At 45.2% G+C, this 1,153,433-nt stretch overlaps 2 protein-coding genes across 7 annotated transcripts; one reads left to right on the forward strand and one right to left on the reverse strand.

The window, feature by feature from the left end:
- Nucleotides 1–28,981: 28,981 nt before the first annotated feature.
- Nucleotides 28,982–946,746, reverse strand: FYCO1 (FYVE and coiled-coil domain autophagy adaptor 1). 6 transcript variants are annotated; one of them, XM_086964930.1, is made up of 18 exons: nucleotides 946,621–946,746; nucleotides 850,627–850,805; nucleotides 767,616–767,722; nucleotides 725,918–726,043; nucleotides 633,544–633,650; nucleotides 598,462–598,605; nucleotides 596,708–596,801; nucleotides 591,549–593,141; nucleotides 562,312–562,404; nucleotides 512,335–512,453; nucleotides 474,113–474,280; nucleotides 347,620–347,769; nucleotides 281,349–281,548; nucleotides 253,608–253,698; nucleotides 121,778–121,873; nucleotides 56,985–57,195; nucleotides 47,595–47,704; nucleotides 28,982–38,184 (listed from the first exon to the last, which is right to left on the reverse strand). In XM_086964930.1, exons 2-18 carry the CDS (start codon nucleotides 850,679–850,681, stop codon nucleotides 38,109–38,111), a joined length of 3,540 nt encoding a protein of 1,179 aa, XP_086821056.1. In that variant the 5' UTR covers nucleotides 850,682–850,805; nucleotides 946,621–946,746; the 3' UTR covers nucleotides 28,982–38,108. The 6 variants fall into 6 exon arrangements, with proteins under 6 accessions (XP_086821056.1, XP_086821055.1, XP_086821054.1 ...); XM_086964929.1 differs by having other exon boundaries at nucleotides 253,608–253,746; XM_086964928.1 differs by having other exon boundaries at nucleotides 253,608–253,752.
- On the forward strand, nucleotides 170,617–192,391 carry CXCR6 (C-X-C motif chemokine receptor 6). The gene is made up of 2 exons (XM_086964927.1): nucleotides 170,617–170,745; nucleotides 189,596–192,391. Exon 2 carries the CDS (start codon nucleotides 189,621–189,623, stop codon nucleotides 190,677–190,679), a length of 1,059 nt encoding a protein of 352 aa, XP_086821053.1. The 5' UTR covers nucleotides 170,617–170,745; nucleotides 189,596–189,620; the 3' UTR covers nucleotides 190,680–192,391.
- Nucleotides 946,747–1,153,433: the final 206,687 nt, after the last annotated feature.

Here is a 1,153,433-nt window from a genome sequence, read left to right on the forward strand (position 1 = left end):
TTGACTTCACTCTGCACATGGGCTACAGCCCGATTGTAACTGCAGTGATGCAATCTTCATGAGTCCACCCTCTGGCATGCATGTTAGCCAGCTTTACTCTGCACATGGTTGGTGACCCAATCGGTGCAACCATGGCTAACTTAATGGCTGCCCCCCTCTGACATACGAGGTTGCCGACTTGAATCTGCACATGGGCGATGACCCAAACGGTGTAACACCCAACTCCTCACACCTCACTATGGAGATCCATTTGCCAAGATCCCATACAGGACATCGCCCCCCCCCCTCAAGCGCTCTCTTCCCGACAGTGCACACTTGTCTTAGTAAGCAGGCAGGCACTCGTTCTCCAGGCTCCAGGGGCAGGTGGTCTTGGAATTCCATGGGTAATGTCCCCTCACACACCAGGGAGACTGAAAGACCTTAGCGTCCAGTCGTAGTCACAGGTAGAAATCTTAGAGCTTTTTCAACCGTATGTATTTTGCCAATGCTCACACAATAGGTGTGCATTCATAATTTATATTTCACTTTATTATAGGTCCTGCTCGGTGAGGTACACAAGGGGTGGTCCCTTTCTTGTCCTGAAGAAGAGGTTTAGGGGATACCTCGAAACATGACGACACAATAATAGCGATTGTAATTACATAACAGTTATTTTTCCCTTTTATTAACCCCTTTTTATCCTTACCAACTAGGAGCAGGAATGAAACATTAGCTCACTAGTTAGGTAAAAATTATCACTCACACCAGTCCCCCTACAATGCACTACACATATCCTCAAAAAGTAAGTGCTCCTACGTAACTCCACAAGTCGCAGCACGCCCCAAGCAGTAGATGTTTGGGATGGCCCAAATAATGAAGCATGTCACCTAGGGGCAACCCTGGGTGAGTGAGGGGACTCAAGAAAATAAATTTTTCTTTTCAACTAGCAGAGGCGGTTTTCACCCAATCGGTGAACCCCCCGTTTTTACTTGGCTAGGTTCTTTTGCTCCCTCATCTACAGATTCTTTTTGCTGTACAATAGTGAGGGGACCCCACACCAGATGTCCCTACAGAAATTCAAAGGAACTGAACCCTACCCCCTCTGCAGAATCACTCAGTAAGCAAACAAGAGACATGGCAGGAGAAGAACCCACTTCCTCCTGAGGTTCTCTGGCACAGTTCCCATTATAGTCTTCAGTGTTTTGTTAAACCGATCCACCAAGCAATTGATTTGTAGGTGGTATATGTAGTGTAGTGGCATGTCACACCAGTTTGTTCCCACATGTCTCTCATGTAAGAGGAGACAAAATTAATTCCCCGTTCAGAATCCAACCCTAGAAAAGATCTACATGAGAGATCTCACTATCACCCGTGCAGTCATGCTCCTCAGAGGTACAGCCTCTGGGTATCTGATGGCCTGACCCACCCCAACCAAGATATATTTGTTGTCGGACTGTGGGAGGGGCAAGTGGACCAACAACATATATTCGCACATGCTCAATTGGAACACCTACAACTGGTAGCGGCACTCCCTCCTGACTTGCCGCTCATCCAGTAAGCAGGACAGGTTCTACAAAACCGTAGACACCTCATTCAAAGCCTGCACCTTACAAGTGACCTGAAAGCTCACAAACCATTCCACAACCACAACCACAAACCGTGCCCTGACCGTCCATATAGACAGTAAAAAATGTTTTTCCCTTGGTAAAACCGGTCTTCCTTAAAACAACCCAAAATGGTTGTCTCTGCCAACCCAATTTAGGCACACTAGATCCCTTCACTAACTAATACAATTGTACAACAGTAATGTAATTCGTTATATATTTTTATAAAAATATTCGTACAAATACAGTTTTCTGTTAAAAACAAGTAATGACGGGCCAATGTTAAAATCACATGAACAAATTCATATAATACAATTTCTACTACACATGAATTCAAGAAAAAAAAGTATAATCAACTTTCATTTAGCATTTGTTAAACTGAGGAGATACAGAAAAAGGAGAGACATACAAAGACATAAAACTTGTCAATAAAGTTTGCACGTTTTTTGAGATTTGACATAAAACACAATCCTGGACATGTATAGCTTTTTTTGTCTACAGGGTAGGCTTTTTGATCCCTTGATCGTGCAGAGGGGAGTCGACGCGTTTCTATGGTGTTATTGATAAGATACCATCTTTATCAAGACTATATTAATGAGTCTCTCCTACTTATGGCACTGGTTGGCTGCCGGTGGTATAGACCTCCTTTTACATGCTACAGGTTTTCATGGTTTTTCTCACGTAAATGATCAAATTTTCATCCTGGTCTGTATTTGCATCTTATCTTCGTTCTTTATCCTTTTTTATTTGTGTTGGAAAGCCGTCCCTCTGATACCTTATTCCTCACTGTATTTCCTTCGATAATCAGTTGTATGCAAGAGAAAATCCACTACTCTATCTTCAGTTCGAGTTCAGCTTGGATATTCTGGATTTGCAGGTATTTTGTACGGGAAGTCCCTTCGGTGTAATTTTGTGACCTCTGTTTTTCTCGGGGGCGGGTCCCTCTTGTTATTCCTTATTGCTTGTTCCTACCGGTATGTAGCCATAGATGTTCCGCGCCCCACGTTATCCTCAGCTTGGCAGATTCCGACACCGATCGTCTCACGCACACACCCAAACCTCAGTTTAACAAATGCTAAATGAAAATTGATTGTACTGTTTTTTTAACTAAAAATTATTCTTGAATTCATGTGTAGTAGAAATTGTATTTTATGAATTTGTTCATGTGATTTTAACATTGGCCCGTCATTAATTGTTTTTAACAGAAAACTGTATTTGTACGAATATTTTTATAAAAATAAACTAGCAGCCTGCCCCGGCGTTGCCCGGGGGCAGAAGGGGGCTGGGGCTGCATTTTGAGCATTTGCTTAGTCCCGGCCGGGCCCCCCGCCCGCCCCGACATTGCGTATACCGCTGCCCGCCCGCCCCGGCATTGCGTTTACCGCTGCCCGCCCGCCCGCCTGCCTCCCGCGCGCCTCCCGCCCGCTTCCCGCCTCCCGCGCTGCGGACTTAGCCCCCACTCTCGGTCCCCCGCCCGCACCGACATTGCCCGGACCGGCTCCCGCCTCCCGCCTCGCCTTACCTGAGGCGCCGCGCCACTTGTCACTCCTCGCCACACGTCGCCGCTTGTCACCGCTCCTCCCCGCCTGTCGTCATCACGCAGGTGTAGGTCGCGGTTAGCGCTACGTCGCGGCCGGCGCTTGTTTTAGGGGACTACTTTGTTTTTAAACTTTCATTTTTTAATTTACGTTTTTTTTAATTTTATGCAGCCTATGTCCATCTACACACCCTGAGGATTACAACAATGTATTGGGTGTGTGGATTGGCGCTGTGGTTCCCGAGTTTACCTTGCCAAAAGGTGTCTGTTCTCTCTTTATAATAGTAGTATAGATAACGAATTACATTACTGTTGTACAATTGTATTAGTTAGTGAAGGGATCTAGTGAGCCTAAATTGGGTTGGCAGAGACAACCACTTTGGGATGTTTTAAGGAAGAACGGTTTTACCAAGGGAAAAACATTTTTTACTGTTTAAGTACCCTATTCCCCTGGTTGCAATGGGGGTCTCTCTCTATATTGAAACACGTCCATATAGACATGCACAAGATCTCTAGGAATCTTGGCCACAACCTGGCCTGAACTAGATGTAATGCAAAAAGAACAATTGATGGACAGAATGCAGAACAATGTCATACATTCACCCCAGTACATACATCCGGGCCTAAAGCCATCGTTTTTTGCTCATCATGCCATTCCAGTTTGGACCCAGCCATATGCAAATCAGTCTTGACCCTGCACCCAATAGAAACAGTCCAGCCCGAACAGCCAGGCCAGTTCCTCCCTGGACTGGAAACAAGCATCCTAGGACCGGTTTCGGGCTTTCAGCCCTCATCAGCCAAGATAGCTTGACTCCAGTGGCATGTCCCACTTGGGGTGACAAATGCAAAAAGAACAATTGATGGACAGAATGCAGAACAATGTCATACATTCACCCCAGTACATAGATCTGGGCCTAAATCCATCATTTTTTGCTCATCATGCCATTCCAGTTTGGACCCAGCCATATGCAAATCAGTCTTGACCCTGCGACCAATGAAAACAGTCTAGCCCGAATTGCCAGGCCAGGTCCTCCCTGGACTGGAAACAAGCATGCTAGGACTGGTTTCAGGCTTTCAGCCCTCATCAGCCAGGATAGCTTAACTCCAGTGGCATGGAGAGCACGGGATCCACGTCTGAGCATACCCGTCCCAGTCGGAATGACAAATGCAAAAAAAACAATTGATGGACAGAATGCAGAACAATGTCATACCTTCACCCCAGTATAGAGATCTGGGCCTAAATCCATTGCTTGTTGCTGCTCGAGGTTGCTCCGCAAGAACCGGAATGAATGGTTCACCCAACGGAGCAACGTGGCAGACAAAACGGACTTCAGTGGAATTCCGCCCACAGTAGACTGAGCAAAGTAATAGGCAACCGAAAGGGCATGGAAGTGTTGGTGCACGTAGCACCCTTACCGGTGCGCCTCTCGTCACAGGATCGTAGCTTATCTGCATCAGTAAACGGCACCAAGCCGTTGCCTGGAAGTACTTATCACCACAATGCCTCCTTGTCATAGACGTCGGATACCCCTGGAATCATGGGAATTGTAGTTCTTCCTGGATCGATGTACGCGCTCCGGGATGCTACTCGTCTCTACAGTGTTCCACAGGAGCCTTTGCTGTGAGATCTGACAGCATCTCTCTCTCTCTCAAGGGATATTCTTTCCCTCTCCAGCTCTTTTTTCTTTTCCTTTCGTTTCTCATCCCACTCTCTCTCTTTTTCTTAGTTTCTCTTCCCTCTTTCGCAACTTCTCTTCCAGGGCCCATTTCTCCTGTTTTTTTACTACCTCCTCTCCTCTTTTTCCTGGTGAGCTATTCTTAGCTTTTCCCTCTCAAACACCATAGCCTTCTACTCTTGCTCTGCCTTAGTCTTCTTGAGGGCCAATTTCAAGTTCAGAGTCTCTGCTAGACACAACCCACCCAAAGGATTTTCTCCTGGAATTGTTGATAGTGATACCCCAGAGATTTGAGGTGGTGTATACACCTGGGGCATTCTAGAAACTAAAGGTGGTGAATGTCTTGGGGAAACTCCAGCAAATGCATTGGGTACACACCCTGCATGTGTCTGGGATAAACCTGCCCCAATGGGATCTGAGAGCCTGAGTCCATAGCACTCTCCTCATGGGTTCCAAGCATGGTTCCCTCCCAAGAGCTAACTACGGCCTTTTTCCTTTCACCTAGTGTCTCAAACTGGTCCTTAATAAAATCACCAAGGACCTCAGTTCCTAATTCTGGGAACCCTCGACCCTCTGTCTGTACATAAATCCTTCATCTGATCTATGGACATGGTGCTGAGGTCAATTCCAACCCTGTGTGCAGATTTTGTGCTCAAAAACTGGACTTACTGTACCACTGGCATAAATTGGAAGGGGCCAATGCCACACCTGCAACATAGGCTCCTAAACAATAGGCACACCACCGTTTGCTGTCAATTGTTAGAACCCCTTTCAGAGGGTGTGAGGATGAGGACCCAGCTTTTACACCCTCTCTGGTCGCCATGCCATGTCCACTCCCATATGACACATCCACCGTCATACGGAGACCAGGAAAGCAGGGATTAACTCTCCTGGACACCTTTCATGTGCCGGGAAAGGACCGCCCTTTGGAGAACAATAGCCAATGGGAGAAATGGCGGACCAAAAGAGGGGCGAAGCAACCGCCTCATAAGGGGAACCCGGAAGATGCTGAGGAAGGCAAGGACAGACGGAGCCCTGCTGCAGGACGGACGCTGAGGACACTCATCGAAGAGAAGAGTCGAGCCATACCACGAGGAAGACCAGCCTAGAGTCGGAGCTGTCGCCGTGAGGAAAGAAGAGGACACTGACGAGGATCTGGAAAGCTGGTCCGAAGATTGGTGGATACCCCTGGAGGACGCGCTCAAGCAACCGCAACGGCACCACGATATGTGACTCAGGACTGGGGAAGGAGTGAAGGGAGGGGGAGGGTTCTGCTAGGGGCACACGGGGTATTCTTGGTTGTTGTTTGGTGCCAATGTATGTCGAACCACCCTAATGCAAGTTCCACCGGTTCATTATTTCTTTTAAGATCACCCGCGTCGGCCAGTGTTGCAGTATGTGTGTTTTACTCTTGGGGCACTGAGTGATTTTGTTTTTCATATGGTGTTCTTTTGATGCACTTGTTTTTGCACTTAATTCCTCTGCACTCCCGGGGATAATGAAGGATATCACTTTGTAGATCCTGGAATCACCTATCAGTCATACGTACCGCCTTCTTCATCTTCCTCTCTTGGTACCCCAGGGTCATCTCTTCGCTGAAACGCTGGAAGAAGAAAAGGAAAACAACAAGAAGGAGAGAAAAATCCAGACTGTGACATTCTGTTTTGTTTCGTTTATCTCACTTCACAATAAATCACGGCACAACTGAGCCGCACATTAAGCCTCAGAGATTCTTTTTCCACCCATCCCACTTACATTGGCCACAGGGCATGCAAGAGCTATACAGGGCCCAACCATGGGGGGTGAAGTCTTTTACTTCTGATGTCACAGGTCTGACATACCTTTGGCCCTGAGCAACCGTGCCAAGTTCCCCTTCAGCACTTGACTCTTAGCAGTAGCATGGGTTGAGCAATCCAAGGCTTCTCGGGGTGAGGTAGATGCAGGGGTGAACACAGGCTCAAAACTCAAAATACTTCAAAAGCAGCAATAAATGTTTGTTCAATACAATATTTGTTTTGATAGAACAAGCTTTGGCAAAGCCAATTTGTTTCACCTGTGCAAGGATACATGGTCTTTAGCAATGTTTTTTAGCCATGTTGTACAGCATGGCAGAAAGTTAAAAAAAAGTGCTATGACTTGATAAACACTTTACTTTCGGCCAAGTTGCACAGTATGGTTAAAAAAACATTGACAAAGCCAAAATCCTCTCACATATGCCAGCGTTATGTGGTTTATTTGTTACATGGCGGGATGGAGTGGCAGGCTAAGCAGGACAGGGTGAGAGTTTTAAATGGCATACCGACAATACATTTAGACCTCCATTCTAATTAGAGAGTCACAGTGTAGCTTAGGCTTCATTGATGTTTAAGTAATGCTCAGAGTCCCACTGTAAACATGCCTCACATACTGACCTTCAGCAGACTTGGCATCTTCTTTGACAGCCTCTCCAGAATAAATATTAGTGCGTGTGTTTGAGTGTTTGAGCGTGCCTATGTTTTTGTGTGTGGGTGTATGTATGTGACACGTGTATGAGTTTCTGTGAATATGGAGATATTTGTGTGATATGTAGTGAGTGAATGTGTGTGTGCCTGTGATCTATGTGCATGTGTGTTATTTGTGTGTAAATGTTATGTATATAAGTTCCACACAGTAATACAGGAATTGCAGTGTGCTGTGTAAGTGGTCCTTGAGCATATGCGTGATAAGAAGTGGGCCTGTCCTCTTTCGTTTGATTCTGGTATATTTATGTTGTGGTTATGCGTGTGCCTCTAGAATATATGTATGCATGTTGTGATATCCTTTATTGATCTATGTGGTATCTGTCCTTGTGTGCATATGTGACATTGTTGAGAATTGCTGTAATGTTCCTGTGTTACGTGACATCTGCTAAGTACATATGATATGTGATGATATTTATTTTTTGTCATGCCTGTGTGAGTGACTATTGAGCGTAAAATAGGTGCAATGTGTGATTACAAAGTGATTTAGGAGAGAGGATGTGGCTTTACGTCTAGAGCTGCCGACTTTGGAGGAGGGAAACCAGGTATGATTCTCAGCGTTTGCTCATCAACATCCTGTGATTCTGGGCAAACCACTTAATCTACCCATGTCTAAAAAACATAAAAAATGAATGTGACGTGTAATGTAAGGTTGTATGACACTGTCACGCCTTTATTCACCACACACGTTTTTATAACGGTGATTTAACAACACAAACCTCTACCACGCATTTACATTCACTCACATTTAAAACACCTTAAATACTTAATCTACTATCACACATACTTTAACAACGCTGTTACTGAAAAATCCTGTCACAGTTGAACACTGCCACCTACTGTTAAAAAATTATAGATAAATTCTTAGTACGTTATTAACAATATATATATATTACCTACTGGCGGTCGCCAGAAGGTAGTTATAGTTAGGACCTAGTTTATATAGGAAAAGCGTTTTTTTGTTTTCTCAATAACTTGGCGCCAGTTGAGGAATCTTCGCGAAATTTTCAAAACTTGTGATCAGCTCAGGTCAGCTCCTGTGTTAAAAGGTTCGGGGTGATTTGCCAAGCGGGGGCCGGGAAAAAAGGGGGGTCCCAAAATGTGTTTCCCCATGTTATTTTCCATTATAAACTTTAGACACTGCTACAGTCCGAACTGCTGAAAGGTATTACATCCAATTTAGCAAAAAGGTAGCCCTTGGTTCAGAAAGGTCCTTTTTGTTAAATGGTGTAAATCCGTTCAGTAGTTCCTGAGAAATTCAAAAAGTAAAAGTTGGAAAATCAATTTCCCATGGGAAACTTTAGCCAAGGCTAGAGCCCGAACTGCTGAACGGAATTACACCAAATTTGGCAAAAAGTCAGTGCTTGGTTCAGAAAGCGGTGAATATCCATTCAGTAGTTGCAGAGAAATTAAAAAAATAAAAGTTTTGATATCTAGGGACGCAGTGGCTTCGCTAACCCTCCCGACCATGAGCTTACCTGTGATTGGCTGCCAACACGCCAAACCAGGAAGTGTTGGCAGCCATCTTGTGACTCTGTAGAACTGAGTCACAAGAAAACAGCAAAACAAAGCCAAAAGTCAAGAAAAGGGGGCTGGGTAGAAACACCCTGACCCCCCTAGGGCTGTTCAGGGGGTCCCAAAAGGAGCCCACCAATGTATTTTTTATAAAAACGTCTGAATGCGCCTGGGTGCGCGAATCCGGACAAATTTTTTTTTTAATGAAGTGGAGGCACCCCCACTTCATTTAAATGAGCCGACAGGTGGGCCAGGTCCAGGGGGCAATCGTATAATTATACTGTCACCTCCTCGGGGTGTGTAAATTAGGTGCACAAGGCCCTCCTGCAGCCTCAGGGACCACCACCACCTCAGGGCTTTGGAAATAGAGGGAAGGGGGCAGCACTGCCCCCCTCACGGAGTGCTTGATGTTCCTGTGGGACTGCCACACCCCAGGGCCGGCTTCTTCAATGTCCCGGGGTGTCCTCCCCCGGGACATTGCTATTTGCTATGACAGGAGAATGGCTTCCACCCTGTGATAGCAAACCCTGGTTTGCTTCTTTGAAGTGTGAGGCGGAAAACCTCCTCTTGCTTCAATAAAGGAAAGGAGAATTGCTTTTGGGCAGGGGAAGCTGCATGTTAGCAGCTCCTGTTGCCCAAAAACAATGCTGGCTCCCGCAGGAGGTGCAGAGGCGGCAAGGCCATGGGGGCATTGGGGCTCCCCCACGGTCCCCAATGGAGAGGCCAGGCCCCGGGGGAAGGGGTCACCAGGGTCAGAAGTGGTCTGGGAGGGGGGCCACGCGGCCCCCTCCCCTTTAAAATAAAATAATAATATGTAGATGTGGGCATGCCTTATGGGATGGGGTCCCCGAGGCTTATGTAAACTAATTAAAGTGAATTTTTGTTTTCAAAACAATTTGGAGTGGCAACTCTATCTCGGCTTTCAGCGGCGCCCCCCTAGTGTGAACGGATGGGTGCGCAGCTCTCTAGTGTTAACACAAAGGGTGTGCGGCTCTCAGTGCGGCCCCCTAGTGTGAATACGAAGAGGGCGCGGTTCTCAGCACGGCACTCGAGTACTTCTCAGGTGTTTAAAACACAAGAGAGGCACATTCTCAAGGACACATGGCCGAGTTAATGGCTCTTCATCGCAGCCAAAATGGTGATAAATTTAATGCACCATTCACAAGCTGGTGCAAACAGCCCATATCACTAGTTTACCAGCAATAGCAGCCTGAACAAACATCGTCATAAATGACTCCGGCAAATATCGCTAATGAGATGCAGAGTAGGCGTTCCACTGCAAAAAGCAGCGAACACACCACTTCACAACATTCTCAACGACCAGCAAGTTCGGCGAAGAGAACACTAAATAGGCGATAAGGTGCGTTAGCACCAGGAAGTTTACACCTGCTATGACCTGGTGTAATGTCGGACTACAACCTGCAATATGAAAGGGAGCCCAGCCCACAGCCACACCTGAACGACAACAGATGCCATGGAGCCTACGATCATGCAGCTTCGACACCCAAGAGTGCCCCGCCTTCCCCCTCTTGTCTGCCATCCCCCCTGATCCCCCTCCTACAAACAAACGTGACAGCAACCTTCTGAAATCTGGAACGTAACAAATCAGTTGATGTCACACAATTATAACAATGAAGAACCATGTGAGGTTGGACAAATGAGAATCACAGTCATCTATTGATTTGCATATAGAAGATTTTATTTACACAAAACAAAATAAAAGTAGGTACAGCCATGGCGTGTCATCCTTCTGCAATCTGTGAAAAGCAAGATAAGATTGTGCATCATGCGCCCATCACAGGAGAGAACGAGAGAAGGAGTGAGAGAGAGAGGAAGAGAGAGAGAAAGTGTGAGAGAGAGGAAGAGAGATAGAAAGCGATAAAGAGTGAGAGAGAGAGTAAGAGAGAAAGAGTATGATAGAGAGAAAGGAAGAGATGGAGATGGAGGGTGAGTGCCGACACTGTGGACAAAACCATCACAGCTCACCTTTCCGCCACCGTGTGTCTCCAACCACGTGCCGGAACAAACTGCAGCCCTCAAGCTCACTCGTCTGAAACATAGTATAGAATCAGTAATGGCAGAGTACATACAACTGCACATGCCTTCATCGCTGTGCCGCCCCTGCGCACTCTATTTGCTGCACCCCATCCACTCCCGCTGCCCAGAGGTGTCTGCCAGCCCCTGCGCACCCAGGCTGCTGCACACCATCCACTCCCACTGCCACGAGGTGACTGTCCGCCCTGCGCACCCAGGCCTTAATGCTCACCTTTCCGCCACCGGTGTGTCTCCAACCACGTGCTGAGACATACTGCAGCCCTCAAGCACACTCATCTGAAACATAGTCTAGAATCAGCAATGGCAGAGTACATGCAACTGCACACACCTTCATTGCTGTCCCGCCCCTGCACACCCAGGCTGCTGCACCCCATCCACTCCCACTGTCCAGAGGTGTCTGCCCGCCCCTGCGGACTCAGGCTGCGGCACCCCATCCACTCCCACCGCCCAAAGGTGTCTGCCCGCCCCTGGGCACCCATGCTGCAGCACACAATCCACTCCCACTGCCCAGAGGTGACTGCCCACTGCTGCGCAAACAAGCCTCAATGCTCATCTTCCACCACCTGCATGTGTCTAAGAGGGGTCACCATATGCTGAAGTAACCCCCTCAGCTGTGGCTGGATTCTGCGGCACAGGACCCCAGCGCATCCTGCTGCACCACGCCGAGGAGTCATGTCTGTACTGCGAGCTGCCCTTGGCTTACATGCAGTCCAGCCGAGCTCACAGTTCAAATCAGGTCTTGATTGCCAGGATGGTGTATGGAGGCCACACATCATCGCAGGCTGCACACCCGCTCAGCTCCGGTAGCACTAACTCAGTGGAAATCAAGCCATCGCGGGCAGCCCGTTTCAGGGGGGGGGTCGACAATCTGTGAATCACAGCCTGCAAGACAAAAAGCAAGATAAGATTGTGCGTCATGCACCCATCAAAGGAGAGAGAGAGAGAGAGAGAGAGGGAGAAAGAGTGAGAGGAAGGAAGAAAGAAAGAGTGAGAGAGAGAGGAAGACAGGGAGAAAGAGTGAGAGAGGAAAAGAGAGCGAAAGAGTGAGAGAGGAAGATAGAGAGAAAGGGAGAAACAGTGAGGAAGAGAGAGAAGAGAGAAAGAGTGAGAGAAGAGAGAGAGAGAAAGAGTGTGAGAGAAAGGAAGAGATTGAGAGGGAGGGTGAGTGCCGACACTGCAGACAAAACCATCACAGTTCACCTTTCCGCCACTGTTGTGTCTCCAACCACGTGCTGGGACATACTGCCACCCTCAAGCTCACTCATCTGAAACATAGTATAGAATCAGTAATGGCAGAGTACATACAACTGCACCCGCCTTCATCACTGTCCCGCCCCTGCGCACCCAGGCTGCTGTAACCCATCCAATCCCGCTGCTCAGAGGCGTCTGCCCGCCCCTGCCCACCCAGGCTTCCGCTCCCCGTCCACTCCCACCACACAGAGGTGACTGCCTGCCCCTGCGCACCCAGGCCTCACTGCTCACTTTACGCCACCTGCGTGTAGAAGGGGGCCCACCACGTGCCGCAGCAAGCCCCAAGCCCAGGGCCAGCGGACAGGGCACCTTCCACATCATGCAGCCCCGCTCCCCAGGCACCCAGGTCTCATATTTGGTGCTGGGTCTTGATTTCACCATGGCAGAGGACCTACCAGTGCACCCAGCATCATCGAAGGCTGCACACCTTCTCAGCACTTGCGGTGCCACTAAATCTGTGACCAGCGAGGCCACGCCATGTGGCGGTATGACCCCGCTGTCCAATGGCTCAGGACTACACTGCGGTCCAGCAGGGCACACAAAACCTGAGCTGTCTGGACCACCGGGACGGGGCATCATCGCAGGCTGCACACCGGCTCAGCACCTAGGGTCCCCCTACCTCAGTAAACTGAAAGTCCCCGTCCTGTGGCGGTGTGCCTGTGTCGGCCACAGTGCATCTGGTGCCACCAAGTCTGTGCCCCAAAATTCTTGGACCCTCTATGATTGGGTAAAGTGGTGCGGACGCCATCATGTCACCTTCAGGCCGGCGGAATGTGATGTTGCAGGCCCCTGGGCCCCCATGCCCACCACACGGATACACCCCAAGAGAGGTCGGAAATGGCGTTGAGCACGTGTGCCAGGCCCTTTTTACTGGCAGGGTCACGTGTCATGTGATGCCTGTGTTTGATGGGTGTGGTGTGGGTGTAAACCAGCCGAGAGGGAGTGGCTGTGGCATACTGACAACTAGACCTGTGACCAGCAGATCACTACAAGGAAAACCTGGGCCATGTAGCATTGTCGTCCCTCCCTGTAAGCGTAAGTGGAGTGGGCTGGCCTGGTGTATGCCAGTCCTACGTGAGGCTGTGAACAATGACTCCGGTGCTCTGTGTGTAGTTCCGTCCTGGGCTGTCCTGGGCTGTATGAGGAATCAACTGATGCCATCTGTCATCCTGTGACCCAAGTCCCACAACATGATCAACATGGAAGATAGGGGGAACCACTGACCGTACATTAATCCATACTTCCACACATGAAAGATCGTGCTCATGACACATCTGTGTGGATATGAATGTTTATTGCACATTCAGTGGAGTATTGCAGCTGTAGCAATACAGGGCCATGGAAAACCCAAATTTCAGTTTTTGGCACATGGAGGGCAGCCAAATAGAGCCAAGCTCGTGCTCGGGGGTTAGGCTCCGCCAACATATGTACTTCTACAATCACGCCGCCAATACCCAAGCACTTATAAATTCACTATACACTCTCCTTGCAGTACTGTAATGATCCAGTCTCTACCCATGTACTTATATAATGACCCAGACAAAGTTACATAACCAAAGTCTTCCCCACTGCCAGAGGTAGCATGGTTGTGTGCGCTGTACACAGCACAATGTAATGTGGGAGGGCCCAGGGGCATCATGCATACATAATGAACACACGGGCACAGTTATATAGATAGTGGAACTGTATGCTGGCACACTCGACCCCTTTTTATTACCAGGGTCACATGTCCAGTGATGTCGCTGCTGGATGCGTGTGGGGTGAGTGTAAGCCAGCCCTCAGGGAATGGTTGGTGCTGGCGACAAGTACAACAGTAATCATCAAATTACAGACAAACATTCAATCATAAACGGTCCATGACTTGTGCTGCACTCAGGTAGGGACACCAGATGTGAAATACCACACAAAAGATTGTATCGTAAAGGGTCCATGACTTGTGGTGCACTGAGGTAGGGGCAGCAGATCTGAAATCATACACAAAAGATTCTATCATAAAGGGTCCATGAGTTGTGATGCACTGAGGTAGGGGCATTAGAAGCATTCAGCGTGTGTGAAGCCAGCAATGATGCGTGGTGCGGGCAGGCCGCATGAGGAGCAATGTGTCTTGCCTACTGGACTGTGCCATCTGCGATCGTGACTCGATCTGAATTGTGAGCCCTGCACAGACATCGAGAAATGCTTTTTGCAACTTCCTCTTGACAAAATCTGAGGACAAAGAGTACAGTTCACTCTGCAATTAATAAAGCAATACTGAATTTGAATTGTGAGCCCTGCTTACCGCAGTATAGGCGTATAGAACAAAATATGAAATATCAGTGGAATACATTGTCGAAATATGTAGGTTTCAGGGATGTTATAGTTAGTTACCTACTGGACTCTGAAATTAATGAATCAAGACTGAATTTGAATTGTGAGCCCTGCTGACCGCAGTGTAGGCCGGAGGCATCGGTCAGCAAAGGCCCACAGCCACATGACGTTGACTTGAGCTGCACAGATTGTGAGCATTTGGTCCTCTTAACCCTTTATAGTCTCTTACACAATTTGCATCGGTACTAATCTTGAATTGTGAGCCCTACTGACCGCAGTGTAGGCCGGAGGCAGCGGTCAGCAAGGGCCCACAGCCAAGTGGTGTTGACTTGATCTGCACAGACTTACTGACAGCTGAAGCACTCAGTGTGTGTGCAGCCAACGATGATGCGTGCTCCGGCCAGGCCGCACTGGTAGCAATGTCTTCTGTCTAATGGATTTTGCCTTAATAAGGGTACGTAGCGATGACTTGTGGTGCACTGAGTTAGTGGCACCTGAAGCACTGAGCTTGTGCGTAGCCTGCAATGTTGCCTGGTCCGGGCGGACCCGCACTGGGAGCAATGTCTTTTGTCTAATGAATTCTGCCTTAAGGGTACGTGACAATGACTTGTGGTGCACTGAGTTAGTGGCACCTGAAGCCCTGAGCGTGTGCGCAGCCTGCGATGATGCTTGGTCCGGGCAGGCCGCAATGGGAGCAATGGCTTTTGTTTAATGAATTCTGCCTTAGTAAGGCTATGTGGCGATGACTTGTGGTGCACTGAGTTAGTGGCACCTGAAGCGCTGAGCGTGTACGCAGCCTGCAAAGATGCCTGGTCCAGTAGGGCAGCAGTGGGAGCAATGTCTTTTGTCTAATAAATGTTGCCTTAATTAGGCTACATGGCGATGACTTGTGGTGCACTGAGTTAATGGTACGTGAAGCACTGAACGTGTGCGCAGGCTGCGATGATGCCTGGTCTAGGAGGGCCACACTGGGACCAATATCTGTTGCCTACTGGACTGAATCATCTGCAATTGTGACTAAATGTGAATTGTGAGCCCTGCTGTACGCAGTGTAGGCTGGAGGCAGCTGTCAGCAAGGGCCCACAGTCACCAGGCGTTGTATATCAAAGGCAGTAGTCGGTACAGACATAACTCTGCGGTGTGCCGCTGGGTTTGCAGGGGGCCTGTTTTGAGGAGGTCGGCGGTTACGGCGGCGGCCTCGTAGCAGGGTGAGGGCCGCTGCTCTGGCAGAAGCGTTGGCTTTCCCAGAAGTGAACCACACCCAGAGCCCCGGCCTTTTTATTCACACTTCTACGCTGGAGTGGCGTATGTTGGACCAGCCCACTCCGCTTCCGCTTTCAGGGGGGGGGCGACACAGCTAGATGACCGAGATCTTCGCCACTGCCTGAGGTAACATGTTTGCGTCCACTGTCCACAACACTACAAGTTTCAGCCGTATTTGTACACATGAAGAGGTCTGTGCTCTGCATAGTGAGGTCTGTGCAGCACATCACCGCTATATGTGGCATTGTGTGCATTGTTATTGATGGGTGACGCCTCCTTCACACATACTTGGTTCCCACCTCAACCAACATTCAGCTACTGTGTGGCTAAGGGGCCATGTCAGTTTGGGAAGGTCCGCGGTCCTGTGCTGCGCTGCCTCTATGGTAGTAGGGGGGTGGTCAGGCTACCAGTGCATTCTGCTGCACCGCGCCCAGGAGTCATCTCTGTGTGGCGTACACGCGGTCCAGCCGAGCTCAGAATTCAAATCAGGTCTTGCTTACCAGAATGGTGTATCAAGGCCTACGCATCCTCACAGGCTGCACACCTGCTCAGCTCTGGTGGCACGAACTCAATGAAACTCAAGTCATCACCAAGTGGCGGGAGGCCCATGTCGGGCAAAGTGCCTTGGCTGCCACCAACTCTGTGTACTAGCCCAACAGGTAGTCAGAGACTCAGGAGTAGTCTTATGACTCTGGAAATTGATAGTGAACCAATGCCAAAACGCTATCTGACTCAGGGGCTGTCTGGCCTGACAATCAGCCTTATTCGCAGCAGCTTGATCTGAGCGATTGAAGGTTCTGGGCGATGAAGCTGCAGTGGTTGCCTCCAGAAACTCTTTCACATTAGTGGCCCAGGAGGGCTGCAGGCCAGTTTCCTCAAGTTCCTCACATGCGGTCATGCAGCAGCTGAGGGTTTTTTGATGCACCTTTGATGCTGGAAAGCTTCTTGAGTTCCTTCCCACACCCTTTGCCTGGTCCCACAGGCCCCCTGCAGCATACAATCCTCCTCTAAACACCAGCTAAGGCCTGATCGGCACAGCAGCAATTTTCACAGCCGACCTTCCTGGCATACAGAGTCACCGATATGGTACTGTACACGGTCTAGGGCTTGATGGACACAGCAACTATCTTCTTGGAGTCCCGGACCTGGCATGATCATCATGGCTGCAATCTTCATGGCAGCCCCATCTGGCATACGTGGTCGCAGACTTGGTACCAGCTCATGGGCAATGAGCCAATCGGTGCAGCAAAGGTCACAGCTAGCTTTATGGTGGCCCTCCTCTGGCATACAGGGATCACTGACTTTTCCCTGCACACTGGACATAACCCGATTGGTTCAGCAGCCGTCTCTTCATACCTCACTATGGGTATCCAATCACCAGGATCCCCCACTGGACCTCACCCCCTCCAACTTTCTTCTTACCCTCACATGGCACACTGGTCTTGGCAAGCAGCCCGGCTCTGATATCCAGGTTCCAATTGCAAGTCGTCTTAGAGTCCCTAGGTGATGTCCCTTCACCCAGCTTGGAGACTAGCTGGCATTGGCATCTAGTCATGGTCACAGGCAGAAGTCTTGCAGAGCTTATCCTCCTCACAAACCCCAACTGGCTGCTTGACAGATAACAATTTTGGGGGGCTCAAGCTCTCCTTTTTGTAGTCCATTTCCAGACACCAAATATGATTTAGAGTCTGAATCTTTGAAGTTTATGTTGGGGTCTGCTCTTTTTTGAAGTGACCTCTCCTGTGCCCTGTCCTCCTTCAGAAAGCAGTCTGTCACAGCAGAAGCATCTCCGAATCTGATAGCACCACAACACAGACAATGGAAGTGATAAGAGATTCATACCTGGATGTCAGCCACAGTGATATGTGTATCATCATCATAAAATCTTTATTTCAGTACAGAAAATACCATAAAAGCACAGGTTTAAAATACATGGAACATCATATAGTAAAGAGTTATAATAAAAGCACACAATTAATTGTTACAATCACAATAAAATCACATTACAGTTTTCTTTTAAAATAGGGGCACATTATGCACTATTCTAGGGGACTAGGGGACTAGGGAAAGCCTCTGTGACAGAATACATTATTTATCCGATAGGGTGTGTTTAGCCCTAAATACTTGAGGATCTCCTTATGCGCCACATGGCTGCTAAAAAATGCGAAACTGCAAAAACGAAAGTCCTGAGGTGTCATTTGGCATAACTTTAAGTGCTTGCATGCACTGCCGGAAACCAAGATTTTTACAAAGTGGGACAAGCCAATATTTCCTTGGTTTGAGGTATGCAGGGCAACAGAAGAAGACATGTTGCTCTGTTTCACTGTCACATTGACATAAGGGCCACTTTTTCGGTTCAGACATGCTCCAGTTGCATGTGAAGGCCCGTATAGGTAATACACCGTGCCGCCATTGCACATAAAGTTTTCTTGCTATGACGGGGTAGATAACATCCAGGAAGCCTTCAAAATTGTATGTGTCTTTTACCATAAGAAAGGATACAGTTCTGGAGCTGTGCTTAGGATTGCGCATGGCCATGTCTAAACTCTCAGCACAATATCCTTTCGAGAGCATGGCAGCCGAAATCTGATTGCATCCCCTCTCAGTGTCAGTCCATAGGCTTGAGAGTCCCAGTCTAATAAGTTCCTTCTTAATGAAGGCAAGCCATGGTATTTTACGTGCACTGCTACTAATAAGTACTTCTTTATGCTCTTGCCTGTAATTAACCAGCTCTGGTGTGACCCAGAGGCGGCGCCAGTACCTTAGTGGACTTGGAGCTAGCTCCTCCTCGATTGGGGTAATCCCCGAATCAAGTCTCAGTGGGAGGAGCGGGGTACTGGGCGGAAGAGCTAATATATTCCTTAAGAACTTATTCTCAACCCTGGAAATTTTTGATTTGTTACAGTGACCCCACAGTTCACCACCATACATACTTGCACCACTAGCCTGTGATTTGTAAACCTCCAGTGGCGGACCCAAGGGCTTTATCGTTGAGGCATTAGATAGCCTCAAGATCCCACCCGCTAATTGTGCAAGCTTTAACTGGGATTTAGTTGCCGGGGGACCCCACGTCAAGCTCTCATTGATTGTGACCCCAAGGTAGACAAAGGTACTAACCCGTTCCAGTATTATTTTGCCCAGGGCGGGATTGGGTCTTGTGGTTCTGGGTGGGTTGAAGATCATGAATTTTGTTTTTAGTGAGTTAATCTCCATACCCTGTTTGTTACAAAATTCTACAAATCCATCCAGTATTCTCTGGATACCCATCGGGGATTTAGAAAGCAATAGGGTATCGTCGGCGAACATTATCGCCGGTACCCTATTCCCGGCTAACTTCGGCGCATCATTATTCAGCACCCCATTCAGATGCGTGATTATCCCGCTGACATAGAGGCAAAACAGGGTCGGTGCTAGCACACAGCCCTGCCTTACCCCCCTGCCAACGGGGAATCTGGATGTAAGAGTACCACTCTTCCCGCATCTGACTTGGGCAAAATTTGAATCATGTAACCTAATCAGGATTGAAAGAAGGTGATCGGGGATGCCCAGATCTAAAAGGACTTTCCACAATTTGCCTCTAGGTATAAGATCGAAGGCAGACCGCAGGTCTACGAACACCATATAGAGACTGCCACCCTCTATAAGCACCGTCTTCCAATGAAATAATACTAGGCAAAAGATTTGATCTATGGATGGAGGTGTTCTTCCTGAACCCTGCCTGATAAGGGCTAAGTATTTTAAATTCCTCCATCCAATCCTGCAGTTGATCTAAAACAAGTCTCACGAAAATCTTCTGCGGGACATCAATGAGACTTATGGGTCTGTAGTTGGATGGGAGAAGAGGCGAGCCCTTTTTAAAGATAGGTACTATCTCTGCTCCCAGGCAAGTACTAGGGAGCCCCATTCCTCTCAGGATTGCATTGAATACCAAGCAGAGATAGGGGCCCCAGACTTTAGGTTGGTGCTTGAAAAGGTCGCCTGGCAGTTTATCCAGGCCGAGAGCTTTATTAGATGCAAGTCTGTAAATGGCAGTGCATACTTCGGCCACCGTGACCATACACTCCTCAGAGCAGAGAATATTCAGACCATTGGTCAGTAAATCTGCAGACACATCTTCAGGGATAGCCTCATAGGAATACAGGGTCCAGAAAAGGTCTTCCCATACATCAGACGCGAGGTTCGGTTCTATTGCTTGTTTTGGTTGTCCTGAGACTACACTAATTATTGACCAGAATGTTTTAAAGTCTTTACAGTTTAGGGCAGAGGTTAAACTGGACCACTTTTCACGGTCCCATTCTTCCTTAGCGCACTTAATTATTTTCTTATAGTGAGCCCTCTTAGCTTTGTGTATCAAAAGTTTACCCTAGGACCACAGCCCTACCTTTATCATTCTGTTTATCAGCCCCATCTCCTTCAGAGATATAACTAGGTAAATTACCATTGACCTCTCTCTGAATCAAAGAGCCTATTTGAAGTATACTTGAGAGCCTGGCTTTCCCTTCCTACAGTGAGTCCCACCCAGCTTACAGGAATGCTGCAATACACAAATCTGTTTGGGGAGATTCCACTCTCTCCTCCTCATGTAACTCCAGTCAGGTCTGAGTACCTCAAAATGGAAACCAGAGTATTCTATATAATAATTCAATATATATTTATGCCCTTCACAGTCACATATGCACCCAGCACATGCATATAGCATACACACAAAGCACAGCAATACATCCTATATGTATTGTACAAATCAGAGGCACACATGCACTCAGCATATGCATGTAATGTACATAATCTGCACAGCACTGCATTATCCCTGTAATCTACCAATCAGAGGCACACATACACCCAGCACATGTGTACCACACATGCATTTCGCAACACTCCACACCAAACCTGATGTTACCCAAAGGTGAGTAAGCATACAGCAGTGGAACTTTAAATAAGTGAGCCTGAAGGCCTCACTCTGGTGACACAGGTAACAAGCATTGAAAATGCAATCGGTATCGCCTTTAAGTTAAAGGCATTTGTTTTGCCAATGGTATTGTCAATGTGGAGAAGTGTGGCTCACTGGTTAGAGCAGGCAGACCCTGAAGCAGAGGTCAGACCCGGGACCAGGGTTCGATTCCCGACGCGGCAGGGTGTTGAGCTCAAAAGTCCACGGACTCGGTAATTCTCGCTTCGGTGCCTGACCTAACCATGGGTTCACACACTGCAACTCTGGGCATTAAGCTTGCTTAATCTCCACAACGGCCCCCCTGCGGCGGGATGCCTGGCTTTCACCTTGGGGATGCCCTGTAGGGGCTATCTCACAGGGAAAAACCAGGATGGGTTCCCAAGGCAAGCGCGGAGATACCCCTTCGGGGGTCCATTCTGGCGCTATATAAGAAATATAATAATAATAATAATAATAATAATAATAATAATTGTATAGCACAGCAAATGGCTTTAACTTAATGAAAGGGGAGACCTATTTCATTTTGAATGCTTGTTTAAATGATGCGATGGGCTTAAACACACATGTGTTGTTATAAGCCATAACAGACTTGGGCAGTATAGCTCTGTGTTTGCCCATTCCTTAGTATCTAGGCGCTGCAAATGCATAGCCGATTTTGCCAATGGAGAGTTTTTGTGCGTCTGTGTGTAATGGGTGGGGGGGGGGTTAATCGGGGGGGTCCACAGAGTGTGCTTGTATTCTGCAACTTTCAGCTTAAGTCCTGTGACCAGAGTGCCTGTAGGTGGAGGCGGTACCACTCACATTATTGTGCCATAAGGGGAAGGGGTGAACAATTTCTTGCAAGCAGGTATATGGTGATCATGACAGACTGCCCAGTGAAGGTGAAGTGCGACGATAATCGTTTAACAAACGGACTACAGGGAGACGTAATCCTTAAGTGTGTGGGATATAAAGACATAACCCCAGAACATACACTAGTCTCCCCTCTTAAAGCGGCGATGTCGCTCCTTTTAGTATGGACAGTTTTCGAGAACTGGGTTTTTGTCAAATAAAAGTATGCCTTACGGGTGTGGTCGCTGGTTATCTTTGATGGGCAAATCTTAACGAACAGCTCTGCTTTGTAGCTGAAAAGCCCAGGACCGCATTTTTGATGACCTGCAGGGGGTGGCCACCTTGCTGCATACTTCAAGATTGCATAACTACATTATAATTATGAGTGCCTTATATAAAAACGACAGATTTTATAGGGGCAGCAGCTTTTGCTTTTGTAGTGCTATAACAAAGGGTTAACATCATCACCCACATCTGATGTATGTCGGGCAAGCTCAGTACATCCATGTGCAAACATCTCGCCAACAGCTTGAGCAGATATGGCTAATCATTCATCCAGTCCTGTAGAGTTTCTAAACATGGAAAACAGTTTCCTACTAACTCAACTGTGCTACTACCTCTCAGGCCCCGTGCCTCTGGCGCGTTTGGTGTAGAGTGATTAATGTAGTTTTGTATCAACTCCATGAGAGGATGTAGTCTCCCGGCCAGAGCTGCTGACTCTGGAGCTGGGAAACCAAGGTTCGAGCCTCAGGGTCCACTCCACATCCTGTGATTCTGGGCAAATCAAATCACATAAATGTATCCTTGTTTAACGTAACTTGCTGTCCGTGTAAAGCGCACCAGTACCTTCCGGTGGAGTTCACGCTATATAAATCTGCATAAAGAAAGAGAGGTAGCAGTGGTTTTGCCTGCCATCACTTACTGCTACGTACCCTTAGAGGAGGTAGGCTACAGATAAACAAAGAAGATACAATGACTCTCTCCCAAGGGCGATTTAAGAAGATGGCCCCTGCCCTCAAATGAAGAGATGCGTACTGCCAGTAACTCAATGCTGAACAAGAGGTATTACATTTTGTATTTCACTTGAAAGTCAAAATAACAAACACATTTCACATTGCAACATGTGGAGCCTCACCCCGGAACAAATGTTCAAGCTAGAGGGCCCCCCAACCCAGGCAGTAGCCAGGGAACGGTCCCAAACTGAACGTGGTATAACAAAGTGGATGTCACCAAAATTAATATTTGATACTAGAGACCCCAAAGCACTGCCTTGCACAAACAGGATAATCCTATGGCTCACTCCACTTTCGTAAAGAAGGCCACTCGGCACGCGGCCCTTATTCTCTGCCCCTTACAAACGCTGGCCCGACTTACAGCCTGATGGTCTCCACGAATTGCTCTGTAAAGTAAAATCTGGTTCCCCTCTGGATCCCTTACCTATTGCCGTACTTGGGTCTCTTGACCCCCCGCAATTGTCAGCAATTTGCTCCACATTGAATCTATCGCTTAACACTGCCACAGTCCCTGCCATTTGGAAACACGCTATGGTCACGCCACTTCTGAAAAAGCCATCTGCAGACCCCAAACTCCTTTCAAATTACCGCCCCATCTCACTGTTACCTGCCTTTTCTAAGGTTCTTGCCCGTCACATCCATCGCCACCTCACCCAGTTTGTGACCTCAAACAACTTACTTCACCCCTCGCTGTCAGGGTTCCGGTCAGGTTTCTCTACGGAAACAACTCTCCTGGGCGTCACGGAGAACCTTCGGTCCCTGCTTGACAGAGGGGAGACTGCCGCGCTGATACTACTTGATCTCAGCGCGGCGTTCGATACCATCTCACACAAAATCCTCCTGGAAGCCTTAGCCACCATGGGCGTGGAAGGATCAGCCCTGGGCTGGCTGGCCTCCTTTCTTGCTGATCGCACTTTTCAAATTTCTTCCCAAGCCGCCACCTCTAATATCTATCCCCAGTCTCACGGTGTCCCTCAAGGTTCCATTCTTAGTCCCCTACTTTTCAATCTGTATGTCACCCCTTTGGCCCATATAGCAGACAGCGTCGATCTTACCCTATTCACGTACACTGATGACTCGCAGATTGTTTTCTCACTCACTAAGTCTGACAAAGCTTCCACCTCCCCCCTTCTGGTTGGATTTGGAGAAATTGCCAAGTGGATGGACTATAACCTTCTCAAATTGAATGGGGGTAAGAAGGAGGTTCTTGTCCTGGGGGATAAACCTGACCTATGGACTTCAAGACATTGGTCTGTAGAACTTGGCCCTCTCCCAGTACCTGTGGAACAGGTTCGAAATCTGGGTGTTGTTATTGATAGGAACCTGACAATGCAATGCCAAGTCAGCAAGGTATCATCCACATGTTTCACCATCTTAAGCTGGTTGAGAAAGATCTTGTGGATGCTGCCAGAGGACACCCAGAGGTCGATGGTAAATGCCTTGGTCACCTCCCGGTTGGACTATGGCAACATACTCTACCTGGGGGCGGCCAAGGTAGCCACGCGACGCCTACAGTTGGTGCAAAACACTGAAGCTCGCCTTCTTAGTGGCTGCCGCAAAACCGACCACATATCTGGTTATCTTCGAGAGCTTCATTGGCTGAAGGTGGAAAGCCGAGTGAAGTTCAAGGCGCTTACCTGTATGCATAAGATCAGGCAGAAGGTGGCACCAAGTTATCTACAGACCTTGGTGAAAGTGCATTCCCCTACCCGTTACCTTCGTTCCTCTTCCCAAATTCTCTTCTCTGTGCCTAGGGTCAAACTCTCCAGGATGTGAGGCTGTTCTTTTGCCTATTTGGGGCCTAAGCTATGGAATTCTCTCCCTCTGATCATTCGGTCGGAGGACAGCCACACTCGCTTTCGCAAAGCCGTGAAGACATGGCTTTTCTACCAATAACTGCATCGGCCTCTTCCACCTTCTATTAGTCACACAATCTTAGCGCCGGGAAACCCTCTGGGGTAGCAGTCGCGCTATGCAAACTCAAATAATAAATAAATAAATCAATAAATGTAATAATACTAGGTGAACGATTTGATCTATGGTGGAGGTGTTCTTCCTGAACCTTGCCTGATAAGGGCTAAGTATTTTAAATTCCTCCATCCAATCCTGCAGTTGATCTAAAACAAGTCTCGCAAAAATCTTCTGCGGGACATCAATGAGACTTATGGATCTATAGTTGGATGGGAGCAGAGGCGAGTCCTTTTTAAAGATAGGTACTATCTCTGCTCCCAGCCAAGTACTAGGGAGCACCATTCCTCTCAGGATTGCATTGAATACCAAGCAGAGATACGGGCCCCAGACTTTAGGTTGGTGCTTGAAAAGATCGCCCGGCAGTTTATCCAGGCCGAGAGCTTTATTAGATGCAAGTCTGTCAATGGCAGTACATACTTCGGCCACCGTGACCATACACTCCTCAGGGCAGAGAATATTCAGACCATAGTTCAGTAAATCTGCAGACGCATATTCAGGGATAGCCTCATAGGAATACAGGGTCCGGAAATGTTCTTCCCACACTTCAGACGCGAGGTTCGGTTCTACTGCTTGTTTTAGTTGTCCTGAGCCTACACTAATTATTGACCAGAATATTTTAAAGTCTTTACAGTTTAGGGCAGAGGTTAAACTGGACCACTTTTCCTGGTCCCATTCTTTCTTAGCGCACTTAATTATTTTCTTATAGTGAGCCCTCTTAGCTTTGTGTATCAAAAGTTTATCCTAGGACCACAGCCCTACCTTTATCATTCTGTTTATCAGCCCCATCTCCTTCGGAGATATAACTAGGTAAATTACCATTGACCTCTCTCTGAATCAAAGAGCCTATTTGAAGTATACTTGAGAGCCTGGCTTTCCCTTCCTACAGTGAGTCCCACCCAGCTTACAGGAATGCTGCAATACACAAATCTGTTTGGGGAGATTCCACTCTCTCCTCCTCATGTAACTCCAGTCAGGTCTGAGTACCTCAAAATGGAAACCAGAGTATTCTATATAATAATTCAATATATATTTATGCCCTTCACAGTCACATATGCACCCAGCACATGCATATAGCATACACACAAAGCACAGCAATACATCCTACATGTATTGTACAAATCAGAGGCACACATGCACTCAGCATATGCATGTGATGTACATAATCTGCACAGCACTACATTATCCCTGTAATCTACCAATCAGAGGCACACATACACCCAGCACATGTGTACCACACATGCATTTCACAACACTCCACACCAAACCTGATGTAAGCCAAAGGTGAGTACGCATACAGCAGTGGAGCTTTAAATAAGTGAGCCTGAAGGCCTCACTCTGGTGACACCAGTAACAAGCATTGAAAATGCAATAGGTATTGGCTTCAAGTTAAAGCCATTTGGTTTGCCAATGGTATTGTATAGCACAGCAAATGGCTTCAACTTAATGAAAGCGAAGACCTATTTCATGTTGAATGCTTGTTTAAACGATGCCATGGGCTTAAACACACACGTATTGGTATAAGCCAAAACAGACTTGGGGTGTATAGCTCTGTGTTTGTCCATTCCTTAGTATCTAGGCGCTGCAAATGCATAGCCAATTTTGCCAATGGAGAGTTTTTGTGCGTCTGTGTGTAATGATTGGGGGGGGGGGGGTAATCGGGGGAGGGGTCCACAGAGTGTGCTTGTATTCTGCAACTTTCAGCTTAAGTCCTGTGACCAGAGTGCCTGTAGGTGGAGGCGGTACCGCTCACATTATTGTGCCACAAGGGGAAGGGGTGAACAATTTCTTGCAAACAGGTAACTGGTGATCATGACAGACTGCCCAGTGAAGGTGAAGTGCGACGATAATCGTTTAACAAATGGACTACAGGCAGACGTAATCCTTAAGTGTGTGGGATATAAAGACATAACCCCAGAACATACACTAGTCTCCCCTCTTAAAGCGGCGATGTCGCTCCTTTTAGTATGGACAGTTTGAGAACTGGCTTTTTGTCAAATAAAAGTATGCATTACGGGTGTGGTCGCTGGTTATCTTTGATGGGCAAATCTTAACGAACAGCTCTGCTTTGCAGCTGAAAAGCCCAGGACCGCATTTTTGATAACCTGCAGGGGGTGGCCACCTTTCTGCATACTTCAAGATTGCATAACTACATTATAATTATGAGTGCCTTATATAAAAACGACAGATTTTATAGGGGCAGCAGCTTTTGCTTTTGTAGTGCTATAACAAGTGTTAACATCATCACACACATCTGATGTATGTCGGGCAAGCTCAGTACATCCATGTGCAAACATCTCGCCAACAGCTTGAGCAGATATGGCTAATCATTCATCCAGTCCTCTAGAGTTTCTAACCATGGAAAACAGTTTCCTACTAACTCAACTGTGCTACTACCTCTCAGGCCCGTGCCTCTGGCGCGTTTGGTGTAGAGTGATTAATGTAGTTTCGTATCAACTCCATGAGAGGATGTAGTCTCCCAGCCAGAGCTGCCGACTCTGGAGCTGGGAAACCAAGGTTCGAGCCTCAGGGTCCACTCCACATCCTGTGATTCTGGGCAAATCACTTAATCACATAAATGTATCCTTGTTTAACGTAACTTGCTGTCCGTGTAAAGCGCACCAATACCTTCCGGTGGAGTTTACGCTATATAAATCTGCATAAAGAAAGAGAGGTAGCAGTGGTTTTGACTGCCATCACTTACTGCTACGTACCCTTAGAGGAGGTAGGCTACAGATAAACAAAGAAGATACAATGACTCTCTCCCAAGGGCGATTTAAGAAGGTGGCCCCTGCCCTCAAATGAAGAGATGCGTACTGCCAGTAACTCAATGCTGAACAAGAGGTATTACGTTTTGTATTTCACTTGAAAGTCAAAATAACAAACACATTTCACATTGCAACATGTGGAGCCTCACCCCGGAACAAATGTTCAAGCTAAAGGGCCCCCCAACCCAGGCAGTAGCCAGGGAACGTTCCCAAACTGAACGTGGTATTACAAAGTGGATGTCACCAAAATAAATATTTGATACTAGAGACCCCATAGCACTGCCTTGCACAAACTGGATAACCTGGACCCCTTAATCGGAGATATATAGAGAGCGGGGCACACTGATCCCCAACAACAGAGAACACTTTACAAGTACTCCTTCCGAAAACCACCACTGCCCGAACACGCCCTGAACCGGCACCCGAAGAAGGAGTAGGCAAGCTGAATCCCGAGGGAAGAAAGCACTTACCTCGGTATTCGAGTTATAATGCAGGCCAGAATCGAAGGACTTCATCCCCACAGTGTGACTGAGGGGGTGGGGCGGGGAGTTAGAGATCACAGCACTAGAACTGCTCCCGCGGTCCGGGGCAAAAAGAAGAAACGGGGGAGGGCAGCAAAAAACGGGAGGGACTCAGAAGCACAGGGTGAGCGGACTCCGAGGTGTTCTAAAGGCGTCGTGGGTTTGAGGTGGTCAGTGGTGCAAGGCACAGATCCGCCCTACTGGGCTCGCCTTTCGTCTCCTCTCTCTCTCTGTCCAACTTCCTGCTTGACAGATACTGAGAAGCAAGCATTGGTCTCTCAGCTTTATGAGGCCATGTGTTTCGAATTAGCGTTAGAGGTCGGGGGGCAATGCGCTCTTCCACGCAAATTAGAAACACATGGCCCCATAAAGATAAGAAAGTGCTTTGCGACAGCAGTAAAGTGGGCGACCCAGTCTGGATCGGAGGTGAAAGGGCGTCAACAAAAACCCTTCATTTCCATTAGCAGGCCACCGTTTAGCATAAACGGTGATGCCAGCCAGTGGAAATGAGGGGCGGGGCTTCAAGTCCCCTTCGAAAAATCAGCTCTCCTACAAATTCTCTCTAGCAGCGATTTGCGCTGCAACGCCAGACGAGACCTAAAAAGGTCCTGGTTACTCCTGCTGATCACTACACAGTGTGCCGCCACCACTGCACATTTGTGTTGTTTAACTCCTGGATAAGGCAGTAGCCTGTCACCACTAAGAGGGTAGTGCTTCAGGTGGCTCTCTTGGTCTAAATAGACTGCAATCAATGAGACAGAACTATGTCATTGCCAACACACATGATCCATGGTCACCCATGACAATAAAACTCAGCATTAGGGACCCAGACATTATTACAGTTTGGGCACTCCGGGCAGGGGTGCACGTTCATCACCATGCCAGGGACTTTTCCTGCCCAACATTCGCATTTTAGAACATTTTAAAATGTTCAATTTTACATTTGTTTTTCATTTTTATTTACTTTGTTAATCTGCTAATATTATTTAATTTTTTATCCAGTCTTGGACCCCTGAGAAGGTGTGGCCACGACGCCAGGGGAACAGCCTCCCTCTCCCTAAGGTAAGGTTCCTTTATTGCAGTGTTTTCTTAAACACTGCCAACTATACAAGCTAAAAGTAGGCCTTTTGGTTCCTGAGGAGCCCAAGTGTGTGGTTAGTGATGCAGAAGTAAAAAATAATACATTTATTATGCCTCGCTCTGTAAAGGCAATGTGGGTTCTGTGAACAAATGAGAAACAAACTAAATTCAAATTAAATCAGGTTTCTTTTATTTATATGTAGGTGAAAAATATAAAACACACAATGGGCCACCCAATTACAAAGCTGCAGTATAAAGGTAAATGTTTTGTAATCATATATAGCCTGCTGTAACGTTTTGGTATATCATACTATGAAATGTATGTCCCCTTTAATCTAAAGTTCTTTATCGAAGACAAACACAAAACTCTGGGGAAAATAAAATAGGAATTGTGCCACCACTGTTAGATGACCTTGGTTTCTGTGCTTACACTGCCACAGAAGTTCTCTGCACACAGGTTCTGTAAACCAATGCATTCTTTTCATTAAAGTGACTCAAGGATTGGCGGGTATGAAACTTATTTCACAATTTCAACATTTACCAGAATTTGTATTTCACATGATTAGGCTTCATTCGAAAGCCTACGATAATCTACAGGGCAGAGGCCTGAATTCGTAATGCAAGTACCTGCTAACAGATTGAACCGAAAATAAAAGGTATATAGACTAAATATGGTAGTGTATATGTTTGATTAATAGTGAGTTGGTGTGCAAAAAAACTAAGTCGCACGAGGATCTGCAAACTTTAGTTTATCTCATTTTATACAAGTACTGCATCACAACAGGAAGCATGGAAACCTCTGGATCAAAGCAGCAACGTGGTGAAGTGAAAAATAAATAGATTCTGGAAGATGACAGTAACTCAACAAGTTTTAAGAATACTGCCGTTCAGACCGTACACATACGGAGAGAAGAAAAGATGTCATGTTAGTTAATTTGCTTTATTTTCTCATTTTTAAGCGTGTACCCAATCCCTTGAGAAATTACATAACATTATTTACCCTACTAAAAATGTGGTTCCTAACCTGAGCAGGTCATCGCATCGCAAGAGTAGCCTTCCTACAAAACTCAAATTACAGCCTTTAATATTCTAGCTTTAAAAACATTTGTTTAGTGATTTTTGTTGTATTTACATTTGGTTGTAAGCATCATCAATTCATTCATTCTACCTACCATGCATACCCACTCACTATCTTTCCTCGTTATGGTTTGTAAACATCCCACATTTTCGCAAGGGCCGTAGCAAACTCAACATTACCTAGTTAAGAAAAGCATGAAGTACACATGCTCTTGAAGTTCAAACTCTGCAACTAACAAGAGATGGTTTTGCAGTGAAATATAACAATAAGCCTCAGAAAATGTTTTCTCTGGGGCCTGTGGGAGCACAACTCAAACAGATACAGAGTTGTGAGACTTTTGTCTTTAATTGCAGAGGTTCAAACTCCATACTGAGATGATGACAATGGCATATACTATAGGACATGAGTTTGGTAGTTCTCCATCTGGTTTCAGGTGGGTGTAGTACACTTGCTTGAGGATTCAAACAATACCTCTACTTTGAGTCTATGGAAGACTAGGGCTAAATTCCACAGTTGCCACTGAGAAGGAAAATGTAAAATGAATGGGAAAATACTTGGCAGAGGCATTTGCAATGTGGAAACATGAGGAAGAGTGGGGCTGAATTGTTTTCCTCCTTGCTATATGGTACCTCATTTGGCAACAAAATCGCACACAGCTCAACCTAGCCTTTTCGCTTCACTGCCACAACTCCACATTGTTGTTGTATATTGAGGGTGCACAGAGATACTACACAATTGTGCATAAGGCAGTAGCACACTACGATTTAAAAAAAGACTTCAATCATCTCTAAACCAAGAGACTTTGGTGTTAAGGTACAATTATGCTTTGTGCAGGGTTGTATACAGATTTGCATGGGTCTAGACTGATGATCCACAGTGCCAACACAAGGGCTCGACATAATAATTGCAACTCCACTCATAAGTCCTGTTTGTTTCTTTGAAGTAAACTCTGCACAGGGGGCTGCTTTGTATCTAGGTCAATTTCCTTTCGTTTGCTGTTTTTCTTTTCCTTACATATTTACTTTGTTTGTAATGTGCCCTGGAGAAGTTCTTAGGTAGTCTTTATTTGCTTATCAAGATGAGTCTAGACGTGCAGTTTGATGTTTTACAGGTGTATCAATCCATATCACATTCAGATCCCACAGCTTCGCTAGCTATGCTGTGCCTATTGGAGAATGCGTACCAGTCCCCTCTTACTTCCATTTTCCTAATCTGTGATAAGGGAGGCGGGGTCCTGCCATGCGGGGTACCTATCCATGCTCTCCATTCTCCAAAGTAAGCTTTGAATCCTGGTGGAAGGGGTACAGCTGACAGATAATTGCATGTTGAATCCTTTTTATAGTGTATACAGACAGTGGTTTGTATTTTTAGGCCCGATTTGACTGCCCTGACCTTAGATTTTATGTTATTAACAGAAAAAGAGTGTTTAGAAGGACTACTGAGAGGTTTGATTGGCCAAAGGTGTTGTGTTTCAACTGAAAAACCGCTTGGTTGTGTGGTTCAACTGAAAAAAAGAGCTTGGTTGTGTGATTCATCTATAAAAGAGTTCCTATTTTGCAAGTTTGACTCCTGGAAAAGCTTATTCTCAGTGGAGCAGCAGTGAGTTGGTTATGGTGCATATTCAGTGATCAAGGCTAGTAGGCCTTATCATTGTATTTAATGTTATGACAAAGGCAGTAGGGCTGCTTTATTTATCATGAAAATCATATTTTAAAGTCAATGGGCCGAACAGGGTGGATGGTTATCAAACTTTGCTTAAGGCTGTAGACTAGAAATCTTTTACTTGGAATCTGGCATATTACTCTGAAAGGCAAGTGGTTTGGTGCTGGATACACACTCTGATAAACACTGTAGGCGTAAGATTTACAATATGATAATATTTATTAGTCCCCCTAACAAGGGTTGTCTTTTGTGTTGCCAGCTCTAATTGTGTATATCATTGTAATTTTATCACTGAGTGCCCTATAGTTGTCTTGTAGGAAAGTTTATGCTCAAAAGTCAGTAATAAAGGCTATAGGCCTCATTGGTTCATTGGAAACATTATGGGCCATATGTATGAAACTTTGGTTTTGCGATTCTCAAATAGCGACTTTTGCGAATCGCTATTTGAGAATCGCAAAACGCTATGTATGTAGGATTTGCAAATAATTTTGCGAATCCTACATGTTCCTTAACTACGAATTGCAAATTGCGATTCGCAATTAAGGAATACCTCCCAATTCATTCCTATAAGCCTAGAGGCCCAAAGGAATGAATGGGAAGACATTCTCAATTAGCGATTCTCAATTAGAGAATCGCAAATTGCGAATGCAATTTTAAGGGTGCCAGGGTGTCAAAAGGACACCCTGTTGCACCCCTAAAATGAGCATGGGTGCACATGTGGCGCACATACATGCCCTAAGGGCATGTGTGTGCGCTACATGGCACTTTGAAAAATGCAAAAATGTGCATCTTTGAAAGAAATCGCAAATTAACACCAACCTGTAGTTGGTGGTAATTTGCAATTCCTTATGCAATATTTGCAGAACTTGGGTGCCTCATACATTCCATTTAAGGAATCGCAATTTCCGATTCCTTAAATGCATTCGCAAAATAAGGAATCACAAATTTTGCGATTCCTTATTTTACGAGGCATTCTTACTTTGATACAAACCATTAAGCCTAATTGCGATAGCAAACTCCGAAATTCTGTGAATTCTGCAATGGCAAATTTGAACGATACATATGGGCCTATGTCCTTTGACATAGGTCTGATTCGTTATGTTATGAAAAGTGATGACACAGGCAGTATGCCTGGATTATATATTGTAAGAATACATTTGTTAAAGCCAATAGACCTTCATGGGTGCTATTATGTTGTGTTACTGAGAAAGGAGCTTTGGTTCCACTCACATGTTGATTAGCTCAAGTACTGCATTTGATTGGCAAAAAGTTTGTGCCCGCCTCAAAAAGAGCCAATTCAATTACCAAAGCTAGGCCTCATCGTTTATTTAAAGTGGTGACAAAGGTAGTACAGCCCATCTTATTTATTTTGCAAATTATTTGTAAAGTCAAGGAGCTTTTATGGGTGAATGGTTCTCACAATTTGCTTAATGCTGTACACAGGTATTTTGTTACATGAAATCTCACAAATTACCATAGTAGGCAAGTATTTTGGTGTTGGCTACTCACTAAGCCAAACTCTGGGGGTAGAAGATTTGCCCTGGGATAATTCTTGTTAGCTCTACGAGGATTGCATTTTTTGCCAGCTCTATTTTTGTATATCTGGATAGAAATAAGTGGGGTTTGGTGCAGCAACACCAATTCCTTCATGTAAATCTCCAAAACGTTGTAATCCCCTTTACTTTCCCGTCCATGTAATTAATGGGAAGCAGAGTAACGGTAATTCTGGGGTGGGGAAATAACTGTGAATTTAATGATCTACTAAGAGCCTTGAAGTGACATAAGTGAATATACAAAACGATAGTTAAAAATAAGCTAGTATTTTTTAAATAATAATTGTTCTGTTCTCTTTGATGAATGCTCAGTAACATTTCTGATAATAATGTAAACATTAATCATGGTTATGCTGTACTGTTTGGAGATCTAAAATGACATGAGTGTATCTGAGACTAGTGCTTTCATGGCAAGAGGCTAATGGCCTTTTGGATAAAGCGTCAGTCTTGGGAACTGAAGACTGAATGATCAAGTACCTTTGTTACTTACAAGTCTTTTCATTCTAAATATGAAAGGTCTAAAAAACACTTTAAATTACAGATATATATTTTGATTGGGTGAGGTCCCCTTGACCACAGATTTCATGGGGTAGGCAGGAATGGCTTGATTCTTCCACAACTGACTCTTATCTTTATGTACTATTTTACATTTTCTCTGTGCCTTGTTGGAATTAGTGGGTAACACACTGGCAGAGCTCCTGATGATATCTTTGTGGGACCTTCAAAGTCATATCTGACTTCCATCCTTACTTGGTTGTTTGTGTACATGCTATTAACTTGGGTTGAAACTAAAGGCACTTCTACTTATAGTATTGTTAGGTTTCAAGCAGATGGTGGTAAGCACTTCACAAATTCGACAAAGTTAAATATGCAATTCATATTGGCTTATCTCTTATTATGAACTAGGGTTTTACAGACAAATTTGGTGGAAATTCTGAATACATATGTCAAACCTGAAGCTTACTAAGTTATAGAATGTTACGTTATGTTATGAGCATGTGTAAGACAAGCATCTGCCCAGGAGGATATCCTGGTGCCTCGAGAAGGACGGTGCGGCCTTGGCTGGGCATATTGGAAAAGACAGGTTTTCAGTTTCTTCAAGAATTCAACAACTGAGCTGGTGGATCCGTTCTGCAGGTGGAGGTTATTCCTGACTTTAGGGCCTGGTACAAGAATACATGCCAGTCAGCTCTGGCTCTTCGGATTTGAGGTAATATTATGAGCAGGAGCTTTCCCAAGCAGAGGTTTCTTGTTAGAGTGCGAATTGTGATGCGGCTGTTCACACAGACTGGTAATTGATTCTGCAGGGCTTTGCATGTGTGTGTGAGGAGTTTGAAGCATAAGCATTTGTGAATGTTGCTTAACTGGGAGCCATAGGAGGTCTTTGAGATGTGCTTTAATTACCCATGGCAGGTATTCTTTCTTTGACTTGGTCGTCCACATCTCTATTGCATTATGCTGCTTTTATCCAAATGTTCCAGGTTAATGAAAGGTGCCTTGGTCTCCTGTACTTATGCTGATAAAATTCACATTCAAGATTTGAGGCAAAATACTAGGTCACAGTCGTCCTGTGATCATTCTTTGATTTGGCTTTTTGATAAAGGAAAAGTTTTTTTAATGGATGTTAAAGTCTTTGGACAATCTTATGCATGCTCGCTGTTGCTTGGGGTTACCTGTTTTGGCTATCTCCAGACTAACTGTAAGCTTTAAGAGAGGAAATAGTTTTAAGAATTGTGAAATAGCCCTGTCTCACCAATAGTTTGCATAGTACTTAAAAAATGAAATCAATGAATAATGTACAGATATGTATTGTAACTTGTGGGCAGTTATTTTTGGGACATCGCTGGTTTGAAGGATTTAGGCCTGTCAACACAAGCATTATGAAAGCTAACATTTCATTCTTCAGTCTGTGGCCTTCTTTTACAAGTCTATAGCGAGAACGTATTTAATTTAGGTGGCTGGAAACTTCCTACTTGGGCAGCCAGCTTTCACATGAGAAGACTACTCCAGGGTTTATGCAAGTACACCTATTTTCCTTTTTTGAATAATGAGGTGGTGTAGTGTTTCTATGCTCTACTCAGTTTCTTGGTTCCTTTTCAGAAACTCATAACAGCAGCAGAATATACTCTGGATAGGCAAAAATTGATAATACTGTAGCGACCTTAAGCCGAAGGAGCAAATGGCACTAAGAGTGGTTCTGTCATATATGATCAATCAATCAATGTTACTATCATTGTGCTGGTGCTCTGTCACAACATCTTCACAATGTGCACTGTTTTAAACATTTGTTCAGTCACCATCTTGCAACCTAATGTTACTGGAGTAGTACTGCACTCTTCAACAGGAGTCTGGGTGGATGAGCTTGGATTTTGTTTTTCTTTGCTCTCCTTCACAGGCACATACTCCTACCAATTTGAAGATCAGGGATTTGAAAACCGCCTATGGTCCTTCCTTATTCATACTGGTTGGTATAAGGGTTTGTTAGACCTGTCATCCTTAGGGTGATCTTCACCCAACTTTTTGCCTGCGTACCTCCACTTTTTGCTGTATTTTTTGTTGGCCGTAGGCCTCTGAGACCTTTACCACTGCTGACCAGTGTTAAAGTGCATGTGCTTGTCACCCTAAATGTGGTGACATCAATGTATACTTGATTGGCATATTAGGTTTACTTATAAGTCCCTTGTTAAGTGGTATACCATATACTCCGGTCCTGTAATCTAAATGCTACTAGTGGGCCTGCAGCACTGGGTGTGCCACCCACACAAGTAGCCTTTCAAACCGTTCTCAGGCCTGGCACTGCAAAGCCCATATGTACAGTTTACTGCTACTTCGACTTGGCATTTAAAATCACTTTCCAAGCCTTAAAAAAACATTTTATGACACATATGTCACCCTAAAGGTAGGCCCTAGCTAGTCCTAAGGGTAGTGTGCTGTGCAATTAAAAGGTAGGACATGTACTTTTAAGTTTTACATGTCCTGGGAGTGACAAACAGCTAGATTTGTTTTTCAATATTGTGAGGCCTACTCCTCTCATAGGGCAGCATTAGGAAATCCTTAAAACACTTCCTGATTAGAAAGGTTGAGCTGCATTATGTTTCATATCTGGGGAATAGTAATGACAAATCCTCCTTAGTGGTAAAGTTGGATTTAACATTGCTGTTTTAGAAATGCCACTTTTAGAAAATGGACATTTGGTTGCTCTTGCTGCTCTGTGTGCCTTGCAGCTCGGCTCCACCTGGGGTGGGTTACAGCTACACTTTGTACAATCCCTCTACACAGCCACAAACACAGGAAGGGTGGGTGTGACAGAGAACCCATCAGCATTCATCTAGATTCGGATAGCTCTTCCTGTGCAGGAAGAGGGAGATGACACATTTGAATAGGCAGTGTCTGATGTCCCACACAAAAGGCTCTGTACCTCCCCCCCAACAACAGATAGCCTGGCAAACAGGGCTGGGATGAAAGGGGACCTTTGCAATTCAAAGGCTTTCTTTGAAGTCACCCCCATCTCAAAAGGCACATGTGGGTATAAGTATGGGGCTCTGAATGTACTACTGGATCTGTGAAGAACTCTGCCAGGGGTAAAGAATGATGTGCTACAAGGATTGTCACTCTGCATCACTGACTGTTCTGAAGGACCTGCTTCTCTGCTTTGCTGAGCTGCCGTGCTGCCTGCTGATCTCTGCCCAAATGAGGACAAGGACTGGACTCAACTCACTTGAACCCAGAGCGACTCCAAGTGCCAATTCGGCTGCTGCTATTGCTGGACTCTGCCATCTGTGAGTACTCTCTTGCCTAAGGTGCATGTTGTAGTCTGTGTCTAGCTAACCCTGACTAGGATTGTGGTCTCTACTTGGACAGGATGCATACCTCTGCCAACTAGAGACCCTTGTGAATGATTTTTGGGCTACTCCTGAGGGTAGCCATTTATAAGTGGAGCAGTGTTTAATGTATGCTCAAAATGTTAGAACTGTGACAAAAAGAAGATAACTAGTAATGCTCCGATTACTCACTGATAGTCTTCGTTACACTAAGTTCTACTTTTCCTTGACACAGTCCTAATTGCTTACCTACTATGTCGTCTATTATCTGATGGTTGTGGAGATCGATTGGCAGGGACAATGCTTCCCTACCGGTAGCACCAAATAAGTGGAAAAGGTCCCGAAAATGGAATTTTATATATATGAAGACTGCTGCAGAGACAACAAAACATCATTGTACTTACAAAATGCTTGCACTGTTACCAGTGTTTGATTTTCACAATCTGGATCGTGAGGAAAAGGATATGGAATTATTTCCTTCATGGCAAAGAGTTGTGTGTGGCAGACATGACACACTCAATTTTGAAGGCTGTGACAAGATAAAGTTGACTTTTATATAATGGTGTTTCCCAGTTAAAAAAATTGAGAAATTCCTGAATTCCTTCCAAGAACATTAGAGAATCAATGTTTTCTTTGTCCTGTGTGTGTTCAATAGTGGGGCTTAATGAATGGATATATGAATACAACAGCAGTTGAATACAAAGGTTTTGTGTTGACAATAGAGATCATTTGTCTAGACCCATGCTAATATGTGTCCTTGTTGGTAACGGTACCATTATCAGACTCTGGCAAAATATCGTTCTCACTGACCTCCTTCCTTAAGCCCAGTAAGGCATGCATATCTTCAAGAAGCTCTAATCAGCATTTTGTTGATTTTCCTATGCGTAGCATCACAAAAAGAGTAAAAGAAAAAGGGGAGCTACACCCACGGCCAACAGATTGCACTCCCCTTTGAGAGACAACATGGCTTGAAGCACCCTGTACACAGTACAGAACTGTCAGTGTTCCTGAATGTATTCTGAATATGGAAATATTGCTGAATAAATATTGCATAGTGGATAAATACAGTATTTGTATCCTTATTGCATGAATACCTAAGCAGGATGATAGTGTTTTCATAGAATAATTTCATAGACTAGAAAAAAACAGCTCAGCATCAAAGAAAATCCCAAGATCCAAACTATGGAAAATCACTTCCGTCATAGACCACAGGCCGCTCAACAGCCAAGTGATAGAACACCTTCTTAGAGATGAACCTGTGAGGGAGAACAAAGAACAATGATTGTTATTATATCTTTTTTATTCAAGTTGTTTACTTGATTATTTTCAAAAGTAGCACATGCATTCTACTGAAGTGGTTTGACTAGACCAGGGGACTCCAATCCTTCCTATAGTGAAAGCTACTTCTGATCATTGAAAACTGTTGCAAGCTACTGCCAATAAGGGTTTGGACGAATATACACAGAGGCCAAATAACTTACCCACTGCCCCTAGAGTGCAGGGAGCATACAACATTTAAAAAAAAAATTCAAAACCTTTATTGAGGAAATTCAGATCAGACACATTACACTGTGCTACATATCAGCTCAATTAACGCAGTATATTCCAAGTCAAGCATTAGAGATGTAAATCAACTTCACCCTGCCAAAAACAGGATCATTGTGGGACTGTAATCACAACACTGTTGTGCGGGGAGTCCCTCCCAGGGAGCATACAACATTAATGCTGCAGATGCTGCATTGCAAAAGATTTATATTTAGGTTCTCTATGGATCAGTTTTATCCCTTTGCTCCTAAGACAGTGAAAGGGAGAAAGAGAGAGAAATAAATAAAGAGCTAGGGAACATGGAAGAAAAGGGAGAGGAGCAGATAAGGGGAAGTGAGAAAGTCATAGAGAAAGGAAATACTGACAGAATGAGAGAAAAAATGCAGGAAAGAAAGAAAGGAAAATAAGAAAGAATGCAGTAGAGTAAGATGGGGAAAGAAAAACAGCAACAGACAGGAGTGAAAGAATGAGGAAAATATAAACAGAGAAAGGAGCAAAAGAAATAAGAATCAAGAAAGAGAGAAATTAAGAAAATGGGAGGAAGAAAAAAGAAACAGAGAAAGGAATTAAAAGAAGGAGAGGAAGAAAGAAAGAATGCCAAATGATGAAATAGATTAAATAGAAAAATTAAGAGTGTGACATAAAGAGAACAGAAAGAAACAAGAGAAAGAAAGGGATGGAAAGTATGGAAAGGAAAAATTATAGAAAAATGGCAACAGTAGAAGAAATAAGAAAATAACAAAGAAACAGAAAGGAGAGATATGAAAAAAACAGTAGTGCTGGAAGTAAAGACTGAGAAAGAATAATAATGGAGGGAACATGAAGACAGGCAAAGAAGATAAGACTGAATGTTAGGAAGGAAGACACAGAAAAAAGCAGAGAAAGAAAGCTATAGAACAAAAAAGGAAGAAGAGAATCAAAGGGGAAGAAGGAAAATAAACAGTGAAAGCAGAATGATGGGAGGAAAAAGGAAAGAACTGAGAGGAAGAAAGGTGAAGAAGAAATAATTTGATCAAAAAAAGCAGCAAAAAGTATAAAAAAACTAAATGAAAGAGGAGAGGAAAGCAAAAGGTAAGAAAGAAACAAAGGGTAGCATTGAGGAAAAGGAGACAAATAGAGGAAGGAATGAGAAAAAAGGAAAAAGGGAACTGACAAATGTAACAAAGACAAGAAAAAGAAAGAAACTGAAAAAGAATGCACAACAAACAAGGAGAGAAGAAAGAAATAAGTAGTATACAATTATAGGAAGAAAGAGAAAGAAAGAATAAACAAGCAAGAACGTTAATAAAAGAAACTGAGAAAGGAGAGAAAGACATAAAAGCAAGAAAAAGAGAAAGAAGGAGGGGCATGAATAAAAGGAGAATAAGAAGTAGAAGACTTTTTCTGAAAAGGGTAGGCGGCATCATCTTGCTTTGTCAGCTTTCAAAGCCTCACAGAAACTGACACAGTGCATCCCAGTCAGGTGGGCAGCTGTATATTCTCAAGACTGCTGAAAGGCAATTACCATGTGCAAGTGTGGGGCATGGCCCTTTTTACAGGGTGATTCTCAAACTTTTTGCCTATTTTTCTGACCTTCCGTTTGTTGGCTTTAGGATACATTACCACTGCTAAACAGTGCTAACGTGTATGTGCTCTCCCCCTAAAACATGGTATGATTGGTTTACATCAGTTTGGCATATTAAATGTACCGTAAGTCCCTTGTACAGTGGTATCCCATATACCCAGGGCCTGTAAATTAAATGATACTAGTGGGCCTGCAGCACTGCTTGTACCACCCACTGACGTAGCCTTTCAAACCTCTCAGGCCTGCCACTCCAGGTTCCGCGTGCTCAGGTAACTTTAAGTTGGCATTTAAAAGTAGTTGTCAAATCTCAAACTCCCCTTTTACTACATGAAGGTCACCCCTAAGGTAGGTCCCACATAGCCCTATTTCAGGGGGCTGAGTAAGTAAAAGGTAGGACATGTGCCTTTATGGTGTGGCAATTCTCTTATATATTTTCAAGTGGTAATTCCTGATCTGAAAGGAGTAGCGTTGGCATGTTTAGAATGGTAGTGATAAATCCTGCTCATTGGTTCAGCTGGATTTTACATTAATATTTTAGTAATGCAAATTTTAGAAAGTGGGCATTTCTCTGTGCTTATGACTCTTTGCAGCCTGAATTCAATATACGTCTGGGCCTGGGCGACAGCTACACTTTATGTGTACTTTCTAGACAGCCATCACACAGAAAGTGTTGGGTGTGTAAGGGTTACTTACATCTGCATACTGATGGTCTTCCTGGGCTGGGAGAGAGAGGGGCAATCACACTTTACATTTGTATAGGCTGTGTCCTGCCCTCACACAAAGGGCTGATTCACCTCCTACTAATGTCTGGAGCCAGGGCTGGGTTGAAATATGATTGTTGTACACTTGAAAGGGTTCCTTTGAGGTCACCCCTAAAACGAAGACATTTTGGAGTATAGTTAGAGGGGCTCTGATCCTATGATATTAGACACTGCGAGGGACTTGTAACAAGACCCTGCTGGCTCTACATACTGCACAGGAGGACTGCTGTGCTGTCAGGAGGAACCGCCATTTAGACTACTTGCTTTGTTGTTAACCTGCTGCCTGCCGGGTTGCTAGAGGGACTGCCACTCTGCAAAGTGACTCTTTGTGCTGGCCCGACTACTGCTCCCTGAGTGCTCCCCAGTGTTCTTCAGGGGCTGGTTGGCTGCTTCCCCCCACCCCTGTATGTTTGGAAGACTAGGGTCCTGAAGAATCCCATTTCAGCAACTTGTATCTGCTTTGGGACTTGCCTTGCGTCCCTCAAATTAGCAGTTGGGAGTGCTGTGGACTGCTCTTTACCTCGTAGGTCAAGCGTGTGCTGGGTGCCGTATTCCTGACCAGTCTACTGTGTGCTGCGCACGCTCCTACACCTCAACACGTGGTGAGTGCTACTTCTGTTTTTGTTAAAAAAAATGGGGCGGCAAGGGGTTTTGTTTGAGATTCTCGGTGTCAGCAAGTAAGGGACTCAGGTTAATTGGGTACCCACACTACTACCAGTTAGTGGCTGAATATGATTTCTCTAATACAGATCAATAATGTTACCACACTAACACAATGAAATGAAAAAATACAATAACCAGGTTTTTTTTAATCAAAAGATTGTTATTTTCTTTACGACAGAGAAATTCAATCAGTGATAAAAATAGGGTACAGAAAAATGCATTTGGGACATAGAAGGAGTGTCTTATATACTCCTATAATACATCACAAAGTAAGTCTTCAATGCTAACCAATAATAACACGATGATTTCAGATCAAAAAAGTAAATGAAAATCAATGGTGATTGATGAATAATGAGCAGAGTTAAACTTGGTAGTCGACGTTTCGGTCTTTAGGAAATTGTTTCATAAGACCATCATCAGGACATAGGCTTTGTGCATTATAATTGATGACCCTAAGAAAAAATTTAAGTTGTGAGACATACACTTCCCATGTGGGTCAATGATACCGGTTGAGATGAATCGAAAAACAAAAACACTCTGCCAGTTATAAGGTCAGGAGCTTCGAGGCAACAGCAATATGGCTGAGATACCCGCCACCCCCTCTCAACACAATCCCCAAAGGAGGGAAACCGGAAACAGTTCTTGAAGTTTTTGGAAGAGGGAGGGAGTGACCCTCCCGGCCGTATTTATTAAAACAAAAAATTAAAACATTAAACAGTTTCATATTAATGTACAATTTCATTACCACATTGCGATGTTTGGCTAACCTTAACAGATTCTCTAATACAGAGGTTCTCCTAGCCGAACTAACAACCTACAAAACATTTTCTTGAAATTTTGAAATTGTACATCCTAACGTTTAAGGGCCAACGGCAAGGTCGTAACCGGTGTCAAGATCCCTAACCAGAAATACCCCCCCCACTTGGGAGGGGCGACAGCACTGAGGCGTACCTCAAGTGCAACTACCAATTTCCCTTGACTTGACGGGGGCACCACTAAACTCGACGCCACTTAAAGGTCGTTCGAGGACTCGTGTGAGGTATCTAGAAGGTAGCGTAGACCTCCCCCCAAACCCCACACAACTCAGGTTTCAAATGTGAATAAGACTTCAGTGGCAGCTAGTGGAAGTCACGATTTGTGAAGTAGAAGATACGAAGCAACAACGTTGACGACGTCGGCAGCGACAGCGCATTTGTAAAACACAGCGTCGCTGCCGACGTCGTCAACGTTGTTGATTCTGTGGACTCATCTCAACCAGTATCACTAACCCACATGGGAAGTGTACGAAACGTCGACTACCAAGTCTAACTCTGCTCATTATTCATCAATCACCATTGATTTTTATTTACTTTTTTGATCTGAAATCATCGTGTTATTATTGGTTAGCATTGTAGACTTACTTTGTGATGCATTATAGGAGTATATAAGACACTCCTATGTCCCAAATGCATTTTTCTGTACCCTATTTTTATCACTGATTGAATTTCTCTGTCGTAAAGAAAATAACAATCTTTTGACTCAAAAAAAGTGGTTATTGTATTTTTTCATTTCATTGTGTTAGTGTGGTAACATTATTGATCTGTGTTAGAGACATCATATTCAGCCACTAACTTGCAGTAGTGTGGGTACCCAATTAACCTGAGTCCCTTACTTGCTTACACCGAGAATCTCAAACAAAACCCCTTGCCGTTCCATTTTTTTGAACGTACTATTTGCCAAGCCCGCAAGGGTATATTGGGTTGCTCACCCTCTCCATAAAGTTTTACTCCTGTTTTGGGCTGCCTGATTGGCACGTGGCTGATCCACCGTTTGCATCAAGGGAGTTTCCGTTTGTGACCGGGCGATTGCCTCAGAGACAACAGTCTCCCCTTTTGCCGTTGTTTACCCCCAGCGTGCGTAGAGCGATTCAGGTTTCCTGTGAAGAGTGGGCACGTTCATCTGGGCTGAGTGCTTTGCCCTGTAAAATCGGCACCGCTAAAGGAAAGCCAGGCACCTTTGTCCAAGTTCCCTAACAAAGCACATGGTGAGAGCTGGTTACTGACCAAGCTTAGAGTATGGACATTCGGACTTTTAGACCCACACTGCAGCACCGACTGCTGTGGGGGTGGAGACGCATTCGGGGGGCACGTCGCCAGGCAACAAGGGCTTCTTGCGTCAGCACCGTCTGTCTCTGGGGGAGGAGCCAATGCCAGCTGTGACTGCTCAAAGGAGGAGCTGCATCACAGGGGGAGGTTGCTACCTCTGTGTACCCAGGGTCTATGTTATTTGCTCAATATATACACACATTTTTAAATATTCTTGTGTGGAGTCTCTTTAGTGGTGTATTAATTGGTTTACTGGTTTGAATGGGTGGTGCAAACGCTTTAGACATTGCCTCTGATGATAAGCCTGCCTGCTCAACGCCAAGCTACCAGAGGGTGAGCATAAGTTATCTTTGGTGTGTTTTGCCTGGCTTAGGTGCATACCCTAGCCAACCAGAAACACATTTCTAACAGCAAGCTACTCGTGGCAGCCTGATAGCTACTGGTAGCTTGCGATCTACCTGTTAGAGACCACTGGACTAGACCAGAGGTGTACACAGAAAAGTTCAGGGGTGCCAGATAGATTCTATGTTTTCAAGATAACTGCATAAAAACGTTTACATAAAATAATGTACAAGTACATAATTTACTTAATCAGTGGTTACCTAAAATTCCAGGCTAGATTCAGCTGTCCTGGGCCTACATTGGACAGTGCTGGACTAGAATATACTAGACAATAAATGAAAGCAACTTATAGCACAAGTTACTTACCTTCGGTAACAATATATCTGTTAGAAACAGTGGTTAGTGTTAGATTCCTTACCTTAGAATATCCCCAGGCATCAGCAGTAGCCCTGAGCGTCGCTAGGCGTCGTCTGCGGCTCCGCGTCGGTCATCGGCGTCGTGATCGCCGGGATGATGTCATCGGAGTACTTACACGTTGCCCTCGCGCGCTGACGTCACTTCTGTACATAGCTTTCCGCGCCAGGAACGCAGAGCCATGATAGAAACCGACACTGGTGCCATGAAACTAGGGCGCTGAAAGGGATGTCCTTAATCCTAGATATCGGTTCGCAGAACGGTGAGGATGGGTGGGACGGTAAGGAAACTAACACGAACTACTGTTTCTTACAGATATATCATTACCGAGGGTAAGTAACTTGTGCATCTGAAAGAAACAGGTTAGTGTTAGATTCTTTACCAAGGAGTAGCAAACCTAGATGCACAAGACGACCCACCAAGAGATGGTCTGCTTGTGCACCACCCATCCCTTCTTTGTGCCCACGTAACCAACAAAGAACTGGTCGTCCACCCGGAACTGGTGTGTGCGGTCCAGATAGAATGAGAGCGCACGTTTTGGGTCCAGACGGTGGAGCCTCTCTTCACCCTTCGAGGGATGCGGAGGTGGATAGAAGGTGGGCAAGGTGATGGACTGCCCGATATGAAAGGCCGTGACCACCTTGGGCAGGAAAGAAGGACGAGTCCTTAGAACAACCTTGTCCAGATGGACAGAGAGGAAAGGAGGTTTAGAAGATAGAACCTGGAGCTCACTCACTTTCCTGGCAGAGGTGATGGCAACCAGGAATGCAGTCTTAAGAGACAGAAGATGAAGAGGACAGTTATGAAGTGGCTCAAAAGGAGCGCACATCAGATCTGTTAGAACAAGATTCAAGTCCCACTGAGGCATCACGAAGGGGACAGGAGGGAACATGTGCGTGATGCCTTTCAAGAATCTATTTACAACAGGGGACTTCAAAAGAGAAGGCTGATCAGGAAGCCTTAAGAAGAATGAAATGGCCGAGAGGTAGCCCTTGAGAGTGCCCAGAGCAGAGCCCTGCTGGGCAAGAGAAAGAAGGAAGAGGAGAAACTCTGAAAGGGGGCAGAGAGTGGATCCACAGCCTTTGCTGTGCACCATGCCACAAATGTGTTCCACCTGCAGGCGTATACCGTTTTTGTGGAGGGACGCCTGGCTGCCAGAATCACATCACAAAACTTCAGGAGGCAAGTCAAATGGCCTCAAATGCCGCCGCTCAATCTCCACGCATGTAGGTGGAGACTGGACAGGTTCGGGTGGAGGACCGCCCCCTGCTGCTGCGACAGAAGGTCCTCCTGAAGAGGCAGTCGAATCGGGGGATCGACTGACATACTGAGTAGCTCAGGATACCAGCATCTTCTTTCCCCGTCCGGAGCCATAAGGATGACTTGGGCCCGGTCTCGCCTGATCTTCTTCAGCACTCTGGGCAGAAGTGGTATAGGTGCAAAGGTGTACAACAGACCACAGCTCCACTCGCAACGAAAAGCGTCGCCGAGCGAGTGCCGCCTTGGAAATTCCAACACGCAAAACTGATGACATTGCGCGTTCTCTTTGGGGGCGAATAGATCTAACCAAGGCTCTCACCACCGGCGAAAGAGACCTTGTGCCACGTCCGAGTTCAGACGCCATTCGTGATCCATCATGCACTGGCGGCTGAGTTCGTCCGCCCTGGCGTTCAGAGAACCTGCCAGGTGTTGAACCACCAGGGTGACACCCTGGCGTTCCAGCCATTGCCAGAGGCGCAGAGCCTCCTGGCAAAGGGTCCACAACCCCACCCCGCCCTGTTTGTTGCAGTACCAAATGGAGGTGGTGTTGTCCGTGAACACCTGCACTACACTTCCCCTGACAGAGGGAGTGCAAGTCGGATCGCCCGCGGCTCCAGAAAGTTGATATGGAGAAGGGACTCCGCCAAAGACCAGAGGCCTCTAATCTCCCTCTCTCCCATGTGGGCCCCCCCATCCCAGGAGGGACGCATCCGTCACCACTACATGCTCCGGTTGGGGTAGGGAGAGAGATCAGCCGCTGACCCAATCGCGGTTCGTGAGCCACCACTGCACCACTGCAACTGACGACAGTGCCCTCCGTGATCAGGACGTGGTCGGACATGTTGCTCTAATGCTGTGCCCACTAAAACTTCAGGTCCCACTGCACTGCCCGCATCCGCCACCTGGCGTGATGGACCAGAAGGATGCAGGAAGCCATTATCCCCAGGAGCCGCAGCGTCAACCGGACCGAGACTCGGGATAAAGGCTGAAAAATCAGAATCAGAGCCTGAAGATCCAGAACCCGCTGTTCGGGGGGAAAAACCAGAAACTGTCCAGAACCGCTCCGATGAAAAGGAGCTTCTGAGAGGGGCACAGGTGTGACTTCGGCACGTTCATGGAGAACCCCAGCGAGTGCAGGAGGTTGGCCGTAGATGGAGGTGGGGGACGACTGTTTGGGGCGAGCCCGCCTTCAACAACCAATCGTCGAGATAGGGGAAGACTGAAACCCCTGATCTGCACAGAAAAGCTGCGACCACCGCCATCATTTTCGTGAATACACGAAGGGCGCTGGTAAGGCCGAAGTGCAGCACGATAAACTGAAAGTGCTTGTGGCCTAAAGTGAACCGCAGGTAGCGCCGGTGGGCCGGCAGGACGGGGATGTGGAAATATGCGTCCAGCAAGTCCAACGCTACCATCCAATCTCCTGGGTCCAGGTCAGATAGTACCTGAGCCAAAGTCAGCATCTTGAACTTCTCCTTCCGAAGGAAGCCGTTGACGCTCTGTAGGTCCAAAGTAGGGCGTAGGCCTCCTTGCCCTTCTTGGGTACCAGAAAGTAGGCCATAACTTCCTCCTGCAGAAGTTTCAAGTGATCCCCGACATGCGGTGGTACTACGGTGGCATGGCTGGAGGGGTCGCCTCGAAGGGGAGGGAGTAGCCCCTTCAGACGATTTGCAGCACCCACTGCGCCAGTGGAGGAGGTGATGGCCAACCCTGCCCCCCACTGGCGTCGAATGGGACTGAAATGCTGGACTAGGAATGGAAGAAAGGAGGAGGAGGAGAGGGAAGAAAGAAAGTGACAAATCGAGGAAATCAGTAAGAAAAAGAGAATGAAAAGGGGAAATAAAGAGGTAAGACTGAGGCGGAATCAAGACTTGGCAGCCTTGGTGTTCTGTAGTGGCACATTGGGCAGCATCAACAGCAGACATCTAGAAAATAATTGTCAAACTGCAAGTATATGCATTTACATTTTTTTTTTAAAACAAAATAAGTACTGAAAACGTCATCACTTTTCCCATCAGTCTGGCAGCACATACCTGGAGAAACTGTTGTCAAATATCAGAGTATAAATGCCACAGTTCCGAGCTTTTAGTTGCCCTCTTATGGTTTCTTTATGAGAGTTGCAGCGAGTCATGGGAATAAGAACCTGCAAATAAGAAAACAAATCTTTTCAAATAGATATGGGACAGTGTGTCTTGGTCTGTTGTGCCTTCACAACAATAAACACGTATAAAAGAGTGGTAGTATATATATATAGCATTGAAAGAAGGAGAGAGGAAGCGAAAACATGAATTTACATTTGCATAGATTGAAAGGAACAGCAGGAATGGCCTGGCAGGCCCATCTACAGTATCTATTAGTTTTCCTTCTGCAACACTGGAGGCATGACAGAGCTTTTATGGAGTTTAGGTGGAAAGAAACTGCAGATCCCACTTTGTTTTCATACTGCATAAGCAGGTGATAATCAAGGAAACATGTTTTCTGGAGAAAGATAAAACACAAATTTTGTGGCGCCTGGTGGTGTTTCTGCATTTGGTGGAACACAACTGAATAGGTCAGGAGTGCTCTCTACTTTCTAAAATAGAAAGCATAACCGTAAATACTGTGGGGCCTGGGGCAAAAAGAAAAGGAGTTACTTACCTGTAAATACTGTTCTCCAGTAATGGTATCTTTCATAGATTCACATGCTTGAATCATCCCCGTCGTCATAGTGGGAGTCCCATGGTATACATATAAAAGCAGTAGATAAAATTACCATAGGCTACCAGGCAATGAAAAGTCAGTGCAATACCCTATCCACCTTCTTGGGTAAAAAGGAACCAAATCCAACCAACAGCCAATCAGGTGATGGCACCTTCTAGAACAATCCCAACAGAGGCTAGGTTCCTCAGAATTTCCAGCACAAGTGTGCAAGTATAAACCTTAGAGAATAAAGTAAGCCTTTCGAGGGAGGGGGGGGCGCATGTGAATCTTTGAAAGATACCAATACTGGAGAACTGTAGTTACAGGTATGTAACTCATTTTCTTCTCCAGTATTGGATCTTTCATAGAGTCACATGCTTGAATCAGAATAGCTAGCAGTTTCCTAAACATGCATGTTTTATAACACTGTTATATCACCTTTGTACCTTAGCAGATGGTGGGCTATAGCATACATGCTAGTTTAGGAGAATTATGAATGAGATAGCATTTAACAACATATCTATCGTATAAGCATATACAAATATATATAAATGTACATATCAGATAACAAAGAAAAGCTCTAAAAATAGAGGCCTACATTATTGAAATAGATGGCGTAAGACTGCAGCTTCACTGTAAGATGCCATGTCCAGGCAATAGTGCTGAGAGAAGGTATAAGCATTCTTCCAGGTAGCGGCATGGCAAATCTTGTCCAGCGGGACATCAGCAAAAAGACCAGCAGAAGAAGATACTTCTCTTGTGGAATGCGCCTTGGTTTTGGTTGTAAGCTGTTTACCCACCTTTAAATGACATAGTTGAATAGTAGCAGCAATCCAAGGTGCAACAGTTCTTTTTTGTAACAGCGGATCCTAGCTTAACAGGTACATCAGGTACCAGAAGATGATCTGTCATGCGCAGATGCTTTGTTCTTTGCAAATAGAATTTAAGGCATCTTTTTACAGCTAAAGAGTGAAGAGACTTCTCTGCTGGAGATGACGGATGCGGAAACAAAGTGCACAGAATAACCTGTTCATTAAGGTGAAACTGGGATGGCACCTTTGGAATAAATGTAGGATTTGTTAGTAACTTATATAATCCTCAGTGAAACGTAAGTAAGGCTCTTTGATGGTGAAGGCCTGAATTTCAATTACTCTTCTGGCTGATGTGAGTGCGAGAAGCAACGCTACTTTCCATGTCAGACATTTGAGTTCTATCTTGTGGATCGGCTCAAAAGGTGCCTTCATTAACTGTGACAGAACTATATTACGACGCCATTCTGGTGTTGGAGGCCCTATAGGAGGAAAAGTTCACAAAAGGCCGTTCATGAACTGTTTCAGGATGCGAGCAGAACAAAGAGAAGAGGCGTCCGACGTCCGTCTATATCGAGAGATGGCAGCGAGGTGGACTCTTATTGAAGCATACGCCAGGCTTGATTTTGCCAGCGATAAGAGATAAGGTAGGATTTGTTCTGGGGAAGAGTGAAGATGGTGAGTGTCATTGCGATAGCAACAAAAACAAAAACATTTCCATTTTAGCCTATATGTTTTTTGTAGTAGACTCAGCTCTTGCCCTAGTCAAAATATCTTTACAATCCTGAGGGATAACTAAATCCTTGTACTCATTGTGCTCAGGTTCCAGGCATGTAGTTGCAAAGAAGCTGGATGAGGATCTGTTCCTTGTTCATTGTTTGCAGTGTGGCTGACGAAGAAAGGCGATAAGTATTGGATTGAGACAGCAGGAACAGCTCCGTGAACCAGTGTTGAAGAGGCCAACATGGAGCAATGAGAATGAGTTGGCATGGTTCCCTCTTTATTTTCATCAACATTCTGGAGAACAGAGGATATGGGGGAAAAGCGTACGCAAAGATTCTTGACCATCTTATCGAAAACGCATTCCACCATGACCCTGTCTGAGGTTCCCTGCTGGTGTAGGAAAAGAACCGGCATTTCTAGTTCCTGTGAGACGCAAAGAGGTCCAAGTTGGGTGTTTCCCATTTTTGAAAGATGCGGTTGAGAACCGTTTGGTTGAGTTCCCACTCATGATTTGATTGACTTAACCTGCTCAATGTGTCTGCTAGATTGTTTTTTATTCCTGGGAGATGTTCCACTTTGATGGTTATATGATGCAGAATTGTTGATTCCCATATCTTTTGAGCTTCCCAAGGTAGGATCGGGGATCTTGTCCCTCCCTGCTTGTTCAGATAATGCATGCAAGTGGTGTTGTCCATGCGTATGAGGACTGAGGATGCTTTTATCCTTGGGAGGAATTATTGAAGGGCTAGAGAAATTGCCGTGGTCCCAAAAAATTGATATTCATTTTGGAGAGAGAGAGAGGCTCCATTTGCTGCTTATTTGTAGGTCTTGCAGATGTGCTCCCCAGCCTTCCAAAGATGCATCTGTTGTCAGAACAAATTCTGGAAGAGGAGAAAGGAAGGACAGTCCCCGAGCGAGATTGCGAGGAGATTGCCACCGGAGACGTGCATCTTTCAAGATCAGAGTTATCCAACTATGTTGTCGAATGATCCTGATATTTAAAGCCATTAGGCATCCAACTGCTCTTGAAATGGTCTCATCCTCAGCTGAGCATGAGGTACCATGAGAATGGAGGAAGACATCATCCCGAGAAAGGATTTGAGGAGACGTACAGAAGCGCGCTTTCTTCTGTGAAGGTCGTGAGCCAGAGATAAGATGGCGTTCAGTTTTCCATTGACAAGAATACCTTGTCTTGCAGAGTGTCTATTAGTGCTCCTAGAAACGTTAATTTCTGAGAAGGAGCTAGAATGCATTTTCGAAGATTGACTGTCAGATCCAGAGAGCAGAATAGTTGTAGGCAGAAAGAGATGTCTTCTGAAGCCTGACAAGGCTTTCACCAGTCAATCGTCGAGGTATGGGAAGATCTGTAGACCTATTAGCTGAAGGAATGCTGACACTGGAGCAAGGCACTTGGTAAAAACCTGTGGAGCTGAGCGAAGGCCAAATGGAAGGACCATGAACCCTTGAACTGATAATGTGCGCCTGCCATAGAGCACCATAGAAAATGTCGATGTTTGGGGTGAATAGGGATATGGAAGTAGGCATCTTCCAGATCCAGGCTTGCTAAAAAATCCGAATGGTTAAGAAGTGGTAACATTTTCCGAAGCGTGACCATGCAAAAGGATTTCTTCAGCCGGTATTTGTTGAGTTTCCTGAGGTCTAAAATGGGATGCCATTCCCCCAACCTCTTCTTTTTTTATCAGGAAAAAGCAAGAGTAGAAACCTTTCCCTTTCTGAAAGCATGGAACACGCTCTATTGCTTCTTTTTGCAGGGTTATTAAAGCCTCCTTCTTTAATAACTGAAGATGGTGTTGTATTGATCTTTGAGGCGATGATGAGGTGGCGTTGTGGTGAACTCCAAGGTATGACGATACCTTATTATATCTAGAACCCATTTGTCTGATGTTATATCTTTCCATTGATTCAGAAAATGTGAGAGGGGTTTTCTTCCGCGAATACAGAGGAGTGGCAGGCGTCGAAGCGTCACCACTGTTTACGGCCCGTATTTCTGGGCTGAGCCTGTTGCTTTCGTCTAGGCTGTCTGGAGTAGGCAGCCTGTGGTGGTGCACGATGTTGCTGCTGGTAGGTCGGCCTATAAGAGGTGTATGTTTGAGGTTGGTACCTTTGATAACCTCCTCAAAAAGAATAATTTACTCTGCCCCTAGCTCCACGAAAGGGAGTTTTTCTAAATTGGAGAGCCCATTGGGCCTTATCCGTGTCCGTATTTGTTTTGATAGTTTGCAAAGCATCATCGATATGCTTGCCAAAGAGTGATTCACCATCAAATGGCATATCCAAGATCTTGCCTTGTACTTCAGGGCAGAACATAGTTACTTTCAGCCAACCCTGGCTTCTCAGAACAGCAGCTCCAGCTAGCTCACGGAAAGCTAAAGAAGCAATATCCATGGACGCATCAATAACTTCGGATGCTGACCTTTCTCCTTCAAGCAGGATTTTCCTCGCTTCCATTTTTTTGTCTTCAGTAAGGAGATCTAAAAATTGGGCAATATCCAACCACATCTGTTGATCGTACCTGGCTAAGATCGCGGGAGCGTTGGCAGTTCGAACAGTTGCTCCTGATGTGGTTGTAAACCTCTTTCCAATATTATCCAAGCTCCTCCCTTCCTTGTCAGGTGGAGCAGTGATGGGCGTTAGAGGATTCCTCGATCTCCGTTGTGCGGCCTGTGAGATAACAGAATCAGGCTTAGGATGACTTATTAGGCACGCTGGAGCATCGTCCGGAATCTTCTATTTCTTGTGAATTCTGGGTAAGACAGGGATAACTGTGGCTGGTGTCCTCATCACTTTAATCCTTCGTCCACATGTGGTTAACAACAGGGATAGACCTAACCGCCTTCCTGGACGTGTCTTTAAAATCAGAAAGAAAGCAGTCTGATTGCTTTACTTCTAGGGATAGTTGACAACTTGCTGCTGCCCTCTCAATTAAAGCATGAAAGTCGCCGATGTCTTCTGGCGGAGATTCTATCATTTGTGGAGATGGAGAAGCTGGTGTTGATATGACATAGTCATCCCACTCATTTTCTGTTTGACCCTCCTTTTGAGGCTGATTATCCTCAATCTCTCCCTCATCAGATGTATCTGGATGCTGTTGTGGCGCACTAGTATCTCCCATTGGGGATGGTGCGGTCACAGGCACAGAGGAACGAGGTGGTGTAATAATAGGTGGTGGAGGCTGTGGAGGAACAGGTGCTGAAGCAAAACGTGTACAGTAGTTTTGTAACAAATCCTGAAGGTCATGTACCATTACAACAGGAAAGTGGGCCATAGGTTCAGAAACTGTCTCTATATATTGCACCTTTGAATGAGGAGGGGGATAGTCTTGTTGATAGTATCCGCCATAATCCTCGTCATCATCTTCCTGATACTTTACATGTAATTGGGAGGGACTATCAGCAAGTCCAAACATATCCTCATCATTAGATTCTTCCAAGAATTTTGAAGGAGGTAAAGGAGAAATTATCATAGGATTTTGCAAAAGTGATTTCGTCAACAACTTCATCGACGGATACATTGGTGTAAGCTGCCAGGAAGATGGGTGCTTACGGCCAGGCGTGGAATATATTGTTGTCAACTTCGTCGATGGTAACAATGTCTTCGTTGTCGTCGAGGACATGATAGAACTAGATGCAGCCATCGTCGGATTTGTCAATGAGATTGTCATCAATGCGGTCATAGCGTAGTCGTCGACGGAGTCACCGTCGTTGACGAGGAGGCCGATGAAAACGTTGTAGTGGTCGTCAGTGTTGTCATCGACGGTGAGGTCGGCGGCGGCACAGCAATCGTCATCACCGGAAGCGACGTCGACAGGATCGTCGTCGAAGCCGTTGTCGACGATGGAGATTTCTTAGACAATGAGGAAGGAGAAACTTGTTTAGAATATGTTTTTTTTTATGACGATGGTGATACAGAAATTAACGCCGTTGATGGTACAACCTTCTTTGAGACAGATATCTTCATGGAACAAATAGAAGAATATTTGTCTTTATCTTTCTTATGGCTTTTTTCCTCAGCAGGAAATGGAAGCTTTCCTTTTTGTGAGGTACCTTCCTCCTCATGACGAGATTTCTTTGATACTTTCTTCTTACAAACCTCAGGAGATTCATGAGATCTCTCTCTCCTTTTATGTGTGTCTTTAGAATCCAAAGAGGTAGAGCTCTCTTCATACTCAGAGAGAACATCAGATTTTGACGTAAGTCAAATCAGTAATCTACCCTCCCTGTCCTTGAGGGTTTTAGTAAAGAAGGTTGTACATATTTTGCAATCTTTTACCTTGTGATGAGGGTAAAGGCAGTAGATGCAGATCTTATGTGGGTCCTCAGAATGCAGCCTCTTTTTCCCACATGATCCACACGACCTGAAGAGACCTTTCTTAGAAGATTCAGACATGTTTGAAGAGAATACTGCTAGAAAACTTCAAGAAAACAGAGAAAACTGAGCACAGTTCAAGGAGACTCCCTTTCACACGACGTGCGGTAAAAAATCTTAGGAACCTAGCCTCTCTTGGGATTGTTCTAGAGGGTGCAGTCGCCTGATTGGCTGTTGGTTGGATTTGGTTCTTTTTTTACAAAAGAAGGTGGATAGGCTATTGCACTGACATTTTATTGCACAGTAGCCTATGGTAATTTTATCAACTGCTTTTATATGTATACCGTGGGACTTCCACTACGTCGACGGGGATGATTCAATCATGTGAATCTATAAAAGATCCAGTACTGGAGAAGCCCACACTCCACTATCTTGCTACAGCCCTCTGAGCTCCATCTAAGATGGTGGTTACACTCACTTCCCAACCAGTGAAAAAGTCACTCCCGTTAAAAAATATATATAAACCTGAAGAGTGACTACATATCACAGCAGTTGCTATGTTCCATGGAAACTGGTTTAAATTGCAGTGTGACTTATAGAACCAGGATCTGTGGATATTTAGGCGTGCAGATGAAATTTATGACCGAGGATACTGTGGAAGTACCCATACATTCATGGTTAAGGGAGTTGATATAGGTGTTCCTGATTGTGTGAAGTCTAAGGTGACATAGAGTGCAGGACAGTGTGCAACTATGGGGGTGAAATGGATCACCTAAATTCCATATGGATCTGGGCTACTTGCCATATCCAATAATACATTTTAACTCAAACATACCCTTTCACTCACCCATACAGGTACTCACACACCTACTTACTCACTGATGCAGACACTCACACTCGCTCACCCATATAGCCACTCAAACACATAAAATAAATTGTCAGAAACAGAGGTGACCATTTTGCAACTGAAAAGATCCCAAACCTTATATTGGTGACATGATCCTGGAAAAGGCTCAAAAAGCTCCTTGGTGGAGATAGTTTCAGCCCCCCAATGCCAGCCATTAAGAGAAAGGCGGAACGTACCCCATAAAATAGACACAATGATGCTTAATCTTTTTCCAGTATGGGGCAAGGTTCTCAAGAAGAGCCTAAATAGATCATAGCAGGCCTGTGAGGAGAAACAGTTGACTCTAGCTGGCCACCCATAAAGATTCTTTAGATTGCAAAAGTAGCATAGTGGTTGGGCAATAATAATGACCCAACGATCCTAGGAGGCTGTGCACAGACGGCAGCTATCACAAGGTTTTCAATGGGGGCGGAGCACACAAAATGTCTGAGTCATTTGAGGACTTTAGTGTACCACTAAATGTCATACGTGTTTATATTTGTCTTAGTGACCCCTATCATCACGGGAAGCTGGGCTCAGGTGGCTCTATCGCAGGGCTTTTCAATTAGGGCAAACCGCTTTCTGAGGCACTGGAGTACACTTCTGCCATGTATGAAATGTGAAACCTGTTTACAATGAATGTCACTCACCACTAACAACAGATAACTGATCTTGAACAATTTTTAAACATCAAGATTATTGTACTGAGTTCTTCTCCACTGTGTATTTCTGGAGTAACCAGAATCAATTTGATATCCTAAACAATGGCAGCAGCAGGTACAAGTAAAAGTGGTGGGGCAGGGCAGAAGTCGACAGACAACCGAATAGGGAAAATAAAATAAATAAAGAAATCCTATTCCATCGTCTGTCGACCCCCATCCCACCCCGCCTCGCTGCAGTTACCTGTGCCGGCCGCGCCTGATCCCAAAATGACTCCACATCTGCATTGGAATTGACCTGGACAAAGTATGGTTAAGTATCAACTTTGAGCTCTTTCAAGGTTAGTTTATTTCGATAAAAATTAGGTTGCAAATGGTAAAACTGTCGACACCCAGAAGCAGGAGAGAAGATATTTAAGATACTGCCTGCAGAATAATAAAAAAAAAGTTGCACAGCTTAATTCCATCACGCCACCTGCTCACAAACTGATATGCAGTTTTGTACAGTTGCTTCCATAATGGCCACTACTACTCTCAGCTCAACACACAGCTGGAAAACGTGAGCTCACATATATTCCACTGCCACGAGAATCAACAAATAGATAAACATTGGTTGGTGGCAAATCACAACACCAGCCCCAACATGGAGAGCTATGTGCTGGTATGACACATGAATAAGTAAGCAGTCAGCAGAACAGGGAATGCATAGAGGGCAAGAAAGAGAGATCACACAAGTGGATATGAAACACTGAACCACAGCAAGTGAGAAGCAAAGCATTCTAAACATTGACAACATCTCCTGGGACTAGATGGCACATCTTATTATAGGTACAAATACACACACATAGGTTACGACAGAGGGCTGCAAAATCTGATGTTGAATTAGAATACCAGCCTATTACCTAACAGAAGGCCTTCCAATGAAGAAACGCAGTAAATAAATAGAGGTAGAGTTGTTGTTCTTTAGGGACAGGGAATACTGATTTTGTTTTTGGTATGATGTGGAATGAAATAAGGAGTAAATAATGTATTACATTAATACCAAGAGGATATTACTACAGCAGGGCTGTGTTATGCACCACAGTAACTGTATAGAACGTCTATGATAGTAGGAGCGAAGCCCATGTCACAGTATTTGCTATGAGACAGCCCTTTTATAAATATGAATTGAGCTGGAGCCACTAAAAGCATTCTATTAAGTCAAAATTATAGTACTACACCATTACAAAGCACATTATTCTTCCTGTATTCTTATTCAGCCATCACTGTCACAAGCTAAAGAAATATTGTACAAGGATGAAGTTCTTTTTGGAAGAAACATTTTAAATATTGAGCTCCCACCTTAAACTGATCCAGTGGAGACTCTTCTGACTCCTGGTACACCACACTAAATGATATGCTTTTTGTATCCGAAGAAAACACCCAGCTAATCGTTATTCCCAACTCCGTCACAGTGATGGGAATGATGCTATAAGTGCTGGACTTGATGAACAGCTCCCTGTGGTTCTCACCAAAGCTGGAAATCTCCTCTAAAGTGAGGGGTAGCTTTAGCCTGGGGAGGAAGACAATGTAAAATCATACAGCTGAAATAGTGAAAAAGCTGCCACACTGAATACATGAACAAAAGATATGAAGCTATTGTCGAGGTACAACACAAACTATGAAATGGCCCCTCTGCCATGGTCTTACTAATGATAAAAAATATTGTGGTGAGTTCTGTTTATTCTGTATTATCTGGCAGGACATTGTCTTGTCATAAAATATTCTTGTTTGAAAGGAAGGCAGCCTGCACTGAGGGGTTAAGAGACGTCTTCCAAAGGTTGATGGGGACTAAGTTCCCTAAATCTAAAAGAGACAAAACCATGACGTGCAGAAATATAATATGACACACAAAAGGGTTCAACACTATTCAACAATTGTAGCAACAAATATCAGTATCAAAGAAGCAGTGAGCACACAAGAAGATGTCCAGATCCCAGATGTTGATTTCTTAAAAGGATTTTTCTTTATTGAGTTCGATTCAAATTCAGAAGACCATAGGCAACGCGTTTCATCTCTCGAAGAGACTTCTTCAGAGCTTTATGGAATGACAGAAAATGTATTCGAAAGATGTTGTAAATTTCAATCAATTGTCAGAGAGTCCAAGTTTCCGAGACTTTTATGTAGTCAGCATATCAGCGATAGCTCATTAGCCCGCAGCATGTGTGCTAGTCAGTTTCAGGTATAAAGTCCTGGAAACTTGCACTCTCTGACAATTGGTTGATCCTATCTTGAGTAATCCAAAATAGAGAGTGAGGGGGAGAAAAAAGGGTGAAAAAGCACAACAATGTTATTGTGTTTCTGGCGCACGAGTTCCTTAGCGGCCAGAAGATCCCAAAGGTGGACCACTATGTCTGTCTGGTACCGAACGGGCCCCACCAGAAGTCACAGGTAAGTATGGCCAATAATACATACAAATTGCCCATTACTGAGTTGTAAAATACTAGAATTCGAATTACATCAAAACAACTCAGTAAAGGTAATAGGGCATTCTTTTGAACATCATGAAAAGGTCATAAAATGGGAGAGAGGACTGTTTTGGTGCGCCACAATAGCATAGAGTGCCATTGAATCGATCGAGTGTTGCACATCACATTATGCAAAGAGTGAAAACAAAGTAAAAACAGGGGAGTGTACCACCATCTCCATGTGCCCTGTAAACAATGTGGGTCATTCACACTGTTGATAAGGTTGAGTGCATCCTTAAGGAACAAGGAGTTTTCTGGACCAGTGGTTGTAGGTAGTGGTTGCAGAATTGGCTTAAGGGCTCCAGCAGGGTTTTTTGGTGGTTCAAAATTAGGGACTCTCAAAATGCAATGTACAACAGTGTCTCAGAACTGTTTGTGATTCGCAAGAGGGTCGCAATTGACCTGCCTCATCAATATTCATGAGGCAGGCCGTAATTTGCGACCCATTGCGAATGGCCTGTAATCACACGGATGGTGGCCTGCTGGGGTCAGCAGACCACCATGTCTGTGATTTCTTTTTAAATAAAGCATTTTTTTAACTGGAAGACAGCCCGTTTTCCTTAACACCTTGGCTGCTAATGGTTTCCCCTCCTGTGCTGATTCTAGCAGAACCCCATTGTTCATGACGAGCTCAGCTCGTCATAAGCACAGCTCCACTGTGCCTCATGACGAGCTCGTCATGAGCAGCGAAGGGGTTAAAGAAAAACAGGATGCATTTCAAAAATAAAAATGAAAAGCTCCCTTTTCGTTTTTAGGAGTAGGCAGAAGTCCATGGGACAAGTGCCTGCTCTTAGAAAATGCTGGTACCCACATTCACAAAGGGGAAGGATTCCTCCACAGAGTCAGTACAATATGAATGTTTTGCGACTGCATTCCGGTTGTTAAACATTCATTCATGCCCCTGCAATTCGCTAATAGGAAGGGATGCCCTTGAAACGCCCTTTACTAATACTGACTAGCAAATCCTACTTTAATAGGATTGGCATACGCCAAATGGCTCTTTAGCAGGTGCAAACAGTCCGATTTCCAGTTTTTCGACTGCTAAAAGCCATCATATATGTAGCCGTTAAAGAGCACAGCTATCTAGCACAGTCCTGTGAGACAAGGCCCCAAAGGCTAGCCCGCCAATGGGAGGTGTCCATGCACACGCTCACAGTGTGATTGGCAGGGAATGGCCTGCAACATAATCAATACCCAGATCGCTATTGCGTCATTGTGCTTTACTTTTTTGCAGGGCAAGCATTATCAACCATACCATGTTTTACTATGGGGATCTGCCATAACTAGGCATTTTAAGAGTGCGAAATGGCCCACAATCAGATGCATCATATGAATAGGAACATAGGAGTTAGGTATCTAAAACCACTTTGCTCTTGGACGCTGGGGTGTTGATGCTTGCAGGCTTCTGTGTGTGTTATAATGTGTATTCATTTGTGCATGTGTGTGTGTGTTTGACAAATTAGGAGATCTTTCACGCTGCACAGAATAGAGCAGTCTGTAGCCTCTCAATAGGAATACGTTATGTATGTTATGTTATTATGCTATGCAGATTTGTAGAGCGCACTGTCACCTAGGAGAGTATCCTGGTGCTGAGCACTTGCTTAACATACCTAGGGCCTAATGTGACACTCAAAAAACTAGGTCTTCAGCTTCCTGTTGAATTCTGAGAAGTGAGGAGGAGGTTTTTTTGTGTAGTGAAAGATCATTTCACATCTTAAGAGCGATGTATGAGAAGTCTCGGCCTCCAGATCTGGTTTTCTGTATGATTGGTATTTGTGGAGGTAGGAGTCTGGACACACGAAGGTGTCTGGGAAGGTTTATGAAAGCTGATATGATTGTTGAGGTATGTCTTGAAAGTGTGGATGAGGAGTTTGAATTGTGCTCGTTTGTGAATTGGAGATTATGGAGCAGGTGTGGTGAGATGCAAGTGCGGCATGGGAGGTAAACAGTGACTACGGCCATTCAGTTCTGAATGGTCTGCTGCCTTCCGTGAGATTTTTCTTGATCCCAGCATATAGGGTATTCCGGTAGTCCAGCTTGATTGTGACTGGAGCATACATGATGCTTACCCAGATGCCGATTGGGAGCCATTTAAAAATCTTCCTCAGCATCTTTGGATGGAAGCATGAGGCAGTAACGGCATTGACTTGGGCAATCAGGTTAGCTACTGTGCAGGCTTCATGCTTTGAGCCTGTCGTCGTTTGTTTAGCTCACTTCAAGAGTGATTTTCCTCCATTTAGTACACAAAGACTGTGCTGTTTTTTTACATTTGTGTACAAAAGAAATAACTCAAGTAAATAGTTTGTCGTGTTTGAGCACATTAAAACTAGACAAGGAAGTAGTGACAGATCTGTGGCTTCATTACACAAATGGGAGAAAGCTTGGAGACCACAACATAGGATTATGTTTTTATGATTATGCCGGAAAGATGTGGATTGAACTGTTCGGTTGTGTCCTTTTGGCTAGATGATTATTCATTTCAAACTCCTCTGTTTAAAGATAAGGTCAATAACTAAAACTTGTAACTCAGATGTAATCATTCATTGGTACATTACAATGACTCGACTATAGCACACAAAAAATAAATATGGATTGCACTTTACTGTGCTATAGCACATTCCTTTACACAGAGCAAGTCATCCTAAAATGCATTTAATTAAACATGTATACTGGACTGTGATCTTTATTTGTGAGGATTTCAAGTTATTTTTGCTACAATGTGTATTCACATTTTTACATTTTTATTGTACCCTTTTCAGATGTCACTCTAATTATAAGACAAAAAACAACCTTTGAACATGCAGAATATGACTTTTTGCCCAAATTCAGCAACAGTGTTAAAGCAACACACTCCTTCAACAACAATACTCCTCACTGACCTTGCCTTCACGTGTATGATCATATTTTTTATGTTATTTTTGTCATTGCTGTTATTGTTATTATTTTTGTAGAGCACATTATTACCCAAGGTTGTCCTAGTGCTTAAAAAGACAAACTTTGTACACCTGGGATTGCAATGGGGGGTTTGTTTCCACGCCCTTGGGGCACTTTGGTATTACAGAAGAAAAAGCAGATGCTTGTACATCCCCTTCTGTAATACCAACCTAGCTGGCGCACATAAAGCACCAGCGCTATCTTCACAGGGCCTCATGCAAATGAGGGACTCCCTTTGCCTCTTCGCCTGGCCGTGTTATAGACGTGGGCGCAGAGGCAAAGAAGCTGGCAGGAGGTGCATGGCAGTGACCACCTAAAACATGGTGCATTGTCTGTGAGCCCCCTGATTGCAGCCCTCTGGAGGGGAGAAAGGGGGTCCAATGAACCCCCCTAACTTCCCCTTGAAGGCAGATACAGTCACTCACTGCACCCGTCCGCAAGGGGATCTTTAATCGCCTTTTAAAGTCCAGACGGGTTGCTGCCTGCACTGTGAAACATGGAGCGGCTTCAAAGCAGCCACTCTGTTTTTAACCTGAATGCGCTACCCCCTGGGCAGCACGAGTTCGCAGCTGCCCTCAGGGCAGCACATTCCATGTAAGGTGCACTTTCCCTGTGTGTGCATGGAGCACTTGTTTTAAGGGGCGCCGGATAAATGCAAACAAGGTGATGCATGATGCATGAAATCAAGAAAGAAAAACTAATACATTTTGAATGAAAAATCAGATGAGAAAATGGGCTGTAGAGCTCTTTGAAATTTTAAAATATTGGTTTCCACTTATAGCTCAATCCAGGCCTATGCTGTGACCACAGAAAAGGCGAGTCCTCCCAGTTTTATCCATCGATGTTGAGGTACAATTATAAGACAGGCAGAGGCCGAACAAAGTAGTCTAGAAGGAATGTGTTTCTTAAACATATTAGAAATATAGGTGGTTCTGACTACTGGATAGATGGCCCTATGACACATGCAAAGGTTCTTAAACCAACATCTCTTCTGGACAGGAGTACAGTGGAACTGGCGTAGTTGAGACAAAACACTATCAAATTACCTCCTCCAAATATCAGTCTGGCAGCCGCATTCTGAATCAACTGCAGTATCTACATAAGATGGGGCTGGGTCCCAGTATTTAGTACATTACAATAAACTAACCTACTAAGAATCGGAGCTTGTACTAGCAGCTGCCTGAAACAATTGAGGAATAAATGGTAGATTCTTTTTTTAAGTCTTTTTGAATATTAATTTGTGATTAACGTGTTAATGTGGTGCTGAAATGAAAGTTTATTATCAAAAACAATGCCCAGACAGCATGCAGTAGTTGCTGGTTTGGGACAACCCCCTAACATCTGGGCCCACCACATAGGGGACCAATCTGAGGGATTACCAAATATCAACACCTCCGTTTTAGCTGAATTTAACCGCAGGGAATTTGTATATATCCAACAAGCCACATTTGCTAGGTATATTAAATTGATCTTAGAGTTGTTTAAGATTGCCCTCCATGCGGATTTTGATTTGAATGTCACCAGGATCACAATAAAATTGAAAGTTAGGAGAAGCAATCAAATCCACCAATGGAGCAACTTATATATTAATAAGAGGTGAACTGTGGGTCGGATGGTGGAGGACTCCACAGGGTATGTCTTTTAAAATCTGAGCAGATTGCAGCCACCTGAGCAGATTGTGTATTATTTTTCAAAAAGTATTCAAACAATGTTATCAAGTTATCTCGCAGGGCAGCAACATATATTAGAACATTGGAATGTTGGGAGCTCCATTGCAGACAATGGAGTGCTCCCTGCTTCTACGGGCCGGTAAAGGCCCGCAGAGCAACATTCCAATGTTCTACAAAGTCTTCTCGAAGCTCGAGGGGATTTATATCCCCTCGAGCTTCGAGAACCCTTTTTTTAATTTGTTAGAACATTCTGCCCTCTAGTGGCAGAATGTTCTAATAGCCTTATAGCCCTTCGTAGCAGGGCTATACCGGCAATTAAAGTCCCGCTGTCTCGTTAAAGTCCCTCGCCTTCGGCTCAGGCCTTTAACGATTCAGCGGGCCTTTAATAGCCGGTATAGCCTGCTACGGCGGGCTATAAGGCTATAGTATTCCCAGCAGGACAGCATGTGAAATAGTGCTGAAGGCTGCCAACAGATCAAGGTGGATGAGAGCTGCCAAGCTTCCTCCATCCAAGATCATGCGGATGTCATTGACAGCCGTCATAAGCATAGTTTCTGTGTTAAAGGTCCGACACCAGACTGATATTTGTTGACGGTCCCATTTTCCTCAAAGTATGATCTAGTTGCATATTCACACAGCTCTCTAAAGATTTTGTAGATGAAGGGAAATAGGTCAGTAGTTTGAATGGATATTCAAGGTCTCCTGTCTTTAAGAAAGGGGTGACTAATGCTGTTCTGCAGAAGGATGGCAGAAGGCCACTCTCTAGAGAGCTGTTACAGATTGTTATTAGTCGTGTACATTTGGAAGCTAGATCTTTAAACAATTTGATATGACAGGGATCAAGTGATGATCCTAAATTCATAGTCAAAATATTGGATCCTTGTCCGATATAGCTCTAATATCTGAGAGAACGTAAGATGTCAGGTTGCTTGGTCAGAACATTCTGCAGTTACATTTGCTAATGTCAAAATAGTTGAACATCTTATTCTGAAAAATCTCTGCCAACTCTGAGCAAAGCATTTGAGTGGGAGGGATCTTAGGTAAATAATAATTTTTTGCAAAGAATTTGTAAATCGAAAATAGTTCCTTAGTAGGCTTCTTTGATGATACAAAATAATTTTGATAATAGTCGCACCTGGTAGATAGTGCTTTATATGTTCAAAGTTCTTGTTTATATGCTACCTTTTTCTGTGTAGGCATACCAATGTCTCCATGTCCTCTCTAGCTTTTTGCATTTCTTTTTAGCAAGTGCTAATTTTTGAGAATACCAGGGGGCTTTATGATGAACAGCACAAATTGCGGGGGGTTAATAGGGCAGGAGGATAAATAGTTCTTAATGGCGAGAATCTTACAGACAATAACAACTCATGAGTAAATTGTAGGTGGTCAGAGACTGAAGTAAAATTAACAGCATACTGGGCCCTGGCACGAATGGGTCGACAGGCTGGTCTTTGGCACACCATGGGCTCACCCACTGGGCGGGCGGGAGTCAGTTGTCCTAATATAGCAAGGCAACAGACTGCATATGGCATCAACGAGAAACACTAGCGCACTGTAATGTTGTGGGCTCTAGGCCCAAATACCTGGTAAATAAGTGACACATACACTTATGTCTAGTACTCTTAACTGCCTTGAGCATGTGCACTTGGGTCTTTTTATTGGCAGGGTCACCTGACCTGTGATGCCTGTGTGGGATGGGTGTAGGAACCAGCTCTCATTGGAGAGGCTCGTAAAACAGTAGACTGTGTCCAGCAGGACACAACATTCCTCCCAAATATTATTAAAAAACAAAAACAAAAGTCCAACCTGTGGGAAGGATGAAAAACAACTAAAAGGAATTAAGTCTTACAGCTTCGAGAGGCAGTTGCAGGACAGCGGTGGACATGTGCAGATGAGAGCACCTGGTATCTCGGCACACATTTATCACTTATATAGGAACCTCTGGACACAAACACTGTGCAGATGAAGTCCGGACCCTTTGGCATCACGTTAGTTGGGTCACAGTCCACACATGTGATGTTGATCAGTCCACAGTGCTCTCACTGTGATTGAGTTGGTAATTAACAGTTCAAACTTGATGCATCAGGAGCATCGGTGGAGTCCATTGTGAATGCTTGACAATGGTGTTGCTTGATCCACTAAAGACTGACTTGGTGTGCTGTGACCTGTTGAAGTCTCTTTTACACGGCCTGGCGCCCTCCTGAAATTCAGCAGTGGGGCTTAGTCAATTCCATCTCTCACGCTTGGGGTAGGCCCCTTGGTTGAGTTGCCACGGGACTGCCTGTAGGCTGGACTGGGGCTGCATATGTGTCTGCATCTGGACAGCCACAAGACCACCTCTGAGCCACTGCCTAGTCATTCGTGCAACATCAGAAGTGGATGTATCCTGGTCAGAACATGCACTCGCTACCATGACCAGGATGCAAGCCAGTTGAGCAGGTGGTCGCTAGTTCTTCAGATTGCCACTGTTGCTTCCGTGTCATGTTGTATGGCAAGGCAATGGCGCAGGACTCTGGTATTGTTACTTGATGCTCCAGGGGTGGTGGTGATAAACAAAGCAACTGATGGAGTGTTTGCCATTAGATGACTTATATGACAGGTGGCGATGACTTGTATGGGGGAACGGTGACTAGATGGACTTTGCCGCCATGTAGCTTGTCATATACATAGTGCAGCGCTTCTTTGGCACGTGCGTTTGCAAGCAGTAACGTCACTGCACCCTGGTGGCTGGCTTGTGTTAGTGTGTGCACACTCAGATAGTGGTACGAGTCCTCATTTTTGTCCCCTTGTTAATTTCTCCTGCGCACCTGTGGACGTCCATTCTTCTGTGTGACAGGATTGTCACACTCCTTTCTCTCCACTCCTTTTCTTCTTCGTAATGTGGCAACATGCCACGCTCTCTTCTTCCTATTTGCTTGCAATGTGATCTGACTTTCAGCCACATGTCTTCTCTGCACATGCTGCAAAGTGGCGACAGGACAGGTACTGCATGTCTTTTCTGCACATGCTGCAAAGTGGCGACAGGCCATGTATTGCATGTCTTTTCTGCACATGCTGTGAAGTGGCGAAAGGCCAGGTGTTGTCTGCTCTTCTCACAGGGTCCCCCTGCAAGCTCCGCCATGTTTGATGGACTGTGCATCTTATCTTGTCATGGACCTCTCACCAGTCCGGTCCTGTATGTAGGACTGGGCGTCTTCTCAGGTGCCTCAGCCATTTCGTGGGCGGTAGTGAAGGTAGCTTTGATGGATCCGGTCTGCAGCCTCTTCCCAACCCTTCTTCCCCTCAACAAGGTATTCCGGGTGAAACACAGGATCGCTGTGTGAGGTGAGGGTCTCCTTTCTTTTGCAGTGGTGGCAGCTTGCCACTAGGTGATGTGTGACTCGCCTCTTGCCTGTAATGGGCTGATGCACAACACAGTCTTAAGGCAGGGTTGGGGGCATTCCATGAATAGTCTCTGGGCCACTACGGGGAGGTGCTAGTGCATTTAGGTTGTACACAATGTGCTTCCTGCATTTGGGCCACTCGGGCCCCTTCACTTGGATCTCCTTGGTGCTCTGCAGATTGCGGGTGATGTCCCTTCATCCTCCTCTTGGCTCGAGTTCATCGCGCTTGAACCTCAAGGCTGTGCCGTTGCGTCACTGTGTCCTGCCTAGGTTTGTGCGTGCTTGGCAGAGTTGGTCACTCCATGTGACATTCTCATGCAGTGCTGTTTGGCTAGCTGGTGCTGCTGTTTCATGCAGCCATGCATTGTCTCGATGCCCTCTTGGCATTGTCTCTGCTCAGGCAGTGGGGGGCTAGATGCTAGTCCTCATGGGTGCCATATGCTGGCATGCTGTGTTTGCCCTTTCTTGCAGTGGTGGCGTCTTGCCACCAGGGGGCATAAATACTTTTCTCCCCCTTTCAGGAGAAAGTCAGTGATTTTTCTCTTTGCTGCCAAGGCAGCTTTCTTGGTTTGGGCAGCTTTTGACTCAGGAGTTCCTTGTGGGGTTTAGCAGTCTCACCCCTGTAAACGTCAGGCAGCCACTAGGGGGTGTGCGGCGCTGTGGCAGCAGACAAAGCTTTCTCTGCCAGCCAAGAGTTTCTCTTTTCAGTCTAGGCAGCTTGTGGCAGTGGGGGTTCAGCACCAGGGGGTGTACAAAGCTCAAGTTTGCTTCTTTGAGGGCTTGCCTCACTAGGTGTCGTGCTAGTTTGCCAGTCACTTTCTCCAGTGTCCACAGTAGCCTCAGTGCCGTGGTGGGCTAAGATGCTGTGGTCCAGTCACTGTTGCTGCTGATACCTGGCAGCATTGGGTGTCCTCATAAGAGTCAGTCTACACGCTGCAGTGGTTGAGAACTGAATTCAGGCAGGGGTTGGCCTTCTTGCTAGAAGCGTAGAGCTTGTATCTATATATGCTTGTTTGTAAGCTGGGTTTCATTTTAGTGATTTTTTTGGGTTATGCAATGACGCCCTCCAGTGGAGCTCTGGCACTGCACCTTCTCAATCAAGCCTGTTGGAGCTCCTATCAGGGACTGTCTGCTCCGGTAGGCTTATTTTGAAAGGGGAGCATAAAGAGGATTCTATGTCAGGACCGGAGGCTCCGATTATGCTTCTCATTTTCTTTACTGAAAATTCTCAGCAGCCAATCAGATAAAGTAAAAATAAATAAACACTACAATACCCATAAACACTCCTGGGTATCACATGACAACCCTAGAGTAGACCCCTATATAAGGAGTACTAGAGAATACCACATCCTCTTTCTTTGCTGCTCTGCAGCCAGTTAGGTGCTTTTTACCTTTTATGTGCCTCTGATACTGATTAATGCCTGTTTGGTACTTTAATGTTTGCTATATTGCCTAGGTGCTTTGTTATTCCACCTTCAGGTTCGCGTCTGTTTCCGACGCTCCCTTTGCGGTGGCTGTATGCCTAATGAGCGCTCTGCTGCTCAGCGTTGCTTTTCCTTGCCTTTTCCCCGCTTTCTTGTTTATTGTGCCGTGTGATTGACGAGCGCTCTACTGCTCGGTTTTTCATTTTGCGCACTCAATACTTTGTTGCAATTGAGCACCCGTGTTCGCACCTTGCCTTCTTTTATTCCGTTTTCATCAGGGATACTTTGTGGCAGTGTTCGGCATCTGGAGCGCGTTTTGCCTTCTCAGGCCGGGCGCTGGGCGCCCGTGGCTTCTGTGTGGAGCGAGAGACTCGGGGGAGAGGTTGCGCATCACGGTACCGCGCAGTCCTCTTTCTGCCTTCACGGGCAGGTGTTACCGCGCATGCGCAGTGACCTTTTTACCCGTTTCAGAGTTTTCCTGTGTTTGAGTGAGCGCGGGAGCAGCGCAATAAATTGCTCGAGTCCCTCTTGCCTGTGCCAGCCCCCAGCGACGCCCATTTCTAGCAATTTGATGCATATGGGCTGTATATTTACTGCATAGGTATTGCCTAGAGTGGATTTTGCTGAGCAAGCCCTCCCTCCACGTTCTAATTGATTATACACACTTTGTACTTTTAATACTTGTGGTGTATAGGCGTGTCTGGGGTTTTTCCACTCCCCCTTATTGAATTTCCTGTCAGTATTTTTCGTTTTTTCAGTGTTATTTGCACTCTGACAGCATCTTAGCTCCTCAGTCTCTTCTAGTGGGCTTCTTTGTCACTGCCCAGTGACACCTTGGCTGATTATTTTTATGATGAGGAGTACTACAATGAAGGCCCCTCGGGGTCACTGGAACATGAGCTGGTTGAGGCTCTGGATGTGGGAGTTCAACCCTCCGTTAATAAGGCCATGTTCAGGGCTATTGAGCCTTTGAAGCGCCATTTGTGCAATTTACGCTTTGCAACAAGGCTGGCTTCCGGGGTCTGCGCCCCATTCTGCTTCTGGTACAAAGGGTTCCAGTAATCCCCATTCTCCTGATTTTGGAAGATTGGCCAAAACCCTGTCTGACCATACTTATGAGTCTTCAACCAAGAAGGTCCATTCTGAGTCACCCCAAGGTGATGATACTACTTCCACTTCTAATACCGATTCTGATTCGAATGCTCCTCCTCCGCCTGCTAAAAAGCAACATAAGGAACGTTATGTTGATGCTCCATCCCAACCTGCATTACTTACATTTGATCGCACGCAGATTGTTTACCCCAATTCCTCATCTTGGCTTTCCTCTCCTGAAGTTGCAGATTACGTGCAATCACATATTCGCCGGGCATTAGAGAAGGATGTGAGGGAGTGTTTGCGCTCGGAATGCCCGAGACACCAGAGGTGGATCCCTCCATGCTTACATATCTTAAAAAATACACTAAAGATCCTAAGAAAGGCCTTACTCGAGCTTGGAGGTCCCGTCGGGACAAATTACTTGATTTGACCGGTCCCCTTACTAAAATCTTGGACTTAGGCTTTTGAGCTAGGGGCCTGATGTAGGTGCCCTAATACCGGTCGAAAACGGCCGAATTCGGCCGTTTCCGACCGGTATGAAGGTTTTCTGATGTAGGGCATGCATTTACAGAATCGGTATTTTACCGATTCTGTATTTACCGATTCGGTAAAATTACCGAATCGGTAAATACAGACTCTGTAAAATACCGATTCTGTAAATGCAGATGTAGCTGGCACATGTCAGAGTGCCACAGGGCTTTAAGAATCGGTATTTTACCACCCAATCCAATTGGGTGGTAAAATACCGAATACAGGTGTGCATGCACATCTGTGCATGCACACCTGTGCAATGTGACACAAAGACATGCCCTTAGGGCATGTCTGTGTGCCACATGGCACACAAGTCCGGAATTGGGGTGCAAGAGGGTGTCAAAGTGACACCCCCTGCACCCTTTCAAAAATCGGTATTTACCGAATCGGTAAATACCGATTCGGTAATGACCATTGATTCCTATGGGCTGCAATGCCCATAGGAATCAATGGGCTTTACCGATTCGGTATTTACAGAATCGGTAAATACCGAATCTTAACGATTCGGTATTTACCGAATCTGAAATACCTACATTTCCCCCCTTCTAATTTACCACTTCTTAAATACCGAATCGGTATGATTCGGTATTTTAGAAGTAGTAATTTAGAATTACCTACATCGGGCCCTAAGTCCTTGGGCCACGTCATTGATCCTGAGGATTTGATTAGCTGGGCTCAACGGGCCATTTGTCAGTTAGGCAATGCTAACAGTGCCATGTCCTGTGAGCGCCGTCGCTCTATTCTGCTGAAACTTGACCGTAAGTTGGCAGAACTCTCTACATCTGAGTCCGGTCCCTTGGCACAAGGTATGCTTTTCGAACACCTCCCCGAGACGGCCCAGAGGGACGCCCGGAGTACCGACGGTCAGAGCGGTGCTCTGTTTACCTGCGCCGCAGCCAGGTGAGGTGGAGCTTTTCTCTCCTGCCAAATAGCTAGGAGAATGACTACACCTAGGATATCCAGGTGATATCTTTTTAAATATTTCAAATATTTGTTTATTCACCACTTACCTAGCAGTAGCGACTTTGGTCCTGACGAAAGCAGCAGATACCAACTTGGGTCCATTAGACTGCAGAAACATGTTGACCTATAACTATATATAGTAGTTATTTGTTGAAACTAATAGATCATCGCACTGGTTTTATTTATTTGGAAGTTGAGAGGTACTTATTAAACTTATTTTCCTCTTTTGTCTCCAATTTTAGACTCACTTGCATATCTTTTTTCACCTTCACTTATACTCACGCACTGCTTTACAGTTATCACTACATACCGACATACTTATAGCCCACCGAGGCACCCACATTTATATCAAACCTACAAGTGGTGGCAACGCATACCCTTCCTGGTGTGAAGGGTCCCACATGCTAATAAGGGTGGTATCGGTCGATAACTGATGGGTATTTTTCACATCTGGAAAGTATCCTGTTGACTTCCTGTCATTTTCTCAAATATTTCTTCTATCATCACTCTCCTTGTGTCAGATGCATAGTTAGTAGACAGATTGATTTTTGACCCACGGTTACTTTTTGTTTGCTGAAATTGTCCTTTTTTTGGGGGTTGTAGCTGTGCTAGGTCGGTAAACATCCCCTTGGACCCTTCTATCACTGTAATGTTCATGCTTTTCGGACAGCCTTTTTTAAAAGAACTGACTAAGTCTGTGGCTACCTTTCAGTGGGCTCAACAAAGCACAGGGTTCCCTCAAAAGGGCTTTTCGTACGTTTTTTGGGCGGGCCGGACAAAAGCGTGGGCGGTTGTTCGGCTGAGGTTTCAACAAGGCGCCCAACGTGGATAGAACGTCCATCGTGGAAAATATCAGGAGTCCAACTCCTCCGCTTCCTTCTATCCCACTCGTGGATCACGAAATAAATTCAAGAAAGGTTGATATGGAGGTAACCAAGGAGGTCAACATGATCCTGTGTGTCCGGGTGAGCCTGATTTCCTTTTCGGAAGTGCAATTGGGGGGCAGGGTCCAGTATTTTCTTCACAATTGACAAAAAATCTCGCAAGATGCATGGATCCTGGACACGGTGCAAGGTTACAAGATAGAGTTTTTCCATTCCCCATCTCAAACTCATCCCCTCCGTCCCATGGTTTTCTCCCTTCAGGATCATGCCTTCATTTCCAGCAAGATAGAGTCTTTACTTCAAAAAGGGGCCATAATGCAGACGGCTCGTCATCCTCAGAGGTTCATCAGCAACATCTTTCTAGTGCAGAAGAAGGGGGGTGGATCCAGGCTAGTTTTAAACCTCAAGGAGTTCAATGGATGGGTTGTATATCAACACTTCAAGATGGAGGGAATCCGTCTTCTTCACGATCTTCTTCAGGAAGGGGACTGGATGATCCGCCTGGATCTGAAAGATGCGTATCTGTCTGTGCCCATTTACAAACCTTATCGCCGCTCTCTTCAGTTCCAATGGCAGGACATATGGTACGAGTACAAAGTCCTCCCCTTCGGCCTCTCATAAGCACCTTGGTGCTTCACGAAAATTCTGAGGCCTGTGGTAGAATTTCTTCGAGCCCGGGGTGTTTGTCTCATTATCTATTTGGACGACATTCTCATCATGAGTCAATGTCCTCGTCTGGTGATGCAACATATTTCTTGGACCATAGATCTTTGACAGAGTCAGGGTTTCCTAGTCAACCCACAGAAGTCTGTGTTGATTTAGTCTCAATCTGTCGAGTTTCTGGGTTTTCTGGTCAACTCTCTCACTTGCCAACTCCTCCTGCTCATTCAGAAAATCAGATCTATCAAGAGAGAGTTGAGGTAGATTTTGCACAAGCAGATTGTGTCCTTGAAGTCTGTAGCCTGGATCGTCGGCTTGTTAGCGATCTTTCCGGGTCCCCTTCATTACCGGGCGGATGTTCTTTTTTCGTCTCCAACGGCTAAAGATCCATCATTTCCAGAAAGGTCTCAAATACTCAGATCACATTCCCCTCACAGAGGAAGCGAGGTGGGAGATGTTGTGGTGGCTGGAGTACATAGAGTCGTGGAACGGTCGAGCCCTATTCGGCACCACTCCGGAAGTGGTGATAGAATCCAATGCAAGTTGGTGGGGTTGGGAGCCCGTTGCGGCCAAGTCTCTACAGGCGGCCGTTCATCTCAGGAGGAACTGAATCTCCACATCAATTGCCTGGAACTTCTAGCAGGTTTGTTTGCGATTCACTGCCTCTCGCCCCATCGAACGAATTGTTGCATTCTTCTCCGCATGGACAATGTGTCAGCGGTTCGTTATGTGAACAAATTGGGCGGGACAAGATCCCGGCTTCTGGGGGAGATTGCCAAAGACTATTGGCACTTTTGCCTTCAGAACAAATTGTTTGTGGTGGCGGAATATATCCCGGGGTGAAACAACCAGATTGCAGACTGGCATTCCCGACATCTACAGGATTTCAGCGATTGGAGGCTTCACCCTCGAGTGTTCCGGTCGTTAAACCAGATATGGTGTCCTTGTCTGATCGACTTGTTTGCCTCTCGCCTCAACAAACAGGTTCCAGTATTTTTCAGCTGGCGACAGGATCCGGAGGCTCTGGCCACGGATGCCTTCCTTCACGTATGGACTCTGATTCTATGTTATACGTTTCTTCTGTTTGTGATGATCCCAAGGGTCCTAGCCTGGACCAAATGTTATCAGTCGGAATTGATTCAGATCACTCCTCTTTGGAGGGCTCAGGCGTGGTTCCCAGTACTTCTGGAAATGCTATGTGCAGTACCAATCCTCCTACTTCAGCGGTGGAATCTGTTATTGGATCCTCTCAAATCCCTGCATGCCTTGAAAACATCAGATCAACTCATACTGGTCGCTTGGCGAATTTCAGGAATAGATGGAAAATCCCACGCCTTTCGGGAGACGCTCCCAGATTTATCAGTGAGGCTTGGTCGCCCAACACACACAAGCGTTATGCTACAGCCTGGAAACGATGGTGTGATTGGTGCTCTCAACGGGAGGTAGATCCCGCTACAGCAGATGTCTCCTTGGTGGTGAATTTTCTTGCATCCATCGCTTCTTCGGGTCTTGCCTATCGCACTGTCAATAATTTTCGGTCCGACATCTCGGCTGGGCACGTAGCGATCGATGGCAAACCAGTGGGTGAGCATTCCTCAATCTGTAAACTGCTCAGAGGTATCCGGTTAGTTAAACTGCCTTGTTCTAAATATTCTGAGCTATGGGATGTCTCCACTGTTTTACGTTTCTTGGAATCCTGGCCTTCTAATACATTTCTGTCCTGTAAACAACTTTCTGCCAAGCTTGCTATGTTGCTTTGTCTAGTGTCCTGCAAGATGGTTTCAGATATCCGCACGCTAGATCTAGCAGGTCGTAGATTTTCTCCAGAAGGTGTTACTTTTATGGTCACCAGACGCACTAAATCTAACACCCCTTCTGTTACTTATCCAGTGCTTCCTGATAATCCTAAACTGTGTGTGGTACAATGTATCCAGGATTATGAGGTAAGTACTGCAGAATTTCGACAGGATATGGGAGGTCAATTGTTGATTGCTCTGCAGAAACCTTTTCGCCCAGTGACCACAGCTACCTTAGCAAGATGGGTCCGTTGGCTCATAGTCGAAGCAGAAATTGATGTTTCAATGTTTGGTGCTCTTTCTGCTTGTGGAGCTTTGGCTTCTAAAGCTTTATCTGTAAGAGTCAGTTTGTTGGACATTATGAATGCAGCTGACTGGTCTTCTTATTGTACGTTTAAATCATATTATTATAAACCTATTGTGAATATTGCATCTGTTGTGGTGACACAGCTTTAAACAAGCAAAATCGGAACCTCTGGTCCTGACATAGAATTCAAAATTTGAGAACATACGTGACAAGAATTTTCAATTCTATTAAGGACACGGAGGCGAGGATTAACCCACCCTTGATTCTGTAAGGTGATTTATACTTTGCATTGTATATATATGACATTGTGTATCTCTGTTATGTTACCCTTCCCTTTTACGATCAATTACTCTTAGCGAGAGTATGGTATTATGACTGTCTTTACATTTCAGGTTCAGATCTCAAATAGAGTTTGCTGGTTTTTCACCACTCAAGATGTCTTCATGGTCTCTGCATGATGGAAATGTTCAGTTTAAGCTGCCTTCCAGTCTTCTGTTTGCTGCCTGTTGAATTTGTGCTGAAGTCCGGGTTCTTTTTCAAGTTCATTCTCTGATGTCGGACTTTGTTTCTGGGACTTAATTGTTTATTTTCACAAAGAAAGAAGATGTGGTATTCTCTAGTACTCCTTATATAGGGGTCTACTCTATGGTTGTCATTTGATACCCAGGAGTGTTTATGGGTATTGTAGTGTTTATTTATTTTTACTTTATCTGTTCGGCTGCTGAGAATTTGCAGTAAAGAAAATGAGAAGCATAATCCTCGCCTCCGTGTCCTTAATAGAACTGAAAATTCTTGTCACGTATGTTCGCAAATTTTGAATTCTCTACTCACTGAGGCCTGAGGTGCGGATCGCTTGACAGGGATGTAATTTGCCAGACACACCAGAATATTTCGGAAAATGCCTGTACACATGCTTGTCTCTGACTGGCTGTGCCCTCGGCATGGCATTGCTTGTGATCCTTCCCCCTCTGTTGCAGGGGAGCAACGACGATACAGCAGCTTGGTATTCTTCCTCTCCTGTTAGTGATGGCAGATGGCCACCAGGGAGCGTGGTGCTCCTTGCGCTCGCTACGAAAAGCTATCAAAAAGGCAGGAGCCATACCTGCTGGCTCAGGTTTATTGTATGCTTTCGTTGTGTTTTTAGTGGGGTGACCAGGCGTCCCGGATTTGCCCGGACGATCCAGGTTTTCCACCAGATGTCCTGGCAGATTTTAGGAAATTTTGCTCCCGTCCCGGTTTTTAGAGAGTGGCGACTGAAAACTGTGGGAGGTGCTTTTTTATGTTTTACAAAGCAGGGATAGTTAGCAGTTGTTTCAAAAAAGCAATTTAATTAACAGGCAAGCTTCTGGGTTTAAAATTGCATTTTATGTATTTTCCAGGTGCCTGTTCTGTAATTCTCTGCTGACGAGCGCTGTCATTCTGTGCGCTCGCTTGAAATAAAACTGCAGTCCTTCTTCTATTTTTGTGAAATGTCCCGGTTTTTGGCATTAAAATTCTGGTTACCCTAGTTTTTAGGCCAAACTCTTCTGTGTTAGCCGGATGGAGGCATGAGATGGGAGCCTCCCGGGACAGACCTTCTTTTAATTACACATCATGATCTCTCGTGTGGGCACTGTGCAGAGAGGCTCTGGGGACATTTGATATGGGTGTTCTGCTGCTGCATGTGGTGTAATCAGAGCAGCAGGTAGTTTTCTCTTTTACCTTACAGTCCACCGGGCATGATGCAGCAAACCACCACCAGGCTGCGCTGCAGTCACCTGCTTAGCTAGCGCTCGGCTCTTTACGAAGTAATGCAGGCTGTCCTGGTACCTCTGAGAGGGAGCAGCAGCACTCACAGGATGGGCAGAGTAGCGTAGCTGAGGCCAGTTGCATGAACACATTGAGGATCCTCTCACCATCAGGTAGGGTGAACGGTGTCGGGCAACTGCTGGCAAATGCCACAAATCCTTTGATAATGCCGGTCGGCTTGCTTGCGGGTGGAGGCTCATATCCAGGGTCTATGGCCTAACTCAGAGGTGGCATACATGTCACTTTTTCTTGGGTGCTAGCCCTGGCAGGAGCTTCCGCATGTGAATCACTTGGTGCTACAGCAGCGTCCTAATGCTGCAGGTATGTCACCTCTAACGGGGCCACAGGAACAGGTGCAAGGGGGAGGAATTATCACTGCTCACTTTTCAGGGCTTCTGCCCACTGGGTCAATGTTCTCCCTCCTCGCTGGGACTGCTTGCCCGACGATCAAGGTTTTTCACCAGATGGCATGCAGGCAGGGTTGGATTGGGATAAAATCTCGGCCTGGGAACGCTAAAAGAAAGTGGCCCACATTTGTATATTGCCTTTTCACAAACACTGCTTCAGCAAAATTTTACCAAAAAAGGGGGGAGGGGTTAATACAAAATGCCTGGATTAGTTTACACTTGTGAAACACACCTGAAAACAAGTGAGGCCACTTTTGCTCAGGCCCCTGCCCCTCCTCAATATGCATAAATTATTGGGCCGGCCCAGCAAGAGAACGGGAGTGACACCTCTGCCGTTGATAAAGAAGAGGTAATGGACGCCCATCGGCCTCCAGAATGGCCACTCAGGGCTCTGGCAACACCTGACACAGCCAAATCGGCCCCCAGGTTGCTCAAAAAAGCAGTCCATAGCTGGAACTCGGATACCGCCCCCTCGGGCATTGCCTGAGTGCCCGCGTTACCAATCCGAGGCTGCATGCGGGGGTCAATCAATCTCCGTCCGATCCCCCTCTACAGCAGAGAGCTGAAGCAGCGGTGCTGGCCACCTCTATCTCCCTCAACCATGCAAGGGACTTTTTCGGTCTAAGCCGTTTCGCCTTTCCTCTCTCACTGGGATGAATGGAGATAGGCTGGACAGTTACAAGTGTTTCAAGCGATATGGAGACAAACAACCTTGTAGGCCCTGGCATTCTTTGCTGTACATGTCTGTCCTCGACGTCTTGACAGTGACACCACTGTCTGCTTAGGTAGCTGTCGCGCTGGCAGCAGGCGTGGGGGTGCCTTAGCCATAGGTCACCCGTCCCCCCATGAGGAACATCAAAACGGCTAACAGCAAACACATGGGGTGAGACCTGCTCATTGCCAATGTAAAGTCGTGGGCTCTAGGCCCACATACGTTGCAAATAAGTGACACAGACACTAATGTATAGTACTCTGAACTGCCACGAGAACGTGCACTCAGGCTCTTTTTATTGGCAGGGTCACCTGACCAGTGACGCCATTGTTGGATGGGTGTAGGCAGGGCCGGCGCTAGGCATGGGCAGTATGGATAGCCGCCCAGGGCCTCGCGCTCAGGTGAGAGGCAGGGGGCCCCCCTACTCCACCAGGGCCCCCTCCCCACACATTACAATACACATCAGAGATGGCTGGTGTCGACGACCGCGTGGTGGCATTCCTGGTGGTGCGGGGTGGGAGGGAGGGACAAACAGAGTGGGGAAGTCAAAGCGGCAGGGCCAGCAATTAGGGCTCAGAGTGTCAGGGGAGAGGCAACACCTCTCTTAAGTACCAGCCATTCCCTGTCTGCATTTTGTTGCTAGGTGACAAAAGGCCCCTTTGTTTCCAGGACCAGCCGGACATAGGTAAGGAGCAGTGGGTAAGGGGAGGAGGGAGCAGCCAGAAAAACTGGTGCTGGGGCAGTGTTTTAAGAAAGGCCTTGTTACTGCTTCAGGCCCAGGGGAGGGGGCCCCCTTTCCCTGGGTCTCGAAGCACTAGAGCAAGCTGCAAGGTCCAGGTGTGGGGCCCCCTTTCCCTGGGCCTCTAAGCACTATAGAAATCTGCAAGTTCAGGGTGTGGGGGCCCCCTTCCCAGCGCCTTGTAGCCACTACTCCCTCTTTCTTTTCCTTTCCTTTTGTTTGTTCTCCTGTGAAATGAATAAAAAAAGAAAAACTTTTTTGCTGGAAAGGTCATCTTTTTTGTGACATTTTTCACTTCCAAAGTGCAGCCTTGGAAAAGAGAGAAATAAATTCAAACTGTAAAAAATAACTAAAGCAAGACAGAGAGGGTCGAAAAGGGGCCAGATTGATTTTATTCACAACCAAATCACATTAGTGCCATTACACAGAGTTTACCAGTGAAGCGCTACTTTTGTTTTCTTGTCTTTCTCTAAACAGCATTGTTTTCCCCAGGTGGGGAAGGGCACCATTTCTGGATGTACTGCAATACCTCCTTGATGGGCGGACTGGAAAATAAAGTGCATACCGGTGCTCTGTATTCACAAATGTGGTCTTTTTAAACCATATTGCTTTTGTTTTGTAAGGATATATTCAATGGGCATTGAAGCAGGTCCGTTCCGGCCCTGTAGTCATGGCCTTAACTTTTCATGCAAAAGCACTCATTCATTTCTGAATAAGTGCTAAAGCGTTAAGGTAAACATGTTGTTCCTGCTTACATTTCACATGCTTTAATTAATCTTACATTCCTATGAGTGTTTGCTTTTTCCAGAATGTTGTCACTTTTTTTTTTAGGCAGCATATTGCTCTTGTCTAGTGCATAATTTGAAATGAGTCGCCTCTAGGTGTTAGTAGCGGGGCACAATTGGGTTGTAGTTGAAGGCAGTGCGAGTTTCTCTCAGTGGGGTAGTATGGTGTTCAGTGGAGAAAGGATGTGGCACTATGGTCTGAGCTGCCGAATTTGGAACTGGGGAGCCAGGTTCAGCCTTCATGACCAGTCCACCAGACCAATCTCCCTGAGGGAGCACATTTCCATGCTAGACCTTGGAAGGACTCGCACAACCTTAGAAGCCCTGGTATCTTAGCACCAGCAGGTGAACCCTAGCAGTGGCAAGTGTGGGTTAACCTTGAAGGCCTGTCTACCACAATCCCTATTGAAGCCCACCGCAAGTCTTTTGGGCAGGCCTACGAAGCAGCACACCCTAGAGCAACAGTGACTGTCATTGAAGTCACAGGACCCTTGAGCAGGGAGGCTCTAGGGTGGTGCAAACGGTGAGATCGCATTGAGCGCTGACTTTGGGTCATGTTTGCGAATATATTATGTTTCTAAAAGCACTTGCTGCCTCCTTCCTGGTCTCCAGGAATTTTTGGCAACAACAAAAATGTCATGAAACTCCGGTGATCAATATTATACATCTTTGTGAGACCTGCACCTAGCTTTTCCATCTAATGAGACAAATGTAATCCATTTAACAGTTTTAAAATATATGGACTTATTTCATTTGTATATTTATCTTTTTGTCCATGTTACTGATATCCACGTTAGGTCTCTTCAGGGATGCTAAATAAGATCAATAGTCCTGCGATGTCACTTTCTATGATGTCACTTCTTGTGATGTTACCAAGGGCGGCTCCTTCACTAGGGCGGAGGAGCGACGCCCCACTACTTTCTCGCAAAAGCAGAAACACAAAATGCTAAAACGACCATTTTATGTTTCTGCTTCTAGCACTGCGAGAAGTAGAAGTGTTTAGTTGGGGGCGGGCGGGTCTGTTTTAGGGCAGGAGAGGATTGCCTTCCCAACTGCTAAGGGCGCTGACTGTTCGGCCAAACCAATCATGCGCACTCTGGCCTTTCTCTATGTAGGCTGCAATGCAGCCTACATGGGGAAAATGGCCTCCCCATAGGCGCCTGGCTGGTCGGCGTCCTGATCAATCACAATGCTGCCATTGCAGCATTATGATTGGCTTAGGGGAGGGGAGGGAGGATGCCTGCTTCCTGTTCTCCACCCCCCCTTCCGAACTCCCGCGAGATCCTCCACCCGCGAGTCATGCCGGCTGCGACTGGAAGATATATGCAAATTAGAGGGGCCTCACATCTTCTCTTTCGCCCGGGGCCCCAGGAGTTCTAGGACCGGCCATGGGTGTAGGTGTATGAACCAGCCTTCGTGCGAGAGGCTGGTAAAACACTAGACTGTGTCCAGCAGGACACAGCAAGTGAGATGTATTTCCTTCAAATTCAGAAATTCATACAAGTCTAAAAATATAAAAGGTGCAAAGCGCCTTAGCACTGGGAAAATACTCAAATAAAATATGGGTTTTTAATTTTACCCCAATATTCTTTTAAATGTGCAGTGTGCCTGCAGAGCACGACTAATTTCAACACAATAAAAAAAATAAAGCTTTGTCGCTCTTTTCATTTTCCTTGACACCACTAGATGGCACTCACGCATTATTCAATCATGTGTAATAAAGTTTAGGCGTTTCCTTTCTGCATCTCCTCTGGTGACAACACACCAATTCACTGACTTGAAACTTTAGTTGTAAACTTTATTTATTTATGCCCAGTGCATTAAAATGTATTGCAACTGGTAGTTTCCTATAAAAACGTCTAATGTTCCTCTTACACTTGTTCAAGCTTTCTTTCAGTTGTCTTACTAGCTCTCCAACAGCCCACAACGACATTTGAACGAATACACCACAAAGTGATTTCGAACGCGAAACAAATAAGTATTGTAGTGCAAAGGGCGGGGTGTTGTGTCCTGCTGGACACATTCTAGTGTTTTACCTGACACTCCCAAACCACACACCCATCCAACACAGGCGTCACTGATCAGGTGACCCTGCCAATAAAAGCGCCCGAATGCACGTGCTCATGGTCAGTTCTAAATACAATATACCATGTGTCCGGCACACTTATTTCCAAAGTATGTGGGCCTAGAACCCACGACTACAGTGGGAAATATTTCTTAAGAGGAATGAACAAACAGCTGGACTCTATACAGGCCCAAAATGCTTGCAATTAAAATGGGTCCCAGCACAGTGATTGGATAGTGAAAAACAATAACAGGGTGGTAGGGTACTCACAATACTGGGCCAAGGCACCACTGCACCTGCTGCACCTTTAACAGCTTGAGCCCTGCATGTTTAGAGTTATTGCCCACATTAAAAATTACTAATTTCAATTTAGGACTAATTGAACACTGAGATATGGCTTAGATATTTTTATATGACTAATGGTAAATTAAGATGGCATCGCCACCTGGTGGCCTAAAATTAAAATGTTTATTTTGAAGCTAACACAGTTTGTTAGGTCTCGCTATTCGATGCGCACGCATCGAGCTTGCGAGCATATAGGGCTTCAAACAAACTTTAACTTACTGGGCGATTTGGTGCTGTGCCCGTGGCTTTTAGGTCAATGCGCAAGCGCATTGACCTAAAATGCGCGTGCACATCACCAAATCGCCGTCTGTTCCCTCAGCCGCACTCCAGGCCCCTGCTGCTTTCACACCCTCTCCGCCCCCTCCCCTGCCCGCCGTGTCGCATTTCTCCTCCCCCCTCCCCTTCTCTGCCTTCCCTCCGTCTTGTTTTTTTTTTACCCGCTTCGCCCCCTCCCCTGCCCGCCGTGTCGCATTTCTCCCCCCCCCCCCCCCTTCTCAGACTGTGATCTTGGCCCGATGCCGGCTACGGCTCATTTTTGGTCTGCTGGCAGCGTTCTCTGTTTCTAGTCCCAACAAGATCCTGGTTAATCTGAAGCTAATAACAGCTCTCTTTCTGAGTACTTCCACAGGTAGAGCTTAGAGGCGATTCTGGTTGCAGTGTGTGCTATGCGTGTGATTAGAACTTCCTTAGATAGCGCTTAGAGGCGGGTCAGTTTGTAGTGTGACTGCGATCTGTGTGATAAGTACTTCACTCGTAGAGCTTAGAGGCGATTCTGTATGCAATGCGTGTTATTAATACTTCCATAGGTAGTGCTTAGAGGCGAGTAGTGTGAATGCGATCTGTGCGATTAGTACTCTCACTGAAAGAGCTTAGAGGAGAGTCAGTTTGCAGTGAGTGTGCGATCTGTGTGATCATTACTTCGAGAGGTCGCGCTTAGAGGAGAGTCAGTTTGTAGTGCGACTGAGACCTGTGTGATTAGTAGTCTCACTGGAAGAGCTTAGAGGCGAGTCAGTTTTCAGTGTGTTCTATGCGTGTGATTAGTACTTCCTTAGATAGCGCTTAGAGGCGGGTCAGTTTGCAGTGTGTGCTACATGTGATCGAGTCAGTTTTCAGTGTGTTCTATGCGTCTAATTAGTACTTCCTTAGATAGCGCTTAGAGGCGAGTCAGTTTGCAGTGTGTTCTACATGTGATCGAGTCAGTCTTCAGTGTGTGAACTCTCGCAGGTGCACGATAACGTTTGAATGGTGGAAATGGCAGCTTAGCGTCCAAGGGTGTCAAATTTTCTTCACCACGACCATTTTGGTGGCTGTTTGTAACAACTATTAATAACAGCACTTTACTGTAAAGGTGTGCAGCTTTGTCCCTGACACACACATACTGTGAGAAGTAAAACGTGCTTCTGGGTATCAATTGCTGTGTCCTTCCTTTGCTGCTCTGCATCCAAATGCCATGACAGTGTCGCAGGGTGCAGGTAAAGTGGGATCAGAATGTGTTTAACAACCAGAGCGGCCCACAGTGGAATAGGAGAATCGGGTGTCTCAGCGTCGCCTCAACATCCTGCGATGCTGGACAAATCACGTACTCTCCCCGCGCCTACACAAATGAACCTGAGGCTGTGTAATGTAAATGGTGCTCATGTAAAGCACTCGAATACCTTCAAGCCGAGTTCACGCTACATTGACCCGAGGATAAACAAATATAATCTGATTTGTTTTACTTCCGCATGGAAGTCGGGACTATAGTTTGCTACCTGCCTGACTTCGTCCCTCTAATGACAGGCCGTAAGTGGTAGCCGGCTTCACCCGCTTACTTTATTTGATGCAAACGTGTTCTTGACAGCGCCACTGCTTCTTCTTCTTAAGGCAACAGCAGTGTGCAGACATCCTGCGCTACCTCAGTCTCGCGTGGAGGCACAAGAGATGGAAACGGGGCGGCGGCGGGTTTCTTGTTTCATCATATGATTTTTAGAGCAATCTGCAATCCCAACTAAAGCAAGTAGTCAATCTATTTTCATCGCCGCTCCGCCCCCTCCCCTGCCCGCCGTGTCGCATTTCTCCTCCCCCTTCCCCACAGCAATGCCCTCCGTCTTGTTGAGAAAGGAATTGTCTCGGGGACGACACCACATCTGGATTGTCTTCTATCAGTACATCTAATTTCATCTTTCTTTGAGTGCACCCAAGTTAGACGCCAGATGAGAGTCGGCGTGGCCATGTGTGTGCAAGTTTACCTAACTTTTGGCGACCTCCTTCTGTGTGATGTATTCTGATAACTTTCATGTTCGGGCAATCCCACTGCGGGCCCGTGTTTGTTTATTCACCTGCAGTGAGTGCCCCTCGTTCATTCTCCCACACATATTGAATGACGCTCATTACAGCAGCCTGCCGTTCCTTCCGGTTCCTTCCTCCCCGCACCCATCTGCAAGACATACAAATAGCGCCTCGTCACTCCAAGGCTCCCCTTGTGTTGCTATCTTTTGATCTCTGACCATAGTCTGCAATCCGATCCTTTCTGCCCCTTCCTTGTTTGGCTTCTCACCTTCCCACTTCTCTTTTGTCATTCGTGCTCCTCCTCTGCCCCATGTTGCTGCAGTCCTCTAGCAGGGACCTTACTGTAGCTTGTGCTGCCGCCATTCGCACCTCGGCCACGTCACAGAAAAGATGTTAAAGCTGCCACAACACTTCAGAGGGCGCGCCTTTTGTTCAGTGTTGCTCATTTCACCTCTGTTCTTCACCACTCGGTTCCGCTTGCACCCCCTTTCACCAGCTGCGGGGATGTGTGGCCTGAGACTCGCGAAATATTTGGCATCGGTTTAAGTTTTTGAAAACACAGCCAGTGCAAGGAATGTGTACGCCACAGGTATTACTTTTAATGTAAATTTTTTTTAGTTAGCCCGGAAAAAGTATTGTTGAGCCAACTTATGTACGGCTTTGGAAGACAAAAATAACACAATTAACTGTACATAGCGCTGTCTACCATTTTGTGTTTGGGATCTAGGCACTGATATGTACATTACTACCCAACTCAATGTTACCCTTTTTTTCGACTCGTAAGGATGAAAGACTGAATTTGGAGCCTGTTATTGTTTTAAATTTGTATAGCTAGCTAGACCCGAAGGTATCGGAGCGCTTTACACGTTATGTGATCACTTTTTTTACTCTTCAGTGGAATCATTAGTTCACTTAGCTCTTTCCCCAGCTTCCAAGCTGAGGAAGAAATCACTAGCTCTACAAACGTGCTGCAAAGAAGGATGCTAGTGTCTCCAGGCACTAATGAATGAATGGGCTTTGTGTTCTGTAGCATTCTCAGATGGCCCCAGCTCACCCCAGAGACAATTATAGATTACATGTGTTTCAATTTACATCAACTGTTTTAGTACAAAAACATATGTAAGCAAGAAGGGTGGGAGAGGTATAAGAAATGCAAGTCCAACTGTGTGGGTGTTGCCAACATTCCCAAAGAGCTAAACTTCTAGGAAGTGTCTTGTACAGGACTGAATTTCAGGATACCCGTACAATATTCTGACTAGGTGGATTCAAGATTTATTTGTACCTCTTGAACTGACCTCTCGGCAGATTAAAAACTCCCTGATCAATCTTTTCTTGTACTGATGATGACCTGCTAACTTACTAAAGTTTGAAACCCTGTTAACTGCTACCCGCAATATTAAGATTAGTCTTTTGTTTAAGCATGCAGTAGCGCCCTCTCTTCGATTTACACCTAACTGCCTGTCTGTGTGACCAATGCACACCTTAAATCGGTAGTCTATATCATGTCGAACATACGTTCGTTTCATTTAGATTTATGTAGGGTGACAATTTGAAGTTCTCCAATTAATAGATGGAACTCTTATGAAATCACATGCTCGGACAACATCCTAACATGTTTAATGTGGCCGGCAATATCAGTATTGTGTTACAAATAAGTAAAACATAAGGTATGCCTCTTTTTGAAGCAAGGCTTCCCAGTTTTTTATTTTTTTTTACCTCTCTCTCCCTCTCTCACTCCACTCCCTCTCCTCTCCCTCCTTCCCTCTCGTCCTCACTCTCACTCTCCCTCTCTCCCTTTCCCTCACTTCCCTCTCTCCTCTCTCACCCTCTTCCTTTCTCTCTCCTCTCTCCCTCTATTTACCTTCCCCCTGCTCTCGTTTTTCTCCCTCTCCCACTCTGCCTGCTCTCCTCTCCCCTCTCTCTCCCCTCCGTCCTTCGCTCTCGTCCTCCCCCTCTCTCCCTCTACCCTCTCTCCCTTTCCCTCACTTCCCTCTCCCTCTCTCCCTTTCCCTCTCTTCTCTCCCTCTCTTTACCCTCTCCCTCCTTTTTCTCCCTCTCCCCATCTCCCACTCAGCATCACCCCGCACCACCACAGCACCACTCAGCATCACCACATCATCACTCAGCGCTACCCCAGCACCACCACAGCATCACCCCGCGCAACCACAGCATCACTCAGCGCAACCACAGCATCACTCAGCGCAACCACAGCATCATTCAGCGCAACCACAGCATCACTCAGCGCAACCACAGCAGCACTCAGCGCAACCACAGCAGCACTCAGCGCAACCACAGCAGCACTCAGCGCAACTACAGCAGCACTCAGCGCAACCACAGCAGCACTCAGCGCAACCACAGCATCACTGGTTCAAATATGTTCTTTCAATGTTTCAAGCTGTTTTCAAGCTTGATTACAAATCACAAAAAGATGTTAATATTTCACTTCTGTTCTTGGATTTTCGTCACAATAAAAAACACTGAACATAATCTTCACAAAAGTTATTTACAAAAGTTTAAGCTATTGACATTACAAATTAAATAAATTATTTAAGTATTAATTATTTAAAAACATTAAAAGCCATTGTTATTTGTAATATCAATACATCTAAGTCACGTAAATACAAAACATGTTGAATTACAAATGCTATAGGTGTCACATTTGCGAAAGTTATAACTATTGGCATTGTAAATGACAAAGCTATTAATTTAGCTATTTTAAAAAACACATCAATAAAACAAAATGTCATTTATAAGACCAATAGCTCAAACTTTTTTTTAAGTGGAAGCCTACCACACAGTGCAGCTGTCCAATTTGCAAAGATATCTTGGGACATTCGGAAAGCTTCTCTGGAAAGGCATTCCGTCCATGGCTTACCATTGACTTTGTGTTTTCTACCTCACATTTGCTTGTTTTCTGTTTGCTAGTTTTATTTGTTTTAGGCTGTCCAACTTTAGTTATTCTCGCCTGCTTACCATGGCTCCTTGAACTTTTATAAACATGCCTTTAAATTGTGTTACCTATTTTTCAAAGACAAAGGTCAAATGTCAAGCTCTGTCTTTCGAAGGAGCTTGGTGGTTACTTTTCTTTTTCTGACTTCAAAGTGAGAGCATTTATGTGGCAATCCTATTTTTTCTAGCACATCACAAAATGTAAATGTGTTTAAACAAACTGTGCAAATATTTCAGAATTCATATGCACAAATGAAGCACTGTTGAAGCACTTTTTTTGTAATTCTGAAGTGTGGTGGAAACAAATATTTTAATACGATCAAGATCAAAACAAATCAGTACACTAGGGGATGCTATTTCCATACATTATCATTTGTGGGCTATCAGTTTTCACTGTAAAACTGTAAGTGCAAATGCAATGGACATTTCAATTGAAAATGTGTTGTTTGTAATGGAAGTGTGCTACCATATCATGCATACGCAACTTCAAATCATGACACTGTACTCCACTCCACTCTACAACACTCTATTCTGCTCTACGTCACTCCACTCTAAGACACCCCACTCTACTTAACCTCATTCTACAACACGCCACTCCACTCCACTCTAGGACACACTACAATACTCTGCTACATGCCACTTCACTCTAGGCCACTCTACGATATTCTACTGTACTAAACTCAATGCTATGCCACTCCACTCCTCTGTACTCTACACCACTCTATTCCAATCTAGGTCTCTCCGCAACACTCTGAATCACTCTATGCTACTCTACTCCATTCTACGACTCCACAGTGTAGTAAAGTGACAGAGTGTCATAACACTTCAATTTACAACACTTTACTCCACTCTATGTCACTTTACTACACTCCATGCTATGCCCTTCTACTCTACACCCATCCACTCTACAACACACCATGTCACTCCACTCTATGCAATTCAACAGTACTCTATGCTACTCCACTCTACTCTTCTCCCTGACACTCTATGACTTTATTCCACTTCCTGCTACAACACTCGACTCCAATCTATGCCACTCTACTCTACTCCACGACACTCTACGTCTCTCCACTCTATGCCACTCTACTCCACTCTACAACATCCCACTCTATGACAGCCCACTCCATGACACCCCATTCTACAGCACCCCACTCTACAACAACCCACTATGCAACATCTCACTCAACTCTACAATGTACTAGTAAGTTTATGCCACTCCTCTCTACAACTCTCAACTCTCCTCTACTCCACTAACTTGTACAACATGGCTGACACACATTGGCAAAGTCAATAGTTCTTATATAGGCAAGACTTATTGGCTTTGCCAATGCGTGTTATAACTTGTCTTTTATCCACCAGCAGTGAAGCCAGAAAGTCACATTTTATGATGTTATGTAATTTATTGAAAGGCTTATTTAAGTTTTGTTTCCCATTGCATTGGCTAGTGAAGCATGGAATGCTACAATGCTAAAACATTTTTTTTTAAAAGGACATGCATGTTTATAAATTACATATCCTTAAATGTCAGGGTATGTAAATACGATTACAGACAGGTACATGCACTTATGTATATGACATGTAATATTTTATTTAAGATACACCAATATATTTATATAATAAAAAACTATAATGTATATAACAGTGTATGAAAATATATGCATTATATATATATATATATATATCTATGTCTTGTCATGTAAATATTAATACATGTATGTACATGTGGTAATATACATATGGATTTATGATTTCTATAGACATACAACTATGTTTAATGTGTACATTTGTGTGTTGTGTGTCTTTCTCTCTCTATATATATATATGTATATATATATATATATATATATATATATATATATATATATATATATATATATATATATATATATATATATATATATATATATATATATATATATATATATATATGTATATATATATATATTCACTATTAAAAAAAACCAAATGTTACAGGGACGTTATATTTAGGAAAGAGAATTAAAAAAACCTTAGAAATTCACCTGAAAAAAACCCAACGGCTACAGGGTCATTAGTTAGGCTCAGATTTCACTCAAATAAAACCAGGGAAATTTGGCAGTTATAGCTACCTGAACTAACTATAACTAACACTCCCACAATGCACTGCTCATGTCCTCACATATTACATCACTCACTCTTGGCATGGTTGTAACATCACTGATGACATCTTGACTTGTACAGGGTTTTTTTAAATAATTTTTTTTATTAGGGGAGGGGGGCTGCATGCTCCCCCCCCCCCACCTTTTCTGGGCTGATTTAGGCCTCGGGACCCGATCCTTTTGGACCGTGCCTTTTTTAAATGGAGGAGGGGGGCCGCGGAGCCACCCAGGTCAATTTCGGCCCCAGGGACCACATTCCTCAGGGCCCAGGCTTATTATTTTTATATTTACAACTGGGGGAGTGGGGGCTCGCAGTCCCACTCCCAGGCCGATTTCAGCCCGGGGACCTCATGCCCCGGTGTCTGGACTTTTTTTTTTAACACTAGGTGACCCCATCCTCCCTCTCACTCTCCCACCGCCCCCTCAGACATGTACACGTATCGACCCCTCTCTGCACCTTGGGCCTCTGCCACTTTTCCTGCCACCCTCTAAGTGCATTGACAGGTACTACATCCCTCCTAGCGTCCCATGGAACGCAATAGACAAGCAGCAAGGAGCTCCTCTCGCTCTCAACGTCCGCCCCCTCTCCTTCTACCGACACCCACACCATTCCACTCCTGGGGCAATCCCCCCTTACTCTCAATGATAGCAGACCATGCTTCCCCCCTCACTGAGGACGCTGGACCGCTGACATGTAACAATTGCAGATGTATAAGGTATAGTGGCTATCAGCATTGTTTCCACTGTGTGACCTACCCACCTGCCCCACCCTCCCCATCCCCTCATCCCTCCATCTCCTTTCTTTTTTTTCTTTTCCCCCTCCCCCGCTGTAATGAGGATTATGTTCCAAACTGTGCATATTTAACATGGTGTTGTTCCCAATAAAGAATTGCAACATTAAAAATTAAAGGGATGGGGCTGAGTGCCCCCCCTTCCGGGGCAATTTGCCCCGGGGAGAGGCCCAGTCTTTTTATTTATTTATTTAGTTAAATTAGGGGAGGGGGTAGAGCGCCCCCGCTTCCATGGCTGATTTCAGCCCTGGGGATCCCTTCTACATGGGGACCCGGCCTCTATTGTGGAAGCTCTGGTCCCACCCAGGGCATTCACTCACAACTGTTGGGGACCATGGGGGAGCCTGAGCCTCATATGAGAAAAAAACCCTCCAATGTTTCCCTTTTCCTTCACTCTTTGAATCCTCTCAAACATTTCAGACTACAATGGACACCCTAACATACTTTCCAAACTCCTCTCTATCCACCTACTCACACCCAACTAACAGGCACAGATGTTCACCACTCCTAATAAAATCTCACATCTTTACTTTAACAATCAATTTCAATAAATCTATGTGTATTCAAAATACTAGAGTAAATGAATGAGATCTCTAGAACACTAACTTAGCACAACTAATCCTACAAGGAAAAGCAAGCACATTTTACGAATCTACCACTTATTTAGCTTTAAACTTGGGTTCCAAGGTAGAATGGTAGTCACCGCAAAGCACTTCAATGCTTTATCGGGTAGTAGGCACTCTATAAATAATTTTACATTTTACAATTACGTGGATACAGACCAATACCTAAAACAGGCAACAGGCAAGAGCCTTATGATTGAAACCCTCACCTAGTCTAGGGCATCTTTAGGTTTGTGCTCTGATGTTTTCTGGTTATTGACATTACCCTTAAGGAGACCGATGTGGCATTGGAAAGGGACTGTCTAACTGTAACTCTTCGGGTTTTGTTGTGGAGAAATGAGGTATACCAGCTTAGGACGGACCCTGAGAACCCCATCCTCCATTCAAGTAAATCTAATAAACTGTCATGTTTAAGCATATCGAACGCAGACAATAAGTTCAGTAGGATGAGAAGGCATAATTCATTTTGATCCAGCATTTTTAGCACATTGTCCACTATGTGCGTGCACGTTGTTTCAGTGTTATGGCCTTGATCGAAGCTGAATTGCAATTGTCCTATGTTTTTGCAAAGTTGGACCTGGACACATTTTTGAAGGAGTTTCACCAAAGTGGGAATGTTGGCGATTGGGTGGAAGTCGTTATGGTCCGGGTGACCTGCAGTTGGTTGATCTTTTCAATAACTGCAACCATAGAATAAACCCCTAGAGGGTGCTGCACTCCCAGCTGTAGAGCCAAAGCTTCAACACTGGGTGTGCTTTAAACATTGATAAAAAGGTTCAGGGGAGTCCTAGATTTTAGGACGCCGCAAACAGTCCCTCGTACAAAATGCTTCAGGAGGGAGCAGCTGCACTCCTGCAGCCCAGGGTCGGATTGGGATCACAATTCGGCCCGGGCACTGACGAAAAAAGTGGCCCACATTCAAGAGGCGTGGCCCATATTTAAGGGGCGTGGCCCACATTCAAGAGGCGTGCCCTTTCATGAAACACTATTTGCACAGACAAGGAATTAAAGTGGGAGGATACTGTTCTTTCACAGGACACAGGGCAAAGGTGCCAATGGCCTACATACTGAGCAACTAAAAAAAATAGCAAGACCCCTTTCTATCACAAAATTATTCTAGCCCTCCAGCACAGGAGCACCTGAAAAGCAGCAAAGCCCCTGCTATTACTAACCTACTTAGCCCTCCCCAGACCTTCAGCTCAGGAGCACATGAACAGAGGTAAGGTCCCTGCAATTAGTAAATTAATCAGCCCTCCAGGCCTCGGGAAAATGTCCTGGCAGGGGAGCACAAAACACAGCTTTATGGGTCATCCAAGGTAGCCAGGTAGCCAGGGGGGAGGCTGAGGTGAAGCTGGTGCATGGGAAGTGCCTTCCCAGTGTGTTCTGGCAGTTTGAGTGTTTACCATTTACTGTAGTATTACCCTTGTACCTGTGTATGGTACCCTTTTGTAACTTGCACACGTCACTTTTCTCTGGTATCACACTGTATGCTACCTCTCACTTTTGTTTGCTTTAGATACTTGCACAAGTGCCACCATTGCCTACGTAACGTGTGTTCTTGTGCTGGAGTGTCTGCCATTTATTGCAGTATTATACCTCTACTTGTACTTTGTACGCTTTTGTAACCTGCACACATATCACTTTTTCCTCCTGTAATGTACCAATTGCTACCTCATGTATTTTTGGTTGCTCACTATTGTCACTTTTGATTCATGTAACTTAACGTTTGCTTTTGTAATTTGTCCACTTGTAATTTTTCTCCTCATGTATTATTGCTGTTCCTTGTGTGAAGCGCTCTGACACCTTCGGGTAAAGTCCGCGCTATATAAAATCGCATAAATAAATAAATAAAATTAAAAAATTCCAAACATCACCTGGCCCCCACAGCAAGACCCATTCTTCCTCGTCCACTATGCCCTGAATGTGAAGGGCTGTGGGTGAGGTACTAAGACTAACACCGTTTCTGGGCTGCATGGGCCCCAGGGGGGCCGAGGTGAAAATGGCTCAAAGGCCTGAGAAACACCTGGCCCCCAGGGAGGCCGATTCTTGCAAACAATCACCCCTCCCCAGCCCAGCCTGATTGCTTGGCAGGGCAGGGGTGAAGGAGAGGCCACAGCTGACAATCGCTGTCCGGCCGCACAGCGAGGCTGCTTTAATTTTCTCTGTCTGTCTCCGTGCACTCTGTGGGCCGTTTTTTTTCTCCCCTTTCCTAATCCACTCTCTGTGGACTGGGACAGGGGAGAAAAAACGGCCCACAGAAGGCACTGAGGCACCGGCCCATCGGCCCATTCCCGAATGCCCGCCTTGCCAATCCGCCCCTGCTGCAGCCTCCCCGTGCTTGCTTTATTTTGTTGGTGGTTTTCACTTGGGGTGGGCCCCACCATCCAGGGGCTACCACAAGTGAAAAATTAGGCAAATACAAAAGTCCCGCAGGGTATCATGGGGGGCTGCAGCTAGGAGCAGTGAATATTTTAACAGCGGCTCACCTGCTGTGTTGGGAGAGCCGCAAAGCTTTCTTTTGTGGGTTTTTTTTCTTTTGGAAGGGTGTCCGTGCCAGTGGAGTCCAGGGAGGGGGCACCACGTACGCCGCCTTCCCTGATGGAATAAATTAAACCAATCCTGCAATAACCCTCGGGCACTGGTCCACCCTGGAGATAATTGGTGAACATGGCAGCAGAGGCCCACCCACTGCAAGGAAAGGTCAAAGGTCGCCAATCTTTAAAATGGCATAACTCAGCTTCATCCTTCCTCATGGTCTCTGGCCGCGGGGGTCCAGGGCTTTCCCAAACTAAAATGAATGTGTCCTTGTGAAATGTAACTGGTGCTCATGTAAAGTCCTCCTATACCTTCGGGTCCAGTTTGTGCTATCTAAAACCGCAACAACAAAAAAACATATCAGATTCCTCTTTATTCTGTTAATCCACTTTTTATTTGTTTTGCAGACCCTACCCCTCAGCGCTGTAGCAATGAGGGTACGGGCTCAATGTACGAATAGAAAATAGGCCCTTCTGCCACCAACTGGACAGTAAAAGACAGCTGTTAGTGGGCTGCAGCTGGCTCCTAACACTGCTAGGCTCCAGTGCAGCTGGACCTGATGCATTAATGAAAGCAACACCACTGGACAAGTCGCACTACACATTGCATTAATTAAGCTATTGAAAAGGGGGTCAGCCTCACTTGTCCTTGGGGAGGCCCACTGGTTTTAGGGTCAACTGGCAGAGTCCTTAGTTCTTTGTGGGCATCAGGGGGCTTATTCCCAGTTGCCCATTGCAGCCCCAGGGTCCCTCAGAGAAGCACAGAAAAACTCCAAGTAAGAGAAGGTCTCCCACTTGTGCAGGAGTTTTCAAAAGCGAGGAAGGATGCAGAAGCGAGGCACCCTTAGCCAATCCTAGGGTGCCACATCACCTCATCACCCCTATCCCAACACTCCTGCACAGCATGCTGGGACAGTTTTAAATGGCTTCACCCAAGAGTCACATCTCCTCTTTGGGTCTCAGCTCTGCCCCTCGCTGACATCACTGTCAGGGACTCTCTCAGTAGATTTTCAAAGGGGAGCCCCCTCCTATGTTGGCTTCAGAGGTCTGGACTCCCTCCTTTGTTCAGTGGACTTGGGCAGGTCCAACCCTGGTACAGCGTGAAAGCTGATTGATTGATGCAGATCCCTCTACCCCACCCCTTTCCTCCTAAGGAGCTGAGTGAAGCACTGTTATTTGCTCGCACTGTTATTTGCTCCCTTTGTCTGGGGAGGCCTCTGTTCCTGTTGCTGGAGAGATGTAATTAACCTAGCACAGCAGAGTGACAAAAGGCCTGGGTGCTGATCCTGAGCAGAGACAGAGAAATATGACAGTTGTGGAGACCCTTAAATTGTACAGATATCTTTTTGGAACTTGCAGAATTGATTTTCCCACACAGGGTACACCCCATTTCGATATGCCACTGGTCTCTAGGCCAAAGGAAAGCAAAACTGCACTCCAAGACAGTTTTCTCCCGATTTGTAAAATAAAGTGTCACTACAGAGAAAACAGTAAATTACACTGACTTCCCCTGAGAGTGCCAACTAACATTATAAGGCCTATCCCAGGTCAATAATATCTAATCCTGGAGAGTGCCCTCTGCACCGCACTACCTGTGCGCAGTTTCTGAGCTATATGCAATAGCAGTAGCCCACACAAGTGTATACATGTGTTCATACATAACCAGCCAAGTGTCTTTTACCGTTGCTGCATCGCAGTGGCCTTATCTTAAAAGGTGGACACTGGTGGTAAACATGTGCAGTCCATTCGCCATGTGATTACGATAGGTGATCATTCACACACAGTAAAAAGTCCAAAACCGTGTGATCCAAAAAGCAAAAAATACAGGCGTACTGAATGGGCAGAACCCAATTGCAGCAGTCAATAAGAGGATGAGGATCATATTTCTTAGAGGGACAGTATTTTGTACTTCTTCCGGAAGTCCATCAAGTCTGAGTCATCTATTTTTTGCTGAATACCTGCCACTTTCCCCAACAAGACGATAGTTGTCTTCCACTTGAAGGACAAATCCTTTCCTTTTTTTGTTCACAGTGACCTACTAGTCAAACTGACCCTTCTTTTGCAAGATCTGGTCTACTTTCCACTTCCATTCCTTGGAAATAGTGGATTACTTTCTTTACATTTTTCACAGCTCCATCTGTTTGCCAGCTCTCCTTCTCATCTAAATGTTCTCTTTTATATTTGCAGAAGTACTTTTGAGTAGCCAATCCTGCGATGCATAGCCACTAATTCCTTCACCTCAGTACTTCCCTTGGTCTCTCAAAGGGCTGTTCCAGAGTTTGGCTCATTGCTGCTTTTTTTCCTAATAATTCACATTTTTAACAGAGGTCCTGTCATTGGATTTGCTTGTAACATAAATAAGATTTTACTTCATGTGTTCACGATGATTACGTCTTCACTGTGGATCCAGTTGTGTGTTCTAATTCTACTTACTATTTTGAGGTAATTTCTTTAGACTGTTCCTTTCCCTGCTTTCTTACTCGCGTGTTAAGGACATTAATATTTGAGCAAAATCTACTCTCATGGGCCTTATATCTTGGGACGTGTAGGATGTCATCATTTGTATGCTGGCTCAAAACCAACTCTAATATTGTCCTTCATGGCAAGGAGGCTAATCATGTCCACCAGTGATTCCATCTGTCTCAATTGAGAGTTGACTGATTTTGGATCCCATTCAGTGGAGCCAATAGAACCCAGTGTCATCCTACTTCATTTACCAGATCAGAGAGTGTATCTTCATCTCCCTCACATTTTTTGATTTTCTCTGTTTCCAACATCTTTCACATGGGATTGCCTTGTGACTTTCATAGAAGATATCTCGATTCAGACTTGGTTTGGGTAGATTATGGTTTAGGAAGAGAGCAGGCCAGGTTGTTGTATATGTTGTAATGTATGACATGTCCAAAGATTTGAAGGAGGGAGTTGGATCACATACCACAGCGTGTTATGGAGATTAGATTCGTTGTTTCAAGGTGAGGCAGTGTGGGTCTTTCAGCTAAAGGGTTCTGTGTTGTATTTTTTCTACACTTGACCACTGCTTATGCATGCATGTCAAGTCTGCAAAATTCCAGGGGTCATTGGAAGTAACATTATATATATTTAGACCTCCTATGACATCATTGTGAGCCCTTGTACCACCCTTTACCTTTCAACTGTATCCTATTTACTGTTGAGGGGCAGGGATAGGTACAAGAAGTGGGAACTGGAGAAAGTAAACATTGCTCTTACAGCTTTTAAGACCAGGGCCATGGGTACCAAAGAGTGAATCAGAGCAAATAGCTGACCTCTCTGGACACAAAGGATCTTCATTTATTTCTAACTGTGGGAGTAACAACGACAGATGTTTTTTTGTTTTTTTCCAGGTCTGCTATTTTATGGCCCTATTTTTGTAAATGAATTAGGAGTGAAAGTGGTTGTGGGATCTTTTGCCAGACCAACAAAGTGTTTACTATCATTAGAGTAGATACATGCAGTTGATTTCTTTTTTTGGTAGTTACTGTTGGAAGCAAAATTTCAGGAAGCTGTAAATTGGAGGCTGCGAGATTCAAAACAAATGTCAACCGCACACATATTGAGAATCTTTTCCTGCTGCCATGCTCAGGGCAGAAGTTCAGGTTTACCGCCTGGAATGAGTCCCTACATACTGGTGCTTGGTTGAAATCAGAAAGAATAATAACTCTTTATTGGAAAAGGCCTCTCTTAAAAGTTAGGGTGAGGTGAAATCATACACTGCTGGAACATATAAATCAAATGGGTGTATTTGAAGCCATTAAAATACTCCAATAAATAATTCTGAAAACATGCTATTTGTCAAAGCTGTGAGGGCACATGCTTTTCATTTTTAGGTCTGGCGTTAGCCAAGACCTTCTGACTACACAAAAAGTATATGTATAATATATTACTTATAGGGGCTTTTAGCCAGAAATCTTCATCCACTGGTTTGTTATTGTATCAATCACATTTTTTTAATTCCAGCTTCCACAGCATACAGCATGGGCCCATGAGTCAGCCCATTCCAGGCACTGACTATATTTCCTGTGAGTGACAGCAGTCTGCCCTTTCACAAGCAACACAGCTACACACAAATTAGTTCCCCTAAGTGTCAGGGACTAGTATGGCAATGGGCACTTTTTGGAGACCACAAGAACTTGACGTTTGTAGTCAATTATTAATTTATATTTTTAGATTGATAAGGTCCCTGCAGCTCCCCACCAATAACCCGTTGTAAAAACATAACAAAACAAAACCAACCATGATAAAGCAAGCATTGACAAACCAAAAGGCAGGGGGCAAACAGCAGAACTAATAGTTTGTCAATAGGTGTTTCATAATGCATGAGAGAAGATCTTGGAAGAGTGGAACAAATAAAGCTCATGTTTGCACACTTTTTACTGCTGATGTCTCAGTAGGGGGAGTTAGTGCTCTTGCCAGATTCGCAGAAGATAAATATGCAAACGTTAAACTGCATAATGGTAACCAGAGGTAGGCAAGCCGAGCAAAGCTCAAGCCTGGGTCTGGCTGAATGTCTGACGTTTGGCTCTACACTTGTCCCTAGGAGACTGATTAGCGAAAACAGAGCCGAACGAAGCATCTCAGGCACTAGGTTTTTCTCTCCCTATGCACAACATCATGATAAAAGTGTTTTTCCTCTATATGTGTCTGCAGCTGAGTTGATTTGCCATTCCTGTGTGCCTCGATGAGGACCAGATGAGGCCTAACGGCCAGAGCTTCCGACTTTGGAGCTGGGGAACCAGGTCCGAGCCTCAGCATCGGATCAACATCCTATGATTCTGGGCACATCACTTAATCTCCCTGTGCCTACCAAAAATGAATGTGTCCTTGTGTAATGTAACTGGTGCTCATGTAAAGCCCTCCTATACCTTCGGGTCCAGTTTGTGCTATCTAAAACCGCAACAACAACAAAAATATCAGATTCCTCTTTATTCTGTTAATCCACTTTTTATTTTCATCACTGAGGTGCAGACCCTACCCCTCAGCGGTGTAGCAATGAGGGTACGGGCTCAATGTACGAAAATAAAATAGGCACTTCTGTCACCAACTGGACAGTAAAAGACAGCTGTTATTGGACTGCAGCTGGCTCCTAACACCGCTAGGCTCCAGTGCAGCTGCACCTGAGGCATTAATGAAAGCAACACCACTGGACAAGACGCACTACACACTACATTCATTAAGCTATTAAAAACTTCTTTAGGGAATACTCAACTGTAGAACCTATGGGGCTCTTACTGAGACTCACACTTTAGACCACACCATTTGCTGTCAAAAAATCATGAGCTAGTGCAATGTGACCCCCACATTAAGGAGGTTTCCACCCGCAGCACAAGCTCCCATAGAGAAATGGGAGTTTGTGTAAATCCCTGCAGTCTGTGGCATGCACCTCGTGGTGCCTGCCCCAGGGTGCAGGGATTAACAGGGGGGCACCATAGGGGCCCCCACAGTGCCCAACCAGAGGCCGCAGGGAGAAAGGGGCCCTGCTAGAGGCCCCCACACTCGCTTTCTGACAGGGTTCCCATGTCAGAAAGCCCAACATGGAAAGCCTGTCCGAAACTGACATCCTAATCCTGACGACAAAAACGCCGTTTGTAAGGGTTATTTTGTGGTTTCCGGCTGGCCGATGGTCTCCTCGATCCCGTTGGAAGCCAGCCAGAATGACCGCCCGGTTTGAATTCCAACCGCCTACATTGTAATAAGGCGGTCTGAAGTCAAACCAGGGATGTCGGTCGGAAAGCCTCCAACTGACCGACATCCTTATGAGGCCCTAAGTGATTTGCCCAGAATCACAAGATGTTGTGCGCCCCTGCTGAGACTCCAATCCACTTCCCCAACTTCAAGGTCGACAGCTCTAGCCGTTCGGTGTGGAGAGTTCAGGTACGAGAGGAGTGGCCCTCTGTTGATGCCACTTTAGCTTTCCCGCTCTACAGTTAATGCTCAGCTTGCAGTTGCCTGCTGTACTTGCAGATAGCAGCCTGACCTTAATCTGCACCAGCATGGCATATGATTGCAGGCCCCCACACTACTACCCACCACCGTGCAAAGCAGCTGAGGGAGGTAAGTGCCCACCTGCCAACTTGAGGAATGTCACACGCTCCATAGGCCAATAGGTCCCTAAGTACTTGTACAGATGTGTGCTACGCTGCTTTATGATCAGTGCAGTCATACAAATCACAAAGGAGCTCAGCTGACAAAAACCGGGAGTCCAGGGACGTAATTTGGTGAGTAAGACTGTGAGTGTGTGAGCTTCAGATTTTCCGACAAGCACACAGGCATATCATTTTAATCATGATAAGAAAAGCAGCACATGAGGGGGGCTTAGGGCCAGTGTAAAGGAAAATGCGTGTGGATTTTGAGGGGGTACTTAAAACACAGTATTTTGTAAAAAATAACCATGTTTTAAGATCTTCAAAACAAAGACGATAGTGTGTGTATGAATGTGTTTTTGGCTGGGAATTTAAATGCCCAGGTGAAATCCAACAGACACCTTACCATACCCGACTGAAAGCTCCTGTACCCAACTATTTATTAAATAATACATTTCTTAGTGGGGAGGAACACCCCAAACCCCCCTGAAGCTATGACCCTGCAGATGTCGGCACCGCTCTGAGGTCTTTGAAAAGGTTTAGCCCCAGTTCTACACACCTATATATGAGTACACCAGTGCCTACTCTAGGCCTTTTTCAGTGACTGTCACTCAAGCAGCTTCCCCTTTGACTTCCTGGGGCTTATTTTAAATAGTACCCTGGGGCACATAGACATATTCATACATAGTCTGCACCCCTGGAGCACTGCAGTAGTACAGAAGAAGGCACAGACGCGTGTGCTCCCTCTGAGCTGCCCCATGCTATAGAGGGAAACATTTTGCCTCTGCACATGCGCCCGCTTATGGACAGGGATGCAGAGGGAAAGAGGTCGTCAGGAGGAGCTAAGACTTTGTGCTACAAAAAGGTGGCACACACTCCGCACACCAGCTGAGGGCAACCCCTGCAATGGGCAAAAGAAGGTTGTATTGACCCCACCCTAGGCATTCCCCACCAGGCATGTACAGTCTCTCACAACACTTGCCTACAGGAATGTCTGTCTCCTCTTTGAAGTGCAGACAGGTACTGACTCATAAAGAAAGATGGAGTGACCGGTTCAATCAGCTGCTCTGTATTTTACTAGGCAGTGGCAGCGCACGTTTGCAGCTACCCTGGGGGCAGTGCATATCTTTAAAGGGTGCACAGTTTCTGTTTGCACCCAGAGCACTTGTTTAAAGGTGAGCCAAGTACGTAACACAGGCCCAGGACTCAAAATAGAGCTAGGGAGCAGACACAATTCTTAGCAGCTGCCTGTAAAATAAATACAGTCAGTGCAGAGGGATCTGCCTCTCGCCCACCCCTCACCTTCCCCCAGACCTCGATGCCACTGCATCACTGATAGCTTTGCAGCTATGCAGGGGAAGGTCACAATATTAAAATGAATATACTGTCCTAGCTTTTTTTACACTGAACTCTGGTATTGTTTCAAGAAAAACATTTTGGAATTTCATATACCTATTGAAATAACACAACACATTGTCAATTGGTGGTTAAATGAAGACAGTAGGACATACTCACCTAGTGGCAGCATTGCACAATGTGTAACCTGTGAACTTGGGTCCAATCCTGGCTCAACATTCCCATACAAAATTGTGTGATACGATTCAAATCACAGCATTTCACTGTGTCTCATTTTAAGCAAGGGAAATTTGAAACCACCTTAAAGAAAGTCAGTTCAGGATGGGTGCTATATACAAATCTCATGTTCCACACGGTAGAATGGAAAATAATGTTAGACCACAAACAAAAATATTGGCCATGTACACTGTTCACATGACAAACAGATCTCTCTTGGTTCACTCGTGAAACTCTTGTGAGTGCATTGCAGGGGGGAACAATTCATGTTTAACAACGTACTTTTGCCATTGCAGTTATATAACATAATGTAGTAAAGTGGAACACAATTGTGTTCAAGGAATAACCTACTTTTAATCTGAAAGAATCTTCATCATATTTTTAAATGTGGCTTCCAACATCCGAGCTTGGTTCTTCTTTTGACTCTTAGACCCAAGTCAAATCCCTGACTCGACTCTCCCTAGGAGTTCCTGGCTCGCCCACCTCTAGTAGTAGTACCATCTATGTGGTATATTCACAAAGTAAGATTCAATTTGCACTGACGTGCTGCTGCTAAGGCTCTGCTACCCTCTGCGGTTTTTTTAGGTACAGCACTAACATTTGACTTATATTTATCGTCTTTTGTATTACTCTGCAAGAAAGCCTCCAGGAAATACAATGCAACGAGGGCTATGCTGGTAGCGCTAGAAAGAGTCTATTAAACATGAAAAGTAATTATATGAATATTTGTTAAAACGTCCATAGGACAGTACAGTAAGCAGTCTGTGATGGAATATAATAGGCCATGCATTGCTTTTGCTCAGACAACACTTTTAACTTTTTTTCTTTCAGGTATCCAAAAATGGGTTCCCTTTGAAGAACGGGAGTCGTCTTTTTGGCCCTTCTTCCGGAGGAAACATATGTTTGGGAGGAGCTCTGAATATTTCCGATACGATGCGAAAAGTTGAAGTAATAGTGGTTTCTATTAGGGGCCGGGGCGGTGAGCGGTGTAGAAGAGCATTTGAGTGTTTGATCATCACTTCCGTGCCATAATCTATTGGGCAATACATGCCTTTTCTTCGCCTGAGAGGAGGGAGCTCATTTATTTTCGAACAAATGCTCTTAAAATACACTTGATGTTTCACATTCTGCTCAGGTTGCCTGGTGTCAGGAAGGAAAGGTTTTTACACTTGCCAATTTTCCGTGTACCTACGACATGTACCATCATTATATGGGAAGTTTCATCAAACACCTTAAGATGTCCACATAGCAGGCTGGACCGTTTTATTTGCCTTGTAACCTCACATTTCTTATCAGAATTTGCTTATTAGCTAATTTCCAGCCTCCCAGCTCCGCCGCTTCGTCAAGTACTGTTATTAAAATGAAGTGTTCATCAATGCATTTGCTGTTTTTGTCACAGTTTTTAGGGCACAGTGCAAAATGCCCACGTCATACTCAGCTCATCATCCCACAACCTTTGTCTGCTCCATAAAAGCGTCATAGTCTTAAGAAGCCAATCTAATGGCACAGGTGCTTGGCACAAATGTGAGTAACATAAGCCTACTGGGCCAAATTCACAAACTGCATTTTTTAGTATATGAAATAGTGCCTCAGAAGTACTACTCAAGTACTACAGTGCAATTCACAAACCTGCGGCCACAGACCTCTGCCACTCCTATCTTTTCTGTGCTGAGATCTCCACCGCGGTGGCGAAGATCTCTGCACATTTAAGTGTACTATTTTGTAGTAAATGTGCGAAGGATATTGGCAAAATAGTGAATAATTCGTCAAAAACGCATGAGGTTGGGTGAGATGTAAGGAGAGATTTGGCAAGGACATGCTATTATGTAACACATCAACAACAGAGTAAGACCATTCCTGTGTCACAGGATTGGGGTCTACTGGCTCACTCGGGTTCTGCTAATGTGTGCTTAACTCACGCTAGGCCTAAATAAGGATAAATGTAGTGCCGCACAGTGCGCCTGTGCCTACATGTGCAAACTGGGATGTAAGTGTACCTATGAGCGATGTCATACATGCAGGTTAGACAGGGAACCCAAAGCAGTCCATGCAAATGTTGTCAGACCAGCCTCTTTACGGTGCATAGCGAGTGCAGCAAGAAAGCCTGACCACTACAAAGGGGGGTTTGGCAGGTTCTCCACCCAAAAAAAATTTGGGAAATCAGGGTGCATTCTACAACACATTTATTATTATACTAGCAGCCCGTCCCGACGTTGTCTGGGTATGAATTGCTGCCGGCCAGTAGTATATTGTTTTGTAGGATTTCGTATTGATAGCATTTCTTATCTGTGACAGGCCTGTGAAACGCTCCGATTCACAGTGCACAGCTGATACACTTAAGAGTGTGCATTCAGTAGTGTGTGAACTCGAGTTTCCCTACTTTATTTTTCCTTGCAATATCATATAGCGCGAACTAGACAACATGGCATGAGCACAATTTACATTACAGAAGAACACATTCATTTGTGGTAGGCACGGGGAGACAAAGCGATTTGCCTGGAATCACAGGATGTTGAGCTGATGCCGAGATTCGAACGTAGCTCCCCAGCTCCTAAGTTCGCAATTCTAGAACTTGTGGCGGGAGGTGTGTCCAAAAGTGTATGTCGGTGCTGGCCATCAATGACAGAGACCTGTGCATTTTTCAAATGGGTGGTGAAAAAATAAGAGTATGTTCCTGGAGATGTGGGCCGCCGTGTCACCAATGTACTTACCGGGGGAGGGTAAACACCAATTATTCCGCAACTTTCTTTCCGCATACCATAACTCTGCATACTTTCTACGAAAGTACCATGACTCCGCAATGCCATTATAACGCATGGCATTACATTTTATATGCTTTTACCACGCATACATTTACAACGAAATTCGTTGTAAATGCATGAATAGTAAAAGCAGGTTTTTTTAATGTTTGGATAAGGTAAGTATGGGTATAGGGGAATATGTTTTGGGGTACAGAGGTATATGTTTTGGGGTGTTTGGGTATTTTAAGTGTTCAGATATAGTTTTGGGTTATGGGGTAAAGGGGTAGTTTTAGGGTTTAGGGATAGGTATGGGTTTTGGGGTACAGGGGTATTTTTAGGGTTCAGGGCTAGGTTTGGGTTTTGGGGTATAGGGGTATTTTTAGGGTTCAGGGTTAGGTTTGGGTTTTGGGGTACAGGGGTATTTTAAGGGTTCAGGGCTAGGTTTGGGTTTTGGGGTACAGGGGCATTTTTAGGGTTCAGGGCTAGGTTTGGGTTTTGGGGTACATGGGTATTTTAGGGTTCAGGGGTAGGTTTGGGTTTTGGGGTACAGGGTTACTTTTAGGGTTCCGGGCTAGGTTTGGGTTTTGGGGTACAGGGGTATTTTTAGGGTTCAGGGGTAGGTTTGGGGTTTGGGGTACAGGGGTATTTTAAGGGTTCAGGGCTAGGTTTGGGTTTTGGGGTGCAGGGGTATTTTAGGGTTCAGGGGTAGGTTTGGGTTTTAGGGTACAGTGGTATTTTTAGGGTTCAGGGCTAGGTTTGGGTTTTGGGGTACAGGAGTATATTTAGGGTTCAGGGGTAAGTTTAGGTTTTGAGGTACAGGGGTATTTATAGGGTTCAGGGCTAGGTGTGGGTTTTGGGGTACAGGGGTATTTTTAGGGTTTAGGGATAGGTTTGGGTTTTGGGGAACAGGGTATATTTATAGAGTTAAGATGGGTTAGTGTTTAAGGGTGTTGGGGTATTTTAAGGAGTAAGGGTGGGTTAGGATTATGTGGTACACAGGTATTTAAAGGGAGCAGGGTGGGATTAGCACACGATACGAGACATGGCATGAAGGGCGGAACGTACCACACGCCCCCAGCGTTTGTCATGCCCCCAGCACACGCCCACAGCACAACGCTGACACGCCCACGAGGGACTACTTTGCTGGCACGGTTCTTTTACCTTTTAAATGTATATGGTGGGCGTCTGCATAGCCTATGTCCTTCTGCTGTAACTGCCCTTTCCAACGCTGTATTGGGTGTTGTGATTGGTGCTGTGGTTCCTGAGATTACCCGAATCAAAGGTTTGGGCTCTCTCTTTATTATATTAGTATGGATATACAATTGTATTAGCTTTTAAAGCATAGTAAATGATGACCTTGCTGTGCACCATGATACGACAAACTTTGTTGGGGCTCTTCTATGATTCCCTCACTATCACCCTCTGAAAGTGCCTCTCATCTCTCCAGAGCCTCTCTCTCACATGCATATTATTTGTTTTATAACGCCTCTCATACCAATGTATGGTGTCAAAGCACTTTAGATCACACACACATACATACATAGACAACTAATCAATCATTTGTAAATCTGTGTGCAGAAAATGGTAGATAAGACAAAGAGTGCACAAACTCAGGATTCAGAACATAACACAGTGGTTAAGGTTGACATTAATAAAAAAGAATGTACTTCTACTCAAACAAACCTTTTTTTTTAACAAAACCAGGATAATGAAAGACTGGGGAAAAACATAACTTTACCAGTATCACACAGTGTGCATGCAGCTCTTTGATGGCACTTCATAGCTCGATGTGCCAGATTATGACTGTAACTAATAAACTGCACAGTAACAAGACATCTTTGTGACACAAGCAGTAACCCACTGAGATATGCACATAAAATACTGTTCTTTGATAAGTATGGTACACATTCTTTGCAGAAGGCATATTAGTCCTCTGCGCTACCTTAGATGAGTCAAAACTTCCACTAGACAAAACTCCCAACTCTCTCCAGCAGGTACATTCATCACCAAAGTTACCATGACACTTATATTGTTTGCTGAAAACTGCTGGATATACAAGGGAATATGCAGTGCTTTTAAAACTGCTACAAAACCATCCCACACTAACAAAACTGGCCCCCCACCCAAATGTGCGATGCCCGGTATGGCCGGTCTTGTCTTGCATACATGGAAGACATTGCGTGTCGGCTGATCATGCCGGTATGGATGTGTACCTGTGAGTGGTTCTGTACTTGGAAGATAGCCATGTCAGTGTGAGCGCTCTGCACTATATGTGGGCCCGTGAATTGGAACAATACATGGAATCCTGCACATGTGTGCTGCATGTGCACACAGGGATATATATGTGCATGTCATGGGCACAATACAAGGAAGCCTCTGGGATCCAGTTTGGGAGACCCAAGGTCTATTGGAGAAGCGTTTGGAGGTTGAAGAGCCTCCAAGACAGGTTCGCGGACAGCTGCAATCCTAAGAGCTAGGTGGGACACATACTGGAGGAAGGAAGAGCCAAGTTCTTCAGTATAATTCAAAAGGGGTCTTTGAGTCTGAAAGAGGTCGCTGGTTAAAGGGGACAGGACACATCTCAGGAAGGAGATTGGGCTCATAAAGGAATCATAAAGAGAAGGGCTGGGCATTGCTGTAACCTTTTGATAAACAAATATCATTAAGGGTGACATCCAGTTGTAATCCTCTACTCATGCCTGTGGTTTGGGGCTGTCAAGTTTATAGACTCTCCTGCTGTGACAGACTGCTTTCTCGAGGAAGAACAAGACAAAGGAGTGGACACTTCAAATGTGGGCAACCCCCAAACACAAAATTAAAGGACAAAAGAAATCCTCAGCACACGTCTATGATGTGGCACAATTATTAATGGCAAGATATCTGCACAGTATCAACACAGTATTTTGAATTCTTGTTATTCTTTCTTTATTCTTTAGTCTTTCTCCAGCCAACAAATGTTTCATCGCTTACACTGGGAAACCGTCCCACAACTTTCTCAAGGCTCTAAAATTATGGGTACAGACCTTTCTTTTGTGTTGATAATTCCAACCCACAATTGGAAAAACGTGTCCGTCCTCCGAGTTTAGACCAGTTCAATATTAAAAGTTCAAAAAATCACCATCCGATCCTAAACCACGAGCTCGTTATCGACGATACATCAGTCCTAACGTATTTCCAAGCACGTATCTTGAGTGCGAATACCTCATTGTGGGTTGGAATTATCTCCAGCAGTAGAATGGCGCAGAGTGGAGTAGCATAAAGCCAAATAGCGTAGAGTGGAGTGGCATAGAGTGGACTGGCTTAGAGCAGGGTGGTGTGCAGTGGAGTGCGGTCCTCCAATCAGATTACTCCAGCATCCACATAGTAGAATGGCGCAGAGTGGAGTGGCATAAAGTCAAATAGCTTAGAGTGGGCTGGCTTAGAGTGGACTGGCTTAGAGCAGGGTGGTGTGTAGTGGAATGCGGTAAAGTGTAATGACATAGACTGGAGTGGCGTAGAGTCAAGTGTTCTACTGTGGAATAACATAGAGTGGCGTGGCCTCTAGTGCAATGGCCTAGAGTGGAGTGGCATATAGTAGAGTGACATAGAGGGGAGTGGCGTAGTCAAAACAGCATACAGTGGAGTGGCATAAAGTGGAATGGCATAGAGTAGGTTAGAGTTGAGCGGCATAGAGGGAAATAGTGTGAAGTGGCTTAGAGTGGAGAGGTGTACAGTGGAGTGGTGTAAAGTAGGTAGTGCTGAGTGGCACAGAGTAGAATAGTGTACAGTGGAGTGTTGTACAGTCAAACAGCATACATTGGAATGGAGTACAGTGAACTGGCAAAGAGTGGAGTTGCGTGGAGCGCAATTCAGTGCAGTGGACTGAAGTAGAGTAGAATAGAGTGGAGTGGCATAGATTGAAGTGCCAAAGAAGAGAGTGGCATAGAGTGGAGTGGGGTAATGTGGCATGGAATACAGTAGAGAGGCATACAGTGGAGTGGCGTACAGTGAAATAGAGTAGAGTAGAGTGGCATAGAAAGGAGGTTTGTAGAGTGGAATATAGTAGAGTGCAGTTGCGTAGAGTGGAGTGGTGTAGCGTGAAATAGAGTACAGTGGAATGTTGTGCCATAGAGTGGAGTTGCATGTTGTGGAGTGAAGTGTTGTGGCGTGGAGTGTCACAGTGCATTGGCATGTTGTTGACTGGAGTGGCATGTCATCGAGTGGCAGGTCTTAAATTTGAGTGGCATGGAGTTTCATCTATAGGACCAGACAGCTGGACTGTCAAAGTGGAGTGGAGTGCGGTAGAGTGGAGTGACATGTTATAAACTGAAGTGGTGTGTCCTACAGTGAAGTGGAGCGATTTGCCAGGTCTCAGAGTATTGTTTAAAGAGACGTAGTGCTAAAATGGATGTAGATGAAATGTGTTAGAAATATAGATTCTATGTCAGGACTGGATGCAAGGATTATGCTTTCTCTCTTCACTTTAGTAAACAGCAGCCAATTTAACAAAACAAGCCTATATTTACCATGAACCCTAGGGAAATCTGTAGTCAAACAAGAAAAAAATGTCCAATCCGGAACAGTCCTGGATCCTCCAATCAGGTAACTCCAGCGTCCACAAAGTCTGCTGTCACTGGCCCTTCATTCTCTTTCTTTGCTGCTGCGCAGCCGAGATACGTGTTTTTTTCCTTTCTCTGTGAATATTCTGACTAGCTCTGCTTTGTGCGATGTTAATGGCATGTGTTGGTTAATGGTTCTCACTCACGTTTACGAGTGTTATAATGCAGCTTACTTATGCTGTGTAGGCTTGTTTGGTGACAATATTTCTTGCTAATACTCATTTTGTTTGTAGTTGGTGCTATACACGCTGAGACAGCGCGACGAGTTACCATTTGAGACTGTTTCGGTTTCCCCGCTGCCGTCCCTGCTCACAATGGTGTTTCAGTTCAGGACGAGTGCCGCGTCCTTAGTAACTGGGGTCGCGGGAATGTTCCCGCTCCTGCGCGGCTTGTCTGGTGCGCTTTCTGTCCTCCCGCAGTAAGGGGGTGTGAGAGGCTCTGAATTACGGCAAGCGCATTCAAATCCTAAAGGGTTTGTGCGACGCGTCATACTTGAAAGCAAGCACTAGCCTGAGGAGACGCCTCGCTCAGGTGTCTCTCAGGAGGCCAGGAACTCCCCTAAGGAGCTCTTTCAGGCAGTCTCGAGTTTGACGGCTCCCAAGCCCGACTCCTTGTCAGGAACTTTGGAGGGCTTAGCAAAGTTCTTTTTAAATAAGGTAGAGACGATCTTTAACTCCCTGCATGACCAAGTTAGGGCCAATTTGCCAGTGGTCAGCCCGGAGGTTATGACAGCATACTCACAAGAGAGCAAGTCCTTCAACTTTTCCTCGGTAGGTGTGGAAAGTGCGAGGGTGAACACTCAGGAGGGTAGGTTCTGGAGCTTCTCCCCGGTAAGCGAGGAGGAGGTAAGGAAACGGCTTTTGAGCACTACATCAGGCCCTCCTCGAGACCCCTGCCCGGCTGCTATAGCTAAGCTAGCGGTGGCCCTGATAGCCACCACACTAGCTAGATTGTTCAACATTATACTGGAAGCCGGCGAATTTCCATCCTGCTGGAAACAGGCCTCGATTCTACCCCTATTAAAGAAATCAAACCTGGATATCTCCGACCTAAACAACTATCGGCCCATCGCCAGGCTACCGTTACCGGACAAGTTAATAGAGGGAATCATGAATAGTCAGCTCAGCACATTCCTAGGGGCTGCACAAGCCCTGGACCCATCGCAACTTGGATTCAGGGCCTGCCACAGTACGGAATCTGCCTTAATTAAATCATCTGAGGATATCAGGAAAGTGCTGGATGCAGGAGGCAGAGCCGCCCTGATCCTGCTGGACCTGTCAGCGGCCTTTGATACAGTCTACCATACGATTCTGGTGGACCGTCTGATGGCCTGCGAGATTCGGGGGAAAGCTCATAAAATCCTGAAAGCCTTCCTCTCTAACAGAAGCCAGGTGGTGGCCTTGGGCAAGTTTGAGTCAAAACCTTTCATGTTACCCTGCGGGGTCCCTCAGGGCTCGTCCTTGAGCCCTACCCTGTTTAATGTTTATGTCTCCACCTTGGCGCCGGTCATTCGATCTCATGGATTTGAGTTAACATCTTACGCAGATGACACGCAGATTGTGGTGTCACTGCTACCTAGGAGAGAGGAAGTCACAGCCAGCAGGTTCAAAGATTGCATGGTAGCAGTCAGTAATTGGATGGCAAGGAACTGTTTAAAATTAAACTCAGCTAAAACTGAAGTGCTACTTTTTGGCGCCAGAGAGAACTTCTGGTCCCCAAAATGGTGGCCAGATGAGCTGGGCGTCCGATCCCTCTCAGTTTTGAAGGTTAAGAACCTTGGGGTCCTGATGGACGACAAACTGACCTTTAGGCCCCAAGTTAATGCATTATCATCAGCCATCCATTTTGCACTGAAGATAATACGCAAGATTTTGCCCTTCTTGCCCGATGAGCATAGGAAAACAGTGGTAACAGCCTTGGTGCTGTCCCGCCTTGATTATTGTAACAGCTTATTGCTCAATGCCCAACAGGGGCTGCTCAACAAACTTCAGGTGCTGCAAAACGCAGCGGCCCATCTCATCACGGGCACACCCAAGTTTGCCTCTGTTTCCCAAGAGCTGGTGAAGCTGCACTGGCTACCGGTGCGAAAAAAGGATTGCCTTTAAGGCCCTATGCACAGTATTCAAGGCTCTCAGGGGGCTGGGCCCTCCGTGCTTAGCCCAGTACTTTCAATGGTACAAGCCCAGTAGGCATCTCAGGTCAGCTGATCAGGGGCTGATTGTGATTCCACGAACCAGGAGAGCTCGATGGGGGGGCAAAAGCTTCTCTGTCGGGGCATCGAGGGCATGGAATGCTCTCCCATTGGACTTAAGACAGACCACAGAGTTAATGACATTTCGGAAACTATTGAAAACGTGGCGTTTTGTTCACTAATTTCGGGCTTAGTCAGGGGAGCGTTCATTCAGCGCCAGGACACTGTCTGGTAACAGTGCGCTTTATAAATGTTATAAATAAATAAATACGCAATCGAGCCTGTCAGTTTACTAGGCCGATCCGCCATTCCACACTCTGCTGGCAGGCACTTGCAGCAAGTCGGTATTATTGCTTCCACGCCCTCTGGGTCTGTATTGAGCGTTTGAACGCTTTTAAGGCACATTCCCAGGCCACCATATCCTCTGCTTAATTATTTTAATAGGGCACCAGACATCTGTGCCCAGGGTTAGCCCCCATTACAGTGAAAGCGGGTTTTCCCTCTCCCTTGAATGCAGGCTGACACCCAGCCCTAAGAAAAGACTGAGTTAACTCAGTCAGGTCTGCCGCCCAGACTTTACAAATAAGACTCATCATTGTTAATACTTTACTACTTTTTCCCCTCATAGTAACCTTGGTGAAATGGAATTGGACCATGAGGATGACTCCCAGGGAGGGGAAAACACCCTGGCTGACCTCCCTTGGGATGATGAGTTTTATGAAGCCGTGGATGCTTCAATTTATAAGGCAGTGGGTGAAGCTATGTCGCCCCTAGAAGAAAGGTTGATGAGAAAAATTGATCAAGCGCTGGCACGACGAGCTAACATCCCTATGGCTCCTGCCCCTCAAATTGCTTCTCCAATAACCACCATGATACCAGACCCTACCCCCCCTCCGTCTAAACGAAGACGCGACTCAGGGATGGCCCTATGTGCCTTTGATAGGCTTAAACAGGCTTTCTTGGCTACACAGCCAAGTTTGCCAGTATGGCTCGATCTGTCTTTTCCTCAGAACGATGCAGGGAACAAGGTCAGTGAGCCCGGTCCTTCCAGTCCCAGCCAATCTTCACAGCCTCATGACGCTTCAGACATGTTTGACCCAGACAAGATAATTCACCCCGCTCTTCTGACTAGATGGCAGCTGATAAGGTTGCCGATTACTTGGCAATGCGCATCAGAAAACCATTGGAAAAAGAGGCACGTAACTGCCTTTGGGCACAATGACTGCGACCTTCCCTGGAAGGTAAAGTCGCCCTTACCCCTGAGATTGATGCCAGCATGGTGACTTTTTAACAGGAGTTTATGATGGATCCCAAAAAAGGGATCAACAGATCCTGGCGTGCTTGTCAGGATAAACTCCTGGACATTTTAGGCCCTCTTATGAAGATCTTAGACATGGCAGAGGAATCCAAGACATAAGGTTCCCTTATTTCCCCGAATCCCTTTCCGGGTGGGCGCAGAGAGCTATTGTGTACTTGGGCAATGCTAATTGTGCCCTATCCACGGAGCGACCTCGCTCTTTAAAGTTAATCCTAACCTTGGGGATCTTGCAGATTCAGAAGCTGGAGCTGTGGCTCAGGGAGGCCTGTTTGGAGACCCTTTTGTTAAGGAATTAGGTACATTTGTAAATAATTTTACCTCCCTCCCTTCTTTCTAGTTAAAATAGGGGGGAGGCTGGGGAATTTTTTCCAGACATGGACTTTTGTCACAGGGGACCTGTGGGCTATGCAAACCATTTGAGGATTCCACATAGAATATATGGGAATTCCAATCCAACGGGTCAGACCCCGTCCCATCCAGTTTTCCCAACAGGACATTTCCTTGGTAAATGCAGAAGTCAAATCCCTCTTAGCCAAAGGGGCAGTAGTTCCATCTTCGCCACGTCCCAAAGGTTTTGTAAGCAACATTTTTTTGGTGGACAAAACAGATGGAGGCAAGCTTTCGTCATCAATCTAAGCGAGTTCAACAAGTGGCTAGTCTATCACCACTTCAAGATGGAGGGAATCCATCTTCTCAGAGATCTTTTGCGTCCTTCAGCCTGGATGGTTCGTCTGGATCTGAAGGACGTTTATCTGGTTATTCCGTTTTTTTTCTCCCCACCAGCGATTCCTCCAGTTCATTTGGCAAGGAAAGACGTACAAGTTTGCATCTCTCCAGTTCGGTCTTTCCTCGGTCCCCTGGTGTTTCATCAAGGTCCTCAAACCAGTGGCGGAGTGTTTACGAGCTTGGGGAATACGAATGATCTGCTCCTTATGGATGTGTGTTCTCTTTAACTCCAATGACATCTTCAGATGACGGTGAATCTTCTTCAGAGCCTGGGGTTTGTTGTCAACGAAACAAAGTCGATTCTCTCCCCTTCACAATCTCTGATGTTTCTGGACTTCAAAATAGACTCCACGGCCTCCACGCTCAGTCTCCCAACCAGGAAGGTCTCAAATATCTGTCACAAAGTGAAACAGACCCTCGCCAAGCGTCAAGTATCCCTCAGGGACCTCGCTCGAATAGTAAGGCTTCCTTCAGCCTCCATCGAGGCAATTTTCCCAGGACCCCTTCATTATTGTGCTTTACAATGACTCAAAGCACTCTATCTACGAATACGGTGTCCCTACTCCCACAAGGTGACCCTTTCCGAGGAAGCTCGGGAAGAGATCCAATGGTGGCTACAACACATGGAGGCCTGGAATGGCCGAGCGATTTTCGGTTCTGCTCCAGACTTAATAATAGAGTCGGACACCAGCACAGTAGGTTGGGGAGCCAGGTGTAGTGATTTTTCTACAAGAGGGTTGTGGTCTCCAGAAGAACAGAGATTACATAACAACTGTCTAGAACTCCGGCCAGGCTCATTCGCAGTTCGGTGCTGGACGAGAGATTCCATTCAGTCATCAGTTCTTCTAAAAATGGACAACATATCTGCGGTCCGCTATATCAACCATTTGAGGGAAACGAGGTCCAAAGCCCTCTCTGATCTGTCCGCCAGTTTCTGGCAATACTGTCTGGACCACCAGCTGTCTGTAACAGTGGAGTACCTTGATGGGCGGGGATATTTGGTGGTGGATTTTCAATCCTGCAATTTCAGAGATTCAAGTCTGTGGAAACTGGACCTGAACATTTTTCAGAGGTTGAACAACCTTTAGGGTCCCTTTTCAATAACCTGTTTGCCTGAAGGCTTGACCACCAGCTCCCTCGGTTTTGCAGCTGGAGACCGACAGGTCTATCAACACTTTTCATTCAGCTATCTCAGCTGGGCATCTGCCACTTAATAATAATCAGGGAGCACCCTCTCGTCTGCAAGCTTCTTCAAAGCATTAGGCTTTCCTTGCCTCCAGAACCTCAGTATTCAGTCTTATGGGATGTGCACCGGTTTTTGTCAAGGAAGGAACTGTCAGCTAAACTGGCGATGCTACTCTGCCTTATTTCTTGTAGATGCGGTTTGAATGTTAGAGCTCTGGATATCACTTTCAGGATGTTTACTCCATCTGGGGTGACCTTTCCGTTGCACAGGAGGACTGAGTGTGATACAAAAGTGATCTCTTACCCAGAGTTTCCGGACTCTCCTAAGTTGTGTGTGGTCTGCTGCTTGAAAGCTTATGAAGAGATGATGGAAGAATTGGGACCGCCAGGGGAACGCCAACTTCTTATTGCTTTCCGCAAACCATTCAGGGCAGTTTCCTCCCCTTCCACAGCCAGATAGGTTAGGTGGGTTATGCAGGAGGCAGGGATAAGTCTCAAGGACTTCGGAGCTCACTCATCTCGAGGAGCAACGGCCTCAAAGGCATTTGGCTTGGGCGCCCGTTTGGAAGATATCCTTAATGCAGCGGATTGGTCCTCGGACTCTACCTTTAAAAGGCAATACTTCAAGCCAGTGCTGGACATGGCTCACTTCGTGGTGAGCAAGCTTTGAACTAGCATAAGCCTCATCTTCAGTCTTGACACAGAATGAAAAATGTCCTAGCTAACGTAACAGAAAGTTTCAATTCCATTAAGGACTCGGAGGCGAGGATTATTCCGCCCTAGGGATTGCTTGAATATTTCCCACCCCGTATTGAAGTAAATAGATCAGTTTTGTCTCTTAAACTGTTTAAGGTTTTGATCCCTTGTCATTATAAAATGCCAATCTTAATGTTTTGATTACAGGCTTGAAGTTCTTCAGTTAATTCTAACTGTTCGACTGTTGTTTCATGGTCCTGTGTTAAGTCTGCTTCATTGTAATATAACTGGCTGAATCATATTTCTGTTGTGGAATGATGATATACCTTTGTCCTTGTAGGTTTGGATGCGAGCGAACAGGATGCATGAGGAGATTTTACCAGCTAAATTCGCGCAAAGAAAGATGATGAAGGGCCAGTGACAGCAGACTATGCGGACGCTGGAGAGACCTGATTGGAGAATCCAGGTCTGTTCCGGATTCAACATTTTTTGTTCGACTACTGATTTCCCTAGGATTCATGGGAAATGTAGTCTTGTTGTGTTAAATTGGCTGCTGTTTAATAAGGTGAAGAGAGAAGGCATAATCCTCGCCCCCAGTCCTGACATAGAATCTATATTTCTAACACATTTCCTCTACATCCATTTTAACACTACATCTCTTTAAGCAATACTCAGACCTGGCAAACCGCTCCACTTCAATTTAGGACACACCCCTTAACTTTATAACATGTCACTCCACTCTACCGCACCCCACTCAACTTTATGACAGTCCAGTCCAACTGTCCGGTCCTTTAGATGACACTCCATGACACTCAAATTTAAGACATGGCACTCCAGTCAACAACATGTCAATGCACTGTGACACTCCACGCCACTCCACTCCACAACATGCAACTTCACTCTATGGCACACCATTCCACTGTACACTATTCCACGCTACACCACTCCACTCTACGCAACTCCACTCTACTATATTCCGCTCTACAACACTCCTTTCTATGCCACTCCACTCTACTTCACTGTATGCCATGACACTTTACCCAACTCCACTCTATGTCACTCTATTCTCTGGCACCTCAATTTATGCCACTCCACTCTACTTCAGTCCACTGCACTGCATTGCGCTCCACGCAACTCCACTCTTTGCCAGTTCACTGTACTCCATTCCAATGTATGCTATTCAACTGTACAACACTCCACTGTACACTATTCTACTCTGTGCCACTCAGCACTACCCACTTTACATCATTCCATGCTACACCGCTCCACTCTAAGCCACTCCACACTATTTCCCTCTAAGCCGCTCAATTCTAACCTACTCTATGCCATTCCACTTCATGCCACTCCACTGTACGTTATTTTCACTGTACGCCACTCCACTCTATGTCACTCTACTGTATGCCACTCCACTCCAGGCCACTGCACTAGCGGCCACTCCACAGTATGTTATTCCACAGTAGAACACTTGACTCTATGCCACTCCAGTCTACGTCATTACACTTTACCGCATTCCACTACACACCACCCTGCTCTAAGCCAGTCCACTCTAAGCCAGCCCACTCTAAGCTATTTGACTTTATGCCACTCCACTCTGCGCCATTCTACTATGTGGATGCTGGAGTAATCTGATTGGAGGATCCAGAAATATTCCGGATTGGACATTTTTTGTTTGACTACAGATTTCCTTAGGGTTCATGGGAAATGTAGTCTTGTGTTCAATTGGCTGCTGTTTAATAAAGTGAAGAGGGAAGGCATAATTCTTGCCTCCGAGTCCTTAAAAGAATTGAAACTTTCCGTTACGATAGCTAGGAAATTTTTCATTATGTTGTGTAAAGTGTGCTTATTACTAGTAGATCTAAATTGTTTGTGTACTTTTAAAGTTATAAGGCATGATTCACAAAGGTAAACTTATACTTGTGTGAGTTTACGATTGTTTGTCATCCAAATAGGTATTTTATGAGTAGTATCTTTAAGACTGCAGAGTCAGAGAGGGGGGCCAAGCAGACTTCCTCCCTATAAAGTTCAGTTCAGGCCCAGGGGTTGGGGTCCCTGGGGCATTTTAAGGCTCTGGGAGGATAGCCCTGTGAACCCCTCTCCTTTTGTTATGGAATTCGGCCCTGAGGGATGGGGTCCCAGAGGCCTAATAAGGCTCAGAGAAGCGGGGCAAATTCCTCCCAAAAGAAATATTTTGTGCTGCTTCCCGGGCCTGGCCCACCCCAGTTGGGGGTGTTTAAGAGTAGCACTTTTTTCTTAAATTCTGCTAATTTGCTGTGGATTCAAGGCAAATAAAAAAACATTTTGGTCCTCAGGCCTGGGGGGTCAGGGCATCCATACAATGTGTTATGGAATGCTCCCTTTTTCTTTGAACCTGCTCGATGGATCACCCTACAACTTTCCAGTTAAGATGGAAGAAAACATTTTTTTGCAATGTTTCGTGTAGATTTGTCAAACTGCCCCAAAGTTAAGTTATTAAGAAAACTATTTTTTTTCCGTATGGAAACATAGTCCTAACTAGAAAGAACTACCGGATGGATGGATGGATGGATGGATGGATGGATGGATGGATGGATGGATGGATGGATGGATGGATGGATATATATATATATACACATACGGTTCACAGTCCTGCTCCGCTACTTTAGAAAATGGACAAGAAATCCAATCTGCACCAACGGGACCCACAGGTACAGACCACTCCACAGCGCAAAAGTGAATTATATATATATATATGGATTTGATCCTTTCTGCAGCGATCAGAGCACTCGCACATCATCCACTTCGCACACAGAAGGGAGCAGCACCACTAATGAGGTAATTCCTCAAGATAATAATTTATTAAGTAATTACATAGCACCAAGTTGAAATGGCCTACGCATTTCAGTCGTAGCCTTCGACAGGGAGATATATATATATAATTATATGAAGATATACATATATATTTATATGTATATCTTCATTTAAATGCAAAACGTGAATACATAAATTTGGACTGAGGACAGGAAAACAAGCCTAAAATAAATGGTAGCAAAGTCACCATACTTGACAATGATCATGTGATACTGCTCAATACTGCATTTCCAAAGGAATTTGGTGTTCACAATCTGGTGTAATAAACCCGTCACATGTACATATAAAAAATATGCAATGTGCCCACATAATAAAATGAAAAAAATGAATTGCATTTAAATGTTATCACTATTCTGGTGGAATAATATCCTATTCACTGCGGCGGGTATTATGCCGCAGTGCTAGACATTCCAATTGCGGGCGTGGTCGTGACGGCTGCCGGCCGTCATGAGCACACGCCCACCATGACTTATGACGGCCGGAAGCCGTCGTGAGCATGGAAGAGGATATACGTATATAAATGCAACATGGACAAAGCACAACAAGCATATATAAAAATCACCATATTGAATAGAGAAAAACTCCTGCAACAATGCTCAATAATTGTAAATTCCTTAAAAAACATGAAGCAAATAAGGAAAATGAGAAGACATCACGCCCAATGGGCTAATATTTCAAGACAGTATACACCAACTCCCAAACAACATGAACAAATCAAACATGCCCCAGTGGGCTGCACGGCCTAGAAGAAAATCCCAAAAGAAAAATCTTAACTTAGTCAATTGCAATATTGTAACTGAGATGTGTCTAAAATTCAACCTTATCGTTTTCGTCAGGTTGTCTGTCATTTTTTGTTCTTGCGGCTCCTCGTCCGTATTCCCACTGGGTCTTTTTTTCCTTGCTTTCCTGCCTCTTCTGATTTTACTCGACTTTTTCCATCTCCACCTCTTGGGCGGCCTCTCCCCTCTTTTACTTGAGCCCTCCTCTTGCTTAAGAGAGTAAGTTTTTTTAAACAATTCCCCTGGGTCTCAATTCTCCCCAAGTCACTGGTAGAAGGTTCACTGACATACGATACATAACTCTCCTCCCATGCATCTGATGTTGTTCCTGAGGTCCAAATAACATGTTTCTCCTTGGTCAAAATAGCAACTAGTTGTTTGTAAATATGCTCATATTTCTTAGAAAAGGTCAGAACGAGTCCAGATTCATTATCATGAAGGTCACGCAATGTTTCTCCATTTCTCAGCTTCATATTCATCCAATTTCTCTAACATGCCATCTTTCAATTCCTCTAATTCTCGCTGATCTGATTGTTTTTTAAGTTCCTCCAAGATTACATTGATCTCCCTCACTAATTTTTCTGTCTCTCCATGCATAATTAATTAGGACCTCCATCATGCGTTTTGAACAATCTGCACTATTGGCATGCCGTCCCTTCAACATAAGAGGATCTGGATCCTCATAGGAGGGGGGCAGTGAAAATTCTTAGACCCCTAGGGATCCTTTGCACCTCAATATATTGTTGCAATGATGTGGCCTCCAAACACTTGTCTAATTCTTTCCTGGATAACTTTTCAAATGTTTGTATTAAACCTCTGCTGTCGGTGGGGGAGACTGATGTTTGTCCCTTAGGCTGAACACATTCTAAAAAGAGAGTCTGCAGCCATTTTCTCTTGACGCCTCGTCCTTCACCCGTCTCAACTTGTGTCAAAATATATCAATATATACACTGATAGTACTACCATCGTCAGCAAATAGCAGGGCACCCACCTGCCTGCCACAATGACGTGTGGGTTACCCAGTCTGTACTTGCTTCTCAATGGCATCTGCTGACTCGCGGGGAGAGTTTTCCTGTCCAGACATCGCCAACACCCTGCCCCCGATTATAAAATACTTAGACTAGATAGAATTGGACGGAAGGGTGGGGGGCTAGCAATCCTATTTAAAGATCATATCACCTGCTCCCCTACCACAATAACCCAAGCGGGAGAGTATGAATTACTACCATTTATATATACCAGGAACCACATACTATTTGGAGGAGCCGTGATTTATAATCCCCCAGGCTATCATGCAGATTTCAGCACCAAATTGCTCATGGACCTACTGCCCGCATGTATAAAATACAAAAATTATCTGGTTATTGGAGACTTTAATGTGCATTATGAATTAACTGATGACGTAGCAGCAAGCCACCTTGAAAACAACATGCTCATTCTTCAACTAAAACAATGGATTAAGGGACCCACACGCATAGCAGGTCACACACTAGATCTTCTGTTCACTAACATAAAGAACATTATAGTTAAAGAGACTAAGGCAGTCATTTGGACTGATCACTCATTGATTATGTTTACTCTCTCCACACATGAGAAATTAGCAAGAACCACCAAACGCATGCACGCTTCATATAGAGCATGGAAATTGGTATCTCCTGACTCATTTCACCACCACTTTTCCCCTAATAATCTAGCAAGTCTGGAGAAAAAATCCCCCTCCCGAGGGGCACTGCTCCTGGAAACAGAAATTACTAAAACACTAGACCAATTTGCACCGAAAACCAAATCCAAACCCAAGAAAACAGTATCTGAAAAATGGTATACAGTAGAACTTAAGACGCTGAAAAAAGAGTGTAAAATATTGGAACACAATTGGCGGATGTCCAGATTAGACTCAGACAAATCAGAGTACAAAACACAACTCAAGGGCTACACACACGCAATAAAGAAGACAAAAAAGGCATATTTGACACAACGGATTATTGAGGATACAAACTCAGCAAAAGAACTCTATAAAATAGTAAGCGAACTTTGCAAGCCAACCTGCATGTCTCAAACCCTACCACCCTCAGTAGACAATTGTGAAAATATGTGTAGTTTCTTCACAGATAAAAAAGATATGATCTATTCATCATTTAAAAATATCCCCCTAGAAAATCCCATTAATTGGGACAATACTAACCCTCACCCAGACAGCCCTGAGCATTTAGACAGCTTCACCTCTCTTACAGAAAATGAAATTGCCATTGCAATGAGGGAAGTTAGATCTGGATCCCTTCTCGACTCATGTCCGCACTTTATTTTCTCACAACTCACACCTATTCGGTGCCCTTACATTACACAGCTACTTAACCAATCTCTGGAGACAGCAACTTTTCCAGAGGTATGGAAACAAGCTTTAGTAATTCCATTACTTAAGAAGGTAGGTTCCGATGTTAACAATCCAGCTAATTATAGGCCAATCTCGCAACTTCCCTACCTCTCCAAGGTCCTGGAGGAACTTGTCAATAGACAGCTAGTCAACTATCTAGAATCAAACGAGCTGCTGGATCCCACTCAAACAGGATTCAGGGCCACCAACAGCACGGAGGCAACCGTCCTGGCTGTACTAGACAATGTAAGATCACTGTTGGATCAGGGTAAGGCGGTAGCCCTAATCCTATTAGACCTGTCGGCAGCGTTCGACACAGTCTCCCACCACCTTCTACTGGAAATACTACATGAAAAAGGGATACATGCTAAAGCCCTGAAATGGTTGAGCTCATTTTTATGTAACAGAACTCAAACTGTAGAGCTGGGGACCTTTTCATCCACCCCAAAAAATCTTAAGTGTGGAGTTCCGCAGGGAGCGTCCCTAAGCCCCACACTTTTTAACGCCTATGTCTCATCCTTGGCAAAGATTAGCACGAAATGGGGCTTTGGAATGTGTTCCTATGCGGACAATACCCAACTGACATTAGCCATTGGAAACCAGCATGATGACATCAGAACCAAACTCAATAATTGTCTTACTGAGATGGCAAACTGGATGTCAGAGCATTGCCTTAAAGCTCAATGCGGAGAAATCAGAAATCCTGCTTCTAGGCGGAGCCAATCACATTTGGTATTCCACTAGGTGGCCCCACTCGTTGGACATGGGGCCAGCACAAAAACAGTGCGTCAAAAACCTGGGCATCATCATTGACAGCACCCTGTCAATGAAAGACCACGTGTGAACCCTGTGTGGTAAAAGTTTCGCCACCTTGAAGCTCCTAAAAAGGTTATTCCCATGGATCCCTCTCGACAGCAGGAGAACCATCAAAGGAGGCTCTGATGGTCAGCAGGTTGGATTACGGAAATGCACTTTTTGTCGGCATGCCAGACTATCTGTTTAAACGCTGGCAGGTATTACAGAATGCAGCAGCTAGACTGGTGTGCAAAGAGAAAAGATACAGTTCAGGAACAAAATGCTTTAAAAAGCTCCATTGTCTGCAATACGCCAAAGAGCATGTTTTAAACTCCTAGAACACGCCCATCGGGCACTCCCCCACACAGGCCCTAAGATTCTACAGAATAGAATTAAATTCTATACCCCACCTAGATGCCTACGGTCACGCTCTTTAGCACTAGCTGAGACTAAACGAATCAGGAGGAGTAGGACAGGTGGACGTTCCTTTTCGCACCTCGCAGCACTGCATTGGAATGAGCTGCCACTGGAGTTACGACTAACCAACAAATTTACGACGTTCAAGAAGAAACTTAAAACATATCTATTCCCCTAACCGCCGTCTGCCATGACCCCATCAATCACAACACGCTTCACCACTTCTCTGCTACTCCTAGCGCCGTGATATCCCCATGGGATGAATGTCGCGTTTTATAAATAAAAATAAATAAATAAATACTGTCGCTCTGACATGCACTCCCACTTGTATAGTGCAGTGCACTTCTTCCGTCCTTGTTGCCACAAATATTTTAGAATGGCAGACGGGTCTCAGGATGGAAAACGGCTCATCGCTCTGCCACCATTTTACCATCCCAAAGCTATCATATTGACCCTCACATTGGTGCTGTGCTGTAACCGGTGAAAGAAACCAGATATTAAATCCAAAAGGCAGAAGTGTTGGCGAAGATACAAACACAGCATTGCACTCATGATAGTGCAATCAGTGAGAAATTTTATTAGTAGAAACGGAGTGGGGCACCCTAAGCATTTTGGCAGAAAGCCTTGGTCACAGGTGTCAGCCATTGCCCATAAACATTCTTTTAAAGTGTACAACATGAATACATAAACATGGACCTAGACAAAAGGGCAAGAAAATGAGCTGAAAATAAATGGTAACAAAGACGGTATCCTTGACAATGCTCATGTGATCTGCTGAATATTGCATATCCAAAGGAATTTGGTGTTCACAATCTGGTGTAATCAACCCTATCACATGCACATGTAAAAAATATACAAAGCACCCACATAATGAAATGAAAAAAATGAATTCCTGTTCAAACAATGTCACTGTTGTTCTTGTGAAATATACTACATAAATAAATGCAATATGGACAAAGGACAATTAGCATCCCATTTGAACACAACAAAACGCATGCAACATTACTCATTAAAGCCTGAAGCAAATAACCAAAATAAGAAGAGATATGCAATATTGAGCAGTATCACATGAGCACTGTCAAGTATCACGTCTTTGTTACTATTTAGTTGTTGTAGAGTGAGTTTGTCGAATAAAGTTGCTTACCTGCATTTATCCTTTTTGTACATGCTGAATATTTTTATTGCTTTTGTTAATAAATTCAATACGTTTTGTACTTGTCAGTTTTTCTGTTCATACCACTAATCTGCTACTTTGTAGTACATTTAAATATGAGTAGTTGACATTTTGTATCTATTGCAATTTATGAGAGGAACATTTCTTAGCATTTTCATGTTTTGTGGTGTTGTAGAATTTCTTGGTTTGCATTATATGAATGCCCTAAATAAAAGTAGATTTAAGTAAATTTCAATTTACATTCCTCACTCTTTTTTTAATGGCCCACTTTCACTTTTGCAAAACGTTCTTTTGAAACTGCAGACAGTTTTGACAATGCACTACTCACATCAGTTCTCCCGTTTTCAGCAGACGCAGTTCGGTGTCCTGTGGAACCTGCAAATCATCTGGCTCATCTAGAGCCAAGGAGCTGCAAGAACTGTACCTAAAAGAAGCATAAATGTTGCATTAGCTGTGGCAGAAGCAGGCAGTAACAAATATGCATTCTCTAGAGGTATTACATAGTCATTAAGTCTTTATTTCGATTATAAAACCTTAAAAGACATACAATCAATTAAGAAATAGACAAGGTAAAAAGCTTATTTAAAACGGTTGAGTTGTGACAAAATTACATTATACTGGAACAGTCACAGTAGTATTTAAAAGAAGGAGAAATAACCCATCAGTTCGGCAGGCTCAAATATACTATTAAGACAATTAGTAAAAAGAAATAAGAAATAAAATATCCGCTCAATTTTAAGTTATAAAGGAGGCCCAAAACAGTAAAACAAAACATCATTACAGTCCAAAGGATAGAATATACCCAGGTCTTTCACACAATCAATAGGCCCCACCACAATACTCAGCAAGGTGGCGGACACAGGTTGCCACACAAGCCACAGAATAAGGGAAAAATGGATTTAAACAGATCAGATCAGTAAGCATTTGATTTTATTTGCCCTAATCACCCATGCCCAACTCAGAAATGTTGCCATGGCGATGACAATAGATTCCTGAGTGCACGTCTGAAGGATCCTTAGTGCCTCTATAGCCACTCTCGTGCCTGAGATAGTACAAATGCTTTTAAGCCATTTCATCCTTGGTGGCCTATAGGCCAGGGCAAACAAATAGGATATGGGCAATTGATTCGGACTGGGCTAAACACAGCGGGCACAGATCTGACATTTGTTTGAGCCATCTACTTGAGAAAACTCTGGTTGGGAGGGAGCCTACCCTAAACTGGTGGTAAAGCTTCCTATCCATCGATTTGAGATGATATCCCAATATTGGGGCCTATTAGGATGGCGGATGGACCTGCGTCCGTCCGCCACCCCAGAGGAGGAGGGACCGTCCGCAGGGGCAGCGGCGGTCCCTCCATGCTAATTAGGATGTGACCGCCACCTGGCGGTCACATCCTGTATTTTTAACATTGCGGCGGGTGCTGCTTGAAGCAGCACATGCCGCAATTTAAAAAAAAACATGTTTACCTTTGCATGCACGAAGCTGCAGGCACCGCGTGGTGCCTGCCGCTTCGTGCACACAAAGGATGGGGGGTACCACAGGTACTCCCCATGTGCACCTCCACCAACCCTTCACCCCTGGGTGTCCACAACAGGCCCCCGAAGACAACACCGTATGCCTTTCCATGGCGGAAATGCCGCTGTGGAAAGGCATATGACCGCAGCTATCCTAATATGGCTGGCAGTGTCTGATAGATACCGCCAGCCATGTTAGAGTTTTTCCGCCGCGGTCGGAAGGCGACCGCGGTGGAAAAGCGGCGGACGGAAAATAGATCCCCCAGACATCCTAATCTGGCGGGGGTCTTTTTCCAGTCCGCAGCGGATGATCCGCTTCCTCCGGGCCGGTGGTGGCTTCTGCCGGCCCGGAGGATGCGGATTATCCGCAATCCTAATGAGCCCCATTGTTCGAAACCAGCCTCAGCTTAATTGACAGGAAGTCCCTAGTGAGAGTTCGCCTTGTGATGGATGGAAAACGCTTAGACTTCACCATGTCCATATAAACAGCTTTAAGTTCTTTTTTTGTTGGCAGTGGAGTCGTTTCTGGGATCTCCCAGAGTGCACCCATCCCCATATCTATCAGGTTTTTTTTTATGTGCCGGAGCCACTTGAGCTTACCCCTCTAAAATCAAAAAGTGCTTTGGCGTACAATGGGAGCTCAGGGGTGGCCCACAGCCTTCTCCAAAAGGCTATAGGCCTAAATCGAGCCAGGTCCTCAATGCAGAAACAACCCAAATCCAAAAATAAGGGCACCAACGGGGTTGATTGTGGCAAACCAATTAATGCCCTCAAATATTTGTTTTGGGCAATAACCAGGGGAGTGATGTCCTCATGGCTCCACAGTTCATCGCCATATAGAATTGCACTAGTGACCTTTGAGTTGTATATTTTAAGGGCGTGGGCTGTGGGTTTTGTAAGGGAAAGCCTATGCTCATTTAGCAGTGCCCCAGCCAACTGTGCGTGTTTCAGGGCGAGCATGTCAATCTGAGGCTTCCAATTCAATTAGGATTCTGGGCACTTTACCACTGCTAACCAGTGCTAAAGTGCATATGCTCTGTACTCTAAACATGGTAACATTGACTTATCCACAATTGGCATATTTAAATTACTTGTAAGTCCCTATTAAAGAGCCCTATATATGCCCAGGGCCTGTAAATTAAATGCTACTGGTGGGCATGCAGCAATGATTGTTCCACCCACTTTAGTAGTCCATTAAACATGGCTCAGGCCTTCCACTGCAAAGCCTGTGTGTGCAGTTTTAAACTACTTCGACCAGGAAAGTTACCCTACTTGCCATGCCCAAACCTTCCTTTTTATTACATGTAAGTCATCCCTAAGCTCGGCTCTAGATAGCCCCATGGGCAAGGTGCAGTGTATTTAAAAAGTAGAGCATGTACTTTTAAGTTATACATATCCTGTTCGTGAAATACTCATAATTCGTTTTCGCTACTGCAGGCCTATCTCTCCCTTCAAATAACATTGGGATTGCCTTAAACACCTTTTAAGTGTAATTTCCAATTGAGAGCAGATAGAAATTTAGAGTTTGGTGTCTCCGGACTCACAACTTGAAATCACAATGTATGGTGAATTTGGATTTTAAATTGTAAGTCTGAAAATGCCACCTTTGGAAAGCTTGCATTTGTTTTTTACTTTAACTATTCTGTGCCTCTGCCTGTCTCTGAATACACACCTGGATTGGGTGTCAGCTGGGCTTTGTGCATTACCTCTAGACAGTCACACAAAGGGAGAAGAGGTGTGACGTGCATTCTGATGGACCATCAATAGGCTGATGGGCCTTCCTGTAGTAGTTGGGAGGGAGGAGTGGACACTTGCACCTGAATAGGGCTGTACCTGTTCCCACACAAAGAGCAGCATGCCCCTCTGTAGAGTGTCTGGAGCCATGGCAGGAAAGGCAGGGACCATGTGATATTCGAAGGCCTATTTAATGTCACTACCGCATGAAAGGAACATTTGGGTAGAAGTATTGGACCCCTGACACAACCAAATCAGAACTCGACTGGAACCAAGGACATAATGCTTGGAAGAAACGCTGCTGTGCTGTGGGAGGGACTGCCACTTCGCTACTTGCATTGCTGTGTTGGCCTGCTGCCTGCTGATTGCTGTGCTACAGGAGGGACTGCCACTTTGTAACTTGCTTTGATGCGTTGGCCTGCTGCCTGCTGCTTCTTGCCTGGGAGGGACAGGGACTAGACCTGCTCTCTACATCCTTGAATCCAAGGTTCTCCAAGAAGTTGTTGGCTTGCCTCCTGTTTTCTGATGTCTCAGGGACACTAAAAGCTTCTTGCAACTCTGCTAGTGCTGCTGGACTTTCGATCTGTGAGTCCTACCCTTGCATGAGGTGCTCCCTCCAGTCCTGGGCCTCAAAAGTGGGTTCTGCAGCAGTTTTTCTGCACAACTGGTGCATCGACCAGACTGTGTAAGAAAAACCAGCACATTGAAGATGACGTGGGTCTCGACTGCGAGACTTGATGATGACGCAGCGCCAATTCTTCGACACAGTCGGCACGGCTCAACGATGATGAAGAACTGGTTCCCCAGCGCTATCTGCGAGGCTTGTAACCGACGCAGTGACCCGACTGCGGGAACAATTCTGACGCATCGTGTGCTCGACTTAGACGCTTTGCTCCATACAATGTACATTTTCAGCAGACCCTGCATGGGTTCTGTAGCCGGCCTGCCCTCCATTGCAGTCAGTCTGAACTTTGGATTTGCACCTGTCCCTCACGATCTCAAGTAACCTTTTGACCGCTAGTTACTCCCAATCATGTTTTTGCATTTAATCTTTTAAAAGATTCATATCTCGGGTTATCCGTATTGGACTTTTGTTGTTTTGGTCTTGCTTTACTTATAAATATTCCCTATTTTCTAAACTGGTGTGGAGCTTTTTTGTGGTGCTTTCATTGTGGTACTGTAATTAAAGTATTCAAATACTAAACAAATTCCCTCTTAAGTTAAGCCTGACTGCTCTGTGCCAAGCTACCAGAGGGTGAGCACAGGTCAATTTAAGTTGTGTATCTGACTTATCCTGTCTAAAGTGGTGGTCCCTACTTAGACAGGGTGCATACCTCTGCCAACTAGAGACCCCATTTCTAACAAGGCCTTTCCCTGCACACATGGATCCTCTGGTTAAATGTGTTCATTCTCCCATTACTGGGGTTCTTTAATTCTGCATCACTTAGTTTGTGCATGAAGATCATGTGCTTTTGAACCGTGTCCTCTCTGAGGAACAACACATGTAGAACATTATATTGGTTCAGTGCATCAGTGTTAGGTTAATTTCATAATAATTGTCCTTTACGTATCCCCTGGTGCCTGGACTGTAACAGTGCCTTGTTTCTAGGCTGCAATTCAAAATCAGCGTCGAGAGAAGACCTCTTTTCTGTTTTGGCATCTCAGTTCAATCCCCTGCCAAGCAGCAGTGTAGCCTGCCTTTTGAGTTCCCAATTCTCTTCCTCTTACCCTTTGTTGTCCCCATTCCTTTCACTGTAGCAAGCCTGGGAAAATCACTGCACAGATTCTGTGCTCCGGCTATTGAGGAAAATCACTTTGTACCTCCTGTTAAGTGAAAGCTCCTTATATTCAGGTCTAGCCCGTGAAACAGTATTAGCAGTCTCCCCAGTCTATTGTTTTCCAAAGAATCATACATAATATAAGTACATGGAGTCGCTTTTGGACATCAGATTTAATTAATTGTTGAACTGTCATTTAAGTGACTGCACAAAGCTTGTGTACAATGTTCATATAAACGTAAAACAGTTCCATTCTCCGCAGGGACAAAGCTCTTTCAAAATTCCCCTTTTTAATTGTATTTTCAGCAATTTATTTTGGCTGCACTTTTGGTGCTCAGTCACATGGTGATTTACTTCCCATCTCCTTTTCAAAATTGCTGTTATACAAAGCTTAATTCACACTGTAACTGCCTGCAATTTGAATACTTGTCTGAGTGATGGTTTCATGTCGCCTTCATAAAGAGTAATGATAAAATGTATTGGTACAACTAAAAGGCATTTAAAGAAAAAATCAGTTATAAAACATCCACACAAGTGGAGAAGTGTGGCTCACTGGTTAGAGGAGGCAGTCCCTGATGCAGAGTTCAGACCCGGGACCAGGGTTCAATCCCCGACGCGGCAGGGCCTTGAGCTCAAAATGTCCATGGACTCGATAATTCTCGCTTCAGTGCCTACTCGAATTGTGGGTTCACACTCTGCAACTCTGGGCAATAGCTTGCTTAATCTCCACTACGGCCCCACCGCGATGGGATGCCTGGTCTTCACCTTGGGGATGCCCAGTAGGGGTAATCTCGCAGGGAAAGGCCAGGACGGGTTCCCAAAGCAAGCGCCTTGAGACCTTACGGTGAAAGGCGCTATATAAGAACGTATGATTTACGATTTACAAGTGAATGTTTCTTAAATGAAATGATTTTTTTTATAACAAACATGTGGTGGCCACATTAAGGTCTAGATATGTGAAGAATGTATTTGTAAGTACGAATGGCCATTCTTCGCTATTTTTTGCAAACTGACAAAATACTGAATCAAATCTGCGGCTCGAAATAGTGATTTGTTATTAGGGATTTCTTAATAGTGAATCGCTGTTGATAAGTATAAAGGTTTCACTAACAGTGACTAGTCATTTTGCACGTGCAAGTTACCACTCAGTGGAATCAGGTGGTAATCTGGTGCAATTTATATAAATAGTCCCAGAATGCACCAGCAGTTTGCACACACAAAGGCAGCTTTGCACATGATGGCTAGGAGGATACAGATACTGGCTGGACTGCAGAAGTGGAGGAGAAGATAGGAAGCAACGTTTAGGGTCAGGATTACACTTTTCCAGGGAACAGAGGAGGAGATTTTTTGATAAATATCAATTTAGCAGGTAGGTCATTTTAGACCTACTTACTGACCTGAAACCACAGCTAAGGAAAAATACTTTCAGAAGCAACTCCATACCTTCCCATGTGCAAGCACTATGCTCACTGCACCTCTCAGCCACTAGTAGCTAGTTACCAGCTGCGGTGGCAGGTGTTGTTTCACAATGAGCTTTATCCACATTTATTTTAGGGATCTCCTTGGTGCAATGTTATCAAACATTAATAATCATATTTTTCCCTACCACTCTACAGGATTTACAACTCATCAAATTACACTTGTATTGCATTGCACAATTTCCTCATGCCATAGGATGTATTAACGGAACTCACGTAGCTTTATGGCCACCATCTTCTCATGATACTTATTTATAAACAGTACAAATATTAATTCACTTAACATACAGGCTCTGTGTGATCTATATCATCACAGACATCATAGAAAGGTTTTCAGTCAGCACCCATGACTCATTCATGTTTAGGCACAGTGGGATTTACAGCTGTCTTCTTGGTAAGTGTAAGAAACTTTAATTAGACATAGGAACCAGACGTTTATCAGTTGAAAATGAATAATGATTTCTGTATTTAAGATGGCAGTGCATACGCTTTGCACCCTTGGATTTTAACACCATACCTATATTCAAAAACACGAAGGGGCCGATTAAGATTTTGCCGATCATGGAGCGGACTGCCATGCCACTGCTCCGCTCCGGGACCACCAAACCAGCGTGCGCACCGCCCGACGTATTATGACTTATTTAGTCACTGGTAGGTGGTTCTTTGGTGTTCCCGCGGCGGCGCCTATGAAACAGGCACCACAATGGGAATGTCAAAGGCAGTACCTGCACGCCATGGGCTGCTGCAGTCCATGCCGTGCAGGTAATGTGGTGCATGCACACAGGGTGGCACATCAAGTGCCCCCGCATGCACCTTATGGCACTGAGGCAACAGGGGGCCCTCTAGGACCCCTTTGATTCCTCTACGCCACTGTTTTCATGGGGGAGGAACCGCCATGAAAACCATGGCAGAGAGGAAACTCGTAATATGCTTGGTGGGACTGCAGTGGCCAAACAAGTATATTCTGGCCTCAAGACCGTCGCGCCACCGCGGTTGTAGAGGTGTAATGGCGGCTCGACCGTCCAACTTGTAATGGGCCGGTCGGACTGCCAGTGCGGCGGTGTGTACATTGCTCACTCCGCGCCCCTTTGAGTCTGGCGGTCTTGTAATCAGGCCCAATGTGAACAAATATATAAGAATGCTCCAAAAATGGCAGGATCAGTTATATAATGGACGTTTGGACTTTTACAAAGTAGAATTTGGTGTCTTTGCAAGAGTGGTGGTACACTACAATACAGCACTGAAACTGGATGTAAAATTATAGCAACCATTGGTATGTTACATAATATAGAAACAAGTAAAGGACTACCCACAGTAATGACAGACCCAGATTTTAAGGATGAAGAACCCAATCCAGCACCACGTCATCTGCAAGATGCATCAAAAGAAACAGAAGTCAGAGCACGGCATACAGATATTATGAATCATTATTTTTTTTTTTTCAGAACAAAGTTTTATTCAAGTACTGACATAATACAGAGTAAAGAAACATCTTCCCGCATCACCACGCAGGACCAATGAGCATAAGCATGAAAAGGGTATACACTCAGCACAAGCAATAATGTATTAATCACCCGGCCCCCCCAACCCCCAAACTCCTTACCCCCCTCCCAGCCCCACCCCGCCCCCCACACAGCGTCCGTTAATCGTAAGGCATAAAGCATGATAATGTCAAGTGCGTGCACTCCCTGTCACACAGGAAACAGCTGTTAAAGATCCTCTCCAGTGTCCTGGGCCATCGGTGGTTCCAGCCAAAGTCCCCTATAATCCGCCCACCTCTTCCATATCTTGAAATGTTTCCTGGGGCAACCCCTGGCCTCGAAGATCGGGCGCTCGAGTCCCATGCAAAAATCCAATCCCCGCCTCCAGACTTCCAATAGTGGGGCCCTGGGATCCTTCCAGGCCCTGGCTATATCCCGCTTAGCTACAGTTAGGCCTAGGACCAGTAGGTGACGCTTGTATATGTTGCCTCCCACCTGCTCCATAACATGAAGTAAGCCGAGTTGCGGTGTTCGGGGAAGGTCCCAGCCCAGAACCTCCGCCAAGCAGTCCCAGATTCCCATCCAGTATCTAGCCAGGTTCGCACACGACCACACAGTATGAACAAATGTCCCAGCCTCCCGGCCACACCTCAAGCACTCAGGGGAGGCAATCAAACCTGCTTTCCACAGCCGCTCTCTAGTAAAGTAGGCCCTATGCAAATATTTGAATTGAATAAAGCGGAGGCGCATCGCAATGGCCGCCCCCCTAGGGGCCTCCAGGGCCTCCCTCCAGTCCTCCTCTTCTAGAGCCCCAATATCTCTCTCCCATGCAGCTCGCAATCCATCCAGGGAGGAGGAGCAGTGTGTGACCAAGGTCTGGTAGATGTTGGAGATCTTCTTCTCCTCCAGTTCCCCCATAAACACCTTGGCCTCCAGGGGGCTGAACTCGGGCAGAGACTCCAGGCCTACCAGAGAGGGAGATAGTGCATGACGCAGCTGTAAATATTTAAAGAATTGGGTTTTGGGCATGGCATATTCCTCCCTCAACATCTGGAAAGACTTAAGGGTGGTGCCCCTCATGACGTGGCGGAGCGTGGAGATACCAATATCATCCCAGCCTTTGAATCCCTGCAGGGACGCCAGCGCCGGGAGACGTCCGTTCTGCCACAACGGGGTCTCCCTCGTCAACGTGTTCCACCACCCCATGCGGCGCAAGGCGGCGCGCCACACTCAGAAGACCACCTGAGTGACCATGGGGAGCCGTTTCCTGATAACCGCCGAGTAAAGAATGGTGTGGGTCGTGTCCGGGTCCATCAAATACCGTTCCAGGGCATAGGTCGGGTCACCCCGATCCCCATACCACCAGTCGTTAAGCACCAGCAGGTGTGCCGCCTGATAGTAAGATAAAATGTCTGAGGTGGCCAGGCCCCCGCAGTACGTAGAGAGTAAGCAAGTGCGGAGGGCTACTCTCGCCACTCCCCCGGCCCAAAGGAACTGACTTAGTGCGGCATTGACCTGACGAAACCACTGTGGCGCTATAGGGCATGGGTGGTTCTGCAGCTGGTATAGAAGGCGCGGCAGGGCCACCATCTTAAAAATCGCCGAGCGGCCATATATATTAAGTGGCATTCTGGACCAGGTTCTAATGTCAGAACGCACTCTGTCCCAAACGGGCACCACATTGCGCTCCCATGCCAAGGCCGGGACATCTGTAATAAAGACGCCCAGGTACTTGAGGCCACCCGCTGCTCTCTGTAACGTCGAGGCCCATGCCGCCCAGCTCCTCGCCGTCGCCCAGGACCCACAGCTTGGATTTCCGCACATTCAGATGCAATCCTGTAACCTCCCCGAAAAGTTTCATTATCTCCAGGACCCTGGGTCCGGACCTATTTAGGGCCGTGAGGAAGAACATCACATCGTCGGCGTAGAGCGCAATGCGGTCAGAGGGGCCCATCTCCCATTCCAGCCCCCAGAGCTGTGCATCCATCCGCACCCACGCCGCCAGAGGCTCCATGGCCAGAGCGAATAGATAGGGGGAGAGAGGGCATCCCTGCCTGGTACCTCGTCCGATGGGGAAGGGCGCAGACGCCACTCCCGCCACCCGCACCGACGCGGTCAGGTCTGTATAGAGCAGGCTCAAGTACGAGAGAAAAACCGGCCCGAGATTGAGGCGGGACAATAGTGCCCTAAGGTACACCCAACTGAGAGAGTCGAATGCCCGGTCGATATCGGCCAGAAGGAGCGCCGTCGAGATCCCAGCGGCCCGGGCCGTCTCCACCACCACTTGTGCCCGGCGAATGTTGTGTCGAGTTGCTCTATGGGGCATGAACCCCGCCTGATCAGGGTGTACCAGATCAGTTATATATGGGAGAAGGCGGTTAGCCAAGGCCTTGGCCAATATCTTCGCCTCAAAATTCAAAAGGGAAATTGGCCTATACGAGGAGTGTTGTTCAGGGGGCCTCCCGGGCTTGCAGAAAACAACAATTTCCGCGTGTCGCCAGTCCGCTGGTAGGCGACCACCCTCTCTGGCTGCCTCCAGTGCCGACCGATAGCGCCCTTCTAGCTGGAGGTGAAAGGTCTTCATAAATTCACACGGAAACCCGTTTGGTCCCGGGGTTTTGCCAGTATTCAATTCCCCAAGTGCCGTGCCTAGTTCCTCCAATGAGAGGGGAAGGTCCAGCTGATCCCTGGCCTCATCCGGAAGTGCGCGCGGTGGGATGTCCTCCAAAAAATGTTCCACTTCCTCCGCAGGGAGGACCTCCCGGGGGGCATAGAGATCCGCATAATACCGTGCAAAACTGGCAGCTATGTCTTCAGGGGCCACCAACTGGTCACCCTGGCCATCCCGAATGCCCGGTAGAGCCTGAGGCCGGAAGGTGTGTTGGCAGAGTCTATAGAGCATGGTGCTGGATTTGTCCCCCCACTGATATATTCTACTCTGGGTGGCCAGCCAAAGCTGGCGCGCTTCATTGTGTAATAGGGAGGAATATGACTGCTGAGCCTGCAGGAGCTGTCCCACGGCCTCGTCCGTGTCACCCACGACACAGTCCCTCTCCAGGTCCCGAACCCGCCCCGCCGCCTCATCCACCTCGCGCAGACGGGTCCTGCGGGACTCCGCGCACCAGGCAATGTCCACCCCCCCCTGACCACTGGCTTCATCGCCTCCCACTGGGTGACGGCGTCAACCTCCGGCCCGCCGTTCTCAGTCCAATAATTGGAGATGGACTCGCGCAAATGTGAACGATAGCTATCCTGCTGTAGGTGCCACGCGGACTGGCGCCATCGGAAGGGCTGTTGCCTCTTGTCCAATAGCAAATCCAGGGACACAGGGGAATGGTCCGAGATGCCACGGGGAAGTACGGCCGTGGAAGCGACCCTCGCCAGCCAGGGAGACGGTACAAACAGGTAGTCCAGCCTGGAAAAGGACTTGTGCACCGCCGACACATAAGAGTATTCTCGGCTCAAGGCGTGTTGGTAGCGCCACGTATCAATCCAACCCATGCCCTGCGCCAGGCCATGAAGCCTCGTCGGCGCCGTGGTCTGGGGCTCCCTACCGGGCCTGTATCTGTCCATCCGTCCATCCATCACATCATTCCAGTCCCCCCCCACAATCGCCAGCACATCCGGGACGCCTGTCCACACTTCGAACAGCTGCTCAATAAGGGCATCTTGCAACGGGGGCGGGGCATACACACTACCAAAGACCATCGGCTCGTCTCCCACCAGACATTTGACAAACACGTATCTACCATGAGCATCGACCCAGTGCGTCTAATGTACATAGGAAATCCTACGATGTATCAGGATCGCCACCCCCCGGGACCCCCTGGCAAACCCGGCATGGAATACCTGTTGATAGCCATATCTTTGTAAACTGAGGGTCTTGGTGCCCTGAAGGTGTGTCTCTTGGAGAAGGAGAACATCCGCCCCCACCCTCTTCCCCTGCTGCAGTTCCGCCCCTCTCTTTATTTTATCCAGCATCCCCCGGACATTCCAACTCACCACTCGTAACTTTGCCCTTGGTAGGCCTGACCGTAGGGGATCAACCATTGTCAATAGGAAGAAGATAAAAGGTCCTGTGCTTCTGAAGCCACACACGCACACATGAGAATTGCCTATGTAATGCAGACATTGTGCCACCCTCCCCCTCCCCCCCCACCGTCTCTCCCCCCAACTCCCGTCCCCAACCCCCCCCAACCATTCCAACTACCCCGCCAACCCCAACTCCTGTCCCAACCTGACCCCCAACCAAGCCCCCCAACTGCCTCCCCCCCCCCTATACCTCATGGAACATTGAAGTATCTGTCGCGATATGGGCGGCCCCGGGCCCAAAACCGAGCGCCCAGAGCCTACCATACCAATGGATCCCGAACACCCACTAACGCTAAAGCTCCCCCCCCCCCTTAACCACTCCTAACTACGTAGGAGGCTAGCAGCCCCTATATCGGAGCACCCCGAACCCGCCCCATAGTTCGAACCTGTAATGGGACAGTCAATAAACGTTACAGCAACACAGCATATAGTCAGCCGCTATGCAAGGGACCGGCGGACCAACCCCCACCGCTGGAGCGGTCGGTATCCGTAGGCGGGCTGGACCACCCATTGCACCTCAGCCACTTCCACCCAAGTTGTCCGGATCAGCTGGCTCAGCATTCTGACGCCCTGCGTTGGAGGCATTGCGGCGCCGGGACCTGGACTTCCTACTCCTTTGGCTCCGGGCGTGTTGGTCACTCTGGGCCTGCGATGAGTCACTCGAGTGACCTGGATCAAGGCCCGGTTGGGGATGTGGCCTGACCCTCACCGTCTCATCTGTCCATCTGAAAACGTCTTCTGGTGTGTCGAAGAAGTGAGTTCTGGACTGAAAGACCACTCGTAAGCGGGCCGGATAGAGTAGGGAGTACTGTATCTTCAGACCCCGAAGTTTAGCCTTGGCGGCCAGGAAGGAGTGTCTCTGTTGTTGCACCATTTTGGTGTAGTCGGGGAAGATCATGATTCTGTGGTTTTCGTACGTAAGGGAGTCATTGGTCCTTGCCTCCCGCAGAATAGTGTCTCTATCATGAAAATTTAGAATTCTGGCGATCACCGGCCGAGGTCGTTCACCTGCCGGCGGTTTCTGCGTCAGGGCCCGGTGTGCGCGTTCAATCACGAAGCATCGGGATAGGGCATCCGGAGGGAGCCAACTCTCCAGCCACCGAGCAAGGAAGCCTCCCATGTTCCCCTTCTCACAGTCCTCCGGAAAGCCCACAAAGCGAAGGTTGTTCCTGCGCGCCCGTCCTTCGGCATCCTCCACCCGGAGCGCTAGACCTTTCTGGACACTCTCCAGTGCCGCCATTTTCTTTTTTAGGGTCCCGACATCATCCTCCACTACAGAAATCCTGGACTCAGCCTCTGTTATGCGCGCCACTGCGTTGCGCAGGTCCTGCCTCAGGAGTGTCACATCAGCCCCAACAGCCCCAATCTTGGCATCCAGCATATCTCTCGATTGAGTGATGGCTGCCATCAGCGCCGCGTTGTCCGGCCCCGGCCCCTGGCCGCCCTGCGCTCCGGGGCCTCCCTGCGGCTCCGTGAATTTGTCGATGGGCCACCTCCCCCTCTGGTCATGGTCAAGGCTGGGTCCGGCGAGGGCGTCTTCAAAGCGCCGGCTGCTCCCCGCGGTAGGGCAACCCTCACTCCAACAGCTACCAAGGGCAGGGCACCGACCAGGTATCCTCACAGGCAATGGCCTCCTCTCACCCCTCGCCGCCCCACACTCCAAAGGATAAGGAGGGGGGGTCCCCAAGTTCGTCTCAACCGAACCTCGCAGGCCAAGGCCCAGCGCGTGCTAGCTCCGCCTGGGGCACTTCTCCCCAAATGTCTGCCTGCTGCGGTGCACCCCGCAAGTCCCAACAGCTGCCAGGGGGTTCCTCCAGCACGGCCGTCCGGGCAGGGTCCCCAATGACCCCCCTCGGGCACAGTGTCTCTCAGCAGCACCGCAGATCGATTTGAGGGGGGGGCAACACTCACAGTTCGTAGGACCCCACCGCGGGTCGGCGCCAAGTTCACACCGGGTCTCCCAGCACTCCCAGCGCTGCACGGTCCACTCCTGTCCAGTGCACTGGCCCTCCGACCACCGCTCCAGCGACCTCAGGGATGGGGAAGGCTGCCGACTGGGCCGGGCGCACGACCGGTCCCCCAGCTCCCGGTGCTCCTATACTCCTGCACCTCGGGCCCAGGGATCTGCGTAGGTGTCTCCGGGCAGGGGCCGCCAAACTCGAGGCCCCGGCTCCGCCAAGGCCAGACAGGCCGCAGGGTCTCCGAGGCGTCCCCGGGGCACTGGCCCGCCTCACTGACAAGACGAGGAAAGGCAGGGGAGCCCACAGCGGCCCGCTCGCAGCAGACAGCTCCGGATCGTGGGCCGAAAACGGCGCCGCAGACCCCAGGAAGAGTTCACTGGTCTGGGTGCGCCAAAATTGAGGCCCCGGCTCGTCCGAGCTGCACTAGGCCGCCCGCTGCTGCAGTCCGTCTCGCCACCCGGAAGGGTTACGGTGCGCCGGTCTCGGCACCGGATGGCTCCCAAAGTCGTCCGCCACCTTTGCTCCAGGTAAGATATGCTTTCTGGGTCCGGGGGCCAGGAAAAGTCGAAGGATAATCAGCGGGCCGGCAGGAGCTTTAGAAAGCCACGTCCGCCATGATCGCCCGTTAAGCCACCTTGAATCATTATTTTAATGTAAGTTTTGTTTTAAGATTTTATCGAAATAAATAGACCATCCAGCTGTTTTGATGAAAAAAAAAATGTGCCCTTAATTTCAGGTAGACACACATACATATGATTTAACTATGTCAGATAAGGATAATTTTAGCATTTAAAAAAATAAATGACTTTGCTTGTATTAAAAAAATGCTTGATAAGTCACATTGTAAGAATAGCTTTTCAAAAGCAATCTTAATGTTTTCGTTATCTCTACCAACACTGGCCCTTTCTGATGATGCTGACACAGCACTTCCAGGCTCATCCCCAACTCCTCATCGACTACGACTTCAAAACATGCTCAAAGATTCACTTACAGATACACTACTTAGAGTAGACAGCTCTTTACTTGAACTCCACTTGTTTTGACAATTTTCTACTATCTTGCTTGCAAGTTTTCTACTGCATCAGCTGCAAAATCCCACAGGCAACTTCCCCACTATAGTGGCCCATTTGTATTTCTAAATTCACAAGGCACCAAGATAAAGTTGCAGTAGCATGGGCAAGGTGATTGCTAGATCTGCTTAAACCAATGATGCAAAAAATCATGTTGATGCCTTTGTGACAAAATTTACTGTTGTAAATGAGCACATACATTTGTGACAGCTTCAGTCATAGTATCCATTTTGTCAACTAGGGACCTTGGCCCATCTTCAATTTTATTTTACAATTGGTCAAAGCCAGTTTAGTGCATGTTACTATGCCCACCAATGTATTGTTTATGGTTTTGATATTATTTTATGTTGTAGGTGCTGAATGTTCAACATGAAAGTCTCTAAACATTAAAATATGTGTGGCGTTTCAGCATTATGCCCAGAAGCAACAGTTCTTGAAGATCGTTGCCTCAAAATAGTTTAATGCTTTGGAGAAATCCTTCTGTACACGTGTCTGTTCATCTCTGCTGGTTCCTCAACATCCATGTGTGTAGGTTACTCCTTGGACTCATCAGCAGAGTGTGTGCGAGTTTTAAATCTGAGTTTTGATATTTGAGACAGTTCTGTAATGTTGATAGGTGGTGTTTAATTGCCTTTCTCCATATTAAATTCACTATCATATTGCCCCTTGCCTTCACTATCCTACCTTCTCTAGGATAGCACATCTGTTTAGCTATAGATAGAAAGTGAATGTGCTGATACATAGAATGAATGCATACTATGTGAAATTTTTTTGAAACTGAAACTTAATTTTTTAGGCCGTAGTAAGGTAATGTAGAACTACATCTACCATGATGCACAATTCAATTCAATTCAAATCTTTATTTGTGATTTGGATCTCAAAAGAGGTCCACATAAAATCAAAGCAATACAATACATAAAATACAATTCCATTACATCTAAATAAGGGTCATATACATACTGATCGGGCTCAACTCATAAAGCCCAAACATACAGATCTTATATACAAATTATTCCAAAATTAACATCCAATGAAGTTCTCCCATCGACATGGCAGAAACAATTCTGTGCAAATTACTGCATAGTGAGCAGTCAAAAGAGTTCCTCCCCCGAATGGTAACATCCTAAATACAAATAAGAATAAATTCATAGATCTTTGAAAGAATTGAAAAGTTTTATAGCGAAAGACAATTCCTGGAGCTCAGAAGTACTGAGTTTGTATGCAGATTACTCCATACAAAACATCGATAGGAAGTTCTCCCCCCAACATAGTAGCAAAAATAATGAGAAAACTACTCCATAATGAGTAGCCACATGAGTGCCCTTCCCGGACATCAGCAAACCTAGGTTCAAATTTAAAAGGGAACATAATTCCTTGAAAAAGTTTGTAACAAAATACGATTCAGCGAGCCCTGAAATAGTAAACTTATATTCAATTTACTCCATCATAAGCTTCCAATGAAGAGCTTCCTCAACATAGCAACAGTCATTATGTGCAAATTACTCCAGAGTGAGCAAATTATTGAGTTCCCTCCCCTAACACAGCCGTAATTCCAGTGCAAGATTAAAATTAATTAAAAAAATCCTTACAAAATGTAAACATTTCTGTACAAATGGCTTCATTCTTTAGGTAGTAAAGAAATTCTTGCGCAGCCTCTACAGAGTTGACATTGTTCTGTAAAAACATTGGTAGTAGATGGCTGGGATGACAAAGCAAGACAAATGAAAATAACATGGTTAAGGTCCTGAACCCCCAAATCACACATGTTACAAACTTTCCTGTTTTACCAGAAGAGGACCAATTTGCAGTTAAATCATTTAGCAGCAGCAAATGCATTCAAAATAAAGTCAGAAAATGGCGAGAACCATGGTCTAAATTCCAGGCCAGGAACCTCTGGGCTACCTTAGGGCGGCAAGACAAGGATATCACCTCCATCCTTTCCTTCGTCATACAAAACGTGAGATCTCGGTGGTAACTGACAACACTACCAGTACCTTTTAAAAGGTTTTTGAATTCTGAAGAAGAGAGGGAAATCACAAGCTCTTTCTGTAAATCAAAGTAACTGAGCATCAAAGTGAAATCTCAAGAGCATAAGTATATACCTATGTCTGAACCAAATATTTAATAATTCAAATAGCACCTCATGGAATCCTTTTCACGGTTATTCAGCTGATAAACCTGCCAAATAACACTGGCTAATCACTGCACATAGGAGCTAATCAGACCAAATGCTAACCTCATTGCTGGGGTCGAAACAGACAGAATTAAAATTATAAAAATGTGGATAAAATCTGTCATATTTTCTCAAGAAAGTCCCATTTATAGATTGTATAGCATATAGTAGTGTAGGTAGGGCTTTCACCATGAAAACGGAAAGCATCTGCATAAAATGCCTTTGCCCCATTGCCTTATGAAAGGCACATAACCCGTTTCCATGGGAGGAGGCTTTTGAGGAGCAATATTCTAAGTGGGCTTTATCCAGTGTATTCCCAGTTACGACTTTCCCTAAATAGGGACATGATTTTACGATCTCCGGTTAGTCTGAGCCTATACTCCAAACATAATTATTAATCTTCCATAACATTCTGCTTTTTAAAATCAATAGTTTTCTCTTTTAGGCACTTATCTTCAAAAAATGTAAAGCAGTATATTGTTGGAGAGACACCAACCTATTTTTCAAGCCCATGGGTGTTAAATCCAAAATTAAGATATCATCTGCATACATCAAACAATGAAAGGGGGGCCACCTATATTTGAAGTGTTTCCCTTATTAGCCGTAAAACTATTATGGAGGTTTGAGACATACAAAGAGAAAAGCAATAGGGCCATCGGACACCCTTGTTTCAGACCATTTTCTGTTGGAATTACAGAGGAAGATCCTTGGTCGCCCCCGAATAACAGTTGGCACCAAGTGAAAGAATGCAGGGCAATTATTAATGAGAGGAGGGTGTCAGGCATACCCAGCTTCTTTATTTTTTCCAAAGTGTTGGACAGTCTACCCTATCGAAAGCCGTTGAAAAATCTATGAATGCCAAATAGACATTAGCCCCTTTAATTAGGGTGTACTTTTCCACTATAAGTTTCAGCATACAGATGTTGTCTAATATGCAATAATTTTCCGGAAACATGCTCGTCTGATAGGGAGGATTTTCTCCTACACAACCCACTTGGTGAGGTGCACCAGAAGCCTCCTGGCAAATACTTTCATTACTGCATCTAACAGTGCTATTAGCGATAATTACCAGTGCCATAATGCAGTACAAATGTAATGACTAAATGGTGACTGGAGTTGTTGAATCATAGTTCACCCTTTTATTATGGGAATAGAAATTTACAAAAATACCTACATGTTTATTAGTAAGTGTGCCTTAAGATATTATGTGAAGTTTGTCACTTACCTTTAGCCATTTAGGATGCTGAGCATGTATGTATTTAGGTGAATCCAGTAGTACTCTTGAGCTCAAATGTAGATTCAATGAACTCCTCTAGAGGAGCCGGTGGTGGTTGAGTTGGGGGTCTTCCTTTAGTTGCATGTACTTCACTTATTCTATTTGCAACCTTTTCTTTAGCTCTTGACCACAGATCATAACATATCCCTACCAAATTTACTTTCTCTTGAAGCGGACCCATATATTTTTTATTTGAGAGTCAGGGATAGTAAATGATGTTTTACTAGATAAAATATCGTGGTGGGCTACACATTCTTCAGTGAGAACATCAAGTTCCTTTTCAATAAATTTTCAATATTGTTTGCAAATAAAGGCGTTCCCTTTGGATTGTGCAGTGCCTTTACAAGCTGAGTGCGCTCAAAGGCTCTTCAGAGCATGTTTCCAGCACTTCCTATATGTGAGATCATTCACTCCCTCAGTATGACATTCGCTAAATGCAACTTCAGTCGCAATTTGCTGAAATGCTAAATGTGATTCTGAAAATTTCAAATGTGAATGAACCAAATAAGTAAATGTTTCTCTAACACTATAATACACATAGACACATAGAATAGCGATTACAAATTTGCAATTCAGATCTAATTGCAAATTACAAATAGCTATCGAGAAGCTTAGTACATCTAGCCCTTAGTTTTTGCCATGTATTATTTTTCTGCATATGCTTGAATTTTTTATATATATATATCACATGAGGCCAAACTCCCCACATCTAGGCATGACTCTTCTAAGGGACAGATGAGCCTTGAATTAGGTGACCCAATCATAGAACTTGCTACACCTTCCAATCAGCCAATTGATCCACCGACCCGACAAAGTAGACACCTAGCGGCCTTATCATGGAATGTGGCGGGTTTGACTACAAAATTAGACAGCACTGATTGGTGTGATTTTGTGGATACTTATGGTATCTGTATATTTCAAGAAACATGGGCTATGACCACCCACCATAGAATGGGGTTTGTTACTTACGCTGAACTTGCCATAAAGGGTGCTAGAGGCAGGCCATCTGGTGGCCTGACCATATGGGTGGGTGTTGAAAAAGACTTAGGCGTCCCCTCAACAAAGAGCCCACATAGGTTGAGTATATTACCCAAGAATTAGCATGTCGTTCATTCCAGTGGGAAAGGTAAAGTTACAAAGTTCAAAAGTCACAATCTATAAAAGCAGCTTTGAACTAGTTAGACAATGTCTATATATCAACTCAAATCTATTGTTGCAGTGATCAGGTTTTCAGGGAATTATGTATACAGGGGAGTGTTATCTAAACACATTTTGGACATAGATATTCTCTCTTAACCACCAGGCATTAGTGTTTACCAAAAAATGAATTACGTAGCAAGCACAGTTGATAATGGTACAAAGAAATAGATAAAAGATATTTACCACACAAAAGATTTCATTAAAACTCTGTTATGCATTTATTTTATATTCACAATACAATATACAAAAATTTAAAAACCATCATTATACATTTCATAAAAAATTTTTAAAAAACAAGAATCACAAGTCGACGCGGCGTTTCGGTATCCTGTATTTGAACCTTCTTCAGGACTGATTCTAGACAAATTTAAAAGATTTAAAAAAACAGAGTTACATTTTTTGTAGTGGTCTGGGCATTTCATCAAGCAATACCCTGTCTATACACAATTCATGGTCACTGTGCTATGTTCTTCTTCAATAACAAAAAAGTTTTTATTAAAATCCTGTTCCCCTGTGGCCCTTATCCACATTTATCTGTTAATAAACATTCCTGTACTTTAACAAAACTAATAGTCTTTACCTTTCCCTTGGACCCGACGGTACAAATCTTATGAACCCAGGACATGAAAATAGTGCACGATCTCGCGTAATATATATGCCAAAAAACAACATCGAACAAGCATTTAATTCCCAAAGAACTGAGGGTCTTCTTAGCCGGCAACAAATGGAAGCAACTGCGGAACCATAGCGCGAACGGGGGCGTTGACGATGTACGCACGAGAGCGTCCTGCTGCCATGACAACCACGCAGCGTATGGTCGAAGTAATCTCCGCGTAGTTTTAGTTTAGAGAAACTGCGTATGAAAGAAATAATACTTAATAGGCGCCAGTATTTTAACAAACTGTGGTACAAGAAATAATACTTAATAGGCGCCAGTATTTTAACAAACTGTGGTACATAACAACAGGTATAAACGGGTTAGAATGAACGTACTTCAAATACAGCGCGAACAGGAGCTATGACGATGGACGCACGAGAGCGTCCTATTGCCATAACAACCACGTAGAAAGCTAAGGCAGATAAAAGCAGCTAACAACGGGTGAGAATAAACATACAATAATGCGTTCGGTTGCTATGACAACCGCTCGCTGTTTTGGCACATTTTTAACCAATTATGTAAGGAATAATAAGGTGACATCCACCAATAGGAAAGCGCATATATCTAAAACTAAAGGCGCGTTTGGTTCCTAGGGCAACTGTATATCCATTTGCCAACAGTGAACCAATGAGCATAGAGAAGAACGAAAGCCAATGCAAGGGCTTTTGTATAAAAATGCCGAGGAATGAGTAAACCCTTAGTACTCGAGACGTCCCATCAGTGGAAGGACGTGTGGACTGACTGCCAGAGACCAGGAGCAGGGAGGCCGAACCTGTGAAATAAGGTAATGGAAAACCAGGATCCTATAAAACAAAGGGGTATATTTAGACAGCTCTGATTTGAAACTATATAATTCCATATGACTTCCTTAAACTTAGAAAAGGGGCCACTTACACAACCATAGTGTAAAAAGACAACTCCTTCATTCTTTTAGCCAAATAACAATAGAGGATTCATTAAACCTATGGACTATTAAAAAGGAAAAGATCATAAAAATAGTCTAAATGGAGAGTGTACATAAATCTACAATATGTATCCCTTTTATTGTTGAATAACAGAAAGAAATTGGTGTGGATCCAAAAGGAATGTGGTAGTAACTCATCCTGAACATTGCGCCAACTATCCAATTGTTTAATGGTGAGTGACTCAGCAAAATCCATTAGGAAATATTAGAAAAAGATTTTCCCGAAATAGTTCAAAGCTAATTTTGGTTGCAAAATTCCACAGGGCCATTGAAGAAACCCATGTGTAGAAAAACGGTGGCTCCCCCTGGCAGTCTAAGACAAAGTTTTTAAAACCCAAAAATCAGGTACTGTACGAACACACCTTTGTGCTTGATCTTCAAATTAGCATAAGGTTATAACAAAAGTGGGATTCTAAATGTAACATCATTCTATTTTTCTTTATTCACCGCACGTAGTGGGATCAGAAATTGAAAATTTGATCCGGAGAATATCAATATCCAATTACTACATGGTACAGAATTCATTTAATCTGTGTCCAGTGGGCGCCTTGCCCTATCTAAATTTAAAGGTATGCTTAACCCATACAAATAATAGATTATAATATCATGTCCTGGGTTCATAAGATTTGTACCGTCGGGTCCAAGGGAAAGGTAAAGACTATTAGTTTTGTTAAAGTACAGGAATGTTTATTAACAGATAAATGTGGATAAGGGCCACAGGGGAACAGGATTTTAATAAAAACTTTTTTGTTATTGAAGAAGAACATAGCACAGTGACCATGAATTGTGTATAGACAGGGTATTGCTTGATGAAATGCCCAGACCACTACAAAAAATGTAACTCTGTTTTTTTAAATCTTTTAAATTTGTCTAGAATCAGTCCTGAATAAGGTTCAAATACAGGATACCGAAACGCCGCGTCGACTTGTGATTCTTGTTTTTTAATTTTTTTTTATGAAATGTATAATGATGGTTTTTAAATTTTTGTATATTGTATTGTGAATATAAAATAAATGCATAACAGAGTTTTAATGAAATCTTTTGTGTGGTAAATATCTTTTATCTATTTCTTTGTACCATTATCAACTGTGCTTGCTACGTAATTCATTTTTTGGTAAACACTAATGCCTGGTGGTTAAGAGAGAATATCTATGTCCAAAATGTGTTTAGATAACACTCCCCTGTATACATAATTCCCTGAAAACCTGATCACTGCAACAATAGATTTGAGTTGATATATAGACATTGTCTAACTAGTTCAAAGCTGCTTTTATAGATTGTGACTTTTGAACTTTGTAACTTTACCTTTCCCACTGGAATGAACGACATGCTAATTCTTGGGTAATATACTCAACCTATGTGGGCTCTTTGTTGAGGGGACGCCTAAGTCTTTTTCAATAGTTACTATTCCCCCCAGTCCCCTATCAGCTGTGGTGGGTGCCTCCTTTTTATCTGATAACCATATGGGTGGGTGTCCACCTTGGGTTCTCGGTTAAAAGGATCAATACTAATAGCCGCGATATATTATGTATTCTTTTAGCTCGCCCAAACACACCCAAATTGGCAATTATCAATATCTATATACGCCCTGTTCGTGGGGGAGGGACATCACAGACTCTAGAGTCCTTAACTAATTTATTGAACAGCCTCCCTAGTGAGACAAAGGTGTTAATAGGTGGAGATTTCAACTGCCACTACGAGCCACTTGGGGGGGTTATTCAGATATCGTCAGACGAGGATGACGCCTGCCAGATTCCATTTCCTAATGTCTATCAAACTAAATCCTGGTCACCTATGGTTATGCAGCTCACATCCTTGACGTATACATTTTCACTTAGAGCATGTAATGGTCGCTTTCCGGGGGATAGTCCAGGAAAGTGTACTTATAATGGAATGGGCCATTCGTCAATAATCGATTATTTTATGGCTACTTTGTCTTTATGGCCACTGATTTGTAACTTCCATGTACAAGATCGTTCAGAACGTGATCATAACCCTTTGGTGGTGGAGCTGGATCTGCCACATCCTGAGGCGGTGCAAAAAGAGGTTGACACCGTTTCTAGTAATATTAGGATTATACAGGGTGGTAAAAGAATCCGCTGGGCCTCCATTAAGACTTCACCAGAAAATCTGGCTTTGATGTATAAAAGTGTAATTCCTCAGTTTGAGCGATTGTCAGTACTGTACGAGAGTGTCCCAAATTTTGCGGAAGGCGCTAAAGTTTTAGAAATTCATAAAGAATTAATGATGGCCTTGGCGGGCAGTTTCTATAAACCCTTCAACCAGAGCCAACGGCAGCCACGGGACTCTAATCCCTGGTATAACCAGTCATGTAGGAGGGCGAAAACTATTTTAGTATCCGCTCTTAAAACAGGCAGTAGGACTTCCATTATGCCTGCAAGGAAGGCTTACAAGGTTCTCCTGTTCCATGCAAAATCGGAATGGGAAACTGAGAGATGGCATGCAATCAAACAGGCATTAATTGCGAAAGACGCTCGATCCTTTTGGAATCTGGTTCACACTGGGAAGGCAGAGGGCAAGTCTAAGATCAACCCTAACATCGCTGAGGAAGCCTGGTGTGCTTACTTCAGAGATCTTTATTCTAGTCCCGCTTCCCTAACTATCGACTTACCAAGATTTCCCCTGAGGTTGGATCCAAGCTGGCACCCTCCTCCATTTACTCTGTCGGAAGTGACACTAGCGGTACTAGCACTGAAACCCAATAAGGCCCCAGGGTTGGATAGGATTCCTGGCGATCTCTACAGAGATGAGCTGAAGATATGGGTCCCTTACTTGACTGTCCTATTTAATGCCATTTTGGACAGACAAGAACTCCCTAGCACTTGGCTGGGGGCCGAAATCATTCTGGTTTATAAAAAGGGCTCTCCGCTGGTACCATCAAATTATAGGCCAATTAGTCTCATTGATGTCACTCAAAAAATTTATGCCAGACTCCTTTTACAACGCCTGCAGGATTGGATTATAGAGAACAATATTCTCTCCCACCTGCAAGCAGGGTTCAGAGCCAAAACATCGACTATTGACCAACTACTACGGCTCCAGGTACTTTACTGGAAGCATGTGGTTTTGGATGGGGGCAGCCTGTACCTAACGTTTGTGGACCTCAAATCCGCCTTTGATATGGTGGATAGGAACCAACTGTGGAGCATACTAACCAACATGGGGATTCCTCCTTACCTGTGCTATCAATTTAAAAGACTCCATGAAGGAACCTTTGCGAAGGTACGCTTTGGTAAATCTGGTCAACTGACTAGAGCATTCCCAATCGAGAAGGGAGTCAGGCAAGGGTGTGTACTTGCCCCCACCCTATTTTCCCTCTTTTTAAATGGCCTTATAGATGATTTGACCAGCGCAAAAAATATCGATGCCACTAATTTAGCTGGCGGTAAATTCCCTGCACTAATGTTTGCGGACGACACCCTGCTGCTTTCAAAAACACCAATGGGGATGCAGCAGGTGCTAGACCAATTTACCGAATTCTGTAAGAAAAGGAATCTGGTGATTAACATAGATAAAACAAAGTACATGATGTTTAACGCCAGCACAATCAATTGCCCTCACCCGAAAATGGATGGACGACCCCTGGAAAGGGTAAATAACTTTGTCTACCTAGGTTTGACGCTGAACGACAAAATGGGATGGGACACCCAAATGCCAAAGGCTAATTTAGGGCTATCTCAGTCCGCGGGGGGAATCTTAAGAGTGCAGAAATCTTGCGTCCACAAACTAGTGAGTGCACCGCTAGAAATATATAAAGTTCAAGCCAGAGCTTCCACTCTCTACGGGGCGGAACTCTGGGGGCACCGACCAGCAATTGAGATCGGTGTTACTGAGAATAACTTTATTAGACAGTTGCTTTCTCTACCAAAAAGCACTCCGCTAATTCCCTTAAGGCTGGATTTAAACCTGAGGCCAATTGCAGAAACAATTGCCTCTCGCCCACTTCTCTATTGGCGAAGATTGTGGAGTGTCCCGGAGCTTGAGAGCTATAGAGAAGAACTGAAGACCGTGATGGTCTGTCAGGGTGTAGGCAGGATACAGTGGCTATCATTTATAAGGGGGCAGGCGACCAGGATTGGCATGGAGAACCTGTGGTCCAATCCGGAGGTTGCATGCCAAGCTACTCCGAGACAAACCCTGGCTGAGACCATAAAACACTGTAATCTACAGGAAGCTCTCCAATCAGTCAGGCCCTCCAGTCTCACCGATAGTTTCTTAGATTTTAAGAACGTTTACAGCTTTGAGAAGGAATTAGATATGATTGAACCGGTTCTAGCAAAGAAGCTGTATCTACAGTTTAGATACGGCACACTGCCTCTGCACTCATTTACAGACAAATGGAAAGAGGGTCCAGCTCGCCCCTGCCCAGGATGTGAAAACCCTAACGAGACTTTAATGCATGTAATTATGTTCTGTCCTGCCTACTGCAACAGTAGAAAGAAATGGATTATACAGCTATTTCTGAATCTGGGAGTTAGGAATTATTTAGAGTTTTTTAGAATTTTAAAATCCGATACTAATGCACTAATAGTTACAGCCATTGCCAAGTTCCTGTTTTCTATGTGGTTAACAAGACGGTGAATGTTTCGGAAGTAACAAAGCTTCCTGGCTTGTTGTTAGATAACTCCCCCAGGAAAAACTTTGGGTTCCTACTGTATTTTAACTTTTTAATCTGTTAATAAATAACTTATTGTCTTAAATATCTTAACGGGACTCCGCCACTATACGGAAACTTGTGGTCTATGTATATGAATTGGGATGTAACGTGTGTATTATTTTATTGCCTAAAATGTGTTTTTTTTCTTTGTTGTACTTTTATGGTTCATAAACAAACCGAAATAAAGTTTAGAATGAAATGAAATGAATATATATATATATATATATATATATATATATATATATATATATATATATATATATAGATGACCAACATCCAAAGAAACTGGTGAACAGATTATAAAAGAGGTAATTTCTCATCACAAGACTGGAAGGATATTAATGAGTTAAAAGACAATCACTCGCTCATCATAACCCTCCGATAAGGGAGGGAATTTTGTCCTAATGGACCAAGAAACATACGTAATAGAAGCACGAAGGCAACTAATTAACACTCAACACTACACCCGCCTAAAAATAAGCCCTCTAAACCAAATGGAAAAAGAATACCATCAGAAAATTCAATACTGGTTCAAATTCGGGCCTTTTGGACTGGGAGGAAAGACAGTACCTTCGTACAGAAAACACAAGATTAACCACTTTTTATCTTTTGCCAAAAATAAACAAGTGCAAAAATAATCCACCTGGAAGACCGATAGTGAGCTCAATTGGGTCGCTACTGGAAAACAGTTCTTAATTTCTTGATTTGTTCCTACAAGAGTATGTGACCAGCCTCCCATCTTACTTAAGGGACAGTACAGATTTCTTGAAGAAATTAGAGAACATTCCATGGAGTTGTGTCTTTGCACACTTCACTCGAACACGAAAAGGAAATACTGGCATTCAAGAATTTCATGAGGGACCGACCAGTGGAATGGCTGGAACACACACATGTTGATGGAAATGCAACAGCACTGCTTAACACATTAACATTTTCACGTATGATGGAATTTTTTACCATCAAGAACAAGGGACAGCGATGGGCACCTCCTTCTCACCAACCTATGCAAATCTTTTCATGGAGTGGTAGGAGAAGAAGGTGGCCTGGACAGAGGAGAGTAATCCACATATGGAAAACGTGGCATTGTGGACGAGGTTCATCGATGACTTGTTTTTTTTATGGGAGGGCAGTGAAAAGGAGTTGGAGCTATTCTTGAGGAAGTTGAACAACAATGATTGCAACCTGCAGTTCACAAGCACATGGAGTCGGTAACAATGTATCTTTTTGGATGTAGTATTGGAGGTCAAGGAAAATATACTGACCAGAAGAATACATAGGAAACCGACAGCCACAAACTACATCTTGCACGCAGATAGCGGTCACCAGAATGTGCTACAATAGAGTATTCCTTACAGCCAAAGGCTGAGAGCGAGGAGAATCTGCTCTACAGAAGATCTTTATAGGTAGGCTATACAACATGTTCAGGAAAAGAGGATATCCAACAATGGTGCTTGAAGATGCCAAACGTAGGGCAAAAGAAAAGACCAGAAAGCAAGCCCTCTATCCTGAAAGTACTCAGAAGAGAATAGTGAGGCTGTTAAGAGGCTATTTTTCAGAATACAACTTGGCCCAACACAATATCAAGGAAGTTCTAACACAACACTGGTGTGTCCTGAAAAATGATGAACACTTGACAGAGATTATCGAAAAGGGCCCACAAATCACTTCTAAGAAAGTACGATCCTTTGTAGACATTTTAACATCAAGTCACTACATAAATCAAATCGACAAGGAACAAGATCTTGGCTAACAAGAAATCAAGAAGGTTTCGTAAAGTACAACTCATGCAAAGCTGGCAAATATGGCATGAATAGCAGGAGTTACCGTACATCGGATGGTCGTATGGTGCCTATCAAAGAAAGAATAATGTGCAGCACAGAATTTATGATCTAAGCACTTCAATGTGGATGCAACAAACTCTACGTCGGCAGCACAAAACATAAATTTAAACTACAGATCCTGCAGCATATAAGAGCCATAAAAAATGGGGATAAGACCTACCCAGTTGCCTGTCACTTTGATGAAATACACAAACGATCACAGTCAACCTTCTCCTATTGGGGCATAAAACATGTTAACGGGGGCAATCGAGAGAAGGAATTACGTAAACAAGAGTCACAACTCATCCTGTTAATTGGAACTGAAACACCTTGGGGCAACAATAAGGATGCAGAACTGTTCATACATCTATGAGACTAGCAACATTGGAAGTGTACATAGAGTTAAACTAATTGTTCCCCTGGAACTCAGTGGACATTATGACCATTGAAAACATTATGCTCACTGAACGAAATTGATAATTCTAAGCAACATCTGGGGACAGACAATAGCATTAGAGAAAAAAATGTGACTTCTAAAGCACTTTTTATTATTTATTTCTTATTTGATAGCACCTTGTCATAGACACTGCCAATCAAAATAAGGATAAAAAACTGATGACAGAAGCAAAGTGCACTTTTGAAACAATTAGCACTTTACTAGGGATATCACTTATGCTAATTAGGTAAGACCAACTGCCTCACACATAGCTCTTCATCCAGTTAGGTGACCTTTTTTAACTGCTCTCTATTTTTTTGAAAATATTATATATATTTATAAATAAAATATAAAGCAGTGAAGCAAAACTTCTCCACCTTAGCGGAGAAGCTACCGCTGTCCACTGCTAGACATCAGAGGAGGAACAGGAATGTGTCATATATAGGACTGAGCTACAAGACCACTATACTTCGTCAGCTCCATATTTCCTAGCAGGGCACTTGGAGCATGGGTGGGGCTTTCAAAGCCTAGCATTCAAAATGACCACAGAGACTTAGATAATATTGCAAAATGCTCCAAATTGGAAAACATTTTAATTTTTCTGCGTAAAGTCCTGCACCCTGCAAACACACGTACATGTCTTTATAGAAGCAGTGCATCATTGAGAATGCTGGTGTTCACTAATCTGGGCTCTGACACAATCCTTCAAACAAAGAAAGTTTGCAGTAGCATGAAACAATTGCAAGTAAACCAGCAGCACGTTGCTGCTGCCGTGCCCTCATACTTTTTTTTTTAAAAGGAAGCTAATGACTGGGGAAAGGTAAAAATGATAAGCATGTGGGGCATTGGATGATAAAAACAGGAAATAGGTAGAAAGGGAGGGGTGGGATGTCACATTAAAAAAAGACACAGAAAGAGGGGGGAGGCATGTAGGGGGAAGGAAGAAGCTCATGCACTCTAATAGAGTACTGAAAGTTAACAAAAACAAACTTTAGCAAAGTCAATAAGCCTGGCTTTAATATTCACTTGTAAGCCACAACTATTGGTTTGTTTAAGATGTCACCGAGCTTTGAAGATCGATATGAACGTGGAATTTAATGATGTAATCATCATTGGCATGCACTGCGACTAGAAAACAAGTCACGTTAGCTCACAGATTAATTTAGATAACTTACTTAATTTACATTTTTAATGATCAGAGCTCTCATTCCCGGAGCATAGCGTGCATCGCCATCAACATGCCTACCACAACACCTGTGAGACACTCGACCTACTGAATTGCACAAGTGTGCTGCCACCAGGAGCAGCTCCTCCGTTATGGCAAAGGAGTGTTGACCGACTGCTGGAATCAGCAGACGCATGTAAAATGAAATGGTAATAAAGCAGTTAATAAAACTGCTTTATCATCATTTTATTTCACTCTGGAGCCAAGCCGAGTCTTGAGAAAGGGCAGCAGGAGGAGTGGTGGCCTCAGGGCACTGCCAGTGAGCATCTCGCTTTGTCCGGCTGTCTTAAGATGGCCAAACCGACATGCGCACTTGGATATCTCCAGGCTGCTGCTTGGAGATATCAACAGGGCTCAGAAGCACAGGCTCCCAGTCCCTGTTGGAGTGTAGAACCAGCTTGCTCTGCCCAATCCCTACGCTTCTCTCATGCTGGGTAATACCAGCATGGGAGTAGTGTCTGGAGTGGGTGACTGGGAGCCCGTGTGAACGTCAGAGCAGAAGAGGCGGCAGACGTCAGGCTGCAGGTACGTTTTGTTTTTCTTTATTTTACTCCCCTGTGCTGCTGCCACATCGCATATCACCGGCCCCTCTCCCCAACCCAATCAATTTAAACAAATGAGAGGAACACAACGCTGCACATATTTTGCTGCCAGACCAATGTGCCAAAGTTACCCAGTGCGGCAGGGGATGCTCAAAACGCCCCTCAAGCACCACCTGTTGGTGTTAATGTCTCAGAAGAAAAAAACTGGAATAGGCTTTCACACACAATAGGCAGAGCCACCAACCCTTTACCACCATTCAGTGAGCTTAGTGACACATCAACAGCAGAGTTCTACTGACGCATATGGGCAGCGCTTCTCAATAATTAAGGAAAATGACGACTGAAAAATTCCCTCCTGCCGTAATACACGGGGAAGGAAATATTCATTCTTTTCAAAAACCTACCAAACACAAGTGACTACAGCGATTATGGAGCAGTTGCCATCCCAAACATGTACTTTGACCTTCAAAGGAATCCAAAATCTTAAACATTTCCAACGTCACCAAGCTCACCAGTGAGGAGGGAAATTCACTTTTCGTCAGACTGTGTGAACTTGAAAGTACATGCACAGGTGATGACCCCCAAAATGAAGAGCGAGCACAACTAATCCAAAGCTGCAAGTTTGTAGCCCTCAAGCGTCACACCCTACGAAAAGCCGGTATAACACTGCATACAATTCTTTCAATTGCCCGGTAACTTGTCCAAATAACCAAGTGGAGCAGATGGAACTTGCTTTTGGCTACCAAGAAACCAAGCGAGACACCTTGACTCCAGACCTATCAAGGCCAACAAACTTTGATGTACAATCGCAGAAGGTTTGCAATTACTGCAGGTTCTGAGCACCTATCCCAAATGAATGCCCGACAAGGGGTAAACACTGCTCCAGCTGCCAGTGCCTCAACCACTTTGCAAAAATTAGCAGAGGTGGCCAACTGCATGACTGCATGACTGCCACATGAGCGAGGGGAACAGTACGATGCCAAGGAATACTCAGCATTTCGGATATCGACAATCCAGCGACATCCACATGCCTACTACCTACACCTTAGGTCTTCCAATGCGATGAGGAAGAAGATGAGATTTTGCTCATCTCATGTATATTAGGGAGTCAAGTAAAACCGAGATGATTGCAACCTACATGCCAAATAGGAATATGAAACTAATGATAATCTCGCTAAGAGACACTGGAGCATCAGTCAATATAATTAGCAAAGTTTCAATTCGAGAAAGAAGTGCCCCGGAAAACACTCCTAACCATGAAAGTCAAAATATTTGTATATGGCCGGACAACACCTCTTCCCCTAAAAGAAATGCTTGGTTACTCATGTCAACTCTGCCTGTGAAACCAAGTTAGCCGTTGCCACAGGAGAGATGGAAACTCTAGTAAGCTGTTACCACTGACATTCCAGACATTGGAGAAAGGCTTTCAGATCTTCCTCTTTCAGGTATCTGAATGCCATTCTCCAACACCTGGCATGTCAGTGGGTTGACAGATACAATTCCATTGCAAATGTTTTGAACACTATGGAGGAATTTCATCTCCTGTCATGAATAAAGGACTATTTAGTACTTGATTAGACACTGAACTTAATTTGGTTGATATGACATTTACACCATGGCCTCCCACATAGATCTAAGGGATGTATATACGTACATAATTGTATTTTTATGCTCATGAACACGGTTCTAGAGAATTGTAATATGAATTAATTCTATCCAAGAAGTATTGGTATCCAGGAATTGTTTGTGATCACAGCCTTTTTTTATGCCGTTGTTCCAATTTATCACATAATGGTATCTTTAGTCTGTCTTCATGGTTCATTACAGTATCGACCTCCTATAAGGGTCTTGGGGATAAATTATTTTTTCTAAATTCATTATTCAAACCCCATTTTCCACAAACTTCCTGCCCTCTCCACTTGTTCATTTTTCTTCCAAAAAATTGTACTCCTTATTTTATCATTTATTTTTCCTATGCATTCTCTAAGCCGAACCTTGCTTTGATCACTGGTCATCTTTGATGCTTCAGATTCTCGCTCATGGACACGCTAGCAGACACTTGACAGTGACGGTGTGTGCCAATCTCCCTGACTTCGGGCTTGTGTAATGAATCGCCCTGGAGACAGTCATTTTTCACTGCTCTGGACACTCTAGCCAGTTTTGAGGCTGACTGCCTTTCTGGCTCTCTCAGCATATTTCCACTCGTAAGCCAACTACTCGATCGGTATATGCTCTTTGAGCCCCTACAGATGTACGGTTTTCTACCTTGTTCTCACCGGACTACACTGACCCCCTGTGACATTTTTTCGGGTTCTTTCACCTACCGACGAAGTGTGGCTCATTAATTCTCACCATGGGTGCTCCTATTCATATACTTTGGTGTGACAAAAGGGTGGTGTCACTGTGAATTGTTCCAGCACCCAATGCATTTATTGCACTTTTTGACTGGGATAACCCATACCTGAGACTCCTTCTATCAATTAGTTTCTCTTCTGTGAAGTAATTGGTTTACTGCACACAACAGCCTTTAAGCCTTCAAGTTTCCTGATCCATACACGCTAGATAATAAGACTCTGCCGTTATTCTTGTTCCCTACCAGGTGTTCCTCATACTAATTGTCCTGAAAAGAACTAAACATTACAACAGGGTTAAAAATGTTGCCAACACCCTTTGTACACAATTTACATTTGATTCAATATGTAAAAGGTTGTGTGCCCTGACACCTAGTGTGTTTCATGATATTTATGCCGTAGTGTGACCTGGCACAACACCACCACAACCCTCTACCATTGATAAAAGAGCACCAGCCTGCCTTCTAACTTGGCAATATTGGTAAGTATGATATCTCTTGTGCTTCTCCAGGAAGTTGGTGAATCAACTTTCCACATAGACAATTCTTTTTCTACAGCTTCTTTCATTTGTTTATTTGAATAAGCAGAAACAGACCTATAGTGCTTTACATTTCTTGCATTTAATTAAACATTAAATGGAGTAGGTATGGGTGAGAAGATACTACATGTTTTGTTCGGAAAGTCCTGCAGGGTATGCCCTGCTTCTCAGCAGTTAAAGTTGTGGAAAGCAGTGAACAGTGGAGTCACTACATAAATCAAATCGACAAGGAACAAGATCTTGGCTAACAAGAAATCAAGAAGGTTTCATAAAGTACAACTCATGCAAAGCTGGCAAATATGGCATGAATGGCAGGAGTTACCGTACATCGGATGGTCGTACGGTGCCTATCAAAGAAAGAATAATGTACACCACAGAATTTATGATCTAAGCACTTCAATGTGGATGCAACAAACTCTACTTCGGCAGCACAAAACATAAATTGAAACTACAGATCCTTCAGCATATAAGAGCAATAGAAAATGGGGATAAGACCTACCCAGTGGCCTGTCACTTTGATGAAATACACAAACGATCACGGTCAACCTTCTCCTATTGGGGCATAAAACATTAAGGCCCACCCAAGAGGGGGCGATCGAGAGAAGGAATTACGTAAACAAGAGTCACAACTCATCTTGTTAATTGGAACTGAAACACCTTGGGGCAACAATAAGGATGCAGAACTGTTCATACATCTATGAGACTAGCAACATTGGAAGTGTACATAGAGTTGAACTAATTGTTCCCCTGGAACTCAGTGGACATTATGACCATTGAAAACATTATGCTCACTGAACGAAATTGATAATTCTAAGCAACATCTGGGGACAGACAATAGCATTAGAGAAAAAAATGTGACTTCTAAAGCACTTTTTATTATTTATTTCTTATTTGATAGCACCTTGTCATAGATACTGCCAATCAAAATAAGGATAAAAAACTGATGACAGAAGAAACGTGCACTTTTGAAACAATTAGCACTTTACTAGGGATATCACTTATGCTAATTAGGTAAGACCAACTGCCTCACACATAGCCCTTCATCCAGTTAGGTGACCTTTTTTTACTGCTCTTTATTTTTTAGAAAATATTATATATATTTATAAATAAAATATAAAGCAGTGAAGCAACACTTCTCCACCTTAGCGGAGAAGCCACCGCTGTCCACTTCTAGACATGAGAGGAAGAACAGGAATGTGTCATATATAGGACTGAGCAACAAGACCACTATACTTCGTCAGCTCCATATTTCCTAGCAGGGCACTTGGAGCATGGGTGGGGCTTTCAAAGCCTAGCATTCAAAATGACCACAGAGACTTAGATAATCTTGCAAGATGCTCCAAATTGGAAAACATTTTAGTTTTGCTGCGTAAAGACCTGCACCATGCAAACAGATGTACATGTCTTTATAGAAACAGTTGGTCATTGAGAATGCTGGTATTCACTAATCTGGGCTCTGACACAATCCTTTAAACAAAGAAAGTTTGCAGTAGCATGAAACAATTGCAAGTAAACCAGTAGCACTTTGCTGCTGCCGTGCCCTCATACATTTTTTTAAAAAGGAAGCTAATGAGTGGGGAAAGATAAAAATGAAAAGCATTTGGGGCATTGGATGATAAAAACATGAAATAGGTAGAAAGGGAGGGGTGGGATGTCACATTAAAAAAAGAGACAGAAAGAGGGGGGAGGTATGTAGGAGGAAGGAAGAAGCTCATGCACTCTAATAGCGTACTGAAAGTTAACAAAAACAAACTTTAGCAAAGTCAATAAGCCTGGCTTGAATATTCAGTTGTAAGCCAGAACTATTGGCTTGTTTAAGATGTCACTGAGCTTTGAAGATCGATATGAATGTGGAATTTAATGATGTAATCATCATTGTCATGCACTGCGACTAGAAAACAAGTCACGTTAGCTCACAGATTAATTTAGATAACTTACTTAATTTACATTTTTAATGATCAGAGCTCTCATTCCCGGAGCATAGCGTGCATCGCCATCAACATGAGACACTCGACTTACTGAATTGCACATGTGTGCTGCCGCCAGGATCAGCTCCTCCGTTATGGCAAAGGAGTGTTGCCCAACTGCTGGAACCAGCAGACGCATGTAAAATAAAATGGTAATAAAGAAGTTAATAAAACTACTTTATCATCATTTTATTTCACTCTGGAGCCAAGCCGAGTCTTGAGGGCAGGGCAGCAGGAGGAGTGGTGGCCTCAGGGCACTGCCAGTGAGCATGTCGCTTTGTCCGGCTGTCTTAAGATGGCCAAACCGACATGCGCACTTGGATATCTCCAGGGTTCTGTTTGGAGATATCAGCAGGGCTCAGGAGCACAGGCTCCCAGTCCCTGTTGGAGTGTGGAACCAGCTCGCTCTGCCCACTCCCTACGCTTCTCTCATGCTGGGTAATACCAGCATGGGAGTAGTGTCTGGAGTGGGTGACTGGGTGCCTGTGTGAACGTCAGAGCAGAAGAGGCGGCAGACGTCAGGCACGTTTTGTTTTTCTTTATTTTACTCCCCTGTGCTGCCCCACCAATTACCCCTGCAGCAGCTGCCACATTGCACATCACCGGCCCCTCTCCCCAACCTAATCAAGTTAAACAAATGAGAGGAACACAACGCTCAACATATTTTGCTGCCAGAACAATGTGCCACAGTCACCCAGTGAGGCAGGGGATGCTCAAAACGCCCCACAAGCACCACCTGTTGGTGTTAATGTCTCAGAAGACAAAAACTGGAGTAGGCTTTCACACACAATAGGTGCCACCAACCCTTTACCACCATTCAGTGAGCTTAGCGACACATCAACAGCAGCGTTCTACTGGCGCATATGGGTAGCGCTTCTCAATATTTAAGGAAAATGACGACTGAAAAATTCCCTCCTGCCACAATACACGGGGAAGGAAATATTCATTCTTTTCAAAAATCTACCAAACACATGTGACTACAGCGATTATGGAGCAGTTGCCATCCCAAACATGTTCTTTGACCTGAAAAGGAATCCACGATCTTAAACATTTCAAACCTCACCAAGCTCGCCAGTGAGGAGGGAAATTCACTTTTCGTCAGACTGTGTGAACTTGCAAGTACATGCACAGGTGATGACCTCTAAAATGAAGACCGAGCACAACTAATCCAAAGCTGCAAGTTGGTAACCCTCAAGCGTCACACCCTACGAAAAGCCGGTATAACACTGCATACAATTCTTTCAATTGCCCGGTAACTTGTCCAAATAACCAAGTGGAGCAGATGGAACTTGCTTTTGGCTAGCGAGAAACCAAGTGAGAAACCTATGACTCCAAACCTATCAAGGCCGACAAACTTTGATGTGCAATTGCGGAAGGTTTGCAATTACTGCAGGTTCTCAGCACCTATCCCAAATTAATGCCCGACAAGGGGTAAACACTGCTCCAGCTGCCAGTGCCTCAACCACTGTGCAAAAATCAGCAGAGGTGGCCAACTGCATGACTGCACCATGAGAGAGGGGAACAGTACGATGCCAAGGAATACTCAGCATTTCGGATATCGATAATCCAGCGACATCCACATGCCTACTACCTACACCTTAGGTCTTCCAATGCGATGAGGAAGAAGATGAGATTTTGCTCACCTCCTGTATATTAGGGAGTAAAGTAAAACCGAGATGATTTCAACCTACATGCCAAATAGGAATATGAAAATAATGATAATCTCGCTAAGAGACACTGGAGCATCAGTCAATATAATTAGCAAAGTTTCAATTCGAGAAACTAGTGCCCCGGAAAACACTCCTAACCATGAAAGTCAAAATCTTTGCATATGGCCGGACCACACCCCTCCCCTAAAAGAAATGCTCTGTTACTCATGTCAACTCTGCCTGTGATGATATCTCTTGTGCTTCTCCAGGAAGTTGGTGAATCAACTTTCTACATAGACAATTTTTTTTCTACAGCTTCTTTCATTTGTTGATTTGAATAAGCAGAAACAGACCTATAGTGCTTTACATTTCTTGCATTTAATTAAACATTAAATGGAGTAGGTATGGGTGAGAAGATACTACATGTTTTGTTCGGAAAGTCCTGCAGGGTATGCCCTGCTTCTCAGCAGTTAAAGTTGTGGAAAGCAGTGAACAGTGGAGTTTTAATGACTTGACAAGACCCTAAAAGCTATTTTCACTGTAGCAGGGTTAGCTGTTTCATAGGAAAACATTAGGAACAGGATTACATTTAATAGTGAGATTTCCGCCTAGGAACCAGCTACAAATTTCATCCCTGGACCTTCTACAATATGCTACAAACCCAGTCCACTGGTAAAGTCAGATTTGCCATAAATATCTTGCAACAGGTACTTTTAAAAAGTCACCTTTTATGTGCTGAAAACCTCTAGAAGCCCATTTGCATAAGCTTTCAATTTTCACCCAGGAGCGGAATTGCCCTTTAATGAGGTGTAAACTTCCTTCCACAGCGGAGACAAAGACCCAGGGTGCAGGGAGGTGGTGTTCTTCTTAGCCAGGATGACCATCTTTTCAGTGCCCAGGAACTTAACTAACTTAACCCCTCCCATACTCATGACGGAGCCGCTCCGTCATGAGCATCGGCTGAGCTGTGCTCATGACGGAGCCGCGCCTGCGCGGTGCGTTCTATTGAGCGGGCGGGGCCATGACGGAACCGCTCCGTCACGAGCACAGCTCAACCGCGGCTCGTGACGGAGCGCCTCCGTCACGAGCATGCGAGCGCTGCTCGGCCCCCCACCCATCTAGCGCTGCGGCAGAATTGCCGCCGCAGCGAAGGGGTTAAAAGAGGACTACCCTTTCACAGGCAGATAACGCGAACACCTGGACCTGCCCCCTCTTGTCTCCCTCTAGTCACCCAGGTACAATCACCAGTGGAAGCTGCCTCAGAGCTAGTTTGAGTGACCACAGGGGAGGGGTTGCTAGTTTCCTTACCTCTAGGGTATGAGCTCTTTTGTTTGCAAAAGGGCACACAGGAACTGCTGCAAAGGTGGGTAGGATTACCCGTAAGGTAGTTTTCCCTATTGGTTCAGGAGTGCCAGGAGTCATCCCAACCATAGGCTAGCACCAGGCATGAATGTGAAATCACTGGACACCCTCTTCAGAACACAACTTGACCTGCGGAAGACAGAAGAAGAACTGCACCTGCTTTTGAGACTTGTAAGCAGACCAGAAAGGCAGAACCTCCTCATACGTGTACACAAAAAAAGATGTGAACTCCAAGGGTCAGTTGGCTGACCTACTATTAAGTTACAGGTACACAACAAGCTGCAAAAAGACCTTTACCTGAACAGCCCAGCTGACCAGTTCCAACTTAATCTGCCGACAACCCTGCTGTTGGCTTCTGCTGGATTGAATCTTGACACCCAAGTGCTACTCCTGAGGTGCTAGGACACTTGGTGGTGTCAAAATGTACACCTCCTAACATCCTGCAAATAACCTGAGACTTAGAAGTGTTTTGGCTCCAAAGACCTCTGGAGGACCAGGAAAACCTGCCAGGTCAGTTCAATGTAGGTATGTTGCCACTGGGCCAAAAATTTAGGCTGCTCCTGCTCTGAACTTTTCTGCACCAGCAAATCTGTTTCAGCGGGAATTTGCAGAAAGGCCATCAGGCCTTGTGGAGCCCTGTTCAGCTTTAGCTTTCAGCCTTGCCCTACTGGAGGAATCTGACTTCCAAAACGTTAAAAAGTCCCAAGGTAGAAATCCTCACGGGGAAGGCACCAAAAGTATCTGGCTGGCGATGGACCTTCAGTGGTGTAAATTTTGAATTTCTCCCACTTGGAGACTTCCCTCCAAACGTTAATGGATTCCCCAGGACCTTGTCCAATGGCTGTTTGGCCTTGTGGTGCCCATCAGGGCCAGAGCTAATTGCCTTACTGTGCTTAGTATTGTTGACTCCCATTTCAGAGACTATGTCCACCGACACCGATAACCACCAACATCTACAGGAGCGGTCTGACCGCCAGTTTCTGATCCTGCAGTCAGAGGCTTTGGGCAGAGGGACTGGCCACTGCCATTCCGATGGGATCAAGGAGCCCGTCGGAGCAGCGAATGGACAGTAATCCCTAGAATAGGGACGGTGCCTGTTCGGGCACTGCCATAGGGATTACAATGCCTGTTTCCCTCTGCCTTTTCATGGTGGTCCAACCATGAAATGGTAGACCGAAAGGGACTTTCCCCCGTCCCCCCTGGGCCTCCGTGTAGTGTAGTTCCTATATTCCGAATAGGCTCTGCGTATTGGAATAATATGTCCTATAGATTTGACGTAGGACTTAGGTCGAGTATATTAAAGTTAATTGTGAGTGCCAGCTAGCTCAAAGGTCACTAGAAACTTTCTAGAATAAACAAGAAGGGATTAGTTTCTGACAACCACATAAACATGACAACTTTGTTTCCCCAAGATAAAACGTATCTTCAGAGTAGTGGAAACAATAGATAGATATTTTACCCCAGTCAATTGTGCATGCTTCATTTCACCAGAGGTGCAGAGAAATAGAGAGACTGGAGTTTTCAATAAAGAGTATTTATTAAACGGTCTTCTTTCTCATGCAGAAGAAATGAACTGCTACAATCGTAATACTGGCTGTAAAGTATAATGCGTACAGCAAGAAGAGTATTATGAAATAATGCTGTAAAAGCATGGTATGGTTTCTAGGCCATAAAATACATACATAAATAAAGACTAAAAGTACTCAACTGGTGCTTCTAAAATACTCCTACCCCGATGTACCTAACCTAAGTCTAGTACGAGGGAAGAAGTAAGTGTGGTGTAGCATAAGTTTGGTATTCTTTTTGCCAATAATCTATCCAAGATTTCTCTTAGAGTCCAATCAGCTCTGTACCTTGGTTTAGAATGAAGGAGGTCTGGTAGCTCTCTGTCTCAGGACTCGATTTCCCAACACCCCGCAAGGGGAGCCTGGAAACACTGGAGCTGGATTTCTCTGCAAGAAAAAAGAGTGCGTCTGCTGGAGGGTCGGCTTCATTTGGCAGTTGCTGTAGCGAGATGCGTAGTTGGACATAATAACGTCATCAAAGAGTCTCAGTTCTTCGAAAACTCCATGAGTTCTTGGACACATCAATATTCAAGCAAGGGGAAGTCCCTAACTGCTGAAGCTGAGTTTTCCAAGAAATCCTTGTGGCTTTTCGGAACTAGTGGAAGTTGCCATGCCATATTTGGACTGCATGGGCTATGTCTAAATATGGTTATGATTTCAATGCCTATATAAGGACAGCGTGATTTATACCTATATAAGGGCATGAATCTGGAAATTACACTAGAGTCCTAAAATGCTATACAACACCATCTCCACTTTATAATGTTCGACATTACTAAATTCTAAGCATTCTAAACATATCTAAAGCATGTTACTTATGCAACAACACTTCGGACAGTGGACCACTCAAAGAAAGGACAAGGCACCAATCCTAAGATCACCAAATAGATTAGTTTTCAAGTTCCAGCATGCTCTTTCCAAATGCTCCCTGTCCTAAGAGCATCACCCAAACCTGGGGTAAGCAGTCAATCTTTTGTCCAATATGGAAAAGCACCGCTCTACAAGTTGGTCTCATCCAGTTTTAAGAGACTATACAACTTTCCTAGTGTTCTCTTATATAAACGCTGAGTCGTGAAATAAGGTTGTAATGCTCATTTAATAATCCATTTTAGGAAAAACACCAGCCAACGCGTTTCGTTCTGAAACCAGAACTTCTTCAGGGCGAAATAGTTGTTCCGAGGCGAGTTAGCTTCCAATCTCGAGAAGTAGCGGAATGGGGGAAAGAAGGCTTTTTATCCTTAAGCTTCTTTTCTATTCTTTGTATTGTAACTTCCCCAAAAGCGAACTCCAAATTGCAAAAATTATAAGTATCCCACTCTAGTGTTCTTCCTTGTGTAAATAATTGGGAAGACCGGAAATTCTTAAATTTCCAGAAGATTTTATGTATATTTGATGAGGCTTTATCTTATGAGGGAAAGATCCGTTTTATATGTCATAGGGAAAATACGTCTTATTTGATCCAGAGATAATAAGTATCTTTGCGGTAGTTACCTCGTACGTTGATCACGATGCATCAACAACTCGGCGTCCTGCCGTTTCAAAACGCCGCCATCTCCGCTGATGGCGGCGTATTGGACAAAAAATATCTAAAGCATGTGTTTACAATCCCACCCAAAATACACAAAATGTATTTTAAAAATGGTTGTACACGTAAATGAGTATTTGTGCTGTACGTATTTGTAAAGGCAATAGTTTCATTCAAAGTATAAAGTATGACATTGGAAAAGCTATCCGAATGAATCACGAAATGACATTCATGAAATGGCTCTTAGTTACAGAAGAAAAAGTCGAGACCATCCCATAGCAGAATATATAAACTGTTTTGGTTTGTGGATAAGGTCAATATTGTTTCTAGGAAGTATTCAAAGAATTCTTGTTCTCTAAGAATAGTTCTACTTTAAGCAGATTACTTTGTGCCAAAGTTCAGTTTTGGAAAAAAGTCAAATCAAATCGTAGAAAAATAGAGTTCCAAAGTTAGAAGTTTTGTTTTGAAAAGCGAAGGTCGAATTCAGAGTTCATAGAACGCTGTGTGCTAAGTTATTCTCGTTGTCAGGAGAAAACATTACATCTTCTAAGCTAGCAAAGAAATCGTCTATCACAGTAGGTGAAAGTTCAACCACTTCATTAAGTAGATCAATCGTACACAGATGAGAAGCATCGCCGTCAGCGTCAGTCGCATTAGCAATGTTCGCAGTAGATGGTACCTGTGTGCCTGTTGGTCCATGTATCTCACCGTCAGCTGGAATTGCTGGTGAGACCTCAATGAATGCAGTCATCAGGATTGGTAGCCGCTGGGGACAACACACGCCATGAGCCGTTACCGAACCAAGCAAAGCGTCAACATCCGTTGGCAGTGCTGATGGAAGTGTCAGACAAATATCCAACACGCATTCCTCTCCACAAAGCAGGCATCGTAGAACAGGTAAGATGCAATCTTACCAGATTGGTCTGAACAAAAGGAACCATGTGATATTTAGATCTCCCAAACGAGCCAAGCCAAGAATCTGTGTTATGCGCTCACGATACTGCATTGCCAGAAGAGTGTTCTCCATTGTAATCTGGGTATCGCTGGTGACTGGACTTGCCATAATGGAGCAGAAGGAACAAAAATAGTATCCCTGCTACGAGTCCCAAGACGAGAGGCAGGCCACCGAACACTGAGTGCACAAAGTTTGGAAACATGCCTAGGACTGCTTCAAAGGGTGCTAACAGTCCCGAAAAAAATTGTCTTAAATACATGTACAATACCACTGATATCAGACATGTTTAAGATATGACCTAACATTTCTGCGAAATGTATGGGGCAGTTTGTTAACAATAGGGCATGTATCTCTGCAGAGGACCTTGCAACTTGTAGATCATATGTCTCTCTGGACGAAGTCAGTGGCACAGTTTTTTGTAAAAGAATGGCTTTCATTCTGCTTAAAGTACCAATTCGTATAGAAGAGATGTTCAGTGAAGGCCATAGCTGCGACTCCCCGTCTGTCTTACTTTTAGGAAACAATACTTGCATACAACAAGTGACCCTGGCTGACACACTAACGAGATAGGCTCTTCCTGGCAAAATTCCACAACAGCTGCGATCATTCAACATTATGTAGTTCCCATTGGAAAGCTGCCTAGAAATTGGATTATCACTGCTGCCGGGGAACCCTGCAGGTGGCAAGATAGGTTGGTCGAAGAACCCTCGCAGGCTTCGTGTAAATTAATACCCAGACATAAAAGTGTACCAATTAGTGCGCTTTTGCAATTTTTACCACTAAGAAATACTTCCTTTCCCCCACTCCAACATTTGTGTGTGTATGGTAAATCCCAGGTCGACTTTATGTATTCTTTACCCAACCTTTCATACAGGCCTGCTGCTATGTGTTTTAGGCAATACTGAAACTGGAAAATCGTCACTAGTATCGTGATGGTGCCATGTATTATCAATTCCATGACTGGCTTCTCAGAAACAGTTAATGGTAATCTTTCCAGTTTTTCTATGCTCAGCACCATATAGTCTGCTGCCCTCTGTGCCAAAGAGATTTGTTTATCTGTAAGGTTAAATCCAGTAAACAATGACGTGGTGTTGATTAGACGCCAAGGCACATTGCCTGAACGACGGTTTTGTAACGTCCAGCCTAGCAGCATTATAGAACGCAATTGAGACTGTCCATGTTGTAACATGAGCAAGTCTTGTTCCATTATGTCTATGGCAGAGGGTACAATGTCCAAAGAATAAATTCTGGATGACAGAGTTGTTAGCCCATTGTCAACTACAGAGAGAGCTTTCTCTAAATTAATACGATCAATTTCTCGTATTCGTTCTGCAGTTTCCATTTGCGTGACTTTCCATGCTTCATTATAAGCAGCGTAAATACCGGCGTATATGAAACGTTTATGACGTTATTTACGAGGTCTTAGTAAGAAGTCGCTTAAATCAACGCCATATTTAAGTAAAGTTAAGTGTTGTTTTATATCTGGGAGTGTGGATTTTCGTAGCCACTCAAGGTCACAGTTTTCCTACACTGTAAGTTGTTATTATCCCTGGGTGTTGTCTCTGGACATATCGTGGATCTGGCCTAGTTACTGTAAACCCGTGTGTCTTGTTCCATTATGTCTATGGCAGAGGATACAATGCTGTTCAAAGAATAAATTCTGGATACCGGCGTATATGAAACGTTTATGACGTGGTTTACGAGGTCCTAGTAAGAAGTCTCTTAAATCAACGCCATCTTTAAGTAAAGTTAAGTGTTGTTTTATATCTGGGAGTGTGGATTTTTGTAGCCACTCAAGGCACAGTTTACCTTCACCTCAAGCCTGACCGAGAACGAGACCTCTGAGGTGAACGATGCGGTCATTGCGGTGCCGAGCACAGGGCTGCAAGTAACTTTAGGAAACGCTCTCTCAAAGCTTTCAGAGCCATGGCCCGGCAGCCAGAGCATGACTTCAAGTCATGGTTGCTCTCCAGGCACTAAAGACAAACCAGGTGTGGATATGTTACCAATATGGCACGGTGACAGGCGCTGCACGACTGAATTCAGAAGTCTTCTTGGACATCCTACACACCGAAAAGGTTTGATAAAATAAAAAATAAAAAAGCCTGTCAAAAAGTGACAGAAGGTAGCTGTCTTCATGGATCTGCGCTAACTGGCACGGAAAAAAAAGAACTGATGTCAGTGTGGCGCCTATATAGGTGACGTAGACGTCACAATGGTTGAGACGACACCGACCTTGTCACACGGAGCTGACTGATGCAAAGGGTAATGCTAAAAAAAAAAATCTTACAGATCCAGTCTGACACCTGGGAAATTCAAAGATAAGGATTCTGCAGCTAGATGTCTCTATCAGATAGATCCCTTTCTTTTGCCCAGACAGTTAGCTCATAACTGCAAGTCCCAACTCCACTACACTGCATTCTCTCCTCCAGCCATCCGGACTAGATGACATTCACTCTGAAATAATAACTAAGTATACAGGGAACGCTAATAAAATAATTGAAAAAACCTGATATGATGACAGAACCTGAGTGTTACTGGCTGAGTCAATAGCATTTTATTTTCCAGTGCAGAAATTGCTATAGGCTTTTACCTCCTGGTATTTGATAATTGTGTTATTTCTCCTGGCAAAGTATTTTAACAGACACCGAGCTAATGGAACACTTGTAGGCTGTGTTAATGTGGGTATAAGGAATCTGCACATAGAAAAATCATTGGAAAAGCCATTAAGTCTGGGTCTAATGGCCCAATGCATGAAGAGTAAAAAAGGAAAAGCAGAGAAGCGGAGAGGCAGACTGTATTGAAAGCTCCCTTGTCTTCGATACAGTGCTGTTTGTGTTTCCATTTACAATATGGGTTGCATGGCAAGGCAGCCATCCTTATAGTCCTTCCTCATTTTCTATACCATAGAAAGATAGGGAGAAATGTAATAAAAGATCCTTTGTCACCTGCCCGTTTTCAATTTAGCCCGCTTTCATTTCTAGTGGGAAGAAAGGTCTGGGCAGCTCTAGTGAGAAGTTGCAGGAAAGGAAAACTTAACAAAATATAAAGGGAGGAAGAGAGGGAGGGAGGAATGAGAGGGTGGCAGGCTTTGTGGGACTGATGATGAGCAGTCCAGGAAAGAGGGAAGGAGAAATATGACTGGGTGGCAGGCAGGTTTGGGGCTGACGAGGAGCTCCTGGTAAAAGAAGGTCAGGGAGGATCGTGAGAGAATGGCAGACAGAGGTAAGTGATGAGGAGTGCACGGGGAAAGAGAGACCCAGGATGGTGGTAGGCAGAACGGAATTCTCGAGGAGTGCGTAAGCGAAGTTGTGAGGGATGGAATAGAGTGAAACATATGAAAGGCAATCAGCAGTAGCAGACAGAGAGAGCTTCAGATTTAAAGTTCTTCCTCTTGCAAATCAAAGCAGTCGGGTGTGGGCTGAAATACACAGCCATACAGCCAATTGTATTAGGTGAGATATGAATTCTGCACTGGGTTAAGCCAAGATCCTATAGACAAAGTGTCAAGCCAATGGCTGAAAGAGGCTGGTCGAAGCAAGTTATTGGTTGGAACTCAAAGCCCACTTCAGTAGTAGTAAGTACACTATTACTATATAAATACAACTACAGTACTATAAAATATACATTTTGGAAGCAACAAATCAGTTTGAGAACTGCGTTGTCACACCCTAGACCCGAAAATGCCTTATGCATATCAGTCCCAAGACAACCGCTAAATCTTATAAAAGCATGACAAATGCTAAATGTAATTTTCTGCTGCCTATTGTTAAATGTAATTTTATTATACATCATCATAGTAGGAAGCTGGCTCTGGATATACTATACCAAAGTAGGGTATAGTGTGCACAGAGTCTGGGGATCCCCAGAGGATTTACAGAGGCTAAAGTAGATAATACTAATGCTCTCTTTTGTGGTAGCATGGGCAAGACGTTTCCCTTTAAGAGGCTGTGTTAAACATTTGTTGTGCACACTCAGACAAGAAATGATAACACACACTCAATTACTAAATCTGAGACCAATTGTTTGTAAAAATATTACTTTTTGTATGTTTGTTACTTACAACAAAGATACTTAGTTGCAATCCATTTTGTAAAATCACCATTTTTAAATATGAAAAGTGGACACTGCATTTCTCAAACAGTTCAATGTTAACCTATGGAGGAAAAACAATATTGTAATTTCACAGGTAAGTACACAATGGTGCTGGTTGTAGATGAGTAACATTGGAGTTGGAGGTCAATCGCAGCGGGTTAGGACCAGAACTAGGGGGCCACGAAGCAGCATCATGCACACACCCTTAGCGGCACTGAGGCGGCTGGGTGCAGAGTGCCAACACAGCGTCGGGCACCCAATGAAATGCAATGTGAACTGAAGATTTCAAACAAAGGCTGCAGGCTCAGACCAGGAGGCTTGACGAAGGCAACCGGTGGCTCTGGAGGTAAGTTGGGATACTGAAGAACTCAGGGACACCATCGGTCAAGCTCCCAAAGGCCTGGGGGCTGCGGTGCAGGGGTTTCTTTGGATGTCAGTGAAGTCTTACTGGAGCCGGTAGCAGTTTGGGAACCCTTCATGTTGAGGCTGCAGGAGTCATCATGGAGTCCAGGAGGAGTCACTCAGGGGAGGACACATGCTCAGGACCACTGAGGAACCTTCTTAGGACCGGTGGGCCACTTCGACTTGGGCCAGAGGCGTCTGGTGCAGTGGTGGGTCCGGAGGTCTGGTTGTGCAGTTCAGCAGGGCACTGGAGCTCTTCTTGTTTTTTTCTTTGTTGACAGGGCTGCTGTCCTCTGTAGTTCTTGGTCTTTTGGGAAGGCAAGCAGTTCTCCCAGGTTTGTGGAGGTCGCTGGGCCTGCAAGTAGAGTCAATTTTTGGTGCAGGTTTCTTTGAGGACTGCAGACCGGCTGGTAGGGCTGGGGCAAAGTCAGTTGTTGTCTGGAGTCTTCACTGTTGGTACAGCTCTTTGGTCCTACTTCTTAATGTCGCCAGGATTCTGATGATCAATATTCAGGGGTCACCCTGAATACTCAATTTAGGAAAGTTACAGGTACTAATAGGTAGTAGCTATAAAGATTTGCTTCAGACGTCAGGTACATTCTTAAATGTTTTATTATGACACACATATACCAGCTCCCTGACACTACAAGTCTCTGGACATAACTGAAGTTGTATCCCTTGAAAGACCCCTAACCTTCCATCCTAGAACACCTCCCTCATGCCATTCCTATCCTACATCATAATGCATGTGCATGCATGCACATCACATCATTACAGTAGCCAATGGGCCACTGACCTTTAGGGTGACTACACTCTTTTTATGTCCACTCCCTCTGGGGGGTCGGGGGACATACCCCTAATCCTTTTAGCCAACATCCTCACAACCAATATTGAGGATTTTCAAAAGGGGGGGTCCCTTCAGCTCCGTACACCTCAGGGGTGGTTCTGGCTAAGAGGGTACACACCTCTCCTGTTTACTAATTTTCCACCAACCTTGCCGCCAAAAGTGGAGCTTGGTCAGGGGGGTGGGCATCTCCACTAGCTGGAGAGGCCCTGGCCCGCATAATGAAGGGAAGGAAGCCTTTGAGGCTCACCACCCTTGAATGCTGTTCCTGCTTGGGGGGAGGTGTGAAGCATCTCCACCCGAGGCAGGCTTTGTTTTTGACACCCGAGAGAACAAGGCTCACAACTCACGGTAACAGAAACATGTCTGGAAGTGGGAGGCTGGAGCAGGCCAGTTAGCTGCACACTAGCGGTTGGGTAGGTTTTCAGGGGGCAACTCTGAGGTTCCCTCTGAGTGCATTTATCAATGAATCCACACTGGCATCAGTGTGAGCTTCTTAATCTGAGAAGTTTGGTACCAAACATCTTGGGATATGGTGAAGCCATCATGGTGCTGTGGAACTTGTATTGACAAGCTACCAGCCCAGGTACTCGGCATGGCTTCACTATGCACTTATAATGCCTAAGAATAGACTTAGAGTCTGACTACGAGTTGGGCAGAGAGGTGTGGAGGCAGTCGGGGACCCCCTCAGCAGTGGTCTGTTGCCGTATTACAAGCACAGTGGTCAGACCGTTTTGGGACCGCCAAAACTACCAGGGAACCGCAGTCCCTGGTGGTGGTGCGGCGCTCTGGGCAAGCAATATGTTTGGTAGTGCCCCTGTGTCACCACCATGCATATTCTGAGTTTGCCCACTGCCAGCCTTTTCATGTCAGTGTGCCTGTCAGGAAAAGGCTGGCAGTGGGGAAACAAATGGTGCCACTGTCACTGGGTGCATGCAGGTGGGCACATGGTGTGCTCCCCAGTGTGCATGTATGCCCAGTTCCCGCACAGCATGGAATAAACATTTCATGCCATGCAGGAACTTGCTTTGGCATTCCCATTACCGAGCCTCTTTAAAAGGCATCGCCAAAGGTCCACCCGCCAGACCAGGAGAACACTCCTCACCTGGTGGTGGTGGCAGCAGTCGACTTTGGCAGTATGGGAGCGGGGCAGTGGCTTGCCTCCTCGCACTGCCAAAGTCGTAATCAGCTCCTTATACACAATAGGGTTATATCTGGTCATGCAGTTTTGCCCTCACCAGAGGTATAATGCACTCTGCCTTAGGGCTTTGAGGCCTGCTGTAAGGGTGACCTACCTATACCTCTGGCAGTGCTGGTAGGCTTGGCACACAAGGATGTGTGCCAGGTCCACTCTTCACGTTCAATAGCACCACAACACGCAGGCTGCAATGGCAGTGTGAATGTGTTTGGTGAGGGTTCTCTTAGGGTGGCACAATACATGCTGCAGCCCTTTGAGACCCTCTCTGGACACAATGCCCTTGGTACCACTGGTACCTTCGACAAGGGGCTTATAGGTGGGCCAGTGTTGTTCCACTTGTGGAAACAAAGGCATAGTTTTGGGTTAGAACACAGGCGCTGGGAACCTGATTAGCATTCAGTCAAAGTTGCATTCAGAGTCAGGCAAAAAGTGACAGGTACACATGCCAAAAGGAGCACTTTCCTACAATCATCATATGCATGTCATAGATGACTGGCAAAAAAAAACAAGTCTTGTCAGGGGCACGATATGTTTGTAATATCGCTTCCTGTTGTTGCACCGTGCCTAAGCTCATTAGTTCCCCTCTTACTTTTTTTTAGTCTTCCGCCCTAAAACGGAGTGCAAGCCACTAAAGCAGGCACTCATCTTACACCACAAGAGAAGACAGTTCCTGCCTCTGTCAGGTTCCCCTTCTTGATGGAGAGGCAGCCCGCGTCCAGCATCAGTGTAGAGTTGAGGTTCCGCTGAACGAAGCTTTACTTGGAGGTATGGATTTTAGGTGTATGTCTTTTAAAATAAGTTATCAAATCTGCAATGTTGGAGAGGTGACTGTCGATGAGTTGGTTTTAATAATTCCACATTTATCTGTCAGTGGGTGCTCAAAAGCGCTTTTTAAGACACCTTTACTTCCCGCAGGTGCCCATGGCTACAGGGACACGGGAGATGGAGTTTTTGTCCCCAAGCTTTCCTAGCAAGAAGACATCTGACATGAAGTTGCACTTGTTTAAAGTTATTTTAAATGCCAAAACTGCCACGAGGGCATGCGTAGCAGGTAGATTTGTAAATATAGTGATGCAGGCTTGAACAGTGTTGAAACGTAAAAATTCCCTCTTCTACTCAGTGAAAAAAAGAACATTGCTTTACCGACCAGTACGCAGTATACATCCGAGTTTGTGTCCCCGAGTGAGCCTTTCCTTGGAAGTCGAAGTTCAAATTATGTCAAAATGTTTTGGTTCTGTTGGTTCAGCATACCCAAGAGGTGTGTCGTCATTCTAAAGCCTGACGTGTTAACTGGTCACAAAACCGATGTAAAAAAAAAAGAAACGATTTATAGAATAGATAAAAGTGAACAATCAGACAATAAACATGTATTCTTCACGTGAAGGATATTTTACCTTGTAGTATATATTGTTTATAGAGACTGTGAGTGCATGCGATCCCCACCAGAACAGACACTGTTTGTTGGGTGTTAGGCCACTGACCCATATTGGTCATCGCCTACGCTATTGGTAAATTCGGTACAGTGACCGTCCAGGTGTGGTGTGGTGCTTTACGTATGGAAAACACATGTTTGATTTCATTCCAGGATGTAGCAGCTATTTGTTTTGAATCATAGCACAGTAAAAGAAAAAACGAAGGACTGCCGTACGTTTCACTGCGTTCATGAATCTAATGAAGGCAAAAAATCATAATAACCCATAATACTGAGCGCTCTTACTTAGCCCTGTTAGATTTCCCACAGCGCCTTTAATGCCCTTTACAAATTTCTGACAATTTCAGCCCAACTATGCTTCATTATTAGCCATCTTAAGCAGTTCATTGTGTCAGTGCACTATATAACCGTCCATATTTTATGTTATTTTTTTTATCTTCTATCCCTATCCCTGTGTGGCTCATTGATCGGCATTTCTTTCAATAGGGTACATTAGGTTGAGTCGTGCACACCTGGTTGGGCCGTACCCCAGAGAAAGAATACCTGTCGAGGCATATCTTCTTGGCCTCCCTAGGGTCTCACTTGGAAAGTTAGTTCCGATGCGGTATTCAATGCAGACTTCAAGGATGGAATAAAGAAGGTGATTGTGAAATATTTCACAACACAGTGTGCACAGACCTAAGGATTTGCAAATGAGAAACCTTCAAGGGTGCTTTTCGAGGGGAGAGTATGCATGGGTTTGTGTTCGGAAATCATTAGTTAACATCAGCACTTAATTTTTGAAAGAGTAAGTGTGGGACACAAAGTTCTTCTCAGAACTCAACAGTTGGGGCTAGGAAGATGGGGGGTTGAAACCCAGGACCGCGTATTCTTGATTCCACCACCTTCTTCTTTAATCCACCACAAGGCACTGCTTGCCACGTTATCTCTTTCAGTGTCCTACTTTTTTCCCTTTTCAAGGATTTTCATCATTCCCTTTCTTCTTCTTTTCTCCTTTGTGTTTTTCTCTCTCTTGCTCTCGGTCAAAGTCGGGAGAAATAAGTGCTCATTTCCAAAAATGACTGCTTGTGGGCCTCACCTTCAACTACCGGCTAAAATTAAGCACTGGTTAAAATACTATGCATGGCTGAATGAAAGTAACTTAAAATGAAGAGGTCGACAAATCAGCGTAAAGTGTGCTCACTCCTGTGTTATCATTGTAGGGTTACGTTGTAGCAATTGCAATTGTTAAAATGTGCACAACCAATAATATTGTGCAAAGTAGGTGCAATCACCTTCTGTACAAGCCATGTCCCATTTATTTACCTATATGTGTAATGTGGGAGAAATACCACGCTCAGCCTAATACCACTGTTATTTACAGCGTATCTGTACTCTGTTTAAATAAACGCAACAGTGCCTTATATTCTACTCATCTATTGATTGTCAGCCAATACCAGCAAGGGTGAAATGCGGTCATGACATCTATAACTAGTAACCTTTATGGAGTCACATTTTCTATCTTGTGCAATAGCTATAAAAGGTAGAGTGTCTCACAAATCTACAAGTTATTACGCCAGCCTAGTTTGTCAAAATGATTGACTGAATCAATAGTGCCCATCCAGTGGAAGCAATCAGGAGGTTTAATCAATTTTCTTAAATTTTATTTGTTTGCAGTAGAACTCGTGGGTGGCATCCCAAGAGGTTACATTGTTTTTAAAATGATTTGAAATTTACTTCTATATTCTTCTGACTCTTTTGCTTTCCTTTTGAGTTGTATTTTTACATTTAGCCCTGCTAATGAGTGAGACAAGGCTACGCTTTCAACGTTTTTCATTTGGCACCGTGGTGCCCATCTCAGAAGGCCTTTGAATAAGTTCTACCACTCCAATATGAAACACATTTTCTGGCCTCTGTTCCCCCTCAGCCTGACAGTAGTCTTTTTTGTAAACTGTCAGCTTAGCATGCAATGGTTTGGTAACGATCACTTCGGAGCAGACCTACACCATAATGAAGTCCCCAACCAGCTCTTTTAGAAGGCTTGGGAAACAGACATCTACAAAAACAGCTCAGTCATTTTCCATATATAATTAATTGCCTACCTGATGAGTAGAGACAATTCACAAATGGTTGGGAGGCCTTGTATGTTTATAACAGTTTCACATTGAGATTTGTATTTAGAATTCTGCTTAATTTTGTTATGCACAAATGTTATATCACGGTAAAAAGAAGAAAAAAAACTAGAAAAGGGGGTCGGGTGAAGGTTAGTTAAACACTTTAGCCCATTTCAAATAGAAGACAATATACATGCAGTCCTCTTTAAATATATTAGTAGATTTTCTTCTATGTAAATTCTGGATTACCACTAACATCCGAATTTTTGATTTCATTTGCTGGTCAGGTAAATATGAGCATCACACCAGATGCCATCATGGCCTATATCACTAGAGGCTTTGGCTTGCGCTGATTTTTACTCCATCAGAATACAGTGGATTTACACACCTGGCCCCTGGGACATCTGAAAGTTTCTTTCCATGTGATGGCGAACACAATTTTTCAAATTAGAGTGAGCTTTTCTTCAATTCTTTTCTCAACCTTAAGAAACCTGTAAAGTTTACACCGGCACATCATACAGCAATGCAATCGTTTTGACACCATTTTGTGATTAGCATTCTCTAGATTGCCCACAGATCTAGATATCTCTATTACCCTAAATCTATCTTTTCAAGTAACTATGCAGGTATTTTATTCTGCAATACAAGTCTTGACTTACTAGTTGGGCCTTCTGTTCTGATAATTAATATGTGAAGCTTGCCCTGGCCAATTTCTTCCAATTCTCTCTTCGCAATCTGGATCATTTGATGCTTTAGTTTTACTAAGTTCCCCACAAGGTGTTTGATCATGCTTTCTATTGTGTTGTTTTCTCAAATGCTACCCTGAGCAGTGGGGTGCATAAAAGTATGACAGAATAGTGTAGTCAGCCTGGGTATTTATGAAATAATGTGCACAGATTGATCCCGCTTGTCCATCTGTCTTCAGTGTTTCTTCGGAGACCGTTCTGTCAAACCTAAGTCAGTCCATAAATATCCCTTGATTTTCTCACAGATCCAACTTGACCTGGTTCCCTTCTTTCATTTGCTACCCATCACACTTCCAATTTCCTGCTAAGGACTTTCTCTGTAAATTTTCAAAAAGCCCCTTGATGTATCCCTAATACATACCAAGAATTACATCAGGAGTCATTACATCACAGACACTACATTACATGTAAGTTTTGGCAGATTTTCACTGCAGGTAAGCACACATATGTATTAAAATGTTTTATCTATACATACAAATTCACTGAAAAAACAAAGGTTAATGTGACGAATTAGTTACGTGAAAACTTCAGTGACAATGTAACGTTTTAAACTCAAAAGACATTGAAATTCACCATTGATAGTTATCTCAAGAAACTTTAACTTGTGCCCTCGCCATGCACAGCTAATCACTCCATATATTACCACTCAAGACATGTTCTGTATAATCATCGATAACATCACTGAAACATATGAAAAGACAGAATTGATGAAAACCTGTGCATGGCGGGGTGCAAGTTATAGTTACCTTAGGGCACCTAAAGGTGCGGCGAGAGATGGCTATAATGGTTTGATCTCACCCAGTGGAGCAGTTTTTCTCTGCTGTCTGTGTTCTATGCCTGCAAGAACACAAATAGAAGAGTTGACATTCTTCCTGCCTGCACTCTTGTAGGCAAAGAAATGCAGTGTCTCATGGGATGTGGCACCTGGGCACTGCTGCTATTGAACCCCAGTGGATGGGTTCCCCGGGACACTGCTCCCATCGGGTTCCTGTGGATAGGGTACCTGGTGCCATTGGATGGCACAGTGAGGGGACCCAATACCCCTTCCCCACAAAAACATTCAGCCACAGGGTTTTGAGTTCCCTGGGGCCCTTGCGGGGCTTGGGAGGAGTGGGTTGCATGCCCCCTCCTGAAGAAACTAAAAATTATCATCCTCAGGGCCCCTAAGTGGCTCACATGCCCCCACCCCAAATAAATAAAACAAACTTTGAACGCAGAGTATCCTCTCATTTCACATTTTATATTTTGGTGTACTGAACCTTTGACAAAGTCAGTAGGCGTGCCATACTTAAAATGACACCCTTTGTATTGTTACATCATGTAGTCAGCTGGGCGTGCCAGCATGGAGTTAGGCGCCCGAGGGCACCCGCTGCCAACCTCACGCTGCGCACAGCCTTGGCTGTACGCTGAAGGTTGGGTAGGGTGACCCAGGGGGTATTTTAAAAATTTTCACCCAATTCCATCATTGAGAACAGCTTTGGATCATGCGTAGGACGGGGTTGGATACAGGGCCAGGTATGCAAGCACACATAGCCTTTGTCGGTGCATGCTGTGGGTTAGTCAGAGGGCCTGGCCTTTGGCCCTGCCCTGCACTAACCCTCTACGAGTGGCCAATGTCTTGTTGCTGGGCAACTCCCCACTATCATGCAATCTCCATGGACCCCCACCACACATTTTTTTTATTTCCTTTTTCTTTTTGTGGTACTGCAGTAATCTTACACACGCGGCATCCCATGGTACCACGGTATAGTGGTGGTTTCACTTTTTAATGCTTGCATGGTCCTGTGATACCCCATGGTAGTCCCACAGACCTACAGGAGAGGGTGGCGCTGGGTCCCATCATGGGAGGCTTTGAGGGTCCGTGGGATCAGCAGCACAATTTGTTTTCTTTTGTGGTCCCCAACCCCACAAGGTTCAGGGTTTGCCTACCTTGTCGACTTATTCTTTTTTGAAATCTCAGGACTTGGAAACCGAGCCCTGAACCCTTAAATGGTGGATGCAACATTTCTGCTGATGTTGTGGTCAGCCAATCAAATTGCTGGGTACCGAGGGATGGGTACCAGCCCAGTCGTACAGATGAGGAAAAAAGCCCTCTTGGCTAATCAGATTGGTCTATTTATTGAATACGTGGTCCCACTGGAGTAGGCATTACACCCACAGGATCAATTAGCCAGATACCACTATATTTTGAAGTTTAACTTCTCAAAATAGGCTGAACAGATTTATACAAAATCACAAAGGCACACTTTCTGAGTAAAGAACAAATTCTGGTGTAATTGTGTTCAGCTGTTATTTTTGTATCACTTCTTAAAAAGCCTCTGGGAATTTGCATGGGGAAAGCACATTTTGGACCCATTTTTTCAAAACGTCCGCAATGACACATCGCCCCAAAACTTTGCAGGAAGAAGCTGAGGTAGATGAACTTTTTTTTCTTTAAGGTTTCCTGAACATTCTTCGAATGGTGCCAAAGTTATTAGCAAATTAAAAACGCTCTTTCTATGGAAACTCTAACCTTATTACAACTACACAGTAGTTGACTTGACAGGAGCTGCTTATATTTATTCCACAATGGATTGGATGGTATTTTATTAATCCAAAGATGTAATACTGTGCCTTAAATAGTAAAATGCTTTGTCATTTTTTGTTTTTTAGCTAGGCATGAATGGCATTGACCTTATCCTATGCTTAAAATTTCTGCTAGAAAAACAGAATTTTGAGGTGAGCAGTTATGCAGCACTCTAAGCCTGAGGTTTATATGGGCTCAAGACCATCCTAATAGAATAAGCGGCTAAAAACCAACAAAGGCAAGTGTATTTATTCCTACCTTTGAATGAAGTTGAGCTGAATATTGCTGGGCTAGCTTGTTCCATCAACATGCACCCCACCATAAGGGTTGTGCATCCAAGGATTGCAGCAACAGATCCCTTTTTTCAAAACCTGACGTCTGCTGAGTAGTGAAAATATTCTACATGGGCCAGCGTTAAGACACTTATGGCCAACATATCCCAAGAACTGTAAACTTTAATCTAATGGATTTTAGTTGTGAGATACTTTTCATGTAGTATTGCAATTATAGTAATGGCATTGATAGTAAATGACATACCTCTCTAACGTATTAGTGTATCAAATGTGTTCATGAATTTAAAATTAATTTTATAACATTCGACAATATGTATATTGTGCTTTACGAGGCATTTGGTTTTACTTTCCTTTACTTGTCTTACTTTACTTTTGTCGCTCTAAATGAGGAGGGTATGCCAAGACATGGGTCTCATGCTCACTGTGCCACTGGATTCAAGCTAGCCTGGTTGATGAGGGGTGATGCCCAGAAACCAGTCCCAGGATGCTTGTTTCCGGTCCTTGGAGACTCTGTAATGGCAGTTCGAACTGGACTGTTCCCACGAGTAGCAGGGTCAAGACTGATTTGCATATGGCCGGGTCCAGATTGGGGTGGAGCGGTGAGCAAATAAAACAATGGATTAAACCCAGATCTGTGACTGTGGGTGAATGTTAGAATTGCTCAGCATTCCGCTCATCATCTGTTCCTTTTGATAATGTTGCCGTAAGTGGGAAGAGTATGCCCAGACGTGGGTCCAGTGCTCACTGTGCCACTGGATTCAAGCTAGCCTGGCTAATGAGGGGTGATGCCCCGAAACTGGTCTCAGGATGCTTGTTTCTGGTCCAGGGAGACCATGGAATGGCATTTCAGGCTGTACTGTTTTCATGAAAAGCAGGATCAAGACTGATTTGCATATTGCTGGGTCTAAACTGGGATGGCCTGGTGAGCAAAAAACGATGGATCAAATCCAGATCTGTGACTGGGGGTGAATGTTTGCATTGCTCAGCATTCGGTCCATCACCTGTTCTTTTTACTCACTGGTTCTGGAGCATATAACTCACTATTGAGCTATACATCTAGTATATTCTGGATATCACAGACTGAGGCAATGTAGGATGTCTCTGCTATGGAATATTGGATCTTACTACTTTATTAACCAGTGGTTAGGAAAGCAGACAACTGTTAATTCCTTATACACTCCAAAAAATTCCCATTACATGTTAGGGCAGAGGAGAAGCATAAAGTGATGCAGCTGATGCTCAAAATCTTGTGTAATGGGGACAACGACTGATATCAAAGCTTCTCATGCAGCCCTCAAACACAAACATTTTGGTTGGTCACAAGGGCCTATAAAATACTTTTAACTGATACCATAGTAGATGTATATAAGGTTTCTCTAACTAGCAGCTTGTGAGCTACTCTCCAGCTATCTGAAAGTACCTCTCTTGTCTGTAACCTAGCCTACTAAATTGGAAGCTTATGCTTGGATGCATTAATATATATGTATATACTTGAAAAGCCTGTATTCAAGATCACAATGTGTGTATTTTCAGAATTCATAAGCTGCTGTTTGGAGAAAAAGGGATGAATTTCCAAAATATATTTTAAGATCATATTTGAGAGATAAATCATGCCCCGTTGGGGAGACTTAATACTCATATTGTTACCTTGGTACCAGTGGTATTGCAACTATGGCTGTAATCTATTACCCATATAGAGGCATTCAACACTGATCTAGCCTTTTTAACATTACTGCTGGCAACCATGCCTGATAAACTGAGGTAATCGCTGGTGGTAAACCTACATGGGGTGGCCAGAAATGTAATCCTGCTTATTGTGGTCACTATGACACCACTAATAACATTAGTTGCTCGGGATGATTTTCAGTGGGCATAAGTAGCTCTTAGTAAAGGAAAGGTTGGAAAGTCCTCATGCATACGACCCCCGCCTAAGCTGTGGGTCCTCTACAAAGTTTTCAGCTGCTGGTGTAGGCTTACAATCTTGGGGTTTGGAAGGCTGACATCAGTAAAGATATTTTCTTTGCCCAGATCTCTGCATGTTACACAGAATATGCTGCTCCAATCCCCGAAACTAATGACTGACCACATCCAAAAACAGCTCCTCATTTGTTTGGAGAAATCGTATTCCCAGAGTCACATTTTACAAAAGTACACCAGAGGGTGTTTTTGGGCTTCCTAAAATATGATCATACATTCAGGTGGCACAGATCCGCCTGGCTCTAGATTTGACACAACTCAGAGAACAAAGGTTGGCTTCATGTAGAACAACACTTCAGACAGATTTTGGCACAGAAGCTTCTCTGACTCCCACAGTGGGCAAGGCTGGGAAGACAATGCATGCTGACAATCACACAGATCCTACAAGATGTCTGTCAACAAATCAAACGTAAGGCTGGATCCACTACGCTTTAAAGTTTGGAACAGCAGCACCAGAACGGAACTTTAAGCTTCACATGAGTTTTGCACTGGACCAGATCTAGAAAGGTAAGAGAAGGATCAAACCATGAGAAAACTACTTTAGAAACTATTTTTGAGAATAAGTTACTACGAAAGGGGATAACGTGGCGACCGGGGTAGTCAGGCCCAAAGGGCAGTCAGGCAGTGCCCGATGTGCTGGTCTGACAGCTCAGTGTGCGGGCTGGTTCTTTCACATTTTGTCGGACAGTTTTTATTGTGGATTTCCCTGATATTAAAATAAACATTTGCCTGCAGCATGTGCAAATTCATGCAGCGTTCCATACCGTGCAAAACATTTAGATAGGGTGTCTTTAGAGTGTTCAAAACTGTCCCAATTTGCAAACATGAAACACTTTTTTAGTTATATAATTCACTAATGGGGGCCACTTTTATTTTAGGGCCCGGGCTATCTTTTGTCCCAGTCCCACCGTGCTTGGCTACAATGGACAACTGTAGATCAAGGCCCCAAAGACAAACATAATCATATGCACCAATGAGAGAAAGATCTGGGCAAGAGATAGGATACACTACCTAGGAAAGAATATGACAGAGGGCCACGAAGAAAACATAAACAAATTACTAACCAGTTTATACTTGTCCCTAAGACAGCTTCACACAATGTTTAGCAGCTCAGACGTGTTGGAAAAACTGCGGTGAAAGGGGCACCTTCCTACTCATGAGGAGGTCATGTACATTTATCCATTCATATTGGAAATACATAATTTACAAATTAGTGCGTACACAGCCGTTGGCAATACCCTTGAGTGAGTTAGTGGAACACAGTGACTATCCCTTATCTGCACCACCGGGCAAACTTACTACACATCTACTATTGACTGCCAGATTGACACTAGCTCAGTTCTGGAAACATCCTACCATTCCCCCACTCCATGTGTGGTGGTAAAAACATGGGATATCTGTGTGCTTGAAAAATTTACTGCAATGGTTCAAGATAGGACTGACAAGGAGGCGTTGTCTAGAGCATGGTCGGGTAAGACGTGTCAGTGCGTAGCGCCCAGCTGGAGCGGAAATCCTGCAAAAAATCCTGCCAGATTACCACCAAGCAGTAGAAGGCCCCAATGAACAAAATCTCTAGGAGGGGCACAAACAAACAAAAAATAGCTTCAAGGGCACGAACACAGTGAGAGTGAGGCGCACAGCCACATGCAACATTCCAAAGCCCAAAATGGCGTATGTGGGGCCCTGATGGCTGGCTGGGAGTGAAGTGCCGTCGTGCGATGGGAGGAATCACTGGGCTCTCTCCAGTCTCGTTCCCCGCCTCTTGCTGCCGCGTGGGCGGAGCCCCGGACTCTGTGGTAGCCAGCGGCCGACCGCTACAGCCTTTTTGAGATGTTCCCGGAGTGGGGTCAGGGTGGCGTCGGGGGGGTGGATGATGTGAAGAGCCCCTGGGGCGCTGCAAAGGGCAGAGGCGAGAGACGGTGCAGAGGCCAGCCGGCTGCCTCTCGCTTGCTCCTGGTCTACGGCAGGAGATGAACAACAGAGAACACCGGCTGGAGAAGAGAAGAGAAAGACCCGAAAGAGGAGGGGAGGAGGGCCCAGAGCCAATGGTGAGAGGGGCCAGCCCTTACCAGGGATAGAGAAATGCTGGGGGTGAGTGTGCCACCAAATACGAGGAGGAGACCCCAGCACCGAAACACGCTGGGTGGCCCGGAGTGAGTAAGAGTGGGTGGCCGGAGAAGTCTGGGAACCCCTGGCTGTACCTCCCCGAGGGCCCTGACTTGAAGATCCGCCCGGGGCTGCAGAAGACAGGGGCCCACGCTCCATCTGTGAGTGTGCTGCAGCTGCACGAGTGAGAGGGATCGCGCAGCGATAGAAGTGATGGGAGAGGGTGCCCACCAGAGGCGGTGCTGGCCCCTGAAATACATGAATATTGGGAGCAGAAATCGTCCTACGCCCTGTCGTCACGATAAAAGATGGGAGCCCAAAACAGTGACAGCGTGCAAAAGGTCCAACAACAGGACGGGAAAGCTGGACCAAGTCCCATAAGCTCACAAGACCTTTCTGTCCCCGAACATCACAGGAGCTGACAAACCCAGACTTCTCCTGCGGAAGCACACACAAGCACCAAGCTCTGGGAACCAGGGCAAACGCAGCACGGAGGAGGACTTACAGTGAGACAGGAAAGCTGGAGTAAACCCTATTAGCTCATTAGGCCTTCCTGTCCATGGGAATCACGGGCGCTGCCGAACCCAGAGTTGCTAGCAAGAGCGCACCTGAACACCTACGAATTCGGCTCCCACCCCCAGCCCAAGATGACCAAAGACAAGGACCCGAAACTCCCAAGGCAGGGAAGATGGACAAATACATCAAGGTGGCAACCTTGAAGGACCCTGCACAGCCTCTGCCTGATACTCCATGCCATACAATCCTCTAGTGAAGCACTTGAGAACAGAATCGGGGAACTACATTTAGAAGTTACATTACTCAGACAAGATCTCGGAAATGTCTCTAAGCGAGTGAAAGGGAAAGAGGATCAAGTCTCGAAAGTGGAAGATAAGATCTTTAGAAGGAAGTAATGGAACTTTACAGTTCAAGCAGCGAATTACAGTGGCGCATTCAAGATGCTGAAAACAGGGCACACAGAAACAATCTCAGATATGTGGGGTTCCCAGAAGGTGTCGAGGGGACGGACCTGCCTGCGTTCTTAACCAACTGGCTAAAAACTATAATCTCACCTGACCTTTTTTAGGTGGAGCCTGGGCAGCGCATGCGCTGCTTTGCGAGGCACGCTGTATTCGAGTATGGACTTGAAGCCCTGCCCACTCTCCACCCATTTTTGTCATTGGCTGGTGTCCTTGTTCTTCGTAAATGCTGGCTTCTGATTCATTAATAGGCTTGTTAGTCCATCCTTAGTACTGCCTTGTCTTCATTTGTAACCTCCCATGAGGACTTTTCCTTTTACTTCTGTTGTTACACTGTAGGTCTTATTTAGTCTGTAAGCACTATTTTCTTTAATGAGTTTCTCCTACTGTGGTCACGGCATGCTTTCCTGGAACATTCAGCGTGCCATGTGTGTTTTCATATTCCAAGCAGCCTGGGACAATGGTGGACACTTCTATGAAATGAAATAGGTTTCACATTTACAAGAGTTTGAGCTATTGGCATTGTGAATGCCTTTTATCTATGTGTTAATTATCAAACAGATAAATAAAAAACATTATCATTGACAATACAAATAGCTTAAACTCTCTTAAATGCGAGACCTATTGGATTGCAAATGCTTCGTCCTAGAACGGACGCATAGGGCACTGAGCACGAAACTGCCACCTAGAGCACCACCAAGTCCAATTATAGTGAAAATCCTTAATTCTTTAGATCGTGATATGATCCTACACGAAACACGACATCTAGGGGAAGTAAATGTAAATGTACATGTATTTATATAGCGCAAATCACCCACATCGCAGGCATCTATGCGCTTGCTTAGGGAACCCGTCCTGGTATTCCCCTGTGAGATAACCCCAGCAGGGTCTCCACAAGGTGAAAGCCAGGCATCCCGCCGCGAGGGGCCGTTGTGGAGATTAAGCAAGCTATTGCCCAGAGTCGCAGAGTGTGAACCCTTGAGTCGAGTAGGCACCGGGACGAGAATTATCGAGTCCGTGGAATTATTGAGCCCAACCCCCGTCGAGGCGGGGAATTGAACCCTGGTCCAGGGCCGATCTCAGCTTCCGGGTCTGCCGCCTCTAACCCCTGACCCACATTTCTCCACAGACATGAAAACACCAACATCATGATCTTCCCAGACTACAGCTGAGATGTACAACGCCAAAGGAGGACTTTCGACTAAGTAATAGCAAAACTACGATCTCTGCAGGTACAATACATGCTTCTGTTCCCAGCAAAACTGAAAGTTATATATAAAGGAAAGGCACTTTTCTTTCAAACACCTGAAGTCGCATGCGCATGGATTGCGGAGAGACATACTCTGCACCTCCCTGGGACACAGATTTGAGATGTCAGACGGCCTCGATCGATGGAAGTTAGACCTGCAGATAAGGCAAAGATGATCAAGCGGATCAAGTTCAGATCGAGACGGAAAGTCCAAGGGACACCATCACACTTAGGGGGTCCAGCAATAGAATTAAGGACACAACAAAAGAGATCCGCACAGTAACTGCAGAGGATGAGGTGACAGATGGGTCTAGCCAGCGGGATTCGCATGCAGACTCAGAGGAACAGAGGGAATCCTCGGAGATGAGTGCATACACCCCTTGCTCACAGAAATAGTAGCCATGTAGGAGGGAGCGGAGGCAAGACAACCCCCAATGTCGAGAGATGAGAGACAAAGCAGAACCTAACTGACTGACAAATTAATCCCGGTTTGTTCCACTGGCCGAGAACTGGCAAACATCAAAGAACTGTACAGTAGAATGAAGCTCCCCCCTCCACCCCCCCCCCCCCCACCCCAAGTGGCAGTACTGAACGTTGCAGCGGTCTACCACAGACTTATTTTGACATTTTATTGGCCCAATGTAGAGGGAGTTCATAGGATTTTATTTGCATCTAAAAGGGAGGTGGCAGACCTCTCTGTCTTTTCCCACACACAGTTGTTGCATTCCTATATTTCCAGTTTAGTGAGAAGGGCTAGGGGGTGGGGAGGGTGGTCGAGAGGAGGGTTTGGACTGTTATAACGGAAGTTCAAGTTGATCACATCAGGACAGAGGAAAACACACCTGACATCGGGAAGGTGCATACACATACCCGGGATTACGTAAGGAAGAACACCCTTTCACTCCTAATGCACTCATGTCCACCCCATAGAAGACCGGACCTGTTCGGTACTAATGTGGAACGTAAACGGGCTGGGAGACAGGTTAAAGCAAGGCCTATTGGCCCAATACATTAATCGGCAACAATCAGATATAGTACTACTCCAGGAAACGCACTTGCGGGGCACCCAAGCAACTTTCTTGGATGGGGTTTCTACACGGTACTGGCACATGTCGGCTACACAACCGGATCCAGAGGAGTTGCAATCCTGATTAAGAAATCACCCGTCTTTGAAATAACCCGTAAATGGATTGACCCGAGTGGTAGATTCGTATCTGTGAAAGGCACATGGGGCAGATGAAATACCACAATCAAATGCTGATATGCACCTCCCAGGCTGCAATCCCCTGTACTACTTAAAGTGGCAGACATACTCCTAGAGACCCCCACATCCTTCCGTGTGCACAGTAAAAGCCAGGTTGGGAATCCGCAACAGCACCACAGGTCCCACACCACTGGCCCGTTTCGCTCACACACTAGGGCTCACTGACACATGGAGGTCCCAGCACCCACACACAAGACAATATTCAGGTATGCAACGTTTACAACGGAATTTTTACAACGCACTACCATTAGAACGCAGGCATTACCACGCATACCATTACAACGCATTGCGCTGGGGGGCGGTCTAGGATAGGGAATAAGTATAATTTTATATCCAACACCTTCCCTAGTGTCCACGGGGACTGGAGTTGGAATATAAAATTATACTTACCACTATCCAGCACCTCTAAGCGCTATGCGTTGTAATGGTATTCGTTGTAAATACCGCGTTGTAAAGGTATGCATGGTAACAGTATGCGTTGTCACGTCATACATCCCAATATTCATTCTTCTCATAGGCCCACAACATCTACTCAAAACTGGACTTCGTCTTTGTGCCCTCAGGCGAGCTGGGAGCAGTAAGTCAGGCAGAATGCCTTGCCAAGGGGACTGTCTGACCACTCACCCATATGGGTGCAAATAGGGGTTAAAACCGGAGACACACAACCAGCATGGAAACTAAACGCCTGGGACCTACAAAATAGCTGGATTATATGTAGCCTCTGGACAGACACAAAATTTTTCTTTTGGGAGAATGCAGGAACTGTAGAATCTAGGGTCACATTGTTAGAGTGATACAAAACTGCATTGAGAGACTGGGCTCAAAACCAGATATCATGGGCAAAGAAAAAATAGAGGGAGAAAACAGAGCAGATAGAAAATTAGCTACTCGCCTTAGAGAGGCAGGTAGCCCATACCCGCTTTTCTCCAGACAATTAGAAGTTCTCAGATTAGAATATTGTGAGCTGCCCAAGAAGAGGTGAGGCAGCAGAGGCTGGTGACACTGTATCATATCTATGAAGATGGGGCTAAGGCTGGGAAATTGCTCACCTGGCTTAGCAAAAAGGAAGCAAATGCCAGATGGGTAGGCTCCATCATGGATGACTGGGGCGAGACTCTCTCCACAGATGAGCAAATACCCTCAGTATTTGCAGAACACTATGAAAACGTCTATGGTAGGAAAACGTTTAGTAATACAAATCACATCAACGAATACCTTGCAGGTATAATGGTCCCTAGGATAGCTCTAGACAAAGACTTAACACTGACGGAAGTGGGAGAGGCTGTGGCCCGACTGAGACCGGGGGTAAAACCCCGGGTCCAAACGGACTGTCCGCAGAACTCTTTAAAAAATGTAAAGATCTATGGGCCCACACCTCCTGGGACTATATCAAGATGCATATGAGGAGGATCCTCTCCCAGCCGACCTCCAGACAGCCACTATCGTAACCATTTGCAAGCAGGGCAAACCGAAGGACAAATGCGACTCATACCACCCCATCTCACTGCTGAACACAGAGGTAAAAATCCTTGTGACAATCCTGGCCACACGACTCTTGCGAGTCATAACGACCCTTGTTCATTGTGACCAATCTGGGTTTATGCCCAGCAGGCCAACTGGATGGAACCTCCGCAGAGCACACAACTAGATGATGGCTATAAAAAACCGTAATGACCAGCCTTTGATGCGATACACTGGCCCTTTTTAGACGCCAGTCTCATTAAGTTCAGGTTCAACCCGAATTTGAGGAAGGGGGTGTTCTTACTGTATACTGCACCTAAAGCAGCAGTGCAAGTCAACGGCAGGATCTTTCATACATTCCTGATATCCCGTGGGACCAGGCAGGGATGTCCCCTGTCCCCACTATTATTTGCACTCCTAATTGAACCCTTTGCCTGTGCAATCAGACAACATCCGGGGTAAGGGGCTTCAGGGCTGAACCCGACGACCAAACAGAAGAAAAAATATCACTATGTGCGGACGATATTCTTTTGTTTGCTACAAACATAGACACAATGATCCCCATAACGTTCCAAATACTAGAGAAATATGGACCGGTATCTGGTTATAAGAATAAACTGGCATAAATCAATACTATACAGCTCAAATCACATAACTGAATGGCCGTCAATGCCCAGAGACCTTCATGTTGCTGCAGAAGGTTTCCGATATCTTGGGATCTTTCTAACATCCTTCGTAGCGGTCTGCCGCACACAAAACATCCTGAGGGTATTATCACATTTTAAACTGGAAGCAAATAGATGAAGAGAATTACCTCTAAGTATAATGGAGTGGGTAGTCATGTAAGATGATTTCCTTGCCTCCATTTTTGTATGTATTACAGAGCACTTATCACCCCTTCCCGAGAATGATATTCAGGGAAATAGATTCTGAACTTCGAGCACTGTTGTGGTTGAAGAAACAACCACAAATTGCTCTAAAGACACTACAACGAAAATCATAAAATGGGTGCCCGACATCGAAGTATATTATTGGGCGACCCACCTTACCCCCTTCAACGACTGGCTACATGCAGCAGGGCGCAATCCCACTTACTGACTCAAAAGTGAGACAGGGACACCACATACATTTCTACATTATCTGTATGGGGGATAAGGACACAAAGGTTGCTTCCTGCAACATGGGTCACCACAGAGGTATGGGAAAGGACCACTAAGACACTAGGCTAGGCCAACAGGCTAACTAGGGCTACACTATTGTGGAAAGGGAATTGGCTCCAAGACGTTGGTGAGCTACAGGGATTCGAAACATGGGACTTGCTGGGGATCTCCACTGTGGGTGATGTTGTAGCAAAATTAGAACTCAAATCCTTTCCTACCCTCCAAACTGAATTCAAACTTCACAATTCTTCAATTTTTTAAACATACTCAACTACACCAAGCATGGAGAACTGTAATAGTACGGGAGACTGAACTATCGGAATACGCACCACTAGAAGGGAGAATATTACAGGAAGAATTTACGAACAAAGCTGTGTCACTTACCTACAAAACGATAATTAACAACATGCCAGATACCCTGGGAAAGTTGAAGGAAACATGGGCAAGAGACCTGGGGGAAATTGAAGAGATAGACTGGGAAGTAGCCCTGATGCAGCCTAGAGAGGTTGCAATAAAAGCCAGACTATGCCTTATCCAGTTTAAAGTACAACATGGGTTGGGTGAGTCTGCACAGTGCCTGTGTTGTCTAACCGCTGCTGGAAATTTCCTACACACAATATGGGAGTGTCCCGCATGCAGAAGTACTGGGATGTGACAATCAAAGAACTGAATGCAATACTGTGTGCTTCCCTTCCAGCTGACCTAAAATTCATTTTGGTGGGAATCCCATGCGATATTGATATCCCTAGACCCAAACTACTTTCCAGCTCATTGGGACTGGTAGTGGCAATGGAGATATAGCACAGTGCTGGGGCACACAAGAGACTCTGACACTACACAAATGGAAACAGGGCATGGACCTATACATGGCAGCAGAAAGGGTGATATACCAGAGTCGAGTGTGCCCCAAGAAATTCACTAAAACCTGGAGTAGCTGGATGAATTACTATGGTCAGGTGCAGAGTTACGACGACACTCAAATTACCACAGTGGGGTCACAAGTCTAAAAGAGCCCAGACCAACTAAAGACATTAAGGGGACCAACAAGAAGAGATTTACACACAAGGAGACTATACACAAGGTTGTGAGGCTAGTATGTGCCTAGATCAAGTGTGGTCACTAGAGAGATGAAAACAGTATGAACTCGCCTGATTAGGATGTGATCTGTTGTTATTGTTTTCTCAAATAAACGGAAACAATAAAAATATATATATTTTTTAAAATATAGGACTTACAAATTAAAATCCACATGGCTACTCTTCCGGAACTCTATGAAGAGGGATAGGGGGGCAGGTGCCAATCCTGCCCTGATTCCTGAACTGCTGAGAAAAGCTGAGCTCAAATGAATGGACTCTGAGTCAGAAGACTCCTCAGGCACAGACTCCCCTGCATAGTCAAAGACAGGGCCGGACAGGCCGTAGCGGGCACCGGGCAATCCCCCAGTGCGCTGCATGGGTGGGGGCCGGTTTTGGGCCCCTGGGGGCCGATTTTGTTACAGGGCCGTTTTTGCAGCATAGCTGCTAAATCGGCCCTGTAACAAAATCGGCCAAAAACCGGCCCCGACAAAAGATATGAGTAACAGAATAAATTGTGTGAATTGTTACCCCAACTTGCGACGGTGTCTCCATCTATGTTACTTTGGCTGTTTTAAAACCAACCATATATATACAATCATGTTGTGCGTTTTGCATCATCTGATCATTGCTTGTACTGTACAAATGTTTGCAGATCAGGATTTACAATTATGTTACTTTTATAGTTGTAAAATAACTGGTTGGGCTTTATAGTAAATGAGATATTTGTGTTGTGTTGTCCCTTGGATCAACCTTCAGACCATCTCCATTCAACTAGGTTGTGACTGTTCAATACAGAAGGCTTAGGGATCATTGTTTCTAAGTTCTTATCATATTGCCTAGTGAGGAACTTGTCAAAATCTCATCCTTGATATCACTAGGCTATTCCTGAGACTGCAGGGCTTGTGGGAAGACCCTGACATATAGTACATATTGTTTAATCATTATTGGTGACATTTCTATAACACAGATCTTCACGCAAGCAAAATTACATACAATTATATAATGAATGAGGTTCACAATCATTAAAAACATGGACAAGCCTTTACTGAACTGAGAGTCAACAGAAGCCTTTTCAGGCGTATACATCGTTAGGCAAATATGTGTGTGTATTTAATCTCTAGCACATTTCAATTATGTATTCACTGTTTGTAGCAGCTGTAGAATTCGGATTTATATGTAATAACATTTTCTTATTTTTGTTTTGTGAATGACCAGAAGCAGCACTTAAGTTAAAGCAATCATGGACTACGAATACTATGGCGAGTTTGAGGCCAGACCTCCCAACACCACGAGGGAACCTCACATTCCTGATCCTGTTATCCATGCCCTTCTTACCAGCTTTCTGCCATGCATGTACACGATCATCTGCGTTTTTGGACTGGTGGGTAACTCAATGGTTCTGGTCGTTTTCATCTTCTACGAAAAACTCAATTCCCTCACCGATGTGTTTCTGATTAACCTCGCCACAGCTGACATCCTGTTCCTACTCACTCTCCCATTCTTGGCTTATTCTGCCTCAAGCACATGGATTTTCGGCCTCATTATGTGTAAATTCATCTTTGGCATGTACAATATTAATCTGTATACATCTATGTTGACCCTCACATGCATTACAGTTGACAGGTTCTTCGCCGTTGCGCAAGCCACCAAGGCCCGCCGATTGCAAGAAAAGATCCGTCTTTGTGGAATAGTCACCTGCTTTGCAGTTTGGACAATCGCCATCCTATTTTCAATTCCACAGTTTATATTCCATAAATTATTTGAACATGAAGGCAGGCTTTTATGCATCCCAGACTATAAGCCTCATCACGTTGGACAGGTGGTGCATGGATTTCAAATGACGGCTGGATTCTTTCTACCTCTTTGCATCATGATTATCTGCTACTCCATAATCATCAACACCATAATCCATGCCCGTGGGATTGACAAGCAGAAGTCCCTGAAGATCATAATTGTCATAGTCGCTGTGTTCATTGCCACTCAATTGCCCTATCACATTATCATGCTAATTTCTATAATCGAGAGTGAGTTTAACCTGGACCATCATTTCAAAAGAGCTTTGATCATCTCGGAAACCCTGGCCTATGTTCATGCCTGCCTCAACCCCATCCTATATTTTTTCATTGGAGCAAAATTCAGGAAAACGTTGAGGAAAATTGTGAAAGAGGCTTGGTGTGTTAAACATCAACGAGAAGTTAGCAGTCAATTTAAATCCTCTGATGACCCCTCAAAAACATGTTCTGCTTCAAATAATATAGAGGCCACAAGTATGATCCGCATGTCTCAAGTGCACAGTTAACCCTTTGAATAAGGGCTGGGAGGTAATTCTGATAGGGGAGTTGCATTAGAAAAGTAGCAGAACTCCCAGGAGTGCTTGTTAGTTCTTTTCATCATTTTGAAGGAATGCTAAAGTGGAGCAAGGGGCCCTGTTGTGAGCCAATTTTCCAGTGCAGCACAGTTTGTGCTAAATAGTGTTACTGACAGGTAGTGTACTAAGCCACTTATTTTTTGGTGGTGTCATAATAAAGACACAGCAATAATGTGAGCTAGTAGGTAGTAGGGGCCAAGGATGCCAAGGGGCGCTTGTGCTGGGCCATGAACTTTACAGTGGTCCATGGCTGCCCAATGGCACTCACTGGGTGACAATGGAGGTCTTTGGAGTTCCATGGGTGGGCTTCATGGCTACCAAAGATTTACAGATGCTGTGGATAATTGTCTGACAACTGAAATAGTTAAGGCATGCATTAGAATCTTAGCCAAGAGTGGTAACCATTTATTGCAGTACTAGAAAGCCAACTGGTAGCCAACTGGTAAATGTGTACAACACGTAGTTGGCCAATAGCACTAATTAAGTGTCGACTAAAAACCTGGCAATAATTGCATTTCCCTCGTTCTTACAAAAGGCATTGGGCTACAGTTGCAGAGTTTGGGGTATTTATCAGATGTTTACCCAGTATTATGAATATTTTATTGAACACTTGTGGCTTTAACAACAGCATCTAGTGATTATCAACTTTGAATATGATAACTAGCCAATATTGTCAAGCGTTATGTTTTTGATTACAACCTAGGCTTAGAGACTCAAGATAGTAAGAGTGCACTGGATACTCGGAGAGTGGTGTTACCATCAAATATTTAGAGGGACACTAGTAATAAAGAATGAAGCATTAAATGTATGGGCACACATGGAGACTTGACCATAGGCATCAGGTATATAGCTGTGGACTAAAATGTTGGCTAGTCGGGTGAAAATTATAAGAGTGAAAGGCATATTTGACCACTGGGGTGAAGGCAATAGATATGCACAAGAGACACGGCTAAACACAGCATGTCTTTAAGTATGAACTATACGATTTGTAAAAGCATCAATGGTTTAGGTGAGGCTGTGCCCAGGACAATTGCACAATATCAGGAAATATGCAATTGTGTGGTGGAGAACTGGCCAAAAAAATCAACTGTGTAGGTGTGCAACGAGGACTTGTACAGGCTGAGTTGTAAGGTCTTATCAACAATTATAATTTGCATCATGTTTCGGCTTCTTTGTTCACTTGCCCCTATGCACCATTAGTTATCCATCTCCCTTTATCAAAGCTTGTATTTAAGAGCTTCTACCAGCCACTTGTCCTTAAGCAGTCTCTTGATGAATGTGTTCCTGAGACTGAGGGAGGTCCTTGAACTGTAGCAAGCTGAAGCATCAGATACTAATAATGCTGTATAGTTTTCGCCTTTGTGACATGTTCAGTTAAGTTCAGATACCTGCTTCGACACTTGTAAATTGTATGATTCTGGGCAAATCACAATCTTACCCGATCTAAAATTATATAAATGTTGTATATGTAATGAAACTTGAGTATTCACGGTTGACTCTTATTTGTTACGGACTACCGAGGGGATAGGATACCCATTGGTGTACACTTGATTAAGCTCATATGCATATATGTTACTGGTTGTTTTATCCCACTGCATAGAACGATAATAAAGTTTGTTTGCAAAAAAGTTTTAATAAATAAACCCGCTTGATGTCGTCCTCCTACTCCCCGTTTTAATGTACATTGCTTTTGTACTACACTATTAGGCAGGCACTATGTAAATATATTTTCATACATACATAATGAGGGTGATTCTTCACAATACGAAACACCTTTTAGTGCTAAAGTTTTTCAACCCAAGCACAAGATGTGTTTTGTGTTTGTTTGTATCCAGTTCAGCTAGCGCCAAAACACCCTAAAGTAAACGTGTGCTGTACAAATCGCAATAACATAACATATTGAAACCTCATTTACAATATTTTAATGGACGATGCCTAGACCACAGCGGAAACTATTTTAGAGTCACAAGATGGAGGTGGCAATGGTACTCTGCATTTAAAAACTTTAATTTAGTAATTTAAAACAATTGCACAACAATGACAGTTTTCTTTTCATATTATTTGATAAGAAAGCTGTTGTCCGACAAAGGCACCACACTCTCACAATGAGGTCCTAATATGTTTCGGTCTCAATTTCTTCTTCTTATTGACAAGTTTTAAGGAGTGGTACACTAGAGCAACACAATCTGAAAAGACAATTGTTTAGATACGATTCTGGGTATCAGATCGGTGCTCACCTGGACGCTAAAGCGAGGCTGCAATCTCATAATAACACAGCCCTGACTTGAATTTGTTCTCAAGCAGGTGATAGTGATAAAGCGCGGGCTCACCTGCTCGTTTTACCATACTCACCTGGGCCCATAAAACATACACACTTTGAACAGGGAAACCTATGCTCAATCAGGATTTAATTAACCTTTTAGGACCTATACTCATTGGCTTACCAATCCTAGTTACCAGTACCTAGAGTCCGAAGGGATTAAGGGAGTTAGAATAATAGGTAGCGAATAAACATTGGCATTCATAAAATAACTACAGACTCGGGAAAGGTTTAAACACTTTATCTATGTAAATTCTTAAATGTCAGAGTCCATACCATAGAGCAGCCATCGTTATTTCTAGAGTGCAGAAGCAAGGTTTTTCCACCAAAGCAGAGAGTATATCATGTCACGTGAGTGTGACAGACGCTTGCGCAGTAAAGATCCCACATTGCGGCGGCCATATTAGGTCACTCGAGTTACTGTTAGTAAAAGCACTTAGAAAGGTTTCCCCTAGATACTAGAAATGTCGTATGGTGCATTATTAGTAATACGAAACATGTTTATTAATGCATTATGTGTTATTTCGAGAGGATTGAATCCGAGCAAGTCCCTTTACGTGCGAAACCTTGCTCCATCAATCCCCTCTTTGAGGATATTTTATATCATCACAAATTACAGAAACAGATGCAAACTTTCAACATTTACTCAGCTCTATTTATTCAAACACTCTTTTAGGCTTTTACCTATTATTTATGTGAACGTTTTTCATTTTCTTGTATAAATCCCCATTTAATTCTTCAAGCTCAATTTCATTGAAGTTTCATTTCTTTCCTTTCTTATTTACTGTATATGTCTTTTTATGCTTGCGACATTTGCAACAAATTATTATCCCTAAAATCAGTAGGGCTACTCCCACCATTGGCATCCGTATTTTTTCCTACTAAACTCTTTCCTACATTAGAAAACCAACTACCTATAGACCACTAATTAGTCTCTTCCATGCACTGTCAACCTCCAGTGGTTTCAATTCTTCTCTCAAATGTATAATGTTTCTTGCATATTTTCCAATTTCAACACTTTTGTCTGGAATGTAAGTGCAACAATGTTGCATCTTCAACATTTTACTGACTCCACCCTCTTTTGCCAATAATATATCAAGAGCAAGTCGATTTGTAAAACCATTGATCTTACTGCAACTAGTTCTGTATTGATCATTAAAAATCCACTAGCAGTGTCAGTCGATAAGTGATTCACCACTGTTGATAATTTGCAAATCCTTTGAGTGTTCAGAACCACTCCCACTGAAGGTATTATTGCACTACATATATCACCTACAATTTCAGCAAACGTTGCTCTTTTACTACATATTAGTCCATTAGTTTCTTCATTGCTTCCAGTGATTTTCTCTACATGGTATACTTTTGGGAATACTATTCCAAAATAGCAACTCCCATACCAATGATCAGGCAATTTAAAATGGGCCTTATTTCCGCAAATAAAATAAACTCCAGGGAACACTGGTTCAGTTCCATCCTTGAAACCCCAACCCCCAATTACTTTGAAGTTAAGTTCACACTCACTGGAACCAATGAATATATTGTTCTAATAATCTGTTTTCTCCCTATGGAAAAGAGTTTCCCTTTCCTTTCGAAATCCAGCAACATAGCAGCTTGAGTCTTGCCATTAGAGGTAAACTCTTTATTTTCAGCCCATTTAGGAATCTTTCGTTTCTGATCAGAGGCTTTTCTATGGAAATCCTGTCTCCTTTTCTTGACTAAATCTAGAAAAATCTTCTTTCTCGTGTAATGTACATGTTAGATTGTCTTTGTGAGCTTTAGCTATATCTATTGATCCTACTGTTAGAAAATAATCACCCATGAAGTGTGTAGAATCTCTAGTACTAGAAATACGATGTAAATTTCTACGTAAAGGAACTTCAGAAAAGATTACATAAAAATTAGAATAATAATACTGCAATTTCCAGTTCTATAAAACAGACTAGCTAAAATGCTACATGTAATACCATAGGTCAGGGGTAAGTGATGGTATGTGCCCCCTTCAGCTACTGATGTGGGCAACTTCATGCACACATAACAATCTCGGGTTTCCATAGCTTCTACATAATGTACTAACACATTAGCAAATGCATTCAAATTAGTTCTATTTCTAGCTCCACTGAAATGTAAATCTTCCTCATCTGGTGCTTCTAAATTTCTTCCAGGTTGTTTAAGTCTAACTGCTTTCTCATGTATATGTGTATCTAATTTCTTTGGTGGATCTACTGGTTCAGGTATATTAGTGTTATTCTGCATATCTTTTCTCATTAAGTAAGGTATAGCTAATGTCAGTCCAAACCATACTATAAATACTATCAATATACTACATCTGCATATTCTACAACATGTCTTTAGACAATTTCTTTTCGGTTTTCAATAAACATTATAATCAGCCATTTCTGACTAAGGAGACTTTCTCCCCTCTTTGTAACTTTTCCACAGACTTTAACCTGTGATTCTTTTCTCAAGTTGGTCTCACTTCTTCGTCAGTCTGATCAACAATCAGTTCGTCATCACTGAGTTCTAGATTTTCGAAATCTTCAAGTATGATGTAGGTCTACTCAGGTCCTTTGAACTTGTTATTCAGTCTTTTTCAAACGTGGACTTCTCCTTCTTGGTTGCTCTGTGGACGGCCCAGTTTGGCTTGATATTTAATTTACTTGCTCTGGTTCTTCATTTATTGTTTTAAGGTGAAATTTCAGTCTTTTGACAAAACTTGCCCACTTATCTCCTTTTCTGAGTCTCTTAGCTGGCACTGGGTTTTGACTTTCTTCAGATGCTCTCATTTTCATTCAGTTGTGGCACATCTAGTTCAATGTCGTCCTCTGTATCCCTTCATGCCTGACTTGGTCCAGGTTTTATTTTTGTTTCTTCTGCCTGGATACTAATCTGGCCTTGTTCAGGAGTTTGCTGTATTTGACTTTGAGTTTGACTTTGTTCGCCTTCTTCTTCCTGAACACATTTTTCTACACCTATCTGGTCCTGCTCAGGTCTTTGGATTTCTTGATAGTCTTCTGCCTGAGCTTTCGCCCTAATACCTATCTGTCCCTCCTCAGACTCAGGAGTTCTGGCTGGAGTTTCAAATATCTGAGTACATCGATCTTTCCTTATCTGGTCCTCCTCTGAATTACTATTGGCTTGGATTTCTGTAATCTGAGTGCATTCTTCTATTCCTGACTCATCCTCACTATCACTCTGTCTATCTAGGTAGGTTTGACTTCTGGTTCTCACAAATTCTGCAGGTATGTCGACTTCTGTAATCCATTCATCCTGACTGGTGCTCTGTTGTTCATCATCAACTACTTCAGGATCAACTTCTTGAGACCCCTCACCTGCACAACCTTCAGCTCCTACTTCATCAGGTTTTGTCACCCTCTTGGTGCGACTAGCATGGATCCAATTCGGAATTCCGCTGCATTTCACAGCTGCGGGGTAATCAATATCACTTGATGTGGCTCTCCCAACCTTGGTGCTAGGCAAGATTCTCGAGTATGTTCTTTTAACACTACCCAGTCTCCTGGATTCAGGTCATGTGCTGGAGTTGATTGTCTGGCGACAGGGTCTTCCCCAACCTGGTGAGAGATAGAACGCACTTGGTCAGCCAGTTCTTTGCAGTACTCGAGTACTAAATCATCAGATATATATATCGGCTTGTGTCCTGGTACCCATGCTTGCCTCATTGCTCGTCCCATGAGTTTCTCATAGGGACTCAAGCCTGTTTGTCTGTCTGGGATGCTTCTGAGTCCCATCAGAACAAGAGGTAAAGCACCAGGCCACTCCAATCGGGTAGATTCATACATCTTTCCCAATTGTGACTTGATTGTGTCATTCAGTTGTTCTACCACTCCAGAAGCCTCTGGGCGGTATGCACAGTGTAGCCTTTGCTCAATCTGAAATGCTTCACAGATTAGACGAATTAGTTCATTATTAACCCATTAACCGCCATGGCAATTCAGCCGCGGTGCGGGCGTTCTCTTGCGCGGGCGGGGCTGCGTCGGCCGTTGGACGTACGCAGCACTAGGAAGGTAGTGCTCGCGAAAGCCAACGGCCGACGGCAGCAGGAAAGGGGTTAAAATGAGACCTTCGGTCTGATTCAATTGTTACTGGAAAACCAAACCTAGGTATGAGTTTCCTAAGTAGAAGCTTGGCTACAGTGAGGCTATCATTCCTGCAGGTAGGGTAGGCTTCCACCCATTTTGAAAACAGGCAGACAATGACAAGGACGTACTTCAGTCCTCGGCAAGGGGGTAACTGGATTAAATCAATTTGGAGTCGTATGAAGGGACCTTCTGACTTTCCAGTCTTTCCTGGCAACGCTACAGTTCTCTTACCAGGATTCATTCGTTGGCAGGTTATGCACCTCTGGCAAAGACTCTCTACCATATTCCTGAACCTCGCATTGAACTAACTCTGTCTTAACAGTCTAATCATTGCATCCCTACCTATGTGTGAATCTCCATGGTACATCCTAGCCATAGGAGCAAGCATACAATCTGGTAACACTGGCCTCCCATCAAGGTAAACAATAACACCATCCTCAACCCTTCTCAGACATCCTATTTTCTCCCACTCTTCCTTTTCCTTTATTTCTGCCTCATTTTGCAAATCTCTCACTTCTTCCTATGTTTTGACTCTTTCAAGCAACATAAATTGGCAGCTGTTTCCACATGCTTCGATTTTCTTATTTATTGCCATCTTATGTTTGGCACAATCCTGGGTTAATTGGTCAGCATATCGGTTACCTGCTGTCACTTTGTAATTTCCCGATTTGTGAGCGGCACACTTGACCACAGCCACTTCTTTTGGCGATTGAATTGCTTCCAGCAAGTCTTTTACATAATGTCCATTCCTAATAGGAGTACCAGAAGAAGTCAGAAACTCCCTTTGCATCCAGAGTTGGCCAAAGTCATGCACAAACCCGTAACCATACTGACTGTCAGGGTATATGGTTACTCTCCAATTTTTCCCAAATTTGCAGGCTCTTGTCAATGCAACTAATTCGGCTATTTGTACCGACTTGACTCCAGGTAGATAGGATGCTTCAACTGGACCCCACAACGTACACACAGCATAAGCAGCACTCAATCCTCCTTCCTCGTGTCTCATGCATGAGCCATCTTCAAATAGCTCATATTCTGATCTTAACAATGGCTCTTCTCTTATGTCTGATCGGGACTTAGTACTGTATTCTGTGAGTTCGATGCAATCATGCTCAACTTCCTCTTTCACGTCTTCAAAATGTGAATCAGGCAACAGTGTAGCTGGATTTAGGACAGTGCATCTGGCAATGGTCACATTCCCTGCACCTAGAAGGATTCGCTCATACTTAGTCAGCCAACTAGGAGTTAAATATTGAGTATGTGTTCTTGTTAATAAAATCACCACTGCATGTGGGACATACACAGTTACAGGGTGTCCCATAATGATGGATTCACTTTGCTCAAGACTCATGCAGGTTGCAGCCACTGCTTTTAGACATCCTGGCAATGCAGATGCCACTGGATCCAGTGTAGCTGAAAAATGTGCCACAGGACGTCTCATTAAACCGTGTGTTTGGGTCAGAACTGAAAGTGCACAATTGTCACGTGCATCACAGAACAGTGCAAATTCCTTTGAATTATCAGGCATCCCTAAAGCTGGAGCTGAGCACAGACAGTCTCGCAGCTTCAAGAAGGCAGTCATGCTTTTGTCATCCCACTCTACGGGGTCTTTCTCTCTCTTCGTTGTCATCTGTATCAGGGGTTTACCTAGGACTGCAAATCCCACAATCCACTGCCTGCAGTAACCTACGACTCCAAGAAACATTCTGATTTCTTTCTTTGTTTGAGGTAGATTCATGTTTCTGATTATTTTGATCCTCTCGGAAGTAACCCTTCTGACATCTCTCTCCACCTGGTGCCCCAGATACTTTACTGGTACAGAATTGTAACTTTTCAGGTGACACTGTATGCCCTCCTTCAGGCAGTTGATTCAGCAATTCAATGGTATCAACAACACAGTCATTTCGAGTTTTAGACGCCACAACAGGCTGTCTACATACTGCACCAGGACTGTCCGGGCAGAACCAGAGATTCACAACATTTTTTCAATATCTGCTTGAAAATAGATGGACTCTCTGTGTACCCATGAGGGACACGATTCCAAACATAAACATGGTCGTCGAATTGGAACGGGAAAATACATTTCCTATCTGGATGTAATGGTATGGAGAAAATGCATGGCACAAATCAATTACAGTGAACCATCCGGCTCCCCACGGTATCTGATACAGAATCACTGCACAATTTGGCACAACTGGACAACATGGGATGACAATTTAATTAACTTTGCGGAGGTCTTGCAAGACCCTATATTTCCCGCTCGGTTTCTTTATGCCAATTATAGGTGAATTACATAGACTGCTCATTATTTCTTGTAAAATGCCTTGCTCAACTAAACGCTTTATTTCTGCTGCAGCACCTGCTTTTATTTCTGGGCTCATTTTGTATTGTCGAATGTTTGTTTAAACTGCACCTTCTTTCACTGTCACTTTTATCAGGTCAACATTTGACATTAATCCTACATCTTTTCCAGTGAAATCCCACACCTCAGGATTCACTATCATTTTTTTTATTTTCAGTTTCTTGTTTGGCTAACATTAATTTATAAACTCCATCTTCGTCTAGGGTTTGAATTTCAACACCACCTGGGGTACAAAAGATTGTGCAATTCAGTTTACACAGTAAGCCCCTACCTAATTGGTTCACTGGACTGGAGTTCCACACTACAACTTTGTGCATTTCTTTAAAATTACCTATTCTGATTTCCATAGGTTCTGTAACAGGGGTACTAATTTGTTTATTAGAAACGTCCACTACTTGGAACGCTTCCCCAGAGAGGGGTAGGTTTGGAACGTCTGCTGTTCTCACAGAAAAACGGGTAGCGCCAGTATCCAACAAAAAGGTAACATCATTGCCCTCAACTTTTCCATCAATGTATGGACTTGACTGATCTACCGGCAAGGATGCGCCAAGTACGCACTCCTCGTCCTCCCCTCTCAGGCACCGTCAGTATAACTATCTTCCTCAAAAAATGCGTCACTCAAAAGAAATTGCGATGTCACTGCGTCTCTCCTTCCAATTCCCTCCCAATGTGGTATCCACACTGTATTTAGCTTGGCTCCCAGAATCTGGCATAGGTGCAAGTGGTAACTGGTTCTGTATTACCTATTGCTGTTGCTTCCTTGACACCCCATTCTGCGTCTGTGGATTCAAATTGTCAGTTTGGACATTATTACTCAGTACAGCCTTACACTAGTTCCTCCAATGCCCCATTTGTCCGCACCCATTACAAGGAAACTTTTTCTTTGTCTCCTCTCTGTTCATTCTTCCTTTCGGTTTACCTCCATTTCCATCTCCTTCATTCTGATTATTTTTCAATTGATTCAACTGGAGTTCCTGCTGCTCTGCTAACTTTACTTGTGCCCACATTACCTTTTCTTCTACATTCTTTCGTCTATTGTCAATTTCATCGCCACAATATTTTGCATACTTAAGCATTTCATCAACAGGCTTGATATTTAATCATTTGCAAGATTTCTGGCCTCAAACCTGACACAAACCGATAAATAAAATGTGTCATGTCTTTCGTATCAATGCTTTCCAAACTACTGTACTGCTTGAATACCTGTAAAAGGCGCTCATAATATGCAAGTACTGATTAATCCTTAAAGACCTGGCTTTTTCCCTACTCTTGCTGTTTAATCTCTATGTTGCACTCTTAGGCTCCTGTCTCCGGTCTCTGGTTGCGCTGGGACGCCTCGTCGCTGAGGCAGCCATGCGCATTACAAATCCGAAATAAATAAATACATTTTGGGTAGTTCTATCTATTCTTGTCCAAACGATTTCTTTTGTGGGTACTTTCCCTTTCAGGAAGGTTATGACTTGATGGCACTTCTTTGTTACATCATCTGAAGGTGCTCCTGTCTTTGTATCTCTGGGGTATTCGTAACTGGGCCATTCAATAGTAATTTTACATTCTGTCCATAAATCTGCGGGTACTACAATATCAAACAACCCATCTAAATCTTTAAACAATACTTTTGAGACCTTTACAAATCTTTCGATTTGCCTGTTCCACTCTACAGGTTTTTCTCTGAGTTTCGGGAATTCATTTGTAAATGATAAAGTATCCTGTCCGGACCATGGGACATGTACATACCCTCCTCCTCGCACTTCTCTCATTGGACACAACCTTTATACTTTTTTTCTGGTTCTTTTAATAAATATTCAGATGCAGTATTTTTTGCTTGGGCTTCCTCTTTTTTCTTTGTCCATCTAGCTTTCCACTTGTCTAAATCACCCCACTTTTGCAACAATGACAATGATTCCTTTATTTGCACTTTCCGTCCTGATACATTCATGTTTTCTAAATCTTTGTCAGAAAATTCAGCTCCGTAAGGTTTCTGTAACACTTTAGATTTTCTAATATCAATTCCCTTCTCCAAAGCCAAATTCATTAATTTTTCATGAACATTTTTTGTATTTCGAGTAATACTTCGACATACAAACAACAATTCATCCTCACTGAATGTATTTAATCTATCTAACCCCACATTTCCAGCAAGCAATTCTTCCAATTCAACTCTTATTTTTAAAATATTCAATGTTTTCGGCTGTGATTTTGGCTTTTCTATTTCTCAAGACCACCTCTCTATTTCTTCTGGGGACACTACAGTAGCACTTCTTGTACCTGAGGATGTTTCCATTCTTACTTCTCTATGGCTTCCAGGAGTGTTTTTCCTGTTTGAACTACTTCTGGGTTCTCTTTTAGGTAAATCCATTAGGGATACTACTGACTCGCACTCACTTGTTTGGTCATCAACAATCAAGGTATCCTTTCTAGGTTGTACTACAGGTGCGGTAAGTACAGGAGTTTTAGAACAAATTTGTTTATCTCCATATAACAACATGACCTATAGTTACCGGTATAGTCAAGGCTTCAGGACTCGTATTCAACTGGGAAATTTTCTGAATTAATTCATTTCTCTTTTTATTTATTGCCTCTCCCTTTCCTTTAAGACTTTTTCTAGTGAGGGCTCATGTACCACTTGTGGAACCAAATGTGGTGTTAAGAACGGGGCACACAGGTTAACTCTACTTGCTTCCTCATGGTAAGGTGGCAGATTTTTCATTAACAAATCCTCCAAATAATCGTCATCAGAGTCACCACCAATCAATAAATTCTTCCTTTTCTCTGTGCACTTGCTTCCTGATGGTTCTTCCAAAGTTAGTACGGGATAAAATCCTTCCACTAATATAGACTGTCTCCATTTCTACATTTGCTAATCTCTTGTCACTTTAGGAAATCTAGGATAAAATTTACTCCAATTTCTGTCACTTCTAGGTCTATCTCGCTCAAAAGCCTCAGTTTCCCATCCTTCTAATGCTTCGTACTGGGCCAATCTAGATCTGGGATCTAATTCATTCATGCGTGTTCTCAAATTACACAAAATTCTTCCATTAAAGGTACCATTTTCTGGAAATGCCAAAACACCATCATCTTTAGTGTAATCCATCCAGTTCTCTAACCACACACAAGTGTGATAACCCATTTCTACCATCATGTATGATGCGGGCATATTTGGTGGTAGAATAATAATCCCTTCTCTTGTTTGAACCGTTTTATCTTTCTTGAAGAAATTCTTCATTTTATTCAAAAGCGGCATTTTTCTCTTCTCTTCGTACATGATATAAGGTATTCCCCTTATGTTTTGCTCTTGCGCAAAACCTAAATACCTCCTATCGGGTCTGTTTCCTATAATTGCTGGATCTATATGCCACATATGATTTGCACCGATAAAATTAATATGCAGCTACACTCAATTGTTTACTAAATGCTTCACCAATACCAGCGCGTTTCTTATTCTCAAGAACCAATCAGAGTTTAGTTTTCAAATACATTTCGACAAAAATTGCGCAGCTTTTCTCGGGAGACAAGTTCTCATGCTCCTGCATTCACCCCTCCTTTACAATTATTACCGGAGCTACACACCCGCTGTCTAAACCAATACCAGCGCTGCTTTTGGTAACGTCAGCGCAGCACCGCAACTGACTCCCTCCTTTGCAAGGTAATACTAAAACTTATTTCTTCTCACTTTTAAATGCACTATTCATTAACTAACAATGTAAAAACATTTGCCACTGTGCCTAAGTGACTAAATTCAAAGGAAAGATAATTTCTCTCACTGCGAGTAAATCCGTTCCACTTACTCGTCATACACTGTGCAAGTAAATCTCTTCCACTTACTCTTCACACAAGCATCAGAGAACCTGTTACTTCCTCAGGCTTACCCTTTCTAGGTGATATAAGGCCAAAGTTTCACCAGCGAACTCTTCTGCTATCATTTATTCATACATTTATACAGGAAATCCCTAACCAGTGCTTCAAGTTCTACCTAACTTTATACGCACTTAATTCCTTTGGCAAATGACTTTACTGCAGTGTGTCTTCCATTTACCACCCTCTATTCTGCCCCCGGGGATTTCAAACAAACATAGAATAATACAAACAGGTTTTGGTTAACACAAAAAATCCGTACAAATCAAATAATCAATACGCGACTAACTACCTATCTTAACTAAACCCTAACCACTACTCTGCTACCAAAAGAATACTGATAAAGCACGGGCTCACCTGCTTGTTTTACCATACTCACCTGGGCCCATAAAACATACACACTTTGAACAGGTAAACCTATGCTTAATCAGGTTTTAATTAACCTTTTAGGACCTATACCATTGACTTACCAATCCTAGTTACCGGTACCTAGAGTCCAAAGGGATCAAGGGAGTTAGAATAAAAGGTAGTAAATAAACATTTGCATTCATAAAATAACCACAGACTCGGGAAAGGTTTAAACACTTTATCTATGTAAATTCTTGAATGTCAGAGTCCATACCAATTCAATTAAAGCTTGCTCAATTAGGAAGAAAATATTCAAAGCAAGATAATGTGAAAATATTACGAGACTTTCTTTAAGCATTGAAACATAGGAAGGGTAAGAAAAGGGAAACAGTAAAATACCATACCCACACAATTTCATATTTACCTAGAATGGTGTGAAAACCAACCCTGGCCTCGGGCTGGGATAAAGGACAGGACTCCCGATAGTTCAGGTGCCAACAGGACAGGACAGATGCAAACCAGAATCAGGACAAGTACGGACCAAACTGGATCAGGACAGGACCACCGCAGGTCAGGACCGGCACCCACAGCTAAAGTGCAACGCCAGCGTCACACCCCTCTCTGCAGCTAACAGTCGGACCCCGATTGGGTTATCAAACTCCTTCCCAGAACCCCGATTGGGTTATCGAATCTTCTGGGAGAGTGCTCCACCAGCACTTCTGCTCTCGATTGCCTATTGAGTACGTTGGGTCAGTGACAGGTCAGCTATTCGGACAAGTCGGACAATCTAACTAGCTAAGCCTACCTTAGATATACCATTTTCCAGGGCAGTGTACCACCACCCAATGTTGCAAGTTTGTGTATTCCCTCAATTTGAATGGTCAAAAGGGAGTTATGAGGTCATTTCATTCAAATATTCAAATTAATGTTCCCTCGCATAGTTTTATTTTTCCAAGCACTTTTATTCCACCCAACAATGGATGTTTCAATAACAAATACAATGTATACAAAGATTTGTAAGTTGTCTTCCTTTTTGAGGGTAAAAGTTCATTTTCCCAGGCGCATCGCAGGCAAGACTGTCACTGGCACGGATTCAATGCCATGGCTGGTGGACTCGAAGGAATTTGGCACATGCACATTGAGAGTCTCATGATAGTGTTCTGCAATGACACATCAGGCCCAAATACGAGCTAGTAGCAAAGTCACAGAGAAACAATTTTAGAACAAAGAATAAATGAATGCACTGTATACCACTTATCTCTACTCTATTCCCTTTACTTTATTTTAACTATAGCGTTCATGATTAGGCAGAACGAACAGGGTTTAGTACGAGCAGAGGTGCAAGCATCAGCATGTGAAACATAGAGCAGCCATCTTTATTTCTAGTGCGCAGAAGCAAAGTTTTCCCACCAAAGAAGAGAGCACGTCATGTCACGTGAGTGTGACAGATGCATGCGCAGTAAAGATCCCACATTGCAGCGGCCATATTAGGTCACTCGAGTTACTGTAAGTAAAAGCACATAGGAAAGCTTCCCCTAGATACTAGAAATGTCGTATGGTTCATTATTAGTAATACGAAACATGTTTATTAATGCATTATGTGTTATTTTAAGAGGATTGAATCAGAGAAAGTCCCTTTACGTACGAAACCTTGCTCCATCAATGGGTGGCACAATGTATTGTCCCTTTCTGGTTCCTTGTCAGTGCATCCCACTGTTGAGATTAGGGCTTCCAGTACCTTGCCAAAAGGCCTTCAAATAAGGAACCACACACCAGGCTGGTGCAATCTTCATACCCTCTTGACCAAGGGGGCCATACACTCATGTAATGCTAAAAAAGTACTAACTGCGGGTTCTAGATGCCTTCATTGGACGGGCTGGACCAAGGTTCCTGCAGATAGGACAAGATTTCCCAGTCAAGCAGCCCTAAAGACGGTTACTGCTTGTCCTGGAGATCTTCCTGTCACATAAAGAGCTCACAGCAAAGCATTTGGTCAAAAAGAGTGTGCATCCTTAAAGATTTGTAGTTACCCAGTTAGCACACTTCTACACAAATCCAACTTTCTCTTTGGTGCAAGTTTCTAGCTGTAACAGACACCTGTAAAAAATCACCCTCTGCCAAGAAGACAGCAGAGCTGTACAGGGTAAAGGCAAGCATTCAGTCAAGGAGTGCCATAAGAGATAGCTGGTTACTGGTTTGCTACTTCATTGTGTTCTTTAATGTGGCATATCTTGAACTCTTTCCTAAACAGGGTTGGAGCTGTCCTGGTGTATACAGGGATGTTGTTTCATATCCCGGTTGAATAGATGGGGAAGGCCTGCTGCCTCGTGTTTCTTTTTCATACTTCTTTGCCTCCAGTCTGATGGTGTCCTGTCTGTTGGTGTGCCAAGAGCTACCAGGGATGGGGAGCTTGTTTGCAAGATAAACAGGGTCTTGTCATGATAGCTTTGTCAATTAAATTGATAGCACTAACCCTGGCAAGGAGAATTGCACTTCTATCTGAATAAATGCATCACTTTGTATTGATGGCCTAATTTTTACTATTCCTGGCCAGGATTTTCTTGGGACCTGTCAAAGGAGCTTGAGAAACGTTATCCTGGTAATTAACCTTCCCCTTGCCAGGGTAGAGAAAATACATCCACCTCTTCAGTGTGATCCTTACAGTTGATTCAGGGCTGTTCTCTGGACTTTCAAGAAAATCTAGCATAAATGAAGCACAAGTTTTTTAAATAAACACTTTGGATATCCAACCAGAGGTCACTTGCATTAAATAAGAATGTTTTTCTTAAGCACAGCTCCCTAGTAACGGTATAAGATGGCATTACACAACTCCCTCTATTTTATACTCTTATTCCTACGAACACACATGATTCAGAAAGGTAAATATACACATGTATATTTAGTTACATGTATTACTACACCTCTGCACTGTTTAGCTATTTGCAATTTCCAAGTGGAGATTTACACCTATGTACGGACATGCTTGTGGAGTGTCCTGCGATTGTATTGATGACTTCAAAGAATAACTACAATTAACTCTACAACCGTATTTTATGTCCTGCTTAGTTGGGGGGATGTCGATAAAGATGGAGATCACTGTCTGGGAAAGTGTGGGGAAAGGTTAAAAGTTATTAACTTGATATTTTAAGTTAGTTTAAAAGGCGAACTAACTTGAAATATATAATATTTTAAATCTATATTATTCACCTGGAAATATTAGTGATAATTTTTCATAAAACACAATAATGCCTCAAATTTGAAGTGTATTAAATAAAAACATGATTTGTATATATTAATGAAATATATAATAATTTAAAGAAATAATTAAAACAAATATATTGCTTACCCTTACTAATCTTTTTATTTTTGTATAACATTTAGAAAACCGGATAATAATTAAATATTTAATTAATTTAAAAACGTTCAATTATTTTTCAAAGAACGTTTAAATCCCTCCTTTCCATATATGACCACGTACATTCCCAGAGTGGAGACCACTGCCTAGAAGATGGTAATCACTGTTTGGGAAGGTATAGGGAAATGTAACAATCAATATAATTGTTTTTTTTTAAATAAAAGAAAAACCTTTTAATGTATGGTATAAAAGTACATTCACGTAAAACATATATTATTAGCCTGGAAATAATAGAATAACATTTTAAAACACATAACACCTCGAATTAAAAGATTATTAAATAATAACAATTTAGATATATTAAATAAATGTATGATTTTTAAACAATAATCAAAAAAATATTAGTTAACCTCACTAACCTTTTTATTTAATATTTTTTAAAGAAAGTTTACACCACTTAATAAATTTCCCTAAATGCCTTCCATTTATTACTAAGCATTGCCTATTATTCCTGCCACTTCCCCTTGCCCCTCCCACACTTACAACAACAAAATATACCTATGGGTGCAGAGATCATAAGTGATCTCTGAAAGAAAAGGCAGGAGAAGCAACAGTTGTCGGCTATATGTTTGTGAATTGTGTTTTGTAATACAAGAGTAGTACTACTGGAATATTACTTTATGCTCTATAAAAGGCAGTTTGAGAATCTGGCCCCACCTTACAGCAAATATACCATCCTACATTTCAAATCTCCACTGATAAAAAACAATACACTTATGTGTGGACCCCTTAGCTTAGATGAAAGTGCACAAACACCACAAATACTTCTTATTGTAATTGTATTTCCTTCATAGTTTTCAAAGCAGATGTCCAGTAAATTGTGGCTAGCATTTTTATATTAAATATTTTGATTAAACTTTCATGAAGAAACGAAAAATAAAAAGGTAGTACTTTGCAATTGCATGGCCGGTGAAGGGCCGTACACCATTAGATCACTCAAGGAGGCATATTTGAAAATTATGTCATCAAGGGCACTGAGTAGTTAAGAACAATACATTTACGAGGGGGTGGCCAAGATGGCAGCGAGTTCGGACACTGGGTGAATTGCTCCGCAACAGGCCCGCCAAACAATACTGCAAAATACTTGCACTAACCTGTCATACGTAGCGCCAAAAGCTGCAAGACACCTCCAAGCCACGGAGTCTGTTTGAGAGTCACCCGGGCTTCCACGCTTGCAGACGGGATCATGGGATTGCGCTTGTCCCCAGTGGTAAACTATTGCCGAGGGAGGAGCCCAGCATCGAACATTCCACACTTCCAGTGAGTGGGCCATGCCGTCCACTTGATTCTGATCTGCACTGCAGTGATGGGGGTCAGGCTACGCTAGGCCCGGAGATGCTCTGGACCCACAGGCGCCTTCGACTACAGAAATCCGGGGGCTGGATGTGTGGCGGCCTCGCAGCACTCCGGCACGCGATTGATAGCGGGGGCTGCTAGGATCCCCACATGCTACAGCCAAAGTCTCCTGCAGGCTCATCGTAGGGCACAAGAAGGAACGGAGGACCTACACAGTGCAGCGGTATGCATGGGAGGGCTCGAAGTGCCGTGATCGCATAGCTGAGGGAACAGAAGGCAGTGAGGCACACAAATAGGACACCTGCATGGGGGTGCTTCCTGAGACCACCCTTTCTCCCACAACAACAAATTTCCATAAACCAGGCCCCTTTATGGAGAGCGCCTAGTAATCCGGTGCAGGAGTCCTCAGGACTAGCTCACTGCACATTCGCTGCCTGCCCTGGGGAAACAAAGTGATGGGTGAATCCCGGAACCAGGTCTTAATTAAAGGACTCGAGGGTGGGGTCGGGGGAAGACACAAACTGGATCCCTGCAGGAAGGCTTCACCTGGGCTGCTCACCTGCTGTGTTCACCAATCTTACAACCACTGAGCGTGGCCATCCCCATCACTTTTCTTCAATTCACCACACTAAAAGAAGTGGAGGACTTATCGCCGACACCACGTGACCCCTCCTGCTAGCAGAACGTCTGGGGGAGCCAAGACAGCGCTGTCCGATCAAGGACTGTTCTTGGTGCATCTGGTACTCACTCACTACATCCCTCCACACGTACTACCACTGTGGATTGTGCCCTATGGAAATAGATGCGTAATCCTAGTCCTTTGTGATTCTGTTAAGCGGGACACACGTACATTGCTAAGGATACCACCCTCATATAGAGTTACACTTATATTACCAGTGGTAAAATATAGGACAGAGTGCCCCGTGATCCACTGGATACCGAAACACCTGTACTCTAAGATTTTTTCTGATGTCTCAAAGGAATCATACCCTTTACAATGAGAGCCGGATGATCGTAGCCAGCCCGCGTACACCCCAATAATTGAACGATAGTTTTGGTTCTCACGAGGGGGCAATTATTATCACTACTATTATTCATCCACACAGCGTCACGGCTCAAAGAAGTGAAATGGGAAAGCCTAGAGCAGACAAGGCGCAGTCTCAGCTGCCCAACTCAACATCTCAGGAAACAGGCACAGAAAACACTGTGCAATCAGTGGCCCTGAATCTTCGGATCACACAGATCACTTGTGTCGAATCAACAAACTAATGGCAGTGGTATTGGACATTAAATCTACATTAGGCCCCAAAATTGACTTGCTCTGCATCAAAATGGGGTCCTTAAGGAAGGATCACAAAAATTGAAGGGCGGAGTTGAAGAATCGGACTCGGCACTGGATACTCTGAGACCCACTGTGTCTACGGCAACGGACCAGATCAAAGCTCTCCAAAAAGAGGTGGAATACCTGAAAAAACTGGCGGAGAACCGGGAAGGCATATCCCGTAGGAATAACATATGCATAGTGGGTCTATCGGAATGAATAGAAGGCCTAAACATGATGCTATACCTTAGGACCTGGTTCTCCATGGACATCCTGAATGGCAAGTTCTCAAAATTCTTCTCAGTCGAACAGGCACACCGAGTGCCAGGTGCCCCCCCTCGCCCGGGCAACTCCCCCAGGACCATGGTTGCCAGACTGTTTAACTACTGAGACAGGGATCACATCCTTCAAGTAACCAGGGCCCGTGGCCCATGGCAAATTGAAAATGCTGCGGTAAACATTTACTCTGATTACACGCTGTCAGTACACCGTAACAGATCCTACTATTTGGGTGTTAAAAAATGTCTCCGGGATCATGAGATACAATAATCATTGCAATATCCTGACAAGCTGAGCATTTGACTTAAGGACAGTACCTTCTTTTGCTCTACTCTCGAGGAGTCCTGGATAGATCAGAACAGATTCTCACATGCCCCACCTACAGCCTCGGTAGACCCCCGACAAGCATAGAAAACTGCAGGCATATGCAGAAATCTAGTAAAGGGGTGGGTGCAACGACCGAAAAAAGCTCAAGCAGCAAGAGAAAGGGAGCAAGCCATCCAACAGGCTGAACACTTTGGTAATCTTACATCCCCTTCAATATCCGAATCTGACACAAACCCAGTACTCCAATTAACAGACTCACAACACGCAGAACTACTGGTCCACTAGTCACCCTACAAACTGCAGGAGCGTGGGTGACTTCCCTTTGCAACAATCAAGGGGCCCATGTAGAATGCTGCTTGCGCATCACTAACACAGGGGCCTAGCGTATCACACTTTGGGCAACAACTGCAAGAATGAAGAATGGTTAAAGCATGCATGAACTGACATGGTGGCCATCGTGTGGCTGAATACGTAGAACTGCTGTGTCCTCACGCAAAATAAGTGGCTGAAATAGCACCCATATACATTTGTCTCTCTTTTATCTCTCTGCTCAATTACTGCTTAATTTTTACATATAATAGTGTTGATCATACTTCCTTCCACTCTCTTTGTTTAGTTGCATTTCAGTGCAGATGGCCTATTGCCTGTTGGCAAGCCAACTAGGGGTGGGAAGTGGGGTTTTACAAACGTTCATTACAGTCTGTCCGTTGCGCTATGCCAAACATGATAAGCAACATGTGTACTATTGTCGTAACAAGAATCAGGGGGTAGGCACTGGGGAGGCAACCTGTACGATAAGGGAAGTAATGTGGATGCAATCATATTTCCTCACTTTTAATCTCCAACAAAGTAGATGGCATGGAATAATTACTTTTATTTAACTTGGAATGTAGGGGATTAGCTGGATATATTAAACGTCATAAGGTTTATCAATATTTACGCAGTCTTAAGATCTAGATGGTATTGATACAGGAAACACATCTTACTACACAAACTCAAGCATCACTCCGGAAGCAATGGAGGGTCACAGTGTCAGGAACCATGTACTCAGGTTACATACCCTGACATGGGTAGCGCAGGGAACCCCGCTACAGATACTACATACCCGGGTGGACCCTCAGAAGTCGTTCCAATTCTGGAGGGACTTCTGAATGGCTCCCCAATGACTTTAGTCTCCTTATACACTCCAAACTCAAGGCAATCCTCGTGCTTACAAACCAGTACACCATCGACCCAATTGCGCCAACATACTGGGGTGGGGGATTACAATTGCATATATGATCTCGTCTTAAACCGTGCACGCCCGTCACTCCGGGGAGCGCAATGCATTAGCCTGGCACAACACATAAAAGATTGGGCTGGCAACATGCAATTAAGTGAAGCCTGGCACAGAAGACATCCCTCAAAACACATTTATTCACACTATTCTATGATTCACGATTTGCACACAAGGATAGATGCCATATACTGCTCTGAGGCCGCCATATTTCGGGTGTCACATGCGGAGTACTTGGCCCGCACAATATCGGAGCATAGTCCACTGCAACTGCGGCTCTAGTGGGGTGCAAACAGAGCCAGTATCCTGACCTGGTGCCTCCCCTTGGCGGCACTCAAAGATGTAACACTCAGCACATTCTTAACACAATTCATAAACTCATACTTTCAGATGAACGCTGACTCTGCGTCAAGTGCAGGCATACAGTGGGACACATTTGAATCTGGTAATAAAAGCAGTTAACGGATCACGCATGACGCTCACGGAAGAATTCCAAAAACATGAAATGGAGGTACAGCGCTGTGAACGACTTGCTCCCACGGACCAACACATTATCCCCTCTTTGGCTAAAGCTTGCCTACCGTACAAGGAGACACTGGACAATCTTTGTGCTTTAGATTATACTTGGCGCAGCATCATACTGAAGGGGACAAAGCGGACAAAATGCTGGCATGGTTTCAAAAGCTAATGCCTCATAATCTCCCATAATGGCAATACACACTTCCGATTGCAGCTTGGTAAACACACAGGTGAAAATTAACAAATCTTTATATAGCTATTATACTTTTCTCTATAAAGCCCCTGATTCTGGGGCCCCCTTGCTCCTTCAACAGATTTTGTCCCACATCACTCACCCGCAGATAACACAAACCCAACATGCACTGCTTGAGGCACCTATATTGTTATTGTTAATTTGGATTTGTAACGCGCCCAATCACCTGCAGGTCTCTAAGCGCTTGGAAATCGATGTTATTAGAATAACCTGGCTCAACACCTCAGAGAGACACAGCTATCAGTTTACATTGCGCTCCGGGCTTTACCAAACAGCAGTGTTTTCAATGATTTCCTGAACCGCAAAAGATTCACTTCCCTGCGTAGCCCCTCAGGCAGCTTATTCCATAACTGGGGGGCCAAAACGGAGAAGGCTCTCCCTCCCTTGGTTACTAGTTTGTAGCAGGGGCAGACCAGTAACTGGAAATCAGATGATCTAAGTGTTCTCTTTGGGTTGTATACTTCCAGGCGGTCTTTAATGTAGGCAGGAGCATGGCCGTAAATCGCCTTGTGAGCTATACATAGACTCTTAAATTCAACCCTCTCCTTAACAGGGAGCCAATGAAGATTTTGTAGTAGAGGGGAGGCCTTCGTTCTTCTGAGTAATCCAAAGATCAATCGTGCGGCGTCGTTCATCACGACCTGGACTCTGTTAGTCAGCATTTTTGGGAGGCCAAGATAAAGGGTATTCCCGTAGTCAATCCGTGAGATGACGGTTGCTGCTACAATTGAGCGCATCATAGATTGAGAGAGAAAGGGGGCTAACTTTCTCAGTTGTCTGATGATATTCGTGCAGCTTCCGACAATGGAAGATATTTGGCTGCACATTGACAACTCACAGTCTAGTTTAATCCCCAAGCTCTTTACGTTCACACTTGGCTTTGGGGCTAGTCCATGCTCTGCAGGCCAGTACAGATCACTCCACGGTGAGGTGGTAGATGGAATTACCAATACCTCGGTCTTATCCGGGTTGATCTTTAACAGGTTTTCCGTCATCCATCTTACGGTATACCTCAAGATGTTTTGGGTTTGGATTTGTGCTGCCCCTGTATTATCGACACTCAGCACAAGCTGAGTGTCGTCAGCATAATTAAAGACTCTGCAGCCCATATCGGCCAAGGATGCAATCAGAGGTTGTAGGTAGAGATTGAACAGAAGTGGGGACAGTGCAGAGCCCTGTGGTACCCCGCACTCTAAGGGCCCCACCTCTGAAATCGAGTACCCCAGTTGTACCCTCTGTGTCCTTCCCAAACGGAAGGATTGCAGCCATTTAAAGGCCAGGCCTCTGATCCCAAAGGCCTCCAGTCTACCCAGGAGCAGGTCATGGCTGACAGTATCGAACGCCGCTGACAGATCTAATAAAATCAGGGGGCTCGGTTTCTTGCTGTCAGCCATGCCTCTTAATTCATCTAGCACCGAGAGCATCACTAACTCAGTGCTATGGTGCACTCGAAACCCCGCCTGTCGCTCATGTAGTAAACCATGGGATTCCAGGTACAGGGACAAGGACTTCAGCACGTGTTGTTCTAAGATCTTTGCGAGGAAAGGCAACTGGGAAATCGGCCTGCAGTTCTTCAGGACGGCCAGGTCTGCAACCGGTTTCTTTAACAGGGGCCTAACTCGAGTCTCCTTGAGATCATCCGGTAGATGCCCTGTTTCTAGGGACCTATTGAGGAGAGAGATGATCCGATCTTCCAATAGAGGATGTGCCACACGGAAGACACTCGGGGGACACGGGTCCGCTGGGGAACCAGATTTGGTTTTACCCATCAGCTGCTCTAGGCTCAACTCATCCAGCTCAGGGAACTGTACTATAGAGCAGTGAACAGAATTATGGGCATCAGAGTGTATAGTAGCACTATTCACCACACTACTCTTTATTTCCAGGATGATGGTCTTTACTTTTTCTAAGAAATACCCCTGGAAGGTGTTACAATTTATGGGAGACTCAAAATTCTCCTGTTTTTTACTCAGCTCCGACAGTATTTTGAAAGTCTCCTTCTGGGTATTCCCAGCCTTCTTTAGGCGAGACTCATAGTACTCCGCCTTAGCTTGTGAAATAAGTTTTTTATACAGATAGAGAGAGCCTTTATAGTGGTTCCTCGCTGTGTCCTGCTTAGTTTTCCTTCAAGTTCTCTCCCGAGCTCGGAGTTTTCTTTTTTGTTCCCTTAATAGTGGGGTAAACCGGGGAGCCTCTTTACCAGGACCTTTTATTAACTGAGTTCTTTCCGGCGCTATCTGATCGACAGCTTCGCCCAGGCTCCGGGTTAGGTCCGAATATTCTAGATCCAGGCTTTTATCTGTATTCGACAGACAAGCCACTTTCGGGAACACCAAGGTCAGGGTTTTTAAGTCAACCTCAGTCCATTTACGGGTCCTTCTAGTACCCCGGGGTAGGTGCTTTAAGTGGTCATTAATATTTACCTCACAGGTCACCAAATAATGGTCAGTCCAAACACAGGGGATCACATCCCTAAGGATGACATTTGGGTCTGTGGTCCATACTAAATCAAGGGTATGACCCTTGATGTGTGTGGGTACTGCCACGAGTTGACTAAAACTCAAGGCGGACATAGTAGTGTCCAATTGGCGTGTGGGCAGGTCCTTGTGGGGGCTATCCCAATGCAAGTTAAAATCTCCCATTATCAAGATTTTCTTATATCTTGTGCAAAGATCTGACATAATGGGAGCAAATAGGTCATTAAAAAGTGGGGTTGAGTTGGGCGGACGGTAGATCGACAGAACCACCCAGCAGGAGTTATTCAGGGTAATCTTTACTCCTACCAGATCAGCTAGATCCACTGTTTCTGATAGTAGTCTTTCTACGGATAATTTTTTTTTAAAATAGAATCGCTACTCCACCCCCCCGTGCAGCCCCTGCGCGGTTCTGCCATATTGCATCATAGCCATTTGGAAGAGCAGCAATAATGTCCGGCATGGAGTTTTCGCCCATACAGGTTTCTGTGAGGGTCAGGACATCAAGGTCCCTATCCTGAAGAAGTGTATAAATCTCCACATGATGGCTGTGAAGTTACCTGGTATTCAAACTAGCTATCTTTAATACAGGGTATTGGGCTCTAAGAGTTCTATTGTAAGCTTGCTGTATGGCATACTTTTTAGCCTGGCAATGACTCCATGATCAGTTAGCAGCTCACCGTTATCTAAGTAACGAAGCTCCTCCGACGTATAGATATACCGATGGTCAGGAGTCCGAGCCCCCGAGCCCGTCCGTGTGCGGACGGGCGCAGACGGGCTGGACTCTGGCGTGACTCCGGCGATGATCTGGCGAGCCCGCAGCGCGTGACCGCTGCGCGTGAGCATGGTCGGCTTAAGTACCGGTCTAGCGTCCTTGTGATGACTAGACCGTGCAGAGCCTCACCCCCCACCCAAGATGTCCGCCGCTATGGCAGTAAATCGAGTGAAGTGAAGCTGCTAGCTTCTCGAGTGGCAAGAGGAGCCACCCCAACGCGGTGTTTGTTGGTTTTTAATGTGCAAGTAAGTGGCATTAAAATCAGGGTAAAAAGTCCAACTCAACACACAACATAAATACAAAACGGGAATCGTAAAATACAGGCTGTGAAGGCTCCTAGTGAGCGCACTGCGCTCTGTGCTGTCTCAACGCTTCTGAATTGCCAAATTCATATTTCCAAGTAGACAAGATCTCAGAATCTATAAAACTGCTAGCTAAGGGCAGGGCCCCTGGGGCGGACAGATGGCCATTGGATTTCTACTCAACTTACACCGAACAGCTTACTACCCGGTTATCTGCAGTCTACGGGGAGGCATTTGATCGGGTAGAGCTCCTGCCATCCCTAAGTGAGCCGATATTGGTGGTGCTGCCAAAAGCAGGCAGAGACTCACTACAAATGGATCCTTACTGCCCCTTATCTCTGCTGAACTCAGACTACAAAAGTTTGGGCAAGATATTAGCTAATAGATTAACAGACACAGCACCAATACTGGTTCATGAAGACCAGAACAGGTTCATCCCAGGGAGAAATACCGGTCTGAACTTGTGCAGGCTGGAGTGAGCCTGGGCAGAGGCAGAAATGCCATGGATAGCCTCACAAGGCATAGAAAAGGCATTCGATACTTTAGGATGGCAATACCTATTAGCCGCGCTGGGAAGATTCGGCATAGGCCCAAACTTCCTAAGATGGTTGAGGATTGTATATACAAAGCCGCAGGCCAGAGTCAAGACTGGCCGTATCATTTCTCAGTCTTTTGTGATAGAACGTAGAACGAGACAGGGATGCTCTTTATCGCTCATTATTTCTGCATTACCTTGGCATGTCAGCTAGGCCACTGTGTCTTAAACTGGTACATACAAGCATATATACAATGACACATAGTCTCTCTATATGCAGACGATGCATTAATTTACCTTCACGGCCAGACTACAGTTCTGCAAGAGCTAATGGAATTACTGGACGAGCATGCCCGGGTCTCTGGTCTACGGGTCAATTGGACCAAATCAGTAGTATTAAACCCTTGTCAATAGATCAGAGATGCACTTTACCCCACACTCAGCTGACATGGGCCTTTGATACGTTTAAATATTTGGGAGTTCAAATTTATCATTCTCAGGCAGATCTGTAATTTGGGAAGGGCGATCACCAGTGCCCCTGCCGCCCTCCCTTTTTGGACAAGTCTGCCTTTGTCCACAATGGGTCGTGTTGCCATCTCCAAGATGCTCTCACTTCCTCAACTCTTATATTTCTTCTCTACCCTTCCCTATCGGCTATGCTGCAGGTTTTATAAGGCAATTGCTACTTACCAGTATGCATCTGTTCTTGGCATGTAGGGCTGCTGACATTCATATCTTAGTATAGATCGCCGCCTAGTGTTGGGTCCGGATGTTTGCACTTTGTTGTCTTGGAAGAGTCTTCGAAGTATCACGAGATAGGTGACTCCTCCCCTGGACTATAGAGGAGGGTGGGTATATGAATGTCAGCAGCCCTACATGCCAAGAACAGATCCATTCTGGTAAGTAGCATTTGCCGTTCGAGGCATATGGGCTGCTGAATTCATATCTTAGCATAGACTGTATAGCAGTTCCTCCTCTAGCGGTGGTTGCCTGTATCAGCTGCAGTGGTTTGAAAAAGAGTTTTAAGGACAGCCTGGCCTACAGCAGATTGTTGCTTAGCTTGTACGTCAACACAGTAGTGTTTAGTGAAAGTGTGTATGGTAGACCATGTAGCTGCCCTACATATGTCTTGTAAGGGAATATTTCCTAGAAAAGTCATGAATGCGCCCATTTTACACATTGAGTGGGCTTTTGGGGGAACTGTTAAAGTGCGCTTTGCCTTTTGATAGCAGATTTGAATGCCTATAACTATCCATCTGGCTATTCCTGCCTTGGAAATGGGATCACCCTTATGTTGTGGTGAAAAAGCGACAAATTGCTGCTTTATCTTTCTGAATGATTTTGTTCTGTAAACGTAATATAACAGAGCTCTTTTAACGTCTAGTGTGTGAAGAGCTCTTTCAGCCACGGATTGCGGGTTTTGAAAGAAAACTGGAAATTCTATAAACTGATTGATGTGGAAAGTGGATATAACTTTGGGCATTAACTTAGGGTTTGTACGAAGCACTACTTTATGGTGGTGTATTTGCATGAAAGGTTCCTGAATGGTTAGTGCCTGTAGCTCACTCACTCGCCTGAGGGAGGTAATAGCAATTAAAAATGCCACCTTCCATGTTAAGAACTGTAGTTCACATGAATGAAGTGGTTCGAAGGGGGGTCCCATGAGTCTGGTAAGTACTATGTTTAAGTTCCAGACTGGGGAAGGTGGATGCTTTGGAGGTATAATTCTTTTAAGTCCCTCCATAAAAGCTTTGATAGGTGGGATTCTGAATAGGGACACATGTTGTCTGTTTTGAAGATATGCTGCTATAGCAGCAAGGTGTAGCCTTATGGACGAGTATGCTAGGTTACATCTCTGAAGATGTAGCAGGTAACAGATTAAATTTTGGATGGAGGCATCTAATGGATTGATTTGGTTATTATTACAATAAATTACAAATCAGACAAAAGACTCAGGCCACCTAGTTACCACCCAAGGCTCTTTGGATCATTTTTCCCCTATTGAGAAAACTGATCTGAGTAAACTGCTGCACACCATAAAATCCGGTGCTCCCGGTGATCCCTGCCCCGCTGGAATTGTTAAGTTAATTCCAGAAATCATTGGAGAAGTTCTGACACCCCTACTAAACTCAGTTTTACAGACTGGAATCTTTCCTAGGGATTGGAAAAAAGCCTCTGTGCCCCCTATGCTGAAGAAGCAATTTCTGGACCCCAAGGACTTGAACAACTACCGCCCGATTTCCAGACTACCGTTGCCTGCCAAAGTACTAGAGAAAGAAATGAACATCCAACTTAGCAATTTCATCTTGGCTAATAATTCCTTAGACCCTTCGCAGTTTGTGTTTAGAGCCTTTCACAGTACAGAGCTGGCTTTAATAAAATCAACGGAGGAGATCAGAGAGGCCGTGGATAGGGGAGGAAGTTCCATCTTAATCCTCCTGGTCCTATCCGCAGCCTTTGATACAGTCCACCATGGGGTCCTGCTGAATCGGCTCTCGGACATTGGAGTTAAGGGCTTAGCAAGGAAACTGCTACACTCCTTTCTGGCAGATAGGTCCCAGACCGTGGATCTCGATGGGAATGTCTCTGACCCCTTTTTGCTGCCTTATGGGATAGCGAGAAGCGCAGTCTTTGGTGAGGAACCACTGAGAGTTCTAGGAGCGTCGTGTACCATGGCTGTCTTGCCCATGTGGGAGCAACCAGGATCATTTTGAGTGACTGTTGCCTTAGTTTGCATGCCACTAATGGAATCATTGGGGTTGGTGGAAAAGCGTACACAAATCTGCCTGACCAGTTCATCCATATCGCATTGCTTTGTTTATTTATTTATTTATTTAGTATACTTATAAAGCGCAAACCTGTCACCCAGAGGGCATCCTGGCGCTTTGAACTTAAACAGCAGCACTATCACTTACACAGCGTTTTTTGGAAACAGGTGCGTTTTTAGGGCTTTACGAAATGGCAGGTAGTTGCTGTGGCTTCTCAGAGAGAGAGGCAGGGAGTTCCACAGCTTGGCAGCAGCCACACTGAATGAACGGCCGCCCATCCTGACTTTCTGAAACCACGGAACTACCAATAGCTGCGCAGAAGAAGAACGTAGAGGACGCGAGGCAGAGTACCATGAGAACATGTTCTGCAAAGGGATCGGACCCTGATGGTACACAGCTCTGAACACTAAACACGCGGCTTTGTACAGCACCCTCAGATGTACCGGGAGCCAGTGTAACTCTCTCAAAGCCAAGCTAGAAGAACTAGACCTAGGCCAAGAGAGGGCCAACTTGGCGGCCATGTTCTGCACGCATTGTAACTTCCCCACCAGATTTTTCGGGGCCTCCAGAAGTAGCGCGTTGCAATAATCTAAACGGCTCAGAATAGTGCAGCGAACCACTTCCGGCCTGGCATGGGCGGGGAGGAGGGGCAGAACTTTACGCAGCATGCGTAACAGCATCATGCACGTGGACGTGGTTTTATTAACGTGCAGATCGAGCTGTAAATTAGGGCCGAAGATCACCCCCAAGTTGCGGGCAGATGGTGCAGCCGAGACTGGCTCGGGGAAGGAAGCTGGCCAAAAGTTCTCTGGCAATGTCCGTGGGATCCGGTCAGTGGAACAGTAAAGAACCTCAGTCTTCGCACTGTTAAATTGCAGGGAGTTGGCCCGTAACCAGTCCGCTGTGGCTGCCATGCAGCGGTGGAATGTCTCCGGCGAGACCGCCGTGTCACCCTCCAAGGAAAAGACCAGCTGGGTATCATCGGCATAATTAAATGCCGAGACACCAAAAGATTTAATAAGCTGGACCAGGGGGCGGAGGTACAGGTTGAAAAGTATAGGGCTGATGGCCGAGCCCTGTGGCACCCCCTGCCCTACTTTCCTTGGTTCGGAGCAGAATGGAGGAAGCGATACCAGCTGTTGCCGACTGTCAAGGTAAGATCTCAGCCAGTCTCTTGCCTTCTCTGTGACCCCACACTCTTCAAGTCTCTTGATGAGGGTTCGATGGCACACCGTATCGAACGCGGCCGACATGTCGAGCAGCACTAAAAAGGCTGCCCGACCACTGTCGACACGCGAACGAAGATTGTTCAATACGATTACCAGCGCCGTCTCCGTCCCGTGCCCGGGGCGGAAACCAAACTGTGCCTCATCGAACCACCCGATGTTCTCCAAGAAGCCTGAGAGCGCGCGGGTCACCCATTTTTCCATGATTTTAATAGGAACGGGGAGCAAGGAGATAGGCCGATAGTTGGACAGACAAGACGGGTCCAGCGTTGGCTTCTTAAGCAGAGGAGATACTACTGCTAACTTCCAGCACTCAGGGACGGATGCCAACTCCAGAGACTGAAGGCAGATGGAATGCAATGGTTGAAAAAGTTCCGCCTGAAACGCCTTCCAAAATTTGGGAGGCAACGGATCCCGCGGAGAGCCAGAGGATACCGTGTTAGCCAGACTGCAGAATTCCTCGAAAGAAGGACGAGGAAAGGATTTTAGTTGGGGTCGACTGGAAGGAGAGACCGGAGCTCCCAAACTAAAAGCAGGAGTGCTCAGCTGGGGTCGACTGGGTGAGTTGCCCGGAGCTCCCAGACCAGAGTCGAAGACATCTGTCTGGGGTCGACTGGACAAGTCACCCGGAGCTCCCAGGACCGGAGTTGCAGTTGGAAGGCACGGTCCGATTGACTGGGGTCGACTGGATAACCCATTCGGAGCTTCCGGGTCAGGACAAAAGTCAACCTGCCGGGGTCGACTGAACGGGCTAACCGGAGCTCCCAGATCGACAGTACTGTGCACGGGATGTTTTAGGCCCTCTAAGATCTTGGCAATTTTTTCTTCAAAAGCCCCCGCCAGGGAGTCGCACAGGGCCTGCGATGCAGGGACCGTGTTGGCGGCACATATAGGGTGAGACATGTCCCTGACGATTTTAAACAGAGCTTGCGATTTATTAGGCGCCTGATTCAAGGTGGATTCCAGAAAGGTCGCCTTAGCAAGTTTAATCTGCGCTTTATATTCCTGCAGTATAAGCCTGAACGAGGCCTTTGCTGAAGGTAGATATTGCTTCCTCCAGGCCCTCTCCGCACGCCTACAGCTCAGCTTCAGCTGTCGAAGCTCATCCGTATACCAGGGGGAAGGCCGATTCACTCTCCCACGGGACTTACGAAGTGGGGCTACCTTGTCCAGCGTGTTGGTAATCGATTGGCAGAGAGTAGAGTAGCTTTCCTCCACAGAATCACGCAGACAGAAATTGTCTGGTAGTAGGGAAGGCAGCGGAGAGCGGTTGAGTAGTCGAGACCAAGGTCTGCCCAGTTTTGCCACTCCTACCCCCGAGGTCTCAGAGGAGTAGTCACCTATATAAAGGGAGAAGGCCACAAGTGCATGGTCCGTCCAGCATTGGCACAGGATGTTGGTGACCGCAGCCGATTGAGCGTCAGCAAAAATCAGGTCAAGAATATGGCCTCCCCTATGGGTCGCGGAGCAGACCAGTTGTTGCAGCTGGATGTCACCAAGGGCCTGACAGAGTGTCGTGAACGCCTCGTCCAAAGGACCCCCCTGCCATAGGTTGAAATCACCCAGGACCAACAACTTAGAGTGGGTGTTGGAAAGGTCATAGACTAGGTCAAGAAAGTCTGATAGAGAGGGAGCCGAGCCCGGTGGCCGATAGCAAAGCAGGCCTGAGAGCAGTGTTCCCTCCAGACCTCTAATGGAAAACCCCATCAACTCGAATCCCAACACCTCCCTGATTTTGAGCTGGAAAATACCAAGCTTATCTCTATAGATGATACCAATTCCACCACCTCTGTTCTTCAGCCGAGGGGTGTGAATAATTTTAAAGCCTGGGGGACATGCAAGTCCCAACTCAACTAGGCAGTCCTCCCGAGTCCATGTTTCAGTAAGAAACAACACGTCCAGCCCTGATGAATCGATCAGAAATGCAATCTCTGTATGGTGTTTACACAGTGACCGCACATTCAGCTACCCACAGGACAGGGACAGAGATGGAGGGGAGCCAGAGGTCTTCTTAGGCACCGGCATACGAGTCGGTCTAAGGTCGAGTAAAACAGCCCGGGAATATACCAGGCGAGGAGTGTATGAGGGGCCAGAGGCAGCGGCCCTAAGCGCGCCAGTTGCGCGAACGGACGCAAACGGGCTTACCTCTGGCGCACCTCCGGCGCGTCTACGGCGCGTCCGCTGCGCGCACTCGCTGCGCGCTTGTTCCGCCATACCTCTATATAGTATTACGCCGCGCGGGCTTCCGGCTGCTAGAGCCTCCACACCCGAGCAAAATGGCGCCTAAGAGTGTCCCAAGCTTCTACACTCACCCAAGATGGCGGACGGAGCACCACGATCACAATCCTAAAATCCCGCAAAATGCGAGTGAGGACACAATTATAGTGCAAGTGAGCCTACAGATGTCCCTGGTAGCTGCAGTAACAAGCGCCAAGCAATTAGATGACAAAAAGCGGCAGCGCGATAGTAAGCAGCGCGAGCAGCGCAATTAAGAATAAAAATGCCCAAGTAGATCTAGGCACCAGTAAAAAGCTGTCCAGCAAGAGCGCGGTCAGTTAAGGTCTGAAGGGGGAACTTTCTGTGAAGCTTAAATAAGCTCTCCAATGCGCGGGCTTCCGGCTGCTAGAGCCTCCACACCCGAGCAAAATGGTGCCTAAGAGTGTCCCAAGCTTCTACACTCACCCAAGATGGCGGACGGAGCACCACGATCACAATCCTAAAATCCCGCAAAATGCGAGTGAGGACAGAATTATAGTGCAAGTGAGCCTACAGATGTCCCTGGTAGCTGCAGTAACAAGCGTCAAGCAATTAGATGACAAAAAGCGGCAGCGCGATAGTAAGCAGCGCGAGCAGCGCAATTAAGAATAAAAATGCCCAAGTAGATCTAGGCACCAGTAAAAAGCTGTCCAGCAAGAGCGCGGTCAGTTAAGGTCTGAAGGGGGAACTTTCTGTGAAGCTTAAATAAGCTCTCCAATGCGCGGGCTTCCGGCTGCTAGAGCCTCCACACCCGAGCAAAATGGCGCCTAAGAGTGTCCCAAGCTTCTACACTCACCCAAGATGGCGGACGGAGCACCACGATCACAATCCTAAAATCCCGCAAAATGCAAGTGAGGACACAATTATAGTGCAAGTGAGCCTACAGATGTCCCTGGTAGCTGCAGTAACAAGCGCCAAGCAATTAGATGACAAAAAGCGGCAGCGCGATAGTAAGCAGCGTGAGCAGCACAATTAAGAATAAAAATGCCCAAGTAGATCTAGGCACCAGTAAAAAGCTGTCCAGCAAGAGCGCGGTCAGTTAAGGTCTGAAGGGTGAACTTTCTGTGAAGCTTAAATAAGCTCTCCAATGCGCGGGCTTCCGGCTGCTAGAGCCTCCACACCCGAGCAAAATGGCGCCTAAGAGTGTCCCAAGCTTCTACACTCACCCAAGATGGCGGACGGAGCACCACGATCACAATCCTAAAATCCCGCAAAATGCGAGTGAGGACACAATTATAGTGCAAGTGAGCCTACAGATGTCCCTGGTAGCTGCAGTAACAAGCGCTAAGCAATTAGATGACAAAAAGCGGCAGCGCGATAGTAAGCAGCGCGAGCAGCGCAATTAAGAATAAAAATGCCCAAGTAGATCTAGGCACCAGTAAAAAGCTGTCCAGCAAGAGCGCGGTCAGTTAAGGTCTGAAGGGGGAACTTTCTGTGAAGCTTAAATAAGCTCTCCAATGCGCGGGCTTCCGGCTGCTAGAGCCTCCACACCCGAGCAAAATGGCGCCTAAGAGTGTCCCAAGCTTCTACACTCACCCAAGATGGCGGACGGAGCACCACGATCACAATCCTAAAATCCCGCAAAATGCGAGTGAGGACACAATTATAGTGCAAGTGAGCCTACAGATGTCCCTGGTAGCTGCAGTAACAAGCGCCAAGCAATTAGATGACAAAAAGCGGCAGCGCGATAGTAAGCAGCGCGAGCAGCGCAATTAAGAATAAAAATGCCCAAGTAGATCTAGGCACCAGTAAAAAGCTGTCCAGCAAGAGCGAGGTCAGTTAAGGTCTGAAGGGGGAACTTTCTGTGAAGCTTAAATAAGCTCTCCAATGCGCGGGCTTCCGGCTGCTAGAGCCTCCACACCCGAGCAAAATGGCGCCTAAGAGTGTCCCAAGCTTCTACACTCACCCAAGATTGTGGACGGAGCACCACGATCACAATCCTAAAATCCCACAAAATGCGAGTGAGGACACAATTATAGTGCAAGTGAGCCTACAGATGTCCCTGGTAGCTGCAGTAACAAGCGCCAAGCAATTAGATGACAAAAAGCGGCAACGCGATAGTAAGCAGCGCGAGCAGCGCAATTAAGAATAAAAATGCCCAAGTAGATCTAGGCACCAGTAAAAAGCTGTCCAGCAAGAGCGCGGTCAGTTAAGGTCTGAAGGGGGAACTTTCTGTGAAGCTTAAATAAGCTCTCCAATGCGCTGGCTTCCGGCTGCTAGAGCCTTCACACCCGAGCAAAATGGCGCCTAAGAGTGTCCCAAGCTTCTACACTCACCCAAGATGGCGGACGGAGCACCACGATCACAATCCTAAAATCCCGCAAAATGCGAGTGAGGACACAATTATAGTGCAAGTGAGCCTACAGATGTCCCTGGTAGACAACGGGTGTGGGAACCTGGCGGCGAAGGACGGGCACTTTGAGTTTTCATTTGTGGCAATACAGATCTATGTCTGGATGTCCCCACTTTTGGAAGAGTGGTTGGAGAACTTGAGGATGAATCTCCCATTCGTGTACTTCCTGACTGTGTCGGCTTAGTAGGTCTGCTATCTGGTTGTGTAGTGTAGTTCCTATTTTCCCTATAGGCCCTGCGCATTGGAATAACATAAACAGCAGTGTAGACGTAGGACTGCGGTCTTCTAGGTCTCTACTGACTATGTTAGACTTAATTGGGTTTGTACCAGCTAGCTCAGAGGTCACTGGAAACTTTCTTGACTGAATAGGAAGTGATCAGCTTCCCTGGCTCAGACAAGAAGGGACTCAGTTTTCCAACAAATGCATTAACATGACAACTTTGCTCCTCAGAATAAGAGTCAATCTCTAGAGTCGTGTGAAACAATTGACACCTATTTCACTCAGTCAGTTGTGCAGAATTACTTACACCAGTTATGCAGAGAATAGAGAGACGGGCGTTTTCAATAAAAGGTATTATTTATTGAACAGTCTTCCTTCTCATACAAGAGAAATGAATTGCCACAATTGCAAGACGTGTTATTATAAAAAGTGCGTACAGTAAAAGGAGTATTGCGAAATAATACTGTAAAAGCATTGATATGGTTTCTTAGCCATAAGATGGTTAAAATGAATAAAATATATACATTCATATATACATTTGGCTAACGTCCTCAACTAGTGCTTCTAACTACGCCTACCCCAGTGTACCTGACCTAAGCTCTGCGACAAACTCAGCATCCTTTTCCACCACAAAATCAAGAGCATCTACGACAACTTCGACGAAGACAACCAACACACTGAAGCCTCACCAACCACCCCGACACCCGGAAACCAGCGATTGATGACTGCACAGCCCTCACCACCGAAGAGACACTGAAGACAATGAAGTCAATCCACTCAGGGGCCCAAACAGACCCCTGCCCCTACCACATCTTCAACAGAGCCGCCAACACCATCGCACCCATGCTCTGCCACACCATCAACCGCTCCCTGGCGACCGCCTCGTTCCCCGACGACTGGAAACACGCCAAGGTCAACCCCCTCCTGAAGAAACCCTCAGTGGACCCCACCGACCTCAAAAACTACAGACCCATCTCCCTGCTCCCGTTCCCAGCGAAAGTCATCGAGAAAGCCATCAACAGCCAACTCGCCACATTCATTGAAGAACACAACATCCTCGACTCCTCCCAATCCGGCTTCAGAAAAAAACACAGTACGGAAACCGCCCTCCTCGCCGCAACAGACGACATCCGCACCTTATTGGACAAAGGAGAAACAGTAGCCCTGATCCTCCTCGACCTATCAGCGGCATTCGACACAGTCTCCCACCGCACCCTAATACGTAGACTCTACGATGCAGGAATCCAGGACAAGGCCATCGACTGGATCTGCTCCTTCCTCTCCGGCAGGACGCAGCGGGTCAGACTCCCCCCTTTCCTCTCGGACCCCACACCTACCACCTGCGGAGTCCCCCAGGGCTCCTCCTTCAGCCCGATGCTATTCAATGTCTACATGGCTCCACTTGCCCCCATCGTCAGAACCTACGGACTCAACATCGTGTCATACGCAGACGACACCCAGCTCATTCTCTCCCTATCCAACGACCCCAACACCGCCAGACGCAACTTTCGAGAAGGCATGGAAGCCGTCGCCAAATGGATGACAAATAGCTGCCGACAACTAAACACCAACAAAACAGAAGTACTCATCATGGGCCCAAACCCCGACGCCTGGAGCGACACCTGGTGGCCCACTGCCCTCGGAAACCCGCCAACCCACACAGACCACGCACGCAACCTGGGAATCATCCTGGACTCTGAGCTCAAAATGGACCGCCAGATCACTCTGTCTCATCTTCCTGCTTCCAGACCCTCCGCCTCCTTCGTAAGACCTTCAAATGGATCCCCCTCGAACACCGAAAGACAGTCACTCACGCCCTGGTCACCAGCAGACTCGACTACGGCAACGCACTCTACGCCGGAATAAACAAAAACCTCATCCGCAAGCTACAGAACTTCCAGAACACCGCCGCAAGACTGGTCCTCAACTTGCCAAAACACTGCCACATCTCCCAGCACCTGCGCACACTCCACTGGCTCCCCGTAGAGGCGAGAATCACCTTTAAGATGCTCACCCACGCACACAAGGCCCTCCACGGCACTGGACCAGCATACCTGAACAGCCGACTCAAATTCCACGCACCCCAAAGGACCCTACGATCAGCCCAGCTTTCCTACGCCGTGGTCCCTCGCACCAGAAAGACCAGATCGGGAGGCCGCTCCTTCTCCTTCCTCGCGGCCAAAGCATGGAACGCCCTTCCGCTCCACCTCAGACAGACAACATCGCTCCCCATCTTCGCAAGAAACCTCAAAACCTGGCTCTTCGACAGACCCCCTCCTTGATGGAATAGAACCTGCACCCCCCTCCCCCCACCCCAAGCGCCTTGAGACCCTCACGGGTGAGTAGTCGTGCTTTAACAAACTCCTGATTGATTGATTGATTGAAGCCTAATACTTGGGAGGGAGTAAGTAAGTAGCAGTTTAAGTTAAGTTGGTTTTGCCAAGGGTTTGCTTCAAGAATTCTCTTTAAGGGTTTAGTCAGCACCGTACCTCTGGTATAGAATGTTGGAGGTCTGGTATCTCCTCTCAGGACTCGATATTCCAGTCACCTGCAAGGGTAGGCTGGAAACGCCGGAGCTGGATTTTCTCGGCAGGAGAAAAGACAGCGTCTTTCTAAGCGCGTCAAGGAGGAGGGGCAGCGTCCATGGGCTTCTCGCATCTGTTGCGCTCTCTGCAAGGGGACAGCTGTTCTGCTCCAGTATTCACCACCACCGTGTTTGCTTAAGGCAACGTCTGTATTATTTATACCTGAAAGGTGCAGAGTTTGACGTAAGTTTTTGGACATAAGACGTCAATAAAGATGTCACTAAGAACTGGTCGTTCTTACAGTGCTCGCAAGAGTACTATTACTAATCAAAACAAAGCAAGCGGGACTTTCCCAGGTTGCTGGGGGTTTGAGCTGTCGAAAAGAACTCGGTGTGTTATCTAGGAACCTAAGGAAGTGGCTTCTGCTGTGTCATGTACTGTAATGAGCTGCAGAGAAGAGTTACTGAAATATGGCTCTGATCGTTTATGCCATTATAGGGATATCTATTAATTATAGCCGTATAGGGGCATGAGGTCACAATATTGATCGGGGTCCTAGATAGAACACAACACCCACTCCACGAATTTATGTCCATCAAATTACTAAAAACTAGAGCAATAAGATGCGCGTGTATTCCTACCCACACCAAAATACGTATTGCATTTGAAATGGCGTATATGAAATACATGAGAATATAGGTACTGTACGTTTTCAAGCATAGTAATCATTCAAAAATTATTGCATATGTAATCAGTTTGAACGATTTTTGCGAAACAATTACACATGAAATGTCTCTTAATACAGAAAAGAAGGGGGAGACTATTTCATCACATATAAATACAGTTGCTGTAAAATGTGCTAGAGGCCGAGGTAACGTTTTTTTTCTCTAGATCTACTAAAAATAGAAGCTCTGTTCTTTATGAATAGTTCTACTTTAAGCAAAGTACGTGTGCCAGAAAAAAGGTAAATATTTTGGAAATTTTGGAAAAAATAATTTCATGGTGAGCGGGGAAAAATAGTTAAAAATGCTTTTCAGTAGCTTTTGTTTATCAAAGCTGAAGGCCGAATTCAGAGTTCATGGGAACGCTGTGTGCCGGATTGTTTTCCAAAATTCATTGTTTCTGTTCAGGTGAGAACATCATATCAGACAGGCTCTCGAAGAATAGGTCTACATATTCAGGTGACAGTTCGACCAGGTTCGATAGTGCAGTAACCTGGCAGTTGTGAGAATGATTGCTATCATCGATGTCTGGATCAGCAATGCTCACAAAAGGTCGTACCTGGGTGATGCTGCTTTTGCTTCACTGCCGCCACCTAGTCGTAGCGCAGGAGTCTCAACGAATGCCGTCATCAGAATTGGTAACCGCTGGGGACAACACGATGCGTGAGCCGTTACAGGACTTAGCAAAGTATCGATATCCATTGGTACTGCTGATGGTAGTGCAAGACAGGTGTCTAACATGCATTCTTCTCCGCATAGCATACATCGAAGCACAGGTAAGATGCAGGTCTGCCATATAGGTCTGAATGAAAGAAACCAGGTCATGTTCAGATCTCTCAGCCGGGCCAATCCAAGGACCTTAGTTATGCGGTCCCGGTAGCGTATTGCTAGGATCGTTTCTTCCATCCTTGCCGGAGTCATGTCTGTGTTTTGGCTTGCCATATAAGAGCAGAAGGGTCAAAAATAAAATGCCTGCTATGAGTCCCAAAAGTAGTGGTAGGCCGCCAAAGACTGAATGGACAAAATTGGGAATAATGCCCAGAACTGCTTTGAATGGTGTTAACAGTCCCGAAAAAATTGTCTTAAATCCGTTTGAGATACCAATGGCATCCAACATATTTAGGATTTGGCTGAGCATTTCTGTGAAATGCACGGGGCAATTTGTTGATAAAAGTTCATACATCTCCGATGTTGTCCTTGCAACTTGGAGATCATACGTTTCTTTTGATGACGTGATGGGCACTGTTGTCTGCAAAAGCACAGACTTCATTCTGCTTAAAGTATCAATTCGTATAGAAGAGATATTCAACGGAGGCCAAATCGGAGTCTTGGAATCTCCAGGGCCGTTTGGAAACAATGCTTGCATACAGCAAGTGACCATGGAAGTCACGCTTACGAGATATGCTTTCCCTGGCACCAAGCCACAATAGCTGTGATCCGTTATTAGAATGTAACTCCCGTTAGAAAGTTGCCTAAAGAAGGGCTCTATCTGCGTTGCAGGTGTTACGTGCTGGTGGCATGAAAGGTTGTTTAAAGTCCCTTCACAGGCCCCATGTAAATGAATACCCTGGCACAAAAGTATACAGCTTAGTGAATGTTTGCAATTTTCACCACTAAGAAATACATTTTTGTCGTTGTCACTGCAGCATGTGTGTGTATATGGTAATTTCCATGATGACTTAATGTACCCTTTACCCAACCTTTCATACTGGCCTGTCGGTATATACTCAAGGCAATTTTTAAATCGGAAAGTTGTTATCGGAATTGTGATAATCCCGTGTATTATCCATTCAATGACAGGTCTTTCTGACATTGTCAATGGTAATCTCTCAAGTTTTTCGATGCTCAGGATTGTATAGTCTGCTCCTTTCTGTGCCAAGCTGATTTGTTTATCAGTGAGGTTAAAGATAGAAAACAATGACGTTGTGTTGAATAAACGCCATGGCACATAGCCTGAACGAAGATTTTGCAACGTCCAGCCTAGCTGTACAATAGAACGTAATTGGGACTGGCCATGTTGTAACATTAGCAAGCCTTTCTCTATTATATCGATGGCAGATGATACAATACTGTTTAGTGAATATATTCTGGAGGACAGAGCCATTAACCCATTGTCCACAACAGAAAGTGATTTTTCCAAATTAATAAGATCAATTTCTTGTATTTTTTCTGCTGTTTCAATTTGCATTACTTTCCATGCCTCGTTGTATGCCGCATATACACTTGCCGCTATGAAACGTTTTTGACGCTGTTTGCGTGGTCCCATAATGAAATCGCGCAAATCAGCACAGTCTTTAAATAAAGATAAGTGTTGCTTAATTTCTGCCAGTGTGGATGTTTCTAGCCATTCAAGGCACAGTTTCCCTACACTGTATGTTGTTACTATCCCTGGATGTTGTCTCTGGGAGTATCTAGGCTCTGGTCTGGTCATTTTTAACCCCTGTGTTTTGTTCAGGAATCTATCTTGACAGTTATTAGTGTCTTCTGACCAGATTAACCACTTTTTTCCAATGAGGATGTGTTCTGTTTTGATGTAAAATTTGGTATACGTCTATTTCAATATCTGTGGTAGCATTATCAGGTATTGGCTTTGGAATAGACGGTTTGTTTAGGTCCTTAATCTTAGCTAGGCCAAGACAGGTTGTTTGGTGAATTGTGTCATTTAAGAACATTATTTGTTCTGGGATCATGCAGGCTCGAAATAATGCTGATTGTTTTTGTTTCAATGTTGTTTTTCCAGAAATCAAAACCAAATGTAATCGTTTTTTCAAAAAATGCTTCTGAATATATCAATTTAGTATTTGTCAGCATGGTTTTCGTCCCTGTTTTATCTAACAGTTTATAATAAAATGTTTCTGCATTACTTATGTTTAACCCTGAGAAGTATTGGAATTTCTCATAAAACGTTTTTGAACTGCTTTTAGGTGGAGTAGCACAATGTTCCCATTGGTTATATTTAAAAACATTTCTAGGTTGAGCAGATTTATGTAAATAGTGGTCTGTGTACTGCGAAAAACAGTACATCTGTTCATAATTAGATGAACCTTGTAAATAATCATGTTCTGTACATTTTGCTGACAACACTAAATCCGACATCATATTATTTATACTTTCAAAATCTCAATCATCAGAGAATGTACTTGGTTTTACAAAGTCACTTAATGAAACCTTGAACTGGTGAGGATATTTCAAGATCTCGACCGGGTCATATATTTCATAGTCAGTCTTGTCCCACACTACCCCGCCGGGTATTGGAATGGCTGTGACATTTACTGATGATAGTTCTCTTTTCTTGACGTGAGATGATTTGTGAGGTTTCAGAACTAAGTTGATGTTCTGACTTGCTGTGTCCATTGAACTGTATTTTCCCTCAATTAATTTTCCCAAACAAAGTACCATGATGAGCCAAAGCAGGAGGAAAAATACACCTAGCCCAAACCAAAACTCTAACCATGGAGAAATAAGATACATTTCCTTGAGTTGATGAGAGTTCTGTTGCCTTTTCTTTAAAAGTCTTTGTTTCTGGCGTCACTTCAGGGTCTCTTTGATCTTCAGAAAAGTTATCGAAATTGATGAAGTAGCCAGAGGCAGTTCTGTCGATTGGTGGAATTGTTTTCTCCATTTGCCTTTCATTAGCACATTCTGATGCCACATCATTGTAGACTGGTGTTTCATGACGAACTGTTTCAATTTGAGTTCCAAGAGGCACGAGTTCCATGGCATTGTTGCATAGTCCTTCATTGTGCACTGCAGGTTTATCAAATGTGATTAGTATTTCAGTTTGAACCTCTTGGATTGTTGCAAATTTGGGTATTCTGTTATTTCTTGGGAGTCCACTTGGCCTACTGTTGATTATAGGCCACATGCTTGTGGTTTCACCAGGTCGATGGATACAACTCAGTTCTCCTTTTTACCAGCAAGAGGCGGTAGTACTACTGATCTTGTTCCGTTGATTGCTAAGACAGGTACTGCTTTTCTGTAAGAAGGCCCAAAATCCTTCTTCACCGCTATTTTTTCTCTGACCAGATCCCCAATCTTTGGAATCCAGACAGTTCTTGCTGGGACAGGTGGTGTGTCTTCAGTGGTAGATGGCTGTTGCATTAACTTTATGTTGCTTAAGGATTGTCTTGTTTCATTCAAGTCCTGTAAAACAGCCAAACGATCTTTGATGTCAAAGTCTTTATTTTTATCTTTTACCACTGAAGCCTGACTATCAAGATCCTGAATATACATTCTAGTTCCGAACAATAGTTCGTACGGGCTGAAACCTTTTAGAGAATTTCTTGGCAAGTTATTAAGACTACGTTGGACACTTGTTAAATGTTTGACCCACCCATCACCCGAACCTAATACCTTCGCTGTTATAGATTGCTTTATGTCTCGGTTTTTTCTTTCCACTACACTGTTTCCCTCAGGATGAAATGGACAAGAGAATCGCAATCCAATGCCCATGCTGGTCATGGCCTCCTTATATGCTCGAGAGCTAAAAGCAGGACCCTGGTCAGAACGAAGCATGGCAATTGCGTATGTGCCGATAAAGACTCGCAGATCTTTTATAAAATTTTTGGCGTCAGCCGAGCGCTGGGGCCACATTTTTAAAGTGAATGTTAGTCTTTAACAATTAATAGGACGCTGGATTGCATATAGACAGCATTACCCTGTCCATAAAGGGTATCTGGGCTACAGGCTGGACCGGTTCACAACTGCGATCTCTGCTGCAGTCTTGGCAGTTTTTTGCAAATATTTGATGTTGCACGCTCATCCCCGGCCACCAGTACTCTGATTGTAATTCAGTCAGAGATTCTTTGATTTTTTTGTGCCTTGGACCTAATCCCATGTGTGCGTCTGCTATTAAAAAGATTCTCCGATTCCTGTTTGGAATTACCCTATCTCCCACTCCAGGGATTCGAGCAAAAGGAACGGAGTTTGCATCAATTACGTATGTATAATTGAGTGGATAGTTCACGGGTAGTGCTGCACAGTTGCCTTTTGAAGACGTTTTTACTGCCAGCATGGTTTCCCCGTCTATGTATTTTTCTGAACGCTTTTTTGTGGCTTCGGAAGCCGGTTTAGTTGCTTCCATTATGGCTGTATTAGCCAATGAATTCCCTGCAACGTGAACGCCATCACATTGATGACTCAGAGTGTGTATCACGTGAGTCTTTTGTAGTTCTTTCTGTAAAAGAACTACTTGTTTCCAAAGCATTTTATGCTTGATTGTGGCCCCTGTGGCATCTTTGTAATCATTTTGAAGCCAGTTCTGCAAATCATTATTGTAAAAATTGACGCAAAAATGCGAATCGCACACGATTAGTGTCGGGAATTCACGTTCAGCATTTTCAAGCGCCATCTTTAAGGATCTGATTTCAGCTCGCTGAGCCGAGCATTTTCTCAGTGATTCAGTTTTTGTTATTTTCGGTCTGAATTTACCGCAGAGCCAGCGACCTTTAACAATCGTGCAGGCTGCATCGTAGGATTTATTTTCTACATTGTAATGCTGTACAAATCTGTCTGTATAGATTATGCAGGAGTACTGTTCTAGAGGGAGAATTTCGATTGGCAGAGGATATTCTTTTTCATAATTTAAATCATTCAGTTTTTTCATGTGTGGGGCGAAATAGTATTTCACGTCTTCTGCAGCAAGAGAATTTTCCCACTGTATCCATCTCGGATCCAGTGATACTGTAGGCAGTTTTACTGGGCTGAATAATGCCTCGAAGGAGGATTCTGCTGTAAGAATAGTGATCCTTTTGCCTTGTGCTAGTTCTCATTCCTTTGCTATAGCAGTTTGCACTGCCTTCACAGTATTTTCTGTGAGACTGAATGTTTTTTCTGCTTGTGTGTACAAATGAGATTTGTAAGCTATTGGTACCGTTTCTCCCTCATTAGAGGCCAGGTACGTGAATCCGCATCTTCCTGTGACGACTCTGATTACAAGGTTGCGTGTATTGTCACGTGTTTCTAATTTTGTTTTTGCTAACATGTCTGTTTGCAGTGATCTCAAAATTTCCGTGTGTTTTTGAGTCCAGTTGATTGGTTTAAAATCAGGTTTAATTAATTCGTAGAGAGGTTTCATCCTCTCTGCGTAGTTTAGAATGTAAGTTCTTCCGAAATTCAGGAAGCCTAGAATCGATTGTAAGTTCTTCAGCGTTTTTGGTGCTTGGAGTACAGCGCACTTCTCTAAGAAGTTGTCCGCTAGGCTTTTTCCTTCACCTGATAATTCGTATCCTAAAAATAAGACTGTTAGATGGGCAATTCTCTACTTTTTAAAGTTGAATTTGTAACCCTCTGCTGCGAACCCAAGTATTATGGTGTTCACCCTTTTCAAGTGAGTATCCAAGTCGTCGTCTGTGAGATAGATGTCATAGACATAAGATAATACCTCATCCTCATATATTTGTAGTAACTCTGTTACTCTGGCTGAAAATAATCCTGGGCTATTCTTGAACCCCTGTGGGAGCCTACAGAAATTTTTCCTTGACCCCATTATTGAGAAAGTGGTCAAGTACCTGCTTTCTGGTGCAATATTTTGACAAAAGAATCCATTAGATACGTCTAATGTTGTTTTGTATTTTTTCCGAACTATGTTATTCATCAGTGCCGCACTGTGCGAGTTCTGTACCGCAAAGGTTTTGCAACATGAGTTAAGGTGTCTGTAGTCCAGGACTAGACGATACGAATCGTCTGGTTTGGAGACAGGAAACAAAGGATTGTTCATTTGAGAGGTGCATGTTTCAATCACCCCCTGGTATTCAAGTTGATTTAAAATCTCCCTGACCTGTTTTTAAGCTTCTTGCTAAATTGGGTACTGCCTTTGTGCAGTAGGTTGACATTTTACCTGTATTTTGTGAGGAGTAGAGTCCTCATCCCATCCTACATGATTCTTATATAATGCTGGTGTCTGGCCTACTGCCCATTTCCTTGCATATATATATTTAGTGTGAATTGGAATGTGATTTGAGAAGGCCGGCATAATCATTTCTTCGCCATGAGGGCACTCCCTGACAAACTCCGGGGACCAATCTTTCTCAGCTAACAGGATGTCATAGCCTTTTGAGAGGTTATCCCAAAATAGACCCTTTATTTTTCTAGTCTTATCTCCCTCTATACGCAGTGTTATTTCGTATATCTTATGAGGTTCGCTAACTCTGGTGTCTGCAGTTTCTACTTGAATGTATTCATTCGTGTCCACTGTCTCCAGATGACTCATCAGGATCTTGCGAGCTATACTGATTTCTGCTGCACTGTCTAGCATTGTCTGTGCCCACTCTCCGTTTTTCAGCTGTGTCCTCAGTATTCTCGGCATGTTCGATTACTCTAATACTGGCTACCTTCTTTCTTGGAAATTGTAATTTTTTACTTTGAGCAGGTTCCTTGTCTTTGGACTTGGTGTGCTCTCCTGGGTCTGACCATCCTCTTCTTTCCGATTTCTGCGAAAAAGATTGAGAGGGACGTGTATCAATACTTTGATATCTATCAGGCTTTTTCAAGTTATCCCTATTTCTAAGGTTGTATCTTTTTGCAGAGTGCTCCCTCTGGGGTGATTGGTGTTCTCGAGTCGGAGTTCTTTCCCTCCGCCGAGGAGACCTTCCTCTGGACTGGAAACCTTTTTCCTTGGGAGTGGATTGTTTATTTCCATCCCAGCTCTTTTTAGGAGTGTTCAGATTATTTTTAATGATTCATTTTTCAGGATTTTCGAGTAGTTGGGGTTTTACAGGTTTCCCACCCAAACTCTCTCTACCTAATTCTTCATAGCATTTTTCTATAATTCTGGCAAGCTCAATTGGTTGATCTGTTATATCTGTTTCTTTCAATTTCTGGCGGATCACCACAGATGCTGCTTCTCCTTTTATGTTGGCTAGTAATATAGCCGAGACCTGCTTGAAGTCTTTCAGTAATTTCATACCAAGAGTTAAAGCAGGTTCTGGACCGTATTCATTCTGAATATGTTTTAGCACATCTGGTATTACCGCCATGGACGGAACACCATGTGTTTTTGTGTAAATGGAAGCAAAGACTGTACCCCAAGTGTCACAGTCCTCCACGTGTGGTGCGACCCCCATTGGAAGGCAGATAGTCAGAATTCTGTGTTTCTCAATAGGGGTAGTATTTGGGAATACTGCCTCTATTTGAGTAATTTTCTGTGCTAACCAGAAAGGGATTTGTTCCCGTTTTATGGGTGTTTTACCAAGACATGATTGTATGTTCTGTGGTGTAATTTTGTTTGTGTTCCCCTGATGAGGGGTCAGCTGTGGAACATTAACAGCTGCTGGGACTGTTGCAGTCAGGATTACATATTGGACTAACTGTCTATGTATTTTAATTAATGTTTTTAGCTGTGCTAACAGCTCTTCGCGAGACATTTTTTCAATGTCCGGATGTGGTGTGTACCTGGCTAGAACCGGCCACGATACTCCTGGTCTACCTAGTGGACCGAGCCTGGTGATGTGATCATTGTGTTTTAGGGCGCCTTTAAACCAGAGCAGGTGCTCTTGGTAATTTAATGGAATTTCAATCTGCTCGAAAGGAGCGTACTCATCCACTGGTTCCTCTATTTTGTAATAGTGGAATTCGTGTGTTGTAGCGTTTGCCGCTGGAAAGTTTATCCATGAATAGAATACCTCTGTCTGCCGATATTCGTGTGCCTCTATCACGAAAATGACTGTACCACCTCGTGAGATCAGTCCGTTTTCTATAAGTTTTAACGTTATAGTTTTTGCCGGGATGATAATCGCATCCGGTGGATAAATCCCTGTTTCATCGGATTCCTGCTGAGTCGCATTTACTGCGGCTTCAGCTGTCCCGTTGTTCCCGCCTTCTCCTGGCATTTTACTGTCAGAAAGGTCTTTTGTTGCGGATCAGGTTTCAAGGAGACAAAGATTAGGTGCACAATATTTTGGAACACTGTATCCTTCAACGTTGAATAAACCAGAAGCTCTACATAGGAATCTCTTCCTACAAAGTTCAGGCGGATTTTAACCTTTCACCCACTCCAGACGTCTATTTGAGTATTTACGGGAGAAAGGGTCTGTGTGAAAAAGCACGACTGAGTTACTCTAACGTCTTGCGTTAGTTTTATCGCCTTACCAAACGTTGGGCGCCATGTAGTGTAGTTCCTATTTTCCCTATAGGCCCTGCACATTGGAATAACATAAACAGCAGTGTAGACGTAGGACTGCGGTCTCCTAGGTCTCTACTGACTATGTTAGACTTTGTACCAGCTAGCTAGAGGTCCCTGGAAACTTTCTTGACTGAATAGGAAGTGATCAGCTTCCCTGGCTCAGACAAGAAGGGATTCAGTTTTTCAACAAATGCATTAACATGACACCTTTGCTCCTCAGAATAAGAGTCAATCTCTAGAGTTGTGTGAAACAATAGACAGCTATTTCACTCAGTCAGTTGTGCATAATTACTTTCACCAGTTCTGCAGAGAATAGAGAGACGGGCATTTTCAATAAAAGGTATTATTTATTGAACAATCTTCCTTCTCATACAAGAGAAATGAATTGCCACAATTGCAAGACTTGTTATTATAAAAAGTGCGTACAGTAAAAGGAGTATTGCGAAATAATACTGTAAAAGCATTGATATGGTTTCTTAGCCATAAGATGGGTAAAATGAATAAAATATATACATTCATATATACATTTGGCTAACGCCCTCAACTGGTGCTTCTAACTACGCCTACCCCAGTGTACCTGACCTAAGCCTAATACTTGGGAGGGAGTAAGTAAGTAGCAGTTTAAGTTAAGTTGGTTTTGCCAAGGGTTTGCTTCAAGAATTCTCTCTAAGGGTTTAGTCAGCACCGTACCTCTGGAATAGAATGTTGGAGGTCTGGTATCTCCTATCAGGACTCGATATTCCAGTCACCCGCAAGGGTAGGCTGGAAACGCCGAAGCTGGATTTTCTCGGCAGGAGAAAAGACAGCGTCTTTCTCAGCGCGTCAAGGAGGAGGGGCAGCGTCCGTGGGCTTCTCGCATCTGCTGGGCTCTCTGCAAGGGGACAGCTGTTCTGCTCCAGTATTCACCACCACCGTGTTTGCTTAAGGCAACGTCGGTATTATTTATACCTGAAAGGTGCAGAGTTTGACGTACGTTTTTGGACATAAGACGTCAATAAAGATGTCACTAAGAACTGGTCGTTCTTACAGTGCTCGCAAGAGTTCTATTACTAATCAAAACAAAGCAAGCGGGGCTTTCCCAGGTTGCTGGGCGTTTGAGCTGTCAAAAGAACTCGGTGTGTTATCTAGGAATCTAAGTAAGTGGCTTCTGCTGTGTCATGTACTGTAATGAGCTGCAGAGACGAGTTACTGAAATATGGCTCTGATCGTTTATGCCATTATAGGGATATCTATTAATTATAGCCGTATAGGGGCATGAGGTCACAATATTGATCGGGGTCCTAGATAGAACACAACAGTTGTCTATTCCTGGGAGGTGTTTTGCCAGGTGATAAATGTTTTGTGGAATTGCCCACTTCCATATGCTCTGTGCTAGGTGAGATAGTTGCAGAGAGTGTGGCCCCCCTGTTTCTGGATGTAGTACATGGCTGTCATGTTGTCCGTCCGGATTAACACAGCCTTGTTGCGCAAATATTTCTGAAAGGCTATCATTGCTAGGGATACTGCTAGTAACTCTGGCAGCCTGATTCATCAAGCCGAAATCGGCTCGCAAAGGGCCAGATTCAGAGAATCTGGCCCTTTGCGAGCGCTATTTTTGCATTTGGGATTCATCATCCCAAATGCAAAAATTGGTAATAGCGATTTCGCTATTTTGCGAAGAATTACATTTAAGGAATCTCTATTTCAGATTCCTTAAATGCAATTCATCATCCATTTAAAATTTGCGAATTCGCGATTTCGGCCCGCTATTTACAGCGAGGTCAAACCTCGTGGTAAATAGCGAAAACTCAGAAAAATGCTTTTAAAAGCATTTTTCTGAGTTGCATGTTGCACACACACATGTCCTTTGGACATGTGTGTGCGCAACACCTGTTTAAATTAGCATTTAAGGGGTGCTACAGGGTGTCCTCTGGACACCCCTGGCACCCTTTAAATCGCTATCTTATTTGCGATTAGCAAATTGCTAATCGCAAATAAAGAATACTCCCCATTCATTCCTATGGGCCTTTTGGCCCATAGGAATGAATGGGGAGTTATTCCTTATTTGCGATTAGCAATTTGCTAATCGCAAATAAGGAATCTGTAGGAATCGCAAAAAATGTTGCTATTCCTACATGAATCCCGTTTTGCGAGTCTGGAATAGCGATTCCTTATGATTCGCTATTTCAGACTCCCAATGATGAATCAGGCTGATTGTGGTTTATATTTAGTGTCTTTTGTTTGGCTGTCCAGAGACCTTGGACTATATATTGAAGGAGATGGGCTCCCCAATCTGTCAGTGATGCGTCCGCTGTTAAAACTACCTGTGAAACCGGCTCTTGGAACAGTCGCCCCTTGGAAAGGTTTTGTGGGTTCCACCACTGCAGAGAGCGGTAAGTGCGACTGTCTACCAACACTAGGTCTTTTAATTGTCCTTGAGCTTGGTTCCACTGGCGTGCTAGGCATTCCTGTAAGGGGCGCATATGAAGCAGAGTATCAGGGATGATGAATATGCAGGAAGCCATCATGCCTATAAGCTGCATGAACACTCGAGCTGGCAGGGAGTGTTGTGGCTGAAATTTTTGAATGAGAGATTGTATGTTGGCTATCCTGGGTGGATTTGGATATGCCTTTGCTACAGAGGTGTCTTTTGTTGCTCCCAGATATTGCTGTATGTGGGAGGGTTGCAGATGGGATTTTGCGTAATTTATGGAAAATCCTAAACTGTGCAGTAGCTGGATTGTCTGTGAGGTATGGCTGGCACACTGTGCATATGAGTCTGTTTTTATGAGCCAATCGTCGAGGTAGGGGAACACATGGATGTGTTGCCTCCTGAGGTGTGCTGCTACTACTGCTAGGCATTTTGTAAAACTCTTGGTGCTGTAGTTACCCCAAAGGGGAGAACTTTGAATTGATAGTGCTGACCCTCTACTGTGAACCTGAGGTATCTCCTGTGAGCCGGATGTATGGGGATGTGAAAGTATGCATCCTCGAGGTCTAACGTGGCGAGGAAGTCGCCTTGTTGGAGTAGTGGGCGTACCTGTTGTAGAGTGATCATATGGAAATTATCTGAGAGTATGTATTGGTTCAAAGGTCTGAGGTCTAATATTGGTCTGAGGGAGCCGCTTTTTTGGGAATGAGGAAGTATAGAGAGTATACCCCTGTCCCTTGATGTTGTAATGGGACTGGCTCTATGGCACCCTTTTCCAGCATGGATAGCACCTCCTGTTGTAACAGCGTGATGTGTTCTTTGGAAATTGGACGGTGCTAGGGCGGTATGTTGGGTGGAGTAGAAGTGAGTTCCAGGCAGTAACCATACTGGATAATTTGTCTCACCCACCTGTCTGTAGTGATAGCGTTCCAGACTGGTAGGAATTGTGTTATTCTGCCTCCGAATGGTGTTAAGTGGTCTGGAGGGAGTGTGGAAAAGTCACTGTTTGGTGGCGGTGGAGGCTCGGGTGTTATTATTACCACGTCCTCTGCCCTTGTTATTCCCTCTAAAACCTCCTCTATTGGAGCATTTATTAAAGGTGCCTTGTGTAGTGCTCTTGAATGATGAAGAAGTTTGGGATGTGTTGCCTCTGCCTGAGCCTCGAAAGGAGGAGCGACAAAAGGAGCTCCTAGACTGTTGAAATTGAAGTGCAACCATGGACTTAGCGGTGTCAGTACTTTTTTCATCTTTTCTAAGATGGTATCAACCGCAGGGCCAAATAAGAAATCCTGGTTAATGGGTTGATTGAATATGATAGATTGCACTTCATTTTTGAAACCAGAAATGCGGAGCCAGGCATGCCGGCATAGTTATAGACTAGTTTTTACAGACCTAGCGGCTGTTTCAGCTACATCAAGGGCGCATTTTATGGTGCATTAGTGATGAATTTCCCTTCCTGTATTAGGTCGTTTGCTTTTGCCTTAAAAGGTTCTGGTAGGTGTTGCAATAATCCCTCCAGTTGGTCATAGTGTGCTCTGTCAAAGCATGCTAGGAGAGCTTGGGTATTGGCAATCCTCCAGGTACTTGCTGACTGAGAGGCCACTCTTTTCCCTGAGGCTTCTAAAAATGTTGACTCCTTGTCAGGAGCATCGCCTGTTATTTGCGAATTTGCTCTTTTCCTAGCATTAGATACAACTAGGGAGTCTAGTGGTAGCTGAGACCTGATATAAGAGGAGTCTGTAGGGGCCGGTTTATATTTTTTCTCAATTCTTGGATTGAGGACACGCTGGGTCTTTAAAGATATCTGGTGCGTGCTTTAGTACTCCTTTTAGCATAGGGAGTACACGTACACTCTTGTCTGATGTTGGGATGGTGTTAAATTGAAAATCCTCTTCTATAGGGTCAGTGTGCATGTGTACGCCATGATACTGAGCTGCTCTGTCCATAAGCTGGTTAAAAGCGACAGTGTTGTCAGTAGGAGATGGCTTTGTGGGGTATGGAGAGGGATCAGGAATGGGTTGTGTATAATATGTGTCATCAGGATCATTATGGTCATTCCATGTGTCATCCTGGTTCCCTTGATCGTCAGGTTGTATAAAATCAATCTGAGGATCTTCACCCATGTCTTCTTCCTCATCATATTCCATAGGTGTAGGAGAATATGGAGAATATGGAACATAAGGCATGTTAGGAGTGAAAGGAGGAGGTGTGAAAGGTCTTGAAGGGGATGTGGCAAAGTCTTTTTTCTTAGGAGGAACAGGAGAAGGGGCTTCAGTGTCCAGTCTTCTCTTGTTTTTATTGTAGAGGGCTATATGTCCTGTATCAGGGTGTACATACAGTCTCTGTTGTTCTGGGGACACTGGATCTGGATGAAAAAGTTCTTCCTCCACTGTCCGTGGCTTCGGCGCCGAGGTTTTTGGATCGGTCGCCTGCTTGTCCTTATTTTTTGTTTTCGGGTGAGTTTCGGACTCGAGGACCCTTGTGTGTGGAGCTTTTTTCGGCTCGACGGATTTGTTTGGGTCGAGTGTCTTTTTCGGCTGGACGTCTTTTGTATGATGGGCAACCTTCTTTGGCTCGATGGCCTTTCTCAGCTCGACGTCTTTTTTCGGTCCAGCGCCCTTCTTTGGTTTGACGACCTTTTTCGGCTCGACGGTCTTCTTCGGCTCGACGACCTTCTTCAGCTCTACGGCAGACTTCGGATCGACGACCTTCTTTGGGTTGACGCCCTTTTTCGGATCAACGACCTTCTTGGGATCGACGGTCTTCTTGGGCTCTGCGACCATCTTGAGGTCGACGCCTGCTTTGGGTTGAGCGGTTTTGCTCGATGCCGAGGCCACTTTGGGAAGTGTTTTGCTCGGTCCCGCGGTGCCGGAAGGCTTGGGTGTGGTCTTTGGAGCCGAGCCGGAAGGCGGGGCATCTGAAGCGGTGTTTCAGTCGTGGCTAAGGTTTTTAGGCGATGCTTTGACCGGAGCCTTGTCTGGAGGTGGAGGCGGGGTAGGGGCTTGGTACTCACGGTTTGCCCCGGTGTGAGCTGGTCATCGGAGTCCGACTAGTCCTCTACGGTGACTATCTCCAGGTCGTCAGAGCCCTCCGCCTCTGGGAGTTCATGTTCGTCGTCGAATATGTTTTCTGGGTCTGGTGCCTGCCGCTGCATCGCTTGTCGAGCTGTTCTTCGGTTCCGGATAGTTTTCTTCGACCAGAACAGAGCACAAGCTCGACAGTGTTCTTCGTTGTGCTCCGGAGATAGGCACCTGTTTCATACCTTATGCTGGTCACTGTGTGGAAATTTAGATGCACACTGTGGGCATCTTTTAAACAGGGTCCTTTCCATCGGCAGGAGGCCCACGTACGGTCAAAAAGTCCCAACGGCCCGCGTCGACCACCAGAGAGAAAATGGAAGTGTTGTTGAGTCGAGGGATACCGAGCGTAAACAATACTGTCGAATTTAGCAGGTTTGGGCTATAGAAAGTTGGAAAACTTCGGTACTGAAGTTGGAGCTGTCGAAGTGCATCCGTACCAAATGGCGGAAAAAAACAATCTGAAGATGTAGAAGATGCTCATGAGCACTGTACTCCAGGGGAAGAGTCACCTATCTCGTGATACTTCGAAGACTCTTCCAAGACAACAAGGTGCAAACATCCGGACCCAACACTAGGCAGCGATCTATGCTAAGACAAGAATTCAGCAGCCCACATGTCTAGAACAGACTTAGAATCACCCCTCATCTCTCTAATTGGGGGGGGGGGGTTGACCTATAGTGGCACTGCAGCTGCACAACTGCAGTGGCCTATGAGGTGGCTTGCGAAAAACATTCTAACCGAGTTAGATCCCTGGGTATTAACACTGCGACAGCCAGTCATGATAGATTGGCTATGAGGCTCTAAAACATTACTGCAGAAAACACAGGGCAACCTCCAAATGACGGTGGCAAGACGCAGCTGGTTGAAATATGTTCTGCGCAGTGGTCAGCCCGCATCATATGCCCCCAATTTGCCTCTTCAAGTGCTCCCAGGGCCTTATATCTGCCACAGGGGTCCGGAGCTTAAAGCGTGGAGGGCAGTGGGACTAGATACATGAGGAGACCTAGTTGTAGACTCTAAATTATGTGACTTCAAGAGCCTGATAGATGATTATGGGGTACCCCCGGGGACATTGCTGCTTCAGGCAACATTGTCACAGTAATTTCTTCAGATATGGGGTAACACGTGCACAGAGCCCACCATATCTCAGGTCCTACAAACTCTACTAACACACGGACGGTGTAAAAAGATGATCACAGTGATCTTTCCTGCTTGGTATAACAAAGCATAATGCCAAACGCAAGAACCTCAATACATTTCTGGATCTAGCACTGGGGTTGGCCAAACGCAAAATAGCCATGGCCTGAAAATCACCGGCGGGCCCCAACTCACACACATGGGTTTTAGAACTTCATGGGGCACTTGTTGCAGAACATGAGACCCAACAGTCCAATGCACCACAGATGCCTCCACCGACCAACCCTGTGCAAAGGCGAGACTAACTAACTACCACAGAATCAAAATGTAATACAATAGACCTAACTGCAAAGTAAATCATTACCCTGCACATTCAGCATGGCATGTCATAACAATGAAGAACAAAATGTGAGCCCCTGTTGATTGCATATGTGAACCTTGGGATGTGGTTGATTAAACCACAAACACAATCACACGAAGTGCAGAGCTCCCTTCACCTGCACCTGTAAGCATATACCCAGATACTCATATCCGATTACACATAGCATGACACAAAACTTCAGACATACGGCAGGCGAGTACGGAAAAATCTGGAAAGATATCAGTACTGTTGTGAATGTTACAAAAATTTAGGCTTACAGTATAAAATGTTACTATTATTTTAAGATTATTGTCTCTGTAACGGCTGGCACCCCACCGAAGCTGCTCCTGCATCTGATTGTGTGATACTGTGCATACTATTATTGATAGAATGTATCTGTATAATCTGCTGAAAATCAATTAAGACTATTAAAAAATAAAAAAGGAAAAATGCATTTACAAACTTGTTAGGCTCAGGCTCAATTATCCTCAATCCTCCCCAAGTGTTACACCCCCATCCCTCAAAATGGTCACCGCGGAGAACAGATTTTCCCCATTTTCGTGGGCAGCCTCTAACAGTGTAGGTTGATTTTTCCACCAACATATAGCTGTCCATGTCACGCTTCCAATTAGCCACCCCCAGTGCATTCCGCGCACCCAACTTCCAGACCTAAAAATAGCCAGAACTTATTGCATCTGGGCAGGATGTCATACCCAAATGAGTAGTATGCAGTTTTTGGTCTTGTCAGGAATTGCCAAGCCCAGGACCCCTCCACATTAGATCCAACCAATAGGGTCAAATTTTTGTAAAGGACCACAGAAGGTGTTGGAATGTGCCCTATTCCCCACATCCCCGGAGGCAGAGGCTTGGGGGCTTCTGCCCATGGCATGTGGGTTTGGGCAGAAATAATAGGATCAATGTAGCTGGATTAGGCGGAATCCCATTTTTATAACAGCATCCCTAAATGCCCCCTGTGGCTTCCTCCCTTTCACCATCTGCAAAGTCCCCCACCATGGTTTCCCATTTGGCCCTCAGGATATTTAGAATAAATGGGGAGTTGTTAATTAGTTTCTTGTAGATAAGTGAAATGGCCCCTTTAGGTGGTGATTCTGTCAGGATGCGGTGCTCTACGGGAGAAGAACCTTCAACAGGGTGTTTTCAAGAATATGTGCCAATAGGTAGGTGTTAGCTCATATTGTGCTTTCATTTTGGTCAGGTTGAGCATGGAACTCCCCTTCCATATGTCTCCCAGCTTGGATATACCAATGAGGTTGCACGTTGTAAATCCTCGTAATTTACCCACTTCCTTTAGGATGTCACTAGACCATAGGGGGGGTCATTTCTGTTAGTTTTTCCTTCCACCCCAAAAAGACAGTTGCTGCCCCCCAGGTTCGCACCACTGTTAGAGTTTGTGGTAGGAGTGGGTTTGAGGTGGCAGATCTGTAAATTCCCCCTTGGTATTCCTCATATCCCCATGTCAGCCTCTCCAGCCTGAATGCAAGGTCATACCATGCGGCGAACGCCCAATCTTTAACTATTGCTATCTGAGTAGCCCAGTAGTATTTTCTAATGTCAGGCAGGTCAATCACCCATCATACACTCCACACATGAGTTTTTTATGGACTATGAGGGGTCGGCCTGTATCCCAGAGGAGAAAGCCGAGTAGGGTCTCTGTCTTTTTGAAGAAGTTCTCAGGGCACACGGAATGGAGTGTTCTGCTAGCGCAGATATCATTCTGAGTAACTTTATCATTTTGAACATTGCCGCCCTGCCCAGCAGGGAGAGTGGCAACGTCCTCCAATGCTGCACATCTTCTGCAAAATGATCTAATATAGGGGCCAGGTGTTTTTTGTAAAAGAGGTGCAAGTCTGTTGTAATGTAGATCCCCAGATATTTAAAGCCCACTTTGGGCATGGGCATAAGGGTGTCTCTGCCCAGGGTAGGTGTGGGGCCCGTAATCTTATGCATGAGAGTCATGTCCCAGTTAATAGTGTACCCCGAGTGTTGCCCGAAGATTCTGAGGATCTGTATCATTCTGGATATCATCAGGGAGGGATCGGGGACAAAGAATAAGATATTTTCTGCGTATAGAGAAATACGCTCATCACAGATCTCCCCCCTGTGTATAGCTCATACTAGGGAGTCTTGTCTGACCCAGGCCACCAAGGGCAAACCAGGCAGCCCTGTGTCATCCCCCTGCGCAAGATAAATGTATGGGACAATGTACCAATCACCTTAATCTCAGCCATGGGGTCATATAAAGAAAACGTATCCAGCCTAGGAACTTAGGTCCAAATCCAAGCCTCTCTAACACATCAAACCTATAGTTCCACTCTAGGTTGTTGAAGGCCTTTGAGCCATGCATGGACAACACCATTGTGGATACTGTCTCAACCCTCGACTCAGCCAGCACCCAAAGAGTCATCAGAGGTTAAGTTTCGTTCCCATGTGTGAAATGAGGCCCAATTGGTCCGGAAGTTATCACTTGACAGGGTCAATTGGCTAGCAATTTTGCTAGAATTTTTATCTTCACGTTGAGGAGGAATATTGGCCATTAAGAGACGTACTGGTCCAGGGTTTTTTCCTGCCTTGTGTATTACACTACCGTGGCTTGCTTTAGGTCCTCTGGGAGTTGACCCATGGATTTGGCTTCCAACTCATCTTTAGTAAGTGGGGTTCTAGTTGATTGGCTAGGCGCTTGTAAAGCTCGAAGGTAAGACAATTAGGTCCAAACGCTTTTCCAGAGGTGAGGGAGCTTAGTGGTAGGCCAATTTCACTTGTATTTATGATGGTTTCGAGGAGCTGTCTATATTACTCCATGAGTTGAGGGTGTGTTGTATCATCTGATGGTGTCCAGTGTGTCTTGAATGAATAGAGGTTTTCATAGTAATCTGCAAACTCTTCAGCAATTCCTTCTAGGTCCGACCCCTTTAGAGGTGAGTTTTAGTACCCAACTACGAGCTCAATCTCATTTTTCCAACCAAGCCAGCAGCTTGCAGGCTTTGTTGCCCACATCATAGATACACCTCTGAGCCAGTCTGTGGCATGCCTCTGCATTGTCTTCAGCCAATGTACTCCTTCTACTTGAGTCTAAGGGTGTGTGTCTTTATCTCAGAATCTCTGTTTCAAGGGTCTGAGTTTCTCTTTCTTTGCTTTTCTCTCCCCAGCAAACCTGGAATACACCTGGCACTGGATCAGGGCTCGACACATCTAAAAAATGGTACTAGTCCTGCTGGTCTAGTAAGTTGGAAAATCCCCTCGACCCAACTGCAACCTACTTGACCTCTGTCTCTGAAAACTGAGCAAAAGTGACAAGTTAACAAGATTTAAAGGCATCTTTATTGCTCAGTCCCTTTGTGAGCAATAAAAATTCCTTTAAATCTTGTTATCTTGTCACTTTTGCTCCGTTTTCAAAGACAGAGTACAAAAGTTAGTTTGTCTTCCTACTCGCCAGAATGGGCGAGTAGGACCTAAAAAAGCTCGTCCTCACCCATTCTCCCTCGCAAATGCGAGTGTTCGAGTGGATTTTTCGAGCCCTGTTGATTGCTGTTTTGTATGCCTCCCAGAGTGTTAAGTGTGAGCTAACTGATCCCTCACTGGTCTCAAAATAAGACATAGCTGCCTGTTCGGGTTTTTTATCTGTGAGGTGCCAGGCACTAAGGGCCAGGCACTAATGGCCTCAGGTCCCTTAGGTCTGTTTGAATGTCCCAATATTTCCAGCCTGACTGGGGAGTGGTCTGATATTCCCTGAGGTAACTGGCAGATGTCAGCTGGGACTGTTGGTGGCTTGAGTGAATATTTACTGTAATATGGAGAAGCTGTAGTTTGCGCCAGGTAGGAAGGTGTACTGGTGTTCCTCCAGATGATGGAGATGGCACATATCTGCTAGTCCCAGCGCTGTAACAAAGGAGGCTAGAGAAGGGTCCCAATGGGTGGACTGAGCCTGAAAGTGTTTGTTTATGTCCACTGACAGGACTCCATTGAAATCTCTGCCCATGAGCAAGATGACATCAGGCAATTGGAGTAAGAGGTCACCCACCCCGGAAGCGTGAGCTGCTAGTGTCTAGGTGGGATGTATATTGAGCATAGATTAATGGGCAGCCCCTCCTATGTTTCTGACAGGGCCACATATTTCCCTTGGGGATCGGCCTACATTTTGTATTATCACTAGCATTGATCCCAAAATAGACACTGAGTTGTTTGCAGGAGCCCTGCATTCACACTGCTTAACAGAAGATGCATTGGAGCTGTTTAGTAATGCCAAATAGTATTGTCTTTGAGCCACTCAGTTGTCCAGGCTGACTCCCACAAGCATCTGAGGATTACGTGGAAGCATGCTGGGCTACAGAGAAGGAATAGGTAGGCTTAAGGATACAATTGGAGATGAGGGCAAAAATAGTGCCCTACTGCGAGACATGAGGGCCTGATTGGGTAGTGTAGCTGTTATGAAGGAGAAATGGGGAAAGCATGGTGGATTGAAGGGAAGAAATATTTATAGCAAGAAAAGGCAGTATCCAAGGGCCAGCCTTGCAGGGGTACCTCATCTAATTTCTTCTTGTCTCAGAGACCCACAAATTCAACAGTAGCAAAGTGATGCTAAAGATCCTGAGACCAATGCTGTGCCCACTGTTGAGGGAGATTCTCACCTGCTGACAGTGGTGGTGTTGGGATTCATTATAACCAAACAAGACAAGTTTCAGGATCACCAGGATCAAAACTGTACGCTATGTGATATGCTCCAAAGGGAAAGCTAACTGGCTCCTCAACTCCGCTCCATTGTTATGCTGTCTACAATCTAGCACATAACCTCTGACTGTCTTGCAGGGCAATTATTCATAATCATAATTGGTGCTATAGAACAATGAGTTAGTGAATTTCTCAGCTAACTTCATTAGGCATACCACACAGAAAGTTCAAAACCTTGGGAAGACCTCACCCTTTCACCAATATGACATGTTTTCCTTTTAAGTGCCAAATTGGTCATATGCATTCTTCTAGACTTGGTTCTCTGGGCACCATTACTCATTACTAGATAGTGTGGTGTAATACTGTTGTGTTGAAGTCTTAGGGCACATTATAAGCCTCGATTCTGTGTCCCTGCATAATCCGGATGGTGGGGTAATGTCAGTTGCTTCCTCTTTGGAATTATAGGGTCTAGGGACCAGTGTCTTTCACCCAAAGGTTTTACCTACTGAAACCAGCTAAAGTCTCCACACAAAATAATATTTGCAAAATGGGGAATAACATGGCAATTAGGATCGAAGGATCAACTCACCAGGTAATTCCTAATTTCATAGGGCAGCCTCAGGGTCTGACATGAAATAAATGGTAACTCTGCTCCCACGCCAATTTACAAATGCCCCGGATAGCAGCTACTACAACAGGGCAGTCATAATGAGTCTTGTAGTCTTTTCCTCACAGTGTTTATGTGAGGAAATTCCCTTATATAAGCCTACTCAGAAATGGAATTCAGTTTCCTCAAGTGTTCGTAATTACTCTATTTGGCAATTCATGACCAGCCTTGGCAATCTTTATCAAAAAAGCAGCCATGTGGCACTCAAGGAGAGCTGATGGAAACATATGGGCCTTAATCTGTAGACAAGAAATGTGTAGGAGTATTGTTGAGTGATAGGGACACTGGTACAGACAGTAAAGTGTATTTGCCTTGCAATTCATTTTCCCACTTATAATAGTAAGTAAATTATTTTTTTAAATCCCAATAAATAGAAAATCATTAGATTAAATGCAGGGAACATGAACAATATATACATACTACACAGCAAAGTACATCAAATGCATACTACTTGCAGTAGAAGAGTAGAGTGAGAAACTGTCTCCTTTTGTGACAGATGCTGGAGGAGGGAGATCATATTTTACAAGGAGGCCTGATCATGGTGGATCAAATGGGTTTTATGCACCACAGGGCCACAAAACACACCCTCAGACTTTTGTTCAGACGCTTGACTCGTGGCGGCATGGTGGGAGAAACTGTTGTGATTCTTTCTTTAGATGCAGAAAATGCATTCAAATAGCTCAAATGGGTTTATCTAAGAATCTTGGTGTAGAAGATGGCTTTGGCCTGGAATGTGGGGCCTGGGTAAATCTACTATACACCAGTTCGGTGGCCAGGGTGACAGTAAATGGCATGACCTCAGCAGAATTTGGTCTACATAGGGGAATCAGACAGAGCTGCCCACTGTCACCAATGCTGTTCTCCTTGGCAGTCAAGCCGCTGAGATGCTGGGTGCACAGCAATGTCCGGCTCAGGGGTCTCAAATGGGACTCGAATATGAGGACACGATTTCCCTATATGCATATGATCTTTCAATATACTTAGTAGACCCGGAGAACTCAATCCAATGTTTGCTAGAGATCCTGAACACCCATGGGGAATTTTTGGGCATCCGTATAAATCAATTGCATATTTGTTCACAACATGGTGTCCCCTGACCGACGGGGAAATCTCCTGGCGATAGTCCCCACAGGGCTTTCAATATCTGGAGATCCACAAAACATAGAATGAGGAGGACTTCTACTGTGCCAATCTAAGAAGAGCATTGGAGTAGTATAAAAAAGCTGTCAGACACTGATAACACCTCCCACTTTACCTGCCTGGTAGGACAGCCTTGTATAAAATGATCGCACTGTTAAAATTTACTGCAGCATACATCCTTTGTGGTGTCAGATAGGTTTATCCAGGCTGTGGACGGCCAACCCACCAATTTCTCTGGGATGGCACTCACCCCAAACGCTTGCCACAGTCGCCTACAATTATGCGATTGTACTCCAGCACCTACAGATATTTTATTGGGCAACACAGCTCGTGATAGTGAATGATTGAGCCTTCAAACCTCTGAAAGACCTACTATTTATGGCAGATAGAAGGGTCATGGGGCACAAGGAGTACACAGGAAAGTTCAACGGAGGAGCTGGGGGCCTCCGCTGGCTACTCCAATGGCAATGGTAACAAAGGTATGGAAGAATGCAACTGGGAAGTTAGGGGAGGCAAGGTGACACTGGAGACGCCATTGTGGGTTCCCGAGATCCTGGCAGATATAAGACTCCTTGAAGGGGACAGGCAATGGGACCTGAAAGGGATATCCAAATTGAAAACATCTGGGAGGAGGGGAAGCTGATCCCCTTTGCTAAGCTCCAGAGAGAATATGATCTCGAAGACAGTCAAAGACTCAGGTACTTGCAGGTCCACCACGCTCTGGCCAAGTATAAAGACAGGCTCCAGGAGGTGGCAGAGAAAACTTTGCTGGAGCTGAGGGTACTGAAGGATCCTCAACGCAGGCATGCACTATCTCAGATCCATAAGACTCTTACTGCACAATACCATGCCAAGCTCACAAGACTAAGGATGCGATGGGAGGAGGATCTTGGGGAAACAGATGATGCAGCATGAGAGGAGTGACCATCAGAATAGTGTTCCGCCTGGTGCATTTAAAGATAGTACATGGGGCCTGTTACAGAAAAAAAATGAAATTTAAAAAAGGGAAGAGCAGGCAATGATTTATGTTAAAGAGGGAGTGGGAGGAAAGACACATTCATCACACTCTTTATAACTATCCATCGCTATAACTCTTGTGGGAGAGAGTTGAGGAGAAGATGAGTGTGGTGACAGAAGGAGAACTACACCTAACTCCAGCATTAGTGCTCCTGAGAATGTGGGGAGATCAAGCCATACCTGAATACGCATTGCTGTGGGGAACATCACCTTTGCAGTGGCAAAAAGGGACATAGTGTGGTTATGGGGACCAAGGATAGTGCATTGGAAAAGGAAAATGGACTGCTGCATGCAAGCTAAAGAGACGATTTACGAGGCAAGGAAATGCCCAAGAAAATTAAGAAAACTCTGGGGCAAGATGGGTTGAGGAGATGAAGATCTGATCTGGGAGGCAGCTTGTGAAAGAGAGTCCCTGCGTCTCAAGGCCTATACGCCACAGTCCGCTGGGCAAGTGGGGGGTGTAGGGGTGAAAAAAAACAAAATAATTGTAAATCTGTGGTCTGGTGTCGATTTAATAAAATGGTAAACAAAGATATCTTCCAAGGAGGCTGGAGGAAGATGGTGATCCTGCATTAAGAATATTTTGACTTCTAACTCACAGACGCACCTGGTCGTCAATCATCAGCCTATTTTAACTTCCTATCACAAAGCAATCTGAATTTTGGATTTTGTGATACTATCAGTTTGTCTAGCATATATACCAACACACATTACTCTTCCAGATCCTTTACCACATTCACCTTGGGGTGAATATTTATCTTGGCACAGTACCGTATGTGGGAAGTTTTGTTCTAGCACTACTTATTGTGGACACTAGCTGCGACTGGTAATTCTCTTACTATATATGTTAGCTTATGAAGGCATGTATTACATTTGCAAAAATAGAGAAATATTCACTTCCGTAACCTCATATTCTGTGAATTGTCTCAGGGGAAATGTTTTGCAATTTAACTCCTGTAATGTAACAACAGGGTTTACAGATCATATAATGCCACTTCTACACCTAGTATTATTTTGGTTACTTAACTTGACAATAATTGCGTGCACCTAAATTAAGTTTTAGAAAACAACAGTTATACAAGGGGAAAATGTTAGGAAATCTGTTCCAAACGATTGCAACAATTAACAAAGGACAGCAAAATTACTAGATTCTATTTTATGATTGAGTATTTCTGTGCAGTACTGTTATTCACAAAAATTATACAATACACCCACAAATCACCAGCTGGTATTTCAAATTAGACCCCGCCTCAATTAGAACAGCGCTTTTTCTTTTCCATATGTTTGTGAAGTTGAAATATATTTAATATGGCAAATGTCAGATCTAGATGGGGCTAATGGAATTCATTACCTATACATCGAAAATACACATGTAACAAAGTAAAGTAGTTTGAATTTAATCTTGTTAGAACTTACATTTCTGCTGCGCTGTGGTCCAGTGAGTTCCCTTCTGATTGATTTTCAGTCAGAGACGAGTCAACCTCTTGGACCTGAGTGAGTTCTTCATCTGTTATGATATCAAACACTACGTCATCTAGTGGTTTTGCATCTTCATCTGTAACTAACATAAAATCATATGTGATAAGGTGGGTGCCAGTCTTACATGTAGCATGTGACTATATATGGAATAGTGGTGAAGGGCGAACATACATCCTAGGAATTTACAGCTGCCGTGTACATGCCGAGTACCAACCTGATTAGCCTAAGGTTTTAGAATTCCTGGTGTGGGTACATGAAAAGTGTGATTTCTTTACTATGAAATATGATTAACACCTCTCACTGTGAAAAAAAGTTTCTTAACTTAGATAACGTTGGTTCAAATAGATACTGGTACCAATTCATACTCTGACAGCACAAATAAGTGTTATTAATGGCCAGTTGTATGTGATTTCATTAAAAAAAGATTTAATTGAATACCATTACAGAGAAACCATTTGCCCTAAACTGTTAATGGAAATTTGCAGGATGGATGGAATTTACCATTCCATAAAAAGCAATTCATAGAATATCTTTTTCTTTAAAATCGGCTTGTACATGCTTATTTTTTTATGGTGTGAATTCAATGGTTCAAAGTCTACTTACATTTTTGTCAGAGCACTTATTTCAGTGCTTTATTTCAGGGGACATTACATCACATCTATATCTTTTACATTGTCAGACAATTGTTTTTGACACCTTTGATTCGCAAACCTCTTGCCACCCCTGAACACCAGCAATCCCTGACCCCATCACAGCCTTTTAACACCTGCATCCTTGCCCCTAAAAAACGCTCACCATTCCAAACCTACACTCATCCCTGACCTCTAAACCCCACCCTTTCCTGACCTTAAAAGCCTGTTATATACCCCTAAAGTCCACTCGCCCCTGAAACCTAAAAATTCTTCAGCACTCCTAACTACACTCATACTTCAGCAATAAACACAACCCATTCCTGAACCCTAAACATCCCCATTTACCCCTAAATTCCACCCATTCCTTAACCCTAAAAACTCCTATGTCTAAACGTCACCTATAACTGAACCTTACCCTTCCATTAACCCTAAACACAACCAATCCCTGAGCACTAAAAAAACCCTCCCCACCTCTAAACATCACACATCGCTGACCCTCTAAAACACCTCACTACTCCCATCTCAGACCCGTAAAATCCTTCATCATCCCTAAACTTCACACATTCCCGATCCCTAAATCTAAATCTAAACTTGGAACCCTTAAAACCCTGCACCATCCTAACTTTCACTGATTACTGAACCCTATAAACCCTTTACCACCCCTAAACTCTACCCCTCACTCACCATTAAAAACCCTTCACAGCCCTAAACTCTGCCCATCCGTGAACACTTACAACCTCTCAACACTCCTACCCTCCATCCACCCTGAACCCTAAAAAAACCCTCACCACTGCTAAATTTCCTATTGTCTGTGAACCCTAAAAACTCCTCATCACCCCTAAACTCCACCCATTAATCATCACTAAAAAACCACCACAGCTAAACTCCAGCCATCCCTAAACCCTAAAACCCCTGTCTACACCACAAATTGGCCATACTAGGACCCTAAAAACCCTCATCATTCCTAAACACCACCAATCCCGGACCCAAAACCCCCTCACTACCCCAAAACTCCTCCCTAATTTTAATGTAAATTTGGATTTTTCCTTAAAATGATCTTTCCTTTAATATGGTTCCTTTAATTTTAATTTTTTTTTGTATTTGCTTAAAATTGATTTTCTATGATGTGATTTCCTCCACTGTGTTTTTTTTAATCAGTTTTCAGTTTTCCATTAATTCAGGTACATCATAAATGGCCAAGTGTGTTAAAGGTACTGTACAGCACCAGCTGGATGTGATGGCACACTATAGGGTACAGGCAACGTGACCACATCAGTGCCTCAGGGGAACTGAGGGCAGTCCTAGATGACTGAGAAGGAGGAACGTGGCTGATTAACAATCTGGGGTGTAAACACAATACCTCATTTAACACTTAATAGAGGAACCCTGAGAACAAGGGCGCCCCAATAACTCAATATGAACTTGTATCGTTTAGCTGTGCCACATCACAATGGTTCCAGAGAGATTCCCTAAACAAAGGATTACATCTCAGTAGGAAAATGTTACCTGCATACCAAATGATGTATAGAAGCTGTCAATCTTTCAATTTTTAGACAGTGTATTTAATTTCACCAATATATTAAGAGTGCAAGAAGTAGTGCTCCTGTAGCACATTTTACATGCTTTTTGAATTGGCTCAAAACCTCTAAACTAGAAATATTCAGAGAATATCCATTGACAATTAGTAAAAACAAAAAGAACTGTGTGTTCCTTGCACTTTTCCAAATAGACAGCTGGAAGTTATGCGGCCAATTCATAAAAGCATGTAAGAGTATGTAAAAGTGTACTGGTAACCCAGGAGTTCACTTTTACATCCGTACTCAGAAATCCTTTTATGAACTGCCCCCGGGGTGTCTACTGAATTGCAAGTGATTGGGACAATGATAGTAAAGAAAGCCACACCCGACAATCAAACTGTCACACCTTGGCTGTTTCCTTGGTGGTCAAAAAGCACCAGCTGACATTTCAATACATGCTTTCGTAAATGGGCCAAGATGCAGAGAAATTTAAGGGAAGGCCCGAAGACCTCATCATGAGAGAAATCGGATGGTACTGCTCCAAATGAACGCTTAAGGAACAGACCAAATAATTACAAGAAATATTCCGGATCCAGAAGCCACTAACTGGATTCATATGAGAAAAACTGGAACTACGCAGCACAACTATTACTGTCCATCACAACCTAAACAATGGTTTCTCTTGTTTTGATCAAAATTAAATGAAGACTTTTCAAATTTTAGAACTGACTACTTCTAAACATCAATCGTTGTGAAGACAGTATTTTCTTCCTACTGTATTATAAAGCCTAAAAAGCCATTATAGTGCAACACTGCACCCAAATGTAGCCTTGAGATGTACAGAAATATATATTTTTTAAAATACTGTACATTAATCAAAAACATCTTTCGCTTTGGAAGCGGAGGTATACAAGAAACATTGCTTACAATTTGCTAAACCACAGATATTCCGAATAAAAGCTCCACTCTAACTCTGGACTCTAGAAAATAATCTTTTACCAAGAAAATCAAGTGGCTGCCATGCAAATCACCTTTGTAAGAAGGTCCTAAAATGCTGAAGATATAACTGTGACCCCCCCATGGAAAGAGTAATAACACATTTAGATGAAGACTTCTTGGCAGTTACTAAACAATTCTTTTCCTAGGTGATGAAATTGGCTGCTTGTCTACGGCCATCCTTTGGAGAGTCCATGTTGAAGTTTATAACTGCCTAGCTACACAGGTTTCATGTGTCCTGTTTCTGTAATGACTGTCCTCTATTAGGATATAGATAGTTTGTTTATTTATTTTAATGTTTTATAATGCACCCAAATAATCAAAATGATGGCACACAACACCAAGGGCATCAGGATAACTGGATGCTTCAATTCAATGCTGATTGTCAATGTTGAATTCGCTTGAACGGGTGTGTAAAGAGCCATAAGGCACTCATTAACAAAGCTCTTCAAGAATTGAGAAATTTCTAATAATATTAGTGACCGCTAAAAATTGACAAGCCTGCATAATTACCACACATTCGAGAAACCTGTAACACTAGCTAAGAAAGGGAAAAAATTCTACTCTTGAAGTAGATAACAAAAAGGTACGTAAACCGTTCAACTCACATCACTGATCAACCCGTAACCATAACCATCATTAAGTATATGGTAGCTGGATCACTGCTGACTAGCACTGACCATGACATCCAAATTCTCCTAACTAAGGTCAGGCTTTACAAATCTTCAGCACTCAGTAGTCAAGCATACAGCTTTAGGCTGTTTAGATCCAGATGCAATACCCTGTCCACAATTCAGTGAAACCTGTAATGGGGGCAAAGACTAGTTTCATTTATCGGTTTTAGCAATCAAATTATAGAATATCATTTTTATTGAAAAGGACATCGACATGCTTAAATGCAACTCATTTTGAATATGTTTCTCTTGGGCACTGTCTATAAGGATTGCAACGATTATTTTCCCTTCCTTTCCAATGTCCTATCACTGAGCATTTCCCTTTTTTTCCAAACTGCTGATCCAGGGGGTTAACTCTGAACCACACTTCTGTCTTTCCACAACTTTTACTGTTATATATTCCATCTTCCTTACTCCTCCTCCATACTTTGGGGGGCCCAGGGCATACATTCTTGATTTATAAGTTTGGAACACCCCCCCCCCCCCTTTGCTGCTCCTTTTTTTCCATATTTGTGTGTAGAGCATATTTCAAAAACTTCAGTGCTCCTATTAAACCTTTTCATAACCAGTCGTCTTTTACTTTTGTCCTCTAACCTTGTTTGTTTCTGCTTTCATTTGAACATGTTGTTCCCTAACCTGGATTCGGTATAGGATAGACAAACCTTTTTTCTTTTTAAAACATGTTTTTGCTTTTTATGTTTATTTGTGGAGTTGTTTTTCCACTAAATTGGATTTTTGATTCCTTCATTTCTAAGAAATGGGTTTCAATATTCGTTTTTCTATGAATTTACATACAATAAATTATGTAATATCTGGGATATGTTTGAGTAGCAAGCGGCAAAGGGTGATATTTGAAGAAATCCACTCATCACAAAGTGACGCTTGAATATATCCTGAATAAGAGTGTGTAGGAAGGTAGATACCCGACTATGGTTACCCCCGACTTTTTGCCTGGTGTTTTGCTGGTTTTCCGACTTAGTTGACCTGGGGCCCTGCCAATCAGGACCCCAGGCCTACTGCTCTCTCTCTAAAATGGATTCCATGTACCTTAGGTACATTTCCAATTGGTACTGGGCCACCTTGTCAGACCCTGTAACTCAGGGCATCGGTGTACCCAGGGCCTACCAGGGGCTGAAGCATGTATTATGCCACCCCTGGCTGGCCATCTAAATCTGACACAACTGGCTGCACGACAGCTGGGGCAACGTGGCGTACTCGCCCCTTGCTGTAGGTATAGTATCCCTATATCTAAACTCAAAATGGACACCCAAGTTCCTATCAGTCACTCCTATGGCAGGCCTTAACAATCCTGAAGGCAGAGTGCGTGGAATCGTGTGAACTGGGCTCTGGCACGAGCCGATCCCGGTTGCAGCTTGCGGAACCAAGACCCAATGGCTGTTCCATGATAACGCGTATCATATCGGTAACTTCGGTATAGCGTTATCAAGACATGTCGAATAAGGTGTCATACGAATCGGGATGCTGCCCCCTCACCAATTCTGGCGACGAGGTTAGCATTCCGCCCTTCTAGAGGGACACGACATGTACGTAACTGTGAACCCCGGTTAAAGTTAACTAAAGCCTCAGCTCCACAAAATGGATGCTGCCACCACAGACACGAGTCTGACCTCCTACTGCTGGGAGTCCTTCCAGCGAGGAGAGCTTGGACAAAGGGTTTCCTGTCAAGGGCGGTGCTCGCACCGTCCCAGACAGGGTTTGTGTATTCTGGGTAGGTAGGGCTTTACAAGAAGGTGACTGCGGAGTGGCACCCCGGTGCTCACTACGCATCTGCCGGCTAGAACCAGTTCCAGGGGCGCGCGGCCCCTGGCCTGGGGAAAGTCCGGCAGGGGAGAGGGGTGTAACTACCCCCCTTCCTGGTCCCACCCCTAGGGCAGGACCTAGTCATGTACCCACCCCTTTCTTTAGGATAAAGGCCGGAGCGGGGACCCTTCCAAATTAGATCATTTTTGAATCAAGAATACTTTCTACGAAAGGACTTCGAGACTCTTCTCAAGATTTCTCCCTTGTGGCTAAGGAGTAGTCACCCTGCATCAGCGGGCACCATCTAAGAACTCTGCGGTTTGCTGCAAGTCCTTCCTCAAGGATCCGACGACCCAGCTCGACGAGAACTGGCTTCCCTGGCACCTCTGACCTCTACCCACGTCGTCAGCTCAGCTGAGATCTGTGGGTGCGACGAGACCTCGAGGGACCGGCCATCATCAAGACCTGCACGCTTTCTTAATCAGCACGACCACCGAAGCAATTCTCTGGTGAGTGCTCTGGGGTCCGAGAAGCCCCGACCCTGAGCAGCTCCAGCACCGAAGTGCAGTCTCCCAGCATCTCCACGATCTGCGTGGGGCCCTTCTGCTCGCTGCTCAGCACGTTGTCTGGTCACTAGCCGCTGGCTTGTGTCCTTCTTTGACGACATCCGACAACCAACACTGCTGGTCTGGTTGCTCCAGACTGGCCTTTGCTTCCTTCTTTGAGACAAGCACCCCGGACCCTCCTGGTCCACTCAAGACGCCATTTTAGGCCCACCACGTGGCCCGGAAATCTGCCAAGGCGTGTTGCCCCAATCCTGGGCCCAGCGACGCCGACAGCATCAACCTTCGTGGGACAGCTCGCACCTCCATCCTGGTCGCCGACAACGCCTCCTGGTCCGTGAGACTGCAGAGCCTAGCGTCGCCCACTCACCTAGTCGAGGTGATGGCCATCCGGTGCCTTCCTGGTACCCTCTGACTACTGGCTAGTAGTACGAACTTGGTCCCCTCTGCTTTCAGGTATCAACAATCACTGATCCAGGCTTGGATCTCTACGAACTATTCATCACTGGTCGCCGGCCAGCAACTCCTTTTCTTCTGGCTCCTGGCTCGTCAGCGAAGACCCCGACGCCTGTAAGACTTGTGCAGCCGCAGCCCTCGTGGCTAGGTAACTTCGGCATTTCGGTGCCTGCATAGCCTCCTTACTCTAGGGTCCCGAGTCCCTCGCTTCCGACTTGCCTTATCGGGTCCCCCCGAGACCATTAGAACTTTCCGTGCCCTCGGGCATTTGTTTTAATTGTGCACTTGAAGTATTTTCTTAAGAGTTTTGTTCTGTGCTTAGTACCCTGTCCTCATAAAGAGTCCAGGGCTGTTGTGATTCTAATAAATACACTGTTTATTTTCATAACACTTGTGTGGTGTCCTTTCACTTGGGGTTCAAGGGGTATGTGATGGTATAACAGCTGGCTTAACACGCCCTCTAGAGTTTAGCCCGAAGACTGCTCGTATCCACGCTACTAGGATAGCTGGTCTAAGGTTGACTTACAACCAATCACCATAAGGGTCGTTTGGACCGATGCATAGTGGTCGCTAGAATAGCGGACGCTGCATATCGGGCCAACTTCTCCCATTGGTGAGCAGCGGTTGGGATTTGAGCTTGCTGTTGTTTTACCATGCGTATCCTAAGAACATCTTGTGAAAGATCACATAAGTACTCCAGGTACATATAACTTAGCTTAGAATAATCTGAGTTCTACTGAACCAGCTGTTGTAGCTCCTCAAGGCTTAGCACACCTTGGCTACAACTCTTAGCAAGGGATCAGTAGGTAAACCCATAGTGTAGGTAGGTGCATCACTTACACCACACTAGAAGCAGCATGTCAGACAAAGGAGGAAACTCTGAGTCTCCCCTTGTGTCAGTCGACCTTCCACAGGTCACCTCCAGATATGCTGCACTTAGCTTCCAAGAGATGCGACAGCTCTGTACATCTCGGAAGTTAAAACAGGGTGCAAACCCTACAACTCCCTTTCTGATTGGTCTCTTGGAGACTTATGATGCCAGGAGGGCGGGTAACACCGACCCTTCTCATCCAGAAGAGAGTATGCCCCCCCTCGAGGGAACCCGGGGTGACCCTGACCTTATCCATCTCTCCGCAGAGGGCGAAGAGGAGGACGAGGAGCCAGAGACATCTGGGGACGAGGCAGACAAAGGTCCAGTCATAGTTAGTCAGCTAACTCAGGACAACTTAAGCCGGCACGAGATTGGTACTAGGAGACCCCTGGGGCCTCTCTCGGGCCAGCTTAACATTGGGAACGGACGAGTTAGGTCTCTGTCGAGAGGCTCTAACAGATCCGTTCAAACCAATGGCTCTCGAGGCTCTGCTCGGAGAGGGATGACATCCCCTCAGAGAAGAGTGTACGAAGCGAAGGAGCGGGAAGTCAATCTGCGGATCGAAAGGGAAGAACTTGCCCTAGCCAAAGAGAGACTCGCCTTTGCTCGAGAGCAAGAGTTGAGTGGGACAATTCCCACTGGTGGCAGCATTCCCCCACGGGAACCCAGGAGTTTAGACACTAAGCACCTGAATAAGATAGTGCCCCCCTTTAAGCAAGGGGACGACATCCACAAATGGATTACTGCTTTGGAGCGGGCCTGCACTGTACAGTGCGTCCCCCAGAGTCAGTGGGCAGCTATCTTGTGGCTCTCCTTTGAAGGTAAAGGTAGAGATAAGCTCCTCACTACTAGAGTTGAGGATGCTAACAATTACCAGGTCCTGAAGAACACACTGATTGATGGGTTCGGCTTAACCACTGAGCAGTACAGGTTGCTGTTCAGGGATACCCAGAAAACTCAGTCTCGGGACTGGTCTGACTTTGTCGATTGTGCCACTAAGGCTTTTGAAGGCTGGCTACTGGGACGTAAGGTTACTGATTTTAAAGGATTGTACAATCTAATTATGAGAGAGCAAATCTTAAGTAATTGTCAGAACCAGTTATTACACCAGCACCTGGTAGACTCTGATCTGACCTCTCCACAAGAATTGGGTAAGAGGGCGGACAAATGGGTCAGAACCAGGGTCAGGCCGAAGAACCAGGGTGGTGACCAAAAGAAGGAATCGACCAAGCCTCAAGAGAAGGGTGGGAATAAATCTTCTGATCAAACCACAGGGCCCCAAAATTCCTCTCAAAAGGGGGGGTCCCCAACTTCTCCCAAAACCCAAAAGAAACCTTATTGTCACACCTGCAAACAGGTGGGCCATTACAAAACTGACAGCAGTTGTCCCAAGGCCAACAACAATAAGGAGAACATACCCCCAAATAAAGCTTCCCAGCCTCCTGTTACTACTAGTAGTAATCCCCCAGGTGGTGGGAGTGCCCCCAAGAATCTGGGTGCATTTTCTTTGGGAGTGCCTGGGGACTCTGGCCTAACCAGGTCCCCTGACTTAGATACTCTTGTCTGTGAGACTGGCATGGGGTTTGCCAACTTCACAGCCTGTCCCAACACTTTGGGCAGGTACAGACAAGAGCCCCTCATCAATGGTTCAAAAGTTGAGGCCTACCGAGACACAGGGGCTAGCATCACCATGGTGGCTGAGAGCCTAGTCCCCTCAAGGCAACTTATGCCTGGTGCCACATACCAGGTAGTGAACATTGATGGAGTGCAGAGAGATCATCCCATAGCAGTGGTAAATCTCAGCTGGGGAGGTGTCACTGGTCACAAGAGAGTGGCAGTGTCACCAAACTTGCCTGTAGATTGCCTACTGGGGAATGATTTAGAGACCTCAGCCTGGGCTGAGGTAGAGCAAGAAACCCATTTTAAAATGGTAAACCTCCATGGTAAGGTTAGTGGGGCAGTGATAGCCACAGCCCCAGTCCCAGAAGTCCTCCCCGAACAGGTCAGGAGGGCTGTGCCAGTCACAGCCCTATCACAGAAAGATGCCTTTCCTGAACAGGTTGGCAAGGCTGTGATGGTCACAGCCCAAACCCAAACTGAGTCCCTTCCTGAAAAGGTTGGTGGAGTTGTGATGGCCACAGCTGAAACTCAGACCGATAATAGTGTTGTGAAACCTGAAACAATGGATCACTCCACTCAAACAGAGAGCGTTGAGGAGGAAGAAAAGTCTTCCACCTCCCAGACACTAGGTGAGAGCCAGCCTCCTCAGGGAACTGACTCTACCCCTGGTGAAGGAACTGCCCCAGAGGTAGTCAGGCCTAGCCTGGCAGAGCCCCTGATGACAGTGGAACCTTCCCAGGTGGGATCCAGTCTGGAGCAGGTAACCTGCCCCTCTCTACCCTGCCTCAGTCAGCCCAGGGCTGTAGAGGTCAGGGAGGCCAGTGGTGGACCCCAAAGGGCCCCCTGTCCAAAAGAATTTCCCAATCAGCAGATTAGGATCCCTGAAGCTAGTAGCCATAGCCAAGTGAAAATAAAACACACTCCTGAGGGATCCCCCTTAAACTTAGTTAGGGAACTCCCACAGCTGGACACTGTTGGGCACAGCCAAACCTGGGGCCTAAAAAACCCAAACCTGACCTGTCCCTCCAGTAAGCCAAACAGAGGGACTCAGCCTCCAGCTTTAGGTAGCCAGAGGTTGACCCTGAGAGCTCATAGCAACTCAGTACTGGAAAGAAAGGCACATATGGTGGATAGTGATTGGAGGAAGTTGCCCAACAGTAGTGGAGTCTCACTTCAGTACTCCATTCCCACACCAGCCTTTTACTTTGCCAAAGCACACCACAGGTAGTGATTCCCTATGGTGGAGACCCTCAGATACCCTTAGGGTGAGGGGTTGCTTAGTGGACCATGATACAGGGGGTAACCATGCCAGCGCATGTACCACCTCATATGGCCACTCAGGCAAAATAGGCTTACCTGGTCAAGGATAGCCTTATCTCCTTTCGTTTGGGGGGGGGGGTTGTGTAGGAAGGTAGATACCTGACTATGGTTACCCCCGACTTTTTGCCTGGTGTTTTGCTGGTTTTCCGACTTAGTTGACCTGGGGCCCTGCCAATCAGGACCCCAGGCCTACTGCTCTCTCTCTAAAATGGATTCCATGTACCTTAGGTACATTTCCAATTGGTACTGGGCCACCTTGTCAGACCCTGTAACTCAGGGCATCGGTGTACCCAGGGCCTACCAGGGGCTGAAGCATGTATTATGCCACCCCTGGCTGGCCATCTAAATCTGACACAACTGGCTGCACGACAGCTGGGGCAACGTGGCGTACTCGCCCGTTGCTGTAGGTATAGTATCCCTATATCTAAACTCAAAATGGACACCCGAGTTCCTATCAGTCACTCCTATGGCAGGCCTTAACAATCCTGAAGGCAGAGTGTGTGGAATCGTGTGAACTGGGCTCTGGCACGAGCCGAGCCCGGTTGCAGCTTGCGGAACCAAGACCCAATGGCTGTTCCATGATAACGCGTATCATATCGGTAACTTCGGTATAGCGTTATCAAGACATGTCGAGTAAGGTGTCATACGAATCGGGATGCTGCCCCCTCACCAATTCTGGCGACGAGGTTAGCATTCCGCCCTTCTAGAGGGACACGACATGTACGTAACTGTGAACCCCGGTTAAAGTTAACTAAAGCCTCAGCTCCACAAAATGGATGCTGCCACCACAGACACGAGTCTGACCTCCTACTGCTGGAAGTCCTTCCAGCGAGGAGAGCTTGGACAAAGGGTTTCCTGTCAAGGGCGGTGCTCGCACCGTCCCAGACAGGGTTTGTGTATTCTGGGTAGGTAGGGCTTTACAAGAAGGTGACTGCGGAGTGGCACCCCGGTGCTCACTACGCATCTGCCGGCTAGAACCAGTTCCAGGGGCGCGCGGCCCCTGGCCTGGGGAAAGTCCGGCAGGGGAGAGGGGTGTAACTACCCCCCTTCCTGGTCCCACCCCTAGGGCAGGACCTAGTCATGTACCCACCCCTTTCTTTAGGATAAAGGCCGGAGCGGGGACCCTTCCAAATTAGATCATCTTTGAATCAAGAATACTTTCTATGAAAGGACTTTGAGACTCTTCTCAAGATTTCTCCCTTGTGGCTAAGGAGTAGTCACCCTGCATCAGCGGGCACCATCTAAGAACTCTGCGGTTTGCTGCAAGTCCTTCCTCAAGGATCCGACGACCCAGCTCGACGAGAACCGGCTTCCCTGGCACCTCTGACCTCTACCCACGTCGTCAGCTCAGCTGAGATCTGTGGGTGCGACGAGACCTCGAGGGACCGGCCATCATCAAGACCTGCACGCTTTCTTAATCAGCACGACCACCGAAGCAATTCTCTGGTGAGTGCTCTGGGGTCCGAGAAGCCCCGACCCTGAGCAGCTCCAGCACCAAAGTGCAGTCTCCCAGCATCTCCACGATCTGCGAGAGGCCCTTCTGCTCGCTGCTCAGCACGTTGTCTGGTCAATAGCCACTGGCTTGTGTCCTTCTTTGACGACATCCGACAACCAACACTGCTGGTCTGGTTGCTCCAGACTGGCCTTTGCTTCCTTCTTTGAGACAAGCACCCCGGACCCTCCTGGTCCACTCAAGACGCCATTTTAGGCCCACCACGTGGCCCGGAAATCTGCCAAGGCGTGTTGCCCCAATCCTGGGCCCAGCGACGCCGACAGCATCAACCTTTGTGGGACAGCTCGCACCTCCATCCTGGTCGCCGACAACGCCTCCTGGTCCGTGAGACTGCAGAGCCTAGCGTCGCCCACTCACCTAGTCGAGGTGACGGCCATCCGGTGCCTTCCTGGTACCCTCTGACTACTGGCTAGTAGTACGAACTTGGTCCCCTCTGCTTTCAGGTATCAACAATCACTGATCCAGGCTTGGATCTCTACGAACTATTCATCACTGGTCGCCGGCCAGCAACTCCTTTTCTTCCGGCTCCTGGCTCGTCAGCGAAGACCCCAACGCCTGTAAGACTTGTGCAGCCGCAGCCCTCGTGGCTAGGTAACTTCGGCATTTCGGTGCCTGCATAGCCTCCTTACTCTAGGGTCCCGAGTCCCTCGCTTCCGACTTGCCTTATCGGGTCCGCCCGAGACCATTAGAACTTTCCGTGCCCTCGGGCATTTGTTTTAATTGTGCACTTGAAGTATTTTCTTAAGAGTTTTGTTCTGTGCTTAGTACCCTGTCCTCATAAAGAGTCCAGGGCTGTTGTGATTCTAATAAATACACTGTTTATTTTCATAACACTTGTGTGGTGTCCTTTCACTTGGGGTTCAAGGGGTATGTGATGGTATAACAGCTGGCTTAACACGCCCTCTAGAGTTTAGCCCGAAGACTGCTCGTATCCACGCTACTAGGATAGCTGGTCTAAGGTTGACTTACAACCAATCACCATAAGGGTCGTTTGGACCGATGCATAGTGGTCGCTAGATTAGCGGACGCTGCATATCGGGCCCACTTCTCACAGAGTGCACTTGTATTAGATAATGTGTAAACTGCTAAATGTATTTGCCTTGATATTGCTCTCTCTCTGAAAGTGGGCTGACTACATGTGCATTGCAGAATCACCAAAAAGCCACATCTGCAGGGCTTGACCGGCTCACTCTAAATTTGTTTACCTAATACAGAGCTGTGTTTTTGTTCAATAATATTTCCGCATTCTTGCCCTGTGTTTGATGTAACCACAAATCCGGGGACACCTGTTCAATGGACTCAAACAGTTGGCCGCCAAGAGAACATTCAGGAGCAGGCTCCAAGGTGATGCTTGCACCAAACATGCCTGACCCACTTAACACATCTGGGAGTGAGGTGGGCGAACCAACACCACCCCCAATTAGTTAGCAGATTGCAAAAGGGAGAGGAGATGGGGCTCCGGGGCCGAATGGAATTCCACCGGTATTATTCAAATACAAAGTGGCTGACTGGGCAACCCTTCTGCAACCTCTATTCTCGGAAGTCACTAGGCAGAACAGAATACCTGAATCATGGAAAGGCTCGACGATCGTGCCGATTTATGAGTGGCGAAAAGGCTCTGCCAAGTAACTATCGCCTGGTGGCACTGATCGACAATGAGGCAAAGTACTTTGCGGGCACCATCTTAGAGGATCTCACAGCCTGGACGGACAGCAACAAGATAATACCGCTAAATCCGACCAGTTTCGGTAAAATGTCAGGCACAAAAACAAGCATCCTTTCACTCTCTCCACTTATTGATGTGACCAAGACTGTCAAAATTTGATAACGCTGAGAGGGGGAAACTCTTGGGGAAGCTGGCATGCTGGGGAACCCCTCAGGACATTTTAAACACCTTGTCACTCCTTCACACCGACACCTGGATCCAGGTGAAGCTGGGAGGGGGGACCCACCTTTCTAGAAAAGTCCCCATAATCAAAGGCCTGAAGCAGGGCTGCATGCTTGCACCTACCCTGTTCAACCTCTTTATTGCCGACCTTCTTCAAGCTCTCAAAATCAGTAATTCACATCCACCCAGGCTATGAGGCAAAACATTGACCACTCTTCTGTACGCTGATGATGTGGTACTGCTCAGCCACACAAATGTTGGTCTTCAACACCTGCTAGACGAAATGCAGAAATATGCCTTGGAGAAAAACCTAAAAATCAATTTAAAGAAAATAAGGACCATGACGGTGAATAACAAAAGAAGACGGCAGGAGAGGTGGCATCTGGGATGTATACAAATTTAACCCACAAGTGACCACAAATACCTAGGTGTAATCATTGACAAAGAAGGGTCCTTCGCCCGCCAGAAAGAAGAAATAAGAAGGAGAGGCATGGTCATAGCAATAACACTGAAAAACCTTACATCAAAATTGATGGGGTCTTCGCTAATTCAATCAATCAATCAATCACAACATTTGTATAGCGAATATTCTCACCCATGAGGGTCTCAAGGCGCTGGGGGGTTGGGGTTGCTGCTACTGCTCGAACAACCAGGTCTTGAGCAGCCACCTGAAGGTTAGAAGGTCTTCGGTCTGCCATAGGAGGATGGGGAGTATGTTCCAGGACTTGGAGGCGAGGTGGGAGAATGATCTGCCACCAGTGGTTGTTCCCCTGATGCGGGGGACGGTGGCGAGGCTGAGGTCGGTGGAGCGGAGCTGGCGGTTAGGGGTGTAGAAGGTGAGCCGTTTGTTGAGGTATGCCGGACCAGTGTTGTGGAGGGCTTTGTGTGCATGGGTGAGGAGCTTGAAGGTGATTCTCTTGTTGACAGGGAGCCAGTGCAGGTCTCTCAGGTGGGGTGTGCTTTGGCTGCAGCGTTGCAGTCATTTCAGTAGTTTGGCCGGGGCTCCCGCTTAGAGGGCGTTTCCGTAGTTCAGTCTGCTGCTGACGAAGGCCTGGCTGACTGTTCTTTTAGTGTCGGTGGGGATTAACTTGTAGATCTTTCGGAGCATGCTGAGGGTGTTGAAGCAGGAGGATGAGATGGCGTTGACTTGCTTGGTCATGGAGAGTGTGGAGTCGAGGATGAATCCCAGGTTGCGTGCATGGTCGGTGGGTGTTGGAGCAGCTCCCAGGGCGGTCGGCCACCAGGAGTCGTCCCAGGCGGAAGGTGAGGAGCCGAGGATGAGGACCTCCGTTTTGTCCGAGTTCAGCTTCAGGCGGCTGTTCTTCATATAATCGGCGACAGCTTTCATACCTTCGTGGAGGTTGGTTTTGGCGGTGACAGGATCCTTGGTGAGTTAGAGGATCAGTTGTGTGTCGTCGGCGTAGGAGATGATGTTGAGGTTGTGCAGTTTGGTGATGTGGGCGAGTGGGGCCATGTATATGTTGAACAGTGTCGGGCTGAGGGAGGATCCTTGGGGTACGCCGCACATGATCTTGGTGGCTTCGGATCTGGATGGAGGGAGGCGGACGCTCTGTGTTCTGCTGGAGAGGAAGGAGGTGGTCCAGTCCAGGGCTTTGCCTCCGATTCCTGCGTTGTGGAGGCAGGTGCATAGGGTGTGGTGGCAGACAGTGTCGAAGGCGGCTGACAGGTCCAGGAGGATGAGGGCGCGGTCTTGCTGTTGTCCAGTAGGGCCCTGATGTCATGTTGTTCTTCTCGAGGTAGTGGTTAGCTGTTTGTTGACTGTTTTCTCGATGACCTTCGCCGGGAACGGGAGCAGGAAGATGGGCCGGAAGTTCTTAAGGTCCTTGGGGTCTTCTTTGGGCTTCTTGAGCAGGGCGTTGATCTTGGCATGCTTTCAACTCTCCGGGAAGGGTGCGGTTTCAAAGAAGATGTTGATGGGTTTGCTGAGGTGGGGTGCGCTGGTGGTGATGGCTTTGTTGAAGATGTGGTGGGGGCACGGGTCTGATGCGGAGCCGGAGTGGATGGTGCTCATGGTTTTGATGGTGTCGTCGCCGTTGATTTTGTTCCAGCTGACGAGGGGGTATCGCGGGCTGTGGAGGACGCCTGGTTATTCAAGCTGTCATTGATGTCTGCGATCTTGCGGTGTAAGAAGGAGGCCAGGAAGTTGCACAGGACTAGCAAAGGTGGGATGGCGTTGGTGCAGGTGTTGGGGTTGGAGAGTTCCCTCACAATCAATCAATCAATCGGGGCATTTATATAGCGCACTACTCACCCAGAGGGTCTCAAGGCGTTAGGGGAGGGGGGTCCGCTACTGCTCGAATAGCCAGGTCTTGAGTTGTTTCCTGAAGGCGAGGTGGTCCTGGGTCTGGCGGAGGTGGGTCGGGAGGGAGTTCCATGTCTTGGAGGCGAGGTAGTAGAAGGACCGTCCCCCTGTGGTGGCTCTTCGGATGCGGGGGACGGTGGCGAGGGCGTGGCCGGTCGATCGAAGCTGGCGTTTGGGAGCGTAGAAGTTGAGGCGGCTGTTGAGGTATCCTGGGCCTTGGTTGTGTAGGGCTTTGTGTGCGTGGGTGATGAGATGGAAGGTGATTCTCTTGTTGACCGGGAGCCAGTGCAGGTCTCTCAGGTGTCCGGAGATGTGGCTGCGATGGGGGATGTCCAGGATGAGTCGTGCTGAGGCGTTCTGGATCCGTTGGAGTCTCTTCTGGAGTTTGGCGGTGGTTCCGGCGTAGAGGGAGTTGCCGTAGCCCAGACGGCTGGTGACGAGGGCCTGGGTGACCGTCTTCCTGGTCTCGGTGGGGATCCACCGGAAGATATTACGTAGCATGCGCAGGATGTTGAAGCACGACGAGGAGACGGCGTTGACTTGTCTGGTCATGGAGAGGGAGGAGTCCAGGATGAAGCCCAGGTTGCGTGCGTGGTCTGTTGTTTGGGGTGCGCTGCCTAGGGCTTCATCCTGGACTCCTCCCTCTCAATGACCAGACAGGTCAACGCCGTCTCCTCGCACAATGTCTAAGAGCTCTTAGCTGTTGTTTACGTTGTTATCGAGGCGGTCCTTGAAGGAGTTTTTTTTGGCTGATCTGATGAGGTGATGATGCTGGCGTATGACGTTGTTGTGGGCTGTTTGGTTCTCTGGTGTTTGTTTGTGGCGCCATTTCCTTTCCAGATTTCAGCAGTTTTGTTTAGAGGTCTGGAGATTGGGGTGAGGATGTTGGTGCAGTCTTCAATCCAGCATCTGAGGCTGCTGGCGGCGGCGGCGGGGTTGGTGGGGTCTGTGGCCGGGTTCCGGGCAAGGGCTGTGTGTAGCGGGTCTTCGGTGATTTTTCTCCAGCAGCGGTGGGGGATAAGTTGGGTGCAGTGGTGAGTGGTAGGCTTCTTGAAAGAGAAGTGGACGCAGCGGTGATCAGTCTAGTGGAGTTCGGTAGTGTGGCTGAAGGAGACGTGGGGGCTTGCGGAAAAAATGGGATCAAGCGTGTGTCCGGCAGAGTGGTTGGGGGTTGTGACGAGCTGTTTGAGTCCGAGGTTGGCGAGGTTGTTGAGCAGAGTGGTGGAGTTGGTGTCGTTGTTTTCCTTAACTATGCAAAATAAATAAACTTGAACTTGAGGTAAGAATTTAATTTATGCCTAATGTAGCATTTTGAACAAGTTAATATGTGTATACATTTTCTTGTCTGACTACAGATTCAGGTATGTTCCAAACGCTCAAGGGAGATTTAGCATGGCTGAGTCTGAAGAGGTGTGAGGACAGTAGAAAAGGAACACTACACTCTAATTGGATGGCTGATGCCTTGAAGACAGCAGCCATCGAATGATGTGAGTAGAGTCTGTAGAGTCTGCCATTTCCCCTCATTGGATGAGTGCTACTATATATTTAGTAGCAGTCATCCAATGTGGAAAGATTAAGGCAGCCGTCTAAAGTCTTCCTACCCTGGAAGTGTAGACAGAGTGTCCGATTCACAAACAGTCTCTGCACTCATGGCAGAGACTCCACAGTCCTGGAGGGAGCTCCGCAATGAGAGATGCAGTGCAGAGATCCCGCCACGAGTGCAGAGCCTTTTAGTGAATTGGGCCTTCAGTGTTTTCACTGTACCTACATGTTTTCCCTAAAATACAAGCATACCTTTCATGTGGAAAGAAGGTTGCTGTTTTATGAAAACTTCATCCAGACATGCCACATGGGTGGCATGCATCCAACAGCGAACTAAGAAGATGGCTGGATAAAGTTAAGCTCCTTTGGTGTTGTAATGCTAGCCCAGGTACTCACCAATTACCATGCCACAGAGAGAGAGTAATTTTACATGACTTTATGCCACCGGGTGTAAATCAGAACTCAACATTCTAAGCTTGCCTTCGACTCCTTTCTCCAACTCTGACGTCACAAGCCTACGGTGTACAGTGGAAACCAAAAGAGTTCCAGCGTTCTTTTATTTACAAGACACTACATCTTCTGCTTTGTTAAATTACAAGTTGATACTTTTACAAAATAGATAAATAAGTAAAAACATGCATAAATACACAAAACAAATACATGAATAAATACACAGATAATCATAGCTATACAGGTAATTAAAATTCTTCAATTAAGTGTTGTGGCGCCTGAAAGTCTAGATTGGGTCACAGAAAACCGGGAACTAGAGTCAGTGATCTGCGTAGGTGAGGTGGAATTATCAGTAGAAACAGAGCCTACAACAGCCTGTCGAGACCCAGCCTCTAGATCGATATCGATGTTAGGTGAGTGATGGGCCACATGTTGAAAATGGGAGGAATCTCTCATAAGAGACGTCCCAGATGCTGTGGAGTCCCCGTGTGTCCTTTGGTGTTAGCGATAGTAAATGGTTCAGTCTCAACAGAAGCATCAGACTTTCTTTTTCTTTGTTGTCTGAGGAACATTCCGTCTCCTCTTGTAAAGATGACATCTTTTACATGGCGTCGTCTGTCAGCAAATATTTTCATCTTCAGTTTGCTACCAAAACATGAATGTCTTCCTCAGTCTTGGATCTGAGGTTGGTCCATCGGGGCAGCTTGTTCGTCATGGCTCTTTAAAACATGAGAGCTGCAGTGCATTCTCCTGTCGGTTAGTGAGTGGTTGAACACTAAGCTCGAAGAGTAGTGTTCAAAACAACTTTGAGGTCAAGCTTCTCCAATGCAGCACACTGAACAGCTTTCTTCACAGTACTCATGATTAGTTGTACCAGACCACTGACATGGGGTCAAAGAGGAGTGCTTTTTCCATGCTTTATATTGAGGTGATTTAGAAAGTCTTGGAATTCTGGATTATTAAAAGGTGGGCCATTGTCAGATTTTAAGATTGCAGGTACACCTCATGTCACAAAGAGGCCTTTTCATGTGTAGTTAATGAAATATCTTCTACCAATGGAAAATGGGAGTATTCATCAACAATAACTAGAACATCCATTCTCAAGAGGACCAAAGAAATCAATAGCAGTTTTCTCCCAAGCATGGTGTGGCAATTCTGACATGTTCAAAGGGTGCTTGAGATGAAAGAAAGTTGCATATGTGACAAGTCTTCAACTCTTTTTGACCCTTTTGTTGAGATACGGAAACCAGACTCGATCACAGAGAGCTCTCTTAGTGGCAACTATTCTTCGATGTCCCTATTGGGCGATGTCAATCACTTCTTGTCAAGACTCTTGGGAATAACAAGTTGTGGACCTATCAGAATGAGGCCTTTCGTAACCTAGTTGCATCTGCCTTTAGCGTTTTTACTACACATAGATTATGGCATTAATTTTTGTAATGGCACAGTACCTTTAATTTGCGGCCATTTCATTCAGTTCCTGGCCACTGACATGTAGACTTTCAGTGTTCTTTATCTTTTAGCATTTTATATAGGCAGAAATTTTGCTTAGACTCCACAGGTGTCCGTGTTGATTCTGCTCTTCGGCTGCAGCACACTTGGCATGGACAAGTAGTTTGCTGAACTACGGCCAACTCCCTAGAAGTGTGCTTTCAGTGAATGGGCTTCATATCCCCTATCTCATCACCAGTTAAATCGTCCTGCCAGCCCAGGTACTCACAAATAACCGCGCCACAAACGGAGAGTAATTTTACATACATCTCGATTTCGCTGCGTGTAAGTCAGAACTCAACACTCTAAGCTTGCCTTCAACTCATCTCTGCAACGCTTACGTCACAGGCCTCCGGTGTACAGTGAGACTACAAGAATTCCAGCGTTCTTTCATTTACAGGACACTACAGGTGTGACAGTAACAATTACTGTGAAGGTGAAATTTCCTGGGATTAGTCTGCAAAAACAGTGAGAGAGGATGCAAGAGATGGCGAAAAACAAGTGAGAAGGAACAAAAAGAGGCAAACAGGTCAAAGAAAGTATGAACAAGAGTGATAAGTAAAAAGAGGCAAAAAGGCTAGAACTGGAAAATGATGCAAGAGTGACAGTGTAAAAGTGAATGTAAAACAGGCAAAAAACTGAGAGAAAAATCTAAAGTGACAGCGCAAGAGTGAATGGAGAAAAGGGCAAAAATACAAAGAGCTGAGAAAGAAAGCAAGAGTAACAGTGCAAGAGTGGTACAAGAAAAAAGGCAAAAAGTTCAGAAGGTGGGAAGCAGAAAGGACAAAGTGAGAGAGAAAGAGCCAGAGCTGAAAAAGAGGCAACAGGCAGAGGAGCAAGGCACGAGCACAAGGCTGGAAGCTTTGTGCAGTGCCACATTGTAGCAGGTGTGAAATGGCCAGGCCTGGCTGGAGGACCAGGCAGAGGAAAGGCAGGCAAGGCCAGGCAGCACCTTCTTAATCATCATTAACATATTGAGTTATGTTGTGTACCCTGTCCATGTATTCCCTTGTATTTACTAATGTATTTTAATAACAAGCATATAGAGATATTCATAGTAATAATAAAAGAACTTGTTGCGCAAGTTACTTACCTTCGGTAACGATATATCTGTAAGAATCAGTAGTTAGTATTAGATTCCTTACCTTAGAATATCTCCAGGCGTCAGACTGGGTCTGGAAACTTTTGCGTAGCAGTACCCTTGCGCGTCCGTAGGCGTCGTCTGCGGCTTCGCATCAGTCGTCGGAGTCGTCGGAGTCGTTGGCGCCGGGATGAGGTCGCCGGAGTACTTAGACGCCGCCCTCGCGGGCTGACATCAGTTCTTATACATAGCTTTTCCGTGCCAGAAACGCAGAGCCATGATAAAAACCAACACTGGTGCCATGAAAATAGGGCCCTGAAAGGGGATGACCTTAACCCTAGATGTCGGTTCACAGAACGGGGTGGATGGGTGGTCGGTAAGAATCTAATAGTAACTACTGTTTCTTACAGATATATCGTTACCGAAGGTAAGTAACTTGTGCATCTGAAAGAAACAGGTTAGCATTAGATTCCTTACCTTAGAATAGATACCCCAGCAATACCAACCCCGGTGGTGGGTCTGCGAACCGATGATCAAACCAGAAAGTCCTGGAGAACGGAACGGCCAAAAAAGCCATCTCTCCGGACTTGGCTGTCCAGGCAGTAGTGTCTTGCAAATGTGTGCAGCGAGGCCCATATAGCTGCCTGACAGATGTCCTGCAAGGGGACTCCCCGGCCCAGGGCAGTAGTAGCCGCCATGTCCCAAATGGAATGGGCCCTCAGCCCAACAGGAGGCTCCTTTTTAGCCAAAGAGTAGCATACCTTGATGCACAACATGACCCACAGAGAGATGGTCCGCTTGTGCACCGCCCGACCTTTCTTAGCGCCCACGTAACCAACAAAGAGTTGGTCATCCACCCGGAACTGGCGTGTGCGATCCAAATAGAATGAGAGTGAACGTTTTGGGTCCAGACGGTAGAGCCTCTCTTCCTCTTTCGAGGGATGCAGAGGCGGAAAGAAGGTGGGCAAGGTGATGGACTGCCCGATGTGGAAGGCTGTGACTACTTTGGGCAGGAAAGAGGGTCGCGTCCGCAACACAACTTTGTCCGGATGGACAGAAAGGAAGGGAGGTTTAGAGGAAAGAGCCTGGAGCTCACTCACTCTCCTGGCAGAGGTGATGGCAACCAGGAATGCAATCTTCAGAGTAAGGAGACAAAGAGGACAGTTATGAAGTGGCTCGAAAAGAGCGCACATCAGATAGGTCAGAACAAGGTTCAAGTCCCATTTAGGCATCATGAAAGAAACAGGAGGAAACATATGTGTGATGCCCTTCAAAAACCTATTTACAACTGAACAAAGAGGGCTGATCAGGGAGCCTTAAGAGGGCGGAAATAGCAGAGAGGTAGCCCTTGATAGTGCCCAGAGCAGAGCCCTGCTGGGCAAGAGAGAGAAGAAAGAGGAGAACTTCTGAAAGAGGGGCAGAAAGGGGATCCACCGCCTTTGCTGTGCACCATGCCACAAATGTGTTGCACCTGCAGACGTATACTGATTTTGTGGAGGGACGCCTGGCTGCCAGAATGACATTACAGACTTCAGGAGGCAAGTCAAATGGCCGCAACAGCCACAGCTCAATCTCCACGCATGTAAGTAGAGACTGGACAAGTTCGGGTGGAGGACCGTCCCCTGCTGCTGCGACAGAAGGTCCTCCTGAAGAGGCAGACAAATCGGTGGATCGACAGACATGCTGAGTAGCTCGGTATACCAGTATCTTCATGCCCAGTCCGGAGCCACAAGGATAACTTGGGCCCGGTCGTGTCTGATCTTATTCAGCACTCTGGGCAGGAGTGGTATAGGCGGAAAGGCATACAACAGACCGCAGCTACACTCGCGACGAAAAGCGTCTCCGAGCGAGTGCCGCCTTGGAAATTCCAACGCGCAGAACTGATGATATTGCTCGTTCTCTTCTGTGGCGAATAGATCTAACCAAGGCTCTCCCCACTGCTGAAAGAGGCCTTGCGTCACTTCCGAGTTCAGACGCCATTCGTGATCCATCAAGCACTGACGGCTGAGTTTGTCCTCCCTGGCGTTCAGGGAACCTGGCAGGTGTTGAACCATCAAGGTCACGCCCTGATGTTCCAATCACTGCCAGAGGGGCAGAGCGTCCTGGCATAGGGTCCACGACCCCACCCCACCCTGTTTGTTGCAGTACCACATGGCGGTGGTATTTTCCTTGAACACCTGCACTACACTCCCCCGGACAGAGGGGAGTAATGCCTTCAGTGCAAGCCTGATCGCCCGCAGCTCCAGAAGGTTGATGTGGAGCTGGGACTCCGCCGGAGAGCAGAGGCCTCTGATCTCCTCCTCTCCCATGTGGCCCCCCAGCCCTGGAGGGATGCGTCCGTCACAACTACATGCTCCGGTTGGGGTAGGGAGAGGGATTTGACGCTGACCCAATCGCGGTCCGTGAGCCACCACTGCAACTGTCTTGCAGTGCCCTCCGAGATCAAGACATGGTCGGACAAGTTGCCCTGATGCTGGGCCCACTGAAACTTCAGGTCCCACTGCAGAGCCCTCATCCGCCACCTGGCATGATGCACCAGAAGGATGCAGGAGGCCATCAGCCCCAGAAGCCGCAGCGTCAACCTGACCGAGACTCTGGATAACTGGATAACGGCTGAAAGATCGGAATCAGAGCCTGAATATCCCGAACCCGCTGGTTGGGAGGATAAACCTGAAACTGCACTGAGTCTAGAACCGCTCCGATGAAGAGGAGCTTCTGAGAGGGACACAGGTGTGACTTTGGCACATTGATGGAGAACCCCAGCAGGTGCAGAAGGTTGGCTTTAGTCTGGAGGTGGCTGACGATCGTCTGGGGCAAGTCGTTGAGGTAGGGGAAGACTGAAACCCCTAACCCCGGCCGCAACGGGGAGCACAAGGCCCAAGAGGCCTTGGCAGCCTGCGTCAGCACCACACTATAGGCAGAACCAGTGTCTGGGGAGGTGTCCAGACCACCCATCTCCTGAACCTCAGGGTCAAAGGATGTGGCCGGGTCGTAGAAGTAAAAATCTCCTAGCGGATGTCGAATACGGCGCTGAGTGGCAACGGACCCGAATCAAGGGTAGGACCGGGGTCAACGTCGTCCTGGGACGGCGCCGGAGGCGACACCCTGGTGGCCGGTGTCGGCGAGGTCATAAGGTCGACCGGCGACGATCCGGATCCGGAACCGGATCCAACGGGACCTTGCGGCGTCAGGACTGAAGTCGCTGACAGCGCCGGGGCGAAAGCACCCGACGGCGCCGGGGCCGAAGCACCCGGCCCGCGTGGGGACCCAGTCGGGGCCGCTTGGCCCGAAGGCGCCACGGAACCCGACGGAGGTGTGAGCGACCTCATGGCCATGACGAAAGCCTCGATCTCCTAAGGCGTCGCGTTCTGCCCAGGGACCGGCGGGTATGGAGCAGGCCGCGATGCCTGCGGCTCCAGCGGAGCCGCGTGTGCAGTGTCGCCCGAACCCACGGCTGCGTTGCGCGAGCGTCGGGGGGAGTCAGAACAGCGATGTCGCCTCTTCGACTTCTTGTGCCTCGTACCTGAGGACGTCGAGCCTGAAGACTGATGATGACTCCCGGAACTGTGGTGACTCCGGCCCCACGACCGGTCCCTCGACCTCCTTCCGGACCGGGACCTCGAGCGGCGCGGGGCTGACTGCCGGAGCTCGAGTCGCCTACGGGACCGCTCCCGTCTAGCTTTGGACGTCAGGGCCCGGCAGTCGGAGCAGGACTTGTCGTCGTGGTCGGGGCCCAGACAGTGAAGGCACCGGCGATGGAGGTCGGTAACCGACATCAGTCGGCTACAATCGACGCAGGGTTTGAACCCGGGCATCCCTACCGGCACCGTCGATGTCGAGCGACTTCGAAAGATGAACAAAAAGGATCGAAAAAGTTAGTCAAAAATTGACAATGGGTACTACTTTTTCCGGATCGGCGCTTGCTGGCGTGGAAAAAAGAAGAACTGACGTCAGCACGCGGGAGCGACGTCTAAGTAAACCGGCGATGTCATCCCGGTGCCAACGACGCCGACGAAGGACGCGGAGGTGCAGACGACGCCTACCGACGCGCAAGGGTACTGCTACGCAAAAGTTTCCGGATCCAGTCTGACGCCTGGGGATATTCTAAGGTAAGGAATCTAATACTAACCTGTTTCTTTCAGATACTGGCGATATGTGGAGAATATAAGTAATTTGGGAATGTTAAGAAGTGTTGTGGAGGGTTTGTTTGTTATTTTTGTATATCATTCACAATGTCTAACATTGGAGTGTAGGAAAAATATGCAAAATAGATACAACCAAACCAAGTAAAAATTATAAGTACTTAGGGATGACACTCTGCTGATATCTGCCACACTTGCATGATTCATAAGTGCTACATTATATATCCCAGAACCACACGTAAATTCTATTATGAGCCATGTAGCTTAGTTGTATTTTGAGGTTTGATTCGACAGTAGACAAATTGATGTGTACAATTAGCAGTAACATATACATTTGTCTGCTTCATTATGATGGTAGTTAAAGTGTGTGCCAAATAATAAATATAATCATTCAGTACTGATGGGACTTCCATTTTGTCTACTCTGGGAGACAACAAGCAGGCTACCCTAATCCTGTAAATTCTTTCTGGGGCATATGCATCAGTTCACTGAAAATGTCTTATCAGCTTTGAAAAAAGTCAGGCATCAACAGTACAGAATTCAGCAATGAAGAAGGCAACACTTTCAGAACAGCTTACCAGAATGCAGCCCTCCAACTCTATTGTTAGAAATACTCAAGGACAGGGTCATTTCTCTCCCCCTTTCAATGGGTTCATGCACCACGAGGCCCAAGTCAATGAGCTACACCATCAAGCCTTTTAAACACCGATTCCCCAGGGATTGTTGGGCTGCGACACCGCGATTCTCCAGTGCCGCTAAGCTACAGTCGCCGACTAGGATGATGCCGGCTCAAGCAATGATCAACATCGGGAAAGACGATCGCCAGCGGAAACCTAATAAGATGGCTGAAGGCTCGGTTGAGCTGTGAATAGCAGCTGAGAGGAGATTGGCTTGGGACTCACCCCTCCAGTGTAGTCCACGGCCATCGCATACCTTCCGGACTGGGCATCGGTTGGTCTGCTTCCTGCTGCGACTGCCTCTCTTCTATGCTTCCTGTCGCAGCTGCTTTGGAACCTGAGATGCATCCCACAATCCAGACAGCGAGAAATTTTCCGAACTGCTGCCGCCCTGGTATCCCAGAGTGATTCCCTGGTGTGGCAGGAGAGAGCGACGAGTTCCCGTATTCCACCCTCGTTCCCCCGTGACTGCCCATCCATTGACCAACACCTGGAGTCTGCTTCCCCCCCTGATTTCTTCAGGGGTATACATAATTCTGCAAGCCTCCATTCAATGGTGGAATTCTAAGGGACCGGGACCGGAGTCCTCCATCTCGCGGTGGTGATCATGCACAGGATTTCACCGCATGCAGCCTCCTGGCGGTCTCTACCATCGGGAACCCCGCCGACATCTTATCGGTGGATGGATCAGTTCTTAACAGCCATTTTATGCCCTTATAAAGGCCCTGTCCGCAGCCAGACCGCTCGAGTCAGGTGAGTTCAGCCAGCCCCTGGTGCTGCGATGCAGTGACGCCGACAGGACTAACGATCTGCATACAAGACTTTATTGGGAACTCTGATATTAACCTCTTTTTAAGGTACACAGGACTTTTTGAACTAATTCTTATTCCTGCTACAGTCTCATTGCCACATCCCCCACCACCCTTTTTGTTCTCCGTTTCCTGCATTTGTATTACTGCTGCATTCCCATTTTTTTTCCTCTTACATATCATCCATCTCTGGATAACTGTTTGTTGTTGTCATGTATTCCACCCTTCCCTATTTATTTTTGATCCTCTCATTGTAACTAAAGTAACGTGCACGTCCACATCCATGTAAAGCGCTCTGATACCTATGAGTTTAGCCAGCTCTATATAAAACGATACAAATAAATAAATAAATAAACAGAAGGGGACAACACACAGATTGTCCAACATCTCCCAAATTCTTAAACACAATTATTTTTGAATGATGAAGAGTGGGCGAAAGATGAAGTGCTGCTTTTTGAGGGAGATCAAATGACCCTTTAATATCTATTTGGTCAAATGTTCTGAGGAACCTCCAATGCAAAAACCAAGGAACCTGAAAATGATTTAGGATCTAGATTCTCTGACCCGCCTGCTCCAAAAAAACAAAAACGGTTGCAAAGTGTATTAGATACCTGTTACACTTATCAAGGATGTTTCTACCACTATTCCATTTAAACCATGCAATACGTCCATTCATTTATTACATAACCTGGAATATCTGCTGATTCCCGCTACAGATACTAATGTTACAAGAACACCATGGCATACAGTGATATATTTGGGATTTAGTAAACCATCTCTCTGTTTTGGATAATGCAACTGACCAATGTGTACTTGTGAGCCTAACACAAATTCATAATGACTGTGTTCACTCAAACCTAATTCGATGAAATGTCATGGGCATCAAACTTGCTAGCTTTGCCAACCACAGAACCATAACAAGAAATCAATACAGAAAATGGGCATGGTGTTCGAGTGGCTCATCTTCATAAATATTCAGACCTTTAATGGAAACCAAACTTTGCCTTATACCCACTACTACCTCCTTCCTGCGATTACTCATTTGTAACCCTCCTAGAGATAGACTGCAGTGATGTTGCAAGCACTACAGGGCGGTGCATCCATATTTTGTATGGAACTCTAGAATTGCAGGCCAAAGATCCGAGCCAAAGATATATGACCTCTCTGTGATTTTCAATTAATACCTAAATTGAGGCATACCGAAACAAGATAAGAGCCAATATAAAATATTACACAAACACTGGACATTTTAACAATGAACCCATGTATACAATTTACAGAAGTAACAATTTATATGCAACAGAATTAAAAAAACTGACACACAAGAATAACAAATATTTGTTTTAACTAACCGGAAACTCCATGTATTCTGTGTGTTGCAGCATTGTTTAGGTCAGGAGAGCTTTCCTGGCTATTAGAACATTCTGAGTCATCACTAACCACCACACTGGGTGCACTGTAGCAAGCATTACAGCATCGTTCCCTCTTCCCGCTGTGTTTTGTCATCTTGTAATTATTGCAGCAATAGTAGCAGAAAATGCCTCCACACAGCCTGAAATCGAATGAAAGAAAAAGAGACAACAATTTTACTCAGTCCATCCACTCATACCACAGAAGTGAACAGTTGCAGAAGTTTGTGAGTTTTTTAAAATCATTTTTGTCTGGAGGAGGTGCATAAGAATAAGTTACTTACCTGTAATCCTAGTTCTCTTCCAGGGGTATCCTCATCAAAGTCATAAGCATTGAATATTCCCACCCATGTGCGGGACCCCGGAAACAATATAAAAATATATATGTAAAAACACATATATCTCGCTCCACATATATGTATGTACATATATTATTTTTCTCACCACAATGCAGCTCCATAACTGAGGGTAAAAACAATGTAAACACATATACATGCACTGCAATTATTTAGGAAGCAAAAGAAAGCAAACACATTAGGTCAAATAATCTTTGAACTTTGTGTTTTAATGAGTAAACCGCTCATAAATCCTGAAAATTTCTTATAAATAGACATTGTTAGCCCTCAGGCTGCATTGTAAACACAATAGCAGAGAAAATGAAACCATTTTCAACAAAAACTGGCACCGTGCCTTTAAGGCAGCCATGACCCCAGGCTTCCCATCATGCCTCAGGGGTGACAGTTAGGTCAGTTGTTCTTTGCATAACCCTGAAGACAGGGCTCAACCACAAGATTGAAAACAGTACCAAATCTCATTTACCTGGGGAGGCGGGTGGGTTGCTTATGACTTTGATGAGGATACCCCTGGAAGAGAACTAGGATTACAGGTAAGTAACTTATCCTTCTCTTCCAGGGGATCCTCATCAATAGTCATAAGCACTGAATAGAATAGCAAGCCCATCAACCACCTGCAGGTAAATGAGAAGTACATGACCCAACCAAATTATAACAGCCGAATCCTCAGCTGTTAAACAGATTTCTCAGGGAGGCCTGGCCCACCTGGGTATCTGCTCTCGTGTCAGAATCTAGACAGTAATGTCTGGTAAATGTATGGACGGACCTCCAGGTCGCCGCTTTACAAATCTCAGACATGGGCACATCATGCAGGTAAGCTGCCGTGGCTGCTCTACCTCTAGTGGAATGCGCCTTAGGAGTACCCCCTAAAGGCTTCTGCGCCAATTGGTAAGCAAGCTTGATACACGAAACGATCCACCTGGAGATAGAACGCTTCGAGGCAGCATGACCAGTTCTGATCGATTCGTAGTTAACAAACAATTGATCAGATTGTCGAATAGACTTGGACCTGTCCAGATAGAACTTTAAAACCCTTTTCAGGTCCAAAGAGTGTAACGACCTCTCAGCTGGTGTAGAGGGATTAGGAAAGAAAGTGGGTAAAGAGATAGCCTGATTGACATGAAAATCTGATACCACTTTCGGCAGGAAAGAAGGATGCGTTCTAAGCACCACTCTGTTCAAATGAAAAACTGTATACGGTTCTTTAGTACAGAGAGCCTGAATTTCGCTCACCCTACGGGCTGACGTAATCGCTACCAAAAAAGCCGCTTTCCAGGAAATATGCTGTAAAGTAGCTTTATGAATGGGCTCAAAAGGAGGGCCCATCAATTTTGATAGGACTAGGTTCAGCTCCCAGGGCGGAGCAGGAGGCCGTACAGGAGGGTACACCTTTTTCAGACCTTGCAGGAAATCTTTTACTGCTGGAAGCTGAAAAAAAGAAGTTTGTGAAGGTGATCGCCTGTAAGCTGTAATAGCGGCTAAATGCACCTTAATGGAGTTAAACTTCAAACCTGCTTTAGTCAGGTACAACAGGTATGGGAGAACTGCTTCTTCCTGACTCTTTACCGGATTGTGACCATTCTGCATGCACCACATATGGAATCTCTTCCACTTGCATGCATAAGAATGTCTTGTGGAAGGACGTCGTGCTTCTTTCAGAATGGACATGCAGTCCTGTGGCAGTCCTAGATGGCCGTATTGAATGACCTCAGGTGCCATGCTGCCAAGTTCAGTGACGGAAGGTTGGGATGGCGAATCCTTCCGTTCATCTTCGATAACAGGTCCTGCCTGCATGGAAGCCTCTTGTGAGGAGACACTGATAGGTGAAGTAGGTCCGTGTACCACCATTGCCTCGGCCAGTCGGGGGCAATCAGGATCATTGTTGTGCATGAGTGGTTCAGCTTGCTCACCACCTTCGGGATCAGCGGAAGGGGTGGAAAGGCGTACACAAACTGCCCTGACCAGTCAATTAAAAGAGCATTCCCTCTTGTTCCTGGTCGATAGAACCTGGAGGCGAAGCTTGGGCATTTGCTGTTTTCGTCGTCCGCGAAGAGATCTATGGAAGGACGACCCCATGACTGGAAAATGTTGTGTAGCACTTCGTCGTTGAGAACCCAGTCTTCTTTGTCTTCGAAATGCCGACTTAGTGCGTCCGCCCTCACGTTCTGCTCTCCTGGGAGATGGACTGCCTGAACAGACAACTTGCGAGCCAGAAGCCAATGCCAGATGCGCTGAGCTTCCAGAGACAGTGTCCTTGAGCGAGTTCCTCCCTGCTTGTTCAAATAGTACATCGTGGTGGTATTGTCCGTCTGTACTAGAACCATTTCCTCCTGAAGCGAGGGAAGGAACGCTTTGAGAGCCAAGTGAACCGCTCTCAATTCCAGCAAGTTGATGTGATATGTGCTTTCTTTGGAAGACCACAGACCCTGCACTTGTAGAGGACCCATGTGCGCCCCCCATCCTTGTAACGATGCGTCTGTGATGATCGTTTGTGTGGGAGGAGGTTGATGGAACAGAATCCCCACCTGCATGTTCTGTCTCTTCGTCCACCACTGGAGGGAAGATTGAGCTACCTCCGACAAAGTGATCTGATCGTCCCATCGATCTGTGTATTGGTCCCATTTGTCCTCCAGATCCTGCTGAAGAGGACGCATCCGAAGTCTGGCGTTCGGTACCAGGAAAATGCAGGAAGCCATCGAACCCAAGAGTGAGGCTATCTTCCGCACCTTCTGAGACCTGTGGTGAAGAATTGTCTGGCATTTGAGGGCTATCGAAAACTGTCTCTCCTCCGAAGGAAACACTTTTCCTAGCTCGGAGTCTAGCAGAGCTCCTAGGAAGTGGATCTTCTGAGTAGGTTGAGAAACAGACTTGCTGTAATTGACATGCAGTCCGAGACGCTGACACAGTTCTATGCATGTCTGGAATTGATTCCTTACGTTGTCTGGAGTTGGACCTTTCAACAGCTAATCGTCTAAGTATGGGTATACGAAGACTCCCCTGCGGCGTAGAGCTGCCGCCACCACTGCGACACACTTCGTGAACACCCTGGGAGCCGACTTCAACCCAAACGGAAGGACTTTGAACTGGTAGTGGGAGGTCCCCACTCGGAACCGAAGGAATCTCCTGTGATCGGGCCGTATTGGTATATGAAAGTACGCATCTTGAAGGTCCATCGAACACATCCAATCCCCCTTCCTGAGATGTGGATATATTTGGTGAAGCGCCAACATGCGAAACTTTTCTTTTCGTACATGCAGATTGAGTGTTCTCAAGTCCAGAATGGGCCTGTATTCTTCCTTTTGGCCCTTTTTTCTGACCAGAAAGTACCTCGAGTACACTCCTTTCCCCCTTTGGGACACCGGCACTCTCTCGATGGCTTCTTTTTTCGAGGAGTGTAGCTACTTCCTTCTTTAACCTTTGTAGCTGGTGGCTTGATGTTGACATCGGGGAAACTGGTGGAGGTAGACGATGGAAACGAAGACAGCACCCATTCTGCAGCGTAGACAACACCCATTGATCTTTTGTGATGGCCTGCCACTCTGTCCTGTGATGCGCAATGCTTCCCCCCACTGGAGTGGGTAACGGCGCTGGGGGAAGTGAATACTCATTGCTTCTGCTGAGATTTATTGAAGTTGTTGCCTTGGCGCTGATTTCCATTTCCTTTGGAATTGCCCTTGCCCTTGTATTGAGACTTTTGTTGGCTCTGCTGGTTCTGGCCTTTCTGCCAGTGAGGGGTTTGAACCCTCTGCTTTGAAGAACCCTTGTTGTTCGAACGGAATTTCTTCCTGAATTCCTTTTTCTTCTCAAGCCCCACGGCTTTGAGGGTGTCCAACTCAATCTTCATGTGTTGCATCTCCTCATCCGCACTTGCTCCAAAAAGAGATGTGCCTGAAAAAGGAAGGTTAAGGATTCTGGCTTGAGCCTCTGGTTTCAATGCTGTGAGGCGTAACCAAGAGGTTCTCCTTGCTGTGATTCCATGTACATAGCCATGCGCAGCCAGCGTTGCCCCATCTGCCGCCGCTCCTATAATCTGATTGGAGACTTGACCGCCCTCCATCAGAACCTCCTCAAAATCCTTTCTATCTTCCTGAGGAAGTTTAGCAGAAAATCTCTGGAGTGAGTCCCACAGAGCTCTGTCATACCTGCCGAGCAGTGCTTCCGCATTGGAGACTTTGAGGAAAGAGGCTGAGGTGTTACAAACTCTTCTCCCCCATGAGTCTTGCACCTTGCTATCCTTATCCGGAGGTACCATGGACGAGGAAGCTACCGCATTGGATTTTCTAGCCGCCGCAATGATTACTGAATCTGGCGGGGGATCAGCCTTGAGGAACAGAGGATCCTCCTCCGGAGGGCGATACTTTTTGAGAATCCTCGCTGGAACGGACTTCACCGTTGCCGGAGTGAGGCAGACTTCGTTCACAGGTTCCATTATACCCGCAACCATCGGCAACAACGGTTTGGGTGCTGTTCTGTGTTGCAGGGTTTCAAATATGACAGTTGTCTTGATTTGTGGAGCTGTCATCGGTACTCCCAGCTTCAGGGCTCCCCTGCCCAAGATATCCTGGAACGAGAAAATATCTTCAATTGGAGATACCCACGAGCGTGGGCTGCTTGTAAGGGTCGGAGAGTAAGCTCTGTGAGATCGGGTTCTCAAAGAACTTGAAGAGCTACGTGACCTCCTGGACCTAGATCTTCTGCTTGAACGTGTTTTAGAACGAGAACGCTCTCTGTGACGAGAATGTCTCTTACTTGAATGCTTAGAACGAGACCGTTCTCTGCGGGGAAGAGGTTGGTCTCGATATCTTTTAAGGTGATCTGCCGTCTCCTTGTCCTATGCCCAGTGGTGAAGAGGTCTATTCCATCTTGGGGAAAGATGAATAGAAGGAGATTTGTGGATGGGATCCTTCGCTGGTGAACGTGACCGTGGAGGTCGATCCGTTCGATCCTGTTGCGATCTTGCAGGAGATTTGGACCTCTCCCTGTTCGATGCGCAGCTTTGTCCATCCGAGTATCTGCCACTGCGAGATGATGAGGAAGATGAGGAAAGACTCACTAGAGATCCAGAGGAAGACCTCGACCGAGATCTCTCTTCTGCAATCCTCAGTCTCTTGGCAGGGGGATCTTGCACTGGAGATTGTTCCACCTCCGCAGCCGATGCTGAACCTGGAGAACCCAACTGTGGTCCTAGGACTTGCGCCTGGTCCAATGAGCCACTTTCCTTGTCCTGAACCACCTGCGTCAAAGGTGACGTCTCCTTTGATCTTGCAGGAGAAATGTTCTCTGGCTGCGAAGAGCTCCGTTCCCTGGATCTTTGCTGATCCATCGACGGTGGTCGTATCGACGTCGAGCGCCGAGCAGACGCTCTCTCGACGTCGACCGTGCTTTCTCTAACGTCGACCTCGGGTGGCGATGACTGTCCTTCGACGTTGAAGGCTGTCTGCTCGACGTCGATGGAGGCTGTTTCGACGCCGATCGCCGTTGTTTCATCGGCGACTGGGCGTGCCTCGAGTCCGAATGACGCTTCGACGTCGAACGCTCTTGACCAGGCGTCGACGTTGGCTGCATCGACGTCGACCGATGATGTGTCGACAGAGGCTCCCTCGACGCCGAACGACCATGACTAGTCGTTGACGGAGGATGACTCGACGTCGAACGCCGATGGCCCGGCGTCGACGGAGAATACCTCGACGTCATAGCATGACGATGCTGCTTCGACGTCATATGACTCGCCGTCGAGCTCTTCCGCTTCGACGGTGATCTGTCCCTCGACGCTGACTGTAGCGGAGGTTCCTTGGATGTAGACGCTGAAGACATCTTCTTCGTCGCCGCCGACTGCTTCTCCAACGCCGATCCCGACGTCGAATGTGAACCAGTCGGGGCTTCTCTCGACGTCGACCGCGCCTTCCGACTTTTCTGCTTCTTGGGAGATCTTCCTCTCTCAGAAAGCCCATAAACTCAAATCCTCTCACGTTCCTTAAGAGTCCTGGAAGTTAAAACCTGGCAGTGTTCACAGGTTTTAGAGGAATGAGAATCTGGTAAGCACAGGATACAGACTGAATGAGTGTCTGTCTTGGCCATCTTCCTTCCACACGAAGGACATTTGTCAAAGAGAGATGGCATCTTTGACAGGAAAAACACCTAAAAAAGGTTTAAGCAACACCCTATGTCTAAAAGACGTCGAGTGAAAGCAAAAATTGTAGATTAGTTGTAATATTTTTTGACAGAAAGTCAAAAAAGAAAGGAGCTGTTTCACCAGGGTCCTGACTGAAGGAGCCGGAAAGAACAACTGACCTAACTGTCACCCCTGAGGCATGATGGGAAGCCTGGGATCATGGCTGCCTTAAAGGCACGGTGCAAGTTTTTGTTGAAAATGGTTTCATTTTCTATGCTATTGTTTTCACAATGCAGCCTGAGGGCTAACAATGTCTATTTATAAGCAATTTTCAGGATTTATGAGTGGTTTACTCATTAAAACACAAAGTTCAAAGATTATTTGACTTAATGTGTTTGCTTTCTTTTGCTTCCTAAATAATTGCAGTGCATGTATATGTGTTTACATTGTTTTTACCCTCAGTTATGGAGCTGCATTGTGGTGAGAAAAATAATATATGTACATACATATATGTGGAGCGAGATATATGTGTTTTTTACATATATATTTTTATATTGTTTCCGGGGTCCTGCACATGGGCGGGAATATTTAGTGCTTATGACTATTGATGAGGATCCCCTGGAAGAGAATACATACAGCCAAGCCAAACAAAAAACAGATTCGTTAGTGATAGTTTTCAGTAATTACGTTACTTAACTTCAGAGCATCAAACCACAAAACACAGAAAAGATAGAGCTAAAGACCTAACATACTGTATTCAAGCCGTCCTTCAGATTCTGCTAAACACACAAAAAGCTACTGGGGTAACATGCGATAACCACTTTGACAACGTGTTTTCGAAATAATTAGCCTGATTTTTTTTTAGCGACCCAATCTGCAGGAGGTTCCATATTTTTAACTTATTACTGGCCCTCTTTTCTTAAAAAAGAGCTTATTTCGGTATGGTAGAAAGCGAGGTATTCTGCCATAATTTAATGAAAGAGTGGGGAATCTGGGTTTAGCCACTCCCTTTCTATGCAGTTTCTGGAAATAATAATTTCCACAAACAATTGGAGACTTATGGCTGAGATTGACACTGTCTGGTTATCCAGACCAAGCAAACTAACCTAGTTGTTAGATGTATACGCATGCCGGTAAATGAGGATAGAAATTCTCGGATCTTTGTCCAAAACAACACGATCAGAGTACACATGTATGCCATGTGTACTGCACTTTTGTTGTTCTTGACAGTATTACTAAAACCTTGGACAATCAAAGCTGGGTCGCCCTACCCACCTATGTGCTTTCTTTGGAGTGTAATACAGATTGAAGTTTGTTTTGAATTGCTGTGTTGTTTTTAGCCTGGCAGATAGCAAAAAATAATGGGCCCGATGTACGACCTGCCAAATAGCGTCTCGCAAATTGCGCCGCATTTGCGACTCGCAATTTACGAGGTGCTAAGTGGCATGTACAACAGTGTGTTTAACACTGTTTGAAATTCCCAATGGGGTTACAAATTGCGAGGCTCATGAACATTAATGAGCCTCTGGAAATTTGCGAGCCCATTGGGAATGACAGGCCCTCCCAGGGATGGTGGCCTGCTGGGTTCAGCAGACCACCATGTCTGGAACTGCTGTTAAATAAAGCATTTTTTTTTAATGCGGCCCGTTTTCCTTAATGGAAAACAGGCTGCATTTCAAAAAAATAAATAAACGTTTTTGTTAAATTTTTTAAGGGCAGGCAGTGGTCCCTGGGACCACTGCCTGCCCGTATAAAATAATATTACATGGATTTGCAAAGGGGAAGGGGTCCATTTGCGAATGCATTACCACCTACTTGAAGTAGGTGGTAATTTGCGAGTGTTTTGCGACCACAAGTGCAGTCACAAAACATTGGTACATAGCTTTGCAGTCGCTATTAGGAAGGGAACACCCCTTCCTAATGCCGAGTCGCAAAACAGTATTTTGCATGTCGCAATTTATTTGCGACTCGCAAAATACTGTTTGTACATGGGCCCATGCTTTTTAACATGTGCAAACCAGTCTAAGACCTATTTGCGCACGCTAAAAAGCGTTGTACACCTGGCCCTAAGTCCGATAATTAGCGACTTATGAAAACAGAGATTCCTCCACCAATGTTCAACTTACCTGCCCACTTTAAAGTCAGAGCCGCAACATCATCGTCCTCAAGTTCAAAGAATTGAGAATAAAGTATCCCGAGGTATATCTCTTCTTAGATAACATTGAGAGCCTCATGGGACTTTTCACCCCCCAAATGATTATCTGAAAAACCTGCCTAAGCTGTAGATATTTTCTGAGATTCTGTCTCTCAAAACTTATCTGGGAGGAACTGAAATGAGCGTACATAACCCTCTTCAACTATATTCCCAATTTTATTGATGCCGGCTTGTTTCCATCTCTAACAGCTCATATCATGAAATACAGACTGAAACTGGGGGGCATCCCATAAAGGGGTATAATAGTTATATTTTGTCATTTTCATCATCACAGCTACTTTATGCCATATTCTAAAAGCCGTATTTACCATCTTAAATGTAACTTTTTTGAAGTAGCTCTGTTCTGTAACCTTTACAAAAAACCGGAGGCACATTTTTCTAAACCATACACATAAATCGGTGCAGCATTGGTATTATTTTGCTAAATATTGGGTCCTAATAGGAAATAATAAATGTGCTGCATCACTGCAGGCATATAATAATACCTAACGTTGGAGGGAACGAATCCGCTTCTATACACTGAAAGACTCATGAATTTGAGCACCCTTTTGGGTCGTTTAAATCCCCACATGAAACTATTACAAATCAAATATAGTTTCTGAAATCACTTGGAACAGACTTCTAAAGGTATGGTCCTCAACAGGTATAGCACTTGCGGCACATAGACATTTTTATAATATTACAGTGGCCAATAATCATAAGTTTAAGATTATCCATGTCCTTAGATTCCTGACCCATAAGCTGCAGCCTGGATCTGGAGTTATTGTATAACACTTGAATGGATCTGATAAACCTTGGACCAAATCCCATCCTAACTATGAGTATTCACAGTTATCTCCATGATATTCTGTCAAAAGCCTTTTCTGGGTTGAGCAGGACCATTACGAGAGGAGATGTGTGAGATTCTGCAACACTGAATATAGCAATAAAACAGCTAATATGATTTAACTGTGCCCCTCCCAGGGACGGATTCATGTTGCCATGGTGACACTAGTCCCGCAATCACCCTGTTCAAATGAGTAGCTATGATTTTAGAATAAATCTTGGCATCACTGTTAACCAGAGAGATGGGCCTATATAAGCCTGTGTTTGTCACATCTACATCTGAAATCTACGAGCTTCCCTTTCTACTTAGAGACTGTGTGCCTGAGCCTTGACCACTATGATGTGCTGCATAACGGTAATGTCCTCAGCATCACCGCCAACAATATGGCATGCTGTATCTGTAAGCTGTTTCTCTAATCTGGCTAGTTCCATTTCTATAGTCTGAAGAAAGTGCCCTTAGGTTTTCTCTCTCTTAATTGAATAGCTCATTGTCTCCCTCCTAGTACCGGCCTTAAATGTATCCCATACTATTCCAATCGGGGCACTATCCCAAATTCAGTGTAAAAGGTCTAGAATCCACTGTGCCGTATGTTCTATATATCCAGGGTCTAAAAGCACAACCTGCTGAATTATTGTAATGGCTGCCTTTTTGCTGGCTCTTTGGAGAAGGAGAATGATGGAGAGTGACTCCAGCCTATCACCCCCATAGCATAGGGATTAGGACTATAGACAGGGACCCTGTCTTACATATATTAGGGCATTTTCGTACCATTTTCCTTAAAGTAAGGCTTATGAATTTAAGTTAGGGGATAGATATATAAGTATTAGTTATGATTTGCTCATTTGCTAACATGCTGGGCTATTTTCCATGGAGCTATGCATATTGTGGGCTCCGTAGGCCTTAAACGAGACAGACTCCATTTTGCTTTCTGCCCGGTAGCTCGAGAAGGCTTTCTAGGTGAAGTGTAATGTTTTAGTTTCAAGCTGTTGTTCGCTTGGAGAGAACCGGTTCAGGCTGACCCTTATCGAAGGAATGTATTTTTCTCCACTCCGAAGACACAACTTCAGGCCGGCCGGCTGGGAAAGTGTCCTTGGTACGGGGAGGTACAAGAATTTGGTGGGCGGCAGGTTACTGGCCGTGAATTTCCATGAAGGAACGGGCTTTGATATTAGCGAAGGTGTTAGTCAGTTTTTTCAGTTAGTCCGTAGGCGGCATCTAGCCGTTAGCATCTCTGCCATTACTCATTTTCATGGTGGACAAGTCGCCATCTTTGAAGTCGGGGAAAGATTTAAGACCGAAACTCTCTGAGAAAGACCGAACGAGAAGTAGCGCGGAGCGCACTGATACAGAGAGAGAGAGAGACGGTAGCTAATAATCAGCAAGGTTCCGGTATCCTGAGGGGAAGCAGACGAGGTTGAGCCTAGCGGTGCAGACGTGTACTTGTGACGGCTGAGGGTGACTGCAAGGCGAGCCAGGATACAGAGACGAGAAGGGAACCTAGATGACTGCCGAGTCCAGACTTCCCACTAATAAGGTGACCTCTGTCTAACTCTAATAGAATGTGCACTCTAATCTTTACCTTTTCTTTGCAGAATTTATGTTGCATAGTAATGTGATTTGTGTCTATTATTAATAAATACCCTAATTCATATAGAATTATTGTGTATCTGGTGTTCATGTTCAATCTAGGTAAACTGCATTCCTAGTTGAAAGCTGTTTAGGTGAACGGATGAGAAATCCCGATCAGGTAAATGGTGATCGAATAAAGAGGGAGTGAGTGGACCTTTGATGCCAAGAGCTGGGAGTACACTATATAATTTGGAACTATATTCAAAGTTATTATTGTAGTTTTATCCCAAGCAGATAACTGAGATATTATCCCGATAACTGTTCTAGGAATGTGGTCGTCGTTGATATGCGGCGTTAATGAGAGCACTGGGGGGGATTACCAGTGTGTATACCCACTGGATTGTGGCTTGAGTAAATGAGAGCACTAGGTGGTCGAACTAGTGTGTAGTTTCGCAGGATTGCGAACGCTTGTGGAAAAGGGAGCATTGGGTTCTGCAGGCCCGTGTGTAGACGCACCGGATTGTGTGTCATATCTGCCCTAGGGTAGAACGGTCTGGGTCAGGGTGGCCGCGAGACCAACTGATGTGAATAAGATATTGTAGAAAATCCATACATGTATATTGTCATTCCCCATTCTTAGGTGCGATCTGTATATATCTGTATAGTTATCCATTGTGGATACGATCTGAGGAGGGAAGGTGAGTACGTTTTGGCTGGGTCATAGGGGCCCCTGGGGGCTGATCCCATCTACTCAGAAAAATCCGGCCATTACATCTGGCGTCACGAACTGTTTACGAAGCCTGTGTGCATTGTGTGGATTTTATCTTGTTGGTTTGCGCTCGGCTTAGAAGTATTGAATTTTGTTTATAATTTGTGTATATAAATTTTTAGTGTTAATATGTTTGCGAAAAAATCATCGTCGGTGTTTAAACTGCCGATTCAGATTCCCGGCTGGGAGTCTACGCCTTATGAGGCTTTGGCCCGTGAGTGGGCTGATTCTACTGGTTTGAGTGAAAATTGGTCTTCATGCTTGGAGCAGGCGGAGCCTGCCGATGTGGTATCGTGCTTGCAGAAAGCGCCAGTAGTGAAGGGTGATGAGCTTCCTATTTTAGGACGCAGAGGGTGGATTGTTCTTAATGCATACAGAATATTGCATGAGAGGTTTGTTCAGCTACAGAAACAGTTTAAAGATACGGAAGGACAGTGTGTTGAGTTGCAAAATGCGCATACTCTGTTGCGTTGTCAAAATAAATTGCTTGCCGACAAACTTGAAACATATCAGACCATTGCCGAAAGAGCTGCGGTCCGTATTGCACGATATAAATATAAACATCGTCGTGGGCGTGTGTCTTCCCGCAAAGTGCGTATGGTTGTAGCGAAAGCTGGAATGGATTGGAACCCCGATGAGTGGGACGGTAATATCTGGGATTCTCATACTTCTGACTCCTCGGCAGAGGAGGGTGATAAGCGCGAGTCTTCTCGCTCCGGACGTGATTGTAAATCTGCTTCATGTATCGATCTAAGTCCTGATTGTGACCGTGCTCGTTCTTCCCGTGTGGATGACGTAGCCTGCCCTGATTGTGCTGTTAAATCTAAGATGCGGGCTTCCTCGGAAGCTCTTCCTGCAGTTTCTGCTCACCCGATTTTTCGACGAAAATTACAACAGGCCCCTGGTAATCCGGGTGGTATTGCTCTTGATTGTATTGAAGACTTTACTCAGCAGGAAATTAGTGACATTCTGCAACGATTTCGACAACGGCCTGGTGAGGCCTTGCTTACCTGGATGGTGCGTCTTTATGAGCTTGGCGCTGCCGGTATTATGCTCGATGCTGTTGATTGCTTACGATTTTGCTCTTTGAGTTCTGATTCTACGATTCAGGATCATTTTCGGAATTATAATGGTGCTGGTCAAATTTCTTTGCTCCAGCTTGCGTCTGACGGCTGTAATCATAAATATCCAACTGAATCTGATTGGCCTACTGATGAGAAACCGTGGTACACTCTGCGCGATGCGTCGCAACGTTTAAAAGAGGAAGTCATGAAAACGGCTATCTTCCTTAGTACTGCTGACAAATTATTGGATGGTCTTTTAACATCTTCTGTGCGTAATCGCATTATCCGTTCTTCTCCTGTTGCTTACAAGCAGGTCATGATGACATTATTGATTAACCAAACTGGCAATCCTTTGTCTGTTGTGCTTGAGTCTGTTCGTCAGCTTGGTGAGCTGGGTGAATGGTTTAAACCTGAAAGACAATCTCGATCTGAGGGTCGCACTGGTGGGGACTATAAGTTCTCTAGACGTGACATGTTTCTTGCTCTCGTTGCTGATGGTGTCAAAAGGGAAGACATTGATGGCGAGCCTAATAATATCTTGTGGGATATGTTTCGTAAGCGTGGTTTGGATCGGAAGGAGGGTGCCCGTCGTGTGCGAAAGAATGAGTATGACCGTGGTTCGGATGACAGTGGTGATGAGAGGCGACGTGTGAATTTTGATCGCCGTGATGATCGGCGTTATGAACGTGATGGATCCCCTCGTCGTAATGAAGGGAGGGGGAGAGTGGATGATCGCGAGAGGGGAAGAGATGATCGTGTTTCTAGCAGACGACGAGATGCAAGGAGTTATTCCCCTGACGTAAGAAAGAGGGAGGATCGTAACAGACTCTCTGACCGTAACTCACAACTTTATGAACCTGACACTAATCCGTTTCGTACTGGAGACGGATATGAACAAGACATTCTGATACCAAAGAAAACTGAGAACATTTACCCTGATTTGTCTTGGTTGACAGAACGCAGGAAAAATGACTAGGAAATAGGTCAAGCTCCGGTACGCAAGTGGGCCCACAGAGATTACAGACCCTATGTAGATATTGAGATTTTTTGGAAACATCGTAATATCCAAAGGGCCCGAGCGTTAGTTGATACTGGGGCGGAGGCCACTTTAATTCATGGTAAGTCGAGAAAATTTCATGGACAATCTTTTACGATTACTGGTCTGGGTGGTAAAGAGACACCCGCGGTTCAAACTGCACTCGAAATTAAAATTGGTAGAATTCCTCGTAGAGAATACTCTGTGTTGGTTGTGCCACTTTTGGAATACATTATTGGAATTGACATTTTGAAAGGTATGACTTTGCATTTGGATGATGGGTACTATCAATTTGGTACACGACAGTACATTTCGACCAGACCCGTACGGGTTGGCCGTTTACGCATGCCACCTATTACAATACCTTTAGCAACGAAAGTGATTTCTCAAAAGCAATATCGCATTCCAGGTGGTCATGAAGAAATTACCGCTACGATTCAGGATTTGGTTGACGCGGGAGTCATTACTCCGGTCACATCTGCTTGGAATAATCCCGTTTGGCCCGTGCGCAAAAGTGATAATTCTTGGCGCATGACTGTTGATTATCGAGAATTGAATAAAAATACACCTAAATTGACTGTTGCAGTGCCTGACATTGTCACACTGATTCAGAGAATTCAAAAGCATCCAGGTACGTGGTATGCTTCCATTGATATTGCTAATGCGTTCTTTTCAATTCCGATTGCCCCCGAATGTCAGGAACAATTCAGTTTCACATGGAATGGACGTCAAATGACGTTCCGGAGTCTTCCTCAAGGCTATGTACATAGTCCTACGATCTGTCACCGGCTGGTGGCGGAACATTTGTCTGAAGTGCCCACGAATCCACAAGTTCAGGTTTGTCATTATATTGACGACATTTTCATTCAAGGTGAAACGCAAGATCAGGTACAGTCCCATTTAGATCAAATCATTGACTGTTTGCGAGCGAAAGGCTGGGAAATAAATCCTGACAAATTACAAACTCCATCCCAAGCTGTGAAATTTTTAGGAATTAATTGGCATGAGGGTCACAGAGAGGTGATTCCACAGGTTAAACGAAAAATACTTGATTTTGCTGTTCCCAGAAACAGGAAAGAAGCTCAATGCTTTATTGGTCTGTTTGGATTTTGGCGTCAGCATATTCCCCATTTGAGTCAAATCTTGGCTCCACTGTATCGAGTCACTCGTAAAAAGAATGCGTTTGAATGGGGTGAACCTCAACAGACTGCTTTTAATTTGGCTAAAGAAGCTATTCAGTATGCTTTGGATTTGTGGCCCGTGAGTGAAGGTGATGTGGATTTGAATGTGTCCGTGGAAGGCCTGTATGCCAATTGGAGTTTGTGGCAAAAGCAGGGCAGACAAAAAGTGCCATTAGGTTTTTGGACCAAAAAGTTACCTGAGGCTGGTGAGCGTTACTCACCTTTTGAAAAACAGCTGCTTGCTTGTTATTGGGCTCTGGTGGATACCGAGCAATTGACCCTAGGCCATGCTGTGATTTTAAGGCCTGAAATTCCTATTATGCAGTGGGTTTTGAGTTCACCAAAGTCCCATCGAATTGGACATGCTCAGGAGGCTAGTGTGATTAAATGGAAATGGTACATTCAGGACAGGGCACGTGTGGGTCCGAAAGGTGTGGCGGTTTTACATGAGCGAGTGGCGCAGGCGTCCTCCAATGAGGCTGAAAGTGGGTGTTCGGTTCCCGTAGTGCAGGAGTCTCCCGTGAAGTGGGGTAAATCATTTGATGATCTGTCCGCGGAGGATAGAAAACATGTGTGGTTTACGGATGGTTCTGCGAAATTCATTGGTGACAAAAGACATTGGAAAGCTGTCTCTTATAATCCGATTACACAGAAATTGTTAAGCACAACTGGAGACGGTAAGAGTAGTCAATATGCTGAACTCTATGCAGTTTACCAAGTTTTGAAACAGGAACTACCTGGTACATGTCATATTTTCACTGATTCCTGGTCCACTGCAAATGGACTAGCGGTGTGGTTGCCAACATGGCATTCTCATAATTGGGAATTGCATTCAAAAGAGTTATGGGGTAAAGAGCTGTGGCAAGAAATTTGGGAATTGCTCCCGCAGAGTACTGTAACAATCTTTCACGTGGATGCTCATACTCCAATTGACTCCCTTGACAAATTTTTTCATAATATTGCAGATGAACAGTCTAAAATTTCTAAGGCAGTGGTTGACATGCAAGATTCTGATTTGACGGGATTGGCGAAGTGGGCCCATCAGAAAGCAGGACATTTTAGAGAGAAAGCCACTAGCAGGTGGGCTGCCGATAGAGGAATTTATATTCCCTTTTCTTTAATAAAAGATGTCATTCTACATTGTCCCATTTGCCAGCATTCTAGGAAAAAAGAGGTGCCTCAGATTGTTCGAGGTCACTTACATCGAGGTAAATTGCCCGCCCAAATTTGGCAGATTGATTACATTGGTCCGCTCCCTATGAGCAGAAATTGTCAATATATTTGGACAGTGGTTGATACTTATAGTGGCCTTTTGGTCGCTTTCCCTTGCAAGAATGCTACCCAAGTGAATACAATTAAAACCCTGGAGCTCATTATTCTGTACTATGGTGTCCCATTCCAGATTCAATCAGATAATGCATCCCACTTTCGTGGAAGATTGGTGCAGGAATTCTGTACGGAAAATAATATTGATTGGGTGTTTCATATTCCATATTACCCACAAGCTTCAGGATTGATTGAGAGAATGAATGGCTTGTTGAAAGAACAGTTGCGCAAGTTGACTGATGACCGGTATAGCCAGTGGAGAGATGTCCTACTTCAAGCTTTGTTAATTTTAAACAATCGTCCTTTGTTACATGCTGAATCTCCTTTGATGCGTTTGTTTCCTCCACATGTTGATGCGAAACCGAATTCTATATCAAATACTGTAATGTATTGGGAAATTACCCCCGGTGCTTTGGCTCCATGTAGAGCAACCCCTGGTTCTGCAGGCCTCGACCTGCATGCTTTAAATGATGCTAAATTCCCAGGAAAGGATCGAATCATTGTTGAAACTGGCATTGGTGTCTGTATACCTGCCGGTAGCTTTGGATTAATTGCCCCTAGATCTGGCCTGGCCCTGAAAGGTGTACAAGTGCTCGGAGGAGTAATTGACAGTGATTATCAGGGAGAGATTAAGGTTCTCCTGCTTAATAGCAGTGAGACGGATTTGTTCATCAAAAAGTCTGACCGTGTTGCTCAGTTACTGATTATGCCTGTCTTCAGTGGTGAGATCAAAAAAGGCTCTGCCCCAACGTTGCTAACTGTGCGAGGACAAAAAGGCTTCGGATCGTCTGATCTTCCTGGAGCTAAGATATGGGTGCAATCGCCTAAAAATCCTCCTGAACAGGCTGATATTATTGCGACCGGTCATGACAACACCGTTTTGGTGATGAAGCCAGGGAAAGATGACTGGGAAGCTGTCCCAGTTGATAAATGTTATTTACGAGAATGATTAAGGCCTGTGTTTGTATTCTTTCAGATCATTCTTTGGATTGCTGCTGCAGGATGTGTCGGCGCTGGACTCCTTTTGGCTTACTACGCCGGGAGAGGAGAGGATCCACCGACGCCGGTTGATGGGATAATAAGAGCCCCGCGGTCCGCGTGGGTACAGTCATCGAACCTTTGGATTACACTCGCAAGGCGGGTGACGAACTCTCCGCATTTCTGCCTTACCCCCATGAAGTCTGTCACTGATATTTTAGCGACCTGTTTGGTTGCTGTCCCTGCATCCACCAAAACTCTTCGCCATATTTTTAATATATCTAATGCCCGACCTAATGTTATTCTGGGTGACTTCGCGGCACATGAATTTTGTCCCTCATGTACTACTCTTCCAGACCTCGATGTCCCTATTCATTCCCGAATCACTACTTTTAATATTACCCCTGGAGACCTTTGCTTCATCATGACTTGTGACCCTAAAGCTATTACTGAGTGCTTGAGGCTGAAGCTCCAAGCCGCTACTTCCTTTTCAGCTCATCAACGTTTGTTATGTTCAAAGAGACTTCCGAATTCATGTTTTTCAGTTAAAAATAATATGACATGTAAACGATTATTAGTAGCCACTAGCCATTATCGTTCGATGCTATTGCCAGCTGGATGGCTCTTTTCCTGTGGGAATTCGTCTTGGCCCTATATTCCTGCGAATATTTCTGGTGGCCCATGTGCCATCACTAGATTGAGTTTGCTAATGTTTTCCTCACATCCTACTTCACATTCCCGTATTGTACGTGATTCAATGTCATTGCATGAAGATTGTGATTCCTCTGTTCATCTTTATTCCAGATCAGAATATCTTGGTTTAGCTTTTTCTATTATTGGAGTGCCTGCATTGGCCGTTTATAATGCCAAAACAATCGGCAAAATGGCCTGCTGGATGGTTAAGTCCATTAACCAAACATCTACTGTTTTATCTGACCTCTTATTAGACGCCCAAGGTGAACGTAGAGCTATTTTGCAGAACAGGGCCGCCATTGATTATCTCTTGTTAAAACATGGACATGAATGTTCTGATTTTGAAGGTCTATGCTGTTTTAATTTGTCTGACCATTCTAAAGCTATCCAATCCCATATTGACAAACTCCACGACTTGACTGCAGAAATTAGACAACATATAGATCAGGGTTTCTTTGACTGGCTTTTTAACTGGCTCCCTGACATGCACTCCTTACGACAGATTTTAGGGGGGGTTATTGTCGCTATTTGTGTCCTGATAGCTATTTGTTGCTTTATTCAATGCATCCCTTCCCTGCTCCAATTTTTTAGACTTAGTAAGGGTCGTAGATCAGTTAGTTTTGTTTCATATTATTCTTCTACTGATGTTAGCTCCATTTAGTTTGTGGTTAATAGACTGGAGTCAAGGGGTGTAATGTAATGGCTGCCTTTTTGCTGGCTCTTTGGAGAAGGAGAATGATGGAGAGTGACTCCAGCCTATCACCCCCATAGCATAGGGATTAGGACTATAGACAGGGACCCTGTCTTACATATATTAGGGCATTTTCGTACCATTTTCCTTAAAGTAAGGCTTATGAATTTAAGTTAGGGGATAGATATATAAGTATTAGTTATGATTTGCTCATTTGCTAACATGCTGGGCTATTTTCCATGGAGCTATGCATATTGTGGGCTCCGTAGGCCTTAAACGAGACAGACTCCATTTTGCTTTCTGCCCGGTAGCTCGAGAAGGCTTTCTAGGTGAAGTGTAATGTTTTAGTTTCAAGCTGTTGTTCGCTTGGAGAGAACCGGTTCAGGCTGACCCTTATCGAAGGAATGTATTTTTCTCCACTCCGAAGACACAACTTCAGGCCGGCCGGCTGGGAAAGTGTCCTTGGTACGGGGAGGTACAAGAATTTGGTGGGCGGCAGGTTACTGGCCGTGAATTTCCATGAAGGAACGGGCTTTGATATTAGCGAAGGTGTTAGTCAGTTTTTTCAGTTAGTCCGTAGGCGGCATCTAGCCGTTAGCATCTCTGCCATTACTCATTTTCATGGTGGACAAGTCGCCATCTTTGAAGTCGGAGAAAGATTTAAGACCGAAACTCTCTGAGAAAGACCGAACGAGAAGTAGCGCGGAGCGCACTGATACAGAGAGAGAGAGAGACGGTAGCTAATAATCAGCAAGGTTCCGGTATCCTGAGGGGAAGCAGACGAGGTTGAGCCTAGCGGTGCAGACGTGTACTTGTGACGGCTGAGGGTGACTGCAAGGCGAGCCAGGATACAGAGACGAGAAGGGAACCTAGATGACTGCCGAGTCCAGACTTCCCACTAATAAGGTGACCTCTGTCTAACTCTAATAGAATGTGCACTCTAATCTTTACCTTTTCTTTGCAGAATTTATGTTGCATAGTAATGTGATTTGTGTCTATTATTAATAAATACCCTAATTCATATAGAATTATTGTGTATCTGGTGTTCATGTTCAATCTAGGTAAACTGCATTCCTAGTTGAAAGCTGTTTAGGTGAACGGATGAGAAATCCCGATCAGGTAAATGGTGATCGAATAAAGAGGGAGTGAGTGGACCTTTGATGCCAAGAGCAGGGAGTACACTATATAATTTGGAACTATATTCAAAGTTATTATTGTAGTTTTATCCCAAGCAGATAACTGAGATATTATCCCGATAACTGTTCATAGGAATGTGGTCGTCGTTGATATGCGGCGTTAATGAGAGCACTGGGGGGGATTACCAGTGTGTATACCCACTGGATTGTGGCTTGAGTAAATGAGAGCACTAGGTGGTCGAACTAGTGTGTAGTTTCGCAGGATTGCGAACGCTTGTGGAAAAGGGAGCATTGGGTTCTGCAGGCCCGTGTGTAGACACACCGGATTGTGTGTCATATCTGCCCTAGGGTAGAACGGTCTGGGTCAGGGTGGCCGCGAGACCAACTGATGTGAATAAGATATTGTAGAAAATCCATACATGTATATTGTCATTCCCCATTCTTAGGTGCGATCTGTATATATCTGTATAGTTATCCATTGTGGATACGATCTGAGGAGGGAAGGTGAGTACGTTTTGGCTGGGTCATAGGGGCCCCTGGGGGCTGATCCCATCTACTCAGAAAAATCCGGCCATTACAATTATCCAGCGTAATTTAGAGTTCCGCATACATTGAATCATAACATCCAACAACAAGGGGTTATGACCAGATGATACACTAGGATATTTGACCTTTTGTGCAGCTCTTAGGAAATTCTGGAATAATAGAACATAATCCAGCCTTGTATGATTTTTGTGTACATATGAATACAAAATATAACAGGGATCAGGGATTTTAAGTTAAGCAAAGTCATCAACGTGGTTGAGTATTTTCTGCAAGTCTAAAATTGCCTTAAAGGTTTTAGGTTTCTGACCATCTTTGAGTAGCACCCTCTCTAGCGTGTATGTTGTCCCCCTAGTCAGATTGAATCCCTCCTTTGGATTATTTACAATTTCGCATGCAGACAACATGCATATCGTGGTGTCAGTTTCAACAGATGTCGATGACACTGTCAAACGCTTCAATAACTATGACCAGAGTAGTTCGATGAATGAGAGAAACTGCCTTAAATTAAATTCAGAGAAAACTGAGGTCGTTCGGTTTGGGAAAGAGACTTTCTTTTGGAACATGTCCTGGCGGCCCAAAGATCTGAGCCCATTCCTCCTGCCGGTCCACAAAGCCAGGAACCTAGGAGTAATCTTTGATTCTCTCAGACCAGATAAATAGGCTCACAGCTTCCTGTTTTTTTCTATTATGATCTCTGCGAAAGATTCTCCCATTCATTCCGTTCGAGCTGCAGAAATCGGTAATAATTGCCCTAGTGCGTTCCAGGTTAGATTACTGCAATGGCCTATATATTGGTATCCATCAACGATCTCTGAGTAAACTGCAAATTTTATAAAACACAGCAACTCGTCTCTAAATGAGAACTCCAAAGTTCAAATCTGTCTCATATGCACTGTCGGAGTTAGCTTCCCATTAGGAAGCGAGAAACCTTCGAGGAACTATGCACTGCTCACAAATCCCTTCATGACACAGGCCCTGAGCACCTTAAGAAGAAATTTAAATGGGGCACACCTAGGACAGCCCTTCGACCAGTCACCTCAAAAACAGCGGAAACATCTTTAATAAACAAAGCGTCTTGGAGTGGTAGACGCTTTATTTCCTCTACTTGCAAATATTTTTACAAAATGCCTCTACATCTCAAAGCCAAGTCCAATTTGATCTGTTTTAGAAAAGTAGTCAAAATCTTGCCTTTTCCATTTATGTTGCCCAATTAGTTTTCACACACTGTTAAATCTAGCAGACACCGGCACCAAGACACCTCTGGGCAATCAAGTGTTCTATAAACATTATCATTGTCATCATAGGGAGCATTAGAGTTTAGAGTCATATTGCAGTTTAGATCCGCGCAGAATATAACAGGGGTCGGCCACTGCACCTCTTCCACTGTCAGGTATGCAATCGTCGCAGTGTCATTTAAAACAAGACTGTCTACCAAACAAATCGTTAAATTCAGTTTTGCAAAATAAACCTCAGTGATAGACCACAACGTAGTTTATCCAAGGACATGCATTTAACATTATTGATGTTTCTTTTAGCTAATATGCCCCCCTCCCAGAAGTATTCCATTGTCAGAGCCTGCCTAACAAGTCATTACTCTAGGAATAATCGATGTGTAATGTGTGATAACCAGAATTCTGATAGTAAAAGGAGTGAAATGAAAGGACGGGATTGATCTATAGGACATTTGCGATCTTGTGTAATAAAACTGTGATATTATTCATAAATGCCAATAAAAACTTTCGGGGAAAAAAAACTTTAGGAATACAATACAATAAGTGTTTCTTTTTATGCTGAATGTGGGCTTCCTAGAAACAGATCACGTCATTCAGACCCCTTACATTCATAGTTACTACTCGTAACCTGTCAGCATTACCCACCTTAGTAGATTAAGACGTAAAACACTGTCTGCTATATAACCATTGCTGTTGACAGTTTTGAATAATTATTATTAGTTTCATTAAATAGACCTTAGTGTAATAGTGACAGGCATATAATATAGATCATAAATGATGTGCATTGCATATATATAAAGGAGATGTACACAGAACATTATAATAAATAGATAAGATATACTGTAAATTTCATTCATATCTTAGGTCCACTACAAATACTACAATTAAACTATAACATCAATCACCCCACCCACAGTTATGATCAAGAAAATCAGTCATTAATAAAGTGCCAAAATATTCCATGACCATTGCTGTTGATGCTCCCCTTCTGTGACAGATGTGGTCAAAAACATAAGGGATGATTTGGCCTTTCACTTCAATAGCTCCTCTTTAGGCTGTTCCCTTCCAGACTTTAAACCCTCCATCTTTGTACCACCCATCCCTTCTGCAGATCCTCCTATCCCCTCAACCACATGACCCCCTAACCTTTAACCCGTTCCACCCTATCCCCTCCCAGCCCTACCCACCCCTGTCTGTGCCACTATTCACCCCAGGTAGCAGATTCTACGCAGTCGAGCCATCCTTGGATGCAGCTACGATTGTCATCCTCCCCTCCTCATCCAGAAGGTGGTATCAATATGTTCCCGTAAACCCCCAGTCCTCAAAGTCCCCTCGCACCAAATGTTTTTTCCCCACTCCCAGATTCCCCCCTAGTGCTATCAAATGGAAGTTCTTCATCATGCAAAAAGAAAAACAAAAAAAGAAACTGCAAGAGTGCTAAAATATCCAGTTCATATCTCATGTGAACTACACCTAAAACTTTACTGCAACATTTCAAAAAATTATCTTGCCTTAATTTCTGAATTGAACAAATTAGCTCTCTCATCATTAACTACTTTCAGTCTTGTAGGGTTCTATAAGAATGCTTGACAACATTTCTCCTGAAAGGTACTGACCATCTGTCAAAGCCTCCACCTGCTTTAAACTGTGACATGTCTGAACTGGGGTGGCAGAGTGGGCTAAAGAACGGTGATGGATTAAACCCAGATCTGTTGACTGGGTGTGAGTGTTTGATTGGTTCAGATGCTCCGTCCATCACCACCTCCTTTTGTACCGCTTTGTTCGCCATAAATTGGCAGGTTATGCTCAGACGTGAGTCCCTTGCTCACTTTGCCACTGGATTAAAGCAAGCCTGGCTGAAGACGGCTGGAATGCCAGAAACCGGTCCTAGGAAGCTTGTTTCCGGTCCAGGGAAGGCATGGCTTGGCAGTTCGGGCTGGACTGTTCCCATGAGGCACAGGGTCAGACTGATTTGCATATAGCCATGTCTGAACTGGGGTGGCAGAGTGGGCTAAAGAACGGTGATGGATTAAACCCAGATCTTTTGACTGGGTGTGAGTGTTTGATTGGTTCAGATGCTCCGTCCATCACCACCCCCTTTTGTACCACATACAGCCTTTGGGCACAGAGGGCTAGGAGGACTAGCCAGATAGTCTATTGTTCCCAGCATATTATTCTTCCCAGCACTGGCGCCTCTGTCATAGACAACTGAGTTGTGCCCAAAATTTGCAAATGATCCCCCTTCCCCCTCATACCCGTTGATCTTGATCCGATGAATCAATTAGAAATCAAGGCTGCCTTGGTCCACCCAGCCATCTCCTTGACTGCCGCAAGACCGTCTGCTTTCCATCTGTGGAATCTGCAGTGTAAACTGCGGCAGAATCTCCAGGTCAGGGTCGAACAGCTGCAAGAGGAGCGCTACTTTGGCTGGTGGAATAGCTTTGGCTGTTTGGGCAGCATCCTGGCGTCCTGACTCTATACCCCGAGAGGGAGAGGGTGGAGGAGACAAGGGAACAGACACTAGAATACTGCTATAGCAGAGTTCCTCACTCATCTGATGTTGTTAACACAGAGTAAGAGGGGCATCCAGAAACATAAGGGGGGAAATATGAAGGGAGACAAGTATAGCCTGACTGCAGCCTGATGGAATGGAGAGAAAGTGCTATAATAGCTATAGCTACGAAAGGAGGTTGAAGTCATCCCTGGTTCTCCATGGGTTCGCCTTAACTGCTTTTCCTCATTCAGCCGAACCAGTAAGATGAAGTAGCTGAGTAGAAGTCCCTCCATCCATTGCTCCAGTGACACTGTGAGCTAAGGGAGGAGGTAGGCTCCTATGTACCATGCTGCACAGGCTTTGCTTTCCCTTTGCCCTGCCCAAGCCATTTCTTTTGGCAGATGTATATTAGGCCAAATAATGTTGAGAGTAGTAGGCAATACCAGGTTTTATAAGTTTTATATTTGGGGAGAGGATGTGGCCTTACAGCTAGAGCAGTTGATCTCGAAGCTGGGGCACTGGGTTTGAGTCTCGGCAGGGTCAATACCCTGTGATTCTGGGCAAATAACTTAATCTCCCCATGCTCAACAAAAATTAATGTGTCCGTCTGTAATGCTACTTTGGCTGGTGGAATAGCTTTGGCTGTTTTTCCTCATTCAGCCGAACCAGTAAGATGAAGTAGCTGAGTAGAAGTCCCTCCATCCATTGCTCCAGTGACACTGTGAGCTAAGGGAGGAGGTAGGCTCCTATGTACCATGCTGCACAGGCTTTGCTTTCCCTTTGCCCTGCCCAAGCCATTTCTTTTAGCAGATGTATATTAGGCCAAATAATGTTGAGAGTAGTAGGCAATACCAGGTTTTATAAGTTTTATATTTGGGGAGAGGATGTGGCCTTACAGCTAGAGCAGTTGATCTCGAAGCTGGGGCACTGGGTTTGAGTCTCGGCAGGGTCAATACCCTGTGATTCTGGGCAAATAACTTAATCTCCCCATGCTCAACAAAAATTAATGTGTCCGTCTGTAATGCAACGGGTGCTCATGTAAAGCGCTCGGATATCTTAAAAAAATAGGCCTCTTCTGCTTCATTGTCTTCAACGGCTATCTCAACATTCAAATGTTGTAATAAACAATGAACATTAATATCAGCCAAACTGCATACTGACATAAGGCTATTACAATTAAACACATTTTCTATGATGTGTAGAAGGGAGTTTTTCTGGCTTAGGCTAACTAGGCCACAGTTAGGCCTTGACACCATCTTGTTCAAAAATTCGACCCAAATCATGATGTTCATTCTGTGCTTATGTTTTCGTCTGACAATACGTGTAGCAAGATATAGTTTATTTATGGTACTGTTTTCGAAGGGTTCGCTAAAGGAAGTCCAATTGCAACATAGTTCCAGTCCTTACGCCAGCACACTGTACTGCCTTCATTCACACTGGGTTTCTGTTGTTTATGTAATTAATTTCTTCAAGCATCTCCGCATGGCATGAGGCCAGAAGTGGGGAAACAATATTCAGGTAGTGGGTTAGTACTTGTGGGATAGGGTAATATGACGTTTTATATTGCAAAATTGTGATTTGTTGGTGCAGTGATCATGCCATGCTGACTTTACAATTTCTGCACTTTCTTATGCAAGGAAACTGTATGTAGACCCCTGTATTTGGGGGTGAGCCATGAACTCTTTGGAGACTTTTCTTATGCCAATGGATGCTGCCCGAATTCTTATTGATTTTGCTGCACACTTAAGACTTAGAATTTTTCTGATGCTGCATCTGCATTTCATTATTCCTTGCATTATGCCTTTAACATTTTGTAATAAACCTTTGTGTGCCCGTTCCCGTTCCCGCGCCCTCCTGCTGTCCGTATGCCAGTTCCCACCCCCCTCCCGCTGTCCGTGTCTCCGGCCCCGGCCCCACTTGTAAATGCTTGTTCTTTCAGTGCGCGCATGGGGCATGTTTACCCAGAGAGCAGCCGAGGATTACATGAACACGCTGCAAACAAACGTCTGAAGTTTGAGACTTTCCGACCTCCGCCCTTGCAAAAGCAGTCTTGAGTGAGTGTGCCCCGTCCCACTCGTCAGAGCGGATGCACCTTTTAGTGAAATGTTTGTGTCCAGTTCACAGTAAAGCTCACTGTGGGCGAAACGTGCCTACGTTTTATTTATAGGACCGCTTTGATGTTAAATAGATGTCAGCTGAAGAGAAATGTTAACCTTTTCAAGTACACAGCTACGGCTTGAAGGCCCGGACTCGGTCTGACTCCGTACGATGTCGAGCTTGCCCTGTGTATGTGGGTGTCAGGTCCGCTCGGGTGGCCGCTGTCCAGTCCCCCTGGGGTACATCTCGCGTTTGTAAAAGTCTGTCTCCGGCTACTATAGCGCTTCCTGCAGATCTTCTATTGGAGGGGAGGGGGGCAGCGGGCAGGCCTGTAGATAACAGGCGTTCTCTAAACACCCATTAACATAAACGTGCATTTGGCCCACGGAATCTCGAGGCGCTACAGATAGACTTGAGACGGCCAGTCTGTCAACACGTGTGTTTGTTCCTAAAGGGGTGGGGGTGTTGTGTCGCCCTTTAGCCCACGAGTGTTCACACCCGACCAGAGCACGGTTCACGGGCACTACAGTGTGGTCGAATTTAATGTTGCTTTTTTGAGCACCCTCCCCACCCCGGGAACACGGACACGTGTTTCGTGGGTGCTCTGCCATTTTGAATCACAGTCTGGGGGCTCAGACACACGAGTGGTATGTATGTTATCTCCAGGCCCTCTACCTTGAGCGCCAAGAGTTGAACCCGGGCCTCAGTTCCCTCTTCAGGCCGTATCTACGAAAGCCCCCACCTAACAATAGGAAAGAGGAGCCTGGTAAACAGAGTGCTCCAAAACCAGTTGCATCTGGTTTCCCCAGCCCTGTGATTTTAGACAAAAGAAAATATCCTATAAATGAAGGGGCTGTGACCCCATGAAAGTGTTGTGCTTGTGTTTACTTGGAGGGGACCCTCTGCTAGGAGGAACCGCCGCGGAGCCCAGCTGCTGTCTCCCGGGGTCCCTGCGTGCTGGCCTACCTGGCTGCACTGTGCTGTGGGATCCCCAGCACCAAAGACTCTTCACTTCTGCCTGCGCACTTCTGGAAAAGAAGGGCTGCCTGCTCCCTGTTTGTGTCAGGAGGGAGGCAGGCTGAGCACTGTATTTTATTTACAGAGAGAAGAGGAGCACGTGGGCTCTGCAGCGCGAGTCTGCAACGTGGCTGGAGGTGGGAATTCCCCTGTGTTTCCAAGGGGAGCAGGAGCCCACCCCGCATTGTGGGGATTCCGTCTGCATTACCGAAGGAGCGGGAGCCCACCCCGCATTTGTGTGTTGTGGGGCGGTCGCATTCCCTGCCTGCATTGTTTATTTGCAAGTGAGACCCCCACCCCGCATTTTTCAGGAGCCGCCGACATAGCGTTGTGTTTGTTAAGGAGAGTGAGTCCACGGGGGCACTTGTCAGTGCACCTTCTGACCACTGTGGAGGGCGCTCTGCTTTCCTACTTGCCTGCGTCAATGGAGACTTCACTCCACTACCCAATTCCTGAAGGGGGGGTGCTCCGGAGAACAGCCGGTACTTCCAGTGTGGCAGCATTCGTGTCCCTCTACGCAGGGAAACTCTTGCTTCTTGTTGTGCCTCGAGGGCTGCATCACAGAGAGGAAGCAGGAGAAAGCCGGCAGATATCAGGTGTGATGAGCTTGACTGGGGGCGGGGCCGTTTGACTGGAAGGAGACGGAGCCTTGAAGCAGCGGCAGCGCCTGGGCTGCGTGAGGCTGCTGGAGATCCGGAGAGGTATCAGGGGTGAAGGGAGTTGCACAAGTGGCCTGGGCAGCCCACCCCACTTTGTGTCAATTCTGCCTACTGAAGCCCCTCGGGCAGCCAAGGAAGTCCAGAGCCTTGCGGCCTCCACATCAAAGTCTCGGGTCCCAGGAGGGGGGCCGGATGAAGTAAATAGAGAGAACACACACGGCCCTTGATGAGACCGGAGGAGGAACAGTCCTGCCCAGAGCTGAGGAGCGGATTTGCCAGTGCAAGTGGGAGGAAGCCTGCAAAGCCCGGTGAGTGGGGCTGCGTAGTGCATCTGGGGGGTGTGATCGAGACACATTGTTGGTGCCTACCCCCTGTGAGCGCTCTCCGAAGGACAAAGGGTGCCAGTGCTTGTTGGTTGCCTCCAACTGTCCCGCATGACAGTGGGCAGCTGCAACCTTTTTGGGGCATTCATTTTGCGAAGTCCAGGAGTGGGACTTGGGGGCATTCCTTTGCGAGGCACAGTGGTAACTGACCCAATTCCAGCTGCACCGCGAAAGTTAGCGGGCAGCTGCATCACGGGGGCACTTTCGTTTGATGATGAGGGGGTGAGAAGAACCCCCTACCCAGTGCCATTGCGCACCTTGGCTTTGCCGCTTGGGATAATTGAGTAGCCCTACCTACGCCCTGACATTTCTGGACATAGGGCATTTGAGACCCATTGGAAGGCCAGTTTACCTGGGGGTCAGTTGAATTGGCACAGTGTATTTTGTGTGATTACTACTCTGATGTGTTTCTGATAATACAAAGGCTATTTTTGATATAACCATGTGGGGAGTTCCTTTTGTGGTGTGCCTACAGTGTTGCTGCTGTAGTGGCGTAGCTGGGGGGGGGGGGGCGGTCCGCCCCAGGCCGCACAATTTTGGGGGCGGCCGCGCGGCACTGAAGGCGCGTTGCAGCCGCGTTGGCCTTTATAATTTATTTGGGGACACTGTGTCCCCAAATACCCACCAGTGCCATGCGCGCGGCTCTGGCAGTTTGAAAGTGCGCGCTGCGTGCACCTGACCTGCTGTTGTTTATGCTCAGTTCGACTGTTGGTCCGTCCCAGCCTCCAGGGCCGTCAATCAATCTTGTAGCACGCGAGCGCTACCAATGACGGCCCTGGGCGACATGAAAAGATTTATTTTGGCCAGGCCAGCCCTGCCTTCGCGATGAGAACGACGTAGCAGTGACGCATCATGCACTTCACCGCTACGTGTTCTTGCGCTCTTTCTGGCCTGGGGCACTCAGTGGCAGTGCTGCTCTCTGGGCGATTTGCTGGCTCTGGAGACTGGTCTGACTGCTGATTAAGTGAACAAAGGTTCGAACCAACCACCCCTGCCTGCCATAGAGACCCTGGACTGGAGCGAGTCACGAGTGAAGTAAGAGGAGAGTTTTCAGAGGGGATATTTAGTGAATGGCAGAGTGGCAGCATAGCTGACAACAGGGCTTTAAGTGGGATGAAAAAATGGGGGGTCTCTCAAAGGTGGGTGGCCGTTTTAATTAAAGGCGTGGATTAAAAACACGCTAAAAATCTGTGTTAGTATAGTGCGCCGCCCAACTTGTATTTTGCTGTTTCTGTCATTGCATCCAGATATGTGATACAACAAGTAACATCATACCTACAACCAGGCTCGGTTCTAGAGGGTGGGCCAGGCCCACCCAATGATTGCCCTGGGGCGCGTGAAAATCTTTCATTCACGCCGTGAGGGGAACAGCTGTTTTACCCTCTGCACTTCATCCTACCTTGGTTCTCCCATTGCCGTGAGGGGAACGGCAGACTGATCTCCACCTGCACCACTCTGCCACTGGCTCCAGCCGTGAGGGGAACAGCAAGCTGATAACTACATCCCCCAGCAGGCATTGTGTGGCGCGAGCAGAGAGGGTCATCACAGGGTGCCAGAGGACCTCATTTGCAGCGCAGCCCTTCCTCAGAGCCTGGAAGAGGCTGGGCTGAGCCACCTCCCTAACGCTCGTCAAATGGGTAAGCGCTAACATTTGGGAAATCAGGAACTAGAGGGTTTAAAGGCTAAAATCCCCAGAAAGTCTCCATCAATAATATCATATCTGAACAAAGAGATTGCCAATGCTGAAAAGGAGCTGGGCTTGGGCACAAGTCAAATCTGTGGAGAAGCGTCAGTGGCAGTTAAACACCCATCACATATCCCTGTACCACTGGAACTGGTGGTATTGATTAGTGCCCCAAATACAAGGAGTGAAGCCCAGTTCCATGAGACTGTATTGCCAGAGGTTGCTACTTCGGAAACACCCATTTTTGATAATGAAAGACCTACATTGGGCGTAAAGAGGGACTTTGAGAAGAGAATAGGCATTAACAGAAAAGCCAGTAAACGGCAAAAAGGCGCAAAAAAAGGTTCCTCTAAACGTCGCCTAAGCTGGTTGAAAATATTCAATTGAGTTTACGGAATCTGATAGAGGAGATTTTCAGAGAGCAGTTTGAGTCCATATTAACTGGTATTGCCAAAGATGTTATTGATACTCTTAACACATGTGTTGTGGACCTTAGAAAAAGAAATGTGAGAGGTTGGACTCCTTTTTAAGGGACATTAATTATACCCCCACAAGTTACTTCAAAAGCAGGATTGTTATCTAATCCTCCTGTAGAGAGTAGGTCTAATCAACAAGGGAAACATCTAGGCAATCAGTGGTGAAGTCTTGCCAAAGTATTCCAAGCCTAGACAATTTGCAATCCACTGGCCCGTCGCTGACAGTTAATCAGAATCACGTCCCTCAAACCAATAAAATAAGTCATAATGGCGGTAGAATTAACCTTCCACCAGAAGCCACCCCCTTGGTTGCAGGTCTTGTTGGGGTTCCCCCTCTTAGGGTCCCTGATAGTGATTTAACGGCGGCCTTGATACGTAAGACGAAACATTGGTGTGACCATTATTGTATCTGCCAATCTGAGATTTCTGCACACATCATAATGGCTAGAAGGGTGGCTTGGGTTGGAAATGGACCCAAACAGGTACCTGGTGACTGCATCATAGTTAATTTCAATAAACGAGATGTTGTCAACAGGCTGTTTTGGGATGCTTCTACCGTATATGGGGGTGACATTAGGGTGTTACCATTGGGTTTCTTCTATCCCCCGGCAAGTACTCCAAGAATCGGGGATGAAGTAAGGGTGGTAGACTCAACCGGTTGTCTTCAGCCCCTAACATGCCCCCTCGCAGAAGAAGTTTTACGTTAGGTTCTGAGAATATAATCAGGGAGTTAGGAACATCTTTAAATTTGGTACCCCGGTTGCCTTGGCCTGGTGAGGGAGACCTACCGCTTTCAAACAGATTCTTGCCTCTAGCTCAATTGGACGGGAATGATTGACTGAATGGGAAATAGGGTTGTATTGCTGCACCATGCCCCAAGGGTTCTGCCACGATTGATACAGGAGGTGAAATTCCCCCGAACTGTAGTATAATTAGTTGGAATATTGCGGGCCTTAGGTCAAAAAGAGATGACCTGATCTGGCTGGATTTTATCAAATCTTATGACATAATAGCGCTGCAGGAAGCTTGGGATATGGGGGGTAATTTTTGGTTTGATGGGTTTAGGTCATTTTTCAAACCTGCTCGTCCTGCCTTGGCAGGTAGAGCAATAGGTGGTTTAGTGCTCTTCCTTTCCCTTAAATTAAATGGCTCTTTAAAAAGGGTAGAGGTTGATTATTCAAACTACTTGGTAGCAGAAGTAACATCTCCTAATCACTCAAAGCTATTATTGGTAATCTTTTATTACTCTGGGGAATCTGATTTCAGGAACCAACACTTGTGTTTTCTTAAATTGTTTCTAGAAGAATATAGGTTAAAACAATCCAATTCTTATTATATATTATTAATGGGCGATTTTAATGTACACTTGTGTGAATTAAATTGTTTTATTGATAATCATTTAGGACATAGTCACTCGGTGACTCTTCACTTTGAACATTCATCTCGTGGGGAGACCCTAGAGGACATTTTGGCCGAAGCTGATCTTTTTTAACCTGGTTTCTTTAGCCAATCAGAGCGGTGTCTCACGTTCAAATCTAAGAGTTAAGAAACTATCATTGATTATATATTTTTCACCCCCAGGTGGTTAGACACAGTAGTTTTTTTTATTATGCTAGGTTGTCGCTCTACAGCGACCATAACCTTGTCATTTAGTATTGGAGATTGGTGTTGGCATTTTGGGTTCGGGGGGGGGAACCAGGGAGCTAACTGCATGGAAACGTGCAATCAGGGGAGGAGGCTCAAGTGGTCTAAAGTAACGTCTGACTCCTTTTTTTTACTGATTTTTGTTTGAAGGCTGAAGGGAATCATGCAATGTGCGCTGCCTCCACTAACCCAAAGGACCTGGTCCATAAAGCCTTTGAGGGTATATGTAGTCAGATTGCAGTGGACCTGACTATTAACACCAAATTAAAAGGGAACCGTGGAATAAGGTGGTTTGATGATAAGTGCTCACAAGCTCACAGTTTACTAATTTGAGCTCTGAAAAGCGTACCCCGAGATAGGGCCCTGGGAGCGAGCCTCCGGAAGCATTATAAGTTAGCAGTGCATTTGCGAAAAACCGAGATTAAGTGAGAGGCCTGAATGCCCTTTTATCTGTAGAGATCTTAAAAGACAGTTCTAGATTCTGGGCTATTGTTAATGCCTCTTTTTCTCCACCCTGGAGTATGATGTGCAGGAGATTAACATTACAGAGGTACAGTGGTTAGCCCACTTTGGGGCAATCTATGGTCCCACTCTAATACCGTCCTCCACTGCTAGTCCACCTCCCCGACTGGTAATAGCCACATTTGCGTTTAGTGAGGTGGATATCCAGAGAGCAATAAAGGAGACTTCTAGTAATAAAGCCCCTGGACCTGACGGAGTCTCTGCAGATCTATACAAATGTGAACCTAAATTTTGGGCAAAATTATTGGGTAATGTTTTTAATGCTTCTGGTATGCATGGGTTCCCCGCATCCTGGAGCCAATCTATTATCATCCCATTTTTTAAAAAAGGTCAGAGAGGGGACCCGCGGTGCTATAGACCTATATTGCTAATTGATTCAGAGGTAAAAATATTGGTCAAAGTGGTCTTAGCAAAATTTACAGACTAGGCTATTGATAATAAGATTCTATCCGATTTGCAGTATGGTTTAAGGTAAGGCAGAAGCATCATGGACCAGTGCCTCAACTTGCACTTACTAATTAGTAAGTATACTGTTGATAAAGAAGGCTCTCTGTGAATGGCGTTCATGGATTTGTCCTCAGCATTCGACCTTGTTAACAGGTCTAAGCTGTGGAATATCCTGTTGGAAATGGGTATTGAGCCGTGTTTAGTTTATTTTTTGGCTGACCTTCATCTGGACCTTTTCGCATCATTTAGGATTTCCCAAGACGGTAAATGCACCAGGTCTTTTACATCAGAACGGGGCATTCGCCAAGGGTGTATATTGGCGCCCTTAGTCTTTACACTTTATATTAACGCCCTGGACAAATCCTAAATGGAGGCGAGACCGGATATCCCGTGTGTAGGAGAGTGGCTAATACCAGTCCTCCTATACGCGGACTATGCTGTCCTTCTAGCTCATACCGCTTTAGGTCTTCCGAAAGTTTTGGAGCCTATATGCAGTCCTTGGATTTGGTTGTGAACACTGGAAAGTCGCATACTATGTTAACCGGTAAAAATATTAGGAAAGTGAAATCGTTTTATTGTAATGGGGTGGAAGTGCCCAGGGTCACCTCTTTTACATACTTAGGGGTATTATTCGATGATAAAGGCTCATGGGTCCCCCAAGATAAAGCTAAAAGAATGGCTGTCACCAGATCTATTACAGCTTTATAAGGGTTCGCCCAGCGCTTGGGGGCCAGGCCTGTAGAGGCCATCTTCAAGATATACAGATCAAAATGTCCGGCCATTGCGGCATATGGTTCCTCCATTTTAAACAACAGTCGGGGTGCAGATAGCTGAAAATAGATTCCTCCTCAGTCTTCTGTCTGTACCTCAATCAACACCTACCTTTGCCATCCATCAGGAATTTGGACAGGGCTATGTCTCGGACATCATGAGTTTAGCTCTTCTGTGTAGGCTTAAAACCGGACTTAATCCAGAATTGACCTTGAACCATCTGATCGTGCAAGATATTATCAAACTGGACAAAGCCAATAATATCAAGTGGTTGTCATATGTCAAGTATATGTTTTTTAAAAGAGGGCGGCCAGAATTATTTGAGAACCCCAAAACGATCTGTAAGGAAGATGTGAAGTGGGTCAAAATGAATTTTTTGAATACATTAATGATGGAACGGGAAGAATTGGAGCTACGGAAACCTTCAGTTAGGGCTAACTTTTTGACTAAAACCACCTTATTAACTGAACCCTATCTGATAATTGTGACTAAGCCCTTCCATCGCTGGCTCCTGACTAGGTTCTGCTAAATAGAAAGCAAGAACTACCCTGCCAGAGTTGATTGAATGGTCCCAGCACGGGATCCAAAGGATAAGGGGGAGGTGACACAATTCTTCGTATCAGAGCCAGCGGTACATCACACAAATTCAATACGTCTTTTTATGAAAATAGAAATAATTTATTACTTAAATTGTAGTTCATATGTGGAATCCATATAGAGACTTTAGAACATATATACAGACATAAAAGAAACATTAGGCTTAATATGTGTCATAATTAAAGTTCAAGCAGAAAAAATGTGTTTATTCACGTCCCACACGCTCCCATAGTCATTCGCTAAACATACATTCACTTCTCAATCTCACTCACTATAGAAATAGTACAGTCACACACATGCAATCATAAGGGTACATTCGGGCCTGCATATGACAGATTCAATAGCTGCTAGGACTAAAGAGACAACATGGAGGCAAAAAAATGGGGATGGAGTGATTTAACGTGGACTAGACTTGAGGCCATCCATGTAGGTCACGCAAACGCGCTTTTCAATGCAAAGCCGATTTGAGCTGCATCTTCATCAGGGCAAGGAAGACCAGGGGGGGATATACACACTGTGAATGAGAAAAGAGTTTGTTATATTCGGGTCATATAGAAAGATGCATATTTAATACATACATTAAAAATTGATAATAATCTATTTAACAAAAGAGACATAATTTCATGATACACATGCTAACATATATAGGGAAGTTTCAAAGGGATTCATATAATGGGCTGGCTTAAAGTGTGTGTCACGGCTCTGAAAACGTGGTCACTCAGAACGTAAGAATTCTTACTGCTCCTTCTCGATGGGAGGAACACTCAGGGCAATGGGGATAGGCCCAAAACTGCAATGACAGACCATGCAGGCAGCCAGTGTACTACCAAACATACATTCAATTAGACATCTGAGTATCTACAATTTGAGAGCAAAGGGCAATTTTACACACTTTAAGCCAGCCCATTATATGAACCCCTTTGAAACTTCCCTATATATGTTAGCATGTGTATCATGAAATTATATCTCTTTTGTTAAAATGCTTTTTATCAATTTTTAATGTATGTATTAAATATGCATCTTTCTATATGACCCGAATATAACAAACTCTTTTCTCATTCACAGTGTGTATGTCCCCCCCCTGGTCTTCCTTGCCCTGATGAAGATGCAGCCCAAACCGGCTTTGCATAGAAACGCGCGTTAGCGTGACCTACATGGATGGCCTCAAGTCTAGTCCACGTTAAATCACTCCATCCCCATTTGTTTGCATCCATGTTGTCTCTTTAGCCTCCATGTTGTCTCTTTAGCCCTAGCAGCTATTGAATCTGTCATATGCAGGCCCGAATGTACCCTTATGATTGAATGTGTGTGACTGTATTATTTCTATAGTGAGTGAGATTGAGAAGTGAATGTATGTTTAGCGAATGACTGTGGGAGCGTGTGGGACATGAATAAACACATTTTTTCTGCTTGAACTTTAATTATGACACATATTAAGCCTAATGTTTCTTTTATGTCTGTATACATGTTCTAAAGTCTCTATATGGATTCCACAAATAAACTACAATTTAAGTAATACATTATTTCTATTTTCATAAAAAGACGTATTGAATTTGTGTGATGTACCGCTGGCTCTGATACGAAGAATTGTGTCACCTCCCCCCTTATCCTTTGGATCCCGTGCCGGGACCATTCAATCAACTCTGGCAGGATAGTTCTTGCTTTCTGTTTGCCGTTCTTTTCCCCTGTTTTTCCTGCCAGCATCCTAAAAAAAGAACCCCCCTGGGGAACCCCCTTCTATTCTGTTGTCCTGACTGGGTTCTGTCTTAACTTGATCCACTTCTCGTCGGGTGATTTCCCGGGGTGGTGCAAACCAGAGGGAGCGGATCCTTGTCATTGTGATAATTTCTCCATACAGAACACTTTACATTTTATGATGTTGTGTGAATATTACAACGATATCCAGAGGAAGTTTTTAATTCCTTTATTGATTGGCAAGGGTTTTTTACAAGTTAGACCGGCAGTACTTTATCTTGAAATGCTGACCCCTGGAATATTTTCAATGTTGCTTGTTTTCTTGTTGCTGCTGTCCGAATCAAGAACAAAAGATGTCCTAGTCTAAACAGTGTAGACATTTTAATGTTACTGTTCTATGAATTTGTTTATATAATCTTGATATACTTTGCTCTTTTTTAAATAGACATAAAATCATTCTATTATACAGATTGCTCTAATGTTTTTTAAGGGATGTGTATTTTGTATTTTTTCTTTTGTACTTTTATGATTTTAAATAATTGAATAAAGTGGATTGAATAATTGTTTGCCCTGGCACACCCTAGACCATTGTGAACTGGAAAATGAGCGTTTTTCATCCTAATGTCTCACAGTGGCTTGAAGCCACATTGTGCCCTGCCGCGTTGTTTTATTTAAATATTAATCATTGACATGCTCTAGTTTCAGGCTTGGGACAGGTGTGAAATCAGCAGGGATAGTAGCTGCTATGATGTGCAAATGAACCGCACAGACATCCTGGACACTTTCACTCACTCACTCTAAAGAGGCTGCAGGCTTCCATCACAAGGTACCTAGGAGTTGGAAAAAGTGATATGACAGAAACGCTTTGCAAAGGATTTACTTTTCCCCAAAAAGTTAGTAAAAATGTGTTTATAATTAGCATATAGATTTACTCAGGTTTTTTCTTCCTACTCTGAAGCCATTACTAACTTGCAGTATTACATAAAAAATAAATTAATGGAAAAAGTAAAACAAAAATATGTTTTATCTTTCCATTGGCTGAATGAAAAAACATTCTACTCATCATTTATTCACACCACAATAATTTGTATGTCGATTGTTACAAGTGATAGAATGATTCCTTGAGCAGGGACCTATGGGCAGGGCCACTGGAGTTGTGGATTGTGCAAGCGTGGCATTTTTCGCATGGCAATGAATTTGCCACATAATCTATGTCTAGTGTTAGCAAGCGTAAACATATCAAAATAATGAACTAATACTATCACATAATGTGCTGCATTATGCTGTATAGTTTGCTTTTTCTTGTTGCACAATTTAGTCAACACTGCTGCATAATTTGACCCATGCTTCAGCCTGAATTTTCCACATCTACATTTTACAGTTCGGACAAGCAAAGCCTTCCCCTTTCCCAAAGCTCGAAGGGCAACAGAGAAAGCAAAGTCAGTAGCTCTTTGGCTAGTTATTGTCCTAAAGATGTCAAAAGAGGACAGATGCCAAAACCTAAAATATCAAATCTCTGAAATACTTACTGGAACCCATTCGTCTTCATGGCCCACCCATGCTTCTTTATGGCGTACCCAAAGAAAAAATCCTAGAGCCGGGCCTGCCTACAACAAGTCAGGAATATTGGCTTTGTCAATGGTTATTAGTTGCACAAGATAAAAAAGCTGCAACTATGGCTTGTTACATATAATATTGAAAAAGCTTCCACTTAAAGCTCTGGTGACAATACCACAATGTTGCTGCTCTTGTGTTTTAAAAAGAGAAGGGAAATCCAGAGAGAAAATGACTCTCTAAAGGATTTCCCTTCCCCCACAACGCTCATCTGGTATGACGTCATGCCGTAACTTCTCCACTAGTGAGAAGTGAGCAGTGTTAGCAGAAAACATAGATGTGCTTGCTGTCTCGAAATGGGTCTCTATCAGGCTGTTTTGCGCCCTGGCACTTTTTTCCGGACTGCAGTGACAGCAAAATGTTGTAACTGCAGTCCGGGAAAAAATGGACCGCCTGTGCCAGTGCTCAAAACAGAGCCCGATAGGGACCAGTTTTGAGGCCCCCTTTAAAAAACTGCCGGTGCTCAGACCCCTTGAGACCCGGCCCACTTAAAGCCCTGGCTGCCAAGGTTTCAGATGTGTGACATTTTCTCATAACTTCAGACTCTTCAGGGTAATTATGATTGACATTTCAACGACTATGAGCATAGCTGCCAAGGTTTCAAATTGCTATGTGTGACATTTTCATAATTAAATTGTAATTATGAGTGACATTTCAACAACTATGAGTGACACTCTTTTGCGAGCAACACTCAAGCAATGAAGACAAGGGAAACATATATATATCAGTAATAACACCCATTTTAGTAATGAGAAACTCTAAGGAGACTAAAACTGGTGCAAATGTCTACGGCGGGGGACTCATAATTACAATAAAATTATGAAAATATCACACCTAGCAATCTGAAATCTTGGCAGCTATGCACTTTGAGACTGCTCTTTACCAACTGATGTTGGACTACTCAAAACAACAATGTACAGTAGAACGCTTCTTACTGTGTATCATCTGTGACTTGTCCATGCACATCAAGGGTTGAATCTCTTTGGCAGTACCCCCATATACGTCATGTAGATTGCACAATTTTCTTCTCTAATGTACAATTCAGATGAAGCTTACCCAAATTATTTTAACTTATGTTGGTAATGTATTTTAATGGGCACATCTAACGAGGTCACAGTAGTGTAGCACAATAGAGCCCATCCGATAATCTCCATGATTATCTCATGTACATCCAGGGTTCGATTTCCTGGCTTTACATCCCTTCATTGCCAGTTTGATTGTTATTTTCTTCTTTATTTTAATCATAATGTGTGGTATTAATTTGAAATATATTTAAATAGACACACCTAACAACATCTCATGTAAGTTTAGCATAATGCAGCCTACCTGATTTGCTCAAGACTCACTTATGTACATCTACTTCCTTTAATCTAGATGTATTTCACTTGTATTTTAGCAGCTGAGAATCACACTTAACGTGCTTCATGTCGTCTTTATCTTGTATCTATTTATTTGCCCTGCACATTTCTTTATTTTGAAACATTGACCATTCTTGGCCCACATCACTGTGGTAGAACATGCTTCACCACCTATCAACCATTAATCTCCAGGGCTTGATTCTCAGGTAGCATCTTTCAACATTCCATTGCCTTGTTTGCTTTCTTTTATTGTAATTAATTTTCGAATCACATTTGTGATGGTTTACCCTTAACGCTGCGCCGAATCTCTGTATTTCCACCATATGACTTTACATTACACAGTGTTTTGTGTAAATTCGTTAATGCATCTCACATGAGTGTTGCAAACAATCATGTCACTGGCCTCCTCCAAGCGACAAACTATCTTATCCTATGCTGCGTGCAGTCTATTTTATACTATGTGTAATACAATATTTAAATGAATTGCATACATACTCTGCTTTCTGTCACACGCTGTGCCCTCATAGCACCATAAATATAAGTCACTATTCTGTGCGCCAACAAGGATGCAAATCAGTGACCCTCCGGCTACCGACTTAGACATTTGAAGTGATCAAATCAACCAACTGAGTTTTCTGGCAGCACAAAACATTTCCCGTTGAGCTAAGGCTAGGGAGCCTTTTAGCCATTTCAAGGTGCTTATTTTCATTTCTTCACAGTCTGCTGCTGAACTTCCATCTATCGTACCCTAACCTAACCCTCTTTCACTTCTATACAGTTTCTCCTCAGAACAATTCATTGTATTTCTTTGACCTGCACCTCTTACCTACTGTTCCATTTTCCTTTTCATATAATCCAAACCTCTTTTGACTATGTTTTTATCTTACATTCGCCACTCTTTCCCTCACATCTATCTTTTTGAGTTTTCTTTCACCTTAAAATCTTCCCCTTTGCACCAGATTCCCATTCCGGTGTGTCCTATACCTCACTCTCATTCTCTCAGAGAATTTCACTCAGTTACAGCTCAGATGCTCGCCTAGCTATCTTCTACCGTCACCTTCATGCTTCAGAGTGCTCTACTCCATTCAACATTAAGTGCAACTCTTAATCTTTTCTTGCCTATATCTCAAATGCATCTTTACGAGTCTAATTTTCTCATTTCTATTTCTTCCAATTTCCTCACGCTATGCAACTTCTATCCTCTTTCTCTCACTTTCTTTCACTTCCATCTCCTTTGGTTTTACCTCTAGAGTGCAACTAGAACTTGTATTCTATCACATTCCTGTTTTCCTCTCGCTTCTACCTTTTATTTTCTCACATTTGTTGTTTTCTAGACACCCTCTCGTCCCTTGTACCCCTTCACTCCTCTAATTGCTTTCTCTTTGTTCTCTTCTCATCTTCAGTTGTCTCTCATATCATATTATAGGACAATGTGTTTCTTGTGCGAGTAAGAATACGCACAATACCAGGCAGAGCTGTTCTGGACCCGCAGATTTAGGTAGTGCGAGTATCACTGTGGAAGACCTATTTATTAATCTCCTGACATCTTCGTGATTTGTTGCCTTTCTATAGCAGGCTCTCATGGCCTCTTGTGTGCTTGTTTGGTAATTTATTGCCCGCCAGTCAGCTATTATGATCACACAGATTTGTTTTTATTAGGTAGATCATGAGTGCATTTAAGCCCATTATGAGATTTAACAAATTAGATTTTGCTTTGGGGCTGTGCTAAAAAAGTGGAGCAATCCCAATGCAAAATCTGGGCCTCAACTAATTTTACATTTTTTTAAAAACCCTGCCACAAAGAAATTGGCAACAAGGAGAAGCATGTTAGTAGATCTTTTAATCGTAATTGGTTACAAAGTCTGCATTTTCCAATATTTTTATAGGGTTAAGGCATCTGCTGCAGAGGTGCCCAGTAACTATTGGAATAATAATTGGTGAGATAACTCTGGAGGTTAAAGTATTTCTTGGAGAAATTTCAGATCTGACTCAAAGTAGTATAGAAGGTTAATATGCCTGCAGAGCACATCATGCAATATGCAGATGACTGATATTTTTTAATGTAGCTAGGTAAGGTTACTGCTTTGAACACAGATCCTTTTGTTACTTGTAGTTCATAAATAGTTAGCCTTTTAATATAGCACAGTGAGCTATGTAGGATGTGTGACTGCTACAACTTTTAACCCTCACTGACTCATGCAACACATCTTGTACACTGATTTACAAGCTTGCATTATTTATTTTCAATCTGTATGTTATGTAAATCGCTCTGACACCCTGCCTTGGGATGTGTAGCATTATAAAAGAAAGTAAAATTGTGCTATTTAAATTGTCTTTAAATACTGGGACCGACCAACACATCTGAGATACTTACAGTTCATGCACTTAAATAAAGGGGCCTAATAAAGTCAAAAGCATGCCTCTCTTAAGTACCTGTGAAGAGATAACCAGCCCCTCAAGGATCCTCGCTGAGCCCCACCCTCTTCAACGTCTACATGAGCCCCCTCGCGGCCATCGCACGCCAACACAACCTCAACATAATCTCATACGCCGACGACACCCAGCTGATCCTCTCCCTGACCAACGACCCCGCCGCCGCCAGAGCCAACCTTCACGAAGGGATGAAAGAGGTAGCCGAGTGGATGACGACCAGCCGCCTGAAACTGAACTCAGACAAGACGAAGGTCCTCATCCTGGGCTCCTCGCCCTCCGCCTGGGACGACTCCTGGTGGCCTCCCGCCCTGGGCACCGCACCCAAACCGACAGACCACGCACGCAACCTGGGCTTCATCCTGGACTCCTCCCTCTCCATGACCAGCAAAGTCAACACCGTCTCCTCGGCGTGCTTCAACATCCTACGCATGTTACGGAAGATCTTCTGGTGGATCCCCATCGAGACCAGGAAGACCGTCACCCAGGCCCTCGTCACCAGTCGACTGGACAACGGCAACGCCCTCTACGCCGGTACCACCGCCAAGCTCCAGAAGAGACTCCAGCGGATCCAGAACGCCTCAGCCAGACTCATCCTCGACATCCCACGAACAAGCCATATCTCCGGATATCTGAGAGACCTGCATTGGCTCCCCGTCAACAAAAGAATCACCTTCCGCCTCCTCACCCACGCACACAAAGCCCTACACGACCAAGGCCCGAGCTACCTCAACAACCGAATCAACTTCTACGCTCCCAAACGCCACCTCCGATCAGCCAACCACGCCCTCACCGCCGTCCCCCGCATCCGAAGAGCGACAACAGGAGGAAGGTCCTTCTCCTACCTGGCCGCCAAGACCTGGAACTCCCTCCCGACCGACCTGCGCCTGACCCAAGACCACCTCTCCTTCAGGAAGAAGTTGAAGACCTGGCTGTTCGAGCAGTAACGGCACCCCCTCCCCCCAGCGCCTTGAGACCCTACGGGTAAGTAGTGCGCTCTATAAATGTCTTTGATTGATTGACTGTGTGTTTTTGTTTCTCTCCGTTGTATTTGCATTTAAGTGTGAGGTTCCAGGCCACTCGATCAAAAGGAGGCCTAATGGCCCCTTAACTTACGCTTTATCTTTGGTCCATCTGGAGATAAATATGAAGAAAAAAAAACCTTGTTGCCTGAACGTTGCTGCTGGGAATGAAGAGCAGTCAATGTGCAGGTGATGCTGAACATGTCTAGGAGTCTGAAAATGACACCTGGACAAGTTCAGCATATTTCTGTGGGGCCAACTTCTTGACAGGGTGGACGGCGTTCACCCTGTGAAAATAATGGGTGGACGCTGTGCACCTCGGAATTGTGCCCTTGTTGGTGTCTTTCAGTGGCTGCATGGTTGTTTCAGTCCGAGTCCTGGCGATTCACAAATAGAAACTTACCTAGACTTTTACTGGCACATCTACTAATGTAACAGACAGGCTAAAACTATGAGTAGGAACCAAATGGCTATCTATACATCATCCTGAGCAGTAGTTAATGTAAAATGAATTTGCACAACCTTTTGGACTTTGGAGTGTATTTTTATCCAAGGCGAGGGAGGGGTTAGTCGACCGGTGGCTCTGACAATTTCTTTTGGTCATAGAAGTCAAGGTGTATGAAAGAATGACAAGCAGGGATGATGTGACGCCCCCTTCGTATGGTAATCAATGTACAGGATGTGTCAGATAACAAGACAGTGAGGGTTACAAGGTGTAGGAGTCGCATGCCCTTCTTAGCTCACCGTATTTTATTGCAATTTAAACAGAGAAGACAACAAGTTAACATTTTAAAATGGATGTATTTATAAGTTATTCTTTTTATTATGAATATCTTTCTTTTTCGTATTCTTTTAAGCTTAGTTAAGATGGAGCGAATAATAAAAGAAAGTGGTGCAGCCGTTAGAAAAAAGAAAAAGGCTAGAGTGGAAGAATTAAAAGAGTATGAAGGTGCACTACTGAAATACCTCAGTCGCGAAACAGAAACTACTTGTACTACCACTGTTAATTAAGCAATTTCCGATTCTGAATTCAAACCATCATCAAAGTCAAGTGATCCTTCAACCTCAACAAGTGATAAGGGGTGTAATGGACTAAGATTTCCAGCTGTTGATTTAAAAGAAGTTGTTTTTGGCCAAGTAAGATTAAAGATAACACACGTATCTTACTGGTAGGACAAGGGGCGTCTGTGGTTCAACATCTAGATTCTGATTTTGGTGAAGTGATTCGTGAGGGTGCTTTAATCAGAGAACAAAACAGAAAACTTACACACAAGTGGTTTTTCTAACACTGCAAAATAATGAAAAAATGTTGAGGTCGTGGTTGGTGTACTCTCCTTCCAAGAAAGCTCTTTACTGCTTTTGTTGCAGACTATTTGCAGACAGAAGTCATTCAAATTTTGATTCTGCAGATGGATTCAATGCGTGGTGGAAACTCAATCCTAAAATTTTCGATCATGAATCTAGTGTGGCCCATGTTCAGTGCTTCACACAATGGAAGGATTTGGAAATGAGAATGCGATGTGGAGCAACAATTGATATAAAGGCACAAGAACAAGTTGAAAACGAAGTAAAGAAGTGGAGGGAGATACTTTCAAGATTGTGGGAGATCATTAGATTTCTAGCTAAACAAAATTTGGCTTTACGGGGTCACCGAGAAGGAATTCATTGCAAGACTGGAGATGAACCTGAATCAACAGGAAATAGAGGAAATTTTCTAGAATTAGTTCATGTGTTGGCGAAATACGATCCAGTGCTACGTGAGCATACTGTAAGAAATAAGCTGGGAAAATAATATGCAAAATCCTATATGTCGCCTACTATTCAGAATGAGTTTATAGAAATCTTGGGAGAAAAAGTAACAAGCAAAGTTACTGAGCAAGTAAAAGAAGCAAAGTATTTTCTATGATATTCAAAAGCACCCCTGATATTTCTCGTAAGGATCAGACAAGCCAAGTTTTACGCTACGTAATGATCAATGGAAATAAAGTGATGGTTGTGGAATCATTTGTCGGTTTCATTGAAAAAAAAGGTAAAGCCGCAGAGAATATTTCAACTTAGAAAGCAACGGAATTGATATTCAAAATTGTAGAGGACACGCATATGATAATGCTGCTGTGATGGCTGGTCAACATACTGGCGGTCAAAGACGCATCAGGGAAATTAATGGAAAAGCAGAATTTGTCGCATGTAAAAATCACTCGTTGAATTTGGCTGGTTTACATGGAGCTTCTGTTGCTGTGAATTCTGTTACCTTTTTTGGAACTGTGGAGCGTTTGTTCGCGTTTTTTTCTTCCTCGACACATCGCTGGGATATTCTGACTTCAGTCACTGGTCAAAGTGTCAAGCATGTAATAGAAACTCGGTGGCGTGCACGGGGAGATGCTGTGAGTGTTGTAAAAAAGAATTACTCAAAAATCTTAAGTGCTGTAGAACGTTTAACTGGTGAAGAAGAAAATAGAGTTACCAGGTCAGATGCTGGTGTGCTGTTTGTCGCTTTACAAACTTTTTCCTTCCTGTGCTTTCTTGGCCTGTGGGAATCCGTCCTTGTACAAATTAATAACACTCAACTCTACCTCCAGACCAAAGGATTAAATATACAACAATGTGACATAAAACTCAATGCTTTAAAAGCATTTCTAACTGAAAATAGGTGTGAATTAGTTAACAATTCAGTAGCTTACGCCAAAGAAATTTGTGATGATCTTGGGATAGTCATGGATCGTCGGTGTAGAAAGAAGAAACTAATGGCAGGTGAAGAATCACGAGATGCTGAATTGTCATACGAAACTGAGTTGAGGAGAGAAATGTTTTCTTCACTGGATAGAGTGATCCAAGAAATCACCACAAGATTTCAACAACTTCATGTTCTTACTGAAAAATATGCTTTCCTTACTCCATTGAATCTTTTGAATGATAAATACGAATGTCAAGTAAATCATTATCATGATGACATTAATGAGGAAGAGTTCCTCATTGAGAGAAAAAGACTTCAGAGTTTTATTTCTGTTGCTGATAAGCAACACGAAACAGAGACATGGAAGGACAGTCGTCTTGAACTTTTGCAGTTTATTCTAAAATACAGTCTTGAGAACTCCGTTCCAAATATTGTAATACTACTGCAAATTTTCCTCACAATTGCTGTAAGTGTTGCTGGTTGTGAGAGGAGTTTTTCTAAATTGAAATTGATTAAGAATTACCTCAGATCTACGATGAGTGCCTTAAGTTTAAGAAATCTAGAACAGCAACTGAGTGATGAAGTAGACTTCGACGATGTCATCGATGATTTTGCTAATAGAAAAGCAATAAAAATAAAATTTTTGAACGTTGGATTTAAGTTTTACTTGAAACATAAACATAGTGTTTTCATTTACTTTCCTATACATCCTTTTGAATTGTTGTTGTATTTTTGGTGTGTATTAAGAGTAACCCTGGGCAAAGCACTAAGCTACGCTCGCGTAGTTGCGCTACTTTGCACTACGGGAATTGCACGTAGCCCAGTGCAAACACGCGTAGCGTAGGGTGACGTAGTGCAGATGTCATTTTTTGCTTGCTCGCGGTCCTCAACGTCAAGTTGGGGACCACGAGCAAGCAAAATGACTTCCCGGCGAGACTTTTTCCTCGTTCGCGATCAGCAACTTGGTGTTGCTGATCGCGAGCGTGGAAAATAAACCTCCCGGAGAGATTCTCAATGCGGGGAGGTCAGGTTTCTCATTGCGAGTGGTCGCGTATGTTCGCGACCGCTCGCGATGAGAAACTACCAGTCCGCATTGAGAAAGCTGACGCTTGAGTAACAAATCTACTCGAGCGGCAGTAATAGACAACTCGCACTGTGCAAGATGCAGTTTTCAATGATTGCACAGTGCGGACAAGTATCCGGCACTGTGCAATCATCGCGTACAGCGTAGCTCGCGTAGTGCGAAGTGCACTTCGCGTAGCTACACGTAGCGCTACTTCGCGAATTACGCCTAGGCTTAATTAAGAGGGGCTGCAAACTAAAACAATATTTTTTATATTATTACAAGACCTAACAATAAAGTCATATTAACCTTAGTGTTATTTTCAGTGAATTTACTATAATTAATTCATGTCTGTCTGCCTCCCTCCCTGACCCTTCTTGTGCATGGGGCCCTCCCCCCAAGTTTGGGGTACAGATTTTGAGGTGGGCATGCAGGACCCCAGGCCTCTCATCTGGGAAGAGGCCAGATCGGTCTTTGACACTGAATGACAGGTTATTGAGAAAGATCTGATTGACTGTCCTAATCCTCTGCAGTTTAAACGGTCGATGGCCCCTCCACTCCCCTCCCTTCACACACCAGTGGCTGAAGGTGACCCTCACCGGCAGTGTGCAAGACTTGCTGTTCTGTACTTGACACATTACTATCATTTTACTGTTCTTGTATACTTTTAATACTGTTGGTTACCATGAAAGTAATGTGAAAAAAAATCACAGAAAAATGTAATGTTTCTTCTTTCTTCTGAAAAAATGCAAGGAGTGCTGCAGCGCCGGAACAGTTTGTCCCGCACCTTGGATAGAGTTGAACATGTTTCCATGGCCCCTACAGCTGTGTTTAAGGACTGTGATGATAATGTGTTGCTCCTCCCTGGTTTTTAGCTTTGGGCCCCCGGGCAGGCTATGCACCATGTGTGTGCTGAGGCTGCTATGAAGGATAGATGCACTATTACAAGCTGGTTTTGGGTCCCAGGAGCATATTCCCACGGAGGTGGTTGCTGCTGCTTAGATGCTTAGAAGTAATGACAGGGCGCGACCCCTGGTTGTTGCCTTTGGGCCACCAGAGTGGGCTTTGATTCTGGTCTGTGTTGGCAAGGTGGAGCTGACTGACCCCTTCGTGCTGCGTTTAGTTCTAAGGGCACACAGTGAGGCATTTCCTGTGAATAATTAATTTGCTGTTTTTGAAAGATAAAGAATCACAGGCTTCAACACTGTTACGCTGGTTTTGGGTCCCTAGAGCACATCACGTTTGTGCAGGTTTCCACTGCTTTGATGGGGGGACCATGATGTATGGTCATTTATTGTCAGCTGTAGATGATGGATCCCTGAACAGTGTTATGTATGTGCATGTTTGCATTGTGCTTAGGGGATTACCAGGTAATTGTTCATGCAGCTCTCTGATGGATGTCACATGCGGTTTTTCTGAGTCCCCAGCTAGATCATGCAGTCTGTGTGTGCCCCTAAACTGGCAATCATAAACGTTTACTCCCGCCCTGTTGGCCCAACGGCGGAGTCCACCACGCTAGAAGATCTTGCGTCCTTTCTGGGTCAGTTGCCGACCGACTACAAGGTGGTAATGGGTGGAGATTTCAACTGCCATTTCGAGCCCTTAGAGGGCTTGAGAGAAGGGGCCCTTACGGCAGAAGATGACTTCTGGGGTATGCCAGTGTGTCAATCGCCCCACCCCAGATCTTGGTCCCCACTTGCGGTCCAAATTACGTCCCTGACCCTTAATTTTGCGTTAAGAGCTTGCAATGGACGTACACCCTCAGACACTCCCTCAAAATGTACATTTAATAGAAAAAATCATGAGTCACGACTAGACTACATCTTTGTAGATACCAGTCTCTGGTCTAAGGTAGAGGATTTTAAAATAATCCCCCGTACAGATAGTGACCATAATGCTCTCCTACTTTCCCTGGCCCATCTCCCAGCATACCCCGGACCAGAATATTGGGAAAATCTACGATCTCGTGCTGCCAAAATTTGAGGCTCTGGGTGAGCTAGTTAGCCAATCCAGTTCCCAGGATTTTGTTAAAACTCTAGCTATTATCCATGAAGACCTAGTGGGAGCTCTAGGTGAGGTTCTCTACCCTGAGGCCCCTAAGCCCAAGCAAAAGACCAGAACCTCCTCCTGGTACAACTCCGAATGCAGAAAGGCCAAATCTGACCTTATCACCGCAGTCAAAGAAGGTGTCGCTCGGACCAGGGTGGCCGACCTGAGGCGCCAGTATAAGGCCATAATGGCCCGTGCGAGGTCAGATTGGGACTGGGATAGATGGCAAGATCTTTCAGCAGCCCTAAGAACCAAGGACTCAAGAAGATTCTGGTCACTAGTTAATACTGGCTCAGGAGAACCCAAAGCTGCAGTTGAGCCCAATATTGCAGCATCCATATGGGAAGATCACTTCAGTAAACTTTATGCAGATACCCTAGAGAATACTAATGGCGTTGTTGCAGCACTCCTATCCCTTCCTGGAGACACCTTGGAGTTCACCCTAGGGGAAGTGGTTAGTGCAATAGAGGGTCTTGCGATGGGAAAGGCCCCGGGCCTCGATAAACTACCAGGTGACCTTTTCAGGTCCCAACCAGAGATCTGGGCGCCCTATTTACATATCCTTTTCAATTCAATAGCACATGGAATGGCGATCCCCTGTACTTGGTTGGGGGCAGAGATAGTCCCAATCTTCAAGAAGGGCTGTTCTCTGCTCCCATCCAACTACAGGCCGATTAGCCTCATAGATGTCCCCCAAAAGCTTTATTCTCGACTTCTATTGGACCAACTCCTGGACTGGATGGAGGAAAATGAAATCCTAAGCCCCCTCCAGGCTGGCTTCAGGAAGAATACGTCCACCATGGACCAAATCTTCCGCCTCGTCCTCCTTTTTTGGAAATCGGTGAGCATTGAGGGAGGGAGATTGTACATGGTGTTCGTAGACCTGAAGTCAGCATTTGACTTGGTACCACGGAAAAAACTCTGGGAGGTCCTCAAGGAGATGGGAGTTCCCACCAACCTATTACAGGCCATAATAAGACTCCATCAGGGTAATTCTGCCCAGGTACGATGTGGGACGGGTGGAGTCCTGTCAAAAAGGTTTCCTGTTTCCAGGGAGGTTAGGCAGGGATGCGTCCTGGCCCCTACTCTCTTCTGTCTTTACGTTAATAGTGTCATTACACACTTAGTTAACGTTAGGGACAATGACGCCCCGGTTTTGGCTGGCAGGAGGGTGCCGGCAATTATGTTTGCTGACGACACCCTCCTGCTCTCCAAATCCCCTATGGGAATTCAGCGAATCCTAGATGGATTTGGTCTTTTCTGTAGGCAGTATGGCCTCGAGATCAACACAGGGAAGACCAAATTCATGATTTTCAACCCCTCACCCACAACCAGACCCAACCCATCCCTGAATTCCACGGTATTGGAGAGGGTTAAAACATTTCAGTACCTGGGTGTAACCCTACACGAGAACCTATCCTGGGGACCACAGATCTCAAGTTCGCGAATAAGACTTTCTCAACTGTCTGGGGCTATTTTAAGGGTTAAGAGCACCTCAACCTACAAACCCATAGCTCCTGCAGTTGAGATGTATAAAACACAAGCGAAGTCAGCTGCACTTTATGGCAGTGAGCTATAGGGACATCAAGCTGCAAATGAGTTGATGTGTGTCGAAAACAACTTTCTGAGGCGTCTTCTGGCCCTCCCAACTGCAACTCCTCTGTTTCCCTTACGCCTAGATTTGGGTCTACCGCCCATTAGGGAGGACCTTGAATCCAAACCATTAAGATTCTGGCATAGACTTTGGTCAACAAATGAGCTCAGACACTACAGGCAAGATCTTGTGCATGTTATGAACTTAAATCACAGTGACAAGATCCCTTGGCTATCCTTTGTCAAGCAAGAACTGTTCCGGCTCGGCTTCAACGAGCTGTGGGAGGCCCCGGAATCAGGCTGTAATAGGGTCCCCCGGAAAAGACTTGTGGAAGCTTACAAGGAACAAAGTCTTGCCTCCCAGGTGCTTGCACCCCGCACTGGCACTTTTACTCATCGTTTTATTGAATCCAAAAATTCTTATAAGTTTGAAACCTTTATGGATTTTATTTACCCGACGACGGCAAGGAAGCTATTTATACAGTGGCAGTTTGGCACCCTACCCATTAAATCCTTTACTAGCAAATGGACCAATGGAGGGGACAAAATATGCCCTGGCTGTAATTCATGCGATGAGGAGGAAATCCATGTTCTGTTTTTCTGCCCTTCCTACAAGTTACCTAGGAAATATTGGCTTGTGCCTCTATGTAGGAATATGGGCATAAGGAACTGTGTAGCATCGTTCAGAATATTGAAAACTGATTCCTCCCCTCACATCGTTTTCGCAGTTGCAAAATACCTTTTGGCCATGTGGCGCATTAGGTCCAAGTTGCTCAAGGCAAAACCACCATAGGATTGTATGCCTACCCCACTGTGCCAATGCAACCTTTACCCTTCACCGACACTGTCTCCTATTACATTTTGTCTTACCCACACTCCCGATGATATGTAATGATGTTGCTTGTTCCCTGTATGCACTTTAAATGCCCGGATTTTAAATGCTATGAAATGTTGCTACTTGTTCCTTGTATGCACTTTATTGCCCGAAATTTAAATGTATGTATCTTTTTATGTATCTTTTATGGCCTAAACGGCCGAAATAAATAATTTTGGGATTTTTGGATTGGATTGGATTGGTTTTCTTTTGTTCTGCCAGTCACTGGTGGAGCCTTGGACCGTGTCAAGTATGTGCATGTAACTTGCATGATCGAGGTAACTATTAGAGGCGATACTATGTGTCTCTCGGACCTCTTTCAAGTGCTCGCCGTCCTTTTTCCCCAGATGGCATTGCTTCTCTTGTCATGCCTGCATCTACGGACAGGCTTGGTGAACTCTTATAGGTCATTCAGGATGTGAAAGCCATGTTGGATCCGAAGCTTATAGCCTTGACAATTGACATGGGCCTCCTGAGGGCTTACCAGGCCAAACAGAGTGGCATCAAACAAATCCACATTGGCAGGAATGCGCCCATCGATGGCAAACATTCAGGCACAAACAAAAATTCTTCATAACTGAAGTGATGTTGCTGCACAACACAGCGGATGGCATGGAGGGACGCTCAAGCATTAATAATATCCACATAATGGGGCTTCTGGAGGGAGCAGAGGGCCCAAATATGGACATTTTGCTTGAGGATTGGTTACTCAACACTGTGCTGGGAGGGAAACAGTCTACACTCTTCTCAAATGAACAAGCCCACAAGGCTCTGGAAGGCACCTCTCCCAGGGGCCCTACCCAGACCAGGGGTGGCATGTTTTTCTTTGTTCCCTTCAGTATGGAATGTTCACAGCAAGTTGGCTGTGTAATGGGGGCAGTGGAGACATATCTGGACATGGGGTGGCCCTGTCATTGGGAAGGTAGGGCAGTGTTTACACCTAGCATGACAACACGCCAGAATGACTTTTATTTCACATACAGCATCCTGACTTGGAAAATACATAAGATGGCCATGCTGAGATGCTGCAGCCACTTGAAACATAGACAAATCCACATAGCCCACCGACAGGAACCCCACATGAAGGTCACAGAATTTAATAAGCTCCACCGCCACTGCAGAGGCCAAATAATTGGAACCTCCTATTCAGCATTTGAATGAGGGCTTCTGCTTGGGTGGCACTGGTTATGCCTCTCGTGATCATACATAAATTGATAGACCCAAGTGGGTGCCATGTTGTGGTGTAGGGGAGCTGGATGTTACACCAATCACGCTAATGGTGCTTTATGCTCCTAACACTGGTCAATTACAATTCCTAGACACCCTAGCTCACACAATGGTACAGTATTTAAATGCCTCAAGTATGTGTGGCAGGGACTTTAACTCATACATAGAAAACGCCATGGATAGATCGACCACACAGTTGCAGGGCACTTCGGCAATCCAAACTGTGTGTACCTTTGCAGACCAGTTAAGCCACTGCCCCATGCACGACATATGGCGATCTATGTACCCCCTTTCGAGGGACTATTCATATTTCTACCAGGTTCATATACTTGATACTAGAATTGACCTCCTTCGCTGTAGCCCCGGTAAGGTCCCATTTGTCATGGACACTGAATATCTAGATTGCATGCTATCTGACCACAGCCCTCTTAAGGTGACGATAAACTGGGGCAGGCAGCAAACCCACAAGGAGGCTACACATACAGGCCCTGCATGATGACCCATTCCATGATACCGTGACCACACATGTCACCCAGGACAACAACGGAACAGCAACTGACAATGGTGAGGAGTGGGACGCCTTTAAGGTGCTCACGCGGGCCTATGCACAAGACTTGAGTATGGCATGAAACTTACTTTGCAGCACGCAATCATAGACAAAGAAGACTCCAAGTGCAAGGAAAATATGCAGGTGGAAGAGAAAAGGGGATATTCAGAAGAACTTCACACTCTTAGAGCCGATCACAGAGGTCTAGTAGAGAGGATTGGGAAGCTAAACTGTGCAAGGTACATAGACAAGCAGCATACAGAGGGAGACAGAGTGTGGTGAATACTGGATTGACTGCTACAATCAGGGGTGGGCACACTACTATTGAATGCCATCCAAGCCCAGACTGGAAATATTCTCAATGTGCAAATGAACATTAATACAGTCTTCTTCTACTATTACAGCTCCCTGTATCAGGAGAGAGAAAGACAAACGGAACTAATATTACAGGACTACCTCGACAGCCTAATGACCCCATGATTGGGCCTCCAGCAGCACCACTCTCTCGTCAAAATGCTATCGATCAACGAGGACTGCCTCGAGATTGACCAGATGGCCCATAATAAAAACTCAGAGACAGATGGGTTTCCTGTGGAATTTCACTCAACCTATAAGGCAACCCCAGCCTCGTCGTTACTCCGTATGCTTCAATTTGCTAAGGACAAGGGTGCATTACCATATTCTCTGAGAGAGGAGATAATTGTGGTAATTCCTAAATTGGATCGTTACCCATTGGAGGTGTGCTCCCATCACCCGTTCCCGCTCCTCAATATGAATTGTAAGATTTTTGGTGAGATAATCATCCATCGCTGCTGGCATTGCTTCCTATATTGGTATACCTGACCAAATTGCTTTGTCCCTGGAAAGAGCACATTTCTCAATCTGAGGTGTCTTTTCTGCCTTTGGAAGAGCACCCTCCTGTGACATCCCCATATGTGGCACTCTCCTTAGACATTGAAAAAGCCTTTGATACACTGGGCTTGGCTTATCTTTGGGGTATTACTTAGAATGCAAGAGTGTGCACGGGCAGTGAAATTTCTGCAATCTTTCTGGTGAGCAGGGGCACCAGACAGGACTGCTAGCTCTCACCAATCACATTTGCAATCACATTTGCCCTGGCAATGGAACTACTGGCGGGACTGTTTCAACAATGGGGCACGCAGTGGAGAAAATCTATCGGTGGAACAAGGGAGGCAACTTAGCTTTATGCAGATACTGCCCTATTCTATCACAGAAAAGTTCATAGAGACCAGCCCGAGTGATGAAAGTGCTGGAAGAGTTCAGAGCAGTCTCTGGCTTAAAACGGAACTGTACGAAATCCTGCCTCTTTCCTCTTCATAAACTCCTAGAACTAGTACAAGAGGGGCATCAGCACCTGGGGCTATCATGGTAATATGATTCTTTCCAGTATCTGGGGTTCAAAGTTTATCATTCCGACAACGACCTGGTCCAGGGTAACCTGGGGCAGTGACTTTTGCATGCATAGCTCCAAGCCTTTCTGGATGCCTTTAACACTCTCCCCCAATGGAGATAGCAAAAAAGCTAATACTGCCCCATTGCTCTACCACTTCCCTGCGCTTCCGAGCCCCTCCCTGAGGCGTTTTCAAGGAGCTCAACACCATTCTGGCTGACTTGATATGGGGTAAGGGGATAAAGACAGTTGCTCTCCACAAACTGTATGTTTCTTTGGAGAGAGGGGGGCCGGGGCTCCGCATTAGGAAATGCACTGTTCGCCAGCAAAGCAACAGTGGTGCATGCATTGGCTGTCAAACGTTCCCCCACTGAGAGGTAATCAGTTACGTGAGTCACAGGAGGGTCACAGTGATACTAAACTGGCTTATGTACCTTAAAGAGCTGTTCCAAATGCAGGGTGACTTGTCAAGGCGGCCAAACGTTATTGCCACTTGTATGTGAACCTCAAGGTCCTGTCCCATGCCATATATGCCTTCCTTAACACTGTGGGTACTCCAGGCAATTCGCAGCGTGTTGTCTGTCACAATACTAGACCATGGACGGAGGTGGATATTTTTTTAAGATAGATGACTTGTATGAATATAAAGCTCTGCTGACTGTACAAGATCTCAAAAAGCACTACAAGCATAATGAGGACCCACGATTCCCTGATGTTTGCGATAGGGGCCCTATGGGGCCAAGATCGCATAGAGCCCACCATATGTAAACGTTGCAATTGTTACTAGAGCATGGTTCAGGTAGGCAAGCAATTACACTACTCTACAAGGAATTCCTGGTATCCCGTAGAATGATCCTTCACATCTTGAGAGATAAATGGGCCCTATTGCTCGGGCAGGAGCTTGCGGATAGTCAATGGTAGCGCACTCTGGAGCATGTCACTATGAACCAACAACTAAAATATATACAGTTCAACTACTGACATCAAACATATTTCACCCTCAAGTGGTTCCACCACATATTCCTAGAAATAGCCCAGAAGTGCCCAGGGTGTAAATACCTGGCGGCAGACTTTTACCATATGCTGTACGCCTGCTCGGAGACTGAACATTATTGGATGACAGCAATGATGACAGTGACAGACATAATGAACCGACCCCTACAGGTAGACCCTTATGCTGCTTACTGGGGTTGACTTCTCATACATGTATCAACAAATACATCACAGTCTTTTGGACTTGGCGTCCATTCTAATAAAGTGCCATATAGCGATAGTGTGGGAGTCTGTGGGGGCTCCTGAACTGTCCCTGTGGCTTAGGGATCTTCTTAAATGGGCAACCACTGAGAGAGCGACTTGGAACTCACTCCTGCTTTGGCAAGAAGTGGGGCCACAATGGGATGCTTGGGACGTATACCTGGAAAACTGATGGCAAAGACAGATGAATGACCACCTAGATGTATGGCACATACTGGTTGGCGGCTCCCCTTATGCAGCCAGTAGGAGTAGAGGGATGAGCCACCAAGTTGACGATAGGTTTAGGCTAGGCAACAATGTGCAAACTCACCTCTCCCATGCGTTGTTTACAATTAAACTTCCTCAGAAAGCACAGAGGGATGGCTGGGTCCTCCCTCTCCTCCCACTCGATACCGAGGCGACATGGGTATGGCATCCCCACCCCCGTTGGTGGATTGCACATAATAGGCACAGATGGTTATGACTTACATGGGCGCAGGACAATTGTTGTTTAGTTACTCAGAATAGCAGTAGTAGTTCTTATCAGTAGGAGGCACGAGTTGCTCTACTCAGCTACCGGCGGAGCAAACAGACCCTGGACACTGAAACGATCGATTATGCGCATTAGGGAGCCTGGGTTAAATCAGACACCTAGGGAGGAGTTAGAGACAGAAACTTGTACCCTATAGTTGTTCTTGTTCCTCCATGAAAAACATTACACTACTTAATGTATAGGTTTATATATTGTAAAATACAATAAAGAACTAGTGGGTAAAAAAATATATCACTCCCCTGCTTAACTCATGCATTACCTCTTCATCTTCTCCTCTTCGTCCCTGTCCTTACTGTATAATGTATTTCCTACCTCCAACAAAGGATTAGCATGATTTCGGATCACTATCTAACCAAGACAAGTCATTTTTTCTATCTCTAATAACTGTGGACCACAGCTGCGTTCACTTTATCTACAACAAGATCACAACTCACAACCATCCTCAACCTTCTCTGCGAAGAAACTAGAACAAAATCACCATCGACCAGATCTCCTCATCGCTCCTTCGAAACCCCCCTGTCCACTCCTCTAACCCCGACCAAGCAGCCATTAACCTCACCCAATGGCTTTCAAACAGCGCTGACATCCTAGCACCGTTGAAAAAACGTCAAATCAAACTAGGCAGCAAAAACGCCTCCTGGTTCAACGACGATCTTAAGAAATCGAAGAAACTCTGTCGTCCCCTCGAGAAGGCCTGGAAAAAAGACCCAAACACCAGCACCAGGGACGCCTTCAAAAAAGCCACCCGCATACACCACCAACTAATCCGATCTGCCAAAAAAGCCGCATTCAAAGACCGACTAGATAACAACGCCCACAACAGCAAGGAATTATTCAACATCGTCAAAGAATTTACCAACCCCTCAGCCAACTCCAACGACATCACCCCCTCTCAAGCCCTCTGCGACTCCCTAGCTTCGTTCTTCCACAACAAAATCGCAGACATCCACAACAGCTTCGACAACCAACCCGGAGACCAACCCACCCAACCTTCTGCCGTACCTTCACCCCCCTTGAATATCCTTAACGACTGGAACCCAATCTCCACTGAGGACACCATCCGCCTGATGAACTCCATCCACTCAGGATCCCCCACAGACCCATGCCCTCACCACATCTTCAACATAGCAGATTCCATCATAGCACCACACCTCCGAGACGTCATCAACTGCTCCCTCAACTCCGCCACCTTCCCGGAAAGCTGTAAACACGCCGAACTTAGCGCCCTTCTGAAGAAACCCACAGCTGACCCCACCGAACTCAAAAACTACCGCCCCATCTCGCTCCTTCCATTCCCAGCCAAAGTCATCGAGAAAGCTGTCAACAACCAGCTCGCCGCCTTCCTCGAAACCAACAAATCCCTCGACCCCTCACAGTCCGGCTTCCGAGCCAAACACAGCACGGAGACCGCCCTCATCGCAGCAACAGACGACATTCGAACTCTACTGGACAATGGAGACACAGTCGCCCTCATCCTCCTTGACCTCTCCGCAGCCTTCGACACAGTCTGCCATAGCACCCTTCTACAACGCCTCAGAAACATCGGAATCCAAGGAAAAGCACTGGAATGGATCACCTCGTTCCTCATCGGAAGAACCCAGAGAGTCCGCCTCCCACCATTCAAGTCAAAGGCCACAGAAGTTATCTGCGGCGTACCACAAGGATCCTCACTCAGCCCCACCCTCTTCAACGTATACATGAGCCCCCTCGCGGCCATCGCACGCCAACACAACCTCAACATCATCTCCTACGCTGACGACACTCAACTGATCCTCTCACTGACCAAAGACCCTAACACCGCCAAAACCAACCTACATGAAGGAATGAAAGAAGTAGCCGAGTGGATGAAGCATAGCCGTCTGAAACTGAACTCAGACAAAACAGAAGTCCTTATCTTAGGTACCTCCCCCTCCGCCTGGGATGACTCTTGGTGGCCAGAGGCCCTTGGAAAAGCACCCATCCCGACGGACCACGCACGGAACCTGGGCGTCATCCTGGACTCCTCACTCTCGATGACCAGACAGGTCAACGCCGTCTCATCATCTTGCTTCAACATTCTTCGCATGCTCAAAAAAACATTTCGCTGGTTCCCCACCGAAACCAGAAAAACGGTCACCCATGCACTGGTTACAAGCCGCCTGGACTACGGAAACACCCTATACGCCGGTACCACCGCAAAACTCCAGAAAAAACTCCAACGCATCCAGAACGCATCAGCCAGACTCATACTAGACATCCCGCGTAAAGACCACATCTCCAGTCACCTGAAAAACCTCCACTGGCTCCCCGTCAATAAGAGGCTTACTTTCCGCCTCCTAACCCACGCACACAAAGCACTTTACGAACTTGGACCCGATTGCCTCAACACACGACTTTCCTTCTACACCCCCCCCCCCGCCAGCTACGATCCTCCATCCAAGCCCTCGCCACCGTACCTCGCATCAACAAAACCACCATGGGAGGTAGATCCTTCTCCTACCTGGCAGGTAAAACCTGGAACTCACTCCCCACTCACCTTCGTCTCACTCAGAACCACCTAGCATTCAGAAAGCAACTTAAAACTTGGATATTCGACAAGTAATTCCCCACCCTCCTTCAAGCGCCTTGAGACCCTCTGGGTATGTATCGCGCTATATAAATCTTTTGACTTGACTTGACTTGACTGCTTAAAATGCTCTTCCTCTCCGGTATTATTTTTTTGTTTCTGTCTGCTAATTCAGGACAAGTAAGTCACACTCTTTGCTTTCAGTTAATATTCTTGCCATTTTGCGAAGCACATGGTGGTGAAGGCACTGGCTTTCGGTGCTCTCCCTGCTCATATACTGGGCTGGGATGGGTAGAAGATTTTGCGCTGACAGTGTGGTCTGCTGGATTCCTTGCAGGATATCCCGATCCTCTGCCAGTGTACTTTAGACATGCATTAGACATAGGGTATAACACTGAGGCTTTCTGGACTGCGAGATCTCATGAGAACCGCAATTATGTTGCCAGGAAAGTTATATAAACAGGAAAAGAATTCTACAATAGTGCATTCTAAGCCTGCTCGCAATATGGAGGGCTAGAAAACATATGAAATGCACCATTACATTGTGCAGCCACATCAATTGGGAGAGGATAACATTTTCCAGATCTTGAGGTCTGACCTTCAGACCTTAATTAAGGAAGGAGTGGATTAAGCCTTAATAGAACTGAGGATCAGAAGCAAAGAGAGGATATGGATGATAAAAACAGTGAACAAAGATGCAAATATATCCAGTTCTCACAGCTGCATCATGTGCTTAAACAAAACAGGGAAACCCAGGGAATTGAGGCTCAAGTCCAACAGGACAAAAGCGATTACTCCCAATTATAATGGGGTACCAGATCAGGACCCTTTCTGATGTCATTAAGGAGATCCTTTACAAAGAATGGAAGGATACACATAACACAATGATCACACATTTCCTGAGCACGAGACGTGTCATTGAGGGCTTTGATTGACCCTTTACCCAAACACCTAAGGTCCACACATTGTTGCCAACTATGGCATAAACTTCTTTGTTGGCCTTGGCAAAAGCAACACTCTGGGCTGCAGTGGAAATCAAAGCTACCCTAAAGAGGTCCTCTGCCGCTGCAAAATTTGGAATCAAAGCAAATACTTACACAGCATATGAGACTCACTTCTTGCTAAAAGATTTTCAACTTTATATGACTTCATCCAGGAAAACAAGGAACTTCAGTGGCTCTGGGGAACATAGAATTGTTATCACAGTTCCTCTCAAAGATTACCTTTGAAAGCCTGTGGGCAGGGACTACGTTTGCTCTGCAGGTGCAGGCATTGCAAGCAGGCTGCTTCCCTGGATAAAGGTATGGAAATCAGATTCATCCCAGAGATCAATGATCCAGAAACGTCCTTTTAATGGAACAAGTTGTTTAGTTTGGAGCTTGATGTGATGGTCCAAAAGGCAGAGGAGGAAAAGAAGATCTTATGTCTTTTAAGCTACACTTAACCAAGAAAAGATTTGCTGACAAAACCTTCAGAGTAGTTTGGCCAAGACAATCATACCTTTTGAGGTCAGTCCTAGCGTCAGGAGGCAGAGTTTGCCACAAAAACCCTAACAGACATTTATCAATCTCAAATTAAAAAGCAGAAATTAATCAAAGGGAATCAAGACTGTAAGAGATCAATGGGTCCAGAAATAGCTCAGGATGGTTATAGAATTCTGTTTTCACAGAATCCTTCCCAAGACCTTTTTGGTCCTACACCATTGTCAATAGACTTCTTTTTTTTTTTAACACTTAGTTGGTTTTTCGCATACGCATTGTCATTCATTGATATCACTTTACAATATCATTTCTGTTGACATATATAGTCATTTAACTTAAATCATTACCATCATATTTACCAATATAAATGTTATGTTCTACCCCAAACTGTTCCCCCTCCTGCCCTTTGTCCTAGTGTCTGATGTAATAAATTATCTATTCACTGTGTACCATTTCTTGAATCCTACCATGTAATTTATTCACTCAGTCATCTTTCACATTTCCTGCTCTGGGGCATTCTGTGAAACTCTCCCTTCCTCCTCAGTGGGTTCTTCTACTATTTTAACATCTGCGATCATTGCAGACCATGCTTGGGTATCCTCCTCAAGTTGTACATCCTTTCTAATGTGCCCCATTCTGACTATTCCCCCCTTGCCCATTCCCTCAAATCCTGTACCCATTTATGTATTGGTGGAGGTTTGGGGCTAATCCATGAAATTGCCTCTTTCCTTTTTGCGAGTACTAGTCCCAATAATTCACATTTTCTACTCAATTTTTCCCCTTTTGGGGCGGGCAGCAGGTTCAGGAGGACCACACGGACCAGTCAAGAGACTTCTTAAGGAAACAGGCAATGATTTCCAGGACACAAGCTATACTAGACAAAGGAGCAGTGATCCCCAGTCTATCCAGCCAGAAGGGAACAGGGGTTCTAGTCGGTAATTTTCTACGTTCAGTCTTGCAGCTGAAATCTCTCAACATGTATGCACATGTAGAGGCTTGCAGGATGACCTCAATCCCAACAATAATTCCATTAATATTCAGGGGGACTACATTTCAACCTGAGACTAGCAGGGCGCCAACTTTCATGACAAAATTCATCCAGACAGTTAATGCTTCCTGCACTTCTGTATGTTAATCAACATTTTCAATTTCAAGCCTTACTCTTCAGCCTACTGACATCACCAAGGGTATTTACAAAGGTATTGGACCCCATTATTGCTGAAGATATGATATCACAGAATGCTTGCGTGCTACCATATCTTGATGAACTTGTTCTTCTTTGCCCCTTCGCTCTCAAAGGAAATCAAGGGTGTTGAGATGGTGAAGAAGTAATTGAAGAGCCTGGGGTTTATGATCAACAATGAAAAACAAAATAGGTACTTACCTGTAGGAGTAGGTATGCAGTTTGAAGATTTTTCTGCATTAACATACTGTGCATTATTCCTCCAACTACTGGTTGGGTCCGACACTCCCTCCTTGTATAATAATCCATTTTTACTTTCCTCTTGTTTTTCTGTTTTTTGTTGTTGTTGGTCATCGACGGTCCACACCATTTGGTGCTTGTTCCAGCCTTCTCTGATGTCAGACGCCGTCCTATGAAGTCCCCACTCTTGGTCGGCATCTTCAGATTCTTTAACCAAAACAGCAAAAACTGATCTTTTGTGCCCTATTTGATACCCCACTAGGAAGAATGTTCTTTCCCCACAGCAGGATACTAACACTTCAGAGTATCCTCAGATATGGTTCAGTCAATCTGCAAGCTCATGGTTGAGGATGCAGGGCCTGATGGCAGCTCTAACTCTGATTGTGCTATGGGCACAATATTAACTGAAGCCTTTGGCTCAATCAAATATTGAAGCACTGGTCTCCCAGCTCTTGCCAGTACAGCCTCTTGATTCTGACAACATTAGGCATAGCTTAGGAAATCAATTGGTGGTTGGTGGAAGATAATCTATTGAAAGGGGTTCTTATCCAATTCAGCTTTGCTAACCACAATGCCAGTCCGTGGGGGCAGGGTGTAACTCTAATGGATCAGGAAAGGAAGGGTCTCTGGTCACAGGAAGAGGCAAGACATTCATCCAACTAGAAAAAATTAACAGCATTGTGGTGTGCATTCTGCACATTCGCCCCTCAGTAGAATGGAAATATGCTATTATCAGGGCAGATAGTCAGGTGGAAGATGCTATTTGAATCAACAGGGGGATATGAAAAGCAGGGATTACAACCAGATAGCTAACAGATCTTTTACTGGGTGAATTGTCATCTTCAATTAATTACAACCGTATATACATTCCTCCGCCCACTAAGCTCAGGTGGAGTAAGGTTTGGAATATATTTGTCAAGGACAAATAGATCGGTCGTTAGACTCACTAATCATCTTCCCACCAGAACTTATACATGCTGCATGCCTTCACAAAATGTCCCCATCAGCCTTGGATGTTTGCAACAGTGAGTAAATCGAGGGTATCACATTATGTCTGGCGCGGGGTACCTAGAGGCATGAGGGGTACCAGGCTGCCATATGTTATCTTTCGACATGTACAACGATATTGCAACAGGAATGTATGAAACTGTTGCAGCCACAGGCGTTTACAATGTATTACAGGAGTTTAAAAAATATATTTTAGATTTCTTGAGAGATGGATTCCAGCAATGTTTATCTCCAGCAACTTTATCTGCACAATGGGCAGATATTAGAGCCCTTACATTAGGGGGTAGGCTTCAAAGGTAGCCCCTTTGGTATTAAGGTCACTCAGTTTCAGACTCAGGAAACCAGTAGTTTCCGTTTCTTTGCTTTCCTGGGATTTGCCTCTTGTTCTCGATTGTTTGCTGCAAAAACCCTTTGAACCTCTAAAGCACACTTGTCATGGTTATCATCAAAACAGTGATTTTGGTAGCAATAACATCAGTGAAAAGGTGGCACTTTTTTAGCAGCCCGTCCTTATTTATGTTTCTTTACAGACAGGGTTGTATTGAACGCCTTTTCACGTGTCCTTCCAGTTCTGAAATAGGACAGACAATCACAAAATCCATCCCCTATGGATGTTAGTAAGGCCCTCTTAGTATATTTGGATTCGACCAAAAGCTTCAGGGCCTCTAACTCTCTGTTTGAATCCTATAGAATGGCAAATAAAGGAAAGAAAGTTACAAAACACAAGCTTAGTAAATGGATATGTCAGGCTATTGCTCAATCATTCAAATCTGCGGGAGATTCAGCTATTTTTGACATGCAGAGGCATTCCACCCAAGCTGTATCCAGCTCATGAGCAGAGTTTGGGGAGCTGCTCTGCAAGAAATATGTAGGGCTGCAACATGGTCAGCCATCAAACCTTTGTTAAGCATTATAGTTTGGATTTGTCACATTCCACTCAGTATATTTTTGGTCCTCCTGTTATCAACAACGGAGTAATTAGTGTGTTCAAATAAATATAATTTCAACATCCTTGTTAACGGTGAAAGATTTGTGCTTGGTAAATTCTTGTACAATAAGGATTGGGAAGAGGAGGAGTAGATGAGGGTGTAATATTCCAATTACTTACCAGTAATTTTCATTAACCCGATTCATACACCTCCTCATCCCAGTCCACATCCCTCCCTCTCTCCCTTCTTGCACTTCCAAACTGGGCTTGGAACAGACAGGCCGAGGGACAGGGAGGAAGAGCATTTTTAAGTAGTCAAATACTATAGAAAGAAAAAAACTGTCTATGTCTAATAGTGATCCGAATGCGTGCTAATCTGTTGGAGGTGGGAGATGCCTCATATGGTAAGGACTGGGATGAGGAGGAATTTGAGTTGGAGTAATGAAGATTACAAGTAAGTAATCAGAACACTCCTGCTATCAGGTATACGCACTCACTTTGAGAGCTTGTAGTTTAGATGTCTGTGCCTGCCAAGCTCTCTGCAGCTCTAAGTGAATGTTTACAGATCATCTAGTAGCATCTGTTTGTCTACCCATTTAACCTTACTCTCTTACCATCTAGGCTAATGGCCTGACTGCCAGCTAGTGTGGCGCTATTCTCCCGCATGTCAGTTTGAAAGCACCATTTTTAGGAGTCAAACGTTTGTGAAATTCCAGCAAGTCTACTCTTAAGAGCACATGAAAATTTCCCAAAAATGTGCAACATTTTTCTGTAAGTAAGTTGTATCACTCCTTGTACTGTGAATCTGGTACAAGAAACCATGTGGGTTTGCACATATATATATATATGAACTTTCTTAGATGTCTTTTTCATGACTATAGATGCACACAAAGGTCTGTGGGTTTGGAGATGATGCTGGTACTGCTCCTTAAATATCCGAAGATTGACTCAACATTTTTTGTCTTAAAAGAGGTAAGGGATAAGCACAAGAAAGCAATGGTGGCACAATCTTTGACAAATATACAACAGCATTGAAAAAGAAAGGAATTCTTTAAAATTGATACAATACTAAACCATTAAGGCCCGATTACGAGTACAGGGGTCCCAAGACTGCCGTACCCACGATGAGGTTCCGACAGCCCAATTACGAGGTCGGCGGTTGGACTGCCACAAGCCTGATGCAAGACCACCGCCACAGCCAGGTTCCTGGATCCCGATGAGGTGGGGAAAGTGGTGATCAATGGCAGCGATGCAGATTCTGGCATCACCGTTCAAAAGGTTGGTGGAAAGGCACGGAAGAGGCCCCAAACAGGGTGAATTTTCCATTGAGGGTTGTGCATTGGGGCAAGTCTTCTGCCCCCGTCTGCTTGCACTCATGCGTGCACTGTGTGCCATACACAGCATGGTGAATGGTACACAGTGCACCAACATGCAAGTGGTGTTGCCACTTTGCTGGCATATGCTTCAGGCTCTTTCTATGAGCCGTAGCATGCTGCCTCAGTGGCACTGCCAACACACCACCACCAGGCTGGTGGTGTTATCGTAATATGGTGGTTGGTAAGCCGCGGGCTTGGCCGAGTTCTGCCGACCGCCACAGCGGCTTTCCAGGGGTCGGACCGCCGATGTCGTAACAAGGCCCTTAGTCTGGTGAGATGACAATATTTCCAACAGTGCAGTGGTTAAACCCCTCTGCTAGGAACAGAGATAATGACTTTAGAAATACAAAGGAAGTGTATCAATATGTGTGTGATTGAAAATTAGACCTCAGCAAAGGCTATCAACATACCACAGGAATGAGAAAAAGAAGGGGATGATAATATACTTGGTGACGATTACAAGGTAGTCCAAATTGCCAATAGGCTGGTAACATTCTTACCAGTCATGGGGCCAAAAATAATTACTGGCTATGGGGCTCGTAACAGTTTATCATCCCCATTGCAAATTACAATGTCCATAGTAAATCTGCAGAATTGAACAATTCATCATCATCATATATAACTTTATTTCGATCACAAGGATCTTAAAAAGTACATAGCACAGCACAAATGTAAGACAATATTAGAAGGGGTGCCATAAAATACAGTTTGGGAAAATACAAAATTCATAAAATACATTTGGAACGTTTAATCCATAGTTCATACCAGTATTTGGTCAAGCCAAAAACTATTACCCTACGTGTATCGGTAGATAAAATTCTCAATATCTCAAGATAATGGCCGGGCCAATTTGTTTACACAATGGGATAATCCACTTGGCCCTCTAGATTTTATAGTGGGGACACAAAAATAACAGTATTTCACAGAAGGGCTACAGCTGCTGAAAGCAGACAAAATCTTTGGGTGAAACTACATGTTGGTTCTTAATTTCTCAGACGAAACACAAGGGTCTACTTGTAATAACCATTAACTCTCCTGTCCGGTGTTACTAATACTCATGGGATCGATGACCGTGGAAGCAAACGTAATGTGACAGGCGCTAGGAAGATTGTAATATGTCAACCTCTATTTACCTACATTCCTTGAGACATACAAACTGTTTTAATGTCACAATTTTGAATGTATAGATTTCTGAGGGACTTTTATTTTTCAAACATTTCTGTAAGGGCATCCACAGTGAATAAACTATTGTGATATAATTTGATAAATGTGTTTTCTGTCAGAGCATCAATTGCAATATTTAGATCAGAGCACTATGGAAGTGTACAATGCATCTGCTCATATAGGAAACACTACTCAGAACAGAACTGGCCATTTTGGTAGTTTGATATTGTCCCAACGGGCAAAAGTCTTGGAAGCTGCTGTGAAAGCAGGATGGGCTGCTATTAGCAATCCATGCCACCATTCAAGTCACATCCTTCCGAAGCTTGGGAGTTGGTATAAACATTCTCCCAGGTCTGATTTAGTCTCTAGCCCGGCCCTGATGCTACTTAACACTTATGGGCAAGTGAACAGTGCTTCTTCAGACTAACCTGCAGTGATGTCGACGCACCATCCAACTGAAGCTCTTACCACAGTCCAGACACTGGGTAACCTCTGTGTCCCCAAGCCAGCGTTCCTCTGCACGGATCTTTTGCTCGTACTCAAGAGCATCTGATTTCTGCCACAACACATCTTTATCCCTGCAGAACAGAGCAACAGTTAATAGAATATCCTTATTTCTTCATTGTTTCCTTACTATCATCAACAACTTAAATACATTCTCTCTCTCCATTGCTAATATGGTCCATAAAATGTAATAAAATGTAAAAAATGATTTAGCCTACCTCCCGTACTATTCACAGGGGTTCTTCAGAAGACTGTGAAAACGCTTTCAAAACCTTTTGGAACCACGACTCAATTTTTAGAATGAAAAACTGTTTCAATCCATCTAGCTTTACTGGGCATGAGGCAGGTCATTTCTTGATGTAACTAAAGCATTGTGTGTTAGCACAGTACCATTTAAAGTTAGCACATTTTCAAATGAACTGGCCACTAAATTTGCACAAACATACAGTTTTACTTGACAGCTATATTCACAAATGCTAATGCGTGGAAATATGGATTCAGTGAATATTTATAATTTGTGCATCACCAAGTAAAGTATCTAGATTTATTTTGATCCTTTTAAAATCTTTGTTTCCATCACACTTAAAAATTACAAAACAATGAGCTTCATTTTTGCTTCCCTAAATGCAGAATTTGTACAATTCCTTTGCAGATATTTACATTTTGTTGTGTGTTACAAATAAAATGACATGCCTGTAGCCCAGCAAGATTGTCACATAATTCAAGGTACATTTCTTTCTCTGAATTCAAAGAGAGTGGAATTTTTTAAACATCAATACCCATTTTAAAAAATGAGCACAAATGTGTCAGAAGACCTAGCTTTGACATTAACCTTTCACATCAATCTTTGAACCACATCAAATGTGACAAGGTCGTTTATTACTTGTACTTTCCCACCCAACATAAATTGACTTCCAACCCACCAGTAGGTCGCGACCTATCATTTGGGAAACACTGCTGTACAACTATGTAGGTTTATCTATGCTATTAAGTAGCTTGATTTGTAGATTGCACAAATCTAAGTGAACAATCTCATGCTTTCTTTTTCAAAGATGGCACAAGACAATATTAACAGATAGACAGATTGGGCAGATAGCTTATAACTATAGAAGCAATTCACAAACAAAGTATCATATCTAGGTAGCGTTTTGATCTGCTGGTCAGATAAAAAAAAAAGCCAGCTCTCTCTGGGAGCAGGGGGTTCCTCGAGTATAAGGATAATGCACCCAATCAAATTCTGACTGCTCTCACATAAACACACCCCTTGTAGAATGACAGCATCCCAATCATACAATCCCAAAAAAAAACATTTTAAAAAGTCGGCCAATTTAAGATAAAAAAATAAAAATAAAATAAAATTCGGCCAAATTGGGTAATTTACATAACAACTTTGAAAGAAATTGGCTAAAAAGTAGCAGGTCATGTTTCACACAAATCTTCGAAGGGACATTATATAACTTACGGCCCGCTTAGTGTACCCAAGAATCCACAATAGTGTAGAGGATTTCTCGCCAAATAACAATAAGAAATTCTGGGCTGAAATAAATAACATAGCAAACGGCTCCTTCCGTCATCATAATGCAAACATCTTAGAGGCAGATTGAAAAACCCATTCAAGCCAAAATAACAAGCATGTAAATATGGAAACTTTCCAGCAAACAAAGCTCGCCCTGACAAATGACCACGTTAACATAGATTACAAGGGTATTAACCTCTTGGCTGCTAGGCGTTTTCCCGCTGTGTGCTGGGAATTACCATTTTGCTGTTTGCATGACGAGCTCAGCTCGTCATCAGCACACGACTCCCGTGGGTGATGACGAGCTGAGCTCGTCATCAGCGTCGAAAGGGTTAAACACATAGACAGGGACAAACACCAGCTCACCTTGCATCATACGGAACCCGACTAAGCCTTGCCTCAACTGGAAACCGACTACGCAAAAACCGCGTCTGAAGGCAACTGAATTCAAACTAACCAGGTTGAGATTGTCCTAAAAAACTTATATCTAGTGGAGCACCGGGTCCAAATGGCTTGCCAAATGAGATCTTTAAACAAGAGACAGAGTAGAGCAAAGCAGCTCCTACAAATACCTGGGAGTAGTGGTTGATTCAAGATTCACCCTCAAAGAATATCTAATCAAAAGAAGATCGCAGGCAAATAAATTACGCTTCGGATTAAATACTCTAAAACAGAAACTAAAGTGTCCATCAAATTCCCACTTACTAAAAGCAGCCGCAGTTCCTTCCATCTCTCCATTACGGCTCCAAATTACTTAAGGGCCAAGACGCAAAGCAACTGAATGTCCTACAATCAAGTCTCTTTAAATCAGCCTTTCGGATTACGCAATTTACATCTCAAGCACAAGTGCGCTTGGAATTTGGGTTATCTAACCAAGTCCCAATAAGGCAAGCAGCGATAATAAAACTGTGCTGGAAACTAAGAGCAGCTTAAGAAGAGTCTTTGCTCGGGCATTGCTGGATGGAACTGAAGAACCAGCCAAAAGGCAAAAAAGATTGGCCGACAGCACTGAATCACGCGCTAACAACGGTAAATCTGCATGAAGCCTGGGAAACAAACTACAGCTTTTCCTCCTCCAAAAAAATAGTTAACAAGGCAGCAAAACAAATTCCATAGCTACACGTTCTGTTTGTCTATTATGCTTTCTTATAGAAAATTACTGCAAATGTGATTGGTAAATTGATAATGGTGATTGTCTCTGGATGACAGAGCATTGCATAATATGTGCTTACTATGCAACCAATAAAATCTGTTTCCCCCCCAAAAAAAACAAGGCAGCAAAACAAAAAGCCAGGTTAATGGAAAAAGCTGACCTAACAAAGAAAAAACACGGCTGGATGGTTTTAACCTCATACGAGATTGGTACCCCACAGAGGTATCTTGTTCAACACATAACTGCATCTGTTCAGCACTTTCTACTTTTAACTCGGCTGGGAGCCTTTTGCTCAAAAGATCTAGTTCCAGCATGGAAACAAACATTGCCGACCACGCAGTGCAGACTTTGCGCACAGGCGGAAGAGACACTCATACACTTTTTGTGCATTTGCCCAGCTGTGAGGTAATTTGAGACAGCGGTTTTTACTCCATTCTTTCCGTTTACTTCAAGTCAGATCATGCCGACCAGCCGTAATGGCCTTATTAAACAGCCAGACTCTGCAGTTTTCATGCAGAGCAGCTAAATTCCTGCAAGTTAGCATACTAATACACAAAACAATCACATAATGCCAATTTTAGTGTGTATTACCATATGGCCAGCACATTACCAGTAAAATGTGCACAATTCTTAATTCTGGTGGTCGCCATAAAAGGCTCAGCATAGAAGTATAGATTGTTATTTAGAACTAACAAGCTCACAGTGCAATTTTCTCAATGTAAAAATTACATTAGTATTAAGCTGACTTTAGACCATCTTTCCATCTTCACAGAAAAATGCACATTTGCAATTTTTTTTTCATTTTATTGAAAGTTTTTCAAAAGGGAAAAACAACACAACATACAGTCGTCTTACATATACAGCACTTAAAGCATTATCTCATGGTCCAAATGTCCAATATAGGAGTTCACCATAACATATGATCATGGTACATAATCAGTTGTATCATCTTAGCATCTCAACAGGGGATTCTCCCTCAGGTTTCAGTCCCCTCTTACCGTCCCCCCACCATTCCCTAAGTAATACAATTACCCAATAGGATGCAGCAGGTAATCCTTTCAGTAGTTTAACACTCTGTCCCTCCATACACCGAGACCTGGACACCGGCCAAATGTCAGTGGCATCAAACCCATAGGTCATAACGCCCGCACATCGATCATACAATACAAAGTCTGCATTATCCCACATGAGTGGAGCTCGCATCTTCATTGCCCGAGTCAGTAGACTCCCTATTTGCTAGATAACATGTGAGAGGCGCTCAGATATCATTCGGCCTGGAGGTTATTGGCAACAGTTCCGCATATGTGGCCAGTCGCTCCTGACAGGTAATTAAATCAGTAAGCCATGTCTTGAATTTAGGCGCCCGGCCCCATCTGCAGGCTACCTGCCGTTTTGCCAAGAGAAGTGCCATCGCCACAAATCGCCTGTGTTCCGCCTTCACCGGAGTAACACACCCCAACAATGCCATTAAGGGGTCTGGCTGTAATGTCTCATCTATCATGCACTGTACCGCTTCAAACACCTCACTCCAGTAACCCCGGATGCTCAGACAATCCCATGCCACGTGCAGACAATCCGCCCCAGGGGCACAACATTTGCAATTTTGTACTTGAACACAAAATTAAATTGTGGAGGTCTATTATCTGGCATCAATTAGTATATAGCTTATACTTCTGGACTTTAGATGTTTTATGTCTTTCTCTTTTTCTGATATTGAATATGTAAAGAGCAATGTCTTGTTAAACTGATGATTTTAAGGTAAAATTGTAATGGTTTTAATTAGCTGTACACATTATTATCATAGATTTAGGAGGTGACAAGAAGGTTTGTTGGAGACTGCTCAGTTTAGGAATGCAATAGTGAAGTGGGGTAACTGGTGTCTGTACAGCAAAACTCAAGTCTTCAGGAGAAAACAATGGTTTCAACGTATTCTCTTGTTGGAGTAAAGCTCTGGCACTTTTTACAGAGTGTTTGTTAGAAAGTTGATTAATGTTTGGACTGGGTGACTATCTACCTCAAGACAAAATCACATCCCTTTTCTGGGTGAGCACTCAAAGTCACTAAATTAGCCTTACGTCAACCCCCTTGTAGCTATGGCACAGAGCAGATAGGCTTAACTTAGGTTCATGTGTAAAGTATTAATGCAGTACCAAGCAGTAATAAAGTAGAAATGCAACATAATAAAAACCCCAAACCAATTAGAAAAATAAACAAACTAACACCAAAACAACACATATCCAATAAAATAGTAAATGTGGCAATGAAGGTCAATGCTGCGGTAGACTGGGACCTAGGAAAAATTTACAGCTGAACACGATGGAGCGCGAGACAGACACACCAACCAGGTTTGCCTTGTCAAATATTTTCCTGTCTGACTTTCACCCTTGTAGTCCCAATTCACCACAGAAGTACATTTCTAAAGCCCTCCGGGCTATTGGCACCTAGAGGCTCAAAGAGTGTCAAGCAGCGGTCAAACTGAAAGGTCAATCCAGGTCCAGCTACCACTGGTCAGTTGGACAGTTGCAGGAAAAGGCCTCTTGTAGCTTGTTGAGTCCATGTAGCTTTCACAGGCGGTCAGGCAGCCCTATGACCCTTGGAGTCCACGTCTTTATTCTGAGCACAAGAGCGTTACGTCTTTTCATGGCTCTTCTCAGTTTGCAAACAGCAGATTAGGTCCTTTTCTGATCTTCCACAGGTCTAGAAGTGTTCTGAGGAGAGTACTGTGGGTTTATGCCAACCACCAGCCTGCGGGTGGGGTTGAATACTAGGCCTTCCCTAATCAATAGGGTAAAATGTTCCTTGGGGTAAGCCCACCCACTTTTTCAACACTTCCTGTATGCTATACAGAAAAAAAACACATTGCCACACTCTGACTAAATTCAGGGTGACAAAAACCATTCTGCCCCTGTGTAGAGCCTGTGCGCTCAACTCAGAAGAGTTGTCAGGGAAAGGAGCAACCCCATCTCCTCTGTGGTCACTCTAAACGAAGTTTGTGGGAAGCTACTCTACCAGTGGTGCTAGTTTGACTAGGTGAACAAAGAAAGGCCCTGCCAGGTGTCAACTAACATTTGCCTGACGGGTAGGGCTCTTTGAAGTTAATCAAGTTAATCAAGTTCCTAGGCACAGCCCAAATGCTCATCCTGCCTAAGGAACAGAATGACCTCCCCACACTCTCTGGGAGTAGTTTTCACACCTCATCAGGAGGGCTATTCAGCTGCAAGGTGACAACTGGAGCTCATCCAAATAGCCTCCAGAGGATCCAGGCAGGAAAATTGTAACTTCATAAAAAGTACCTTTTCAGTAATCGTTATTAAAAATTCATTTTAACCATTTTATTGGATTTTGAGCAACTATTAAAAATAGTCTTAGACTACTACCTCCAGTTGTGTGCTAACTGCAATTTCAATTATTACATGAAATAATGTAACACTGTGGTTTCCTATAGGTTTCATATGGAGCGCGCGGGAGAAGCCCAGAACAAGGGCGGTAGGGAGACGGTGGCAGTGTCTCCCAGACCCGCTGCTGTGCTAGAGAGCGTCCTTACTTTCATGAGAAGTGGTAATTATAGGGGGCTGCGAGAAGCGAGAAAACAAACGGACTGATTTTAGAGTCTGTTACATTTTTATTTGTATAATTGTGTTTTTATCTGGACAGACTCACGCGTTCGTTTCAAAACAGCTCCTCTCCCTCTAAATCTCCTGGGCTCGATTTCCCGCTTGCACGCCTCGGTCCGACCCGGCAATAGTGCCGTTGTGCGGAGGGCGGACAGGCAAGAGCCAGGCAGACTGCACTTCCGGTAGCCCCGGAGTTGAGGTTAGCGCTCTAGTGGCTACCTCACTCCGGGCTATTTAGGCCGCCCTGACCCTCGAGCCAACGCGGTAGGGAGACGGTGGCAGTGTCTCCCAGACCCGCTGCTGTGCTAGAGAGCGTCCTTACTTTCATGAGAAGTGGTAATTATAGGGGGCTGCGAGAAGCGAGAAAACAAACGGACTGATTTTAGAGTCTGTTACATTTTTATTTGTATAATTGTGTTTTTATCTGGACAGACTCACGCGTTCATTTCAAAACAGCTCCTCTCCCTCTAAATCTCCTGGGCTCGATTTCCCGCTTGCACGCCTCGGTCCGACCCGGCAATAGTGCCGTTGTGCGGAGGGCGGACAGGCAAGAGCCAGGCAGACTGCACTTCCGGTAGCCCCGGAGTTGAGGTTAGCGCTCTAGTGGCTACCTCACTCCGGGCTATTTAGGCCGCCCTGACCCTCGAGCCAACGCGGTAGGGAGACGGTGGCAGTGTCTCCCAGACCAGCTGCTGTGCTAGAGAGCGTCCTTACTTTCATGAGAAGTGGTAATTATAGGGGGCTGCGAGAAGCGAGAAAACAAACGGACTGATTTTAGAGTCTGTTACATTTTTATTTGTATAATTGTGTTTTTATCTGGACAGACTCACGCGTTCATTTCAAAACAGCTCCTCTCCCTCTAAATCTCCTGGGCTCGATTTCCCGCTTGCACGCCTCGGTCCGACCCGGCAATAGTGCCGTTGTGCGGAGGGCGGACAGGCAAGAGCCAGGCAGACTGCACTTCCGGTAGCCCCGGAGTTGAGGTTAGCGCTCTAGTGGCTACCTCACTCCGGGCTATTTAGCCACGCCCTTCCTTCAAGCGTGCAGCGGTTGCGCGCAGGGGGCGTCTTCGAGCGCGCCTAAGAAGCGCCGAAGAAAAGCCCGTCTGCGCCCGTCCGCGACAGGACGGGGCGAGGGGCGATGGCCTCTGACCCTACCCACCAAGATCAGACCGGTAAGGGCACACGGATAATTAGCTACTCGGCCCAAACGCTTCTGAGCTGTAGACCATCATGGTCATGTAGCACGAACATTCCCTGGCACCAGGTAGAGGGAGGTTTCTCCTGTCTGCAATGCCGGCGTTTATCTCAAAATAGTATTTCCCCCTCAGTTTCTAAATCCCCTCCTGCGGGTCTCAGGAGTTTCTTCCTTAATGTACGGTCATTACCTAAGCATCAACATCAAGTGTGGGATCTAATCTACTCTATGCAACCAGACATCTGCTTCCTGGTCGAAACATGGCTAAAGCCACATACAGTCACTGCCATTGCCATGGGGATCCCTGCTGGGTATAAAATTAAACATCTAGACCGAGAAATAAAAACCGGAGGCGGCCTTGCTATAATACATAAGGATTGTATAAAAGTTACTATACGTGAGCAGCACATGCTCCCTCAGTTAGAAATAATGATTTTTAAATTCACTCTTACCAATCATATTACCTGGAAAGGTGCTTTGGTATATCGACCCCCAGGCACTAACACGAATTTTGCTCTTCTTCTTCAAGAAATCCTGGCCCCTCATATTAAATCTAAAGAAGACTTTCTTCTTCTGGGAGACTTCAATACACATGTTGATCTACCCACACACTCTGATGCCACTGCCCTGATTACAGACCTTGCCAACTTAGGTCTGGAATTACAGAATCACGGACCTACCCATAGAGGAGGTCACACGTTAGATCTACTCTTTTGTAACTGTGCTAAAGTTAATTGTTCCCCGGCAAAAGAAATAGCATGGACAGACCATTCCATGCTTGAATTCCTTTTGGTTACCCCTGTAAAAACTGTTAAGAGTGTTCCTCTTCCCCCTACTTGGCGACGAGAGTGGCACAAAGTCACGGCCAATAAAATCCAGGAATTCTGGATAAACCCAGAAATCTCAGCAACCGACACCGCTGATATGGCCTTAACTAAGCTCAATGTCTCAATTAAGCAAGCTATTGACATTGTAGCCCCATTAAAAAAGCACAAACAATATCCAGTGTCTAAACAAGACAGCTGGTATACCCATGAATTGAGGGTAGCTAAGCAAAACTGCAGACGGGCTGAGAAAGCCTGGAGGAAAGGGAAGACCGAGAGCAGTAGAGTAGCTTTCTTAGATACTCAATCCAAGTACTACAAAAATATTAAGCAAGCCAGGAAGCAACATTTAACACAGCAGATTGCACAGGCCGGCAACTGCTCTAAGGAGCTTTTTAATATTTTGCAGAATTTTATTAAGCCGACTGCTTGTGACAGCTCTGAGGACTTTTCACAAGACCTATGTGATGAAGTCTCGAGATATTTTGAGGATAAAATAAAGAACATCTACGAAAAAATAGTGGCAGCCAATGATGCCATAAATATCTCCAACATAGGCCATCCCCATCCCCAAATATCGGTATCTGGTAATAAACCCACCCTTTCACATTTTCCTCCGATTACCAACACAGAGCTCCTTTCCTTCTGCAGCCACATTAAATCTGGGTCGCCTAATGACCTTATTCCAACTAAAATGATCGGCCCTATGATTCCCATTTTGGGCCCGCACATGCTGGATGTGATTAACATCTCCCTAACTAAAGGCCAGGTCCCTGCAGATTGGAAAAGGGCGGTGGTGAACCCGATCAGGAAAAAGGCATCCTCTCCTTGGACTGACCTCTCCAATCTACGACCTATCTCCCTCCTGCCTCACCTAGGTAAGGTTACAGAGAGACATGTGAACACCTATCTCTCTCAACATCTGGAAGCGACGGAAGGCCTGGACTACTCACAATCTGGTTTCAGGCCTAACCACAGCACAGAATCAGCCCTTCAAACAGTGACCAATAACATCAGAATGGCACTGGATGAGGGCAGCTCCCTGATTCTGGTGCTGTTGGACCTTTCCGCCGCTTTCGATACGGTGTCTCACACGGTGCTCCTCGACCGCCTAGGTGAGGTGGGCGTGGAGGGAGAGGCTCTGACTTGGTTGAGGAGCTTCCTGACTGGTCGTGTTCAAGAAGTTAGGCTGGGCTCCCATAAATCCACGCTAAGGGAGCTCAATAAGGGTGTGCCACAAGGCTCATGCCTTAGCCCTACACTTTTCAATGTGTATGTGGCACCCCTAGCCAACTTAGCTAGATCTTTCGGTTTCACCCCGGTGTCGTATGCTGACGACACCCAACTCCTTTTCCTTTTAAAACTCTCACATCTGCAATAAAAAGATCTTTTGCAGATGGTATGAGAGCCATTGCAGACTGGATGTCAACTAACTGTCTGCAGTACAATGTAGGGAAAACGGAGGTCATGTGTTTTGGACAAGCGGCAACATATTGGTCATCTGACTGGTGGCCCGTGGAGCTAGGCCCTGCCCCCACCCCCAAGAGTTCTGTCAGGAACCTGGGAGTGCTCTTTGATCAGCAACTTACTTTCAAGGGACATGTTAATCAGGTTGCTGGTACCTGCTTCCGGGCTATCGGGATGTTGAGACGAGTCTTCCCCTATATACCAGACCATCATAGAAAAACGCTCGTGCAGGCTCTGGTCATCAGCAGGGTGGATTACTGCAATGGGCTGCTCCTCGGAGCTAACGAGGAGCAGCTCAGTAAATTGCAAGTAATCCAAAACACAGCAGCAAGGATTGTCCTGAATGTTCCAGCTAGGACTCCTTCTAGTCCCCTGCTGAAGAGACTCCACTGGCTTCCAGTGAGGAAGCGAGTCCAATTTAAGACTCTATGCACGATTCACAAGAGCATGATAGGGGAGGGCCCGAAGTACATGATTAAGATCTTTCAGCCCTACATCCCGGGGCGTTTTCTGCGCTCCAGTCATCAGCAGCTCCTGCAGATACCAAGAGTAAAAAAACCAGACAAGGTGGCCGTGCATTAGCCTATGCCGGCCCAACACTCTGGAATTCCTTGCCCCCAGAACTCAGATCAATTTCCAGTCATCTGTGTTTTCGGAAGAATTTAAAGACGTACCTGTATCCAGATAAATAAATTACTTTTCAGTTTCTGCACCCTATATTAGTCATGCTCTCGTAACTAGCACAATCTCGTGGTACAGCAATAGCGCAGAGATACCCCTTCGGGAGTCTAGTCTGGCGCTTTATAAGAATATAAAATAAATAAAATAAATAAATAAAACAGACAGCCTTTTATGGGTGCTCTCACAGGTACCATGTACCTACCCAGTATAATGCCCTAAGGCCTGTAGACAGAGCAGCATAGACATTACCACATGCAGGATGCCAGTGTCAACCTATTGTGGCTACCAGGCTATTACAATATCACCATGTGAATGCAAATGGTGGCTTGCAGCTGTCACAATTGTGCGTGAGTGTTGAGCGCATAGTGGTGTAAGGCTGTCACACTGCGCAAGAACTGAGTGCGTCCTCTTCACAATAAGAAAATCCACTACAGCGCTCACAAGGACTTAATTTCCCAGCCGCAGCACCAGCCAGATCCAGTGAAATCAAATTGAGGTCAACCGAATGTTGGAAGCCCTATACTTTATTTCATAACCTTACAGATGTCCTTATCTTACGTGTTGCACTTAAGAATTTTTAATAGATTTTAATCATATTGTCTGTTACATTTTGGACAGTGAGGAAAGGATACTCACTAGATAAGCTAACAGACATACATCACCTTGATACTTGAATGTATACACTATTGAACTTTGAAAACTTCATTGAATGTGTATGTTACACCCTATCTCCTTTTGTTTAAATTAGGTCACTGGTACTTTTCACCTTATGTCTCCTTTCTCCCGGTGGAATCACTGATCGCCACCCAGCTTTGGGTCTTCGGTTAACACAATTGGCTATCCTTGTTAGAAAGGGGAGCCCTAGCTCTCGAAAGGGAGCACAAATAGCTTTTTTCTAGGTCCCGAAGAAGTGCCGCCCAGTTTTGGGCAATCACCCAGGGAATATGTTGACCACACTATACTAGTGATCACACTAGTCTAGTAGCTATCCTGGTACCTGAAGATCACGTGATAGCACTTTTGTTTTTACTCTAGTCCTGGTAACCTTCCCAACCATAAAAATGTCTTTAGGCGACCAGTGTCTATTTTAGTTGCCACCCACTCAAAACCCTTTCTCCCCCTCACTTGCATTCAGCTATAGCATCTCCAGATCAAAATATCTCCGATATAGAAGCCCCCAGGCCAGTCAGGCATTGCAGCACCGGCCACACGAGGAGCACCCAATGATGAAGTATGACACCCTAACAGGTTTGTGAGGGCACCAAGATCTGAATTCCAGATCTCCCAGTGACTTATATGATAGCCACTGAATCAAACTGGCTGTATCCACTTGGCTTAGGAGGAACTACACCCTTTTCTGATGACTAATGAACTATTCTCAGGCAGGCCCGGACTGGCTATAGCGGGCACCGGGCATTCCCCCGGTGCGCCGCACGGGTGGGGGCCGGATTTGGGCCCCTGGGGGCCGTTTTGGTTACAGGGCTGCTTTTGCAGCATAGCTGTTCCTTCCCTCCATTTGATTTAAAGAACACTTCAAATAGTAACACAGTGAAAATACCACAAAAAGACTCAACACCAGGTTAGAAACATAGATTATGATTTTACGAATAAAGCAAGATCAAAACGACAAAACTCCTACAGGTAGCAGTCAAGTTGTGAATTTTCAAAGAATACATTTAAAACAGCCCTTAAGAGCAATAAGCCCTTAAATGGGATATTTGGCCCTGCTGGACTGGGGATAAATTGAAGTATTTGATTGACTTAGGACACGCGGCAAGCCAGCAAGCCCTTGGAGTTACTCTGGGTTCAGGTGATGCAGGTCCAGTCCACAGCTGCGTTCACTTCACCTACAACAAGCCGAAACCCATCAACCACCTCCAACCAACTCTGCAAAGAAACTGGAACAAAATCACCATCGACCAGATCTCCTCATCGCTCCTTCTAAACACCCCTGCCCACTCTTCTAACCCAGACCAAGCCGTCGCCAACTTCACCCTATGGCTATCCAACACCGCCGACACCTTAGCACCACTAAAAAAACGTCAAAGCAAACCTGGCAGCAAGAAGGCCTCATGGTTCAACGATGATCTTAAGAAGTCCAAGAAACTCTGCCGCTCCCTTGAAAAGGCCTGGAAAAAAGACCCAACCACCAGCACCAAGGACGCCTTCAAAAACGCCACCCGCATACACCACCAACTAATCCGAAAGGCCAAGAAAACAGCATTCAAGGATCGACTAGACAACAACGCCCACAACAGCAAGGAACTTTTCAACATCGTCAAGGAATTTACCAATCCCTCAGCCAACTCCAACGACATCACCCCCTCTCAAGCCCTCTGCGACTCCCTAGCCTCATTCTTCCACAACAAAATTGCCGACATCCACAACAGCTTCGACAACCAACCCGGAGACCAACCCACCCAACCATATGATGAACATTCTCCCCCCTGAACACCCTTAACGACTGGAACCCAATCTCCACTGAGGACACCATCCGCCTGATGAACTCCATCCACTCAGGATCCCCCACAGACCCATGTCCTCACCACATCTTCAACAAAGCAGACTCCTTCATAGCACCACACCTCCGAGACGTCATCAACTGCTCCTTCAACTCCGCCACCTTCCCGGAAAGCTGGAAACACGCCGAACTCACCGCCCTTCTGAAAAAACCCACAGCGGACCCCACCGAACTCAAAAATTACCGCCCCATATCACTCCTCCCTTTCCCGGCCAAAGTCATCGAGAAAGCCGTCAACAACCAGCTCGCCGCTTTCCTCGAAGCCAACAAATCCCTCGACTCCTCACAATCTGGCTTCCGAGCAAAACACAGCACTGAGACCGCCCTCATCGCAGCAACAGACGACATTCGAACTCTACTGGACAATGGAGACACAGTCGCCCTCATCCTCCTCGACCTCTCCGCAGCCTTCGACACAGTCTGCCATAGCACCCTTCTACAACGCCTCAGAAACATCGGAATACAAGGAAAAGCACTTGAATGGATCACCTCGTTCCTCACCGGAAGAACCCAGAAAGTCCGCCTTCCACCATTCAAGTCCGAGGCCTCTGAAGTCATCTGTGGAGTACCACAAGGATCCTCACTCAGTCCCACCCTCTTCAACGTATACATGAGCCCCCTCGCGGCCATCGCACGCCAACACAACCTCAACATCATCTCTTACGCGGATGACACTCAACTGATCCTTTCTCTCACCAATGACCCCAACACCGCCAAAACTAACCTACACGAAGGAATGAAAGAAGTTGCCGAATGGATGAAACACAGCCGTCTGAAACTGAATTCAGATAAAACTGAAGTCCTCATCTTAGGTACATCCCCCTCTGCATGGGACGACTCTTGGTGGCCGGAAGCCCTTGGAAAAGCACCCATCCCGACAGACCACGCACGGAACCTAGGCGTTATCCTGGATTCTTCACTTTCAATGAACAGACAAGTCAGCGCCGTATCCTCATCCTGCTTCAACATTCTTCGCATGCTCAAAAAAACATTTCGTTGGATCCCCACCGAGACCAGAAAAACAGTCACCCATGCTCTGGTCACGAGCCGACTGGACTACGGAAACACCCTCTACGCAGGAACTACCGCTAAACTCCAGAAGAAACTCCAACGAATCCAAAACGCCTCAGCCAGGATCATATTAGACATCCCGCGTAACGAACACATCTCTGGTCACCTGAGAGACCTCCACTGGCTACCCGTCAATAAGAGGATCACTTTCCGACTGCTAACCCACGCACACAAATGACTCTACGACATCGGACCAGAATGCCTCAACTCACGACTGTCCTTCTACATCCCCTCCCGCCAACTGCGTTCTTCCAACCAAGCCCTCGCCACTGTACCTCGCATCAACAAGACAACCATGGGAGGCAGATCCTTCTCATACCTGGCTGCTAAAACATGGAACTCACTCCCCACTTACCTTCGCCTTACCCAGAACCACCTAGCATTCAGAAAGCAACTTAAAACGTGGATATTTGACAAATAATCCTCTTCCCCTCCCTAAGCGCCTTGAGACCCTCTGGGTATGTTATGTTATGTTATGCAGGGGTTTTGTATAGCGTACGGCTACTCAGAAGAGTGTCCCGACGCTTTGGATTGCACACTAATCTCATAACACAACAGGGAAAATAAGAAACAGAAATAGAAGGAAGCTAAAAGGGACCGAAACTAAGAGGAAAAGAGCCAGGTTTTAAGCCCTTTCCGGAAGGCCAACAGATTAGGAATGCTGCGCAAGGACACAGGCAGTTTATTCCATAACTGAGGTGCTAGTAGTTTAAAAGAGCGGCCTCCGATGCGGGCTCTCTTCACACGAGGAACCGCCGCAAGAAACAGTAGTGCGCTATATAAATTCTCTGACTTGACTTGACTTGACTTGACTTGACTCACCCAGGCGGAGAAACTTCAGGCAGCAGGGCAGCACAGCAAGGCAAGAGTCCAGAAAAACAGCAGTCCAGGAGAGTGGCAGTCCTTTTAGCAGCACAGCAGCTCTTCCTCATGGCAGAGGTCACAGGTCCAGAAGTGTACTCAAGTCATGGTGTCAGTGATCCAGTACTTATACTCAGTTGTGCCTTTAAAGTGGGGGAGACTTCAGAGAAAGCTTTGAAGTGCACCGGGATTCTCCCTTCCTGCCCTGGCTCAAGATTCACTCCAGGGGGGTATGCAGCCCTTTTTGTATGGACAGGACACAGCCAATTCAGGTGTAAATGTGAGGCTGTGCCCAGCTCCTCCCTCCCATTACCCAGGATGGCCCATGATGACACTTCTAAGCTTCCTTTGTGTATTGCTGTTTAGAGGGAATGCACAAAGCTCAGCTGTCACCAAGCCCAGACTGAACAGAGACAGGCAGCAGGCAACACATGGCTAAAGTAAGTACATGACAACCTTCTAAAAAAGGCATTAGCTAAACTGAGACTTCAAATTCAACTTCACCATAAGTTGTGATTTTAAATGGTGAGTCCAGTGACACCAAGCATGAAAAGTGTATCTCTTCACAATTGGGAATTACACTTAAAGATGTAATAAGGTAACCCCAATGATATCCTATGGGAGAGATAGGCCTTGCAGTAGTGGGAAACAAAATTGAGAGTTTTTCACTATCAAGACTTTTAAAATTTTTAAGTACATGTCCTGCCTTTTAAAATGCATTGCAGCCTGCCCTACGGGTTGTACAGGGCCTACCTTAGGGGTGACTTATATGTATAAAAAGGGAAGGTTTAGGCCTGGCAAGAGAATGTACTTGCCAGGTCCATGTGGCAGTGTAAAACTGCACATACAGGCTCTGCAATGGCAGGCTGAGCCATGGTTAGAGGACTAATTAAGTGGGTGGCACAATGAGTGCTGCAGGTCCTCTAGTAGCATTTCACTTAAAGGCCCTGGGCACATGTAGTGCACTTTGGTAGGGATTTATAAGTCAATTAAATATGTTAATTGGGGTTTAGTCAATATCACCATGTTTAGGGGAGAGAGCACATGCATTTCAGCACTGGTCAGCAGTGGAAAAGTACACAGAGTCCTACAGCCAGCAAAAACGATGCCCGAAAATGGAGGGAGGTAGGTAAAAAGTTGGGGAACACCACCCTAAGACTGTCAGGTCTAACAAAAATTATTGGGAAACCCGCCAGTTTAGAATAATGCCTAACAATACAATACAATACGATCTCATTTATAAAGGGCACAGCTACCTCCAAGAAGCTGTCCCGTGCAACAACAAAAAAAGTTTTGTAGATTTCTATTAATAGCCTCAGGGTTTTTTGTAGACCTTTATGAGATTGTGAATCCAATTCACAAAGTCAATTGTGCAAGTAAATGGAACCTTTACATAAAATAGTTTAAAGTACAAGCATACATTCATTATTAAATGTCTTAAAACACAAATTTGCCCAGTAAATGAACGTATTCATGCATGCTACTATTCCTGGTGTAATCTTCTGAAAGAGTAAACCTTCTTCACAGGAATGCCCATGAATGTTTGGGATCACTCACAAACGTGTAAGCTTGTCAGTATTCATAGATTTCTCCTTAGATATTTACTAGCGCGAAGGGCAGGTTCAAATCTGTTTGCATGTTGAGAATGGAAAGGGACCAGACCCACAATTCTTATAGCTATCGCAGAACGGGTTCTACAAAGGATAAATATTTTCGCTGATAACTAAACAGAAAAGTGAAATTGCACAAATGGAAAGACATTTTCGAAAGTGCAACTGTGCAATTATGCATGTACAACTGCTTCTTCATGGGTGTTATAAGGAATTCACCCAGGTTCAGTCGGAGAGGCTTCCAAAGGTAATTCTGGAAATATTTCTAAAACATCGCAGTACACTTATGGATGTAGATTTCAGAATTATTTAAAATTCAGACTTAAGCCCGGTAACTTGACGAAAAAAGAGAGGAAATATATGCACAACGTCAACTTTAGTTGTTACAAAATAACCCAATCATACAAAAGAGATCATTGAAAATTAAGGGTTCTGTCTGAACATAAAAACAAGACAGAGGCTTTAACAACTGTGCTAATTGTTTCTTTTAAAAAGAGCCAAAGTGACTGAGAGAGAAACAGAGACAGGATATATCTTTTTTTGCATCATCACCAGCTCACACACGGCATGTCAAAAATAAATGACCACAAATACCGCAGCGCAGTTCTAAACTCCCAGCCCTTGTCAAGATGTGTAACCCTCAAGAGTGCAGGAACTTACGGCTGCCTCAAACCGCCTAAATGTGTGAGATCTCCTTTTGATGGTCGAACCAAGTAACCAGTCGACTTGTCTTGTTGTCTCTGTATCTTTGTCAGGTCTGCACCCAGACTATTACATGTGCAGAGTGTAGTTGGCATGGCCGAATTAAAAACCCCAGCACTCCCATATACTCACCCCTCAGCCCCCACAGACTTCATACTGCAGTAAAGCATTTATGATCGCATAGTCGCAGGCTACTTACAGCCTACCCAGATGGCCAGCTCACAACCTTCCTTGTTTCAAAGCAGCACCCTATAAGAGGTAGCTTGGTCCTACAGGCCAGGAGAACATTCCACCTGTTAATTTTTCACAGTATTTATTTTTTATTTGCAGATTAATTAAAATCATTGCATTTTGAATAAAATATTTTGTTAAAAAAAAGCATTATGGATTCAAAGTGGTTCATAGTTAAAATGTCATTACATTGTAAAAAAAAGAACAATAGTCCATCAAGTGCTCTGTGCGTAGGTACAGCCATGGGACTAGACAATGAAGATTTTTGGTTTAACGACAGTAAAGGATTGGCGCACAGTTCAACTAGTGGTTGGCAAGATCTTTACTTCGAGGTTCCCTGCCTCACAACTGCCAATGTTTTTCTGCGATGACCAAGCTGATGTTAGTAGGTTGTTCACTTGTAGAAGGAATTGAGAAGCCCTGCAGAAGAGCTGGATTGACTTGCTGTTTAGTAATGCCAGCACTGCAGAGCGGCATGATCTTATATTGAGTGAGAAGTGTGGCTCAATGGTTAGAGCGGCAGACCCTGATGCAGAGGTCTAGCCCGGGACCAGAGTTCAATTCCCCACCTCGGCAGGTCTTGGGCTCAAAATTCCACGGACTCGATAATTCTCGCCTCGGTGCCTATTCCAATCATGGAGTCCCACTTTGCAACTCTGGGCAATATCTTGCTTAATCTCCACAACAGCCCCCACAACGCTAAGGATGCCTGGCCTTCACCTTGGGGGTGCCCAGGAGTGGACGCCTCACACGGAATGGGTTCCACAGCGGTATTCGTACAAGCGCCTTGAGACCCTTGCGGGTGAGTAGTGCGCTATACAAGTATCAATTTACAATTTTTTTTACGAAAGGCAGAGCAAAGTAGTTTTCTCCTTAGAAAGTTCACGGCCAGGCAGATGCACAAAAAGTGTAATAAACATTCATCGAACTGATCACAAAGACGGCAGAGAAGATTCCGAGGACCCCCGTGTTATATCTCCTGCCTAAAATTCATAAGTGTTTAGATGAACCACCAGGCCACCCGATAATATCGGGGTGCGATTCGTGCCTGGAGCCTATCTCACAATATGTGGATTTCTTTTTGAAGCCTTTTTTAAAGGAAGTAAAATCCTACCTAAGAGACACAACTGACTTTCTGTTGAAGGCGGAAGGCAGAAACTTTGATCCTCAACGACAGTTAATGGTAACCATGGATGTGACATCCCTCTATACCCAGATCCCTCAGGAGGAGGCTTTAGAGGTGATGGAGATATACCTTGAAAAGAGAGAGACACCTCATAGAGTCCCTACGTCATTTGTTCTAAAGTTGGCAGAGATTGCACTTAAAAAGAACTACTTTCTTTTAATGGAGAATTCTTTATGCAAGTAAAGGGGACTGCCATGGGATGTCCTTATGCCCCAGAGATGGCAGTCCTCTTTATGGCACAATACGAAGAGAAATTTGTGGAAAATAACAATCCTTTCATAAACCATATCCTTCAATGGTATCGCTTTATAGATGACGTCTGGCTCTTGTGGCAGGGGAGCCAGACGGATCTATTGGCCTTCCACGAATGGCTAAATAACAGACATGAAGACATAAAATTCTCCATAGAGCAGAGTAATGTAAGGATGACATTTTTAGATGTGGAATTGACATGTATCCAATGTCAACTAAAGACATCTTTATATAAAAAAGCTACTGATAAACACACAATTCTGCACCACAAAAGTGCACACCCGAGAAACTTAAAAGCCAACCTTCCATATGGACAGCTGTTACGCATAAGACGAAACTGCTCAGAAGTGAAGGACTATGAGCAACATGCATACAATTTTTGCAATGAAATGAAACAGCGAGGATACCCTAAAAAGTTACTTAAACACTCTTTCAAAAGAGCACGCTTCACACCTCGTGAATGCTTACTGCAAATTAAAAAGAAACCAGAATTGGAGAGACTTGTATGTGTGACCACCTATGGTCCTGATACACATAAACTAAGACAAGCGGTATTAAAGAACTGGCACCTTCTAGAGCAATTAGATTCCCCTTTTCCAAAACCCATTTTTGCGTATAAAAAAAACATGTCAATTGGGCAAGAGATCATCCGTGCCGATGTGACACTACCTAAAAAGAAAGGCGATCTGATGTCGCAATGGCAAATGAAACCCATTGAGGGCCACCACAAATGTGGGAATTGTGTGGCCTGTTCAGGCACCATCGAAGGGAAAGAATTCTGCCATAGGGGCACAAAATGGAAACATCTAGATTTCACAAACTGTAAGACTAGGAATGTAGTCTATGTAGTAATCTGCCCATGTAAGATGATATATATTGACAAAACTAGCCAACAGGTTAACCTGAGAATTAGCAAGCACAGATTGCGTATTAAGAAAAGAGTGATCAGTGCGCCCATGGTTGAGCATTTCATTGAGGAAGGACACGACGAAAACGACATTAAATGGTCTATTTTGTTTGTGATGAAAAGAACTCACTTGGATGTGGATCGAGCTCTACTTCAAAAAGAAGCTTATCTAATCTTTAAATTTATTACTACACAGACAGGACTCAACAGTCTGTCTGAAGTAGCAAGATTATGATATATGCATAAACCGTGATTGAATATGACCATCAACAGTGCATTCTAGCTGCCCAGTCGCAACAAATGTCTGCATTCTAAAGCGGTGCCTTGTTCTAGTGTTATCCCTGGTCTGTCAGAAATAAACCTTTTTTAGACCAAAGATCTTGACTCTGGATTGGTTCCCCTTTTTTTGTCTTAATTTCTTGCCATGCAAAAGATATGCCAAAATACACCTTCCTTCCCGATATAATTATACTCGAGAAATCAACGTTCTACCTAGGTATACATCAAACTCACCGACTTGTGGTTTACAATCACCAGCCAAAAATGCATTAATATTGGAAAACTACATATCCCATAATTCATTGCAGAGCACTAATTCATATAAATAGCGTAAATGACAACCTCCGGCCATCTTGGATTAACCGGGTTGTCGGCTTCAGTGTTCACGAAGTAAAGGTAAGCTTTGTGCTTGCGCTTAGATAAAACGACTCGAGTACGGGGAGAACTACGGGACTAACAATTTATAATATACCGGTTTGTAACGAGTTGCTTCGCTTTCCAACAGAATCCGAGCGTGGCTACTTGTTTACAAAAGACGAACAAAGAGTTCCAGGTATGCCTCACGTTTTGCCTAAACAAACAATGTGTGGAGCAACATAATAGCGCATGCCACGTCTTGCTAAAACAAGCTTTGCAACTTTGATTCTTTTAGACAGCACCCGGCGATGATGAACGCCGAAAGGAACAGACAAGCTGTCCATTAAGGGATTAATAAAAGAAACCTTGCTGAATTTTGGCAGAAACACTCACGAGGTATGTGCCAGTTAAAAAGGCCCTTTCTCTTTGATTATCGTCCCACTTTAAATAAATAAATAACGCTAGCCCCTATAATTTCTTGGGTAGGTTGGTGAGTGGCAGAATAGATCGGAGCAGGACTGCTCGATCCAAACGAAAGACTGAATACTTATAAGAAGAAATCCACGCCAGTTTTGTAAATTAAGGAAGCTTCCCTACAACCCTGTTCTGCTCATATTATGGTAGGTTGTCTGCACATTGGCAGATATAGTCAACCAGTGCAACTTAAATTGAGAGGTATCCCGATTTTTTGTAAATAAAACTTTATTGTTTTTTACATTCCATGTAGATAATGACAAAGCCCTGATGAGATTCCGGGAACTGGTTTCCCGGGATCGAAACGCGTCGGCAAACAGGGAGGAGTAAATAATCTATCACAGTATCAATGATTAATGTCTGATGTGTAGATATATTGTTTCCATTCATTGAACTCCTCATTGTCTCACTTTGTCTACCCATTTTTGACATTTGAGGTGTACATAATGTGTTGTTTTGAATTGTTTCTGTTCGGGATGAATGATTGATATTGATGAATTGATTTTGATTTGTTTTCTTTGTTACATGTATATTTCCAATGATAATGTATAGTGTTGTAAATAGATTAATGTACAGTGGTCTTGTTTTGCCTTTATAAATCTTTAAAAACAATTCAAAAACATAAAAATGGTGGGTATAAATAAAAATACCTTATCAAACTAAATAAAAATACCTTATCAAACTAAATAAAGTATAGTTTGAGTTTTGAAGTAAATTTTGAATAAGGGTGGAGGAGGCAATTTCGTTTTTTCTTGATAAAATAAGGTCCACCCTACTCCATGCCCTGAAGGACCTATCTCCATAGATTTACAAAGGGAATTTAATAAAGGCCTATGCACAAGGGAATATTGCAAGTTTCGGCACGAGTGCTCGAAGTGTGGAAAGCACCACCCCCTTGTTAATTGTTGGGGAGTCAAACCACAGGGAAATCAGCAGTGGCAGCATGCAGATGGCAGCACCCCTGGCCCCTCTCAGCAATTCCAGAGCAATAGTGGGGGCAAGGGACAGCAGGGCGCTGGGCCCAAGAGCTCCTACGCCACTTAGACTGGAGAAGCTGGTGGAGGAGCTGAGGTGGTATGGGGATCAGGGAGCAGGACAGGTTTTGAGGGAAGGGTTTCAGTGGGGGTTTAATTTGGGGTACCGGGGTCCAAGTCAGAGAAAGTGGGCATACAACATGAAATCAGAGGCGGCACACAGGGCGGTCGTGCACTAGAAATTGGACACGGAGGTGCGCGAAGGGAGAATGGCAGGCCCCTTTGAGGACTGGCCGACAGAAAACCTGATTATTTCACCAATCAGGGTGGTGCCCAAAAAGGAGGCAGGAGAATTCAGGCTGATTCAGCACCTTTCCTGGCCTGAAGGGTCATCAGTTAATGACTTCCTTGATGGGAAGGCTGCCTCAGTTTCGTATTCCTCAGTTGAAGTGGCCATGTCACTAGTAGTGACCGCGGGAGCGACTGCAGAGATGGCAAAGTGTGACATAAAGTCAGCTTTCTGGTTCCTTCCAGTCCACCTAGATGACTGGGATCTTCGGGGGATCCATTTTGACGGGAAATGTTACGTAGACAAAGCTCTACTGATGGGTTGTTCTATGTCATGTGCTTTATTAGAATGCTTTAGCACCTTTTTGCAGTGGTACTTCACGCGACACACAGGGCACACATTGGTGACGCATTACCTGGACGACTTCTTCTTTGTCAGTTCACCGGGCTCCACTGAGTGCCGGGCAGCCCTTGACACCTTCCATGAGCTCACGGGTGACATGTGGGTGCCGTTGGCACCCGAGAAGACAATGGGTCCTTGCACGGCCATGTCCTTTTTAGGAATTGAAATTGATTCTGTGGCAATGCGGGCTTTTTGCCAGATGACAAGAAGGTAAGGATGTTGCAATTGTTGGACAGAATTCTGTCTAAACAGAAGTTGACAGTGAGGGATGTACCGGTGCTCCTCGGTCATCTTAATTTTGCATGCAGGGTGGTCAGAGCAGGGAGGACATTTTGCAGGCGGTTGGGACGGGCGTTGGCAGGTCACCATTTACCTCACCATCATATTTGCTTATCAGCAAGGGTGAAGGAGGATTTGCGTATGTGGGCAGTTTTTCTGCAGTCTTTCAATGGAGTGCCATTGGCCAGGAAGATAGGACGTCCAGTGGGACGTGCAGATCTTTTCCGATGCAGCAGACGAGGAAGGATTTGCATTTACTGGCAGGGTAGGTGGTGCGCCGAGCAGTGGCCACAGCAGTGGAAAGATGGTAGGAGGAGCATAGCTTTCCTGGACTTTTTCCCGTTACTGGTGGCATTGTCATTGTGGGGCGAAGAGGTGGCACACAAGAAGGTCTTGTTTCGAGTGGACAACATGGCGGTGGTGGAGGTCATTAATAGGCAGTCTGCAAGGGATGAACAAATCTTGAAGTTGCTCCGGGTTTTTGTGCTTGGCTGCCTCCGATATGACATTGCTTTTAGGGCGTTGCATATACCAGGTGTGGACAATGACATTGTTGATGCTTTGTCTCGTTCACAGTGGGGGAGATTCCGTGGGCCTGCCAAGGAGGCGGACAGGACACCGACCCCAATGCCGGAGCATTTTTGGTATGTAGGCAACGTAGGGTGCTACAACTGGTGGTAGGTTCCCTGTCGGCTTCGACAGGGCCGCAGCATACAATCTGGCTTGAAGGGATATCTTGGCATCTGGTGCATGTAAGCGAACGGAGGTCTGCCATCGGATGGAGGATGTGATTCAGTTTGAAGGTTACAATTGCAGGAAAGGTGGCAGGTATCTCTTTCATGTGAAAACTCCTATGGGGATACACTCCGTCGGCAGGGGAAGTGGGTAGGAGAATGTTGGAAGGGTGGGCTAGGGAAAGGGGGGGAAGAGTGCGGCGTGCCCCCCTCACTTAAGCAGAAACTAGCCCGTATACTGGAGGATTTGCCGGCGGTCTTCAAGGATGAATTTGAGTCCTGTTTATTCTCGACCCTTATGGTGTGGATGTTCTTCGGGGCATTCCGGGTATCAGAGCTTCTGGGCAATAAATGAAAGAGGGGTGTGTGGTGGGAAGATGTATCATAGGGGAGGAGGGGGTACATATTTGGTTGGCTAGTTCGAAAACAGACCAGTGGGGACTGGGAAAAGGGGTGAGTTTGGAGGCGTCAGCGCCAGCCGCTACCTGACCCCTCAGTTGGGCGCTCTGCTGGCAGGCAATGTCGCAGGGTGCAGGACTAGAGGCAGTTTTCAGGCATGCGAATGGGAAGAGGGTGACAGACTACCAGCTGCGGATGGTATTGCGGAAAGCGCTGTTCAGGGTGGGTTTGGACGGGGCGGTGTACGGGAAGCATTCCTTCAGGACTGGGTGCGGCCACGGAGGCCCATAACAGGGGCTGGTTGCGGGGGGACATCATGAGGTAGGGGCGCTGGTCGTTTGATTGTTATCACCGCTACAATCGGCAGTCTGCAGAGGAGGCGCATGCATCATCCTCTTTTGGGTGAATCTCAATTTCTCTTTCTTGTTTCAGGTTCTGTGCTGGGCCACACTCACCAGAGTTGACCATTTGGATTGTGCAGCATTCTTTTGTAAAGTGGGCGCATTTTCAAGCATGCCGTCGTTATTTTGGTGATATGTTGGGGTTTAATGACCATATGTATCGCATTGTTTGGAAGGGTAAGGGTGGGATGTTGTGAAAAGTGCTGATCCTGTGTCTTAATAGATAGTTGGTTGGGGGTCAGTGCCCGGATGTGTTGCTGATCCATCTTGGAGAGAACGATCTGGTGGGTGTTAAAGGCATGGTATTGATGAGGGCCATGAAGAAAGACTTAACTCGCTTGAAGGAGCAATGGGCTGGGTGCCACGTTTTGTGGACAGAGCTGGAGGGGTGCTTTGAACCCAAGGCCCATCGACAGGGCCCAGACAAAGGGTTAACTTTGAAATATCTAGGTTCTGTCTTCACCTCGGCTTTGGTAGGGTGTAACACAGGGAGCTTAGTTTTGAGGTGGTTGAATTTTTCAGAGGCGACGGAGTGCATTTGTCCTGGCTTGATATGGACCTCTATCTGTTGGAGATTAGGGAAGCGTTGGCTCGGTTTTGGCAAATCCAGGCGCGTTCCAGGTAGGAGGCGAGTAGGGGGCCTAGTTGGGTGGGCAGAAAGGGGTGGATAGTTACCTCCCCGCCCCTACTTTCTGGGTGGCAGGGGTGATCTGAATTTTGGCCAGGGTTGAAAGAAGTTTTTGGTTATTCTTGGTTTATCGACATGGAAGGGGTAGGCAAGTTATGTTATATCTAGGTTACGCAGGTTCGGAGTTTGACAGTGGTAAGTAGGCTGGGGAAATAGTTTAACGGAAGGTTGGAATTTGGGGTTTGTATTTTGTTGCATTGATGTGTAATGTAATGTGCAGGTGGGGGCGGGGTCAAGAAAATTTCATGGACGGGGGTGGGGCCGGGGGTTAGGTATATTGTTAGTTAGTGAGGTTTAGTTTTGTAAGACGTTTGCCAAGGAATTCATTATGTCATGTGCACCTGTTTCAATAAAGCGGCCTTTTTCACACAGCTCTGGGTTTGTGGTCTGCTCCCTCCCCCCACCACTCCCTTTCAAGGATTTAAGGTGCAAGTCTAACCACAGATGGATGCTTCCTATAGTATCGAACTCAGACTGTTTAAACTCTGAGTCAGTCACTGCAGCATTTTAACTACTGCTTACCTGAAGGTGTCCAGCCATAGGTCTGTGTCCCGATATAAAGCCCTTCTTTTCTGTTAATAGATATTGTTAAATTCGTGCACGAAGTGGATGTCATCGAAAAGATGCAAAACAAAAAAGCCAAGTGGAGTTCACACACATGAAACGCGCATCTGTGAAGCGAAGGCTGACCAGAAGGAACAATGCGTGAAATCACCTGGGAGGGAACCAAGCACCCGCAGGAGGGGCAATTACAGCAAATGCACCAATAACAAGGCAGCATTTCTGAAATGCGTAACAAAGAACAAATGGCAATAATGCGCATGCCAAAAGCCCACAGAGGAGATAGAACAGGTTTTGCAGATACCACATGCGTGCCGTCCTAGGCTCGACCTAAAAAGGCATTATGTGCTTAATTTAGATTTTAATAGACAGGGTGTCCTGTCAACAATGTGGTAGATGTCCTGTCCGCTATATTAAAAGTGTGTTGTATATATTAGCATTGCAATGATTTAAAAAATTAATAACTTGAATATGTATGGGCGTTACCACTGTCATCAAATATGTGAATACATTGCAAAGAAATTCTAATAATGTGTCAAGTTTCAAATATATTTATTTAAGATCGGCTCAGACCTCAATTGAGATCCACAATACTATCATAAATTATACATAATATAACTAACAACGTTCTTCACTGTAAAAATACTGATGAAAATCAGTAAAAAACAGTGAAAATATCTTCAGAAAACTCATAACAATTTTGAAAGGATTAAAACACATATATTCATTTAGAGGAGACAATATAAAATGCATAAATTCATCTATATTTGTTAAGTTATGTCTACAGTAAAAAGATGTTAAAACTCACCTAGGTTCAACAAGTGGGGGTCAAAAACAAATTGCAGCAATTTTGTTTGCCACCATTACAAAGTTGGCACACATAGGGATCATTTTACTGATCATCCCAGTTTTCAGAGTAGGACGTAAGAGGAAGGTTACCCAGATTTAATAAAAGTATTAACCTTCCAAAGCCATTGTCAAGAGACCGGGACAAATAATTTTGTACCTCATCACAAGATACTCTGTTTAAGAAGGATGTATACATTTCTAAACTAGTTGCAGTACTCACCATCTAATGCAAAGCTTAATTTTGGTATAGCATTTTAAAACACAACTGTAACTGTCCAGGGGACCATGTATCAAGATATCTAGGGCCAGATGTAGGTAATTCCTATTTACCTACTCTTAAATACCGAATCATACCGAATCAGTATTTAAGAGTAGGTAAATAGGAAGGGGGCAGATGTAGGTAATTCTTATTTCAGAATTACCGAATCGGTATGATTCGGTATTTTCCGATTCGGAAAATACCGAATCGGTATTGCCCATTGATTCCTATGGGCCTTGAAGCCCTTAGGAATCAATGGGAAATACCGATTCGGTATTTACCGAATCGGAAAATACCAAATCCTGCAAGGGTGCAGGGGGTGTCACTTTGACACCATCTAGCACCCCAAGTACAGGCGTGTGTGACATGTGGCACACATAAATGCCCTAAGGGCATGTCTGTGTGTCACATGGCACAGGTGTACATGCACAGATGTGCATTACACCTGAATTCGGTATTTTACCACCCAATTGTATTGGGTGGTAAAATACCGAATTCTGAAGGCCTGTAGCACTGTAAACAGTGCTACCTACATCTGGGATTTACAGAATCGGTAAAATTACCGATTCAGTATTTTACAGAATCTGTAAATTTACTGATTCGGTAAATTTACTGATTCTGTAAAATAATGGCCCCTACATCTCAAAAACCAATTACGGGTCGGTAACGGCCGAAATCGGCCGTTACCGACCGGTAATTGGCGACCTACATCTGGCCCCTAGTGTACAATCTAGTTTATTCAAATTAATTGTAAAAGAGCCATACATGTGTAAGACTGTAAGATTCCAGTCCTAATAATTCTCTAACAGAGCCCTCAGTCACATGCATTAAACTGTAGAGCAAATGTACCAGTGAGGTCAATTCCTAGACAGAAGGCCTGAACTGGAATTGCTAAACTGACTTTTAGGTGGTATAAAGTCAAAAATAGCAGCTATAGATAGGTTGTGGTCCAAAGAAGTGTGGAGAAGTGTGGCTCAAGTGGTTGGAGCGGCAGACCCTGATGCAGAGGTCTGGCCCGGACCAGGGTTCAATTCCCCGCCTCGGCGGGTCTTGGGCTCAAAATTTCCCCGGACCTGACAATTCTCGCCTCGGTGCATATTCCAATCATGGAGTCCCACTCTGTAACTCTGGGCAATAGCTTGCTTAATCTCCACAACGGCCCCTCGCAGCGGGATGCCTGGCTTTCACCTTGGGGATGCCCAGTAATGGGTTATCTCGCAGGGGAATACCAGGACGGGTTCCCTAAGCAAGCGCTGGGACGCTTTCGGGCAGCCATGCGCTCTATAAATCAAATTTCATTTCATTTCATTTCATTTCAAATGACTGCACACTATGTTGTGCCCATGAAAATGTGCTCTACCCCCAGGGCTAACTGTCCCCAAAACATCCCAAGAAACTACTGATACAATAACATATGGAAGAAGTACACTATGAGCAGAAATGTCAGACATAAATTCTAGATTTATTTGATCTCAAATATCACAAAGGAGTAACTGCATATATATCTCTGAATCAGAAAAAAGAGATTGAGTTCAATTGGAATCCAAGGTTAAATCACCTGTTTCATATCATATCCTTCACCAATTTGGTGTTCAGAAATGTATAGAAAGCTCCATTAAGTAGATCAAGGTGCCAGGAGAGGTGTTTAAAAATATTAATTCTTTATTCCTTTCTTGGTCTGTATAACGTGGCCATGGACACAGCTAATGTATTTTGTCCGTAAATATTATCACTTCTTCAGGGCATGAGCAAATTGAAGTACAATTATTACTCTTGGTAAATTTGATGGGATGCCCAGCCTGGCATGCTTCGGCCAAAGAACTGGTCTATCCACTCAGTCAAAAGCAGTCGAAAAATCTATAAAAGCAGTATCGATTATTTTGAGATTTAAAGTTAACATATTCATCAAGTAGCATATGAACTGCAGAAATATTATCCATGACAGAACATTTAGATCTAAAACCAGATGGTTCTCGAGGGATAATTCCTTCAGTCTTGCAAATGGTCTGAAATGCTTCTTGCAAAAATCTTGCCAGGTGTATCAAGCTGAGCAATTTGCCTATTATTTCTAAGATAAGTTCTATCTCCTTTTGTGAGCAGCAGTATCATAATACTTAAATTTTACAAGTTCGGAATCCATCCTGTTACATAACAATATTCATATAATAGGGCTAAAACTTTTCCCCATAACTCCAGGTCAGCTTTCAGGGCCAGAACTGGAATTAGATCGGGACCCACAGATCCAGGCAGTCTAGTGCTTTTATATAATTGACGATCTGGATGTTCAATGAGGGAGAACCCTCCTTGAAGTAATCAGTTTAGACTAAATAAAGGTCAAGTGATTGTTCATGGGCCTGGTCAGTTGCGTTCCCAGCGTATAACTTAGTGATGTAGTCAATCCATGTTTGTGGTGGAACATAAGTAACTGGAATGTTCATTTTTGTCCTGTAGTTAAATGTCACTAACTTCCAAAATTGTCTTGAGTTTTTATTAACAGCGGCATGATAAAAAATAATCAAATTTTGATTATTTATTTTCCTTTTTAAAGTGATATGATGTTGTTTCCTTTCTTTCAAACCAGAATATCTTTTCTTTGAGTTTCCATCACATAGAGAAATTATTTCTAGTCAGCCTATTGATTTCTTTAGAAGAATTAGTGTAAGTGGCATCTTTTCTAAAAATACTAATTCTTTTTTTGGCTGTACATATCTTACCATGTACACCATAACTCTAAAGATAGAATTCTCAAACTCCAAAATTAGATTGGACTCAAAATCTCTACCTAGATGCAAACTTGCTAACATTCTTTCATTAAAAAAGTCTATGTTTCTAGTATACCAATCGAGATGGCCCGGTTTCGGACGAACAACAACCTAGCAATTACCAATCTCCAAGTACAAATCCGAGGTGTACTGAAGCAAAAGTTTAATGGAAATGTTGATGATCATTATAATTGTGGTCTGCCTTGTTCAATTAAAAAAGTAGGCTGAATAAATGGTAACTAGAGAGTATGTAATCAATTATTGACGATCCTGTCCTGCCAGTTTTAGTGGGTCTTGCTGGAACATCAAATGCATTTTTTCCATTAGGTATAATTCCCCAGTTGCTTTAAGAAAATCAAGTACTTGTCTATTCTTGTGTCGGGCCATGTGATCTCTTGGAAATATAGATTCTGGAATATTCGTGGGATCTTCTATCTCTTTATTTCTATAAGTTCTCAGGAGATTGTTGGACATCTTTGCGTTAAGATCTCCCACTAAAGAATTTCAACTGTACTTTCAATGAATGCAAACAAACTGACAGGAATCGAGTTGTTTTTCTCACCAAGAGTTATATAGACAATAAATAAAATAAAAGAAGAGACTTTTCATATGAATGGTTATACTTCAGCAATTTTATTTTAATACATTGAATGTAGTTGCTCAGAGGTGTAAAAATCCCATATGTCCTTTTATAAACTGTTAATAATAGCATGGCTAAGCCAACCTTTGCTAGAGGAAAGCGCACAACTAATAATGTGGTAATTCTGTTAATTTATATGGTATTAAGGTTGTCTAAGCACTGAAATAACAATGTTAAATAGAAATCACTCTGCACACTATTGTTCAAGATTGTTCTCTCTTTATATAGAAAGGCAGAAAAAAGAATTGTTAAAAAAACACGTTATAATCAATGACACTCTAAATTTGGAGGATGGACCATCCACCAGGTTTTGATGGAAAACCCAAGCCCACTAATTAAGATCCAACGTCTGCTGTTGCACAATTACTTATCATTTGACATCACTTTTGTTTGTATCAAGCACAGAATTTATGTGCATATATATGATGTTACTGTTTTGAGAACTATTTCTCCTAGGTACTGTGGAAACCCGAACTACTGAAATATTTTGGTTTCCTTCCAAAAGGCATGTAACAAACATAACCAATAAATCTGTGCTCTTATATTCAGCTTTTGGGCCTAGTGTTTCTAAAAACGTCCCTTTGGGACACCCCAAGATGCCTCCAGAGATGTTAAAACGTGTCTAAATAGTTCATTGATTGGCTGGCTTGAACGTTTTTCTCAGCCACATTTTTGGTTCCCAGTCTGACCCTGTTAATCTCTGTGTGGATTGCTTGCACAAAATGAGTCTCCTTTTTTATGTTTCCATAATAAAACAAGGTAAAGTAGGTGTGGATTCGAGACAATGCAAGATGGCAGCTCTTCACTGAGTTCCGGTGAACCCACTGCACTTTGGTACAGATTCAGCTAATGTAGTGAACCAATACTCATCCCATATTACTAGGAAACAGTCTGATGTAAGGGTTACTTTTTGGCCATCTTTGCCTCATCTACTGGAGGCCCTCAGAACTCGGACCTACTCCTACTCCCACTAAAGAAGCTAGGAACCTAGGCATCATTCTGGACACCAAGCTAACCATGACGATTCTGGTCAACTCCGCCTCCTCCTCCTCCTGCTACTTCACCCTCTACTTACTTCATAAGATATTCAAATGAAAACCCCAAAGCTCAAGATGCACCATCACCCAGACCCTATACTCCAGCCAAATGGGCTACGCCAATGCTCTCTACGCAAGGGATCACAGCTCACCTCCTTGGATGACTCCACACCATACAGAACACCGCAGCCAGACTCCTCCTGGATCTCCCATGACAAACCAACATTATCCCCTCCCTCAGCTAACTCCACTGGCCACCTGTACAGTAAAGATGCCAGTTCAAGCTCCTGACCCATGCATAAAAGGCCCTACAGCACTGCGGGCCCACCTGCTTGAACCACGGCATAGACTTCCATCAGCCCACCAGACACCTCTACTCCGCATCCCTTTCACTAACCATAACCCCCTCCCCATCCTACGTAGCAGATGCGAAGGTCGCTCCTTCTCCTATCAGCAGCGAACAAATGGAACAAGCTACCCTTTCATCTATGGAATTCCCAACCTTTTCTAGGGTTCCAAAGTCCCTGAAGACCTGGCTATGCGGCTAATCAACTGGACCATGCTAGCTCATGGCTACCCTCACCGGTGGCAAGCAGCGCTCTACAAATCTACTGATTGATTGGCTGGGATATTTCAAGGGATTGCTGAGATTCCAGCCCAGTGCAAGACTTTCAAAATGGTGGCGCCCAGTCTCGTAGCTATCATTAACTGGTTTGTAACCGAGTCCATGCAACCTTCCAACGAGATGAAGCCGCTTGTAGGTATAAACAGTAACGCTGGCAACAACCTTAAAGACTTGCCACCTGGTTGCCTGGGGTGAAGCTTTTGAGGACCGGGCACTTCTTCCAATGCCACCATTTCATGCTGGGAGTTTCATACCGAGAACCCTGGGCTGAGCCCATCCTGGTTTACCGTACCGCGCTACTAATGAACGACAGTGCACAGACACAACTACCTTAAGCTCCTAGACCTCAGAGGTAAAGAGTTCTGCTATTTCTGTTGCAAGAGTGGATTTTGCCTAAATGCTCAGTACAGAAATCTTTGACAATTTGCATAGTTTGACATGAGCCGTATGGCACACAGCAAACCCATCTGGTCTCAGATATATTATCGCTGTATTTACAAACACCAATCTGCCAGCATGCCAAATTGAAGAGCTCTCCTAAGTTTTCTATATGAACCTGATATCTCTTACAAAATGTTTAAAGCGCTTTGCAACTGGCTTTAACCTGGGTTACCCGGCCCAACATTCTCAACTAACACAGGAAGACGGGAACAAGCTGCGGAATCATCTAATTAATGACTCATTAAGCGGTGGGCGCCAGGGTGGTGGTCTATTAGTACATCACTACTTTCAGCCCACAGAGGATTCACCATTGATGTCCCTTTCTGTGGATTTAATGTGGTCTCTATTTGAATTACTGTCTCTGAATGCAGTCACGTCAACAAGTACAAAAGTCTTACGTTTTTAAACAACATCTGGATACTGCCTTGCTTTTTTGGTGTCACAAGTGTTCATTTTGGGTTTCGATAAAATTTAACAGCATACTGGAGTTCCATGAAGCTCCATACCTCAATTTTGCGTAGTAACCATTCTCAGGCATCATTTGGAACTACAAAGGCTAGTAAAGAATCACTGGTGCACTAACATTGCATTATCCTGGTATCCCCTCTGAAATACAAGCATACTCTACAATACTCGTGAACAAAGATACAATACGGTAGAATCCAAAGATCATTAAGAGAAAGACAGGAAAGTCAACCTAAAAAAAACAAGTTGGACCCACTGGTCCCTGAATCAGCAGTGAAAGATAAGGTGGACAAGTTGACCACTCTAGACGCCATCCTAAAAAATTAAACACAGTTCAATATACTGCTCAAAGCACCAAATCTAATGTAGTGTAGTTCCTAGTTTCCCACTAGGCCCTGCGCATTGGAATAACATAAACAGTAGTATCGACGTGGAACTGCTTATATTCCAGGCCTCCACTGACTATGCTAAACTTAATTGGGTTGTGTTACCAACTAGCTCAGAGGTCACTGGAAACTTTCTTCTCTGCATAGGAAGTGATCAGCTTCCTTGGCACAGACAAGAAGGGATTCAGTTTTCCAACAACCGTGCAACATGACAACTTTGCTCCTCAGATCAAGAGTCGATCTCTAGGGTCGTGTGAAACAATAGACATGTATTTCACTCAGTCAGTCTAGTGCAGTTTACTTTCACGAGATGTAGAGAATAGAGAGACGGGCGTTTGTCAATGAAGGGTTAACATTTATTGAACAGTCTTTCTTCTCGTACAAGAGAAATGTATTGCCACAATTGTAATAATTGTTATTATAAAAAGTACGTACAGTAAGATAAGTATTGCGAAATAGAACTGTAAAAGCATTGATATGGTTTTTTAGCCATACAATGGTTTAAAAGTAATAAAACATATATACAGTCATATATACATTAGGCTAACATACTCAACTGGTGCTTCTAACTAAGCCTACCCCAGTGTGCCTGACCTAAGCCTAACACGTGAGAAGGGGAGTAAGTAAGTAGCTTAAGTTAAGTTGGTTTTGCCAAGGTTTGTTTCAAGAATTCTCGTCTAAGGGTTTAGTCAACATCATACCTCTGAATAGAATGATGGAGGATTGGTATCTCCTTCAGGGGTCTCTCTCGATATCCCAGTCACCCGCGAGGGTAAACCGGAAGCGCCGGGACTGGATTTCTCTGCACGAGAAAGGCAGCGGCTTCTCTCAGCGCGTCGAGGAAGGAGGGGGGACAGCGTCCGCGGGCAGCTGGAATCTGCTGGATGTCTTCGCAGAGGGACGGCTGTTCAGCTCCTTAAGCGTACTGCACCATAGGTCGCGCTTTAGCGGCGATAATGGTATCAGCAGCTTCACCACCACAGGATAGCAGGCTGCAGCGACAGAGTGCTAGATTTACCAACACAGGGTCATGCAGGCAGCTGGCATCAGCAACAGGCAACGAACATTGCTTAAGGCAACGTTGGTAATATTTATACCTGACAGGTGCCGGGTTTGACGCAAGTTTGCTGGACATAAGACGTCAATTAAAGATGTCACTAGGAAGTGATAGTTATCAGTTGCTCATTAGAGTTCCATTACTAATCAAAACATAGCAAGCGGGGATTTCCAGGTTTGCTAAGTTTTTATCTTGTTGAAGAACTCGGAGTGTTATCTAGGAATATCAGATAGTGACTGCTGCTCTGTCATTGCACTAATTGGTCGCAAAGGAAGTAGCAGAGAGTCATGCTGGAATGTGGCTCTGTTCGTGTGAGGCCAGAGATGACTTTTCAGAAAATCGCACTTGAACGGTTATGCCAATATAGGGAATAAATGGATTTATAGCCGAATAGGGGCATAAGGTCACAGTATCGATCAGGAACCTAGATAAACAAGCAACACCCACTCCACGGGTTAATGTCCATCAAAATTACTAAAACTAAGCAATTAGATGCATGTGTAACATTGCCCACCCCAAAATACATAAATGCATTCGAAATAGGCGTACTTGTAATACATGGAATTTAGGTACTGTACGTTTTTTAAAGCATAGTAATCATTCAAAAAATATTGCATATGAAATCAATGAACGATTATGCAAAAGGAATTACACATGAAGTATCTCTGACAGAAGAAAAGCGAGATAAATCATCACATAAAAATGCATTGTAATAACATGTGTGCTAGAGGCTGGTGTTATGTTGTTATGTCTCTAGATGTGTTTAGAAATAGAAGTGTGAAGCTTCTGTTCTCTAAGAATAGTTTTTACGTTAAGCAAAGAATTGTTCGTGCCAAAAAAGGGTCAATGTTAGAAAAATTGTCCAATTCAAAAAAAATAGATTTCCAAAGTTCTTGGCAGTTATTGTTGATCAAAACTGAAGGCCGAATTCAGAGTTCATGGAACGCTGTGTGTCGGAAAGCTTCTAAAAAAGTTATTGTTTCTCTGTGGGTGAGAACATCGTATCAGACAGGCTCTCAAAGAATTGGTCTACAAATTCAGGTGATAGTTCAACCAAATTAGATAGCGCTGTAACTTGGCAGGTGTGAGAATGATTGCTGTCATCGAAGGCAGGACCAGCAATGCTCACAGAACGTTGTACCTGGATGATGTTGCTTTTGTCACTCGCTCCACTGTTACCACTTGGCTGTAGTACAGGAGTCTCCACAAATGCCGTCATCAGGATTGGTAGCCGCTGGGGACAACACAATGCGTGAGCCGTTATTGGACTGAGCAAAGTATCGACGTCCATTGGTACTGCTGATGGAAGTGAAAGACAGATGTCCAACACGCATTCATCGCCGCAAAGCATACACCGTAGCACAGGTAAAATGCAATTTTGCCATATCGGTCTGAATGAAAGGAACCAGGTCATGTTTAGATCTCTCAGCCTGGCCAATCCGAGGACGTTAGTTATCCTGTCCCGGTAGCGCATTGCTAGGATTGTCTCTTCCATTCCCATGGGAGCTATGTCTGAGCCGAGGCTTGCCATAACGTAGCAGGAGGGTCAAAAATAGAATCCCTGCGACGAGTCCCAAAAATAATGGTATGCCGCCAAAAATGGAGTGCACAAAATTAGGAAAGATTCCCAAAATTGCCTGGAAGAGTGTTAGCAGTCCCGTAAAGACTGTCTTAAATATGCCTGGGATGCTTGTTGCACTAGACATGTTAAGGAGTTGGCTGAACATTTCTACGAAATGCACGGGGCAATTTGTTGATAAAAGGTCATGAACCTCAGTAGCCGTCCTTGCGACTAGAAGATCATACGTCTCTTTAGATGACGTTATAGGCACTGTTGTCTGTAAAAGCACAGATTTCATTTTGCTTAATGTATCAATTCGTATAGAATAGAGATTCAGACGAGGCCAGATGGCAGTCACTATGTCTGGAGGCCCACTCGGGAACAATGCTTGCATACAACATTTGACCATGGACGTAACTTGTACTAGATAACTTTTCCCTGGCGTCAGGCCACAACATCTGTGATCCGTTCTAAGAATGTAACTCCCGTTTGCGAGTTGCATAAAGAAGGGCTCTATCTGAGTTGCAGGTGTGACTAGCTGGTGGCATGAAAGGTTGTTTGAATTTCCATCACATGCTCCGTGTAAATTAATACCCTGACACAAAAGTATACCGCTTAGTGAGTGTTTACAGTTCTCACCACTAAGAAATACATTTTTGTCACTGTCACTATAGCAAGAATGAGTGTATGGTAATTTCCATTCGGATTTTACATATCCTTTACCCAATTGTTCATACTGGCCAGCAGGTATGTATTCAAGGCATTTTTTAAAGCGGAAAGTTGTTATCGGAATTGTGATAATTCCGTGTATTATCCATTCAATGACAGGACTCTCTGACATTGTCAATGGTAATCTCTCGAGTTTTTCGATGCTCAGGATTGTATAGTCTGCTCCTTTCTGTGCCAAACTGATCTGTTTATCAGTAAGGTTAAAACTGGAAAATAATGACGTTGTGTTTATCAAACGCCAAGGCACATAGCCTGAACGAAGATTTTGCAGCGTCCAGCCTAATTCTATAATAGAGCGTAATTGAGATTGGCCACGTTGTAACATTAGCAAATCTCTGTCTATCACATCAAAGGCAGAGGATACAATATTGTCCAACGAATATATTCTGGAAGACAGAGTCGTTAACCCATTGTCTACTACAGAAAGTGATTTCTCCAAATTAATACGATCAATTTCTCGTATTTTTTCAGCAGTTTCAATTTGCTTTACTTTCCAAGCCTCGTTGTAAGCAGCATAGATGCTGGTCGCTATGAAACGCTTTTGACGCTGTTTGCGTGGTCCAAGAATGAAATCGCGCAAATCAGCACCATCTTTTAATAAAGACAAGTGTTGCTTAATTTCAGCCAGTGTGGATGTTGTTAGCCATTCGAGGCAGAGTTTCCCTACACTGTATGTTGTTATAATCCCTGGATGCTGTCCCTGGGAGTATCTTGAGTCTAATCTGGTCATTTTTAAACCCTGTGTTTTATTCAGGAATCTATCTTGACAGCTATTTGTGTCTGTAGGCCAGATTAACCACTTTTTCCAATCAGGATGTGTTCTGTTGAAATGTAAAATTTGTGACACGTCTAACTCAATATCTGTGGTTGTATTCTCAGGTATTGGCTTTGGTATAGACGGTGTTTTAAGGTCTTTGTTCTTAGCTAGGCCAAGACAAGATGTTTGGTGTATTGTGTCATTCAAAAACAACATTTGTTCTGGTATCATGCAGGTTCTAAATAGTGCTTCTATGCCTTGCACCTGCCAATCTTTTGTACCCCAAATTGTTTTCGTTTCAATATTATTTTTCCAATAATCAAAACCAAATGTCATCATTTTGTCATAAAATGCTTCTGAATTTATCAATTTAGAATTTGTCAGCATTGTTTTCATTCCTGTTTTATCTAACAGTTTATAATAAAACGTTTCTGCATCACTGGTGTTAAAGCCTGAGAAGTATTTGAATTTCTCAAAAAATGCTTTAGAACTGCTTTTAGGTGGTGTAGAACAATGTTCCCATTGGTTATACATAAAAACATTTCTAGGCTGTGCAGATTTATGCAAGTAATGATCCCCGTAGTGGGTGTAACAGAACAATTGCTCATAACTAGATGAACCTTGTAAATAATCATGATCTGTGAATCTAGCTGACATTACTAAATCAGACATCATGTCATTAATACTGTTAAAGTCCCAATCATCAGAGAATGTACTTGGTGTCACAAAGTCACTTAAGGAAACCTTTAGTTGATGAGGATACTTCAGGATTTCGACCGGACCATATATCTCATAGTCTGTTTTCTCCCATACTACCCCACCAGGTATTGGAATTGCTGTGACATTTACTGTTGACAGTTCTCTTTTCTTCACGTGGGATGATCTGTGTGGTTTCAGGACTAGGTTGATGTTCTGACTTGCTGTGTCCATTGTAATATATTTTCCCTCAATGAATTTTCCCAAACACAGTACCATGATGAGCCAAAGCAGGAGGAAAAATACACCTAGACAGAACCAGAACTCTAGCCAAGGGGAAATAAGATAGATTTCCTTCAGTTTATGAAAGAGTTCTGTTGCTTTTTCTTTAAAAGACTTTTTTGTTTCTGGCATCACTTCGGGGTCGTTTAGATCTTCAGAGAAGTTGTCAAAGTTGATGAAATAACCAGAGGCAGTTCTGTCAATTGATGGGATTGTTCTTTCAATCTGTCTCTCGGTAGCACTTTCTGATGCCACATCATTGTAGACTGGTGCTGTTTCTTGACGAACTGTTTCAATCTGTGTTTCAAGAGGCACGAGTTCCATGGCATTATTGCATAGTCCTTCATTGTGCACTGCAGGCTGATCGAATGTGATTAGTCTTTCAGTTTGAACCTCTTGGATTGTTGCAAGTTTGGGTATTCTGTGGTTTCTTGGGAGTCCACTGGGCCTACTGTTGATTATAGGCCACATGCTTGTGGTTTTACCAGATCGATGGACACAATTCTGTTCTCCTTTTTACCAGCAAGGGGCGGTAGCACAACTGATCTTGTTCCGGTGACTGCTAAGACAGGTACTGCTTTTCTGTAAGAAGGCCCAAATTCCTTCTTAACCGCGATCTTTTCTCTGACTAGATCCCCAATCTTTGGAATCCAGACAGGCCTTGCTGGGGCTGTTGCGGGTGGTGCCTCGTCAGTGGTACTTGGCTGTTGCTTTAACTTTATGTTGCTTAATGATTTTCTTGTTTCATTCAGTTCCTGTAAAACAGCCAAACGATCCTTTACATCAAAGTGCTTTGTTTCTTCTTGTACCACTGACATCTGACTATCGAGGTCCTGAACTCGCATTCTAATTCCGAACAATAGTTCGTATGGGCTGAAACCTTTTAGAGAATTTCTTGGCATGTTGTTAAGACTAGTCTGGACACTTATTAAATGTTTGACCCACCCAGCGCCTGAACCTAATACCTTCGCTGTTATAGATTGCTTTATGTCCCGGTTTTTTCTTTCTACCACACTATTCCCTTCGGGGTGCGACGGACAAGAATACCGCAATCCAATTCCCATGCCAGCCATGGCCTCCTTATAAGCTCGAGAGCTGAAAGCAGGACCCTGGTCAGAATGGAACGTGGTAATTGCGTATGTGCCGATAAAGACTCGCAAATCTTTTATAACCGTTCTAGCGTCAGCCGAGCGCTGGAGGCCTCATTTTTTAAGTGTGTTTAGCCTTAACTGATTAATAGGACGCAGGTTGGGGTGCAGGCAGCGTTACGCTCTTTCTGACTGGTAGCCGGTAGCAAGGTTCGCTACTGCGATCCCTATTACAGTTTTCACAGTTGTTTGCATATATTTGGTGTTCTACACTCATTCCCGGCCACCAGTATACTGATTGTAATTCAGTCAGAGAAACCTTAATTGTTTGGTGTCTCAGACCCAAACCCATATGTGCGTCTGCTATTAAAAATATTCTCCTGTTCGTGTTTGGAATTACTCTGTCCCCCACTCCAGGGATTCGAGCAAAAGGAATGGAGTTTGCATCGATTATGTATGCATAATTGAGTGGATAGTTGACGGGTAGTGCTGCACAGTCGCCTTTTACGGTCGTTTTTACTGCCAGCATGGTTTCCCCGTCTATATACTTATCTGTACGCTTTTTTGTGGCTACGGAAGCCGGTTTAGTTGCTTCCGCGGTGGCTGTATTAGCCAATGAATTCCCTGCAACGTGAACGCCATCACGTTGAAGACTCTGTGCGTGAATCACGTGAGTCTTTTGTAGTTCTTTACTTAAAAGAGCTACCTCGTTCCAGAGCAATTTATGCTTTATTGTGGCACCAGTGTCATCTTTGTAGTCGTTTTCGATCCAACTCTGCAGTTTATTGTTGTAAGAATTGACGCAAAAATGAGAATCGCACACTATAAGTGTGGGGAATTCGCGTTCTGCATTTTCGAGCGCCATCTTTAAACATCTGATTTCAGTTCTTTGAGCCGAACAGTACTTTACTGATTCAGTTTTTGTTATTTTCGGTTTGATTTTACCGCACAGCCAACGACATTTAATGATCGCACATGCTGCATCGTAGGATTTTCTCTCTACGTTGAAATGCTGTACAGAGCTATCTGTATAGATTATACAGGCATATAGTGGGAGAGGCAGAATTTCTATTGGCAGAGGATATTCTTCTTCATACTCTAAATCATTCAGTTCTTCGTATTGCGGGGCGAAATAGTATTTTACGTCTTCCGCTCCTAGAGAATCTATACACTGTATCCATTTCGGATCTAGTGACACTGTAGGCAGGTTTACTGGGCTGAATAGCGCTTCGAAGGCGGATTCCGCTGTGAGGATGATAATCCTTTTGCCGTGTGCTAGTTCTCGTTCATTTGCTAATGCGATTTGCACTGCGTTCACAGTTCTTTCTGTGTGACTGAATGTTTTTTCCGCTTGTGTGTACAAGTGAGATTTAATTGAAATTGGTACCTTTTCTCCCTCATTAGAGGTTAGGTACGTGAATCCGCATCTTCCTGGGATGACTCGGATTACAAGATCGATCGTGTTGTCACGTGTATCTAATTTTGTTTTTGCTAACATGTCTGTTTGCAGTGATCTCAAAATTTCTGTGTGTTTTTGAGTCCAATTGATTTGTTTAAAATCAGGTTTTATTAGTTCGTAGAGAGGTTTAACCCTCTCTGCGTAATTTAGTATGTAGGTTCTTCCGAAATTCAGAAAACCTAGTATGGATTGTAAGTTCTTCAGCGTTTTTGGAGCTTGGAGTACAGCGCACTTCTCTAAGAAGTTGTCCGCTAGGCTTTTCCCTTCACTTGATAATTCGTACCCTATAAATAGTACTGTCAGATGGGCAATTCGAGACTTTTTAAAGTTGAATTTGTAACCCTCTGCTGCGAACCCAAGTATTATGGTGTTCACTCTTTTCAAGTGAGTATCCAAGTCGTCGTCTGTGAGATAAATATCATCTACGTAAGACAATGCTTCATCATCATAGATTTGTAGTAACTCTGTTACCCTAGCTGAGAATAGTCCTGGGCTGTTCTTGAACCCCTGTGGGAGCCGACAGAATTTTTTCTGCGACCCAAATGCGGAGAAAGCGGTCAAATATCTGCTTTCCGGTGCAATGTTTTGACAAAAGAAACCATTAGAAATGTCTAATGTCGTTTTATATTTTTTCCTAACTATTTTATTCATTAGGGCTGCACTATGCGAGTTTTGTACTGCAAAAGTTTTGCAACATGTATTAAGATGTCTGTAGTCCAAAACTAGACGATATGAATTGTCTGGCTTGGAGACAGGAAACAAAGGATTGTTCATTTGAGAGGTGCATGTTTCAATCACCCCCTGGTACTCAAGTTGATCTAAGATCTCCCTGACCTGTTTTTTAGCTTCTTGCTTTATGGGATACTGCCGTTGGGCAGTTGGTTCACTTTTTAGTTGGATTTTGTGAGGAGGTGAATCCTCATCCCATCCTACATGATTTTTATACAATGCAGGTGCCTGGGCTACTGCCCATTTCCTTGCATATGTATATTTTTTGTGAATCGGTATGTGATTCGAGAAGGCAGGCATAATCACTTCTTCGCCACGAGGGCACTCCCTGACAAACTCCGGGGGCCAATCTTTTTCAGCTAACAGAATATCATAGCCTTTTGAGAGCTTATCCCAAAATAGACCCTTAATTTTCCTAGTCTTATCACCCTCCATACGCAATGTTATTTCGTATATTTTATGGGGCTCGCTAAGTCTGGTGTCGGCAGTTTCAACCTGAATGTATTCATTCGTGTCCACTGTCTCCAGCTGACTCATCAAGATCTTGCGCGCTATACTGATTTCTGCTGCACTGTCCGACATTGTCAATGCCCACTCCCCGTTTTTCAACTGTGTCCTCAGTATTCTCGGCATGGTTGATTACTCTAATACTGGCTACCTTCTTTTTAGGAAATTGAGATTTTTTACTCTGAGCAGGTTCCTTGTCTTTGGACTTGGTGTGCTCTCCTGGGTCTGACCGTCCTCTTCTTTCCGAATTCTGTGGAAGAGATCGAGAGGGACGTGTATCAATACTTTGATATCTATCAGGTTTTTTCAGATTATCCCTATTTCTAAGGTTATATCTTTTCTCAGAGGGCTCCCTCTGGGGAGACTGGCGTTCTCGAGTCGGAGTTCTTTCCCTCCGTCGAGGAGACCTTCCTCTGGACTGGCAAACTTTTTCCTTGGGAGTGGATTGTTTATTTCCATCCCAGCTCTTTTTAGGAGTGTTTAAATTATTTTTAATAAATAATTTTTCAGGATTTTCGAGCAGTTGGGGCTTTACCGGTTTCCCACCCAAGCTGTCTCTACCTAATTCTTCATAGCATTTTTCTATGATTTTTGCTAGCTCAACAGGATCTTTTATATCTGTTTCCTTCAACTTCTGGCGAATCGCCACAGATGCTGCTTCTCCCTTTATGTTGGCTAATAATATAGCCGTGACCTGCTTGAAGTCTTTCAGTAATTTCATACCTAGATTTAAAGCGGGCTCTGGACCGAATTCATTTTGAATCTGTTTTAGCACTTCTGGTATTACCGCCATAGACGGAACACCGTGTGTTTTTGTGTAAATGGAAGCAAAGACTGTACCCCAAGTGTCACAGTCCTCCACGTGTGGTGCGATTCCCATAGGAAGGCAGATGGTCAAGATTCTGTGTTTCTCAATAGGGGTAGTATCAGGAAATACTGCCTCTATTTGAGTGATTTTCTGTGCTAACCAGAAAGGTATTTGTTCCCGTTTTACGGGTGTTTTACCAAGACATGACTGTATGTTCTGTGGTGTAATTTTATTTGTGTTCCCCTGATGAGGGGTCAGCTGGTGTGAATTAACAGCTGGCTGGACTGTTGCAGTCCGCATTACATATTGGACTAATTGCCTATGTATTTTTATTAGTGTGTTTAGCTGTACTAACAGCTCTTCCTTAGACATTCTTGCAATGTCAGGATGTGGTGTGTAGCTGGCTAGAACCGGCCACGTTGCTCCTGGTCTACCTAGAGGACCGAGCCTAGTTATGTGATTATTGTGTTTTAGGGCGCCATTAAACCAGAGCAGGTGCTCTTGAAATTTAAGTGGGATTTCAATCTCCTCGAAAGGAGCGTACTCTCCCGGAGGTTCCTCTATTTTGTAATAGTGAAACTCTTGTGTTCTAGCGTTTGCCGCTGGAAAGTTTATCCATGAATAGAATACCTCTGTCTGCCGATACTCGTGAGCCTCTATCACGAAAATTACTGTACCACCTTGAGGTGTCAGTCCGTTATCTATAAGTTTTAAAGTTATAGATCTTCTTAAGTGGACCGGGATGATTATAGCATCCGGGTCTGCTTGTTCGGGACCTTGCTGAGTCGCGTCTACTGCGGCCCCAGAGGTTCCGTTGTTTTCTACTGACATTTTAAAAATGCAGGTTTGCAGAGTAGGTCTCCAAGGAGACAAAGATTAGGTGCACAATATTTTGGAACACTGTATCCTTCAACGTTGAATAAACCAGAGCTTTACATAGGAATCTCTTCCTACTAAGGTCGGGCGGATTTTAACCTTTCACCCACTCCAGACGTGTATTGGAGTATTTACGGGAGAAAGGGGTCTGTGAAATATGCACGACTGAGTTACTCTACTGTCTTGCGTTAGTTTATCGCCTTACCAAACGTTGGGCGCCATGTAGTGTAGTTCCTAGTTTCCCACTAGGCCCTGCGCATTGGAATAACATAAACAGTAGTATCGACGTGGAACTGCTTATATTCCAGGCCTCCACTGACTATGCTAAACTTAATTGGGTTGTGTTACCAACTAGCTCAGAGGTCACTGGAAACTTTCTTCTCTGCATAGGAAGTGATCAGCTTCCTTGGCACAGACAAGAAGGGATTCAGTTTTCCAACAACTGTGCAACATGACAACTTTGCTCCTCAGATCAAGAGTCGATCTCTAGGGTCGTGTGAAACAATAGACATGTATTTCACTCAGTCAGTCTAGTGCAGTTTACTTTCACGAGATGTAGAGAATAGAGAGACGGGCGTTTGTCAATAAAGGGTTAACATTTATTGAACATTCTTTCTTCTCGTACAAGAGAAATGTATTGCCACAATTGTAATAATTGTTATTATAAAAAGTACGTACAGTAAGATAAGTATTGCGAAATAGAACTGTAAAAGCATTGATATGGTTTTTTAGCCATACAATGGTTTAAAAGTAATAAAACATATATACAGTCATATATACATTAGGCTAACATACTCAACTGGTGCTTCTAACTAAGCCTACCCCAGTGTGCCTGACCTAAGCCTAACACGTGAGAAGGGGAGTAAGTAAGTAGCTTAAGTTAAGTTGGTTTTGCCAAGGTTTGTTTCAAGAATTCTCGTCTAAGGGTTTAGTCAACACCATACCTCTGAATAGAATGATGGAGGATTGGTATCTCCTTCAGGGGTCTCTCTCGATATCCCAGTCACCCGCGAGGGTAAACCGGAAGCGCCGGGACTGGATTTCTCTGCACGAGAAAGGCAGCGGCTTCTCTCAGCGCGTCGAGGAAGGAGGGGGGACAGCGTCCGCGGGCAGCTGGAATCTGCTGGATGTCTTCGCAGAGGGACGGCTGTTCAGCTCCTTAAGCGTACTGCACCATAGGTCGCGCTTTAGAGGCGATAATGGTATCAGCAGCTTCACCACCACAGGATAGCAGGCTGCAGCGACAGAGTGCTAGATTTACCAACACAGGGTCATGCAGGCAGCTGGCATCAGCAACAGGCAACGAACATTGCTTAAGGCAACGTTGGTAATATTTATACCTGACATTTGCCGGGTTTGACGCAAGTTTGCTGGACATAAGACGTCAATTAAAGATGTCACTAGGAAGTGATAGTTATCAGTTGCTCATTAGAGTTCCATTACTAATCAAAACATAGCAAGCGGGGATTTCCAGGTTTGCTAAGTTTTTATCTTGTTGAAGAACTCGGAGTGTTATCTAGGAATATCAGATAGTGACTGCTGCTCTGTCATTGCACTAATTGGTCGCAAAGGAAGTAGCAGAGAGTCATGCTGGAATGTGGCTCTGTTCGTGTGAGGCCAGAGATGACTTTTCAGAAAATCGCACTTGAACGGTTATGCCAATATAGGGAATAAATGGATTTATAGCCGAATAGGGCATAAGGTCACAGTATCGATCAGGAACCTAGATAAACACGCAACACTAACACTAACTTATTACAAGAGAAGGTTACTGGAATCAGAAAATACCTTAAGGACCTGAACATTAAAATCAACAATGCGGAAGGTAGAATCAGTGCCACTGAAGATCATAATAACTTACATGTAAAACATAAAACCTGATTCTTTAATAGCCAGGCTCAAATGTGATATCACTGATCTGGAAGATCACATCATAATGAGGAATAATAGAATGTTCGGTCTATTGGAGAGTTCTGAGGATATAGCTCAATCAGTGGTCACTTTTTTAGACACTTGGATAGGTCAACATTAAACAAACATTTAATAAACACTTTGAAGAGTAATGGGCCCTTTGTGTTCCCACTTTCAAGCCCAGAAACTCGGCTTCGCCATGACCCCTGCTCTCCAAGCTCCTTTGCATCTGGACCATAATGAAAGTTAAAGCGATCACATGGCACAGCGATAGAATCTCCATTTCACAAGACTTAGCCAAAAAGGTTGTCATGAGGAGAAGAGGCTTTTTTGCTCTTAGGAAAAAACTCACAGAAAAATCAAATTAGCACTCCTTTATTGGCTCATCAAAATTAAAGATTGTTTTTCAAATGGTTAACTATGTTCTTCATGGAGCCTACACACGGAAACTTTTCTAACAAATACATCTCGATCTCAGAAAGAGGAAGACATTAGTTAAATTTAGAACACTGCCTTACTGCATCCATAACATAATTCTGGGTGGGTTTAGATGCATCAAATATGCCGCCACTCGCACTTTCTGTGCAATTATCTGCTAATTAGATATCTCTAAATACATATATACACACCTCTGCATTTTAAAACCACAAGGAGGATATTGTTCGGGTATTAGATATTAATCCTGGTAGAACGAGCTACTGAGAGTTGCCCTCCTACATAGCCATGAAGTAACCCACCAAAAAACTTCCCATCTCGCAACCATCTCTGCTTCACTTCCAGGTGTGTCCTTGTTTTTTTTTCTACCATTCAATTCAATCTCAGGTATGTTACCAGAGAGTCTTCAAGGTGATGGAGTTTTGTGGCCCCAGGTGGAGTATCATTTGCATTATTAGGGTCAATGTTATGTGGCTCCTTTTTCTGAAAGGTTAGCCGGACAATGAAGGCTTACAGTTGCTAGATCGTATTATATTTCGAAACATAGTAAGATATGTACTGTGGTTATACAGCTGTGCTGTTTTCCTTAATTTGGCTTTCACTTTTGCACATCGGTCACATCTCCAAGTTTGTATTATTTGACTAAAGCACTGTACAATTATATAAATTTGATTTATGTTTACGGCTGTAAAATATGCTGACAGTTCGACAGTTCTTCCCAGTTATCAACCATGTCAACCCAACACTTACTTCTTAATAAGTCCGCATTGGGATCCCAGTGTATGGACATCCCCACTATCCCATTCAATAGTCCTCATCTCCTTGGGACAGCTCCACCCCATGTACAGGGGACACTTTTGGTGTTGGTTATTTTTTGTTTCACTTTGTATTTTTTTCAGATATTTTTATCCTCTCATATTTTTTTACGCTATGTTCCTTCACAGATTTCTAACTGCTCCTCCCCTTTAGCCTAGCAGTCTTTATCCATGCCATTACTATATCTTGTTACAACTATAGTATGCCCAATCTGAAAGTAATTTTCCTTAAACCCAAAGCTCTTAACCACCCTATGAAAAAAAGGTTACCTGCTATTGCAATAATCCTAAAGGTTATTTGGTATGTCTTCAAGTAACCAACATAGATTATAAAGAGGGGGAATTATTGTGCAATGGTTGGGTCAATGATCGGATGTGTTCTCCAACGCGATCTAAAACAAAAAGTCACCTCTTTAATTTCTAAAGATATTGGGTCTGTCCATTATTACTTCTGAACAGGGTAATGAAGCTAGAACGTTGATCATCAGACTCATATGTGGGGAGACACAATATATGGTATCTATATTTATGTTCCAAATGGAGATATACCTAAAGTTTGGTTATCTTTGAACTTAAAACTAGCCTACTGTTGACTGCAACCCACATCATCCTTTGCAAGGATTTAAATTTACCAATGAACACAATTCCGGATAATCAGCCTTTAAGTATAGACCACGCAGAGTGAATAAGGTTACCTGCCACTTAAGCACCTAACACAATTTAGAAGACATCTGGTGATTGCACAATCCCACAGGTAATGACTTCACTTTTTAATCCCCCCTATAATAGCTCTTTGAGAATTGATCCTAGTTGATACCTCCCTATGCCGCAGTCACCGTTTCACTTCACTCGCACATACCGTATTAACAAGGACATTTCGAAAAAAGAACCAGACATTCAGGAATTAGAACATGAATTTGTACTTTTCCTACAAGAAAACAAATCCTTTGCAGCCTCCTCATTGATCCTATTGAATGTTTTGAAATGCCCTCTCAGAGGCCAGATTATAAGGTGCCTCGCCAAGAAAAATAAAGAAATAAAAACTTTCCTGGACTCATTAAACAAATATATCAAAGGCAAATAAATACTCTATAGATACCCCAGATTTTTCAATAGCTGCATCTGTTAAGCACCTTAAATACAAATATAATATAATCATTAGCGTACAAGCACATCTATGGATAAATGTGCAAAAAGGCAAACAACTCTTCTACCTAAATAGAACAGGGAAATCTCTTGCTGCTTAACTAAAATTCCATTAAAAAGTAAGACATTTGAAAGGTATTTGAGAATCTTTTACTCTTCACTCTACAAACCCACTATAACGATGAATATAGAGTCTTGTCGACATCTTAAACTCTATATCACTAAATACCATCTCAGAGGCTGATACATTTAATCTAAAACCTATACAGAAAAAAAGATCTTGGAAGCAATCTCACTCTTACCTATTAGTAAGGCCCCAGGTCCTGTTGGCCTGCCCATCCGCTTTTGAAAACTTTCCATTCTACAATCATTTCACCATTAGAGGCATCCCTGTACCATTTTGCCTCCTCTGAGTGGTGTAACAAAAGCCCCCGCAACTCCTGCGGGGACAGGCGCCCCCTCAGCAAAAGTGGTAGGTGGTGAGCCAGGGAGGGGGGCCCCATCTGTTTACTTTGCAGGGGGGCCCTCAAGTTTCTTTTCACTACTTCCTCCTCTGGAGTGTCCGGTACCGTTGCGGACGCCGCCATAGTTGTCACACCAAAAGAGGGCAAAGATCATTTAGATCCAAAAAACTTTGAACCAATCTTCTTGATAAATATGGAAGCAAAACAATATGCCAAAATCCTTGCCAAATGGCTTGCACCACTGATTTCCAAATTAATCAATGTTTCTCAGGCAGGATTTGTCACAAGCTAAATCACCAGTGATAACATTTGCACCTTTTGTCACACTATTAAAAAAGCTTTTCTTTTCAAATCATCTGTGATTGCCTTGGATGGTGAGAAGGCTTTTGATAAAGGCATGTGGCCTTATCTGAAAGTAGCCCTTTATCAATATGACCTTGGTGATCTATTTATAAAAATAATCATGGCTTCACATGCTAACCCCATCTCGAAGATTAAAATTATACGTTCCACCTCAGATTCCTACGTACTTCAACAAAGAACAAACATCAAGCTTCCCCTTGTCGCCTATTTTGTTTTTTTTTACCTATATACTCACTCCTAATGTTGATAAATAATTCCTCAGATCTGAAAGGCTTCTGTTTCAACTATACTCAATTCAAAACAGCAGCATACATTGATGATATATTAATATTCATTGATAAATTAGAAACAGCTATTTCAGCTATCATAGACAGCATATCCAATGTTTCTGTTCCGAGTGTATTCACTAAATAAATATAAGACTAAAGTACTGCCCTTCAGTCCTCATTGTCATCATCCTGCATTGGGAAAACGGGCATGCACTGGCAATCAAACTATATTAAATATTAAGGTCTCTGCTGCTGCAATGATTTAATACAATTAGTAGTTTATAATGAACAACTACAAACTGATTAAATCAAAGACATACTGAAAGTTTGACCCCCAAGTATATTTCATAGTGGGGTAGGATAGAATCTTTGAAAATGATGATTACTTTAAGTGTCCTCTCCTGCATGTTACCTGTACGCCTATCTAACTCTTTTTTCAGATTTTGACAACATCTCATTGAAATTCCTCTGGAATAATAAGAAGGCCAAAAATCTTTGTTTCTATTATGGTGAAGGAGGCTGCAAACTTTGGAACCGGTTTGACTATGAGACAATATTCCTTGACTCTCACGGTGCTCAGCAGCTGGTGGATAACCTGAATATGCAACCCTCTTGGTTACTTATTGAAAGCCATTTTCGATCTCCCTTTTCCATGTCGGCAACACTAACCATCTCGCATTATTAAAACTGATTGACATAACATTGTCTCTGAACATTAATAAGTCTACATGTATATCTCTATAGAACAAGAAGCAAAAAATGACAAACTCCTCTACTAGTACACCTTTCTGGGCGGAGAAAGGTATAAAACTCATCAGTGATCTTTATTTACATTCTGAAACCATGTCACTTGATGGTCTCAAAGCTGAATACTCATTATCCAACTTAAACTACTACGACTTCCTGAAAATCAAAGTTAAAACTGTTAAATTCGGTCCTCTACATAAACCCTGCTCATAAAGCTTTGTTGTGTTTATATGTGCTTACGCTGCACTGTTATGGTGTACGCTCCACATTTCAGTTTGGAATGATGGCGTGGTCACCAGGCAGTTGATGCAACGAGCCGTGAGAAGGAGGATGTTTGTACGGGTGGTACAGTAGAGAAATAAATACCTACTTAAAGTAATACTGATGGTATGCATATTATTATACAAAGTGGCAACAAGTTTAAGCACAGAGGAGAACATGGCGGCCGGCTAGGAAGCCTGGTCAGGAGCTCCTCACCCCTATAGCCAGGCATGATGCATAGCACAGAGCGCTAAAACCATATACAGGACTCTCTTGATGTGCAAATCTTGCCCCTCGGCACTATGGGAGCAATGAACGAGCCTCCACACCCCCCAGCAGCATTGAGTGGTTTTCAGTGCGGATTTGCCCGGGTGCAGCCTCCAGTCTTTGGCACCTCGGCGAGTACCGTGTGGGCTCAGGCAGGATCGGTCCTGAGTATGAGCAGGAAAGCAGCGGCCCGGGTTCCCTTCCGGGGGAGGACAAAGATCAACCCTAGCAGCAGAGGGGCCGGTAGTTGTGAGAGCAGGGCAGCGGTGGCAGCAGGTCTTAACATGGTACACAAAGGAGAGAGGCCATCAAGGAGGGGGTAAAAACCTGAGCAGGTCACAGAGGAGGTGGGTAGTCACTCAGGGTATGTAAAAAACTTAAGGGGGTGGCTTAGGCAAAGTTTTGAGCTCTGTACAGATCGATAAGGGGAAGAAGCCAGGAATAGTTAAAGATACCTTCTTAGTACAACCCCAAGATCATACCCTAAATAGAGGGATAAGATACTGTTTAAGGGGCAGGAACTTGTCAGCAAGCCTTGTAGTAGCCACAGAACTATCAAAGACACCTACCACCTCAGTGAATAAAAATGCAAAAAAAATTAATAAACTGGCTTCACCCCCCAAATCCTGGGGACTACCCCGGCGTCAACTTGTGCAAGGGTAGTGGGTCCAAAGGATAAAATCACCCCCTCGCTACGCTCATACTTTAAGGTTAAACAGTCTCTCCCAGAAGCAATTATAACACACATTGCGGAACAGGCGGAAAGTGAACGGAAATCTAAAATGATGGAAGCCAGTTAAGTGACAGATATACCGCTTAGTGCTAATAGGTTTCAGGGGCTAGAAACAGACAAAGCTACAGGGGGAGAAGCACTTCAGAACCCTGTGGAGACTAGAACGGATGATCATCCCCACTGAAAACCCCCCCAAAAAATGGAAGACACTAGAGGAAGGCTTAATTCAGACATCGATTTCGGAAATGAGGGTGAACTTCGCTACCAAAGAGAAAAACCAGCTCGAATTCAGGGGGCCTGTGAGGGACTGGAATCAAAGATTAACACAGTATCGGAACAGATTAATGTAGTGGAAGCTACGGTGGAGGAGCTGGGAAAAAACATGGAGACAAATAAGGAGGAGATCAGGGTCTTGCAAGCAAACGAGAAAGATCTAAGAGGGAAAATAGAGTCATTGGAAAACGACGCAAGATGAAATAATTTGAGACTCCTAAATGTCCAGGAGGGACAAGAGGAGGAAGATAACACAAGCTTTGTGGTCAATCTCCTGAAGGAGTTTTTCCCTCGGACAGAAACAAAGATTTTGTCAGAGGATAGCCACAGGGTACACAGGGACCCGTTTGGGAAAGGTAAACACAGGAAGATCCCAAGGAAGATCCTAGTCAACTTTAGAACCTATACACTAAAGGAGAGAATCTTGGGTGGAGCAATAAGAGCCGACTCACACAAAAATTAATGGACCTTCCGAATAAGATCTGACATTTCAAGGGCAACCCAGAACTGTCAGAGGGAGCTCGGACAGTACATGCAGGAGCTGAGATTGCTGGGGGCGTCAGTACAGATGCACTTCCCTGTGTCTCTGAGAATAATGTGGGTCAACCAGATGCATAATTTGAGGGAGACCAAAGAAGTAGAATGCCTAATAAGTAAGATTAAGATGCAACAAGAGAGATTGACTTGCCAAAGAAAAGAAGGGAGGGTTCTCCATGGGTGGGTAGGGGATAGAGGGGGGGGCGGGAATGTGTCATGTAAGATAAAGTGCACTACGGTTGTGGGAGCATATTGGGAAAAAATTCTAAAAAAGGTTGGTCCGACGTGCAAAAACAGGAGTTACGGCTACAATATCAACCATAGGCCATGGGAGTTAATATTCTTACATGGAATGTGAATGGTTTGAGAGTTAGAGGTAGAAGGCATAAAATATTAGAATATCTAAAATACATAAAGTGTTACATAATAATCTTTCAAGGGACGCACCTCTTAAAAACAGAATTGGGAGCAATATTGAAGAACCAGGGGTCGGTGGATTCTAAAGTATGAACAGAATAGGCCTGCTGTGTTAAGGGAGTGATCAATCTTTTCAAGAGGTCAACAAAAGCGACAATAGAGTCATCTAGTAGTGACCAGAAAGAGAGATGGGCTGAAGCAATTGTAGGAATAAATGGGAGAACATACGCAATAACAGGGTACTATGGTCCTAATGTAGATGACCCCACGACAATGCAGGATCTCTACACATAACTTTTGGATGTCTCGGCTCAAGTTATCTTAGGGGGCAACTCTAATTTGGTAAACTTCCAGCAAGGAACATCTCAACATTAACTAAAATGAGAAGTTGGCTGAAGCAATACCTAGAAGATTTAGGATTGGTTGCTACATGGCGAGAAAAGGGCATAAAATCTCAAAAGTTTACCTTTAAGAATAAAAAACGGGGTCATTCTTCGCGGATAGATTATTTTCTAGTTGATAAAACATTAGGTAATGACGTGAAAACGGTGGAGCATCTCCCAGCACATCTGTCTGATCACTCAGCAGTAATGATGGAGGTGGATTTTCAGAGTCCACAGAATCCGCCTAGATGGGAGTTAGATAGAACCTTGCTTCTCGATCCTTGAATATTAGAGAACTAGAGAATTGAAACCAACTCTTTCTTCCTAACAAATGCAGATGAGACTTCACGGCAGGTTAGGGGGGATACAAATAAGGCGGTAAGAGTGAATGAATGAATGAAAAAAATATTTGGTAAAGCGCACTGCGGCCAATCGGCTTCCTGGCGCTGGGGACCTGATCAAAGCTCACAGAGGGAACCCAGGGAGACTAGGAGGGGAATGCCTGAGAGAAAAGGAAGGTTTTGAGGAAGGTTTAGAGGAAAACTAATCATTCTAGCTGCCCATCTGAATATATTAATAAAGAAGAAAATCAGCAGCTTGGAGGACGGAATACAAAACCTAGCGAGGAGAATCAAGGACAAGAACTTGGCATATAAAAAGAAGAAACTAGAGGGGGAAATGAATTATATGAAATGGGGTCTTTCTAACATACTGGAAGTTAGAATTAAAGAGAAATGGGAGGCGGGCAAACTTGCTCATTATCAATATGGAGAGGGCTGTGGCAAACTGCTAGCATGGAAGACCAAGACAGAGCAAAGCCGTAAGTATACAGGAGGAGGATAAGGCGGAACCCAGCATAGAAGAAACAACAAGTGGGAGCGCGTTTAACAGCTTCTTCAGGGACTTATATACAGAGGACACACAGGCTAGTGAAGAGCAAATAGAGGATTATCTTGAAACCTGGTTAAAGCAGTCCCGATCAAGAAAGTACAGAGAGGAGTTAAATGCCAGAATAACACAAGAAGAGGTAATAGGGGTGGTAAAAGAGCTACAAAAGGCAAAAGCAGCAGGTCCAGATGTACTGCCAAATGAGATATATAGATCCTTGAAGGTAGAGCTGGTAGACCACTTGACCGATTTGTGTAATGAGGTATTCTTAAAGGGTCAGGAGCTACCGAAGTTCTGGGAAGAAGCAACAATATGCATTTTACTAAAACCAGGGAAGGATCCCAAGGGGTGCGAATCGTACAGACCAATATCTATGCTAACCAGCGATTTTAAGATATGCAGTCAACTGCTAGCAAAAAGACTCGACAAGGTGGCTGGGAGTCTAATCCATGAGGACCAGAAAGGTTTCATAAAGGGAAGGCAGATCTAAGAGCTAACACACGAACTAATGGGAGCAATGGACATGTCTAGGCAGGAAAAGATCCCCCTGTCGGTAATCATTTTGGTGCTGCAAAGGCGATCGACAGGGTCAGCTGGTCCTTTTTACATAAAGCTATAGAAGCGTACAACCTAGATAGTACCTTCGAGGGGCAGTAAGATCTTTATATAGAACCCCCTCAGCGTGAGTATTAGTAAATGGGTCCCTTACTGAGAAGATAAACATTGGAAGGGGGACACTAGACAGGCGTGCCCTCTCTCCCCATTGCTGTTTAAATTTTATATAGAGCCTCTAGAAAATGCCTTAAGTTCAAACCACCAGATAACCTCCTTCAAGTATAAGGATTGGGAGAAGAACGTCGTAATTTATGCAGACGATTAATGATATTTACAGATGATCTGATAAGTTCACTTCCAAGAATAATAGAGACACTTGAGCAGTTCAGGAACATCTCTGGCTATCAGATAAACCAACAGAAGACGGAGATCATGGAGTGGAACACCCAGTGTAATAAACCTATTGTAAAGCAAAAGATCAGGTATCTGGGTATTCAGATTGTGGGAGAAATCAAGAAAATTGCTCAAGTACATTTTAACAAAGTTCTGGCTAGTCCCAAAAACTCTTTAATGCATGAAAAAATCTCCCTTTGTCCTTCCTGGGTCGCTCCAATATAGTAAAGATGATGATACTCCCTAAATTCACTTATATTTTTAATTCCATACCTCTAGAATTAAAAAAAGAGTGGTTCAACAGAATACAGGGGGATATTAGCAGTTTTTTCTGGGCTTCAAGAGGAGTTAGATTCGCGTGGAAGAAAATAAGGAATAAGAAAGAAGGCGGGATTGCCAGTTCGGACTTGTTCCAATATTACAGGGCTTTTCATTTTAAAAATATTAGAGTGTTATTCAAAGAACATCGGCATCACCCACGGTACATGCAAGCTATGACAGTTTCAGGAGGAAGTTACTTCTTGTATAAATTTGGTCACACAAACGTTTAAAAAAGATGTGGGAAAGATCCTCTTGGATGTACTACATCACGAAATAGAGGTAAGCCTTCAGTTAGCCATGTTTGGGGTGGAAGGAGGAACTGATAATAGGGGAGGACCCAGATTAAACAAAAAGCAGAACAACCTGCTCTTCCTTTTGATATTACTGGTCAAGCAGGAGATCACATTAAATGGGTTAAGCACAATCTGCCTACTCAAGCAGAATGGCTGGGTTCAGTTCACAGGATAAATAAACTAGACCGGGTAGGAACACAAAGTAAGAGGCAAGAATTCTAGGATTTATGGGAACAACATTGGGAGTGTAGAATTGTTGGAAATGATTACCTAGGAAATTCAGAAGTCCAATGAACAAGTGCAACAGCAATAAGAAGAAGGGAGAGCTGCTGGTACAGGAACGACTCCCAACAAGGGAAGAGTGGGACAAGGTGTGCACGGGAAGCCTAGCGGACATTAGTGTGTCATGGGGCAGGGCCAGGACAGCACAGTAAGGTGAAAGATGGTCCCCCTATGGCAAAAAAACCCTGTGATTTCAACTCAACCTGTTTATTGTGTAATAAGGAAGAAAAAAAAGAGAAAAAAAACAAGTTTAAGCACCATCCCAGCAAACCTTTACACTATATTGTCGGTGTTGGATTTTGTTACTGAATCCTTTCCTATTATGCCAATAATTATGGGTAAAATGTTTTGCGGTGTCTGGAAACGCCCATAGCTTCATCTGTGGGCTTTGAGTTATTTAATTTTGTCAAAAGTGATTGAGAACTTAAGCCTGCTTAAAGCTGCCGTTGGTGGCATTGTTTGAACTACATAGACCAGGCACGCTTCCCGTGCTCGTGGTCTATTTGTGCTGTTGGATATTGCCTGTTCGTCTTCACTCTTGCAACGCAAAGTATTGTTTCCGCTTACTTTTGTAATGTAAGTAAATTACTTTTTTTTACATTATGTTGGTCCTAAAGGATTGAAAGCTTTTGATCAAATGGCTGAGGAGATTTGTGTAGAGGGGGATAAACATGTTTTTGATTGCGCCATTGCAGATTTGGACTGTTATTTCTCTCCTCTAGTTTGCACCGGTATTGTGAGGTGGAGATGTTTTCACAGGAAACTGACAAAAGTATTGACATTTACATAGTGGCTCTTTGAAGGTTATCTCTGGATTGTAAGTTTGGGTCCCTACAAGAAGATTTAATTAGGGATCAGATGGTGATTTTAGCTATTGTCAGGAAAGCAGAGATGTCAAGTAGAAGTGCTAAGGTTGTGCAAACTGATTCTAATGCTAAACATAAGGGGTGTATAGTTAAATTGACTAACAAATCCCAAAAGAAAAAAGAGTTTTTTCAGAGAATGGATATCAAGCAACAAGAAAGGAACAGAGTAGTAAAGGAACGAATTAGAGAGGATTTAAGATGTTTTGGGTGTGTTTGCAAATTGCACTTAGCGAATAGCAAAACCTATCTAGCCCTTGAGCAAAAATGTACCAATTGTGGCATGGTTGAGCATTTTCTAAATATATATGAGGAAAAAGAAAAAAAAAGTTAAGTGTGTGGATGATGCAAGTGATTAAGAGACATATACTTTTGACACACAGCACAAATTATTTTGCAGGAGGTTTGTAAGAGTTGCACTTTTGTTTTTCAAAGACTGATGCGTTCATTATTTGGGAAACTGACAAAAGTCCAGTGCTTTCAGCACGATATCCTGATTTATGGAACGGACAAAATAGAACACAATCATATGTTGAGAGTGTGCTAAGAATTTTGGATAAAAAGGGTTTGACTGTGAAATGAATCAAATGCAGATTTGATGTACAAGCACTACCATATTTAGGTCAGGTATTGAGTGTGGAAGGCGTGAAACCCAAACCAGAGTTGGTGGAAGCAATACAATTAGCACCTGTGCCATCTAGTAAAGACGATACAAGGTCTTTTTTAGGCCTCATGGAATTTTATGCCAAGTACATAAGGCATTTCCCTTGCAGAACTTTTCATATAAGGCAGTTACTTAAGAACAAAAGTACATTTGACCTGTAGAAGGAGTGTCCAAGGTAATTTGAGGATGTTAAAACTGCTATTGCTAAGCCAATGCCTTGTGTGTCATTACCACTGATGCTAGTTCTAAAGGTTTGGGTGCTGTTTTAGCCCTAAAATTAGAGGAAGGGGTAACTTAATCATCGCATATGCATCTAGAGCTCTCACTGCGGCTGAAGAAAAGTATTAGGGAATTGAAAGGGAGACTTTAGCTTGTGTGTGGGATCTAGAGCATTTTAGGGATTTGGTGTGGGGTAAGCAGTGTGAGTGAGGAAGTGATCTTAAACTTTTGGTCAGGTCACTCACCACTGAGGACATGATTAAGGCGTCAGCACGCATTGCAAGAATTTCTGTGAGACTTCAGGATTTTTTATACAGGACTTTTATGTACCTGGTAAAAACAATGTATCAGTTGATTTTCTTTTATCAAGAATGCGGCTGCAGATGAGGGAAAATGCTTGTGGAGAATGGAATGGGTATCACATTGCTCTAGTGCATGATGAAGGCCTACCTTTCATTGAGACGAAATCTTAGGTGGAAGAATAAGACGCAAGATGAGGTGGTACAGGATGTTTTGAGATATATGAAAAATGGTTGGACTATCTAAGGATCTCTAAGGTTGTGATGTTTCTGGAAGGTCAGAAATGATTTGGCTTATGTGAATTGCACATTATGGAGAGGTGACCGGGCAGGTCCCCTCATCAAATTAAGAAAGTTTACTACCATGCCATGAAGGACATGGAGGAATTGTAAAAACTAAGCAGTTGGTAAAAAAAGTATTTTGTTGACCATGTCTAAGCATATTTGTGGATTGTCTGGTCAGGAATTGCGTAACTTGTGCTAATGCTGATAACTCTGTAAAAACTTTAAGGCCCAACATGGGAGAGCCTTGTTATGCAAGGAATCCTTGGGAGACCATTGTAGTGGACATTATGGGTCCCATAGGAGTAAAATCCAGGTAGGGATGTCTTTTCTAGGTGGCCTGCAGTTCAGCTTGTAGACAAAGTGGACACTGGTGCTGTTCTATATTTTCTGGACAGTATATTCCCTGAAGAAGGTGTTCCTATTCGTGTTAATACAGACAATGGTGTACAGTTTTTATCAGGAAAGACTTAAATTCATTTCAATAGAGTGTACATAAAATATCGTACCATGTCTCTTTATAATTAAGGCTTCTGGTTTTTTGTTTTTACTGATTTTTACAGATAAATATGGACAGAAAACAATGTGTTTCCTGTATGTATTTATTTTTAAAAGTGGAAAAATGCTGAAAATTGTGCTTTTTGTGACATCCTTTCCATGCTGTCTTTCATAAATTCTAAGCGACAGCTGAGCAGATAGACAGCATGGAGAGTTACAAAAAGAGGATGAGATTTCTTTAAATAGGTGTATGTTAATATATATTTGTAGTACAACGCTAACTTAAATATGGATAAATACAGACAGAAATGTTAATAAAATAAATACCATAAAACCGGGAGCCCTAATTATAATCTAAGTGGGAACGCTATGATTGAGCATTTTAACAGAGTTCTCAAGGGTACCACCCAAATTGCAGGAATTGAAAAAGATTAATGTGAATTACAAATACATAAGATTGTATGGATTTATCGTACCACTATTAATGAGATGACTGGTTGCACCACTTTCGAAATTATGAGGGGGAGGATACCCCGGACTAAGAGAACTCCTTCGTGATTAGTAGAATCTTCTGCAGTCAATGTGGATTTGAACGTTGTGAGACAGAGAATAGAGGACACTCATAACATGTACAAATCTAAATATGACTGTAGAATGGGTTCAATTGGCGAGGAAAGTATCGCGGTAGGAATGTTGGTCAAGGTCAAGAAGTCTTGGAGAGTAAAAAAAGGAGACAGGCAATTTTAAGGTCCGTATGAAGTTGTGGATGTTTTGAAGAATGTGGTGAGACTGAGTGAAGGTAAGGTTTGGAATCTCACTGGAGCCTCTGTGCAGGGGAATGGAGAAGAGGTAATTGCAGAGGGGAAGAGCATTAGAAAGAAACCTCTTTGGGCGTCTGATTGTGCCGTGTAGTACTTTGTTGTGTTGACCTGGTCCTCATGCCGTTTTGCTGTTATTTGCATTGTTTGTTCAACATGTGTACTTCTTTTCAGTTGCTCAAACCTTGTACTTCTTTTGCATTTAGTGTTCCTGTGCTGTTATAGTTTATCAATTATTAAAATTCATTACTTTTGTATATTTTATAAAGATGGAGGATGTGTTTTGTTTATATGTGCTCTCGCTGCTCTGTTATGGTGTACGCTCCACATTCCACTTTGGAATGATGGTGTGGTCACCAGGCAGTTGCTGCAACGAGGCGGAAGAATGAGGATGTGTGTACTGGTGGTGCTGTGAAGAAATAAGTACTTGCTTAAAGTAATACTGATGTTATGCATATTACTTTACACTCTTCCTAACTTTTAGCTTATTGCAAGTCTCTCTGCATACAATATATGATTATATATAAATTCTATGTCAGGACCGGAGGCTTCAGATTATGCTTTTTCCCTTCTTCGCTGTTTATTAACAAACCAATCAGCAGCCAAAAAAGCATCATTATAAGCCTTATACCTCAGAACAAAGGATATAAAGGCTATCACAACATAGAAAAAATTCTGAATAAACTACAAGTCCCATGGTCATCAGTATAACAGCCTGTAATATTGTCCTTCGTTAATGTCCATGAAATGTAGATAGGACGTCCCTCCTATGACCACTCCCTCTTTCTTCGCTGCTTCGCAGCCAGTTAAGTGGTTTTTAGTTGTTCTCCACACTGGGTTTCTACTTTGTGGGGTAGTTTAAATGATTTGAGTCTTTGATTGCTTATACGCTTTGTCAAGGGGTTCTTGTTTGCCTTTCAGAGCCCCTTTAGGTCGCGGGAGCATTCGCTGCTCTTCACGCGACTTTCCCGGTGTTTCGCGGCCGCCTCCGGCCGCTAGGGGGAGCCTGTGCGTCTCGTTCGCCTCCACGCAGCTTTCTCGTCAGGGAGACCGCGCTGAGGTGAACGTTTCGTCGGAGCCACCCGCTGCCTCACCGTGATGTTCAGCTCGTCTGAGTCTGTACTGCCCCAGGTCTCGGCCTTACATACACCCCGCTGAGGGTCTGTACAGCGGCTTGGCCCGTTGCCGCCTAAGGGCGTTTCTGTACTTTGGGCACCTTATTTTCCTGCATTTGATAATTTCAGCAGCACGCAGGGAGGCAGCAGTGACCCGGTCCTCTTGAGGGTCAGCGCGCTGTGGGTTGGTTCCCCCCTTTGAAATCCCGGTACCACTGGGCCCAAAAACTACGACAGAGTACCTCTGTCCCACATATTTTACACAGGCTACTGCCTGGTGTCCTGCTCCTGCGCCTTTCCCCCTCTCACCTTATCATTAAGAGGTGCTTGGGTTGCGCTTGACAGGGAGATGGACCAAGACGAGTATTATGAGGAGGAGGAATCTCATCAATATTTAAATGGTGAGGAGTTCTATAAAGCGGTGGATAGCTCCATTTACCGCTGCGTGCAGGAGATCGTAGGCCCTATGGGAGATCGACTCTCTGCACGCATTATTCAGGAGTGCGAGAGGGTCACTCAAGCACATTTGGGGGCCTCTAGCTCTACGCCCCTGGGGGAAGGTTCCCCCCCAGCCCCCAAGAAAAAGTGTAAGGACGGGGTTGCTGGTGCGTCGCAGGGTGTAGACAGGGACGCCTTCGAGCGCCTGCGTGACGCATTTCTAGCCAAGGGGACCGCGACTACCCCTTCGCCTCCACCAGCCTCGGGCCCTTCGGGGTCCTTAGGGACAGCGCCCTCGTCCCCTGGAGGGTTTTCCCCGGCAGACACTGACGATGAGGATGGGTCAGTGCGTTCCTGGCGACCCTCGGGCTCTGCCACTGAACTACCCCAGGATAGTTCGGGCATGCTGGACCCGGATGAAATAATGCATCCGCGGTCGGCTGCCTGGACACCGGGGGAGAAAGTGGCGAAGTTTGTCGCAGGGCGCCTACGCAAGCCCCTCGAGAAGGACGCAAGGAGCTGTCCGCGCGGGGAGTGTCCTAGGCCTACATTGGAGGGCAAAAGTGGCCCTTACCCCGAGCTAGACCCTAAAATGGCCACTTTTTTGGCGAAGTTCGTTAAAGATCCTCGCAAGGGGATTGATCGCTTCTGGCGCTCCTGTCAGGACAAGCTTCTGGATGCCATAGGTCCTATAACTAAGATCCTGGACATGGCGGAGAAAGCGAAAGTGTCAGGTGCGGCCATTTCCCCAGAAGTCCTGTCAAACTGGGCACAGAGAGTGGTAGTTTTCCTGGGGAACGCCAATTGCGCCCTTTCCACCGAGCGCCGGAGGTCCCTCATAATTAAACTTGACCCGAAACTGGGAGACTTGGCTTCCTCGGAAGCGGGGGCGGTAGCCCAAGGGGGCCTCTTCGGGGACCCTTTTATCAAAGAGTTAGGGAAGTTTGTCTCTACTTTCACGTCCCTAGATAGGGCGCAGTCAAGTATAAAGAGAGTTTTCCAGCAGCGTTTCTCCAGGGGGGCCGGTCGCGGTGGGGGCCGCGCGACCGGCCGTGGTGGTCAGCAACCCGCCAACAGGAATCAAGGCTCCGGAAGAGAGCAATTTAATACCTCAGCAAACTACAATACCTTCTACCCAACCAGAGGTCAGCGCTTCCGAGGGCGCGGTGGTTTCAAGAATGCCGGTGGAAACAATCCAAACAGTGAGTGTGATTTCGGCAGACAGTGTCAGCATTGGGGGAAGGTTGGCCCTGTTCCCAGAGGCATGGGCTGGAATAACATCGGACGCTTGGGTCTTACAGACCGTCCACGGCTTTCACATAGAGTTCTACGATCGACCATACCAAGACAGACCCCCACACCCTATCGTTTTCTCTCCAGCGGATGCGCAACTGGTAGACGAAGAGGTCGCCGACCTGTTGCGCAAAGGGGCCATTTGTCGTTCAACTCAACATCCGGACGGGTTTTTGAGCAACTTGTTCCTGGTGGACAAAGTGGATGGGGGAAAGCGTCCGGTAATCAACCCCAAAGAGTTCAACGGATGGTTGGTTTACCGGCATTTCAAGATGGAGGGGATCCATCTTTTGCGGGATGTGCTCCTCCCGAACGACTGGGTGGTTCGTCTGGACCTCAAGGATGCGTACTTAGTGGCTCCTATCCACCCTCCGCATCGTCGTTTCCTTCAATTCCAGTGGATGGGTCAAATTTTCGAGTTTACCGCCCTTCCATTCGGTCTTTCGTCGGCGCCTTGGTGCTTCACCAAGCTACTCCATCCGGCTGTAGAGCTCTTGCGGGGCCAAGGAATTCGGATGATTGTCTATTTAGACAACATTCTGTTGATGGCACAGTGCCCCAAAAAGTTGAGCCTTCAACTTCAACAGACTGTATCCTTACTACAGGGGCTGGGATTTGTAATAAACAACGTGAAGTCAGTTCTCTCCCCTACTCAGACAGTAGTGTTCCTCGGCTTTACGGTGGACTCGGTGCAGTGTACCCTGAGCCTTCCTTCCAGGAAGATGGGAAAGATTTGCCACCTTCTGCATCAGACGATCTCGAAATCCCACACATCGCTCCGACAGATTGCCCGAGTGGTAGGTTTGCTTTCCTCATCCATTCAGGCAATCTTTCCGGGCCCCCTTCACTACAGGGTCCTTCAGCGCCTCAAGGCGCATCATCTTACTCGGGGACTAACGTACGATCAGGTGGTTCCCCTCTCAGTCGAGGTGAAGGAGGAAATGACCTGGTGGTTGACTCATATGGAAGCTTGGAACGGCCGGGTGATCTTCGGACCGGTGCCGGACTTGGTCATAGAGTCAGACGCCAGCAGGGCCGGCTAGGGCGCCCGCTGTGGAGAGTTCTCCACAGGCGGCGCCTGGTTGTCCGAGGAGCAGGAGTTGCATATCAACTGCTTAGAACTGTTGGCGGGGTCCTTCGCGGTGAATTGCTGGACAAAGGATTCGGCCCGCTCCTGCGTTCTACTTCGAATGGACAACATCTCCGCGGTCCGCTATGTCAACCACCTGGGCGGCCCTCGTTCCAAAGCCTTGGCGGACTTAGCGAAGGTCTTTTGGGACTACTGCCTGACTCGCCAGATCTCGGTCACAGCGGAGTACTTGCCGGGCCAGCACAACCAAGTTGCGGATTGGCACTCCTGACACTTGCGGGATTCAAGTCAGTGGAAGCTGGACTCGCAGGTTTTCATGTGGCTGAACGATCTGTGGGGCCAGTTTTCAGTGGACCTCTTTGCCTCCCGTCTGGATCACCAACTCCCGCGTTTTTACAGCTGGAGACCGGACCCTCTCGCGGAGGCCACGGATGCCTTTCTCCAGGATTGGAGTCAGGAACAGTCATTCGCCTTCCCGCTGTTTTCGATGGTGCTAAGAGCGGCGGCCCAACTTTGTCGCCAGCGAGCGGACGTGGTTATGGTGACTCCCTGGTGGAGATCTCAAGTATGGTTTCCGGTTCTACTGTAACTTTCTTGGGATTCTCCAATCCTACTCCCCCGGTTTCTGCTTCTTCTTCTCAACGCGGAAGGGAATCCCCACCATCTGGTCATGCAGAGTTCTCTCCGCCTCATGGCATGGAGGCTTTCAGGCGACGCTGGTCGCTCCTAGGCCTTTCGGGACCGGCTGAGAACTTCCTTTCAAAGGCCTGGGCAGGTAGCACAGCGAAGCGGTATCGCTCTGCCTGGAATAAATGGTCCCGCTGGTGTCTTCGACGAGACCTGGATCCCCTGGTCGCAGGCGTCGTTCCAGTTTTGAACTTCTTGGCGGAATCGGCTTCAACAGGACTGGCCTACCGCACTGTCAACGCAATGCGCTCTGCGATCTCAGCAGGCCATAATCCTGTGGCAGGCGCTCCGATAGGGGAGCACCCTTTTGTCTGTAGGCTCTTGAGAGGGATTCGCCTCTCCTTACCGCCAGAACCGCGTTACTCGGTTCTTTAGGACGTCAACCTTGTTCTGAATCTTTTTTTGTCTTGGCAGGCAAACAAGTATATTTCTTTGAAAGAGTTATCGGCTAAACTGGCAATGCTCTTGTGTCTGGTCTCATGCAGGCGGGTGTCTGATGTGCGCGCCTTGGACATCTCGGCGAGGGTTTCTTCCCCGGATGGGGTAGTCTTCACGTTGGGGTGCCGCACGAAATGTGGGTCAAGGTCAATTTCTTATCCGTGTTTCGTGGACGTCCCCAAACTCTGTGTGGTACAATGCCTGAAGGCTTATGAAGATTTAACCCTAGAACTTCGTCCTCCGGGCGAACAACAGTTGTTGATTGCACTGCGGAAGCCACACAAGGCTGTCTCATCTCCCACCATCGCCAGATGGGTTCGGTGGATCATGCAGGAAGCAGGTATCGATACGAAGCAGTTTGGTGCCCACTCCGCTAGAGGGGCCATGGCTTCTAAGGCTTTCTCTTTGGGAGCCAGTCTGGAGGACCTGATGCGTGCAGCGGATTGGTCCTCGGATTCCACTTTTAAGCGGTATTATTTCAAACCAGTGGTGGATATAGCGCATTTGGTGGTAAGTAAGCTTTAAACTAGCATAATCTGAAGCCTCCGGTCCTGACATAGAATCGAAATTTGCCTAGCTTAGTAATGGTAAGTTTCAATTCTATTAAGGACACGGAGGCGAGGATTATCCCTCCCGGCCACCGATGGAGGCGATCCCCCCGTACTGCAGTAAGTACACAGGTTTTCCAGTGGTATTTGATGAGACGTGTTGTGATAATACTGGTGATTTACTGTCTATACTGAACCGTTTGGATTTACAAACCGCTGATGCTGTTGTATGTTTCTTGTTAGGTAACGATGGTGCAAAGCAGGACCAGTGAAGTTGAAGCGTGACTCGCGCGAAGAAAGAGGAAGTGGTCATAGGAGGGACGTCCTATCTACATGTCATGGACACTAACGAAGAACAATATTACAGGCTGTTATACTGATGACCATGGGACTTGTAGTTTATTCAGAATTTTTTCTATGTTGTGATAGCCTTTATATCCTTTGTTCTGAGGTATAAGGCTTATAATGATGCTTTTTTTGGCTGCTGATTAGTTTGTTAATAAACAGCGAAGAAGGGAAAAAGCATAATCCTCGCCTCCGTGTCCTTAATAGAATTGAAACTTACCGTTACTAAGCTAGGCAAATTTCGATTCCTGAGCAACTGTAAAAACATTCTCAACCTTCATCCCTCTTTCAGTTTCAAAATATTTTCATAATATAGAAAGGGACCCCCCCCCCCACTCCCCAGCCAATCAATTGATACTTGCAGCAAAATCTACTCTCAATCACTTTAGAAGTAATTAATACCCTCGCTTACTCAAACCAAACATATTTTGGCCCTGTGAAGAATCTCAAAACACGTTTTTCATGTGTAAATGGCTTACCCCCTACTGGGACTAACTCACAATCCAGCTCATTAAAATCGTCAACACTACAATTGTCTTAGACGTTTTTACAATAATACTCGCCCCACAAGCGGCACCAAATACATTTTTGTTAGAGACGCTGACCTTGCCCTCTTTAACTTCTTAATATCAACGATCAGAAAATGATTCTACTAGAATGGAAATCTGCCAATTGTCTCATTCCATACAGGGTGGGCTGGGTTACATTCCTCAGAAGCACGCACACCTCACAGGCAATGATTCCGGGGAACCCTAAGTTATCACAGGAAATATGGAACTGGGTTGAAATCATTTATGAAGTTCACCTCTTAATCAGGTCCAGTCCCCACAAACCTAGCCTAACCTGGTGTTACACTTTATTTAACTATATGCTTCTACCCCGAACACATGGCACACTCTAACCCTTCCTCGCAAGTTTGTAATCCCTGTGTCTCTCTTTAATATCTCTCTTCTTTCTTCTATCCTCCTTTACATTTTCTTCATCACAGAGATACTTAAAAGTCATTACTGAAATAATTTCTGTTATCTAAGTATGCTGATTTTGCGAACATTCACAAATATGCACATGCTTACTTTCTTTAAGATACTGCCCATTAAATCGGACAAAATTTAGCATTTCCACTGATTCATGCTGCCTATTTTATTTATCTCATTAGATTCCTTAAGTATTTTTCCGAATAACTTTGTAGCTTGTAGTTTCAAAATGAATACAATAGATTTATACTTATTTGTTCATACTTCTACCTTTAGCTCTAACAGGTGTTATCAATGTTTGAATAATAATTTTAGGAAATGTAATACAATTTTATGAAATTTAAAACTAAAACAAAATAGGTAAAGTCGTCCCATGCCTCTTGCCTGAATATGCGTGTCTAATTCGGTCCTCACAGATGCTATGCATCAATGCTGAGCATGCATGTTATCTTGCTTTATTGGAAAATTGAAGTAGCTCTGTAGGTGGAGCTCAAATTGCAGGGATGTAGATATCACTGGTGGAGTAGGTGCAGTTACACCAGTGCCCGGGAGAGCTAGGAACCCATATTACTGTATCGTACTATCCAACTAGCTGACAGTGGAGCCAATTTGCACACCGCTCCCCTGCTAAGTCTCTCTCACAGTGGGATTAACGTGATGCCATTTAGAAGGGCCAGGATTTTGCCTCAGTGAACGAGGGAACTTTCTGCTGATTTAATGGAGTTCAAACCCTTCCAGCTGCAGCTAAATGAAAGTTGGATAAGACAATGTAAGACACATATGTTGATCTTGAGGGCAGGATGAGTAGCAGTAAATGACAGATAAAACGTCCAGGCAGAGGAACGTATGGTTTATAGGAACTACACATTTATGCTTAAGTTATAGACATTGTAGTAGACTGGAGTCTGCCAGACCAATACATGGTACATGATTCTGGTTCACCTTATACGAGACACTAAAATCAGGTGCTACAGTCTTATCTGCACAGTTCAAACAAATGAAGAATACATCACCCAGAATACATTGATTGGTTGAATGAAAGACCAGGACCGAAAACCTGTTGTCCTGCTGACATCTCTCCTTGATCTGAAACAGACCACACCCATTTATTCCGATGAAAGCATGACAACTAATGTCAGGATGAAGCAAATCCAAATTTAACCAGGTGTGCTCCGGGATTTAGTTAATCCACAGCAGTGGAAAGCACCACCAGGGAACTTCTCCCTGCCGTGGCCAATCATATGACTATCAATCTTTTTTGTATGCAATCAAACATTTACTTTCCTAAAAATGGTCTACAATTAGGCACAAATTAGTTGTATGGAAATAAATATAGGGGCCCAAGGCTTTCTGAGAAGCCACCTACAGCGCTGCCGAATTCATAGTGCCCAGCCTTGATTCTACCTCATACCTCTTTCTTCAATCACCATACACTTCATGTCTATCTATTTACGTGTCAAAGTGTGCCTGTGAAAAATATGTCTTGGTCACAAAAGATAAGTGTCAGTGCCCATCACCTGCACCCATCGCCACAAAATAAGCACTACATCTTACCAGAATTCAATTACATCTGAAGGAAGACCACTATCTCACAAGTGTGTTAATTTATCATTGTTAAGTCTTTTCAATGACATAAACATGCATTGTTACTGCTTTGGCAGGAATAGCATCAGCTTTTTGAAAATCTATACAATTTACGTTTCTTTAAGTTCGAATTGTAATGGAAATTAGTTATTAGTTATACTTTCTCTGCACTGCTTTGTAAATTTTGCTTCAATTCAAGGAATTACGGGTAAGCAGATTTTGGGAGATAAGGACAAAACACAGTTGACCTGCAACGATGCAGTTATTTTTATTTTAAGGAAAAACGGACTTTTTAATTTTTTTGTTTTTTTTTTTAAACCAAATCAACTCTATGTTCCATATTTTTGCAGTTTTTCTAGGGGACAGGTCAACATAAATGAATGAAGCACGTGCACTTTACAATCATCACATAAAGGGAAAGCCGTTTACAACGTATCCATCAACATATGATCAATTTAATGAGGTTTGAGAAACCAAAAAGGCAAAAAATTCCCCAAAAATATAAAAGCGCTGCACTAGTTTCTTACAAAGTCTGTTCTAATGGATTTCACATTATAGCTCAAAATCCCCACATTGTGCACCTTCACATAGGAAATAATGACAAGGCAGATGCAGATATTACAAAGAGAAACAACAAAAGTAGTAGAAATTGATCAACACCTACTGAACAATTTAGTAATTATAGCACACCTCTCTGATATATTTTAGAAACTATGCTATGTGTTTAACGTAACTGCGGATTATACACCAACAGTGAGAAAAGCAGTTCATGTTCAACAGCTTCAGTGTGTTTCTGTCAAGTGCCAGTTCACACATTGCAAAATAGATTTCTTAAAAGATTTGGTGGCTTGCCAGTGCTGAGAACAAGATCCTGCACAGATAATAAATATAAGCAAGAAGATGTGACAAACCGATACTCAGCACTTCTTGTCAACTTCCTTCACTTAAACCAAGAAAAGAAAAACAGTGTATAAGCAAAATATTTAAACAAATACGAATAAAAATTCTCTGAACGTCAACATTGTTCAGATAAGTTTTCACATAGCTGTGAATCCGATTAGTGTCATGTTATCACAGAAGGAGATGCAAGCATTATCAGGTAAGTGGCCAATGCAGAAGGTTAATTCAAAGCCAAAGATATTACCTATATTCCACAATTTTTGGTAAACCTGGCATGGTCATCCATAACCTGCGTACAGTAGCGTATTGATTTGGACTTTAAATGTTGTCTCCCTAATATTAGTAGACCAGGGCTACCTCTCTCAGAACCTCTCATAATTCTCACCCCCAAAAAACGTACATTTGAACAGTTAGGCTTGTCAGTATGGTGCCACAGGACTGCCTTTTAGGCGGGCATGTGTGGACCTGTTGAATGGGCACCCAATTTGCATGCTGAAACCTGTAGAAGTTTACCATGCAGATTAGGCCAAACTGAATTCTGTGACCCTAGAGTCAGGACAGTGAGACTGGAGCATACAAAGCATAGGAAGAAAAAGACAAGTGAAAACCACCAAACCCTCTGCGGGTAGTGAGGTTTATCAGGCCATGGCCACAGAACGGCTAAGGAATGAGTATTGAGAGTCATGTACAGAAGGAGACAAAAAAAGGGAGAAGGTAATTATCCTGAACTCTCAGCATGTTAAAGTCTGGCAGGTAATTTAAACATGTCTGGGTGCTACCCCCACGGGAATATTTTAGTAGAGGGGCAGATGTTTACATGTGAACTGGAGCCAAACATGGCCCCAGGTGGAGTTGCCTTGTGTTATCTTAAACAAATTGGCAAGCACGTTAAGAGTTTACCATAAGTCAGACGTATGAAGGCAGCACACTCCTTGTGAAGTTGGGCAGGGTGTTACACAACGCTGTGCTCAACGCGTAGTTGAGCGCTCTAACTGCACAGACAGCAGAGGGGTGCTCTGCAAGTTGCATGGAGTACTAAGAATCAATTGTGGCAAATGAGCAGCAGAGTACAATGCTTGCAAAAATAATTGGGCTTCTTCTTCACATGCATAATTGATGCCAGGCATTTCAGGAAGGAGTGGGAACGCCTTATAACTACCCTTTTCATGATAATGGTCTGTTCAGAGAGGCTCACCCTAGATTCCCAATTCAAGAAGGAAGTATTTTACCTGTGATGTCAGTTCCTGTTTAAATAATACATAAGGAGGTTTCTACAAGTGATGAATGCACCGCAAAACATTTGCTCCCTTATTTTTTTGCCACATTCAGCATACACTTTCTACTATTTTTGTTCCTGATTTGTGAACTTTGTAGCTGGGGATTGTGCCTGATGCTTCTTGCTTGGCTGAATTAATGAATTACAATTTGTATTGCACAATTAATTAAAATCATTTGCAATGTTCCACGAATAGTTAAAATCAAGAGATACCAGTATCCTTTGGACTCATCACTTAAAGACCTGCAATTAAACGTTGTGTCGTAGGATAGTCAATAAAAAACTAATAGCAGCAATTCCTCATGATTAATGTGCCTATTGTATCATAGCCAAGGAATCTCGACACAGAAAGTGCAAATGTACTTGTTTTAATATATTAAGTTGAATGTTAAAATGCATTATAACTGCCTGAAAACATCTTCGCCACACCAGTCACTCATGATTTGAGAGCTGTTGTTTGCCGTTTGTTGGTCTGGGCAACAGTCAAGTCCTCGTGCTATGGTTGTTCGAGCAGCTTGACGTGTGACTCTGCCATATATTTCCAGAATTTGGCCAGTTCAGATGGTGCGGTACATGAGAACAGCGCTGAAACTGCTTCTTTGCATGTCCTGGCCCCTTTTGACAGAAGTGTTGTATTTGAGGAGGAGCCCCCTTCGAGCCGCGTAACAAGGCCTTGATTAGCGCCGCAAATAATTACACGGCCACAGCGTTTAGCTCTGAGCGCGGACTGCTGATGCAGCTCCGTCCATCTTTATTAACGAGTGCGCTTACGCCGGCCGGCGTGAGCGCAGGGGCGGGGAAGGGCTGGCGCACGCCAGCGGCAAACACTAGTGCGCTAAGTGTCACTAGAAGCATGCGTTTTAACAGCTTACGACGTGGCTCTAGCAGACCTGGGCAGCAGCATATCAGATGGAGTAAAGACTTCTCTCTATATTGGCAAAGTCTGCATTTTGTTATACGTGTCAGAGATTTCCAGCCAGGATATAGCTTGTTTATTGGCAGGGGCACCAACCTGGCCCCTTTGAACGACTTTTAGACACTTCCGCATCAGCGCTTGGTTCAGGTATGGCTGTGTTCTATTTTCCTCATATGATGAGATTAGGCCAGGCTGCCCTCCTTTGGCCACATAATGAAGTTTGTCTGCTTCCCGTGATAAGATAGTAAATTAGCTTTTTTATGGCATTCTTTTTTTTTTTAATATATTTTTATGTAATAAAAACAACAGTGGTGGGTGTCATAGTTAATCATTCCAGTATATATCGTTGTACCATTAGATATTAGGGCCTTATGACAATATACATTTAAAAAATGGTGGTTGCCGGTCAGTGTTTATACATTTAGCAGTACAAGCAGTTCGTCAAGTGGGGCACCATGGGGGGGTTCACATATAAGGCCCCTATACTCATTCCATGCAGACCACATTTCAGACCATTTCCGGGGACAGCCCCGGGCCACGTAGACAGTCTTCTCCTGGAGCATGCAGCAGTCCATATCCTTCTTCCACGCTCCCAGTTTTGGTGGCGCCTCTGCCACCCATAGCCTGGCGATATTTCTCTTTGCGATTATGAAGCCCAGTGTGGCCCATAACCTCCCCCGGGACGACAGATCTGTGGGCTCCCAGATATTCAGGATGCACCTCTTCGCCTCCACTCGTAGCTCCACCTCCCACACTTCCTGCATGCACCTATGTATTCTGCGCCAATACTGCTGGAGCACTGGGCAATCCCACAGTATATGGAAGAATGTCCCCCTTCCTCCACATCCTCTCCTGCAAAGCCCGTCCTCACTGCGGCACATTAGTTGCAGTCTAGTCCTCGAGATGTAGACTCGGTGGAGGATTTTAAGCTGAATGAGCCTAAGTCTAACCGGAATGGCCACTTCCTTGGGGGATGCCAGAGCACACCTCCACTCCTCCTCGTCTATTTCCAACCCTTCTGCCTCCCACTTCCTTTTAAGGGGTTGCAGTATGTCAGGGGAGTTATTGATAATCTTTTTGTAAGTAAGGGAAATGGCGTGCTCAGGTAGGCGGCCGTCAAGTAGTCTGTCCTCCATGAGGGACGCGTCAGAAGGGCACAGTTCCCGGTAGGATGTTGGATTGTAGGGAATGTCTAACCTGCAGATATCTAAAATATTCTGTTTGTGCAAGCTCGTATGTGTGTTGGAGCAAGGCAAAGAACACAACCCCTTCGGGTCCCCAGAGGTCTTTGATATGAGAGATCCCGATTAAGTCCCAGTTACGGAATCCTTTTGTTCTGTTAAGGGTGCCCAGCCGTTGTGAAACCCAGAGCGGAGTGGCCAAAGTTAGGGTGTCAGCCCATCCCAGGTGACGTTGCACCGCGTGCCAGAGTTGGACCGAGTGTTTGGTCGGTTCAGTTACCTGGTACCTGCCAGGTTTGGAATATAAGGCTGCTTCAAAGTTCCCGCCCGGCAAGAGCCACCTGTCCATCCCATACCCTGGGTCGTTACCATCGCAATACGTGGCCTGATTGATTGCCGCAAGATATGCGGCCCAGTAATATTTGCGGATATCCGGGAGCGCTATGCCTCCGTCAAACCAGCCCAACGTGAGTTTGTGCAGGGAGATGCGGGGCATTCCGGACCAAAGGAGTTCCCTCAACGCGGTTTCAATAGCCTTGAAGTAGGACTGCGGGACCAAATCCGGATGATTCTGCAGGGCGTATAAGAATCTTGGCAAGGCCATCATTTTAAGGAGCGACGCCCGTCCTAGCAGGGACAGCGGGAGCTTGCTCCAGGCGACCGAGTCCCTCTTGAACCGTTGCAGTGGGGGTAGGAGATTCCTGTAAAACCTGGCAGCCTCGTCCTTGGAGACAAAGATACCCAGGTAGCGAAACCCGACGGTGACCACCGTAAGTGGGCAGTTCCGGGGAAGCGCCGGAGGGTCACCCTGTAGAACATACAGCAACGACTTGCTCCAGTTAATCCTATAGCCGGAGTTCCTGCCGAAGCTGTTGAAGATATCCATGGCCACTATTAGGGACTTGCGAGGTCTGGTGAGATAGAGGAGGATGTCGTCCGCATAAAGCGATATCCTGTCCTCCCAGCCGTCGGACAACCTGATCCCCTTCGAGGAGAGATCTTGCCTGATCCAGGCCGCGAGCGGTTCTAGAGAAAGTGCAAAAAGTAGGGGCGAGAGGGGGCACCCCTGTTGTGTTCCCTCTCCAGGTTGAAGACCTCGGAAACCTTATTATTGACCGTAACCCGTGCCAGAGGCTCAGAGTAGAGGAGCCTCACACAGCCGATGAACCCAGGACCAAAGCCCAGTTTGTGGAGGACGGCTATCATGTATAGCCACTCAAGCGCGTCGAACGCCGTGGCGTCGCGCGACACCACCACTGCATCCTCCCCGAGAGTGTGACTACGCCCCAGCACTCCATGAAGCCGGCGAAGGTTGAGCGCTGTATTGCGATGTGGCATAAAGCCCGACTAGTCCGGGTGGACCAGTGTCGGCAGGACAGGCTTGAGCCTGTTGGCCAATATCTTTGCCAGAATTTTGGGTTCCGTGTTCAATAGGGATATAGGCCGATAAGAGGCACAGGAATCTCTGGGCTTGCCTTCTTTGGGGATGGCAACTATGGTGGCTATGCGCTGATCACGCGGCAGTGCACCCTTTTCCTTGCTCTCCTCGAACATCCGTTTCAGGAAGGGGCTGAGGCCAGCTGGTTGGAGCTTGTAAAGCTCAATGGGTAACCCGTTGGGCCACATAGCTTTTACGGAGTGCAGGTCACGAATAGCTCGAGCCAGTTCCTCGACCGTGAGCGGCGCCTCTAGAGTATTGCCTTCTGCCTCCGTAAGGGTAGAAAGACGGATGTCAGTGAGCAGGTCTATGGAGTCTTCCTCTGGCAGGTTAGAACCTGTACTATAGACTGTACGGTAGTGCCGCTCAAATTCCTTGACTATCTCACGGGGCTCTGTGATGATCGCACCGGCTTCTGGCTTGAGCTCTACCACCATTTTCTGTCCAGCCACGCTATGAGCTTTACTGCTTTGTCTCCCTGGTCGTAGATTCGACCCTCCCTGTCTCTAAGTACTTGTTTGGCAGCGTCTGTGGCCAGTGCCCTATATTCCGCCCTCTTAAGTTGCAGCTGATGTGAGGGTCCTGGAGCGTGCTCAGTGAGCTCCGCAGCTTCCAGTTCCAGGAGATCATTCTCTAGCGTGACCAATTGTCCCTCCCTTTTCCTACGGTGACCTGCTATCACCGAGAGGGCATCCCCTCTAAGCACCGTCTTGAAAGCTTCCCACAGCACCATCGAGGAGTCAACTGTGCAGTCGTTGTTCTCGAAGTATTGAGTGATAGCCAGCGTTAGTTTCTGTCTTGTTTCCCCATTGCGGAGATACCAGGCGTTAATCGGTGTTGTGATCCCCTCCCTCCTTTCTCCTAGCGTGAGATGCACCATTAACGGGGAGTGGTCCGAGATGCCTCGTGCTCGATGCGTGGCTGACTGCACTGTGGTGCCCTGATGCATAGGTGCCAACATATAATCTATGCGGGAGAAGCTGCCATGGGGTCCTGAAAAGAAGGTGTACTGGTGTTCTGTCGGGTGCTTGAACCTCCATATGTCAGTAAGGCCAAATGTCTCAGTGAAATCAGCTAGCCACTTGTGGCCCTGCGGTTTGTCTCGGGGGACTTGCTCCAGTTAATCCTATAGCCGGAGTTCCTGCCGAAGCTGTTGAAGATATCCATGGCCACTATTAGGGACTTGCGAGGTCTGGTGAGATAGAGGAGGATGTCGTCCGCATAAAGCGATATCCTGTCCTCCCAGCCGTCGGACAACCTGATCCCCTTCGAGGAGAGATCTTGCCTGATCCAGGCCGCGAGCGGTTCTAGAGAAAGTGCAAAAAGTAGGGGCGAGAGGGGGCACCCCTGTTGTGTTCCCTCTCCAGGTTGAAGACCTCGGAAACCTTATTATTGACCGTAACCCGTGCCAGAGGCTCAGAGTAGAGGAGCCTCACACAGCCGATGAACCCAGGACCAAAGCCCAGTTTGTGGAGGACGGCTATCATGTATAGCCACTCAAGCGCGTCGAACGCCGTGGCGTCGCGCGACACCACCACTGCATCCTCCCCGAGAGTGTGACTACGCCCCAGCACTCCATGAAGCCGGCGAAGGTTGAGCGCTGTATTGCGATGTGGCATAAAGCCCGACTAGTCCGGGTGGACCAGTGTCGGCAGGACAGGCTTGAGCCTGTTGGCCAATATCTTTGCCAGAATTTTGGGTTCCGTGTTCAATAGGGATATAGGCCGATAAGAGGCACAGGAATCTCTGGGCTTGCCTTCTTTGGGGATGGCAACTATGGTGGCTATGCGCTGATCACGCGGCAGTGCACCCTTTTCCTTGCTCTCCTCGAACATCCGTTTCAGGAAGGGGCTGAGGCCAGCTGGTTGGAGCTTGTAAAGCTCAATGGGTAACCCGTTGGGCCACATAGCTTTTACGGAGTGCAGGTCACGAATAGCTCGAGCCAGTTCCTCGACCGTGAGCGGCGCCTCTAGAGTATTGCCTTCTGCCTCCGTAAGGGTAGAAAGACGGATGTCAGTGAGCAGGTCTATGGAGTCTTCCTCTGGCAGGTTAGAACCTGTACTATAGACTGTACGGTAGTGCCGCTCAAATTCCTTGACTATCTCACGGGGCTCTGTGATGATCGCACCGGCTTCTGGCTTGAGCTCTACCACCACTTTCTGTCCAGCCACGCTATGAGCTTTACTGCTTTGTCTCCCTGGTCGTAGATTCGACCCTCCCTGTCTCTAAGTACTTGTTTGGCAGCGTCTGTGGCCAGTGCCCTATATTCCGCCCTCTTAAGTTGCAGCTGTTGTGAGGGTCCTGGAGCGTGCTCAGTGAGCTCCGCAGCTTCCAGTTCCAGGAGATCATTCTCTAGCGTGACCAATTGTCCCTCCCTTTTCCTACGGTGACCTGCTATCACCGAGAGGGCATCCCCTCTAAGCACCGTCTTGAAAGCTTCCCACAGCACCATCGAGGAGTCAACTGTGCAGTCGTTGTTCTCGAAGTATTGAGCGATAGCCAGCGTTAGTTTCTGTCTTGTTTCCCCATTGCGGAGATACCAGGCGTTAATCGGTGTTGTGATCCCCTCCCTCCTTTCTCCTAGCGTGAGATGCACCATTAACGGGGAGTGGTCCGAGATGCCTCGTGCTCGATGCGTGGCTGACTGCACTGTGGTGCCCTGATGCATAGGTGCCAACATATAATCTATGCGGGAGAAGCTGCCATGGGGTCCTGAAAAGAAGGTGTACTGGTGTTCTGTCGGGTGCTTGAACCTCCATATGTCAGTAAGGCCAAATGTCTCAGTGAAATCAGCTAGCCACTTGTGGCCCTGCGGTTTGTCTCGGGGGACTTGCTCCAGTTAATCCTATAGCCGGAGTTCCTGCCGAAGCTGTTGAAGATATCCATGGCCACTATTAGGGACTTGCGAGGTCTGGTGAGATAGAGGAGGATGTCGTCCGCATAAAGCGATATCCTGTCCTCCCAGCCGTCGGACAACCTGATCCCCTTCGAGGAGAGATCTTGCCTGATCCAGGCCGCGAGCGGTTCTAGAGAAAGTGCAAAAAGTAGGGGCGAGAGGGGGCACCCCTGTTGTGTTCCCTCTCCAGGTTGAAGACCTCGGAAACCTTATTATTGACCGTAACCCGTGCCAGAGGCTCAGAGTAGAGGAGCCTCACACAGCCGATGAACCCAGGACCAAAGCCCAGTTTGTGGAGGACGGCTATCATGTATAGCCACTCAAGCGCGTCGAACGCCGTGGCGTCGCGCGACACCACCACTGCATCCTCCCCGAGAGTGTGACTACGCCCCAGCACTCCATGAAGCCGGCGAAGGTTGAGCGCTGTATTGCGATGTGGCATAAAGCCCGACTAGTCCGGGTGGACCAGTGTCGGCAGGACAGGCTTGAGCCTGTTGGCCAATATCTTTGCCAGAATTTTGGGTTCCGTGTTCAATAGGGATATAGGCCGATAAGAGGCACAGGAATCTCTGGGCTTGCCTTCTTTGGGGATGGCAACTATGGTGGCTATGCGCTGATCACGCGGCAGTGCACCCTTTTCCTTGCTCTCCTCGAACATCCGTTTCAGGAAGGGGCTGAGGCCAGCTGGTTGGAGCTTGTAAAGCTCAATGGGTAACCCGTTGGGCCACATAGCTTTTACGGAGTGCAGGTCACGAATAGCTCGAGCCAGTTCCTCGACCGTGAGCGGCGCCTCTAGAGTATTGCCTTCTGCCTCCGTAAGGGTAGAAAGACGGATGTCAGTGAGCAGGTCTATGGAGTCTTCCTCTGGCAGGTTAGAACCTGTACTATAGACTGTACGGTAGTGCCGCTCAAATTCCTTGACTATCTCACGGGGCTCTGTGATGATCGCACCGGCTTCTGGCTTGAGCTCTACCACCATTTTCTGTCCAGCCACGCTATGAGCTTTACTGCTTTGTCTCCCTGGTCGTAGATTCGACCCTCCCTGTCTCTAAGTACTTGTTTGGCAGCGTCTGTGGCCAGTGCCCTATATTCCGCCCTCTTAAGTTGCAGCTGATGTGAGGGTCCTGGAGCGTGCTCAGTGAGCTCCGCAGCTTCCAGTTCCAGGAGATCATTCTCTAGCGTGACCAATTGTCCCTCCCTTTTCCTACGGTGACCTGCTATCACCGAGAGGGCATCCCCTCTAAGCACCGTCTTGAAAGCTTCCCACAGCACCATCGAGGAGTCAACTATGCAGTCGTTGTTCTCGAAGTATTGAGTGATAGCCAGCGTTAGTTTCTGTCTTGTTTCCCCATTGCGGAGATACCAGGCGTTAATCGGTGTTGTGATCCCCTCCCTCCTTTCTCCTAGCGTGAGATGCACCATTAACGGGGAGTGGTCCGAGATGCCTCGTGCTCGATGCGTGGCTGACTGCACTGTGGTGCCCTGATGCATAGGTGCCAACATATAATCTATGCGGGAGAAGCTGCCATGGGGTCCTGAAAAGAAGGTGTACTGGTGTTCTGTCGGGTGCTTGAACCTCCATATGTCAGTAAGGCCAAATGTCTCAGTGAAATCAGCTAGCCACTTGTGGCCCTGCGGTTTGTCTCGGGGGAGGGGGGGGGGGGGGGGGGGGGGTCTGTCGAGGCATCCCGAGATAACTGCATTGAAATCCCCTCCCACTAAAAGCTGCCCCTCCGGAAGGGATAAGAACAGTTTCCCCAAGTCCAGGTATGACTGAGTTTGGAGCCCAGGTGGGATGTAGCTAGTGACCAGATTAACTCTGAGGCCTTCCCATGTACCCGATATAGCAGCATAGCGACCAAGGGGGGTCAGAGTCAGTGCGGTCCACTACCATTGGGAGGCTGCGACGTGTCATTATGCCCACCCCACGGGACCCGCGGAGAATCCGGAGTGTAGCACTAATGAGTATCCCCATCTGTTCAGTGCATGGTATGAATTACCCAGTAGGTGGGCCTCCTGGAGGAGCACCACGCCTGGTAGGTGACGTTCTATAAATTGCAGCACTATGGTTCAAGTTTGTCCCCTAGTCCCTTGACGTTCCAGCTCATAATCTTGAGGCTTTTATCCCACCTCATAATGGCATTCACTACTAGCTGCAATGGATGCCCCGCTGATCCAGGCACAGCTCACTATGATGATTGCAAAATTCAATTGTGACACCTACAAACTTGCCCCATCCCCCACCCAACCCCCATCCCGCCATCCTCCCCCCCCCCCAACTACTCCACCTCCCCCCACCTCTGACCGTCCCATCGCGCCCTCAACTGTCCCACAACAGACACAACTCTCCCCCTCGCCAACCGCCCCCCCCCCCCACACTGCAACCCTGCTCCCCAGGTTTTGAACTACCCGCATCCCCAATTAGCAGAGCACCTTTCGCCCCGAAACCACCCGGGAGTGAGGAAGCCTCCCACTCCCGCTCGAACTCTAGTAGGAAGCGTGCACCAGCCCCAACCCCAGCCGCCCGTCCCCCCCCTGATCCAAGTCCTGTTACACTATGGTACCACATTCCCGCACAGCCAAAGTTTCAGTCATGCAGCAGCAGTGCAGTGTCCATTACGGCCAGCCTTCCAGTCTGCCTGGGGCCTATACAGCTCGCCCGAGCAAGCAGGGGAGGATGGCGGTTGAGAGAGGATGTAGTGCTGGAGTCAGCCCATCTCCCTTTTGGACCCCCCATATTTTGTTACCCCCCCCCCCCAAGCTCCCAGCCGTCTAATAAAACCATATGCATCCCGCCCTACAGTGCTGAGTCCCCTCATACTTTACAGTAGTCGATGCCCAAGTCGGCTGAACTGTCGCCTTTAGTGGCCTACTCCCTCTCTCTGGGTCCCCCACCGAGGACTAGCGGATCTCGACCTCCAGGAGCGTTGGCTCTGCTCATCCACGTCCAATCTCCCTGCTGCAGAAGTTGGCGAAGCCCCACGATTGTCTCTCCAGTTCTCGCCATCCATCCGGTTTCTAGCTCTAGTGAACTCCTGGTCGATCCAATCCTGCGCTTCCGATGGGGAGGTGAAGAATAAGGATTTGCCCCTAGCGATGACCTTTAGCTTGGCCGGGAAAAACATCATATATTTGACTCCGCGCTCCCTCAATGCCGCTTTGACACCTGCGAAAGACCGCCGCTCCCTCTGTACCTGGAGAGTGAAGTACGGAAAAAAACGAATCGTGGCATTTTCATAATGCAGGTCGCCCATCAGCCTGGCCGCCTGGAGGATTGCGTCCCTATCCCGGTAATTAAGGATCTTTGCGATAATCGTCCTGGGCGGCGCCCCCGGTTTGGGTTTGGGTGCGCGGTGTGCCCGCTCAACTGTGAAGATCTTCGACAGCCGTTTGGGCTTAAGGTGGTTTAGTATCAAGTTTTCCAGGAAGAGTTCCATGCTGGGCCCCTCCAGTTTACTTCTGCGGGCCCTCCCTTCTTGGTCCTCGAGTTGCATGGCCACCTGTCGGTGCTGGTGCACCAATTTGTTAATCTGCTGTTCCATGGTTTTTGTTGATGTTTGGAGCACTCGGATATCCGCCTCGTTAGTCTTGGCTCGTTCCGAGGTTTTACCGAGGTCCGCACGCAGGAGGTTGACCTCTATGGAGATTTTGTCGATCTTGGTTTCCAGATTGCGCCAAGCGTTTGGATGGCGGTCAAGATGGATGCCAGCAAGGATCTTTTTCACCAGGCGAGTCCCCGGCTGCACCTTCCGTTTGCGGCGTCCCCTTCTGCACCGTATATTTGTCCAATTTGTTGGACTGGGTGGCGGTGATTTGTTTGGGCCTCATGGTAGCGGCGCCCAGCAATTATTCCGCAGCGTAGGATATTCGGTAGCCGCTCCCTATCTCCCGTGCTCCTCCTGCACCGGGCCCTCTCGCTCCGAGCTGTCTGCAAGATCCCTCCGTCAGCCGGTCAGACGCCGCCACCTCTGGCGGTCCTTGGTGGAAGCAGGAGTCCCAACGGCATCCCAGTCTACACGTGAATCAGGCCTTCCAGCGCTTCCCCCCGACCGCCGCTTTGCAAAGGAGGTAAGGATGTCCTACAGCCACCAATGCGCTGTCTCCCTGGCCTCGAAAGTGAGTGCACAGCGCCAACAGCGGACAGTAGGTGCTTCCGGCCCGGCGGCCCGCCCCAACTCTCAGCAGGGGTCCGCAATGGCTCACGAGGTTGCTCGCTCCCTGTGTGGCCTGGATCTGACCACTACTCCTGGTGGGCGCACGTGGCGTGGCGAAGCCCTCCTATGGGGCAAGCAGTGCAACTCGCGTTTGCCCAACACTTCACGCTGCCCCGGGGGCAGAAGGCCTTCCTCAAGTCCCGGGCCCCTTGCCACCCGGACTCTCACCCGGGTGTACCACTGTGGGCCTCCAAGCAGGTGATTTCGGGGGCTTATCTCGGGCTGCCCCTAATGCTGTGGTCCCGCTATGGTGTAGTTTAGTGTCGGTGTTCCCCTTCGCGGCCGCGGCCAAGTTGCGAGTAGGCCGCAAAGCCGGGGCGTCGCATAGGTCTCCGACCGCCTCGGCGAGCACCAGCGCTCCACTCCGGCGCTCAGTCCCAGCACTTCAGCCCACCGCTCGGCTCCGGGAGCAGGCAGCGACACCGGAGCAGGTTCTGCCGGTTCCGTTTCTCTTCGGCAGCACAGCGGTGGCAGGGAAGTGCAGACTCAACTGATTCTGACGGATATGCTCGGGGTAAGTGGTTCGGGTTCCGAGGAGCTCTCCTATTAAGCGGCCATTACTGTTGGCGCCTGGCCATGCCCCGTTTATGGCATTCTTGATTGTAGCATAGCTCATCTTGTCCGAGAACAAATTATCCGTTGCCAAGCCGAGTACAGTCATAGCTTTTTGCATGTAGCTGTTCCACAGGTTGGCTGGTCCCTCTTACATTGGTTTCAGCAATTTTTTTTTTTAAGTTCCTGTAGGTGTTTTGAGGACTTGATGATAGTATTTCACCTGTGTACTTTTACTGGAGAAGGCCAAACTCCAGGCGAATCAGACAGTTACGAGTGTGTTCCTGTAACTTAAAAATGCGTTTGTTCACGTGACACTGGGATTTTCAAGCAAGCTATCCATTTGACCTGGAAACGCTTGTTGTGCATAGCCTGCTATTTCTAATAGTTTACTTTGTGTCACCCTTTTGATTGGCATCGTGGTTGGGCTGCACAGCTTCCCATGTAGTTTGCATAGGGCATAGATTGTTGATTGAGTCTTAGATTTCATTCTTTGTTGATGTGAGGTTCCTTTACCATTATCACTTAGCCAAGCCCCCAGGTAGCTGTATGTATTTGTGGTGTTAATTATCTGGGCGCCCGATCTCTATTTAAGTAAGTCCTTTTTTGCAAAATGTACAAAAGTCATCACTTCTGTCTTATTTAGGTTAACAGCCAATTTATTATTTTCATTGTGAGTGTTGAGAACGTTGTAGTCTGGTTGTAGTATGAGCTAATATTACCAAATCGTCCACATACTGTAGTACATTAATTCTGTTTAGGCCAATTTTCGGGATAGCGAGGTTTGCATTTTGCAGCGTATTCCCCAAATCTGTGGTGTATACATTGAAGAGAGTTGAGGCCGGTAAGTGCAGCATTTGTTTGTGATCGTTAACCCTGCTAATTTTTTCTTACCCAGGTTTGACTGTATAAAGAAATTACTGCACTTAAGAGGCATTCCGGTATGTTCAATTTCCTTAGCTTGCTCCACAACTTGTTACGGGAAACCCCATTGAATGCTGCCAAATATTCGATAAATCAGGCTTTCTACTTTTAAAGTTTGCTTACTGGGCTATGTAAGCTTGTGCAGTTATGTTGTCAATTGTTGACCAGCCTTTACGAAACCCTGTTTGGTATAGGGGAAATACCTTTTTTTTGTTTGTTTTATAGAGCGCGAACTAGACCCGAAGGTATCAGAGTGCTTTACATGAGCACCAGTTACGTTACAGACGGACACATTCATTTTTTTTGTTAGACACAAGGAGATTACTTGATTTGCCCAGAATCAACAAATGTTGAGTGTCCCTGCCAAGGTTCGAACCCGGTTCCCCAGCCCGGGTCAACCACCCTAGCTGTTAGGCCACATTATCTCCCCAATCCATCTGTTCAGTTCTACTAATAAGGTGCTAGTGTATGCTTTCCCTTCTATGTCAAGAAGGGCAATCAATTTATAGTTTTTCAGATCTGCATTGTCTCCTTTCTTAAATATTGGCTGTAGCACAGAGCCTCTTCATGACTCTGGGACATCGGCTAGCAGCCTGCATTCTGTGTACAGGGTAGAAAGAATTTCACCTCAATATGTCGGGTCTTCCTTGAACATTCCACCTAGAAGACCGTTGGGGCCAGGTGCCCTGTCCCTTCTTACCTTTTTATTTACATTCTTGACAGCTGATGTTTCTTGGTCTTTCCTTCCTTCTTCTCCCCAGGGGATGCAGTTGCTTTCTACTCCATCAACTAGGGGTTCTTTTGGGTTAGCCTGTTCGGACCATGTTTGGTTTTCTGTGTAGATTTTGGCGACATGACATAGCCATGTGTCAGCGGTGATGAAGTGGCGCCTGTCGATTTTGTAATTTTCTAGATGAGCAACATGTTCCCAGAACTGCTTGTGTTTGTGACGCTTAGTTAATTTGTGGACTTTGATCCATTCCTCCTCAATGTACTTCTGTTTTAGTCTCCATATGAGGTGTTTTCGATTTAGGTGAAGTTCTAGCCACTTTTGCCTTGACTCCGACGTTTCTTTTTTTTTGTGGTGCTTCCTTTTTGCCCGTCTGAACTTGCATGTGGACTCCCTTAATATGTTGTTATGTTGCCAGCCTTGTTTGCTTATTGGACCATGGTTCCGTGTACTTTTCCATGCACCCCCCTGGAGGGTTGTTTGTAGATCCGCTATCCAATTGCCCCAGTTTCTTACAATGCGTCTACAAGTTATAGGATTATCAGTGCCTTTTTGTGAATTTTTCCATTCTGTTAGCTTGACAGCGGTTTCTTCAATCCATCTGATCCTTCGGATTAACGAGTATTCTTCAGTTCCTCATGTCTAACTGAGGCATCCATTTTGTTTGCGTTGCTTCCCCTGTCAATTTAACTCCACTTTCAGTTTTGCGTGATCACTAATTTCTATCTGAGTTATTTCAAAGTGCTCCATACTGTGAGTAAGATTATTACCAAGAAAGATGTAATCAGTTGTTGTGCATTTGTTAAATGAATAAATATTTGGCAGGTTAAATTTTTGGCTCTTGGCAAGTGCCTCTGCAGAAGTGAAGCTGTAATTTTGTAGAAAGCTGTTAAAATATTTTTCTGATAGTGTGCAACTCCCTGTTCTGCTTGGGTCTGCCCCCAGGTGATGGAGATTAAAGTCCCAAACGATCACCGTGGAAGTAGATGGACCGAACATTTCCTCTAGTGTGAGAATCATAGCTCTAGTGGACTCAATCTTTGCCTGGCCCTGGGGTTTAAAATACATGTTGACTGGAAAGCTCACCACGTTCCCTTCCCCTCTGACTCCTCTGTTCGAGAACAGTGATTTTACGCCAGGCTGGTCTGACAAAACGTATACGGCATGGCGAGACACCTCTTGTCACTCAGTGGGACACCTTTTTGACCTCTCGGGGGTCCTCTCCTTTACCCAGATGAAGCAGGAATACGAAATTCCGGAAACGGAACGGTTACGCTACCTACAGCTACGACACTGCGTACTCCTACCAGAAATGAGGAATCAGGGGGGCCGCCGATTGACCAAGTACGAGAAATGGCTGATTACCAAGACCACCGACAAGGGTCTGATTTCTGACATGTACGAAATGCTCCGACATAACACACACCCGCAGGACACGCCAAGCAGGAGAAGGTGGGAACAGGAGTTGGGAGATGCACTCACACCAAAAGACTGGGACGAGATCTACTACAGGGCGGACCATATGGCTCGAAATGAGCTAGCACAGAATCTGCCATGAAAATTGCTACATATTGGTACCTTACCCTGGTGCGCCTTCACAGGGGCAATCCCCAGAGGAGCTCCTCCTGTTGGAGGGGCTGCAGTGGCGAAGGAACGCCCCTACACATCTTATGGGACTGCCCACTTCTCTCCTCATACTGGGCCACGATCCAAGACACTGTGGACGAGCTCTTCGATAAAAAGATCCCAAGGCTCCCGGTATATGTTGTCCTCGGGCTTCCGAACCCCATAACATACCCACTGAAGAGTATTAGGGGTCGGCAAATGGGGATGGCACTGTGGCAGCTCTGCAACATGTCTTGACGCATTGGGGTTCCTCACCTTTGCCCAACTACACAGCTACACAGGATATGGTTCATTCTCAGCATGGAACGCATCTCTGTCACACTGACTAGATCCACTACCTCCTTTCAGACAGTTTGGGCCCCCTTTCTGAAACTCCTTTTGTCTGAATTCAATGAGATCACTCAGCCAAAATACTTATGGGTGTTAGGACTCTCGGACATGTGGCTTCCTCCACAGCCCTCTCCAACACTCTAATCATAATATAGTGACTCCTGGCACAAAGAGATCTATTAGGGGAGCAGCAACTACCGGACGGGGTGGGGGGAGGGAGTTACCGTTTTTGGTTTTCTACAGAGTATGCATTTTTGGGATGAAGTCCGTATATTGGGGGTACAAAGGCGCATTGTTTTACAAGCACTCTACTCTCGACGGGTCCTCATGAGCTGTGATTACACCCGCAGCTTAGCCAGATTCTTACAATGTCTATTCTCATGCTTCCTCTCTATGTTGTGTTTTGTTCAATTGAAAACTTCAATAAACACATTTAAACATAAAAAACATGTTGACTATTAGCAATGAGATACTGGCTTCCATTCTCTAGTTAATTCGCACTGTTAGAGCCCTCAGCATTTCTGAATCTGCATTCATTTTTTTGACATTTACATCTATTTCATGTTTTATGGATACCGAGATTCCGCCAAACCGTCGCACACAAAGGCGCATTTTCCTCGCTGGTATGTGAAAGCCTGTGAAGCCTTCCATATGTATAGCGTTTGTTGCTCAGGTTTCTTGTAGGCAGACAATATCCCCCTCTTGCAGCATTTTTTGGGCAGTTTCATAGTTTAATGCTTTCTGAGCGCCAACAACATTCCAGGAGATAATTTGATGCCTGGCTGTTTGAATAGGGTAGTTTTTTGTTCACCACCCACTACTTGGGCTGTTGAAATAGTATCCCCGGGGTCTGGGTGTGCCCCCCTAGTGTTAGGAGTGAATATTGTCCGTGCCTGCCTTGGTGCTGGTTGCGTGATAAAGTCCCCCCCTTTTGATACCTTGCTGTGTATCCTGCAATACCGTTCTTCTCTGGGATTGGCCTTCCTTGGCTCTGTGTAATATAGTAAGTAAGTAACTGAGCTTATAAAGCGCCTGGTTACACTAGCCAGTGTGTCCCCGCGCTGTACCGCTGAGGAACCCATCCTGGCCTGTTCCTGTGAAGGTGAAGCCAGGCATCCTTTGCGATTAGGGCCGGTGTGGAGATTAAGCAAGCTATTGCCCAGAGTTGCAGAGTTGGACCCATGATTAGAGTAGGCACCATGGCGAGAATTATCGGGTCCGCGGACATTGAGCCCAAGACCCTGCCGCAATGGGAATTGAACCCTGGTCCCGGGTCAGATCTCTGCATCAGGGTCTGCCGCTCTAACCAGTGAGCCACACTTCTCCACTCAGGTTCTTGAAGTTATGAAAAGACTGAGACTTTGGGGCCCCTCTCAGTAGGCGGTGAGGTGTCTCTCTGCAGTTGTCGAGCTCTTTTGGAGGTTCAATGGCTGGGCTAGCAAATGAGGATATTTTTCCTGCTTTAATTCGTGGACCAGGATGCCGCAGTCTTGGAGACTTTCTTTATGCAGCATATCCATTTCTATTAGAGTGGGATAGTTCCATGTTGTTATAGTGTCTTCTTGTCCATTGCTTTTGTCGTTTGTTTCAAAATGGACGCTAACCAAATCTTTGCTTGTTATTCTTGATAGTGAGGGGATGTGTTGGAATAACCTTAATAGGTTTGCTCTATTCAGTATCCCTTGACCTGAACTGTGGTCAAAATCTAACTTTCGCTGATCTGATTTCTGTATCGTAATTTATACCCATGTCTTTAGCTGCCTCTTGGTTTACGATTGGTTGTCTCTGTGGAGATATTTTTCCTTGCATGTCTGCTGTTGTTTGGCATGTAGAGAATTGTGGTTCTCTATACTTTTATGGGTATTCTGTTAGGCAGGCATCACCCCTCTCTGGTACCTCCGGTTGGTAATTTGTTGGATATGCTTGCAGCTGTGGATGTGTGGAGAAGTCTCATGCTGGGGTAGCGTGTAGTGGTGGTTTTTCTCCCTGTGAATCGGAACTTCCAGGTTACACAAGCTGTGTTGATTTATTAGTGAATATTGGATACCATTTTCTGTTTCCAAGTTCCTCTGCCTCTGGAAGTGACTGCAAAACTGGCTTGCATGTAGTATGGGAGCATTGTCCCCCAGCTCCTTCTGACTTGTATCTTCTTTTGTGTCTTCTGCTTTTTCCTTAATCTTTTCTTTGCGCCCCTTGTCAGTGTTTTTGTATGGTCTTGTGTGTGGACGCTGAGGCTTTCCTAACTCGTGTCTCTATTAGTGGCCTTATTGTTATCTGTCGTTATCACTTTCCCCCAATACCTATTGGAGACAGCACTAATGACTGAGCTCTGGATCCCTCTTCAATTGGGTCAGTTCTTGCTGGGTCGTTCGCCATACTCTGGGGACATGGGAGCTTGAAGTTCTTTAAGTCCCTTATCATAATTAACAGCACTTCGGGCAAGGTTGTCAGTTTTTCAACTATGTTGGTACAATGGCACTCACAGTCTTTTAGCCCCTTCTCAATGTTGTCAAGTTTAGCTGGGATTTTTACTATTGCTAAGGCTATTGTTTGTATTATATCCATTTGGATCTCCAGTTTATGTGTTTGCCAAGTAAGTGCATTGGTAACCGCAGTGAGAGTTGTGTTTATTGATGACAATAATTTGTCTTGATCATTGGAGAGGTCAAAACTTGAAGCGAAATTGGAATGCAGAAGATCATCACATGACCTATCTGACACGTAGTTTGAGACTCCTGGGTTGGAATGTTGCTGATGTATTCCTACCTCTGCCACTAGAAGAGGTGGTTCCAGGCCTTCTGGGTCTATTGCCCTTGTTGTTGATGAACAGTTACAATGCCCCCTGACTGTGTCCTGAGCATTTACCTCGACCCCTACCATTATAGATGAATTCGTTTTCAGCTGCAAGCTTTCGCTCTCTAACTTTGCCGGTCTGGGATCACCCCTCTCGCTGTAATTACCAAATCTGGGTGACTTTGTTTGTGTGGAGCTGGATGTGGGAGATATCTCAATTAGTGGTATTGTGCATGATTCAGCAGTTTTATTACCCTTTCCTTTTACTGTGTTGTCTTGGCTATTAGTATTGGTGGTCGGTTTCTCTGTTGCAACCATGTCCAATATAGGGGGAACCGCTGTTGCACAGGGGTTTGAAGCCCCTGCCGTTAGAGTCGTAGACGCCCTTGAGTAGTTTTGGAAAATACTCAGTGAGTGTCTTAAGTTTGTGGCTCTGTCCCCTCTCCATTTCTTCCTCTGGCATGATGGTCTCTGGCCTGTTTAGTAGTAGTTTGCCTCGGTCTTTGTATTCTCCTGGTACTGCCATATGCATATTGACCTTTGTTAAAAAACATGCGTTGGCCGTCCGGTTGGCTGAGGCAGCCAGATTTCCCATTGCCTTCGTCTTACTTTCTTGGTTTCTTACTTGTTGCTTCTGCTTGTTCCCCTTCACCATTGCAACTAGTCTCCTTTGTAGGGAAACCCTGTGGGCTATCTTCCAGCCCTCTGCAAACCGGGGCCTCTGTTCTAACTTGGTACTATTAGTGGACTGCGCCCACTTTCATTTGTATTGCCTCCATACACCCCCTGCAAGTTATTTTAGGTGTGCTTCTAGTACGACCTTACCACTCATTGGCGACTATGGAGGTAAGGCAGCTGCTTTTTGTTTTGCTAGATTTTGTTTGATTGTGAGTTACAATTCGAGGGGTTGTTCAGAGTCACTTTGGATCAGCTTTAGTTGGTTGAGCTTAGCTGGCTGTCTTTAGGGTCTGTTACCCACTCTAGTCCACTGAATTAAGTAGCTGATGTTCTCAGGCACGTTTCTGAGGCTTATTGAGTTCTGTAGGTCTCTGTAAGTTTGTGCAGATTTTTACTCAAGTTTCTGAAGGTCTCTGTGGACTATACGTGAATGTTGGCAGATTAAACTGGCAGTTGAATAGATGTTGAGGAATGATAGCCAGCATAACAAGTAGGTTGGCATGCGAACCAGAAGGGAGAGAGGGAAGGAGGGAGGGAGGGAGTGGGAGTTCACCCTTTGCCGCAAGCTGCACCCAGCCTATAAGGCCGCTTCTGCAACCTGAAGGCTCCACCTGGTGCAGTGGCTCTAATGCTGCTGCCTCCCTGCCTCCACTGCCACAGTGCCAGACAATGCCATTTATCAGTGGCTATACTACTGTTGGAATTGCACTGTACTTGAATCACACTTCTTCTAGCCTTATTGAATATAGTTGACTGATTAATATCTAATGAATTTAGTGTCTGCTACCTTCTGGTGTTTTCTGGGAGTCTGCTGACGCTTCAGCGGCCAGTTTACCATGTCGCTCCACGCACATCCCCTCTAGCAGCTGCTTGCTTGCAGAATTTCCTTTTATTTTAGCTTCTATGCTTCTTTTTTACTCCTTCTGTTTTACTTGCTTGTTCCCCAGGGAAAATTAAACTGGGTGGGACCACGGACTCGTTACACCCAGGTGCGCACACTGTGGCCCCCGACCCTCTTTCTGAGCAGACACTTACTAGTGGCAGCCCGGAGGGGTCCGCGTTCAACCGTGCTGGTCAACAATGCCAGGCTGATGGAGGGGAGTGCTACACCACTGTTGCCCCTTCAGAGCCTGCAGAGCGACCAGATGCACAGGGCTTGAAAAACCGCAGGGCCGCAGACCCTCCACCCCAAGAACCCCTGGTGCCTTGCTATTCACCTCTTAATCAATCTTCTACACTAGGGAGCTGCAAAACTGCCAAGGAGTTTTTGTATTAATGGTGACAAGTACCAAGAGAAAACTATTGCATCCAGCTAATCAATAACACCACTTCGTGGTTAGGCCCTGCTCACAATCAGGCTTCCACACTGCTGTTTCAATGATGAGTTCTTCAAAGGCTCGCTATTTTGAGGTGAAGAATTGTTGGCTGGTCTGTTTTTTTAACATAGAGTAACACACAGTCATAGCTGTTTGGAGCTGATGTCTTTAGCGTTCTAACAAGTGCAACAAGCCCCACCACCTTCCGATCACGTACATATCAGTAACAGCCTTTCAGCAATGAAATGTGCAAGGACTAGTGGCCATAAATAACAGGAGCGCAGTGTATTCAGCAGCCATATTTAGGACACTAAACCATCAGCAATTGACTGTGCAAGGCCTATCAGTGCTAAATAACACATGCATAGTGTATGCAGTGGAAATAAACTATCAAGACCATTGAGTTCAGTGAATGCATACATGAGTATGCAGCAGCTACATGGGGTGTCACATTATCAGAATACTAATTCTAACGTTGACAGTTGCATTGTGACCAACATTAACTAGGATTTCCGTGACAGGCACACCTTCTATGTCATACCCTGTACAATAAGTCATGTCATTTATGAATATTCTTGAGCCATCATAAAGAATAGCAAAGGATTCGGTGACAGGCACCATAATTGTGTATCAATCCTGCATTGTATTCAGCCAGTATTTCGAGTGACAGGCACACCTTTTAGAATACTTCATATTTGCACTAGAAAAGGAAGATTGTACTTCCACCCTTAAATTAGCCTTATTAGAATATTGTTTTGGAGATGCAGGACTTAAGGTATTCAAGCCCTTCCTACTTTAGGACACATAGCAGCTGCTAGTTTAGTTTCAGTTGAGTATGCAGTCAAACAACTAGGCCTAACATATGGCAAAAGCATTAACGTTGTCATTGAACGATATGCATTTTATTCAAGAGAGCAACATGAGAATGAAACAATTGAAGAGTATTTAGCTGATCTTAGCTCTTTAGCATCTCTGTGCAATTTTGAACACACATTATAAACAAGTGTTAAGAGATACAATTCCAATGAAATACAGGGAAAAAGGCACTGTTTAATTTGTGGGCTTGTTCTGAATGAAATTTGAAAGATTCTGTTAGCAATGCTAAATGAATTTAAAACTCTGAACCGTTTGCACAAGAAATCCACAGAAATTCTGATTAGGTAGTATAGCATGCTATAAGAAATGGGAAAGAGCAAATTTACAATGCTATAGATGAGGAAGCTAAAACTATTTGGGTAACTTTAAATGGTGTCCAGCAATGAAGAAACAGCCACACAAAATGTCAGAGAAAGGACATTTTTCACCTGTGTGTAAATCTGCGCCACAAAAGAAAGTCAGCATTATAGCTGATGAAGGAGGATAATATGAATGATTTTTTTCTGAGTTCAAAACAAGTTTTTAGAATTGGTGACATCGGGATCCCAAAAAATTGCCCTAACTAATATAAAACTGTACGGTATAAAATGATGTATGTTTGGTGGACTTATGCGCTTGGTACTCTATAATTGGTAATGGCATATTTCCATCACCATGAGCAGGTAGGAATCGGATTGCCACTGAAGTTAGTAATGGTGGTACTACAGGTCATAGGATTAAAACATAATTTTTTTGTGTTGTGTCCGTATTAGGATCATATGCAGAAGTCCTATAGGAAAGTCTTTTCTTGCTGATAAGGGAGAGTCAATTTTACGTTTTGATCACCAAGAGGATCTAGGTATGAGTTTGAAATCCTTATGCAATTCCGCCAGTGTACTCTATAGGAGATACCAGTGATAGTAACATTGCACTCAAGAACCTTGTGAGTTAATTTTTTGAGGTTTTAGTGGGCAATTCAGAGAGTACAAGGGTTTCAAACATAAACTCATACATAAAGAAAATGTCATACCTGTGAGTCATAAAGTGAGAAATGTCCCGATTAATTACAGAGATCCGCAAGATCTTCGCGATCAAGATAGTATTGAGCAGTGAAGCCTTACCCATGACTATCTCCAGAGGCTATATCTTCGAAAGTATCTGGCGAACCCCTGTCATGTATAGACCTTTGCGGTGGAAATGTAGTCATTTGGGTTGACCAATATCCCTTAACTAATATCCATGTGGTCGTCTCCACACTGGCTGGAGTCACACCCTTCATCACCTTATACTGAGCCAGCAGGTATCACCAGATTGTTCTCCTTGGAGATACTAAATTCCTTATTGCATTCATCACACCAAAACGATTATGGCAATACAAATGCATGCAATTTAGTTTTGCCAGCACTGCTGCAGTCTTTTAAAGAACTATGAAAGAGACACTTGAGGGTCTGGGAGGAGCTGTTGTCTTTCAGGACGACATTTTACTTTTTGACAAGGACCTAGTGTAACACGATGAGAACTTCCAATTAGAGTTCTGGAAGCTTTACATGCAATGGGCCTGACTCTCAGATGTACAAGTGACATTTATTGGAAAAGCACAGATCATTGCAATTCGGCCCGAGGGGCACCCTCAAGGATGACCATGGTAAGGTAAATTGGGATCCACCTGCACTGCAATCCAAAGAACAATTAGCTTCTTTTTTGGAGTTAACTAAATTTTACTCGAAATTTGTAGAAAGCTATGCTTGCAATAGCTCATTAATGCACCAGATTTAAAACCTTTTGCACTGGGTAAAGTGTGTTGATGCAAGCACAGAGGGTAGTGAGAGTGATCTAATGCAGAGAAATGGGTTGAGCTGAGGGCAATTACTCCATTATAGAATAGGAATTGCTAGCATGTGTATGGCCATCAAAAGAATTACAGGACTGGAAGGGGAATAATTTTCACAATAAGAATGGACCACAAGCCATAGTGAATATTCAATCTCCTGGTAGGGGAGGGGAATTAACTGCAAGGCTGGGCAGATTAGCCAGCGAGTTACAGGCTTTCTGATTTGAGATTGGGTATATGCCAATGAAGCAATCAATCAATAATTCATTTGTTTAGCGCACTACATACCCGCGAAGGTGCAAGGCACTAGGGGGGAGGTGGGGCCCGCTACTGATCGAACAGCCAGGTCTTTAGTATCCTCCTGAAGGTCAGCAGGTCTTGGGTCTGTTGTAGGCTCAGTGGGAGGGTGTTCCATGTCTTGGCGGCGAGGTGGGAGAAGGATCTCCCGATGGTGGTGGTTCTTTGAATGTGCGGGACGGTGGCAAGTGAGATGTCGGCGCAGCGTAGCTGGCGGTTGGGGGTGTAGAAGGAGAGCAGTCTGTTGAGGTAGGCTGGGCCGGTCTTGTGGAGTGCCTTGTGTGCGTTGATGAGGAGCTTGAAGGATATCCTCTTGTTGACGGGGAGCCAGTGCAGGTTTCTCAGGTGTGGGGTGATGTGGCCATGTCGTGGTACATCAAGGATCAGTCGTGCCGAGGCGTTTTGGATGCGTTGTAGTCGATTGATGAGCTTGGTCGGGGCTCCCGCGTAGAGGGCGTTTCTGTAGTCGAGTCTGCTGCTGACGAGGGCCTGGGTGACTGTCTTTCTTGTATCTGTCGGGATCCATCTGTAGATCTTGCGGAGCATGCGGAGAGTGTTGAAGCAGGAGGAGGAGACGGCATTGACTTGCTTGGTCATTGATAGCGTTGAGTCGAGGATGATTCCCACGTTGCGTGCATGGTCGGTGGGGGTCGGGCTGCACCTAGTGCCATTGGCCACCAGGAGTCGTCCCAGGCTAATGGGTTGGAGCCGAGGATGAGGACCTCCGTCTTGTCCGAGTTCAGCTTCAGACGGCTGATCTTCACCCAGTCGGCAATGGCCTTCATTCCTTCATAGAATGAAGGAATGCCAGGAACATGCATGCAGACTGTATGTCAAGAATACCTATGAAGTGTTCTCTCCAGATTTCTCTCAATGAAGCAGAATGCAAAGTTGCTTTTATGTTGAAAGATGCTAAGGAGAGGGCAAGTGTGATTTCTGAAAACGTTATGGAAGAAAGTATGCTTTGTAAGTATTCAGTTCCACAAAAAAGTTGTTACATAGTGCAGTGTCGGTTGGCTTGAAGAACAGGAAATGAGAGGCAAACAGTTTGTATTATATAAAGTAAGTGACACATTCTGTGTTAAGAATGGCAATGGGTCTAGAGTTGTTCCCTGACTACCCTAAGGAAGGAAATCATATTGCTGTGCCCTGAGGGTAATGTTCGCAAGGCTGCCACCACAGAATGAGCTAGGGAGTCATTCTGGCAGCCACCTATGGATGATGTTATTGCCAATCAGGTTCAACATTGCAGTGCAAACATGTACAAAGATAAGACTGCAAAGCCAAGTAGACTGGAATTTTACACAGTGAATGTTCCAGAAGGACTGTGGAGGCAAGTGGGAATTTATATTATGGTTCTTTTTGCTGGGTTATCTCAGCAAGAGGCTTTCAGGATCTTCTTGATCAATTCTCAAAATGGGCAGAGGTCAGGATGGCAGAGAGAGTGGATAAAGACACCACCAATACGTTTTTTGGATGAGTTTTTGTCTCGAGATGGAATTCCCAAGAGTTTGATTTCCGATAATGATCCCCAAGTTTCTAGTGTCAATTTTGAGGATCCTTGGAACATTTGGACACTGTTCATAAAAAAAATTTGGGACATACGTATGAAGCCCATTTTCTGTTCGCAAACGGGCCAATTCTCAAAATTGGCCTGTTTGCGAACTGGAAAAAGCTTTTTGGGATGTATCATCCCAAAAGACCCTCGCAAAATAGGGAATCGCAAAATTTGCAAATCCCTATTTTGCAAAAGCATTTAAGAAATCGAAAATTGCGATTCCTTAAATGCAATGTAAAAAGCACCCAAGTACTGCGATTTCTCCTCAAGAAATCGCAAATTACCACCAACTTCAAGTTGGTGGTAATTTGCGATTTCTTTGAAAAATGCACTTTTTGGCATTTTTCAAAGTGCCACGTGGCACACATACATACCCTTAGGGCATGAATGTGCGCCACATGTGCACACATGCTCATTTCAGGGGTGCATCAGGGTGTCCTTATGACACCTTTGCACCCTTGAAATTGAATTTGCAGTTTGCGTGCACCAATTGGGTACTCGCTCATTGCAAATGCCTTCCCATTAGGCCCATAGGAATGAATGGGAAGCCATTCCTTAATTGCGTCTCGAAATTTGCTTGTCGCAATTAAGTAATACCAAGGAATCGCAAAATATTTGCACATTTTTATTTACATCTCGTTTTGCGATTCTCAAATAGTGATTCTCAAAAAATCGCTATTTCAGAATCTCAAATTCAGTATTTGATGCATATGCTCCTTAGAGAATCGCAATACTTCAAGTTGGTGGTATTATGCGATTTCCTTTACAAAATCACTTTTTTGATTTTTTCAAGGTGCCATGTGGCACACACACATGCCCCTAGGGCATGTATGTGCGCGACATGTGCACACATGCACATTTCAGGTGTTCAACAGGGTGTCCTTTTGGCACCCTTGCAACCTTGAAACTGCATTCACAATTTGCGATTCTCTAATTGATAATCGCAAATTGAGAATTTCTTCCCATTCATTCCTATAAGCCTCCTAGCCCATAGGAATGAAAGAGAAGGTATTGTAGGAATATGTAGGATTCACAACATTTTTAGCAAATCCTACATACATTGCATTTTGTAATTCTCAAATAGCGATTTTCTAAAAATCGCTATTTTAGAATCGCAAATGTATCTTTGATACATATACTCCTTTGTCTTTACTGTCCTGAAAGAAGGGCCAAATAGAATGATTTTATACCGTTATTAAGAAAATGGTGCAATTAGAATGTAAGGAAGAGTTTGTAGTTTATGCTGTTGACTTATCGCACGAAGATTAATCCCTCCACTGATTGTACTCCTGCTGGTTCAGGACTGTTTTCTAGATGATTCAGGAAGCGTAGTAGCAAAGAAGAAATGTTGGATCTCACGGAGAGATGTGCACACATGCAGAATGTAAAGGAAAAAATGAAACTTAAAATAAACACCAACAGAGGTTTTCCCTGTAAGATTCAAGTTCTAGTAGGTTAACTACTAAGAATTAGGAAACATGGGAACGGAGGTAAGGGGTTCCTCGAATTTTTGTTTAACCAGGCTGTTGCTTACTTAACAGGACAGTTCGAGTGGAAGGTGGTAAGGTGTGGAACATTAAGGGTATATGCGTGGAGATGTAGTAAGGGACTTGATGCACTGAGGAAGTTGGGTACAGGGACGAAGAAGAACATTTTGGAAATAGTGGCAATGTGTTCCTAGATGTAGGCTTTCCCTCAAGCTGTTTTGGCTCCATGGGGAATCATGATACTGAAGAATTGGAGGCTGACGTTAGTGGAAGTTTGGTGAATTCGGGAGTAAGGCATAGTGTACATGACAAACATTTTCTTTAAAAAATGGAGGGATATGTGCTGTGGTCAGGATTGTGTAGCAGTGTTGCATTATTTTTGTTTGGTGCTTTAGTTACTTTATTATAGTTGCTGTAGTTTTGGCAGTTTTATTTAGTTGGGATTGCTTTTATTTTTTCATATTTTGTTTTATAAGAAGGTGGATGTGTTGTATACTGTATGTAAATATTGGGTTGTTTGGAGGGTGCCTGTGTGGAATAGTAGGTATGTCATGTAGATTGAGGAGAATGATGAATGGCAGTTGAAAAATAGAAGCGGTTGGATACAAAAGTACGTTTGTATTCCTGTGTGCAACTGGACCTCTGCACAATTTATCTGGGGAAAAAGAGACCTCCTTACCTTCATTGGAGTGTTTCTCTTAATGTTAACAACCAGGGTTGAAAGTGCTCAGTGGACCCGTTTTTAAATGGTTTAAAAGAAGACATTAAGGAAGAGCTGGTTCGCTTGCAATGTCCCACATAATTTTCTAAACTTATGGCCATATGCATGAACACATTTTCCCATAGACACAACATGGGCAAAACCCTTTGATGCATCTGGCCCTAAGTGTCTTAGTGGTAGTGGTAAGAATTAACCATAGAGTGTAAGAAAGAAATGAAAGGAAAGCAATGATGCTCAAAGCGAGATTTTCTAATTAGCCTGGAGGTGTATCATCTGCTCCCTTCACGGGAATCACTGTGCCAAGAAGAGTGTATGAAAGTTGGGTCAATCCGTGGACCTTTAACAGAAATTAAAAAAAAATGCCAGGGAAAGGCTGGGCTCGGCTACATTGTGGTTAAACTGGACATATGATTCTGACTTGTACTAACAAGTCTCAGAAGAATGTATAAAGGGCTCTTCTGGACAGAGATGAAGGCAGCAGTTCAATGTTTTCATTATATTAGATCATCTATGAATAATACCAATAAAGTTTTTTTACTTATACCGACTGCTTTAAGAATAGAGTAAGGAAATGTTTTAAATCCTTCTTTGTTGTTGGATAGGGGTGTCTGTGAAATGCTCATTCATCAAGAATGACACTAAGAATAATATTTCTAAAAGCCTTAAAATAATTCATGTTGGTAATGGAGCATTGTTAATTTCAGATCTGATACCTGAAGCCTCTTTCTGATTACAAGTCTCTTTTGGAGATTATACTGAAATGCCATATTTAGACATAATATTGTTATCCAATTATGAAGTAATTGCTGGAATCCCTTGGTTCAAGGTGTATACTCCCTTGGTCGACAGGTCTACTCACACAAAATCTTTACCATCATAGTTTTTTTTAAAAACATGGTTAAGCTATTGGTGGTCCAGTGATGAAATTAACCATGCCTATTCTCTGGTATTTTCGAAGTTGAATGTTTTCTCACTTCCCTCTCATTGCGAGTATAATTGCAATATGTCAATCAAACCAGGTACCATTGTACCTTTTGGGGAAATCCATTCTTCATCAGAAAAGAATAATGTTCTGAAAACGTATTTTCAGGGGAAATTGCCAAATAGTAACATTGCACCAACTTCATCACTTGCTGTGGCACCTTTGTGTTTTTTTGTACATAGAAAGGGTCAAGATATTCAATCTTTGAACTAGTACAAAGGTTTAAATCACATGACAATCAAAAATAAGTATCCCTATCCATCATTTCGTATAAAGGATATTTTAGAATCAGTTAATGGAGCTCAAATTTTCCCAAAACGTGACTTACCAGGAGCTTTACATTTACTACGGATAAAGGAAGGCGGAAAGTGGAAAACGGCCTTTCATACTCTCCTTGGGTATTTTGAATATTGTTAAATGCTATTTGAATTGTGTAATGCTCCTTAATGTTTCAATGTTTTATGGATTTAATATTGTCTTATGTGTGAATCAGTTTATATTGATCTAATTATGATCTCCTGAGATGATATTCTAGTGCTTTGAAGGACGACTGCTGAAAATCAAGAACATGTACGTTTGGTACCGTTAAAACATAAGCAACATCATTGGTACTCTAACCCTGAGAATTGTGAACTTGACAATGAAGAAGTTCAATTTCTTGTATCTAAACAGGATGCTTCTGGCATTTACGTTGTTCCTAGGAAGGTTTCACCACTTTAAAAATGTCTTTGCTTTCTAGTATAAAAGAGACTCAAAGTTTACTGGGATTTGCACATTTTTATCAGCAGAGTTAAGAAACTTGCAGAGCTAACTAGTGATATCATTTGTGTGGTAAAGGAAGGAAGGAAACCCCAAAGACATTTTTTTTTGTGTCATAATTTTTTATTGGTGTGACCAAACAAAAGAGGCTTTTGTACCCTTAATCATATGTTCAATCTGTCTCCAATTATATTCCATTTTGAAACTTAAAGAAACTTGTTGTGGAAACATATGCTTCAGAGAAAGCATTCGGAAAAGTTTTGTTACAAAAATAATGAGAATGATGGGTGTAAGCCTTAATTTTTGTCATATTTCATCAGATTCAGGACAGAACTACTCAGTTCTTTCAAGGGAACTCTTAGCCGCCATGAAAAAGACCTGTACTAAAAGGAGCCGTCGATTGATGAGCATAGGAGAATCACTCCAAATACAAACTGATGATTGAAAATTGCAGTGTCTGCAAAATCTTCAGAAAAAAATCAACAAGAAGGTAAGCCTTTTTCTTTGCCCAGCATAATTTCACTGCTACTTCCTGGTCCCAAGAACTTGCTGGCTGATGCTTTATCGCTGATTATCCACAGACATCACTTACTTATAATCAGCATGTGATTTCTTCTCAGTGTGTGGTTGGAAAGGCTCCTTCTTTTACAGATAAAGTTAAGATAGTTCAAGAATGGATAGAAACAAAAGAGCTAGAAGAACTTCAACTAAAGACTCCTTTAGTTGGGTCAAAATTACTTTTGTTTTGTCCAGGTTGTGCTAACTAAGGAAATACAGTTTAAGACCACTAGGTGTCTAACAACTAAGGAAATACAGTTGGAAGTGTTGAAAATGTGTAATTACCAGTCTACTCATCTAAGAGCATTGAAATAAGTATTAGAATCATTTGGGGGCCAATTGGTTTTCAAGAATATGTTCTTGATTTCCCAGTGTTTGCTCATCAGAAGTCATTATACTCCAAACATATAGAATATTCACAGCTGTTACCAGTGATTCCAGCACAGTCATATTTTATAATAGACCGTCTATCTTCTGAATGATATGATTTAACAGGATGCATGACGGTACAACGCGTACCGTCACAACGCATACCTTTACCACGCGGCAGTGACAACGCAAGTCGTTACCACGACTTGCGTTGGGGGAGCGGATTTCGAATAGTATAATTTACTATTCTAACACCAGTCCCCGTGGACCCTAGGGAAGGTGTTGGGATAGTAAATTAACTATTTGTAATCCTTTAGCGCCCTCCAGCGCAAGTCGTGGTAACGACTTGCGTTGTCACGGCCGCGTGGTAAAGGTACTGCGTTGGAAAAAGATCGTGGTAAACGATGTTTACCGATTTAACACTGGTTAAAGTAGACACTTTTCCTTAGATTACTGTGTTGGCCTTTTTCCAAGTTACCAATAGCTGAAGAAATTGGCCAACACTTCTTGTTGATATTTTCCAACATCATGGATTACTTCATTCTGTTATACCTGATAGAATAATTTAGTATCCTTGTTGTTTTTTAAGAGCCTTGTCTAAGGCATTTGGAAAAAAAACAGGTGTTTGCTTCTGGTTCTCATACCCAGTCAATTGGACAGACAGACTGACCTAATCCAAGCCTAGAGCAATATATGTGATGTTACTATAATGCAACTCAAGATAATTGGGCATCTTATTAACCAACCAAAGAGATGTCTTATAATAAAAAAAAACTCATAGTGCAACATACATTTCAGTAGACATTGACTATTGGGATCGGTTGCAGAAGCATAAATAGTCTGTTTCAGAAGGATTACAACCTTCTACGGACAAGATGAAGGAAAATGCTGATAAATCAAGAAAGGACTAATCTTCTTTCATTTCTGTGAACGTTTGGCTTTCTTTCATTTGCTGCCAGTTACTTTCTGGCTGTGATTTCTTGATTATATTGTTATCACTTGAAAGATCAATCCTGTCACATATTCACATCCTTGGAAGATTCACCTTGCCTTTCATTTATCCCAGTTAAAGCAGCATTCCTGATCTTTATCATCAACTTCCATCTAAACCTACTTCTTGCAAAAAGACTATCAACATATGATGTTAAAAAAATAATGATTGTTGAATGTTTTGAAGTCCTCTTCAATTTCTGGTCCACTGGAAAGGTCTTCCTCCTGGTTAGCATTCTTGGCAAAATGTTTATATGTCCCTGCTGCTTTGTGAGTTGATCATTCCTTTCAATGACATCCTAACAATCATGGAGCTTCTGAAGTGGGAATACTCTTACTTCCATATCAGGAATGCTGAGAGTGTAAGGATCTTACTACAAGCTACAGGCATGCAGGTAGTGTGTTCCTCGTGTGAGTGGGTTGCAGGTAGCTGAGCGCTCCATTCAGCACATACTTGGGTGTTCCTGCTGCACAGACTACACTGGTGCTTCCGGTCACCTAGTGAGGAGTTCCACGATGTGTACAGAGTACTGGATCGAAAAGGCAGAAACAGCACAGCAGAGTTTAACATTGGATGAAGGATGTCAAACTAGGGCTTCCTACTCATATGCCGTATCAACACCAAGAGTTTGGGGAAGGAGGCATGTACAAACTTTATAGCCTTTCCTGTCCAAGATGGTAGCCTATCCAGGGAATCATACATGAGATTTTCTATCCTAGATAGAACTAGGGGTTTAAACGTGATTTGAGATTCTTTTTCTATGACATATAAAGAGGTACCTACAAGTTATTGATGCATTGAAAGTCATTCTTTCTCTTATTTTTCATCACTCAATCGCTACTTTTTTTACCTTGATTTTTGATCCCTTGTAGCTGTAGAGTCTTAGTCACATAAGAAACTGTCTTATGACTAGATGAATAGTAGCAGCAATGGTGCTGGTATAAGGGGAGCTAAGGTGGTTGTCCAAAGACATTTCCCTTAAGAGAACGAAAAGTAGCAAAGAAATAGGTTGTAGCTCAAGCAGTTGACAATGCATCAGTGCTAAGGATGATGCTTGAGAGACATGGTGCAAAAGTACGGCAAACATAAGTACGTGAAAGGATGTGGGAGGACAATTGCCCAGGAGTAGTATCAGAAGAGTCTGGGATAACATCCCAGAAGGGGATTTGGGAATGAGCAAGCCAGAAGACTAAATGCTTGAGGGTGGACATTTCTAGTGTGTAGGGACAAAAGGGAGTGTATCATTTTGATGGGCCATACAAGAGAACAGGAAGATAACAGAAGTATAATTGAGTAGAAGCTAGGGAGTTTGGCAAGGTGGGGCTGAGAAATGGAGGCAAGCTCCTCATAGCAGAGCAGAGTTCGAAAAGGTAAGAGATGTGGGGTAGACTAACTCTTGGACCATAGTGGTGGCATTGCCTCGCTTATTGTGGACATCCATGACATGGTGTGGTCAATATGGATGAAAAGAGGTGCATATACACTAAAAGGTTTATCAGATTGTAGCAAATTGGGTTACTGGTTGAGGGGTCTGAAACCCTACTCCAGCAGCAACCAAATTCTTGTCAGGGTGAAACACAAGCAAGTCCCAAATTAACCTGTGTTCAACCTATGGTTACTTTACACATAAGCAGCCAACTTAGAGGCAATATGTAAAGTATTTATACAGCACACAAACAGTAATAAGGTGAAAATACAACACATGAAAAATCCACACCACTTTAGAAAAATAGAGTAAGATTTACAAAAGAAATTGACATGAAAACAACAAAAATCCAATTAGTAGAACAGGAGATCTACAATTTTGAAGTTTTGTGGAAATCAAGTGCTAAGAAGCAAGATGCGTGAGCTGGCATCTAGGAGCCGCCGATGAGGAGCTGCAATGTGAGGTCCTGCGTCGCCGTCGAGGAAGCCGGTGGGGCTTGTGAAGACTTGTGCTGTGATGCACTGTGCAGGGGATGAGATGCGTCGTGCTGGGCCACCTGGCTGCTATGGCATTGAAAAAGCTGTCAGTCATTGCTAGGACTTGCTCTGAGATGCTTTCAGAAGGAGCTGTTCCTCACTGGGCCAGAGTCAATGACGGGCTGTGTCACGTTGTGTGGACATGCGTCAAAGTCGAAGAAGCCTTTCATAGCCCTGTGGCTTGAATGGGGGGCTGCCAACTGGCCATTGGAGATTTCCTGGAGATCTGGGTCCACACAGGCAAGCTGGGTTCAGCAGGGCAGCTCACAGCAGCAGAAGTGTCCTGGTGCAGCAACAGCCGCCGACCTCAGGCAATAAAGCAGTACTTGGTCAGCAAGCGGGTTAGCAGGGAAGACTTTACAGCTAGACAGCCATTCTTGGTAGAGTAACCAGGTCCAGAAATAATCCGAAGAGTTAGGTCTGAGGTCCACTATGTATACCTGGTGCCTCCTTTCAAGTAGAAGACAACTACAAAGGTGTCTAGAACTTACATCCTCCCTACCCTTGCCTGAGCTTGTCAGGTGGCACAAAAGACTAGAGGGAAACCCGTTGTGAGTTTATGAGCTGAGGCAGAGTCTTTGTGATGTGCAAGTTTGGTAGGTGACAGCCTTGCCCCCCTATAAAGTCAGAGATAGTCCATCCTGTGAACACCTATTACCCTTTTGTCTCATTGTCTGGGCGTACTACAGAACCACCAACTGCCAGCTACACCTAGTCATGTGACCCAGGATACAGGATACAGGCTGCAGGCAGCAAGTTTGGGACATGAAAATGCCAACTTTCTAAAAGTAGAACATTCTGGGACATCACTAAGTACCAAATCAGGATGCACTGCGGCAAAGTGAAAGTTATTCACGATCAATTAAATACCGACAATTTCGACCATAAATGTTCTATTTCATTCCTTGCATTTTAACCAATCGTGGTGCCACTGTTTGGACTCCAAATTCCATCAATATGTTAAACTGCGCCTATCCAGGCTTTCACTTTAACCCCTCCCATGCTGATGATGAGCTCAGCTCGTCATCAGCCACGGTGCACGTGTGCTGATGACGAGCTGAGCTTGTCATGGCCATTAGAACGCTCGCACGCTGGGATAATTCCCCTGCTGTGCTCAGCGTTTTAAGGAAACAGTTGTGGCCGTGACGAGCTCATCTCGTCATGAGCACAGGAGCACTGTAGCTCATGACAAGCTGAGCTTGTCATGAGCAACGGGGCGCTGTGCGCGCCCCCCTGCACAGCAGGAAAATTACCCCAGCAGCCAAGGGGTTAAACATTAGGAGATTCACCATTCCTCATGGCGCAAAGTTGCATCTAATATCCAAGCCCAATGCCTTTCAGGAATTTACTGTCCTTCCTCATGGGTAACTGCGATAAAACAAAAGCGCCTATTAATAACCCGTACTTTTAACAGGCCCCTTTATTTCATTAACTGGATTTCCAAAAGTGGCATCTTCAAAATTGTGCCTTAAAATCAAACGTTATCATAGGAGATGGTTTTAAATGACAATTTTCAAGACACTAAATTGGACATTCTTACCTGCTCCCAATTGAAAGTGATCACTTATTAAATGCAATAAGGTAACCCAATGTTGTCCTTTAGAAGAGATAGGCCTTGCAGTAGATAAAAACAAATGTAGGAGTTTTTCACTACTAGGACATGTACAAGTCAAAAGTACATGTCCAACTTTTTAAATACACTGCACCGTGGTCTCTGGGCTGTCCAGGCCCTACCCTAGGGGTGATTTATATGTGTGTATTAAAAAGGGAGGTTTAGGCCTGGCGATGATTTATTTTGCGAAGCCGAAATGGCAGTTTAACACTGCCAACAGGCTGCAATGGCATGCCTGAAACATGTTTTAAAAAGCTACTTAAGTGGGTGAAACAATGTGTGCTGCAGGCCAAGTAGTACGGCATTTAATTTATAGCTCTTTGGTACATGCAGTACCACTTCACTAGGGACTTACAAGTAAATTAAATGTGTCAACTGGGTGTAAGGCAATGTTACCATGTTGAAAATAGAGAGCACAAGCACATTAGCATCTGGTTAGCATAGGTAAAGTCTGCAGAGTCCTAACGCCAGAAACAACTAAGTTAGCAAACACAGCAGGAATGATGGCAAAAAGTTGGGGGAAAACCAAGCCTAGGATGTCAGGACCAACACTGATACGCGGATCAGCAACTCCCATTGTGGAATGGACGTTTATAGATATTTACAAATTCAACACAGAGAGGCCTTGAGTAACACAAAGCACATCAACCAAACTCAAGCAAGAGTCCAAACTATTAATACTAATCCCCCTCACTGAAGATCAAATAGGCAATCGTGCAGTAACCCTCAAGAGCTCCAAACACAAACTTGACACTGATACAACTGTGTTTCATCACCTGAAAAGACAGATCAACAATCTCAAATAAACTGCACTGACATTACCGAAGACATACATGTCAAAATCTTGAATAAGAACCTTGAAGTGTTATGAACTGAGTCATCACCTGTAGCAAGCACGTTAGTAAATGTTATTATTATTACACATTTAGCCATAAAACAATGACCCAAAACCAACAACTGAAATAAATGTCTCATCTTCAGGTTGAAGAATACATTTTACTGACAGTTCTACATTGTGCATGATGATGTGCTATCACACAGTAAGAATATCATCTATATAATCATAAAAGCTAGGAGAAAAGGCAGCATTGAGAATGTATATGTTTGTTCTGAAAATAGGACATGCTTGGCGATCTAAGATAAAGCATACACCTTATTGAAATGCAAAGTTATGTATTATGTAATAGTATGTAACACCGACCAAATCAAAACATTGATCTAGTATCGTAGTGGACATTATACCAAGAGCCAGATGTATAAAAAATATTTTACAGTCGCAAACAGGCCAATTCGCAGAATCGACCCGTTTGCAAATGCAAAAAATTATTTTTTTGTTTATGAACTCCGAATTATGATTCAGTAACAGTTACCAAATCACAACTTGGAATTGCGAATACATACCCATTCAGTATTTGGAAGGGGCGTGTTTAAGCCGTTCATTCCAAATACGATTCTCAATGGAATGCATTCATGTTTGGCAGTCGAATTCCAGTTGCAAATCATTAATATTTTACTTACTGACACCTCGAAGGAGATGGTAACCCATTCACAAATGGGAAAGGTTCCTGTAAGAAAGTGCCATCTTTCTTGCATTGGTAGGCCCCCACTTTTTTCTGAACTGCTGATGTGTTTTGACTGAGTGTGTCCTGAAATCCTGCCAACAAGGGAGTGTGTTCCTTCCCTAAAACTGTGTTAAAACTAAAACCCAAATGGCATCTCTGGCCACCTGTCAGCCCCTAGTAAATGGTACCCTAGGTACCCTGGGCATGTTGATCAGAGAAGACCCCTGAAGACTGCAGCACTTATTGTGGCATCCTCAGGGGCCCTGTACCCTGACACCCACACACTGCCTTTGCAGGCTGAGTGTCTAAGTACAGAACTTAACAAAGAGTCGACATGGCACACAGGGGTGTGTGCCATGTCAACTCTTTGTTTAGTTCTGTACTTAGACACTCAGCCTGCAAAGGCATTGTGTGGGTTTCGGGGTACAGCCCACAGAAACTACTGCCCTGGCATACTTCAGTCACCCCCCTAGCTGGGTGCCCTATGCCAGAGGTGTGGGCACAGGTGCATGAGCCCTGTGCCCCTACAGTCCCCAGGCCATTCCTAGGCCCTGTAAGTGCAGTGATGCCATTAAGAGTATATGGTGCTGGGAGGTTGTCATTACGAACTCCACAGCACCACAATGGCTACACTGAAGACTGACAAGTTTGGTGGCAGTGTGGGATTTAATGTAAAATGCACCAGAGGGCATCTTAGGGATGCCCCCTGAAAACCTAAACCTACAATGCACGTCTGGGCTGAGTGGATGCAGAGGCTGCCACACAGCAGACATGTTGCTGGACCCATCGGTGGAGAGCCCACCGCTCTCCTGGGCCTGCAACAATGCACATCCTGGGGGAGGTGCTAGGTCTCCTCCCCCAGGATGGACAGGGGGAAGCTTCAAAGGCATGCCGCCTCTGTGAGCTTCTCCAGACCATTTGCTGTACCCAGCAACCGGCCCCCACCAGTCCTGACCCCCACTCTGGCAGGAAGACTGGCAGGAAAAACTACGTCAGGAAGGGGGGTTTGCCAGCCTGTGCCAACCCCCCCCCTCAGTTGGGTGAGACGAGGTGCAGCACGACACCGGGCTTCGGCCATCTTGAAGATGGGGAGCCTTGCCCAATCACACCTAGGCTCCTGCCCCCTCCCACAGGAGAGGAGCAGCTAGGGGGTGTACCTACCCCAGGACAGGGACCCATTGGTCCCTGCCCTTGCCCTCCCTGTAACGTCCCTACATTCAGTATTTAGGGGCTTCCTGAACCTTCCTTCCTCAGATCCAGATAAGAAAAGAAGAAAGAAGACCAAGAGGAAGAAGACCAGCCACGCAGCTTCTAACCACAGGACTACAACAACTGACTTGGCCCAGCCCTACCGGCCTGTCGATCCTGGAACCTGCTCCTGCTCAAATGTCGGCGATTCGTGCTGACAGTAACCTTGGGACACCCAGAGGACCTGCCTGCTTTGACCCTCTTAAAGACTGGGACTCCCATCAGCAGAGGCTCTGCTGCAACAACCCCCCTGGTGTCAACCAGGAAGCTCCGGACCAGCCCACTCTGCACCCGCTGAGCCTGGCCCGTGCCCAAGTGATCCAAGACCACGAAGACGTCCCCCTGGAGACTGGGCCCCGAAGTCCAGTGCCCAAAGACCCTCCTTGACGAACCAGATGATGCCTGCAGACTCAGAACCAAGGGCCACCCCAACCTCGACCAGCTGAGGGTAAGCTTTTCCGACACCCAAAGGCACCCCTGCACCCGGCGCCCTACAGCTCCCTGTGCCTCCCTTTGGGGTACCTACATGTGCTCCAAGATTCCAACTTACCCCTCGATGTGCTGGTCGCCCCTGGAGAGTCTCCGCCCCCGAGCCTGCAGCCTTTGTTCCCTTTTTACCTTTCCCATTGGGTAACATTGAGCGCCCGACGGCTCAAAAGCACCCTGCACCCAGCCGCCCAAGTACCGTTGGCTGCGCCACCTTTGCCCTATCCTGCTTCTCTCTTTGCCCTGAGCAAGTGACCAGGATGCCCTGAGCAAGTGACCAGGAGCGCAGCTCCCACAGCTGCTTGGCCTGCTAGCCAGCAGCCACCAATCGGAGGCCCCCTGTCCCTCATTGGATAACATTGGGCCTAACTACCTCTGCACCCGGCCGCCCCTGCGCCGCTGAGGGTGAACCAACTGTACCTACCTGACCCCGGGGGACCCCTGAGTCTAAGCCCAAAACCACAACTTCACCAGTCGAGTACTCACCTGGAAACCGGTAACTCACTTACCTGCCATTGGATAACATTGACTGGTTTGACTCAAAAAATCTTCTAAGTGTGAAGTTTTGGAAACTTCAAATATTCATATAAAATCAACCGAATTCCGAAGTACTCACCTGTGATCAGGAGAGAAGCTAGTACTGTACCTTGTAGCCCAGTACTGAACCGCAAAAGTAATCCTTACCGGGTTTACTAGTAATCTGAATTTTCTCCATAGGAATCCATTGTCTGCCTTTCTATGAAATTTCTTCTGTCTACATTTGAAAACTTGAAATATTCTTTAAAATACATACGAAATACTGAAACAAAATTGCTTACCTGTTTTAAGTTGAGACCCCAGTGCTGGACCCAGAAGACCAGTGCTGGGTAACCAAAGTAACAAGATCGTACTTTACCTGCAACCTGAATTTTCTCCGATTGGATAACATTGCCAGATTTCTGTTGAAAAGTTTCTAAGTGTGAACTTTTAAAATATTTTTATATTCCTGAAAAATCACTGCAATACCTAAAACGTTTTTACTAAACTGTTTTCAGCTTTGACCCCAGGTCTGAATCTAGGAGCCAGTCCGGGAACTACCAAAGTAATCTACAAAGTAATCAACTATGTTTATATAAGAAAATCCATTGAGCTCAATGCTAACTTGAGTGTAGAATTGTGTTGCCTACTGCAACCCCTGTACCTATTGTATTTACAAGGTTTATTGCCTTTCTGCAAAGTACTCATCTGAGACCCCTCATGTTGAGTACAGTATATTTTGATACCTGTTGGTTCTAGAAATAAAACAACTATATCTTTGATATAAAAACAATTGGCCTGGAGTTCAGTCTTTGAGTGTGTGAAACCTTTTGCTGACTGAGTGTGTACAACAAATGCTTTACACTGTCCTCTAGTACTGCCTTACTGCTCGACCAAGCTACCACTTTAGAGAGTAAGGTCACACCTGGCTTTAACCTCTGTTATACCTCTGGGGTTTGTGGACTCTGTACACACTTTACCTTATTCTGGTCCAATATCTATAGAGCCACTTTCTCACAGTTCCCTTTTCAGAATGTTAAAATGACTATTTTTTAAGAGTAGGCAGTGGTCCAAAAGACCACTGCCTGCTTTAGAAAAATGAAACTTAAACATTTTGTTTTCTTTTGTGGAAACGCAACCCATCTTCCTTGAAGGAAAATAGGCTGCATTACAAAAAGGTAATATTGCTTTATTGAAAAGCAATCACAGACATGGTGGTCTGCTGAACCCATAAGGCCACCATCCCTGTGATGGCAATCATTCCTACTAGGTCAAAAACTGCTATCTACCTCATTAATATTCATGATGTAAGTCGATTTCTGACCCACTTTGAATCGTTATTTATTAGTAGTAAGTTTTCATACATTAGCAATTGCGAATTTGGCAAGAATTGAAGTTAGGAAATTGCAATTCCAATATTTTGTACATCTGGCCCCTAGTTCCTGGGTAAAATTCTTGAATTAACCTTTCATCAACAATCCATGGCTGTGAAAATATTGATACCTGTTAATGTTCAATAATATGTAATAAACATCGAAAGAAAAGACCACCAGCTGATCTGGTGCACAGAAACATAACTCTACAAATGCAACACTAGTTGGTTAACCAGCTTGTAAAAAAAACAAAATCTGGAACACAGCCAATCAGGCTCCAGCACCCGACGACTGGACAAACCTCGTCGATGACGACCCACCTCCCTTTGACATTTCTGCCGTCGACGAAGGTCCAACTCCCGTCGACGTTTCCACTGTCGACGACAGCAGCTGCTTCGACGACAGCAGCTGCTTCGACGACGACAGCATAGTCGACTATGGTTTTTCCGTCAACGACGTCGATGTTGACCACGTAGGCGGTAACTTCTGTGATTGCTGTTTCTGCTGGATCTGATTCACCGTCTATGTACATCTCGTCAACGGTGAAGCGTAAGAGACCTACATCTCTATAAAAACACCAGTTTTAACCTCAAGATGTTGGTCTACACTCTCATCTTCGAGAATCTATTTCCAGGACGTTTCTCATATTTCATCCTAGCCTCCTAGTCACTATTTGGAAAAATCCGAGGGCGATGGACTTTTTAGCCTAGCACGCAATCCTTCTCAACTTCGAATTAAATATCAGGATGAGGAGGATGAGGAAGAGTACTATGAACCTTGTTGCGTCATTACGAGGTCCCCAAGCGACCTCATTGCAACAGGAGCCTATGGTGCAAATGCATATAGCCTTTGTACAAGACCTGACGGCTATGTTACAGGACTATCATGCACGTTTTCCACCAACTGCGCCTGTTTCGACACAATCTACTATGCCTCCAGTCTTGCAAATTGCAGGTCCGTCTGTCCCTATTGATGAACCTCCGGATGTTTTAGCTGTACAGCATCTAATCCAGGATGATGATGACGATACTGTTGCGGAGGATGGTGAACTACCAAAATCGCCCACGACTGTGGATGAATGGGATGATGATTACATGATCCCTACGCCATCTTCGCCAGTTCCTCAGGCAGTAGATTTCCTCATGCTATTATGAAGAGGGCTGCAATCCGTTTTCACCTTCCTGTTACAATGAAACAATCTGATTGCTTCCTTGACGATTTTAAAGACCAGAGTAGGCAGTTCGTCTGTTCTATCCCTATAATAGATCATATCTGGGAAAAAGGAATCAAAATAATGAAAAATCAATTTTCAGTGCCTGCGATTCTTCCTAGAATCGATAAAAAATACACAGCACCAGATGATGCTCCGGCATGCCTGTCCAGTCATCCTAGACCGGATTCCGTCATTTCACAGGCTGCTCAACGTAGATCTCGGAATTCATCCATTCCTGTTACAGCACTGCCAGATAAGGATGGGAGGCGGCTTGATAATATCGGTAAGCGGTTCACCACCATGGCGGGTGCTTCGGTTCGTGCCACAAACTCCCTGGCAATTCTAGGGAGATATGACCGCCAGCTATGGTCGGACATTGCTCCATATCTCGATTTCTTACCTGATGAAAAGAAGCAGGAGGCAAGAAAAATTCTCCTGGGAGGAGAAAGGGCTGCATCTGAAATAATTGATATATCGATGGACCTAGCCTTCTTAGGTTATCGTCAACTAGCTGGAGCGGCAGTCCTCAGACATCAGGGATGGTTGAAATTTACCACCTTACACTCTGAGGTCCAAACAAAGATTTTGGACATGCCATTCGATTGAGATGCGCTCTTTGGCAGACACATAGATGAGGCTCTGCAAGGCATCAAAAAAGATACTGACACTGCTAAAGCCCTTGGCAAGTTACAATATAGGTAGGTTCCTTTTCAAGGACCCTGTGGCAGAGGATCTTATTCCTTTTGTGGTGGCTATCAAAGATACCAGTACCAAGGCTATCGGATAAGGTATAGCTATCAACAACAGCAGCAGTTCTACAGGAACCCTCCGGCTGCTGCTTATAGACAGCAGAATAGAAGACAGCAGCCCCAACAGGCCAGGGATGCTGCCAGAAAGCAGTGACAGCTTCATAGCACCTGCAGCAGCTCTGCCACACCCTACTTCCCAGATTTCGAACATTTCCCAACATCTCAACAATTGGAAACGATTGACCACCGAAAAGTTGGTCTTAGATATTCTCAAACTTGGGCACACCCTGGAGTTTGTCAGCATTCCTCCTCACCCACCTTGAAAGAAACATCCACCACATCTTGCTCTTTTCAGGAAGGAAGCAAAAACCATGCTCTTGAAAGGAGCGATACAAAGAGTGGGGAAGGGGTTTTATTCCCGTTTTTTTCTAGTAAAGAAAAAGTCAGGGGAATGGAAACCTATCCTGGATTTAGAAAAGCTGAACAAATATCTACAAAAGAAATCCTTTCGCATGGTCACACTTCAGGAGATCCTTCAGCTTCTGGACCATGCAGACTTCATGACAACGTTGGATCTCCAGGGTGCATACTTCTACATCCCTATTCACCCCAAACATCGGAAATTCCTCTGTTTCACTGTGGCAGGTGCTCACTTTCAATTAAGAGTCCTCCCCTTCCGTCTCCGCTCAGCCCCAAGAGTCTTTACAAAATGCTTGGCCCCGAGGCTTCTCACCTCAGACTTCATGGCAAACAACTTTTCCCATATCTGGACGATTGGCTGATAAGGCTCCTTCTTTTCGGCTGGCTTCTCAAGCAACGTCCACATGTCTTCAACTGTTTCAATCTCTGGGACTGTCCCTCAATGGCCAATAATCTGTTCTTCATCCTTCTCAAAGGATTCAGTTTCTGGAGGCAGTCTTGGATACTATCCAGGACAAGGCATTCTTGTCAAAAGAAAGGCAATCAAGTCTGATTTCTCTGGCATTAGACCTCAGAAGAAGACAGTTTACTTCTGTGAGAATCTTCAAATTTTTCCTAGGAATACTATCCTCAGCAATACTGTTGGTGCCTCACACCCGTCTCAGGATGAGGCCTATCTAGAAAGAACTAGACAGTCAATTGCTGCAAATCTCAGGGTCATTCGACGACCTAGTGAGGATAACTCCAACTATGCGGGAAGCGCTGCTTTGGTGGCTGAGCTCCAGGAATGTCTCAACCGGGCTTACTTTTCTTCCTTCTGTGCCGGAGTTCATCCTGACTACAGATGCCTCCCGAGAAGGGTGGGGTGCACACTTTCAAGATCTTTGCATAAGATGGCGAAAATGCATATCAACTTCTTAGAGCTTCAAGTCATTTTCCTGGCGTTGCAGTCTTTTCTCCCAAGGCTTCAAGGGTCATCAGTTCTCATCAGAACCAACAACACCACTTGCATGCAATACCTAAACAAGCAAGGAGGTACTCGTTCACACATTCTGTCTCAAGTAGCGCAAAGCATTTGGGAATGGCTTCTTTCTCACAACATCACGATAAAGGTGGAACATTTGCCAGGAATTTACAACAATTTGGCCGACACTTTTGAGCAGGACTTCGAAGTCCTGTCACAAATGGGAGTTAGATCAGTCAGTTGTGGAACACATATTTGTAACTTGTGGCTGCCTCTGTTGGGGTGACAAATGCAAAAACCACAGTTGATGGACAGAATGCAGAACAACGTCATACATTCACCCCAGTACAGAGATCTGAGCCTAAATCCATCGTTTTTTTGCACTCCACACCACCCCAGTTCAGACGTGGCCATATGCAAATCAGTCTGACCCTGTGCCTCATGGGAACAGTCCAGCCCGAACTGCCAAGCCATGCCTTCCCTGGACCGGAAACAAGCTTCCGAGGACCGGTTTCTGGCATTCCAGCCGTCTTCAGCCCGTCTTGCTTGAATCCAGTGGTGTGGAGTGCATGGGACTCACGTCTGAGCATACCCATCCCACTCGGGGTGACAAACGCAAAAACCACAGTTGATGGACAGTATGCAGAACAATGTCATACATTCACCCCAGTACAATGTCATACATTCACCCCAGTACAGAGATCCAGCTCTTTGTGATGACCTTGCCAGGTTTTTTTATAACAAAGTTCATGACATTATTAAGGATCTGGGTGGGGTTTCTTATCCTCCTGTTGGGGGCAATGTTCAACCGCCTGACATGGAGGATATTAGTACTGTGGCAGCCGGTGTCAACCTGGAGGGGGTTATTACTGGCTCTCTCTCCGAGTTCTCACCTTTGGAGCCTGAGGATTTCTGTAGATTAGCAGATGGTATTGCATCTGGATCTCCCCTGGATCCGATGCCTTGTAGGATTTGGAAGGAATTTGGGGCAGAGTTGTTCCCCTCGCTTCATCTGATTTGTAATCAGTCCCTCACTGATGGAGTGGTGCCGTCTCAGTGGAAGCAGGCATTGGTGACACCCCTGCTTAAGAAGCCCCCCCTCGATCCGGAGTGTCCCAAAGTTTTAAGACCCATTTCCCTCCTACCGTTCCCTGCTAAAATAGTTGAACGGTGGTGAGTGGCACGCTGTTTAAATATGTAGAACAAGCTAAGCTCTTGGAGGAGGAGCAGTTTGTGTTTCAGCCGGGACATGGCACTGAGACAGCCTTGGTGACCGTGATGGACGAACTTCGGGGGCGGGCAGACAGGGGCCAGGCAGCTATACTTATTCTGCTCGACCTGTCTGCCGCCTTCGATACGGTTAACCATGAAATCCTGTTGAGACGACTGAAAGAGGTGGGAGCGACGGGCTGCGCCCTTAGGTGGTTCCAGTCTTTTCTGTCAGGTAGGCAGCAGGCAGTGTCCCTCTGTCCTTACCAATCTGTTTTTACTAGTGTCTCGCATGGCGTGCCACAGGGCTCGGCCATTAGCCCTATTCTTTTTTATATTTACAGGAAACCCCTGATGGCAGTCATCAAGCTTCATAACATTAAGATTGTTAATATTGCAGATGATACGCAATTAATTCTCTCCCTTGAGGGAGCACAGTCAACTTCTCTAGAGGGGTTTAACAGTTGCCTGCGGGACACGACATTGTGGCTGAGGGATAACTCGCTGAAATGTAATGTGTCTAAAACGGAGGTGCTTTACTGTGCCATGGGAAGGATTCCTTCCGGATTGCCTAGTAATTTTTGGCCCTCTGATTCCCCTAATGTTGTTCAGCCTGTTAAGACAGTTCGCAGCCTGGGTGTGAAATTCGATTGTAATCTTACTTTGGAGGCGCATGTCACAAAAGTTGTAGGTTGCTGCCTGGCCATCATTCGTTCTTTACGGAACATCTTTCCGTTGCTTCCCCCTTTGGCGCGTTCACTGATAGCACGGAGTACCGTACTTAGCCGAGTTGACTACTGTAATGCCCTGCTCCTTGAATCCCCAAAGTCTCTACTGGACAGGATGCAGAGGTTACAGTCAACCGCAGCTAAATTAGTATTAGGCCTGTCTAGAAGGTCCTCTGAGTCATTGGCCTTGGCAGAGCTGCACTGGCTCCCTGTGAAACAAAGAATCAAGTTTAAATCACTTTGCTTAGTATTTAAGGCCCTGCATGGAATGGGTCCTACCTCTCTTCAACGCAAATTCGAGTGGTACGTTCCTACCCGAACTCTGAGTTCATCTGGGGCAAAACTGATAAAAGTCCCCAGATTCAAAAAAGTTAGAGCAGGTGGTAGATCCTTTGGGGTTGCCGCTTCAAAGCTCTGGAATACTTTACCTCTTGAGCTGAGACAAATCAGTGACCTTCTTTCATTTAGAAGGAATTTAATAACATGGCTATTTCCTAAGACTTAGGGGTTGGCTACAGTAAGGTCTAACAGAGGTTTGTCAGGCCGAGTTAATAGCTCCAGGATGCCTGTCGGGTGATAGTGCACTCTAGAAATGCAGTAAATAAATAAAAATAAATAAATAAGATGTGGGGCAGACCAAATTTGGATCCCTTTGCCTCCAAAACAATCGGAAATGCCCATTCTTTGCCAGTTGGGAACCGGAGAGGGGCTCATGGGGGAACGCCTTCATGATAAGATGGACAGGGATCTTCGAATACGCATTTCCCCCCTTTCCGTTGCTCCCAAGACTTATGCGAAAACTTAAAATGGAACCATGCTGCATTATTCTCATTGCTCTTCGATGGCAGTGTCAGTATTGGTTCACAGAGCTTCTCCTACTGTCAGAATGCCGACCATACCCTCTTCCTGCAGTTCTGACCCTGTTATCAATGGCAAGGGCCAGATTCTTCATCCTCACCCAGCCCAAAAGCATCTACATGAATGGTTTCTGAGTTCTCTGAATTCAAGGAGCTAGATTTGCCTCAGGATTGTAGAGATATACTTGCAAAGGCAAGAGCTCCTTCTAATCTAAAGACGTATTCTTTAACACCTTCGACGCTCATGACGAGCTCAGCTCGTCATGAGGTACACCTCTCGTACACTGATGCCGAGCTGAGCTCGTCATGATTAGTAGGATTTTCAGATTTTCAGCACAGGGGGGGGAAACCATAAGCGTCGATGGTGTTAAAATGGAAGCGATGTTCTTGGTGCAATGACAAAGATATACGTCCATTGAAATGCTCTCCAGATAAAGTTCTGCCTTATCTTCTTTCGCTATCTAAGTCTGGTCTTATGTTTACATAAGTTAGGCTACAGTTAGCGGTCATCTCGACCTACAGATTTTCTCTAATCGTTTGATCAAACTATTTCTAAAGGGACTTTTCAGAGCTTTTCCACCCATCAGAGCTCCTCCTCCAGAATGGAAGCTTAACCTGGTTTTAAAGCAGCTCATGAAGCATCCATTTGATCCTGTTCATAAGGCTGACCTCATGTACCTCTCCTGGAAAACGGCTCTTTTAGTGGCACTTACCTCTGCTCGGGGTGTCAGTGAAATTCAGGCTTTTACTATCAAACAAACTTATCTGAAATTCACCAATAATTATGTTCTCCTCAGAACGAATCCAACATTTATTCCGAAGGTTCCCTCTACATTCCATCTTAATAAGCCTGTTATACTGCGTTCTTTCTTTCCCAATCTGTATTCCTCTTCTGAAAAGACTTTGCATACCTTGGATGTTAAAAGGCGTCTGAAATTCTATATCTCACGTACTATGTCCATCCGAAAATCGGATCAATTGTTTATTTCTTAAGGTGGTCAAAAGCCCGGAACAGCTGTCACTAAATCCACTATTGCAAGGTGGATTGCATCTGCGATCCAATTCTGCCGTACTAAAGTCAGGCATCCTTTGTCTGTGAAACCCAAGGCTCATTCCACAAGGGCAGTGCCCTCATCTACTGTACTTTCTGCCGGAGTACCTTTGGAGAAGATTTGTCATGCTGCGACGTGGAAAAATGTGCCCACTTTTACTCTGCATTACTGTCTTGATCTGACGACAGAGGCTGAATCAGCTGTTGGTCAAGCAGTGTTGTGAAACCTCTTTAAATAAGGTAAGCCTCTGCAGGATGTGATTATGTCATTACTTGTTAACGAATACAATGTGTATTGTTTCTTTTCGATTTTTAGGTCTCGCGCCTAGCGGTGCACTGCGCAGTGCGAGACATTTAGTGAGGGAAAAACGGGGAATCTGAGCTGACCTAGAAATCACACACTCTTGTGCGTGTGCGTTTCCTTTTCAGCTACCCCATTGGCCTTAGCGTGCGTCTTTTAATGAAAGACAGCACGCTATTGGTCAAAGGCAGGTGCATTGCTCCGCCCACGGCCTATTGGTGTCTACTACGCGCTTGGTGCGCGTAATAGACACCAATAGGCCGTCATGGTTTCAATTATCGTGCCCAGACACGGGCGCGATACTTGAAACCGAAACCAGGGCTTGTTTTGCTTTACTTTTGGTATAAGTGCAGCACCCGCGCTTTACTTTTAATGTTATAAGTAAAGCGCGGGTGCCGCGATTATACCAAAGGTAAAGAAATAGAAAAAAACATCTATTCCTTACTTTTGGTATAATCGCGGCACCAGAGCTTTACTTATAACATTAAAAGTAAAGCACGGGTGCCGAGATTATACCAAAGGTAAAGAAATAGATTTTTTTTCTCCATTTCTTTACTTTTGGTATAATCGCGACACCTGAATGGGTCTTGTTACTGCAGTCGCTCGCTACTGTACGAGCAGCCTTCGTTTTCCCAGCTGTGGCAAACACGTGAAGTCTTTGTAAATTTTCTTTTACTGAAATCAAAGTTTCAAAAAAGAAACAGGTGTGAAAGGCTTTAGCGTTCTCCCAAAGAAGCAGGAACGGGTCTCAAACTGCGCTGGGTGAGCTTGGCAGGTGAATGGACAGGTGTGTCAGACACAAGGGCACCGTTGGCACCCGTGAACACTTAAAATAAAAAAAATAAAAAAGTACTTTTTGTTGACTTAGCTTCGTTGTTTTTTCAGTCGCTCTGTCTATTCATGCAAAGCTGTAATAGAACCCGGTAAAGACAGGAGCTAGCGGCCAGCATGGTGCTAGAATGAGCATAGTGCAAAGACACGAAGATAAAGCTCAAATTAAAAAGTATCCACACAGCTAATAAAGCCAAGTAGCATCGCCATTCTATATGCAAATGGGAAACTCTTTAATCCGGCACAGTAGTTTGGCATGTTGAGCACCTGCCCCACCTAACATCTGTGCGCAGTCGCTAGGACGTAGGTGAGATCAGCATTTTATACTTTAAAGTTCCATATAATGAGTGCCATCAGGTTTGATAATGACAACACCTATTATCTGAGTCTAAAAACAATTCAGTTTGTGATGTACTATATATGAATTAAGGAAAACAAAAAAAGAATAGGTGGAAATTTTGAATTGATCTCTACCACAGTGAATTACTCGGATCGTATTACAGTTTGTGCTATTTGTTTGCCCACCATGCCACCTCAGACAGGAACCCCCCATATGCAAGGCCAGGTCTCATCTGAGCGGAACCCAAGAACTCGGGCCGGTGTCAGTTTTGTTTCGCCTGTTTTTCTCAGGGTGATGCCCTACATGTGATGGTAATGCATGGTGTGGGGCTTGTGCTCACTCTAGCACAGTACTCCTACTACACACTACTAAAAATCACCATGTGGGCAGAAACTCGCATGGGGTAACTTGTGTTTATTTGGTATGGGATGGAATCAGCAATAGAGTGCAGATTCCACATGAGTTCCTTCATGCGCAGCTTAATTTAGGGCTCTCCGCTTAATTAATAATTCAGCTGGTAACTTTGAGTCTGCAAGGTGCACACGGCTGCCTTGAGATGCCATATACTTGAGCATGTTCCTACAATATCACACTAGCCTCAAGGCAGTTGTATGTCTGCGTTCAGTCTGCTCACAGTGTTAAGAGATTACTTGGCGTCTTCACCAGTACTATGTGAAGAACAGATCACTATGCAGGGAGCCATCAAACTCAAGGTCAGACAGGACACTGTCCCCAGTCCCCAACTTTTTACTTGCAAATCACAGACTTCAGGTGTGCTGCTTTACTTCATTTGAATGGAAGGAAAGCAAGACTACAACACCCAGAATGCATCAGGCTATCACAAACATTCAAAGCAGGAACCAGTGCCTCTAATGACACAGAGAACGTTGGTCACCCGAGACCACTGACGTCTGTGGCACACAGTGCTTGAACTGGAAAATAGAAGTGCAGGTACTCTGTAGCAGAGTACCCGCTTGTTTTCAGAGAAGTACCAGTACTCTCCAATTAAAAGTATAGCATTTCTCTTGAGAAGTGCCGGTACTCTCCCTCCCACAATAAAAAAGTACTCCGTACCGGACAGTACCGGCCCATTTAAAGAACTGCTGGCACAGGGAACTAAGATGTGGACAGGGAAAACCTTGAAATTGGCCACAAGTGAGCTACCGCAATGCCAGCAGTGCGCAGTTTCGTTTGCCAGGACCTAACATGGCACAAATGAAGTGAACTAACATTGTAAACATGTAATACAAACACAACATACAGGTGGGTGACATCTTTACACACTGCAAGGATACCAAGCCGCTCTACTCTCGTACGCCATTCCACGAAGCCCGTTTGTTTTCGGGGAGTCCGTGGTGCCTAGGTGGCGCCATGAGGCGCAGGGCAGGTGTGAAGCCAGCTGAGCGTGTGGCCGGCCCCATGCTCGCGGCGCTCGCACTCTTGCTATTCGATACGGCTGCGCCCCCCGGGAGTATGCCCCAGAGGGGTATCCGCGTTCACAGAATGGCCTACTGAAATGGGTGGAGCGACCTTTCACACAGTATGTAGAACACTGCACAGAATTCCCTGGGGCACACCGAGGTATGCCATTGTTGCTTTTAACAACAGTGCCCAACTGCTGCTAGCGCACGCATATTATTAATATGACTGACTGGTTGCTTGATATGGAGAAATACATTTAATTTGATATACACTGCATGAGTTGGCAGTGGATGCACAACGAATATTTACCTATGATGGGGTTTTAAGTGTGATGGAAAACTAGAGGGGGTCTCTCAAAGGGGCTGCCTAATGTAATTAAGGGCGTGCCTCAAAAACACATAAGCTGACACTGTGCTTCACATAGTGCGTTGCACGACTGGTATTTTACTACTACTGTCATTGCCTCCACATATAAAATATGACTATTAACATTACCCCTACAACAAACCAGGGATATTGGCTTTGTGAATGGTTGTTTAGTTGCATAAGATAAATAGGCAACAACTCTGGCTTCGATGTATAAAATTTTGAAAATGCTTCCGTTCTGAAATGATGAGACTGTGAAAGAACTATCAGGATTCTCTTTGAAGTTACATTACAGGCAGTAAATAGGGGTCTTTCTACAGAGGTGTGATTTTTTTTCTCTCCCTGATGACGAGTGCAAAATAGGAGAGACCGATAGGGACCAGTCTCAGCACCTGCTTTTTAGGTCAAGCTGGTGTTAGCAGCGCATTGCGCTGCTCCATCGAAAGACCTATTGCTGTGGGTTTGCCGAGAATGGCGCACAGGGGGTGGTTACGCGCTTTCCCTCGGCGATTTCATCTCTAGGACGCGCACGCCCAGCCCGCGCCCTGCACATCTCCTGTTCAACATTCAGCAGCCTCTCTCATTCGCGCGCGCACACACACCCACGCATGCGCGCACACACACACACACCCACGCAGGCACAATGCATCAGGGCGCACGCACACAGACCCACATATACACACGCACAGCTAACAGACACAGTCACACATATACATACACACGCACAGCTACACACACAGCTACACCAATACATGCGCCACCCCCACCCCCCCTGCCGCCACCCCCACTACAACTAAGCCCCACTTACCGCATCGGCGCAACTCCGGACTTCAGCCTCCATCGCGGGGCTCTCCCTCGGGCATGGGAGCCCCGCGTCACCTCTGCTCCTCTCCTAGCCAGCCACTTCGTGGGCTCGAGCTTCTAGCAGGAAACAGAAGTCCCGCCCCACGGCAGTTTTCGTCACGCGCACAACTTGTTTAATTTGCGCTCAGCACACCATGCCCGCTTTCACTTTCAAAGCAGGGACAATGACGGCCGTCGATACTAGATTACTATAGCGATCGCAAAAGCGATCGCTTTCTGTGCTGCTTGTTTATTTTACAAGCAAGATCAAGGAACCCTTGACCCCTGTGAGGTAATTCCCATAAGCCATGGTCTAGTCAGGATTATTTATTTATCTCCAATAGGTTTTCAGGTCCAGTAATTAGCACGTTTAAATCTTTGGGGCGCAGAGCTACGAGATTGGCATCCCGGCCCTGCTGCCAGCCGGCTCAATAATCTCGCAACCATGCAAGAGGGCAATGCAGAACTTCTGTCTACAGTGAGTTCTGTATGATGTGACCAATGGCACCCACTGACTGCAGGCAGCTGCTGATCGCATGCTGCGCCTGCCAGACAAAAGGAAATAATTATTTGTAAATATTATAACTAAACATACACACACACTCTGGTACGTGGCTGCACTCCACTCTCACTTACAAACTTCACTTGCTGCAGCAAGAATTTAGTGACCTCGGAGCCAGCTGTAAGTAAGTTCCAATCATTTTAAACTGGGACATCTGAGGTGACGTCAGTGATTGTCTGCAATAGTGAAGCAAAAACCAAAAAACACCTGGGAAGGTCATTGTAATCCACTGCTGATGCATTTCGTGCTACACTGGTGCTGAATTTGAGATGCTGGCAAAATGCATATGTTTAAGGTATTTATTGTCAAACCACAGCTTTTGTTTGTTTTCCATTTCAACGCCAAATCAGGAGTAGTAAGCTCTTAGAACTGCTGGTGCTCAGTACCGGCAATACCCTGCCCACTTGAAGCCCCGGACAAGGTTTTTATAGATATTGAATTGGGTGGTGCACGGGTTTCAGAAGACTGTAGTTGGGTATGGCACGGGTTAAAGCGAGCAGTGTAAATGTACGTGGCCTCTGTAGCACTTGTCCCAATACAGGAGAGCACCAAGACCCGGCAGAAGCAGGTGGCAGAGAGTCATAAAAAGCATTTGAGCTCAATTTGTGTTCCCAAAATATCAATACTTTAGACTTGAAGTATTCTTGTTCACGTTTGTCTCACAGTCTTCATGCAATAGTCATGGTTTAAAACTAATACTTCACCGCTGCAATTTCCCAGTTCTTTGTTTGAATACAGCACCCAATTCAAGTTTTTATCTTTCCTTATGGTATTAAATTGAGGACTACGAGTACCAAAAAACACAGAAAAAACAGGACAACACGAGCTACTCAAGTGGAATTGGGAAACTTGGGCGCTATGGTAATATGTGAATCTGTCAAATCAGGAACAGATTATGTGCAAACCAAATATTTTTCATTTGGACTGTAGTTCACGTTAACATGATATTGGAAATGGGGCTGTGTTTTGTATCTTCTGCCAGAAACATAGTTTCAGTCTGCAGTGACCGTATCAATTTCCATCTCTAACGTTATTTATCCTTCGCACACTGTAGTGTCATTGCATTATATAGCGCTTACTATCGATGACAAGGCGTTGAAGCACTTCTTGGTGAGATAACTGGTAAACAATATGACATCAAATGTAGAGTTGAGTTTAGATGTAGTAAGGGATGTAAGGTTCCACTCTCGGGGCAGTCTGGGTATCGTACAAAGTGTACAAACAAGTACAAGAGATGGGGTGGTGCCTCTGAACCCTGCGGGACTGTGCATATGCTACCCAGCCGTTGTGTGGCGTGTCCCTACGGAATGAAAAGCAAAAAGCAGCTGATGAGGAATGAAAAGGGAAAAAAAGATTGTACCCTAATCACAACTCACTCCACAATACTGCAGGATTCTTTAGGGCTTCTAAAGGGGGAATGGAATTAAAACAAGCATTTGCAATGCAATAGGTCTCGCATTATTAAAGTTTGAGCTATTGACATTGCTAAATAATGCAACACGAATAGCTCAAACTTTAATAATGCGACCCCTATTGCATTGCAAATGCTTGTTGATACTGTGGTTCTTATATATATATATATATATATATATATATATATATATATATATATATATATATATATATATATATATATATATATATATATATATATATATATACACATATATAGTCTTCCCTTCTTAGGGTTAGAATGTTATATTACGTTACTGTATTGGTATTACGAGGTATCTATTGTGTTTCTTAAGATACCCACTATCCACTATACAACTAAGGATTTTACTGCTAACTATTCTGATTCTAAGCATGTGAATCTATGAAAGATACTGGATAAGAAAACCAGTTACTTACCTGTAACTTCAGTTATCCAGTATTTTTCATAGATTCACATGCGACCCACCCTCCTCCTCGGAGAGGCTTACCTTATTCCTATTATATACTTACTGTCACTTGTGCTCCGAAAATCTGAGGGTTCGCCTCTCTGTGGAGTGTTCTAAGAGGGTGCTGGAGCCTGGTTAGCTTTGTTCCTGATTTGGTTCTTTTTACAAAAAAGACTTGGATAGGCTAATGTAGTGACTTTACTGTCCATTGTAGCCTATTGTATTATGTTTTATTACTATTATGTATATATTTTATTTGTACCGCAAGACTCCCACCTCGACGGCGGGGATGATGCTAAGCATGTGAATCTATGAAAGATTAGTAAAGAATATGGAGAGAAAGGGTATTAGCCAGTGAAGGCAGGGGTGGGACTCCCAGTCCCTAGGATGTATAGTTAGACAACAATAAGGGAGTTGAACCTTATGGGTAAGTCCCAGCCTCAGTAGAGGGAGGGAAAACAAATGTGTTACACACAAACCACAAAGAGGACGTCCTTTGTCCTTAAGAAGACCCCTCACTCACCAACCTAGTTGGTGACATGCTTCATCATCGGGGTCCCACCTGGATAGCAGAGTGCCATCCAGGTGTGCTGCGACACCTGATTACAGTGGAGCTGGTTTTCTTTTTATATGTGCAAAGAAGATTATCGTGTGTTTAAAAAGTATCCGATACTACCCACTCGAGGAGTTTATTCTGGAGTGTTTCGGGTACTATTAAAATGTGGGACACCTGTTGCCCTGTTATATGCTCTTAGGAGCAAGTGCCCTCACCCGTCCGAAGGTGGAACGCTTCATCAATGGGCATTGGGTATAGTGCCTATTCGGGCTGACGCCACAATGCCCAACGGGCCCTACAATAGGACGCTTTGCCGAATATCTTTTTAATTGCCAATGGAGGACTGGGGAAGTGAATGTGCTTCAGTCGGTGAGTGAGAAGATTAGAGAATAAAGTGAATTAAAATCAACCATAGACCTGTGGCTATTTATTTAATAGGGATTCAGGTATATGTTAAGTTAAAAACAATATGAGAAACTGCTGAACATAATAATCCAAATTTCTCAGATGAGAAGGTATACTATATGGTGTAAGATCAAGTGAGTGTGCATAGATCTAAGCTACTGTTTGACATGTTTCATGTCTTAATATGTCATGATTCGATCAAGTGCAATTTCTTTAGGACCTACGTGGTTGCATAACTAATCTTCTTACAAACACGAACCTAAAATGTATCGGGGTTTCCTCATCCCTGTGGATGGTTTAATAATCCAACCAAAGCACAAAAGAAGTAAACACTCACATAATTATGTGTATGCTCACATAAAAACAGTGACATTCCGAATTGTAGGTAGGGTGTCCTTGGGTAACAAGGATGTAACTCAGGTTATGCAAGCATTTGAACTTAGTGCGTCATTGGTATGCTAACCTTCCCCCATCCACGTATGAAAACGAGTTACTTACCTGTAACTTCAGTTACCCAGTATTGGTATCTTTCATAGATTTAGACAACAATAAGGGAGTTGAACCTTATGGGTAAGTCCCAGCCTCAGTAGAGGGAGGGAAAACAAATGTGTTACACACAAACCACAAAGAGGACGTCCTTTGTCCTTAAGAAGACCCCTCACTCACCAACCTAGTTGGTGACATGCTTCATCATCGGGGTCCCACCTGGATAGCCGAGACCCATCCAGGTGTGCTGCGACACCTGATTACAGTGGAGCTGGTTTTCTTTTTATATGTGCAAAGAAGATAATTGTGTGTTTAAGAAGTATCCGATACTACCCACTCGAGGAGTTTATTCTGGAGTGTTTCGGGTACTATTAAAATGTGGGACACCTGTTGCCCTGTTAGGTGCGCTGTCGGTGTAAAAACTAGAGTATTATGAATTAAAAAGAGGTCTACATGTTTCAACCTATGTGTCAATTAACAGGTTTTCGTCAGGACCAATGAAGTACCAGCGGGACGGTATGCGCACGCTAAGGCGCACCCTATCCACATAGGTAATAGAAGTGGAGTCTCAAAATGAGTCTCACAAATAAAAACGTTGTTTTCTTCCTGTGTTCCCTGGAACATATACGTTTATGACCGAATTTACCTTTTTTATACTTGTCAGGAATTCACAGAGCAATTTCAGGAAAATGTATGTACATTTACTACGGCAAGGTACGAAGTGGGTGGTCCAAGTAGTGGTTTGCCTTGGAAGTTTGAGAACACTCACAAACATGCATATTTCCAAACTTTTCTTCACACCATTCCACCACAGAAATGGTCAATGATGTACTTCAGCCAAGAACTTGAGTAACTAGCCTTCTAGGATGTGAGGAGGCAGGGATCAACCCCAGATCTGGTGAAGGTGTAGGGCATGACCTGGGCAGAGTAGTTACAGGAGAGTGAGGGGAGAACGGGGAGCCTCCACTCCAAGCCCGCTTTTTGTTTGGCGAGTGCCGGGCCTCCTTGAGGTGAAGTGTGCATGTCGGGTTGGACGGGTGCTTTTCTCTGACAATCCCAGCATGTGCACTGGAACCCTCACCTACTTCCACAATATAGGAGCCTGGAGATTGCTGCCACTGCCCCCAAGGCTCCAGATGAGCTCTGAGAGCTCTTGACCGAGCTGCACTCTTCCTATTTCCTAACAGAAACAGCAAGGGAGCAGCATGTACATTGATTCAGGAGTCACGGGGTGAAAAAGGGCCTGAGGGAGGTCAGGTCAGGTCATAACTGTCTCTTCTATGCTCACAGCACACAAGCACGCATGCACACAGGCACAAGCAGAGCCTGAAATTAGGGAAAGACAAAGTCACCGATGATCGTCTGTTAGGTGCTGATAGTGAGCCTGGGACTGGACGGTAAGTGTGCTTTTAGTTAGCCCTGCCTAAGCCTTATTGTACCCAGTACGCTAAATTCAGCATCCTCAACTTAAGGACATTGGGGTGCTTACATGAGCACTAGATTACACTGTACATAACAGGTCATGTTTATAAAATATTAATGAAAAATGCAATCAATAAATCAAACTCAGAAAACACTATAACAAAAAAAATTAAACATATTTAATTTACAAAAGAAAAAATATGATTTGCAAACCTTGGATAATGAACCCTACCATTCATAGGAGGAATGTAAATGTGATGATATGCAATTCTACAAATCTACACGATATCCACAGAAGTAATCCATGGATTTCCTGAGAGGAAAGTGGTTCATGTTCATCACTACAAAAATCAATATAACTAGATGTTTCCAAACAGTCCACGGACTGCACATTTTTTTGAAAGAATACAATTAAAAAGATAATAATAATAATGCTGAAGGGACGCTACGGTAGAGATCAAAGAAAACCTACACCTTAAAAGGTACTGAAAATGACTGCCAAAATGCATCAGCAGCACTGGAACGATGATGCACCCATTTATTTATTTATAAAGATCACAGTTAAAGTCAAGAACACTTACATATGGGGTGCAGTAGGGCGGAAGTGTTGCCGACATCCATAAATGACCAACCAATTTCAGTGGTTTTCATGTTTATATTGTATATGTTCTCATCCATAATGTCCCGTCAAAATTATTTTTGTGAGAGGGGTAGATTGATAAAATAATGTCTCAACAAGTTTTGTAGTGAATGAAGTATACTGAAATAGACATTTAGAGTGCACAGTAGACATGACACACATATTTGACCATAGACCCTGTTCATATGATATTGCAGTGCTTTAACAGCATCAGAGGGAGATTAGGGAGAAAGGTTAGGAAACCAGAAACCATAGAAATTAATTGTACTGATATATTGTCTTTGCAGCACTTGGCAACTTGATACCCAAAGTAGCTGGTACCTAAACTACTGTGCACAAAGGGTGAAAGGGTTTTTATGTGGCTGTTTTAGTGCAAGTCTAAAGAACCGGTCCGCACATTCGAACTATCGAGTATGCGTTAAAGTCAAAAGATAAAATGAGTAGAGAAGGATAGAGATTGTGAGAAAAGAACGTGGCATCAACCAGGGTAAAAGAGAATGAAAATAGATTATTTCATCTTAATGTTGATCACTGTCTACTACTTCCCTCACCAGTATCTATAAACCGGTATGTCTGAGATACCAAACTAAAAAGGAAAGTATGCAGGGCCAATCTTTTAGATTACTTTCATGGCAGTAATAGAAAACCACGCTTTCTCAATCGAGTGAGAAATTTTGCACGTACTTGATGAGTTCCACCAAGCGTTCCTCCAGGAATTCTTTTGTCATATTTAAGTCATCCACATTGGCCTGCAAAATCTGTTCATTCCTTTCTTTTTCCATTAGTGTCTTTTTGAACTTCTCACAAAAATCTGTGGCTTGAGTGTTGGCTTTTTCCAGCTGTGTTTGTGTCCTGTTAATAGAAGAAGGAAGTATGTGAATGTTTGGTGCACAAAAGGAGTAGAGCTATACTTCGACAGCACACGTGAACACAAGGATAACAATGACAGACCGATGAACATCGAGGAAGGACAACCTCACATCCCGACAAGAAGACAAGATATGTAGTTTGTATGGTGTAAAATTATTTGCATGCATAAATTGTAGCAATCCTTCATATTCGTGAATGTACTGCTGTTGTAAGTACACATGTGTCCTTTCTGGATTCACAAGTCTTTATATTGCATCTTCAGTGTGAGGATGTGCACAAGAGCCTTCTCAGTTGTGTTGTCAAATAGTAATCACGGGTACTGGGATGCGCCAGGGCCGGCCTTAGGCATGTGCAAGCTGTGCACCTGCACAGGGCCACCAAATCCTAGGGGCCACCACATCAATATATATCCTTAATATAATAATCCTCTGAGGATGGATACATATTTATGTGGGGGCCCCTGGCAGGGATTTGGTGGCCTCTGGCTCTATACAACTTCCAAACACCATGACCCCCCCTCTTCACTGGCCTCCGCGCTCCGCCCCACCCGGACCCCCTCTTCCGGGGCCCCCTACCTACGCTCCCTGCCCAGGGCCACCATGAACCTAGAGCCGCCCCTGGATGCGCTCAAATGTTGCACTGCCTGACGGTCGCTCGGAAAGGGGTTGCTTTTTGCAGCCAGTGAAGTATCTGCCAACTTTAAAAAGTCACATTCCTTTTGAGTGCAATTTAAACATTGGTACTTGCTACAGTTTACATCCACAGATTACAAGCTATCACAAAAAACATCTCCACCTGCTAGATTTCTCATGCCCGGTATGAAAAACTGACCTTGACTTAAACTTTCAATTCTTTCCTCCCTTATTAATTTTGTATGAACCTCTTTCCCTTCTACTCTCTCCAGGTCTCTTGTATGTATAGACTATCTAAATCACATGTATGTCTTAATCTCTTTCTTTTAAACCATATCCTGCAACCTAAAAATATCTATTCATTCCATCAACTATTCACTTCTCGCATAAACCCCCTCTAATGATCACACCTAAGTCCTTAATGACCAAAAAGAAAGTATGCTAAATGCATGGAATGGTTTATTTGAGGACACAAGACAAATGCCGATAACCAATAGATAGTGTGCTACTCGCCATAAAGCGCATACACTGTACACACAGCCCTATCATCAGAAGACCATTGTTTGATACACTATCACAGCAGTAGACTCTGCTGGACTGGAAGTGGAACCAGAGTGTAATACCACCATTACTGGAGGGTGCTTTTGTTCCTATTACCATGGTGCTGTAGGGAGACTGGCAGCTGGTAGAAGTTGATTCAGTTCAGAAAACTCCATTTCAATCACTTCAGATCAAAAAAGTATTACACAGAACAGTATACTTACAAACACGAATAGTACAACATAACACTTTTAAATACTCTTGTTGGTCCATTTCAAGAGCAGCAACAAAAAAACCATTTGAAAAGACCAAAAAAATTCCCCATTAAAATACTTTTGTTATAAAAACGAGATATAAAATACATTAAAGATCTTCTGTAGGTACTAAAAGACATCAGTCAACTGCAAGGTATCCAAGTAGCACGATACAATATAAAGGGACTCTGGCAAAAGTGGTATTTTAAAGACTACCAAGTGAACACTTGGCAAGTTTAGTCCACATTGCCCATAGGAATTTGGCCATACAGAATACAACAATACGATTTGAGCCTATCTCTGCAGTATTTTGAACGACTCCTGATGCTTCCTAGTTCCCAGGTTTCTGCAAAGTGGGACTATTCACTTAACTCGAGACTGACTGTATAAGGGACAAAAAAATACAGCATGCTCAAGTGATTCAGTCATCCACCATATCCATTTCTTTGTGCCACTTCCTTTTAAAAGTATTTACAGGTAGGCATCCATACCTGAACTGTAGGTATAGCTTCCTTTTCTAGTGGGGTGAAAATTTCAGCAAAAGTACGCTCATACATCGGGTTTGGTTTAAAATCAATAAAAGTAGTAGACAGTGATCCTTTACAATTTTGAATATTGTCCGCCACAACACTACCACAATAAACAGCTTTGAGGCTTTTGGATTTGGCACAGAGTCTCCGGAGAGTCCCAGTTTGTGTCATGGCTTAGCCTCTGTAAAAGGGCCTTTACACTGTGGAGGCACAAAATCTTGCTTGCACATTTTGGCAACAATAGGTCTCGGAGACCAACCCTAAAATACTCTAGGTCTGTTGTAGACCACAATCAATGCCAAAACATACGCAGTCTCTGCTCAATTTTATTAGTAATTATTTTCTGTGCCAAGTCTAGGTAGAGTGGACTCAGTGGGGTACCCATTGAGAGATTTAGTAATGATATAATAAATGTATGTTCTATTGCTACCAGATTATTAAGTTTTGTGCAGCTCCATATCTCTGCACCATAAAGACCACCCCTGGAATCTTAACACTGTGAATCTCTTTCATGGGGGCCACCCTTCTAGATATAGTTTTTCTGAGCATGGTTGTTATATATTCGGTCTTAGAACCAAGGACAGCTTTGCCCTTTCCATTTGTAGATTTCTTGGGAGTTTCATACATAGGTAGTCAAACTCAGCCAGTACTTTTAGAAGGATACCACCCACAAACATCTGTCTCCAACACTGAATTGTTGATCAGGAGGAAAGAAATCATACATTTGGTCTTGGAGCTTCTAAGCTCCAAGCCCCGCTTCAGACAAAATGCCTAACAATCGTTCAACAGCTGCTGCATGTAACCTCACCAAGATATTCAAGAGGGAAGCCTGAACTCCTATTTCTTCTAAAACTGCCCATAACTTGTCTCTCGGAACCATATCAAAGACTGATCCGAGATCAACAAAGGCAACTTGTAGGTTGCCCTTGTTGACAATTACTTCCTTCCAATAAATACAAAGAAACCGAAAACTCAGATCTATTGTGCTCACATTTGATCTAAAACCTGCCTGCCAATCTGATATAATATTCTCTTTGCAAATCCAGTCCTGGAGATTTTCGAGCACCTGTTTACAAAAAACTCTCTGAAGGGAGTCTATCAGGCTGATTGGCCTATAGTTGGCTGGAAGTACACGATCACCCTTCTTAAAAATGATAACAATTTCAGCTAGCTTCCAAGTGTAGGGGATGGCCATGTCAGCTAGAATACTATTAGAGCGTAGATTTATGTATGGCTGCAAATTTCTGGGCTTTTTCTACACAAATCACTGGGCATTCTGTCAGGGCCTGGGGCACGGCCTGGGACACAATAATTAATTGCCTTTATAGTTTCACATTTCGAAAATGTAATACTACTGGTCTCAGCGGGGACACCACTATCTATTACCAGACCACTATATATTCTGTGTATATGTCATGTAGATATGAGATTGTGAATTGAACTCATGAACTTAATGAATTTCGCAAATATCCAAATAGAAAGAAATATAAGAACTAATTTAAAGAATAAAAATAAAATATAGTTTTGTATCAGAACAAATTGTATTGAGTGCTATGTTCATGTTTATCTTACAAGCAACCCCACACAGAATTAGGCCTGTTGTTCTCATTTGTGACATGATGATATAACACAGTTCTTGTATTTAGCATATTTCTTTACCCCATTCTAATTTTTGTCCGTAAAGCTAGCAAGAAAAATTGTTTTCAGTAGGGGGTCCCCTTTTTCCAAAATCATAATTCTCGCAGCAGGTCTGTGAGGGGATAGCCACCTTAGGCATGTCCAACTTTTGATATAAAGTTCTGAGCCTATGATTCTGGGAACCATATCTAATAGTATTTACCATTTCTGTCACTGTTAAATCTGTTGTTTCTTTCTCCACTCACTCTAGTACAATCTTTTTCAAGCACTCAGCTTACTTCTTGATTTGAGGCTTAATTCACACTATACCTATATAAACCTTTCTATGATCCTATAAACTTCACATTCCTCTTCAACAAATAGGCTAATATTTAGTTATTGCAAACCCCATGACTTTTGGGTTTACTGATGACAATGTTGCCTCTATGGTGGGAGGTATAGGGTCTTTTGGCCAACAACCAACGGCCAATTTGATTAAAATGAAGACTTCCATAAACTCTTAGCCCTCAAGAAAAAGACCAAAAGAATACAACTACATGGTCAATACATGTTAGAATACCTCAGAGCAGGAGTAATTCCACAAGAATTAAGAGTTAAAAATATTCCGGGACTATTTGTCCAAATAAAAGCATTTCTAGAAAAATGGTCGATGATTAAAAATCGTTGCTCTCGCGACCTAATGATGTTAATTGTGGAAACAGCAAAATAAATGTTACAGACCCTGATCTCAGAAAACCTAAAACTAGAGAATACAAAAAAAATTATACAGCAGTAGATGATGCAAAAAAAACGTTGGAGGAATCGGATCAGGAATTAAATTTATACACTGAATATTTACACCAAAGAAAGCTGACAAATTTAAAAAAGGCATCCGCTTTTCTAATAAAGAAAACACATACCCGTATTTATCGGAACACTGCTACACACAACAGGAAAGTGCACCATATGACCAACAAGAATACAGACGATATAACAAAAAAGTCACAACATTTTCTGAATCATCTGACTCGGACAGGGAAAGTGCACCTACCCAGTGTATTTATCGGAACACTGCTACACACAACAGGAAAGTGCACCATATGACCAACAAGAATACAGACGATATAACAAAAAAGTCACAACATTTTCTGAATCATCTGACTCGGACAGGGAAAGTGCACCTACCCAGTTTGAGAGTAAAAATAGTAGATTTACAACTACCCTTATGAAACCCCGCAGCCTTTTTTAGTGAGGCGCAATCTACGCAGGAGCAACTGGCGACCACAATATCAACCCTGTTACCGGGGAAATCAACAAACAAATGAGAATCAATTTCTAGTAACGCGTGATACGCAATACTGGAGAGAGTAGAAGAAATCCCGGTGTTTAATTTAGGTTTAAAGTATTTTATTAAGGCATAAAAAACACGGGGAGGGGAGCAGGAGGTCAGGCAAACATACAATACAAGAAGCAAAACGTTGCAGCGAGTCAGAAGAAGAAGAGGGAGGCAGGGTGCCCCAGAGGGTAACAAGGCAAAAAACATAAGGCAGTAAGGCACTGTAAACAACCCCCCGTAGGCCCCCACTCCCTAGGCAAGGCCAAGCCAGAATAGCACTCTGCGACACAGCAAAAGAGAAGCATACCATACCACCAGCCCCTCGACCCCAGAAAAGGAGAAGAAAGAAAAGCAAGGAGGAAAGAAAAGAAAACAACACCCCAACATCCCCGTCCGAAAAGCAGCATTAGAAGCATATAACCCCACTTCCCACCCCCAGCCCCCGGTCCCCAATCCGCACAATCACTCCGCCGCTGGCGCCGGCGGTGTCAGCCTAAGGAGGCGCAAGTACCGTGGGCACGTTAGCTCGTGAAATTCCGTGGACAGCAATGCCAAAAAGGGATGCCAGAGCTCCTCAAACTGGTCAACATTCCCAGCCACCGTTAGCGATATCCTCTCCATACCCAGTACCCGCCAGAGCCTATGCAACCAACCAGTGATAGAGGGGGCAGTGGGGGTGCGCCAAAGGACAAGTATGTTCTGAACGGCTGAGCCCAGCGCAATCGCAATCTGCCTGCCCCTGCGGGATTTCAGCGGGTACATCAAGTCATTGGGGAGGCCAAGCAAGACATACGCGGGGAAGCGCGGGAGCTCAATCTCAAAATGCCTATCCACCTCATCTAAGACTTCCTTCCAGTAGGCCGACAGCACCGGGCACTCCCAGAGAATGTGCGTGAGGGTGCCCTCCTGTCCGCAGCCGCGCCAACAACCCTTATCGCCTAGTTTGCGCATCTCGTAGAGCCGCTCCGGGGTGTAGTACCAATAGGTGGACACTTTAGTGAAGGTTTCCGTCAGCCCAGTGTGGTACGCAGAGTGCCTCGCCCGATACGCAATCTTGTCCCATTCCTTGTGGCTCAGGGTCCTGCCCAGTTCCCTGTGCCAGCGCTCCCTCCCTGGGTTATGGTAGTGAAACGGCGGGGGTTGGAGAAATTTATACAAATCAGTGATGAGTTTGGCATCCGAGGCCCGGGTCACCAACCATCGCTCATAGGGCGTAATTGTACGGGCGGCGACGTCACGCACTGAGGGTTGAAGAGCCCAGTGGCGGACTTGCATGTAACGCAGTCTGTCCCCCTCCGTCAGGCCAAACTCCTGCCGGAGCTGCTGGAAGGGGAGCACGCCCTCCGGCCCGTAGATCTGGAAAAGCGCTCTACATCCCGCACTCACCCAGTGTGAAAAGGCCCCCGGCTCCAGGCCCGGAGTGAAGTCCGGGTTGCCAGCGATGGGAGAGAACGGCGACGGAAAAGTGGTGAGCTCCCGTAGCTCACACACCGCGTCCCACACTCTTAGCGGGACCCGGGTGATAAAGGAGGCGTAGAGATTAGGCGGGCGGTGAACGCGCCGTAGGAACGGGACCTCCTGGAGGGTACGGCCCGCAACTGCCTGGTCTTGAAAGAGCCAGTGTTTGTCCGATTCCCACCGGCTCCACTCCACCAGGTACCGGAGCTGCGCCGCCTGAAAGTACTTCCGGAGGTCCGGGACCCCGAGACCTCCCGCCTCCGGGGCAAGCATGGAGAGGACCCGCTTCATCCGAGGCTTACGGCCTTGCCACACAAAGCGGGAGATGTCTGCCTGCGCCTGCCGTATCCAGCCCACGGGGGGCTGAAGAGGTAGAGCGCGGAAAAGATACAGGATCTGGGGCAGTATTGTCATCTTCACCGCCGCAATACGGCCCAGCCACGAGAGTAGGCCCTTGTTCCATCGGCCGAGTTCCTCCTTTATCTTTTTGCCTAGAGAGGAATAGTTAGCTGCGACCATGGCAGGCAGGGTGGGAGCAAGCAAAATGCCCAAGTAAGGCACCGTGGAGGAGGACCACTGCAAAGGGAAGAGACTTTGAAGGTCCCGTCTGGTGTCGGCAGAGAGCGACACATCCAGTGCAGCCGACTTAGTCATGTTCATTTTAAAGCCCGCAACGCGGGCAAAAGCGTTCAGCTCCTGGACACAGGCAGGGAGCGACCGCCTGGGGTCATCTAGGGTCAACAAGACATCGTCCGCGTATAGGCTGACAGTGTGTGTGTATTGCCCCATCTTCACCCCAATAGCGTCCGGGTTGTCGCGGATCCTCTGCGCAAACGGCTCCATATAAAGGGCGAAGAGGAGCGGCGAGAGAGGGCAACCCTGTCTCGTGCCGCGCTCAATGGTGAAGCTGCTGGAGCTGTGTCCATTGACACGCACTGACGCCGACGGTCTCCTATAGCAGTTAAAGACCATAGTGCGGAACTTCTCGCCGATCCCTAGTTTCCCAAGGACCAGCTCGAGGTATGGCAATGAACCCTATCAAAGGCCTTCTCCGCGTCGACCGATAGCAGCATCCGCTCCCCCGGGACGCGTGAGGCCTTTTCCAGGACGTGCGTCACTCTCTTCGTGTTGTCGACCGTCTGCCTACCGGGTACAAAACCGGCCTGATCTGCCTCCACCAAACCTGGTAAGTGTAGACCCAGTCTGGCCGCCAAGATTCCGGTGTAAAGCTTGAGGTCCACATTTAGGAGCGAAATGGGCCGGTACGAGCCGCACAAGGTCCGGTCCTTCCCCGGCTTGGGGATAACCGACACAGTCGCCGAGAGGAGGTCCGGTGGGATGGCGCCCGGTTCGGAGAAGGAGTTGAACAAGCGAGCCAGGAGAGGAGCGACAGTGGGACAGAAGGTCTTGTAGAACAAGGCCGTGTAGCCATCCGGGCCCGGGGCTTTGCCATGCTTCAGCCGTGCGATCGCGGAGATGACCTCCTCCACGTGAATGTCCCTCTCTAGGTGGTCCGCCTGGGAGGGGTCCAAGACCGGGAGGGTCACGGATTCCAGATAGGCCTCAGCCTCTCCCGGTGGGGAAGATTCTGAAGCGTACAGTGCCTCGTAAAAGGATCGAAAGGTATCTGCCACCTCCGCGTCACCGGAAACCGGGATCCCATCCACTCCCACCAGCTCCTTCACCACATTGCGTTGCTGCGCAACCCTAAGCCTATGGGCCAGGAGCTTACCGCACCTGTCTCCGCCAGTGTAAAAGGCATGTTTCAGGCGCAGCGCTGCGTACTCCGCTCGATCTAGATCCAACGCAGAGAGGAGTTTTCGTGCCGCCTTCAGTTGCTTCCAAACCCGAGGTGCCCCCGTCCGGCGGTGGACCTGCTCAAGCTCCCTAACCTGCGCCGTCAGTTCTTCCCTCTTGCGCTGGCGTTCCTTATTTTCAGCCGAGGAAATGGAGATAAACTCTCCCCTGACGACTGTTTTCAAAGCCGCCCACTGTGTAGCCAGGGACGTGTCAGAGTTGTTATTGTGGGTCAGGTAGTCCTGGATGACCTCCTCCACTCGTTTCACCACCGATTTCTTATGGAGAAGCGTGTCCCGAAGCCGCCACATCCCTCTCGGGGGGGGGGGGGGCGCCGGCCACGCAAAAACTCCGGAGACCGGCGCATGATCGGACAGAGACAAGACCCCGATGTCCGCCGCCGTGGCGGCCGAGCGAAGTGGGCCGCTCACCAAAAGATAATCCAACCGCGAATAAGTGCGGTGTGCGTGGGAAAAGTAGGAGTAGTCCCTATCGGTGGGATGCATGGTGCGCCAGAGGTCATGCAGGTCCATCTCTGCAATCTGGTCCCGCACCGCTTTAGAAAGCTCCCCTGTCTGCGGAAAACGCTGGGCAGACCTATCTAGAGTGGAGTCGAAGACCATATTCAGGTCTCCCCCCAGGATGACATGGCGATCGGGCGAGGCAGTAACGTCCACCAACACCGAGTCCAGGAAACGATCCTGGTGATCGTTTGGGCTGTAAACCGAACCAACCGTAAAGGTAACACCTCCTAAGCGCATGCGATACACTAGGAGCCTCCCCTTCTGCTCTGCATGTTTATACAGCACCTCCCCCCTAAAGGAGCTGGCTAGAAGAATGGCCACCCCAGCGGTCTTAGTCGCAGCAGAGGAAAAAAGTTGAGTGGGGAACTTGGCAGAGCGCAACCTATGGCAATCTCTGGAGAGTAAATGGGTCTCCTGCAGGAGGCAAATATCCGCCTGCGACCCCTCCAATAGGGAGAGGATCGCCCTACGCTTTACGGGGTTATTCAGACCCTTGACATTAAGGGTCACTACTTTCAGGGGTGGCATCGCCTCCAGGGAAACAGCGCGCTATGCAGCAGGCGGGGGATCAGCGGAGGGGGCGCGCGGGGCAGGGGCGCAGGGAAGGCCAGAGGCGGCATCGTACTCGTTCGGACAGCTTCGGACGGGACCCCCCCCACAACAAACCAACAATGAAACCCCCCCAAAAACCATTGATGGCAACCGGCCAAAACAAAAAGCAAAAAACAACACCCCATAGTCTCAGTCTAGCCCAAATGGGCGAGTCTGCAGAAAACAGTCAAGTGGACGTCCAGCCACACACCACCCCCCCCCCGCCCCCCCAACCCCCAGCCCAGCATCGTGAAAGCTAAGAGCCTCTCCCCCCGGAGAAAAATTAGGCCGTCAAGGCCACACCAGTAGATTCAGGCAAGTTCCTGGCCGCAGTCCTCAGGGCCTCCGCCATGTCAGCTCTGATGGTGGGCGAGTCCGGGCGACTCACTGGCGCTGACGATGGGCGCCTTCTCGACCTCCGTCGGCCCCGCCGCTCGGGGCGCCTCCATGCGGGTGTAGCCCCGTCCTCCTCCGTAGCAGTAAGACCCAGCACCCCGCAGACATCCTGTAAGGAGCGCAGCTGATGCAGTACCCCATTCCATCGAAAGATAAGACGGAAGGGGTGACCCCAGGAGTAGGCTGTCTCGTGCTCTCGCAGAAAGTCCGTAGCGATGCGGAAAGACCTGCGCTTTTGCAGTGTGATGGCAGACAGGTCCTGATAGAGCGCCACAGGTCTTTCGCGGAAGGTCAATGGTTGCTTCCTACGGGCCTCAGTCATGATGCGCTCCTTTAGAGGGAAATCCGGCAAGAATGCCAGGATATCAGGCGGGGGTGCTGATGACTGGCGCTGGCGGCCCACCCTGTGTGCCCTGTCGATGCGGATGGGGAAATCCGCTCCCTCCTCCAAGATGTCACGGAACAGGTCCTGCAGATAAGCCACTAGGTCCGCACCTTCATCGGCGGATGGAACACCCCGGACCCGGATGTTGTTCCTCCTGGACCTGTTCTCGAGGTCCTCCGAGTGGGCCTGGAGCTCGACACATTGCTCCCGGAGGCGAAGGACGTCCTGTTGGAGATGGGTTATCTCCTCATCGCGGCGTTGAGCCGCCGTCTCCACAGTATCGACCCGTTCGCCCAGGCCCTCGACTTCCCTGCGCACCTCCCGGACCTCTCCAGCCACTTCGGTCTTAAGAGTCTGAAATTCCTCCTTGAGGGAGGTGAATAAGTCCTCCATGAAGGACCGCGTGACCGGCGGCTCGCCCGCAGTTGCGTCCGTTGATGCCCGGGAGGCCCCCGGGGACGGCTGCGTCCTGTCGCGTAGTTGCTGGGACCTGCCGAGCATTTCCGGCAAGGTGCGATCACCCCGTGCCGCGCCACGTCTTCCAGTCATCTTGGGGCCCGGCAAAGCCCAGGATTAGTTGCTGTAGGCGAGCGCCACCGCTCGCGGGCACCAGATGTGAGGCCTTCGCCGAGGACAAGGATAGTGCGTCACAGGCGACAAAATGGCGGTCCGGGCATGGGCAAGACGGCCCTCGGGCCAGCAGGGCAGGCAGCAATGTCCGAAGAGTAGGCCTCCCGTCTCGTGTTCCCAGGGAGGGCAGTAGATGAGCTGGCGCCAGAACGAGTCGAGGCTCCCGTGTGAGAAGGGCGCGGGCAGGGGCCACCGGGCTCAGCCACACAAAGACAAGATGGCGGGAGGGTGGGACCCAAGAAGGCAGCCCGGGCCAGCAAGTCCATGGGCAACTCTCAAATGATAACGGGTCCGGAAAGTGCGAAACCGGTGCCTCCTCCCATCACCAGTCGAGTGCCCGGCTCGGGCACTGCTCGAACTCCGCCATCCAGCGCCTCCGGGCGCGGAGTTCGCAAGGCGTCGCCCCTCGAGACCCCGGGTAGTGGGGGGATCGCCGGTACAGGGCTAAAGTCCGTCGCCCAGCAATGGTGCTTGCCACCAGGGCATCGCCAGGAAGCCACCTCGCTCCGCGGAGTCCTTCTAGTCCGCTCCTTCGGGATCTCCGGCGTTCCGCTTTTCAGCACTCGGGCCAGCCAAGGCGCGCGGACAGCGCCGCACTACGCTCCGCCTCCAGGCTCCTCTCCTCGGGGCGACCCGGGCTCTAGTCCTCGGAGCGATCTCCGAATAAACTTTTCGGGAACTTCCCCCGGGGCTCCAGAAGTCAAAGTGGCACCAAAATGTGCCCCAGGAACTCCGGCACAGTTCTCTCACCCGCAGTGCAGCCGCGGGGGGAGAGAGGCGCAGGAATCGGGGCTCAAGCTGAGCCGGGCCGGAGGAGCTACGGGAGGAAGCGTCCGCTCACCCCGCCATCTTGGCCACGCCCCCCGGTGTTTAATTTAAGCACCTCTGATTTGACTCCTGCCACTTAATTATTGTTATGTAAAGGCTTGACATTTGTCCCACATTCGGGACTTAACAAATTTGAATTATTCAGTGACTTGACAGCATTTTTTCGCAAAGTAAGATTACAATTGTTTTTTGCAGCACAAACAATGCCCATAACACAAACAAACAGCCTTGCCTTAATATCAAAATCTAACTTCACTCCCTCTAATGAGCAAATACCACCAGCAGTTATTGTATTTGAACAGGTGGCACACCAGAAAATGATTGCAGCTACTAAATATGTCCAAAGAACCCCTTGTCTGACCTAAAAAACCTGCGATAAAGGTGGGGGAATTGCCATCTTAAATACCACTGACTACATAGCAATGATGGAGACAATGTTAAGGGGCACCAATTTCTATACTAAAATCAGTAGAAACCCAATAGAAAAAATAAAATTTAAAATATAGCACATCAGAAATAAAGCCCTAAAAGATGGTCACATTTGTGAAAAGGAACATACCTACCTGAATGTACAGAACCCTAGGATGACCAGTCTGTATGTTGTACCCAAAATACACAAGAATGACAAGGATCCACAATACAGATCCATAGTCACGACGATAGGCTCTGTCACAGAGTAGTTATCAAAATACCAGGATGCCATCCTATGCCGCCATGCTAACAAGACACCGGCATATGTCAAAAATACACAACATATTATAAATCTTGTAGAGGAGGTCCCCTTCAATCCTGAAACACAATGGCTAGTAACCCTAGAGAAAGACTCTATAGTAATGTTCCTATTGAAGGGGCTTTACTTGCAGTAGAATGGTCTATTCAGACCATGAACATTGACTGCAATTAAAATTTCATCATCAAATGTCTTAAATTAGTACTTGAAAACATCTTCGATTTTACTGGCCAACTATTCCAACTAGTAAAGGGAGTAAGCTTGGGGACTTCGTGTGCACCTACGGTGTCATCATTCAATATGAATTCATCCATATCTTCAATGAGGTGGCACCATTTTTTGAGTCCACCTGGAAGTGGTCCCGTTTCATAATGAGATATTTTTCATTTGGTCTGATACGGAAGACAAGTTGATTGAGTATCTGGCATAGTTAAATTTATGCGATCAAAAACTACATTTTACTTTTGGCATCAACAATGCCCAGATAGAATTTCTGAATATCATCATAAAACATGTGGAGGGTGAGTTAGCTGTTGATATGTTCATTAAACCCACAGGGCGCAACACAATGTTGCACTACGAGAGCTTCCATCCCATGTCCCAAAAGGACAGCATCCTATTTGGACAGTTCATGCGCTTGCGCAGAAACTGCACAAGTATTGCTGACTTTGATATGGGAGCTTCAGACATGAGAAAAAAAATTCTAGCGAGAGATCCACGGAAACTGGTTAAGAATTCCTATAAACGAGCAAGGTTTTATGACAGGCAGCATCTACTCACCAACACCAACAACAAGCATTTGCAATGCAATAGGTCTTGCATTAATTAGGTTTGAGCTATTGGCATTGCTAAATATTGCAACACCAATTACAACAAAAGTCTATAAATTGTAGGCCAAAAGAATGTGTATTTATTTTTGTAGCAATGGTGGCATGCTGCGCTTTAGATGAATATGTATAAAAGTAAAGTGCGCCATACTGCGATTGCTACAATAGTTCATTGTGAATGTGTTAACAATTGATGTGTGCACTGATGGCTGGTGGTGTGTGTGTGCCTGTAGAAATTGTGCACTGTTGGCTGGTGGTGTGTGTGCCTGGTGGAAGTGTGCACTGCCGGCTGGTGGTGTGTGTGCCTGGTGGAAGCGGGCACTGACGGCTGGTGGTGTGTATGTGTGGTGAAAGCATATACTGATGGCTCGTGGTGTGTGCCTGGTGAAAGCGTGCACTGATTGCTGGTGGTGTGTGTGTGCCTGGTGAAAGCATGCACTGAAGGCTGTTTGTGTGTGCCTGGTGAAAGCGTGCACTGACGGCTGGGCTGGTGGTGTGAGTGTGCCTGGTGAAAGCGTGCACTGACGGCTGGTGGTGTGCGTGTGCTTGGTGAAAGCGTGCACTGGCGTCTGGTGGTGTGTGCCTGGTGGAAGCATGCACTGACGTCTGGTGGTGTGTGCCTGGTGGAAGCGTACACTGACGACTGGTGGTGTTTGTGCCCAGTGAGCGTGCAGTGATGACTGGAGGTGTTTGTGCCTGGTGAAAGCGTGCACTGATGACTGATGGTGTCTGTTGAAAGTGTGAACTGACAGTGTGGTTGTGTGTGTGTGGGTGTGTGTATGGTTGTATGGATGGTTGTGGTTGTGTGTGTGGTTGTGTGTATGGTTGTATGTGTGGTTGTGTGTGCGGTTGTGTATGTGTGTGTGTGTGGTTGATTGTGTTTGGTGTGTGGTTGTGTGTGTGGTTGTGTGTGGTCGTATGTGTGGTTGTGTGTGGTTGTGTGTGTATGTGGTTATGTGTGTGTGTGGTTGTGTCTGGTTGTGTGTGTGGTTGTATGTGTGTGGTTGTGGGTGGGTGTGTATGTGTGTGTGGGTGTGGTTGTGTGTGTGGTTGTGGGTGTGTGTGTGTGGTTGTGGGTGTGTGTGGTTGTGTGTGTGTTTGTGTGGTTGTGTTTGGTTGTGTGTGTGTTGTTTGTGTGTGTGGTTGTGTGTGTGTGTTTGTGTGTGGTTGTGTGTGGTTGTGGGTGTGTGTGGTTGTGTGTGTGGTTGTGTGGTTGGGTGTGGTTGTGTGTGTGTGGTTGTGTGTGTGGTTGTGTGTGTGGTTAGGTGTATGTGTGGTTGTGTGTGTGTGTGTGTACTGTTACATCACTGCTCTTTATCTGATGCTGTGTTGGCCAAGAACTGACTAGTGTTTATCACGCGCAAGGATCAATTATGGAGCAGCTAGGTAATTGCTTGGCTGGATTAAGTGTGCAAGCCAGCCAATTACAAAGCCAATCGAATCAGCATAGGCAGCACATACTGCACGACGATGGGATAATAATACTGACAGACTACTCATGGTATCATCAGCAACTGTATAGTTGGCGCAGGCAGCAGTGAGCTGCCAAATAACACTAACGGAGCGTGTACAGGCATTACTGCGAGGCGCTGAGAGACAGTCAGTCTTTAATTAATTTTTATTGCGTGACAATCTTGGGGCACTGCACTGATACAACAAAAATCAGCAAATGCGTTAGTCTGGCACAAGATGCGTGTGGCACTTGTTGAAATGTCAGCCATGAACGACACTGTGTGCCCTGAGGAGGTTAGCAGTCTAGTTCAAGTCTGGAAGAGGAACTTCCAGGAAGGGAAGGAAACAGGAAGTGGGTAGGGGGCAGTAAAAGGCAAAGTTAGAGCAGCCGAGGCAGGACGGCAGAAATAAAGGCAGGTGCTACTGTGAAGCATTGTGACGTTTCTATAAAGAAGAGACTTAACACATTGCAGGGCTGTTTTCCGCCTGAAATTGCATCTGCTTTAATAGAAGTCAATTGGGAAAATACGACCCACCCCCCCATGTTTTTTCCCCAAAACATCCTTGTTTCCTGTTCTAACATGTTGACATGTGTGCAATTAGGAAGGCAGGGTAGGGCTCCCTGTACCAGTCTACTTGCACTAGCCATTAAGTGCTTGGTTGATTATTGTTGAATAGAGCACGTTGCTGCTACGCTGATCCTGGGCAGGGTTACTGGTACATTACAGGCGGATGTATGACGTTAGGACGCGCGCGTTACCACGACCTACTATTACAACGCGGTCGTAACAACGAAAGTTGTTACCACGCATCGCGCTGGGGGGCGCAAAATTAAATAATTTAATTTACTATTCCAACACCAGTCCCCGTGGATAGTAGGGAAGGTGTTGGGATAGTAAATTAAATCATTTCCTATCCTTGAGCGCCCCCCAGAGCAATGCGTGGTAACAACTTTCGTTGTTACGACCAAGTTGTAATGGTAGGTTGTGGTAACGCGCGCGTTGTAAGCGTTGCATACCTTACAGGCGCATTAAGACCTCTCAAGTTTCACAGATCCGCGCAAAAAGTTTGTTCTCTGTCTGTACTCGGCCAGGAGACAAAATCACGGCCACTTGCTGACAGGTTATCCGATACTTCTGAAAAAAAGCATCCCGCAAATAGTGGAGGTAAGCAATCCCTGAAGAAAGGTACCCATGTTGGCGTCTTAGACACTTCCTCTATAAACCCTCTGTCCTCGAGGTAGTGCTCTGTGTTTTTCAGTGGATGTGGCCATCAGAAGGGACAGACCAGCATCATTTTGATAACTCAAGGAATTTGGCAGCTGGAAAGGCAACCAGATGGATCAGTAAGGAAGACGCTTCATGTGGACATATGAGACGATCTATGGGTCACAAACTGAAAGCTAAGGCTATGATTATGGGGTCAGCAAACTCAGTATACCGCACAGTAGTGCCTCTTGTTAACAGCGCTTGGAATGGCAAAAGTGGTGTATGCAACAACAAAAACATACACCGAGCACTATAGGCTGTAGTCTTTTAAAATTGCCATTACTTAATTGATGTGCGCCACCAATGCTAAAGCCGGCCCTGGACAAGTGCAACACTTTCAGCCAGTCTGGGCTTTTTACCAAGCAGCAGAATGTATTCTGGGACGTGTAGTTTAATTTGTCATCTATGTAGGTGCTCAAAAAAACATGTGGACAAAGCGCTATGGTCTAAAAGGATGGAGGTGTCACAAATGACAGACCTCCAGTTGGCAACTATGAAAGAGACTTCAAAGAAGAATGAGTTGCACTGAGGTATCCAGATCATTCAACAGTGGACTCTGTTCACCCTACTCGTAGGCGGAACTGCACATTCCTGGCATCCAAGTCATCCAGTATGCAGTTGAGTGAAGCTGCGTTAAAACAGCTACCCTCGGCGTACAAATGCATGGAGAACATAGTAAGCATCTTCCCCCTCTCTTCCAACACCAACTGCATGCTGCGACGTGGCCATGTGAGCGCGTGTACCCATAAGTGGCAGAATGGGGGATGGGCAGCATTCAGTAAAAGAAGAATCCGATTCCAACGCGATACCCGCCCCATGCCCCGGAGCGAAAGAAAGAAAATCTGGTGCAGTAAGCAGGAATGTAGGGCTTCCTGTGTAACTCAACAGACTAATGGAATCTGAGCAGGGAGCGGTGGGGTGAAGTGTGCTCATGTGCACTGATACAACACGTTTGTGTGAATTTGGCAAACACACTTAGGTGAATCTACGTCCTTAGGTCCAAATGCAAAATATGCACTCCGATGCGTGCTCACAATTAAAATGTACTGAGACGCGCATGCATAAGGAGCACATACACAGATTCGCGCCCCTCCAAAATACCAGAGTACACTTGATGCACACCCAGAACACACTAATCGAGTCAAAAACTGACAGACAAAGCACACGGACGGGGACTGACATGCAGATATGTCACAGTGCGACCCCAGTGGCACCTAATGATACACATGTGGAGCAAACACACTGCCGCTAATTAGAGCAGTAAGCATTTTCCAAGGAGCTTCTAACACGCCTTAATGATGGAGCGGTGGCAGCACTCGTTGGACTCGATCGAGGAATATACAATATGTTCTGCAGGTGGCATCCAAGTCAATCTATGTAGTTACGTTATGAGAATTAAGAACCAACGGTGGTGCTTGTTAATACTGGGGTCTTCATTTTATTATCATAAAGCTAAAACGGAGTCGTGAGACAAACTGGCAGTATCAAGTTAACGAAACAGTTGTCCAGCATAATAGCTTTGTCTATGAAACTAGGCTGTATACGTCCTCTTGATCAAAGCATTGCTACGCACCCACTCCTTCATTCTCCAAAAATATTTAATCCCCCTACATGAAATCTCATGAGATCTAAAACAATCAGTTTTGAAATGATCTGCCAAATGGGAGTCTCGTCAGGCTCTGAAGCCTAACTTATTGTGTTCAGCATGAAGAAACTTAGTACATTTTACACAGTCACTTTGTGCTTCTAGGCACTTAAAACACCACAATTGTTATTTAGGTTGCTTTAAGTGTCCTACAGCACACCCGAGAGGTGACCTAAGGGCCTGCATCAAAGTGTGCTATAATGCATTTGCCACTTAACAAAGACAGCGTTCCATCTAATTAGCCGCTTTCATAACCTATTCCTAGGCCCACTTGTGCCAGTAGCAGTTCCTTTCAAATGCTGCTTCTTTGCCGTCGCCACTGATGATGCATAAAGGGCCTTCTCACCAGGGAATGCAGGTTCAGGCTCAAACAGTGGTCACTTCGGCAGCATCCGGACTGTGAATTGGAGTGGAATGGGTCTTTTACATGTCTAGAGCCAGCAAGCATGTAGCATAAAAATCTTACATGCATTTGGATAGTCAGCAGTGCTATTAGGACAGGTGAGAAGCGCGGCCTTCATGTATCATTGAAAGTGATGCTTCACAAAACGCATCACGTTTATATTACTGGCAAGAATGCAGTCTCTAAAACATCAGCGGAGAAATCGAGTGATACCAGATTTCTTATACCTGCGTGAATTGTCCCCAGCACACGTCCCGGTTTGATGTTCTCAGTGGCCAAGTGCATCCTGAGAACATCAAAGCGGCCGCGAAAGTCCACCCAAAGGCTGCAGGCGGACAAATGGTGCGCGCGCCTGGCCCACATGCACTGTACCCGATCCGCCTGCAGACTTTGGGAGCATTTTTGAAAGCCCTTACTTAACTCTCGCAGAGCAACGCATGTGCGTTGGCTCAGCAAGACCTAAAAATGAGAAATTAGTATTTGCAACGTGACACTCCATGCTAAATACTCAAATAAGACAAATCATCTCGTCTAGCTGGCACATTTTGAATGCAGATAAAGATGCGAAAGACAAAATCTCAAAGCCCCTTTTTGCCAACTGTAAAAGCAAGAACTTAAAGGATCTAATCGTAAGATCTATATTACCCCAAATAGAAGAGCCAATAAGTATTGTTGGGAATTTACCAGTGATAGGCAATTTTAGATGTGGCACGTGTAAAATTTGTCCCTTGGCAATAGAAGATGACAAAATAAAATTGAATGGATAGACAGTCCAGGTCAAAAATATGACCAACTGTAAAACACAAAATGTCATCTACCTCTTACTCTGTCCCTGTGGAATGGGATACATTGGAAAGACATCTCACAATTTTAATACACGACTCACCGAGCAACGCTCAGCGATTCATATGGAAAAAATGTCAGCACCAATAGTGGAACATTTTGTTACCCTAAAACATACTGAGAATGACATCAATTTGTTCATTTTGGAAACCATCAGCCCCAAAAATAATCAAAGCAGTGAATCTATCCGAAAGAAACGTGAGGTTTATTGGATGTTCACCCTGGACACTTTTAAACAAGGATTAAACCATGAAATTCCATGGCCACAAGTAATTGAATATAATTAATAACTTTGTATACTGTTGGCAAAATATAGCGAGTCTATTGCCACTTTTTTATAATAAATTGCCCAGGGATCCATAGCACGCATGTCCCTTTTCATCTACCAATATGGACCCTAGGAAAGGTTCCATCTAGAACAGTTCACAATTACTCTGAAAATATTAGTGACATTTTTTCTTTTACTATCAGAAGCATATATCTATTATTATATGGAATCTGTCCCTTCTCTTCTTGATCCAGGTGGAACTCAATAAGAATCACCCATGGCCATAAAACAATAATCCTCATACCATATATAATGACAAGCTTTTTTCTATATAACTACTAGTAAGAATGCCTATTGAAAGATGGCACCACCGTTCTCATGATATCTAGTCCTTCGTTTATGTCCCGGCCAGAAAGGTTTTAGCTACAATGACAGGCCCCTTTCACCATAACTACTAGTAAGAATGCCTATTGCAAGATGGCTGTCACCATTCTTATGGTTTCCAGTTCGTCGTCTCTGCCCTCACCAGAAAGGCTTTAGCTACATTGTAGCAATTTTATGATGTCAAACGCCATCCAATTAAAGCATACGGACATCTTAAAAAGCAGCATATTGCACATACATCAGTTTCTGTTGATTCCTCCAGAACGGAGTACAAGGTCGGAAGCTTGCACCAAGAGTCACAAAAGTAAGTAGATACCCAAATATTAGATTAAAAGAGAAGCGCAAAGTAGGCACACTTTCATTTAGGATTATAGATAAAGCACGGGACTATATGGGACATGTTGAAGAATATCAGTCACATAACCACACTGTCCAAGTTCAAGCAATGGATATTTTTAAACAACTTTGATTTTGAACTGTGACATAAAAGTGTGATACCGCATAGTGCCCTTATACTTGTAGAGGTGGCACAAATAATTTGATTGCGTCATTTTCATTGGAACACGCGATACATAATATGAGGCTAAATAAATATCCGCTCTCTAGATTAAAAGATAATAGTTGAGTAGGGAAGTGTTTGGCCAGATTTATAGACAGGAAATGTACAACCTTTGGCATGTCATGGAGCTTTTATGACACAACAAAAAATCCACATTATAGTGAGGGAATCCTAAGTATAAGTCTGATCCTTATACAAGGCAAAGGGAAGTGAAACTTTGCAGTGGCCTTATAATAGTAGAAGTAGCGATAATAATTTGACAACGGTTTTTGAAATATAACTTGCTGAACATAACCCTCTAGTAGGTCTGGGTGTCTATCAGCAAGTAGTTTTGCTGAGATTTATAAATAGGAATTGTATAACCAATGGCATGTCGGGAAGTTCCCGAGAGATGACAAAATTAGCAATATTTTAGCAATGGCTGCAGAGGCTTAAGTCTAACTTTATACCCTAGAAAATGAGAGTGACTTCTTGAGATGGCACCATAATATTAAAGACAGTGAATGCAACCTTATCATTAGAACCAAAGAAAACATTTATTTTTTTGTTAACTATATAGAGTTAGAATATTAACTGGCTAGAAGTACACAAATAAAAAGACCTATAATTGATTTAAAGCTTTGGGAGATTTTTTTGGTACATTTGTATCTACTTTCTACAAGTACATTTATCCTTTTCTTGCACAATATAAAACAATTCAACTCACTTTTTTTGGTAATAAATATATGTTATTGATTAATAAATAGCAATATTAGAAGTTCCTTCATAAACATAGTCCCAGATATTATAAATAATGAAGCACTAAGTGTTCATAATTGTATCTACAATGAATTTTCAGGCCTTTTAGTGTTGTTATATGTGTTCTTATTGTATTTATTGTGCACTTTACTGTAGAAGAAAAGTTGAGACGGTTTCCCTGAAGAAGGCTCAAAACGCGAAACGTGCGTCGTGTGTTATCTGACAGCAAGCCTTTGAAAAGATCTGTTAATATAGGAACTCCCTCTCCTAGTTTTATATTTGAGTTTTGTACAGCACTGTAATGTATTGTTTGTGATGTATATATTCTGTGTATATGTCATGTACATATGAGGTTGTGAATTGAAATCATGAACTAAATGAATTTCAAAAATATAAAAAATAAGAAATAATTTAAAAAATAAAAATAAAATATCGTTTTTATCAGAACAAATTGTATTGAGTGCTATGTTCATGTTTATCTTACAAGCAACTCCGCACAGAATTAGGCCTGTTGTTGTTATTTGTGACATGATGATATAACACAGTTCTTGTATTTAGCATATTTCTTTACCCCATTACAACTGGCTAAAGTATATTGCCCACTCATTTGATTGGATGCAAAGATCAAGCGTTGGCTTGCATCCACTTGAGGCCACGGTAGCTGATCTCCAAAATGTCTTTATTCTTATTAACCAAGGCTTCATGCTGGTTCACCCATAACAAATTCTCCCACTCCCTCTTTGCATTTGTAAGCACTTTCCGATAGTGTGTCCTATATTTAGCTATATCTGCTTGAGATCTAGATTTAGTGGAGACAAGGTGCTCACCTTTAGACTCTCTGCAAACCCCATTATACCATGAATCAGGCTTTAGGCGGGACCTCCCTTTCCTTCTATCCTTACCCAACACTTCCCTTATTTTACCTAATAACTTCTCATGGCTACTAGCCAGCTCCTCACTTCTCAACTCATGGGGAAGTTTGGACAAGTGTTCATAATCTGCAATAACACTTCACTTAACAATGTTGAGGGCTGAAGGATTCTTTACTACCCAATCCCACCTAATAGATCTTAGGTTTTTGGTGGGCGGGAGTTCTCCTATCTCTCTATTTCCCTTGCCCACATAATGAGGAACTGTTTTGATACATTATGTCATGCTAAGGGCATTGTGGTCACTATATGCTTGATCTATCACTTCCATGTCCATGATAGCAGGCCAGAGCTTGACGTGAGCCAGAAAATAATCAATTCTGCTGCAGTGGCCCGGCTTCTCAAAAGTGGTTCTGTCCTGTTTCTCAAAGGTCAAAATTTAGTATTAATGAGATTAGCTGACCAGCTTGAGAAGTCCATCTTACTTTTGTACGTTCTAGGTGCAGTATGCCCCACTGACTTTCAGCCTCGCAGGCTAAATCATATGGAGAAACAGCTAAAGGTTTGAAGGTAGAATTAAAATCTCCTGCCACCAGAGTAAGATCCTTCCTCCAATGTTTCAATAGCATTTGCTCTAGTTGGTTGATAGTTGTTGTTTCTTCATTTCTAGTCTGTACTCTATTGTATACATTGTATATGTTTAGGGCTAGGCCAGAAGGAAACACCCACCTGAGTGCTAAAATGCCTTGGGAATCACAGGGCAAAGTATTAATTCCGCACCAAATTGCAATTTTAACCCAGATGCCCAACCCCCCTGGGGGCCTACCCTTTGCAGTTTTGGTTGTCTCCACACAAAAGGTTGTGGATCCACTTCTGTGAAGAGGTGTAAGACACCATGTTTCCTGAAATAGGTATAAATCAAAGATGTCAATAAATTTGCCCCACCAGACATCAGACAGTAGTTTAGCTATTCCTGCTACATACCATGACGCAATTCTTATCAGTGCTTTCGGCATCTGTTCAGTAACAAATGGGATGTAATTAACATTAATATTTCTATCATTGCTCATATCATGGGAGTTAGTTACCAGTGACAGTTCCTGCATTTTCAAGCAATTGCTAAAACCCCCTGAGTACATCCCTCTATCCTGGGAATATTTCTCTGCTTGGGAAAAGTGTGTCAACAAACTCTCTTCCCCCATATCTTCTCCCCTGGGCAAACAGCTTTGGGCCTTGGGCTCCAGTCACGGGAAAAACCCCTGCGTGTCCCACTAATCCCTTCTCCTGCCCCCGTCTACCTTGGTGCACTGGGGTATCAAAGGCTCAGCCAGGTCACAAAATTTGAGTTGGATATTAGTGCTTGCATTTGAGATTGTACGGGCTTCAATAGCCATTAGACCCTCCACTAAGTCACTGCTTTCAAAAGAGATCCACACTTTGTCTTGTAAGCCAACTGGAGTTACAATCCTCTCTGCATTTAAAATGTCACTCCTGATGATAGAATAGCAATGTCTGATTTCACGAAACCTGTAAGTGACTGTATTTATCAGGGACTCCTTATCTTACCTTGAGTCAGAGAGCAGCTTGGGGACATGAACAAGGTATACCCCTGCTATGCTTTCCCATCTCTCACTCGAAACATTGTCCCTTTTTCGATTGACCCTCTGCGCCATCAAAGTCTACCGGGGGGATTACACAAGAGCCCTGTGTCCCCCTCCACTGCCTTTTACTTTCAGTCATAACCTTCTCATACCACTCCCTCTACATAACGGCCATGGGGACACACCTTCCTCACTTATTACCAGACAATTTTGTATCACAGGTAGGTCTGGTGGAGGCTGAGCCACCATGTTTGGAGAGGGGTGGCACAAATCCAACAAACTGGGTTAACTGTTGACATCCCAACGTCTGGAGATGGGTCTCCCCTTCCCACCCCATACCATAGCACATATGACTTTTAGTGTTATCCTCTACACATTTCGCCACAGTATTGAGGAGAATGTTTTAATTCCTCAATAACCCTCATCAAACTCTGCAGCATTGTGATGGTCTCGGTATTCATAGAATTCCTCCTTGTAGCCGCATGTCTCTAAGATTCGGTGTCATCAGTGCTCAGAATAGAATATCTATTACAGCATTCAATGCCTGGTACCTCCTGTATTACTAACGGTCTCAGAACCAGCAACATGCGGTCTTTTCAAACATTTTAGGGCCCTTTTTACTGAGTCACTGGAAGGGGCCATTGAGCTGGGCTTAGTTGGCCCAGGTTTAGAGTTGATATTGGTGCACTCTAATAAAGAGTCTATCCTGTCTAATACACCACTTTCCCCTTTCCTATTTTGGGCTTTTTCCCCCTTTGGGCCCCAGGAGCACCCTACATAGCCTTACGTTTTCCCATCTCATCAACCAAGTGTCTACAAAACAAATATCAAAAATTTCCCAATTAAAGTCCCAGTTAAAACCAAATGAGCTTTTAAAATCACAGTACCTGGTCAAGCAGAGCTAAAGTCCACTAAATATCAGTCACCACGTGGCAGGGCTAAGAGAGGTGGGGCTGCCCTGCCTCTTTCTGCCTTTTCCTGTCGCAGCTGTGGCAGAAGCAGACCGGTGCACCCAGGGACAAAGTTCCACCAGGGTGTTTTGCCAGGCAAGAAGTGTGGTAGAGCCCGAGTTGGATGGTGTCCTGTGCCACAGCGGTACAGGAAGCACTTTAAGCATGTTTGCCACGCCTCCCCCTCAGCAGCTGTGGCAGAAGCAGACTGGTGCACCCTGGGACAAAGAGTCCCACCAAGGTAGAGCCCAAGTTGGCTGGTGTCTGTTTGAGCATGATCTCAGCAAGCAGCAGGGGGCATAGAGACTATTAACTGCATGCTGCTCTCAATTGCACCTCGGCTCCTAGTCTACACCTAGGAAAGATACAGCTGTTGCTGCTCCGTGTCATCCGTGAGTCAGCTGTTCAGACGCCAAAGATTGCTCCCGCCACACAGAGAAAATCTACACAGGAGTTGGGCCACAGAGAAAGAATCGGAATCCAGTACTGGTGCATGCCCAGTGCAGAGATTTATCTCTTGCTGTTTGCCACTTGCACCATCAGAGTACAACGCCTTTCACAAGCTCCTGCTCGGTATGATGCCTTTGTAACAGCTCCTGGCACACCTCATTCATTCCGCGAGCCTCCACTTACCACTGTTACGGCTTTGGAGCCCTCAGGAGCTACAACATTCAAACAAGACACGCCACAAACGCCATATGGTCAGAAATCTAGAGACGCCGTACACCTTCACCTTTTGAAAATTGCAATCCCGCAAACAACCGCCTCAGTTACAAAAAGAGATATCAGTCGATCTGGCACCCATTCCAGTGACTCCGGAGGAACCATGTGGCGAGTGTAACATGATGGTCTCCCCAGAGGAGAGTCAAACAATAAAAGGCCAGCTTTACTCTTCTCAGATACTCCGCCGCTACAGAAACAGTTCCTCATATTCCCTTTACACTTGAAAAGAGCTCTGCTGCCCAGGAACACAGTACCCTAAGTTGCTGTTTCCCACCTGGGGTGGGCAGAGGTACAGGAGTTTGTTTGCTTGCACACCAAGGAGAGGTGTCCACTGACCTTCCTTTTAAAAATGTGTTTAGTTACCCATAGATAGAGTCCTTCAATCCACGAAGATACCATAAAGGTATGGTTGTGTTCGTGTATTAGAAAATGGAAGACCATGTTTGTGTGAATGGTGTTCCTTTAAGAGGACAGGCTCTATTAAGCAAAAGACAATGGTTCCCTTAGAGTTAACTTTGACCCATTCTGCACGTAGTTGACCCTGTGCCAGGGCCTCTAAAGCCCTACAGCTGTCAGTGAGATCCTTGGCAATCTGCATCTAGACATGGGACAAAGCCAGTGTGGCGCTTCTGTGAAGAATGGAAAGGGAAGACCACTCAGTCCCCCCGAACGTATGGATGGGTGCCCCGATCCCCCCGGGAAACCATTTTGGGCAGGGGGCGTGGTTCGGCTGGTATGCCCAAAGCTGCGTAGCCGGAGCACGCCCTTCCCGCCCAGAAGGGGTTGTCCTAGACACCCGCCCGGGCGTACCTGAGGAGGGTCCCCGCCCTCCCGCAGACGGATAAATAGAGCGGGAATCCAAAGAAGCGTCCTCTTGTTCCAGTGCTCTGAAGGCTGCACCACTCGTTGCTCGTGAGCCCTCGATGGAACAAGCGGCAATTTTGACCCACCCACCAGCCCCTCTTGCAATGTTTGTTTGAATAAAGTAATTGTTGATGATATCCGATTGTATTAAAGAGATGCAGTCACGTTTTTTCAGCATTTATGTATGCCTTGGGATTGAATAAATGTGTATAGGCCTTTTTTCCTTTGTAGAAAAGTAAAGGAGTGTATCACATAATGAAATTGTCTTCTGCTTTAGGACTTTTTTCCCTTTGTAGAAATGAAAAGTTGATGAATCGTCAAGCTGTTTCAGATTAGGCAAATTTTTTCTTTCCTTAGTAGGTAAAACAACTGTCGTATTTATTTTTGGTCGGGCGGTAAGGTCATGATCGGTGAGCAGTAATTTCAAGGTCCCTAGGGGGGGGCGCCACCCAGAATGGATGGGAGCGCCCGGGGGGAGGCGGCCCTTGGTCCCTCCCACGGGGAGGCGGCACCCACTACGGATGGGTCGCCTAGGGGGAGACGGCCATAGGCCCCTACCAGGGGGGAGACGGCTAGATGCCCCTCCTACGAATTTCCCGGGGGCCGGATATCCGCTCCGGCGGAAGAGAGTGTGGGGAAGGGGGGGAGTCCACGCTGTCCTTCTTACAGATACCTCACACGGGAACTCGGACGACCTTTAAGATGGCGTCGAGTGAAAGGGGGCCCCCACGACAAGGGAAGTTACAGTTGGCAACGAGGGTAAAGTCCTCTGCGCATGCGCCACTCACACCGTGAGGGCGGGAGTTTGGTAGTAGGGATCTGACACCGGTTAAGACCTTGCCGTTGGCCCTTAATGCTAGGATGTACAGTTTTAATTTAGAATGTATGCATTTTCAGGATGCTAGACTCGGCTAGGAAACCTTTGTATTAGAGATCTGTTAAGGTTAGCCAAAGAACATGTCTTCATCAAAATGTAATGAAAGTAAAATTGTACATAATTCATGAAACGTTTTAATTTAATGTTTTAAATTTTGTTTCATATTTTAATAAATACGGCCGGGGGGGTAACTCCCCCCCCGCCTTCCAAAAGCTCAAACCTGTGTCTGTCTCCTCCCCTTGGGGAATTGGTGTTGGGAGGGGGTGGCGGGCATCCCGGCCATACAGGCTCCAGGCACCTTTCTAAGTCTACATCCACTTTTTTAGCATTGAAGAACACACTGCATTGACCATTTAGACTGGAATCCAAGCAGGGATCACAGGACATAAGCACTGCCAGGCATAGGGTGAGAGCCGGTGCGCGGGAAAACTTCACCTCCCAGCGGTAGGAGCTGGCGACCAGAACCAGGCAATAGAGAGGAACGGGCAGGAGACGCTGCGGATTATTCCTGGTTTCCTGCCGTGTGTGCTCTTGATCCATGGCAGACCGAGGGTATCCTGGTCGGGTAAGGGTGTCGTTCAGCACCGCTTATTTTCTTTTGTACTTAGATTCCGAGGAGTGCTCTATTCAAACGCTCTCGTAGTGGTTGGTTGTTCCGGCGCTCTGTTGCATGTGCATGTTTTCCTTGCGTTGGCGAGTCCTTTTTTTCCTTTCATGCGAGGGAATAGTATTGTTGTTCTAAACCTTTGCTCAGATCAAAGACGCATTACCTGTTGGGGGCTATCGTCATTCCTTCCCTGTTGGCGTGTCTGTGGCAGAGACTCATGCAGGGAGGGTTTTTGTAGCCTCATTTAGTGAGTGATTTCGAACTCTCATAACTTTTGCTTTGTTCATTCATACGAGATATACTGTATAACAATTATGCTCTGAAATATGCCATGATTGTTTATGACTTCATTGCTTGCCTATTATTCGACTGAACCTCTTTACTACGAACATTGATTCACTACATGATATGTCTTGTGTTAACTTATCCACAGGGGTGGTCAGATGCAGATGGTCCTTTCTTTTAGTGTTTCCGGCCATCTTACACTTATATCAAGGGTAGGTGTTGAAACCCAGGGTTAGCTTTTTCACACACTACTGGGATCCTGAGGCGAGATACAACATAGGAAGTTTATAGAATCTTCTGTCTTGTTCTTTGCAGTATACGGTGTAAGGAATTGAAGTCACCCGCTCACCACCATTTCCGCAAAGAAGCATTTTCTTTCTTTACAGATTAGTGGAAGGTTGGGTACATATAGTCTTTGAGGGAGTGGTGATCGTCATCTCATCTGGATGAATGTGACTTAACAGGTCTCTCTCCCAGCAGTACCCACCATTCCCCTCCCATGCTTGACCATCCCAAAGTCTGCATGTACTCCTTACCAGACTCGGGGCTGTTGAGAGGTGGACCCCTAACAGCATCGGTTCGATCCAGGCCTGGGCAGTGCTTAATTTGTAAAAAAAAAAAAAAGAAGTCCCGGGGCTCTAAATTTTTTCTGCGCCACTTCTTCCAGTTGTCCACCCAGGTACATTGCTGGCACCATAAAATTGCTGGCACCATCAAATTGCATTACTACTGCTTTAGAATCAGGACATGAATTATAGCAGTCCACGTATCTAACAACAGCAACATACATTTAAACAAAAGGTTTGTGAACAAGGGAAAGGTATAATATCTTCCAAAAACTACAATGCCCGAGCAGAAACCAAATACTTGTACTATGAACTGTGGTCTGAAGCTCTATCGACTTCATTACAGAGTGCTTGCATTAATTCCAGAGACCCAGTTGGCATGGAGAAACAAGCCATTAAAACGAAAACTAATGAAGGTGTATACAACCAACACAGACAAAACTGGCAAAGCCGTTTACACAATCTGAAAGGCTCCATCAGCCGAGCATGTGAAATCACACGGAGAGCAAACATTGTACACTGAGGCCTTGTAACCCTGCACCTTCGTTTCACAAAGTTTAAACTGTACCGAAAACTCAACAATAATGAGGGTAACAGAGTGATTTACCAGATTCTGACTTCTGTGTTACTTGTGATTGACACATCTTTGACTGGTGATGAGGAGATAAGACACCTGCTTCTGTGGTGCATATCTGCAGAACGTTAGTAGGACTACATGAGCACAGGAAACATCTATAGGGGAACTACATTTGTCAATTGGGGTTGGACTAACCATTAACCTAATCTGTCACTTCACTGTAGAATTTAAATTACCCTATTAGTTATGTGAATATACACTGGCACTCTTTACGGCACCTCTGCAGAGCTCATCCTGGTATATCTACACATACCCGTACCCAGTACAAATGTCAACATATACAGCAAACAGCAGCATCTTAGAGTGTGTATTACACTGTGCAACATTTACAAACTTGTAATCCTGTTTTCTTGATAGAAATCAACTGGCAAAAAAATACCAGAATGCACATGTAAATTCTGAACTGAATGTGTCACGCACACATGAATATGGGACTCTTAAGGGCTCTATATCACTGGCAGCCAACCCCTAAGTCATCTGACGATGTGAGTTACTCTGGGCTTTTTGATTACCACTGGAACATAATCTTCTAACCTCCCGGCATTGGCTCTCTGCATGGCTGGTAATGTCTGTATGTCAATTGGGCCCTGTTTCCACACACTTCGCTGCTGCTCAAACAGTGCTGGAATCACTGGACTGTGGAAGATTCAGACTTGTGAGGCACACTGGAAACTTACTGCCAACCATGGTCTCCTCTGCTCCCGCTCCATGCACACCTCGGGGATGGTGGGTCACAGCTGGTCATCCAGACGCTGGTGAGGTAATTCATCAGTCCAGGCCTGGCATGCGGATGCCCAATGTTCGTTCCCCTTGCCCATCTCAGCAATTGGAGTGTGCGGCAGCTGCTTAACGCTTATTTGATGGTGCCCGACTGCAGAATCTGCGACGAGAGTCACCAATTCTCACTTCGCCTTCTTTATGGGAAAGCGTTTAAGGTGACAATCCGGGGAGTTACGATCTCCAATAGTTGTGGGGTGCTCAGGACTACTGTTCAAACCATCACGAAACTGGAGGCTGATTTAAAAGATCTAGAAAATAAAATGCTTACCAGCTCTGACCCAGAACTCAGACATCAGTTTAGGGACAAACTTTCGGACTTTGAGGAAGAGGCTGCCAGGGAGGTGAAGCACAGAGGGAAGTACTGGACCACGAGGAAGTATTGTGAGGGTGAAAGACCGGGGAAGGTACTTGCTGCGCTTACAAGACACCCACGATTTAGTACGGGGGTGTTAGAATTGGTATTGAGGGACGGCACCCGGTGTCAGGATGCGAAGGGGATTCAGGAGGCCTTTGTGCACCACTACACACAGCTATACACTACACAACAGGTGGGGGAGGTCAGATATGGGGGGTTCCTTCACGATCTTGCTTTATGCTGGCTGTCAGATGACCACAGGGCATATCTTGGTAGGCCTCTTGAGGTGGAGGAAATCAGAGACGCCATTATGTCTCTGAATAATGGCAAGGCGACGGGGTTGGACGGACTCCCTGCCGAGTTTTACAAATGCTATGTTGATATTATGGCTCCGGTACTCAGAGAGGTCTTTGAGGATTCCCTGGAGATAGGGATTCTGCCGGGATCCATGAGGGAGGTGGCGATTACCTCTCTACTTAAGCCTGGCAAGGATCCCCTGGACACAGATTACTACCGTCCTTTATCGATGCTTAATTGTGACGCAAAAATACTGGCGAAAGTTCTGGCAACACGACTCTAATTGCTTATGCCCACAATAGTACTGCCGGATCAGTCCGGTTTTGTACCGGGACACGCGACCTCTCATAATCTTCGCACTCTATTTTCTCTGATCCCAACAATAGCTCCGGATCTCCCTGTTGCCGCAGTTTTTTGGGATGCTACGAAAGCGTTCGACTCTGTGGAGTGGAATTATCTTATTGACATTCTATGTAGAATGGGCTTTCCTAGGATATTCATTTCGTGGGTGAAACTGCTGTACACCCAACCTGTGGCCAGAGTGATTGTGAATGGTGTGCTCTCCCCTCAACTGCCAATAACGAGAGGAACTAGACAGGGCTGTCCTCTTTCCCCGCTCTTGTTTGCTATCGCCATAGAGCCACTGGCTTGTCGAATCCGACAATTGCATAAACACAGTGCGTTTAACTGTTTTCAGCGCCAAATAGGGATCTCACTGTATGCGGACGACGTCACGATATATGTGAAGGACCCGCAGGCGAATCTCAACCCGATACTACGAGAGCTCGTTGCTTTTGGAGGTATTTCTGGCATACATATCAACTGGAAAAAGTCTCAATTCTTCCCACTCACTGCAGCGGTTGGGAGGTTTCCGCTAGACTACCCCCTAGAGTGGTACGACACGGACCTTCGCTATTTGGGCATTGTGGTGTCCCTTGATAGGGAGGAAACGATTAGGCTTAATTATGGTGTCGCTATTACCAAACTGGCGGACAATGTTACGAGATGGATGTCCTTGCCCCTGTCTATGGTGGGTAGAGCCTCGTTAGTGAAAATGGTGATACTCCCGCGCTTCCTATAACTGTTCCAAAATATTCCCTATCACCCTGCCGCGTATTTTTTTAAACGTCTTCGGTAGAAACTGCTTAGACTGATCTGGGGGGGGCAAACAACCGCGGTTAGCATGGTCTACTTTAATATTGCCTTATGACAAAGGAGGGTTTGATATCCCAGATTTCGAGGTATACTATATGAGTGCTCAGGCGCAATATGCCTACCATTGGATGCGTCCCACGCCGTTTATGCCTCAGACAGCAGCTGAGGAGTGGATTGCTCATCCCCTCCCGCTGGATGGTATGGTACTGGGGAGAGTCGGTGATGTGGATACACAGCCTACCACAGTAACTTGCACGGTGGATGCCTGGACTCGGGTTACGAAGACAGTGGGCCTAACATTACTTTACTCACCGGCGCTGCCTCTTGTTTATCACCCTGCATTGTCGCTGCTACAGGAAACAGGGTTTCAGAATATGTGTAAACGAAATAAGATACTTACATGGGGGGATTTGTTCCTTGAGGGCGGTTTCCGTGCACGTGACCAATTCTTCCGTGGGGCGACTCCTTCTCCCTTAGATGTGTTTTATTAGGTGCGGCTTCGGCAGGGCCTCCGTGCATTGCTGCCTCAGTACCCGAGTGAGCCTGGAGTGGCTTTACCGCTTCACGCTATGTTGGTGTCTGATGGTCGTCATCTGGTCTCAAAATTGTACAGCACCATTAAGGCGCAACGTGAGGCACCAGCTAGTCGCGCACGTGAACAGTGGAATCTTGAACTTGGAGTCGGAATTTCTGACGAGCAATGGGCCTATTGTTGTGGCGTGACTGCCAATATCTCCTCTAGCTGCAGACTGAAGATAATTCACTATAAATTTGTGCAAAGGTTCTACTATACCCCAGCTAGGAAGCTCAGATTCCGCTTGGCGGTGGATGATAGATGTGTTTGCTGTCGGGCGGAGGGAGCTGACTTTCTTCACTTGGCCTGGGAGTGCAGTGCAATACGTGACTACTGGGCGCAGGTCCACGATGCCCTGCAGGTCATGACTGAGGAGGCGGTACCTCTCGATCCCATGGTGATGCTGCTGGGATACACGAAGGAAGTGCCGGCAACTTATCGTAGATTTGCAGATGTAGCTTTGCTGCTGGACAAACGAAGGATAGCCTGTAGGTGGGGAAGAGGCAGGGCGCCGAAATTTAAGGACTGGCTGGATGATATGACATATTGTCAGGATCAATACAATGTATATGCTGAAATGATGCCTGTGCGCTGCAGGCCTAAGGATTTCTGGAGTCCGCTGCAGGTTTACTTGCTGACCAGGGCTGTGCAAGATACTGACTCAGAATGTGAGAATCATGTTGGTGTGGGGTAGAAGTGGTCCTCCTGACAGGCATTGTGCTGCACTTTTAGAATTACGTGCAAAGTCACGGGGTGCGATTGATAATGCGTACTACAGGACTGTAGATGTGTTGAGCACTGATGGCAAATTTCTACTGGTGTAGCAAACAACTGTTGTGTGTTATATTGAGATTGCTGTGTATAGTTCAGGGATGCCTGTTGAAGGTTGCCGGGGAGTGCTATCTACTCAGAATGTGTCTTAAGTATTATACTATGCTGAAATGATGCCTACTGTACTGTACCTCCTTACTGAGCTCTGTGATTTTATTGCACACTGTAATTTGTCCATCCTGCAGACTGCTGTGTTCGTTTGTAGTGTATAATGCCCGGGGCGTGGAACAATGTCCTCTACTGTATGACAATGGACTGTATCTTTTACTCTTGTGCCAGATCTGAATGTACACCACTGATTGGTCTTGTCTTTTGTTCAAATAAAGGTTTAAAAAAAAAAAAAAGGATGTCTGCACCATCATCACCTTCTAACAGAAAACCAAGAGGGGTGGTCATATACTTTCTAGAGTACACTGATTTGTTGAAGGTTTTATCTGCAGCTAGAGCACTAAACAGAATCACTTGGTCTGGTAACTCCTTATTTATAACGCAAGATTATGCCAAATCAATGGCAGATCGCCGTAAAGAGTTCTTGTCACTACGGCCTCAGTTACTTTCGATAGGGGCACGCTATGGTCTTTTTCACCCTTGCCTTTTTAAGGTGACCATAAACAACAAAACTAATACTTATGAAGATCCAATGCAACTCAAAAGCTTCTTATACTCATTTCAGGCTCATCCGATGGAAACAGCCTCGTCATCACACTCCAAATGATTGTTTGCATCTGTATCTCTGTCTCATTATTCTTTTTTCTTTTTTCCTAGAGTCTGTATTCTGATCTTAGTCCATTCATAGAGTATGAAGTTTTAAGATGTTCAGTAGCTTATCTTCTTTTTATTGTATTTTGTATCTGTTTGATATTTTTTTTCTCTTCCATTCACAGATTACTTCAGCGTCCATAGCCCTTTCCCTTGTGTTCCTACAGCCTGATGGTTGTGTGTTCTCTTCTCCGTCCTCCCTCATGGGTCCTGAGAGTGTCATAGTTCATTGTGGCCTTCCATCCCTCCACCCCTCGTATGTCTTTGATTTGTTGTAAGTCTCTTGTTTCTTTATCTTCTGCATATTTGGTTCTCCTTTTCTTTTCTACTTCTTCCCTTTCCTTGGTTTCTTTCCTCATCTATTTCAGCATTTTTCACTACCTCTTCTTACTCTTTTATTGCTTATTACATGATTTTTCCACATTATTCCTTCTTTCTTCTTCTCTTTTCTCCTCTATTTTCTTTATCTCTTTTTACATTTTATTAGTTCATAGCTAAAAATGGTTCTACATGTTCAAAATGTTGTATTTCCTTGCATGCATCATTGTGTTATAGTTCTCCTATATGCCTTTAAAAATGGTTTCATGGAATGTCAGGGGTTTACATTCGCCCATTAAGAGACAAAGGGTTTTAACTCATTTGGCCAAATTGTATGCAGATATTGCGTGTATACAAGAGTCCCATTTATCATCTGAAGAATCTGCAAAGTTAAAGAGAAGTTGGGTAAACAAAGTGTTCTTTTCTCCAGGGGATGGCAAACGTAACAGTGTTCTTATTCTTTTCCGCAAACCCCTTCCCATTAAGGTACTTTCCCATTTTTCTGACCCAAATGGCAGATGGGTATCTGTAAAATTTTTGATAGATAACATCCCATTCTCTTTGTTGAACATATATGCGCCTACAGCATGTGATCCCTCCTTTTGAAAATCTCTAGCTTCACTCATTACACAATGCTATGATGATAACTTTATTCTTGCAGGTGACTGTAATGAAAACTTAGACCCCTTTATTGATCGTCATTCCTCATCTTCTTTTACCCCTCATAGATCTCACAAGTTATTCAAACAAATAGTAAAACAATACAAACTGATAGATGCATGGCGACTCTATAATCCTACAGTAAGGGATTATTCCTTTTACTCCCCACTGCACCACACCCAATCCAGATTAGATTATTTTTGTATTCCTCACAATGTAGCTCAGTCACTTGTGGGGGCCGATATAGGCTCCATTTTAATATCTGACCATGCACCAGTTTCCATACATCTTGATGTTTTAAGCAAACCTAAATTAGCTTGCATGTGGCGTTTCAACAACTCTCTGCTTTTAGATCCAGTTTTTACATCATCCTTTACCTCTTTTTTTCACGATTTTTTTTTCTTTAATCACACAGGTATTATATCTTTTCCTGTGGTATGGGATACATTTAAGGCATCAGCTAGCGATTTCATTATCAGATATGTTTCCAATAAAAGTCGAAAAGCATGACACACCACAAATGCTCTTTTCACCAAAATCAAAGCATTGGAACACTCCTATTATTCCTCCAAATCTAAGGACTGCTTATCGGACCTTCTTAAAGCCAAATTTCAGTTTAATCAGGATACAACCAATAACTCTTTCAATATTCTGCTTATATCTAGTGCCAAATATTACGGAGGTCGGAATAAAGCAGGTAAATTACTAGCTAATTATCTAAAGGTCAAACAAAATAAAATCAACAATGAATCTGTTTGTGGTCGAGATGCTCAACTGAAGTTTAAGTATGGAGAGATCCTGACTGAATTTCTTCATTTTTACAAATCACTTTATACGTCTGAAACTTCCTCTTCTGACAATGCCATTACCCAGTTTCTCTCTTCAATACAATATACCCCTCCTATTAATTTGGATTCCTCGCCATTAAAATATGACCTCTCACAGAAAGAACTTTTGAAAGCCTTGCAGGCACTTAAGAAAGACAAGGCTCCAGGCCCAGATTGGTTCACTGTAGAGTTTTTCACTCACTTTTCAAAGTAACTCATCCCTAAATTATATATCCTCGTTTGCAGATGCCCTTATTCGTCTTATCACTAAAGAAGGTAAGGATCCACAAAACTGTAAAAATTATCGCCCCATTTCCCTAGTTAATATTGACTATAAGATCTTCTCAAAAGCTTTAGCTTTGCGTTTAGAATCTCATCTACCTGATTTGCTAGGGGCAGAACAATCTGAATTTGTGAAAGGACGTCTCATCTCGGACAATACCCGTTTATTTTTTCATATTTTGTCTAAGGCCTCGCATTCCTCCCACCCTTTAGCGGCCATAGCGTTAGATGCTAAAAAGCATTCGATAGAGTTGAATGGCCCTATCTTTTTTGTTTCCTCCGTTGGTTTGGTTTCGGGTCGAAGATCATCACTTTAATTTCTCTTTTATATTCTAATCCTAGAGAAGCTGTGTCAGCAAATGGTGACCTTTCTTCCTATTTTCTCTTACACAGGGGAGTCAGGCAAGGATGTCCACTCTCTCCTTTTCTTTTTAACCTTGTTTTGGAACCTTTTTTATTACCAATTGGCCAAAACACAGATATTCATGGATTCACCTTCAAAGATACTTATGTAAGATGGCAGCATACGCTGACGATGTTCTTATGTTTTTATCCCGTCCACAGGTTTCTCTTCCTGCTTTTTTGGCAGAAGTCAAATCCTTTCCATTTGTTTCTGGTTATAAATTAAATAAAGATAAATCTGAGATTTTACCTCTCACCAAGATTACTCTTAGTGCTGAATTTGTTTCCTCAGGTTTCACTTGAAGTCCCCAATACATTAAATATTTGGGCTTACACTTCTCCCCGACCATTTCTGAAACAATCTCCCGTTGTATGGATAACTGCATTCAAAAATTGTTATTCCTAAACGACAAAATGGCACCCTCTTTATTTATCCTGGTGGGGCCGCTTGGACACTATTAAAATGATGCTTTCACCCATATATATAGTTTCTAACATTCCACTCACTATTCCTTCCAAGTATTTCAAGAAGCTTTCTTCCATGTTGTCATCTTTTCTATGGAATACTAAAAAAGCACGTATGTCTGTTTCAAAACTGATTCGCTCGAAACAGGAGGGCGGGGTGAATTTTCCTGATCTTCCTACTTATCACAAATCATTTCTATTACACCAAGCATCAAAGTGGCTTTCTGATCCTGCTACGTATCTCCCTAAATGGGCCTTACTTGAGAAATATTTTCTTTCATTCTTCTCATTTCAAGAATTCCTCTCCTTTACACGTAAACCACAATCCGTTTCTACTCCCATAATCAAGCATACTTCCAAGCTAATACCACCCGCTACTTTGACTTCTTTTTCTGCCTCACCTATTTGGCATAATAAGAACATTTTGATTAACAATAAACCTGTTTTCTGGAAAGCCTGGAGGCAGAGAGGTATAATATGGGTCCATCAACTATATGATCAAGATCATCTAATATCCTTTGAAAAGGCCAGATCTTCGTTTACCTTGCCTCCTTCTTTTAAATCCAAATTTTCCCTCTTATCCGAAACTATTCAAAATACCAATTCAAAATTTGCGTTAGTTCTACCAACTGATACATATGAGCGCATGCACACGGATAAACTTAGGAGTCTTGTTCTTGGTGCGTCCAAGGCTTCCTCTCTCTATATGTTTTTACACACTTCCTCTCATCCAAGAGATAAAACTAAGGTAGAATTAGCATGGGAAACTGATTTAGGAACTTCCTGGCCGACAGACTTTTGGGGTAGAATTTGGCTTAAAATCCGCAAATATTCAAGAGCGGCGAATACCATACAGATGCTCTTTTACATTTACAACAGACTCTTACTTTCCCCATTCATACTTCATGCTAACATGCTCATATCCCTGATCTATGTTGGTCCTGTTCGACACCACAGGCGGGCCTTTTTCATATGCTTTTCACATGTAATCTTGTTCAGGTTTTTTGGACTAGAGTATAGGCTCAAATAAACTCAATTTTCAACACTAATCACCCTTTTACCCCCTTACATATTTTCTTAGGTAGCTTATCCCCCATTTAGGAAAATTGTGAGTCTAATGTTAAAATCATAGATTTACTGCTGGCAGTGGCTTTCCAGCAAATCACTAAAAACTGGAAAGACTTTACTAAACTATCATTCAAGGCATGGTGGTATGCGGTTTGCTATAATCATAGATTAGACACATCTTTTCTATACCCATTACACATGGCATCCAAACATATAAATTTGTGGTCACCGGTCACGCTCTTTATTGACATAAGCGAAAGTCGCTCTCTACGTTTGTCTCCTTCACAACAAGAAGTAACTAAACCTCCATGACATTGATCTAAGTTATTATTGCATGTCTATTTTATCTTGTAATATATACTTATTACTGTACTTATATATTTCTTACATGATGCAATTTTGTTTGTATATTGATACTTCTCTATTCCCGCATGATCCTTTATAATGTTTCTTATTTTGAACCATACTTGTTTCAATGATTATACAATTGTTATATTATATACCACAAATTTATCATATGATGTTTTCATTTTATTTGTATTGTTGATATATTTTCTCCAATAAAATCTCTTTTGAACTTAAAAAGTATTGTACGAACTGTCCAAAATAACTCCCAAAAAGTAAATTAAGCAATTGAACACCTGCTAACCTTTCCACTGTTTCTTTCAATGTCACAGACTCAACTTCTCTTGCTCTTAGGGCAGATTCAACCTTCGTCAGTTTCTCAGTGCTATCCTCAAGCTGTTTTCTTGTCGCATCATGTAAGGCCTGCAGGAATGAAACATATATCATTGACCGATGTGTACACACAGAAACTTTTGTTCATTTGTGAACAAGTCACCATATAAAACAAAGATTGGACTTCTGTTATAGATATTGCAAATCATAAGCATGAGCAACAGGGACACTAGGATTGGACAGCAGCTGGAGCCGCTTCTCTGGCTACCTTGTGGAATGCAGAAGGATGTAAGCGGCACACCGTTTTTCAAAGGAAAAGGTTTGCAACAGATAAGGCATGAATGTCAATAATACGGGCTACAATAATCAAGATTCACAGATTGGCTATGGTTATTCTTCCAAACCTTGACGATCCCTCCTGAGGCTCTAAATCAACTTTGTTAAAACTGACTGCATATTGTGGCTTGTGTGCCTCAGCTGATTCAATACCATTGTGTTAGAAACAGTTGATATAGACTGATTCTAGCCTTAGGATGGGCATGACAGTTCTTAATTTGGGCTGGTGGTTGAGGGTGAGACCCACCAGCACTGATTTTTGGGAACTGCCACTTACGTTTCTTCAGAATACTTTGATCCAGAACAAAAGAGAGAAAGTCACAAAAGGGGGAAAGAAAGAGGAAGAGAAAGAGATACACAGTGACAAAAAAGAAAGCAGGGGTAAAAAAAGAACCTTAATGAATTAAATAAATTGGAAAGGGAGTGGCTGATGGAGTGAAAGGGCATTAGGTGGAATCAAGACTAGACAGCCTTAGTACATGGGTAATTGTGGAATCTGGAACTTATTCTTTTACAAATCAAGAACAGGGTCATGGGTTGTATGCGAGTGTAAGATATTTATCAATTCTATGTGCTTTTTTCACACCACACATACTTCGAGAATTTCACAAAATGTTTATTTTCCAACCTTCTTTACTCTTAAGTGCTCTTAAAATAACAATATTCAGTAAGAAGCCATGACTGATCCCACCATGAAATGCAGCCAAGCACAAGAGGTCCCTGTACTCCAGATGAATGGCATACATCTCCAGCTTGGAGTGTGTTTAAAGAAATATGGTATGCTGTCCTTGGGCCATGGATTCAATGGTCCAGGAGTCTTACTGTGTTTTTCTTAAATGTTGCAGGAGCTGCTGCACTCCCTGCCACCCTTCATACCATTAAAAAGAGTGCTTAGAAATGCCCCTTCTAGGGTCACCCTCAGGATCCAAACAATATTTTAAAAAGCTCTTGCAGAGTATTAAAGGGTGCTCCCCAGCTGGAGCAGTGAATGTGAAGTGAGTGGTTACTCACTTCGCATTCACTTTTTTTGTTTTATTTGGTGAGAGGTTATGTGGCCCCCCTCTCTGAGTCATTACATGACCCCCAAGACCCTGTCCCCGGGCATGGCGACGCAGAGCAAAGGCGCTGTCGCCAGCGAGATCTATTGTTGCTGACTTGCCTCTCAAGGGAGACAGGAGATGGGCACACGCAGGCCGGACTGGAAATACGAACGCGCCGCGCACATCTTCTGTGCCCCTTGGGAGGCACGGCAGCATGCAGTTTCACTTTCACTTTTTAAAAAACTGTTTTGAAAACTCGCCCCATTGTTGGAGCGGCCCTGCGGGCCCGCTCAGTAAATACACATTGGCACTGTGGCTTCATCAGCACAAATGAAGAATCCCCCACTCACCCGGTGTGGCGTCTGGCTGCGGCATTGTACTTGAGCACTCCAGCTCCTCCAAATTTCTGCCACCATGATGCGGGGCTCCCTCCATAGGCATGGGAGCCCCGCACTGCTATCTGCCGCTCTCCCGGAACTTCAGCTCCCGCACTTCCTCTTTGGCACCGGGGCTCCCTCTTCACCACGGAAGCCTACACCGGCCGCAAGCACGAGCCACAGAGCACACGAAAGTTACATGTACCGTGCATGCACGGGCAGCCCTCGCCCTCCCCGGTCAACTCCCCGCCCGGATGTGGAGCTGCTTTCTGTTTTGCCGTTCCCTGCCTCCCGAGCTTGAGACGGGGCTGCACAGTGTCCTGCTTTGCATCGCTGGGACTGCGGCTGGTTTCTTTGGTTACTGTTCGTTTTTTTACCTTTCAGTCAGAACTGTAACAGCGTGTGAATAGCCTTATGAGGCCGGATCTGTCCTACCTGACTGACCCAGTCCTATTCCGTGTAATGATTCTTGCATGAGCACCATCCCATACAAAGGTGCTGCTCCTTGCTTTATGGGGTTACTTGAATAATGAACTTCAGGTGCTATAGTAAAGAGCTTTTAGTGTTGGCTCACTGCTTGTTGGGTGAATAACAGTAACTTCATATTTACCAGTATTTAATGATGTTTTACTTTTTCGTTGTTGCAAATCACTTCGGGCAGTTTGATTAGGAGTAAATAAAAAAAATTGTGTCCCAACCCATATAATTGAGCAGGTGGACAAGTGGGTTTCTTTATAGACATGTAGATTTCCGTAGCATTTTGTCACGTTAAAAAAAAATATTTAAAAACATTCTACACCACTGATGATGCACTACGCAGACTCTGGATTATAGAGATGAACCGAGTGCACTTAAATTGCATTAACGTGAGGATATGATCTTAAAGCTTCACGCAAGTATAGTCCTGTTCTTTGCACATCATGTTCGTTAAGTGGGAACTAAGAGTTGTCAGTGCTGTCTGTATGCTTTCGGAGTTTGGAAAAATCTTTTGTGAAGTCTTTGCTGGTAGCATGAAAGTGGGACACCGTAGCTGAGCAGCAGTGTACCACCCTGACACACCTCAAGACTGAAGCCCTGTGTCAGTGGATTTACCGCTAATTATTGTTTTGATGCAGCTCGGACTTCTAACTGCCATGTAATTAGGATTTTTATGTTTTTTTGAGTGTTTGAGGGTGGTGGTAGTGCATGAGTGTACACGATTACGCACACACACACACGCACATTTGAAGAATAGCAGCTAGTGATAATCCCCTAAAATAAGCCATGGAGTGTTTATCTTTTCAAAACCTTTGCTGAGACAGGTACAAATGTATTCATGCCACTTCTAAACAATCCGTGGCAACCTACCAATCAACTGGTAAGTCCCTAAGTCATAAAACTGTATGGAATTAATACGTTGCAGTGTAAAAGCTGGAACCCAGAATTTCTGAACGAGTTTGTAATAATAAGTTAAGTCACAGGCTTGAATTTAATTCTCTGTATTAGAGTGGGACTAAGCTTTGAGTAAATAATTACGATTTAAAAAATGGAGAGTATATTGAAGAATTTAGGTCTTTGGTGACTTGAGCATTGTACAATAAATTGAACTTGTACAATTAGAGCTTATCAAATGCCTTCAAATTTGCAAGACTTTATATTTTCCGTACTTTCGCAGAAATCTTGTGACTTGATACAAAGTGTGTGTGTGTGTGTGTGTGTGGGTGAGCGCGCGTGTGTGTGTATTCTGACATTCAAAATCCAGTATATATTGCTCTAGCAACTACATGGAACTAGCAGGTTTGGCTGATCGAAACTTCAGGGTAAATTCCACTTATGATGAAGTGTGTCATTCTTATATGTTCTGCCCTTTTATCAAGACCTCTGTAAACTCGAATAATGGTATTAAATGTTACAAGCGTTTGCATTAAAAGTAGGAGGTTTTTGAAAATGCCACCACTTTTGAAAACACAACACACACAACCACAATCACACACACAACCACAAGCACACACACAACGACAAGCACACACACAACGACAAGCACACACACAACCACAGACACCACACACACACACACAACCACACACACACACAACCACACACACAACCACACACACACTCACAACCACACACACAACCACACATACACCACAGTGCACACTTTCACCAGACACACACACCATCAGTCGTCAGTGCACACTTTCACTGGGCACAAACCCCACCAGCCGTCAGTGCACGCTTTCACCGGGCACAAACACCACCAGCCGTCAGTGCACGCTTCCACCAGGCACACACCAACAGACGTCAGTGCACGCTTTCACCAGGCACACACACCACCAGCCGTCAGTGTACGCTTTCACCAGGCATACACACACCACCAGCCGCCAGTGCACGCTTTCACCAGGCACACACACACCACCAGCCATCAGTGCACAATTTCTACAGGCACACACACCACCAGCCATCAGTGCACACATCAATTGTTAACGCATCCACAATTAACTATTGTAGCAATCGCAGTATGGCGCACTTTACTTTTAAACATATTCATCTAAAGCGAAGCATGCCACCATTGCTGCAAAAATAAGGAATATGCTACTTACCAGTATGCATCTGTTCTTGGCATAGAGGGCTGCAGAGTGGTACATTATGAATAGATCGCCATCTGGTGTTGGGCTCGGATGATTGCACTTTGTTTTTCTCTTGGAGAGTCTTTTGTATCTTGGTGACTCCTCCTTTGGTAGGTAGTGCGCATGGGCATCGGCTCCATCCTTAGATTGTTTTGCCATAGTAGGGTTAGATGGAGTAGTATGATAGAATACAGATAGGAATGCCCATGTAAGTGTATCTAAATAAGATAATGTTGGAACAGACACAGGTTTCCGGGGAGGCTGGGAGGGCATGTACCACTCTGCAGCCCTCTATGCCAAGAACAGATGCATACTGGTAAGTAGCATATTCCGTTCGAGGCATATGGGCTGCAGATGGTACATTATGAATAGACTATACAGCAGTTCTCTCCCTAGCGGTGGTTGCCCATGTCTGTTGCAACTGTTTGAAATAAAGTCTTTAATACAGCTTGTCCCACTCTAGCTTGTTGTGTTGTGTGCACATCTACACAATAGTGCTTTGTGAAGGTGTGCGGTGTAACCCAGGTAGCTGCTTTGCATATGTCATCTAGTGGAATGTTTCCCAAAAATGCCATAGATGCTCCTAGTTTACGAGTGAGCTCTAGGAGGAACAGTTAATGTTCTCTTTGCTTTTAAGTAGCATATTTGAATACATTTTACAATCCATCTGGCAATGCCCGCTTTAGAGATGGGATTGCCTTTATGTGTAGGAGAAAACGCAACAAATAGCTGTTTTGTCTTTCTGAAAGTTTGTGTTCTTTCTATATAGTACAATATTGCCCTTCTGACATACAATGTATGTCGGGCCCTTTCCGCTACCGTCTGTGGTTTTGGAAAGAAAACCGGTAATTCCACTGACTGATTGATGTGGAATGCAGAAATTACCTTTGGTAGGAATTTTGGGTTTGTTCTAAGAACCACTTTATTTTGGTGTAACTGCATGAATGGTTCTTGAATCGTAAAAGCCTGCAACTCACTTACTCTTCTAAGTGACGTGATAGCTATGAGGAAGGCCACCTTCCATGTGAGGAATTGTATTTCACACCTATGCATAGGTTCAAATGGTGGCCCCATTAGTCTGGTAAGTACTATGTTGAGATTCCAGACTGGGGAAGGTGGTCGTCTTGGTGGAATGACTCTTTTGAGTCCTTCCATGAAAGCTTTAATTGCAGGTACTTTAAACAGGGAAAGATGATGCCTGTTTTTGTAGGTACGCCGCTATAGCTGCGAGATGAACTCTGATAGAGGTGTATGCTAAGTTACATTGCTGCAAGTGTAGTAAATAGCAAATGATCTGTTTAGTGGATGCGTCCAGAGGGTTGATGTGCTTACTGTTACAGTGTATAGCAAACCTCTTCCACTTTGCTGCATAGCATGCTCTGGTGGTAGGACGTCTTGCTTGTTTAATGATTTCCATACATTCTGGTGGTAAATCTAAATATCCAAACTCTATGACCTCAGGAGCCAGATCGCTAGGTTCAATTGTTTGGGATCTGGGTGCATTATTTCTCCATGGTTCTGTGTAAGGTGCATGGGTAATAATCTAAGCTTTTGATGTGGCACCTGTGAGAGTTGTAGTAGCGTGGTGAACCACGGCTGTCTTGCCCACGTGGGTGCCACTAGTATCATTGTCATTGAGTGTTGCTGCATTTTCCGAACCACTAACGGAATTAGTGGGAGAGGGGGGAAAGCGTAAGCAAATCTGTTGGACCAATTTATCCATAGTGCATTGCCCTGGGACCGTTGATGCGGGTACCTGGATGCGAAGTTTTGGCATTTTGCGTTCTGATGATTGGCAAACAGATCTATCTCTGGTTGCCCCCATCTTTGGAAGAATGGCTGCAGTATTTGGTCGTGCAGCTCCCATTCGTGTGCTTGTTCTGACTGCCTGCTTAGGATGTCTGCTCTCTGATTTTGAACTCCTGGTAGGTGTTCTGCTAACAGATAGATCTTTTGAGGAATGGCCCATCTCCAAATGTCCTGTGCTAGTTTGGATAGTTGGAGAGAGTGTGCCCGCCCCTGTTTTTGAATATAATACATTGCAGTCATGTTGTCTGTTCTGATCAGGACTGCCTTGTTCGTTATTTGCATTTGGAAAGCCTTTAGTGCTAGAAATACCGCTAATAGTTCCAAGTAGTTGATGTGCAGTTTCTTTTGCTGCACACTCCACTTCCCCTGCACTGTGTATTTGTCCATATGCGCTCCCCATCCGGAGAGCGATGCGTCCGCTGTTATTATCACTTGTGGAATCGGTTCTAGGAACGACCGTCCTTTGGAAATGTTCGTTGTGTTCCACCACTTCAGAGAGCGATGCGTACCGTCGTTTACCAACACCAGATCTGTAATCTGACCCTGAGCCTGATTCCACTGTGTCGCTAGACACTCCTGTAGTGGACGCATTTGTAGTCTGGCATGTGGTATTAGCAGTATGCAGGAGGACATCATGCCTAACAGTTGCATAAACACTCGTGCTGGTAGTGAGTGTTGTGGTTGAAATCTTTGTATTAACCCGACCATTGTTTGTATCCTGATCGGATTGGGGTATGCTATTGCTCTTTCTGTGTCTATAGTAGCCCCCAGGTATTGCTGAATCTTGTTTGGTTGCAGGTGTGATTTTTTGTAGTTCACCGTAAACCCTAGGTGGTGCAGCAATTGAATTGTCTTCTGTGTGTTGTGAAGACATTCTTCTTGTGACTTGGCCTTTATTAACCAATCATCCAAGTAGGGGAAGACATGTATTTGTTGTCTTCTTAGGTGTGCTGCCACCACAGCTAGGCATTTTGTGAACACTCTTGGTGCCGTTGTGACCCCGAAAGGAAGGACTTTGAATTGATAATGTTGTCCTTCCACTACAAACCTTAGGTATTTCCTGTGGGCTTTGTGAATTGGGATATGAAAGTAAGCATCTTTTAGATCCAGTGTAGAAAGAAAGTCCCCTTTCTTCAGTAAAGGGAGTACCTGTTGGAGCGTGACCATGTGGAAATGTTCCGAATTTATGTATGCATTGAGAGGTCTTAGGTCTAAGATTGGTCTTGGAGACCCATCTTTTTTGGGGATTAGGAAGTATAGAGAGTATACTCCTGTCCCCTGTTGATGTTTTGGAACCTTCTCTATTGCATGCTTTTGTAGCAGTGCTAGTACTTCTTCCTTTAACAATGTCAGATTATCTTGACTCATTGGACGCTGTTTGGGGGGGATGTTTGGTGGGGTAGTTGTGAGTTCTAGGCAATAACCATGTTGGATAATTTGTCTCACCCACTTGTCTGATGTGATGTTTTCCCAGACAGGTAGGAACTGTGATAGACGTCCCCCGACCGGTGTTATGTGGTCTGGGGGAAGTTCTATTAAGTCACTGTTTTGGGGTTGAGGCGTTGCGGTTGTTATTATTTCCCCGGCCTTTACCCTTGTTGTTGTTACCCCTGTAACTACCTCTTGAATTACCTTTGGGGGATGTAGGTGTGAAAGAGGTGGATTGCTGATTTGTTCCTGTATTTTTTGAGCCTCCTCTATAGGTGGATCTACGAAAGAAACCTCTTTGTGTTGGCTGTTGCAATGCTCCCATTGACTTAGCCGTTTCTGTATCTTTTTTCATTTTTTCTAAGGTCTCATCTGTGCTTGAGCCAAAAAGTGTTTTTTGATCAAAAGGTTGGTTCAATAAGGATGTTTGTACTTCCTGTTTGAATCCTGAGATTCTAAGCCATGCATGTCTCCTTAACATGACACTGGTGTTGATGGATCTTGCTGCAGTGTCTGCTGCGTCTAGGGCGCACTTAATGGAAGTATTAGTTATTATCTTTCCTTCCTGTATTAACTGATCTGCCCTTTTCTGATGTTCTTTGGGGAGATGTGTGATGAGTTTTTCTAATTCATCATAATGTGCCCTGTCATAACGTGCAAGTAGTGCCTGTGTATTGGCTATACGCCAGCTATTTGCCGCTTGTGATGCTACTCTCTTGCCTGATGCCTCTATTAATTTTGACTCTTTATCAGGTGGAGGAGCCTCTCCTGTAGATAATGAGTTCGCTCTTTTACGAGCGTTTGAAACTACAAGCGAGTCCAGAGGTACCTGCCCTTTGATAAATATTGGATCCTTTGGAGCCGCCTTATATTTTTTATCAATTCTTGGGTTTAACACCCTAGCCCTCACTGGGTCTTTGAATATTTCTTCTGTGTGACTGAGAAGACCCTTCAGCATAGGTAGAGTACCTGATGTTCTTTGTGCATTAGGTAACGTCTCTAATAGGAAGTCCTCTATTTGAGGTTCTGTATGTATATCTACCTTATGATATTTTGCTGCCCTATTAATGAGCTGTACAAACCCTGTGTTATCATCAGGTGGTGAAGGCTTTGAGGGATATAACTCTGGGTCGTTGTCATCATCTGACCCTACGTTATAATTTTCCCATGGGTCATCCTCATCTGGGATAGTTTCATCATCCCCTTGAGGTTCTCCCTCCCCTGGATCACTGTCTACATCAGACTGAGGTGTAGATGGTCTTGGTGTAGAAGGTGCAGGAATATTTGGCATAGTGTGAGGAATAGGAGAAGAGGGTGTGACTTTAGGTCGTGGAGAAGTAGGAGTAGTTGTATTTGTCCCCAGTGTTCTCTTTTTTGAAGGAAGAGATTTGTCTTCTATCTGTTCATTCTTCCTCTTCTTCGTCACTACTTTGCCAGTTTGCGGATCGATAAACAAAATCTTTTGTTTGGGATCTGTCTGCTGCTCCTGTATCGGTACCGAAGGCCTTGGTTCCGAAAGGTGCCTTTGTTTTCGATCGTCAATGTTCGGTGTTTTCGGCACCGAGTGTTTACTCGATTCCGACTTCTTCGGTGTCGAGTGAGTTTTCGACGTCGAATCATGTTTCTGTTTCGACATGGAATGTTTCGATGCCGAGCTTTCCTTTGCATGGATCTTCGGCGTCGAAGTCGATGTCGACCTCTTCTCGGATCCGACATGGTGGGAGACCGAGTGTTTCGGTTTCAGTTTCGGTTTCGTTGCCGGGCCCGAAGGCGGGGCGTCGGAAACTTTTTTCTGCGGTTTGACCGGGCTCGAAGGCGGGGTCGTTACCACACGGGGTCGGTTTTTTGGTAAGGGGACGTCGTCACTCACGGTTTGTTGCACGTCGAGTTCTTGGACATCCGACTCGTCCCCTTCCGACCCCGACTGATCCTCATGATCCTCTTCTTCCTCAAGTTGCTCGTCTCCGAACAGCTCCGGGATCGCCTCCGACTGCATTCTGGAAACCTCGTGTCTTCGAGCTCGAAGATTTCTAATCGTCGACTTGGAGGAGAATGCTGCGCAGGCTTCGCAGTCCCTGGATTCGTGTTCAGGCGATAGGCAGAGGTTGCACACCTCGTGTAGGTCCTTGTGTGGGAACTTAGCACCACACATTGGACATTTCTTGAATGGAGTCCTTTCCATGGACTCCAGGCTTGACTGCGTCGAGAAAGGCCTCCTATTCGTCGACGTAGATCAAAGTTTTTTCTTCGATGTTGAAGTCGAAAACGCGCCGGAATGGAAATGAAACGCGTTCGATAACAATACCGTCGAATTGGAAAGGGAATACGCGCCGATAAGTCACTTCTTTTCGAAGTCGGTCTGGAGCGTCTCGATCCTCATCCGAACCCGATGGCGGAAAAAAACAGTCAAAGGATGGAGCCGATGCCCATGCGCACTACCAACCAAAGGAGGAGTCACCAAGATACAAAAGACTCTCCAAGAGAAAAACAAAGTGCAATCATCCGAGCCCAACACCAGATGGCGATCTATTCATAATGTACCATCTGCAGCCCAAATGCCTCGAACATACACATTTTTGGGGCCTACAATTTATAGACTTTTGGTACAATTGGTGTTGCAATATTTAGCTATGCCCATAGCTCAAACTTAATTAATGCGAGACTTATTGCATTGCAAATGCTTGTTTTATGAGGGAGGGGACGCTTGATCCTCCTCCCTGAGTTATGTAAGGGCTTACGTTTAAAGCACACCTGTTTTTTTTAATTGGCACTGTGGCTCCCAAGTACAGAATTAAAAGAAAATTACAGTTTGTGGCCCAGGGGGACCCCTCTGACACCCACCTCACAAGGACTAGGGGGAGCAGGGTATTCCTACTGTGGCCTCCTATATGTTTTTTTAACTTTTTTATCAGGACAGGAGACTAAAATAGCTGCCTCCACATATTTGTTGATGCGATAGAAGCCAATCAGATCTTATCATGAGATCTATCGGCTCCCCTGCATGAATTCTACATGAATTGTGAACCTTAATTTCTCAAAAACTATTAAACTGATTTACACCAGATCCCAAAAGAACACTTTCTGCACCAAGATCTAGCTTTCTGCCATATTTGGTGTTCTTCCATTCAACCATTTTGGCTAATTTTCTATGGAAAATTGCATCGTGAAAATACGTTTTGGGACCCTTTTTCTTAGCCCATGGTTGACAGATCACCCCAAAACCTTCTAGGATGTGACTTTTTCTTCAGAAAGCTTCATGAAGATTCATCGAACAGTGCCAAACTTATTAGGAAATAAATGAAAATCAATTTCCTATTGAAAAGGGATCCTAACTATAACGGCCACCTGGATATATATATATATATATATATATATTTATATATATATATATATATATATATATATATATATATACTGAAAAAACCATAGGTTATAGACCATATATAGTTAGGAATTAGCATTTACAAAACCTTGAAAATTCACTGAAAAAACCATAGGTTATAGACCATATATAGTTAGGAATTAGCATTTACAAAACCTTATTTTACTCACACAAAACCATTGAAATTCGCATATATAGTTAGTTGCACTAACTATATATCGCGCACCCGCAATCCGCTGCGGATCATGTAACATATTACATCATTCATGACATGGTCCGTGACATCACTGATGACAACACTGATGACATCTCAAATGACATCACTGATGACATCACTGATGACATCTCAAATGACATCACTGATGACATCTCAAATGACATCACTGATGACATCACTGATGACATCTCATTTGACATTACTGATGACATCATTCATGTGATAATACGATGAACCTCTTCAGACTCTAATATAACCTTAGATACACTCAGTGTAAACAGACACTCACAGACTGTCACTCATCCATGGAGTTACTCACACACCTAGTCAGTCATGCAAAGAATCAATCATACCTCCATTTCCTCAACTATACAGTTATACACACCTTACTTATTCAAACATATACTAACACATATTTACTCTCTTATACAATCCCTGATACAAGTTCACAATGATCCATACAGCCACTCACACATTCACTGGCTCTTATGCACAGTTATTTATATATGTCAACTCTCACATGTACTGTGTTTTACATATGTACTTACTTTGACATGTAGCACTGAAATATCCATTCACTCACCAATACACTCATGCACACAGTCAACCGCACATACAGCTGTTTCCACATGCACTTTTGAACCCATACATCTAGTGAATCAACTGCTCACACATCTATGCACAGAGTCATACACCTCCCAGCCACCCACACACACACTCAGTCTCCCATACAAATACTTGGGCAACCAATCAATAACCCATATACTTACTCATATAGCTACTGATCAACACATGCAGCAGTTTACAGAACAACAGACATAATGATGCACAAATTAAGACAGTTTAGTCACTAACCCATGCACTCAGTGAGACACATTTAATCACTCACTCATACAGTCAGTCATGCACCTACTAAATCCTTCATCCAGACACTTATACATCCACTCATTCTTCAATATGTAAGACATATTTTAACTTTACAGAAACATACAGTCACTGGATGTTGTCATCAGTGATGTCATCAGTGATGTCACTGACAATGTCATGAATGATGTAATATGTGACATGATCAGCAGTGGATTGCGGGTGCGCGATATATAGTTAGTGCAACTAACTATATATGGGAATTTCAATGGTTTTGTGTGAGTAAAATAAGGTTTTGTAAATGCTAATTCCTAACTATATATGGTCTATAACCTATGGTTTTTTCAGTGAATTTTCAAGATGTTGTAAATGCTAATTCCTAACTATATATGGTCTATAACCTATGGTTTTTTTCAGTGAATTTCAATGGTTTTTTAATAGCAAATATCAAAAGCTGTAAAATGTATTCTTTTAAAGGAAAAATATATTTTATATGTATTTAATATAATTTTTTTATGTATATAAATTTTTTGAGGGAACAAATTTATCAACTATCATGCTGAAGAAGAGTGTGGGGAAAAAAAAACAAAGAGGAGGACTAAGAGGAAAGAACAATCAGTTCAAAAATACAATTGCTTTAAAGCATGAAGTGCTTTTCCACACATTTACATTTAAATAACCCATATTAGAACATACAAAATATCTACAGAGGAGACGGTGTACATTGAACTTTAGACTCTTCATTTGTACCTACATGTTGTTACTTACATCACCCACACAACACAACAGCTCTATTCAGAGCTACCCTACCTCAAAGCACTCTAAAATATTATTTTACTATTTCCTATGGTTTTCCCCTTGTTACGCTTTCCGGAACGCTACCCGGTTCGCGGACCGGGCGCTAACCGTGCGAAATTTTTTTTTTTTACATATATGGGCCTCCTCAGCCACCCTCAGAAAACCTAGGGGGTCAGGATATGTCTCCCGTGCCCCCTTATACCCATTCCCAACATTGTTTATCCTCCATCTTGTGACTAAATTCGTCCGAAACACAAGATGGCGGACTCCCGTTACGCTACCGGTGAGCTACCCGGTTCGCGTACCGGGTAGCGCTTCCACCGCGAAAAATTGAAAAAAAAATATTTATTTTTTTTTGCCCCGCGGGGCCCTTTAATAGCCCCCACATCAATCCTAGGGGGTCAGGAACGGTCTACCTTACCCTTTCATTAATTTCCCCCTTCGTTTATTTCCACCTCTTGTCTCTCGATCCTGCCGAGAGACAAGATGGCGCTCACCGGAGAGCCAATCCGCTTCTCCTCGCGAAGTTCCGTTACGCGTCTGGTACGCGAACCGGGGCGCTAACCGGGACGCTGTCACAGATATATATATTTTTTTGAACGTTAATTTCTCAAAATCCACTGGAGCACATATCTTGAGACCTAGCAAAGGCACATCGGGCAAACAGTCTCTACAATTTTGCCAAGTTTCATAGAAATCCATTCAGCCGTTCGAGCTAAAAGTGAGTCCAACCGCCCTATGGAAAACTCAATGTTAAAAACACGTTTTGGGACCCCCCTTTTTTCTCGGCCCCCGCTTGACGAAACCCCCCCAAACTTTCAGGGGACGCTCGGAAATAAAATGTGCCATTTTCCTGAAAATTTCAGCCAATTCCGTCCATCAACGCCAAAGTTATTCAACATAGAATTTTCAGAAATCCCTATTCAAAAAAATCCTAACTATATATACCTACTGGCGACCGCCAGTAGGTAATATATATATATATAGTTAAATATGAAAGAAGAATGTTTATCAAACATTTTATGTATACTTACCACCAGTAATGTAAAAGACTACCGACATAAAGCCATGCATGCTTAGCTTCGACATAGAGACTTCCGTTGTAACTCCTGCGATGAAAACTACAATGTAATACCTGTGTTGTAAAGGCTGCATACCCTATCCTAGATACTATATATGTAACTAGGTGTATCTTTCTTATTTAGATGTAATTTGCCTGGAATGTCTTGAATTGCTCTACTTTGTTTTTGTTCTCTTGCCTTTACATTTGACAAAACAAGAGGTTTAATCAATGATGCACTAGCGGATAATACAAAGGGACTCATTCTGGTACCCTTGGGACAATCAGCTGGCAAAACTACCCAAAGGAAATACTGTAAGTGCATGGTCAAAGAATTATTCCAAGCAGTTTTACTGACTGAATCCAAGATTCCCAATGTCTACTAGGGAATAACATGCAGTTTCGGCTTTACCATGCAGTAAAATCACTTTCCCCTTTTTAAGTCGAGCCTAGCGCAATGCACATGCGCTGCTCTATGGGAGGCTTTTTGGGAGCACTCTAAACTTCTCTGTGTGGGTCTAACTCCTCCCACACATATAATTGGCCTTTGCATGTGTCTTTCAATAATGAAAGCATGCAAATGGCCAAAGGCGGGTGCATGTCCCACCTCCATTTGTAATGTTCACTGCCAATGCGTTTTGCTCTAGGGAGCAAGCAGCGGCACGCAGGGTGGCAGCTGCATTTCTCGTCGCGGATCAGGTTAATAATTAATCATAGCGTGGTCGTTTTCACTTTACCCGCCGTGCTGGTTATTCCAGATGTCTTCGTTGTGCAGGTCCCGGCCCCCCAACCATGTTTTGTGTTTCCCTCTCTTGTTCTCTACGGCGCCAATTTCAATTGAAATGTAAGCTGTGAAAGAGGTGAGCAACGCGCTTTAACACTTGCCATGACCTCGAGCCTTTATTTATAAACGTCACCGCTTTCACATTAAGCTTGCCTTTAATTGTTTATGAACAGCACTTCTTTCCTCCACAACCCACTACCCGTATTTAAAATTCTTTATTTCAGACTGACAAACCAATGTATTGCCTTTCTGAACACGCTCAGCCGACAGCTCCTTCTTCTGCTGTGCCCCAATCACCCCCTCCAGCTGTTTACTGTTTATCCGACTTGCTCTCCTGTCCCACCCTCTCATCGCCTCACCCCTCCTCCATCCTCAACCACTTCCCTTGCCGCTGTCGCCTTTAGTGCTGCTCGTTTGTAACAGCAGCCAAACTCTGTGAGGCTGCTAACTTTTTAAAAAACATAAGGCTTATTAACCATTTAAATAAAGTTTACCATTTCAACCATACTTTTGGTAAATAATCTTCATCCGGTTTCACAAACCTCTTGCACCCGCCCCGTAGCCAATATGGTGGGGTTGGGATCTATAGGGGCGTGTCGAAGCAGCCCTGTTCCTCACGGCATAATGCAGTGTTAAGAGACAGCCGAGCTCAGAGAGGTGGCAGCACCTTACCGCATTACAGCTCAATCCTGGGGTATTCTGAGCAGGTGGCATGCAAGGGGAGGGGGATCCGGTCCTCAATGGTACCCCCATTAGCGGCTGCTTTGATATCCATAGAGTAGCAGGTTCAAGGATAGACCGGTGCAGCTCGCCTCCCGTGCAGCTCTCCCTCCTCGGTGTGCAGCTCGCTGCAACTCTTCCTCCTGCTCCGGATACCCTTTGCAACGCTGGAGCACTGATATCCTGGCTGTGTGGAACTGGGGCTCCGGGTCTTCACTGCAGCTCCTCCCGACCCCGCAGCACTAATGGCTCCTGGTTGTGCCGCAGTTTCTGCTTCTGTCACAGCGCCTGCCCACGAGTGTCGCTGGCTCTACAGCACTGGCTGCTCCTGCAGCACGTGCTGCTCCGGGGTTCTGGCCCTGTTACCCTGGAGTTCCTGGAGCGCAGACTGCTCCAGGCTCAGCAGCAAAAGGCACTCAGGGATCAGCAGCACTTATTGCCCCTGCAGAACTGGGCCTCCTGATCTTTCAGCAGCGCCAATGCAAAGAAGCCGCGAGAACTATTGGCTTCGCCAATGCTTGTTTTTCAAGTAATGCCTGAAAAAATATGTGTGGGGGAAAAAAACAGCCCTAAGACCCATTTAGACCTGAATTGGGACATGAAAACACATTCACAAAACACATTCACATTCACCACAGGACTCATATTGCGAATGCGAGTCCTGTGGCGAATGTGAAATTTTACATTATAGCAGGATTTAAAATATTTTTTTCCCCGATTACATCTTACACCCCATATTCAAGCTATTGGAATGTCGCACAGTTGAAAGTTGGGCACCCGAAGCTCCTGCACTAAGGCATTCATCTGTCTTCTTTTCATATTGTCTTGTTTTGGCAGGGCTCAGCCTCAGGTTGGACCACGTTCCCTTACATGCCATTTGATCATTTTCCCCTTAAAATTGAACAGGGACTACTTCTTGTTGTATTCATAAAGGACACTAGACTTTTTACATTTTATTTTGCACTGCTCATTGAGCTATGTATGTAATTCTTGAATACAAATTCAAATGGCTGAATACAAATGTAAACCTGAAGTCTGTCAACCCCCAAACATGTTATCATTTGAGATGGTAATTAATGCCCTCTTCCACAGTTGTACATCTCTCTGAGGTTTACTACAGCATTTCTTTAATTGTGATCTACAACCGGCCACAACATGTTGTTTGTATGGGATAGCATAGGTCTTGCAAGAGCAGAGTCATCTTCAAACAAGCACTGGCAAAGCCAATAGGTCCCAACTATATGAGAGCTACTGGCTTTGTCAATGTCTTTTAGCGTTGTTGGCCAGTATTGTGGCTGCTGTTCAGCATGGTTAAATGATAGTGGTGTGGTGTAGAGTAGAGTGGTGCAGAGTGGAGTGGCGCAGAGTAGCATGGAGAAGGGTTGCATAGGGTAGAGTGGCATTGAGTAGAGTGGAGTGGCATAAAATGTATTGGGGTGGCGCAGAATACAGTAATGCAGAGTAGAGTGGCAAGGAGTGGTGTAGAGTGACTTAGAGTGGAGTGGCATTGAATAGAGTAGTGTTGAATAGAGTGGCATTGAGTAGAGTGGTTTAGAATTGAGAGGAACAGAGTAGAGTGGCATAGTGTACAATGGCGTAGAGTGACTAAGAGGGGAGTAGCCTAGAGCGGAGTGGCATTGTGTGGAGTGGGATGCCGCAGGGTGGAGTTTTACAAAAGGGGGTGGTGATGGATGGAGCATCTGAACCAATCAAACAATCACACCCAGTCAACAGATCTGGGTTTAATCCATCACCGTTCTTTAGCCCACTCTGCCACACCAGTTCAGGCATGGCCATATGCAAATCAGTCTGACCCTGTGCCTCATGGGAACAGTCCAGCCCGAACTTCCAAGCCATGCCTTCCCTGGACCGGAAACAAGCTTCCGAGGACCGGTTTCTGGCATTTCAGCCATCTTCAGCCCGGCTTGCTTGAATCCAGTGGCAAAATGAGCAAGGGACTCACGTCTGAGCATACCCTGCCAACTTATGGCGAACAAAGCAGTACAAAAGGGGGTGGTGATGGACGGAGCATCTGAACCAAACAAACACTCACACCCAGTCAACGGATCTGGGTTTAATCCATCACCGTTCTTTAGCCCACTCTGCCACCCCAGTTCAAACATGGCCATATGCAAATCAGTCTGAACCTGTGCCTCATGGAAACCTTCCAGCCCGAACTGCCAAGCCATGCCTTCCCTGGACCGGAAACAAGCTTCCGAGGACCGGTTTCTGGCATTTCAGCCGTCTTCAGCCCGGCTTGCTTGAATCCAGTGGCAAAGTGAGCAAGGGACTCACGTCTGAGCATACCCTGCCAACTTATGGCGAACAAAGCGGTACAACAGGGGGTGGTGATGGACGGAGCATCTGAACCAACCAAACACTCACACCCAGTCAACAGATCTGGGTTTAATCCATCACCGTTCTTTAGCCCACTCTGCCACCCCAGTTCAGACATGGCCATATGCAAATCAGTCTGTCCCTGTGCCTCATGAGAACAGTCCAGCCCGAACTTCCAAGCCATGCCTTCCCTGGACCGGAAACAAGCTTCCGAGGACCGGTTTCTGGCATTTCAGCCGTCTTCAGCCCGGCTTGCTTGAATCCAGTGGCAAAGTGAGCAAGGGACTCACGTCTGAGCATACCCTGCCAACTTATGGCGAATAAAGCGGTACAAAAGGGGGTGGTGATGGACAGAGCATCTGAACTAGAAGACCAGAAAGGCAGGGCCCAAAGGAACAACATTAGAGTGATGGGGTCCAGAGGGGGAGGAGGGAACCAATGCCGACCTATTCCTTGAGGACAAGTTGAAGCCCAGGTGCCTTTCAAACTTTTTCTGTGTTGAAAGGGTGCACTACCGCTGCCAAGGCCTGGTGTGCCCCCCCCCCCCAAGCAACAACATGACAAGGGATGGGTGGGTGGTGGGACAAGAACCAACACAGAGCGAGGTGAGGGCGTGTGTGGGGTCAAGCAACAACACAGAACACAATGGAGAGTGGGTGGTGGTCTTCCACCAGGAAACATAGAGGGCCAGCAACAACACAGAGGGTGGGAGAGGGCAAGCAACAACATGGACAGTGGGTGGGGGCAAACAACGATACAGACAGAAAGTGGGGGCAAGCAACAACACAGCGGAGGACACAATCACACAGGTAATAGAAAGTATCACGAAGGGGGCACATTCACATGAGGGAGACAGCCTACAAACACTTGAACTGTTATGGAGTGCTTCTACTAAAAAAACAGTAGCTCCGAAAGCATGAGCAGTGGAAGGACACAAGTACTTGGGCCACGCTCCAGTCAGGAAAGTGGAAGTGAAGCCAGCAAGCGCCGACGAAAGAGAAGCAAGGAAAAGAAAGCTTGAACTTTTTGCTCTCTGGCTGATTATATATATATATATCTCCGTCACAGAACGAAATAAAGGTGGGGTCGCAAAGCAGCTATTCTGAAAAACCAGTGACTGCTTCGCGAACCCATCTTTGTACATTAAGCCCTCAGTGTTTACACCTGCTTATTATCTTGTTAGGCTTGGCAAGGTAGAGAAGAAATAGGTGAATGTGATTTTTTTTATTTGTTATTCATTCTGGTGAAATACTCATTGTTATTTATTGATGCCAGTTGGAATTCTTAAAGAATTCCGTTGATGTAGCCTCAGTCCACTTCTGACAGAACGAGACCTATTTCCTGTCGTACTGACAACGCCAAGGATTAGTTTAAAATGGAAAGGTGAGGGTCTGGTAGTGCTCACCTGCGCCTGGATGTCTGTGTCAATCCCTAGGCAGAGAAAGAAGGAAAGGATGCCCGCTGCGTTCGTTCATTATTAGGAGAGACAGTGAAATGTTTCTCACTTGAATACGGCAAGTCCTCACTGTTTTACTCAACAACTTCGTATAAACAGTCTGAATTATATTTTAGGCGATGGTTATTGAAATAATAATTAAAATATCAGATTTGGTCCCATAATTGTGTTAAAAAATAGGTCACAATGTTCCGGCGTGAATGGAAACTAACAGCTTCGTTGCACGGACCGCAAAAACCCTGTCTATGGCCCCCAGCCAGTTTCCTGTTGACTCTGTCAGACGTGCGCCTTGAAGTGGTGGCAGGAGGCGCTGACCACAACTTGCATCACCTAGGAGCTGCGCGATGCATCTTGCGACACTGAGACCACTCACACAAGAAGACAGGATACGGCCTTGTGCAGTGAGCTGTCTGACAAATTAAGGTCTTGTCTATTTCTTGCAAACACTTCTTGAAAATAAGATGCAGAACATGATTAATGGTGGAAAAATATATTTCACATCGCTCATTGCATCACTTGTCTCCAGCTAGCAACAATGGTGTCTGCATGCAATTTATGTTGCTAGGAACAGTGGAGTTAGAACACGAGTAATAGGAAGTTACTAATTGTAATCCACCATAGTAAACAAACACTGGCAAAGTTAATAGGTTTGGCCTTAGCAAGCTGCTGTGATGGTTATTTTTTTTTTTATAGTAATCATGTGCAACCAAAGAAGATAGAAGGGAAAAACAGATATGTCACCTTCTAAGTGTGGCGACCATATGCTTACAACAGAACTATACCATTTTTTAAAAAGTAACTATTGCATATAATTTTTATAGAACCGCATAGGTGCTTCCGAAAAGGCTCTTGTACTGAGAAACAGTAAAGAAAACCTTGTAAGTTTGAATGGCATGACAAGAAAATACAATTCTTAGGGCCAGATGTAGGTGGCCAAATACCGAGCGGTAACGCAGAAATTCTGCGAATTTTTGCGTTACCGACCGGTATTTGGCTGAGTGCAATGTAGGTGACTTGAAACCTACTGGCAAAATATGGAATCGCAAAATAGCGATTCATTATTTTGCTCTTGCATTTAAGGAATCGGAAATACCGATTGCACGTAGCACTAAAATAGTGCACTTCAGCATTAAGGAATCACTAATTACCACCAACTTCAAGTTGGTGCTAAGTAGCAATTTCCTTAAAAAAAAGCACTTTTTTGCTTTTTTAAATGTGCCATGTGGCACACATCCATGCCCTTAGGGCATGGATGTGCGCCACATGTGCACACATGCACATTTCAGGGGTGCAACAGGGTGTCCTTTTGACACCCTGGCACCCTTGAAATAGCTCCCGCTATTAGCGATTGGGTAATACCGAATCGCTAATGGTGAATATCTTCCCATTCATTCCTACAGGCCTCCTAGCCTACAGGAATGAATGGCTAGGTGTTCCTTAATAACGGATCTCAATTACCGATTCGTTATTAAGGAATGTTAAGGAATCGCTAATATTTTAGCAATTTCTACCTACATTCCATTTAGCGAGTCCTTAATAGCGATTCAGTAAAAATCGCTATTAAGGACTCGCTAAATTGAAGTTACCTACATCTGGCCCTAAGTGACTAAAGAATAGGCACACCTAGCTTTAAATTATTGTAATTAAAAAAATAGTTTAAACACACAAGGGTGCCTTTAAAAAAAATAAAGGATAGACAGGAAAAACATTGCCAAAGTAAAATATTGGCCCACCGTCCCTGGCACTCTAATGCACATCTGATCAGCGTAAATAGTACCACTCACAGTGCAAGACAGCATGTTGTATGCTGTGAAGTATGGAAGCAAAATGTGAATGACAGATGAGCAGACCAGAAGAGCGCCCACCCAAAGCCCCTTCATGTATTTATGCATTTATGTTTTATTTATGAATTGTTTTGATTACATGAAAAAGTAAAAGTTGACTCTAAACCCAGCATGAAAATGATATTACAGTTGTGTTTGCCATTATTTTGAGGTCTGACTTAGACATAGACAGTCACCACTGTCAGGTGCAGTCAGGGGTTGGGTTTGAAGAGCCATTGGTCATGGGACTCACGTTCAAATGCTGTGTGAGTGGTAGACACTTATTACATTTTTGGCTCTTTATAAAACTGGCTGGGTGTCTCAAAAGTTGGAAGTGGACTATGCCCCTCTGGACTTCAGAGACGGAGTGACTTATTTAACATTAGCCTGCAGTAGGTGGTGCTGCAGGGTTCGTCCTTGTTGAGAAATGAAGAGTAGCGTATGGCACATGGAGATCAGCTATATATTTATTTCATTGGCTTCCCATTTAAACTCCTTCCAGGAGAGAACACAGCTGGCTGCTCATACCACACACAGATCCTTGCATGCACAGCCTCAAGTAGGCAGTTTTACAGGCGCAAAGAGAATGCCACAGGCAGGAAGGCTGAGTAGCTCTTGCAGGTAGAGTCGCAAAGAGTCATTGAGCTTTACAAGGCCAAGTATCACACAGAGAGTCTATCACACAGACGGAGTCTCTCAAATGTGCAGAGTCACGGTTACTGAGTTACTCTAGGCAACGGACATATGTGGGAGGGGAAACATCACTTACAACGCACTACCATTACAACGCAACCATTACAACGCAAACCATTACAACGAACTGCGCTGGGGGGCGCTCTAGGATAGGGAATATATTTAATTTACTATCCAACACCTTCCCTACTATCCACGGGGACTGGAGTTGGAATAGTAAATTTAATAAATCACTATCCAGCGCTTAAAAGCACTATGCGTTGTAGTGGTATGCGATGTAAAAACCGCGTTGTAACAGCAGGCGTTGTAATAGCCTGCGTTGTAACGACACCAATCCATGTGGGAGCGTTGGTGGTGGTCACATGATCAGTTGCAGCATTGGTTGAACAATCCATGTCGAGTAGAGCAAGGGCAGGCAGATCCATCAGTGAGTGAGCAGGGGAATTTGGTACCAAGGCTGCTATTATGTTTGACAGTTGTGCTGGTGGTGGCATCTCAGGGTTCATGCTAGGCACCTCAAAGTAGGCATCCTTACATTTCTTCTACGTCATGCTCATAAGGCCCTTCGAAGATGGCAGATGAGTTTTGTGTTCTCTGGTTATCAGTGGCAATAGTACTAGTTAAACAGCGCAAAAAGTGATGGACGAAATGCCCTAAAGTTATCTTAAACAACAGAAGGGGGTGCCAGTGCTGATAATAGTGAATGAAAACTGTGATAAATCCTCCACTAACTGAAAATCAAATTCAGAAAAGGGAATGCTTTTTAATCGCAGCTTTATTATATATTCAATAATATTTTATAAAATCCGTTTGTACATTTGAAAATGAAACATTGAAGGAAAAAACAAGAGTGCAAAGGGGACACATGAAAAAGTAATCAATTTGGAGCGAACCACCATTCATTCCTACAATCATATCACTTTCACCATACATTCAACAACATGCAAGCTAGTCTCACACATACCATGAAGTTATCTTAGGCACTGGTAATTACACTGGCATCCTTATATTCCATATGTGTACCTATAGACAGAGACTAGCCTCATGCAAATCAGTCTTAACACAGCCCCACATGGGGGTAAACCTGGGGTTGGACCCTCTTGCCAGGCCTGGTTCCATCTGAACAGAAACTCAAACATCCCAGACCAGTTTTCAGTGGAGTCCGAAACATGCAGCGAATCCAACAAGTACGGAAAGTCCCATAGATCTCACCTACTGGTTTGTCCAGTGCTCAGTTCTAAGCAATCTAGCGTTGCAATTAAAGAAACGGAAAGATTCAACAAATAACTGGGCAAAATCCCAAGCATCACTGGGCAAAGAGATCCATTCCCATTTACAATACTCCTGGCAATATTGCAAAATTATCTCCCTGGTGGAAGCACATCTCAGGGCCCTACTGTATACCCCAAGTGACTTGCTTTAGCCTGGGAGCACTCTGACCTCTCATCTCAACTCTGGAATTCCTAGAGCCAAACAGGTTTGGTCCAGATCCTTAGATCGCTGCAAGAAATTGGCAAACTACAACTGAAATAAAACCTGTAGTTACAGAAAGATGACTGCCACTGTGCCAACTTATTTCCTCGTTGCTATCCCTTTTTGGAATTCCTGGCCGAGGCAGCTTGCAGTCACCTTTTCTATCTTCTCAAGATGTTTACTTCCTTCCTGAACAGCTCTATGTAAGGACTCATCCATGGGGCCAAACCTGAGACAGGTCTGTATGATATTACACCAATTTCCTACCTTTGAGGGAAGGCAAGGGAACACTGGGTGGAGTCTTAACACCAGAACCTCGTCAGGTTAACAGTTAGAGACAGCAAGATGAAATATAGCTCTGGCCCTCTGTCTATATGTAACACCTCACAGTAGAAGGGGGAATCATTTAAGCAGGAAATATTTAAGTATCTGGTAGTGAAGGCAATCACTAAACATTGATCTCAAGCAGTACACAGAATTATCCCATGCACAAGCTAACTGGCCGCTGCCAAAACCTGGACGATACCAGGAGACTCTCTCCAAGTCTGGGAGCACAGGAGGCAGTAGCATGTATTGCAAGGAGGAATTGCCCTATGTATTTATGACATAGACAGAGCCGCAAGTCCTCCAGATAAAAAACCCAATAAGGAAGGGGGAAAGCAACAAAGATACAGGAAATGTGCATTGTGAGAAAAATTAGATAGGTGAGAACTGTACAACACAGCAAAATGTGAGGCAAAGGCTGTTCTCTCCCTGCTGGTTCCTAAGGCCATCTGGAAGTACCTGTAATATCCTATTCATTTGGAAAGCGTTCTAGATTGATTCCTTGACTCACTTTGCACAGCTAGTTCCTCTTTTTAAGCCCCAGACTAAGCTGGATCATATGACAGCTCTTCCAACCCAACACCGGTTTTGATTTAGGCCTTCTGTTCTGTGATGTCTTTCTATGTCACAAGCTACAAGCAGACCCTTCCTTTATTCACATCTTACTCTCCATTAGTGCTTACAAGCCAGATGACACTCAGGGACATCAAAGCCTCTTCCCAAACGCCATCTCATTGTTTCTGAGCTCAGTCCATACCTATTTGCCCTACCCTGTGCAACCTCCCTCCCCTTCATGATACTTCACCAGCACGCTGATCCAAATCAGAGTAACTTTGTGATCAACAGACGACCTTCTCAGAGCAGCCCCACAGAGCTTCTCCATTGTTTATTAACACTGAGTATGCAGATATCAAAAAAAAGGTTGAACATGCACCACTGTGAGTACCTTTCTGAGACTCAAAGCACAGATGAGATTGGGGCGATATCCTTGACCAACTCTTCTGTTCTTCATAAACTACCCAGAGACTTAACATCTGATGCTACAGAATGAAATTAAAATTACCGAAGGTTAAACCTCAAACCTCCTCCCCAGACACTTTGCAAAAGTAAAAATGTGGTGTGTCCACGTTGCGTTTGGCCCGTTTCCTATCACAGGCACTAGGCTTACCACGCAAGTGAGGTACCATTTTTATAGGGAGACTTTGGGGAATGCGGGGCGGGTGGAAGTTTGTGGATCCACGCAGATTCCTGAACTTTCCATGACAGAAATGTGGGGAAAATGTGTTTTATTTTACAAAGTTTGAGGTTTGCAAGGGATTCTGGGTAACAGAACCTGGTGAGAGCCACACTAGTCACCCCATCCTGGATTCCCCTGGATGTCTAGTTTTAAAAAAGTATAGGTTTGCTAGGTTTCCCCAGGTGCCAGCAGAGCTTGGGTCCAAATTTCACAGCTAAGCACATTGCGAAAAAGAGTCAGTTTTCACTAGAAAAATGTTATATGTCCATGTTGAGTTTTAGGCCGTTTCCTGTCGCAGGCGCTAGGCCTACCCACACAAGTGAGGTACCATTTTTATTGGGAGACGTAAAGCAACTGTTATAGCTTATTGACTTTCTATGCATTTCCGCCTTCCAAATGTAAGACAATGTGTAAAAAGAAGTCACTTTGAAAAATGTCCTATAATTCACATGCTGGTATGGGTACCCACAATTTCGGAGATGTGCAAATACCTACTACTTCTAATCTCTATATTTTGTTCCCATTTCGAAAATACATAGGTGTCCTTGATACCTATTTTTCACTCTTTATATTTTACCAAATAAATTGCCATACACCCGGTACACAATGAAAAACCAATGCAAGAGGCAGCTTCGTTTTTAGCTCTGGGTTCCTCGTGTTCTTGGTGAACTACAAGTCCTATATATATCCACAACTAGATGGGTCCAGTGGATGTAACGGTATATTGCTTTAAAAAATCTGTCAAACTTAGATGAAGTTAGAGGTAAAAACGTTGGCACAAATGGCTGTTTTTAACTCATTTTCAATATTCCTTATTTTCAACTGTTAGTTTATTTATTATTTATTTATAAAGTTGTATATAGCGCAAACTTGATCCCGAAGGATATACACAAATGACCCCTTGCTGAATTCAGAATTTTGTCTACTTTTCAGAAATGTATAGCTTTCCATGATCCATTATTGCTTTCACACCCATTTCTACCACTAACTGGAAAGAGGTTGAAAGCCCAAAAAGTAGTAAAAATGTTCCAGTAAAATGCCAAAACTGAATAGAAAAGTTTGGTTTTCTGACAAAAGTCTGCCTGTCCCTGAAAGCTGGGGAGATGATGATTTCAGCACTACAAACCCTTTGTTCAGACCCTCCAGCATTCCACAATTTCGCGTTTTGCAAAATAATTGTGAAATCAGCAGAGGAGCGCGATTATTGCAATATTTACCTTTGTGGCTGCGAAAAAGTTCTCCAGCAGGCAGAAATAAAAATTATAACATCTTATTGGCTGTACGCACACATATCACTACGTGGCGCTGTAGAGCTGTAATACCCGCCTGCTTCTTACTGCTGCCAGCATTAGGGAGTAAGCGAAAAGTACAGTCTTGTCAGTGGTCCCTTCTGAAGCTATTTTTATTCAAATCACATTGCGGCCTTTAGCTAATTCTGTCATCTGACCTGCAGCAAATTAATTAGACAGTTGAAGTCAATGCTTGCAAACATAATCTTGTTCTATACATCCTAGGTTACCAGCTCCAGTTCTAGATTACAGACTTCCACAGAGCGCCGGGAGTCTTTTATTACAGCGAAAATAACGCTGACACTCGTCTTCAGCTGGTTAATCTTTTGGCAGCTGCACCTTTTCACTTGCATAAACACTTATCTTTCAAGTCGAATCAAATAAATTAGTGGGGCCCAAAAAGATGAATGCTAAACAGTTAATCTTCAAACACAAACTGCTATGTGGTGCAATTCGCCATCTTTTGCCATTACCGAATTTTGCTTCCATAGATCATTAGGATGACCATTTGTTAGAAAACCATCAGAAAATCTACGTAATTAGGCCTATTTACGGTAGTGTCAAGAACACAAACCAACCTTTATGATTTGTAGTTTTATATTTATATATGTATATAGAAGCCCTTTTTGTCTGGCTGGATTGGCATGACTTAGTTGTGTTCAAGCTTCCTGCAGTTTGCAGCATTAGCTGCGGCGTCCGCATTAGCTCGACAACATACTTGCTGTATACACATACATTTTGCTTTCTAACCCACAGGAAACCACTTAATTCATGTAATTGCAAAATTAGAAAGGCACAAGGGCAAAAACAAAGTTCCCATTCACAAGGCTTGGTTCAGTCTGCCATACTTGTCTGTGGCAGCTTGCTGGTTCCTTGTTTGGCAGTTCATAAGTTTGTTTAATATTGATTTCTCTAACCTGCTAATAAATGCCCTTATAATTTCATGCCCCTACCAAAGGCTATGTAACAAAAGTTGGATATTATCCATGCGTTTTTAAAATTAATTGTCTTCCTGTAGGCTAGATTACTAGAATATCCATAGCAACAAAACACTTTTTTCCTGCTTCGTTTGAATTTCATTACTGGTCTTTTTTTTGTTGTTGCCGTTTTATATAGCGCAAACTCAACACAAAGGTATCTGAGCCCTTTACATGAGCACTTGTTGCATTACAGAAAGAACATTCCTTTTTAGACACGGGGAGAAATACCTCTCCCCCATCCCTAGGGGGTATTAGTCTGACTTCTGCTGCTCTCAGAAGGTGGACTGCTCTGTTCAGTGACTTTGGGAGTTTGACAAAGTTCTGCACCTTTGAAAGGCCTAAAGGACTGGGCAATTGCGAATATGGGAAGGGGCAACTCTTCAGGGGTCCCAAACCCTTCAGATGTGCCTTGAATGCAGTATAATCTTGCACCATATACTTAGTCACATAGAGATACAATGTAAAACAGGGCGGAGAGACATAAACCCTTGCTTTAGGGAAGATGTTGGCACTGTAAGGTGAACAGGTGTGGGGTTCTCCCTTTCCCATCCTAGTGGGGGATGAGAAACTTGAATATTTTTCAACTGCATGAGTAGTGCTGGGTGTCAGGGTTGCATGCCCAAGCTCACATGGTTGGGTTGCCTCTTTCTCTCAAATAGTTATCAGACCCTCCAGCATTTCACGATTCACGCAAAAATCGCGTAATCATCTGACTAGTGCGAAGACCGCAATATATACAAATTTAGCTATGCCATTTGCAAAAAAAGTGTCTACCGGGAGACAGCAAAACAATGCCTATTTCACAGTGGAAAACTCTGCTAATTTAGTTTACATTGATTTAAAGCAGAAAAGGAATAATTTCAAGTAAAATGAAGTGTCGCAATAATGCCACTAAATTTCCATTGTTGTGCCGCTACATTTCCATTTTTGTGCCGCTAAATTTGCAAATCTATGCCGCAATATCCTGGGGGGGTCTGTTTGTTGGTACCATTAGCAAGGGAAAAAACAGATGCATTCTTCTGCACCACTTTGCCCCCATTTGTCCCCCCAAAAACAAAAAGTAGCTGCATTTGGCTAATTCTTGGGTCCCCTCCAGGGGAATCCATAAACCCTGGGTACCTTTAAAATCCCCAAGATGTTGGAAGAAAAGGACGCAAGTTTGGCATGGATACCTTATGTGGACAAAAAGATACAGAGGCCTAAGCGCAAACTACCCCAAACAGCTTAAAAAAACGCATAGCACAGGAGGGGTGGGGGGAGGGTGGTTGGGGGTGGCGGTTCTAGCAGTGAAAGGGTTAAGTTTTGTAGTACCTTAGTAAATATTGTTAGCAATCATAAACTCTTACAAAATAAAAAACTCACTGATGTCTTTTGAGATGTTAACAGTGATGTCATGAGTGATCTAATATGGGAGGTCGTAAGCAGGGCATTGCGGGGGAGTAAGTTATAGTTAGCTCAGGTAACTGTAACTGATGAATTTCACTGGTTTGGTACAAGTGAAAATTAACACTAACTAGAACGTCTCTGTAACCTTTGTTTTTTCAGTGAATATGTTTTTCAGTGTATATATTCAAATCAATCCAAATTAGGAGAAGAAATGATGGCACGCAAAAAAGAGGAAGATATCTTTAAAAGGCCCAAAACCTATAAGTTCCAGCGAGACAAAGGGGACTACGAAAAAGAACAGATTTTCACATTTGCTCGAAAATACGATGTAGTAAAATCTGTTCCCAAAGCAGTCCGGTTCACTTCAAACTATGAAAAAAGAGGAGGAAACAATAATGAGTTACCCACAGCGTCTTCGATGTCGGACGTAAGCTCAGCTGTAGAAAGCGAGTCGGATGCAGAACAATCAGCAGCCACGTCCGACAATGCAGCGCGAAGGGTGGTTCATTCAATCGGAGATGAAATCGCTTTTTTACAAGAAGAACGGCGCTTAACCCTACGGCCCAAGGTGACAAACACCAGAGGAGGCAGAGGAGAAACATCAAGCGGGAGAGTCGCAGAGCAAGGCGCAAGCGAAATCTCTTGTACGTAACCAACGGTCAACAAAAAAACAATGAAAGGAAAAAGAAATTGGCGGAAGTAGTAAATCAAACAGAGGCCAATTTCAACACCATAATAAATCCCTCACAAATCAATCTAAGTGATGCAGAGAAACAACTCCTCTCGTTAGGTTTATCCTTTTGTCCCGAGTCGAACTTTAACTACACACAGGCTAGGGTGGATGTTTACAAATACATAAGAAAACTGAAATTAAAGAAATTTCACAGTTTAGGATCAGCCGATAAGGAATCATCCACCCCATGCTTAGCCAATCAGGATATTGCGCTTCCCTTATTGGTATCAGATGTAAATGTAATTTGCGATATGCATGCACTACAGGATGATGTGTCACCAACATTGGACACGCAAGCAATAGATCAAATCCTGGAAAACCAGCTAATCCAAGTGAATGCCACTGGCAACACTAGCTTCAAACCAAAGTCAACTTCTGTCCCAATTCTACCAAGGGACTCCATAGATACATTCAATGAAAACATTTTGGTAGAAGTAAAGAAATTAAACTACAAAACGCAGGCAACAACCAAACATCAAAAAGCGCGTCAACACCAATACCATCAGTTGATCAAAAAATGACAAACAAATGATTCCCTAGTCATAAGAAACTCAGACAAAGGTGGAAATGTGGTGCTCTGGCCGAGGACTTTGTACTTAGAAGAAGCACTATCGCAACTCAACGATCGAACATGCTATAAAATCAGCAACAAGGTAACAACAGTGGCAGCTCAGAATGAACTGTTTAAACGTTTGCTAGCATGGAAAAGTACAGGTCTATTAAACCAAGATGAATACAAATTCATGAAAAAAGATTATCCAGTCACACCCGCAATTTACTTCATTCCTAAAATACATAAGAATATCAGCAAACCACCGGGGTGACCGATAATCTCTGCGAAGCAAAGCCTGTTAGAAAATGTATCTATTTAAATTGACTCATTTTTACAGGTCTTCGTGAAAGCCCTACCATCGTTTATTAAGGACACTACAGACTTTTTAAAATCCTTACAAGAGTGTCATTTGTGTAAAGACTATCTGCTTATAACTATAGATGTATCTAATCTATACACTAGCATACACCATAAAGATGGTTTAAGAGCATTACAACACTTTTTGGATAGACGACCAATCCAATATCGCAATCATAACAAGATGTTGATGAGTTTAACTGAATTTTGTTTAAATAACAACTACTTCCTATTCCAGACCCAATTTTACCAACAAGTAAGAGTCGTGGCTATGGGGGCAAGCTTTTCCTCAAGTTATGCCTGCCTCCACTTGGGGTGGTGGGAAGAGATGATTGTCAACATTTTGTATGAAGAGACAATATCCAGTCATGTAGTAAAATGGGTCAGCTATATAGATGATTCGTTGCTGATATGGCAAGGTGACAGATCAAGTGCAGAAGCTTTTATTGCCAATTTGAACATAAATGACATCAATATACATCTTACCTATAACATCAGTAATCAATCAGCCTTTTTCCTAGATGTGGAGGTATTGGTCATCAATGATCAATTGGAAAGACGCTTATTTCGCAAACCCACAGCAGGAAAGACCCTACTGCACGCATCTAGTTTCAATCTTAAGCACACAATAAATAGTATCCCCTAAGGGGAAATGCTTCGTATGCGTAGGCTGTGCAGCAGAGAAGAGGATCTCCTGCAGGCACAAATGGAATGCAAGGGTCGCTTCTTAGCCAGAGGGTATTACTCCGCAACCATAGATGCAGCAATTCGGAAATCCAAACAACTAAGTAGGGAATACCTTTTGTCCAAAACCAAATTAAAATCTGGTTCTAAGCCAACAGAAGAGGTCAGTAATCCTAGACTCAGTCTGACCTACAGCAAACAGAGAGAGGATATATGCCGAATTATAAGGAAAAACTGGCACATAATACGTAATGATTCATCAATAGGTGAACTAATCCCTAAAAATCCGATCATTACGTATAGAAGGGCCACTTCAACTAGTGATTACTTAGTAAAGAGTAGCCCTTAGATTGTTGCTAGCAAGAATTGGCTTTCAGGACAAAAAGGGTTAAAAACATGTCAGACTTGTAAAGCTTGCAAGTTAAGCATTAACAGAAGCTCATACTGTACCCCGTTTAGTACAACTCCCACTCCAATTACTAAGAGTTTGACCTGCAAAAATGAATACGCCATCTATGTGTTGGAGTGCTCCTGTGGACTAAAGAACATTGGCAGTACTAAACTGCCAGTCCATAAGAGAGTCCTCCAACAAATGAGAGCCATTACTAACTTTGACCCAAGCTATCCAGTGGCCCGCCACTTCAGGGAAGTCCACAATAACCAGTTATCAGATCTAAAATATTTCGTGGTGGATTCTATACCTTCCCTAAGACGAGGTGGCAATACGGAGGCCAACTTGAGAAAACTTGAAACCCAGTACATCTTGGAGTTCAATAGCAAAAGTGCTAATGGCCTTAATACCACAGAGGACTTGTACACATGGCTCTAACAGGTCAATCCTAGGGAATATATAGGGCACTACTGTAAAAAAATCTAAGTGCACAAACACTTTTTACAGTTTCACATTGATAGCCAAAAAAAATGTAAAAAACATATATGATTATACAGTACAAAACATAGTTGACTATGGTTTTTACATCACACCCATCATCTTTTAGCTTTTTCCACTGTAAAAATTCCTTTCTTCCTTTTTGAAAAAATTGAAAAAACAACAAGCACTATATCACTTTAACTGTGTTAATTTTGCACAGCACTGAGGCACTTTAAAATTTGTATATATGTGGTTGGAAGCACTAATTTTAAGCATTGTTTTAGACGACTATTGTTTCTGTTCAGATACGATGATAGGATATGTGTGATAACGCCTTTTAGAAAATTGTGATACGTTGGTTTTAAAAATGCAAATATGAGCAAATTTTACCAATGTTAATATTAAATTTCTTTGATTGGACTTTTAAGGTATTTATTATATTGATGGGCCAGAATGAATATAAGCTTTGGCTTTTAAAAATTTAAAATTAAATACTATATATGTATTATACCTGTGAGCCAGTATTAACAATATTATCCTGTATTTAAACAGTTATCAAGTAAAAAATCATGAAATTATCATGTGAAATAGCATATACGAATATTAGTTGTGTTATTTTCTGATGAGAATATTCAAAAAGCATTATGTGGTTAAAAGAAAGACTGAATTCGGAAGTCTGTCATTCATGTCGTCTAAATGCACTGTCACTTTAAAATGTGGGGAAAAAATGCTCTGACATGTCATGTGATCAAGGGCTTTCGAGCCCGAAACGCGTCACGGCGGCATTCTAGCACTAAAATAAAACTTGCACGAAGAAAGTTGGTGTCCGTTTTACTTTTTTGCAAGCTGGTGGAATAAAGGCTGCAAAGAGGAAAATTTGAAAACATATATATCGCCAAACTATCCCTTTGATAAGGGATTATCTCACTGCACTCGCTGCTCCGTTTGTTTGTATACCAAAAATAAATCAATTCTCATCCATCAGTAGTTCAAGGGTGTTTCATTTTTAAGCCGCTGCCAACACAAAAACCCAGCCGAGACCTTGCTCATGGGGGACAACCGACAAACACAAAACACCATTGTATTTCCGCTCAGGTTAAATTTTCTTTAAAGTGCGTTTATTGCTCCATTCTTCCCAACATAATGCGTTTCGACCAGGTCTCCCCGGTCTTGATATAGATATATCCCTGTGGGACCCCCTGAGCAGGCCTAGGGGGTCAGGGTGCTTCTACCCTGCCCCCTTTTTGAGTTCTACATGTTTGTTTTTCTGCTTTATTGTGCCCCAGTCTACTGAGGCACAAGATAGCTGCCATCAATTTCTGTTTTGGAGTGTTGACAGACGGTGGCAGCCAATCAGCATGAAGCTTGTGCACGGCAAGGTGCGCGCACGGTGCACGCTTTTAGATATATAATTGATTTCAACTTTAATTTTCTCAGCAACTACTGGAGGGATTTACACCATTTAAACAAAAGCGTAATCTGCGTACCAGACCCTACCATTTTCCCAAATTTGGTGTAATTCCGTTCAGCGGTTCGGGCTGTAGCCCTGTCTAATCGTCCTATGGAAAACACGTTTTGGGATCCCCCTTTTTTCTCGGCCCCGCTTGACGAATCTTCTCGAGACTTTCAGGGAAGGTGCGGGCCATCTTCTTTGAGAAATTCGCAGAGATTCATCAACCGGCACCAAAGTTATTCCCAGTAGAATGTTGCGGATTTCCTATGGAAACTAGGTCCTAACTATATCTACCTACTGGCGACCGCCAGTAGGTAATAGATATATATATATATATATATATTCACTGAAAAAACCATAGGTTATAGACCATATATAGTTAGGGATTAGCATTTAAAAAACCTTATTTTATTTGCACAAAACCATTGAAATTCCATATATAGTTAGTTGCACTAACTATATATCGCGGACCCGCAATCCACTGCTAATGATGTCACATATTACATCATTCATGACATGGTCAGTGACATCACTGATGACATCACTGATGACATCTCAAATGACATCACTGATGACATCACTGATGACAACACCCAGTGACTGTATGTTTCTGTAAAGTTAAAATATGTCTTACATATTGAAGAATGAGTGGATGTATAAGTGTCTGGATGAAGGATTTAGTAGGTGCATGACTGACTGTATGAGAGAATGATTAAATGTGTCTCACTGAGTGTATGGGTTAGTGATTAAAGTGTCTTAATTTGGCAATCATTATTTATGTTGTTCTGTAAACTGCTGCATGTTTAAATCAGTAGCTATATCAGTAACTATATGGGTTATTGAATGGTTGCCCAAGTATTTGTATGGGAGACTGAGTATGTGTGTGGGTGGCTGGGAGGTGTATAACTCTGTGCATAGATGTGTGAGCAGTTGATTCCCTAGGTGTATGGGTTCAAAAGTGCATGTAGAAACAGCTGTATGGACAGTTGACTGTGTGCATGAGTATATTGGTGAGTGAATGGATATCTCAGTGCTACATGTCAAAGTAAGTACATATGTAAAACACACTCCGTGTGAGAGTTGACATATATAAATAACTGAACATAAGAGCCAGTGAATGTGTGAGTGGCTGTATGAATCATTGTGAACTTGTATCAAGGATTGTATAAGAGAGTAAATATGTGTTACTATATGTTTGAATAAGTAAGGTGTGTATAACTGTATAGTTGAGGAAATGGAGATGTGATTGATTCTTTCCATGACTGACTAGGTGTGTGAGTAACTCCATGGATGTGTGACAGTCTGTGAGTGCCTGTTTACACTGAGTGTATCTAAGGTTATATTAGAGTCTGAAGATGTATTATCACATAAATGATATCATCAGTGATGTAATCAGTAATGTCAAATGAGATGTCAGTGATGTCATCAGTGATGTCATTTGAGATGTCATCAGTGATGTCATCAGTGATGTCATTTGAGATGTCATCAGTGATGTCATCAGTGATGTCACTGACCATGTCATGAATGATGTAATATGTGACATCATTAGCAGTGGATTGCGGGTCCGCGATATATAGTTAGTGCAACTAACTATATATGGAATTTCAATGGTTTTGTGCAAATAAAATAAGGTTTTTTAAATGCTAATCCCTAACTATATATGGTCTATAACCTATTGTTTTTTCAGTGAATTTTCAAGGTTTTGTAAATGCAAATTCCTAACTATATATGGTCTATAACCTATGTTTTTTTCTGTGAATTTCATTGGTTTTTTAAAAGCTAATATCTATAGCTGTAAAATATATTCTTTATTAAGTGACGTATCGCGTAGCCCGTGAGACGCCTCATGATGCATCGCATAACCGTGACGTATCGTCTCTGCAGCGCAAACCAAACCCAAAACGTAAGCGCGCCAGAACACGCTTAAAGATATATATATTTTTTTTTAACCTTAATTAGACAAAATCCACACGTGCACATATCACAAACGTTCAAAAAACACAATATGTCGGACTCCCGTTACGCTGCCGGTTAGCTGCCCGGTTAACGTAACCAGGAAGCACCTTTACCGCGAAAAATCGCAAATTTTTTTTCTTTTGCCCCGCAGGGAACTTTAATAGCCCCCTCATCAATCCTAGGGGTTCAGGAGGGGTCTGCCTTACCCCTTTCATTCATTTACACCTTTTTTTTTTCCACCTCTTGTCTCTCGATCCCACAGAGAGACAAGATGGCGGCCGCTCCAGACTGTTTACAATGATAACAGCCAATCAGCTTCTCCTCAGACTCCTGTTACACTGCCGGTTAGCTTCCCGGTTAGCTGCCCGGTTCGCGTACCAAGACGCGTCTCTACGGCGAAAAAATCGTTTTATTTATTTTTTATTTTTTTTGGCCCCGCGTGGCTTTATAATATCCCCCTCATCAATCCTATGGGGTCAGAAGGGGTCTACCTTGCCCTCTTTCCTTCATTTCCCTCTTTGTTTTGGTCTCCTCTTGTCTCTCGATCCTACCGAGAGACAAGATGGCGGCCGCTCCGGACTGTTTACAATGTTGACAGCCAATCAGCTACTCCTCAGACTCCCGTTACACTGCCGGTTAGCTTCCCGGTTAGCTGCCCGGTTAGCGTACCAAGACGCGTCTCTACGGCGAAAAAATCGGAATTTTTTTTTTTTTTTGGGGCCCCGCGTGGCTCTATAATATCCCCCTCATCAATCCTAGGGGGTCAGAAGGGGTCTACCTTGCCCCCTTTCCTTCATTTCCCCCTTTGTTTTGGCCTCCTCTTGTCTCTCGATCCTACCGAGAGACAAGATGGCGGCCGCTCCGGACTGTTTAGAATGTTGACAGACACCGGAGAGCCAATCAGCTTCGCTTCGCAAAGTTCCGATACGCGAAAAGTTCGCGAACCGGAGCGCTACCCGGAGCGCTGTTACAGATATATATCTTGTTTTAAACGTTAATTTCTCAAAATCCACTGAAGCACATATATTGAGACCTAGCAAAGGCACATCGGGCTAACAGTCCCTACAATTTTGCCAAGTTTCGTGGAAATCCATTCAGCCGTTCGGGCTAAAAGTGAGGCCAACCGCCCTATGGAAATTAACATGGGAAAAACGCGTTTTGGGACCCCCCTTTTTTCTCGGCCCCCCCTTGACGAACCCCCCCCAAATTTCCAGGAGCTGCTCAGAAACAAAATGTGCAATTTTCCTGAAAATTTCAGCCAATTCCGTCCACAAACGCTAAAGTTATTAGGCATAGAATTTTCAAAAGTTCCATAGAGAAAAAATCCTAACTATATATACCTACTGGCTATCGCCAGTAGGTAATATATATATATATATATATATATATATATATAGATATATATATATACTGTAAAAATAAAGGCTACAGGCATGTTATAGTTAGGCTGACAGTCATACTTACCTGAAAAGTCAGTGATATCATCAGTGATGTCACTGACCATGTCAAGAGTGATGTAATATGTGAGGTCATAAGTAGTGCATTGCAGAGCGTGAGTTATAGTTAGCTCAGGTAACTAGAACTGCTGAATTTCTCTGGTTCTGTACGAGTGTCAGCCTAACTATCATGTCCCTCTAACCTTTGTTTTTTTCAGGGAATTTATACTTTTTTTAATACTATTTCCTAACTCCAAAGTCCATGTAACATTTAGGGATGGAGTTCAATTTACAGATGAAGGGAACAGGGTGTTTCTCTAGGCAACCTGAAACTCTACATAGAGTCGTATATGTAACTGTCTTATACACACCCTCAACACAAAGGCTCTTGTCAGAACCACCTAAGAGCCCATAATGTTGTTGCTTTTCTTGTTAAATAAATAAAAAATAAACCACCACCACATTAAAAAAATTTCACTTACTAAAATTAATTCTAAGTACAACAATACTCACATTACTAACTATACCACTGCTTAAAAACACGTTTGTATACATATTTTTCTGGTAAGTTTTGAAAAAACTGTGTTTAAACCCTACTTTCCGTTATCACAATGACCTTGATATTCACAATGACATTGGTAACTGCAATGATCACGCCTTTTTTAAGAGGTGTAAAACACATATATCTACACATGTTACAGTATTTTAGGCACTAGGGATTTATTACTGCACTATGTAAAGTCATATTTTATAGGGAGCTTGCATAAAAATCTTTAACACCGATTTTCCGTTTTCGTGATTACTCTCAAAGTCGCGATGACGTCGGTAACACGCAGCTCGCGTCTTTTTTTATAAAGTGTAAAAGACATATATTCATACTTTTTACAATATTTTAGACACTAGGGGTTTATGAGTGCACTGTTCAAAATCATATTAGCCGCGATTACCGCAAATACATCACGAAATGACAAAACAAAAGCAGACATTAAATATCAACCACCACATACAAAACTTATAACTTCAAAATAGATTATAACCAACACACTAAACACATTACTATCTAAAAGAATCTATAGTAGCATGCCTAACTACCTAATATCTCTATAACACAGTGTATAGCTCTTTCAGTGGGACCTGTGACTGCATGCATCACTCTATTAGTAAGTCTCTCACTCGCTGTATAAGTATTTCAGTGGATCTGTGAGAGTGTACATCTGTCTATCAATGGTTCTGTAACGAACTGTGTGGGTGCATCAGTGTCTTAATGGCTCTGTGATTGGTTGCATGAGTCTCTCAGTCGATCTGTTATTAGGTGCATGCATGTCTTTGTGCATTTTTAAGTATGTATATGATTGTTGGACTGGATCTGTGAGTGAATACATGAGTCTAAGTGTGTGGGTCAATGGGTGCATGAGTGTCTAAGTGGGTGTGAGTGCATGAGTCTCTCAGTAGGTCTATAACTTGGAGTGTGAGAGTCTGAGTGGTGCACTAAGCGGGTGCATGGGTCTCTGAGTGGGACTTTGAGTGGGTGCGTGAATCTCTGAGTGAATGAGGGACTAGGTGTATAAGTTTCTGAGTGGGTCTGTGCATGGGTGTGTGAGTGACTGTATGAGTGTCTGAGTGAATCTATGAGTGGGTGTAAGAGTGTATCACTGGGTCTGTCAGAGGGTGTGTGAGTGTCTCTGTGAGTCTGTGAGTATATACATGAGTGGGTCTGTAAGTGGGTGCATGAGTCTCTGAGTGGGTCTATACATAGCTGCATGACTCTCCGAGTGAGTCTGTAAGTCAGTGCATGAGTATCTGAGTGACAGATATATAATGTATAAGTATAAGTGTGTGAGTGGGTATGTGAATGGGTGTATAAGTGTCTGATTGAGTTTAATAGTGCGTATATGAGTCTGTGACAGTGAGCTGCAAGTGTGTACAAATATATAAATATTTTTTACATTTCCAACAATATTCACGAAGACATTGTGATGTTTCCACGATGGTACACGGGGGCCTGAGCTGGCAGTCGCAGCATCATAACAAATGTTGCGCTGGATTAAAAAAGTCTATTTTAGACACATAACTTGTGTCACTAACACCCCCATATCTCAAACATGAGATCAGAGTACCTCCACCATGACCACTTATGATAACTTTCAGAGAAATGTTTAGCCCTGGGAACCATTCCAGATCGATCAAATGGCAGCCACAACTTTCTTTTCAGGTAGCATCCAGCCAATCAGAGCATTACCGCTGGCATGTGCATTTGCGATTACTTGCAAAATTGTTGCGAAATATCAGCGGCCAGAAATATCACTATAATTTTCAACTTATATTTCTCAAAAACGACTGAACGGATTTGCACCAAACAAATGCACAATCTGCGTAACAACATCTACCTTTCTGCCAAATTTGGTGTGATTCCGGCCAGTGGTTTGGCCAGTGGTTCGATACCGTGTCGCTATGGGAATTAACATTACAAATGCACCCTTATATGTATTAAAAACAATAATCACCAACTAAAGTGTGATGTAAAAGTATCATGATGTAAAACAATGCATTTAAAGGCAATTACATTGTGATTACTGTGTTGTAATATGCCTCGTTCTAATGGAACACACGGGAACAGCTGACATTAATTTTAGTCAGACTTGCTTAATTCAAATGAACCAGAATTTGCAATCCCTGAATGCACTAATTTGTTGCATGGAAATTCAGAGCAGAAACAGAGCTTTTTTGGTAACTTTTGGTAATCCAATAGTCGGCCCTAGTGCATTTTTGTGACTTTGTGAGAAGGACTGAGTATATAGCTCTAGAAGAATAAATAGATTTATCATTAGCTTCAGGTAAACTTAAAGGAACAGGAGCATTTGTGGAATATGTGACAGCTCCATAATGAGCCTGCCAAGTTGTTGTGTCAGGAACTGATGCAACTGAAATCAATTGGCGTCACAACTCTAGGGCTCCCATTGACTTTGTGTCAGAGCCCCCTTCAGAGGGCCATAGGCAAGCAGGGGTGCCTGGGCCCACCGGAGGTAGCTACGCCATTTACTCCCAATCACACAGGGCCCACCCTGCTGTGGATACTGCTCAATTGGGTCAAGGGCCTCCTTTTGAACCTGACTCTCAATTGGCACCGTAGCGTGAGCGGTGAAGACTCCTTGAGAGGGAAGTGTAGATACAGATCAGTGACCACGAATCATAACTCAAAGAGCATGCAGCGCACACAATAAATCAATGTCCAGTCAATACTTATTTTGTATAAAAGCAGTATTTAATTTCTAATTTCACACTTACAAAGGTAAACAACATTCTTTTTTTTCCGGGGTTTTATATAGCGCGAACTCGACCCGAAAGTATCAGAGCGCTTCACATGAGCACCAGCTTCAAGTTCAACCACTTTAGCCATTAGGCCACGTCCTCTCCACACATTCAATATGCAATAGCACAGTCACGCATGAGGTAGGCACCATAGTAGTAGTCAGACTACCCCAGAGTGACTACGTTCCCATGCAAAGGGTGCATTGTTATTCCCAATTCACATTCTGCAACATTTAGAGAATGTAAACTATTATGCCCTGTTCACGGAGGTACCCCCTCTTGGACTCAGTCAATACGGTGTAGAGTCCAGTAGGGTTGCAAGGCGTCAGCACAAGGCGACCCCTCCTGGTGTACGGGGTCGCCATCTTCCATAACACTGCACACGAGCAACGGCCTAATTAATGCTGCAATGTCCTTAGTACACAGCGGGTCCTCCTGGCATACGGGGTCACTAATTTTTGCAACGCAGCACATGGGCAACGGCCCAAATAATGTGGAACTGTCCTTGGTGCACAGTAACCCCTCCTGGCATACAGGGTCGCCAATCTTCACAATGTACCACAAGGGCAACGGTACTATCGATGTGGCATTGTCCTTGATGCACACTGGCCCATCCTCGTATACAGGGCCACCAATCTTCACAATGTGGCACAAGGGAAACATCCCAATCAGTGCAGCACAGCTCCTCACACCACACTCAGGAGACCCACATGTCTGGGCTGCTCTCTGGGTCACGCTCCCTCCGACACGCTCCTCTCCCTCACGGGGCACACCAGTCTTGGCGAGCAGGCAGGTACTGGTGCTCCAGTTTCCAGGGCAGATAATTTTCGTTTCCCTGGGTGATATCCCCTGACTCGCAGGGTAGGCCCTTAGTCCTGGCCACAGGCAGACGTCTTGCATAACTTCCCAATCTCATGCAGCTCAGGTGGCTGCTCGGCAGATGACAAAGAATGATATCTCAGATTCCTCTACTCATAGTTATTTTCTATCTGCAAATGTGATTTAGGGTCTAGAACTTTGAGGTTTTATGTTGAGTGTTCTGCATCTTTGATATGGACATCTCTCCCCTTCCTTCTGAAAGATGTTTGTCACAGCAAGCAGGACTCTGAGGCTGATTAACTCACAACAAGATTCATGGGAGTGACCACAGTTCCCACCTGGATGTCAGCCACAGTGATCTGTACGTCCAAGGTTAATCCTGGGACATCAGCCCTACCCTTCATGATTCTCTTATCAGCCCTATCTCCCTCTTCCTGAGGTGTATCTAGGCCCTTTCCTTGTGATCTCTCACTGATTCAAAGAGCCCATTGAAATACACATGGAGAGCCTACCTCCCCCTCACCCAGCTTACAGGAATACAGCAATATACAACTCTGTCTGCTGGAGATTTCTTTACTCTTTCCACCACGCAGGTCCAGACTTCACAAAATGGAACCCAAGGTCCTCCTTGTAATGTACTGGTGCATGCACTTCTGCACTCAGCATAAATTCACAGCACACTTCACGATCTAGTATTGTTGTGCACATGTACCATGCTACCACCAGCATCAACATGCAGCATACGCACTCAGTCTGCACACACTGTTCAATACTACGGTCTCTCTATTCTGCACCAGAGCGTGTCCCTTTAAGCACCCTCTGCCAGCGCACACACATTTACCATGTGTACACTGTTCCACACTGCACTCTTTGTGCACTTACATGCAGTCATTTCACTACGCAAGCACTTCCACATAAAACTGATGTAGGCTAAGGGTGACAACCACACAGCAGCAGAACTTGCCTTTAGGCCTCACTCCAATGACACAGGGTAACAAGCATTTGCAATGCAATAGGTCTCGCATTAGGAAAGTTTGAGCTATTGGTATTGTAAATGACACATTTTTTATTTATGTGTTGGTTTTGAAAATAGCAAAATTAATAGCTTTGTCATTTACAATGCCAATAGTTATATCTTTTGCAAATGTGACACCTATAGCATTTGTAATGCAACATGTTTTGTATTTACGTGACTTAGATGTATTGATATTACAAATAACAATGGCGTTTATTTATTTTTTATAATCAATACTTAAATAAAAGTTATTGTAATTTTTAATGGCAATACCTTAAACTTTTGTAAATAACTTTTGTGAAGATTATGTTCAGTGTATGGGTTTGCGGTTGTTGATCTCTGTAGCTGGACTGAGACAGGAACACCCACAAACCCTCTCCTAGTTCTGAATGCATCATTACAGAGAGTCCTCCACACTGGCAGAATGTCCACACGTGCACTTTGAGTGTAAGGATGTCCGTCAAGCCTGATGCAGGTCAGGGTTGGGATTTTCATGCACAAAGTTCTTATTTAGCTGCACCCACACTGTGCTTCTCTGCAGAATCTGCCCCTGACCCTCTACCTTCCCTTCAGGTCCCAATCTGCTCCTGGCTGCCTCACATCCTCCAACACCCCAGAATATAAGCTACGGACCAGTCTCATGTTCTCCAACATGTACCAGCCCTTCTTGCGACCATACACGTGTAATTCAGACATAGATGTGGTCTTGCAAGGACATGGAGTGGTTGGTTGTGGGACCAAAAGACCTGTGAACTCATCTGTGCTTTGATGCTTTGACACCCGACTGATAAACTGCCTGACTGAACTGGCCAACTGGATGCAAGAGCATTGTCTGAGATTAAATGCAGACAAGTCAGAAATCCTCTTGTTTGGCAAAAATCCCCAGCTCTGGGATAACAGCTGGTGGCCAAGCAACCTGGGGTTGCCTCCGAATCCCACCCCAAAAGCAAAAAACCTGGAAGTGGTATTGGACAGTGCTCTGTCCATGAAATCACATGTCTCCACTGTCTGCGGCAAAAGCTTTGCATTGCTGAAAATGCTCAGACGAGTTTTCCCCTGGATCCCGACTGAATGTAGGAAAACTCTGGTTCAGTCATTGCTGATGAGCAGATTGGACTATGGCAACTCACTGTTTGTCGGAATGGCAGACTATCTCTTTTCCAAACTGCAGATAGTACAAAATGCTGCGGCAAAGGCTGTCTGTAATAAAAAGAAATTTGATTCGGCTAAAAGCTGCATGCGAGAGCTTCATTGGCTCCCGATGCGACAAAGAGCCAATTTTAAATTACTATGTATCACACACAAGGTGCTATATAACGCAGGCCCTACCATTTTACATAATAAAGTTGAATTCCACAGACCACCGATCAAGTACATTAGGAAGAGCCACCACCACCCGGGTGAAGACTGTCAGGATGGGAGAGCGAGCCTTCTCGCATCTGGCGGCTACTAAGTGGAATGAACTTCCTCCCAGTCTCAGACTGACAGATGACCTTCTGTCCTTTAGGAAACAACTAAAGACACTACTCTTCCCTAAATCAGAATAAATCATCACTCAGTGTGGTTATTGTACCTCTCAGCATCCAACTTTAGCGCCGTGATATCCTACTCAGGATGATTGTTAGCGCTCTATAAATAAATTAAATACAAATACAAATACACTTTGCCATGTGTGTGTTTCCATGCAAACGTGTGTTACCTTTCGTCCGAACTTTCTATATTTACTACAATTTGTAGCGCTTAGAACCAGATTAAATGTGGGGTGTAAATGCTATGTGTGCTGTTATTTTATAATCATTTGTATAGTTAATGGCTGAGGTATGCATGACTTCACTGCAGACGTCCGCACGGGTCTGGGATTTCTCTGCGGCTGGAGTCGTGGGGGGCAGGTGGCATTGTGTCGGGTCAGTGTAAGGAGGGGCCTGGGGCATGTAGTGCTTAGCGTCAATCCCTGTTGCTTCAATGAGACCACCCTGCCCCCCACTGAGGTAGCTCACACTGTGCTCGCGTGTGCAGGTCTTTGTGTCTGGGTGAGCCAGACGTAAGGCTTAGCAGATGACCGCGTCAGAGAGGGATTGCTTAACTGTGTGCAGGCTCTTTGTGGCTACTTTTCTGCATCAAAAAAAATGTGATGTGTTGTTGATCTTAGGAAATCGTCATCGGTTGGGTGGAGAGCAGAGATCAGTGCAAACATGGTTACTGTACTTTTGAGCTCAGCTGAACTCGCTTGGGAGCACACCTGAGGACTGACGTGGGGGCTAAGCTGAGGACTGACGTGGGGCTGGGCTGGTCCTTACCCTGCAGCGGGGAGGTCAAACACAGGAGCAGGCTCGTCTTTCGATAACTCCGAGCACCTTTGTGGAGACGGGTTATAAAGTCAGGAGGAGATGAGAGCCAGTGGCAAAAAAATCGGGTCCCGGCTTCCGAGCTCGACTAAACATTGTGATCCTGCACAGTTCATTTCGGCTCCTTGTGACCCGAGGTGCCTCATCCAACAAATATTCGAGTGCCAAGAGGTTACGGGGTTCAGAGCATGCGCTATAAGAGCAGATGCGTTCAATCAGACGTGTTGTAAAATCTCGGCTATTGCCAAATGAACAGTGTGCTCCTGGCAACTCTAGAACAAGTCCCGCGGCGACCCGGAAGCTCTTGGCCGGCTGGCCAATCCGGTCGCGGCCGACCGGAAGTCCCGCCTCCCGAGCTGCCGGCGCATGGAGCGCCCTGCCTGTCCGAATCAGCCTGGGTCCCCAGGAGGGGGCCGGGAGAAGGAGGAGTGTGGCGCCTGTTGCGGGGCTCCTCGGACCTGAGGGAGCCCCGATTGTGAAGAGGAGACGAGACGCGCCGTGAGGCGCGGAGCGCGAGAGGAGCCCGCCGGAAGAGCGCAGTCGGTGAGTGGGGCCCAGGGCTGAAGTGAAGTGCGTGCGTGCCTGTGTGTATGCCTGGGAGGGGTGGGGGAGGGGGAGGGGGAGGGGGAGTGTGTGCGCGCGTGTGTGCGTGTGGGAATGTGTGTGCGCATGCGTGACTGTGATTGAGAGAGAATGCGAGGTAGGGGATAGTGTGCCTGTATGTATGCCTGTATGTGTGTCGTATGCCTGCGTGTGCATGCGCGCGCCTGTGTGTGTGTGTGTGCGTGCATGCAGAGGGGTGGGGGCTGCCTGTGTGTGTGTGTGAGCAAGGGATTTGATTTGCGCATGCGCAGCTACCAGACGCTCGCTCCCGTGGTGAAATCTGACCTCGTCAAAGCGCGCGTCTGGTAGCTGTCCTCATTCCTAAATACGGGCCACAAAAGGTCTGAAGCAGACACCCTCAATGCTCACGCATTGAGCGTAGGTCTGCTCGACCTAAAAACGACCTGGTCACTACTACTGATCATCGCACGGTATGCTGCCACCACCACAATGAGGGTAGCGCTTTGGGCGCCACTCCTATGTTATATTCCATATAGGTCCTAAAATATAGGCCCCAGTAAACTTGTTACCCTTCACCTATATTCGCTCCCTACCTTACACTTGTCACTATTTAGAGGGACTGACCTTACATATTACACTGCATTCAGAACGCAGGTTTTCCCTATTTCGGAATCGCATACATTATGCATGACGGTTCATGGAAGCACAGCAAGACTACTATCTCCTGTATAATATCTATGTACAAATTTCAGGCCCAACGTCATCCTGAGGCCGACACAGTAACACTGTACAAAAGGGGGTGGTGATGGACGGATCATCTGAATCAATCAAACACTCACACCCAGTCAAAAGATCTGGGTTTAATCCATCACCGTTCTTTAGCCCACTCCGCCACCCCAGTTCAGACATGGCTATATGCAAATCAGTCTGACCCTGTGCCTCATGGGAACAGTCCAGCCCGAACTGCCAAGCCATCTCTTCCCTGGACCGGAAACAAGCTTCCGAGGACCGGTTTCTGGCATTCCAGCCGTCTTCAGCCCGGCTTGCTTGAATCCAGTGGCAAAGTGAGCAAGGGACTCACGTCTGAGCATACCCTGCCACACCTATGGCGGCCAAAAGCGGTACAAAAGGGGGTGGTGATGGACGGAGCATCTGAATCAATCAAACACTCACACCCAGTCAAAAGATCTGGGTTTAATCCATCACCGTTCTTTAGCCCACTCCGCCACCCCACTTCAGACATGGCTATATGCAAATCAGTCTGACCCTGTGCCTCATGGGAACAGTCCAGCCCGAACTGCCAAGCCATGTCTTCCCTGGACCGGAAACAAGCTTCCGAGGACCGGTTTCTGGCATTCCAGCCGTCTTCAGCCCGGCTTGCTTGAATCCAGTGGCAAAGTGAGCAAGGGACTCACGTCTGAGCATACCCTGCCACACCTATGGCGGCCAAAAGCAGTACAAAAGGGGGTGGTGATGGACGGAGCATCTGAATCAATCAAACACTCACACCCAGTCAAAAGATCTGGGTTTAATCCATCACCGTTCTTTAGCCCACTCCGCCACCCCAGTTCAGACATGGCTATATGCAAATCAGTCTGACCCTGTGCCTCATGGGAACAGTTCAGCCCGAACTGCCAAGCCATGTCTTCCCTGGACCGGAAACAAGCTTCCGAGAACCGGTTTCTGGCATTCCAGCCGTCTTCAACCCGGCTTGCTTGAATCCAGTGGCAAAGTGAGCAAGGGACTCACGTCTGAGCATACCCTGCCACACCTATGGCGGTCAAAAGCGGTACAAAAGGGGGTGGTGATGGACGGAGCATCTGAATCAATCAAACACTCACACCCAGTCAAAAGATCTGGGTTTAATCCATCATCGTTCTTTAGCCCACTCAACACAGCAAGGTAGGACCCCTGGGGAGACCTATGTGTATATAAACATCACATCTTGCTAAAATAGCTAGAGGAGATCGAGTCTTCCCAGCTGCCACGCTGACTAGATACGCTGAGGTTCCTGCATGCAGACACTCCAGCTTGCAGTGGTTTAACATCCCTCGCGGGGTGTCCAACGCACGACCAGGACGTGGTCCCACAGTCTCTCTTAAGGTAAAGGGGTTGACTAGATCCTAGAGGAATTCTTGGCTTAACACCTACCCCCATGCTAGGTACATTTAGGTACATCTAGATAGGGAGGCATCGTACGCACCTTTTATTATCATGTGTTTTATCTACTTGAATGTATTCATGATTTTAGTAAGATGGTAGAACTATACCATCCTTTTACTTTCAAAGTACTGTTAATCATTTATATCCTATACTGTCTAACGGTTTTTGCAGCACATCTATTCTACACCAGAATAACAACTGTTCAATAAATGATTATTGGAAACGCCCAGCTTGTTTATTCAGTGCATCTCTCTGAGACAAATTAAGTAAGCATGAGTGACTGAGCAAAAGGTAGTATATTGTTTCCACGGTCCTGATGGATCAGGGTTGTCATGTTCTGAGGTTGCCAGAAACTATTCTCTCCTTGGTAAGAAGAGATTATTGTGGCACTGTGAGCCAGCTGATACAGAAAGGCTAACATACTCGGTGGGGGTGATCAGAGTTCGTCTGACACCAATCCTACATTGTATGTTGTCTAAACGTGCAGATCATGTATATTCTCTCTAGGAACTATACGACACCTGGTCCAACAAAATCGCAATCTATTAGACAGGCCTATGTCATGGTGCACACGCACGAACTGTGTCTGCCAATGACAAAAGAAATAAGCATTAGAGTTCCAGACAACAATACAGTTTGGCACTCAGGGCAGTGGTACAAGTCTTTACCATGCAGAGGACTTTTCCATCCCAAACCCTTATTTTATCTGTTCCTGTTGCGGGCACTAGGTCCAGACACACAAGTGGTGCACTGTTTATATCGGCAACAGTGGGGTAATGCCGAGTGGTTGGAATTTTGTGGATTACAGCCGATTCAAGAAGTTTCCATCACAGAAATATATGGAAAATGTGTGATTTCAGGCAGAGTTTGAGGTGTGCATGGCATTGTGGGAAAAAAAGACCTAGTGGACTCCACACAAGGCACACCACCCTTGACTCCCCTAGTTGTCTAGTTTTAAAAAGTGTTCAGAATTGCTAGATTTCTCTAAGTGCCGGCTGAGCTAAGGCTCGAAATCCACAGCTACCCACTTTGCAAAAACATCATGTCAGTTTTGAATGGAAAAATGTAATGTATCCATGTTGCATTTTGGGCAGTTTCCTGGGCGGGCACTAGGCCTATCCACACAAGTGAGGTCCCATTTTACAGAAGACTGGGTGGGAGGAAGTTTGTGGCTCCCAGCAGATTCCAGAACTTTCCATCACAGAAATGCGAAGAGAATGTTTTCTTAGTCGATGTTTGATGTGTGCAAGGGATTCTGGGTAAAACAACCTGATGAAAGCCACACAAGTCACCCTATCCTGGATTTCTCTAGGTGTCTAGTTTTCAAAAATGTACATGTTTGCTAGGTTTCCCGAGGTGCTGACTGAGCTAGGGTCCAAAATCCAAAGCTATCCACTTTGCAAAAAAACAGGTCAGTTTTGAGTGGAAAAATGTGATGCATCCATGCTATATTTTGGGTTGTTTCGTGTTGCGGACACTAGGCCTATCCCACACAAGTGAGGTACCATTCTTTTCAGGAGACTTAGGGAATGCTGGGTGAAGGAAGTTTGTGACTTCCCACAGATTCTAGAACATTCCATTACAGAAATGCGAAGAAGTCAAGGTTTAAGCTTTCTAGGGGATTCTAGGTAAAACAACCTGGTGAGAGACATGCAAGGTAAACCAACCTGGATTCCCCTAGGTGTCTGGTTTTCAATAATGTACAGGTTCGCTAGGTTTTCCTACATGCCAGCTGAGCTAGGGCCCAAAATCGACAACTACCCACTTTGCAAAAAAACAGGTCAGTTTGAGTGGAAAAATGTGATGTGTCCATGTTGTGTTTTGAGCCGTTTTAATCATGGGAACAAGGCCTACCCACACAAATGAGGTACCATTTTTATTGGAAGACATGTGGGAGCATAGTATAGAAGGATATTTGTTATTACTGATTGGATTTTGCTGCATTTGCACCTTTCAAATATAAGCCAGTGAGTTAGAAAGAAGACATTTTGAAAAATACTCTCTAAATCATGTGCTAGTAAGGATACCCAAAAATCGAGGTATGTACAAATAACCACTGCCTTAACCCCTCCCCTGCTGATGACGGAACCGCTCCGTCATCAGTCGCGGTGGCGCTGTGCTGATGACGGAGCGGTTCCGTCATGGCCCGCCCGACGCTCCTGCGCGGCGCGAATTCCGCGCCTGGCCGGAACGTTCTATTGAGCGGGCGGGGCCATGACGGAACCGCTCAGTCATAAGCACAGCGCAAACGACGCTGGTGACGGAGCGGTTCCGTCACAAGCATGCGCCCGACGCATTTCCGCCCCGCCCCCTTAGCACTGCGGCGGAATAGCCGCCGCAGTGAAGGGGTTAAACACCACATCTTGTGCTCACTTCAGAAATACATAGGTTTCCTTGATACCCATTTTTCACTCTACATATTTCACCATAGAAGGTGTATGGTGCAGCTAAGTTATTGGTTCTGGGCATCATGGGTTCTCGGAAAACCTACAAACCCTATACATCCACAAAACCACAAGGACCTAGAGGGGTAATGGTTTATTGCTTCTGTTAATCGGCCATTGTGACAAAAAGTTACATATAAAAACGTTGTCGTAAATGGCCGTTATTTCCTATGCATTTTCTGTATTTCTTTATTTCAATAATTAGTTTCCTTAGGAAAACTTTGAGGGATCTACACAAATGACCCCTTGCTGAAATCAGGATTCTGTCTTCTTTTCTGAAATCTATAGCTTTTCCACCACATACTGAAAGTAGGTTGAGAGCACCAAAAACAGGAAAAATGATCTACCTCTTTGGAAAATGCCAAATCTGTGGTGACTCTACAGGTTTCCCAAAACTCTGAAGTTGGTGACTTTAGCACAACAAACCATACTGTGATGCCATTTTTAGAAAAAGAACACTTATAGCAAAAAAGTCAAAATTCACAAATCCTGGGTACATTTAGTATCCCCAGGATGTTGGAAAAATAGGATACAAATTTGGCGTGGATACCTTATTTGGAAAAAAAAAATGTATGGAGCCCTCAGCGCGGACTACCCCAAATAGCCAAAAAGGATTAAGCATGGGGGGGGGGGGGGGGGGGGGGGGGGTTGGGGGGGCTTAGGGGGGGTGAGGGGAGGAGGGGGAGTGAGGGGAGGAGGGGGAGTGGGGGGAAGGATGCAGAGGGGGGAGGAAGGTCCAGCAGCTAAGGAATTAAAAATGCTATAATACATAATTTATACTTACAGAAAAGTCAGTAGTGTGCTGAGTCTCTAAAATGGCTTACCTGTAGCTCTCTAAGTTCTTGCTCTGCATCTAACCGCTTCTGCTTGTGTTCCTCAAGCTCCTGCATGGTTCCTTGAAGCTCTCTAACAGCAGCCTGTGCCAATAAAAAGATCTATGTAATCAACTGATTTTAAGATCACACCACAGAGGTTGATTACTCATTTTCTCCAGTAGCAATGGCCCTCACTCGTCCTAGGGGGAAAATCATATAACCAGGGTTAAATTGTAAATACTGCTGCTGTAGTTGCTCTGCCAAGGTGCCATGATGTTAGTTGTAAAAGAACGTAACCGTGGTCAAATTCTCCTGTCACTTTTAACTGGTTCTGTTGTTCTGCGCAGTTGACTCTATGAGAAATAAAGCCTGTGCTGAAATGTACATATTATCATAAAAAATTGTCAAAGGTAAAAATACTTGAGACATTAAATTAAATGACGCAGTTGTTCCATTACAGAAATACAATAGATGCATTATTGGTATATATGGAAAAATGTAAGACTAGCCCTCATCAGACTTTTAAACACCGTCTTCAATACACATAACTGCTAGTACTTACATTAATGATAAATGTGGTTCTCCAAAAACACACAATATGCTTACAATGCTCAAGTACTTACTTATTCCTAAAATAACATCTTACATGCTGGTGAGAAGCTAGAAATTTCCAAACAACATCCATTTGGAGCTAGAAGGAGCGCAAGCAAAAGATAATTCTTTGGTGAAAATGGCAGATTAGGGCTGACAAAGGAACACACTAACAGAAAAGGTTATCTTCTTGCAAGTTAGGTCGCCCCCTACACCGCACAGCTCCGCCTGTGTGTGCCTGCCTTTGAGCCAGCAGCTGCTGCCTCGTGAGTTCGCGCCCCCCCCTTCTGCTGGTAAACTGTACTGTGACGTTATTACGTCTCGTAGAGAGACCTATTGCAGTCAAACCAGAAAGCTGAGCATTTGTAGAAGTGCATGTGCTTGTGAACCGCTTCTATCCTCCTGCCTTGCTCTTCAAAGGCTCCCCTTACCATTTGCTCCTGCTTCCCCGCCCACTGCTTCACACTTCAGGGCCGCCAGGCCGTGACTCGCATTTTTTTTCTCTGTGCCCTCACCTCTCCAGCCCCTCCCTGCTCGCCGTGCTCCTTGCTTCCAGCCCAGGCCAAACGCATGCCTTCAAAACATGACAGCATTGTACAGCCCGGCCGCCTTTTGGGCTCCTGGTTAACCTTCTCACTCCCTCTTTCTCCCACGCCACCTCCCTCTCTGTGTCTGCCTCCCACTCTCTGCTGCCGTTGTCTATCCTCGTCCCTTCTTCTCCCTCCATCTTTATCTTTTCTTTCTCTGTCCCTCCGCTCTCCTTTTGAAGTCTGCTTTCTTCGTTTCACATTCTGAATCGTTTCACATTCTGAATCTCTCCCTTTCATCTTCGTTTCGCCCCTCGTTTATTTACATTTAAACATCAGCTGTTGTGTGTTTGAACTTGCTGGTGTGGCCCCTTTATCTCCCTTTTTCGGCTCTTGCCGATCCTCTGCGGCATATCTTTTAGTGGCCTCTTTCTGTGTTTTTTTCCCTCCGTCTCTGTACCATCCCTTGCCCTTTCCAGCTTTCTACTACCCACTCTCCATTCACCCCTTGTGCCCCCGTCTTCTTCTACCTCCTCTGTCCCAAATGTCTTCGTCTTTTTACATTTTCCTCCTTTTAGGTCGCTTTCTTCCCCCTTTTCTTTGTCCTTCATTTGTCTCTTCTTTCCTACCTTTCTCCCACGGTCTCTAAAAGAGTCTGTTTTTACTGAACCAATAACATTTATTTTTAGTCCATAAAACATCGTGGAGTTTTTTTATTTATTTAAATATATACCTGTTTCTTATGTCTTCCCGCTTTGTTCTCTCCTAGTTTATCCCTTTAACTCTCACTCTGCCCCCCTCTCCCCCCACCCCCCCCCCCCGTCCCCTCCGGAGCAGATGTGGTACTTCCATCTGCACGCATGTGCCACTATTCACAAATTACCCTGTGATTGTGTCTGGAAATAGAGGAGCAGAGTATGGTGATTTCCTCCTCCTCCCTGGGCTCCCCCAGCCCCACAGAGCCCACACCGCAGGCTCCTCACCTGGGCATGTCATCCCAGCCTGCAGCACGGCCACCCTCTCCTCTGGCACTTTCCGTCCTCTGCCTCCTGCCGGTCAGCCTCCCTACCTCACTCGTTTTCGCCACCCCTCCGTCTCTCACTCTTCCCTTTACCCTTTCGTCTGTCACTTTCTCTCCTCTTTTCTGTCACTTTTATCTCCTCTCCTCCTGTCTGTCGCTTCTCACTATCTCTCCCCTACATCCTCTTGTCTGTCACTTTCTCTCCTCCTGTCTGTCGCCCCTCCCTCTCTCTCTTCCCTTCACCCTCTCGTCTGTCGCTTTCTCTCCTCCTGTTTGTCATCCCTCACACTCTCTCCCCTACATCCTCTCGTCCGGCAAGGATGCAAATACACTGACATTCAATAAATGTGCGGTGGTGCAAATTAAAATAATCCATACAACATGAAAACTTTAAAAGAATCTAAAATGTCCTGTACTAAGCACCTAAGAATAGGAGCCTAGGCAATAACCATAACTGTAGTGAAGAAGATTAGCAAAACAGAGGATTTGGACACCCAATAAACGTCGACAGAGATTACAGGTCTTCAATGAGATGCAGATTTGTTTATTGGTTGCAAAGAAAAAACACTTTTTTAGATTTCATGGACAAAGCTGTTCTGTGTTTAACAGGTTTTGTCATTTAAAAGGGAAGGAAAGGGCAGGACCTGTGATGCTGAGCCTGGCGCTACTTTGGTACGCTATTCCCAAGAGACCAGAGACGGGTCAGAGCCAGCCATCTGGCCGGCCAGAGGCAGGCGCGAAGCTTTCTTGCATCACAAAGAATAAGCTGCTATGGTCGTCTATCTGCTACTACCAGAGCGAAGGAGACACCGGGTGACATATGGGAATAAAGAGGAGACAAGAAAAAGAAACAAGCATTGGCATAGCCAAAAGGTCTCGCCTTAGGGACCTTATAAGTGTTTAGTTAGGTAGCACAATAACCTTACTGCAACAATATTATCTACTGCATGGCTAAACACTTATAAGGTCCCAAAGGACACACTCTCTCTCTCACACACTCTCTCTCTCTCTCTCACACACACACACACACACACTCTCTCACACACACACACACACACACACTCTCTCTCACACACACACACTCTCTCTCACACACTCACTCTCTCACACACACACACACTCACTCTCTCACACACACACTCACTCTCTCACACACACACACTCACTCTCTCACACACACACACACTCACTCTCTCACACAGACACACTCACTCTCTCATACATACTCACTCTCTCAAACACACTCACTCTCTCAAACACACTCACTCTCTCTCACACACACTCTCTCTCTAACACACACTCTCTCAGACACACTCACTCTCTCTCACACACACTCCCTCTCTCTCAAACTCACTCTCTCACACACACTCACTCTCTCACACACACACACACTCTTTCACGCACACACACTCTCTCTCACACACTCTCTCTCTCTCACACTCTCTCTCACACACTCTCTCTCGCACACACACTCTCTCTCACACACACACACTCTCTCACACACACACACTCTCTCTCTCACACACACTCTCTCTCTCTCACACACACACACTCTCTCTCTCTCACACACACTCCCTCTCACACACACACACCCTCTCTCTCACACACACCCTCTCTCTCTCACGCACACAGACACTCTCTCTCTCACACACAAACTCTCTCTCACACACACACACACTCTCTCTCACACACACACACTCTCTCTCTCACACACACACACTCTCTCTCTCACACACTCTCTCTCAAACACACACACACTCTCTCTCACACACACTCTCTCTCACACACAGTACAGTCTTCTACCGCCACCACTCTACCACTCTCTCCACCAACACTCTACCACTCTATCCGCCACCACTCTATGCGCCACCACCCTATCCGCCACCACCCTACCCACCACCTTATCCACCACTCTATGCATCACCACTCTAGTGCCCACACTCTAGCGCTCACACTCTAGCGCCACCACTCTAGCGCCACCACTCTAGCGCCACCACTGTACCCGCCCACCGCTGTACCCTCCAACTCCACCCTCAAAATTGACCATCCAAATCCACCATCCAAGTACTACTACAGCCTCTGAATCTACCCTCCGACTACACCCTCCAACTACAAATCCACCCTCCAACGCCACCCTCCAAAAACACCATTCAACTCCACCCTCCAACTCCAACATCCAAATACACCCTACAAATCCATCCAACTACAACTCCAGCCTCCAAATCCACCCTCCAAATCCAAATCCACCCTCCAACTCCACCCTCCAACTCCACCTTCCAACTCTAAACCATTGTTGTTTGTAATTTCAATACATGTAAGTCAAATAAATACAACCCATATTGCATTACAAATGCTATAGGTGTCACATTTGCAAAATTTTGAACTATTATCGTTGTAATTGACAAAGCAATTAATTTCACTATTTTTCACAACAAAACATTAAAATAAAATTGGTCATTTACAATAGCAATAGCTCAAACTTTGTGAATGAGAAACATATTGCATTGCATTTTAACTCCCTGTTAACTTCTGCTGATCTGATGCTCACTTTCACCACACTTACTTCTCTAACTCCCTATTCTATTCTCTTCTCCTGTGCTGTTCTGCTGCTCTCTTCCACCCCACCTCCTTCTTTAACTCCCTGTTCTCTTCTGCTGTGCTGATCTATTCCTATCTTCCAACCAACTCCTTCTCTAACTCCCTGTTCTCTTCTCTTCTCCTGTGCAGAACTGCTGATCTCTTCCACTCTGCCTCCTTCTCTAACTCCATGTTCTCTTCTCTTCTCATGTGCGGATCTGCTGCTCTCTTCCAACCCGCCTCCTTCTTTAACTCCCTGTTTTCTTTTCCCACGCTAATCTGCTGTTCTCTTCCACTCGCCTCTTTCTCGAACTCCTTGTTCTATTCTCCTGTGCTGATCTGCTGCTCTCTTCCACCCACCTACTTCTCTAACTCCATGTTCACTTCTCTTCTCCAGAGCTGATCTGCAACTCTCTTCAACCCGCCTCCTTCTCTACCTCCCTGGTCTCTTCTCCCGTCCTGTTCTGCTGCTCTCTTCAACAACACCTCCTTCTTTAACTCCATGTTCTCTTCGCCTGTGCTGATCTGCTGCTCTCTTCCACCCACCTCCTTCTCTAACTCCCTGTTCTCTTCTGCTGTGCTGATCTGCTGCTCTCTTCCACCCACCTCCTTCTCTAACTCCCTGTTCTCTTCTTTTAGCCCTCTCCTGACCTGCTGCTCTCTTCCACCCCGCCTCCGTCTTTAACTTCCTGTTCTCTTATGCTGATCTGCTGCTCTCTTACACATCGCATCCTTCTCTAACTCACTGTTCCCTTCTGCTGTGCTGATCTGCTCCTCTTTTCCACCCATCTCCTTCTCTAACTCCCTGTTCTCTTCTCTTCTCCTGTGCTGATCTGCTGCTCTCTTCCACTTTGCCTCCTTCTCTAACTCACTGTTCTCTTCTCCTGTGCTAATCTGCTGCTCTCTTCCACCCCGCCTCCTTCTTTAACTCACTGTTTTCTTCTCCTGTGCTAAACTGCGGTTCTCTTCCACCCGCCTCTTTCTCTACCTCCCTGTTCTCTTCTCCTGTGCTGATCTGCTGTTCTCTTCCACCCCACATCCTTTTTAACTCCCTGTTCTTATCCTGTGCTGATCTGCTGCTCACTTCCACGCCAACTCTTTCTTTAACTCCCTGTTCTCTTCTGCTGTGCTGATCTGCCCCTCTCTTCCACCCACTTCCTTCTCTAACTCCCTGTTCTCTTCTCTTCTCCTGTGCTGATCTGCTGCTCTCTTCCACCCCACCTCCTTCTTTAACTCCATGTTCTCTTTTGCTGTGCTGATCTGATGCTCTCTTCCACACACCTCCTGCTCAAATTCCCTGTTCTCTTCTATTCTCCCGTACTAATCTACTGCTCTATTACACCGCCTCATTCTGTAACTCCCTGTTCTCTTATTTTCTGCTGTGCCAATCTGCTGTTCTCTTCCACCCACCTCCTTCTTTAACTTCCTGTTCGCTTCTCCTGTGCTGACCTGCTGCTCTCTTTTAAACCCCACCTCCTTCTTTAACTCCCTGTTCTCTTCTCCTGTGCTGATCTGCTGTTCTCTTCCATCCACCTCCTTCTTTAACTCCCTGTTCTCTTCACCTGTGCTGATCTGCTGCTCTCTAAAACCCGCCTCCTTCTTTAACTCCCTGTTCATTTCTCCTGTGCTGATCTGCTGCTCTCTTCCACCTGCCTCCTTCTTTAACTCCCTGTTCTCTTCTCCTGTGCTAATCTGCTGTTCTCTTCCACCGCCACCTTCTTTGACTCCCTGTTCTCTTCTCCTGTGCTAATCTGCTGCTTTCTTTCACCCGCATCTTTCTCTAACTCCCTGTTGTCTTCTCCTGTGTTGATCTGGTGTTCTCTTCCACCGGCATCCTTCTTTAACTCCATGTTCTCTTCTCCTGTGATAATCTTTAAGCTATCTTCCATCCGCCTACTTCTCTAACTCCCTGTTCTCTTCTCCTGTGCTGATCTGCTGTTCTCTTTCACCCGCCTCCTTCTCTAACTCCCTTTTCTCTTCTCCTGTGCTGATCTGCTGTTCTCTTTCACCCGCCTCCTTCTCTAACTCCCTTTTCTCTTCTCCTGTGCTAAACTGCTGTTCTCTTTCACCCCGCCCCCTTCTCTAACTCACCGTTCTCTTCTTCTGTGCTAATATGTTGTTCTCTTCCACCCGCTTCCTTACTTAACTCCCTGTTCTCTTCTCATGTGCTGATCTGCTCCTCTCTTCCAACCACCTCCTTCTTTAACTCCCTGTTCTCTTCTCCTGTGCTGATCTGCTGCTCTCTTCCACCCCACCTCCTTCTTTAACTCCCTGTTCTCTTCTCCTGTGTTGATCTGCTGGTCTCTTCCACCTGCTTCCTTATTTAACTCCATGTTTTCTTAACCTGAGCTGATCTGCTGCTCTCAAACACCACGCCTCCTTCTTTAACTCTGTTCTTTTCTCCTGCGCTAATCTGCTGTTCTCTTACAACCGCCTCCTTCTTGAACTCCCTGTTCTCTTCTCTTCTCCTGTGCTGATCTGCTGCTCTCTTCCACCCGCCTTCTTCTTTAACTCCCTGTTCTGTTCTACCATCCTGATCTGCTGCTCTCTTCCACCGCCCCCTTCTCCAAAACGCTGTTCTCTTCTTCCGTGCTGATCTGCTGTCCCCTTCCACCGCCTACTTCTCTAACTCCCTGTTCTCTTCTCCTGTGCTAACCTGCTGATCTCTTCAACACGCATCCTTCTTTAACTCCCATTTCTCTTAAAATGTGCTGATCTGCTGCTCTCTTCCACATACATCCTTCTGTAACCGCACACACACATACATACAACCACACACACACATACAACAACACACATTCAACCACACACACACAACCACACACATCTATCGCCCTCACTCTATATATCTACCTAACACCCTCACTCTATCTCCCTCACTCTATCTATCGCCCTCACTTTACCTATCTTTCCCCCTCCCTCTAGCTATCTATCACCCTCAATCCATCTATCTATCGCACAACAACAGCATCACTCAGGGGCACCACAGCATCACTCAGGGGCACCACAACATCACTATGCGCTACCACAGCATCACTTGTCGCCACCACAACATCACTCAGCGCCACCACAGTATCAATCTGTGCAAACATTCTACAACAACTGGTTCAAATATGTTCTCTCAATGTTTCAAGCTTAATTACAAATGTCACAAAAAAATGTTGATATTTCCCTTCTGTTCTTATATTTTAGTCACAATAAAATACACTGAATAATCTTCACAAAAGTTAATTACAAAAGTTTAAGTTATTGCCATTATAAATTACAATAACTTTTATTTAAGTATTAATTATTTTTTTTAAAAACCATTGTTATTTGTAAAATCAATACTTCTAAGTCACGTAAATACAAAAAAAGTTGCATTAAAAATGCTATAGGTGTCACATTGTCAAAAAAGAAAAGTATAAGCATTGTAAATGACAAAGCTATTAATTTCACAATTTTCAAAAATAACACATAAATAACAAATTTGTCATGTACAAGCCAAATAACTCAAACTTTCCTAATGCGAGACCTATTGCATTGCAAATGCTTGTTTCTTGTTCTGTTGTTTTGCTCTAAACTGTACTGTGCCATTTTATTTCTCCTGTCACTGTTAACTGGTTCTGTTGTTCTGCGCTGTTGTCTGTTTTACACCCCTGCCCTCGTTCTTTTTTGCCTTCTGTATCTCTCCGTCCCTTCCCGCCGCTGCCTCCCTGCGCCCCGCCCCGCGCTCTCCCATTCGCCGCCCCACTTCCACCTCCCAGCTGCTCCCCCCTCCCACATCCCCTTATATGGCAGCCGCTGTGCGGCTGAGCGCAGCGGGCACGTGCAGTGGGCGCGTGCAGCGGGCGCGCCTAAGGCAAGCCCATCTGCGCCTGTCCGCGCCCATCGCCAGAACCCCTGAACCCCGAAGACACCACGACACCCGACTGCACTACGACGCCAGCACCCTCCACACACTCTACCCCGGACGAGAACACTACTGCTACCGGGCCCCCCAAAGCGCACTCAAGGGCCCTTCAACTGCCGGAGCTGCAGCTTTACAAGTATCCGACCCGCAAAACCACCAACCAACGAACCCAACCAACTGAGGTGCATCCTCCTCAACACTCGCTCCGCCCGCAAACACGCCGTAGAAATCTGGGACCTCATCGACTCAACCGCCTCAGACGTCGCCTTCCTGACGGAGACCTGGCTGAACACCGCCTCAGCACCCGACATCGCCATAGCCATGCCGGAAGGCTACAAGATCGCCCGCAGAGAGCGCACCAACGGAACAGGAGGTGGAATTGCCATTGTCCACAAGAACACCATCACCGTCTCGAAGACACCCTCAGCACCGCCGAACACCTGCACTTCCAGATTCACACCGACCCCAACACCACCCTCAAAGGAACCCTAATTTACAGAACCCCTGGACCCAGACCACAGTTCATCGACTCCATCGCCGACCTCATCAGCATCCACGCCCTCGTCTCCACAGACTACATCCTCCTCGTGGTTCTGAACTTCCACCTCGAGAACAACAACGTCAACTCCACCACCCTGATCGCCAACCTCGCTAACCTCGGACTTGAGGTAATTGAAATTTTTATAGTCAGGTATGTCCCCTAACGAGTACCCCATCGTCTCCATGTACGAGTTAAAAGTGCATGTAACTTCCCTCCGCAACCGAATCTGAAGACGCAAATACATTTGCGTCCAACGTTAACATGTCCTCTATCAGATTCACCATGGATGGATCGATAATTCAGTTCCTAAGTATGCCGTGCCACCGTCTTTACATGGTGCACTTTCACGTTTTCCTGGCTCTTCCGAGTTAGGCCCTGATTCCTGCCATTGAACCACTTTCTGTCTTTGTCTCCGAAAGCTGCAACGTGGAGATGAGGTGCATCCCTGACCTCTGCCTTACTTCCTGCCAAGCGAGCGGTGCTTGGCTCGGCCTAGCCTGCCTGCCAAACAGTATTGTGCCTTCAAGTTATCAGTGTAGCCCGCTCAGCCTCCTCGAAAACACATTCCTGTCTAGTGAAACAGGTAAACATATCCCCGACTGCAGAGCAAGGGCCAAGCCTTCCTGTCCTCCCTAATGGAATTCATTGCTCCCGTTACCATGGTAGGCCCTGGCTCCGCGCATTGCACCTAGACATGCATACATTCAGTATAGAATAGCCTCTGCCCAAGAGACCTTTTACTCTAGATTAAACATCCTCCAAATACTAGATATCAGATATGTTATAGGGACGGGTCGATCTGACATGCCAGACGTCTGTCTCCTCTACTAGTGTTAAAGGTCAGACCCTTAGCTTCCTCCAGATGCACGTCAATCACACGTCATATTAGCTGCGCGCGCATCCAGGCCACAGGTTTCAGCTGACTCTGCAAGAATTCTCTAAGCATACACCCACTTGTGACACTTTTCTGTGACGTTTCTAGTACACGCCTCTGTGCACACCCATGTTCACGCCTTTTTGCTACGCACATGTGTTCTTATCATATACATTTCATTTGTCACGCCTACTGTATTCACTGCCATTGTGTCATTTTACTATATATGTCATGTACTGTTAATAAATCGTTGACATCTTTCCTGACATCTTCCCTTGCATATCCGAACCCTTGTATTGATGGAATAGATCTCCATTGACTCGAGTCATTCTGAATTAAAGCCCTTAAAGACTCAGACACCCCGGACTCTGCCTCTCATTTTATTGAGCTATTCTTTTACTTGTAATTATATGGCAAACTCGTATACGGTAAAATATTTACCACATAATTTGGCGCCCGAATAGGGACCCCTCCCCCACCCCACGCGCCGGTGATGCGTCGCAGGCCTTGCCCCCTGCCACGGCCGTGACGGACCCCATGCGCATCTGCAGGATTTCCTGTATCTCCCTCAGGCCTACGGAGGTGGCGGAGACTGCGGTCGACATCCAGACGAGGCGGTGAGGAGTGCGGAGGATCCCGACCAGAGCCCAGCCGAGAGAGCAGTGTCCGAGGTATCGAGAGGCCCACCTGTAGTGTCGAGGCGCATGCGTAGTGCGCAGCAGAAGCAGTGACGTCAGTCCAGTCCAGTCGAGTTTCCGAGGCCTTCCGTTCCGTGCTTCCCGGTGAGTACCGTTGCTGGGGACGCATCAAGACGGGTGCATTAATTTGTATCCGGTCAAGACGGGTTTGGGTACACAGATCCGGTCTGCACTGTTTTAGCAGTGTATCTGTGCTGTTTAGCAGTACATCGAGTTATTCTTGTATTCAACGGTTCAATTTTGTTCTCGTTATTGAATTAGTGGGTAGTCAATATCTGTTCGAAATGTTTCAATGTGTTTAACGTCGTGGTATGAGTGATCGTTTGCATATTTTATTGTGTTCATTGTGTTTGTGTCCAATCTAGAGGTAGCAATGCCTTTGTTCTCGAAGTTACGACAGATAGGAACTAGGAAAGGGATACTTGAAGAAGCAGTTCCCATCCCATCCAGGGATACTCCTGGACATTTTATGTACCACAAGCATGGCTTAGATGCCATACTTTACTTAGACTTATGGGTGGATTACACCAAAGACTTGGCAGAGAATCAGAGATGGCCCATTACGGGGACATGGGATGCCGAGTGCATCATGAGAGTAGAGGAAGCGTTATGGAAAAAGAAAGCCAGACAATCACAGAAAGATGCCATTGAATTGTGGCGCAAAGAATCACATAGACGGACAGAGAAAGCACTTAGAAAAGCAGAAAAGAGTAGAGAAGATTCCGAAAAGGCTAAAGAAAAAGACCTACTAGAAGAGGGACAGCGAGTTAAAACCGAACAACAAGAAAGACAGAGTAATGCTCTTATAACAGGACTGTATCCAGTTCTGGCCGAGAGCCGAGGGCCCAAAGCAACTTCTGAAATACCAAACGATCTGCCCCCTCCATTGGTTCCGACCAAAGTATGTCCTAAACAGACCGCAGCAGATAGTTTCCTTTCTTCCTATTTGGATGGTGAAGCTCCCGCATATGCTACTATGCCCCGACAACTGCCACTGCTGGTCCCTGCTGGTCAGTCCACGACCCCTCCACGTCATCCACTTCCCGCACCTAGTGTCACTTCCCCTGCTGGTCCCATTACTCTCGGTCCTAATAACCCTTTTGGTACAGATGCGACTCGGAGTCAGTCGTCCCCGATAGATATCCCACACCCGCACTCATTGACATCAGGTCATGCTCATGGTTCTGCCTCAGGGGGTGCCTCTGGAGGCGCTTCAGGAGGTCCCTATCATACTCCGCCACCCTTACGTCGAGTAACAATGAGAGAAATAGCCATGTCGCGTACACCCAAAGTAAGCCTAACCGATTATCTTAAAGAGCCCATGACAGATTGCAGATACGACCCGGTACCTGGCAGGACAAGACCCATGGCGTTAGCCTCACTACGACTTCGTCGTGTTACAGATTACCTGATGTTATTACCAGACATGCCAGAACATCTAGACAACATATATCATTTTGTTAGAACAGGTCAAGGACAGAAATGAATTCGCGAAGCTATGGCACACGAGAAAGTCGAGACAAAGGGTTTGATAATGCGATTTCTGATTAATAGTTTGATAAGGGTCCTGGACCAGCCAGGCTTCTCGCAGGAAGAGATGGAGGGTTTGTCAAGATGGAGTCAGAATATTGCCGAAGGCAAACATGACAAAGAGAAATGTATAGCGGCCATGACTAGAAAGATCCGTAATGAAGTTGTAGCAATACATGCCAGACGAGAGACTGACCAGCCTCCCGAGTGAGACGATAAAGCCTCCTCAGAGGAGGAAGAACCAGAAGATTCAGCAACAACCCAAGTGCCCCCAGGCACGATAGCTTACGTAGGTAGGGCGAAACTTCCTAAACAGTATTCTCTTGATAGGCCCTTTGACAGACCAATTCGTCACCTTTCCCCAATTCCAGAGCAATGTTCTCTTGAACATGTTTTCCAAGTTACTGATAGAAGCCTGAAAGAAAGAGTAGGTTATCATGAACTCACTACCTTGCGTGACCAAGAACTAGCCCGGTCCGCAGTGCAATGGGCCGGGGATGACAGTATGTATAAAGATATTCAGTAGTACACATGTTTTTAAGTCTCAGTCCAGAAGAACAGCGACTAGCAGGTATTTACATGACCCAACATCTTATTGTACAGTACGAAAATCAGCATTCTGATCCAGGTCCGTTGTATAATCTATTACAAGACTTACTCCTGCATAGATGGAGAGGCCTAGGTACTGATTTGATTAATGTAATTCTCGAACAACGCCATAAATACAGAACATTCTTGACCCCACGTTTTGTGCCTGTTCCACCCCCAGTAAACAATCCTTTTCACCTAGACAGACAGAACCCTTTACGTGAAGTACACCCCATCCGGAAACAAGACAATACATTTGAACGCGTGTATGTATATACGCCCATAACTAAAATGGAATTATTGGAAATGAAGAAAATAGTGCGTAGTCATGATAAAGATCCAGCTGGGTTCCACCGTGAAATAAAAGAAATGTTACTCATGGGAGATTACACATATCCCGATATTATGAAAATCCTAAAAGTGTTATTGCCTGCCGGTACTTACGAGAAACTCAAAGAAAAAGAATGGGAGGTGGGAGGTAAAAAGATCAATTGGACTGAATTAGAAACCGAAGAAACTGGTCGGACCCCAGGTTTAGGTCTTGGGGATAAGACTAAAGCGTTACCAGGATTATTAGTACAGGTCCTGCCAAGATTGTTGACAACTAAAAAGGAGGATTGGGATGCAATCTCAGCCTGTAAACAGAAACATGATGAAGACACTAGTGATTTTTATTCCAGATTCGAGAAATGTTTTATCATAAATAGTGGCCTGAAAACAAGTAGCGAGTCATATCCACATCTATTCGTAACCAAATTGGTTGAGAATTCTTTGCCCCAGGTTAAGAACCGTGTATTGAAAGTCGAGAGCACATGGCAAGCAAATACGCCATCCCAAATGTTACAAATGTTACAATATCACCAGAACAGAATTAGAGAGGAACATGATCACGAACAGAGACGTATGAAAGACACGAAAATGAAAATGTTAGTTGCTCAGTCAGTTCCAGCAGATGGTCAGAAAAAGGGCGCGACACAGTCAAACAATTCGGCGGCTCCCGTTAAAGGGACATGCAACTATTGTAAACAGCCAGGTCACTATGTAAACGAATGTACAGTCCTGAAACACAATATCGCCACAGGTAAAACTAAAGAGAGACCACGTCCGCCCAGACAGGACCAGGTCCAACACCAGGTCCAACAACATGTTCCACAAAATGTACAACCTATGCATGTTCCACAGCAGGCCGTAGTGGTACCACAGCCCCAACCCATTGCCGCGACTCAGCATGTCACACAGCAGATGTACCAGTATGCCCAATCCGATTACCCCGATTATCAGCAGTACACATGAAACAGCCTAGAGAGGGAGGTTGGCTTGCCTCTTATTGAAGTTCCTGTAGATCAAGAGGGTCCTTATGTACATAGTCAGGTATTAGGGAAAGATAGAAAGTTTTTGATTGACACAGGGGCAAGCAGAACTACCATCAGTCACAACGAGGTCCCAGGGGCACCCCTCTCAGGCTCACAGAATGTTTCCCTTGGATTTTCAGGAAAGCCTATTGTTAATGAAGTATCGAAACCAGTTCCCCTTGCAGTTGGTCCATTGTCTCGCACTATTGATTTGCTTGGTATAAAAACTCTGAAAGCTCTAGGAGCTGTAATTTGTTGTTCCCCGGAAGGAGTAAGGCTGTTCCTTCGTGATTTCAAGGGCCATTATGTGTTGAGAGATTTTGATCCCAGGTTACAGAATGTTCCTGCACACTTATGGGCTACAGGCCCCACTGATGTAGGATGTATGCACATTACACCATACCGTGTCACACTCAAGCCAGGAGTAGTACTGCCCTGAATCCGACAATACAAGTTACCACCTGATGCTGTAGTGGCTTTACTGAAAATCATTGACGAGCTCATTGCACAAGGAGTGGTTGTAGAAACCGACTCCAATGTTTGTAATTCTCCTATCATTCCGATTCTTAAACGTACTGATCCAAATGCACCTCCAGTTTATCGACTGGTGATTGATTTACGTGAATTGAATAAATGCATTGTACCACAGTATCCTGTGGTCCCAGACATCTCTTCATTATTGACAGCTATTGATTCAGAGGCGACGTTCTTTACTGTAATTGATCTTAAGAACGCCTTCTTTAGTGTCCCCATTGATCCGGAAAGCCAGTATCTTTTCGGATTCTGTTTAAATGGCCGAAGCTTCAAATTTGCACGCGCCCCTCAAGGATTCACAGAAAGCCCCAGCATCTACAGCCAAGCATTGAAACGACAACTTTACAATATTCACATGCCTCTTAATACTGCCCTATTGCAATACGTCGATGATCTATTGATCACCGCCCAAAGTGAACCAGAATGTGAACAAGCATCACTGACAGTTTTGTTTTTCCTGGCGGACAAGGGACACAAGGTGTCTCCTTCGAAGCTGCAATTCTGCGCCCAGCAAGTGGTGTACCTTGGGCACGTGCTGTCCAAAGAGGGGAGACAGTTGACACCAGATCGCATACAGTTAATTGCACATCTTCCGCAACCCAAGACACAGAAAGAAGTACGAGCCTTCATTGGACTCACTTCTTATTGCAGACAATGGATTCCACAATATGCATTTCTAGCTAAACCACTTATACAGTTGACAACACAGGAGGCAGCGTCTTCGGCTGTCCTCCCATGGACTCAGAAACATACACAAGCTTTTGACGAATTAAAGAAAGCCTTATGTCAAGCACCAGTGTTAGCGACACCATGTTACAATAAACCTTTTACACTTTTTGTCACAGAACGCGATGGCACAGCGTTGTCGGTTCTCACTCAGCTTCAAGCAGACAAACACAGACCGTGTGCTTATTTTTCGAGTACGTTAGATCCAGTAGCCCAGGCCTTGCCTGCGTGCTTAAAGTCAGTTGCAGCAACAGCTCTAGCAATCAGACAAAGTGACTCCATTGTATTAGGACATCAATTGACAGTACAAGTTCCACATTCTGTAGAGGTTCTTCTAAACAGAACACAGACTCAACACTTGACTATAGCGCGACTGACAGGTTATGAACTGACATTATTCCAACCACACATAGAAATCAGACGTTGTAATACACTGAATCCTGCTACACTTTTACCATCAAGCACAACAGATCCTACTCCACATGACTGCGTAGATGAAGTTGACACAGTTACGAAACCCAGACAAGACTTGACAGATGTCGCATTACCCGATCCAGACCTGACACTTTATGTGGATGGTTCATGTTTGAGAACAAGTACAGGAGAGTTAGTAGCCGCATATGCAGTGACCACTGAAACTGAGGTCATAGAAACACATCGCATTGACACCCTGTCAGCCCAAGCAGCAGAGCTCATTGCTCTGACCAAGCCTGCCTACGAGCCAAGAACCTTAAAGTAAACATTTACACAGATTCACGTTATGCATTCGGAGTCGTACACGACTTCGGTGTCCTCTGGCAAGAAAGAGGTTTCCTGACCTCTCACTGAGCCAAGATCCAGCACGGTCCCCTCATTTAAGCACTGTTGGAGGCAATACATTTGCCTACAGCTATAGCTATCATGAAGTGTAAAGCACATACAAAAGTCACAGACAAAATTTCCCAGGGTAACGACTTTGCAGATCGGACAGCGAAACATACCGCACAGACTCATACTCAAACGACAGACATGACAAAGACTGATGTAACCTCACTGACACATTGTATGACAGTCAAGGACCCCACACAAGATGTCATCGACATACAGACACATGCCACTCCAGATGAAATAAAGAAATGGGCTGAACAAGGAGGGGTCCAGACAGACCAAGGATGGATGACGAGGGGAAAGACCACATGGTTTCTCCCCGATTCTATGGTTCAGGTTATCATCAACACTGCACATAGTCCAGCACATTTAGGAGAAAAAGCCATGTTAGACAGTGTACAGAACCTTTGGTTCAACAAGCATTTACGAGCAGCAGCAAAACAGAAAGTGCGTACCTGTATGATCTGTTGTCAGTTCAATCCAGGAAAAGGGATTCCCGTAGAGCAAGGTGGATTCCATCCTCCAGACTATCCTTTTGAAGTCCTCCAGATGGATTATATCCAGATGGAAAGATGCCGAGGATTCAAGTATGTCCTCGTAGTTGTATATGCCCTATCCCGATGGACAGAAGCATATCCCGTCCCAGATTACACTGCTCCGACCACTGCCAAGCAGTTGGTTTGTGAATTCTTCCTGCGGTACGGTTTGCCCCGTGTCGTGTACTCGGACAACGGTCAGCCATTCTCATCTGAACTTATGAAGCAGGTCTCGCTTCTATTGGGGTACCAGTGGAAGTTTCACTGTGTCCGGAATCCAGAGGCAGCAGGTCTCGTGGAGCGACACAATCAGACTCTGAAAACTCGCCTTGCCAAAGTGTGTAAAGAGAAAGGCGTAGATTGGATAGTAGCATTGCCAGTTGCTCTTTTTTATATGAGAATGGTAGTCCATTCTAGGACAGGGCTATCCCCGTATGAGGTGGTCTTCGGTAGACCTCCTAATATGTGGGGGACGCCTCTGCCGCGAAAAATCACTGATGTTGATAGTACTATGCTGACAGATTACCTTGCTTCCTTGATGTCTGCACTACAATCATGTCGTTCACAGGCCGCGGCAGCCTTCCCAGACAACACCGAGGTGAAGCCACATGAACTGGTCCCGGGAGATGTTGTAGTCGTCCGGAACTTTGACAGGACGAGCCCTTTGGAGCCCCGCTGGAAGGAGCCGAAGATTGTTTTGTTAACAACCAGGACTGCTGTTAAGCTGGAGGGGCGGAAGGGCTGGGTGCACTCCAGTCATGTGAAAAGATTCCATGGACTTCCGCCAAACCCTGATTCTCAGAACTCTCACATACCAGAGACAGATACAAAACTCCCCCTTCTAGAGAAAACTCCCCAAGAGGAGTATCGCCAGAAATTGAGGTCTAGTAAGTCAGACAGTTTAATTGTTTAAGTCCCCCTCGGGTGAAGCGGTTAGGCAGTTTCTGACAATGTACAAGTTAGACCCAAATAGAGAGAGAGATAGACAGGAGATCCTGAAAAGAAATCATTACTGTAAAAATCTCCGTAGTAGGTGCATCTGCACCCTGATTATTGTTTCTTCTGAGTCTTACGTTAATTGGCATCAGTTTGATGTTGTACATGTACTTTCCGATTGCACATTCTTTTTCTAATGATACTGCAGAGCACACGTTTAGTGAACTACCTCCACACGAATTGTCTTATCGACTTGCGCTGCGCAACAATACATTCATTCGTATGTTACACCATTCACACCAGATCAACAATGCTACTAACTGTTGGATATGTGGCCGACTCCCTCCCTATCAGAACTATAAGGGAGCTCTGCCCCTCTTTCCTTACCCGTTTTCACACAATGGTTCCTGTGGTGCATGGTTTAGTTTAATATCCTCTTTAGACACTGAATCAAGGGTTTCCCAAGGCAAATGGATATGGGGGAACCTGAACACCGTCATGAACAAAGCATGTTTCCCAGATGAAAAAGGTCTTCCACAAATGACAGGGACCGATCTAGAAAATGAAGTGTATGGATTAGGCAATTTTACACTCAATCTCATGATTCTAAATGTTCAGTCAGAAACTAGTCCAGACTTGCCATCCATATCAGTTTTACCAGCTAAGGGTGTATTATGCGTCAGAAAGAATGGTTCAGTACACCTAGGCCATAGTGATTGCACTACTGTGGTCGAATTTAGTGATGAAGGCAAGTCTACATTCAAAGCTTCCCGACATTCCTATTTCATTTGTGGTCATACAGCTTATGTACGTTTACCTCTAGACTGGGATGGTACTTGTTTCATTGCATTCTTATTGCCACCAGTTTTTCTAGCCCCATCTGATTATCACAGGAATTCCCGTCTCAATCTTGTTAGGCACAAAAGAGATCTTCCATTAGTTGATTTTACTGAAACCGCATGGGAACAATATACAGATTTCAATAAAGGATTCTTTCCCTATTTAGGCACTGTCTCCAACAGTAAACTGATACGCAAATTAACCCGAATTCTCGAAGCAGTAGTGAATGAGACTACTTCAGCTTTGGGCAACTTAACAGAGGAGCAGTCTGCTATGAGACTTGTTGTTCTTCAGAACCGCCTTGTCCTTGACGTCATCCTGGCCGATAGGGGCGGAGCTTGTAGAGTCATCGGATCTAGTTGTTGCGTGTTTATTCCAAATAACGCGCCTTCAGTCTATAAAGCTATTACCAGACTTCACGAAATTGCCCATCAGATACACCAGAACCCAGGCTCCTGGACTTGGTCCGGTTGGCTCTGGAGTGTAATAACAGCCTGGGGATGGAAGCTATTGTCATTCCTAGGGATTATATTGGCCATTGTGTTCAGTTGTTGTTTATGTCTTCAATGTGGGCCAGCGATTTGCGGCTTGTGCGCCACAGCCTGTATTCCCCGCTCAAGTTCACGTTCCCATTCCCGATTAAAGAAAGAAGAACAGATGATGTTATATGAACAAATAGATGGTCTCATGAAAATAGATATATCCTAATGGGTCCGTAGGGGACAAGGAGGGAATGAGGTAATTGAAATTTTTATAGTCAGGTATGTCCCCTAACGAGTACCCCATCGTCTCCATGTACGAGTTAAAAGTGCATGTAACTTCCCTCCGCAACCGAATCTGAAGACGCAAATACATTTGCGTCCAACGTTAACATGTCCTCTATCAGATCCACCATGGATGGATCGATAATTCAGTTCCTAAGTATGCCGTGCCACCGTCTTTACATGGTGCACTTTCACGTTTTCCTGGCTCTTCCGAGTTAGGCCCTGATTCCTGCCATTGAACCACTTTCTGTCTTTGTCTCCGAAAGCTGCAACGTGGAGATGAGGTGCATCCCTGACCTCTGCCTTACTTCCTGCCAAGCGAAGCGGTGCTTGGCTCGGCCTAGCCTGCCTGCCAAACAGTATTGTGCCTTCAAGTTATCAGTGTAGCCCGCTCAGCCTCCTCGAAAACACATTCCTGTCTAGTGAAACAGGTAAACATATCCCCGACTGCAGAGCAAGGGCCAAGCCTTCCTGTCCTCCCTCATGGAATTCATTGCTCCCGTTACCATGGTAGGCGCTGGCTCCGCGCATTGCACCTAGACACGCATACATTCAGTATAGAATAGCTTCTGCCCAAGAGACCTTTTACTCTAGATTAAACATCCTCCAAATACTAGATATCAGATATGTTATAGGGACGGGTCGATCTGACATGCCAGACGTCTGTCTCCTCTACTAGTGTTAAAGGTCAGACCCTTAGCTTCCTCCAGATGCACGTCAATCACACGTCATATTAGCTGCGCGCGCATCCAGGCCACAGGTTTCAGCTGACTCTGCAAGAATTCTCTAAGCATACACCCACTTGTGACACTTTTCTGTGACGTTTCTAGTACACGCCTCTGTGCACACCCATGTTCACGCCTTTTTGCTACGCACATGTGTTCTTATCATATACATTTCATTTGTCACGCCTACTGTATTCACTGCCATTGTGTCATTTTACTATATATGTCATGTACTGTTAATAAATCGTTGACATCTTTCCTGACATCTTCCCTTGCATATCCGAACCCTTGTATTGATGGAATAGATCTCCATTGACTCGAGTCATTCTGAATTAAAGCCCTTAAAGACTCAGACACCCCGGACTCTGCCTCTCATTTTACTCGTATACGGTAAAATATTTACCACAGACTCAGACAGCATGTGACAATACGCACACATACCGCCGGTCACATGCTAAACCCCATCTTCTCCGCAAGCCCCCATGTCTCCTTCAACCACACCACCGAACCCCACTGGACCGACCACTGCTGCGTCCATTTGACCTTCAGGAAGCCCACCACACACTGCCGCACCCAACAGATGCCACGTCGATGCTGGGTCAAAGTCACCGAAGAGCAGCTAGCTACCGCCCTCACCCAGAGCCGACCCCACCGAAACCGACACCGATGCCCTCAACCTCCAACAGTGGATCGACGACTGCGCCAACACTCTAGCCCCGCTCAAGACACCCTCCAACAGCCACACCAGCAAGAAAGCCACCTGGTTCACTGAAACCTCCAGGCCTCCAAGCATACATGCCGGAAACTGTAGAAGAACTGGCTCCGCGAACGATCAGCAGACAACTGCACGGCCCTCAAGAACGCCACCCGCAGACACCATCAACTCATCAGAACCGCCAAGAGGACCGCATTCAAGAACCACCTGGATAACAACGCACACAACAGCAAAGAGCTCTTCAGCATCGTGAAGGTACTCTCCAACCCCAGCTCCAACACCAATGACATCCCCACCTCGCCGGACCTGTGCGACTCACTGGCCACCAACTTCCACCGCAAGATCGCAGACATCCACGACAGCTTCAACGCCACGACCGCCCCGCCAACCACCGAGACCCCCACCGCTGCTACCACCAGCCGCCTGATCGCATGGTCCAAAGTCAACAACGATGACACCATCAAAATCATGAACTCCGTCCACTCTGGATCCTCATCTGACCCATGGCCACACCACGTCTTCAACAAAGCCAGCACAATCATCGCCCCCCATCTCCGGAAAGCTATCAACATCTCCTTCGAGACAGCAACCTTTCCAGAGAGCTGGAAGCACGCCGAGATCAACGCCTTACTCAAGAAGCACAAGGCGGACCCCAAGGACCTCAAGAACTTCCGGCCCATCTCCCTGCACCCGTTCCCGGCAACAGTCACTGAGAAAATCATCAACAAGCAACTGACCCGCTACCTCAAGGACATCATCATCCTGGACCCATCCCAGTCCGGTTTCGGCAGCAACCACAGTACTGAAACCGCCCTCATTGCCGCCACCGATGACATCAGGACCCTGCTCGACAACGGAGAAACAGCAGCCCTCATACTCCTGGATCTGTCAGCCGCCTTCAACACGGTCTGCCACCGCACACTACGAACATACCTACACGACACCGGGATCCAAGAGAAGGTACCATCTCGAAAGCCCCTTTGGCCAAAAGGGCTTGAAATTCCTGCCACAAAATGGAAAGATGGTCCTCGGTCAGTCATTGGGGACACAGTGAAAGGGGCAGCGAGGAAGAAAAGAATAGTACGGTATAACCCTGCAAACTATCTGTAGGACCCGGCTGTCCCAAGTGATAGCCTGCCAACTTGAAAAGAATCGCTAGATTCTGCGTACCAAGTGGGCTGCGAGAGAAGGGCGAGCGGAATGCTGACAACGGTCGCCTGTGTGGGGGGCACCTCAGCCACGATTACGAAACTGCTGAGAGGGCTGGACATGTTGGCCGTAAGGTGCACCTCGGCCAAAACTGCAGAAGGAGCGTTAGAGCAGCTGCGGTTAGTGAGGGGACAGAGAAGGTCAGAGAAGGACCGGTAGCCCTGCTCTCCTTAAAGCACTCAAGAGTGGAATCAGCCATGTCCCTAAACAGACATGTTCCATCAGAGAAGACAGGTGCTGGAGAACCCAGTCGCTAGCAGCCACGCATGGTAGCCAATGGCAACACTGTTGCCAATGGCCTGGCCGGTACAATTGGTGGTGTACAATCCACAATAAATTGTGAACATGGCCCTCTAAGAATTCACCAAATCCTTGTCCTGAAGAGAATCCCCAAAGAAAGTGCTTGTTTGAAATGCGTAGACCGGGATCAATAGGGTATCCTAGTTCAATCAGTATCAATATGGAGGTATAAATTCATTTGTCTAAAGAAACTATAGGAAACTCATATTAGATACCTCTAGACCCTTTATATGTTCCACTACTAAGAGTACTTTCTGTGAAGGTAATGCTCTGGTCTTGTAAAATCTTGGATTGGTGATAATGCAATTTTAGCCTAGTTTATATAAAACTTTTGCGTTATCACAATGTATATTTGATTTATCTTTTCATATTTCACACATGATTTTCAAATATTTGTCAATGTATATCCACTGAGTTTGAATGTGGATTGTCCTTTCTTTTATCGCACCAAATGCGAAAGTTTAAACAATGTTTGTGCTCAATCATTACTAAAACAAATTTGAGGTCATGATTATTGTGTAAAATGTACTTCATGCATAAGTAAAGATGTGTTTAAATCTCACAACCACCTGATTTTGCTTAGCGTACACAATTGTCTAAGGCCAAAGGTGGTTGTAGATATGGGCCAAACCCCCCAGTTCACCTAGAAGGCCCACTAGCAGCACTTAATTTACAGGCCCTGGGTAAATAGTATACCACTTTACAAGGGCCTTATAAGTAAATTTAGTATGCCAATTGTGAATACACTAATGTTACCATGTTCAGGGAAAAAGCACAGTCATTTTAGAACTAGTCAGAAGTAGTAAAGTGCTCATTCTTAACACCAATAAAAAAAGAATCAGCAAAAAGAGGAGGTAAGCAAGCAAAATGTTTGGTGGAAGACCACCCTAAGCTGACAGGTCTAACACATGTCCCTTGCAGCTGAAAGTGGGGAGAGCTAACCAACTTCTCGGGAGTTCTCATCAATAAGGAGGAAAAACCTGGATAGACCATCAGCATTTTTGTGTTCTATCCCTGGTCTATTTTCCGCCCTGAGGTCCATACTGTGTAGAGAAATGGACCACCTCAACAGTTTTGGATTCTCACCCCTCATTTACATGAGTCACCTGAGGACCATGTGGTCAGTCTGAATCAGGAAGTGAGTGCCAAACAGGTATGGTCTCAACTTCTTCATTGTCCAGATCACAGAAAAAGCTTCTCTTTCTATATAATGCCACCTTTGTTTCCTGGGAGTAACCTCCTGGAGATGAAGGCTACAGGTTAGTCTAGACCCTCTTCATTAAGTTGAGAAAGTACTGCCCCTATGTCATGCTCTGCAGCTTCTTTCTGAAAGATAAACTCCTTGGAAAAGTCAGGGGCCTTTAGCACAGGAAAGGGGGACTCATGAACCCCATGAGACATCTTCTTGCAGGCGGGTGCAGTCACTGACTCCACCGACTGCAAGGGGATCTCTAATCCATCATCATAAAACTTTATTTTGATTCATCAAAAAGAATCATAAAAGTAAACACTTTTTAAAAACACAATTTTACAAATGGTTTATCGGATCTACAGGTTCAGGTTACTTCCAAATAATGAATTTTCTCGACCACATTTTCAACACATTACCCAGAGAAAGTTGCAATACATCAAAAGAGGAAATTAAAAAAAATAAAAAACATATGACAATAAAGTGCATTGTGCTATTTAAATCCTAAATATCAGATGTAGACCAATTCAACCCTGCATGCTTACAAGCTTACATTGCCCTGAAATGTTCGTCAAGTAATTACACAGTACTCCCGCTAAAGCAACCCCCTTCAAAAGTGTAGGCAGGTGCCGCCTGCACACTGAAAAAAGGGAGCGGCTGTAAAGCAGCCGCTCTGAATTTTCACTTGAATGCGCTGACCCCACAAGTTTGTGGCTGCCCTGGGGGCAACGCATAACCCCATAATGTACCACATTTTCCTTCATTACGCAAGGCGCACCTTTTTAAAGGTGCGCTCGGCCCAATGAAGAAAAATACACTGCATGTGTAATGCGGTCCCTGGAGGAGAAAAAAGGTGGTCCTTCCAGCTGCTGCTGAAGACAGCTATGTCATCCAGATAGGCAGCACTGAAAGCCTCCAAAAACAGCAAGGACCTAGTTCACTAACCTCTGAAAGGTGGCAGGGGTATTCTTGAGTCCAAAAGGCATAATTCTAAACTGATTCTGAATCTCTGGAGGAGAGAAGGCTGACCTCTCCTTTTCACCTTCTGCTAGGGCGATCTGCCAGTCCCCTGCTCTGCTGTAAGATCAAAGTTCTGAGATGCTGCCAGATCAGCTCGCCAGGAAGACCTCTGTGCTTCTGGGAGGAGCAGTCATCTAAAGACTCCCCGGCCATAATGCCAAATTGGCAGCGACCTTAGTGGCAACATTCTCCCCTTTAGTTCCAAAATATGAATATTTTCTTCTGATTGCCAATTTGAATTGCCACTTGGAGAAGGAGGACCACTTGCATAGTAGGAATCTAGAGAACAAGAAGCAAGTGCTCAGTGGATTAAAGGTGGCAACCATAGAGCAGGACATACTCTGGATCTACTGTTTTCAAGTTTCTGCCACATTTCCATTCCTTCTATTGACCCTGTATGTTGGTCGGATCATATTTTACTAAAATTCAGATTTATGGCGCATAACACGTTTCTTGCCAGTGAGATCTATCCCTGGACGAAAGTTTCTCTGAAGTCTTTCACAGACAACTTTTGTGCTCCTGCTTTAAATGTTGATATCCCTGTTGACACCAATGTTCTGGAGATTGCAATTGTTGAAGCTCTCGATAGATGCGCCCCTCTTAAATTAAGGCAGACAATGAGATTCTCTTCTTCAGAGAGATGATATACAAACCATCTTAGAGCTGCTAAAAAGGAGAATAAGGCATTAGAGCAGCGTTGGCAAATTTTTCTAAATCCTCGCTGGATCACACTGCATTTAGAGCTGCTTTAAAATTCTTACAAAAAATACTTAAAATCGCAAACAAATCTCATTTTGTGAGGAGACGAGGGGAGAATAATAGCACCTCCAGGGAACTCTTTAAGATAGTCAAGCAAGTATCTCAGCCCATCGATGTGAATCAAAATATTCCTATTTCGGTTCAGATGTGTCAAGAACCCCAAAATTCTTCCATGACAAGAGTGATAAGATCTACTCTGCCTTAGAGACTCAATCCCCCAGGAAGATGATGACCAGGAAGAAGTCGACCTTCACCCAGGAAAGTCTATTCACTGGGGTAAATTCAAGAACATTAACCAGAATAAGTGGAAAAGGCCATGGTGGAGGTGAAGTCAGGGTCTCCTTTGGATCCCTGTCCTCATTTTACCTTCTCTAGACTTACCACAGTCCTAAGTCCTTTTATTACCTGGTTGTTTAGGCTTGCTTTGGATAAGGCTGGCTTCCCGTCTTGCTGGAATCTGCTCCTGTGCTGCCTCTTTTAAAAAAAGACTGGAGCAGAGGCTGGTGATTTTTCCAAATATCATCCTATCTCCCGCCTGCATTATTTGGCAAAGGTGCTAGAACGGACACTTCCCAAATGAGCTTTAGAGGAAATAATTGCATGGAGTCTATCCAACTGGTGGTGGCTGACAGAAATAGATCAGGGCAAGGCTGTGCCCTGCTCCTATTAGACCAGTCTGCTGACTTCAATATGGTCTCCCACTTCCATCTAGTTCGCGGACACCATGAAGCAGGCTTGCTCTCTGCCACTGTCCAATAGTTTGGAGCACTTTTGCCTAACAGATCGTATTCTAATTATTTAGCTCTGTTTAAATCTACAAAGAATTAAGAGAAAGGGTGCCACAACAACAAGAACAGAGGCCGGATGTGGAAAGTAGGAGGTGGTTCTGGGCGCACCAAGATATTTTGAGTTGTGAAAGGACCCAGATGAGATTTCCTTCTGTAGGGTACCTCTGACATTAGCCACCTGTGCCTTTTTTTAATTTTCCCCAACATCTAATCAACCTGGGGCCTGAAGAGATATTCCCCCAAGGGCAGGTTGATGAGATGTTGACCATCTGGCTTGAAGCCGGAGACATGGAGCCATGCATGTCTGCAAAGGAGTATGCTGGAGTTGATGCACCAAGCAGCCCTATCAACAGCATCTAAGGCACACCTAATGGTGACTCTGGAAATCAGCTTGATCTCTGAGAACAGCTTGTGTCGTTTTTTACGCTGCTATTCTGGGAGATGTTAGAATAGCTCCTCGATCTCATCACAGTGGGCACAGTCATACTTGGAAAGCAAGACGTTAGAATTAGCAATATGCAAATGATTGGCAGACTGTGCCATAACCCCATTGCTAGCACCGTCTATGCATTTACTTTGTCTAGTGGAAGGGTATCACCGGTACCTTGTGAGTTTACCCATTTATGGGAGGAGTGCACCACCAGGGAATCAGGAGGGAGTTGGTCACTAACGTTAAAGGGGTCTGAAGGGAACTCGGAAGGGAAGATGTGGGGGGATAACTTGAGGCTTAACCGGCTCCTTGAAAATAGCAGGCACGAGTTTGATCAAACCTTTCAGCAAGGTACGCGTGGAACCGTGAGCAGAGGAAAGAGTTTCAAAGTGGAAACCCTCTTCGGCAGGCTCCTTGTGCATTTCTACCCCATGAAGGTCTGGGAGGTGAAGTGGAGAGGAGAGGGAGAACAGGCTAAGGAAGGGACTGGTGGCTTTGTTGTGCTTCTTCAGCTGGTTGGGTCGTGCTAGGGGTTCCAGAGTTTCCTTGAAGCTCAGCTGTCAGGGGAAAGGGCCTGAGAGTTTGGCCCATCTGGAGGTAGATGACAATCTGCCTCTGTTGAGTGTCCAGTTCATCCTAGAGTTTCTGGAGGACTGGTTCATCTGGCTCGACGGCCGATCTTCTCATCGGCACCATATGCTTCAGCACTTGGACCGACCAGGGTTTTGGTGCCGACCATTTCGGATCCAACTGCTGGGAGGGTGCCGAGCTAGTAGCGGGTGGCACCAAGTATGTCGGCTTTAGGATTTTCTTTGGTGCCAAACTAAAGCTGGGAGAAGGTTCCGAAGTCGAGGGCCAGTGCCAACAATTGCCCAAAGGCAGTGGCGGCCCAGAAGTCTGTCTCTGTGGGTCTAAAGTGGCTGAGCTACCCTTGTGGGGTGGATACTCGGAGCTGTGTTGAGTGTGTGTGGGGGTGAGAGGGGAGGGTGCTGTACCCACGACCTGCTGACCCGGCGGGAGGTCTTCGATCTTGAGGCCGGAATCGAGACTCTCTGGCAAGAAAGCCTTTTCAGGCAATAGCTCAGGAGGGATGCTGAAGAGATCTGGCATGTCGTCTCTACCCCTGCACGACCTCTCGAATCAACAGGCTTGGCGGTCTTGAAAAGTCTTCTTCATCCATAACAGTCAACACACAAAAAAGGGGCCAAATCATTCAAGTCACAAAAGTATGTATACAAATGTATATGCTGAAACTGCAACACCTTAGCTTTGTGAAGAAATTATCAAACTTGCATCTAGGGGCATCTGGTAACTTCTTGTCACTGTGGCACTTCAGCCTTGTAAATATTTTGTAAGCAGCTGCTTTTGACTAAAGAAGGAAATCAAGTAAAGCCATGAGGGCCTCAAGCATTATTAAAGACTTCAAGCTATTGCTTGTTACTGGAGAGGAACATCTTAGGAGGACTTGATGTACTACAGCTATGCAAAAGCTCAGACTTATTGGCTTTGGCAATGTTTGTTTGAAACATGTACGCATCTCCTGGTTGCATCATTCCTGAATAGACTGTAGACAATGGAGGCTCTCTTATTACATTATTCACTCCCTACATACAAACTCCTGGAGTTGGGTCAAACTTTACCCTGGTTTTGTTCCCCCCCTACAGACTTCCATTGTGCACTAGTATTCCGTTAAAATTCTGTTGGAAGCCAGTGAATGCACTAATCATGCTGAAGCCAAGTCAAATGGTGGAGAAGCTCTAGCTGAAAATATCTCCAGGGTTAAATACATTTGATACATTGTGCTTGAGTTCAGATCTCCAAGAAATTGAATGAAGCATTCTACAGCTGTGGAATTCAGCTGCTATTGTGTTTGTTGATTTTGTGGATTGTGTGACACAGTGCTTAATTTGAACTAGTGGTTTACGGTGCTCTGCAGTGCTACTTAATTGTCAGCGCCTGCTCTAGTGAAAGTCACCACATGGTGGTTCTGTTTGTCAAATTTTGAGAAAAGCACAACAACAATGTGTAATAAGTCAATTTACATTGAAAATAAATAATCGCTCACACCATTATTATAGCTTTGGGTGGCCAGGAATAATTTGAATAGCCGCAATTGTAGGAGTGCGATGGTTAGTACTTGTATTGGTTCTGTCATTGGCAGCACTGGCAGGGACAATGGGTGGTGCAGGGTGAAGTGGCCTCACAAGATGGGCCCTGTGCAAAGCAAGCACTGGTGTCACCTTAGCTTTAAGTGTCTGTTTTGTTGAAGCTGGTTTTGGATTTCACCTGCGCTTTGAATGACAAGATTATTTATTCTATTCCATTTACATTTTTATTTTCACCACATGTAATGTTAATTATTTTCATTTAGGGATATGTTAAAGTGCCCTATTGCTTCTCACAGGGTTGGGGCTGAGCTTGATAAAAGTTACAATATACATTTATATAGTCCGATGGGATGTGCTACCTTGAGAGGTCAAGAGCTGCAGAAAAGATGTAGGTAATAAAGGCATTAACATTTAAAAAAATATATTGATTCTCTCTCCTCACATAGTTAATATTTGTAACTGATGTGAGCAATGAGTTATGCTAAAGTACATGTGATTGGAGGGTACTCTTTGTGACAAGGAAACAGCAAGTACACAGACAGGGTGGGATATCCCAAAGCACCCACTGCAAGTTTAAATACATTTTTGTTGGGGATATCCATTAATTACCTTGAGTTTGTCTTCATACTTCAATATTTCAGCACTCATTTGAAACTTTACTGTGGATATCTCTTCTTTACTGACTTCGTGGACACTATTTGCCTGTTTCTGAGTCTCATTCAGTTGCCTCTGCAAGACAGGAATGGCCGCGGTGCTTTGCTCCAACTCTTTTAATTTCTCCCTAATTTTTTGATTTGCCTCCTTGAGCTGCACCAGTTCGTGTTCCAGTTGCTCCTTCTCATTTGCTGCCTGCTGTTCAAGTTCTCTCAGCTTCTCTGAAGCTTGTGCTAGTAACTGATCTTTATTCTCTTTCTCAGAAGACAGGGAGCAGATCTGAATGCCAAGTTCTGCCATCTCGGTGTTAGTTCTGTGCAAAACGTCCTTTGATTCCAAGTTCTCAATTTCTAGTGTGTGTGCATATGTCTTTGCTTGCACCAGTTCATCCTTCAGATGTAACAGGTTCCTTTCCAACTCGGCCTTTTGAAGAACCTCCTTTTCCATCTCCATTTTCAGTGCTTCCTCCTTCTCTTTAAACTGCATTAAGTCTTTCAAATGGCTGAGGTTTAGCAACTTAATTTGGTCCTGAAGTCCCTGCATCTCTGCCTTCTGCTCAGCTGCTGTGTTATCATACATCCCTTCAGCAGTTTCCCTGTCATTGGTCACTTGTTGAAACTTGTCTGGGGGGTGTATAGACTCTAACTGCAGCATGGACTTGTCTTCCACATTCATTGCCTGTTGGGCATTGGGAGCAGACAAACATGGAGCTAGTTCGCTGCTCTCAAGAAGGCACATTCTTCCATCCAGTGCAGCCTCCTTCATGGGAAAAGATGATGCCACCCCATCCACTTTAATTTCGTCACGATTTAGTACCTCTACTTTCTGTTGTAATTCTGCAGTTATGCAGTTGAGCTGAGATAGATATTCAATTCCCTGTTTCAGTGCTTTATCTTTTTCCCTTTCTGTGTCTCTCAACTTCTCTGACAATTCTTGAATCTTTAGTACAGACTCATACTGCGTGGTTGATTGTTGCTCCTTCTCATTCAAGATGGTGTTGATTCTTGCAAGGAGCTCAAGGTTCTTTTCCTCGGTAGCACTTGTCCTCAATTGGAGTTCCTCAATTTGCGTATCCTTCGTGCTTGCAGCAGCTTTGGCAGTCTCCAGCTCCTGATTCAGGAGCCAGATTTGTGATGCATAGTCCTTGTTACTAGATTCCAATAACTCAATTTGAGTCTGTTTTTCCCTTTCTTTTTCTGAAAAATTCAGTTCAAGTAGTTTGAGGCATTCCTGAAGCTCCTCAACAGTGCTCTGTGTGGAGATGACAGCTTCATGTTGTTTCTGCAACTCTTCAGCCTCTTTTGTCAGGCGATCATTCTCTTCCTTGATTTTATTAAGCTTATCTTTGTCCAGTTGTGCTTGTGCTTTCTGAAGTTCTGTAGTACGCTGGAGTTCCACATTCTCCACTTCTAGTTGCTGGAGTCGGTCCTGCAGTTCTTTTTGCCTGAGCTCTGATTCGTCCAGCTCTACACACATCTCATCCACACCCTCTGCCTTCTCATTGCTAAGGGAATTGTTAAAATCAATGCTGGTTGGAAAATCCTCAGCCTAAAAAAAAGAGTAAAGACATATGTAAACCATATTTAACAACAGACCTTTGCTTTTATACTTTTTTCACTTTTTTTACTGAACAGAAACAATAATGTTCAAATATGCAATTAAAACAAAGGTACCCAAAAAACACCTACTTACAAATGTAAAGAACAATTGTGTTTACAAACAAAAGAGAATACAAAAAAACGGACACTTTCCAGCTTATCAGACCAATAAACAACTATGATACTGTGGTATCAGAAGATGCCAATAAAAGACACGTTCAGCACTTTACGAGGGGTGTGGGACAGGGGCCTCGGTGAACGTGCAAATGAGGATGGACGTATGAGAAATGGCTATAGCTAGCCCATTCCATATAATGCAACTCAATTACTTATAGATGACATATCCTACACAGCAGTCCCTATGGAGGTACAGACAGAAGACGCCCCTGAGCTGCCCGATATGTGGAATGCGGGAGGCAGATCTCGTTCACATCTTTTGGGCATGTCAACTCATTGCACTCTTCTGGGATAGGGCGCACAGTGTTCTGACTGAAGTTTTGGGATGGCTGTTCAGTGCCAAATCCTAACACACTCAGCTGGTAGTGTTCATTTTGGCATTGGTACTCTCAAAGTGGGACCTTGGTAAACACGGGTGAGACAGTGAATGTTTTAGCATAGAGGGATGGGCAAAGTAAATGAGCTACTGCATGGCCTTGGAAATCCTTATATATACAACTTAGGGCCATATGTAGGTAATCTCTATTTACCTACTCTTAAATACGGAATTTTACCGATTCGGTATTTAAGAATAGGTGAATAGTATGTAGGTAATTATTCGGTAACTTGTACCGAATCGGTACGATTCGGTACTTACCGAATCAGTATTTACCGATTCGGTAATTGCCATTCATTCCTATGGGAGGCCCTTAGGAATGAATGGGAAGTCATTCACTATTACCAATTCGGTAAATACCGAATCGGTAATAGGGGGCACATATTCAAGGGTGGCAGGGTGTCACATTGACACCCTGTTGCACCCCTGAATCGTGCATGTGTGCACATGAGGCACACATACATGCCCTAAGGGGATGTGAGTGAGTGAGTGATGGTATGTATGTCTGCCACATGGCGCTTTTGGAACAGCACAAATTTGCTTTTTCAAAGGTTTTCGATATTTACCACCAACTTGTAGTTGGTGGTAAATAACGAATCCTCAACTCAGAAATGCACTCACTTGAGTGCTCCCTACATTACGGATTTGGTAATTTACTGATTCTGTATTTTAAGGATTCAGTAATTTACCGATTCGGTAAATTACCGAATTCTTCAATTTGGCCTCCTACATCTCAAATGCCTAATACCGGTCGGTAATGGCCGAAATTCGGTAATTTCGGCCGTTACCAACCGGTATTAGGCTACCTACTGCTGGCCCTAGCTGAGGCTGCCTCAGAAACACGCTAAGATTTGTGGATACTGGTGGAAATACCGCAAAACTGTAATTGCGAATGATAAGGGTGTGGCGGTTGGTGAAGGCAGGCAGTAACATGGGTATTTTTGATATGCTAAGTAGACACAATGGTCTACTGTTTGTTATTGGGTCAGAATACACGTAGATGTCATAAAAAACAAGTGGTGATGGTTAATAGCTATGGTTCCTAAATTATAACATTTAAGACAATTGTTTAAAAAAGTTTTTGCAGCGAAAAGCAATAGTTCAGGAGAACATTAAAGGTGAACTTTAAAAAGAAGTCTGAGAATTCGAAATTGAATTATTTTGAGAGTAATCTAGTGAATATTAATTATACCGGTTGTGTACCTGCTGTCTCAATTTTCAATATTAGTAAGTCAATTCTGCAGCAGAGCTAATTGATGTGCTTCCCACACGGAGCCTTATTACAGGCGTCTGTTGGCCCCACTGAGGTTTTGTCCGCAAATTTGAGAAACCATTTTGAGAACAATCTCAAGGACTAGGAGAGGCAAGATTGTACTTATAAGTTTTAAAGCTTTTTTGAAGGACATGAAAGACGAAATCATATGAATTTTAAAAAAAACACATTCCAAGGAAGTCAGCATGAAAGAAAAAGCTTGCTAGGAAAAACCAGCCACTGGAACGGTCGTATTTCAGAATAAAATGGGCCTTGAAAGCGATGCAGTAAATACAATTTTATTCTAAAAGTGTAGCTCAAATTTGTGAATTTGTCGACCATTATGTCTGCAGAATGAAAACTGGCCGATGGCAAAACCAAATGTGTACATAAGCCATAAAAAGTGCTTCTCTCAGAAACCCCGTCACTTGTTGAAAATGAAGCTATGAATTTATTATAAATGTCTAACCACTTTTTCCCAATTGAATACATATATACAGGTTCCCATTGCTGACTTACCAGCCTATTATCACTTTTTGCATAGCCCAGGGTAGTGTTTGGGATGTTACCACCATCAAAGTTGATACAGTGCTCTTAGAAGCCTTCACAACATTCATCTGACAGCCAGTGAGACCTAGGAAGAAACGTGCCAGGTTCTCAGGTCTGGTGGCTCCTAATCATTCTATAATGTACTGAATCATTGCCTGGAGAGGCTGTGCATTGTTTCAGAGAGGATATCAGCATATAATTGGTATATAAGGCACAGGGTCATTGGTATAAAATCTGTGAGTCATTTATACTCAATGAGTTCAAAATCACAGCTACACTCAAGAACATCCAGGGCTTCAAGAAGATGATAGAGTTAAATTCAAGGTATTGTGCATTGTCCACAAAGCCAGCAGAAACCTGACACCTCACTACATACAAACCAGAGACTCACATTCAATTCCTGCCCATCAGACCACCAACAATCATTCGACAATGTAAAAGAGGGGTGCAGATCTTTAGATGAGCAACGAACAAGACACTGAAGAGCTGTTAACCATAACCCAAAACCTGAGCCTAACCACATAAAGTTTAGGAAACTCTGACAATCTTGAATTTAGTTGAGTTGCGACTTCTCGACATGGTTGCTCATCCTGCATAATTGATCATTTACCCAACCTTCCTTCACTCAAGATATATCACCTAATTTCCAGTATTCTCAAATTACCGAAAGTCAATAAACAGCACTGTACAAAACTACTTAATACGGAAAAAAGTAAATAAATACATAAATAAACAAACCGCAATGAAACAGCTGCAAGAGGAAAGAAAATAGATGGAACAACTGCCAAGGGGGTCAGGTAGAGACGGACGAAGATATGAACATAAGAGGAGGGTGTTTATTGACTATCATTATGCAGGTTTAGTGTTCGTTCAGGGAAGTATAGGAACACGACTTAAAAGAGCCTTCTTTATTAACTCAATGAAGGAGGATTGTCAAATGTATGAAGTATGGAATTACAAACACATGGAGCATTACCAGAGAAGTACAACAACATGTTTTTTTTGAAGCCAGGCATCTCCAAATGCAGTGATTATGTGCCTCAAATGTACAATTTTCTACCACATCGCATTATGTAGTGTTAGCAGCAAACACCTAGTCGCACAAGTGACACTGCTAAAATGGACATCTCAATTACTAGTGAGTGTCAACTACAGTCAATACCTGTAAGTATCCGCCCACTAAACTGCTCATGCTTGAACAGCGGCTTGGTGGTTTCCACATCATTGCAGAAGAGCCAGGAGAGGCCAATGATTTCCTGAAAATCATGAGAAAGAGTGATGTCAGATCAACAAATACACCACTCAAAACAACAATTTACTGGAAAAAAAGTTACTCCAATTGCCAATAGTAGAATACAGTGCCTTTTGGTAATGCTGTGGATCAAAGGTTGAGCCGAACTCTAATCTATATTCATGGTCTGCTGAACTAAAGATACTTAGCCTGAGAATTCCAGCACAGGTGGAATTCCAAGAGATAACATTCATCATGACTAGAAAATATTTAGGGGAAAAAATCAAAGTCCCACATCTACATGTTTTTTGCAACCATATATATATTTATCATTTATTAATTACATGGTGCATTTTACATTGATGTAATAGGGAACAGCGATTTCAGGTATAAGGTGAAAAGGCTCAAGGGCATAGGCCTACATGGAAAGGCTCTGTCATGGCTGTCCTCCTTTCTAGAAGAGAGATCTCAGACCATCTGGCTCCCTCCATTTTCATCACTGATACCATTCCTGGATGTGGTTATCTCCCTGGGTTCCATCCTTACTTAGCCCCACCCTCTTCAATATCTACCTATCCCCCCTGGCATCTATGGTAGAGGAAGAGGGTGCCAAGATCATCTCTTACACTGATGACACTCAGCTGATTTTTACGTGTGACAGGGGTCAGGTTTCGACGGGGCCAAGATTAGGACTTGCTTAACAAAAGTTTTCAACTGGCTGAAGATTAATCAGCTTAAGTGCACACCAGATAAAACTGAGGTGGTTTTCTTTGGCCTCTCTGCTCTTCAAATGCCAACCTGGCCAGCATCCCCATGATATGTCTGGCTCGCAAAGGGGGCAGATCCTTCGGCTATCTGGGTGCTAAGTTGTAGAACAGCCTCCCTGAAGCCTTGAGTTCAAATACAAATCTTCTGTCTTTCATGAAGAACCTGAAAACGTGGCTCTTCAGTCTTTAATCGGGGTCTCTCTCACTCCTTTCCACTGTTGTCAAAGGCGCCAGGACACTATAGTTTGAGTAGCTGTGCGCTTGAATGAATTCCTTATTTCATTTCAAAAACATTAAACATATTGTATAACTTATTGTTGGGATTTATTTTGATAACATACATATACAGTAATGCATGCCACAGCGAAGTTGCTTCCGAGCCTTGAGCAACACAGATATCAGAATCTAACAGATGGAGATGGGAATTTCAAGATATGTGGGAGAGAAGTCAGAAGCACAAGTGGTCTGTAGCGCAACCACAGCAATTGATTTCACATGATTAGGAAGGAGAAATCTACTAATTGAAGTTAATCATTGCTGAGAATTGCCTGCAAGAAAAGTTTTTTGGGGGAAAAGAAGTTATGGTTTTGGTCAATGTCAGTGATAACTATAGTATTTTGCTGGATTGCTTAGTTGACAACAGGGGGCATATTTCTCTTCCTGGAAGGGCTTTGGAAATGTTCATTTAGTTTCAACATGTACTGTTTTGTATTTCCTGTTTTTCAAGTACATCTTTTAACTTTGAAAAGGCTTCGAAAATATTCGATACCATACATACAGTTAGGGTCAAAGTTGGAAAACAATGCAGAACAATTTAACTGGTCAAATGAATAAGCCACACTACAATGAATGAATTAAACAATCTGAATTGCACAGTCTAAAGAAGCATGAACGTGAGATGTTTAAAGGAAATCGTACCTGGAAAATGTGGGCCACGAGGCGTCCAAATCATATCCTCTTGATGCAAGATCGAACTGGACATCTGTAAGCTCATACAGATGACTGATAATGTCGGAGCTTATTTTTGGCTTCAGAAAAGGACTTCTAACATAGTACCAATCACTGAAAGGAAAACACATAAATACAAACTGTAAAAGATGCTAACAATAAAAAGTAACTGTAATATACACAATCTGACTGAAACCTACACAGAGGCTACGGCTTTTAAGCAATCAATATATGTAAAACATTTTTTTTAAATTGTACCAGCTCATTCTCTTACTGCAGTACCCAAACTACCCCCGTTTACATATGGGAAGAGCTGCTGGGGAATATAGACATAAAAATTGGTCTTATGCTTGTTGATCTATGGGCTGCCCATGGCACAATAAGTCTTGCAGTGTTCCTGAGAGACAAACGAAGAATTTCTGAATTTCTTCGTTATCGGTTTATTCTCTTTAAGCTATAGATTTCAGAAATAAAACGTCAGATATTGTGCCTCTGATACAAAGAGGCATGGTATATCACATCTCTCCTGAAATTAAATAATGCAAATTTTCAGTGGCAGTCTGTGATGTTTATGGTTTTCCACTTTCCCTGATCATCGCTCCCAGCTGGCAATATAGTCACAATATTATCATACAACAGAACAACAATACAACGGATCTTTAAACTTTTAAATTGAATCATAACATTAAAAAATCCTAGAACATCACAGCAGATGCATAAACGCATCAAGCACTGGCTTAATTATGGTTAAGCACAAACATGAAATGGTTCATTATTGATCATCTAGACAAATTGAGACTACTCACAAACAGTAATACAGCACAATTGATATTTAAATCTATGTCCAATTGTGGTTTTATTACTTTGTGCTGTTTACAAATCGAAATTTGCCTAGCATCGTAACGGTAAGTTTCAATTCTATTAAGGACACGGAGGCGAGGATTATGCTTTTCTTCCTTCGCTTTATTTTATAAATGTAACCCACAGCAGCCAGAAAAGCAATAAGGATTACTTTTTCTCCAATAACAAAGAGAAAACATAATTTAATCATAACAAAAACAAGTACATCCAAGTCCATATACATCAACTCCCATCATTCCATGGGGAACAAAGCCACATAGTCCTTTTACACTGTCCATGTCATTCCTTGAACGGTACTCCATTTTGTAAAGGCCTCCTCTTTCTTCGTGCCAGTCACGGCTGAATATCATTGGTCCTGTTTAGCTCCATCATTTCCTGCAATATAAGGAAACCACAAGGAATTACTCTGTCCATAATGTCAAGACGACAACTTTGACATTCTCAATCAAATTTCATGCAGTTCAACATTGAAATAAAATCGAAACCAGTTTACTTACGTCAAACGGGTGGGTTCGCACTAACTGTGCAACGGGAGGGATAATCCTCGCCTCCGTGTCCTTAATAGAATTTAAACTTACCATTACGATGCTAGGCAAATTTCGATTCTATGTCGGGACCGGAGGCTCATATTATGCTAGTTCAAAGCTTACTTACCACTAACTGTGCCAAATGCACCACCGGTTTAGTATAAAACCTCTTGAAGGTGGAATCGGAAGACCAATCTACAGCATGCATTAGATCCTCCAATTGGGCACCCAGAGAGAAAGCCTTAGATGCCATTGCACCCCTAGCTGAATGTGCACAAACTGTTTTGTGTCAATCCCCGCCTCTTGCATGACCCATCTCACCCATCTGGCTATAGTAGGTGAGGAGACAGCTTTGTGCGGTTTCCGTAAAGCAATAATAAGTTGCTGTTCGCCCGGGAGGACGAAATTCAAGAGTCATATCCTCGTAGGATTTAAGACAGTGCACCACACACAGTTTGGGTACATCCATAAAGGCCGCATATGAAATCGTCCTCGAATCCGATTTGGTACGACGACCCACTGTGAACGTAACCCCTTCCGGGAAAAACACTCTTGCCGTAACATCTAAAGCCCTGACGTCTGAAACCCTGCAACAGGAGACCAGGTACAACAGCATGGCTAGCTTAGCGGAAAGTTCTTTTAAAGGAAGGTACCTATTCGGTTGCCAAAATAAGAAAAGGTTCAAGACCACATTGACGTCCCAGAGGACCGAGTATCGAGGTTCAGGGTGTAGCGACAGACGAACACCTCACAAAAGGCGACAGATGAACGGATGCTCCCCAATTGGGGCCCCGTCCACCGGACAATGAGCCGCAGAGACAGCTGAACGAATCGCATTAATAGACCGATACGCCAGACCATTCATAGCCAGTTCCGCAAGGAAATTTAACTTGGGAATGACGCCTGCGACCACGGGATCCAAATCCCGTCGAAGACACCAACGCATCCACTTAGTCCAAGCGGACCAATACCGTTTCGCTGTGCTGTCCGCCAAGGCCTTTGACAAGAGATTCTGGGCCGACGCCGAAAGGCCTGGGAGCGAACAGCGTCTCCTGAAAGCCTCCATGCCATGAGGCGGAGAGATCCTTGGTTAATGAGGTGGTGTTGTTCCCTTTCCGGATTCAAAAGAAGATGAGGAAGCGGGGGAGTAGGATTGGAAAATCCCAAGAAAGTTCCAGAAGAACTGGAAACCACACGAGACCTCCAACATGATCATCGAGGCGCCACGCAAAGAGGTCCACCGAAAAAGGGCCCCAGAGATCGTCCAACCTCCTGAAGACCAGAACACCCAGCTTCCACAGGCTGGAATCCCTCAGATGTCTTGAGTGCCAATCCGCCACTTAGTTGGCCTGGCCTGGTAGGTACTCTGCCGTCACCGAGACATGGTGTGCCAAGCAATACTCCCAAAACTCTTTGGCGAGGTCCGCCAAGGCTCGGGACCGAGGACATCCCAGGCGATTGACATAACGGACCGCTGAGACGTTGTCCATCTTCAACAGCACACAGGAACTCGCTTGATGCCTGGTCCAGCAATGGACGGCAAATTAACACGCCAAAAGTTTCAGGCAGTTGATATGCAACCCCTGCTCTTCTAATGACCAAACACCACATGTGGAGAATTCTCCGCAACGGGCACCCAAACCTGACTTGCTTGCGTCTGATTCTATGATTAAGTCTGGAGCCGAGACGAAAATCGCACGCCCATTCCAGGCCTCCATGTGTGTCAACCACCATGCCATATCCTCCCTCGCCTCTTCTGACAGGGGAACCGCTTGATCGTACGATAGCCCCTTCCTGAGGTGATGCTTTTTTAGCCACTGCAAGGCACGATAATGTAACAGGCCCGGGAAGATTGCCTGAATGGAGGATGACAGGAGGCCCACCACCTGGGCAATCTGCCGAAGGGAGGTCTGGGGCTTGGAAATTGTCTGTCTCAGGGTGTGACGAATCTTGGCCATCTTGCGAGACGGAAGACTCAAGGAAGCATGAATGGAATCCACGACGAATCCGAGGAAGACCAGACCTTGAGTTGGTAAGAGGACCGACTTCGACTCGTTGATAACAAAGCCCAGGCTTTCCAAGAGGGATACCGTCTGCTGCAACTGAGACATCAGTCTCTGAGGACACGGACACTGTGCCATGAGAAGGATGTCGGTTAGGTACACAATCATCCTTATTCCTTGGCCTCTCAAAATCTCCACCACCGGATGAAGCACCATTGTAAAGCACCAAGGCGCTCAAGAAAGCCCGATAGGAAGGTTGACGAATTCGAACACCGGACCGTGCCAACGAAACTGGAGGAAACGACGATGGGGAGGATGGCTCAGTATGACTAGGTACGCATCCTTGAGATCCAACCTGACCATCCAATCGTGTGGCAGGAGAATATCCTGAAGAAGATGGATACCCTCCATCCTGAAATGCTGGTAAACCAACCAACCATTGAACTCCTTCAGATTGATTACCGGACGTCGCCCCCGTCCGTCTTTTCCAACAGAAAGATGTTGCTGAGGAAACCGTTGGGGTAATGAGCGGATCGACAGATGGCTCCCTTGTCGAGCAGAGTGGACACCTCCTCGTCGATCAGCTGAGCATCGGGAGTAGAAAAAGAGATGGGTCTTGGAGGTTCTGCCTGGAATGGCTGATCATAAAACTCTATGTGAAACCCTTTCACTGTCTGTAAGACCCAAGCATCTGACGTAACTTGAGCCCAAGCGTCCTGAAAGGCCACAAACAACCCCCACTAAATGCCTGCTCCGCAGGCATGACACTTACCGCCTGACTGACCACCGCCGGTACTGTTCTTGAAGCTGCTGCGGCCTCGGAAACGTTGCCCTCTGGTAGAGTAAAAGTTGGTGAAGTTGGCCGAGGAATTGTACTGCCCTCCCCCGGAGCCTTGTACCTTGTTGCCAGATTGCTGGTCGCCACTGCCGGGCAGGGGGCCCCTACCGCGACCAGCCCTTTGGGAGAAACACGTCTGGAACACCCTCTTAATATTAGATTGGGCCTTGTCCAATGACATAAAGGTGGCCACAAACTTCCCCAATTCCTTTACAAAGGGCTCCCTGAACAGGCCCCCATGGGCCACGGCGCCTCTTCGGAAGACGCTGAATCACCTAGCTACGGGTCGAGCTTTATCAGTAAAGAACGCCGACACTCGGTCGATAGGGCGCAGTTGGCGTTCTCCATAAAAATTATTGCCCTCTGCGCCCAATCGGACAGCACCTCGCGGGATATAGTAGAACCAGTGACCTTAGCCTCTTCCGCCATGTCCAGGATTTTTGTCATTGGACCAATGGCATCTAAGAGCTTGTCCTGGCATGAGCGCCAGGAACTATCAATCCCTTCCGTGGGTCTTTGACATACTTGGCCAGGAAAGGTAGCCATTTTGGAATCCAGTTTGGGCGTTAGGGCTACCTTTCCCTCTAGTGTGGGGCGGGAGCACTCAGCCCGGAGACATCCCTGCGCTTCTTTTTCAAGGGGCTTACGGAGGTTTCCCGCCCCAAACTTGGCCACCTTGTCCCCAGGTGCCCAGGCTGCAGAGCACAGATGCACATTTTCATCAATGTCCAGCGTGCCTGATTAATCCTGAGGCAAAATGCCCGCAGAACTGGCTGGGCGCCAAGAACGCGAAGACCCCTCCTCATCGGTATCAGATGGGGAACCCCCATCATGAGACAGGGAAGGAGGTGCTGTGGATACTGCGTGCTCCGGTGGCGGAGAGGGTACAGGCGGAGGCGGTCCGGACTTAGCCAAAAGAGCACTCTTCAGGCGTCCCTGCGCCCCCTCCGCGCCACTCTTCCCTCACACCTTCTTAGGGGGCGGGGCACCCTCCTCTGGTCGCCGGGCTGGAACAGAGGGAACGGCACCCAGGCGAGCCTGTGCTAGTTTAGCGCACTCCGCCACAATGCGGTTGGAAAGGCGTTCCTCCATAGGGGCTACCACTTAGTTCACACACCGGTAAATGGAGCTATCTACCGCTTCAAAAAAGTCATCATCTAAAGGTAAGTACTGAGTAGACTTCTCCTCTTCATAGTAATTCCCCTGCTCCATAATGCCTAGGACCCCCAACAAGAAGAGCTCACTATAATGTGGGGACCTAGCACCTGACAATCTAGATGCAGTTTAAAGCCACTAGAACCCAGCTGTTGACTAAGGATTAGCAGGCCAGCAGTGCCTGTGATGCAGGCTCAAACCACTAGAGCCAAGCTGTTGCCTAAGGAATAGCAGGACAGCAGCGCCTGTTAATTTTTGGGCAAATTAAGGAACTGCAAGTGTTCGGGTGCGGACTGGCCGTTGTGAGTGGTAAATAACACCCCAAGCGCATAGGCCCTCCAATCAGACAAGGCCAGCCAACCACCCAGCGTGCTATACAAAAGCTTATGAAATAACTGAAATTGACCTTTCCTGTCCGCAGGCGATTTCGGAGCGTTAGTCTCTGTCACAATACAGCCCCAGCGGGCGTCAGGCACAAGCGGTGCGGGATGGTACTGACCCCGAAGGGCGTTCATGGTGTGGCTGCAGGGGGACAGGTTCGGGCATTCTCGGTTCCCTCAGCACATTCTCTTCAGAAGTGAAGACTTGCGCCGCAGGAATGATGGAGCAAGGTTTCATACCAAGAGAGTCTTGCTCGGATTCAATCCTCTCGGCATAACATGTAATGTATTAATCAACGTTTGTCTTATCAATATTGCACCACACGACATTTCTAGCATCCAGGGGAAGCTTTCCTATGTGCTTTTACTAACAGTAACTCGAGTGACATCATATGGCCGCCGCAACGCGGGAATTTCACTGCGCATGCGTCTAACACACTCACGTGGTGTGACGTCCTCTCTGCTTTGTTGGGAAATCTTTGCTTCTGCGCACTAAAATTAAAGATGCTGCTTTATGTTTCACATGCAAATGCTTATGCTGCTGCTTTTACTAAACGTTGTTCATTCTGCTTAACTATTAATGCTATAATTATAATAAAGTAATGGGAATAGAGTAGAGATAAGTGGTATACAGAGCATTCATTTATTCTTTGTTCTAAAACTGTTTCTTTTAGACTTTGCTATTAGCTCGTGTTTGGGCCTCATATTGGTATGGTGTGATGACCTCCCTTCGCCTTTTAACTAATCAAATTGAGGGAATACACAAATTTGCAACACTGGGGGGTGGTACATTTCCCTGGAAAATGGCATAACTAAGGTAGGCTTAGCTAGTTAGATTGTCCGACTTGTCCGAATAGCTGACCTGTCACTGACCCAACGCACTCAATAGGCGATCGAGAGCAGAGGTGCTGGCGGAGCACTCTGTCAGAAGAATCGTCAGAAGAATCGATAACCCAATTGTGGTTCTGAGGGAGAAGAGTCGATAACTCAATCGGGGTCCGACTGTTAGCCGCAAAGAGGGGTGTGACCCTGGTGTTGCACTTTAGCTGTGGGTACCTGTCCTGACCTGCATCTGTCCTGTCCTGATCCAATGTGGTCCGCTCCTGTTTTGGTTCTGGTCTGCACCTATTCTATCCTGTTGGCACCTGAACTATCGGGAAACCTGTCCTTTATCCCAGCCTGTGGCCAGGGTTGGTCTTCACACCATTCTAGGTAAATATAAATCTGTGTGGGTATGTCATTGTACTGTTTCCCTTTTTCACCCTTCCCACGTATCAATGCTTAAAGAAAGTCTCGTAATATTTTCACATCACCTTGCTTTAATCATTATCTTCCTAATTGAAAAGACTTTAACTGAGCTTGTATGGACTTTGACATTTAAGATTTAGCATAGATAAAGTGTTTAAACTTTGCCCGAGTCTGTGGTTATTTATGATTACTTTATGAATGCAAATGTTTATTGTTCTACCTATTATGCTAACTGCCTTGATCCCTTCGGACTTAATACAGGTGATAAGGATTGGTGAGTCAATGGGTATAGGTCCTAAGTAAAAATTGAAATTCCTAATTGGCAAATAGTAAAATGTCGGATTTACCTGTTCAAAGTGTGTATGTTTATGGGCCCAGGTGAGTATGGTAAAAATTGAGCAAGTAACCTCGCGCGCAATCAGGAGAAACGAGATGCGCGGGCGCCCCCTGGCGGACAACAGACCCCGCTGCAAGTGGACCAGCCGTGTAAGGAGCGAGAACGCTCCCGCAGCAAAACGGGGACCTGAAAACAAGCAAAACAAGAAAAAAGCCACTGACAGTGAACAATGAAAGTTGAGATCCCCAAATAAAACAAGTCCAACACAAACAAAGGCAATTAATACCACAACTAAATCAACAAAGTCTGATATACAGAAAACAGCACTTAACTGGCTGCGTAGCAGCGAAGAAAGAAGAGGGCTTCACAAAATGGAGGACCTTTCAAGGAATGACATGGACAGTGTAGAAGGACTATGTGGCTGTGTTCACCATGGAATGATGGGAGTTGATGTTTATGGACTTGGATGTACTTGTTTTGATTAAATTATGTTTTCTCTTTATTATTGGAGAAAAAGACATCCTTATTGCTTTTCTGGCTGCTGTGGGTTACATTTATAAAATAAAGCGAAGGAAGAAAAGCATAATCTGAGCCACCGGTCCTGACATAGAATTCACATTGGATTCTGCAGGAAAAGTAATGCTGCATCCAGCCCAGATTTCCATGCAGATTCCATGGCAAAACGTGATTTTTCACGATACGATTCCCTCTGTACGGAGGTCCCTTGGCAGAGAAGTCTGCACAGGGGGAACGGAATCCCTTGTACAAATGCACATTTTAATGATTTTCTTTTTTCCGTGCTGGGAAATATATTTATCCAAGGAGAATTACCTTTCACATACCCTCACCAGATTTTTGAGTGATCCGGTTCTCTGTCAACCCTGGAGATGGATGAATGACAGTCCTTTGCTAGAGTAAAATCTGAAATATTCCAGGCTGGAAATGGAAATGTGAGGGGTTTGTGAATGTCCACAAATGCACTTGTTTGTGAACGTTCACAAACTGCAATGGCTAATCACACCTTAAAACCCCCAGGAACACACTGAATCCCACCTCTTGAGTGAGTGGGGATCTCAGCACTTGAGGCGGTGATAACCATAACCATAAATGTTTTTTTTCTTGCCAGAAATTGCTTTTTGGATTTTTGAGTAAGATAGGTAGAATTGAACATAAACGTACCTTAACAACCAAATTTACCTTTGCAAAAGTCACCATTGGGTGAAAATATTTTTAATAACATGCTGATATCATTTATATTTATCTTTTCCTTTCCAAATACGTTGTGCATATTGTCATGACTTCAATACTATGCGTATTTAAAAAAAGATCAATTACTCTAGCTGACATGGTAGGATACATCCTGTTGGCTAGAGCAGTGCAGATTTCTCCTCATATTATGAGTTTTATTGCTTCTCCCCTGCTACATGGTCATGCGCCTTACCAAAACATGTTCATCCTATTTACCAAACACATACCATCCACCTACATGTCTTAATTTGGAAAAGAAAGTTCCCAGAATACACCCAGAGAAGCACGTTCGTAAAATCCTCTTCAATTGCCAATCCTTATTGCTTTGAAGTACACATTGTAAAGATTAATCACTGTACAGACTGATGTTTATTCTCATTATCACCACCTTATATTTTGATGGACATGAATCACTCCTAAACAATGGATGCTTTTTATATTACTATTGTGGACTTTCAGGAAATGTTCAACAGCATTATAGTACATATTGTATAACTTGAATTGATTCAAATCCTCTTTTATTCTGTATTGAAGGGTCTAACTATGCTTCCAATAGAGAGCTTAGCTTTACACACTCCTATGATGTAACCTACACGAGATATTAAGTGAAACTGTTCATCTGAGCTATATTAAAAGAATATGGACTCACACATTTCTATTTTACCTACATTTGGATCCCTTCTGAAGCCATGATAACCAAGTATTGACCGCAAAATGATTCCACAGAAATGTATACACTAACCATCAACTATAGTAGAGAAAGTATTCAAATCTTTTTGTTTTATCAAGGTCTGTGATGAGTTTTTATAATTTTCTATCTGGGTACAAATCCATTTGACACTGAGCAATTCTTTGTGAGCTGTGAAACATTTTTGCCTCCGGGGTGGGAAATCACTGCTAATTGTATAATGTCCAGTGACATAGTTTTTGTTAACATTACTGATAAAACCCTATTCAGAACAATGACTATCTCTATATCAAGATATGCTACAGACTCCTTCAGCATGGGACAGCTACAATGATAATACATTTTGATTTAACCAATCTAGATATTCAAGCAAAGTCCCTTTGTCTCATTTCCTACTATGAGCAGTCAACAATGTAAATGATCAACAGGACTGGATATTCATGATACTACCTACATCAGAACATGTCACTGTTGGTGACGCCCAGCCCAGGTTCACATTTCCACTTAGCGGACCAAACAGTGTTTAATGGCTTTCCATCTTCTTGGGGGTACATTTTCCAAGAAACTGTAAGCCTATAAGTCATGTGCTACATTAGTGAAATCCCCAACCAATATTTTAACAAGCAGGCCAAAATTATGAATCTGTGCTTACAATGCACTAGCTTTGTTCCACCTTGGATAGCACAACATCTGTTCACCAATTTATCAAATTAACTTCAAGTGGGTAAATATATTTTATACCCGCCACCTGACACCATTATTCATCTTAAAAATGTGCACTTGTCTATTTCCTAACTTTATTCGTTTACTGTTTCGTATAATTACAGACTAAGTCACTCAAGGAGAAATTTTACCCTGCATGTGAAACAGCAACAAAATATTCATTTACCTTAACTAGAGCAACTAGGAAATTGATAGAGACTATCAAAAATGTTAACCTACGCAGTGACTCTCTAAACCATAGAGTCAGTCCTAACAAAACAATTGTCAATATAGTGTACTCATCACAAATGGGTTCAATATCCCTCACCACTGGACCTGTGTTATATTCCAGCATATTAGGTAAGAGGGGAAAACATTGAGGACAAGTGTAATAAAAAATTGTCTTCATTTCAAATTCCATGGTAGGTATCTCTTCTCTCTCCTGTTTTTCGTCTTCCTAGTGTGATGTACTCTCGCAATTTTTCCCAAAAAACCCTTGTGATATACATACATATATATATATATACTAAAAACAACAAAGATGTAAGTGATGTTATAGCTATAAATTGAAATAAGGTGGTAACCACTTAAATTCACCACTTATAGTTTACTTGCTTTCACAACACGCCCAGCTCATGACCTCACATATTAGATCATCATGACATGTAAAATGACATCAGCGATGACATTTCACACAGCGATGACAATTCACATCACTGATGACATCAGACAATCATTTGTTTAAGACATATTTTATTATTTTCACCAATTCAAAAGAAAAATAACAGATATGGAATCAACAGCCATCAACAACCTTGTAACACGTGAGGCAAGTGTGTACATGTGATTCATATCAGTACCTCAGTAAAATTATACCAATATCGCACATTGCAATGTACAAAGTATAAAATCATAAGACAGCCCTGAGAATTTAATTTCTGAAAGAAACTGGGTCAATCTCATTCAGTGTCTTCAGAACCTTCCCTGACAGACAACTGACAATAATTGACAGCGTTTTATAGGGTTTGTGGCCTAGAAGTAATTTAACACACTGCAGCTGTGTACATTTTTCTATTTACCTTAATGGGATTACCCGCTTAAATACTTCACAGGACCCCCCAATTTTAAGACTGACAGGCATACACTGTCACTGTAAAGACACTTTTTTCCACCAGGTCCATGAACAGCACTGTGCAGTTTAGTAAAACACAATACACACAATCCTGAGATGGGCACAGGAGCATACAACATTCGATTTATGTAAAATAAAGCACCCAGGCAACACATAAACACTGGCAAAGTGTCAAGCAACAAATTAATGATAAGTAATAAGGCACTAGGTTTAGCACAGAAATTTCAATTTAATAAATTGTATAAAAGTGTCATGAAAAAATTCCTTGACAAACTGATTAAAAAGGTTTCTTTCAGTTGATATATAACAGATACATATTATTTGTTTATATAATTGAATGATACAATGGAGAGATGGTTCCGTTCGAGCCATGCTTACACCTGTGAGAGATAACCCACCTCCTGGCGGGACACCTCTACATTCTACAATATTGAACAATCTCTAATGCCTCAGAATTTTGAGCAAAGTTTAGGAAATAAACACCCGCACTTTATACACATCCTTGCTACATAGAATTTAGCTATAGCACTGTATTGCAACTGTTTAATATGGCAAGTGCCCAGATATACACTACTGAATAATCTATTGTCAACAGGAGGTTTTGCCTTTCTCTCAGATTTTTGGAATAGACTTTGGCTTTAAACTTTAACTTACTTTCAATCATACCTCTGCAACCCACATGAGGTGGCTCAGACTTTATCTTGTTTAACAGGGTGTAATATTTACACTCCAAACTTTAGTGATTTGTAAATGGTGCAGCACATAACTTTCAACATGCACAATCTTGCTCGCCACCATGGCTTAATCTATTTCCATGCTTTTGATCCATACATGTAACATAACGTGTATTTGATAAGCGCACTTTCATCCGTAGGTATCTTGGCACTGAATAACAGATGTTTATTGTTACCCACCTCAATGGTGCTCATTTTATCGACCTCAGATGGATGAAAGGATGAGAAGACCTGCAGGGATTTGAACCCGTGACCTTGATGTCGAACACAGGCTCCTGCAGTGGATGCACTGGTTCACTGAGCCACCAAACCCGGCTGCTACACCTCGGGATGCAAAACAAGATTTTAACCTAACAACTATGGCGAAACAAAGAAACAAACACCAAGGCAGTAATCGGAAACTGCAAGGACCCAAATGGTGGCACCAAGATTAGGAAGAACACAGGCTGTACACCCTAAGCAAGCAAAACGGCAGTAAAGAAGGGTAGACCCACGGCCAGCAAGATGGCGACGGCAAGATGAGAGAGACCCCTAAGCGATGCAGCGAGGAGAATCCGAAACGTCTTCTCTCACCGAGGTCAGTACCCCCCAAGGCGCTAATGCCTGCTAAACCCCCCACCCACCGACAGCACTACAACCCAGCAGACCAACCCCAGTAACGCTATTTAGCTCACCGGGGGCGTCGCAAAAAGAAACGAAAGAGAAACTTCCATACGGGGTAGCCATCTTGCTCATAAGGGTGGGGAAAAGCAGAAAAACAAAACGAACCAGCGCAAAGAGGCGCCAGGCACCCACCGACGGGAGCAGAGCGAGTACTCCAGTGCACTAACCTTCCCAACCGAACAACAGCCTTCCAGCAAAGCGCCAAAGGCCTCGGGGGGGGAGGGTGCAAAACTGAAACCCTCGATCTTAACGAGGGCAGCCATTTTGCACACAGTAAGGACGGAGCAAAGAAAAACAACAACATTGCAAGTTTGGCACAAGGGCAACGAGAAGGCCTAACGGGGGGGGGGGGGGGGGCGGTCATCTGGCACACTGATAATACGGGGCAGAGACACACGAACAAGCAAACTGACGGCTTAAGCAGAAAGAAGAACAAATAATGCACGGTGTGTGGTGCGGAGTACGGGTGGCGAGAAAACAACAGAGAATAAAACTCGGTGCGCAAAGACACGGTTAGTTGGCTGACCAAGCATACAGCGAACAGAAATCGAGCTACAGGGCTAAGCAATATCGGCACAAATAAAAAACAGAGCTAATCACCCTCTCGGTAGACCGGTCACTGGGCCAAGGCGATCCCTGTGATAAGGACAGGAAGAGAAGCGCCCCAACATACGGCTCAAAGTACAGTCAACCCAAGGGATATTGGAAACAACAAAAACATTGCGAACGCATCCACCAACGCCACCCCTGGTACCGGCAACTCAACAGCCCACCCATACGATCCCCCGCAGGGGCCGCCCATGGTCCGAAAACAGTAAACAGAACAATACGAGGACCAGCCTAAAATTCAGTCAAAAGAAGGTCAGCGAGGGGGGCAAAAAAGTGGCCAACCATAGCCATGAACTAGGGCTAAGAGTGCAGAAAAATAAAAGGTGCCAAGGCAGAGCAGATGAGGAGTAAAAAGAGCGACTAAAACGACTCAATCAGAGGAAAGCCGCGAAAGTCACTGCTCACACCAAATATAAGGAGCCCAACGGTGGCAGAAAAAAAGGCCCTAAAGCACCAAACAAACAAAAGAGAAAGCAAACCAGGTAGCACCAAGCAAGAGAGCCCAAACCCAAGCACCACTCCAAATCCACATGCGAGCGTCAGCGGACGGTCAACTCATCCCACACCACAGAACAGTAACAAAAGATACGAGCTACTGCTGAAGAAAAGAGGGCTAGGAAAAATCAAAATGGCCGGTAACGAAGGCAAGTTGACGCAACAACCGAAGACGACCAAACCAGAGGGCCAACCAGAATCCCCCTTCAAACAAAAGGCGGGCATCAGCAGAACACTGGACAGCATACTTAAAAAGTTGGCTGAAGTCCATGACTTAGCCAAATCTACAAAGAAAACTACGGACGCCATACAACTCGAACTGGCAGCAGTCAGGGCAGACATCCATACGACAAATAACAGACTATCAACAGTAGAACAAAGAGTCAGTGATATAGAAGACAGAGCGCAGCTCACAAGCAAGACGATGGGCACCATCGCCAAAGCAACCACAGATCTCCACAAGCAGGCTGCAGAGTTTGAGGACCGACAAAGAAAAGGTAACATAAGAATCCTGGGAGTGCCGGAGGGTGAGGAGGAGAAAGCAGGCTCCTGTGTGGCAATGTTACAGGATCTGATACCCAAGCTGAACAATCTCAAATTTGATAACCCCTTCGAACTAGACAAGGCCTACAGGGTCCCGGCGTTCAGACAATCGAACAGATCAAGCCCAAGACCGATAATATGCAAACCACTACGCTCTCACCAAACTGAAGCCATCTTTAGATTTGCAAGAAAGAACCCCAACCTGCAATGGCAAGGTCAAAGGAATATACTCACACAGGACTACTCGAAGAATACAGTGGCATTAGGAAAGGCTTTTTGGCCCAAAGAGACAAGCTAAGGAAAGAAATCATCATCCTTTCGTTCGCCGGTCCAGCCAGATTCAGGATAAACAACAAAGGAATATTGCTAACGTTCGAAGACCCAGCGGAACTGTCACAGTACCTATCTTGCACAGACTTACAGGAAATGGAGACAGCAAGCATATCAAGCAAAAGAAGCGCCTCACCGGGTCTCTCAAATGAATAGGCGAGACCCTCAAGTACATACCGAGAGAATTACAGTATATAATGCCTACAGTCAATATTAGTAACACAACCTACCTCATGTGCCTACAAAGACTACAAACGCTTTATAACAGAACCTACCTCAGAAATAAGCCAATCGACAAAAACAGAAGAACACAGACTCCTAGACGAGTGTCCAGTGAAGAAGAAAGCCAACCTGTTCACCATAAAAATTACTATATCCTTTAACTGCTGTGCATGAACAAACAATGAGCAGACAGTTGCGATATTTAGGTTTAACCTTGTAAGGGGACTTGCTCAAAATTATCAAACTAGAGCAGCGTGATAGACAATCCTGAGGATGTAGCGGGCGGGAAGGACCTTGCTGTCACACGTCTACAGTACAAAGCACTAGCGGGGGGAGGGGGGAGGGGAGGGGAGGAAAGGGAGAGGGTGTCCCGTCCGTTATGTTTGTTACGTTTGTCCTGTTCACCTAGTATGTCTCGTCCACGTCTCTGTCCATGTCCAAAGCATACGCTCTGTCAGGCCATCCGAGTCAAAGCAATCAACTTTAACAAATACTCTAACTCACAAAGGCAGTCCACTTAGGTCCAAAACTCACAGAACAGTATACCCATATATCAAGCAATAAAGAATTTACCTTACCTTATCATATAGAAACCCAAAGGGGCCCGCGATCGGTATCATAAGACCCTGAATAAAAATAACGCAATACAGACCGACCTGAAAATTGTTTCCCTTAACGTCAAAGGCCTAAACCACCCGATTAAGAGAAAGACAGTCCTAGACTATCTAGCTAAGACTAAGAGTGATATTATCTTACTTCAGGAAACAAAACTCTCCAGGGACGATGCGAGTAAGCTTAGGGCGAGATGGATATGCCAGACAGCATGCTCACCAGCGGTAGGCAAAAAACGTGGTGTAATCACCCAGATAAACAGCAAATCGAATATAACCATAGAAAAAGAACAGTACGACAACGAGGGCAGACTACTGATCACACAGCTAACAAGCACTGGCGTTGCCAATAGGTCTCGTATTAGGAAAGTTGGAGCTATTGGTTTTGTAAATGACAAAGCCCTTTATGTTTTGAAAATGAAAACAAAAATAAAAGGCATTGTTATTTGCAATTGTAATAGCTCCTACTTTCCTTCTGCGAGACCTATTGGCAACGCCAGTGCTTGTTTTGTTTCTTGGAGGGGGAGGCAAGACAGAGGCAAGGAGTGTGGCAAATGGCCGTAGGGAAGCCGGGTGGGGGCGGGAGAGCCTGGTAGGGGGGTGGGAATGCGAGCGAGGGGAGGAGAAGTGTGAATGCAACACAGAGATGCAAGCTGCTCTTTAGTACTGGCAGTCGCAAAAATAATTTAAAAAATGTGAATGAAAAATAAATAAAGCAAGGCGTGTTGGGGGTTGATTAATGTTTTGGAGCAAAAGACCAGTAGGAAGGCCCTGTTGGGAATGTGCAGTTGTCGGGTATTCACAAAAATAAATAAATAAAAAATAACAGTGGGAGGAGTGAAGAAAGTAATGCCCTGCCATGGAGTGCTGAAACCTAAATTAAACCAGTGCTTACTGCATTAACCGGCAAATCCTGGTGGGACCAGCGCCACTTTTCTTTCAGCAGGAAAAATAATCTGACACGCGGACCACCTCGCTTGCTTTGGGTTGTCCTGCTTCAATGAATGACTCGAGCAAGAAAAAGTAGTATATGGCATGAACTATGGTAAAGCACTCAATATGAATACATTTCCATCTGCTTGGCCAGATGACAGTTAAAACTTGTTAGGTATGTTTCCATAAAGTCTGATCTAAGCACTTTGGCATTTTTAATGGCCTTTGCGGCCATGGCGTCATCACTGCATGGACCATCTGTGGCGAGACGCGTTGTTACTATTTAGAAGTTTACCATAAACTATACCTTGGTAAGAAAAGGAGTCTGCAGGATTCAGATTCTTGCATGTTTCGTCTTCTGCTGCGCATGAATGCTCTGCAGTCTGAGGTGGTACCGCACTTGGCTGCTGTTTACAAACCCAAGCAGTTGTGCGTTTGCTGTGAGAACTTTTTACTACAGCTGCAGCCCCGGCCCCTGGGGAGGCCAGCCTGTGGCTGTTTATTTACGGCTCCGCGGTGCATAACAAGGTGTTTCCCCGGGGAGGACGGTGTCTGTTCATGATCACGTTTTCGTGTCTCTATTCCCGTATAGATGTGCCCGTGGGGGGCTCTGAATACGCGGCTGTGTCCCGAGGCATCACGCTGGACAGCTAGCTTGACCTGTGAGGAAGGAAGGGCGCGCGGGGGGCGTCCATTTGCATAGCGTGCAGGCGGCATGCCAATGTCGCCCACGACTTTACTCCACGCGTGCCCTGATAGCGCTGCTCAAATACTTGCAGGAACGGGGCTTGTGAGCAAATTAATTGTTTATTTAGAACATCTGCTGAAGTGAAGGAATGTTATAATACCCCAAGGGCACAGTTCATTAAATATAATTCACTGACTGAAAGTTAAAAAAAAAGGGATTCCGAGTAACACGGTTAAACTCTCTGCACAGTTAACAACACTGGCGTGTTTATTTTGGCCTTGCTCGTTTTTATTAAGCTTTGAATAGTATTGTGTAATTTTGAAGGTGATACAAAAAACGTAATGTCGTTTTTCGCGTCTTTCATTTTAAAGGACGTTGATAACCGGCCTGATGTGCTGACGGAGGGAAGGCAGAGAAGGGAAGAAGCTGGCTGGGGAGGTACGGCCGGCCTACGGCCGGCCAAGAATAATTAGGGGAGGAGAAGCCCTTTGATGTGCTGGGCTGGCCATGAATGCGCGGGCTGGGGAGGTACGGCCGGCCTGCGGCCGGCCATGAATAATTAGGGGAGGAGAAGCCCTTTGATGTGCTGGGCTGGCCGTGAATGCGCATGCTTGTTTGCTCACGTGATTCACGTGAACTTCAAGAAAACCGCAGGAACGAAGCCCTTGGTTTGACGATGATTTTGGCCACTTGAATTCTCGCTCCCTCAATGCGCTTGCGCGCATTGTAGGTCACGAGACCTAAAAAGTGGGGTAGACACCATACTGGTAGCTAACATATATGCACCAAACACATATGACACAACATTCTGGGAGGGAGTAACAAAGGAACTAGAGGCAAACCAATCAAACCAAATGATCCTCATGGCAGGGGACTTCAACCTAGTACTGGACCACACCCTATACAGACAATCAGGCTCCCAGGCTCGCCCTTCTGCTTCCCACAGCACTCTAAAGAACATATGTACCAGATTCGACCTAAAAGACCCATGGCGGTTACAACACCCAGACACCAGAGACTACACTTTCTATTCCAACCCACACAACTCCTACAGTAGAATAGATTACATCCTTATCTCAGGCTCTCACGCACACCTGATAGAACACACAGATATTGTGGCAAGAACAATCTCAGACCACTCTTGCATCAGCCTACATCTGATGGGTCAGCACAACGAGCACATCACCCGCAGATGGCGCCTCAACAACATTACCATGGCAAAACAGGAAGACAGAAACAGAATTGAAAAAGCCATTAAAGACTACATCAAAGAAAATGACTCACCAGACATAGACCCAAAAAGTCTGTAGGATGGCCTTAAGGCGACCATCAGGGGCAAACTAATAGAAATCAAGGCTAGAAGGGACAGAGAAGCAAAAGCACAGTTAGACCAGCTAGAAAGCGATATCAAACAACTAGAAACTAGACTCTTCGGACATAGCCACTCTTGCAGAACTCACAGGGAAAAAGTACGAATTCAACAGAATTCTTAGCGAACAAGCCGGTCTATGGATAAGAAAATACAAACAAATCAACCTCTGTGAAGCAAACAAGGCGGGGAAAATCCTAGTGTCATATCTCAAACACAAACAAAGGCAACACTGTATCTCCACAATCACAGACGCACACAACAAGACACACACCCGACACAAAGATATCCTACACACGTTCATGTAATTCTATAAAGAGTTATACAAACGAGATGACAACCTTGACCAAGAGGGCTGCTCAGCCTACCTAGATAGCATGAACCTACCCAAGATAACGATAGAGGAAGCTAAGACACTAGGTCAAGACATAAAAATGAACAAGATCACCACAGCCATTAAGGCACTAAAAGACAACAAAGCTCCAGGACCGGATGGTTACACAGCGCCTTTCTACAAGACGTTCCAAGACCAGCTACTGCCTACAAAAACTAAGACTGGACAAAAAGCTAGGGGGGCTCAACGTGGCTGACCTGAGAACCTTTCAGACAGCCTCTATAGCCAGACAAGGAATGCACTGGGTACTCCCTAACCAACCATACACACCAACATGGCTCTCTATTGAGAGAGCAATTCTAAATAACACTGATCCCTTAACTCTCCTCACCACCAACAAGCAGGCACAAAAGAACAACCCGATCTTTAAGACAACAAGACAGGCGCTACTCAAAATAGACCAGAAGCTCGAACAAAGCATCATAAACTCACATTGGGAAACACTCGGGCCAAACCCCAAGATTAAATACAGGGGGAAACCCCTGGACATAAAATCCTGGAAAAGACTAGGTTTCTCTTACCTAGGACAGTTGAAAGCAGAAGGGTCTCCCCCACCTTCAACTACCTGAAAACACAACATGCACTCCCAGACATAGAACTATACAATTTCCTGGCAATCAAAACAGCCCTAACAAAATTAAAGCTAACCAAGCACAAACTCTCAATCTTTCATTAAGTGGAAAAAATAAACAAGATAGGCCACCAGATCTCACACATATATAAACTCCTCCGCCCTATATCCACCAGACTCAACGACAAAAACATCAACTACTGGGAAACACAGCTAGGGACCAAACTCAATGAACAAGAGCTACAATCCTTTTGGGCAGCCCCATCGAAAAACATAATATTGCTGGTTCTAGCTCAAACAAAATTCTGACTACTACACCAAGCATTCTGGACACCAGCGCGTCTAGCATCGACAGGACTGAGAGATAACGACAGATGCTGGAACTGTAACATAGAAAGGGGGGACCTAGCACACCTCATCTATCACTACAGTAAGGTCAGCAAATTTTGGAGGAAGGTGTTCAACTTCATCAACAAAACAGTAGGCTTCACTCTAGACAGTACATTCACTACAACTACAACGGCCCATACCACATCTGAAGTAGCCACACAACAGGACAGAAACCTCCTTCTGACGACGGCAGTCAAAACAGTTCTAGCCAAATGGAAAGATACCTCCAAAATCACATCCAAAGGGTGGCTGAACTGGGTGACATTTCTCAGGGGGCGGACAACACTGCACTCAGACACACACCATGGAAGAACCCCAACAGAGGAATCTGGTCAAAACTATACTTATTCCAAACCCCATTCAAACCGCCATGAAGAACAAAAACCCTGAACCAAAACAGCCAAACACAACTCCAAGACGGCCCGACAACCTGACACTAAATAACCGCACTTCAATTTTATGTTCCGTGTAATGTCTTATGCATCAACTTAACACACGACCACCCCCAATAACCTAAATGTTCAATGTTATAAGTGCGCTAGAAGGTGGGGCAGACACGACTAGACTGGAAAACCAATATCCGTACCAGATTCGAACACAGCCACTACCGTATGCCGTAATGTCCCATGTGAATGTCCTATAAACTTGATATGTGTTGTATGTCACGTTGTACTCTGTAAAATGTAAATACCAATACAAATATTATAAAAAATATGTACATCATCAGTGATGTCATAAATTTCTCAACCTGTGTCCCTCTTACTGACCACCAGGCACCATACTGTGGGAACTGGGAATGGGACTTCACGCACTGGACACATTTTAGCTGCCACCACTGGATCCTACCATACTGGGGAATCCAGACACACACACTACACTCAGGCGATAACCACACTCCTGAGCTAGCCATTTCTCCTCCACACTCCCTCTCTCCTTTCTATCCAAACCTCTGGGGACAGGAACAGGGATTGGGCACTGGACCCAGCAAGGGATTCCTTATCTATGGGAACCTCCCCCTCTACTGGCGTCCCGCCCTGTCATTTTCTCTCTTCTGCCACTTAACATAAAAGCGGTACAAAAGGGGGTGGTGATGGATGGAGCATCTGAATCAATCAAACACTCACACCCAGTCAAAAGATCTGGGTTAAATCCATCACCGTTCTTTAGCCCACTCTGCCACCCCAGTTCAGACATGGCTATATGCAAATCAGTCTGACCCTGTGCCTCATGGGAACAGTACAGCCCGAACTGCCAAGCCATGTCTTCCCTGGACCGGAAACAAGCTTCAGAGGACCGGTTTCTGGCATTCCAGCCGTCTTCAGCCCGGCTTGCTTGAATCCAGTGGCAAAGTGAGCAAGGGACTCACGTCTGAGCCGTTCTTTAGCCCACTCTGCCACCCCAGTTCAGACATGGCTATATGCAGCCAAATGGCTGGGTAAGCAAAAAAGAAGCGGATTTCTTACTGACAGACAATCCAAAAACTCCATACTTTTACTCGCTACCCAAAACACATAAAAACAGAACACCACCACCAGGCCGCCCAATAGTCAGCGGCATAGGATCAGTACTAGAACCCCTCTCCAAATTTGCAGACCAATTCCTCCAGCCTCTGGTCAAAAAAACACCTACGTATTTACAAGATACTAGAGATTTGTTAAATCAACTCAAAGACCAACCTTTTGACCCCACAACGATGCTCCTAGTGGGATTAGACATCGAATCCCTTTACACCAGTCTACCTCAAAAAGGGACTTTGGAAATGTTGGAGGATGTTCTCTTCATGGAAACTTGGGATTTTAGGACACCAAGACACTTTGTTCTAGAGTGTTGCCGGATGGCACTCACCGAGAATTATTTTGAATTTGAAGAACAGCTGTTCTTACAGAGCCACGGGACTTCAATGGGGAGTGCCTTCGCCCCCTCAGTGGCAGGACTCTACGTGAGTAATTTCGAAACCAACCACGTACTGACACAAACCAACCCTTACGTTTCCAGTATACTCTACTGGAAACGTTATATTGATGACGTTCTTTTGATCTTGCACAATAACCACGACCTGAAACTATTTGTGGAATGGCTCAACACACGCGATCCCTGGCTTCGATTTACATATATAGCTGATAAAGAAAGCATTGACTTTTTAGATCTGACTATATACTCAAAGGAAAACAAAATTGAGACAAAAACATTCAGAAAACCGACGTCCAAGAACAGCTTATTGTCCTATAAAAGTTACCATCCCCAACCGTTAAGGGACAATTTACCATACAGCCAGTTTTTACGTCTCAAAAGAAATTGTAGCCAAAAAACTGACTATCTTGTCCAGTCAAAAGATCTCAGCATCAGATTACAACAAAGGGAGTACAAAACATCAACTATAAAAAAGTGCCAAAAAAGAGCCCTGAATCAACCGAGAGAAAATCTTCTCACTACATTCGAAAAAAGAGAAAATGCGGACCTCATGACCTGTGTGACTACGTTTGGCCCAGCATCATACCAAGTGAACAAACTCATTCAGAAGAACTGGCACATTGTAAATACAGGACAATTCAATTGGCCAAAACCACGCTTTGCAAATAAACGAACCAAGAACTTACGTGATATGTTGGTCCATACTCGCCCTAGACAAGCCATCCTAGCCAAACCAATTAGGAATGCCCACATGGCCCCTGTAACAGGACATTATCCATGTGGTTCATGTTTGGCCTGTAAATCAACCACCAGCTCAAAAACATTACAACTTTCCCCTACACTGAATTGGATACAGAGACAACATAGTAACTGCAATTCATCCCATGTGATCTATATGGTCACCTGTCCATGTGAAAAGAAATACATCGGGATGACTTGCAGGAAGGTAAAATTGCGAATAGGGGAACATAAAAGTAATATTCGCCTAAAAAAGAACACCACTAAACTCTGTTCCCATTTCGTTGAGCAAAATCACAGCATTGAGGACTTGAGATGGACTGTCATTGAAAAAATACCAGAAGGGACACCCAATGTTGAAAAGGTACTGTATGAAAAAGAACAACGTTGGGTTGACCGCCTAAAAACAAATCAGTATGGTTTAAATGATGAAATCTCATGGCACCACTTTGCACGTTGAAATACTACATATAGATGCAAGTCCAACACGAGATACCGTTTTTTCACATTTGTTTTACACCTTTTTCAAAATGTTGTGCTCCCCAATTAGCGTGATGGTAATTATAAACACCGTTTCCTATCAACGCTAAAATGAAAATGAGTCCATTCGGACAAAGTTAAGGTGTTTAATTTCGAATTTAATCTGATCACTCGATCTTTTGCAAAGTAGTCCTCTTTCTAGCGCAATGGCCGATAACTAAGAAAACGCCATCGGAAGCGTGCTCCCAGCATCCAGGAGGCAGAGCCAGCACAAGACGCGGAACACGCTTCCAACGCGGGTGAGTGTTTTCCTTACCGCTCGCTGCCCCAATGCCACCAACAGCCAGCAACTTTACAAAAAACCCCCCTCTTGGTGTCTTTATAGCCTGGGACTATAAGTCTGTACCTCCTGACGGGACCTGGTAACAATTACCTAAAGGTAAGACCTCACATGAGGTAATTGAGCACCAAATACTCCGTGTGAAGTAGCATTTTCACATTACTTCCGTTTTCCCTATCCAGGTTCATTCTGAGTACACCCTAAATAGAGGTATGATTTAATTAGTTATACAAGTCACAAATGACATAGCTTTATGTGCACTACGTACCGCTGATACACAGCTCCTTGATTTAAACTCGCCATGATGTCATTTATGTTGTTCTGTTTCCTTAAATTTATATATTTTGTCTCTAATATGAGCGTATAATTTTCGGATAAACACAATGCATGTTCTTATTGACCACGTTTTTTAACAGTAAACTGTTAAAATGCCACCTGTCACCCCCTTTCCTTTCTAATCTTCTAGGTGACTATTCAGAACCTACATGGGTAAGACTATTATGTTGTATTGACCCACTCATGTCACAAAAGAGTGACAGTATATATCTTTAACTGTGTGTGTTCATTGTTGTTATTTGTCCTGACGAATGCTCTTAGACCCACGGGCCAAGAGAGCAGAAACATGTTGACGTTTTTTCTGTCCTAATGACCTATGCTAAGGATTCATAATTATCCCCAGAGCATACCCTTACATTTTTAATTAGTGGTCCAGCGATTTGAATAAAATACAGCATCGCCTGGAAACTATTTTACTCACTTTTTCAGCTTCAGTGGGGTCACTCAAACTTTCTCTGGACACTGCCACGATAAAACCAGAGATTGCCTCGGGTGAGGCTGGCAAGTTACTGAATGTAAAAACCCAATGACTGTTGCCATAACGTTTGTGTGGGGCGGAGAATAAGATATACCGCTTCTCGTGAAACACAACGTTTATGAGGGTTTTTCAATATATTTCAATATATCTCTTGGAGTAAGTGGTTACAAGTGTCCTATCCTTTTGATAAAACCTAACCAGTATAAATACAGTAGGCAATCTCCTCACTAGTCTAAACACATTAGACCCTACCCCCTAAGAATAACTCACATTTAGGGGCGTAACTCACAGTGAAGTAAAATCTCACTAACACCAACCTCCAGAGGTAAAACCATCTCTAGAGGTATCAACACAGGGTGCGTAAAACCTACATTTCTTAGCACCACATTTGAAGCACATATCACCTTTAGCACATAAATCACATTAGGCAATTATCATCACAAACATAATAATCAGATTGCGCAAAAATCACATTAGGGCCTTGCGCCCTATTCATACACCAGCGCCCCAGGCCAACTGGCCATCTCAAGAAGGGGCTCAAATGCCCTGTGTCCAGAATGTCAGGGCGCGCTGCCAACGCAGCGCCAGTCAGGGTTGCGCCACCAGCGCAAGCCTAAACGTTGCAGCTGCCCACTACTTGCTGGGCAGCTGATGACAACAACAGGGCCTAAACGTTGCAGCTGGCACAAAGTGCTGCGCAGCTGTAGAAGGCCAAGGTAGGGGCAAAGGGAGTGAGACTCACTCCTGGATTCACAAAGAACAGGTCCCCCTAAAAGAAATAAACGCCTAAACGGTGCAGCTGCCCACTACTTGCTGGGCAGCTGTAAATCAAATCTGTGGCAGGGGCTCTCACTGGCCCTCAAGAATAAAACTGTGCCACATGCTAGAGCCATCTGGCTCTAGAGACAAATAGTGCACACATTGGAGCCCTCTAGGCTCCAAAACAAATGTGGCCATGGGAGCACTCTGGCTCCTTAGAAATAAATGCCCCCAAAATAAAGCATGCGCCCCTCTGGACCTGGGCAAGGAAACCGGTTCGAGACACACATGGCTCCTAGAAAGAAAATGGCCCCCAAGTCCTCCTTGGGACTTCAACACAAATGGCACCCAATGATGTTGGAGCCTTGGGGCTCTGAAAATGTGCCCCCAATTGTTGGAGCCCTCTGACTCTGGGACTCACATGCATTTTTGGGAGCCCTCCAGGCTCTAAAAACAACAGGGGCCCTCAGGGGCAGAACACGGTGTTGTTCCGAGCCTCGGGGGTTCGAAACAAAACTGCCCCCAGGAAGTTGGAGCCTTTGCGGCTTTGTAAAATGATGGGGCGGCCCACTGCCATCCGGGGCCGCCCTACTTGTCAACAACATACAGTGCCTCGCGCTGGCACTAACACCTGCCTGGAGCCCCCAGCCCGTTTCCACTCACCAGGTTGCTGTCCTCCGGCGGGGCTCCTCTGGGCAGGCGGCGTGGGACTTCTATGGCGGGGCTCCCTCCAGGACACGGGAGCCCCACAACACCTCTGCTCTTCTCGGCAGGCGGCCCGGGGCTCTCTCCAGTTCACGGGCGCCCCGGACCGCGGGAGGATGCCACTTCTTCTAGCTCTGGTCTCTAGGAGGCGGGGTGGGCTCCCGACCTCCTCAATTGAGGCAACAACTTTTGGCCGCACTTCCTGGTGCCGGCGTCACTTCCGTCCGGCGGCCCCGCCCACAACCAGGCGGGCCGCGGACGGCGGCAGCAATCGGGGTGGTAAATGAGGGGTGGGCACCCTCGGTAGGCAAGTAAATTGTAGACGCGAGGCGGGCACTCGCTAAGACACGCAAACACGGGGTGGGCACCCGTATTAATAATAAAAAAGGCAAACAAAGACGCAGGGTGGGCACCTGCGTACTCGGGGCACACAAAGGGCAGGAGCACTTCCCTCAGAGGGAAAACGACAGCACTCTGCCCAGAAATGGAAAATAAAGCGCCCTCAAGGCGCTGAGGGCACAAACAGCACCAGGCCCCTCAGGATTGACCCCACAAGCAACCAGGGCCCCAGCAACAAGGTCCTGCTGGGTAAAGAAGGAATCCTGGGGTAGGGAAAGGGAACAGGCAGCTCCTAGCAAAGAAAAAGTCCTCCAGTCCCCCCAGGCAATGCAGAAGGGTCCAAAAGAAGTCCATCAGCAATCCAGGGGCTGGGCAGGGCCCAGGGACGCAAGCCTTCCCCTGGGCCCCAGCAGCAGCACGCCCCTGTTAGATTCAAGTCAGGAAACAAGAACATTTTAAATGAGGTCACAGCCTCTTTTTATACACCATTTCCCTTTGTTTCCAAAGGTGCAGGCAAGGGGCGAACCAGATGCAACTGGTTCCTGAGCACCATATTTTGCTCAGCCCCTCTGCCTTCTCACAGGGTGGGTCAGGAACATCAGACACACCACAGGGGGCGGAGGCAGCATTGTGGAGGGAAAACCCAGCCCTATTCAGGTCCCATGTGCAGCTCCTCCCTGCCATCAACATGCATATCTCTCCATTCACCACCGGGGCAGACCCATCCTGCCTCCTGGAGCCAGGCTCACTAGCCAGCTCCAGCCAATCACAAGCCAGCACATTCACTGCACAGACACACCAACTTCTAGAAGTGGCACTTCCACACAGACACATTAAAGCTGCACACATCATCGCGCAGCATTCAATCTCATGAGTTCGCACATACCAAACTCGACCCTGCACACCCCACACATCAGGAACTACCATGGTCACACATATTCCCCATGCATTCCTATGTGAGGGCAGGCCAGTCTCACCACACATACACAGAGAGCGCACGCACTTTACGCTGGACCACAGTGCGCAGAGGCCTAAAATCACCAACACCAGGTTACAGAAATAGGCTAGGAAAAAGCAAAAAGTTTTGGGGTGAACCTGCCAAAAGGGCCAGGTCCAACAGGTACCAATTTAACTTGCCTATTACTGGACACTGGGAGACGATACACAAGGCAGATTTCATAGTGGTGAGCTGCAATCCCCAGTTGCGGTCATTGAGAATAGAGCTGGGTGCCTTTGGCAAGCAACCACTGCAAGTCAAAGTTAGACATCGGAGCGACAGATTTCAGCAAACCAAAATTGTACATGGTGAACGCACAGAAAAGCAGTAAAGCAATGAGAAAGATTGATGCATACAGGATAAGGGGAGGCACCAACCAGAGTTTACCATCTAGATAACACATGAATGAGATATTTAAGATTAGAGTCTTTATTCCTCTTTGAAAAGTATGCAAGAGGGAGCAAGCTATGTCTAGATATAGATGGTGTGCCAGATTGCAGGTGTTTGTTAGATCTGTCAGCCTTAGGATGGACAATCCCCAAATGTTTTGCATTCACCCTTCCAATTTTTTGCTGAATTTATTTTGTTGACCATAGGCCTCTTTGCACTTTACCACTGCTAACTAGTGTTAAAGTGCTTTTACTCACTCCCGTAATAATTGTAAAATTGACTTACACTTGATTGCCATATTTAATTTACTTGTTTGGCCCTTGTAAAGTAGTAAACAATAAATCCAGGGCTGGTAAATGTAATGTTACAGGTGGGCCTGCATCACATATTGTGTCACCCGCTTAGGTAGCCCGTTAAAACATGTCTAAAGGCTGCCATTGCAGCCTGTTAGCAGTTTTAAACTGCCAATTCGATTTGGCAAAGTAGCACCCTTGCCAAGGCTTAAACTCCCTTTTTAGGTCTCACCTAGCGCAGCGCGCATTCGCTGCCTAGGAGAGGGCACCTTGGAATCACTTCAGATTTCCAAGAGACTTCTCCGTGTGGGTCTGCCTCCTCCCACACATACCATTGGCCTTTGAGTGTGGCTTTCAATAATGAAAGCACGCAAATGGCCAAAGATGGGTGCACGTCCCGTCTTTCCTCAACACTTTCACTCCCAAAGGCCTAGGGGTCTCGGGAGAGAGCAGCGGCCCGCAGTGTGCCAGCTGCATTCTATAAATTCCTTGCAGCGCACGCGTGTGGGCACCACTCCCGGTCTTGTTGTGTCAAGCAGAGCTTTATCTGTAATTATGCGGCTGCGCCTTTCATCATGCTTTGCTTAACTTTTATTCTGGTCTGTAATTATGGCGGCTGCCCCTTTCATCATGCTTTGCTTAACTTTTATTCTTGTGTTGTGCTACTTGTTTTCTGTGCACTTCGTTTCCTTCCACCATGCTAAACTCCAGGCCCATTTGTTCCACCCCCTCCCTGGCCTCTCACCCGCCGTCACTTTTCCCCCTTTTTTACTTAATTTTTTTCATCTTGTCTTCAGAACATTAACCTCTTGGGACAAAGATTGTCCTTCTATGGATATGGTCTTTTCACTAACAAGCGCCATCTCATTTACCACATCTTGTCCTACTTAACAGTTCAGTGCACAGGGATTTTTTTTTACAATTATATTTAATTATATTTAATGGATGCTTTTATACTATCCTTTTTGACTCCTTCCATATTTTCTACATTATGGGTCACACAGCGGGTGTAAGGGGGTCTCCTGCCATGACAGTGTCTCGAAGCGAGGCTTTAATGGCGGGACACATTTTTCCATGGCAGATATTTTGGCTGACTCCGGACGTCCATAGAAGGCCCTCCTTATGCACTTTCCAACACTCATCCGGGACCGATACCATCTCATCCGCCTCAGAAGTGTCCAGACATTCCCTCGCTTCTTGTTGGCCGTGCCCGGGCCTCTTGGCTCATTCGGGATGTTTCCGTCCTCATGCTTCTGAGTACCTAGCGTTTCTGTCGAAATCACAGCTCACTGTAGGATGGGGGCGTGACATTTCCATAAGCCAATATTGATCTTTCATGCAGGAACACCTACCCCATTGGCCAGTGGCCGCAATGCTTACCATTCTTAAAACACAGACTCCAACACTTTTATCATGCCTTAGCTGTTAAGTCATAGCTATTGCCAAAATAGGTTATCATGTTTATCGAACTTGGGAGATTGAAAGGCTTAGTTGGCCCTGTGGAAATCAAAAGCAATAGCCTACGAGTTACGCACAGGTCTCAGCCGCAGGTGCTCGGCCCACTGCACCATCACACTGGTCTGTGTGTGACTGACTATGCAGGTGTGATCACCAGTCACAGACGCTAGACACTGATGCTTCACATCCTGCCTGTGTTGCTTGTGCAGCCTCCACCCAGTATCAATGTTTTTCGTAGAACAATTCTTCCGCCGCCCAGGCGGCCCCTCTTCCAGGATGGTGGTATCGGCAGAGTGGGCAGGGCTTAGTCCCTTTTAATCACTTTGTGAGGGCAGGTGCATAGCTAAACACTTAGAAGGTCCCAAAGGCAAGACCTATTGACTATGTCAATGCTTGTTTATTATATATAGGTCACCTCTAAAGGTAGGCCCTAAGTACAGAAATGTGCAGGGTGCATTGTAATTATAACGTTGAACATGGACATAATACAATATAATGAACAATAGTGGCTATGCCATATGTCTGCGCAAACATGTATTTCCCTAACAATTCTTATGTACAGTGCTCAAAGGAGACGAAATGGCCACCACACTCCAACACAAGGAAGCAATGCTCCAAATAGTAATTCTCCCGAGCATCGAGATATAAGATATCATAGTTCCAATGGTTTCAATATTTTCTTTATTTTTCTTATTCTGGTCTTCTCATACATCCAGCAATTAGTACAATTTCTGCAGACAACACGTTTCGTTTTATTGGTGTAGCAACCATTGACTTCATGAGGGCTACAACAAACAAAACAAAATTATACATTGGTGCGAAAAACACACTATTATAAATTCACCCATCACCACACCTAAGGAGTAAAATTATTAAAATTTGTTCCATATTTCGGGAACATAATCAACCCAATTCAGGGGATTAGTGTGCACTGAAAAAGAAGATGTAAATTTGAAAAACGGAATAGTGTTGGCAGTATAGTGAAGTAATCTATGACAAGTGATAGAGAAACTTGCTGTCTTTTCAACCTTATATCCCCAAAACCTACCATGTAAAGCAGGCAATGGCCTCCGTAGACACCAATGATCATGTAAGCCATGTGATAACAAACAAAAAACATATATTTACCGTTAATAGAGAGCAATCTTACACACGCTCTTATTGTAGTTGGGACACATAAAAGCAGTCTCCAACTACTTCTGTATCCAGCAAATATAACCTGGAACAATACAAAATCCTGTTCTAGTTCCTCTTAAAACCAATTTGATCCACATGGGTGGGATGTGCCCTGATGTCTTTCCAGTGTAACAGAGCCCTATTAAATAATACAAGCTTCTAGGTAGCTGTTTAACATGCTGCTGACATGATGTCACATTGCTTTAAATTTCCAAGAAGGGTGGTGCAATGTCCAGGTTAGCATGTTCACATCAGAGGGCTTCATCCATGCTAACAATTGTAATCAATTAGTGTTGGGATATTTGCATGTAGATATGTTTACCTGCTTATCTGTGTGTGATATTCTGGGCACTGTGAGTGTAGTGGGGGGATGCTAGAGATAAGTAACAATATTCAAGATTTAGTTGAGAGGGCAAAATATTTAGGCTCCTCAAAGAGATATATTTTTTTTAAAACAGATTTTATTGTCAGACTGCACAGTTTATGCAGGGCCCTGCATCCCAGGGACGACTGCAGATCGCAAACATGTCAGTATCAAAGGCAATCGACTTTTCACTTTACACGCATAAATTAGCGAGTGAGGAACCAAACCCCCTTTAAACAATCCCCCTCCCCCTTCTCCCACCCCAAGCCCCATCCCCCAAACTCCTCGCTCCCACCCCAACTACCACCCCGCCAAGTCGCACAGCCACAACCAGGCCCAACCCACTCATATCGATCAGTATACAGCACAAAAAATAAAACAGGAATAAGCACACCGGCCTCCCTAGCCCCATGACTCTCCACTCTGAACCACCTGCCCCATCACCCCTCCCGGGGAAGATCCTCCTACTCCACCGGGGGTTCAAGCCACAGGCCCCTATAATCTGCCCAGCACTTCCAAATTTTATAATGTTTCCGCGGGCACCCCCTGGCCACGAATATCGGCTGCTTCAGCCCCATACCAAAATCTAGCCCCTTCTTACAAACAGTCACCGACGGGGCCGGTGGGTCCTTCCACCCTTTAGCAATGTCTCTTTTATCTGTTGTAAGTCCTAGTAACATCAAGTGCATTTTATAGAGATTGCCCCCCACCCCGTCCATTACATGTAGCAGGGCAAACTGAGGCGTACACGGGAACACCCATCCCAACACCTCAGACAGACAAGCCAAGACCCCCCTCAAAAACCGATCAAGAGATCCACAACTCCAGACTGTGTGCATGAACGTCCCTTCCTCACTATTGCAGCGGAGGCAGCCCGGTGAGGCATTCAGCCCCGCCCGCCAGAGCAGAACCCTGGTAAAGTAGACTCAATGCAAGTATTTAAATTGGATTAGGCGGAGATGCATGGCTATGGCGGTACCCCTGGGTACAGCCAGAGCCTCCCTCCAGTCCTCCTCCCCCAACTCACCCACATCTTCCTCCCTTTGCTCCCGGAGCCTCTGCATCATAGGGGAATTGTGCGTGACTAGTGTTTGGTAGATGCGGGATATTTTCTTTGTCTCCAAGTCCCCCATGAACACCTTCACCTCCAGCGGGCTAAATTCAGGGAGGGACTCCAACCCCTCCAGGCTGGGGGATAATGTATGGCGAAATTGGAGGTACCTAAAAAACTGGGACCGAGGCATACCAAATTCCTCCCTAAGATCCTGAAGGGACTTAAGTGTTGTGCCCTGCAGTACTTCCCCCAGTGTCAAAATTCCTATGTTGTCCCATCCCCTAAAGACCTGTAGCGATGCCAGGCCGGGAATCCGACCATTGTGCCACAGGGGGGCCGTCAGGGTATTCCACCACCCCATCTGGCGCAAAGCCTGCCGCCAGATACGAAACACCACCCGAGTGGCCGCCAGCAGCGCACTCCGCAGTGATGCTGTGTAAAGGATGGTGTGTAGCATATGGGAGCCCATCAAGTAGCGTTCCATGGCATACGCCGGGTCACCCCTGTCGCCATACCACCACTCGTTCAATACCAAAAGGTGGGAGGCCTGATAGTAGGAGAGGATATCAGAGGTCGCCAGACCCCCACAATAGGTGGAGAGGAAACAAGAACGCAAAGCCACACGCACTGCGCCCCCCCCCCCCACAAAAACTGCCCCAGGGCAGAGTTCACTCAGAGATATTTAACACCTTTTATTGCCAAGGCTCCAGAAAATGTAGCAACCTTTGTCACTTTACTGATAACACATCTGAATTACAACTGAAAGGATCTGTTTAAGTTTTAGACCAACACCCAAATTTAGAACAATTTATTTCAGATCCTCCTCAGTTTGACTTTCGTTTAACAATACTGACTGAATTAATTCTGCTGGCAGCAGTAGCATACAACTAAAAAGTCTCTGGGTCTAGTGGATATACGGTTAGATTTATGGCACATAATGGTATGATCAGGCCAGGTTTGTCTTGGTGAAATTCCTCTTGACATCAAGGTCTCTACTATCCTGCCACCGCAGTCTCACTATCTGTTCTGTATTCGCCGTAAGGGGGCAGGATCTAGATAAGTGGAGCTGGGCGCAGAATACTGACTCACTTGATGCATCGCCTGAGAGGATTTATCCCTTGATGCCTAGCAGAGTTTCACAACTTTGAGTACGCTCTCGCTGGATTTCGAACCCTAGTGAGTGCGAGAAGGATCTATAAATTGGACTTAGTTTGATTATATTTTGAGGATTGAGTGGCCTTTGCTTGAGAGGTAGCCTCCCAGAATTTCCATTTAGCTTACTTGCAATTGGGCATGCATTTTGAAGTGTAACTCTCTCGGACAGAGATACACAATTAGGGCCCCATTAGGATGGCGGTCCCGATTTCCTATCGGAATCGGGACCGCCCGCCCGAAGGGCCGGGGTCCCGCACGCACCATTAGGATGTGCCCGCCACAGTGGCCGCCGCTTTGATTATGCAAATACAGGGGGGTAGCACAGTACACCCCGTGTGCCACCCCCCTTTGGCTTTCACTCCGGGGGCCCACATGGGGCCCCCAGAGTGAACACCGCCGGAGGTAATTCCTAATGGGAAGGGAACTCGAGTGACTGAAGTGTTTGTGCACAGTGGTGAAGATGATAAGGCCACCATGGTTTAAGTGTCGCTCTATAGGAGATGAAGAAGCCGTGTTTAGTATGTTGCAGAGGTGGCCAAGTAACAAGTTTATTTTCTTGAAACAGAAGTTTCAAATGCATGTGCTCTGGAGGTGGATAGCAGGATTTATGGTCCAGATGTAAAATGATTAGAGGTTTGAAGGAGAATGAAGACTATGAGTGAAAGTATTTTTACCCTTGTTTTGATTTCTTTGAAAAGTTGTGTGTGGTCAATTATTTGCAGGATAAGGAGAGAAGAATTTTGGAATTTAGACCGGAAAGTGAGGCATGATTGTTAGTTTCTTTTATGAAACCATAAAGAAAGGAAACATCGGCAACAATTATGAGGTGGGTGAAAATAGTGAGGCAGACTTCTGTTGCGGATATGAGTAGATTTATGGCTCCTTCTTTGAGAGGTTCCATGCTGAGCAAGGTTTTTGGAATGAGGGAATAACTGAGGATAAATTAAAGGCAGCAGGTTAGTCAAATGCAGGAGTTTTTGCATATGATTATTTAAAGCCAGGTGAACATGTGGAACAGACAGCATTAAAGGAATTAGAGCATGCATAATGCTTGCCTCTGGTCTTGTCACACAAGGATAATTCTCAAAGGCATACTGAAAGGAGAATCTGGATTTTAATACCGGTACAGAGGATAGCACTGTCCCTTCTGGTGCATCCTTTTTTAAACTTTGGATAGGCAGAAAAGAAAAGAAGGAATGTTTTGGGGAGAAGTAAGTTAAAGGATAATGAACAGAGTGCACAAGAAGTTAAAAAGAAAGGCAAGACTTTGAGTAAGGATGGCAACAATGGCTTAATTGTGTTATTTTTGCCAGACTATCAACAGAAAGAAGAAGCGAACGTCTAAGTTTGGGGAAGAGTGACACATACTATGGAGAATGAAGTGGAGAATGAAAGCTTAAGAATGATGTTTTGGTGCTCCAGAATGGGTGAATAACTGCTTTTAACCAGAACAAGGATATTCCCTAAAGTATCCACACACTCATAAAATTAGCATGTGGATACCTGTAGGGAACGCTTTGCTTAGTGTTACAACAAAATCTCCAAGTTTGGATGATTTAAGCAACCTTTATTTCCCATCCATGTACCGAAGCCTCCACCCTTCAGCTCATGGTTGCAATTGTCATACAAATCCAACTAACCTCTCAAAGCACTACATTCCAACACATCATAACCAAGTAGAGTTGCAGCTGAGTTCAGTTAGTAATCAGGCAATTTGAGAGAGACGCGCACTTCTGGGCACTGCTAGGTTCTGGGTGGGTGGAAAGTAACAGCAGCAGAGTTGCTCTGGCTTTGCCGTTTTTTACAGCGCGGGGACACACTAGTACAGTGTAACCAGGCGTTTTATAAATTCAAAATAATAATAATAATTTAAAATAAGGGTCTGGGTAGTAGATATAGGAGTCTGAGGTGAATGAGGACAAAAACAATAACAGCTCAGGTGTGTGTGAGGTAGTTTAGGTGCTAGCCTCTATATTTTTATCATAATCTAGTATCTCTTTTCAGTAAACCTTTGGCATTGTAGTTCTTCCTAGAATTAAACATTCTAGGCCACCACAGCTCACTGTTTTAACCACCCCAGAACCTGTTACTTTCAATAAACTATGAATGTATCTTACTTCCCAAACATTTAAGGCTCTGATACAAAAATACCAGAGGCCTTAAAACATTCTATAAGTGAGCCTTTAAAGCTTGATCAATCAGCAGTGTAGCAGCCTAGGTTTCTCTAGCCATGATTTCTGTAGCAACTGCAAGGTGCCTTGTCTAAAATACAAATCAAATACTGTAAAACAAAAAAGACACTCTACAAATGCAAGGCTCTACAGTGAATGTAACACCGTGGTTCATAACCTACTACAGAGTTTCTCAGATTGTGATGAGAGAAGCACAATAAATATTATGGTAATTACCTGGTCACTTTGGTGTTCATGAAGCATTGCTGCAATGTATCAGCCAATCGCTGGTGGACTAAGGAATAGCGCAGAAAGGCTCTGCCTTTGCCCAGTGATGTTTTCAACTGAAAAAAATAACGGAAAACATAATCAACCTAACTCAACTCCAGCAGCAAACACTCAACATTTATTGTGCTATGCATCGGCCGGGATTTTGCACATATCAAATGTTCTATAAACAATTGAATATGTAATTGAAATCACTAACTAAAAAGGCAATCTCACTGACGTATCGAAACTTGCTCAACAACTAGAAGGATCCCACTTGAACCTTAAAGGAGAGATGGCAGGCGGAGTTGGGGGGAGATGGACGAGCAGGATCGGCAGGAGGCGCTGACATCCCCACGAGAGGTAGTGACCCCTTCCAGGTTAAAACTTGTACAGCTCATACAGAACATACTTCACGAGAAGTACTCTACACAAAATAGGGAGGGCAGCCACTGCACTTTGCTTGAGAGGGTGTGGGCTCACGGATACCTTTTATCATACAATATGGGATTGTCCTCACATTGCACAATATTGGAGGGAGGTCATGGCTACGATTACCCAGGTATGCGGGTTTGACGTCCCCCCAGAACCTCGGAGATGCCTGCTTAATGTGTGGGAACCCACTGATCTCAACCACGCAGCACAGGATTGGGCAACTCTCAGTATCATAAATTCATAATAGCCAAAAGAAATATCGCACAACACTGGGAGAGCCCCAACGTTGCCCTCCCATCGACATTGGTGTTGTGACCTTGATAGCGCCATGGGTGCGGAAAAGGCATTTTTTATAAATAGGGGATGCCACCAAAAATGGACACGAGTATGGGGAAAGTGGAACACTTATCGGGGTAATATATGTGCCCCTCCACCCGAAGTCTCAGAACCGGACTTAATTGACTAATGAACGGATAGTAAACACATCATGAGCAATCCACCAAGTGGGGCATGGAAACCTAGAACTTATATGGCAACGAAATGGGTACAAATGTATTTTCATCTACATTTATTATGTGCAGTGATAGCTTTCAATATATTGTATCAACTTTTTAATGTAACGGTCAATACCTGTGAACTGTCTCTGCTTGTGCTGTATAATGAGCACAATAAAATGTTTTTAAAAAAAAAGGATATGTATTTGAATATTTACCTGACAAATCCTTGCAAAGTAGCAGACTGACAACTGTACCTGTGTGCTTGTGCGTGCATGTGTGTAAACTAATACAATATATTGTTAAGTTACTTTATAAAAACCTCTGAAATAGGCCAGCTTTGGTCATGATCACCAACTTCACCCACAATACTGCACACCAAATCCATGTTTACTTTCCTTATTTTTTAGGTCGAAGCCTGCGATGGCTGCACATGCGCAGTCTTGCTGGAAAGATCTAATGAGATTGAGGGAGATTCACTAGCGGGCTTTAAGCCCCGCTCCTCTTTCCCATTGGCCGACGTCACCGTTTAGGCTAAACGGTGGTCAGCCATTGGGAAAGAACACTTTCTTTCAAAAAAGTTTTCTCTCTTTGAGCTGTCCCACTTGGACTGGCTCACTTGACTTACTGGTGTCGCAAAAGGATTCTTATCTTATAGGGCCATGTGTTTGAAACACATGGCCCCATAAAGATAAGCTCTAGTGCAAACCTGTTTTCGTTTTTGGGACGCGCTTGTTTCCCACTGGTTCTCTGTGATGTAAACATTCCACTGTGCGGACACGTTGTCATCCTAACATGTGGGGGAATTGATAAACATGTACCATTGGCTTTACTATAACTCTCTGTTTACCTTTACTGAACCGTGTTTTGCTGCCAGTTAGACATCCATCTCCCCTCCTCTGAAAAGTCAGCTGTTTTTAAATGTGCCTTTTTTCACAGCCCATGGTCCATCGTTTCATCCCGTCGCCTTCTTCGCTCCTTTGTCTGACCAAGGCACCCGGATTAATGTCTGTCCCAGACCGAGCAAAGTCCGGGCAGCGGAGTGACTGCGGAATGTTTCTCCCTTCTCCGCTAACACGCGTTTCTTCGCTTGCCTCAACTCCGTCCTCCCTTCACGCTGGACCCCGTCCCAGAGTTATAAGGATACCTCAGCTTCGAGCACCCAGCGTGTCTGCAACAACCGCTGGGGAGCAGCGGAAAACTTTCGCAAGAATTTTGCAGCTCAGCAAAACACTGCCTCCTTCCCCACTCCGAGGGGATGAAATTTCGGAGGGGCTGAAAACGCTGTACATCATCATAAATCACTCTGGAGGGAAAGGGATTAAGACAATGGGTTGTGGGACCACTTTTAAACACAATAAACCTAACAGCCCCTGTGGTTGGGCTGAGGGAGGCAGTCTCCAGCCACCCTCCCCCCAACCGACGGCCTAATAATATCTGTGAAATATGGCGCCTTTAGGGGCCTCTTACAAAGTTCTGTAGAAGGACACGTCATTTTACGCAACACCACTGATCTGTTTATAAATCATTTACTGTCAGGGGTGGGTGGGGTGTTCAGCCAAGAAATCTTAATGCAGGCCCAACATTGGTTGTTGTTTGCTATTGCTGGGATACTTTTATATGTTTGTGTTTTTAACTTTGTTATTACTTATAAAACCTCTAGTGTTTGGCCGGAAGCTCTTTAAACTGAGCGCCTCTGCCTTGCCGAGTATTGACATGCGCAGAGCGCAGCTGGCGCCTGATACTGCAAGACCTGTTCCCTTTACGCTGCACTGGAAGCAGGACGCCGTACGTGTCCCCGTCTCTCATGTGCTTTGGAGTGTGTCCGCAAGAGAGGGCCTATGTTTACTCTCTGAGTTCTGACACAGAGCCGATGAAGCATGATTCAGTCACTTGAGGAGAACACCTTGGCATCGTGTGCAGCCTACCGTATCGGCCCATCTCTAATTTGTGAACTTATTTTTGTTCTGTCTCGCCTGTCATCATTCGAGGCGTGGCTGTGACGAAACATACCCACAGCTTTGAGAATTAAGTGGAAAAGATGTGTGAATTTAATGCAGCTTCAAAGTGCTTGTTTTCAAAGGAAGTAATATGAGCGTATCTAGACGTTGGTCTAATGCGCCTCCAACAGTGTGGGTGTACCGCCAGGGCCTTAAGTTGGCCGGGTCCTGCCAGTGCTCAGCACCATCAATTCTAACAAGCATTGGCGTAGCCAATAGGTCTCGCCTTTGGGACCTTATAAGTATTTAGTTATGCAGCACAATATCCTTACTGCAACAACATTAACTGTTGCATGGCTAAACACTTTTAAGGTCCGAAAGGCGAGACCTATAGGCTATGTCAATGCTTGTACAGTTTTTCTGTCTGACTTTATATTGCAGTTGGCAGTGATCTATTACACATTTGATTAATGTATACATAGAAAGAGCTTTGGCTCCACTACACATGAGCATTGTGCCCTGACACCAGAAAACAAAATAAACTGACTTTAGATTCCTTTTAGGAATTCAAGAGGACCCTCTGCCATGGAGAAGAGCTGGAAGAAGCTGGAGGAGAAGTATTGCCCCTTTGCTGTGTGCTGTCTCGAGAAGTATTGCCCCTTTGCTATGTGCTGTCTGGGGTTGGCCTGCAGTAGCTGTTTCTGCCAAGGAGAGGAACTATGTATGTATCCTGCTAGAAAAAGCATTGAAATTACTACATCAAGCGGCAGTTCCGCTACTTGTTTCTAGGTGTCCCTCGCGAGTCAAATGCAAAAGCATTGAAACCCTTTTCATGAAGCTGCAGTTCCACTAGTCGTTACTAGGTGTCCCTCATGAGTCAAATGCAAAAGCATTTGACTGGAGGGACACCTAGCAACGACTAGTTGAACTGCAGCTGGATGTAATAATTTCAATGCTTTCAATGCTTTTGCATTTGACTTGTGAGAGACACCTAGTAACGACTAGTTGGACTGCAGCTCTTTGTAGAATTCTTTTGATATTTGATACTATAATATTCACTGCCCCCTGCTAATTTCATCCCATAATGCTTTGCAGGGCCTTTGGCTGGGATTGTATTTTTTCCCATAACTGTGCTTGGGGTGGTCCTAAGAGGATGGGACCACCACTGAACCGTTCAGCATGATATGCGCTTTGTGTTCAAGGCATCTGCTTGGTCCTCCCCCTAGGTTAGGCGGGGACCCCAAAATCATCATCTCTCTCATTGCCATATATTTTTCATTTTCAAAGTTCACTTTTGTGAATTGGTTGTATGCTTTTTAGCATGTAAAGTTGCTTCATCAAAGCATTTGTGGGTGCAATTTAGTAGCTGACTCCGCTACATGGAGAAACAGAGTTTTTGCCTGAATTACGTGTTTTTAACAGAATGCGTAGTTAACAAATCTCCGCGGAGCGATGTTCATTGCCCACGGTTATTTACGATATTTTGAATGTGGGAGAAACCAGAGTAAGTGGCTGGAAAAAAGCATAATTACTATTAACTTGGAGGGATTTAGAGAGGAATAAGGAGTGGTTCAGGGAGGGTTAAGACAGGTTTTATGGAGAGACTGGCACAAACCTACAAAAGAGTAAGCCCATTGCTGTTTGCAAACTGCTCTTTCAAAGTTACTAAATCAAAAAGGAGCAAAAACGGTACTAAATATGGGGGGACATGGCTAAGCAGCTAAATGGCTGATGCACTCTTCTAGTGCTCCACATCATGGCCACTTCTATCCTTGAATAATCCTACAGGTTGCTGCCACCCGCGACACTGCAGAGCAGCAACAAGCACAGGTATCCCCAGGAGCCATGCAGTGTGTGTGGTGGCCGAGATTAATAATGTGGGAACGTGGTGGGGCTGCTCCAGGTCATATTGCAGGCTGACGCCATAGCGGGGAGTCCGAGTGGCTGAGCTGCAAGAACTGACACTGGAGCGCCCAGACGAAGAGGCGGCTCCTTGCCAGCGCTCTGTCTCCTCCCAACGAGGAAACCGGAGATGATATGGGAAGAAAGGCCTGGTGCTGGGAGCTGCAGCAGGTGAGAGGCAAGGCTAAGGCAGAGTGCAAGGAGGGCCCGGGATGTGACGTGGCCTGGGTGAAGGACTATGGGGCGGCTGTGCGCGTGTGCCCCCCCCCCCCCCCCCCCCCCCCTCCAGAGAATCTACAGTTGAAGAATAAACTGGAGAGGGAAAACAGGATTGTGGTACACCGCTGCCTGAAGGAGCATTGAAGGGACAGCGTTTGTTCAGAGGCTAAAAGGGCATTTGTGAGAAGGCCTTCATTGGGGAAAGAAGTCAAGAACTAGAGCAGTTTATTATCAAATATAATATGGCGCACGTAAGGAGAACTCGGATCCTTTAAGTGTCTGGTTGTCTCACATGCTAGGTGTCCGGTGCTATTTGTGTTTACAGGACTCGGAACGTGGTTGGCCGCAAAGGATACAGCAAGCAGCAGAGGGGGACCCCGCACCACAGCAACAGCCACAATGTCGGCAGAGATGACCCCCTTACAGACAAAATACCACCAGTACCCTGACTATGGGGTTCAAAGACTTAAGCATTGACATATAGGAGGCCCAGCAGGTTCTTCAGCCCCTGGCAAAGGCTATAAGGAGCATTGCGTGACTGCACATTCCCCCGGATGCAGAGACCCCCCCAATAAAGAGGTGCTGAATATGGGGGTTTGGGGATGATCCCTCATCCCTACATCATAATCCGTTACTACAAATGCCCCTTGAGGTGAGGTGGACCAACACCTCAGCAAGAAGTGGGCACACCCCGCGCCCTGCACACGCCACACTGTGCATTTACGCTCGTCAGCCAGAGCCCTGGAAACCTTACACCGCCAGGAACCCCCTCCCCAGACAACATGGGGAAAGAACAGCATACACGAGGCCCTGGCAGGGAAAGATAGACAGCTTCATGTGGGTGGGAGGGGGGCAGCATGCACCAGCAGAAATTACACCCATGCCACAGATGACCTCACTGATCAAACCTTGCCACATTCTAAACTACTCCAAGGCATAGAATCGAGGGGGTCAGATCAGAGGTCATAGTGCAATCTCAGGATTTCTGCAAAGTGGTGTATCGAACGACAGAGGTGGAAACGTGCATTTGATTTGTAGAAGATTACCTCAGAGCCTTCAAAAAGGACTTCACAAGGCTCCGAGAGGTGGCATGGGGCCTGGAAAGGAGGACGGATGACAAGGAGGGCAGATCCTGCCACAACAACCTGTGTCTGGTTGGATTAACAGAGGGACCAGAGGGGACCTGTCTAGAGGCCATCTTCCTCAACTGGTTCAGATCCTGGGGGTCTGTATAAGATCTTTCACCATGTTTCAGAATTGAATGAGCACACTCATTCAGAGGCTTCACCGGGAGCACCACCTCAACCCGTGATCCTACGGATGCTTGGCTACCTAGACAGAGATGCCCTCGTTTAGACCATCTGCACCTTACAGCAAGTCATACTCCAATCTAACAATGTTAGGATCTTTCCACATTACACAATAAGAGTACAACAGTGGGAACAGTTAGCGTCAGTCAAAACCAAAATTAGAGCAATGCACGTCACATACATGCTCCTATACCCCACCAGCTCAAAGCCACCTTCCAATGTAAAACCCACATATTCGATACGGAGGATGCATGGGCCTGGATTGAGGAATGGTTGCCCTGCCTCCAGAGAGAGAACGAGGGAGGACAGTGGCAGACAGTGCTGCCTCGAAAGGCAGTGAGGGGGAGGAGTAGCATCACTGCCTGGCAGACTTATCCTTAAGGATGCATACGAATGCTCCGCCTCTAAGGGTCGAACAGTATAATGTCACCACCAGATTAAAGCCCGGAACAGGATTGATCAACCCCCATGCCCAACCAGTGACTAGAGCAGGACCACAATGTACCCTGCCAAAACAGGTTCAAGAGCCAAAGGATCATGCATTGGCGACAACAAGACCGAGAACTGCAACAGACAGAGGCACCCCATCACACATGGGGGCTTCAAAAGAGTGTCTGAACAGAAGAGCGCAGAGCCCCCATCTGAAAAGGATCTGCCCCACAATACGCTTTCATAGGGCTACATGTTTCCTTTATGACAGGTTATGTTTGTTTTCGGTGGTTGAAGAACAGTTGAGAGGGCCCTGACGAATTGCAATAGGTACTCATGCCTTGGAAGAGGGCATAGGCCCTAGTTCAGTCTGACAGGTACTTCATCGTTGGAAGTTGGGGTGGAGGGAGGAGGATGGGGATAGGGATGCAGTTTTTGGCATTTATGTTATCACACTAAGTTTACATAGCGTAATCCGACAGACACTTCACCACACCACACATAGTGCAGAATGTCCCACACAGCAGGGGACAGCTCCTTTAGAAGGGCCACACCACTCTGCTGCCCAAACTAGAAACTGAACGTACTCCTCAACAAAATAAAACACGAGGTCAACCTATGGTGGGCAAACTGACAAGGCTGGGCATCCTCTTCCTCCATTGTAGCAGTCTCCTGCGACACAGCTTCAAGTCTATCACTCGGGATTCCAACCGCAGATCACCAAGCATAGCCATTCGGATCCAGGCTAGACTCCACTTGAAGAGAACCGAGTCAACCATGACCCCAAGGGTCATGTTATATGGCTGATGGGCACATTGTGGAGGTCGCATCTGGTCCCATGCTCAAGGTATGCCCTGCAGACCCACAGACATACAACTCAGTGGAGCACTCCTTGCAGCTTCTCTGGACCTCACAATAATCAGAGGGGATTTTAATGGGCTAAGGGACCCGACACTTGATTGAACAGGACCACAGCCTCGCTCTTTATCCACATTGTCCCTCTTGGCCTCATGTGCTGACATACTGGGACTCAATGACGTCGAAAAGTTAACACAAAATGCGGGCTAATACAAATGTATTTATTTATTTCCTTTTGGCGGAGCACAGAACCCTATCTATTTTGGGCTACAGCTCACAACACATATGCTCTCCATTTCAGACTACACTATTGGCCTCTATGAAGAGGCCCCCTGGAGCTAGAAACACACTGTGGTGGCCCCCAGACAATCCTATCATGTGTCTTAGAGACTCTTCGAAACTATTGAAAGGACAATGGATTCCGCAGCAACACTATCGGTCTGTGAAATGAGGGACAGGGTGTAAGAAACTGGCTCTATATATACTACACCAAAATGAGGTATAGTGCGTATAGAGTCCAAGTGTCCCCAAAGGTAGGCAGAGGTTAAAGTTAGATAGAACCTTACTCTCTGTTTGTGGCAGAGTAGTTGAGCAGTAAGGCAGTATCCGAGGACAATTTTAAGCATTTGAGGCACAAACTCAGTCAGCAAATGAATTCACACACTCAAGAACTGAACTCTAGGCCAATTGCTTTTGTATAAAAAATTAAACTGTTGTTTTATTTTAGAACCAAGCAAGCCTGGCACAGGTAAGCATAAGTACTTTTTAGCAATAAGTTGCTGATTGTAGACGAGTTTGAAAATGCAATAGAAATTGTACTTGTTTTGATTTACAGGGAAGGCAGTAGGTTGCAACACTTAGCAAATACAGTACATTGTAATGAATAGGCTTTTTCAGTGAATTACAGGTAAGTTACTTTTTACGTTACTTTTCTAACTCAGCGCTGGATACCTAGATTCAGCACTGGGACATTTCCTGTAAACAGGGAAGTAATTATGTTTTGGTCATTCGCATGATTTTTAAAGAATATCTTTAGATTTCAAAACTCCACACTTAGAAACGTTTTGGAACAAAATTGTCCATGTTATCCTATAGAGGAAAACAGGTTATCGGTTCACAGGTAAGTAATTGACTGCGGGAGTTAAGGTTCTGGGGTTAGACTCAGGGGTCCCCCAGGGTCAGTGATGCACTGTTGTCGCACCCTCAGCGCCACTTGGGTGGCCAGGTTCAGAGTGTTGAGCCCAATGTTATCCTTTGGAGGATAAGGGGTTTCCGGTTGGTGGCTACAGGCAAGCAGGCCACAGGGTTGTGGGAGCAAAGCTCCTAGGCTTTAGCTCAGGGTAAATAGGGGATCAAATTAGCACCAAAGGTGCACCCTCAGAAGCATTAGGGCGGCTGGGTGCAGGGTGCTGTTTTGAGGTCGAGTACCCTGTTGATTCCAATGGAGAACCTCCGGTACAAAGAAACACTGCAGGCTCGGGGACGAGCACCACTTCGAGGGGTAAGTTGGGATATCATGGGTTAGTTAGGCTCTGTTGGTTTGGGCACACAAGGCCGGGGGGCGTCGGTTGCAGGGGTGCCTTGGGACATCGGAAAGTCTTACCCGCTCTGGTCGTGGTAGAGGGGATCCTCTCTATTGAGGCTGCAGGTGTCGTTTGGAGGTTTGAGGCAGGTCAGGAGTCGCCGGATCACAGGTCAGGATCGCCGGTGTGACCTCCTCGTGGTGTTTTTCCACTCGAACTCGGGCCGGGTTCGGCGGGTGCAGAGTGGGTTGGATTCGTGGTGTCCAGCCGGAGCCAGAAGCTGCAGTTTGAACAAGTCAGTTGTTCACGAGAGATTCAGTCTTTGAAGTGAAGGCAGGCAGGTCCTCCTGGGTTTTTTAGGTTGCTGGCTGCAGGACACACCGGATTTCGCAGGAGCAGGTTTGAGGGGAGACAGGCCTGTAGCGCTGGGGCCAAGTCAGTGGGTGTCGTCCTCTTGTTAGTTCTGCACGGCTCTTCGGTCCTTCTTCTTATCTTCTTTTCTTGTTGTTTCTGGATCTGAAGAAACAAGGTCTAGAGTGCCCCTTAAATACTAAATTTTGGGGTGTTACAGGTAGGTAAAGGGCAAGGACCAATGGGTCCCTTCCTTGGGGTGGGTATACTCCCTATTCTGCCACTCTCCAGTTGAAGGGGGCAGGAGCCTGTCCCTGGTTGGCTGGGTCCCCCCATCCTCAAGATGGTGGGGACTTGAGGTTGTGCTTCACCTCGCCTCCCCCACCTGATGGGTGGAGTTGGCAGAGGTCATACCTCTTTCCCTCACTTGTTTATTCCTGCCGGTTCTCTCGCCCAAAGTGGGGGGGGGGGGATAGAACCAGTGGGGACCAGTTGCTGAAAGCAGTAATTGTTCCGTAGAGGCTCGCAAAGGCGGCATTTTATTTATTTTGAAAGTTTTATTGAGCGCGGACAAGACCCTTGCGGGTATCAGAGCGCTTTACAGTAGATGAGTTTAGTTATATCATACATTAACAGATATGCAAGACCATAATACAAAGCATTAAGTAAAACAACATGCTGCAGAACAGGAACGGCCTGGTGAGTCATAGTAGTAAAAAAAGGATAAGAAAGTCTATATATATATATATATATATATATTCCACACTTCTTTCGTTTTCACAAAATAATTTGGGCGCACACCTTCTGGATTTCCACAATCGTGAGCAAGATGCTTGTAGCATCGAAACGCATAGATCATCTGCTTTCATGCTAAAAAGATCGAAATAAACCAGATTGTGGAAATTCAGAAGGTATGAGCCCAAATTCTTTTGTGAAAACGAAAGAAGTGTGGAATATGTAATGGCGTGGTTCTGCCGTAGGGATACGCACCCGTGACGAGCGCTAAACGGCCGGGGAACTTTGAACTGGTGTGTGGATATATATATATATATATATATATATAGGAAAATTAACAAGTTTATCACTTGCAGCACACCATATGTGGTGTACTGTCTTGTCTGTCCATGCGGCCTTAAGTATATAGGCAGCACAGTGCACCCTTTCAAAATCAGAATTCTAGAGCACATGAGAGCAATTGACAAGGTGGATCAAGCCTACCCGGTCGCTAGACATTTCGCAGAATTACATCATAGTGACCGAAATCAGTTGTTGTGCTATGGATTAGATTTAGTTCCTGACAATATAAGAGGAGGGGATAAATTGAAGAAACTTCGCAGACTTGAATCAAGGTACATCATAGACCTTCATACAAAAACACCATGGGGTATGAATAGTGGCGAAGACCTGATGGTTCATATTGGCTCATGAATGTTTGATACAGCTGATGAAATTGCAAAGACTTAATTGGTACATCTCGCAACATGTATATATGTATATAATTGTATATGTGTACATAGGACTGAGATTTCAGAGTTGTTGTGGATGGATTACCTCCTGCATTCTTCCTTTTTCCGCTTTTCTTTTCTTTTCTTTTCCTTTCCTTTCCTTTGGTTTCAGTCTTTGATATACTTGTGACTCCTTGAAAGATGAAATTTGATTTGAACTAGGAGTGATTAGATATACCTAGATGTGTCAGCTAAACGTAAAAACATGATCTTGTTTAATGAAATGATAAAATGTAATAATGACAAAATGAAATAATGTAGTTGATAAATATACATGGTGAAAAAGTATATTAATGTATAGAATGTATAGAATTAAGGAAATGAAATTGGTTGATTCACTTTGATAAACAGACTTGAATAACATCGTAGGAAGGATAATAGCCGATCCACGGCTCAATTGTGTTTGAATAACAAGTAAGGGATTTGGTTAAGTATACAAAAATTGTATATGTGAGGAGGTTGTTAATTATATATATCTCACATCCCAATGTACTTGTATTAACTTAAGAGTGGTTCGCATGGTTAACGATCTTATAACATGTATAAAGATTATTACATCAATAGTGATAACACACCACTCTAAGATGGCGCTGGTTAATTCCAGCTGGCCAGTAGTCCTTCCTTGATTGTGGGGAATTAGTTTAAGAACATGCCGATGTCGGGTGGCTACCGACATCGAGAAAGGCTGTGTGCCGAAACGCGAGGGCGTCTGTCTTTTGTCTGTTTAATAAAGCGAACTTTGGAGATTGGAATTCCCGTGAGTGTGGGAGATTCTTTGCGACGTGGAGAATTAGAGCAATATATATATATATATATATATATATATATATATATATATATATATATATATATATATATATAGCAAATCGTTGAGTATACAAACAGCAAAGCAGTAAGGTGCAGAGCGAGGGCAGGCTGAAGAAGCACGGTAATGTAAACCTGGGAATATGTTTAGGTGAATTTTGCCATAAGGGTTCCTTTTACTTCCAACTTGAAGGATGAGGTGGAGGGGTTCAGTCTTGTTTCCGGTGGAAGGGCATTCCATATCCTGGGTGCCATTCCTGAGAAGGATCATTTGTAAGTTTTTTTCTTGTTGAATTTTTGTGGCTTCAAAAGGAGGTTTTCCGCACTTCTTGTGGATCTATTCCCACCGGATATAGTGAATTTTTGTGTGAGATAGCTGGGAGCATTGTGATGTAAGGAAGTGTGTGTCATGCAAGCTATTTTCAGGTGAATTCTGGCTTCAAATGGCAACCAGTTCAGAGATTTTAAGTCAGGGGAGATGTGGGACCTTCTTTTCAAGCCAGTGATGAGTCTCGCATCCGCATTGGTGGCGGCTCTTAGGGGAGCTGTAGTGGCTTTGGGGAGACCGCATAGTGAGACACTTCCATATTCCAGCCGCGGTAGAACTAGAGCTTGAACCGCCATCTTGAAGTCATTAGGACGTAGGAAGGGTTTCAACTTCCTTAGTTTATTAATCTGAAAGTTTGCTCCCTTCGTTGCGTTATTAATGTGTTTCTGCATGTTGAGGTTGCAGTCCAGAGTTATATCCAATGATTTCGCTGAATCCACAATGGTTGGTTGAACGTTGAGTGCTGTAAGGTGTTGGATCCAATTGTGCATTAATGGGACTTTGGCGGGTGGGGCCATTCGAATGAATTTGGTTTTCAAAGCATTCAATTTGAGGTGATTTTCTGCCAGCCATGTTTGGGTGGACTTAAAAGTGGTGTTAAGCAAATTAATGTTGTCAAGGGTGTTGATCTTGAAGTACAGTTGGGTATCGTCAGCGTACATGTGAAATTGCACGTTGGACTCTTGTAGCAGATCGGTGAGTGGTTCCATGAATAAGTTAAAGAGTGTAGGGGATAGCGAGGAACTTTGTGGGACTCCTAGCGTAACTGGAATGGGTTTGGACAGGGTATTGTTGACTTTGAATTTTTGAGTCCGGTTTTGCAGAAAAGAGGTAAACCAGTTGAGCACTTATCCTGATAGACCCATTCTGTGCTTTAAAGATCAATCAAGTTCTCGTGTTTGACTGTATCGAACGCTGAGGAGAGGTCTAGTAGGATTGGAAGGCATGCTTCGTTTTGATCCAGTATTTGTAGTGAATCATCAATGATGTGTGTCATGGCTTATTCCGTGCTGTGGTTTGCACGGATGCCGGATTGGTGTTTGTTGAGAAGGTTGAAGTGATCAATATGATTTGTCAGTTGATGGTGAACACATTTTTCTAGAAGTTTTGCCAGGGTGGGAATATTGGAGATAGGGCGATAGTTGTTTAGGTCCATGGGGTCAGCTGTGGGTTTCTTAAGGATGGGAGATACCTGCCCCACTTTTAGGGAGTCAGGGATGCAACCTTGTAGAAGTGAACTGTTTATGATTTTGGTCCAGAGAAGTTGTAGCAAAGGGGTAAGATCTTTAACCACGTTTGCGGGGAGAGGGTCACTAAGGTGATTGGAAGGCCTCAGGGCATTGAGAAATTTGCCTATAGCTTCTTCAGAATACGTGTAAAAGTATGACCATGCTTCGTCGGTTTTTAGGTTTAAAGTATTTTATTCAGCACGACACACAAGGACAGACAAATAATACAACAGACATAGCAGGCGGAAAGCCAGACTTCAAAAGCGGCAGCAACAGGTAACATCCTGTGAATTTCGATCGCTCAATAGCAGAAGACAAATGTCGCCTCAATGTGTCATGAACTTTTCAACAAACCCCCCCCCCCCAACAGCCCCCCTAACTCCCAACCACCCTACACCCACCCCCCTCCCCACCCCTCGTCCAGTGCACAGTTCCTAATAGCGACACACATCAGAGCCTCAGTGTCAAGGATAACCAATCCTTAGGGAGATCATGGGGCAGAGCCCTCCGGGGTCGGGAGCCTGAGAAGGCGGAGATACTTGGGACAGGTGAGCTCCCGAAATTCAGTAAGCAGCAGGGAGTGAAAGGGTTGCCAGAGTTCTCTAAACTGATCCACATAACCCGCCACTGTAAGAGACATTTTCTCCATACCCAACACGTGCCATAGTCTGTGAAGCCAGCCAGTGATGGACGGTATCGTGGCCGTGTGCCAGTGTATTAAAATGTTCTGGACAGCGGAGCCTAGAGCTATCGCTATCTGTCTACCCCTGCGAGATCGAAGGGGATACATTAGGTCATTCGGAAGCCCCAACAGAGTATAAGCAGGGAAGCGGGGCAGTTCAATTTCGAAGCTAGAATCAATTTCATCCAACACTTCCCTCCAGTAAGGCTCCAGAAGCGGGCAGTCCCAAAGTATGTGAGTGAGAGTACCTCGGAGCCCACATCCTCTCCAGCATTTATCATTCTTACTACGATCAAACTCACGCACTCGTTCAGGTGTGTAATACCAGTAGGTAGAAACTTTAGTTAGTGTATCTGTGAGCCCCATGTGGTAAGCTGAGTGCCTCGCTCTGTACGATATGTGTTCCCATTCTTTATGGCTTAGTGTCCTCCCCAATTCTCGTTCCCATCGCTCCCTCCCAGGGTGATAAAGGTGTGACGCTGGCGGCTGCAGTAGTTTATACAAATCAGTGATCAGTTTGGAATCCGAAGTCCGCGTCATGAGCCAATGTTCATAGGGGAGAAAATGCCGGTCGGCCGTCCCCCTCACCTGTGGCTGAAGAGCCCAGTGGCGAGCCTGCATATAGTGAAGTCGCTCCGTCTCTGGAAGCGAAAACTCTTGACGGAGTTGGGGGAAGGGGAGAACCCCTTCCGGGCCATACAGGTGACATAAGGCTCTACAGCCCGCCTGACGCCATCTCGTAAAGGCCCCCTTTTCCATCCCCGGGGTAAAGTCCGGGTTGTCCACCAGTGGGGTGAGCGGAGACGGGAACGTGGTAAGACCGCGCAGAACGCCAGTAGCGTCCCACACTCGCAGAGGCACTCTCGTGACAAAGGAGGCGTAGAGGTTTTTAGGCCGGTGCGGGCGGCGCAGGAAAGGGATCTCCTGTAAGGGTCTCCCAGCCACCAACTGATCCTGAAAGAGCCAATGCTTATCAGATTCCCATTTACTCCACTCTACAAGGTAGCGCAATTGAGTAGCTTGAAAGTACTTGCGGAAGTCAGGAATACCCAACCCACCTGCTTCCGGGGCCAGCAGTGAGAGGGCCCTACGCATCCTAGGTTTCTTACCCTGCCAGACAAACCGAGAAACGTCCGCCTGGAGCTGCGAGATCCATCCTACCGGCGGTTGGAGCGGCAGGGCCCGAAAGAGGTATAGTACCTGAGGCAACACCGTCATCTTGACAGCGGCTATCCTGCCAAGCCAGGAAAAAATGCCACGGTTCCACAGGCCCAACTCCTCCCTAATCTTGGCACCTAGAATCCGGTAGTTCGCCGACACCATGGCCGGCAAGGTAGGGGCAATCTGGATCCCCAGATACGGCACCGCTCCCAGGACCAGAGCATAGGGAACCGCTGCTGCAAATACGTCCTAGTGTCCGATTCGAGTGAGACATCCAGCGCCACCGACTTCCCCATGTTCATCTTGAACCCTGACACAGTGCCAAAAGAGGCCAATTCCTCCATGCACACAGGTAGAGCCACGCGAGGCCGGTCAATGGTCAGAATAACATCGTCAGCGTAGAGGCTAATAGCGTGTTCAAAGCCCCCCATTCGGATGCCAGTCACCATCGGGTTATCCCGCATCCGCTGGGCCAACGGCTCCATGTACAGCGCGAAAAGCAGGGGCGAGAGCAGACAGCCCTGCCTGGTGCCCCGTTCAATACCAAAAGAGACCGAGGCACACCCGTTGACCCGGACCACCGGCGACGGGCGATTGTAACAATTAAGGATCATAGAGCGGAATTTCTCTCCAATACCAGCTTTAATCAGCACTTGTTCTAAGTAAGGCCAGTGGACCCGGTCAAATGCCTTCTCCGCATCCACTGACAACAGCATCCGTTCCCCAGTAATCCGGGAAGCCTTTTCCAGCAAATGGACTACACGTTTCGTATTGTCCACCGTCTGCCGTCCGGGGACAAAACCGGCTTGATCGGGGTCGACCAGACCGGGTAGGGGGAGAGCCAGTCTAGCGGCTAGGATCCCCGTATACAACTTCAGATCAATGTCCAAAAGGGAGATCGGCCTATACGATCCGCACTGTGTCGGATCTTTACCGGGCTTAGGGATTACCGAGATGGTGGCTCGAAGCAAATCAGGCGGAATGGCCCCAGGGTCCGCAAAGGAGTTGAAAAGTCGCGTCAGGATGGGAGCCAACGTCGTGCAGAATGTTTTGTAAAATAGTGCAATGTAGCCATCCGGCCCCGGTGCCTTACCATGTTTAAGTCTGGCAATAGCGGACATCACCTCCTCAACCCGGATGTCTCTGTCTAAGTGGTCCGCCTGTACCGGTTCCAGTGAAGGCAAGACAACCGAGCCCAAATACGCCTCCAGGGCCTCCTCATTCGGGGGATCTCCCGAATAGAGGTCTTCATAAAACCTGCGGAAGACAGCCGCTATCTGCGCGTCATCAGTCTCCAGTCGCCCCGATGGGTCAGCGATTTCTTTAACAAGCTGGGATTGCCGCGCCACTCGGAGCCTATTTGCCAATAACCGGCCACACCGGTCCCCACCGGCGTAAAAGGTGTGCCGCAGCCGCAACGCCGCATACTCAGCCCGGTCAAGGTCCAGGGCTGCTAGAAGCTTCCGGGCCTCCTTGAGCTGCCGCCAGATTCGGGGAGCCCCCGTCCTGCGGTGGATCTGTTCCAGCTCTCTCACCCGATCCGTAAGCTCCTCTCTTTTGGCCTGCCGTGCCTTATTATCTGCTGAAGAGATCGCCATGAATTCCCCTCGGACAACAGCCTTCAAGGCCGCCCATTGTGTAGCCCGACTAGTATCCGTATTGTCATTATGAGACTGAAATTCTTTAATCACTGTCTCAATGCGAGCCACAAACTCCTTCCTGTGCAACAGCGTGTCACGAAGGCGCCACGTCCGAGGACGAGGGGCCGTCGGAGGCACACTCAGCAGAACCTCAACAGGAGCATGGTCCGAAAGGGAGATCACCCCCATCTCCGCTCCCGAGGCCAGCGCCTTTACCGGGGAGGTAACCAAAAGGTAATCTAACCGAGCATACGTCTTGTGCGCGTGGGAAAAATACGAATAGTCCCTGTCAGTCGGGTGTAGCTGTCTCCATAAATCAAGGAGGTCCACCTCTGCGAGTTGAGCTCTGCGGTCCGCAGAGAGCTCCCCGACCTGAGGGGAGCGCTGCGCCGACCGATCTAGAGCGGAATCAAAGACAATATTAAAGTCCCCCCCGAGTATGATATGCCTATCCTGAGTAGCAGAGACCTCTTCGATCGCCGCCTGCAAAAAGCGGTCCTGCCGCTCATTGGGACTGTATAAGGACCCGATCGTAAACAGGAGACCCCCTATCCTAAACCGGTAAGCCAGTAGTCTACCTTTTTGCTCAGTGAATTTGTGAAGAATTTCCCCCCTAAAGTGGCGTGCCACCAGAATCGCCACCCTGGCCGTTTTAGTGGTGCAAGAGGAAAAGAATTGTGTAGGGAACTTGTGGGACTTGAGTCTGTGTGTGTCTTGCGATAGCAAGTGCGTCTCCTGCAGGAGACAAATGTCTGCCTGTGTGTTCTCTAAGATTATTCAAACCCCGAACATTCAGGGTCACCACCTTACATGTGGTGGGAGGCATGGACAACAGTGGAGCAGAAAGCAGCAGGATCCCCCGTCAGCAAGATTGGGAGGACAAAGGCCAAGCATGGCACAGGGCGCAGTAGAGCACAAAGCAACGCACAGGGACATGAGAAGCAAACCGTGTCATGTAAACCAGTGAGCATACCACCCATCCACCAGCCCACCGCCCTCAAAATGCATCACACCAACCGCCCCTCGCCCCTCCAATTCACACGCAAACCATGAAGACAAGCCAGACCAAAGTCGCTATAGCTCAGCGGAAGCAACCCAAAAAGTACGGACACTGCTAAGATAACTAGATACCCCCTTGTGCACTGGACGACCCCCCCTCCCCACTGCCAACTCCTGGATCCCCCCTCTTACCCCAACCCCAACCCTTCCGAAACTCTCCCAGTGACCCCGTCCCACCCCCACCACCCCCCCTACCCCAGTCCCTTCCCTCAACTGGGACTGGCACAACTACCCCGAACACCCCCCCACTCCCCTCCCAGAAGCCCCGCAAACCCAGTGTCCCAGTCCGGTCCTCGTCGGACAAGCCTGCGGAAAGTCAAACCAGTGGACGTCCAGCCACCACGCACCTCTCCGTGCCCCCCGCCCCCCCTAGACCCCCAAACCTGCATATCCATAGGTGCGATGTCGATCTCCCCCCGGAGTTCATTCAAGCTGTCAGAGCCACCTCAGTCATTGTAGGATCAGCGGCCCCATCCCGCACCTCAGCATCCTGCTCCAGCCCAGCCGCAGTTGAGTCCGGCCTTGTCGAAGAAGCTGATGACTGCCTGCCAGGGACTGTCTGCCAACCATCTCTGGTGAAACGATTCTGGCGGGGCGTGGGAGATCCGTCCTCAGCAGCAGTGATCCCTAGCACCCCACAGGTATCCTGAAGGGAACGCAGCTGATGTAGGGTGCCATTCCAACGAAAGATGAGACGGAAAGGGTGTCCCCAGGAGTACTGCGTGCCATGACCCCTAAGAAAGTCGGTCGCAATTTTAAAAGCTTCGCGCTTCTGGAGGGTGGACGCGGCCAGGTCCTGATAAAGGGCCACTCGATGGCCCCGGAATTCCAGGGAAGATCTCTTTCGGGCCTCCCGCAGTATCCGCTCCTTCAGGGGATAATCCGGCAAGAAGGCCAAGATATCCGGAGGGGGTGCCGAAGTCCGGCGTTGCAGGCCCACTCGGTGCGCCCTATCAATCCGGATGGGAAAGTCAGCCGACTCACCCAACACCTCTCGGAACAGGTCCCCAAGGTACGATGCGACGTCCTCCCCCTCCTCCCGAGACGGAATGCCTCGGACACGGATGTTGTTCCTCCTGGAACGATTCTCGAGGTCCTCCGTGTGTGACTGCAGGTCCAGCTGTTGTTCCCGAAGACGAATGACCTCCTGCTGTAGTTGCGTAATTTCCTCGTCTCTGGTGTGGCCCGCTTCTTCCACCGTAGCCACTCTGTCACCTAGGCCGTCCACTTCCCGTCGTATCTCACGGACCTCTCCCGCCACCTCCTGCTTGAGCGTTTGGAAGTCGTCTCTCAGCGAGCGGAAGAGTGATTCCAGGAAGGACCTCGTAACCGGCGGCTCCCCCCCGCCCGCTCCCTGGGAGCCACTCGGATGAGATGGGGACGGCTGACCCCGATCCTGTCTCGCATTGTTCCTATGCAACATCTCAGGCAGCGTGCGATCTCCTTTCCGCGACCCCTTATTCTGCGACATGATGGCCGTCGAGATGCTTCCCTCGGGAGTCCAATGTATGGCCCCAGGACCGGGCTAGCGGCCCCACACGTGTCTCTCCAGTGACCCAAGATAGGGTTGCTTCACCGCCAAGGCAAAGACCGCAATGGAGCCCACGGCCTGCACTCCCAGTGTCCTGCTGTCCGCCTGTGTCTATAGGCCCACAGGGCCCGCTCTCGAATTCCCCTCAGCTCCACGGGCTGCACTGTTTCAAGCCGACCGGCTCGGGCACCACTCCCCCTTGAGCCAGGTCGCGGCGGGACCACCAGGACACACAGAGCCCGCAGCAACGCCCTGGTATCCGTCGCTGCCCTCTTCAGGTCAATGCAGGAGGGCGTACCTCGGCCGCCACGAGGCGGGCTACGCAAAAGGCTCCACTTCGCGCCAATGTGCGGGCGCAATTGCGGGTCTAAAGGCAGCAGCCCCCGGCACTCGACACCCGGGGGAGTCGGCCACAGCGCTTCAGCTCAGCGCCCACCTGCCTCACAGCTCACAACGGGGCCCGTAGATGCCTCCACAAACTGCTCCGGGGCCCTCCCTCCAGACCGGAGGGTCGCTAGGCCACTGCCTCACCGAGCTGCTGGGGACCAGGAAATAGGCCAAATCCACGGCCTCGATTAGCGCAAGGCTCCGCCCTCGCCGCTCGCCGCTCCCCTTCAAAAACCGGGTCCACCAAGAAGACTCCCTCCGGGCCGAGCAGGGGTGCCCGGGACAGGCGCGGAAGGACCACAGCTCCTCCCGGAACTCCTAGGCGGCCAGCAAACAAGTCCGTGTCCGGGTCTAGGCCCAAGCCGCGGCCTCCCTTAGTTGCCTGTAGCGGGCGCAGCACAGGACCCTCTCCGACTTCACGGGCAGACCCACTGTGCGCACCGCAGGCGCAGGCGGTGAAGTCCGGGCCCAGCGGGCAGAGTGGAGCCCCGCTGCGTGCACCCGGATCGGCTCTCAATCCCGGGCAGGGTCCGCCTCTCTCCAAGGCCGTGCACCAGGCTCTACCTTCTCTCCGGGATGGCGCCGCACCTCAGACCGTAGAAGCACCACAGAACGCTGTCACAAGCTCACAGCCGCCACTCCGTGCCTAAACACCCCCGCTCCATGAATCTGAGCATTCCGGGGGGGAGAATCAGCTCGTTTACGGTAGGTTTAGGGCTTCAGGACGGCGGAGCTCACTTCGAGTGCGACCACCCTGCGTCGGTTTTTAAAGCAAACTTAGACGGGATTTGTTGTGTTGAAATTGTGGGTAGAGAAGTTTTGGTGAGCGGGCAAGAGTGAGAGTTTAGATCATTGATGAGATCTTTCTTGATGTTCTCAGTCTTTGTATTAAAGTCGTTAGAAAAGTCTTTACATGTAGGTTGAGGTTGAGTTAGATCTTGTGGGCGTTGAGGTTAGTCCTTAGACTGAGTTTTGATTAATTCCCAAAAAAATTGGGGATGGTTTCTTGCCTGGTCAAGTTGTTGGCTGAAGAAGACTGCTTTGGTGCGCTTGACCTTTCGGTAGTAGGCATTTTTCTTTCTTTTTTGAGTCATGAGGAGCTTTGCGGATGGTCCCGATCTCCAGTTGCGTTCAGCAGTTCTAAGAGAGCGTCTGTCCTCTTTAAGAAGATCATTGAACCAGGGTTTAGAGTCTTTAGTGGAGACTCTTTTTAGTTGCGGGGGAGCAGATTCGTTAATAATCGAGGTCATAGAGTTGAGATAGTGGTTGGTGAGATCATGTACATTGGAGGACCCAGTGGGGGGTAGAAGAAGATTCTGGCTTGAAGTAGGTAACGTGATTGGGTTGTGTTTTTTCCAGTCTCTTTTCTACACTTTAGGTTTTGTGGATTGGGCTGCGTTAAGGTTGCCTGTTCCCTTGATGAAGAAGGTGATGATGTGATGGTCTGACCAATCACAGGGGAACATCGCTCTTAGAGATTTTTAACTCCAGAGTAGCGCCTTTATTGTGTGTAGGGCTGTTGCAAATTTGGTTGAGGTCTAAGGCGTTAAGGAAGTTCTTGAGACTGTTGACCACTGTGTCGTTGGGATCGTTCCAGTGGAGGTTAAAATCGCCCAGGAAGATTTGGGTGTTTTGTCGACCAGTGTAAGTTGTGATCAAGTCCATGAGGAGTTCAGTGAAGAGGATGTTGTCACCAGGTGGGTGATAGATGATGTGTAGAGAGCAGACAGGTTTGCCATTACTGCTGATGTCGAGACTTATGTATACACAGGAAGGGAGTGTCGAGGATATAGCTCTGTTTACGGTGATGTTGCTGCAGTGTATGCATGCAATACCTCCTCCAATCTTACCAGTCCTGTCAAGACTGATGATGTCATAGTTAGGAGGTACTAGGATGTCGATGACAGATGAGGAGGATTCTGTTAGCCATGTTTCGGTGAGAAATATCATGCCTTTGAAGCTTCTCCTTCGTGAGCCCTGCCCATCCTACATTAAATCCCACACTGGCATCAGTGTAGGTTTAATGTGCTGAGAAGTTTGATACCAAACATCCCAGTCTTCAGTGTAGCCATTATGGTGTTGTGAAGTTCGTAATGACAAACTCCCAGCACATTATACTCTTAATGGCAACACTGCACTTACAATGCCCAAGAATGGACGTGGGCACTGTAGGGGCAAAAAGTGTGTGTGGGGGGGGTTACTGCAACAGAAACCCACTTTCCTACACAGGGATAGCCACTCTGGCACACTGATGCCGACTGAAACAACAGGAGACAACGGAACTTGACTGAGCGGCACAGCAAGCAGAATGAGCATACATAGAACGGCCTCAGATGAGACTGCCTAAACTCCGGAAGGCCAATTTGGCACTTAGAAAGCTCCAAGGAGACTATGCAGGTGTAACAGTGTCGCCTATATGAACATGGCAACACAACAGGTAGAACTCCTCACTGGCTATGGCAAGCATCAGACAAACACCACCACGTTACAATCATTGAAGACAATGGCAGCACAATACACCCTCTTCCCCGGGACCAGACGTCTTTTTAGCTGAATTCTTTCACAGCCAGGCTGACAAGCTTACCTCTTCCCTGGTAAAACTATACCGCGAGGTGCTAAAAGTGGGATGCCTCCCCTCTTACCTGGATGGATTCCTAATAGAACCCATCCACAAAGCCGACTGCGCCCTCACCTGTACTCATCATATAGAGACCTATATCTCTAAACAATAGTGAAACCAAAATACTTGTGAAGGTGCTTGCGCTGTGCCTCTATGAAGTACTACCTACCGTAGCACATGCCGACCAAAGTAACAAAGCCCACATGATCAATATGCCATAATATGTGCCTCCTGCACAATGCCCTGGCAAACTCTCATTTACTACACTTGCTCCTAGCAGTAGTGCTCACAGACTTCAAGAAAGCTTCTGATTGATTATCATGGGAGTACCCGTTTGCAGAACACGGGTTTCAGCCCATGCAGTTAGAAATGCTGGAACCCCATCACAACCATTCGTGCTCCGGAGGGGAACACACCAGGGATGCCCGCTTTCCCCCTTCCTATTCTCCCTGGTGGTAGAATCCCTGGCCCGGGGTTTCAAACTGACCTAGAAATAATGGGGTTGAGGTTTGGTTATCGCTATATGCGGACTAACTTCTGATATTCTTATGGAACTGCCACACTTCGGACCTATAGTGATAAACACCCTGAACACATTCTTACATAACTCGGGGTGAAGACAAAATTATAGCCTATAGGGCACCTAGAGGATATACCCAGATTGGCCAGAGAGGCAAAATTAATAATCATGACCACTAGCTACCGATACCCCAGGATTCAGATACGGGACATCAGATGCCAGACAAAAGCAGCCAACCTCCCATCCCTGCTGGCGGGCCATGTAGGGGGACCCCACTGCCACTCTCACTTATGGGCCAAGTTCCCTTGCTCAAAATGATAACCCATCGCAAATTCCTATATGCAATACAAAACTATCCGGAAATGTGCTGAAATGGTTCAATTCTTTCCTACAGAACAGGACTCAGCGATTCCTGGTTAACCAAGCAATCTCTTCCCCGAACCCTAACGCAATCGGGGTCCCGCAAGGCTCAACGTTATCCCCAGACCTATTCAACTTGTATGTAGAACCTCTCACGGAGATCCTTCGAAAATCACAGATATCCTATCATATGTATGCAGATGACACGCAAATATACATAAAGATCGCCTCCCTTGATGACATTGACCTAATGAACAAGACACTAAAGAGAGCTTTGCGATGGTTAACAATGAATCATCTGAAACTAAATGCCCATAAAACAGAATTCCTGCTAATTTCACCGAAAAGGAGCCAATCTGAGGTAAAGGAATGGACTAAATTGGTGACGGTGCTAAATTGCACCCCGACCCTAGTTAACTCAGCCAAATCACTAGGAATTACGTTAGATGAGAACCTCGACATGAAAGACCACATTAACTCAATGGCCAAGAGCGCCCGCTTCCACTTGAACTATTTAAGAAAACTGAAACCCTTTATCTCAGAGGCGGATCTAAAACTGGCTATCCAATCACTAGTTATCTCGAGGATCGAATACGGTTGCACCACGTTAGCTGGCCTACCGAAAACATCCACAGCACCACTAAAAGCCTGCCTCAACGCAGCGGCTAGACTCATTACGGGAACAAAGAAATTTGATCACATATCTCCTCACCTGAAAGCACTAAACTGGCTACCTTACGAGGCCAGAATTCAAATGAAGGTGGCCTGTATTACCCATAAAGCGGTGCACTACAACATGCCTAGATACCTAGCCAAGAAACTTAAGCTATCAGGAGGCAACAGACCAACTAGAAGCGCAAAAGAGTTGCTATTGCGACCAGCCTTCTTCCACAAGATAAAGACCTATGACCGAGCATTCTCCGGAGCGGCCCCCAGAATCTGGAACTCACTCCCTCCAAACATCAGGAAGATTCAAAATACTGTAACATTCAAACGGGAACTGAAGAGCCACTTAATGAGTAAATACCCTACATAGAGAAACCTACAGATAACTGGTATGGACATTTACGCTAAAAGAGGGTTGTCCTCTTCATGAATAATTTGAAGATCAATATCTGACAATTGACTGATTCCACGTCCAACCCTCGGCTAGACACTTTACTGCTACCTCATATATTTGTGAACTTATATCTATTTCTCACAGACAAAACTATATAACCTCTACCTCACTGTGTTTATCTATATGAACCTTGATATGCACTCACCTTAATGCCTTATAACCCTACTTCACCGAGCTTGGCTATATTACTATGACACAAGCTAAGCCTTGTTCGCCACCTAATGCTAATTGCACAGGCATTAGGAATATGTATATCTAATCAATTCCTTACAGTATATTGCCTTCTACCTCATATCTGTTTTTGTTGTTATAACTGCTATTATAATGTCTATCTGTAATTCTTTCTATGTTAAGCGCTCTGATACCCACGGGTCTTGTCCGCGCTATACAAAACACTACAAATAAATAAATATAAAAAAAAAAATCATGGGTTTTAGCAGTGTGCTCATACCGCCTTACGATGCAAAGTGTAAGGTAGTAGGAGGCCCTTTCCTGCTTAGCTCTGGTCTCATATTTAGCAAAAGATAAAAATGCGTGCATAGTATGAGGAAGAAGTATGCACTTCCCCAGGGTTTTGTTGCTGCTTCATCCTCATCTCATCGTCCACGTAGGCGGTGGACCTGCATACCCTGGCTTGGAAACGTGTAGTATTGTAATACAGTGAATAACTTTGTGCAAGAACCAGGTCAACCTATGTCTGACGAACTCTGTGGCTAGACAAAAAAGAGGGAGAAGGAGGTTAAACCAGACCAGGTCGGCCTCCAGTCTGTGTACAAAATACAGGAACCCTATGTCAAGGGTCCAGAGACCTGGTAGGTGTTTGTATGGTCACTGCTTAATCAGTCAGTGTGTACCAAAAATGTGTAAGAAAGAAAAATTTCTTTCTAGAGTCCCCTCACTCACCGGGGTTGCCCCACGGTGACATGCTTCATCATTGGGGCCATCCCAGTTCTCTACGAAAAGGGGCGTGCTGCGACAAGGCGACTACGCTGGAGCACTGGTTTTGTGAGATGACTATGTGTGGTGCAAGTGTGGTGGTGGTGGAGTGGGTGTGGAATTAAAAATACCGTGCTAGTGGGCCTCAACAATTTATTTTTGCTCCTAGTGTGGTATAAAAATTAAAAAGGGGTAACACTGTATTCCAACTTTTACTGAGCTAGATCAGTGTCAAGGTCAACATGTTTCAAGCTCCCCCAAGCTTTTCTTCAGGACCATACAGGGTCCAGCCCTGTATTGCCACTCCTGTTTTCTAATGAAAAAGTGTTGCTAAAAAATACTTATTTTCAATAAACGCTGTTGTTAATAAAACATGCGTGTGGTTGTACATACGTTTTTGTATTTCACTTCGATTCCTGTAAAATAGAATAACAGTTGTTAAATGATGGACAACCCCTTCCAGGAAGGGGAACAACTCACATGCATCTCACTCCAACTAGGGCGTGAGTGTGCCCTTGGCATCATAATGATGCGTGCTGGTTTTCAAACCGGTGTAGAAAGATAAATCACTGTGAATAAAGTGGTTTAGTGGTTTCACACACAAAACATATAGACTTAATGTGACTATTGACAAGACACACAACACATACACACGAAATAATATGGCAGATGGTTATATTTACATAAAAGAGTGTATGATTACACCCCATGGTCTTAGGCAAGGGCAGGAACGCCTCGTGGAAACATTGCTGAAAAAGGATTATCAAGGTTTAGAGTTAGAAGGCTCCTTTCCTGTTTGCCCGTTTTAAATTGCCGATTTCCTTGCAATCTAGCGTAGCTCATACACTTACTTCCTATTGGCAAACCCGCTCGGTACTACCTGGTGCTTCCTCACCCGACCGCATACTGATCTGAACCCGGGCTCGCGGTGTATTTAGAACACGCGAGCTTCCGGGTTGCCGGGAAACCTCCGTTAAGCTAGAGCGCTTACTTGGGGCGGCCATCTTGGTGGGATGTGATCGCGCTCGGCGCGAGTGTTAGTAAAAAGTAGGGATTACTACCGAATGTTGCTGGGTTTAGGGATAAGAAACATTTTAGAGTGATACTGTGAGCTGGGGCATTTTTATACAATAATTTAGAACACAGGTTTTTTTCTTCTTCGGGTGGATGAAGTTTTTAAATGACTAGGTATATTCTCAAAAAACGGGTATCTTAGCACTTGGTAGACAGGAAGGCTAGTACCTATCTTTGCTAAAAAGATTGCGCTGGGTCTTTCGATATTGTGGAAAAAGATATTTATGGTGACAGGGTTTGTATTTTTTGGGGGGGGAGAGAGTATTACCATGATATTTATTCAGGTGTGGTTCATACTATCCCAAATCAATTCAGTAAGAAATGGTCTATGGCCGAAAGGCTCCCCATGGGATTTCATCATTAAGTCCTTGGGTGTCCGTATGTAGACGAAACACCCATCTTTGTTCTTTTTCATGGAGGATTCGTTCCAGATTGTCTTTGTTTTTCACTGTTTCTATGACCACCCAGGTTAAATCATTCGGTGTATGGTTCTGTTCAATGAAGTGGGTGGTCATTCTTGTTGTGGCTCGCTTGCACCTGATGTTACTTCTGTGCTCTACTATGTGAGTACTGACCTTCCTAGTGGTCATTCCTACATAGTGGAGGTTGCACGTGCAGGTTATTAGGTACACAACCCCACTAGTATTGCAATTGGAAAATCCCTTCAGTTCCCATCTCATAGTGTTGTTGAAAGTTACGTTTTTGGTTGGGGAAGTCAAATGACAAACACTACAATTGTTGCATGGAAAATGACCATCAGGTAGTGGTTGGGATCTTACTGTCTGGGTTATCTGTGTAGGACGGGTATGTACCAAATAATCCTTCAAATTTTTACCCCGCCTATGACTGAACATGGGAGTAGGTATGTGAAGGCCGCCGCTGTTAAGAATTGGCCAATGTTTTTTGATTATTTTGGACACACTGTCAGAGACTTGATTGTATGTGGTAATACAGATCGGTTTTTTGTCCTCAGGTTGTGTTCTCTCTTTGGGTTCTAGAAGTGCTTCCCTATTGTTGTTAGCCGCCCGTTTTTTTGCCTCTTTGATCAGTTTATTTGGGTATTTTCTGTATCTCAGCTTGTTGCTTAAGTCTTCCGCTTGGGTTAGGTAGTCGGATTTTTTGCTACAGTTCCTGCGCAAACGGAGGAATTGTCCAAATGGCAGGTTTTGTTTGAGATGGCGAGGGTGAAAACTATCAAAGGTCAAGAGGCAGTTCCTTGCTGTCTCTTTAAAATGGGTTGTTGTCACCAGTCTGCCTGACTCAGCATGAATGTTTAGCTCAAGGAAAACTAGATCGGTCTTGCTCATTGAGCAGGTGAATTTGAGGAAAGGATCCTGTGTGTTGAGCCAGGTGAGAAAGTTCTGTGCTTCTTCTTCTGTGCCTTGCCATATCAACAAAATATCGTCGATATAGCGTTTCCAATGTAGGATTTGGTGTCTGTGTGGATTCCTCTCATTCAGTATTTTGTTTTTCTCCAGTTGATGGACGTACAACCCGGCTATGCTCGGCGCAAATGTACTGCCCATACTGGTCCCATGTTGTTGTTTATATAGGGTAGATTCAAAGCGGAAGAAGTTTTCACACAGTGCTAGTTGGCAGCATTCGAGTACTACATGGCGAGGAGTATGGAATTCCCACTCGTTTTCGTACAGTACTTCCTCTAGAATCTGTAAAGTCTCTCTGTGTGGCAAGCTGGTATACAGACTTTCGACATCCAGACTTATCAGAAGGCTGGATGTCGCGTCAAAGGTTAGGTCTTGTAACAGGCACAGTACGTCCTTGGTGTCCCTCAGATAGGTGTCTGTTTTTTGCACAAGGGGTCTGAGAAAGGCATCCGCGAATTGCGAAAGGGGCTCTAGAATTGAGCCTATCCCCGAGACTATGGGCCTCCCTGGTGGGTTCTCCAGTCTCTTGTGTATTTTGGGGATAGTGTAGAAGTATGGTATTGTTGGTTTTTTGTTAGTTAGGAACTCAATTTCTTTTTTACTAAGCCAATCGTTGGCTTGACATTCCTCTGTCAGGTATGCAATTGAGATTCTTAGACGTTCTGTCGGGTCTTCATCCAGTTTGGCGTAGTTTCTTGTGTCCCCTAGTAGACGGAGACATTCATTCCTGTAATCCGTGGTGTTTTGTAATACAATTGCCCCGCCTTTGTCGGCTGGTTTTATGGTAATTTGGTTGTTTTTTGACAGTTCCTGTAACGCGGATTGTTCAGCTTTGCTGGTGTTATGAAATACTTTGATAGTTCGTGGGTCTAACTCCTGAACCTCTCTCATGACCGCTTTTTCAAAAGTTAATACTTCCACAGGTAGGCTGTGTGATGGAGGGACAAAGTTTGATTTTTTATGTAGTCCTGTGTCACTCTTTGTTCGCTCTGTGGGGTCTTTGTCTTGAAAGAATACCTGCAATTTGATTTTTCTCAGGAATTCTTTTAATTCACAGCATAGTTTGAACTTGTCTGTGGTTGGGGTGGGTACAAATCCTAAGCCTTTGTTAAGCACTTGGATCTGTATAGCTGTGAGACATAGTGATGATAGATTTACTACTAACTCGAGCTGGTGCTCGTGGTTGGTTCCGGCGGGCCTTTGCTCCGTGTGTGACGTGTGGTTGTCACCACTGGTTCTGCCCATTGTACTCCCTGGCTGGGTTTGTTTTTTACTCTTTGTGCCAGGCGGCCTCTCCCTAAAAAAGGTTTCCTTTGGTTTCCTTGGTTTCCTTGATCATTCCCCCAGTTCTGATAGTTGGGTTGATTGTACATGGGTGGGCCATAGAAGAAAGGCGGGGGCAGGGGGCAATAATTATATGGGTCTTGGTACATGGGCCACATCGGCGCTTGGTTGCCTCTAAAACCCCTTGTATTGCCTCTTCCTCTTCTAGGTCTTCTGTTGGGGGTAGTGCTGTAATTGCTTGATCCCCCAGAGCTATTTGATCCTGTGTCAGAGCCATCACTATCAGTGTTGTATCCAGGGTTCTTATTGTTGGTTCTGTAATCGTCCCTAATGTAAGGATACACTTTTTCGTGAGCAAATGCTTTTTTATCCTTAGATAATTTGATGTATTTTGAATCCTTCAGGCTGATTTCGAATTCAGACATCGTTTTATTCAGCTCATTCAGTCTTTTTGTTAGTTCTGCTGGAGTTTGAAAAGACTTGAGGCGTATCTCCATGGAATTTATCTCTTCCTTCAGGGAATCTACTAATCTGGTCGCGGTTTTAATGATCAAGACCAGCCAGTCTCTGGTACAGTGCCAGGATATTTGTGACCAGTCCAGCTTGAATTGTTTGTCGTGCTGGAATATAAATGGTTCATTCCTGACTATGAGGCCCCTTGGTGCTGCGTTCGCTTGTAAATATTCCGCCATCATGAAGCCATGAATCAATGTTTTTATCTGTGTTCTCTTTAGTTCAGTCAATTCGTCCCAACATTGGCTCGCATCACTGTTTTCTCCTGTGGGTGCTCCTGCATGTGGTAACATGGAGGCAATGGCTCTATCAACTTCATCCTCCGAGAAGGATAGTCCTGTGTTCTGTGCCATAATTCTTTCTGTGAGTGTTTCTTTGTGTGTGTTGTCTTAGTCCTTAGATCAACCTGGTATGTACCAGTCAGTTGACCTATGTCTGAGAAAAAGAAAAACTCCCGCAGCCCGTGGCTGCTTAATGCATAGACAAAAAAGAGGGAGAAGGAGGTTAAACCAGACCAGGTCGGCCTCCAGTCTGTGTACAAAATACAGGAACCCTATGTCAAGGGTCCAGAGACCTGGTAGGTGTTTGTATGGTCACTGCTTAATCAGTCAGTGTGTACCAAAAATGTGTAAGAAAGAAAAATTTCTTTCTAGAGTCCCCTCACTCACCGGGGTTGCCCCACGGTGACATGCTTCATCATTGGGGCCATCCCAGTTCTCTACGAAAAGGGGCGTGCTGCGACAAGGCGACTACGCTGGAGCACTGGTTTTGTGAGATGACTATGTGTGGTGCAAGTGTGGTGGTGGTGGAGTGGGTGTGGAATTAAAAATACCGTGCTAGTGGGCCTCAACAATTTATTTTTGCTCCTAGTGTGGTATAAAAATTTGAAGGATTATTTGGTACATACCCGTCCTACACAGATAACCCAGACAGTAAGATCCCAACCACTACCTGTTGGTCATTTTCCATGCAACAATTGTAGTGTTTGTCATTTGACTTCCCCAACCAAAAACGTAACTTTCAACAACACTATGAGATGGGAACTGAAGGGATTTTCCAATTGCAATACTAGTGGGGTTGTGTACCTAATAACCTGCACGTGCAACCTCCTTTTGGCGGTGTTAGGGTCTTTGGTGAGTGAGAGGATCAGTTGAGTGTCATCAGCGTAGGAAATGATGTTGAGGTTATGTTGGCGTGCGATGGCCGCGAGGGGGCTCATGTAAACGTTGAAGAGGGTGGGGCTGAGTGAAGATCCTTGTGGTACGCCACAGATGACTTCAGTGGCCTCTGACTTGAATGGTGGAAGGCGGACTCTCTGAGTTCTTCCGGTGAGGAATGAGGTGATCCATTCCAATGCTTTTCCTTGTATTCCGACGTTTCTGAGGCGTTGTATGAGGGTGCTATGACAGACCGTGTCGAAGGCTGCGGAGAGGTCGAGGAGGATGAGGGCGACTGTGTCTCCATTGTCCAGTAGAGTTCGAATGTCGTCTGTTGCTGCGATGAGGGCGGTTTCAGTGCTGTGCTTGGCTCGGAAGCCGGATTGTGAGGAGTCTAGGGATTTGTTGGTTTCGAGGAATGCGGCGAGCTGGTTGTTGACCGCTTTCTCGATGACTTTGGCCGGGAATGGAAGGAGTGAGATAGGGCGGTAGTTTTTGAGTTCGGTGGGGTCAGCTGTGGGTTTCTTCAGGAGGGCGCTGAGTTCGGCATGTTTCCAGCTTTCCGGGAAGGTTGCAGAGTTGAGGGAGCAGTTGATGACGTCTCGGAGGTGCGGTGCTATAATGGAGTTTGCTTTGTTAAAGATGTGGTGGGGGCATGGGTCTGTGGGGGATCCTGAGTGGATAGAGTTCATCAGACGGATGGTGTCCTCAGTGGAGATTGGCTTCCAGTCATTGAGGATGTTCAGGGGGGGTGGGGGTCCTGCAGGGGGTTGGGTGGATTGGTCTTCGGGTCGTTTGTCGAAGCTGTTGTGGATGTCAGCGATTTTGTTGTGGAAGAATGAGGCTAGGGAGTCGCAGAGGGCTTGAGAGGGGGTGATGTCGTTGGAGTTGGCTGAAGGGTTGGTGAATTCCTTGACGATGTTGAATAATTCTTTGCTGTTGTGGGCGTTGTTATCTAGTCGGTCCTTGAAGGCGGCTTTCTTGGCATTCCGGATCAGTCGGTGGTGTATGCGGGTGGCGTTTTTGAAGGCGTCCTTGGTGCTGGTGGTTGGGACTTTTTTCCAGGCCTTCTCCAGGGAGCGACAGAGTTTCTTGGATTTCTTAAGATCCTCGTTGAACCAGGAGGCCTTCTTGCTGCCTAGTTTGATTTGTCGTTTTTTCAGTGGTGCTAGGATGTCGGCGCTGTTGGATAACCATTGGGTGAGGTTGGTGGCTGCTTGGTCTGGGTTTGAGGAGTGGGCTGGGGGGTTTTGAAGAAGCGATGAGGAGATCTGGTCGATGGTAATTTTGTTCCAGTTTCTTTGCAGAGTGGGTTGGGGGTGGTTGTTGGATGTGGGCTTGTTGTAGGTAAAGTGAACGCAGCTGTGGTCAGTCCAAAGGAGAGCTGTGGTGTGGCTGAAGGAGACATGTTTGCTGGAGGTGAAGATAGAGTCGAGTGTGTGACCTGCGATGTGGGTGGGGGAAGTGACAAGTTGTTTGAGTCCGAGGTTGGCGAGGTTGTCCAAAAGGGAGGTGGTGTTGCGGTCGTTGTTCTTTTCAAGGTGAAAGTTGAGGTCTCCCAAGAGGATGTAATCCTCGGAGGGGAGACCTCAAGACAGGTAGACCAAGAGACAGGTACTCATCTGCGGCAGTTGTGGTCTCTGGGTGATGCAGATGGGTGCCTGATTTCGAAGTCGTGGCCTATGGGTGGGTAAAGATGGGTGCTTGTCTTTTGCAGTTACGGCTTCTAGGGTGGTACTGACAGATGCTCATCTTCAGCAGTTGCAGCCCCCAGGCCAATGTAGAGGTCCCCTCACAGTCAAACTTCAACTTCAAACTTTTGGGGCTGAACAGCACAATTAGTTATGGTTGGCTTGTTCATGGAGCTCTCTACAGGAACTGCATGGGGAGACCACTGACCCTCACAACTTGGGCTGATACCAGCTTTGCTCTGTAAAGGCATGTGGCTACTTCTGGGTACTCAGCACACCAGGAACATGCTGGGATTCTTCTCCTGGACAGTATTTCTTCTTCTTTGTTGTTTCTTTAATGTTTTTCTTTTTTTTATTTTATTTATCAGAGCTATCGATCATAAAAATTCATACGTAATAAATCAATACTTAGAGCACAGAAAGGAGGAAAACATTGATTGTAAGATACCAAAAATATATTGCTTCATTGAATAACACTCTCCCTTATCCTAATATTTAATTACCATTAGATTAAATCATTGCAAGTCTAGACATTCCCCCAATTCACCTGAAAAGTTGAAAGATAAGTGAACTAAATTAGTTACTGCCCCATTTGCTAGGCATCCACTATGTCAGTGTGGCCCATATAAAGGCTCCGCGCTTCCTTCCTTTTCGACCTTTGCATTCATATAAATCTCTCTCCTGATTACACATTGATAAGAACCTTATCAGGCATTGGTGCATAATTGGCGATTCAGAGCTCAACCATACTTTTGCTATATAAATATGGGCCACTGCCTTTTCTGGGCCTATTATGGTTATCCATCCCGGATTTCATCCGCTGTGGTGTAACTTCAACCTGTACCTTCAGAACCTTATTTATGAAAGCTCCAATTCCTACAATGAAGGCTACCAGACCAGGAAATTTACAAAACATATAGACTATATCTGCATAGGCCTCAGTCCCCACATCGATGACATCTAGCATCAGGTCTCTTGCCCGATCAGAAGAGCTTGGCGGGAGTATAGTACAGATTTATTACAGACTTGAAATGTTGGCTCCTGAGCCCTGTGATTAATAATGTCTCTTCTCCCACCTTTAATCATTTCTGAAGGTTCAGACCTCCAAACCCTAGCCTTGTCCCCCATTTGACTGCCTGAGCCTCAAGATCGTCCGGTATGGTGTCAACGAGTAATTTATGGATTCGCCTATTTCTTGCTCCCCTTTGATGGCTTCCCAGATTGCGATTTTACAATCAGACCATTGTCCATCTTACTTATAAAATCCTATATAAATATATATTCATTATATTTCATCAGTCCGATTCTTGCCTTCAACTACCTCCACAACTTATAATAACAGTTTTTGATATTTCTCAGAAAGCAGCTCTTGGCCTACTAACCCAGTGTTAACTCATATATGGATGTCAGCTCTGTGGCGGTTAAGGCCTCATATTGCTTTCCAGTGATTATAATTCCCATCTGCTGTAACATTTAAGACCAATAATAGCATCTGAAATTTGAAACAGCCCATCCGCCCAAGCTTCTAGGATGCACCCTGTATCTAGCAGCTCTGACTTACCTTTTGCACAGCCACATAAAGCTAGAACAAATACCCTAGAGCTTAGAAAAACATTGTTTCTCAATTTACAGTGGAATGGCTTTCAAACGGATAAAAAACTACTACCTTTTGAAAAGGGTTAAATACAAATTATTGATCCTTCTTCAGTCTTCCCTAATCTTGGCCATGATTTGCATAAGATTTCTAATAGTGACTTGCTCTGTTCTTGCAGTAATCTGCACCCCTAGATAGGTAGCACTGTCCATACTTCTAGGATCCTCCAAATTAATCTCACTAGTGCATACTATGCAAGTCTTTTCCTTACTTAAATTATAGCACGCTACCTCCCTGAATCTTCTGGCCTCCAGTTCTACTTCCTCCAAGGCATCTACTGGGTCGGGTATTACAAGGGCTAGATCATCTGCATATCCCAAAATATTTATATCAGTGCTGCTCACTTTCATTAGGGGGTTCTTCGCTAGCTGATTAATAAACAAATCGATATACAAAGCAAAAAGAAGTCATGAGCATGGACATACTTTTCGGGTACCCCAATTTATTAAAATTGGGTTTGACTCCAGCTCCATTATCTGCAGTCGGATTATGATATAACTCTCTTATGGCTTTATTCAGACTGAGTCCTAAACCCTTTTGCTTGAAGATCTCCCCTAGATAATCTCAAAAAAACGATCAAAGGCTTTTTCTGCATCGAGCAGAATCATAGCCATAGGAGTGCTTGTGATTCCAGCTATATCAAACAATGTAATCGCTGTCCTGATGTGGTCTGTAGTGCCAGGGCCCAGGACAAAGTTATGCTGTTAAAGTGACAGCAAGCTGGCTATGACCATGCCCATGTTGAGGTAAAAACAAGCTAGCTGGCTATGACCATGCCCAATCGCATCGTGAGTATCTTGGAGTAAGTAGATTTTTGCATCGATATTTATCAATAAAATTGTCCTATAAGACCACGGTTTGAGAGGGGTTTTCTCCTTCTTCTTGAAGATGACTATATTGGTAGCCCCCCAGGAGGCTGGACCCTGCCCTTTACTCTGGACTCCGAGGAAAGTTAATACCATATCCCTGCCTTGTTCATGGTAAAATACTCTGTAAATATGTGGTGGTGTCCCCGAGTGATGTGGTGGTGTCTCTGAGTGATGTGGTGGTGTCCCCGAGTGATGTGGTGGTGTCCCCGAGTGATGTGGTGGTGTCCCCGAGTGATGTGGTGGTGTCCCCGAGTGATGTGGTGGTGTCCCTGAGTGATGTGGTGGTGTTCCCGAGTGATGTGGTGGTGTCCCTGAGTGATGTGGTGGTGTCTGTGATGTGGTGGTGTCCCTGAGTGATGTGGTGGTATCCCTGAGTGATGTGGTTGTGTTCCTGAGTGATGTGGTGGTGTCCCTGAGTGATGTGGTGGTGTGCCCGAGTGATGTGGTGGTGTCCCCGAGTGATGTGGTGGTGTCCCCGAGTGATGTGGTGGTGTCCCTGAGTGACGTGGTGGTGTCCCTGAGTGATGTGGTGGTGTCCCTGAGTGATGTGGTGGTGTTCCTGAGTGATGTGGTGGTGTCCCTGAGTGATGTGGTGGTGTACCTAAGTGATGTGGTGGTGTCCCTGAGAGGTGCCCCTGAGTGATGTGGTGGTGCCCCTGAGTGATGTGGGGGTGTCCCCGAGTGATGTGGTGGTGTCCCCGAGTGATGTGGTGGTGTCCCTGAGTGATGTGGTGGTGTCCCCGAGTGATGTGGTGGTGTCCCCGAGTGATGTGGTGGTGTCCCCGAGTGATGTGGTGGTGTCCCCGAGTGATGTGGTGGTGTCCCTGAGTGATGTGGTGGTGCCCCTGAGAGGTGCCCCTGAGTGATGTGGTGGTGCCTCTGAGTGATGTGGTGGTGTCCCTGAGTGATGTGGTGGTGTCCCTGAGTGATGTGGTGGTGTACCCGAGTGATGTGGTGGCGTCCCCGAGTGATGTGGTGGTGTCCCCGAGTGATGTGGTGGTGTCCCCGAGTGATGTGGTGGTGTCCCCGAGTAATGTGGTGGTGTCCCTGAGTGATGTGGTGGTGCCCCCGAGTGATGTGGTGGTGCCCCCGAGTGATGTGGTGGTGCCCCCAGGTTATGTGGTGGTGTCCCCGAGTGATGTGGTGGTGTCCCCGAGTGATGTGATGGTGTCCCCGAGTGATGTGGTGGTGTTCCTGGAGTGATGTGGTGGTGTCCCCGAGTGATGTGGTGGTGTCCCCGAGTGATGTGGTGGTGTCCCTGAGTGATGTGGTGGTGCCCCTGAGTGATGTTGTGGTGCCCGAGTTATGTGGGGGTCTCCCTGAGTGATGTGGTGGTGTCCCCAAGTGATGTGGTGGTGTCCCCAAGTGATGTGGTGGTGTCCCCGAGTGATGTGGTGGTGTTCCTGAGTGATGTGGTGGTGTTCCTGAGTGATGTGGTGGTGTCCCATCACAAAAAGCATAGCTTCAACAAAAAAGCCTCCTTTCTCCGGTATCAACTTGACCAGGCCAGAAACCATCCCCGAGAACTGTTTAGCATCGTTAAAAAACGAACTTCCTCTGGCCCTCCTAAACTAGCTGCCTCTGTGGAAAGATGCGAAGAAATTGCCAGTTTCTTTTCGAACAAAGTCAACACCATTGAATTATCCTTCTCTTCCCCTCCTCTCTCTCTCCAACTGCCCTCAATCCAATTAACCCTCCCTAATTTTCCCAATTCACCTTCTTCCTCCTCCCCCTCCTCTCACCCGACATCCTCCCCCATCCAACTCACCCTCCCTAACACTCCCAATTCACTTATTTCCTCTTCCCCCCTTCACATCGACCCCGCCCAACCCCTCCCTACTCGCACCCAGCCTGACTCACCCTTGACCAATTCCCTTCCTAAAAACAACGCTTAATGGAGCGTATGTAATCCAATTTCTGAAACTATTATCATCAACATCATCTCTAAACTCAAACCTTCCTCACATTCCAATGATCCTCTCCCCGCCCATTTAGTTCAAGAACTCAAATACATCATTGACCCAATTTGGACCAATATCATCAACTCCTCACTTTCTTCTGACCGCGTTCCGGCCTCCCTACAGCTAGGTCAAATCTCCCCCATTCTTAAAAACCCCACTGCTAATCCTAATGATCTGAACAATCTACGCCCTATCTCCAACCTTCCCTTCCTCTCTAAAGCCCTGTTCTGTCTCAGCTAGATAACCATATCTTCTCCTTCAATCTACTTGACGTTTTCCAATCTGTTTTTAGAACGGGATGCAGCGCCGAAACAGCGATGCTCAATATTACCGATGACATTCATCGCTCTCTTGACAAAGGCAAAAATTCACTGCTAATCCTCCTTGATCTCTCGGCTGCCTTTGATACTGTACACCATCCCACCCTGCTTAACACCCTAAAAGATCGCTTTGGTTTTGAAGGCACTGTACTCAAATGGTTCTCCTCCTTCCTCCGGAATAGATCAAAACAAATTAAGCTCAGTCATTGCCTATCCAAACCTCAACCTGTCGCTCTCGGGGTCCCGGAAGGGTCTATCCTCTCTCCAACCCTTTTCAACCTCTTTATGGAACCCCTCTCTCTCATTCTCAAACAAGCCAAAATCAGTTACCACCTCTACGCCGACGATACCCAACTATACTACAAGATTAAATCCCACAATGACATCCTTCACCTCAATGACACTCTGTTGAGAGTCCAAGCCTGGTTCCATCTGAATCATCTCAAACTTAATCCTAAAAAACACTGAAATCATCCTTTTCACCCCCAAACTCAATTCCCTCCCCATTCAACTTTGGATTAAAGACATCAACGCACTTAATTGCTCCCTTTCCACCTCCAATTCCGTCAAATCCCTTGGTAGCAGCATCGGTCAGAATCTGACTCTCATCCCCCACATTAAAAATACAGCCAAAAGTGCTGTCTTCACCCTGCACCACCTCAAAAAAGTTAAACCCTTCATTCCAGCTGATGATTTCAAAATCGTTGTCCAATCTCTTGTCCTATCCAGGATTGACTATGGTAACGCCACTCTGGCCGGCACTTCCAAAGTCCACCTGGCACCGATTAAATCGGTCCTCAACCTAGCAGCCAGACTTATTTCGGACTGTAAAAATTTGACCACATCTCTCCTGTCCTCAAAAATCTAAACTGGCTCCCAATTGAAGGTCGATCCACCTACAAGATTGCTTGCATTACGCACAAAAATCTTCACCAAGACACCCCTTCTTACCTTTCAAGCAAACTACAAAAAGCAGGGAGCACTAGATCCCTTAGAAGTACAAACTCTCTTGTCCTTATCCCTCCTAAACTGAAATGTAAAAAGACCCAATCTCGTGCTTTCTCTGGTAATGCCCCTACGATCTGGAATTCACTACCCAAAGACCTTCGCTGCAACCCCTCCTACCCTCTCTTCAAAAAAAGACTCAAAGTACTTCTCCTCAATAAATATTGGAGCTCTTAATGTTTATCGATCCTGAACCTACTCAACACCCTTCTACTCTGGGTCGCTCTGCTACCCCTCTCCCCCTTCCATCTCACTCTCCCCCACCTCACCCTCTTCATTAGCGCTTCTCTCAACTCTCCCTGTACCTCTACTATTTTTTTATTTTTTTATTATTTCTTTTAATTTTCCTGTTCTCTTTCAACTGTACATTGAACTTAATATGTTCTTGTGTTATCACTATGTAAAGCGCTCTGATACTCTCGGGTCCAGCAGCGCTATATAAAACCTTTTAAATAAATAAATAAATAAATGATGTTGTGGTGTCCCTGAGTGATGTGGTGGTGTCCCTGAGTGATGTGGTGGTGTTCCTGAGTGATGTGGAGGTGTTCCTGAGTGATGCGGTGGTGTCCCCGAGTGATGTGGTGGTGTCCCCGAGTGATGTGGTGGTGTCCCTGAGTGATGTGGTGGTGTCCCCGAGTGATGTGGTGGTGTCCCCGAGTGATATGGTGGTGTCCCTGAGTGATGTGGCGGTGTCCCTGAGTGATGTGGCGGTGTCCCTGAGTGATGTAGTGGTTCCCCTGAGTGATGTGGTGGTGCCCCTGAGTGATGTGGTGGTACCCCTGAGTGATGTGGAGGTGCCCTGAGTGATGTGGTGGTGCCCCTGAGTGATGTGGTGGTGCCCCTGAGTGATGTGGTGGTGCCCCTGAGTGATGTGGTGGTGCCCCTGAGTGATGTGGTGGTGTCCCTGAGTGATGTGGTGGTGTCTCCGAGTGATGTGGTGGTGTCCCTGAGTGATGTGGTGGTGTCCCCGAGTGATGTGGTGGTGTCCCTGAGTGATGTGGTGGTGTCCCTGAGTGATGTGGTGGTGTTCCTGAGTGATGTGGTGGTGTCCCTGAGTGATGTGGTGGTGTCCCTGAGTGATGTGGTGGTGCCGCTGAGTGGTGCGCCTGAGTGATGTGATGGTGTCCCTGAGTGATGTGGTGGTGTTGCTGAGTGATGTGGTGGTGCCCCTGAGTGATGTGGTGGTGCCCCTGAGTGATGTGGTGGTGTCTGGGAGTGATGTGGTGGTGTCCCTGAGTGATGTGGTGTGTGAGGGTGTGTGGGGGTGTGAGGGGGTGAGGGTGAGTGAGGGTGAGAGGGTTGTGAGGGGGAGGGGTGTGAGGTTGTGAGGGTGAGTGAGGGTGGGTGAGGGTGTGAGGGTGAGTGAGGGTGTGTGAGGGTGGGTGAGGGGGTGTGAGGGTGAGGGAGGGTGAGCGTGACGGGGGTGAGGGTGATGGGGGTGAGGGTGAGGGTGTGTGAGGGTGAGGGTGTGTGAGGGTGAGGAGGTGTGAGGGTCCGAAGTAAATGGTGGCAGGGCAGACATCATACGACAGAGAAAAGAGACTGTGTGGTGACTGCGTTGGTCAGTTTCAGAATCAGGAGGGGCAGAATCAGCACAGTCTGCGAGGGATCAACGTGTCTAGCGGCAAAGCATAGCGGATGTAGCATTGCAGCTAGCATGTTGAGTGTTTTCAAGCTGAGTATCCCTAGAGAGATGGCAACACAGCAACAGCATTTGAGGAGCAAGGCTACTGTACACAAGCACGGTAGGCTTTCACTTTCGTCCAGAAACAAGCTCTCGGCATTGCTGTGGCGGGGGGCGGGGGAGCTGAAGCGCATTCCTTTGAAGTCTGATGCGGGGGAGCGGCAGCCTTTGAAGTCTGATGCTGAGGCACAGACAAATGGTGGTGTGTTATGTGGCTGGCGATGGTGTCTACACGCATAGATCACATGAACTGTATGCGATCCGCAGCTGTTTTGGTAGACTTTTCTTTTCCGCTTACTATAATCTTGCCGGAGCAATGCGCAAGCGCATTGGCTCGGACGAGACAAAAAAAAAAAAAAAAAATATATATATATATATATATATATATATACACACATGATAAAGATGAAGAGTTGTAATGAATGTGTTTTAACCCCTTCGATGCTGATGACGAGCTCAGCTCGTCATCACCCACGGGTGTCGTGTGCTGATGACGAGCTGAGTTCGTCATGGTGCCACTAAAATGGCATTTTCCAGCACAGGGGGGGGAAAACGCCTAGCAGCCAAGTGGTTAAAGTCATGCTTGGCAACGGCATGTGTGGTTCCGTCATACAACCAAGGTAAACTAATAGGTGAACTGATAAGCCGTACATCGAAGGAGCCCGGACTTTCCTACCTACCAAGTCACTGTCTGTGACAAAGTGGACATTCACAATGTTTTTGCAGCCCTTGCATAAGAAGGTCCTGCTCTTTCTAGACAGCCTAGCCCCTAGTTCTTTTCCGAGTGCAGTTAGCCTTCTTCGTGCATCCATAAACACTACATATAGAAGTTAACAATATACAAAAATAAAATACAACATTTACCAAAGGCTGAGACATACACTGAATCCCAGTTATTGTTAACAGATGTTCTGTATAAATCCATATATAAGTGTAGATGATGCCGTATAATTTGCTTTAAAGCCATCTCGTCGGTATATCTTAGGTTGAATTGGTAAACTAATGATATATTACTGTGATTTATTGCAGAAGAAAGCATGTTCAGTCATGCAGAGAACGTCTCACATGCAATCCGTGCGTTGACCATCTTTGTCATATTTTTCCTTTCTATTCCTTTCACCCCATAAAAGATAATGTCCCTCAGATCAATTACGTGATGTTCCATGTAGCGGGTCACAGTAAACCCAAGTAGAAGTTGACCACAAAATATTGATTGTTCCCTGCGTATTCTGTTGCAGAATTAAACGAGAATTATGAACGTGGGGTGACAGTTGGTTGACCACTAAGCATCAACTTAACCAACAACGTCTAAAGAAACGTAACATTTAAAAAACGTATGATATGCAGTCCCTTTATCTGTTATCTCACATCACTGACTAAGCTTTGGTAGATAAACCCCAACATCCTTTGTGGTCTTTTTGAGGCATTTTGGCATTTCACGAATAAGAGGTTGTCTACTCAAACGAAAACTGCAAACCGTCGCACCTCCCACACATCCATTGGTTTACGGTTTTCATCCTTTTGAGAACTCTAGCCTCTACCAGTAATTTCGTAACCCTTTGCAACAGCTGTGAACTAGTATCTGAACAAGTCAGAGAAGGAGAAAAGTCAATCTTTTGCCTTTGTCAATGAAATCCCGTTTTAACATCTCCAAGTAGCCTAAAAGGATTATTCAAGTATTAGTTAGCATCATTGCCTTGTCCTATAAAATATACCACCTCAAATTCCAAATGACGGAGAAGCAAACATCTCCTTTATTAGGCATGCATCTATTTTAAACGTAAAAGAACAGATGATCTTTTGAAGCATTTTCAACTTATGATAAAGTCTTTAAAAATATTAAAACATCACTTTTGATGTTTGTTGGCGGAGAAGTGTGGCTCACTGGTTAGAGGAGGCATACCCTGAAGCAGAGGTAGGACCCGGGACCAGGGTTCGATTCCCGACGCGGCAGGGTCCTGAGCCCAATTGTCCACGGACTCGATAATTCTCGCTTCGGTGCCCACTCTAAGCACGAGTTCACACTATGCAGCTCTGGGCAATAAGCTTGCTTAATCTCCACAACGGCCCCCCGGCAGCGGGATGCCTGGCTTTCACTTTGGGGATGCCCAGTATGGGTTATCTCACAGGGAAAAGCCAGGACGGGTTCCCAATGCAAGCGCCGAGATGCCCTAGGGTAAGTCGAGCGCTATATAAGAACATACATACATACATGTCTAGCTACAGATAGCTTTAGCTTTCTGTGAGAACTAATTTCTAAGACATAAAGAGATCAGGCTCGGGGTAAGCTCCATCCTGCCCATTTGTAAATTGCCGAACTTGAACTATTTAGTCACATGTTTTCGGTAGGTACGTGCCAAAAAGATTCTCATTAAGTTCTACCTGCTTGTAGTCTGTGCGCAAAGAACAGAAGATGGCCAATATGCACATGTGCAATTAGCACGTAGGCAAATGCTGCCTAATTTAGGAGTTTGGACACCTCAACTTAATTTAGGAGCAAGGTTGTAATCGGAGTCATAGTATGTGGTTTGTGGTCAAGGAGTAAAACGCGTTATTTAACCGGTGGACAATATATTCGCTCCCCTTTCAAGGTTTTTTTTTCAGAATGGGATATTCTTTTTGGCCCGACATGGAACTCAAATCACAGTACTTTAAAATAGGGAACCATTGTGACAGCCAGGGATGGTTGATGTAAGAGTGCAACAAATCCTGGTATAAAAATAATCGAAAACAGGAAATATATATATTCCCCCACATGCATCAAGCACTTTTTCATTCGCAAACGGTGCGATTCCTTAAAATCGGCCGTTTGCGAATGCAAAAGTGCTTTTTGGGATGCATGAAGCAATTTTAGAATTTGCAACATTGTTGCGAGTTCTAAAATTGCGGGTGCTTTTAAGAAGTCGCAGATGTGCGACTTCTTAAAAGCAATGCATCATCACTTTGACAAGTGAAAATTCGCACTTAGGGTTCCAAATTTACCGAGTGGTTGAACCACTCGGTAAATTTGGAAAAAGTGTTTAAAATGCTTTAAATGTTTTTTTTTCAACATTCATGTTACGGACACACATGTCCTTAGGACATGTGTGTGTGCAACATGATGCGAAAAATACATTTCAGGGGTGCATGGGGGGTCCTTTGGACCCCCCCCTGCACCCATGAAATTTTCTAAGTGCCACTCGCAATTTGCATTGACTCCTATGGGCCTTTTGGCCCATAGGAATCAATGGAAATTGCGAAAATTAACTTAAGAATTCGGTATTTCTTTGGGATTCGGTAAAAAATTCGATTTTTACCGAATCACAAAGAAATACCGAAAAAAATGATGCATAGCATTTTGCATTTCCTAAATAGCGATTCCTTAATTTTCGCTATTTAAGAAATGCAAAATCCTAGATTGATGCATGTGGGGGATTGTCTCTTATCAAAAAAGAAAGCTTTTTGTCTACCTCTGTTTTGTGAAAGAGTAATTCTTATACTTCTTATTCAGCATCTCCTCTTGATGTTTACACACGAAATTCACATCCTTATCATTTAATCTTACCATACCATACCATACCCTACCATACTATACCATAACATAGCTTACCTTACTCCACTCCACACTATCCTACCGTACTCTACTGTACTCGACCCTACTATACTTGTGCACAGGTATATGTTGCTTTCTTTAAAGTCTTCTGATACCTCCTGGACTACAGCAGAACAGCACAAAACAAAATAAATATATTTTCCAATCCTATTGCAATAATACTTTGGATTGATAAAGTCCATCTAAGATTCCTTCCTTATTACTTCCACTTGATCGATGTTTAGATAGAGTTCTTCACAGCATCATGATAGAACTGGATTATGACTCTCTAACGCCTCATTCTTTACAAGCTCTTAGGGCCAGATGTAGGTAAATCCCATTTACCGATTTTGAAATACCGAATTTTACCGATTCGGTATTTCAAAATCGGTAAATGGGATGTAGGTCCCAACATCTGGATATGTTACCGAATCATTAAAAATTTGGTATTTACCGATTCGGTAAATACCGAATCGGTATTTGCTATAGAATCCTATGGGCCTTGAAGCCCATAGGATTCAATTCAAATACCGATTCGGTATTTACCGAATCGGTAAATACCGAATTTGTCAAGGGTGCAGGGGGTGTCACTTTGACACCCTCTAGCACCCCCAAAACGGGCATGTGTGCAATGTGGCACACAGACATGCCCTAAGGGCACATCTGTCTGTCACATGGCACATGTGTACATGCAAAGATGTGCATGTACACAGGAATCAGTATTTTACCATGGATTTGTATTCCATGGTAAAATACCGATTCTGTAAGCCATGTGCCAATGGAAAATTGGCTACCCACATAGCATTTTCGGTAATTTTACCGAATCGGTAAATATTACCGAATCGGTAAATATTACCGATTCGGTAATAATAACGATTCGGTAAAATTACCGAATATGTGCCCCTACATCTCCATAGCCCTTTACCGATCTGAAACGGCCGAAAATCGGTATTTTCGGCCGATTCCGATCGGTAAAGGGATACCTACATCTGGCCCCAAGTGCCTAATGTTTCATGGTAAATCTCGAAATGTTGAGACAAAGAGTCGCTATAAGTAGTCTAGTTTGTGAGACTAAACAGATACTTTTTTCCAACCTAAAATATGTGGTAGAGATTTCAATAAGGATCACATGCTGGTTGGTGAATGAGCAGGTAGTCCCTTCAGATTCAGTTTGGAGGGATTGTAGTTACTGCCAGCGCAGTAAGGGCCAGATGTGCAAATATTAGGAATACCGATTTCCTAATTGCAATTACTCTGAATCGCAGTGAGGAAATTGGTATTCCTAATGTATCAAACTCGTTGAGTTCAATTTAGGGATTTCTTGTTTGCTGCAAATTTACCTACCTCATGAATATGAATGAGGTAGGTCGCAGTTAGTGACTCGTTCAGAATCACAGCCATCACAGTCTTGGTGCCCTGCTGAGGTTATCAGTCCAGCATGTCTGCGATTGTTTTTTAATAAAGCAACATTTTTTTTGTTTAATGCAGACCGTGTTTCCCTAAAGGAAAATGTGATGCATTTAAAAAGAATGAAACCTTGAAGTTTCATTATTTAAGAGTAGGCAGTGGTCCGTGGGACTGGTGGTTAAGTATTACTGTTTTGTGATTGGAATACGGTCACAAAACAGAAATACATACCAGTCGCGACTGGCACCACTAGAATGGTGGGGTAGGCAAATGGGCAAGGAACACATTAAATAAAGAAAAAGAAAAAAACTCAAACTAAATCAACTATTACCATTTTATTTTTCATATCTGGGACTTTTTTTGGGGTATTTTGGCAAGTGGGGCGATGCTCCTCCGCTCAAATAGGAGCCACCCCTGATACATATCATACCGATTCAGTATTTTGAAGGGACACCGTAAACACAAATACAGAATCGCAAATACAAAATGTGATTTAGTTCAAGTTACCGAATTGCATTTTGATTTTTTGTACACTTGCAAAAAGCTTTTTCTGGTCGCAAACGGTCCGAATCTGCGGATCGGGCAATTTGCAACCAGAAAAATGCTTTGTACATCTGGCCCTATATTACAAAAATAGTATTTGTTAAAAAGATGTCCTTACAGCAGTGTGACATGGTAAGAATCAACAACAAAATAAGTTAATGTCAATTCAGTACTGACCTAACAAACGGTTTTGAATAACATTCATAGGTGTTGTGAAGCTAAAGGTGAAGAGACTAATGGGAATTTCACTGGGCTAGAACATGTCAGTTGTTGCTCATTTCATTTTTTAGAAGTCCTCTGAGGAACCCTAGTCCTCCATGGCTGTAGCCTAAAATCTGGTATGGTTATCCTAGAGGTTTAGTGGCTATTCAGAAGTTCAGACAAGAGAACCGAGGCACAAGAAACATATAAAACAAATGTGCAAAACGCGAAAAGGGGAGAGGGCAGAAACACCCTGACCCACTAGGCCTGTTCAGGGGGTCCCAAAAGTTTTTTTTTTTTTAAATCGGCAAAATCTGCGCAGGATGCGTGGATCCTGCCGATAAAAAAAAAAATGAAGAGCCAAATCCCGGGGGCATGTTTAAGTGTGGGGGGCCCAATCCCCCTCCGACACTGCCCTGGGACCACCACCCCTGGGGCAAAAGTATCTGTAATTGCGGGGCGCACACACCCCCCCGCAGCCCCGGGGACCGCGACCCCCGGGGCTTAAAAGTATAATTTTGGGGGGCCTCTAAGGCCCCCCGAGCCCCGGGGACCACTACACCCCTGGGGCTCCACTTGATTGTTATTGCGGGGGACACACGGCTCTCCGGGCCCCGGGGACAGCCACCCCCCAGGGCTCGACTACATTGAAATAGCAGGGGGCACACTGCCCCCTCCCCCCCCACAGCCCCGGGGACCGCTGCCCCCGGGGCTTATTTTTTATTTAAATTTAAAAAAAAACATGTGTGGGGGGGCTTGAACCCCCCACACGCCCTGGGGAACGCCACCTCCCCAGGCTCTAAATATCTAAATTGGGGGGTCCGTGACGGACCCCCCAGGCCCCGGGGACTCCCAACCCCCGGGGCTTTAGAAAAGGTGGGAGGGGGGCCACGCGGCTCCCTCCTGGAGCCCTTGATGGCCCTGGGAACCGCCACACCCCAGGGCCAGCTCCTGCAGTGTCCCGGGGTGCCCACCCGGGGACACTGTAGTTTGATATGGCAGGGCGGGAGCCTTGTGGCTCCCGCCCTGCCATAGCAAACTGCTTTGCTATTTCGAAGAGAGGGCAGGAAACCTCTCTTCCAAATAGTAAAGCAGATTGTTTTTCCACATGTTAGCTGCTCCCCGTGTGGAAAAGCAATGCTGGCTCCCGCAGGACCGTGGGGGGATTGGGGACCCCCGTGCGGTCCCCAACGAAGAGGGCTACAAGTGGCCCTGATTTTATATATATAATGGCGACAGCTGAATAAACTCTAACCAGCATCTGAAATTTGGTCCGTGTCTGTGTCCAGCGTGATCGTAGTGAGAGCGATTGCGGGAGGAAACGGAGGTTGGTTGATATATATATATATATATATATGTATATATATATATATATATCCGCACACTTCTCCAAAACAAAGAAAGAGGCCACACCAGGGAAAGGCTTGGAGGGAGCTTTAATCTCAAGCACATCACAACATGGCGAATGCATTTCGGCTATTACTGCCTTCTTCAGCGCCAGGGTTAGTAGTAAGATCGCAACCCAACTACCTGCTTTAAATGTCCTGCTGCGTCTTGATGGATAGACATCTGCTCCGCCCCTCTAAACCCGAAAAAACCCTTGCTTCCCAAAAACCCAAACCCACCCTAAACCTTAAAAATACCCTTGCACCCAAAAGACATAACCACTCTTAACCCTAAAAAATACAATTGCCACCCAAAAACCTATACCCACCCTAAAAAACACTTGCCACCCAAAGGCCATACCCACCCTAAACCCTTAAAATACATTACCACCCAAAAACCCATAACCACAGTAAATCCTAAAATCACCCTTACCATCCAAAAACCCACACCCACCCTAAACTCTAAAAATACCCTTGCCATCCAAAAACCCACACCCACCTTAATCCCTAAAAATACCCTTGCCACCCAAAAACCAATACCCGCCTTAATATGTATATATATATATATATATATATATATATATATATATATATATATATATATATATATATATATATATATATATATATATATATATATATCACGCTCACAGGTCTGCCACACAAATGAGGGAGCACTCGAGACAGCCGAGAAGGTTAGACCTTTAACCTTTAATTCATGGTATGAACAGCAAACACGCATAGGTTTTAATGACAGCAGTTCCTTCGTCTCGCCTTACGCGTTTCGAAATCTTTTCTTCTTCAAAGGCTTAGGTACGAAGAATAGGTGCACACTCCCACGCACTGGCTAAGTAGGCAGTGTCGTGCCTCTCAGCATTGTGGGGGGGTCACACTCGACCAGCACCAGACCAGGCAGCACAGGAGGGGGACCGGCAGAGTCCCACAGCACCTCACCTACTTTGTAGAGCCCAACGAGCGCCGTGAGGGAAACGGCAGAGCGGCCCCAGACTACATTCCCCAGGTGCCCCGGTGGCAGAGGCGCACTTGGGACGGCACAGCCTGCGCCAGGAGGCGCCTATAAACATCGGAGCACCGACAGCTCCTTGGGGGTCACACTCGACCAGCACCAGACCAGGCAGCACGGGAGGGGGACCGGCAGAGTCCCACAGCACCTCACCTACTTTTTAGAGCCCAACGAGCGCCGTGAGGGAAACGGCAGAACGGCCCCAGACTACAATCCCCAGGTGCCCCGGTGGCAGAGGCGCACCTGGGACGGCACAGCCTGCGCCAGGAGGCGCCTACAAACATCGGAGCACCGACAGCTCCTTGGGGGTCACACTCGACCAGCACCAGACCAGGCAGCACGGGAGGGGGACCGGCAGAGTCCCACAGCACCTCACCTACTTTGTAGAGTCCAACGAGCGCCGTGAGGGAAACGGCAGAGCGGCCCCAGACTACAATCCCCAGGTGCCCCGGTGGCAGAGGCGCACCTGGGACGGCACAGCCTGCGCCAGGAGGCGCCTACAAACATCGGAACACCTCCTGTCCCCGCGGGACGCGCGCGGGACCGCCGGGCTAAGACCGGGCAAAGGGCGGGCCCTCTGTGGCCCTCAGAGGACCGAGAAGGACGGGACGGGGTAGCCCCCTTGGCTCCACGACAAGAGGAGGTACATTTGATAGAGCTATACATTGACATTCTTTGGGCAGTGTATTTTCTCCTGGAAGCCATTTTCACCGTTTACATACTACCTCACTGAACTATGTCACGCAAGGGGTCCAATAAGAAACCTCCTTTTTTACACGACTCAGGCCAGGGGATCCTAAATTTTACCATGACCTGTAGAACACCGCCCACTTCCAGCGAAGATGTGAATGAGCCGCGCCAATTGTTTGTAACTAGACAATCTCAGTGATTCCTGATAGTTCACTGAATTTGCCTTTTTTGGGAGGAAATAAACGCCTTATGTGGAACTAACTACGCCCCAGGGGGCGTGGCCACGGCGGCAACCGTAATGGCCGCACCACTGTGAGGCTCCTCCGGGCGGGCGCCAGAAACGGATGAAAAGGAATGTGACCCGCATCCCCGCCGACTCCAAATGCTGTTCCCTGCCTGCTGATGGATCGGAGCGACCAGCGAGGGGTGGACGGGCCGCGTCTAACACGGCGGAGGGGATCTGAGGCCTCCGGACCTCGGCGCCATCTTCCCTGCTGCGCTGGTGCGCTGGGTGAGTGTGGCTCGGCCGATTGCGACCGCGGCACAGCCCCTTAGACTCCCGCCCCTGGCGACCTCGCGCATTGGCTCCCCCCTGCCGCTCAGTCCCGTCTTTTCCCTGGTTTTCCGGGCTCTCGGGTGCAGCTGAGGAATCAGGCCTGAAAGAGCGCGGGAGCCGGGGACTAGATTTTGGACTCGGGCGGTGCTGGGGGACCGGTGGCGGGCGCGAGCGGGGGGCGGGGAAGGGGAGTTCCGCGTGCCTGCTGGGCGGCTTGGGGACACTCCCTGGAAGCATACAGCGGCCCGCCACGCGACAGAACACCGAGCCACCTTCCATTGCTGCACCAAGAATTCTGCCAGCTACGCCACGATTGGGGTGGCTCCCTCCTGCAACCCGTGATGCCATATTGTGCTGCCTGCTACTGTCTGGTCGCCCCAACTTCTGCCACTTAAGCCACGGCCTGAACGCTTGCCTGTCGCACTACCCACGAGATCCGGTCTTTGGTGGTCTATTGATCGGCCTGCTTGACCATTGATCCCTGCTCGCCGCCACTGTCGCAGTGACTGCGGCCTCGCCACGCGTCCTCCACAATGGGGAAGAAGGATCCTGCTCAGAGAACCCTTAACTTCGACAAGACTCCTCTCCCTGCTGCCGACCCCGGGTGCTGCATCGGGGGCTCCGGTGGTACTAGACAGTGGCGATGCGGCGTCTATGATGGCCGCCATGATGGGGGAAATGCGTGCAGGCTTCAAGGCCCTCGATACCAGGTTCGACAGTCTGGAGCAGAAACTGTCTGCCATCAACTCCACTGTGCAAGCCCACGATCGGCGCCTGGACCTGGCGGAGTCTAGAGTATCCGATCTGGAAGACGGGTCCTCCAAAGCTTTAAAACGACTGGAGAGGGTGGAAAAGATCCTTAAAGATGTTGCCATCAAGAACGAGGATTTGGAAGCGCGCAGCCGGCGGAATAACATCAGAATCCTTGGCGTGACGGAGACCACAGCCACTGGCCGGTTCGACACCTTCGTGGAGACCCTCCTCATTGAGCTGTTCGGTAAAGACACCTTTACATCTGGTTTCGTGGTAGAAAGAGCGCACAGATCCTTGGGGCCCAAACCACGTCCTGGACAGCTGCCCGACCCATCATTGCCAGAATAATGAACTTTCGTGACCGTGACGCCGCGCTCCGGGCGGCGCGAGAGATGGGTGAGGTGAGATGGCAGGGGAGCAAGTTGTCCTTCTTTCCGGACTATACAGTTATGGTGCAGGAGGCTCGGAGAAAGTACACCAGCGTCAAAGCGGCACTTCTTAATCTGGGCCTTAAATACAGCATGCTCTACCCAGCCCGGCTGAAGGTGGAAGTCCATGGCCGGTTTCGCATCTTTGACTCTCCAGTGGAGGTACAGGACTTCTGCCACTCGTACAAAAAAGGGCCTGGATCGGCCTCTGGCTCCAGACCCACCTCTCCCCTGCTACCGGACACACAGGCAAGCGCTGAATTGTTCACTGACGCTGGGCAGGGCTGAATGTCCCTATCGCTCTGGTTCTGGTTCATTCTTCTCCTTGCAGGGATGACTTACAGTTCTTTAATTGCCATTCGTCCATGACATTCCCATCGTTCCGTTGGATTGCCCGCTCGGGGGTATGCGTTGCTTCCCCCCCAGGCGCGGGCCGATATGTTCTGTTCCCCTTCCTTGGGTTTACTAGATTGCATTATGCAGCCAATTTCATATGCTTTTCCTATTTTGCACTTGTTGTTCTGCATTGCTGATTTGCAACTAGTGGGGTTCTGCCTCTCGTGGGGTGCTGGGAGGCTGGGTGGTGGGTGGGGGGGGGGGGTTTCATGTTTTATTCTTTTTTTGGTATCTGATTGCGAGACACATGGCGCTGGTTTGATCAATGACTCCTTCTTGCCCACAATTCTCGATTTGACTCTATGGCCCGGATAGGATTGTAGACTGGCCCTTCTAGTCTAACAGTAATGACATGGAATGTCCGCGGCTTGAACTCCACCCGGAAGCGGAAACAGGTGCTGCAGTACGCAGCGAGACATAATGTTGATGTACTTGTTTTACAGGAGACGCATATGGCTCCATCTGACACACCTTCATTCGCGCGGGGTTGGGGCGCCCACAGAGTGTTTTCAAGCTTTAGCAGATATGCACGGGGTGTGGCAGTTTTAGTACACAAACGGATACCCTTTGTCTTGACGGGTAGCAAAGTCGATGGGGAAGGGCGTTATGTGATTCTCCATGGGATGCTCTTTGGTTATAAGATTGCCATTGTTGGGGTCTATGGTCCTAATGTCGACTCCCCTGCCCACCTCGAGGAGCTGCACCTGTCTCTACTACACGCTGACATTGACCTGCTGGTGATGGGGGGGGATTTTAATTTACTGATGAACCCCGGCAGGGACAGCACGTCTACCTCCCCTGACCGCAAACCGCTATCCCGCGCTGTGATGGCGGATATTTGCTCCCATTTTTCACTTCAGGACATAGAGGCGACGCGTCACACTGCCTCCCCTTCCTTTACGCACCATTCCGGCTACCACAACACGAGCACCAGGATCGACTACTGGCTCCTTTCTCCAGGCCTGGCGGGCTGGGTTACTGATCTCCGCACCCTGCCACGCACTATCTCTGACCATTCTCCTGTGGTTCTGGCGCTTGCGATTCCCAGGCTGGGTGGGTATGAACGGCAGTGGCGATTTCCTGGGCGTGCACTCACGGATCCAGTTTTCACTGAGGAGATCCGTTCGGCGATCGAAGATTACTTCGACCTCAATACTGGTTCGGTGACCGCATGGGCTACACTGTGGGAGGGATTCAAGGCTACCATAAGGGGGGTCTGCATTACCAAACATGTCGGTGCGCTGCGCGAAATTCGAACCTCCCTGTCCCGCCTAGAAAATGACCTGTTATCTATTGAATCCCAGATCCTTGTTGATCCCTCCCCGGTTAACGAAGCAAAACGCATTGAGCTCCTTAAAGTTCAGGGACGAAGCGGACAGAGAGCTGAAATATCTGGGCAAGTACCACACAGCGCGCCAGTATGGCGAGGGAGATAGACCGGGCAGACTATTGGCCCAATTGCTGCGCCCACCTAGGCAAGCTGCGTACATCACACAAATAATAGCTGACGATGGCACGCCCCACTGCAATACTCCCGCCATTTGCAACACATTCTTGACTTACTACAAGCAGCTTTACAAATCTGCCCTTACTGACGAACACCGTGACCCCGGCCCCTATATTGACGAAATAGCTATGGTCTTCTTGGAAAAGTATATGCAAGAATTCTTGGCACATTCCATCACGCCCGAGTTGATCGCGGAGGCGATGGACTCACTGAAGGGATCTTCAGCACCAGGCCTGGATGGCTTTACGGCCGATTTCTATCAGACATACAAGGAGGAGCTGGTGCCCATTCTGGTTGAGGTCTATGCCGAGGCCTTAGAGTCCGGTATTCTCCCTCCTACGCTCCGTGAGGCGGTTATAGTATTGTTACCCAAGCCAGGCCGCGACCCAATGGTTTGCAGCTCTTACCGCCCGCTGTCACTTCTGAACCTGGATTATAAAATCCTGGCTAAAGTGCTCGCAATGCGGCTTGCGCTGCTGGTGAACTCTAATATTTTGCCGGTGCAGTCTGGCTTCGTCCCTCAGAGATCAACTTCCCTTAATCTTCGCACTGTTTTCTCGGTCCTGCACAGAATTGACCCCGACATCCCGGCTGCTGCGGTCTTTCTGGACACCGAGAAGGCTTTTGACACTTTAGAGTGGCCCTTTTTTTTGGATGTGATGCGTAGGATGGGCATGCCCGCAATGTTTGTGGCGACTGTTAAATTGCTGTACACAGCTCCCACGGCGCGCATTCGCCTTAATGGCACCATCACAGATAGGTTTACCCTTTCCAGAGGTACGCGTCAAGGGTGTCCCCTATCCCCCTTACTTTTTATACTGGCTATGGACCCCCTGGTCCGACATTTTCAAGAGAAACATTTGCACAGGGGGCTCCAGTTCCGCACCGGGCCTCTTCTGGTGTCACTCTACGCAGACGACATGGTTCTGTACGTCCGCACCCCTGAGACCAACCTGCAGCCTTTGCTTTCTGAAATCACGCGCTTTGGTGACTATTCCGGTCTTAGGGTTAATTGGCACAAATCACAGCTGTTCCCTCTCACCCTCGCCACAGCGAGATGGCCTTGCTCCCTCCCGTTGGAATGGTGCGAGGACTCCATTAAATACCTTGGGATACATATCCACTTAGATACTGTGTCCATTATCCGCCTGAACTATGGGCACGCCCTTGACTTTTTGGAAGACAACACTGATCGCTGGCTCCGCCTCCATTTATCGATGACTGGGCGCATAGCTATAGTGAAAATGCTGGTTCTGCCCCGGTTTTTATATCTCTTCAATAACATTCCCATCCCTCTCAAAAAGGTTTTTTTCATCCAATTGCGCACAGCCCTGCTCAGACTGGTTTGGGGGGGGAAGCGCCCTCGCCTCGTCTGGAGCACACTGACACTGCCTTACGAGAGGGGCGGATTTGGGGTACCAGATTTCCACCTTTACTACCTGGTGGCCCAATGCTCGTATTCCCACCCCTGGTACCATCCCGATGCCAGGATCCAACATTTGAAACCCGAAGCGGACGCCGCGCTCCCGTTGTCTCTGGATGCAGTGCTTCCCAAGGGCATCCCTCGCGACCCACACGACATACTCCCTCTCACCACAATGACTTGGGCTTGGGACAAACTCAGACGCTTACTGCGCGTGGACACTCTGTACTCTCCAGCCCTCCCACTTCCCAGCCCGCATTGGCTCCCCATCACAGGCGAAACACTGATTAGTCGAACACTTTCTAAGTACCAACTGAACACGATAGGTGACTTATTCCCAGGTGGCCACGCTCTTTCTATTACCGAAGATCCCCGCTTCACCGAACGCACTTTCATGGACACTTTTGTGTTTGCAAGACTAAGGGCACTGATGCGGGCTACATTCCCCACTTTCCCGTTGCCGCCTGATGACACTCTGGCACTCACGTCCATCATCCAGAACTCTTCGGGGGCCCATGTCGTGTCCAAACTCTACAAACTATGCCTGTCCTCACTCCCGGCGTCTGACGAGGCGGTGCGAGCCGCATGGGAGTTGGATCTGGGCACCCAGATCTCTGACGACCAGTGGGAGGCATGCTGTGCCATGACCAGGGAAGTTTCAATGAACAGCAGGCACAAACGTATCCACTTTAAATTCCTTCGTCGGCTGTACCACACCCCCGCGTTGGCCCACAGAATCGACCCGACCCATCCCCACACCTGTCCTAAATGCAATGCCCCTCATGCTGACTTTGCCCATCTTTCCTGGACTTGCCCAAAATTACACTCCTATTGGGTTGAAATACACTACACACTGGGTGCGATATTGGGCCTGTCGCTATCGGTCCTTCCAGAGATTGCCCTGATGGGATATGTGTCCAATTTTCCCCGCACACTTCGCAAACTGGCATCGGTCTGCTTCCTTCTGGCCACGAGAGAGGTCGCACTGCTCTGGTGCTCGAGACGTGCTCCCTCTGCTGCCGCTTGGCTACGGAGTGTGGCGTTCTGCAATGTAAATAGTGTGGAGTATTCTGACCAGATCCCGGCCTCCTCCCGCCCTACAGATATTTGGGGTCTGTACCGCCAGTACATTTCACGGAAAACGCTAGAGGCTCCCTCTCAGTCCCTGCATCCCAACACACCGACCAGGGTGGGCTAAACCCCGGGTCCCCCATTCCGCACTTCCAAACTCGCTCTGCCTCTGCGATTGTTGGCCACTACCCTTTTGATGTGGAGGCGGGGCCTGTTAGACGGGGGCCCCGATGCTGTTCCCGAATCGGGGGTCTTCAGGCCGGCGAGGGTGTATGTCCTCTCCACGCTCACGCAGCCCACCTTTCAGCCCTTCACGACAAATCGGCACTATGCGAACTCCTGCTGCTGGCCCAAATCATTCCTGGGTGGAAAGGTTCCTGGTATGCGTTTACTGGGATGTGGTCATTGACAAAGATGCCGTTTAATGTGATACTGATAGATTTACTGTGCTGGTCTTGCAATCTGATTATCATTATTATTGTCCTTTTTATTCTTTATTTGTTTTTTGACCTAATGGCATTGTCTAATTTGTATTTAAGTTGCCTTATTAGAAAATGTTTCTACTGTAACAGTTTTCATGCTGCATGGTGCAACCCGGATGTTTGTCTTGCTGTACTCATCAATCTGCTGATTAAGCTACTTGACCGCTTTCCGTACAGACTCTGTAACATGGCACTGTCTTCTTCATATAATACTGTGGTTTGCAACATCTGCCTCAATAAAGTGTTTAAAAAAAAAAAAAAACTAACTACGCCCCAGTGGCATCCCCATTCCCCGTAAAAAACAACAGCACTATCACTCCAACTAGTAAACCTGGTGATTCAATCCCACCATCTCTAATAAACAATACCCATGTTATTGCTTCATCTCAGGGCCTAAATACTAAAAGGAAACATGACGGGACAAATGAGAGTGGGATTCATCCTAAAACATCTAAACTGTGCGCTGGCCCTACATCGCCAGTCTCTAACCCCACCTTAACTACGGTGGAGTCCAGAAAATATGAAGATCAAGTACCTTCTCCCTATCTCCCTCTACTGTCTCAGTTAGAGTCACTGTTAAAATCTATCGTACTACCATTGGTAGAAAAAGTCAATGCCCTGGGTGATAGATTAACAGGTATCGAGAAAATCCAACTCTCCATCACTCACTAAAGATTCTTCTAACGGGGGGAAAAACCCTGCCGGCTACTATTATAACAAAAGAGTTAATCACTAAAGCCAATCCTCCATCCATTTCAAAGAAGGTAATCCTGAATGGTTCTGATCTACTTACTGCCCCCATTCCCCCTTTGCCTATTAACATAAGTAAATATCTTAAAACTTGCTCACAGCCTCCTAATAAAAATGCTACAACTGGCCCTAAAGTCCACCCTAAACTTGGGTTTACTAAGTATACTGCTGCTAGAGTAGATCCAAAAAGAGTAGCCTCCATACACTTACCCCCAGAAGCCGCCCCATTTGTTCTTGTCCTCTCAGGAATACCGCCACCCTCCCACAGGAAACCCGAAAGTCGCCAAGAGCTTTTAAATAAGGTAATATTTTGGCTATCTAAAAATAGACCACTTGCACCCAATCTCGACGGTGGAATCCTGTGTGTTAGAAGGGTGGGCTGGCTAGGGTCTTTAACCAAAGACATCAGTGGGGACCTGATCCTTGTGAAATTTAGAAATAGGAACATTGTCCCCTATCTACGATCCAACCCGCCCCAAATAGGAGACGGCCCCATTTCCGTATGGGACTTACATGATTTCTACCCAAAGTACCCCACATATTCCGTCAACAAGGGTAAAAGGGGGACTATACCCATCTGTTGGGAAGGGGTCCCCATGTTTACTTAAATGTAATTCATGTTTTAATTGAATGTTTTCCACTATGTACTGATATTGTATCATTATGAACTGTTTTTATGTAGCCATAATGAATTTTAAGGATTGTGATTGTACTGTATGCTTTTATGAATTGTTTTTACATTTCGAATAAAGCTTTTTGACTGACTGACTGAACTATATAAGGCCTAAAACCTATGGTTTTTTAAGTGAATTTGCAAGGTTTTTTAAATGCTAATTCCTAACTATATAAGTCCTGAAACCTATGGTTTTTTAAGTGAATTTGCAAGGTTTTTTAAATGCTAATTCCTAACTATATAAGGCTTGAAACCTATGGTTTTTTCAGTGAATATATATATATATATATAAATATATATCGATTCAAGGTGCCCCAAAGCAAAGGGAGACGCGACTCCAGGAGGAAAAGAAAACCATTTCTTTTATTCAGCAACAATCACGCCAGCAGCCCTTGTCTTTATGAGTCCCTGACGCGTTTCGTTGCACCTGCAGCTTTTTCACAAGGGGAGGGGCGCATGCAGGGATCCGGTTCAATCATTTAACAGTTCATTACCCACTTGAATGCTGGGATTTGAAGTTCAAAATCTTCCCTATAGGTAGGGTCCGTTTCCTTGCTTCATTTCTTTATCAGCCCCAATGTTATAAAAGTTCTTAGCCCTCCAGTGGGCTCAAGGACTGGTTGCGTGATTTCAATAAAGCCATCCTCTCGCCGACCGGCTGTGAAAGGTCACAGCCTCGCAGACCCGGCTTCAAGTTCCAGGCGGTGCTTCTCCCGCGGCACGGAGCCTGCCGCAGTAATTCGATTCAAGGTGCCCCAAAGCAAAGGGAGACGCGACTCCAGGAGGAAAAGAAAACCATTTCTTTTATTCAGCAACAATCACGCCAGCAGCCCTTGTCTTTATGAGTCCCTGACGCGTTTCGCTGCACCTGCAGCTTTTTCATAAGGGGAGGGGCGCATGCAGGGATCCGGTTCAATCATTTAACAGTTCATTACCCACTTGAATGCTGGGATTTGAAGTTCAAAATCTTCCCTATAGGTAGGGTCCGTTTCCTTGCTTCATTTCTTTATCAGCCCCAATGTTATAAAAGTTCTTAGCCCTCCAGTGGGCTCAAGGACTGGTTGCGTGATTTCAATAAAGCCATCCTCTCGCCGACTGGCTGTGAAAGGTCACAGCCTCGCAGACCCGGCTTCAAGTTCCAGGCGGTGCTTCTCCCGCGGCACGGAGCCTGCCGCAGTAATTCGATTCAAGGTGCCCCAAAGCAAAGGGAGACGCGACTCCAGGAGGAAAAGAAAACCATTTCTTTTATTCAGCAACAATCACGCCAGCAGCCCTTGTCTTTATGAGTCCCTGACGCGTTTCGCTGCACCTGCAGCTTTTTCATAAGGGGAGGGGCGCATGCAGGGATCCGGTTCAATCATTTAACAGTTCATTACCCACTTGAATGCTGGGATTTGAAGTTCAAAATCTTCCCTATAGGTAGGATCCGTTTCCTTGCTTCATTTCTTTATCAGCCCCAATGTTATAAAAGTTTTTAGCCTTCCAGTGGGCTCAAGGACTGGTTGCGTGATTTCAATAAAGCCATCCTCTCGCCGACCGGCTGTGAAAGGTCACAGCCTCGCAGACCCGGCTTCAAGTTCCAGGCGGTGCTTCTCCCGCGGCACGGAGCCTGCCGCAGTAATTCGATTCAAGGTGCCCCAAAGCAAAGGGAGACGCGACTCCAGGAGGAAAAGAAAACCATTTCTTTTATTCAGCAACAATCACGCCAGCAGCCCTTGTCTTTATGAGTCCCTGACGCGTTTCGCTGCACCTGCAGCTTTTTCATAAGGGGAGGGGCGCATGCAGGGATCCGGTTCAATCATTTAACAGTTCATTACCCACTTGAATGCTGGGATTTGAAGTTCAAAATCTTCCCTATAGGTAGGGTCCGTTTCCTTGCTTCATTTCTTTATCAGCCCCAATGTTATAAAAGTTCTTAGCCCTCCAGTGGGCTCAAGGACTGGTTGCGTGATTTCAATAAAGCCATCCTCTCGCCGACCGGCTGTGAAAGGTCACAGCCTCGCAGGCCCGGCTTCAAGTTCCAGGCGGTGCTTCTCCCGCGGCACGGAGCCTGCCGCAGTAATTCGATTCAAGGTGCCCCAAAGCAAAGGGAGACGCGACTCCAGGAGGAAAAGAAAACCATTTCTTTTATTCAGCAACAATCACGCCAGCAGCCCTTGTCTTTATGAGTCCCTGACGCGTTTCGCTGCACCTGCAGCTTTTTCATAAGGGGAGGGGCGCATGCAGGGATCCGGTTCAATCATTTAACAGTTCATTACCCACTTGAATGCTGGGATTTGAAGTGGGTACTTGAAGCCGGGTCTGCGAGGCTGTGACCTTTCACAGCCGGTCGGCGAGAGGATGGCTTTATTGAAATCACGCAACCAGTCCTTGAGCCCACTGGAGGGCTAAGAACTTTTATAACATTGGGGCTGATAAAGAAATGAAGCAAGGAAACGGACCCTACCTATAGGGAAGATTTTGAACTTCAAATCCCAGCATTCAAGTGGGTAATGAACTCACTCAAGCTTAATGGAAACAAAACTGAGGTTACGATTTTAGGCAAAAACCCTGCTCTGTGGGGTTCACAACATTCGCCTGCTTCCTCAGGTGCTCTACCTACTCCATTCTCAAAGATCAACAACCTGGGCTTCCTTCTGGAAGACACATTATCTATGAAGCAGCTAGTGGCTAAGGTGCAGCTACTTGTTTTGCAGTGCTCAAGTGGCTAACAAAGATCCTTAGGTTGATCCCTGCTTCTGCACACAGGACTGTGATTCAGGCCCTAATCATCTCTAGATTATATTATGGCAATGTGCTGTATTTAGCAGCCGACAAAGCCACTATTCGTCAGCTGCAGCTTGTGCAGAACACCGCTGCTAGGCTTCTTTACCAGAAGCCCAACTCTGCTTCAGCTTCTAATCTTCTCAGTGAGCTGCCTAGGCTCACAATCTCTAATCGGATCAAATTCAAAGCACTACATACATGTTAAAGGCGAACACTGGACTTGGTCCTCACTACATACAGGATTTGGTACTTCCATATCATCCTTCTCGTTCCCGGAGATCCTCACATCGGGTCTTGTTCATGATGCCTAGGTTCCGTTTGTGTTGTATGAAAGGTCTTGTTTTTGCTTATCTAGGCCCGAAATTAAGGAATTCTCTTTCAGATTCTCCAAACTACTGCAGTACACTCCTTTCTTTTCGCAAGGGTCTAAAGTCCTGGCTTTAAAAAAAAATTTTAATTCACGGTCCTTCTGCACCCCCCTTACCCGCTCTGCACCGGCAAATCCCTAGGGATAGTTGTACGCATTATACGTTTCTAATAATAATATTAACTAATACTTAACAATACATGACAGCAAGACAAACAGAGATCTTCAAACAGTACATTCTTTTAATACGACATGTATCACAAGCATATAGAGAATTCAGAAGAAATAGCAAGAACAGTAGGTACCTTTAAAAATAAAATGGGAAGGCAATTTACATCAACTATGATTATTAATGTATCTGTGGATAGTGCTTACTCTTCTATGGGCTCCATTAAGAGCTGGCTAAATTAATTTTTTGACCAATGTACAAGGAAAAATACCTCATGTTTTGCACTTTCTACATAGCAAGTAAACATAGTGATGGTGCAGTCAGATAGGGCTTTCTGTAGGAAGATTAAAAACTATTTTTTCACTAAAACCGAACCTGAGCAACAAATAGTTTTGCTAATTTGTTTTATATAGTTTGTGTAGTGTCTATGTGAATTTTTGTACTGTTGTAAATACTGTAATCTGTGTCTCTGTGTATATGACAATGCCTTTTATTTATCTGTTTTAAAAACAACACATAAATAAAAGACATTGTCATTTACATTTACAATGCCAATAGCTCAAACTGTCACAAATGCGAGACCTATTGCATTATAAATGCTTGTTTGAAAAAAGGGTGCTTGAAGGCCGGGTGGAAGAAACAACCTCTAACCCTTTCCGAAACTTTCCTTTGCAAAGGGATGCACTTCCACTCCAAGCACACTCACACCGTGGCACGGACTTCAGGATGACAGGGATTTTACTCATAAAAAATTAAACTGAGCTACCTTTATAAATCTCCCCTTACACCACACACTAGCATCCTAATCATTCCAGGAATGTCAGAGCTCACATGATACCCTGCAAGCCTTACCTAACCAGCCCAGCAGATTAAGCTCCCAAGCGCCTACGTTCACGTTTCAAACAGGGGGTTCTGTAAACTGTTTTGTCTTATGGACAGCACAGCTTTCCTGGCTGTCTGTCCAACGTACTTGTTCTCAGGTCCCATTACCACCACCAATATGCTATCGATGTATTTCCATGCAATCACACATAACTAGGACTTGACGTGCGTGTCACTTGATGTTTACGTCGTTGCTGAGGGTCATTCATCTAATGGGAACTAGTCTTTACCTTCTTGGGGGTTTCTGTTGTGTTGTGTTCGGGTGCAGTGCTACTCCAACGTTGGTGAGTACTGCGGAGATCATCACACTTAGGAGAAGTGGGGGGCACAAGGAGGTTGGGGACATTTTGCCTGGTAAATGCGGCATCCGCGTGAGGTGTTCAATGTGTCTTTGCACGTACTCTCTACACCTTGCCAATGCAGACAGCACATTGTGCACGTTCATTCGCAGCGCCGGGTATATTTTACCTCAGTAATCAGCGTACAGCCGTTGCGCAGCGTGAAGTGCATTGATTACCTTGCTTTATGTACACCAGACCACAGAATATAATTAGCAGCTACATCCTTAGTTGCCAAATGTCCTCTATGTTATATGTGACACCTTTAACCGAGTTTGATTTTTAAGGCAACGACTACTTGCATATCGCGTCATTTAAGACACTATAATGGTGAAAACAAAACCAAAGTCCAACAACAACAAACAGTTCAGAAGTGGAAAAAAGGCAAATACAAACAGCTGTATTTAGGCACTCGTGCTTGTGCTAGCATGCCCTTTTCGTGAGCGAGCAGCGCATCTGTTTTCAATTACACCGCTGCTCGCTCTCGCAAGGTGGATGCCAGCACAAGCACACGTGCTTAAAAAGAGCTGACCAATTTCTAAAGGTCATCTCCTAGAGCAGCGCATGCGCGCTGCCCAGGCAACACCTAAAAAGTGAATGTTCTATGAATATACAAATATGTTTTTTTAATTTCATTTAGCTTTCGGCTTACAACTAACTGTTAAGAAGACCAAACATTCATTATAAATGATATTTTCCTCCAACTACTAAAAGGACTGTTTGTGGAAACCTGCTTCAAATTCAAAAACTCATTTCACATTTAATGAACATGTTTTTCTTTCAGCAATGGGGAATCAAATTTTAAAGCATATCACTAATCAATGCAAGAAAACGTTATTTTCAAAATATGTTTGTAACGAGCAAAATAGTTTACCTTCTCAAATGTCTTCTAACAACCAACAAATACCCACCTACTTACAAGGCCTAACATTTTTGCAACTACTAACATAGTTTACGTTTGCACATGTCTTTCAGCTACCTGAAATAAGGCCGAACATTCACTGTCAATTGCACTATACTCTACATGCGAATCTTTAAAGTGATACAATAATTTGATAGTTAAGAGCAGTTATTATATTGTAACTAATAAGAAGTCACTTTACAACAAATGTCAGAAATCAATGCATAGAGGGATACTGAGGGAAAGTGAGAGAGATTGGAAAGGGAAACTCAGGTAGTGATGGTACAAAACTATAGAGAGAACACAGATTGAAAGGGTGAGAAGAGGAACGATATGAGATGGAAAGAGAGGTGTAGAAGGAAAGTGAGTGAGAGCACTTAAGTATATGGAAATACAGCTGAGAGACAGAGAGAAGACAGTAGTCAGCAATGGTGATTTAGGGTGAGACAGGGAGGATAAGTTAAGAAGAGATGAACAATAGATAATGTTGTTGAAAGACGTAAAGCAGGAATGAGAAGAAAAAAGGAGGTTAGAAAAAGGTGAGACATGAACGCATCAAATCAGCTGATGCTAGTGGGACACAAAGTGAAATAAAGTGCTACTGAGTAAAAGGAAGAGTGGGTAAAAACAGAGCATGAGAAAAGGCAGACGGAAAGAAGGTGAGCGAGAGTAAGTACAGTAGAACTACAGAAGATAGAAGAACAGGTATATAGACATGTATGTATAAAGTTGAGAGGGGGAGGGGAGAGAAGTAAGCAAGAGTGTCAGAGATAGAGAAGGGCACCGAAGGGAGGGTAAAGGAGTAAGAAAGAGTGCATGAGAGACAGGGAAAGAGAGCAGGGATATGTGACTGCAGAGGTGACAAAATACACAATGTGCAATCTAAAACTTCTTTGCAAATAGTAACATGCATGACTTTTTGTAAAATGGTTTTGAGCTATCAACTAATACATAAAGGTTAACAAGGCTTAACATTTAATGTTATTTATACTACTCTGTATGTACAAATTAGACTGCATGCCGAAACATTCTTCAGAGAGAAAAACTAATTTGCTGATTAAGGACTGTAATTTGTTTTGTAATATAAAATCATGTGTTACCCAATGTCAGAAATCACTACAAAGAGAGACTTTGAGAAAGAGTGAGACATAATCAAAGCGAAAGACAACCAGTGATGGAAGAAAATAAGGGAGAACATTTGAAACTGTGATACTCGGTGAGAGCAAGAGAGATGTCAGAGGGAAAGAAAAAGTCACAGAAATAGAAAAAACACAGACTAGAGAGGGAAGGACAGCTGAAATACTAAGAAAGGAGAGAAAAAAAGACAAAGGATGAGTAAGAGTCATAAAGAGAGGTTAGTGATGAGAGGTTATTGATGCACAGAGATCATGAACTACAGAAGAGAAGGAAGGGAGTGGGATTAAAGGGGAGATGAGAAAAGAGTGTGACACAGAAGCAGAAAATCAGATTATAACAGAGGTACACAAAGTGAAAAAGATAGACCAATGCTTGAGAGGTTAACAGACTGAAATAGAGCATCAGAAAATTCACAGGAAAGAGGGCAACGGTCAAAGACAGAGAGAGAGAATGAAATAAGACTAGGTGAAGTAGAAAGCTATATCTGCACACAAATGAATTGGGAGGGTGTAGTTAATACATGTTAAAACTATAGAAAAAAAAGAATAACTTATCTAGAGATTGGCAAACGCAGTACTCTGTCAATAGGTAGCTGTATTTTACATAGCAATTGACTATAATGAACTTTTAACAGCCAGGAATTGACTTCCTCTACTTTTTTTGCACAGAATAGTCATCCCTACAACTTCTAAATAATCTCTTTGTCTCTCTAGAAATTAGTGAAAGTAGCTATTTTTAAATGACAATATATGCATTTATCTCCTTCTTTCTCTCAGTCCCTGAGGTGAATTAAAAGCATCTACCTTATAATTGATCATTTGTACAGAGCTTACAAATTAACTTATAATAGCTAATTCTTCAAACATTGAAGCCACACACATTGGCTGAACTTGACATGACCTTCATAACTTTATGTAATTGTTGGAGGGACATGTTTTTACAAGTGTACTGTAGTGCACATTACGTGATATATATTCATTACATTGGTCTAGCATTAAGGTAAATAGGTCAGCTTACAGAAGCTATCTGAAACAGACATGATTCAAATTTATTGGAGTACTGGACAAAACCTCAACAACCCTATCCAATAGCTGAGGTGCACTTGTTTATATTAAAATATACAGTACAGTATTATATCACATCACATAGTAGTCGTCTGTTGTGCAGAATTTAGATAAAAAGGGCAACTAAGAACTGTTTTTAACACAGTATGGAAGGAAATTTAATTGTTTGAACATTACTTAACCTTTGAAACAACCTCTAATTTTCAAAGGGAAATGTTCTTCTCAAAGCCAAATATATACAAACACAATATGGCATGGCCCAGACGGAGAAATTTAGATATTTCCAAATCCGACATGCACTCCAGGCAGTCATACCATTGGGTACTTCCCTACAGGAGGCCACCCCATTGGAGGATAGACTTCTGACGGAACACATGGTAAACAGGGCGACGTCCTTGACGTACCGTAAACTAGTCAACAACTTGCCGGATCCAACGCCCAAGCTGAGACAGACCTGGTCCCGGGACGTGGGCGACTTTGAAGACTCAGAGTGGCAGGAAGCTCTGTCTTCACCCTGTGAGACGGCAATACCATCCAGACTTCGCTTAGTCCAACTCAAAGTGTTGCATCGTACATATTATACTAGGACAACACTCCATGCAATGGGAGCGGCAAGGCACAGGTACTGCCTGCGTGGCTGTGGGGAGGAAGACACGTTTTTTCATACCATTTGGGACTGTTCTTATGCCGCAGCATACTGGGCCAAAATAATGCAAACTATTTCCAAGGCCCTAGAAATCTCGGTCCTACCGGAGCAGAGGCGATTTTTATTAAACGTTTGGGAACCAAATGATCTCAATCATCGAGAACAAGACTGGGCCATGCTAGGTATGTTGATGGCAAAACGTAATATTGTTATGCTGTGGGGATCAAGCGCACTGCCTACGCTCCACAAATGGTGTAAGGATATGGATGAAGCGATCGTGGCGGAAAAGGCAGTTTTTGTGCATAGCGGCTGTCCTCAAAAGTAGGGAAAAGTGTGGGGGGCATGGAATAAGTATCGGGGATACATTTGTGACCCGCCAGAAATTGAAACAGATGATGACTCATTGTAATAGAGCTGTTGTGTCCTGGGGGGGCGGGAGGAGGGGGTTGTAAATACGGGACTGTTAATATGACATATGTAAGTGCAAACGTGTCCTATTATTCTAAGATCTCGATGCTTATGCAGACTATAATGACTTTTGATGTATGTATGAATGCCTTGATTTCTGAATTAATAAAAACGTTTAAAAAAAATGGCAAAAAAAAGTGCTTTGTTTTTCAAAACCGACAAGTGACATTACATTCTGCTATCACTTATGACAATATTAGTCTATTTCATACACTTTCAAATAGCCTTTTTCATGTAAACATTCCTTATTCTACTTGCCCATGGAATCCTTGACCATACAAGGCACATGGATCATAGGAGAATCCTGTTTCCACTGCTTGAGGCAGTATTGCAGTTCATGCTAAATTAACATGAAGATTGGAAACCCAAAGGTACACAAAACATGAGCTGGTGCACAAGGAATAAAATGGAATCAAGTTGTTCCATTGCGGCACAACGTGTAAATGTGTAAAGATTCATGAGTGATAATAGTGAAGTGCGGCTGCATTTATTATGGCTTTACCACAGCAATTGGTTTACCCATTAATATGAAAATAACATTTTGAGAACTGATTAGTTTGTTAACCTACACTTCCTTTGTGTTTTCCAACATTACACAAAGGCAAAAGTGCAAAGGGTCTAACTAGTTTGACCCACATATTGAGAAGACCCCTAAAACTTTTAACAACTTTTAATTTGTACATACCTTTCAGACCATGGAATATATTCCATTTGCAACTACAACACTAGGGTTGATATTGTAGATATACAATATACCATCTGCAAAGGCATGTACATCCAATACCCCGATAAAACAAGCATGTCCCTGCAAACCTTCTGAGAATGTGTCAAAAAATGCATGTGAGACTTTCACATACCCCCTAAGGATTGACCATAAAATGTTTTAAATTTTTTCTCCTTGCAGACTTTTTTTTTTTTTTTAACTTGGAGACCATTCACACTCATCTGTACTAAGCAAAAATGAATATATGAATTGACTGTGCATCAAGGCCTTTGTTTAGGCCCTGAACCTGTTCTACCATGGGAACTGCTGCTACCCGAACATGTTCAGCTTAAGCCATCTGTGTACAGCTTCCAGCAAGCACAACTGAGTTGGCTGCAGGGTCTGGTATTCAGAACTGTGGGAGCTATCCCCAGCTGTGCAGAGGCCGATGGATGTTTGGTCTTGTCTTCAACCAGGCCCTGTGTCCAACGCCATGTAAGGGACACACTGGGCTGTGCATGGCTTTGTGCTGTGCAGTCAGAGAAATCTGCAGCGATAGCCTATGGCCATGCCCCCAACCTACCTGAGGGGCAACCACCATCATGCAAAGCCTTCAGCTGTTAGCAGTAGTGCTTGGCAACAGGAACTGACCTTTGGCTTGCTCCTGTGCCCAACCACTGTCGGGGACAATCTAAGCTACATATGACCACTGGCTTTTGACTGCATACTGTTACATGAGGTTAGTCACATGGCCTGACCTCTGACCACAACCAGTGTCCTTAGCCCTATGGGGACCAGCATACAGTGCCTTCGGCTCAAGTCCAGGACTAGCAATTTTTTATCCCAAAAATCAGCTTTTTTAAAATGCATATTGGGGAGATTGATATTGGCTTGGAGAGTCAGGTATGTATCTCATTCCCTCTTTCAAAGGGATGAAGTCAGCCCATGATCCGCAGCCTTCTTAAAAAAATGAAATCATATATTTTTTTTATAAATTAATCACTTTGACACCGTGCGTGAGTGTCATTCTCCTTTTTAATTAGTAGCTCTGTCGATTTACCTACTTTGGACCGGAAACGCTAATACTTAGCACCCCTAGCAAACTGAATGCACGTCGGCAACCTGTACCACTTCGAGTATTATTTACGGGTGATGCGCTCCCAAGTGCAGCAAGACGTGAAGCGAACAAAAGGGAAGCTAGTGTGCGGCTGGATCGGGTGTGGAGCATCTGGGAAGAGATTTGGAGGACCCTCATTAGCACTCATTGGCAGAACCAACTCCCCGAGGTAAGCCCCGCCTAGAATTTTATGTTTATGCATCCGGAGCTGGACAGTGCAGGCCTTTGATTGCCTGACACGATTATTTATTTAAATGAGTGGGATGAGTGGGGCGTGGCCAATATGGCGGCGTGAGCAAACGGACGACTCCGGAGCTCCCGCCGATAGCATTTTCCAGCACCGACCTTTGGGTCGTTTTAGCACCAGTAGGCCCGTGCACGGGTGGCGGATCTGCCCGGGGTCTCCGTGGGCCGCTTTCCAGACCGGAGCGAGCAGTGGTGGTGCAGTTTGGGACCGGCGGCCTGCAGAGGGCCGGAGCAGCGGTTCCGCCAGTGGAGAGAGGTGGGGGCGCTGTGACCGATTGAGGAGCTCCCGAGTATTGGAGCGGTGGCCTGGGCAGCCCGGAGACCAGCGGTGGAGGAGCCAGAGAGCAGGCGCCTGTGGTGAGAGCTCGGAGAGTTTTTGTCTGGCGGCCCTCGTTGTCAGTGGCCTGTGGTGGAGCTGATGCGACAGGCTGGGCCACCATCTTGTGAAGAGGACATCCTCTTGGCCCAGAGGTAGTGCCTGAGGAGCGCTTCGGAGACCCCGGGACCAGTGGCCGGCCTGGTAGCAGCGGGAGGTGGACTGCCTTGCCCGATTGCCCTGCCCGCGATCGAGGTGACAGAGGTGGGGGACTGAGCTATCGGAGTGAAGAGCGAGGTCGCGGAGCCGAGTGACGTGCCTGGTGCGTGTGACTGCCCGGCCTGCTGCCGTGAGTGCTTGGAAGTCGGGACTGCGGCCTTTCCCAAGCAGACAGGGGAGAGGCTGCGGCTAAAGTTGCGGGAGCAGCAGGGGAGGCGCATTACCTGAGCGGATGTGAGGGGCAGCGAGGGGCCGCCATATTGGGTCGCTGAGTGGCCCGGCCTGCAGGCCTTGGTGAACGCGACTGCGGCAGCAATACAGGCCCCCCCTGGGGAGCTGGAGGCGGTGAGCTGGCTCGGCGGGAGTACTGACAGTGGCCCCGTGGAGCAGCAGTGAAGTATCTCGGCAGCCTGGGCCCGCTGACTCAGAAGCCGCGGGTGAGCGAGGGACCTCCGCATCTGGAGGTGTGGAGCTGGATCGGTTGGGGGAAGATTGTACGGCCTACCTCGACCCACGTTGGCCTGAGCAGGGTGATTAAACGGATGCCCCCTGCGGACCTGAGGTGAGGCTCTAGATCTGGGGGGCAGTACTGTGCTCCTTGGCTGGGGCGGGGCCGGCTCGGCCTTTGGGGGTGTCCGGATCGAAATACTGCATGGGGAGATTCAGCCGGTTTGTGGTCCGCTGCGGGAGGACCCTCTGGGGATAGCGTGTCACAGCATTGTCCAGCGGCTCAGATTGGCCTGTGAGTGGACCTCTGTGGGGTGGCCTTCAGAGGAGGTGGGGCACCTGAGAACTGCGGCCCACTGGTGTCGAGATAACTTGCCAAGGGGTGAATATACTGGCCTTCACCATGACCTGAGAGTGCGAGTACACACTTCAACTTCAGTTGCAGGAGTCGATCCCTTCCACAGGTCGGCGACGGCCAGGCAGCTTGGTCTTGGCCCTCCAGGTGATCAGGAGGTTTCTTTGGGTATGTGGAGGCAGAGAGGACTGGAGGTGCCCCTGACTTGGGAGCTGAGGTGGTGCTGGGAGTGGGCGATGTCCACCGCCAGAGGCCGTAGGGACAAAACGGTGAAGGACCTATTCGCCAAGGTCCAGGCGAGCCAGCAATCCAGCGCCATGGCCTCCACATCGACGCCGGCCCCTGCAGCGCAGGAATCGGGATCTGAGCCTATCACTAAAGCCTTTCTTGAATCGCTGTTCACGTCCTTATGAGAGGATATCCACACTCTGAAGGAGGAGTTCGCAGGGGAAATCAGGGAGGTCCGCAGGGACATAGATGGAATTGGCGAGCAGGTGGCCGAACTTGAGCACAAGAGTGACGGAAACGACACAGAAATAGCGTTTTTGCAACAGGAACTTATCCGGGTCCACGACCAACACGTGGATCTTCAGACTCATCTTGAGGATTTAGAGAACCGTTCCCGACGGGACAATATCAGGGTTCGGAATGTGCAGCTGTCAGACGAGACGAAGGACCTGTTCTGTTTCACAAGAGAGCTTTTCAATCCCATTTTGGGACAGCCTCTGGAGTTGGAACTTCACCTTGACAGAGCTCATAGGGTGGGGCCACTGCGGGCCCTTCCGGCGCCACCGCCAGACATATTAGTCTGTGTTCGCACTAAAGAAGAGATCCTCCAGAAAGTTAAGCAGATGCACCCATTGTCCTTCCAGGGCCAGTCGCCTGTCCTGTTCCAAGACTTGTCGGCTCTTACGTTGCAAAAACGCAGAACTTTCAAACCGGTCACAACCCACTTGCAACAGCGTGGCATTCCTAACAGCTGGGCCCACCCTTTTTGCATGGTGTTTAAACTGGATAATAAGCTTTATCAACTGCGATCAGTGTCGGAAGCCTGCCGTCTGCTGGGCATTGATTCGCCTACCGAGGAGGAGGAGGGGACGCACCAAACCGCTGCCAAGGATGCTTCTAGGCCCCAGTGGCGGCAGCAGCGCAGACGGCGACGAGTAAAGAAACCCCCTGTGGCGGAGATTGTGGAAGGTTAGCAGGCCGCAGTAGAGGCGGTCGCATTGGACAGGAATTCCTCTCCAACCGGCTGGTTTTCATGTTCTGTCAGGGCCGACTGTTTACCTGCTATGTTTTTCTGGGTCGTGGGCGGGAATGGGACTGTTTGGAGTTAGTTGGATTACCCCTACTTATTCTTTTTCCAATCATCTTGGGGTGATGGACATTGAGACTGTGCTTGTTTTGCTTCCTTTTTAGGGGGGGGGGGTTTGGGGTGGAAGTTTGGGAGAGGGTCGGGTGTTCCAAGTCCACCGGGTGTCTGTGGTTGTGACAAGAGCTCTAGTGTGCGTCAACTATGGCAGCGAGGGGTTCATGGCCCGATCCATCCCTCTACAGGTGGATCCCTTTCGCCTTTCCTGTTCTTGATCGGTTGAATGCCAGCTACAGAGCTTAAAATCCTTACACTGAATGTGAGGGGGTTAAATAATCCAGTGAAGCGTAAGGCGGTCTTCTCACTCCTGGAGCATTCCCGGGCTGACATCTGTCTCTTGCAGGAGACGCACTTGCTACAGAGGGACTGTCAATGTCTCCGGTCCAGGAAATTCCCATCACATTTCTTCTCTTCTAATGCTACGAAGACTGCGGGGGTTGCAATTATGGCGGCCCAGAGCTTCAAGGGTAGGGTGCTGCACAAAGGGGCAGAGATTAAGAGATGGTTGTTGACCTATAGGTTTTCCTTGGGTGCCTCTACGTTCACGATTGGGTCCGTCTATGCTCCCAATGAGGGTCAGGAGAGATTCTTTCAGTCTTGCAGGGGGGAGGAACTCACTCAGCAGACTCGGGAGTTGGAGAAAATACATCAAAGGACGGGGGCCCCCGAGTGCGGAGGCAGCTTAAGGCTGCGCAGCAACAGCTAGCAGCTTTGGATCAGGATCGGGCAGAATTCGCAGTCCTAAGATTGAAACATGCATACTACACGGGTAGGGACCGGTGCGGGTGTCTTCTTGCTCACAAGCTACGTGAAGTTAGGCAATGCCAGAATGTACAGGAGATTCTCCGGCCTTACGGCAGGCGCGTCACGGACGACACCGATATTGCCTGTGCCTTTAGCAAATTTTATGCCGATCTATATGCTGGGAACCCACTGGGGGCCTCAGCCGGAGAGGCTTTTTTAGATTACGTTTCCCTTACGAGGGACCAGGCAGATCACCTGGACCGCGATGTTCGACTGGAAGAGGTCATTGCTGCCATCTCTCGCTTGAAGTTGGCGAAAACACCGGAGCCAGATGGCTTCCCTGTGAGTATAAGACGTTTTGTGTACAGGTGGCCCCCTTCTCACAAACCTTTTTAATTCCTTTTCGGAACCAGGGATGATCTCCAACTACCTCTTGGAGGCTACTATCGCGGTCATTCCGAAGCCTGGGAAAGATCGCTCGCAATGTGGGGCGTATCGTCCGATTTCCCTCCTTAATGTTGATCTTAAAATATATACAGGAATTTTATCTGCCCGCCTTGCGCCTTATATGGGCGACTTAATAGATCCAGACCAGGCGGGCTTCATTCCGGAGCGCCAAACTTCGGACAATACCAAGAGGGCTTTGATCTGGTGGAAAAAGCAACGCGTAAACAGGGGGAATTCATGATTCAGAATTCATTGGCGCCGAGAAGGCGTTTGATCGGGTCCATTGGCCCTACTTGGAAAGAGCCCTGGAGAAGGCGGAGTTGGGGGAAAAGTTCTGTACTTATGTTTTGAATGGCTATAAATTTCCAACAGCAGCGGTTCAAGTTAACGGTTGCACTTCCCCTCGGTTTGCTATCGAACGGGGCACGAGACAGGGGTGCCCTCTGTCGCCTCTGCTTTTTGCCCTCTACATGGAGCCGTTGGCGCAGAGGCTGAGGCTTAACCAGAGGGTGCAGGGTATTAAGTTCAGAGGCTATATTCATACAATTAGCCTTTATGCGGACGACATCCTGCTTACGTTGTCTCAGCCACGAGAGTCACTACCTGCATGCCTCGAGGACCTGCATTCTTTTGCCCAAGTGGCCGGCTTTAAGATGAATATGAGCAAGCCCATGGCACTTGATCTGTCCTTAGAGAAATCGACTAGAGAGTTCTTGCAGGGCTTGTTTCCCTTCCAATGGGCGACAGATGTGATTCCCTACCTCGGGATTCAGTTGGCCCCCTCGCTCCCGGCCACGGTTAGCATTAATTACTCCTTGCTGGGGCAGAAAATTGGGACGGAGGAAGCACTATCCTTTGTCCTGGTTGGGTAAAGTGGCGGCAGTTAAGATGACAATTCTGCCAAAGATCCTCTATCCGCACTATTCCGTTGCGCCCACCAGTGGGCTGGATAAAACAGACACAGTCGGAGTTTGCTCAGTTTATTTGGAACGGCAGAAAGCCGCGCCTGAAGCTGCGGTTGGCTACCCTTCCCCCTGAAGCTGGGGGACTTGGCTTCCTGGACCTGTTGCTCTGTTTTCAGGCAGCACAGTTGCGCCTTCTTGTGGAATGGAGCAGATGGGAGTCCAGCAAACACTGGCTTTTCCAGGACCAGGTGGTTGCTGGTCGCCCATTGCAGGAAAACCCTTTCCTTTGTAGGCAGCATAGACCCCCCAATTTGTATGCCTCATATATCACCAGGGTCCCCATGGAGGTTTGGGATCATACGAATATCAAGCATGGGCTTACCACCTTCCCGTCCCCACTTACCCCTTTAATGGATAACCCTGATTTCACCCCAGGTATGGACTCGGTGGCATACGCGAGGTGGAGACCGGCCGGGTGCAGGTATCTTTTCCACTTGTACAGCGCTGAGGGTGTTATGCCTTTTCTCCTTTTCCGTCAAGAGTACGGGTTGCCAGAGGCGGAGAGGCTCTGCTACCTACAAGCGCAAAACTGGGCGCTTAGCGAGCAGGTACGTTCTAGGGAGGAAAGGCGGTTGCTACTGTATGAACACTGGTTAATCACATGCAAATCCGATAAAAAATTAATTTCAGATTTGTATAAGATGTTGCAGGTTAAATACATCCATACCTATAGCTCGGGGAAGGCGCACTGGGAAAAGTAACTAGGGAGGATGTTCATCCATAAGGAAAGGGAGGGCATTTTTATAGAGCCAGACACTCTGCCTATCACATGGGCCTTACAGATACACTCACTAAGGTCGCCATTTATTGGTATTATACCCCTGAACGGTTGCATAAGATGGATCCCTCTAGAGAGGCAACATGCTGGCGGGGTTGTGGTCAGATAGGCACACTGGTTCATTTTCTTTGGGACTGTGTTCTTGTTCAGGGTTACTGGAAGCAAATTTTGGATGAGGTGGATGCACACTTCGAAACAGAGATCCCACAATTTCTTTGGTATGTGTTGTTGGGCCTACCAAATCCACTCACATATCCACTGCGCTCCTGCAGGGGTCGCTTGATTGTGATCGCGTTAGGTTCTGCCATGCAGAATATCATTTCCCATTGGCGTACCACACATATCCCTACATTTCAAGGTTGGCTCCACCGCTTATGGGTAGTGTTGGGTATGGAGAAGCTTTCATTGACTCTGGCTGGGGATGGAGCCAAATATGCCGAGCTGTGGCAGCCCTTTCTGTCTTTGTTGGCCTCGGAGTTTCGGGAGGTGACTTGTCCTCGCTTCTTGCGATTGTTGCACCTCTCTGATGTGGGGAACTCGACGACAGGCTAGTGGAAAGGAACTTTGGGATGACTGGATTGGTGGACTTGGAACGTGGGAGGAGGGTGAGGAGGGGTGGGTTAGGGTGGTTGGTTGGGGGTTTTGTTTGCCTGTTTTTCTTTTATCCAATAATGATAGTTTGCACATATCGAACGCCCTTTTACGAACTTTACCCCGCCCTTTGGAATGGTCCTATCCGTTTCTTTTGAGCTTTGAACTTAGCTATGCAATGGGTGAAGGGGGCGATATTGATAAACGCTTTCAATGTATATGATTTGGTTTTCCAATAAAAGATTTAATACTAAATGATTGGGATGAGCTTGGTGTATAACAATATGTCCAAAATAACAGTAGTAGATTTCTCAACTCAACAGCATCCTACTGCCAAAATATTCAGTAATGCTTCTACAGCAGACTTATGTGAAGGAGATGCAGGACCTTCAAAGTTGAAAACTACAGAAAGTCTGCAAAGCAAATGTTGCTTACTAGAAAAGTTAAAAAGAGAAGAACTTACCAAATGGTGGAAACGTGAATCTTTAAAAAAATAGTTAGTAGTGGGCAGAGCACCTTGAGGTTTATGCATACTAATCTCCACAAGTTATGAGAATCCTCACCCTAATATACTTAAGGAATTGGCAGACCACGATGCCAACAGATCTGCTGGTATGATGAATATCCTGATTAAGTATGCTGAAATGGAGAAAGAGGAACTTCGTGCATAGATCAAGGAACTATGTGAATCCACTGAAAAAGAGACTGACAAGGATGTGGTTCAAACATTGACCAAGAATAGGAAAGAGAAATTAAACATTATGGAAGATGCAATAAGTAAAAACAATAGCAGGTAAATTCAATAGAGACAGAGATGACTATGAGAATGGTAGAAGTACACCTTCGTCAGGAGGTTTGACAGTATGAGAAGGCGAAGATTAGGTGAATATAACAGATCAAAACCAGAGGTCACAATGAGTGACAGGAGCACCGATTTGAGCTCTGATACTGATCATGAAGATAATTTGAGAATTGGAGGCCAGATGACATTTCAGGATGAGTTAATTTTCTTAAGATTGGACAGGTGCACCACCACAAGGCTTGGAAGGGGAAAGGAAAACAAAAAGGAAAAGGAAACAAAGAAGAGGAGACAAAGCCAAAAGGAGAAATAGGGGAGATCAGTGGGAGAGTTACAAGGAGCAGCAAGAGATAATAATAGATGACAAAACGGTAATTAATTTCACAGATGTTTTACTATCTGAAGTGGAGGTGATAACTTTATCCTTAGGTTTATCCTTTTGTCAAAAGAATGGCAATATTATGTACAGCCAAGAACTGATCTGATCTGTTCAAAGTCGCAAGAAAATTAAAAGTAATAAAACTGTATGTTCAAAAACAGTACAAACAATCTAAATGTATTGCCCAAACTGCTGAGATGAAAACTAGTATCCTTCTGGTTCAGGATGTAGACCTAATGAGAGAACTACTGGAAATGGAAAATGAGAATGCAAGCGACTCTAGCAAGGTAACCATTGACTCCATGTTAGATTAGCAATGTCTCTGGGTGTCTGAGGAGGGTGGTTCCTTCCCGAGACCTAAATCCAAAACTATACCCATGAATACCAATTACCTTAACAATCAATTTTCGGACACGCTCACAAAAGAACTGAGAACTTTATATTATGAGAAAACAAATAATCGTTTCAATTTAGGTAAATGTTACAAACTAACCATGGAGAAATTGGTGAATAACTCAGAGGTAGTGGTCAGAAACTCCTATATTGGGGGAGATATGGTTTTATGGCCTGAATACTTGTACATGGAGGAAGCATACAGTCAACTGAATGATAGGTTGTGCTATAAGACAGTTAACCTAGCACACTTTAAACCGGTACAATTGGATTTTTCCCAAGATTTGAATAAATGGGAAACGCAGGAGTTGATTAGTGGGAAGAAGTACAGCTTCTTGAAAACAGCACATCCCAAGCTCCCGTTTTTTTATTTGATCTCCAAAATATATAAGAATGACAAAAAAACACCAGATAGACCCATAATAGCTGCTCAAGTAGAACTATTTGAGAATACTTCACAGTATATTGACTACTTTGAGAGGCCATTTGTTCAGAGTTTACCATATTATGTCAGAGATACAACAGATTTCTTAAGAAGGATCTTTGACATAAGCTGGGAAAAAGATATGTTACTCATGACCCTTGATGTTTCATCTCTGTATATAACATAGTGATAACTTGTAAGCTGTGGGTCATTTTATGAGAGCTAGACCTATTTCATTTTACAAACATACCTTGATGGCCTTCATTATGATTCAACAATGCCTCAAGAAGAACGTATTCTTCTTCAATAATGAAGTTTTTGCAAAGCAACATTTAACAGCGATGGACCCTGCTTCGTCCCTGGCTATGCTAATTTACACATGGGCTGGTGGAAGGAGCGGACGCTCAACAACTCCCTTCTGAAAAATGGATGGATAAAATCATTTTGTGGGTACGTTTCATAGATGATGTATTTGCAATTTGGAAGGGGGACTTAATGTCAGATAATCTATTTGTGTCTGGGATAAACAAAAATGGTTTAAATGTGAACTTCATGAGTATTATCAGTGAGAGAGAAGTTAAATTAAGTGGATGTAAAACTAATGGCAGACTAGGACAAGTTGATCTCAATTTTGTTCAAGAAACCCAGTGCAGGCAACAGTACACTGTATGCTAGCAGTTTTCATCCTACCCCATTAAAGAAAGCACACCTTCTGGGACACTCCCAAGGGCAAAATAATCTGCAGTACTGCAGTGTAATGAAGAGGAGGTAATCAGGAGATTCTAGTCTCGGGTGTACAACAGTAATGCTGTGGGGCTACCTAAACAAGGTTCCTAAGGTTAAAAGGGAAGACAGCTTATTTAAGAATCAAAGCAAGGAAAAGACTATTGGTGATAATTGAAGATTAATTATCACATCCCACACTAGACTTCATACAGTGAGAATCGTATTTAACAAACACTGACACTTACTTAAGAGTGGCCCCATAATTGGAAGTGAAGTGCCTAAAAGACCACAAATTATCTTTAAAAGAGCTGGATCTATGACGTACACATTGATAAGAAGTGATGTGAGAACTTAGAGACATTCCTGGCTGGAACCCAGGGATGGATGTGCAAAATGTGGCAAGTGTAAAGCTTGCAAGAATGGTGTAAACAAAACAGAGATAAAGATCCAACGTAAGAACATCAAAAAGATTAGAGGACACTACACTTGCAAAAGTGACCATGTAGTCTATACATTAAAGTGTTCATGTCCCAAGATATACATAGGAAGTACCATTCTACCAGCCCATAAGAGAGTCCTCCAACAGCTTAGGGCTATAAAAATCTGGATACCTCATACCTAATAGCAAGGCACTTTCGTGAAGTACACAAAGGTCATGAAAAGGAATTGAGATATAGTGTGATAAATGAGATAACAAAGGAAGCTTGTTAGGGAAACAGAGAAAACTGAAGAAAAAGACTGAGAATATTGGAATCTAGGTACATTTTGGCATTAGATGGCAAATGAATAAATTTATAATTTATACCGCGCTCAAATGCCCGGAGGCAAAGAACCTAGAGGCCTCAATTGCAATGAAGAAATATATGTTCACCCATAATATAGTAGGGGACTTATTCTCTCGGAGTGAGCTATAACATGCATTGCTGTTTACTATGTATATCTTTTAATTTTATGAAGCACAGTGATGTTGAGTTGTTTTAGGTCGTTTTGTGTATGAGGTATTATTAATTAGTTGTGTTTACATTTGATACCCTTTACAGCTCAGTCATGTAGTGAAATTTTTGAATTAGGAAAGTGCTATAAAATGGAGGATGAAATGAGCTAATATATCTGTGGTAATGCCCACCTGAGCTCAATTTTGCCCTTTGTATATTTTGAATTATGTTTAATTTATTTGATATATATACATCTTTGCATTTATAATTTCTATAAGAACAAGATGGGACTCGCTAATATGTGTTTTTCATATGGAGTGAATATGAGAGGATATCTTGCCTACTTGGCCTGAATTTGCATTTTGATCAAATCTGGTCCCATATGTGGATTGTGAGTGAAATAAATACCATACAAAATAAATAATATATAATAATATATACCACTGTACTATTGTCCCTGTATGAGAATATAATTGGCTGACATTGTTATCATTTTGTTCACTGTTTCCACACTTGGTTCTGTAAACACACATAAGACTGCTGTTTTTTGATGAATAAATGACTTTGACACCATGCTTGAGTGCCTTTAGATATATATATATATATATATATATATATATATATATATATATATATACACAGCACGTGACTCCTCTGGATCTCTCGGTGTTTCAGCAACCACGCAGCACACCAGCAAACAGGAAGGAGACGGACCACTTCACATCAGCAGAGTTGTTTTTATTGAACAACAGAAAGCAGCTACGCGTTTCTGGCAAGATGTGCCCTTGTTCACGCTGCTATATATTTATATTTGAAACACTTTTCACTCTTATATATCCTTCGAGCTCCCGCTCGTGGATGGGTGCAGTGTGACGGCAAGAGTATCTGTTTTACATTTCAGATTCAGAACAGAAAGTCAGGAGGCGTGCACTCTGGTGCAAGGCTGTTTTTCTATTCAAAAGACGTGTTGGCTCTCCCGCAGCACTCAGCCAAATAAAGTGCTCTTGTACAACAAATACAAAACATAATAACAGCCCACAGTCAAATCTTTCATAGAAATGGAAGAAAATGGAAAACCCATAAAGTAGTTCATAATTTGATTCCAAATCATGGTACATGAAAGATCATTTAAATTAATGAATTAAATAAATGCCTTACATAAATTAAATTAGGGTAGAATTTATATCGGATTAATTCATGATGCAATTTTCAAGGTGTACACTTCCCCTTCAAATGAGTTGCAATAATTCCAGAATCCATATCAATCAACAATAATAATAATCAAATGTTTATTTCATTAATTCACGCATTTCAATGTTTAATAAAAGTGATTGGTCATAATTCTGTTTCTTAAGAAACAAAAAATCAACATGTCTTGAGTAATTCTTTTAATATTTTTCAGGCCACAAAATGGAGCCATAAAAACAACCACAATGGGGCTCTGCACTCCACCTAACGAGTGGTTTAAAAAAATATGGTATGCTCTCCTGGGATCATGGATTTGGTGCCCCTGCCCCTTCTTGGGACACCTCCAGGATCCACTAGGATACCAAAAATCTAAATAACAAGCCCTTCAAGGGCATTATGGAGCGCTCCATGCCTGAGCAATGAATAATAAATGAGTGGCTCCTGCTACACATTTATTTATTTATTTTGGGGAGCCAACCTGGGACACCAATAGCTTTAAATTTTGTTGGGATAGCAGAGGATCCACAGCTTTCATCTAGACTGATTATTGACCCCCTATCAGTGTATCATATCAATCCTTTTCCTAACAGTCTTATGTATAAGGATAAATTCATAACATGCTGGCTTACTAGGCCGGAACAGTATAAACCTATAATCAAGCCTGTTTGCTAAGAATAAAGAGAAGACATATTGATACAGACACACTACACAGTATGGTTCTTTGCATCTGCCCAATATGAACAAGGGAAATCATATGTAACCTGCAACATATAATATTTAAAGACATCACACATGCCTTTTAGATTGGCAAAGTGGGGCACACAACACTGCAATTTGAGATGATAAAAAATTCGACATATTTGTGTTAATTATTTCTCACCCAAGCCTAAACATACAAGGCCTCCTAGAAGTATGGGGGGCATGCCCCTGGAGTCAAACCTTGGGAATGTAGCTATTTACTATCAGTAAAAGAGTGATAAGGAGGTGATCTTCTGAGCTGAGCATTAAAACTACCAAAAGGTTCCTGATCCGAGCGACTCATCAATGTCACTTATGTCATCAAGGGCGCCCATGTTGTAACCAACCTATGTAGTGTCTCATGTATTGCCTGTGTCACTCACTGTGGGCTTTCTCATGAACTTACAGCATCTGAGGTGGTAGTGTGTGAGTGCCAGGCCACTCCTTTTGCATCACTGCTGTTGCATGTGACGTCACACGCTTCTCCCCATAACCATGGGTAATGAAGCTCAGCTGACTTGTAGGAGCTATTTCTTCAGGATCTGGAGTCATGCAATTTTACTATATGCGATGTTGTCCTCATGAGGACTTCTGATATGGGAAAGCAAGGTAACATATATCAGGAGTGACTAAAGCATAGGAATGAAAATACTAGTGAGAGCTTCGATTATGAGGAGTTGTTGGTCGTGGGACAAATGGATAGTTCATTTATGGCATAAGTATGCCCGTAGAACTGAGTGATATTTGAGCACATTTGAAGCATTTTTGCAGTAAGCAGGGAGGCACACCCAGTCACTGTAGTGGGTTCACACCAAACAATTCACAGATTTAAGTGGATTCCAAGAAATGCCATAATTCAGTCCAACAATGATTGTTGTGAGGTGGTATACCCATCATTATACTTGCGCAAGAAGTGTTCCTATATGATTTTTCTTGGAATTCAACTTCCCAATTACCACCCATTCCAAGTCACCTTGAAAATGGTGTGTTGCATTTGCATCAGATGTTACCACAATGTTTGCAGATGTGGATGCACATGTTGCGGTCATGCTGATCTATTTCAGACTACAGGAATGTGATCATGTGCACCACATCAGTGGAGTTATAATTAGTATGACTTTCCAATCTTCATTGGGTATTTAGTCCCAAGTCCAAAGTTTGTTTAGTCTTGGTGAACCTGTGCACTCAACAATATCTACAGTTTGTTAGAAAGGGTCTCAGCCCCTACAGCAAAGTCCCGTATATGTGTACAGGTGCGTCTTAAGACTTAGAAATTGTCAGAAGGATTAATGATCCCTCAATGAACATGGGTGGGCACTCTCAAAGTGAAAAGATTATTTTTGTCAGTGGTTTTTTAAAACACAGTTGTGTCTAAATGGCCTTCCTTCCCCTACATTGTCAGAGCTAGAAAGTGAATTTCTCTGTTGTTAATGGCATGGGTAAATATGGGGGTATTTCCAGCTTACAAATCCAATTGCCAGGTTGTAGTAGCAATGCCATATTACAAACACATCATCAATATAATGATGCCATAGTTGTAAATACTTATAGAATGGACTATTCCAGATCAGCTAAGCTCATGATGAAAAGTAAAGGAGTTTTTTGTGTCCAAATGGACTGGTGCAACATATTTTCAATGGCTCTTACACTTGCTTCTTGTGGAATACTGGTGTAAAGGGTAAACACCAGTCTTCATTACATAATCCTAAATTTTAGAACCTTTTAGAGTATTTGGCACCAATAAGTGACATTGAAACCACCATTTTAATTATTTTTTTAAAGTATCATAAGAAGATAATAGCCTAGCCGATGGCAGGAGGGAATTCCAGATCACGGGGCATTCCTAGAAAAAGATTGCTCTAGAGTCCGACTTTTTAAAAGAGGGGATCTCAGAATTATGAGTTATGCATTCCAAAGTTGTCATTGGTCATCAAATGGTTAGTTTCTGGGCAAGGTATATTAAAGAGGAAGTGTCAAATGTCTGGTTTGAAATTTATTCTAGCTATAGAACATTCTTGCCTCAATTGGGAGCCAGCTCAGAGTGAGTAGACATGGACATCTATGGCTACGATTGAACTTTCTAATGCCAGTTGCCATTCTGATCGCTGTGTGTAATGCAGCTTTGAAGAAGCTAATTTAGGGATTCCTACAATTAGAAAGGTTTCATAATTCACCCCTCGAGCTTCAATCACTTGTATAAGATTATTTTTCTGTGAAAAGGGCTCTGATAACTAGAAGTAGAATGCTGGGCTGATGTTGTGCCCCTCAAAGAGAAAATGAGTTGGTTGGAGGTTCAATGGTTTGTCCAGAAAGAATCCCATTGATTTGGTAAATTCTACATTGGTGGGCTGGCTGTTCAGCTCAGAGCATATGTTCAGCCATTTTTGGCCTGAGTCAGTGCTGTTTGGAAGAGAAATCAGAAGAACTCCACTCAAATGGACTGAGTTCCAGGTAGTGTATTGCTAGGCAGGAAAGGATGTCAGTTAGAGCCTGGGCAACAGCGTTAAGGTTTTTGCTGGAGAAAACTTTCAAACAGAGCTGTGTTTTACTAGTGCTAAAGTGATAAGCAGTCTTTGTGGGATGCAAGTGGTCCAATATACAGATGTAATAGAGTAGAAGAGAGGACAGATCCTTGCACATCACATTGTCAAAGACTTATGTGGCTGAAGTGAAAGTTTGCCTATTTTGCCTATTTTACATGTTGACACTGTTCTTCGAGTTATGACAAGAACCACTACAGACTCCTAATCTCAACCCCATTTTATCTGTAATCATTCCTATGCATGTGGAGTGATCTACTTGGCAAGCCTTCAGCTTGAATCCTGTGGCACAGTGAGTGTGGGACTACTGTTTGGGCATATCAGTCATGCCTACGGTGAACCTTTATTTACAGACCCTGTTTCCAGTAATGGACTTTTGTGTAATAGCCTAATGCATTGTGGCTATTGTAGTCTTCTTTTCCTTCCAATTAACTAATTAGACTAACCCACCTGAAAACAACAATTTGTCGGTACAAATTTCAAGACTGGAGAAAGTGTCTGTAAAGACCTGGAGTGATTTGGTCACCCTAGTTGCATATATAGCTTGGACTGAAAAATATTTAAAAAAGGAATGGGTGGAATGCGTAAACGCAAGAAAGTGAGCCAAAGCCATAGATCATGAAACTTACAATTTTGTGGCCTCAGGTCTGTGTTTTGTACAATGCAAATAATCTAGGATCAGCTGTGCTTATGGTGGCATCCCACTGCTTGGCTGTCTCTTTTTCCAGAGCCTTCACCAAATCTATGAATGTGCTTTGTGGACTTCTAAACTGGACAAATTTACCAGAGCTACTTGTCTGTCTGTGGCATTACATACTTTTTATCTTCTCATTGTGAGTGAAATTCATCCATCCTAAATGTAAACTTTGTTTGTATCTTTAAGAAGAGTGGAGTAGGAAGTTTCTCCTAGAAAGTATATTTAAATTAATTAAGGCTGTAAGACTAGTATCAAGCTGCTACATGAACCTAAGTTAGAAGTGGATATCTCTAGTTATGTTTGAGTGTGTTTGAGAGTGTGTCTATCTGCATCTCTGTATGTATAAGTGTGTGTTTGTGAGTGTACCTACCCTTAAATTATGGATACACCCATGAATCGATGGTGCCTTCATAGTCCAAATAGTGGCCATGGCATACTGATGGTAATTGTTAGTGGCATCCACTGCATCTTAGTGACCCGTCTGGCAAAGTACTGGCCTTGGAATACCTGCAATAACTTTTAGCATACGTGGACATCCATCTTATGTGATGGGGAAACTGGCTAGGCATGATTCTATTCTTGTTTGGCAATGGTACACGTGAGTACTTCATGAAAATGCTAAATTGATGTTTGGCTATCTACTGATATTTGAAAAAAACATTGTGCATTTTAATAATAATAATAATAATATTAGGCTTTTTGGGGATATAGGGAGTTTAATTTTCATGAACGAAAGCATGCATTAGATAGAAAAATAGGTGCGTATCCATACATGAATCACTTAGGATGTTTTCCAGCGTCACTTGGAAATTTTCTGATGAGGACCATCAGCCACACTGTCACGGCAGCAGTATACCTGACCAAAAGGGTCAGATGGTTTTCTTCAGGACTAAAGGGTCTAGTTGTCTCAAATGTTGAGGAGCTGTGTATGTGCTATGTAATGTGAGTGGATTCACTCATACTGTTAGGGCAACAGGTTGTATGTATTGCCTGTTATGGACATGTGGTACTAGGCCTTAATTTGGTCCATTACTGGAATCTATGTGGGTGTTTCAGTTCCATGAGGTCGGCACTGCGGCTTGTAATCATGGAACTGAAACACCCTGAAGAAAGCCAGACAACTTTTTTGGGTGACACAGGCTGAAACATGTCGACCGACCACTCACCAGGTGCTTTGGACCTATAATTATCCAATTAAGCACCACCCACTTTTTAACCTTATCCCTCCCCTGCGAAAATAAAAACAAACTACACAGGAGAGAATATATTTTTTATAATTTTTTATTACTCCAACACTCTTACCACTCACGACTGTCACACACCAGACAGTCTCCCTCCTGGTGGAGAATGATAAACACATGGAGAAAGGGACACTCAGGTGCCAAGACCCTATGATGATTCATCCAACTTAATCAAATAAGTGGAGAACCAGGAACATTTCCAAGAGAATCTGGAACACGACCTAAGTGATTCATTGGTTTTGATTATTTAAGTCCTGCTCGGGAAGCTGAATGAATCTCTGCTTCTCTCTCCCTCTTCCTGATTTTTGGATTTCGGATCCATACACTTTCAAGACCATGGCAGGGGAAAAATGATTGCATTTCCAAATATTTATTTACATCTGATATTTTAACGACAATCACTAGTGCTATTTGAACTCCCAGCTTGTAAGATTGCCGTATTCTTTCTGCTGTCATAACCTGTATTGTCTCCAGAACAAGAATGGTGCTACAGCTGAATGAGGCTGTAAATCTATCTAGCTCTGCTAGTTATTGCCTGAGAGATTAGCAGACAAAAGGAAGTGCAAAACAGAAGTAAACAAGTTGTGAAAAAAACAATTGGGTGAAATAACCTGGGTTTCCTGTTTGTTCAGCATGCGGCTTTCTAAATATTTTAGGCATATTTTGCTAACTGAGAAAAGTACTATTCATTGTGCCACCACTTTTATCTTTTTTTCTTGGTCCAGGCAAACATCCTTCAGCCCTGAAAGGGTCAGGCTGATTCGTTCTCCATAAAGAAATATACTTCATAAGGATCCCTTCAGAACCTCTGACTTTTTTGGTCTTGTGTACCAGGCAGCCTTTAGTTGTCTGGTAGGCGAAACGCTCTTGTGGACAATACCAAAAACCTACATTGAGCTTAAAGCCCATCCATTGCTTACCATTGGTTAGCTTTATTGTCATCTCATTTATTTGCTTCTTACCCTCCTTGAACATAGCCTCACTACCATTCTTTGGACTAGCTAACTTGGATCCTTCCGCTGCTGACATATAGTGAATTACTTTATCATTCAACACTTCATCAGAATGCATGTGTTTTATTGCTTTGTCCCCTCAAATACACATGCTCTGTGTTGCTTCTCACCACCTCAGCTTGTCTGTAATACCAAAGCAACAGGTATATTTTTGCTAAGGTTTGACTAAATCACAGATTTTGTTATTTTTTGTTTTATCTCCGACATTCCACATATTGCACAAAAGCTCAGGCCTTGGCACACAAAGGCATTTTAGGCACTGGGGAGGGCCGTCTGCTGCACTCATTCATCTGGCATTTGCAGCAGAAGGTGTGTGGTATGGAGGACGTCAACTGGTCATCCTTCACACTGGAAAAGAAAATGCTTCAGGTGAAAACACCAGAGGCATTTTCTCTTCTTTTGTTATAATGCCAACACATACAGAGCACTGATGTCACAGTCAAACAAAAATGAAGCAGGCAATGCTAATGGCCTGGTCTGCTTCCACCTTTAATTAGTAACTCTGAATCTTGAGCACTGATTAAGATGGGAGAGTGGGCATTGGCAAGGGGGCAATAACCCCTTTCCAGTGCTGCGTCTCTCTAGGGTAGGGGTCTTCAAACTGGAGGGTGGCCCTGCATCATCCCAGTGGGGAGCCAGGCAATGGCCAAAAGAAGCATGCTGCTGATAACTGTGCTTTGTTTTCAGCTGAAAAATATGTGCAGCAGTAAGCCACTCTATAATGGACCATCACTAACATCTTTTGTCTTTTATATTCTAGCTGTGAGCTCATGGCAAAAGAGAAGGGGTTCCAAATATTCTTCAAACCCCCACCTCCATTTCTAATAATCACACTGGGGATACCTTTAGGCCGTAGTAGGGCCTGCTTGACCAGAACAGTATGTTTGGCAATCATGTATTTGATTTCCTTTTTAAAACGGTTACAGAAATTAACAGCAATATTGAAATAAGTATAGACATTATTTAAACATTGCCAGTTTAATAGAATAATTGCAATAATTTAGAGGGGGACCCCAATAATTTTGTTTTCACTGCAAGGCTGTCGCATTACAAAGTTTGAAGGCCACTGCTCTCGAGGATCTCCGCTTGAGCATCATACTGGGCACACAATCACCAAGCAGGGATCCATTTCACTAGATAGCCAAGGATCCTCGTTTGCAGGAAAAATGGCCACTTGGATATGAGCCAATGCTTTCCCATGCAAATCAATCTTTCTGACCGCCCTGGGCTGCACATGAGCAGTGTTTACCCCCAGTTTGCCCTTCCTGGGTGGGTAGCAGAAAGCCCACTAAGCAGCAGTGAACTTTGTCTGAACAGTTTTTTTGGGGTGAGCAGCCCTCTGAGCTGTGCCCCCCCAACCCCCTTACCATGGTCACTATAGTCTTTTTGTCAATTCTGGGTAGGAGATTTGGGGTGATAATCCTCAGTCTTTTACCTCGATACAGCCCACCAGACACCAAAGAAAAAGTGTTTCACTATTTTCATATTTATGGGGAAGAAGGAGCAGTCACCCACGGGCCCAGCGTATGCTACCTCCAGCCCTGGTCAGTAAATATTCTTTGACCCCGGGAAGCGAATAGGGCATGTTTATCCCCAATCTGCCACTAGAGACCAGGGAAAGTTGTGTGTACTGTCTTTGGGTATAGGTTTGCTATTTTCTCGGTTTCCGCTAGGGAAATCTAAAAACCCTCAGTACCTCTAGTATCCCCAGAATGCTTGAAAGAAAGGACCCAAATTTCGCTTGGATACCGTTTGTGGACAAAAGCTATGAAAGCCTTATCGCGAAGTGCCCTAATCATCAAATAAATGTCTCAGCACCAGGGGTGGAAAACCTCAGCAGCGATGGAGTTAAGCAATGCTTTACAAGTAAGGATCTGCAAAGATCTCTTATTGTTATAGAGCAACCTATTGTCTTTTGCCAATGCTTGCTAGCTAATTTATGTGGAAATTGTGCTGTAAAATGTATTATTTAACCCCATTTTCCTAATTTATTTCCTTCAGAAAGTCAGTTTCACCTGATCAGCTCCCTTGCTACAATTTGGGGCGTGTATTACACCCCACCGTTTTCAAAGATCATCAGTGTCACTGCTGTGTGTGTCTGTTCATTTTGCAAGGCTGCTCTCTAAATGCAGGGCAGAATATACATTCTGAGGAATTCTGTGCCCACATTCCACGTTGCTGTGCTTTCTGATACAGGCCTGAATCTCAGCACTGAAATTCTTCCTGCAACTACAAGCCAGCGCCCTCTGAATGAAGAATACCTCTGTAAACCCAGAATTACCAGGTGAAATCCAGCACAGATTATCTGATTCTTGGGGCCTTAGAACAGTTGGCAAATGTCTGCAAGATAACTTGAGCAGGGAGGTATAATGTTATAAAGGGCAGGGAATAGAAGTGGAGTATGCTGTCTGGTGGCGGGGGTCGGATTACGTGCTCCCACGTGCCTTGGTTTTGGGTCTGGTGGAGGATTAAGAACAGGAGCAAGCTGAAATGCAACTCTTTCCCAGTGCGATCTTTTTTTTTTACCAGTGAGATTTTTCGTTCAGTAAAATTGATTCTGGCGACACAGGACCCAGTAAATCTGGATGCAGGAAAACCGGCACACTTATAATCGTGAGGAACTGAGTTCCACACAATTTGTAATTGGGGACATACTGCCTAGTCAGAGTCCTTTTTATTTTAAAACATGTTTATTGGTATTTTTTGTATAAACAATCATTCATTATGCAGAACCCACTTTCCAGTAAGGCAGAAAAAAAACATGTTAAACACAGACATAACATGATAACTGACAAAACATCAAACATATTCACTCACGTTCAGCCCCAGAAGGCGACACAGACATTCTGTTTAACTCAAACAAAGCAATGGGCCGATATAATCTTCCCCCACAGTGTGGTCACCACCTCAGAGGAGGTAGAGCTACTGCAGTCGCATAAAAGTGTTATGGTCCCCGTTGTCTGCAGCCCCCGGGAGGGAAGGAAGAGGGATAAAATGGAAATGAACACAAGTAAAAAAGAAAAGTGAACTTTCTCCGGGGTGGGCTAACTGTAGAGAATACTTGGTATCAAATGAAGAGTGGGGAGGCAGGCATCAGTGGGTGGAGGTTCCGGTGAATACAAGGGTGTTTCTGCCATATTCAGATGAGAAAGGTGGAGCGTGGGTGCAGGACCTGCCATGGGGGGCTGCCATAGGTGTGAGGAGTATGATCCTAAAAGGGAAAATGAAGGAACTCGAGCCTAACAGTGTGCGTTTGTTTCTTTCTCAGTACCCTGTTCTACGTCCAGGTTACTCTTGGCCAACTCAGATTGCTCTTCGGGTTCTGATCCTACATCACCCTCCCGGTATTCCCTGTTCTCTAACACCTCAGGCCAAAGGCCAAAGACTAGGCCACCGTCAAAAGAGCTCAGCACTCAGGGCTGTGAAATAACCACTGCTGATTTGAGCAGCTGTGCCATCATCAGATGCTGATGAGGTGCTAGTCCCAAAAGGCTCAAATTGTTCTGGGTGTTCCCATTGAGCCACCAGGCAATCCACTGCAGCTGTGCCACCAAGAAGTACAGCTCGAAATCAGAAGCCCCTAGTCCACCCTCATTGGGTGGGCGCCGCAGAATGGTCAGAGACACTCTGACAGCTGCCGCCCCAGATCAGATCACAAAGCAGGACATCCAATTATCTAAACCAGGCCATCTGCGGCTAACACACCCCTCACTAGTGGCTGAATTCCACTTAGGAGTCCTCTCGGGGTGACGCGCTACATGCGTCACTTCCGGGGCGCCATGGTAGGGGAGGGTATATATGCCTCCCCCGCCCCTCCTGGCGTCCTCTGTTGCGCAAGAGGTGGGCGGTATAGAACAATCTTGGGCTATGATTCCGACATTCATTTCAAATGGACCAATCACATTGACAATAGTTAATCATCCTTGGGAGAGGGGCAGCGCGAATGCCAAGTCGTCGCAGCTCAGTAGGGGCACTCGGCAAACAAGGACGTGTTACAGGTTGACAGTTATGCTAGAATTACCTGCCCTTTAGCCATGGCAGCCAGGCTGGTTGTGGAAGTTGTTATCTAACAAGTGGGCTGCCGTTCGAGAACCTGGGGAAGACCGATTTAGAGCACAAATTGTCCATCATGTATTAAAAAACATCTGGCATTCCCAGTAGCCAAAAAAAGGGCAGTTGTTCGTACATATTGTTCCCTCCCTGTTTCCACTGACTTGTCCACTCCCAGGTTTACATTAGCAGAAGTTTGGGAGTGCAAGACTTCACATAGGGTGGTGTCTGGCTTAAAGTTTATGGACTAGCCCAAAATATTTCACATCTACTGAATGCGTGAAAGTTCAATTATTCATATACACAGTATCATATTAATTTTTATTCGAATATCAGTGAGCAGGGTACCAATTTTTCCTATACACCAGGTACATGTAGACTCCCATGCTTAATGTCACATATTCCATGGCGGGATAGTCGCCACGGTGGGACAGGCCATAGGGTATGCCTTGCCAGGACAGTGACACACACTTCATACGAACTGGAGCCACTATAAAGGATACATGCTGGAAACATACTAGGGTACATAGGGCTCAATAATCCTCTTCACCAAGCTGCTGAGCATCAGGTTGCCAGGTGTCGTCGAGTGACAGGCAAGGGCATTAAACGGCGGTATTAGGTAACAAGGTCATTTGCTGGGATGCACGGGGTCCCAGCGAATTCACTATAGGTGGGCTGCAGCTAAACATGAAACTGGGAATCTTGGATTCTGACACTATTGCTGGTTTAGGCATCGAGGGTCACACTTGGTCAGTGTCGGACTCACTAACCGAACGGGGCAAAACTGTGAATAGACTTGGAGAGAAAAAATATACATTTACAAAACGGAGTTTGACGTAAAGCATCAGGAGACCAGGGAATGAAGTAAGAAGAGAATATGAAATGGCCACACAAGACAACTGTGGAGAGAACACGGGTATACAGATAGGAGCACACAAAAGGGTACTACGACGAATGTCACCTTCATAGACTGACTTCTCCAAAGATCCGTGCCTCATGACCCAGTGGCCAGTAATTCTGCTCTGTGTATAAGAAATGTATGGTTTATTTGATGGCAATGGCATCTACTTAATGCATTTTTTGTTCATAAAGAATACTCTAACCTGCAGCAAACTCACGGAAACCGATAGCGCACTTTACCCTGCCACACTGATCACTGGTATCTGGGCATGTAATTGCAGGAGCAGGCTGGGGTTGGGGCGTGAGCGTTGGGGAAGGGGAGCTCACATCAAGGGTGGAAAGCAATCGCGGCACAAGTACACATGCGTTCACAGGGCAGTAGTAGACGTTTTCAGTCAGTCAGTCAAAAGTCTTTCTTTCGATTAATTAAAATTATAAAAGCATCATCGTTTTCATATGCAAAGGTGTGCCATCTCCTGTGTGAGCAGTCGTAGAAATAAGGGACTTTGTATAGCTACAAATTGTGATTTTGTTGCTACCAGAGTCCCTGGTTTGAGATCTGAGCAGCTGAGCAGCGAGACTGTATTGCCAGACTGGGACCTGCCCCACCCCCAGTCTGCGCGGCTGCTCTGTAATCTGGTGGTTCCGTGGACAGAGGGAGCCCTCAGGAACAGCCATTGTCGAGTCGCTGCCTGCCCAAGCTTCAAGGCGCACTGTGCTAGGCCAGGCAGTGCGGGGAAACTGTTGAGGGCGGAGGAGGTAGCCCAAACGCCGCACCACGTGTGAAAACGTGAAAGGATGTTTCACAGCAAGTTACCCTTTCAAGAACAGACACTAATTAAACATCCACTGCACAAAGAAACTACGGCTTCCAGCAATTCCAAGGAGCTTTGTACGTGACTGTGGAGTGCACAAAACACGCTCAGTGATGGGGGAGGGAATGAGCGGCCGCGCTCGTAAAAAAAAAGAAAAAACGGAAAAGATAAGTTTTACAAGGAGCTTTGGACGTGACTGATGGGTGCACAAGACGTGCTCTCTGATGAGGGAGGGGGAGGGAGTGAACGGCTGCGCTCCTAAAAAACAATCAAAACAAAATGGATTAGAAGGGGAAGCAACAATGTGCTTCGGAAGTGAGAGATGCACTGCAAACACGTGCACTCTTGTGAAGTGAAGGGAGGGGGTGGCAAATGGTGAGCATTTCGCTGCCGCTTTGATGTTCTCAGTGGCCACGCGGCTCACTGAGAACATCAAAGCGGCGCGAAAGTCCTCCCAAAGGCTGCAGGCGGACAAATGGTGCGCGCGTCCAGCACACATGCACTGTACCTCATCTGCCTGCAGACTTTGGGAGCATTTTTGGGAGCCCTTTCTATACTCTTGCAGAGCAACGCTGCGCGATGACTCAGCGAGACCTAAAAAGGTATATATTCATTTCATCCAGACTCATTTGGTGCATGACCACAATTAAAAAATCCAACCCAACCATGTTGAAGGCTTTTTCAAGTCCTGCTGACATGAGCATTGCTCCAGGCAGGCTCTGTGTAGTCGGTTTATAAAGGACATGATATAAACATCTGAGGTTAAGTGAAGGACTGCGAGCCAGGATAAAGCCATTTCGATCTCTGTGGACCAAGGCCGGCATGTGTGCTAGTGATCAAGAGGCCAGTACCTTACTAAGGATCTTGAAGTCCTTTTTGAGCATGGACAGGGGGCCTAAATGCGGGTGTGAGTGCATCTTGTACTTTAGTCTTAGGAAAAGGAACTACTGGCACATTTCTTGTGGATTCATGCAAGGTTTCCAAGCTCCCCGCACCCCAAAGGAGCCTACCCCGGGGACCTGACAGTTCGCAGCTAAATAATCCTGAGGCTAAAGCCGACCCCAGGTGTTGGATGCTTTAGAGTTAATTACAGGTCAAAGCGGTATCAAGGAGCCACATGTCTGCCATATTTGCCTGACAAGCCACGCCTCCCACCTGTTTAGAGTCCTTCAGTGAAGCATAAACATTTTTTTACGATACATAGTGATAACTATTGACCCTGTGAAAGCTTGTTATACATGGTAAGAAGATTCTGAGGTCAGTGGTAGCTTAAATTAACTTTCATCTAGAGGCTACGTTGTCTATTTAAAAATAAGTCTCTTGATTAAATCACTAAAACCAACGTTCACAACTGACACGAAACAGTATATTTTGGGAAGTGAGATAAGGAACAGGCCAGGGTGTGAGGTTCTGCTCTCCAGATAAAAGCGGTCTAGCAAGAGCAGCTCTGAGCCACAAGGTGTGTGCTACTTGTTTCTGCCACTGCTTCTGCTTTCAGACATAAAAAAGCTATCCTGCCAGAAAGAGATCCTAGCTAGAGAAAACCACAAACTTTAAGTGCAGTGTTATTGAATATTCGTTTTATCTATTTATTTTAAGTACTATGTAGAACTGGTTACTGACATTAGATAAACATGTTACTGCTCTTTATCACCATGATTACCTTACCTCAGAAATAGACTTGACAAAACGGATTCCATCATTAGCTCCTTTCTCTTTGGCCAGGCAGTCGCAGAAGTAATCCCAATAGTCTTTTCTGTTTCCGAGGAGGGTGAGCTTTTCTTTCTGGTCAAACTTGACAACATCAGATAACAAAAATGAACAGTATAAGCCACAGCTAAATTACTTTCAGAAGCGCATTAATGGAAATATTTACATAATCAATTTCATTATCTAAATGTTCCTTGAGAAAATGAAGATTGAACAATATCATACTCTTATAACATCTACTTTTAAAACCTTTCAATGCAGTGAATGTAATTTCCGATTAGCATTGTTTTGAAAATTAAATTTCTGATAAACGTTATTTTCCACATAATGGCGGAGGGTTCCTCAATTACATACACCCTTACCTATTGAGCCGGCCTATTTGAGAGCAATCAACAGTATAATCTTTGCCTGGAATGCACGACAGTTCATCATGAAAAAAAGTTTCTCCTAGGAAATGTACGGTGCTTGCACTAGGGGCAAAAATGCACCCAACCACTGCCATGTGTGCTTCATTTCTGCAGGTAGTTCACAACCACTGTTAATTTATATCCCCTGCACATGGGGAGCACTGATGATAAGTGTTTCATACATCACACAGGCATAATACACAGATGACATGTTGCACATGCCTAAGTCAATGCAACATGTCTGCTAACAGATCCTCAGTCGAACTTGTCGATCATGCGATCCATCCTCTACAAGTAGCTGCCATACAAAATGAGGGACTACCTCAAGCTAAATCCTGGCTTCTGACTGGGCAGAAACTCAAGGACCTCACTGGGAATAACCAGGGGTGGCTCCTCCACTAGGGCAGAAAAGCGTTGTCCCACTGCTTTTTCGCAGTGCGAGAAAGCCAAAACATACAATGGTAATCACTTTTAGTTTGCTATGCGCATTGCGGGAGGGTCTGCCCTGCTCTTTGACCAGGGCAGTGGAGGAGTGGTTTGCCCACTCCTGATGTGTGCATAGACTGCTTGGTCGGCCCTCTCGAAAACATGGCCACCCCATTAGCCCCTGGCTGGGCGGTGTCCCAACCAATCACAACACTGCTTGCAGAGTTGTGATTGGCTTAGGGGAAGGAGACTGGCCGCCTGCTTCCTGTTCCTGTCAGAGGCAGGTGAGCAGGAGCCGAGAAGACGCGGGACACAGTGGAAAGGTACGTTTATTTTTTTTATTTTTATTATTTTTAATTTCCCCACAATCTCACCGCTATGACATCCCCTGCAAATCCTCGAATATATGATTTTTCAACTATTACAAGTTCCACGCATGGCATTACCACGCGAATTTTACATCGCAAGTGGCTTTACCACGCTGGAATTTACAACGAAGGATTGTACCACGGTAGAAACGTCTTACCTGCACGTATTTCTCCAGCAGCCCCTTACTTCCATCTACCATGGAAACAAGCGTCAAAACACGTCTTCTAAAATAAAAAAAGGACTGTTTTTTTTACGTACACTGCACGTCTTTGGGGGAGGGTCATTCCTTTTACTTCATTAATTCCACAGAGCGTTTTTTTTATTTATCTAACTCGCTCCTTATTTGTTATTATTTTTTGGGGGGGAGGCCCCCCCAGCCCCCCCAGCCCCCCTCCCAACCCTCCCCCAGCACGACTGGACGGAATACCACGTCTCCCCCCAACCCACGCTGAACGTACTTTCGTGGTCAAGACGGTCGTTGAAGGCTCCCTCGTTGAAGAGACGTTTGCGGGGTAAGTGGATCGTTAAAAACGTCAAGCGTGGAAAAGACATCGTTGTAAATGATGTTTCCCCAAATCCTCCCGTGACACCCCCCACGAATCCCCTCCGCGACCTCCCCCCAACATGTGAGCAATGCCGGCCGCTACTTGAAATAATTGGAAGCTGTGAGTCATAACTGCTTTCTCTTTTTCCTTGTGGTGCGTTGTTTGTGGAATTGAAGGGGTATGGAGCTGGAAACTGTGGGGCCAGGAAGTGTAGAGGTGGAAAGTTTGAAACTAGAAAAGAGCACACCCTTAGCTGTAGGTATGTGTTTGAGTGATGCAGATTGTCAGCAGTGTACCTCATGGTATGTATGTAGTTTCTACCTTTCTTTTTTCCTCGCCTCTGTGTGGCAGTAACATTACCTAACTGGGCCCAACTAGTGTGGACACTGAATTCTCCATATGCATGCATGAAAATTGCCAATGTGCAGGTGGCAGTAAGTATCTCAGCTGCTCGCAAGGTTTGTGGTTTATGAGGGTTCATGGCAGCAGGTAAAGTATTGTAGAGTAGAATTAAGTGGCATAGACTGCAACTGTGCAGAGTAGTTGGCTTAGATTGCAGTTGCGCAAAGTGCACTGGTTTTGATTAAAGTGATGTTTTGAGCATTGGCACAGACTGCAATGTTTGAGTGTAGGGTGGCATAAAGGCCAAGTTCAGTGGCAGAGAGTGCTGTATTGCAGAGTACACTGTCGTACAGTGCAGTGGTGTATAGTAAAGTGGCATAGAGTGCATTAGCGTGGGGTGAAGTGGTGCAGAGGACTACAGAGTAAAATGGCATAAGACAGCATTGGCGTAAAGCACAGTGGTGCAGAGTAGAACGGAGTGGCGATGAGTGAGGTTGTAGAGTACGATGGTGTAGAGTGCAGTGGCGCAGAGTAGAGTGGTGCAGAGTAGATTGCAGTGGCAGAGTGCAGGGATTCAGAGAAGAGTGGTGCTGAGAGCAATGGCACCAAGTACAATGGTGCAGAGTGCAGTGGCGCTGAGTGCAGAGGCATAAAGTGGATTGTTTCAGAGTAGAGTGGAATGGCACACAGTAGGGTAGAGTGGAGTGGTGTAGAGTAGAGTGGCTTAGAGTAGATTAGAGAGGCACAGAGTGAACTGGCATAGAGGGACTGGTACAGATCAGAGTGCATTGGCGTAGAGTGCCATAAAGTGGAGTGACGCATAGTGGAGTGGTGTAGAGTGCAGAGGCAAAGAATGCAGTGGTGCATAGCACAGTAGTGTGGAGAAGAGTGCATTGGCACAGAGTATAGAGGTGTAGAGTGAAAAGGTGTAGAGTGGAGTGGTGTAGAGTGGAGTGGTGCAGAGTGGAGAGCAGTGACACAGTGCAGAGTGGCATGGAGTGGTGTAGTGTGGAGTGGTGCAGAGTGGAGTGGAGTTGCATAGAGTGGAATATGCATAGTGTGGAAGCACACTTCCATTATACACAACACATCTTCAATTGAAATGACGTTACATTTGCACAGACATACAATTTTACTCATAAACGAATAGAGCGCAAATTGATACTGTGTGGAAATGTCATCTCCTACTGTACTGATTTGTTTTGATCGTATTAAAATTTTTGTTTCCAACACACTTCAAAACTACCAAAAGATGTGCTTCATTTGTGCTTTTCTAATTCTGAAATATCGACATAGATCATTTACCAACATTTAAATTTTGTTGTGTGCTAGAAAAAAAATACACATTGTACAGCCTTCCTCAAGTACTCCCCCAGTAGCCAGCATAATTGTCACAGAAATCCTCTCACTTTGAAGTCAGAGAAAGAAAAGGAAACACCAAGCTCACTGGAAGACAGAACCTGACATTCAACCTCCGTCTTTGAGTGCACAGCAAATGTGGCAAGATCGGAACAAGATTTAAATCCTGTTTACATAAATCCAGTAATGGTGAAGAATACAGTAAACAGGGCTTGGACAAGGGAAGGAATAAACTCAAGCTGGACACCCTAAAACAAAAAGAGTAAGCAAATAAAAAGCGAGCCAATTGAGATATCAACCTCAAAGCCAATAGTAAGAAATAGGCAAAATGCATTCCCTGTGAAGCTTTTCGAATGTCCCTAAGATATCGTTAGCAAACTAAACAGCTGTACTGTCTGGTAAGCTTCGATCTAAAAATGGACGAATTTGGTGCTCTAGACACAAGAGTCACAGAAAAAAGCTATGTTCATACCCAGATGCTGATCCCACAATTAATCTATATTTTACGTAGGTTTCTATATGCTCCTCTTTGAATTGTATGATGACAGAGAATCAAGGAATAAACCAACTCAAAAGACTTAGGCCTGGGTTCTGGCAAACACCAGGACTAGAATAATTAAACTAACGAAGGTGGGTGTAAGTAGCAAGGTGATTTGTAAAATTGACCACAAGTGGGTGGAACACTTGTGCAACCACCATACCAGATTATGCCAGAAAGTAAAACACAAACCTTAATGTCTTTAAGACAATTGCTATTCAAAGTCCCACATAGTGCAGATGATGTGTACTGACTTAATATTAGTTGTAGAATTGCACACATCGTAGACTGCTTGTGTAGCAGAGGAAATAAAGTGGGAATTTAGAAAGGCTGACAGACAGAATCCAGGGATGCCAGTATTAAAGAGAAAGGCAGCCCAAACAAAGCTCATCCGTTCATCTTTCTTCATGTCTAATCAAAATATGCTCCGAACCAGCATAGGTTCATCCTTTTTGGTTACAACTAAGGGTCAGAACAATGAGTTGAACCTCTAAAGAAAATATGTAACAGTGCTCAACCCTTGTTGCAACATCTCAGTGATCTCATGCTCATCTTCCCATTGAGACATCAAAGCAACAAGTCTATACAAACTGAACAGCCAGATACAGTGATATCCAATAAGCCAGGAATAACATATTCCCAAGGTAATACATCTTGAGAAGAAGCAAAGTGAAGTATCCAGAACCTCTCAGATTGACCACAGATTGCATCCAATGCCTAGAAGAGATATTCCAAAGTCAAAGTTGTCAATGCCCTTGGTTAAATATAGGAATGTCTGGACCCAAGTTAAAGATGCTAGGATCCATATAATTTCAAATGTGTCCAGAATTAGAGAAGGGCATCAAGTACATGATGCTATACTCTGCATGTCTCAAGATTATCGACGGAGAAAAGGCGGTCTTTTTTGACTCACCGATGGAGGCAAGTGACTGGATAGAGGGCTGGCGGACCGTGGGTCGCCAGACTAGATCGCGATGCTGTCCACACAGCCGAATGGGTCAGGGTACCCAGATCAGTGGCAGTCAATCTCGAGAGCCCCAGCAGACGGAGCCGACACCGAGCAAGTGATTACAGTGGGGTAGTTGACATGGGGCATTGTTGTTCAGGGGTGTAAGTGAGGCAATGTGCCTTCTAGACTCTGAGTTATCGCAGGGGGGCGGACAGGAGGCTCCGGGTCTGTGGACTCCTCTATAGACGGACGGCATGGATCCTTAGGGTGGATATGTTTCTCTGTATTAAGCCTTCAGCATTGGTACAGGGGGTTGTGGGGTGGGGAGGTCACTGAGGGAGCGGGTCTTTTCCGGGGATTTGTTTGTGGGGTGTGGACTCCGACACTTCAGTATGACTTCTTCTGCGGATGCAGGCTTATGTTCCCTCTTTTGGTTGGAATGGGGTCGATGGGGCGACAGGCACTCTGCATGTTCCAGTGGTTGGGGCCCACATAGCAGGGAGGCAGGGAGGGGGGTGTGGGTTGGGGGGGCTTGTGGTTGCGGGAATGTTTATGTTTGGCTCATGGCATCTTAACCTCGCATGTATATGGTTTAGCATGCAGCATCAAGCAGTGGTTGAAGGGGGATCCGGCACATTCTAGGCTTCTGTATTTCAATGTGTGATCAGTCATGGTTAAGGATCTGGTCGTGAAATGTAAATGGGTTGGGCAATAAAATAAAGAGCATGTTGGTCCTGCAGTATGTAAAGCGCCATGGCCCGGACATAGGTCTCCTACAGGAAACTCACTTGCGAGGTAGTTCTTGCAGGGCGTTGGACTGGTTCGGCTACAAGCTGCTGGCCCACTTGGGGTTCACGTCTGGCTCTAGGGGGGGTGGGGATTCTTGTCCGCACAGCTCTTCCTGTGATTGTTACGGGCAAATGGGAAAAGAAATCGGGTTGCTTGGTGGCAGTGGCAGCCAAATGGGAGGGTTGCACGCTAGTGTTTAGCTCCTGCTATATTCCGCCTGGGTTACATGCCCCGATATACACAAATCTTGGGTCACATCTGGCGGACCTCCCGTGGGTGACTCTGGTAGTGGAAGGAGACACTAATGCGGTTATGGACGCGGACCTGGACCTCTCTGGGGAGAGACTGGAAAATAGGAGGGAAGCTGGCTTGCGAAGCTTTACCACAGCGCTGGGCCGGGGTGATATATGGCGAGTACACCACCCCACACAAAGGCAATACACCTTTTACTCAGCTCGGCATGGGTCCTTTTCCAGGACAAACCAAATCTTGGCCAGGGTGGACCAATTAGGAGAATTTGCGGACTCCTGCATTATGGCACGGGGAATTTCAGACCACTCACCGGTGGGTGTCACCCTCAAAGGGGCGGTAACGGTAAGTGCGGCCTACCCGCGGATTGACCCATGGCGCCCCAGAAACTACTCTATAGTGGACAAGTTACGGAAGGGCTCCCAACTATACTTTGATGAAAACCGAGGTTCGGTCAATTCCCAGGTAACCTTATGGGAAGCATTTAAGGCCGTCAAGAGGATCCAGGCCCAGGCACTGATTGGCGCGCAAAAGAAGGAAGAAGCACTTCAGATGGCGCAGTTGGAGCGGGAAGTGGAGGCCCTGGAACAGGGTTTGGGGGGGGGCCATCAGCAGAGTGCAGTCACGAGCTTGCCCTCAAATAGCTGGAACTCTGCTCGTTGGCGGAGGGTGAGGCGCGAGCCTATTCCCTGGCCGTGCAATACCGGATTCACGATGCTGGGGATAAAAGTATGAAGCTGCTAGCATGGTTAGAACGTAGGGATCGGGAACGTTCCTGGGTTGAGAAGTGAGGAACGAGGCGGGAACCCTGGTATTGGCGGGAGTCAACATAGCGGAGGCCTTCTTATTAAGAGGTGGAGTTCCTACGGGATTTCGCACTACCCACGCTGTCTCAGGAACAGACTGAAAGCCTAGAGACGGACCTCACATCCTGGAATTAGGTGAAGCCCTTACCGCGCTTCAGGCTGGGAAGGCGCAGGGGCCCAATGGGCTCCATGTTGAAATCTACAAACAGCAGGCCAATATCGTTGCAGAACCCATGAGACGCATGTTCCTTGAGGCGAGGGAGGTGGGGATACTCCGGCCTTACCAGCGTGAGGCCACGATCGTGGTCATCCATAAAGTAGGGAAACCGGCGGACCAATGCTCATCTTATCGACCCATCTCACTCATCAACTTGGAGGCCAAGGTCTTGGCTAAAGCCTTGGCGACGCGTCTGATCGCAGTTCTGCCCAATTTGGTACATGTTGACCAGTCAGGATTCATGCCCCACAGGAGTACGCGGCACAACTCTGTGGGGTGCGGTATATGACTGAAGATGTGGGAGACATCCAAACAGCATTGATGGCGCTGGACGCCTCAATGGCCTTTGATAGCATTGAATGGCCGTATTTATTCATGGTCCGGCAATGTTTGGGCTTTGGGCCGGTCTTCTGCAGCTGGGTGCGTCTGTTGTATGAGAAGCCGGTGGCAAGGGTGAGGGTGAATGGAGTAATGTCTCGGGGGGTTCTCCCTGCGGTGTGGTACAAGGCAGAGGTACCCCTTATCCCCTCTCCTATTCGCCCTGGCATTAGAGCCTTTAGCCCACTTGATTAGGAGAGACCGGTCATTCTGGGGCTTGGCACTGATGGATGAGTGAGAGGAGCTTATATCATTATATGATGAAGATGCAGTCCTCTACATGACCAGACGCCATCATTCCATGGGGCAGGCACTTCACCTCTTTGAGTTATTTCGAAGTTACTCTGGCTACAAGATTAATTGGGCCAAATCCTTGATCTACCCCCTCTCAGGGGCCCCTCCGCGGGTTCCGTCGCCATGCCCGGCATTGGTAGTCACTGAGGGATTTAAATACCTTGGGATATACATCACTAGGGACAGGGCGGAGTTCCTTACCAAAAATCTGGAGCCACACTTGGCACGATTGGCTTCGGATGTCGCCCACTGGTAGTCCTTGCCTCTCACCCTGATGGGGGTCGCAGAACTCTTTAAAATGTTGGCGTTTCTGCGCCTCCTTTATATCCTACAGAATATGCCATATCCAGTCCCAGACGGGGTGTTCTAGCGCATATCCCAGGCCCTGTCGATGCTGCTCTGGGACGGAGGCAACCCGAGAATCGCGCTGAGCAAACTCACAAGGGGGGTGTATCACAGAGGGCTGGCCCTACCGGACGTTCGGCTGTGCTATTGGGCGTCTCAGCTCCAGGTCATTAATGACTGCGTCTATGTGGCGGACTCGGAACCAGCCTACAGGGTGGATAGATACGCAATGCCGGAAGGTAATTGTGAACCTCTTCTATACTCACGGAAGGCTCTGAGGGACTTGCCTCCACACACAGGGGTGGTATTGCAGAGCTGGAGAGAGGCCTAAATTCCTGGGATGGGCAAGCAATATTACAGGTAGGATCCCACTCTGGTTTGGAGACCAGTTGACGTCACTAGAAACTTTCCCGAATAAACGAGGAGGAGTTTAACCTCCCTGGATAGACAAGAAGGGATTAGCTTCTGACAACCATATAACATGACAACTTTGCTCCCTCAGAATAAGAGTGTATCTCTAGAGTTGTGTGAAAACAATAGACAGCTATTTCACTCAGTCAATCGTGCGTACTTAGTTTCACCAGAGTGCAGAGAAAAGAGAGACGGACGTTTTCAATAAAAGGTGTAATTTATTGAGCAGTCTTCTTTCTCATTCAAGAGAAATGAATTGCCATAATTGCAATACTTAATGTAAAGTAAAGAGCGTACAGTAAAAGGAGTATTATGAAATAATACTGTAAAAGCATTGATATGGTTTCTTAGCCATAAGATACTTTAAAATGGATAAAATATATACATACATATATACATTGACTAACGTACTCAACTGGTGCTTCTAAATATGCCTATCCCGGTGTACCCGACCTAAGCCTAATACGTGGGAAGGAGTAAGTAAGTAGCAGTTTAAATTAAGTGACCTCATATCCCTATGGAGACTTCAATCCTGGAATACTCGCCGATGGAGGACAGGCTCCTGCTTGACCCCATTTTAGAGAAGACCACAGCTATTATCTATCGCAAACTAATAAATCATATGCCTGACCCCCTGCTGTCTCTGAGGACGAAATGGGAGGAGGATATCGGCAGCCTAGAAGATGATGATTGGCAGGACGCCTTGCAGAGCCCACGCGAAATAACGATACGGTCCTGTTCCGACTGGTCCAATCGTGGGGCAGGAGCCAGCCCCCTTTGTGTTTGAGGGATTACTAAGAGGAGGGAACTTTCTTCCATATTCTTTGGGAGTGTCCGAATGTGATACCTTTCTGGACATGGGTGGCCCGAACCATGGAGACAGTAGTGGGGTCGCCAGTTCCGGTGGAGCCAAGATGGCTTCTATTAATGATCAAGGGCCCAAAGGACTGTTAGAGGTACAATGAGATCTGGTTGGCCTTGGCGGCCGGGGTGGCCAAAAGAAATATCGCCAAGGGTTGGGGGAAACAGGAGGCCCCACAATGGAATCAGTGGTGGCAGGACTTGGACTGGTGTCAAAGGGCGGAGGAGACGATCTACAAGGCAAAGGGGTGTGTGAAGAAATGGAGAAGGATCTGGGGTCCCTGGCGGAAATGCAGAGCAATGGGGTGGGAGCGGGTGAGGGGTGAAATGAGTGGTGGGGTCCTGCCACAGGATGATCTGCCCCTAAAGGTATAATAAATTACCAATTCTGTCATGCTAACTGACCACTGCTATGTATTTTGCGAGTTGAATGTACAATGAATTGCCGATTATTCTATGCTAATTGAACACTGCTATGTATTTTGCGAGTCTGTGAGCCAAGTTAATAAAAAGAACCCCCCCCCCAAAAAAAATGCGTCCAGAATTACAAAAACTGAATATCCAGAGGCTCTTTGTAGCAAATCTTTTATTGAGAAGGTTGACCACACAGGTGCCTGGACACAGGAGTTTAAATCTGTAAGCAGGATAACTGTACCATATTAGAGCCATTCCATAGAATATAAAGTGATCGAATATGGAAAGAGTAACTTGCCTGATTTCCAGAAGGAACCACATATGACTAAATAGCATTTATTAGGTTTTGCCTGGCCATGCGCTTTGCGCATGCGCCAAAAAACCTCTTGAGTTGTGTGTGTGGGTCGGGTAAACGCCCCCTCCTCCGATCGGCTAGCTCCATAAATGGAGGCTAGCCATTGGATGAGGGGCCTGTCCGTCAATGCCGGACCAGATTCGGGGGCGTTCCCGAGATTCTTTGGCTTTTGCCGACGTCACGCGACGTCAGCCAAAAGCCGGGAACGCCCCCGAATCTGCTCCGGCATTGAAGGCACCCGGAAGAAGTCCAGGTAAGTGCTTGCTTTTTTTTTTTGTGCATTTGTTTTTTTTGCCCGTTCCCACCCCCTCTCCCGCTCTCCGTGTCACGAACCCGTTCCCGCCCCCCTACCGCTGCCTCGGCTCCCGTTCCCGCCCCCCTACCGCTGCCTCGTTTTATCCCTTGTTGGACTCTATGGTCAACTCTGTCATTATTATCGTCATTGCAATAACTACATTCGTCAGCTCAGAAATCAGGAAAAACAGAGAGTACCAAAAGGCCGGCACCACCAATTATGAATATTTTGAGAATTCCGACGTGGCTCTTGTCAACCTTGTGAAAGGAGCCGAGAGCTGAATTTCGCACTGTTTACCCCTAATCCGTGCATTGCAGAACAGGGAACAACAGCCGCAGCCCAATCTGCTTCTGCAATCGTCGTCTCCTGGTGCACGTGCACTCCGTTACTCTTCTGGGCGCTACAGTCTCAGACAGTGAATACAACTGCAGGGATTCCAATGATGATCCCACTCCTCCGGCAGCTCGTGACTTGACCCCAGATTTAGAACTCGGGATCTCTACCCCCGGCTGCTGCTATCCTGAGCGGGCTCCCTGGTGTTCCTGGAGGAGGCATCCACCCTGCCTGCAGCCGGTATGTTAAGGAAGGAACACGGAGACAGGCGGAAGCAGCGAGATCTGTACCCAGCAGTGGTTCTCAGAGCAGAAGGGTCCCTCCAGAGCCAGGGGGTGGGTCAGGAGACTGAGCAGAGAGGTGCACCAGGAGGCAGAAGCAACGAACGCAATAGACTCTGTAACCCCAGCCCCTTGTTCCTAAGAGATGGGACAGCTCGAGCGAAGCGAGTTCGGTGTACCCGTGCTAGTTCTTTAATAATGTGTATTAGGGTTTTCTTCGACCGTAAACACAATTGCTAAGTACAGCTCATTAAAAAAAGCTATATATATATATATATATATATATATATATATATATATATATTATATACCGTTTTTTTCGTTGTACATACATCGGCATTAAAAGAGCGGACGGGTACAGGCTTACCCTTCACGGTGAGTGCGGGCGGTTTCTTATATTTCATTATTTTTTACTCGTATGTTATACGCATCTAAAGGGCCAATGCTTGCAATGTTTAATATACAGCCCTAAACACAATTCAAACAATACAATACAGATAGTAAAAAACAAAATATGTATGGAAAAATGTTTTAGTGGATTAGTTAGTGGGGACAGCGTAGAGTACGCTGAAGCTTCTTCGGTTTAGGACCTGGCACACTGGGTGCAGATGCCACCAGCAGCCTAGGGGGAAACCCCAAACACCCACCTGGCACACTATTTCCACTGCATGTTGAACACCTGACACCTATACTTATCTCGTTACCCATGTCCGCTGTATACCGTTATGTTTTCAACACTAGAGAAACATTTTCTAAGAAAAAGTGCCTGGTGAATTCTGAATTTCTTTTTCACGGAGGCTGATCAGCCTCAGATGTGCAATCTAATGAGGTAAAAAATGGAGTTATTCCACTTCTTGTAAAAACTGCTGCACTCCTCAGGGATCGTATTTCATTTCGGCCGCGGGATCACGGAAGGAAGAAGGGGAACACCTCGGACTCTTTGGGACCTTACAGATGGCAAGCCAATTGGACTTCCGGTCGGGCCCTTCTGAAAACTTCGTTGAACTCAAAGCGGCAAAAAAACAGAACTGTTATTTGAGAGTGTAGACACTTGATTCACCTGTTCTGCACGGCGCGTTGAAAATGCGTGTATCTGACAGGAGTGTAGATATTTTGATTACGAAAATAAATATTGCGTTATTTTACCTACCATGATGCCATTAAAACTCACAGGACGACAGCGCAGATGACATTACTCTGTGCATATTTTCGAATAAATGTACCAGCATGCTTGCTACCCGATGGTATTTGAGAAGAGAAAGAAATATTTATTTTGACCAGAATGGTTTTAAACAGGTTTTTTTTTCATTGAAAGGAAATACAAATAACATTTAAAAAAGGTTCTCCTTGTGCAAATTCCCCCGATAGAAACCTAACTATTATCATCTACACAGATCTAAGATCCATAAAATGCAGGGGAAATAATAGGGTTTTAAGCAATGAGTACTAAACAGCCTGGAGGAAACTCCGGCTTATTAAAAAAAAAAGCCAGAGCGCCCCCAGCACTGCTTGTGTAGCAAAATGAAAGCTAATAGCACTATTGATTAAGCGCATTACTGGGGAGAAAAGCAATGTCCAGAAAGAGCTCGGGGCACGTCTCGGAAGCGCGCGCACACCAAGATGAATATTTGGGATACGGAGAGATGTCCGGCTCTGACCCCCGTTTATTCCGTGAGATGTTTGCTTTCCAGATGCCTTTTTCTCCGGCTTCTCCTGCGTGCTCTCCCTCCGTTCCTCCTCTGGTCTTCGTCCCTCCGCACCACTAATCTCAGACAGCAGTCAGGCCCTTCAGTTTATGGTTGCGTTCATTTCATCATATTGTGGCAGGCGTGACGGAAAGTGTCACTGAACTACGTTTTACAGCAACTATCCGCATTTAAAATATACCCCCTTTTGCTAATAACATGCTTGTTGCCTTTCAGTTTTGAACTCGGCAGCAACTTGCAAAGGGTGTGGATAGTGAGTACAGCCTACTCTCCATGCACATTCCCACAAATTCCGTATTTCTCACCCACTACAGTCTTTAAACCTAGCCTAATCAGGGATTGAAAGTAGGTACTGCCAGCTGGACACAGCCAACGGGAGCTACTATACACAAAATAAAAATGTATTTTACCTTTAACAAATATTCTCTAGGCTTCGCATCTTCTATGCATTTACAAGCTTCAATTATTCCCCGTTATCAGGCTAAGACCCCCAGTACTCGGTTTCATTGCAGCAGTAATGGTAAAATCCCACTTCCTGATGGACCACCATCAGTGCTTAATTTGTAAAAGATTGAGTGCCGGTGCCCAAAGGTCTGCTCGGAAGCCCGTAGCCGGTGCTGCTTTAAACAGCTGTTTGCACACTTTGTCTGGACTCCTGAGCACTCTGTTTACTGGCAGTGCACCACCCAAAATCAGGTTCACCTGTAGCAAAGTGCCTGTCTCTGAAGTGCTTGAGGTTTGCAGGCCTGCAGTGTGCGCTGCACTGTGCAGCAGGAAGCAAGCCGGGCTCAAAGCTTTGAAGACTTCTAAGAGCATTATGGCGTCATCCAACCACATGCAGCCAGTGCTTATTTTGTAAAAGAATCAGTGCGGGCTCCCAAAGCTCTGCTCGGATGTCTGTGGCCTGCGCTATTAAATGTGGTACACCAATCACCAAGGCTTCGTAGTGTTAAATCCAGCTCATGCCTCTCTAATCCACCACGTGTCACTCCCGCCCCCTGTATCTTAGTCAGTATTTGTAAAGTGCAACTCTTGCAGGTTCCTGCTTTATCCCTTTGCAATGTTTTTCTTTCTTTCTTTCTCTTCCTCCTTCTTTCCTTTTTGTGTATTTTCCCCTCTCTTGCTCTCAGTAAATGTCTGATGCAAGAAAATAAGTGCCGGTCTGCATAAATGAGAGCCTGTGGGCCCCACCGTCAACCACTGGTTCAAATTAAGCATTGCATGCAGCAGAAACATAAATGACAAAATAAATAAATGGTGCCCTGCAACCAGTAATTGAACGGCTTCTCCCCAGAACCGCAGAAGTGAATCGACTTCAATGGGGAACACCCACTCCTTAGCTCCAAGCAGTCAGTTTAACTTTAAAAGGAACCTTGTTAGACAAATACCGACATCTTTTAAAGAATCTCATCATTCATGAAGAGGGGCAAGAGATTAAGCTATTGCCATTGTAAATAACAATGCCATTTATTTACGTTTACAAAAAACATAAATAAAAATAATGTCAAGGGCAATGCCAATAGCTCTAACTTTAACAAAGGCAAAACCATTGCATTGTAAATGCTTGTTTTATTTATTTATTTATTTATTTAAGTAATTTGTAGAGTGCACAAATACCCTTGTGTGTCTAGGCACTGCTAATAGTTTACTTGTGTGTCTTTAGAAGCTATTTCAGCAAACCCCGACCCACACTGGACCAGGTGAGGTATTAATTAAGTTCATTATTTATGAATTCTTTTGTTGCCTAAAAGCCTAACAGCTAGATTCATGAAGCCAAATAGCGATCGCAATAGCTGCGAAAAAGCAATTGTGATCGCAATTTGATGAAAAGGGATTCAAGAAATTAAATAGCGAAATCGCAAACTTTTTTTGCGAAATCGCAATTAAAATCGCAGAATCCAGGAAGAAGTCCATTAGCGGATCTGTAATATCGAGAAACCATGGATTCTGCAAATAGAAGTGCGATATCGCAAAGAAATCGCTATCGCAATTCATGAAAAATCGCAAATAGCGAAAAAAACAAAATCGCATTTTGCGACGCGCAAATTAAGGAGAACCCAAAGCAGGTGGTAACCAGTAAAAAAAAAAATTCACATCAGAAAAAAAACTCTTGCAAACTACCAACAGGTGCTGGCTTGACCAAACACACTTAAGGACATGCAGCTGGGGCCTGAGGACTCACACAATGCCAGGACTCTACATGGTGGTCAGGCGGCGAAGGCTACAGCGAGCAGTACGGAACAGACCACATATCCAGGAGCGGATATTCCGTCAGCAGGTCACCCTACTGGGCCAAACCAGGGAGGAAATCTACGCCAAGTACCGGCTAAATGGGGCAATGATTATCAAGCTGATCCGGGACCTAGACCCCCTCCTGCAGCACCCAACAAGGAGGACCAGTGCCGTTCCCACCCATGTGCAGGTATTGTACAGCCTGCACCTACTGGCCTCCGGAAGCTTCCAGGGTATAGTTGCTGTTGCAGGGGGAATATCCCAGCCCACCATGTCCCGCTGCCTAAGGAGTTTCCTGGAGGCCATGCTGACCCGCCTACACCACTAAATATCATTCCCCACCAGCCAACAGGACTTGAACGGCACCAAGCTGCAATTTTACAATGTAGCACAATTTTCACACATCATAGGATGCATTGACTGTACCCACATCCACATCTGCCCACCAGCACAAACGGAATACATGTAACGCAACCGCAAGTCCTACCACTCCCTCAATATACAGATGGTATGCAATGCAAAGACAATCATCACGGACATAGTGGCAGAGTACCCGGGGAGCACACATGACTCCTTCATATTCCGGCACAGTGGCATTCACACACGACTGGCCAGGGGAGACTTTGGTGAAGGACACCTACTGGGTAAGTACACATGCCACACAACAGTACAATGTGATAATGACGCTGCGCGGCACAGGCACTCACCCTCTGCTCCTATCATGCAGGTGACAGCGGCTACGCTCTCCATGAGTACCTCCTCACCCCATACCTCAACCCTGCAACGCTGTTACAATGCAGCACACATACGCACAAGAAATTGCATTGAGAGGACATTTGGCCTTTTGAAGAGCAGATTCTGCATACTGCACAAGACTGGTGGGGCCATCAAATACGAGCCTGAGGTCTGCTGCCGTATCGTGGCCGTGTGTGCTATCCTACACAACATTGCTACCAAGCACAGGATACCTGTAGACATCTCTGGCAGTTAGTCAGAAGGGGACAATCGACCACCTGCACATGTGCGTCATGCACGCGGCGAGAATCCAGCAGAAGGACACAGGCGCCACAACCAAATCTGCATGAACTATTTCTAGTGCACCCACTCCCCACACCCATTACTCAACTCATGCATGACAACATAAATAATGACATGAGTCACTTTACGTTATTCAGAATTTTAGTAATTGTTACTGCACAATAAACTGGGCATTCTGAAAACTGGGAAAAGAATGACATATTGCGTCATATGTCTATATTAGTCTGTATGGCATGCTTGTTGCGTCAGCATGTGGCCTCATGGTAATGCACAACAGTTCAGTGGCGCCTCTGGGTAGTTGCACCCGACCTCCTCTCAACGTCCTCCTCCTGATTCTGCCTGCTGCTGCGGCGGGGTGCTACGACCGGTGGTAGGGACTGGCTGCTATGGCTTGATGTTGCCTTACTGGTGTAGTCTGCCCTGCATGGCTGTTGATATGTTCTCCAGGGCTGTTGCGACGTCCTGGCAGCACTGGACCATTTGGACCTGCATGGCCAGGGAGCGTCGCAAGAGCTGGGAGGTGGCGTTCCCAATATTATGGTTGGACCGCGTGTACGCCGACAGGCGGGTCAACAGTTGGCGGTGTCTGCGGCGATTGAGATGCCGCTGCCTGGACATTGCCTGTGTGTTGGCCTCCACAGCTGCTGTCATATGTGCCACATTACGTGCGGTTTTGTCCAGTTGGAGGTGGATGGCGGCTTGATGTCGGGCCTGGGTCTGGTGCACACTTAGCATCCTGCGCTCAAAGGAGAGCCCACCTGCACGCACGATTCTGCCCCTGCCAGCGCGGGATGTGTTGGTGCACAGCTCCCTGACCAGACTGCCTGTCTGGCTCCTCACAGCCGCAGGGCGGCGGGTTAGTTGGCGACCTGCTACTGGTGTTGCAGGCCCCACTGGTGGCTGTGTGCTGCGTGGTGGTACAGCAGCGCTTGTTGTCACGGGAGTGGCACGGGCCACAGGGGTGGGTGGTGGGCTGACCGCTGTTGTGGCAGCTTGCCCTGATGGTCCGGGCTGTGGGGTATGATATGTATCCCCCTCCGTGTCCTCTGTGTTCTCCTCAATCACCAGGGCCTGGCTGTCTGTGCTGGGGACATCAGCGCCAACTGTGATGTAAAGTGGACGTTGATTAGTGACATGTTCCGTACACAGTTAGGCTTGCTACATGCATGCAGACTACCATTCCATGACTCGCTGCAGGATTGACTCTCACTGGACATGTCAGGCTTAATGGTACAGGATGGTAATTGTGGGCAGACTACATGTCCCACAATGCAATTGCGCTATGGTGCTCTACTTTGGCTGCATGATTGGGGTTTGTTATGGGATGCACTGGAGTCATGGACATTGTTAGGGGACAGGGGGTTGCAGTCGCATGACACTTACCTGGTGTGTCTTGGGTGGGTCGGGAGGAGTCAAGCCGGGTCACACCCACGCAGGCCTGTGGATTGATGGTCTCCTCCACTAGGTCCTCCAGTGGTGTGTTCGGTGGGACAGTGGGCTCCCCTCCACCTGTCGCCACTTGCTCCCCTAGCCTCTCAGCAATATTTTCCTTTGCCCGCCCTCTTAAGTCATACCAGTGCTTTTTTAGCTTGTCCACCGAGCGCTGGGTCACCCCCAGCCATATGCGCCTTTTGTCGGCCTCTGGAACCCTTTGGGAGTCTTTGCCAAATAGGCGGTTGTGGTCCTTAGAAACTCCTTCGATGAGGTGTTCGAGCTCCTGCTCTGAAAACTTAATTTTGCGCTTTTTCCCACTGGTGGAACCTCCTGCTGCATCCTGTGACATGCTTGCCACTGTGGCGTCTCCTGCTGTACTCCTGTGGGAACACTGGAGGGGAGCTCTGCAACTGATGCCTGTACTTCAGCCTCTCACTGCTGAATGAGTGTGGAACCTGCCTACTTCCTGGTTGTGATGTCATCACTGTGCTCAGGATGCGACTTCCCGTTTTTGCGATCTCGCAGTTAGCGAGATCGCTATTTGCGATTTTGGTAACTGCGAAATCGCAATTTCAACATGGGTATCGGCGGATTCTGCGATTTTTTACCGAATTCTGGGGTCTCGCAATCGGCAATTGCGGCCGGTTGCGAATCACATTTTTTTATCGCAAATGTTCATGAATGCCGTTCTGCGATTTCTAAATAGTGATTCGCATTTTCTCGCTATTTAGAAATCGCAGAATTTGGCATTGATGAATCTGGCTGTAAGTCTCTTCCAAATAGTAGTCTATTTTTTCAGTTTAATTCCTATATTTTTCCTTCTGTGGCTCCTACACAAATGTGTTTCTACATTAATCATATGACATTTATGCCACCATTTTGTTTTCCTACTTATGCATGCATAAAGGCTCAGAGAGCCAAAACGCGCAGAATCTGAAGCAGATATATAAGCCAGCCACCATATTCCAAGTTTAGCTTTGAGTAGTGTGAAAAGCTGGCTCAGTATATGATGTACACTTATGTAAGTGGACACCTTGCACCTTACTACCATATACTAGGGACTTTTAAGGGTACACCAGTCTTCAATCTGGGATGTACCTAAACACTTACCATACCAATTTAGGGGAAAAAGCAATAAGACTGGGGTCCTGATTAACAGGATCCCAGTCAGACTAGTCAGAAACAGCATGGCACCAGGCAAAAAGTGGTGGTAACCATAAAAGCAGATCCTACTTTCCTACACCCCCCCCACCCACCCCCCAGTATAAGGAGACAAGACTAACCTTGCCCAGTCGAGTCTTCATTTTCTAAGTGGGAATATCTGTAGAGTCCATCTGCATTGGCATGGTTACTAATAGGTATATGTTCCACTGTAAAGTCCATCCCCTGTAGGGAAATGGGCAACCTCAAAAGTTTGGCGTTTTCACCCTTCATCTGTTTAAGGCATAAGAGGGCTTGTGGTCTGTTTGAACAATTAAGTGAGTGCCAAACAGGTGGGGCTGAAGCTTCTTCCAAGGCCCAGACCACAGCAAAGTCTTCCTTCTCAATGGCTGACCAACGTTTCTCCCTGGGGGTCAACCTTCAGCCAATAAAAGCTACTGGTTGATCCTGGCCTCTGCATTAAGTTGTGATAACACAGTCCATACCGCTTTCTCAGATGCATCTGTCTGGACAATGAAAGTTTTGGAGTAGTCAGGACTTTGCAGGATGGGAGCAGTGCACACGACCTCTATGGGGTTCCTTGACACTCACCTGGGGTGGTTCCTTGGATCCCCAACACTTCTACGTCCTCTGGGTACATCCTTGACTCGGTCGTGGTTCGCATACTACTATTTTAGTATATGGTTTGGTCTTCCCCTGGGGGCCACTGTGTATTCTCTGCTACTTACCTGTTTCTATTGCAAAGTATTGTGTGTATTGTGTATATCTCTGGGTAGGAGATAGCTGTATGTGTTAGTGAGTGTCTAATTCTAAATACATATTTTTATAAATACACTGTGTGATCCTTTTTACCTTAATCTGTATCTATAAAATTGTAATCTGGTAAAACAAGATGCTTTACACTCCTTCCAGGACTAAGCCTGAAGGCTGCTCTCCAAGGCTACCACTTAGAGAGCTTTCTAACATTGTCTAAGACCACTAAAATCACCATAAGAGTCGTCTGGATCAGTGCAAGGTGTCCACTTACATAAGTGTACATCATATATTGAGCCAGATTCTCACAAGTAGTCACTACCTTGCCTGTGCACCATCCTTGATGGTTATCGGTTCAAAACAGTGGTCCATGAGAGGAATATTTTTTAAAAGCTGCATATTACTGCGCAACAGTGGTCACTCTGCTGCTCTATTTAGAATAGGTAACAATGAAGACAGGATAGACCACTACGTGACACCAGCATTTATTTATCTTCTGAGAAATATGACATCTAAGGCACAAACTGGTGCAAGTACATGTACAAAACATTTGGATTATTGTCAGTAGTAGGATCACCCAAAGGTCACCTTTCCAGAACACTGATTAATATCCATCTTGACTATGGGCATGGCCAGCAATTTGTGCAGTAGAGAGCAACCCTGTACCCCCTGATTCAATGCTTCGAAGAAACCGAGGGGGTTTGGACTACATCCCTTACCTTGAGGGCTATGCCACTTTCCCTAGGTTTCAGAAGGGAAAATAACGATTCAGAATGGAATTCACTCCGAAATCCTAAGGATAAATTTGGAAGATCTGAATATCTTTTCTCCTTCCGTAAGGCTATTAAAACCTTCTTATTTTAACTTGGTTCCTTTTCTTTAGCTGTTGTGTTTCCTGTGGCTGTTGCGTGTTACCTTGCCATGCGCCAGGACGCCCCTTTGCTGGGGCAGCTGTGCGCAGTACAAATTCACGTAACATAACATAACATAACATATCAAAAGGCTTTTTGTGGTGGGGAGAAGATTGTATAAGAAGTGGCATATTTCTTTTTTTAAATGCCTCACAAAATACTTAACACCTTCGCTGCTAAGGCAATTCCCCTCCTGTGCTGGAAATTGCTATTTTACATTGTTTTATGACGAGCTGGGCTCGTCATCAGCACACGACCACTGTGCACCATGACGAGCCCAGCTCGTCATCAGCATCGAAAGGGCTAGATTCGTGACCTGAAGATGCAAACAAGAAAGTGGCATGTCTCTATTATGTACAACAATCAGAAACAAATGAAACTCTGAACAATGTGTTTGTGCTGCATCAAAGCTGGAGCACAATAAACATCCTGGGAGCCTGGTTTGCACCTGTCTTCCCCTAAAGTGTCTGGTCACAGCTCTGTATTTCCCTGCATCATGAGACTAGAACCAGGTATCCCTTCCCATATATCTACACGGAAGCTCTGGAGCCCACAACTCTGAGGGGCAAAGTAGAGTGCTACACGCAGTGTTTTAATGTAAAAGTAGCAGTGACACGAGTTGGAGTACCTTCTTGTACAAGTTGTACACATGATCCTTCAACGCTCCTTTTCCCTGGCTCCCAATTTCAAGCAACATCACATCCAAAATCCCTCCTTATGCTATAGCCAAAGAAAAACTCTTTAATCAACATAGTGTCCCTTTAATGTCTATCACACAATCTATCAAATCTTGTATTCTTTAACCCAGCCCTTCTTGAGGGCATGCCTGATGCGCTTTCTCTACCCGAAACCCAACTTTGGTAAACTGGAGGTGAAGATCCATTAGACTTAATAAACATGAAAAAGGCCACATTTTCTCTGCCACACAACTTGCTCACCACGAAACATCCCAATTTAAAAGGACAATTACAAAGTTCTGCACCTTGGACACCCAGTAGTGGCTCCAGAATGCACTGCATCCCTTCATAATGTGATGTTGGTTATAATGATTAACATAATCCCACACATTCACCCTAAACCTCTTCACTCTATGATGATTATGATGAATCACTTCATTGCATTCCTGTTTCCTCTCACCTGCTTCTTTAATTGCATCATGGTCAACATTTTTATGCCAAACCTGAAGTCAGCCTTGTGGCACGGTACTCTCAAAAGAACATCATGCATTTTTTTAATTTGAAGGAGGTCAAAAAAACATAACTCGTGTTCCATATCACGGCAGGTCATTTCCATACCTAATCAATCACAAAATACAACTGATATTTTAACGTTAAGAACTTTTTTCGTTTCTACAAGGGATGATTCCCTTACTAAAAATAAATAATTTTCTCAAATGTAATAAACCTTAAAGTGCCTTTCTGCGCCACTTTACATCTATAAATAACCAGCATAACCAATATTAAAAATACTTCAATTACATTTCGTAACTGGTCAAGTGCAAACTAAGGGAATTATCTTCGTTTTATCCATTGGTATTAAGGACTGAATTGATTAGATCCAAAAACATACATCATTTGATTTTAACCATTTGCCAGCAGAATTTTGTGATAAAGAGGCTTGCATATCTTCTGAAAGTTTACAGCCAGTCCTACTCCATTTTCATGTTTTACTCTGTTTGCAGTGTTACTATGACGTGATGCATTTCCCTAAGGATGGTTACCATAACTGTACTGGCACTGATAAAGAACACCGAACTTAAATGGGAAAGACTTGCTCCCAGAATGGTTTTAAAATGTAAGCATCCACAAAACCTATACTGTATGTTCCTGGGCCTCAGCCACATCGATAGGAGTTAAGGAGATCTTCCTGTATAACTTGAGCAGTTCATTTAGTATGTTTAGTTCCTCCTCTATTGGCTTAGATAGGGACTTGTTTGCACATATAAAAGTGCACAAAGGCATTCTTCAATATTACACGTACCTTTTCTCCCAAGTACCTAACAAATATTTACAGTGCAAGTAGAAATATGAAGTGATACATGAATCCAGGCACTTAGCTTAGAGTTACGACTCTTACCCTGTGATTGCCAAAGAAGCACATCACATATTATTACATTTCTTCCTGTATCTCTTTCTAGTTTATTAATCTCCAATGCAGTAAATATTTTATCAAGCAAACCCTTGTCAGGATCCCATAATGCCAGCGTATGTCAAGTAGGACATTACGTTCCAGGTGCGTCGTGAACCTCCTGCTTTTCCAGCTACAGTGGGGGTGGGGTTCTTTATGGGCCTCTTCTATCTGCAACACGGCAGACAAAAGCTCGCATTTAAAGCTAAAAAAAGATGGGTCAACAGAAAAGGAAAAGAAGGACGTAATGTTAAAAGGATGGATAGGTTAAAGAATCAATGGGTGAAAGGATGCACAGGTGGGTGAAAGGATGGATGACAGGGTGGGTGGGTGAAAGGCTGGATGACAGAGTGGATGGGTGAAAGGATGGGTGAAAGGATGGATGACATGAAGGATGGGTGAAAGGGTGGATGAGTGAAAGGATGAGTGGGTGGTAAAAGGATGGGCGAAATTGTGGATGGGTGAAAGGATGAGTGAGTAGGGAAAGGATCTGTGAGTGATGAAAGGATCTGTGGGTGGGCAAAAGGATAAAAGGGTGAACGGGTGATGATATACATGGGTGAGTGAACAGATGGATGAGTGAAAGGAACCATGGGTGGGTAAAAGGATGCGTGAAAGGGGTGAAAGAATGTGTGGGTAGGTGAAAGGGTCACTTGGTGAAAGGATACCTGGGTGAAAAGATATGTTGGTGGGTGAATGGGGGGATGAAAAGGTGAATGGGTGAAAGGATGAGTGGGTATTTGAAAGGATGGTTTGGATAGATGGATGGATGGATGGATGGATGGATGGATGGATGGATGGATGGATGGAATAATGAAAGACTGAATGATGGATGAAAGAACAAATGAATGACAGAATATACATGTGAAATGGTGAATATCAGCAGGTGGATGGAAGGGTGAAAGGATGAGTGGATAGAGGCTAGGACAGAAGACAGAAGGGAGCTCTCCTGGGGAGTGTTGTGTTCACTTGTGTTTCTTGCTTGGTGCCATCAAAGCGTTGGTTCAAAGTGGGGGGTATTTTAATGTTCTGGCGACTTCCTTGTTAAATTCCCTAGTTCCTGTATCAATCTGAATTCCATCACACCCTCGAATCTCGTACCCGCACTCTCATGAGGAATTATATGCTTTTTTCCACAATGGGGCCTTGCCTTCAGTTTTGTTTAGACTAAACTATTTACATAACTTAAGAAGAATCTATCATATATAGCGAAGGAGTCGGAATTAAACAATTTGAAAACCTCTAGAATTTGAAACTCGCTAGGAAAATGAAAAGGGCTGCTGTATTCCTTATGCAGAAAAGACTTTATTAATTTCATAAATGTATCTATCCACTCCTTCGAATGCAGACTGAAAATCATGTCTTCTAATAGATTTTCTTATGAATACACTAGTCTCGCTTGATTTATAAATCAATGGGTGACATAAGTGAACCCCTTCAGATCAGAAAGATACCCTCTCAATGCACTACCTGAGCCATAATATTCAAATATAAATAAAAAAAATTCTACAATGTAAAATATTCATATATTGTTCTAAAGAATTCCGAGAAAAACATAATGACCCTTTTGCTATTCACAAGTGTGTTGGACCACGGAAACGATGCTTCTCCCAATTCGCCTTTTAACTGTAACCCAACATTCTGCTCCACTCCACATAACTACTCATATGTGCGCTCTCCTCTCCCTTTCTTGCAAAATGAGTGAACAAAATCTCTTTATTCGTGATCAATACGCTACATTGCCGGCAACACATAATGCAGTATTTCCCATATCACCATAGCTTTCAGCATTTCATCTTTCATTTAACGCATTCTTAGTTCAAAATCAGTTATGGGCTGTTAATGTGGAGAAGGGTATTTGCCAAGATCGTTACAACTGCACTATTATGATTTGGTGAGGTAGAATTTAAGCAAAAAACGTAATAGTACAATTTGTGCACCTGATTCTTTCACGTAAACTGCATCCAGATCCCGTGAGAGATTGGGTTGTTTCAACAGCCACAATTCCCAACAGGCGGAACACCAAAAGTCACAGATCAAAGAGCTAACCGCGGACATCTAGTCTTGCGAGATTGGGTCGAATACAAAAAGTGGATTAGGTCCCATCAGTGCTTCCCTTCAGACCTAGAAGAAATTTTGAAATAAAAGTCCTTTGAGAAGATAAAGTTTTGCGGGCAATGCTGCAGGCAGTATCAAAGGAAACAATGTTGTGGTCGGTTAGCTGCTGGGCGAAGCTGGTGAGAAATTTTATGTTCGGACTTAGTCACTTTTCTGTAAGTTGAAACTCTCAAGCGGGTCAAAGCTGGAGGCTGCAGCCAACAAGAGTTTTATGAGGCTGGATACCCCTTTGTTGAAGGACTGCTGAACAGGGTTTGCTGCTGTGGAGAAGAATGTAGCGGGAGCTGATGCAAAGTCAAGACGACTGGTGATGCATTCTGGGCAGATAGACAATCACATTGATCCCAATTTCCTCTCGGTTCTAAGAGCAGTTTTTAGTCAAAAGCTAACTACGTCCCAAGTTTGGGATTTGGCTATCTGGGCACCTTTAGCATCACCAAGGGTCCAGGCCTTGAGGGGCACCACTTGGGGAAGGTTAGGACTCACTCAAGCTGGGTCCAGGTGTGGGTTTAAGATGGTTGGATCCCTTTTCTGTCCTTGAGGCTCTGGTTGAGGCCATCCAGCCAGTCCTTTGAGTCACTCTTGTAGTCCTTGGTTCAAGTGATGAAACAGGGCTCAATCAGGAAAGCAGGCTTCTGAGGGCTCAAGGCAGACTACAGTCAGAAAAGCAGTCCTTTCAGGTGCAGCAAGGTAGTCTTCTGAATTACACAGCAGGCAGTCCTCTGAGAGTCTGTCCACAGGTCAAGAAAGTGAACTGAAGAGTGAGTCTGAGGGTTCTATATTTATGCTTGGTGCATCCTTTAAAGTCTAAGAAGTTTCTAGAGAATTCCCTTTGAACTGCTTGAAGTTTCCTGCTTCCACTGCCCTGACTCTAAGCTGCTTCAGGAACAACACAAGGGTGACAAGTACTTTGTGCGAAGGCAGAGCCCAGCCTATTGAATTACATGCGGGGAAGTGCCCAGCTCCACCCACCCATCCTGCCAGTTGATGGCCCATCCAGGCAAGCCTAATCCCTCTATTGTGTGACTGTCTGGGAGGAATAAAGAAAGTCCCAGTGCCATCTACACGCAGTCATGTGACCCAGGAACAGGCTGCATGTACCACATAGTTAGGGCAGGGAAATGCCAACTTTCTAAAAGTGGGGGAAACTGGGAAAGGCTTGGGTCCTGTCACTATCCGGCCTAGACCACTCTTCATAAAGTAAACAAACAAAGTGGCCGGACAGCTTGAATTTCAATGATCATTCACCCCCTAGTTCTATTAGTCACTAGGTTTGGACAAACATGTGTCTTGAATCACTTTTTTATTTTATAAAAAGATTTAGAAAAAGTTTTTAGCGTCAAAAGACACAACGAGACATTAACAGACTTTACAAACAATACATTCAGTAAATTGAAAGCAACAATACGAAAGATGAAAACTTAGACCAAGGAAATTCAAACAACATAATTTTCATAGACAACTGTACTATGCCTCGAGTTAAATAATCTATGAGGCACCAATCCTGGATATGGAATAAACAAGTGGACTAACAGAATGGAATACTAGCCTACTTGTTATCATCTGCAAAGAATACACAGTGCACTTATCACCAAGTGCTGCAAAATAGGAATTACAAAGAGACTGCTCTACACTTTGCACATGTATTAGTTACATTCCTATTGAGCCTTAGAACATGGGTATCTTGCAGGTAAGGACGTTGACGCGTTTCGAACCCAACTGTGTTTAACGGGTTCTCCTCAGGACATGGACTGGGGGGTCGTTGTCACTATGAAATAATTACAAAAACTGTATCAGAGAAGTGCTGATTGCATAGACTCACACACTTAAAAGATTAAAGGTACCTTTTTGGCGGGGGGTTCAGATCACTCCCTGCGATTGAAAAAGTATAAAGATCCAAATTAAAGTCATGCCTCCAGAGTGCCTATAGCGTATAGATAATGAACTACAACATCCAGGACATACCTCGAAGATGCGCCAAGGTGGCGATCACTGGGAGGGGTGCCGGCACAAATCAGAAATTCGATGTGCAGGTCAGGAAAGCTGAATAAAGTGGGGGGCACCTGTTACTAAGCCTCGTTGGGATTTGGGGATGTTAGGCAAGGTCTGAACAAAATTGGTTCCTACCTTTTTTACGCGGACATAAATCCCTTCGTGGACGCTTGTACAAGCGGCAGCCGCCGCCTGGGCTTGTGCGCTGTTAAGACACAAGACAGGCGTTTTAGTAACGCATAATATTTCGCTTTCTCAGTGTGAACTCCATTGAAAAATACATTATCTTACTTCTCTATGGCGTTTAGAAGCGCTTGGATCCGGCACCCAGCTCGTTGTGAAAAGACAGCTTGTAACTGGAGGGGGCGTGTCTAGCTGTATTTGAGTCTGCCGTGTTCGCGGTGTATCTTGGGAAACGTAGTTTCTGAATGTCTTCTCTCACGGGTAGAGCGAAAATGTAAGGTGCATTAAAGAAAGGAGATTACTGGAGGCATATACGGACCTGTTCAAACTTGATGGAGAAGCAGAAGAATCTTTTAACTGAACCACTTTTAGATTTGGTATGACAACGTCACATGAGCAGCAACAGGCAGAAGCAAGGGCACGTAGCGGGCATGCAGAGTTTTTAGAGGTTACTGAATTCATTGAGATCGTTCAGTCCGTCCATGGCAGTGTTGAATTTTAAGATGAGGTAGGCCTCTTTTTGTGCCAATCGTACATCTGGGTCACCGCCAGCTCCAGGGATGTTTTTTATACTTGCTAAAATTGTCCATTTCAGGTCATTGACCGAGTGTGCTTTCTTCAGGAAGTGGGACACCAGGGGTGCTGTCAGTACTTTGTTGTTTATCCTGGATCTGTGTTGGATTATGCGTTGGCGCACTTCTTGGGTTGTTTTGCCTATGTAGACTTTACCGCAGGGACATGTGATGGCATATACTGCGTATTTGGTCTTACAGTTCGTAAAGTCTTTGTGCCGCCAATGTTTTTTGCCATCCGTGAAATGGGTGCCTTCCATCGTGAGGCTGCATACCGAACACGTACCACATTTATGATGTCCTTTCACTGGGCCCATATTGAAGAGTGTACTCTGTGTTTCTCTTTTGGTAGTGCCTCTGGTCGAAGAGATTTGTTGTCCAATACTCCGTTTTTTTTTCAAAGCAAACAAGGGTTTGCCGATCTCAGGAATGATCTCCTCTACGAGGTGCCAATTATTGCGGATGATCTTCTGCACCGGATTGGTGTGAGGTCGAAACGTGGAAACGCACACCATCCTTTCCAGTTTCGGTTTGTCTCTCTTCTGCAGGAGATGTTCTCGAGGAGTCCATCTGGCTCTTTTCATCGAGTGCTTGAGCAGTTTTGCTGGGTAACCTCTCTCCTTCAGCTTGTCAGTGAGAGCTTCACCATGTGTCACAAAGTCTTCTGTTGATGAACAATTCCTTCTGACCCTAAGGAACTGGCCGTAGGGTAGGTTGTTTCTTAAACTTTTAGGATGGTAACTTTTATAATGAAGGGAATTGTTTTTATCCGTTTTTTTCTGAAACAGAGTTGACTTGAGGCCTTCCGGCGTGGACTTGATCTCGACGTCCAGGAATGGCATGGTTTTGCAGTCATACGTCAGGCTGAATTTGATATCTGGACTTCAGTTGTTAAGCCAGTCATGAAATTCTTCCAGAGATTGTGGTGTACCATTCCAGATACACCACACATCATCTATGTACCTCAGCCACTGCCCGATTTGGGCTCTGTACGGATTGTTATTGTACACAAACTTCTCCTCATACTGGGCCATGTACAGTATGGCCATCTCCGGTGCGAAGGGACAGCCCATCGCTGATCCCTTGATTTGCAAGAACATTTCGTCTTCGAACACAAAGAAGTTCTTTTTGAGGGCGAGGGCCGCTAAGTTCACAATCAACTCGGTCGGAACCCTGTGGGGACGGGGTCTAGAGTCTAAATACATTTCAATCACATCCACTCCGTCTTGCTGGGGGATTTGAGTGTATAGGGACGAAACGTCCATTGTGGCTAGGAGTTGTGTGCTTGGATCAAATTCAAGTCCTTCCACTTTGTTTATAAAATCCATGGTGTCGGGCAGAAACGACGGGACTTCGGTGACAAATTCCTTCAGAAACACATCCACAAACTTAGAGATGGGCTCCAACACTGAGTCACATCCCGATACTATCGGACGTCCTGGTGGTATGTTGGGATCTTTGTGCACTTTGGGGAGAAAGTACAAGTGTGGAGTTCGAGGGAATCGTTTGACAAGGTATTCTGCTTCCTTGGGACCTAGGATTCCATTGTCTCTTGCTTCTTTCACCATCCGGGAGATTTCGTAAGTGATCTCTGCCGTGGGGTCTTGTGTGATACGACGGAACCAATTTGGGTTGTACACATGGCTTCTTCCTTCGGCTTTGTACAATTCTTTCGACCACAGGACCACAGCCCCTCCTTTGTCCGCCGGTCTAATGACTGCCTCTTGTTGATTTTTTAATGCAGCAATGGCTGGTCTTTGATCTTTTGAGAGATTTGCTGGTGTAAATTGTCTCTTCTTTTCCAACACATTGAGCGATGACAGCACTTTTTGCTCAAAAGTGATGATGTTTTTCGCCATATTGTTGCTTGGAGGACAAAAGGATGATTTGTTTCTGAGGCCAGAAGCCTCCGTTTGTGGCTGGTTCATGGCGTCTCTGAAGAACCATCTCAGTCGGATCTTTATAAAGAATTCAATAATTTCTAGTTTCACCTTGGTGAAGTCAATACGTGTGTCCGGTACGAATGAAAGGCCCAGTTGAAGCAGTTCTTCCTCCGCTTTAGTCAGAATTTTGGTGGAGATGTTAATAATGGAGGAATTCTTTTTTATGACTTGTAGTTACGCTTCCGCGTGGACATTTCCCATTGTGGCTGTTTGAATTTGCTCCGCTGTTGCTGTTGGCCTTGTCCTAAAAAAGGACGTTTCTGTTGGTTTCTGTTGGATGACCCTTCCCCTGGATCTGATTCAGCAGATGACTCCGAAGAGGAGGTTTCTGAAAAGGTAACAAATCTTTTTTGGATCTGCCTTGGTAGGTGTTGAGGTGTCTAGTAGATTCGGAACGAGTATAGAAATCTTCTTTAAGATACGGATAAACCGTTTCCAAGTTGAAGGCTTTTTTATCCTTTTCAAATTTAGATGTTTTGAAGTTTATGGTGTTATCCTTAAATGTTGTTATCTCCTTCTCGATCTTTTCGAGGAGTAGTTTCGCTTCTGATTCCGTGTGGTTATCTTTGATGTTCTGCAGTTGTTCTTCGATTTCTTCAATCTCTTTCTGGCAGATTCTGTGGGCTGTTTCCACTGTATGAACCATGAGGTCCCTGCTGCACTTGGTGCTAATGCAGCTGAACCCCTTCTTGTAGACTGGATCGTCGGTGAAGATGACAGGTACGTTTTTTATCTGCAGGCCCCACGGGATTGTTCCAGCTCTTAGGTGAGCAAGTAGAAATTGGCCGTGAAGTTCCGTTCTGATGTGCTTCTTTTGTAACCTTAGAAGTTTGTCCGCCACGTTTTGCTGCTTCGCCGTGCCGCTCAATGTGACCGTTGTAAAAAGTGTTGAGTCAGCAAGAAGTTTTTCAATATGCTCTTCACTAAATGACAGTGTGTCTTTTTCTGCCATATTTTTTGTCCAGAGACCTGGATTCAGTTAATGTGAATAGGTGTGATAATTTATACTGACTTGGAGCCGTACGGGTAACGACCCGTTCTGTAACAAGGGGAAACTGGGAAAGGCTTGGGTCCTGTCACTATCCGGCCTAGACCACTCTTCATAAAATAAACAAACAAAGTGGCCGGACAGCTTGAATTTCAATGATCATTCACCCCCTAGTTCTATTAGTCACTAGGTTTGGACAAACATGTGTCTTGAATCACTTTTTTATTTTATAAAAAGATTTAGAAAAAGTTTTTAGCGTCAAAAGACACAACGAGACATTAACAGACTTTACAAACAATACATTCAGTAAATTGAAAGCAACAATACGAAAGATGAAAACTTAGACCAAGGAAATTCAAACAACATAATTTTCATAGACAACTGTACTATGCCTCGAGTTAAATAATCTATGAGGCACCAATCCTGGATATGGAATAAACAAGTGGACTAACAGAATGGAATACTAGCCTACTTGTTATCATCTGCAAAGAATACACAGTGCATTTATCACCAAGTGCTGCAAAATAGGAATTACAAAGAGACTGCTCTACACTTTGCACATGTATTAGTTACATTCCTATTGAGCCTTAGAACATTGGTATCTTGCAGGTAAAGACGTCGACGCGTTTCGAACCCAACTGTGTTTAACGGGTTCTCCTCAGGACATGGACTGGGGGGTCGTTGTCACTATGAAATAATTACAAAAACTGTATCAGAGAAGGGCTGATTGGTGTAAACTTCTTGCCTAGACTCACACACTTAAAAGATTAAAGGTACCTTTTTGGCGGGGGGTTCAGATCACTCCCTGCGATTGAAAAAGTATAAAGATCCAAATTAAAGTCATGCCTCCAGAGTGCCTATAGCGTATAGATAATGAACTACAACATCCAGGAGATACCTCGAAGATGCGCCAAGGTGGCGATCACTGGGAGGGGTGCCGGCACAAATCAGAAATTCGATGTGCAGGTCAGGAAAGCTGAAAAAAGCGGGAGGCACCTGTTACTAAGCCTCGTTGGGATTTGGGGATGTTAGGCAAGGTCTGAACAAAATTGGTTCCTACCTTTTTTACGCGGACATAAATCCCTTCGTGGACACTTGTACAAGCGGCAGCCGCCGCCTGGGCTTGTGCGCTGTTAAGACACAAGACAGGCGTTTTTATAACGCATAATATTTCGCTTTCTCAGTGTGAACTCCATTGAAAAATACATTATCTTACTTCTCTATGGCGTTTAGAAGCGCTTGGATCCGACACCCAGCTCGTTGTGAAAAGACAGCTTGTAACTGGAGGGGGCGTGTATAGCTGTATTTGAGTCCGCCGTGTTCGCGGTGTATCTTGGGAAACGTAGTTTCTGAATGTCTTCTCTCACGGGTAGAGCGAAAATGTAAGGTGCATTAAAGAAAGGAGATTACTGGAGGCATATACGGACCTGTTCAAACTTGATGGAGAAGCAGGAGAATCTTTTAACTGAACCACTTTCAGATTTGGTATGACAACGTCACATGAGCAGCAACAGGCAGAAGCAAGGGCACGTAGCGGGCATGCAGAGTTTTAAGAGGTTACTGAATTTATTGAGATCGTTCAGTCCGTCCATGGCAGTGTTGAATTTTAAGATGAGGTAGGCCTCTTTTTGTGCCAATCGTACATCTGGGTCTCCGCCAGCTCCAGGGATGTTTTTTATACTTGCTAAAATTGTCCATTTCAGGTCATTGAACGAGTGTGCTTTCTTCAGGAAGTGGGACACCAGGGGTGCTGTCAGTACTTTGTTGTTTATCCTGGATCTGTGTTGGATTATGCGTTGGCGCACCACTTGGGTTGTTTTGCCTATGTAGATTTTACCGCAGGGACATGTGATGGCATATACTGCGTATTTGGTCTTACAGTTCGTAAAGTCTTCGTGCCGCCAATGTTTTTTGCCATCCGTGAAATGGGTGCCTTCCATCGTGAGGCTGCGTACCGAACACGTACCACATTTGTGGTGGAAGGCACCCATTTCAGCTGGCGGAGACCCAGATGTACGATTGGCACAAAAAGAGGCCTACCTCATCTTAAAATTCAACACTGCCATGGACGGACTGAACGATCTCAATGAATTCAGTAACCTCTAAAAACTCTGCATGCCCGCTACGTGCCCTTGCTTCTGCCTGTTGCTGCTCATGTGACGTTGTCATACCAAATCTGAAAGTGGTTCAGTTAAAAGATTCTCCAAGCCCAGGCGGCGGCTGCCGCTTGTACAAGCGTCCACGAAGGGATTTATGTCCGCGTAAAAAAGGTAGGAACCAATTTTGTTCAGACCTTGCCTAACATCCCCAAATCCCAACGAGGCTTAGTAACAGGTGCCCCCCGCTTTTTTCAGCTTTCCTGACCTGCACATCGAATTTCTGATTTGTGCCAGCACCCCTCCCAGTGATCGCCACCTTGGCGCATCTTCGAGGTATGTCCTGGATGTTGTAGTTCATTATCTATACGCTATAGGCACTCTGGAGGCATGACTTTAATTTGGATCTTTATACTTTTTCAATCGCAGGGAGTGATCTGAACCCCCCGCCAAAAAGGTACCTTTAATCTTTTAAGTGTGTGAGTCTATGCAAGAAGTTTACACCAATCACCCCTTCTCTGATACAGTTTTTGTAATTATTTCATAGTGACAACGACCCCCCAGTCCATGTCCTGAGGAGAACCTGTTAAACACAGTTGGGTTCGAAACGTGTCGACGTCTTTACCTGCAAGATACCAATGTTCTAAGGCTCAATAGGAATGTAACTAATACATGTGCAAAGTGTAGAGCAGTCTCTTTGTAATTCCTAATTTGAAGCACTTGGTGATAAATGCACTGTGTATTCTTTGCAGATGATAACAAGTAGGCTAGTATTCCATTTTGTTAGTCCACTTGTTTATTCCATATCCAGGATTGGTGCCTCATAGATTATTTAACTCGAGGCATAGTACAGTTGTCTATGAAAATTATGTTGTTTGAATTTCCTTGGTCTAAGTTTTCATCTTTCGTATTGTTGCTTTCAATTTACTGAATGTATTGTTTGTAAAGTCTGTTAATGTCTCGTTGTGTCTTTTGACGCTAAAAACTTTTTCTAAATCTTTTTATAAAATAAAAAAGTGATTCAAGACACATGTTTGTCCAAACCTAGTGACTAATAGAACTAGGGGGTGAATGATCATTGAAATTCAAGCTGTCCGGCCACTTTGTTTGTTAACTTTCTAAAAGTGGCACTTTCAAAATTGTAACTTAAACTCCTTTAAAGAGGATTTTTAATTACAATTTCTCAGAAAACAAACACAAAATGCTTACCTGTTCCCAATCAAAAGTTAGCACTCAATCAATAAAATAAGGCAGCCTGATGTTATCCTATGGGAGAGGTAGGCCTCACAGCAGTGAAAAACTAATTTAGGGGTTTTCACTACGAGGACATGTAAAACATAAAAGTGCATGTACAACCTTTTAATTACAATGCACCCCTGCCCTATTTGGCTACATACGGCCCACCTTAGGGAGGACTTATAGGCATGAAAAGGGGTGTTTAAGGCTTGGCAAGGGGGTTATATTGTCAAGTCGAATTGGCAGCTTAAAACTGCATGCAAGCTGCAAAGGCAGGCCTGGAACATGTTTTCAGGGGCTACAATAAGTTCTGCAAGCCCACTAGAAGCCTTTAATTTACAGGTCCTAGGTGTATGGTATGCAACTCTACAACTGACTTATAAGTACATTAAATATACCAATCAGGTGTAAATAAATGTTACCATATTTATAAGAGAGAGCGCAAGCAAGCACTTTAGCAGTGGTAAAGTGCACAGAGACCTAGAGCCATCAAAAACAAATTTCAGCACCTTGTGACCTTGGAAGAGAGGGCCAAGTCCAAAAGATCCTCATTATGTCTTGTTCATGTTCTTTCTCTTGAACACTCTTTTGTATAGTACACACAAGCTAATATTTTCCTGCCTTGTATGAAAGCCCTATCCATCCACCTCTTCAGCTAGTTCTTTGTATGTGTGTACATGTTACCAGCAAATTTGCAAGTAATGTCAACACTCCCATGGATTCCAATGTATGACAAACGTTCTTACCTGCCACTTTCACTTTAGCAAAAATCTATTGTTTTTCTAGAATCACATTTGTTTCCTACTCACAATGAACATCACAGATCTTCATGAGATATTCATACATATACCTCATATCACCTTCTGCATACCACACAACTACCAAATCGTCATAAACCCCTATCCCTTCGCAGCCCAGGTTGAGACAGAAACACCCGTCCTAGAAATGTAAACAAAATATATTTTTTCTGGTAATGAAATAAGTGTAAATCTAGTGCTTTCTATCAAAACAGGCTTTCCCAGTCAAAGGTTAGCCAAAAGTCTAAGCTGGCATGCCTCATGCTCTCATTATGTAGGACACCATAGAAAACAAACCAAAAACATCAAAATACCAGCTCATACAGGAAGAACATTTAAAAAAAGTTAAGGTAACTGCAGCAGGCTGATACTATAGGTTTTAGAACACCAAGGGCCAGATGTAGGTAACCAAATACAGGTCAGTAACGGCCGAAAATACCGAATTTCGGCCGTTACCGACCGGTATTTGGTATTTGAGATGTAGGGGACAGAAAATCGTCCGAATCGGTAAATTTACAGAATCGGTAAAGTTTCCGAATAGGTAAATTTACCGAATCGGTAAATATACCGAATCGGAAAAGTTTCCGAATCTGTAATTTTTCCGAATCAGCAATTTTACCGATTCGGTAAATAAGAAATGGTAAAAATGAAGTTTGAGATGTAGGTAACCTCTAAAATACCGAATTTGCATGAAATTCGGTATTTAAGAGTCGGTATTTACCATGGATTGATATCAGGTGGTAACCAGGTGCAGGCCATAAAAAAAGGCCCAAAATGCAACAGTATCACCTGAATGGCGGCATTCTATGTGATTGCGAGGCGGCTACGGATCCAGGCAGAAGGAGAGAGGGAATGGAGAAGAGAGGAGCAGGTTTACAGGCAGAGGATCACCATATTCCAATAGACGGAGGCAGAGATCCTACAAAGGTACAGGCTAGACCCCCAAACCATCCTGGAGCTAATCAGGGACCTCCACCCACTGTTGGAGCACCCAACCCCAAGGGCCCATGCCATCCCACCCCATGTGCAGGTACTCTGTAGCCTACACCTGCTTGCCTCTGGGAGCTACCAGAGTGTCATTGCATCGATAGGTGGGGTGTCCCAGAGCTGCCTGTCCCGGTTTTTCAGAAAATGTCTGGACGCCATGTTGCAGAGAATGCATTTTTACATCAGCTTCCCTGCAACGCACGCTGAACTGGTCAGGACCAAGACTGACTTTTGTCAGATGGCGCATTTTCCCAATGTCATTGGCTGCATTGATGGTACCCACATCCCAATATGCCCACCTGCTGCCACAGAGTACATTTATAGAAACAGGAAATCCACACACACAATAAATGTACAGGTAATCTGTGATTCCAAATTTATCATCACGGACATAGTTGCCAAGTTTCCTGGGAGTACCCACGACTCCTACATCTTTCAGAACAGTGGCATCTACTCACGGCTGACAGCGGGGGAATTTTGCGAAGGCTATTTGCTAGGTAATACACTGTGTGAATCTCCCTTGATACATATTGCAGCTGTATGTTGATATGTGCATGTGAGTAATGTATTTCTATTCTTACAAATAGGAGACAGTGCATATGCCCTTCGGTCCTTCATCCTCACACCCTACCTCAACCCTTCAACACCCAGCCAGAGGACGTACAATAGGGCACACAAATCCACCCGGAACATTGTGGAGCGCACCTTTGGACTGTGGAAGAGCAGGTTTCGGTGCCTGCACAAGAGTGGAGGGGCACGCCAGTACACACCAGTGACCTGCTGCAAAATGATTGCAGCCTGTGCAATGTTGCACAACCTTGCAGTTAAGAAGGGCACTGAAGTGGAATTATCAGATATCGAGGACCAGGATGATGACCAAGCTCTGCCTGACCCACACACAGCTGGACATGCAACACCAACAGATGGCAGACACAGACGGGAAGAGATAACACGCAACTTTTTTTAAGTAAGTAAAGAGACACAGACAGGTGGAGTATGCACCCAAAGTAGTTTAATTTTGTCACTACGCAGGTATCTAAGGCACAAATGTGCAACACAAACTTTGAACTTTCCAAATTGGATGTCCTGGGTCACTTCCCCATAATATTAACTGTTCATTTGCGTCCACGCTTAGTAGTGCCAGATGTATGTGGCTCACTTTGTTCGCTGGGCGTTTGGGCTGTAACCTCACCTTGTTGCCTGCTGCTCTTCCTTGTCTCTACACCAAGGGGGCTAGCCATGCTGCTCCTACTTGTGCACCCTTCACTCTCTGGCACATCAATAGCAGCAGTTTGTGCTGTTTGAGCATGTATTAGTGCCTCAACAGCAACGGTCATCCTGGCTATGCCCCTTGTCACCTCATTACTGTTTTGCGTCAAACCCTCCTGACTGTTTATGCTTCGCCTGCATAGCAGGGATATGGCTGTGGCCAGGCGGTGACTTGCTTTGTTGTGTTGATGTGCACGCTGCTTCTCCCTGCGCCTTGATGCTATTTCTGTATCCAGTTTGGTGCACAGTAGCTGCACCGATTGTGTCATTTCATGTATCCCTTTAGCCATTTTCTTGTTCACTTCCACCAGTTCCCTTCCATATTGCTATTCAGGTTGCGCATTTGGCGTTGACAGGACATGATGGCCTTTCCCTGCATCCTCTGGATCTTCACCATGCTCCCCTCCAGGCCTTGGAACACACTGGACCCCTCCCCACGTGCACCTACACTCCTTTGTTGGACTCTGCGGCGTCTTGTGCTACTACGGACAACCTCTGCACTGGACTGCAGTGTGGCAGAGATATCATCTCCAGGCAAGGTGTGTCTGTCTTCCACCTCCATTTTACCGGCAGATGTGTCCATTTCTATCAGTGGGGCAACGACATGCCTCCTGCTTGGTTGTGCTGCAGGTGTTTCAACATGCAGTGATGCTGGCATATCTGGTGAAGACATTATCAGAGGGGACTGTGAACGTCATGGGGATGCCTGCATATCTTGAGTGATTTCAGTGTCTTGGGAAGGTGGCTGGCTACTCGGTAAACCTGTGTCCTGTGATGCACTGGGACCTGGCTCCTGACTTTCATCCCTCTCAGGTGCTGTGTCTTCAGTCTTCTGTGACCGCCTTCTGGATGTGTGACCTGTGGACATATGAGCGTATATCAGCTAAGCGCAAATGTCTCACAGCCACTACAATTAAATCTTTTTAAATTGCACAATGTACATGTTGCCTGCCCTTCATTATGTCTGCAATCATTTGCCTAACTTGGTGGTTGCTGTGCTGTATGACATGGTCTTTCACTAACTGACTACATGTACCATGATGCATTGCTGCTGTATAGTGCTGGCACACCTGGACTGGGGTCACTTAGCTTCAAGGGGTGAGGGAAGGATGAGGGTGTGAGGGGGGATTGCTGTGCATGCATCTTACCTTTCCTGCTTGCAGCTTTGGCTGAGCTGTCCACTTCTCCCAGTCCGCAGACGCTTTCTGGCTCTAAGGTCAAGGCCACCATCTCCTCCAGGTCAGTGAGGGGGGTGCTGTGTTCTTTCCTCCACCAGTTTTCGATGCCTGCTTGTGGTGGTCTGCCAATTTCTTTTTTGTGAGGCTCCATAGAACCTATTTTTCAATTCCTCTGTGTCTCTGGTGGTCACTCCCACAGCATTTACTTTGTCCAGTATATCCAGCCAAATCTTCCTTTTGGCAGATTCAGCCACAGTGAGGGACTGCCTGCCAAACAGTTTGTGGTGCACCTTCACCACCTCCTCCACAAGGACCTGTAGCTCCATGCTGCTGAATTTCAGCTTTCTCTTCCTCTCTGGCTGCTCTGTGTCTTTGCTGGTTGCCATTTTACAGATTTTAAACTGCACAAACTCTTTCTGCTACTGCTCCCAATCTCTCTGCTCCAACTGCCTCTCCAGAAGCTTCTAATTAGTTGCAGCTGCCTGTGTAGCCACTTCCTGGTAGGGAGGGGGAGGGTGGTAGCACCTGATTGGCTGTTTTCTTAAGTTTCACTTTTGCTTGCTTTCCGATTCGGAATTTACCGAATCGGTATTTACTGAATCGGTATTTCCCATTCATTCCTATGGGCCTTTTGGCCCATAGGAATGAATGGGAAATACCGATTCGGTAAATACCGATTCGGTAAATACCGATTCAGCAAATTCCGAAAGTCTGATTCCGAATTTTACCGAATCGGTAAAAAATACCGAATTTTTACCTACATCTCATTTACCGATTCATGAATACCGAATCGGTAAAATTCGGTATTTAAGAATCGGTAAATGAGATTTACCTACATCTGGCCCCAAATGGGGTATCCACATCTTACCTTCAACTTCTCAATATCGCACATCACATGGGAGTGCCTTCAAGGCATCAAGAATTATAACCATTTCCCATGCAGTGCAGTCAGTCAGTAGCGCATGACTATCGCCAGAATCACATCATTAGTTACACTGTCCTGTACCAACATTTAATTGCCTCTTTTCTACCTCCCAACAGATGCTTGAACTCAGATTGTATATTTAGTACCATTGTGTGAATCAACATGTTCCGGGCAGTACACACCTAAAATCATGCTTGTCTGCCGCAGAACTTGTCCACCTCACACAACCACAATGAACTCAAATTTCTATTGCTTGGATCCCCCATGTGTGAAAGCAGGCATAAACTGTGCTGCGCTAGCTGAAGAGTCAGATATAGTCAGTGACCAATGACTTACAAAAGAAGAACCTCAGGAACATATTGACAAACAGTAAACTCTACACAGAAATCTACATGAGGTATAGTAGTTTAGAACAAAGAACAATCAAAACCTGTTACCTCTTTCTCTACCTGAGTTTCGAGTCACCCGTTTGCCAGGTAGAAGACAATTAGTATCTCGTGAGAATAAGTAAATTTTTTATAAAACAAACCCCAAACAATAGTAAACCAGTGGGCTTTGTTGTAAATAGCAACTCAATAATTTCATCAAGCGCTTTGGTTTACAGACCAAGATTACATGTCATTTTAGAAAAAAAAGGGTGGAAACATCCCTTCACAGAGTTGAAGTTTATGCCCAACTGTGAAATTAATGCACCGGGTAAATGATTGGTTGATTGGAATTATAAACCTTCTCACCTTCTTAGTTACATGGAAACTGCACCAAACACCTTTCCCCAATGCTCGTAGGAGCTCAGACAACATCTACCAAACATTTTTTTTTAAATAAGACTAGGGCTCTAAAAGCTGGTATTTTTGCTACTGGTAGGGAGTTATCCTCCTAGTGCATCTGACTTTAGTCTTAAACATGTCTGCATGTTCCCTTGTAGAATTGTTATAATCCTTCGTAACATACCTGAAGATCGCCTTCTGGAACTCTAACTTAAAATCAAGGCCATTGAATCTTAGGAGCATCTTATGCATGAAGGGTTTTTACCTGGCATAACCCTATCCCAGAGAGTGATTACTTTGTGTTTTAAACATGGTGTGAGGTCTTTTCTCCGAGTCCCGGGCAGCGAGTGGTTAGTGGACAGTGACCATGGTGGGCACTGTTGTTCATCACTGGTATTGCAGGGATTTTAATACTTGAAGTACTTCAATTGCGTTGACTAAGAAGCCCTTACTATTGCTGGCTTGGACCAGTTGTCTAGGATTGCTCTTTATGTGATGTGGCTGTTGGATTGGAACGCAGATATCATATGAGCCATTAAACCCATACAATAAAATAAATCCAAGTCAGAGTGAATATTATAATATAATGATCAGGTGAACAGGTATATTTACAGAATCGAAGGTAGGGCAGGCAAGGATAGATTTAACACTAACAAAAGGAACTCCAAACACCAGATGGGATGTGATATAACACCAAATGTCAATCTAGAGTTTACAAAATTATAGAATAAGGGATTGACTTTGCAGTGACACTGATCAATGAAGGCCTTCGCAGATAACTTTGGGGACAACTACTAGACATCATTTACAACCAAGTCATTGTATTGTTCCAAAATATCTTAGATGGTTTAACATGTCTGTTTATTTTCCTAGATTCCTTGGCATTTTAGAATTGAAGGAAGAAAGCTCAGTGGGCCCATTTCAGTGCTAGAGATAATCACCAAAAAAATCCAAATATGAAATGGATCCCAATCCACAAAAAGAGGACTACTATTGGTTTTCCAAGCCACACACTGGACTAGGGCCCTCATTTAGTGTTTGAGTGGATGAGAGCACTGGGCATATATTATGGTCTAACCACAGTAAACTCACGGTTATCCCACCTCATTCAGAGGTGGTGAAGCACAGGTGTTGGCTGATGAAGTCTTAGCTTACTATGCCAGCAAAAAACCTTGATCTGGTGGCACAGTTACTGGTAGGCCACCAGATTACAGAGTTTTCCTACACTTTATATATCTAGGAAGACAATCAATGGATTTCCCATCTTAGGACTGCAATGCTAGGCATGGCAATTTTAGCAGGTAAACATAGATTGACCTAGATGCTCAGATAGAAAACTTGCTGCATGTCAAGACCATGTTTTTTGTGTTACTGAAACAAACTATTTCGTTGATAGGTAGTTTACATAAAACAAAAACATTTGCTGCTTTCAATGCCTATGCCAGGCCGCCTAATGAGCTGAAGGCATGGAGATTCCCACCAAAGCGTCAAGGATCTCTTATTATGGCGGGCAGAGTTTAAATGACATCTAAAGTATGTAGTTCTGAGTATCAGTCATACAAAGGTTCTACATTAGGGCAGGGAATGCGGGCTACCAGGCCCAGCTCAAGGTACTAGTCAATTTTCAGAGTACTGTGGTAATGAGCAATGGATTGGTACATGGCGGGTGGCTCTAATGGGAGTCACTGAGGTAAAAGGACTGTGTCTTGTTAACACCTGTTATGGGACAGATGCCACACATGAGATAGTAGTCACCCACTGGAGACCCTCGGACACCTCAACACACTGATTTAGGCTGAAATTAAAATATAAAAAAAAACAGGCACCATTTAGTTCCCATATATCTCTGGGTTGATCTATGAACACTATAATCAGACTACTTCTTTAGATACAGGGCCATGAACAGTACAATTAAGTCGTATATATTACTTCTTTATAATTTGGGTGGTATTTGATCAGAGATGGTGTTTTAAATATCACCCCACAAAAATATCAGTAAGAATAATGACTACCACGATGTTGTGAAGGTAAGCATACAGAGGTAAGTATGGATTTCCAGCCTTTCCCTGTTTTGCCTCCCGTATGAAATGTGTGGCTGTACAGTTTTAAGAAGAATGTTTTTTTAATACTTATTTTTAGTTATTTTAAAATATAAAATGAGTCATAGGCAGATCGCTACAATTATATGTAGCCTATGTGACGGATGGTAATTAAAGAATTATAGCTCTACTTTGGTTAAAATATTGATACAAATAAAAAAGAGGTGGCTGTATGACTTACTTGCAAAAGGTATTCCAATTTATAGAACAACTTGCGTAATTCAGAGCTGTCATCTGTCACAGGTTCTCCAGTTTCTGTAAACTCTCTGCTCAACTCAGTTACAGCATCTTTAAATTGAAAAAGAAAGAGTTAAAGAAAAGTGAAGCATTATGATGAGATGATTTATACTGTTTTATAAAAAAGCAGAGTACTATACCTATTAAATGTGGATTTCTACTTCAACTACCGGAACCTGCATTCTATCAAAGGCACCGGACCGCAAACGTGAGAACTCCTTGGCTGCCGGTTTGCTCTTCTCTATTCTCCCGCAGTAGCTGATCTACATGCCCCACCAGGGTTGTTGATAAGCAGACCTACAAGCCCAATTCCTGGGAAGCCCAGATGGCAATATTTGTTAGTGCAGCTCGATAATGAGTGCTGCGCCGGTCCCCCAGCCCCAGAATATACTCTATGCCTTCTTGGAAGTGCTACCAGCACACGCAACATTCCCGAATACTTATAATCCTCTTCTCATATGCTTCTTCATACAGAATTTCCGTTAGAATTCCTCACACAGGCTCTAGTCACTTTTAAGTCCTGATGATGATCCTGATATCTTAAATAGGATCGAAACGCTGTTGACTTCCAAAGAGTACCCACTTTTTGATTAATTTAATTGTGCAGTGTGGGCATTTCTGTGTACTCTTATGTTGCATACTAGATGTTGGTATCATACCGTGATTGAGCACCAAAAATGTTTGATCACCTCACTTCATTGTTATACTTAACTATGTTTAATCTTTATTGATTTATACGATAGCTCATTAAAAGCACATAATTGTATTGAGAATATATGTTTTTCTAATTTCTGTTAGGTACCACTGTTATGTTGTATAATTGATTCTCCAAGTCTCTAGTGATCTCTGAATAAAGTGTACTATATAACAAAATGTTAACACTAAATATAGTAATGTAGCTGAATGAGGAATCAAAAGCTAAGAATACTTTTTTGCTAGTGATAGTGTATGTTTACACAGGCAAATTACACATAATTAACAATTATACATTTTTGTAAATTTGATTTACCCTCAAAATGTATTTGTCTACTGCGTTAGCGACATTTTGCTAATTCATATACAGGTTTTGATAATACAGATATACTATGAAAGATAATCTGGAATTGGCTCAAAACGGGGCTAACTCCAGTAGTATTATTCAATTACAAAATAACGATTAGCAGGAAAGAATATGTGAATGTTGCACAACACCAATGAGAGACGGATTGGCAGATTCTCTACATTACTAAGTTTAGGGGTAGGGTTGAAAAATGGGTGTTCACAGGGCAAGGGAAATAGGAAATAAGAGAACAACCCCATAGTCTTAGCTGGTTGGGTATTCAAAAAACGTTCCAATTATTTTTCACACCCAATGTTTGCAACTGCACTTGGTGCCAAAACAAGCCTAGCACACCTGTACAAATAAAAAGAAAAAAGTTACAATATTGAAAACGTTTGTTACAGATACTTAACTTTCTCTGTTAGAAACAGTTTGTAGATGCTCTAATGCAGTGGCTGGTGGAAAGCAGCAGGAACCAAAGCAAGAAACGGGTTTATATTTGTTTGACCAACTTCCACATCTTGTATGGAATGAATATCAATGTAATACTGTTTTGTGAATACATTAAAAACTACACATGTTTCTGCCTTACAAATGTCAGCTTCTAAGAATGCCAAAGTTGCGCCCTTTTTGGTCACACAGCGTGCAAGTGATGCGTTTCAAAGCGTTTGATTCTTCTTCGTGCCACAGTGCCACAGTGAAGTCTTCTATGATAGGTATCCTAAAATGAATGTAGGTTATTGTTGGAAGTGGGAGTCCTTATCCCTCACCACCACCACCAAATGCTGGAGGCAGGAGTCCCCGACCCCTTGTTTCAAAGTAAGGCACCGTCTGAGATAGCCCTGTTCACCCCCTTAGTAGCTTGGCACGAGCAGCCAGACTTATCTCCAAGGCACGAGTGCACAATATGTGAAACCACACTTACAGCAACCCAATGATGTCACCACACGAGTTTTTATAAAATGAGTTTAAACTTTATATAAGAAGTTACACGATATGAACACACAATACAAAACCAACATAAAAGAATGGGTAGTATTCCTTCCTGTGGGTTGGTAGATTCTAATCCCAATCACCGCTTCTAACCAACAGTTAAGCTCACTTCTAACCGTTTCCAAATGTTTAGGCAAGTCGTATTACTAGAATCACACACGTTGCAAAAGGAAAGAAATACTGCAATGCGTAACAATATTCTCTTGTACTGTGCAACAGAGAAACAATGCCATACGTAGCGCTACAGTCATGTACTGTGCAATAGAAAGAATAATGCAATGCGGTTCACTACCAGCATGCCTTGTACCAGGAAAAAACAAAGCAATGCGTCACGCTACAATCATGTACTGTGCAATGAAGAAATAATACAATGCGCCAGGTTACAATCAGGTACTGTGCGATGAAGAAATAATGCAATGCCCAACGTTACAATCATGTACACTGCAAGGGAAAAAATAACTCAGTGCGTAGCGCACCAAGCATGTAGTTCGTCAGGCACAAATGAGGTCAGGCATCATGTGATGTTCTAATGTTTTATTGTATAACTTTATTATTTATATTTCATGTATATTTATTTATATTTTTTGTCTATTCTTTTACAGTATATAGGGTATAGAATGTGTGGATTTCCTTGCCTCCATAGTACCTGTATTATTGTAATGTGAATGTGCTCACAGATCCAGTTGGTGTTCATCCCCTGGGCCTGTATGTCTTCATTTCTACATATGGAATAAACGTGCTTGTCCTGTTCATCTTGTGGTGACAATTCATCTTTACATATTTGGCGACGATTTGGGACTTGGACTCATCCTTTTCTCCTGGAGAAAACACTTCATCAAGGTATTTTCTTTTCAACTTGTTTTCCTCTCCAACTGGCCGAGAGGGATCGATTTCTTTTGCTTATCCTGCGCTGTTTCCATATAGTTAATCGAACTACAGTCCATCGCACCCTTTGTTGGCGACATGTTTGTTGATTTTTTTCCAGCGCTCTCCATTCCTGTTTATTTTTAAATACTTCAATTCCACGCTCTCAAGCGTTCGCTCGAGCCTCCGCTCGAGCGTGTTTACTGACGTCAGATTTTACCTGACTCCGCTCTTCATTGTCGTCCTTGGATACAGCGTGCCTGGATACCCCTGCCATTACGTGCGTGCTCTTCATTGTTGTCCTTGGATACAGTGTGCCTGGAAACTTCTTCCATTATGTGCGCTCTGTTTAAAGACTGTTTAAAGCCTGCGTTTTGTCCTGGAAAGCTCTGGCTTTACATGCGCTTCATTTCACTATGTGCGCTTCATTTAAAGTCAGTCAGAGTCTGGATGCTTATGCAGTGTTAAGTCTTAAGGTGCATTCCGTGGGATACCGCTCCGGGTTGCAAACTTTGTTACGTGAGACTTTATTGTGCATTACACCGTGAGATACCGCTACGGTATATGCTCTTTAACAAAAGAGCTCTGCTTTGTGATTTATTTATTGTTTTACGCAGCTGTCAGTGGGATATCGCTCCAGATTTATTTTTCTCATTTACAGAGTGAGATATTTTATCAGCATTTTTCCACTTATACTTTCAGGATTTCTGGATTTCACGCTGTTATGTACTTTATCGTGGGACATTACTTCAGCGTTTAAGCACATTTGACCTGACATTTCAATGATTTTTCTTTTATCTCTCAAGGTACATCATCATGGGATATCATCTTCACCTTCCTGTACAATATTTTTGTTTTGTACTATTTCCATGATTATTGCAATCAGTGATTCACACACTTTCCATTAATTGTGAATCTGACTTTCTATTTTCTTTCTTACTGTTTACAGTTGTCTAAATATGCAAACTGTTACTCCTCTTAATTTTTTCTTTCAGGATCCTGGTGAACCTCTTTTAAAGTGGCGTTTATGGTTTAAATCTTTCAATGCCTATCTTGGAGCTATTGATGGCGTGAAATTTAAACCTGATAGGAAACGTAGTCTTCTCTATTATTATTTAGGTGTGGAGGGACAAAATGTCTTTGATCCTTTACCAACTTACAATGGTCGTAATAGTGGTGATATGGATGAGTATCAGTCAGCTCTTAACCCCTTCCATGCTGATGACGAACCCCAGCCGTCATGCACTACGGTGCTCGTGTGCTGATGACGGCTGGGGTTCGTCACGGCCCGCCCCTGTTCGTGCTGTTTACAGCACACCAGGGGAATCGCGGCCGCATCGAAGGGGTTAAACAACTAAGCACCTATTTTGAAGGAAGAGTCAACCTAGTTGTGAATAGGTTGTGCATAGGTTGTGCATAGGCACACATTTTTTACACGGGTTCAGGCTGCGAATGAATCCATTGATACCTATGTTACAGCTTTAAAAGTGTTGGCCAGTTATTGTGATTTTGAGGAAATTACCTCTCAGTTAATTAGGGATCAAATAGTTTGTAGGTGCTATTCTCAAAGAATTCAACAGAAGTGCAAGAACCCGTCTTTGGATAATACTATCGATATTGCCAAAAGTATTGAACGTTCAGAATTGGATGCAAAACAATTAGATTTCAGTACTTGATCCACAGTAGCATCGGTTTCATCCAATACCTTACCTAAAAAACATGTTAGTGACTCTAAATCTAAAACAGGGAAAATAATGTTTGACAAAAATAAGCCTGCCACACGTTTGCCCACTGGTCTATAATGTTTCAGATGCGGCTCTCTGTCTCATCTTTCCAATTTAAAAAATTGTCCCGCCATTTCTCTAGAGTGTCATAAATGTAAAAAGTCCGGCCATTTTGGCAAAATGTGTAGATGTGGCAAACGTTTTCCAGACAGAAGTGTTCTAGATTCACATTCCATTGAATCTTCTGAGGAATTGGATAAAGGGTTAGAAGAGTTATCTTTATCTGTTGTGTCTGTAGAGTATTTAAACATCAATAATGTACATTCTGATAAAAAAAATTGGTGATCCTTTTGGACAAGTTTCCATTCAATCTCACGAAATTCCTTTGCTCATAGATTCAGGGGCCAGTATCACCATTATTTACATTGATAAATGTAAACAATATTGGTCTAAGATTGATTTGTTACCTCCTGACGTTGTTTGCACTGCGTTTGAGGGCAGCAGGATTGATCTTACTGGTTATTTTTGGGCTGATATCACTTTCCAAAATAAAACTATTCATGGCAAAGTCTATGTCGCTATCAAATGCATTAATGTTTGGGTTGGTGGCACCAGGCTGAATTTAGCATGATTATAAGACCTGGCCAGAAGAATCCTGTTTCTTTAGTCAATTCAATCTCAAATTCTTCTCAATGGAAAGTTAATTTTCCTCAAGTTTTTTCAAATGACAATGGCAAAATAAAAGATTTTGTACACACCATTAAAGTTAAAGAGGGCGAAACTCCAGTCAAACACAAACTTAGGAATGTGCCCCCATAGTATAAGGAATGATCTCACCATAATGATTAACAAGATGATTGAGGATGGTATAATTGAGTGTGTTGATGCCACGCTCTGGTTATCTCCCATAGTTTTAGCCAAAAAAAGGTCTGGTGAACTTCGTCTTTGCATTGACTTAAGATCAGTCAACAAAGCGATTTGGATTGAGAATTTTCCATACCTCGTATAGATGATCTTATTACTGCTGTTGGTCAGTCCAAATGGTTTTCGAAGTTGGATTTACGTTCCACGTATCATCAGGTAGTTCTGGATGAAAAATCTCGCCACTTCACCGCTTTCATAACACCTGATGGTACATTTCAATTTTGTTGGATGCCATTTGGACTGGCTTCAGCTGCCTCTGTGTTCCAAAAGGTCATGACTTCAATGTTCCAAAACATTCCTAACGTTGTAATTTTTCAAGATGATATTCTTGTACTCACAGACACAGAACTTGAACACAATCAGGTGTTAGACCTTGTTTTTCAAACTCTTCAGAGCAATGGGGTTACTTTGAGAGAGGATAAATGTATTTTTTCCGTATATGAAATTGAATATCTTGGTCACATGTTAACCAAAGATGGTGTTAAACCTAAACCCAGTATAGTAGATGGTATTGTGAATGCTCCACATCCTGCGGACAAAGACCAATTGCGATCTTTTCTTGGTATGTGCGAATTTTATCCAAAATTCATTAGGAATTTTTCAGGTCTCACTGAATGTTTTAGAAATTTATCGAAAAAGGGATCTGACTTTATTTGGACAGATCTATGCCAAGAACATTTGAAAAAAGAGTGTATTGTTTCTGCTCCAGCTCTTCAAGCTTATGTGGAAGGTCGTGACACTTTTATTACAGTTGATTCTAGTGCCTATGGTATGGGTGCGGTTTTGTCCCAAATGGATGGTGGAAGGGAATTCACAGTTGGTTTCTCTTCAAGGATAATGAAAGAAGTTGAATTAAGGTATTCTGTTATAGAAAAAGAAATGTTGGCATGTGTTTGGGGAGTTGAAATGTTTGAATGTTATGTATGGGGTAGAAAATTCTGGTTAAGGACAGATCATAAACCTCTCGTTGATATTCTTTCTGGTTCTAAAATAAAAAAAGTCTATTGCTGGTCTTGCCAGGTTGTCTACCAAATTGTTAGAATTCAACTTCGCAGTTCTTCACATTGCAGGTGGCAAAAATGTAAAGGCAAACGTTCTCTCTAGACTTCCTATGGAGAATTCTTTCAATGATATTCCTGAGGACATTGAAGAATGTATCATCGCCAGTGTGGATGATACTATCATTTGTCCAGACATGTCTTCTTGGCTGGATAAACCCAGTATAGTAGATGGTATTGTGAATGCTCCACATCCTGCGGACAAAGACCAATTGCGATCTTTTCTTGGTATGTGCGAATTTTATCCAAAATTCATTAGGAATTTTTCAGGTCTCACTGAATGTTTTAGAAATTTATCGAAAAAGGGATCTGACTTTATTTGGACAGATCTATGCCAAGAACATTTGAAAAAAGAGTGTATTGTTTCTGCTCCAGCTCTTCAAGCTTATGTGGAAGGTCGTGACACTTTTATTACGGTTGATTCTAGTGCCTATGGTATGGGTGCGGTTTTGTCCCAAATGGATGGTGGAAGGGAATTCACAGTTGGTTTCTCTTCAAGGATAATGAAAGAAGTTGAATTAAGGTATTCTGTTATAGAAAAAGAAATGTTGGCATGTGTTTGGGGAGTTGAAATGTTTGAATGTTATGTATGGGGTAGAAAATTCTGGTTAAGGACAGATCATAAACCTCTCGTTGATATTCTTTCTGGTTCTAAAATAAAAAAAGTCTATTGCTGGTCTTGCCAGGTTGTCTACCAAATTGTTAGAATTCAACTTCGCAGTTCTTCACATCGCAGGTGGCAAAAATGTAAAGGCAAACGTTCTCTCTAGACTTCCTATGGAGAATTCTTTCAATGATATTCCTGAGGACATTGAAGAATGTATCATCGCCAGTGTGGATGATACTATTATTTGTCCAGACATGTCTTCTTGGCTGGATGCTTTATGCAATGATGCTATTTTGAGACAAGTTATGGAGTTTGTTGTTAAAGGATAGCCCAAAGAAAAAGTTCTTTCTACTGAATTACAACCATTTCGGATGAATTGTGTATTGAAAATGATTTGCTAGTTAGGGACAATAAACGTATTCCTCCTACTACATTTAGAGTAAGAATCATGGAAACAGCTCATTCTGGTCATTTGGGCATGAATGCTACCAAACGCAGAATTAGAAATGACTTTTGGTGGCCAAGTATGGATCGGGATATTGACAATTTGGTCTGGAATTGTGTACAGTGTTGTTACAGTGATAAGCATCTTACTACTTGTACTCCCATTCCTAAACCTGTAGTGTGTCCACCCAGGGTATGGCAAAAGGTTTTGGTTGCTCTCCTTGGTCCATTTCATGTTTTATCTAATTCTATGAGGTACTTTATTGTGCTCATTGACAATCTCTCTAGGTGGGTAGAAGTAAGAGGTGTGTCTGTGTCCAACTCCAAAGCTGTCATTCGATTTTTGCAAGATATTTTTTCGAGAGAAGGAGTTCCGGAAGAGATTTTAACGGATAACGGAGCACAGTTTACTTCTGTGTCTATGCAAAACATTTTGACCAAGCTAGGAATTAAGCATTTGCGCACTCCTCTTTATCATCCCCAATCCAACGGTAAAGTTGAGAGGTTTAATAGGGTTCTTGTTGAATGTGCGCAGAGTACTCTTAGTAATCATGGAGATTGCGAAACAGCTGTACGGAATAGGATTTGGGCTTATAGGACTACGCCTCATTCTGTTTCCGGGTCTATTTCTTTTGAATTGCTGAGAGGCAGGAAAGTTTCATCTTCTTTGCATCCTTTCTGAAAACTTAATATTTTGAAACATAAGTTTTCTGTTTCAGAGGAAGTTTTCAAAGCTAAAAGGATTTCAGATTAAGCTAATCGGCTTAGATTTGATACATTGTGCTTATCTGGAAAAAAGAGAGTGATTAAATGTTCTATTGGTGATCTTTTAAGAGTGAAAGACCCCTCAATGTTGCAAAAAGGTCTATCCAAATTTAGACAACCTCATTATATTTCTGAGGTTAAGGGGCATGCTGTTCGTCTTGATAATGGTCAGTGGTGGAGTTTTTCTCATATTGCCAAGGTGTCACAACCTAACAATTATTCTAATTTGCAGGTTCGCCTACTGAGTCTACTCTACGACGTAGTTGTAGATTAAGAAGAATACCGAACAAATTACTTGATTAGTAGTTTGTATTTCATTTCAAAATTCTAATTTTTTTCTCTTCTTTTTTGTAAAAGGGGGAGATATGTGGTGTTCTAATGTTTCATTGTATAACTTTATTATTTATATTTCATGTATCTTCTTTATTTATATTTTATGCCTATTCTTTTACAGTATATAGGGTATAGAATGTGTGGATTTCCTTGCCTCCATACTACCTGTATTATTGTAATGGAATGTTAGACTTCAGTTAATGTGCTAACAGATCCAGTTGGTGTTCATCCCCTCGGCCCGTATGTCTTCATTTCTACATATGGAATAAACGTGCTTGTTCTACTCATCTTGTGGTGACAATTCATCTTTACATGTCATACGACAGTTCGATAGTTCGTAAGCAGCAATAATGCAAAGTGTAATACAACAGTTTAGTTGCTCCTTTAACAATGCTCCCAATATGGATCAATGATGACACAAAAGTACCGCTTCTCACTCCGGTCCCAGTACTGCCCCTTCTTGGGCCAGTATGGGTATAGATCCGAGCCGAAGCAACAGGCTTGCGCAGCTGACAGAAGCGAGAGGCTGAGAGTGTCCCTTCAGGCCTGCACCCCGGCCCAGGTGGTGATCCACATTACCTGGGGGGTGTAACCCCACTCTCCGCTCCTCCTTCAGCGACTTGGGACTTGATCCAGAAATCCGTCAATGTGTACTGCGAGCTCGGGCATGTGGCTTAGCTCCTCTGGGGCTGACGTTCCGGGCCGCTGCTGTTTTACTCAGAGGGCCCAGTGACCTGGCCCTCCTTTTGGCGATCTCAGTGAACACCGAGACCCGCCCTCAGCACTGTGGAGACTTACTTCGAATTTGGTGCACACACTACCCGCCACTCCCCACCAGCGCCTCTGGTTGCACCTCGACACGCGCTCTGTGCATCGGAGACTTGCCTCTTCTCTGGTGCTCACAATGACTCGGCACTCTTCACCAATGCCTCTGCTTGCACCTCGACATGCACCCTGCGCGTCCGAGCCTCACATCTTCTCCCGGTGCATTTCACCAACGCCTTGGCTGCACCACCACAGGCACTCTACGCGTCCGAGACTCACTTCTTCGTTCGGTGCATACAACGACCAGGCGCCCCTCACCAACGCCCTGGCTGCACCACGACAAGCACCCTGCGCGTCCGAGTCTCACCTCGTCTCCCCGAGCACACAACGACCAAGCGCTTCTCACTAACGCCTTGGCCTGCACCACGACATGCACCCTGCGCGTCAAAGACTCAGCTTACTGTAGCTTGCCCACGATCACAAGGCACAACTTTTGAGGGTCTCAAGCTGCAAAAGCACGCGCCCACCGCGTTGCTTGGGACTTCTCCGGAAACCTTTATGTTCCTGTGTTTCCAAACAGGGAGCCAGCTTTCCTTGGGCCCTTGGGGTAACAAGACACGGCACAAAGCACAGTGCTCTTCAAGCAGGGGGACCCAGTGCCTCCAAGCAGAGTCCCAACAACCTCTCCCTTGGTTAGAACAGCAAACTGCAGACCAGTCCTAGATCACGAAGCAGGGATTGGTCTTTCCACAGCAGTCCCTTCAGTTGCTCCTTCTTTAGCAGAGGTTCCTCTTGACCACAGAATGGGTCCAAGCTTTTTCAGTCTCAATCCATTTCTGTTTCATTCCAACGTTCAGGGGTTTCAGCTCTCATAGTTATACCCTTTAAAGTCTTTGAAGTTCGTTTGTGCTCAGGGGTGCCTGACCCCTCCCTAAATCAGTTCTGGGTGTCTCCCTCCCAGTGTCACCTTTCTCCCTTTGATACTGTAGGTCTGGATCCTTAATCACTCAGCAGTAGATGGGTCAATTGGTTTATAGCACCTGCCCAGGCCTTTTCACCTCCCGGGATTCTCCTCCCCCTACTCTCTAGATGCAGGGCAGGGTGGTGCCATCTCAACCCCGCCCTGGGTCAAGACCTCTCCCAGCTCCTCTTACCTTTCAGATCCAGACAGTCAATCCACATTTCAGCAGAGACACACAAAAATGCCTAAAGCACAAAACTCAGCCACTTTCTAAAAGAGTGGTTTCTGAACACACACTGACAAAACCACCTTAACAGAAAGATGTGTTATGACACTGTGAGTTCATTCATACTAAACTTCACCTCTCCATTTTAAACTTACAGGAAACTAGACTAACTAACACAACACCCAGCCTCCCCCATTTTGGCCTATGGGCAGGATGGCCTTTCAGCAGTGAAAAAAGAAATGGAGTGGTTTTCACTGTCAGGACATAACACACCACTTAGTATAGGTCCTGCCTTTTACCTACGCTGCACCCTGCCCAGGGATTACCCGGGACCTACCACAGGGGTGCCCAATGTGTATGCAAAAGGGAAAGTAAGGCCTGACAAGTGGCTGTACTTGTCAGGACAACATGCTAACTTAACAAACTGAGCGCAGGCCCTACACTGCAGGCCTGAATTCCCTTCTCTGCGTGCCTTTGCATTACTAGCCCTGGCACACACAGTGCACATCACTAGAGACTTTACTAGTAAGCCAAACATACCAATCATAGCCAACCAATTACCATTACACTTTACATAGGGAAAACTTGTACTTTGACACTGATCAGCAGTGGCAAAGTACACAAAGCATCTAAATTGACAACAGTATGTAAGGAAAACGGCCTAGGGGGAAAGCAAAAAGTGTAGGGAACTTTAGCCGAAAAGGCCAAGTCCTACAGTTAGCAATTCTGGATATAGGCAATGGTAGCCGCAAAATGAAGTCCTCTAGATGAGAGTAAGCAAAGTTTGAATTCTGTAACATTAATAGATATTTAATAGTACCTTGTGCTGAAGCACAACGAGGATCAACAAGTAGTTTAACAAAGTAGTTAGCAAACCGTTTCACTTTATTATATAGCCTGCTTTTCTAGTTGACCTTTGTGCTTCTTTAGGAATATCCACATAATATTAAAGAAACTATAAGTATCGAGATTCTAAGATCTCAGGTGCCATGTCATCAGATTGAGTGCCTATTATATTCCAATCTTAGTTCCCTTCACTGTTGACTTAGCAAGTGGCCTGATTTGGAAACCTGCTGAATGGATGGGCAGACATTTTCCAGGAGAACACAGCACAGTGTTTTAAACAGAAGTTCTTGCTCTATTTATTCATACAGCATACTCAGTAACTGGAACTATCGGTAGGAGTAACATTGCCATTATCGGTTGCCATGTGTTGCAAATAGATCTGCTAATGGGGTCACTCACTTGCGAAAGAACTTGTTGAGGTAACTTGTCTTGATCTGTGGAATATATGATTTTTCCACGATTACAAGTTCCACGCATGGCATTACCACGCGAATTTTAGTTCGCATGTGTCTTTACCACGCAGCATTTGACAACGCATGTTTTTACACCGCAATAATAACGTTACGAAACATCTCACGTCCCATTGAAATTTACATAATGATACTGATAGGCTACATGCAGTACGATGGAAAAAGATCGATGTTTTAAACATTAAAAAACAACAGATTCCCTTACATTTTCTTTTTTTTTTTCATAATGCGCTTAAATAATACCTTAATTAACAAAGTTTAGATTCTTATCTGACCCCTGTACGTCTTTCACCATCAGCCCTTTCTTCCACCGACCACGGAAACAAGCGTCAAAACACGTCTATCAAAACTGATAAAGGACTTCTATTATGACGTACACGTCTCCTTGTTGGTGAGGCTCTTTCCTTGTTCGTTTTGAGGCATTGTAGAGCGTTTTTTTAAAGTTTTCTTCTAATTTATTTATTAATATCCGCTTGTTTTTTTTAGGGGGAGACCCCCCCAAACCCCCCAACGGGTGAGCATTTCCAGTACCACAACAACAACAAAAGTTGCAGCAATAGTTGCAAGTGATGACAGCAACTACACAAGCGACAACAGCTTCCACCGGAGCTGGAATCAAAGGTGGGACCACAATAATGACACCATCTACAACAACTGTTACGACAGGAGCAACAACTGCTGCTGCAAAGGTAGTGGCCAAAGCAGGAACAACAGCAGTTATCATCTTGGCAAATACATCAACAGCTGCTGCCAGGGTGGGACAACAGCAGTGACCAAAGTGATAATTACTGAGTAAAACTAAAAAAGAGATGAGTGGGAAGCTTGAATTGATCTCAGCCACAGGTAATTACTCCAGTTCATGTTTTTTATCGCTATGGCACTAACGACACAAACCTGGTATATGCAAATCACCTTTGGACCAGTTCTAACAAGAAGAGTCTATCCAAAGTGTTAAGTCGCATAGCTTCTTAACATGAACAGATGCAACCCCAGATTGGTTTCCAACTGGTTGGGCCTCATCATCGAAGTACAGCTTGAGTCCTTCAGCATAGTGAGCACAGGGCCCATGTCTCAGTACAACCTTTGCACTTAGGGCATCTCAGTGAGAAAAACAAACAGGTACAACAAGGTCAATAGGTAATACCCTTAACTGTTGGATTCGAGAATGTGAAAATGTTCTGAGACATGCAGAAATATGCACAGATTGTTTGTTCTTTTTCGTTAAGTAACCCGCCTTTTTTGCTGCTTCTTTATCCATGCCCTGTTTTTCTCCTTCTTTCTGTGCATGAAGCACAAACAGCCTGTGGGTACTTGTGCATGCATCTGTAAGCACCTTAAAGCCAGACCTGCCGCATTTGCTGTTTCCAATGAAAATAGCCTAGTTCCAGTTTCTTTTTCTTCTTTTTGGCTACCTGCACTATATACTACTTACCCCCTATTCATTATTGTAGTTTTCTAGGAATAATGCTAAATAATGTTGTTCACACTAAGGTTTTTTAAACATATAGTGTAAACATTGTTTGTGTTTCAAGACTTTTGATATTTTTAGTTAATTCTGTTGCAGTAGGTTTAGAGTAATTACACTGCAGCAAGATGGTCTAACTATCCTACCCAAGCCTGATTTGATTGCAACAACTATTTTACTATGCAATACTCCGGAAGGTCCCTGGACTACTTTGGAATGGAATCTTTAATCAAACTCAGCACTCTCCTTCAATGCTTTTACTGCTCAAGCCATGAGAGAATTCACCAGTCTGCTTCAGTCTCCACGGGGGTCCACCAAAAAACAAAATGCAGGTGTTTGTACCTTTTTCACAAGTGCATTATAAAAACTTCCAGACCATAACTACAATTTGACGCAACAAGGTACGACCCCTACGCAAGCATGACAACTGCGTCTCATAAGTAAACCCCTAGGACGCTTTGATTCTAAGTTTTTTTAATGTATTTTGATATGCCCCCCCTCTCTTCTGGAAGCACCACTGATTTGGGCTTGTTGTGGTGTTGTTTAGAAGGGTGAAATGGAGTATATTTTAATTTTGTAAATGGTAAGGGTGTGGAAATATGTTACATGACACCCCAGTTCCCCTCAAAAGATTTTAACTGAATAGTAGTACAGGCCAACCTTGAATTAGTTGCTGTAGGAAATTGGGTTTTTGATTGAGACCTACTTAAGCAACAACTACAATCCCCGTCAGGCTGAACCACAAAAGTCATTAAATTAACCCGTGATTAACCATCTGATAGTTTGACACAAAAGCAGTGAAGCTGAACTTAGAGACAAGTATTTATGAAGCACTCAAACAGCATTTAAGGGAAAAGTGAAGAAAATGCCACACCAATTTAGAAAAATTGAGACTTTTTTTTTTATATTACTATTTTTTTTTAAGGGTTTTTATTGGTATTTACAAGTTACGTACAATAAAATACATACGAATAACATAACGTCGATGGTCATGTAGGGCAGCAGTGGTTCATTTATCAGTCTTTGTTTGCTCGCCCCAGATAGACTGGCCCACATATAACATAAAACACATAGGGCCAGATGTAGGTAATCCAAACTTACCGATTCTAAAATACCGAACTGTACCGATTCGATATTTTAGAATCGGTAAATGCTATGTAGGAATAAATTCGGTAAGTATTACCAAATCGGTAAGATTCGGTATTTACCAAATCAGTATTTACCGATTTGGTAATTCCCATTCATTCTTATGGGCCTCCAGGCCCATAGGAATGAATGGGAATAAATACCAATTTAGTAAAAGGGGAGCACATTCAAGGGTGGCAGGGTGTCACTTTGACACCCTGTTGCACCCCTGAATAGTGCATGGGTGCACATGTGGCACACATACTGCCACATGGCACTGTTATAAATTGCAAAAAATAGCTTTTTTTTAGGGTTTTCGATATTTACCACCAACTTGTAGTTGGTGGTAAATAACGAATCCTGAAATGGGAAAAGCACTCATTTGAGTGCTCCCTACATTAAGGATTCGGTAATTTAGCAAATCGGTATTTTAAGAATTCGGTAATTTACTGATTCGGTAAATTACTGAATCCTTATATTAGGCCCCTACATCTCAGATGCCTAATACCGGTCGGCAACGGCCGAAATTCAGTAATTTCGGCCGTTACCGACCGGTATTGGGCTACCTACATCTAGCCATAGTCTGTTGCGATTGGCGCATGTTTGGTTAGTACATAAAACATAAATGTGAGTGGCAGCTGTTTTTGTGACAGAGCCCTGGATCAATCTTTGAGGTTGAGATGAGCTGGATTGGTCGTTGGCTATGGGGGTTTGTAGGAGTTTAGAAATTTGACTAGTTTTGACCACATTCCTCTGTTGGGGTGCCTCCAGGGCGTGTGTCTGAATGCAGTGTTATCGGCTCCTCTAAGGAAGGTCACCCAGTTCAGCCACCCCTTGAACGTGGCTTTGGAGGTGTCCTTCCATTTGGTTAGTACTGTTTTGACTGCTGATGTGAGGAGGAAGTCTAGGAGGTATTTTTCCTCTTGAGTGGTGATGTCTGATGTAATGTGTGCTGTGACAGTTATGGCAAATGTTAGTTTTAAACTGCAACCTAAAGTTCGGTTTGTGAAGTCAAGCACCTTCTTCCAGAAATTTTTTACCTTAGTACAGCGAAATATGAGGTGCTCTAGGTCCCCCCTTTCTGTGCTACAGTTCCAGCAGGTATCGTTAGCCCTTAGGCCTATCGAAGCGAGGCGGGGTGGTGTCTAGTGTTGTTTGGTGGAGTATCCAGAATTTAGTCTGTGCCAGCACTGGGGATATCAAGTTTTTCGATGGGGACGCCCAGAGGGTTAGTAGCTCCTGCTCTGTAAGTTTGGATCCTATTTGTGTTTCCCAGTCGTCAGTGTTTTTAGTATTAAGGGGCCGATCAGGATAGCGGTTTTTCCGCATCCTCGGGGCCGGCGGAAGCCACCGCCGGCCCCGAGGATGCGGAAAAACCGCAGCGGACTGACCAAGGACCCACCGCCACATTAGGATGGCTGGTGGGTCCTGGTTTCCGTCCGCAGCTTTTCCGCCGCGGTTGGCTTACAACCGCGGCGGAAAAGCTCTAATATGGTGACGGTGTCTCTCAGACACCGTCCACCATATTAGGATGGGCAGTGAATTATGCTTTTCCGCGGCGCGTTTCCCGCCGTGGAAAAGCATACGGAACTTCACTGCGGGGGCCCGTTGCGGGCCCCCTAGGTGAAGGGGGGGTGGGGGGTGCACATGGGGGGTACCTATGGTACCCCCCTGCATTTGCATGCAGAAAGCGGCAGGCACCGCACGGTGCCTGCCTCTTTCTGCATGCAAAAGCAATGCGTGCATTTTTAACATTGCCGCGGGTGCAGCTTGAAGCTGCACCCGCCGCAATGTTAAAAATAGAGGATGTGACCGCCAGGGTGGCGGTCACATCCTAATTGCACAGGAGGGAACTCCGCATGCCCATGCGGAGGTTCCCTCCTGCTCTGGGGTCGCGGACGGACGCAAGTCCGTCCGCGATCCTGATCGGCCCCTAAGTTTGAGACAGGTCGGAGAAGTTTGTATAGGAGCGAGACTTGGTGCCCTGTCTTATTTATACTTTCCATAAACTGAAAGATTGATGGTTCCTGTTTGTGTAGTTTTGACTTTGTTAAGGCTGTTTTGATTGCCAGGAAATTGTATAGTTCTAGGTCAGGGAGGTCATGTCTTGTTTTCAAACTGTTAAAAGTGTGTGGTTTCCCTTCTGCTTCCAGATGAGCTGGGTGCAGGATTCCTAGTTTCCTCCATGACTCTATGTCGAGTGGTTTTCCTCTGTATTTAATCTTGGGGTTTGACCAGAGTGTTCCCATTGCGAGTTCTTGATGCTGACTTCGAGTTTCCGATCTACCTTGAGCAGCGCGTACCTTGTGATCCTGAGGATCGGGTTGTTTTTGAGTGCTTGTTTGTTGGATGTGAGGAGTGTCAGTGGGTCTGTGTTTAGAATGGCCTTCTCTTCTCTATGGAGAGCCATGTCGGTGTGTATTGCTGTTTCGGGAGCAACCAGTGCATCCCCTGTCTGGCTATGAAGGCTGGTTGAAATGTTCTCAGATCCGCAACGTTGAGTCCGCCCAACTTCTTCCCTAGTCTCAGTTTTTGGAGACCTATTCTGGCTTTTTTTTCTCTCCATATAAATTTGTTAAGCATTTGGTCTATCTTCCTGTGGCAATCTTCTGTAAGAGCCAGGGGTAGCATATCTGCCAGATAGTTAACTATAGGAGTTACCATCATCTTTACAGTGTCTATTCTGCCCCACCATGTGATGACCTTGGGTGACCAAGTGTCTAGTAGCTCCTTTATCTTTCCCAGCATTTTGTTCTCATTCAGTTCTAGAGTACTTCTTAGGCTTCTACTAAATTGGATGCCCAGGTATTTGATAGCCTCGGGTTGCCATGCCAGGCCCGAGGACCCCATCACTTCTCTGGTTGTGTGTATGCTGAGGGGCATGCATTTTGATTTGTCTCTATTGAGTTTGTAGCCTGAGTGGCTGGCGTATGTTTCAATTGTTTGCATGAGTGCCGGTATGGAATGGTCTGGGTTATTATGAGTAGATCATCCACGTAGGCAGTAAGTTTGGCTGTGGTATTGTTGATTGTTACGCCTATTATGTCGCTGTTAGCCAGAGTGTCTCTAATCAGGGGTTCGAGTGCTAGTAGGAACAGTAGCGGGGATAACGAGCAGTCTTGTCTTGTCCCTCTCTCAAGTTTGAATTGGGTCGAGGACCCTCCATTAATGGCTATCTGTGCTTTGGGGTTTTTGTACAGTGCCATGACTTTCTTCGTGTAATCGTCTCCTAGGTTATATGCCTTCATGCACTTCTCGAGGAAGTGCCAGGATGCTCTGTCGAATGCCTTTTCTGTGTCTAGCGTGATTGCTACAGCAGGGTGGAGAAATTTGAAGAGTGTTCTATGACTTGGCATAGGAGTCTTGTGTTGTCATGGGACATGCATGTTTTCATGTAGCCTACTTGTGTATTTCCAATCAGTTGAGGTAGTAGTTTGTTTAGTCTTGTGGCTAGTACTTTGGCATGTAACTTGCAGTCTAGGTTTATTAGTGATATGGGGCGGTAGTTTTGGGGCAATTGTGGGTCTTTCCCTTCTCTGGGTATGACAATTATGTTGGCTTGTGACATGGTTTCTGTTACTATCCCTTCCTTGGCGTAATGGTTGAAGGTTTTGGTTAGGGCTGGGAGGAGATGTTCTAGGAACGTTTTGTAGAAGGGTGCTGTGTATCCTGGAGCTTTGTTGTCTTTTAGTGATTTTATAGCTAAGGCGATCTCAGTCACTTTTATATCCTGGCCTAGTATATTGGCTTCCTCTTCCGTTATCCGGTAGGGTTAGTCTGTCTAGGTAGGCTGAGCTGCCCTCCAAGTCAATGATGTCATCTCTTGTGTAGAGGTCTTTGTAGAATTCCATGAACGTGTGTAGGATTTCTTTGTGCCGGGTGTGTGTCTTGTTGTTCGGATCTGTGATTGTGGAGATGCAGTGTTGTCTTTGTTTGCGTTTGAGGTATAATGCTAGTATTTTTCCTGCCTTGTTAGCTTTGCAGAGGTTGATTTGTTTGTATTTCCTTATCCACAGACCTGCTCTTACGCTAAAGACCCTGTTAGATTCGTATTTCTTTCCTGTAAGTTCTATTAGGATCCCAGAGTTTGAGGTGTCATCTATATGCTTGGTTTCCAGTTGTTTACTGTCTGTTTCTAAGTTGTCTAGCTACCCGCTAGTTTCCCTGTCTCTTCCGGTCTTGATTTCTATCAGAGTCCCTCTGATGGTAGCATTGAGGGCATCCCATAGGCATTTAGGATCAATATCTGGTGTGTAGTTTTCTTTTATGTAGTCCTCGATTGCTTTCTAAATTTTGTTTTTGTCTTCCTATTTTGCACTCGTTATGTTGTTGAACCGCCATCTGGGGGTGATGTGGTCATTATGCCAGCCCGCTAGGTGTAGACTAATGCAAGAGTGGTCTGAGATGTTTCTTGCTGCAATATCTGTATGCTCTATCAGGTGTGTGTGTGATCCTGAGATAAGGATGTAGTCAATTCTGCTGTATGAGTTGTGTGGATTGGAGTATAAAGTGTAGTCCCTAGTGTCTGGGTGTTGTAGGCGCCATGGGTTTTTCAGAATGTTGTAGGAGGCTAGAGGTCTTGTTTGGAAGCCTTATTGTCTGTCAAGGGTGTGGTCTAGGACTAGGTTGAAATCACCGGCTACAATGCTCATGTCGTTTGTCTGGTTTGCCTCCAGTTTTCTCCCCTTTTGAGTTGGGTGCACAGAAGCCTACCTTCGTCGTCATGCTCAGCGCTCTCAATGGTTATCTTGGACTTAAGAGTTAACTATGGTGATTACTCCTCTTTTTTTTGCCTAAAGCTGGTGAGAAGGCTAGCTGGCCTATCCATCTTGCTTTAAGCTTATTCGCATCTTCCATTCAGGGTTTTGTTTCTTGCATATGGATAATATTGCCCTTAGTCTTTGCTAGGTAATCTAATATTTTTTCTTTTGATTGGGTGGTTAAGGCCCTTGACATTGAGAGAGATAATCTTTAGGTCAGTAAGCAGTGTGGTTTTATTATTCATTGTGACGGTGTTCATGTTGTGGTCTTACCAGCTTATAATTACAGAGATCATTGATTGCGTGCAGTCTATCTGTGTGAGTTGATGATAGTCTGCATATTGATCCTTGTTTTCTGTCTAAGGGTATGATAAGGACCTGGACTTGACTTACTGGACAAACTTGACAAACAGGACGAACATGGCGTACAGGACAAAACTTATTCCCCCCACCTCCATCCCGCCCCTCCCACCCCTCCCCCCCTGCTGGTGTGTCGTACTGTAGGCGTGCAACAGCAAGGTCCCTCCCGCCCCACCATCCCCCGGGACAGCTTAATATTTTAGTATAGTCTAGTTATATTTCTCTTATTACATTAGATTGGTGGGTATACATAATGCCCCTCTTAGGTTAATACTTCAATTAGTCATAGCAGTTCTATAGCATAGATGTTTAAAGGATATATTTAGTTCTTGGTTGGTGTGAGCAGGCTCTCCCCCTCAGGTGTTGTTCTTGAGCTTCTTCTTACCTTTCCGTGAAGTAGGAGCTGTTGTAGGCGGTATTTCTGCTTGCGAGTTCTTGTGGTAGGTTTTCTTTGGTTTTTTTTGTTTTGTTTTTTCCGTTGAGCTAGTTCGTCTAGCCAACTATGAGGTAGGTTGCGTTGCAGGTTATGGTCGAGCGATTGTGCTCTTGACGCTTTAGGCGATCTATAGCCTTGTGTTCCATTACATTGTCTTTTCCGCGAGGTGTAGCCTTGCGGTACTCTGCTGGAAGCTTTCTTTTTTTGTTGGTGACAGACGGGTATTCTAATCTGATTCTAGTCTATTCCCTTTCATTGTGGAGGTCCAGTGATGCTCTTCTTTTACTGGACGTGGCTGTCGTTTCCATTTCTTGTGATGTGGGCACCGCTAGGTATTGTGATAGTTCAGCTGGGTCTTCGAAGGTTAGCATGGTTCCCTTGTTTTTTACCCTGAATCTTGCTGGGCCGGTGAAGGAGTAGTTGAGGTTTTCTTTCCTTAGCTTATCTCTTTGTGCCAGGAATCCTTTCCTGATGTCTACTGTTGTTTTTGAGTAGTCCTGCGTGAGGATGATCTTGTTGCCATTCCACTGCAGGTTTGGGTTCTTTCTCGCTACTCCGAAGATGGCCTCTGTTTGGTACGAACGCAGTAGTTTGCATATTATTGGTCTTGGTCCTGATCTGTTGGTTTGTTTGAAGGCCGGTACTTTGTAGGCCTTATCTAGCTCGAAGGGATTTTCGAATTTGAGATTCGTTAGTTTGGGTATGAGGTTTTTTAGCATTGCTACGCATAAGCCAGCTTTGTCCTCTTCTCCCTCTGGTATACCCAGAATTCTTATGTTCGCCTTTCTTTGTCTACTGCTGCCTGCTTGCATAGGTCTGTTTTTTTTGGCAATATTACCAATTGCCTTTCCCGTGAGCTGTGACTTATCTTCTATGTCACTGACTCTTTCTTCTACTGATGATATTCTATTGTTTGCTGTGTGGATGTCTGCTCTGACTGCTGCTAGTTCGAGTTGTATGGCATCAGTAGTTTTTTTCGTTGATTTGGCCAAGTCATGGACTTTGGCAAGTTTTTTGAGTATGTCCGATTTATGTTTGAAGGGGGAATCTGGGATTCCTTCGGGTTTGGTTTTCTTCAGTTGTTGTGTCGGCTTTCCCTCACTCCCTGCCATTTTTCCTAGTCCTCTTTTGACTTGTATGAGCTCAAATCTCTTGTTGTTGCCCAGCGGTGTTAGTAAAGTTGCTTTCTCTTTTTGGCTGGTTTCGCTATCTTCGTTTGACCTTAGATCAGCTCTCGGGCTTAGGTTCTTTTCTTTGCTGCTTTTTAGGTCGAGGACCTAAAGGCTGCGCTTGCGCAGTCTGGGGAGAAGGAGATTTAATGTTTCTTAGTAGGGCTTTAGAACCAGCCTCCCGGGCCCGTCTCTCCTCCATTGGCTGGCTTCTTAAACGGAGGCCAGCCATTGGAGGAGAGATGCGTCACTTCGATTTAGCCCCGTCTTTTTCGGATTTGGGGGCGTAAGTTTTGCTGTTCTTTAGACAGTGACGTTGTCTGTCACTCAAAACAGCAAAACCACGCCCAGATTCCGAAAAAATCGGAAGCTTGCGGCCGCCATTTTGTTTCACCGCAGTGAAGGTGTGCATCGAGCCTCTCCCTCTGCCCCCGTTTATGCAGTTTTTAGTGCTCCTGCACCCCTGTTTGAAGTCCGCTCCATCTGCCTCTGCCAGGGGCAGCGTGATGTGCTTTCGGTATCTGCAGCCAAATGTAGGCGCTGTGAAGAGTGGCAGTCATTTCAGGCCGAAGGCGCTGTGAAGAGTGGCAGCCATTTCAGGACAACCGTCGCCGGAAGAAGTCCAGGTGAGTGCTTGTTGCCTTCTGATTGTGCCCGTTCCCACCCCCCCTCCCACTGTGCATGTCTCCTCTCCCGCCCCCACTCCCGCTGTCCGTGTCTCCTCTCCCGCCCCCCCCCCGCTGTCCGTGTCTCCTTTCCCGCCCCCCCTCCCGCTGTCCTTGTCTCCTTTTGTCTCATCAACATCGGACATCTCGTGTGCCAGGCAGGAGGCTGGTTTCCAGCCTGTGGTGCCACAGCGTGGACTGTACCCCGGGCGTCCCCTCCCGCCATTCCAAGTCATTCATAACCCGAGTCGGTGGTAACTTGCTGTGCCTCGGGCAAAGTCCAGAGTTTAATTCGGTGCCTTATTCAACTCAAGCTAGAGGCCAGTGCTCCAACCCGCCCTACTCTTCCTCATCCTGTCCCAGGATCCCAGCACTGCCTCCCCTGGAAGCATCGGCGATCCAAAGCTTCTGCTGCAGGCACTGCAGACCCCAGCAGTGCCCCCCCACGCCAGGCACTGCAGACCGGTCCAAGCAGTGCTTTCTTTGCAAGCACTGCTAACATCCCACTGGTGCCTGCACTGCATTCCCAGCAGATTCCATTACTAACTTAACGGTAAGCGCTGACGTTCCAAACAGTGCCTTTACTGAAAGCAATACAGGTCCCTGCAGCGCATCCACTGCAAGCGCTGCAGACAGATCGCAGCGCTGCAGCCAGCGTTAACGACACAGAAAACAAGAGTTGTTCTGTAACAGCAGACATCCTTTGCGAGGGGTAGGTGTCCCTCGCAGGGTCAGAGCGATGACCGGCCGACCCCTCCCTGCCAGTGCTCCCTGCTCATGCCCCTCGGGGCAAAAACACATAGATACAGACTCGAACATTCGCTCCAAGGACGCATGTTATTGGACTGCTGTCCTCTGCTCTACCAACTGATCAACGGTAGACTTGCCCGACTAAGCGCCCCCCTCAACCATGCAACTCGCCCGGGCCGAAAGCAGTTTTCTGGAGTCCCGCTCAGCATTATCGGCTGCTCCTGGGAGTTATGCCAGTTCGGCTGGGGGTGGTGGGAATGGAGATTTTATATATGCCCCGGGACGTGTGGGTAAATGTTCCAACTAACCTTGAAACGACTTGGGACCCACCTGGACGACGTATGGGACAAATAGACAGGTGAGGACAGCGCTGCTTCCAGGCGCTGCGCAGGTGAGCGCTACCTGTGTGGACGGCTCTTGAGCCCACAGTGCCTGCTCTGGGTGGCAGCTGCAATTGGGTGGTGGTAAAACTGACGGACACATGCTGCCACCCAAGCACCGGGAATGGGCACGTTAAATGTGCCAGATGTGCAGGGAGCGGTGCGGAGTGGGAAATAAATAAACAGCCCTGCTCCGCGGGCGCACGCAGGGCAGCAACTTCACTTGGATCAAATTGATTTAAGGCCGACTTTACTGCTCGCACTGCACAATCCGGTTTTCCCATCTTGAGCACAAGGAAATGTCATTTTCCTTCTGCGGGGAGAGGCTATTACACTGATTACCCAGGCGGGCAGGCGTTTGACTGCACACTCTCCCAGATGCCTTTGTGAGTGGGGATGTGGGGGATTGTTTAGTGCGCAGGTTTAACGATTCCCCTCAAGGCTCATATGCTGCATTTACTCTTGGTGTGGCTGAAAGGTGACAGATTGGGAACACTGGAATCTGAAGACTTGTGCAGCAACATAAGCTCTCTGACTGCGCACTTCAAATCGGCACAGGCAAGTGAGCAAGGTCATGCTCCTACAATTATAGGCCTCTTAGTAAGGGCTGTTGCTAAACGATGACATGTTTAGTGCCATAGAGGTGCACCTCTCGGGAGGCATACAGGGACATGCAGTGAAAATTATTGCTCAGCACACTGGGCCGGTATTGTCATAACAGCATTTGGGCCTTTATCATAGCTTCAGAGTGAAAGGCATATATTAAGCAATTTGATGAAAATCATCTTCTGGATGAATAAGAAACTAAAAGTGCTGCATTTAAGTGGCTTCTGCGTGCATGAGCTCCTCCCCCCTTCCCCCCTCGTTGCTTGTGTGCGTGAGCTCCTCAACCCCTCCCCCCTCGTTGCTTGTGTGTGCGTGAGCTCCTGCCCCCTCCCCCCTCGTTGCTTTTGTTCATGAGCTCCTCACCCCCCTCCCCTCCTTGTTGCTTGTGTGCGTGAGCTCCTCACCCCTCCCCCCCTCGTTGCTTGTGTGCGTGAGCTCCTCACCCCCCTCCCCCCTCGTGGCTTCTGTGTGCGTGAGCTCCTCAACCCCCTCTTCCCCCTTGTTGCTTGTGTGCATGAGCTCCTCACCCCCTCCCCCCTCGTTGCTTGTGTGCGTAAGCTCCTCACCGCCCTCCCCCCTCGTGGCTTCTGCATGCGTGAGCTCCTCACCCCCCTCGTGGCTTCTGCGTGCATGAGCTCCTCCACCCCCCCTCGTTGCTTGTGTGCGTGAGCTCCTCACCCCCTCGTTGCTTGTGTGTGCGTGAGCTCCTCACCCCCCTCCCCCCCTCGTTGCCTTTTCCTTTTGATAAGGTGGTGTAATGATAGTTAGTGCTTGTGCTGCGTTACAACCCCTGGCTGTGCTTGCTCCCCTGCCCCCTGGCTGTGCTTGCTCCCCTGGCTGTGCTTGCTCCCCTGTCCCCTGGCTGTGCTTGCTCCCCTGCCCCCTGGCTGTGCTTGCTCCCATGCCCCCTGGCAGTGCTTGCTCCCCTGCCCCCTTGCTGTGCTTGCTTCCCTGCCCCCTCGCTGTGCTTCCTCTCCTGTGTGTGAACTGTGGCTCTGTGTGTGTATGTGGCTCAGTGTGTGTATGTGGCTCAGTGTGTGTATGTGGCTCTTTGTGTGTATGTGGCTCTGGGTGTGTATGTGGCTCTGGGTGTGTATGGGGCTCTGGGTGTGTGTGGGGCTCTGGGTGTGTGTGGGGCTCTGGGTGTGTGTGGGGCTCTGGGTGTGTGTGGGGCTCTGGGTGTGTGTGGGGCTCTGGGTGTGTGTGTGGGCTCTGGGTGTGGGGCTCTGTGTGTGTGGGGCTCTGTGTGTGTGTGTGTGTGTCTGTGGCTCTGTGTGTGTGTGGCTCTGTGTGTGTGTGTGTGTGTGTGGCTCTGTGTGGATAGCTTTTTTTGTAGGTGGCTCTATGTGTGGTTGGCTCTGTCTGTGTGAGGGTAGCTCTGTGTAGGGGGCTCTATGTGAATGACTCTGTGAGCGGCTCTGTGTGGGTGGCTCTGTATGTGTGTGTGGGTGGCTTTGTGTGTGTGGCTCTGTGTAGGTGTAAATGCAATAGGTCATGCATTTGCGAGCGATTAAGCTATTGGCATTGTAAATGACAATGACATTTATTTAACGATTAAGCTATTGGCAATGTAAATGACAATGCCATTTATTTATGATTTTTAAAAAAAAAGTCATAAGCAATGCCAATAGCTCTACCTTTAATGATGCCGAGACCATTGCATTGCAAATGATTGTTGTATCTGATGTTCTATTTGGCCTTTTGTGCACAGTGTTTATCGTATACCTTTTCTCCGTCGTAATTGTGTTTATCGCTTCTGGTGTTGGTAGTGTAGTTCGTTAATTGTCGCTCTTCTTTTTTTTCCACTTTACTGTTGGTCATTCACTCCTTTCTGCTCTTAATCCCTGTTGCCTTGCCGTTTGTCTTACTTGTGTGGTGTGCGTGATGTGCTTCTGGCGTTTTGATCTCTCTTTTCGCACTCTATAAGTTCTTTGCTGTGTTGTCATTCGTTTAGTTTTAATGGGCAGTTAAATTTTGCTTGTTGGTCTTCTCTGTGCCTTCTCGCTTTGCCGCTTTCTGTCTTCGCACGTTTGTCTTAGCCCCTCTCTCGCGGGGTTCTTAGTTCTCCCTTTCTCCGCGCGAATATCAAGACCACGTGGTTTAAGATTGTACTTTGCTGCTCTGCGTGGCTCCTTCTTTTCTCTGTTAAAATGGCTTTTGCCTTGGCAGTGATCGCTCGGTCTGAGGCAACAGCAGCTGGATTGGCGACTTCGCCTTCCCCCCGTTTTAGTTGTAGGCATCTCGGAGCTTTCCCTCTGAAATTCGTTGTCCGCCCGGCTTTATTGGCTATTACGTGTTAGCTTTGTGTCTCTTCTTACCCCCGGTCGGGTGGCTTTCAATTCTGTTCCCCCCATTTGCCTCCGCCCTTCTTCTGCGTTAGAAAGAAAGATTGCTGCCCCCTTGGTATTGAGTCCGCGGTTTCGCTTTTGCTCTGCAGCGGTAGCGGGGATCTTGGCTATCTCCCCGCCTTGTCCATATTTGCTGGTTCAGGTGCGGAGGGTAGAGGGGTGTGCGGTTGCTTTTCCTTCTTAGCCTTCTTAGCCTTCTTAACCTTTTCCTTCTTAGCCTCGCGCCTCAGGGTTTCGATCTTTCTTTTTGTTTATTATGTTTTTTCCTTGTCCTCCACCCCCGCTAGTCTGCTAAGATGGCTGCCAACGTATTGGGCGGTTTCGCTTTCGTTAGCCCTAGTGCAGTGGCAGAGACCCGGAGGGTGTCGATTGTTTCTAGCAGGTGATCTGTTGTCGCTTAGGGGGTCCGATTACGCCGGGGGAGTGCAGGCACTGACCTTGTTGTACTCGGTTCTTGCCAAGTCCTCGGTCTTCGCTTTCTTAGGGTGCTGTTGTCAGGGATCTCATCTCGCCGCCGCCATCTTGTTAGCTCGGGTCTTTTCGGTTACGATGCTTCTATCTTTCTTTTTTTTGACGTTTTGGCTGATCTAATTTCTGCTATTGTCAGCTCATTCAGAGCTGCTCGGGTCCCGATTGAACCTGCACCAGTTGGTTCTAAGTTTGGTCCGTGATATCACGCCGTTTTTCTTGGCTAGGTTCCGTGGTGTAGCAGAGCTCTGGACTTAGGCAACTCTTCCCATTGCTGTCCGAGCCACGCCAACTTCTTATTGCCGTCCAAGCCACGCCCCAAAAAATTGAGACATTTTTAACGAATATTTTGACACCAGAATGAGAAACATCCAATCAATAGAACAGGAGTTCTTATTTATTATTGTTTTTATTAAAAACTAACGTCTAAAAGATCAAAAAGCCAATCATGGGCTTTTAGTGACGCGAGACCGGGGCAAAGCCAAAAGTTATGGCCGACTGCGTTGGAACGCAATTCGGATACACAAGGTTGATTGGGTTCGGTCTCCCCCTTTTTGAAGAAAAGTGTCTGAGTAGGTAAAGGTCATTGGAACAAAGCAGTTGTCATCGTCAGGGAGCAGCTGGACGAAGTTGCTGTAAAGATTCCTATGTTCAGACTTAGTCCCTTTTTTGGAAGTTGAAAATCATCAGCAAGATGAAACTGCATGCTGTAGCCAATAAGGGCTCCAGGAGGCTGAGTACCCTACCGAAGAGGACCCACTAAACAGGATTTGCTGTTTGCTGCAGAGAAGAACGTAGTGGGAGCTACCATGAAGTAAGGCCGACCGGCAATACAGATTGGTCAGCATGTAGGTCCCGGTCTCCTGTTGGTTCTCAGACCACTTTTTGATGGAAAATGTTCTAATTACCAAGTTTTGGGTTTTGGCTGTTTGGGCACCTTTATCACTACTTCCAAGGGTCCAAATTTGGGTGGGCACCACTTGGGTGGTAGGACTCACTTCACTGTGGGTTCAAAGTACTTGTTTATATCCCTGAAGCTCAGAAGAAGAGGTCAGCCTACTAGCCCTTGTAGTCACTCTGGCAGTCTTGGGATCAAACATCAAGGGAGGCCTTATGCAGCAGGGCAGTCCTCTGATGGTACAAGCAGGCATCAAGGAACACAGTAGTACTCTGGTAGCAGCAGGGTAGTCCTCTGAAGTACAAAGCAGACCTCAAGCAGCAGGGGATCATTCTGAAGTACAAGGCAGTCTTTCTGGGCATCTGCAAGTGAACTAAAGAGTGGGTTGAAGGGTCCCATTTTTATACCTGGTGCTTTGAGGTGGAAGAAACTTCTAGAGTTCTCCCCCTCCCAAAGGTGGTTCTGGAATTTCCTTCCTCCCTGCCCAGGCTCCAAGAGGTCTGTGGTGACAAAAGGCTGGTGTGAAGTTTGTTGGGAGTGTGCTGAGGCAGATCCTTTGAAAAGTAAGTGAGGCAGGGAACAGCTCTGCCCTACACATCCTGGCAGGATGGCCAATCATGCCAGCCCATAGTCCCCCTTTGTTGTCCTACTGTCTAGGAGAAATAAACAAAGGACAACTGCCATGGCCCATTTGAACAATTACATATCAGCTATTCAAGGCACGGTACTATGGTCATCAACGTTTCTCCCACTATACCATGGGTACTCACAAACTTTCTCTCGGGGGCCAAACTTACAGTGTGGTTTGTGTCCGAGGGACGCACCGGTGGGGCGGGGTCAGTGGGGAAGGGGGCCGGGCTAGAGCAAAAAAAACTGTGACTATGAAGTTGATCACAGGTCCCTGCAGCGGACGCCTTCGTCCACTGAGCCACCAGACCTGGCATACACAATTCACTCACCCTGACTGTCTTAATCTCTCTCTCTGTCTCCCTCTCTCTCTGTTTCCTTCTCCCTCACTCTATTTCCCTCTCCCTCACTCTATTTCCTTCTTCCTCACTCTATTTCCCTCTCTCTCTTCCCTTTCTCTCCTTCCCTCTGTCTCCCTCTCCCTCCTTCCTTCTCCCTCATTCCCTCAGTCTCACTCTCTCTCTGTTTCCTTCTCCCTCACTCTATTTCCCTCTGCCTCACTCTATTTCCCTCTCCCTCACTCTATTTCTCTCTCCCTCCCTCTATTTCCCTCTCTCTCCTTCCCTCTCCCTCCTTCTCTCTGTCTCCCTCTCTCTGATTCCCTCTCCCTCATTCCCTCTGCCTCCCTCTCTCTCCTTCCCTCTCCCTCACTTTGAGGTCTCCCTCACTCTAAGGTCTCCCTCACTCTGAGGTCTCCCTCTCTCTGACGTCTCCCTCTCTCTCCTTCCCTCTCACTCACTCTGAGGTCTCCCTCCCTCTGTCTCCCTCCCTCAGTCTCCTTCCCTCTGTTTCCCTCACTCTGAGGTCTCCCTCTTGCTCGTTCCCTTCCCCTCACTCTGAGGTCTCCCTCTCTCTGAGGTCTCCCTCTCTCTCCTTCTGTCTCCCTCCCTCTGTCTCCCTTGCTCTGTCTCCCTCGCTCTCCCTCCCTCACTCGCTCTCCCTCCCTCCTCCCTAGCTCTCCCTCCCTCGCTCTCCCTCCCTCTCTCTCGCTCTCCCTCGCTCCCTCGCTTACTCTCCCTCGCTTGCTCTCCCTCCCTTGCTCTCCCTCCCTTGCTCTCCCTCCCTCGCTCTCCCTCCCTCCCTCGCTCTCCCTCCCTCGCTCTCCCTCCCTCCCTCGCTCTCCCTCCCTCGCTCTCCCTCCCTCCCTCGCTCTCCCTCCCTCCCTCGCTCTCCCTCCCTCCCTCGCTCTCCCTCCATCTCTCTCCCTTCCTCTCTCGCTCTCCCTCGCTTGCTCTCCCTCCCTCGCTCTCCCTCCCTCGCGCTACCTCTCCCTCTCTCCCTCGCTCTCCCTTGCTCTTTCTCTCTCGCTCTCCCTCGCTCCCTCGCTCTCCCTCCTTTGCTCTCTTTCCCTCGCGCTTCCTCTCCCTCCCTCCCTCGCTCTCCCTCCCTCGCTCTCCCTCCCTCGCTCTCCCTCCCGCTCCCTCTCCCTCCCTCGCTCTCCCTCCCGCTCCATCTCCCTCCCTCCCTCGCTCTCCCTCGCTCCCTCTCTCTCGCTCTCCATCACTTGCTCTCCCTCCCTCCCTCGCTCTCCCTCGCTTGCTCTCCCTCCCTCGCGCTCCCTCTCCCTCCCTCCCTCGCTCTCCTTCTCCCTCCCTCCCTCTCCCTCCCTTGCTCTCCCTCGCTACTTTGCTCTCCCTGCGTCGCTCTCCCTCGCTCCCTCTCTCTCGCTCTCCCTCGCTTGCTCTCCCTCCCTCCCTTGCTCTCCCTCTCTTCCTCAAGCTCCCTCTCCCTCCCTTCCTCACGCTCCCTCTCCCTCCCTCGCGCTCCCTCTACCTCCCTCCCTCATGTTCCCTCTCCCTCCCTCCCTCGCTCTCCCTCCCTCGCTTGCTCTCCCTCCCTCCCTTGCTCTACCTCCTCACCCTGCTACTGTGTGCCCGGGCTGTGACAGCTTCCATGCGCACACACACAGACGCACCCAAGCACTTCACAGGTCTTTAAAAGACCATTGGCATGTTAATGAGGCTTTGTTCACCTCTCAGCGCCCCTGCAGCCCCACTCTGACTATGGCGGGAATCGCCCGGCCCCCACAGAGCAGCAGAGCCTGAGTCACGCTCTTGCTGCAGACACTCTTAAAAAAAAACAAAAAAAAAAAAAAAAAAACTCGGGTAAAATGTCTGCAAGGTCCGCGGGCCACAAGGGAAGGCTTGCCGGGCCGCCACCTATACTAATGTTTTAAAAAAATATTTTTTGACTAAATAAATACTTTGTACACCTAACATAGACTTCATTGTATCTCTATGTAATAATGTCTGTGCTATCTTGCAAAAACATACATTCCCTTGTTTTTTTAAATATAACTTCCTAAAAGCGCCGTTTTCAGAATTGTGACTTAATATCCGACTTCGTCTTTAAAGAGGTTTTTAAATTACAATTATTTTAAGACCAAACATGACATTTCTACTTGTTCCTAATCAAACGTTGTTACGTACTAAATGTAATAAGGTAAACCAATGTTATCCTATGGGACAGATAGGCTTCACAAGAGTGAAAGATGAATTTAGTAGTTTTTACCTACAAGGATGTAAAACTTAAAAGTACATCTCCAACTTCATAAATACAATGTATCCTGCCCTACGGTCTGCTCAGGGCCTACCCCTGGGGCGACATACATGTATTAAAAAGGGAGGTTTCAGGCCTGGCAAGAGGCATATTTTGCCAGGTTGTATTGGCAGTCTAAAACTGCACACAGTCAGCAATGGTACCAGTTAGATATCTCTTATAGGCCCACTAAAATCTAGAGGCCCTTAGTATATGTTGTACCACTTTACTAGGAATTATTAGTAAATGATATGCGCCAATTAGGTGTATGATCATTTTGCCATGTTTGGAGGTGTGAGCACAAGCACTTTAGCACTGCTTAGCAGTGGTTAAGTGCACAGAGTCCTACAGCCAACATAAACTAATTTCAGAAATCAGAAGGGGAGAATTATACAACATATGGGGGAAGACCACCCTACGTGCTGTCAGGTCTATCAGGAAGCTTATGTTAAAACCATGAAAAGCAAACTTCCCAGTATGGCTACTTATCTTGAACTTGTGAGGAGGAAGAAGTAGCTAAACATTGAGCTCACAGCCCACTCATGAGAAAGCAAAGATGCATCCTTGGTTTCCATAACAGACTCTCTTGAGATCCATTTAAAACGACTACCCCCTCTCTCAGCTTGATAATAGATACAATGGCAATAGCAGGATTTGAGGTAGGTCTGGGCGACTCCCCGCAACTACTCTGCAGCAGAACAGTCTATTCACTGAAGACCGTAGAGCTGAGCTGAAGATTCAGTTGAATTGGGACGGGTTGGAGGCATAGCCATTGATTGCCAAGTGTCAATATAGCCAACCCATTTGGGCAAGAGTAAAGGGAACTAACAGCAATACCACTTGCATGACTGCCAATAATAAATAGCTGCACTGCAAAAAACACAAAGTAGGCACTTAAGCACAGATTACCACCCTCACCGCGCTCTCAGCAACCTGCTGGAACTTTAGTAATGCCAGATCCTCCAGATGCTTAGCAGGTCTACATTCAGGATATGACAGGTGAAGCAGCAATATTAGTAATCCCTAGGGTTCGAAATGTGCTTTTTTATCCCTTTCCATTGCCTCACGAGAGCACAATGACCAGGCAGTCTCTCTGGACCAATACGGATGAGGAGTTTGTGGCACTGAATTAAGAAGCCCCAGACACTCTCACCAAACTCATCCCCATAGCTGCACGGTTATCCTGAGAAATAGAACTTACTCAGAACGCAGTAGCTGGTAGAATTGATATTAGAGACATCTTATCTCTCTGTAAAAATCCACTTATTTCATATAATTAGTAGCACTTTCTGGAATTAGGGGGAAGACCAGGTATTCGTGCATAAAGGAACAAGAGAAACAGTCAAAGAAGGAAGCAATGATGACCCAATCCTATGGATTTTGTGCCATATTCTCCATGTGATTCAGGGGATCAAGAAGTTGCAGGATGATGCCACATCATCTCTTCATCAAAAGATGGAATGGAACAATTCCTAGCTGGCGGATTTCATGAGCCACGTACAACAGATGGAAAAAAGAGTTTCAGACACGGAATATATTCATGGGAATTATCAAGGAAATAGTTTGACGCTCTGTTTTGCCTTACTACAAGGGTAAACTGACCATATGTAATACCATTAAACTACCTTTCAATCCACCCAAAGAAACTCTTTTCCTGACACAGTGCCTATATTTTTTGCAGATTTTCGAGTCGAAGAATATTCTCATGATTACATAACAAATCTGACCTAAAAAAATCCACTGACATAACATTTGACACATTCAACAGGGTTTTTAAATAATTCATTTGACACTTCCAGTAAGCATGCAAATATGCAATCAAGGACCAGCTGGCCAAGGTCCCTCATCAATGCAAATTCCACATTCTATCAGAGGCAGAAATGATGAAAGAATTTTGCAGGAGTCCTACAATTCGGGCAAATACCCAGAGGGACAGGCTGGACAATGAAGCTCTAAAAACGTAACTAGTTGATCGATTAACATCAAAGATGTTTACATATGCTAATGGGAGTAGCATCAACAAAAAATATTTCCCATGTTTAAACATTATTAAATTTTGGTTTTCTGGGGCTTAGTACAAAACAAGGGTGTTTGGAAACTAATTTTGAGAGGTTTTAGCATTTTGGGTGTGTGAAGATGATGAAGGGAGACACCTGGCAATTCCAAGGCACCCATTGTTTGGGTTGTGAAGTTCTGGGGCACAAGATAGTCAGTTCATCAGGTGGGGAGCGAAAGGGTAGAAGCTGGGAGGTTGTTCATAACAGAGAAAAGTGGACGGGAAAAAGGAGAGAAAATCACATTTTACTAACAGGACAACGGCAATACTGATGAGGAGTCAAATAATTCCCCTATTGGGAAAGTTAATGCTTTTCTGTTTTACCGCTCTGTGGAAGATTTTACACTTATTTCTTGATGAACAAGCTCGACAGCTTCAAGTAAAATGCCGATGGAATAAGCAATCATCAGAAAGGTTATGCAGTATTGTTGTTGTTAGCTGAATACAGCCAGTTTACAACCTTGTATATAGAAAGTTGTTCGGCCGAAGAATTCTGCTAATGGGGGATTTCGGGGTTTGGGAAGTTCGACTTTTAACCCCCTCAGCAACACACGGAGGTGCTGCTGTTCTTTTTAGCAAAGAATTTGACACCCAGATTAGGTTTTCCACAGGTGAACAACAGAATTACCAGAATGTTATAAATATAATTGCTAACTATTAGAGTTCTTGTGTATTGTGTATTTTTGTGCATTAGTAACAACATTCAGAAAGTGGATTTGAATTAACATGGCATGGTACTATTGCGTTTAAAACACATTTTCTATACCTTGTTAAAGTGCTTTTCTCTGGCTTATGCTAATTAGACCTTAGTTAGTCCTCAATGCCATCTTGTTTAAAACGGATGTTTTCTCCTGCATGATCACTGCTCATTATTTCTGCAGCATACAGTCCAGCAGAGAAATGTTTGTTTATTTACATTGACGTTGTGCTTTCTGTTCTTGAACAAACCGTCCCCACATGAGCACAGTGATGTTGTACTTTCCCAAGGTTCCTCTGCTAAATGAATGGACTACATTCATTCACAATATGTGGCTGCTGTTCTTGTAAGTAGTTGGTCTCGCCATCTCTGGATGACAGATCATAGAGTGGGCAGAATCAAAATGCATGTAGTGAAATAGTGCTTAGATGGCAAGGCAATAGGATGTTTAATAGGATTTGCTCTGAATTGTTTGCTAACAACATGAGGATATTGCAGAAATGAATACTTTCAATGCAAGAAAACTATATAAACCCCAGTTTTGGGGGGTTAACCAAAATACTTTCCTGATACTTTCCAATGCTACTAAGGATTTTGCCCTATTTCGTATTGATTTTGATACTCATTTGGGACTTGGAATATTTCTGATTTAGCACCTTATCCTGTATTGCTTTATTTGCTAAGAGTCCTTATGGCAATAGCTTCATGCATTTGCATTTACAATATCTGCACCACACCTTTCAAATGAAGGTAATACATCTTTAAATTTCCTGCTCTACAACTCAATTATTGAGTCCTTTCTTTCTTTATTTAATGATTTTATTTTTGACATTCTGTATGGCGCCTTATGTCATGAACACAATGCCTCATTGGTTTCGCCACACCCACACTATTATAGCCAAGTAGACGAAGACCTCAAGTATACGAAGACCCCTAGCATGTCTTCAATCTTATTTTGGTGTTAGCCCCACTTGGGTAGTTTTTGATTATAGTTGGGCAGCATCTATTCATCTTGCATCTACTAATCAGAGGCGATACCAGATTAAAGCCAAGATGGCCACGGCAATGAAGATTCACTGTTAAGTTAAGTTAAGTGTTTTTGTACCGCGCACAGCTGCCCCAGCAAAGGGGCGTCCTGGCGCCAAGGAAGGTATACACAACATCACAAAATGCAGCAGAATCAGAGATTTTTATTACAAAGAAAGGTTTTGATGGCACGTCCAGGGCTCGACAAATCTAAAAATTCTTACTACACCTGCAGGTCGAGTGAGTAGACTTTTCTACTCGACCCAACAGCAATGCACTCAACCCACAAACTGATCGCATATGAATTTTTTTCAAAACCTTTACAGCGCCAACAACCCAAGAAAACGTTGGCCAACCAAATTAACAGCAAATTTGATTAATTTATCACCTAGTTACCTCACTATGTGTGTATCAAAGTGCCGTGGTGAACATTTCTGCAAACATACATGGCAAATACCCCATAACCCTACGCTGCAACACACACCGCCAAATCAAACTCTCCACATGCTGACGCTGCATCCGGGAAAAGCTAACCTTTTTTAAACAGTTTACATGGGCGCAGCACGCACTGTAAACAAATTGTTCAGACTAATGCAACAATCCTTAATAATTAAGCATGCCCTCTGAACGATGCAGAAATTATGTGCATCAGAGAAAAAGCCATACATATGTTGAGGCGGGTCAAAAACAGTGCAAAATGAAAATGGATAAAAATACGTCAATGAGAGAGGACTGTGCTTGGCAGGCAGTGTAACCATCGCACCTGTATGTCAGTAGTCAGTGAGCCACCTCTGAGAGTGCTCTGCTGTGCTTTCCTTATCATGACACGGTTCACCATCAACAGTGGCATGTTTTCAGAATGCAAGCAATGGGTTTCGGCTGTACTAGTATCTTAATACTTTGGAGATTTCTGCTTGTCTAGATTGTATGGGTATTGTACAAGGCCTTGAACTGTACTTTTGCGTTTGGTAGTCCATGCAGAGCTCGCCAAGTGCCAGAAATGTGATCAGATTTTGGAAGATTATTAACTATTCTAACTTTAAAAAATCTGCTTCTTGCAGGCTAGTTATAATATATGTGGGGAAGCCCAAGTAAGGCTACTAGAATAACTCAGGCCATTTAATCCGCACATTCCCTGGTTGCCCATACAGCTTGGACTTTATTTAGACTGCAAGTCTGTATTTGCTCCCACCCTTTAATTCTATTATGTAAAGTTAAGCTGCGTTAAAAGGCAATAACTCAATGAGTGGTGGCTGGAAAGTACAGAGATGTGCGTATTTTAATTTATTTACCCTATGGTCGAAAATATTGAAACCAGGCATTCGAAAATATCATATTTGTCGTTTGAGAGAGGAAATGGGGTTACCAATAAAACCCCTAAAAGCCTCAGAATTAACATACAAAAATGTTTATTAGCAAATTTATGATGTGAACAAAACAAATGTCATAGATTCAAAATTATTTCATTCATTATGTATTTATCAAACATAGAATACATTTCACAAATACATTTTTTTTTACCCCAACTAAAACCTAATTTCAGCACACGATCTTATAGCAAAATATAATCTACCCAGTATTATTGTGGAAATGAAGACAAAATAAAATAAAAGTTGTCACTCTCCCTCACCCACTCATGTGGCATGCATGACATCCTATTTTAACATCCTATTTTCTGGTCCAATTGGTGCACCCACTTACATACAAAGGTTGGACAATATTTTATGAAAAGTACAGCTGTTTCAGTATTTCTTTATACTAGTTTACAAAGCCTTACTCAAGATGCACCAAGTATCTAAGCACCAGATATAAACATAGGTCCTTAGGGCGTACTCTGAGTCCTGGAATGTTACTGACAGTGGCTTTAAACCGACCCCACTGTACCGAGACTGCCCCGCCTGTGCCCAATGCCAAATGAATATTCGTACAGGTCCCAGGGCCAGGATGTGGTGAGCGCTGCTACAGAGAGCCCTCCCCACGGGGAGGGAGCGCCGAAGCACCGAGGGGCAGCCGCCGGGCCCAGCTTGCGGAGGCTGTAAACCTTACTGCAGCCGTGTGTGCAGTGGTAGGAGGTGGGGGCAGAGCCGCATTCTGTTAATGTACTTGGCCAGCATGGGATGGGTGTGTGTGTTCGTGAGAGAGGTTCCTTAGACATTACTGTCAGCCAGTGTGATTGCTCCAGAAAGGTACGGGGGGCAGGCTGTAAACATTACTGCCGGCCGGGTGGCCATGTCTGAAGCGCTAAAGGGAGGGGTAGGGGGGGGGGGTTGCAGGCATATTCTGTTCACGTACTTGGAGAGCATGGGATGTGCGTGTGTGAGGAGAGGTTCCTTAGACATGACTTTCTGCCAGAGTGACTGTGTGCTCCAGAAAGGCCGGGGGTGGCTGTAAACATCAGTGTTTAATTAATTATTTATTAATGCAGCTCGGTACTTCACGGACGTCACGGCAGCTTTAATCTCATTATTCAAGGCCGAGAAACCCCTTCGGCGGCGCTGGGATGGGTGGGCGCTCGGTGGGGGCATGGTTGCTTGTCATGTACTCGCTGGCCTGGCCGGGACGCGAAGCTTCTGGAGGCAGAGGGTGGCGGCGAGGACTGCAGCGGACCCCAGGGCTACAGTTTACAAGGTGTAATAATGCCCAACTGATCCGACACTACTCCGCTTCGTAATAGATGGATTTCAAGATGGGAGTTTCTGGGCCCTGATAAGATGTCTACAGAAAGTTATAGCTACACTGATAAGTCATGATTTAAGAAGGCCTGCAAAATTAAACCTACTCACCTCCAAATAGCCCTGCACTCCGTCCTGACGCCACCAAAGACAGCGCGTGGTGTCATGCTGCGTCACTGCTGCACTTTAGGCAGTACAGCGTGGGGGCAGGCCAGGGCCGTCATTGGTAGCAGTTTTGCGCGCTACAAGATTGACGGCCCTGGGACCCACAGAAACAATAGGCAGCGCACCACACCACCACCACTAAGTTAGGTAGTGCGTGCATGCTGCCCCCTAGAGCCTTACAAGCATCACAGTGTCTACCTCAAAGGTTTCAACAAAGCTCAGATGTCCGTCGTTGCCGCCATTGTAATGCTGCCCCCTAGAGCCTTCACCTGCTACTGCAGTGCCAGATAGCACTCGCCAGGCCGGTCAAGTAGACCGTGAAGCTGACTCGCCCTTCAGGAAATTCACTCGCATTTGCGAGCGGGCGAGTACATTTTGCGACCCCTGACGTCTGAACTGAAGTAAGTCTTCCAGAGCTCGAATTTCAATAGGAAGAGAGTTCCACAATTTTGCGGCTACTACTCGGAAGGAGCGGCCTCCAATCCTGCTCAGCAAAAAGCGTGGAACGACAGACAGGTTCTGACCCATCGATCTCAAGGATCGGGAAGGAACATAAGGGGTCAGTAGATTCATCAGAATGGGGGGGGGGCGTGCCTTTTAGAATTTTAAAAGCCAGGCAAAGCACCTTAAACTCGATCCTCCGAGCAACAGGCAGCCAATGGAGCGCTTGCAATGCTCTAGAAACTGAACATCGTCTAGGCAGACCTAATACCGCTCTTGCTGCGGCATTTTGCACTCGCTGCAGCCGCATGAGATCCGCCTGGTTCGTACCTGCTAGTAGAGCACTGGCATAGTCTATCCTAGATAGTACAGAGGCCTGTACCACAAGCTGTCTAGTGGGGGCATCGAAGAATTTAAGCACAGGTCTGATGCCTCTGATAATGCCAAAACAGGAGGCAGCCACCCTCTTAGTATGGCAGGTGAAACTGAGGGTGGGGTCCAGCCAGACCCCAAGATTTTTTATCTCCATTACAGGAGTGTAGTGTAGTTCCTATTTTCCCAATAGGCCCTGCGCATTGGAATAACATAAACAGTAGTATCGACGTAGAAGTGCGGATCTTCCAGGCCTCTACTGACTATGCTAAACTTAATTGGGTTTGTTACCAACTAGCTCAGAGGTCACTGGAAACTTTCTCGACTGAAATAGGAAGTGATCAGCTTCCCTGGCACAGACAAGAAGGGATTCAGTTTTCCAACAACCGTGCAACATGACAACTTTGCTCCTCAGATCAAGAGTCAATCTCTAGGGTCGTGTGAAACAATAGACAGTTATTTTACTCAGTCAGGTTGGTGCAGTTTACTTTCACAATATGTAGAGAATAGAGAGACGGGCGTTTGTCAATAAAAGGTTAACATTTATTGAACAGTCTTTCTTCTCATACAAGAGAAATGAATTGCCACAATTGCAAGACTTGCTATTATAAAAAGTACGTACAGTAAGATAAGTATTGCGAAATAATACTGTAAAAGCATTGATATGGTTTCTTAGCCATACAATGGTTTAAAAGTAATAAAACATATATACATTCATATATACATTAGGCTAAAATACTCAACTGGTTCTTCTAACTACGCCTACCCCAGTGTACCTGACCTAAGCCTAATACTTGGGAGGGGAGTAAGTAAGTAGCTTTAGTTTAAGTTGGTTTTGCCAAGGTTTGCTTCAAGAATTCTCTCCCAAGGGTTTAGTCAACACCATACCTCTGGAATAGAATGATGGAGGTCTGGTATCTCCCTCAGGGCTCGATATCCCAGTCACCCGCAAGGGTAGACTAGAAACGCCGGAGCTGGATTTCTCTGCAGGAGAAAGACAGCGTCTCTTCTCAGCGCGTCGAGGAGGAGGAGGGGGGACAGCGTCCGCGGGCAGCTTGCATCTGCTGGGCTCTTGCAGGGGGACGGCTGTTCAGCTCCTAAGTTCACCACACCATCGTTCGCTAGTTAGCAGCGATAGCAGTAGCGATAGCAGCTATGATATCTTCAGCATAACAGCAGCTTCAGGCGACGGGCAACAGGGGTCTTGCTTAAGGCCATGTTGGTAGTATTTATACCTGAAAGGTGCCTTGTTTGACGTAAGTTTGCTGGACATAAGACGTCAATAAGATGTCACTAGGAAGTGATCGTCTATCAGTGCTCATTAGAGTTCCATTACTAATCAAAACACAGCAAGCGGGGATTTCCAGGTTTGCTGAGTTTTTATCTTGTTGAAGAACTCAGAGTGTTAATCTAGGAATCTCAGATAGTGGCTTCTGCTATGTCATTGCACTAATTGGTTGCAAAGGAAGTGGCAGAGAAAGCTATTCTGGAATGTGGCTCTGTTCGTGTGAGGCCAGAGATGAGTTACTGAATATTGCACTGGAACGGTTATGCCAATATAGGGAATAAATGGATTTATAGCCGAATAGGGGCATAAGGTCACAGTATCGATCAGGATCCTAGATAAGCACGCAACAGGAGAAGGGATCATTCCTAACTCGGGAGGCCACCAGTTGTCATTCCACCATCCAGGTTGCTTTCCGACCACCATGACCTCTGTCTTCTTCGTGTTCAATTGGAGACAGTTCTGATTCATCCAATTGGCCACCGCACGTAACCCCTCAGGAAAGTTGAGGGCCTCCACAGCTGAGTCCCCACTTAATGTGACCGCCAGCTGCGTGTCATCCGCACAGGAAACCATTGTCAGGCCCCAGCGTTTGACTACCGCAGCCAGCGGTCTGACATATAGATTAAAGAAAGTGGGGCTCAAAGATGATCCCTGTGGGACCCCCAGGGTGAGCGTAAATCCATGGCACACAGAGCATTCTTCCATACATTACTACACATGTGTCAAAGTGTGACATGGCAGTGCCTCTCGTATAGATTCTTTCTGGGTGTCCAACACATTGCAGGACAGTAAAGTCACCCACACACAGATTATTGCTCCAACCATGCAGCAGTTCTAGTTGAGATTAATATTGTGGAGTAGTTTTGTGAATAGGTGTGTTGGTTATACAATAAAACATTTTTATCCTAACTTCATGGCTGAGAAGAGTTTATTAATGTCACATTTTTATGGAATATTTGGGCCTGGAGTACATGGCTCTGCCGGAGAGACATAAAAAATTACGTTAGGAAAAGCAATCATATCATATACTATAAGGATAATTATAGACAAGCAGCAGCAATTAACTATTCAATAATCAGAAGTACAAGCAGATTAATGGAAGGTGCAGGGAGCAGATAGATTTGCTGTTAACTGTAGGATGAATAACATAAGCTGCTCAATATGATCCTACTAAAGACATTATTAACTTGCAGACAATGGGCCAACTGCTTCACACAGAAGGGGAGTATGCTAGAAATCTTCTGGTCTAGAAGGCGAGGGAAAGAAGAGTGGGAAATACATTACTTTTATATGTGATCCTAAATCTAGTCAACTGATAAATTGGATTCAAATTAATAAGTATTCGTAAACTACTATTAAGTGCTCTATTCTGAGAACCTCTAGGTGGCTAGCTCTTCTTTAATTATGTTCTCGGAAGAGCTACATATCCCCCAGCTATTCACAGAGGCGTCTTCCACTTTGATACTTCCATTGAACAAGAGAGAAATTGCTGAAGTTATTTTTAGTTTTCAAAATTGCAAAGCCTCAGGGTTATTCAATTCCCTGTGGAATAGTACAAAGCCTTCTGCAATTTACCAAAGGTCTCCTAGCGGGGCAATTATTTTCCTAATTGAAGAATTGTACCTGTTTCCTTTCACATAGGCATTCTTTCTGTTTTTTAAAGCATGGAAAACCGGCTGGTAAGCCAGCCTCATATATACCAATTGTTCTATAATATTACAGATAATAACAACTTAGCAATGGGTCTCTCACATCGGATCTCATTGTATACTTCCTAATCAACCAACCAAGACCAGAATGGCTTTATTCTCTCTTTCCATATGACTATGCACTCACATTAATTTTAATCAACAGATATTTTCCCCACCTAAGCACTGAACACCACAATAGTTCTTCTTGGTGCATTTGTGTTAAGAGCAGGTCTTCGTTGCAGCACTGAAAATGTCACATTCTTGCACAGATATGGCGTGTTGCTTTCTTTTATCAACGATTTAGAAAAGGGGGTGGTGATGAACAGAGTGTCTGAGTTAAACAGACCACTCTTACCCAGTCCAAAGATCAGGGCTTGATCCATCACCGTTATTTATCTCACTGCCCCATCCCAGCTCAGAACCTGGCTATATGCAAATCAGTCTGTCCCTGGCCCAGTGCATCATGGGAACAGGGCAGACTAAACTACCAAGCCAATTCTTCACCAGAAAGGAGACAAGCTACCGGGGACCGGTTTCTGGCATTTCAGCCTTCTTCGGCCCGGCTTGCTTGAATCCTGATGGAGCAGTGAGAAAGGGACTCATGTCTGAGTATACCCTGCCACACCTATAGTGGCCAAAAACGATTTAGAAAAGGGGGTGGTGATGAACAGAGTGTCTGAGTTAAACAGACCACTCTTACCCAGTCCAAAGATCAGGGCTTGATCCATCACCGTTATTTATCTCACTGCCCCATCCCAGCTCAGAACCTGGCTATATGCAAATCAGTCTGTCCCTGGCCCAGTGCATCATGGGAACAGGGCAGACTAATTTGCATACAGCCAGGTTCTGAAACTGGGATGGTGCAGTGAGCTAAAAAACGGTGTTGGATCTAGCCCTGATCTCTTGACTGGGTGAGAGCTTTCTGCTTAATTCAGAGACTCTGTCCCTCATCACCCCTTGTTGTAAATATTTTTGTCCACCCTAAGCGTGGAAGGGTATTCTCAGATGTGAGACCCTTGCTCATTGCACCATCAGGATTCAAGCAAACCGGGCCGAAGACGGCTGTAATGCCAGAAACCGGTCCCCGGGAGCTTGTTTCCTTCCCAGTGTAAGAATTGGCTTTTGTAGTTTGGTTTGCCCTGTTCCCATCATGCACTGGGACAGGAACAGACTAATTTGCATACAGCCAGGTTCTGAAACTGGGATGGTGCAGTGAGCTAAAAAACGGTGTTGGATCTAGCCCTGATCTCTTGACTGGGTGAGAGCTTTCTGCTTAATTCAGAGACTCTGTCCCTCACCACCCCTTGTTGTAAATATTTTTGTCCACCCTAAGCGTGGAAGGGTATTCTCAGATGTGAGACCCTTGCTCATTGCACCATCAGGATTCAAGAAAACCGGGCCGAAGACGGCTGTAATGCCAGAAACCGGTCCCCGGTAGCTTGTTTCCTTCCCAGTGTAAGAATTGGCTTTTGTAGTTTGGTTTGCCCTGTTCCCATCATGCACTGGGACAGGAACAGACTAATTTGCATACAGCCAGGTTCTGAAACTGGGATGGTGCAGTGAGCTAAAAAACGGTGTTGGATCTAGCCCTGATCTCTTGACTGGGTGAGAGCTTTCTGCTTAATTCAGAGACTCTGTCCCTCACCACCCCTTGTTGTAAATATGCTTTCTTTTATCAGGCCTGAATCCAGATTAAAGAACTTGCGCAAATGAAAAAAAATCAAAAAGCGCATAAAAACACCAGGTCCTCAAAGGAAAATAGAATGCCAGAAAACACATAAACACATTTGAATATCAGGCAAGAGTCAGCCTGGTAACAGATAACAAGAGCGGTATCGTCCGTTGAACTAGCAGGGGGTTGAAGCCCTATGAATCAAGCAACATCTAATTGGCTCTTCCAGCTTGCACTGTAAACAGAAGTTTGAAAGTTGATCTGAAACCTTGCCCTATACCAACACTGACAACAGCAGAAAGGGAAAACACCACCCGGCTAGAATTACACATGGAAAAACTCCAACATGAATGGGGAGCCTTCACAAATTCCCACCCAGTTGCAGTATGAACAGGAAAATCCACTTACCTCATAACATACGCACGCTAAGTCCAATAAGAGGAATTTTCAATCCTAGCTACTTGCATCTCTCTATGGGAAGATCCACAAGGAAAGACAACCAAGAACACCATGCTCCTTAATAAAGAAGTACGTTTTCTTGGTAGTCCCAGGCTGGCGACTCCGTTCATCGCTTCCACTTCTCCATCTGGCCATGCAGGTTTGCTTACCGTTGCACTGTTTTTGTACCCTCTCAGAGGCACTTGTCTACCGCAGAAATCTCCAGTCTGCCTTCAGCTTTGTCTATGGCACTTGAGAGAGTTAACCTACAGGCAATGAGGAGCACTGCTGGAGTGGCAACATTCATTCACAATCATGTCGTCTATCAACATTAAAATCCTATTTGCGACATTGGAGAAATTTTGAGAAGTAGTGTCTGGTGAAGGTGGTAAGCCCTACTACTAGAGATCCTTCTTTGCTACTTGATTTCTTTTTCTTTTTAATTTCTTTTATTGATTTTGCAAAAGGAAGAAACGGACGAGCCAGTATGCTCAACAATCATCGGGTTGCAACCCGGCTAGACGCTGTTGCGTGTGGCAGGCATGAACAAATAAGAAAAAGGAAAACAACCCCCCCCCCTCCTCGACAGAAACCCCCCCGATAAAGTCAAGAAGAGCACAAGATCCCAGAAGGCAGCCTCCCAAAGCATTCCAAGGGGCGGATGTCGTTGGGGCAAGTGGTGAGGGAGGATTCGCAAGTCTCAAAAGTCTGAGGTTTTTGGGACAGGTGAGCTCCGTAAATTCGGATGTCAACAGTGCGAGGAAAGGCGCCCACAAATCATGAAAGGAAGCCCTGGGATTGGTCAGGGAAAGGGAAATCATCTCCATCCTTAAAATGGACCATAGTCTATGGAGACAGCCTAGGCGTGTAGGGACTGTCTTGGTACCCCAATGCGCCAGAACATTTTGAACTGCCGCACCCAATGCTAGCGCCATCTGTTTGCCTCTCCTGGACGTAAGAGGGAAGGTGATGGGGTTAGGGAGGCCCTGAAGGAAGTAAACCGGAAATCTAGGAATCTGGGTATCAAAGTGAGAGTCCTACTCGTCTAGAACTTGTTGCCAATATGTCCCCGGGGAGGGGCATTCCCAGAGTAGGTGGGTGAGAGTGCCAGATGAACCGCAGTTTCGCCAGCACAGAGGACTACGTGAGGCGTTACCCCTGTGAAGCCTCACTGTAGTTAAATACCAATAGGTGGCCAGCTTAGTGGCCGTTTCGATAGATGTGACATTGCATGCTGAGCGGTGGACCTGGTAATAGATATCTTTCCATTCCTTCTGTGTGAGTTCCCTGCCCAACTCCCCCTCCCAGCGCAGTTGCCCAGGGGACTTCCCAGTGTCTGAGGTGCTTTGAGTGAATTTATACAAGTCTGATGTCAGTCGTGCGTCGCTGTGTCGTGTCAGTAACTATTTCTCAAATGGGGTGAGCAGCCTCTCCACACCCTCCCTCACCTCCCTGTGGAGTACCCAGTGCCTGTAGATATCGGTAACGCTCCACTTCGGGAAATCTGTGATCAATGCGGAACTCAGCGAAAGGGTGCGTTCCCAAAAGGTCTAAGAAATGTACTATGGAACGGCAGGCCTCAGTCATCCAATGATGGAATTCCCTGGGCTCTATCCTGGGAGTAAAGTCTGGGTTCTGTGCGATGGGCGTGATAGGGGATGGGAACGTTGTGAGCCCCCTGGTAGTTGCGGTCTGTTAGAAGGGGGTGACCTCAGGGGTCAAGACTGCTCTTCTAACCACCCGAGATCCTCCTCTCCCACAATTCCTGCCGAGTCTTATCGAGGGATGGTCCCCGCCGGGGAGGACTGATCGTACACACTGTCGGCACACCACACTTACGAACGGACACCACACCGTGAATCTTTATCAAGTATGCACTTTATCACAAGTAAAAAGGTAGCAATATACAGCGATCGAGGGATCGGGATAGTCTCGTAACACAAGGGAACGGGGAATCGGGACAGTCTCAAGGGCCGGCCAGTACGTCGCGTACCCTGCGCACAGTTCTCAATCCTCGAAGTGGGGGGTACGGAGGCGGCCGATGTTTCTTGCTGTTCTACTCACTTTGGTTCGAGATAGTCATGGGGGTAGCGTTGATGGTCCAGCCGGACCAAGGGACTCCTCAAGCCACGACGAGGTCAGCAAGGCTCGATCCGGAGTGCACCGTAGGGCTCGTAGTTCAGGAGGAGCCGCGACAGCGTCAGCAGGGCTCAGGATGGTAGCAAGAGTCTCTTGTTCACAAGAGGGGGCCGCGACGAGGTCAGCAGGGCTCCGATGGTTCAAGTCTTTCTCTTCGAGAGGGAGCCGTGACAGCGTCAGCAGGGCTCGGTGGTTCAGTTCCGTAGTTTCGAGGATGAGCCGCGACAGCGTCAGCAGGGCTCGGCGGGTCAGAGTCTGTTCTCCTCAAGGTCAGCCGCGATCAGATCAGCAGGGCTTTCTTGTCCAAGATACAACTGCCGGCTGGATGGGAGGCAGGCTGTCTTATAGTTCAGGGGCCCTTTGATGTCCGGACCCTCATAGGCAGGGGGCCGGTGGTCCGAGGGCCAGGTGGCCGATAGTCTGGGCGGCTGGTTCTTTGATGCTTTGGACCGTGCGTCCAGGGATTCCCAGACGCCCATCAAGGTTTGGAGCCAGCTCGCTAGGAGGCCAAAGGTGTGATCGAAACCAGTCCCCAGCGATAGTTCAGAGGTGTGAGGGGAACCAGTTCCTCGGGAGGGGGCCGGAGGTGTGATTGAAGTCTTAGTTTCGGGTACTTGGTGGGTCCTTCACCCCCCGGGCGGGTCCGGGCGCGCCGGACGCGCTCGTCTGTCTGCAGCCAGGGTCGTCCAAAAGCTGCCGAAAGGGAAGAAAGCGGCCGGCCGGCGAGGCCAGAGATGGAGTCTGATGGTCACATGCACGGGTGCAGGCACGCGGTCTGGAGATCGGCTCAGGTCCGGGGTAGAGGGGTCATGTACAGTTCTGGCGGGCTGGGGTCAGGTCCACCAGGAGTTCTCGGGTTGCGGGGATCAGAGAGGACCACGCCACGAGGCCGGGTCCAACACGGTCTTATCCCATGCTAACAGTATGGGTCGAGTTTCCTCCGAGAGGTACAAGTTGCGAGGGCGTCCCGTGTGTGAGAGAAAGGGAACTATCCATAAGGCCTGGCCAGTGAGGGACCTGTCGATAAACAAGAAGTGCCTCTCGGATTTAGGGCCCGACCACTCCACTAGCGCTCTCATCTGAGCCGTCCGACAGTAAGCCAGGAGGTCGGGGATACCCAGTCCCCGATCTACCGGGTCTCTATAAGCAAGGTCATGGCGCAGCCGAGGCCTTTGGTCTCGCCAGATAAAGTGTTCAAATATCCCTCTGTAGTGCCCGAATAACCCCAGGCGGTGGCATCAGCGGGAGAGTGAGAATAGATAAAGATATGGGGCAGTTGCACCATTTTTACCGCCGCAATCCGGCCCAACTAAGAGAGGGAATGGGGCCTCCACTTTTGGAAGGAATCCCAGACCGGTTTCAAATGCGCCGTGTAGTTCGACTGTCTGGCGGCAATGATAGTAGGGGCCACCTGGAGACCTAGGTAGGAGATATAGTCATGGGCACACTGAATCTGAAAAGTGCGCTGTAGGAGTTCTAGCATTTTGGGCTGTAATGATAAATTAAGAGCCTGTGACTTATGCACATTGATCTGGAAGCCGAGGCGAGCGCAAACCGGGCCAGTTCATCTAAAAAGGCAGGCAGAGATGGCAGGAAGAGATTCCTGAGGGTGTTCCAATGTCGAAAACAAGTCATTGGCATATAAGCAGAGCTTGTGCTCCGAGTTCCCGAAGCGCGCTCCTTTAATAGTTGGATCATCTCAGACTCTTTGAGCCAGAGGCTCCATATAAAGAGCGAAAAGGAGTGGCGACAGTAGGCACCCCTGTCTGGTCCCCTTACGAATAGAAAAGGCTGCTGACGCCATACTATTCAACCGCACTGTAGCTGTAGGATTCGCATCTCTGTGAAAGATCCAATCGATAAAGCGGTCTGGTAGGCCAAAATGGACCAGCGTCGCTCGATGGTATGGCCAATGGACCCTATGGAACGCCTTTTTGGCGTCAACTGAGAGGATCATACGCTCAGCCGGAAAGCGTTCCGAGCGGTCCACCAAGTGGACAAGTCATTAGGTATTATCGGGGCATTGACGTCCGGGGACAAAGCCTGATTGGTCCAGATCTATCAATCCGGAGAGATGGCAAGAAAGTCTGTCCGCCAGTATTCCTGTGAAGATCTTTAGGTTAACGTTAAAAAGGGATATGGGGCAGTAGGCGCTGCAGAGGCGCTTGTTTTTGCCTGGCCTAGGGTTCACCATTATTAAGGCCTCCAACATGGAGAGCGGGAAGAAAGAGGCTGGCGTCGACCCGATTGAATTTAAAACGCATACTAGAAGTGGGGCCAGTGTCACGCACATTTTTTTTTCAAAAACTGAGGTGAACCCTTCTGGGCCGGGCGATTTGTTAAGTTTCAGCAGGGAGAGCGCCATGACGATCTCCTGCAGCTAAATGGGGGCCTCTAGGTCAGCTGCCTTGTTCAGAAGCAATTTGGCTGTGGCCACATCTTGGAGATAATGGGCTGGTTCAGTCTCAGGCAGGACTTGGGCCGCATATAATATTTTGTAGAATTGCCTGAAAGCCTCCACAACCTCCGGATCTTCTCCACACTCCCCCCCCCCCCGGGGGTCCCGTACCTCAGGGACTCTGTGGGCCTGTCGTTGCACCCGAAGACGAATTGCCAGAGGACGCCCGCATCGATCTCCCCCAACATAAAAGGCATGTTTAAGGCAAAGAGCTGTGCATTCAGCCCGGTTGACACCAACCCTGCTAGCTGTGCGCGAGCTGCCTTGAGGAGCTTCCAGATTCTGGGTGCTCCGGTTCTCTGGTGGATGTGCTTCAGCTCGGTGACCTCACCCATCAGACGTCCCTGTTTCTCCCGTCTATCCCGGTTATCAGCCGCCGCTATGCCTATGAAGTCCACACTGGTCACCGCTTTCATCGCCTCCCACAGGGTCATCACGGGGATGCCAGGTGTGTCATTTATAGCCAAGTAATCTGTTATGCCCTTCAGAATCTGTTGCACCACCGAGGGACGCTGGAGTATGGTTTCGCGAAGGCGCCAGAAGCAATGAGTGGTGTGCCGCGGAGCCAGATTCAGAGAGAGTCAGACAGGGGGCAGAGGAGGATCTCCAAGTCACACACCTGTCGCATCAGGGGGTCGGAAGTGATGACATAGTCAATTCTGGTATACGTTTGTGAGGGTGGGAGTAAAATGTGTAAGCCCTAGTATTGGGATGTCGGAGCTTCCATATATCTGTAAGTCTGGCCTCCGGCAGCAGACGCTTCCCCGTGTTGGAAGGGCCCGACTGTTCCAATCTTTGCCAGGAGCGGTCTATGTCTCAATCAAACACCAGATTAAAGTCTCCCCCCAGTAGTACTCTATGTCTCCATCAAATTCCAGATTGAAGTCTCCCCCCAGTAGTATTGCTTCCGGAAGGTCTGTAAACTCCTGGATTACGGTTTTAATAAAGCCCTCCTGCCCACTATTGGGAATATATACCGAGGCTATCGAGAATGAGTACGTGTCTAAGGTGAAGATGTGTGCCAGGAGCCTCCCCTTGATTTTGGCCTGTTTACTGTCAATATGTCCTGGGAACCTGGAGGGTACTAGAATAGTGACTCCTGCGGTGTTGGAAGTAGTAGAGGAAAACATCTGGTGGGGGGGAACGCCCTGGACCTCAACAGGTATGTATCAGTTGAAAGCAAATGTGTCTCCTGAAGGAGACATATATGAGCGTCCGAACGCTCAAGATAGGAGGCCTCGCCGTTTGGTGGGGTTATTCAGCCCTTTCACATTCAGAGACACAATGTTAATGTCAGAAGACATGTGAGTAGGATCTCATGTGTGCTATAGAAAAGTGTCCCTGGTCCGATTGGAGTAGGAGGTGTGGTGGAGTAGCAAATGACAAGCCCCTAATAAAATTCGTCGGAGGAGAAAATCCAAAAACCCCAAACAAAGAACAAAGGAAAACAAACATTTACATGTATAGTCCACAAATGTACCGGGCAGTCCGCCAGTGGTGAGGCGTGGGATGGAGAGCAGGAACTCCCACCGCCCCCTACCGCCCCAGGCTTGGTCTAAGTGTCACGAAGGCCAGGAACCACAGGAGTCGACGTAGGTCCCAACGCCCCTCCACCCCAAGAGCCACCCGAAAGATACTCAAGGTAACCCCTGAAGCAGGGGGGAAAGTGGAAGTGGATAAGGAAGAGAGAGCCCACTCTAGACAGCGGGTGACAACCTTTAGTAGACTTCGTCGTCGTCACCTTGGTTCTTGCGGGCGTAGTAGTAAACACCTGCAGACAAACAGAACATGTAACCACAATTCCACTAAATACTCTATTACTCTGACTTTAATTTAGAAATCTCTTACCCTCTGAACCTGGGCTAAAGCTTCTCCCTCGTAGTAATTGCTTGTATATTAATTCGCCTGAACCTGTGTAACACAGTATCATTAAGACACTATCCAACAGCTGAATGGACTCTAATGCACACAATGTATCTCTAGTTACCTTTTGGCTGACAGGCGATAACGAATGAACGATTTCAACTGTTGGAAAATTAAAATCTCTTGTACTTCAGTTTTCAGTGAACACCTAACTATGAGTAAATTAAGGAGGCTTGGAAGAACACGGATAGTTCGTACACTACGGGGTTCTCCAGAGACAATCAATTTGTCTCTGAACTAGGGGTGCGAGACGCACCAAAAAGTCACACAAAATTCACAACCGGTGTGTCTAGCAGCCGCTAAACAGAACACCGGAATACCTCGCTTGCTTATCCCTCGTTGCGCATGCGTTAATTCTTCACCGGCAAGAGTTTTGAACAGGAATTTTCAGCTTGACTAAGGTAGTCAGGAAAAACGTGGCGCTCGCTGGTACTAGACAGTTGAAGTGCGCAGTTCGTTAATTGAACGTGCACTTTGTTACGGCCACTGTGCGCGCGGTCTAAAAGACGAGACCGGCTTTTCGTTTTTAGCCGCGTCCATCTTTGACAGCCATTATTCAATGTCAGACCACTCATCTCAGTCATACATCGTTTGACAAACAACGAAGTAACTCAATGGTTTCTCCGCCACTGCGGATATTTGGACTTGATTCTGAATAGTCGATTCTTCTTGCTTGATTTTCTGAATGAGCTTACAATGGAGACGGAGGTCTTGACACTAAGACATCTGGCACGAACCATTAAGAAAGCAAGAATTGGCACCTCTATCGATATGTTTCATTCTGCGGAATTTGAGTCTTCTGATAAGGACTGGAGGCTGAGCATTCTATGGCTATAGAGTCTGGATCTGGGCGCGAGCCCAGTGGCAAAGCTCCAACTCACTGCCATCGGTTATTATCAGCTCTGCGACCGGCGATGATAAATACATTTCTCCAGCCCAGTACAATCCACCTCTGGAAGTCGGAGGAGAGAGGTCGCTTCCTCAAGAGAGCAGATCTGGTGGAGTCTGCCCTCCCATTTGAAAATAAGTCAAAATCGGTGCCCCCAGGAGTAAGAGACATTCTTGGAGTGGAGAAATGCAGTGACGAGGCGGAACTCGCGTCATTTCTGCAGTGTAGAGGCCGCCAGGTCTTGGATGAGAAGAGGTCTGCAGGAGCGAAATTCGATGGGATGTTTGGCCCATGCCTCTCGTAAAATGCGTTCTTTGAGCTTAAAGCACAAGTTACTACTTGTGTAACGATATATCTGTAAGAGACATTAGTTAGTGATAGATTCCTTACCTTAGAATATCCCCAGGCGTCAGACTGTATCCGGAAATTTTTGCGTAGCAGTACCCTTGCGTGTCGGTAGGCGTCGTCTGCGGCTTCGCATCCGTCGTCGGCCTCGAGGGCGCCATTATGACGTCGTCGGAGTACTTAGACGCCGCCTCCGCGTGCTGACGTCAGTTCTTAGACACTGCTTTTCCGCGCCAGAAACGCAGAGCTATGCCAAAAACCAACACTGGTGCCTTGAAACTAGGGCCCTGAAAGGGGATGACCTTAACCCTAGATATCGGTTCGCAGAACGGGGAGGATGGGTGGGTCGGTAAGGAATCTATCACTAACTAATGTCTCTTACAGATATATCGTTACACAAGTAGTAACTTGTGCATCTGAAAGAGACATGCTAGTGATAGATTCCTTACCTTTGAATAGATACCCCAGCAATACCAACCCCGGTGGTGGGTCTGCGAACCAATTATCACACCAGAAAGTCCTGAAGGACGGAACAGCCAAAGAAGCCATCCCTCCGGACTTGGCTGTCCAGGCAATAATGTCTCACAAACGTGTGCAGCGAGGCCCACGTAGCTGCCTGGCAAATGTCCTGCAAGGGCACTCCTCGGCCCATGGCAGTAGTAGTAGCCGTGGCTCGAGTGGAATGAGCCCTCAGCCCAACACGGGGTTCCTTCTTAGCCAAGGAGTAGCACGCCTGGATACACAACATGATCCACCGCGAGATGGTCCGCTTGTGTACCGCTTTTCCCTTCTTAGCGCCCACGTAACCAACAAAGAGTTGGTCATCCACCCGGAACTGGCGTGTGCGATCCAGATAGAAAGAGAGCGCACGTTTTGGGTCCAGACGGTAGAGCCTCTCTTCCTCTCTTGAGGGATGCGGAGGCGGAAAGAAGGTGGGCAAGGTGATGGATTGCCCGATGTGGAAGGCTGTGACCACCTTGATCAAGAAAGAGGGCCTTGTCCGCAACACAATCTTGTCCGGATGGACCGAAAGGAAAGGAGGTTAACAGGATAGAGGTGATGGCTACCAGGAAAGCAGTCTTCAATGTAAGAAGGCAGAGAGGACAGTTGTGAAGTGGCTCGAAGGGAGCGCACATCAGAAAAGTAAGAACCAAGTTCAAGTCCCACTAAGGCATCACAAAGGGAACAGGAGGGAACGTATGTGTGATGCCTTTCAAGAATCGATTAACAATAGGGGACTTGAACAAAGAAGGTTGATCAGGCAGCCTCAAAAAGGCTGAAAGAGAAGAAAGGTAGCCCTTGATAGTGCCCAGAGCAGAGCCCTGCTGGGCAAGAGAAAGAAGGAAGAGAAGAACCTCAGAAAGAGGGGTAGAGAGAGGATCCACAGCCTGTGCACCATGCCACAAATCTGTTCCACCTGCAGGCGTATACCGACTTTGTGGAGGGACGCCTGGCTGCCAGAATGATGTTACAGACTTCAGGAGGCAAGTCAAATGGTCTCAACTGTCACCCCTCAATCTCCAAGCACGGAGGTGGAGACTGGACAGGTTCGGGTGGAGGACCGTCCCCTGCTGCTGCGACAGAAGGTCCTCCTGAAGAGGCAGACGAACCGGGGGATCGACTGACATACTGAGTAGCTCTGGATACCAGTACCTTCGTGCCCAGTCAGGAGCCACAAGGATGACTTGGGCCCGGTCATGCTTGATCTTCTTCAGCACTCTGGGTAGAAGTGGTATAAGCGGAAAGGCGTAAAACAGACGCAACTCCACTCGCGACGAAAAGCGTCTCCGAGCGAGTGCCGCCTTGGAAATTCCAACGCACAGAACTGATGACATTGCGCGTTCTCTTCTGTGGCGAATAGTTCTAACCAAGGCTCTCCCCACTGTAGAAAGAGACCTTGCGCCACGTCCGAGTTCAGACGCCATTCGTGATCCATCATGCAGCTGCGGCTGAGTTTGTTCGCCCTGGCGTTCAGAGAACCTGCCAGGTGTTGAACCACCAGGGTCACGCCCTGATTTTGCAGCCATTGCCAGAGGCACAGAGCCTCCTGGCAGAGGGTCCACGACCCCACCCCGCACTGTTTGTTGCAGTACCACATGGCGGTGGTGTTGTCCGTGAACACTTGCACTACACTCCCCCGGACAGAGGGGAGGAATGCCGTCAGTGCTAGACGAATGGCCCGCAGCTCCAAAAGGTTGATATGGAGCCGGGACTCCGCCGGAGACCAGAGGCCTCTGATCTCCGCCTCTCCCATATGGCCTCCCCAGCCCTGGAGGGACGCGTCCATCACAACTACGTGCTCCGGTTGGGGAAGGGAGAGGGATCTGCCGCTGACCAAATCGCGGTCCGTGAGCCACCACTGCAGATGTCTCGCAGTGCCCTCCGAGATCAGGACATGGTCGGACAGGTTGCCCTGATGCTGGGCCCACTGAAACTTCAGGTCCCACTGCAGAGCCCGAATCCGCCAACGGGCATGATGCACCAGAAGGATGCAGGAAGCCATCAGCCCCAGAAGCCGCAGCGTCAACCTGACCGAAACTCAGGATAAAGGCTGAAAGATTGGAATCAGAGCCTGTATATCCCGAACCCGCTGTTCAGGTGGGTAAACCCGAAACTGCGCCGAGTCGAGAACCGCTCAGATGAAAAGGAGCTTCTGAGAGGGGCACAGGTGTGACTTCGGCACATTGATGGAGAACCCAGCTGGTGCAAGAGGTCTGCCGTTGTCTGACGACTGTCTGGGGCGAGCCCGCCTTCAACAACCAGTCGTCGAGGTAGGGGAAGACTGAAACCCCTAACATGCGCAGATGAGCTGCGACCACCGCCATCACCTTCGTTAACAACCATGGGGCGCTGGTAAGGATGAAGGGGAGCACGGTAAACTGAAAGTGCTCGTGTCCTACCATGAACCGCAGGTAGCGCCGGTGGGCCGGCAGGACAGGGATGTTGAAATAAGATTCCTGCAAGTCCAACGCTACCATCCAGTCTCCTGGGTCTAGGGCAGCTAAGACCTGAGCCAGAGTCAGCATTTTGAACTTCTCCTTCCAGAGGAAGCCGTTGACGTTCCGTAGATCCAAGATAGGGCGTAGGCCCCCTTTGCCCTTCTTGGGTACCAAAAAGTAGTGGGAGTAGCAACCACATCCTACTTCTGGCCCAGGAACACGCTCGATGGCCCCCTTGGCCAAGAGGGCCAAAATTTCCTCCTGCAGAAGACGCAAATGATCCCCCGATACGCGGTGGCGTTGCGGTGGCATGACTTGAGGGGTCGTCTCGAAGGGGAGGGAGTAGCCCCTTTGGACGATCTGCAGCACCCACCTGTCTGTAGTGACAGTGCGCCAGTGAGAGTGGTGATGGCGAACCCTGCCCCCCACTGGCGTCACATGGGCCGAAAAGCACGGACTAGGAAGGTTTTTGAGGCGGATGCTGCGGGGGAGGGTGTGGACTAGCGTCGCCATAGTCCCCGACCGCCTCCACGGCGATTTCCACGACCGCCACCGTGCTGGATGTTAGTCTGCGGTGCATGGCTGGCGGCACGTGTGGTTGCGCCCTTTCCTTGGCAACAAAAGGAGAGAAAGGCACCCGTTTGCTGGCGCGGGGCAGAGAGGCCCCAGGACTTGGCCGTAGCCCTGGAGTCCTTAAAGCGCTCAAGCGCATGGTCTGCCTTGTTGACAAAAAGGCGAAGGCCATCAAACGGCATGCCCATCAGTGTGTTTTGGACATCGGCCGAAAAGTTGGCGGACCTCAACCAGGCGTGGCGTCTAATCGCCACCGTCGTTGCCATCGCTCTACCTAGTGAGTCGGTGGTATCCAGCCCACACCGTATTGAATATTTGGCTTCATTCCGGCCCTCCACAAGGGCTTGGCCGAGTTTGGCCCGTACCTCCAACGGACACTCTGGCAGCACTTCCGCAACCGTATCCCACAGAGAGTGGGTGTAGCGGCCCAAGAGGCATGCGGTGTTGGAAGACCGCAGTCCCAAGCTAAGGGATGAGAAGATCTTTTTCCCGTACTGCTCATACCTCTTGGATTCCCTGTCCGGCAGAGCCGACGGGAATGCGGTCTGGGAATTGGATGCCTGGATGACCAGGCTCTCAGGGTGAGGTGGGTGGACAGGAAACATGGGTCGCCCGGGGCCGAGCGGTGGCGTCTGGCCACGTTCCTATCTACGGGCGAACCCGTAGCGGGCCTGGACCAAGTGCCCAAAAGAACGTCGGACAAGGCCTCATTAAACGGAAGCAGAGGCTCGGCCGAGCAGGACTGTGGTTTAAAGACCTCAGTGAGGAGGTTAGTCCTCACGGCCGCGACGGGGAGCTCAAGGCCCAAGGCCTTGGTTGCCCTCATCAACACCACACTGTAGGTTGCCCCCTCCTCCGAAGCCACGGTAGGAGGTGAGACAAAACCAGTGTCTGGAGATGAGCCCAGACCACTGGCATCCCCAAGTCCACCTGTCCAGTCCTCTTGAGAATGACACTCTCGGGTCAGAGGGTCCTCAGACCCCTCCCAATACTCCTCTTCACCCATCCCCTGATAGTCAGGGTCGTCAAACGATGAGGCCGGTTCATAGAAGCTAAACTCCCCAAGCGGCGTCGAAAGCGGCGCCCAGCGGCACCGTTCCGACGCCGAAACCGGAGCGGGGGAGGCACCTGGGACGGCGCCGCCCGTGGACGGCGCCGGAGGTGACACCTGACGGACCGACACCGGGGGGGTCGTTAGGTCCACCGGCAACGACCCGGATCCCGAAGCAGATCCAGTGGGGCCCGGCTGCGCCGGGCCTAAAGGCGCCGGCGGTGTCAGGATCCTGGGGCCCTGCGGTGCCGGGCCCGAAGGCGTCGGCGGCGTCGAGGCCGAAGCACCCGACGATGTCGGGGCCGAAGCCGCCGACCTGCTAGGGGCCCCAGACGGGTCCGCTGGGCCCGAAGGCGCAGCGGAGCCCGTCGGAGGAGAGAGGGACCTCATGGCCATGAGGAAGCGCTCGATCTCCTCTGGCGTCACGTCTTGCCTAGGGACCGGAGGGTGTGGGGCAGGACGCGGTGCCCGCGACTTCGACGGAGCCGCGTGGGCGGTGCCACCCAAACCCCCGGCCGCTTCGTGCGAGCGTCGGGGGGAGTCAGAAGAGCGATGACGTCTCTTCCACTTCTTGTGTTTCTTACCTCTCGACGACTTCGACCCGGAGGAGTGATGCTGACTCTCGGAGCTGTGATTGACCCCGCGACCTGTCCCTCGACCTCCCGTGGGACCGGGATCTTTCGCGGTGCGGGCCGACTGCCGGAGTTCGAGTCGCCTGCGGGACCGCTCCCGACTGGCTTTCGAAGACTGGGCCCGGCAGTCGGGGCAGGTCGTGTCGTCGTGGTCGACGCCGAGGCATAGGAGACACCAATGGTGAGGATCCGTGACCGACATCGTGCGGTCGCAATCCTCGCAGTGCTTAAAACCAGGCATCCCTAGGCACCGTCCGGAGTCGATCGACTTCGAAAAGATGATCAAAAATGATCCAAAAAGTTAGTCAAAAAATGACAGGGCTCGACAAATCATATAAAATGCTCTAGACCTGCAGGTCTAGTAAACTACAAAATCTCCTCGACCTAACTTAAATGAGTTTGACCTCAAACTCTGAAAACTGAGCAAATGTGACAAGTTAGCAAGATTTAAAAGCATTTTTATTGCTCATTTACTTCGTGAGCAATAAAGATGCCTTTAAATCTTGCTTTCTTGTCACATTTCCTCTGCTTTCAGAGGCAGAGGTCAAGTGTCAAGTTTGTATTCCTACTCGCCAGAAAGGGCGAGTAGGACCTAAAAATAGCTCGTCCTTAATCAATCTCACTCGCAAATGCGAGTAGTCGAGTGAATTTCTCGAGCCCTGAATGACTAAGGGTTACTGCTTTTTCCAGATCTGCGCTTGCTGGCGCGGAAAAAAGAAGAACTGACGTTAGCACGCTGAGGCGGCGTCTAAGTACTCCGACAACGTCATCACGGTGCCCACGACGCCGACGACAGACGCGGAGCCGCAGATGACGCCTACCGACATGCAAGGTTACTGCTATGCAAAAAATTCCGGATCCAGTCTGACGCCTAGGGATATTCTAAGGAAAGGAATCTATATCGAATGTAGTATAATCTTTATTCGGTAAAATTTCACCATAAAAGAATACAACAGTTATACAATACATTCCAATAAAAGAAACGAATAAGAACATTAGATAAAACCTGTCACAGTAAAATTTCTAATTAAAATGAAACCCTACATATTTACAGTGCAATGGGTGATTATTGTGGGGCCCAATTCCAACCTTCTCAACAATACATTGTTAACTAATGATTAGATAACATCGAGCTACTCTAACTCCGCTTTACATACGGCCAATGGGTGCCGACTAACTGTTTGACAAGGGCGGGGTTTGCTGCTTTAACCTCCTAATACGGGTCAGCCATGCACTGCCCAGAAATTTGGCCACCCCGCATACCATGACAGTGGAAGTTGAGTCAGAGCAAAGGACTCGTAGAGCCATTCTGTGGCACCTCAAACCCAGACCCTTGCATACTGGTTTTAACCATACCTTCCTGGCAGTTTTATATGCGGGGCAGGCAAACAGTAAGTGCGCCACAGACTCCTTCGGGGCCGCGCACCCAAGGCATGGGCGCGGTGGGCCAACAGCATTAGACCACACCGAGGTAAACTCATGTACCGGAAGGGTCCCATAGCTCAACTTCAAATAAAGAGCTCTGTCTAGAGGCTTGGTTATAAGGTCGAGGAAAGGTTCCAGCTTCCTGGACCACTTAACCTTTAAGAACCGCTCAGTAAGTGGGCCCCCAACCTCATTGCGTATTACCTCTGCCTGCACCCAATCCCAGTATAGCTTCTTGATCACTGGTTTGGGAGGTGGCATTTGGCTCTCCCACACATCCCTTAATCCCAATTGCATCACCAGCTGCCTCACATTATACAGCCACCTGATCTTATTACCGGTGTCTAACAATATTAATTCATCCAACCCGGCAGCATAGTTAGCGTGCTCCTCGGTCCTTCTCAGCCTTGCCCAGAACAGTAAGGGGCGCAGCCGCACTAGCTCTTTAATGGATCTCCTTCCTAGATCAAGCCTCAGGGGAGTTAGCGGAGTGGAGACGGGGAGAGCCACCAAATCCCTAAAAAACGTATTTTCCGCTGATACTAGCTCTGACACGTTTTCAAACCCCCACAGCTCGGAGCCATATAGTGCAGCCGGGAGTATCTGACCCTCGTAAATCGCCATAACTGGAGCCACCGGTTTGCTTATTGATTCCCGATGCTTTCTCAGGGTCACCCCTGACACTCTTTTATGGCTAAGTAATATTTTAGCCAGGTGATCCTTCCAATTCATCCGACTATTTACCCGTATGCCCAAATAGTCGAATGATTCTACCAACTCCAAGGGTGCCCCATTAAGTGTGAGGTTGTTTCTAAATCTTTTAGAGGGTGAGAAGGCCATGAGCTTGGTTTTCGAGGTATTGATGGTGAGTCCTCTATCTATACAGAAGGTGCTGAAGTGATTTAAAAGCCTTTGGAGTCCCACCGGGGATTTGGAGATCAGTAAGGTGTCGTCCGCGAAGAGTAGAGTGAGGATTCGCTCCCCCGCCAGGGATGGTGCGTTCACCTCTTCCCCCCTCAGATGATCCACCACCCCATTCACAAACAGGGAGAAGAGGGTCGGTGCCATGACACATCCCTGGCGCACTCCCCTCCTCACGGGCACCCTTTCAGTTAACTGGCCCTGAGAGCCCCATCTGATCTTTGCGTAGTTTCCCTCGTGGAGCCTTACGATGATGCTCAAAAGGGGCCCTGGGAATCCCACCCTCTCTAGTGTCTCCCACAGCCTTACTCGAGGGACCAGGTCGAAAGCCATCCTGAGATCTATGAAAGCCATATAGAGGCTGCCTCTGTTGATGGTAACTGACTTCCAATAGATCCCAAAGAAGCGAAAGACCTGGTCCATCGTCCCCACCCTCTGACGAAAACCTGCTTGGAGATGGGAGAGGATCTGTTCCTCTTCCATCCAGGCTCCAACCCTTGAGATAATGACCCTGCCAACCACTTTCTGAATCACATCTATCAGACTGATGGGTCTGTAATTGGCAGGGTCTTCTCTAGCCCCTTTTTTAAACACCGTAACCACCTCAGCGCCCTTCCAGGAGTCAGGCACGGGTGGTCCCTGGCAATGCAGTTCATTATGAGGGCAATTAGTTCTGCCCAAGCCTTGGGTTCCTTTATTAGAAGATCCCCCGGTATCCCGTCTGGGCCAGCCGCCTTCCCCGGTGTCAGGTGTCTTATTGCGGCTAGTACCTCCAAGGGCAAGAATGGTTCCTCAAGCTCCCTTGTATATCCCCCTTCTGTACCCGTGGCTACCGTTAAGGAAGAGTCAACTTCGTTTCCGCCATATACTGCAGAAAAGTGGTCAACCCATTGCTGACTTGTTATATGGGTGGCTAGTGGTTGTGTACTCTGTTGCCTAGCTTTGTTAATTAGGTCCCAGAATAGCCTTGGGTTCCTCATGGACACAGCACTATTTAGATCCTGCCATTATTTATCCTCCCACTCTCGTTTGGCCGCTGCTACAACCCTCAAATAATCCTTCCTAGCCGCTCTAACTAGTGAGGGATTTTTTTTGAGCAGGGCTGCAGTTAGCTCTTTCCTTTTACCCTTACACTGGGTTGTGTACCAGGGGTTAGTGGAGATGGGGGTGTAGTATTTGCTTTAAACCTTTTCCCTTTAAATAAGAAATATTGGCTCACCTGCTCTATTGCATTCTTATAGGCTGTATCTAAAGCGATTGGTGGCTCTTGTACGCTTCTCAGTCCCTGTTCCCATACTGTCAGATCCAAGGTCAGATCTACCACAAGTGATTTTATACTCCCCAATTGATCTTCCTTTAATTGGGCCTTGTCCCATTTCAACCTACGGTTACTATTGTAGGGGACAACCTCTTTGGTCAACCTCAAGAGAGCACACGACCCCACACCCTTTGGGTTACCCCACCTGAGCTTGGTGCAAAGGGGGTTGTGGTCACTATCCTGTGTACTGTTGATCAAAAGAGGAAGTGTAGAGGAAGCGATAGAATCTCTTTGTTTACATGAGTCTTCCAGGAGGGTGATTCTATCAAGAAAAAGTGCAAGTGTTTATTTTTAAGGGTTTTTATAAATATATTTCTTTGAAAGGGAGGTTGGCTCTTCATCTAAACAGTGGGATGAAGGCACTATGTGCTTTTAAAATACCCCTCACACACTAAGAACCTCTTAGTGTCATGCTTCATCATGGGGGTCTTCCCGTCCCTCTACGGGGCGGGGCGTGCTGCGACCTACGAGCTACGCGGGAGCACTGTAATTTTGTGGTGAAAGACTATGTGTTTGTGCAGTGACAGTGGAGGTGGTGAGGTGTAGGGACCTAGAGGAGTGATTTAAAAAAAGGGTTAAAAAATTCCCTGGCTAGTGGAAAAAATATTTTTATTCGCTTCCCTAGCTGGGAATGTTAAAAAGGGGTTGTGGGGTAGGGCTGTTTAGCAACTACCGGGTCGACATGTTTCACACAGTCCCCTACTGTCTGATCATCAGGACCAGTGGTGGTCCCTACTTGGAGATACTCAGTTCTAAGTAGTATAGCCTAGAGTCCTACAAACTGATAGCAAAAATCGGCTAACAGTTTGTGCTTCGGGGCTTGAGTTGGCCCAATGTGAAGCGTAAAAAATGAAAAAAGACGCAGTGGTCTCTGCAAGAGAAAGGAAAAATAATCATAGCAAATGGTTAGACTTGAAATTGTCATTGAATTTTTTAGAACACATGCATATCTAGCAAAAATTTGAAGATAGCTTTTACCAAATGTGCTCCTGATTGCAGAGCTTAGTTATCGGTAAGACAAACATACATAAAGTCTCAACACACATATAACAGTGACTCACAGAGAAGGACTGACACCCATTGCTACCAAAGTCTCTCTTCTTTTGATTGATAGAAGATAATGCAATCGGTTTACTCGTTTTCTGAGTTGCGATTGCAAATGATAGGGAAGGCACAGAGATATATATAGGTGGTATACATACTTTCCCGGTTCAGAAAACGTGCCTCATGAGCCGGCAGATACGAGGGTTTTTCGATGCGGTCAACTAAAAAAGGGGGAATAGACAAAGCTGCATACTCTTGTTAGATTGCTCGGTTCGTGGGAGCTTGTTTTACCTTTTCGTTTCTGAAGATCTGTCAACCTCGGCTGTTAGTTCGTAGTTGATTTTACTTACGTAACCACTGCTCGACAGTGCTTTATTCCTACCCCTGTGCCGCTCCGAGGAGAACAACAGCTTCACCTCGCCTTCGTCTCTTTATACATTTGCCGATAATGCACTGTCATCAGTGTATGTATTATTTCCAACTACTAGTCTGCTAACTCGAAAATGGCCGCCTGTTTTTGGAACACTTCCTGGTTGGACCGGAAGTGGTGTTTTTTCGTTTAGGCGTAGGTAAAAGACATAGGCAACAATGTATGGAAAAGGGTTTTTTTGGAACACTGGAGATTTTTAGTTTTTCAGTACTGCCTCACAAACGGCCCCAGGGTATGTCATCATTAAGGCCATTCTTATGGGATTTGATTCTGAAAACCCATCTCTGTTCTTTTTCCAATAGTTGTTCTTCTCTAGCAACCAATTCAATTATTGTCCATGACATTTCTTCAGGTTTATGGCCCATTTCAAGGAAGTGGTTGGTCAGTTTTGTGCTGGATTTTTTGCATTTGACGGTGCTCTTGTGCTCACCTATCCTTGTCTTGATGGCTCTGCTGGTCATTCCTACATATTCCATATTGCACGGACATTTTACCAAATATATGGCATTCGAGCTGTTGCAGTTGCTGAAGTTTCTTTGCTCCCACACTGTGCCATCGTTGAATGTGATGGATGTGCTCTTTTTTGTCAGACAGCATACTTTGCAATTGCCACAGGGATGGTGACCATGTACAAAATTTACATTTCCGGCTTGATTGCTCATATTAGTCCTTGGTCTAGTGTGGACTAGCATGTCTCGAATACTCTGTGCCTTTTTGTGCGAGAAAATTGGTTTTGGTATTTGCAGATTGCCACTATTCAAGATTTTCCAGTTCTTGTTTATGATTTTTGTCACCTGGTTGGAGCTTGTGGTAAATGTGGTGACACAAATAGGTCTTTGTTCTTCCTCTTTTTGGATTTTATCTTCGAGAAGGCTTTCTCTGCAGTTGTTCCTTGCCCTTTTGTATGCCTGTTCAATTATTCTCTTTGGATATTGCCGATCTTCCAGTTTTCTCTTGAGATCTTTTGATTGGGTTTTAAAATTACTGATCTCAGTGCAGTTTCTACGCAGCCGCAGAAATTGGCCATATGGTAAATTGTCCTGCAGGTGTTTGGGGTGGAAGCTTTGGTACATTAGCAGGCAGTTTTTTTATGTGCTTTTGAAATGGGGGGTAGTCATTAGTTTGCCATCTTTTGGAAGAATGTTTAAATCTAGGAAGACCAGATTGTTTTTTGAGATTGTGCTCGTGAAGTTCAAAAAATCGTCCTGTAGATTTAGCCATGTGAGGACAGCAGGATTATGGTTTCTTTGATCACGGGCCTTTTTTAGGGGCACGCCAAGGACGGAACAAAGGAAGGAACAGAAGAGGTACAAGCGTACACTGGGACACAACAACAGAGGATCCACCGAGAGTGTCAACGAGGAGCATGACGGGAGCAACAAAGAAATGAGTTTAATAGTAAACCTCACAGACACCGAACTATCCACGTCCCAGAAAAAAGTTTTGGAAAAAGGACTCGGCTACGTCCCAACATCGAGTCTGGATAAATTCCACCTTTGCAAAGAGATGCAGGAATTTATGAGACACCTCAAACTTCAAGTATTCTTCAGAGACAAGGAAAACAACCAAAATCAGGGAGACACAGGACTGAAGCTTAGATCCAGCTTCACTCCCATGAATAGCACTTTACCTGTTGAACTGCTTGCTTTTGAAAACGCAGTCATGAAGGAACTGGAAGAACTGAACCCCACCGACAAACGAGTATACCAGAACATCTCTAAGGATGAACGCATAGCCCTCAGAGAACTAAGCAGTAACAAAGAGCTGGTAATAAAACCTGCGGATAAAGGTGGCGCTACCGTAATCCAGAGCAAAATACTATATCACAATGAGTGCATGCGACTACTAAATGACCGACGGAACTACGAGATCCTACATGAGGACCCAACCGAAAAAATACGGACCAAAATCAATACCATGGTGGAGGAAGCGTTGGCACACGATTGGATAACGAAGAAAGAAGGTGAATTTCTATGCCAAAAGAATCCAAGGACCCCCTACCTATATACACTACCAAAGATTCATAAAAATCTCCAAAATCCCCCAGGAAGACCTATAGTGTCGGGGATCGGCTCAATTTTGGAACCAGTGTCTAAATTCGCTGACGCATTCTTGAGACCAATGGTCCAACGTACCTCGACGTATCTGAAAGACACAAAAGATGTCCTTAATCTATTCAAAGATCAAGACTTCAATCCAGAAACACAGCTTTTGATAAGCTGCGATGTGGAATCCCTTTATACAAGTTTGCCACATCAAGAGACCTTAACAATAATAGAGGATGCACTGTTTCAGGATGAATGGGACTATCAGACTCCACGAAATGTAGTTATGGAATGTTGCTCCCTGGCTCTAAAAGAGAATTTTTTTGAGTATGAAGGAACCATATACCTCCAGAAACATGGGACAAGTATGGGGAGCACATTTGCGCCGAGCATAGCTGGTCTCTATGTTCACCATCTTGAGGTCACCAAAATCCTGAACCCTAGAAATCCCTTCAGGCATCACATTAAGACCTGGAGGAGATACATCGATGATATCCTGATCATCTGGGATGGAGATGAAAAATCCTCCAAACAGTTCCTCACATGGCTAAATCTACAGGACGATTTTTTGAACTTCACGAGCACAATCTCAAAAAACAATCTGGTCTTCCTAGATTTAAACATTTTTCCAAAAGATGGCAAACTAATGACTACCCCCCATTTCAAAAGCACATCAAAAAACTGCCTGCTAATGTACCAAAGCTTCCACCCCAAACACCTGCGGGACAATTTACCATATGGCCAATTTCTGCGGCTACGTAGAAACTGCACTGAGATCAGTAATTTTAAAACCCAATCAAAAGATCTCAAGAGAAAACTGGAAGATCGGCAATATCTAAAGAGAATAATTGAACAGGCATACAAAAGGGCAAGGAACAACTGCAGAGAAAGCCTTCTCGAAGATAAAATCCAAAAAGAGGAAGAACAAAGACCTATTTGTGTCACCACATTTAACATAAGCTCCAACCAGGTGACAAAAATCATAAACTAGAACTGGAAAATCTTGAATAGTGGCAATCTGCAAATACCAAAACCAATTTTCTCGCACAAAAAGGCACAGAGTATTCGAGACATGCTAGTCCACACTAGACCAAGGACTAATATGAGCAATCAAGCCGGAAATGTAAATTTTGTACATGGTCACCATCCCTGTGGCAATTGCAAAGTATGCTGTCTGACAAAAAAGAGCACATCCATCACATTCAACGATGGCACAGTGTGGGAGCAAAGAAACTTCAGCAACTGCAACAGCTCGAATGCCATATATTTGGTAAAATGTCCGTGCAATATGGAATATGTAGGAATGACCAGCAGAGCCATCAAGACAAGGATAGGTGAGCACAAGAGCACCGTCAAATGCAAAAAATCCAGCACAAAACTGACCAACCACTTCCTTGAAATGGGCCATAAACCTGAAGAAATGTCATGGACAATAATTGAATTGGTTGCTAGAGAAGAACAACTATTGGAAAAAGAACAGAGATGGGTTTTCAGAATCAAATCCCATAAGAATGGCCTTAATGATGACATACCCTGGGGCCGTTTGTGAGGCAGTACTTGTAGGAGAGTAGGGTCTGCAATCCTATGATCACCCAGATTTTTTGCTTTTGTTTCACTGGTTTACGACTTCCTCTGGCTGTGGGCCTGCCAATCAGACCCACAGCCTGGCTGTTCTCTTTATAAATTACGAGATGTACCCTAGGTGCATTTACCAATTGGTACTGGGCCACCTTATCAGACCCTGTAACCCAGGGCGTAGGTGTACCCAGGGCCGTCAGGGGCTGCAGCATGTATTATGCCACCCCTGGCTGGCCTCCTAAATTTGACACAACTGGCTGCATGACAGCTGGGGCAAAGTCGTGTAATCACCCTTTGCTGTAGATATAGTAGCCCTATATCTAACCCTCCAATGGACACCCGAGTTCCTATCAGTCACTCCTATGGCAGGCCTTGACAATCCTGAAGGCAGAGTGCATGGGCTCGCGTGAACTAAGCTCTGGCCCGAGCCGAGCCCGGTTGCAGCTTGCGGAATCAAGACCCAATGGCTGTTCCATGATAACGCGTACCACATCGGTAACTCCGGTGTCGCGTTATCAAGACATGTCGAGTAAGGTGTCATACGAATCGGGATGCTGCCCTCTCACCACCTCTGGCGACGAGGTTAGCATTCCGCCCTTCTAGAGGGACACGACATGTACGTAACTGTGAACCCCGGTTAAAGTTAACGAAGGCCTCAGCTCCACAAAATGGATGCTGCCACCACAGACACAAGTCTGACCTCCTGCTGCTGGGAGTCCTTCCAGCGAGGAGCACTTGGACAAAGGGTTTCCTGTCAAGGGCGGTGTTCGCACCGTCCCAGACAGGGTTTGTGTATTCTGGGTAGGTAGGGCTTTTGCGAGAAGGTGACTGCGGAGTGGCACCCCGGTGCTCACTACGCATCTGCCGGTTAGAACCAGTTCCAGGGGCGACAGCCCTGGCCTGGGGAAAGTCCGGCAGGGGAGAGGGGTGTAACTACCCCCCTTCCTGGTCCCACCCTTAGGGCAGGACCTAGTCATGTACCCACCCCTTTCTTTAGGATAAAGGCCGGAGCGGGGACCCTTCCAAATTAGATCATCTTGGAATCAAGAATACTTTCTACGAAAGGACTTCAAGACTCTTCTTAAGATTTCTCCCTTGTGGCTAAGGAGTAGTCACCCTGCATCAGCGGGCACCATCTAAGAACTCTGCGGTTTGCTGTAAGTCCTTCCTCAAGGAATCCGACGGCCCAGCTCGACGAGAACCGGCTTCCCTGGCACCTCTGACCTCTACCCACGTCATCAGCTCAGCTGTGATCTGTGGGTGCGACGAGACCTCGAGGGACCGGCCATCATCAGAACCTGCACGCTCTTAAAACCAGCACGACCATCGAGGTAACTCTCTGGTGAATGCTCTGGGGTCCGAGAAGCCCCGACCCTGAGCCGCTCCAGCACCGAAGTGCAGTCTCCCAGCATCTCCACGATCTGCGTGGGGCCCTTCTGCTCGCTGCTCAGCACGTTGTCTGGTCACTTGCCGCTGGCTTGTGCCCTTCCGTGACGACGACCAAGAATCAACACTGCCGGTCTGGTTGCTCCAGACTGGCCCTTGCTTCCATCTTTCCGAGAAGCACCCCGGACCCTCCTGGTCCACCCAAGACGCCGACAGCGACATCCGTCGTGGGACAGCTCGCACCTCCACCGTGGTCGCCGACAACGCCTCCTGGTCCGTGAGACTGCAGAGCCGAGCGTCGCCCACTCACCTGGTCGAGGTGACGGCCAACCGGTGCCTTCCTGGTACCCTCTGACTACTGGCTAGTAGTACGAACTTGGTCCCCTCTGCTTTCAGGTTTCATCGATCTCTACGAACTATACACCACTGGTCGCCGGCCAGCAACTCCTTTTCTTCCGGCTCCTGGCTCGTCAGCGAAGACCCCGACGCCTGTAAGACTTGTGCAGCCGCAGCCCTCGTGGCTAGGTAACTCGGCATTTCGGTGCCTGCATAGCCTCCTTACTCTAGGGTCCCGAGTCCCTCGCTTCCGACTTGCCTTAACCTTTCCGTGTCCTCGGACACTTGTCTTTAAACGTGCACTTGAAGTATTTGCTAAAGAGATTTGGTTGTGCTTAGTACCCTGTCCTCATAAAGAGTACAGGGCTGTTGTGATTCTTAATAAATATACTGTTTATTTTCATAACACTTGTGTGGTGTCCTTTCACTGGGTGTTCAAGGGGTACATGTGTGGTAAACAGCTGGCTTAACGCGCCCTCTCGAGTCTTTAGCCTTAGACTGCTCGTATCCACGCTACTAGGATAGCTGGTCTATAGGTTGACTTACAACCAAACACCATAAGGGTCGTTGGAACGATACATAGCGGTCGCTAGAATAGCGAACGTTGCATATCGGGCCAACTTCTCACATTGGTGGCAGCGGTGGGATTTGAGCTTGCTGTTGTTTTACCACACGTATCCTAAGAATATCTTGTTGAAAGATCGCACAAGTACTGTTAGTACATATAACTAAAAGCTTAGAATACTCTGAGTTCTACTGAACCAGCTGTTGTAGCTCCTCAAGGCTTAGCACACCTTGGCTACAACTCTTAGCAAGGGAAAAGTAGGAAAACACATAGTGTAGGTAGGTGCATCACTTACACCACACTAGAAACAGTATGTCGGGCCAAGGAGGAAACTCTGAGTCTCCCCTTGTGTCAGTTGACCCTCCACAGGTCATCCCTTCAGGATATACTGTGCTGAGCTTCAAGGAGTTAAGACGATTGTGTCACTCCCGGAAGATTCAGCAGGGGTCTAACCCCACAACGTCCTTTCTGATTGGTCTCTTGGAGACTTATGATGCCAGGAGAGCTGAGAAACTTCGTAGCTCTTCTAATCCAGAAGGAGACATGCCTCCCCTCGAGGGAACCCGAGACGATCCTGACCTCATTCATCTCGCAACCGAGAACGAGGATGTGGAGGAGGATGAGGATGAGGATCTCTCTGGGGACGAGGCAGATAAGGGACAGGTAGAAGTCGTCAGACTAAGCAGGTCCAACTTAAGCAAACATGATAGCGGTACTGGGGGACCCCTGGGGCCACTATCAGGTCAGCTTAACATGGGGAATGGACGAGCCAGATCTCTATCAAGAGGCTCTGGCAGATCCCTTCATACCAACGGCTCTCACAACTCTTCTCAAAGAGGGATGACGTCCCCTCAGAGGAGAGTGTACGAAGCGAAGGAAAGGGCAGCTAATCTGCGGATCGAAAGGGAAGAACTTGCCCTGGCCAAGGAAAAGCTTGCTTTCGCTAGAGAGCAACAGTTAAGTGGGGCAGTCCCCACTGGTGGCAGCAATGTACCTAGTAATAGGGAAAAGAGTTTCGATACGAAACACCTTGGGAAGATAGTGCCCCCCTTTAAACAAGGGGACGACATCCACAAATGGATTACTGCTTTGGAGAGGGCCTGCACTGTGCAAGGCGTTCCCCAGAGTCAGTGGGCAGCTATCTTGTGGCTCTCCTTTGAAGGTAAAGGAAGAGACAAGCTCCTCACCACAAGGGTAGAGGACGCCAACAATTACCAAGTCTTGAAGAATACACTCGTTGAAGGGTTCGGCCTAACCACTGAGCAGTACAGGGTGCTGTTCAGGGATACCCAGAAAACGCAGTCTCAAGATTGGTCTGATTTTGTCGATTGTGCCACTAAGGCTTTTGAGGGCTGGTTGCTGGGCAGTAAGGTTACTGATTACAAAGGATTGTATAATTTGATGATGAGAGAACAAATTTTAAACAATTGTCAGAACCAGTTGTTGCATCAGCATCTTGTCGACTCGGATCTGACCTCTCCTCAAGAATTGGGGCAGAAGGCAGACAAATGGGTTCGTACAAGAGTTAAACAGAACCAGGGCCAGAATCAAGGTGGTCAGAAGAAAGCAGACCAGAAGGGTAAAGATTCTAAGGGGGAACAAAATGACCAGAAGTCTTCGACAGGTCCCCAACAACCCAAAGAGGGTGGGGGTCAGGCTCCCCAAAAGAAGAAAGAAGGCCAATCCAAACGATGGTGCCAGTACTGTAAAAGTAAGTCTCACTGGTTTAGTGAGTGCACCAAGAAAGGAGGAGGGCAGACTCCTGCCACTGCAGCCCCTAAGGCACCTGTGCCCCCTAGTACAGTCAGCAGTGGTAGTGCGCCTCCCAAGGGTTTAGTAGGGTTAACCCTGGGTTCTGAGGGGCGTGACAACTTAGTTGGCACACTCACTCAGGCTGTCCTTGTCAGTACAGGGGACGTAGACGTGTCCCCTGACGTAAGCCCCAATACTTTGGGCAAATACAGACAGACGCCTTTCATAAATGGAAAGATGGCTCAGGCCTATAGGGACACTTGTGCCAGCGTCACCATGGTGACGCCTAACTTTGTGGACCCTGGACAGATCATGCCAGGTACAGAATTCCTGGTGACCAATGCAAGCAATGTCACTACCAATCACAGTATGGCAATTGTAGCTTTCTCCTGGGGAGGGGTAACTGGCCAAAAGAAGGTTGTAGTTAGTCCAGACCTCCCAGTGGATTGTTTGTTGGGCAATGATTTGGAGTCGTCACAATGGTCAGAAGTGGAGCACCGGACTCACATGGAAATGTTAGGTTTGCCAGCACATGTGTTCGCTGTGACTAGGTCACAGGTCAGGAAATGCCCCACTGAACAGGTGCTGGATCCTGGAACAACGGACCAGACACCCCCCAAGAAAAAGAGCAGTAGGGTTAAGGCTGCGCCTTCCCCCTTGCCCCAGGTCGAGGATCAAGTCTCAGAGGAGGCTGACCTACAGGAATTGAGGGAAACTGAGCCGAGAGAGTTCGAACTTGATCAAGTTGAATTCTTGGGCTCAGGGGGACCCTCAAGGGAAGATCTGGGGAAGGACCAATTAGACTGCCCTTCTCTTGAACCCCTCAGACAGCAGGCTGCTGCTGAGGCTGCTGGGAACGCCACAGGTACCCACAAGGTATACTGGGAAGATGGACTCCTGTACACTGAGGCAAGAGACCCCAAGCCTGGCATGACCAGGAGGCTGGTCGTCCCCTTGTCTCAGCGTGGTTTCCTACTTACCTTGGCCCACGAGATTCCCTTAGCAGGTCACTTAGGCCAGACGAAAACGTGGGACAGGCTTGTCTCGCACTTTCACTGGCCTCACATGAACGAAGATACCAAGGAGTTTTGCCGCTCCTGTGTCACTTGCCAAGCCAGTGGTAAGTCAGGTGGCACGACAAAGGCCCCCCTTATACCAATGCCTGTGGTGGGGGTGCCCTTTGAACGGGTGGGGATCGACATCGTCGGTCCCATGGAACCACCGACAGCATCAGGGCACAAGTTTATACTGGTGGTAGTGGATCATGCCACCAGGTATCCTGAAGCTATTCCCCTTAGGACCACTACAGCCCCTGTTGTGGCAAGAGCCCTAGTTGGAGTATTCTCCAGAGTGGGCTTCCCTAAGGAGGTCGTCTCCGACAGAGGTGCAAACTTTATGTCGAGCTACTTAACTGCTATGTGGAAGGAATGTGGTGTCAACTACAAGTTCACTACACCCTATCATCCACAATGCAATGGGCTTGTTGAGAGATTCAACAGGACCCTAAAAGGGATGATTCATGGACTACCGGAAAAGCTTCGGCGTAGATGGGACGTCCTGATCCCCTGCCTCTTGTTCGCCTACAGAGAAGTCCCACAGAAGGGGGTTGGCTACAGCCCTTTTGAACTTTTGTACGGGCATCCTGTAAGAGGACCCCTGTGTTTGGTGAAGGAAGGATGGGAGAGACCTCTCAAAAAGCCCGCAGCCAACATAGTGGACTATGTGCTCGGCCTCCGCTCGCGGATGGCTGAATACATGGAGAAGGCATCCGAAAACCTTAAGGCCAGCCAAGAACTCCAAAAAGCTTGGCATGACCAAAAGGCTGTCTTGACTGTTTACCAGCCCGGACAGAAGGTGTGGGTGTTGGAGCCAGTGGCCCCAGCAGCACTCAAGGACAAATGGTCCGGGCCCCACACCATCCTGGAGAAAAAGGGAGAGGTCACCTACCTGGTCGACCTGGGAACTCCCCGGAGCCCCCACAGGGTGCTTCATGTCAACAGGCTAAAAGCATATGTCGACAGGAAGGACATGAGTTTGCTCATGGCCATAGATGAGGGACAGGAGGAGGAGAGTGACCCTCTCCCCGACCTGCTCTCTCAGAATCCTGACGATGGCTCGGTAGATGGTGTTGTCTTTTGCGGCAGCCTCTCCGACCATCAGCAGAGCGACTGTAAACAGGTTCTTCAGTCGTTCCGACATCTGTTTTCTCTGACACCCAGTCAGACCGATTGGTGCACCCATGAAGTCGACACTGGTGACAGCCTGCCCGTAAAGAGTAAAATCTACAGGCAGCCTGATCACGTCAGAGACTGCATCAAAAGTGAAGTGCAGAAAATGTTGGAGCTGGGAGTCATTGAACCCTCGGATAGCCCTTGGGCTAGTCCCGTAGTTCTAGTGCCGAAACCTCACACCCAGGGTGGTAAGAGAGAGATGAGGTTCTGCGTAGACTACAGGGGTCTCAATGCAGTCACTAAGACTGACGCCCACCCAATACCAAGGGCAGACGAGCTTATTGATAGGCTGGCTTCGGCCAACTACTTAAGCACGTTTGACCTGACAGCTGGGTATTGGCAAATCAGGTTAGCTGAGGACGCCAAGCCTAAGACAGCATTTTCAACCCCTGGTGGGCATTATCAGTTCGTGGTGATGCCCTTTGGTCTGAAAAATGCACCTGCCACCTTCCAACGGTTGGTGAATCATGTCCTTACCGGGCTGGATGACTTCTGTGCGGCGTATCTTGACGATATTGCTGTCTTTAGCTCCACCTGGGAGGATCACCTGGTCCACCTGCGGAAGACGTTAGAGGCACTGCAAACAGCAGGTCTCACTATCAAGGCCACCAAGTGCCAGATAGGGCAGACACAGGTTGTATACCTGGGCCACCTTGTAGGTGGAGGTCAGGTTCAGCCACTGGAGAGCAAGATACAGTCAATCAGGGACTGGGCTCCTCCAACCACCCAGACTCAGGTTCGAGCTTTCTTGGGCCTGACTGGATACTACAGGAAGTTTGTCAGGAACTATGGGTCCATCGTGACACCATTAAATGAACTGACAAGTAAGAAAATGCCAAAAAAGGTTCAGTGGACAGCGAGCTGTCAAAAAGCATTCGATGACCTAAAGCAGGCCATGTGCACGGCGCCTATCCTCAAGAGTCCGGACTACTCCAAACCATTCATTGTCCAAACAGATGCTTCTGAGTTGGGTGTGGGAGCTGTTCTTTCTCAACTGAATTTTGATGGTCAAGACCAGCCCATTGCTTTTATAAGCAGACGGCTGACCCCTAGAGAGAAGAATTGGTCAGCTATTGAGAGGGAGGCCTTTGCTGTGGTTTGGGCCCTGAAGAAGCTGAGGCCATACTTGTTTGGCACTCGCTTCAAGATTCAGACCGACCATAAGCCCCTCTTGTGGCTAAATCAGATGAAGGGTGAAAACCCCAAACTGCTTAGGTGGTCCATTTCCCTACAGGGGATGGACTTCACAGTGGAACATAGACCTGGTACTGATCATGGCAATGCCGATGGGCTCTCCAGATATTTCCACTTAGAACAAGAAGACTTACCTGGTCAAGGTTAGTTAGTTGTTCCGACGTTTGGGGGGGGGTCATGTAGGAGAGTAGGGTCTGCAATCCTATGATCACCCAGATTTTTTGCTTTTGTTTCACTGGTTTACGACTTCCTCTGGCTGTGGGCCTGCCAATCAGACCCACAGCCTGGCTGTTCTCTTTATAAATTACGAGATGTACCCTAGGTGCATTTACCAATTGGTACTGGGCCACCTTATCAGACCCTGTAACCCAGGGCGTAGGTGTACCCAGGGCCGTCAGGGGCTGCAGCATGTATTATGCCACCCCTGGCTGGCCTCCTAAATTTGACACAACTGGCTGCATGACAGCTGGGGCAAAGTCGTGTAATCACCCTTTGCTGTAGATATAGTAGCCCTATATCTAACCCTCCAATGGACACCCGAGTTCCTATCAGTCACTCCTATGGCAGGCCTTGACAATCCTGAAGGCAGAGTGCATGGGCTCGCGTGAACTAAGCTCTGGCCCGAGCCGAGCCCGGTTGCAGCTTGCGGAATCAAGACCCAATGGCTGTTCCATGATAACGCGTACCACATCGGTAACTCCGGTGTCGCGTTATCAAGACATGTCGAGTAAGGTGTCATACGAATCGGGATGCTGCCCTCTCACCACCTCTGGCGACGAGGTTAGCATTCCGCCCTTCTAGAGGGACACGACATGTACGTAACTGTGAACCCCGGTTAAAGTTAACGAAGGCCTCAGCTCCACAAAATGGATGCTGCCACCACAGACACAAGTCTGACCTCCTGCTGCTGGGAGTCCTTCCAGCGAGGAGCACTTGGACAAAGGGTTTCCTGTCAAGGGCGGTGTTCGCACCGTCCCAGACAGGGTTTGTGTATTCTGGGTAGGTAGGGCTTTTGCGAGAAGGTGACTGCGGAGTGGCACCCCGGTGCTCACTACGCATCTGCCGGTTAGAACCAGTTCCAGGGGCGACAGCCCTGGCCTGGGGAAAGTCCGGCAGGGGAGAGGGGTGTAACTACCCCCCTTCCTGGTCCCACCCTTAGGGCAGGACCTAGTCATGTACCCACCCCTTTCTTTAGGATAAAGGCCGGAGCGGGGACCCTTCCAAATTAGATCATCTTGGAATCAAGAATACTTTCTACGAAAGGACTTCAAGACTCTTCTTAAGATTTCTCCCTTGTGGCTAAGGAGTAGTCACCCTGCATCAGCGGGCACCATCTAAGAACTCTGCGGTTTGCTGTAAGTCCTTCCTCAAGGAATCCGACGGCCCAGCTCGACGAGAACCGGCTTCCCTGGCACCTCTGACCTCTACCCACGTCATCAGCTCAGCTGTGATCTGTGGGTGCGACGAGACCTCGAGGGACCGGCCATCATCAGAACCTGCACGCTCTTAAAACCAGCACGACCATCGAGGTAACTCTCTGGTGAGTGCTCTGGGGTCCGAGAAGCCCCGACCCTGAGCCGCTCCAGCACCGAAGTGCAGTCTCCCAGCATCTCCACGATCTGCGTGGGGCCCTTCTGCTCGCTGCTCAGCACGTTGTCTGGTCACTTGCCGCTGGCTTGTGCCCTTCCGTGACGACGACCAAGAATCAACACTGCCGGTCTGGTTGCTCCAGACTGGCCCTTGCTTCCATCTTTCCGAGAAGCACCCCGGACCCTCCTGGTCCACCCAAGACGCCGACAGCGACATCCGTCGTGGGACAGCTCGCACCTCCACCGTGGTCGCCGACAACGCCTCCTGGTCCGTGAGACTGCAGAGCCGAGCGTCGCCCACTCACCTGGTCGAGGTGACGGCCAACCGGTGCCTTCCTGGTACCCTCTGACTACTGGCTAGTAGTACGAACTTGGTCCCCTCTGCTTTCAGGTTTCATCGATCTCTACGAACTATACACCACTGGTCGCCGGCCAGCAACTCCTTTTCTTCCGGCTCCTGGCTCGTCAGCGAAGACCCCGACGCCTGTAAGACTTGTGCAGCCGCAGCCCTCGTGGCTAGGTAACTCGGCATTTCGGTGCCTGCATAGCCTCCTTACTCTAGGGTCCCGAGTCCCTCGCTTCCGACTTGCCTTAACCTTTCCGTGTCCTCGGACACTTGTCTTTAAACGTGCACTTGAAGTATTTGCTAAAGAGATTTGGTTGTGCTTAGTACCCTGTCCTCATAAAGAGTACAGGGCTGTTGTGATTCTTAATAAATATACTGTTTATTTTCATAACACTTGTGTGGTGTCCTTTCACTGGGTGTTCAAGGGGTACATGTGTGGTAAACAGCTGGCTTAACGCGCCCTCTCGAGTCTTTAGCCTTAGACTGCTCGTATCCACGCTACTAGGATAGCTGGTCTATAGGTTGACTTACAACCAAACACCATAAGGGTCGTTGGAACGATACATAGCGGTCGCTAGAATAGCGAACGTTGCATATCGGGCCAACTTCTCACAGTACTGAAAAACTAAAAATCTCCAGTGTTCCAAAAAAACCCTTTTCCATACATCTTAGCCTATGTCTTTTACCTACGCCTAAACGAAAAAACACCACTTCCGGTCCAACCAGGAAGTGTTCGAAAAACAGGCGGCCATTTTCGAGTTAGCAGACTAGTAGTTGGAAATAATACATACACTGATGACAGTGCATTATCGGCATATGTATAAAGAGACGAAGGCGAGGTGAAGCTGTTGTTCTCCTCGGAGTGGCACGGGGGTAGGAATAAAGCACTGTCGAGCAGCGGTTACGTAAGTAAAATCAACTACGAACTAACAGCCGAGGTTGACAGATCTTCAGAAACGAAAAGGTAAAACAAGCTCCCACGAACTGAGCAATCTAACAAGAGTGTGCGGCTCTGTCTATTCCCCCTTTTTTAGTTGACCGCATCGAAAAACCCTCGCATCTGCCGGCTCATGAGGCACGTTTTCTGAACCAGGAAAGTATGTATACCACCTATATATATCTCTGTGCCTTCCCTATCATTTGCAATCGCAACTCAGAAAACGAGTAAACCGATTGCATTATCTTCTATCAATCAAAAGAAGAGAGACTTTGGTAGCAATGGGTGTCAGTCCTTCTCTGTGAGTCACTGTTATATGTGTGTTGAGACTTTATGTATGTTTGTCTTACCGATAACTAAACTCTGCAATCAGGAGCACATTTGGTAAAAGCTATCTTCAAATTTTTGCTAGATATGCATGTGTTCTAAAAAATTAAATGACAATTTCAAGTCTAACCATGTGCTATGATTATTTTTCCTTTCTCTTGCAGAGACCACTGCGTCTTTTTTCATTTTTTACGCTTCACATTGGGCCAACTCAAGCCCCGAAGCACAAACTGTTAGCCGATTTTTGCTATCAGTTTGTAGGACTCTAGGCTATACTACTTAGAACTGAGTATCTCCAAGTAGGGACCACCACTGGTCCTGATGATCAGACAGTAGGGGACTGTCTGTGAAACATATCGACCCGGTAGTTGCTAAACAGCCCTACCCCACAACCCCTTTTTAACATTCCCAGCTAGGGAAGCGAATAAAAATATTTTTTTCCACTAGCCAGGGAATTTTTTAACCCTTTTTTTTAAATCACTCCTCTAGGTCCCTACACCTCACCACCTCCACTGTCACTGCACAAACACATAGTCTTTCACCACAAAATTACAGTGCTCCCGCGTAGCTCGTAGGTCGCAGCACACCCCGCCCCGTAGAGGGACGGGAAGACCCCCATGATGAAGCATGACACTAAGAGGTTCTTAGTGTGTGAGGGGTATTTTAAAAGCACATAGTGCCTTCATCCCACTGTTTAGATGAAGAGCCAACCTCCCTTTCAAAGAAATATATTTATAAAAACCCTTAAAAATAAACACTTGCACTTTTTCTTGATAGAATCTCTTTGTTTACACTATCCTGTGTAGCCACCACTTCCATATCTAAAAGGTATTTCCAGAGTCTGACGTCCAATAAAATATAATCTATTCTAGACGGGCCACTGAGCCTATTGAATGTCATTGCACCATCCCTATCCGAATTAGTCCTGCCATTGAGTGCTCTTATGTTATGTTCCCTGGTTATGGCGTTGATTTGAATTGCCCTTGCTCACCATTTTCGAATAGGGGGCAACGACAGAGCTGGGATAGACCATCTGGACTCTTCCCCTTCAGTACCTAAGGGGTCGTCCCCACTCAGAGGTTCAAATGTACAATTAAAATCCCCACCCACTATGATTTTTGCAGAATGTGGACACCTCGCTAACGCTGTATCCAAACTCGTTAATGTTACTGAGGATGTTTCCCCCGGTGCCCCTCTAGCATAAACATTAAATATTTCCAGTCTGCTTACCTCAGCCAATCCCCTACAAGAGAGGTGTAGGACATCCCTACACACGGAGTCATGAGTAGCAACGTCCCAATTCAGATCAATTCTGATCCAAACCAGTAATCCTCCTGCTGGTTTACCCTTCCCACTACTTACTGCGGGGGGAAAATATGAGGTATATCCTGATTTATATGGAGGGAGCAGGCTCCAAGTTTCCTGGAATAGGCAGACATCGAACTTCTCGATGAATATATGCCATTCCGGAAGCACCATCTTCCTTTTTAACCCTGCCACATTCCAGGATAACAAGTGAATGTCTCTGTGGTCTTTAGGGGTCGATCCAGGGGCCCCCTTTCTCCCGCTCCTTTCCCCCTCTTTAGGGATGGGAAAGGTGTCCCCATAGCCAGATGGTATCGATGATAGGATACTATCTCCTGCCTGTCTATTATTGTTTCCTCCTTCCTCCCTTAGTTCCTCAAGCTCAATACCCTTTGGGATGACACTACTTGGACGACCGCCCCTCTCCCCCCTCGACTGTAAACATCAGTCACAGTCTTCCAAACCCGATAGCAATGAGAACCTGTTACCCATCTCCAAGGGGGTGAAGGGCCTCAGGTGCTCCATTCTGCTATTGGTATTTCTGTTGTTTCTCTGGGGTACCGTAATCCAGCCCAAGGGGTCAGCCACCTGAACGGGATATTGGCCATACGGGGCATACCTGTTGCTATGTGTGGGCGGGGGGTTGGGATAGGGAGGGTACAGCCTGTTTGTGAAAGATGGGGGAAGCACCACAGATCTAGGGTAGAAGTATGTCAAAGCCCTCGGGTGATGCAATTATCTCCGCTTCCAGTGGGCCGGTTTAATATATAGTCCACTGCGCGCGGGTCTCTAAAATTGACCACCACCAGATCACCCTCAATGTCTTTACGTCTATTGCCCAACCAATTGAGCCGCCTGACGTCGATGTTATAACGATGTTATGTGAAATGGGCCTATAAGTGCGCAGCCAGTGCATTATTTTATTTTTCAGTTGGGCATAGCCTTCTCTCTTATTATCGGATAATGGCGGGACCCCAGTTAAAACGACCACAAAAGGCACCGCTTGTGGAGGTATCTCCACTTGTGGCCTTTTGGACACTGGGGCTCTGGTGATTCTGGCGCTACCCTGATCCTCCCGTACATTTTGTGCGGGAGCCCTTAAAGGTTCCTTTTGTGGGTCGCCCACTAGGCCTGGTACTGGGATATTTTGGGGCTTTGGAGGAGGCGGTCTTTGATGTTCATGGTCAGCCCTACTGGGGAGCAGTGACTTAGGTTTGGGGGGCTGAGTTGGAGCTATAGCGACTTTGCTAGAAGATTGCTTAGCAGAGGTTGCTGGTTGAGCGACCCCTGTCGCCTGAGCCTTGGCTAGAGTAACCATACTGCTTATAGCCGTCTCCAAGATGGTAAGCCTAATCTCCACTTTCTTTATACTCTCGTTAATGGGCAGGAGCAGGGATCTAAGAAGGAATTCCAAATTCCCCAGTGAAGTGACGGAGGGTATTACATTCGGATGTGGGGCCCCAGAAGTGTTGTCGTGGTCCATAGTATTTATACCCATGTCAGAGGAAGCCACTGCTTGCGATAGTGTCAAGGATGGGTGAATTTCTGGTGTTTCCACAGTTGACCTATCGGAGCAGGCCAGGGGCTTTGCAACGTTCCCAAACTCAGAATGGGGGATTTTGGCTTTACCCTGCCCACCCCTCAATTTCCTTCTCTTCTTGCATGGGGGAGGACCATGCGTCTCTACCACAGTTAATTGTTTCGGCCTAGTCTTCCTCGGTTTAGCTGCAGTGGGGGTCTAGGAGGTTAAATCCATGGCAGTGCAGCTGGGACTTGGGAGAGGGGGGCACTTGCAGCCTGATCGTTAGGCAAACATGGGGTGGGGGTACAATCCCGCAGTAAAAGCGGGACGCCATCCTGCGATAATAGAACTTCGCTGCTGTTTAGAGAACCACCCTCCTGGGTGCCAAGAGTGGAAATGGTGTCGACAAGAAGCCTATTTTTCAAATTCTCAACAGAGCGCCGGCGTTCTGCCCTACGCTCCGCCAAAGAGGTTTCCCTGTCGCCCTCAACTAGGGCCCTTGAGAAGTAGTTATCCAGTGTACCGTTTTTTACTGCCCCTACCTTCCCAGTACTACCCTCTACAGCCAACAATGCCATATCCGTAGTCTGTATCACGGACCACAGTCCCAATGTAGAATAGGCGGAAAGGAGTAGGCCCAGACCGGCCTTCACTGGCCTATGAGGGCCTTAGAGGGCCCACCCTTTGCCCGGGCTTCGCCCCGAGCTTCGTCCCACGCGCGTCCCGCTGCGCGAGACGATTAGACTGCTTATATCCTCCCAGGCGGGGGGGCGGGGCCGCTGCGGGAAGAGGCTGCAGGTGTGGAAAGTGCCTCGCAGTCCCGCAGCGGTGTGGGCGGTGAGGGCGGGTCCAAGTCCGTCAGCAGCAGCTGACTAGCAGGAGTCGCATCCAGGGGGCAAGAGTTACAAATCCAGCGTTGTTCTCTCTCCACGGACAAGCAGGTAAAGCTGCGCCCAGTCAAAAGTGCCCCAGAACACTGAGTAGCCTATATCACTAACGTGTCTCTTTCAGATATCATGGACACACGACAAGATATCAGGCGGGGAGCCATTGGTGATCTCTTATGTCCCACTCGGTGCATCCGGTCAAGCTGGATCTCCTGATCTGATTGGCCTTCCAGAATATGACGAAACAAGTCCATAACAAAGGCCTAAATGTCTTGATCTTCACCCCCGTGAGGCACCGCCCGAATCCTTGTTGTTGCAGCGAGAACGATTCTCTAGGTCTTCCGCTTGGACTTGAAGTTCTAAGTGCCGATCCCTAAGTCAAAGGACCTCTTGTTGGAGCTGGGATACTTCTTCATCATGGTGTGGAACTCTCTTGTAGGGTCCGCAAAAAGGGACTTCAGGACACTGCGTGTGACATGCCCATCAAGGTCCTCCGGCCCCCGCCCCTCCATGGTGCGGCATTGCTTCAGCTCCCCCGGTCCTGGCCTTAAGTAGTAGGTCCCTGACGGACCAGTCTTTACGGGACCTGGCAGCGGCCATCTGCGGAAATTACCACTCCGCTCCAAAAGCTAGTGGGCCGGGCTGCGTGTAGGAATATTGTGCGCCAATCCAACCTGTCCGCGCTGCAGGGCAGGCCTCAAATCCCCGACCAGCATGAGAACCCCACTATCTCCAGGGCAGCGTCAGTGGGGATGAGTGAGGCACGGGCCTCCTAGCGCGACACTCGGTGGGCCCGTGTGTGGTATACCGTGGAGCAAGGGGCCCACTCCGCACGCTGTCCGCTACCAGCTACAGACGCGCAGTGGAGGCTCACCTCTAAGTCGACTCCTCAGGGGTGGCAAGCTAAATCTCAGGCCTGGTGACCACTGTGTCCCTGATCTGCTCACAGGGCCTGTCCCGTTGCCGGAATTCCCGGTGTTGCCATTGCTGTGGTGCTGCTGGGGGGGGTGCTCAGTCGATTGCGCCACTGCCTCTCCTGGGCGCTCACTCACAACCTGGCAGCCGCAGTTTCAGGTCCCCTCTGGCCTGCCCCCTCAGGGACAACGCGCTACAGTGGAATCGTCTCCAGCCTCACTCTGGGACCAAACAGATCCCGCTTACTCTTGGCCAGGCATGCCACAGACTACCGGGCACAACTCCACGAGGGTCCTCACTCCGGCCCCAGGCGCCTGCCGACCATGTCAGCTCAAAGCGTGGCGCGGCCCCCCCCAGCGGCGGTGGCTGTGTTGGAGGGAGGCGACATCACAGGCAGCCGCACCAGCGATCGCGGCACGTCACCGGCAGGCTCACCTCCAGTTCGCGTAGGTTGGTATGCAGCAAGTCAGACCGCCACCGCCATGTTACCGCTCTGCAGGGCACAATCAGTTGATGATGTTGGGCCTCCCACTGACATGAGCGTGCTTCCTCCCCTCTCTTCTTCTTTGGGCCCGGTCTCCGCTGCACTCCTTGACCCCAGTGCTCGGCCTCCACTCATGGCGTCACGCCAGACCGGCTGCGGGCCGCGACCTCCGCAACATACTCAGGCTCCGGCGCCGACTGTACCAGGTCTCCGCCGCTCCAAAAACAGGTCAGAGGTGCCAGGGCGATGTCCAGACCCCAGAGAGATCCGATGTTACGGCCAGGGTGACTCTAGGGAAAGCTATGTAGGCTGGGCCAGGTTTGCAGGATGGAGCAGCGAGCAGGCACGTCCTACTCAGCCGCCATCTTGGCCACGCCCCTCGCTACTTAATTTTTAAGGGTTTTTTACTTGGTTTGGACTTGTCTAGTTTGTGGTCTCACTGGGCAACCAATAAGGCTTTTAGGAGCCCTCAGGTACAGTCAGTAGTCCCTTGTGAGACTGCTTAAAAGCATATTTTTAGAAAGGCCGGTGATCCACTACTCAATTCCCTTGTGGGGCCTCCCTATAATGCTTCGAGCATTCAAAATATTGCTTTATTTCATTCCTTGGAGATTGCCATCCTATGAGTTTTTCAGATAATGTCTTATTTTGCGTTGCAATTACCTCAGGAAGGAGGATCAGTGGGGTAGGGCACTTCTGAATTCAAATTATTTTCCGGGATTCTTCCCAAATTATTTTTAATGCCACATCTAGATGTTGAAAGGTTGTTTTTTTTGCTTGTAAGGTTTGGATATTCAGGGCAAGGCTTAAGGCCATCATCAGCAACTCTAAGTAGGTGGCCTAAGTAAGCCCTTATAGAGGCCTTTGCAAAGCAGGGTGAGTCTCTCTCAGCCAGGAGCAGAGAAGATCAACCAAGGGGATGTGAACTTACTGGGCAGCATTGAAGGTGAGTCATTGGCTGACATATATAATACTGCCACTTGGTCTACTTCCCGTACCGTCATGAAACAATGAAATGTAGACTGAAATTGGGAATATGGGTCTTTGATTTTTGGTTCCGTGGTGTTAGATACAGTGGTGAAGTAAGAATGGAGTGAATAAATCTTTAATCTGGAAACAATTAAGGTTTGGTTGTATGTATTGGCTTGGTTGAAGCTGAATTAGTGCCTTCGGTAAAGGACAGGAATGAGAAAGGCAACATATGAGGTGATTACTTACTGGAAATCTTCATTACTCTGAGTCCTGGTCTTTTCGTCACACTCCAGTTTTCCCATCCTTTTGGAGGGGAGAATTCAACTTAAAGGGAAACAACAGGGAGGGGTGACTATTGCTTCCAAATGTGAGAGCTAATGGAAGGTGTGGTAGGAAGTAGAAGCCATTTTAGGGATGGGAATGTTATGTTTAGCTGGGGTGAGAAGTGAGGAGGTGCTCAGCATGTAAGCACTGAGACGAGGAAGACCAGGACTCAGAGTAATAAAGATTATTGGTAACTAGGCAGGCCATTGTGCGAGATCCTATACAATATTCCATAGCAATACATATTACACTTTATTCCATCGAACGAATCACAGATAGACCCGTATATGGCTTTTGTAGATCCTTAAATTAACGCACAATTCACAGCTACCTCTTTCACAAATCATAAACCAGGAGGCGGGCCTTGAAATCTACCCAGACAGTACGCACTTGATTTGTTTACGGCCTGTAGCCACATGTCTCAAACACTATAATCTACCAACACCACGCCTATAATAAAGTCACACATATTAAAACAGCATGGGAACCACATGTATACTACTCCAGCTAAGTCAATCAGAATGCAGGCCCGACCTCGGGGTGCAATAAAGTCCTTGAACCCCCAGCATGAAAGCACATGAGCCCGTCTGCCCTCAGGCACTATTAGTGTCAGAGTGTGCAATAATTAAATAACTGTAGCACAAAATAAAGTAAAATAAAATTACACAACACAACAAAACCATAATATGAATTTAGCCTGCTCTTCAAATACGTCAGCACAATCTAAATATGTCGATGGTTGTTGATGCTATTCAAAAGGAAGTTACTTTTATTCTGGTGTTGTTTTTAATGAATAGTAAACACACACAGTATTAAATGGTATTATATTATATCATGAAAGTAACTTAAAATGTGAGCTAACCTCCACATCGCATAGGTCATATAAAAGATCGGACAATTGCAAAATAAATAGAGAGAGAACACTGCAAGCTCTGGGCACCCTGCCCGGCCAGACAATGAGCTCAGTGCTGCATACTGTACCTTGCAAATCTCGGATAATCCTCTGCAGCTGGCTTCCTTCGGCATTCGTGGCCATGATGGAGGCAAGGGTCAGGCCACTCCAGGATCAGTTTTTACAGTCAAGGAGAAAGAGTGCTGCTACCAGCGCGTATTTGCATCCCAACGTGAAGCATGTTTCGGCCTTCCGCGTAGATTGAACCCTGAAAAAGAATGAATGACAAGAAACGCACCCAATTAAAAGAAGTGTTCATATGGAAGGTCACAATTGCTTCTGTGCAAGACCCCTTCCACTGCATTCGTCCCTCGACCCGCTCCTACATGGGCTGGTGTCAGAAAAGGCACCCAAATGCGGTCCTGCACACCAGTGTTTTGAAAGTCATAAAGCTGACACTGCTAGACTCAACGACCCCATGAAAACAGGAGATGGCTTAATCCAACGTCCTGTGTCATGGAGTCCGCCATGAATCTAAAATGGCGCTAAAGCGCGTGATTATGTATAACCATGTAACAAAAAAATACTAGCTGGTTATAGGTATGCTTGTGTTTAGAGGTGAGAGGGGAAGGGGTCAGCGGTTTTATCTTCTTCACTCAAGGTTTCCGCTTGCTATGATTTCTCTCTGCCTTGCCCATCACAAATTAAGTCTCCAGTGTTTGTAGTAAGTGTGATCCACACGCTTCTGTGCCCTGTGTAAGACAGGAGGTGGATATGAGAGATGGTAAGTGAACGCCATCCATGCGCCAGGGTGGCCGTGCTCCACTGTCTCCACAAAGAGAACCAGGAAGGGCCAGTGATGGTCTGGTAGACACACTGGGGACAACACAATAGGGAAACAATGGAAGGATGGCTGTGCAACAAAATACCCTTGCAGCTGACAGCGCGAGTGTACCCTCACTGCAGCAGAAACGCCGCTAGCAGACCTTGTTTATTCAAGTAGGCATCTCCTCGGTCTAATAATGATTAGGGACATGCTAATATGTATTTCTATTTCCCTATATTGCTACCTCAATAACACTGCAGGGCTTTTTATTAGCCACTCAAAGCCAGGGCCGGACTGACAGTTCCAGGCACCGGGCAATCCCCGGGTAGGCTGGGTGGGGTGGGGGCCAGTTTTATGATAGGGGGCCGGTTCTCTTGCTGGGGGCCGATTTGGGCATGTCAAACCGAACGTACAAAGTAAAATTAAACATAATATTGGATTAAGAACAACCCTCCGTGACGTGACATGAGCCAGCTGATTTCAATGTAATTTTGGCAGCAGCAGGCAGCCTACTATACGGGACTCGTAATTTATTTAATAAAAACACCTCACCATGTGTTCTTGATGATGAGGGACGTAGACGCAGGCAGCGCGCAGATGTCACCTCCTCCGCGTCTGCGCGCTGTGGCTTTAGTAAGTTGTGGGGTCTGCTGCCTGTGATGCTCATGCGCATTTGGCTCACGCTATAAAAAGTGCACCCAGCGTGACTCCGAGGTCGTGGAGGCGAGGTAGGCATGACATCTAGGCCAGGGAGGGACTGGGAAAGAGCGAGGCACCCTCTAATTGTATGCCCCCTAGATCGACTGCTGCCCGCAGGTGAGTCTATTTACGATTGGACCGCATACCGTCCAGACGTTTAAATTGCATGCAATCCTTAAATCCTCCTGCTCTGCCTCCTGATCTGATTCATACGCGGTGGTGCCGCAGAACAAAAGACGTAAGGCCTTCTAGGGGTGGCCATGTTCAACCTCCATATCCTTTGGTATCCATCAGACTTCAGCTCGCAACTTCCAGCTCTTTGGAGTATGACAACAGAATCTGAGTTGCAAATAAAATCAGCTGCAAGCAGTCTATTGGTAGTTGTTCTATTAAATAACTTTCCTTTCTGCCGGTTTTCATAAATCTATGTCCTGCACTTTCTTCAGGGGAGTGTAAAGTAGTGAATACCTGTTCTACTAGACCTTCCCACATCCACGCCTGTTTTAGGTGTCTAGGATTAAAATTGATCAAAACTGGGATACAGACCCGGACTGCTAATTCTGCCAGCCTGGCACTTTGCCAGTGGGCTGCGGGCTCGGGAGATGCTTTCATTGCATAATAGGACACGACCGAACATGTCCCATGGCCGCACTCCAGTCATGGTTTTCTGCAGTGCATGGGTAGTTTGAACATTTCTGCCAGGCCAAGTTAGGTTTCTAGTTTCCTGCCCGGAATACAAATGTCTCAGCATCACTGGGTTTTAAGTCACTGTGAAGGTTATGTTATGTTCTTGTAAAGTGCCCGTCCTCCTTATCGGGTTTCTTAGTGCTAAACACGAGGTGGGTTTGGAATCAGGAAATTAGTTACCAGCGTAAAGTATAGTAGTTTTTTTTTTGGTCTGGGTTTTGGCAGCACAGCCATCAAACAGACCTAATCACAACATGCAAACAGTGGTCTAGGGGTCCACCTCTTCCAACCATCAAGTTTCTTCGACCAGCCTCTTACAGCCTCCTTGGTGTGAGACTATGTCAATCAGATCTTGACTCAACACAGAGGAGTATTCATCTCTCACCTAATGCTATTGCTATTTAGGTGCATCCTTATGCCTCCTCTGGAGTGCTAACATTCAACTGCACAAGTGATTACCTTACAATAGCTCTCTCTGTCGGCTCCTGGTGGCTGTCTCCTGTGACCCTCATTCTAAGGTGCTAACACTGCATGCGTTGGTACATTAAACCCATAAATATTGGCTCTTCGGTGCTTGTTACTTTAAAATGTGTTCCCCATACGAGAACCTTTCCCATTATCCTGCAAGAAATAAAATACTTGCAGGGGTTTGATGATACTAGTTCCAAACAATTCAGAGTTAAAATAAGTCATTTTACAGATCTTTAGTCGTATATAGGAGAGGGGGGAAAAAGGTAGAAAGGTCTGTGCTAAGCAGGAATTGGTGCACTCAGACATGGTAGTACTGGATTTCCAAAGTGAAAGTAAAGGCGGCACACTTGGAGAATTACCCGACACAACATTGAAAGCAGCCTCATTTAATGCGCCAGGCATGCAAACATGTTAAAAGGGAATGGGCGTCTGCCAAATAACTTTCAGGGCCAAGAGCAGGTATTTATGGACCACCCTATGTTGGAAAACCAGAGTTAAACTAGAATGAGACATGCATTTCCTAATGCCTGGCAAAGGAACTGAAACGCACTAGGCAGAAAAGTAGGATTGCACACAGAACGTGGCGTTATTTATTTATTTATTTATTTAATTTTATTTCAAAGGTTTTATATAGCGCTACTGGACCCGAGAGTATCAGAGCGCTTTACAAGGCATGTGAAAAACAGACAATAAATAGACTGAAATTTAAGTGAAAAAGAGTTAGAAAATGTTAGTGTAGCCAGCATGTCTAAAGGAGCAGAAGAGAGTAGAGATAGAGATTAAGATGGAAATGGATAATGAAAGTTGGAAGAGAGGGGGAGTAAGAGTGCGAGGTATAGAGAGTATAGAGAGGGGGAGTTAGGAGGAGTGCATATTAGAGGAGAGGGGAGTCAATAGGTGATGAGTCATGAACATTAGATATCCCAAAACTCGGAACATGTACAGTATCAGTAGCATTAGATACCTCAATATTTGTTGAGAAGAAGTATTTTTAGTTCTTTTTTGAAGAGATGGTAGGAGGGGTTGCAACGGATATCTTTTGGGATAGAGTTCCAGATAGTGGGCGCGTTACGAGAGAATGCACAGGATTGGGTTTTTTGACATTTTAGTCTAGGAGGGATGAGGGCAAGGGAGTTTGTGCTCCTCAGGGATCGAGAGCAACCTGCTTTGTGTAGTTTTGTTGCAAGGTAGGAAGGGGTGCTTTGGTGGAGAGCTTTGTGAGTGATGCAGGCGATCTTGTAGGTGGATCTACCTTCTATTGGGAGCCACTTGAGGTTTTTGAGGACGGGGGAGATGTGATCAAATTTTCTACAATCAGAGATGAGTCTAGCAGCAAGGCTGAGGATAGATTTAATTGGAGCAAGATGGATTTTAGGGGTGCCAGCCAAAGTGGCGTTGCCATAGTCAATCCTGGAGAGGACCAGCGATTGGACAACAAGTTTGAAATCATCTGCAGGGATGAAAGGTTTAAGTTTCTTGAGGTGGAGAAGGGTGAAAAGAGCGCTTTTGGATGCATTTTTAATATGAGGGATGAGATTAAGATTTTGGTCAATTCTGATGCCTAGGGATTTGATAGAGTTAGCGGTGGAGAGAGGGCAGTTTAGAGCTTTGATGTCATTTAACCAAAGTTGAATGGGAAGAGAATTATTTTTGGGGGAGAAGATTATGATTTCTGTTTTTTGGGGTTCAGTTTGAGATGGTTAAGATGGAACCAGATTTGAATAGTTTTCAGGGTTTCATTGAGGTGGAGGATGTCTTTGTGAGATTTGATCTTGTAGTATAATTGGGTGTCGTCAGCTTAGAGGTGGTAGTTGATATTAGAATGTTTGAGGATGAGGGTGAGTGGTTCCATGAACAGATTGAATAGGGTAGGAGAGAGGATAGATCCTTGAGGGACGCCGAGTGAGACAGGTTGAGGTTTAGAGAGGAAATGGCGAAGCTTGATTTGTTGAGATCTATTTTGTAGGAATGAGGAGAACCATTTGTAAACGGTGCCTTCCAAACCAAATCGATCTTTGAGAGTGCTGAGAAGGGTGGGGTGGTGGACGGTATCAAATGCAGCTGAGAGGTCTAGAAGGATTAGAACTGAGGATTCTCCTTTGTCAAGGAAAAGATGAATGTCATCAATGATGTTAAGCATAGCCGTTTCTGTACTGCATCCCTTTCTAAAGCCAGACTGGAAAACATCAAGGAGGTTGAAGGATACAATATGTTTCTCAAGTTGTAATAGGACACATTTTTCAAGGGCTTTGGATAGGAATGGAAGGTTAGAGATTGGTCGAAGGTTGTTAGGATCATTGGGATCAGCTGCGGTGTTTTTGAGAATATGCGAGATTTGACCGAGTTGAAGGGAGGCGGGGACACATCCAGTGGAAAGAGAGGAGTTGATAATTTTAGTCCATATGGGGACAATGATGGATTTAAGTTCTTGAACCAGAGGGGCGGGGAGAGGATCTTTGGAGTGGGCAGAAGGTTTTAGTTTGATTATGATATTAGTGATCATAGCTTGTGTTACTGGACTGAAATCGCTCCAGGAGGCATTGTTTTTGGCAGTGGGGTTTGTTTTTGGAAGGGTATCCTGTTGGAGTAGCGCAGGGAGGGGAAAGGAGTTAGCGAGCGATGTAGAAAAGGTGGTCGAAGGAGAGTTATGAGTGTTGGGGAGGGAGTGAAGGATGGTGGAAGGTTGGAGTGATGGTGTCAGGGAAGAGAACGAAAGTTCGATCATGTTGATTTTGTTCGTAAAGAAACTAACAATTTCTTCGCATTTGTCCGTGGAAGCTAATATTTTAGGAGGGCCAGTGGAGGTTTGTTTTTTTACAATGTTAAAGAGTTCTCAAGGGCGGTTTCTGGCCTGATCTAGTTGAGAACGTAGGAAGGAGGCTTTTTCGTTAAAAATGTGTTTTATGTACTGGGATCTAGCGGTTGTAAGGATAGCCAGATTGCCTACGCTTGGATGAGTTCTCCAGATCCGCTCAGAATGTCTAAGGGATCTTCTTTCATTGTTAAGTTCGGGATTGAACCAAGACTTAGGAGGAATTTTTTTTGTAGTTTAAGTTTGATTGGTGCAATTTGGTCAAGGGTTTCAAGAATAGAGTTGTTATAATGGTTGGTAAGGTCAGTGGTGCTGTCAGAGAGAGGATGGAGAGCTAAGTGAGCCTTAATTGCGGTTTCCAATTCGCCCGGAGGAATAAGGTGAAGGTTGCGGGTGGGTTTCTTGGATAGTATGCTGGTGGGGGTGGGGAGAGTAATGGATTTAGTCATGGTGAAAAGGATAAGGTAGTGGTCAGACCAATCTACAGGAAGAATATTAGAGAGGGAGGCTAGATCTTTGTTCGTTATGATAGCATCAAGGGTGGCACCTTTGTTATGTGTGGGAGTGTGGCAGAGTTGGGACATATTGGTGATGTCCATGGTATCGTTAAGTTGGATGACAGAAGGATCAACATTATTGTTCCAATGGATATCACCGAGGAAGAGATTTTTTGAATGTGAGAGTGACGATTGTATGATAAGATCAGTCAATGCTTCCGTAAAGGGGATGTTGTTTCCAGGGGGGTGGTAGATAGCGAGTAGCCGGGTAGTGGGGGAGTCAGGTATGATGAGATTGGCGCAAAGGTATTCAAAGGATGAGGGGTCTTGTAGATTGACTAGGGAGATGTTAAGTTCAGATTTAAAAATTATGGCGAGACCACCGCCTGTTTGGTCGATTCTATCTTTTCTAATGATAGAATAACCAGGGGGGATAAGCAAGTCGAGGATGGGAGTGGAGTGGGAGGTGAGCCATGTTTCGGTTAGGAAAGCAATGTCGATGTTTTCACTAAGAATGGTTTCGGCAATTTCAGTGGCGTGACAGGAGGCAGATCTGCAGTTAATCAACATGCAGCAAAGGGGGGTGGGGACTGGTGGAAGGGAGGGGGGACAAGTAGGGATAGGTGTGAGTAGTTGGGGTGGTCTGGGGGAGGAAGGAGAGATTGCTAGTTCCTAAAAGAACTGGAATAGTATACAGATGCGTAGGGCAGGAGGCGGATCGGCAGTTTGTCAGCGTTGGTGCGGCTGGTATCAGAAACAAATAGATTACGAGGATAAAAGTGTGCAGCCAGCGGACAGAGAATTGCTTTTAGATTCAATTTTTTAGCAACTGCACAGAGCTATCTGTTCAAGTGTCATGTTCTTTTTACTCAAAAAACTCTGTAAGCACAGTAAAAATACAAAGTTGCAAAAAATGCAGTCTGTGGCAGTCGCAGTCATAGCAGCAAAACAAACTACAGATGACTGTAAAGGGGCCGCTTAGCGGTGTAATTAGCATGCGCTGCGGCGACCGCAATTAGGACGCGACTCTGTGATTATCGCGTGGTCTCGCCTGCCGAAGCAGGGCCTCGCCTCTTTATTTTATCTTTATTTTATACCAGGACATGGCGTCATGCACCAGCTCGAATACGTAATGTCCGGGCATGGGTAGACTGAACCGCTACCCCGCCGGGGAACATTACATTCCTACCAATCTTTATTAAACATAAAGAAAACATCCACATGTTGATCTGTTACTGGTTTCGGGCGGACTGTCTGCTCTCAGCTCCTACCCAGTCACAGGTCACAGTCCGCTGCGAGCTTTGGTTCTTCACACCATGAATCCCGCCAGACGGGAGGAGGGAGCCGGATTGCTCCTCAGGCCGTATCTGGAATTCTCTCCCCATGATGACGATAGGGATGGGGCCACTTCCTGCGAGACCCTGCCCTCCGGGGATCTCACTGGGGAGTTGGACAGTCCTCCGTCTGAAGTTCCGAGCGGTGATGGTGTTTCTCGGTCAGATCTGTCCGTCTCATCCATGGGGATAGTTCCTGTGCCATCTTCTACCTTCTCAGCCACTCTCTGTTGACTTGGACCTGCCTCCATACTATCCAGTATTGAAAGGTTGGGAGTTCCAGCACGGACCTTTTTGAAGAACGATACATTCCGTGTGAGTTCTTCTGTTCCTCTCCAGGCTGTTAGCATCGTGCCTGTTCGGCGAGTCACTATCCACGGACGCTGCTCAAACGGGAGACGGAATTTGCTCCCTGGGTGTCTGTCTTTGAAATAGACTATGTCCGTTTCATGGATGGTTGATGCTTTCGCTCTTCGGTTGACACTGGCCTGGACGTTGGTACTGGTCCTTTTGGCTTGGACCCTCGTAGTGTCAATCTGGGAAGGGGCCCAGTTTGGGTGATGGGGAATAGTGTCTCGCACCACTCGACCCATGCTTGTTGGTCCCGATGCCCTGTCTGTCGTGAGATGAGGCGTCAATCTGTATTCCTTTAGGAAGCTATAGATGGCTCTCTCCATGGGCGCTTCCTTGGCATGGGCGATGCAAATGACTTTGAGATAGTCGGCAAAATCTTGTCCCTGAAAGCATGGGCCATTGTCCGTCTTCACCACCTCAAAGATCCTGTGAGTTGCACTGATCTTCTCTACTTTGGTGATTACTTCCGTGGCTGTTTGGCCTCCGACGATTTCTATCTCGGGGTATTTCGTGACTAACCATCTATGCCCTCGTGGTCATAGATGACTATGACCACGAGGGCATAGCGCCCATCCGGAAGATGCCCAAAGTCTATACTGACACACTCCCACAGTCGTTGGGGGTTGTCTTCAGTGATGACGGATTGAGGGCGATCCAGTTGGCCTGACACCTGGCACCATTGGCTCGTTCTGACCGTCTGCTCGATCATCGGGCCTATCCCCGGGAACAACACTTCGCTCTCAGCCGACCTTTTGTCTTCACCATGCCCTGGTGCCCTCGATGTGCGAGATTCACCACCTGTTGAGCAAGGCTTGACGGGATCACTAACCGTGGACTGGTTCTTTGATAAAGGCTCAAAATCCAAAGTTCTACCATTAGACAGAGACAAACCCACCCTCATTACCGCTGTATATAACTCGCCATCCTCACAGACCCCCACTGTGTTCTATTCAAGGCATGCGCTGTGGGCAACAAACACCCTTGTTCTCTACCACAGGAGAACAAAGTAGCTGAGAATAGGTACTTCCATCTATGCACACTGCTGTAAGGTTCACTAGCACTAGTTAACACCATGAATGCTTAATAAAATGACAACCATGAAGGGCTTTCCAACAAGAAAATATTCAAGCTCCAGGGAACACCTAATTATTGTGGTCTAAATTATCCTCAATCTAAAGACTGCAAACCTATATCCCCCTTACGGACCTCCCTCCTGTGACTCTTCTCTAGTCAGTGGGATGAATTAAAGACATTGTGCTGTGTGGGAAAAGCTCTTCACAGTCAAATACTCTCCTTCCTCTGCAAACCAATGATGCCTACCGGTTGACCAGCCGCCTAATTTTAGCCAGCCAAAACAATCTCTTGACACATTAGAAGATTTTTTATTTTTATTTTCTTTATTGCAATTTTCTTGACATACTTTACAACTGAAGATAGTTATACAGAACTCGTACCACTTCATACAGTTAGCAGGACATTCATAAATCAATACGAATGTCCACTGAAGTGTCCATCAAACCCTCAATCAGCGAAAGCATCATCAACATGTGTCACGTTGGTAATTTGATAACTTGTAAACCAATTCCCTCCCCAAACTGAAACCCCCCTCCCACCGGGTCCACCCCTCCAAAGGCCTAGAGAACAAACATTCAGGTCGGGGTATCCTCCCGCCTCTCCCGTTGTCTGGGGGACTCTGTTCCATCCGGACTATCTCCCGTGGCAGTCACTTGTGTAGAGCTGGGGGCGACCCAGTCTATCTCCTGGACCATTAACCCCCATGCCTGTAACACCTCCGGGAGTTTAGCGTCCCTCCTAGTACTGCGCATGTGCCCCTCCTCCGCCAGTGCCCATTCCTTCAGATCCGCTTTCCAGCGTGCTGGTAGTGGCCCCTATTGTATCAACCAGTGGATTGCTATTCATCGCCTGACCGTCACCAGTCCTAACACTAGGAATTGTCTATTGACACATTAGAAGATACTAATATTTTAGGGCGAAAATGCCATAGGCATGTGGTGAATTTATTTTGAACTTCATTTTGTCTTTAATACGTACAGAGATTCATGAAGGCTCGGAATTACAGCGTATTCTTTCAGGCTTTACATTTCCCCAAAATTGACTGTGTTATACTATAATGATATGTTACTTGAGCAAGAGGCCTTTTGACCATGCAGTTATTCCTCCCACAAATTCTCTAACACTCTTTTTCTTCACACAGAGATTTTCGAGCATCCTAGTGGTAGAAACAATGATTTATAAAAATAAGATAAACTGTGATAATATTTTGCTCTTTTACACACAAAAAGGGTAAAATTAGGGTCAGACCTCCCAATTAAGGGTTCCTTGAGAACTATGAAGGGGAGAACGGACAAGAAGATGCGAGAGAGGGTGGAGTCAAAGAAAAGTACAGGAGACTGGACAAGAAGTATTGACGGAGAGAAGAGTGGGAAAGCTGCAGTGAAAATGAGAGAGCCAGGAAAGTTGAGAAGAGCAGAAACGAGTCGGAAATTGTGGAGGGCTGCATAATGGGAATATACAAAGTAATTGTAGAGGAAATCAGAGAAAACAGAGTGTAGTGTGAACAAGAGGCTGCAAGAGGATGAATTAGTGAGCAATTAAGAGATGAGCGGGCAAGCACTGAGAGGAGAATCAGGCAAGGCTTAAGGGAGAAGAAATAAATGAAGTGTGAGAGATTACCGAAGGTCTTAAAACAGGACCAAAGGCAGCTGAGTGGGTGAGCAGTGAAAGATAGCAACAGCTAACTAGGTCAAGAAAGGGGGGCCGAGTCAGGAAAGAAGAGAAAACGAGAAGGAAATTGAGAGGGAGAGGGAGAGGAAGAAGGGTCTTGTGGGTAGAAGTGAGAACCGACTCAAATCTAAGAATGGGAGGAGGCCGTAAACCCACTCATTTTTCAGACACAGCAGGACTGCCAGATCACATTTTCACACTAGGCGTATCCATAAAACTATACGTGCTGAGGTAAAGAATTAATTAATCAAGAGATCAAATGTGTGAGATTTGAAGAATCACACTGATTATGTGATTACAATTGTATAGTCCTCATTCCGATAAGACCATGTCAACCAACCCCTGGCAGATGAATTAGTTGTGGCTGTGCCTATATTCTGGAATCTCACACAGCAACTCCAGATCTCTGTTGTGCTGCTGTTGTTCGAAACGCCGAAACTCTGCCCGCCCGTCTGTCGTCAACCGCAGCACCACCAGCAGTAGCCCGCCCCCACGCCCATACGTTAAGCATCAGGCAAGCGCCAGCACCAGTCGAGTGCTGCGCCGGGGCAACGCTGACGGAGTGGGAAGTGAGAAGGAGAGAAGGAAACGTGGAGAGCCGAGCTGGCTGGCAGCGGCTGTACAGCGCTGAATGCGCCGAATGTAACAGCCCACCGTGATTTGGAGTGACAGGGGCACAGGGCCTGGGCACGGGAGCGGCTATTTTGCACGAACAGAGGTAAGTGGCGAGGCTGAGAAAGCTTCAAAGAGATTGGGAGATTGACCGCCTGGGACCATTGTTTAAACGGTAGCCGATCTCCCTAAAACCTCATAAGTATACAAGCCACACTCAGCGTCTGTGGAGCCGGCATCCCCAGAGTAAGCCTCAAAGAGATTGGGTGATTGACCATCTGGGTCCATTGTTTTAACAGTAGCAGATCGCCCTAAACCCTTAACAGGGTAAAAGTTTACTTCAGCATCTGCGGAGTCGGTAACCGCTGAGTAAAACACCAGAGATGGCCCCCAAGAAAGCCAAGACCCCGGACCATAATTTGAGGCCAAGATTAAATCCAGCAAAACCGGGTATATTGAAAGTGAGCAGAGGGAGCCTAGAGATGACACCTGTGAAAGGAAGAAAGAAAGGAGCAACATGAAACACGGCTGCAAATAAAAACCAGGGTAGCTCTGCCTCAAAGACAATAAAAGAATTTGTGGGGAAACATTCCAAAAAAGTCTTCTCATCTGCAAAAGATCAAGACATTGACATAATTTAGTCAGCGCCGCAAAATGTGAGTCTCGGTAGGGAAGAGAACGGGTACATCTCCCTACCTTTGGAGGTACATACAACTGAATCCCTAATCCTGGCTAATCAGTCTCTGCAGCTGTTACTGGACCACAGGGGACTAGCGTCACCACGGTTGTCATCTTCACCACAAGGTCTTTTTGTGAGAAGTTGGCCCGATATGCAGTGCTCACTATTCTAGTGATCACTATGCATCGGTCCAAACGACCCTTATGGTGATTGGTTGTAAGTCAACCTTAGACCAGCTATCCTAGTAGCGTGGATACGAGCAGTCTTCAGGCTAAAATCTAGAGGGCGTGTTAAGCCAGCTGTTATACCATCACATACCCCTTGAACACCAAGTGAAAGGACACCACACAAGTGTTATGAAAATAAACAGTATATTTATTAGAATCACAACAGCCCTGTACTCTTTATGAGGACAGGGTACTAAGCACACAACAAAACTCTTAAGAAAATACTCCAAGTGCACAATCAATACAAGTGCCCGAGGGCACGGAAAGTTTAGTGGTCTCGGGCAGACCCGATAAGGCAAGTCGGAAGCGATAGGGGCTCGGGACCCTTAAGTAAGGAGGCTATGCGGGCACCGAAATGCCGAAGTTACCTAGCCCCAAAGGCTGCGGCTGCACAAGTCTTACAGGCGTCGAGAGTCTTCGCTGACGAGCCAGGAGCCGGAAGGAAGGAGTTGCTGGCCGGCGACCAGTGGGAATAGTTCGTAGAGATCCAAGCCTGGATCAGAGATGGATGACACCTGAAAGCAGAGGGGACCAAGTTCGTACTACTAGCCAGTAGTCAGAGGGTACCAGGAGGGCACCGGATGATCGTCACCTCGACTAGGTGAGTGGGCGACGCTAGGCTCTGCAGTCTCACGGACCAGGAGGCGTTGTCGGCGACCAAGATGGAGGTGCGAGCTGTCCCACGAAGGTTGATGCGGTCGGCGTCGCTGGGCCCAGGATTGGGGCAACAAGCCTTGGCAAATTTCAGGGCCATGTGGTGGGCCTAAAATGGCGTCTTGAGTGGACCAGGAGGGTCCGGGATGCTCCTCTCGCAGAAGGGAGCAAAGGCCAGTCTGGAGCAACCAGACCAGCAGCGTTGGTTGTCGGGTGTCGTCAAGAAGGGCACAAGCCAGCGGCTAGTGACCAGACAACGTGCTGAACAGCAAAGAGCAGAAGGGCCCCACGCAGATCGTGGAGATGCTGGGAGGCTGCACTTCGGTGCTGGAGCTGCTCAGGGTCGGGGCTTCTCGGACCCCAGAGCACTCACCAGAGGATTCCTTCGGTGGTCGTGCTGGTTAAGAAATCGTGCAGGTTTTGATGATGGCCGGTCCCTCGAGGTTTCGTCGCACCCACGGATCTCAGCTGAGCTGACGATGTGGGTAGAGGTCAGAGGTGCCAGGGAAGCCGGTTCTCGTCGAGCTGGGCAGTCGGATTCCTGAGGAAGGACTTGCAGCAAACCGCAGAGTTCTTAGATGGTGCCTGCGGACGCAGGGTGACTATTCCTTAGCCACAAGGGAGAAATCTTAAGAAGAGTCTCGAAGTCCTTTCGTAGAAAGTATTCTTGATTCAAAGATGATCTAATTTGGAAGGGTCCCCGCTCCGGCCTTTATCCTAAAGAAAGGGGCGGGTACATGACTAGGCCCTGCCCTAGGGGTGGGACCAGGAAGGGGGGTAGTTACACCCCTCTCCCCTGCCAGACTTTCCCCAGGTCAGGGGCTGCGCGCCCCTGGAACTGGTTCTAGCCGGCAGATGCGTAGTGAGCACCGGGGTGCCACTCCGCAGTCACCCTCTTGTAAAGCCCTGCCTACCCAGGATACACAAAACCCTGTCTGGGATGGTGCGAGCACCGCCCCGGACAGGAAACCCTTTGTCCAAGCTCTCCTCGCTGGGAGGACTCCCAGCAGCAGGAGGTCAGACTCGTGTCTGTGGTGGCAGCATCCATTTTGTGGAGCTGAGGCTTCAGTTAACTTTAACCGGGGTTCACAGTTACGTACATGTCGTGTCCCTCTAGAAGGGCGGAATGCTAACCTCGTCGCCAGCATTGGTGAGGGGTCAGCATCCCGATTCGTATGACACCTTACTCGACATGTCTTGATAACGCGATACCGAAGTTAGCGATATGGTATGCGTTATCATGGAACAGCCATTGGGTCTTGGTTCCGCAAGCTGCAACCGGGCTCGGCTCGTGCCAGAGCCCAATTCACACGATTCCACGCACTCTGCCTTCAGGATTGTCCAGGCCTGCCATAGGAGTGACTGATAGGAATGCGGGTGTCCATTTTAGGGTTAGATATAGGTATACTATATCTAAAGCAAAGGGCGAGTACGCCACGTTGCCCCAGCTGTCGTGCAGCCAGTTGTGTCAGATTTAGATGGCCATCCAGGGGTGGCATAAGACATGCTTCAGCCCCGGGTAGGCCCTGGGTACACCGATGCCCTGAGTTACAGGGTCTGATAAGGTGGCCCAGTCCCAATTGGAAATGTACCTAAGGTACATGGAATCCATTTTAGAGAGAGAGCAGTAGGCCTGGGGTCCTGATTGGCAGGGTCCCAGGTCAACTAAGTCGGAAAACCAGCAAAACACCAGGCAAAAAGTCGGGGGTAACCATAGTCAGGTATCTACCTTCCTACACTTTTTTCCTATGACCCGGAGATAGGACCCCGGATAGTCCGATCTCAAAAGAGGACACAGGGAGAGAAGATGAAAGTACATGAAGCAGTAAGTGAAATCAGAGAAGTAGTGAAAAGAAAAGACCGCCTGAAATACGGAACGCCAGTCCAGAACAAAGCGCGGATCTGAACTTAACCCTTGAGACAAACCAGGAACTCTCGGCAATGCCCGCATCATCGATGTTGGAGCTAATGCTAATACTACAAAGAACCCTACAAGGACTTTTAGAAGTGACATTGTCAAATAATGATATCTTAAAAACTCAAAAAATGTATCTAGCTAAAATAGAGGGGGAGTTGCAAGGGATTAGATGCCACATGCCATCTATGGTAAAACAATTCCCAGTTCCCGACCCTCAGCCCTGGGTAGAGGTACAGGCGGAAATTGCCGAACCACCCAAAGAAAGCCATGAGGTGTATATCTCAAAGTGGCCAATGAGGGTAATAGGAAGAGGAGAGATGACTAGACGTGGGCAAATAAATAGAGCGAGGTGTGTAGGAAGGAAACCACAAAAGAAGGGAAGCGAGAATATAGAGAAAGGCCCAAGGGTGGAGAAGGTATTGGGTGAAAAGGGGTATAAATCAAAGTTACCCAACCCCACTATGAGTATCATAAAGAAGAAAACCTCAAAAAAGCAAGAAAAAATGCGGACTTAGATAGTAACTCGGGTCCACAGAAGAATCATGTTAAGAATAAAATCACAACACAGCCCAAGGAGTTAGGGAGACAGCCAGGTTGTGTCTATAGAGGAAGTTTGCAACCATGGATCACACAGGAGGTACGAAGTAGCAGACCTAACACTCAGATAAATAAGGCCTATACGACACAACCCCTGACATTAAACGGTTTAAAGAAAGAGGGGAGAGAGAATAAGTGGCTATACTTTGAACCAATCCCATTAGGTAAAGGGGGTAAGAAGTAAGGAAAGAGGTTGCCGCTAAATAGGTCACAACTTCTGCAAGTGTTTGCCAAATGCCATGATCTGAAAGGTATAGGATCAAATGACCTAAGACAAGTGGGATTTAGGCAAAATAAAGAAGGGAAGGATGTGACCAGAGTAATGATGTACTCGAATCTGGTAAAGAGTTTGATTAAGAAAGCAGCAAGTGAGCTACAGAAAGAGGGAATTATGGCTAATAGCCGAAGAGGAAGCACAATTAGAAGTAGAAGGGAAATAGTGGGAGGGAAAACATTTCCTAAGGTGTCATGCAGGATTATGAAAGAGACAGGTAAGGATAAGTGACCCAAAAGAAGATGAAGGAGCCCCCCTGGGAAATATTAAAATAGTAGCAAATAACTCAAATGGGGAAAATTGGTGGGGAAACTGGAACAAGGATATAGGCCATGAAGGTCCCTCATTTAGAGTCTCTGAGGGGCATGGGGAGGAAGGCTGGCTAGATGGCGTTGAACAGGTAAAGGGTACGCCACATAGCATAAGAATAGCCTCTTGGAATATAAATGGCCTTGGAGATAGAGCTAAACAAAAAACATAGGGGAATTAGGAGAAAATACCGAGATTATGTGCATCCAAGAGACTTGGCTATGTGGCAAGAGCCCGACATTCAACGGCTTCTGTCAGCTAAACCAATTAGTAAAGAAGCATAGATTTGGCCGCCCAGTGGGGGGAAAAATTACTCTGGTGTCAACTAAAATAGTGAAGAAGGTGACTGAAATAACCGTAAAGTGTAAATGGCTGCTCGCTTGTAGGATAATGCTATCTGATTTTGCAAAAATGAATATGATAATGCTTATAAATGTATATATGCAATGGGGTACTACAGAGGAATACGCAGCAGAAATGGGGTATTTTAAAGAAGATATGGATACAATTTGTGAAATGTATGGCATGGATTTGATTATGCTAATGGGCGATTTTAATCATAAATTACACCCCAAGAAAGTAGACTGCTGGTTCCAAGAAGTATTAGAGGCTTATGATATAACACATGTAACTTTCCCAGAATGTATAACAACTGTTAAGGACATCTAGCTGGGAAACATTTTGGGGACTAAAATCCTCTTTTGCCTAAATGGAAGATCCACCTTAGATTGCCCAGCAAAGAAAACGTTTAAGTTAGGTTCCCAAAACTGCACAATAGATTATGTTTTCACAACCCCCAGGAGCTTCCAAATAATTAAAGGGTTTAGGATTTCAAAGAGAGAAGGGAGTGACCATAACATTTTAGTTCTGGTGCTCCCAGATGTACATTTGAACCCCCGTACCCAAGTCATTGAACAACAGGTGGAATCGCCAGGCGGTGCACAACTAGGTTAACAGAAGAATATGTAGCCCGGCTAGTAAAGTTACAACACAACTTAGAACTGGGCACAATAAGTGACCAGGGATTAGATTGGTACATGGGTAAAATCGAAGAAGTGGTCCAAACCCTTAGTGATGGATTGAGAAAAGGTAAAATAAATGACAAATTGAACCATCCAAAGCCGGAGAGACAAGGACGGTGGTTCGCAAAGGAATGCCTGGAAAAGAAGAGAGAAGTGAGGAGAATGGCACGTCGCCAATTCATAAAGGGTGCGCAGGGTGGTGGAAATGGCCTCGTAAATCTAAAAAGAGAATATAATATGCTAAATAGGAGGGCAAAAAGAGAATATAAAGAAGGCTGTTGGTCAAAATTACTTGAGGCAATTGAGACAAGGAACCTACGCCAGTTCTGGAAACTAGTTCATTCGGCAGCGGATCGCCAGATGGCCGTAATGAACTTTGTAGTGGAAGAAGCAGCTTGGGAGGAATATTTGCAGGACTTATATAGTCCCGGGAGAAATCGAGAAAAGAATCTGCATCCAGATTGGAGCGGTCTGGTAGCAGATATAAAACACAACTTTTTGGTCTCTGAAGTGAAAAGCACGATAAAGAGCCTGAATGTAACAAGAGCATCTGGCCCAGACAACCTCCCTGCCCTGATAATTAAAACCCAGATGGACTGGTGGGCTGAATTTTTTGTCAAAATGTTCAGAGTCATTTTAGATACTGGGAGGTTCCCTAACAACTGGAAAGGGGCAATAATAAGGCCCATACACAAGAAAGGTGATATGCAAACCCCAAAAATCTAGATTAATTAATTTGTTAGATATCGGGGAGCATATATTTGCAAAAATAGTGTTAGGCAAACTAAAACATTGGGTAGAACAGAATTCAATTGTCCCAGTAGAACCGTGAGGATTCAAAGAAGGGCATTCCACTGTTGCTATGCTCTCTAGGAACCATCCCGGACGTCGATAGAACAAAATGGGAAAATGTACTGTTGTTTCGTCAACTTCCGGGCGGCCTTTGATTTGGTGGATCATAGGAGCTTATGGGAGTGCTTGATTAAATATGATATCCCAGTAGGCCTACTGGCCATTCTAAAAGAATTACACAGAGGAAACTGGGCCCAAGGAATTAAGGGCACTCAAGGGGCACTGACAAAGAAAATAGCCATAGGAAATGGGCTAAGACAGGGCTGCATCCTGGCCCCCCTCCTCTTTTCAATTTTCTAGCAGACCTACCAGCAGCACTGGAAGTAGAAAGAAGCACAAGCCCCAGAATGAGCTGTAGGAAAGTAGCAAGCCGGCTATATGTGGACGACCTAGTGATAATAGATCAAACTGAGCTAGGGCTACAGAGAATATTAAATGCTTTTAGAGTCTACTGTGAGACTATTTTAGTGGTAAATATGGACAAAACAAAGATTTTCTGTTTTGATAAAAGGACCAAATGTTTTAGCTGGTATCTAGGTCAAACAAAATTGGAAATCGTAAATGAATATAAATACCTAGGCTTATGGTTTGAAAGCTCCCTAAAATGGGGTACACACTTGGAAGCCCAAAAGGCTAAAGCATCTTCTTCCATCTGTGGACTGAAAAACTTTAATAAAGACTATGGAGACATGTCACATAAACCAATGTTAAAAGCTTATGAAGCTATGATCCCGCCCCAAGTACTGTATGGGGTAGAAGTTTTCCACTTAAGTGGTAAAGGAGGGTGGGATCGGGAGGAAGGTAAGGCCCTAAAAATGCTATTGTCCCTACCAAGTTCAGCCATGATACATGCAATTAGATTAGAGACAGGAACAATAGCATGGAATAGTCCGGCCAAATGGCCCTGGCAAGATTTTGGAAACGTCAAACCCAAGGGGGGGTGCAAAAGGCCTCACATTGGTGCAGTGAGGAAATCCGGCATAGCAGCCTACAATAGGCAAAGGAAGCGAGAAGGAAAATAAAGGCGATAACTGGAAGCCTAAAGGTGAGAGCAAACCAGAATCCCTTAGATGTAGCTTTTACCAAGAGTTTACTTAGGGCCCAAGGCATGGAGCAATCAAGGAACCAGGACCTAGAATACTTGAGAAAGAAATTGGTCAAATGCATGATAAAATCGTGGGAGAATGTAGCTTGGTACTCGTATCTAGAAACTCTCCCAAACCACAGGTTTAGATGCGAAATCTTGAAGATACGAATTGGCACTAACCCATGGCTAATGGAGGGGAAACTAAAGGGAGAAATGCTATATCCCGACGGAACATGCAAATGCGGGCTTGGGACAAAGTCTGAAATATTGCACATATTGTTAGATTGCCTTATGGTTTTAGAGGCGAGAAAACTGTTTTTACGGCCACCATTTGTAAAATACGGAATAAGGTCACGAGCTCAAGCCATTGCGCTTCTGATAGAAATGAAAAATCTGGATATCGCAATTGCACTAGGAAATTATATGAGAGGTGTAAATTGTTTTGCAAGGGAAAAACTTAAGCAAGGATAGTGATTCATTTATGTTTAAACCCACCCAGTCAGTAGATAAATGCTTAAGACCAAAGATAACTATATGGTTTTAATCTATTGCTGCTAAGGGGAAAGAAGTGGGTAAAGTACCCTTTTAATTTTAGGGTCTATGTTATCATTGTTTAATTATGTTTTTATGAGGTTTTAAACTTTTTTAACTGAGTCTAGAAAATTGGAAATACACAGGCCGCAAGGGGCGATGGGAGATACGGTTTTATTACAGATGTATTAAGCAACGCTATCCGCAAAGTAACTGTGTGATTTTAAACGCTAATGAGTTTCTCCTTGTTGTTGTCTGGTATTGTATAGTTTTATGTATCTATAAGATCTGTGGAGTTTAAAGACTATGGTAAATAAGTAAACTCCAAAACACAATGAGACAGCCAGGCAATGAAAAACAAGAGATCAGTCTGCATAACAGTGGAGCTGCACAAAAACCCACTTGGATTTCATTGCCAATGTACATGCACAAAGAGGACATATGCAAAATGACATAAGGGATTGGAGCACCTCCACATGTAATGCATAAGGGACAGACAGTGCTATATCCTATGTTCTGTGCCTGAGCGGGGTGCATTGGACATAGGGTTTTTTTTGGGAGCTCTGAGTTGCAATTAACTTGTAAATTTCACAAGGTGTAATTCCTTGGCTGGCACTCAGTCACATATACAGCCACAACAGATTGATCTTCCCATAGACGCTAGTGGCAACATTTGGCTCGGGTCAGTCACTGATCCTATAATTGAAAAAGCAGTAATCCGTACACAGCAACATGGCATATAACCGGACCTGCAGAGTTGCAAGCATCCACGTCCACATGCTGAATCTTATGTTCTCGACCTTGTGGGCTTTTGTTTGGTTATCTGCAGTCAGGAACTACTTAAATACATATGAAACATTATAGTGCACAAAAATGGTTTAGGGAAAACAACGAGTTTTCTTAAAATAACCCTTACCCACCAAAGTGCTCCATGGCGGCATGCTTCATCATCAGGTTCTTCTCGCTGCGGGAAGGGGCGTGTCACGATAGAAGCGGACCTGGGAGCACTTTTTAGGGTGTTGACTATGAGCGGATGGGAGTGGGATGGTCAAACAAGTGTGTTTTATTAAAAGATACCTGGCTACGTGGAGTCTAAATTTTATTATATCCTGTAGCTGGTATCATTAAAAAGGGAGAAATGGAGCCTTACACCAGGTTGCCATACTGGCTAGTATATCGGCCAATTTTAACATTCTGGGAGACCTTAATCGCCATCTGGAAGATGACAATCAGAAGGAGATTGCTAGCTTTTTAGCTGATTTAGCAGCCTGCCAGCTCCAACAATGCATCCTCAGTTCTATGCATTTAGCGGGCATTTGATAGATCCTGTATTTTCCAATTTGCCCTCTATAAAGGTCCTTCCTACTCTTCCTATGGCATGGTCGGACCACTTTCTTATCTCCATATCCCTATGCTGGCAAGGACACTGTTGTATTTTATGATTATACATTACTGTATCTGGCACTTTAAATATAAAATTCTACATGCATTCAAGTGTTGCTATGTTCCATGACATGATGGTGTTCTGAAATCAGTTACTTGCCAGCTGAAGTGGGAACACCAACGTTTCTCTGGTGCTTACAATAAAATATACATTTGATTACTAAATCATTTGTGGAAGCTTTATCTTCGATTACAACAGACACCCACAACAGATTTGTCCTCAGCCTAGGTTAAAACACCAATGGCACAAACTAGAGGACGATCACTTCTGCGGCCTGCCGCAAGCACAAACGCCCAAGCTGCCCCCCAACATGAACGCAGCAAACAATGTTTTCCAGGAATGGCTTACTCATGCCTGGACAGCTGTATTCCCGCCAAACATAGTCACAGAAAAAGAACTCAGTCTAAATCGTGGTTTAATGAGTCCTAGACCCTTGCGAGAAAAACTGCAAGCTGCTTAAACAGGCTTGGAGATGCTCATATGACCTAGAAGCCAAAAGTCAGTATTGTGCATCCATCAAGGCCTACCAGAAGTTAATTAAAAAGTCCAGGGCTGATTACGTTGCCTCTTAAAATTAAAGAGAGCAGCATTCCTTCAAAAACTATCTTTTCCCTTCTCAATGCCTTGAATAACCCGAATTCGGTAGCCGAACCTTCCATCACTTCAATAACTCAGTGTAATGAGTTGGCCTGCTACTTCATGAACAAGGTGAAGAATAGCTATAAACACGTCCCAACTTCAAATGACAACATGGGTTGAATGGGAGGGATAAGGGACAACGTGCACAGTGAAAGAGGAACATTGCTCTACTTCCCTTTACTATTTCTTACAGAGGTTGAGTCCCTCTGTAATAAAATCAAATCAGGCTCCCCAGCAGATCCTATGAAACTAGACCATTTCCGTAATTTTTAAAAACATCGCCTACCGGTCTGTTGTGAGCTGATCAACATATCTCTGACTACGGCGTTAGTACCTCTTACATGGAAGCATGCCAAAGTTGCCCGTTATAAAAAAAACTATTTGGACACATCCTAACCGGAAAATTATCGCCTCATATCCAGGCTCTTATTATTGGCTAAAGCCACTGAATCCTATGTGAATTCCATTGTAACGAAGTTTGTAGAGTCTAATGAGATATTGCACTCCTCACAAAACGGTTTCAGATCACGCCACAGCACCGAATCCACCTTGTTGGTGGTGATGGAGCAACAACAAAGCACTCTGGATGAAGGAAACTCCACGGCCTTGATTCTTTTTAACCTCAGCGCCACATTCATTATGGTATTTCAATGGACCCTACTGCGTTGCTTGCAGGAGATGGGTATCAGTGGCATGGCAGTGGCCTGGTTCAGATCATTTCTGGATAGTAGAACATTTCAGGTCACTGCACCCCTGCCCCCCTCCCCCTCCCCACTGCTCTCGGAAATATACTGTTTATTACTGAGTTTCGCAGGGATCGATGCTGAGCCCGACTGTCATTAGTGTCCTACGCTGATGACACCGAACTGGTTATCTTTTTCTCCAACAACTGCAAGCATAACCTCAATAATTTTCAGGAAGACATGCTGGCAATCTCAGGCTGGATGACAGCTAATTGTAGGCAGCTAAATGCCAGCATATCTGAAATGTTGCTGCTAGGGAAAGTCAGCCATTTGTGGTCAGAACAATGCTGGCCAGTGCATTGGGGTCGCGCCTCCGCCTAAGGAGGTTGTGAAAAATCTCGGCGTATGGGTGGACAGTGCATTGTCTTTTGAAGCGCAAACAAAAGCGGTTGCATGTTTTGAGATTTTACGTGGACTCAAGCCTCTGTTAGGGTTTTTTGAACTCCAAACTTGCCAGACCATTATCCAATCTACGATCTTATTTAGATTGGATTATTGTAACTCTCTTTATTTAGGCGCAAACAAATCTGGGATTCAGTGCTTACAGAGGGTACAAAATGCAGCAGCATGCACTCTTTTTGCTCTCCCTACATTTTGCTCAGTATCAAAGCTCATGCCTAAGTTACACTGGCTGCCAATTGAAAGGAGAATTCATTTTAAGACCTTATGCTTTGCTCATAAAATTCTCCCCCACCGAGGCTTCCTATTTTATCCGATCTACTAGTGCTGTATTCACCGCGATGCATGATGCGTTCAGCAGATCTGCACTTAGCATGCATCCCCCGAGTTATAAGAGCAAGACCCTGGGGTCGCCCTTTCAGGGTGCTGGCGTCTACACACTTAGTGCGTTCGCAACGTGCAACTTGCTGTCCCCCACTGAATCAACTCCCAAGGACATAGACAATAGCCATTACTGTGGTTTGACCAAAGGCGTAGCCTTTTATTCACATAGACACATACACTCATTGTGAAATGATAAGTGACAACCATAGTCAAAGTTAAGCAGACATTGTTATGAGAAATCCAGACATAGGATCAGCCAGATCATACATGATTATTATTAGAAGCAGGGCAGATAAGCAGCTCAGAGATAGTGCAAGAAATACAACAGTATCTCTACCTTCCTTTACAGCAGAACATTTCAGAATATTGCAAAGTGCCAGAAGGCCCCTTTACCTTATCCATCGCCCATGCTCTTAACCTAGGGCATACCTTATTAGGAACTTCCACTCCATTATTCTGAGGGACGGGCAGTGTCCTCAGTTCCATTTACCAACATATCCACCAGGGCACCGCATAGCACTTCGTCCCTGCCTGGGGATACCTGTCACCAGGCAAAATTCACAAAAATATACAATTTCTATAATCCCGGGATAGGGCAGAAAGGTCCAGTAGCACCAACAGGTCAGTCCCCCCTCCTGACTGCCCAGTGCCCACACAAATCAACACCTCTCCAAGGGGAAAGTCCGTAAATCGGTCCACATTTTGGGTAGCCCCCATTTCTGCTGCTAGAAATTCCGCCACAGGACGAAGAGGTCCCTGGTGAACTCGCCCTCCCTCTCAGCTACCACTGAAGGTCTCCTTAACACCCCTACTATTGTGCCGCTCTCCCAAACTGGGTCCCAGTATGAAAAACTGCACCCCCTCCCTAAGGGGCCTCTCTCCATCCCCCGCACCCCCACTCTATGGATGTTTAAATATATGCCTCTCACTCAGACTCCCCAATGGGTACCTATTTGCTACTTGGTTACAACTGCACCTTATAAACTGAAGGCCACACTGACCTTACTGTCTGACTACGGACCACCCTAGCAGCGTAGTTCACTCCTTTGTGGTATTGTAAGTATTCCATCCGAGCTCAGCTTCCTCTCAGGGGGCGGCAGGGGGGCAGCGAAAGGCAACCACAAATGTGGGACATGTTCTATATGCCCACCCACAATGTTTGGAAGGCAAGAGTATTGATTTTGCGGGGGAAAATTTGACTGCATCAACTTTAAACAACTGCCGCAACAAAAATGTGGTATATCTGCTTATATGCCCTTGTGGCACAGGATATGTGGGGGAGATAAGCAGGGAGCTTCGTACTCGCCTCTTAGAGCACAGATCAGCGATTAAGACTAGGAAAGAAAATGCTCCCCTTACAGATCATTTTAGAGAAAAAAACCTTGATTGTAAGGACTTCAAATGGTTTATTCTCAAAAAGATTGTGGTTAACAGAAGAGGGGGTGACCTGGACCACTTAAGAAAAAAAGAGAACAATGGTTCATGTGCCATCTTAACATTGTAGAGGAAGGATTGAATTCCAGAGAGGAATGGATGAAAATTATACAATCGTAAACACTCTGGAATAAGATCAAAATGAGATAGGGGAGGGGTAATAAGAACTATACACCATCCATAATAATCAGCATTAGGAGCAAAGCAATACCTAGAGGGGTCATGCTTTACTCCAACTCAACTAGTGCCCTATTAAGAATCATCAGAGCTTTCCTAGCATAGACATTGGTCGGAAAGACTAGTGTAAGCGCATAGTGGTTGTGGACGATAAAAAATAGAATGGACAAGGAGATGTAACTTGACCGCATCGCGCAAGCAGCGTAAGAAGAGGGCATATGCATGCAAAAATGTGGAATACTTGAGCATTAAGACAGACAAGATTAATTACTTTATTGGTATGTGAGATGTATAACAAGTAACTTTAGTGGGGGACCTGCAATACCAGGAAGTGCATTTAAATTAAGTTACGGGCACAAGATGTGTATTTTAGGTTGAGGAACAATAAAGTTTACAGATAGATCCTGGAAAGGAAGAGCATTCGCACCATGTGACCGAAACTACCAATTAAGAATGAGAACTCGTAAGTCCAATACTGTAGAGATCACGAGAACACGTGTGAGCATGAGCCAATGGGGAGAGGTTTAACAAAGGCTAAATAGAACAGAGTTGACCGAGTGCCAGTGGATTCAACTTTACCCGACACTCGGAGAAGTGTGGCTCAGGGGTTAGAGGCGGCAGACCCGGAAGCTGAGATCGGCCCTGGACCAGGGTTCAATTCCCCGCCTCGGCGGGTCTTGGGCTAAAAAATTCCACGGACTCGATAATTCTCGCTCCGGTGCCTTCTCGACTCACGGGTTCACACTCTGCGACTCTGGGCAATAGCTTGCTTAATCTCCACAACGGCCCCTCGCGGCGGGATGCCTGGCTTTCACCTTGTGGATACCCTGCCGGGGTTATCTCACAGGGGAATACCAGGATGGGTTCCCTAAGCAAGCGCCGGGAAACCCACTGCGGGTAGCTGTGCGCTATATAAGCTCAAATACATTTTACATTTTTTACATGAGAAAACCGTTCTTGAAACAAGGTAAGAGGTCTGTGTCAGCTTTAAGAGCAGTAAGGCTGGAGAAGGGTTAATATAACGCGCTTAGACCTCCAGATAACTTGTTAACGGCTTTATGCTCTTGACTTGTTGCAGAAACAAAAGGGCCCGGAACAGGGTAGCTGACAAAGACTCAAGTCTGAAGGCCACAACATTAAGGAAGTGGGGGAATACTTTTAAAGAAGGTGGGCACTAGATGCCGTTACGCTAGAGCTAGGACACGGGGGGCAGGACTTTAATTTATTAACATGCAGCCGGGAAAACGTAAAAGCAAGTTGTAATTAAATGGTTTTTTATGTTTTCGGTCTTCGTCAAAAGCGATACGTGTGATTTCAAAGCCGATATTTCAGATGCGGTGCAACACAGCCAATAAGACCCTTAACTACGTTCATGCGAGAGACGAGCATGCAAGGTAAATGGGCACAAATTAGAGAATATAATAGAGTCTGAATATCGATAGAGACAAGATGAGGAGGAATAGTTAATAACGGAAGTCCATTAATTTTTTCAGATCCAAGAAGAGGGAGAGCATTAAAGGAATTAGAGTAACTTTTAGGCAATGGTACACACGGAAGAACTAGAACCTTTAAAGAATCCGTCAATAAGTGAGATGATATAATTGAAATCAGTAGGGTTGGGGCGGATGATAATAATATCGCAAGAAGAGAGAAATCAGGGAGTGGTTGCTATACTGACGCAACGAGCTTATGTATATCCATGGGGACTATGGACCCAATAAAAAGGCAGATAAGTGAACCTAGAGGGGGTTGCTTATGGCAGAGGGATGAGCTTCATACATTTAAGGGTGGAAGGGAGATGTAAAGACACACCCCCGCTGTTGATAAAGGACAATTCAAGGACTGGCACAAACAGGCATAATGTTGATTGGATCAATTTAGTAACGTTGTGTTGTTGAGTCTAATTGAATGTGCAACTGTAATTGACATGGGTTGGGTCTTACAATTGTTTGTCTCTTTTATGCTGGTCATAATTGAAAAACTGTCTATTTACTGGTCTTTGAGGCTATATTTCTTATGTATGTTTTTTAATGGAGCAAGGAAGGATTTTAATGTGCGTTATGTGTTAATTTTAATGTGACTTTATATTGTGTTGAATTGATTATGAACATAAAAATGTTACTTTTTTAATAAAAAAACTGTAACAAAGCATTGGGCACATATTCAATGTTGGATATTTGTAATTAATGTGTATGTGAAAATTGGGTCAAGGGAATCTTTCCTTTTGCTGATATGCTCAGCCTCCTTGAACTCGGGGCCCATACCTTGCCTTACGGAACCCTAGCAGCACACACAGGTGGGTCTCTGGGTTGTGAGAAGTTTGCTGGCTGTGGAATACAGAAGGTTTTACTGAGTGACACCGCACTTGGGGCAAGAATCCCATGGAAAAGACTTATCCAGGTGATAACACTTACTGATCAGGGGTTAGTTCACCACAATCTTTTAGTGCCTCAGAAGCACACTTTCCCTCCCACAAAAGTCAATTGCTTCCCCCCTTGATCCCTAGTGGTTCACCCTCCCGGCATACTAGGGACCTTGAACCCCATCGGAGCGCTGCAGGATTGAAACTGGATTCTACTGCAACCTATGTGCCACTATGTTAGTTCCCCTTCTGCCTTTCCTTTAGAGGACAAGTCAAGGCACCTCTGGTTTACATAGATGTCAGTAAGATGTACTCACTACAACCAGCTTGGGGTCCTCATGATGAGGCATACAAATCCCTTAATGGATACGGGCTTCCACACTGCCTATTAAGAAGTGCATGTCTGTACCAGATGAGTATTACATGAGCCTGGATACCCATTGTTCCCCGCTGGAATGTCTTAACACCCCTGTTACAACCTTCCTGACTAGCGAGTATTGACCCCTATACCCAGTATCGCAACTGAGTGACCTGTGTCCACCCCTTGCAAAGAGATGGGATGCATTAGACACCCGTATCATTAAAGGTCAATAAGACTCTCGTCCAAATAAAATACAGTAACTAGCACAAATTGGTGGTCTCTGGTCAAGATGTCAGCCCTAAATTGAACCAGTAACCCAGACTGGGGCCGACCGACTGCCTGGGAGTACCTAGCCCCGGGGCCATTGGAAATTAACTCCTGTGGCCCTCAAAGGTTTCTACCCTCTGTGTTGAAAACCAATGCCCTCCAATTGTGTCACTTCTCTACTCTGAAGCAGACTATTAGCTGTGAAGATAAATAAGCCCTGGGCCTCTGTTTGCTCCGATGTACCAGCCAATATTACGAATATCAAGTATGCTAAGCTCAGGGATGCATAACACTGCCTCTAGGTTAAAAAAAACGTTCATACCCATCGGACCCCCTCCACCTATTTACCTCACACTGGCACCAGGAAACAGGATGCTGGTAAGCTCCACTAGCAACCCCTGGCACCATTTAAACCCAACTTAACTTTATTTTTCTGAAATAAGGGTCCAATGTTGACCGTCTCACTGCAAACCTGGGAGGTGGAATCACACAATGACCTTTCCCTTTATCTCAAATTACAGATAGAGTGGTATTTCCTGCTCTGCAGGAAAGGAAACCAAGGACAGATTTTATCCCTTACCAAACTCTGCTGCTCAGAATGTGAAACCCTGACCATAATTCTCCCTGCATATTCCGTTACGGGAGGTGACCACCATGCGTAAACCACCCATCACTAGAGACTACAGTTGTTTCTGCAGCTTCAAGAAGTCTTCTCCCCCAGGGAAGCTGCTGGGGATACATTTGTTGCTGTTAGGAAACATCCCATTGCTCTTAGAGTCTGTTCATCTATGCATTCCTTACAGTCCAACTGGTTAAAAGAGTTACTGTCGACTAGGGAATAAGGAATTGAGATGAATAGGAAGCTATCTCCATGAGTCGGCGGAGGTCGCATAGCCCACTCTATGTTAATTAGTCCTCACTAAAAACTGCTGATCTTAAAAAGAAAATTGGAACTCCGCATTTAAATATTTGGCAATTAAGTCAAGCTACCCTAATCTTGATTGAATCTTAGCAATTCCCCACATTAGAACCTAGTTCGAGGGGGGCATACTGTGAATTATGTCACAATATATTGCAAATGTTATTTGGATGGGTTTTTAAAATGCATTTCCTTCATTTATGGGATATGCTCACTGCAGCTCATGTGGAGCTTGGTAACAGAAGTACTTTCGGTGTAGGGCAGCCAACTTGGTGCAACCGCAGGGGTGGTTATGACAATTCTGTAAAACAACCCACCATGTGCTTATCCAAAGCACCCCTGTAAGAAAGGGGGTATGCCCCCCTTTTCATCAGCATGTGTGCTATTGCGAATTGGGAAGTCATGTGTATTTGACCCTCTTGTTACAGATGGGTATTCACAAGATAACAAGCTCCTGAGAGCTACGCCAGAACACCTTCCTGGGTAAAAGTGCGCTCCAACACAGCTGCATAACATAACTTATAGCCATAAACTGCAACATTCTTACTTGTTGCTCTTGTTGTACTGCACAAGGAGAGTCATCAGGACACCTGCGAAGATGATCTAGTCCTAGGCTACCTAGGTTACAAATCCTTACAGATACTGGTCTCAACTCAACACAAGAGTTACTGCAGTTGAACAAAGTGTCTCCACCTTTAGGGATACAAATGCGAACGTTTCCCAGGTTCAGTCTCAAGTTTTGGCACTTCAAAAGCAGATTGAGGATCTTGAGAACCGCAATAGGAGAATTAATCTACGTATTTACGGCCTGGCGGAGGGAATTGAGGGGTCAGACCCCCTCTCCTTCTTTACATCCTTTCTTCCTGAAGTGCTACACCTAGCTGAGGGCACAACACTTAATATTCAAAGAGCACATAGAGTAGGTCGTCCTTCCTCCAACATGGCGTCCTCACAACGACCAAGAGGAGTAATAATATACGGATCTGTTACTGGTGTTATCTGCGGTCAAGTCTGCGCAACGTATTACTTGGTCTGGTTCAACTTTGTTTTTCGCGCAGGATTATGCCAAAGACACTGCGAACAGACAAGAGGCTTTTCTTAACTTGAGATCAGCTCTCCAGGCTTTGGGTGCCCGCTATGGTCTCTTTCACCCTTGCCTGTTTAAGGTTATGTACAATAACAGAACAACTTATGAAGATCCAGTAAGATTACAGAGTTTTATTAATTCATGTTACCCAAATACTATGGACACTCAACAACTTTCTCCATCAGATAACTCTTGAATGTATATCCTTCTAGTAGTTATATTGTCCCTGACACTCATGGATTAAATGTTTAAGCTCCCCCCGATTGGTTATTCACCCATTGCAGATTTCTTACACCTCACTCTCAAGTTACTCAGGTTCTGCGTTCTTCTGTGTGGTGTTTAGCACACACATAGTTTTCTTAGTTTGTTCAGGTTATGTTCTTATATATCTTTGACCTGAATCTCGTTCGTTTTATTGGTTTGTTGTGTTCTTATTGGTCTCATATTCTCTTGTTTACTCTACATTTTAGAATTGTTCCCTTTAATTGTTGACATTTGTTTCCACAGAGCACATGTGGATGATGTACTTATTCTTATTCTAGTTTATCAATTTATTATTGGTGTTCCTGTTACTGACTGTTTTAACATGTATCCTATTTGCATGTTTTAGTACTCATTGTAATCCTTTTTATTCATCGTCCTCACATATCTCTTACCCCTGTATCGTGGTTTCTCCTGGGTCCCCCGTTTAGCCGATCCCAGGCGTGTCGCCTGCTCCATGTGGTTCCATCCCTCCCCCAAGTATTTCCCGGAGTTTTCCTTTTGTAAGTATGTCATGTGTTGGTATGTTAAATAATCAAAAAGAGGGATGAGGGATCGATGTCTCCGTTTCGTTCCCCAAGGTTAGTTGCCAGTTATCAAAAAGTAGAAACGGACACTAGTTACACCTTATGACCATTGGTATAAGGGATAAAGATCAGAGTAGCCTCAAAAAACTCAATGTTTCGTGTTGGAAGAAGGTGCGGTATATCTGGTTCGTCCGCCCCACATTAGAGTTGTGGCAGTTATCATTGGCTACTCCGAAGTGAATGTGCCAGCCTCACCCGAGGCACCTCTGGTCTAGGGTGCAGTGTCCAGAGATTTGAAGTGAAAAAAGGGTGCAAAATAAAGTGTGCAAAAAAGAAAAAAATAGTTAAAAAAGGGGAAAAGAAACAGCCCGAAAGTTCTTTAATGGGGGTTGTTTCTTCCACATTAAAAATTGAGTGGTACGATGTTAGACCGAGTTACTAGGTCTGATAGTATAAATTCACAAAATGCGTCGACATGTTTCAGCTCCGTTAGGCCAGGAAGGGTCTGCGGAGCTTTCGTCAGGACTCACAAACATAGATATATAGTACTTACACTATTTGTGTAGTCTTAATTGGCGTGCAAACACTCTTTATTTTGGTTACACAATTGGGGAAATTTTCCTTCTTAATCTGTAGCCACAAGAGTTTTGCTTCTCCGGGGTATCGCTAAACTGACACTGAGAAGATCAGAGCCGCGTGTGTAGAGAATTCCGCCTTGTGCTGACTCTGCCCCGGGGCAGAAACAACCCCCATTAAAGAACTTTCGGGCTGTTTCTTTTCCCCTTTTTTAACTATTTTTTTCTTTTTTGCACACTTTATTTTGCACCCTTTTTTCACTTCAAATCTCTGGACACTGCACCCTAGACCAGAGGTGCCTCGGGTGAGGCTGGCACATTCACTTCGGAGTAGCCAATGATAACTGCCACAACTCTAATGTGGGGCGGACGAACCAGATATACCGCACCTTCTTCCAACACAAAACATTGAGTTTTTTGAGGCTACTCTGATCTTTATCCCTTATACCAATGGTCATAAGGTGTAACTAGTGTCCGTTTCTACTTTTTGATAACTGGCATGTGTTGGTATGTTACCCGTTTTGTTTTCTGTTCTATGTAATGCAACATATTATTCTACCTCTTTCCCTTACCATTTATCTTCTGCACTATTTTGCTCTCATGTGACTTTTCTCTCTCTCCATCTTTGCCTTTGCTTGTATATCTTCTATATCTTTCATCATTCTCAGCTCATTCTATACCTCTTATTCTCTCATTTTCCTTTCAGCACTCTACAATGTTTCTATAGTGATTTAGACTTCAGTATCACAAGCTTGGACTCTTTCATTGCTGCTCATTCCACCTTATTGAATTGGACTGTTATTTTAAACTGTTATTTGCATTTTGTTTTTACTCGTCATGCCACTTAAGTTGATCTCATGGAACATTAATGGATTCAACTCTCCTATTAAGAGACAGAGGGTTTTAGCATACTTATCCAAGTTAAATGCTGATATTGTATTTTTACAAGAAACACACCTTACTGAGTCTATGAAATTAAAAAGGGGATGGGTGGGTGAGGTATACTTTTCTCCTGGGTATGGCAAACGAAATGGAGTTGTAATATTGTGCCGCAAATCCCTCAGTTACATTTTTGTCGCAAGAATCGGATGTTGAAGGGAGGTGGATTATCGTTAAATAATTGTTAGAAGATGTTCCAGTTTCTCTTTATGTTTATGCACCTACAGCTGGAGATGCAACCTTTTGGAATGCCTTAGCCAAACGAATATCCAATTGCATTGAGGATAATTTTATTATGGCGGGAGATTGCAACCAAGTGTTAGATCCATTCATAGGTAGGAATTCTAAATTGCCTTTTATCCCTAATAAAACACATAAATCCTTCACTCACACTATATCTCAACATAAACTATTAGATGATTGGCGCCTCTGTAATCCAACTACCAGAGAATATTCCTTCTATTCCTAAAAGACACCATACCCAATCAAGAATTGATTATGTCTTTGTTTCTCATAACATCTCGCAATCCCTCACATTTGCAAATATAGGACCCATTCTACTATCAGACCATGCACCCATATCCAATGGCTCCGACATATTACCCAGGATCAACGCCCTTAGAAGATGGCGTTTTAATAACGCTCTCCTCTTAGGCCCCAAATTCTCAACATCCTTTACTTCCTTTTTTACTAGTTACTTTGAGAGGAATCACACAGAATCTTTATCACTCGCAACTATTTGGGATGCCGTTAAGGCGTCAGCAAGAGACTTTATTATAAACTTTGTTGCAAAAAAGCGAAAATCTGCGCGTCATATTACAACAGATCTCCTCCGAAATATTAAAGCACTAGAACATTCATACTATACATCCCATTCAGAGGAGTGCTTAAGAGCTATTATCAACGCTAAATTGAAATTGAATAAAAAGTCAACAGAGGGCGCTTCACTTTATTTGTTAAAATACAGCACAAAATTCTATAGAGGTCAAAATAAAGCAGGGAAAATACTAGCTAATTATTTAAAGATTCACCAAAACAAATTAAACATTGAATCTGTCTTCGATGAACATTTAGTCTGAAAGTTTAAAGATGCCGAAATCCTAAATGAATTTTCCCTTTTCTATAAATCTTTATATTCTTCAGAAACTCATCCTATGAACCAATCCCTATCGCAATTTTTCTCTAATATCCAAAAGCCTCAGCCGGTTCCTCTGGATGTATCCCAATTAGAATCTGATCTCTCCCAGCAGGAACTCCTAAATGCCGTTCATAATCTCAAAAAAGACAAGGCCCCTGGTCCAGATGGCTTTACCGTTGAATTTTATACCCACTTTTCTAAGCTCTTAATTCCCAAGCTGCACTCACTTATAAGTTTTTTTTCTTCATCATTCCTCTGGTTCTTTTTCGAAGCGCACATTTGTCTTATCCCTAAAGAAGCTAAAGATTCCAAAAATTGCAAAAATTATAGATCTATCTCATTTGTTAATATTGATTATAAAAGTTTCCAAAGCCTTAGCCATACGTCTAGATTCCTATTTACCAAACTTACTAGGGAAAGAACAATCTGGCTGTGTTAAGGGTTGTGTCATTACTGATAATACAAGGCTCTTTTTTGATGTTTTATCCACATCATCACACCTTAATCACTCTTTGGCGGCAATAGCATTGGATGCCGAAAAGGCTTTTGATAGAGTTGAATGGAAATACTTATTTTATACTCTAAAATGGTTTGGATTTGGCCCAAATTTTATAAATTTACTATCTCTTCTCTACTCTAACCCTCGCGCAGCAATATGTGCTAATGGCCTAATCTCCCAATTGTATTGCTTAGGCAGAGAGGAGTATGACAAGGCTTTCCTCTTTAATTTAGCCCTTGAACCATTTTTATCCAAATTACATCAAAATACCAGTATCTATGGTTCCAAACATCGAATGTCCACATCAAACTTGCAGCATATGCCGATGGCATTTTACTCTTTATATCCAAACCAGAAGATTCAATTCCTGCTTTTTTAGCGGAGGTAAGATCGTATTCTCTTATTTCTGGTTACAAGTTAAATAATGATAAGTGCGAAACTCTGCCTTTAACAAAATATACTTTTAGCTCAGAATTTCAAAATTCCCATTTTAAATGGAGTCCGAACAACATTAAATATTTAGGTCTACACTTTACACCTTCAATCTCGGAAACAGTAACTTTATGTATGAATAAGTGTATTCAAAAGCTATCGGAATTGACTTCTAAATGGCATCCTCTGTATCTGTCTTGGTGGGGTTGTTTGGACACCATCAAGATGATGTTATCGTCCCTAGTTCTATACACAATCTTGAATATTCCAGTCCCAATCACAACCAAACTAGTTAAAAACGTTAATTCCATTTTATCCTCTTTTTGTGGAGCAATAAAAAGCCCAGAATGTCCTTGCTAAAATTAATTTGCCCCAAATCAGAAGGAGGAGTCAATTTTCTAGATTTCCAGGCTTATCAGAAAGCTTTCCTATTACGTCAGGCTTCTCTATGGTTGCTTGATTCTACAGATGATTGCCTACTCTGGACCTCAACTGAACATTTCTTTTTAGCTCCCAACTCATTCTGTGAATATCTCTCCTTTTCTCGTAAACCACAATCCATCTCAATTCCCATAATGAAGTACACTTTCAAATTACTCGACTTATCTTCACAATCTATCCATGACTCTAGAGACTCCTTTTAAACTCAACGATTTGGCATAATACAAAGTTGTTAATCCAAAATAAACCCTTTTATTGGAAGACTTGGAGACAAAGAGGCTTAATACGGATTTATCAGCTATTCTCAGAATCAGAGTTTATACCTTTTGTAACACTCAAGCAGCTATTCAACTTACCATCCTCCTTTAACAACAAATATAACTTACTCAAACAAACTGTGCTGGAATCTCTTTCCCATCTTCCCACCACACTAAACACTTCTAATAATCCAGATCTCCCCACCTGCCTTCAGACCTTGTTAATGACCACACCCAAGGCTTCTGCTATATACAGATAGTTACAAGGCAGTAACACCAGTAGACAGAAGACAAAAATTGAGGAAGCATGGGAACGAAACTTTAATACATATTGGACTTTATTACTAAGGAAAGACATATGGACCAAATTGTGCAAGGCTTCTAGAGCTGCAAATATTACCCAAACACTATTCTTTGTCTACAATATACTGTTATTCTCACCAGCCACCCTTTCTAAACATTTTTCTTATACCCCAGACCAGGGCTCGAAAATTTCACTCGACCGCTCGCATAATCGAGCTAAATTTAACAAGGTCGAGCTGTTTTTAGGTCCTATTCTACCTTTCTGGCGAGTAGGAAAACAGACCAACTTTTGACCTCTGTCTGTGAAAACGGAGCAAATGTGACAAGATAACAAGATTTAAAGGCATTTTTATTGCTCACAAAGTTAATGAGCAATAAAGATGCCTTTAAATCTTGTTATCTTGTCACATTTGCTCCGCTTTCAGAGACGGAGGTCAAGTAGGTTGCAGTTAGGTCGAGGACATTTTTTAATGTACTAGTCCTGCAGGACTAGTACCATTTTGGGGATTTTTCGAGTCCTGCCGCAGACACATGCTGGACATACTCTTTTCCCAACGCTGACCTATTTCACATTTTATTTAACTGCCCACATGTACAAACCTTCTGGAAACAAGTACGGGCTCAAATCAATTTAATTTATGATACTAAATTCCCTTTTTCTTTCACTCGCATCTTCTTAGGTAGTCTCTCCCCTATCTGGGATGATGTTCATCTCAATGTCAAAATCATTGATTTATTAATTGTGGTTGCCTTTCAACAAATTACTGGTAATTGGAAAGACTTGTCGAAAATTTCATATAGGGCTTGGTAGTATACCGTATGCCATAACCACAGGTTAGATACTGCTTTTGTATATCCTCCTCGCATGGCTACAAAACGTGCTGATTTATGGTCGCCTGTCACAATCTTTATTGATACAAGTTCTAAACAATGTTTGATACCTAAACCCTCTCAACAGGCAGTTCCTAAACCACTCTAAACTCCCTATTAGTGCCATACGTTTCTTCTAAGTACCTAGATGGAATATGTATCTCAATTACTTGGTATATTTCTGCTTCAATTTTACATTTTCAGTCCGATGCTTTTATTTTGTATGTAATGAGCTTGGAATGTGAGGATGTATAATTTATTTTGCATATTGTGATCAGTCATTTGTACTTAAAAAAATAACATAAAATAACATGGGTGTTTATCTCCTGGTCTAGATGTTTCGAGCCTATCCTCTAAGGCTTTTCGTCAGGACCAATGTAAATGATCTCATGTATCACTCCTAAAATAACCTAGTTGGACTTCTTATTAAATATTAAGATGAAAAATGGTTTTGAAGAAGGAATACAATACCTCCTAGGTATATTCTTTGGATTAATATCTGCAAAGATAGGACATCATTGAATAGTTAACATGTAAATGCATTTCAATATACAAACACATCACCAATTTGTGAAAAAAAGTGATATATTTTTCACGTGTGCATGACTACCTTTTTAACTAATAAAGATGATTACGTTGTGCTGCGCTTAAAGATGAACAAGAAGAAACAAGTAATATGAATCACACACTATATTGTAGTTTCCTGAATGCTGTGCAGGAGACTGCGGTAGTGCTCCCACATCTCCGTCGGTCGTAGCACGCCCTGTCCCGCAGCGGGGCAGGATGAACCAAATGATGAAGCATGCCACCATGGGTTACTTTGGTGGGTGAGGGTTATTTTAACCCCTTGGGCGCGGCCGCGATTCTGCACCTGTGCGGCCGTTTTAATGAGTGGGTGGGTTCATGACGGCCCCCAACCGTCATCAGCACACGCCCACTGTGATGCATGACGGCTGGGGGCCGTCATCAGCATGGAAGACTTATTGTTTTCCTTAACCCCTTCACTGCGGCGGCTATTCCGCCGCGCGGTGGTCCCGTGATCCTGACGGAACCGCTCCGTCACGGCACGGGGGTGAGCTGTGCTTGTGACGGAACGGTTCCGTCACGAGCATGGGAGGGGTTAAATCATTATCATGGCCATCGATAGGACAGTTACTCCAATTACCTTGTTTGCTTGGACTTCGCCGTGGGCTGTTCCCTGCACCTGTGGTGTTTTTCCTCTGCCGCAGCTCCTCGCCGGACCCGCTCCGCGGGTCCCGCTTCGCGGTGTGGAGAGAGGCGCCTTGAGCATAGAGGGACTCTGATCTTGGACACCGGACTCTGGGCTTTGGCAGGCAAGTACAGGGCTGCGAGCGGACCCGCAGGGACTCCAACTCCCAGGAGCCCCTGCGTGAGGTCAACCCACAACACCTGGGTCGCTCTCCCTGACTGCCACGCCCCCCGCCCCACCTCCTCCTCATTTATATTTGCACTAGGATCCCGCTGCGCGGGAGCGCGCGGGTGGGCGCCGGGAGAAGCCCGGGACAAGGGCGGGACCGTCTAAGGCCGTCATAGGCCGGATTAGGCTGGGCTGGGCCTACCCTCTTGTGTTTGTTATTTGAAACCTGGTCCTATCAACTATTATAGCCCCCCGCCGTATATATCCTACCATTAATTGTTATGCCGTCCCCGGCAAGGGAGAGCACCCCATTGAGGCAGGGATGTGTTAAAAACAGGACCCTAGAGAACTATTTCTCCCGGGCGGTGGGGGAGGGGGACAAGGAGAACAACTTATCCCGGCTAAGGGCAGAACGGAGACACTCAATAGATAACCTGAAAAATACTCCCCTTGGAGATTACTCCACCATGTCCAGGGAGGAGTTGACCCCAATAGATGATGTCCCACTCCTGCTGAGGGATTGTACGAACGCCTCACCAGTTGTAGCCATGAGTATAGCCCCAGCTATCAGCCCAAGTCCTACTAGGGTGACCATTGATTTAGTCTCCCAACCCCCTCCAGCCCCCAAGGCTAGGAAAGCCAAACCCAAGCCAGCCACTATGCAAGGCGTATTTGGGCCCCTTCCTAATAAACGTAGGAGGAAATCGAAGGGAGCCCAGGGGAAGAGCAAACCCAAAGTCTCTCACTCAGATTTTGGGAAGCCTTTAAAAACTCCCTTATTAGCAGCGAAATTAACGGCTGAATCACATCCCAAACCTACAGCTCAGGAGGCCATAGTTCCCGCCCCGACAAAAGATCCAGGAACTAATATCGCTAATGTTCCCCTCTCTGTTGTCCCACTGGGAAACCTGGAATTCCTGCTAAGGTCCCTATTACTACCGATTAGTGAGAGCATAAAAAAGATTGAGATCAGACTAACCATTCTGGAGGCCACGCTAAGTAGCTTGAAAATTCCGGCTGGTCACCAGGGAAGGCATCTAGATCCCACCCCCGTTACATCAGCCCTCCATCAGCCTGCAAATAGTGCAGCAAATCCAGCCCCTCCACAAGCCGCGAACGCGGCGGTTTCGCAACAACCCTTGAGGACCAAGTCTGCACCAACCAAGTCCCTTAACTCCAACATGCCCATTCCTCCTGCAGGTCCTGTTCTTCCGGCACAGCCGGTAGATAGTACCACATTAACTCCTCTAATGAAGCTTCCCCCGAGACCACGTAGGCCTAACCTACCCCCAGAGACTAATGATTTCACTGTAGTCATGGCGGGTGTCCCCCCACTCGAAGTAGGTGAAACTGAGGACTTTTGTTCTCTGAAAAGTAGGGTAATTAAGTGGTTAAACATAAATAGACCCCTCCCGATACACCTTAATAATGAAATCATAATGGTAAGAAGGGTGCCATGGGTGGGGAGAACACAAAAATCCATAATAGGGGACTGCATATTGGTGAGCTTTAGGGACACAGGAACGGTTTCCTATATATGCCAAGGGAAGAATAGATCTAGGGAATCCACTATCCAAACCCTTCGTGTGTCTTTCTTTTTTCCCATTATCCCAGTCCCATTGCAGCTGCCCCAAACTCATGATAACTGGGAGAGGGTTGGTAGGAGGGGGAGACACCAGGACTTTAACCCCAGGCCATTATTTGGCCGACCAGAACCACCCTTTCGCACCTACAACCGGTTTAACTGTCTGAATGGCCTAGAGGGGGTAGATTGACAAATGGATAATGCCCCCCAGGGTGACAAGGAAAAGGGCGCTTCGGCAGAGGTGTTGGAGGACCAAAGGTCTCAGGCTCAGCAAATTCCACCGAGTGGTGTTGGGAAATCCGTGTATGCTGAACCTAAGGCTACAGACATAGAATGTATAGGAGGGGGACATGGGCTGGACACGCAAGGATCAATGCAGGAGATACCAGTAAGGCCCCAGGGGGATTCAGAACCAGGGGGGAGTGAGATTGATCTCCTGGAATGTAGCAGGCCTGGCAGGCAAATTTAATAATAAGGAATTGGTTGACTTTATTAGAAAATTTCATGTTATATGTGTGCAGGAGACATGGGCCCCGGTGAATAATTATCACTTACAGGGGTACAAGTGCTTTTTTGTTCCCGCACGGAAAACCAGATCAGGGAGAGCAATGGGCGGTTTGTCCATTTACGTAGATTTAGACCTCCCAGGCACCTGGTCTGCCCCAGATTGGTACTCTCATGGGATTCAGGCAGTTCGGTTCCTCGGGAAGGGGTTAAGATTTTCTGTTTTTAACATTTATAACACTGAGATAGCGGACAATCATATCCCGCTACTAGCTGAACTGGACCATAGGTTGGGACAAGAAACTACATTCCAAAATAAGGGGCAGTCTCATGGGCTGCTTTTAATGGGAGACTTTAACTGCCATCTTTGTCCGGCACTGGTCAAGGTAAATACAGACTGGTCACAATGCCCTATGAAGAAGGGGCCGCATTTTTCTCATACGCCTACTGGGTCTGCTCTCAGTTTGCTTCGGCTTAAGTATGACTTAGAGCACACCATTAATATGATAGATCCCCAGAAGGATGGCACACTTCCACCAACCTTCAAGGGCAGGGGTTGCTCATCTATTATAGATTTTATTCTGGCTTCGAGATCCCTGATAAATAAAATAATCAGTGTAGGGATAGAATGGAGCTGTTTCAGCGACCACAACCCTCTTGTTTTGGAGCTCACATATAGGGTGGGCGCTGGAACCAGAGTCCATCGTACAATCGAGGAGAGGGTCACAGACCAAGGCAGGAGACTAAAATGGTCCAAAATAGACGGGGTAAAGTTTTATAAAACCTTGGGTGACAAGGGTAAATCGGCCATCAACGACTGTCTAGACCTAGAAGTCCAGGGTTCAAGGTTATTGGAAGCATTTGACCAGATTGCTAATCTGATCGACGGCCTTCTTAAGACCAGTGCGCCCACACGTAACCAGGCTAACCCCCGGTGGTTTGATAAAGACTGTTCTAAAGCACTGAGGGAGTTGAAATGCTGCCTTAAACTAAGACCAAGGGACCCTCAAAAAATCAAGGTGTGTAGAGAAAAATACAAAAAAGAGACCAAAAGGAGGAAACTTGCCCTGCAGGCAGAAGCGTGGGCAGAGTTAAGAGAGGCTGGGGAAAGAAAGGATTTAGCGGGTTTTTGGAGAATCATTAATAAACCGACCTTTCAAGAAAATGATTCCCCGGAGATAGGAGCTAACATCCTCCCGGAGCAGTGGGTCACCCACTTTAGGGGTTTATATAACCATGAGCCCGGTACCCCCGTAGAGTTACCGGTTATCCCAAGTCAGGTTCCCCCGGTAGTATTTACCCTCAAGGAGATTACTGCAGGGATGGAGGGTTTGACTAAAAACAAAGCCCCGGGCCCGGATGGAATTCCCCCTGACCTGTTTCGAAGCAACATAGAATTATGGGCCCCTCTGATGACCAGGGTCATAAATACTGCTACCACCTGTGGCCTGCCACCATCCTGGTCTAAAGCAATTATTGTGCCAATTTTCAAAAAGGGCAATAGGGACGACCCCAAGTGCTATCGGCCTATTTCCCTGATTGACGTATCGGCCAAACTTTTGGGTAGGGCAATCCTTAACAGACTGTCCGAGTGGACCGAAGAGAACAACATCTTCTCGGACACTCAATACGGGTTTAGGACAGGGAGGTCCACTAGTGACCAATGCCTGAACCTTTATATGCTGACTGCCAAATATAATTTGGCCAGTGACGAACCAATTTACATGGGGTTCATGGACCTGGCAGCAGCATTTGACCACGTCAATAGAGGAAAACTGTGGGACATGATGTCAAGTATGGGGATTGAGAGTGGTCTAATCACCATATTAAGGGAATTGCACAGCGATACCACGGCCAAGGTTCGATTCAATAGGGAGGGAGGATTGTCTGACTCTTTTCCCTGTAAGAGCGGAGTCAGACAAGGTTGCATCCTTGCCCCTTTTTTGTTTTCCCTTTATATTAACAACTTGGAGCAGTTTTTGTTGGGTTTAAAGGCAGATTCCCCAAGGGTCGGGCCGTGTCATATCCCTGTTCTGCTTTATGCAGATGACGCGGTCTTGCTTGCACGTACACCCCGAAGCTTACAAATCCTGATAGATGGGTTTGTTAAGTTCATGGGTACACTGGATCTTTCTGTCAACCTGGGTAAATCGTACGTGCTCCTGGCTGGCAAAAAACCTTCCTCTAAATTTACTTATACAATAGGCACCCATATTTTAGAGGAGGTTAAAACGTTCTCTTATCTTGGAGTAACCTTTGACGGCGCTCTGCTGTTTAACTCCCTGGTGGCGGAACGTTGTAGCAAAATGATTGCCTCCAATGGGGCAATAGCTGGATATGGCAGGAGGCTAGGTAGATGGAGCCCGGAACAAGTGATGAACTTGTACAGCTCCGTATCATGCTCTAAAGTAATCTATGGGGCAGAAGTATGGGGCTTTGTGAACACCACTAGAATCCAGCAGGAAGAAAACAAATATCTGAAATCTATCCTGAGGGCACCACCCAGTACCGCTGGATTTATAGCTCATAGGGAGCTAGGGAGGCCATACTTGGATGACCTGATAAAACTTAGGCCAATTGTGGCCTGGTTAAAAATATGGGCTAATCCAGATGCGCATCTCAGCAGAGAAATTTTACTGGACTGCTTGGATAGGGCCAACTGTATGCGCATCCCCTGGCTTAAATACGTAAAAAACACCCTTGAAGAATTAGGTTCTGGAAACCTCTTCACGAACGCTACAACAATTTCAGCCCAGCACAAGAAACAAGTAGGGGAAATTTTCCTAGCGCGGAAAACCCAATGCAGAGCTGAGGCTGAAGGAACTAAAAAGACTGTGAGGGATCATAATCTGGTGAAGAGTGTGGAGGGTATGGAGCCTTATCTGTACCTCGTGCATAACGCACAGGATAGATTTCTAATGTGTCGTTTCAGATTGAATCTACTTCCTTTTATGTTGGCTTCACCAGCAGGTTTCACCACATCAATTGAGCAGAAGGGACCCTGCGGCTGCGACAACAGGTCTCCGCAGGATTCCCTTCACTTTGTCTTGCTTTGTCCCTATTTTTCTATGCCCAGGCGCAGATTTCTTGTAAATATTTTTATAAAAGCCCAACAGGAACATGCCAGGGATGCATTAGTCTTTTTGCAAAAAGCCTCCGACCCCCTAACCTTGTGCTGTATTATGAATTTTATTAAGGTTGCGGTCCGACTGAGGCTGACTAGGGGAGAGGAATGAAATGTTTTGGATTTTAAATTTTTAAATTGTGGACCTGTATGTCGGTTTTTCTATTTGTATTAACTTTGTGTATAATGGATCTTGATTAATGTTTAATGACTTTTTATCTATGTATATATATGTGTGCTTTTATGGTGTTTTTAATCACCGAATAAAGATTCTTGAATTGAATTGAATACTCCAATTACAAGTGGACTTCTTTTGGTTATTTACGTGAGACCGGATGCTGAGTCCAAAGTAAACCTGACCTCTCCTCCACCCCCTTTTGATTGTTTCGCAGTGCACAACAATGTTCTGGTCCTTGTTTAACTGACAAAGAACTCCATGAGACGAGATCTAACCCTGAGGACAAAGCAGGCCTTAAGAGCCGTTCAAAGCGAGTACTTTATCTCAGAATACAGACTTTCTAATTGCTGAATAGATGGCCTATTGTTTGACGAGTGGAATCGGTCCAGCAAACAGCAAGCGCTTGTGTAAATCTGTTAATTGAAGACATCATCTTTCAAATGAACAATTACTCCACACATTTAAAAACAAATGATGTTACATTTAGAAACGGAAAAGTACTCAGAAGATACAACGCAAAGAAACAATTCTACACAGACTCCATTTACATCATGGTGCAACAGAATGCACTCCACTTTCATCCGCAATATGTTGGCCTGCTTAAGTTGTTCGTCACACTTTTCTCAGATCCCTCACACCAAAACTATATCGTGCAAAATTAAACGGAAACAGAGTATATAGGACACACCAAAGCAGCTATGTGTTTTCTGGGGCCCAAGCACAGCCACTCGTACAGGATACTCACAAATAAAAGATGCACTCGAGCAGGGGTCAGCAAAGGCCGCTGTTCATGGTGTAGCTAATGACGCACCCGTAAAACGGTGACTTGTAACACATGCAGGGAGGAGATGTTTGCCTCTGTGGAGTGGAAACGCCCTTTCCAGCCACCTGTCTGTAAACATGCTGTAATGAAGTGTGAAGAAATTCAGGCAGAAGGCACGTGATGTACAGCATCTCTTCTTTCCTTGGCACGCGAGGTGGCCTCCCAAATCTAATCCTGCCCACACCCCTCATCATGAATGCTGCGTCATCTGCTCACCGACTTCAATCAAGATTACTTTATAACAAGGCGACAGTACGGATATTGGAGTAGCAGAGCAATGTCAAATGTCGCGGCTGTTCAATGTTTATTTAAAACGCTCTCTTACTAAGGTACCATGCATTGCACTCCAAAGATGCTGAATGCAGGCAACCTGTGAGCCGAAATACTATCCATGTAACTAGTGCAAATTATACAAGGTTTAATGTGTTCTCCAGAGCAGGGTTCAGTGGTCTACGGAGGGTGCTTTGGACCTAATGCTAGCAAGGAACATGTTCCCTGCCGCTCGGTTGGGCAGCAAAAGACAGCAGGGGCACCTGCTGCTTTAATGATAGCTACACCCCTGGTGAGATCATCATAAGATGCCTTTACGGTCACCTAGTGGGCACATTCAACCACAGCGACTTATATTAAATTACACAGCGCTTCATACCAGCCCTCTGTTAAACTCGTGTCAATGCCGCCCCTCAAATTACTCATACCGTGGGGTCAAGTAATTATGAGGTTGGACCCTTGATGTGAGGAATAACTCCAGTAATTGGTGTTTGCTCAGGCATTCCAACAGATTTTTCCATTGTTTGGAACAATTTTCCTTTGGCACATTCCCTCACTGGAGAAACATATTGGGGAAAACCCCAGAGTGGCAGGGTTCTCCACAAAATTCATAATCCTCATTAGGCCACCAAATAGGGAGAGAGGCCTTATCCGGATTTAAATAAAACTCTTACCAAGGTCCTGCTTAATACATTAAAAATAAACACTCCAGCACAAATGTAGGCGTGAACTAACCCTGAACTCGCTGTAAAGCACAATCTTAATACCTAAATGCTGGATGCTAAATACACAAACTTTGTACCACCCTCACCCATATTTCTATCCATATTTAGCTTTATTTTTTTGTTCAGAAATTTCTGGAATATACAGGAATTTATAACAAGCTTAACATGGTTGGTGGAAACAAATAGCAGTTGGGTTGAAGGCCATTGCATTAGTCCACACAAGGCCTTACTGTCCAAACATGCGATTTGTGTTGCTGAACAGTAGGTTTGCAGATCTGGGAACTCCGACCATTCACTCTTTTAATTGGTTACAAAAGTGCTAGTACAACCCTTCAACTTTTGTAGCACTATATATATTTACTGAACGTATCTTCCAGTCCCTGCAATACTAGTGAGATAATCTGAAATAAAGAAATTTTAAGGATGATAATTTTGCCTGTTGTCATCAGTGGTAGAAGATGATATCTCCACATTTCTATCAATATGTTCTTACCTTCTCTATAACACTCTCCTAGTTAAACACTGCAGAGGATGAAAGGTTTATAGGAATTATAATACCAAAGTCCTTCACATGTTCGTGTTACGGTGCCTCCGCAATAGATTAGCTAGGACTAAGTGGATTGGATTCTAATTTAGTCTCATTTATCCTGTTAACAAAAATGAACATTAATTCATGCAAACGTGTTAACAAAGCAGGGGTGGTAGATTAAGACTCAGGTATGTACAGTAAAACATGACCTGCATTCAAAGATATTTTGCGTGTAGCATCACCAAGGTGAATTTTGGATAAATTATAGTAAATGATATGGTTTTTACAGCTATTTGGTATAATCTCCCTCTGTATCACAGCATACTATTTCGTACTAAAGGGTTTTCCTAATGCTTTTTATCAAAGTTTTTTATTTAAATTACTTATTTATTTATTGTACTATGCACTTTCCACAAACTTGTATGTGTATGTGTAACGATCGCACTTTCCGCTTTTTCCCTTCTTTTTAGGTCGAAGCCTGCGTTGCAGCGCATGCGCTGTTGCAGGCGAGAGTTCTTATAAGCAAGAAGGGGCATGAAACCACGCCCCTTCTTCCATTGTCCGGCCTCGCAAAATGGAGGCCTGCCATTGGACAATGCCCCTGTTTGGATGATTTGTCCGCTATACTCCCTCCTTTTGAGGACTCCGTGACCTGACTTCTGGTGTCGCAAGCCGATTTCCTGAAACATTGCTATGGCAACCACAAGGCCGGTCACGGAGTCCTGGATGGAAAGGGATTCAGTAGCTGTTTCCGCCCCCTTTTTTTTTTTTGTGCGTGCAGTTTTCTGTCATTGTAACCTCGTTTATGGAAAGTGTCGAGGCAAAAATAAACTCTAGGCATATTTTGCGTATCATAGGAACACTATATCCAGTATTTACGTAGAGTTGAATTTCATTTTCGGCATTGTTTTGCTAATTCATTGTCATGTCAATTTGTTATAATGTGAATGGTTTGAACGCATTTTAAAATGATGACGTTTTTATTCTCACCAGGGTTCCTTGTGCGAGTACCTAAGTGTACAGACCAACGACTGGGTGAGCTCTTGCCGTTTGGTCCATTAAGTTACCAGGGGCCTGGCATACCTGCACACTGAGTTATTGCGGGGAGGTAAGACGAGGCATGATAAATCTCAAATCTATGCACTTTGAAGAGAAGACTTGTCCGCACCCACTTCCCAGCCCTATGTACAATACTTTTTAAAGACGCAGGAGATATTATGGTGTAATTGGTGGGATTCAGGACCTTGCCTGTACTGGTACAGGAGGGTCGGGATTTTAAGTTTGAGTCACTGGTGGACGGAGCCGAATAAAGGGGAGAGGTAAATATGCGTTTTGAGCATTGTAGGTTTTAAAATCGACAATTTGCTGGAGTGGTCAATAGAAATTATCTGCATACTTAGTAGTTGATACAAATGCTTATTGCAGTAATAACGGAGAGTGACTGGTCTTGCTATTTTTAGGAGCTGAAAACCAGCAGATATGACAGTGCTATTAATAAGGAGGAAGGCGTAGAGAACCAGCGCAGTGTCCCAGTTTTATCTCGAAGGCAGTAAAAGTAGAACTCCCTTGTAATGGAGAAGAGGGAAGCACAAGGAGTTTTGGTATGAGGTACTATATATGTATTGGAAGATAGCTTCCAAAGACTTCCTAAGCATCGTACATAGCCCTTGCACTCTCCTTTCCTCGGCGTACGGATATATATACATGAATAATTCGATACATGGTTCTCTAGTCGTATGAAGGTATTTACCCCTACCTTGGAAGCCATACAGATGTGTGAATCTTGATAGTTGGAATCAATGTTCTTAAACAGTAGCCTGCCCTGCAATCTGCCCATTCAGTGCATAACGGTTCCCATTACTGTTTTTAAGCAGACCATTACAAACCAGCTATTTCTCATCGAGACATGAACAGCCGCAACGTCCTAGTGAAGAATGACAGAACGTGCGTCATCAGCGACTTTGGATTGTTATGTTATGTTAAAATATTTTATACCGCGCACTTTCACCGGAACGGTTTCATGGCGCTCATAACAAATGCGGAGGGCAAGGGCAGGGGTTTACTCAGATGCTAACTGAAAAAGAAACGTCTTCAATGTCGTACGAAAGCAGTCGTAGGTAGGGCAATGACGGAAAGAGGGAGGAATGGAGTTCCAAAATTTGGGGGCCAAAAAAGAGAAGCAGAGGCCGCCATGTTTTTTACGTTTAATTTTAGGGATAAGCAGAAGGTTATGGGAGGTAGAGCGAAGGTCTCTAGTGGGTGTGTATCGCTTCAAGCTAGAAGAAATGAAGGCGGGCGCAAGGTTGGAAAGGGCTTTGAATATCGTACAGCCAAGTTTGAAAGTGCAGCGTTTGGCCACCGGGAGCCAGTGCAGGCTTCGCAATAGCGGCGAGACGTGCTGATGCTTAGGCTGATGGTATACTAAGCGAGCAGCCTTGTTTTGCACCAGCTGCAGCCTGTGAAGGTGGTAGGCGGGAATTCCTGCGTACAGAGTGTTAGCAAAGTCAATTCTGGACATTACAAGAGCCAAGATGACAAGGATGAGTGCATCTCTGGTGAGGAATCTACTGATTTTGCGTATCCTACGCAGGTGGAAGAAGCAGGATGATGTTACAGCACTAATCTGAGGGCTCATAGATAGGTCACCAGAGATGACTACACCAAGGCTCTTCACAGAGTTGACAGGACGAGGGGGGATCCCAAGTGATAGGGGCCAAAAGCTGTCATTCCATGGGTTGGTGGATCCACCCACCAGCACAAGCTCAGTCTTTGTGGGGTTTAATTTGAGCTGGCTGTGAGACATCCATTCTGAGATGTCTAGCATGGTGGTTTGAAAACTGATACGGGAGGAAAGGGAAGTGTCAATGGGGAATATTAACTGCAAATCATCCGCATAGTTGAAAATTGTGGCAGAGGATTTGCGAAGGGAGACTATTAGGGGCTGCATATACAGATTGAAAAGCAAAGGGGATAGGGCGGAGCCCTGAGGGACTCCGCAGGAAAGGGGGGAATAAGAAGCAGAAAAAGTAGACAAGTGTACGGCCTGGGATCGCTTGTCCAGGAAAGATCTGGCCCAGTCGAGGGCTACGCCCTGGATGCCGGCATTGTTGACACGTCGATCAGTATAGTATGATCGACCGTGTCAAAAGCTGCCGACAAATCCAACAGGACAAGGGCTTGAGAGATGTTATTGTCGGCACTGGTTCTTAAAGTGTCCATAACAGCCACGATGACCGCCTCAGTAGAATGAAGAGGGCGGAAACCGGCCTGTTGGGGATCTAAAAAGGACGAGCTCTCGATAAAGGCACTTAGACAGCGCGTGACGTAGGTCTCCAAAATCTTTCCTAGGTAGGGGAGAAGGGAGATGGGCCTGTAATTACTTAGGACTGTAGGGTCAGCGTTGGATTTTTTAGGATTGGTATCACAACTGCCTGTTTAAAGGAGTCCGGAACCACTCCAGTAGACAGCGAGTTGTTGAGTAGTGCCAAAGCAGGGTCAGGGCAGGCCAAGGAGATTTCTTTGAGGATCTGGGGAGGGCAACAGTCATTGGGGGAGCCGGAACTAACTTTGTGCAATAACCAATGGAATTCAGTGATAGAGATAGGGGGGAAGACATCCAGATGATGGGGATTATTAGGGGGTAAGGGAAGAGGAGAAGAGGATGGGGGCAGGGGGATATTGTTTTTAATAGTGATAATTTTGTCCAAAAAATAAGTATTTAATGAATCGCACAGAGCCTGAGTGGGTAGGGGTGGGGGAGTGACCCGGTCTGGAAGAGAGAGCTCATTCACTATGGAGAATATGTCCTTTGCCTTAGAGGCAGACTCCATAATTTTGTGAGAGAAGTAAGTTGTCTTGGCCGAAAGGATGGAAGATTTGTAGGCTTTTAAACGGTTCACAAATTCAAGTTTGAGTTGTGGATCGTAGTTGCGTCGCCATTGTTGCTCGGCCTGACGAAGAGCAAGTTTATCTAGTTTTAGTTGGTCTGTGAACCACCGCTGGGCGTCATGAGGGCGCATGGATTTTATGGTTTTCAGAGGGGCGACAGAGTTACATGCAGACAACAGCCATTGTTCGAGAGTAGAGGCCTGACGAGTCACTGAACCAGAGGGCAAAGGTGCTGTAGATGCCAATATGGAGTGAAGTTCCGTCAGATTGGCTTTCTTCTAATTCCGGGCTAAAACATTGGTCGTGGGGGGGGGACGACAGGGGGTAGATACGTTAAAAGAAAAGGAAATGAAATAATGATCTGACCAGGAACACGGAGTCACTATGGGGGGCAAGATTTCGAGGTTAGCCGTCCAGACCTGGTCCAGGATGTGACCCTTACAGTGAGTGGGTGTTCTGATGAATTGACGACAATTCATGCTTAAAAGGAGGTCTGAGAATTCCTCAGATAAGCGACTTTCCCGAGGGTCAGAGGGCCAATAATTAAAATCACCAATGATGATAACCTTAGCGTTGATGATAAGTTGAGAAATAAGGTCACCGAACTGTTGGGGAAAGGAAGGCATGTAATCAGGGGGTCTGTACACGAGGACACAGATGAAAGAAGACCTAATGGAGGTAAATTTAATAACAAGGCTTTCTGTTTTGGAGATCGCAGCACAGTCCAAGGTGGTAACGGTGTACTGTGTATGGATGATAGCTGCTACCCCACCTCCGGCTTGCCCAGATTAGATTGCAAAATATAATAGCCGGTAGGAATGGCAGCAAGAATATCGGGGACTGAATCATCAGTCAGCCAAGTTTCGGATAAGAGTAGAATGTCCACGGCTCTTTCATCTAGTAGCTGAAAAATTTCAAGCTGATGTTTCACCATAGACCGGGTATTGAGATACAGCACGGTCAGGGGAGAAGTCCCTAGCGTTGGTATAGAGTGATGAGACGGTACGGGCTCAGGGCATAAGGGGGGGGTCGCAAGGGTAGAAGAGTCCGGGGAGACCAAAATACCACAATCCTGGGCTGCCCTGGCTGCACGAGGCAATAGGGGCACAGCATGGTGGAGCGTTAAGAGGTCGGCGGAAGAATAGGAAATGATTTGAGCATTATAAGTGGCCGCTGGACGCGACCGGCCGCGGACGGGCGCAGACGGGCTTGACTTAGGCGCGACTTCGGCGCGAAGTCGGCGCTCCCGCTGCTTGTACTAGTCAATATTATGCTAACCAGAGGTGAGCCACTAGACCGCTAACCCTCGATGTGGAGGTGCAGGGCGGAAGTGATACTAGAAGCTGGAAATGGCGCTCGAAAGGACAGCCCTCCGCACAAACGGCACAATGCCGGGACGGAACTGGGCCAGGAGCGATACAAAGCAGGTAAGAAGCTCTAAAGGATGTGTACAATTAGCAGAGCAAATAATACATCACACATTCAATTTTCGAGGAAGCTATTAAAATCAGCTTTAAAAATGGTTAGCGAGACCAGCATACACCCACAACCTCAGTCGCCGCGTTTGTCAAACGAATGGTGCTGTAGTCGCGCCTAAAATAGAGGAACACATCAGCAACCACTAGACCGCTAACCTGCGATGTGGAGGGGCAGGGCGGAAGTGGTACTAGAAGCCGGAAATGGCGCTCGAAAGGACGGCCCTCCGCACAAAGGGCACAATGACGGGGCGGAACGGGGCCAGGAGCGATACAAAGCAGGTAAGAAGCTCTAAAGGATGTGTACAATTAGCAGAGCAAATAATACATCACACATTCAATTTTCGAGGAAGCTATTAAAATCAGCTTTAAAAATAGTTAGCGAGACCAGCATACACCCGCAGCCTCAGCCGCCGCGATTCTCAATGAAGTTAACTGGAAACAGGCTGGTACGTCCTGGAGATGAAGACAATGCAGCCATTAGCGAGGTGAGCTTATCTTGCAAGCTACGCTAAGCAATCTCGAAGCTTCTACACTTCGTTTTCATCATCATTTGAAAAAGCAGTGAGATATGTGACAAGTTACCTCGGAATACTTAGTACTTATACCAGAGATGTCGCCTCTTACATTCCTCCTACCCGCAGAAAGGGATTTTGTTTTGGAGGGGGGGGGGGGGGAGGTCTTATGGTGCCCCGATAATTTTAGTAAATATTGTGATCAAGGTAATTCTATGTGGCATACCATCCATGACAGGATGAAGTGAAGCAGTCCATTCTAAATTTTAATGAGTGGCGCATAAACACCTGGTTGGCAAGTTGGATCACTAAACAAATAGCAAGGATCAAATGTATTGAGTGTTACACTTTGGGCCGCCTGTTGCCTACCTGTAAACCCGCTAGTCTTTATGACTGCATTCATTTCTGGCTGCTGAGTTCTAATATTGATAAATGTTGCTTCTCCGCGTGGTCGAAATTGAGGCCTTGTTGAGTATCCATGTGTTAGTATATGTTAATATTTGCAGCAGATTGGTATTCTGCTAGAGTATTAGAAACCTAGCAGTAGTGAATAAAGGTAATTCAAATAGTGAATTTTAAAAAGCATCACACAGAAATCTGTGCCTTGACTTGAAAAACTGTGTGGCTAATGAATGTTACATGTGAGTATGAGCCGCGTTTTTAAAATGAGAGCATGAAAACCCCTTTCTGTTGGAGTTAAATTCACTAGAATTTTCTGCAAGAGAAAGGTTAGAAAACGACAGTTTCTTAGCAAAAAAATCAAAATACGTTTTTGCTCAAATAAATGATGCTCACAAAAACAGCTATCTATGTTGTGGCATAACCCATTTCTTTCCGAAACTGACGACTGCTACTCTAAAGATACAATTATTGTGCCATCTGTGGACTATCCATAAGAAGAAAATGATGTACATCTTTGGTATACTTTATTCTCTGGTAGTCTTTCGTTGTGTAAGTTCTTAATCTACTGCTTGGTATCTCACTTGCATCGTAGAGTATTCTGCTTGCTCCTGTGACTTGAATGGTCTTGGAAGCAGGGCCGTCACAAGGATAGGGCAGAGGGGACATTACAACTCACAACCGTGCTCTGTCAAGGCTCCAGTCTCCTGATGCAACAATTAGTTTATAGACTTTAATTTAAGCCTGTTTGTTAATTAGTAAAGACGCAGGTAAACGTGGCCATACCACTAAATGGCACCGCACCCCCAGCTAGAACTGCCATGTCTTCTTTCATCCTTTTTGTATTTTTTAGGTCGAGCCTAATCAGTACGCAAGCGCTGCTTAGGAGTGACCTTTAGAAATCAGTCTGCTCTTTTTTTATACGCTTGTGTGTGTGGTGGCATCCATCTTGCAGGAGCGAGCAGCGGCGCGGCCACGTTATTTACATACAGATGGCCTGCGCGCCCTGCTCGCTCCTTCAAGGTGAATGCCGCCTCAAGCACGAGTGCTTGAAAAGTGCTGAACGCCTGTTTAACATGACTTTAGCCCCGCCCTTCCCTCGTCATTCAGTGGCATTCATTTGCATCTATTAACCAGACTAACATTAATTTCTTACTTTTGACCAACTCACATATTTCTACACAATATATTTACTTTTATTGAAGCAGTAACGAATGGGGGCCGCGCGGATATGCCCTGCTTGCTAAACTCTTTGAACTCCGTCATGCTTTAGTAACTCAGGTCGCGCTACAGCGTTTAAATATGTCCCACCCCTTAACTCCGCTGCACAGTCGCCCGTGAAGCGAGCGCTGAGTTATTTAAAGATATCTGCTATTCCATCATTCCCCCTCCCTCCCCGCATCTATGCCCTTTGTGTGCCTGTTTCATTTAGGCCCCATGCGGGAGCTCTACGGGTTGCTGTCAAGTACTTTGGGCTTCCGTGGACCATCTTCAAAGCCTGGATGCAAGATTTGATCTTATCAGGGCCACACGGCAGACATGTTAGCAGATTTAGCTTGTTACGGTGTTTGCTTAAGGACCAAGTGAAAACACAGTTTTAAGAGCTAACAGTATATGCCCCCCACCCTGCACTCCGTGTAATAACGTTTAGTCTGTTGTGTTCGATCGTTTTCAGCACCAGCAAAACGATCTTCCAAGTTTATAGTTCCAACATTTTGTTTCTTTCCTACTTAATAAACCTTGCATGCAATGAGTTACATTTTATTCCTCAACGTCAGTGGAGCCTCTGAAATTGCAAATGCTATTGTTTTCGCTCATGTTTATTATTCCAGCCAGCTGTACTTTGTCACACCATCTCCTATCCTGGGTATATTTCCACTCAATATTTTGAATTGCTCGCTCAAGTATATACAAAGCGCGTCAACACCTAGAGATGGGTATTAAGCGCTGGATAACATTACAAAACAAGGTCCATTCTGGTATTTCTCATCACTTCTGTTATGGCTGAAGAAGTAATGTTCAGTTTGCTCAGATCCTCCTTGGTGTTTCATCATGCCTCTACCATGCCAATGGCAGCTCAGGGAGCACCCCATACCCTCTTCATGCTGCCAACCTTGCTCTCACACTACAGAATGTCACTTCAGTAGTCCTACATCAAAGGGTATTTTACGAGTAATTTCCATTGAGCTGACAGATTTGTAAATGCTGCATCTCTAGACTTCCTTTGAACAATATTTTTCTCTTCAGTTTGTTTTTTCACAGTGATCTATTTTCTTCCATTGTTAGCTCGGTGTCTCCTTCCCAATAAAATATTCATACTTTTGGGGGTGTCTATGGTGTGAGCGATTACGTGGCCCCCAATGACATATTGTTCCAAGTATCCTTCTCCTTAGAGCATCCAACAGCTTGGAGGCAGAAATATAACAGGCACTTTAGAGCAAGCCTCCGCCCTTCTTGCATTCCTTGTCCTGCCTGGCCCATATTTGTGCTTTTCAGCCCAAAAGACACTCGACTAAACCGAGCCTGTTTCCCAACGTAATGTGTGGGCTCATCCAAGCCAGGATTTTTCTTCACTTTCTAAGACATGTAGTCACACAACACCACTCAATACAACGCCAATCCATACAACCACATAACACAACAGAATTACAATCCACATAATACCACTCAACACCACATAATTCTACTCCACCTAATTACACCCTGCTCAATACCTCATAAATACACCCCCAAAAACCCACACCATACCACATACCAATCCACATAAAACACTCCACACCATGCCACATAATTCTACTCAACATAATTTTACTCTATACCACACTGTTCCATGCCACATATTCAACTCCACACAGTCATTCCACACCACATCATTAAAGTAAAAAACATTATAACACTCCACAACACAATTTCACTACACACCACATATGTCCAATTTTCAACACATAGTTCAACATCATACTACAAAATTCCCCAACACACCACATAATTAAACTCCACTACATAACACTATGCAGCACAAAATATCATCATAATTCTAATCCAATACACACAATACCATGCCACATAATTCCAATTCACTCAAAAACGCATGATTACTATCCAAATACAACTGCACAGCATAATTCCACTACACAGATCCACTCTACACCACACAATTCCATGCCACACATTGCCACAAGTAACACTTCTAATCTAACCTACATAATCTCACTACACAACACATACATCCACTCCAATCCATACCATAACATATAGATAAGAAACATTTACACCGCCAATAGCTCTAACACTCTCTCTTTTTTTTTAACACCCAAACACACACATCTGGAGCTTAGCTCCTACCTATTTTTTCTTTTTCTGCACCAAACAGGTAAAGCTATCCACACAGTTCCACACCACACAATTCAGCTCCACACATTTTCAAACCACATAATTCGACACCAAACCACATAATACAACTAAACAACACAATTACACACCACATACATCTAATCCACACCACACAATTCCACATTGTGCCACATAATTTAACTGCACACCATATTATTAAGCTCCACTACATACCACTCCACAACACAAAATGCCATTCCACATAATTACACTCCATAACACAGTCCCACTCCAAATAATTCCAGCACACTAAATACCACATAGTTACTATCTATAGAATTCCACTGCACACTAGTGCACACACATCATTCCACTACACAAATCCAATCCATGCCACACAATTCCATGCCACACAATTACACAACTAACTAATCCAATCCAACACACATAATTCCACAATACATCCCATACATGCATTCCATAACACACAGGTAAAAGACATTGCATTTACAATGCCAGTAGCTCTAATTTAAACAAATGCGAGACCTATTGCATTTTCAATGCTTGTTTAATATGGGATTAATGTAATTACTAAGTGATGTCTATAATGTTTTTAACTTTCTTGAAACGTCATGTTTTAAAACTCTTTTGACGTATTTCCACCAATGAAGGTTTTTATATGCTGCACTTTTTAGGTCACATTGACCGAAATAAAGTTTCTATGAATAAATGAACGATTCTAATTTAGTCTCATTTATCCTGTTCCCAAAAATGAACATTAATTCATGCTAACGTGTTAACAAAGCAGGGGTGGTAGATTAAGACTCAGGTATGTCCAGTAAAACATGACCTGCATCCAAAGATATTTTGCGTGTAGCATCACCAAGATGAATTTCCGTAATTTCACCCAATCATCTTTTCATCACAGCTAGATGTTTAATTACCAAGGTCTAAAACTGAGATTATGAAGGGTACTTCCAAAATCATTTTAAGAGGAGCATCTTCACGAGGACAGCCATAGAAAATAAAATGCACACCAACCGATTGATTGCCCCAACAGTAACAAAGCCATATATAGTAGAAATCACCTAATCCGATGAGACACTTTGTACAGAGCGTTATGAACATATTGCTTAATGGAAGCACTTGTATCATCAATTCATTTAACATTATAAGAAACGTGTTGCCTTATTGTAACTTCCCCCAGCCAATATGAACTAATCTGGACAACACGTGGTCAAACCACAGTTCCACGCAATTCGCAAACAACATCTACACTGTTAGTGTAAATCAGCTAATTTATGGAATACCTGGCCATAAGGCAGGGTCTGTGCCCAGTTCTGTTATGAACATCTCAGGTTCAGCACAATGCTGGTTTACCCGCAATACAATGGCCTCAACCATCGGTCAAAGAACCGCAGACCCTCACAAATAAGACAGCTGTACCTGGCGAGCACAAGGGTCTGGTGGAGGAGGAGCAGCTGAGCTGAATCCTGTATCTGGAATAAATGAATACAAACTTTCATTTCGTGAATTACATCACACCTGATTCAACAAAAAATAGTAAACTTCCTGACGAGTGAGCACAAGACTAAGCACTGTGAGATTCACTACTCAAAATCAGAAAAACAGGACTATCAGAAACACTGTAAAACAGTGGCGTAATACGAAGTGATGCCCCCTGCAGAATGTGTACAGAAGTACCTTCATCTCTCACAGCTCACAGATATGTATCGGCCATGGGCTGAATGGGGGCTCCTGAAAGTTTGGGCTCCCCCCTGCGCTGCAGGGGCTTGAGTTTAGTCCCTGCTGTAAGGAAGAGGGCCGACCTCATAACTTTCAACTTGCAGGTCTATTTTCCCTAACCCTTCATAAGAAGGGACTATGAAATGTCAATGACCCTACAACCTTCACATTTCTTGAATCAGAACTTGCCACTTGGCAGGGCCCTCTAATTATGTGTGGGGATTTTAATATTTCTCTTAATCCTATGCTTAATAACATTAGTGGTATTCAACAGACCTATACAGGCCGGAAACCTAAAACGTATAAAGCAATCAGGAGACTGGTGAATAGCTTGGGATTGATTGATATATGGGAGGAAAAAAATCAGAATACCCAGAATGCCCAATACACATATTTCTCGCATCCACACCAAAAGCATGTTCGTATAGATTATGTATTCGCAACTAGAGATTTAGCGACGCGATCCTTTATCAATAAATACCCCAAAATTATATCAGACCATAACGCCCTGGCCTTTACAATAGAAACAGAAATGTCAACTAATAAAACTAGACAATGGACTTTTGATCGCAAACTGCTCTCTAATAAGGACTATATTAACTATGTTAGTAACTGGACAGAGGAATTCTTTAACATTAATCGCTTTAGCGCCGCAAGGAATGTGGTATGGGACTGCTATAAATCTGCACTTAGGGGGGAAACTATAAGTTTCAAGCTAGGGCTAAAAAACAAAATACAATGAACTATAACTTGAAACTTGCGGCCCTAGCTAAGGCTGAAGAAAATCACACCTTGATCATATCACAAAGGTTGGACGCAAAACAATCTATGTATGAACTATCATTGTTAAAAGCCGAGCTGAACGCAAGTCTTAGTGAAAAAGCGGCCCAAACTTATAAAACAAACAGGAAAGATGTCTACGAGAGTGGGGAGAGGGTTGTAGGCAACTGGCTTTGCGTACTAGACAGAAGAATGTATCTAGCTATATCAATCAGATAACTGACAGTGGTAGAACTTATACTGACACTCCTGATATCATCTATCAATTTCAACAGTATTATCAAAAACTCTATACTGAAGAAACTAAATCCTCTGATAAAGAAATATTCTGTTTTCTTGATAATCTTCTGCACAATCATGAAGCATCAAAAATCTTAGACGATACTATTAGAGATGATTTAGAGAGCGAAATCACCCCACATGAAGTGGAAAATGCTCTGTTATCACTTTCATCGGGTAAAGCTGCGGGACCTGATAAAATACCAATAGACCTATATAAGATACTTAGTCGTCAAATATCTCCTCTGCTTCTTGATCTCTTTTTGGGAATACAATGGAATGGAGTATCACCACATTCTTGGAAAGAAACAAATATAATTGTCTTCCCTAAGAAAGGTAAACCCCCGGAGCAATTAACTTCATATCGCCCTATTTCCCTGATAAATTCGGACTCTAAATTATATGCCAAAGTGATGGCCACGAGACTCAGCAGGGTTATTGAACAACTGGTCTCCCTTTGGCAGCATGGCTCAGTACCTGGTAAGGGAACCACCGATCACACATGTAGAGCCATTTCCCTCTTCGATGCCATGTCTGTCACTGGGGGTAGGATGTCAATGATCCTGCTGGATGCCGAAAAGGCTTTCGATTGTGTCTCGTGGAGCTTCCTTTGGGCAGTTATGGCATATAACAATTTCGGCCCCAAATTTATTAAAGCCATTAATTCTATGTATATATCTCCCAGAGCCAAACTTCAGATGTTAGGAACTGAGTCTGGTTACATTAACATCACAAGGGGCACCAGACAAGGGTGCCCATGCTCACCTCTATTATTTGCATTATATATAAATCCATTAATTTTAAAAATTCTTGAGAGTCAATCTATTAACCCAATTATTTGTAATCAGTATGGGAGTCGGGGTTCCGCAGGGCTCTATATTGAGCCCGACCCTTTTTAACATCTTTATGACCCCTCTGGCGGCGTTGGCGGAGTCGTTTGGGGCCCAAATCCTACGCCGATGACACCCAGCTCCTCTTTTCTTGCAAGAAGGGAGGAGACTTCGATGGAGAGAGTATCCGGGATTGCCTTGGGGCTGTTTTTAAATGGTTCCAGCTGAACAGCCTCAAGTGCAATTCAGATAAGTCTGAGGTACTCTTCTTCGGGTGTGCTGCGGAGCCAGACTGGCAAGCTTGGTGGCCCATTAACATGTTTCCTCCGTCCTGTTCATCCCAAGTTGCTAAGAACCTAGGGGTCAAGATGGACAAGGGTCTGACGTTGAGATCCCAGATCCTAGGGGTGACGGGTACATGTTTTGGCCTCCTCAAGACGCTGCGGAGGAAGCTGACTGTGCAGGCTCTGATAGGCTCTAGATTGGATTACTCCAACGTCCTCTACCTGGGCCTGCCAGAGTATTTGCTGCAGCGGCTCCAAGTTGTGCAGAATGCGGCCGCGAGGGCCATTTATGGCCTAAACAGGCGAGCCAGCGCTGCTGGTCTTTTGCAGACCCTACATTGGCTGCCTATCCGTAAACGGATTGCTTTCAAGGCATTAACTTTGGCCTACAAAGCTCTTCATGCTGTGGGAGCTAAGTATCTCCAAAGGAGACTCGCCTTTTACCACCCGGCCCGCTCTCTCAGATCAGAATCTCTGTTTATGGCGGCTGTGCCGCGCGTAAAGAGAGCTCGCATTGGAGGCCGCTCCTTTGGACTGCTGGTGCCACAGCTGTGGAACACCTTGCCGCTGACACTCCGTGGAGCTACTAGTTCACTCGCATTCAGGAAAGGCCTTAAAACCTGGCTGTTTGCCCGCTAGGTTGTTTTCTTTCTTTTTCTGTTCTGCTTTCCACTCTGTTTTTATTACTGTGTTGTGTATTTCTGCTGTAGGTTTCATTATTAAAGCGCTGGGGCACTCTTTTTGAGTAGCCGTGCGCTATATAAAAATAAATATAACATAACATAACATAACTAAAGTTCTGGCATATGCCGATGATATTGCGGTTATCACATCTGACCCGATTGAGGCTATGGAGGAAATAGTGTCCCTCACTTTCGAATATGGCATTCACTCAGGGTATTCTCTGAACCGGGGGAAGACAATTGTATTATGTACCGATAATATTAATTATATAGATCAGAGAAGAGCTGATAGAGCTACCTATTTGGGAGTTACTATTAGCCCTGATATTAAACTAATAAATGCTCTTAACTACAACCCTCTTATTGATAAAATTAAAAAAGATTTAGATCGGGTTAATGGCTTACACTTATCAATCATTGGAAGAGGCAACTTTCTCAAAATGAATGTACTGCCTAGATGCTTATATCTGTTCCGAGCAATTCCCTTTGCAGTAGAATCCAAAACTTTAAAAACACTCGACTCCCTGATGAGTAAATTTTTATGGCAACAAGGAAAGATCAGGAGATCCCATAAGCTATTATCATTACCGAGAGATAGAGGTGGGCTTGCCATTCCCAATACAAGGCTATACCATTGGGCAGCACTCTTTAAACTAATGTCACCCATGTTTAACTATAGTCCTGAGATAGCTATTGTGGACATCAATATAACACCATCAATTTATGATCTAGTTCTCGGAAGAAATGTTAATGGGTTATTTTTACAACAAACAGAAGCCAAACATATTAGGAAGATATGTAAATTTGAAATCGTAAATAGTGCTTGGAAGGTTTGGGCTAGGATTGTTAAACACATGAAAATTACGAAAGTCAATAGATACACTTCACTATGGCAACCGAGGACTATCCATTGTTTCTCCCATGATGTTATAGCCAGGAAATGGCAAAGACTGGGAATTTGCAGAATAAAGGATTTTTTGTTAAATAATTTTGAAACTAAGTTCATAGATTTAAAGAACAAATATCATTTATCTAATGGCGATTATATTAAATATGTGCAAATTTACGCTTATCTCAAAGCAAAAGGATCAGCCATAAGTCTAACAAGAGTGGATATTATAGAAGCTGTTAATACACCAAATATAAAAATAGGACTACTGTATGACATTTTACTAACTCACATTCAAGATGATTTCGAGAAAACTGAAGCAAACTGGGTAAGAAAAATTAGTAATCCTAATGTTGATATCTATAAAGTGTTGGAACTAAGTGATTCTTTGTTTATGGCCAGTAATCTTAAAGCTCAGACGTATAAAACTGTATTTAACCTCTACTATACCCCTGCAAAACTATTTAATTGAGGTAAAGGGGTAAATGATTTATGTCCTAGATGCTCGAAGGGCCCAGCGACACTAATACATATGTTTAGTAATTGTCCAAAGCATGATCATATTAAAATAGCGATTAGTGATTTTTGGCTGGTGATATTTGGGCGTAAACTCCCAGAATCTGATACTTTGTTTATCTTTGGTTATGACTCTTCGTTAGTACTCTCAAAACAAGAGGAAAAGTTGCTATTTATTGGAACGGCTGTCCTTAGAATTATTTTGTCATCTCGTTGGAAAGAACTTGAACCCCCTAGCTTCCACATGTGGTTAGCCCGATTTTTAGCAGTTTTTAGCTATGAGACTGCTATTTATGCTACAAGGGGAATTAGAGCAAAGAAACGTGGTGACTCAATATGGCACCCAATAACAAATTGGAAAACTGGTGTCATAACTGTGATCTAAGATAATGTACTTGATATATACGTATTTTTGTTATGTATATTATGATTTACAACTGCAAGTCGCTTCTTTTAATAGCTATAGCTATTCAGTATTGATGTATCAATTGTATTTGTAGTATTTGTAATAAGTTATTGTACTTCATCTTTTTTCTGTTTATACTGTCTGTTGGAATCTGGTTCAATAAAAAAAAAAAAGAAAGAAATGTCGAAAATATGCATGGATAATATGAGAACCTTTGGGGAATTTCACAAATATCATGTGTTGGCCTCTTTGCCCTTCTGCGGAAATAATTTTCTTCCCCTCACACGAACTGGAAAACTAGGATCGTTCTATGTAATTTACCATTATTTCTGCACCATTTCTACCTGCATCTTTTAGCTGTAACTTTAATAGGCAGGTTAGTGCGGTCTTAAAACGGCACAGCAAATGTTTGTGAGAACACACAATGTGTGGGTGTTCACCACATTAGAAGGACTGCATTTCTCAACCCACCCCCAGAGGCTCCACTACAGCGACAACTAACCCCTCTCTTGATTAAAGCCAAAGAAATCTGCATCCTTTGCGTCTGACACATCTTAGCGGGTGCACTTACCTAGATTCTTGCTTCTGTTCATTTGGCTGGGATTTATTTTTTTGTCATTTGTAAGCTCACGTTTTGCATGAATAAATTGGTATGTCAGGGCCATAATGTTAACTGAAGTATGTGAAAGAAATACCGAAAAATACACCAAGGACTCATTTGCTTTTCAGACATATTTAGGAGATACAGAAACTGTCCATGAATTAACCTTCTAAATAAAAAGCAAAGTAGCAGAGTAAGCATATTTCAAAGTCCAATTAATAAAATCAACTAAAACAAAGTTTAGGTGAATTTTAAATAGGGATGAGCAAAATTAGCGTAATTTGTTTTCCTGTAAATATGCAAAACTGTAGGGGAAACTATTCAAAATGACGTGTAATTACGTGTAAATGCAAATCTATCATCTAGTGCTATATTTTTACGTAAAATGTGTACTGATGTCAATTTTTGATGCAAAGACGTATTTCACTAAAAGTAAACACAACTGCCGTACACAACAGCTGCTCGCCTTCAGGTTGTTTGTATTGCTACGGCGCTCTCAAGTTTCTATATTGCACGAATACAAGTGTAATTACGTGACCTGGTGTAACTGCGTAATTTGGGGAATTTCACCTAACAAGGGTACACACAATTTATGAAATTATCTGAATTATGTTGGCTGTAATTTTAATATGCCCGAATTTTAAAATCTGTGTGTACCACTGGTAAAAACAGTAGCATTTCAGTTACAAGTAGTACTAGTCGGAATTTATCTGATTTCCTCTAACTATGCAAACGCCAGCAGTCCTTTACAATTTGCAACTGCTGAAAATTCCTGAATGGTACTTCCTGGACCTGGGTGGGTGAGTGAAGGTGTCAGTGGTAGCGCTGCCTTAACGTGAGTGGCAGGGTGCAGTGGGAGTGGGTCAGGGACATTTTAAGGACTTAGGGTCCCGGGCCAAACATATTTTTGGGCACCAGTTCAGAACAATTTTGAATTTATGATCCAAATTCAGCGCTTTCATGCCCTGTTAAGACAAGTCATTGACAGTGCACAGGCACACTCATCCAAATTCTAAATGTGTTTACATCTAATATTCAGGGATAGTGAAGGGTGTTTTCAATATTGTAACACTGCAGCAGCTCACTAATATTATTGCAAATAATCTCACCCTCCCATTTCTCATGTCAGGTCCTGTTTTGATCTAAAATAAACATTTTAATGGATGTTGCATGAAACATAAACACAACATTTCTCTGCAAATGTCTGCAATAGAAAACGGTATTTTAAACAATCTGTAAAAAAGTATTCAAGGGCATGGGGGCAAGAGACTCTGCAGAACAGAGCTGGTACTGTCAGGGGGGCCCGAAAGGCTGGGGCCATGGGCCAGAGCCCACTTTGCCCATGCATTAAAACGTCTCTGGAGTGGGTCACAGGGAAGAATATGAAAGTGTAATTGGGCCAGATAGGAAACTTATTGAGGTGGTTGTGAGTGGCTGCTCGGAATCTTTGTCCAGCAGCCTGAAGTTTCACAACAGGGTGAATGGATGCCAAATGACGCCCATCCTGCCTTTGCTCTGAGTGGCCATATTTCTAAACACACAACAAACAGTGCATCTATTGAAAGTAAAAAATAAAATAAAATAAAGCATGCTTGTATAACTGCAACAATTCATAAAGCTTTGCAACTTTGGGGTCCCTGCAGCCCCCATTTGAACGCAAGGAAATGAAATATGGGTGCAGTATAATACTGCATAGAGATTCGAACATGACAGTAAACAGTGGAGTACATTGAAGACAGTAATCAAATGCACTATTCAAGACGTCCCGACTCAAGACAAACATGTAGCCATCCTGATCTTTGCGGCTGGTCAAACGACCCAAGGGAGAGTTAAAGCAGTCAGGTAGGGTAGAGATGGGGAGGCTAAGGTGAAGTGGCGCATATAAAGCAATGCACGTTATTGGCTGTGATTGGCTATTATCAGGTTGAGATTCAGGAGTTTCAAATGTGGCTCCAAAGCTGACTGGAGATATAGAGGTTAGTGGTAGAGAGAGTCGTGCACCCAAGGCCAACATTAACTCACAGGAGGGCAGTGGCATGTGTGGTCATTTATGCAGTTAAACATCTTGATCAGAAATGCTATACTTAGGGCCACAGGGAAGAGGCTGCAACACAAGGCGTGTAAGAAGAATTCACCAACATACCCTGATGGTCATCAATAGAGTGGAGAAAGTAACAATGACAACAGTGTTCCTTGAAATAGACAACTGTTGGATGAGATGCTTTTTTTTTATTTTAATTTTTTTATTGAAGTTGTATTCAGATTTATGCAGCATAGATCATAAAATAAAAATATCGCAACAAAGTAAAATTACATTTGTTTTCGATTTAACGTAATATCAATCCAATTTACTCAAAATAACACCCCCAAATTTGGTCGAATTTTCCAATACACCCAACTCTTTGAGCGTACAACAGTTCGCTTTTCCTAACCCTTTTCATTTTTTCCAACCATTCCTGCAACGTCGGGACATAGGTTGAAAGCCAATTCTGCAATAATAAAGATCTAGCAACCGCCATTATAATATAAATCAATTTTGCCAAGTGACTTGAAAATGTACATTCAGGATCATAACCAAATAATAACATTGTTGCATTGCATGGAACTGATAGCATACAATAGGTTTTTAAAAAACCAATACAATTTTAGGACAAAATGCCATAATATGTGACCAATTAGCTTGTTCGCAATTGCAATGTCTAAAACAAATAGCAGACGCATTGTTATACATTTTAGAAAAAGTACCAAGGCACATCCCTCTTAGTTACTATTCTCCAAATATCATTTTCGCCATTACAAACTCCAAAGACAAGTAATTTCACCAACTACTCATAGTCCTCAAAAAGACATGTACAATGTTCAATGTTGTTCCAAGTCCATTTATTAACAATTCCTTTCTTTTGCCACACCGTCACAGCCGACGCGCGTTTCGCCCTCCGCGGGCTTTTTCAAGGCTAACAAATTGTATGGTGAGCATGTATCTTTAGTAATCAACAAGAAATTGTGTGGTCTGAAAGTACATGGGTCCTTTAAAGCTTTTGTTTTATGCACCAGGAATTCGATTAATGTAGATTCCTGGTGCATAAAACAAAAGCTTTAAAGGACCCATGTACTTTCAGACCACACAATTTCTTGTTGATTACTAAAGATACATGCTCACCATACAATTTGTTAGCCTTGAAAAAGCCCGCGGAGGGCGAAACGCGCGTCGGCTGTGACGGTGTGGCAAAAGAAAGGAATTGTTAATAAATGGACTTGGAACAACATTGAACATTGTACATGTCTTTTTGAGGACTATGAGTAGTTGGTGAAATTACTTGTCTTTGGAGTTTGTAATGGCGAAAATGATATTTGGAGAATAGTAACTAAGAGGGATGTGCCTTGGTACTTTTTCTAATTTGTGTACGAGTTTCCGTCTTGCCAGGAGTGAGTAGGAGACCGTGGATTGTTGCTTCTAGGTGGATAAGCACGATACCAAAGAGCACTCCAATAGAGTGTACTAAATACATTGTATTGCAACCACTATCGAGGGGAATAAGTGTTCACAGATGTGCAGACCAAACGTAGCAAATCCACTGTGTGCTTTTTGTTGCATTGTTATACATTTTAGCAATTGATGGTGTACGATAAAATAGCCATTTGCTAAAATACAACATCCGGCGCCAATTGGCACCACGCAGTACACAGAAATTAAACTGATTAATAGTTTTCCATATTTCCGGTGACAATATTAAATTTTCCTGAGTGTACCATTTACGGATAGCTTTAGAAGTCAACTCTACCTCCCGACTTTGTATCAGACACTGTTTCCATGCTCCAGGTTTCTTCTTATTAACAAAAAGATATTAACCTCTTGGCTGCTAATGACAAGGTAACTCGTCGTGGACTTTCCATTGATTTCAATGGAAATTATATGATAATCAGAATATATGCCTTAGCAGTAAAGGGGTTAATACAAGAGTAGAGGTATAATTCAAAATGGTGCCGGGATCTAATTGCGCCAACATAGGATAAATTAAATTAGTATAGGAACCAATTAGTAAAAAATTGCCAAAAATTCGACCTGACATCTCATTGACAGAGAGCCAAGCCCCGCTGACCAAAAAATCAGCTAATGTTGTAAACCCTGCCCGGCCCCAATTTTCTATAACAATGGGATCGATTTGAGCAACATGGCCGACTAGACGTGCCTACATAGAGCTCCGGCCGAGCCTGCACATTATCCGGCGTACAATATCCCCCAAGACCCAGAAACGCCACGGAACTGGAACCCAATTACCTGTTACGAGCTGCGGTGGTCCTGAAACGGAGTCTGCCTCGTCTAGCTCCGGTGTATAGAGCGGACTCCTCTGCCTCCCGGAGACCGACATGGCGGCCTAGGCACCTGGGGAGAACGGCGCGCGCCGAGAGCCGGCGGTCCAGCGGACTCTTCTAGCGGGCTGCTGGAGGCTTGACAGGGTGGACACCAGCCGGGCGGAAGGTCGCTCGCCTTTCCGCCGAACAACGAGGGAGCGGGACAGAGAAGACCGCAGACCACCTACTCAAGATGGCGGCCGCCATGGCGATAATCTGCTGACTAAGGAGAGATCCCCACATTGATCCCGACGCCGTGCAGCAGCTGCGACCGGGTACGGAGACAGAGCGGCGGCGAGCCGGATACAGAGGTGAGGAGACCCGCCTATGCCTGGCACCTGACCCGGAGACCGACCTCAGAAGCGGCGCCCGCCTTTACCAATATGGCGGCCGCGCGCTGAAAGACAAAGGCGGGACAGCTCGCAAGCCGCGGAAGACCGCTGAGGCCTGCCAGGAGGGGGAAGGCCTGCTTGTGCTGCCCCGGAAACCCTGTGGCCCATCCCGGTTCGGGAGTGACTGGATGGCACCGCGACCCCCTGCTGCCAACACTGCACCGTTTGAGTCTACAGCACAGAGGCGGTGAGAATTCCGGGGGGGGGCCGCACACGAGGTACAGGCTGAGGAGTACCCCCCCTGGCTTCCCAGGACTAGAGAGTGGAGGCGACGGGGCCCCCTTCGGTAATCACCCCAGCCCCAGTGAGGAGAAACGGTGGGCCCCACATCCCGGAGGTGAGCCCGGATCGGCCTGGCATTGGGGGGAGAGGGTATACCTCGGAGGAGCCACACCAGCGTGGAGGCCGCACAGTAAGACATGCCGAAGGGTCAGGCGATCGATCCACATAGGAACTTGGGGGCCCACTGGGAGTAAGTGAACCAGGCCCTGTAATCCTGAAACCGACACCCCATGCGGGGAAAAGGAGCGGCTGACCGACACCTCGACTCCCCCAACCACTGCGCTCAGTTGCCGGTGCCTATGCCCTGAGACCCGGGCTGGGGGAGAGAAGGCTCCTCAAGAGACACGATAAGGGGACCACCGCCCGGCTACCGCACCCGAGACGGGTTGTGTGCATGGACACAGAGTCTCTAGGGAGGCTGCCCAAGGGAACTGACCGGTCGGGGCGCCCTGTAGCTCTGCCTCTGCCTCAGACTCACGACCGACCACAGGGGTAGCCCAGCGGAGCGGGGCTCTGGCCCAGCGGCGTCCGGCCCCCAGAAGACGCAGACATGGGCAAGAGGGAGACAATACCCAAAACGGCGAGCAAGGGCCCAATGGACAATTTCGCAGCACCGCGACCTACGGTGGACCCACAACCCACTCACTCTGGCGCACGCAATGACACGAACATGCTATTGGAGGCCATACAGGCGTCGAGAACGGACATCCAAGCCTCACGAGCGGCCCTGGAAACCAAGATAGGGGAGGTAGGGTCCGAGGTGACACTGCTGCGCCAGGACTTTCGAAACTTGACGGACAGGGTCACGGTGGCTGAGTCGAGGCTGACGGACAATGAGAAGTCGGTCTCTGAACTTAAGAAGGACATGGCGGAGCTCCAGGCCTCCCACCGCCAACTCCTATGGAAGGTGGACGACGCTGAAAATAGGTCAAGGCGGAACAACCTACGCTTTGTGGGATTTAGAGAAGGGATTGAGGAACGGAGCATGACCGCCTTCCTCCTGGACTGGTTCAAAAAAACCTTCCCGACGGCACAATTCTCCTCGTGCTTTATCATAGAGAGGGCGCACAGGGCGCTACTGGCCAAGCCACCGGAGGGCGCGAGACCACGACCGGTCATAGCGCGATTCCTAAACTTCGCAGATCGGGATCTGATCCTACGTGAAGCCAGGGCTATGGGCGAGATCCGCTTCGAAAATACCACCATTATGATTTTCCCGGACTACAGTCAGGAGGTCTCGAAACAGCGCCGCTCCTTCGACGCCGTAAAAGCAAAACTGAGATCCCTCAGCATTCAGTATATGCTCCTCTTCCCGGCCAAGCTCAAGGTCATCTATCAGGGCAAAGCCATCTTCTTCCCACACCCAGACGACGCATGGCAGTGGCTTGAAGAGCGCCCTATCCTGACCAGTAGAGAGGCGGCGAGCCGGGCGGCGCTTGACCGGGCGCTACGGGAACGACCGGTGTGGGAGAGGCCGAAGCCACAGCGTCGAGGGCTGAGGAGGACGCAGAACAAGACACAGGGCACTCCATACAGGACGAGGAACTTCCAGGACGGGAGACGAGGCAGATCGGCGTCACCAGGTACCGATTCAGTGGCGGGCTCGAGAAGGGGTGGCCTAAGAAATGGAATCCGATCAGAAGAAGAAGATGTGGAGGAATCGGAAGGCCGAGCGTCCGGGGAGGAGGAGGAAGATACAAGGAGTGACTCGTTACACCCTCTGGCGAAAGAAATCTAGCAACTGGAACAAGACTCTACAGGCCGTGTGGGTCAAGTGGACACACAAGACTCACATTCGTGAACTGTGGTATACTGGGAACGGGAAAAGATGGTGGCTCGGCGATGCGGAGCAAGCAAGTTGGCACACCCCCACTACTGTTTTCTGTGTTCTTAACACTGGTTACTGTTGATTGAGGGTGGGATGTGTGGGAGGGCGACAGGCCTTCTCCCACGGATAGTTGAGACCCGGATGGGGATGCAACTGGAAGGGGAGGGAGGTGGGGTGGGGGGTGCGGGAAGGGGTTTGGTTACAGTTTGCCTCATGTTGGGGTGTTGGGACGTTGGGAAGGGAGGGAGACAGATGTGCATGCAGCAGCAAGTTCGGGAAAGTTTACCCTTGCTACCATCCCGGCCCTGGGGCCCGGTACTGGATAGTCCTCAGGTGACACAATGGCGAGTACACTAGCTACACCACACGGTGAAGGCGCTGGGGTTAAGGCGCTAACCTGGAACGTGAACGGACTGGGTTCCAAAATTAAGAGGAGCCTGGTTACTGCATATATTAAGCGAGTGGCAGCTGACATCATTTTCCTTCAGGAAACACATTTGAGGGGGAACCGCTGTGCTTTTTTAGCGCGCGGGCAGTACATAGTTCTGGCACACGCGGGATACACCATGGACTCACGGGGCATGGCAATACTAGTTAGGAAAACGGCACCTTTCACAGTCACACGTACATGGTTGGACCCACAGGGCTCGTTTGCCGGGGTGCAGGGGACATGGAGGAGGCGCAGGTACACTCTGCTGTCGGTATATGCTCCACCCAAATTACAAACACGAACAATGCAGGAGATCACGACAATTCTGCTAGACACGGCGGACACGATACAGATTGTGGGGGGGGATTTCAATGACGTGATGTGCACGACGCGCGATAGATCTGGGAACCCCCACACAGTGGCTGCAGAGACGGCATTGGCGCGCAGAATGGACACGATCAGTCTCACCGACGTTTAGCGGTGGCTACATCCTGCCCACGTAGCTTACTCATTTTACTCTGGGGCCCACAAGGTCTTCTCTAGGCTAGATTACATTTTCACATCGAGACAGGAACTTTCGGCGGGGGACGAGGCAGACTATAGGGCGAGGGGTATCTCGGACCATTCCCCGCTATTTGTACATATAGGTCGGGACGGGGGAGAGGTCAGGCACAGTGGCATATGTCGCCATGGGATTTACAGACTCCTGAAATCCTAGGGGGCATAAGAGCGGATATCAGAGTTTATGTGGCGGAAAACGAGGGATCGGTACAGTCCGGGGTGACACTATGGGAAGCCATGAAAACGGTGTTGAGGGACCGCTTCCAATCCAGGGTAGGGGAGGCCAGAAGGAAACGCACGGAAGCCATAGCGAAGGAGGAGGCAAACATCTTGACCCGAGAGGCTGAATATCACAGAACGAAGGAGGAGGTAGATCTCAGAATACTGCTAGACACTCAAAGGCTCTATAGAGAGCTAAGCACGGAAGAGGCGCGTACACAGGCGCTGGCCACCCTACATCGCTTGTACGATGTCGGCGACAAATCTGGTAAACTCATGGCATGGCTGAGCAGGCGCGAGCGAGCTGCCAGGTGGGTGGACTGGGTTGAGCTCCCTGGTAAGGCGCGGGCGTCCACAGACGGCACTATAGCAGAGGCCTTTGCGACCTATTTCGAAGACTTCTACAGGGCAAGGGACCTAGGGGACTGCGAGGTGGTGCAGTCGTTCCTGGGTAGCGTGGAAGTTCCGCAGTTGACCCCCGAAGATAGTGAGGCTTTGGAAGCTGACCTGTCCCTGGATGAAATTGCAGAGGCGATGGCGGCCCTGAAACCGGGGAAGGCTCCGGGACCAAATGGTTTCCCGGCGGAGTTCTTCAAACGAACGGGGGACCTCCTGTCGCGTCACATGAAGTCGCTATTTGCGGATGTGTTCGCCTCCGGAGGCCTCCCGCCGGACCTGGCCCTAGCTACCATAATCCCGATTCACAAGGAAGGCAAGCCCCGTGGAGACTGTTCCTCCTATCGCCCAATCTCGCTGCTAAATATTGAGACTAAAATCTTGGCCACTATTCTTGCACGGCGCCTACGACAGGTAATAACGGGCCTGGTCCACCCAGACCAGTCCGGGTTCCTGCCGGACAGGGCCACCAAACTCAACCTGCGGCGCACCCACAACTGGCTCCAAGAAGTCAGTGACAGGAGTGAGCCACATTGGTTCCTCTCCTTGGACGCAGAGAAAGCGTTCGATGCGGTCCACTGGCCTTTCCTAATGGGGACCCTTGAACGGTTTGGGTTTGGTCCCAAGTTCCAGCGCTGGGTGAAACTTCTATACTCGAAACCTAGGGCTAGAGTACGAATAAATGGGCGAATGTCGAGAGAGTTTGCGATAGAGCGGGGGACGCGACAGGGGTGTCCGCTGTCCCCACTCCTTTTTACCCTCACGATTGAGATCCTTGCGATCCGTATCCGGCTAAACCGAGATGTGACGGGCTTCCACTGGGGGGAATCGGCCACTGAACAGGAGAAGATCTCCCTATACGCCGTTGATGTGCTGTTGTACGTGACCGACCCGGCTAAGACGATACCGGCCTTATTCAGGGAACTAGACGACTTTGGGGCGGTAGCCGGACATACTATAAACTGGCACAAGTCGGTCCTTTACGACCCTCAAGGTGCCCCGCGAGGGGAGGAGCTGCCTGAGCTGCTCATCCACACCACGGAAGGCTTCCGGTACTTGGGGGTCTTTTATCACCCGAGATAAGCGGCGCTCCTACACGGACAATGTTGACAGAGTGTTGGTGGCAGCAAAGGCGGAGATGGATAGGTGGAGGCCGCTCCCGCTCACCATTTTGGGCAGGGCTGCTCTGTATAAAATGATCCTACTCCCAAAGTTTTTATACGCCCTGCAAAATGAGTATTATCCCCTTCCGGCTCTGACATTGCGGAAAATCCATACCGATCTCCGCTCTTTCTTGTGGTTGGGGAAGCAGTCCCGGGTGGCACTCACGACTATGCAGCGCCACCAATATAGTGGGGGTCTCTTATTGCCTAATTTGGAGGCCTACTACTGGGCGGAACACCTCACCACGATCAACGATTGGATACACGCCCCGGCTGACCACCCCACCTATGCACTAGAGAGATCTAAATGGGGCAATAAGACGGTGCTCCACTTCTTATATGGGGGGAGGGGGGGCCGCCAGCTTCTCCCTGCGACTAAGATTACCCTGACGGCGTGGCGCAGAGCGTCGGTTAGAATGGGCTGGCATGAAAGGCTCACCCGCCAAACACCCCTATGGTCATGTAGGTGGCTGACTGAACTGAACAAGCTACGTGGGTTCCAAAGGTGGGATGACATTGGCATCTCCACAGTTGGGGATGTCATAGCAAAGGGGGAACTTAAAACCTTCCAGGCACTGCAGCAGGAATTTGGACTCCAGAGAACCCAATACAACAAATACATACAACTGCGGCATGCATGGGGAGCCCAAAACATATCTCTCACAGACATTCCCCAGTTTGCACCACTTGAGGGCCGCCTACTGCAAGAACAGATACAGAGGGGGGCGGTATCCATGACTTACAAAACACTGACAAATAACATGCTGGGTGATCTACAGGCCCTCAGGGAGAAGTGGGAGGCAGATGTGGGCACGCTGGAGGACCTAGACTGGGAACTCATACTTATGCACCCCCGAGAAGTGGCCATAAAATCGAGGCTTCGCCTCATTCAGTTTAAGGTCCTTCATCGGGCATACTTTGACAGAGTGAGGCTTTTCCGGATGGGGAGGGTTAACAACACCACCTGTTTACGATGCCAGCACCAAACAGGCGACTTCTTCCACGTCATTTGGGGATGCACAGTGATACAGGAATATTGGGACGAGGTTTTCAATGAATTGAGTGCGGTACTGGAGGTAGAGATACCGAAGGACCCCAAACTGGCGCTCTTGGGAATGTCCACGGAGGTGGATATCACGCGATACTTACTCATTTTTCTGCTGCTGGCCCTGGTGGTCGCAAAAAGAGACATTGCAAGACTGTGGGGGGCGCCTGGGAAACCAAATCTCGAGGAATGGAGAAGAGGTCTAGATATGTATATGGCAGCTGAACGAGTTACATATAAAGCTAGAGGGTGCCCCCGAAAATTTAGAAAAATATGGGCCAAGTGGAGGCACTACCATGGATTGGAGTAGGAGGGTGGGACCGGTGGGGGAAGTGGGCGGGTGGTAGGATGAATCACAGAGAAGGTGTGTATGTCGCTGATTCCTAGCATTTGTACCCTTGAAGGTTACGGGCCAGGGGGACTGCTTATACTCAATGTCTCACAACTTAGAGGACCGAGAGAGCCATGAGGGTCGGGGGGGGGGAGTGGTTGCGAAGGGTCCATGCTGCTGGGGGGGGGGGGGGGGAGGACGGGAAGGGGGGCTTCGAGGAGAGGTCTCTCAGTTACTGCCTTTACTTATATTTGATGGGGGGGGGGGGAGTTCGGGGTGAAAATGAAAAATAAGTTCGTCAGGATGAATGCAATGTAACTGATTATTTCAAAAGTTGCGTAAGGGCGGGTAGAGCGGAATGTTGACGCTCCCCCGCGATGTCTTGTTCCTAGTACTTACGATTCGCCTGATGCAACAATAAAAAGAATTATAAAAAAAAAAAAACAATGGGATCGATTGTAATCCTTAAAAAGGAAAACACGCCAATTAAAGGAGTTAGTAAATGAAAGGGAGGAAGTGAATATCTCTTGAGCATTGCATCACGTTGTTTAAAAAACCAGTTTAGGATTTTATACCGCACGAATTTGGGTGATTTCGGCACAGACAAAGGGGATGGAATTTCTAAACATATCAAATCAAAGAAAAAATTTATAAAACAACCAGTTGCTGCATTTCTATTCTTAAATCTCTCTAAGTACTGCGCAAAGTAAGCATAGTAATAATCTTTCCAATTTGGTAGGGAAAGACCGCCATATTCAGTTTTTGCAGTTAAAGTCCGTATGTCTAATCTGGGTGTTTTTTTCGCCCAAATAAATTTGGAAAACATAGATTCTATTTTAGAAAAAAAAGTACCAGGCAAATAGACTGGAATTGATGCGAACAAAAAGTTAAAAAGAGGAAGGATTGACATTTTAATTAAATTGATACGGCCGAGAATAGTTAACGGCAGGGGGTCCCAACGAGCAAACATTGATTGAACTTTTTTTATTAATGGAACGAAGTTGAGTGTATATAAATCCAGAATATTGGAAGAGAACAGAATCCCCAGATTTCTTTTTGGTTTTGAGTTAATACAACCTTGCAAATCTTTGTGTAAAACTGGGTCTGCACCCCCACAGACCAAAATTTCTGTCTTTTTTTTGTTAATTCGATAACCTCCCAGAGATTCAAACTCTTCAAAAATTTGAAAAATATAAGTCTGTGATTCCAAATCAGGTTTAATAAGTAAAGTAATATCATCTGCATAGAGTTTGATTTTGGCCATGGAGGTAACTGGTGATGTGATCTGAAAACAATTCCTGATAGCAATGGTTAACGGTTCGATAAAAAAAGCAAAAAGAATGGGTGATAAAGGGCAGCCTTGCCTAGTGCCACGTTGTACTAAGATTGAGCCTGCTAATGATTTATTAATAATTATGTTTGCTCTAGCGCCCACATACAAATTCTTTATCAGACTGATGATGCGTTGAGAAATGGCAAACTTAGATAAAATAAGAAAAAGGGTGTCCCATACCACCAAATCAAAAGCTTTCTCTGCATCTAAAAGTAAAACCAAGGCCTGTATCCCACGTGCTTCAAAGTAATCTAATGCTTCAACTAAAAAGTGTGTATTAGTAAATAATTGTCTGCCTGTTATAAAACCGTTTTGATCGGGATGGATCAAATCCGCCGTATGATCATTAAGACGGAGTGAGAGCATCTTAGTAGTTATTTTATAATCTGAGTTTAGTAAAGTAATTGGCCTGTAAGAGTTCGGATCTTTGGATTCTTTCCCTTTTTTTAAAAAACTAATGACTGTACCTTCATGGAAGGATTCCGGGACTTGCCCTCCTTCCAGCATTGAGTTCAACAATAACAAAAATAAGTCACTGAAGGAACTAAAGAAAACTCTAAAGAATTCTGAAGGGAAGCCGTCGGGACCACAAGCCTTACCTAATGGAAGGTTTTTTACAACTTCTTCCAATTCTGCTTTAGAAAAAGATCTTTGCATATACCGCTGATCTTCGAGGGATAAACTTGGAATTTCATGTTGGTCTAAAAACTCTGATAATTTTTGATTATCAAAAATATGTTTTATAGAGTGAATACTATCATAATGTTTAAGCATAATAGTATTTATTTCAGCCTGGTCAAATGTATCGATATGAGTAAGAGGGTCTTTTAAGGAATGGATCAAATTTGAAGCCGCCTGTTCTTTTACTTGCCAGGCTAAAAATTTCCCTCAGAAGTTACTCTCTTCGTACACTTTTTGTGATTGTTTCCGAAATACCATTTCACTTTGCTCATAGTAATGAGCGCTAAGCGCTTGTTTAGCTTCCCTTAATTGATTTACAACTGCATAATTTGGTTGACGATGATAGCTTAATGTTAGATCCTGAATTTTTTGAAGCAAAGAGTTCCTTTTACTTTTCACAACGTACCACTCAGCCGCATCTTTACTAATAAGAATCCCCCGTAAAAAAGCTTTTAACGAATCCCAGATAACATGAAGAGGGGCCGTGCCTATATTTCGGTTAATGAACTCTGCTATCTCCAGCTTTAATGCCGATATCCAATTCATATTCTGTAGATACATTTTATTAAACATCCATCTTTTCGAAACCTTAGTAATCTCCGCATAATCAAAATTAATCACTACCATGGCATGGTCTGAAAAGCCATTATGGTAAAATCTCTGAGAACTAAATTTAAGCTGTCTAGAAGTTAGAAAAAAAATCTATGCGAGATGAGGATTTAAATCTTCCTGACCAGCAGGTATACTACATTTTCAGAGGGTTTCTCACACTCCATGGGTCACACAAACCAAGTAAAGATATATAATTTAGAATAGTCTTAAGGGATCTAGGCTTAGACTGCCTCTTAAGAGATGATGTGGAGTCTAAATTAGTGTTCATGAGTATATTGAAATTGCCACCTATAATGATATCTCCACCTACCAATAGAAGAGATTGAAACAGAGCATCATAAATCTGGGGATTATCCTCCATAGGGGCATAGAAGCAAACAAAAGTAATTAAAGAGTGATGGTTTTTAACTTTACATGAAACCCAGCACCAACGACCTGAAGAATCATTTTCAGTCTGGACTATCTCAAACTCTAAATTTTTATTTAAAAATAGAGCGACACCTCGTTGTGAACCCATGGCACACGAAAAGCCCCGGAAAGAAGCCCACGTTTTAAACATCTTGAAATCCTCTTTTTTAGAAACAGCAATATGAGTCTCCTGTAACATGATCACAGTTGGATTTTCAGTTCTAATCCAGTACTCTATTGCACGCATTTTTCTAGCGTTATTCAGACCATTCACATTAAAGGATACCAATTTCAACCCTGTATTAAACGACATGGAGCATAATTAATTGCAGAAAGAAATACAAAAGTTTTAATCTCAAAAAAACTTAATTTACGCATATATATGCTAAAATATCTACCAGAGTACCAAAAACGGAAGTTCTTACCACATTCAAATCTACTGAAAACAACCTCAGTTTTTTCATCCCCCCCCCCCTTCACCCATGGCCCTCCTCCTACTACTCTCCCCCACGCTTGCCACCGGGTCTTGCTCCCAACCATGGAGGTGTCTTGGAATAACACCCTGTATCCTGCCCAGCCCTCCCCCTCCCGCACCCCTCCACCAAATCCACCATATCTGTAGCCATAATAAGACCATCATTTGAAAAAAAAAAAAAACACCAGAGAAAAATACAAGCAAAAAGTGTGCTAGGAAAACACAGAGTTAGCCTACAACATCTATCCAGGTGACATTTGGCTAAGCAAATCATTAGCTTCATCAATATCCGTTAGCAAGTGGAATTTGCCTTTAATCAGCACCTTTAATTTCGACTGTTGTGCTATAGAGGCTTGTGCCCCTTTAGCTTTAAACAGGTGCAAAATGTTCACAAACTCCTTTCTGCGCTTCGCAGCGGCAGCAGACATATCGGAAAAGATCCGGCATTTTGAAGTAGCATTTGCTGCTAATTGACCTTGTTTTATGGCCCTTGACAGAATTGTCTCTTTAACCCGAAAGTCAGCGAAATTAACCAAAATAGTACGGGGAAAAGGGGAGTTCGGAAATGGCTGAGCGGGCACGCGATGAGCTCGGGTGATTGTCAAATCACCTTTAAATTCCGAAATGACTTCGTGCGATATAAAAGAAGTGACCCACTGTACCATATCCGAGCCCTCAATTTTCTCCGGGACCCCTACTATTCGCAGATTTGATCTACGATTGTAATTCTCCAACTCATCAAGCTTGGATTCCAAGGCCTTAGACGATTTATAAACATCTTTAACGTACTTTTGAAGTTTGGGGATTTCATCCTCTAAACTTGAAATTCTGGCTTCAGCCTCCTGAAGACGAGGTGGGAAAGAAGTAACAATATCCTCAATTTTGTCCAGACGATTTTGAATCCCAGCAAGTTCTGCCTTCTGAGACTGTTTAACTTCACGAATCTCATCCAAAATTAGGTTAAGCATGTCTTTGACTGATAATTGCAGCGTATCTAAACCCGTTGTCCGATTAGTCTCAGTATTCAAAGACAGGATGTGGCTCACCATACCCGCTTGTTCCTCCCCAACTTGCGTTTCATAACTTGCGGCCTGATCCACCTGGCTATCAGCTCCATCATTTAAGTTAGTGACTACTATTGCAACAGGAGCTGTGCTTGGATCTTGAGTGCAAACTAAACCAGGATTAGGCTGGGTGGAAACAGAACAACTCGATATGAGCAAGTTATTTCTAGGCTCAAACAGTGGAAACTGTCTTAAAGGTTTATTAGTAGACATCGCCTTCAGCTGTGCACCAGTATCCACTACAGGCACGGGATCTTGTTGAATAGAATCAGCTTGAAGAATCTCAAGTGGGCGAGCGTTCCCCAAAGTATCAGGAGACTCTATAATTGCCTCAGTCTCCCCCTCGGAGCTCACCAAAGAAATCAGGGCTGTGTGCTACGGTGGAGTTCCACGCCTCCACGTAGCACCTGAGCGCTCCTGCCTCCTCGCTCCTCCCCCCTACCATGAGCACGAGCATTAGGGCGATGGCGTCTATCTGAAGCAGATGCCGGGCCGATGGCGTTCATCTGAAGCTGAAGCCGAATGCCGTCCGAATGCCGTCCTGATATCGGTCTTGGCGCTGGACCGCTGCTAACCCTGCTAACCCTACCGTGAAGGGTCCGAGGTGACTGCCGGACGCTCTGAAGCAGTACCGGCGAACTTCGACTGACATTGGTGAGGGGTGATCCGGAGCCTATTTTGGGTTGCCGCAGGGGGGCTTCAACCTCGGCTCTATCATCATTATCTGATACTATTGTACCTGTACACGGTGGGATGTGGATCCTGCGAGATGTGGTATGCTGGATACACTGAGTGGATATTAGCAGGCATTGACTTTTCATTCATTCCAGAAGACGTTTTCTTCGATAATAACGGCGCTGCACTCTTCAACCCCTCGAGAGACCGGGGTTCTCTTGTAAAGCAGTAACGCAGAGTACTTAGTACGCCTGGATTTTGCTTACACTATTTTGACAGCGTTTCTATTTCAGTAGTCACATTGGTAGTGATTGAATACTGCATATTGGACTACATCTCCCATATTGCCCTGCTTCCCTGTAGTCTCGTTGTTACACTCTATTTCTCTGTTTAATGCAAGAGTGCTTCTATTGTGCGACTCTCCCCATCTCGATAAACTTCTTAAATAACTGCAGTCGTTAATGGGCAAACTAACAAACGCGCGTGCTAAGGCGAGAGCCCGACTGCTTAAGGTTATAGAAGAGCCCGCACTTGCAAAGACAGCGGGCCAGATGGAAGGCAGGGCGGAGTGTTGGATGAGATGCTTAACTGCAAAGGCAAACGCTTTTACCGGGAGATTTCCAGATTTCCATAGGGGTCTTTGGGTGAGCAGGCTCTGTCCTGAGAGTGGAAATCACTGTACGTGTCATGACTTGTTGAAGTATTGGGACCATTTCAGAGCACGTATTCCAGGACCAGCTTGCAATAAAAGCCCATTGCCTGGCATGCCTGGTATACAACAGACAAACATACACTTCCTAGTCCAATGTTTCTGTTTCTGTTTCTTCAGTTGGCCAGTCAACTCCGAGTCTGATTACATTGTTTTACTGCAGACCATTTGCGATGAAAACAAGTTAAGTACAATGTGTCTGGCACTTCCTCCAGTTCTGGAACCTCTGTGTCTTAATCCGAGCTAAGAGCAGCCTCACAGTTTCATGGCAGGATAACATGGGGCCTCGCGAACCGAGGCTCTTTACCCGTGTGAAGCTTTATATGTGAGTGTTCAGCTGTGATGTGACTGGTTTAATGCTGTGGATCAGAGTTTTGTGGATAGGCATGTGACTGTTGGATGCCACCACTTCATAAGTGGTATTTTTTTGAGCTGATAGCAGTATGTTCCTTGCATCAAGCCATGGCATTTTCAGAGTGCGAGGCTAGAATGCCCGGGATGGCAGGGGCAATGGGAAGTGCAAGTTGCAGAGGGCTCCTGAGGACGGCCTTGGCACTTATTTTTTTTACATATTAAGCACTAAGCATGACAATCTGCATTATCGGTAAGAAGCCATTTGGTGGTATCCCATTAATTATATGTATCTAAGTTCCTGGATAGGGGCATTTGAGGATTTTTGCTTGGTGCAAATGGATGAGTTTAGAGCCAAGAAAAGGATAAATCCAATTCAGGAGTTTCAAATGTGGCTCCAAAGCTGACTGGAATTATAGAGTAAAGTGGTAGAGAGAGTCGTGCCCCCAGGGCCAAAATGAACTCACAGTGGGGCAGTGGCATTTGTGGTCATTTATACAGTTAAACATCTTGATCAGAAATACTATATTTAGGGACACATGGAAGAGGTTGCAACGCATAGCGTGTAGGAAGAATTCACCAACAGCCTCTGATGGTCATCGATAGAGTGGAGTAAGTAACAATGATAACAACAGTGCTCCTTGAAGAAGGCAACTGGTGTGAAAGGACAAACCAGCTGTAGGGAGGCAGTACTGCCCCTTGTTAAATCCATAGGCCTTCTACTAAATCCATGGGCCTCCTACTAAATCCATGGGCCTCCTACTTTCTATCCGCTATCAAAGTTCTTGAAGTCCAGTCAATTTAGGAACATGATCTAACGCACGCAGCCCTTAAAGCTGTCTTGAAAACACAAGTCTTGCTGCTTAGCTGACATATCATCTTTGGCTTCTTATAGGAACTTGGAGCATGTTATGGACTCGTATAACACAATGTCACAACAGTATTACTTATTAGAGCCTTTACGTAGTTCAGTTAGACTTTCTATCATCCACATGCCGTTATTACCATCTCCCATCAAAGAATTGAGACGATCTTGGAAGTGTCAGCAGTCACAGAACTATATGTGCAGATTAAGTGATTATGAACAAGAATCACTGGCCCACATCAACTAACGTTGTGCACAAATGCATACGGAAAGATGCATTTTATTGAAACAGATGTTTAAAAAAATATTATTAGCCATTGCAATGATGCTCTTAAGCACTGTTTCAACAGTCAGAAAATCACAGATCTTTGTCAAGCTGCTAGATTTTTTAATGGAGTTTCCACAAAACCTGCTAAGTATCAATGTGTTTCCCCATGCATATATTGCATCACATTGTTGTTGTTCTTGTTACAGTAAAATATTTGTACGTCCGCATTCTAGATTTGACGCTGTTGAGCTACAGAACAATAATACAGAATGTTATGTATTTCTCTGTACTTTCAATACTTTAATGGGATAGTGATTATTTTATTTTTTCTTTTATGTAAGATTTTAATTAATCAAACATAACAAATTACTTAGCAGTCAGATTGGCCCAGGCTCTCTCAGTCAAAAGTTGATTAACCATACCTTGTATGCCCAAATATTTTAGGATTTTCCAGTAAAATGATGCTAGAGCAATACCGTGTGAATCTATCACCTAGGCCCGGCTAACCAGGAGATAATCCATGGTGAGCCTGATCACAGATCTCAGGCAGTACATGCTTCTATGAAATAACCCTATTTTGCTTCATAAGTAGAAATCCATTGTCCCTACATATACTTTAGTAAAAAATAGAACGATATATAGCATACTGTGCCATTTTCAAGGTCTCTAGGTGATGGTAGCATTTGATTGTTGCCTAACACAATGGAGTCGGGCTATGTATCTCTGAAGGATGACAAGTTGGATGGACCTTGCCTGGGACAAAGTCTGATGATGAAAAATAAGCTCAGTTGCCAAACATGAGTGTTGATACCAACCACCTACAACTGGCACAAATTAAGCATGTCCTCAGTGACCTGAAAGCAGGGATTCAGGTGGGCTCGGACCCTCTGGGACCCAGTCCCAAGAGTAATTAAAAACAAACTTTGAAACGGGCCCCTATATTGATATTCTAACTATACAGGCAAAAAATACCTATTCTGATGAAAAATAACTATGAAAACTGTTACGGTAATCCATGTAAGGGATTGTTCCTGGTTACATTCCACACATTTTACGCAACCTTGCATATCCCGAAATTATTTGTTTTTTTCAACAATGTTGTGTTTTGCGTATTTTTTGTGCAGCACAATAATCCTGTAGAGAGCTTAATGTGAACGAGTCCTCTCTAGGTGTATGTTAGAGTGGGGGAGGGTGTTCAAACTGGGCCGATATGGAGAGCCCTGAAGTTGAGGCTGAAAGCAGTGCAAATGTCTCAAACTGTCTGTCAGCAGTGCTTTAAATGGGCCGGTACTCACCGGTACTGTGTACCGGCACTTCAAAATGTTCGAGCCGTCAGTACCGGCACTTTTCTTTAGTTCAGGGAGAATACCGGTACCCTGATTGATGGCACAGAGGGAACATGGTAGCCATGACGTAGCCTTTTGCGGAGAGGCTGCTAGATTAGGAGCTCCCATTTGATTTTCTCAGACTGCTGGGGTTGGTAAGGGCTTGCGTCACGCTGTGATTAACAGGACAGGGTCTCGTCAGACCCTGCACTGTTAATTAGCCGTCAACGACCATTCAGTTGAAAGTGCTTTAGCCTCTCCCCTGCTGGTCAGTAATTCAGTCCAATTTAGGATATTGCACTAAAACAAGTAGCAGGGAAACAAAATCCTTCACCTTCGACAAAGCCGGTTTTCTTTTCAACACAGGAGCTACTTCACTTTGTGTGCCCCTCCAACACTAGTCGCTGAATTTACATGATAACAGCGACATTACAACAGGTTCACGAGTGTGAAGGTGCCCTGCCCAAAGAGCAATGAATAGCAGGGAATGCTGCAGCACTCCGGGAAATGGATCTGGTTGGGGGAAAACGACATGAACACTGAAGGAAGGGGGGCGGAGGAATGGAAAAAAGTGAGGTGACAGCTGACGTTAGAATTGCCACTTTTTTCCAGATACAAATACCGGATATTTGTTCATGTCTGAAAAGGGTGCTTAGAAATGGTATGTTAATGCAAATCTGTGTAAAGTATAAATATGTTGTATTTCTTGAAGTAATTGGTTTAACTATTGAAGAACCACATGTGATTTCAATGGAATCGCCTCCTTTAATGCTTGGAAGCAATCTGATCAAGAGAAATTAAATAACATTTAGCCTGAAATCTAGTTTAAAACGCTGCCTTGCAGAATTTACAGGGCCCCGACGGCGCTTGCGTGCACACGCACACTTTCACAGCTTGGAAATACTTTTGTACTTTTGAAGTGTTTAAATGATTCATGCATTTATTTACTGGAAAAATTATAAATCCTGATTTAGCAAGTTTTTTTTCTGCAAGCCTATATTTAAAAATAAAGCCCTCAGCAGTAAGCTTACCCTATCAACAAAAAGAATGATGTATAGCACAACGAAATACTCATTTGAATGGGGGGAATAGGTTTGTGTACATGTCTGTTTGTTTCTTTCTGTGTGTGTGTGTTTGTGCATGCTTAAGAATATATAGCATTGTGCCACACAACAACAAATAATGGTATGACATTAAGAAGTTGCAAATATTACAAAACTAGAAAAAGTTAGCATATTATTCTGTTTGGCTTTGATTTTATGTAATGATTTAACCTGTTTTGTTTACATAAATACATTTCTGTTGTGTTTTGATATGTGCTGCAAGTGGTATAGAAGTTATTATGTATCATCCTGTCTTGCCGTGAGCCCCGCCCATAGCCCCGCCCACTTGCCACACCTCTAGCTCATTTTAATGAGTACCTGCACTTATTTTTTCCCATTTAAAGCACTGTCTGTCAGTGGATCATAAAGGAGTTCAGAATAAATGTTAATCTAATGCTTGGCCTCCCAGCAGAGTGTACAGAGCAGTGGTGATGTGCCAATTGCAGTTGTGATTTTATGCGAAAGTGTGTGAAGAAGGTACACAGTTGTCGAAATAGTGCGAATTACAGTAAAAGAAAATGCAGTGCTTAAAGGTGAGTGGGAGCATTGTGGGGGTACGGGACAGTGAAAGATGCAAGTGAGCACATGAAGGAGAGAGGGAAAAAAGATGTGCTAAAGATGATAGAGATAAAGTGTGGGATGCACAAATGGAGGATTTCAGAAAGATGTGGGGAGAAAAGGGACAAAGATGTCTAACAGAGAACTTACACAGAAAAGTGGTGTGACTAGAAGAATGGGAATGTTTGATTCACCAATATTTTCAACATTCAAAACTGTTTTTAATTCTTACTATTCACTACAACATACCTGCCAACTCACAGTGTCACCGTGTGGCACATGATAGCAGCCCCAATCACACAGTCTCCCGGTGAGGAGCCGATATCACAGGGTGGTAAGGAAAAAGAGCTGAAAACCACTGTAAATATTGGTTTTCCCGAACTTTTTCTGTGGCTTTAAACTGCCGAAGTCCATTAAGGGGTGTGGAAACACCCCAGGGCACCAACACCAGCCTCAGAAAGCTTTTTTTGTGGGAGGAGGGGGCTTGGGAGTGGGGTGGGGGTTCAAAAGTGCCTGTAAGTACTTCTTGGCACGAGGCCCGCCCCTCCTCACATAATGAGATTGCTCTTCAAATTGGCAGGTATGAAACATAATCATTGTTTTTACTCATTTACCTGATACTGATAACAAGCATTGCCAAAGACAAAAGGATTGGCTTGTTTTTAGATGTATGACCATTACTGTGAGATATCACTTTGATACAATCTCACAGAGAAGAACCAAAATACTGGTCTGACATGGTTTTACGTTTCATGTTTATGCCACGGTCTTAATTATTTAGGCCACAACCCTTTTGAATGACTCAATTACACCTCTAAGCCACGCCCCTTTTAGAGCACCTCTCTCACCTTCATTAATCCCACTTAAAGTTCTGCCTGAAAGGGTGGTTGTTCGTTAGATGGCTTTAACTGATAGATGTTCCTGTATGTTTTATGGAGCTACGCCTACTTGAAATAAAATCTATGCACAGACAGGAATGGTAATCACAACACTTATATATTAATTTATCCACAAACAGGATTTAGATATGCCGGTTTGCAATTGTGTACACATAGATCAACTAAATGTAACACCGAAAAACAAACACCATTGCTTAACACTTTAAAATGGGTCAGTTTCAGTTTCATTAACTTTTATTCGATTATCAGTTGAATATTCATAAAAAGTACATGATAAAATTTTTAAACACATGAATAAGAAACACAATATAAAAGACATTTTTAAGTAGAAAAGTAAGTTTTGAAATACTGTTCAGTTCTAATTTAACTAGAAATGCTGTGACGTGTTGTTAAGACTGCTTTGAGAAAGGTCGCTATGAATTTGGCTTCATGCAATGATTTTAAAGATTGCAAATAAAGATATGCTGCATATGTTTGTCTGTGACCACTGATTCGGAGAATCGGAATAATCCACTTTTTCCTTGATGTTTTATAATATTTACAAAAAAGGACTACGTGGATCGTAGATTGTGGAGAGATTCCGTCACAGGGGCAGTTCAGCAAATTGGGCGACCAATTTTTCGTTTCAGGGAATGTAACTAAACGGAAAAAAATATTAAAGCGAAATCTTGTTAGTAAAAACCTTTCATAGTTGGATAAAAAGTACGTCAAATAAGGCTGTATGCATTTTCCAGTTTGTTGGGCGCCGATTTTTCCATTTGATGGTTTGATGATCTCTGTCTGGTTCCGTAAATCCCTTAGATGGTCCAGACACATTAACTTTAACTGCTTCCTGGAGATGTCTTCCACTGAGGGTGGTTCTTCAAAGTAGGATTCACGATCCAGGTCTTTAAAGAAGTTAGATACGTAGGTTAACCATGGGATTTTCCGCCAATTTGCCAGGGCTAAACAGTCAGCAATGAGGGAGCGAGTTAGATGACATTCGGGGTTGCACCATATTCGATGCCACAAAAGAATGGGCTGGCATCGGATGGTGTCAATGATATATTCCATACCAAGCTCCCGATGTGAGGCTAATGTCGGGGAACTTTGAGGGAGGGCTAGAATGTACTTTACAAAGGCGTTTTCAGTGACCTGTAATTGGTCGATACGTCCATGACCCCAGATTCCAGCACCATAGGTGGCCACACTATGGCATTTTGCATAATATATAGTCAAGAGTTCAGATGGGGCTGGTTTCCCCAGTTTCCTCGAGAAAGATGTTAATGCTGAAGTTGCACGACGGAAATGGAGATTCCTGGCCTCAATTGCCTTTCGCCAATTCAATGCATCGTCCACTAGGATACCCAGGTATGGATAGACCGGGGTTTTTTCCAATTTGGTGTTATCAACCATTATTGGTTTAGTGGTTTTGATCCTAGGGCCGAGGTGCATTATGAAGGTTTTCTTGATGTTTATTTTGAGACCAAGTGAGTCCATAAATGCTGTGTACTTGTTGGTTTGGATCTGAAGTTGGTTTAGGGTCCGTGCTAAAATCACTGAGTCATCAGCATACAGCAGCGTGGGTATCGGGCGATGATTTATCTGGGGGAGATCCTGGCTCCCTTCCAGCATAGCCTGTTCAAGTCCATTAGTATAAAGATTGAACAGGAAGGGAGCCAGGACACAGCCCTGTCTTACTCCCTTCGTTATCTGGAATGGACGTGACAATTCACCACTGGTACCATAACGAACTCGGCCTTCAGCATTTGAATAAAGTTCTCGTAGGAATGTTGTTATCGGGGGATCCACACCCAGGTCACTTAGTATTTGCCAGAGTTTCGCGTGCTGGACGCAGTCGAATGCCGCACTTAGGTCGACATAGACGAGGAAGATGTTACCTCCTTTGGCGTGTACATATTTACCAGCCAGTAGAACAAGGTTAAGGGCCTGCTCCACGGTCCCAAGCCCCTTCTGGAAACCATATTGCAGGTCGGTTAAGATGTTGTTCTCCCGGGCCCAAGATTGTAAACGGTCCAGGAGTACTCAACCTGCAATCTTGCCCATTGAGTCCAGAAGGGAGATTGGTCTGTAACAAGCGGGGTCGTTGCGGTCTCCTTTTTTAAAAATGGGCAAAAGGATGGAAGTAGACCATGAGTGGAAAAGGCCGATCTTGGTTACTGCTGACATGAGCCGGGTGATTATCTGCGACCAAAAGTCTACATCATGGAGGAACAGGTCCATTGGAACACCATCAGGGCCTGGAGCCTTGCCAGGTTTGGAAGCCCTGATTGCCTTTATAATTTCATTAAGATGAAAATATATCTTAATTGGGTAGATGTTATTGCTCGTTGGCTGGACCTCATATGTTGTGTTTTCTGTTGCAGGGTCTAGGGCTGTTCCGAAGATTTTAGCGAAGTGGGAAACCCAGTTTTCCTCTGATATAGCCACATCAAGGTGTTCAATGTCTGTGTTGTTGGCCAAGAAGGGCGATCTTATGGTTTGCCAAAATGAAGTACTATCTTTTCTTTGGGCACTGTCGTGTAGGCGCAACCAGAGGTCTTTTTTGATTTGTTTCTTGCGATCTTGCCTTACTGAATTGTATATCTTCCTCAGATAAGAAATTTCCTGGGGATCCCTGGTAGGTTTATGCAAGGCATCTTTGAGTGATGAAAGGGCCTTCCGACAAGCGGTGTCAAACCATCTCGTGGTAGGATACTTAATCTTGTTTTTTATGTTGACAAATAGCTCGTCCCTTATAGTTTCCTGAATGCTTTGGAAACTGCTGACAATCGTCTGCGGTGACGCCTCCAGAGACGTGCATTTGGTATTTATGTACTCAAAGGAACGCTTCCCCATCACTCATCTGTAAATCAAATCAGGCTGATAAGTTCTGCTTAGCAGCATTAACCACCCCGTGGATCAGAGTTATTGGATCTACTTTGGCCCATTGAATTCTCCTACCGGATGCTATTTTCAGGAAGGCTGAATAACTTCCTGCTAACCCAGAGCTTGCATACAGGTAAGCATGTCAAGTGGGCTGGGTAACCTTCTGCAAATCCGGCTTGAGGGTGGCTGGACGGCACAGGTGGGAAGCTCCTGTACAGCCCGGATATCGTGTTGCATGTTGTGTGTTGCACAACATCTGTGTTCGCATGTGTGTTGCACAACATCTTTGCTCGCACGAGGGCCCCATGGATCCTAGTTCCAGAGGTACCGGCCGATGATGGTGGTGATGGGGCAGGTGGCCCACATCCCATTGCAGCAGCGGCAGGAATGGCCCCTAGGAATACCCTAATTGAAGGCACACTGTGAAAAAAATAGCACACACAAATATGACAGTAACTAAAACACCCAGCTCCATATAAGCACGAGGGAAATTAGTTTGAAATGATGCTTTGCTTTATCCTGCAGTGGGGGTAGGCCAAAAAGATAAATTACTAGGCTGAGAGCCAGACTACACTGGGGGATCACTGATGGGTAAAATCCTGATCCGTACAATGTAATTAGGTAATGATGGCCCCTAAACGTGATCTGTTTAACTTGGGCTGTGCACGTCATGGTAAGGAATATTATCATTATCATAGCTAAAACCATTTTTTTTTTCACAGAGAAAACAGTGTCTTTTTGATGCAGCTACTCTGCCATAAAGCATTCACCAGGGTGAAATTTAAATTACACTGGCATAATTCACATGAATTTGGGAATTTTGGGCCACACTTCTTGCTTGAGATTCCCCAAATGATGCCATTACGCCACTTGCTGTACAAAAGAGGGTGGTAATGGACGGAGCATCTGAACCCATCAAACACTCACACCCAGTCAAACGATCTGGGTTTGATCCATCACCGTTCTTTAACCCACTCTGCCACCCCAGTTCAGACATGGCTAAATGCAAATCAGTCTAACCCTGTGCCTCATGGGAACAGTCCAGCCCGAACTGCCAAGCCATGTCTTCCCTGGACCGGAAACAAGCTTCCGAGGACCGGTTTCTGGCATTCCAGCCGTCTTCAGCCCGGCTTGCTTGAATCCAGTGGCAAAGTGAGCAAGGGACTCACGTCTGAGCATACCCTGCCACACTTATGGCGACCAAAAGCGGTACAAAAGGGGGTGGTAATGGACGGAGCATCTGAACCAATCAAACACTCACACCCAGTCAAAAGATCTGGGTTTGATCCATCACCGTTCTTTAGCCCACTCTGCCACCCCAGTTCAGACATGGCTATATGCAAATCAGTCTGACCCTGTACCTCATGGGAACAGTCCAGCCCGAACTGCCAAGCCATGCCTTCCCTGGACCGGAAACAAGCTTCCGAGGACCGGTTTCTGGCATTCCAGCCGTCTTCAGCCCGGCTTGCTTGAATCCAGGGACAAAGTGAGCAAGGGACTCGCGTCTGAGCATACCCTGCCACACTTATGGCGGCCAAAAGCCACTTTGCATAATTATACACCGTTCGTGGTAAGCATTTACTGCAAATGGCACAATTTGTTGTAAAAAACTATTACCTAAGGACAAGAACAGCAGAACACAATTGGGTGTTGTTTGCGGAGCTTATGTTTAAATGCTATCTATCCTGGTCCAAAAATTGATGGAAGGATGCATTACATGCTAAAATATAATGCACAATTATGGATATTTTCACATGGTTTTGTTATAATTCCATGCATATCCACAACAACAAAATATGCAAATATAAACATATATTTTTCCAATGCATAGATAGTTCGTAGGAATATGTTTGTTCCTATGTCTTTGCCACCTTGAACACTGCACATGGTGTTGTACAAACAAAGATATGCTAGACTGACAAAGTGAGTTTTCTTGACTTTTAAAGGAATTATAAGGGTTTTCTGAATCTTCTTTAACACATAGTGCCTGGTTACATATTGCACTGTACTCATGGAGTGGATACTCTGCACCTGTAAACACAGTAAAGCAACAAGCTGCCAATACCATGCAATTACAAGTTCATGACTACAGTATGGCGAATAATTTGTAAACCCATTTAGTCAGGTGGAAATTCTGCATAGAATTTCAAGTTCTATGTGGAATAATGCTCACATTTAGCATTAAGAATCAAGCGACAGTAGAAAATGTCCAAATGCACTACATGTGTGAATAAAACATTTTTGTAGGTCTCAGCTTGTACTTGTACATTTTGATGTTACGTTTCCCTGCCTTCCAGATGTGATTTGGCAGGTTGAGCACATTTGCTGAACCAGTTGTGTCCTGTGTTCAAATGTGGTGGGGGTGCTGTTTGACCGAGGATGTTGTCACTGCCGGGGTGCACTCCTGATTATGTGCGTATGCTGCACGGTGGGTGTGTCGCTCCTGCGGCTCTGCTCTGTCTGCCACTGGCGTCTTTAGTGCGGTGTGCCTGTTGGTTCTGTTCTTCCACCGTGCTTGGATGTTGTGGTGGGCACGCTGTCCTCTGCAGTTGTCCAGGATGCATTTGTTGTATTCCGCTGTTGATGATTTTTGTTCAGTGGCATTTTCTGTGTGCTGTTCTTGTACTATTTTCCCTCATTGCACGTGAGTATTGCTGCACTCGTGCTGGTTGCCACTGTTTTCTTATCGCGCATTTGACCATCGCAGGTTTTATCGCGTTGGGGATTGTGTTTTTATCTCCCTCGCGGTGGTTGTTTCGCAGACATTGTCCCCGGTGTTGGCAAACTATTGCATGCTACCGCCGTGCTGTGAATTCCACAATGTCACGGGGTTATTTTCCCGCAATGGACTGCGATGCTGAAAGTTGCGTTACCCTACTCTTGTGGTAGTTATCACACGTTCTTGTGAATATACCCCTTAGAGCGTATTGTTCTCTCAGAGATCAGTTTCAGTTGATGGAAAATAATACTAGTACTGTCTTGAAAACGTTGAAAGAAAAACATTGCAAGACAATTGAGCTTTTTATTTCAAAATGGAGAAAAAGCGTCTGTTCCTCGAATTTTACAAGCAATTTGGTAATATAATATTTTAAAATAAACAACTGATGCAATACTATTCATTCAAAATACAATTAGAAACCACTCTAAACTAAGTATGTAAATGTTTGTTGTCCTATGTAACGTAATTGCATGTTCTGCACAATGTCAATATTTATTTTGGTTATTTACAGTGGCCCACAAAAGGCAAAAATTGAAAACAGTGAAAAATCTGTGTCAATTGTGACTGGTCTGCAGGTCGGTACATACCGTTTTCGGTTAACGGTGCAGGACGCTCAAGGACTGAGCAGCACTAACACTATCGCTGTTACTGTCAGAGAAGGTAAGTCTGTGCCGTTATTGCACATTTTAATTAGTATTCATAGCAAGACACAAACAACCAAGGACAGGTGTTGGAATTACAGGTTCCCCGGTAATTTCTCATTTTGTAGTGGACTCTCTTCAGCGCCTGGCTACCCTCACCGGTGATTAGCCACACAATACAAATCCAGATTGATTGACTCTCAAGGTCCAACACATAATGGGCTGGATTTTCTCTACCTTCAGAGGTACTAGTACCTCTGTTATCTGTAACTTTGTGGTGGGCAAAATCCAGCCTATATCCCAATCAATTGCACAAAGTTCCCCTGGGGGTGGTATCTATGTAATGAAGAGTGGACTATCTTCCTCTCTCAGAAAGGGAGGTTGTATCTGGAAGTCAGGGGCGATTGTCCCTTGTCGGAATTAGGGAAACCTCACACAACAGGTTTCACCTTAGGGGTGCCAAATATTTACTCACTCCGGATCTTGAAGTAATCTTTTTACTGTTTATATTGTTTTTATTTTTCGGTTACTTTCCATAAAGTCTTATTTTTATGTTACGGTGCAAGAAGATGTGGAAGGTTTAATGTAAAACTGTCCTGTTTTTTCGAGGACCCTCTGTGTCACCTCTTCAGGGTCAATCTTGGCCCATTTTACTGTATACCCATTCAGTTTGTTCATGGAAAGTGTTTGTTGTTTGAGGGAGCTCAGTTTTATGGGATGGGCTCTTTTCCGTTTGATGTTGATTTTTATACTGAGCGGGTAGTGATCACTTGTTGGGTTTGACCCAATTTCAAAATTCGCTAACTGCCCTTTTAGTGAGTTTGAGGCTATTATGTGGTCTATGATTGTACAGTAGCCTCGCCCATGGAATGTGGGCTGGAAATCCTGCTGCGGATTAACCAGTTCGTTCGCATAGTCCATGTCTAAGGAGAATAGGATTTCATTGAGTTTGTTACCGCATAGCGAGTGGACGAAGTGAGGTATGGGGTTCCCAAGTTCATTTTGGAGGCCGCAGTTTCCATTTTTGTGGTTTGGACACAGAGGGAGATTGAAGTCGCCACCCCAGATAGTATTATTTGTGGTTTTAATGTTGTCATTTTGAAACGCTACTAGGGCTGTGGCGATCTCCTCTAAGTTTGACCAGCAGTCCGAGGTACCTAGATTGTTGTAATAGTTTATGAGTATATAGTTGTTATTGTCTTTGGATGCTAACATCTGGGTGAATTGAAAAATTTGAGATGTTGATGACTCCTTTATTAATTTCATTCTGAGGGGGAGGGTGTTGGCTACGTATGTCGTGAGCCCCCCTTTAGATCTGCCCATATTTCCCTGTACTGCTGTGGTGAAGAAAGTTTTATATCCCGCAAGGTGGAGTGGGATTGTGCACCAAGTTTCTTGCAGGCACAGTATCTGATATTCTCTAGCCGTGTCTAGCCATGGCCCTAGTGTTATTTTTGATAACAAGCCTGCGATGTTCCAATATGCAATGGAGATGCTCAGATTTGTGGAGTCTGCAGGGACATGGGGTGAATTTAACAAGGTATTTGCAGTTAAAGTGTCTTGAGGATGGTGGAGTTCAGCCTGCGGGAAGTTAGCAGGAGGTTTGAGAGCTAAAATATGCTGGTGATGCGAACCGGTGTTGATTCCATCTAAAACTGAGGAAGTTTTGTGGGTAACCTTATTAGAAGTGTTTGTAGGAACAGTTGGCGTTTCCGGGAATGAGTTATCAAGGGTAACAATGTTGGAGGAGCTAGGGGAAACAATTGATGTTTCTGGAAGTAAGTTTCTAAAATTGCAAGGAACTGGCTCCAGAGAAACTCGCTGCTGGATTGGGTTTGTTTGTTGTGACAAGGTGGAAGTGTTTGTGTTCCTGGGTTCGACCCTGGGTGGTCAATCGACCATCTCCAGACAATCAAAGCGGTTTTGCGTTGGGAAGCCCTGCCAGCCTTCATAAGATTGTAAGGGCCTATCTTGCCAGTATTGCCTTGGCCAGTCTCTCGTAGGATTTCTGCCTCCCTGATCATAAGTATACTCCGGCTGATTCCAAGGCTCTCTTGGGGTCTGGCGCCAGGGTTCCCTAGGGGTCTGATGCCAATTCCAGGGTGGGGTATAACGATGTTGTCGCGCAGGAGGGTAAAAGAAAGAAAGGTGACAAGCGTCAATTCCCCCCTTTTTTTCCAGCGCGGGCCAGGCACAAATATGATCCACTACGGAGGGGTCTCTGCAGGTTACTATTACGCAGTCTCCGCGGGTCGTTTTTGTTGTTTTGCCTACCCATACTACCCTGCGGACTGTGGATATCCCTCCAGAGTGGTGGGGTTCTAAAGGCCTATTGATACTTAACCACTGCATGACCTTGTTTTTAAGAGACCATGCAGTTTCAGGTGTATCATCGGTTAGCTCTGGTACACCGGTGAGTACTAACGTATATGGAGTGGCTTCTGGGGGCAAGTGGACTGATCGTCTAGTAACTGATGTTTTATTGGGGTCATTTTTAGGAGAAGGCTGGGGGACCGCTGATTTTGGTGGGGGAGGTACTGGCTTTTTTGTTGAGTGGGGTTTGCTGGATTTACTAGTCACCGGTCCTGGAGTGTCTTGACTAGCCAGGCCTGTGTTAGATGTTTGCCGGTCTAATACCACAGTGGTTTTACTCTGCTGTGGTTGGAGCTCTACAGTTTGTGAATTTTGATTTGTGACACTTTGTGTTTGATTTTTAGGGGGTGGAATAGTCAAATTTGGTCGTTTTATTGCTTTGGATGGTTGTGGATGAGGATGATTTTTGAAAGACTGGGGGGCTTTTCGGTGGCCCTTTATTTCTATGCGTGTGTTAGTATCAAGGAGTGTTGCCGAAAGAATGGTCATCTGGGCTTCCAGATTTCTAATACTAAGTTGAATGGGTTTTAAGTGCTGATACAGTAAATCTTTTACCGTGGTCAGGACTTGTGAGGTAACATTGCATGTTCTGCAGAGGTTAACAGTCGTCTCATTCAGGGTTGTTAGATGGGAAGTGTTGACTGCCGGAAGAAGTGATATGTTTTGTTGGAGGGATTGTGCTGCAAGATTTGAGTGGTCTGTGGCATGAGCGGGGATGGGAGCCATTTCTGCTACACTGTCAATGGGTTTTGTGCTGCCTTGTTTTGAGATGGCTCCTTCCCTTTCTCCTTGAGAAAGCAAGATGGAGTTGCACTGAGATCCTGCCTGGGTTTGGGTTTGGCAGGCCGCTAAGTCGGGGGTTGCCTCGAGATTGTCCGAGGTTAGTGAAAGGTCAGACTCTGTCTGAGTGACAGAAAGATCTACTGTGGATGGTACTGTAATGTTTTCAGAGACTGACATAGTCACAGGTAGGGAGCAGTTTTGGGAAATAAGGTGGATCGGGACGTGGCAGTTGCTATAGTACCTAAGGATGATCGCTTTGCGTTCATAAGGTCCAGTGACACTCTCTTTTCGAGTAGGGAGATACTCTGGTTTATTACCTCATGAGTACGGGTGATGAACAAATCAATGGGGCCAGTTATTTGTGCTACCTCCTGGGCGTTTTTGGACTTGATCTTTGTAGTGCTCCTGGTTTTCGGCGGCATGTTTGTAGTCAGCTGGAAGTGGATGCTGGAGTGAAAAGGGGGTGGCCCGGTCCGGTCTCTACCGCGCACTAACGGGCAACAACGGGCCCGCCCTTGGCCCGGGCTTCGCCCGGGCTGCGTCCCGCGATGCGCGTCGGTGTCCTTGCTTAAGACTCTGCGGAGTAAGAGGGGGCGTGGCACTGGGAGGGTGCGCGGCTCACACGGGAAGAGGAAACAGCTGAGAGTGTTGAACGCTGTACCTCGCAGTCCCGGGGCCGCGCCTCTCGCCTCCTCTGTGGCCTCGCAAGTGGATTCCACCTCCCTCCTGGATGGCAATGAGCTGGAAGGCTGTTGAGCTACTCCTGTAGCGGTAAGCGAACTGGAACACAGTGAAACCTCTAAGGCGAGCGGCCCCCGCGAAGCGGGGGCCGCGAGAGGTTAAGAACACCTTGGGGGCGTGGCACTGGGAGGGGGCGCGGCTCACGCGGGAAGAGGAAACAGCTGAGAGTGTTGAACGCTGTACCTCGCAGTCCCGGGGCCGCGCCTCTCGCCTCCTCTGCGGCCTCGCAAGTGGATTCCTCCTCCCTCCTGGATGGCAATGAGCTGGAAGGCTGTTGAGCTACTCCTGTAGCGGTAAGCGAACTGGAACACAGTGAAACCTCTAAGGCGAGCGGCCCCCGCGAAGCGGGGGCCGCGAGAGGTTAAGAACACCTTGGGGGCGTGGCACTGGGAGGGGGCGCGGCTCACGCGGGAAGAGGAAACAGCTGAGAGTGTTGAACGCTGTACCTCGCAGTCCCGGGGCCGCGCCTCTCGCCTCCTCTGCGGCCTCGCAAGTGGATTCCTCCTCCCTCCTGGATGGCAATGAGCTGGAAGGCGGTTGAGCTACTCCTGTAGCGGTAAGCGAACTGGAACACAGTGAAACCTCTAAGGCGAGCGGCACGTCATGGGTCATGTTTGGTTACCTAAAGTAATCTTCGGTTGACTCGACTGCTGACAGTCTCATTCCCTACCCCCACCCCCCAATATAAACACAATGGGGCAGATTTATGAGGCCGTTGCGTCTCTTTGCGCCGCAATTCATCACTTTATTTGACGCAACTGCGGCGCAAACAATGCGCCCTATTTACAACGTGACGCATCTAGGAGATGCGTCACGTTGTAAAGCACTGCGCCATAAGGAGGCGTTCCTGCGCAGGGGGGTGGCGTTCCAGCCCAGGAACGCCTCCTGAAAGTGGCTGAGTGAAATCTATGAGATTTCACTCAGTCACTTTCAGGGCAATGCTGCGTCAAAACCCTGCGCCTGCTTGAAGCAGGCGTAGGTCTTGACGCAGCATTGTGCAAATGGTGTACCCCTGAGCCTTGCTGGAGCTGCGTCGCGCTTGCGACGCAACTCCAGCAATGCGCCATATTTCCCGCACAGATGCGTCACGCATCTGTGCCGTTTTTGCACCATGGGCTGTGGCGCACTGTGGCGCACGTTAACTGACACATCCCTGGGGATGCGCCAGTTAACATAAATCTGCCCCAAGGTATTTCTAGCCACCTCAGACCCCACGCAGCCCGTTTCTTATGTGTATAATAACACCACATGAAAGTTTGACAGCACACGGTACAGCTGGCTTTGTAACCAGTGTGCGAAAATTACACTTTTGCATTTTTCTGCCGTGGGACAAAATGCTGAACCTGCGTTTTTGTTAAGTTCAAGAGCAGAATAAATAAACAACAAATGTTATTTCAATGGTTCGAAAAAATGTAACCGATCTCAAATATTTTGCCCGTTTTATCTGACAGACTAGCCCAGTCTTAATTGGTTCCCATATTACTTATCCCACTTACATGAATAAAGAAGGAGAATACACTTTTAGTCACAGACAAGTGCTGTACTAATGGCCATCACATGACCCACTGATATAAGCTAGGTAGCGCCCATATTGTTAGGATCGACGAGGAATTGTAAACAACAGAAAAGGAATCCGGATAAACTGCAGCAGCTGAAACAACCCAAACAATTAAAAAGTAATGAGGCATACGTGCTAGCAAGAGGACAGAACCCCCAACAAACATACAGAAGCGAAACATAAACCGAAGACTGCCCACTCGGCAAAGCCACTGCCAGATTACACCACTCAGCTGATAAAGCCCACGCAGCCCCCGCCTTGTCAACTCTGATAATCCGTCGAGAGCAAACCCCGGTCTCTTTGTAGGTTTTTGGTTTCCGTGATAAATGCAGTAATATGCTATAAAATATACGTCAAAAGCCCGCGTTCTATAAACCAGAACAGTTTTAGCTCCCTGCGGTATCTGCGCAGGAAATCAGCCTGTCAACTTGCTAAACACTGACACAGCTCAACAGACAGCGTGAGACAGGAACACAAAAAGACTTTGGGACGCTGCGAGCAACAGCAGCAACAACAAGTCGCGAGAGCGAAACTGACAGAAAGTTTCCCAAACTGCTTAAAACGGGCAAATCTCAAACAAAATCTGCTGGCAGACTAGAGTCCTTCTAATACAAGCCTTGGAAGAGGCGACGTCCCTAAAGCACAAGTATTAATTCATGTTTATTAGGAAGTGGGATACGGTACATTACCTCAGGATAGGCAGCCATTATACCCAGCTGGTCAACCAAGGAAGCCTGACTACAATTCCCATGATTCTGTTTGACTACAACTCCCAGATCCCGTACGTTCCACTCACGAGTGCTACTGTTTAATCCGCCTGAGCTCCGCTCGGATCTAATAATATATGCGAAATTGTAAACCCTCTGGACTGAAGTATTAGTGTCGGGGTTTTATCGATTGTACTACAGCAGTTCACTACAGGAGAACCGGGATCGAGCCGCTGTTACTGACACATTCTAAACTAAAGAGTTGGTTTGGCATAGTGACTAAAATGAAAATGCCTAAACTGTATTTGCAACAAACAGTAGGTTGATTATCGATTGTACTCCGGTTTTGCAAGCGGGAAGGGGTGCAGGAGGGAGTAGCCAGAAAAAGAAATAACTTCCACTTTGAACCATATTGACCTGAACAAGGAAAGCGTGTGATTCCAAACCTTCCTATAAAAGGTCTGCTGGAATTGGTCCCTCACGTAAGGTTTTCCTTCATTTATTGTTCCTTCTTGCAGAATCTCTTTCCAATAGCCTTTCACTTGTGTTTTTAGGTCGAGCATTGGAGACCTCTTGTATATACTTTAGTATATACTTTGGTACAGAGGCGCAACTAGAGCCAAATTTCGGGGGGGACGGCTTAGAAAATATTTTTTTTGGGGGGGGGGGGGATAATTCTTCCAGCAATAGGCAGAGTGGAGATCCAGGGGCTCTAAGAAGGGGTGAACAAACAAAAAAGCCTCATTGATCCTTTGGGTGCTCATGACTTCTCCACGCCGTCATGAGTCACAGGTGGAGTGTGCTCATGACGGCGTGGAGCCGACATGCCCCTGCCGCTCCGCCTTCGCAGCACTAATTTCCCGACAGTGCAGGCAAATTATTGAGTGGGCAGGGTCATGACGGCTCCACGTTGTCATGAGCACACACCGCCTGTGACTCATGACGGCGTGGAGCCGTCATAAGTACCGTAGTGCCACGCCCACCCCCTAGCCCCCCCACGCCACGGCAGAATTCGTGGCGCAGGGAAGAGGTTAACAAGCAAATGGCATTTTAAAGACCTGTGAAGTACTCGGGTGCAGCTGTGTGTGTGCCTGGGAAACTGTCTCAGCCCGGGCTGCCACTCACGACAGTGGGTGGGGGAGGGGACTGAAGCCCTTTGAGCCCAATGGGCGTTGCGCGCATGCTTTAGTATATATATTTATATGTGTATGTACTTTGTGGGGCTCTGGATATCAGCCCTAGGACTTTTCTGCTTCCACTTAGGGATATTATTTTTCTGTTCAACTGCCTCTATTTAACCCCTTAAGCGCTGCCGTCGGCCAAAGGTCGTCGCGAGCACTCCCTTGCCAGTGCTGCGCACGACCGTTGGCCGACGGGCCAGCGCTCGTTATTCAAACGTTCAGTACTGGGTGCTGAACGTTCGACGCAGCAAAGGAGTTAACTTTCTTAATACAAAACGACCAGCAGAGGTCAGTAAAACACCAGAATCACGTTAGCATTCTCTAGATTCCAGTCCATAGAAATTGTGTTCCATGAGCACCTGTAGACAATAATATTTTTTTCAAATCTTGCTTTTTCAGTGATATGACCACAGAAGGCCCTGCTTTTATATTAAAAACAGAGCTTTGGACTATACCATTTCCAGCTGAAAGGCAATATTTCTCTCCATGTGTTCCCATATCTGGTGTGTCACGCAGTTTGGTGCTTACTTTCCCTCCATGTTAAAGAACAGTAGATGTTTCAGCAACCAGGCTAATGTGCTGCATAGCTAAATTCATATCATGTCCTAAAGGCAAGACCAATTGCATTGCAAATGCTTGTTTCTCTTTGTTTGCCCTCTTGCCAGCTCCCCCTTGCTGGGTGTCACTCGCCAAACTGCCTGATTTTCTTACCTTACACTATTAATCGTTCTTCCAACTAGCTGTTTGCATAGCCATTATCTGTTGTTTCACTGCTTCTCATTGCCATTAACATTGCAACATTATATTTAGCCGTTAACACAGTAACTCCTTGTGCATAGCCATTAACGCTGTATTTATTTAGCCCCCAACTGTACTCCTCATTTGAACTTTGTTTAACGCAGCCATCATAGCCGTTTCACCTGTTAGCTCTATTTCTGTATTTCCAGTTTTTCTGTATTTTTCTACTGTTTTGCCTCTCCATCTCTGCCATTTGCTTTTCCACCATTTTGCCCACCTTAGCCTACTTCTCAGCGCCCTTCCTCCCTCCCAGGACCTACATAATGGAGACCACAGTGTGGCTGCACTGCAGACGCCCCAAAGGTAAGTCTGTCTGTGCTCGTCCGCACCTGGACTGCGACAAGTGCCATTAACCTTGGCCCTCCCACCACCCGAATCTACACCTGCTCCGACCCCTGGACCCTGCAACAATAACTCCTGCAGCACCTTGCCTCGATCTATGGTAGGACCTTTCGTCTGCAGCCACTGCCTCTTCGCCTGCCTACAACAGAGCACCAGCTCACACACCAACCACCACCATATCGACCCCTACTGCCCCAGAATATCTCCACTGCCTCCTGCTAACATACGATTGCTCTGCAAACACAGCACCAAGGTCTGGGACGCTATCTCCTCCTTCACCCCGATGCCATCTTCCTAACAGAGAAATTGCTCACCCCAGCATCGGCACTCGATATTGCCTCAGCAATGCCTGATGGTTACAAGATAACATACAAGACTGCATAAACAACCATGAAGGTGGAATCATCATCCTCAAGGAATCCATACACTACATCACTACCATAGACAATGCCACCCTGTACATGGAGCATCTCACCTTCCAACTCACACTGACGGCAAAACCACCAGCAGAGGTACGCTTGTCTACAGACCTTCAGGACCTCACCCACCCTCTGTGAGACCATCCCCGATTTCATCGCACCGATCGCCATCAACTCCAAGTACTGCATCTTCCTTGGGGACCTCAATTTCCACTTTGACCACCCTTACAACACCAACACCACCAACCTCCTTGAAAGAATGAGCACCCTCAGCCTCATCCAACTAGTCAACGATCCCAAGCACATCGCAGAACACACACTCGACCCCATTTTCACGGCCAGCGAATAAGTAAAGTATAGCCACGTCTGAGCTCACCTTGACAGACCATGTCATCATCCACTTCATCATCACAGCACCCTACCCCCCCCCCCTTGCACCACCACCATGCAGCCCAGCACCTCTCATCGAAGCTGGAACAAAGTATCTGCGAGCCAATGGACCTAAGATCTCAACTTCTCCCATCCCCGCACCTCAACCAACCTAGAACTGGCCATCAACAACTTCTCCACCTGGACCACCCTCATCAATCCCACAAAACCTAGGAGATGTTCCAAGGACATTACAGACCGAACATCCTACAAACCATCGTTCAACCAATAACACCAACTCTTGAAAAAGATGAATAGGAGCGCCCTCGCCAACCACGTCAAGGCCAATACCAACTGCAGCAAAGAGCAATTCAACATCGTCAAAGAGTTCTCTGACCCCCCAGCCTCTCAAAACGTCATTACCCCCTCTCAGTAATTCTGGAACACTCTAGCAGACATCTCCCATGACAAGATGTCCTACATCAACAAAAACTTCGAGACCCAATAGCAGCAAAGAGATATTCAACATTGTCAGTGAGTTCTCCAACTCCTCAGCCTCTTAAAACTTTATCACCCCCCTCAAATGAACTCTGCAATACCCTGGTGTACATCTTCCATGACAAGCTCTCTGCAATATATAAAAACTTTGAGCCCCAACCTACCGCTGCCGACATCCTCCTCCTCATCGCTCTAACAGAGACAAGCCCTAACCACCTACTTACCACCACGTCCACGTTCCCCAATGAAAGGAAACAGCATGAGTCAAACCCTTCCTCAAAAAAACTGTACGCCAACCCTAGCGAGCCAAGAAACTTCCCGCAGGCCAGTCATGGCCTGAGCGATGGAGCGAGAGAAGGGGAGAGCCATTGGTATTATCCAATTCAGCTGACCCACCGTCTGCTGTAACTGTTGGAGCGTTACTTTCTCTTTTTGTAGGCATTGCTGTAAAGTTGATCTGAATTTCATGATTTTGTCCTTGGGTAACCTGAAACAACCCTCCACTGAGTCCAATTCTATGCCTAAAAATTCTAAGGATGTTGCTGGCCCAACCGTCTTCCCGGGCGCTAGCAGGACCCCAAAAGCTCGCATGAGCCCGAAAATTTCTGCAATGCCCCGCACACTCCTGTGAGCCCGCTGCGCCCAGAAAAAGAAAGTCATCCAGATAATGCATGACATGGTGGTGTCCAGTTGTTTGTTTAAAAACCAATTGCAGAAAGGAACTAAATTTCTCGTAGTAAGCACATGAGCTAGAGCACCCTATGGGCATACACATATCCATGTAGAATTTGCCTTGGAATGAGAAACCTAGGAGGTGCTGATCCAGGGGGTGCACGGGCAGTAACCGAAAAGCAGATTCAATGTCTGATTTGGCCATCAGTGCCCCAGGACCCAGGAACCTCAACATTTCCACAGCTTGGTCAAAGGACGCATACCTCACACTACAAATATTTTCATCTACAGCATCGTTCAAAGAAGCGCTCCTAGGTGCTGAAAGGTTATGTATGAGCCTATACTCGCCCTTCTCCTTCTTTGGGACAACTCCAAGGCCAAGGGGTGAACCAACAAAATCAAGGACGGGGATGTCAGTAAAAGGCCCGCTATCCTCCCCAGGCTTAATTCCTTTCCAATTTTTTTTTTGTAATTTTTTTTTTATTTTTTGAAAACCTTTATTTCACAAGAGCACACAGCTATTCAGCCTAACATCCCGGAGGCAAGGCAGCATAGTACGCAGAGCATAATAGTGCAAGTCAGGTATGGCAGGAAATAATAGGTTTATTTTATAATTTTATAACAATAAGAAGAAAGACGCCAAATGGCGCCGGAGAGTGGCAATGGGAGAAGAATACAGCAAGGAATAGGAGGCCGGGAGGAGAAAGAGACCAGCAGCTCAGAAGTACAGAAGAGTGGAGGATGATAGGAGGGGGGGGAAATACAGGATCAATCAGTTCTCGTACACAGTCGGTGTCATAGGTCACAGTGACAGGTGCTCATCCAATGAAGCAGGCTCAGGCGGCAGACATACATCACCCCGGTAAGAGTTCCAAGCACCCCACACCCTGTTCCATTTGTTAGGTTTACCCCAGGCAACATAGACAGTCTTCTCCCGGAACATACACCAATCCATGTTGGCTTTCCATTGTACCAAAAGGGGCGCCGTATTGGCCCCCCACCTCTGAGCGATGTCTCTCTTGGCCACCATATTGCCTAGGGTCACCCACTGAGTTTGGGCTGTGTTGTGATCTGTTGGCTCCCAGATGTTGAGGAGGCACCTACGGGCTTCCGCCGCAATCCCCACTCCCGACACTTTGCTCATGACCCTGTGAATCCTCCTCCAGTAGGACGCTATGGCCGGACATTCCCACAATATGTGTAAGAAGGTAGCGAGGGCACCACAGCCTCGAGGACAGAGGCCGTCGGGCGAGTAACCCATGTGTATAAGGCGGGGACCAGTAACGTATACCCTATGCAGGATTTTAAATTGGACCAGGCGAAGCCGAGATGAGATGGCAACCTCCTTAGGGGAGGACACCGCACTCTGCCAGTCCTCCTCGTCGATCTCCAGGCCATCCGCCACCCACTGGTCTCGCAACCCAAGGAGAAGGTCAGTGCGGACATTAGTTAATTTTTTGTAAGACAGTGAGATTGCGCTATCGCGCATATGGCCGTCCAGCACTCTGTCCTCCAGCGGTGAGCTTTCCGGGATATCTTCCCCCGGGGTAATAGCAGAAAGCAAGGCATGCCTCAGCTGGGCATATCGGAAGAACTCCGAGGCACCCAGCTGGTACTCAGTCTGTAGCTGGGGGAAGGTCTTGATGGTCCCTTTGGAAATCACATCCCCCACCCTAGAGATGCCGATGAGGTCCCATTTGTCAAAGCCCTTGGTGTGCCGTAGTCTGCCCAACATATCGGATTCATACAGAGGAGTGAAGCTGGTCAGTCTGTCCTGCCATCCCTGCACCTTGGTGATCGTACGCCAAACAGATACTGCCGTCCTCGTGGGACCGGGCATACGCCGATCCAGAGATCTGGAGTAAAGGGCTCGGTAATAATTACCACCACTCATGAGCCACCTGTCCATAGCGCAGCCGGGGCTATTCACCGGCCCATAAAACCCGTGGTTGAGGGCTGCAAGCTGGGAGGCCCAATAATACCTACGTACATCCGGTAGTGCTATGCCCCCGTCATACCACGGGAGCGTGAGCTTCGTGATCGCCACCCGGGGGCGGCCATCCCAAAGTAGGGCCCGCTGAAGACTCTCAACTTCCCGGAAATATCGGGCCGGTACCGGGTCTTGGGAGTTTTGTAGGGCATACAGGAATCTGGGCAAGGATATCATTTTAAACAGGGCCGCTCGGCCAAGCAGGGAGAGCGGGAGCTTGCGCCAACCCTCCACGTCGCGTCGAAGGCGCTGCAGTGGGGGGAGCAAGTTCTGGTCGTATCGAACCTTCGGGTTCCCAGAGATGTAGATCCCTAGGTACTTGAAGCCCTGTGTGGCCACCTGAATGTTGCAGCCTCTGGGGAGGCGCGGCGTGTCCCCTTTCAATACGTATAGGGAGGACTTGGCCCAATTGATAATCAGGCCAGAGTATCTCCCAAAGTGTCTGAGCACGTCACAGGCAACAATGAGAGACTTGTACGGGGACGTCAGATATAGGAGGATGTCGTCTGCGTACAGGGAGATACGGTCCTCGAAGTCGGGTGCCCAGGTGATACCATGGAGGTCAGGGTGGAAGCGCAGTGTGGCCGCCAAGGGCTCGAGAGCCAGGGCAAAAAGGAGAGGCGACAGGGGGCAGCCCTGCCTGGTACCCCTGTGAAGGACAAAAGACGTCGACAGGCGACCATTCACGGATACATTAGCCATTGGGCTGGCATAAAGAAGTTTCACCCAGCTAAGGAAGACCGGGCCAAAACCGAGCTTAGCTAACACTGCCCAGAGGTAGTTCCACTCAATGGAGTCAAACGCCATGGTGGCATCGAGGGATGCCAGCACAGCTGGCTCCGTGAGAGTGTGCGCCCTAGCCAGGGCGCCGTGAAGCCGTCTCAGATTGAGGGCAGTGTTGCGGTGCGGGATAAAGCCCGACTGGTCCGGGTGCACCAAGTCGCCAATAACCCCAACCAGTCGGTTGGCAAGCAATTTGGCGAGGACCTTGGGTTCGGTGTTCAGGAGGGAAATAGGCCGATACGAATGACACACATCCCTTGGTTTACCGTCTTTGTGGATGACTACAATAGTGGCCACTCTCTGGTCCAGGGGGAGAACGCCGGCGTCTCGCGCCTCCAGGAACATAGTACGGAGATGCGGGGAGACCACATCAGGCCGTATCTTGTAGAGCTCAGCCGGGATTCCGTTGGGACCCGGCGCCTTGCCAGATCTCAGGGAGCGGATCGCAAGGGCAATCTCGTCAGAGGATATGTCCCTGTCTAGATCGTCGCGATCCGCCTCAGAGAGACAGGGAAGATCCACGGTCGAAAGGAGTTCTGCTGAGTCGGCCTCTGAGCAGTCAGAAGTGGAGGTGTAAACACCCCTGAAATAGTCGGCAAAAGACTCGGCAATGGCGGAAGGGTCAGTGACAGGGGTGCCATCTGCCCCCAGGATCTCAGGTACAACCCGACTGGCCAACTCCCTCCTGTCCAACCAAGCCAACAGCTTGCCAGCCTTGTCTCCCACGTCGTAGATACGGCCCTGCTGTTCCCTAGCCAGGGTCTGGGCGGCGTTCGTAGCGAGATCTCGGTACTCCAGTTGCTTTAGGGAAAGCGCATGAAGGAGGTCTGGGTTAGGCTCAGGATCCAGTTGGGCTTCGAGGTTCAAGATATCTTCCTCAATACAAAGGAGATCGGCATCTCTATTCCGACGGGCCTCCGCTATTAAAGCAAATGCCTCGCCTCTCAGGACGGTCTTGAACGCCTCCCACAGGGTCGCGGCCGACCCAACCGAACCCACATTCTCGGAGAAATAAAGGTCTATAGCCTTGGCCAGTAGGGCACGGGTCTTTGGGTTCCGAAAGTACCAAGGATTGACCGTTGCCGGTCGCACCGACAGGGCGATATCGAAGTCGAAGGAGACCAGGAGCGGCGAGTGATCCGAAACTCCTCGCGCCAGAAAACGAGCCTCAGGCACTGCCGTAGCGTGAGCTGCTAAGGTAAGGATGTAGTCTATACGGGACAAGCTACCATGTGCGCTGGACAGGAAGGAGTATTGGCGAAGCGTGGGGTGTAAGAGTCTCCAACTATCTACAAGGCCCATTGAATCTATAAACGAGGGCAACCACAGTTGAGAGTGGCGAAGGTCTCTAGACGGTTGCCGGTCCAGGGTGCCAGAGCAGACCGAGTTGAAGTCACCCCCAACAATAAGTAAGCCATCAGGCAGAGCTAAAATGGCGCCACCAAGGTCCTGGAACGTGCTGGTCTGTAGGCCAGGCGGGACGTAAACTGAAAGTAGGATGAGGGCCCTCCCCTCCCACCGCCCAGCCACCGCTGCGTAGCGTCCCCTATCATCTATCGTAGTGACGTCAATCTCCAGCGGAAGGGAAGCCCGGACAAGAACGCCCGCCCCCGAGAGCCTGAAGTGAACCCAGAGTGTGCCACCATCTTGTACCCTTTGCGATTGAGCGCCTTACATGAGTTCCCAATCAAATGTGTTTCCTGTAGAAAAACCACATCAGGCATGTGACGCTTGAGCATTTGAAGCACAATTCCCCGTTTGATTCGGTCACCCAACCCATTGACATTCCAACTGATAACTTTTAATTTCCTACCCCCCATCATCGTGGCACCCTCCCCCACCCGGCCCGAGAGACCCTTGCAGAATCAAAAGTGCAACAATATACATCACCCATTGCCGAAAGAAAGAAAACAAAATCACACTAAGAGACATTCGAACTTGTCCCAAAACACCCCCCACCCTGCACCCCTGCAGCAGACTAAAAAGCCCCCCCAACCAGCAGTGTGCCTGTCGCCCCATTAACTAGTCTACAAAAAGCCCCAAGAGGAGTAAGGATTCCCCGCGGACACCTCCCGCCGCCCCCCATGAAACGACAGGAGATCCAATTGCTATTACACTGAAAAAAGGACGAATGTCACATATAGCAGGGCCACCAACCGCCAGTGTCCTAGTAGTAGAGCCAGTTCTCACAAATCAGCGCCGCCAGCAGCGCCCCCTTCGCTGTTCTCCCGGTCGTCGCTATGCTGTGGTAGGGTGTCGAGCCATTCGCTTACGTTGTCCGGAAAGTCAAAGAACAATGCACGGCCTTCGTGCTCGACCCGCAGCTTGGCCGGGAACATCATCGAATACTTGAGTCCCATGTCCCTCAGTCGCCGTTTTACTCCCCCGTAGCTCTGGCGTTGTCTCTGTACCGCCCTGGTAAAGTCAGGATAGAAGTGTACCTCAGAGTTCTGGTACTGTAACGGTCCGTGCCTCCTGGACGCCTGTAAAATTGCGTCCCGATCCCTGAAGTTGAGGAACCTAGCAATGATGGGTCTAGGTGCCGCGCCCGACTTTGGCGGGCCACCCGGCACCCGATGTGCTCGCTCCACCGAGAAGAATTTGCTCAACCCGGGGGGAGTAAGATGGTTCTGTATCAGGTCCTCAATGAACAGGTCTGCCGCTGCCTCTTCCGACCCTTCCGGAACGCCAATGATGCGGACATTCTGTCGCCTGGCACGACCTTCATAGTCGTCCAGTCTCCTGGAGAACTGGTCAGAGGCGAGCCGTAGGGTCCGGACCTCGGTTTGCAGGTCTGAGACGTCGGTGGTAAGGCTCGAGGTTTTTAAGTCCAGCGATTTCACCCGATCGTTGGTTTTACCCAGGTCGGCTCTGATGAGGGTGAGATCCACCGCCAATGTGTCCACTTTGTGGGTCAAGACCTCGTGCTGTTTCTGTATTTCGGCTCGTATGCCCGAGATGGCCCCCATAATGTCACTGAGGGTGGGCTCGGACCCGTCTGGCGAGCCCGATGAGGAAATGTCCTTAGTGGAGACCCCCGGTGCAGGCGATACGCGCAGTTGAGCATATCTATCAATCCTGTTCTGCTGCACTTGGGACTTGCCACAAACTCCTTTGTTCGATGCCTTGTCCGGGTCGCCCTTGCCCGCCATGTTGGGTCCGATGAGACCGTGGGGCCACCACACACAGCTCCGAGCCTAAGGTGCGCCGGGCCGAGGTTGTAGGACAGATGTGGAACACAGTCTAGTGGCAGGAGACACAGCAGTATCGGAAATTCCGCCGGTGGGATTCACCACCCAGCACTACGCATCCCAATCATGCGGAGTGACGGAGACCGAGGAGACAATGGCGCTTCATTGGCAAGGGACATCATACGACGTAGCTCAGCGTAGGAACCTCCGATTCGAAAGCGGGAGGCAGGCTCCGCATCAGCGACCCGTCAGCAGTCGGAATCCACCTACGTGGAACAGGATTTCGAGCAGGATTATTGCGGAGGGTCGGAGGGTCTGCGGAGCTCCGAGCTTACGCGGCCATCTTGCTTGCCCGCGAAGCTCCTCCCCCTCCTTTCCAATTTTTGTAGCCACCACCCCTGGGTTGTGCCTCACCGATAGCTGATTCCTACATTCTGGTGTCCCAGTAAATCCCTCTGCTGGGATCCTGAAGCCCTGAGAAAAACCTTCCGGCAACATTTTTGCGGAGACATGATATGGATACCTGTTCAGCCAAGGGGTCATAGCCAAAATGTCAATGGGTGACTGGGCTACCAGCCGCCCCCCTCCCTTACTCCTGTTTCTTTCTTCTCTTGTTTCCAGCGGCATTACCCTTAGAGCGACAGGCTGTTTTGGGATGGGAAGGGTGGCCACACAGGGCACATGTGTGCTTAAATTTGCAAGTGCCCTGTGCTCTGGTGCAGGACCGCTTGTTGAAATCCCAGCACACGCCCTTACGACCAATGCTGCCCCCGCCCTAGTGGACATGTCCCCACTCTGTGCTGACCGAAAGGGCTGCTGGGGTTTAAAAGGGAGGCTCTTGTTCCAGCTGTGTTAGGGCCTGCACTTGCTGGTAGCCCGGCCGTAAACTGACCATACCATGTGACGGCGTCTACCCTATCCCAGGTTAATGCAGCATCAAATTCTTTTGCTTTCCTGAAGGTCATGTCATACTCCTTCCACCCATCCCCCCCATATTTCTCGCTGAAAATGGTGATCCCACTCTGGTAACATGCCAATTTTGCCTGCAAATTGGGGGAGCGCTCGGCCGTGATTGCCACAAACACAGAAAAGGCTCTAATCTAGTTAACCAGTGTCTCCTCAACCCTGAATCTCACCATTTGGGCCCGCCACTCACTAGGCAACAGTGCTGTGCAAGATTTTCCCTCCTGGAGGGTATTGTACCTTCCCCTAGCACCGGTAATGCCACTTCCTTACCACTTTTCGTGACTTGCATAGGGTCAACACTCTTGTCTGTTCCCGCGTCGCTGCCTGCACATGTTGCTTGGGAGACATTAGGAGCATTTGGCACACCACCCCCACCACTGGCCATCATGATCTTTGCTACCATCTTCTTTGCCTCTGCAGAAGGATCTTCCCCAGCCTCTTTGGCACCCACAGAGGAAGGTAACATCCCCCCAATCCCTAGCCAAGGAAGTACCGCTGCTATCTGTGCTGCGAGCTCAGGGGCCACCTGGCCAACCATAGGCGATGTAATCACTTGGATGGGTGATCCTAAGACCGGTACCGCGGTAGGGGCCTGATTCACCACTGGTACCGTTGGGATAACCGCTGGGACCACTGAGGTCGTTATGTTTGTGGCTGGCGGTGGTGTGGCCGGAACCGGTGTAACCGGTAGACTAACTGGGGTTGGTGGAGTAGGTATCGGTGCTAATGGTGGTGAGGGTACTCTGACAGGTGACCCCTCTACTACTCGCGTCCTGGGAGCCCGACTTTTACCTTTCTTGCCTCTACCCCGGCTAGGCAAAGCATCCAACTCCCCCCCTCGGCTGCGGTGGCACAATAACTCGCTTGGGTCTCCCTGATGGCCCTGCCTGATCATCAAACCTCTGTCTCAGCTCGGCCACATTCTTCCCCAACTGGTCCACTCTCCCCTGCCTCCAGTCCATAGCTGACATTTTGCGCATCATGCCCTGCAGCATCAGCTCCATGCGGGAACGCTTAGCGCTACGCCCACTAGACATTTATCTTTCTTACGCGATATGTTTTTGTACCTGCACAAAGTTGGAGGCACACAGGCTGGCCGTGAGCACCACACAACTGTGACTGCGAAACACCAGCTAGCCTGAGTGTTTGGGCGAGCGTACTCAAGCCTGGCAGCCCGACAGAAGCAGTGAAATGCAGGCCCGCCCGCATCCCCTGATAGCGCTGTCCCTGTGCAACTCTCCGTCAGCTCAGTCCACAGCACCTCCGTATGCTTGGCCTACGATGAAATGAAAGTTAACACACAGCACTTAAACACACTTTGGAAACCTTACATGAAAATAAAATTCTTGGCCCCCCCTTTTGTCATGCACCGCAATGCTATAGCTTTTTAAATATGCACAACCTCCCCCCCCCCAAGGTTGAAGCTGGCAGCTGAATGAGCCCCTATGGGAGTAATATCAAGTGCCCTGCTTTATGTGACCTGCACACCACCTTTTCCCACTAAACACAGTTGTAGGGGGCAAGATTCCAGTCCTCAGTTGTTACAGACTCCAATCTGGCCTCCCATCCATGTACTAACCAGGCCGGACCCTGCTTTGCCGAGTTTTCCCTGCTAATTCCCCAGCTGCCGCCCACGTGACCTTAGCACTCAGTGCCTTAATTTCTCGTCGGGCCGGTACTAGAATTCGGGCCCCGATCTTTACAAAATGCGGCGTGCCGGGCTGTGAATTGATGAAAAAGGGGGGAGCTGCACAATTTACCTAGGTGAAAACATTGCCGCTCGTTTCGTAAAAACCAATAATCACACTCTACTGCGCCTGCTCACCATTTTTGCACGGGGGGGGGGGGGGGGGGGGGGGAAGGGTTTCGCGTCAATGCCCTCATAGAAAACGATACCTTAACCTTGCTGCTTAGCGCACACACTCTGCAATCGATACGCCCAGAAGCTCTTGCCCCGCGTGCCTCACTTCTCCAGATTGCCGCGTGTCGACCCAGGAACGCACGGCTAGGAGAGGCCCGCACCACGCAGTGACCCACGTTGCCATCCGACTTCCCGCTCCAGGCAAGGACTACGCGATCTAAAAAATTTAAAACAAAAGATTATTCTGCCCCCCTGGGCGAGGACGAAGCCTGGAGAGCGCGGGAACAAGAGGGCGCCTCCCGCACTCTCTCTGCTTTTAAGCCCTGTTGGGGGCCGAGTCGGCCGACCAGTTCCCACTGGTCCACCCCCCGGACTCCGCCCCCTTGCCCCGGAAGCAATTGGATTACTTCCGGGTCAACCCCGGAGCCGCCACCAATCGGTGGTGGGCGCGCCCGCCACGTCATCAGGACGCGGCAAAAGGGCACGTCCCACCACCGAGGGTGCTGGGGAAGGGAAGGCTGGCACCCCGCCATACGTGTGGGAGGACCGTGCGGCCCCCCCTTTCCTTTTGCAACAAACAGTAGGTTGATTATCGGGTGTGCTCCGGTTTTCCAAGCGGGAAGGGGTGCTGGAGGTAGTAGCCAGAAAAAGAAATACCTTCCACTTTCAACCATATTGCTCTGAACAAGGAAAGCATGTGATTCCAAACCTTCCTTTAAAAGGTCTGCTGGAATTGGGCCCTCACATAAGGTTTTCGTTCATTTATAGTTCCTTCTTGCAGAATCTCTTTCCAATAGCCTTTCACTTGTGTTTTTAGGTCGAGCATTGGAGACCTCATGTATATACTTTAGTATATACTTTGGTACAGAGGCGCAACTAGAGCCAAATTTCGGGGGGGGGCGGCTTAGAAAATATTTGGGGGGGATAATGCTTCCAGCAATAGGCATAGTGGAGATGCAGGGGCTCTAAGAAGGGGTGAAAAAACAAAAAAGCCTCATTAACTCTTTGGGTGCTCATGACTGCTCCACACCGTCATGAGTCACAGGTGAAGTGTGCTCATGACAGCGTGGAGCCGTCATGCCCCTGCCGCTCCGCCCACGCAGCACTAATTTACCGACAGTGCAGGCAAATTATTGAGTGGGCAGGGTCATGACGGCTCCACGTTGTCATGAGCACACGCCGCCCATGACTCATGACGGCGTGGAGCCGTCATAAGTACCGGAGTGCCACGCCCACCCCCTAGTCCCCCCATGCCCCGGCAGAATTCGCGGCGCAGGGAAGAGGTTAACAAGCAAATGGCATTTTAAAGACTTGTGAAGTACTCGGGTGCAGCTGTGTGTGTGCCTGGGAAACTGTCTCAGCCCGGGCTGCCACTCACGATAGTGGGTGGGGGAGGGGACTGAAGCCCTTTGAGCCCAATGGGCGTTGCGCGCATGCTTTAGTATATATACTTATATGTGTATGTACTTTGTGGGGCTCTGGATATCAGCCCTAGGACTGGTCTGCTTCCACTTAGGGATATTATTTTTCTGTTCAACTGCCTCTATTTAACCCCTTAAGCGCTGCCGTCGGCCAACGGTCGTCGCGAGCACTCCCTTGCCAGTGCTGCGCACGACCGTTGGCCGACGGGCCAGCGCTCGTTATTCGAACGTTCAGCACTGGGTGCTGAACGTTCGACGCAGCAAAGGAGTTAACTTTCTTAATACAAAACGACCAGCAGAGGTCAGTAAAACACCAGAATCACGTTAGCATTCTCTAGATTCCAGTCCATAGAAATTGTGTTCCATGAGCACCTGTAGACAATAATATTTTTTTTAAATCTTGCTTTTTCAGTGATATGACCACCGAAGGCCCTGCTTTTATATTAAAAACAGAGCTTTGGACTATACCATTTCCAGCTGAAAGGCAATATTTCTCTCCATGTGTTCCCATACCTGGTGTGTCACGCAGTTTGGTGCTTACTTTCCCTCCATGTTAAAGAACAGTAGATGTTTCAGCAACCAGGCTAATGTGCTGCATAGCTAAATTCATATCATGTCCCAAAGGCGAGACCAATTGCATTGCAAATGCTTGTTTCTCTTTGTTTGTCCTCTTGCCAGCTCCCCCTTGCTGCGTGTCACTCGCCAAGCTGCCTGATTTTCTTACCTTACACTATTAATCGTTCTTCCAACTAGCTGTTTGCATAGCCATTATCTGTTGTTTCACTGCTTCTCATTGCCATTAACATTGCAACATTATATTTAGCCGTTAACACAGTAACTCCTTGTGCATAGCCAATAATGCTGTATTTATTTAGCCCCCAACTGTACTCCTCATTTGAACTTTGTTTAACTCAGCCATAATAGCCGTTTCACCTGTTAGCTCCGTTTCTGTATTTGCTGTATTTCCAGTTTTTCTGTATTTTTCTACTGTTTTGCCTCTCCATCTCTGCCATTTGCTTTTCCACCATTTTTGCCCACCTCAGCCTACTTCTCAGCGCCCTTCCTCCCTCCCAGGACCTACATAATGGAGACCACAGTGTGGCTGCATTGCAGAGGCCCCAAAGGTAAGCCTGTCTGTGCTCGTCCGCACCTGGACTACAAGTGCCATTAACCATGGCCCTCCCACCACCCGAAGCTACACTTGCTCGGACCCCTGGACCCTGCAACAATAACTCCTGCTGCACCTCGCCTCGATCTACGGTAGGACCTTTCGTATGCCGCCACTGCCTCTTCGCCTGCAAAAACAGAGTACCAGCTCATACACCAACCACCACCATATCAACCCCTACTGCCCCAGAATATCTCCACTGCCTCCTGCTAACATACGATTGCTCTGCAAACACAGCACCAAGGTCTGGGACGCTATCTCCTCCTTCACCCCGATGCCATCTTCCTAACCGAGACATGGTTCAACCCAGCATCGGCACTCGACATTGCCTCAGCAATGCCTGATGGTTACAAGATCACATACAAGACTGCATAAACAACCATGAAGGTGGAATCATCATCATCCTCAAGGAATCCATACACTGCATCCCCACCACAGACGATGCCACCCTGTACATGGAGCATCTCACCTTCCAACTCACACTGACGGCAAAACCACCAGCAGAGGCAGTCTTGTCTACAGACCTCCAGGACCTCGACCCACCTTCTGTGATACCATCCCTGGTTTCATCGCACTGATCGCCATCAACTCCAAGTACTGCATCTTCCTCTGAGACCTCAATTTCCACTTTGACTACCCTGACAACACCACCGACCACCTTGAAAGCATGAGCACCCTCAGCCTCATCCAACTAGTCACCGATCCCAAGCACATCACAGGACACACACTATACCCCATTTTCACGGCCAGCGAAAAAGTAAAGTACAGCCACGTCTGAGCTCACCTTGACAGACCATGTCATCGTCCACTTCATCATCACAGGACCCCCCCAGCCCCCTCCCGGCACCACCACTAAGCAGCCCAGCACCTCTTATCGAAGCTGGAACAAAGTATCTGCAAGCCAATGGACCTAAGATCTCAACTTCTCCCATCCCGGCACCTCAACCAACCTAGAACTGGCCATCAACAACTTCTCCACCTGGACCACCCTCATCAATCCCACAAAACCTAGGAGATGTTCCAAGGACATCACAGACCGAACATCCTACAAACCATCGCTCAACCAATAACACCAACTCTTGAAAAAGAAGAACATCAAAGCATAAGAGTTGTGTCTAAGGCGCTCAAGACGAGTGGCCATTATCATGCCCAAGTAAATACCGATCAGGATTCACAAATATAATTGTGCCTCTGACTCATTTATGGTTTTGAAGATAAGTAGGATATTGATGAATAATAGATACAAATTGCACTGCTAAGACTCATTCGAATATGAAACGTCTTGGAGTTTGAATGTTTACAAGCAATTTGTCGATGTACAGACCCTGATGAAGCGACCTCATTGTTGTGTAACAAGTATTGGCCCCTTTTTCTTCTGTTATTGATTGGATCGACTCACATTGAGGTATGTCTTGGAATAAATGTGATCAAGACATTAACAGCCACATGCATCAAAGGAAATTGCATTCGCAAACGGTGCGAATCGCAAAATTCGGCCGTTTGCGAATGCAATTTCCATTTTTGGGATGCATGAACATTTTAGTAAGTTTCGCAATTTAAGAAATCGCTAAATTGCGATTTCTTAAATTGCGATTGCATTTAAGGAATCTCAAATTGAGATTCCTTAAATGCAATGCATCAAACTTTTAAAATTTGCGAATTCGCAAATAAGGGGAGCAAATTACCATGAAGTTGACCTTCATGGTAATTTGCGAAAACTTTGAAAAATGCACTAAAGTGCATTTTTCAAAGTTCCATTTTACACACACACATGCCCTTGGGGCATGTGAGTGTGCAAAATGTACTCCTAAGAAGATTTCAGGGATGCAACAGGGTGTCCTTTGGACACCCCTGCACCCTTGAAATAGCATTCTTAATTTGCAAATTTTCAATGGTGAATTGCAAATTAAGAATGTCTTTCCATTCATTCCTATGGGCCTCTAGGCCCATAGGAATGGACGGGGAAGTATTCCTTAATTGCGATTCTCAATTAGAGAATCGCAATTAAGGAACTTTAAGAAATTGCTATTTTTATAGCGATTTCTTGATGCAATTTCTTGATTTGCAATTCCTTAATTGCGATTCCTTATTTTTCGCAATTAAGGAATCGCAAAATGCAATATTGATGCATGTGCCTGTAATTAACTAGCAGTTGAGTTTTGTGAATTGCTGAAAGCTACCTTCAATAGAAGATTTGAAATTACCATTTCTTTTACAAATCTCGGACATAGTCTTTTTGTAATACAGAGAACTTGATAATGTCATCTTCACACACTGTCAATGCTCCTGGGGCACAATCACTCACCATTATCTGCAGCCACTTAGCAGAGCCTAGTAACAACTATTTTACAAACCAAAGTGAAAGGGGCATGCTAATCAGCACATCTGAACATCGGTGGAAAGGGGTCAGTGCTGACTGATCTATCTTCCATGTATGTGTACCCATTCGGGCTACAACAGAATTGAAAAACCGAATATCCTCTTCTCCACAGTGTCGGTTGGTTGGCCTGGACTAGGATCATTGGAATTATGGTGGAATGGAGGGCCAGATATGTGAAGATAAGTAGGATATTGATGATTAATAGATACAAATTGCACTGCTAAGACTCATTCGAATTTGAAACGTCTTGGAGTTTGAATGTTTATAAGCAATTTTCGATGTCCAAGCCCTGATGAAGCGACCTCATTGTTGTGTAACAAGTATTGGCCTTTTTTCTTCTGTTATTGATTGGATCGACTCACATTGAGGTATGTCTTGGAATAAATGTGATCAAGACATTAACAGCCACATGCATCAAAGGAAATTGCATTCGTAAACGGTGTGAATTGCAAAATTCGGCCGTTTGCGAATGCAATTTCCATTTTTGGGATGCATGAACATTTTAGTAAGTTTCGCAATTTAAGAAATCGCAAAATTGCGATTTCTTAAATTGCGATTGCATTTAAGGAATCTCAAATTGAGATTCCTTAAATGCAATGCATCAAACTTTAAAAATTTCCGAATTCGCAAATAAGGGGAGCAAATTACCATGAAGTTGACCTTCATGGTAATTTGCGAAAACTTTGAAAAATGCACTAAAGTGCATTTTTCAAAGTTCCATTTTACACACACACATGCCCTTGGGGCATGTGAGTGTTTAAAATGTACTCCTAAGAAGATTTCAGGGATGCAACAGGGTGTCCTTTGGACACCCCTGCACCCTTGAAATTGCATTCTTAATTTGCAAATTTTTAATGGTGAATTGCAAATTAAGAATGTCTTTCCATTCATTCCTATGGGCCTCTAGGCCCATAGGAATGGATGGGGAAGTATTCCTTAATTGCGATTCTCAATTAGAGAATCGCAATTAAGGAATTTTAAGAAATTGCTATTTTTATAGCGATTTCTTGATGCAATTTCTTGATTTGCAATTCCTTAATTGCGATTCCTTATTTTTCGCAATTAAGGAATCGCAAAATGCAATATTGATGCATGTGCCTGTAATTAACTAGCAGTTGAGTTTTGTGAATTGCTGAAAGCTACCTTCAATAGAAGATTTGAAATTACCATTTCTTTTACAAATCTCGGACATAGTCTTTTTGTAATACAGAGAACTTGATAATGTCATCTTCACACACTGTCAATGCTCCTGGGGCACAATCACTCACCATTATCTGCAGCCACTTAGCAGAGCCTAGTAACAACTATTTTACAAACCAAAGTGAAAGGGGCATGCTAATCAGCACATCTGAACATCGGTGGAAAGGGGTCAGTGCTGACTGATCTATCATCCATGTATGTGTACCCATTCGGGCTACAACAGAATTGAAAAACCGAATATCCTCTTCTCCACAGTGTCGGTTGGTTGGCCTGGACTAGGATCATTGGAATTATGGTGGAATGGAGGGCCAGATATGTGAAGATAAGTAGGATATTGATGATTAATAGATACAAATTGCACTGCTAAGACTCATTCGAATTTGAAACGTCTTGGAGTTTGAATGTTTATAAGCAATTTTCGATGTCCAAGCCCTGATGAAGCGACCTCATTGTTGTGTAACAAGTATTGGCCTTTTTTCTTCTGTTATTGATTGGATCGACTCACATTGAGGTATGTCTTGGAATAAATGTGATCAAGACATTAACAGCCACATGCATCAAAGGAAATTGCATTCGCAAACGGTGTGAATCGCAAAATTCGGCCGTTTGCGAATGCAATTTCCATTTTTGGGATGCATGAACATTTTAGTAAGTTTCGCAATTTAAGAAATCGCAAAATTGCGATTTCTTAAATTGCGATTGCATTTAAGGAATCTCAAATTGAGATTCCTTAAATGCAATGCATCAAACTTTAAAAATTTCCGAATTCGCAAATAAGGGGAGCAAATTACCATGAAGTTGACCTTCATGGTAATTTGCGAAAACTTTGAAAAATGCACTAAAGTGCATTTTTCAAAGTTCCATTTTACACACACACATGCCCTTGGGGCATGTGAGTGTTTAAAATGTACTCCTAAGAAGATTTCAGGGATGCAACAGGGTGTCCTTTGGACACCCCTGCACCCTTGAAATTGCATTCTTAATTTGCAAATTTTCAATGGTGAATTGCAAATTAAGAATGTCTTTCCATTCATTCCTATGGGCCTCTAGGCCCATAGGAATGGATGGGGAAGTATTCCTTAATTGCGATTCTCAATTAGAGAATCGCAATTAAGGAATTTAAAGAAATTGCTATTTTTATAGCGATTTCTTGATGCAATTTCTTGATTTGCAATTCCTTAATTGCGATTCCTTATTTTTCGCAATTAAGGAATCGCAAAATGCAATATTGATGCATGTGCCTGTAATTAACTAGCAGTTGAGTTTTGTGAATTGCTGAAAGCTACCTTCAATAGAAGATTTGAAATTACCATTTCTTTTACAAATCTCGGACATAGTCTTTTTGTAATACGGAGAACTTGATAATGTCATCTTCACACACTGTCAATGTTCCTGGGGCACAATCACTCACCATTATCTGCAGCCACTTAGCAGAGCCTAGTAACACCTATTTTACAAACCAAAGTGAAAGGGGCATGCTAATCAGCACATCTGAACATCGGTGGAAAGGGGTCAGTGCTGACTGATCTATCATCCATGTATGTGTACCCATTCGGGCTACAACAGAATTGAAAAACCTAATATCCTCTTCTCCACAGTGCAGGTTGGTTGGCCTGGACTAGGATCATTGGAATTATGGCGGAATGGAGGGCCAGATATGTGGAAAGGTTGATTAAATTATGCAACAGTAAAAAGCAAATATGGAGGATTATGTGACACATTCTTTTGTAGAAGTATTTTGCTGAATTGGTATTTTAACATGTGAATACTCTTTGAGCAAAGGTTTCACCTCACCAGTACGAGCATAATACCTAAATACAGCAATCAGAAGCTGAAAGGTGAACGGTAAACGTTTACAAATCAAAGTGCATCATATGTTGCACTTTATTTCAGTGAATTTGGTCTTAATGACTCTCACTTTGTTGAAAATCTGCTAATTATACTACTAGTTGTACAAAGACACTTTCTCGGTTAGAACCCTGCATGTTGAGCGGTTGGCAATCTGGTAACTAGTGTGCTTGCGAATTATCAAGACATCATATTTAGACAGCATTGAAGTACTTAGCTCATTCTGACACTAATATAAGATGTGCAATTTCGACTGAGGGAGTGACTAAACAATTAATAGACCATATGTGAAGTTTAGTGAGAGTCCAGAAGATGCTCATATTAAGTACCAGAATGTGTAGTGTCCCTCTCCCTTTGTCTTGGGAGGTCCCGATCAATCATAGAGACGTGCATGCACTACAATAATGGACAGGGTCCAGTAACAGTAATATTTCACTAAAGCCCTGTAAGGGATCATATATTATTCTATGTGAGGAACTTTCAAAATAATATAGACTGGCTTGTAAGAGAACTGAATGAGTATGAGTAACACATTGACTTTGCAACAGATACTAGAACTATTCGAGAATTAAGTGAGCTAATTAATGGCTATAAATAATTTCAAAATATATATTCACTTTTCCCCAGTGAACAGCCTGAAGAAACATAATTCCATGAATTCTGACCAGGTGGGGAAGAATAAGAAGTACAAACAGCTTTATTGCCATCCAGCGTCAGCCAACAATTATTTAGTTCTAACGAGGCAAGTATATGGGGAATCACACTGCAATCTCCATTTGCCCCGGATGTAGCCATTCTATATATGGCAGCCTTTGAGGACAACAACATACTCAATATTCACAACCCTTTTCGTAATCACTTACACCTCTGGGTTCGTTACATAGACGACATTCTAATAATCTGGAATGGTGATCCTACCACGCTCAATGAGTTCCATAATTGGCTGAACCAACAATCATCTCATTTAAAACCTCATTTAAAATTTACCATTCAATCTGATAACCAAAGTATAGACTTCTTGGACATCACCATCTACCACGACCAGGGCCAACTATTAACGACACTATATAGAAAATCATCGGAGAGGAATTCCCTATTGCAATACAATAGTCACCACCCTCGTGCCCTCAGAGACAATCTCCCATTCGGTCAGTTTTTACGTGTTCGTAGGAACTGCTCCACCAAGGAACATTACTTTCAACAGTCTGAAGACTTATCGGATCGTCTGAAAGCCCGTGGCTATCCCAAAAGAGTGGTTACTAAGGCCCGAAAAAGAGCCTGGTTCTACCCCCGAGAGGAACTCCTGAAGACCAAAGACTCCACCAATACTCAAGAGGATCGCATTGTCTGCGTTACAACTTTTTCAACTAAGAGCAACCAAATCAAAAAGATTGTTAATCATCATTGGCAGTTGATTGCAGATGATATCCAACATCCAGGCACCCCCTTACATGCCTTCAAGAAATCCAAAAGTGTTAAGGACTACGTAGTATGCTCGCTCCTTCCAATCAGGGAGGACCCAACCATCAGATCACTCTGGAATCTTCCACCAATCACTGGCCATTTCAGATGCGGCCAATGTAAAGCCTGTGAGAGTTCCATACAGACTAAAGAATTTCAGCATAACCAGCACAAAATCCAATTGAGATCTTTAACTAACTGCAATTCTTCCATTGTGATATATGCGATTGTTTGTCCCTGTAACCTCATTTATATCGGTCAAACCCAACAGAAAATTAAACAACGTGTCCTACAACATATGAGCCGTATCAGGTGTGAAGTGGTAGGTGCCCCATTAGTTGACCATTTCAGGGCAGCCCAACACCCACCCGAGAGCCTGAAATGGGTTGTCGTTGAAAGAGCTACCTTAGGCCCTAGGGGAGGCAATATCTCTGATATACTTAACATCAGGGAACTTAAGTGGATGTTCTTTTTCGATTCTATTCACTCAGGCCTGAACGAACAAGATAGTTCATTCTCACAGCTTGCGACCCTACCGTAGAAAGGATTACTGGCACTTGAATGATGTCCACTAATCTTCTGTTACATATGATATGTCTCTCTATAACCTGAGAATGTATTTATATGCTTGGTACCGAACGTAACTGCCTAGACCGTCATGTGACAGGTTCGCGGTACATCTCTAGATACAGTATGAATTGTTTTTGTCTAGAATGAACTGCATGGCACGTTGCCTCTTCCAACAGGTACATCTTGGTTACGAATTACTTGACTGTTAATGATGTATACTGCCTTACCATCATGGGATAGGTACGCAGTACTTGACCTTTAATTTCGATTTCAATTGCAATATAATTGTCATATGGGTTTTGGGTAGTTTTCTGACCACTCCCGGACAGTGCTGTTTTTTTTCTCGTAAATTCATGGTTAACCTAAATCAATTCTTTTTACTTCCCACACCCGTCATTTAATATGACAAATTAGATAAACCTCTGTATTACTATTTACGCGACCCCCAGCCAATTAGGTATACACTGAGTCAAGACGCTCCAAAGATATCAAATTATCTTGTTTCCTAACGACATACGCTACCAAATTGTTTCCCTTGGAGACAGACGACTCCTGGTAGTCTTTCATTCATTTTTTCATCCCACGTGACCCCTGTTGCCTTGACTACCACGGCTTCAGGAAGTTGCTCACTTCCTTCGAGAAACCAGAGTGAGACGCCGAGCCTTCTGCCGACCGGTAAGCTCTTCTAAACATTGACTCCCACTGGATAACGGTTTGAGCATGTCTTTGCCATTCCTAAAGTAACGGCGCCCGTAATTTTCTCTGTCCTACAGGACACTGTTCAGAGTTCAACAAAAACAGAGTTTGACAGAGGAACCCAAGAGAGACGTCGAGCAAATTGCCGACCGGTAAGCCTCTATCTACTCCGGCTCCCTCAATATCTCTATGTAGCACACCCTTGCAATACTAATAATTAAATTAATGGCGCTCCATCACTCTCTGCCTTACAGGACATTACTCTTGACATTATCAGAACACAACCTTAAACTACAAAGTTTAAAAAGAGGACCTCAATGCTACTCGGTAAGCTTTGCTTCCGTTGCACCTTTTTGCTTAAGTTTTATCTCGAACTGGCCCAATTTTAAATGCTTTTCCCCTTCTGTATAGATTGTTTGAGTGGCTCTCCCTATCCAGCTACCGGATCCCCCCGTGGAAACCGGACTTTACTTTACAAGTAAGTCTCATGGTAGTTTCCACCACGAATTTATTAAATTTAATTCGCTTGATAATATAGTAATAATTGGTTCAATTATGATTCTTCACAGGATAGAATAATCGCTCTCGACTTTTCTCCTGAAATATCGACTCTCTCTATACTGATTTATTCAGGTACGCCCTGTACATAACATGTGTCTACCCACACTAAAGTCAAGATTTGCTCATTTATTTGGTAAATTATCTAATTCATCTTTCTAATGATAGGTGGTTGCCCCACTATTCCTACCCGTCCTGAAGAAGACCCGTATGCAAGGAGTTCAACTAATCCTGCGTTTATTGGGTCGAAACGTCGACACACGTCCCCCTTCTTTACACAGCCCCCTCCAACCCACTACGTGTGTATAAACATGGACATTGGGGCATGTGTTATTTGAAGTTTTGCAATGATTAATCGTCTGTTTCACTGAATATTTGGCATTGAACTGATATTATTGTTTGATCAATATCGTGTTTTTATTGTCACGAATACCCCCCACTCTACCCTCACTACATCACGTCCCTTCCACCCCCAGGGGCACCTGTACCACCACAATTTTTGTATGCTTCGTAAATGCTTATTACTGCTTTTTCCTATAATGTGAAATAAAACATTGTGGAGGTATTCTTTTCCGACTAAGATTTATTCAAATAGCCTTTAAATAATATGTTTTTCTCCCTCTCTGGGACCCCCTCATTTTTAATGATAGCTACCCAGGTCCTAGCGACGCTATTGGGTTAACCCTTATCCTTATACCATTCTACAGATGTCTGTCAGAAGATTTAGTGAGACACTACTGACCCCATGTAAGATGACCCTCCCAACCATGTAGTCCTAATAACCATTGTAAAATATTGTAGGGTCATCACATTTGACCACATGCAGAAATGAGAGGTAGCCCAGAATCCAGTTTGCTTAAGCTAATAGCCTAATAACACTAATCACTGCCTTCCACATATTCACAGCCAGGTATTCTTTTAACAGCAGCCACCCCACAAATTGTTACAGTTTGTGTAGTAGGTGACAACAATTCTTAGCCTAACTGTTAAGGCTGCTGGTAGGAGATGTGCACCTTCTGGAGACATATCAACTCAGCATTGAGCTGTGTTATCTGTTCTCTTACTGCCTTCTGCTGAAAGTCAGACTTTAGGCCATTCATTATCCATCTTCCTATCCTTACATGAATCATGTCCAAACAGTGCTCATTGTGTTACAGTGCTAAATGTGGCAAAAGTGCACATTTTCCCAAAACCTTTTCTTTAGTATTCACTCCACCCTTACTCCCCGTCTCCCATCAGTCTCCAAGTCCCCACCGTTTCTCGTGCGTGTGTGCCATTAGGAAGTCACCCACGACCTGAATTTCAATCACCAGCCCTCAAAAAGAGCGGCTGCATACTCCCAACACCAAAGAGAAAAATCAACCAGAGTATGTTAATATAGTCTAGCTTCAATGCAAGTAATACACCCACATATTAACACCTCTTTTATATCTACTGAAAACTGTAATTTTATGATCACGGATCTACTGTGATTCTCAAACAATTATCCAGAAGACCTATAATAGTAACCAAATATGTTATACTCAACAGAGGAGAACAATGGCAAAAGCAGCATATAAATTCAGTTAACTTTGTAAAAGTTTTTTTCTCTGATTCCAGCATTCAATTAATCACGTGTTTTAACTTCAGAAGACCAAGAATGGCATTTGTGAACAGAGCGTATTAATTCAGTCAACATCAGAAGTTTCTTCCTTCTTTCATCAACCAAAACGCACTGAGCTTTTATCTCAGATGAGCAAAACAGTTGAAATTGCTAAAGAGAATTTTTAATTTGCAGGTTTTTTTTACCAGTTTCCTGCAGTGGAAAGATCATTTGCAGCTGTCGCCACCTACGCTTTACAGTGGTATGATAAAGGTCAGCCCAAACCTGCAATGTGAGTCTGTGAGTGTAAAAAGGCTGCAAGGGACACCTGTTCATAAACGCACTTGGCTCCTGAACATGGGGCCATCTTGGACTATACCTCTGTATTACTGTCTCTTTTTAAACATCTGACTGCTTTTAGGATAGATCATCGGTTGGAAAGGAAACACTTTCCTCGAAAGGCTGTGCTACAGATACAAGGCTGTAAGATAAACCTGGATACGTAGTTAGAAGACGCATCCTCTCTCAGACTAAATTGTATTAATTGGTCCTTCTACGTTGAAAAACACCTTGGATGGAAAGTTACAGTAATGAAAGCTGCAATTTTTACATTCCATCTATAATTCTCACCTTTGGTTTTCCGCAGGGGCGCGATGCAAGCTTTGTAGCAAGGTCCCAACTTCCCTCACTCACCAAAGAAGCCAAACAATGTCAAAGCCAGGAATGGTTAAATGGGGGAAGAGGGGAAAACAAGGGAAGAAAAGACACACGTCCAGGATTTTCAGGGATGAATACGAATCTTCAGAATCTCAGATAATGCCTGCATGAAAGAACAAACAAAAGGAGTGTGGCCCAATGGAACAAGAGTCAGGCAGGGCCACTTAATTATTGAAAAAGTCACAGTGTGCCTGACTCTCTATTATTTTTGAGCTTATATTCTTTTAGCTTGTAAGACAAACAACTTTATTTTTGTTTGTACCTCTATTTTATTAGTACTTTTATTTGAATATCTACTTTCTTATGTTTTTTAAAGTAGTGAAAAGGAAAAATGGTGCAAATTTACATATAATACAATAACATTTACATTCATTTACATTCAGCCTATTGAGCATACCACAACACTATGCATACAATTATATACAAATACTATACAAAGCAACTTTAGTGAAATATAAGTGCAATTTGTGCAATGCATGAATAAAAAAAAAACATAGGTTTTCATATAAACATCTATGTCATTGTAGGAGCAAATCCTCAAAACATTTTTTTTTCATGAATTTAGGAAACAATCCCTTGATCTTCAATGCTCTTTTGCCTGCTGACGCATTTCGAATCTTAGATAATCGATATCTGGATTCTCATCAGGGCTTTCTGATTCTCTATACACAAAGTTTGGAAAAAGTAAATGAAGTTTTATTATAATAAAGTTTTTTTAGAAGCTAGATTCTTTCTCTAAGCTGCTCCTACTCTCCTTATATCACACTTTTTGTTTAACCTTGAGAGGTTCTTCTCTTTCCCTCTGTTCTCTTATTTGGTGGAATGTATCCCTTCAATTTGGAATTCTCTGTTAAGAAGGACACAGAGAATCACTAATAGTGAAATGTATGGGCGCTTCATTTTATACATGGCTCTTTCAATTTTTCGCCATAACTGTCAGGTCTCTAGTTGGGAATAGAGTCGTGTTTTCAACAATTAGGAAGCGTCTCTCATGTTTTTCATTAACCACTTCATGGAGCCCTATGTGATTTTCTGAAGTGGAGAATAAATTCGTTTTAGATTTTACCCTTCTTTCAAGCGTTCATGGCATATTAAAATATTTAGGTCAAATACATACCTTGTAATTTGTTCTATTTACGCAACAATGTTTTCATCCAATGCAGGACGCCACCAGCCGGTATTCGTCCCTCTGAAACTGTTACAAAAGCCTGCAATTAAAAGCCGCACCTCAGCAATTTTGTTTCGAGCAGTCTGAATTTTTTAGGGGGGCGAGCGCCTACCTTAATTGATGCTTGGTCGTGGCGTTACTCGCTTCTCTTTTCTCCAGCAATTAGCGCACCTCCTACAACAAAGATCGAGTATCAGATCAACCGGCACTGCTCTATCGCAGATACATTCCACCAAATAAGAGAACAGAGGGCGAGAGAAGAACACCTCAAGGTAAAACAAAGACAATGACATAGATGTTTATATGAAAACCTATGTTTTTTTTGATTAATGCAGTGCACAAATTGCACTTATATTTCACTAAAGTTGCTTTGAATAGTATTTGTATATAATTGTATGTATAGTGTTGGAGTATGCTCAATAAGCTGAATGTAAATGAATGTAAATGTTATTGTAATATATGTAAATTTGCACCATTTTTCCTTTTTACTACTTTAAAAAACATAAGAAAGTAAATATTCAAATAAAAGTACTAATAAAATAGAGGTACAAACAAAAATAAAGTTGTTTGTCTTACGAGCTAAAAGAATATAAGCTCAAAAATAGTAGAGAGTCAGGCACACTGTGTATTTTTCAATGCATGAAAGAACAAGCATTTGCAATGCAACAGGTCTCGCATTTACACGAGTTAGAACTACTGCCATTTTAAATGACAATGCCTTTGATTTATGTTTTGGGTTTTCAAACATAAATATAACGTATTGTCATTTACAATGCCAATAGCTTAAACTCACGTAAATGCGAGAAATATTGCATTGCAAATGCTTGTTAAAGTCTGACATGGTTTCGGTCCTCCTGGACCTGCCTAGGACATTCCTTATTTAAATGATCAAGAGTTAACAGAGGGCAGGTGAGAGAATGATATCTCTTACCTTTCAGGCAAAGAACACCAGTGAGAGAACACGAGACAGGGAGAGGAAGAAGACTGAAATAGGCATGGGGTTGATGATGGGTAAGATAAAGAGGGGGGGAGAGAAAGGCGCACCAAAAAGGGAACTAGAGAGAGAAAAGAACAGGGGTGAACAATAAGAACAAGCATTAGGAATGCATTAGGGCTCGGGTTTGTTTGTGTTAGAGATAATGGCATTGCAAATGGCAATGTGTTTTAGGCATGTGTTTTGGAGTGGAAGCATGTGGTGTGTGTTGGAGATATGTGTGTTGGATTGGAATGTTATCAGTGGTGGCATGCTGCACTTTAATGCATTATCTTTAAAAGGTAAAGTGCAGCATAGTGCGATAGGTACAATATTAATTGGTGGATGCACTCACTGTCACTCTCACTCACTCTGCACTCACTGTCACTCGCACTCACTCTGCACTCACTGTCACTCTGCACTCACTGTCATTCTGCACTCACTGTCATTCTGCACTCACTGTCACTCTCACACTCACTCTGCACTCACTGTCACTCTCGCACTCACTCTGCACTCACAGTAACTCTCGCACTCACTACACACTGTTCACCCTGCACACTCACACTGTTTACCCTGCACACTCACACACTGCAGTCACTGGGACCAGTGCCTATGTGTGCGCGCAGTGCCGATGTGTGTGAGCAGCCTGTGTGTGTATGTAGTGCCTGTGTGTGTGAACAGTGTCTGTGTGTGTGAACAGTGTCTGTGTGTGTGAACAGTGTCTGTGTGTGTGAGCAGTGTCTGTGTGCGAGCAGTGTCTGTGTGCGAGCAGTGTCTGTGTGTGAACAGTGCTTGTGTGTGAGAAGTGCCTGTGTGTGTGAGAAGTGCCTGTGTGTGTGAGAAGTGCCTGTGTGTGATCAGTGCGCCTGTGTGTGTGCGCAGTGCCGGTGTGTGTATGTAGTGCCTATGTGTGCACGCAATGCCGGTGTGTGTGAGCAGCCTGTGTGTGTATGTACTGCCTGTGTGTGTGAACAGTGCCTGTATGTGCGCGCAGTGCCAGTGTGTGTGAGCAGCCTGTGTGTGTATGTAGTGCCTGTGTGTGTAAACAGTGCCTGTGTGTGTGAACAGTGTCTGTGTGTGTGAACAGTGTCTGTGTGTGTGAACAGTGTCTGTGTGTGTGAACAGTGTCTGTGTCTGTGAGCAGTGTCTGTGTGAGAGCAGTGTCTGTGTGTACAGTGCCTGCGTGTGAGAAGTGCCTGTGTGTGTGAGAAGTGCCTGTGTGTGTGAGAAGTGCCTGTGTGTGTGAGCAGTGTCTGTGTGTGTCAACAGTGTCTGTGTGTGTGAGCAGTGCCTGTGTATCCCTGCACCTAAAATCAACCTACTTGTCATGAGGCCCATGGTTAGACACACAAGCACAACTATTGCAACTCGGCTGCTCGGACCCTCAATGCAGAAACACATTCCTGCTCTCGGAGGTTTGGTTTTGTTGCTGAACAAGACATGAGCCCCTTTGATGAGATGAGGAGAATGCGGCAAAATGTGGGACTGTTCGTAAGCCAGTGAAAAGAATTCCGTTTCGTACCTGGACGTTACTGTCTCCAATACAAACGCACTTACATACTTTGTGGGGTAATAAAGACTGTGTGTCTCATTGTCGGCGCACGACCAAGCCAGCTCTTCAAAGGCCAACACTTACACATGAAAGGATGCAGACGAATACGCGCCCACCAAACTCACTGCAGACTGGTGAACGCGCCCGAACATCTGGGTTCAATTACCGCGGCACCCTGACAGCTCGTAATTGACAATTTATTGCACTCCCCTGCGCGTAACCGCACAGAATATGCAGGAAGTGCACAAACTGAAATCCAAATAGCCTATTGCGTGAAGGCTACTAGAAACACAGCACTGCGAGGACCAATTAGCATGCAGGTGCCAAAATAAACTACAGAAAAATCTCGCGCAGTGAGGAATTTTTACTTCACTATTCTGAGCCCCGTAACAAGACGGCTCGGAGCTCCGCCCCACTTCTGACGAAGTGGTGACGTAGGCCGAGCCCTAAAAAGGGGAGCTTGAGCAGGGGGTAAAAACGAAGAAATTGGCAGGGCAGGAAAGCCAGCAGAGAGAAGAGTAGATGAGAAGAGATAAAGACGCGATGATGTAGCAATACAAAAGAACGAGCAAGAGATAGTGCACAGGGATGCTGGCAACACTGAAGAGTGCAAGAGAGAACAGTGCAAAAGAGATCATGAAAGGGGAAGGCCTGATATTGGAGAAGAGCATATGAAAGCCTGCACATCGATGACCACGAGAGAAAGGATGAATAAGTGACAGTAGACGGGAAGGAGGAAATGTGACTGGCAGCAAAAGATAGGGACGAGAAAAAGAGAGAGAATTAAAGTAGTAAGAGAAGAAAAAAGAAGAGCAAAGACAAAAAAAGAAAAAGTATGTGGATATTTTTAACCTTCAAGTGTAAATGAGTTCTGTCTGAAAGTGGAAATAAGCAATGGCCGATTTTCTATACATGTATGCACTGCGCTGCACTCAACACGTAATAGATACAGAAGAGTTAACAAACAGAAAAGTGCATGGAAATGTGTGAAAAAAGTAGTGTTTCTTGACCTGCCCACGCTTGTCAGCATGACTCTAGAAGCAGTTGTATCCTTCCATCACTTGCAACCCACCAGACTTGGCCTGGGGGCATGTCCATAATGGGATCGGCTGGTGCAATTCACAATAAAATAATCAGGACAGCTCCTACACCGCTTATGTCTGCGTGGAAAGAGTTAGCGACCTTCCTTTTATATATTATTTCTTTCGGCAGTTTAGCTTCCAAGCAGTCTGCGTTTGTGAAGACAGGAGAAATCAGACAGCTTAGTTGACAGCCTCTGATAGAGAAGACCCGGACTAAGGGCTCTCTTGTGAAAGACTGGGCCTCCCATGCTCACACACACACAGAGCTAGCACTGAGAGCGGCCAGAACGCAGCGATAAGTGTCTAGACTTTCCAACAGTAGTAGTAAGAATAAGACTATTAGGGGGTAAGAAAACAAGAACATCAACAGTTGACACTGTTATGTAGTGCTTTCTGCCACTGCTGTGTTTTTTAGTACCTAAATAAACAGTATTTATATTTCCGACCTGGGAAGGATGAAAGGCTGAGTAAAGTGCTGAATTTCAATGTGCCATATAAAGGCTTCACGTGGTCGTGGAGATATCTCTTGGTGAAAAAATGTAGATTGCCTGCGCACTCCTTATTTTATATGTAATATTCCTACAGCAAAACAAATTTGAACTATTATGTGTGCTGTTTGGTAAAGGCAGCCAGCCTATTGAAAGAACAACATCTGGTGGAGACCCCACTAGTATGCCAAACGCACTACTGTTTTACAGTATTTCAATAGAAAACAATTATAGACCATGCTCAATTCAGGGTATCCAAGATTCAATACTGTGTTGATGAGAAAGTATTCAATGTACACATTTTGATATAAAATTGTTACATCATTTTATGTTTCATTAAAGATATAATCAACAAGTGATAATGAATACACCATAGTTTGTATAGAAGATAAAGAAAAACAATTCATGAAAAACAGTGATAATACTGTCACAATTTAGCCAAATAGCCCAATGCATTTCGGGAACTCACCCTTCTTCAGGGGCACTGTGAAAAGAATCGATATGACAATGTAATATTACCATTCTGTTCTCAAAACAAAAATTGTATTTCACTTTCACCAATGTTAAACATAAACACAACTTCTCATGAGAGATCTATTCTAATCGCAGTTCTGAGCACAATAGAAATTACATAATTGGGAGTATAGAAACAGTTGCCTAATGAGTTTATGAATAGGTCAAGAATAGGGCCCAGTGCAGCCCGTTTGTGAAATAAAGAACACACCTTTGAAAGAAACCTCCACCAAAACAAAGAAATGTTTTAGGCATTTGTATATGCTTACAAGCTCATGTGTTTGACGCATCTAACTAAAATGCATAATCAATACCCATTGTTACTCCTCTCCCGCTGCTAATTTCCCATCGTACCTTTCCTCTCTTGCTACAGTCGCCTCCTCTTTGATCTTGTTCTCATTTCATTTTTGAACTGTTAAAGAAATTCTGTGTCTCTTAGACTGTGTCAACGTGTCTATTTCTAAGAAGGGTAGGTAACTGTTTGTTAAGACAAATTACAGGATTCTGAATGTAATAAGGAGATGCTTTGAACAAGGACCTCGCCTCAAACTATTAAATGCACCATCCATTGCCATCTTCAGGGGGGGAAAAAGGGCAGGAAAATTGAAGTTATTCCTCAGCAGTCATACAACGCAGCCGGTGGCGACATGAGTGAGTAGTGTGTTACTTCCTGCCTAATAATCCCCTGCAAATTCATGGATTGTTCTGATTCTTTTACCGAGTGTGTTGCCACCAGGGGTTGGGAGTGATGGCGCTGGCGCGAGCGCTTTCGCGGGATTTGGCACTGCGGGTTTGTGCACTGCTGCCCACCCTCTTTGAACCCCTCGCAGGGCGCTCAGTGCTTCTTCGAGTATCCTGAAGAAGTGGCCGGGGGGTGGAGGGGGAGTTGCAGGTGTCCTCAGCTGACAGTCTCTTTGTCACACTCACACTGGGGGCCAGTGTTCCTTACAAATTATGCGAGCGCTGGAATATCATTGGGGGCGCGCTAGAGACCTTTTTAGTAAGAGGGCAGACTGTCTGGTCACCAAGAGATATCAACATCTGGTGGAGACCCCACTAGTATGCCAAACGCACTACTGTTTTACAGTATTTCAATAGAAAACAATTATAGACCATGCTCAATTCAGGGTATCCAAAATTCAATACTGTGTTGATGAGAAAGTCTTCAATGTACACATTTTGATATAAAATTGTTACATCATTTTATGTTTCATTAAAGATATAATCAACAAGTGATAATGAATACACCATAGTTTGTACAGAAGATAAAGAAAAACAATTCATGAAAAACACTGATAATACTGTCACAATTTAGCCAAATAGTCCAATGCATTTCGGGAACTCTCCCTTCTTCAGGGGCACTGTGAAAAGAATCGATATGACAATGTAATATTACCATTCTGTTCTCAAAACAAAAATTGTATTTCACTTTCACCAATGTTAAACATAAACACAACTTCTCATGAGAGATCTATTCTAATTGCAGTTCTGAGCACAATAGAAATTACATAATTGGGAATATAGAAACAGTTGCCTAATGAGTTTATGAATAGGTCAAGAATAGGGCTCAGTGCAGCCCGTTTGTGAAATAAAGAACACACCTTTGAAAGAAACCTCCACCAAAACAAAGAAATGTTTTAGGCATTTGTATATGCTTACAAGCTCATGTGTTTGACGCATCTAACTAAAATGCATAATCAATACCCATTCACCAGTGAAAAAGATACTGCCTCAAGATTGAATGACTTACTGTTGACTGTTGAGGTGAATGTCGATAAACAGGCTGTCCTTAAGACGTGTAAGCGAAAGAACGTTCTCGCTACCTGGAGTGTAGAGAGTATCACTAATTTAAGGACCAATCCTTTCACACCGTATTGCATACACAATAGACACATTTCTTATAATTCGTCTATCGTGTTGTGTATCAATAACAAGAATCACTCCCAGTAATAAACTGGTTTCTGAAGTATATATTCAACTGCCACTATTTTGGTGAACTTAATTATTTAATTCAAAACACATTAATCAAAACTGCTGCCTATCCTAATTGAAACCAATGATAGTTAACTTGCTACTAACGACACTGTGGCCAAAATGATTTTGAACCATTGCTACGTCAGCTTCTTACAAACTGTTATTTACTTGATTCTGAACTCACCTAAATGGTGAACACTGAGCAGCTTCTGTGTGACCTTCTATCGTTAAAGTTAATGGGTGTACCCTTATCCTTGAGACGCCACAACTCTAATGTCGATCTCATGAATATTGTACTGCAATATGAAACCAGAAACACGCGGTCAGAAAACCGAAACGCAGAAGTGACTACTACCATAAATAATCAGCACCGTCTACACTCACCGTCAACTGCCCAACCCACTCCTGGGTAACAGTATTGTTCAAACAAGTGGTATGAAACCACACGAACACGTCTCGATAGTTGCGTTCTGTAATGCAAAAAAACGCTTTGTAAAACTAAGCTGTGACACGAGTGAGCATGAAATTAACCGTAAGCTTCCCACGTTGAATGGACTCACCTAAGAGCGAACAAAAGACTGCAAATCTCTTCAACTAGAGTGACGGACAACCAGGAAACTGCTAGTATACTCCGGCAGCTGAACAAGGTGCGCGCAAGAATCTCTAACGTATTTAGGTCCCGCGCGGGTGCACGAACATTATCAGTAGACAGTGAAAGAGGACTATTGAATAGCGCCATCTTGGAGTGGTGTGAGTAAAAGACACCGTTACCCATATATCAAATAATGAGTACCGAACAAGTACAACAGATTGTGGATAATAGAACAACCAGTATCTGCTAAGATAATAATGCCCTCAAACCACGAGAATATCGGAAGATAAGGCAAACGTAAATGAGTCACAAAGAGCTATGGGAAAACGTCGGGTGTAATGAGACAAATCTAGGTTTCTCAAGTGATAAAGAAGAACCGAGAGAAAATGCTCTCACTGGATGCGAACTGTGAACTGTGTATAAATGAGATACTACCTGTCACTGAGTACCTCACGTATTCTAGTGAAATAATAAGTGAATGTGAACGATGTAAGAAAATAAAAGTGAAGGAAAATACTGGACTGTGAAAAAAATTGGAAAGTAAATTGAGAAACAAATAAATGTCATGTGAAAGATGTGGAAGAATAAGAAAATCTGTCAAGAGGCCAGAAACCTGAACAAAATTATTGTATTATAGTCACCGTTAATGCAACACCCAGTGTCTTATAATGTGATATTGACCTAAAGATAAACCCATGTACATACACAAGCCACAGATAGAAACGGGCAATGACAATATGCTGACACTCTCATAGAAAACATTGTAGCTAAATTCTATCATTGAGCCCATCGGGTGCCAAGGTTTGTAAGTACTTAGTCCACCACGCTTCTCTTTGAGCTAAACGTGTTGTGTGATTGATCCCTGGTTCAATTGTAACTATTTCAAGAATAGTGAAGCGCAACTGTGCGATATTGTGATGATGTTCCAACCAATGTGTAGTGAGATGAGTTTTTGTAGTCCTGGTGCGAAATGTACTTTTGTGTTCCGTGATACGTATTTTGATCTTTCTTGATGTTTTGCCCACATAAAGGGAACCACATGGACACTTGATAGTGTAGATGACATTGGTACTGTTGCAATCCCCATTGTATTTCAATGCAATAGATTTGCCTGTCTGCGGGTGATGTATTGTGTTGCCATCCATTACGTTATTACAATGCACACAATTGTAACATTTGCGCATGACTCGATAATGCTCTTCTGCAAATGTCGTTTTAGAAGAGAAAATGTCCTTAATGTTTTTACTGCGTGTATACGCAAAAAGAGGTTCCTCGTCAAATAGACCTTTGAAATCTGGCTCTTGTTTCAAAAGCTCCCATCTAGTTTTAATTATTTTTTGAATTGCTTGGGATTTGGATGAATATTTGGAGACAAACACTTGTAGATTAGATTTTTCTTTTAACTTGGTCGACAACAAAGTTTTACGATCTTTAGATTCAGTCTTATTCAGTGCTGTTTCTAGAACCTCTGTCGGGTATCCACGTACTGCGAATTTCTCCTGCTGTTCTCTGAGAGCAATACGTAACTTATCTGTGTTGGAAGTAATCCGCTTCACCCTCAGCATTTGCGAATAAGGAAGATTTCTTCTCAAGGATGGTGGATGGAAACTTGTATACAACAGCAAGTTATTTCTGTCTGTTGGCTTAGTGTATACTCCGGTCTCCAGAATATTATCTTGTTGGCAAATCAGTACGTCTAGGTAATGAATTCTTTCTTGGTTGATCTCATGTGTAAATTTAATTCTCTAGTGTTTATGATTCAATTCTTCAAACGCTTGTTCCAATAATCTTGCTGAATTTTTCCATACCAAGAAAATGTCGTCAATAAATCTAGTGTAAAACACTAGATTATTGGACCAGAGATCATTATTGAAAATGTGGATGTCTTCAAACTGTGCCATGAATGTATTGGCATATTTACTTTCCAATTTTTTTCACAGTCCAGTATTTTCCTTCACTTTTATTTTCTTACATCGTTCACATTCACTTATTATTTCACTAGAATACGTGAGGTACTCAGTGACAGGTAGTATCTCATATTATACACAGTTCACAGTTCGCATCCAGTGAGAGCATTTTCTCTCAGTTCTTCTTTATCACTTGAGAAACCTAGATTTGTCTCATTACACCGACGTTTTCCCATAGCTCTTTGTGACTCGTTTACGTTTGCCTTATCTTCCGATATTCTCGTGGTTTGAGGGCATTATTATCTTAGCAGATACTGGTTGTTCTATTATCCACAATCTGTTGTACTTGTTCGGTACTCATTATTTGATATATGGGTAACGGTGTCTTTTACTCACACCACTCCAAGATGGCGCTATTCAATAGTCTTCTTTCACTGTCTACTGATAATGTTCGTGCACCCGCGCGGGACTTAAATAGGTTAGAGATTCTTGCACGCACCTTGTTCAGCTGCCGGAGTATACTAGCAGATTCCTGGTTGTCCATCACTCTAGTTGAAGAGATTTGCAGTCTTTTGTTCGCTCGTAGGTGAGTCCATTCAATGTGGGAAGCTTACAGTTAATTTCATGCTCACTCGTGTCACAGCTTAGTTTTACAAAGCGTTTTTTTGCATTACAGAACGCAACTATCGAGACGTGTTCGTGTGGTTTTATACCACTTGTTTGAACAATACAGATACCCAGGAGTGGGTTGGGCAGTTGACGGTGAGTGTAGATGGTGCTGATTATTTATGGTAGTAGTCACTTCTGCGTTTCCGTTTTCTGACCGCGTGTTTCTGGTTTCATATTGCAGTACAATATTCATGAGATCGACATTAGAGTTGTGGCGTCTCAAGGATAAGGGTACACCCATTAACTTTAACGATAGAAGGTCACACAGAAGCTGCTCAGTGTTCACCATTTAGGTGAGTTCAGAATCAAGTAAATAACAGTTTGTAAGAAGCTGACGTAGCAATGGTTCAAAATCATTTTGGCCACGGTGTCGTTAGTAGCAAGTTAACTATCATTGGTTGCAATTAGGATAGGCAGCAGTTTTGATTAATGTGTTTTGAATTAAATAATTAAGTTCACCAAAATAGTGGCAGTGGATTATATACTTCAGAAACCAGTTTATCACTGGGAGTGATTCTTGTTATTGATACACAACACGATAGACGAATTATAAGAAATGTGTCTATTGTGTATGCAATACGGTGTGAAAGGATTGGTCCTTAAATTAGTGATACTCTCTACACTCCAGGTGGCGAGAACGTTCTTTCGCTTACACGTCTTAAGGACAGCCTGTTTATCGACATTCACCTCAACAGTCAACAGTAAGTCATCCAATCTTGAGGCAGTATCTTTTTCACTGGTGAATGGGTATTGATTATGCATTTTAGTTAGATGCGTCAAACACATGAGCTTGTAAGCATATACAAATGCCTAAAACATTTCTTTGTTTTGGTGGAGGTTTCTTTCAAAGGTGTGTTCTTTATTTCACAAATGGGCAGCACTGGGCCCTATTCTTGACCTATTCATAAACTCATTAGGCAACTGTTTCTATATTCCCAATTATGTAATTTCTATTGTGCTCAGAACTGCGATTAGAATGGATCTCTCATGAGAAGTTGTGTTTATGTTTAACATTGGTGAAAGTGAAATACAATTTTTGTTTTGAGAACAGAATGGTAATATTACATTGTCATATCGATTCTTTTCACAGTGCCCCTGAAGAAGGGAGAGTTCCCGAAATGCATTGGGCTATTTGGCTAAATTGTGACAGTATTATCACTGTTTTTCATGAATTGTTTTTCTTTATCTTCTGTACAAACTATGGTGTATTCATTATCACTTGTTGATTATATCTTTAATGAAACATAAAATGATGTAACAATTTTATATCAAAATGTGTACATTGAATACTTTCTCATCAACATAGTATTGAATCTTGGATACCCTGAATTGAGCATGGTCTATAATTGTTTTCTAATGAAATACTGTAAAACAGTAGTGCGTTTGGCATACTAGTGGGGTCTTCACCAGATGTTGTTCTTTCAATAGGCTGGCTGCCTTTACCAAACAGCACACATAATGGTTCAAATTTGTTTTGCTGTAGGATTATTACATATAAAATAAGGAGTGTGCAGGCAATTTACATTTTGTCTATATACCGCCAACACACTTGCACGCGGCACCCTCAGATACAATCATGTCTTTTGATAGCATCTCAAACTTAACAGAAAATCGAGCAGACACTAGAACATACTCTGACACACAATTCCAAAGGATTTATTCACTAATTGAAGACACACCATCTTTCAATGCACAGGGCAGTTCGATTCCACAACAGCTCAAACAATTGGAATTCACAGCTAAGAGAGCGTTAAGCCAACGCTTACACGCTTCAACACTTATACAGTACCATAAGGTACAAAGAATACCACGTGGTTTACGCTTGCCAATTAAACCCTTACTTTACAAATTCCAATACAACAAAAGGTTTATGGAGAAGTGGCAAGCTGTACTAAACAAGTGTTCTCTGGATTTAATTTTACTACTCATTGAAGAATTATCTAAGACGATCAAAGAATTGGAAGAAGAAATTAATATCATCAAGGCTGACTTGTCAACTCGATGTGAAACTGATTTTTGGAGGATTACATTAGATGATCTCAATTCCAAATTGGATGCTTATGGCAAGGATATACAAGAAAGGAAACTGCGTAAATTTCGTAGGGACACTATTGACTATAAATTGAACGAAGTGTACACCTGGGCGGAGGTGTACGCGAGACGTCGTCCCTTTCAGAAACCGACCACTTCATCCCAAGAGTCTATAGTGTCAGAGACTGACTTGGATGCATCTAGACAACCAGTATCAATTGGACAGGAGATCACACAAACAGCTTCTAAAGATGGTGCAAGTACTTCAAACATCACACCGGCTTTTTTAGACAAGGTCCAGGGAGGAGGCAGACCACCAGATGTCTCAAGAAAACAAGGAGGGCTAAAAGACAAGGAAAAGGAAGCCAAAGACAAAGAAGCCAAGGAACGAGAAGCGGAAGCCAGGAGTCTGAGGAGCAAAGGCAAACCCTCGTGATAAACATTTCTTCTAAACATCTGACACAAGCACAAGAGCGTGTCTTAAATAAAGGTACCTCTTTCGTGCCAACTTACAATACCAACCAATTAGAACTCGATGTCTCAGTTTTTCGGTTTCTACGAAATCTGAGATTGAAACATTTCTTAACAAATGTGGTTCCCACATTGGACACACCGGCCTTAGATGTTGAGTCAGATGACTGGGAATTGAGAAAATTCAAAACCAAAAGTACTTTTATGCCACCAGTGTCGCATAAAATCATAGACACTTTTGAATCTCTAATACGACACGATTTGTCTAAACTCAATTTACGATCACGGGTCAAACACAACATGAGAAGGGATGAAATGGACATCTTACACAGATTACGAATGGATGAACAGATAACAATACAGATGGCAGACAAGGGAGGAGCACTGGTAATCATGGATTCAAGTTTTTATGTCGACAAAGTGAATGAACATCTAGAAGATACCACAACGTACATTAAATTGGATGAGGATCCAACAAACAACTTTGCAGAGGTCTTGAACCAGATTCTTGAGAAAGCGGAAAACTTGTCTTGGATCACATCATCATTACGGAAATTCTTAACCAACCAGTATCCGAGAAGACCCAGACTGTACATGCTACCCAAGGTACATAAAAATCTCAATAACCCACCCTTCCGACCAATCGTATCTGGTTGTGACTCGATCTTTGCACCAGCAGGGCAACTGATCGATTATTTTTTACAAAAATTCGTACCGTCCTGGCGTAGCTATGTGAAAGACACTACACATTTTCTAAATTTGTTTCAAGCTGTACAAAAGGATTACGACCGAGATTGGCTGATGTGTACCATTGATGTTACCTCACTATATACATCTATCCCTCTCAAAGAAGGAGTTGAGGCCTGTGAATGGGCGTTACTGCAGTTACCAGAGCTTGCAGTCAACAAAGTTTTTCTACTGGAATTACTTATTTTCTGTCTTCAACACAGTTACTTGACCTGGCAGGATGAATACTTTCTACAAGTCAGTGGAACATCTATGGGCTTTTCAGGGGCACCAGTTTATGCCAATACATTCATGGCACAGTTTGAAGACATCCACATTTTCAATAATGATCTCTGGTCCAATAATCTAGTGTTTTACACTAGATTTATTGACGACATTTTCTTGGTATGGAAAAATTCAGAAAGATTATTGGAACAAGCAATTGAAGAATTGAATCATAAATACGAGAGAATTAAATTTACACATGAGATCAACCAAGAAAGAATTCATTACCTAGACGTACTGATTTGCCAACAAGATAATATTCTGGAGACCGGAGTATATACTAAGCCAACAGACAGAAATAACTTGCTGTTGTATACAAGTTTCCATCCACCATCCTTGAGAAGAAATCGTCCTTATTTGCAAATGCTGAGGGTGAAGCGGATTACTTCCAACACAGATAAGTTACGTATTGCTCTCGGAGAACAGCAGGAGAAATTCGCAGTACGTGGATACCCCACAGAGGTTCTAGAAACAGCACTGAATAAGACTGAATCTAAAGATCGTAAAACTTTGTTGTCGACCAAGTTAAAAGAAAAATCTAATCTACAAGTGTTTGTCTCCAAATATTCATCCAAATCCCAAGCGATTTAAAAAATAAATAAAACTAGATGGGAGCTTTTGAAACAAGAGCCAGATTTCAAAGGTCTATTTGACGAGGAACCTCTTTTTGCGTATACACGCAGTAAAAACATTAAGGACATTCTCTCTTCTAAAATGACAGTTGCAGAAGAGCATTATCGAGGCATGCGCAAATGTTACAATTGTGTGCATTGTAATAACGTAATGGAAGGCAACACAATACATCACCCGCAGACAGGCAAATCTATTGCATTGAAATACAATGGGGATTGCAACAGTACCAATGTCATCTACACTATCAAGTGTCCATGTGGTTCCCTTTATGTGGGCAAAACATCAAGAAAGATCAAAATACGTATCACGGAACACAAAAGTGCATTTCGCACCAGGACTACAAAAACTCATCTCACTACACATTGGTTGGAACATCATCACAATATCGCACAGTTGCGCTTCACTATTCTTGAAATAGTTACAATTGAACCAGGGATCAATCACACAACACGTTTAGCTCAAAGAGAAGCGTGGTGGACTAAGTACTTACAAACCTTGGCACCCGATGGGCTCAATGATAGAATTGAGCTACAATGTTTTCTATGAGAGTGTCGGCATATTGTCATTGCTCGTTTCTATCTGTGGCTTGTGTATGTACATGGGTTTATCTTTAGGTCAATATCACATTATAAGACACTGGGTGTTGCATTAACTGTGACTATAATACAATAATTTTGTTCAGGTTTCTGGCCTCTTGACAGATTTTCTTATTCTTCCACATCTTTCACATGACATTTATTTGTTTCTCAATTTACTTTCCAATTTTTTTCACAGTCCAGTATTTTCCTTCACTTTTATTTTCTTACATTGTTCACATTCACTTATTATTTCACTAGAATACGTGAGGTACTCAGTGACAGGTAGTATCTCATATTATACACAGTTCACAGTTCGCATCCAGTGAGAGCATTTTCTCTCAGTTCTTCTTTATCACTTGAGAAACCTAGATTTGTCTCATTACACCCGACGTTTTCCCATAGCTCTTTGTGACTCATTTACGTTTGCCTTATCTTCCGATATTCTCGTGGTTTGAGGGCATTATTATCTTAGCAAATACTGGTTGTTCTATTATCCACAACCTGTTGTACTTGTTCGGTACTCATTATTTGATATATGGGGAACAGTGTCTTTTACTCACACCACTCCAAGATGGCGCTATTCAATAGTCCTCTTTCACTGTCTACTGATAATGTTCGTGCACCCGCGCAGGACTTAAATAGGTTAGAGATTCTTGCGCGCACCTTGTTCAGCTGCCGGAGTATACTAGCAGTTTCCTGGTTGTCCGTCACTCTAGTTGAAGAGATTTGCAGTCTTTTGTTCGCTCGTAGGTGAGTCCATTCAACGTGGGAAGCTTACGGTTAATTTCATGCTCACTCGTGTCACAGCTTAGTTTTACAAAGCGTTTTTTTGCATTACAGAACGCAACTATCTAGACGTGTTCATGTGGTTTCATACCACTTGTTTGAACAATACAGATACCCAGGAGTGGGTTGGGCAGTTGACGGTGAGTGTAGACGGTGCTGATTATTTATGGTAGTAGTCACTTCTGCGTTTCGGTTTTTTGACCGCGTGTTTCTGGTTTCATATTGCAGTACAATATTCATGAGATCGACATTAGAGTTGTGGCGTCTCAAGGATAAGGGTACACCCATTAACTTTAACGATAGAAGGTCACAAAGAAGCTGCTCAGTGTTCCCCATTTAGGTGAGTTCAGAATCAAGTAAATAACAGTTTGTAAGAAGCTGATGTAGCAATGGTTCAAAATCATTTTGGCCACAGTGTCGTTAGTAGCAAGTTAACTATCATTGGTTTCAATTAGGATAGGCAGCAGTTTTGATTAATGTGTTTTGAATTAAATAATTAAGTTCACCAAAATAGTGGCAGTGGATTATATACTTCAGAAACCAGTTTATTACTGGGAGTGATTCTTGTTATTGATACACAACACGATAGACAAATTATAAGAAATGTGTCTATTGTGTATGCAATACGGTGTGAAAGGATTGGTCCTAAAATTAGTGATACTCTCTACACTCCAGGTAGCGAGAACGTTCTTTCGCTTACACGTCTTAAGGACAGCCTGTTTATCGACATTCACCTCAACAGTCAACAGTAAGTCATCCAATCTTGAGGCAGTATCTTTTTCACTGGTGAATGGGTATTGATTATGCATTTTAGTTAGATGCGTCAAACACATGAGCTTGTAAGCATATACAAATGCCTAAAACATTTCTTTGTTTTGGTGGAGGTTTCTTTCAAAGGTGTGTTCTTTATTTCACAAACGGGCTACACTGGGCCCTATTCTTGACCTATTCATAAACTCATTAGGCAACTGTTTCTATACTCCCAATTATGTAATTTCTATTGTGCTCAGAACTGCGATTAGAATAGATCTCTCATGAGAAGTTGTGTTTATGTTTAACATTGGTGAAAGTGAAATACAATTTTTATTTTGAGAACAGAATGGTAATATTACATTGTCATATCGATTCTTTTCACAGTGCCCCTGAAGAAGGGTGAGTTCCCGAAATGCATTGGGCTATTTGGCTAAATTGTGACAGTATTATCACTGTTTTTCATGAATTGTTTTTCTTTATCTTCTGTACAAACTATGGTGTATTCATTATCACTTGTTGATTATATCTTTAATGAAACATAAAATGATGTAACAATTTTATATCAAAATGTGTACATTGAATACTTTCTCATCAACACAGTATTGAATCTTGGATACCTTGAATTGAGCATGGTCTATAATTGTTTTCTATTGAAATACTGTAAAACAGTAGTGCGTTTGGCATACTAGTGGGGTCTCCACCAGATGTTGATATCTCTTGGTGACCAGACAGTCTGCCCTCTTACTAAAAAGGTCTCTAGCGCGCCCCCAATGATATTCCAGCGCTCGCATAATTTGTAAGGAACACTGGCCCCCAGTGTGAGAGTGACAAAGAGACACTGTCAGCTGAGGACACCTGCAACTCCCCCCCCCACCACTTCTTCAGGATACTCGAAGAAGCACTGAGCTCCCTGCGAGGGGTTCAAAGAGGGTGGGCAGCAGTGCACAAACCCGCAGTGCCAAATCCCGCGAAAGCGCTCGCGCCAGCGCCATCACACCCAACCCCTGGTGGCAACACACTCGGTAAAAGAATCAGAACAATCCATGAATTAGCAGGGGATTATTAGGCAGGAAGTAACACACTACTCACTCATGTCGCCACAGGCTGCAGTGTATGACTGCTGAGAAATAACTTCAATTTTCCTGCCCTTTTCCCCCCCCCCTGAAGATGGCAATGGATGGTGCATTTAATAGTTTGAGGTGAGGTCCTTGTTCAAAGCATCTCCTTATTACATTCAGAATCCTGTAATTTGTCTTAAAAAACAGTTACCTACCCTTCTTAGAAATAGACACGTTGAAACAGTCTAAGAGACACAGAATTTTTTTAACAGTTCAAAAATGAAATGAGAACAAGATCAAAGAGGAGGCGACTGTAGCAAGAGAGGAAAGGTACGATGGGAAATTAGCAGCGGGAGAGGAGTAACAAGGGATGGAAGATGGGATGGGAGACCACCAGAGGGAACTATGGAAAAATAATGAATTGCGCATTTTAAACTCTACTTAAGTGACAAGGAATAGTGAAGGGCGCCCACACTGCAGAGCTCCATGATCTGTTGTGCTTTGAAATGTTGCTTTTATATTTTCGTGTTGTTTGGTTCAATTAACTCACAATTGCGCTGCGGCCCAATGCGAGCACCTGATGTAATCCCCTCAACACCAAGTATAGGCAGACTCAAGAGCCTTAGTGTCGGCAACTTAAAACAAGCTGCCGCAACCGGAGCATGGGGACCTCTTATCTTTATGGGGCCATGTGTTTGGCCCCATAAAGATAAGAAACTGCTTTGTGATAGCAGCAAAGCAGGTGAGACAGTCCGGCTTGGAGATAAAAGGGCGTGAACAGAAAACGCTAATTTCCAAAGGCAGGCCACCGTTTAGCATAAACGGTGACACCAGCCAATGGAAATGAGGGCCGGGGCTTAAAGCCCTCTTCTGAAAGTCCTCTCTTACAAACTCTCTCGCGGAGGAGGAGCAGGGTTCTGCTCTGCAATGCCACGCGAGACCTAAAAAAGGTATGTGTGTAACTAAATAGAACTAATCTATAGATGCAATCCTAGTCTCCCCTATGGATAGCATTGTTTTAATACTCAGCACATAACTACCTGTGAATTTTCCCTCTTCGGCTAAATTCATAAGTATTAGAAGCAGTATAGAAAACCTTTTCTTTCTATGGAAAAGGATATGAGCATTAGGTATTTCATTAACCAAAAAGCATGGCAAATCTTAAGCGCAGTGATACTTATGTACTAACCTCTCAAGTGAGAAAACATATCATCAGAAAAAGCTCCATCCAGAATAATCAGTCCAAAGGAAAAAAACATATTTCCCAACTGGATAGATTTTATGAGGAAAAAAAGGAAAACAGGCAAAAAACACAAAAATAGGCAGGGCTGAAATATACTAATAATTAGTTCTTTTACTTCAGGAAATGACTACATTATGTTTTTTGTATTCTCTTTCATAGCTTACAGTAGTGCACAACAGGAACCGGAATCTCCAAGCACCGTGGAGACACAATAGATACGTATAGCACTGCTATATATATATCACAACGCATATTACCATCTTTGCAGAATTTGTGAATCCTTGAAATTATCTCTGTTTCTCTTTTCTTTTGCAGGATTTCATCAACTAAGAACACTGAGGCCTGCCGCCGCGAAGACGACTCTCAAGGTGCAAGGAAAACCGCCGTAGTGCAGCCCGACGCCGAACACTGACATCGGCTGCAGAAGTGACCCGGAAGCATACAGGTAAGTCACAGGGCAGGGACAGAAGACAGGTACGCATGCACTAGAATGCAAAGCGCTCTTTCTTTCCCGCCTGCCATCTTTATTCCTGACTTGCTTCGCCCCGCTACATACGTGGTCGAACACGGAGCAAGCCTGACAGTACACCCCCCACCACAAAGCCTCCCACCAGTTTGGGTTTTGTAGGATAACGTCTATAAAACAGTTATACCAGTCTAGGAGCATGGATATGGCCAGCAGTTTACCATGTACGGTCCCTTGGACCTTAACCTTTCCAAAGAACCAGATACTGCAATTTGCGTCTCACTCTACAGGAATCTACTATAGACTCCACTTCATATTCAGGCTCATTCTCAACCAATGTAGAGGAGGGGGGTTTATCAGGTATAATCATACCTGAGTTCACTGGTTTCAAAAAGAAAACATGAAAAACTGGATGGATTTTCAGAGTTGAGGAAAATTCCAATGTCATGGCAACACGATTAACTATCTTTACAATTTTGTGAAGACCAATGAAACAAGGATTGAACTTGTGTGTTCCTTTTACCATGATGTTACAAGTGGACAACCACACTTTGTCTCCAACCATATAGTTAGGGGATGGGTGACGAACATCCTCATTTCCCTTGTGCACACTTTTAGTTTTATCCAAATTGATTTGGGCTGTCTTTTGTATATCATGTATGTGTTCTATGAACTCCGGTGCAGCAGAAGTAGGGGAAGAAACACAAAGGGGTAAAAGCAAGAATCGAGGATGGAATCCATAGTTACAATAAAAAGGGGAAAGGCCAATAAAGGAATGCATCCATTATTAAATGCAAACTCAGCTGTCCACAAAAAGGTGTCCCAATCATCAGATGATTGTAACAACTGACTGCGTAAGTATTGCTCAAGACATTGGTTTATTCTTTCCGTCTGACCATCAGTTTGAGGATGGTGGCCTGACGATAGACAAACATCAATATGTAACAATGAACCCATCCCCCTCCAAGCCTTAGACACAAATTGTGGACCCCTATCAGATACAATCATAGAAGGAAGGCCATGTAATCTATCTATGTGTTGCAAAAAAGATGCTGGCTAACTCTTTGATGTAGGCAGTGCTTGTAATGGAATAAAATGAGTCATTGTAGTCAACATGTCTACCACTACTAGAATTACTGTATCGCTTTGGGTGGTCTGCAGTAGTTCCACTTTGAAGTGAATAGAAATGGAATGCAGTGGACTAGGAGGTGTGGGCATTGGACTCAATAATCCTGCTGGAACTTGATGGGAGCTCTTGCTCTGAACACGTACATGACAACTTTGTATGTATCGTGTCATTTCCTGGGTCAAGTGGGCCACCAAAAGGATCTTTTAAGGAGGTCCACGGTTTTCTTATAACTTGGAAGCCCCAATAGCAGGTGAGAATAGGACCATTCTAACGCTTGTTGTCGTAATGGTAGCGTAGGTAAGCCTAAACCCTCTTGAATTTATAGAAGGTTTTGTACTCTTAAGCCCATGTGCTTTTGTTCTAGTTCTTCAATCTCTTTACAGTCTTTTGCTTGTAGGACTTGATTATAAAAGCTTCTTCTGAAAAAATGGCCCCAAAAATAAATTCCCGGGCTATAATAGGAGGGTGATCATTTGATATTTCCACCTCCTCATAGCCCAACAGGAACAAGGCTTCTCCATTGCTGTGTTATTTGCCTGCTTCAAATAGTATGACAAATCAAAATCACTGAAATAGTGGGTCTAGCGTAGCTGTCTCATGGACAGTGCTCTGGTTCCCGTTAAAAAATTTTTAAGTTCCTATGATCAGTGAGGACTGTAATAGTACGCAAAGCACCCAACAGGTATTGGCGTCATTCTTCAAAGGTAACTTTTATGGAAAAGAGTCCTCTATATCCTCCTGAGTAGTTTTGTTCTGTAGGAGTCAATTCATGTGAGAAAAAGGCCACAGAATGAAAATAGCCAGTTTCCTTATCTCTTTGGGACAATAGCCCCCCCCCCCCCACCCCCCAATGGCTAACTGGGAAAAGTCAGCCTCAACTAAGAAGGTTTGGGATGAGTTGGGGTGCTTTAATACAGGGGCTGTAGCAAAGGCATTTTTCAATTTCATAAAAGCTTAATCAGCAGCAGAAGACCAACTGAAGGTAACCCCTTTTTTCAGCAGCTTAGTAATAGGAGTAGCCAAGGCTGCAAAGTCAGCAATGAACCACCTACAAAAATTGGTGAAACCCAAAAAAACTTTGTACTCGTTTAACAGAATGAGGGGGCTGCAGCTTGTTATAGCAGTTATTTTTTGAGGATCCATGCACACCCCATCCGGGGATATCACAAATCCCAAAAAGATAACTTTTGACGTGTTTATTCACACTTATCAAGTTTATCGTATAGATGGTTGCCTCTTTGTCATTCCAATACTGCTCTCATATGACCCACATGTTCTGTTGTAGAAAAGGAATATATCAAAATGTCATCTATGTAAGATGTAACACAAATGTAGAACATGTCACTTAAGGCCTCATTCATAAAAAACTGAAAGGCTCCAGGATCATTGCAAAGGCCACATGGCATCACTAGATATTCACAGAGACAAAATTTTGTGCAGAATACTATTTTCCACTCATTACCCTCTTGTATCGTCACCAGATGATATGCTCCTCTTAAGTCTAGCTTGGGAAACACTCTGGCATCTTTAACTTGAACAAGCAGGGATTGGATAAAGGGTACTGTTTTTTTAAGGGTTATACTATTGAGAGCTCTATAGTCAATGTAGCATCTGAAACCGCCCTCCCATTTTGAAATAAAAAAGAGAGGTGAAGAAGCAGGTGAAAACGACAGTTGTATTAAACCAATACAGAGCATTTCGTCCAGATATTCTCTGAGATAAAGGTTTTCTTTCTTGGTTAAAGAGTAGCTGTGAATAATGGTATTTCCCTCCTGTAATCAGATCAATGCAACAATCGTAGGGTCGATGTGGTGGATGAACAGAAGCCTTTTTTTGTCAAAAACATCAGCCATGTCTAAGTAGCAAGTGGGCAATTCAGGTATTCTGCAGTTACTACAATTTATTTTTGTGGTACCAGGTCGGAAATATAAAGGTTCCTACATACTTCAGAATGAAAGGACAAGATATAGTTTCTCCAGTCTATGTCCGGATTGTATTGCATTAACCATGGACTGCCCAAAATAGCCTGGAACTGAAATGATTTCTTTATGTTGCCTATAGATATCGAGTGGCAACTCAGTAGTAGCATGGGTAATGGGACCAGATTTATTGCTGCTTCATTAGTTTTGCCAATTGCACATCCACAAAATTTCCTATAGCGCCAGAATCAATCATGATATGAACTTCCAGGGACTTATCTCCCCATTGGAGTTGAGCTGATATCAAGAAATGATGGGGGGAGGGGAGGAGAAGGATTTATTTTGAGCAACGAGTTGGGAGACTATTAATCCTGATATACCCGATGACCTTGTCTCTATGGAACTCGGGTTCAGCAGTTTTCCGACTCACTACGTCTCTTGAGTTTAACTGGGCACTCCTGCAAGAAGTGTCCTTGTTTTCCGTTTCCGCAATATAGGTATAACTTCTTGTCTCTGCAGCATTGTCTTTCTTCATCACTAGAGACTCCCTACGTGCATGGGCTCAGGTTCTTCTAGAGCTCTTTCAGGATCCGCCTTCCTTTCTTTATATATAACTATCTTTGGGTCAAGACATTCTTTTTCTCGGCATCTCGCATGTAACCTATGATCTAACTTCACTACCAGGTCAATAAGAGCATTACACAAACCTGGAGGATCCACTACTTGAGCCAATAAGTCCTTCAATTCATCACATAGTCATTTATAAACAAGCATTGGCATAGCCAATTGGTCTCGGCAATTGGAGTGCCTAAATACAGAGACTGCGAAGGGGGCAATGCGGCAGGGAATTAACCGATTAATGGGCAGGCTGTAGGCATAGGCCAGCAAATATGTTATAATATTTAAAATTATTTTGCATGCCGCAACGGACTGCTGTATTTTTTTTATCTTGGGACCGCTGTTAAAAGTATTTAGCATTGCCATATGTGCTGAAACTGAACCGTTAAGATATTGTGCATATTAACTCTATTAGACAATTTCATACATTCTTAAAGGAGAAGGCATTTTAAGGATCCTTTAAAGAAAGAAAGAAACATTTATTTCTGTACATACTGCAAACATGCAAACCTGTTTTTACACACCTTTAAAATGATACCAACAGCATTTTACGGTGTTTACCCTCGATGTTACTTGTGGCTATACTACACACAATGAATAACGGAAATGATTTTTATAGCGCTGACAACAAACGGAATCGTCTCCAGGCGCTTATTTGAAGATGGAAAGGAGATGTTGCCTCTTTCAAGACTTGGGAGCACGCAGTTCCTCATATCTCCCTGCTGCGCACAGCAGAATATGACACCCAGTGCGGGGGAGGTGGGAGTGTAAACCGAGCTGATGCGCCGTTGAGAGTGCTGCACTAGGTGGGAAGGATTCGAATATATTCAGAAGAGCAAAACAATAATCCGTTTAGTGGGAAAACAAGTCGACAAGTAAAAAACTGTTATACTATATGCCAGAGAAAAATATACTTTAAATTGTAAATGTAAATTGATACTTGTATAGCGCATTACTCACCCGCAAGGGTCTCAAGGCGCTTGTACGAATACCGCTGTGGAACCCATCCTGGCTTTCCCTGTGAGGCGTCCACTCCTGGGCACCCCCAAGGTGGAGGCCAGGCATCCTTAGCGTTGTGGGGGCCGGTGTGGAGATATTGCCATAGGGGCAATGGGCAGCTATTGCCCAGAGTTGCAGAGTGGGACTCCATGATTGGAATAGGCACTGAGGCGAGAATTATCAGGTCCATGGAATTTTGAGCCCAAGACCCACCGAGGCGGGGAATTGAACCCTGGTCCCAGGCTAGACCTCTGCATCAGGGTCTGCCGCTCTAATCATTGAGCCACACTTCTTCACTCCACTTCTCTTCTCCACTTCTTCAAATTGGCCACATTACACAAGGTACGCCTTTAGGGAGTTTTTCACCTGCATTCCCACGGGAGGGAAGCCAACCAAATCAAGTTGACGCGCTGTACTCAGTATGAGGGTTGGCCCGCGAAACCTAGTGCCCCTGCCAACTTATAAGACTTCAAATAGGGCAGGGCTTGTGTGCCCTCTTTTTTGTTCAGCCGAGATTGTGGTGCGCTCGTGCAGGGGTGGAAAAAACTCATGCACTGGAAACCCAAGACTGGTCTAATACCTACCACCTGAGTGCGTCATGCTGCCCGTGTCTCCGTACCCGGTTGGCGGCGGCTCCCCCATCCTGTGACTCTAGAACGCTTGACTTTCCTTCTCCGGTGAACTGGGGCTGCTGCCCGGCAGCCCCCAGCAGCCTGGAAGACGAGAGGCCAGGCTCCCGCAGGGGCATGGTTGGAGAAAGTGAAGCAGGCTATTCCTACCGCTGTGTCCCGAGTGAGCAGTATGCACAGCTGGATAGCGAGGGGACTAGAGGCTGGGGTCCTCCCTGCACCTGGAGGCTGCAGCCCCCCAATGCAGGCTCTACGTTGTCAGCCGGAAGGTGATGCTCCGTGAATCTGATGCCCTCAACCTGGCACAGATGGGTGCAGATGCAGTGGCCTCTGAGTGCAGTGTGACGCCTGTGGGAGCAAGCAGTGGAAGCAGTGTGCCGGAGCGGGGCAGTGCCAGGACCGCAGTGGGGTGGACTTATGAGGCCGCTACTGGGGCTCGGGCTGCAGCTCCAGCACACGGGGCGGGAATGTACGATTCACGCAACCTCCTCCCAAACCTCCCTCCCATCAAATTGTATGCAGTCATCTTTTAGCAGCGGTTAAAGTGTATATAAACAAGGACGCGAGCGTCCTTACCTCTTGTGACAGTACTCAGTCACTCGGAAATCCCGCCTCTGCCATCGGGCGTGCTTTCTGTTGCGAATAGCAGCGTGCTTCTCTTCCAGCTCTCCTGGTAAACACCTTCGTCTTCATGCGCAGGAGCGTCTGTTTAGAGGCTGCTGGACGACGCATGCGAAACATAGCCGTCTGGACAGGTCAGGCAAAAGAAAGCGCAAATGCAGGCAACCAATGATATGAAAAAAAAGCATTTGCAAATGCAATAGGACTCGTATTTACGCAAGTCCTATTGCATTGTAAACAAAAATGCGGGTGCTGAAGAAGGCAGGAACAGGAGTGGGCGGGTGGGTGGTGGTGTCCAGAGAAGTCACAGACTGCTTGAGGGAACAGGGGAGGCAGGGGAACAAAAGAGTTGCTGAAGTAAAGGGGCTGATAACCATGGAAGGATAAATATAGCGTCATGGCAGTAAGGAGGCGGGACTAATTCGCCAGCAAACAATCAGAATGCATTTCAGTTTTGAGCCAATCAAAAGCATGGGCAGAAAGTGGGTGGAGCTTCTCTCACAATGCTGTATACAGCGTCTCTCGATGAGACAGTGCATGCGCTGCCCAGCCGAGACCTAAAAAGAGCACTTCATTTTTCCTCAGGCCACCCTGCCTCTGCCACTAGTCTATTCAAACTAGAGATGTAAGTCATTAGGTCCTTAGATACTTATTTCAAGATCAGAAGATCAGTATCTAAAGATTGCATGAATGAATGTCTATCAAATAACCTACGTAGTTCATCTTTGAAATTGGCATAATTATATAGTTAAGGGCAATTTCATTCTACCAACGGAGCTGACCATGTGGCAGCAGTCTCACCTAAATTCGACAAAACAAAAGCTACTGTTACTGGTTTAGTAGGGAAGCATGAAGCCTTGGACTTAAAGTGCAATTGACACTGGTTTATGAAAGTAGCGGATTTGGAGGGATCTCCCGTAAATCTCTCAGGAGGAGCTAAAGGTATAGCAGAAGGGGTGGTTACCTGGAATACCGGCAGACCTGGCCCCAAAGGGGATGGAGCAGCAGAGAACAAATTCCCTGATGCCCCTGTATTGACTCCCGCTGCACTGGCGGGAATGGAGCCTTGCTGTAAGGTGTCTACTCTAAGTGTAAAGGTTTGAGTTAATTTTTGTAGATTCCCTATAATATGGGTCACATCAGCCAACATTATCTGGAGATCTTTCATCTCACCCGGGCGGAAAGTAAACGTGGGCTTCGCGTTCTGTAATTCCCACCCTTGGTTTTCCGCAGGGACGAGATGCAAGCTTTGTAGCAAGGTCCCAACTTCCCTCACTCACCATAGAAGCCCAACAATGTCAAAGCCATGAATGGTGAAATGGGGGGAATATGGGAAAACAAGGGAAGAAAAGACAGACATCCTGGATTTTCAGGGATGAATAATAATAATAATAACTTTATTGCATGATTAATTAAAATCTTTCAAATAGAGAATCATCAATACACAGCCATATTAAAACATAACTATAAATCTGAGATCCATTCAAGCGAATATCCACTGCAAATAATAGGGAATACATTATGCACTAATTTAGTTAAGGGATTAAGTTCAGGGATGAATAGAAATCTTCAGAATCTCAGATAATGCCTGCATAAAAGACAAAATGTATGTGTGTAACTGAATAGAATTAATCTGTAGATGCAAACCCAGTCTTCCCTATGCATAGCATTGTATTAACACTCAGCACTGTGAATTTGCCCTTAACTAACTAAGTAATAGAAGCAATATCTAACACCTTCTCTTTCTATGTAAAAGGATATGAGCATTAGGTATTTCATTAACCAAAAAGCATGGCATATATTAAGAGAAGAGATACTCTCAAGTGAGATAACATCAGAAAAAGCCCCAAACAGAATAATTAGCCCAAAGTAAAATAAACAAAAATATATTTCTCAAGTGGATAGATTTTACTAGGAAAACAGGCAAAAAAGACCACAATAAAATAGGCTGGTCTGAAATATACTATTAATTAGTTCCTTGACTTCAGAAAATTACTAATGATATTTTTTGTATTCTTTCTCATACCTTGCATTAGTGCACAACAGGAACCGGAATCTTCAAGTGCAGTGGAGACACATTAAATAAGTATAGCACTGTTATATATATCGCAGCACATATTACCAACTTTGCAGAATATGTGGGACCTTTAAATGATCTCTATTTCTTAATTTTTTTCTATAGCAGGATTTCGTCAACTAAGAACAGTGAGGCCTGCCGCTGTGAATATGACTCTCGGAGAGCAAGGAAAACGGCCGTAGTTGAGCCCTACGCTGAATGTCGACATCGACCGCAGAAGTGACTGGAAGCAACCAGGTGAGTTAAAGGGCAGGGACAGAAAACACACACACTTGCACTAGAACATGAAGGGCTCTTTTTTTCTCTCCTGCCGTCTTTATTCCTGTCTTGCTGCTCTCTGTCCACATATGAGGGCGGGTGCAGACCACGCCTGACACCATCATAATTGATAGCAACTGTTTAGTTCTTCAACCGGGGATCGTGCTAGGCTCAAACTATACTCTGAACTTAGTAAAATATACTGCAGCGAGGTAACATCATGATATACAACTAGTCTGTGCATCGATAAACAAAAGGTAGAAAAGCTGCCAGATTAATCAGCAATGGATCCCTCTGTGCTGAACAACGTAAGGCCAAACTCCATCATCAACGATTCCAATGCAAAAAGCTAGTCTGGGAATGCAAGCAAGCAGCACACAAACAAATCTGGTCTTGCTTATTTAAAGCAACAGCATCTGCTAATAGTCGCTGTTGGACAATGGCCCTCTCTGAATGGCCACCCCAAACCTTTTCCTTCCTCCTCACTTTTTTGGACCTATTTTGTGATGGCTTTAGGACTCTGGGCACTTCACCGTTGCTGACCAGTGCTAAAGTGCATGTGCTTGCTCCTCTATACATGGTATAATTGGTTTACACCTGTTTGGCATATTTGATTTACTTGTATGTCCCTTGTAAAGTGGTAGACTATATACCCATTGTGTGTAAATTAAATGCTACTGTTGGGCCTGCAGCACTGATTGTGCCACATACAGAAGTAGCCATTCAAACCTGTCTCAGGCCTTTCACTGCAGTGCCTGTGTGTGCAGTGTACTGCCACTCAACTTGGCATTTAAAACTACTTGCCAAGCCTTAAACTCAATTTTTTACAAATGTCACACCCAAGGTAGCTCCGAGGTAGCCCCAAGGGCAGTTTGCTATATAAATAAAAGGTATGCCATGTACCTTTATGCTTTGCATGTCCTGATAGTAACAAACAGCCTATTAAATTTTTCACTACTGTGAAACCCACCTCCCTTCTTAATACACGTTTACTCTGTAATTCCTTATCAGAGAGTAGTAGTGTTTTAATGGTTCATATGTTTCAAATAGTAATGACAAATCCTCCTTACTGTAGAAGTTGGATTTAGCATTACTGTTTTAGAAATGACACTTTTAGAAAGTGGAAATTTCTCTGTACTTATAAGTCTGTGTGCTTTGCATCCTGTCTCCAATACACGTATGGGCTGGGGGCTGGGTAGCAGCTACACTTTGTGCATTCCCTCTGGATAGCCACAAACACAGGAAGGTGATGCTTATCTATATTCTGAGCACTCATCTGCATTCTGATGGGTCTTCATGGGTAAGTGAGGAATAGGAGGGCTGACACTTACACTTCAATAGGTAGTGTTTTGTACACACATGAAGCACTGATGCCCCCCCCCCCCCCACAGGGTTAGCCTGGCAGACAGGACTGGGTTGAAAGGGATCCTTGTACACTTCAAAGAGGCCGTTTGAAGTCACCCCCTACATCAAAGGCACTTTTGGGTATAAGTACTGGGTCTCTGACCCCCTAAAATCAGACACTTCTGGGTCATGAATGGAACCTCTGTTAGGACTGCTGTGCTGCTTAAAGGACTAAATTGGACTGCTTTTCTGATTCTTGCCAAGCTGCTTGTTGGTCCCTGGCTCTGCTGGAAGGAGAGTTGACCTCTGCCTGCCCTCCAAGTGATCTCCAAGGGCTTGCTGGCTTGCCTCCTGTTTTCTGAAAGTCTCAGGGGCAGAAAAAACTGCCTAAAATTCTGTGGTTGCTGCTGGACTCCGCCTTCTGTGAGTCCTACCCTTGTCTGATGTGCCCCCTCCAGGCTCTGGACCTCAGAAGTGGGTTCTGCAGCTGTTTTCATAAAAAAACAATGCAGGGCATTGACTTCTTGAGAAATTCCGCTGCATCACCCTTTGACGCCGACGTTGGGCATCTAGCCTGCACAGCTCAATGATGATGCTCTGTATGGTTCGATGACAAAGCATTGTATTCACTTCAACAGAGCTCAATGATTACTCAACACCTCCTTTGCGCGGTTCAACGATGACGCTCTCAACATTGACAAAAGTTCCATCCAAGGTATTTCTTCAGTGGGACCTGTCTGAGTCCTGTAGTTGGCCTGCCGTCAATCGCGGTTGGCCTGAACTATGGATGTGCACCAGTCCCTTGAGACCTCATTCTTTTTAATTTTCAGTCAAAAGTAAGACAGACAATATATAAATTACATTAGAAGAGTAGAAAAAACAAAAATCTCTTTTGTGATCTATTAGTAGCCAAAATAAAAAAAGACAACAATAGGATCAATTAAGAGAAGAAGAAGGAGAACCAATCATAACCACATTTTTGGAAAAAAGAGAAGAAGGAGGATAGGGAAGAATTTATGTCATAGAGCCATGAGCAAAAACATGAAAGAAAACATCATAGGTAGACAACACCTTATTACTCCCATAGTAAAACCCATAATTCATTAACACTAGGACTGACATTATCCACTCAGACTCTAGCAATACATAAACAGGCACCTGCGATAATAATAGTTGCCAACAGCCTCCAACCGCCTCACTTTTAATCCCTAGAAAAATTAATTTTCCAGTAAGCTGGAAATTTGGTCCGAGAAGCGGACTAAGAATACTGGAGACCCCACTCCAGAACCCGTCAAGCTTTGGACAATCAATGAACATATTCCTGAGGTCTGCAGCATATAGATGTCATTTCGGGCAGAATGATTTTTCCTAGTCACAAGAGGCCCACTTATATAGGACCTCAGGTGTGTAGTACAACATATATACAACCCGATGCTGTTGCAGCTTTAAATTTACTGATATACCCCTTGTTCTAATATTTCTATACACTCCTGGATGTTTTCTATCGCTATTTCAGCCTGTAAAATCCAGCTGAGTTTAACCGCGATCAGTAAACTATCATCATTAGCGCGAGCCAGGAATTTCTGATAGACTGAGCCGATTGCCTCTCGGCTGATACGTGTATATATTCCGACCAATATTTGCGAGAAGTTTGACATTGTTAATAACTTTTTGCGACATGTAAAAAAAAAACCTAACCTGTAGGTATTTAAAACATTTTTTTGCAAGAGACCAAACTCATCCTTGAGTGTGGCAAAAAAACACAACCCCCGTCCACCATAAAGTTGACCCAGTCGGTGATACTCTTACATTCCCAGTCTTTCCCAGTGCAGTCCTGGAATATGTTGGGCAGCGTTGGATTACCCCATAGCACCATGTATTGATGCAGTTCTGGGAGAGAGTATTGCTTACAAATGTCTAGCCAGATCCGAGTTATGTCTTTGATTACCTTAAACTTTACCCGTTTAAAGTAGTTAGGATCAGAAGTTTTATACAGCATAAACCCCACTTATGGACCACTGGCGAGCTGATAACATAGCAATGTTGGGCCAGCATCCAGTCCACAGAGCAACCCACGGAGCCGACCAGCGAAGAAAGCCCAAAAGTAAAGCTAGAAATCTAGGAACTTGAAACCCCCTGCTGCATATGTTAATCTCATAAACTCGAGAGCCTGCTGAGCACGCCTATTTGCCCAAATGAAGCTACCTATGACACTATTTAATTTCTTAAAGAAAGACCAAGGGACCCACAATGGTATAGAGTTAAATAAGTATAGAAATTTTGGAAGGATATTCATTCTTATAACATTACACCTCCCATAGATGCTTAGCTGGAGCTGATGCCAGATATGCAATTTAGCAGAAACAGTTTTCAAGAGGGAATCATAGTTTAATGTTACAATATCATCAACGTGAACACAGAGACATACCCAAAGATAAGTTGCGGTGCGGGTGACCCCCGATGTTGGAGGCAAGGCATTAGATCGAAAGTTGACGATTGTCTGAGTCTTGGCTAGATTCAACTTGTAACCTGAAAAGAAGCCGAATAACTCAGCCTCTTGCATAATATGTATGATGGCTTCGTCGGGATTGACATAGAAAACCGCAATATCGTCAGCGTGCCCGTGACCTTAAGTTCCATACCATTTAGACATATGGGGAAGATCCTTCCATTAAGCAGCAAATGCCTTATATATGGTTCAATGTAGAGGGCAAATAGCAAGGGTGACAATGGGCATCCCTGCCGTGTCCCCCGTTGGACATCAAGGATAGCAGATGTCAAGCCATTCAATTTGAGTGTGGCACCCAGCTTGTTGTACAACTTCTGTACAGCAGAGATGAACCTGGAGCCAAAGCCGAATGGCATCATGGTAAGCTATAGGACCTCCCAGGCCACTCTATCGAACGCCTTTTCTGCGTCGAGCATAACCATGCCCATCTGTATATTAAGATTTTGCGCGAGACGTCGAAAGCAGCTAAGGCAGTACCTGTGTGGGCCGTTGTATCTCTTCCAGGAACAAAGCCAATCTGTTGCACTAATATAAGCTTAAGGATGAGAGGGGCTAAACTGAAAGTCAACATTTTAGAAAACATTTTGGCGTTGGCATTAATTAGTGATATCGGACGATAGGAGCTTCTATCGTCGATCAGCTTCCCCTTTTTAGGGAAAACCACAATATTGGTTACACTCCATGAGTCGGGCTCGTTACCCCCGTTGATGATATCTAAACTTGGCTGCAAATAGACAGGAGCCAGTAGATCCTGAAATGCTTTTAAAATTCTAGCGGAATGGCGTCTCTCGCCAGCCGCTTTGCCAGAGGATAAGGACTTAATAGCTTCTTCAACCTCAGTCAACGTAATATCTTTCTGTAAATCTTCGTCGTCAAGACAGTCCAAGTGAGGCAAATGACTTGCCTGCAAGTTTTCATAGCAGGTAGGTATGTTGAGGGGGCCGATAAATATAAATCAGCATAATACAGCCTGAATTGCTCAACTATGTCCTGTGGTTGAGTAAAGGGCTGGCCTCCCTCCACTCCAATAGTTTTAACATTTGTCCTGGCCTTTTGGTCGGCAATCTGAAGGGCCAGCACCCGCCCCACCCTCTCCACATATTCGTATTGTAAAGTTTTGTGCTTATGATCATTAGAAGCGATCTTATCCAGTGACCCTCTATTGATTTTTGATCGGATTTTTAACATCTGAAGATAAATTAGCTGAGCCCCAGGATCTCCAAAAGAGATTGCCCCAGCTTGCTGACCCTCTAAATCTAAGTCCTCTTGCCGAGCCTGTTCAACCACCTCTGTAGACCGTCGATTTTGAACCAGGATAAAACACAAGGTCTCCCCCTAACATACGCTTTCATACAATCCCATACACTTGAAATGTTAGCTATGCCAAAATTGTTATTAAAATACTCCTTCAGAGCCCCTCTGATATATGCCATGTATTCAAGGTTGCTGAGTAAGTGTCTAGGGAAGGAGAAAGCCCAGGTTTCTTTTCTAGCTCTGAGTTCTCTCTGTAGGGTTAGCGTGAGAGGTTTGTGGTCCGATATAATCATAGGGCAGACCCCCACCAGGGCATTTTCCAGAAGCGACCTCTTAATGAAGATAATATCCATACGGGAGTACTGTTTATGTGGGTGTGAGTAAAAAGTATAACCTGGCAGTGTTGGATACTGCACCTGCCAAGCATCGTCAAGCTGATGAATATGCAAGAGCTCCTGCAGTGCTGCCCTAGTGTTGGACATTCTTGCCCATGTCTTGCTATTAGTAGTGTCAATTTTACAGTCCATAATGCAGTTTAAGTCACCTAGGATTATCAAATCCCCATCCCAACCCAGTACTTCAGCACTTAAATAATCAAGGATCTCAGGGCAGTAGGAGTTGGGACCATTACAGTGGCTTCTAGGTTCCTTGATTTCAATATAGCACCCCCTCCAAATAGACACTGTCTGTGATGTACATACTAGTGTATCATAGCCGAGGTGTCCCAACAGCAACCTGTCTTTGTATGCTAAATGGGTCTCAGTTAGGCCTAACAAGTGTGGTTTCAAGATACGAAGTTCCTCCCTGATTAAGTGCAGTTGCGATTGGTTCAACCCCGCGACATTACAGCACATACGTTTTGAATCTGACATTGAGTAGTTTTAATTTCTCAGACTTCTGACATCTTAGTTTTAACATGTTCACTGCTAACTGTTAAATGGCTATTTACACCCCCACGCCCTTTCCCCTGTCGACCACCCTCATCACCCAGTGAAAAACCAACATCCAACATGTGACCCTGACCCCTCCCCTGTATCAGAGGTACCCCCACCCCCAAATCCCCAGCGCCTACTGAAATGAATCATCCCACCCAAGCTGTCACTGACTGACAGCTTCAGTGGATGTCCAGCCAGCCCCCCATGACTCAGCGGCCCGCACCCTCCCATCATGCCTCAAATAGAAGAAAAGAGCTTGGGCTGTTTCGGAAAGAAACCATGTTTTCCACCCGTTAATAGCTGTTCCCCTTCCACGCACCCCACTCCATCACCCCTAACAGGGTTTATGAATTCTAAATCTAGAAAAGAAACGGAGAAGAAAAGAGGGAGGGCTGGAGAAGCGAAAGGGGTGGATAAGAAAAGGTAGGAGAGCCGCCAGGCACATTGTGCTCAATTTCTATCTTTCTGTGTCTGGGCACTTGAAACGTCTCAGCCCGTGGTTTCAGCCTGCCATTTTGACAGAGCCTGTCTGGCCTCCTGTTCCGTACTGAAAAATCTTCAGGCATGCTGGCTCCTGTAGATAAACTTGTGAACACACTGATTTGAATGGGTCGATTAGCTGCTGCTTCCTCCATCATCGGTCCATTGTGGACTTGCACATATCCGAGAGCTCGAATATAGTGATAGTGTCCAATCTGACAGGAGTAGAGGGGCGCGCCTTGGTGTATATTGCTTGGTGAAGCAAGTAGTTACCCAAGAATACCAAGACGGAACGTGGCTGAGGTGTATTGCCTTGGTTTCCCTGTGGGATAGTAAAAGATATGCAATGTGCCAGTTGAACTTGTGAGTCAATGCCCAGTCAGATAGTTCAGGAAATGCTTGTTGAAACAGATAAACAATATACGCTCATGGATCCAAGCCTTCTCTCCCCTCCGGTATGCCAAAGACTCGTAGGTTGTGACGCCGTTGACCGTTCTCAAGATCTTCCACCTTAGATTGTAGAAAAGCCAATTGGGCCTTGCATGCTTTAGCAACGCTTGCAGTGTGAGTGTTAGCTTCTTCAACTACGGCCACACGTTCTTGTAGTTCAGTAATGTCCGTGGACAAAGAGGCGACCTTACTAGTGACTTCAGTAAGGGCTCGCTTGATATCTTGGCTGTCTACCTTTGCTTGAGTGTGGTATTTCTGAGCCTCGGCCCTTTGAAGATACAACACCTGCAGAATTGTAGATAGATAGGGTATGTTCAGCTCAAAGAGCTCAGAGTGACCAGTTACAGGCCTTGTTGTGATGTCCTGTCTTGCTGCTGGCGTTACAGGGGCAGATGGTGTCCCGGTCTCAGCCTGATCATCACCCCATCCCCCTCGGAACTACACTGTTGGCTGAGAGCTATTGGCCCAGTCATAGGGATCATAGGGACCGTACCAGAGGGAGAAGATAGATGTAAGTCCCTCAAGTAATCTTTTGACCCCTACTGATTTCTAAGCACTATTTTTTATTTAATATTTAAAAATTAATATCTCGACTTCTACTGATTGAATTTTTGTCATTTCGGTCTTGTTTTAATTAGATAAATATTCTCTATTTTCCTAAACATGTGTGAAGTTGTTTATTTGGCGCATTCATTGTGTTACTGTGTGTGTGAATTGCACAAATACCTTACACATTGCCTCTTTAAATAAGTCTGGCTGCTCTGTGCCAAGCTATCAAAGGGTGAGCACAGGATATCTCATTGTGTATCTAGCTTACCCTGACTAGAGTGGTGGTTCCTGCCTGGTCTGGCTGCGTACTTTAACCAACCAGGAATCCCATTTCTAACATTCGCTTTTCTGGAAGTGGGTAAATCAGCTTACAGCACCATCAAACCCACCGAGACATAACTAACTTGATAGCACGACATGGAAAACTTATAATGCTGGCTTGTATAGTTCCATCACTGGTGCTTCAAATGCACCACCAGTATCTTCTGAGCAAGTAACACTATTGTAACACTGAATAAACCCAGCAGAGCTCTTATGCTACAGTCCCATCAGGACCAAGTCTGTAGCTATAGAAAAGATCATTATTAGGGGAAGAAGCAGTGGTTCCCATGGCGCATGGATTGCCTATAGCAATCTTCAATGCAAACCCTCAGTTCTGGATCAATGGAGTGAGCAGTGTTTTTGACAATGCTCTGCTAGCTAGTTTAATCTGTGTGTCCTGACAGGGCTCATATATTGTTCCAATTCATAATAAGGGGAGCAGGGACAATCCGGCAAATTACCGATTGATAGTCCTGCTTGATGTGGATGCAAGAAATTTTGCTTCATTAGTCCTTCAAGACCTACAAGATTGGGCCTCTCAGGCAAATATATTCCCATGGTTCCGGACAGGGTTTCACAAAAACACTGGGAGACAACTGATAATATCAATGCACTGGCTCACTTAAATAATTTAACTTTGGCTAACAAACGACCCTTGCGCTCAATTTTTATAGAGTAAAAAAAAGCCTTTGACAGCCTCGACAGGTCAAGGCTAAGGCAAAAACTAAGTAACAGGGGCCTACCAACAAAAATACTTAACGCCATTGTCGCCCTTTATTCGAAAAATTGGGTGCAAGTTAAACCCAGTGAAGAGGACACCTTATCGAACAAAGTATCCATTAACAAATGGCTTAAGCACGGCTGTGTTCTATTCTCTATTCTTTTTAACATATTTACTGCAGACATAGAATCTGCTCTGTCAAACTCAAAATCTTGGCCCCCGAAACGTAACAATCGATCGCTACCTTTTATGTAGTATGCTGCCAATGCAGTACTGATAGGTTTTCAGCCATTGGGCTGCAATCCTCTCTTAACAACCTGGACAATTACTGTAACACCAACAGGCTAGAAATGAATCCAGATAAAACTAAAAGTGTTACTTTTACTAGGTCATGCAAGTGGCGCTCTTGATTGTGGAAATAAGGAGATCATATCATAGACAAGACAAAACACTGGCACAGAGGGTCAACATTATGAAACCGTGGTTCAAATTAAAGAAACCAGATGTTGCCATCTTCAAAGTCCACTTTGGTCAAGAGATATTCAACTTGTCCTCAACATCCAAACAAGTGGTGATACAGATGTCTCTAATTGATGTAGAAATTACTCTTCCTTGGTCTCTGAATATTTCATAGGACTCATTCAAAGCCTACCTGATACTCCCATTGTCTATACCTTACACACTAAGGTTTCCAAGACTATAGATGGGCCTATTTGACATAGGGAAAGTAGCCCAAAGATGGAAACACAGTCAGGAGCCGCTTGCCGCTTACGACGCTACCTGAAGGAATCATTGGCCCACTTATTGTGCATCTGTCCTGGTTTTGAGTGAGAAAGGCGATTGTGACTGAAGCCAATATTTTGAGAACTGAACATTAGGAGGTAGATGGACACTGCTTCCAGGGTAGAGGTTGAAGGCACATGGCATGCTATGTGAAGTTCATTGACAGAGTGACTGCAAGATCTGTTTCATTGGCGAACTCCGGGAGCCCTCCTTGTGCAGTGGCTCAGTGACTGTTCTTAACATACACCTGGCATGTGCCCACTAGGCATTTGCACTTTAAACTTATTTTCAGAATTTTTCTTCTAAGGTTTAAAGTTCTGATATATATTCTGGTTTTGTATGAGTATTCCTCTGTGATATATGGAATGCATGGGTTTTATAAGATTTAATGGTTTTAATTAACTATCAAATCAAGATATTTATTATTATAATAGCCTCCCAGAGTCAGAATTCATGCACATATAAGAGATTGTGCATTATAACAGTGTTGTGATCCCCAAGGTCTCCTAATGTGGAAGTGGTGAGCCTGATGGATTTGATCGTCAATATCCTACTCTGATAGTGCTTTCTGAAATAGTCTTGCCACACATCCACAAGTATCCTCTGCCTCGAATTACCTTCAGTGCTGAGCATTTACAGGTTATTATGTCAAAGTAAACTTTTCTTATTCTCCAATTTCCTGGAGGCATTGCTGGATTTGCCTTCCTACTCCAATAGACGCCTAGAAGGTTTGGTTGCAGACTCTAGTAATATAAAAGTTTTTCTCGCAGCCTAACAGCAAACTTTATTAACGTGTTTAGCCACTTTGTGTACACTAGTTTATGTATTTATGTTGGCACTGAGGAGCGCTTGATGATCTATACAACACAGTTCCTGCAGGGTGGAACACATGTTGTATATTGATGTCAGTGAAAGTTATTGTGATCCCTCATCATTTTCTGACTGACCTTCAAATGGATGTGATCCGTATCAATCATCACACTGCTTATCCAAAAGGGAAGAACCAACCATCACCATCGAATTATTATTGTAATTGTAGTGTAAATTTTAATTCTCCGTCTGCCCCTCTGAAGTCTCCCTTTTCGTTATGCCTCCTGAGGGATATAGTAGCAATGTATTTTCACCTAGCACATGGTGACTAAAGAGAGATTCATAGCTAGAGTCCTGTTCTCTATTTCAAGTGTCAGTGTAAGTCAAGGTAATACAGTTTTCCTAGGAGTCATTGATCTGTTCCTACAGTCCCCATGCCCTGTAGAGGCCATTGTGTCCTTAGAAAGCACTTACAGTCTTCTTACCAACCCACTTGGTAGTGTTCATGATCAATAACAACAATAACCCAGCAGCTACATCCAAGAGGCATTTTCCTTGATAACTGGGAGCTTTTCTGACCATTGAACTGTTTAACTTCAGGGAAACCTTACAAATACACCAAACCCCAGGGTAATGAAAGGTTTACTGCCAAAGTTGGAAGATCAATGGTAGAGTCATAAATTATTGAAGAAAAGCATGGTTTAATGTCGGGCAGTACTGAAATCATGTCCCCAGATGGGTTAATTAGAAGGCCCGACAAAACAGAGCGGGCAAAAATGGCCGTGCCACAGTTAACAGCAACAGAATGTACTGTCTCCTCTGAAAAAGCATCCTGGTTCACCTCACCATTCCCAAAATTTTTCCAATGTGACAGTCAATAGTGGAGTTCAGGCAGCCCTCAGATTCCAAATTATCAATGTAAAAAATGGGATTATTAGTTCAAGGGAGTGAGAACCCACCTCAAGTAATAATCACAAACATTTTCCGTTTTAATTGCTAAAGTTGCAAAATACAACTGTGCTTAACCCTCTAATAGCTTGGTACAAATCAGTCAGGCTTAACTTAACCCCTTGTATGCTTGTGACGGAACCGCTCCGTCACAAGCCACGGGTGAGCTGTGCTTGTGACGGAACGGTTCCGTCACGGCCCGCTCGGCGTGCCTGCGCGGCGCGTTCCATTGGGCTGGCGCGTTCGTGACGGAACCGTTCCGTCACAAGCACAGCAAAGCCCGCGAGCCGTGACAGAGCGGTTCCGTCACAAGCACGTTACCACCGCGCGGCCGCCCAACCCCCTTAGCACTGCGGCGGGGTTAAAGGCAAAATACAGTACTCAAACAGCAATAAAGTGAAAACACAAGAAAAATCCCGAAACAATTTTTCAATAATGAAATGTCACTAACATGACAAAAATCCAGTAAGTTGGACCAGAGATATGAATTTTAAAATTTTGAATAAAAATCATGGCAAAAAACACAAACGGGAATCTGATTGCCCTAGACCGGTTCAAAGTCAAAAGTCAGCGCTGACCCCGAAGAAGCGTGGGTTAGACACAGGGACTAGGATCATCCCAGGTGGAAAGTTTACCTTCTGACTTTTACATTTTTATGGTGTAAAAGTTGTAGTCGATGAGCCATCAGGGGCAAGCTGAATCCGAAGCAGGACTTGATGATGACAGGTTGCAGAAGAGTGGCTTCCAGTGTAGTCATTGAAGAAGCTAGAAAAGCTCTGAGAAGGCAACGTCTGTGCTTAGGAAGGTCTCAATGTTAGTGGGGTGCTTCTCCGTGTTAGTCCAGATGAAGCCCTCTACTTTTCTGGAAATCAGACTTCCTCCAGTGGGACAAACCAGCAAGCTTAGGCCGACCAGCGATTTGACATCAACAGCTGTGGCTTCAATGGTGATCCCGGTCTCTGTCAATTCTGAAGTCAGAAAGTTGGCAAAATTATTCTACGTCTCTGCGTTTGCAGTGTGGACAGGAGGAGTATAGTCTAACGCCAGCTTAGGTTCGAGGATCTGTGGGCACCTCGTGAGGGTTAGGACTCACTCTTAGAGAGGCCAGTTGCAGGGTTCAGGGCAGTTCCAGTTGGAGCAGGGGGAGGGGCCTCTGGAAGCTAGCTCAGGCAGGGGGGCAGGCAATGGACCCTTGGAATCACCTCTGGGCTCCTGCTTTCAAGGCAAGCAGATCCAGTTTCCCTTCAGGTTCTTCAGACAGCAGGTTTGTCCTTCTTCTGATTCTCCAGCAGTCCAGGAGTGTTCTGAGGACAGGTCTATGAGGTTCACGTTTATGCCCAGTAACAGCATGCATATGGAGGACAGCCTTTATCCACCCTCTAAACCAGTTCTGGTTAGTTCTTCTACCCTAAATATATATATATATATATATATATATATATATATATATATATATATATATATATATATATATATATATATATATATATATATATATATATATATATATATATATATATATATATATATATATATATATATATATATATATATATATATATATATATATATATATATATATATTACCTACTGGCGATAGCCAGTAGGTATATATAGTTAGGATTTTTTTCCTATGGGATTTTTGAAAATTCTATGTCGAATAACTTTGGCTTATGAGGACAGAATTGGCTGAAATTTTCAGGAAAATGGAACATTTTGTTTCTGAGCAGCCCCTGAAAATTTGGGGGGGTTTCGTCAAGGGGGGGCCGAGAAAAAAGGGGGGTCCCAAAACGTGTTTTTACCATGCAATTTTCCATAGGGCGGTTGGCCTCACTTTTAGCCTGAACGGCTGAATGGATTTACACCAAACTTGGCAAAATTGTAGGGACTGGTAGCCCGATGTGCCTTTGCTATGTCTCAAGATATAGGCTCCAGTGGTTTTTACGAAAATTAACTTTGAAAAATATATATTGGGCTACATTGGGCTATATATATGTTGGAGCCCAAATGTAGCCCAATGTAGCCCAATGTAGCCCAATGTAGCCCAAAGATGGCCGCCAGAGACAAAAAAAAACAAATGTAGCCCAAATATCAGCCAGATGTAGCCCAACTATAGCCCAATGACAGATTGTCCCAGAGTGTTCTAAAGAACAACTAGAGTGCTAACAGTCCTACTTATTACAAAGGTATGGCACACCTGAAGCCATCTTGATTGGAATAAAGTGGTAACTCTTAAAACATTTAATTTAAAAAGGAACAAAATGAGGGGGTTCATTTTGCCATAGAAAGTATGATTAGCGAATATATGACGAAATCCCGCATACCATCAGTCCGCAAAAAAAATCCCGCATGTACTATTAGGCCGCAAATTAAAATAACGAAAACTTTTAGAACGAATATGCCTTTAGCATACACTAAACAACTAAACTACCCTAAACCCTAAAACACTACCCCCAGCATGACCCTACACTACACAAACAGTACAACACTACCCTAAACCCTAAAACACTACCCCCAGCATGACCCTACACTACACAAACACTACAACACTACCCTAAACCCTAAAACACTACCCCCAGCATGACCCTACACTACGCAAACACTACAACACTACCCAAAACCCTAAAACACTACACCCCAGCATGACCCTACACTACGCAGACACTACAACACTACCCTAAACCCTAAAACACTACCCCCAGCATGACCCTACACTACACAAACACTACAACACAACCCTAAACCCTAAAACACTACCCCCAGCATGACCCTACACTACGCAAACACTACAACACAACCCTAAACCCTAAAACACTACCCCCAGCATGACCCTACACTACGCAAACACTACAACACTAACCTAAATCCTAAAACACTACCCCCAGCATGACCCTACACTACGCAAACACTACAACACTACCCAAAACCCTAAAACACTACACCCCAGCATGACCCTACACTACACAAACACTACAACACTACCCTAAACCCTAAAACACTACCCCCAGCATGACCCTACACTACGCAAACACTACAACACTACCCAAAACCCTAAAACACTACACCCCAGCATGACCCTACACTACGCAAACACTACAACACTACCCTAAACCCTAAAACACTACCCCCAGCATGACCCTACACTACGCAAACACTACAACACTACCCTAAACCCTAAAACACTACCCCCAGCATGACCCTACACTACGCAAACACTACAACACTACCCAAAACCCTAAAACACTACCCCCAGCATGACCCTACACTACGCAAACACTACAACACTACCCAAAACCCTAAAACACTACCCCCCAGCATGACCCTACACTACGCAAACACTACAACACTACCCAAAACCCTAAAACACTACCCCCCAGCATGACCCTACACTACGCAAACACTACAACACTACCCAAAACCCTAAAACACTACCCCCAGCATGACCCTACACTACGCAAACACTACAACACTACCCTAAATCCTAAAACACTACCCCCAGCATGACCCTACACTATGCAAACACTACAACACTACCCAAAACCCTAAAACACTACACCCCAGCATGACCCTACACTACGCAAACACTACAACACTACCCTAAACCCTAAAACACTACCCCCAGCATGACCCTACACTACGCAAACACTACAACACTACCCAAAACCCTAAAACACTACACCCCAGCATGACCCTACACTACGCAAACACTACAACACTACCCTAAACCCTAAAACACTACCCCCAGCATGACCCTACACTACGCAAACACTACAACACTACCCTAAACCCTAAAACACTACCCCCAGCATGACCCTACACTACGCAAACACTACAACACTACCCTAAACCCTAAAACACTACCCCCAGCATGACCCTACACTACGCAAACACTACAACACTACCCTAAACCCTAAAACACTACCCTCAGCATGACCCTACACTACGCAAACACTACAACACTACCCAAATCCTAAAACACTACCCCCAGCATGACCCTACACTACGCAAACACTACAACACTACCCAAAACCCTAAAACACTACCCCCAGCATGACCCTACACTACGCAAACACTACAACACTACCCAAAACCCTAAAACACTACCCCCAGCATGACCCTACACTACGCAAACACTACAACACTACCCAAAACCCTAAAACACTACCCCCAGCATGACCCTACACTACGCAAACACTACAACACTACCCAAAACCCTAAAACACTACCCCCAGCATGACCCTACACTACGCAAACACTACAACACTACCCAAAACCCTAAAATACTACACCCCAGCATGACCCTACACTACGCAAACACTACAACACTACCCAAAACCCTAAAACACTACCCCCAGCATGACCCTACACTACGCAAACACTACACCACTATCCTAAACCCTAAAACACTACGCCCAGCATGACCCTACACTACGCAAACACTACAACACTACCCTAAACCCTAAAACACTAGCCCCAGCATGACCCTACACTACGCAAACACTACAACACAACCCTAAACCCTAAAACACTACCCCCAGCATGACCCTACACTACGCAAACACTACAACACTACCCTGAACCCTAAAACACTACCCCCAGCATGACCCTACACTACGCAAACACTACAACACAACCCTAAACCCTAAAACACTACCCCCAGCATGACCCTACACTAAACAACCACCACAACTCTACACTACACTAACACAACACTACACTACACAACACTACACTACACTACACAATCACTAACCCACGAAAAAATTAACACAAACCCACTTACCTCTCTCGTCATCGTGGTTTTCACAACGCAAATGCATTTACCATACATGCCTTTAAAACGTAATTCTTTGTAAAGGCATGCGCGATAAATGCACATGCGTTTTGAAAAAATGCGGGATAATGGTATGCGAGCTCAATGACCTTGCGGGATAATGGTATGCGGACTGAAAGTCTGCTGGATAAAAAATGCGGGAAAATGGCTGCAAACCATGATTAGCAGCAGACTTCCCTGGTGAGCACTAGCTTTACTACAGTGATCTAATGAGCAACTAGAGTGCTAACATTCAGAATTTATGGCAAATGTGTGACACATCTGAATGCCTTCTTGATAGAACCAAAGTAAACAAGCATTGAAAATGCAATAGATCTCGCCCTCGTTTAAGTTAAAGCCATTCTGTTTGTAATGAGGTGGCTTTTTAGCTTTGCTTTTATTAGTGTTTTTAAAACTTTCATGTAAATAACATGCATATGTATGCATATATGTATATGTATGCATGCATTTATATTTATATAGATATGCAGATTACATATGTTTATATATGTATATTACCTACTGGCGATAGCCAGTGGGTATATATAGTTAGGATTTTTTCTCTATGGGATTTCTGAAAATTCTATGTCTAATAACTTTGGCGTTTGTGGACGGAATTGGCTGAAATTTTCAGGAAAATGGCAAATTATTTTTCTGAGCAGCCCCTGAAAATTTGGTGGGGTTTCGTCAAGGGGGGGCCGAGAACAAAGGGGGGTCCCAAAACGTGTTTTTCCCATTCATTTTTCCATAGGGCGGTTGGACTCACTTTTAGCTCGAACGGCTGAATAGATTTACATGAAACTTGGCAAAATTGTAGATATGGTTTGCCCGACGTGCCTTTGCTATGTCTCAATATATGTGCTCCAGTGGATTTTGAGAAATTAACGTTTAAAAAAATATATATATCTGTGACAGCGCTCCGGTTAGCGCCCCGGTTCGCGTACCTGACGCGTAACGGAACTTCGCGAAGCGAATCTGATTGGCTCTCCGGTGTCTGTCAACATTCTAAACAAACCGGAGCGGCCGCCATCTTGTCTCTCGGTACGATCGAGAGACAAGATGTGGTGAAAAACGAAGGGGGAAATGAAGGAAAGGGGGCAAGAAAGACCACTCCTGACCCCCTAGGATTGATGAGGGGGATATTAAAGTGCCCCGCGGGGCAAAAAATTTTGCGATTTTACCCCGTAGAGGCGCGTCCCGGTACGCGAACCGGGCAGCTCACCGGGCAGCTAACCGGGCAGCTAACCGGCAGCGTAGCTGTCAACATTGTAAACAGTCCGGAGCGGCCGCCATCTTGTCTCTCGGTAGGTTCGAGAGACAAGATGTGGTGAAAAAAGAAGGGGGAAATGAAGGAAAGGGGGCAAGGTAAACCCCTCCTGACCCCCTAGGATTGATGAGGGGGATATTAAAGTCCCCCGCGATTTTTCGCGGTAGAGGCGCTTCCCGGTACGCGAACCGGGCAGCTAACCGGCAGCGTAACGGGAGTCCGCCATCTTGTGTTTTTGGAGCGTCCGGTTCGCGTACCGGGTAGCGTCCCGGTAAGCGTAACAAGGGGAAAACCAAGAGAAACAGTAAAAAAAGAATTAAGGGAATAGATTTCCAGCAAACTTGGCAAAATTGTAGGGACTGTTTGTTTGATGTGCCTTTGCAAGGCCTCAAGATATGTGCACGTGTGGATTTTGTCTAATTAAGGTTAAAAAAAATATATATATCTGTAAGCGTGCTCCGGCACGCTTACGTTACGGGTTTTGTTTGCGCTGCAGAACCGATACGTCACGGTTATGCGACGCGTCATGAGGCGGCTCACGTGGCTACGTGATACGTCACGTAATAAAGAATATATTTTACAGCTATAGATATTAGCTTTTAAAAAACCAATGAAATTCACTGAAAAAACCATAGGTTATAGACCATATATAGTTAGGAATTTGCATTTACAAAACCTTGAAAATTCACTGAAAAAACCATAGGTTAGAGACCATATATAGTTAGCTGGACATTTTATTGACATAAAACCAATGAAATTCCATATATAGTTAGTTGCACTAACTATATATCGCGCACCCGCAATCCACTGCTGATGATGTCACATATTACATCATTCATGACATGGTCAGTGACATCACTGATGACATCACTGATGACATCTCAAATGACATCACTGATGACATCACTGATGACATCTCAAATGACATCACTGATGACATCATCTAGTGTCTGTGTGTTTTTGTAAAGTTTAAATATGTTTTACATATTGAAGAATGAGTGGATGTATGGAAGACTGAGTGTGTGTGTGGCTGGCTGGGAGGTGTGTGACTCTGTGCATATCAATGTGTACTTGTATCAGTGATTGTATAAGAGAGTAAGTATGTGTTAGTATATGTGTGAAAAGTATGGTGTTCTGTGTTTAACTGTATAGATGAGGAAATCGAAGTGTGATTGATTCTTCACAGGACTGACTAGGTGTATGAGTGCATATGATAGTGTTGTAATAATGAGTGACTGTATGTATGAGTGATTGTATGGGTGAATGAGTGAATGTGTGTGTAGACGTAGGAATCAGTGAGTGCGTATGTAGTAACTGGTATTGGTGTGTCATGATGTTATCAGTGATGTCATTTGAGATGTCATCAGTGATGTCATTTGAGATGTCATCAGTGATGTCATCAGTGATGTCACTGAAGTATGATGTTCTGTGTTTAACTGTATAGATGAGGAAATGGAAGTGTGATTGATTCTTTACAGGACTGACTAGGTGTGTGAGTAACTCCATGGATGAGTGGCAGTGTGTGAGTGTCTGCATAGGTGTATGAGTGCATATGATAGTGTTGTAATAATGAGTGACTGTATGTATGAGTGATTGTATGGGTGAATGAGTGAATGTGTGTGTAGACGTAGGAATCAGTGAGTGCGTATGTAGTAACTGGTATTGGTGTGTCATGATGTCATCACTGATGTCATTTGAGATGTCATCAGTGATGTCATCAGTGATGTCATTTGAGATGTCATCAGTGATGTCATCAGTGATGTCACTGACCATGTCATGAATGATGTAATATGTGACATCATCAGCAGTGGATTGCGGGTGCGCGATATATAGTTAGTGCAACTAACTATATATGGAATTTCATTGGTTTTATGTCAATAAAATGTCCAGCTAACTATATATGGTCTCTAACCTATGGTTTTTTCAGTGAATTTTCAAGGTTTTGTAAATGCAAATTCCTAACTATATATGGTCTATAACCTATGGTTTTTTCAGTGAATATATATATATATATATATATATATATATATATATATATATATATATATATCCAGCACGTGACTCCTCTGATCTCTCGGTGTCTCAGCAACCACGCAGCACACCAGCAAACAGGAAGGAGACGGACCACAGCACATCAGCAGAGTTGTTTTATTGAACAACAGAAAGCAGCTACGCGTTTCTGGCAAGTTGTGCCCTTGTTCACGCTGCAACTAGTACATCAAACTCAATGCTTTTTTATATGCTGATTACACATAGTGACCAACCCCTCACAGTGACATAGTGAGTCATGTGACTTTATAGAAATAAACAACATACTTCCACAGTAAAGTGACAGTGTATCTAATGGAACATTACCAAAAGACAGAAAAACATCACTGGTTAAATCCAGATATCGATATACATGATTCATAAATTCTCACCGGTTAAATCCACTTATGACATTCATGTATCTCATAGAACCTATGTATAATAGAAAAAATTCCCTTACTTAAAAAACAGATAAACATCTGTTTAGTAATAAACAATAACAGGGAAATTCTAATATCTACAATTCAGGCATATGGGTATATCCGTCAATGTACTAGCGGTTGTATGGAAAAGTGCTAAGTGAGTAAAGTGCAACATTTGTAAAAAGTGCATGAGAAAGAAAAGCTAAACCAGCTAAAGTGCAATACCAGTCATTATATCAAGTACGATAAGCAAATATATATTGACAGATGGATAAATAGTGGGTTATTGATTACCCTATCATTTCATGTGTATATGTCACGTACTTTATTAATAATAAATAGTATAAATAGTTAAAATGGAAGGAACCTAGAACCATACACAAAATCTGGGTTTAAGATAATCATATGTTGATATATAATGATGACCTTTCAATTTCATAGGTCTACCTATACACAATTCTAAATCTCATATTTACAACCCACATTAATTTACATATGCTTATTTACAAAGTTCACCTCCATTGTCCTATTGATTAATCATATATGTACAAGAGTAGAAAAATAGGAAAATAGAAAAATAGAAAAACAGTAGCAAAACAGTATCAAAATCGTATCAACATCTGTAAAAAGGTGGAAAAGTAGAAAATTACAAAAGTGCAAACCTCCTCATATAAATACACATGTATAAATGTATACAGCATGGATCAATATATACACATAAATACATATATATCAAAATTTCAAACAATTCATTACGGATTCCAATCATTCCAAATTTACAGACCAGTAGAAAAAGTATATACAGCCATATATACAATAAAGGTGACAAAAATGAGCAGACCCAAACTCAACCTCAAAATAGGGAACCTAACTAAGAGGGAGAAAGATAGTGGGGATGGGTCTGTGTCTATCAACAGGAAGTGTACAGCGACAGGAAATTGATATGGTTATAAGAAGTGGTGTAACTCATCTATATTATTCAAACCATTAGGCCAGCGTGTATCGAGCTCCAAAATCATCCTAGTTTCTAGCTGTCTTAATCGTGACTCCCTATCCCCTCCTCTGGTCATAGGTGGCACGGACCCTATTACAAAATACTTCAAGCACGAAAGATCTTTGTTGTGCACTCTTTTGAAGTGGCGTGCCACCGGGTAGGCAGGGTCACTGTGTAAAATAGCGCGCAAATGCTGCAAGATCCTGACATGTACCTGCAGCTTGGTACTACCCACGTATTGTAAGCCGCAGGTACATGTCAGGACATACACAGCGAAATCTGTTTTACAGTTGAAATTACCCAAGATCTTTCTGGGTTCAGTAGAAAAGGGAGTCAAATATTGGGATGTATTTACTCCGAATCTACATGCGCGACAGCTAGAACATTTGAAAAAACCCCTCGAAGGTTTTAACCAGGGGGTTTTTGTTTTTAATTCAGGAGCCGGCTTATCCAACACAGATCCCATGCTTTTAGCCCGTCTAAAGGTAATAGTGGGATTGGCTGGTAACCTAGTGTTTAATATGTGGTCACTCAGCACTATAGGCCAATTCTTTTTAAAGATTGCTTTCAATTTCCTGTCCTCACTGCTGAAGGCTGTTATCATTCTAGGAACATCATGTAGAGTATCAAGTGCAATACTAGTCTCAGGCTCAGGTTGTCGGGAAGGGAACAAACTCTCTCTGGGTCTCAATTTGGATTTTTCGACCGCTTCCTTCAGGATTTTCTCAGAGTAGCCCCTAGCTTTCAATATATATATATATATATATATATATATATATATATATATATATATATATATATATATTACCTACTGGCGGTCGCCAGTAGGTAGTTATAGTTAGGATAATTTTCAATGTTAAATCTCAACATTCTATTTTGAATAACTTTGGCGCCGGTTGACGAATCTGCCTGAAATTTTCAGGAAAATGGTCTCATGGCGGTCCGGTCCTTCCCTGAAAGTTTGGGGGGGATTCGTCAAGCGGGGGCCGAGATAAAAGGGGGGTCCCAAAACGCGTTTTCCCCATGTTAATTTCCATAGGGCGGTCGATTTCACTTTTAGCCCGAACGGCTGAATGGATTTCCACCAAACTTGGCAAAATTGTAGGGACTGGTAGCCCGATGTGCCTTTGCTATGTCTCAAGATATGTGCTCCAGTGGATTTTGAGTAATTTAGGTTCAAAAAAATATATATATCTATAGCCGCGCTCCCGTGCGCGCACGGGAGTGCGCTCCAGGCGCGACACGCGACTTGCGCGCAGGAAGCTGATTGGATCTCAGTTGTCTGTAAACATTCTAAACAGTGCGGAGCGGCCGCCATCTTGTGTCTCGGTAAAATCGAGACACAAGGGGTTTGAAAAAAAAAGGGGCAAATGACCATAAGGGGGAAGAGTAGACCCCCTCTGACCCCCTAGGTTTGATGTAGGGACTAAAATAGGGTCCTGCAGGGCATTAAAATTTTTTTTTCGTTTTGCGCGGGGATATGCGCTCTCCCGTGCGCGCACGGGAGTGCGCTCCAGGCGCGACACGCGACTTGCGCGCAGGAAGCTGATTGGATCATAAGGGGGAAGAGTAGACCCCCTCTGACCCCCTAAATCCAGGACTATATTTATGAAGGCCTTGCGCTGTTAGTTTTGCGCTTCCTGTGCGTCAATTTTTGTGACGCATCAGCGGTGTAAAAAAATGCGCATTGTTATGCAATATTTAAAAAGTGACGCATCTATCTAGATGCGTCACTTTTTAAATATAGTGCAACGAGGTACATTTTATTACACTGCTGGTGTTATGCGTCACTTTTCTGTGCGCACTCCTTATGACGTTCCAGATGTGTCATATTTAATGTATGACGAATCATGTTGCAGATACAATATGGCGCAGAGTTTTAAAAAGTGACCCATGTACCTAGATGCGTCACTTTTTAAAAATAGCGTCAGGTATAATGTATGCAGAGGGGGTGTTCTCCCGCAAAAAGCTTTGTAATAGCGACGCAGTGAAATCTTTGAGATTTCACTGCGTCAGTTTTAGGATGCTGTTGCGTCAAAATCTTGTGCCTGCTTTACAGCAGGTGTTAGACTGAGGCAAGACCTTTCATATGCTGCTTTCCCCATTTGAAAGGACACATTACTGGAGTTGCGTCACTTTTGTGACGCACTCCAGCAATGCGTTACTTGGAATGTCATAAGGAGTGCGCACAGAAAAGTGACGCATTGCACCAGTAGTGTAAAAAAATGTGTTGCGTTGCGTTATATTTAAAAAGTGAGGTATCTAGGTAGATGGGTCACTTTTTAAAATCAAGCGCCACATTATATCTGCGTGAGGTATAATGCATGCAGAGGGGGTGTTCCCCCACAAAAAGCTTTGTAATAGCGACGCAGTGAAATGTTTGAGATTTCACTGCGTCACTTTTAGGATGCTGTTGCATCCTTTAAATATAGTGCAACGAGGCACATTTTATTACACTGCTGGTGTGATGCGTCACTTTTCTGTACACAGTCCTTATGACATTCCAGATGTGTCATATTTAATGTATGACGAATCATGTTGCAAGGAGTTACAGATACGTCAGTATTTCTGACATATGTGTAAACATAAAAGTGATGCGAGGCCGGCGCAAAATTTTGACGCAATACCATCCTAAAAGTGACGCAGGGAAATCTCATAGATTTCAGTACGTTGTTATTACCAAGCTTTTTGCGAGGGATTGCCCCCTCTGCATACATTATACCTGATGCAGATACAATATGGCGCAGAGTTTTAAAAAGTGACCCATGTACCTAGATGCGTCACTTTTTAAAAAATAGTGTCAGGTATAATGCATGCAGAGGGGGTGTTCCTTGCAAAAAGCTTGGTAATAATGACGCAGTGCGTCACTTTTAGGATGCAGTTGCGCCAAAATCTTGCGCCTGCTTCACAGCAAACCTTTCACATGGTGCTTTTTCCATGTGAAAGGACACATTACTGGAGTTGCGTCACTTTTGTGACGCACTCCTGCAATGCGTTACTTTTGTGTTTAGAGATATGTCAGAAATACTGACATATCTGTAACTCCTTGCGAATTGATTAGTCATATATTAAATATGACATATGTGGAATGTCATAAGGAGTGCGTCCAGATAAGTGACGCATCGCTATTTTCACGTAGCGATGCGTCACTTTTCAGAAATGAGGCCTCCAGTTTATTCACTGTGTCATAAATTTCTTTTCTAACACTCACCTTCTTTCAGTCCTCCTACTTCACTTCCTTTCACCTCTCATACCTTTCTGTTCTTTCTTACTCATTCTCCTTTCAATTATCAATGCACTATATTTCACTTACTCTTCATTTTTTAAGATTATAGCTCTTTGATGAGAATTGGAGGTAGTTCTGAAAAGAACTTTTGGTTTTCTTCTTTTAACTGAAGAGGAACAAAAACAGGGAATAGAAACTGCTCAACAGGAGCAAAAAGAAAAGAAAAAAATTAGGGGTGGGAAGGGCAGTGATGGTTCTCTAATGCCCGAACCATGAGCAGGACACTTTGCTCCCCATAGGTGAGGAGTTGATTGCAGTATCTGCATCTGACGACCCCATGGTTGAATGCAGGTTGGATGTTTGCTACCTGCCCCTGAGATTGTTCTCTTCCAGAAGAAGTTGCTCCTCCTGTTGATGTAGAGGCCCCACCTCTGGGAACCTCCTGTGCCAGAGCCCTGACACTTTCTCGGGCAAAATTCTGGGGGTGCCTGGTCTCCACATGGCGAATCATGGTGAAGTTGCCAAAAGAGTATTTTTTTGGGGGGTTACCCCGTGACAGGACCTTTTTGCAGATCCTGCACTCTACTTTTGGTGCATTCACCTTCTTCTGGTCTGCTGGAAATTTAAAGAATTTCCAGATGAAATGTCCCTTCACCTTTGGGGTAGGTGGCTCTTCATCAATGAAGTCATCTTCACTGCTGGATGATCTGGCAGCCATGATGAATCCAGGAATATGGAGCAGCAAAAAAGGCAGGTCTTTCAGTCACAAAAGTGAAAGAAGAAGTGAAGGAAATGGGTGGGGATTTCATTCATTGTAAAAAAAAACTGTTAGCAACCAATGAAAAGTGTTATTTTAGGGTCACATGACCTGACGCGCTTACGATGCGCGCTCGGGTGCACTTCCGGGTGCGTTTACGCAGCGCGATCGTAGGCGCTTCCGGGGCGCACACGTGGCGCGATCGTAGGCGCTTTTGCGTGCGTTTAGGCGCCGCGCACGTATGCGCTTCCGAGGGCACGTACGTTGCGCGCCGAAGTGACGTCATCAATCTTTAATAGAAATGCATAATCATTTTCCATATTAAAAAAAACAAATTTTATTTGTATGGTACGAAATGTTTTGCATTATTATTAACTTTTCATTCATATTTTTTTTTCACGAACGACAGTTGCGCTCTGGGTGCGCTTTCAGATGAGCTCTCGGAGAAGCTTACAGGAGAGCTTAGCTGAAAGCTTCCCGGAGCGCGCACCCAGAGCGCAAAAAAAAAAAATTATAAAAAAAATGAATACTTAAAAAAAACAGCAAATTGTAAAAAAAAAAAAGGTTAGAAACTCGATATACAAAGGAATTAGCATTTAAAAAACCTATGAAATACAATGAAAAAACCATAGGTTTCACACCAGTTATAGTTAGGAATTAGCATTTAAAAAACCTTTGAAATTCACTGAAAAAACCATAGGTTTCACACCAGTTATAGTTAGGAATTAGCATTTAAAAAACCTATTAAATTCACTGAAAAAACCATAGGTTTCACACCAGTTATAGTTAGCTGGAAATTTTACTGATATAAAACCATTGAAATTCCCACGTTATAGTTAGTCGGACTCACTATAACTTGCGCGTGCAATGCACTGCTGATGACGTCACATATTACATCACTCATGACATGGTCAGTGACATCACTCATGACATCACTGATGACACCATCCAGTGAATATGTGTCTTTCTGAAAAATAAATATTAGTGAGTTATGTTTAAATATTTAAATACATATATTAGTGTTTCACTTTGTGTATAAGTGGCTACATGTGTTGATAAGTAGCTACATGCGTATGTATATGGGTTATTTGATATTTTTATTAGTATTAGTATGAGTGTCTATATGGTTTGGTGGAGGTATTACTTAGCACATAGATGCATGAGTGACTGACTCTTTGTTTGTATGTGTTTTGAAGACAGCATATGTACAGGACTGTATGGGTGGATGAGTGTCTATATGTGTTTGTTAGTGAGTGAATGACTGTCTCACTAGTGTCTTTATCAGTAACTACATATGTTTTAATCTAGTATATATGAATATTGATGTATATAAGTGAGTATATGTGAGAGTAAGAGATTGTAAGATTTCCTGTTTAAATAAGTATGTGTTTCTATAAGTGATTGTTTAAGAGAATAAATATGTGTAATTTTCAATAGAAGTAAGGTGGAAGTGTGTGTATAACTCTATTTTCAAATAAATGGTTGTTCAATAGTTTATTTGCACGTGTGAATATGTGTGTGAGTAACTTTTGGATGAATGTCGGTGTGTAACAGAATGTATAGGTGTATCTCTTCATATGATGAGTGAGTATATGTATGAGTGACTATATAGAACTGTTGGTGAATGAGTGGATGAGTATATAGATAGTGGAAGTACAGAATTGCTTGTTGTAACTGATATAGGTATGTCCATTTTTTAAAAATTTCAGTTTCTATTTTTGAATATGTGTCTCAAGGGTTACTTTACACTGAGAGGAGGTCTGTCACTGTGTCACAAGGATGGTGTCATCAGTGATGTCATGAGTGATGTCACTGACCATGTCATGAGTGATGTAATATGTGACGTCATCAGCAGTGCATTGCACGCGCAAGTTATAGTGAGTCCGACTAACTATAACGTGGGAATTTCAATGGTTTTATATCAGTAAAATTTCCAGCTAACTATAACTGGTGTGAAACCTATGGTTTTTTCAGTGAATTTAATAGGTTTTTTAAATGCTAATTCCTAACTATAACTGGTGTGAAACCTATGGTTTTTTCAGTGAATATATATATATATATATATATATATATATATATATATATATATATATATATATATATATATATATATATATATATATAATAATTAATATTAAAGAATAGGATGGGAGGGCATTCTGTTCTGTTCTGGGATCAAGCCTCATTCGGACCACTAAAGCCCAAAATGTGTTTCTGCCTCCCAGGGCCTAGAGCATAACCATCCCCATTTCAGACAAGAAAAATTTGAACATGCATGCTAATGTACTCATTAGAGGCTGAGCAGCACAAATGAGCAATGCTTAGTTCACTTGCCATCGTCTTCTACAGAGGTTCTACACCATTCGTGGTTTTATCCATCCACTGATCTGAAGTACCAAGATTTCCTTAGTTTTTACAAATCGTACCTCGGCTAACATGCAGTTAGTATTTTCAGAAAAATCTAAAGATATTCTCACATCTCTGAAAATGAACCTAAACACTGATTTACTGTGCATCCTAGTATTACAGTGCTGATGCATCTTCAACTCTCTTGGAATGCACCTCTATCAGGCATTATGTACTCTTATATCAGTGCAAATAGACCTGCAAAACTCTCACAAAGCACCTTTATTCTGGCTTGCTGTGTGTGTGTATTTTAAAACCTCAGCACCTAGCCACTCTCAATAAACTACTTTAATGTGTCCAAACATTTTCAGTGAAGCACCTGGATCAATACACTCTTCCTGGTGAGTCTTTAAATGGGTTTACATGTATGCTGCGTGATTGGTCAATCTGTAGCTGTACAGTTTCAAAATTCCACTGCATCCATTTGAGCTTTCCATATTTTCAATGTACTACATTCATGCTTGAGATGGTATAGCTTAGTGAATCCTAAGGGCTTTTGTAAACCAAAGTATAGATCGGGAATTTAGGAGAGTACAAAGACAACCATAAAAGTATTACATTGTTTGAGTGATATTTAAAAAGAGTTAAGATACACTTGAATGGATGAGTGACTGGAGCATAGGTTCTAGTGTGTGTGTGTGTGCACACAATGTAAAGGTACTATGTTCTATTCTTATTATGGTAAAATAGCAAGTCAGGTTAATATGAATATGCACAGATCTACAGGCAACCCACATGCATGAAACTTCCAATCTCTGTAAGGGAGCTTAGAGACTTAGCTTGCTGCGGTGGTTAGTGTGCAACCTGTAGATTGCTGGTTTGAATCCCCAGAGGATCAATTCCATCCATCACCCCAAAAAGAAATAGTAGGAGTTGTTTATTGTGCATGGAGCTAGGGCTATAATTCCATGCTGTTTCTAATTGCTTCCTTTCCATACCTTCAGTTGTAAAATACAACAAAATACATTCCATTATTTGCCAGATTGGAGGTTTAAGAACAAGAAAGAAGTATCACACATTTGTAAAATACAGGTCTGATATCTAGGTCTCCTTTCCTAAACAGAGTGAGTAAAAGTGAGCACCAACAGTTAGTCACCCACATTCCCTACGTCTACCAGAAAACTAAAGAAATAGTTCAAGCACAATTCTCTATGTGCGTTCTGTTCCTTATATTCCCCTCCTGAAAAAGCAGAGGAACTGTGGAATACAAAGATGACTATTTGAATTACCCTTCTTCTCTCACTCCACACAACCGAAAAAAGGCAATTTGGCACTGGGGGAAGGTTGTGGGCTTGTTTGTGCACATGAGCGTCTGCATATTTGTGTGTTTCTGTTCTGGGTTTATGTGTGTAAACCACGAACTGGCTGATGCGAAGGTAGCAAATTAAACATTTATAATTCCAGGAGACACGTTGATTAGCATTTTAAATGTTTGTCTTAGAAGTGGATCTGTCCTGATCCAACAGCAAGGTCCCTCTGCATCTGTTCGCTTCCCATGTGCTCCCTAGTCTACTGAAGTTGCAGATCACAGGTGTGTCAGGGAGGTCAGAAGGGTAAATATGGGGATCAGGGGGTGTCTTGGATTCTGTTAAAGGGTTCACTTCAACGTTAAAGAGCAAAGCAAGTCTACCTGGAGTGTTGCAGGTTCTTAGTGAAGATAAACAGAAATTCTGCAGCTGAGAAGGGATGCCCCACCTTTACCTCCTCATAGTGTTTTTGTCACATCACATTGTTTCATATGACATGCTCATCACAGCTGAAGGTGTGCCGGGGCAGGAGGCATGACGCACATCAGCTGTGCGTGAGAGCTGTCTCTTGTAATACTCCCAGGAGAACCAAGAGCGATCCCTCTACTCCAAATGGGCAAAATCGAGAAATACTAGTGCTGATAGCTAGTCGTTACTGATCTATTTAAAATCCTGCTTTTCATCACTCTTTTTCAGGGCCTTCTTTCCCTAAAATAAAACAACGCACTGGTGTACTAAATCAGTTTATGTAAATTGATATTGAGAACTGACATTACAAAGAGGGACAATAGCTTGAACTAATTTCATTGTATCTTCAGGAGGAAGGCAGAGGAGTGCCCAGCTGTAATCTTTATGCCAATCCAAAGATACCAAGATCAGTTAGTGGTTAGGCCCATAAGTTATATCTATCTGAAATGCTGAGGAAGCCCAAAGCATTAAATGAAGTGACTGCCTTGACAATGGAGAAGAAAATTGCCTCACTGTGTTTGAGGGTATTGACATTACCAGAACCCAACTATTCCACATCATTTTAGGATAACGCAAGTGATGGTATTCAGGCTTCCCTAAGACAACGCTGACTTAGAGATCTCTGGCCGCTAGCAGCAAAAACATTGGGCAAGGACGTCTCTAAGAAAACATCTTCATTAATGTACAGACTTGGAGGTCACATTTTGAATAGCTCCATAGAAAGCGCTACCTCACTCTGTGGAACAATCAATGATGATTGTTCTACGATTCCTTATAAACTTTTTTTATAGTAATTTAATTATTCCTGCAATTAAGAGCCTGGATAACTCTGGAGCTCCAGGTCCGAATGGAGTATCTATGGTGGTGCTCAAGTCAGCTTCTTACCTTTAAGGTATACAATACATAGTCTGTTTATTTTTTATCATAGAGCTAATGAAATCCCTGATTCGTGGAAGGGGGTCACATGTTCCCATGTACAAAAGTGAAAGGGGCAATCAATCTTTATTCCCCCGAAGGACTTTTAGTTATGAGAGGGAAAATATTCGCTAAAGTAGTTTTGCAACAATTGAAAAACCTGGTATGTTACAATAGATTATTGGCATTTGAACAGGTGAGATTTTAAACCTCATGCTCTTTGATGTATAATATTATGTGTTTGTAGTTTCTAAGTGAACAGCGTGGGTGAGAGAGACAACAGACACTTTATTTAGTATTCCTCGACTTGTCTGTAAGCCCAGATGAAAATCATTTAATTTTCCTTATGAAAATTATGCAAAAAGACTGAAAATTATGTGCCAATACATGTCATTTTGTTTAATACCTTTCAGGCATCCCATGTCTGAAATTGATGCGCTGAGCATTTTGAACAAAAAATAGCACCCAGTTATGTGTGAAGTGATGCACACGAGCAGCAGTTTTGAAGGATGTAGCACTCTACACCCCTCAACTATGCCAGTCCAGTTTGACTTATTTCCTACCCAGCTGCCCTATTTTGTTTGAAACTTTATTTTCACTTTGGGCCTGATTCTCAAACTGTTATTTATAGTATGTTTTGTAGTACTGTGGTGGTACTACAAAACGTACTAGAAAGTGCTGGTCACACCTGCACTTTTCTTGTAACTTATACTTTGAAGTAACAAACTTTTGTATTAAGTACCTAACTCCATCATTTTCTATAGGATGGGGTTGCAGTATCAGTGGTTGGCCATGTATAGTGCTGGACTCTCTAAAAAGGTGTAAGTTACTACAAATGATTAAGTTACTGTAAAAGTGAAGTTTGTGAATATCAAATTAGTAAACTTACTCAAAAGTGTAAACTTACTCAAAAGAGTAAGTTACCTTTGTGATGAAGGTCATTTGTCTTATTTGCTTGCCCAAGTGCTCTTATTTGTCATTTTTCCCCCTGCCTGAGAACTTTTAGGTTTTTTGTTTGTCACCCCTTCAGTCATAGCAAAGGCAGGCAGCATGCACCACTCTTGATGCTGCTTTGCAGGCATAACTCCATACAATAATTTTTCTGGGGAGGAGGTGGTTGCAATATGATTTTATGTGAGGTGCCATCTCCCCCTCATGTTTGCAGCAGGTGGCAGCCAAGCAAGTGGTACTGCCTTGCCAGGCATGAAGTACACTTGGGGTGAGTGCAACACCAGAATGAGGCGTACTCAGGTACACACTGGGCTGATGTGATGGACAAAGAACAGGTGCTGCTCTACCTGCTTGATATAGAGGTGGATGCAATAGGTAACTAGCGTTTAACATTGATTATTTTCTATTGTGTGTGATCTGTCAAGTCGGGTCCGCAAAATAAGGTTGGGGTAAAAAATTGTGTTCCTCATAAAATTTGCCGTAGGGATTTTGAACATGACCAAAGCCCGAACTCATAGACGGAATTACACCAAATTTGGCAGAGAGGAACACCTTGGTCCAGAAAGAGCCCTTTTTGTGATGTGGTGCAAATCAGTTCTGTAGTTGTGGAGTTATTAAATGAAAAGCAAAATTGTAGATCTAGTGATGCGGACTGTCCGCGGATCCCCTGTGATGGATTTGCAAAGTAACATACCACCAGCAACACCATGATTGGCTGACCACAACCTAACGGCCACCATTTTGAGTATCGGGAAATGGTCCCGGACCTTACATTTTAGATTCAAAATGATGAAAGGGGTCAGGGTAGAGGCGCCCTGAACCTAGTGGTGAGTTTGCGGTGCGTCAGAGGGACCTAGGTACGAAATTGAGTTATATCAGTTTTTTCCACTTTTAAAATCTGTGATCCCCACAAGGCTCAGCATGACCTCACAATGAAGCCTGCAATAGAGTAGTGAATCTTGAACAGTTTGGGGGGAAAACACTTTGAGACCCACTCAGCCTCCCACACAGGTACTCTCTCACACCCTTCTAAGCAACCAGGACAGGCAGTCACACACCCACTCTCCGACCTACGCAGGAATTCACACACCCACTCACAGAGTCAAGCAGGCACTCTCAGATCTGAAAAAATCCACTTTAAGACCCACTTAGCCTCCCACACAGGTACTCTCGCACCCATCTAGCAACCAGGACAGGCAGTCACACACCCACTCTCATTCCTACGCAGGTATTCACACACCCACTCACAGAGTCATGCAGGCACTCTCAGACCTGCTTACCAACCCTTATTAGGTACTCACATACCCACTCTCAGACTGCACAGGTATTGCCACACCCACTCACAGACTCACAAAGGCACACACAGACCCACACAGGAACTCACACATCTACTCACAGACCCACACAGAATCTCACACACCTACTCACAGACCCACTCAGACACTCACAGCCAGTCATAGACCCACACAAACACTCACATACCCATTGGCAGACTCACTCTGGCATTCACACACCCAGTGACATACCCAGACAGGCACTTACATACCCCTTTACAGACTCACACATCTACCCACAGACCTACAAAGGCATTAACACACCCACTGAAAGACCCATGCAGGCACTCACACACCCATTTACAGACCCATACAGGTACTCAGAGAGCCACTCACATAATAACATAGGTACTCATACACCTACTTATAGACCCACACAGCTACTCAGACACCTACTCACAGACCCATACTGGCACTCGCGGACCACTCACAGACCACTCATCCACTCACACCCCCTTCAAAGACCTATGCAGGCACCCATAGATACACTCAAATACCCATGCAGGCACTGACACACCTACTAACAGACCAATGCATCCACTTACACACCCACTTACAGAACAACACAGGCACTCACACACCCACTGACAGAGCTATGCAGACACTAACATATTTACTCAAAACAACACAGAAACTCACCCACCAACAAAACCCCTCACACACCCATTCACAGACTCAGACAGCTACTCACACACCGCCTCAGAGACCTTTACAGCCACTCAAACATCAACTCAATAACCCACAAAACTACTCACAAACCCACTCATACAACCATAGACATTCATATACCCATTCACAGACCCATAAGGACATTCACACACCCAGTCACTGCCCCATGCAGCTACTCACACACCCACTCACAGACCCATATAGCCACTTACACACCCTCTCACAGACCCATACAGCCACCCACATAACAACTTACTGACCCGTACAGTCACTCACACTCCCACAAAACCCCTCACACACTCACTCACAGATCCACACAGACATTCACACACCCACTCAGACTCTCACCCCCCACTCGCAAAGCCACACAGACACTCACACACCCTTTCACAAAGCCAATTAGGCATTCACATACCCAGTGACATACCCACTATGCAGGCACTGAGAGACCCACTCACACACCCATAAAGGTACTCACAGACCCACTCACAGACCAATGCAGGTACTAGCAACCATACCCACAGACCCACGCATCCTCTTACAGTCACACACAGGAAGTCACGGACCCACTCACAGACTCACTCATGTACTCACAGACCTATGCAGGCACTCAGAGAGACACTCATATACTCATGAAGGAACTCACGTCTGCTCACAGATCCATGCATCTATATATACACCCACTTAAAGGACAACATAGGCACTTACCCACTCAGCAATACAGCACTCATGCGCCCACTCACAGACCCACAACAGCCCTCACACACCCACTCACAGACCCATGTAGACACTCACACACCCACTCATAGACCCACACAGACACTCATACACCTACTTGCAAACCCATAGCATGACTCACACACTGACTCAGAGATCCACACAAAGACTCACAAACCCACTCACAGATCCACATAGGCACTCATACACCCACTCACAGACCCACATATGAACTGACATACTCATTCACAGATCGATACCGGCACTCACATACCCACTCATAGACCCATACAGACACTAACACACCCACTCACAGACCCACTTAGACATTCAAACACCTACTCACTGACCTCTACTTTCAGAACATACCCACTCACAGAACCACAGAAGCTCAAACACCCAGTCACCAACCCATACAGTTACACACCCACTCACAAGCCCATACAGCTACTCACATGCCCACTCAATACCCACACAGACATTCACACACCCTCTCACCCACCCATATAGCCACTCACACAGCTACTCACCCATACATCTAGTCATCCATCCATTCACACACACATACAGCCACTCACACACCCACTCACTCATCCATACAGCCATACAAAACCCCATACAACCATGCACAAACCCATACAACCACTCACATACCCATACAGTCACTCACATAGCCACTCACTCTCCCATACAGCCTCTCACACAGCCACACACTGACCCATACAGCCACTCACATGCCTACTCTCAAAGATTACAGGTAGGAAATAAAATTAAAAGAACTTTAGAAAATCACTGCAAAAACCAAAGATTAAAGGGACGTTACAGTTAGGAAATTAAATTTTAAAAAACCTTAAAAATTCACACAAAAAAACCCAAAGGATACCGGGACGTTATAATTAGGAACATGTTTTAAATGCAGAAAACCATAAAAATTCAGCAGCTATAGTTACCTTAACTAACTATAACTTACACTCCAGCAAAGCACTATTTATGACCTCACATCTTACATCACTCACAACATGGTCAGTGATATCACTGATGGCATCGCTGATAACATCATCCACAGAACTACTTGCACACCCACTCAGATACCCAGACAACCAGTCACACACCCAATGACACTCGCATACAACCACTCAACCACCCACACAATCTCTGACATGCTCACTCACATACCTACACAACCACTTACACACTCACTCATACACCTAAAAAAGCCCTCACACACCCAGTCAGACCCATAGCATTACTCACAAACCCACTCACACATACACACAACTACTCACACCAACATAAGTGCTCAAACACCCACCTGCAGACCCATGCAACCACTCACACACCCATATAACCACTCAGACACTCAATTGCAGACCCAAACACTCACTTGCAGACCCGTACAACGACTCACACCCCCACTTACACCCATACAACCACTTACACACCCATACAGCCACTCCTATTGACATTCACACAACCACTGAAACACCCACTCATACAACCACTAACACACCCACATCTATTCAAGCACCCACTCACACACTGATATGGCTACTTAATACCCACTCACACACTAATAAACAACCCGCACACCCATACAACCAATCACAAATCCCCTCACACACCCATACAACCACTGACAGCCACTCACACACCCCAAACAACCACTCACATACCCAGTCACAGATCTATAGAGTCAATCCCACACCCACTGACAGACATACAGCCACTCTCAAACCCACTTACACATCCATACATTCATTCACATACCCATTCACACACTAGTACAGTCACACAGATGTACAGATGATATATGCTACAAAAACTAACACTTCTTAGTAGTATAGAAGAAACAATATTTTAACTTATGCAGTACCTTATTATATATCTTTAAGTCACATAAACATTTATAAAACACATTCACACTTGTCATGAGTGTTGTAATATGTGAGGTCATAAGCAATGCATTGCGGGGATGTAAGTTATAGTTAGCTCAGGTAACTATAATGCTGAAATTCTACGATTTTGTGCATGTAAAATCTTTGTCTAATGGAAAGGGGCGACCACTCTGTCCCCTCGAACGTATGGTAGGGTGCCCCGATCCCCCCGGGAAACCATTTTGGGTGGGAGGCGTGTCTCGGCTGGTATGCCCGAAGCGGCGTAGCCGGGGCGCGCCTTTTTCCCGCCCAAGAGGGGTTGTCCTAGACACCTACACCGTTGGCCACGCCCTGTAGGCAGGCCGGGGGAGGGTACACGCCCTCCCGAGGAAGAATAAAAGGAGCAACAATCCAAAGAAGCATCCTCTTGTTCCTGTGCTTGGAAGCTGCACCTCCTCGTTGCACGTGAGCCCTCGACGGAACAAGGAGCCAATTTTGAGAACTTGTAATCTTTGTGTTTCTCTTCCAGGAGCCTTTCTCTTCCCTTCGAACCTCTGGATCCAGGACCTCGTTGAGCAGCTAAAGCAGCAAAGGTCGAGTATCCAAACAAAGATGCCGGGCAAAAAGGGCGGAAAGAAGGCAGGGACGGAACAGATGCTCCGCATGCTGGTGAAAGATATGGCGAACATGAAGAAACAAATGGCGGCAATGAACGGTGCGGGCAAACCGAAGAAGGTCGTCGGACCAGCATTGCCGGGAGTAGTCCCCGCAGGGAGAGGTAAAAGGGCCAGGAATAGGGCGGCAGGGGGGGAAGCCCCAGTTCCTGAGTCTCCGCCGGCAAGCCCGGTTAGTCCAGTGGAGGCCCCCGTTCCGATCCCGGACGCGGGACAACCGATCCCCGTTGTAGTTACGCCCAATAATGAAGGGGATATGCCTCCGGAGTTGGCCGCCCAGTTGGCCGCACGGCTGGGGAAAAATACGGAGGGTGCTATGGCGCCAGGGGACACGGCCGAAGAGGCCAGGTTACTAATGAAGCAGTTGCGGCAATCGAGAGATGCTGCGAAGGCGAATCTCCCTATTGTTTCCCCTCAGGTTCCCTCGGAACGACCGGCGTCTGGCGTTGGAACAACAGCAGGATCAGCTACCGATTCGGGTAAGCAGCCGTTGCCAATGGCATGGGAGGGATCGTTACCCTCAAGGAGGGAAAGGGTGGTTCAACATATCCCGCTGGCCACGAAAGAAATGATTTGGGCTGATAAATATGTGAATATGTTTTCTCTCTTAACTGACCACCACGAGATAGAGCACGTTAAAGGTCAGAAGGATTTGTTGCACCCGAGCGTATGGCGTGCAAAAATGGCGGGATTCAGGGTGGATGAGACGATTTCTAATTGGGCCAGGGCATTTGCAATGTTCACTGCGATTATGGGGGAACGTAAGCCCGAGGTGTTGACTGAATTGGCCTGCTACCAGACACGTATAATGGGTTTCTATGAAACATATGAAGGCAATCAATGGTTGGGTTATGATAGTAAGTTTCGTAAGGCCAAGGAGCACGACTCATCTCTGACGTGGGATTGTTTCGACTCCATCTCTTGGCAGAAGCAGCTCATGCAGGGCACGACAAAGTCGTCTTCGCTTGGCGGGAATGGGGCGGAGCCCGCCCGCCATTATTCGGCGGCGCCCTTTCGAGCAAGCACCAATAGTGACCAACAATCAAGGAATGGTGGGAATTCGGGTAGGAAAGGGGTCTGTTGGAGCTTCAACAGAGGCAGGTGCACGAGGCCACAAGGGACATGTAAGTTCAGGCATGAGTTTGCGGGGTGCGGACAATCTTCACACCCTGAGAGTTCGTGCAGAGCCAAGAATGGTGATACAGGGGGTAGAGGAGGGGCCAAACAGGTCTAACATCGACCGAGGGGCACCACTGCCTACTCCCGTAGACATCATGGCAATGATCCCTTGGCTGAATGAATACCCTGATCATGTCTCCGCTGGGGTGTTGCGAGACGGTTTCTCGTATGGTTTCCACATCCCGGCGGGGGATTTTCGGGGACAATTGCAGTGTAAAAACCAACTATCGGTTCAGCAGAATACGGCGGAGGTGCAGGCTAAGATTGCAAAGGAGGTTGCCCGTGGCCGGGTTGCTGGCCCATATGGGCAACCGCCAGTCGCTAACTTCATTTGTTCACCGTTGGGAGTAGTCCCCAAGAAGGACCCAGGTGAGTTTAGGTTGATTCATAACTTGTCGGCTCCGAGGGGTCTCTCGGTGAATGATGCGATTGACTTAGGAGTTTGTTCGGTGCGGTACGCATCCTTCGATGAGGCCGTCGCCATGTTGAATCGCCTGGGGCCCGGAGCGCTGATGGCCAAATCGGATATTGAATCAGCGTTCCGGTTGCTCCCGGTACACCCTCAGGATCAGTGTCTGCTAGGCTTTGTGTTTCAAGGACGCTATTGCATGGATAAATGTATGCCAATGGGTTGCTCCATCTCTTGTGCTTATTTTGAGAAATTCTGTTGTTTTTTGCAATGGGCGTTCACCAGAGCTACGGGCTATACGCAGGTTATGCATTACCTTGATGATTTTTTGTTCTTAGGGACAGCCAGTGACACGGAATGTGCACAGGCTTTACTGCAATTTTGCGATCTCATGAAACGATTCGGTGTGCCATTGGCACCAGGGAAGACAGTGGGGCCATCTACTTCACTCGAGTTTCTTGGAATTGAGCTCGATTCAGTGGAGGGATGCTTCCGTCTGCCCAGGAAAAAAGTAATGAAATTTAGGGCCTCGCTAGAATTGTGCATCAGCAAAGAAAAAGTGACTCTCCATCAGTTGCAACAAGCAGTGGGCCAGCTTAACTTTGCCCTTAGGGTGATACCTATGGCTCGCCCCTTTTCCGGCTCTATTGCACAAGCCATGGTCGGTCTCAAGGAAGGGCACCACCGCACAAGACTGTCTGCAGAGGTTCGCCAGGATATGCGCATATGGTTGGCATTTCTGGCGGATTTCAACGGTCGCGTCGTGTGGAACAAGCCACCAGCTTCCTCCGAGGAGCTCGGTTTATGGACCGACTCGGCGGGGAGTGTGGGATTTGGCGCCATCTTCGGTAATCGATGGTCGGCACAAATATGGCCGACGTGGTGGCACGGCAGTGGGCTCACGGGTAACATTGGGTTCCTTGAGCTGTTCCCCATTTTTGTGGCCTTAAAGACATGGCCAGAGGGGTTTCGTGATCGCACAGTGGTGTTTTGGTCTGACAACATGACCGTGGTTGAATGTATCAATAATCAGGCAGCACGCTGCAAATGGATTTTGAGAATACTGAAGGAAATTGTTCTACTGTGTTTGAGCCTAAACGTCCAGTTTAGGGCAAGGCACGTGCCGGGTGTACTGAACCAGGCGGCTGATGCACTCTCTCGTTCCCACATGCAGGCCTTCAGGGGTTATCTACCTTCCGCGGACTTGGTGGCGGCACCATTTCCCGAAGCTCTCTGGTTACTCGGTGCCCCGGATTACAGGACCTCGTGGGAGCAAGTCTAGCACCCAGGACAAGGAAGGCATACGAAGGAGCGTTCCGTTCCTATTGGTCATTTTTGGGTCCAGCTATGGGGGATCATTGGGGGCAGGAAGAGTATGTCCTGAAGTTCCTAGTGTCACTTCACCAGGCAGGCCGATCAGCGGCAACGGCCAATACGCACCGGGCTGCCATTGCCTTCATGGCGCAGGCGCATGGCATCAAGGACCCCACGTCATCCTTTCTAGTAAAGAAGGCACTGCGTGGGTGGCAACGCCTCGAGGGTCGTAGAATGGACGTGAGGCGCCCGATCGGGCTAGAAAGATTGTCCCTGTTAATGTCCGTACTCCCTGCGACATGTTCATCCCAGTCAGAGACAGTGCTGTTCCGGGCCGCTTTTGCATTAGCATTCCATGGGGCTATGCGGGTAAGCGAGCTGGTAGCGAAGAATAAGCAGGATACGGGGGGAGGTCTGTGTCGGGAACACATTCAGATCAGGGGTGATTCAATGGTAATCACAATAGCCAGGTCCAAAACCGATCAGGGAGCTATCGGGGACAGTGTTGTTGTCCAGCGCATTCAAGGGTCCCCCACGTGCCCAGTAAAATGCGTGGAGGAATATTTGGCGCAAAGGGCAGTATCGTGGGGGGGAAGCTTGCTGAGACACATCGACGCCACCCCGCTGACTAGGTTTCAGTTTCAGCGGGTGCTAACAATGGCAATCGCGGCAGCGGGCTTGGACCCGAGCGATTTTGGGACCCATTCCTTTCGGATAGGGGCTGCTACAGAGGCTACAGCAAGGGGTCTGAGTGTTGAAAAAGTGAAGCAGTTGGGGCGTTGGTCCTCGAACTGTTATAAAAGGTATGTGCGGTTGCACATGTTGTGAAGCCAAAGTCATGCACTCACGCTTCTTGTTTTCTGTTTGGTTTACAGTTTCGCGAGCAGGCTTTGCGGGGCGGACTGTGCAGTTGACCCGACACCTGGGGACCAGCGGTCAAAGATCACCGGCTGCGGGAAGAGTGGTGTGGGTCGTTGGCCACTCATACGTGAGGCGTGCCGCGGACGTATTCAAAGCAGGTGACATGATTCACGTGGCTGGGGAATACGGGTACAGGGTGACCTTCCACGGAAGGGGCGGGCTCTGTATTGACCAATTTCAATGTTTTATTGAGGGACTGTTAGGGCGGACAAGGTCACCGCCGTCTGTAATCATAGTACACCTGGGAGGCAATGATTTGGTGACCTTTGGTCGACGAGTACTACTCGAGCGAATTCTATCCACTGTTAGTTGGTTGGCGAGAAGGGTCCCAGGGTGCACGATGGCATGGTCACACATGATTCCCAGGAAGGTGTGGCGGGGGGCCCTCTCTGTGACAGCCTTGAATCATTCAGTTAAGAAAGTCAATAACAAACTTAGTAGGTTGTTTCGCTCGGGACAGTTGCATTGTATTCCTCATGGTTGTATTCGGGGGGACCACATGTATCTCGAAGATGGGGTTCATTTGTCCCGGGAGAGGAGTGTCTTACTCATAGGAGACTTCGTAGCGTGGTTAAGGGGTTTGTGTGTCCATGACCTTTAGTAGGAGTTTGTGGGGGGTCCGGATAGCCGGTCAACTATCCGGCCTGTGGCGGTAAGGTCATGATCGGTGAGCAGTAATTTGAAGATCCCTAGAGGTGGGGCGCCACCCATTATGGATGGGAGCGCCCGGGGGGAGGCGGCCATTGGCCCCTCACACGGGGAGGCGGCACCCTCTGAGTATGGGGTCGCCTAAAGGGAAGGCGGTCATAGGCCCCTCCCAGGGGAGGAGGCGGCTATGGCCCCTCCTACGAATTTCCCGGGGCCAGGACATCCGCGACGGCGGATGTGGTAAGCAGTGTGGGGTGGGAGGGGGGTCTACGCTACCTTCTAGACACCTCACACGAGTCCTCGGACGACCACTAAGATGGCGTCGAGTTAAATAAGGGGCCCCTGCTAAGACAAGGGAAATTGGAAGTTGGCACAGAGGTACAGTCCTCTGTGCGCCCGCCCCTCACAAGTGAGGGGGGAGTTCTGGTATTAGGGATCTGACACCGGTTACGACCTTGCCGTTGGCCCGTAATGTTAGGACGTACAATTTTTATTTAGAGAGTATGCATTTGCAGGATGTTTAGACTCGGCTAGGAGAACCTTTGTATTAGAGATTTGTTAAGGTTAGCCAATAAACATCGTAATGTATAAATGAAAAATTGTACATGATATGAAACTGTTATTTTAATGTTTTCATTTTGTTTCATATTTTAATAAATACGGCCGGGAGGGTAACTCCCTCCCGCCTTCCAAAAGTTCAAGAACTGTGTCCGTCTTCCCATCCTTGGGGATTGTGTTGGGAGGGGGTGACGGGTATCCCGGCCATATGGAAAGGGGCGACCACTCGGTCCCCCCGAACGTATGGTAGGGTGCCCCGATCCACCCGGGAAACCATTTTGGGCGGGAGGCGTGTCTCGGCTGGTATGCCCGAAGCGGCGTAGCCGGGGCGCACCTTTTTCCCGCCCAAGAGGGGTTGTCCTAGACACCTACACCGTTGGCCACGCCCTGTAGGCAGGCCAGGGGAGGGTACACGCCCTCCCGAGGAAGAATAAAAGGAGCAACAATCCAAAGAAGCATCCTCTTGTTCCTGTGCCTGGAAGCTGCACCTCCTCGTTGCACGTGAGCCCTCGACGGAACAAGGAGCCAATTTTGACCCACCCACCAGCCCCTTATGGTAATGATTAGTATGGTATTAAATTGATTTGCGGTGATAATATCTCTTTTTTCCAGGGTGTTTATGTGTAATAAAGTTCGGATTGTTCGGATTGTTTTTAAGGCAATAAAATGATTTGCGTCATCGCATGTTTTCTCACTCAAAGTAAGCAGAGTATCACAGTCTAGTTTAAAAGATGTGTTACATGTGTAGACAAGGTTTATATTGCGAAAGTCCAATTAAACTGTTTTCCGCTCTTCATTAGGTTCACAACGTCGTATTTATTTTGGTCGGGCGGTAAGGTCATGATCGGTGAGCAGTAATTTGAAGATCCCTAGAGGTGGGGCGCCACCCATTATGGATGGGAGCGCCCGGGGGGAGGCGGCCATTGGCCCCTCACACGGGGAGGCGGCACCCTCTGAGTATGGGGTCGCCTAAAGGGAAGGCGGTCATAGGCCCCTCCCAGGGGAGGAGGCGGCTACGGCCCCTCCTACGAATTTCCCGGGGCCAGGACATCCGCGACGGCGGATGTGGTAAGCAGTGTGGGGTGGGAGGGGGGTCTACGCTACCTTCTAGACACCTCACACGAGTCCTCGGACGACCACTAAGATGGCGTCGAGTTAAATAAGGGGCCCCCGCTAAGACAAGGGAAATTGGAAGTTGGCACAGAGGTACAGTCCTCTGTGCGCCCGCCCCTCACAAGTGAGGGGGGAGTTCTGGTATTAGGGATCTGACACCGGTTACGACCTTGCCGTTGGCCCGTAATGTTAGGATGTACAATTTTTATTTAGAGAGTATGCATTTGCAGGATGTTTAGACTCGGCTAGGAGAACCTTTGTATTAGAGATTTGTTAAGGTTAGCCAATAAACATCGTAATGTATAAATGAAAAATTGTACATGATATGAAACTGTTATTTTAATGTTTTCATTTTGTTTCATATTTTAATAAATACGGCCGGGAGGGTAACTCCCTCCCGCCTTCCAAAAGTTCAAGAACTGTGTCCGTCTTCCCATCCTTGGGGATTGTGTTGGGAGGGGGTGACGGGTATCCCGGCCATACTATAACCTCCCTGTAACCTTTGAATTTATTTGCGAATTTCTAAGTTTAAAAAATGTTTTATTTCCTAAATATAACTTCCCTATAACCTTTGTTTTTTTTAAGTGAATTGCTACAGTTTTTTTTAATTTTTATTTCCTAACTATAAGGTCTCTGTACTGGTGATTATTCCAAAGAAGGTATACTGAAGTATGTCATCGTCCAGTAGAAAACTATTTATTTAAGGAGAAGAGATGGATTTATTTGTTTTTTACACAAATCTTCTACCTCAAATTTGAATACAACAGAAAGGAGTTTAACAAATAATTGGATAAAAACATATATTCATACATCTGCCCTTCCTTGTTTTTGTATTTTCATACATTACCTTGTCCGCTTATGTGTGTCTGCTCATTGGCTTACCATGTCTATATTTTATGAAACTGCAGGTGTGAATTATGTGTGTTCCTTATTTGCCATCTGTGTGTTCTACTTAGTAGTCATTGTACACAGCTCTCTCTGACATTTATCTAGCAGTTTATCATTTTCATGGCTCACAAATGCTAAGATGAGAAATAATGAGTGGAGGCCTCATGGCTGGTCCAACTGTTAATATAAAAATGCTTAAACTTTGTAAAATTGAAGGAATTTGAATTTAGAAGCTACAATTGAAGTATCTTTTGCTTGCATGATTGCAGAAATTAACAACCTAGTGTGAACTATTGGTGGCCTTAACTGAAGCAATGGTATGCACCAACAAACAGGAAGCACGCATTAGGAGCAAAATAGGCAAAGTGGTATACTAGCATCTACCATATTGCTATGTCTTTTTTTTTTTAGATAAAAACACATTTTAGAAAAAGCTCCAATATTATCATTAAAATACATTTTTAATTTTTGTGTATTTTCTGTTTGTGAATTCAATAAAACTAACGTGTGATGTACATGTGTTTCTGTATTCTTATGTATTGGGTTGAGGTTCCAATTGTAGACATTGCTTTGGCAGGGGTCCCCTCCCTTCAGTACTGATTTAGTGAGGATCCCCTGAAGTCAAAAGTTTAAGAACCTTTGGCATAGGACAATGAGACAGAAAAGGACTGGGAAAGATAGCGAGATAGATGGGGATAGGGCCTAAAAACAAAAGAAGATAGGGCGAAACAATGTCAGATAAAGACAGGGAAAGACTAGAAAATAAAGAGACACAGCTCAAGAGAAAAACAAGGATCCAAAGGCAAGGAGATGGTGGGATACATGAGGAGAGACATTGAAAGGTGAAGAAAGAGCAAGATAACAGGGAGAGAAAAATACGGGCGACCTAAAGGTCAGAAAGACAGAGAGAGATATAAATGGACAGAGAGAGGCAAGATTAGGCAAATGGCAAAAGAAAGACAGACAGAGGAAGATGGATATAAGCAAAGGAGAAGAAAAGAAAACAAGGAGAAACAGGGAAAGACTGGAAGAGACAGAAGGGAAAGGCACAGTCGGAGAAACAGAATGTGACAGAATGAGAGAGAACATGAAAGGTGGAGAGACAAAAAGATCTAGACAAAGAAGATCAGAGAAATCTTACATGAGAGAGAGACCAGGAAGCAATATCTGTACCTGTCTCTATTTCTAGGTTTCGCCTGCACAGGGTTTGCGAAATTTCTTGTATTTAATATATCTTAAAAAGTGGCTCTTATCAGTTCCCGCTGCCAATTACTGTGTTCATTCGCTTTTGTGTGGAAATTTTGTTTTGTTAGCTTCAGCTGGCTGAACGCATTTACGATACTTCTACAAAAGCAGTTTTTACTGTTTAAGTCCCATTCACTGTCCAGATAAGATCTCTTCCCATGGAATAGGCAGACAGCTTTTAACAGTATGCTGGAATGCTTGCATTTTATTACTTAGTTGTGTAAAGTAGATGCTCTAGCCTTAGAACGTTTGTGGCATTTCCCACTTATGCCTCAGTACTTTTCTTTGCACTTTGCAGGCATTTTCAGATTGATTTTTTCAACGTGATCTATTTGGTCATTATGATCAAATTCTTAATGTTGTAATAACCATTGCATGTTAAAAATAAAGTTAATATACAAGAGCAATACTAAATTTTACTACTAAACAGGCAGCCACAGTTACCTTGCAGACAACAGGGTCATGATTTGAATAGTGCAGCAGGTGCAGTAGCACAGGACCCAAAAGTTGTCAGAACTCCTTTAAACACATAATATTGATATATTTGACTACTAAACAGGCAGTCACAATTGCAGTTACCGTGCAGTTAAAAGGAACTTGATTTGAATGGTGCAACAGGTGCAGTGGTACAGGAACCAAAAGCTTTAGGGATTCCACTAAACCCAGATTATTGCTAAAATGTAAAACTAAACAGGCAGCCTCAAGTGCAGTTACTTTGCAGACAACAAGGTCACGATTTAAATGGTGCAGTAGGTGCAGTGGCACCAGGCTCAAAAGTTGTCATAACTCCTCTAAACACTATATTGCTATATTTTACTACTATACAGGCAGTCACAATTGCAGTTACCTTGCAGTTAAAAAGGGCTTAATTTAAACGATGCAGCAGGGGCAGTGGCACCAGGGCCAAACGTTGCCATAACGCCACTATACACCAAATATTGCTATATTTTACTACTAAACAGGCAGCCACAAGTGCAGTTATTTTGCAGGCAACAGGGCCATTATTCGAATGGTGCAGTAGGGGCAGTGGCACCAGGCCCAAACGTTATGAGAACTACTCTATACACCTAATATTGCTTTATTTTACAACTAAACAGGGAGTCACAAGTGCAGTTCTCTAGGAAGCACTAGGGTAATAATTTCACTAGTGCAGCAGGTGCAGTGGCACTGGGACCAAAAGCCCCAGGCTCCCCATTAAACTGATTAATGGTATATTTTACAACTAAACAGGCAGTCATAAGTGCAGTTATTTTTCAGGCACTAGGGTAATGATTTGAATGGTGCAGAAGGTGCAGTGGCACCGGGACCAACAGCTCCAGGCACTCCACTAAACACCTAATATTGCTATATTGTATTCCTAACCAGGTAACCACAAGTGCTGTTACTTCCCAGACAACAGAGTCATGATTTGAATGGTGCAGTAGCACCAGCCCTAACAGTTGTCAGAACTCCTCTAAACACATACTATTGCTATATTTGACTACTAAATAGGTAGTCAAAAGTGCTGTTACCTTGCGTCATTATTTCAATGACGCAGCAGGTGCATTGACACCAGGGCCCAAGGCTCTAGAAACCACTCTAAACACCATACATTGCAATATTTTACTACTAAACAGGCAGTCACAAGTGCAGTTACCTTACAGGCAATAGGGTCATGATTTGAATGGTGCAGAAGGTACAGTGGCACCAGAGCCAAACGTTATGATAACTCCTCTGAACACCAAATATTTCTATATTTTACTACTAAACAGGCAGTCACAAATGCAGGTATCCTGCAGGCACTAGGGGCATGATTTGAATGGTGCAATAGATGCAGTGGCACTGGGCACTGGGACACTTTAACAGATTTTCTGCAACTTATATTGTACAACTACTCAGCAAGCTACAACTTACAACAAACAAACAGCTTATTATTAATCACACAGGCGAAACCTAATGCATTTACCAATGCTTGCTATCTTATACAACTAACTATAATGTATATACCTATCTCCATCTGTTTCTATATAACTGCATCTCTAGTTATCTTTGTCTATATATTTCTATATGTTTCAGCACCTATATCTGTACCTAGGTATCTGTCTATCCCTATAAATCTACCTGTCCATCTTTACCTATTGATTAACATACATATATTCTACATGCTTGGATGATTTCATTGCAGAAAATGAAGTGGTACAAAACCCATATTTCACACTGGAACATGAAATTATGGGACATATTTCATGGTTTCTTGAGAAATGCAGAATTATGTGGCAAACAGGGTAAATCTATAATTGTATGGTGGACACTATAGAAACTTTATTCATAAGCTGTAAACCTAAACATTTTAGTTCCAATCAGTGCTGCTGATGAATGAACTTTGAATAAAACTGTTTTTTGCCCTCTCCACACCTTCGGAGACAGCAATATTCGCATATTAATATGGCCTTGGAGAAAAGAAACAGTGCGAAGGTGACTGTTGGACTTGGCCCTTTTTGCAGGGTCATCCCTGAACTTTTTGCCTTCCTCCTGTATATTCTCTGACCTATTTTTGTTGATTTTATGACTCTGGGCACTTTACCACTCGTGTTAAGTGCTAAAGTGCATATGCTCTCCCTACTGTAATTTGATGTATGGATTAGTGATTCTATGATTGGCTGATTTGGTTTACTTGTCAGACCCTAGTACAGTGCACTAAGTGTGCCCAGGGCTTGTAAATCCAAATGTTTTCTAGTGGCCTTGCAGCACTGGTTGTGCCACCCACAGAAGCAGCCTGTAAAAGTGTGTCTAAGGCCTGCCATTGCAGAGCCTGTGTGCAGTCTGGTACTGCCATGCTGACTGGGCAAGTGCACCCACTTGCCAGTCCCTAAACCTTCCCTTTTCTTCATATCAGACACCCCTAGGGTAGGCCCAATGTGAGGGTGCACTGTAAGGTAGGACATGCCCTGGTGTGTGTGGCATGTCCTAATTGTGAATTACAGCGATTTTCGTTTTTCACTATTGCAAGGCAATCTGTTATCCATAGGCCAGAATGAACAGTTAGATTATTACATTTTATAATCCTAACTGACTCAGGGAGCATGGTAAAAATTCGAGTTTAGTATGCCTGAACTCAGAATGATAAAATGCATCTTTTAGTGAAGTTGGTTTTAACATTCTGTGTTTGAAAAAAACACTTTTAGAAAGTAGGTAATTTCTTGTCTAACTATCCAAAGCCTGCTTCTGTTAGGTTGTGTATTTCTTGTCTGGAGTTTGAGTGACAGGGGCTGGGGGATTCCAGGAGACATAATGAGTCAGTCCAGTGGTGAATAGAGAGATCTGCATCTAGATGGGAGGGAGGAGGTGCACCTGGGACCAGAATAGGACTGTGCTCGCCCCCCACAGTACTGCTCCACCCCCTGTGGTGCGTCTGATGTCTCTGCCCTGCACTGTGAAAGAAGAGAAGGAATCATGTCAACAAAGTGCTCCAAGGCTGTGCTTTCCTTCCACAATGCTGGCTCCCCCTCCTGTGGGCGTCTGATGTCTCTGCGTTGCACTGTGAAAGGAAAGAAGGAGTCATGTAAACAGAGTGGTCCAGAACTGGTTTGGACTGGGCAAAGGCCCCTCTGCCCTCAGAGGATAAAGGATTTTGGGGTATAAATATTGGGACCCTGATCCCAAGAAATTAGATCACTTTTGGACTACAAGAAGAAACTTTTTCTGAGGAGAGGAACCTGAAGAAACTGAGGAGAGACTATTCCTAAGCTGAAGTGCTGCTTAGGGGATTGGCCTGCAGTGGTGTCCTGACGGCCAAAGAAAGGAGAAAGACCTTTGTGTGCTTTATTTTCAATTTGTGAAGGATCTCCAAGGGCTTGGAAAAGAGCTTGCCTCCTGCTGAAGTCTCAGGGACAACAGACTTCAAACCCCAGCTCCGCAGAGTTCTTTGGAAGTGCCTGCTGCTGTTTTAGGCCTTCTGAGGAACTGCGTGTCGCGAGGAGCTGGAAGCGCTACTCAACGAGGAAGAAGCGTGTCACCGTCGCTGCTTCTGCCGTCACGCTTATAAACAAGGGTGTCGCCGCTGGAACTGTCATATTGCACCGCATTGAGAGAAGTGACTCGCAACGAGGAAGAAGCGTGTCACCGTCGCTGTGGCTGCCGTCGCATCTCTGAACAAGGGTGTCACCAATGTCACTGTCGCATTGCATCGCATCGAGGAAAGCGCCTCGCATCCCTGGAGAAGCGCGCCATGGTCGGAGATTCTGCCTTTGCATTTCTGAACAAGGATGTTGTGGCTGTAGTTGTCGCATGGTATGGAAGCTTCTCGCATCATCGGAGAAGCGTACTGCATCTGGAAGATCTTCATGTCTTTATCTCTTTGCATCAGAACTTTGCCGCATTTCCATCGCTGCAACATTACTTGTTGTGGAAGCGCAAAGCATCGTAAGGTACATTGACGCAAAGTGTTGCATCTTAAGAACTAAACTGAACTAAGCTAAAACTACCATCTTAAGTATAGTATTGTGGATTTTTGTCATTTGTGGTCTTGTGTTAAGTCTATATAAAGAACACTTATTTTTGATATAAACCATTTGTAGTGTTGTCACTGGGTTACTGTATGTGGTCACAAATGCTTTACACACTGCCTCTGAGATAAGCCTGTCTGCTCGTGCCAAGCTACCAAGGGGTGAGAAGGGGCTATTCTAGGAGTGTACCCCCTTACCCTGACTAGAGGGAAGGGTCCCTATTTGTCACAAGTATACCTACCTTTGCCAATTAGAGACCCCCAAATCTAACAGTGACTGTCCCCTAGGTTTGAAATAATCTCTTTCCAGCCTCATCCAATGTATACACTGCAGTCTGGATTCAGTGTCAAGTGCTTACTGTCTAATTAGGAGAGTATTTATCTAGTGTTTACATGACACTTTTACCATATTGTGTTTTATTCTGGAGACCAAACCACCTTTCAGTTTTTTGCAATACTTATCTGGAGTGCTGTTTCAAGTTATGAGGGCCACATATGTAATTGTTGGCCATTTTTGAAGGTCACATCTCTCCTGATTTGTCTGGGGACCAGCTGAAGTATTGTTTCAAGGGCCTGAAATTGATTGTGAAGCGATGGATGGACAGGCGCTGAATATAAATGACTGAGAATTTAGTGAATGAAAGTTAGATGGATGGATGCTTAATTATGGGTCATAATGGGATGGATTGAGGACAGCCTACCTGGAATGAATTATGGGCTACTCGTGAAATAGCATTGGCTCTAAGTTTATACACCTGGATGCAAGAGGCTCCCTCTACTCAATAGTACTGTGCATGGATTTGCTTTCTGTATCACCTACTGTTCTAAAGCAACTGCAAGGTGACATGTCAGAGCTATGTAAAACAACTAATTAAAAAGAAATGTTTCTGCCTATGAAGAATTATATAGCTGTTTAAAGCAGACCTTGCTTATACTATGGCAAAAGGTAATGCCATTTAGGGTAAGCAGATGTCACAGGAATAACCCCTGTTTTTCTTACATCTGTCCTGGCATCCTGAATTTTTCACTAAATTCAATATTTGTGGTGGTTTTGTGAGGTTGGATGAGCACAAACATGGCACCTCTCAAACATATATCTGGCTGTATCTCATATTCAGCATGAAGAAAGGTATCCCTCTACCGCAGCACTGCCAGGTCTAGGTCCTTGAGTAACTAGCTGCTACAGTCTAGGCATTTTGTTTGCATTCTGGTACTTCTAGTCTTGCTTATCCTATTATACATGAGGACTACAAGAATGAAAAGAAAAAAACCTGGTGTGGAGCACCTAGTCATGCATGAACCCGCTGATGCTGGCAGCTGTGCTATAAGCAGAGCTGTGGCCTTATGCTATTTCTGCAAAATGAAGGTGCCAAAGGTGAACTTGGCAAACATTTGTGTCTTTTCCTTTTTAGGTAATCCCATTGCAGCAATGTTTTTGTTCCATTACCTCCTTACTTAGGGTGAGATCACTAGAGAAAATGGCTAAATGTGAGCACACAACAAGCCAGAGCAGATAATATACTATCATAGGATTAGCAGATCCCCATAGCCCTGGTTCATGTACAACCCCATATCTCTGATTCGTCTTTGTATTCATATGCTAACACTTACTGTGTGTTCTGGTGTTTGATTTACAAAACATGGCCATCCTACAATGATCAGAAATAAAATGTGTCTAAGTCCCACTGAGAGAGTCTATAACATGATTACCACAGGTGACCTCCCCATACAAGTTCTCCCTCACCTAGTGCACAGGTGTGATCCAGCTAATATCACAGAATTTATGATGCTACACTTGCAAAGCTGTACACACCACATAATAGCTTCTGAACACTTTTTTTGCAGTTTTATATAGCTCAATCTCAACCCCAAGTTACTGGAGTGCTTTATGTGAGCACGAGATACATTACACAACGCATTAATTTTTTTGTAGGCATTGGGAGATTAGGCAATTTGCCTACAATCACAGGATCAGGAGGCCAAGTCTAGACTCAAACCTGGGTCCCTACCTCCACAGTTGGCATCTCTGGCCACTGCCCCACATCCCAGAGTAAGTCATTGTGAGACTGAACTTGGTTAATCAACTAGGTGACCCTGCTCTATCGCTACACGTTGTTGTGGTGAGAAAGTAGATGTGGGCAATCCACTGAAAGTTAAAGCCAAATGCCTGTTCTCCCTCTGCTTGAGTTCCTCTTTGACCCTTGAGGTCAAAATGAAACTACTTTTAATGTGGTATCTGTTTGCCACCCACACCCTAAGCCCAGGTGTTAAGAATTAGAGTGTAAGTATTAACCTTTGCTGTAAAACAGCAAAGTGAAAGAAACTCTTATTTAAGCTTTAACCATTGTTGCAAAACGGATGAGAGAAAAAGATTCCCATTGTCGTGAGTTCCCTTTATGGCCCTCTTAGTTCTCCTTTAATGTAGCAAAACTGCATGTTGGAGGCTGCTTTGCACGCGATACATTCAGCATGTTTATGTTTGTGCCACAATATTCTTTGAGTAAACCACTGTACATGTTTTTGTTATTGGTTCTTCTCTCTGGGACACAGTCTGAACATTTCATACAAGGTCAAATAACACTGTGCACTGTCCTTCTGTGATTGGTTAGCAACATAGCTTAGAATTTAGACACAGCATCCGTTCACATCTGCTGTTTTAAACAAAGACACCCTCTTATCATATACACCAATATGTGCTTTTTTGAAAACAGAGAGGGGAATTCTTGAACAGGAGAGGTTCTGAGATGAACGTGCAAGCCTTGAGCACCCTTGTATGCAGATTACCAAACATTAATATCACGTATTGAGTTTGGTTCTAAACCCAGAGATCTATGCTATATCACTGTTCCCATATAGTGAGTATAGGCTAAGGCAGATATATAATTAACCATGGTAGGGCTTCTCCTTGTATATAGTTTCACTTGTAATGCCACTCATCTTGCTGGCATGCATATGTTTTGTAGTTACAGAGCAGTTTTTTAATTATAGAGCCCGATAGTTGACACAAATATTATAATCTGTTCTTGTGTCCTTGTTTTGTTTATTATGGACATGCTTGAGTGAGAAAACGAAAGGGTTCGATCTGTTTCAACGGTTCCCTGAGGGGACTAGAGTGTTGTTTTCTGGTGTGATAACTTACCTGTTACTCTGGGAATGTTAAGAGAGTAGGTTGAGCACGATGAGCTAGTTTGGATTGCGGTTCATAGGTACTTCTGTGGTATAGTGACTCAGTCCCTACATACTGACATTCTGTGATCCTAGGCATAGTTCTGTTTACACAGAATCCCTTCAAAACCATTTAGTGGCTAAATTTCACAATGTGAAACTATAAAACGGAATTAATAGCAGCTTCTCTCCTTCATCAAATTGTGTGTTCCTAGGCAAATATTTTATTTTTCGGTGCCGCCATTTTCTTCATTGTCACATTTGAGAATAAATACCATCAAATATGTTAGTTTAGGATGTGTATTGTGTTTGAGCTAAATAGGCTATAATTTTGTTTCACATATAATAATTTAGGGCACATGTGACAAGTGACTTGCCTCTTAGTTCTTGTTAAAGGAAACTGTCATCTGGAAAGGGGGCAGCAATGTTTATAAGTTGAAGTTTAAAAGCTACAATTTTAGAATATATGTTTTTAGTGATAGACACAGAGAAGGTGTTTGATCGAGTTCATTGGCCTTACCTAGAGCAAGTGCTGGTGAAGGCAGGGCTGGGCGATAAATTTCGCACATGGGCCCTTAATTGCAACTCTCGCCCCACGGCGACGGTCAAGGTCAATGGACACTCATCACCCCGCTTTCCCATCTAACGTGGCACAAGGCAGGGATGCCCACTGTCACCCTTGCTCTTCGCCTTATACATGGAACCGCTGGTACAGTCAATACGGTCTAACCCGGATGTGCATGGCATTAAGATCGGGGCCTTCACACACACCATCAGTCTATATGCCGACAACATCCTTTTGTCCCTCTCCGCTCCGGCTACCTCCCTACCAGCATGCGTGGGCAGTCTCGATGCCTTCTCTAGGGTGTCGGGATTTAAGGTTAATATGTCCAAGTCGGAGGCCCTGGATCTTTCTCTAGAGGCACAGACCCGATCCCACCTGCAGAATAGTTTTCCATTCCATTGGACGCAGACCACTGTCCCTTACCTGGGAATTCACCTGGGCCCCACATTACAGGACACGGTTCGGGTCAATTATGCGCAGCTGAGTCTTCTTATCCGCAAGGAGCTAAGTCGGTGGAAGCATTTGCCACTATCTTGGTTAGGCAAGGTGGCTGCCGTCAAAATAACGGTCTTACCGCAGATACTTTACTTATTCCGAGCCATCCCTCTCCGTCCACCAGATGACTGGCTCCGCCAGACGCAAGCCGAACTGGCACAATTCATTTGGAATGGCAGGAAACCTAGAATGAAACTTAGAGTGGCAACGCTGCCGCCCGAGAAGGGCGGTGTGGGTCTGCCGGACCTCCTCTTGTATTATCAGGCAGCCCAACTGAGAACCTTAGTTGAATGGAGCAGATGGGAGTCAGAGAAACACTGGCTTTTCCAAGATCAGGCCATAGCGGACCGTCCACTCCAGGAAGTGCCCTTTCTCCACAAACAACACAGCCCCCCTAATCTTTACGCCTCCCACATTACGAGGGTACCTCTGGAGGTTTGGGATAGCAGCAACTTGAAACATGACCTAACCACCTTCAGATCCTCACTCACACCAATGTTGGAGAACCCTGATTTCCCTCCCGGACGGGACGTCGTTGCTTACGAGAGTTGGCGCCCGGCGGGATGTAGGACCTTGTTCCACATGTACATAGGTGACGGGATCATTCCCTTCAAAACACTCAAGCAGGAATATGGACTGCCGGAGTCGGAACGCCTTAGATACTTACAAGTGCGGCATTGGGCTCTTAATGGTCAGGTGCGGGAGACGACGAACAGGCAATTGCGGCCTTATGAACATTGGTTGATCAGGATAAAAAACAGATAAGCACCTTATCTCTGACCTCTACCGCATGTTGTTAGATCGCTACTCCCACGTCTATAACTCGAGCAGGGCCCGTTGGGAAAAGGAGTTTGGACATACACTCAGCTCTAAGGAATGGGACGGTATATATTATCGAGCGCGACACTCCGCCTACCACATGGGCCTAACAGACACACTCACCAAAATAGCAACGTATTGGTACTACACCCCAGAGAGACTACATGAGATGGATCATAGTAGGGATGCAACATGCTGGCGTGGCTGCGGGGAAACAGGAACTTTGATACATCTACTATGGGACTGTGTGCGCCTCCAGGGTTATTGGAAGTCGGTCTTAGATGAGGTTGATGCCCACTTCGACACTGAAATCCCGCGATTCCCCTCCTATGTCCTACTAGGCCTCCCAAACCCTACTACATACCCTTTACTGTCATGCAGAGGCAGACTGATCACCATCGCTATTGGGTCTGCATTACAAAATATCTTATCCCTCTGGCGCACTACACACACTCCTTCCTTTCAGGGTTGGCTATTTCGATTATGGGCAGTGCTAGGCATGGAAAAACTGTCCTTGATCAAAGCGGGGGAAGGTGCGAAGAGTGTGGACCTGTGGCAACCATTTCTGTCCCTTTTAGCCACGGAATTTAGAGAAGTCACGTGCCCTAGGTACTTACGTATCTTACGTTTGTCCCAAACGGAAGGCTGTTGAGTTGGGGGGATGTTTGCCATATGCGGGGGACGAATCGGACCTGGGGAGGGGGTGGGAGGGGAAGAGGGGATGGGGCTGGAGTTGGGGTTCAGGTGGGGAGGGGTGGGGGATTCGTTTTTTCTTCTCTTTATTGAATCATTAGCCTCGGCCTCTTAAGACAAGGCCACTTGGCCACATTGCTTATTCTGTCATAGCGGTCTGATTTACCGACGCGGCCGGCCCCTCTGGGTTGTAGGCGGCTTGCTTTGTTTAAACATTTGTTGTACCACCATAGGCTTTGAATTGCATACATGGAATCACTATGCTGAGCCGGCCAGCTGGGTTGTAGGCGTTTGTTGTTCTGTCTATTATGCTCAAAATTACCAATAAACAGATTGAATACTAAAAGCTACAATTTTTATCAAATGTCTCCCAATGCAGTGATATAATCTGAAATTTGTAGATAAAACGCGACTGGTTTCAGGAAACATTAAGAGTGTAAATCTAATCATTAACCTTTGATGTAAAACAGGAACGAAACATTTCTATCTAGTGGCTAATTTAAATTAAACAAAAAATCTTAGGCAATTTTCCCTTTTGTGCTATATGTTACTTGTCCATCTATAATCAATTAGAGTGCACTGAACCTGTTTTTTACAGCCAATGATATTATGAAATAAACCTAAATAAAGCAAAAATAAAACATGGATAATAATGTTTCCTATTAAAAATTATAAGTCTATTCTTTATTATAATAAAAATCAGTTCATTACATTCCCAGTATTTTTTTTTTACATTGGTACACAATTGTAAAAATTCTAAAATATACTAATTTGATAAAATCACAACAAGGGCAGATATCATGCCTATTCATTTATAAAGTTTTGACCATATGTGATATTCGTCTATGGTCTCCATGAATGGTCAAATCTTTGTTTTATTTCATAATATCATTGGTTGTAAAAACAGGTTCAGTGCACTCTAATTGATTATAGGTGGGTCAAGTAACATATAGCACAAAAGGGAAAATTGCCTTTAGGACCTTCCTTATGTGGCCTAGATGATCTTTCCACGTGCGACTAAAGATAATATCATTGAAATAAGCGGAGGAGTACTCACAATGGCTTTCATTAGTCTCTGGAACGTGGCAGGGGTTCTGTGAAGCCCAAAGGGAAGGACAGTAAAGTGGAATAGACCAAAAGGAGTAGCGAAAGCCTTCTTTGTCCTCTTCCCTTAAGGGGACCTGTCAGTATCCCTTAGTTAGGTCTATTGTAGTTATATACTTGGAGTCTCCTAATCTCTTGATTAGTTCATCAATTCTGGGAAGAGGATAGGCATCTACCTTAGAGATACTGTTCACTGCCCGGAAGTCTGTACAAAATTGTATGCTTCCAACAGGCTTCGGGACTATAACAATGGGAGAGGACCAACTGCTTTTTGAGGGTTCTATAACCGGCATATTTAACATCTGTTCTATTTCATTGTGAATGCCTTGGTGTCTTACAGCGGGAATATGGTATGGTTTCAGTCTTACTACTTTCCCTTCTGGCGTAGGAATAGAATGTTCTATTAGGTTGGTCTTCAACCCGTAGATCTGAAAAAAATCTAAGATTAAGGCTGTAACGTTTCTTCTAATCCATTTCTTTCTTCTCTAGAAAATTTGTCATTAAAATACAACTGGTCTAAGGTGGAGGTGAAACCTCTTTCGGTATGCACCACATGGATAGTTTGTGGTAGGACCCCTAGCCACGTTTTTTAGAAGATTTACATGAAACATTTGTTTTCTATGGGGCCCACTTTTTAGTTTATATTCGGATCTCATTTTATGAGTACAGTCAGGTAGTAGGACCAGAACCCAGTCTCCTGGTTGATATATTCTTAATCTTTTTCCCTTGTCATTAGTTTGTTTTTGTTTTCTCTGGCTCTTTTCTAGATTTTTGTACACCACTTCTCTGAGCTTCCCTATGTGAACTTTGAGTTGTTGTGTATATTCAAGTAGGTTATCAGCTTAGGGTTTCATATCGTTCTCCCAGGCCTCTCTGATTATTTCTAGGAGTGTTTGGGGTTTACGCCCATAAAATAGTTCAAAAGAGGAGCATCCCAAGCTACTTTGTACCTAACTCCTCAGTACAAAGAGGGCTAGTGGAAGTAACTGATCCCAGTTCTTTCCTTCTCCGGTAAGCATCTTCTTTAATGTAAGTTTGAGAGATCCATTGTATCGTTCACCTAAACCATAGAGTATGATATACCGAGGTCTTGATATGGTTAATATTAAGATGGCGGCATATCTGGGCTATGAGCCGTGACAAAAAGGGTCGGTGGGAATTTCTTTTGGGAATCGGACTCTAGAAAATAATTCAATTAGGTTTTGAGCGATAGCCTTAGTATCTGGACTGTGAATAGGAAAGACGTCTTGGTAACAGGCAGCATAATCTACAAAAACAATGGCATATTGACATCCTTTTGGAAATTTCGGTAATGGGCCTATTAAATCCAACCCAATTCCCTCAAAAGGGTTTCCTATTATGGGTAATGGTTGAAGATGCGCTTTAGGGGGTTGGTATGGATTTCTTTTTGGCAGTATTTTTTTATCTGCCCGAAAATACCAGGCCAAAAAAAGTTGTGAAGAATTTCTTTGGTTGTCTTTTCTTGACCTGAGTGTCCGGCTAGAAGATGTGAATGTTCATAAAACATAATATGACCCTGAAAGTCCTTAGGTACCAACAACTGGGGTGGGTCATTGGGTCCGGATATGCGGTTTAAAAGCCCATTTCTTATTTGTAAGTGGGAAAAAATATGGGTGTTGTTCCGTCGGGCCTTATCCCAAATAGGGTGGAGGAGAGCATCATTCAACTGGGTAAAATGGAAGCTGCGGTCTACAATCCATGGTTCTGGGGTTAATAAGGCTTTTTATTGGTGTTGGAGCCTTGACTGGGTCGTTAGATCCCTTTATCTGTTAAGTACAGTCTTATAAAACAAACCAATACAATGTTGGTAATCAGCCCCTAATATAACCTTTTCAGGTAATTTAGGAGTGACACAGACTTCCACCTCCTTTTTTTGAGTCTATGAGATCCATCAGCTTTGCTACGAGATATGTTATAAAGTCCCCATGGTACAATTTGTTAGGGAAGGACTAAGTCAGGTTGTACAATTGATTGTCTACAACCAGAGTCCAACAAGGTGGTTGCCCATTTCTGGTTAATCTGGACAATTACAAAAAAGACTGGTCCCATCTCTTGACTAAAATATACAGAGCTCGGAGCAAAGTTGACTTCCATGGGCTCTTCCGTGGGCTTTTTATTCTTACAAAAACAATCTATTTGGCCCCATTCGCCACACTCAAAGCGTTTGGGGCCCAGAGGGGACCTGAAACTCTGGCTTCATCTGATATGTCTTTTTGGAATGATTGGTGGTCTTTTGGTATTTTCTTTCTGTAATAAAGTATAATGGTAGTCATGAGGTAAATCCAAGTAGAGATTTATTTAGAAGTTACACGATCATAGTTGTTGGTTACAAGCAGAATGAAGGTTGGTTCAAGATCAATTCAAGTTGGTTCAAAGCTCCCCCAGGAGCTGCATTTTCATAGCTCAGCCCACTCACACCAACCGTCACTCTTCCAGTCCTCAGGCATACCCACATTCCACACAGTCATCAGGCATTCAAAGGTTCCATACATACACACATGCAAACTGGCTGAGCTGCTGTAAATGTAAGCACAACATATCCTCTTTCCTTAAGGAAACAAAGAGAACAAGTAAACAAATAGTTACAACGAATTATGAAGGAAAGAGCAGAAAGCCAAAGATAAAGAAAGGAAGACTAAGTACAGACGAGCAACAAGATATAGGTGAATAGATGCTAACAGGAAGACGTAGCGAGACACACCACCCCTTCCCTCGGGAACATCATGAAAATATCAGGAAGGTAACATGCAAAAAGTAACATGCTCAGAAAGTAATATCAAAATAATGTGTGGAGATATAAACTAAACGCACCACACACCAAGAAAATACTCTAGACCATGTGAAATAATCAAGTGAAGATTAGGCATAGCACAATAAAAACTGGTACAGGTGAGTAAAAAGTAATGTAGACACAAACTTTACATAGGTACGTAGGGTGAAAACAGTGAAAACAGTGGAAAGGATGTGCGCACAACCCACACTGCAGACTAGTTCGAGAGTATAGAGACCAGCTCCTAAATACAACCACCCTACATCAGAGAAAACAACCATATAAACTTAATGCACCAGCAATACCAAGATGGTCTCAAAGAGGAACATAAGCACTCACACAACATTTGTACAACGTAAAAACACACAATTGAAGTGTGAATAACCAAAAATAAGTGTTGCATAAATCACTATTAATACCACAGTCTTACTGAATCGCTGCATGAATCACTATAAATACTAGTCTTACTGAAATGCTGTATAAATCACTATAAATACTACAGTCTTACTGAATTGCTGCATGAATCACTATAAATACTACAGTCTTACTGAAATGCTGTATACATCACTATAAATACTACAGTCTTACTGAAATGCTGTATACATCACTATAAATACTACAGTCTTACTGAATTGCTGCATGAATCACTATAATTACTACAGTCTTACTGAATTGCTGTAAAAATCACTATAAGGTATAACAGTATTACTCAAATAACTGTATAAATCATTACCAACATAACAATCTTACTAAAATTGCTGCTTATATCATTATAAATACATCAGTCTTACTGAAATTACTACATAACTTATTGCAAACAGTACAGTCTTGTTTAACACCTTGGCTGCTAGGCGTTTTCCCGTCCTGCGCTGGGAATTGCTTTATTACTTTATTTTATGACGAGCTGGCCTTGTCATCCGCGCACGGCAGGTAAGCGCCATGACGAGCCCAGCTCGTCATTAGCTTCGAAGGGGTTAAAATTAATGTAAGAATCATTACCAATATAGCAGAGTTACTGAAATAGCTGTGCATATCATTATAAATGTATCACCTGTACTTAAATTACTGTATAAATTATCACAAGCAGTACAGCCTTATTTAAATAAGTAGGAGCTCCAGGAATCTTTCAAAGTGAACATTAAAGGAACAATTACAAGATCAATACCAACTTAATCCAGTAGATGGCAGTATGACCATGTTTGGTGTATCATAAAACTGTTCTTTTTTAAAAATAACTTGTTTTCCACTGAAGAGTTAAAACTATTCCTTTTCCAGTTCGAAAATGATACACTGCCAAAAAATGATGTTGCATAAATGTTAAAATTCAGTATAAATAAAATCACTTGGCAAATTCAAGTACTTTTTTTGCAAAGCTTCGGTGAGTTGGGAAACTCAGGATATATGCAGATTGCCAACAAGTTCGTGGAGTATAGTCACTCGTATGAAGAAGAAAGATGTTAACACCGATGAAAGTATCTGCAATACATTGCTCCATTACTGTAGCCAGTTGACACTAGACAAATGTCACGGTGAAAAGTTGAACGAGGACAGTACCACGTCAGGAAACTCTGAAATAAACGAGTTTAGACGTTGAAAACAGTGAGAGTACCTGCAATATTCTGCTGCATCGAACTCAATCTGTGCTGAGCAAATCATGCATGACTGGCAAAGCGGGAATAATGTGGGCTTGTCAGCCACATTACAAATAAATTACTGTGACTGAAACGAGTGGTAATTTTTTTTTCATTTTATTTATTTCAGTATGAATTGGTACAATTAACATAAGTGGTAGCATACCGAGAACTGAAGTACGGACTGACCTCTGCTGATATTTCCATAATTATTTGCGCTATTGAGTTAGCACAATCTCATATTGCTCTCTGTAACCGCCAATATGCTGAAACATCACACAGGTCCTCTTTGACTAACTAACCCAGAAGTCACCTGTAATTGTTCTTGAGCAAGTTTGTTAAGCAGTTCTGTTTGAGTTTTTAAGGCATCCGCAACAATTCACTGTCAGCCTTAGCTGAGGACATCTGTCGCTCCAGGGCCCATTCCAACTAACGTTGTCCTTGCACAATATGTTGAATTAAGGCATTCATTATTCATCAATGGAGGGGTCCTGCCTGCCCACATTCTCCACCACTTGTCACGTGGTCTTTATGAAAACAAAGAGTATAGCTTTCTCCACGTTTCATTCAATTCTCCTTTATTTATAGATGACAATAGTTGTCGTAAGGTTTTTCAAATTACGTATAAAACAACTGTTCAGTTCTTTACAACTTCTTCTTCTCTTCTTCTTCTCACAGGGCCTTTGAAACTCCTGTCCGCAGGTACCCTCAACAGAATTAAACATAAATCCGGTAAGTGGATATTTTTCTCTTCTTTATTCTTTTTGTGTGACTTAGTATTGTGCTCTTCTTCCCTTTTTTCCTTACCATGCATGGGTGTACTGTTAGTAGAAGGGAGGTGGTGGCTACAGACTGAAGACTTTCAGGTAAAGAAGGCACCTGAACTCTTGTTTTCAGAAAATAAGGATAACTCTCTCCCCACACGAGTTTCCTTAATTTATACCTCCACCTCCTGCACCTTCTCTCCCCCTGCCTGTCCTTCTAAGTTGTAGGTTTCTCCCTTCTCCCTTCTCCCCTCCCGCCTTCTAGCCTTGCTGAAGACCTGCTCATGCACCTGAGTAAGCCACTTCCCTCCTTGGATGTGGCCAGGAGCAGGGGACCACCAGCTGACAGGGTATGTTCCCCCTTCTTCGGCTGACACTGAGTTTGGCTTGGGATTTGCTTCTTCTTGGTTTACATCCTCCGTGCTCACAGGTCCCTCTTCTAGGGTGCTGGTTGAAGGGATGCACCCTTCTGGGTTTTCTTGTTCCGGCAGCAACTCGCACTCTGGATTCTTGATGTTAATTGTGGCTCTTTCTGACGACACAGGCACCACCCCTTCACGTCCGCTTTCCTCTGTCCTTGATAGTCCCGCCCCTCGACTGGCTGACGTATAACATACATTCTTGTCCTCTCTAGGCCGCCTGACTTCCGGTTTCGTTGGGATGAGCCTGTAAGCCAAGCAGATTGTAGTTGTCACTGTCTCCCGGCTTGTGGAAAGGGGCGACCATTCGGTCCCCCCGAACGTATGGTGGAGTACCACGATCCCCCCGGGAAGCCATCTTGGGCGGGAGGCGAGTCTCGGCTGGTATGCCCGAAGCGGCGTAGCCGGGGCGCGCCTTTTTCCCGCCCTAGAGTGGGCTGTCCTAGACACCGACGCGGCCGGCCACGCCCTCGGAGGCAGGCGGGGGCGGGGTTACGCCCGCCCTGAAGACGGATAAAAGGAGCGAAAGCCAAGAGAACATCCTCTTGTTCCTGTGCTCTGAAGCTGCACCTCCCCGCTGCACGTGAGCTCGAGACGGAACGAAGAGCCAATTTTGAGCGTTGTAATCTTTCTTTTGTCTTACAGATATCCCGTCTGAGAATGCCCAAGAAAGTCGCAAAGCGGGTCGGTACCGAGCAGATGCTCCGCATGCTCATGAAGGAGATAGCCGATCTGAAGAAAAAGGTGGAGGCTAAGGACGGGGAAGGAGGACCGAAACGGCCTTTACAGGGAGCGGTCCCCGGTGGAAAAAGCAAGAGGCCCAGAAGGGGAGTACTTGGCGGAGACACCCCGGTTCCCGATACCCCACGTGAGGAGACAATCCCGGTGCCGGAAGAGGGGAATCCAATCCCTGTGGTGGTCACCCCCGTGAACAGGGAGGATATGCCCCCCGAGTTAGCGGCACAATTGGCAGCGTGGTTGGGAAAAGATAGCGAGGGCGCCACGGCTGACGACGCCCGGGCAGTAATGAAGCAACTGCGGGAATCTAGAGAGGCTGCGAAGGCAACATCTTCTGTTCCCCCACAGGTTCCGGCGGCTGGAAGTACAGCAGGCCCGAGTTCGGCGACAAACGCGGGGTCTACTTCAGGTAAGCGGCCATTGCCGATTGCGGGGGAGGGGTCTGTACCTTCTCGAAGGGAGAAGATTGCCCAGCATGTCCCACTTGAAATTAAGGAATTGATTTGGGCGGATAAGTATGTAAACATATTTTCATTGCTTACCGACCATTACGAAATTGAGCATGTGAAGAGCCAAAAAGAGCTCATGCATCCAAGTGTTTGGCGCGCAAAAATGGCCGCCTTTAAGGTTGACGAGAACATTGGTACTTGGAGCAGGGCGTGGGCCATATTTACCTCCATCATGGGCGAGCGCAGGCCTGAGTTGCTGACCGAGTTACCCATTTATCACTCTCGCATTATGGAGTATTTTATGGCATATGGGGGCAATCAGTGGTTCTGTTATGACAATCTGTTTAGAAAAGCTAAGGAACACAACCCAGTGTTGACTTGGGATTGTTACGACTCCGTGTCCTGGCAGAAAATGGAGAGTACAGGAATGTTGAAGGTACCATTGGTAGGGAGTAACGGAGGTGAATCTTCCCGCCAACACTCTGGGACGCCCTTTCGGGTGGGTGCAGGTAATGAGTACCACTCAAAGCCGAGTGGAAACACAGGGAAAAGAGGGATCTGTTGGAATTTTAACAGAGGGAAATGTACGAGGCCCCAGGGGTCATGCAAATTCAGACATGAGTGTGGGGGGTGTGGGCAGCCATCCCATCCTGAGTCCTTGTGCAGAGCCAAAACGGGTGATAACGGGGGTAAGGGAGGCGCCAAACAGGTCTGATATAGTCCGAGGGGCGCCTTTACCTACCCCGATTGATACCATGGTAATGATTCCTTGGCTCAACGAATACCCGGATTATGCTTCCGCTGGGGTGTTGCGAAACGGGTTCTCTTATGGTTTCCGCATCCCGGTGGGGGATTTTCAGGGTGTAGCAAACTGTAAAAATCAACTGTCGGTCTTGCAGCATGCGGCGGTGGTACAGGTAAAGATTGGGAAGGAGGTGACTCGTGGTCGTGTTGCCGGTCCATTCGATTTGCCACCTGTTGCTAACTTTGTTTGTTCCCCTCTAGGGGTGGTCCCCAAGAAGGACCCGGGTGAGTTTCGGCTGATACATAACTTGTCAGCCCCACGTGGTCTTTCCGTTAATGACGCGATAGACCCGGAAGTGTGCTCGGTGCGGTACGCATCTTTCGATGAGGCCGTAGCCATGTTGAATCGCCTGGGGCCCGGGGCGCTGATGGCAAAGTCAGACATCGAGTCAGCGTACCGGTTGCTCCCGGTACATCCAGACGATCAGCGTCTCCTTGGTTTCATGTTCCAGGGTCGCTATTACATGGATAGATGTATGCCAATGGGGTGCTCGATTTCATGTGCCTATTTTGAGAAGTTCAGTTGTTTTCTGCAGTGGGTGTTCACGAGGAAGACAGGTTTCCAACATGTTATGCACTATCTCGATGACTTTCTGTTTTTGGGGGCAGCCGGGGATCCTGAATGTGGACAGGCTTTACATGAATTTTGTGTCTTAATGAATGGATTTGGTGTGCCATTGGCGCCAGGTAAGACTGTGGGTCCCTCGACCTTGATCGAGTTTCTGGGGATCGAGCTTGACTCGGTGGAAGGTTGTTTTCGATTACCCAAGGAAAAGGTGTTGAAATTCAGATTATCCCTTGAGACATGTATTCGTGCAACTAAAGTAAACTTGCATCAATTACAACGGGTGGTGGGTCAGTTGAATTTTGCCCTAAGAGTGATACCGATGGCGCGCCCCTTTTCCCGCTCGATTGCACAATCCATGGTCGGCCTCAAGGAAGGACATCACCGCACGAGACTCTCGGCAGAGGTTCGCCAGGACATGCGCATTTGGTTGGCATTTCTGGCAGATTTCAATGGTCGAATTGTCTGGAACAAACCAGCGGTGTCCTCCGAGGAGTTGGGGCTTTGGACAGATTCTGCGGGGAGTATGGGTTTTGGCGCCATATTGGGTACACAATGGTCGGCTCAAATATGGCCGTCATGGTGGCATGAGTGCGGGTTGACGAGTAACATTGCTTTTTCTCGAACTGTTCCCTATTCTGGTGGCTTTGAAAACATGGCCTGAAGGGTTTAGGGATCACTCTGTGGTGTTCTGGTCCGATAATATGACCGTTGTTGAGTGTATCAATAGTCAGGCAGCACGATGCAAACTGATTCTGAGACTGCTCAAGGAAATTGTGTTGTTGTGTATGCAACTGAATGTACTGTTTAGGGCACGACACGTGCCGGGGGTGATGAACCAAGCGGCTGATGCGCTTTCTCGTTTCCGTATGCAGGCCTTCTGGGGTTTTCTGCCCGCAGCGGACCCGGTGGCGGCACCCTTTCCCGAAGCTCTCTGGTCTCTCGGTGCCCCGAACTACAAAACCTCGTGGGAGAGAGTTTAGCACCCAGGACGAGGAAGGCATATCAAGGGGCGTTCCGTTCCTATTGGGCCTTTTTGGGTACTGCCGGGGGGGAGCTTTGGGGTCAGGAAGAGTTTGTAGTAAAATTCCTGCTCTCTTTACATCAGGCAGGCAAATCAGTAGCTACGGCCCAGAGGCATCGGGCCGCCATTTCCTTTATGGCAAAGGCTCATGGGATCCAGGACCCGACAGCGTCTTTTGTTGTACAGAAAGCGCTACGTGGGTGGCAACGCCTTGAGGGTCGCAGAGTAGACGATAGGCACCCGATAGGTCTGGATAGGTTGACCCTGTTGCTGTCCATACTACCGACAACGTGTTCATCCCAGTACGAAGCAGTGTTGTTCCGAGCCGCATTTGCACTAGCATTCCATGGGGCTATGCGGGTAAGCGAATTAGTGGCAAAGAACAAGCAGGATACGATGGGGGGACTGTGCCGGGAACACATTCAGGTCAGGGAGGAGACGATGACGGTCTCGTTTGTTAGGTCCAAATCCGATCAGGGTGCAATCGGGGACTGCGTAATCATTCAGAGGATCCCCGGGTCTTCCATGTGCCCTGTGGTGTGCGTAGAGGAATATTTAGCGCAGAGGGTGGCAGCATGGGGGGGGACCTTGTTGAGACACGCTGACGCCACCCCACTGACGAGGTTTCAGTTCCAGAGGGTGCTTGCGATGTCTATTTCGGCCGCGGGCTTGAACCCCGGCGAGTTCGGGACCCATTCCTTTCGGATAGGGGCTGCTACTGAAGCTACAGCCAGGGGTCTGAGTGTGGAGCAAGTAAAACGTGTGGGGCGTTGGTCCTCTAACTGTTATAAGAGGTATGTGCGGTTGCACATGTTGTGAAGCTGTAATGATGTACTCACGCTTCTTGTCTCTGTTTTGATTTTCAGTTACGCAAGCTTACGAAGCGGGGCGGACTGTACAGTCGACCCGACTCCTGGGGACCAGCGGTCAGAAATCACCGTCTGCGAATAAGGAGGTGTGGGTCGTGGGCCACTCATATGTGAGGCGTGCCGCGGACGTATTCAAAGCAGGTGATATGAGTCACGTGGCTGGGGAATACGGGTACAGGGTGTCCTTCTACGGAAAGGGCGGGCTCTGTATTGACCAGTTTAATTGCTTTTTTGAGGGTTTGTTAGAGCGGACGAGGTCACCGCCGTCTATAATCATAGTCCATCTTGGGGGTAACGATCTCGTGGCCACTGGTAGACGACTTCTTCTCGAGGCAATGCTCTCCACAGTAAGTTGGTTGGCAAGAAGAGTTCCAGGGTGCACAATTGCATGGTCCCACATGATCCCACGGAAAGTGTGGCGGGGGGCTATTTCGGTTACGGCTTTGAATCATTCAGTAAGGAAGATAAATAACAAAGTGAGTAGATTGTTTCGTTCAAATACACTGCATTCTGTTTCGCATGGTTGTATCAAAGGGGACAGTATGTATTTGAGGGACGGGGTTCATTTGTCCCGGGTGGGAAACGAGTTACTCATAGGAGACTTCATAGCCTGGTTAAGGGGTTTACAGCATGACCTTTAGGTAGGAGTGTTTTTTGGGGGGTCCGGATAGCCGGTCAACTATCCGGCCTGTGGCGGTAAGGTCATGATCGGTGAGCAGTAATTCGAAGATCCCTATGAGGGGGCGTCACCCATTACGGATGGGAGCGCGCGGGGGAGGTGGCCAATTGGCCCCTCAACGGGGAGGCGGTCCTGTCTAAGGAGAGGCCGCCGGAAGGAAAGGAAAGGTGGTCAAGGCCCCTTCCTTGGATAGGAGGGGCAAGGCCCCTCCTGGGGGAATTTCCCGGGGCCAGGACATCTGCGACGGCAGATGGGTAAGTTGTGTGGGGTGCGGGAGGGGGTTTACGCTACCTTTTTAGACACCTCACACGAGTCCTCGAACGACCGTTAAATGGCGTCGAGTTTATCGGGGCCCCCGTCAAGTACAAAGGGAAATTGGTAGATGCACTTGAGGTACGCCTCTGTGCGGTCGCCCCTCTCACAAGTGAGGGGGGTATGTCTGGTTTAGGGATCTGACACCGGTTACGACCTTGCCGTTGGCCCTTAACGTTAGGATGTACAATTTCAAGTCAAATGTTTTGTAGGATGTTAGTTCGGCTAGGAGAACCTTTGTATTAGAGATCTGTTAAGGTTAGCCAAACATCGTAATGTGGAAATGAAATTGTACATAATATGAAACTGTTATTTTAATGTTTTAATTTTGTTTCATATTTTAATAAATACGGCCGGGAAGGGTAACTCCCTTCCCGCTTTCCAAAAGTTCAAGAACTGTTTCCGGTTTTCCCAATTCTTGGGGATTGTGTTGAGAGGGGGTGGCGGGTATCTCAGCCATATGACAGAGGTGATATAAGTTTTTTTTTAAAACGCATAATTTACATGGCATCACAAATATTTGCATGGCTCTATGTTTATGCACGGAATTTTTAGAGCTGGCAGGCGCTACCTTTTAAATGATAGGATCCTTGACCCCTTAACAAAAAGGGGTTCTTTCTCAATATGTGTTTAGTACATGACTTGCTCAACAACCCTTGCTCACTTAGGTGCACAGTACTGACGGCCTGGCTGCTGATTCCATTTTCCAGGGATTTGTCCTTGTCAATGATGCTGCACGACCTAAAAGCAGCACATTTGGATCCTGCTCTTCCTGGAAAGTAATGGAAGCTGTTCCTGAGTTTCAGCACACATGTTCAGCCTGTACCTCAAGGATGATGATTTCATTGTGGGCTGGCAGAGTCAAACAAAGGTCTGGGAGGGCACGCCCTGCAGCCCTTCCTCTGCCTCTCTTGCTATTTCATTTTCCTTTCTAGGCTCAAAGGGAAACGTGTGTGACACCTCTAACCTACTGCAACCTGTCTCAACTCTCTTCGGAGATCAATGCTCCTCCCAGCCTCAGTCACAGAGAGCAATCTGGTGGGCAGAGCATTTTATGAACAGGGCCAGACAAATAAAAATCATCACATAAACGAAAAACAAGAACAAAACCTGTCATTTTTGGGGAGTCACATAAAACTATAGGCCAGCTCGCCCCGCCGGGCCTCCCACGAGCTACGGCTCTGGATTTAGTTCCTCTTTTATTTCACGTTTTACTTAATCTTGCATTCCCCAAGAGTGTTAGCTGTTTCATTATGTTGTGTTTCTGTATTTTTCTTACTACTCTGGTGTAGTGCATACGTTGATTCTTACCAGGTGTTTATGAGGGGCTTTGATTCAGAGTTCTGGCACTGAGACTGAAAGGCAAAGCAAAATACCTGTCAGGGGTTTGGCCTCTCGGTAGAGCACACAGAACAATGGGCAATCATGTATTCCAGCTACAATTGAAATTCTGTGTAAATGTGTGTGACGGGGGTACACAGATGTAAACATATTTACATGGCAAAAGTAAAAGAAATTAAAGTGCTTAAATAGGAGTGTATTTTTGCGGTAGTGAAGTGAGGGAGTGACGAGGAAGTGGTTTGGGGGAGACTGAAAAGGTTTGCTGATGAGGAAAGAAGTGAGGTTGAAGATGTGCAGATGGACTAGACGTGCAGAGAAAAAGGGCATACATATTTAACATAAAGTGCACATAACTGAAATCCAATACTGCTTCCACCTGCCTCAATAATATTTAATTCAGTCTCACAATTTCAGAATTGAAACATTTCCAATGTTAATTATTTATAACAAATCATTGTTGTTAATCATTTATCTTTAAAAGCCAACAGCCACTGACAAAGCCAATAGTACTTATAGGATTGTATGTGTATATCATTTGTTGTGTTACATATATGGAGGCAGTAACATCTCAGAGAGAAACCAAACTACTGGTTGGGTGCCATACTATGGGAATCACAGACATTTATTTTACATGTTCTCTTTTAGAGAGCCCCCACTTTTTTCATCCCACTTAAAGACCTGTTTGCACATATTTCTATATGACTGATTGCTGCCAGCAGATGGGGGTGCTTCTGAAGCCTAGTTAGAACATTTCTCTCCAAAGTCGATGGTGCATGCTTGTTGTGTCTTTTGCATGCAGTGCAAGACCTTGGACAAGTACACACTTTAAAGGGCCTGAATTTGTTGTGCTGTACAATATGCACATTACAGTAAGTGTTGAACATAATAATGCAGTAAGATATGTGGCAGTTTTTAATGTGTTTAATATTTCACGAGTATATGTTTCCAATGCTATATACAAACCTTGCTTGCTCACTAAATTCATTTGCTTTAAAATGCACAACCTGCCAATCTTTTTTCATTTATTTCTTGGGAGGAAGATCCCTCAGATCCCACTTTCGTCCCTTAAGCTTGCTTGCTTTGGTCGCTATATAAAAGTCATAACCAACATTTACATCCGCCACTTTTAATGTCACCAGCCGCCACTGTGGTCCTGCTCCTTTTATTAATAAGGCGTTTTGTATAGCTTCTAAAACTGCATTGCTACCATTAGAAATCACTGTTCATAACATGTTTTTATTACCTAGTTTATGATACACAACAGAAAGTACACAGAAAGCTGAATTTGTTTTATCACAAATTGAACTCTTTACACACAGATCATCGCTTAGTCATTGTATTGTATAGTTGTTTAATGGGATAGAAGGTCAGAATAAGGATCGGACACAGATCAGTGGGGTATAGCACAAGCCTCCTTTACTCAGATTGCAGAATAGAAGGTGGCACAGGCAGAGCTGATCTTGTGAACTTGTGAAGCTCATGGGCCTCCACAATGAGGACCAGGAATCACTGAATATGGTTAAAGGGTTTCATTTAGATTACCAATCAATCCTGTATAAATGCAAACCAAAAATAAGTTCAATTAAGTGCATCAATACAATAGGTATGCTGAAATATCTCAGTAAGTTAAGACGCAACAGAATGAGATACAGAATTGTAATAGCCACCATAATACATAAACAAATTAAAGGAAACAGTTTTTTCCATTAGGAAACTTCCCTTCTCTCGCCTAAATATGTCAGATATAGGCCCATCTATTAAGGGTCTCTATTTCGGGAGCATATACGAAGGTGTCAGCATGATCAGACTTCAGTAGAAGTCTTAGGAAAAGGGAACAAGTGTTTAGCACAAAGCTTCATACTCGTAAGAAAAGGGCAACCAGAGAGTTCTGGACCTCTCAAAGTCTAAAGGGAATCTTTGGTGACTCTAATTGCGTGAATACCAATTTAAAAGTAACAGGAGACTCAGAAAGTCCTTAACTCCTTTCACACCACCAGGGACCAACCAGACCACTACTTGAGTGCATCTGCAACACAGCTCCATTCTCCCAACGCATCAAGCTGAGACAGCAGTTCTCAATATTAAACAACTTGCCATCCTTGTACATGATGAACAGAAAGCCTCTTTCGGTCATTGTTTCTCCATATTCACTGCCAAGTTTCCCTCCAGGCCTCTCTATCAGTAGTCTAATACAGACAATGAGCTTTTCTCTAACTAACGAAAAAATAAACCTGCTAGAAAAGGAAACATGCTGACAAAGCAAAATGCCTTTCAACTGAGGCCTGTAGTCAGGATAACTTTAATTAAGCATCTAATGTGCACTTTGAATACATGGTTATAGATGGTTAAAGATGTACATGTGTAGCTTCAGAAATAAATGTACAACATAAGCAAAGAACTACATATTTACATATGCAAATATAACTTGCAGTGTAAGTGTAAAAACCTGAATATATGATGACAATATTAAGCTGAACATTAGTGCACACATGTATAAATCTCTAGCCTCTACAGTGAATGCATTTACTTAAAACATTTTGAATCTTCACACACATTGATGTTAAGGCACACAGTTAATATAGTGTGAAATGCACAGATCTAATAGAATTTCTGTGACCTGAAAAAGGTGGAGTCTAGTTTGTGCTGCTCCAGTTTGCATTTCATCCAAAGCGACATCGTTGCGGTCCAGCTGGTCAAGTGTAACCTGTAACGGGGTTCTCTGTGGCAGCACAAAATGGATGTCCTCCTTTGTCAGTGAGGGTGCAGCTGGGACTCAGAAGAGTGTTTGGAGACAACATCTGCAGGATTGTTTTCTTTCCTAGCTATGTGCAGGATTTTGAAGTCATACTCCATTAATTGTATTCCCCATCTTTCTATTTGTAGTGGAATCTTTGCCTTAGGGTTGCAGTAGATGGTTACCAGTGCTTGATGGTCCGTTATGACTGTGAATGGCTTTTGTTAGACCTCACAACCTAAGGGTGGTCTTCCTCCCACCTTATTGCCTTCCTCCTCCACATTTCTGATCTCTTTTTTGCTGGTATTAGGACTCTGTGCACTTTGCCACTGCTAACCAGTGCTAAAGTGCTTGTGCTCGCTCCCCTAAACATGGTAATACTGGTTCATCCTCAATAGGCATATTTAATTTACTTATACACCCCCAATAAAGTGGTATTTCCTGTGCCTAGGGCCTGTAAATTAAATGTTACTGGTGGGACTGCACCGTGTGCCACCGACTTAAGTAGCCCTTTAACCAGGTATCAGGCCTGTCATTACAGAGCCTGTGTGTTCAGAATACACTGCCATTCCGACCTGGCAAAATAAACCTTTTTGCCTGGCCCAAATCTTCCCTTTTATACATATGTCACCCTTAAAGTAGGTCCCAAACAACCCAGAGGGCAGGGTGCAATGTATTAAAAAGGCAAGACATGTACATTTAAGTTTTACATGTCCTGCTAGTGAAAATCTCCTAAATTCATTTTTCAGTACTGCAAGACCTATATCTCACATAGGATAATTATGGTATTAACTTGTTACATTTTATAAGAGTAATTTCAAAATGGGAAGATATAACTGATTCTATTTTGGTGTCTCTGGGATCACAATTTAAAATCCAGACTTATGTTGTAGTCGTATTTTAAATTAGAGTTCTGAAAATTGCACTTTTAGAAAGCAAACACAAGGAGATGATGGACGGTGCGCTGAAACCTTTAGAAAGTTGTCATTTTCTTGCGTTATCCATTTGGTGCCTGTGGCCTGTTTCTGATCACATTACTATGTGTAGTTGGCAGTTGGGTTTTGTTGTATTCCCCATATAGAGCCACAAACAATGGGAGCTAAGGTGGGACTTAGTGGGCCAACCTAGCAGGATGGGACGGAGGAGCTGGGCACAGCCTCACTTACACCTGAATAGGCTGTGTCCTGTTCACAGACAAAGGTCTGCATAGCCCCACCCCATGTAGTGAGTCTGTAGCCAAGGTAGGGAGGGAGAACCTATTTGCACTTCAAAGGCATGTCTTTGATGCCTCTCTCACTTCAAAGCCACCACTGAATCTAAATACTGAACCTCAGACACCACCACTTCAGTACACTTCTGGACCTGAGGATACTTTGCCAGGAAGAAGGGTTGCTGTGCTGCTGAACTGACACTCTTCTGCACTGCACTCTGCTGAATTCCTGCTTTACTGTGCTGATTTTCTGCCCGCTGCCCTCCAGCTTGGGTGAGAAGGACTGGACCTGCATCACTTGACACCCAGAGTGACTCCAAGGGCTATCTGCCTGGCCTCCTGATCTAAAGCCTCAGGGATATAACATGCTTCCAGGCCCTGCACCTGGACTCTGTTATCTGTGAGTCTACCCTGACAAGTGGTGCCACCTCAAACCTTGATCCTTTGCAGTGAGTCTAAGGTGCTTGCCAGCAAAATCGATGCATCTTCTCAGCTGAGGGACACATCCCCAAGCAGAACAGATGCATCAATGCAACTGTGCAAATTCGACCAGTAGAAAAAAGGCTCACATCACTTCCCCCTCTCCCATCTTAGAACCAAGTGATCGCCTGCGGAACTACCACTGTGCAACAATTTACCTTGCACAAGTTCCTCTCATCCCTCGTCGATGGCAGCCTCGACGATGACGCTGCAACTCTGTACTGCAGTTTCACCGCTAAGCAAAACATTGCTCTGCTGCGCCTCACATTCCCAACATCAAACTTCACATCCCAAGGTCTGTCAACAGGATCCTTGACGTCGATGCAGTAGGACCTCGCACCGCAGCCTCCTCCCATCTCAGAACTGATGTACTGCCTTTGCTGCGCGATGCATCTTCGACATGGATGCACACAACGCTCCTCAAACCGGATTTAAGGTACTTTGTGGAGGGGACGTTACTGAGTCACTGCCGGACCGCACTCCATCGTGGTTAGGCTGAACTAGTGACTTTGGGGCATATGTATCAAATACTGTCATTGCGATTCTCAAATAGAGATTTTTAGAGAATCGCTATTTGAGAATCGCAAAACGGTATGTCATAAATAATTTGCTAATATTTTGAGATTTCTTGGCATTCCTTAATTGTGATTAGCAAATTGCGAATCGCAATTAAGGAATACCTTCCCGTTCATTCCTATGGACCAAGTGGCCCATAGGAATGAATGGGAAGACATTCTCAAATTGCGATTCGCAAATTGAGACTGCAATTTCAAGGGTGCGAGGGTGTCCAAAGGACACCCTGTTGCACCCCTGAAATATGTATGTGTGCATATGTGGCGCACATACATGCCCTAAGGGCAAGTATGTGTGGCACATGGCACTTTGAAAAAGCAACAAAGTGCTTTTTTCAAAGAATTTGCAAATTACCACCAACTGTCAGTTGGTGGGAATTTGCGATTTCTTATGCCAAATTCGCACAACTTAGGTGCTTCATACATCTCATTTAAGGAATCGAAATTTGCGATTCCTGAAATGGAATCACAAAATAGAGAATCACAAATTTTAAGATTCTCTAATTTGCGATACACTTTTGGGATGATACATCCCAAAAGGCCTTTTCCCGTTCGCATATGGGCCAATTCTCAGAATTGACCCATTTGCGAACGGGAAAAGGGCTTGATACATATGCCCCTGATTCCCTGTCCAGCATGACCAGATATCCCCAATATCTCTTTTTGCTTCTTGGCGTTCTTTTAGTTAAAAACTTTAAAATTCAATATCTCTAGTTCTACTAATTGGATTTTTAACATTTTTTTTTTATTTATTAAAATCATAGCCATTTTTCTAACTTGGAGTGGAATCTTTTTGTGTGGCGTTTTCACTGATTTACTATTTAAGTGTGGCACAAATACTTTACACATAGCCTCTAATGTTAAGCCATCAGAGGGTGAGCACAGGTTACTTTAGGATTTGCCTGCCTCTTACCCTGACTAAGATTGTGACTGCTACTTAACCAGGGCTCATACTCCTGTCAACCAACAACCTGATTTCTAACAGCTTTCCACAAAGGAATATGTGCTGATTTTCACATGATCATTCGTGGTTCCTTTTCTGGTTGTGAACCTGCTTTTTCCATCTGTCTTAGGATTTTGATCGCATATGCAGTGATTTGCCCAGGACAATCTTGGCCAGGCTTTTGCTGGGGCAGGATGGTCCATAGACCTCTAGGGCTTGCATCAACTGTTAGTTCTGTGCATTGGGTATTGTCAAAGTAGGCCAAGTAATCCACAATGCTACTGCCCCTTTTATGTTCTTGATACTTCTTCACATTTTGTGGTCCATATGGATTATTTCCCTTGTTTGTTAGCTCTCTGAGTGGTGTGGTTACTGTGGTGCAGTCCTTGATGTAGAGAGAGTAGTTGCTTGCCAAGCCCAGGATTGCTCTCACATTAGCTACATGCACCGGTGCCTGTGTTTTGTTGAGTGTGTCAACCTTGGTTGGATCTGGTTGCATTCCTTTGTGAGTAAATATGTGCCCCAAAAAATAAGTTTATCTTCTTCCAGCTAGCATTTGTCTTCATCTAGTGTCAATCCGGCCTCTTCAAACTGGTTACACACCTCTCTTAGCACTTTGTAATGTTCTTCTTCCTTGCAGTCAAACACTAAGGCCCGATTCCTATCTGGGTCGGAAAGCTCTCCGACTGAGCCGGATCCGGAGTGTTTTCCGACTGAGCCGGACTCCTGCAGTCCGACCGTACGAGTACGATGCGGCCGCATACTGCCGGACTCAGTTCGGTCGGACTCCCATAGAAGTCAATGGGAGGCAGTTGTATGACGCGTACATGGGCTCCCATTGACTGAATGGGTAAGTCTCGAACAAAGGTGCCCCCTACAGTGGGTGCACGTCAGTGGCATCTGCACCGTACATGCCAGTGTTGGGGAGACCCTTGGGTCTCCTCCTGTGTCTCAGTCGTATGGCTGCAGGTGACAAGGGGTCCGACGCGGACCCCCAAAGGCAATGTCCCGGACGTTTTGCGAGCTGGAAACTTCGTCTCGAACCGGCTGCCTGACGCGTGTCTCGTACTGTCTCGGTAGTAAATCGCATCCATTGCACGGCACGGTTTGCTTACGAATGAGATGTACGGAGCGGTTCGGACCCGGAAACAATTCAGTTGGTGAATTTTGCGTTGCTCGCATCATACTTGCTCGCTTGTACAGCTGTACGAGTCGGGCGGAAAACACGCGTACGGCTCGTACTTTTTCCACCCGGATAGCGTTCGGTGCCCTTCCAATCGAGATCGGAAACGGGCCCTAAGATGTTATTGCTGTAGCTTTTATGAGTCTTGTCTTTTAGAAAAGGTAGAAGTACAATAGATCAATGTTTAAACCTGCACCTTTTGGTAGAGCAGTATACAGTGGCGAAACAAGGAACGCTGCAGTTTGCAATTATGGACCTGTCTCCGGCTTTTGACCCAGTAAATAGAGCAAAGTTATGGTCAATATTGATGGATATGGGGATGGACCGCTGTCTAGCCTTTTTTTTAGCAGATTCTCTATAAGGATCTTTATGCTAGGGTCAGAGTCAACCAAGATTGTAAATGCACGAAGCACTTTAAAACTGATTAAAATGTTCATCAGGGTTGTATTTTAGCCCCTTTGCTTTTTTTTACTATATATAAATAATTTAAATACCTCCCTTAGCACCGCTACTTTAGACATTCAACATATAGGGGGCAGGGTTATTTCTGCTCTCCTATACGTGGATGATGTGGTTCTTTTGGCCCGCACTGCAGTTGTCCTGCAGAAACATTTGGATTCTTTGTATCTTTTGTGCAATCCCTGGACCTTATTGTCAATAAAACCAAATTGCATACGATGACAATGGGGCAGAGGCCAAAAAAACTTTAAACTTTTTGTTGTGAAGGAGTCGAGCTTTCAAGGGCCTCCTCTTTCCCCTATTTGGGAGTATTATTTGATGAAAGAGACTCTTGGATTACTCAGTTAAGGGCAAAAAAAAATTGTTATGTCAAGGTCCATAGCTACCATTCAAGGTTTTGCTTCCCAATTGGGAGCGAAGCCTTTTGAAGCCTTGCTTAAAATGTATGGCTCAAAAAGCATTGCAATAGCATCATATGGATCTGCGATTCGGGGATATAAACCCGCAATGGTACTTCAGCAAGTTGAAAATAAATGTACGAGATATCTCCTGGCGGTCCCCAAATATACCTCTGTCACGAGTCCAGCAAGCAGGAGCAGATTACACCAAAAGACTGGTGGTCCGCCACCCCCCTTTTACCATGCACCTTTTCCCCACAGCCGCAAGCCTGCACTTGGTACGAGAACCCCGAGGACCACCGAGCGTGATTGGCCAGACGAGGATGCTGTGTTCGGCTCCTTTAAGAAACTGGATCAGGAATACGAGACTCCGCCCCTCGCAAGCGTGGTGACGTCAAAAGGCAAAAGTTCCAGCAAGAAGACGGACGGCGATTCCCCGGAGGAGACGAACATCGAGAAGGAAGGAGGACGGTTTCGAGAGGAGAGAGAGAGCGAGAACGACAAGCCAGGAGGCCAACGGTCGGACGCTTCGCCCTGCCACGCGCCCACGGGAGGAGCGTGGCTTCGAGAGGTACGGGGCCGGGTCGCGGGTTGGGTTGGGAGGCGGAGGCAGCCCCCGGTGTGAACCCTGTATGCGACTTTCCCTACCTGAGCACGAGCACTCCTCAGCACGCCCTTTTTGTAAAACTGAGCACACTACACGGTCTGTGTATCCTCACTCCCGGCCCTTACCACAATTCCCAGAGATCTGTGCCTGACCCGTGGTTATCCTTTCTTTTACGGTACCCAACGAGAGTTCCTCGGAGAAGAGACGTCCCCTCCTGGAAGAAGACCACCAGGACCCCAAAGCATCCTGAAGACCTCCCCTGAAAAAAGACTGAGTTCCCCCCATCTTTTGTTTAATGAAAAAAACATACATTCCAATAAAGCCTTCACGAAAACCCTCGTTGAAGGCACCAGTGTTTCTCTTCACTCCGCCCACTCCCCTTCCGGTGGCCGAGAATCCTTCCAACCCAGCACCCCCGGGACAACCTCTAATTTTGCTAGTCACCAAGAGCTGGGCAGTGGCTTTGTCGAGGATCAAATTGGCATGGGTCCTGTGATTTGTTGGCTAAAGACATGGATTATTACAGAACTGGGTATGAACAGAGAAATCCTTAGGGACTGCTTAGCGTTGGACAACATGGGCAAAATCCAATGGCTACAATATTTAAAATCAATGCTTTGAAAATTGGGGCGACCGGAACTCTTTGCTACTCCGGAAAAGATAGCGAAAGAGGATGTGGCATAGATATAATTGCCTTTATCTCATGATTAATTAACTATAAGTCATTTGTTTTTACTGGTTTTATTGTGATAAATTTTAAGGAAGTCCAGATTTATAAATATGTCTTTTAATTCGTTTTTTATATATTGTTCTCTGTGGTGTACTTTTATGGCTTTGGTTAGCCGAATAAAGTGGTTTGATTTGATTGATTGCTTGATTGAGTTTTGTGTCCCTTCTGACAATCTCTTAAAATATCTCAGAGGCTGATGACACACCAACATTAAGGCATATGTATCGGAGTAGTCTCAGATGTGTGGAGTACGTTGGTTTATGACATCAGTGAGGATCTACCTCCAATTGATAGAATCCTTTGTAAAGATCAAGCTTGGAAACTATGCAGGCTCCATTTAGACACTTAATTTTGTCATTTAGGTGTTGACCGAAGTACTTTGTCCTATGAATTGCCATATTTGGGATGCACATGTCCACACAAATGGATATTTTTTGTGTTCTGGTTTAGGACAGCCACATTGGGGGACACCCACAGAACTGGTCCATCAAAAGTAGACTTCTGATTTCCTCCACCACTTGGGATTGTACATGCATGATGATCCTGAACTGCTGGTTTGTTGATGTGGAAAGTAACCTTTGTTTGATTTAACTTTGCGAGTCCTTGGAACAGAGTTTGAGGAGAGGATTTTGCCTAACGGCTAGGGCGGTCGTCCTTGAATCTGGGGAACTGGATCTGATTCTCGTCAATGACGCTTGACATCCTGTGATCCTGGAAAAATCAGGTAATCTCCCCAGTGCCTACCAAAAATGAATGTGTCCTCATGTAATGCAAGTGGTGTGGTATGGCGCTCTGTAGTGTTGCGCTCCAGTATCCGGCGCCCAGTGTGATGACGTGGCGCGCCGGAGCAAGAGCGGAACACTGGCGCATGCGCGCAGGGATGAGAGAAAGAGCGCGAAGTGAAAGGAAACGGGCAGAAGCGACCGGAGCTTGGGTCAGATAGACGCTCGGCGCTCTTTGTAATAGCGAAACTGTAGAAATAAATAAAGGCACAGCTGTACCTACTTTGGCATCCTGTTCTCTGTGGGGGAAGCATTCAGTATCATTACAGTGGCGATGAGGACTGGGATCACCCCACCAACCCCAACACAGCAACACGGGAGAAGCAGCAACAAGAGATACAAGGAACACGACAGGTCAGAGACTGTGGAAAGAGGCACCACATGGTGAGCTCGCCCAGAGCTACAGCGCTAATTACAAGAGAGCGTGGCAGCAGCGCACGACCCCAGAAACCTGCATACACGTGGCCCCTAGCCATAAAAGCGCAGGTCAAAGCCAACACAGCGCGCAGAGGGGCACGCAGCAGATACCCTGGCAGAAAGAAGGACAGTGATAGGGAGGAAGGAAAAGTACACCTGCCCGGCTCCACGCAAGGTAGAACTACCAGTGCACCTGGCAGTCCCAAAAGTCAAGGAGACGATCCAGACAGGGAAGAAAACCCCAGCACACCCGGCAGCCCAGGGAACCGAGACGGAGGACCAGGAACAGCGCCCAGAATGAGCAACCAAATGACATCTCTCACAGCACCCGTCCCCTTCCTACCCAGACCAGGTGAACCCCTGATGAAGTGGGAGGACTGGAGGAAGTATTTCAAAAACTACGTGGAGGCCTTGGAGGATGAAAATGGCGAGCCATTTCCCAGCGCTAGAAAAAAAAGGTTACTACTGCATAACCTGGGCCCGAAAGGTGTACGTGTGTTTGCAAACATCGTGCCAGCAGTGAGACAAGCAGCGGACGATGACGTCTTCAAGCACGCCCTAGAAGACCTAGACAATCACTATCGTCCGGCGGTATGCGTATCCATTGACCGGTACAACTCCCAACAAAGGAAGCAGGAAGAAGGAGAATCAATAGATGATTACGTGGCGGCGTTGAGGCGACTGGCCATCACGTGCAAATATGGACAACTACAGGACGAGTACATCAAGGACCAAATAGTCATGCACACCACGAACAAGTCAGTCCAAGACAAGTTGTGGGCGCAGAGTGAGGCGTCGATCAAAGACGTGATTGCCATGGTCAAGAAAGCGGAACTTTCAAAACGCTGTGCAGAAGCAGCCAAAAAGGAGACTCCGCAGAGGCAAATGGTCAACATAATAGACGGGGCTTCTTCGGCTAATAGGCAAAAGGGATCCACTGGAGAAAGAAGGCAGGATTCCAGGTGGACAGAGAAACAGGCATTACCAGGACGGCAGCCAACGGACAGCAAATTTTCGTGCTACAGGTGCGGGAGTACAGCTCACTCAGCACAGGACAAACGGTGCCCGGCGTTTCGCGCCAGATGCTCCTTCTGTGGCCTAGTAGGCCATTTTGAAAAAGTGTGTCGCAAGAAAGTAAGAAATCCATGGTGAAGTGCATTGGGCAGTCCCTGTCAGAGGACCAGACTGAAGAAGACCTGGAAGACGACGACATGGTCTTATGCGTTGAAGAACAGGTGTTGGAAGTAACGGGCAAACGCTCGGACAAGCCGCGCACAGACATGCTGATAGGGGGAGTGAAAGGTCACATAGCAATTGACTCGGGATCTCCATACTCCATTGTACAAAGATCGGTATGGGAGGAAGACTTTGTGCCCACCCTGGGTCCGCAGTTAAACCCACCGGACATACGACCTATTTCATACACCAGCAACGCAATTCCCATGGTGGGCTTCCGTGCCTTAAAATTCGAATTCAGAGGTAGATCAGTGATCTGCAAGCTATATGTGGCGGAGCGGGGACCCTCAGTGCTAGGCTGGAGAGACCAGGGTGATCTGGGCATAAAATTAGATCCAGGAGGCAAGGAGCAAATCCTTTTGACGGAGGACAGTGGCTGGCCACAGCAAAACAAACTGAAGCAAGCCTTCCCCAAGGTGTTTGGAGGCACAGTTGGAAAACTGGATAAGTTTGTGCACAAAATACTCCTCAGGGAGGATGCCCGCCTGGTGTCCCACAAGGTCAGGAACATCTCCATCGCAATTAAGGAAGCAGTCCAGCAGGAACTCCAAAGATTAGAAGAACAGGGGATAATAGAACCGATTGACAGCTCAGAATGGTTGGCCCCCTTGGTCGCGGCCAGGAAACCAAATGGCAAGGTACGTTTATGTGTGGACCTCCGCGAGCTGAACAAATGCCTAATAGTGGAAAAGTTTCCCATACCGAGGATCGAGGAAATGTTGGCAAGAACAAAGGGAGTGACATGGTTCTCGGCAATTGACCTCACATCAGCATATCATCAGATTGACTTGCACCCATCGAGCAGAAAACTAACCTCATTCATCACACCCTTTGGGTGTTATCAGTTCCGCCGCATGCCATTTGGTCTGGCATCAGCGGCCGCGGTGTTCCAGAAGTTAATGCACCGCCTATTCAAGGACCTACCAGGCGTTCAGTACTTTCAGGACGACATCCTGATCATGGGAACAAACCAAGAAGACCATGACAAGAAACTGACAAAGGTGCTAACAGTACTACAAGAAAAAGGTCTCACCGCCGAGTGGAGTAAGTGCAGGCTGGGCATGTCATCTGTCACATATCTAGGACATGAAATAGGGAGTCAAGGAATCTCCCCCAAAAGACAAAATGTGAAAGCCATTTGCGATGCCAGGGCCCCAGTCAACAAGGAAGAAGTGAGGTCATTCCTCGGAATGGCGGAGTACTATAGTAAATTTGTAAGACACTTCGCCACAAAGACTCACAAACTCCGACAGCTCATCAGGGACAAGTCGTCGTTTAGATGGGATGAAGAAGCACAGAGTGAATTCGAGGGTCTGAAGAACGACATAAGTGGAGCAGTACCCTTGCACGGATATGACCCAACGGGCAGCACCATATTGACAACGGATGCCAGTGCAAAAGGATTGGGAGCAGTGCTGGCACAGGAAAGGAAAGATGGCACAGTAGAGACACTCAGTTTTGCATCCCGGGCGTTGTCCCCCACCGAGCAGAAATATAGTGTCATAGAAAAGGAGATGCTGGCGGTCACATGGGCCATGGGAAAATTTAGACAATTTATTTGGGGAACCCGCTTCAAACTACAAACGGACCATAAACCACTAGTCAAGGTGTTAACCTCCTGCGGCCACGACACAGCCACACCACGCATCGCAAAGATGACACTCAAGTTGCTAGATTACACCTATGATGTGGAGTACTTGCCAAGGACACGTAATAAAGTAGCGGACTATTTGAGCAGGGCCTCAGCCATGGAGGATGCGCCGACAGTCCCACTTGGCACAGACGAAATGGTGGCGGAAATGGCTGACTCGGAGAAGACAATCAGCAGGCAAGAATGAGCCCAAGCCTATGAGAATGACGGTGAAATGGAAGAAGTCAAACAATTTCTGATCTCTGGATGGCCAAAAAAAAAAGCATCTCAAAGCGGACCTGAAGAAATATTACGAGATAAGGGAAGAACTATCAATGAGTGATTCAGGCATCTTCATGTACCGGGGAGATAAAGTAATCCCTCCAGTGACACTAATACCTCTGCTGCTGAATCAGCTTCATGAAGGTCACCTCGGCATTGTGAAAACAAAGATAAGAGTGAAACAAACATACTGGTGGCCAGGAATGGACAGTCAGATAGAAAAGCAAGTGAGGGAATGTGTCCAGTGCTAAGGAGCAGATAAAATACTGAGACCATTGAGGCCTGCGTTGGGCGAATTTGAGCGACCCCAAAACCCATGGGAAGATGTAGCAGTGGACATATTAGGTCCCGTTCTCGACAACAGAGGTATTGCCAAATACCTGTGCGTAGTCATAGACAAATACTCAAAATGGCCTGAAATAGACGTGCAAGAATCCATGGATTCGGACACTGTGTTGAGATTTCTCACCTCATTGTTTTTGAGGGAAGGAATACCGAGGACGATATTAAGTGACAATGAGCCACAGTTCACCCGGATAAATGGACCAAGTACATGGAGAGGAACGGGATAAAGTCCAAACACACGGCTGTGTACCATCCCGCATGCAATGGACAAGTGGAACGGTTCAACCGTGTGCTGATGGGGTCCATACAGGCTGCCATAATGCAAGGGAAGGATTGGGAAACGGAAGTTCAGAGCATGCTGTGGGCTTACAGAATCACCCCGACAGTGCTAGGATACAGCCCCTTCCAAATCCTGAGAGGCAGGCTCCCCTTTACGAGAGACAATGAAGTGTGGAGAGAAAAAACAGTGACGAGCAAATGGTCGCCGGCGGTGGTACAGCACAACCTGGAGAGGGCCCAGAAGGTCTACGCTGCACATTACAACAAGAGGCACAACACCAAAGACGCGGACCTGGAAAAAGGGAAATGGCTTAGAGTCAGATTAGCAACTCTCCAAAGAAAAGGCGAAAGCAAGCACAGCAAACCCCTGCAAGTTCAAGAAGTGTATGGAAGAGCGGCTTTGCTCAGTGATGGGAGAGTGTGGTCCCAAGACCGCATGGCAAAGGTTAACAGGATCATGCAGTGGCCGGCAGGCAAGGAGAAAGAGACTAAAGACCAGGAGCAAGCCAACGGAAGAGAAGAGACTGTGATAGGGAATGAGAGGCAGGAAGAAAGACCGGCTCAAGAGGACAATGAAGAGAACGAGGAAGCACGGGCAGACGAAGGAGCAGTGGTGGACACGACCCCGGCTGGAGAGAAGGAAGCGGACACACACAAGGGAGTGAGGAGTCTTCCTGGTGAAGGTAATAGGGAAGAGCTCACACCGGTAAGACGAACCCGTGCCGGGAGGGCAGTCACCCTGCTACCTCGATTCAAAGACTATGATATGAGTGACTATTGAAATGGGACCTTAGTTGTTGTTTACGTTATTGGAAAAGAAGGAGATATGTAGTGTTGCGCTCTAGTCTCCGGCGCCCAGCGTGATGACGTGGCGCGCGGAGCAAGAGCGGAATACTGGCGCATGCGCGCAGGTATGAGAGAAAGAGCGCGAAGTGAAAGGAAACGGGCAGAAGCGACCGGAGCTTGGGTCAGATAGACGCTCGGCGCTGTTTGTAATAGCGAAATTGTACAAATAAATAAAGGCACAGCTGTACCTACTTTGGCATCCTGTTCTCTGTGGGGGAAGCATTCAGTCTCATTACACGCTCTGATAACCGTTTTGGGTCAAGTTCGCGCCAAATAAAACTGAAAAAAAAAGAGTTGGATGTTCTTTCAGTATGCAGTGCTGTTTTGATACATGGTACATCATTGTGACGAGTCCCAACAATTGTGCAGTAACTCAGCTGAAAAGGCACAGTGCCGATACTTCATCTCCTAAGATGTGTACCTCTTCTTGCAGTGAAGTTTTGCCATGTGTCATGTTATTGTTTCAGTGAATTTCCTAGGTTTGTCACCAGCCGCTTAGCCCCCCACTAGATGGCAATATTTGATGGTGACAGCCTGGGTTTGTTTTCCATCTTGTTCAGACATGCACATTATACTGCATGCGGCTTCACTGTCTAGCACAAACAAACCTCATGCTTTGCCACTAATAACTGTACCGTTTCTGTTTTCTTGATATCGGGTACCCAAATGTGTTCTGGCTGTCTGTCGGTGCTGCAGTTTCTGTCTAAGGTATAGACATTCGCCATTCTCAAATTCTGGAGATGAACTGTTGAGGAGCTCTGGTTGAGTGTTTCTATTTGCCTTTGGTTTTTCAGGTTATCCTCCGTCTGATTTCAGCCATTCCCCTTGAAGATGCTTGCAAAATGATTGTCTTTGTTGCACTAGCAGCATTTGTGTCTCAAGGCCGGGGAGCTGCCAGTGTGTGATGATGCAAGTCCACAGCATCAGCATGCTTTGTCATTTCCGATTTTTGTTAGCATTTGTCTGTCAGCTTTTTGCTTCCTCCCTTAATTGTATATACTTACCCTAGCGTTCCAGGCATCTCTGGTGTTGGTTCTTGCCATGTCTACTAGTTTGGCAAGTGTGTATGTGTTTTTGAAGCTCTTGGTGCGAAAGACCATAGAGTAGCATCATTCAGTGATTTGTAATCATATTGGTTCTTTGTTATTGACTGGCTTCAGTCGTCTCATCATAAAGTCACCTAGCAATTTATCAGCCCCTGGTCATGCCATGTTGAATGTATAGTGTTTGTAGTCAACACAGAGTTGCCGGTCAAAATTTCCCTTTAGACACTTGATCAGGCCTTTGTATGTGGTGATGGGCTCAAGTGGGAATGTCTCAACTAAGGGCCTGATTTAGACTTTGGTGGATGGGAATTTACTTCATCTGGGAGTTGGACTAAAGTACTCCGTTGCCCTGAGGGAGTACCTCCCCGACAAAGTTTGAGTTGTCCAGCAGCCAAGCGTCCTGGGAATGCAGTGGAAGTTCAATGGACGCTGTTAACATGATTGCGCTGTATGTCAAACTTTTAATTGTTTTGTTATTTTCAGAAAGAAAATCCTAAAGTGGGATTTTCTTTCTAAAAAAGAAATGACACCCCAGACATGGGAGATTTCTCCCATAGCGTGGGCGTCATTTTGCAGTTTTTAAGTTGTCTTTATCGGCATATTTAACCTGGCAGGGATGGACAGTGAAATTGGGTTGCGAGTCGTAATAAAGATCGGACACAGATCAGTGGTGTATGGCATGAGCCCCCTTTTATTCAGATTGCAGCATACAAGGAGGTGGATGGATCTCTGGCCTTGCTTGTGGCATTGAACCCGGCTCAAAGCATGTGCTCGCCTCCATTTCTTGCTCCTCCCACGAGTTTTACAGAGTCTGCAGGGTCCTCGTGCCCTTTGCCCTCCTCGACATCACTGACAAGTGTTTTGCTTACTGAGCCATCTTGCCAGATTTTATAGTTAAGCGTACATACTTCTGGTAATCTCATTTGTAATACAAAGCCTAAAAGTGAGATATACTTTATATATTCATCAGATCCATTTAACAAACAGAGAAAGGATTACATTCAAATACAAGATGCCAGGTAAATTGTGCCACTTGGCAGCAATTCTGTCGTAGAGCCGAAAAGAGGAATTCTTTGGCAGGAGAAAAGTCTGCCCTCAGCTATATGATCTCACCTCCTTTTCATAAAATACCAGCAACACACTTTTCAAACCGATTAAAATCTGACGTGTTTCCTTTTTTAAAGTTATACATGTTGTCCTGTTCTGGATTGGTTTCTCTTCACAGCACTGGCAAGCATAACACTCTGCATAAAAGACAGCACCTGGCATAAGGCTATTAACTCATCCTTATTAATGTTCTCAGCTTGTGTACATGGTCTACTGATATGGAGCTACTCTCCACACGTCCTCTTCTCTCTGCTTCCCTCAATGTAGTGAGAGGGAAAATAGTACTTCCTGTCCCCACCAAGGAAGTTCCTGGCATCTCACTTCTGTCTGGACCAGGTAGACCACTGACCTAATTATATAACAATATCCTTTCTGGAGGACATGACACGTGTTCTTGAAAAGTGTACTTTCAGCATTTAAACTAAAGCATCACAGCAACTGCATGGAAGAGAAATTGCTTAATAGTTTTCCTTGATCTGCAGCACTAGAGGGCGCTGCAGATCCATGAAAGAACTATATCCGACGTTTGGCTGGCTAAAACATACAATCATTGAATTTTACAAAACAGAAGTAACTGCTGAGTCACTACGCCTTTACTGTTATGAAGCGAACTCACTATTTGGTTGCTGTGTTTGAACATCCTGATCCAGATGTTGCAACTGTACTAATTCAGTGTAATTTCCCTTATGTTTGCTGGGCCTGGCTAGCAGTAATTTCAGTATAAAAACTAAAGACACAAATTTGTTATGTTTTTTTCAACAAACCAAGGGATGTTTTAATCCTCGAAGTAGCAACAATTTGTGGTTATATGAGCACGTTTTTTTAGAGCACAAAACTTAGGGGAGTGTTCTATGATATCTGATGATAGATTTATTAGTTAAGTGCACTAACGCAAACTTCCTTGACGCTGACAAATACGCAACAGATAACAGTGCACATATTAGAAAAGCCCAAATCATAAACTGATACAACATCCAGGGATAAGTCTGTCCTTTGGAATGCTCTAGGCTGGGATGAAAGAGGGGGCTGGGAGATAGTCTGGGTTGAGTCTTAACTGTATGAAAGGGTAACCAGTGAGCAACAGTTCTTGAAATAAGGATGGAATCATCAATGGTGTTGTAAGCACCTGACTGATCTAATGTCGGCGATCCGACGCCCCCACCTTCCACCAGACATTTGAGGTTGTCCAGGGATGGCAGTAAAACTAATTCTGTCCTCCTGTTGGGTCTAATTTCAGCTTGGCAGGAGTCTAGGCTGTTGTATGATTTGATAGCAAGCTAGACCTGAGTGTGTAGCAGCGTACCCAAATTCAGAAGCAATGGTATTGGAATTAGGATGCTTTGGGTCCAGCTCTGTACAAGCCAGTGGTGAGGATTATCCACCATCAGGGGCGGCCTTAGGCATGTGCAAGCTGTGCACCTGCACAGGGCCACCAAACCCCAGGGGCCACCATGCCAAAATATATCCTTAATATAATAATCCTCTAAGGATGGATACATATTTGCGTGGCGGCCCCTGGCAGGGATTTGTCGGCCTCCGGCTCTGTTCCACTTCCAAACACCCTGGACCCCCCCTCTTCACTGGCCCTGGCGCTTCGCCTCACCCAGACCGCCTCTTCCAGACCCCCTCCCTCAGGGCCACCAACAGCCTAGAGCCGCCCCTGCCACCATCGAGTACAGACTAGTCGGGAGGGGGAACGTTGAAGAGAATTTTTAAGGTGTTGAGATGAAATGTTTAATCAAAATGTAAGTCTTCTGTTCGTTTCCCAATGGGCGCAGGGCTGGGCAGTTTTGCTGGCTATAGGGATAGTGTTATTTCGGGAGTGTAGACAGTGAAGAACTGGTTCTTGTTTTTTCTTTCTTACATGTCTTGTCTCCTGTTGTCACTGTCCTGGCTGCAGGTGTTTCTTGACTCCCAAATAATAATTAGCTTGCTGAGTAAATAGGGATGACAGCTTTGGTGGTGAGCACGCAGCTGGAGCCTGAATAGTTCAATTAGGTTATGGGTGACATTGCTTAATTTCTTCAGGTCTATAATGAAATGCTTTCCAGAGGGCCAGTGTGGGAGGCTGTGAAGCAGGATGTTGGCTCCATCCAAATGAGATAACATGAAGGCATGAACACCAGTTCTGAAGTCACTTTCTGGGAAGAATAGTTTCACTTTTCTCATTAGAGAGAGCTGGTAAAAGGGTGCCCCGTTGTTCTTGGCAATTTGTTCTTTAAGGGTGGCGTCGTCTAGGAATTCCATGAGGCGTAATCATGCGGAATTACCTAAGAATTCAGTGAGATTACTTGGAATTACGTCATAAGACTTATTCTGGATTTAGCGCTATTTCTTAGCACAAAAATGTCCATCGAGGATGCATTTTGCACTAAGGAATAGTGCTAACAGCACCAGACCATGTTTAGTGAGCAGCTGCCTGCACTCGTTAAATGTGCTCTTGGGGTAGGATTTTTTCAACCCAAAGTACGCGAATAGGTATAATTGCACAATTATCAGTATTTCTGCAGCAAAGAGAATCATAGAATTACTGAAATTACTCAGATTACTCCAGCGTAATTCAAATTCTTCCCAGGCCTACTCAGAATCACTTGCCATTGGGTGAAAGTTAGAGTTCGTCTAGGATCATGTCATTGAGCCTTATTTGAACTAATTGTTGCTTGTTGCTCTTAGCAAATTATAAGGATTATGTTTTAGTGGGGTTGATCTTTAGGTAGGCGAGGGATTTCCAGGCATTGTTTGCAGCATTGAATTAGTTGTCCTATGCATTCGTTTTTTCTCCTTTTCCCTTTGTAGTTTCTTATTTACATCCCCTTCCCTTTTCACACAGTTGAGCATGTTCCATGCAGTTTGGTTTGCTTTTTCTTTTGCAGGTAGGTACAGAGCAGTGGCGGCTGCCACAAAGTAGTATGGTTGCGGCGGGTTGGGCAGGGGAGAAAATAATGTAAAACGTCACTTATCTGGCTGCAGGCAGCCACCTCTCCTCCTTCCTCTTTTGTTCCTCCTGGACCGGAAGCAGGATTCACACAGGCTTCCCTAAGCCAATCACGATGCTGCTGTCACCAACATGAGTGCCGTGGTTCGGCACTTAGACAGAGAGTGAGAGCCTGTGCATGTTCTCCACCCAGGCTGTGCATTACAGTGCAGGGGAGAACATGCTAAGTGCGCATGACTGTTTGGCTGGCCCAAGACTGCCAGCCCCGACCTTACCCGTCAAACTCCATTGGAAAAATAAATAATTGTGTTAATTGTGTTATTATCATTTTATGCTTCCTTTTTCCACTGCTCAAAGAGCAGTGGGGCAGCTCTTCTCCGCTTTGGCAGAGAAGCCGCCACTGGTAGATAGGAGTGTGGTGCCTATGAACTTACTATTTTGAAATGTTTACTCTATCTAGTTTCATTTAGTGGACTCTCTGGAACTATAGATGAAGGTTCTCTGTGAAAGTGTACTGGAGGATATTTCTCTGTAAGGAAGTGCTGCTGTTGGCTGCCTAATAAACACTTTCTACTTGATACCTTTGATGCCTCACCATTTTCCTTCCAGGGCCTGCTAGTAGGGTGAGACACAGTTTGGGGAGAATGTGCATGATGCCTCACACTAGAGCATAAGACAGAAAGGCGTGGGTACTAGTGTAGGGGCATCCAAAAAATGACAGGCCTACATATCCCTAGAGATGTGTTGCGGGAGGCACCTCAGACTTGGTGTTAAATCTGATTTGCATGCTTGGTGCAATTTTATGGCCTCAATGCATATTAGCGGCAGAGTACTAAGAATAGGCACATGTTGCGGGAATGCAGGAATAGAGCACGACTCAAATGGACTCTTATGGCCTGTAATGCTGCCTCTCTGTCAGGTACTCCCTCTCTGTATAAGTTAGGTATTTGCCAAAGGTATAAGAAGCTAATATAGAGATCAACATATTCCATGTCTTAAGAAGATAATCATTTTATTGAATATATAGTAATTAGGTATGCTAGCCCTTTGGATTCTATTTGTTCAAAGTGCGCACACCTAGTCCAAGGAGGCTTACCCATGTCTTGGACCTTAAAGACAAGTCACAGACTCCGAAAAGAAACTACTGAACCGATGATCATAAAATGATAAATAAACAGGAGTACACAATTGTTGTACTTTACCCTGTCCAATAAGCCATAGAGGTTAGGCAAAATGCACACTGGATGCAGATCTGGAAATTGCTGAGGGATTGTATTACAAGTATTGCACATAATTCACAAACCGTGGGTTGCACAAATGTTTATGTGTTATGAGGGTTTATGCAAATACACCAGCATGACTGCATTACCATAGGGAAAAAATAAATATGCGCATCATACTTCAGAAAATGTGTGCAGCACTTTTTCCATCGGTGTGCATGTATGCAAGCTGCCACATCCATGTTATGTTATTGGTAGCACACCGATTTAAACTTGATTGTTCCATAGCTATGAAGAGTATGATCAGAAATATAGAACATGTCAGAGTGGGTTAAGAAACTTCTCATGCAGTTTCAAAGAGGGTAATGTACTACTCTTGACAACAGCATGGCTTTGCTGTTTGTTAATAGTCTGTGACCATCAACATAACTCCGATTTACTGAAAGTGCAGACACACTCAGACCACTGAGCTGCTGGCTTAATAATCGCGGACAAGTTGAGAGTGGGGAAGTGTTGCTTGGCACAGAGCCCCACACGGGCCCTTCATGTTAAAGCCGCTGGGGCACGACATTACCTAAAGTACACGGTGAAGTAGAGTTCTGTAGGGACCTCCGAATTGCATCTTAAACACAGTCTTACGATGGGAAAAGTGTATTTAGATGCTGACAACAGCTTGAGGCGTGCCTGGGCATAAGCTTATTGTTTTGCCCAGCAGTATAAAAATGCACCGACCTGAATCACAAAGGTACATTTAGTCATAAACATATGTTTAGGACCCAGTTTCTATTATTTATGCCGTCTGGGAATCAAAAAAGGAGCCCTGGTTGGCGTGAATGCATTTATGAGTGCGGATTTCTCCACAACAAGTCCAGCGGAAGAGTTGGGAAGTGGGTGTACAGGTCATGATTTGTCTTGGAAGGTTGGAAGCACCCACGAATAGATATGTTGTTGGCATTCCAAAACCTCTCTCTGACCTCTACCCACCCTGGAAATGGAGAGAGAATTACTCTGGGCCAGGAGCATCTCCCCTTCCAATATGGGGATAGATACTGGTCACCACCACATTTGGTGGGGGAATAGAGGAAGGAATTTATACATGAAGAAAAATGTATTCCCTTTAAAGGAAAAAAAAAGAAAAAGTCTGCGCTTGAACTTGAGGCTCTGATCTACAATAACAAATTCATCATAAATTGCAGCAGGACTTCTAGTGCAATCGGTGATAGGTTTAGTGAGAACAAGATGGCTTAGACTATTGGCTGATTAGGTTTATGTCTTCTATTATTTATTTATTTATTTTAGTGTTTTATAGACCGCAAACTTGACCCGTGAGGGTATCAGAGCGCTTTACTAGGTTTACAGAAGTGAACGAACAAAAGGCTTAGAAGTACAGAAGTATACAAAACGATTCCCCATAGGGGAAAAGAGGCAAACAAGTGTATGGATACAATTACAGTTAGAATCCGTAAAAAAAAACACAGTTTCTTGGTGGAGTGAATAGGTGATCTGAGGAAAAGGCTATAGTCTTAGATTAGTCCGGCACACTGTGGTGGTTGAAGGCAGAAATTAGACGAGGAATTTACCCATGAGGAAAGATTTGGCCTCCTTTCTGAAGCGAGCCAGAGAAGGGATTATTCTGTTGACGGATGGGAAAGAGTTCCAAATTCTTGGTGCTGCCCCGGAGAAAGCCCAATTGTAGTTTTTTTCCGGAAAATGGGCAGATTGGAGCAAGAGGTCTCTGGCGGACCGGGAGTTCTTGCTTCCTCCAGATACCACTAGTTTCTGTGCCAGATAAGCAGGAGAGTTTGTGTATAGAGCCTTGTGTGTAATGCATGCCAGTTTCAGCAGTATTCTGGCCTCGAGGGGGAGCCAGTTCAAAGCTGCCCCAGATTGAGGAGAGATGTGGTCAAATTTCCTAGTACCATCAGTAGTCTGGCGGCCGCGTTGAGGCAGGCTTTTAAAGGGGCCAGGGCGATCTTGGGTAATCCAGAGAGGGTGGAACAGCCATATTCCAGCCTGGAGATGACTAGTACTGAATATAAAATATTGAGGTTTAGATTCTGTATGCTTGTACTTTAATATAATACTTAAAGATATTGATGTCTAGTAATAAAAATAGAAAGATGTTCTAGCAAATGTACGTTCTAGTTGAAAAGTTTGCAAACACTGAGCTCCCCACAACTTTACACAGTTGTCTGAAAATAATTTAGTTGGGTCGGTTACTAAGCGTGTGTAAGCCAGCATAGGGCCGTCTTCAACCATTAACCCAAAAAATAAGTTTATTATGTACAAAAAGGTTGATTTCCGAAAAAAGGATTTGAAGTGGGTCACAACCTGACCCATCTCATTAATATTCATGAGGTAGGTTGCACATTGCAACTAACTCCAATTGGAGGCCATCACAGGGATGATTGCTGCTAGGGTCAGCAAACCACTTTGCCTGTGACTGACTCAAATTAACAAAAGCCCTTTTGCAAATGCAACCCATTTTCCTTAAAGGTAACAGGACTGCATTTACAAAAAAGTAGATTTTTTAAAAAGTTGTTTAAGAATTGCCAGTGGTCCTAGGTTGGACCCCCCAAAAATTGATATATCTCATAACGATTTGCAATTTGTAAGGGACACCTATAACATGACCGTTGCAAACTGCAAATTGTTGTCTATTCGGAATCCCATTTTAGGAGTTAATAAAAGTTTACTTACCCTTAAAATGGGATTAGCACATAGTAAAACCTATATTATGGTCGCAAATGCAACCATTTTTTAACTTGCTGTGCTTGCGACCACAAACTATTTTTGTACTTCAGACCCACAGTCCCTCATTACACAAGCTTCTCTTAGAGAGCTCATTGGTGAACATATTGAGCATTATTCCAAAATGACATAGTTGGTTGAGGTGTGCACCCCCTAAGACGGTGGGACTGAGTCCCTAATCAATTTGGTTGTTGGGAAGGGCTTTTCCCAGAAAGGCTATTGCCAGGGAGGGGTGTTTGTTCAAATAAGGACATGGTAAATGGGCAGGGCATGGTTTATAAAACCGTCCCCTCTAGATGAGTTCAGGGTCTACGGTACAATCCAAATAATGTTTCATTTATGAATAGCACACTTAAATATAGCACTAATAAATGGGACCATGTACTTTAAGAAATGTTCTTTTAAAATCCGCAGTCTAGTGCATTATATATGTATGTTACTACACAGAAGCTAAAAAATAAAAGCAGTTAGACATGTAGCTCTCAGCTATTCCTCAGTGCTCTGCTAAAGCTAATTTATAAGCACCATGCTACAGCTATTTCTAAGTGCTATGCCATTTCTAAAGCTATTTCTAAGCGCTGTTCTAAAACGTAGCAAAATCATTAAATAGCAAAACCTGACTTATGAATTTTAGAGTTTCTTAGGATGGATTGCACAGCATACCTTGGAATAGCTGACTGCAGCTTTTCTTTATCAGAGCTTGGCAGAGGAGTCAAAATATGTGCACTCAGTTAAGAACACCTTCTGCACAGCTTCTGGAATCTACTCTCTTATTGAAAGTGGCCATCTCTGCTATCTGGCATGGCCTCTGGCGATAAATCTGGTGTGAAGTCCTCTTCTAATCAATGGTCAAATACCAGGGTTTATATACAGTTTCCTGACTGAATGTATTTTATATCTATAAAATAAAAAAAGGTTTGGAGACAGTAAGGCTTCCATAAGACTAAACTAACATGGTGCAAAATATGTCAGCCCAGTCCACATGTTGACATTAAGGATCCATTTTTGCAGTTCTCAGTGTAATGGCTGCGCCCATTAACATAAACCAAAAACATTTCAGCCTCCAGGGTTGTTGGTCAGGATGATATCAGAATTTTTTCACGTACTCAAAGAATGCCACACTTTCCATTAAAGATCAATATTAAAAACTAATCTCAGTCAAGGAATGAAACCAGTCTACTAAAATGCGAGCTGTCATGGTGTTCTGACACTTTGTGAATTATGTTTGTTTTATGGACCTAGTTTACTGACAATGTTTGGCCTTTTGGCAGTGATAGTGTGATGAACACCTGAAGCATGATGACTAATAGGCAAAGTTGACTTTAAAAACAGGATAGCAAACGTTTAGGTCAGCTCTCAGTAAAACTGCCTAAAAAGTATAAAAGTGGCAGAAATGTAAAATGCCCAACATGGGATGTTGTGTGGCTGTAAATGACCTACCTGTGGGTTTTAAAAACATGACAGAAGTCTGACAAGCAGTTGTGTGGCGCTATTAGCAGGGATTCACTGTCATATTGCCATTCTAAACCATTTGTCATTTTATACCTGCCTCTAACCTGATATATGTGAACAGCAAAGGTTTCTTAGAAGCTGGCTAGGCTACATTGCATAATGCTTATGAGTGAAATATGCCAGATGTGTTAACATATATGTTTCTAAATTAACAGTTATCAAATTTGGCATTTATTTTGCAGGCTTATGACCGCTTTATTGACAAAACTGGTGAAGGAAGTGGCCATTTCATAGTCACCCGGGTCACTCGTGACCACCTGTCAGCCTTCCATACCAAATGGAGAGTCGGTCAGACAGTGGAGAATACAAACCACTATATATGTTTATTCAGGTACACTTGAGCGGAGCCCCATCTGCCCAGTCGCTTAGGGATGCTGCAGAGAGGACTGACATCAGCAAACATGGAGATACATTATGTACAATTCAGAACCAATAAAGGCACGCCCATAATGGAATTTTCCAAGCAGATGCAGCTAAACAAAGAAATACAGAAAGAAAGATTTTGATCCTGAGGCCAGGCAGACACTATCTCCTACCCAAGATCACTCTGTCCGTGGCCGCCAGTAGACTGGTGGGAGAAGGCCCATGTCTAGTGGGAAAGGTATGCACTAATAAGAACAGTGTATTAATTAGAAAAGCAAAACCCAACCTTGGAAAAAAATTATTTCTGCACAGGCCGTTTGATGAGAAAGCAGGGATTAGTTTCGATCATAGTTCAAAATGGTGGCCAAACATAAAATGTTGCAGCGAATGCTAACTTACATAGAATAATGCAATGGCAGAAATAACGCAAACATTTTCATTCTTACACTGGAATCTCACATTTAGGATTGTGTATCCAAAATTCTACTGGCTCTGGCTGCAATTGGTTAGTGGTTTCACATGATTGTTAGACCTGTCAGCCTTAGGGTGGTCTTCCCCCAAATGTAACTGAATTCGTTTTTGTTGGCTCTAGGACTAGGTGCACTTTACCACGGCTAACCAGAGCTAAAGTTCTTGTGCTCTCTCCTTTAAACATGGTAACATTGGCTTACACCTGATTGCATATTTAATGTACTTATAAGTCCATTATAGAGTTGTATACCATACACCCAGGGCCTGTAAAGTAAATGCTACTGGTGGGCCTGCACCACTTATTACACCACCCACTTATATAGGCCCTTAAAACATGTCCCAGGCCTGCCATTGCAGTCCGAATGCAGTTTTAAAATGGAATTTGACTTGACAATATACTCACCTTACCAAGCTATAAACTCCCCTTTTATTGCACGTAAGTCACCTTTAAGGTAGGCCCTAGATAGCCCATATGACAGGGCCCATTGTAATTAAACTGTTGGGCATGTACCTATAAGGTTTACATGTCCTGGTGATGAAAAACTCTTGAATTTGTTTTTCACTACTGTGAGACTACCTCTTCCATCGGATAACCTACCTCTTCCATGTGATTACTTTTGGCTGCCTTATTGCATTTATTAAGTGCTAATGTTTTATTGGTAACTTGTAAGCCTTTCATGTTCAAACTCTTGTCACACAGATCATCGCATTTGTTAGAGACAAGTGTTTTGCTCACTGAGCCACCCTGCAGGGTTTTATAGGTATACAAACTGTGCAGGAAAGTAGGTGGATCCTGCCAGATCCCTGTTCTGGCAGCTATTTATAGTTGAGTTTGGGATGTGGCGGACCCAGGAAAACATAGTGAATTTGTCCTGGTATCGTTTTCCAACAGCAGGACATACTTCTGCACCGTCCACATGTTTTCTGCATTCCTTTGGAGCAGCAACCTCTAGGCAGTGAGGGGGTTTTATTATTTTAACATCCTGCTGGGCCCAAAGCAAAGGCCGGATTTAAAGGGCCACCAGCCCTCCTTTGGTTCAACTATTATCCTGGCTGGAGCCATATGCAGCCAAGGCAATGGAAGAAAACCAATTTGCACAGCTTATCACTTCACAAGAATTCAAGATAAACTATTTGAGGTAGGTTTTAACTTTGATTAGTTCTCTATGTAAGTGAAGTGCTTACACTGTAAAAAAGCAAGATTTATCTTTCTGAATGAATATTTACACAAATATTGATTTAACTGGCCTCTACTTTTCTTATTCAATTCTTTTATAGTGCTATTCATCATGGTGCAGAGTGTGAGAGTGCTTTACATCACACCCAGAAGCACAATGTATCATGTCAATCAATGTACAGGAAATGTTACATAGGAAAATGAGATTCATAAGGTGTAGGAAACACATATCATCCACACTTTGTAAACACTATATAGTAAGATTGAATGGTTTGGAGATATAAACCGTAACGCAGTGATTGTTACAGTTTGCATGCAGCTTCTTAATGCCGCTAAAGAGATATCTGTGCTATATTGGAAGGCTTGCAACTTATGAACTGGAAGTAATCGTAGTGTCAAACGCAGTGGTCCGCTTACCTATCTAACAAAAATACAAATCTGTGATATGCATGTACTTCAATGTGCTTAGTAGCAGTCATATTAATCCTCTATGCTAATTTAGGAGCCAAAACTGTGGTTGGGCAAAACACAGAGCTCTGCCAGAACTGTGTTAACCACTAGAGTTATCTCACCTCCATGATAATTCCCTCAAAATTGCTGGGCACTAAATGATTGGAGCAGCAGATGCCTTAGCCCTGTAAGATATTTTATGGTTCAAATGTTTTTATTGAATTTAAACACACTCAAGGATTGCTATTTACATTCAGCCATTGTCAAGCAGGCTCACAACAAAACAGCCGGGAAGTGCCAGCCGAGAGCCTGAGTTTAGTGTTCAAGACAGTATCCGCTGATTGCGTGTACATAGATTAAACAAACTATAAGAAGAAACAAAGGGAAAAAACCCCACAGAAAACCCTTTTCCTCCCACCACCCCCCTCCCTCTTCCCATCCAGTGCTCCCTACCTCTCGCCAACCCCTCCGTTTCCTCCCACCCCTGCTAGGCCCTCAGAAAACCGCCTAACAGTCTGTCTTTCGGGGTTCAGTGAGGCGCAACAGCCTAAGATATCGGGGACACGTAACGTCTCGGAATTCAGTGGTCAAAAGTGATAGGAAGGGTTGCCATAGGTTATCATAGGCGGATCCCTCCACTGCCATAGTAAGTGACAGTTTTTCCATCTCAAGCACATGCCATAAGCGGTGAAGCCAGCCCACAAAGGAGGGTGTAGTGGGGGTACACCAATGTGTAAGTATATTCTGAACCGCTGAGCCAAGCGCAATAGCCATCACTGCCCCTGCTGGATTTCAGCGGGTAAGTCAGGGGCGTTAGGGAGGCCTCGGAGCACACAAGCTGGGAAGCGCTGGATTTCAGTTTCAAAATGCTTGTCTATTTCATCCAACACCTGAGTCCAGTAGGGTTGGATCTGTATGCATTCCCACAACAGATGTACCAGGTTGCCAGTCTGTCCACAGCCACGCCAACAAGCTGCCTCTCGGCTTCGGTCCACCGCATGCAGTCTGTCTGGGGTATAATACCAATATGTCACAACTTTCGTGAATGTCTCTGTGAGCCCCATGTGGTATGCCGATGGTCGGGCCCTATAGAAGATCTCTCCCCATTCTTTGTGGCTGAGGGTCCTGCCCAATTCCCTCTCCCAGCGCTCCTTGCACGGGTTGTGAATGTGCGCCTGGGTGTTCTGTAACATCTTGTATAGGTCGGAGATGAGTTTGGAGTATGTTGTGCTTGTGATGAGCCATCGTTTGTATGTGGATAGGCGTCTATTTGCGCTAGTGCGGACCTGCGGATGTACTACCCAGATACCCTAGTGGCTATAAGGTGGAGAATCCACTTGGTGTTGTCTGGCGTCCTGGTATAAAACCCGTCTGGTCCGGGTCAATGAGTTAAGGCATGTGCGGGGCCAGTCGACCAGCTAGGATCCCTGTGTACAACTTAAGGTCAATGTTTAGAAGAGAAATCGGGCGATAAGCCCCACACCTAGTTCTATCCTTTCCAGGTTTGGGAACAACTGCTATTGAGGCTTTTAAAAGGTCTTCCGGTATCGTTCCCTGCTCAGCAAATGAATGGGCTAAAGAACGGTGATGGATTAAACCCAGATCTGTTGACTGGGTGTGAGTGTTTGATTGGTTCAGATGCTCCGTCCATCACCACCCCCTTTTGTACCGCTTTGTTCGCCATAAGTTGGCAGGGTATGCTCACACGTGAGTCCCTTGCTCAATTTGCCACTGGATTCAAGCAAGACTGGCTGAAGACAGCTGTAATGCCAGTAACCAGTCCTAGGAAGCTTGTTTCCGGTCCAGGGAAGGCATGGCTTGGCAGTTCGGGCTGGATGTTCCCATGAGGCACAGGGTCAGACTGATTTACATATGGCCATGTCTGAACTGGGGTGGCAGAGTGTGCTAAAGAACGGTAATGGATTAAACCCACATCTGTTGACTGGGTGTGAGTGTTTGATTGGTTCAGATGCTCCGTCCATTACCACCCCCTTTTTTACCGCTTTGTTCGCAATTAGTTGGCAGGGTATGCTCAGATGTGAGTCCCTTGCTCACTTTGCCACTGGATTCAACCGGTCCTAGGAAGATTGTTTCCGGTCCAGGGAAGGCATGGCTTGGCAGTTCGGGCTGGACTGTTCCCATGAGGCACAGGGTCAGACTGATTTGCATATGGCATGTCTGAACTGGGGTGGCAGAGTGGGCTAAAGAATGGTGATGGATTAAACCCAGATCTGGTGACTGGGTGTGAGTGTTTGATTGTTTCAGATGCTCCCTCCATCACCACCCCCTTTTGTACTGCAGCAAATGAATTGCACAGGCGGGTGAGGATTGGGGCAAGCACCGCGCAGAAGTCTTGTAGAAAATGGCGGGGAAGCCGTCTGGTCCCCTTGCCTTTGCCAATTTAAGGCGAGAAATAGCGGCAATGACCTCCTCCATTTGGATGTTCCAATCCAGGTGTTCGGCTTTGGATGCTGTCAGAGAGGGCAGGGAAACTGAAATCAAAAAGGCAGCTCCCATCGAGTTATCCTCCAAGCTCCCAGCATACAGAGCAGCATAAAAATCGCGGAACGCTTCCGCTATCTCAGCGTCCTCAGATACACAAGACCTGTCAGTCCTGACAATCTCTTTGACCCCTTGTTGCTGACAAACCTCCCGCAACCTGTTGGCCAGAAGGCGCCCGCACCTGTCCCCCCGGGACAGTAAGCGTGACGTAGTCGCAAGGCTGCGTATTCTGATCTATCTTGGTCGAGAGCTGCTAGCTGGTGGCGTACCGTCTTAAGCTGTCGCCACACTCTCGGGGCACCCGTCCGTTGGTGCATTTGCTCCAATTCCCTCACGCATTGTGTAAGTTCCTCATGCTTGCGCTGGCAATCCCTATTTTCTGCTGTCGAGAGTGCAATAAATTCCCCCCTGACCACTGTTTCAGCACCGCCCATTGAACTGCAAGAGTCGTGTCTGAGTTTGCGTTATGTGAAATGTAGTCAGTAATAGTGCCCTGTATGTGTTTCATGTTATCTGCCCTGTGTAAAAGAGTGTCCCTAAGACGCCAAACCCTGGAAGGGCGTGATGTAGGTGGAAGGGTGAGAGTGGCTATTACCGGGGCATGGTCTGAAAGGGAGGCTACCCCCATCTCCACTGTAGTTGTAAACCCACTTTCTGGGGTCGAAGCCAGCAGATGATCTAGTCGAGCGTGGGTCTTATGTGCATTAGAGTAATAAGAGTACTCCCTTTCCAGGGGGTGAAAGCTACGCCAAAGATCGTGAAGGCCTAAGTCATGCAGTCGCCCAAGTCCCTCTGCCGACAGTGCACCTGCTTGGTGAGTGCGTTGGCTGGATCTGTCTAGAAGGTTATCAAACACAAGGTTTAAGTCACCCCCTAAGATGATGTTACGGTCCGAGGTGGCTGTGACTTCAGTAAGGGCTGTCTGGAGGAACTTCTCCTGGCCTTCATTCGGGGCATACAGGGAGCCAACAGTGAACGTTAGACCGCCTAAGGCGAAGCGATAGGACAGAAGCCTCCCCTGATATCTGCCCCTTTATGCAATACCTCTCCCCTAAACCTTTGGGCCACTAAGATTGCCACCCCAGCTGTCTTGGTAGAGCAGGAAGAAAAGAACTGAGTGGGGAACTTGCGGGACCGCATCCGATGACAATCGTGCGCCAGCAGATGGGTTTCCTGAAGTAAACATAGGTTGGCTTGGAAGTTCTCTAAGCATGACAGTACCGCTCTATGCTTTACCAGATTGTTAAGTCCCCTCACATTGAGGGTAAGAATTCTAAGGGTGGAAGCAGGCATATTCAGTAATCAGGAGGGCTAGCTGTGCACCTGAGGAGCTACGCACAACACCGCTAATGTAGGCTAACTTCAGACAGTAGGAGGTAACCCTTGTACTCAAAGTCACACTGGTTCTAGACAAAAGGCGACCGTGGAGCACTGGACACCCTCCCTCCACGCCCCCCAACATTCCCCAAACAGCAAAGCATGTAATAATGACAAAAAAGTATAAATCCACATAGTCCATCAACCATGGTTGATCAGTAAAAGGATATCGGGGTGGATCTCCAACCAGCATGCCCTTCCCTCCCCTAACGGCCTAGGCCATAAGAATCAGACAATCAGCCAGGAATATAGTCTAAAGTCAGCTGGGCTGGGTGCCGGGAGGATCAGCTGAAACCGCTTCCAATGCCGCCCTTCTGCCCTCCATGACTTATGCAGCTCGTGGTTTCCTGAGACGGCTCCTTCGGCCCTATTGACGCCATCGAGGCCTGGAATCATCAGCCTCTACTTTAGAATCCTTGTCTCCACCGTCCGACTCTGGTAGCTCCACACCCAGCAACTTGCTGGCCTCTGACAGAGATTGATATAGTTGATATAACTTGTTATCCAATCTGAACAACAGCCGGAACGGGTGACCTCAGCTATAGGTGATGTTGCACTGCTGGAGGTGCATGGTGATCGGCTTAAAGGTTTGTCTCCTTTGTAGGGTGAGGGCGGATAGGTCTTGATAAAGCACAGGGGATTGTCCCCGAAACTGTAGTGGATGCATCTGTCGCACCTTCTGGAGGATATCCTCTTTAGTACGAAAGTCTTGGACACAGACCAGTATGTCTGGCGGGGGGGGCGACTGCGCTCTTGGAGGGCCTACTCTATGTGCTCGATCCACTCTCAGCTCTGTCTCTGCAGGCCTGCCCAGGATGTGATTGAAAAGTTCCCTAGAGTAGGTCTTTTGTGCCCTCCTCCAGTTTCACTCCTCTGATGCTTATATTGTGGCGCCGGGATCTGTTTTCCAAGTCTTCCACATGTGTTTGGAAGTCCACCTGTTGGTCATGGATCCGGAGGATCTCCTGTTGTAGAGCCTCTACCTCCACATCCTTCCCGTCACTTTTCCCTTCTAAATCCGCAATTCTCTCGCCGATGCCATCCATCTTCCGCCAGACCTCTCGAATCTCCGATGCAATCTCTTGCTTGAGGGTGTGGATGTCCTCCCGTAGAGGCACAAACATGGATTCCGACCCCTCCTCCTTCCCCAGCTTCGGGCCCTGGGACCCAGCTGCTGTGGTGGGGGCCATTGGGTCCGCCTGCGCCTTGCCGAACAAGTCTTTAATGGACTTTTCCTTCCTGTTTCTGGAGGAGGACATGTCTTCCCCCCAAAGAAGTTCAAGGGAGGCTTAGACGGTTCCCCTCTGTCTCTGTCGTGAACACTCACTTGTCGCCTGTCGGCAGCTAAATCTTCCTCTGGCCCTCAAAGGAGGCCGTGCTACTGGGTGGGCGAAAAGCTTGCAAGGGTCGTCGTCAGTCAAAACTCACTACTTCTAGGACCTCCGGGTTATGATAACTCCAGTTCCTCCAGCAGACCAGAGCCTCCACCCTCCAGGAAGGGCATCCGTGGACTCAATAGGCCGCGTCTCCACAGGGCCTCATCCGGCGCCGGCACCACGAGCTCCCTAAACTGTAGCCAGACACCCCAGAATATGTCCATCATTCTCCACCTTCAACGCCACTGCAGAGCTGCACTGCTACCAGCCAAACCATCGATCAGCCCCCAGCCAGAGCTACCTGGGGCCCCTTCACCACTTCTTCTCCTTGCGCGCCGACCTGCAGCCCACAGGAGCGCGGCACGCCAATCTGCACCACCACTCAGCACCTCTCCGCTGTCCTGGGCCCCACTCACCAGCTGCTCCGGTATGGACTCGCTGCCAGTTCCTCCCTCTGTCCTTACCAGCCCACCGACAGGCTCGCCTGTGAGGTCCAACCTCGGGTTCACCGCACACCAGTGCCTCAACTGACCTTCACTGCAGCTGCCTTGTGGCTTTCTCACTGTCACACGGAGGGCACCGGGCTCCCCCAGTCAGGTGCCATTCTCCAAGCCTTCCGTCTGCCCCGGCCGCCGCCTCACAAAATGGCGGCCCGCTCCGACCTCCCAGCATCAGGGACAGCCGCGGTGCGTCCATTGGGGCATAGGGGCGGAGCCCCACCAGCCACCATGGACCCGCATCGCGGCCGCCGGCCGTATCATAAAAATTGCTAAGGGGGGGGTGGCCTGCTGCAGCTTGAGTGACAGTCAACACACTCAGGCTGCAGCAGACCGTAGTGCGCAGTCCAGCTGGGGACCTTACAGGGCGCATGCTTGAGAAAGTTGGAAACTTTCTCAAGCATGTCCACTGTAAGTTCCCCAGTGGGACCCAGGGGTGCTTCACCGTGCTGTTTGCCTGCCACAGCCCGGGTTTCCGAAGGGCGACAGGGCGAGCAGCAAATGTGACCCCCTAGCCAATCCTGGCGCAGCATGCAGCGCCAGGATTGGCTGGTCCACCGGCGCAGCATCCCATTGGATGCCACGCGTGGGGGTGGCCCAGCATTTGTCTAGCAAGCCAAGGAGGACTGGTCGTTGGCGCCGGCGGTGCCCGATTCTGGTTCCAATCCATGTTTCCACAGTGAGTGACTGACTGTTTCTATTCAATTTACTTTACTAATTTACATCGCAAAGACAAGTCCTTCTCGGCTTCTCATCGTCACCTTTCACATCGAATAGAGTGGGGCTCAAGAGAGAGAGAGCAAGAGGCGGGAGCGACGTGGAGGGGGCCGAGGGAGGAAAACGAGATAAGAGCGTGGACTGAGAGAACGCTACAAGCTAGTGAAATGATTCACAGCTGTAGTAAACATTATATGTTAAAAGTTCATTTTGCAGATCATCCAGAGAAGTGCAAATTTGTGAATTGTGATTTTTGCGCAGATTTAGATAAAAGCACTCTGTCCGCAAGTTCTGATAAAATGACAACAGTAAATGCTATTTTACATAATTGGTTCAATTTTCATTAAAATAGATGCTGTTTCGATGCTATTTGCTGAACCTGCCCAATGTCAGCGCATCTGAGTGCTGCCTTCAGACTTTTAAGACAGCACCATTCGGACTTGCTGTGTTCATCACAGCACACAGCAAGGCTTCTCCTCTTGCTGATATGGAGGTGTTTCCAAAACATTCCCCCCTCACTCCACCTCTAACCATTGCCGCTCGAGGGAGACAGAGAGAGTCAGCCATAAATGTATGAACCCCAGCCTTTTCTCTAGGACCCGTATCTGTACCTCGGTGAGTTTGACGGCTGGTTATTCGATGAGCCCGTCATACTCCTCGTTGAGCCGTCCACCAGCAGAAGGGGCAACTAGTGGTAAACTTAACGGAATACGAACTCTCAGACGTACAGATACGGGTCCTAGAGAAAGGGGTTGGTTTCGTCTGAGAATGAGACGCAGAAAGGGAGCCGGGGGCGACGTGCAGAGAAGGGGACGAGAAGAGAGAAGATAAGAGAATGTAAGAGAGAGGGAGAGAGAGAGAGAGAGGGGGGGTGAGGAGAGAAGCTAGGTCACTGCTGAGAGGGGAGGGCAGGCACGAAGGAAGAGGAAGAGCATGTGAAACATAGGGGGGGGTTGAGGGAAAGAGTGACCCAAGCAAGGGAGAAGAGATAGCTGGGTGGAAGAGAAGCGTGTGAGGTGAAGGACAGTAGGAGGAAGTGAGGGAAGAGGGGACAGAACGTGGGAGGGAGTGACACAGAGGGAGGGGGTGACACAGAAGGAGTGAGTGACACAAAAGGAGGGGGTGACACAGAGGGAGGGTTGACACAGAGAGAGGTAGTGACACAGAAGGAGGGGGTGACACAGAGGGGGGAGTGAGACATAAGGAGTGAGTGACACAGAGGGAGGGGTGACACAGAGGGAGGTAGTGACACAGAAGGAGGGGGTGACACAGAGGGAGGGGTGACACAGAGGGAGGGAGTGACACAGAAGGAGGGGGTGACAGAGAAGGAGAGAGTGACACAGAAGGAGGGGTTGACACAGAGAAGGAGGGGGTGACACCGAGGGAGGGGGTAACACAGAGAAGGAGGGGGTGACACCGAGGGAGGGGGTGACACCGAGGGAGGGGGTGACACAGAGGGAGGAGTGACACAGAGGGAGGGAGTGACACAGAAGGAGGGGGTGACACAGAGGGAGGGGGTGACACACAGGGATGGAGTGACACAGAGGGAGGGAGTGAGGGATGGAGTGACACAGAGGGAGGGAGAGGCAATTGTTGCAACGCCAATACGTTGATTGCTATTGGGCAGTACTTAACTTCGCAGACCACGAAATCGCACGCCCCAACAACGCGTTTTGTTTTTTTGTTCCCCTCTGTTTCATGTGTGAACTGCTCTTTTATCCTACTGAAATGAAATTGTTGTAAAAAAGACAAGAATACATATCCCATATCGGTCCATATTTAGCCAGCCACGCATTTCCCAGAGTGCGCTTGCTACCCGTTCGATAAGGCACCTGGACGCCACCCAAAGCGTTATGAAGCGCTATGTAAATATCATTACTGTTGGGGATAGTCTGGTTCGCTGTGCATAAAATGTGATCAGCTTTATAATCTGATTTCTAACGTGCATTTTTCTTTTCCGCTGTGTACGTTTCTTTCGCTTGCAATTACATTTTTGAGGCACAGTGTTTTTGTTTGCAAACTATCCACCCATTCATCTATCCACACACCCTTTGATCCATCCACATACCCATCCAGCCATCCTTCACCTATCCACCCTTTGAAACATCCATTCATCCATGCACCATTTCATCTAGCCATCCACCAATCCTTCACGCACCCACCCTTTCATCCGTCCATGCATCCAGCCACCCTTTCATTCAGCCAGCAAGCCATCCGTCATCCACCCACCCTTTCATCCATCCAGCCAGCCTTTCACCAGTCCTACCATACACCCTTCATCCATCCACCCACCCTCTCCCCATCAATCCACCCATCGCATTAACAAAGGAATGATGATATTGACATTGCGCACGATTTACGTTATTTGTAGCTTTGTTGAGCGTTTGCAGTATTAATGAATGCATTACAAACAATTCAGTCAACTGGCATTAAGTATATGACCGTTATTAAGTATATGAGCGTTATTAATACACGCGTCAATAAGCTAAGGTGACATAGCCGCTGTTTAAAATAACCATGTCTTCAGCTTTTTCTGAAATTAAAGAAATGAGGTACACTTTCTCAGAGACTCAGGAACAGCGGTCCACAATTTGACTTTGACAAGGATGTTTTTAGGTCTTGTGGTAGCCAAGACATTTTGATTTTCCTAAAATTGTATACAATATACTTACCTATTGGGGCTTTCAGCCAACCGAATTGGTCTGTTGTTGACCCATGTGCACCCTTGACTTGTGCCTGATTTCAAAGCCATGTACTTCAACATGGCTAATGTCCATCTCGGTGGCCATGATTAGGTCACCAAATACTTCATAAGTACCTGAGTATGAGCGACAGTGGAGGATGTGGGGCTATTTAATACATGTCCTGGGGCCCAGTTCCACTTTTCAGGTATTGGGTGACCTGGGAACTGAGAGGTTAAATCACAGGAGGGGATGGGAAAGATTGGAAATCATGGGAAGGAAGGCGCATTTATCATGTGGAGGACAAAAGAAAAGTAACTGAGACCTCGAAACAATAAGGAAGTGGAAGGATGAAAAATAATGAAACAGGAAAAAAAAAGTAAAACAAGCAGTGGCTCTGTGTTGAGTAATGTAGTCTTTTTAAACCATACTGCTCACGGTTCACAGGATATAAGCTATACACTGTGATACTGGTCCCCTCAGGGATCTGTAGTGGTGCTTAAAGTTTCAGTAAAAAACACTCTTGATTTCTGAATAATAAGTATAAAAGTGTTAAGGTAGCCATGTTGTTCTACTTACATTTCATATGCTTTACTTAATCTTGCATCCATATGAGGGTTTGCTTTTTCCAGGAAGGTACTTTTTTTCCAGGCAGCATATCACTCTTGTGCATAATTTGAATTGAGACGCATCCAGGTATATGTAGCAGGGCACAACTGGGTTGTAGCTGAAGGCAGTGTGGGTGTCTCAGTGGGATAGTATGGTGTTCATTGGGGGATGTGGCACTACGCCAGAGCTGCCGAATTTTGTTCTGGGGAACCAGGTTCTGCCTTCATGAACAGTCTACCAGACCACTCTCCTGAATTCCTGGAGTGCCTCTGACTTCGTTCTGTTTCTTTACTTTTTGTGACTGTTGGTCCTGCTGGGAAACATTTTCAATTTATGTTGTCTTGTTTACTGGGAGCATTGCTTTTATTTTCCTTTAGTGTAATAGGCTGGCTGGTGAAGTGCACTTCCCATAGTGTGCAGTCACTTCAATTTGCCTTTAGGTGACTACCTGGCTTGATGGTGGTTTTCTATTTGATTTCATGTAACTCCTTGTCTTGATGAGTGCATTGGTTTTAGTTTGTTTGAGGTAACTGCTTCACATGCTGGTTTCATCACACAGCTGACACCCACCCTGAGAAAGCCAGAGCTGCCCTGTTATTGGTATCAACACCAGTGTGCTTAGGTTCCTTACAGCTCCTTCACTTGAAGTGGGTTACCACCTACTCGTTTACTTTTTGTATCCTGCTCGTACCAAGTCAGATCATGACCCAGACCAGTCATTTTTCTTTCATTAAACTGTTTGACTTGCTTGGTGCTTTTATGTTGGTGCCTGCATGCTGATGTGTACTCTTCTTCAGTTTAAATGTATGTGACTGGCCTGTTCACTTTGAAAGCAGGGTGCTAGTCAAGGTTCACAGGTTCACACTTGCTTTAGTTTACTTTGGTATGGTTGACTGCATGCACTGTTTTGCTGGATGCATTGCTTTAAGTTACTACATGATGCATTGCTTTCAGTTTGCTTTCAAGTAATTGCCTCTCATTTTCCTAATGCTTTGTGAAGGCTGTTTCCCAACTGCTGTGCAACTTCTTCTACTCTTAGAGCTGAGATTTTCATGAAAGTCTTATAGTCTGAATTCAGCACCTGAGCGTAATAGGACGGAATGAATGAAGCTCTGTGGTTATACTGAATAAGCAGCTACCTATGTTATGCCATCTATTAATGTAATAACTGCACTTTCACAATTGCTTTATTAACCTTCCTGCTTTCTCAAATTTGCTCGAAAAAGCATGATTTTTCTTCTTTTTTTTCAAAATTATCTTGGGGGGGTAATACCCCCAAACCCCCCTTTTGGGGTTCGGGCTCGCTCGCTGCGCTCGCTCGCTACGGTGCTGTGTGCAAATCACTTGGCGCCCACCACTTTGAAATGTCACCCACCGCCCCTGATCAGGGAGCCGCCAAATACCTCCACTAGCCCTACACAGAAGGGGCCAGGGCTCCGCCAGCTGTTCTCCCTCTCTCCGGGTGTCTCAAGGCCAGAACGGTGCTTCGCAAACCGCTCTCACGCCGGGCCGCCACTAACGCTCCGGGTCACTCCTAAAATGACGGCCCGCCCGAGTTCCCAATAGCGCTGAGAGCTCTCTCCTCTGGGGGACACTGGATTTCCTTCGGCAGGGCTCTCTCAGCGCGTATCCGCCGCGCCGGTTGTAGCCCGTAGTCTCGCCTCCCCGAGCAGGCTAGAAGCAGGCCGTCTGCTCACCGATCGTGGCTCCCAGCTTCTCCGCTCCGTTGGTTTCGGGTGCCGCCAGCAATCCCCAGCACGGGGTCTAAATGCCCCTCCAGCCGTCTCTTTTGCCCCCAAAAAGCGGGACTGCACTCCAAGGGTCTAACCGCTCGCAGGCTCCGGGACGATTATTGCTGATGCAGCCAAGATGCTGGTGCTATTCTCGGCCGTCGGCTGGAGCTCCGGGCAATGCGACCATTCACTCCGCCATCTTGGCCACGCCCCCTGTAAGATATTTTAAAATGCAGTATCTGATTTTGTGACAAATGAAGTAATCAAGAATTAATTTACTATCAAATATACCCATGTTGTCAATTTCTTTGCAGCAGATTTGTTTTCACATATAAGTACAAGTTTACTGTCAGATACTGTTTTTCCAGCTCTGACCCTTTTTCTCTACCCCCTCCCCCACCCCTTCTAGTTTATGGGTTCCTGGAGTATTTTTGTTAAATTCCAGCACTGCAAACATACTTCAGGCAGTCGTTGGTCCGAGCTACAAACCGAAGAAATAATTCATAGATGAACCGTAACCAATTAAAATACATAGAAAAGGATACAGACTATACAAGATGCCTGGTGAATTTGAAAGCGAATCAAAGATGAAAGGGGGAGTTCATTGGCAGTAGAAACGCCTACTTCCAGTTTGTGATCACCTGCTTTTCATAAAGTAACAGCATTGCACTTTCAAATCATTAAAACTGGGCAATTTTCCTTTGAAATCAATAAATGGTTCCCGGAATAGTTAATTTTCAATATTTAACCTAACAAAATAACTGAATTGTTAAAAAAAAAATGTTTAATACAAGTTGCCTGAGCCGATAGTTTCCGTTGATCTGAAGCACTAGGTGGCGCTGCTGTACAACGAAAGAACTTTATCAACCCTCTCCCTAGCCAAAACATACAGTAGGGGAATTTTACAAACCAGAGTAACAGCTGAGTCACTATTCAGTTAGTGTTACAATAATATAGTTAGTGTACTCAACATTCTGTCTGTGTTTAAACATCCTAACCCAATATTGTACTTGTAGTGACTCAGTGTTATTTTCCCTCGTGATTCCTGGATATGACTACCAGTAATGTCAGAATAAATGCTAAACACTTTTGTCCACACACCTTTTCTGTGCTTTTCAGTAGGATTCCTTAGTTCCAAAGGACTCCGTGTTAACACTTGCATTCTGCAATTTGTGGTGTTTGAGTATTTATAGGGCACTGCACCTGTTATGAGGCAATGGCGTTGAATGTACTGCTATCTCAAGTTATGATGTTTACTACTAAAGCACACTAAGACACAACTTCATAGCGCTGACTAGAACAGAACAGTAACAGCGCACATTAAAGACAAACATAAATCATAAACTGATACAACATCCAGGCAAAACTACTAACATAAAATAGCTCTCTTTGTATAGAGCCTCGAGGCACACAAGTTGCAAAACAAGGCACCCGCCTAACGAGTAGGAAGAAACCCTTTTACCTCCTTCCTAAAACTAGCAAGCAGCCATTCTGTGCATGTGGCAAAAGCAGAGAATTCCTCGTAGATGGGGCTACACTAGAAAATGCTCTTTCCCCAAAAGTGTGGGTTCTTGTCTAGGGAAATCTAAAAGATTGAGGTTGGTTCATTGGTGGAACTGTATCGGCTTATGCCACCTGGATTTAGCTGCATTGAAGCCTGGAGTCCCAGCATGGATGGCCCTCTGGGTTATCTCCTTGGCTTTGAAGATAATTCTGTGGCATACAGGCAACCAATGAAGTTATCTAAGGATCAGGCTCATATGGCCAAGCCTGGAAAGACCCAAGAGAAGCTTGGTTGGCACATTCTGTGCCAGTTACAACATGCTGTGCAATCTCTCTTGAGCTCTCAGATAAAGAACGCTTCCATAGTCCAAATCAACTCAATGAAGGCATTGACAAATGAGAGATGATGACAAGAGGGAATGAAAGACAAGATCTGCCTCAGGTGTTTGATTTGATGAAAACGTACCTTGGTCACCGGTGTTTGGAGGGAGGAAAGGTACTGTTCAAATTAAAGTCCAAATTGCGAACAGCTGAGATTGCATGGGTGAAGGACCCACTGAAGTGGGCTAATAAAGTCCTTCAATGTAGAAAAAACCTCTTCGATGATTAGCAGATCTATCTTGGGAGACTTAGGCACAGGAAGTTGCCTTCCATACATCACTGTCTCAGAGATAGACAATGCTTAACTCCTTAAGTGCTGCCGTCGACCGTTGGACGTCGCGAGCACTACCTTCGTAGTGCTGGGCATGTCCAACGGCTGACGCGGGCCCACCCATTTTGCGGAATTGCTGCACTGCCGCGAAATCGCGGCTGCGGCAAATGGGTTAATAATACTGTCTGCAAATCCCTGTGTTTTCATCAGACCCAAGTCACCACTAACCTGTAGATCTGAGTGTTGCTACAGGACTGATGCAGAGCCCTCTGATTTTCTTCCCTGTTGACATTGTTGTACTTGAAATTGAAATTGCAGTTTTTACAGGTTTGAATCACTTAAAAAAAAAGCAGTTTGTATTATACAGTAAGAACTTTTCATTCTCTTGGATTACTTTTGGATTACTTTGAGTGCTGGTGGTGGTATGCCTAGATACCATGCCTTAGCATCTCACAATACATGGAAGTACGACTGTTTATACTTTGCAGTTTAGTTCTCTTTTCTTCATACAAACATCAGTTCAACACTTTGAACAGTTTAGGCCTAAAATCTCTTAACATGGGTTCCTATGGGAGAAAAATGGTTATTGGTTTCACAGGTAAGTAAAGGTCTTACAAGTGGGAGTTTTTGGGCTTAGGATCAAGGTTTCCCCAAGGTCAAGATAGGCACTCAAATTGCACCACCAGCTGCACTAGGGCGGCCGAGTGCAGAGTGCAGGATTCGAATGTTAGCTAATGGGGCTTGGGAGCACCTAGTTTTGGGGGTTGCTCACGGCCATGCCACTTGGTCTCAGTAGTCAAGCTTCTAGTGCTAAGGTTAGGGCAAAGAGAGTCCCCAGTAAGTCTACACCACCAGCGGTTATAGAGTAGCTGGTTGCAGGGTGCTTAAGAGGGTCGGGAGCCCAATGGAATTCTATGGAGGTTGCCGGTTTTGGATTTAGGCAGGAGGCTCATTTCAGGAAGTCTTCCGGGAGGAACCAACAGCAGGGCAGGTAAGTTGGAGGGCTCTGGAACATAGGTGTACTTCAGGTCCTCTTCTCCAGGGTGCAAGTCGGCCGGATGCAGGATTGCCCTTTAGGTCGGATTTGTGCGGGTCTCTGTGCAGAGGCTTCAGGTGACGTCTGGGAGTCCTGGAGGGGTCAACCCACAGTGGACTCCTACGCTGGAGCTCTTGGGAACCTCGCTAAGACCGGTGGGCCACTTGGATTCGGGACGTATTCGACGGGCGCAATGGTGGTTCCAGGCTTTGAGTTTCTTAGTCCTCAGCAGGCTCAAAGTCCGTCTTTGGAGTTTCTTTTCAACAGAGCTGCTGTTCGCAGGAGATCAGGTCTTTGTTGAAAGCAGTCAGTCCTCCTAGAGGTTTTGGAGGTCGCTGGCTGCAGGGCAGGTCGACTTTTGGCACAGGATCTCCGGAAATTGCAGACAGGCTGGAAGGGCTAGGGCCAAGTCACTCATTCTCTGCAGTCTCCTCTGCTGGATGACTTCTTCACTCCATCTTCTTCATAGGTTGCAGGAATCTGCCTACTGGTTCATGGCTGCTCCCTAAATACTATATTTAGGGGCCGTTTTAGGGGTCTCAGGTTAGTAGCCATTGGGTTACTGACATTAAGTTGACTACACCCTTGTTGTGCTCACCCCACATGGGGGAATGGGCGCAATCCCTAATCCTGATTGGAGAGTGCTTGCCATCTGCAAGATGGTGGGCACTGAAGAGTAGGGTTCACCTTGCCTCTCCTAGATGAGGGCTGGGATTGGCAGAGGTGTACACCTTCTGGGCTGTTCTATTTTTTTCAGCCTGTCTTCCCACCCAAAAGGGGGAGAGGCAGTAGAGGCTGGGGGTCATGTTGCAAAGGCAGCAAGGCCTTTAAAGCTCCCCTGCCACAGATGTCTCCTCCTAACCTGGGGAGGTGTGAACACTTCCGTTCAGGAAAGGCTTTGTTTCTGGGCTTGGGGAGTCAAGACTCCCACCCCAGGAGTCCAGAAACTTGTCTTGTGGTGGCAGGCTGGTGTTTACAATTCAGGGAACCCACCAGAGACTGATTGTTTTCCAGGGGGAATCTCTACGATGCCCTCTGAGTGCATTGTATAATAAATCCCACACAGGCATCAGTGTGTTTTTTATGTTGAGAAGTTTGCTACCAAACTTCCTAGAATTTAGTAAAGCCATTATGGTGCTGTGGAGTTCAAAATGACAAACTCCCAGACCATATACTTTTCATGGCTTTACTGCACTTATAATGTCTAAGAATGAACTTAGACACTGTAGGGGCATGGTGCTCATGCAACTGTACCCTCATCAGTGGCGTAGTGCACCCAGCTACAGGGGTGTCATCCCTATACCATAGGCAGTGGGTTGCAGGCATGGCACATAGGTATGCGTGCCATTTCGACTCTTCACTTTTCTCTGCACCAAAGCACGCAGCTTGCAATGGCAGTGTGTTTGTGTTAAGGTACAGGACCTCTAAGGGTGGCACAATATGTGCTGCAGTCCTTAGAGGTCTTCCCTGGTCACAGTGCTCTTAGTACTCACAGTACCTTTTGCAAGGGACTTACTTGTGGCCAGAGAGGTGCCAATTCGGGGTACAAAGATACAGTTTTGGAAAAGAGCACTGGTCCTGGGGACCTAATTGGCAGGACCAAGGACACATCAAATCAAAGTGCATCAGAAATCTGGCAAAAAGTTGGGGGGTAACTGCAACAGAAACCCACTTTCCTCCAACATCCAAGACTGCTCTCAGCTATGACGATAAAGAGGGTTGAAGGGAGATAGAGTTATGAGAGAAGAAGATGTCATATGTGGGTAATCAAACAGCTTGTCCCATCCGATGGAAGTTCTCTTAGATTTCTGCAGTCTCCTATAAGTGACATCTGTTTATAATAACAGAGTTACCCTTAGATACACCACAACTTATTATCCCTACCATTATCTGTCCAACCAATCATTTCTTTTTAAACAACCAGCCTTCTCACAACCAGGAATGGCAGAAATCACAGTTATAACTTTCCCCAATGAGGAGGTTGGTAGGATTTTAAATGTAAATGTAAAATGTAAATTGATACATGTATAGCGCACTACTCACCCGCAAGGGTCTCAAGGCGCTTGTACGAATACCGCTCTGGAACCCATCCTGGCTTTCCCTGTGAGGCGTCCACTCCTGGGCACCCCCAAGGTGGAGGCCAGGCATCCTTAGCGTTGTGGGGGCCGTTGTGGAGATTAAGCAAGCTATTGCCCAGAGTTGCAGAGTGGGATTCCATGATTGGAATAGGCACAGAGGTGAGAATTATCAGGTCCGAGGAATTTTGAGCCCAAGACCCGCCGAGGCGGGGAATTGAACCCTGGTCCCGGGCTAGACATCTACATCAGGGTCTGCTGCTCTAACCATTGAGCCACACTTCTCCACTTTTTAGCCATCATCTCACCTTTTGAAGGAGCACATGCCATTGAAACAGGCACAGACAATACAAATTGGGATGAGTTGACTGAATTGAAAAGAACCCAGATAAAAACAATGCTACACGGTCTAATGATGACCGAGTACCTACAGGTCAACTCAGCTCCACGCCGACTTATAATCCGCAATGAACCCTTTATATTTCAAAACAACAAAGCTTTCTGTGGTATCTCCCACCCGCCACCCCCCTCTCTGGCAGCTCTGCATGTAATGGAACTGCTCGCAGTGACATCACTTAGAATGTCACTGCGACCAGGGTTCCAAGACGAGCGCCGCGGAGGCAGAGTTAAGCTGTCACCTGTTGTGGCTGGGGTCGCTTCATACCTCTACTCACAAGCTTGAATAAACCTTGGTTTAACTTTCATCCGACGGTGTCTGACCTTATTATTGACATTTCACACTGGCGACGAGGGTCAACCAGGGAAAGCGACCTCAACACGCAAGGAAAAGAAATAAATTAATATTGCCGTGACGAAAGGGAAAGCGGATCGAGAACGAAGCAAAGTAAAACAATTTATTAGAAGAAGAAAGAATAACGATCCAAACGAGGTGAAAATACAGAAGTGTATAAGTGCAGCACAAGGTTGCGTAGTGAAAAGGAAACAGCTGTCCAAGGGGAGGATTAGTTTGAGAAGGATGGATATAAGGCCTGGGGGGTATGCTGGTCGCCCCATCTCTATGAAGGGTTATTTATGGGACACAGTTGAATACAGGGACAGGACAACAGTGTCCAAGGTCTATGTGTCTACAGTCGGCGAGAATATCCTGGGCTGGCAGGCACAGAAGGAGTTGGGGGTCTATCTTAATTCCAATAGTAATCCTCAAACCTTACTACAAGAAGTGCAAGAGTCAGAGAAGATTTGGAGAAAGAGTTCAAAGAAGTATTTAGTGAAGAACTTGGTTGTTTGAAGAATTACTGCCACAAGATCAAACTGAAAGAAAACGCGAAGCCTGTAGTAGCCAAGGTAAGGAAGCTTCCCATTGCCATCCAAGAAGCGGTGAAGGCTGAACTGGAGAAACTGTGCAAAGCAGGAGTCATCGAACCTGTGGAAGCGACTGTGTGGCTGGCGCCAATTGTAGCAGCCCAGAAAAAGGATGGGTCAGTCCGGTTGTGCATTGACCTTAGGGCCTTGAACAAAGAGGTCATGGTCGACCGGTTCCCACTGCCCAACATCACCCAGATGATGAGCATGCTAGAGGGCGCAAGTGTATTCTCCACACTTGACCTTACCTCAGCTTATTTTCAGATCAAGCTGCATGAAGAGTCCGAAGAACTCACGGCGTTTGTGACGCCTATGGGCGCATTCAAGTTCAGGAGGATGCCTTTCGGTTTGGTATCGGCGGCAGCCGTGTTCCAGAGACTCATGGGGAACATCTTGAGAGGTCCCTGGCATCCTATGCTACCAGGATGATGTGCTGGTATTCGCAAAAGACCATGAGGAACACGACAAGAGGTTGAGACAAGTGCTGGCCAGGTTTAGGTCGCAAGGATTAACGGTAAGAAGAGAAAAGTGCGTGTTTGGCTGCAAGGAGCTGAATTTTTTGGGACATAAGGTAACAGCAGAGGGGATCCGTCCCAAAGCAGAGCTCCAGAACACCATTACGAACTTGGTGCCCCCGAAGAGCAAGGACTAAATCAAGTCCTTCATGGGAATGCTGGAATTCTACAGCAAATTCATACGGAACTTTGCAGGAAGGACATTTGCAATGCGAAAGTTGCTAAAAAGGACACAGTGTTCAGTTGGTGTGACGAGTGCCAAAGAGAGTTTGAAGACGTGAAGAATGCGATCGCAGAAGCACCCAGCCTCAAGTCTTTCATACCCAATCGTGCAACTGTAGTCACCACCGACGCAAGTGCCTAGGGGCTAGGGGCGGTCCTCACCCAAATAGGAACAGGCTGAGAAGAAACGATAGCTTTCGCCTCAAGATCTCTACAGAAGTCAGAGAGCAATTACTCTGTGATTGAAAAAGAGGCCTTGGCGGTGTTCTGGGCATTGGGCAAATTCAGGGACTTCCTATGGGGCACAAAGTTCATTCTTCGAACGGACCACAGCCATTGGTAGAGGTTTTCGGAAAGAAGGGCCTGGATGCGATCTCAAGCAGGATCAGATGTTGGGTTGTAAGCCTCCAAGAATACACATTCTGTGTTGAATATGTCCCTGGAACACTAAATTTTGCAGCAGACTGCTTGTCACGACTGGTGAGGGAAAATGATGGGAACGAATCAAAAAACAAAGTGGAAGAGGAAATTGAAGACTACCAAAAGGAAAATGTGTGCGCAATAGCCATAGGAGAAGAAACATGGAAGGAAGCACTAAAGTCAGATGAGGTCTTGGATGATGTATGCAAAAGAGTAAAAAGCAGATGGAAACCTGAAGATAAGCGGGACGATGCTCTACAGCCATTCTGGATCGTCAAAGATGAGCTGTCTGTGGTCGACGAATGTCTGTTCAGGGGGACGAGGTTGGTACCTCCCTCAACAGTGAGGGAAAATCTGGTGGATAGGGCTCATGATGGCCACCTAGGCATCACCAAGACCAAACAAAGATTGAGAGAAGACTACTGGTGGCCGCGCATGGACCTTGCCTTTGAAAGAAAAGTAAGAGACTGTATTCCATGCAGCATCAGCGACAAAGTGCTGAGACAACTTACACCTCCAATGGCGTGTAGGCCACCCCCATCAGGACCTTGGGAAGAGTTGGCGTTGGACATCGTTGGCCCACTGATGGGAGAAGTGTGCACGCCGTACATTCTGGTGCTCATGGATCTGTACTCCAGATGGCCGGAAGTGAAGTTTGTAAGCGAAATCATAACGAAGACCGTCATTGAGTTCCTTCAAGATTTATTCATTAGAGAGGGACTACCCAGCAGTCTACTCACGGACAATGGGGTGCAACTGTGTTCGAAAGAGATGGAAGACTTCCTTGAAGAGAGGCGAATCACACACAAACGTTGTGCTTTGTACCACCCTGAGACCAATGGCATGGTTGAGCGTTTCAACAAGACTCTCAAAGAGAGCATTCAGTTGGCTAAGACCAGCGGCATGAACTGGAAGGAGGAAGTATGGAGACGGGTAGAAGCTTACAGGCTTACCCCGCACCAAACTACGGGCGTCACCTCTTTTGAGTTGCTCCGATCAAGAATACCGAACACTAAACTATCGCCAGGCTGGATGGGGTGGCACAAGGGATGGTCGGACCACTCCAAAGAAGCGAAGGGGCTAGAGAGACAGAGGGAAGCAATGGTTGGGAGGAAAGAAAGGTTTGACAGACTCCACTCTACACAAGAGGCTGGGTTCAAAGTAGGAGATGACATTAAGATCAGAACACCCACTGGCAGGGCAAGTTAGTCTGAATACAGTAGGCCCACTAAGATTACTAAATTGTTTAGGAATGCCGTCAAGACCCAGGAAGGAAAGATCTGGAACCTGGGAAGAGTAGTGAGGTATCACCCACCCGGGCAGGATTCCTGTAGAGAAGGAGGGCGTGGAAACAATTCTGAGGGGAGTGTGGGTCCCCCCCAGGGAACAGGGGACGGTCCCTCACCCGGGTGGTAGGACAAGCCGGAGAGTGACCAGACCGCCCAGACAGCAATATGTGATGATGTAATTTTCTGTTGTACAACCTGTTTTCTTATGTTTCATTTTTTATGTCTCTTTCCGTAGGGAAGGGGGATGTGTGGTATCTCCCACCCATTCCCCCCACCTCTCTGGCAGCTCTGCATGTAATGGAACTGCTCGCGGTGACATCACTTAGAATGTCACCGCGACCAGGGTTCCAAGGCGAGCGCCGCGGAGGCAGAGTTAAGTTGTCACCTGTTGTGGCTGTTGCGGTGGCTGGGGTCGCTTCATCCCTCTACTCACAAGCTTGAATAAACCTTGGTTTAACTTTCATCCGACGGTGTCCGACCTTATTATTGACATTTTACACTTTCATAAGAGATTGGTTCTTAATCTTGTGGCACTGCACGAGAGACTGGTTGGTTCTGATTATAAAAACAGTGGCACGCCTATCACAGGAATTAAAGACAGAAATCCACACAATTGAGGTCTGTCTGAAAACATACCAGTCCACAGCAGGTCTAAAGAAGAGACTAGGGGCCATATGTATGAAGCTATTTTTCTGTCGCAAATGATGCGAATCGGTAAAAAATAGCATTTGCGACAGAAAAATAGCAATTTCCGATGTATCAAATAAAAATTCATGCAAAACAAGGAATCGCTATTTAGCGAGTCCCAAAAACTGCAAGAACCCGAAAACTGCGAATACCATTGCGATTCCCAAATTTGCGATGAAACCGCTTAGCGAAAATCACAAATCTAGAAATCACAATTAAGGAATTCGCAATGATATGTACCAAACATTCGCAAATTGCGAATTATAGAAATCGCAATTACCACCAAGTGGGAGCAGGTGGTAACCAGGTGCAAAGTATATTAGGAATCCCAGAATGCAACACTTCCTTTCCACAATGTCTGGGCTCTATATGATAGTGAGGAGGTGAAGACTGAGAGCTGTGGCGCGGAGGAGGAGGCGGCAGGAGAGGATATTCTGTGCGCGCACCACCATCTTCCAGCGCACTGAGGAGGACATCTACACCCACTACAGACTGGAGGAAGAGAGCATACTTGATCTAATAGAGGAACTCAGACCCTACCTAAAACACCCCACCCGCAGGACACAAGCCATACCCACAAACATCCAGGTCCTGTGTTCACTACACCTGCTGGCCTCAGGTAGTTTTCAGGGGGTCATAGCCTCAGCAGGAGGGGTGTAACAAAGTGCCCTGTCGCGCTTCTTCCATGCGTTCCTTGATGCCATGACACATAGGATGCAACACCACATACACTTCCCCAGCACCCCACAGGGACTAGCACAGACCAAGTAGGAGTTTTACAAAATTGCCCAATTCCCCCATGTGATAGGATGCATCGATATCGATGGGACACATGTTGCCAGATCCCCCCCTCAAACGTCGAGTACGTATTCAGGACCAGGAAATGCTACCACTCACTAAACATACAGGTGGTGTGTGATGCTAAAAACATCATCACAGATATAGTGGCAAAGTATCCGGGAAGCACACATGACGCCTTTATCTTTCGTCACAATGGGCTATACCGTAGACTCTCAAGAGGTGATTTTGGCGAGGGATACCTACTAGGTAAATTCTCACAGACATAGGACACATTTCCACTGACTAGCATGTGCATTACAGTGACTAACTGTTAACATTTCCAACCACAGGTGACAGTGCTTATGCAGTCCGGGATTTCATCCTGGCACCGTACCTCAATCCTGCTACTGCTGGGGAGGGGCGCTACAACCGGGCACACATCGAGAGAACATTTGGCATTTTGAAGAGCAGATTCAGGTGCATTCATAAAATTGGAGGAGCACTCCAATACAGCCCCGAAACGTGCTGCAAAATTGTTGTAGCTTGTGCCATGCTGCACAACATCGCTACCAGGAAAGGGACAACAATGGAGTTGAGTGATTCTGAGTCCTCCGACGTGGAGGGACCTGGACCTGTAGGCATGGAAGCTGGCGTAGCTGGTGCTGCAGCTGGGCGACAGAGGTGTGATGAGAACATGCGCAACTACTTCTAGGTGAGTAATAATAACACAATGACAACTTCTATCTTAGCAAATGTGTTTTAATTGCAACAGCAACAATGTCACACATTCACATCGGCAACTTCAAACACTCTCAATGTGATGCACATGTTCAAATCACAGTGCAACAATTGGACTGGAATGACTGCACAGTCAACTCTGTACGTGGGCCATATTTTGCCCTTAATAGTCATTGTAAATTGGCTGCACATCCTACTGGTGTGTAGCAGGCCTGTTGCTTCTGCCACTACGGTGCCTCTCAACAGTGGGTGGTGGGGTGGTGGAGCTCCGCACAGACTGGGAGTCCTCCTCACTAGGAGTCAGCACTCGTGGTCCTGCGGTGCGTAGGGCACGCAGTTAATCCCGGGCAGAAGTGGACTGCACGACAACTGTGGCAATGTACTGAATGCCGTGAGAAAACTCCCGCTGGGTTTCTATTGTACGCCTGGACAGTATATTTGTAGAGGAGGCCAGGCGGTTTATTGCCCGCGTGTAGCGGTCCATGCGGGCCAGCTCTTTGCGCCTGGCTGCGCGTTCTTCACGTAACTCGGCAGTTAGCTCTTGCACAGCACCCCTGAATTCTTGATGCATGCCCCTGATTTCTTCTCGCAAACCCCTGAACCCTGCCCTCATCTCACACTGAATTCCCTTCATATGTTTTGCCTGTAGGCGGTGTACTTGGAGCATGTGCATTTCCAGCCCAGCAAAAACCGATTCGTCCAGAGGATCAGTGTAGCTTTGGGCCGTGCGGGGTCTACGCCTGCCTGTGACCTGTGGACCCTAGCTGTGTTGTGGCCTTGACTCCTGATGCTGGGAACCTGGGGCATCAGACTGCAGAATGGAATTGTTGTCATCATCTTCGTCCTCCAGGACTGGTAATGGCCTGACCATCCTCCTCCTGTGTCCCCTTGTTGGAATGCCAGGACTGTCCTCCCCATCTGTGTCCTGAACCTGGCTAGCATCTCCAGAGGCTTGGGGCCTGTGTCTCTTCCACTGCCTGTGGGCTTATGAGTTGCAGGTGCTTTGGATAGAACAGCACACATGATTATTTTCTGTTGCTAAAGTATGATGTGAAAAATAAATTATTTCACAGTTTTCCCTTACTTTACTTTGGTCATTGGCCTATCCTGTACTGCACATGTGAAATTGCATGAGATGGATGCTACTTCAAACATTTCTGTCTATTCTGACTACATCTCCCACAATGCATTGCTGTGACTGCCTGTGTACTTGCTCTAGCGTGACATGTGGTTCTCCTAATCCCTAGGTTGTTGCAGGGGGTTGGGGGGGGGTTTGGGGTGGAACGGCATGTTTCTTACCTGGTCTTGCAGCTGGTTGGTCTGAGCTGTCTAGCACGGACACGCCCGCAACACTCTCTGGAGCCAGTGTGCCCTCTACCAGTTCCTCAAGCGGTGTTGATTCAGGCACATCAGAGGTTCTCCCACCGGTGAGTTGAGACTGCTCCAGCCTGGCTGCCAGTTTTTCTTTGGAGCGCTGGCGCAGGTCGTACCAGCGCTTGCGTGGCACTTCAACACTCCTGTGTGTCACTCCAAGGGCATTTACTTTTGCCTGTATGCCTTCCCAGATGCGTCTCTTTCTGGCTTCAGGCACCTTGTGGGAGCTCCTCCCAAATAGCAAATTATGGTTTGGAACCATCTCAGTTATTAAAGTTTCCAGTTCTGCTTCTGAGAACTTAAGCTTTCTCTTCCTGGATGTTTCACCTTCTTGCTGCTCCTGCTGGGTTGCAGGCAAATCCTTCTTCCCACTCTCAGCCATGGCTCCTCAGTAGCAATCCTCACTCTCACACTCCCTCACAATGTATGCTGTTGCACCATGGGTAATCAGTATAATATGAGATGGCCAGCAAGGGATTTTATTTGTATGAAGTTGCAGCACTAGTTAGGACCTGATGAAAGGCAATCAAAGTACCTAAATCTGAGTTTAATCAGCGGCTGTTCAATAAAGTTAAAAGTTTCTAACACTGAGAAACAAAAGATGTTACCACACTAACATCATGGGTACAGTAAATGAATAATAAAACATCAAACCAGGATAATTTGTTTGTCTGAAAGGTTATTATTTTGAATTCAAGACAAAGTTCTGTACAAAAAATGAACTGTAAAATTAGGCAGGGTACATACAAAGATATACAATGGATATTTAAGGTATTGGTTATTTTTCCTATACTATATCCAAGAAAATAGTCCAGACTGCTAAACAAAGGTGATAGCTAGATTTCCACTATTAATCAGGAGAAAATCAAATGTCGATACAAATCAAACTGCGCAGAATTGGACTAGGTAGGTCGACGTTTCGGTCTTATCTTGATCATTTACAAGACCATCATCAGGACGGAGTAGTACTATATACAATGGTTGACCCTCTGCAAGAGAAACAACATAGTATTACGGTGTATTCTGTGACTAATAAATACCTGGTTGATTAACTAAAAACTATTCTTGTTACATCTTTATTCAACAATTATAAACACATTACAAAAATGTAAAACAGTCGGTGTGGCGACTGAAGTAATCTAGACACATTTGAGAATCCTAGGATCCCCGATATTTAATCAAAATGGTTCCTAAGTGCTAAGGAGCATATATTAGTTTACACTCACTTTTTAGTTCCAAGTCACGACAATTTTAGGCTTTAGTGACGGCATCCGCTAGTTTCTTTTGGAAGCGGGCAGTGTGCACACTCAATTTTGAGTGTCAAGCACTATTGGAAGAGAAAATGATACTTATAGTGTTTTTCCTTTATTTATAGTCTAATACAAATACATTGACATTTAGTTTTTCAAAGGTTTACCTTGTGCATACAGCAGTATTGCAGTGAACAGGTTCTGGTAATTTGTTCAATTCGCGATACTGTTCCAGACGTTCAAAGTTATCTAAATAGGAAGTAATGTATCCATGTTTTAGGGGACAGATTTAATCATTGTTTTCCAAAAAGGTTACCAAGTTCCAGGTACTTTCTAAAAAGTATGGGGCGTCTTGCTCAAGATACCATGTATTCGGTATCAGTAGTGCTAAGTCTTATATTTAGACAACAAGTTAACTATCTTGCATTTTTACTTAGACAGCATGTTAACTATTTTGCATTTTTAGGCATGTAAATAGGCTGAGTAGTAAGAGTTAACGCCCCAGGCATGTATAATTAGTGAAGTGGAAAACGTAACTTGAAGTGCATCTTTTATGAGGTATTTTAGCATTAAATGGCTAAGGCACGTTTTTTAAGGGGTTAACCAACTTGCACAGCAGTATTATACCAGAGTTGTTGGTTGGACGCCTAACGTATATGCAAACCAAAATGCTTGTTTAACATAAGTTAAGACCACGAAGGGTCTATATTTAGCATACATTTCAAGAATTCAGAACACGCAGGGGCTTGCAAAAAGTGCTCGTTTTACAAAGGTTAAGACCACCAAGGGTCTGCTTTTGGCACGCATTTCATGTATTCGGGCGCAGGTACACTTACTTGTCAGTCACGGGCACGGGACGTCAATTACGAGCAGTCCAGGTAGTGACATTGTTGCAATTCGACACTGTTTAAATATCGGTGTTTGCCGGATGATAGAATGCGTGGTCTCGCGATATTACGCGATGGTGCTCGGAGAATCAGAGTCGACTCGATCCTCGATTCTCCGAGCACCATCGCGTAATATCGCGAGACCACGCATTCTATCATCCGGCAAACACCGATATTTAAACAGTGTCGAATTGCAACAATGTCACTACCTGGACTGCTCGTAATTGACGTCCCGTGCCCGTGACTGACAAGTAAGTGTACCTGCGCCCGAATACATGAAATGCGTGCCAAAAGCAGACCCTTGGTGGTCTTAACCTTTGTAAAACGAGCACTTTTTGCAAGCCCCTGCGTGTTCTGAATTCTTGAAATGTATGCTAAATATAGACCCTTCGTGGTCTTAACTTATGTTAAACAAGCATTTTGGTTTGCATATACGTTAGGCGTCCAACCAACAACTCTGGTATAATACTGCTGTGCAAGTTGGTTAACCCCTTAAAAAACGTGCCTTAGCCATTTAATGCTAAAATACCTCATAAAAGATGCACTTCAAGTTACGTTTTCCACTTCACTAATTATACATGCCTGGGGCGTTAACTCTTACTACTCAGCCTATTTACATGCCTAAAAATGCAAAATAGTTAACATGCTGTCTAAGTAAAAATGCAAGATAGTTAACTTGTTGTCTAAATATAAGACTTAGCACTACTGATACCGAATACATGGTATCTTGAGCAAGACGCCCCATACTTTTTAGAAAGTACCTGGAACTTGGTAACCTTTTTGGAAAACAATGATTAAATCTGTCCCCTAAAACATGGATACATTACTTCCTATTTAGATAACTTTGAACGTCTGGAACAGTATCGCGAATTGAACAAATTACCAGAACCTGTTCACTGCAATACTGCTGTATGCACAAGGTAAACCTTTGAAAAACTAAATGTCAATGTATTTGTATTAGACTATAAATAAAGGAAAAACACTATAAGTATCATTTTCTCTTCCAATAGTGCTTGACACTCAAAATTGAGTGTGCACACTGCCCGCTTCCAAAAGAAACTAGCGGATGCCGTCACTAAAGCCTAAAATTGTCGTGACTTGGAACTAAAAAGTGAGTGTAAACCAATATATGCTCCTTAGCACTTAGGAACCATTTTGATTAAATATCGGGGATCCTAGGATTCTCAAATGTGTCTAGATTACTTCAGTCGCCACACCGACTGTTTTACATTTTTGTAATGTGTTTATAATTGTTGAATAAAGATGTAACAAGAATAGTTTTTAGTTAATCAACCAGGTATTTATTAGTCACAGAATACACCGTAATACTATGTTGTTTCTCTTGCAGAGGGTCAACCATTGTATATAGTACTACTCCGTCCTGATGATGGTCTTGTAAATGATCAAGATAAGACCGAAACGTCGACCTACCTAGTCCAATTCTGCGCAGTTTGATTTGTATCGACATTTGATTTTCTCCTGATTAATAGTGGAAATCTAGCTATCACCTTTGTTTAGCAGTCTGGACTATTTTCTTGGATATAGTATAGGAAAAATAACCAATACCTTAAATATCCATTGTATATCTTTGTATGTACCCTGCCTAATTTTACAGTTCATTTTTTGTACAGAACTTTGTCTTGAATTCAAAATAATAACCTTTCAGACAAACAAATTATCCTGGTTTGATGTTTTATTATTCATTTACTGTACCCATGATGTTAGTGTGGTAACATCTTTTGTTTCTCAGTGTTAGAAACTTTTAACTTTATTGAACAGCCGCTGATTAAACTCAGATTTAGGTACTTTGATTGCCTTTCATCAGGTCCTAACTAGTGCTGCAACTTCATACAAATAAAATCCCTTGCTGGCCATCTCATATTATACTAAACTCTGCCCGAGCCCGCAAGGGTATATTGGGTTACTCACCTTTCTAAACACCATGGGTAATCAGTCACTTCCTGTATGGTGATGTCATCAAACTGCATCAGGATTGCGATTGGATGATTCTAGAAAATCACATTTTTGCGATTTTTTTCCTGTGGAAAATCGCAATTTTTCGATTTCTCAGCGGCATAAATCGCTATTTTGCGAGATTTTAACTTCAAGGGATCGCTATTGATTTCCTCGCTATTATTTAACGATTTTGGCCGAATCGCAAAATATTAGCGAATGTGTTGATACATTCCAATTTGCGATTCTGAATCTGCGATTCGGTAAAAATTGCAGATTCCGAATCGCAAATCGAATTCTTCATACATATGGCCCTAGATGAGTTAAATAAGACAATGAATGACTTTGAAGCGACACTCAAACAAACCAAATTCCAGAAATGTAAGAAGGATTCAAGCAACTTCTCTCACAAACGAGTATACCCTTATATCAGGGATGATTATGTGATGTAAGGCAGAAACCCCGGATATAACACAGACACTGATGGTTCAGTCATGGGATCAAATAGCTCTGACTCAGACACCCATGAATATCACTGAGATAGAAGGAATTTTAGGAGAAATCAAGGACAAGGTTACAGACAGGGCTGGACACCATACAATGGCCCACCGACATACCCCGTACCTTACTATTATGGCCCATCTCCTCCACAAATACATCAGCAACCACCCGAGGTTGTCCCCCCCCCCCCCCCCCCCCGGGCCAATATCATACCTACACACAACCAACAACAAACTATTTTAGAACATGGCCAGGGATGCTAAAGAGGAAGAATGAAGAGAGGCACCCAGGTCCATTGGACATTAGCAGCAGAACAAGCGAGAATGACCACAAGGAGCATGAGTAGGGAGGGGGCGAACCACCGCCCAGTCTAGTTGCGAACCTTACAGAAAAAGATATAACAAACAACGAGATTGGAGTACTAGAAAAAGGACTGGGGTTTGTCCCCATGGCCAGCCGAGATAAGTTTCGATTTTGCAGTGAAATCAATAAATTCATTAGGAAAATCAAACTAAGGGCCGTCTTCGAAGGGAAACCAACTCAAGAAGAACATAAGGGCGACACTGGACTTTGAGCAAAATCATCTTTCACCCCACCTCCCCACTACCATTCCAGTTGAGATTCTAGCCTTTGAAAAGGCGGTTTTGAGAGACATCGGGGACATTGACCTTACAACCATACGGATGTTCCATAACACCAGAATAGGAGAAGACTATACAGGATTAGTCCAGAGATAACAGCATAGTCACCAAACCGGCAGATAAAGGGGGTGAAACAGTCATACAAACAACGGATGCATACAGGAACGAATGCCTAAGATTACTAGGGGACAGGGGAAATTACACACCCCTCCCCACCGACCCAATGGAGTTTCCCAGGATCAAAATAACCAGCATGATAGAGCAAGCCTTGGCACATGCCTGGGTTTCAGGAAAGCAAGGGGAGTTTCTGAACAATAGGAACCCTGTTACTCCCTATTTCTAAACTCTCCCAAAGATCCATAAAACCCTAACAATCCCCCAGGATGCCCAATTGTATCAGGGATCGACTCTATTCTGGAACCAATATCAAGATTTGTAGACGCGTTCCTCAGACTGATTGTGCAAAAGACCTAAACATTTTTGAAGGATACCAAGGCAGTGCTGAACCTAATAAAGGATGTGCAGTACAACCCAGGAATACACCTCTTGATGGGCTTGGACGTCGAGAGCCTCTACACCAGTCTCCTGCACACAGAAAAGCTCAGAATAATAGAGTAAGTACACTTGAGGAGGATTGGATCTCCAGACACCAAGGAACCTGGTTATGGAATGCTGTAAGTGGGCACTCACACAGAATTGGTTTAAATTTGAGGACACTCAATACCTTCAACAACACGGGACCAGAATGGGTGGCACTTTTGCTCCAAGTATGGCAGGCCTCTAAGTGTACCACCTGGAAAGACACAAGATACTTGGACCTCCCGACCTCTTTCTGAACAATATTAAACTATGGAAAAGATACATTGATTATGAATTAATGATTTGGGAGGGCAACGAGGATACACCAACACATTTCCTGCCCAGGCTCAACACACGGAACTAGTTCCTAAAATGTACCAGCACCATGAGTAAGGAAGAACTTGTATTCTTGGACCTCAATATAATAGTGGATCAGCACGGAGGCCTGAGAACCACCACGCATGAAAAAGCCACTATGCAGTACTGCCTCCTGCTCTACGACAGCTTCCACCCCCGGCACCTGAAGGAAAACTTGCAATTTGGATAGTTCTTAAGGCTCAGGGGGAACTGTTCTGAACTAAGAGACCTCAAGACACAAGCAAACAACTTGACAGACAAACTGATGGCAAGAAAGAATCTGAGGAAAATGGCATCGCAAGCAGAGAAAACGGCACAGAACAATAACATGGAGGCCCTTCAGGAACCACGATCTATCAAAGAGAAGGAAGACAGACCTATCTGCATAACAACCTACAACATAGCAGAAAATGCAGTACCTAAAATCATCAACAAGCATTGGCGCATTCTCAACAGTGGCTCTCTGTCAATACCTCGCCCTATGTTCTCTCACAGTAAAGGCAGGAGCCTCAAAGACATACTAGTACATACACGCCCTTGCAAGAACCTTAAGAATTGATTGACTACCCAAGGAACTTTGGCACCAATCATGGGCCATTACCCCTGTGGTAATTGCAGTGTTTGTCATTTTACTAAACCAACCAATACACTGACATTCAGCAACAAAATGTCCTGACATCTCAGATAAAAACCCTTTATACAGCCCCATGCAGTCTACCAGCTCATCTCATAGGATGTAAACATGATAATGGTCTTTTCACATGAACTCTATAATGGCATGTACACAAGGGATATACTGTTGTAAAATATGTTTTTGAAGAAATCATCTTATACTGATCTGACAAAGAATATATAGACCCCATTTCTGGTAATAATAAACCAACACTAGGCATCTTTTATATGCCCATAATGGTATTTAGGGACCATACAGAAGGATTTCTTTATAGTACAAGATATCTTTACTCACAATATGCCTGTGGTGGATTCACCCCCATCGCGGAATACCCCAACTGCTCCAACATGGCGGCCGAAAGCACCCCGACCGAAAGTGGGGTATGCGGTCTAGCCATTCCAGCCGGATTCTCAGTAACGGAGAACCCAGGAGGCAGAGCCGAGAGACAGGCTCTTATGCCGGAGACAGAGGACAGCGATAAGTGGGCAGGAGTGCAGACGAGAGACGTGATACAGTGGGAAGCAGAGGACGAGACTACTATCCTGTGTGAAGGAGCCCGGGAACCGCTGTCGTCTTTGAGCCGGCGCCGGGAAGACGAGGACCACGTCGAGACTAACAGCTCGAGGATCAACGACCACAAGTCTGGTGCTCCAACAAAAGAAGTGGAGGCCGAGACTCCCCTCCCCGCGACCCAGGAGGGTTGTGGGTGCCGGCAAGTGCCGGGGTTCTTTTCCTTTAGAGGCTGGGTGGCTGGAATGCAGGGCATCTCACCGTGAGACACCTTGACCCCCCCAGAAACATCACGAGTGCGGCAAGGGTGACGCTGGCACTTTTCTCCCTTCCCCTTTCCTACCGTAAGGATAGCTATTTTCTGATGTGTTTTTTTCTTTCTTTATTCTTGACAGCATCACCTCGAGGAGGAGAAGAAGTGAGCCTTCCCCGAAGATCAAGCTGGACCTGGGGACACAAGAAGCCGAAGATCCTCCTACCTCCTTCACATGCCTAAGCCCTTTATTTTGACTGAGCAATATATAGACCTTCCTGAAACTGGTCTTAGGGAATGACATACCCCGAAAAGACTAAGAGCAACCTCTGAACCTGTACAGAAATAGAATAAAAACCGTCACCCTCATACTACCTTTCGTGGTTCTGATATTTTCTTTTGTGTTCGGAGGAACTGTAACTACCCCAGCAGGTGTAACCACCACAATGCCCCATAATGGTATCACCAGTCCACACATAAGGAATATTGGATACGTATTCCTTCGTTAAAGAGGCCCTATAATGGTGAAAATAGAGCACACACGATGATATGGGCATCTATGCATTATTAGTACAGATCCTATATTCAAGGTATACATTACATATGTGAAACATGCTTCAGATCATTATCTTGTCAATAACCCCAACTGGATCTTTCTTGAACATAGACCCATCCAAAATGAACTCAGGCGACATGAAACGATGAATACTCTTATGGAGTCTGACTTGCTCCACTACGCGACTGCCATCTTGTTTTTTAACGGTCTAGTTGTTACAATGTGAGGACTCACCGACTTGGGAGCTGCTTGGGAACCGCCAAGATGCGGTTCCCGAGCAGCTCCTAAGTAGGTGAGTAATGCAGAGTGAAGTCTTGGCAAAGTAAGCGCTCACTGATGACATCTAACCAGTAAACGGTGACGAAGGTTCGTTAGAGTACCCCATTATGAGGCGCAATACAAACCTTGCGCTCAGCTTATCCTGCATTATGGAACATTCTAGGGTTATTTCTCGATAACTTAAATATGCTCTCTCCAACAGAGTGTGACTACAGACTTCACTCTCTGCAGGATGAACCATGAAGCATTGGCTGGATATTACATATGTCCGCGGTGTGTTTATGTCTCTGTCTTTGTGCATATTTGTGTATGTGATAAAATACCCATAATGTTTCGATCACTCAATTTTTTCCGATTGGGTTTCTCACTGTGTCACTGACAGCCACTGGCCTGTTGATAACGAGTCACAAAATGTTTTATTTCACCCTGAAGGTGCTCACTGAAGATACAGGGTTCCAATGACACCACGGGCGTTCATTTGCAACTGTGACCCTAAAACCAGGAAAGATTCATTTTCTCCCCATTTTATTTTTACAGAATCGATAGTATGAACAAGAGATTGGTGATATAAGTATATACACCTTCCTATAAGCATGCACGTTGAGTGTTGTGTTACGTGTACAACAGCAGGAGTGAAACCAGGCATTGCAGAGAGTGAAGAAAACAATTACATCCGCCAGGTCCTGAAGAATAGCCGATAGTGGTAGGCTAGAAGCATGTCGACAATTAGGAGATAGAAACATTACCGCCCTTTTTCCTAATATTTCCCCTGTTTTGCCAACTAGGGCTCGGAATAAAATATTCATAACCCACTGGCCAGGTGTTTTTAAAGATTCTCACTTCTCCCTTTTGCATCATAGACCATCTTGTCTCTCATAGTCAACAAAAGTGCCCCTGTGTAACTCGTTGGTCGCAGCACACCCCGTTCCGCAGTGGAACGGGAAGGACCCTATGATGAAGCATGCCACTAAGGGGCAACCCTGGTGGGTGAGGGTTTCACAAAAAAGTTTGTGTTTTCTCCTGGGCACAAATTACATTAAATAACAAATAAACCGAATATAAGAGTATTGTTACTCTCCGATCTTAAATCAACGTAACATGGATTTTGCATGAATGGTAACATTATACAGGAAATGAGACATACTCAAGATTTACTCTGGTAACTGATACACTATGGCGCACATTCAACTTATCAGTGGCACAGTGACTTTATCATGCTGGAGCCAAAAGAGTCCTCATGAGACTGGTCTTATTCTGATGTCCTATAGCAGTTGTTAATGTTACACAGCTTTTGAAATGATCAGAAACAAACGTTCAGACAGGATCTTCATAAAGATGGTAGAATCCCAAGATTACATTTATTACAGCACAATTTTGAGGGTGTAGTAGGATTTAACTACAAAGGTGCAGGTGACCAACAGCAGCCCCACAATCCCAACACTGAATATCAAACTCTCCCTAGCTATCACTAATCTGAGGCCTCTTAAGATAGCGCTGGGGGAGAGCAAATAATTCCATGGATGCATGGCAAATCTTAGAGATAATACTACCGAATGACTTTCAAAAAGCGCCACAAACAGAAAATTGGGAAGATATTCTTGATATCTGGCTTGAAGATACTCTTGTCTGGAGAGCCAGAAACATAGGTAAAGGGCAGAGCCAAACTTAAGCTTCCTCTGATCAACAAAGAGCAAAGCCAAGCAGCTGGCCATATCCTGGGTGTAGCTTTTATAGACTGTAGGATTGTCAAATCCTGGCATGCTTGAACCATGCAAATCCTCAAATCCGTTTGTAACCGGCCACCCAGATGTGGCATATGGTCATAGCTTTTGGGGTGCCCACATTTGGGTAGAATGGATTGTGCTGGTGATGGAGAAGTAACAGGTAGGCAGCACACATTTGACAACCATGAATGTGGGTGGCATGACTCCTGCAAAAAAACGGGTTTGGATGATATCTTGATTGGCAACGCCTTGAGCAAGGGGTGAATGGGAGGGCCAATAATACCCAGAACAAGAGGTGGATGGGAGTGGGGGTGAACACCTGTGACAAGCCATGACAGTTTTCGTGCTCTAGCCACGGTATACCAACTAGAAGATAAGCTGGGTGCCATTAGAATACATAAAGAACTCGGACCCCGTCAGTTGAAGAAGATTTGTGAAGATTTGCATAAAGATGATAAATAATGCAAGTGATAACATTGATCCTTGTACTGCTCCAGGCTATGATGAAAAAAGGGGCAGGAACATAGCCTGGTTTCTGTATGAAAGATACAAGGATAGACACTAAAGAATAGTTACTGAAATCTTGACCTGAGATGAGATTGTAATAAGGAAGGAATGATCAATGGTGTTGAATTCAGCCGATATACCAAATGATATTAGCAATTCGACACCCCCACCTTCCACCAGACATCTGAGGTTGTCCCATTCTGATAGTACTTCTAAATCCATGCTCCTGCACGGTCTAAATGTGTTATGGAAATACTGTAGGATGTAGGAGGATTTGATAAACAGGTGGTGCTTGGTGTGCACATGTGTTGTCAGTAGTTTAGCCAAATTCAGAAGCAAAGGTATAGACTGGTGGTTTTATGTCCTTTTGGTCCAGGGCCGTACAAGCCAGAAGTGAGGATTACAATCCAGGATCAATTACAGAGCAGAGGGGAAAAAGCTACTGAAATGAGGAAAGGGTGAGGGATTTTCTAAAATGTTGAGCTGAAGAGGTATATTTACCAATATGCTGCACAATGAAGTGCAGCAATCAAGGGAGAAAACGCAACGCAAAGCTATATCTACAAAGATATGGCACAACTGCTGTTATCCTCTGTGCCTGGGACCCAACAGGCTGCCTAACACCACACACACACACACACACCCACACACACACACACCTCTTTGCATTGCGTACAAAGGTACGCGCATGCTATCTAGTGCCGGGTTTGTACTGAAAGGGTTGCCTTCCAGTATAAAATAATATGCTTAGACATACTTTCATTTTTTTTACCACATTGTATGTGTGCTGTATAGCACAGCAAACATAAACATGCAATGCAAAAAAAGTTAAGAGAAAAGAAAACGTTTCTCCATGTTGACAGCTGCATGAAGGAGGCTGTATTTTTCAGTGTAAACGCTTGTCTGCCATTGTTAGTTGATAGGGCTTTGCTTCAAAAACCATGGGTGGTAGCATGGGAATGCCTGTGCACAACCCATGGAGTGTCCAGTTGATGCAAAGTAATGCATTGCAAGGCAAAGCACTATTTGTGTTACTTTACAGGCTGCTTTCCTGTGTAACAATTATTTTGTACTGGAAAGTAAGTAGTTTATCATAAATTCATGCTGGTTTGTTTGAGGTTTTGTGACTTTGAACTGCCACAAAGTGTTGCTAATTCTACTCCGAAATGTTCTTTCAAGAGTTACAGCTCGAAGAATGAAGGGAGAGAACATGGCGGCCAGCGGGTCACGGGCGGCTCCGGAGGGTCAGTGCAGTTTACTGTGTGTACAACCTGTAACAGCTTGTGAATGCTCATGGGAGTTCATCGAGAGCTGCTGGACCAGTGAGAGAATTGTAATTTTGTAAGTCGGGGTCTATTTTTGCGTTAGCCTTAGAGGACGGAGAAAGCGAGTGGAACCAGTGCACTTTGCTGGCGAAGCGGTGGGTGTGTTTTCGGCCAGGTGCGCTGGATGCGGTGGAAGAACTGATAACGTGATGCTGACATATCCCAGATCGGATCCAGCGTGTTTCCCCAGGACCTGCGGAGGAGGTGGCGAGGATAGCTGCTTCCACTCCCGATGCGTCAGGGCTGGCAGGGAGTACAGGTTGCCCTGTGGTCACGGACGGTTCTGGGGGTGCGTCACGGGCAGAAGGCGGCGGTGAGATTCCCCAATCACAACGACAAGGGCAGAGGAGGTAGATGTGAGAGACTCGAACCCCCACAATCCACCAGAACTGTACCGGGAAGCAGAGGACAAGCGGAGTTGTGGAAAGAGATGGTTACAAAACAGCAACAAACAGTAAGAGACATTTGTGTGGAACTGGGGAGGTCGGGAGGTCTGTCGGAAAAGCGTTCTCTAAGAAAAAAAAAGGGATCAGTAGGCACTAAAACACTACCGCGGTATGCCTTAAGAAGTATAGGCAGGAATTTACCAGATCATTTAAAAACAGCTGATTTGGATGTTTCAGGTTATAAGGCTACCATTGGTTGTGAGGCTTTGAAAACCAAGAACCAAATCAAATTAGCAAAATTCAAACCTAAGAGCAAGAAAAAGGCGAAGACATTAATACAAAATCAAACAAAGGCAAACTCCACGCCCTCATTAAGAGATCATTTTAAAGCAGTACTTAGTACACTGATAATAAAGCCGATAGACCATATGTCTACGCATAAAGAGAGCAACTCTAGCAGCTCTTGCAAGTTACTTCAATTTCCTGAGGGTATATTAAGTTCCAACAAGTTTCAGTCATTAGTAGATATGTCAGTAGAAGAGGGGCCGGAAGAATTCACGATGCCAGATAAAGGCGGTGATACATTAAATCTGACTGAGGTTGGGATTTATTCAACGGATAGCCAAGTTTCGGATAAGGAAGCAGAGGACATGAAACATCATGAGAGACCATAATGAATTTACCCATGCCTCATTCAGCTCTAGATCTTTTTCAGGCCCTAACGGGGGAAGTGAAACGCAGGTTCCAGGTGTCAGAAAAAAAACAAGCTGAAATTAAGGTATTCTGCGAGAAAATGGAAGATATGTTAGACTCATTGACAGCGAGAGCCGCAGCTCTATAGACCACGGTGGCAGAGCTAACAGTAAAAGCAGATGACAATGCAAAAGATCTTACTAGATTAAAAGAATTGAAATTGGTATTCAGGATGAGCTGGGATCTATTGAGAACTCTCAGCAGAGAAATAATCTTCGGTTACTTAAAGTCCCCGAGGGAGTTGACGGAGGCAATATCAAAGAATTTGTAGTAAAATTGATTAAGCAAACAACTAAAATTGACTGTTCAGAGCAAGTAATTGCTGCTGATATTCAGAGGGTGCATAGGGACCCGTTCAGACTAAGTCCAAATAAAACCAGACCCAGAAAAATCTTGGCTCACTTCTTGACTTATAATTTAAAAGATGAAATACTGAACAAAGCACTGAAGTTGAATGCCCTAAGTGCGGAAGGATTTTCCTTTCAAATTCGATCTGATGTCTCCTCCATAACAGCGTCTAAACAGTGGGAGCTGGGAAAGTTATTAGATCCTTTCAGGCAATTAGGTGCAACAGCACAGCTTAAAAGGCCACATTAAAAGTGATGTTTAACAATAAAATGCACATATTCAGGTGGGTGTAGGAGGCAGAAACCTTTTTGCAGTTCATTTCAGGGCAAGGAAGCGGACCACCGGACCGCTAGCATAATCAGTCCTTCCTGCTTTAAATTTCCAGGGTAATTCTGTTATAAGAATCAGGAGTCCTAGGAGAAGACCGTTAAATTAACCTTTGAAAGCACTCGTGAGCAACCACATTAAGAGCTATAGATTTTTAACCATCCTGATCAATGAGAGGAAAGCCTCAAAGGCCAGGGTAGGGCCATAAGAGGAAGAGTGGGGGTTCTCCAGGGGTGCACAGGGGTGGGTGGAGGGGCGGAAGGGGATGGTCACTGGGTGGGGAGCATAAGGGAAATGTTTTTAAAAAATGTCCAATTCGCCAAAACAAATCTCATAAGCAATTTATCATTCACATAAGGAGATATGACACACGCCATAGTTGATCGGGCAATATATTTGAGGATGATGTCATGGAACCTAAATGGACTGAGGGTGAAACATAGGATGGAGAGGATATTTCAATACTTGAAAGACACTTCAGAACAAATCCTTATTCTCCAGGAACCACACTTAACCGAGAAAGAGATGAGGAGTCTGTGCAAAACTAAAAGCTGGATTCATGAAGTTATATGCACTGCACAACAGATAACAAGGAAAGGGGTGGCTATACTCATTAAAAACAAAGCTGCATTATCAGTGGAAGGTTTCAAAGTTGATAAAATGGGAAGATGGGCAATTGTTAAAATAAGGTTCTATACATATACATTTTCAGTAGCAGGCTATTAAGGTCCTAACCTAGACGATCCAGCCCCTTTAAAGGATCTTCTTGCTGAGCTATTGCTTTTTCGAGATCCCTTAATACTGGCAGGTGATTTTAATTTGGTCCTTGACCCTGTGATGGATAGGTCTTTAAACAGCAGAACACTGCAGAATTGTAAAATGAGATCCCTATTGAAAAGCACGATGAAACAGCTTGGATGGATGGACATATTGAGAGAAAGAATGGGAAGTAGGAGAGGGTATACTTTCCATAATAAGAAACGTGGCCATAAGTCTAGATTAGATTTATTTTTAGTCAGTATGGAGCTGAGGGGTTGGGTGAAAGACACAAAACACCTAGGGGGACACTTATCTGACCACGTGGCAGTAATATTAGCTTAGAAACTCCCAAATAAATTAATCAACAGAAGATGGACCCTAGATCGAGCCATCCTGCTTGAGGAGGAAGTAATTTAAAGATTAATAACAGACACAAAGAACTATTTTGTGATCAACATGGAAACTACCTCCATAGAAACAGTATAGGATGCTTATAAAGCTTTCTTGAGAGGCTGCATAACCTCAATTCAAATCTCTAGACAGAAGAAATACAAAGCAGAGGTAGAAGAAATAGAGGGTAAAATTCGAAGTTAGAGAATGAGCTTACCTCCCAGGGGGACAGAATGGCAGGGAGTACCTGCAAGATTTTGCAATCTCTCAAAATAGATCTGGCAGGAGTGCTAGACGCTAGGTTGAAGAAGAGGTGGGAGGCTAGCAAGCTGGATCATTTTAAATATGGGGAAGGCTGTGGAAGGCTCCTAGCCTGGAAAACCAAACAGGAACTAGCAAAATGCAATATAAAAGAAGTAGTTTGTGACACCACTCGAAATCTATATGAGAGCCCCGCAGAAATTGAAGAAGCCTTTCGAAAGCATTTCAATAAAGTCTATCGAGAAGATCTAACCCCACAGGTTAAGAAAGATGATAGAAGCATGGTTCAAATACTTCCCTTCAAAAAAGATCAGTGATGAGGTGTCTATTAATCTCAATAAGCCAGAAGGAAATCAAGAAGGCAATAGAGACAGGAAGAAAAGGCAAGGCGCCGGACCGGATGGTCTACCGGCCGAGCTGTACAAATCATTGGGCGAGGTCCTTATTCCAGTAATGGACAAACTATTCTCCCATATTTTTGAAAGGGGTGGAAATATGTCCCGTTCGTGGGATGAGGCCACTGTTGCTCTGATTTTAAAACCATCTAAGCCACCTAGTCAATGCGACTCGTACAGACCAATCTCTCTGCTAATTCTTGATTATAAGATTTTTGCCAAGGTTTTAGCAGAGAGATTGAACGGAACTATAACCGGTTTACTAGGTTTACTACATACAGACCAAAAGGGCTTCGTCAGAGGGAGAGGCATCCAAGATTTAACGTATAACCTGATCCGAGCCAAAGACATGGCAACACTATATAAAATCCCAATGTCTATCATCACGCTCGACGCTACCAAGGCGTTTGACCAGGTTAACTGGGCCTATCTAACCCATGTATTGAATAAATGTAATCTGGGGGAAAATTTCTGTAGGGCAGTTTCTTCGATTCACCAAACTCCAACAGCCAGAATTCTGATAAATAGCAACCTTTCCTCTTCTATAGCAGTTCAGAGAGGGACAAGGCAAGGATGCCCCCTCTCACCTTTGCTTTTTAATCTGTATGGAGTCTTTCGCAGAGAGGATTAGAAGGCATGAGGATATACTCCCTTTTAAATGCAAAAACTGGGGAAAAAAGTATTGTTACATGCCGATGATATGATGGTATATACGTCTGACCTCATGACGGCCATCCCTATTATATACAGTTTAGCACAGCAATTTGGTTGTATCTCGGGGTATGACATTAATCAGTCAAAAACTGAGTGTATGACATGGAATCTGAATGTTTGCTCCCCTACACTGAAAAGAGAAATAAGGGCATATCTAGGCATTAGAATTATCCAGGATATTGATGATATAGTTGATACAAATCTACATAGGAAAGATAAAGAAATTTCTGATTCTCTAAAAAGCTGGGCATACTTACCTCTGACACTAATAGGGAGAGTCAACTTGCTAAAAATGATGCTCTTACCAAAACTTATTTTTCTGTTTCAAAATATACCATTAGCTTTTAAAGAAGAAGGCCAAAGGAAAATACAGGCAAAAATAAATTACTTTATATGGGCCTCAAAAGGTATAAGAATTTCTTATAAAAAGCTTCAGAGAAAGAAGAATAAGGGATGGTTATGTATGCCTGATATAATCTTTTATGCATGGGGTTTTCTAATGAGGATTGGGAAAATGCTCATGAGTGAACCAAATGCCTCAGATATACGGAAAATGTTTTGGGAAATGCTGCAGGATTTAAAAGGAGGAGATCATGCTTTTTTTATACAAATTCGGAGATCCACGCTTCTTCAAGAAGGTACATTTGAAGTCTCTAAAGGATTTAGCTAACACCTGGTTCAAAATCAGGAAGCTCTTAAAGATCAGTTACTACAGCGCTATGGCTCCTATCTGGGACACACCAGGCTCACCTGAGTGGACTAAAGATTTATTAGTAACACCGTTAAAATCAGCCGGAATAAACTGTTGGGCCCAACTCATTCCTGATGGATGTTTGTTATCATGGGAAGACCTGAGGGTAATCACAGGCAATCAACTATCCAAATTTAAATATTTACAAAAAAAGTTGGTCCCAGGTGATTAGTATAACGGTTGGCTACACAAACGATTTAGAGACGGCCTTAAGAATGAGACAACAAAACAAGAAAGAGGTGGCAAATCTATATTGGCTCCTGATTAAACTGGCAGATGGCGATTTCACCCTTCCATCGCAGCTGTGGGCGAGTGCTTGCCGGGTTCCAGTACAGAAGCAACATGGCAAATATCTTTTGATTTACTATACTCTACAGTACAAGCTGCCAATTTAAGGAGAAATTATCTCTTCTTTCTTCACAGAGTATACTGGTCTCCCGCTAAGCTCTCTAAGTTTGCGAAAGGAGCTATTCCATGTTGTCCAAAGTGTCAGCAGGAAAAAGCAGACGACGATCACATGTTCATAAGTTGCCCTAAGTTGCATCAATTCTGGAGTTCTGTTATCAGAGGTATGGAAGACATATTTGGTTTTGATATCCAGCTGAGCACCTCTTTAGTATTCATTGGTATTGTTTCAAACTATGAACTGTTATTTCTAGATAAAAATAAGCTGTGTTTTTACCTCATTCTACTTGCTCGGAGAGTAAATGCTGGATTAAGTGTACGCCTCCGACTTTTTTAGATTGGATGAATTCCATTAAGTATGTAATGAAATTGGATAAAGCTATATGGGAAAAGAAGAACAAGGGAAAGAAAGAGTTTTGGTTGCCATGTAAGGTTGGCTGGATAATTTATGAATGCTAGGGCATATATGTCCAATGATTATACCTCTACATAGAAATACTTCACCACTCGGGTCAGTTCTGGGGGTAAATCAGATAAAAGAGTTGAACAGACCGAATACGAGAGGTTATGTGTAAAGTGCATCCATTTAGACCAGAGTTCTCTTGCTGGTACCAATCAACTGGGGGGCCGCAGAGTAGATCAAATCGGCTCTGGATACATCTAATGGCATAGGAGGACAAATATATAAAAATAAAAAAAGAGTTACAGCTCATCAAGAGGCTTAAAGATCTGACCCTCTTGCTAAACGATATACACTGACTTCCCCTGTAAGCCCGGATCATCTTCAAGATCAGCTGCATTATTTACAAAGCCCTTTCCATCAAGACACCTCGCCAGTTAGCCAAGAAACTAATCATATCCGGAGGTCAACACCAGAGGAGGATCTCCGTCAACACCAGATTAAATACTAAACACTGGTGGAAAGTGAAAAGAAGAAAACAAGTCTGCTCTGCATCTGGGACACAATCCTGTCCAACATCAGAACAGCACCAACCCTCCTACAATTTAGGGAGGAATTGAAAACTTACCTCTTCAAAGAACACTACCTCTGACACGCTTATTCTCATCGTTTCCACTAGCTCCAACTCCTCCTTTGTCCCGTGTCCTCTATGTATCCCAACTGGGGCTTGTCCACTGAAGAGCTCTCTGTTATCAGACAGCTGTTTTTGTACTTTTAGAAATACTAAAATATATATCCAAAACATGGGATGAGTCTTCAATCATTTTCTCGAATGGAGCAGGGTTGGCCAGTTTGGATAATTGCAGTTGTTTTAGATCCTGGATGTGTAGAGAATGCCTGTTTCTTTCTCACACTTCTTTATGTCCAGTCTGCAAGTATCCAAGCTGCAGGTGTTTCTTGAACCCACAAAAATGATTGCTTTGTAAACCAGATGGTTAGGGGTGACAATTATGGTGGTGAGCATGTAGGTGGAGCCGGAGTAGTACCATCATGGTAGGCAAGTGTTTGAAATGACCAACTTTTGTGTGATGTATTCACAGATGTTTTTTGTCTTGACTGTTTATGCTGGGTGCAGAACTCTGTGCACTTTACCCCTGCTAACCAGAGGTAAAATGTCTATGCTCCCCCTATCAAACATGATGAAATCGGCATACCCTTAATAGACATATTTAAATTAGCTATAAGTCCCTAGTATATGATACCCAAAGTGTACCCAGGGCCTGTAAGTTAAATGTCACCAGTGGGCTGCAGAAACCATTGTACCACCCACTGCAGTGACAATGCAAACATGACAGTAAGCCTGCCGTGTGTTGCCTGGCTATGCAGGTTTAAACCTCAAATACCTGTCAAAATAACCCTTTCTGACAGTCCTAAACCCTCCTTTTAACTATTAATAAGTCACACCTAAATAGGCCTTATAGCTCATAAGGCAGGGCGCATAGTTTTTAAAAGTAGGACATGTAGAAGTTTAATGTTAAACATATCCTTTCACTGAAAAGGCCCAACAACCTATTTTCACTGTATCATGGTTGGCTGTTCAACAGGAAAGAAAGTACTGGGATACAATATTACATTTATATTTTTTATATCCAGCTATGAAACAGCTACACAGCTTATTTTTGGACTTTTTGAAACAGTTAAGTCCAATTCACTGATGAAATTGGATTTGAATACATATTTTGTTATGGGTACTTTGAAAAAGTTACCTTTTACCTGCCTACAGTCTTTAAAGGCCCATTTGCATGAGTTTCAACTGTCACCCAAGTCCTTTGATGAGGTGTTAACTTAATCCCAGAGCTGAAACAAAGGCCTATTTTGTGGGTAGGTTTTCTGGTTGTCTGGTAACCAGACCACCTGGACTGTTCACATGAACTTAATTAACTTCAAAGAGAGAGAAACCTCTCTCAAAGATCAAAGATTCAAAACTGGATGTTCAACCACCAGTTAAAACTCAACCAAAATAGAATTTCTTTTTATCTCACCCCCAGAAGCAAAAATGCCAGTACAAGAACGGATAGCTAACCTTCGTGCCCTGGATGGTTACTCACCATTATCTAGAGTGTCAGATCACTCAGCATCACCCTTAATAATCATCTCAACCTTCACAGACACATCGCTGCCATGACCAACAGTGCAGGTCTCCAACTCAGGCAACTTTTGGGCATTAGACAACTGATTCTGGAACAAGACCTCAAAATAGTCATGCAGTCACTAATGCTCTCTAAAATAGACTATGGAATTTACCTCCTCTCAGGCATTCCCAAAGTTCACCTAGGTCCGCTGAGAGCAACACTACATGCTGCTGCACACTTAGCTTTGGGTGTCAAGAAATGTGATCACATCTCCCCTGCTCTGCTAATCCTCCACTGGCTTCCCATTTAGGGCGGGCCCAATTAAAAATCGCAGGTATCACCCACAGAGCGCTGCTCTCCTCCTTTCCCTCCTATGTAAATGAAAAACTGAAACTCTCCGAAGCAAATAGGGGAGGTAGAAATGCTCATTCTCCACTACCGGAACCCCCTCACCTTCAGTCGAGAACGATACATGAACCAGACTTTCCCTAGAAGTGCTACTAGAATCTGGAGCTCTTAGCCTCCCTCCCTCCGTCCACCAGCCTATTAACCTTCAAAAAGGACATCAAGCTCCTATTTTTTGACTGACATCTTGGTTAATTCACCCTAGAACAGTCTTTTTTTAAATTTATTTTTGTAACTTTTTTGTGCAATGCAAATATGGTTACAAGTATGGGCCTACAACCACAGGGGCCGGCCGCTAGAGCATAGAAAGCAGTCGTTGAACATCACAAAGCAGCGGCCAATCCCCTAGAGGTCCGGCAAAATACAGGATGCAATTCTCAGCAACACAGGATGGAATCAGGACATAGTTATTTTTGTTTTTTTTAAAAAGGAACAAAAAGAAAAAAAAAAAAATCTCAAGGCGGAGAGCATTATTGACAAAGTCGTGCTGCAACGGGGCGGACCCTCGATACAGGATAGATAACCAGGTAAGCAATGGAGATGGCCAGGGGGGGGGAGACAGTGGGGAAGTAAAAAATTAGGAGAAAGAGTAGATTCTTCCAGGAATGTCGGATCAGGGGGATAGAGAAATGTCCGGATTTTCCTCAAATGGGGGTGTACAGATGTTCCCTCGATAAGCGTTCCATTGACCCCAGATTCTATTCCACGTCCTAGGCTAGCCCCCAGCCAAATACACCGTCTTCTCTCTAAACATACACCAGTCCATATTCTCCTTCCATACTGACACAGTGGGGGGCCGTTGGGAACCCCACAGCCGCGCAATATCCCTCTTTGCGATCATGTTCCCAAGGGCCGCCCACCGGGCCTGAGCAACGTTGTAATCATTCGGCTCCCACACATTCAACAAACATCTCCGAGCCTCAGGCAGCAGAGCGACCCCGGTGACACACTCCATTACAGCATGCACACGAGTACAATACGCAGCCACTTCCCGGCATTCTCAAATAGTATGGAAGAAAGTAGCACTCAAACCGCACCCGCGCTTGCATAACCCATCCGAGGAGAAGCCCATGGCGACCAAACGAGGACCAGTAACATACACCCGATGAAGAATTTTAAGTTGGACGAGACGGAGACGGGTGGGAATGGCGACCTCTTTCGGGGAAGACAGTGCTGACTGCCAGTCTTCGTCATCCAGCTCCAACCCGTCTCTGGTCCAGGCCTCCCTGAGACGCACAAGGAGATCTGCCCGATTGTTGATTAACTTCTTATATATTAATGAAATCGTACTATTGGGCAGATGATCATCGAGTATACGGTCCTCGAGTGGGGAGGACTCGGGAACATTAGTGTTGGCAGCGAAGACCCACGTCAAGGCATGGCGGACCTGTGTATACCTGAAAAACTCTCTATCACTCAACTCATACCCATTCTGAAGGACCTCAAAGGTCTTAACCGCGCATTTCACCCAAAGATCACCCACTCTGCTGATACCGATCATATCCCACTTCTCAAACCCTTTCGTTGTCCAGAGGCATCCCAGTATTGCCGATGCATACAAAGGGGTCGCTCGTGTCAGTCGATCGTTCCATCCCATGGCCGCATTTGCATCCTTCCACACACGCACAGCAATCTTGGTGGGTTCCGTTAGATTCCTCCCCCCTGCCCGGGAGTAGAGCGCTCTGTTGTAGTTACCGCCCGGCAACTAATGCTTGTCCATCTCGAAAGCTGGATTTGGGCTGGGTGCATACATTGCGTGATTGATTGCGGACAACTGGGAGGCCCAATAGTACCGCCTGATATCCGGGAGCGCTATGCCCCCGTCATAACAGGGGAGAGTTAGCTTTGCAAGAGCAATTCGTGCGCGGCCGTCCCAAACGAGCCGCCTCTGTAGGCCTTCCACCTCCCGAAAGTAGCTTGCCGGAATGATGTCGAACAAATTCTGGAGTGCGTATAAAAACCGGGGCAGAGACATCATTTTAAAGAGTGTGGCGCGGCCGAGCGGCGACAACGGCAATCTACGCCACCGAACCACGTCTAGTTTCAACCTTTGGAGAGGAGGAAGGAGATTGTGCTCATAGCGGGCAGCTGGGTCTAACGATATAAAAATCCCCAAATATTTGAAGCCGGATTGAGAGATCTGAATGGGAAATCTACTTGGTAATGGAGGAAGGCCCCCCAAGATGACATATGTACAAGATTTAGACCAATTTATGATCAAGCCAGAATTCTTGCCGAACGAGGTGAGAACGTCAAACAAGACGTTAAGGGATTTACGAGGGGAGGAAAGGTACAAAAGAATATCGTCGGCATACAACGAGACTCGGTCCTCAAAATCGGGGGCCCATTGAATGCCCTTTATCGACGGCTCCCATCGGAGCCAGGCTGCAAGAGGCTCTAAAGCAAGAGCAAAGAGCAGGGGGGACAGCGGGCACCCCTGTCTAGTACCCCTCCCGAGAGTGAAGGACTTGGACACTCGACCGTTGACCACCACCTGAGCCAGCGGTTCCCTATATAAAAGTTTCACCCACCCAACAAATTCCGAACCAAAACCAAATTTCGCGAGGACGGCCCAGAGATAAGGCCATTCTATCGTATCAAAGGCCATCGTGGCGTCCAAGGAAGCCAAGATGGCCGGCCCTCACGAGAACACCATGTAGGCGCCGCAAGTTGAGAGCAGTGTTCCGATGCGGGATAAAACCGGATTGATCCGGATGGATCAAGTCCCAAATCACTGTAAGCAGACGATTGGCGAGAACCTTGGCAAGAACCTTAGGCTCAGCGTTCAGCAGGGAGATGGGCCTGTATGATGCGCAGCGATCCCGAGGCTTGCCCTCCTTGGGAATTAACACGATCGTTGCCAAACGCTGGTCACAAGGGAGGGTGCCAAGGTCACGGGACTCCATAAACATATCGCGAAGATATGGTGCGACTTTATCAGGGCGCAGTTTGTACAGCTCAATAGGCAAGCTGTTCGGGCCCATAGCCTTGCCTGAACGGAGAGAACGAATTGCAGTCGCAATCTCATCTACAGACAACGGAGCCTCCATGCACTCTCGATCCTCCTCGGAAAGGCAGGGCAGCGCAATGTCACGCAGCAATGAATGGGAGTCATCCTCATCTCTATCAGACACCGGGGAGTACACAGCACGAAAATAATCCGCAAAACACTCCACAATCTCACTCGGGTCAGTCACACTCTCACCATCTAAAGTCTGAATCACAGGGACCACACGATTCGCTCTTTTCTTCTTGTCAAGCCACGCAATCAATTTACCCGCCTTATCCCCAACATCGTACAGTCTACCCTGCTGTTCCCTATAAATCATCTTGGCAGCATCCGTGACAAGGGATTTATAGTCTAGCTGCTTCAGACCAAGGGCGTGGAGTCTATCATGGGTAACGCTGATTCTAGGTCAGCCTCCAATTCCAATATTTCCGCCTCAAGACTCACCACCTCCTGATTCCTAGCCTTCTTAGTTTCAGCAATTAAGGATAGGGCCTGTCCACGAAAAACAGTCTTAAAAGCTTCCCACAGGGACACAGAAGAGGAAACAGACCCCTCGTTCTCCAGGAAATAGTGGTCTAGGGACTTTATCAAACTATTACGGGTCTTGGGATTACGCAAGTACCAGGGGTTGATAGGGGCGACCCACCCCGCAGCGTTCACCCCAGTGTCCATGCAGAGCCACAGTGGAGAATGATCCGAAATGCCCCGGGCCAGGTGTCTGACCTCCCTAACAGAGGAAGACCAGGCAGTGGGCACAAGGATGTAATCAAGTCTGGAGAGACTCCCATGAGCCACAGAGTGAAAGGTGTACTGACTCTGTGTCGGATGCATCAACCTCCAGCAGTCTACCAGACCAAACGTGTCCAAGAACCCACTAAGCCATGACTGGGAATTAGGAAGATCCCTGGGGGCGTGGCGATCCATAGTGCCAGAAAGCACAGAATTAAAATCCCCGCCCATAAGAAGAATGCAATCCGGGAGCTCCAGCATCACACGGCCAATATCTGAGAAGGTAGAGGTCTGGAGACCCGGGGGAACGTACACAGTGAGCAGTGAAAGAGTCTTACCCTCCCACCTACCAGTGAGGGCGGCATAACGCCCTCTGTCATCGAGGATTACTCCAGAGGGAGAGAAGACCGAACCAGAATAACCACCCCTCTAGAACCAGTGGTGAACCCGGAGTGTGCAACCAGACGATAACCCCACCTATTCATAGAATGACACATATTTCCCACCAAATGCGTCTCCTGCAAAAGTACCACATCAGGAGACAAACGACGCAGATACTGCAGTACCACACCCCGTTTTATGCGATCACCCAATCCATTGACATTCCAAGATATTAACCTCAACCCACTACCCCCCATCCCAACAAGTGATGCATGAGTCACCCCACAAAGAGCAGGACACTTGAAGTAAAGAAAAAACCAATACGTCGCCTTGAGAAAGAAAAACACACTCACAAACACCCCTTCCCACCCCCCAACCAACACCCGTTACAACTCCCCCCTCCCTGCACCCCTGCAGTAGACTAAAAAGCCACCCCAACATGCAGTGTGCCTGTCGCCCTAACATTCCCACTCTACAAAAAGACCCTGGAGGAGGAAAGAGGCCCGTCCCTCCCGCCACCCAGAAGGGAACATCAGTGAAACATAGCATATAAAATAAATAGAACCCAGTTGAGCAATGTCTAGTATTCGGGGATCAGGGGCCGAAGCATCACTTCTGTACAGGCTCACCACCCTCGGCACCACCAGGGTGCTCAGTCCGGTCGTTCCGGCCAGGCAAGGAATCCAGCCAGTCACTCGCATTCTCTGGCCGGTCGTAAAAGAATGTCCGTTCCTCATACTCCACACGAAGTCTGGTAGGGAAAAGCATCGCGTACTTCAATCCCAAGTCCCGAAGACGTCGCTTAACTCCCTGAAAGCCCATCCTTTGTCTCTGGACGAGCTGAGTAAAGTCCGGGTAAAAGTTAACTGTGGAATTCTCAAATTTCACCGGGCCGCTCACCCTCGACGCCTGCAGGATAGCATCACGATCCCTGAAATGAAAAAGTTTGGCAATGATAGGCCTCGGAGGAGCGCCCGTCTTAGGCTTTCCACCCGGAACACGATGGGCGCGCTCCACTGCAAAGAACTTGCTCAGTCAAGAAGGGGCAAGGCGGTTCAGGACAAGATCTTCAACCAGGAGGTCAATCGAGTGAGTCTCGGGATTTTCCGGAACACCTATGACGCGGATGTTATTGCGCCTTGCCCTATTCTCAAAATCCTCCAGCCAATGGGACATTAGGTCATTAGCCGATTTCAAGTTGCCAAGTTCGGTCTGAAGTTCCGACACATCGGCCGTGAGGCTAGAAGTCTTCAGATCCAACGACTTCACCTTCTCGTTGGTCTTGGACAGGTTGGCTCTGCTCAGGGTGACATCAATGGCAACCGTGTCAATTTTATGAGCGAGAGCCTCATATTGCTGGCCGATGGTCTCCTTCATGTTGGTAATGGCGCCCATGATGTCCTGCAGGGACAAATCAGTAGGGGTGAGTCCTCCTTGGCGTCCTCCGGGGTACGGCTGGTGACTCCAGGGGATCCTTTGGATTGAGTGTACCGGTCCATAACATTGGATTGGACCGGTCCCCCACGAAGGGGCGTCTTAGTCTTCCGTTTCTCGGCTTCTCCCCTGGCTGCCATGCTGGAAGATGCGCCCCGGAGGGGCCCGCGAGACCTAGTGAAAATGGCCGCCTGCACGCAAGGCACAAACAGTCCACAAAAGCTGGCTCGTGCGGCCAAGACAGAGACACAACTTGACCCAATCTGCGTAGATGGTAAAGTCTCACTCACACTGAATAGAGGCTGGACAGATCCCCGACCAAGCGAAACCTTCCAGCAATCAGACCATGCCAGGACCCAGAAACGAAACCGAAAGTTAGAGTAGGGCTACTGGGGGGGACCCCTCTGCCGTTGTTATTCAACTCCGTCCCGACATCGCAATTCGCCAAGTCCCCGGCTTGCCGCAAGGTGGGCCTCAAAAGTTCGAATCAATGTAATTTCGGTTCCCCGAGTCCGAATTAAAATCTGAAAAGAGTTATGAAGTCAGCCAAGGTTCATCTTCAAGAATCCGTCCAAGAATTCAAGATATTGTCAGGATAAATTGCGAAGAGTGGCGAGGGTCCGGGGAGCTCTGTGCTCACGCGGCCATCTCGGATGCTCGCGTAGCTCCTCCTCCTAGAACAGTCTTAAGTACTCTCTCTGATTTCGATCTGACCTGCCCTCGCTGTACGACCCTACCATCTTAATCAATGCTTTAACTGTGTATTTCCTCTGTCCAATTACTGTAACAGTTCTTGTGATTACTCCTGCACACACCCACCAAAGGAATCGTCTGAGTTTAATTACTATTAATGTAACCCAATGTTACCCTTTTCGCCTGCTTGTTGTGAAGCACTCTGATGCCTTTGGTCATGTCTGCGCTACATAAAATTGCAAATAAATAAAGAAAGGCCTACCCTGTCGCAAGCTGATGTAACTTGTACCTACCACCTGGGCCTGCCCAATCTTTAATACTAGAGTAAGCCAAGCGCCAATCCCAGTTGGGCTGCCCTCCATAACCAGCTATGAGTGACCACAGAGCAGGGGTTGCTCATTTTCCTGGCCACACCTCTAGGGTGAGAACAGGGGAAGAAATATTCAGCCTTATTGGTGTTATGTAGAGATGGGGCTATAGGATTGTTTGCAGTATGACACCCAGAAAGTATTGCAAAAATGGGTAGGGTTACCCCTGGGAACCTTTACTCCATTGGTTAAGGAGTGGCTAGGAGTTGCGCCCACCCACAAACTGGTGCAAGACATAAATGTGGCACCCACAATACCCACCTCAGAACACTTTCTCGAACTGTGAAAGAACATAAGAGAACTGGGCATGTTGTCCTTGACCTGAGAAGAGCCCTAAAGACTGGACCGGCTCTCATTCTTGTACCCAGGACAAAGTGGTGTACTCCAAGTGTCACAGGGCTGACCTCGTGTTCAAGGTACAGAGACACAACAAGCAACAGGATGCCTTTTCTGCATCTGCCCAGCTGACCAGTTCCAATTAGACCTGCCCTGGACTCTCCAGCTGGCTTCTGATAGAGTGAGTCTTGACCTCACAGTAGTGTCCCCAAGGTCTTAAAACCTTGGCTTTGTGTCAAAGTTTACTCCTCCTAACATTTCCTAAAATCTGGGACATAAAAACTTTTTGGCTTCAAACATCTCTGGAGTATGAGGACTAACCTGCCAAGCCAAATCTGACGAAAGTGCATTGTCCATAGGACAAAGATTCAGTTTGTTCCAGCTCAGAGCTTTTCCGCAGAAGCAAATCACATACAGTGGGACCTCCAGGTGTAGGTATCTGGCCTCTTAAGCCCTCTTCGTCTGCTGCCTGCAGCCTTGCCCTCCTGGAAGAATTTGAGCTCCAAAAAAGTGATAAAGTCTGAAGGTAGAGATATTCACCTGCCGAAGGAGCAAAAGATGCTCGGCTGGAGAGAGACAGTGTCTGTATGCGAAATTCAAATTTCTTCCACTCTGAGCTTTCCCCCAAAAGTCAAAGGCTTCATTGAGTCCTTTTACAACGACTATCCGATTACGTGGAGCGCTCCTCGGCCACAGTATGCTTCTGTGTCCTGCTAATGATTTTCGACTTTCATTTCAGAGACTAAGTCTTGCACTTAGAAACCGATCAGGCTCAAGCAGACGATCACGGTTGGAGTACGTTTAATCTTCAAAAATACATAATTCCAGTTCCCCTTATTGGATTTTTTTTTGGTGTCATTTATTTATTAAAATCTAATCTATTTGTTTCTAAATTAGTTTGGTATTTTTCTTGTGTTGTGTTTTGACTTTATTCTGTTTTGGTGCTGCTGCATACTTTACACATTGCCTAGTCGTTAAACCTGTCAGCTCTGCACCATAGCTACAAGGGAGTTGAACTGAGGATACTTTAGTGACTTTAAGGATTCACAGTGACAAGGGTTGTGGTTATCACTTGAGTCATCAGTTAATGCCTCCATTTCTTGCAGGGTGATATTACCTAATGTCTTTCAGATCTATTATGAAGCATTCTCTATTGTATAGGATGCTTCTCACTCGGCCATTGAGGTAGGTCACAGGGTAGGGTGATTTTTCTATCAAGAAAAAGAGGGGTTGAACAGTAGTTCTTAATTTACTTTCAGGGATGAATAGTTCGACATTCTTCAGTATAGAGAGCTGGTAAAAGTCTGTCTTGGTTTTCTTGCTGAGCAGAACGACAGCGACGAGGCTGAACCTGAGTCAATTGGAAGTGGATGAAAGTTGGGATCCAGTTTGTCCACGTTCATGTCATTTAGCCAGTTTTGGAATAGATGTTGCTTGTTACTCTTGGCAAATAATAAAAAATATGTTTTGGTGGTGCTGGTCTTTTAGATAAGCGTGGTACATCCAGGCAGTGCTAGAGGGGTAGCATAAGGTTGTCCATTGTATGTATTTTCTCCTTTTCCATTTGTTGCCCCCTCTTCCTTCCCTGTTCTCACAGTTCAGTGTGCTCCCTGTGTTTTTTTTCATTTGCTGGTAAGAGGAGAGGAGTCTTCCATATAGGGCCATGCCTGCTTCTAATGTTAACTCTTTTTAATACATTTCGGGGGCTCTCTTCGTTTATTTAGGAAGGTTCTCTACTCAAGTATTCTGTTGGATCTTGCTCTGCAGGGAGGTGGAGCTGTGAACTTCTTAATTAATGCTTTCCACTTGAGACTGTTTCTGCCTCACCACATTCCTTCTCTCGGGCAGCTAGTAGGGTGGAGCATATCATGGGATTCATATGCATGACTGAGACTAGAGATTAAAACAAGAATGTGTGGATAACAGTAGAAGGCTTCCATCAAACAGCAGGCATGTCAGGGTATACCTATCCCTAAAGATGTGTTGGGGGGATACATCACACTTGGTATTAAACCTACTTTCTAGGTTTTGGTGCAGCATTCCTGCCACTCAGTGCAAGTTACCCCAGAGTACTAAGAATAGGCCCATGCTGCGTGGAATGCAGATATATGTGTAGAGGAGGCTTCTATTGAGTTATTGCAGCCTATCAGGCTGTCTCTTTGTCAGGCCCCTCTCTGGATAGGTTAGGGATTTGCCAAAGGTGAAAGACACCAACATAGAGATCAGCAGAACCTGGGGCATATTTACGAGCCCCTATCGCAACCACAACGTCACTTTTCACGACATTGTGGTGGCGATAGGGGCTTCACCTTATTTACTAGGCAGTTTTAAGCCACTTAACATGGCTTACCGCTGCCTTGTAAATAAGGCACCCTTTCAAGCTATTTGTTAGACCTGGCACCATTGGCGTAGGTCTCCCTTCCATTTTTCGCTGTTGTCTCCTCTGTTTTTGTTGGTATTAGATGCTCTGGGCGCTGTGCCACTGCCATTCAGTGCCACCGCGCAAATGCTCCCTGTGTAAATATGACTGTGAATTGGTATATCCCTGATTGGCTTATTTTATTTACCTGTTAGTCCCTAGTAGTGTGGCCTGTGTGTGCCCAGGGCTGGTAACCCAAATGCTGCTGGTGGGCCTGTAGCACTGATTTGTACCACCCATAGAAGCAGCTTGTAAAGTGTTCCTCAGACCTGCCACTGCAGTGTCTGCATGCAGTCCAGAACTACCATCTTGGCTGTGAAGTGCCCACACTTCCCAGCCACTGAATCTTCCCTTAACATCATGTCAGTCACCCCTATGGTAAGTGCATTGTGTGTGTAAGGTAGGAGATGGCTTGGTATGTGTAGCATGTCCTGGTAGTGAATTACCTTCCATTTTGTTTTTCACTGCTGCAAGCTACCTGCTCTCCATAGGCCAGAATGGGCAGACTGGCTTTTACATCTTCTAGTCCTATCTGACTCAGGGGACATGGTAGAAATTTGAGTTTAGTATGCCTGAACTCAGAATGATAAAATACATCTTTTAGTGAAGTTGGTTTTAACATCCTGTGTTTGAAAATACCATTTTTAGAAAGTAGTTATTTTGTTGCCTAAGCCTTCCAGTGTGCTCTGCTGTTATGTGTATTGGCTGTCTGGGTTTAGAGGGGCGAGGTAGGCTGAGTCAGACCTGGGTTGATTAGAGAGATCTGCATTGAGTACTGGGGAGGGGGAGTTCCTTGACCTGAATAGGGCTGTGCCTGGCAAGGTGAATGCATGCTCCACCTCCTACTGTACATCTGATGGCAGACCCCCTTTTTCTGAAAGGAAGGATGCAGCCTGGTGAACAAAGTACTCCGGGCCTGAGCAGAACTGGTTCTGGCTGGGTTCAGTGACGAGAGACTGTTGAGAAGAAAGACTTTTGGGGTATAATATATGTGCCCAAACCCCTGATTTTTGTATTGCTCCTGGATGTCAAGAGGAACCTCTGTCTGTGTTACTGAAGGAATCTGCAGGAGAGGACTGTCCTTGTGCTTGTGTGCTGTTTCTTGGATTGGCCTGCAGTAATTTCCCTTGGACTTGGAGGAAGAGGGAAAAGGACTTTTGAGAGACTTTTATTTTGCTAAGCTGTCACCCATGGGCTAGAAGAGAGCTAGCCTCCTGCTGGAGTCACAGGCCCATCTGACTCCCCCACCAGCCTCCTGATTCCTCGCAGCGGGGATTTCTATCTGCAGGTGAGGCTCCTGTTAGTTCCAGGGCCTCTATTTCTACTACAGAGAAGAGAGTGATGAAAATTGTCACTAACGCCGTTTGCGAGCCTCCGCAGCTGAAGAGCGTAAGAAAAAATCATTGCGCTGATGCCGGCGAACGCTCGCAAACTGAAGATCATCGCATTGCACGCTTACTGGCCACAAAGTGCTCGCTAACCCCGGAGATCATCACATCGCTCGTTTGCGGGCTTTTCGAAGGCTTGCTAACCCCAGATCCTCGCATCGAGATCGTCGCATCACGACATCGCAGAGTGGCCGCCGAGCGTCCGCCATTTTCCTCGCATCGCACCTGGATCATCGCTCCCTCGCGGGGCACCATTTTCTTTCATCGCAACCAGATCGCACCCGCAACAGGATCAGCTCATCATCCTCCCTTGCAGCAAGGATTCAACGCATCGCTGGCCTAGCGTGAAGAAGTCTGTCGCTTTGTCCCGCATGCACCCGCAGACCGGCGCATCATCCTCCCTTGTGGCAAGGATTCAACGCATCGCCGGCCTAGCGTGGGGAAAATCACCGCTACAGCTTGTTTGCAACATTTTGCTTGTTTAGCTACAAAATCCAGGTACTTTGTAAGTAAAAGGGTCGCAGAGACCTCCTGCTTTGAACTGAACCCCTATTTGAACACTTAGAACTCTTTTTCCAGGTTTTGAAGAGTACCCCCTATTTTTCAGTATTGTGGCTTTTCACCG

This window comes from Lissotriton vulgaris, chromosome 4_1, assembly GCF_964263255.1.
Source record: "Lissotriton vulgaris chromosome 4_1, aLisVul1.2, whole genome shotgun sequence".
In the NCBI taxonomy this organism is placed as follows: Eukaryota; Metazoa; Chordata; class Amphibia; order Caudata; family Salamandridae; genus Lissotriton; species Lissotriton vulgaris.

Bases quoted from the DNA above. Each gene is read 5' to 3' on its own strand.
- CXCR6 (XM_086964927.1), top strand. From the start codon at position 189,621: ATGGACTACGAATACTATGGCGAGTTTGAGGCCAGACCTCCCAACACC.
- FYCO1 (XM_086964928.1), bottom strand. From the start codon at position 850,681: ATGGCCACGAATGCCGAAGGAAGCCAGCTGCAGAGGATTATCCGAGAT. The intron at 726,044-767,615 runs GTAAGTCATACA...GATGTTGTCAAG, and splicing joins AATTGGAATACCTTTTGCAA to TTTGACCAGAAAGAAAAGCT. The intron at 121,874-253,607 runs GTAAGTTCTAAC...TGCTTCTTTTAG, and splicing joins GACCACAGCGCAGCAGAAAT to GTACAGTTCTTGCAGCTCCT.